Here is a 1,060,257-nt window from a genome sequence, read left to right as displayed (position 1 = left end):
GCTTCGACCTCTCTTCCCCCTCCCGCGGACAAAAGTTCTTGGGGGAGGAAGAAATGCGCTACCCAGTGATGACTTGTTGGCGAGGAGGCTAAATCCAGAGCTCTCACTAAGAGAAAGCCAGCGAGATGCCGTATGGTAAAGGGTCTACCTCCTTTCCCGTCTTCTTCGCACCTGGGGCGTGGGCAGCGTATGGGTCCCACCTGTGTAAACTCGGACTCCAGCAATTTGCCTTGCATACGCCCACTCTCGTTAAAATAACAGTGATCAGAGGAGAGCGGATCTGGGTATCGGCCTTGCAGCTCAACTCATTTAAGTAGAATCCCCGTCTTGCCTAACCCGAAAAAAGCTATGATGAACATCCTTCATTTCCAAGAACTGGGAACACTTTCTTGCCGTGATGAGCCAAGCAGAGAAAGAGAAGGGTTTCTGGTTGCTCAGCCCTTTCTCCATTCTAGCTCGCTGGAGGATCTGGGTAGAGGCCTGGGGACCCCGAGATTAGACAAAGTCCCCCCCCCTCAAAAAAAGAAAGAGAACTCGTTGGCATCAACATCTAATACGATGACTCTGTCGCACTGTCTTCATCCCTGGCTCCCAGTTATCTATTAATTCAAAAGCAGCAGATGGTGCCTTCCTCCTTGTGCTCCTTCCTCTCTGAGGCCAATAAATCCGCCGAGAGCGGAGCTGGCCAGCGTGCTGAATCTAATCAGCGACCCGCAGATGGATTGAAAACAAACCAACACTCCCCACCCTTGGATCTTAAGCTATCTAGACTAGAGACTTCTCTCCATCCCCCTCCTTCCACCCCAGGGGCTATATTTATGTATTTTCTAATGATCTAATTATTCGTAGGTACTGATGGGAGTTGTTGTAAATGTGTAGTGGGAATTTAAAGTTTACATCACATCTGTCTTTATGTACCTTCAAATGCTTCACGAGTCTGCTAGAGGCTTTGATATTCAAGTGAAGCGCCCTAACTAGTCTCCTTGAGAACTAAAAATAAACCTAAGTTTCCACTTAACCCTAACCACCCCTGTTTGGTTTTTAAAGTTAAGTAAATATTTGACGTTACCACCATACTCTCTTCAAGGGCATAACTTTTGTGGTCATCATTCATTCTCTACCAATTTAAAATAAATAATCCAGTGACGTGGAAATGGTTACAATTGGCAGTCTTCACGTTATAATAATTTTAAAGACATAAAAGATGTTCAAAGTATGTTGTACTGGTTTCCCTGGAACAGAAAATGTAGCAAGCCAAACAATTGAGCAATAACTTTTTTTTTCAGCACTTTTTATGGGGTGAACATTGTTCTAGGCACTTAGGGTGGATGCAATTTTTAGAAGACATTGTCTTAGAGTCTATAATCTCCTTTAGGAGATACAACATAAATAGGTGAAAAAAACTGATAGTACATACTTCAAGGCAACATACCAACAAATCCAAGTTAGCACACTGCTAAAAGCTTGCATGGACAAAGTAACTGAGAATGAAACAGAATCACATATTTCTCAAAGAAGAGAGCTACATTTTAAAGGAAGGAACCATATGCATGGATGGTGCAAAGGGAAGATATTACAAATGGGAAAAGTGATTTGCAAAGCCATAGTGATAGAACAAGGGACCCAATGAGGTACAAATTGTTATGGAGATGGGGTGTGGGCAGGTAAGGGGGAAATGAAGAAGAAGAAAAAAAAAACTGAAATAATAACCCATTTGGCCAAAAGGAGGGATCATGTTTAAGACACAAATGAATTTAGTTAGATAGGAAGCATGTGATGATTTGTGGAAGGGGTGCTCTTGAAGGTCAGAAAAAGGCCATTTATCAAACATATCTTTTTTAGACACAGATAGAGAGTGATCATGACTTCTGTCTTCAGAACCATTTGAAACTTCTTAAATGCTATAATAAGGTTGTGTTGTGTAATTATATAGATAGATAGATAGATAGATAGATAGATAGATAGATAGATAGATAGATAGATTTCAGAGAGGAAGGGAGAGGGAGAAAGAGAGAGAAAATCAATGATAAGAGAGAATCATTGATAAGCTGCCTCCTGCATGCCCCTCACTGGGGATCCAGCCTGCAACCCAGGCATGTGCCCTGACTGGAAATGGAACTGTGACCTCCTGGTTCATAGGCCGATGCTCAAACACTGAGCCACATCTGCCGACTGGGCGAGTTTTATATTTTTACAAGTTCCTTTAGATTTGTGGGGGGGGTTTTGCCTATTAAACTAATTAAAATATAAACTCTGTATCTACCTTTGTTAGTCATATAAATCTCTGCTTTGGTTATTAAATATAACATAAACTAGACAAATATAATGCTCTTTAATAAAACGTTATATTTAATATATTCAAATAGACATTAACATATTTTAAAATAAATACTTTTATAATTTTTAATGTCTATTTGATGTCTATTAAAATGTATATCCTTTCAAAGATACTCTTACATTTACAAGTTAATGTTCTTGGAGCTATCATAACTCTTTTCTACCACTGAAGATCATATATACTAAGCAGGACTCAGGCATCTAACCAGGAAATACGGCTTTCCTAAATTCAAATTCTGATAAACAAGAAAGAAAATAACCCCAGAACACGTTCAAAGTCTCTTAACATCTACCTTTTGTTACCATCCATATTCTTATTTTAGAAAAATAAAATTCTACCAAAGATTCCAATATGCACAAGTATTTATATCCTCAAATAAGCTCTTTTATGTCTGCATGTTTGACCCCACCTCCTCCAGTTCTGCTTGGAATAACTTGAATAACCTTAAGGTGATGGAATAAATTTTAGTCAGCCATCTGGAGACCATATCATGAAAGTAGTAGTAATAGCATTGCTTTTTTAATCCCACCAACTAGGAGCAAAGTCTAGAGGAAATGGAAATAAGACACTAAACCAAGGTTTTCTAATCTAGACCTAGATTATCACCATTCTCCTCTGAAGTGTTTGATGTGATTATGTAAAAGACCACAAGTATGAGGGGATGTCTAACTCTTTGGCAATTGATAGACACTTTGGTGAAAAACAATCACATCTTTACATTACTCATATAACATGGTTCAGTGAAATAAAACTGAGTTTAGTGCCTATTTTAATGTTTTTGTGTGTTTGTTACTAAAAGAGTTTGGCCAAGTGAAATTTTTTTAGTCTCACAATAAAGTTTATGTTATCTAGAGGGTAATAATCTCATCCAATTAATATTTTATTTATAATTTAAAGAATAACTCACTCATCAAAAAAAAAAAAAAAAAAAAAGAATAACTCACAAGCACCAAAATGGTAATTTGAACCTTATGGTATGCCTATGTTGGTTAAATTATTGGTCTCTCAATCCCAATAGCAGAGTTATTCTGAGAAAATTATCTAATGACTTAGATATAAATTCCTCATGTAAAATAAGGGATAATAGTATTTACTGTGGAATGACATGAAAATTAAATTAGATGTTATATTAAAAATATGTTTCAACAGATTTTTGGCTTAAATATTTTTTTCAACTAGTAGAAGAGGAACTTGTAATAAGTGAGATGACCAAAATTTGACATAAATAATTGAATGGAAAAACAACATTCAAAAAATCAAGTCCCAGCTGGGTGGCTCAGTTGGTTGGAGCATCATCCCATTCATCAAAGAAAAAAGGTTGCTAATTGATGTATCTCTTTCAGATCAATATTTCTCTTTCTCTCTCTATCAATAAAATATATTTAGGTGAAGATAAAAAATTAAAACTTTGAAAATTTAAAAAATCAAATAATCTATAAATAGATTCCTGAGTAAAACAATGTTCACTTGCTAATTTATTTAATTGATCTTGTCTTATTTTAGATAGTATTTTCAGGGACTTAGAAAGTGGTTTATTTGTTTTTGAAATGTTCTCTTCATCATTACTCTATCATCTGGTGATTCTTGCTGATGTGAAAGGAGTTGGGTTAGGATGGAATTAAAGGATAATCATAAAACTAAAAATAATAAAATCAAGTCACACAAAAATATCTTTCACTGTAAGCAGTAAGACATGCTTTGGAATGATAAATAATGATAATTACAGAAATTGGTTTTGGAAAACCACCTTATTAAGGTTTTCCTAGTTAAGAAGATATAAAAGAGCCTTGGCAGAATAGCTCAGTTGGTTAGAACATCATCCCTATACATCAAGGTTGTGGGGTTCGATCTCGGGTCAAGGCACATACAAGAATCAACCAATGAATGCATAAATGAGTGGAACAACAAATTGAAGTTTCTCTCTCACGTGTGCGCTCTCTCTCAAAAATCAATTTAAAAAGATAAAAAGGAAAAATGGAACAATGTATTTTACAATAAATATTTAACTTGAATTCTGAAAATCAACTATTCACAAGGGTAACCAAATTTCTTGCCTACACAATTTATTTGAATAGAAGTGAGTAGCTAGATGTGGTATACATTGAAATCCATACCCAAATAGCTATTCCCACATGATAATATATTAGGTAAATGCTTTGCTTACCCCAATTCTTCAGTTTGGCTTACCTGAGTAAATGTTGCCATTACATCTCCACCTCAAAATAGTTTTCTGGGTTGATTGTCTCAGTTGTATTTATTTTCACAAACTATGGTGGCTTTTGATTGGGAGGATTTCTGCAGATTGTAAATGGGGATGATGAAATCAGCATTTCATATGAATAAGTTTCAGTTTTATAGAACTGAAAATGGAAAGTTCTTTCAACTTAGGCTATTCAAAAAATATGAGTCTTAATCTTTTGGAGGAAGGAAGTGAGTGGGAGTAAGAAGTCCAGAGAAGCTTGATGAATAAAGGAAACATAAGTGAAAGTAAGGATGGGTCCAGAAAAGACTACCATCTGAGTCAGGGGCCAATAGGTGTGAATATATTGGAGAAAATGCTCTAAGCAAGGTATAGTCACCTAAATGCCAAACCAAACTAGCAAAAAGGAATCTCACAGTTTATGGCCTGGGCTCTGCTCCTAAGTGTACCTCTTCATCTTCCTCTTCTTCTTAGGGTGACACTGAGTCTTCTTAGTGGAGCCCACTATTCCAGCCCAGTGCTTGTAAGAATGCCATTACTCTTCTATCATCAATAAGAAATTTCAGCCGAAGCCGATTCAAAAGCATATTTAGGAAGATACTGACATGCTGTTATTTTTCATTTTAAGTCCTACCTAACAATTTATGGTGAGGAGCAAGGGACTTCTATGAAAACCTTGGATTGTATTATGATGGGGTTTTGGTTTATTTCAACCAGTGTAACTCCTGTCTTTTCATTCTTTCATCCATGTGGCTCCTGAGAGATATACAAGGATCAGTTGCAGATTAAAATCACAATGCCATTATGAGGACAACAGGGCCAGGGCTTAATAGACTTACACATATATTTTAGGCTTTGTATCTAAACAAAATCTCAGCCTTTCCTATCCAGAATTCATTTCTTGATATTGTATCACTTTCTTCTCAGTGCTAAGGTACAGGAATCGGAAATAACAGTTAGTACATTTAGGCATGCCTGCAAAAAGAGAGAGATAAAAGGGCCTGCCCAGGATTGCCAGCCCTGAATCCACTCAGCTCAACCACATGGAAAAAGAAAGCCGAAAATATATACCTGGTGCCAGAGTACTTTATTGCACGGTGACCTGACCGCTCATAAACATGCCCCAACTGGCAAACATCACCTGATTAATCTGATTACTATGCGATCTTCTAGGGGAGGAGAAAGAGGAGTAGCAAAGCAGGCTGGCAGAGAGAGCTAGAAGCTTGCCTTTCTCTCTACAGCAGCGATTTTCAACCGGTGTGCCATGAGAATTTTTAAAACACGCAATACCTGACTATTTAGTCAGGGGCAATGACCTCTTTTCCCTTAGTCGGATAAGAAAATGACAACAACCAATACAACAATAGCCATCTGGTGTGAATGAATCAGAATTATACCTTTTTGTTGTTGTTGTTAGATCAGCAAAAAATATAACAAATGATGTGCTGCAGAATTTTATTAACTAAAATGTATACGTGCAATGAAAATTAAAAAGGTTGAAAATTGCTGCCATACAAGATCATAACTCAAGCTACCACCTTTCACCAGAGGGTCAGGCTGTCAGCCCCCTAATTGTCCTGCAACCAAGAATCCAGATGGGCCCTGTACTTGTTCCTCAAGAGCGGATCTCTCTTCACCAGTTGTACTTATTTGGAATTTTTGGCACTACTTTAGCAATATCTTTGGAGGAGATAATGCATGTATGTGCTTAGAATAAACTCTAGCCCATAGTAAGCTTCTGGTATGCTAGCGCAGATGCAGTTAACTACTATGAAACTTTTATTGTGAATAACAAGTTGAGGGCCTATTTGCGGGGGAAGAGGACACAGTTAACTGAGGCCAGTGACAAACCTCTTGCCCCTTAAAAGAAAGACAACTGAAGACTAGACACCTGCAGTAGCCAAGACAGTCAACATCAGAGGCACAGCACAGGTCTTGGAAGTAGTGGACCTTGTGTTCTTTCAGTTCAGATATAATACCCACCCCTTCTTCACCCACTCTGATATCTTGGTCCACTTTTGTACTTTGAGAAGGTACATCAGCATAAAGAGGAGAGTTAAATGAAGGAAAGGGACAAAGTAGGAAAGCTGGAAGAGTTGGCGAGGACTCTAAGGGGAACCCATGGAGCACATCTGAGCAGGCACATCAACTGCCATAGAAATACTTTCCTTGCAGAGGAAAATACGTTATTTTATGCCTAAAAAGACCAGTATACAGACTTTCCTTGGATTGGAGAAAGTCCATCTACATTTTAATCAACTTATCACAGAAAATGCAGTAAATGATGCACTGGAAGTCAACTCACAGAAGAGAGACTGCAAAAAGCTAGACCTAAATGATAAGGCCTCAACTCTCCTTGCATTATTATTTATACTGCACAAAAAAACGAGCCGCCTATGAGTCATCAGGTCATTTGCACTGTTAGCCCTTAAAACAGCACATTTTCCATGCAGTGGCCATTACCCATTTGATTACTTCAGAATATCTGAAGAAAAGGAAAAACCTTACATGTGTGATGATGCCTTCAGGCAGTCAGTTGACTAATCCCATAAAACCCAGTCATCATTTTTATTTCCCACCCAAACATGTGCATAATCTCTGGAGACGTCATAGGTGGCAGGAATGACTACTCATGGAGTAACTTCATCACGGGCTCAATGACCTACTCAGAGTTATTGAGGGCAACTGAGTCTTCAATTCCTTGTTGACATTTTCAATTGGGTGATAAAAAGTGATGAATATATTGCCGAAACCGGTTTGGCTCAGTGAATAGAGCGTCGGCCTGTGAACTGAAGGCATGTACCTTGGTTGTGGGCACATCCCAGTAGGAGATGTGCAGGAGGCAGCTGATTGATGTTTCTCTCTCATCGATGTTTCTAACTCTCTATCTCTCTCCCTTCCTCTCTGTAAAAAATCAATAAAATATATATATTTTTTAAAAAGTGATGAATATTAAAATTGTGCCCAAATTCATGGTACAAAATATGTAACTTTAAAATTAATTTTCATAGGAGTAACTCTTTTAAAAATAAGAGAAATTGTAACCTGTTGTTGTGAGTTTCTCCCCCCTAAGTTTTCCCAGGTTATTTGGCCTCTAGGTGATATGAGCAAATTTCTGACATCCCCATATCAACCTTATATTCCATAATTATTAAGTCCCAAGGTCAAATAATCATTATTTGTCCTCTCAGTTACCCTTGTTATTGCCATTGTTTGCTTATTTTCTTATTCTTATAGACATGACTCACTGGATAAAATTTGTCTGTTACCTATTATTTTATTCATTTAGTTGTTTCAAGAAAAAAATAGTCAAGCTGAAAATCAAATCAGTTAATTTTCATAAAGGCTATGAGTTGTGCCTTTGGAGTCAGACAGACTGAGGTTCAAATATTGATTCTACCAGTTGTGTGAGTTGGAAAAAGATAGTTCATTCTTTGATTCTCAGTTCAACCTCGAAATTGGCAGTGAACATGCCAACAATGCATAGAGTTTTTATAAAGGTGAATCATGTTCATGCTCCATCTAAAATGCTTAGCACAATGTCTGGCACAAGTTCAGGAATAGAGGCTATGAATTTGTGTCCTGCTGAATGGGAACACTAAAAGAAGAGATATATGTACATTGCCTTCTGCAGAGAGATAAGTCCTTTGGAGAAACTTCTGCAAAAATCCTGTTATCAAGAACTTGACCTTCCATCCCTGAATAAAGAACTGCATTTGAGATAGCTTATAAAAATACATGAAGTTATCATTACATATTTTATCAAAAGTCATCTCAAAAAGAACTGATTTGCCAAATGTCCATGAAATAAAGATGTTATAACCAGACTTGTAATGAGGTTGACATTCCTAGGAGAAAAAAGAAAGAAAAGGCCTTTCAAACATAGCTCTCTGAGGGCTCAGCTAAATAGCTTTCAGAAAGAGCTTCCACTGGCTTACATTTGCATAACAAAAGATCCCCCCACCTTCCTATAGTCTTACTTGCAGATCCCAAATAGAATATTTATTAAAGTCTAGATGCAATTAAACCTTTTGTGAAATTTGTGTTTGATCATGAATAGCGGTGAGTCAGAAAGTCTGTGAACATAAAGGGAAGTACACAAGAAAGCATTCTCATCTTATGTTTAGCAATAACATTCAAATAACAAAAACAAGGGAAGATTTCAGAGCAAAGTGAAGTTTTCTGTTGATTGTGTTCATCACTAATCTGGGTTTCTTTGTTTATTGCTCTCATTAACTCCACTAACATATGGTGGATGTGGGTAGATTTGCTTATAAAATGGTGATGGGAAAGAAAGGTAGTCTTGCCCTAACCTAATCTGTCTGGATTCTGAATGTGCGTTTGTACGAAAGAAAAATATAGTGAGTCCTCAAATAGTAACGTGTTTCATTAACATAACAAAACCCATGCTTCAGATTACTACAAAAAGATGCCATAAAAGCTAAGCTTTTTTATTTCACTCCAGAAACTTAAAAGGAAGTCTGCTGTCACCTCTAATTGTTCTGAATTAGGAATTCTTTTTAAACTGTCTACATTTTACTATGAATATTTCAAAGAGGTGCTTCCTAAGGAATTTACCTCATCTGCAGAGGTATTTGAGGGGATCAAGCAAGGTGATTTTTTTTAACATAAAAGAGGGCTTAAAATTATTAAATAATCTGTCTGCAATTCTAAGGACACCAGAGAAGAGTTATGCACGTGGATGGTGTGACTGAGTCAGAGAGAACAAATTTCCTTTTGCTATGATTCTGTAGATTTAAATTCCCCAAAGTAATTTTCCTGCCACCTGACCTTATTTTCTTTTGCAAAAGCAAAACAAATCAACTTGAGAGGAAAGGGGAAGGAAAACAATAATCTATGTTTTCATGTTCCTGGATTATTTGATTCCCTGGTCGGCTTGTCTTGCTTATTTATAATCATACCAAAATATTCATAATTTAAAAATTGGCAGGAAATGAAACTGCAATCCTTCTGTCCCTGCTGGAACAGAGCGGGGAATCGGGATTTTCTCTTATCCAGGAGATTCCTTTCAGCAGACACCAATTTTCAAGCCTGGGGATGCTAAATGACAAAAATTATATGTGAAATCTTCCAATGAGCCAAGAGTTCTGGTGTGTGTGCCCTGAATGTGCATTCCAGGCCCTCACAGCATTTCAATTCTGCTATTGAAATGTGAATGCATTTTTACCATTGCAACAGGAATCACTAGTTAGATTTTGTGAGCAGGCTCTGATAAAGTTCATCATTTATGGCAGGTATATGAGAACTTCTAATGCTTGTTAAGTAACTTGACGTTAGAGTTTAACTCTTTTTTTCATTGATTTAATAAACACACATTGAACTGTTATTATGTACCAGCTTCTGGATTGGACCCTGAGCACCAGGTTAAATGAAGCAAGTTTCCTGCTCCCAAGGATCTCACAGTCTGGTTGGGAAGATAGTCAGTAAAAGACAATGATAATGTCCTCTGTGAGGTCCAAGCATAGAGCTATGGCCCTGGGTGTTATGGGATCAGCTAGGAGGAACCTAGAACTGGGAGGTGAAATAGTATGAAGAACTAGAAAAGCACAGTTGACAATGGGCTATACAGTCCAAAGTGTCTGAAACATGGAAAGTGTATTCAAGAGGGTTATCTGGGGAGAATCTCTATTTTGAATTATGTCTCCATGATAGGGGCAGAAAGGTCATAAGGTGATAGCTTTCTAAAAGGAGAAGGGGAGAGGGGATTTTTCTGGGTAGGGAGAACTATGTGAAGCAGAATGGTACGTGGAAGGATCCGCTCAGATACTGGAATCAGGTGGGCCTGGGTTCAAATCCCGACTCTGTGACTCTCTAGCTAACATTAAACTAAGTAGAAATTTCCTCGAGCAGTTGAATTTACTCACAACCCACTTTACTTTTCTATTTTTAATTTTGTCTTTTATTGTGAGCTTTAGAGAAGTCTAAGGTTAGTAAGCTTTAAAATTTGTCCTCTTTGGGAATAATGGTAATGATCATAATGATAAGTGTTGTTGTTGAGATAATGATGATGATCACAGCATTCATTTATGAGGTGTTTGCTTAATCCATGTTGACACTAAGGGGTTTATAAGTTTTCTCTTACTATTTTTTTCTAACAAAGCATCTGTGGTCTTGATTTGAACTTGTTTTGTTAGACGCATCAGTATACCATAGGGCAAATGAGGTTCTAAGATCACTTGTTCATTGTTGTTTTGTTATCATAACAATCAGCTAGTTGTTGATATTAATAGTAGGAGGGGAGCAAAGGGAAGACCAGACATTGCAAGCATCGTTATCTTGGCTGCTTCACCAGGAAGCTACAGGGAAACCACTGGTCCATTCCCTGCAAATCACTGCGGGGAGGGGTCAAACAAAAGGGGAGATGGACGCCTGCACAGTGAAGTTGGAGTGATGTAGGGAAGGTGCTTGCCTGTCCGTCCAACCTGGGAAAAAAGATAATTGGCTAGGCGGTGGAGCACTGTAAGTGTAGGAAATCTTGGAAGTTATAATCCCCTCACAGTTATCTCTCTCTTGCTTTGCTCTTGCCTACTTGCTTCTCTCTTGCTCCGCGACCCACACTCACCCATCCTCTAGTCATAGCCCTACAGCCTTGAGCAGCCACATGGCCCAGGGCCATGCAGACTCTGCAGGCAGGGTGCTGGACTGGACTGTGTTTTAATATGAATGGAGACTCTGGGCAGAGGCCTTACTTCTTGTCCTGCTGAAGACAAGATTGGACTTTTCCCATGGTGGGACGGAGGAAAATGCAACATTGGAAACTCAGCGGTTTAATTTCATGGATATAAAGGTCACTTATCCTCCTGTGTGAGTCTCTGGGGTTCCTTTCTTTAGAGTCACTGAAGGAGGTACGCACCAGGCTGAAAGTGGTAAATAATTACACGTTGATTAGGTCATCTGGAAACCTAGATGGGCTGAGCCCCCAAATGGCACCAGCACCCAGGGACGAGGAGTCAGAGATTTGAAAAGACTTTAGGGGGGCTTTTTCAGCAGGGAATTCTCTGGGCCAGTCTGGATCCTGGGTAAGGCCGGAGGGGAAAAATAATGGTCCTAGCAAATGGAATGTGGTCTAAGCAAAAGGGAATGCTGGTTGTGAAGTGGTCTAAAGGTCAGTTCCCAGGGGAGGGGTGTTGATTCTTTATTTGATCAGACCTAACACTTTCCTTGTGGCATCACAAGAAATCCACTTCCGCCAGTAGCAGATGGGGACACAAGGGGCGCCCCACCGATCACATTTCTGACATCTATGTCTCTCTCCATTTCTCTTTCTAAAATCAGCAAACATATCCTCAGATGAGGATAAAAAGAAATAAAGAAATAAAGGCATGGCTGTGAAATCACCTCTGTCCCCATTACAAAAATCCACTTTATGGTCTGCAATAAAGTGAGTTTCAGAGCACACCGCCATCTTGTGTGGCATGAGAGACGAACCTCCGGGTCCACAAAATAGCATTCACACCAGCATTCATGAAAGTGACTCTGAGTTGAATTTAGGAAGGAGCTTGGAGCTTCTGGAATTTTTAAGGACTCTCCCCCTGAACTGGGAAGAAACAGGACTTATTGCTTTGGCAATGAGGTGAGAAGGAAAATGCAGGTTTCCACTACTTTTGTCCTTTCTTTTTTACTTCCCCACTCAACCATATTCAAGCACCACAACTTCATGCGGGGCCTTCCCTGAAGATTGGAGGAGTGCGGTGATAGGAAGCCCCACTTTGCATAAAACATTGCTCTTACCATTGGGCCATGGCTCTCCAGTTTTAGTGTGCAGAAAGGATGCCTGGAAACAATCTGAAAGATGGAACTTTTGGGACTCCATTCCCCACATTTTTGAGGTATTCGGTCTGTGGTAGATTTCTGAAATACACATTTTTGTCAGATGCCCTAGGAGGAATTGGTGCAAATGGTCCATGTGCCTGTTAGAGAGATGCTCCTTAGGGAATTTTCATTCTGACGACACACAGATGGAGGAGATGAGGCAAGATCCCAAATTATTACTTGTGCAGGAAGTACTGGACAGAACCTGGAAGGAAGGAAGGAAGACATTTTCATCTACGTATGGAGGAAAGAGAAACTTTGGGGGGGGGGGGGGGCAGAAGGTCTTCATGACAGTGTCATTCTGAGGGAGTCAGAATCAGGAAGTACTGAAGCCCAGGATAAGGACATTGTCCACAAATTACCACCAGCCTTGAAGGACCTGCCCTTTTCTGAAGACTGATTTCCCCCCTCTCCTGCCCACTTAGCTCCGGGATCATCTAAGCAGCCACTCCTCCCTCCCGAAGGACTTCCTAGTTCTACTTCAAGTCATCATTCTCAGCACTTAAGACCCTGCGTTCTTCCTCTTAGCTTCCAGGTCGCAGTTTGATGGAAACAGGATGTGAACACCAGATGCATCCCTCTTGGCAAAGTGACCTCTGAGAGCCTCTCTGGCCTCGCCCCCTTCCCCACCTGAGGGAGAAACAGCTGCTCACCACAGAGAGTGCGGAACCTGGGCTGGAGTCTTCACTCGGGAATGGAGCCCTTGTGCACAGTATCCAGGCAAATAACCGCCCAGAGCACCAAGGCTTAGGCCAAACCGTAGAAAAATGAGCCGGGGCCCAGATAAAAATTTTCTTCTGGTTACTGCTCAATGGGAAATATATTTTAAGACAGGAAAGCTATTTTTAAGGGTTCCTTTTATTAGTCTATTGATTCCAGACCCAGAAATGGGTCAGCTCTCCTCCTGTGCTGCTAAAGGTATTTTTAAGAAGTCCTTAGATAATTGCAAAGTCACTAATTTGCCCCGTGGAGCCCTGACTCATGCTCAGCGAGGATCAGAGAGCATTTCGTTCTTAGCCTGTTTTTGCTGTCAGCCTATTTTTCATTCACTGAGAATCTCTGACCTCCCCATCCCAGGTTAGGCAGTCAGGAGCCCCAGCGGCATTCTCATACGCAATCTGCAGCTATTTTAAGCATTTAAATTACATAAGCAAGCCTTTTTAGAATCCCTTCTTAGGGTCAGTCCTACACTGGACATTCTTAAAATTGCTGCCACGAGCACGTGAGCAGTTTGGCCATTTGCTCTGTTATGATTAGGGCTTCAGGGGGAAGCAGAGTGCAGGTCATCTGGCCTCGACTCCTACAGAGTTCCTGGGAGCAAGCACTCAGCACAGAGGAAAGGGCACAGGAAACAGCCTGTGGTTACAGGGAATAGAAACTCAACTCAGAGTGGTTTAAGCACAGAAACGAATGTATTGGCTCACACACCTAATGTGCAGTGATAGAGCTTTGAGCACCACCAGTCCAGAGCTCAAGAGAAACCATCAGACTCCTTCCGTTCCTTTCCTTTCAGTTCTGCTTCACCTTGTGTTGACTTTACTCAAGGTCAGATCTTCTTCGTATGGCAACTCCGGACAATGTCCTTTCAGTTTAAGTCCTTTGGAAAGAAATACTCTTTCTTCTCAAGAGTCCTCCAAAAGTTGTGACTTGAACCTCACTGGACTGACTTGGGCCAGATGCCACTCATGTTCAGTCGCCATGGCTAAGGGCATGCAGTACTCTGATGAGGCAAAATCCCATGCCCAACCTCAGAGACAGAATCGCCCGCGGAAGGACATGAACTTCAAGAGGAAGGAGTGGTTTCTTAAGGAAAACAAGTGTTTGGTCTTCAGAGGAAAATCAGGGATGTTGGGGGGAAAGAAAAAACAACTTAATATTACTTGATTAGACAAAACAAATGGTGAATGTCAGTCCCTTGCTGGACTTCTGAATTTGGGGGAGCGCCTACTACCCTCAGGTCCCTCACACCTCCAAATTTCATTAAGCCTCTAAAATATGGCCAAAGGAAAAGAAGCAGGAAGGCGATCATGCTACCCTATCATGCTACCACCTGCTTGTCCTACCACTGAGTCCAGTGCGCAGGAAGCTAAGCATATCACATAATCTCTTTCAACAAGATAAAAATTCTATGATTTAGCAAGTTCCTACAATGGACCAGGTGCCATGCTAGATCTCTCTCTCTCTCTCTCTCTCTCTCTCTCTCTCTCACACACACACACACACACACACACACACACACACACAGCAGATATTGCTAATCTATACAAACTGTTTACATTCATACTGCTGATCTATGCATACTATTTAGATTCACTGGATTGGGATAGTGAAATAAATAAAAAATCCTAAAGATACAGCAGTGTTTGTTTGTTTTTTTTTTTAAAAAAAACACCTTCTTGAGGGTAGAAAATATATCAATACATCTAGTTCATGTCTGCATCCTTATATCACTTAAATGAGCACAGGATCTGGCATATTAAATGTTGGTTGAATGAATGTATGCCCACCTAACTAATCTATTCAGTTTTTACTAGGTTCTGGCACTATGTAAAGTACTTTTTAAACCCTAACTAACTTAATTCTCATAACAACCCTATGAAGTAGTTACAGTTTTTAATATCCACTTATAGATGAGAAAACTGAGGCACAGAGGGGTTACACAGTAGTGAATAGAGGATCCGTGTCCAGCCCAGGCAGCCTGATTGGAGAGTCTCCCCTAGCGCATGTCTCAGGAGTGTGGACATGGAGATCAGGACCTAGCTCCCCGACTTGCACACCATACTGGACAGCAGAGAGATGTCAATACCTACACTGTTCCAGTATGTCACTGGCCACAGGCGGCCATTTAAATTGAAATTAAGTTAACATTTGGTTTTTCAGTATACTAGTTAAATTTCAGGTGCTCAATAGCCCCAGGTGACTAGTGCAATTACAGAACAACGTTATTCTCACAGAAAATTCTACCGGGTGGCAATAGTAGATGAACTCTAAATGTCATTTTCATTCTTGACATGGGGAGGGGGAATGGACCGTTTTCAGTGGAACATCCCTCCTCGCCATGCTGGCTGCCCTTCCTTACTGGCAGTGTCCTTCCTCACCAAATGGGCAGCCCCGCCCTTCCATGCCCCTCCCCTTACACTCTGCTCTGGGCATCTCTACAGTCACAGCAGAAGTCAATAGCTCATAACTGCCATGCTTCCCAAGTTCTACTCTGAGTTTTCAGGCAGAAGATCTGGCTGCATTGTTGGCAGGAATCCCTGGCAAAGGTGGGGCTGAACATAAAAGTCTGAGTTTGATGACCTCCAGGTGACTGCCTGTGTGGTGAAAAGCCTCATTTTTGGAGACATACAGACCTGGGTCTGAAATCCACATCACCACATACCTATGGAAGGACCTCAAATAAGTGGCTCGAGCCTCTGATCTTCACCTATAAAATGGAGTTAAAATGGTATTGACCACTTACCTTATATCATCGTTGGTGTCCATGTCACAGTGTCTGGTAGCCAAGAATTGGCAGCTGCTGAAGTCACTGTTGTGATTACACAACTCACATGACACAGAGTTCTCCAGACTGCGGGATCAGCTTTTTTTTTTTAATATATTTTATTGATTTTTTACAGAGAGGAAGGGAGAGGGATAGAGAGTTAAAAACATTAGAAACATCGATGAGAGAGAAACATCGATCAGCTGCCTCCTGCACACCCCCTATTGGGGATGTGCCCGCAACCAAGGTACATGCCCTTGACCGGAATCGAACCTGGGACCTTTCAGTCCGAAGGCCAATGCTCTATCCACTGAGCCAAACCAGTTACAGCCAGGATCAGCTTTTTAAGACAGACAAGACAATACCCTGAGCCAAACTCAGTAGACCATGATCACCTCCCTCGGTAATTCCTGGGACACGCCGAAATCTGTCCTGGAGACTTCATGGCACCCCTCTTTGGTCTGAACTACACTTTCAGCACAACATGGGTTAGTTCATTTCATTGTATTGCAATACGCTTCCCTCTTTGTTTAATCCACACCAAGCATAACCACAGGGCCTTCTCTAAGCCCTCCAAAACGCAATGATAACAAGATTGTGGTATTTAATAAACTTAAAGAAGGAAATTACAAAGCAGAAAACAGAAGTTTAATATTGGATCCTGACTATTACTACTTGTAGTGTCCATAAATTGTGTAATTCCAGAAGGGACTCCCAGCTCTCTACTCTATCACCATGTAACAAGGGCCAAACGACCTCCCTCAGGCCATACAACCTAAAGTCAGAGCTGTCCCTCACCCCAGAGCTGGTAGAATAATCCAGCCCCAGTCAAGACAAAAAAAATGGCCTCCATACTTATTCTGAAGTGACTGATTCAGACAAATAATCTCTACTTCCTGATTTGAGGGCAATAAGTAGAAATCAAGATGACATGGACGCTAGTGAAAGGCGAGGCAGGGGAATACATTGCTGGTTCCTCAGTTCCCCGCAAACCAACATACTGCATCTCAGAGTGGATTGAGGAAGTTTCTCTAATCACATCTGGCTCTCCTCGCTGCTCTTTGATCGCTTGGTTTGCTCTGAGATGCAGAGCAATGAGCAGTTCATGTGGTGCTCGAGCTGTGGCCTGTGTCAGTGTCCGGGGACTCTTGAGCACTTGGCTTCCAATCAAACCACAGAGTGGCTCTCACCCCTCTTTTGCAGCCTGGGTTCTATCCCTGAGGCTTCTATTTATCTTTCAGAGACAAGAAAATGGGCCTTAGCAAGAACAGAGGGCTCGGGAGAGGAAGAAAAGCAGCTACTGAATGAAGACAATGCGTAAGTAGCCTTGGAGGAAAGCTTGAGCTTCCTTAAGGAATTCTCCCCTTGGAGTGGCACCTTACAAACAACAGCTCTCACTTAGTGAGCTCTCATGCACCTGGCACTGCGCTTGGGCTTTTGAAGGTCTGATCCCATCTCATGCTTAAATCAGTGGTAAGATTAGGTATGTTATCCTCTTTTTGGAAGCTGGAGCTCCGAGGGCAGGTAACGGGATCCAGATTGCTGGTGGGTAATGAGGAGCAGCACAGTCAGAGATGGGGTGACTCCAGGCTGTGTGCTCAAGCTCTACCCTTATATGGGTTTCAGAGATCTTCCAGGTGTGCTATCCCATTTTCCACAGTAGGTAACAAGAGCAGGAAGCAGTATCAGCCTCATTTTGCAAAAAGGAACTGTAAACTCAGAGAGTTTATGCTGGAAGCCAATGCCAGCATGTCATAATTTCAAGAGTTTCATCAAAAGGTTGATGGAACTGGGGGACTCAACCAGGACTGAGTCACACATGTTGTCACCTGTTGGGAATGGCTACAGGCATTTCCCCAAACCTGAAAAGGATGCTTAAATTGATTGTTTGCTGCCAGACAGCTCAGGGCATCTTAATCTACATGTTATTGTCTCCTAGGCTAATTTTCCCCATTCTGACAATGGACTCTGTAACCAAACCCTGACCCTTTGAAGTGTATATCTGTGCCTCGCCTCAGGACAATTTGTGTTAATAAAAAGCATGGGGTCCTGAGACAAGGAGATCTTAGCTCCTTTTAGCTAAGCTCCTCTGACCCTCAAATGCCTTTCAAAATTATATTTCATCTCTGGACTCTTATTTAATCTATGCACAGCCTTCTCCAGATTCCAGAATGCTTCTAGATGCCAGTTCAAGACCCACCGGCGTTAAATGTCGCCCAGTGTTCGGCAAGTTTATATGACTCAGTGTTACCTGGGTCTCCTGAGTTCTAATCTAAATAGTTGCCATTATGTTGAGCAGAAGTGGCTGAGTTGAGATTCTAGCTTGGACTTTTATAACAGAAATTCTTCTTCACTGGGCATTTGGAAAGACCAAAGGGGACTAATCTGTTTTCATAGCCATCCCTGCGCCAAAGATTCTGTTGAGGTATAACATTAATAATCATAAAGGGGTTGATGTTCATTACAAGGAATCTAATATCTCAAATGTGCTCTGATTTAAGAAAATGACCTTTTTCTCCTTCCCTAGTAAGTCTTCTTGAGGTCACAGGGGGCTACATCACCCTGCAGATCAGATGGCTTTCCTTTGTCATTTGTATTGCCCCTAACTCATTATTTATACAACAACTGCTAGTTTCAAAGGCTGCCACAACCCCTCCCCCTCAAAAAGAAGGTCCATGATTATTCAAAATAGGAAAAATTAGTGATGGATAAATCTTAGCATTTCCAGGAGGAGGCAAGCACCCTGACTAAGGTACTATTAGAAAGCTCTTTTCCTCAGAAGTTGTCATGGTGATAAGAATGGCCGATGGTAGAGCAAGGCCTAGTGGAGTTACCATCACACTTTGGTTTACAAAATCTCTGTGAAAAGCTCTTTCCATCAAGCTCAATTGGGGAATTTGCTTGGTTGCATGTTGTGCAGGGTGTTTGTGATAAAAGATGCGCTTTGATTATTGTCTTCTTTTTTTTTTTAATATATTTTATTGATTTTTTACAGAGAGGAAGGGAGAGAGATAGTTAGAAACATCGATGAGAGAGAAACATCGATCAGCTGCCTCCTGCACATCTCCTAATGGGGATGTGCCCGCAACCCAGGCACATGCCCCCGACCGGAACCGAACCCGGGACCCTTCAGTCCACAGACCGACGCTCCATCCACTGAGCCAAACCTGCCTCGGCTGATTATTGTCTTTTTATGTTATCATATGACTCTCAAGGAGACTCAAATATTAAAAGAGGAACAATGGATACTTGTAATTGTCTCTACATCTGGCTTAGAAAGTGGGTTGCTTTCTTGAGACAATAAGCTCATTTCATGGTATCTCTCTTACAGAAATAAAGCATTTATGTCTATATAAAATTGTAGATAACTAATATATAAATAGATATAGATGGCTATAGATATTTATTGTAACATTGTTATAGTGGAAAATAAAAGCAGAAACAATGTCCACCAATAGAAAGCAGGTTGATTACATCATGACACACATTTATATCACGAAGTTCTGCATAGGTATAAACAAAAATAAAGTAAGTTAGATCTGTATGTATTGTCCTGGAGGGATGTTTGTGATATAATTGTCAAATGAAAAAAAAACAACTTTCAGAGTAGGAAGGATGCTTGGGAGGAAGGGAATATTATTAACTTCTGTTTGACTTGTATGATAAGTATAGTTATGAACCTCATACTGACCTTTCAGTCAACTACAGATCATATACATGATGGCGGTCCCATAAGATTATAATGGAGCTGAAAAATCCCCATCACCTAGCAACTTAGCAGCTGTCATAACATTTTAGCTCAACATGTTACTCATGTGTCTGTGGTGATGCTTATGTAAACAAACCTATTGTGCTACAACACTTGAAAATAGAATCAATGACTATATTACTGGTTTATTATTAACTTTACTATATGTTTTATTGTTATTTTAAAGTATACTCTTTGTACTTATCAAAAATAAAAAGTTTGTTGTAAAATCGTGTGTGTATTACACCAGCAGCAGCCTCAGATATCTCATGTTTACCATGTCTTTTGATGGCATCATTTCTCTTGTGCTTGCTTTGATCTGGTGTTCTTTATAACCTTAGTGTAGCCTAAGTGCACAGTGTTTATAAAGTCAACAATAGTGCACAACAACATCCTAGGCCATCACCTTCACTCACCCTCACGCAGGGATTCACGCAGATCAACCTCCAGTCCTAAAAGCTCCACTCCTGGTAAGTGCCCTATACAGGTGCACCATTTTTACCATTTATTCTGTATTTTGACTCTACGTTTCCTGTGTTTAGCTATACTTCAATACACACATCCTTACCATTGTGTTACAGTTGCTTACAGTATTCAGTACAGTGACGTGCTGTATAGGTTAGTAGCCTTGGAGCAATAGGCTACACCGTATAGCATAGTGTGTAGTAGTGGGCCGGACCACCTAGGTTTGTACAAGTTCTCTGTATAATATTGCATGAGGATGAAATTGCCTAACGATGCATTTCTCAGAATGCACCCACATTGTTAAGCAATGCGTGACTGTGTGAAGGAAAACCCCTATTCTGTAAAACTACTGTTTGGAATTCTCTGCTATTCTTTGGACGGCCTCTTATTCTGAAAAAGTAACTTTGCTTTCTAACCTACTTGAATAGTGGGGGAGATAAACTTAGCTATCTGACCTTGTAGGCCAGAGACTAGATACACCCAATGCCATGCCAGGTGCATTTTTTAATTGGATAGAACTGTATTGTTTTCAAGGCCACCGCCAGCAAGCACACAAAGGGCTGGCTCTTCTATAAAAAGGGAAGTTCTGCTTGCAGTTTTGCTTAGATTTGGATTCATTTCCCTGAGCCCTCCGCGGTGAATAAAGTGTAACTCCAAACTCTCGGAGCGCTGTCTGGTTCTTGTTCGGTTTTTCTGTAACAACTGTACAAATTATACTTATACTTTTTAAAAAATCTAATAAATTAAAGTCAATAATAAAGGGAGAGGTGGGGAGGAAAGGTGATTTAAGACAACCATTGTGCCTGAATGTTGCTCCTGGCCAGTGATGTGGGAAGCCAGCACAAGTGCTGCTGAGATTCCTCTGATCTTTTGATGACCAAAAACAATAACAGATCCAAGAAAAGGGAGAGGTGGGCTGTTATCTGCTAGCATTCTCCTTCAAAATAGCATTTTCAATGAGACCAGTAGAACGGTTACTGCCTAACAAGAACCAAGTAGACAAATCTATTATTTTCCTTCCCTCTTAGAAAGCATTATATAACTGTGGGAGTGTTTCCCAAACTCAGTATTCCTGGAAGAAGAGCACTGTTTAAGCATTTTGAGTGGGAGAAGAAATGCTGGTGGATTAAATTAGGCCCCTGGAAGTAGCTGAACAAATCTGTTCTTCCCTCCTCCCTCTCGCCTCTCTTCCTCCCTGCTTTCCTCCCTTGCCTCTTTCCTCCTTTCTCCCTCCTTCTCTCTCTTTCTTACTCTCTTTCCTCCTTTATTTCTTAAAATTTTATTTATTTAATATTTTAGATTATTTTATTCAATTATTTGGATTGCAGGTAAAGAAGTGAGCAATTTAGTCTTTAAATTATATTCTTAATTGACTTCTAGTAAGATATATATTACAATGGAAATCACAGAATATTCTGTATCACTTCACATTTAAAACCAAAAGTCCATTTGGATGTCTACCATGTTAGAACTTACAAACTTTTCTCAGTTTATGCAGCATTCAGCTTGCATCTTAGTTTTATCTCACATTTGGGGGAATCACATATATTTCAGCAAATAACTTACTTCTGTTGAGCAATTTATTATAGAGACTTTTCCTAAAAGCTGTTAATCACTCTTTAAGTGAAAATAATCATGCATATCCACACGTACAGTGAACATACAGTGGGGAGTTAGCAAGGAATTAGTTGATGTTAAATAATAGAATTCCCAGAAGACAGCATCCTATGTCCTAAATATTTTGGGGGCTTTTCCCATTTGTGAGAGCTTTTTGTGTCTTTTTTCCTCTCTCTTGAAGAGTTAGAATGTGGCTGGTAATTATCTTTCATTTTGATCTCTAAGTTGGATACCATGGTAGTTTTCTAACTTTTGAAATCTTTACATCTAAGGTTAGGGTCTTCCCACATAGTCTTTTCTTAGAAAGTTCAGCCTTTTCCCCTTTGGAATGGGTACATTTATGTAAAATAAACATTTTTATGATTATTGAGTCCTTGAAACCAGGCACCACCTTTATGGACAAAATAATATCCTCAAATGCCAAGACCATCAGCAGCACAAACTGGGATGCTTCTCATGTTCATGGGCATGTGTTCTATAGTCTGAGATACTAAGTACTGACAACACAATGACAAACTTTCTGGAGAAGCCCTCTGTGGGCAAAGTTCTTGACTGGGAACCAAGGTCACATTGCCTGCTTGCTTCGTCCTCCTCTCTGGGAACCTGTTACTATGGTGATGGGGAAGAGAATGCTGAATTGGGAGACGGCTGGAAAAATATTGCAGGTGGCTATACAAGGTATTTTAAATTGACTTTTTATTTTTGCAATCATTTTACACGTAAGAAAAGTTACAAAGATAGTTACAGAGAGTTCCCATGTACCCCTCACTCATTTCCCCCCAATGTATATTAGCATGGTACACTGTCAAAACTGAGAGACTGACATTGGCATGTTGTTATTCACTAAGCTTCAGACCTTATTGGGTTCCAAGTTTTTTCATTCATGTCCTCCTCCTGTTCCAGGATCCAATTTAGAGATCTATAATGCCTTAGGTTATTATGCCTCCCATCTCTCCAGCATGCCCCAAGCTTTCTGCATCCTCTGACAATTTCTCAGTCTTTATTTTAGAAAGGGTTTCAATCTGCCCAGAATTTTATAAAAGTTTACTCCTTTGATTGAGGTTGGGTTGTTGCATTATTGCTTCTTTTGTGTTCACTGTGGCCCCTATGCAGATAAAATAGTCCTCAGGACTCTTATGACATGGCAAATGATGTGTCCGGTTTGTTCGCTTCTTGTGACTCCTTTGACTGTAGGCAGTCACGACCACCAAGAAGGGCATATTTCTGGCTGGTAACATTTTTCTTCTGTTAGGCACAATATCTTAGCTCTGACTTAACTAATTGTACAAATAATTTAAACCTTCGATTCCAAAGTATCCACATAGTTTTATACCACCATGACAGATTGTGTGAAATGGGTTTTCCCCCCTCCACCTTCAGTACTCTACAAATAGACAGTAGTTTCCGCTAACGAGGCTCTTGAAACAATCTGTTGATACCACCCCACCAGCTCCATGCCCCAATCTGTTGTTTGAGCTCCAACTATTTAAGTGTTGAAGTCGTTGCCGAAGCAGAATGTCCAAAATCAATCTTGCTGCTTAATTTTCGTCACCACCTCTCCATAACATCTGTTTCGGATTCTAAATTGAACACTTATTTTAAAAGTGTTCTGTGTTATCCTCTTTACATTAAGCTGAGAGTACACACTTGGGAAGCAAAGAGACTGAACTCAGCTTCTAGCTCTGTCGCCCACACGAAGACTCAAGTAATTACTTACCTTCTCTGAGCCCCCAGTTCCTCATCTGTAAAATGGGGGAACAGGTGGTCTCTGGATTTGATTTTCAAAGCCTTTAATATTTTCTGAGTTGTTCTCTTTGTATCTATTTGCTATTACACGACGGTTAGGCAGGAATGAAACAATTGAAACATGGAGATAGCTGCTTCTGGTTCTCTTTCTCCTCCATCACCATCAAATACGTGGAGAATAAAAAGAACGGAGTGAAGGTGAAAGGGATGCATGACCATTAGCCAAGTGTTTGCCGACGCTGCTTTTATATGGACCCCTGGAAAGGGGCTGGGGCCCTGGTGGGCTGGCAGGAGGAGCATTTTGCAGTTAATTGGGTGGTGGGTGGAACGGTCAGCAATCTGCTCTGTGTGTGGAAACGTGTTTCAAGTTTGTATCCATTGCCACTGGGTTCATGTTGGGATGCTCTCCCGAGAGTGGGGCTCCCTTCATCTCCTCATGTCCCTGCATTCATTCCAGCCACCTTCTGCGGACTCTGCCTTCACATGCAATCCCTGAAAATGCACCCTGGATCCGTCACAGATCTGATTCATCCTTCACATGTTAACAAACACACTTTTGCCACTATTCCTGGTGCTTTACAGAGGTAAACCTAAGCTATATCTCCAGTCTAAAAAACATATTCACATTTTTAACTATTGTTTTTCCATTTAACAATCCATATTTGTGAAGAAGATTTTCACAGCTCTCCTGACTACACATTTTGTGGACAGTAACTAAGAGCGGACTCTTTGGGTTCCCCCACCCCAGATTTGTCATCTGATGCTCCTACTTGGAAGCATTAGTTTGCCTGTTTGATTCAACGCATATTTAGTGATACTTATTCTGTGGCCAGCACAGTGCTGGGCAGTGCTGTTGTGTGGATAGAGAACTTTGGAAAGCACTGGCACAGTGCATGTTCATGTTCAAGGATAAAAATGACTGCATTCCTTCCCCCCTCCTTTGTCAACAGTCAAATATTGATCTATCGATCAGAGTGACCAGCAGTGTCTGATGCAGTGGCTATCCATGTCTATACAACAACTCAAAGAAGGAATACTGAAATATTCCTGTTATTTCTCTTCCAACTCTCTGCTATTTAAAGAAATAGATGGGGTCAATAAAGCGGGGGTTAAGAGGGAGGAGCTTGTGCCAAGCAACTTCTTTTGAATCCCATTCCATTCTTGCCATGTGTTCACTTTAGTCAAATTAATCAACATTTTGCCCAGCTGGCATTGCTCAGTAGCTGAGGATCAACCTATGAACCAGGAGGTCATGGTTTCATTCCCTGTCAGGGTAACATGCCTGGGTTGTGGGCTCAATCCCCAGTGTGGGGTGTGCAGGAGGTAGCAGGTCAATGATTCTCTCTCATCATTGATGTTTCTCTCTCTCTCTCTCTCTCTCTCTCTCTCTCTCTCTCTCTCTCTCCCTCCCTTACTCTCTGAAATCAATAAAAATATATATTTTTAAAAATTACTCAATATTTCTGAGCTTCAGTTTTCTCATCTATGAAATTGGAATTTCAACAGTATTTCATAGAGAAGTAAAGATTAAATAAACTGATAGATATAGAACCTTTGTCTTAGCGACTGACATACAAAAAAGTACTCAATAAATGGCAGGTGTTATTATCATTAGTATAAATACTATTTTCTGGGAAATGATGACTAATTATTTCATAAGGTCTTAATAGATCAAGCTACTCTAAGAGAGTTGTGCAACATTTAGCTTTCCACAAGAGGTAGTTTTCTGACTCTAAATGTACTATTTTCAAAGTAGCTGCACAAATCTATTTTCCTGCCATATTCCATTGGAGGGTCTGAATACCCTGGATAATGCTATTTGCTTCAGGGACCACCATTCTAAGTGTTTAAATAATTTGTCATCTAAAGAGAGTGAAAGGGTAACATGGTTTGTGAGGGAAATTTGTCTTTCTCATCAAACAGTGCATTTCTGAAACATTTCTATCTCGGACATAGAAATCACAACAGTTAGTTACTCCCATTTAATGGAAATGTTACCTAGAATTATAGTTATTATTGTCTCATTTGAATACTTGATGAATGAGTGGAGAAACTAGGAGAGAAAAAGAAATGATAGGTGGTGTTAGGAATAAATTCATAAAAGACTAAACTTGAAAGATTAATTTGGTGGCTATTTGTAGTATGGATTAGAAGGAGAGAAATCCCTAGAGGAAGATTGTTAAGGTAATTATTTGTGATCTAATCTGATTTTCTTTTCTTGAGGGAGCCACGAGACTGGTAAATTGGGGATTTTAGGCAATTAATTAATATCCTGTCTTAATCCTTAAAGAACTCAGAGTGGCTTAAGACCTGCAATATTATTCTCATTAGAAATTTTGGGTTTGATTATAATCTAATTCCTTCCTTCCTTCTTTCATCCTCCCCACATGTATTTTTCTTATAATTCTTTATTGTTGAAAGTACTACATAAGTCTCCTTTCTTCCCCCCATTGACCATCTCCAACCCACCCCCACCCCCTGCCCCAGGCCCTCACCGCCCCATTGTCTGTGTCCATGGGCCATACATATATGCAAACAAGGTCCTTTGTTGATTACCTCCCACCCACCCACCCATCTTCCCCTGCCTTCACGTGTCTTATTGATGATCTACTGTGTGCCAGGCACTGTGTTGTTACATGTATATTGGTTGGTAATTTGATCATGGCCCTTGGCCCTGTTGAACATACCACCCATTTCTAGCTGATGAGAAATTCTGTGTACCATTTTGTCCTTTCCTGGGTTTAAGCCAAACATGTTTCACACTGTAAAGTTTTCAACAAACTTCTTTGGTTTAGAACGCATGTGCACTTCCGATCATCTGAAGGTGGCAATCTTATGGAGAGAAACAGACTATCCCAGGGAGACACTGCTCATGGTGGAAGCTCCGTGGGAGGCCCAGGTCTTAGGAGGCAATCAATCACAGCGACGAATATTGCCAAATAGCTAAGTGTACTCTTTCTACTGTAAGTCACCAGGGTGGTTAAAATTAAGAGGCCAATGAATGGCTTGGTGAATTTGACTTCCCTCATTCAGCCAAAGGTTTCAGAGAAAAGGTAGAAAATGAATAAATTACTAGCACTGGGGAATGTAGTTAGTTGTGGCAGCTCTAGCTGTAGCTGACATTTACTGAAGGCTTTTTGCCAGGCATCATGCTGAGTGTTTTATGTACATTAACTTGTTAAATTCCCAGATATTATATCCCGCTTCCCATTATGGTCTTCTTTCTCTGCGATCTTCTTCTAGGTGTAGCATATCTGAACTGTATCAAATGAGTGTGCCAAAAATTTGTCATAAAACTTAAAAAAAGAGAGAAGTGAATAAGACAATAGTATAGTTAGATGGAGTAGATAATACACATGCTTCCAGAAGTTTTATTTAATTGCATTAATGCCAACTCGAGGTCCATGTATAGATACATGTCTTTAGTATGATTCTGTCAACACTTTTGTTAATGACTTGTTACTGCACAAATCCATAGGTGACAAAAAACTGAGAGGAATTCTAAACAACCTAATAGGTGCTGACTACCTAAAAAGATAAAAATCAAACACATTTTAAATAGAAAATTTTCTAATTGGTTAAAGTATTCAATAAAATAAATGTTGAATGGGGGCGCTGTGACAACTGTTCATGATCTCATCCCCAGAAAGAGATAGAGTGCCAGGCATATGGTAGGTGCCTCAGAAAATCTTGAAGGAAGGAAAGCAGGGAGGTAGGGAGGGAAAAAGGGAGGGAGGGGGGGGGGGACAGGGAGGAAAGAAGGAAGTAAAACCTGAATGACTGAAGGAAAAATCTGAATATAAATGTAAATAGAATGTATGCAATTTCCATAAATAAATACTCAAAGATATTAGAAAGATTTTTGTAGGACATCATTCAGGCACGTGAAAACTTCTAAGGATAAGAAGAAAGAATAGAGAAAGGTTGAAGAAGTCATGTGTGCATCTCGGGAAGGGATATTCAATCTTATCTGACAACTATTTACTGAGCACCTACTACCTCAGGTCCTATTACAGGTGCTTGGGATACATCAGTGAACTAAATAATGATCCCTACACTCACTGGGCTTACATTTTGTGTGTGGGGGAAATCAGACAGTAAACCTGAAAGTAAGTAAATGATATAGTATGTAAGAACATTATAAGTGTTTGGAAAAAAAGAAAAGAATTGAGGTAGCTGAGAACAGAGTGGGAGGAGATGGTTTTAGTATTGAACAGGTCAAAACAAGCGGAGGTGAGTGAAGACTGGAGCTGAGAGACTGAGTCAAGCAAATCTTTGGGGGACAGATGTTGCAAACTGAGGGAGCAGCTAGAAAAATGGCAGAGCTGGACTTGGCATCTTCAAATAATGAGGAGGCCAGTGTGGCTGGAATGGCATGAGGAGGGGAGGAAGAGGAGGTCAGAGAGGGAAGTGGGGGCCAGGGCATGCAGGGCACTGTAGGCCACTATAAGAAGTCTGGATTATGGGCACAGTTTCACCCCAATCTTTATCACAGGAGCTTTGGAGTTAGGCAGACCTGGTCTGAATCTCAGATTTGTTCTACCTGTTATTTTAGCCATTTACTCACCTTCTTCCTGCCATTGTTTCCTCATCACTGAAATGGGTGCAGTGATAGCACCTACTTCATGAAGTTGTCCCGGGAATACTGTGGAACACTTAGCAAGTATGAGAGCTCAATACAATTTTGCAGAAAGTAACACACATCTGACAACTCAGACTTCTGCTCACTCTGGAAGTTATTCTGTGGGAAGAGGCAGGAAGTTGCACTTGAACGCTTAATAGCTACTCTCTATAAAGGAGGATTGAGCAAAGAAGTCAGATGAGGTGCTGTCTATATCCATCTAAGTAAGAGAAGATTATGGGCAAACACAGAGGAGACCATCAACCCATCCACCACAGGGACGGAGCTGGAGGAGTGAGCCTTGACCGTCATTAAAGACAGGAGGTAGCCCGTGCCTATGCCCAGCTTTTTGTCTCCAGGGCTGGCGGTTCTTAGGCAGCTTCCTCTCCTCCTGTTTCCCACAGCTTCACTTCGGGGAAACTTCCCCGCTCAGCGAACCTCAGACCCTGGTTCTCGGAAGTTCCCCTTTCCTCTCCCCGTCTGCAGTGTCTGTAGGAAAAGGGTCTATGGAACCACGCTGTGGGTAGCTCTTTCAAATGAATGATGACTGCAAATGCAGCTCCCAGGAAAGGGGAAAATGAACCTTCTTGGTGGAGGATGTCAAGACCTAGAGAACAAACTCTGGACTTTGGAGTTTGCGTCTCAGCTCCACCGCCTGCTAGGTAGTTGGCAGCTGATGCTAACAACTCTTTGCTGGAAAATGAAACTCTTCAGATTCATAATAATAAAGCTAACATTTTAAAAAAATATATATATTTTTATTGATTTCAGAGAGGAAGGGAGAGGGAGAGAGAGATAGAAACATCAATGATGAGAGAGAATCATTGATCAGCTGCCTCCTGCACACCACCTACTGGGGATCAAACCCACAACCCTGGCATGTGGCCTGGACTGGAATCGAACCTGGGACCTACAGTCTGCAGGCCGACGCTCTGTCCACTGAGCCAAACCAGCTAGGGCTCACAGCTAGCATTTATATAGCAATTGTTATGTCCCAAGCACTGTCCTAAATAAATGCTTTATATTGGTTCATTTTTGTGATGTTCAAACAAAGGCGTGGACATATGCTATGAGTATGTCCATTATGGGAACCATGGGACAGGGAGGTTCAGCAGCTTGCAAAGTTCAGGCAATGCAGGGGCTGTTGGAATCCAGGGAACTTGGTGGCAATGTTTGCTGTTGCTCCCAAGGTTTTATCTTGTTTATCTTTCATCTTATCTGGATTCTAATTGGAAGCTGTTGTGGGTTTTTCTCTGACCTTTGGTTTATTCTCCTTCAGCTCTAGATTCTATGTAATGGCACCTAAAGCTAACCTGCTAATGAGGTAGTTTAATTGGATGACCTAACACTGCCATCCTCTGAAACCAGAGCAGTAAAATGCCGCAACCAGCCTCATAGTTACTTTGTAAACATATGGTGCAGCGGCTGCATCCCAGTCCAGCAGGAGTCCCGTGCGGGATTGCTTTTTGGGCCCCAAGTTGCGTGTAGTCTTATTCAGAGGGCAATCAGTGGTCCTTTCAAAACATCGCAGCATTTGATTCATTGGCACCTCACAAGGCGGGACAATCCCAATCTCTCTGACTAGACGCAGGGGTGGGCAAACTTTTTGACTCGAGGGCCACAGTGGGTTCTTAAACTGGACCGGAGGGCCAGAACAAAAGCATGGATGGAGTGTTTGTGTGAACTAATATAAATTCAAAGTAAACATCATTACATAAAAGGGTACAGTCTTTTTTTTTTTTAGTTTTATTCATTTCAAATGGGCCAGATCTGGCCCACGGGCCGTAGTTTGCCCACGGCTGGTAGAGCCATGGGTGAGCAATTCTGCAATAATCGTTCCCTTGGTTTCCAGATATTTCTGAATATCGTGCACTCACACAGGTTTCTTAACAAGTAGCAATTTGTAGTTGTGATATTTAGCTGGGAGAAGGGTTGTTACTTCCAGGAGCTCCAAAGCTGGTCATTATCGCCATGCACTGCGTGACGGTGGTTTTCACTCTCGGATTTTCCGGAGTGAGGCAGAGTTTGGGTATGGAAAGGACATGAGACTGGAAGCAGGAATCTCAGGTTTAGCTCTAGCTTTGCCTTTGCACAGATCAGTTCTGTTTGGTGGGTCTCAGTTTTATCTTCCATAAAATAAAGGGTTTGACAAGTCGCAGGTCTTACAAACTGGCATTCTCTCAGCAAACATTTCCTGTGCACTTCTGGGAGTCGGTTCCCTCCCAGACAATGGGGCCAAGTAGGGAATAAAACATACGTCAAGTCTTGCTCTCATGGCACTCACATTCTACAGCAAGATTATATTTCCCCTAAAAGGTCCCAGCAATATTCTGCCCCACATGTTCTCCCAGAACTTTGTCTCTCCTCTATCCAAGGTGGAACCTAATTCTCTCCCTTCATACCGGAGTGGGCTGTGACTGATCCAACCAGCAGAGTGTGGCCAAAGTGATGCTATATGACTTCCCGCCAGGTCACATTGCCTAATGCTCTCTCTCTCTCTCTCTCTCTCTCTCTCTCTCCTTCCTTGCCCTTGGGTCCTGGATACTTGAGTGAGGAAATCAAACTAACACACCTACAGGGATCCCACAAAGAGGCCCATATGGCTTAGGATGTAGTAAGTACTTACTAACTATCAGCTGTTATGACCTTAGCATAAAGTAGACAAAAAGATAATATTTTAGCAAGAAAATGGAAATGTCAGACACAATACAGTCCCTGCCATCTTACACCAACCTTGCATCTCTGAGAGAGATGAGGAACCAGGATCAGAATGTTAATTAACTTGTCCAAGGTCACACAGGTGGCAAGGACAGAATTTTGGTGCAAACTTCAATCGTTCCAAAGGCCCCTCTTACTACAGCATGGGATTAAATGACCATGACTAGGCCTGTACTTTATCTTACAGGTGTATACTTTCTATCCTTCTATGCCTTTGCTTATAGTCTAAGTTTTCTTTAAATACCTAAGAATTTTCTGGAAGTGGTATTTCGAATATCCAGCTGGAAATGCAGCAGTGGACTAAGTAAATGAGTGGTGTGAGGTGCTCGCTTCGGCAGCACATATACTAAAATGAGTGGTGTGAGTAAATAGGAAAGTCAAGTGGAGCAGCATGTTAGAAACTGACAAAGAATAAATATTTAATATTTCTCAACTCAAATATGGCCCAGCAATGACATAAATGCATAGTGTTCCATGGACTTAAGTACAAACAAGAGTTTCAGAGACACTGCCAACCTCTCATCAGAGTCTGCCTTTAATTAAGCCATTTTCTGTGGTTGTTCCCCCATGCAACTTGCAAGGAGGCACCCAGCCGCTGGGACTCAGTAATTGGCATTTTACTTCCTTTCTCCCGTTGTGCCTACTTGAACTCCTTTTATCATCATCTCCCTTGATTGGCAACAGATGACACAGGCCAGCGGAGAATGAGAGGCTGTGGGTGGGAGCCAGAGTCCTGGATTGGGAAGGAGGACGCCTGGCTCATAGGCCTCTGTCTGTCTCTGACTCACTGTGTGACCTCAGGCTAGTATTCCAGCTCGTCACGCCTCCCCTTCCTCATTTATAAGACGAATCCTCATAGGTTAGCTTTGACAGACAATATATATGTACTTTACGTGCTAAAGCTAATGAATAATGCCAAACTGAAGGCCGCGTCGAGAAGATCTCTGAAGTACATGCAGGTTAGTCAGGGAAGGCCTCCTTCACGTGTGATTAGCCATGTCTGTCGTGGGAAGGGAAGACATGAGGACACACATATGTGGACAAATTGAGAGAAGTGGGTGGTAAAAGCAGAAGGTGGAAATGTACTCAGTTGCCCTCAGTTGTCCCAGGGGGAATGTGGGGGAGAAGGGGGCAGGGGAGGGGACAGTAAACCAACTCAATGAGATTGACCCATTTTCCATCTTCCATCACCATACTCTCCTTGTGTATTTAATTGTAGTTACACATCCATTTCCTCTTCTAGAGAGTGAGCTGCTTGTGGGCAGGAACTGTGTACTAGTAGATCTCACTCTGGAGATGCAGTGGGAAACAATAGCTCAATATTTAGATTCCAGAGAAAGATCTGGGTTTGAGTCTTGGCTCCTACTGTTTATTAGCTGTGTGGCTCTTAGGATGGTCAACATCCTCTTTAAATTTTACTTTCCTCAATTGTAAAATAGATAATAATTGTACCCACCTCCTACATTTATGAAAAATATAAAATTAATTAGTGCAACAAAAGTGCTTAGCCTAGTACTTGCCTGTGTTAAACAGTTAATAAATATTAGCTATCATTTTTATAATCATCATTATTAATTTTTAAATGCCCAATGGCTAGCACAGGGATAGCACCTGGTAGGAACACAATAAGTGTTCTCTGCACATATCTTATATAATAAAAGGCTAATATGCAAATTGTCCCCAAGGCAGGAGTTTGACCTACCGGGAGTTTGACCAACTGGGAGTTAGATGTGCACTGACCTGTGGCAGTGGCAGGAGGTAGGGCTGGTGAGCGGGTGGCGCCAGGCCAAGGCGGGTGCAAGTGGGGACCCTGATCGCCCTGCTGTTTGCCCCACAGATGGTGACCCACAGATAGGCCCTGATTGCTGGCCAAGTTTAGGGACCCTACCTGTGCATGAATTTTGTGCATCAGGCCTCTAGTATATACATAAATATATATGTGTGTGAATGAACTGTGGAACATAAATTGGGAGTGCTTACACTTACGGTCAGTTTCAGGCTCACACCACTTCCTCGGTAGTTCCATTGAAGGAGCGCTCATTGTCCAAACAGCACTGGGATTGTGTTGTAATTGTGTGGGCACTCACCCTCTTGTCCCACTTAGGATTGCTAGATTTAAGGGTGCATTAGAGGGGAGGGGACTAGGATGTCTAGTTAAATTTGAATTTCAGTTAAACAATTCATCATCTTCTTAGTATATCTAGGTATGGCATGAGGTATGCTTACCTGACATTCCAATTTTACTGGGCATCATGTATTTTAGCTGGCAACCTGAGCCCCACCGGATTGTAACTTCTTGACCCCCGGTGGATGCTTGAAACTATGGATAGTACTGAACCCTATTTCTACTATGGGTTTCCTATGATAAAGTTTAATTCATACATTAGGCACATTAGGAGATTAACAACAATAACTAATAATAAAATAGAACAATAGTAAGAATGTACTGTAATAAAAGTTCTGTAAATGTGGTGTTATTAAGTAAAATAGGGCCACATGACACAAGCGCTGTGATACCGGACAGTTGATCTGATAACTAAGACAGCTACTAAGAGCATCTGTATATGGAGGAGACACTGGACAAAGGGATGATTCACATTCCTGGCAAAACAGTGTGAGACTTCACCATGCTCCTAAGAATGGCACACAATTGAAAACTTAATGAGTTGCCCTGGCCAGGTGGCTCAGTTGGTTGGAACATCGTTCTGATGTCACAGGGTTGTGGGTTCAATCCCCAGTTAGGGTGCATACAAGAATCAACCAGGAGTGCATGGATAGGTGGATCAGCAAATCTCTCTTTCTCTCCTTTCCTCTCTCTTTCAAAAATCAATTAAAAAGCACACATGAATTATTTATTTCTGGATTTTCCAATTTAATATTTTCAGACTAAGGTTGATGGCTGGTAACTGAAACTGCGGAAAATGAAGCTGCAGATAAGGGGGCTACTGAACTATGACTGACTCGCTTTCTATCTGCTTTTCAGGAATGAAAGGGACGTTCAGACCCAATAGTGAATTCTCCTTGGGTGTCCTTGATATTTCCCCAGAAGTGATGATAATCTTCTCATATACTTGGCCCAAAAGCATTTTAAACTTGTCACCAAATTGCCCTAAGAGCACAAATATTACCCCAGCAGCAGAAAAGAAGGGCTGTAGGATGAAGAGTAATTAATTCATCTTAAGCACGTGCACACACGCACAATTACTCTCACACATCTACAATAGCTCTGTTTTTTTTCATGTTTTAAGTTGCTTACCAAGGAATAAAGCTTGATTCTCAAAAATAAATTTAAAAGGCCCTTTTTACCTTGCACCTTTGCATAATTGCTTAGCTCTGGAGAAACCCCAGCTGAAGAAGGACCAAGTAGGTTGGTTTGTGTCACAGTTGAGTGACAGCACAGCCTGGAGGTGGTTGGGGGAGAAGATGGAGTCGTGGGAAGCCCCAGCGACGAAGCTGCAACTCAGAGTGGGAGGTGGGAGGTAAAGCTGGTACGGTGTTTCCCAAACCTGCTTCACCGAAAAACTCACCTAGGTATTTAACAACTGCCTCCAGCAATTCTCACCATTAGGCAACTAAGAGACACATGGGCATGTGCAGGCTTTACAATCAGAAATGGATCTGGACCACATCAAAATTACAGCTAAACTACAGAACAACCATCATTCAGAACCACCTGAAATCTAGCTGAACAGAACTACAACTAAGGATATAAAAGAAGCCACATTAAGACTCATAGGAGGGCTGGAGACACAGGATAGGCTGGTCCCACACCCACGTGTGGCTGATAAAAATTGGGAGGGCTATCTTGTCTGCAGAGGTCCCCCCTGAGAAGTGAGGGCTCCCAGCCCCACACCAGACCTCCCAGCCAAGGGTTCAAGTGCCAGGAAGAGAAGTCCCCACAACTTCTGGCTCTAAAATCCCGTGGGGATTGTGACTGAGACAGAGGCTGCTGGAATTCCTCTTAAAGGGCCCACTCACAGATCTACTCAGACTCATTCCCTCTGAGCTCCAGTACTGGGGCAGCAACTTGAAGGGCACAGGGACACACAGGGAGGAACTAAATTGTCTGGCTTCAGGGCCAGGGCTGGAGGCACAAAAGTACTGGCAGAGGCTGCTATTCCTTTGCTGAGCCCTCCCTGCACAGACCTGACAAGTGCCAAATCTGAATTTCCATCAACCTGGCTATCATTGTTTGCCCCACCCTTGTGATTCCAAGACCCCATCCCACCCAACTTGCAAGCCCACCCAAACTGTTTCCAGTGGCTTTTCCATTTGAATGGCCTGTCTGGGCTCATGGTTCAGACTTTCCTAAAATCTCTCAAACAAGCAGCATCTAGACTTGTCATGCCCTGCACCTATCACTAAGTGGCCCCAGCCTGGCACTAGAGGCAGCAAGCCCTGGTTCAAAGTTTTTCTTCTCTTGGGCACCTCCAAGCCCACCACAAGTAGCATACATCTATAGATCATTTTGTTGCTTATGCTGGGAGGCCCTAGGTCAGTGATGGTGAACCTTTTGAGCTCGGCGTGTCAGCATTTTGAAAAACCCTAACTTAACTTTGGTGCCGTGTCACATATAGAAATTTTTTGATATCTGCAACCATAGTAAAACAAATACTTATATTTTTGATATTTATTTTATATATTTAAATGCCATTTAACAAAGAAAAATCAACCAAAAAATGAGTTTGCGTGTCACCTCTGACATGCGTGTCATAGGTTTGCCATCACTGCCCTAGGTAGAACACAGGCAGTGGCTGACCTTGGTCTGTGCCTCCTGGGAGGCCACACCTGGTGGATAGCTTCAGACAACATGGAAGTACCACTAACCAGCTCCACGAGTGACACACACAAGGGCAGGCTCAGTGGGCACCAGAGCCCCACTAAAGTAAGTCCTGAGCCCTGTACAGGTGATCCTCCAATGGTGGTGGCAGCCACTCCTACAGAACACCTAATACATAAGCCAAGACTGGGAGACATAGCATCTCCAAATAATACATAGAAACAAATACAGGGAGGCTGCCAAAATGAGGACACAAAGAAATATGTCCCAAGTGAAAGAACAGAACAAAACTCCAGACAAAGAACTAAACAAAATAGAGACAAGCAATCCAGATTTGAAATATAAGGAAGCAAAAAACACACAATTGGAGCAGTGAAAAGAAAAAAAGAACCCAAAAATGAGGATAGTGTAAGGAACCTCTGGGACAACTTCAATTGTACCAATATTTGCATAATGGGGGTGCTGGAAGAAGAAGAGAGAGAGCAAGAAATTGAAAACGTATTTGAAAAAATAATAACTAGATGCACAATTCAAAACAATGGTTATAAGGATGCTCAATGAACTTAGTAAGAACTTCAACAACATAAAAAAAGACATGAAAACCACACAAGCACACACACACACACACACACACACACACACACACACACACAAAACAACAGTCAGAAATGAAGGATACACTAACTGATATGAAGAATAATTTACAGGGAATCAACAGTAGAGTAGATAAAGCCAAGAATCAAATCCAGATTTGAAATATAAGGAAGCAAAAAACACACAATTGGAGCAGTGAAAAGAAAAAAAGAACCCAAAAATGAGGATAGTGTAAGGAACCTCTGGGACAACTTCAATTGTAACAATATTTGCATAATGGGGGTGCTGGAAGAAGAAGAGAGAGAACAAGAAATTGAAAACGTATTTGAAAAAATAATAACAGAAAACTTCTCAAAACTGACAATAGACACACAATCCAGGAAGTGCAGAGTCCCAAACAAGATGAACCTAAAGAGGCACACACCAAGCTACATCATGATTAAACATAAAAGGTTAGACACAAAAAGAAAGTTTTAAAAGCAATAAGAGAAAGGCAGTTAGTTACCTACAAGGGAGCTCTCATAAAACTGTCAGCTGATTTCTCAACAGAAACTTTGCAAGCCAAAAGGTATTGGCAAGAAATATTCAAAGTGATGAAAAATAAGAACCTATAACCAAGATTACTTTTCCCAACAAAGCTATCATTTAGAATTGAAGGACATATAAAGAGCTTCCCAGGCAAGAAAAAGCTAAAGGAGTTCATCACCACTAAACCAGTATTCCATGAAATATTAAAGGGTCTTCTTTAAGAAGAAGAAAAAAAAATATTAAAAAATGAACAATAAAATGGCAATAAATATGTATCTATCAACAACTGAATCTAAACAAAATGAACAAACAGATACAGAGAACATTTTGATGGTTGCTAGATGGGGGAAGTGCTTGGTGGGTGGATGAAAAGGTGTAGAGACTAAAAGTACAAATTGTTAGTAGCAGAATAGTCATGGAAATATAAAGTACAGCATAGGGAATATAGTCAATAATATCCTAATAACTATGCATGGTGTGAGATGGGTATGAAATTTATCAGGATGATCAGTAGTATGTTATATAATGTCTAATCACTACAGTGTACACCTGAAACTAGTATAATATTATATGTTAACTCTAATTGAAACATAAAAAATAATTTTAAAAAGGGGGGCAGGGGAGAAAAGAATCTGTTCCTTGACCCTACAGCTTACTAGCTAGCTGTGCGGTCATGGTCCTTCATTTCATCATTTGATACCTCAGTTTCCTATAAATGATTATTAGAATAGTTTTTGCAGAAAAGCCACCACTAAAATAAGCCCAAACTCCCACCAGCTTTCTAAGGATCTGCTTGTTTTAGGATAGTGGTTCTCAGAATGTGGTACTCCAAGCAGCATTATTAGCATCAACTGGGAACTTGTTAGAAATGCAAATTTTCAGGTTCTGCCCCCAACCTGCTGATAGAAGCCTTGAACGTGGGGCTCAGCAAGTTGGTCTGTTTCCACAAGCCCTCCAGGTGTTCTGATGCTAATCCATATTATCATGTGCAAAATCTTGCAATTGAATGGATTAACCTAAATCAAGATTTTAAAATAAAAGGACAGCTTTAAAATAAAAGGGAATTGGCACCTATTTGAATTGAAATCTCTTTACTGACAGGAACAAGGAAGTAAAATATTTGCAATTGTCAGTCTGTTAGGAAACAGTCCTTAGGGTCATTTAATCATATAATCATTTATTCAAATACCTTATACCTCAAAGTGACCCGAGATCTGTGCTGGGTGCTGGGCAACAATGGTGACAAAACGGGAATCTAAGAGCAAAACTCCCCTGGTCCTGGTCCCTGGCCTGGTGGAGCTTACAGCCAGGTGGGGCAGAGAGAACATTATCAAAAATACACGGGCAAATGTAAACTTTCAACAAGAGTGAAAGTGTTTTTCCATTCCTGGAAAAACAGTGTGAGACTTCATCATGCTCCTCAGAATGGCACACAATTGAGAACTTATTGAGTTACCCTGACCGGGTGGCTCAGTTGGTTGGAGCATCGTTCTGATGTCACAGGGTTATGGGTTCAATCCCCAGTTAGGGTGCATACAAGAATCAACCAGGAGTGCATGGATAGGTGGATCAGCAAATCTCTCTTTCTCCTCTCTCTCTTTCAAAAATCAATTAAAAAGCACACATGAATTATTTATTTCTGGATTTTCCAATTTAATATTTCCAGACTAAGGTTGATGGCTGGTAACTGAAACTGTGGAAAATGAAGCTGCAGATAAGGGGGCTACTGAACTATGACTGACTCGCTTTCCATCTGCTTTTCAGGGATGAAAGGGACCATCAGACCCAATAGTGAATTCTCCTTGGGTTCCTTGCTATTTCCCCAGAAGTGATGATGATCTTCTCATGTACTGGGAGGAGAGACCTGAGGTATGGAGAGTAGCTGTAATGAGGGCTGAAGTCCAGGAAGGCAAGACCACCCTGTCATTCTCCTGAGGAAGTGTCACTCAATTGAACTCTAAAGGACAAACAGGAGTGAGTGTACAAGGTGAGGTGAGGTCATTGTACCCAGAGGTATGAGCTTGGCAGAAGGGTGTGCTGCTGGAGCAGAGAGGAGGGAATGCGTGGTTTGAGATCCCAGTTGACAAGGAAGTGATGGCCAGGCCATATTAGCTTAAATAGCCAAGTTGCGATGCTATGCCTTTTCCTCAAGAACAGTGGGAAATGCTGTTTTGTTTATTCACAATTAAGTCTACATATTGAGTGCCTACTGTATACAAGCCCTGTGCCTTTACTCTAGGTCAGGGGTCTTCAACCAAGAGTGCTCTTGCCCCCTTGGGAACATTTGGCAATGCCTGGAGATATGGTTGTCACAGGCAGGGGAGAGAGAGGAGGAGTTGAGCTGACATCTAGTAGACAGAGTTCAAGGTGCTATTAAATACCCGACAATGCACAGGACAGTCCCTCAAACAGAGTGTCACACGTGCAAGGCTCAGACACCTTGGACAAAGTGGAGAAAAGATATATATATATATAGTTGTCTATTTAAAAAAAAATAATTCCTCCGAAGAGAATAATGCTGAGCTATTAAAAATAAAACAAAAACAAGACCAGTAACAAAAATCTTACTTGAGCTCAGTGGTTCTTTTCTGAAAGGCAGACATTTTCTGGCTCAGAAAGAGGTTTGATCTTAATAAAACACACGTGTGCACACGTGCACGCATACGTGCACCCACACACAATGTCAAGATTTAAGTCTACATTTTCTGATTCTATAGCTGATAGACGGGTAAGCAACACAGTCGTGAAAATATGTGACTCTGCTTCTACAGGGCATTGGTTCCTTGAAAACACATGCATACAAATGCATTAAAAATACTCTCAAGTTGGAGAGAAAGACAAAAGCGCCTCTCAGGCAGGTTCCCGGTTGATGAATTGCAGTTGGTAGAAACAGAGTAGGAACTACTTGGGCAGGGAAAGACAGGATGAGGGATGGATTTTGCACATAATCGCACATTTCTTCATCTCAAGGCAGTATGGGCACAGCCTGAAAGCCACCGCCAGCCTGTGCTCAAGAGGCTGGGAGACGACCCCTTTGCACAGGAGGCACTTGCTGAGGCTGAGCGGAAGGCCAGCTCCCTAGCTCCCAGTTTGCGTCAGGGGAGCTGCCAAATGCACAGTGGGCGCCGCAGTCTCCTTATGGTGTTCAGTTTCCTTTCAGTTCCCTTGGCAGCTTGTGTCTTGGCTGTTTGCCCTCCCTTCCCGCTGATGGCTCAGTGCACTCAGACCAGGCCACGAAGCTCCCCCAGCCTCTTCAGAACCAGGACCCGGCCCTCCCTCCAAAGAGAAAGGAGAGGGATCCGAGCACAGGAAAGAAGAGAACACAGCAGCCACCGCGGCGAGGACTGCGAAGAGCCCCAGGCGCATGGCCACTTTGGCTTTGGGCATCTGACCCAACTGCTAGTGCCGATATTCCAGCTGTGCCCCTGCTGCTGCCACCGGGAAAGCCGTCACAAAGTGGCTCAGACATCAGACCCACCATTATTTCTTCTTTTCCTATTTTGTGGATAGTATTCGGGTGTTGGCCCCAAAATAAGGGAAATGAGCGTTCCAAGGCAGGAGAGATCCTGCAATATCTGGGAAGTCTTCTTGGAGGAGGAGAATATATCACATTCTATGGTCAGGTGGAAGCAGAATTGGCCTTCCCTGCGACCTTTTAATTACTAAGGATCCAGGTAGAAGAGGGAGACCTGAGTGTCCTGGTCCAGCTACACCTCCCTTGCTTGGCTGAGTCCATTTTCCCAAACCCTTTTTGGAAAGTTGACCCTTCTGCAGACTATCCCTGGGTCAGGTACTTGGTTCAGAGGCTGACTGTTGTGCTGAGGGCACTGCTCTGTCATTTTTACGGTGGGACACTCTCCATCCTTGGCTTTTTGCTTGTTTGTGTAGGTGCTTGAAAAATACCCAAGTCTCATCAGGGATCAGAAACCAAAGACAAGAAACAGCTTCCCTGTTTCATTTTCTAAATGGCACATCTCCTAATAACTCCTAATCTATGGAGGGGTCAAGAGTGTAAGCTGTTTGTGTCTCAGTTTCTCCATCTCTAAAATGGGACGATACTTCAACATGGGGCTCTGCTTCATAAAATTATCATTAGCAGTACACAGGGCCGGGTGCAGAGCCATTCAGAATAGTGGCAACCACATATTAAGGGCTGGCACATATCACCTGTTGTTTTAGTAATACACAGAGAGACTTCAGGCCAAACCCAGACCAAGCACCTCTTCCTGGTGCTGCCACCCCCTTTCCCACCATTGCCCCTAGCCAGGGGCAGCCTTAGCCATGGCAGTTTCTATGATGTGTGTCCTGGCTCTACTGCTCCCTCCTCTCACCCCCACCCCCGCTCCCCACTACCCAGAGTTGTATGGGCCAGGGATGAGCACAGCTGGTGATCCATGGTCCAGGCAGCTCTGCAGGAGAGGGCCTGGAAAAAAACACCCACAAACAAACAAACAAGACTTCTGCCCAAGTGAAGGTGAGCTCAGGCATCAAGCTCTGGCCTGGGACTTTGCGTTGGGAAACAGGGAGCCCACTGCATTGCTAAGGGTCCCAGGTCCAGTTGAAAGGTACCAAGTGGAGCATCTGGGATCCTGAAACAGAAGTGGCTGGGAGCTGTCAGTATACAGAAGGCACTAGAAAGCAGATGCCAGGAGTAACGAAACCTGTAAGGTCCAGTGGGCAAGCCAGCTAGTGGGCAGTGAGAGCAGGGCCAAAATCACCAAGATGGGACAGACAGCAGTCAGACCACCTGCACGGAGCAGTGGTGGGAAGATGTGCCCAGGCCACTGCCCAGGTCTCCTTGCTTGGGCTTCCCCTCTTGCCTCCCTGGGGCCCACTCTCCTGGGTTTCTGTTGTGAGATCCCTGTCTCCCTGGCAATTAACTTGCTTTTTTTTCATTGGGTCAGAGTCAGTACCTTGTGAGCGTATAACTGTACAACTGGATGTGCTCTGCACCTCTGCAGGTCCCCGTTTTTCTGCTTCACTCGTTGTCCATTTCCTGCTCAAGGCCTACATGTTTCAAAAAGGTAGGCTCGGCTCTGATTTGCACAAGTTGTGACAGTCACCCAGTAAACAGGATCATAAAGAAATAGGCACTTAGTCTTCAGTACTTTAGAGGGGGTGGTGATATGTTTTAGAAGCAAGCAGCAGTCATCATATTTTATCTGTTCCCTCATTATTCAGAAAGTTCTGTTTTTGAGCAATATTTCTGAGTGTTTTCTTCCTTTTCTTTTTTCTCTAAATTCTGAGGTAGAGTACAGCATGATGGAGGAGAAAGAGCTTGGCTCTGGAGTCTGGGAGACCAGAGCTGAAACTTGACTTCTTTAAATCACTTAAGGGCTTTGAACTTGATATCCCCAGGGACCTCAGACGAATTATATCCGTAAACTTATGTAAACAGCCTCGCAGGTAGGAAGCTTTTAATAAACAGTGGATCCCTGCCGTGCTTCTTACCGAGTTAGGCACTTGGGTTGCAAGCAACGGAATGCAATTCCAGCTAAATTACACACATTGGGAAATACACTGTACAGATGCAGGGGCAATTCCAGAACTCAAAGGAAAAGATGCAATGGGCTAATGAGGGATTTGAACTACTGAAAAGACACAGAGAACATGAGTAATAATTGTTTGACATAATGTTTATAATAGTTAAACAAAATTTATAAAGATTAGGAAGCCATTTACAGAGTTCTATATTAAAGAAAAGGGGCACTTTATTTTAAGAGGGAATCCTAACCGGAAATGAGTTCATTAGCAATGCTTTATTCAGAAAAACAGACTACAGATTAAGATGCCTTTGGGACTGCTAACTAAGTTAAATAAAGTGCTAAAAATGTCAATTACAAGCATATTAGTGGAGCAAATAACAGGTACGTGTTCCAGGAGTATTGCCTAATTTATCAGATTCTACAGATTTTCTTAAATACTGAAATAATTATATTTCCAAAAATCCAGGAAGGGATGTCTGCAACATTGCTGTTACTGGTGAGGCTGCCATTATGCCCATGTTTTGCCAAGTGATGTTTCAATAAATGCTCAAATGTTTTAAGAAATAAACAACATTTCCCTTGGCAAATCCTCTTAACTCTTCTGCCCTCTGTCTCCAAGTTTTCCTGCTACTCAGCCCCGCATCATGTGGAAAATATTCCACCCAGTACTTCTAATATTATGTCCCTTCCAATTTTTGAAGCTAACATAGAATAAATAGGACTATCTTAATCTCAATTCCAGATTTCCAGAACAACTCCCAGTTAGTCCTTCTTGAATGAAGTATCTAACCCTAATAATAGTAATCAAGATGGTGGGGTCATGTATACTAAGCAAAGCTGCAAATGAGCCAACCTGAATGAGACAGGCCCATGGATCTGCAAGCTATACCATGGTTGAACATGGGCTCTGGAATCAAACTCCTGGATCAGATTTCCAGTTTCATCATTCATAGGCATGTGAAGTTGGAAAAGCTACTTAACTTTGTAAGTCTCAATTTCCCAAGTATACAATGGAAACTATAAGGCCTGTCACTGGTTGTTGTGAGGACTAACTGTAAGGACTCAAATAGCTGACCTATGTAAATATCTTAGCATTAACGGAGCAGGGGATGGGAGGAGGCAGACACAAGAAGGTATCTATTACAATTGCATCATCGCACATTTTAGTGACTGAATTTTAATTTCTCAAAAACATGGCATTAAAATGCCAAGACTATTAACTCCCTTAAAATACAGAATCTTTGGTGGAGCTTGTCATAGTTAGAGATCCCAAGGGCTAATTTAGAATTTCATTGAAGAAAATAGCATTTTGACTACGTCAATCCTAACATAGAAATTGTAAATTAAATGAGGTTGTTAGTTCAGAAAAAAGCTGTAAACTCTGCTCAAAGCATTAAATGCATCTCAGGTAGAATAGAAATTTGGTATTAATTTCAACCCTAACCCAGTCTATGAAGATAATTTTAAATAGAATTCATATGCACTCTTTGCCTTTGATGCAAGTTTTGGATCTGAGTCTGAAAGAAACATTCTTGCTTTAGATGAATCTTGAATTTAAGATTTGACCACGGTCATTTTGTCCTGAATCATACAAATATCTTGCTGTATGAAACATAAGATTCCATTCACCCTGGGGCCGGAGTCATCTTATACCACATTGGGCATTTAGGCAGGAGTCAGGATTCTTTCAAGTCAATTCTTTGCAAGCTTCAATATTTTTCATCTACCGCTCAGGGAGACATAAGCCTTGGGGAGAACTAGGTCCATAAAATCTTCCTCTGAGAGATTCATTTTTTTATGGGCACTTGGATATCAAGATCGTGACTGAAATCTGGTGATGTGTGTTTATGAAATATATATCTACGCCTGAATGGATGGGTAGATGGCTGGCTGGCTGGCTGGGTGAACAGAGATGATTAGATGGGAGGATGGGTGGGTGAGTGGGTGGATGGGTGTCTGGCTGGCTGGGAAGCTGGGTGGCTGACTGGCTGACTGAGTAGATGGGGGGATGGGGGGATGGATAGATGGCTGAATGGATGGATAGATAAGTGGGTGGGTGAATAGAAGAGAAGATGGGTCGCATAATAGACATTTATCTTTTTGTTGTTTCTGTTATTGTCCAGAATCCTATCATTAAAATCTAATCATCCAACTGTTTAATCCAATCATTAAAGCTATTTCTCCTCTTAGAAATGTGCCATTGTGTGCATTCTTGGGAAACGGAGAACAAATGGAGCCAAATTCCCTTTATCTCCATTCTGGAAAGTTCAAGGGCCGGCATTGGACTTCACCGTGGCCAATCAGACAGTTTCTTGTGGCACTTGGAATCTGCCTAAGTGCTGCAGGGTGCGTGGGTTTGGGGGAAATCCCCTCAGGGGCAGAGGTGGCCTGTAAGTGTGTGTGTGGGGGGGAGGGTCATGGGGGAAGGAAGAGAGGCGGGGGAGGGGGGGGAGATCTGTTCCTGCTGGGAAACCGCTCTGATTCCTGAGGCCTGGCCTCCAAAGGTTGCTTGCTTTGCTTTGGGCTTGTTTTCTCAGCCTGGTTCTTCAGCCTTCCCAGTCTCCTCATAGACTTTTTTTTTTTTTTTCTTAAATCAGCAAAATTGTTTCTGTTGCAATCCAGAAGTCTGCCTGGTACAGACACTGAGAAGTAACAGCTCTAGGCACATTCCAAGTTCTTTACCGGCATTAATTTATTTGATATTTAAAATGATACTATGAGTAAGTACTTTCATTATTCCTGTTTTATACAGAAAAGTAAACACAGACAGTTTACATAATTTCCCAAGATCACACAGCTACTAAGAGCAGAGCTTGCATCTGAATCCTGGTAGTCTGACTCTAGAGCATACTTAGCTCTGCATTTTTAACTGTTTTGTAATACTGCTTCTGCAAAGATGATAGAAGGAGGGAGGGAGGGGTGAGGCAGTGTGGCAGAAACAATGAAAATTTCATCAAAACCTTTTCCCTTTTCTCCTGGCACACAGTTCGCTTATATTTCCCAGCCTCCTTTTCACCTGGATGCAGACATGTGAGTGAATGCTGGTCAATGGAGTGTGAAGAGAAGTGATTTGTGTCCTTTCTAAGTCAAAGGTGTTAAGAAATGGGTGTGCTTTTCCTAAGTCTTCTTTCCCTGCTGCTGGCCGGAATGCAGAGGACCCTGAGGGCCCGGAGAATGGTGGTGCCGCAAAAGGAAATGACCAAGCAGAAGGGATTATGATGTGAATAAGAAACAACTTTGATTTTGTCTCACTAATATAATTTTAGGGTTGGTAAGTTAAGCCTCTAACCTGCTGTAACATGGGTCACCTGAATTCCAGTGGCCAGAGATCTCTGACATTTTCATGGACTTGTGTTTCTTTACCCGAAGGTGAAATCCTAATTCCCTTGAGAATTCTTCCTGGAACCCCAGCACTCCATTTTCCTTTCCATCAGGACTTTCAAAAGTCCTGGTTTTCACAGTTTTCTCTCCCCTAATGACTTCATGTCTTTCTCACTGCATCCCAAAGCAGATGGGATCTGAAGATTGAATCACTTTTTAAAATCTGCCTTTTGGAACTTGTCCAAAACCTTTGATTATCCTGAACTCTTGCCTTTCAAGTACTCTTTTGTTATAAGCCATATCTTACAATTTAGAAGTGAACATTTTACCTCTGTGCCCACAAATTTTGGTGCTAGGCAAGAATAAAATATGATAATTTCACGACATTGAGTGTGTTAAATTATGCACTGATGAGGCTTCATATTTCTCTTTCTAATTAGAGGGTAAAATTTGAGTAATAGCAAGTAAATTGCTGCAACATGTCTAAACGCATTCTTTTATTTTGAATGACACCCTAGTAATAAAAAGGACTAGTTTTACAACAAATCTCTTATCTCAAAAGGTCAAAATATTATATATTTTCAAAAGCTTCCCTAGCTGTAAAACATCTTCTGGGAAATTCAATACCCTGCCTTATAGGGAAAATAATTAGCCGGGGATAAAGATGCTGTCCATCAAAGAATTATGAAACCATGAGGGATTACATAAAGGTGCTTTTTCTGTGCATTTGCTAAATTGTACAACAAGAATGTCATCAAATACATGTAAGACTAAAATGGATAACTGCCAGGGTTCCCCATTGAAATGGGGGCAGGAATATTTAGGCTATAATATAGGCTATAAATAGCATCTTTGGTCATGTTAATTCAGACATTTAACCTTGAGCTCCATCAAAATGAAAATACTGTGTATAAAATAATCTTTGCATGTTTTTCAATTTAGATCAGAGACTCGGGAGAAAGACTAGATGACTTCTCAAGGACCCTACAATTATAACGACTGTACAAATCACCTATTTTTTTAAAAATCTATGAAGAGGACAGAAATGGTCAGCACTATTTATGTTGTTCATTGAAACCAGGTCAATATACGAATTCTATCAATGAAATCACTAATACATGGTCAATCACAATATCAAAAAATGTAAGATTTGAAGAGATCTTAGGCAGCCATCTAGTGCAATGCCTTTATTTTATAGATGGGGATATTGAGGTCCAGAAAAATAAAGTGGTTTACTCAAGGTCATCTATCAAGTGATTGCTTGATGTAACTGAGAAGTCTAGGAGCAAAATCCAACTGAGTTCAGTAGCAGCTGGATCTAGGGGCTCACTCACGTCATCAGGAATCTGTCTCTGTCACCTGGCTCTGCTTTTCTGGGTGTTGCTTCTTCTTAGGCTCAATCTTACCATGCAGTGCTAAGATAATCCCAGCCTTAGGTCCTTCCAGCGCAGTGGCTCCAGCCAAAAGAGAGCTTCTTTATTCTCCTGGTTCCAGGAAAAGTCATTAGTCTAGTGTGGGTGGTTCTAGATTTTTATTTTCTTGATCTGCATCAAGGTGCCCATCAACAAGGCAGGGAGTCAGGTCAACTTCGCCTAAACTATGTGGGACTGTGGTTGGGAGAGGAAGTTCCTGAAGGAGAGTCCTGACAACATTGCCAGAAGAAGAGAAAATGATGCTGAATTTCCTAGCAACAGATGTCTGCTGCACACAGCAATGTTTCATGAATCCTCTTGTCAGGTTAATGAATAACTTCATTATTTCACTCATGGCATATCATGGAGAAGAAATTTTATTTAATAAATATTTCAACCTATCCTATATAATAAAGAGGTAATATGCAATTGACTGTCACACCCTCATAAGATGGCTGCCTATGACCAGGCCAGCAGGGGAGTTAGTGAGGGACAACCAAATGACTGAGCAAGCAGGCTGCGTGGGGCGACCAGGCCAGCAGGGGGGTTAGTGAGGGACAATCAAATGACTGAACAAGGGGGCAGTTGGGGGTGACCAGGCCAGCAGGGATGGGGCATTTGGGGGTGACCTGGCCAGCAGTGGGGGGCAGTTAGGGGCAACCAGACTAGCAGGGCGGGCAGTAGGGGTGATCAGGCAGGCAGGCAGGTGAGCGATTAGGAGCCAGCATTCCAGGATTGTGAGAAGGATGTCTGACTGCCGGTTTAGGCCTGATCCCTGGCAGTCGGACATCTCCCAAGGAGTCCCGGATTGGAGAGGGTGCAGGCTAGGCTGAGGGCACCCCCCACACACACACACAAATTTCATGCACCGGGCCTCTAGTAGAGTATAATAAAACAAAATTTTAAATGATCATCAATAGAAATCATTTTCTATGTAAAGAGAAATGCCAATATTTCTCCTATAAAGAAAGCCACTCCAGTTAATGTACTTTGAATTAATTCTGGAACAAAAATACATTTTAAAAGGACATTATATTTAATTTAATTTGAGGATTAAATAAAATAGGGATTGGTTTTTAACAGGTGTTACAGCATGAAAATAGATTTTTAAAAATGGCTGCATGACTTGATTGGTTGGAATGCTTGGATTTTTTTAACTCACTGTACGCCTTAAGCATCTGTAGACACAAGCAGTGGACCTTCCCCACAAGCCACACGCGTCTTTAAAAAAAAAATGTTTTCCCTAAGTGGCAGCCCTGACCAACGTTAAAATCATTTTTCGTAAGAATTTCCAGCTGAAAATATTCAAGAACACCCGAATTGTGAGTAATATATTTATTTTTATAATATTCATTACAAATTGATTTTTTAAATTAAATTCAAAATATCATGGCGTGTGGGGATGGTTTCCATTTTGGATGCATGACAGTTAACTGATTAAGTTTATTTTTAATGTTTCACTGTTTTGTTTCCAAATGAAAAGTTAATAAAATATTTCTGGGCTTCTACTTGATGTTTCTCTGCATATAAACCATCATATGGGTAGTTATTATTATCTCCAATAAATAAAAGCCAAATTTAGTATAATCACCACTGACATGCTTTTACTAAGCAATGGAAGATGGGGCAGTAGGCACAATTCTGATCAAATTAATCAATGTATGAATTTAGAAAGTGCCAATTGGAAGGGAAATTGTAGAGCTGCCCTCGTTTTCATGATCATTAATTTCTTGCTTTTTAAATGCTTCCTAACTTTATCCTGTCTAGTAAGAGTATAAATTAAGTGGGGAAAAAACCAAAAACAAATAAAGCTGTGCACCTGTAAAGCCCCTGTTTAAGCCAAAAATGGTTAGGAGAAGTGGCCACATACCTTGAAAGTATACTGATAAAAACTGCAAGTCCTCAGGCTATTTTGTTTTATTAACTTTACCTAATTATATTATGGCCTTTAAAAATCAGTGAGTGCAGATACCCCCAAAATCTCCAAACCACGCAAACCCTCAGGACATATCTAGTGATCTCCGGGAGTTTGCAAAATGCTGGTCTGCAAGTACCGCCTCCTCTGAGCGTTTCCCATGTCACTGTGAAGACTTCATTTCTGAGGATGACTGCTCCCTCCCTTCAGGTGACAGCCAGTGGAGCACTTCAGTTAGTACTATTGGTGTCCTCACTTCTCCACTTCATTATTATGAGGAAAAATCCCTAGTGTTTGCCTCCTATGAATCACTGTGAGGTGGTCACATGGGGGAGTCCTGGAGGAACATGGCATTGGAAGCCGGGCAGAACTGAGGAACCCTAGCTCTCTCTTTGGATCTTGGTCCAGCTTTTTGCCTGGTTTATCTGGACTTAGTCTCTTCACTCTGAGGGAGGCATGAGCATCTCATTTGCGTTGAGCTACGTGTCTCATGATCAGGACTGTGTAGACCAAACATGTCAAACTCGCGGCCCGCCGGCCGCATGCCTCGTTTATTTGGCCCGTGTTAGCCTTTGAGTTTGACATGCTTGGTGTAGACCTAGACCCCATCCTCACCCCATGCCATCTGTCAGCAAGTGATTTAACCTTTCTCACTCTGGTTTCCTTATGTGAAAATGGGATAATAGTGAAACACATCCCTAGGGCTGGTGCAAAAAATATGTAATTAGTCGTATATGTACTCGTTCTTGAGCCCTCCTTCCCTGTTCCGTGCCTGGAAGCTGACCAACAGGGACATCAAGGACTCCCTCATCCTCTGTTCTTGAGTCAGTGGGAGACATGAGGGCAAGAGGAGCATGAGGTCAGGATGATTATTCTCCAGCTCCGCCCTGCTGGGTGGCCTCCAGGGAAGGTCACAGCTCCTCCCAGCTGATGCTCTTAGACAGTTCTCACTAGGCTCTGGGGACCCATTCCTTCTCCTGGTTACTCCAGACTTACCTTCAGCTTGGTGAATCATGTTTTTATTAATGTCCCTCAAATGTGAATGTGCCCCCTCTTTCCTGCATGCACACTATGCGCTTCCTAGCGTACACACCATGAAAAGTGCTTAGCCTGGTACACAACAAGCATGTGCATGGTTGTTGGGAGAATTAAATAAAACTATGTGCATAGAATAATTGGTGCAAAATGGGAGTCAATTCATGATGATAACAATATATTATTAATAATAAAGAAAATATTATTGAATACTATATTAGCTATTGTTTTAAGTGCTTATTATAGAAAAAGCACTAGATTAGCACTTTATATTCATGATTTCATTCTGCTCCTCTCATTCCCGAATTTACAAGTAGTTAAACTTTTCCCCAATGAATGAACAAGAAAACAAAAAAAGAGATTTTCAAGTAACTGACCCAGAACACACAGCAGGTTTGTTCTGACTCCAAAGTTCATTCTCCTAATCACTTCACTGCCTTTTATTATAAGAATTTCTACTCATGCTTCCTAATGTAGACTTTTGTTTATAAGTAGCAAGTTGTTTTAATAAAAGATTAGAACAAAAAGGCAAAATTAACACAAATGTTGGTAATATGACAAATTTGCCCCAAGTGTTTGAAGGACCCCAAGAAGAGACCCTGTGATCACATCTCACACTGAAATCTTGGGCCCTATTACAGAATTTCACCAACTTAACCTCTCTTACCACATGTGACTTAGGTATTGCTGTATATGTACCACTACTTCCACTGGAGATATATGAAAACCAAACCTGAAAGTCATAAACCATAAAGAGAAATATTGATAATTTTTATTAGAGACCTAGAAGTGAAAAACAATGCTTTAAAAGTTTTAGAAGAAAATATAAAGGCTACCTGTGTTTCCCGTCATAGGAGTTCTTTATATGTTTTGAACACTGATCCATTATCAGATCTGTGTTTATTGTTTTCCAGGCTTCCCCCTTTCAGTTAGACCTCAAACCTTGGAAGACTCTTTAATTCTCTGCCTCCCAGAACTCTCATTCCTCCAGCAAGTCCTTTTGGCTTTGTTTATATCCAAATCTCCATCACTTCTCATGCTTCTGTTGCTGCCTCTTAAGTCAAAGCAACCATTGTATATATATATATATATATATATATATATATATATATATATATATGCCACTAATGTTGCTTCCTAACTTAACTCACCTCTGCCATCTGCAGAGAAAAGATAGCTGCATGCCCAATAAAGTTGGAGTGACATAGGGAAGACACTTCAATGTCAGTCACGCCTGGGAAACCATGGATTGGCCAGAATGGGTGTGGCCACTGCAAACACTGGGAAATTTGGGAGTACATAATCTCCTAAACAAAGGAATTTTTTGCTCTTGTTGTTCCTTGCTGTGCTTGGCTCTTGGCCTGTGGGGCTCTCTTGTTTTGCTCCTGCTCTGTTTCCTCTGTAGCCATGTGGCCCTGCAGACCCCACACCCAAGGGACTAATGGCCTGCAGCTGGAGACACAAACTAATTTAGCCTGATGCTGGCCTGGAACCAGCTCCAACCTGCGAGGAAAACTCTGGATACTGGACTAAGGGAAATGGGACATTGGAAACTCAGGGATGTAATTCCATGGAAATACAGCTTTCGACTATAATTCATCCTTCTATGGGGGCCTCCAGAAATACTTATTCCAGAAGTACCCCGAGAACCCCACTTCCACTAGCAACTGGGGGAGATGAGGCCCTCTCCTATCCTGGAACAAGGCCGCATACCTAGGTTTCAGATTCAATCCCCAGTTGGGGAGTGTGGGAGGCAACTGATCTCTCTCTCTCTCTCTCTCTCTCTCTCTCTCTCTCTCTCTCTCTCTCTTCTCACTATTCCTTATCTGGGACACTTTTGCTTAAAAAACAACTAAGTATTGAACCAGACAGATGCTTTGAATGGTCAGGAAAATGAATTCTCTAAGGTACAGTTAAAGGTCATTGATATGATAATTTCCCCACCAGACATTTTTCTAATAGAATTTCACACCACTTTGGAGAATCTGGTCAGCCTGGTCAGCCAGATTCCTTCTCAGTGACCCCACGGATATGGATGAACAGAAAGGTGGAAAGCAAGAGAAGAGGTCAGGGTATGGCATTCAGGACACATGAGTTTACCCAGATCTGCCATTTACTGGCAAATCATTTCCACTTTCTGCACTTCAGTAGCCCTGTTTATAAAAGAATGTTGACCATTCTCATTTTTTTCCAAGTTTAGGCTGCATAAGCATCACCAATTGGGCTAATTAATATGCAGTTCTCAGATTCTACCTGCATATCATTAACTCATTAGAGCTAGTTCATGCCCAACAATTTGCATTTTAAGCCAGCACCTGAGTTAATTCACTTCCCAATGGTCTGCTTTGTCATACCACATCACTAGACTAGGTGACCTCTATTTCTGCCTGAAATCTTCTGCTGTATTGAGTTAAAAGCAATATAGTTTCAATGTTAGTGAATAGTAGGGGGTTTTTTTGAACAACATTCTTAAATAGCACTTGAAATGTGCATTTTAAAAGGGATAGTTTGCCTCCATATACTTCTACTTGAATCTTAACTGTTATTTCCCTAATTTGATGGAAGTCACTATATTCTTTCATCATTTTTATTTCAGTTAAGGTTTAGTGTATACATTCATGTTTTCTGGGCTACGAAGGATTCCAATAATGAATTTCCTGAGAAGGAGAAAAATATAAAGCTATCACCATGTATTTACTGGGAACAGTTCCGAAAGTAATTGGAAAGTGGCCAAAATCTGAATTATTGTACTATTGAATTCAAGTCAGAATTGTAGAAAGCAGGAACATTACACTGGCTAACTTATAGCCTTTGTTCAACTGAGGCTTATCCTGTAATAAGAAATACAACTTGAAAATAAACAACTACATGGTATTATAAGAGGAGGCTCTAGTTTCCCCAATCGTAGTTTTAGACATGACCAGTTTCTACCACAAAGCAAGAGATAACTACTCCTATCTTTCTCCTAATTGGATAAGTGATGTGAACTTCTGTGATTTCCATCTGCCTGCCATCAATTCATCCTTCTTCTGATAATGACACCCTAGTTGTTTCTGGGCAACACAGTTTCTCTCACTCTTAGCTCATGTGTTTTGTGGGAGCAGTGCTTTTAGGGCGAAAGGACATTCCTCTTAACAAAGGGATTGGTTCAGGGATGGGAATGAGACAATACAGACCAGTAAGAATTAAGCTTCAGACTTTTCTTTGAATAGCTGAAGAAGAGACAAGCGCTTTCATTTTGCTAGATTTAAAGCTGGGGTGGATGTGGGCTAGAGCGGCTGACCACTGTTTTGTCATTCAATAGCATCTAAAAATGGAGGCAACCTGTGGAGAACAGGGCCAAAAAAAGCAAGGGAGAGAAGGAATAGCCAATATTTTAAGCTGTGTTTGAAGCTGTCAGATCTACCCATGAGCTGGTAAATTTTTATTAACCAGTTTTCTTTCAGTTACTTGAAACCAAACAAATCCTAACTGATTCACTCACCAACTTTGCCCAAATCATGTAAGTTCTTTAAACTTCAATGCTTTATTTGTCACGTTTTAAAAATATGCAAAATAAATTGAAAATAAATTTCAATAAATTGAAAAAAAAACACCTTGAATTCTATCAAGTTGTAATGCAATTATCAGAATATATAAGCATATACAAGAAAAGAAAGGCTATATAAGAAACTGGTAAAAAAAAAAAAAGAAGAAACTGGTAATCATGTTTCTATTGAGGAATGGAGTTGGGAGGAAGACAATTTTCACTGTATACCCTTTTATACTATTTGTACTTTTTATTATGTATACATTTATTATTAAAAATTCCAATTATAGCCCTGGCCAGTGTGGCTCAGTTGGTTGGGCATTGTCCCATGCACCCAAAGGTTGCTGATTTGATTCCTAGTTAGGCCACATGCCCAGGTTTCTGGCTCGATCCCCGCTGGGGGGTGTGCAGGAGGCAGCTGATCAATGTTTCTCTCACATCAATTTTTTTTCTTTCTCTCTCTCTCCCTTCATCTCTCTCTGAAAATCAATTTTAAAATCGCAATTATATAATTCTACAAAGACAATTTCTTTGATAAACAAGAGCATGTTTATTACTTACAAACCAAATTTGTCTTTTGAATTTAATATTTGGTAGCACTGTGACACAGTGAATTGGTGCCAAAGTATATCTTTCCATTTGTTAAGATTCTTTTTTGCCCTACCATGTGCTAAAACAATGATGATGACACAAACATTTAAGTTAATCTTCAGATATCTTCAAAATATACTGTGCACTTTATTCTACTAGAAACTCTTTCTGAATTTTGTAGACAACATATCTCCTCCCTCATTTTCCAAGTATTAATTTAATTTATCAAGATGCCATCTGCTCAGTTCCTCTAATCCTCAGCTCACCCATGTTGAAGACGAGACGTCTCAAAGTGAACGCATAGTTCAAATTGAGAACTTGGGGCGGCTTATGCAATTCCATTTTGTTGCCTCTTCAGCCTCCGGGATGGGTTATGCCACTTGATTTTATTTCCTATTGTCCCGACATCTTATTATTTGGTTTTTGATGAATAGAGCTTATTGAAATGATTTAAGTAAACCTTCTGCTCAGAGGAACAGAAAGACAATACCTAGGAAAAAGATCTATAAAGATGAATATTAATTGGGTACATTTAGATACTCTTTGTGGTTTTTTTAAACTTGATTTTTAGAGAGAGAGAGAGAGAGAGAGAGAGAGAGAGAGAGAGAGAGAGAGAGAGAGAGAAAGAGAGAGGAAGGGCAAGAGAAAGAGAGAGAAAAATATCAATTTGTTGTTCCACTTATTTACACCTGCATTGGTTGCTTCTCGTATGTGCTCTGACTGGGGATCACACCTGCAAGCGTGGCTGATCGGGTCCACATTCTAACCTACTGAGCTACTGGGTCAGAGGCCTGTGTTTTCTTTATCTTCATGATTTATGATCAGGGTCAGAACGAGGTGGTCTTCAGAGGCTGTTACACTGCCCAACTATCAATTCCCGCCCCCCCCCCCCAGCCCCCCGCTTCTTCAGGTCCTGATTGCAGTATCGGTAATAATTTATATCTAAACATTGGACCTGAAAGGACCCTGTTAGAACTCAGGGATCTAGGGTTACTTTAGCAGTCTAGACCCGGTGTTATAAATTTACTTCAATGTATTTTACCAAATGTTTAATGCTCATTGATTTCTCTTACTATCCCTTTGAACAAATGCAATTATTATTCCCATTACACAGATGAGAATAAGGAAGTAAAAGAGCCTACGTTGAATAACTTATCCAAAGTCCCACATGTAGGAAACAGCAGCCTGATTGCAGAACCTGTGCTCCTTACTCTTCTCAATGGGCTCAGACTCCAGAAGGCAGATCTCAGCTTACGCCAATAGACAAGGGTGAAAACAAACTCAACTACAATGCACAAACATAGATCAGAGAAGGGCAGGATTTATTTTATCTGGAGACACCAGAGAGCTTCCTGGAGGAGGTGATGTAATACGTAGGAAAGATAAATGGGTGTCTATCCGGCAAACACAAGTGTATATCAGGCAACCATAAAGTTCATGTGCAAAAAAAGCAAAAAAGCAATTTTATTCACTGATCTCTGAACTAGAATTTAAGACTACCATAGCATATACATACAAATTAGGGACCAAGATGCTAGAAGTAAAAATGAACTTCAGCATTGATACAACTCATAGTTGCCCTACTAAAAGAATTAATTCTCTTTAGTCCTTAGGAATGTATTTAGCTATATGAAGATACTAGAGACCTGGTGCAAGGATTAGTGCGCTGGTGGGTTCCTTCAGCCTGGCCTACCGGGATCAGGCCGAAACCGACTCTCTGACATCCCCTGAGGGTCCGGGATTGCGAGAGGGTGTTTCTTGGGTGATGCATCCCAGACTTGAGCTCCCTCCTCTGTGGATCCACGTGTGTCACCTGAGAACCACAGCTGCCAAATCACAGCAGCTTGGCAGCTCCTGTGTTGAGCGTCTGCCCTCTGGTTGTCAATGTGTGCCATAGCTACCGATTGGCCGTTAGTATATATATATATATATATATATATATATATATATATATATATATATATAACAATGCTTTACAAAATACACAAGTCACAGAGAAATGTTAGTTCTTACTATGTAAGTTATATGGCACATTGATTGCATTAATGGCCTCAGTTCTTTCCTCTCTCTTGTATCCCCAAGTTTGGCTGTGTAACTTTGTAATTCCTTTCACTAGAGATGCAGAGTTTACTTCATCAACCTTGAATCTGGGCTGTCTTCCTTGCTTGCTTTAGCCATGGGGATGTTAGCAGAGATGACACAGAAGCTTAAAAAAGCATGTGGGGAAAAAATAAGGGGGAAAATATGACGTATTTTTGAAACCAGACCACCAATGGGTCTGGTCTGCCTGTCACTACTTGAGCCAATTAAGCAGAGACAGGGTTGAATCATATGTGAGTATTTATTCCCATAAACAGGTCGAGAGCAGCAGGTCAGCCACGAAAATCTGCTCTGCACCCACCCATAAAACAGCTGCTTATGGGGTATGTTAGGTCTGGTGCCCGTCACAGTGGGCGGAGCCCCGTTATGTGAAGCAGGGGCCCTGGGCTCCAGAAGCTAACTTTACACACTCTCAGAAGCGTGCATATGCTCGTGCCACTGGCATCCACCCTGAAAAACATACGTGGTTAATATTCATGAGGGCTTCTACCAGGGGAGTCTGTCGGGGCATATGGAAACCCCAGCCTCTGTTCTCAGCAAGTTTCCAACAAAGTGTCTGAGTCTATTTACTCACAATTTGCTGATGTTTTGACATTTCCTCTCGGATTTGCCGAATGCCTCATGGCACATTTCATGATCAGAAGTGATGTCCCAATGAGCAAAGATTGGCTTCTCCTGTTGCCATGGGCCATCCTGTCCCATTTTCTCACAGAATAAATGTACTCAAGTAAAATAAAAAAAGTGGCAGCCCCAAATGTCTGCAGTTTCTGTGTCTTATGCCTAGCCCTGAAAGCCTCCAGGTTCCGTGTCTTATGCCTGGCCCTGAATGCCTCCAGGTTCTGTGTCTTATGCCTGGCCCTGAATATCTGCAGGTTCTGTGTCTTATGCCCTGCCCTGAATATCTGCAGGTTCTGTGTCTTATGCCTGGCCCTGAATATCTGCAGGTTCCGTGTCTTATGCCTGGCCCTGATTATCTGCAGGTTCTGTGTCTTATGCCTGGCCCTGAATGCCTCCAGGTTCTGTGTCTTATGCCTGGCCCTGAATATCTGCAGGTTCTGTGTCTTATGCCTAGCCCTGAATGCCTCCAGGTTCTGTGTCTTATGCCTGGCCCTGAATATCTGCAGGTTCTGTGTCTTATGCCTGGCCCTGAATATCTGCAGGTTCCGTGTTTTACGCCTGGCCCTGAATATCTGCAGGTTCTGTGTCTTATGCCCTGCCCTGAATATCTGCAGGTTCTGTCCCTATGCCTGGTCCTGAATATCTGCAGGTTCCGTGTCTTATGCCTGGCCCTGAATATCTGCAGGTTCTGTGTCTTATGCCTGGCCCTGAATATCTGCAGGTTCCGTGTCTTACGCCTGGCCCTGATTATCTGCAGGTTCTGTGTCTTATGCCTGGCCCTGAATGCCTCCAGGTTCTGTGTCTTATGCCTGGCCCTGAATATCTGCAGGTTCCGTGTCTTACGCCTGGCCCTGAATATCTGCAGGTTCTGTGTCTTATGCCCTGCCCTGAATATCTGCAGGTTCTGTCCCTATGCCTGGTCCTGAATATCTGCAGGTTCCGTGTCTTATGCCTGGCCCTGAATATCTGCAGGTTCTGTGTCTTATGCCTGGCCCTGAATATCTGCAGGTTCCGTGTCTTACGCCTGGCCCTGATTATCTGCAGGTTCTGTGTCTTATGCCTGGCCCTGAATATCTGCAGGTTCTGTGTCTTATGCCTTGCCCTGAATGCCTCCAGGTTCTGTGTCTTATGCCTGGCCCTGAATATCTGCAGGTTCTGTGTCTTATGCCTAGCCCTGAATGCCTCCAGGTTCTGTGTCTTATGCCTGGCCCTGAATATCTGCAGGTTTTATGTCTTATGCCTGGCCCTGAGTATCTGCAGGTTCCGTGTCTTACGCCTGGCCCTGAATATCTGCAGGTTCTGTGTCTTATGCCCTGCCCTGAATATCTGCAGGTTCTGTCCCTATGCCTGGTCCTGAATATCTGCAGGTTCCGTGTCTTATGCCTGGCCCTGAATATCTGCAGGTTCTGTGTCTTATGCCTGGCCCTGAATATCTGCAGGTTCCGTGTCTTACGCCTGGCCCTGAATATCTGCAGGTTCTGTGTCTTATGCCTGGCCCTGAATATCTGCAGGTTCCGTGTCTTATGCCTGGCCCTGAATATCTGCAGTATCTGTCCCTATGCCTGGCCCTGAATATCTGCAGGTTCCGTGTCTTATGCCTGGCCCTGAATATCTGCAGGTTCTGTGTCTTATGCCTGGCCCTGAATATCTGCAGGTTCCGTGTCTTATGCCTGGCCCTGAATATCTGCAGGTTCCGTGTCTTATGCCTGGCCCTGAATATCTGCAGGTTCTGTGTCTTATGCCTGGCCCTGAATATCTGCAGGTTCCGTGTCTTACGCCTGGCCCTGAATATCTGCAGGTTCCGTGTCTTATGCCTGGCCCTGAATATCTGCAGGTTCTGTCCCTATGCCTGGCCCTGAATATCTGCTGGTTCCGTGTCTTATGCCTAGCCTCCGTGGGTGAGAAAGGAAAGTCGAGCCCACACAGCTAGCTCTGTAGCAATAGTTTTGCAGACAACATTTCCACCTGCCTGGTGAGACAAGGATAAAGAGAATGTCAGACTATTTTTCAAATTTAAAAAATGAAACATGTTTGCTGCCAATACAAGCAGTGTAAAATCTGAAAAGGAAAACTTGCTCTCCCATCTCACTCCCAGCCCTGTTTACTTAATTCTATACACAATGTCAAAGAAACATATAGGAACACATTCATTCACATAAGTATGTGGGTTTCTTGCATACTGAATTAAAGCTAAGATGTCACTGATTATGTAATCTGTCATTATTTTATATACAACATCAAGACTGTGGCCTAGCTGATAGCATTTACAAGATATCATAAATTATAAGACTCACCTTATAAAAGTGTAAAAATGCACCTCTTGGAATCAATGGAATATGGCATTGTTTTGCATTGTTTTTCTTTTAACGACATAGCACAGATATATTTTCACTTCAGGGCAATGGCATCACCTCTTTTTAACCTGTTACATATTATGACATAGTTATCTGGCCCACAATTTATTTAGCCATTATATAAAAATAATATATAATATTTAGTATATTATTTACACCATGGTAATTTCAAATATACTATTGAAATAGCACTGGATGAGCATGTACCAGTATAAACCGCCATACACTTCTATACAGACTTATATGAAAATTTTATTAAACATATTCCCAGAAGGGTGAAGGGTTATGCACCAATAAAATGTTTACTAGTATAGTTACTGAGAAAACAGGAGCTGATGGTTTTAATCCCCTTTTCCAATGGGAATACAGTGGCTCTGAGCATGCGAGTGCCTGGCTCAGGCTCGGGTGGTTAGCAGGAGGTGGAGCAGGTTGCCAATTGTTTTCTGACTGGGCAAGACTCACAACCCCATACTCACCTTCCTCTGCCCTTTCCACTGTGGAATCATCATATATATATATATAATTTTTAAAATTGATTTCAGAGAGAGGAAGGGAGAGGGAAAGATAGAAACATCAATGATGAGAGAGAATCATTGACCAGCTGCCTCCTGCATGCCCCCTACTGGAGATGGAGCCCACAACCCCAGTATGTGCCCTTGACCAGAGTTGAACTTAGGGCCCTCCAGTCCACAGGCCTACACTCTATCCCCTGAGCCAAACTGGCCAGGGCTGGGTTCATCTTTGATAGAACATGAAATGATTGGTAAGTTTAACAAGCAGGCATTTCAACTCTTAGAGCAAGGTAGTCACATTTTTATAAGGCTCTGAACCTGACATTGATGGGTACAGCCGTTTACTTTGTGGGCATTAATGATCTGTGATGGTAAAGCCACTTAAATTATTTGTATGCATTTCTGAGCAGCCAGATTCAAGGCTGATTGGTTCGGTTCAGTAGCAGTTATTCTGCTTTTGGTAGAGAAAAAGCAAAAGTACAGGTCTTCTTGGCTCCATGGAGTGGTGAGAGTACTAGTACTTGTGAGTTGTGCTAAATTGACTGTACAGATTAGGTAATCGGTGCCAATTTGGCAGCCTTGCACTGACCTTTCTCGGCCTTTTCTCTATTACTCTGCCCCTTATTTAATAAGAAGGAGTGTCTATGCAGACCTGGTCACATCAAACCAAGCAAATTTCTACTGTCACCACACTCAGGCAATGTTGAATGGAAATAAAACTTTATTTAAAAACCTATAGAATTATTCTGATTGACAGCCAACACTATTCAAATCTCCTAGAGCAGTGCTTCTGTGCACATGAATCCCTGGGCCCTTATTAATTTGAGAATTTAGATTCTAATTCAGAAGGTCTGCGGCAGGGCCCGGGTTCTGCATTTCTGGACAAGGGGATGCCTGTGCTGCTGGGCCACAGACCCCAAATTGAGGAACAAGGTTCTAGATCTGCTGTCAGCAAACTACAATCAGTGGGCCATTCAGGACCTCATCCAGTTTTGAAAATAAAGTTTTATTGAAACACAACCATGCCCATTTGTTTACGTGTTGTCTATGTCCACTTTTCTACTGCAAGGGCAGAATTAGCTGCAAAGCCTAAAATCTTTGCTACCTGGCCCTTTACAGAGGAAGTTTGCTGACCCTGCCTTGGATGTTTCCTTTAATATTGAAAACTTGGTCCACAGAACAGATTTTCAACCTTCACCCAACACCCAGCTGTGGACGAAAAGGGGCCACACGTCAAACTTGACAAGCTCAGGGAAGGCCTGCAGGGTAGTCTTGCAAATCAGAGACCTATGGTAACTGTTAGGGTCACCGAAGGAGGAAGGCACAAAGCCAAAAGTGGTAAGGGATTATAAATTTATTAGAGGCCTGGTGCACGGATTTGTGCACTAGCGGGGTCCCTCAGGTGGCCTGCGGGGATGGGGCCGAAACCAGCAGTCCAATGCCGTCTGCCACTCTTGCTCATCCCGGCCCTGCTGCACCTGCTGCTGTTCCCCTGCAGTCTCTGGGCTGCAGCGGCCAGCCATGAGCCCTGAGTCTGGCTCCTTTAGGTCAGCTGACTAGCACTCCCACTGTGGGAGCGCACTGACCACCAGAGCACAGCTCCTGCATTGAGCATCTTCCCCCTGGTGGTCAGTGTGCATCATAGCAACCAGTCGACTGGTTGAATAGTTGAACAGTTGATAGGTCACTTAGGTAGATAGATAGATAGATAGATAGATAGATAGATAGATAGATAGATAGATAGATAGATTAGGTCATCTGGACACCAGATGGGCTGAGCCCCAAAATAGCACCAGCACCCAGAGCCAGAGAGCCAGAGACTTATAAAAGATTCTAGGCGAGCTTTTTCAGTGGAGAATTCTCTGGGTGGGTCTGGATCCTGTGCAAGTCTGGAGGGGAAATAATGGTCTTAGCAAAAGCGAAAGGGAATGTCAATTTTGAAGTGGGCTAAAGGTCAGTTCCCAGGAGAGTGGGTATCAATTCAATTATTTGATCAGACCTAACAGTAACCACATAGGATGGTCTGAAATTAAAACAATTTAACTAAAAGCAGTTTATGGCAGGTAGTCACATCCTAGGCCAGTATCTTCCCTGACAAAGGTCAATCTTTACCTTAAGTAAGCCTGTCTGTTGTCTTTTTGGATATATAATAACACACCTTTGGAATGTCAAAGTAATTTCCTTTATCTTGAACCTTCATTGTGATTGAGTTAATTGTTGACTGTTAGCTATCCTCCACCCACCTATGTAAAAGAAGTATGTGTCTATCATTTTACTTTTTATCCAATCCCAGAAGCTTCTCCACTTTGCTGTCTCCTACCTCCTTAATCTATCACCAATGGATTTCATGTAACCTTCCTTATGCCTCCTCCTTTGATTGTAATGTATAAAATAAGGTGCAAAATTGTCATTCTCTGTAGCATTTTTTCAATCCACTGAGATTTTTGCTTCCTGGCAATTGTCAGTTTGGCTCAAATAAACTCACAAAAATTCTCTACAGGTTTGAGTTTTTCTTATGTTGGCACCAATAAACATTTATCTAGCACTTTTTATGCACTATATATTGTGCTAACTGAATACAATTATGAACAAGTTATCATCACTGCTCTCATGGAGCTTATATTTATTTTCTCCTTTAATATTTCTTCAAGTTACTATACCCTCCAAACCTCAGTTTTCTAATCTGTAAAATGGGAGTAAAAATACCTAACTTTTAGGATTGTTGTGAGAAGGAGCTAGATACATGGTAGTTTTTTTTTTTTTTTAAATTAGCTGTTATTGTATCATTTTTATTATTATTCTTACTCTCTAGATTTCTGAAGAAAATTTCCTTACATTTGCTGTGTGTGTGTGTGTGTGTGTGTGTGTGTGTCCTTCCTGGTTATTCAAAAAGAACTGTATCTCAGTGTGACTTTCTCCTCAAATTTTAAAAGAAAGGTTTAACAGTTCAAGCATGGTTTTGGACTTTGAAATCTCTCTTTGATTTAAGACCAAAGCAGGAACAGCTTTCTCTACTTGCTTAATCTGCCACCAGTGAGGTGCTAATGGTGACATGGCCCCCCAGTGAGAAAGGGTGGAGGGGACAGCAGGAGGGCCTCACACTCTCAGCAAGAGGAGCAGCCTTTGATGGGATTAACTAACAGCTCCCTATGGCAACCTCCAATAGCCATTATGCTAAACAGCTGAGGTGATTTTTTTTATTTATTGAATAAGGTATTACATATGTGTCCTTATCCCCCCATTGTCTCTCCACCTCACCCCTGCACCCCTCCACCCCCCCCCCCGGCTCGTGCCCTCACCCCCCTAGTGTCTGTGTCCATTGGTTAGGCTCATATGCATGCATACAAGTCCTCTGGTTGATCTCTCCCCTTTCTCCCCACCCTCCCCTGCTATCCCTCTGAGGTTTGACAGTCTGATTGATGCTTCTCTGTCTCTGGATCTGATTTTGTTCATCAGTTTATGTTGTTCATTATATTCCACAAATGAGTGAGATCATGTGATATTTATCTTTCTCTAACTGACTTATTTCACTTAGCATAATGCTCTCCAGGTTCATCCATGCTGTTGCAAATGGTAGGAGTTCCTTCCTTTTGACAGTAGCGTAGTATTCCATTGTGTAGATGTACCACAGTTTTTTAATCTACTCATCTGCTGATGGGCACTTAGGCTGTTTCCAAATCTTAGCTATGGTGAATATGATATATGGTGAATAGGATATATGAACATAGGGGTGCATATATCCTTTCTGATTGGTGTTTCTGATTTCTTGGGATATATTCCTAGAAGTGGGATCACTGGGTCAAATGGGAGTTCCATTTTTAGTTTTTTGAGGAAACTCCATACTGTTCTCCACAGTGGCTGCACCAGTCTGCATTCCCACCAGCAGTGCACGAGTGTTCCTTTTTCTCCGCACTGAGGTGAATTTTTAATTCATTATTTACTCAATTTCTAATTTAGTCTGAGTCAAATTCAGGCTGAAAGAATCAAAAATTTCTCTTTGGATCATTGGAAACCCACATGCATGTTTATGTTATTTTGTATCTGGATTAAATCTTTAATGTGCTATAAATTCTACATGGTTGAGCATGATGCATGCCTTAATTTTGTTCCCTAGGAAGCAGATCTTGAAGCAAAGATGAGCATGACTGTTTTGTTTGGGAAGTAGGGGAACAAGATAGGAAGAGACGGCAGTGGAGTCTGGGTGGGTCATCACGAGGTGGCACACAGCTACACTAGAGCGCTCCTGCAGAGCCTGGACTACAGGGTAGAAAACATGCCTCGGAATAGCTTTCTGATGTCACCGAACAAAGTTGCTGGGTCCATTGCTGTCGCGCATAGAGAAGCCAGGGTCTTGAGGCATCAGGGTTTTTGCAGAGAGAAGGGTCTGCTTGCCATGCAGCCAGACAGGGACACCCAAAGAGGAAGCCCAAACCAGTCTCCCTGAAAGAAGACTTGAAGCAGATGAGAGGAGAGACTGCATATGTGTTCATTCTAATTCAGGGGTTTGAGTAGACAGCTTGGGAACTGAGCCACCTACGTGCTGAATGTGGCGGAGTGGGATTGGCCAAGCTTCTATGTGTTCCTGTTTGGTCTGTGCACCCGATCTTCCTTGTGGACAGACGTCTGGCTCTTTAAAGGTTTCTGGTGACTTGAGTTCTGTGAATCTGGTTCCACTGGGCTCTGGAGGTCAGGTTAGGGGCACGCGGCTGCTACTGTGCCTGCTCAAGCCTCTGGGACCAGTTTGACCCAGCTTGGTCTGCTGGTCTCAGGAGCCCTTTGAGAAGGCCTGCTATTACCTCCTGAAAGACACACACACACACAAAGAAAATACAAAAATAACTAGAGAGAAAAGCTCGATTAGGGTCTGGTTTCAGTGTTTGGCCTGATTTTACTGAGAGCTGAGGGTGCTAGAGATTTTATGCACCAACTCCCTTCACTAGGTAATCATTGGCTCAGGCTCCTAGAGGGGTGTGTGCTAATATTCTGCTCAGGAGAAGCAGCTACTGTCCATTGGGAACAGCCAGAGGGCAGGGAGTGGCCCGCACAGGACTGGCAGCATGGGACAGCCAAGTTATTTCCACTTCTCATGCCTGAGTTGTGTACAAACTAGGGGCTTTCTGAGTGTTGATTGTCCTATACTGGGTGGATCTGGTCATACAAACCAAACTAGGGGTAGGGCCAGGGGTGGGAGGAAACCTGCCTAAGTAAATGTAAGCATTTGTGGGAAAGTCTTGATTCTGTAGAGATTTTGAAGAGAAAGAATCAAGCTTCCTTGATGTTGATAGGGTTCAGAATATACTTTCCACAAATATCATACCTTGACATTGAATATTTTAGACTGAAGGAAATTCAGAAAATGGCAGAAGTTGGAAGGTCACCCTGACCTTCACTCACCCTTCCCTCTTAATCATAAAACACTTTTACAAAAGGTACTCTCCCTACACCCAGAGGAAACAGCACCCTGTCTACAAAGACGAAGGCATGCCAAGGAGAATCGGAATACACAGGCCCTGCTCATCCCCCAGTTTACCTCGAGGACCTCTCCCTCTCTGCCCTATAATGTTTCTCCACAGCTGTCCACTCTTCATCAAACCCAGCATCAAAACACCCAAATTTAATTCTTTCTTCAGGTCTTCATTTGTTTTGTTGTGTTTTTTGAAGGCTCTCGTATCAATATAAAACGTATATTGAATAAATTTGTATGCTTTTCTCATGTCAATCTGTCTGTGTCAGTTTAATTTGCAGACCCAGCCAGGGACCTTCAGAGGGTCAAGGACAACTTTTTCTTCCCCTGCGATGCTCTAGGTATCAGAGGGAGTAGCTGACAAGCTAAGGAAACAAATGAATTGAAGTTCTGATTCTTCACGCTTTCCCAACTCAAGCATATATTTTTTCCAAGATAAAAAAATCCATAGCTGGGATTATACTAGACATTATGGTAACAGCCAAATGGTATAAAAAAGATATAACAGTGATCAGGGCTTGTGTTTTAGGACAAGAATTTAAATGTCTGGGTGTCAAGGGTTAGGTTCTTGAGAAGTAGTTGCTGAAATAGCATGTGTTACGCAGGTTTATCTAAGGAATATCCTAGGATCAACTCCAGTGAGGGAGAGGGATGAAGCAGAATTGAGCAGAGAGCAACTGAGCTGTGATGCAGGCCCCAAAACAGCCTCTGCCAACTGTCCAAGGAGCTCAGGGGCTAGAAAGGCCCTCATGAGATCTCCTAGGTAGCACCAAGATGCCCAGGCCCTTATACTCCTGGACACTGGATACAGGCTATCCAGGAAGGAGAGGTGGTCCCTATAGCCAAGGCCATTCTTGTAGGGACTGACAGTACTCCCAGCAGCAGGGCCCATGAGTCCTTCACTGAAGGGGGAGCTGGGTGGTACATCAGTGTCCCCCACACTGAATATTCTCAGCTTCCCCTTCCCCAGGACTCTGCCCCCACCACAGGTTTTTAAGATTCTCTACCTTGATCCACCAGAGTTATATAATTTAAATTTGAATGTGATTCTCATGCTTCACAGCCCTTCAGTTTTTCTGGAACCTGCTCTGCCTTCACCATTATTTGGTGCCATTGGATTATATTATGGATCTATTGGAGGGTCATCTCAGTTTTAATTTTCCTGGAGCTTGAAGTAACTAGAACATTGTTTTTATTTTATTGATATGGTGCATTACATTGATCTTTGGATATTAAAGCAACCTTATGATCCTGGTATAAAACTCATATGGTCATAGTGAATCATCATTTTTTGTTGTTGTTACTGGGTTCAGTTTGCTAGTATTTTGTTGAAGATTTGTATCTATATTCTTAAGAGATCTGGTCTATAGTTTTCTTGTCTTTGTCTGGATTTGGTATCAGGGTTGTTCTGGTCTTATTCAATGAGTTGGAAAGTATTCCCTCTTCTAGTCTTTGGAAGAGTCTGTGAAAACTGTTATTAATTTTTCTGTAGGTAAATCTTTAAGTGTTTAGAAGCATTCGCCAGTAAAGCCAGTTGGCCTGGGATTCTTTTTTGTGGGAAGTTTCAAAATCACCAACTCAACCTCTTTCCTTGCTGTAGATATACTCAAGGGAGTCAGTTTCTTTTTGAGGGAGTCAGTTTCAGCAGTGATTTCTCCATGTTATCTAAGTTATCTGACTTGTTGGTAGATAGTTTTTTAGTTTTCATTTATAATCCCCTTTATTTCTGTGAGTTGAGTAGTGATGTCTCCCCTTTCATTTCTGATTATCATAATTTCGAGTCTTTTTTTCTTGGTCAATTACAAGAATTTTGATTAGAAAGAGAAGGATACTTGGCACTTAACTGATCTTGAGGTTTGGTTTTTATTTTATTGACATGGTGTATTACATTGATTTGGCACTGAATCCTATCTCTTTCACTATGTGACTGTCATCCTTAAGCCTTGGTTTTTAATTAGAAAATGGAGAAAATAAAATATTTCATTCACTTAACAAATATCTATAAAGTACCTACAATGTGCCATCCACTGTTTATGGCTAGGGGTGAAAGAGACAAAGTCCTTTTCCTCCTGAAACTCACGTTTCACCTTTTTTGTGAAGTTTAAATCAGATAATATGATGGAGTTACTGACATATAGGGAATGCCCAGTTAATGAGGGCTATTGTCTGTATCTTCCTCACATGTGGTATTGGATTCTAATTCAGGTTCTCTTGGGAAAGGTATTGGATGACTTGTGATACTGTCTGACAAATCTGTCTTTCTCACACCTCATCATAATCAATTCTGCTCAAACACAAACATTACAGAAGCAATTTCCTTTTAATCTAACTTCTAATTATCCATAAACACATGCTTTTCTGAGATGAGTCTCTTCCTTTGATATATGACAGCAGACATGTAACTAGCCAAGACCCTGATTGACTACCATGCTTGTTGCATTGAAACTCAAGTAGTAGAGAGATCTGTTAGAATCATTTACAAACATGTCAAATTGCATGTTTTTCCAATGTATTTTTTTCTTTCCTCCACTCAAGCAGGTAGCAAGTCTTGCTCCCTTGCCTCAGGGAAGGTTAGCAGCAAACAAGAAAGAGAGGGCTCTATCCCCCTTTGGGCTTTTGATCTCAAAAGTCTAAGTCCATTGAGTGGATGATGCTAGACTTCTGGCAGGGAGACAAGAGGGAAGGGGGCCTCCATGGGGAGCAAGAGTAGAAAGGCAACAAAATTTTTCTTTAGATTACAAGGGATTTTTGGTGACAGAAACGTGTGTGTGTGTGTGTGTGTGTGTGTGTGTGTGTGTGTGTGAAAAAGAGGTGGGGGACCTAAGCAGTGAGATTTGGGCTGTTCTCCTTGGAAGTGTTCTTAAGAAGTATCTAGACTAGATTCTAGACCACCAAGCAGGATGACCACATGAGGTACCAGGAGACATAGAAGCCCCAGTCTTCCCAAAGTTCACAGGCCCTGAGGCTGGCCCTGAGGCAGTCATCTGGTCAGAAGTACAGGGACAGTGTGGGCCAGAGCGCTGTGGACTCTCAGTGGTAACCAGGATGGGTTAATGTTGATGACCAGAGAGGCGTCCCAGAGCTTGTGTTGCTGCACAGCTCCAGGATGTTGGTCGTCTCAAGGAACGGGGATCTCTAATGAGACAGCATAGGGGCTTGGGCCCGGGAATGGGAAATATGGGATGGGGGGTGCGGGGCAGGAAGCTAAGTTAAGACCAGGTGGTCAGAAGGAACTCGGGAAAAGGTAACCACAAAAATATCACCACCCCTCCTCTCCCTACTCAAAAATGCACAGGTGGCTGAATTTATCTTCTGACTGACTACTTAAATGATGGCTATACAGTTGACCAGGGTTTGACTGCTGTTCGACTTTCCTGGGGTGGGGACAATGAGCGGTCTGCCATCTTGTCCCCACAGTGTCGGCGTGAACATACTTACCAAGCAACGCAGCTGGGAAAGGAAGTCACCCGACCCTGAAATGGACAATTCCACAAGCCCGCCTTTTTCAAAAAGCTGCCTTTTCACACAAGCTCACTTTGTCCCCAGCTTATAAAAGCAGCACGCAGAGCCAGCCCCCGAGACAGTTCAGAGAACTTCCCTTTCCTCTGTGCTGCCTCCCTTGTGCTCAATTTTAAGCTTAATAAAATCTGCCTGGAAATTTTCTGGGGTTCCTCTTGATTTCTATCTTGGGGCACCCAAGAGCAGGAATGTGATAACACTAACAGCCCATCTCCCTCCAGTCAGCCAGGAGGTGTGAACTCTGAATTGGCATCAAGTGGCTTCTAAAAAGATAAGAAAATGTATCGTTTTGTTTTTCATATCTACACTCATGAGCTGAGAGTCATACCTGCTGTCTAAGTTAGCTACAAGGCAGGAGCTAGTTAAAACTCGGGACTTCCAGCTCTGCTCACGTAGCTCACACTCCTCTTCTGGAGTCGAGCTCAGAAGTGTGCCTTTGATTCTTTGCCCCAGCACTTTTCGGAGCCAGTTGCCCCTTTCTCATTTTGGAGAAAGGGACAGAGAAACCCAGCACAGACCATGATTTACACACAACCCCAAACCAAGCCGTGGCTAAGTGATGTTGCTGGATCTCACAGGGGAATGACGAGGCAACGAGGGGCACATTTCTGTAACACATGTTCAGGGAACATTCAGAACTGAAGAGCATTTTCAATCTACCTTCTGATTTATAAACCCAGCTCCCGCACAAGGCTTGTTGAATATAGGAAGTATTTTATTGGTTTTCCCCTTGACTCACTCCATGACAGAATAGAGCAGGCACTTAACATATGTTAATTCATTAATAAAAACATGTCATTATTAAGAGTCTACTATGTTCCTGAAATTGCCCTAGCCACTGGGGGAAATATTACCTCATTTAATTCTTTAAACAACTCTTGAAGTGAGTTGCTCAAAGTCTCAGAGTTAGTAAGTGGCAATATTCCAGCCCTGCTCTGACATCAAACCCACCATTTCTTTAGATATTTGAGTCTTTTTTAGTATAACAGCAGAGAGAGAAACATCAATCTGTTGCCTCCCTCATGTGCCCACAACCAGGGATCAAACCCACAGCCTGGGTATGTGTCCTGATTAGGAATCGAACCTGGCACCTTTTGGTGTATAAATAGATTCTCCAACCAACTGAGCCACACCAATCAGGCCAATCATTTGGCTTTTAATTTGCATTATTAGGGAATCCATTTCCTTCCGACTGCTCATCCTTTTTATCATTCATCCATTTAGTTAAAAATATATATATTGAGTTATACATGTCAGATACTTGTCCCTCTGAATTACTTTCCAATCAGTAGGAAATTTATAGAACTTAGTAGCCTCAGAGAAAGAATATTCAGGTTCCCAATACGTCCAGTTGTCTCATTAACTGCTCATACTGAGGCCTGGGCTGGTGAAAAGGTTTTAGGACTTGGAATTAGAAGATGTTGGTTTAAATATTAGGTAAATTATATCTTAGCTTCCTAATGTAGTTTTGCTTTGGGCAAGTTTGTTATCCTCTCTGAGTCTGAATTTTCTTTTCTGTACAATGGGAATAATATACCCATGTGAGAAACTTGTGAGGTAATGCATGACAGGGGAATTGGGAATCTAAACCCATGCAACCTTTACTAATTATAATCATGATTATTATCTACTAGAGGCCTGATGCACAAAATTCATGCAAGGGGCTCAGCCCTCACAGCCCCAGCTTCATCTGGAAGGTCGTCTGGAATGTAGTTCAGCTGCCTGGTCTAATTAGCATACTACCCTTTTATTATTATAGATAAGAAGAGGTTTAATAAATCTACTATGGGGGGAAATGGAATGAGGGAATAAGGTCACTTTGGAATTTGATAAATTCTAAGGTTGGTAAACCTTAGAAATATTTTTTCAACCTCTGAGGAGATGCAGAAAGAGGCTAGAGTAGGAAAGCCATGTACAACTGAACACTTTTGAGCTGCACAAGATTACCTGGCGCAGTAGGCAGAAGAGGTCAGCTAAAACACAGCTTATACTTTTCAAGGGGTGTCTATATCAGCTCAAAAGGAGGGATGCTTTTTTTCATTTTGTAATTTTTTTCACCAAAGAGGGCTTCTGTTTGCATTTAAACTTCTGGGAGAATCTTTTTGTAATTTTCTCAAAGTCCCTCTGAGAGCAAATCCTGAGGCAAGGACTTGGGTGCAGATAGTTTATTCAGGAAGAGGAATCAGGAGGCACCGTGAAAATGGTGATACAGGGAGGAAAAAGTTAATGAAGTGTGCATATCAACTGGCTTATACTTGGGCAACTAGAGTTCATTTACAATGCAGACCCTCTGAGGAGAATTTGGAGAAATTATCAGTCAAAGAATAGGAGAGCACATCACTTATTCACTGACTTCAGTCCTCCATTGGTTTAGGTTTGCCCCTGGGACACCAATTACCCCACATTTTAGGGCCAGTTCACTTCTGAGGCAGAAAAGTGGATAGACTTCTCCAAATATGCTCTTGAGGTGGACACTGATGTTATTCAAGGAATTGTCCATCACAGTGGTTCTGAAGTCAGGTGGGCACAGGGAAGTGTCTCAGGGCACGGTTGTAGGCTAGGGGTTTTGCCAAGAGTGCTCCAGCAAAAATGAGTTTGAGGAAGGGGCATGCTAAGGAGGCCCTGTACTTACACAGACCTGGCCAAGAACTGATACTGTTTAGCACTCATTTTCATTCCGTTTTACTTCCACTTGGTCTCCTCGTGCCCATGAATCATGCAGAACCTGGAGTCAACTCCTTGCTCTCTTCCCTTAAATAGCTGTCTGGGTAGCCAAGCATATGACTAGATACAGAGGACATTAAAATGATAAACTTGGCTATTCTCAGATGACGCAGACCTGCTGAGTCATCGCATTGCTTAGGTACCACAGCAAAACAAATCGTCCAGTGATTATGGTCTCCAAGGACTCTGAAGTATCTCTCTTTCTCTCTCTGTGTCTCTGTCCATCCCTTTTTAATTTTATTAACATACACTCATGGGAGTGAGATTATGATCTGAATAATCACAATCATTTCTAATTACTTGAGGTATTTACTTATTCAAAAAATATGAAATGTTTATTGAAGGCCTGTCCTATGTCAAATACTAGAATACAAAGTGAACAAGGTTGAAGGTTTTTGCCTTCACAGAATTTACATTTTGGCGGGGAATAAGTAAGAATGAGAAGAACATAATAAAGAAAATAGAGTGGTAGGTTACAGAGTTCCTGGCCAGTATTACTTTGGATAAGGTGGTCAGGGTAGGCCTCTTCAGAGGACCTGAGACATGAATGACAAGAACAACCTTCTTAAGCAGAGGGAGATACAAACGAAAAGGCCCTGAGTAGGAAAGAGCCTGTTGTGTTAGAGGCCTGTGGTGGTTTTAGGGAGTATAGTACAGTGGTTAATTGGTGAGCTCTGGAGCCAGAATCTACCACTTAGTAGCTTAGTGACCTTGGGCACATCTTTAATCTTTGGGACCCTCAATTTCCTCATTTGTAGAGTGGAGTATCGAATTACTTCCTCATGTAGATGCTGTAAAGATTAAATAATATATTGTATGTTAAGTGCTTATCTGTAGGGCGCGGCTATAGGGTTAAGCCTCAGACTGACCTATTGGCAAAGCCACAAACAAGTCCCAGCTTAGAGGGCACAGTCCTCTTAGCATAATTAGGCTTGACCTTATGACGCTCCCTAGATCCTTCCTAGGTAGCTAATGGGCTGTGGGAGGTGCAGCAAGTGCTGCCAAAACAAGTGAAACTCACAAGAGCATTGTAACTGTGGTGACCACTACCTTGTTTACCTCTGGCTATAAAATAAAGGCTGAACTTGCCTCTGGATCTCTCTCTCTGTAGCCTCAGCCAGGCACAGGAAGATCCACCTAGACCCAGCTTATTCTCCTTGTCTGTCTTTTCTTCATCCCTTCACCGCCCTCACTCAGGCTTTTGAACCCTTGGCTGAGCTGGCTTGGCACACTTATCACCATTACCTGTATATGGTAGAAGCTCTACAAATGCCATTGGGTTGGCCATAACTCTTTTTCCCAAAAATACTCAGCTCAGAAAATAAAGTGAAATGTGTAACATGGCAGAACATTCTAAGACAATTAAACTTTTAGGTGTGGTTTGGTCTAGAGATTTACAATGGACTCTGGTCTCATTCCCTTCATTCCTTTAGTTATATTTTCCAGGTGATTCTGCATTTGCATCTGACTGGCTCCTCACATGATGGCAAAGATGGCTTCATTTGATACAGCCTTATTCTTCTCGTCACCCCGGGTGTCCCAGGCCTCACACTTCACTCCATTCTATGTAGACTAGAGAAAGAAAGCATACATCAGAAGGTTTCCTGTTGAAGGTCTAAGAGTCAATCTGATTGGATTGGCTTAGGAAGCATGCCTATCTTGAATCAATCACTAGAACTAGAAGGTGGAATGAACTGATTGGCTTAACTCAAGTCTTGTGCTCCTCAAGTTATAATTGAGTCAAATTTTTAAAGTTTCCATAAATCTCCAATGAAAATTGGGAGCTGATGGAAAATGATGCTGGGATACAACAGTATGTGCAGGGATGTTATTTTTCATTATTATTACTTTAATTAGATAATAGAACATTGTGTTAGTGTACATTAAGAAACTCGTGTTATAATTTTGATGTTCTCATAGCTCCAAGACTTGCATATTCAATTAACCCTTAGAACTTTGGTTTCCTCATCTTAAATTTATTTGCTCAACATATTAAACTTGTATTAGGGGCAAGACATCTATACAGTAGAAATAAGCAGAGCCATCCCTATCCTCATCAAGCTCATGGTTTAGTCTAGCGGGATTGAAATAGGAATTGTAAAGCCTCATCAAGCAGATGTTCTTAACATGAAGGTGCAGTAAATGTGGTACATCTATTTATTTTGCCCTGGTGTCATGATTCCTCCATTTCACTTTGCACGAGGGCAGAAATTAAAATATAATATGAAAACTATAAAACAGCTCATTGTAAGCTTTATTTTATTTTAAACTGCTCATCTAAAGGAATTTGGTTCCACTAGAAACTCTTCTTTCATGATTCCATTGTAGTCTGTTTTATAAACTACCAGTTCCTATAAGCATTCGTCATAAAAAATGTTAGGGCATAAAGTAGAAACAATACTAGAAGGAAATATAATTTATTTGTCAAAAAAAGTAAAGATTTACAGCACCCCTGGGGGAAAAATATTTGATCTAATAAAGAATCATTCTAATTAACTAGCAAAAATCAATCATTGAAAATAAAACATGTGATTCACTGGCTGATACTAAAACTTTCATTTCTCTGTGTGTGTTTTTTAGAACTAACTTCTCTAGTTGGAGATGTTTGCTGGTTTTGTTTTACAGAAATAATCATCTTTTTCTTTTGAAATTTATTGCTCCTTACAAGAGCTGAGAATGGTAGTTCATTTTGCTGTGAGTTCCCAACACAGTGATTGTTACTGCCACTATGAAATAGGGCCAACCAATTATGATGATGGACTGTGTCCTCTGGCCACGGGTACGATTTTGAGGAAAGACGGATGAGTTTCGTCTTCTAATAGAAATGAACCACGCCCAGCCTATTCTCCCTCTGCCCTTTCTTGGACCATTGACTCACCAACCATAGTATCATGTAGGACACTTACTACTTCTGAAGATTCTCCTTTTAAAAAAAAAATCAGCTTTACTGAGGTATAAGGGACCTATAAAATTGTAAGATATTTGAAGTGTATGTCATGACAATTTGATGTAAGTATAAATTGTAAAAGAATTTCCCCATCTAATTAATAAAATACCCATTTCCTCATCTATTTATCTTTTTTAGAACATAAATGCTCAAAGAAGAAGGAGGAGGAGGAGGAGGAGAAGGAGGAGGAGGAGGAGAAGGAAATTCCCCCTTTAAGTCACATCAAAACTTGACCATGGCATTGAGCATATAGAGCCAAAGCCACACCTTTGCCTGTTGTCAGGGGCAGTGAGTGGCCAACCTCCTTAGATTTCCCTAAGAGCAAAACTTGCTCATTAAGCCAGGATCCTGCCCTTCCTCTGGGAATCCTCTTCCAATCTCAGCAGAGTGCTTTTGGGCAAAGACGACCTTGCCCCTAGTTCCAGGTGTAGCTCTTGTGACCCGGGCCTGTGCCAGTGGAAGGATTGTTCCCCTTGCCTATATGGTTAGTTCAGAAATAGGTACATCAGTAACTATGTTCATTAAAGAAGCATTTCTCTGGGGTCCTGGGTGATCCGTGTGATAAGGTAAGTGCTTTGTGAGTAATAGTTACATTTCCAGACCTCCTTCCTCCATGATAGAATTTTTACACTGGAATGATCAGAACACAACATTCCTAACTAATTAAATCTTCATAAAAAAATGGAGCTGTGCTTTAAGTGTAAAATACACACTGATGTCAAAAGTTAATATGATTAAAAATAATGTTAATGAACTTGTTAATAACCATTATATTGGTTATATATTTAATGATAATATTTTGGATATATTAGGCTACGTAGAAATTATTGTTAAAATTAATTTCACCTGTTTCTTTTTACTTTTTAAATATAGTTACTAGAAAATTTAAAATTGTATTATATGACTTGCATATATTTCTATTGGAAAGCACTGCTCTAGTAGAATTATTTGGTTAAAACCTTAGCTCAGTGATGGCGAACCCATGACACACGAACTCATTTTTTTGGTTGATTTTTCTTTGTTAAATGGCATTTAAATATATAAAATAAATATCAAAAATATAAGTCTTTGTTTTACTATGGTTGCAAATATCAAAAAGTTTCTATATGTGACACGGCACCAAAGTTAAGTTAGGGCTTTTCAAAATGCTGACACGCGGAGCTCAAAAGGTTCGCCATCACTGCAGCTCTTACAGGCTGTGTTACCTTGGCCAAGCCATTCAGCCTCTCTAGGCTGAATAAGACTTAGATAGTGACATTCATTCCCTGTTTCTTTGTTTTTTTAAGGATAACAAAATTTAATACATACCTTCTGCTTCCCACAATGACACGTCATAGCATGCAATAAATATTAGCATTTAATACATTTAGTGTGTATAAAGTCTTATTGCTTTGCATATTTATTATCTATGCTGTAATTTTCATTTGGGGAAATACCAAGAAGCTATTACTATATGTTCCACTCCACTGTGGCCAAGTTCCTCTGGCTTGTACTAAAAATAAAGGGTGATGCCATATTACCCAAAGCAGGTAGGAGCTTGTGTGGAATGTTAGGGAGAATGCTGTTTGGAGTCGAGGGGTATGTCTGTTCACCCCTGGGCTGCTGGAGCCTCACAATGTGACCTTGTTCCCCTCACTGGGCCTCAGTTCCTTCCTATGTAGTCAGTGATGCAGGGGAAGATCATATCTCAGCACTCCGTTTCTGTATATGTAGCCGGTAAGTTTGCAGGGCTGTTTTAAGTTCCAGTACCATTCTTTTGTTATCCAGCTTTTAATTACGAGCTCCACCATTACTTCTTGGGAAACTGCCTCTGACTTTTCTAATCAAGTCAGTTCTTCCTTTTGATTTGCTCCCATAGAGCTGTGCCTGCCTCCACCAGCTCTTAGCATTGCTTAAATGTATTTGCATTATTCTTTCATTAATACCTGTTGCTCATCAGACTGTAAGATCCATGAGAGAAGGGACCAATTTTTCTTCCTCAACAAGATACTAAAAATGTTGAATAAATGAATCTAAAGGTGTTTCAGACTAATATCGTTACAATCTTAAAATGATCACTATGAGTTCCTGATTATCATTGAAGCATACACCGTCAGAGGAAATAAAAATGAATTTGAGATGATGGACTGTTTTAATCTACTGACAGGGCCTCACCTGCCTTCCCAGGAAGCCTTTACAAATAATCTGTATTCACATTATTTTCTAAGTAAATATATTATGTAAAAGCACACTGACAGGTCTATGAATGAGTTGGTAACAGGCAATCTTAAAGTTTCTCTATTTTGAAAGAAAAATGTCTGTCTTTAAAAAAATAAATTATAGAACCCTTTACATCGCTTCTCTGACTTTTCTAGGAAGAGAATCAAACACATTATTAGGAATTAGTGCCTTTTAGTTTCTTTTCTGCATGGTTTTCCTGTTAAACTTCTTTTTAAAATGTAACAAGTATTAAGAAGTAATGTGTTTTGTATTATTATGTTGAATGAAAGACCCGGACAAAAGAGTATATATTTTATAATTTCATTTGTGTGAAGTTAAAAGCCAGGCAAAATTCATCCATTATTCGATGCTAAGTGAGTAGTTGTGTTGGGAGGGTAGAGCCCAGAGAAGACCTGAGAGGAACTCTGGGGCTGGGATGTTGTGTCTTGGCCAAGGTGCTCATTAGATGGGTTGAATTTATGAAAATTCATCCACTGTAGAATTGATTGTGCACTCTTCTTTATAGTGTTGTACTTCAATAAAGTGCCACAAACTCTGAAGCATTTGGAGTATTTTAAAGCAAGAAATTGACCACTTATTTTGGAGATTGCCAATGACTCAGGTGAAGGCCACATTTGCATGACTGAAAGTTGAGTATTTCAGAAAAATGCCTAAGAAAGATTAGTTGAAGAAGTAGCATTGTATTGTGGTCAATATTTCTGAGAACTGGTTCTGTATGCTGCTCCACCCCAGGGTGGCTGGGTATCTGGGAGGCTTAAGGAACTCCGGAGAGATCTGGAGACTGAATACCCCAGCAGACTGGCTCCAGAGCCCAATTCCTGACCACTATACTCGATTGTGGGCAGTATGAGTAGTCCTTCAATCTGACTGCCATTGGAAACACCTAGAAGCTTTAAAGCAACAATAACAGTGCCCCACCATTGGGATTTTCAGATGAAATTCATATAGGATCTGGGCAATGAGATTTTTTAAAGCTCCCCAGGTGATTCTGATGTGCATCAATGTTTGAGACCACTGGTTTTTCCTGTGTGATTATAGTAGATTGTTATACTTTACTATAGTACTAATTCCATGTCATGCTCTGTTAAGCTATGCTATAGTATAGTATAACGTACAGCTACGTAATGTTACATATTGCTTAAGAATACCTATATATGTAAGATTTTAAAATGCATCAAAAGGATACACACAGCCCGGCCAGTGTTGCTGAGTGGTTGAGCATCAACCTGTGAAGCAGGAGGTCAAGGTACATGCCTGGGTTTGGGGCTCAATCCCAAGAAGAGGGCATGCAGGAGGCAGTCGATCAATGACTCTCTCTCATTGATGTTTCTATCGTTCTCTCCCTCTCCCTTCCTCTGTCTGAAATCAATAAAAAAATTTTATTTTTTTTAAAATGATATGCACAAAATAAAATATATTGATTACCCTCAGGAAAGAGGAAAGGAAGGTGCCTGAAACCAGGAAGGATAAATGGATGACTCAACACACACAATTATATATTTATCCTATCTAATAAAAGAGAAAAATGGTAATTGGCGTACGACGATACCCTTTTCATTGGCTAATCAGGGCTATATGCAAATTAACTACCAACTAAGATTGGCAGTTAACTGCCAACTAAGATTGGCAGTCAACTGCCAACAAGATGGCGGTTAATTTGCATATGTAGGCACAATGCAGGGAGGCAAAAGGGAAAGCAGGAAGAAGCCCCCTGCCACTGACAGTGATTGGAAACCCAGGGGGGAGCTAAGAGCTGGGGGGCAGGGCAAAGGCGGCCCTGGGGCCGCCTTTGCCCTGCCCCCCAGCCATGATCGGAGAATCAGGTGCCTTTTCCACCCTGGCCAGTGATAGCAGGAAGTTGGGGTGGAGCCAGCGATGGGAGCTGGGCACGGTTGAAGCTGGCAGTCCCAGGAGCTAGGGGTCCCTTGCTTGGGCCTAAAGCGAAGCCCATGATCGCGGGGCTGCTGCAGCTGTGGGTCCCCGCTGCCCAGGCCGGACGCCTCAGCCAGAGCCTTCCTGCAGGGGCAGGGGTGGAGCCCGCACGATCGCGGCACCCCCCGCTGCCACTGCAGGTCCCCGCTGCCCGGGCCGGACGCCTAGGCCAGAGGCGTCAGGCCTGGGCAAGGGGCCGATCCTGCGATTGGAGGGTGATGGGGGTCAACGCCTGAGGGCTTCCCAGTATGTGAGAGGGGGCAGGCTGGGCTGAGGGACACTCCCCCCCGCCCCCCCCCCACCCGGTGCACGAATTTCGTGCACCGGGCCCCTAGTTAAGCTAAATAGTCAGCACGGAGAAAATTGAAATAATTCACTTATTACAGTTACTCTTTGAGCCCTTACTATATCTCAAACTCTTTTCTAGGTCCAATAATATAACAGAAAAAAAGGGGGGAAAAATATAGAATCCCTGACTTCATGGATCTGATGTTTTAGTTAGAGCAACCAGGCAATAAGTAAGTAACAACTCAGCCTGCATGGTGGTGATGAGTGTTGTGGAGAAAAGTAAATCAGGATGAGGGGATCTGAAATCCTGAAACTCAGGTGGGGAGAGACCTAGTTTACTTAGTGTGGTCAGGAAAGGCCTTTCTGATGAGGAGACATTGTAGAAAGATCTGAGAAAAGGAGTCAAATAGATCTTTTGGAAGAGAAAGTTGCAGGCAAAGGGAGTACATGGTCTAAGGCTTGGAGCGGACAGGAGAAAGGGCTGGGCGGAGGGGGAGAGGAGAATGGCTGGGAGGTGGGGAGAGTCTCGTGCAGAGCTGGGAGGCCCGTGTTGGAAATGTGCCTTTCATTCCCTACGAAACAGGAAGGCTTTGGAGTGTGCTGCATGGAAAGTGCTATTCTTTGTGCCTTTTGGGTATGCCTTCAACATTTCATAATAAGGTTTTAAAAACAGAGACATTATTAGGCACAGATATTTCTAGGTGAATTATTTTATTGGATTCATCATCTCTAGGATAAGAGGGGTTTGGGGCAACTTGAAATAAAGTTATTTAACGTGGGGAGAAATAACCCAAGAAAAGGAGTGTGTGTGTGTGGGGCGGGGGGGGGGGGGGGGGGGTGCTGCGTGTGTGTCTGTGTGTAGGGAGTGGTTGTTGAAGACAAATTATACTTCTCGACTTGATGATTAGATAACAGTACACAAGCAATGTCTGGGGATGTTCGAGGAGACCTAATCACCACGCAGGGGCTGCAAATCTTGGGAGACCAGAAAGTACTTCTCTCAAAGAAGGCAGAGAGAAATAACTCAGATCAGCATTCTAACCAGAGGGCCAACTTCCGATCCTGCCTTGTTTTAAAGCTTCCATCATAAATGCCTTCTATGTCTTCTGTTTTCTTTCATCTGTTTGTGGAAGAAGAAGCAGAAATTCTAATGCATCAGGATTTTAAATGTTTGTTCTTGAAAGAGACTCCAGTAAGTTAACATTTGACAGCCTGACGCCATCTCCAGGCCATGAGCTTTGGGGCCAGCAGGCTGCTCAGGAAAATTCCATGGTTTGTGCTTTCTGTTTGAGGCTCATAAGCAATGCATTCATTGCCTTTGCTGTGCTCCCAGCTACTTCTCAGGGGAAAAGGAGAATTCTCAAAGCCAAATGCTGAGCTACTTATTTCTCTTAGAGGTTTGCAGACAACATGCACAAGAGTATTGATTCAGAGGGAAGAGAATCCACAAGGAAAGAAAGCTTTGTTGCTCTCTACCCAATGTATACCATCTTCAATCTTTGTTCAAATAGACGCAAGGAAATTAGAAATGACCACCTCTAACTTGTTTACCCTTTGTTTCTTTATGTTTCATCTTTTGCTGCCAATTATGGGTGTGGAGAGCAGTGACCGAGCTTCCAGAGTGTGAAAAATCCATTTAAAACCACTATCTCTGTTCATGGCTGTGGAGAGGAAAAAGTCAATTAGTGATTTTGTTTTCGCATCAGCCTGCCCATTTTCATGAAGCTGTAAGTTTGTAGTCCACAAAGAAATCTGGCCTGCTGTTTAAGTGATGAATGTCTATGACTGCACACTGGTTCGGATAATCAAACTAAGAAAGCCAGTGCTTATATTGAATGCTGTACATTAAAGGACAGTTGATCTTTGAAATGGCAAGAAAAAAAAATCTAAGAAGATGAAAGACATATACAACATGGTAAAGAAATACACCTGGCTACCCCTTTGGAGAGAATGGAATTACATTTTATTTATAAATTTAAGTTGTTTATAGAATGCAAATATTTAGCCAGAACTCACTGTGTGCCTGGCAGATGTAATTAGGATCTGCATTTCTCAAACTTTTTTTAAAATATATTTTTATTGATTTCAGAGAGGAAGGAAGAGGGAGAGATAGAAACATCAATGATGAGAGAGAATCATTGATCGGCTGCCTCCTGCACACCCCCCACTGGGGATCGAGTCCGCAACCCAGGCATGTGCCCTTGACCGGAATCGAACCTGAGACCCTTCAGTCCGCAGGCCGACGCTCTATCCGCCGAGCCAAACCGGCTCAGGCCTTCTCAAACTTTGACGTGCATCAAGTCACCTGAGGATCTCACTAAAACGGAGTTCCTGATTCAGTAGGTCTGGGTGGAGCTCAAGACTCTGACTTTCTAACAAGCTCTCAGATAATGCTGGTGTGCTGGGCTTCCAGCAACAATCTGTCCAGCACGTAATTTCATGATGCATTGCATAATTCAATCAGAGTGCAACTCGGCCAGGCTGCTAGTATGATCACCTCTTATAGGTGAGGAAAAGGTCAGAGAGGGTGGGCAGATTTCTCAAGGTCTCAGATAGGACAAGGCAGGTTTCAATCTGACTCCAGAGCCTGAACACTCGAGAACTGTCTTCCAACTGCCTCCTATCAAAATGGCCCACTCTTAATGGCTTTATCCCATAATGAATGACTGGAATTGAATAGGCAATAATATATCTAAACCTTTGAGTTTAGTCAAGTCGGTCTTCCTTTATTTTAGCAGGTTTCCCCAGCCTGTGTACGCTCAGTTTATTAAGGGGAGCTTGTTTCCTTCATTTAGACCAACTGGTAATCGCAAACCACGCTGATATTTCCCAGGCTGCCCCTGGCATACTAACTGTATACAGTGTTAATGTGGTTTCACAGGAGGGGTTAAGGAGAATGTCATTCTTGGGTCAGCAATGTGCCCAGAGTTAAAATGCAGGCTGGGTAAGGATTTCTTTTAACAATTCCCAACAGTTATTATGAATAAGCACATTGTAAGCATTCATACTTAATATTAAAGCAATTAGTCTACATTTGGTTCAATTCCAGAAACATTTATTGATCACCTACTAGATTCTGGGTGCCGTGACTTGGGCTATCGTGAAGGCAGAGAGAAATAAAGGCAAGCAGGTTGTCTTAGGATCTTACAGGAGTACCCTAACCTCTCAATGAATTGGAATTTTATGTAATTAATTAGCATCACTGCTAAAATGTAAGACTCAATCATGGGCATGTTCATAAATTGGATGAAGTCTGCTTGCATTAGACACATTTCATTTTTTAAAATCTTGAGAATAAACAGGTTCAATGCTGTTGATGTGCTAACTTGTCCTCATCTCAAACGAATCTTTTGCATGTCTGTTGGCTCAAATTAACAACTACTTTTCAAAAGTCACATGTATATTGCGAGTAGCTACATTGCAAAGAGAATAAAAAATGTTATCCAGGCGCATAATGTGCGTGGTCTTCTCCTTCCTCCACCGCTGCTGCCTCCTTCTTCTGCCACCCTGGTGCTTCCCATGTGCTCCTTCGGGGCCCACCTGGTACCTCTTTTGTGAAAGGGCGGCTGAGAAGACATCAAAACTGAGAACAACAATCATATTCATTTGAAGGTGGCGGGACAGGATGGCTCTGAGGTACAGTTTATGATTAAGAGGCACAGACCACTTAGCAAACTAATGAAAGCCTATTGTGGATGACAGGGTTTGTCAATGAGCTAGATGCGATTCTGAATTGATGGGCAGCCAATCAATGAAACAGGTACTGCACACTCAGACATGGAGGATGAAGGTACAAGTGATGTGTTCCTGCAGCAGACGGGAGGCGTCTGCTAAAGGGGAACTGCTGCTTCACTCCAGAACTCGGCTCCTCCAGACCAAGAAGACATTCTCCATTAGAAAACTATTTGGTCCCACCACACCCTGACTATTACAGTATAGTTTTCTCCTCTTTCATTTTCCCCTTTCCCATTCCTTTACTGGACATAAAGAAACTGATGTATATGTACAGGCATTTGCATCTTTTTTTTCAACTAAATGGCCAGTGCTATGTTTTGATTGACATCAAATGGAGATGGGATGCGGAAAATATCGGTTCTGTGAAAACACCCCCTTTTTCTATTAGCAGCTCATTCAGCTCTTATCTTCATATTCCAGTAAGTTATTTTGCTCTCACTGTTTAACGAAAAAGAACAAAACAAACATCCTTACATACTTTGTTTAATTGGAGAGTTTTAATGTTTTTCATTTATCATTGTTAAGCCAAGGACAATTTATAACTTTTTGTACGTAGCTGTTACATGTAGGGCAATCTGTCTTTAATTAGGGATAAATTACTCTAAAAGAAATGAATCCTAGGTAGTGCTCTCTCCAAGTTAAGCGTCTTGTTGTTTAAATAAACTTAAACTTCTTTTTTTAAAAAAAAAATCTTTATTGTTGAGAGTATTACAGATGTCCCCCTTTTTTGCCCTCATTCCCCCCACCCCCTGCCAGTTCCCACCCTGCCCTAGGCCTTCACCACCCTATAAACTGTGCCCATAGGTAATGAATATATACATATAAGTTCTTTGGTTAATATCGCCCCACACTTCCTGCCCCTTTCCCTCTGAGATTCGTCAGTCTGATCCATGTTTCCATGCCTCTGGTTTATTTTATCCATCAGTTTATTTTGTTTATTAGATTTCTTGTTTATTTATTTTGATTTTTAGATTCAATTGTTGATAGATATGTATTTATTACCATTTTATTGTTCATATTTCTTCTTCTTCTTCTTCTTCTTCTTCTTCTTCTTCTTCTTCTTCTTCTTCTTCTTCTTCTTCTTCTTCTCCTTCTTCTTCCTCATCTTCCTCTTCTTAAACTCTGCAACATTTCATGTTATACTGGTTTAGTGGTGATGAACTCCTTTGGCTTTTTCTTATCTGTGAAGCTCTTTATCTGATCTTCAATTTTAGCTGATAGGTTTGCAGGGTATAATAATCTTGGTTGTCGGTCCTTGCTATTCATCACTTTGAATATTTCTCTCCTCTGGCCTGCAAAGTTTCTGTTGAGAAATCAGCTGACAGTTGTAGGGGTGCTCTCTTGTAGGTAACTAACTGCTTTTATCTTGCTGCTTTTAAGATTTTCTCTTTGTTTAAACCCTTGGCATCTTAATTATGATGTGTCTTGGTGTGGGCATCTTTGGATTCCTCTTATTTGGGACTCTCTGTGCTTCCTGGACTTATAAGTCTGTTTCTTTCACCAGGTTAAGGAAGTATTCTGCCCTTATTTCTTCAAATAGGTTTTAAATATCTCTCTTCTCCTTCTGGAACCCCCATGATGTGAATATTGGTACACTTGAAGTTGTCCCAGAGGCTTACAATATCTTCATATTTCTAGATTCTTTTCTCTTTTTGCTATTCTTATTGGGTGTATTTTTGTTTGTTTGTTTTTGCTTCCTCATATTCCAAATCATTGATTTGATTATTGGAATCCTCTACTCTCCTGGTGAATCCCTTTAAATTATTCCTTATTTCAGTCAGTGTAAACTGACTGGTCCTTTTTCATGTCTTTGATGTTCTCACTAAGGTTCTTGAAATTCTCATTAAGATCCTTGAAAGTCTCACTAAGTCCCTAGAAGCTCTCATTAAGGTCCTTAAGCAACCTTATAACCACTGTTTTGAACTCTATATCTAGTAGTTTGTTTGCTTCCATTTCATTTAGTTCTTTTTCTGGAGATTTCTTCTGTTCTTTCATTTGTGACATGTTTCTTTGTCTCCACATTTTGGCTGCTTACCTGTGTTTGTTTCTATGTATTAGGTAGAGCTGCTATGTCTCCTGGGATTGGTAGAATGGCCTTGTGTAGTAGTTATCCTATAAAGCCCAGTAGCTCAGCCTCTCCAGTCAACTGAGTTGGACATTCTAGGGGAGAATCTGGGCAGGCTATGTGCACAGTCTTGTTGTAGTTGAGCCTTGATTGCTGTTGGCCTCACTGGGAGGAATTGACCTGTAGGCCAATTGGCTGTGAGGGCCAGCTTCAACTATAGTGGAAGAGCTGCTGTGCAGGAGATATCCATATGAAACAGGACTTTCTTCAGTGGGGCTTTGATCTCACTGAATCTTCCATTTGAGTATGTTGCTTGTGGATGTGTAAAGTTTTAATCTGGTATGGTCTGAAGCTGTCTACCAGGTGCACTGGCTCTGGGGCCTCCTAGGGGGTGCAAAGTCAGCTACTGCTTGGGACCACCCTGCAGGAGCTATGGAGCTATCTGCAGATGGCTTCTACTTGTGTGGGGCTTGGAAGTGCCCAGGCGAGGCCAAGCTGTGAAGCAAGGCAGCCTGGTGCTAGTGCTGGGTCTTAGGCCTCTTATTGATAGGTTTGGGGCACACTGATGCTAGCTGCTTCTTGTTTAAGAGATTTTAGCAAAATCTTAAGTCTGAGCACGACAGGCCATTCATATGGAAAAGCTGCTGTAAATAGCTTGGGTGGGGCTGCAAATTGGATGGGGCAGGCTTTCAGGGAATCACCAGGGTGGAGTGAACAGTGTGAGCCAGGCTGATGGAAACTCAGATATGCCTGCCAGTCATTTCTGCAATGGGGGAAGTCTCAGCATAGGAATAATGATGCCTGCAAGTACCCCTGTCCTAGAAAAAGCCATCCCTGAGTTCTTGCTCTGATGTCAGACAATCCAGTTTCTCTCCATATGTCTCTGGATTCCCCAAAGCCAGTGTCCCAGCACTGGAGCTCAGAGGGATCATGAGCCGGCCCTTTAAGAGAACCTGTCTGGATCTCCAGCAGTCTTCATGTCACTCAGCCACAATCCCCCACTGGTCTTTACAGCCTGAAGTTACAGGGACTTCTCTTCATGGGCAGGGGGTCTGTTGTGGGGCTGGGAACCCTTGCTCCACAGCCCAGATAGCCCTCCCAATTAAAAATATGCCACACCTCATGTGGATGTCAGCCCAGCCTGTTCTATGCGTCTGCCCCTCCTACGAGTCTCCATGTACTTTCTTCTTTATTTCTCTAGTTGTAGGACTTCCATTCAACCAGATTTCATATAGTTATGAATAGTTGTTCTGTATTTTAGTTGTAATTTTGATGTGGTTGTGGAAAGCAGTGAGTACTGGCATTTACCTGTACCACCATCTAGGTTCCTCTGCTAAACTCAAACTTCTTGTTTTAAAAAAATATATTTATAATCATCCAAATTTACCTAATCAGCTAATGTGTATTGTACACTCACTATGTGAAAGATTTTGGGCCAAGTTTTGAAAAGTACAACAAATGTATCAGGCATTTTTCCTGCTCTTAATGAACCAATAGTCTAATTCAGTGATTGTTACACTTTCATGAGCATAATAATCACCAAGGATATATTACCACACTTGAATTCTTAGTCATAATAATAAATGAACTATTGATACACTCAACAACATGAATGCATCTCTAAAATATTGTGTGGAGAAAAAGAAGTCAAACATAAAAAAGTATTCATTTGATATACTCATTATTATAAAATTAACTATTATGAATACACCATATAACTATCAAACAATCTCATGCTTTTAAAGCTGTTTCATGGAAATTATCCTTGACCACCCAATCCAATGGAGACCTTCTTTGTTTATTTTCTTCATAGCATTTACCATAATTTGTAATTACATTTTATTTACTGATTACCATGGTGATCTCCTGTCTCTATACTAGACTATAATTTTCTTTTTTTTTTCTAGACTCTAATTTCCAAGAGGCAGCAATTACATGTTGTTTGTTTGCCACTATGTACCTGATGACTTTTACAATGGCCAGTATCAATAAAATGCTTTTTAGGTAATTGTTGCCATAATGATCTCCAGCTCCTTGAGGAAAAAAATGGCTCATTTTTCTTTGTGTCTGCAATAACTGATAATAACTACAAAGAGGGCTCTAAAAATACGTTTGAATAAGAGAAATCACCAGAAACTATTATGCGGCTCATAATCTAGATAAAAAAGGTAAGTGATGTGGGATTCTTTGCCCAGATTTGGAGGGATGACTTTCCAAGTAGGGGAAATTAGGCATTATGTAAATGATGCAAATGAGTCTCCATTTAAGCTGTCTTAAACGAAATAATGGAATAGATTATGCCAAAGGTGCTCCTTTAAATTAATTACATTTCAAACAGACAGCAGAGTCTAGGTAAGTGCTTCTCAGTTCTGACTACACCTTAGCACCACCTGGGAAGGTGCCTGGATTTTTCTCTTCATCCCCTGAGGCTGTGATTGGACTGTTTTGGATGGGTCCTGGGTATTGGTAGTTTCAAAGGGTCTCTAGGTGATTCTCATGTGTTGTCAGGGCTGAGAACATTTGACTAAGGAAGGGGTATATGAAGATGTAATATAATGTGAGCTTTGGTCAGAAAAAGCAGGATTTAAATCCATCTTAGTCCCTTTCTAGCTGTGTGACCTGATGCTGATTACTTAATCTCTCAGAGCCTTGGGGTTTACTTTTATAAAATAAGATAATAATGTCTACCTTTTAAGGTGGTGAGGATTAGAAATTACATAATGTTCCTATGCATAGTAGATAATCATAATTGATCACTGTCATTATTTCTACATATAGGGAGGTAAGATACTTTATTTTCTTAGTTTAGTCCCAGACATCTCAGGTACATTTACATTGAGCATATGGCAATCGCATCTTATCTGATCTGTAAATGGAACTTGCATCTCTAAGAGCTCAAATTTGCAAATAGGCTAACAGCTTTATTATCAAAGCTAGCTTTTGAATGGTAGATCCCTCTCAACCCACATTTTTCCAGATGAGATCTAAAGAAATAAGGTACATTGATAATGGCAGAAAATCAATAATGACATTTAACCTTTCTTGAGTATTTACTTGGGCAAGGTACTGTTTTATAAGCTCTACATAAATCATTCCATCAAACTTTGGAGCATCCGAATGGGTTTGGGCACTTTGGTACTCTTATTCTCACCCCCAATTACAATGAAGGAAAATGAGGCACAAAGATATGAAATAACTTGCCCAAGTCCTACAGGTGGTAAGTGGCAGGACAAAGATTTGAGCTCAGGCAGTCTGTCTTCAGTTGCCCTGTTCCTAACACCCTCCCCCATCACTTTCTTCCCCAAATAGCCCTCTATCAATTTGGGTAAGAAAATGACACCTAATTAGTCTAATATAATATGTGTTTGGAGATTGAGTGGCTATGATTTTGAGTAGAAATAAAATGGACCAAGTGTATGAAATTAATGAGAACTCTTACATATCATGGAATTACTTTTGAAAGCTATATATTGAACAATCAACTTTGCATCTTCTAGTTTTCCTTAGGCAAGAAGAAACTTCTTTGCATATGTTCTCTTATTATTTTAGTATTTCCAGCTGCAGGTCTCCCCTCTGTCCCTCAACTGAATGATGCCTGAGACAAAGGCCAGGAGCCTGTCACTGGTGAAGTTGAGTTGCATTTAAATTCAAGCATCTTGTCCAAGACAACCCTATAATTTCCCTGCTCTCCTTCTGTCCATTTTCCTCCAGTGCCCATGTTAGGGAGGGTGGGACGTTGATGATAGTTTGGAATGGCTCTTCTTTTCAAGTGGATGCAGACCCTGAGCGACGGATGAACAGATTGCTGTGACACACATTTCTGTGAAAGAGAGAGCTAAGGGACTCTTTTACTTTAAAAGTACAAAGCAGTTCTGTTCACCTGTCTTTTTGGGCTTTTATTGTCACAATAGCTTGAACTAAAATTAACCTCTAGATACAATCAGCAGGGTAAGTATCCTTGAAAAAGTATATGCTTCTACAAGGTCGGGTCTTTAAAGACTAAACATAGAGATTCTAGCAAAACACTCCGGGGGATCGGACTTGTTTGGAAAAGTCAAGGTAGGGGCTGGTGCCTTCAGCAAGGTCCCCTCAGAGGCAGGCCTCCAACCTTTCGGAGAATCCTCCTTACAGACCTTCCAACCAAGTCCCATGCTTCCCCACAAATGCATGGATATTTTTGGAAGCCAACTTGTATCTGGGCGTTTTATCTCTAGAAATCTGTTGCATTTTGTTATTTACTTGAAAATTGTCAAAGGGAACATGACTTCTGGTTAAACTCACTTCTTTCCTTATTCAATAAGCATTAATCAACCAATAACCAAAGGCCTGACTGTAGTAGGTGTTGGGTATACAATTGGAAGGAGCACAGTGTCTTCTCCAGAAGCTCATAACCTGGGGTGGGCTTTCTGCACACTCCCTTCAGCGCTGCTCTCTTAGTCACTTAATCACCAAGCAGTAGTTTACTAGTGACCTTTTTGATTCTAGGTAAGACCTCAGGCTGCGTTCTGATTTCTGCATCTGCCAGGAGTATGCCCAGGGATGCCTTATTTAAAAAGAAAAAAAATCCCATTTTCCAAAGCAGACAAATAATTTAAGCAAGAATTTGTCTCTGAATTGCTTTACAAATAAATACTTCCAATAAGTGGAAGCATTCAAAAAACACACATTAGAAATCAGCTTGTCAGAGAGGGTGAGACCAGAGAAATCTGTGAGCTCAGGATTAGAGGGTAGCAGAGACTGACAGATCCTGCCAAAATCAATCAGAAGTGATGAAAATAGAAATAACATGTTTCTGGGGAAATAGGATCAACTTATAACAATGTGATCTGCATACAACTTTTTAAGGTTGCCTCTGAAAAGTGGGCTTCTCCAACAGGGACTCTGCATTTAGTTGCTGAAAACTCAATTTTTCAGCCATTAGAAAGGATACAAGAAAGTCCTATGATCAACAGTCACTATCATAAATGTATAATAGGGTGACCAGCTGAGTACAGCTGACACCCTCTTCTTTCTGTGCAGGTGTTGACTTGTAAAAGTTGATGTGGGTGGTGAATTGATTGCAAAAATGTACTCAATTCTTAATACCCTGTATCCATGCCCATTTCATGGTCAATAGTTATCAAAGATTGGCTCTGGAAAATAGAATGTGGTAGAAGAGAGACAGTGTTTGCTACAAGTTTTGGCTTCAAGAGGCCTGTGTTTCTGCTTTCCCTCTGATGCAGTTGTGTGAGCAAGCCCAGGGAGTCTGCTAGATGATGAGATGGCCCTGTCACACCATTGCCCTAGTCAACATCCAGTCATCGTCAACCAGTGAGGTCCCAGAGACCCTGTCTGAGGATGAATGAGTGAGCCCAGCTGAGCTTAGCCGAGGATGGTCCAGACCAGCAGTGCTACCTGGTTGACCAGTACACTACGAGAGGAAATTCATGTTTATTACAAGCCATTGAGCATTTATGGCTGCTTGTTATGCAGCATTTTTTTGGCAGTAGATAACTGGTGCCAGGTGCAGAAAAACTTCGCCACTTGGAGAAAGAGGAGGGAGTATGTGAATTCCAGGTCTTACTCATTTTCTTGTCCTGGAAACCTCTCTACTAGTATTTCACCCACTACTCCCACACTCATCATCATTGCTGCTGCTCCCTTAGCACCTCATCTTTGACTTAATCTGTTGAAACTTATTCTTTCTGATACCACTGTGCACTTTCCTCCAGGAATAGTAAGGTTGGCTCTGGTTTTGGAAGATTCAGAACCCAAATTTGTTGAGACAGAAAGGGAATAGATGATCATTTATTGGGCATCTTCTTTATTCCAGGCATTTAATTAAGCTTATAAATAAGGTTAATCACACATAATCATGTGATAATAAAATAGCCAACAATGTTTATTAAGAAGTTCTATGTGCCTGGCCCTGAGTTAAGGACTTACATGCTTTATTGCACTCTTCATAAAAACTCTAAGAGGTGTTCCCCTGACACAGTTAAGAAAAGGAGCTGTTCGAGGTTAACTTGGCCCAGATCATACAGCAGGTGACGGGGAGCTAGTCTATATATGGAAGTGCTCATTTGCTGATCCATGTGAAAAAGTGGCATCACTCCTTATTTGATTTGTGTGGGTACTAAGAGTACACCCAGATATGTGGCTAATGCTCATGTGTCCAGAAACCGAAGGTTCTCCTCAGAGAGAACATGTGTGCATTGGAGGAAGAGAGGGGAAGACCAGGAAGAGACATGTGTGCAATGGAGGAAGAGAGGGGAAGACCAGGAAGAGATATGTGTGCATTGGAGAGGAGAGGGGAAGACCAGGAAGAGACATGTGTGCATTGGAGAGGAGAGGGGAAGACCAGGAAGAGACATGTGTGCATTGGAGAAGAGAGGAGAAGACCAGGAAGAGACATGTGTGCAATGGAGGAAGAGAGGGGAAGACCAGGAAGAGACATGTGTGCATTGGAGAGGAGAGGGAGGACCAGGAAGAGAGCATGTGTGCATTGGAGAAGAGAGGGGAAGACCAGGAAGAGACATGTGTGCATTGGAGAAGAGAGGGGAAGACCAGGAAGAGACATGTGTGCATTGGAGAAGAGAGGGAGGACCAGGAAGAGACATGTGTGCATTGGAGAGGAGAGGGGAAGACCAGGAAGAGACATGTGTGCATTGGAGAAGAGAGGGGAAGACCAGGAAGAGACATGTGTGCATTGGAGAGGAGAGGGGAAGACCAGGAAGAGACATGTGTGCATTGGAGAAGAGAGGAGAAGACCAGGAAGAGACATGTGTGCAATGGAGGAAGAGAGGGGAAGACCAGGAAGAGACATGTGTGCATTGGAGAGGAGAGGGAGGACCAGGAAGAGAGCATGTGTGCATTGGAGAAGAGAGGGGAAGACCAGGAAGAGACATGTGTGCATTGGAGAAGAGAGGGGAAGACCAGGAAGAGACATGTGTGCATTGGAGAAGAGAGGGAGGACCAGGAAGAGACATGTGTGCATTGGAGAGGAGAGGGGAAGACCAGGAAGAGACATGTGTGCATTGGAGAAGAGAGGGGAAGACCAGGAAGAGACATGTGTGCATTGGAGAGGAGAGGGGAAGACCAGGAAGAGACATATGTGTATTGGAGAGGAGAGGGGAAGACCAGGAAGAGAACATGTATGCATTGGAGAGGAGAGGGGAAGACCAGGAAGAGACATGTGTGCATTGGAGAGGAGAGGGAGGACCAGAAAGAGAGCATGTGTGCATTGGAGAAGAGAGGGGAAGACCAGGAAGAGACATGTGTGCATTGGAGAAGAGAGGGGAAGACCAGGAAGAGACATGTGTGCATTGGAGAGGAGAGGGGAAGACCAGGAAGAGACATGTGTGCATTGGAGAAGAGAGGGGAAGACCAGGAAGAGAACATGTGTGCATTGGAGAGGAGAGGGGAAGACCAGGAAGAGACATATGTGTATTGGAGAGGAGAGGGGAAGACCAGGAAGAGAACATGTGTGCATTGGAGAAGAGAGGGGAAGACCAGGAAGAGAACATGTGTGCATTGGAGAGGAGAGGGGAAGACCAGGAAGAGACATATGTGTATTGGAGAGGAGAGGGGAAGACCAGGAAGAGACATGTGTGCATTGGAGAGGAGAGGGAGGACCAGGATGAAGGAAATGGCTCTTTTTTTTTCAGACACAGAGGGAAACCTGGGTAGCGCCTTTATATTTTCTGCAGCTTAAAGAAGTGTAGAGTAATTAAAGCAAAACTGGTAGCACAACTCCCCAGAGAGCTATTCCCCACTGTCTTGGTGACTCCCACTTCCTGTCAGACTGAGCAGGTTTTTGCCCTGGGAAGCCTGAAAACAGGCTCCTGTTCTCTTTGGGCCAGTACAACAGTAAAAATTCCCGGCTTCACACCCACCATCAGTGCTCCACACTGGCGCACTGTGCTCCTCTGAGGCTGGTTTTCTCTGTCCTCAGGTTCTTACCCCGAAATCGAGAGTCCTGGGACAGTGGGCACCCCTTGCTTGGTGTGAGTAGCTGGTTAGTGGCAGCAGGAGTCATAACGCCCAGACCTCCACATTCCCTGAACGCCCTGCTCTTTCCCAGCTCTGAGAGTTTACGTTCTCTCTGTCTAGACTCTCCTCTCCCTCAGTCCGTGCCCCTTACATTGTTACCCATCCTTTCAGGTCCTGCTCAGATGCCACCTCCTCCCTTTAGCCCTTCTGACAGTCTTCAGAGTTAACCTCTTCCTCCGCTCTGCCTGAGGCGCTGACTACTTCCCCTTGTCCTTCGTGATTCTGGACCATCTCCCTCCTAATAAGGCTGGATCTCCTGGACTCAGACACTGCGCAAGGCTCATCTCTGTGTCACCACGTGCCTGGCACAGCACAGTGGAGTCACAACACAAGCAAATCCAGCGTCCAGGATCTCAGCCATGCCCGGCTGCGATGCCACCATCACATTAGCTATTTTAAATAGCCAGTGGATATAGGTAAGCCGGCCACAGTCAGTGCATGTTGGCAAAACCTATGGAAAAAATGTGTGAATGACTCTCATGTGTGCTAACCAGTGACCAAGAGGGGAAATACATTGATTAAGTGGCCAAGCAAATAGGAGGTGATGCTCTGTCAATATCCTCAAGGAAAGAAGTTCAAATGTTAATTGTGAGTCACAGAGTAACATTGAATAAAAAGAATATAGACATACAGATACAGGGCTGTATACACCAAATTGCACATGTAGTATGGTACACATTGGGTGAGTTAAGAGCATTTCAAAAGTAATTTTAGTGTACGTAATTTTTGTCTGAACAGAATAGACATTCAACAAATGTTTGCTAAGCTGTGGGGTTAGTCTGAATCAAAATAAACCACCAATTGTATAACTTTGAAATTGTGGAGATACAAAATGCATCCAGAAAAGAAAATTCCTTTCTAGCTCTTAAATAGTTTCCCATAACTTGGTATATAAATAGAAATGTATCTTGAACGCTAAAGATAGCATAAGTAATTGAAGGTGGACTGAAGTGTGACAAGTGATTTGATTGGAAAGGAAATTCATCTTGTCACTTATTACCTGCAATCCAAATTGATCCAAGACCAGCCAGAAGGCAATTTTCATTTTATCTAGGATAAATCAGACCTTAATCTACCAAAACTTGTCATCTGGAATGTCTGAAATAGTCATTCAAGTAGGTAGGTTCCCTATTGTTTAGAATGTTTGTTGTAATAATTGCCAAGATGCCTTGATCTTTCTAAAATATTGCCCAGTGCAATCTCTTTATAACAGAATTTTCTGTAGAATGACCCTTCCTGGGAAAGACTGTAGTTACTGAGTTTCAAAGACTACTGTATCTTCCTGAAAGGTAGACAGTCTCTGTGGCCCACACCACAGAACCCCGGCCTGCCCAGGGCAGTTTCATGGTGAGGGGTTGGTTGTACACTGGTTTCTCTCACCCTTCGGTTGAATTTTCCCTTCACTGGTTTGTCAACAACAGTGGCTCACAATCTAGCAATGTTGGAACCTGGCTCGCCCTACCTCATGATGACTATTTTCCATCTTTCTCCACTGGGCTTTGTGCCCTGGGGGGCCAACCTCTGTGGACTGCAACATTCAGGACCCCCTGCCCTGGGGCTTCCCGATGAGTTTACTAATTCTGGAGGCACTGGAAAGGTTGAAAAACAGAAGGAGTGTGAATTTTGGGGTTTTATTCCTTCCAGGACACAATCCAGCTTGGTGTTTGTTTGTTTGTTGGTTTAAGTCATAGCTTCTGTTAAGTATCTCTCTTACAATTATAGCAACCGATTCCAAGTTCCAGAATCTCCTCCCTCGCCTTGTGTCCTCATGCCTCATTGTGATGGGTGATCATCACTAATTCTTCTTGGTCTCCCTTAACCTACAACCTTATAGTCCCTCTCAAACTCTCCCTGTACCCCCACTTAAGTGTGTCACGTTTCCTAGTAAGTCTATATGCCCTGACACCAGACTACGTCAATAAAATACCTATTTGTACAATATCTGCGCTTACCTTAGCTCCTCGAAACAGCCCATGATCTTCTCAGACTACTTTATCTGTGATAAAGGTCCTGCCATTATCATCTATTAGGGCACTTAATGACTTATTATTTATCTGTTTATAGTCTTCTTAAAGCAGAATGTAAGCTCCATGGGGGCAGTTGGCATCTTTATTTTGTAAATTGCTCAATAGTAATTGATACATGGTAGAAGGAAATGAAGGAATGGGTTCCTGTCTGGGGAATCAATGGGTATGACTGGGCCAGCCACCAGTCCAGGCCTGGGGTCCATCACATGGTCATGACTTAGTTTCCGGAGCCATGCAGGTCCTGGTGTCCAGCTCAGCGTTAGGCAGAATAGGACAGCAATATTGTGGGGCCCTCTGACTTCTAGGTGCAGTTTTAAGTTTCCACCAGTCTCTCCATTGTTAGATGTTACAGATGAGAAGGAAGTAGAATTTTCATCCTGAAGTGGCTGCTGGTTTTGGCATTTGGAGATATAGGTCAGGCTAAACTTTAAACTGCATTTGGCATAGATAAGAGGTTTAAGGGATGTCCTATCTTTAGTAACTGGAAACATCATAGGTACATGAGGTTTCAAAGGGAGAACCAGTTACAGCATCTGTGACCAACATGGGAGCCCAGAAACTCACTGTCATTCCTCAAAGGGCCGATGAAAATGATTGATTATATGACTTAAAGTGATTGTTCTGGTTCTGAGGGGTTTGACTGGGTGATATTTCATGGTTTTCCATGGTTAGAAATGCATCCATATTCCTGTCTGATAGAGGATAGCTTTCCCACTGTGACATTGGGGAGATTTTCTTTCCTAGCAAACAAATAAACAAAAAAATGATCAGAGATGACAGTCCAAAAGCAACATGGAAGCAAGTGCAGAGAGGGCTCAGAGAGATCCGGAAAACTGCAAAGCCATGCAAATGGAAGGCAAACCATTACTAGCTAATGGGCAAAAAGCAATTTTCAGAATGCATGGGAAAGAAGCAACCTCTATTTTTAATCTAGTTGATCAAGCCTTTATTGTACTTCAAAGCGAACTAACAACACAGATTCATATCAACAGGAAAACATATTCTGAAGGTCAGGTTAGAATAAAGCAGTTGAGAACTTGAGTCCAAAGGGTTTCTCAGAAAAAGATAATTCCAGTTCCTCCTTCAGTGCTCCCAGGAGAACCGGAGTAATCAGTGTCAAGGCCGTGGCTGTGCTGCCCTTTGTGCGCAGGCTCCTTTCGGCAGGACTCTCACAGCTGAACCACGTCTCTCTTAATCAAGATGATGAGCACTTAGCAGCATCTCATAGGAGGCGCTTTGCTTTGCAGAACCTTTAAACCCTCCTAGATGGGAATGTTTACGGAGCCTTTCAGAAAAATGCTGTGTAAACCCTGCATCTAGTACATTAGTCATAACCGGAAGCTTAATGGGTCCCCAGGGAAGGGGTGAGGTGCAGGGATGAAGCTAAAGTCTACGGATGAGATCGAAATTGGAATGATGCTATTAATGGGATTTATCTTCCTAATACATTTGTATTTAAGAGCCTTTTATTTTTCATGTTTTGATTACAGATTCCAGGCATTCCAATTTCTTCTTCAACATAAAAAACTTGCAAGTACTAGTTTGCATTTGCAAATCAAAATGTCTTATTTTTCCATATCCAAATGTAGTGGGTGGCATTGGTTAAATTATGGCAAGATACACACAGTAACTGGAAACATCATAGGTACATGAGGTTTCTGAATTGTTAGGAAGAATTGAGTCTCTATGCCATTGGATCTGTTTTGAAAACAACTCATCTATCACTCTCTTTCACTTTCTTTCATGGAGGAGAGACTAGAACACCTGAGGAATTGCCCATAAATGAAGATGAATTGATATTCTACCCATCACATAGCATCACCTCATACTTTCCCCAAAAAATGGAAATCGTTTAAATTCTTATCATTCCCTTTAGCTTGTTGATCTTAAAAGCTTATCAATTTCTTTGCTCAGCATAAAATGTCATCACTTCTAACTTCTGAAAAGGTTCATACAAAAATGATATTCAAGGACTGAGAATTCAATAAGATATCCCCCACGCCCCAAACTCCCTCAAATCAATGGTTTAACGTGTATACTATCGAGTGACTTGATTGTGAGCACATCAGCAGCTTGGGTGGCACTCCATTCATCTTAAGTGCTGCCACTTAATTAGATTCTGTAAGTGGGTTGAATAAATAAAATCTAAATCTCTATTTTGTATAATTAGTCTGAACTGAAATGTCTTTTAACCACATTGTGTTCATACCATCCAATTCTTTTTCTTCAGATTGCGGTTGAAATAAGAAAATAATTAACAATTATCTGGTTAATTTAGTAGAAGACCTAGCTCAAGTAGATGAATACACCCAAAAGATTCAGATTTATGTGGAATGTTGCCTAAAAGATCAAATCATAATCAGTGATGTCCAAACAAAGATTGTACAAGCATGTTCATAGTAACTTTTAATAATAGCCCCAAATCGGAAATAAAACAAATGTCTATCAACAGGAGATTGAATAAACAAATTGTGTATATTCGTGCAATAGCATACTGCTCAGGCACACTCACAAAAGAGCCAACTACTGATACATACAACTAACTACTTGGATAAATCTCAAATATGTTTTGTTACACAAAAGAATACACACCGTATGGTTCCATGTAAATGAAAGTCAAGGACTATTAGAACTAGTCCATGATGACAGTCATCAGAACTGACTCTCTCCAAGGGGCGAGGACACCTGTGGCAGGGGAATCTGAGAGCTGCGTGGCTCCACCAGGCCAGGCAAGGGATAGGAAATCAGCTTCCCGCTTGGCCCCACTGGCCCACTGCGGCGGGGAGTCAGAGTGCCACTTGCTGTGGGGATGGAAGGCCAGCTCCTTGGATGAAAGAGTGGCTTCCTGTTTGACCTTGTTAAATTCTGGGAGGGGGCGGGAGGAGGGGGGGCATTTGTTCTATTGGTGTTTGGTTGAGGGAGGGTGGGCATTACCATAAAGGTTTCCTATTATTAGTCTTTTCCTGGCCCTTCGGTTAGGGGGAGCAGGCTTCTCTTGGAGCTCCTTGTCTGTCCTGATTGGTGGTTCAGAGCTGAAGGCTTCTGGGATGCCCTGTCCTGGATAGAGGGGAGGCACTAAGGAAGCCCAGGTCCTAAGACAGTCTGCCCTCTTCATCTCCCTTTCCAGAGCCTTCCTGTCTGTTTATCAGTTAAGCCCAGAGATCTTTCCCTTGTAAGAGGGGCCTGGAGGGTGTGGGCTACTCTCTGAGGGGTTGAGTGAGAGGCCTTATAAACTGTAAGTAACCGTGCCTGCCATGCTGACTTTGCTGCTAACACAGTGAAAGCAGGTCTGCGTCTCCAAAGAAGCACTGTCCTTGTGGCTTTTTCTCTTTGTGAGGGAAGTTGGATTTTCAATGGGCTCCTCAGTTTTCCAGAGGTTCTGGTTTCAACATTAGTAACACACTGTTACCCTTTGTGTTCATGACAAGTCAGAAGAGGAAGTACATTCTGCCCCATTTTAACAAGCGTAGAGAGAAGAACGCTTCTCCAGGCAAACCCAAAGGGGAGCTCTTGAGAGAAAATGCACCCCCCAGTCATCTTAAAGGGAAAACACTACCCAATGTCTTAAATGGATTCGTTTTGGATTGCATGTCTTTTTAAGGTTGTTGCATTTTATTTGAAAAAAGGCCTTTCTGAAATTATAAAAATGCATACCTATTATTGAATTCTGACCTACAAGCATTATATGAAGCACAACAGAATCTATATAATTTTTTTGAAATACGTGAGTAAGGGGCCCACATACTCAGTGACTGCCCCGCCCATGGCTTCGATATCTTTATAGTAAATGTCACTGCAGAGGGACCCACGCCACTCCTGGGCTCCTTGTTAATGCTCACCTCCCTGGCCCCCGGCATTGCCACAGCCACGTTCATTCTCCCTGGACGGCCTGAGGTGGCTTTCAGGAGACAGTGGGCGCAGTGGCATCTGCAAGGCCTGCACAGCCAAAAATGCTTGCTCTCCTCCCTCTGCAAGTACAGTGTGCTGCCCACCACTCAGATCCCTCTTGCCTCAGTCACTGTCTCCGCTACTGGCCCTGCCTCCTCTTCCAGGTGTAGGAACCCCGGAGTCTTCCAGCACTTAGTTCTAGGCACCCCTTCATCTCGTCCTTGACTCCAGGTCACTGGATCTCAGCCCCAGCTAAGTATTAGAATCACTTGGAAAGCGTTATAACAATATTAATGTCCTGGTGTCTCCCCCACCCCAAGAACTTTTGGGTTAATCAGTCTGGGTTAGGGCTTAGTCCTCAGTATTTTCTGAAAGCTCCCAGGGGTTACAGTTAAACATGCAGGTGGCTTTGTCTAGCTTCAACCATCCTATTTATATTATCTCCACTAACTGTTTTTTTTTTTGGTTTGTTTGGGTAATTTTCTTCCTTTTCTTTGTGCTTCTACAATGAAAAGAAGTAACCCTTAAATTTAAACAGCAGAGTGGACAGACATGGATGTTATCCAAAAGCCAGAAAACACATTTTCCCCCTTGCCAGGGGGCCTTGATCTGTCCCAGAAACAAACTTTATTTTTATGATGATAAAGTGAAGAACAAACAAATTGGCATCTGGGGGAAAGTGATTGTTGGGCAAATGTTGAAAAGAAATAGCTCTATTTGCTAAAATTCTTTCTGGCGTCCTTCTATCGCTTGAATTCTGCATTGTGCCCACATGAAATGTCGTCAGTGTCTTTTCTCCAGTCAGCTTGTAACTGCTGTGTCTATGAAAGAGTCTAGAGCCACATAATTGCATATTGTGGGCAACGCATCTTTCAGTTGCTAGAGGAAAGAAACTCAAGCTCAAAATTATGCCTTTCTTATCTGAGGGTAAGGCCAAAAAAAAAAAAAAAAAAAAAAAAGTCTTATATGTCCTGTCACTTTCCTCAGAAAACCTGCCATCTCTTTTAAAAAGCATTGTTTGAAAGCAGTAAATGATGCAGAACAACAGCTGTCAGAGGAAAAATCAGGGATGTTTTAAGACCTTGCATAACATTTGTAAAAATTCTCAGCATCAGAGCAGACATCATGATCTTGAGGGAGGTTGCACTGAATTCAAATGACTGGCTTTTACATGGAGAGAGGGGGATTTTTGCCTTAAAGGACAAATTTGAGTTTCCTAGGTTCTTTGCTTCAAACCTATTGTTGCAATAACAAAAAAGTCTGTTAACTGATGATACTTTAATCTTTTAATGTTAATTCCTTTAGTCGACTCAAGGACAGGAAAAACTAAACATCATGGGGACATTGGGAGTGGTGGTAGGGAATGAAGTAAGAAATATTTTTTCTTAGAAGAGGGCAAAAAATGTAAGAAAAGAAGAATGAGGTGCCATTAATAATTGCCTTTTAATTTGAACAATAAAGAGCTTGGTCCCACAGGGGAGCAAACTCAAATGAGAAGAAAGTGGTTTCTTCTCCTGAACACATTCTCTATCTTTAATATAAACATTTAATTAACTACTTTATCTTCCACTAAGAAAAAGAAAAATAGAAGACCAAAAGAAAAGAAATACTAAATCATACTGAAATCATACAAGACTGAAATACTGAATAAAACTATAAAGAAAATGGCTTGCACTTAAAAAAAAGAATTAAAGAACTAAGCTGAGGAGATATTTTTCTATTTCCTTCTTTAATTAACCAACCTGAGTTGGTAGCAAGACAATCTGTGTTCAAAGTATTTTAAAAAAAATTGACAAAGATCCTCTTTAGCTGTGTGATCCTTTTCACATAGGCAGGAATTAAAGAAAACAAGCTCAAACAATAAGAAATCTATCATTTCTTATGATAGACTTTCTATTCTTGTCATGTGGGTTTTACCTGGAAGTCCCTCTATATATATTGTGGTTATTGGATTGGACAACACAAAGGAGAAATATCTAAAAGCTAACGTTGGTGCGTAATTTAAATAAGTTCTGAATGGCATTTCCATTTCTGTTCTGCTGATTCAATAACATAAGTAGGTAGTAAGTCCAAAACTTTAATTTCTGATTAGTTGAGGATAAACTCTATCAGTGAGCCCTGCCAGCGTGGCTCAGCGGTTGAAGGTCAACCTATGTACCAGGAGGTCATGGTTCAATTCCCGGTTGTGGGCTCAATCCCAGTGTGGGGCATGCAGAAGGCAACTGATCAATGATTCTCTCTCATCATTGATGTTTCCATCTCTTTTTCCCTCTCCTTTCCTCTCTGAAATAAATAAAAAATATAAACTTTAGAAACCTACAGTGTTTTATGCCTAGTTCTTTTCTTATTTTAGATATAATTATAAACCCTATATGAAAATAAACTCCTTTCCTCTCCACTTTCACACTCTCATGCAAGCACACAAATTCACATATCCATTTACGGTTTAGTATAAGGTTTGCAAACCTTACACTAAATCATGTAGATGTAAGAACATTCAAATCTATAGAAAATTTTAATAAAGTCCTTGAGAGTTGGTTTGAGTCAAATGGAGGAGGAAGACATACCCAGAAACAAGATCTCAGTGGATTGACAAAATACTCTAGAGCAGCAGTTCTCAACCTGTGGGTCGCGACCATCAGAAAACACATCCTGCATATCAGATATTTACATTATGATTCATAACATAGCAAAATTACAGTTACGAAGTAGCAACGAAAATAATTTTATGGTTGGGGGTCACCACAACATGAGGAACTATATTAAAGGGTCGCGGCATTAGGAAGGTTGAGAACCACTGCTCTAGAGGAAATGGCAGTTCTACAGAGGTATTTGTGTGTTTGTTGTTTTGTGTGTGTGTGTGTGTGCGCTTAATGCATTTGGAATCAAAGAAGAGAATGTTAGGAAGATTATCTGAAATCCACTAGTGGTAGATTAATGAGGCAGGAGAAAGCAAGAGGGAGAAATCCCTATGATTGAATACAAAGTAAACTGGAAAGATACATACTTCTTTCCCATTGGTGCATACAGATTAGTTAATATTCAATGTTTGCAGTAATAGGGATGGTAGACAGACAAAAAGGTCACATGTTGGGTCTGAGGGGTCTGAAAAACAGGATTCTCCTGGCATTTCAAAGGTATATTAACCTGCATTCACAATAACAACGGACAGAGCTTGCTTAAGGCAAAGATAAACCTTTCACTGTGGAAATTACAGGCCTGAGGGGTGATTACACACCATGTCCTGCCCAGTTAGGAATTTATGATCAAATCACGCTATGAGGATAGTTTCGCTTACGAAACTTGTCAAATTTACTAGGTTGTCCCCTTTTCATTCATAGTCATAAAGAACAAGGTGAGTAATATAAAGGAAAGGAGGGAGCTCTGTGTAACACAATAGTGAGTCGTGAGGACTAAATTGACTAAACAGATTGCTTGGGGAGGTAGCTGCTAATTCTCTCAGTCCATTATTGACACATGAGAATACAATTCAGTATTGCTAGGTCCTCTTATTTGGAGAAGCCTTGAATCCATGCTTTATGAAATTTCCAAATTTAAAACTTAATTAATTCAACTAAACATATAAACAAACAAGCAAACAGAACACCAAAAATGTGTGTCTGTGGTCTGTATTTAATCAGTTCCCTACCAGGATGCTGCTTGTGGCTTAGCAGAAACTCAGGAGGCTTAGATTTCAATCTCTTCTTTTCATTCCCTGGTTGGACAAGTCCTATAAATAAGAGATTTGCACCAGAAATGCAAACTGATTTGAAATTTTAGAGTGTAAGAGAATTTAGGTGATATCTCATCCCATCTACTTACTTTAGAGATAAGGACGTTGAAGTCTAGATAGGCTCACTGGTTCAGCTAAGTTCCTCAGACTCCCAGGCCACTCAGGGAGTAAAGCAATGAGAATGTTCAGGTCAAGGGCAGATGAAGTCATGACAATAGTTCTTCATTTTTTAAAAATATATGTTTTTTGAATTGATTTTTAGAGAGAGAGGAAGGGAGAGGGTGAGAGAGAAACATCAATGTGAGAAACACCAATCTACTGCCTCCTGCATGCCCCTACTGGGGATTGAGACTACACTCCGGGCATGTGCCCTGACTGGGAGTTGAATTAACAACATTCTGGTGCACCCAAGGATGCCCAACCAACTGAGCCATACCGCCTGGGGCAATAGTTCTTAATTTTAAAAAAATTCACTTTTTAAAAAACTGCTGAAGGGTTGAGTCTTTTCTGCACCTACCCAGCATCCAGCATAGTCCCTATCATACCTTATCTCAATACATATTGAGTGAATGAAGAAAAGGAGGAAGAAATCACTGTATTCAGGACCAAAGGTCATCATTAAGAAGCTAGTGACCAAATCAACAGAGGAAAGCTGTAGTTCAGGGATAAATAAACTAAACTTAGCAAAAAACAACTACAGTATGCTAGAAACAACATGAAAATAAACAAAACAGAACCAGCTCCTTCCTGCTGAATCTCTGACTTAGAGCTAAGTGGGAATATAATCTTTCTGAGATCTAATTGCGAATTGCTCCTGAATGCTGGGAATTCAATTTGTTGACTCCATGGAAGTGGCCTGTAGAGAAAGTACAAGCCCTGGCTGAATGTACATGATACAAAGAAACTTGATATTAAAGATATCTTAATATCTCTGGTTTTCATGAGAGTCCACAGAAAATAGAGCCAAGCCAAGCATGCCCTTGTTCGTGGCTTATTAAGAACCAAATTTTTCAGGAAAATGTATGTATTTTATGGAGCTATGGCCTAGAATTTAATGCACATTGGTTTTATATCCCCCGTGATGCATGCTGCTCCCAAGCTAAAAAGCCTACTTCCTTCTTCATCAGTTGTTCTACTGATCAATTTTTCTCTTTTATGAAAAATTGAAATGTAAGATGAATAAGACAACTCTTATAAAGTTAAAGATTTATTTGAAATATTTTTATAAAGTATCAAGTAGAACATATAAACCATACACATGACAGTAAATGTATCTGGTAAATTATGCCCTCAGTATTCTGGGTTTTATGCAACAGGTCACTGTCTCCCTGTATAAACTATTCTGTTGCATAAAATTTTAACTACCACTTTTCTGCCCTGTTCTCTAACAGTCTCGTAAAATGGAGTGCTAGTAGAACATGGAAGGGAAGGCTGTGAACTTTAGTTATGTTTACTGTATTTGGTTCTAGATTTCTAGGTAGCTGGCTGACAAGGTCAGGCATGACTGGGTGTGACCCAGAGCCCTGGTCAATGCCACCGTACAATATCCTGGTAAACTCACAGAAATAGGGATTTTGAGCAGTACCCTGTCAAATCTACCGAGGTGAGAAATGAATTACATTGGGAATTCTGTATATATGTTTGTTTTCGAGTCCCTTTCTCTCTCCTAGGTAATTCTAAGCAGATATTTTAACTAAATGAATATATATTAATTGGCCTATATGTGTTCAGTTCTGACACAACTAGCTATGCTTAGAAGCTATAAAACATTTTTTTTGTGAGAAAGCAACAACTAATATTTATTGTACTTTCCACATTCTAGGCATTAGACATTAATTTCCATGTATTTTCTCATTTAAGTCGTTATAATAATGATATCAGTTGGGGGTCCATTATCATCTTCCTTTAACCTAAGGTTTAGGTTAAATCACTTGCCCAGTCAGGTCTGCCTGACCACAGAGCCTGGGGTGTTAATTTCCTGGCAAGGTTTCAACATCATTATTTAGCCCCAAGAGCAGGGCTCAGTGATGCTCGGAACATTGAAGAACACTCATTTCAGCCATAAACATAAACTGGAAATACACCGGGTTTATCGTGAATCAGGCAGAAAGCCTCAAGCATGTTTCAGTGCCTTGGCTGTTTCCTTCGGCTTTCTGCTGCTGGGCCAGCCACAGCTCAGTGTGGACTCCGATGATGCCTACCAGCCAGTAGCCCCCCCGTCCTGTTTTATACATGCTGCTGCGAAGTTTTCCTTTCTCCCTTCTCTTCTCACACAGGTGGAACTTTTGGACATTACGTGCTGACACTTAGCTTTATTAAGAACATCCATCTCATTGTTCTGATCTTTGTTCTTTAACAAATTGTCAACAGTTCCAAGGTTTATGATGTGTGACCACTTGCCTGCTCCCGAATAGCAAACATCCATGTACAGTAGTGGATATCGGCCATTTTTTTGAACTGTCAAGTTTGAACATGATTCCAACTTTGGGCGAATCCTTTGCCTGAGTCATGTTGGGAAGCAGAGCCGTCCCCACCCCACCACCACTCTCGGCTCCCCGCCCGCCCCCCCACCCCTGCTACAGGACCCAAAGGAGCCAACATCCCTCTTCTTGACCCTGTGGCCGAGATACAGGCCTGTCACCGGAACAGGCCATTCTGATGATCCTGCCAGGACCTTCAACTCATAAGGGAAGCATGTGGAGATTCAGGGACAGTGCGGACATATTTTCGGGAGCGGGCAAGGTGGAGAATGCAGCTTTGAGGGGCTGTTTTGGGGCATGGCCTCAGCTGGTTCCTGCTGCCTCCGTTCTTTAGTCCCTGAGTATCTGCAAAGATGGTTCTTCAGCCTTTACATGCACCCACCCCCACCCAACAAAAACCCTCCCTTTGGTGCTAAAGAGAAGGCAGAGTCGGTTTCACTTTCCACCTCCTCCACTCCCATCCCCCTGCAGTGAGGACACACCTCACGGCTGGACCAGTGCAGGCGCCTCCTGCCTGCTTCCTGCCTCCAGGCTCCACTCACTGCAGTCTGGCCTCCTGCAGCCCCCTGGGCCCATCACTTAAACCGAAAGTCCAACTAGGCCATTCTCCATATACTACCCTTCAGTGGCTTTCCCTCTCATTAACACCAATACCCCAGCCTCCTACCTTGATTGCCTCCATGTTCAGCCTCACACCCCATCACTCCCCTCCCACTCCCAAGCCCCAGCTGTACCAGCCCAGCTGCTTCCATAGTACACCACGCTTAGCCCTACTGCTGAGCCTTTGTACTTCCAGAGTTGCTAGATTTAAAAGGTCTTTTGTCACCAAGAGTATACAAACATTGCTATTTACCTGGACATTCTGTATTTTTGTTTGCTAAGTCTGGAAACTTATACTTGCTGCTCCTGCATCACCTGTCTAAAGCTGCCACTCCCACCCTCGCTGTCTTTACACTATTTATATTTGTCAAAGCACTGACACTCTGAAGTTACCGTATACCTTTTTTCATGCTTATTTGTATGCTTCTCTGTGTCAGATATGCCGCCACCTAGAAAGTGAATTTAGGTGGACAGTGGCCTTGACCGCATTGGTCTCAGCTGTATTCCAGGACCTAAAACTGTGCTTGACCTGCAGTACATGCTCAGTAAATACATACTGAATGAGCAAATGAAATTAATGTCTGAGAGAAAGCCAAAGAGGAACCCTAAATTCAATGATTTTCCAAGTAAAACCTTTCTCCTTTTCTAGCTTTTAATTGCGCACTTATCACCCCAGATTTTAAAAATAAACAGTCACAATGAGGCATTTTACCCAGCAGCTGTGTTATTCTATTCGGAATTCTCAATGGACACTGACCTGTGGGAAGTTAGGTGCAGTTTCTTCTCCCCTCAGTGAGTGTGTAATAAATCGTCTTCAAGTCTATGTTGGTTTGTATTCTCCATCTGAAAGGCATGACGGACCCACTGAAGACTTGACTTGTTGCTTTCCTATTTCTGCTGGAAGGTGAATTGATTTGAAAAGATCCCTCAGTTCTCTGACACCTCCAATGTTCTGTGTGTTACCTCCAGTATGATGAAAGGGACCCAAAGGCCATGTTGTCTTATCATAGGGAGGTGTCTGCTTTCCATTTCAGAGCAGATTTAGAAATCCACCAGCATTTTAACAGAGTTCGTATCTCTCTGGAGGTTTATAAACTTGGGAGATGAGTTTGCGTTCTACAATATAGACATTGGTACTTGCATTAATTTGGAGACCTGATTCCCTCAGGAAAGGGAGAGTCTGCTTCAGCTCTCAGTAGTCTCCCAAATGTTCTGATCTTATGCTTGAGTTTTTTAACAGGATAGCAGAGCCTACAGAGAGATGCAGTCTTGGAATACACATCATTATGACAAGAGTTGAGGGAGGGAGGGAGGGAGGATCACCAGGGTGCTGGAACGTGTTGATTGGCTAGTTCTGGGCCAGTTCCTGCCACTCCATTAGGAAGAAAGTGGTGAGTCATGTCAACTCTGCCCAAACCTCATTTACGGTGGTGGAGAAGAGATGGTTTGTTGAGGAAATTTGGGTGCTGTTTTTAAATAAAGAGGCAATAAATCATATTTTCTTCTTTTACCCCCCACCTCTTCCCTCATGATACCCTACTGCTCTTACACTATAAATGACTTCCTAACAGTGAAGCCAGTGGCTGCCATCACTTCACTGTACCAAGAGGGGCCCTGCAAACTTTGTACTATAAACAGGGCAAGGCGTAGACTTGGCTTTCAAAACAGTGGACATCAACCAGCAGAGCACATGTCTGAAGATGTTTTTTCAGGCAACACAGCAGAGAGCAGATGAAAGACTTGCCTCTGCAAGATCTTCACGCACTACCTTACTCCCCAACCTATTGCTTGCAATTTGTTCAGCTTCCAGTGCTTTGGGAAAAAGCAATACAGCTTCGAGTAAACAGAAGGGATTGCCTACATTGTTGATCTAATTTGTTTATAAAGTAATGATGGTCCTCCATTCCTAAATGCATAAATCCTTCAGAGTGCACAAGTATGACAGCCCCTATCACGCTGTGCTCTGAGTGTATAATGCGATCAGCCATCCTATGAAGTATCTGCTATGATCACCCCCATTTTGCAGCTAAGGAAACAGAGGCATGGAGAGGTTAAGTTATGCAAGGTTACACAGCTACTGAATTGTGGAGTCAGTTTTCAAACCCAGGCAGTCTGACTTGGGCACTTGTGCTTTAACCATTAGACTTGTGTTTCTTACCAAGTGTTTGCACTCATGACGATCCTCCTTGAAGTAGTGTAGTTAGGTATTACCAGCCATACTTCACCAATGAGGTAATTAAGGCTTATAAAAGGAATGGAAACCTCAGACTTCCTGATTTCCACGAGTACATCCTCAGTAAGTCCTAGCTCATGCTCTAAGCTTCCTTGCCCATGTGTGCTATCACATCTCCTCACCAGCCCTTTCAGGCAAGCTAAGCATGGGAACAACAACCATCAGAGCAACCATACAGCTGTTTGGAAGAAAGTCATTGGCGCCAGTTTGCTGTTGTTCCAATACCAACTCCATCTCCTGCTCACGGGTTATAGTAACTCCATCTCCTGCCCCCAAAGAGTTGCTAAGAATGAAATGAGCGACCGTAAGAGTATTTACATCAGTGCCTGACACATAATACATACTCAAGAGCCATTTCTGCAGGGTCCTTTGCTATTACTTGTCAGGACTTCATATCGTATAAAACAGAGACACCCCTTCCCCTGGCCGAAGGACAACTACCTGGTGGTGAATGAGCTTTGTATTATACTGAGCTCTCTTAACAGCTGCACCTACACTTAACTTCTTTTACAGTGTTTCTTCCCCAATAAGCAGTTTGTTCCCATGACTCTGGACACTTTCTGCAGAGTTGATCAGCGGGCCTTCAGTTGTGAGTGTGAGGGTGACGTGGTAGGAAAAGCCTAGGTGTGCTGCAGTCAGTACAAGTGAGACTGAACATGGGCCCAGGCACTTATGACCTGTGTGACCTTGGGGATGTTAATCAACTTCTCTGAATTCCATTTCCTTATTTGAAAAATGAGCACAGGAACACGTCCATACCCGAGCAAGGTGAGGACCCCTGCTGTATGCACTGAACACGTGGCACACAGCCACTCTGTTAGGAATGACTCAGCGGGCCCCAGGTTTTTGTCACATCAGGGTTTCTCGATTCTGTGCTTTTTGCCTAGGAGGGCTGAGTCTTTTAAAAGCCCTTTACAAGACTTTCTCTGCTTTGTGTTGGTCTTTGTGGGCAGATTATTCAGAACAACGCAGTTTTTATTGGCCAACTCTGACTCCAGACATAAACATTTATATGTTTACTTTTCATGAATATAGCAGATATGTGATGTTTCAAAACAGTCAGAATGCTAACTATGACCCATTATATACCATTTATAAAGCTAATAAATGCTCAACAGGTGCAGTGTCCATTGCTGAATTGTTGGGGAGCACACGAGGCTTGGTTGGAAAGTTTGTGCAGAGGACAGTCTGATAAAAGGGAAGTGTGTGGAAGGCCACCTGCCCTGTTTGTCAGAATTCCAACTTAGGGGAGACTTAGGAGAGCGTTGAAGGCAGCACCCCTAATTATTCCTTGACCTTTCCAAACAAGCCTGTGCATGTGCAGACCCCCGGGTGTTTACTGGAATCCTGATGCTTAATCTTTGGGTGTCCTTGCCTAGCAGACAATGGAAACACATGTGTTCTCCCAAGATTACTCACCTACTGGTTGCATCTAAAGATAAAAATTCCAACAAAGGCCTAGTGAGGCAGGCAATCGAGGCAGCCTGGCTTCTGCAGCTGGGCAAGCCCCTTAGCCCTCTCTTGCGCAGTGAAACTGTGTCTTAGTAATCTGTTCATCCGTCGTTCAGGGGTTGCTGGTCAGCCCTGGCACTGAATCACTAAGTGCCAGACATGTGATTACTATCTATACATTGAGCCAAGGAACCAAGAATCAAAGGGGTAAAGTAACTTCAAGGTCGTAGGGATCTAGATGTGTAGAATCAGCCCTCAGACTCATGCTCTTATGTCCTAACTCTTTTCCTTCCCCCTTTTTCCCTCCATTTTTTCCCCTCCTCATATTCTCTCCGTTCCTTCCATCATCCCTTCTTCTTTACTTCTCACTCTCCCTTTCCTTCTTTTTCATTCAATAAATATTTTCTGAGAACCTGCACAATGCCGGTATCCTGTGCAATGGAGAAAACATTTCCAGGCACAGGTGACTTAGCAATCTTGAAAATAATATTCTAGACCAGTGGTTCTCAACCTTGGCTGCACATTAGAATCACCTGGGAATCTTTTTAAAATCCTAATTTCTGGGCCTCATCCTCCAGAAATTCTGTTTCTTTGTTACTAATGTTGTGGCCCCACCCCATAACAAAGAAACAGAATTTCCGGAGGATGAGGCCCAGAAATCAGGATTTTAAAAAGATTCCCAGGTGATTCTAATGTGCAGCCAAGGTTGAGAACCACTGTTCTAGACTAACCTTGGATCCTCATGAGTGAACACTCACCAGACCTCAGATCTTGGACAATCCACTGATTTCAAATAAAGCTCTTTGGTTTTTCTTTGAAACTTTCACATGGGTTCTTGCCAAGGAATTAGAATTGAGAGTATGGGCTTTATTAATGAAAGAAACAGTACAAATATTTTAAAAAATGGAAACAACTAAGAGTTAAATCTAAGCCATGAAACTATTGTTGCTTAAAAGAAATGGCAGTGGTGTCATATTCTATATTTAAATTCACCTGCATAGGCTTAGCAAAAAGAGAGAAAGGTAAGGTTGGTGGAAGGGAGGTATTAAAGAGAGTAAAGTTAAACCATTTAAATAATGCAAGAAACTTAGGCCATGCTCCATCAGAGTCCCTGCCTCGGGGTGAGCTTGGGACATGGTGGGAATCCACTGTTTTCATGCTTAACTCAAGTGTGGGCACCAAGCCGTGCTTAATGTGATTTTAGAGTTTAAAAGTAATTATTTGTCATTCAATGTGTCCCCTAAATGCCAATGACCGTGTGTTTAAGAAGAAAGAATGATCGTGTAGGTGTGCAGGACTGCTGGACAGAGGCTTGCTGGTCTGTAACAGTGCCATTCAAGGGCTTGTCAAGAGCCTAATTTTGACTGCACACATTTTTCATCTTACACACTCACTTGGGAAGCTTACCATGGTAGGAGCCATCCCTGCATTACATTTCAAATTAGTGTCTGCTAAGCCCCCTATATAATAAATAATGGGTTTGCATCTGCAAATTGTAATAATCTCTAGAAGGAGATAATTGGCAAGGACATTAACTTGATAGGCAAGCGACCATTAATTAGAATCTTAGCATGTTGCCTTGTAAATGACTAATTAAACCTCTATTGAGATGAAGTGCAGGTAAGGACAACAGGACAACGTAGTAATACGAAAATAGTGTTCATTTTTTAATTTGACTCTGCTCTAAAAAGGAGAAAAGTCCAGGGGGAATTCTTGGTAAGAAAAGAACTGTCCACCAACAAATTAACAAGGAAACCACAGGAAAAATTAGAGCTGTCAAAATTAAGAATGGAGTCCATTACCTTCTGAAACACTTGTATCACTCACTGCAAGATCTGAAATGCTCTCAGGATTGCTCTTTTAAACCAAGTGTGTAAAATGTCTTTAAATCCTCCAGAGGCACACAACCATTTCCTAGAGTTAAACATTTCTTATGTAATTTGACATTATGTTCCCCCCACACATTACAAGAGTGCAAAGTGACACCATCTTAACTGTCAAGAAATGCCGAAGCATCACACTTCTATTTAAGTCCTACCATTTTGCCTCCTCTCTCTCTTTTTTTAAAAATTTAATGGGCAAAACCAGGAAGCTCCATTCCTTGAGTTTCAATCTATCCATCATAACCTGGACTTGGCCATTTCTGAGCAAATGTCTTCGAGAATACATTTTGATCTCTCTAATCCTTGATCCTTTGCTTCGGTTTCCTGAGAACAGTGTAAAAGGAAAGAGGCAAGTTTGCCTGGAATCCCCATGAAGGAGGCCGGCTGGTTGGGTGCAGGACACACACACAGGTTTTCTTATCTCCATCACGGACAGTTCTCCAGAGTCACACTTGCACCTTTCCCTTCTGACTCACAGAGCCCCAGGCAAAAATGCCCCCAAGAAGCATGGTAGGGAACCCCACAAAATTCAGTACCCCCACTTTTAGACATCTATCTAATTATTTGGAAACTAGAGGCCTGATGCATGAAATCCGTTAAAGGGGCTCAGCCCTCGAAACCCCAGCTTCCCCTGGAAGGTCGTCCGGAAGGATGTCCAGAAGGTTGTTCGGCTGTCCTGTCTAATTAGCATATTACACTTTATTATTATAGATTATCAAAGAGTCAGGTGATCGTTTCACAAGTTTTTGACCAGGTTTCTTGGTTTTAAGCAACAGAAAGCAACTCTGGGCATCTTCTCTCAGGCAAAAGGAAGTGCACTGAAGACCATCAGGTTTACAGAGCCCGTAGGAGGTTTCGTGGCTACAATCCGGGACAAGGGGAGGTTCTAAGGCAATTCCAGAGAGCCGGGATGCGGGCACATCATTACTAGGACAGGGACCATGGGCCACAGGACTTCGCTGGGGGAAGTCCCCCCAGGCATTCCCTCTGCCATTCTGCTGTTTAAGATTCAAGCACCTGGGACAGAGAGCCGGAACGCCTGAGTTTAGCAATAGGATTGCCACCTCCAGTGTAAACTGCTTTCCAATGGACTCTGACGTTACAGGGACTCAATTAAGTTTCTTTTTACAGAATGGACAAGAGCTAAAATTTCCCACTTTCATTTCAGTTACTTGTGTTCCATTTGCCATCAATATTCTTAAATATTTATTTTGTTGGATCAATAAGTTTGAAGATAATAAATTAGAAAAGTATTCATAAAATGACAATAAATTAACCCCTGCTAATTAATTCTACTGATTTGGAATCATTTATTGATCTTTGAGATAAAGTAAGAGTTTTCTCCAGAGAGCCACCAAAGATCATTTGTTTTCTAAAATAATGAGAATAAAAATTTGTCACAATTTTTATAAATGCTCATAGATAACAAAGATACTTATTTCACTGGTTTCTCATAATGTTCTGATAAAAGAGCTGGTTTGAAAATACAAAAGAAGAAAAAGATAAAGAAAAAAGGGAAATATACATTTTCATAGTATGGCATTTTCAGCTTCTCTCTAGCATCACTCCCAGGATCCCAGGCAATGTGAGCTGGGACATGCCCAGCTTCAAGCACAACGCGTGTCCAAGTAGTGAACTGAGCTAAATTAAATGGACTGAAAATGCTGGTCCAGGAGAAAGCACACGTCTCCGTGATTCCATCACGCAGTTCTGGAAGACATTTGTCTGGGGGCCAGTGATTCTCCCATTGTATATCTTCTACCCCTTGCCTCGAGTGCTAAAGACTCTGGGATCTATTCCTCTGACTCCTCCCATCAGCACTAGACTGACTTATTTACAAGTAATTGTTGGAATGTCAGTGTTTAATTTTTAAAGCAGTGATGATCAGTGCTTTAATAAATAATGTTTAATATCAACAAAGATATAAAATGCATAAACTATTTAACCTCCTCTTTTTCTCACAAAGTGAATATTTTAAAATGCCAATATTTTCCATGATCTCATCATAATCTAGTTTCTTACTTCCTCTTTTCTGTTCATGTGGAAACTGGCATGAACCTGGCTGGATGCACTCATTCCATGAGTTTTGTAGAGATTACATGTCATAGAAGGAGTCCAACAACTGTTATGTCTGAAGAAGTCTCCCAAGTCCTCCCACATCTCCTTGGCCAGGGAAGAGTGGGGAGCAGGTCAAAGGCAAGTGTCCAGTTTACTTATCTGCATATATAAAAGCCTAAGTGACCATTAAGACCCAGCTATGATGCGCACTGACCAACAGGGGGAAGACGCTCAACGCAGGAGCTGCCCCCTGGTGGTCAGTGCACTTCCACAGCCAACCTCCTGAGGCCAGCCAACCTCCCGCAGTTCCATCCCCTGGCCAGTCGACCTCCCACGGTTCCTACCACTGGCTGGCCGACGGGCCCCAATCAGCCCCGTTTGCTGGTCAAGCCAAGGGACCCCGACCGTGAATGAATTCATGCACTGGACCTCTAGTTATCTAATAAATGTGAACTCTGCCCCTTCCTTTCATTCTCCTTTCTGACTTTCAGTGCTTTTCAAATGGTGTGGACAATAAAATAAAACAAAACACCTGGTCACATAAGACCCAGGAGAAGTGGGAGGACATTTTCTTTATTAGATGAAGACGCAAAATGTGTTACATAAATCTCATTGGGTTTAAATTTTATCAGCATACAGCATGAAAAATTAACATATCCACTAAAATGATGTTCCTAGAAGCTAATCCTACCTGTGTAATCCTAAGAGAGATTCAAATATTGCCCTTCATAGAAGCAGAACTTCTGCCATCATATTACCTGCACTAGCGACCGAGGGCTGGTATTTTTGGCATTTTTACCCACTGCTTATGTCTCCTCCAGCCCATCAGAAGCCTCTCCATTGCCTCTCACTTTTCCTTCTTGGTTTCTCTCCACTACACCTTCTCCTTAGACACAATTCTCATTTCCAGGAAACTTTGGTTTAACATGCGTTCAACATCCTCTATAGGTCTTGGAGCTCTTTGGAAGAGATATTACATAGATCTAATGAATAAATGAAAGACCAGCTATATCCTCAGGCCATTGCATGGCTTAATGGTGATGAAGTTAGTCATATTCTAGGAGTTGAATGAGTAAGTTACTGAAATGAAAACTATGAGAGTAAACTTTATTTAAAGGAGGAGAGGCACCCACAGTGTACCCGTGGCCCAACACCCTTACACATTGCTATCAACCTTTTAAGCTTTCATGCTCTATGAAAAATTACTGTGGGTCATTAATTGTAATAATACTGATTGGTGCCTACTGTGTGTCAGGTGATGTTCCGTTACTACTGAAACTTACTGTAATGAAAGAGAGGGTCCTGCCTTCATGGGGTGTCATGCTAGTCAGGGAAAGATGATACACAGATAAATAATCTTATATAATAAAGAGCTAATATAAAGGAGGAGAGGCTATGAGGGAGGCAACCAAACACTGCGTCTCTCTCATGTTGATGTTTCTCTCTCTCTCTCTCTCTCTCTCTCTCTCTCTCTCTCTCTCTCTCTCTCATACCTCTCTTCCACTCTCTCTAGAAATCACTGGGAAAAATACTCTCTGGTGAGGATTTAAAAATAAACAACAATGAGGAGAGGCTACTTTGGGCGTAATTCCAACCAGAGTAAGGGTCAAATCATATATAATCATATGTTTTGTCCTTTTTTTGGCTAGGATATATGTATCCAACTCTAATTATAATATTGTTATTCACAAGACACCAACATGCATTTTATCAATCTTTACTCTTTCTGCATTGCGCTTAAGATATATTTTTCTGTTGGCATAACACATGCATAGTTAGGAAGCTTGTGTGTTTGTGTAATTATATTTGGGTTTCTGGTGAAATCCTCTAGAGACACTTGATTGATTTAAACTAAATGAAATATCATTTGTAAGCTTAAAGGAGGTCTGGAGACTGGGAAACAAGGCTGTGCTGAGCACAGACTCGTAGCATAATCAGAGGACCATAATCATTGTATCGTTTCAGCTTTGTTGATCCTTTAATTGTCACAAATTCTCTACTTAATCACATATTTAAACACCTAAAAATTAGAAAAAAATCTTTTTTTCCCTTCAATTTTGGCCCAACACACTAAGCCTTTTTATTATTCAAGCAAAAGACAGTGATGTCTCTAAAACTGACAATTTATTTCATGTCTGCTTTCCTCCCCTGTTGCCAATAGCTAGAGCAACAGGAGAAAACAGTGTAAATTGCACACTGTGAAATAATGAAGCAAACAAAGTCTCTTCAAATTGGAGTGAGCATATTTACGTTTGTAAATATTTCTTATATGGTTGCTTTTGCCGTACGAAAATTACTCCCTGACATGGAGATGATGCAGAGCGGAGAGCGGAGAGCAGAGGGTTTTATAGGCACTCCGTTGGGCCAGTTGAACTGGAATGAGTCAGGCTTATCTCCTAAGCTATAGGAATGGTGCCTCTCATTGGCTCCACTGTCATTCTAATAAGAGGATTTTGGTCTCATATGTATCTTTTTAAAATATATTGGCCAATAGGCTAATGAGCTACGGCTGCTAAAAAATTGATATGCCATTGAGTGAGCTCATCTTGGAAGCTTTGCATTTTTTTCTGGAAAAATGTTTACTAAAAATGTTTATAAAAAAGTAAATATTGCCCAGTTGGCTTGGCTCAGTGATTGAGCGGTGACCTCTGAACCATGAGGTTAGAGTTTGATTGCTGGTCAGGGCACATGTTTGGATTGCAGCCACAATCCCCAATACGAGGCATGCAGGAGGCAGCTAATCAATAATTCTCATAATTAATGTTTCTATCTCTCTCTTCCTCTCCTTTTCTCCCTGAAATCAATAAAAATATATTTTTTAAAAAGTAAATATCCTGTAAATTGCTTAATAAATCTAACCACAATTGATTGGCCTAAAAGTGAGCATCTTACCGAAAGTTAGTCTGGCCATTAGGGATGGATAACCTGTGAGGTGGTAGGGTTCAACAATAGAAAAGATAAAATGAGCTAATGTGATTCTCTGTCTCTTGGGAGTTTGAACTGGGAAATGGAGAGAGAAGGAGGCAATTAGTAGGAGTCAAGATTGTAAGGTTGAATAGAGAGGCCCTAACAGGGTCAGGCCACGGTAAGCCGAAGCTGGGAGGGATAAAAGCAGGAGAACATTCAAATTATGAGATAAAGATAATATCAGCAGGTAGAGAGTAAGGAAGTCACAACTGAATAAGGAATATAGCTCAATCGCAAGTATCTGACATGTTATGATTTCTTCCTTCCTCCCTTCCTTCCTTTTTTCTTTCCTTCTTTCCTTTTTTCCTCCTCCTTCCCTCTCTTCCTTCATTCCTTGCTCCTTTCCTTTCACAAATATGTGCTGAGCACTTACTGTATCCCAGAGGCAGACATGATGGTAAACAAGACATAGCTGTTGCCATCATTATGGAGGTCTAAGTGAAATGATGGGAATGGAATAGTGCCGGGTCCTTGCTCTAATCTTGGTCTGCAGAGCCATGAGGTAATACAAGCTCAGGCATTTGCTCAGATGTCAGGCTCTTAGGGCATACAACATGGACAGTGACACAGACCAAACCTGAGACACCAGATGCCCCAGTTGGATTCCCGTGCCAGACTCAAAAATCCCACAAAAATCTATATTTAAAACCTGATGAGTTACTCGAGGTGTGTTCAGTGTCTAAAGGAATGTACAGCTCAGTATTATGCTAAATGAAATAAATCAGACAAAGACAAATATAATATTATTTTACTTGCATGTGAAACAAAAAACATCTAATGAATAAACAAAACAAAATAGAAACAGACCCATGGATATAGAGAAGGGGGAGTGGGGATTGGGAATAATTTTTAAAAACCTAGGATGCCCAACATGATCCCAATTTTGCTAAACAAACAGCACATTTTCATTCATTCATTCATTCATTCATTCATTCATAAAAAGAAATAAAAGAGTGCATGGCTCATAGTAGATTATCCCTGTTGCTCTCAAATATCTACCAAATAAATGCAAAGATAATGAGTCAGGAGAAGCAAGTAGAGTCCAGATCCTGCATCTTGGAAGGAGACTGCAGGTGTTAGGCACAGAGAGCAGAAAGCCTTGGGCCATTGCAATAGGGGTAGGCATTGTTTGAGGTGTATAAAGCATGGAAACCTAAGGGCAAAGAAACTGGAAATTGGATTCTTGTTCCCATTGTCAAGATTTCAAGGAATAAAAATGATTGTTTGTGTTAAGCACAAAAGGCTTATTACACCAAGAAATCTTCTATATTAACCACATCTTTCCAAGAGTGCTGAGAGAATCTGAAATTGCCCGTTAGAAAGTAAAAAGGTATTAAATGAACCTTAAATCTAGCCTTTGTCTATTTGGATGTCACTACATTGGCAACTGAACATTTATCTGGATAAAGCAATCGATGCAGAGTCAGTCTGAGTATTTCAGGCTCATGTTTTTTATGGTAAGTTCCCCCCCCCCCCCCCCCAGTTAAATACTTCCACTGTCTTTTGTAGTGGTTTGATGTGGACACAAATTTGTCTTGAGGCTGTCTAGACAACCCCAACATTGGAAATGCTTTACCAAAGAGGATAAGAGTTTCAAAGAGGTGCTTACTGGATACTAGCTGAGTGCCAGTCCTATGCCAAAGTGCAAATTATATGTATTTAATAACATTGAATCCTCTGATCAAGCCTAGAAGGTTACATGTTCAAGGTCACACACGAGGAAGTGGTAGAAGCTGGTTTTGAGCTAAGGAAGGTCACAGAGAAGCAAACACACAGAGAAGAGGCCATGCAGATACGGAGGCAGAGATGAGAGTTCTGCTACCATAAACCAGCAAGTGCCTGGGGCCACCAGGGCCTGGACAGGCGAGGATGGATTCTCCCTTAGAGCCATTGAGGCCCTGTGGCCCCACCAACACCTTGATTTAGGACTTCGTTCCAGAAATGTGGGAGAATAAATTCCTATTGTTAAGGCAGCCCTAAGAAACTAATCACTCACCATAGAGAAGATAACCCATGAACCCTGTGGGAATGAACCAGTAAATGACTGACTGTAGGACTTAGTGATTGGTAACCAATTCACTACGTCAACCAAAAGACTTTTAGAAATTTACTGTGCAGCTAGATCTCACCAGGTGAGTAAACTGAGATGTAAAGAAGGTGAAAACACCTCCTCAAGGTTCTCAGGTGAGTTAGGAACCCACATCTCTTGACTTCACTCCTTCCCATCCACCACCAAGTTTTGCCCCAACTGTGTTGTCAGAAACCCAAGCAACCTAGGGGTAATTGCATCTGTGCTGGGTGAAAGCTTTAAGATGGAGGCAGAATAGCAGTAGGCTAGGCATTGCAACAGATGAGCTAAAAAATAAAAAGATACAATTAAGAATGTCTTAACTCTAGTGTCAGTTGCAAAAACTCTTCCACAAGCTTGAAGGCTGCAGAGTGGGAGGTAATGTGTCAACCCTTTTCTCTTCTTTGCTTATCTCTGTCGATTTGCTATTTTGTTCTTGTAAGGGAACATGCTCGCCCCGAACTTCTCCCCCTCTCTGCCTTTGCCCACGCTGTACCCTCTGTTTAAGTTGCTTTTGCCGCTATGTCTGCACGTCTAAATCTACTGTCTTTAAGACTTAACTCGAAAACCAGTTCTCTGACCCCTTGAGCTCTGTGTTTCCTTGCACTTGGAGAGCTCTGTGTCCTGTGGGTCTTACTTTGCTGGTCTTGGCTTCACCTTGTTCTAGCCAAGGAACCATAGATTACGTAAGTCCCACTTAAGCTCTCTGAGCCTTACTTTCTCCTTTCATTTATTCATCCAGTCATACATCGTCACTATTTTTTCCAGCAACTAATATGTTCCGTTTAGTGCTCTTAGTGCTAAAAAATTGAGAGAAAAAGACAGACTAGGATCCTACCCTCATGGAAATTATATTTGATTTTGGGACAGGAGGATAATAAATATGTAATAAATGGCATACTACCAGGTAGTGATGAGTGAGTGCTGTGAAGAAATAAAAACAGGGTGTCTACAATTGGGGTTCAAAGAAGGATTCATGGAGAAAATGATGCTTTAACTGGAGCCTAAGTGACAAAGAAGGCATATCTGAAGAAGTACAGAGGAAAAGCACTCCCAGCGGAGGGAAGAGCAATGGTCGCACTATGGATCTTACCATGTCATGGTCAAGGAAGAGAAGCATCAGCAGAGCTGCGTCACAGTGGAATGGGATAAGAGTTATTGGAGATAAATATGAAGATGTAGACAGAGCAGATGCTGAAGGACCTGGTAAACTGTGGAAATAATTTTGGATTTTATTCTGTAAGTAAAGGGAATCTACTGGGGAATTCTGAAGAAGGTAGTGTTGTATTCTGATTTACTTTTAAAACTTGTCACCCTGGCTTCTCAGTGCAGAATGAGGAGGGTGAGTCAAGCAAGACCATTCAGAGCCACCATTGTAGTCTAGGTAAGATATGATGGCTTCTGGGGTTTTGGACAATGAGGTAAAACTGAAGAATGGGGACCAGATTTGGGATTCACTTTGGAGGTGGAACTGACGAGATGGACTATAAATTGAGAGTCAATAATGGAACAGGGTTATTCACCGATCACTCCCAGGTTTGACTTGGGCCAGCTGAGGTGCTATTTACTGAGTGGAGACTAACTCCACACCCCTGTACTAGCATAATCAAAGCAATGCTAACCCTTGGATTAGTAAAACCTACGGTTGTGAGGGACTAGAATGTAGTGATTAAGAGTTTGAATTCTGGAGGCAGAGCTAGGTTTGGATCTTGCCTCTGCTACTTTCCAGCTGTGTGTGTCCTTGGGAAAGTTTATTAACCTCTCTATGGTTCTCTTTTCTCAACTGAAAAATGAGCAGTAGAGAATGGCTGTTATTTGGAGGACTTAATGGGATAATGCATGTAAAGTGCTTCCTATAATTTCTGCAACATTATGCATTCAAAAATGGTGCTCGTGCTAGTCGCTGCTGTCACCATTTCTTTTTCAGTGTACTTTCCTTAGACTTCCAATGCTCCTGTTGCTTCTCTCTGGTTCTCCTACACCCCCCCTGCTATGGTGCTTCACTAAGCTCCTCTTCCTCCCATTAAACACTGTTGCCCTTTGTCAAAGCTTGCTTGTGCCATGCCTTGCTTTGTCACAACGTTGACCTTCGCTATCAGTTCCATTTGTACAACTTTAGAAGAGACTTTCTTGTATAAGGGAAAACTCACTGAACTCGGAGTCAAAGATCTCGTTCACTAAAATACAAGCTGGAACTCCAGACTTTTTAAACAAATCCTTCTGAATTTAGAAAGCTGAGATATTAAAAATTTAGGAGACATTTTTCTTGGATTAAGATAGAAGCTATTATTTACTACCCTTACCACTCTAAGAAATGGACTATCAGCACAACCTTGAATTCCAATGAGACCAAAATGGCCCCATGAACTAGGTTTGTGCACAGTAGGTACTGAATAAACCCTTAGCCAATTGGTTTGAGGTACATTTTTTGTGTGTGAAATTTTTAGTATCTCTTTGCACTGCACAATTGAACAATGATTAAAAAGTAGATCATCTAGAGACACTCAAACAAGAAGGGAGACTTCATTTGTATTAAGTATCAGAGCAAATTTTACCCTCTTGCTCTATTAATTTTAATTTTCACAAAGCCTTGGGTCAACTTATTTAATGTCACAGATCTAGATTTTTTTGGCATATTCCCCATGATGAATTACTTATCTGCATAATTTACAGTAAGTTTTACTGTCATGAGAGAACAAATGGTAATTGAATGAGGTTCTACCATTTATCATGCCTTTGAGATTTGGCCAGCATGAGTGACAGTGAAGTCCTGTCATTGTAGCTAACGCTCTGCTTACAGAAATTCCAGCTCAGTGCCCACCATGTTTACTGATCACACAGCATCCAAAACGATTAGGTGCATTTGTCAAATGGGGCTTGGAACAAAATGGGAAACTTGGAGTTTCAATTTGAATGTTGAGTTCAAATGTAAATGACTTTCTTATGATAACTACCAAGAGTGGAGGATGACAGGCAAATTTCTTTCCTAATTAGGGAATACTTTTCACTGCTATAAAGTCTCTAGATTTAAAATTAGACTGGTGGTTGTCAACGTATGGGAATTGGTTGAGTCATGTGGAATTCTAATACAATAGAATCTGGATCTTGGCTTCTATATTTAGCCTCACTCAAATTCATTCTTTTTTATTTTTACATGCATACAACCCAACTTAGCAACGGGTAATTATTGTGTAGGATAAAAGACATCGAGGGTTTTTCTTAGATTGCGAGAAGGGCCTTGTCTGCAAAATCATGTTTCTCAGCTAATGAATTCTAATGAGGTCAAATCTGAATTTGATACTTGGACTGCTTAGCAAGTTCACATGGAAAAAGACTGAGCCTTCATGGCCATTCACTGCCCCCTTAACCTCGATCTGACAACTTGAAATCATGCCCTTTGTCATGGCAGTTTGAAGAAGCATTAAAGTCCCTTCACAATTTAAAAATATTTTTGTGAACTATAACTACTAGTGGAAGAAAATTCAGTGTACAAGTCTTGGTTATACTAATTGGTCTTTATCTTTATATAAGAAGGATCATGCATTTTTAGGCGAAACTGAGATGTTCTCACAATCTACCTATTACAGAATCAATGGTAAATGTACTCAGGTATCAACATGTATTGTAAGATCTGCTTAAAACAGCCCAACATATACAGGTACATTAGCAGCATAATCTAGGATTATGTAGCATGTTTATGAAGTACCTCCTTACTTATTATACTCCTTATTTATACTTCACAATAAGGCTAGCTAATGAAGGCAACATGAAATAAAGGACATAATCAAGCCATGATAATATTGCCAGCATATCACATGGTCATTTAAAAATGTTTATGATAAGTTTTTATTTCATTTGGTTTTTAATAATATTCATATTTAATATTATAATTGGGATTAACTAAACAACATATTTCATACATGTGTTTAAAGCATTTATATATAATAACTTTATTATCCACTCCTAAGTTTTCATCCTACATGCAGATTACATCTAAAATAAGATTACATCAACGCACTTCCCATTAAAATACCAACAGCATACTTCACAGATATAGAACGAACTCTCCAAAAATTCATCTGGAATAAAAAAAGACCCTGAATAGCTGCAGCGATCCTGAAAAAGAACAAAGTAGGTGGGATCTCAATACCAGATATCAAGATGTATTACAAAGCCACTGTTCTCAAAACTGCCTGGTACTGGCACAAGAACAGGCATATAGATCAATGGAATAGAATAGAGAGCCCAGAAATCGGCCCGAACCAATATGCTCAATTAATATTTGACAAAGGAGGCAAGAACATACAATGGAGCCAAGATAGTCTCTTCAATAAATGGTGCTGGGAAAATTGGACAGATATATGCAAGAAAATGAAACTAGACCACCAACTTACACCATACACAAAAATAAACTCAAAATGGATAAAGGACTTAAATGTACGACGGGAAACCATAAAAATTCTAGAAGAATCCAAAGGCAACAAAATCTCAGACATATGCCGAAGCAATTTCTTCACTGATACAGCTCCTAGGGCACTTGAAACTAAAGAAAAAATGAACAAATGGGACTACATCAAAATAAAAAGCTTCTGCACAGCAAAAGAAACCATCAACAAAACAACGAGAAAACCCACTGTGTGGGAAAACATATTTGCCAATGACATATCTGATAAGGGCCTAATCTCCAAAATTTATAGGGAACTCATACAACTTAACAAAAGAAAGATAAACAATCCAATCAAAAAATGGGCAAAGGACCTAAATAGACACCTTTCAAAAGAGGACATCCAGAAAGCCAAGAGACATATGAAAACATGCTCAAAGTCACTAATCATCCGAGAGATGCAAATCAAAACAGCAATGAGGTACCATCTCACACCTGTCAGACTGGCTATCATCAACAAATCAACAAACGACAAGTGCTGGAGAGGATGTGGAGAAAAAGGAACACTTGTGCACTGCTGGTGGGAATGCAGACTGGTGCAGCCACTATGGAAGACAGTATGGAGTTTCCTTAAAAAACTGAAAATGGAACTCCCATTTGACCCTGTGATCCCACTTCTAGGAATATATCCCAAGAAACCAGAAACACCAATCAGAAAGGATATATGCACCCCTATGTTCATAGCAGCACAATTCACCATAGCTAAGATCTGGAAACAGCCTAAGTGCCCATCAGTAGATGAATGGATTAGAAAACTGTGGTACATCTACACGATGGAATACTATGCTGCTCTAAAAAGGAAGGAACTCTTACCATTTGCAACGTCATGGATGGAACTGGAGAGCATTATGCTAAGTGAAATAAACCAGTCAATGAAGGAAAAATACCACATGATCTCACTCATTCATGGACAATAGAGACCATTATAAACTTTTGAACAATAATAGATACAGAGGCAGAGCTGCCTCAAACAGATTGTCAAACTGCAGCGGGAAGGCCGGGGAGGGTTGGGGGGCAGGAGGTAGGGGGGTAAGCGATCAACTAAAGGACTTGTATGCATGCATATAAGCATAACCAATGGACATAAGACACTGGGGGATAGGGAAGGCCAGGGGACTGTCTAGGGCGGGGGGATAAAATGGATACATATGTAATACCCTTTGTAATACTTTAAGCAATAAAAAAATAAAAATAAAAAATAAAATAAAAAATTAAAAATAAAAAAAAAATAAAGACACTGGGGGATAGGGGAGGCTAGGGGACTGTCAAGGGCGGGGGGGGGGGAAAGGACACATATGTAATACCCTGTGTAATACTTTAAGCAATAAAAAAAAAATTAAAAAAATAAAGTAAAATAAGATTACATATCTAATATATGTCTGCATCTGCATTTGTGTATTTTCCAACTATTTTTTAGGACATCCTAATAATAAGCTACAAACTACAAAATTTACTCAATACACTACTGCCTTTGCCAATCCAATATCAATAAATTACTTTGTTCAAATTGACTACACAATTAATTACTCTGCTGAATAGATGGACTATGTTTACTGCAGATACTAATGAACTTAACACAACGAGCATGATAAAAAGTATTGCATAGTAAACTAAAATAAAACACTGCGTTCTAGACATGCTTGGAATCAAGAAATTTATAACACCTCACTTTCTTATTAATAAAATTGTGCAACTTGGGCATATTTATTGCCTCACTGTATAACTATTGAATTAAATGTTTAGAAAAACATAAGAGGACCCAATGTTCCAGTCACATCAGTTGAAGTTGACTTTGAATATAATCCTAGTTTGGAAATATGTTAGAGGCAGTATTTTATGAATTTATAAAATTATGTAGACCCACTTAAACCAGTCCCCATAATGTGCTTGACCACACCCATGGTGCTGTAGCCAGGCTTGTATTCTTGCTCCTCACAACTCTTTCTTTTGTGAATTAAGTTCTAATAGATATTATCCTGTCTTTAATCCTATTTTTATTTACCCTCTGGTAAATTTTATTTGATAAAATAATTCATTGAGTCCAGACTTTTGCAAAATTGCTATTTTCAGATTATGCCTTAACTATACCATCAGATTGTTTCCTGAACCCCCGAAACCACTCAACCCAGTAAGACGTATCTTGCATTTACTGTATTTCTAGGTAAAATGATGCTTTAATAGTATGAAGTATTGAAATGTATGTGTCATACATTTAGACTGAGGGCCTTAGCCATTAGGAAATCATTACCACATCGTCTTCCTGAAAACTTTAAACAGAAAAATATACAATTCGCTGTGTATGTCCTTAAAATTCTCAGCCTTTAAGAACTTTGTCAGACTTCTCAATGAGCCAGAAGGAACATTCATTTCAAGAAGCTTCTCTTTCCCAACTCTCTGCTCCCAGTGCCCTCCTGCTGCCTTTGCAGCCTGGTCTTCGCATCTGAGCGGATCGCTCTGTAAATCCCAGTGCTCCCGGGAGACCCACAAGGTCCCAGGCCTGCCGCCTCGGAGGCCAGGTCAACCTGGCTCTGCATATCGTCCTGCCACATTTCAGCTTAGCGGCTCTGAATAAATTGCTTTAATCTCTCTGCTTCAATTTCTTCATCAGTATAAGAGAGAATAATAATAATGCCTACCTCGTTGTAAAACACTTTAAACACTAAGAATATTTTCCTGATAAATTTTAGCTCCTAAAAAATAACTTTTATTATTTTCGGGCATTTCCCTTCCCGACCCAAAATAACACTGTATAGTGCAGCCGTGGGCAAACTACGGCCCGTTTGAAATGAATAAAACTAAAAAAAAAAAAAAAAAAAAAAAAAGACCGTACCCTTTTATGTAATGATGTTTACTTTGAATTTAATTAGTTCACACAAACACTTTATCCATGCTTTTGTTCCGGCCCTCCAGTCCAGTTTAAGAACCCATTGTGGCCCTTGAGTCAAAAAGTTTGCCCACCCCTGGTATAGTGTAACATATAATAATAATGGTAAGAATAAAACCTAACATTCATTGAGCCTTTACTATGTATAGGGCTGTTTTAAATGTATTGTGTGAATTTACTTGATTTAATTTTGATAACTCTTTTAAGTTGTTCTATTATTATCTGCATTTATAGATTAGGAAACTGAACCCCAGAAAAGTTAAAAACTTGTCCAACTTGATGTTGTTCAAAAATGAGAAAGGCAAGAATTAATTCCATGCAGTCCATAAACTGCTAAAAGCCAGCAGACTCGGGGTCATGCCCCAGGTTTGTCACTTGTAAGCCACTTTCAGTAATTCACTGCATCTGTCTGCACTGCAGATCCCTCACCCCTAAAATGAGCATGATTCTTTCCTACCTGCCTGCAAGATACGGGAAGGATCAAATCGGGGCAGTTTGGGCACTGATTAGCTCTCACAAGTGTTGCCTATTATCATCAGTGATTTCAAGTAATGTTTGGGAAAGGCTGCTGCTGATCATGATGATTCCCAAAGCGCCTTCATTTCTGCCAGAAACTGAGAAACAAATCCAGGCTAAGGTCTGGTTAGCTCAAGAGAGCGTAAGATGCTAGGATGGCGAACCCTTTGAGCTCGGCGTGTCAGCATTTTGAAAAACCCTAACTTAACTCTGGTGCCGTGTCACATATAGACATTTTTTTGATCTTTGCAACCATAGTAAAACAAAGACTTATATTTTTGATATTTATTTTATATATTTAAATGCCATTTAACAAAGAAAAATCAACTTAAAAAGTGAGTTCGCGTGTCATAGGTTCGCCATCACTGTAGGTCTTCTTGGTTAAGTGACACAATATTTCAGGAGCTTCCTTCACTGCTCAATTCCACAGCAAGAATTTCTGAGGACTAATGTTCCTGAGATCATTCCATAGAAGCCAAGATCTCTAGAAAAACACTAGAAAAACATTTGAGAGGTGCTTGGTTGTGCCAAGTCAAGACGATGAACAAGGTCTTCCATGGGAAAGTGTTTTATAAATCACTACAGCTAGAGTGATCTTTTCACAGCACAAATCCACATGAGCCATCCCGTGGATTGCTGTCCTTCTGTGTGTTCCTTGTCTGGAGATAAAATCGAAAACCCAGGTGCTGATCTGCATGGCCCACATGGCGGTCTCCTCCTTCAGCCATAGCTCGCTCATTTTCTGTTCCAGCCACGTTGGTCTTCTCTGAACCCTTGCTCCCGACAGGGCCCTGCCTGGCTGTTCTCTCTGCCTAGCACATTCTTGCCCTACCTCTCCTTGTTCCAGTTAGCTTAGCTCACCGTGCCTGTGTCAGAAAAGCTCCCCTGGCCTCCCTGATGAGGCCGACTCCCCTGTTCCAAGGTTGTGGACCCTGTCTCTCTCCTCCACAGCTCTCACTGCAGCTACACATTTATCTATGTCTCTCTCCTCCAGGAGACTGAATGTTTCAAGAAACCTATCAAAGAGTCAGCCCCCTGTGCTTAATAAATATGTGTTGAATGAACAAATGAATGGAAATATTCGCCACTGTTAGTGATTTCTCCATTCTCATTTGCAAAACAAGTAATTGGAGCCAAGCTCTCCTGCTTTCAGCCTCTTGAATAAATAACTTTCATCCTGGGAAGGTAGAGTTTGGAAAAGAAAAGAAAAAACATACAAAGCCTTCCAAGATTTTCCAAATAGAAAAACACAGAAAAAGCAAAGGCGATATGTTTCCCCTCTGTGTAGAAACAGCTGAGAGTGGAAACAAAATATAATGATTAAGGTGAAGGTAAGTAGATTAAATTATAGTGACTTCCAAGAAGCTGTCAATCAAAACTTCTTTTTAAAAAGAACTAGAACAGAGAGAGCAATAAACATACTGGGACTGTGAGTTTTGATGACAAAATGTAAGCGAAAGCTACCAATGCTTCATTCTCTTTGCACAGTTTTTAATTTAATTTAAAATTCCGTCATAGTTGCTGTGTTTTAGAAGAATGTCTTTGGGAATTTGCTTTTGTTCTTTACAGTAATGACAAGCGTCGTCCGAGGTTGTGTGGCCTGCCAGTGTGGAGTGTGAGATTTGGAGTCAGACCTACGTGTACCTCGTCTGGCTCTGCCTCTCACTAGTTCTGTGACCCCCAGATAAGTTACTTTTGCCTCTGGAACCCACTTTCTTCACCCATTAAATGGGAACAATTGAGAACTCATAGAGTTATTGAGAACCCAGGGAGATAATACAACAAAGTCTTAGCACCCTGCTTGGCCCTTAATAACTATTAGCTGTTGTTATTATTATTAGCAATTCAGGGTTATCTTTCAATATTTTAAAAATATATTTTTATTGATCTCAGAGAGGAAGGGAGAGGAAGAGAGAGATAGAAACATCAATGATGAGAGAATCATTGATTAGCTGCCTCCTGCACACCCCACACTGGGGATGGAGCCTGCAACCTGGGCATGTGCCCTGACCGGGAATCAAACCGTGACCTCCTGGTTCATAGGTCGACGCTCAACCACTGAGCCATGCTGGCTGGGCTCTTTCTTTTTTTAAAATATTTTATTAATTTTTTGCAGAGAGGAAGGGAGAGGGATAGAGAGTTAGAAACATCGATGAGAGAGGAACATCGATCAGCTGCCTCCTGCACACTCCCCACTGGGGGTATACCCGCAGCCAAGGTACATGCCCTTGACCGGAATCGAACCCGGGACCCTTCAGTCCGCAGGCCGACGCTCTATCCACTGAGCCAAACCGGTCAGGGCTGGCGGGGCTCTTTCAATATTCTGACCTGGTTTCCATGTAACTGTGTCGATCTCATGGTTAGGTCATTGTTAGAAATGGTTTTATTTCTTCTTAACAATACTGTGAACTCTTTCCAAGCAGGAGCCATTGTTTATGCATCCAGTTAATTACCTTGTTCTGACTCGGGGAGTCTCCCGTCCTCTCTCCTTCTTCTGAATGCCCAGGAGGGCCTTTTCCTTCTGGCTTACTGAATGCTGAAAGAATATTAGAGGAGAACCCTACGTTACTCACCCTACGTTGGGTGATTCAATTGAAGATTGATATGTACGTATTCATGGGATTAATCAGGAATAGAAGATACTGTTATTATCTCGTCAAATCTAAGACTAAAGAAAGTGCTTTGCTCAGAACAATCAAAGGATAGGGGTTGGAAAACACCTAAGAAATCATTGTTCCCAAACTTACCTCATTACTAGAATCACCTGGAAAGTTTTAGACTTCCAGGTTGACCCAAACCTACTGAATGTGATGTCAACAAAGTGGAAACAGGCAATCTGACAGTCTGTACCTCCCCTGGGGAGTTTGGGCGACTGGTCAGGGCTTATAATTACTGGTTTTGAAAACAGCTGGCAAAGAGGTATTGTCCCCGTACCAGTGCTGTGGGTTTTGGGTAGCTACTGGAATGTTGGAATGAGAAGCATTCCATCCTTGTTCCTGGGTTGAAGGAGAAAGTGTGCTGTAATCATTAACCATGTTTTGCATGGTCTTGTGTTAGGAGGAGGGTAGCTCCTGTGCCTTATACTTACCAGCACTGATCTAGTTCAACACCCTCATTTTCAAGATGCGGAAAGAGAACCAGAGAAAAGTTGATGTACTATATCAGTTGGGTTTAGTTACTTATAAACACTCCCCAACATTATTGGCTTCAAACAATAATTATATACATGCTCATAATTCTGTGGGTTGCCTGGGTGGGTTTTCTGGTCTGGGTTGGTTTAACTGAGGCTGGATGATCTAGAGTAGATCACATTTCTTGTTGTTGGGAGCTGGTTAGTCTTATGGGACATCATTCACAGTCAGCATCTTCCAGCAAGCTGGCCTGGACTGGCTCACATATAGTAGCATGGGTGTCAGCAGCAAGGGTGAGCAAGGCCCTCTTTTCAAGCCTCTGCTCTTCATATTTCATTGGCTGAAGCACATCACTCAGCCAAGCCTGGCTTCAAGGGTTACAAAAAGAGAGTACACCTCTTGATGGGATGGGATGCAGTCGGCTTGTAAGTGCGTGTGCACACAGACAGGAGAGGAATTGGTGATTGTTTTGAAATCTGCAATACTTATCTACAATCACACATGTGATTTGTAAAAGAGCTAGGACTAGAATTCAAGGTGCCTACTTCCCAGTTCAAAGTCTTTTTCCTAAATTGAAACCAAAAGAAGTGTTATGCACGTATAGCCTCTGATGCATATTTGGACCTGAAAAGTAGGACAGTCTTCGCCAAACTGGGGCTAGAAATAATCAGACTGTAGGATGTAGGTCTGGCCTCCACCACACAAAGAAAATATCCAGTGGGTCATAACAGACTCAGGTCATGTCTAAGGACATCCGTCTTGGTGAGTGAAGTGTGACAAGAGTAGATTCCTGGAATCTACTACTTGGAATCCATGGGCATCTGTGGCTAGTCCCAGACCCTGCCGGCAGGAGAGGCCAGCTTGGAAGGCAGGAGGGGTTATTGACATCTGTGTAGGTGTTGAGTTTCCGGCTAAATTCCTCCAGGTTTTGCAATGCTTAACGCTAAGAAAGGCCATCCGTGTGGACTGAAATGTGAACGGCACACGCGGAGTGGTGCTGTGGGACACAGTGGCCCTGGCTTCTCATTCCAACAAAGGACTTGCAGTGCACTCAGAGAAACCTGGTATTGTCTCCGCCAATGAACTGGGTGAAAGCTCTCACAACACTTCATGTAATTTGGATACCACAAACAGTGCACTGATTTGGAAAGTGCTAATAAAAATACTAAGAGTTTTCATTGCTCAGGCACCTACTATGTGCTAGACATTATCCTAAGCACCTGAGATATATATATAATCACTAAAACTCCCAGAAGTAGGTATTTAAAAAAATTTTTTTCTAAATAAAAGAATAAGCTCAGAGAAGCTATGTGATTTACTTGCCTGAGGTAACAGAGCTAACTAGTTAGTGAAGGTGCTTGACCCCTAACCCAGGTTGGTCTGATGACAAATGCTGAGCTCTGTTGTGCAGCATCTTTCCTGGTCGCCAATGTATCTGGTATCGCTCTCTGTGCCTGGATTGGCCACCATGATGCCCATTGGCAACCCTCTCTGTCCCTTCAACGTGCAGTCACATAAGTAGCTTGAAAGTAGATGAATTTGGCTTCCATTTAGGAAGGTGACATAGCATAATATTTTATTAAAGTCATGAGCCTTAAAAAAAAACAAAACTCCTAAATAGAATTTTTGCTCAGTAACTTGGAAATCAGACAATTATCATATGATTACTCAAGCTGGTAATGAAATTAAGATAAAAGTTTCATCAAAATAGCATATGCAATTTTACAGCCTCAACAGAATTGGTATAAATATGAGCAGATGTGTCTGAGTCTCTCAGAGTTAGAAATACAGTAACATTGTTCCCATTTGGGGTAAAAACCATTCTTTGCTCTGGATGTGGGAGCAGTGAGGCTCGGGGCCTAGTGGTGACAGAGCAGTGGGGAGACATGGCCAACTGGCCTCCTCATGCCCTCAGCTTCCCACGGCAGGCGCTCTGGCCTGGGACAACCTCTGCATTTCCAGCAGCAGCCTTTACGGACATTGGGGCGTGGGGACAAAGGATGGACTATGTATCAAAAGCCAAACAGAGGGGCTTTCCAGTTAGTGCACTGGCTTCATCCTCCCAGGAAAAGAAGCGAAGTCATTTTCACAGTTCTTTTTTTTTTTTTTTTTTTTTTAGTTCAAAATGGAAGCAGATGTGGAGCTTCAAGTTTCTTATACATCCAAGAGGGGGTTGTAAAGCGGAAATGACTTACCCAGAAGCATGCTTAGGCTTAGCTGCCCTGCACTTGTCTCCTTACACAGGAGTGAGCGGCCGCGCCATTAGGATGAGCCTCTGCTGCTCCCGACCAGGGGGTAAGGAGGAAGTCAGGGGCGGGGGGGGGGGGGGGGGGGGGGCGCCGAGGCCCCGGATGTGAAGACCTTGAGAGGAGGCCCAGGAGCAATCTGGTTCTGCTCAGGAGGCCGAAGGCACGGTGGGCGGGAGCACAGGCTGAGAAGGCGTTGGGGTGCTGCCTGGCTTCTCCGAGCCTCCTGTTCTCATCTGGGAGATGGCATTCTGGCATCTGGCATTGGCCTGTGCAGGACACACAGGAGTCATTCCCAGGCAATGACGGGAGGGGGTGGGGAGTGAGGGCTCGGGGGTTTGGGGGGTTAAAGGTGAAGATCTGACAGAGAACATCCCTCCGCAGGTGCTCGCCACCCGCCACCACCACCCCCCCCCCCCCGCCCTCCGCCGCTCCCCACCCCCACCCCCTGCCCCGCGGACCTTCCAGCAGCGCCTCTCAGCAGGACTCTGGCAGAGAATCAGAGCTGCTGAGTCATCTCCACCGAGGAGTCTCAGCACCGCATTGCTCAGCGCTGGGCCGGTGGAAAACTACCCAGGGCGCAGCTGTCCTGAGTGCAGGGCAGGGGAAGGGAGCTGGGGTGACCCCGGCAGCTTTCTTCTTGTCCCCAAGCGCCCAAACAAGTCCCTTTCCTTCCGCTGTACCTGAAGTTAAGGGGAAGGAAAGCAGGGGCAGCTTGGACACAGGTGCGGAAAGCTGGTAGAGATGCCTGCTGCGTTGTCGCTGTTTTGCCCAAGAACCACTCACCCGCAGCCAGGCTTCCCGGCCAGGCCTTCCCTCTGCCCTACAGAGAGAATGCAAGGGGTTCCTCCTCGTCTCCCCCATAAGCACTGGGAGCCTGAGCCAGGCTCTGGTCCTCACACTGCAATCTCTTCCCTGGCTCTCTCCCCTGAAACCCAGACTCCTAAACAGCTGTCTCCTTGAAACCTCTATTTGATCATTTGATTGGCATTTCAGACTTGTGTCCCCAAACTCCTTACTCCTATCCTGGCCTCCAGCAAATCTGCCTCATCATTCTAAACGCAGCTCCCTCCTTCCGATAACGTCAGCCAAACACCCCGAGTCTCTTCAACTTTTCTCTTGTCCTCCTCTCATCTCAGCGCGTGGCATTATGCAGAAAGTTTCCAGAACTGCTTTCTCTGGATTCTGTATTGTCCCAGTGGGTCTTGGACGCCAGCGTGGGCCACGCTGTCGCACTATTGTCGGAGGCCACAGAGGGGTTGCCTGTAACTGCGGCTGTGGCTGTAAATGTAACCTCCGTTGTTACCTTCGGGGCAGAAATTGTGGGCCTGGGCTTCCTCAAAAATAGACTTTAATATGATCTGTGACTTCGAGGGATGACTCTGTGACTTTGAACTTCTTCTGTAAAATCATAAAAATCAAGCAAGCAAATTTTCTAAACAAAAAGGGGATTTTCTCAGGGACACTGTAAAAGAAACATGTGCACCCTTTTGTTGGTATTTGGCTTATCCTCAAGTAAAGTGCATGCCAAGTTCATTACATCTTAAGTCTAATAGCTTGTCTAGTCTATTTATCCCATCAACATCTCAACAGAAACTGAATAGAGCCTTCTGGGTTCCTTGTGGTGCGAGTCCTGACATTTATATCATGTGCTTCCTTGACATCTGGTAAAATCAGGAGGGTCTCGAGTGGCCTAAGGGTAAGTCCCCTTTCCTACTTTGCTCCATGGAAAAGATCCCCTATAGCCTTCATATCAAATTGACCAAATTCCTGCTCCCCTCAGAAGAGGGTTCAGTTCCCTGTCCACCCATGGAAATACTCAAGCTAACTACACCCTCCCAGGGAAGCAGTCACCCTGCCCTCTTATTACCATAAAGCCTGCCTCCCACGGTCCCTGATTACTCACTATGTCCCCGAGAACAGCCCCCAGGTCACCCTGTGGGGCACATGCTGTCCTCCTCCCCTGGCTGTGAGTAGAGGTGACTAATAAACAGCTGTCAATCTCATGGGTCCAGGGTGGTGATCATGTGTTTGGTCATCCCCAGAGCCCCAGGATGGGGATCCCTTCACCAATGGAGTGAAGAGGAGGAGACCAAACAGGCACCTCCCGTAATAAAACACCTTGACCTACGTCACTCTACTCTTTAGATCATGATAGAAGTTTGAAATGAGGCTGAAAGATTACTTGATGTCTCGGTCCCAGGTTAAAAAACAAGTCCCCCTGTCTCAAACGCATGATTTCCCAAACTGCATTTCAGCATTGTGTAAACCAGACTTTATGTCAGTTCGTGACTATTTTCTCAGCTTTAGTTATTTTAATTCCAAGAGTAGCAGGGCTCAGGGTTTCACTCAATAGCTTTGACAAACACCTAATAAATGTAAAAGTCAGGAATCAATTGTGTCAAGTTAATTGATTCTCCTTTGGCTTTAACACATTTTAGTTCAAATACATTTGTTCAGATTATGACTCCAGTTACTGTGTCCAATGAACGAGTTGTTATAGATCAGGGGTGGGCAAACTTTTTGACTCGAGGGCCACAATGGGTTCTTAAACTGGACCGGAGGGCCGGAACAAAAGCATGGATGGAGTGTTTGTGTGAACTAATATAAATTCAAAGTAAACATCATTACATAAAAGGGTACGGTCTTTTTTTTTTTTTAGTTTTATTCATTTCAAACGGGCCGTAGTTTGCCCACGGCTGTTATAGATGGTAAGTTGGGCCCAATCAAATCAATGAAAAGTATAAACAGCTGGGCTCTCACTGCCCTGTTTACAGTCTTCCCCTGAAAGTCTCAAAGGCAGTGCTCCTTGGCAGTAACAAGATAACGCCTCTTCTGTAGCTCTACGTTGTTCATTAGAAAGCAGTGGAAACGTGTGTTTGTTTGTTTTTGTCTGTATGTGCAGCTGTAGATGTGATATACCGCTGTGTAACAGATGACCCCCAAACCGAGCAGCTTAAACCAACAAATACCTATCATCTCACAGTTTCTGCAGGACAGCAATCTGGGTGTGATCTAATGGGTGCCTCTGGCTCAGGGTCCCTCACAGGAGTGCCGGCCATCAGCCTGGACTCCAGTTGTCTGAACACTGGGTCCACCTCCAGGCTCACTCACATGATTCTTGGCAGGCTTGTCCCTGTGGCTGTTGGTCTGAGGGCCTCTGTTCCTTGCCATGTCACATGGGCCTCTCCATAGCGCAGCTCGCAACAGGACTGCCAACTTTTTCTATGAGAGAGAGAGAGAGAGAGAGAGAGAGAGAATTGTAACCTAATTCCAGAAGTGGCATCTCTCACTTTCACCATATTCTATTCCTTAGAAGCGAATCATTAGATTCAGCCCACACTCAGGGGAAGAAGGTTGTACAAGTGTGAATGTCAGGAGGTGGGGGACCATCAGGGCCCATGAGGAGGCTGTCTGCTATGGCCTACAGTGCAGGCATGCGTTGCATACACCATCCTACTGTGTGGGATGGCGTCCTACCCGGAGAACCTGCAACACTTCAGAGCTTTCTCTGGCCTCAGGAGCAGCAGTCGCCAACCAGTGGTCCGCGGACTGTTAGTGGTCCATGAGGTCCGAAAGGTTGGCGACGGCTGCTCAGGAGCACACCTGCCTCACGGCGGGGACAGACCAGATGTTGGGCGTTTAATATTTACAGGAGCAGGCCTCAATCTGTAAAGGATGGGAGTAGTGGAACAAACACCCAAGGACTCTGAGGCCACACTGCTTCCCTATGTCCCAGGGGGCACCGAGCTCATTGCCCACAGGGGTAAGCTGTTAGAGAAAGCACCGTTAACTGGCTTTCTTCCTGGCCATATTTCACCTCCGCTCTCCTTGTTGGGGCTTCCAGGAATCACTTCAAAGTCTACTTAACGCTAGTGCTTGTCTCATGGACTGTCGGCCTCCATGAGACAAGGAAGATTTTATTTATTCTTAATTCTCATGTTAGTTCCAGGCTTGGAAGAAAAATCTGTAGGCTGATAATGCTTCCATGCTCGCTATTAGTTCTAAATACGTAGACTATCTACCTATCCGGTGTGTGCATCTCTGTGCCACCTCGCACATATTTTGAAGGAAATACACGTAGCCCTTATTAAATGGGGATTTGATAATCTCATCTTCCAGGTGCAGCCTCCCAGAGTCCAAGCCACTCCTCCTCTGAAAAGAATGTGGGAAAGGAGCAATCAAGGTGACCATTAGGGTCCCCGTGCCAGCAGCCTTTCTCCCAGTCTGTCACCATGTGCAGAACTGGTCATGGCCAGTCATGCAGCTGGGAGCTCTGGGAATGAAGTGAATAAAGGGATGGATGGATGGATGGATGGTCTGGGGACTCAGCCTGACAGCATGAGTGATGCAACCTAGAATGTTCCTCAGTCCTTCTGGAGGCAGGAAGTCCAGCTTTAAAGCCTCCTACATCTGAATTGAGGATGGCAATGAGGAATTATGTGGTGGGAACCTCTCGAGTAACAGTATAATTTGAACTGCATTTCAAGGAAAACGGTTGTCTCATAAACTAGCTTCTCTAACAGACAATCTCCTGGATAGGACATTCCCCTTATTGGGAAAATTTCCCCCAAACGTCCCACACATTTTCATTAGTTCAAGAGGTACCCATGGCCACCAGGCTTATAAACTCAAAAGAAAATGAGTATAAAAGCTCTCAACAACAACTACAAAACAATTCTAGCCGCCCAACATTTCCCTTCAGTACAATCTCTGACCCTGGCGAGCCAGCTGCTGGGAGAGCCGGAATCTCCACAGTACGTGGGGGTAAGGCACACTGAACGGGGACAGATGTCTGCCTTCCCACACTTGACTCAAATGCTGATGGGGTTTCCTTAGGGTGTTTTAAACCTCTGGCCCCTGAGCTTGATGCAGAGAGAGACATTCCAATCTGAAGAGGGGGCTGTCCGTAGAAGTGGCAGAGCCTTGGCTATCCTATCCTGACACTGCCCTTCACCTGTACTTGGTGTCATTATGCAAAGGTGGTTTGTGTGTGGAGGCTCTCAGATTCACTCAGGGTTATTCTACCCACTTTAGGAAGAAAGCATTTCACATAGGGCACAAGGACCCACACAGGGGAGAGACTACTCATGAGTGTGGCTGAGAAGAGTGACGGCCAGTGACTGTAGGGAAAGTAGAAACCCTGAAGCCTGACAAACTTGGATCAGAAACACAACCGGGCATGTTCACATGAACTTGCGTGGCTTTAGCAGTTTATTCAGATTTTCCAAGTGCCATTTTCCTCATCTGGAGAAGGGTGATAAAGACACCTACTGCTCAGGATTAAATAAAGAATGCGCAGAGAGATGCAGGCATCACCTTCCCTTCCACAGGGAAACTGTCTCTTCAGACTTTTAAACATATAGAAGTGGTTTTAACTAAACCAGGAATGCCATCTTCGGTGTGGCCAGTCATATGATAGCAGTCTTGAAAAGAATTTAGCCCTGGCCGGTGTGGCTCAGATGGTTGAGCATGATCCATGCACTAAAAGATCAGGGCACATACCTAGGTTGTGTGCTCAATCGCCAGTAGGGGGCATACAGGAGGCAGCTGATCAATGTTTCTCTCCCTTCCTCTCTCTCTAAAATCAATTCTAAACAACATGTTTATTTTTTTAAACAGAAGAAATTAAAATAATCTAAATACTATTTACTTGACCCAGTGTACTGAGTGGACTCAGAATGGAGAATGGCTTCTGGAAAAAAGGCGCTTCATGCCACCCTCACAGTGTGACTTCTCTACATGATGAATCACAAGACACTAGGTTGGCTTGGCCTTTACCTCCAGCCAGGTTCAACTCTTGGAGACTCAAAACTTTTAACTCTTAAATCCTGTGATCTTTGCCTCTCTGCCTGACCCCTCCTTTTCTTGGTAATGGAATCTGTTTTATTCTGGGGGCTCATTTCCCCTCACTCTCAGACCATGGCGTTCCAGTGGGGTTTGCTCCCTGCCACTGCCTCTGGGCTGGGAGAGTGGAGTCCGGCTTGGCCATCGAGAGTCACAACGATTAGTTGAGAGACAGTTAAGTAAGAATTTTATCCTAGTGTGAGACAGAACTGACTGTCAGTGGGACTCTTTTTAAGGGTAAAAGTAAAATGCTAATGAATTTCAGATTCTTCGTGATGTAAGTTGAGGTTTTGGATTCAGCCATGGCTGGACCTCCTAGACTTATTATGTTACAAGAAGTTAGAAATTTCTACTTTGTTAATTGTATTTTTTGCTTACACCTGTTTAAGTTGGGTTTTTCTTGCTTACAACAAAACGATTATTGTCACCCTAGCCGGTTTGGCTCAGTAATTAGAGTATTGGCCTGTGGAATGAAGGGTTGCAGGTTCCATTCCGGCCAAGGGCACGTACCTGGGTTCCTTTCCGGCCAAGGGCACGAACCCGGACCCAGTTGGGGTGCATGCGGGAGGCAACCCCTCGATGTGTCTCTCTCACATTGGTATTTCTCTCTCTCTCTCCCTCCTCCTCCTTTCCACTCTCTCTAAAACTCAATGGGGGAAAAATATCCTCAGGTGAGGATTAACAACAACAACAAAAAGATTATTGCCTACTACCCAGATGATAATAAGGATACCATATAAAACTTGTTGAGCACTTATTATGTGCCAAACATTGTTCTAAGCACTTAACAAGCTTTATATCTCATTTAATTTTTACAAAAACCCTATGAAGTAGGAACTAATATTAGCCACGTTTTACAGGTGAGAAATGAGGTGAGAAAACGATCTGCGTCTGCACAGCTAGTAGGTGCTAGAGGCAGAATGCGAACCCAGGTGTGTCTGATTTCAGTCATGCTTTTAAACTCGCCATTCTGATTAATTAAAAGGAGAAAACGACTTTATATAATGGGTAATAAACATTTGGCATTTATGCGTTTATCTAGGATGTAAAGAATTACTCCAAAACACATGCTTTTCTATTGTGGTGGCGATTCCTAATTGCAGTCTTCTGAGTCCTTCACCCAGGGTGTCTTCCGGAAAGAATTGTGGCTGAAGGAACTGGAACGCTGGCAGCTATAGACTTCAGTCAGTATATGGGTAGGGAGAAATGATTCTAGTCAAAGGCTGTCCTTGGACATTAGCAATCTTTTGTGTCTGTGAAGAGGAAAAGTGGAAGAGTGGAGGTGGAGTATTTGGGGAAGATGTGGGCAGCTTGTTGAATTTAAGTGGTTTAAAAGCATTTACTTTACATTATTTGTTCTAATTGAAATGAAAGGTTCGAGGCTCCTGAGAGCTGACTCATTCCCGTCCTGCTAATACAGATGAATCAGGTTCCATTCGGTGGATGGTCTGTACCAAATTCCTTAGAGTTGGCTGACAGCCTCAGAAAGATCTATTCATTTCTACAATGTTTCAGTGAGTCATTCCACACACATTGTCGCATTGGTTCCCTGAGGGGAAGTGAGAAGAGGCAGGAAGGTTTCGCATCAGGGAGTGAAGGGCTCAAAAGTTCACTGGGGAACTGGAAGCCATCAGAGCACTTTTATCCAGAACAAATGTGGGCTCAGGGCCCCAGCTTTCATTTCTGAGCTCTTTGTTGATTAGCATGAACACAATACTCCTGGGACAATGACACAAATCACGTGGCCTGCAGAAATCAAAGAAAATACGTTTCTTTTGTTAGATATCCAGTCAATTGGTCTGAACAGTGTATCATTTCTTGAGAACATTCAGTTGGATTTATAATGAAAAAGCCTATTTTCTTTGATTTCTGGAGACTATGTGATTTATATCATTGTCCCAAGAGGATGTATGTGTGTTAGGTACACATGGATGTGTGTGTATGCATGCATACGTGTGTATATCCCTTCCCTCTAAAAAAACAGACAAACAAAAAACCCAACCAGTTTCTGCCGTATGTGAAAGGCAGTTTGGCATCCTGAAAAGAAGCAAGCTCTGGGTTTATATTCACAGCTATGCTGCATATTGTCTGGCTTTAGGACACTTAAACTCTTAGAGCAGCGGTTCTCAACCTGTGGGTCGCGACCCCTTTGGCAATCGAACAACCCTTTCACAGGGGTCACCTAAGACCATCCTGCATATCAGATATTTACATTACGATTCATAACAGTAGCAATATTACAGCTATGAAGTAGCCACAAAAATAATTTTATGGTTAGATCACAACATGAGGAACTGTATTTAAAGGGCCAGAAGGTTGAGAACCACTGTCTTAGAGGCTCAGATACCTTCTGTTTCAAATGGGGATGATCTTTACCTTTTATGCACTTTTGTGAAAATTAGAAATGGTGCCTCCTAAGTGCCCAGTACATAGTAGGCACTTATAAAAGCAGTAACCCATGGCATTTAGAATCTGAGAGACCTGCTGTTTGACTCTGCCATTTACTAGTAGTTTAGATTTGGGGAAGTTATTTAGCCTCTCTCACTCTCAGTTTCCTGATTTATAAAATGAGGTGGTAATATTCTGTAGGATTATTGTGGGATTGAGTGATACATTATTAACTATTGTGGACGAAAGGGGCCACACGCTGACCTGACAAGCTCAGGGAGGGCCTGCGTGGCAGCCTAGCAGACTCAGAGACCTAAAATAACCACAAAGGATGGTCTGAAATTAAACTTTAACTAAAAGCAGTTATGGTGGGCAGTTATGTCCTAAGCCAGTATCTTCACTGACAAGATCAACTTTGATCCTTACTGAGCCCATTTGCCTTTTTGCCTCTAAGATAACATTCCTTTGAAGTGTCTGGGTAACTTGTAACTTCCCCTTTTCTGGAGCCCCTGGGGCACAACCAAATGTTCTGGGCGCCAGGGCAGATACTACAAATTCCTTCATTATCATGTTAATTGATCCTGCACCCACCTAAGTATGTGTCCATCATTTTACTTTTTATCCTATCACAGAGGTTTCCCCGCTTCGCTTAATCCCACCTCCTTAAATCTGTCACCAATGAATTTCATATATAAATACGGATGTAACCCTGCCATTCTCCGGAGCACTATCTCAATTCGTTGAGGTTCTGCTTCCCGGCATATGTCGACAGTTTGGCTCAAATAAACTCACAAAAATTCTTTACAGGTTTCAATGGTTTTTACATTAACATTAATAAACTTACTGCCAGCAACTATGAATCCTCTTAATTGTGCTAAGCCTGTTCATACTATACACACAAAGCATTTGATACAGTTCCTAACACATAGTAAATGATAAATAAAATTACATTTTATTATTAGGTTAAGTAATAGAAATTGCTATTATTTACCCATTTTGACCTATAAAAATGGCAATTTCATTTGGTTAAATTGAATATTATTATTCCTAAAGGGTAGCTATAATTGTTGCTAAGATTCCATGCCTAGTAACCTAGTAGCCTAAATGCTCTTGTTTGAGCAGTAGAAACCTGAGATTAATCACTACCTTCCCTTTCAGGGCTTTGGGCAGTGATTATTTGAACTTGACAGGAGTCTAATTAATTCACCAGGTTTCTGTAAACTTCTCGTAAGCTTAAGAAGCCAGGTCTCCCTCCTAGTGTTACAGGGGTGAAAAAATAACCCTAGAAAGAATGGCTAAGCTTGAAAAAATATATGTGAGTTGGTGCCACGTGATGTCAGCTCATGCTTCTCCAGCATACTCTCATTCCTGATTCTCAAGAATTCCTGGTCTCTGTGCTGCATTGAGAAATTCATAGCACTGGGCTTTGATTTTTATAGCTGGCAGTGAATTCTTCTTGGATGAGTATGACCTTGAAAGTGTCCAAGGGAAAAACAGTGGTGATGTTGGACATCAGTTCTGTGGTAATCAACTTAGGCCAACTCTGAACTCAATCATAGACTTGTTGAGACTCTAGGATACCAGGCATGAGATGATGGTAGCTTGAACTTGGATGATAACATTGGCAATAAGGGTAAATAATATATTCAGGAGGTGGGGCCAGCAGGATGACTTGGAGGTGGGGCATGAATATAAGAACAAACTCAGTTAAGCATGGGTAGGTGGTCATGCCATTTCCTCAGATGAGGGTATCTGAGGGAAGAACAGTATTGGGGATATGGAAAAAAATCAAGAGTTCTATTTGGTTGTGTTAAATTTGAGGTGCCTGTGGACATCTAAGTGGAAGTGTCAAAGAAGCAGTTGAAGATAAAATGTGGGAGCTCAAGATGTAGGTTTGGGCGGGGAGTCATTGAACACCACTGTGGATTCTCCATTATGCTTTATTCTGGGAGGGAAACAAAAGAGATACAGTCGGAGGAAACTTGGATAAAGAGTGAAATAACAGGAAAAGAAAACCAAGAGATTGAATGTCTGAGGGCAGAAAGAGATAACAGAGAAAAGAAAGGACCGAGTGTCAAACACCTCTTGATTTGAGCTTATACAGCATGTGAGGCACTGTGCTGTCACACCCAATGGTTTATGGAATTTTCACCAAAACCTGTATTACTCCAGAGAATACTGAGACTCTGAGTTTACGTAACTCATTTAAGTATCACAACTATTTATGGGCAGATCTGAGACTCCAAACAAAACCTACCTGACCCTCAAGCCTGTGTTCAGAACAAATAAGATGTTTATTCTTTCTTGTCAGTGCAACAATAGAATTTGTTAACAATGAGCAAGGGAAAAGCTTAAGACAGATACAGGATTTTCCTGGCCTGCAAGACGCCTGTTGGCAGAGCATCATTCACTGAAGGTCATGCCCTTTGTGTCTGTGGAATATATACTTCATTTGGAGACACTGGGAAAAGAAGAAGTGAAAAGAACGATTTAAGATTGGGTCTCCTGTTAAGAATAGGAAGCAGAAATTTTTAAATTACATTTCTATGTACTGTATTACAATTTTTTGTTTTGGTTCCTATTAACACAACTTGAACTTGTATTGAGAATTTTGGATAAGCATATGAATTAAAATGGTCCTCCCATCTATCCTATGCAGTCAGGCACGGTATACATCCAGTCGCACCTCATTCCCAGCACATTGGCACCTTTTGTTCTGACCCTTTAGCAATATTTCTCAAGGAATTCATCGGGTTACTTATTGCCATGTCTGAGGGGTAAACTTTGTGTGGGCACAGTTGGATCATGGAGTTTAAATACTATCTCCGGGCACTGTGTGTCTTTCTTTAGTGCAAGGCAACACGTAAGTCAGTGTAGCGTTGGCTTCACTTGGCTTCTTTTTCAGACAGGTTTTATGCATGTGGTGATTGGATGGTGCCTGGTATCGCATAGCAGTCGTCTTTATATAGGGTGTCCCAAAATTCACGCAAGAAGTAATTTTGATAGAAAACACAGGTTTATAATTAAAAATTGTAAATTTTTTTATTTATTCATAAAGTATATAGTATAGGGTTATGTATAGAATAGCACATAGGGTAAATGGCCTCTACGGCTTTGCTGGCACATATGCAAAGCCGTGGTCTTCATTGGTCTTCATTGTCCCTGCTCCTGGGCCATAATTGGTATTTGGTAATGCTTATCAAATTGAAGGAATTGAAATCAAAGGGCAACAGATATTAGAATCTGATTCAATAAACCAAGTAAAATTACTTTTTGTTGTTGTTGTTGTTGTTAATGCTCACGCAAAATTCAAATCTTGCATGAATTTTGGGACACCTTATAGTTGAGGGTGACAGAGGAGGATAAAGACAACGCCTCTTCACATGTCCACTCTCATTACAGATCTCTGATTTTCCCTGCTTCCTCCTGCCCATCTCTCCACCCAGTGTCACTGGAAGATGATTGGCCAGATCTGGGTCATGTGCTTCCCCCTGCATGTATGAGGTAGGCAAGCCCACAGGGTTTACAGTCAGTTCCATTGGTTCCATATGGGGCAGGGGAAGGCAGTTTCCCAACATGAAAACAACAGAGGTCTGTTTCAGTGCTTAGATTTGATGGAGGCCATTGGTGTTATTGTTGCTGTAACTGGCATTGCTGCTATTTTTTTTCTAGCCCGAGGCAATATCCTAAGCCACACAATACACCTGAGATTGGTAGCAAATGCCTGGCTTGATTATTGACATCTAACAGGTCTTATTTTCTCCCTCTTTTGATGAGAGTTGTATGAACCCTGAGCTCCATGTAGCTTTGCAATCAGTTTCTGGGACCTTATCAGAAGAATGACAAATCAATGTGGAAAACAGACCCATTGAAATGTCTGAACAGATTCAATCCTCTCTATGACCTAGTAATTCAACTTTCTTTTTAAATCCATGGCCATTGGTATGGCAACGTCCTTCCTTTTCTTCTAATGGAAGAAAAAATAAGGCAAAACTGGCTTATTATATCTGCAGGATTCAGTGCTTTCATCATAATTAGTTTCTGATGGTCCTTTTGTGAGTTTCCTATAAGACCACTCAGAAAAAAAAAGGGTAGTTAATTTGGGACCGAATTTATAAACTTGATATGACCAATAATCAAGAACTACAGAATGACAGCTCTCAGAATTGGCCTGAAAGTATGTTTTGTTTGGTGTGCACAATGTTTTATTGATTTGATTTAGTAGCCAGTATTTTCAAAACAGGTGGTTTCTAGAATTGTCATTGTGATCAATTCACAAGGTACAAAGATGCCAAATCACTATGTTATGCACCTGAAACTAATACAATATAATATTGTATGGCAACTGTACTCTAATAGAAAGAAAGAGAAAAGAAAAGAAGTGTTTTCCCTTTTTAAAAAATATAATAGATTTCTGGCTTATTGGGAGGTGTGGCAACACTGAGCCATGCATTCCTGCACTCAGTCGTCAGCAGGAGCTGCCTACCAGCTGCCTCTTGAGTTGGGGCGGAGAGTAGTTAGGAGTGCATTTTGCTGCAGGTAGTAGAGGCTTAAACTAAAGGGACGTTTTTACTTGTTTGCAGAGCATTGGCTTTTTCTTTTCTCCCCCATCAGATCAGTCAGAAGGGACAGAGGTCATTCAAGGGAGTGCTCCTTGCCCATTTATCTCCTTTTCAAGGAAGGGCATGATTTCCCAGAAGCCACCTGGAAGCTTTCGCTGGATCTCATTGTCCAGAGATAAGTCACATGGCCATCCCTATCTTCTGGCAAAGGATATGGGGACACCATTATCTGTTTACACCAATCAAGATTTATCACCTGGGATTGAGAATACTGTGTCCTGAACAAAGTCAGGGTGCTGTTAGCAAGAACACGGGATGTCAAGAATGACTTCTGTGGGCAACCAACAGGAACTGTACGGATTTGTGCTCTCCATTCTCTCCCAGTCCTCTTCACTCCCTGAGACTTACCCTTGGCCGTCTCTACTTATTAACTTCACCTGAAGGGCCTTGTGGGTGTTTGTATTTGTGGTTCTGGCAAAACAAGGTTACTGATCTGATAGATTAGAGGAGCCTTAATTCTAAGTATCCATAAACCATGCTCAGCTGTGTGGCTAAGGGACACTGTGAATACTTTTTGTGATTTCCTGAAAGGTAAAACAAGAGTGTTTTATTAAATGCTGGTAAGTGTCCCAGAACTAATATTAGTATCTGATATCTATAAGTAGTTGTTCAATAAATACTTTGTCCCTTCTAACTCTTAACAATGTTGCAAAATTGTTTGTGGGAAAAATATCTTCCTTGTACACCTTAGAATATTGTTTTGGGGTACAGACATTTTTTCCTATCTAGCAATATTTTGGTTTCTATATAGTTCCTTTCATTTTAGGAGAGAGAGAGAGAGAGAGAGAGAGAGAGAGAGAGAGAGAGAGAGAGAGAATAGAATGTTTTTTTAGTTCTAAATGAAGTTAAATCTTTGAGATCTTCTTTGGTGATCATCAATCATTTAATGTGAACAATGAGAAGTGATTTCTTTCTTAAGTTACATCAAATATATTATTTATAGAACCACATTGTGTATCTTCCTTTATTGCCTTACAGTCTCATTGTTTAAATTTTTTGACATATTCACATGATAAAAGTAATAATAGCTGACAAACATTCAAGCGGGGAGTGCTTACTGCCTGCCAGACTCAGTGCATAGTATGTGGTGAAAACACAATAAATAGTTAGCAATGGAAGTCACATGAATTCCAGACCATGGACAAGTGGGGGCTGGACTCTTCAAATGAGGCTAAGGAACACGGGGCTGGTGGGCACCAGAAGCGGGCACCCTGGTTTGAATCTTACTTCTGCCACTTGCTAATTGTGTGTCTTCAGGCCGATCACGTAAGGTTTTACCCAGAGAATGATGCCCACCCCACCAGTTTGTGTAAGAATGAAAACAAATTATGTCAGCTCAGTCCTTAGTTTAGTGCCTGGCACAGTGTGAGGGCTCAGTTGGCATTAGCAGTTATTATTAATATGTCAATTAATGTTCAGTAATGCTGCATAAAAAGTCATGTCACAACTCAGTGGCTTGTAATAATAAGCATTCATTTTTCTTGCCCATGGGCCTGAGGATCAGCTGAAGTGGTTCTGTTTTTTGTGCGGTGGGTTGACTGGACGAGGCTCATGCAAGGCTATGGGTTGAGCTCAGTTCTGCTCATCCTCCTTGGATCAGTGCCTATGAAGGATGCTGCTCTTATGATCAATGTGGAGTGCAAGAGAGCAAGCCAGCACATGAGATATTTACATCATGTCGGCATTATATTGGGTAAAATGAGTCACGTGGATAGGCCCACAGCCAGTGTTCCACTCCAAGTGGGATTAGCGGAGGGGAGGCAATATTTACTGAGAGTAATCTCATCTCTCACAATTTGAAAATTGGCACCCACGTAAAACAGCATTTTCCTTAGGTGTCCTCCTAACCGTCTCAGCTGCATTCCTTCTCTCTTCACAGTGGCTCTACCAGCCTCTCACCACACATACATATTCTGTGTCTTTTCCCCACACATTGGTCGAATTGGTTGCTTTGAATTAATTCATACTCAGGCGCAGTAATGATGCATTGCCTCCTCCCAGGCGCATTCGCATTTTAAATAAGGTCCGCTGGCAGGAGAAGGGGGAACCTCAAGGACTGAAGGATCCCGCGGATAGTGTGGGTGCTATGAGACCCCGGGGTGGGGGTGGGGAGGTCTGTGCTCATCGTCCTAAGCAGCGAGGCCCCTGCAGTGTGGAAAGGCCGGGGAGAGGATGACAGCCCCACAGTTACGAAGCTGTTCTCTGCCGTGCTGCCCAGAGGGAAAGTGCGTACTAGTAAATTTCCTTCCAGCCAAGTCTCCCGGGCCTCTCGGGCTGAGAGCAGTCCTTGAGAGGAATATTTATTTGACATCTTTTGGTCCCTTGTTTCATTTGAGTCACATATCTTCCCTGGGGCCTCTTACCCACCGCACCGCATTCCTGATGATTGGGATTCTGTGCACAGACAGGCCCTGTGTTTGAGCGAGCAGGTGTCACGTTCGATGGTGAACTTGGGAGGATCCTTTCCATGAAAATGAATGCCGAATTCTTGTCACCAAATAGTTGTCATCAGTTAGTGCTTTTACTTTGGTGCTAGTTTATTAGTAGTGATATAGACTTTACCATGGAGGTGTTTCCTATGACATTTTAAAGCCAACTTTCTGGTGAGGAGAAAAAAACTGTGGGACCTTTATTTACTTTTCGAGCTCTGCCTGCAGTTCAGCAATGGCAATGCTTTTCCTGGGAACTGACATTATCATTATAGGATGATTGCTTCAGTGAGCTGACTATCTAATTGGTCTTGTATTAACCCTGAAGTTCTAATAAGTCACTCAGAGGATTATATAATTTTATGTATAGCCTTCTGTAGCTCAGTTATTTTTAAATTTGATTTACTTTTTATTTTTGCTCAGTTATGTTTTGAAATGCTTTGCTACGGACTTTAATATGCTTTTGTTTTCTTTTTTTTTTTTTCACCAAATCAGATGACATTTCAAGGACACTCCTTCTAAAAGATTACAGTTTTGCTCCCCAGTTGTTAGCCAAATCTGCATTAGATTCTTGATGTATATGGATTCAGTATTTCAGTTATTTGTAGGTGACCATGAAGGCTGAACCTGCAAAGGAATTTTTAATTTCTCTAGGACACAAATATGAATTGTGTGGGGAATGAGTGCCCTTGCTGGTAAATGAACCTTGCTGAACACTCAGCTTGTGTGTGTGTGTGTGTGTGTGTGTGTGTAATGTTTTTGGGTGTTGTGTGTGTTTTTTGTGTTCTTTTGTTTATTTGTTTGTTTTTGAGAGAGGGATAGACAGAGAGAAACATCAATGTGAGAGAAACACATCAATTGGTTGCCTCCTGCACAAGCCCCGACCAGGGCCCAGGCCTGGGAGGAGCCTGCAACCGAGGTACATGCCTTTGACCGGAATCAAACCCAGGACCCTTCAGTCCACAGGCTGACACTCTAGCCACTGAGCCAAACCGGCTAGGGCTCCAGCTTGTATATTTTAATGTGCTTTGTTCTTCTTCACTCATCTTTGCAGAAGCAATTGTTTTCCTAATATAATTATTTTAAAGATTAAAAAAAATAGTAGCTAATGTACATTAAGCATTTATGGAGTTCCAGACACTCAGTGCTGAAATGAATTGTTACATGAGGATATTGTCATTACACCATGTTACAGGTGAGGGAAACCAGGCTGACTGAAGAGAGGTCTTGTGAGTTTCCCACGGAACTAAGTGATGGAGCCGGGATTTGAATCTGAGAAGTCCAAGGCCAGAGGCCTCTCATTGCCTACCTCCGCCCACCAGCATTGGTGGTGAACATAAAGAGGTTTGCAAAATTAGAGTTCTCATCTGGAATCACAGGCACTGGAGACAACAAAGAGGAGAATGTTACGACCAGCCATGAGTCAGAAATCTGCACTCTCTATTAGGCAAACAAGAAAAAGCGATTTGTGAAATTGTCAGTGAGTGTTCCAGCCAGGATGTTCTAATGGCTTTGTAAATGACTTCTGTCCCGTACTTATAGAATCATTAAAGATCGAGAGAATTATCTAGAGTTTCTCAGTTATGCTTTACTGCATTTTGTGTGTGGGGAAATATGATTCAAAAAGATATATTTGAAAATTTGGTGGTTTTCAAGGGCCTTGCAATACATCCCACTGGGCTCTCAATGGCTGTTTTATTACCATTATTATCTTTGTTTCATACTATAGGGTTTCCTGCACAGAGGTGAATACCATGTAAAGTACCTAATATAGGGAATATGTCAGATTCCTAGCACATGGCAGAGAGTCACAGTTATTCCTCAAACTTGAGTCTGGAAGGCACCACGTGTAGCAGTAGAGATGGGGCAGATTGGCAGGGCTGCTTCTGCGCTGGAAGTTTGGAGGATAAAGAAGAAAGTACAGTGGAGTTCCAGGGCTTGGGGGCAGAAGCCAGCCGGTGGTGAGCAGGGGACGTCCCCGACGCTGGCACGGTAGTTATTAGGGCTATAAAGAAAGCATGTGGACAAGGCAGCAAAATAGCCAGACCATGAAATAGTGAGACAAGGAGCTCTACTGCTGGCACTTTTTTTATGAGCCTGTAATCTCACTAATCATTTATCAATACTTCTAGCCTGGTCCTCAGGCTCCACAGCCCCCTTCCTCTGGGTCCAGCACCTAATTTTCTTCTGGGAACGATTTCTCCTCCCACCACATGCCATCTTGACGGATTTGTCATTCGAAGTGCACTGCGCTCTTCTTGCCAAGTGGTGGGCCTGTAACTCCAGCTGGACAAATGATCCTTTCTTTCCCAGTATTCTGAATCTTTACTGGACATCCACTAACATGAAGGCAGCAAACACTGGTGGCTGTGGAGGCTGATGAGTCTGTCAATTTGTTCCTGTTGCCAGGGTCCCCAGAGCATCACTGGCTCCTGGTCACCTTTTCTCTGTCTGGTTCCTCGGCCTTTCCCTTACATCTGAAAGTTTTCCCCAGCACTTCCCAATGAATTACTTTGTGCTCAAGTTAGACCCAATCAATTTCCATTACTTGGAAGCTAAGAATCCTGACGGAAATAATTGGTTTTGCTACCATTAGAGGTAGAAGAAAGGATTTAATGATTTGATTTCTGAAAATATCTAATGAGTAGTTGCAGAAGGATAGCATTATCTGGAATTCTCAGAATAAAACAATACAGCAAAGTTGATTTCAGGAGCTTTTCCGCTGTGTGTTTTCCTCTGTAACCCAATGAAGGTCTGAGCTGTGGAACTGGTAGCAGATTTCTAAACTGACTGCTCCCTGGGGTTCTAGCAAAACAAAAGACAATACGGAATGTTTGTCTGAAAGAGCCCTCCTAGCCCATTTACATATTTAGCTTATCCTCCAGCTTCTTTGAATACTGATTTTCTTCCTTATGCGTTCATTCAAGAAATATTTTCCTTTTCTTTTTCTCTTCACATCAGGAAACAAAGCTTTGCTGCTACTATTTATTCCTGGGTCTTGTAAACGCCCGTGGATCCGTTTGGGAGGTAATCAATAGAACGCAAAATGGGATGCTCTCTATGGCCATCAGATCGCCCAAAATAGACACATTCTGTGATTATAATCAGGGTGATTTGTCACCATTTGAAAGTAGATGAAGAAGGAAAATGCCAGTTATTCATCAACATTCAAATCCCAAGGAATCATTTTCTATCCATTTACTTTCTTTGGTAAAACCTTGGGGTCTGGCTGGTGTTTTGCTCAGCTTCCTCCACTCTTTCCTAGTTTTTATTCTGCCAAACATCTCATCATCGTCGGATGCATTCTGCATAATAAACACCCTCTACACTTTCTGGGACTATTTTAGCACAATCACATTTTAATATCAGTCTGTTCCTTCCACACATCCTTCTTTGGAACAGCTATTTAGCATGAGTGCTTCTTTCCGAGCTAATGGTAATAATAATAATAACGACAATAATAACAATAATAAAGTCTCCATCCTCTGCTTGATAGCTGAAGGCACACACAGTAATGTGAGATACACGTGCGATTGCTTTGGGCTTCCCAGGAAGATGAATCTGAGATGAGAATGAGAATGCTGCTCCTTTATGCTGAGATGACAGCAGGAAACACGGTGGAGGATGGGATGTGAGATGAGGAGGGAAGGAAACCAAAAGGAGGGAACCTCACAAGCCCGTTACCACTGTGGACAGTGGAGCTTAATGCCACTGGGGCACTCTGAGAGAAAGTCTGAACATGACTCAGGTTCCCCTGTAAAGAGGTAGGCTGGGGTCTGTCTCCACCAAGGTCTCTTCTGACATTGGTTGAGGGCCACCTTAGGGACATTCACTCTGCAGCCTGCCACGCAGACATGGGTGAGCCACGTGTGCTCTGTTGGTCAGACAGCAACCCCTCAGACAGAGGAGAGTGGTACCACGGGCAGGGCACTGCGGCATCCTTCCTCTGCCTGGCCCATCCTGGCATGCAGAAAGAGGGGAGGGTGCTCCCTGATGAGGGTGGTCAGGTGCTCCCGTGCAGGTGTGGTGAAGAGAGAGGCACCCTTGCTCCTAGATTTCATTTTTTTAAGAGAGATTCAGAAATTTCTACAGTCAGACCTGCAGTCATTAGAGAATGATTCCTTGTGTTAAGCCAGTGGGAGTTATAGTCAGGCCTCTGAACTATCTTCATCACAATTGCCTGGGAGTGCTTTGTAAAAATTCAGATTCCTGGGTCTTACTACAGACCTGCCGAATCTGATCTCTGGGGGTTGGGAGACAGAAAGCAGCTCCGAGCGATATTTATGAACTCCTTCCAATTAAAAAATACCTGCGTATTTGCCTTTGGCCAGGTGACCTTAACATTTTAACAAATGAAAAGATAGTCTATCTTTTCATTACAATATGAATACCTGCTCACATCTACGTAAGACATGCCTCTCCTATCTCACCTCTGCGCCTGCAGTGCTTACCTGCACAGACCTGCCACGTGTGAGTGCTCAATAGCTATTAGGTAGGTGAGTGCTCATTATAGAAACTAGAATGCCAAAGTTCTTGGTGATTGAGTGACTCACACTTTAGTGTGAATACATTTGTCAACTCGTTTCCTCTAAGGAAGGAGGAACAGATGCAATAATAGAATGTCAGGAGCCTGAAAGCAGCTGATAAAAATGGAATAGGCTGTCTTGCCAGTTACAAGACTGTCCTTCTGCAAAATGAGGACGGAGTCAGCATCGGATGCCCTTTCTGCCCCGGGTCCTTACTCTTGCCATGGAATACTTCACCCTGATAATTTTTTGGAAACCATTCCTCTACCATGAACAGTCTATATTGCTGGTGAAAGTCTGGCTTAGACCTGGCCAACAACCTTATTTCGTCTCCCTGCTCACAATGATCTGAGTTTGAGTTTAGTTCAGATATGAAATAAAAGGAACACTTTCATAAATTTATAGACTGGAAGCTTTGCCAGTATTAAGATATAGGCTCATAGCTGATGATGGCCACAGGGGGAGAGGCTGCTGAAGAATGAAATGGAAAGAAAAGGAAGGAGAACCTAGAAATGGAGAGGGACAGACTCACAAGGACATTGTTGGAGCTCCTAGATCCAGCCATGCCTGAAGTTCATGTCACTGGCATGACTTGCCACTTACATAAACTAACTTTGGTTGTGTTTTTATCACCTGAAAAAAAAAAAAAAAAAAAGGTCAAGGCAGAAAAAGAAACTATCTGATCTCCAGGGAAGATGACCAGGTTATCACTGCATGGCTATGGTTGTCTGAAAGAGTTGGGCCTGAATCCTCACTCTACCACTTCCTATCTGGGAAGAAACTTGAACTGCTACCTACTGTTTCCTCATTTTTTTCTTCTTATTATAGAAAATTTGAAATATTCTTTATCTCACTGAGTAGTGGAGATTATATGCATGTTAAGAGTAGCTTGAAGGTGCAAATAAAGGGTAGTTATTCATTAAAGTTCTTTCATATAATTTTTTTTTCCTTTTACAACTCCTTTGGTTTTGCCTAAGAAAGACTTCTTGATACTTGATACTTCTTAATACTCCATTATATACTACCATTTATGAATTACCAAAGGGTAACTTTTTCTAAGGGTGTTCAAGATATTGGGGAAGTTCTTTTTCTTATTGCTATGTCATTTGAGGTGGATGAGAAGTTTTGGCTTCTTTCAAAATGTTTGGTGTTCAATATGATGATATAGGAAAGTGTGGAGTTGAAGGCTACAGCAGATTATATTTTCCAAAGATAACACAGCAGTATCTCCCACCCAGCATGCTCTTCATCATTGTGAGCTTGCTTCCCTTCAAGATGTGGAATTGAATTTTCCTTTCTTAAATCTGGGCATTTCTTGGTAATTCACTAAGTCTATAAAATACAAAGGACGTAAGATATCTGACTCCTAAGGATGAGTCTGAAGAGGAGAAAATGCTTACTCTCCACATGTTCCCACCTGGGACACCACCTTTCAGAACCGAGCTACCATGCTGTGCGGAGACCAAAACATGGAGAGTCCACATGTAGGTGCTCTAGATCAGCGGTTCTCAACCTGTGGGTCGTGACCCCTTTGGGGGTCGAACGACCCTTTCACAGGGGTCTCCTAAGACCATCGGAAAACACATATGTAATTACATATTGTTTTTGTGATTAATCACTGTGCTTTAATTATGTTCAATTTGTAACAATGAAAATACATCCTGCATATCAAATATTTACATTACAATTCATAACAGTAGCAAAATTACAGTTATGAAGTAGCAATGAAAATAATTTTGTGGTTGGGGGTCACCACAACATGAGGGACTGTATTAAAGGGTCACGGCATTAGGAAGGCTGAGAGCCACTGCTCTAGATGATCCCAACCTTTGAGTCATTTTTGCTCCAAGTGCCTGAGGTGCGAGGGAAGACACTTCTGGGTACTCCAACTTCTAGACAACAGTCACTCCCAACCCTGAAGTGTTCTTAACCAGAACCCTGAATGTTGTAAGTAAAGAAAAGCTGTTCCTACTACCCCGTTTCCAAATTCCTGACACACAGAATCTGATATTGTTTCACATCACTAAATTTGGGGATGGTTGCTACTTGTTAATGATCAATAACTAGAACATACAAGACAGCATAGCCATCAAGGAGCATTCTTTTTTAAAAATATATATTTTTATTAATTTGAGAGGGGAAAGGAGAGGGAGAGATAGAAAGATCAATGATGAGAGAGAATCATTAATTGGCCACCTCCTGCATGCCCCCTACTGAGGATTAAGCCCACAACCCAGACATGTGCCCTGACCAGGAATCAAACCATGATCTCCTGGTTCATAGGTCAATGTTCAACTACTGAGCAACCCTAGCTGGGCTCAAGGAGCATTCTTAAGAGTTGAAGACATGATGTTTATTGAGCCAAACCTCTCTGAAACAGGACACATCTATGGTGGAAAAAATAAAACAAAAAGCAAATGGAAAACAAACTAACGAATCCCATCAGAATAGAACTCTTGAGCTCAGCTCACTAGACTTGGAAATATGCTTGATCATCATCAACCAGAACTCTCTTATTACAGAAGAGGTAATCACCCAAATAATAGTAGTTGTTGCGATAGAAGGATCTACTGTCCTGAATCTAAGACATATATGTATGAGGTCAGCCAGACCTGGGCTCAAGTCCTTACTCCTAGCCCTCCTAGTTGATCTTTAACAAACTTCTTCACCATCCTAAGCCTCAGTTTCCTCATCTTCACAATGTAGACACCAATATATACTTCATAGACTTATTTTCAGAAATAAATGAGACAAAGCAGCACTTAAAATACATAATAAGCATTACTTGTCTTAAATATTATGTTAAGCCCACCAGCCAATCAGAGTGACTATATGCAAATTAACCCAACCAAGATGGCAGCCACGGAGCTGGAGCAAGCAGAAGGCTTGGTTGCTCCAGTGATGGAGGAAGGCAAGCTTCCCGAGGCCAGCTCTGAGCTCCACTGAAGGCTACAAAGTTTCAATTATAGAAGGTAAATAAATCCCAGAATTAAAAAAAAAGAAAGAAAAAAAAGAGAGGCTGGGAGCTTCCATCGCCAGAGGGCTTGGCCAGCCTGAAAATGGCCCTCAGCCCCTCACCCAGACTGGCCAGGCAACCCAGTGGGGGTCCCCACCCTAAAGGGGGTGTGGCCAGCCTCAAAACAGCCATCAGCCCCTCACCCAGGCTGGCCAGGCACCCCAGCGGGACCCCCACCTGATCCAGGACACCTTTCAGGGCAAACCAGTCGGCCCCCACCCATGCACCAGGCCTCTATCCTATATAATAAAAGGGTAATATGCAAACTGACCATAACAGCAGAAGGACTGGGAATGACTGGTCACTATGACACACACTGACCACCAGGGGACAGATGCTCAATGCAGGAGCTGCCCCCTGGTGGTCAGTGCGCTCCCACAGGGGGAGCTCTGTTCAGCCATAAGCCAGGCTGATGGCTACCAGTACAGCGGTGGTCGTGGGAGCCTCTCCCGCCTCCTCAGCAGCACTAAGGATGTCTGACTGCAGCTTAGACCTGCTCCCTGCTGGCAAGTGGACATCCCCCGAGGGCTCCCGGGCTGCCAGAGGGATGTCTGATTGCCAGCTTAGGCACAGTCCCCCGGGGAGCAGGCCTAAGCCAGCAGGTGGTCATCCCCTAAGAGGTCCTAGATTGTGAGAGGGCACAGGCCAGGCTGTGGGAACCTCCCCCCACCTCCCTCCCATCCCCGCCGAGTGTATAGTGTTAAAATAATTCTGTTCAATATAAATAATTGTGTTGTTAAAAATAATTATGTTAAAATAACGTATTAAAATAAAATGTAAAAGGACTTTCAAGAAATACAATAAAAATATTCTATGGTGGAGTAAAATAAGATTGAGCTAATGTTAATATGCATATGTGCCATGCACTGTGCCAAGTTCTTATAAGAATTACCTCTCTTAATCTTCCCAAGAATGCTTTAAGTTGGGCACCATAAGTTCCCATGTAAGAGGAAGAAACTGAGGCATCAAAAGTGTGTGTACAGAGCTTCAGGTCACACAGAGTTTAAATGGTAATTAGACTCCAGAAGACAGCTCTTGATCTCTCTGCCACATTCTATTTCCCTGCTGCAAAAATTCCCTTTCAATTTTGAGATGGAGAGTCCTCTTTTAGGTCAAGCCATCACCATATTACCTAACATGAAGTCTCTCAGGATTACCATATTGCGGTGTAGAGCAGGTAACTCCCCTAATGTATGCAATAGAATGAAATGGAGACAGAAAGAAATGGAAAGATAACTGAACAGGAAATGAAGAGAGAATTATTTTGGTTCCCCATGGATGATTCAGCATTTTTAAGGTGAATTTAATACGGGAAATGTTCCCATTTCTCATTCACTGAAGACATGGTGCCTGAGGCCAAAACCACTTAAGTGACTCAGTAAAATCTGTCCTTACCATTTTGCATTGCATATGACTTTTAAGGATGGGATTGGTATCCTACTTTGATTTTTGGCTCAGGTTAGCAAATGTTTTTTAAAGGATCCTCAGCTAACAGTCCACGTCCTGCCTTAGAAGTGATGCAATCAAAAATGTTCACTAAACCTGCCCTGCTCAAAGAGTGCCCAAGGGCCCACAGCAGCAGCCTCTCCTTCCTGGGAGCCGGTTAGAATTGCTGAATTGCAGGGCCCACCCCAGGCCTCCTGACTCAGAGATTGTATTTTAACAAAATCCTTAGGTGATTCATATACACATTAAAGTTTGAAAAGCACTGCTCTAGACATACTACTCAAAAGCTACTAAGTGTCACACACTTTCCTAGGTAAAACATTCTGAGCAACATTCTGGAACAAGGGGGAAGAATCTACAAGAATCAAGTGAAAAAATAATTCTACTCCTTAATAGGCGCTGTGACGAAAATAAGACAAGAGTGCCTGAGGCTTCTGGGAAACTTGGTTTAGCACGATTGGGAAAGGCTACTTCAAAGATCTGAGACCTAAATGAATGAAAGAGGCAGATGTAAACATAAGGGGAAGGGTGCTTCAGGCAGAGGGCAAAGGCACCTGCAAAGACAAGGAAGCAAGAATGAGCTGGGAGTGTCCTAAGAACTGGAAGGAGGGAGCAGTGAGTGACCGCAGAAGGAGCAGAAAATGAGGTGGTTCCTCCAACAACAAGTTACTGGAACTGCCTCATGACTCAGCAATTCCACTTCTGGGAATTTATCCCAAGAAACCCGAAACACTAATTCAAAAAAATATATGCACCCCTATGTTCATTTACAATAGCCAAGCTTTGGGAGCAGTGCAAGCGTCCATCAGTAGATGAGTGGATAAAACAGATGTGGTACATTTACACATTGGGATACCAATCAGCCATGAAAAAGAAGGACATTTTACCCTTTGCAGCAGCATGGATGGACCTAGAGAACATTATGCTAAGTGAAATAAGCCAGTCAATGAAAGACAAGTACCATATGACTTCACTCATATGTGGAATCCAATGAACAAACAGAACTAAAGCAAAATAGACTCAGAGAGCAGGCAGATGGCTCTCATGGGTTGGGGGTGAAAGAATTGAGCAAAAACAGAGAAAAAGAGAGAGAAAGAACTCATGGACACAGACAACAATGTGGAGATTGTGGGGGTGAGGGGAGTGGAGGTGGAAGAAGGTATAGGGGGGATAAATGGTGATGAAAAATAACATAATATTAAATTTTTTAAAAGAGTTACAGAAAACACGCTGAGCTAGGAACTGTCCAAGGTTCCTGAGACATTGCTGTTAACCAAACGAAGGTCCTGTCCTCCTGGAGCTCATATTCAAGTGTCTGAGCTGGATGAGTAACAAACACATAAAAATATGTGACAAAAACCAAGCAGGATATGGGGTAGGGAGTTCTAAAAGGGGTCTTAGGGAAATGATCAATAAACTATAGCCCACAGGCCAGACACACACAGCCACATGTTTCTGCAAATCAAATCTCACTATAGCACAGACATACTGATGAACGTATGCATTTCCTATGGCTGTTTTTAGACAACAATGGCAAAGTTGGGTAATTGTTGCAGAGACGGTGTGGTCCCCAAAATCTAACATGTTTACTGTCTGGCTCTTCATTGGAAAAGCATGCAGGTATTTATCTTAGGTGCTGGAGTGTCTAGTGGTGGGGTGAGGGGTGGCTTTGTAAGAAGATGATAATTGAGCAAATGGCTAAGCAGGACTCAGATCATGTAGGGCCATTTAGGTCACGGTGAGGAGTTTAAGTTTCAAGTGTCACAGAATCTCATTGACTAGTTTTAAACTTTTGGGGGCTGGGAGTTGGAGGGGAGGGAAATGACCTAATTTACCTTTTTAAAAGCTCCCTGGCAGTCTGTGGGTTTCTAAACTAGTTGGGTTTCTGCCAATTTCCAGTCAATAAAGGCACCTGGCAGTGAGAACCCAGGCATTTTTCCTTTGATCGTAGCTCTGTCTGGATAATGCAGATTTTTGGCCAGAGGAAGACTGATAGATGCCTAACGCAGAGGCCAGTCCCCCTCCCCACCCTTGGATTCTACAATAGCATCATGATTAAGAAGGCTTTTTTATTATTTCTTACGAGTGACTGATATGGAACATGTCTTTGAAGGGGACATGGTGATTTAGCCCACTGCATGTCTACAGAGGAACAAAGCTGCCTTATTTTTAACTCAATGCCATGATTACTTTTGAATGTCTTGGCTGCATTTATTCTTTCATCTATTCAACAAATATTTATTGAGTGCCTATTATGGACAAGGCCCTGTATTGGGCAGCATAGATGAAAGGCCTACCTTAGAAAGATCTTATTTAGTGTTGCCAGAAAAACTGAAGAAATATTCAAAGGGATGGAACAAATGTGGACCCTCTAACACAGGGGTCCTCAAACTTATTAAACAGGGGGCCAGTTCACTGTCCCTCAGACCTTTGGAGGGCCGGACTATAGTTTAAAAAAAAAACTATGAACGAATTCCTATGCACACTGCACATATCTTATTTTGAAGTAAAAAAAACAAAACGGGAACAAATACAATATCTGTATTTGCATGTGGCCCGCGGGCCGTAGTTTGAGGACCCCTGCTCTAACATGATTAGGGCTTTTATATTAAACAGAGGAAGTTGAACAGGCACAGAATTGAAACCATTCCAATCCTGAAGGGCATGGACTCCTTTAATGAATCCAGAGATATTAAAATGAAGGTCACACAACAGGATAAGATGCTCAGTTTACATACCTGATACTAACATTATTATTTTAAAAATTATGAAACAGAGCCATAGAGAGCCCAAGTAACTTTTCCAAGATCACACAGCTTGGAGTGGTGGAGTTGGGACTGGAAACTAGAGGTGTCTGATCCCCAAGCTGATATGGAACACTCTTCATTCAGTTGTTCATATTTTAGGGAGCATGGCTAGATTCAAGACAAGGACTATCTTTGAAAGCTGATTGGAAGGAAGACAGCTATTTTCCACAGCTCACTTCTTGGTATCTTTAACCAGGACTGAATTCTGGTGCAGTATGGAAATCTTTATATTGTGTAGTGAAGGAAAGTTAGCTGTGTATAAATCACTCCATTCTTTGGCTCAGAAACGAAAATCCAAGCAATGAAATTCCTCCTACAGGCCCAGTCTGAAGGTAATTGAAGGGAACATGCCAAGTCTAAGTTTATTATTTACAAAAGCATCAATAGATGTGATGATGAACATTTGAGAAGCTAATGAATAACCACAGTGCCAGCTAAAATGCGTTGAATGATTAATACAAGATCAGTGTTGTGCTAAACACGTTGTGCACATTATGGGCAACAATCCTATGAGTTAATTATTATTGTTATGCATGTTTTACAGATGAGGGAACTGAGGGTGAGAGGTGCTCATCATGTAACTGTTAGGTGACAGAATCAGGCCACACACCTTTATCTTTATGAAAACAAAGCCAAGGTACTTGAGTGTTCTCTATTGGGCCAGTGCAATTTTCTATGCTGCCGACTGCAGATCCCATCCACACACATATGCCAATGTGAGTTTTTAACCTTTAGTTCTGCTGGATTTTGGCAAGGCAGCCAAGAAACAACCCAAATGAAGCCGGCTAATCGCCCTGATGTTCAGCTCCTTGTCAATAGCCCCGGAGGAGCCCTCCGCTGTGGCCTGGAGCCACACTGACCTTTCCGTCAGTGATTTGGAAATGAGTCAGCGAGAATTACACTCCAGAGGAGTCACTACCCATTGCAACTCCAGGTAGAGCAAGATGTAAATAGGAAAACGCAGCTTGATTGATTCCAGTCATACGATGATGAGTCATATTATGGACCACAGGGAGAGAAGGTGCAGAGTCTTTCAGAGCTGTGCAATAAATAAACCACTGCAAAATCCAGTGGGGTTTTATACTGTTAATGTAGTCATGCATTTGCACTGATTGGCTAATTAATCTACCCATTCATTTATCCATCCAACAAATACTTCTTAAGTCTAACTATGTTCTATGTCATCCAGGCCAGTGACTCTGAAAGTGTGGGCCCCATATCAGTAGCATCAGCATCACCTGGGAATTGGTTAAAAAAAAAAATGCAGGATCTCGGGCCCACCCAGACAATCAGAAAGTGAGGAGGGGTCCAGCAATCTGTATTTTATCAAGACCTGCAGTTGAAAATGATAGAGGTAAATCACTGATCTAGGCAACTTTGATTCCAGAAAGACTTCCCTAATCATCCTCTTCTCCCCAGTCCTAATTGGATGCCTTGAAGGCAGGACCCCATTTCTCTAGATGACTTTTGAGTCACTAGTGCCTAGCATAAGAGTAAGCACATTCTATGCTCTTTAAAATATTTGTTAAATGGATTAATAAGCAAAGGTATAGAGCAGGGTGCCCCTGGTTTGATCCAGTCCAGTTTTATGATTTGTGGAAAAGCGACCTATAAGTAGAGTTGGAAGGATTTGGTCAAAATCTCAAAAAAAAGTCACACCAGGCACAGGAGGGTCCCCTGTATGACTCTAGTGCCAGTAAACAGAGGATATAGATGGCCTATTACTTATCCTTCCTTCCTTTTGGAGTTTGTCCCCATGACCTTGGCCTCCTTCTGAGAAAATCACCAAGTCGTAAAACCTCAGAATAAGTATCTTTGCCATAATTTACAATTATCTGAAGGGCTCCGACAGGGGACTGCTGGCCACCTGTCTGCTATCCATCTCCACTGATGCAGAGCAAAAGGTGATGTGTTTCATCTACGGCTACAGAAAATAATCTTAGAGAAGAAAAACCTTTTCAGCAATGGAAAGTAAAACAGGTTTTTTAGGAGCCTCTCATTCATTCATTCATTTACTCATTCGCTCAACCATATTTACTGAGCATTTACAATGAGCTAAGCATTCTGTAAAGTTCTGGCAATACATCAGTGAATGAGACAAATAATCACAAAAATTGATTAGTTACCATTGGACTAAGTGCTATGAAAGAAAATTATATAATTCTGTGAACTTTTATAATATGCGAACCTCCACTATTCCGGGAGGGTTAGGGAGTCCTGCCCTGGAAAGTAATAATCTGGGACATGAAGGGTGAGGAGAAATCAGTGAAATAAAAACCCCTTTCTTGGAAATATTATATGTTCTTATCAGGATGGTTCATCTGGCTTAGAAGGAAGGTATAGGCAAAAGAAAATGGGTGCCCAAGGTGAAGTCACTGGTAACTTCCCAGGGCACGTTGGCCCCTACCTAGTATTTAGATGTTCTGGTTGCAGCCGTCAGAGGGAGTATAAACTAAAGACAGGATGCAGGCCAAGGTTAGCTCATCTTCTGTTTGTTTATGAAGGAAAGCCTGGGCATAATGCCCATGTCAGATAATCAATGGCCATGTTCTTAAAAGACAGAGTGTGCTGTGAGAGACAAAGATGATTTGCTTTGACTTCCCATGTCAGCCAGTGCCTTGGTTATCGGAAGTGCCTGAGGACAAAGACATGAGCGTGGCGATGTGTTTTGGAAACGCAAAGCCTAGATTCTGCAGTGATGTTGCTTATTTACTTATTTCAGAGACAGAGAGAGGGAGTTAGCTGAGGGGAAACAATAACAAGGAAGAAAAGTCCAATTTTCACACATTGCTTATACAGACCAACCACAACGCATAAGGATTACAATCATTTATGCTCCAGAAAGCATGTGGTGTTGACCGGGAATAGGACCATCCCAGTGGGAGTGGAACAATCTTTATGCCAAATACAACTGAAACCTCTAGGCCCGTGGTCAGCCAACTGCGGCTCACAAGCCACATGCGGCTCCTTGGCCCCTTGAGTGTGGCTCTTCCACAAAATACTATGTGTGAGCGCGCACGTACAGTGCGATTGAAACTTCGTGGCCCATGTGCAGAAGTCGGTATTTTGTGGAAGAGCCACACTCAAGGGGCCAAAGAGCCGCATGTGGCTCATGATCCATGGTTTGCTGAGCCGCAGTTTGCCGACCACTGCCTAGGGCCCCAGTGATGGCAAACCTTTTGAGCTCAGCGTGTCAGCATTTTGAAAAACCCTAACTTAACTCTGGTGCCGTGTCACATATAGAAATTTTTTGATATTTGCAACCATAGTAAAACAAAGACTTATATTTTTGATATGTATTTTATATATTAAATGCCATTTAACAAAGAAAAATCAACCAAAAAAATGAGTTCACGTGTCACCTCTGACACGCATGTCATAGGTTCGCCGTCACTGGCCTAGGCCCTAGAACTCTGGGGCCAGCACCTCAGTTCAGCATTCAACATTCTGTGTGGTAGTTGGGGCCAAATGTTACTCAGTACACTCCGAGGCACTTCATACCTGCTACAACCGAGGCTGCCAATAGTGGGATCGTGTCCTGTTCACTAGCAACAGAATTCTTCAGGAAGCTCATCCCAACTCCGCAACTACACTTAGTGATAACTTCGCATGTGACCACTGCAGTGCGAACAAGGGAAGCGTTCTGTCAGGCAGCAGGCTGAAATGAATAGCTGAGAAACATTTTGCTTCTTGATGGAAGGATGATAGCTTTTTCCTCTGTGTCCTTTGTACCCAGAATAGTGGTTGACACTTTGGAGCCAGAGAGTTTGAGAAAGGAAGGCTTGGATGGAAGGTCTGGGAGGAAAGAAAGAAAGAAAGCAGGGAAGAAGTCTGATCTGACTTCTAGACGGGTGGTTTTCAACTCTGGTTACACACAAACATCTAGAGAGCTTTCTGTTTTAATTCTTACTGAATGTAACACACACAACCATTAGGTGCACCTTGATGGACACACCTCGGGACATGATTCGGCAGCTCAGAAACTCCTCCTCTACCCCTTCCTCATCATCACCTCCAGCAAAGGTAACCACTTTCTGGGCTTCCAACACTGGAGATGAGATTGGGCTGTTTTTGAAATTTATATAACTGGAGGAATCAGACATGTACTCTTTGGTGTCTGGCTTCTTTTACTCAATAAAATGCATGCAATTTCTCTATACTGTGTGTAGTATTAGTATGTTCATTCTAATCGTTTATACTGTTCCTCTGTGTAAATATAAAATTAATCCATTCTACTCTTGAGGGATAATTGGTTTCTTTTCTATTTTAGGCTATTCTGAATAGTGCTGCTGTCGACATTTTTGGACATGTCTTTTGGTGTACACAGGGGCATTTTTGTTGGGATATATTTCTGTTGTGAGTGGAATATCTAGGTCATAGTGTATGCATATATTCAACTTAGTAGATATTGCCAAACAGTTTTCTAAAGTGGTTCTGCCATTGTACATGGCCACTTGCCATGTGTAAGAATTCCAGTTGCTTTATACCCTCATCTTCATTTGATATTGTCTTTGTCATCTTTACCATTTTGGTAGGTATGTGGTCATATTGCTTTGTGGTTTAGAGTACATTTTCCTGATGATGAATTAAGTTGGGTACTTTTTTCTGTGCCTATTGATCATTTGTATAAAACACTCTCAAAGTTACTACTCTAGTCTTTTGCCCAATTTTCTGTTGACTTTTTTTGTCTTTATCTTCTCGATTTGTGGGAGTTCTTAATGCATTTTTGATATGTGTCTTTGTTGGATTTAAATATACCATGTGCATAAGTAGAAAGAAAAGAATATTCTAAAATTGCCAAGTCATATTGTACCCAGCTGAAAGGAAACATATGTCTAGGTTTTGCTTTTAAACTTTCTTAATGCTGTGTTTTGATGAGCAGAAGCTGTTAATTTTAAGATAGTCTGATATTTTATCTTTTTCTTATGGATAGTAATTTTAATGTTAATTCATAAAAGTTTTACCTACTCTATGGTCATAAATATAATTTATTACTTTTTCTTCTAAAAGTTTTATTATTCTTCATTTAGAAAACAACCCATTTGAGACTAGCATTTGTATACAGTGTAAAGTGGGGGTCAGATAGGTCTGTGTTGTTTTTCCATTTGGATTTCTAGCAGATCCAGCTTTATTTACCTTTCCCAGCTCATGGCAGTATTCCTCTGTCAGGTCAGGTGTGGGCCTGTTTCCGGACTTTCTCTTCTGTTCTACTTTCTCTGTGTGTACTGCTGCGCCGGTAGCACACTGGTTTAAACATTATAGGTTCATAATGGGTCTTGTTATTTGAAGATAATCTTGGTTATGCTTGGCTCTTTTTATTTCATGATAATTTTAGTATCAGCTTGCCAATTTCTACCAGAAACAATCTGCTGGAATTTTGATTAGGATTGCATTGAATATATAGATCAGTTTGGAAGACTTGGCAACTTTAGACTATTCTCTTCTTTCTACTTATGCACATGGCATATTTACTTGCTGTGTTTTGTATAATTTTCATAGTTTTCAATAGAAAGTAGTCTTGCATATATTTTGTTAGAATTATTCTTTGGTATTTGATCCATTTTGATGCTTTTAAAAATAGTACCTGAATGGCTTTTTTCCCCCCCCCTTTCTTTTTTGTTTAATCCTCACCCAAAGACATGTTTTTATTGATTTTAGGGAGAGGGAAAGATATATATAGAGAGACATCAATGTAAAAGAGAAACATCAATTAGCCTCCTCCAGACCAGAGATCGAACCCACAAGCTGGGTATGTTCCCTGGCTGGAAATAGAACCTGCCACCTATGAGTATATGGAGCAATGTTCCAACCAAGTGAGCCACACCAGCCAGAGCAACTCAATGGCGTTTTAAAAAGGTGGCCCACCCAGTGTAGCTCAGGGGTTGAGCATCGACTATGAACCCAGAGGTCAAGTTTCAATTTCAGGTCAGGGCACATGCCTGGGTTGCAGTCTTGATCCCCAGTACAGAGCAAGCAGGAGGCAGCTGATTGATGATTCTCTCTCATCATTGATGTTTCTAACTCTCTCTCCCCCTCCCTTCCTCTCTGAAATCAATAAAAACATATTTTTTAAAAATGCTAAGACATAGACCACATGGTCTAGAGTTGCTGATAGAATTCATCTGGGATGAGTCCCCGGCTCCAGTGTTCTAATATACAGCCAGGTTTGAGGACCTATGCTTGATCTAACTCTTTGCCTGCCTTAGGCAAATCAGTTACCCTTTGAGTCATTATTCCATTATTTAAAAATATGGAATAAGAATATCTGCTTCACCAATTCAAAAGTATTTTATATTTATAATTTGTTGCCAGATGTAAGAGTCAGAGGCTTAATAATTTGACCTCAATGTTTTTTTAAGGGTACGGTAAAGCCTTACTAACCTGAAGCTGATTTGATCACATTATCCTGGGGCCTAAGCACTCTAAAAAATGAAAATAGTAATCATCAAGACTGTTTAAGAAGGGAGGGTGTTGGAAGGGCTGGGTGACAAAGGTGAAGGGATTAAGCAAAAACAAACAAACATTTACTGATCTTTTTAATTAGGTTAAATCACCTTGTTATATGCTTTTGTAGCATCTTGTACCAATGGCTCTTTTGTAGCATTGATGATAGTGGTAAGTTCATACTTATTTATGTGATCTTTTGCTTAACATCTGTCTCCTCCAAAAGACTACATTTCCTAAGCAACAGGGAGCCATTTGTTTTCTTATTGTGGTATCTCTTACGCTTAGCATAGTGCCTAACACGTAATAGGGGCTCAAAATAGTGTTGACTGTGGAAATGAGTGAATGGACGTACATATAATTGAGTACACCTTGCCCATTCGTGCATCAGAAATGGTGGGCATGTCCCCTGGCAGTCCTAGTCAGCAGGGGGCTGATTTCTTCTCGCAGCCTTTTTTTTATTCCTTGAAGGTGTGCATCTCTTCGTGGGGATCTACACATGAGGAAAGGTTATGTAAACTGTCTTATCTTCCTCTGAGACATTTGTTACACGTAAAATAAAATGGCCTGTTCACAAGTCACAGCTCACTACTCAGGATTTTAAGGTGGGAACTAATTGAGAATAAAGCGAATTTTGTGTATGGAAGGGTAAGGAAACAGATCCTTTCCTGGCATATGCAATGTATTAAAAATAACTAGGAGGAGTGATAGTCTGATCGCTGTTTCTCTGTCTTTGGATCTGTCCCTGTTCATCAGTCTATGTTATTCTCTATATTCCGCAAATGGTGAGATCATGTGGTATTTATCTTTCTCTGACTGGCTAATTTCACTTAGCATAATGCTCTCCAGTTCCATCCATGCTGTTGCAAATGGCAAGAATTCCTTCTTTTTTACGGCAGTGTAGTTTTCCATTGTGTAGATGTACCACAGTTGTGTGTTTTCCTTACTGCATTTCTGTGAAATGTCCCCCCACCCCCACCCCCCATAGGCATATCCCTGGAGGCATCTCCCCACAGAAAGCAGATTAGTGACTGCCTGAGGCTAGGGCAGGAGGACCGGGAGGGGGCACTGGGAAAGGGAGGCGACTGTTAATGGTACGGGTTTAAAGTCCTACAATGGGCTCCTCTCTGAGGGGGCGTGGCTAGGCCCTGGGGGGCGTGGCTGGACTCTAGGGCGGACCCAGCCAGCTTAAAACCCTGCGGAGGGGTGGCAGCCCACTCTGCGGTGGCTGTTAAGCTTGGAGACATGGAGGAGTGCGCTTGCCTCTGCCGCGTGGGCTCTTCGCGGGGATGTCGGTGTCTTCAGGAGCGCCAGCGCCCAGCTGAGACGGCAGCGGCCGAGGGCAAGCCGGCCCCGGCAGAAAAGCACGTGGAGGCAGACGCGGCAGCGCGGTGCTCTGCGGGGAGTGGAGGCATCGCGAGCCCCATGCCGCCCCCGCACTGCTATCTGCAGGACCTGCCGGTGGAGATCCTGGTGGAGATCTTCGCCTGGCTCCCCGGCACCGACCTGCCCAGCCTGGCCCAGACCTGCACCAAATTCCACCGCGTCCTGCACGTCGACAGCATCTGGAGACGGCGCTGCCGGGAGGAGTATGGCGTTCCTGAAAACTTGCCGAACCAGGAGAGGAGGGGTATGTCTTATCGAGAAATCTATGCGAAGATGTTCCCATACAAACACATTTTGGGATTGTGGCTTCTAGATCATAGCTATAGAAGACTGCTGAATGTAGTGGTGGATGGCTTATGCATTACTGGTTCCACGTGCTGGCCCCACCTTACCACCGCCGTGGCTGGCCCAATGCAATTCACGCCCGCGTTTAGAATTCGCCTGACGGAGAGGAAATCAGCCGCGGTGGAGTACATGGACCACTTGTACAGCTTGTCCCACAGCTGCCACCTGCAGATTCAGAAGGACAGGTTCCGCATCCAGTGGATGAAGAGAGACCGCCAGAAGGACTCACCAACGCGGCTTAGGGGAGAACGCGGGCGGGTGCTGTTGGAGGAGGAGGACAGCCTGCCCGATTACTGCGTGACCTACCGCCGCGTCTACCTCCCGCCGCGCCACCCGGACGACCTCATCAGGCCAGGCCTCTTCCAAGGCACATACTATGACTTCCGCGTAACGATTGCCATGCTCAGCTTCCATGGGAAGTATGCCAGGGTCACGAGCATCATGGGAAACTTAATCTGGAAGTTAGAGATCCACCTCAGGCACCGCATCCAGCTGTCAGATGGCGAGATCTTCCGCAACTTCAACGAGCTCTGCCGCGTGGTCCAGGAGATTAACGACCAGGTGACCCTGGAGCAGCAGCAGCAGCAGCAGCAAGAAGACGGGACTGAGGAAAGCGAGGGCCATGCCTGGCAGAGCCCTGCCCAGCCCAGCGGCGGGGAGTCCGGGGCTGCAGCTTCGGAGGAGCAGCCTGTCCCGTTTGTTCTGCCTGCGGGCGTGCGCTCCGCTAACCAGAACTACCCCCGAACCTGCAGGATGTGTTTCTATGGCGTGGACACTTTTACTACTACCTTTCCTGACTTCATCTACTCCAGGCACTTCCCTGGAGTCTTCATCCTGTTCGATGAGAACCACTTCGGGTTCATCTGGCTGGCGGCGAAATACTTCTTCCTGTTCGGCAGAGTCCAGAACACCTTCCAGAATGTGGAGGCACCATCCCCGCAGGCCTTCCTGGAGATGCTCTCGAACATTCAGTCCGTACCCCCTGAGAGGCGCAGCTTCTAATCTATTCACTTTGAAGATTTGACCTTCTGACCAGGTTACCCACCTTTGTTTGTCTTTTTAATCCTCACCCGAGGATATTTTCCCTGTTGATGTTTAGAGAGAGTGGAGGAGAGAGGGAAAGACAAATAATCCATGTGAGAGAAACACATCAGTTGTTTGCCTCCTGCCCAATCCCGGACCAGGGCCAGGTTGGGTAGGGGCCAGCAACTGAGGTAGAAATAAACCTTAGACCAGTGGTCTCAACCTTCCTAATGCTGTGACCCTTTAATACAGTTCCTCATGTTGTGGTGACCCCCAATTTCCTTGTTACAAATTGAACATAATTAAAGCATAGTGATTAATCACAAAAACAATATGTAATTATATATGTGTTTTCCACTGGTCTTAGGCGACCCCTGTGAAAGGGTCGTTCGACCCCCAAAGGGGTCGCGACTCACAAGTTGAGAAACGCTGTCATAGACAGACAACAGCATGGTAATTTCCAGAGAGAAAGAGGAGTGGGGGAGGTAGAAGAGGGTAAAGGGGGGATCAATGGTGATGGAAGACTTGACTTGGGGTGGCAAACACACAGTACATGTAAGATGATGTATTATAAAATTGTACAGCTGAAAGCTATATAGTTTTATTAACCAATGTCACCCCAATAAATTAAATAAAAATTAAAAATTTAAATAAAAAATGACTGTTATTCTTCCCCTTACTCATAGGCGAACCCTTCACTGTTTCATTTAAAACCCATTGCTCTTGTGTTCAAGACAGTTCTAACAAGCTTAGTTATCTGGAGTCCCAGACTGCAACAGGACAGAACAGGCAAGAGGAATAGAATAGAATAAAAGGCATGATCACCAGAAACAAACCCATAGGTATTAGGCAGAAATGAATGGCAGAAACAGCAAAGAAGAGCAGGCTGAGCCTTTAGTGTTAAGTGCCGGAAAAAATGAGTCAGTAACACTGGAGAGTATTATTTTATTACTAGAGACCCGGTGCACAAAAATTTGTGCACTGGGGGGGGGGGGGTGCGCGGGAGGGGTCCCTCAGCCTGGCCTGTGCCCTCTCCCAGTCTGGGACTCCTTGGGAGATAACAACCTGCTGGCTTAGGCCTGCTCCCGGGTGGCAGAGGGCAGGCCCAATCCCTAGGTGCAGCCCCTGGTCGGGCTCAGAGCAGGGCCGATTGGGGAGTTGGGGTGCTGCCACCTGTCATGCACAGAGCAGGGCCCATCAGGGGGTTGAGGAGCTGCCCCCTGTCATGCACAGAGCAGGGCGGATCCGGAGGTTGAGATGCCACCTCCAGTCATGCTCAGGGTAGGGCCGATTGGGGGGTTGGGGCACCGCCCCCTGTCACACTCAAGGCAGGGTCGATGGGGAGGTTGTGGTGCCACCCCCTGTCACGCACAGAGCAGGGCCAATCCGGGGGTTGGGGTGCTGCCCCCTGTCACTCACAGAACAGGGCCCATCAGGGGGTTGAAGAGCTCCCCCCTGTCAGAGAGTAGGGCCGATAGGGGAGTTGGGGCACCGCCCCCTGTCACACACAGAGCAGGGAAGATCAGGGGGTTGGGGCGCTGCCCTCTATCACCCATAGAGCAGGGCTGATCAGGGGGTTGGGACGCCACCACTCTCACACTCAGGGCAGGGCCAATGGGGAGGTTATGGCTCTACCCCATCACACACAGAGCAGTGCCGGTGGGAGGGGTGGGGGTTGTGGCGCCGCCCTCTATCACCCACAGGGCACGGCCGATGGGGAGGTTATGGCTCTACCCTGTCACACACAGAGCAAGGCCCGTGGAGGAGGAGGGGGGTTGGGGCGCCGCACCCTGTCACACACAGAGCCGCAAGGCGATCAGAGGTTGGGGAGCTCCCCCGTATCAGGCACAGAGCAGGGCTGATCAGGAGGTTGGGGCACCTTCCCCTGTCACGAACAGAGCAGGGCAGATAGGGAGGTTGTGGACCCACCCCATGTCACACACAGAGCCACAGGGCGATCAGGGGGTTTGGGCGCTGCCCCCTGTCATGCTGATCCCAGTGCCGGGAGGCCTCGTGGCTCCGCTGATCCCAGTGCTGGGAGGCATATTACCCTTTTACTATATAGGATAGAGGCCTGGTGCATGGGTGTGGCTGGCTGGTTTGCCCTGAAGGGTGTCCTGGATCAGGGTGGGGGTCCCCACTGGGGTGCCTGGCCAGCCTGGGTGAGGGAATGATGGCTGTTTGCAGCTGGTCACACACCATTCAGGGTGGGGGTCCCCACTGGGGTGCCTGACCAGCTTGGGTGAGGGAATGATGGCTGTTTGCAGCTGGTCACACACCCTTCAGGGTTGGGGTCCCCACTGGAGTGCCTGGCCAGTCTGGGTGAGGGGCTGACGGCTGTTTTCAGGCTGGCGGGTGATGGAAGCTCCCAACCCCTCCTTTTTTTCTTTTTCTTTTTTAATTCTGGGCCAGCTTTAGCTCTGAGGCTCCAGCTCTTAGGCCTTCTCTGCTGAAAGTAGGTAATCGAAACAATGTATAACTCCAGCTCTGACTCCAGCTTTGAGATCCCAGCTCACTGAAAGCTGGTTTCTGGGGTTTTTCTTTTAGCGTCTATATTTGTTGCAATGTTTGAAACTGCAGGCTCAGAGGCCTGCAGCGGCCTGCGGGGAACGTTGGAGTCCTCTGTCACTAAAGCAAGCAAGCCTCATGTTAGTTTCAAGCTGCCTGGCTGCCGGTCGCCATCTTGGCTGACAGTTAATTTGCATATTGCCCTGATTACCCAATGGGAAGGGTAGTGGTAGTACACCAATGACCATGTTTCCCTTTTATTAGTGTAGATACACAGTCCTATAGCTACTATTCAGTATTTAAGCACAAAAATGCTATCTGCTTTTAAGATAGTGGAAAAAATGGTTAATATATTTTAAAGCATTTCCCCCCAAAAATGATTAAAGTAAAATTTTGGCATTTCTGCTATCTGGAAATACAATTGCATGGTGCTGCTCACCTCTTTGATAGATTAGACACATGGTCTAACAGATACCACCTCTCCATGGGTGGAGAGGTAAGCCCTTTCAAACCTCTCTTGGTTTATCTGCCTTGTGGGGAAATGCTTTAATTACCATCTGCACAGCTCTGTGTGTGAGGGCACATCTGAAGTCTTGAGGAGTGAATGTCCCAGATTTGACCCTTCCCTTTGTAATCTTATTTGTCATTCAGATGGTTCAGATCTAATGGTTTCAAACTTGCCCGATTCAAACATTTGATTCCCCTGCATTGTCTTCAAGAGCAAATTTAGAAGCAGAATATTTCCATGGGAAACTAAATTATTTCTCCCTTGAGTTGCATTTCGCCAATTCCTGCTTCAATACCTCTGTACCAAATCCTAAAATAGAATGATCGATTCTGCTTTTTATCTGTGAAATTAGACCCTGCGAAGCCATTATTCAGCACAAAGGAAGCCGGGGCACATGTTTACTCACACTGAGGCAAACCAGCCCCTGAGAAGGCACCCCAAACTTTTGAAGCAAAAACAGGGATCTGGGGAGCAGATGTTGCTTTCTGCCCACAAACAAGCAAATACATCAATAGGAACCAGGCCTCTGAGCATTTAACTGAACTCAACAAAAATGAATTCAGTCAACAAACATTTACTCAGGTTCCTGCTCTGTGTCGGCTGCTAGAATATCTGGTCTACCAAGTCATGGTTCTGACCTATAGGCCTATGAGAATGAGGCCCCAACAACTTACATACTGTGAAATTTTCCCAGTGTTAGTATTACAGGGAGATTTACTCAACACCGAAGCTGCCTATTTTCTGATAGAAAGATGCCTAATGCATTAGGAGAACTGAAGTCTGGTTTTTCAAAAGGTTTACTTATCGGTAATTTGGGATGGCAGTGACATATTGCTGAAGGCTCTTTGGTTCTGTGACTATGAACTTAGACTCTGGAGCAAGACTCCTGGGTTCAGGTCCAGCTCTCTACCACTTACTCGCTGAGAGATTGTGAGCACACTATCAAGCTTCTTTGGTTCTCAGCTTACTCATCTATAAAATGGGAATAACATTACTACCTTGCTAACAACTAACTTTAGTTTGTTACTAAAATTATTAGATGAGTAAATACGTAAAGCACTTAGACCAGGGGAGGGCAAACTTTTTGACTCGAGGGCCACAATGGGTTTTTAAACTGGACCGGAGGGCCGGAACAAAAGCATGGATGGAGTGTTTGTGTGAACTAATATAAATTCAAAGTAAACATCATTACATAAAAGGGTACGGTCTTTTTTTTTTTTTTTTTTTAGTTTTACTCATTTCAAATGGGCCGGATCCGGCCCACGGGCCGTAATTTGCCCATGGCTGACTTAGACAAATGCCTGGTTCTTAGTCTGCTGTTGTATCCAGTGGAAAGGGAATGGTGTAGTGATGGAAGTGATGCATCTCAGAGGTAGGAGGAGTATTTGATCTACAACCTTGTTTAGAATTTCTGGTGTTTGATGATAGAAAAAACAGACTGATTTTAGTCCAGTTTGCTATGGTTTTTATATTACCTAAAGATAGTGCACTCTCTATTGCCTGCATCTGGGACAAAGTGTTCCTACTCCCCACCCCAAACCCATCCACTGGATACCATAGTACCAATTGCTACACTTAAGGAACCCCCCTCCTGCCCTCCCCCCCCCCCCCACCCCCCGCTATTTCTTATCAAGATCCTTGGCATTTAAATTATAGGCTGGTGACAATGTACAAAAAGGATTTGCTTCAGTAACTGACAGTCTCTAGGTACAGTGCCAATTCCTTTACATGCCATGTTTCATTTCATCTTCACACTAATTTTATGAGGTAGATAACTAATAATCCCCATTTTATAGATGAAAAAACTATAGTTATATTGAGCAGTGTTTCTCAACCTTGGTACTACTGACATTTGAGGCTGGCTAATTCCTGGTCATTGTAAGTTATTTAGCAGCATCCCTGGCCTCTCTCCACTAGATGCCAGGTTGAGATAAACTGTCATCTGTGGAAACCAAATGTTCCCTGATGTGACCAATGCCCCCAAGTGTGTGTAAGGCAGAGTTAACCCCACTCCCCACCCTAGTTGAGAACCACTGCTAAAGAAGATAAGTGACCTGCTGGTGTTGAACCCCAGCACCCCACAGAGGACATGAAAAGACACTTCTCCAAAGAAGACATACAGACATATGAAAAGATGCTCAACATCACTAATCATCAGGGAAATGCAAATCAGAGCCACAACAGATATCACCTCACACCTGTTAGAATGTTCATTACCAAAAAAATCAGCAAACAATGACTGTTGATCAGGATGTGGAGAAAGGAGAACCCTTGTGCACTGTTGGTAGGAATTCTGATTGGTAAAAACACTATGGAAAACAGTATGAAGGTTCCTCCAAATTCTAAAAATAGAACTACTATGTGACCCAGCAATTTCACTTCTGGGTATTTATTCAAAGAAAATAAAAACACTAATTTGAAAAGAAAAAAAAAAAAAGAAGATAAGTGATTTCCCATCTTCTACCAGCTAGTAAGTGGTAGGATTGAGATATTAATTTGGGAGTCTTAACCATGATATACTATTACTGTCAAGCAGGATACCATGCACTGGTTACCAATCCTGCCGGAGGCCGGTCCCTCCTTGTTGCTTGACACAGTCACTGCAGGAAAAAAACATCTGCACAGCATATGTTTCAAGGGACCTGGCATACTGTTCTTAATATGTTTGCTCCCCTTCTTAATGCTATGAGGGCCACCTCCCCTAGAAAGGTTGTTTCCCCAGGTGGGGATTTTTCCCTGGAGTTAGGGATTAACAGGACCAAGGAAGGGAATAAATTAGTAAAACCCCTTAACTAAGTGCCAGGTGGGTAGTTAATCACCTTAACTATGAACAATCACGCTTAAGCTACTTAATCTTTACTTAGGATAATCTCCTTCAGTTACTTCCTTGTAGTTTAACAGAACAGTATAGTGACCTTGGAATAGCCCTTATAATGGAACACAGAGATTAACCTAGACAAGATTAAAATCAACACAACTAGAAAGAGACAGGATTTTTGGCAAAGGTCAGATAAGAAACTATGGAAATGAAATGAGGAACTGTAGAAGGTTACCCAAAACATACCATGATGTGATTATAGAGGCATGCTTATAGGATCAAATGGTACAAATACAGATGTAACAAGACAAAATAAAGAGAGAACCTGGCTATGCTGATCAACTGAACGCTGTCTCCATGTCATTCCTTCTTCGCAGACTCCATCCACACCTTTGGGAACCCCTGGACCCTCTGGGGCTGGACCCCAACACAATCCCAGAAAGGAATCTAAACACATCTGCCCATTGCATCTTGATTTTGGAGTCACCAAGGAAAATAGAATGCAGCTCAGCACTAGATAGAAGAGCAGTCTTCTTACCTAAGGAAGAGACAGAGCAAGAACAGCTTTGATAGTAGGTGTTGGTCCCCCAGGGCCTGTAGGGGAGGGTTGGGCTGGAGAAGAAGGGGCACTCCAGGTGGTCAACACAGGGCAATTTATGTGCATCCATCTCCTGCCACAGTGCAAGGAACCCTGTACCTCCCTGCAGAGGGCAGACATAGCAGTGGGGTTGGCCAGGTGCCATATGACGCACACATTCAGCAGAGACAAAAGAGCGCTCAAGATATTCCCACAGAAGGTCGGTCGTAAGCCAGCACAGACTACACGGGCTCTTTATCTCTTGGTAAGGAAGAGACCCAGGCCCAAGCCCATTCTTGTGCAGCCCAGTGAGGACTGAAAGACTGCACCCCGAGTCTGCCTTTCCCAGCAATTACATTCTTATCCAGTCCAACGGTTCTCCAAGTGTGGTCCCAAGTCCAGCAGCAGCAACATCACTTGGTAACTTGTTGGAAATGCAAAATCTTGGGCCCCACCTCAAATGTATTAAATTAGAAACTCTGAAGGTGGAACCAGCTCCCTGTGATTCTAGGTTAAAGTTTTATTATCAGTGGGGTGCCTTCTGCATCCCTGCCTGTTACTGGTGGAGGTGGAGTTCTTGGTGTGCCACAAGAAAAAGAATTTCCTGAGGCCCCCCAGGGAGGATGAGGTATTGTGGAAAGCTTTATTGATGATGTAAGATGAAGGGGGTTCCCTTCTAAGGTCCTGTCTTGCCATAGAAAAAAATCCAATCTTGTTTTCAGCAAGGCCAAGATCAAAGCCACTTCCCAGAGTGTCTGCTCCATATTAAAGCAGGGTCCAGTCCAGCATCCAACTAGGTTAGCTTGTATTCCCAGCTGCAGTCCATCACGTGTGGGATCCACATGGCCATGTGGCTGCTAAGGTCACATGGCAGGTTAGTGCATGGGCGAGTGCAGGCCCTGGAGCAAGTGAGAAACAGGAGCACAAGAGCAAGAAAGAGAGTACGAATTCTTTGTCTGAGATTTTAACTGGGAGCTTCACCAATTAAGCCTTCAGGATTTTGCACCCTTACATTGGCTCTGCCCTCCTGGCCAATGATCTTTGTTCCCCAGGCTAGACTGCAAGCTCCTTCCTTACATCACCCAACTTCACTGCCCATGTGCCCATCTCCCCCTTTGTTTTATCCCTCCCCCCAGTGATCTGCAGGGAATGGACCAGTGGTTCCCTGAGGAGCATGAAGTTGCAGCTTCCTGGTGAAGCTGCCCAGATGGCCATGCTTATAACGTCTGGTCTCCCCTTTGCTCTCTTCCTATTATTAATATCAACTAGCTAGTTAAAGCGGGAACAATTTGAGAACCACTGATGTAGTTCAATGGCTCTCATCCTAGGCCAGAGTCATTAGATGCTTCCGCCATTTTCTGGCTCACATTTCCTGGTACTAAACTTGTGTTAATTCATTGCTATTTGAAATGACCTATCATTTTCATCTATAGTGACCCTCACTTATACTTGTGGACAAAAAGGGGCCGCATATTAAGCCTGACAAGCTCAGGGGAGGCCTGCATGGCAGCTTTGCAAACTCAGAGACAAAAAATAATGACATAGGATGGCCTGAAACTAAAACTTTCTGACTAAAAGCCGTGCATGGTGGGTTGTATTTTTCCCTAAAAAAGGTCAACCTTCACCTTAACTAAGTCTGTCTGTTGTCTTTTTGCATCACCTGATAACATACCTTTGGATTATCAAAGTAATTCACCCTCCTACCTCAAAGCAAAACCACTGGCAACAGAGCAGAGACCACAATACCTTCATTGTTATGGTTTTCATGTTAATTGTTAACTGTTAGCTATTCTATACCCGCCTGTGTAAACGATGTGTCCATTCCTTCTACTTTTTATCCAATCCCAGAAAGTCCCTCCCTTCACTTTGCTTTCTCCCGCCTCCCTAACCTATCATCAATGGATTTCACATACCCCTTTTAGGATTCCCCCTTTGATTCTGATGTATAAAATAAGTGGCAAAACTGCCATTTTCTTGAGATTTTGCTTCCCAGCAACTCTTGTCATTTGGCTCATATAAATTCTTACAGATTTGGACATTTCTTATGTTGACAATTTCTTACCCTTTTTGTGCCTCAACTTTTTTCATCTTTAAGCCCGAAAGAAATGCTGGTGTTGGTAAAGAATGTATGACAGGGAGAGAGAGAGAGAGAGAGAGAGAGAGAGAGAGAGAGAGAGAGAGAGAGAATTCTGACCGAGAAAGTACAAGGTAAGCCTTCTTGCTCTGAAGTTTGTATTCTGCAACCGACTGAATTACAAAGCAGGTGGCCCAATCCATTTATCTCTGCCTGTATCAGATGCAGACACATTACAATGGAAGCTGTGCCACCCAGGAGGTGCAGAGGCAGCCTATACAAAACGCAAACCTCTTCTGTGTGCAGTCTGGCTAGAGTGAGACTGTTCTAGAACTCCGGGTAAGTGCTCCTAAAGGAATTTGAGGAGGCAGCAGTTGGCAGAGATGCCAGACTTCCCTCTCTAAAATATTGAGAGGGTCTTGCCTAAGCGACATGGGTAAGGTGTCCTATTTTTATCACTGGTCTGCTGCCTCCGGTCTTCTTTCTCAGAATGTCCATGGAGTGAGAAATGGGGCTGTTCTGCTTCATTGAAAACAAAGGAATGAAAGGAGGGCACTTTCATTGTATTCTTGAGAGAGACTAGAAAAAGAACAAAGAAAAAAGCAAGAGAACAAAGGCCTCTGGGGGTTCGCAGTGGTTTGTTCATTTCTTCTTTTAAATAGAAGGATGGCCTAAGCTAATTTGATTTCCAACAATAGAATAATCAACAGAAACTCCCTGGAAGCAGCTCCCACACTCCCAGGATGCTTGCTCAAATAGAACAATCTCAGCCTTCCCAGAAATTCAGTTTTAACAAATGCCTAAAAGTTATGATGGGGTCTGAGGACCAATCTCCAGAGCTGCTTCTCGATGGACATTTTTTCATTGTAGTTATTATACAGTCATATGGCACATAAGGACATTTCGGTCAATGAAGGACCACATATACAGGAGTGGTTTCATAAAATTGTAATGGAGCTGAAAAATTCCTATTGCCTAGTGACCACATAGCTGCTCTAACATCATAGTGAAAGGCACAACTCACCTGCTTGTGCTGATGCCGATGTAAACAAACCTACTGCATTATCGGCCATATGAAAGTACAGTATAGCATGTACCATTATGTGCAGTACATAGTACAAGATAATGACAATAAATGACTATGTTACTGGTTTATATATTTACTACTCTACCCTTTTTATTGTCATTTTAGAGTATGATCTTTCTACTTATAAAAAAATTAAAATTTGCTGAAAACCGGTATACTGTGTCATGCTGGCAGCAGCCTCATGCATCTCATGTTTACCTTGTCTCTTCATTGCATCATTTTCTCTTGTGCTTGATTTAATCACGTGTTGTTTTGGACAGCAGCACGCTGAATAGGCTTGTAGCCTAGAGCAATAGGCTCTACCTTATAGCCTAGGTGTGCAGTGGGCTATGCCATCTAGAAGCATGTAAGTGCCTCTATGATGTGCATGCAGTGAAATTGCCTATTGGCAATTTTCTCAGAGCATATCCCCATTCTTAAATGGCCATGACTGTATTGCATTGGCATTTTAAATGATTCACGACTTTCATCTGCATGACCCTGGATAAATTGTTTCCCTTCTTTGTGCCTCGGTTTTCTCATTTGTGAACTGGAGAGGGATACTGGGGTTGCTAAAAGAGCATATGACTTGGTGAGAGAGAATTGTGCTCTTGTTCTTTCTCCTTTATTAAGCGTGTTGATACTTTATGGCAGGAACTAGGTCTGAGTGCTGGCATGTAAGACATGTTCGTTGAATGAATGGATGGATGAATTCTTAGATGAATGAATGAACAAAGATGATGAGATGACAGAAGCCCCAGAAAACTTTTGACCCCTTGGCTTAAATAGCTTCTCAGAATTGGCAAATTGTATTAGAATCACCTCCTCACATATTTTACCAGCCCATCCTACCATAGTACTTTCTAGGTGGTGAGCTCAGTGAGATCAACACTATCTTCTACTTTCTTTATTTAAAAAATCTGTATTTTCATCATCATGGTGGTGGGAAATTCTTAATAGTATTAACGTGATAATATATTTATAGAAGTCAAAATCTCAAAGTTGAACTCCTGAGTTCTTCTTAGTCCACACATCCCAAGGTAGCCAATTATACCTTTCTTTTTCTTGCCAGTGGTGGCGGCAGGGGGAAGAGCATTGAGCAGGTGGTGCCAGGCTGGCCAAGGCGGGTGCCAGCGGGGCCCCCTGATCACCCTGCCAGTCACCCCACAGATTGGCCCTGATCACTGGCCAGGCCTAGGGCCCCTACCCATGCATAAATTTCATGCACAGGGCCTCTAGTTTTTTATAATGGCACAATTTAAAAGTATGTGTATACACTACTATCAGCAATAAAAAGGAGTTGACTATTGTTACACAAAACTTGGATGCATTTTTAAAGTTGCTAAGTTTAAAAAGCCCATCTCAAAAGGTTATACTGTATAATATGTATGGATATATGTAGTATTCCTAAGATGACGAAGTTATAGAAATGGAGAACATATTAATGGTTATGAGGGATTAGAATAGATCAGGAAGGAAAGGGGGCAGCTTTGGCTGTAAAAGCATAGCATGAGGGACATTTATGATGAAACTGTTCTTACCTTGTCTGGTAGTAGTTATAGGAATCTACATTTACAATAGAATTGCTTAGAAGTAAACACATACACACATACATGCATAGAAGAGTTTATGTAAAACTGGTGAGATTTAAATCAGGTCTATAGACTCTACCAAGGGCAATTTCTTGGTTGTAATAATTTACTATATTTCAGCAATTTTCAACTAGTGTGCTGCAAGAATTTTTAAAACATTTAATATCTGACTATTAGGTCAGGGGCACTGACCTTTTTTCCCTTAGATCGTCAAATAAAAAAATGACAACAGCCAACACAATAATAGCTATCTGGTGTCAATGAATCAAAATCATAGGGTTGTTGTTTTTTTGTCAGTTTAGCAAAACATATATTTTTTGGTGTGCTGCAGAAATTGAGTAATTAGTATGTGTGCCATGAGATAAAAAATGTTGAAAACTTTTTTAAGTATATATTCTGTATGTATTTCTGTATGTATGTATTACATGCATGCACACAGAATAAATCTCTATTTATTCACCCATCTTAAGAAAGTAGAACGTTGTCATACTATTGGTCATCCTGAAGCCCTCTTTCTGATGCCAATTTCCCTTCCTCACCTCCCAGAGCAACCACTATCCTGAATCTTGCATTTATCATACCTTTGCCTTTTTTCTTTTTTTAAATAATTTCACTTTGTAAACTGGATTAACAAAAAACCCTTTGACTCTCCTCCAGGGGAATACAGGGAATTGGATCAGTTATCTTCAGAATCATCATGGCTATGCCATGTTAGTGGCTTTTAGAATTTTTCTCGGCTGACCCGGGTTCCCTTTCAGAACCTGCTTCATTCTGCTGGTTTGCAGTGAAAATGGTGTAAAATGGTGTAATTTCCCCCGTTTCCGAGAAGCCATTTGAAAGATGATGCTGGCTGCCACTTGAAATTTTCTTTATTGGTCCTGAATAATAGATCCCCCCCAAGTTCATCTCACTGGAAGATTTGAAGGGAATCTTATTATTTTGGAGAGTCACTGAGAACCTAGGCAACACGTCATGTGGTTTATGTAAATGCTAAATTGCAATCGTTATCAAGCTATCACCGGCTAGCCAGTACACATGCTGATGTGGTAGGTGGTTTTCCTTCAATACCAGCCTTTTCCTTTCCTGTGAAGACATGCATTACCGGAGCTAAGGCTGCACTGGTGGTTAATGATGTAACAGCAGCATAAAGAGCACTCCTCACTTTTGCTAAGCACTTCACACATTTTGAGTCTCTAATCCTCACAACCATCCTGTGGGGAAACTGAGGCATGAGGGGTTAGAGAATCTCTTCAAGGTTAGGGGCAGAGCTAGGATTTAACCCCAGGCAGACCCTGCTCACAATAACCATAGTCAACTGTCTGTACAGAGACATACATATTTGTGTGGTTAATGTGAAGGCATATTTCAAAAGAGACTGTGGAAAAGGCCAGTGTAAATGGTTCAAAATCTGGACTATATTTTTTAAGACACATGGCTTTGTAATTCTCTAGTTCTGTAAGCTCACTCTCTAGGTAGTAGGTATACTTATGGAGATAAAACATGAAGTGTTGCTAATGAAGATTGTTTTCTCAAATGTTACTGGTAGACTCTGGCTATATGTTAGCTTTTAGGTTTCATCAGGCAAAAAAAAAAAAAAAAAAAAAAATCACATAAAAAATGATCCTTAAAATGCCCAGGGGAAATCTTCAATGAAAGTGTATGAGAAGCAATGGTGGTCAGGCATCTCTATTGTTAATATCCTCCTAGCACCCCTAGTACCTCCCCACGCCATAAGCATAGCTCAGCCCGGGTTAAGAGTTGACACTGCATCCGTTAACTGTGCTTTTCACACAGAGATGCTTGAATTACCAGAATCAGAGTCATCTAAGGCTCTGGTTTAAAAATACAGTCACGAGCTTCCTGAGTCAGAATCTCTTATGGACACACACACGTTTGAGGATCGCTCTTATAAAATAAGCTCCAAGGCAGTGTGGGGAGAAACAGTCCCTGCTGCGGGCAGGGTGCAGAGTAATTATAATAAAGACATTTTCTTCATTTCTGCTGAGATTGACTGTCTTCTAAACATTGGCCTTGCATTTCTTCACTTGTAATGCTTGCTATTTCCTTAGACCAGGTTCTATTAGTTTGTCTTTTTCTCACCAATTGAACGGTATTATACATTCTGTCTTCACTCAGCCTCTGCTAGATCTTAACTGAGCATGTACTATGGTGCCAGGATTGTTCCAGGTGCTAGGAATACAATACAGTAAAAAGCAACAAGGTTGCTGTTCTCATGAGTGTCTGTTCTATAGATATGTGGGAAACCGACAATCCTGTGCACAATGAATACTATATTAGATGTTGATGAGTACTGTGATGAAAATTACCTCAACATAATGAGATAGGAAGGAAGTAGTACAAGAGGGAAAAGTTGAGTGCTGAAGTCAGCTTCAATAGGTTGCAAGAGATATTGTTGAATTTCAGAATTTTTCAAGCTGGTTTTTTAACACAACCTTTATTAAAATAAAAATTATAAAAACTTAAAATTAAATAAATTGTATTGAAGACAAAAGTAAGGAGTAGTCAAAACCTAGTTTCTTAATTACTTAACTGCACACATCTATTGTCCCTGTGGGTCTGAGTCCCTCTTCCCAACTCCCCTTTAGCAATGCCCATTGGCAGCCCCAGGGCAGGTCATGGAGGGAGCATGTCCACCACAAAAACTGGCAAGTGCTACAAATCAGGGCTTGGTGTATTGTCTTCTTGATTGTCTAAACTTGAGGAAGTTCTATAAAGAATACTGCTGAAACCGGTTTGGCTCAGTGGCTTGCGGACTGGAAGGTCCCGGGTTCGATTCCGGTCAAGGGCATGTACCTGGGTTGCGGGCACATCCCCAGTGGGAGATCTGCAGGAGGCAGCTGATCGATGTTTCTCTCTCATCGATGTTTCTAACTCTCTATCTCTCTCCCTTCCTCTCTGTAAAAAATCAATAAAATATATTTTTAAAAAAAGAATACTAATAATGCCAATGAACCTTAAAAGTATCATATCAATATCTGTTACATTGTGATTAGCACAAAAAATTTGAAAGAATATTCTTTCAGTATTTGAAAACTGCATCCAGTTCAGCATTTCCTCTGGGTCAGACCATCAGTGTTTTCTCCACAATCTCAAGCACAGAATCCTCAAAGTTTGGAATCCTCTGGGTGACTTTAAAGCAGAAATAAAACACCTGGTGAGAATGCTGATCAGGTGCAGCTGGGCCCCTCTCCATTTCGCTGCTGTGCCTTCCTGGCCAGGCTTCTGGTCCCATTACGGCTTATGAGGCTGCCTCCGACAGAGTTCAGCAGTGACACCAGCAGTGTCTTGGACTGTTTCCCATTCCTGCTGTCAGTCAAGTTTCCTCCACATCGAGACTACCAGTCATCAAGTGCCTCCTGGAGATGGCTGTGATTGACTGTCTATAGACATGCATATCCTGGCCAAATATATTGATTGATTGATACCTGGCTCCCACTCACATTCCACTATCAATTTTCCCCCCTCCTGTTCTCAAGTGTATCTTTCAATAAAGATTTTTTAAACTCTATGCCCAACTATGCTATAAAACAGGAAGTATTTAAGGACATGTGCACCATGGTTTATTCAGATTGAGTTGTTGAGACAAGCTATGTTGGTGTAAAAGTTCAAGGTCATTTGAATGACAGGATTTCATAGGCGCTATTAGAATTTTGGTTCAGAAAATGGTGTCAATGTGAAATTAAACAATCAGGAATGATCTAAATATGAATTTGATTAAAATCAGAGTGTCAACCTGAATTTGCCTGCATTAACAGGACAGAAGAATATAGGAAAGATATTCCAGGAAGAGAAAATGCCATGAGTGGGAGTATGGTGTGTGCCAACACACACCTGTGTGCCTGAATGTGCTGGAGAGGGGCTTGGGGAAAGGGAAGCTGGGAATGGGTCATGCCTTTGACTATCATTCTGTCCTTACTTCTCATCTTGCCTTTCTGTTTCCTCAAGGCATCAAATTAGGGGAATTATTGTTGGAATTTACCTCTCAGAAGTGGTGAAAAAACACACAAATTTTCCTAAAGGGTAGAGACACATTCTCCTTTATTTCATCTCATCTGTGGCACCAAGGGCTTAGAATTTGAGGACAGATTCTGATCAGGTCCTTTTGCTTCTGAGCTTTGTGACTTCATGCATGTAGGGGTTTTTTAGCCTCTTTGAATTTCATTTAATTCATTTGTAAACAAAGGTTCTTAAGACTTTCCTTGCAGAGTTGGAAGGATTGAATGAATTCATGTAGTGTCGGTGTCTGACAGTGGCCACGGTGTTAATTTTTCTATAGCGGTTGTTCCTATGAGATTTATTTATGTATGAATTTTTTACTGGAGGCCATTTTTCTCCGTGACCTCTCGGTTCAGCTTCTTTCTTCCAAGTCTTACTTATCTTTGTTTCATTGGCAGAGAGTCTGTTACATACATGATAAGTGGTCAATTGAAACTTGATGAATAAATGAATGGATGGATGAATGGATGAATGAAGCAAGGACTGCTCTGAACGCTTGCTTCAGGAGAAGATCTGAGAAAAGGTTATGTGTTACTCTGCTTCCATTGGGTTCCAGTTACCCTCTGGCTTTTGTTAACTGAGCTCACAGCAGGCCTTGATCACTATTCCAGCTCTAATGTTTTAAGAATGGCTTCCGGAATCTGGGCTGGGAGAAAATAACAGAACTTGGCTTTGAGTGTCATGAACAGAGGAGCTCTGAACACTCTTCTAATAGTATTTTATGACATTTTTTTTCTCCCACCATGTACTGTTTCCTGCATCCTTGCTGCTAGGTATTGATTGAAAGTGACTAAAAAGGGAAAAATGAAATCACCCTGGGTTGTGTTTCCTATAGAGCATGAGACAGAGCAGTGGGAGGGGAAGAAGGGAAGCAGATATGGAATATGATTTGGATTTCAGAGAAAAGAAGGGAGAATAAACAGGGGGAAAAAAGATTATAGTAGCCAGGAAGAAGGAGAAACACCTGGAAAATGTTCCTTTTTCAATTCTTAGAATCTAAGGCCCCTAAGGGAGGTTCTGAACTCTTTTTGAATATTAGGAGGAGACCTAATTTTATTTTACATCTTCTTTATCCATTCATCCCTTAATGGACACTTAGGTTGTTTCCATTTCTTAGCTATCTACACTAATAAAAGGGTAATATGCTAATTAGACCAGATTAACCAGACATCTTCCAGACAAAGCCATGGTGGTGGGAGCCAAGGCAGAGGCAGTTAGGGGCAATCAGGCTGGCAGGGGAGCAAGCAGTTAGGGGCGAGATTAGGCTGGCGTGGGAGAGCAAGCAATTACGGGGCAATCAGGCTGGCAGGGGAGGGCAGTTGGGGGCGATCAGTCAGGCAGGGGAGGGCAGTTAGGCAGCTATCAGGCAGGCAGGCAGGGGGGATTAGGGGCATTCAGGCAGGCGAGCAGTTAGGAGCCAGTGATCCCAGATTGGGAGAGCATGCAGGCCAGGCTGAGGGACACACCCTCCCCCATTCATGAATTTCATGTACCAGGCCACTAGTTGTAAATAATACTACAATGAACATAGGGATGCATATACCTTTTTAAATTAATGTTTCTGTATTAAATTAATGATGTCTGGATAAATACCAAGAAGTGGAATAGTGGATCATAAAGTAGCTCTACTCTTCATATCTAAGGAACCACCACACTGTTTTTCAGAGTGGCTGTCGAATTCACAGTCCCACCAACAGGACACTAGGGTGCCTTTTCTGCACATGCTCTTCTACAGCTGGCATTGCTTGTCTTTCTGATGATGGCCATTCTAACAGGGGTGAGGTGATATCTCGTTATGGTTTTGATTTGCATTTCTCTAATAATTAGTGATGAACATCTTTCAATGTGTCTATTGGCCATCTATATGCTTACTTTGGAAAAATGTTATCAAATCTTCTGCCCATTTTTTTTTTTATTGGGCTGGAGTTTTGTTTTGTTTTTATTGTTGAGATGTAGGAGTTCTTTATATATTGGATATTCACCCCTTATCAGATGTATGATTGGCAATTATCTTCTCCCCTTGAGCAGGTTGCTCTTTTGTTTTGTTGGCGGTTTCCTTCGCTGTGCAAAAGTTTTGTAGTTTCATGTAGTGCCATTGTTTATTTTTGCTTTTGTCTCCCTTGCCATTGGAGTCAACTACACAAAAACATCAATAAATCTACGTCTAGGGCCTTACTGCCTACGTTTTCTTCTGTGTATTTTATAGTTTCAGGTCTTATGTTTAAGACTTTAATCCATTCTGAGTTAATTCTTGTGTATGGTATAAGATAGTGGTCTAGTTTTATTCTTTTGCATAAGGCTGTCCAGTTTTCCAGCACCATTTATTTCTCCATTCAGATTATAATGTCTTTCTTTTTCATCTTGTGTGTTAATATCCCACCCATCCTTCAAGGTCTATATCATATGAACAAACTTAATAATTTTTTTCTGAAGCCCTGCATGATGTTTTCCTTCATCCTTGGAATCCTTAATAGCATTCACAGCATCTCTTTTTGAACTTAGTCACTTACACTTACATTCTTGGTTTAGAGTGTAACTACCAGCGTGTAACTTATTTGACTTTGAAGAATTGTCTTTTTTACAGCTGTATCCCCTATAGTGCCTAGCACAACTGACAGGGATATAGTATGTGCTAAATGAACAAATGTTAAACCAAAGAGGCTGCATGCTAATAGGGATGATCATCTTCAATACCTTTACCAGTAAGTGTAGTTATTTACTAAAAAGAAACTAATTATCAGGCAAATCATGACAGAAGGTGATTTACAATCCATCTTAGCAGTGTATGTTGCTTTTAGGGACTTTCAGCAACACATAGGTATACTAAATAATTGTATTTGGGGTTGCCTTTGTGGAGATTCATATCCTAGATGATTGATTCAGGCTTCACTGACTCCCCTAGGGCTCACAAATCTGACCACCCTCCTACTTTTTGTTGGTCACAGGACATTTGCATTGAATGATCCAGAGGTCAATGAAAACGGCTTTGATAACAATGGAAATCTCTTGCGTCGGCAAGGAGATGCTGAGTGTATAAAGTGATTTCAGAGATGTTGCACACTTTCAAATGCCAACTGAATAGGCTGAAAACAAAAATACATATAATCAAGTTTTTCATTTCTTGTGAGATATTGGATAGCACAGACTAAAGAGTTCTTAGTGGGTTCTCGGTAAATATGGCCCACCCACCAGAACTGAAAGACTACAGAGCCAGGTGGCATCTCAAACATCACTACCTTTACCCTAATCTAAGCATTCGCCCCAGGCCCTAGGTCTGCACTCATGTTTCATCCTTCGGCTGAGATGAAAGCTTGAGTGTGACTAAGGAGTTGTCAGACAACTTCAATACCTAGAGACATATCCATTCCTGAAAGACGGAGGTGGAGATCACGTCTAATCCAGCCCTGAGATGAAATCCCCCAGGTCTAAGCTGTTTTTACAGCAGTAGCTAACACCCTGGGCCTTTTGAAAAGACTGGAGGCGACTTAGAGGATTTATGGATAGCAGCTCAGATCTGGATGGCAGCTAAATTCTAGTTTAGTTCTTCAGTGTGATGATGATTTGCCATTTTCAGCCACGTCCCACTAGGTTCTGCCTCGGCTTGAGAGATTGCCCTTGGATCGATACTTCCAGTGCAGCGGCTCAGGCTGCCGTTTCTACAGTGTGGGAAGGAGGCTCAGGCTGTTATTAAACCTCAGGGAAGAGAGGGAGATCTGGAGATGAAGGTATAATTTCTGGAGCCAGGAAGCCTTCTGGCCTCAGAAGTGGCAGACAAAACCTTTGTTGCCTTTACATTAGATGGGCTCTCTATGGAGTCCGCAATTATGAGGAAATGAATGAAATGCCCACCATAATATGCCTTCTGTTTCTCTGCAATTCAAGTAGGCCTGCTTTTAAAAAAATGTAATGAAAGGAACCTTCCACTACATTAGCAATGCTGTATTTCTTACTGTGGGGAATGAGCTCACAGTTCCCTTTGCATTGTATTATATATCTGTGCTACATCTGAAATGTCACATAACATTTTCAAAGGCAAGGAAAGAATCTAATGCATGACTGGATGGCTGGCTGATAGTGATGTTACGATAATTTTCCTTTACCAATAAATTTTATTTCTGGTCATATGAAATAGGGTGGGTAGGACAAGTGAAGTTATGGAGGCACGGTGACAAGATTGAAGGTTCACCTTTCAGCCTTTGCTGGTGCAGTTACTGGGCCGCATTGCTGAGGCACACTGTGAATTGTTGGTGTAACAGTTACATACATGTACATGCATACCACTATTGTTAGAGTCATGTGTCTGTGTTTCTTAAACATGGGAGGAGTGTGGGCTTTTCTGACGGGGGAGGAGCCCTGCTGGTGAGCTGCTCCAGTGCAGAGAGAGACAGTGAACTCTGAGCTCAGAGAAGGAGTTTCTAGACAGATCCACAGCAAATGGGCCAGGGGAAGTATGTTCACAGAGCCTTCCCGTAGCTTCTTAAAAACCAAATGCAGCCCTAACCGATTAGGCTCAGTGGATAGAGCGTCAGCCTGCAGACTGAAGGGTCCCAGGTTTGATTCTGGTCAAGGGCATGTACCTTGGTTGCGGGCACATCCCCAATAGGGAGTGTGCAGGAGGCAGCTGATCGATTTTTCTCTCTCATCGATGTTTCTAACTCTCTATCCCTCTCCCTTCCTCTCTGTAAAAAATCAATAAAACATGTATATATAAAAGAAAACCAAATGCAGTGCAAGTGTGACTCCGGTGAACTGGGGCTTTTCAAAGGCTTTAAACAGAATTTTATGTTCTAATGAGGATCAGTGTTGATGAGCCCTTCTATTCCTAAGCTCTTTACCTATATTCTCACTTAATCTTCCCAATAGCCCTATGTGACAGGCACTACGATTACACTCATTTTACTGATAAGAACACTGAAGCTTGAGAGGGTTAAGTAACTTGTCCAAGTTCCTCTAATATTAGTTTCCTGAGCTGGTATTTGAGCTGAGAGCTGTCTAACTTCGAAGACTATGTATTTAGACAATGTGCCAGGCCATACCCATTGTCAGAAATCCGAAGGCTCTGACTGATTGATTCCTGGACTGTGGTACCAGGTTAGAGAGCTCCAGCCAGGCCAAAGTACAGTCAGGATCTCCACAAACTCCTGAATATTTCAGCACTACCTATCTTCATAAGACTTATCATCCCCATTAAACTAGAAGGTAACCGTCATTTACTAACAAGATTCCTAAACTGTGTGATAGGAATTGGCCTTTTTATAAATATTTGGCTAGAAGTAAGAGGGTGGAATGGAAGTTCTGACATAGTATGATTCGTAAAACTATTTTATATTTCTCTTAAGATTTTCCAGATGTATTTCAATTTAGTGATAAACAGTGAGGAATGGAGGAAGGGAAGATATTTCAATCACCTAACAAATATTGCTTAAAAAATGCATCCCTTTGGGATATGTAAGTCATCTTTTAAAATTCAAATGTCCTTGGGTGGGATGACTAACAGAATTAATTGAAAGGAAGTCAAATCCAACAGAATGGTTACATGTCTGGGCTGTGGGTTCATACAGCTCCGGGAACAAACTCAGCTATCTCATAACTGATGATTGGCGTAGAGAGAGGACAGATAGACAATTCAAACCATCCTGTCACCCAACGCACTTGCCCCCAGTGGTAATTAAATATGTACCATCTGTATCCGTTATAATTTTCTCAAATTCAAGTAACAGAAAATTCAATACAAACTTATTTTTTAAAATTGGTTCTGCTTTAGGCATCGTGAGCTCCACGCTGAGCAGGATTCCATTGGGGTTGGAGTGTCTCTCCTTCTCTTGGCTCCTCTTTGTTCTCTGTTGGCTCTGCTCAGATGGACCCTCCGGATGGCTGCAAGCGAGTCCAGTCTCTCATGCAGTTTCCAGTTCAGAACTGGAATGCTTTATTTCTTGGGTCTTCAAAGTAAAGTACTGGGGTAAGCTTTGCATGGACATGTTGGCTTGGCTTATGTCATGGCCCCATTACTCAACCAACTACTCAGGTGAAGAGGATGCTAGCTCTGTGCTTCGCTCCCCCACAAATCATGTCGCATCTGCATAGGGAAGAGCGATTTCCTAGAGACAATTGGAGAACTTTTCCACTACAGAGAGGGGTTGGTGAATTAATTGTAGGCAGGCAAACCCCCAAAATTCCACACATACACCTTCTCTTCAGGAAGATGTCTGCACTGCGGGGCATGAATAAAGCTCACTCCAGCCCTGGGAAAGAATACAGGTTCTCCCTAAAGGGAGGCTTGCCAGCAGCTGACGGATGGGTCTGCTGCTTCCCAGTCTGTCCCGAGCTCTGCTTTCGCTGCTGACTTGAAAAGCCCCCTCCTGCATAACAATTACACCTGGCACACTCCCTTGGGAGCATGAGGGGACATTTTCTCCATCCTTTCTTAAAGATGCAATTGTTTCTGACAGCCAGTGTCATCTGCAGTGACAGATGTCACGTTCGACTCTCATTCACGGCAGACAGCTGAGTCCAAGGAGACTGCTAGACCAAGGATGGTTTTAACTCTTACCTACAAAAGCCAGAGCTCAGAAAGGTTGGGGCTCATGGGACTCTCACAGTAACATGTGTTACAGGGCAAGGGCTGTGGGTCCAATCACACATCACCAGCCACCATGTGCTCTGCAGTTCAAGTGCACTGCAACGCAAACTCCAAGCGGGGCGAGCACTGGGGATTGCTGTTTGCTTTGTCTTTTGTGGCTCTTTGTGGTCAGCACAGTGCTGGGCAGGCAGTAGAAGTTAAGTAAATATTTGTTGAATAATTTAGTGAATGACAGAATATAGAAATTTTAAATGAAATTTAGTTTTCATCTTTGTGTGTGTGTGTGTGTGTGATTGGGGTCTGTCATTTTTATCTATTGTTCATATGAGAAATTGAGGCACAATGGTTAGGGAATTTGTAGAAAACCCAACAGGAAATTAATACCAAGGCTGTAATAAAGATTATTTTAGCCCAGCCAGTGTGGCTCAGTGGTTGAGCATCGACTTATGAACCAAGAAGTCACATTTCTATTCCCAGTCAGGACACTTGTCTGGGTTTCAGGCTTGATCCCCAGTAGGGGGCATGCAGGAGGCAGCCAATCAATGATTCTCTCTCATCATTGATGTTTCTTCCTTCCTCTCTGAAATCATAAGAATATACTAATTAATTAATTAATTAATTAATTAATTAATTAATGTCTTTATTGATTTCAGAGAGGAAGGGAGAGGGAAAGAAAGAGATGAGAGAGAATCACTGACCAGCTGCCTCCTGCATGCTCCCCACTGGGGGTCGAGCCCACAACCCTGGCATGTGCCCTTGATCAAAATCGAACCTGGGACCCTTCAGTCTGCAGGTCAATGCTCTATTCACTGAGCCAAATCAACTAGGGCTAATTAAATTCTTTGAGAGAGAAGGAAGGAGGATAGAGAGATGGAAACATTGATGAAAGAGAAACATCAATCGGCTGCCTCCGGCACTCCTTCTACTGGGGTTTGAGCCCAAAACCAGGATATGTGTCCTGACAGGAATCGGACTGGGGACCTCTTGGTTCATGGGTTGACACTCAACCACTGAGCAACACCAGCCAGATGATAAGAATATATTTTTGAAAATATTATTTGAATGCTATTTTTTGAAGTCTCTTATGGGAATTACTCAATTGTCTCAAATATCTTCCCTGTTTATAGTGTTCTCTATTTACTACAGAATTACTGTTTTGAGACATGTTTACATTTTCTTTTTGATGCTGAACCTCACAGCTAATAAGTATATCCCTCAGCCTACAAAGGAGAAATAGAGACTAAGCATGTAATGTGACTTGCTCATAAGCACGAATAGCACCAAGAATCAACCTGAATTCTTCTGATCCCAGGTTTGATGCTCATCTCCACTGAGAAATGCTACTTTATAATCTACTGAGTTTGGGGTATTGTCTGCTTTTCTGGAGTCTCAGCAATCTTTGTCTAATAAACTTGGCCTCTGACATACCCATTTACTGAGTTTTGATGCTGCATCGTTATAAAACAAGAGCAGTCAAGAGCATTATTTCCACAATTATGACTGATGCTGAACTTAATCTAGACTTCTTTTCAGAAATAAGTTAATAAATAGAATGTAAGGCTACAGATCATCATAAGCATCATTCCCTTTGGAAGTTGAGATATCTGAGTCACAACTTTTTAACGTATAATTTTTCTGGCAGAAAAGCAACTTTTGGTTTTGATTACTCATAACAAATAAGGACATGAAGATAATGAATTTTAAATATGTTTTCTGTACTTCCTGACTTCTGCATTTTTATGGATTCTGCTGCTTCATAACTGGGGATACCATGACTCTTGCATCCTAATTTTACTACAGAGGACTAAACCTACCTTATACCCCCATTTTTAAGAAAAAAAAAATCTATTCAATACCTTAAGCTTCAGTTCTGATCACCAAACATCTTATTTCAGGCTGCTATAAAAAAGCACCATAGATGAGTACCTTATAACAACAAAATTTATTTCAGGTAATTCTGGAGGTTTGAAATCTAAGGTCACAGTACCAGGATGGTCAGATGTGGTGACAACCCTTTTCTGGTTTGCAGACAGCTGATGGCTGATCTGTTGTATCCCCACATGATGGAAGGAGAGACATGGCAAAAACTGTTTTGTGACTGTCATAATAATACTAATCCCATTCATGAGGACTCTGCCCTCGTGACCTCATCTAATCCTGATTACTTTTCCAAGTCCCACTTCCTCATACCATCACATTGGGGGATAGGGCTAAATCTTACCATTGATGGGATACACTCGGATCATAACACCAACCATCTACATTTCTTTTTAAGTCCTCTCATTCAAATCTGTAAAATTCAGAATCTTGTTAGTTCAGTTCATTGGCTGCCTCTATATTGAGTGGCTAACCCAGGCCCACTCCACTGGGGTTTCAGCAGGGTACCCACTGCCCTTGGAACAGAGCTGACTCAAAGCCTCTCTACAGTTTGGGGGTTGTTTAGAAATGTACATGTCTCTCTAAGACATTGTCTTTTGGGGGCTCCTTATCAGTTAGTTGGGACTCTTTTAGTTAAAGGTGATTTTTTAAAACCCATCATTAAAAAAATAATTTAAAAATAAAAGGGAATATTTGTCCTTGATTCAGACTGTTATCTGTGTTAGCACATGTCAGTGTCTGTCTCTCTCTTTCTCTTGGCTCATCTTTCCTGTTTGCCACTATCAAGTAAAACTCTCCCATATATAGCCCATGGAAGCGGAAAGCTTACATTTTTACATTTCTAAGTTTAGCCAAAAAAAAAAAAAAAAAAAAGAAAGAAAGAAAAAAGAAACTCTGCCTCTATCTTTGAATAAAACATAAGTCCTAGCAAAAAGAACCCAGATGTGTCTTAATGGCTTATATTGGGTTATGTCTCATTCCTGATCCCATCGCAGTGGTTGGGACAAGTGTGGAGGCAATAAAATGCCCAAATAGGTCAGAGTGAGTACTTATTAGAGATGAGTTAAAATCAGTACCTCAGAAATATTATGGACTCTAAATGAGTCGGGGGGGGGGGGGGGGGCGAGGGGAGGTATCCAGAGGAAAATGAGGGGGCTTGCCTCAGGAGAATAAGAATGAATCTTTCAATTCCAGGTTAGGAAACTAGGTTTTGAGCCTCAAAGGGAAATAAAGGTTACCATTCTAGGTCACAAGTACTGTCATCATGAATGAAATCAGGAGATATAGAGGAAATATAGCTTTTTCTACATGGACCCTGGTCTAAGACCTGTAACAAGACTTCCACTCGGCACTTAGCAGGGTGAGACCCTCTCCCAGACATGAGCTTGTGAGCTTGGTGACAGCTGCCCTGCCACAGGAGGGCCAGTCTCCTCATCTTAACAAGGCAGGATGAGTTCTGTTGAAAGAAGGCCCATTAAAGGAAGAATTTTAGTCTTACAAGAAGTAAAGAGGGAAGAACAGAAGACTGAATGTGGGAAGAGGCAGAAAGTCTGAAGGGAATGGATTTTTTAAAGTTTTCATTTCATTCCTGATTAGTTGCATGACCTCTAGTGAAGTACTTAGTAACTTTGGGCATCAGTTCCTTGCTCTGAAAGATGATGGAATTGGGTTAGTTGATCCTTTATTCTACTTATGTTTAGGTTTAAACTGTGCTTTTTTTTAAAAAAAAATATCTTTATTGTTGAAAGTATAGAGTTGTCCCCTTTCTTACCCCATTGACCTCCTCCATGCCACCCCCTCTCCCCCAGGCCTTCACTACACTATTGGCTGTGTCCACGGGTTATGCATATATGGATACAAGTTCTTTAGTTGATCTCTTCCCACTCACCCACCAATCCCCAGCTTCCCTCTCAGGCTCAACAGTCTGTTCCCTGCTTCCATGTCTCTGGATCTATTTTGTTCATCAGTTTATTTTGTTCATTAGATTCTGAGAAGGCTAACCCCTATTTTGTAAAACTACTGTTTGAAATTCTCTGCTATTTAGATAGTCCCTTATTCTATAAAGTCAACTCTGCTATATTTTTTTTTAGATAGCCCCTTATTCTGAAAAAAAATAACTTTGCTTTCTAGCCTTCTTGAATAAGATAAACTTAGCTGTTTGAACTTGAAGGTCAGAGACTAGATGCTCCCACGCTCTCATGCCATGCCAGATGTATTTTTTAATTAAATAGAACCGTGTTGTTTTCAAGGCCACAAGCTTCCAGTGAGATAACCACTAAGCACACATAGTGCTGACTCTTTAATAAAAAGAAAACCTCTGCTTGTTACTTTGCTCAGAATTTGAAAGACATTTACTTTCTTGTAGCTTAACAGAACAATAGAGTAGTGACTTTGGAATGGAGATAACAAACGCCCTAACCTTTGGAATAGAATGGATAGGATTAAAATCAATTGGTGTAAATACAGATGTAACAGGACAATAAAGACAGAACCTGGCTAGAGAACTCGGCTAGAGAACCTGGCTGGAGAACCTGGCGAGAACCTGGCAAGAACCTGGCTAGGCTGCTGATCAACTGAACGCTGTCTCCGTGTCATTCCTTCTTCGCCAACTCCGTCCACACCTTTGGGAACCCCTGGACCTGCTGGGGTTGGACTCCAACAGATAACTTTTGAAAATTTTATCTATTAAAAAAAAATTGGTTTTATACTTTATGCATTTTTAGTTATATATCTAGAGAGTACAATGTTCATTTTTAACTTGGTGATGTCAACCTTTAAGTAGTATTGTACTACTTTGTGATGGAGTACCACCTTATCACAGTATATTCCAGTTCCCACCTCCATCCTTTAAAGTCTTGTCATCTTATTTTACTTCTACATATTCTATAAACCCCACTGAATATGGTTATTCTTTCTTCATTTGAACAATTAAAATTGTTTAAAGAAATATATTATTGATGATAAATAGATAGGTAATAAAAAGCCCTCCACATTTACCTACACCTTTGTCCTTTCTGGTGCCCTTCATTCCTCCCTGAAGCTGTAGGCTTTGCATCTGACCTCATTTTCTTTCCGCTTGAAGGACTTCTTTTAGCATTCTAACAGTGCAGGTATGCTGAAAATGAATTATCTCTAATAAGTCCAAATGTCTTTCTTTTGCCTTCATTTTTGAAGACTGTTTTCACTGAACACACTAGTCTAGCTTAACTATTCATTTTTCAATACTTAAACGATGATATTTTATTGTCTCTGCCTCTATTGTTTCTGAAAAGTCACCTGAAATTCTTATTGTTGTTCCTCAATGTGTGATATGTATTTTTCTCCCTTTGACTTTAAATACTTTTAATCTTTGCTTTTTAGCAGTGTGACCTCTCTGTGTCTGATAACGGTTTCCTTTGGATTTATCCTGCTGACTAGAGCTGTGGGTTATGTTGTTTATCAATCTATTTATATTGCCCTATATTCATTCTCTCTCTCTCTCTCTCTCTCTCTCTCTCTCTCTCTCTCTCTCTCCTTTTTTTCTGGGACTCCAATTATATATATAGTGAATCACAGATTACTGATATTTTGTTATGTATTTTTCTCTTTGGGTTTCAACTTGGATAATTTCTCTTGGCCTATTTGTAAGCTCACGGATCCCTCCATCTACTATGTTCAGTCTGATGTTAAACCCACCAAATAAACTTTCCATTTCTGACATTATTTTTTTATTTCTACCATTTCAATTTGGTTCTTTTTTTTCTTTTTTCTTTTTATTTTATTTTATTTTATTTATTTATTTTTTATTTATTTATTTTTTTTCAGTTGATCAGCAGCCTAGCCAGGATCTCTAGCCAGGAACTCCAGCCAAGTTCTGTCTAGGTTCTCCAGCCAAAATTCTGGTGTTGTTTTTTTTTAAATTAAATCTTTATTGTTCAGATTATTACATTTGTTCCTCTTTTTTTCCCCCCCATAACTCCCCTCCTCCCAGTTCCCGCCCCACCCTCCGCCCTCACTCCCCACCCACTGTCCTCATCCATAGGTGCACGATTTTTGTCCAGTCTCTTCCCACATCTCCCACACCCCTTTCCCCCCCAAGAATAGTCAGTCCATTCCCTTTCTATGTCCCTGATTCTATTATAATCAACAGTTCATTCTGTTCATCAGATTATTTATTCACTTGATTCTTAGACTCACTTGTTGATAGATGCATATTTGTTGTTCATAATTTGTATCTTTACCTTTTTCTTCCTCTTCCTCTTCTTAAAGGATACCTTTCAGCATTTCATATAATACTGGTTTGGTGGTGATGAACTCCTTTAGCTTTTCCTTATCTGTGAAGCTCTTTATCTGACCTTCAATTCTGAATGATAGCTTTGCTGGATAAAGTAATCTTGGTTGTAGGTTCTTGGTATTCATCACTTTGAATATTTCTTGCCACTCCCTTCTGGCCTGCAAAGTTTCTGTTGAGAAATCAGCTGACAGTCGTATGGGTATTCCCTTGTAGGTAACTGAGTTTCTTTCTCTTGCTGTTTTTAAGATTCTCTCTTTATCTTTTGCTCTTGGCATTTTAATTATGATGTGTCTTGGTGTGGTCCTCTTTGGATTCCTTTTGTTTGGGGTTCTCCGCGCTTCTTGGACCTGTAAGTCCATTTCTTTCACCAGGTGGGGGAAGTTTTCTGTCATTATTTCTTCAAATAGGTTTTCAATATCTTGCTCTCTCTCATCTTCTGGCACCCCTATAATTCTGATGTTGGTACGCTTGAAGCTGTCCCAGAGGCTCCTTACACTATCCTTGCATTTTTGGATTCTTTTTTCATTTTGCTTTTCCGGTTGGATGTTTTTTGCTTCCTCACATTTCAAATCATTGACTTGATTCTTGTGCTCCTCTGGTCTGCTGTCGGGCGTCTGTATAATATTCGTTATTTCAGTCCGTGTATGCTTAATTTCTAGTTGGTTCCCCAATATAAGATCGAGGGTCTTATTAGTTTTCGTGTAGATCTCATTAAGTTTATCGGCAGCTTCTAAACAGTTCTTGAGAGACCTTAAAAGTGTGGTTCTGAACTCTATATCTTCCATTGACAATTTTGTCCTGTTTCTTTGTCTCCGCATTTTGTTATGCTTCCTTGGTGCACCCCCTAGTGGTCTTTGTTCGCAGTCTTATAGTTAAATCTTGATTGTTGTAGCTAATTCCAGGGAGGGTTTGACCTCCAGGCCAAGTGGCTATGAGAATCAGCTGTGTCAGCTGTGAGAGAACTTCTGTCCTCTAGGGAGGTGCTAATCTAGCCTTTGCCTGAGGCTATCCGGCAAATGCCTCTGTGCAGGGCTTGGGCGGGGCGGGTCGCACAGGATCAACAGGGTGGGCAGGAGAGAGCAGTTATGGCGGCTCTCAGTCCTGTCCCCAGGGGCTCTGCCTGAGTCCCAGCACCCGCTGCAAAGCTCGGAGAGAAAGCTGCACTCGCTCTGACCGAAGCCAGACAGTCCCGCTTCTCCCGTTTGAGTCTGGGTCCCTAAAGACTCACCCGGATCTGGAGCTCAGAGTCTGCGACTCCCTCCCGATTGAAAACGCCAACCACGCCCTCCGCCACCAGCCCGCTCCGTGCACTCCGCACCTCAGAATTTGACTTCAGCACTGTGCCTCCTCTGAGTGTCCGTGTGCGTTTCTCTTTCCTCCTGGTTGTAGGACTTCCACTCAGCCAGCGTTCCTGTGGTTCTGGGTGATGTCCCTTCCGTTTTTTGGTTTCACTTTTGAAGTAGTTGTTCAAAGCAGCAAACTCCGGCGTTAACCTATGCCGCCATCTTGGTTCTCTCTCAAGTTCTGATCTTTTTTTTCTTTTAAAAATTTTTTTTTATTGATTAAGTTATTATGTATGTGTCCTTATCCCCATGTTACCCTCTATCCCCCCCACTAATGCCCTCACCCCCCTGTTGTCCGTGTCCATTGGTTAGGCCTATATGCTTGCATATAAGTCCTTTGGTTGATCTGGTTCTTTTTTAATACCTTCTGCTGAAATTCTCCACCTGTTTACACACATTTTCCACTATTTTTTCTAGGGTTTCACCTATTTTTATCATTATTTTAAATTCCCTGTCTTATACTACTAACATTTGAGTCATCTCTGAGTCTTTCCCTATTGGTTATTTCTTATTTGACCATGACTCACATGTTCTTGCTTCTTCAAAAGTGTCAATTTTTTATTATGTCCTACCTACTGTGTGTAAAATATCAGCAGAGATTTCAGTATTATTTGCCTCCAGAAAATGGTATGATTCTTATTCTGTAAGACTAATAATGAGTCTATCTAATCTTTCATTTAGCTTTGATGCAGATTTAGTCAAATTCAGCTTACCTGGCAATTTTTCCTTTCAGAAGAACTTGATTTCTGGGTACTGGCATTACTGCTGGGATCTCTCTCTGTTTTCCAGTCTCTCCTAGCATTTTGAATCTCCGGAAGTTCTCTTCGTTCTCCAGTACTGTGTGTCTTAGGGAATTTTTCTCAGCCCTCTTTCCCACCCGCAGCCTTTGGGAGACCACTGAAGTACAATCTGTTAAAAGTCTGGGATCCCCTAGAACAGGTTCTCAACCTGTGGGTCACGACCCCTTTGGGGGTCGCCTAAGACCATCGGAAAACACATATATAATTACATATTGTTTTTGTGATTAATCACTGTGCTTTAATTATGTTCAATCTGTAACAATGAAAATCCATCCTGCATATCAGATATTTACATTATGATTCATAACAGTAGCAAAATTACAGTTATGAAGTAGCAACAAAAATAATTTTATGGTTGGGACTCACCACAACATGAGGAACTGTATTAAAGGGTCGCGGCATTAGGAAAGTTGAGAACCACTGCCCTAGAAGAATCTCTTTCAACTTTTCTGAACAACTCCTAGTTTTCAGCATAATGCCCTCAAGCACCCCATGAGAGCCTGAGGGAAAGAGGTGATGAATAGGTGCAGAACTTTTTTTTGATTGAGTCTTCTTGGAATTCTAATCTCTCATGCCCACTCACAAACTGCCCTGAATAAATATGTTAAAAGCTTGACTGGTTTATCCTAATCTATGTTTAGCAGACTTCTCTCCCTCCCACAGTTCTACCAGGGGTGAAATAAGTGTTCTCTCTTAGGAAGGTCTTATTCTTTCTGAATTTAGTTCATTAGATTTTCTTGCACCCCCAGCTCTCTGTAGCTTATTCAAGAAGTCCCTTTAGGGTCATTTTGAATGATAGCTCTTAAATTCTGAAGACACTGGAAACCTGAATAAACTGTTGGAGGCAAGGCAGGAATTAGACCTTTGTATAATGAGACCTGTCTCATAACTCCCTTTTTGGCTTCTTTATTGATAGGTGAATAATAGACTCAATTAACAGCAGCCAATAGCAAGAAATGTGTAATGTAAGGAGGCATACCAATAGTCACTTCAGGCAATCCCAGCACTGCCAGACTCTACACCGCTGAAGCGTATCATGTATTTTTGCTGCTTCATTTTAGTTTCTATTGTTGTTTTCTATGATAAGTACTATTTTGTTTGAGTAAAAAAAATGTATTTCTGATGTGAGAGATGTTGAAGTGGTTAGTTTTGTTTTCAGCAAATGCATAAGAGGAAAATCTAAGCTATGTTCTATGGAGAGGAGGTAATTGACCAAATACCAAGCAGTTAGGTCATAAATTGAGACAGTGTCCCTGCTGGGTTTCTTTGCTGGGAATCTATTCTGGAGCTGCTACAGCATTGATTCATAGGGGAGAAGGAGAGAAAAGACTGTATTTTCCAAAGAAGTGAAGGACAGAGCCTTGACTGAGATCTCAGACTTTGAGTGAGGCACTGCCCCTTGCTCACTCAAGAGCTCGTGCCCCTCAGAATCCTAGTCCAACCGAAGTCCCTAACACTCATGTCCTATTAATTAAATCACCCAATTCACATGGACATAAAAACAATTTCCTAGCACATTCTCCTGTCTCTCAATGTTAGTGTTTTACAGCATGAATACTTAAGACCCCAGGAACTCTAATAAATCATTTATCTACCTACAAGGGCAAATGAATAACATTAAGCGCAAGGCGAATTTGCAGCAGAATTGATTATTTCCTCAGCGGATATCAGTGGAAATCTACTGAGTCTCTACTGCACTCAAGGAAAACAGACTATGTTTGACAAATATGGCTGGATGTTTTGATACGTTTCCTCTATTGCCTGATAAATAGCAGTGAGGAGGTGGAATTTATCAGAATATTTGTAAAGCGCATGACACTGAATCCATAGGTGGGATGATTTAAGAACCTAGCAATGCTTTCTTTCTTGGGAGAGTGGAAGTCATCTAGCACAGTGCTCAGGAATATAAGCTTTGGAGTCAGGTTTGCCTGGGCTTGAGTCCTGACTGTACCATTTATTTGGGCAAATTTATATGCCCCTGTTTCCTCGGGATAACAGAGATGTCTATTATCTACTTCTTGTTATTCTCTTTAACGCAGTGGTATTTGTATGGAATTTTGCATAGTATCTGGTATACAGTTGGTGCTTACTAAGTGGTGACAATTATAATATATGGAAATGAGATCCATAATGGAGGCTTTAATAAAACCCAGTAAGAAGTATGCTCTTACTGACTTCCCCAGTTGTACTGTCTTCTCACTCTATTTGAGCCTGGAGGTTTTGAGTAGATATTTTTCCTGCCAGTGCCATTGATTAGCAGAGGATCAGTTGTTCAAAATGTGTTTATTCAACTTTGTAATGCATGATAGGATTTAGCAGGCGTGCATTGTTTGAGATTCTATTTAATATTTTCACAGTTCAATATTAAATAGAGTTTGTTCCCTAGTGGGAAATGAGGAAGAAAAGAAATTTAGCTCCAGAGTTTCCTAGGTGTTGGGGTAAAACCATCTGGAATTCAAAATGTTACTCTGAATAGCTTACAGCTGAATATCTGAAGGCGCAGAAAATGAGAGACTAGGGCTGGTGCCTGTTATTTCGTGGCCTTGCCACACCAAAATCTCCGCTCCCTAGGCTAATATTGATTTCTATACTCAGCTAAGAGTGTTGCCAGGGCTGTTAGTTACATAACGATGCCACATAGGTACGAAAGTACAGTTATTATCCCTGTCTCTGGTTATTTAGCTATTTCCTCACCCAGTTTCCATTTCCAAGGGAAGAGGCAAAGACAGAAAAGTATAGTGGTTGAAATAAGCCAAGATGTTGGGATCAAATAGGCTGGATTCGAATCCTGGCTTTGCCTCTTTGTCTCAGATTCCCTCACTGAAAAACCAAGTGAACAATGCTTACCTCACTGTGCTCTTGTGAGTTTAAAACAGCTAAGATATGTAAAGTATGGTGTTTAATAAATCTTAGCTTTTCCTGTTGACCCAAAAAAGAAAGTTTAACCTTATCTATCCTCCCTTTTGAGGCTAAAGATACATGAGGGCCAGATGTGGGGTGGGGTGATTGTGGGCCATAAACCAGATGTGAGGTGGGCCGTAAGCCACATTTCCAAAGCAGGCTCCATCATTTTACTACTTTCAAACACAGCCCCTTGTGGCCATCACTTGGGATCTGATGAGGAGAAATGCAAAGGACCAATTTGGAGGCAAGTGACCAGGTGGCATTTCCTACTGCAGCGGTTCTCAATCTGTGGGTCACGACCCCTTTGGGGGTCGAATGAGCCTTTCACAGAGGTCGCCTAAGATCATCGGAAAACACATATATAATTACATATTGTTTTTGTGATTAATCACTATGCTTTAATTATGTTCATTTTGTAACAATGAAAATCCATCCTGCATATCAGATATTTACATTACAATTCATAACAGTAGCAAAATTACAGTTATGAAGTAGCAACAAAAATAATTTTATGGTTGGGACTCACCACAACATGAGGAACTGTATTAAAGGGTCACGGCATTAGGAAGGTTGAGAACCTCTGTACTGTCTTTCTTTCCTGAAGTCAGGTTGTGTACACAGCTGTATATAAGAGATTTAAAAGCTGAAAGATCTCATTAGCATTAATGCCAGGAATAAAACAGTGCCAAACCACTGGCAGCTGCCATGGGTAAGCCCAGCATTGATGAGTGAAGGTTCAAGGCTTTGAAATGCATCTCTAGGGTAAGAGAATCACTGGCTGTAGAGGCATCAAGCTAACAACAGTGTGCCCACCAAGGATGCCAGGAGAGCTAACAGGGACAAAGGGGCTACTTGCACCAAATATCCACACCATTTGCCTCTGTGAGGCCTTTTATGATTCCCTACCAATTCTATACAGTAAAATTATTTATTTCAATAGGAAAAGTTTAGGAATACTGGCTCTGCTATGCTAATTATGTAAAAAGTTGGATGCCCAGAACAACAATAAGGAGTCTTGACACTTGTCTGTATCTCATTTATCTTTGTCATCCTCCAGGCTTAGCACAAAGCTTAAAATACCAATTCTTTTTAAAATTTGCCCATAATCTCATTCACACTCCTTATTTATCCATTTATAAAGTCACCCAATCTAATTTACCATGTGCATTGTATAAATAAGAATATTAAGGCTCAGAGAGAGGGAAGAATTTGTTTAGGATTACTTCCCTACTCAGTAGTTGAGCAAGACTAGAGTATTTTGATTGCAAAAAACAACCCAATGTAGTAACTTAAGCAATAAACAGATAGGAAAACAGACAGACAAGTAAGGACAACTCATGAATTGAAGAAAGAACTGAAGACCTAGGCGTCGAGAGAGGTAGGCGCAGGCATCCTCAGTGGTCAGGGTGGGAAGAACTCATTTGTGTCTCCCCAGAATTCTGCCAACAGAGCCCTCAGCCACCTCAGTATGTTGTGGCCCCCGTTTCAAATTCCTGGAGGCAAAGTCTTGATTTGTCATCAAGTCAACTCTTGAGTGTTCCTCCTGTGCTGTGGTCAGGGACTCTGAACCCCATGATTAACATCCTGGTAGAATCACATGGGGTCAAAGTCAAGGGCAAATTCCCAACAGATGCTGAGAAAACAGAAAGAAAAAAATAATATGTATGAAACAAGTGCATACTGTGTGTTTAAAACAAGACAAACCTTTTTCCAGGGCCAAAGGCTTACTTTCAAAATATACAATTCTGAATTTTCTAAAAAGTTTAGAAATAGGCACCTTCTTGGGATAAAACAGTTTCTTTAGTGGAGCTTTAGTCTGAGGGATGACAGTCAGGGTCCTCAGGCCACCTCCAGCTTATCTTCCCGGACATGGCTCTGGTTCTGTGTTGGAAGTAAGGAAGCTCACTGCTCTGAGGCTCACCCTACATAGAGAGGGCCTCAGGCAGGACAAAGGCGTTCCAGTGCATGATCCTCAGCTCTCAATGGGCGTTTTGCTCACTGGGAAAACCCCATTTGTAGGATTTTTAAAACTGCGTTAATCAGATCGTCGATAGAGAAAGGGTCAGCCTGACCCAGAGACAGCAGTGTGGCCTCAGGATCAGGAAGACTGGGTTTGGGTCCAAACTCTGACATTTGCTAGTTTGGACAAGATTGCTTTTGAAAGGGCGAGGGCTATGCCCTCCATCTTGCCCCGTATCCTCCATGTTGGGGCAGCAGCCATGTGCTCAGGAAAGTACCTTCTTCCCGGAAGCCCAGGCCTCTGCTGGCCACGCCCGGAATCTTTTTAAACTCACCAATGACAATCAGGGGACGTTCGCGCCATGGAGATGACCACATCCTGTGTAACAAGACCCGACTTGCACCTAGCCAATCGGCAGGGCCCACAGTCATCTCCCCTCCCCTCACTCCACCCCCCTATTAAAACCCCATTTTTTTCCCACGGGGGTCTCTCATCTTGCCGTTGTGAGGCTGGGAGCCAGACCTGGGTCTGTGGTAATAAAGAACTCTTTGCTTTTGCATTGGACACGGCTGGCTCCCTCGCGTGGTCTGTTGGGGATCTTGAAATCTGGGCATAACACTTTACTCTCTTTGATTTCAGTTTTGTTCTTTTTTTAATGTATGTGATGAGGGCGTTGAACTGGATACTGCCTAATTAAAAAAAACACGCAAGTAAATGTGAAGATAAATAAATGTTTCAAAGCTTAATAAACCTAAACTGCACTCCATGAATGAGCCTTAATTTCATCCATTTAAACATAATCTCAGTACATACAGAAATAGACAAGGTAGATGCCAATCAAATCTATTTTTAAATTATTTTAATTGCATCTTTGTTCTGTTCTGCCCAGCCATTTTCAACCTTTCCCATCTCATGGCACACATAATCTAATTACTAAAATTCTGTGGCACACCAAAAAAATATCTGACCAAAAAAGAGGTATAATATTGATTCATTCACACTGGACGGCTATTGTCATGTTGGCTGTTGTCATTTTTTAATTTGAGAATCTAAGGGACAAGAGGTCTGTACCCCTGACTAATCGGATATTGCATGTGAAAGGGGGCAGCAATAGAATGTTGGGGAACCAGCTAGTATTATAAGAAATATTAATCATGTTCTGTTAACCATAATTTATTTATAAAACCATGTTTTATTCGGATCAAAGAAGGCACACTCTATCCTGGCTGGAGCTGACCTGGAGATGCGGCCCTTCCTCCCCATTTGGAGCTGCCTATTATCATGGAAAGATTAACAAAGATTTGTAACAGAAACCAGAATCACCAGCCCTTTGAAGATCCCCAGCCCTTTTTGCATCCCGGCAGGTCTTTGCAAATCTCCAGCCTGCTTACCTGTTAATTTTGGGTCTCCCTTTTGCTATTTCCCCTGTAACCCCAGCCCTTGCATATCACTAAGTCCTTTGAAGACCCCTAGTCCTTTTGCATATCTGTAAACTGCCCTTTTGCCTACTTTTCCTTTGTACTTCCACCTATATAAGCAGCTGGCTTATGGAGGGCAGGAGGGCAGATTTTTGTGGGTGACCTGCTGCTCTCCCATACTGTCGGCAGTATTGGAATAAACGCCTATGTATGATTCAACCCTGTCTCTGCTTAATTGGCTTGAGTATCGACAGGCAGCAAGGACCCATTTGTTTGTCTGGTTATACATGTTTTAAAAATTCTTGCCACATGTCAGTGTGCTGCAGCATATTAGTTGAAAACTGTTGTCTTACAGAATGGAGGGACCTGGAGAGTAGTATGCATATCAAAATAAGCCAGTCAGAGAAAGACAAGCATCACATGATCTCACTCATATGTGGGATCTAATGAACAAAATAAACTGACAAACAAAATAGATCCAGTGTAATGGAAGCATGCAACACTGCCGAACCACAGAGGGAAGGAGTGGGGGCAGGAGGTGGGAAGAGATTAATCAAAGAATTTATATGCATATATGCATAACCCATGGACACAGACAATAGTGCAGTGAAGGTCTGGGGAGGGAGCAGGAGCGGGGTGGAAGGGGTCAATGGGCAGAGTCGGGGGAGGGACATATATAATACTTTTAATAGTAAAGATAAAAAAGAAAATCATTGTCTTAGAGATAGACAAATGAAAATCCTCATTGAGATATTATGGCCTTATCTCGTCTGCCCTCTGATGAAGGCGTGATTGTTTTGAATGCCTGAGCAGGCTTAGATGCCCTTGTCCTCACTGCTTCTTCCCCAAGCCTTACGTCACTTACACCAACTGGTGGACACAGAAGGTCACCCAGCCTCTGACCCCCATTTTTATCGCTTTTTCAAGAGCAGAAATATTAGGTAATATTGGCATTTATTTGCTCTTAGATTTCATTTGAAGCACTTGGGCAAGTTCTCTTAATGAAAAGATTAAACAGCAAATAGGCTTAACTTCTGAACAAAAGATCGTTCTTAGAGCAATCCTGCCTGTATTATACATTTTATTTCCTTTCTTAGGTCTAATTTAACTTCTTTGGTTGGACCCATGGAGTGTAATAGCCATATTTTGTTAATATTATCCTCCCCCCTGCAAGTGAAAGAGAAAATTTACCTCATCAGATGTCAGCAGCTCCATGGAGAGTCTTCTTTAGTAATGCAGGCCCTGTGCTGGACTCAAAATATAGAGTCTGAATCCTGGCCCTCAAAGGGTCCACAGATGATGGGAGGGAGGGAAGCAGCTTTCCAGCATCCATTCAATGCGTAATCTATCGGTACCACCACTCTCTCCTGCTTTAGAACAGAGCTTGTCTGATTTCAATCAACATCGAAATCACCTGCGGGGCTCATTAAACCCAAACATTCTGATTCTTCAGGTCAAGGATGGGGCTACCTGTGAGATTGGCTAAGAACCAACTGGCCCTAGGCAGTTTGGCTCAGTGGCTGGTGTCTGCCTATGGACTGAGGGGTCCTGGGTTCAATTCCAGATTCTGGTCAAAGGCACGTACCTCAGTTGCAGGCTCTGGGCTCTCTGGTCAGGGGCATTTGGGAGGCAACCAATCGATGTATCTCTCTTACATCAGTGTTTCTCTGTCTCTCCCTCTCCCTTCCACACTCTCTCTAAAAATCAATGGATGGAAAAAATATCCTCGGGTGAAGAGAAAAAAATTCTGCATGAGCAAGCTCAGCCAGGAGTCCACGTGCTGTCTGTCAGCTGACGATCAGGTTAGTGAGGAGATGCAGCACACACAGGACTCAGAGTCATTGAACTTGTTACGTCTTTAGATGATCTGCAACTTTAAGGAAAGGACTTTTTTCTCCTCCTGGTACTAGCAGAGAAAATTCACCCGAAGATAGCTTACTGATCAGCCTTATCTGCCACTTCCATAGTCTGAGACTCCAGGGAGTAAATGCCCTCATTATTGTAAGAGGGAGTTATGGGCGATTTCTCGGTGAACCACAGACGAATTTATCTCCATCTTCATTCTTCCAGGCGCTTATGCTGAACATGTAAATCCGGCCCCTGCTGTGATTAGCAGTGCAGCTGGCCAGAGCTGCTCTGTTTTCAAGATGGTGATGCAAGAAGATGGGAGCGTCAGGGGCACCGCAGTCAGACTGTCCCCGCTGCCAGTGCTGGTGCCCACAGTGGTGGCAGCGGGTCTTTGTAGGGACAAGGAGAAAGACGCACTTTGTCTTCGTCAAGGTTTGTTTTCTGTTACAATTAACATATGCTCTCCCACATTAGTTGTAACATGAAAGGGGTTCTAGTATAAGGATACAGGAGTGTTTTATGGAACTCAGGGTGTTAATTATAGTCTGACTCTGAAGAGACTGAGTTGATAAATTGAACATCTATTCTCTGGCTCCATGAGGCCATATGGTCTCTCATTTCCCCAAGCTCAGGTCATTTTTCTTTTCTTTATTTTTTCCCCCCAATACTCCTGCTGAATCTCCATCTCTGCACTTACGGCAGAAGATGGGTGGCCTCAGCCTCCTCCTTCACCTGCCCTTGACGTTCACAAGTCAAGCAGTAAGGGAGGCCTTACCCTCTCATATGTCTGACCCCAAATCCCAGAGAAGAGCCTATTTCATCCACCTGGTGTCCAATCAGGAATCTCCCAGAAACCCTAAAGTCCAAATGCATTCAAGGACTCTGAGGCCTCACGTTAAGAACCATTCCTGAGCATGCGGTGAGCCCTTCGCAGGCGCTGTCTTTGTCTGAAATTCACAGAAACCCTAAGAGATAGGGATTTGGAGCTCACTTTATGCATCACAAAGCAGAGTCTCAGAGTGGTCGAGTAATTTGCCCAGGATCGCGCTCTTGTAAATGGCAGGAGTGGAATTTAAAGCCAGCTTTCCTCAACTTGGAAATCCGTGCTCTTCACCACCACTCTCTCCTGCTTTAGAACAGGGCTTGTCTAATTTCAACCAACATCAAAATCACCTGCGGGCTCATTAAAACCCTGACATTCTGATTCTTCTGGTCGAGGAAGGGGCTCAAGAACTTGCATTTCTAACAAGCTCTGCTGTGACGTTGCTGCAGCCAGTGGACGAGCCACTTTCATCCACACTTTGCTCTACAGGTCCAGGGAGCTAACTCTCTCCCCCAGGAACAAGTCCCTGAGCTGTAAGCACACCCCAGGAGCAACCAGAATAAAAGAAGTTCTTATGAGTTCATTTATTTGCTTTGTCAAATCCCAATGTTGTACACATTCTGCTTTTAACACATCTTTCCGAAAGAAAACCCTTTCCAACATATGATACTTACCTTGTGAGGGACTCCCCGGAGCCCTGGAGACATACATACACAATACACAATCTTGCGAGGTGTCTGTGAAAGTCACCTTCCATACTTTCCCCCCTTAACCCTTTGCTCAAATAAGAATTCTGAGTAGCGCTGTTGACTGGGGATGGCAGAGATCAGCTTTCATGAACGTCACTCTTCTCATTCCACATATTTTTAAAAAGTTGTTTGTGGCTCAGCTGGTCTGGCTCAGTGGTTGGGCATCGACCCATGAACCAAGAGGGCCCTGGTTCAATTCCCAGTCAGGGCACATGCCCAGGTTGTGGGCTTGATTCCCCATGGGGATGGGGGGGGAGCGGGGGGAGATTGCAGGAGGCAGCCAATCCGTGTCTCTCTCTCATTGATGTTTCTATCTCTCTCCCTTCCTCTCTCTCTAAAATCAATAAAAAACATATTTTAAAAATGGTTTTTATGAAAAGGTGTTTGTGTACAGTAATGAGAATGAACTAACTACTGCTACACATAGCATCATGGATGAATTTCACACATGAAGTGTTAAACAAAAAAAGCTAAACCCGATAAAGTGCGTACTACATGGTTCTATTTATAAAAAGTTATAAAATAGGCCCATCTCATCTACAGGGACAGAAACCAGGATAGTGGTTACTCCTTGGGGCAGGTTAGCAACTGCAGGGCCCAGGATAGGGGTGGAGTGGGGAATGGGAGTGAGTGTTTGTTCCTTGATCTGGATGCTGGTCACATGGACATGTTCAGTGTGTGAATGTTCATCAGCTTATATATTTATGAACTGTTATGTTCCAATATAAATAGTCAGAGGAAATAAAATAAAAACTCCCACTTGTAGAAAAGCAGAATTTTAAACTATATTGAGCGCTTTATCACAAATGTGCTAAACTTTCACACCTAGAATGAATAAGCCTAAAATGAAAGACTGCAAAGGGTTAACCATATGGCTGGATTTATTTTTAGACCTTTCTGCATTGTTGAAATTTTCTGCAGTATGTGCGTATTGCTTTTTTTTTAAAAAAAAATGTTTTTACTGATTTTAGAGAAAGAAGAAGGGAGAGGGATAGAGAGATAGAAACATCAATGAGAGAGAAACATTGATAGGTTGCCTTCTGCACACCACCTACTTGGGATTGAGCCTGCAACCCGGGTATGTGCTCTGACCAGGAATCGGGAATTGATCCGGCGACCTCTTGGTTCAACCACTGAACCACACCGGCTGGGACGCATGTATTACATTTATAAAGATTCTAGAGGCCCGTTGCATGAAAATCCATGCAAGAGTAGGCCTTCCTTCCCCTGGCTGCCGGCACTGGGTTTCCTCTGGTATCCGGGCTTCCCTCCTCCAGCTGCCCACAGGCACCAGGGACCCAGGCTGGCTTCCCTCCCATCCCGGCTTCATCAGGAAGGATGTCCAGAATGATGTCCAGTCAAATTAGCATATTATCCTTTTATTATTATAGATTTTAATTTGAAGGTTTTATTTTTTTTAAAAAAAATAGGTATTAATAAGATAGAAGTAAGATAATCCAGTACCAACAAATTCAGAGAATGAAACCCCAGGTCTACAAATGCCTGTATAATATGAATGTCAAAGAAAAAACATGACTGTGAGAACAAAGTGACCTTGACATTCACTTTATCCCTCATAAATGATATTTCCCGAGGGCTGCTTTCAGCTTCTGTTGGTATTTGTAAAACATGATTCATGAGAGAGAGGCACTTAGCAAGTCAGGAAATAAGCATTTCATGAGATTTGCAAAACAGGATACTAGTGTCCAAGGACCAAGTGATAAATAGAGTGATAGATGAGACTTTAGATCACAGTTCAGAGATACTAAAAACTCCAGGAAACCCAGCTCATGTTCTCTAATACTTTTAATATCTGTGACAGTGATAAAGTTGAATAAAATAGAGATGTGTCTGTGACCAGAATTTTGAAAGCATTCTTTCATCATTTCCCCTTGAAGCTCTAGAGAAGTGAAGCTTTTATGTTTTATGTTAAGCATCGCAATGCTTTTGACTAAAGGAACAATAAAGATTTCTTGAAAGTCAAAGAGAAAAAAGAAATGGTGATGGGATCCCCCATTCCTGTCTCTATTTCATGGCATTAACCAGGCATAGCAACATCAAACCCAAAGGAAGAGAAGCCCCTGGGGAAAGAGGTGCTAAGTTGGCTGCCCAGGTGCACACTCCTTTGTTGCATTTGGGAAACAATTTTTAAGGCTTTCATGGTGACATACATCCACCTCCATTCGCCAAAAAGAGGTAATTCTTCAATTGACAATGAGCTAACCAGTGACATGTATGTATACATGCTATACAGACACTCACATGAAATGGTATATATGCATGTATATATGATACTAGAGGCCCAGTGCACGAAATTCATGCACTGGTAGGGTCCCTAGCAGCTGCTGGCTGCCAGCTGGAGCCTCCCTCCCTTCCCCCGGCAGGCCCCACCCCCTGGTGGAACTCCCAGACGGCCTCCCTGTCAAGGGGACAATTTGCATACTATGATTTTATCATATAGGATGATTAGTGGCACAATGCATCAGTAAGAACATAGGCTCTGGAATCAGTCTCCTTGGATTTAAATCTTCCAGTCACTGTGTGTGTGATTTTGGACAAATTATTTAGCCTGTCTGATCAGCGTCCTCAGCTATAAAATGTAAGTAATTTTCATTCCTTCCTTACTGGCTTATTATGAGAATTATGACAAATTACATGTGCACCAGTTATCACTTTATTCCCCCTCAGCTCCACATTCACCCTTCAATAGCTGCTCTGCAGTAGTGGGTGGAGGTCCTTTAAGCATTTCTCCTTCACAGTGAGCACACGTTAAGCTTTCTCAGTGGAGGACACTGGGGGGAGGGGGTATGGCAGAAGGCAGGGGCTTTCCTGCTGGTTCCAGAGACTGTACTGACGTCACTGGCGTGGAGGGGATGATAGCCAATGGGGCTCTATCCCCAGTAGGAGCCCAGAATGTGACTTCCTCGGTGACCTGGCAGACCCAGTTAGTCTCACCATCCCATGGTCCTTTCAGCAGAACACTGGACTTCTAGGCTTCCTGCCCACACCACCCGTCCTCTGCAAGCTTGCATGCCCAGTTACCAACTACACCTGCCTGTTCCCTAGGGCTTGCTTCCTGCTTGCCCCGCAATGTGGATCAGCTCTGGCCCAAAGAACCAGATAAATGGCTCTACCATCCAGTGAGCTGCAGCCATACCTCCTGAGAGGTCTGAGCCTCAGCCTTGGGAAGGGGCCCACATTGGACCCGTTCTAGGTACTCTCCCTCAGATCTCCTTTCAGATAGAGTTCTCTTACCTCTTGTAGTGACTCTTCTATCATAGGAACCAGCGAACGTTTCCTGTAAACCACACGGTGATTGAAACAGGGGAAGCCCAGGCTCGACAAAATATAACCCCAGAGCCCAGGCCAGCCCGGGGCCTGTTTATGGACAGCCTGCGACCCAAGAAGAGTTTTACAGTTTTGAAGAGTTGGATAAAGAAGAAGGAAGAGGATTAGGAGGAGGCAGTGGCTTCTGCCAAAAATGAGGATAAAAGAAGGAAAACAAAGACTGCATGTAGCCTGCAAAGCCTAAAATTTTACTATCTGATCCTTTTAGAAAAAATGCCCCAGACCTACTGAGATGTAACCCCAGAAATCGGTGTTTCAACAAAGCCCCCTAGCGACACTGACGCTAGTGGATTGAGAACCACTAGATTGAGAGTGGCCGATCCGCTGACCACTGAGGTCAACTCCTAACATTGTGCCAATGACCAAAAGTCATTTTGAATTTGTGTGGGAGCTACCAGGAGAGATATCTCTTCCCGAGCAGTAACGACAGGCGCTCTGCTGCCAGGCTGGGGCCACAGGGCCGTGTCTGGAGCTGGCAGTCAGGATGAATGCCCAAGGGATTACACGAAGGCCACAGAAAGCAGGACAAAAAAAACAGGGAGAACCCAACTCCTTGGTGACCTCCCTTGAGTTGCTGGATCAAGCTCAACTGCATCTGGACTTATCAGGAATAAATGTCCCCCAAAATTTACTCCAGACCAATTCATGCTTCTCAACCTCAGCACTGATGAAATTTGGAGCCAGATGATTTATTGTTGTGGGTGCTGTCCTGTAGCTTGCAGGCTGTTTAACAGTATCCCTGACTTCTACTTACTAGATTCCAGTCACCCCCCACTTGTGACAACCGAAAATATTTTCAGATGTTGACAAAAGTCCCTCAGGTGCAAAATCACCTCCAGTTTGAGAACCGCTGCTCTGAGTTCAACCGGTTTGAGCTGTGTTTTTGAATGCTTGCAACACAGATATTTAATAGACTGTGCGTGTGCAAGTGTTGGTATAATACTGAAATTCTCAGATTCAAATGACTTCTCTTTGCGACCATTATTCATGCTGAGGAGATTATCCTTGAACTATGCTCCTGGAGTGAATAGACTTTGAACTCTTGCCTTGAAGAATATTATGACATAAATGTCATCTCAAAACTGATAACCCTTGCTGTCCTAGAACATCTGGGAATTATTTCTCATGGCTCCATACTGAAATTTCCTGCTCTCAATGGATATTTAATTTCCCCTGTGTGTGTTTCACTGTTGTGTGTGACCTACATACAAAACTCGGTTTTCTTTTCTGGATTTCCATGAAATCACCGTTGGGGGCTCAAGTGGACACAGAGGACATGCCCAGACTATGAACCCTACAAGGACAGTCAGTAAAGGTAGACATAAGCTATGTGCCCTCATATATGAAGTCAATGGTTGGTATGAATCTTAGCTAGTTGATTTGGTCCAAGTGAGACTATGGCAGTAACCACTGTCCCCTGGCCTTCACACACTGGAAATGAGAGCAAAACAGAGCCTGGTCAGACTGAATAGTTGCCAGGTTCAGTTGGAAATGCGCCAGTGTTGCTATCCTGATAGATTTGTTTTCATAGACTTCCAAGGATCTCTGTTGGGTGGATACCTTCTCCATGGTTTCTGGCTATGTCTCAGCTCCACATCCTTAACACTACGTATATGGTGTGTTTTCTTGAGCTAAATGGGTAAACCTTGAGCTTTTTAATGTACTCCAGTGGACTAATGAGGTACATGTGGATCAGAAGCATAGTTTTTTAATAAAGGAACAGAGTAACTGTCATGGGCAGGGGGCAGGGGGCCGTGGAGATGAGAAGTGATAGGACAGATAATTTAAAATTAAAATTTTTTTTCAGATCTTAACAAAATCCTTTCATCGTTTCTTCTAATTCTTACATCAGGCATTAGTCTTCAGCCCACTTTCTTGGAGCTCTCTGTTTTTATCCATTCTTTACTCATTGTCCAGAACATTTTAAAAAGCCGCCTGCTTTATTAGAAAGAATAGGTCAACCTCTATTTATAGGTCAACCTCTAAACTCAGTTTGAGATCTCTCTTTGCACGTCTGTGCTGAGCCAACAGAGGACCTTCTCAGAGAGAAAAGCAGCAGAAACAGAGGCACACCCGAAGACGCCCCGCATAGTTACCCCTTCGGGGAAGGACTTGCTGTACAGCTCTGGGAGAACGGGGTCAGCAGAAGCTTCTAGATTTTAGCCCTTTCAGGGCTGCCCTCCGTTGCAGAAAGCCTCCTTACCTGAGGCGATGGCTTTCCTGGGGAAGCCTGCAAGGACTGATTCAGCAAGGTGGTGACATGAAGAGCCAGTTATCTTGGTGATGCAAGACACTCCAGTAGACAGCTTGCTCCAAAGACTCCTTGCCAAGTTGGCCAAGGCTTGTTAGGCCTTATCACAATTTGACTTTCTCTTCTTCCCAATCTTATCCTCTTCCTTTTACAAGTGTTGATATCTAATAAAAAATCTTGCACTCCAACCTCTGACTCAGTATCTACTTCCAGAAAATTCGACTGTGGCAGAAACATATGTCCCCATTAGCTTGAAATCATGCATACTTATTCAATGCATTCCTGAGTGCCTATTATATGTCAGACAATGTAGTGCGGTTACAGTAGTAAAATGATACACCTGTGGTTTCTGTCCTGTTGAGCTTGAGGTCTAGTAAAAGAAACAGACAAAACAAGCAAATGAATGAACACGGATGGCAAAATTAAGTAGAAGCTCTTCAGTTTCTGTTGTGAATGACTGGTTAATATATCATTTACCTTCAGTAAATTAACCCCAACCAATTTACTTCGGCTTTTTGGACAAAACTTGTTTATTGAATAGTGTCCAGCCAGTTATCACTGGGTTTTCTTTCAGTTCAATGAGTTTTCTCTCCGCCTCTTCATTCTTTATTAAGGAAATCATTCAGACTGCAGCTTTCCGGTTTTAGACCCCCATTGGCAACTGGATCATCTATTTTGGAGACATAATTGAAAGGACTGCAGAATGCACTGAGGACCTGTCAGCTGACTGATGCTGAAAAAGAAGCCAAGGTAGTTGGGTCAAGATTTCTGGAATACCAGCATTTCTAATTACAAAGAATGATGCTTATTTCCTCCTGACCCAGACAGTGGCAAGGATTTAGTCATGGTGATTTAGAGGAGATTAGAGAGAGACCTGCGTGCTTGTAGCACACTGAAGAGAGAAAAGGCGTTGTTCTGCCATTAGCTTTTACTGCGCAGTGTGTTTAGTGCTCAAAAACACTTTAATATTGAGTGGGACTTTTGTCCCTTGAAAATTGGGCAAGCTCTAGAAAGAACACATGCAGATTGGTTGTACATGTTCTCATTAAGCATTATCTTTGTAAGCTCCCTAGGGGCAAATTAGCTGGGTTTAAAGAGTTATTATTGTGTTCAGGCTATCATGGATGTTTTGGGATTGTGATGCAACTCAAAAAGTATTAACCTCCTCATGTGGGTGCTTAGAGTCTTGGCAAAATGTTTCTTAGCTAGTCAATATTTGAAATAAATAAATGCATAAATAACTATAATAGTTATCAATTATTGAATGTTCACTATATGCTAAGCACTGTGCCAAGTACAAGATATATACATTTTTCCCCTTCAGTTCTTGCAAGTTTTCTACAAGGTAGATTTTATTATTATCTCTATTTTATAGATGAGGGAAATGAGATTTGCAAGGGTTAAATAATTTACCTAGAGATAAGGGTTAAAAGATTTGCAAGCGTTAGTACATGGTAAAGTCTATATAAACCTCAGTGTACCTGACCCAAAACCACTATTACCTTCACAATAAATTAAGGTTCCATTCATTTGAAAGCCACTGAATCAAAGTTTATAATGTAATAGTTCCATATTAAGCAACTCATAACATCCTGTTTATACATTACTTTTAATACTGTTCTAATCAGCCTGTATCTGGAATAAAAAATTGCAAGGTCCACTCTATTTTAATGCAATCCACTAGGAGACTCATGTGGTCTATGAAGTGTTTTAGTTTCTTGAGAGGGAAAAAAAAGACAAAGATAAATAAAATCTATTTCTTGCCCTTGGTGAATGCAAAGTCTGTCAGTAGATTTTACTCTTTATCTTCGTGAGGGTCTGTACTCCCCATCCCTCATTCTTTTGTTATAGTTTATGGTTGCTGAACCAGGAAAGGGATGAAGGGAGACTCTTAACTACAGCATTACTGACACAACAATTCAGAGCTCAATGGGATTGCTGGCAAAGAACCAAGCGAATCTTCCCGGCTCATAGGGGAATGAAGCCTACGGCCCCTGCCTCAATAATACTCTTAGTATTAAATGGGCAAGCCAGTCTGTTACAGAATTACAATTCCTTTGGGGTATTGTTCCAATCACCAGTTGATAAGCCCCATCTTTCAGGGGACACTGCCACACACATATCCCTAGAAATATGCCCCTAGCAGCCATATTTGACTGCACAGCCCCATCCCAATCCATAGGTGGCTAGACAGTGCATTAACACAAGCTGAGCCAATCAGATTATCTTCCCTGGGAATTTTGTATAACTTATCTCTGTCCTTCTGGGTGGCTGAACCAGTAATACCAAAACTTGGGGGCTATGGGGTGGTCACAAGTTTGTATGTGACAAGAACCAAAGAAAACCTTTCTGAAGACAATTAATACTGATATGCAAAGGGAAACAGCCATAAGAAATAAAAAGTCATATAATAGTTTGAATTTTTGTTTCCAGTTCAGTTTCATAAATTCTGGTTATAATCCCCAAATTATTCCATTATTCTTATATTAAGTTTTCATTCTTGAAATAAACTAGCTTGAGCTGGTTTCTGCCACTTGTCATCGCTGGCATGTGGCTAGTACAGAGACCAAATGTAATCTTTCCCAGATTTGCCAGGTACAGTTGTACACTGCCCAACATTAGGGGGTGCTCATCACATCATAGTTTACATTATATCACCATATACAGTGACCCTGATCTTCAAGTTCATTAATTCTTTGAGCAACATATTCCCTGTTTTCAACTCAATGTATCAACTAAGTATTATTAAAAATAAAAATAGGTCTACATGGCCACAATCTAGGAAAACAGACAACAAAAAACAATCATAACATAATGTGATATAGATGATACAGAAACATTTCAGAAGGGACAGTCAATAACTCCCTCGGGGAGGACCAGGGGAGGCTTCCCAGAGCAGGGATGCCCAGGCAAGTTCCAGACAGTGGGAGCAGCAAGTGTGGAAGTGTGAGTAAGAGGAATATCAGAATAGGTTTGCAGAACTTCAGATAGTTTGCCGTTGCTGAAGGTGGAAGGAGAGCAAGGTGTGGGGCAAAGTTAGAGGAAGGAGGAGGGGCCACAAGGAGCTTTGCCTACCAAGCTCAGCAGCTTGTAAAATATGCTATGGACTAAGGCTTTCTCACACTGTAATAACATACAAATCCCATGTAAATGGTTCTGAATGTAGATTCCGATTCCATGGGTCCTGAGTGGGATTTAAGAGTCTGAATTTCTAACAAGCTCTGGTGATGCCGGTGCTTCTGGGAACTCGCTTGAGTAACAGGGATTTGAGCAAGGGGGCACTGAAGACTATGAATTGGGAAATAATAGTCTTCCAGAAGGATCACCCTGCTCTGCAGGGATGGGCCTAGAGGCACAGGAAGCAGGGAAGGCATAGGCAGAGACCAGCTAGGAAGAAACTTCAGGACCCGTGTGAGAAGTGATGAAAACAGGAAGTAGATCTGTGATCAGAGAAATTGGGGTGCCTCTTCCCACTGGCTACTGAGGGTTGTTTTCTGAGACTCACACAATAGGATGAGTGACTTTTAGTTGTAGTCCATCAGCCCACTGTGTGTGGAGGTCCACATGGCCCTGGGCCATGTGGGCAAATGCAGGGGAGCCGAGAGAGCACAACCCTCAACAAAAGTTTCAGAGAACAAGAGACCCAAGAGCAAAAGAGGAACCAAGAAGGCAAACTCTTTTGTTTAGGGGAGGAAATATCCCAAATTTCTCAGCCTTGCAGTGTCCATGCCTATTCTGGCCAATGACCTGTTCCAAGGTGTGACTGACAGACAAGTACCTTCCCAACATCACCCCAACTTTACTGGGCAGGCATCTATTCTCCTCTCTGTCCAGACCCTTCTCCCAGTGGTCTGGGAGGAATAGACTGGTGGCTCCCTGGGGAGTGTAAAGCTTTAGCTTCCTGGTGAAGCTGCCCAAATGACATGCCTATAATATCTGGCCTTCCCTTTGCACCTCTCCTGTTATTAATAACTACTTAATTAAAAGGTATCAGATCTATTGAGTCAACTTGACTGCATTGTGCTTGGGAGAAGTAAGAGGTATTCCTTTACTTTCCTGATTCTGTCTGTACTTACACTACTGAATAATGAAAATTTTCCATTTATATTCTTAAACAGAAAACTACGTTTGCTGAGTGTTTATTTTTGTGTCCATTGCATTCTTAAAACTCATTTTAAAATTGTTTCCATTTTAATATGTAAGATCTACACTGATCAAATAATTTGCAATCAAGTGGTTATATCAAGTGGGCTGGATTTGGTGCTAAAATAAGTTTGTGATGAAATAAATTCTCCTCAGAGGAATGAAGGGCATTGTCATTTTAACTAGGGACTAATCCTGTCTCCAAGCACACCAGAGTGAGGTGGCACTTTGGTTTGCATAAGAATTAGTGGAGTAATTATTATGAATGCAGACTGTTCTCCCATCCCTTACCTTCCTTCATTCGTATTTTGTATGCCTTCCTGCCCAGACACCAGCATCCCAAAGAGAATCTGATGCAAGTGAAATATGAAAAAGAAAGTAAGAAATACCAGTCTAGCTCATTTGGGCCAAAACTTATTGCCTTCCTACAATGTGTTGTCATTACCTGTTACTAATACCACCAAACACACAGGCAAGATGATCCTCGCCTCCTAAGAGTTTACATTCTGAGAGTAAGTGATGAGGAAGTTTCATATACATCTACCCAAGATCCTTATTCCAAGATCATGTTTGTAAAGTCTTGTATCTGCCAAGGTCTATATTGAATAACCATCATTAATAACCCAAAGTAATTTCAAAGTGTTTTAATATTCATTGTTTCATTTGATTCAGCGAAATAGGTAATGAAATTCATACTTTTCAGGTCTGGACTGGAAACCTCAGAGACAGTACTAGTCTGGCTCAGCATTACAAGCCAATTAGAAGCAGAAACACCAAAACAGGATTTTGTCATATATTCAAAAGAAGGAAGGCCAGGAATCCGATTCTTATGGTCAATTATCCCTCCAGGCATCCATGCAGAGCTGTGGTTCTCAATCCTGGCCAACACCAGCACTCCCTGGGAGCTTTGAAAAACCTTGATGCAGAAGCCACACAGCCGGCCCAGGTGGGAAACAGTTGTTGGTACTAGGTGATTCCCAGGTGTAGCCAAGGTTCCTGGAAGTGGAACCTCTGACAGAGGTGGGTTTGCTGTGATGCTAATGAAGCTGAATATCTCTGAGTCTTCATTTCCGCACAGATTGCTTTCAGGGATGTGCATTTAACTTTGTATTCCATTGATTTTGATTCCTTTTTCTCAAATAAGGCTCTGAGTTTCAGTTTGGGTCCTCTGAGAAGCAGACACCGAGAAATTAGATATGCAAAAGGTTTCTGAAAGGAAAGATAAAAGGGAGAGGGAGCCAGAGTAGGTGGGGAGGGACTTTAGTTGGCAATGCAGTTCTGACACCCATGAAGGTGTTATTCGTGGGGTGCCCTCTGTGTCCCCATCTGTTACCAATGGAAGTGGAGTTCTTAGGGTGCTACTGGGAAAAGAATTTCCTGAGACCCCGATGGGAGGATGGGATTTTTGTGGAAAGCTTTGTGGGTGATATAAAGTTAGAGAGGTTTCCTTCCAAGGTCCCGTCTCCTTCTGTCTTGCCATGGAAAATCCAATCTTGTCTTCAGCAGGGCTAGGATAAAGTCCACTGTCCTGAGTGTATGCTCCATATTAAAGCTCAGTCTAGTCCAGCATCTGGTGAGGTTAGCTTGTGTTCCCAGCTGCAGTCCATTGCATGTGGGGGCCACATGGTTATGTGGCTGCTTAAGGCCACATGTGGGCTAGCACATGGGCAAGCGTGGGTCACAAAGCAAGAGAGTGCAAGGGAGCAGGAGCAAAGCAAGAGAGTGAAAATTCTTTGTCTGGGGATTATGACTGAGAGCTTAACCAATTAACCCCTAGGATTTCGCATGGTTGCAGTGGCTCTACCCATCCAGCCAGTTATTTTTTTCCCCAGGTTAGACTGACAGGCAAGCACCTTCCCTACGTCACCCAACTTCACCGTGCATGCACCTATCTCCCCTTTGTTGGATCTTTTCCTCCAGTGATCTGCAGGGAATGGACAGGAGGTTCCTGGGGAGTGTGAAGTTGCAGCTTCCTGGTGAAGCTGCCCAGATGACCATGCTTATAATGTCGGGCCTGTCCTTTGCTTTCTTCCTATTATTAATATTAAGAACTAGCTAAGTCTGATGATAAAGGGAAAGAAAGAAGGAAGACTTGTGACTGAGAAGGAAGGAGAATCAGGTTTGGTTAGGAAGCGCCTCAGAACATGGTTAAGTTACTGAAAGTCTTGGCCAGGCCAATAGCCTGTCCCTGGACAAAACTACTTGTTAGAGGACCAGAGCACTGAGCTGGAATTGTATAACTTTGGATCCCTTCTTGTGCTCAGTCATTGGCCAGAACAGCCAAAGGGCAGCAAGGCCATGGCTGGGATGTCACAGGGGACTTACAGGTGCTGTGGCTGGAGACTGTTGGCCTTAGGAACCTGTGGCAGTTTCTTGGGAAGGGAAGTCTGAGTGGCCCACCGCCGTGGCCTCCTGGGGAAAGGGCTGATTGGTAAAATGTCTGTAGGTATTTGTAAGAATGGTATAAATGCCATAAATGTGAGTCTTTTTTGTACTTAGCTGCTCTTGGCAACATCACTATATTGATCTCCTGTCATTGTTTCCATTATTTATTGATCCTTTCGTTCACAGCTGGGCTCTGTCGAGGATTATTTTCCTCCCATGCATTAAATTCCATTTTGTTCAGATTCAGCTTGAATCGAATATGACCATGAGAGGTGCCTTATGAACAATACAGCGGCCACTCCCATGCTCTGGTATGAAATGGAACACATGAGAAACGGAGGATGTTTAAGCTACAAAAGAGTCAGCCAGGGTGTAAACTCATTCTGCATATAATGGAAGGGGAATCTCATGAAGAAGTGGAGCCAAGTTTATGTAGTAAAACCTAAAGGTGGGATAAAAAGTAATGAGTATAACTCACTTTATCCATTTCACCCACCCATCTACCCAACAAACTCTGAAAGAAAAAGATAACTTTAGAATTCATTAAAGGCTTTTAAAGGATGTCACACTTAAATTGAGACCTGAAGTATGCCTTTCTCATAGCCAAATAAACATAGGGAAAAGCTCTCTAAGCCAGCCGTGGGCAAACTACGGCCGCGGGCCGGATCCGGCCCATTTGAAATGAATAAAACTAAAAAAAAAAAAAAAAGATCATACCCTTTTATGTAATGATGTTTACTTTGAATTTATATTAGTTCACACAAACACTCCATCCATGCTTTTGTTCCGGCCCTCCGGTCCAGTTTAAGAACCCATTGTGGCCCTTGAGTCAAAAAGTTTGCCCACCCCTGCTCTAAGCAGAGGGACTAGAAAAGGTGGAAAGAACTTGGTACATTTAAGGACTTGAAAGGAAGCCAGTGGTTTAAATAGCAAGGGGGACACTAAAAAGAGAGACTGGAATGAAACAGGAGCCAGACCATGGAGGCACGCCATGATAAAGCAAACAGACTTTAGCTAAGTGTAAATAATACGATTCTAGCACTCAATCTATTCAAAAATGGACTAGGCTCCCTATGAACAAGGGTGGTAAGAAGAAGATGGGTGACCCTCAAAGAGTATGTTAAAGACATGAAGCAGGAGAGAAAGGTGAGGAGGGAGGGAGGACTGGATCACAAACGGTGCCAAGTCTCTTCCAACACTGAAGGTCTCTAATCCCATTATTCCAACAAATACCAAATGCAGCCATTTTCATTTCTTAGAAATTCCAAGGTTGCCTGTCTTTGCACAGTGAATGTATATGCAAAAACCCTTGGGGTTTTAGATGTTGTAAACAAACAAAAATCAATAAATTAAATAGTAAAAGGGGAGGGGATAGATGGTGGGAAGTAGAATGGTGTAGATTGTGTAGATGGTGTGGTTAAGATTATACACTTGAGGTCAATGCTCTTAACTTGGGATTTAAATTCCCATTGTTATAATATTATAGTCTGGTGTTTAAAAATATGGACTTGTCCTGGCCAGTGCCTCTCAGTGGTTAGAGCATCAGCCCATGCACTGAAGGGTCACGGGTTCAATTCCCAGTCAAGGGCATGTACCTGGGTTGCAGGTTCACTCCCCACCCCAGGTCAGGGGGTGAGGGAAACAACCAATCGATGTGCCTCTCTCACATGGATGTTTCCCTCTCTCCCTCTCCCTCCTTCCCTTGCCCCCTCTGAAAAGCAATGGAAAAAAATATCCTCAGGTGAAGATTAACAAAAAAATAAGTAAACGAAATAAAATATGGACTCTTGTCTGTTGACCACCCCAGGCCCAGAACAGCACCTAGCACTGTCACAAACATCTGCGGAGTGAATGAAACAAAGTTCCTGCTGTGGTGGCTGCCCAAAGCAGCTCCTCAGTTGTTGTGAAATGATTTCTCCAATTCTCTCCTAAATTCCTGCCTCAGAGTAAATTCTCCAGAAATGTCAGCTGTTTGCCATTGCCCATTGCCCATCCGAAAAATGAAGGAGAGATGAAAGCAGCCCAGCATGCCCCGTGTCCTGTGAGTGGGCGGGCATGATCAGAGGCAGGGGTGGAGCCCAGAAAAGCAAGGTGGCCAGGCAAACCCTGACTTGACTGTTGGCAGATCTTTGAGGTGGGACTGACTCAATCCTGATGAAAGGCTAGCTCACTCTGCCACTCTCTCCAGACGTCTCAAAACCTGTGCTTCCAGAACCGTCAGCTAGGAGTGTGTGTCCGGTAAGTATTCAATATCACTCATTCGCAGCCCTGGTGCTGGTTTCGTGGAGCACTTCCCACTGAGGTCTTGGTGCAGTTGAGGGGGTCCATGTGTTGGAGCCCGGGTTCGTGTAGTGGGTGGCGCAGGGCTTCGGAGTCACACAGCCTCCGTTCAGTCCTGGCTCCACCACTTCCCAGCAGCCCGTTTCTTCGCTCATGGAAGGAGGTGTTACCTTCCTCCCAGAGAAGTTTTTTGGGGAAATGAACTGTAATATGCAAGTAAGGTGCTTGAACAGTCCAAGGTGGACCTTGTCTAGTGGGTGTGCCTGATTGGCATGTGTTATTTGGTTCAGAAGGCTGGCTTCGAGTACCAGCACGATTACCTAATCTGACCCCGGGGAAACCCTAAACCAATTCCAAGGTTGTTCCTCCTTCTGTACAAAGAGAAGTATAACAAGTGATAATATCCACTTTGGGGGCTGTTATGTACCTCAAATGAGACAGTGCTTGTTTGGAAAAGTCTTACATTTGGAGTCAACCAGATAATAAACTTTCCTGTTTATGCAAAAAAGCCCCGATGAGCCCATTTTTCTCCTGTATTAACCTGCCTCAGCAGATGGTACATCCGCCATCGAGTTGCGTTCAGGTTATGAAATTTTAGCACTTCACAACTCATGGATAATGCTCCATGGGGTTGAGTTCAATGGGCACAGGGTGAGGAGCTGGTGGGAGGGTGCAGTCAACAGACCATGGATGTCCTTATAACACACAGGACCTAGTTTCTGGAAGCCAGCAGTGGAACATGTGACATACAGGCCATCAGCCTAAGCAACATGAAGGCTGAAGACTAGGAATTCCGCAGGAACTAACCTCACCTGGACCCAGCGCCAAGCCACTCACTTTACACAAGTAAACCCAGCTCACCTTCCCAAACATCTTGTGCACCAGAATCACTTTCTTCACTTTCTAGCAGAGAACACTGGGGCCCAGAGAGGGGAAGTAAGCGATCCAAGTTCACACAGAGCGCAAAGAGCAGAGCCACTTGATAATGCAGACCTTCAGTCCACCTTTTTCCTGGCTCCAGCTACTCACTCGCAGGATGGACTAAGACAGAAGAATGAATCCAGGAGAGAGGAGCTCCAACCCAGGCCAAGGGGATCCCCAGAATGGCAGCTCAGAGAAACCTGGGCTCCTGTTGGGGCAGGAGGTGCAGGTCCAGCCTGAAGCAGGGCCGTGGGCTCAAGGAGCAAAGTGGAGAGAATGTGGAAACCAAAGATTGTAAGTCTGACAGTGGAAAGAGTGTATTGACAAGTGTTTTGAAGAGTTATTAGAAGGTGTGGAAAGAGTTCATTGATTTATGTGAAATTGAATAATAAAAAAGAAGTCCATTTTAATTCCAGGTAAAACAAAAGTGGTATGAGAACGTAAATGTAATGACAATACACCACTTCACTGAGCAGTGAGCGATATACACCTGGTAATAATAGTAAAACACTAATGTGCAGTTCATCAAAAATTATAATCTAATTATATTGAAAGGGTAGAGGCAAGGAAAATGGAATGCAAATCTTCATCTATCTAAAGAGGAAATGAGTGGACAATGTCTAAATTGGAGAATTCAAGAAGAAGGAGTTTAGGCATGTTTTTTAGAAATATAAGGTAGTAACCAGAAGAAACAGTTAAAGGTTTAAAGTATTTGCCCCGAGGAGATGAACCGATAATGAGTAAATGTCTCCCAGGAGATTTGGGGTTTCTGGTTCTGTCCTTTGCCTCCCAGGTTTCTCCAGCTTTTTTTCCAGTCTGTGAGCCGCCTGAGCTTGCTTCCCTGCCACATGAACCGAAAAATATTCTCTTTCACTTAACCCACTTTGAATTGAGGTTTCATCACAATTAAAAGAGTCCAGGCTGCTTCCATGATAGATGCAGGTCCTGTTAATGTATAAACCTGGTGACTCTTTTAAAAGTTAATTCTGCTCCATGCCCAGTGTACATGCTGTTTCATATACTACATAGACCCAGCTCCTTACTGGACATGAGGGTACCCATATTCTGGCATCTTCCCCGGGCTTACCTCCCATCATTCCCTGTTTCGTATCACACTGTAGTCACACCAAATTTCTTCCTGCTCCTCTACTATGTCCCCTGCTCTCCTACCTCCACTCACTGCCAGCCCTCCCCCCTCCCCAGCCCCAATGCTTTTTATAACCTCTATTCTTTTTACATCTGGTTAATTCCTACTTATTCTTCAAGACTCAGCTCAGCTGTCCCCTCCCTCAGCCTTAAAATTCTTAACTGTACAGCTCAGTGTTAGCATTTAAAATATAATTTTGTGGTTCTACTTTTAGATCTTCCTTTAAACAAGATGTTCTTAAAGACTAAAACTATTTATCAATCATCTTTTCATCCCTAGCCCTTACAGTAGTTGCTCAATAAATGTGTATTTGAACTGACCAAATTAGCTTATGTCTACATGGAGCAAAAATAAATATGATTATCTTCGTGTTTCAATTATCTGTTGCTTCATAAAAAACACCCCTAAATATAGTGGTTTAAAATAGTAACCATTTTGTCATGATTCTGAAATTTGAACATGGCAAGTGGGTCTAGCTTGTCACTACTTTATGTGGTGTTGGCTGACGTCACACATGTGGCATCGCTGAGCTGAGAACTCAGTAAGAGCTGGAGCATCTGAGACTCGGTCAGGTGTCTGGTGCCTTCCCTGGAATGGCAGCCATGGCTGGGGTGGCTGGGTCCCCTCTCCATATGGTCTGTCATCATTTAGGAGCATTACCTGAGCTTCTTTACGTGGGAACTAAATCCCAAGAGGACAGAACCAAAAGCTGCTAAGCGTCTTAAGGCCTTGTTGTTCAGCGTTCACAGTGCCACTTCTGTTACATTCTACTGGGCCAGACTTGGTTCAAAAGAGTAGGTTCCACCTCCTGCTGAGAGTAGTGGCTTGTGCATACATGGAAGGCAGAAATTGTTAGAGTCCATTTTGTACAGATGATCCACACTTGATCATTCAAACGCTATGCATAGCTAAACCAGATCATCCCAGGCTGGCATTTTTCATCTAAAATATTTATTTTTGTGAATTAGATTATTCTTGGATGAGTCCAGAAATGTAAATAGGGAGGGCACCTCGTTTTACATAAGTTGTTTTAATTTCAAAGAAAAAAAAATGAATGGATCAATCAATCATGATATTTGAATAGCCGTGGTCAGAATATGGTACTGCTGTACTTTTCTACAAATGATAAAGGAACAAGTTGATTTTGTAGAAAGCTAATGGAGAAATAAGGGGCTAGTGTGGCTCTATGACAGCAGAAACTTTTCATGAAAAATTACCTGGATGATATTTCTGAAAATATTAACTGTCCTCACACAAAATTTAAACGAATGTTCATGTTTAAAATAATCCATTATATGTAGCCATTATGTCTTGGGGCATACTTTTACACATTAATGTTTTAGAGAATATGGAACTCTAACAGAATAATGAATGGCTATAGCTCCTGCATTTTAGACATTCCATTACACTAATTAAAATCTAGTATGGCCACAGCTTTTAATTACTTTCCATCATTGCTGCGGTCAATGAAGCTAGCTTTATTACCCACTATCATGCCTCACTTGTAATAAATCTTCATAAAACCTAAAAGAGTCTCCAATTATGAAATTCCTGAGACAGGTTATTCTGTCTGGCTTCGCTTGGAGGAGAACGCATAAACGAGCCCGATTTGCTTATTAACCTGAGAAGACAATGCAAATAAAGAAGACTAAATAGGACGCATGGCTTTTCCTAGCTCTGTTTAAATATCCTTTTCTTTTATTTCCGTGTATTTTTAATTCTTTGTTGATAACAATTAACCACTTAGAACAGAAGAGCCAAGGCACTGAGTGAGTCTTTCTGAAATCTGGGCTCTAGTTTTGGTTCTGCTCCATACCAGCTGTCCCTAAGCCTTATGCAAGTCCCTCAGACAACCTGAACTTGTTTTCTTTAGATGTATGAGAAGGCTCAGCTTCTCTGCTTTCTTCACAGATGAGGGAAAGACAATGGCAGGGCTTTGCACACTGTAAATCTCTAAGCAGACAGGGGAAGGAAACTGATAAGGCAATAAATGAGACAGTAAAAACCATGAAGAATCAAAGGTCAGTGTGGGCATTCCTCATTTACTAGTTTCATATTTATTGGGTGTCTAGGATGCCGGGCACTGTGTTCAGGGCTGGAGTTTAGTGGGGAGAAGTCAGGTGAGTCCCCCTGTCTTTGTGAAGCTTGCAGCCTGACAGAGAAGACGTATAACAAACAAGTAAGCAGCCAGCTAATATGTCTATCAGTGCTGTAAAGGAGAGAGCAGGACGCTGTGAGAGCAAGAAACAGGGTGGGCTGGCCGATGTGGCTCAGTGGTTGAGTGTCGACCTATAAGCCAGGAGGTCACGATTTTATTCCCGGTAAGGGCATATGTCTGGGTTTTAGGATTTAGGCTCGATCCCTAGTAGGGAGCATGCAAGAGGAAGTCAATCAGTAATTATCTCTCATTATTAATGTTTAATGTTTTCATCTCTTTCTCCCTCTCCCTTCCTCTCTGAAATAATAATATATATGTTTTTTAGAAAGATCACTCTTCCTGCCAGGGCTGGTGTTGCTCAGTGGTTAGGGCATCAGCCAGTACACCGAAGGGTTACAGATTCAATTCCCAATCCCTGGATCAGGATGAGTGCAGGAAGCAACCAATAGATGTGTCTCTCTCACATCAATGTTTCGCTCTCTTTCTCTCCACCCCCTTCCACTCTCTCTAAAAAAATCAATGGAAAAAAATACCCTTGGGTGAGGATTAACAAGAAAAGAACAGTCACTCTTCCTGTTGGCTTGTAAAGGTTGTGAATGGAAAGAGGAAGCTACTGTGGAGGGACGGGAGAGTGAAGGGGGTGGCTCGGGTTAGGGGACTAGCAGAAATAGTGGATTCAAGTCTATTTTGGAGATGGGACTGAATGGATTTGTCACACTTACAATTGGGAAGGGAAAAGGGGGACTCCAATGTCTAGCTTGAGCAATTAATTAGAAGGATGGTTTTGCTCTTTACAGAGGTGGGAGCTGGAATAAATATGTAGGAGAAATAAAATATACCATTATGGCATATTGAAGTTCACATTCAAATGGACTAGAGAAGTATCAGAGTCATGAGGCTGCAGATTCATGCTTCCTAATGCCCGCTGCGGCAGGTTGGGTGAGAAGCCAGAGACCCTGCTACTGCTCTGCTGCCTGGCTTAGTCCTGCTGTGCCTGTGACTGTCTTTCAGGCTAGTACCAAGCCCTTCCCATTTCCTCCCAAATATCCCCATTCAAGTTGTCCATTCAACTCATATATCATTGACTTGAGGGTAGGACCTACTTTTCAGGCAGATACAGTATTGCCCTGTTTGTGGAGAAGGCAACTGGTGGATCTTCCTTCCTTCATTTCTGTCTTCCTTCTTCCTTTCTTCTCTCTCTCTCTCTCTCTCTCTCTCTCTCTCTCTCTCTTCAGAACCCAAAAACTCTGTGTTAAGAAGTGGTAAAAATAGTGACTACTTAGAGTAAGTTCTATTGAACACCGAGCCTAAAGTAGAGACTTGCAATGCAGGTCTCAGAAGTACTTTACCCATTTGGCCTGCTGAATCCACATGTAGGGGTGGCGAGTAATTACAACTTCCGCAGGTCTCTATGTGTAGTTGGTGCCACCTGGTGATGGTCTGCATTCCTCATTCCCATCTTTGTTTTAATCCTCACCAGAGGCTATGCTTTCACAGATTTTTAGAGAGAGATAAAAACATCATGTGAGAGAGAAACATTGATTTGTCTTTCATAAGCCACACCCCCAGCCCCCAGGGGATGGAACCTGAAACCTAGGTATGTGCCCTGACTGGGGATCGAACTCCCAAACCTTGGGTTTATGGGATGACGCTTCAAGCAATTGAGCCACTGGGTCAGGGCTCCCATCTTATTTTATGATTGAGTTAAAGGAAATTGACTGGAAGAGGAGCACTTCATTGTTTTTCAGATTTGCCTTTTCCCTATTCTGAGCAACATTAGGGCTCTCCTTTTATTGGAAACTGCTGATGACTTAGGTGATGAAGCACTGTCCCCAAGAGGATCCCTAAATGAGCCAGTCTGGATTTGAATCCAAGTGCCGGCACTTACAAGCTCTGTGACCTGAGGTCATTGTGTAATTTCTCCTTGTCTTGGTTCTCCCACTTGTGAAATGGTATTAAGTACCTTGTACGCAGTAAGTATATCTATACAGCCTTAACAGGATGCTTGGCGCAGTGTGAGGGATTTGCGGTTGTTCATTGTCATTAGATGAAGCCTAAAGCACTGATGAGACTTGGGGCTGAATTACCCAGGGTCTTGGAGTCCTGGTGAGGAATACACAATCACCAGGTTAACGTTGCCATGGTGGGTTGCTATGGGGGTGACGGTGATGCTGACCTGGAGGGTGTAGTGAAGGGGGGTGATGTGCAGAGGAGTCAGCCTGTATAAACTTTTGGGAAAACTTCCTCCAGTGAACTGAGCTGCAGGCACTGTCTACTCCCAAGAAAGCCCTAGGCATCATGGAGTCAGTAGGATTTTCTAGGCTCCTCCAACTTGGGTTGTTGCCCAAGTTTACCATGTTACCCTGGTGACCACAAGGAGGCCACACCCAGCACTGGCTGGTGGGAGGAAGGAAGGAATCTCACTACATGTAGGCTGTAGGAAACAATGATCCACAAGCAAAGAGCCTTTTGAGAACTGTAGCATGTTGCACTTACAGTCAGACGCTGCTATAAATGATTTTCTTTTGGATTTTTAATCACACCTTACTTTTGTCTAATGATTTCCCATGCATATGCCCATTTATTCATGTGAGATCCTCAACCATTTTACAGACATTTACAGAGTACCTCTTTCCGACACTGAACCTCACCACAGTTCCGCTAGGTAGGCTGGGAAGGTCGGGGAAACTGAGTCTCGGGAAGTGGCAGGATTTGCTTCTCAGTGTCAGGCCTGTTCAGCGCTCTTGTTTTGTTTTACCCTCATTGCTATTTCGAATGCCTTGGGGACCAAGGGCAGTGGAGTATAGGAAACCTTGGCATTCACGGTTATCACGTCTGTTTCTGACTGTGAACAGCCTGAAGCTCCAAGACTTGCAGCAGGAGCCTGAAGCGTGGGTCTGAACCCGCCACGGGCTGCTGTGTGGGGCGTGAGCCCTGGACTCTGTAGTTTATGGCTGCCTGGTACCTACTAGTCTGCGTTCTTCCGGAGCAGCTCCTTGGGTTTGCTTTGGGGCACTGGGCCTCGCCAGTTGGATACTGCCTCAGTGGGAACGCGAGTCAAGGAACCAGCCCGCCCCTGAGAAGAGTCTGGGCATGTGACCCAAGTTTAGTCCGTCGGACTGTCTCTCCAAGGAATTTGAACCTTGAAATAAGAGACATAGGATGGAAAGTGATTGGGGCAGAACTAGCTCTGCCATGGTATCCCGAAAATACTGCCCATTTATTCCCATTATTTTGAGTAGGTCGCAAACGTTTTCTGTGAAAGGCCAGCTGGTAGGTATTTTAGGACTTGTGGGCTTTGTCTAAACTACTTGACTCACAGCGTTTCCTTTCTATTCTGTGATCTCCCACTGTATTCATCTAAGTAAATTCCTTTTACTATGTAATGTTCTCAGAATTTGTTTATGTTGCCTGTCACCAAAGGAATCTACTGATGTTGAGCAAGTCTCTTGCCTAATGAATAAATCTAGGTGATGCCCAACATCCACACACCAGTGGGGTTTTCCCTTTCTTCCTTCTACCAGCACATGGAGTAACAACTGAGAACAATTAATGGAAGTGTCTTAGTGAGAAATGGCAAGGCTTGACGTTTCAGCAAAGAGGAAGTGAAAAGTCTACCGGAAAGATGGTTCTTAGTTAGATGTTGAGGATAAATTAAAAAAACAGAATGTTGAATTTGTCAGTGTCTCAATCCTATGACTTGAATTAGCCCTTTATAATGAAATGATAAAGTTTTCTTTTAATGATTGAGAGAGATTTAAAATGTTTAATTAAATTTAAATATTTTTAAAATTACTGAGAACAGGTTTACATGTGGGGTAGGTCAATCCCAGGAAGCCTGAAATGTCCGTGTTGGGGGATCCTAAGTCTATACAGACCTTCTCATTCTGTGAGCCTGGGGTTATGTGAGGGTCTCAGAGTATACTGACCACTTTGATTGAGGTCTTTTTTATAAAATATATTTTTATTGATTTCAGAGAAGAAGGGAGAGAGAGAGGAAGAGAGAGAGAGGGAGAGAAACATCGATGATGAGAGAGAATCATTGATCGGCTGCCTCCTGCACTCCCCCTACTGGGGATTGATCCCACAACCTGGGCATGTGCCCTTGATTAAGAATTCAAACTACTTCCTCATTCATAGGTCAGCACTCAACCACTGAGCCACCCCAGCTGGGCAAGGTCTATTAATTTTATGTTTTAAGTGCTTACCACATGTGAAATACTCTGCTAGGCGTTTTGTAGACAGTTTATTTGATTGCTGTAGCAACATTGCAAAGTAGGAACTATTTTCTTCATTTTCAGAGAAGGAAGCAGGGATTGATTTGTCCAAGAACACCTTAATATTATACTTCAGAACAGAATAGGAATTCAAACCAATCTGTAGCAATCCCTATGCTCCTACTTGCAGAGCATTTTCCATTCCTCCATCTTTATGCCTGTAATCAGAAATGAATTGGATATTCTTGCACAATGAAATGCATCCTGTTTCTGCCTAGTAATTCAGCCCCTCAAGGGTCCCCATAGCCAAATTATCTGGTATTTGGAATGGAAGTCAGACAACAAATCCCAGTGTACTGGATTATAACCTCACTAGGTAGTGGCTGAAGAAATACCGAGAGGCACACTCATAATAAACAGCAGGTTTTGGACAGAAAGTGTGGCATTAAATAATTGAAGCCAGTGAAAGTGGAATGGGGGGCCAAGTCTACACAGCTATCTATGAAACTCAGAAATGGAAAATTGATGTTTAACACCAGTACTGAAAGCTTTCTGGTTAATTACATTCCTGGGTGAAGTCAGAGGAAAATATGATGCTTATATTTTTCAGGGAACAAAATAATTTTCCATCATTCACTGGGAAAGTGGTTATCTCTCTTGCTTACCCGCTGTCTGTACAACCTGGGAGAGCCTGCTGTTGGCTGTGAAACACTGAATCGGTGGTCCTGATACACCCTAATTTTATTACAAATTTATTGAGTACTTGCTATGTGCCAGACGAAGAGCCTACTCAGAGCTCATAGTCAGCTGAACACACACAGGGACAACTAACATGAAACTACTAGAATAAGATCCCATTTCCTCCTCCATCAATCAATACCTTATACGGCTTACCTTTCTTTCAAAGCATTTATCAATACTGAAAATTATATATTTATTTGCTTATTTGCCTACTATCTTTCTTCCAAAAAGTAGAATGTAAACACCAGTAAAGCAAGGGTTTTGATTTTTGCTCTGTTCCCAATATCCAGGACAGTGTTCAGCATATGATCATGCCAAATGCAATGGAGGTAACAGAGGAAGAAGTGACCAAATTTGTTCAGGGTGGCTGGGAAAGGCACCAGAGGAGGCAATGTTTCAAGGAGTAGACACAAGGGTTTACCTGGAGGAGTGAGGTAAGAGCCTTGCAGGCAAAAGGAAAGGTAGAAACAGATGGAGGGATGCATGGAAATGAAGGATGTGTTTGAGCAGTGCTGATACAAAGGGCTAATCCAAGGGAGTAAAGTGTATAGCATGGCCAGGTGATGCCATACACCGTGTACAGCTATGACCCAGTGTGTTCATCTCCATTCATCTGCTCCCACCTGGCTGGGCCCCACTGACGTCCCCGCTCCCACTTTGGTTTCCAAAGGTACTTTCTCAAGGAAGCCTTCGGCGCCTTTGGCTGGGCTCTGGCATATTAACTAAGCATGCAGTTCTCTTTGGTAATCTCCAATCCATTTCCTCCAAACTTGGATGCATTCACTTGCTCTACCCGTGATATGATGATAGAAAAAGAATTTTTAATTGTCATTCCCAGTGGCAGAGTGAATTAAATTGTTTAAGCTGGTGAAGGTGTTATTAATTCAGATATTTAGGTGTTTGAGTGGATACAGAGAAGCATAACGGGGTTCTCTAAATATGTCAAAATCCATAACTTTTTGGTTTGTGTGCTTTCTTTTTGCTTTTTCCCCAGCACTGCTTTTTGATTGCATGCCAAGCTGTTTAGAGTTAAGACTTTTAGTGGCAATTAACAGAAAACAACAGCTCAAATTATGAAAGGGGGAATTATTGAGAGAACACTGTCATCCATGGAACCCCAAGGCAGCTGGGCTTCTCAAATGACAGGAAAAAGAAATGTGAAACTCAGGCAGTTTTCACACACACACACACACACACACACACACACACACACACACACACACGTGCGCCGCCCCCCCTCCACCCCCTTCTTCGCTCTCTCTGTATCTTTCACTCTGTCTGGCCCTGTTTCTTTCTGTTCCTCTCTGTTTCTCTGATGTTTCCTCCTTCCTCCCCTCCTCCGTTTCTCCCTTCTTTGACCCCTCACCCTTTCACTCTCTTTATCATTTTCTCCCTCTCTCATTCTCCCTTCAATAGGCTTTCTTTGCTTTCCCATATTCATAGCAAAGCCTTCCCCACTGGCTAATCAGCTAAAACTCTCAGATTTCAAAACCCATAGGAGAGAGATCTGATTGGTCCAGCTTGAGCCAGATATCATGCCTGGCCCAATACACTGTGAGCAGGGAAACAGTCACATGATACAAATATTTGGGTTTAGAAAGTGGTGAGTATGGGCAGGATTATTTCTCAGAGAAAGGATATCTCTGTGAATTCATCATATAAGCTAAAAAATGTCTGCTACCTCCAAGTAAGATTCTGGATGAATATTGATAGATAAATTAATGTGTGTGTGTTTTTTTTAAACTAATGCTGGGTGATCAAAAAAGCTAGGTGAGAGATGCTGTAAGGAAACTCAGCACTTCATGTGCCATGATTCCCCGTTGGAAAACTTGATGGGCCGTTTGGTAGATGTGTCGATTTCAGATTCCTTGGTCAGCAGCCCCTCCATGGCACCGAAGGCCAGAGCAGCAGAATAGTGCAACCTGCAGTCATTGTAGGGCACAACGTCGGCGAATGTTCACGCTCAACAGTGTGCCTTCGCTGTGTCTTCTTTGCAAAGTGGTTTCTTTCTTGCTCCTGGCTTATCCATCTGTGAAAGGAGAAGGTTAGAGTGACCCTCGGAGCTCCCTTAGTTCTGACAGGCTGTGCTTCCCAGTGAAGGCAAAGGAGGCCCGCCCAGGTCTGGGCTGCAGGGGAGGGCCTGCCTGCCAAGCGCAGCTCAGGTGAACAGAGTGTGTGCGGGCCCTCTGAACGCTCCTCCCAGCCATTACAGCTGAACTTGGGGTCCTGTTTTTATGTTCTGGATACAACAGTCCCCCCACCCCCACCCCCTATCCAAGGTTTTGCTTTTTGCAGTTTCGATTTCCTGTGGTCAACTGAAGTCTGAAAATATTAAATGGAAAATTCCAGAAATAAGCAATTCAATAAGCTGTTTGTAAGTTTTAAATCATGCACCATTTTGAGTGGCGTAATAAAATCTCCCTGTTTCGCTGGGGACAGGAATTAGCCATTTGTCGGGCATCTCCACATTATAGAGCCCCCAGCCCCGGTACTCACTTAGCTTATCAGATCGACTGCGGTTTCCAGATATATTCGGGGAAAGACTTGCAGCAAGGTGGGTAGTTCCCCCAGTCACAAAAATGGACTTTAGGTGCCACAACCAAAAAAAGGACAAATGTTCATTATATCCATGTTTCAGGGGTAATGGCTGTCATCTGCTTATTCCTCCAGACTTCCTTTTCTATGTACATATATATACATAAAACTTGCTTGTGGGCACCCACACACACATGTTTTGCTTGACTGACTTAGTTCTTTTATTTTAATTTGTGCAAATTTTTTTAATGTGATATTTTTCCATAAAAACCCAAATTTACTTGTGGCAACATGGCTTGCATTCTTATCTGTCAACGGTTAACTGGAAATGAGTGCGGGTGCCTCTTGATCTTTCCATACACCTCACCCTACTCTATTGTGACCCTTTCGGGCCACTGTCACTCACATTAACTGCCTGCCCTGTAGGCATTGGGATGAAGCTGCTGCATTATTCATACCATTGTGCTACTTGGTGTTTTTACTTAATAATAATAGATTTTGCTCTTTCAGAGCCAGAACTTACTTAACTGTATTCAGCGGCAGTATAGTGCTCAATAATTCATGCAAGTACATGTTTTACCTTTCCAGAGATGTCACACTAGGACCAAGGTCCTAAGCTAGACTTTTCCATTAGCTGCTTCTTTGACCTTAAACAGAGTACTTTGCCACTCTGGGCCTTAATCCCTTCTGTAAAATGGTGTTTACTGAGACTTTTCCCATTTCATCAGTCCATAATTTAGAGCTGTGTCTGCAATGAGGAATTTTTATGGTCCCTGAGACCTATACAAAGGGAATTTACTAGAGAATTGTTAAACTAATTATGGAATAGCCATATTTTGGAAAAGTGGGCAGCCATTTGAAATCATATTGTATTTTCCATTAGTATTATACTGAGTAGTTTCACTGTCTTAATAAAATGGTGGAAACAAGGCCTTATGCATTTGTTCAAACCCATGAAATGTACAACACCAAGAATGGACTTTAGTGTAATCTGTGGACTTTGGGTCTGAAAATGTAGGTTCATCAACTGTAACAAATGTATCATTCTGGTGATAGATGTTAATAATAGGGGAGGCTACCCATGTGTGGGGGCAAGAAGATACAGAAAATCCCTATTTTCTGCTCAATTATGCTGTGAACCTAAAAGTGCTCTAAAAACTAAAGTCTACTGTCTAAAAATTGTATGGAACTATAAAAATCCAAAAAAGATATTGTATAACAATGTGTGTTGATGAGGAAGGTGTTACAATGTTTTAAGTTATTTTAAAATTTTTAATTTTGAATAATTGTAGTTTTGCACATAGTTATAAGACATAGTACTGAGAGGTCCAGTATAACATTTCCCTGTTATTCCCAATGGTAACATCTTGTATAGCTATAGTACAGTATCACAACAGGAAACTGGTATTGATATAATCCACTAACGTTACTCAGATTTCTCTATTTTACATGGACTCGTGTGTGTGTGTGTGTGTGTGTGTGTGTGTGTGTGTGTGTGTGTTGAATTCTAGTCAATTTTATCACATGTGTAGATTTGTGTGGCTATCATAGTCAAGTTTCATCACAAAGTGTTCATACTATTTTAAGTTAAAAAATAAAGAAAACAGTATAATATGTATTTAAAAAAACAGACAAGATATATAAATACCAAAAAAAAAAAAATTATGGTTAAACTGAGTGATGGGACTATTAGCTGATAAAATTTTTTCTATTTGCACTTTTCTGCATGTTCTGTGTCCTCCAGGGGATATGTGTATGTATGACATGTTTAATGAGAAAACTGTAACAATTGTTTTTCTTTTCCTTTTTTTTTAAAAAAAATTTGTTTTATTGCTTAAAGTATTACAAAGAGTATTACATATGTCTTCTTTCTAGCCCCCACCCTTGACATTCCCCCAGCCTCCCCTACCCCGCAGTGTCCTATGTCCATTGGTTATAACAACTGTTTTTCTTAAGAGATGGAGATATTGCTGTAGAATATTAAATTTCAAAATTTACTCACCAACATATGGTTTGTGTTACCACTTTATTGGTTTATCTAAATCCATTTTTACATTTAAATCTTTACTTACATTTTGAGTTGATTTTTGTGTATGGTGTAAGATAAGGGTCTAATTTCCTTCATTTGCATGTAAATATCTAATTTTCCTAACACAAACTATTGAGGAGACTAACCATTCCTTATTGTGTTCTTGGCATCCTTGTCAAAGATCAAGTTTGGCCATGTACACCTGGCTTTATTTCTGAACTTTCTTTTCTGTATATTGGTTTATAGGTGTGTTTTTATGCCAGCCACATACTGTTGTTGTTTTTTAATTTAGCTCACTTTTTCTTTCAATTACAGTTTACATTCAAAATTTATTTTGTATTAGTTTCAGGTGTTAGACAATCATATGCTTTACAAAGTGTTCCCCCCAATATTTCCAGTACCCATCTGGCATCATACATAGTATTGCAATATAATTGACTATATTCCCTATGCTATACTTTACATCCCTGTGACTATTTTGTAACTACCAATTTGTATTTCTTAATCCCTTCACCTTTTTTACCCATCCCTCCAACCACCCTCCCCTCTGGCTACCATTAGTATGTTCTCTGTGTTGATGAGTCTGCTTCAATTTTGTTTATTCTGTTCTTTACATTCCACATAAAAGTGAGATCATATGGTATTTGTCTTTCTCTGACTTATTTCACTTAGCACAATACCCTTTAGGTCCATCCATGCTGTTGCAAATGGTAAGATTTTATTCTTTCTTATGGCCAAATAATATTCCATTGCACATATGTGCCACCACATTTTTGTCCAATGCTGATAGGCACTTGATTTGCTTTTATATCTTGACTCTTGCAAATAATGCTGCAATGAACATAAGGGTGCATATTTTCTTGTGAATTAGTGTATCTTCATATACATACCCAGAGTGGGATTACTGGGTTATAATACAATTGCATTTTTAATTTTCTGAGGAACCTCCATACTGGTTTTCATAGTGCTTCCCCAATCTGCATTGCCACCAACAGTGTATGAGGGTTCCCTTTTCTCCACATCCTTGCCAACATTGTTGTTTTAATTTGTATTTCTCTGATGATTAGTGACATTGAGAATTTTTTTATATGTCTACTGATCATCTGTATGTCCTCTTTGGCAAAGTGTCTATTCAGGTCCTCTGCCCATTTTTTAATTGGATTGCTTATTTTTTTTTGGTGTTGAGTTGTATTGGTTCTTCATAAATTTTGTATATTAAATCCTTATAAGATGTATCATTGAGTAATATATTCTCTCATTCAGTAGGTTGTCTTTTCATTTTGTTGATGGTTTCCTTTGTTGAGCACTATACTGTTTTAATTCCTGTAGCTTTATAATTTCTTTTAAAATCAGAATGTATGATGCCTCCAGCTTTGTTTTTGTTTCTTAAAATTGTTTTGTATACTTGGAGTCTTTTGTGGTTCCATATGAATTTTAGAATTGTTTTTTCTACTTCTGTAAAAAAAAAAATGCCAATGGGATTTTGATAGGGATTGAATTAAAATCTGTAGCTCATTTTGGGTAATATGGACATTTTAACAATACTAAGTCTTATAATCTATGAGCATGAATATCAGTCCATTTGTTTGTATCTTCATTGATTTCTTTCTTTCATGTTATGTAGTTTTCAGGGACAAATCTTTCATCTCCTTGGTTAAACTTATTTCTAAGCATTTGATTGTGTTTTTTTTATGCTATTATAAATGAGATTGTTATCTTTATATATATTTCTGATAGTTTGTTATTAATGCTTGATGCAACTAATTTTTGTATGTTGACTGTAGTGTCCAACTTTACAGAATTCAATTATTCTAACACTTTTTGGGTGAAGCTTTTAGGGTTCTGTGCATGTAAGTCATGTCCTCTGTAAATAGAGGACATTTTATTTCTTTATTGTCTTATATGTTTTTATTGATTTTAGAGAGAGAGAAAAGGAGAGGGAGAGAGAAACATTGATCAGCTGCCTCCTGCATGTCCCCGAGTGGGGATCAAGCCCACAACCTGGGCACATGTCCTGACCCGGTATTGAACCAGTGACCTCTTAGTGGATGAGTCGTCGATCAACCAGCTGGGCCACTTCTTTCTTCTTGATTTGAATGCTTTTTGTGTGTGTGATTGACCTGGCTAGGATTTCTAGTACTATGTTTAATAAATATGGTGACAATGAGCATCCTTGCCTTGTTCCTGACCTTAGAGAAAAAGCTTTCAGTTTTTCAGCATTGAGTATGATGATACTCTGGACTTCTCATGTATGGCCTTTATTTTATTGAGATAAAATTCTCCCATACCTAGTTTTGTTAAGAGTTTTATCATGAAAGGACTTTGAATTTTTCCAAATGCCCTTTCTGCATCTACTGAGATGATTATGTGATTTTTAACCTTCATTCTGTTAATGTGGTGCATTATGTTAATCGATTTGTGTATTTGAATCATCCTTGAACTACAGAGATAAATCCCGTTTGATCATGGTGTGTGATTCTATTAATGTGCTTTTGGATTTGATTTGCTAGTATTTTGTTAAAGAAAGAAAACGAGTGCCAATAAACCAGGTGAAGATGTCAGGGTAATGCTGGCCTCATAAAATGAGTTTGAAAGTGTTCTCTCTTTTCAATTTTTTGGAAGAAATTGGGAAGGATTGGTGTTAGTTCTTCTCTAAATGTTGGGTAGAATTCACCAATGAAGTCATCTGGTCCTGGGTTTTTTGTTGTTGGGAGGTTTTTGATTACTGATTCAATCTCCTTGCTCATCATTTGTTTGTTTACATATTCTACTAGGAGTCCAGCGCGTGTGATTTGAAATCGTGGGGCACCGCCCATCCACCTGCAGCCCTGCCTTGACACCCAAATTTGTCCACACAGAGCTCCAGTGAGCCTGGCCCAGCCCCCAAATCCTCTGGCCTTTTCTGGACACTTCAAGCTCTGCCCTCAGTCCCTCGAGTTGCCTCGGGCTGGTCCCACCTTCTCCTTGTGCCTCCCCGCTCCCCCCCCCCCCCCCCCATCTTCGGAGCAATGCCCCAGTTAATATGCTAATGACCTGGTAGTTACCCATTAGGGCGTATCGACCATTAGCATATTAACTCTTTATTAGTATAGATTTCTTTATGATTTAGTCTTGATAGGGTGTATTTTCTAGGAATTTATCTATTTCTTCTAGTTTAACCAACTTAATGGCATAACAGTCTCTTATGATCCTTCTTACTTCCATGGCATTGTTGTAATGTCTCCTCTTAAATTTTTTAAAACATGTTTTTATAGATTTTAGAAATGCAGGGAGGGAGAGAAAGAGAGAGAAAAAATTCATGTGACAGAGAAACATTGATCTGTTGCCTCTAGTGTACACCCTGACCAGGGATCGAACCCACAGCCTGGTTATGTGCCTTGACAGAAAATAGAACTGGCAACCCTTCAGTGCATGGGAAGATGCTCAAACAACTGAGCAACACTGTCCAGGGCCCCTCCTAAATTTTTATTTTATTTATTTTAGTCTTAATGTTCCTTGGTTAACAAAGCATATATCAGTTTTACCTTTCAAAACACTCTTAGGTTTCTTAATTTTTGTGTTGTTTTTCAGTTATCTATTTTATTTGTGTTCTAATCATTTTTTTTTTCTGCTTAGAGCTCAGTTTCTTATTTCTATAGGTTCTTCACATATAAAAGTGTTTATTTCAGTTTTTTATTCTTTCTTGATGTAGGCATTTATCACTGTAAACTTCTTCATACTGCATTTGTTGTATCCCATAAGTCTTAAAATGTTGTTTTCATTTTTGATAAAATTCTTAGGAGAAACCTCTGGGAAAAGCTTTATGATGATAGTTTAGACAGTGGCTTCTTGAATGTGATATCAAAAGCATAAGCAAGGCAAACGAAAACAGGCAAGTGGGACTTCATCAAACAAAAGCTCTACACAACAAAGGAAACAATCAATGACGTGAACACATAACCTAGGAAATGGGAGAAAATACTTGCTAACCACATAGCTAATAGGTGTTAATAACCAAAATTTATAAGAAACTCCTATAACTCAATAGCATAAAAATCAACTCAATTTAAAGTAGATTAAAAAAAAGACATACTAATGGCCAACAGATATATTTACAAATGAACACTAATCATCAGAGAAATGTAAATCAAAACCACAATGAGATATCATATCATACCTTTTAAGATGGTAATTGTCAAAAAATAAAAGATAACAAGTATGGGTGAGGATGTGAAGAAATTGGAAATTGAGTATAATGTTGATGAGAATATAAAATGGTGTGCTTACTATGGAAACAAGTATCTAGGTTCCACAATACATTAAAAATAGTACTACTATGTAATCCAACAAGCCCACTCCTGGATACACATCTAAAAGAACTGAAATCAGGATCTTGAAGAAATAGCACTCCCATATTCATTGCAGTATTATTGACAATAGGCAAGGTGTGGAAACAACCAAAATGTTCATCACAGATGAATGGATAAAGAAAATGTGAGATATTTATATACTAGAGGCCTAGTGCACAAAAATTTGTGCACTTGGGAGGGTCCCTCAGCTTGGCCTGTACCCTCTTGCAGTCTGGGACCCCTCAGGGGATGACCATCTGCTGGCTTAGGCCCGCTTCCCAGGGGGATTGGGCCTAAGATGGCAGTCCGACATCCCTCTGGCAGCCCGGGAGCCCTTGGGGAATGTCCACTTGCCAGCAGGGAGCGTCCCCAGCTGCAGTCAGACTTCTTTAGCGCAGCTGAGGAGGCCGGAGAGGCTCCCACCACCACTGCTATACTGTCAGCCTTCAGCCTGGCTTGTGGCTGAGCAGAGCTCCCCCTGTGAGAGCACACTGACCACCAGGGGGCAGCTCCTGCATTGAGCGTCTGCCCCTTGGTGGTCAATGTGTGTCATAGGGACAGTCATTCCCAGTCGCTCTGCTGTTAGGGTCAATTTGCTTATTACCCTTTTATTATATAGGATAGAGGCCTGGTGCATGGGTGGGGGCCAGCTGGTTTGTCCTGAAAGGTGTCCCAGATCAGGGTGGGGGTCCCGTTGGGGTGCCTGGCCAGCCTGGGTGAGGGGCTGATGGCTGTTTGCAGGCTGGCCAAGCCCCCCAGCAGGGACCCTCACCCCATGAGGGTGTGGCCATCCTGGATGAGGGACTGATAGCTGTTTGCAGGCTGGCCACAGCCCCCAGCCACCCAAGCTCCCAGTGGAGGCTGGCTGGAAGCAGATATCTGGGATTTATTTAGCTTCTATAATGGAAACATTGTTGCCTTTTGCGGAGGCCACAGCTGGCCAGGGCAGGCAGGAAGCTTGGCTTCTTCCATCGCAGGGGCAACCAAGCCTCTGGCTTCCTCCAGCTCCATAGCTGCCAACCGCCATCTTGGTTGGGTTAATTTGCATATAGTTGCTCTGATTGGCTGGTGGACGTGGCTTGGGCGTAGGGTAGGTATGGTCAATTATCATCTTTGTCTTTTATTAGTATAGATAGGAAAATTCTGCCATACGTGACAACATGAAATGAGCCTTGAGGACATGATGCTAAGTGAAATCAGCCAGTCACAGAAGGATGAATACTGCATGATTCCACTTATATGAAATATCTAAAATAGTCAAGCTCACAGAAACAGTGAGTAAAGTGGTGGCTGCCAGGGCTGCAGGGAGGGGAAAACTGGGCATTGCTCTTCAATGATATAAAGTTTCAGTTATACAAGATGAATAGATTCTAGAGAGTTGCTGTGTTACATGCCTACAGATAACAGACTGTGCTGTGCACTTACAATTTGTTTGGACAGTAGATCTCATGTGAAAGAGTCTTACCACAATAAAACATTAAAACAAAATAAATCTATTTCCCTCAAGGAAATACAAAGGGATTTATTGTGACTCTACCCACTCATAAGAATTCTCAGAAGCCAAAGACCTCACAGCATCAGGAATGCGATTCTTCCAAGAAATGAAGGCAGTCTTCTGGGAGACACAGGTCCTGCTATCTTTGACATGAAACCAATTTTTCTGCATATTGTAGGTTTTTCAAAGGCATGGGAAAAGCCAAGGGCTGCGCTGAGCCTCCCGAGAGGCCTGCTGGTTGTCTTTGAAGACAGAAAAGTGGGCCTGCCCCTTTGGCCTGGCTGTCATGGAGGGCAGCTATGCCCTGTAGCATTTTGCAGTCTCAGTGCCACACACAATAATCCTTGGGCTTGCTCCAGGCTATTCTTCCAAAAGACTCTGTGTTAAGGAAATGCAAAGGCATCTGCGAGCTCCCGTTGTCCTTTAAGGTGGTCGGGAATGCAGACGGTCTCTTTGGCAGGGAGAGGCATTGGCTAGAACAGAAGGAGCCCCTGAGTCAGGAGACCCGGGTCCCTGCTCTGGCACTGGAGCCATTGCCAAGACATGTAACCAGTCCCGGTTTTAGTCCCTCTCCCAGCCTGGGGAATAGGTGAGCAGCCCCTCTCCTGAACTTCCGCATTCTTGGGCTTCAATTTCAAACCGACCTCAGTTTAAATCCCTGCTCCAACACCCATGTGACGATGGACAGACCACTTTACATGCTGGCGCTTTCGTTTTTTAACCTGAAATTCATAATATTAAGCCATAGCATTGTTATAAAGAAAAATTCTATTTGAACAAAATTGTTTTATCTACTTGCTACTACAGGTTAAGACAGTTGCATGGATTTTCCACTGAATTTGGATCTTAAGTTAGTTGGATGGTCTTAGGATTTAAGTCAGATCAAATGATCATATGGGTACTGCTACATGTCAAATTCCAGGGTAAGAAATGACAACGAGGCCCAACACTTATTGTGTGCTTACTGTGCTCCAGCTACTTACTAAGCACTTGACATGCGATATCTCTTTTATTCTTTGTCATCATTACTACCATTGCTCACCCTTTGCAGAGAGGAAGTAGCAGCAGAGACTTATTTAACCCTGGGGAGAACAGATAGTACGTTATGTAAGTCCCTTAGCACAGTTGGCTGTGCAAGTCACCTAGCACAGTGCTTGGAAACCGGCAGTAATTACTGAAGCTGGTTGGCAACTTAGTCTAATATTGTATACGAAATAGAAAAGCCGCTGTCTGTGCAACAGGCTAGGCTGGCCTTTTGATTTTGTGCAAATTCAGAGGAGACTTTATAGAAGAAAAGACTTCTGAGCTGAGCCCTGAAGAACAGACACTGGGGCTGAGTGACGCTGGGGAGTGTTGTGGAAGCAATGACAATGGCAGAAACGTGTGAGAGTGCAGGGTGTGGTCCCAGGTTGCTAGAGCAGAGGACACTGGGAAGTCAGCAGCTCACCTGTTTGGAAAGAATCTGGAATTTATCTTGTGGGTCACAGGCCTCAAATGGGTGGCCCTCCAACAACATGTCTTTTATGTGTGCTACTCACACAGAGCTATTTTCTTTTACATTGTGAATTGTCAACATTTAAAAATCTGATGTTTTTAGCCATATGTCCCAGTTTCCAGATTTTCTTAGGAATATTTGGCCACATTGCTTCTCTCTTCACTGTGGCAATAGCATCTGGGCTGGAAACCACTGCCCCCTTAGAGAGCCTCTCCGATAGTCCCCACCGTTCCCCACTTTAGACTTGGAAAACTTCTTTTCTTTACCCTCTTGTCCATTTCCGGTAGGGTATGGCTTGGCAACCACAGCTGTGAGCAATGTGGAATAATCCACAGTCATCTAAGAACGATTTACTATGGACTCCTCGTTGTTTTCTTTAAGAACTTGTCATGTTAGTGCTGAGCTGGTACAAGATGGTAGCCACTTGCCACAGGTAGCAGTGGAGAATGGAATTCAGTAAAATTAAAACCTTGTTCCTCAGTTGCACTAGTCACATGTCAAGTGCCCGACAGCTACATGTGCCTGTAACTATTACATTGGACCGACAGATATAGACAATTCCTCTTGGGGCACTGTCGGGGAGGGAGAATTCCCCCCTGCTACCCTATGTAGTTCCTATGGCTGAACTAATAAAATAATAATAATAAAATTGATACAAGACTAGATTAACAGGAGAAAAAAATAATTTAATACCTGCACACAAAAGAACCACAACCTGATGCACAGATCATAAAATGAGGCTCACAGAAATGAATGAACTAGGCACCTTTTTTAACTTTTTAGACAAAAAAAACACCAAAACACTAAACATGTGAGTAATTGACAGGACAAAAATACAGCGCTCACTGCTAAGGAGTCTAAGCAGGTTTGGGTTCGGTGGTAAATGAGTAAAAGCACCACAGGAATTCTGCCATTGGTTCAGGGACTCAGCAATGTCAAGGCCAGCATCTGGCATCTCATGGTCTTTTCCTGATGACTGGTGGTTGGATGTTGGAGATCTAGCCTATATGTCTTCAAAAAAGGTAGAAAAAGAGTAAAGAGGGTATGCTGGCCAGCGTGCACTCATTGGTCAGACCTGGGCCACATGTCTTGTTCCATTCAAGGGAGCAGAGAGGCTTCCGCAGCCTCTAGTGCGGGTGTGTGACAGCCAGGACAAAGGGAGTGCCAATGGCCACTCAGCTGAGTCATCTAGTCTGTCATCGCTGGGAGGCTGGGAGACACGGTGGGGTAAGAGGCAATGGGCTGAAACCAGAGAAATGGAGTAGAATTATCACTATCAACTAGCTGTGTGAGACTCGGAAAAATCATAATATTCATGAGCCTCCCAAATCCCATCCCTTTGTGATATTGATGGCCCTTTTTGAGGCGGCTAACACCATGGTATTAGGCCCCTATGGCCATCCTTTCACCCTAACAGGGAGCACAAAATAAACGCCAGTTAGGAACTGATGCTGACCTGACTATATTAACCTGGAAGTACACTGTATTAGCTTTCGATTGCTGCTGTAACAGATTCCCATGAATTCCGCGGCTTAAAAAATACAGTTGTGTCACCTTACAGTTGAGGAGGTGAGAACTCTGACGGGTCTCAGGCCAAAATCAAGATGTTGGCAGGGCTGCGCTCCTTTCTGGAAGCTCTAGGGCCTAGGATGTGCCACTTGTGACTTGCTGAGAGAGACGTGACGTGAGCAAATGGCTGGATTTCAAAGCAGGCAGATGTGAGATCATTATGCATCGTGGAAAGTGGTTGTCAGGCCTGCTGCAGCCCCGCTGTCATTTCTCCACTGGTTAATGTCAGATGTTCTCATATTTTTTCTGTAAAGTTTGTTACACGAGTCAGTTGGATTGTATTTCCATTTGCAACCATATATATGCCTTCATTAAGACTGTCAGTATTTCCTACATGGCATTTCTCAGTCCTAATGCTCTCTGTAGTGTCTACAGGCATTCCACAGAAAGATACCAACATTGAATTTATCTCTCTGAAGTTCCTCTAATAGATATGCATGCATACAAATGCACACACAAGTATGTATATCAAATGCACATCATCGTAGACAGAGGCAACTGGCTTGGGCAGGGTGTGCATGCCCAAGAATAAAAGGAACCTGCAAGGCTGCACCCGTCCATCAATGCATGATGCAGTAATCTGTAGATTGATGCTTGAAACTCCAGCTCACCCTGGAGTGGTAGACCACCCTATTGATAATCCCTGGTCTCTGCTGTGTATCTTATGCCTTATAATTCTGACATATTTGTGATGTTATTTAATGCTCATTATATAATAAACAGAATAGCCAAATATTAATTTTTCCTTGCCACTATTAGTTCATCTGCAAGAACATTTTACTTGAAACCTATTATGAATTTTAATCCATAAACATTTGAAGCTCTATCGATCCATTGCAATTTTATTTTATTTATTTATTTTTTTAAATTTCTTTATTGGTTAAGGTATTACAAATGTGTCCTCATCCCCCCATTAAATCCATTGCAATTTTAAAAGGAGTACTATGGTCAAATAATTCTTGATTTGTTGGCTACTGATAAGAGGTATAAAGTTTAAGAAGGACGGTGTTATATGTGAGAGTCATGAAGACAGTCGGGCAGTAACACATTACCATGGTACCCAAGCCTGAACACGGACTGGCCACACCTGGACCACCTACTACAGGTTCTGAGAGTCTAGGTTAAATCTAATAAACATGAGTCTTCTCTGGAAGGAATCCAGGAATGAGTTTTGTTCAAAATTTGTCTAGATGACTCTTCTGTAGTATGTCCACAGACCTGCTTTGTAATTCGCGAGTATATTCCATTTTGTTACAATTATAAAGGAAATTACTCAAGATGAAAATAAATTGAGGCTTTTACTGATTTGAGTGGCAGTAAACTAATGAAGTCTTGCAGTGAACAAATAAAATGTAGCTCTGTCTGAAATGTACAATAAATATTTATTAATATTACAGCATGTTTAATACGCATTATTGAATGTACAGCCTACAATACAGTCCTTAATTGAATTCTGTTTAAATTATCCCACGCAATTGAAATGCACCCATCACAGCAACAAAGAAAGAATTAATTATAGAATATCATCTTGGTTGGTTTCATAAATCAGTACAGCCCCTTTGAAAAGTGGTTTAGTCATATATACCAAGAGCCTTAAAACTGTTTATTATCTTTGCACCAGTAATTTTCACAGCTAAAAAGTTCCCCAAAGGAGGTAATCACCAAAGTGAACAAATGTTTTTATTTATATAAAGTGACCTCATTTATGGCAAGTAGGCATGTCCTAGGCTAGAATCTTCCCTGACAAAAGTCAATCTTTACCTTACACGAGCCTATTGTCTTTCTGCATCTAATAATAACATACCTTTGTGATATCAGGGTAACTTTCCTTTTTCCAGACCCCTCTGGGCACAATAACCTCACCAGAGCAGAGACCACAACCCCCCTCATTGTTATTGTTATTATGTGAATTGTTGACTGTTAATCCTCCTGTACCCACCTATGTAAAAGATGTATATGTCTATCATTTTACTTTTTATCCAATCCCAGATGTTTTCCTGCTTTTCTTTCTCCCACCTCCCTAATCTATCAACAATCAATTTCATGTAGTCTACTTATGTCTCTTCTTTTGATTGTAATGTATAAAGAAAGCTGCAAAACTACCATTCTCTGGAGCATTTTCTCAATCCATTGATATTTTCCTTCCCAGCAGTTGTCGTCAGTTTGGCTCAAATAACTTCATAAAAATTCTCTATAGGTTTGAACATTTTTATGTTGACACAAATTTGGAAATTGATATAAAAAATAAAACAAAAACTTACAAACATAAGTTTAATTTATTTTACAATTTTTCAGTTATAATGACAGAAATATGCTGTCTTAAAACAATAGCTCAAAGATTGTGTATGGTTTAGTATGTTTTATACTTTTAAAAAATATATATTTTTATTGTTTTCAGAGAGGAATGGAAAGGGAGAGAGAGATAGAAACATCAATGATGAGAGAGAATCACTGATTGGTTGCCTCCTGCACACCCCACAACTGGGGATCGAGCCCACAACCTGGGCATGTGCCCTTGACTAGAAATGAACCCAGAACCCTTCAGTCCACAGGCCAACACTCTATCCACTGAGCCAAATAGCTAGGGCATATGTTTTATACTTTTGACACAATTGTAAGGTAACATGAGCTAAGTTCTTCATTTTATACTTAATTTTCACAGATTGGTCATCAAGAGGTCATACCTGCAAAAATATTTGAGAGCTTCATTAATTTCTTCACCATTTTTATCAGCCTTATAAAATGTTTAATTTTGCATAATGTTTACAATTCCATTTGCAACCAGTTCACACTGTGTATACTTTGTATTGAAGGAAGTTGACTGTCTGACAAGCACTGAGAACCAAGAGATTGACTCATAGGGCAGAGATGTGAGAGGAGGTCCTAAGATTATCAACACCCTCTTCACTGGAAAATCATTTTTCTTACAGCTTTGGCTTTGTTTTGGAACCCCATCACTATGGAGACTTTGATAAATACTCAGGAAAGAAGGATCTCTTGTAGTTGACCTTGGCTGGAATATAACATGTAGTACATTGAGAAGTTGTAGGTAATAAGAATGAGAAGGTTGACAGGGGCCTTGAATACTGGAATGAAAAGGTGGGGCTCTCTTTATTTTCTTAATGGACAATAGGGAACTATTGAAGGTGTTGAGCATTGGGAGTGAAGTGACTAAAGCTATCCTTTAAGATTTTTCTGGAAACACTGGGAAGGACAGGTTGCAGTGGAGTTTACAGGTATGTGTCCAGTCAGGAGACGGATAAAACCCATCAACACTTGTGTTTCCTTACGACATGTTTGTCTATGGAAAGAAAATGATTTCTTGTTTATCAACTCTTTGTGTCCTCCTTTGACTCCTTTGCAATTGATGGCGGTGCACACTCTCATTTATCTTTGTAGGATGAGAAACATTTTTCAGAGCCATTTGCATGTTTTAAGCAGCCCACACAGAGACTAATGTGATTGGCAATTTGGAACAGACTGTCTTGTTCGGCTCTAGAATCACTGCCTGAGGGAAGAAGGGTTAAGTAAGAAGGAAAACAGCCCCTCCCCACCCTTTCCACCTCTATGAAAACTTGAAATTAATGTCTTCATCTTGCGTTGTTTACTTTAGAAGATAAGATCAATGAAGGCTGAAACTTCTTTTAGGCTAAAGACTCAGAGAAGTCCCTGAGATGAAGAAGAGCGGAGGTTATTTTTTAAGCCTTCTTTCTAAATCCATTTATGTTATCCCTTTGGAGCCTCAAATGAAGTGACATAAGTGATCCAATTTTTTTTTTCCAGAATGTTACATAAAAGTACTTTTAAACTATGGTAGTTTTTTAAAAATCTGAATGTTTCCACGCTTCCCTTCATTCTTCCTTTCACAGCTCCCTCACCCCAGTCACACATGCACACAAACACACATGCACAAGCACCCACACATACATACACACATACTAAACAAAGAATGCATTACAGTAGGAGGAGGATAAATACTAGCAAGAGGTTCAGTAGAAGAAAAGATAAAACCCATCAACACTTGTGTTTCCTTACGACATGTTTGTCTATGGAAAGAAAATGATTTCTCGTATGCCATCCAAATAAGAATTTTGGAAGATAGGATCCTATTCTCTCAGTTGAAGGTTCTGAAAATCTGTAATGGGTCTTTCTATTTCCTAAACAAATGTTAACAACGACAAAAATAAATAAATAAATAATAGGGTAATTGGCCCCTTGAAGAAAATAAATGTTCCAAGGAGTGTTAGCAGGTAGCAATCATCTCAGGTAGAAACTATAGTTTACCTTTAACCCTGCTGTTTGGCTTCTGTACTTATTTGCTTTGTTTAACAATAGAAAAGTTATTTTGATTTTCTGAATTATATAAGTCATCCCATTCGATTAAATACCCTATTGATTGTAATGTGAAATCCCATTTGTAGTGGTCATACTGGTCTTAGAAAGCACATTTTCTTTACCTGGGAAGGACAGCACAGTTATCCCAAGGTCAGAGGGCTCCAGTTAACGTGTCCCTGTTGACTCAGTGTTCCGGAGACCCAAAACTATAATTTAGATAACATGCTGCTTCTGCGTCTGTAAACTGCTTTTTCCGCAAACCAGGTTCCTCATTCCAAACCTTGAGATGTAATCAATACCTTTGTGATCTTTGCCTATATAAGTCTGGTTTTGCCACCATCTTATCACTATGAGATTTGGGAAAGCAAAATGGCCCCTCATAGTCCCGGATTGCAATAATGTGACTCTTTAATTCGACTTCTTGAGGTGTCCTTCTGTGATTCACGAGGCACATTCCAACAGTATGGGAGGAAGAACTATGGCACACTCAGCATTATGTCTGCCCCGGGAAGGGCCCCCTAAATGTAGAGGAGAAGGGGATTTTTATTATGCATCTTGGGGATGTGAGACAATAGCCCCCTGCAAAACTACAGACTCATTACTTCGGTTGACTCAGGTAGTACGCCCAGGGGCACCAAAGGGTTGCTCAAGTGGGGACTGCAACCCAGTAATCCTCCAACCCTCAAACTGGTGGGCAGACTCCTGGGAAGGGGGAAAGACTTGGGGCCTGCGGCTCTCTGTCTAGGGCAGCCGTGGGCAAACCACGGCCCGCGGGCCAGATCCGGCCTGTTTGAAATGAATAAAACTAAAAAAAAAAAGACCGTACCCTTTTATGTAATGATGTTTACTTTGAATTTATATTAGTTCACACAAACACTCCATCCATGCTTTTGTTCCGGCCCTCCGGTCCAGTTTAAGAACCCACTGTGGCCCTCGAGTCAAAAAGTTTGCCCACCCCTGGTCTCGGGACAAGATCTGGGAGCACTGTTCACCATCCTGCTACCTAGAAACTATTCAGGGGAAATGCCCACTTACCTGGTAGCCCCAAACGGAACCTGGTGGGCTTGCACAACGGGAATTACGCCATGCGCCTTTGCACCCCCGCTTTGCAGCACCCTCCGGACCCCGGACTATGTATCTTAACCCATATTTTGCCCCAGGTTTACTATTACTCGGGGGAAGGAGGGCGAGAACACCTCAAGCTTGAGCCCAGATGGTTCAAAAGGGCTCCAGTCTTAGTTCCCCTCCTCGTGGGGTTAGGGCTTGCCGGGTCTGCCGCTGTAGGGACGGCTGCCCTGGTTACTGGGCACCAGAACTACCGAGAATTGAGTCGCCAGGTAGACCAGGACCTCAGTACTCTAGAGAAATCAATTGGACAGCTAGAAGTTTCTTTAAGCTCGCTAGCTGAAGTGGTCCTTCAGAACAGAAGAGGGCTGTCCTATCTGCACACTGCTTGTCCTATTAGAATATTTAAAAACATTATTCCCAAGGCCCAATAATAAGTTTGCTCTGTTCTGCCTGTGTGCTCTGGTAAAAAACAAAAACAAAATCCCACATGCCAATCTTACTGGCCTGTCCCAAGATAAGGGTAATAAATCATTTCTTCAGGCCTGAGGTCAACTCCAGCATCCAGAACCAGTGTAAGAAGAGGTAGCCTCGAGGTCATCCTGCCTTCGGGCTCAGGAGCTAAAACAGAACTTAGTTTAAGACATTATCTTTAGCCTGTTAGGGGCTTACCCCTTGTGACCATTCATCAGAACTGGGCTATTGTCTCCTGCTGCCTCAGGGGTCAAAGTTCATCAAGATCATCAAGGTGAGAGGCCAAGGTCAGGCCAGTGAAGTGTGCTTAGAGAGAGAGGGGGAAAATGATTGTTTTAAAACTAGCTTAAATCAAGTCAGAATTAGGACTCTGGGTTTCAATATCGACTTGATGATATATACATGCCTCTTTTGGCTTTACTGTAATATTTGTGAAATTGAGGGCTTTATGTGCAAGTTTATTTTTTAAATACCCTTTAAAATAAATTCATGAGAGGTAATTAAAAATAAGAAGGATTTTATCTACCAGTTACCAAAACTGGGACTCCATTTGTCCCCGTCCTAAAGTATTTATAAAGAGGACAGGACCAGCTGTGCCCCATTGTCTTTATTTCAGGACTTGCCCCACGTGGTTGGGGGAAAGAATCTGGATCCAAAGACCCACCTTAGCCTCAGGCTCTGGGAAGGGGAAGAGAGGAGAAAAGGCTGCCCCTTCCCCCACCCACCACCCTCTGGCTATGGGCTATTGCAAGCTACTGGTTTGAAATGAGATTGATTTCCTGAACACCTGTGGGGCCATCCTTCAGTCAATAGTTCATATTCATTAACTAATGAGCAGCTGGAGACAGGAAAAGCCTTTCTGGGAAGGCTGCTTTCTGAGCTTGCTGAGTCAATACCCCTCCCTTCATTGTTCCCCCTCAGGAAGCTGCCTTTGGCTGCTCAGAGCATTAACTCCAGGCAGGGACATTGTGGCCTATGTTGACATTGTCTGATGTCTTGTTGGGCCTCTGAAATATGTGTATTTGGGCTGTTTGTGTACACAAAAATAAAGGGAAGCTGGTCACTCAGATCCATGAGGGTTTTTGTGTTTTTTTGAAGACTCAGAAGCTTTATTTCCAGTTCCTCCCCCTCTCCTCTCTCTCCTTGTTGCTCTGCTCTGTCTCCTCCTTCGTTCCTCCTCCCACTTTCTTTTCCTTCACCTTCCTCCTGGTCCTAGCTCATCTTCTCTTTATTTTCATCTCTCTCTTTCCTCCTTTTTCTCAAACTGCTTAATTCAATATAGATTTCTTAAATAGTCTATTATGGGGAAGATCATTTGGATCAACCAGGAGTGTTGCTAGTTAAAATGATTAGGACAGGAGGTCCTTTAGTGATGAGATTGGGGAGAGGGGGAGGGTTGAGTACCTTCCTCTTACAGTTGACATTAAATACAATAATGCTCATAACCACGTTTGGCTTATAGAAATGGCTCTATAAAAGTTAGTTTTATTATTTGCTTCTCTGAACTATTTTAATATTCATCAAATAGACAGAAAGTATTACAGGTGTACTCTCTCCCCGCCACCCCTCGCCATTAGCTCCTCTCCCACCACTCCTGTCCACTCCTCAAGCCTTCACTACACTATTGTCTGTGTCCATGGGTTATGTATAGATGCATGTAAGTTCTTTGGTTAATCTCTTCCCTTCCCAGCCCGCCCACCCCCCTTCCCTCTGAGAATCTTCAGTCTGTTGCATGCTTCCATGTCTCTGGGTCTATTTTATTTGTCAGTTTCTTTTTTTCATTAAATTCTACATATAAGGGAAATCATGTAATATTTGTCTTTCTCTGACTGGCTTATTTCACTTAGCATAATACTCTCCAGGTCCCTCCATGCTGTCGCAAAGAGTAAGAGATCCTTCTTTTTTACAGCTGCATAGCATTCCATTGTGTAAATGTACCACAGCTTTTTTATTCACTCATCTACTTATGGGCACTTGGGCTGTTTCCAGACCTTAGTTATTGTAAGTAAGGCTGCTATGAACATAGGAGTGCACATATCCTTTCTGATTGGTGTTTCAGGCTTCTTAGATTATATTCTTAGAAGTGGGGTCCTGGGTCAAATCGCAGTTCCATTTTTAATTTTTTGAGGAAACGACACATTGTTTTCCATTGTTGTTGTACCAGTCTGCATTTTCACCAGCAGTGTACTAGCTTCCCTTTTCTCCACATCCTCAACAAACTTGTTGTTTGTTGGTTTATTGATGGTAGCCATTCTGGCAGGTGTGAGTTGGTACCTCACTGTAGTTTTAATTTGCATCTTTCTGACAATTAGAGACTTTGAGCATTTTTTCATATGTCTCGTGGCCATTTGTCTGTCCTCTGTGGAGAAGTGTCTATTTAGGTCCTCCGCCCATTTTTTCATTGTTTGTCTTCCTGATGTTGAATTGTATTAAGGAACTTATTAAGGAATATTTTGGAAATTAACCCCTTATCAGGTGTATCATTGGCAAATATGTTCTCCCAATACAGTGGGTTCCCTTTTCATTTTGTTGATGGTTTCTTTTGCTGTGCAGAAGCTTTTTATTTTAATGTAGTCCCATCTGTTTATTTTCTCCTTTGTTTCTCTTGACCTAGGACAGTGATGGAGAACCTATGACACGCGTGTCAGAGGTGACACGTGAACTCATTTTTTTTGTTTGATTTTTCTTTGTTAAATGGCATTTAAATATATAAAATAAATATCAAAAATATAAATCTTTGTTTTACTATGGTTGCAAATATTAAAAAATTTCTATATGTGACACGGCATCAGAGTTAAGTTGGGGTTTTTCAAAATGCTGACACGCCGAGCTCAAAAGGTTCGCCATCACTGTCCTAGGAGATATATTGGCAAACATATTGCTAGGAGAGATGTCTAAGATTTTGCTTAGACATGGGTTCTTCTGGGATTTTTATGGTTTCATGGTTTACATTTAAGTCTTTTATCCATTTTGAGTTTATTCTTGTGTGTGGTGTAAGTTGGTGGTCTAGTTTCAGTTGGTTTTTTTTTTGCATGTACCTGTCCAACTTTCCCAACACCATTTATTGAAGAGACTGTCTCTGCTCCAATGTATGCTTTTGCCTCCTTTGTCAAATATAATTGTGCATAATGGCTTGGGTTGATTTCTGGGTTCTCTGTTCTGTTCCACTGATCCATATGCCTGTTCTTGTGCCAGTACCAGGCTGTTTTGATTACAGTGGCTTTGTAATATGGCTTGATATCTGGTATTGTGATCCCTCCAACTTTGTTCTTCTTTCTCAAGATTTATGTGGCTATTTAGGCTCCTTTTTGGTTCCATATAAATTTTTGGAGTGTTTGTTCTAGATCTGTGAAATATGCTATTGGTAATTTAATAGGGATTGTATTGAATCTGTAGATTGCCTTGGGTAGTATGGACATTTTAATGATGTTAAGTTTACCAATCCATGAACATGTTATATTTTTCCACTTATTTATATCTTCTTCTATCTCTTTTTTCAACATTCTTTAGTTTTCCAAGTACAGGTCCTTTACCTCCTTGGTTAAGTTTAAACATAATACGTTCTGATCACTCTTTTTTACTGTACCATTGTGACAATCAAATTAGGTTATTATTTGGGAATATAGCACCTTTAATAGCATCAAAGAGCAGAATATCTTCTCCCCTCCCAACAAAAAAAAATATGCTTCTTTGACATACTGATTATTTTGATCTAGTTATTTTTAATAAACAACCAACAGGGGAAGCTCTAAAAATAGTAGGAGTTACCCTTTTGTAAGAGACATATACATTTAAAAGGGACATCTCCATTTGTAATGGTGTCTCCTACTCAGTACAGGAGGAGAAGGAGGACTCTAAATTTCTAGAAACTCTTATCAATGGGCGAGAGAAAGAACTTAAGTCTGTGTAATAACCTTACCCTATTTACCTTGCTTTATCTGGTAACCACCCGTAACTGCTCCCCCAACATCTTCTTCTGTCTTTAGCTACAGCTAATATTTAGAGTGATGGCTTGGGTCATTTGGGGGAGTTACTCAGTTTTCCTGAGTATCTCCCCTGTATACAGAGGTGTATATATGACACTAAATTTCTATTTGTCTTTCTCCTGTCATTCTGTTTCTCATTACAGAGAGGTGTCTCAGACAAGAACCTAAAAGGGTAGAGGGTAATTTTTTTTTTCTCTCCCACAACAGATACTAAGTTGTATTTTAGGCCTTGCCTTTTCCTCAAAAACTGACTTAGACATTCTGGCCCTTTATACCTTAATCATATGGCTCCACAGAATAATTTTAGTTGCATAATTGACCATATTTTGCTTTCCTATGCTTGAGAGAAAGCATTCGTTGCAGTATTTAAAAGTATGCTCCAGTTACTGTTTGCCACTGCTTAGGTATTCTTAGGGTGCCCTCTTCTGTTTCCTGACGGTGATATTACTGGAGAGATGAAGAGACCTTGGCTCTTCTTGAAAGAAAGATTTCAGTCAAGAGACAAAATACGGCTAAGCAAGCAAGAATTTATTGGCCACAGCTAAGGCACACTCAGGACAGTGAAACAAGGAAGGGCTTAGCATAGAAGAAGCAACTGGAGAGCCCAGGCTGGGCCGCTTTAGCTACTGGGAAATCAGAGAAGAAGGGGGCCTTGGAGACAGGTTCAGGGGCTTAGCCTGGGATGAGCTGTCGTTGCCCATTGCTCCCCTGGTTGCATGTCCTGTGAGGTCCCTTAGAGTGAAGAAGGAGGAAAAGGGAATGGCACTGGCATGCTCTCCTGAGGGCGGTGCAACCTGGGTCCTTTTTGTTGAGGTACCTATCTCCTTCTTGCCAGCAGGAATCTTAGGGGAGGCTTTAGGTGAGGATCTCAAAGGAATATTCATCAGCTTTCAGTGTTCTTTCAATAAGCTCTTTTACCTTTCCAGTATGCTCTTTCTCTCCACTGATTGGTTGGCACCAGGGCAGGCGGTCATTATTCAATACTGCTTGTCCTGAGGTGAGCTTGTCTGGACCTGGAGCTGAGAGACCACTGAGGCCTACATGGTATCTCTAGCGAGGAAAGGTCAGGGGGTCTAAACCAAATGACCAGCGATGTGCGAACCATTTACAAGGTCAGGTGCAATTATTCTGTGTAAGATTTGTATGAAGGGATGGCAGTGTTAGCATCAACTCCAGCTAGCAGTGGGGCTACAGGATGTGGAGATGTACAGGGTGGTCTACACAGGGTTGTCATAACATCACAATAATCTTACTGCTTGTCAGATTTTTCTAGCAAGTATCTTTGGTTTCTATAAATTCATACTGTTGGCAGGAAAGAAAAATGATATGATCCCTTATTACAGGTGAGAAGATGAAGACACATTTTCCCTCCTACTTATGGATCCATAAATGATAATGAAAACCTGTGTGTAGGTGAATCTTTTCCTTCATTCCTTCCTTCCTACTTTCTGTCCCTCCTTCCTTCCTCCTTCCTTCCTTTGGACCCTTTGATTGTGTTAATTCAAGTGAGTACATTTGAAGATCTAATTGGCATTAGTAAGTGATTAATGAATTATGCGGCACCCTATCTAGCAACTGGAAGGACACTTCCAGGAGATGTATAAAATGAAAGGTTTTCACATGAAGAAGGTGGGGCAAGGCAGTTAACAGAAGAAAAGAAAGAATTGTCTTTGGGCAGGGACAGCTTTTCTTTGGGGCGATCATGCAGCGGGCCTCTTCTTTCTATGGGGGAAGAAGAGGGCCCCTGTGACGGATTCCTTTACTGGTGCTGGGCCAGAAAATTCCAGACGGGTTGACTAGGTTATGTTTTTGGGAGAGGCTGAAACTTGGAGTCGATCAGGTATTAAATCTAGGTTTGGTATCATGGGCTTTTAGCACAAGTGTTGCCATATTGGGCCTATGATTTTGATTTTTTTCGTTAACAACTGAAACTAAATTTAATTTGAACATGTGAGTGAAAAGGAGGCCCTCTACTAACCCTGGCAAGCTCAGAGGGGACAGCATGACAGGACTTGCAAACTCAGTGACCAAAAGTCAACACACAGGATGGTCTGAGCACAATTTCTAACTGGGCAGCCCATGACAGGCCTTTCGCTTCCTCGGCAAAGGTCAAACTTGACCTTAAGTCTTGGTTCTTATGCATCTAGGATAACATATCTTTGAAATGCCAGAGTAATTTTCTTTTCCAGACTCCCTCAAAGACAAGTAGCCTGCCCCAGAGCAGGAGACCACAGAACCCCTCGTTGCTATCTTGTTGCCCACTTACCATCTGTATTTACTATAAATGTTAAATGTTAACCATCCTGGACCCACCAATGTAAAAGAAGTATGTTTTTCCATTTTGCTTTTTGTCTGATCTTAGAGATTTCCCTGCTTTGCTTTCTCCCACCTCCTTAATCTACCACCAATGGGTTTCATGGACCTTCCTACTGTTTTCTTCTTTGATTCTAAATGCATTAAAATCAACTGCACTAGCAGAGATGGCAGCAGCCGTGGCTAGTCCTGGGATCAGGGCTAAGCTGGGTTGAGGAGAGATTTGCATTCACTTATGCTAGGCTCGCCTGGCAGCCGGAATGTCAGGGGCTTCATGGAGAAGCACCATGTGGAGCTGAAGAAAGTGAACCCTGAGCTGCTGTGAGTGCTCCGATGAGCAGCACAAACTCTGGGCCCGTGAAACATTTGGCCAAGAGAAGAATGTCTCTTTGAACAACTCAGATGCTGATTAGGTAACCAGAGCCCAAGAGAATATGCTAAGTGGCAAAGCCTGGAGTTTTGCTGATGAGTAAGAGCAACAGCCTGGGCTCTGCTGGACTGAGTACAATGTGGGAAAATGTGTTCTGTTCTTTATAAAGCTTGTGCTATAACAAACAAACAAACAAAGCTGCCACTCTCCAGAGCTTTTTCCTAATCTATTGAGATTTTGCTTCTAGGCATGTTCTCAAAATTTTAGCTCAGAGAAATTCTTGTAAAACTTTTCTATAGGCTAGATCAAGCATGTCAAACCCAAAGTCTAACCCAGGCCAAATAAACAAGGTTTAAGCTTATTTGGGCCACAAAAAAACCCCAAAAGCTTCAGTTTTCATAGAAATGTAGGTTTATTTCGATAGAGACATGCTGAATACAAAGGGCTGAAATAAATGAGTAATTGTTGACATAAAATAATAGAACACTTTAATAAAAAACAATATTTTTTCTTGAACATTAACTTACCAGACACTGAATAACTGCACAAATTAATAAACGTCACGCAAATAAACCTATTTTTCTTGTTCCCCAAAGCGAAATATTTCCTGTTGCCCATACCAAACAAGTCAGTCCAAGGTTAATGACGTGGCAGTCGGCTGCTAAAATATTTGCTGCTAGTGTTAGTGGAGAGAAATGGTGTGCCTGCGATAAGGCACGTAAGGGAAATGAATGCAACACGATTATAGTCATCAGTCATTAGCAGACGTTGTAGTTCGTTATTAATAATTATGTATAAGAGGATATTGTAAAAATTAAGTTATGAAATTTTATTAAAAGGTTTCTTATATACCGTTATATTGGCTGGGCCCCAAAAATATTCATTGTGGGCTGCATGCAGGCCGCGAATTTGACATGCTTGGGCTAGATGCTCTTAAGTCGACAAGCAAGAGCAGGGCAATTATTTCAAGGTACATGGGTGTCTCACAGGACCCAAGACCACAGGGCACTGGGTGAGACCGGAACCCGGCAGAGATGAGCCATCAGACTGGCATTCTATTTTCTGCCATTTCTCACCCAGCTTCCATCTGCCCATCTCTTCTTTCTGATTTCTAGTTTTCTCTGCTGCCTCCAAGTTCTAAGTTTGTGTATGAGACCACGGGACTCTGTGGGACCAACACTCTGTTCGGCTCCTTGACTAGTCCCTGGCAGACAGACTGCCCTCCTTTGAGTCGGGTGTCTGGCCCAGACCCACTATGGCCAGAGGTGCAGCTGATGCAGCAGAAACATGGAACGCACTCTGGCGGGCAATTTCTAAGTCAAGGGCAGGTGGCCTGGTTGAGAACCGCTGCTCTATAATCTGGCTCTTACTCTACCTTGAACTTATTTCTTTACTAGAGGCCAGGTGCACAGGATTCATGCACTGGTGGGGGGCGTGGCCTGCAGGGATCATCCCGCTGTGGGAGCACACTGGCCACTAGGGGGGCAGCTCCTGAGTTGAGTGTCTGCCCCCTGGTGGTCAGTGTGCATTATAGCAACTGGTCAACTGGTCATTCTGGCTGTTCCGCGATTTGGTCATTAGGCTTTTATTATATAGGATATTACAGTCATTTAATAATTTAACATTTCTTGAATGCCCTGTATAATATGCAAATAGTTACTTAAATCTATAGTTTTGTGTTACATTTTTGAAAGTTCCCCATGATCCAGACCCATTGCTAAATTTTTAAATTTTATTAATTTTGATCCTTACAACAATTTACAATGAGGAAACTGAAGTTCAATCATTTGCCAAGGTTTATTGAACTGTGCTATCAAATAGAACTACAACGCAAGTCACACAGATAATTAAAATTTTTTAGAGCCACATTAAAAAGTATAAAAAAAACCAAATAAAGTTATTTTTAGGATATATTTAATTTATTTTATTATATCCAAAAGATTACCATTTCAACATGAAAATCAATATAAAATTAATGAATATTTTATATTTTTGTACTGAGTCTTCAAAATATGTGGTATGTATTTTCCACTGCTAGCATGTCTCAGTTTTCACTAGCCACTGTTAAAGGGAAAACATGCATTTAAATAGATAGTTCTGCTTCATGCTTATGGCAGTGGCATCTTTCAGTCTTTGTTTTTCTTCTGTGTGGATGAGGAGAGGAAACACATGGCCTTGGCATTCAAGAGGGGAAGGATAGCCCTAACTGGTTTGGCTCAGTGGATAGAGCGTCGGCCTGCGGACTGAAAGGTCCCAGGTTCGATTGTGGTCAAGGGCATGTATTTAGAGCAATGTCTGAGAGGTGCTAGTCCTCCACAGAATTTTGTTAAGCACAGCTTACTTTTTTTCTTTTATTTGTGTTGGGATTCAGTCATTTTAGTGTAAAATTCACTCACTTTAGTGTATGATTCTATGAGTTTTTATAGCCACCGCCACAATCAAGCTGTATAACATCTCCTTCCCAAATTTTCACACCAGTTTGTGGATAATTGTTACCCCACCCCTGCCTCTGGCAATCACTGATCAGTTTTCTGCTCCTGAAGTTTAGCCGATTCCAGAAAGTTCCATAAATAGATTTATAGAGTATGTAGCCTTTGAGTCTTCTTTCTTTCATTCAGCATAATGCTTTTGAGATTCATCAATGCTGCTGTGTATATTATCAATTTGTTTCTTTTTATTACAGTGTAATATTCCACTCTATGAATATGCTAAATTTTGGTTATCCATTCACCAGCCAAAAGATATTTGGGTTGTTTCCATCTTTTGTCAATTAGAAATAAAACTTCCATGAACATTTGTGCACAAAACCCAGAGGCATTCTAATTTGAATTTTATAAATCCCATAATCTCACAGTGCTCAGCTGCATGCTCTGTTGGTCTCCCCAATATGTCAAGTAATATGTATACACACATACACATACATACACACACACGAGAATATTATATTTAAATAACATGAATACCCATATTTACCTGCTATTTTTAAATAATGTAAAATTATTAAAATGTTTTCAGCTGTTGACTCCTGGAACATTCAGTCCAGGATCAGCAAGAGCTTTTGAACTTGAGATTTTGAACTCACTCATTGGATAGTGCACCACCACCACCACCACCAATGTTCTTTGCCCACTGGTATTCAAAGCAGTGATATCATAATTATTTTCCTTTGGTTTTGTTCCATATCACACTGATCTTATTTGGTACCCCCAGCACTGCTGTAGACTGGGGCTGACATGTTCAATCTTCTGTGATTTAAACTTTCTGTCGATGGTCCCATGAAGTAAAGAAAAACTAGAATCCTCCTGAGAACATTGCTTTTACCTAGAAGATTTTCTGCTGAATTCCACAGTGAATACCTGCCATTTAACACCGAGAACTAGATTTTCTACCTTTTCTAGGTATCTAAAATAATGGCATTGAAAAGTGCTGTTATTTCAGCCGCCATGCCAGCCAGTTGTCTTGGATGAAGACAAAAGCTTCCCTGTTGGTCACAAGGCTGAGTATCTTAGTTTCACTCTAGAAAAAAAGCTGGCAGTTGAGCTAAAATGAGCATGTTTATAAAATTCACGTGTTGTTTGATGGTTGTAGAGTGTGGCCTCCATGTGACTGGATATTTCTTGATGCCTAGAAATAGTTCTTTAGCATCACCTTTCCCTACTGATCCCCACCACAGTATTTCCTGTCCATTTACATCAAAAGAAAGCCTTTTCTTCTTTTTTTGTTTTGATACCCAAGCCTCAGGTCCTTGTCATGCATTTTGGAGCATTGGAAGGCTGAACTCTGTGCTTATAAGTGGACCAGACCTGACCTGAATTGTCTAGAAAAAATAAGAAAACATGAGCAATAATAATTGATACCATTTATTGAACATTTGCTACTTGGCTGATATTGTGGCACTCTATATATTCATTACAATATTTATTATTCACACAAAACACCATAAATTAAATACTATGCTATTACCTCCTTTTTTTTTTCTTTTTCTTTTTTTCTGCAAAAAGCTTTATTGTTTAACCTCCTTTTTACATATGAAAAAAACTGAAGCTCACAGAGGATAAATCATTTGCTTAAGACAGCACAGTTAGGATGTGGCCGGGCTGGGACTGGAACACAGTTGAATTTGACGCTATACTTGTGCTGTTAGCCACTCCATTTAATAGCCTCTGGTCTGTCCTACATCCCTATGATTTTTTTATTATTTGAAGTGGAATTGATATGACTTATATACAGGACTACATATTTTTACTCTCTTAAGTTCTTATTCGTGGACATAGCCCCATGATGCCATTCTGTGGAGGCCACTTGTGGTCTATTGTATAATTTTCCACATTGCATTGCTTTCATGGCATTTTCTCCAACTCTAGATACTAGATGTACCTTGGATGAGAGATTCTTTTAGGTTAAACTTTGACAAAGAACCTTCTTTTAGAAACACAGCTGGCGATTGATTTCTGCAGCTACCTGAGGTTGAATGCTGAAGTTCAAAGGGGCCAGCGAAAGGCAGGAAAAGGCTTCGGGCTGAGAGCTTTGATGCAACTATAATGGTACTTTGTAAACCTCAGTTGGTTTACATTTTGAGAAAATATTATCATTCTTATTTTACGGGTGAGGAAACTGAAGCTCAGAAAGATGAAGAAATTTGTCCAAGGTCTCCCGACAATTTAATAGTGGGACTATGATTTAGACACTTGTCTCTTTTTTTAATTTCACAGTCTTTCCCTGCAGTGAGCTGCTGCCTGAATTAGAGAAAGGGTGCTGACTGTAACCTGTGGTATTTACTGTCAGGGGAGTGGCCATGTGGAAGGTGTTCTGCAAGGTTTATCTGATTTCTGAGATGAGAAAACATTGGGAACTTTTAGTGCTTTTAGTTTGGCCCAAGTATGATGATATCAATGCGTTGTCTCAATAGAAGCAGCAAAACGGATCAGGTGGGAATAGGTAAGCCTAGATGTGTCCAGGTGGCAACATTCCTGTTTAATCTTGATTAAATTGCATCCACAAGTGTATGTTTCATGTGTAAAGTAGGTTCTAAAACTAACTAGTAAACGACATCGAGCCAAATCAATCCTTAAAAATTCCCGAGGAAGGAGAAATGAGGACTGAATAGTTGTCTGCAGGGCCCGCTTAGCCTGGTTATGCTTCAGTATTAGAACAGACCGCTGTTTCTTCCGCTGAGCCCAAGGTGAAGAAGCTGGCTTGTGTGAGACCGTGTTGCATGAACTCTGCTGCTCTTTAAGTGGGTGTGAGACGTGCACGCCCGGAGAAACACTGTGTGTGTGACTCCCAGCCCAGCTCACTCTGGAGCAGGGCTATCTGCACCGTTGGCATCGTCCCTAAGACTGTGCCCATCACCTTGTCTGAAAGGCTGTTGGCTTGGGTGCAGAATCGTGTCTGTGAAACATGTGGGGGCAAGCAATGACAGAGCAAGCTGAAATTCCCTTCCATACATGCATTCAGGCTTCTTAGCCACCTGGATGGAGAAAGAGCAGAGAGAGCAAACCATGACTCTCCTCTCTTAAATGGGTGGGACCACCTGGGAGACATCTTTCTAGTCAGGGATGGGCAAACTTTTTGACTCGAGGGCCATAATGGGTTCTTAAAGTGGACCGGAGGGCCGGAACAAAAGCATGGATGGAGTGTTTGTGTGAACTAATATAAATTCAAAGTAAACATCATTACATAAAAGGGTACAGTCTTTTTTTTTTTTTTTAGTTTTATTCATTTCAAATGGGCCGGAGGCCTGCAGGCCGTAGTTTGCCCACGGCTGTTCTAGCTACAACCAGAGACTACAGAAGGGAAGGAGAGAGAATTAAAAAAAAATAAAATAAAAAAGCCTAAGAAAACACTTTTCAGAGTTGTTTTCTTAACCTTTCATTGTTTAAGAAAAAATATATATATTTCTTCACCAAGAATTGAGAACATATAACAAATATATAAAAAATGTCTGGAGGGATTACATTTTTGGAAACTTAAAGGAAATAATTTATGTAGTACATGAATAACTAAAACATAAAACTTTATAGGTATTATTTTTATTATTTGAAGTTGAATCTTGCAACACAGAATGAAGCGATTGTCACGCTGCTTTGTCTCTGAGCGCAAGCTCGTTTCTGTGGCCCCTCTGTGGAGTGTCTGTATTCTTGCCTTGACAGATGCTTGCAATGACTCTGAATCATTTTCATTCAGCTGATCTCGGACATCTGAGCTCTGTCTGCCTGGGAAGCTGGCTTCACAATCAGAACCTGCATGAGCAATAGCATTCTCTATCAATTACCAGCCCGGCAGGCTTAGCTAATGCGTTACTTACCTTGGTTAGAAGATGTTCTCATCTGAAGTGAGATGTTGCACATCCTTTTGGGGGGAATAGCTGGGTATTTCTGGCCACAAATCCCAGCATCATGATAAATACTACAGTGAAACCCACTGAGGAAGTCTGGTTCAGGAATAAGGGGTTGGCATTCTCTGGGCGGTTGAGAAAGTTTACAGCCAGGAAAGGATCCCCCAGACACAATAAGGGACGGGTCTTCTACTGTCCTTTCCTCTACAGAAGACCTTTCTCTCAAGTTCTTAGCCCCTGTTTCCATTTTTCTTTTATTTAATCTTAGATAGTTTTTCACCTCTGTAGCCCATTTACAACTGAAACACCCAGAGAAAGTGTGTACACATCTTTATTTCTCCCCAGATGTACTTGGACTTTCTGAGGTAGGACACAGGAATTCTCATGTTTAACAAAATCTATATAACATTCTTTTGTGGTCTAAAATTTAAGAACCACTTGCTTATAATGACCTGTTTAGGATAAACGCTATGGAAAGATTTTTCAATGAACATTTATAAACACGTCCCAGTAGAAAATCATGCAGGTTTTATGTGAGTTATTTTAATCATTTAAATTTTGCATGACAAGATTGTTTGTGGAGCCAAGCTTTTTGAATGTGATGTAGAGATTAATTTAAATTTCGATTTGAGAAGGCCTGAAAAGTAGAATGGATGGTCAATCAGTTTGCATGCCATGCCCCTCCTTGTGGGAAGAGCAGAACACACAACCCATTGATCCTGGCCACAGCGGATGGGCCCCTGAGAGTCTCTCTTCTGGACCAATGAAATGAGGGTTGAGAACAAGAATTAGGAGACTGTGCAGATCTGAGGCTGAGGCTGGAGTTGAAGTTATGGCTGTCATCTTGCTCTAGTTGCATAGAAAAGAAGAGAAAACTATCCTTCAGAAGGAGAACAAGATGCAGTTGACATGCAAAGGTAAAGAGAAACACTGGGCTCTGAGGGAGAAGGAGAGGGGAGTTTAGTACCAGATATTCCAGTTCCAGGTCCTCATGACAATATACAGCCTTTTCTGGTAAAGGAATTACATTTGTTTTTGTATTCTCATCATCCTGTCGCTGAGGTTATCTCTATATATAAAAGGCTAATATGCTAAGTGTCCATCTGACCAGTAGCTATGACACACGCTGGCCACCAGGGGGCAGACACTCAATGCAGGAGCTGCCGTGAAGTGCACTGACCATTTACAGAGAAATGGCACCACAGACCTGGCACCCACAAAGCAACACTCGGCTTCTCCCAAGTGGGACACAGGCCACACCACCACCCCAGAGTGACACCCCACCAAATTGCAGCCGACATCACTGAGACCCCATGGCTCAAAATGCAGCCCACAGCCCAGCCCAGCCCAGCCCAGAAATGGTCATTGTGGGCGCTGGGTAATGACGTCACATAGCAACGCTGGCTTCCTCACCCTAGTGACTAGCCTCCTGGAGTTTCTTCAGCCTAGGAACACAACTTGCTTTATAGCCAGGTGCAAACATTTTACACTTTAACCAAATGTCTATGAAGTGTTTTCCCATGCCTCATCTCATTTGATCCTCACAGAAGTCCTGGAGTAGGTAGGTAGGAGATTCAGTGGAATCCTGTTTTCTTTTCATTAGCCAGAAAACAGAGATTTAAAAAGCTAAGAAACTTGACCCAACTGAAAAGTAAGAAATAGTGGACCTTGAAAATAACTTCAGGTTTTCTCACTGCACAGAATATAGTCAAACACTGCTGCAGTTAAATATTTTACCCTTTGTTCTCCCTGAGTAATCTACAATAATAATCTGGTTCATGTTGATATTTACTGCTGTGTTGCTGACAATTACCTGAAAGAGAAGTTGGAGTGCTTCACTGGGCTGGAAAAAGTTTTGCTAAATCAGAAAGCAGGTCTAATTAAGCAAGTTTATTCTATATATATAAAAGACTAAGTTGACTTGCTCATGTGCTATACATATAAAGTTCCTGCTGGCACCAATCGCACGCGTGTGTTTCGATCTGTCATTGTTGATCGTGAATTTGGTTGACACTTCTATTATAGAGAAAGGACAAATAGCAATATTAAAATATTTCTTCTAATTAATTTCCTTTCAATGTGCACGAATTCATGCACCAGGCTACTGGTTGTTAATAAAAGCTCAGAGTTTACTGGGTGAATGGAAGATCAACACAGTTCATTATGTTTTCACTCAGTGACATGTGCCAGGACACACAGCAGCATGACATGTATTTAAATGTTCTTTTAAAAATATATATTTTTATTGATTTTTTACAGAGAGGAAGGAAGAGGGCTAGAGAGTTAGGAACATCAATGAGAGAGAAACATTGATCAGCTGCCTCCTGCACACCCCCTACTGGGGATGTGCCCACAACCGAGGTACATGCCCTTGACCAGAATTGAACCTGGGACCCTTCAGTCTGCAGGCCTATGCTCTATCCACTGAGCCAAACTGGTTAGGGCTAAATGTTCTGACTTAATATTAATTTTGCTCTATAATGTGTTCTGGTCTGGTTTCTACATTCACTTTATCTGAAAATGCTAATTCTTTAAAAAGTGGATTTAAAATCAGGAACCAGAGCAGGTAGATTTAATCTTTGACTTGACTAGTTGATGGCACTGTCACCAAAGGGAAAATGACTCATAGGAAACATTCGTCACTAACAATATTAAACAATTTTGTAAGTAATCTTGAGAACTTTTATGTACCAAGACAGCTTCGTTTTATGGATTTATCTAAAATAAGTTATCCTTTGTATCCTTCTAAATGACATCACAACACAATGCCCATAACTCAATATAGCATGAGTCATGAGGATCTACAAGAAATAGAACTCTTGAAAAAAATAGTTCATCAGAAAGAAAAACTCTGAGATGCTAGAATTGAAAGACAAGCCATTTGGTCTCTCCTGATCCTAATACAAGCAAATCTCTTGTCTCATTACTATGTGCAGCATTTTAGAAAAAAGAATTTCTATTCAAATCCTAACATCAAGCATGATGAATTTTAAGGAACCTAAAATAATATGAAACCTAAGAGGCCTTTTCCATTGATTTACTACAGCAAACTATCCATTGTCTTCCTGTTGTTTGGGCAACACCATTGGTGTTTTTTCTCCTGGAAGACCACTTTCGAGAAGAACATGGGTTAGAGATGGTCAGATGATAAAGGAAATTTCTCATTAGTGTTACATGTATGTGCGCGCGCACACACACACACTCATGCAGTCATCGACTTTCAGAATATACATTTGTCAAGTGAAGAGATGGTTGTCTTAATTAGCCTCATACCTAGAGTGATACCCTTCTTTGAATTAAAATTGCATCAAAATAGATACCACAAGGAAACTCAGTTATTGCCTAACTGCTTAGGAAAGATGAACTGGCCTGTCTGCAGAGTCAGTCTGAGGAAAGATGTGGGTTCCTGGGACTTACCATGAGAACTCCCTAATCGGCTGTCAGATCCAGCACATGGGGAGTTCGCATTTCTCACTCTGGGGCACATAAGGTCTTGTACTGATGCTGCTGTGTCATTTTCAAAGGGCCTTCCACCACATGTCATCTGGCTTGTCCTCCAGGAAACAAAATCTCATCTGGATTTAAAAAGTATATTTTCATATAACTCAATCTAAGTGTTTTGGGGATGCCTCATACTGATTCTTCCAGATAGGGCTAACAAGCATTTTTCAAATATTGTCCTGTGAGATGCTCTGCTGAAAAGTATTTTGTGCTCAAATATGGTTGGAAAGTCCTGTGAACTCGATCTCCCTCTTGAAGGGTCACAATCCATGTTGCATAGCAAGGTCCATGCAGTCAGGTACCGAGTATTGCACAGTCATTCTATATCCCTGGGTTCCATATAAGATTGGCACATGGTAGGCTAGTAAGAAAATGGTGAGATAGAATAGTAAAGGCTCTGAAAAATACCTCAATAAGGAAACCTATTTACCTTTAATTAACCCATTATTACCCTCCAAAGGTTTGACCACAGAACTCAAAAGATTTTTAAGGCAACACCTCATTAAATCCACAGAACACGATTTGGCAAATGGTGGCCTAGATCACCCTGGCTGGTTGGAACATTGCCCTGTATACCAAAAAGGTTTTGGGTTTGATTCCTGATCAGAGCACATGCCTGGCTTGCAGGTTTGATTCCCAGTCAGGATGCATACAGGAGACAACCATTAATATTGCTCTCCCATATCAACATTTCTCTATTTCTCTCTCTCTCTCGAAAATCAATAAAAACACGCACATATCCTCAGGTGAGGATTAAAAAAATGGTAGCTTAGATCATTGTCACTCCATTCTCTTCTACATTTTATCTTATCCCTTCAATAAAAGAATTATTTAAAAATATATGTCTGGTCTGGAAATCTACACATCATTTTATATTTTAAAGGTCAGGAAAAGGTAAACAATGGTAGAAAGAATTTAGAATGAATAAATCCTTATACTTCAGAATCAGCTAGGACACAAGTTTAAGATTATAACAATTTTCACTGTATAAACTTTTCTGAGTAATCTGGTGGTCCAGCTTTAAAGAACAAACACAGCTGTGGAGAGCTCCTTCATCTCCTAGCCTTTCAGTCAAGCTGCCTGAAAACTAGTCTTCCTTTCCCTGTTCACCTAGTTAACTTTTCCTTAACCTTCATATATGGTTCAAGCATAATTTATTACTCAGGAAAGAATTCCTGAATCTCTAACCTCTTAGCATCCTAAACGTCCCCATTGTAGAACTGATCACACTTGTAATCAAATAATTAATAGGTAATTCATTGCTTAATATCAATCCCCTCTGAAGACTGGAAGCTCCATGAGGCATGAACGGCGTTAGTCTCGCTCAGTGCTGCCCCAAAATTATGTGCTTTCTGGGTGCTCAGTAAGTATTTCTTAGATAAATATAGACTTTATTTTGTAACTAAATGAGGTTTAAAAATATTCAGAGATCATACTAGCTGACAATTTTTTTTCTATAACAGAACATTGTCCTTGCTAAGAGAAGAACAGTCTCGACGTAATGTGAGGACCATTTGAATATTTAATCGAAACAGAGATTCAGTTCACTGTACCTCTTATTCGCTAATGAACATGATTCTTTTCTGTACTTATATATCCCTGGCCAGCATTGGTTGATAAATGCTTTTATTCAATTCAGCTTCAAGGCCTACTATGTACTTGGTGCTGAGAATAATGAAAAGGCTAATAATTTTAGTGGTCCCCCCTTACTGCAGGGAGTGGGTAACCTGGCCACAGGCTGACAGATTCCTCATGGAAATTAGGATTGATCAGAGCCTAAGAGAAATTTCATTCAATCTAAGTGAAATAGATTGTGAACAAAAGGGGTATTATACAAGACCTCTCCTTTTAATTCCCCTTTTTCTCTTTATCTCAGGGTCATCAGAGTTTGCAAGGGCTCTCTAAATCATGTTTGCTGCCAGCAGAATAGATTTGGTTGGCCTGGTTTCTTACAAACCTAACTTATTAATTCCATTCTTTTTCCCTTCCCTTTTTAGTTATTCTTGAAATCACCACTCCTGCATTTTAATGTTCCTGTCCAGAGAATTCAGTAACAGGAGAATGGCTGACAAAAGGAATAACGAAGAGAAGATAAAACCACTTAGTGTAAGCAAAAGAAAGTATGCCACCCATATTGATTTTCTGTAAACTGGTTTTATCTTTCCTTTCCTCTGCTTTTTTCTTTTTCCTTCCTTCTTACTTTCTTTTCCTCTTTGTCTTTTTTTCCTTTCTTTCTATCTTCTTATGTCCTTCCTCTTAATCTTCTTAGTTGATATTTGAGGTGTGTTTTAGCTGGTACCTTTCTCACCAACAATATGAATATTGCTTTGCAAATTCTGGAGAGCCCGTATGCCCCAGATATGTTCCTACCAAAAGTTAGAAGATGAATCACTAGAAAATTCATTAGATTAGGATTTTCTTTATGTCATCTGCCAGATCACATGTGAAAACTTCTCTCTTTGTTAATAATGTCTTTTTAATTTCAAATTTCTGCCTTTCCAAATTGAAAGCTACAATCAAGTCAGAAAGTCATAGGGAAGTTAACAAATGCAGAAGGGAAGCCCTAGCCCCAGAAAGCAGCCATCTTTAGGGGAACCTTAGAAATGGTTTCTTTTGCATTGGAAACTCTCCCAATTCCATAGACTCGCACTTAGAATCCGGAGAATCCTCAGAAGTCACCAGTACTATGGCTTTCAGTCTTTTTAAAGCAGTGAAACCCATTTTTCAGATGCAAAATCAAAATATTGAAATGACAGCTTGGAGCTGCTTGGGCTGACTGAGGGATGCAGGACACATGACAGGCCACTGTCCTTCCCCCTGGTCCCCTGGATAAATTATAAAGCTCAGCAAAACCTATTTTAAAAAACACGGATTTAATATTATATTAATTATAGACGAATATCACTTTTTGCAATAACTGCATACTTGACATCTTTATTTGTGCTTCACTGAGACCTCAAACTCAGTGTGCAACAGGTAGACTCTCACTGCTACTGACCAGCCGGTTCCTCAGACTGCTAATCTAATCAGAACTATTTTCATAAGTCGGGCTATTGGGAAAGATATTGCCATGTCTTCCTTCACCTTTTCCTTCATCCTTTCACATGATGCCAGGCACTACACCAAGGAGACCCAAGGTCACAGTCTTTTGCAGGAACAAGTTATTCTGTTGAGCCCCTTTAAGTTCTCTCTCTCTCTCTCTCTCTCTCTCTCCGTAGGTTAATCTTGCTGTTTTTGTGTGATAAGCTTGTTTTCGTCTTTAGTTTCCATCTGCCTTGGTTGATGACAAGGACTTTCGAGATCTCAAGCTGTTTTCAATTTGGGGGAAGAAGAAAAATTAGCCTGCCGTTCCAGCCTCCCGGGGTCTGTAATGAAGCGCTGCTGAGAAGCCAGGAGCTTAGACCTTTCTTGATGCGGGGATTTATGAGGACAGGCTCCTGAAAATGTGCCACGGTGTTGGGATTGTTAAATCAGAATTTCATTTTATTTGGGTGGATTTCCGCAACCCCTTCCAGAAGCCATTTGTTAAACTCTCAGTTATTAGAGCTGCCTGACAGGCTGCCCGTTGTGAGAGAAACCTCAGATACTTCCATCTTTTTGCCTCCTTTCTTACAACTCTGGCTGCCTATTAGCATATTTCTCTCTAGTTATTTCCTTTGGGTGAGTTGTTTTTCCACAATTCGTTGTTGTTTTTTTTTAATACTCACCCGACAAAATGTTTTCCATTGATTTATTTTATTATACTATATTTTATTTTATTTTATTTTATTTTATTTTAGGGAGATGGCTTGAATGAATGTACAATTTGGAGGCAATTAAAGAGTGAAATTATAAAATCCAGTAAGACAGATATTGTCATAATCCAGGTTGGAGGTGACGGGGCCTTGGAACAAGTTTATATTGGGAAAGGGAAAAAGTCAACAAAGTTAAGAACTATTTTAGAGAGAGCAAAAATAGGATGGATTCGATGCTAGAGTTAAACAGGAAGAAAGAACTAAGGATAATCCAGTTATCAAGTTACCAGCTTTCCCAGCTGCCCTCTGTATGGCTCTGCCAATAGGGGGTGCAATGGACTAACCGGTAGGAAGAAGAAGGCACTTGGTTCCTCCTGGTCACTTCCTGTGGGCTTTCTGCTACCAAGAAAGTCACCCCAGCATCCCTCTTCACCCCAACAGAAGCTCTTCCTTCTCACAACAGAGACTAAATTCATGGCGGTGTTCCAACACCCACAAAGCCAGCCTACTTGCTTCCTCTCAGAGACACCAGCACCAACTGGTGCTCCCTCCTCAGGTATCTGAGTTCAGTTCTACAGCTCCACCCTCAGCTTTCAGTTCTCATGAACTCTGACCTTTGCTCTTTGTCCTCCAGGCCTAGAGCTGGTGGCTGTTCCTTCAATTGCTACTTTGAGTGATAACTGAGTGCTCTTTGGTCTTTTCCATTTCCTAGTGTTAACCAAAAATTCCAGAAGATATTTAAAACGAGTTTTACTCATATATGATTTGTAAATCAGAGAATGTAGGCCTTGGCATGAACCTAAGACACATTCTGAGGTGGGATGGGGGGGAGAACAGGTGTTTGTTTGTTTTTAAATAATTTCTTAATTATTAAACTACAATTGACATACAATATTATATTAGTTTCGGGTGTGCAACATAGTGATTAGACATGTATATAACTTACAAAGTGATCACCCGATAAGTCTGATACCCATCTGACACCATACATCAGTGGTTCTCAACCTTGGCTGCACATTAGAATCACCTGGAAATCTTTTTAAAATCCTGATTTCTGGGCCTCATCCTCCAGAAATTCTCCTTCTTTGTTACTAATGTTGTGGCTCCACCCCATAACAAAGAAACAGAATTTCCAGAGGATGAGGCCCAGAAATCAGGATTTTAAAAAGATTCCCAGGTGATTCTAATGTGCAGCCAAGGTTGAGAACCACTGCCATACATAGTTAATATAATATTATTGGTTATATTCCTGAGAACAGGGTTTTTAATAGGCTTAAGTTGCAAGGAGCTGGTTATCAAAGAGCATGGTTTGGTTGCTACGGAAATGAGGTTATAAACTTACATTATTCATTTTCTGATTGTGGGCTAACTGGACCTTCAGTGGTCAGCTGACCCAGTGGTCACCCAAGTGGGGTTGTAAGATAAGATCAATGGGTAATATATGATTAAGCATTTGTCAACATTCTAGTTCCAGCCCATACCTGTAGATCAAAAGACTGGTTTTTGATCACACAAGTACAGTACAAGGAGTATTAGTTATCAGTGATTTATCAAACAGTACAATCGGCACAGGGGCTGGGTGCTTGCTCTGCAGGTGGTTTCAGAGCCCAAAAGGGCCAAGCTATGCCTTTTTAAGCAGCTTCAGAGCTCAAACTGCAAAGACCCAATTGCTGGGCCACAAGTTATGATATTAAAGGTCTTATAAGTCTTCACCAGTGAACAACTTTATATCTAATTAGCAAGCTTTCCCATTTGAACAATTCTCTGTTTAAATAGCTGGTGTGGTTTCTCTCTCCTGATTGGCCCCTCGGCAGTGCTCTAGGCTCTGATTTGATTGACAGGAGTTTAAGGAAGATACAAGGGTCGAGTGCAGAGGGAAGAAATGAAGAATTTAGATGTGAATATCTGAAGTTTGAGATGCCTGTCAGGCAGGCACTTGGGTAAATAAATTCAATAGAAGGTTAAACTTGAAAAGTGCTTTGGGAATTCAAGAATCTTTAATGTATGTAAAGCCACAGGGCTTGAGGATTTCACCTGGAGAAAGAATGTACAGAGGTTTCCTAGAGAGAGAAGAGAAAGGGGCCCTCGAATCGAGTGGCTGTGCTCTTATGAGTTACGAATCAACAATTATCATAAGAAAGAATCAAATGCATCTTAGGAAATGCCAATCCATGCCTGCCCTTCCTTGTTCAGGCAAGAAGCTCTGCCGGATGGCAGTCTGGTGAGCAGCCAGGCGCTGCGGGTCTCCTCTGGGCCACGGAGAGCATGCTTCTCCTGGGGGTCTGGGTTGGACCCATGGGCATTCTCGGACCCAGATGCTGGAGGGCAGCCTCGCAGGAAAGAAGAGCAGGACAAAGAATAAGAACCGTATGTGTACGCTCATTCCTCTTGCACAGCACAGGAAATATAGTCAGCAATATCATAAGAACAGCGACACATCATTACTAGACTTGTAGTGATCACTGCGTAAGGTACATAGATGTCGAATCACTATGCTGCACACCCGAAACTAATATACTAGTAACACTGATGGTCAACTATAATAAAAAAATTAAAAGTAAATACAAAATTAAAACAAATTTTAGAAAAGAACTGCTCATGAAATGTGTGCAGACATCGGCTGGCGGTGTAAGGTAGCAGACGTTGCCCAGCATTTGTCTACCCAGGTCACACCCGACAGCCCTCAAGCCTTCTCTGCTGTGTTGCCAACAGTGTAATAAAGCTACAGGCGAACACGATTCCTGACAGAGTGTCTTATAGGAAGGTGAGATTCCTCTTCAGGCCTGTTGGATAATACCCCAGCGTTACAGGTTGACCTTGAGAAGATCGTGAAGCAACCCAGCAGATCGTGTGTATATTCTAAGCCTCTCTGGGCATGCTGGCTGGCTAGACCCTCATCCCTGACAGCATGCCAATGGCACAAGGGAGCACCAATGTGAAGGGGGCTAGCCTGGCATCTTCTCAGGCAGATATGTAGTCAGCCAAAACCTGGCTGGTGGGGGAAAACTTTCAGGAAATCCTTGCAAGAGCCATTTAACACTGAAATCAAGGGAAAATGTGACTCTAATGTGTTAACTTTAAAATGCTTATTGAGTTACTATTTTTTATTTAAAATAAATCCTTTCAAACTAAAAAATAAAAAGATCTCCAGTGCTGCACCTTCTGTGACCCTAAGCCAAGGACTAAGCAGCCAGACGATGCACAGATGGGCAGAGGGGAGGAGCAGCTCTGCGCTTCGTTAGTGACCCTCCTGCTTCCCCAACGGGGAGTCAGCAGAGCTCTGTGGTTAAGTGCATCGGCTCTTTAGTCAGCAAAACCAGGTTTGAATCCTGCCAGTAACACTGTCTAACTGTCTAACTTTAGAAAAGTATACTTTTTCTGAGCCTTAGTTTCCTTGTGTGTAAAATAGGTATAAGAATTTGTACCACAGAATGCTGCAGGGACAACTAAAAATTAAATCTTATCTCTAAAGGCTTAGCATAGGGCCACGCACATTGTTGCTGATGAGTAAGTGGTAATGGGGGTCATGGAGGCAGTACCCAAAGCAATGGAAGAGCATCTGTGTGCCTCTGCGTGAGACCATCACCAGTTGTTTCATGCAAAGTGCTGAGCGGAGACTGGCTCCTTAATATGAACTTGTTTAATGGTAAGTTATGTACCAAGTTTCTGCCATTTTAGAGAAGACTCTTTAAGCAGAATATTCTTTCTGATAAAGAGGATAGCAGTGAACAGCTGTGAGCATGGCGTTGACTTCCCAGATGGAAGAGGTCGACAGTGTACTGCAGTGTTTCCAGATGATTCATGGCTCAGCCAAACCCGAAAGGAAGGTGATAAATGATGAAACCTAAGAATAGAATACTATCAGGAGATTTAGAAAGGCTGATCCAGAGGAGACAAGAATTGGTATTATGTCTTGAGTTTTAGTAGAAGAGTCTATTTCAAATTTTAAAATGATTCTCATCTCTTTCAAAATGCCTCCTGACTTCTGTTCTGTGAGTTTTAACTCGGGTGGAATGGGGAGACCATACATGACTTAAAAGAGATCAGCCACATTATTTTTATCTTGATGGGCAAAAGGCATATCAAAATAAGTGCCAGAAAGTGTTTATTGTATTTGTGTAGTCAGAACTTTGTATTAGTACAGTTAGGCTAGCTTTAGGCATTGACAACACTTGCAAATCTCAGTAGTTTAACACATAAAAATGTATTTCTGGCTCACTCAAAATCTCCTGTAGACCTGGTACTCCCTGGGCTCCTGCACTCCATGCAGTGACTCAGTGATCTTGTTTCCCCATTTCCACACTGAGTTCCACACTCACAGAAATGAAGAGACACTCGAGAATTGCACAGGGAGTGTCTACTTCACGAGTCCAGAAGGGACACAAGACTCCTCTGCTCCACTTCATTGGCCAATATTGGTCACATCACCCTGCCTAACTGCTGTGTTTAGCAAATGTGCTCTTCTGTAGCCCATGAAGTCAAGGAGCTCAACGACGTGAGCAAGCCCTGGTAATGTCCACCAGGACCCTGAGTTGATTTCAGATACCAGTTTGTAAATCCCATTGATTTATTAATTTAGCTAACATTTTCTGTAAAGCTATGCTATGTTGTGCCTGATAGTGGTGATATTTTGATTACTTGGCCTCTTGAACTCTCTCCCATGTTTGGCGTTTCCCACCTGATGAGCCTCAGTAGAGGGTGGGTGTGGTACCAGCTATGGCATCAATAAATCAACAAACAACACGTGTTTTTGAGGATGTGAAGGAAAGAAACCCTCATGTACTGCTGGTGGGAATGCAGATTGGTGCAGCCACTGTGGAAAGCAGTTTGGACTTACCTCAAAAAATTAAAATTTTTTTGGAATTGCTGCCTTATGGCCTAGCAATTCCACATCTGGGAATTTATCTGAAAACAAACAAACAAACAAACAAACAAACACACTGAAATACTAATTTGAAAGAATATAGGCACCTCTATGTTCATTGCAGCATTATTTACAATAGCCAAGATTTGGAAGCAGCTCAAGTGTCTGTCATTAGATGAGTGGATAAAAAAGCTCTAGTACATTTACTCAATGGAATATTACTCAGCTGTAAAGAAAGAAGAAAATGTTACCCTTTGTGACAGCATGGATGGGCCTGGAGAACATTATGCTGAGTGAAATAAGCCAGTCAGAGGAAGACAAATACCATATGATTTCACTCATACGAGGAATCTAATAAACAAAATAAACTAACAAACAAAATAGAAATAGACTCAGAGAAAATTCTGACAACTAGAGGGGAGGGACGTTGAGGTGCTGGGTGAAAAAGTGAAAGGATTAAGAAAAAAATAATTCATTGACACAGACAACAATATGGTGAATACCAGAGGGAAAGGGAGGAAGGGCTTAGAAGAAGGTAAAGGGGGGATAAATGATGATGGAAGGATATATGATTTGAGGTGGTGAAGACACAATACAATATACAGATGATGTTTTACAGAATGGCACACCTAAAAACTATATCGTTTTATTAACCAATGTCACCCCAATAAATTCAATAAAAAAGAAAAAAAATTAGTTGTATCCCCAGATTGAATTGGTTTTCCCCTTTAAAGAACTGTTTCTCTTTCAATAAATAAAATAAATAATATAAAAATAATAAGAACAATGTTGAAGGACTGAAATTTTTTTTTCTTTATTGATTAGGGTATTACATATGTGTCCTTATTCCCCCATTGCCCCCCACCCCCACCCCACTGAAAAATTTTTAAATAAATAAAAATAAATGCAATGTATGGTCATTGAAGAGTTTTAAGAAGGAGAGTGATGGTGATTTAATTTATTCAGGCAGTTGGATGGGTTGTAGAGAGGAAGAAGGAAGGTCAAAGAGAGATATGGGGCTCAGATGAGGGGAGTAGGGGAGCACATTGGGTTTATGAAGACTCTCTAAACTTTTACAGGTAACTGCCCTTGGCTGATAAACATTCTCCTTAGAATCCTTCTGCCACGTGGGAAGGGAGAGTCTGACATGTAAATGTAGCATCAATTTGATCAGTCCCTTTAACAGAATCTGTGGTGTTGGTTTGAGAGACTAGCTAAGGGATCATGTTGTATTTGCCTTCAAGCAGGTGAAGAGTCATGCATTATCTTCCTTTTATAAATGAAACAGTTGAAACTCCAAATGACTTACCATCTCATGGACTTTTAACTAAAAGAAATTAGGGGATTCCAAGATGGCTGCAGAGTAGCTGGAAGCTCTGTCCTCATACTGCCAACACCAGCTGGAATTTTGGTCAGCTGCAGAGGATTTGGCTTGAAAAACCAGTTGGAATGTAGGTGATCTGGAATACTGTGAGTGGGAAAAGCAGAGAAAAGACAGGAGGAGATGTTAAGAGGTTGTGGGAACTCACGCACCTGCATGGCTGGGAAGCAGGAGGGAAAGTGTGGCAGTGGAGCCCCCTCCTCCTGGGAATATGGGGTATCAGCCCCACATAGGGATTCCCAATCCAGAGCAACAGAGAAGAGAAGGGGAGCCTGTGTAGCATCGGGTGGTGGGAATCAGTGAAGATTTGGTCCACATGGGTGACTCAGACTGCGCCATCCAGGCAAAGAGCGATCTCTTTGTTACACCACCAGCCTGGGATGTTCACTCCAATCGGTGCCTGTGGGAGGGGCCACCCAGCAAGGCAGTGAATCTGAGGGGCCATTAAGTCTCCGGAAGAACTTTGGGCAGAGAGCTGGATGGGGCTGGACTGTGTGTCTTGGGAAAGAGAATCGCATTTGCCCTCCTAGAGCACACAGGTCGCACCACCCCCAACCTGCAGAAAGTCCCGGTCTGTCCCACCTGCTGGGACCCAAGGCAAAGGGGAACAGCTTAGGAGGAAACCTGTGTCCATCCAGCTAGGTCTGAGGGCCAAGAGGATTCGGGCATTTGGCCTGGTCAGGGGTCCCGTCCAAGTGGGAGTGGGCTGTGCTGAAAGATTAGAGTGCCAAGCAGGGTTGATGTTTTTTCATCTCCTCCTGCTTGTTGTGGCAGCAAGGGGATGCCAGGGGGCCAGGCAGAGCCAAGGCATTGGGACTATGTCTCTGGGGTGGGCTTCTGTCTGGGAGAAGGTGGGCATGTCCTGGGCCCTCTGCTGCCTATGGAGGCCCTGTCCGCTGGACTACTTGCTCCAGTCGGGTTGCCAAGGGTCAGGTGGGGACCAGGACTGACATTGGCGTGCACCAGAGAACCTCCCAGAAGAACTGGGATTGGCACACCAGGTGGCCAGATTTGAACAACATTGATGCAAATTCCAGCTAGTTCCACAGATAGCAGATCCAAAGGGTAATCACCGAAGGCACAACAACCTGAGGATGGGAACTCCACTTGTTTTTTTGTTTTTTGTTTTTTAATCTTTTCTTTTTTTCTCTTGGATTTTATTTTTGTACTGTTTTTCTTTCTTCTTTTTTTTCTTTCATGTCTCTTATTTCTCTCTTTGCTTTTATTCTATTTTTTCTTTTTTAAAATCTGTGTTTTTTTCTATTTTTCTTTTCCTATTCTATATTTTATTTATTATTATTACTTTTTAAAATTATTATTATTTCTACAAGTTGCAGAACCATTAATATCCTAGCAGAAAATATAGCCAGTAAAATCTCAGACATCTCACGTAGCAGTACTTTCACTGATACATCTCCTAGGGCAAGAGAAGCAAAGGAAATAATAAATAAATAAGACTATATCAAACTAAAACTCTTCTGCACAGCAAAAGAAACCATCAACAAAATGAAAAGGGAATCCACTGTTTGGGAGAACAGATTCACCAAAGATACATCTGATAAGGGGTTAATTTCCAAAATATATGAAGAACTTATACAACTCAACACCAGGAAGACAATCCAATAAAAAAATGGGCAAAGGACCTGAATAGACACTTTTCCAAACTGGACATACAGATGGCCAAGTTGACAGATGACCTATGAAAAAATGCTCAGTGTCAGTAATCATCAGAAAGTTGCAGATTAAAACTGTAATGAGGTATCACCTCACACCTTCCAGAACAGTTACCATCAACAGACCAACAAACAAGCGTTGGCAAGGATGTGGAAAAAAAGGGAACCCCAGTACCCCGCTGTTGGGAATGCAGGCTGGTGCAGCCACCATCAAAAACAGTATGAGTTTTCTCAAAAAATTAAAAAGGGAACTGCCATTTCACCCAATGATCCCACTTCTAGGAATATGTCCTAAGGATCTCAAAACACCAATCATAAAGAATATATGCACCCCTAAGTTCATAGCAACAGTTATTTGCAAACAGCTCAACTGCCCTTCAGTAGATGAGTGGATAAAAAAGCTGTGGTACATTTACACAATTTGTGCAGCTGTAAAAAAGAAGGATCTCTTACCCTTTGAGACAGCCTGGATGAACCTGGAGAGTATTATGCTAAATGAAATAAGCCAGTCAGCAAAAGATAAGTATCACATGACCTCATTTGTATATGGAATCTAATAAACAAAATAAACTGCCGAACAAAATATGTCCAGAGACATGGATGCAAGGAACAGACTGACAGACCTCAGAGCGGGGTGGCGGGTGGGGAGGGAGGATTGGAAGAGTTTAACCAAAGGACAAATATGCATGTATGCCTAGCCCAGGGACACATAAATAGTGTGTGAAGGCCTGGGGCGGGGTGGGGGCTGGGTGGAGGAGGGCAAATGGGGGAAAACGAGGGATATCTGTAGTACTCTCAACAATAAAAACAAATTTAAAAAGCTACCACATAAAAATAAATAAAGCAATTAATTCAGACATGTTTGTTTCCGAATATGACCTTTGTGAACCTTTGCTGGTATCACATTTATTTACTTTCTCTATCCAGGTGGTCTCTAGCTTTCTACTTTATTTGCCGGGTGGGGCAAAAGTAGGTTTACAGTTGTGAGTACATGAAACACATAGTTTATTCTTGTATCATTATTTATTAATTATTGTATTATTTTCCTTAGAAACAACTGTAAACCTAATTTGGCTCCACCCTGTATTTTCTTCTCAGTCACCACACTCTCAAGATTTCCAGACCCTTCCTACTAAACCTTTTTACAGCTTAAATCCAGACTACAATACGTATAAATAGCAAATAGGAGAGAACTCCCTCTCTGGTAGCCTTATGTAGAAAAAAATATATTTTGGGAAAATTTTTCCTGCATGTAAACAAAACTAGACCCTATGGCACCACCAAGTGGCTACATCAAAAATTGCAAAGAAAAAAGTAAAACTAAAAAAGATTTTTTTAATCCTCACCCAAGACATGTTTTTATTAATTTTTAGAGAGAAAGAAAGAGGAAAGGGAGGGGAGAGGGGGGAGAGAGGGAAAGAGGAAAGGAGGTGAGAGAGAAACATCTACCAGTTGCCTCCCCGGGATTAAACGTGTAACCTAGGTATGTACTCTGACCAGGAATCAAATCCTAAACCTTTTGATTTAAGGGTTAGAAGGGAAAGGGATAGAGAGATAGAAACATCAATGATGAGAAAGAATCATTGATTGGCTGCCTCCTGCATGCCCCACACTGGGGATTGATCCCACAACCCAGGCATGTGTCCTGACCGGGAATCAAACGGTGACCTCTTGGTTCCTGTGTCAACACTCAACCACTAAGCCACACCGGCCAGGCTGATTTGATGTATTCTTATCCCCATGTATACTGAATCCCAGAGTTTCCAAAAGTTACAGAAGGTCCTACACATGGGAATTGGGATTTGATCACTTCCTCCTGGCTCTTTGTCCAGTGTTCTGACAACGGTGGTATCACACATGACTGTCATATATAAGCAACAGCGGCCAGAAGAAATCATGCATCGTCAGTCTTCATGACGGGTGATGGATAAAGCACAATTAGTATTTAGGACTTTGCTAACCCTGATACCCCTATCATTTATTGGCATTCTCCAACTATTAGTCTCTTTAATAGGATTGGAACTCATCAAATGTATTATGGATGAATATGTTACTTTTCTTTTCCATTTATAGTGGTTGGAGCGAAATAAACCATGTCCCAAACCTTTCTACCTAAACGGTGTCACTCCACATCTGAGAATCATACAGATGATCATGTATCCAGATTATTACTTAACCCCTTTCCCACTGGGCTTGTCTCTGAGGTATCTCCTTGCCATAGGACAACAATTACAGAAAGACAATGATTGTGTCTGATTCAAGCAATCTCTGTACCAGCTGAATCTGTTACAGTGCCACGCTGTTGGACGATGCCAATTGATGCTGCAGAAAACATGTCTGAAGGATTCTGTAAATGTGGGGACAGCCACTGGAACCCTGTGATGATCCCAGTGGCTTAACTTTTGAGAAAACCTTTTTCAGTTATTGGCAGGTGGTAATGTAATGGGACCATAGCTGTGAAAATGTAATACTCTCCCAATCCTGGCCAATACTCTCTCCCAATCTCCTCACCGTGGCCACCAATGCATCTTAGGTTATTGCATCATCATTTCTTTTAACCTCAGAGCCTTTATCCTAATTAAATAAAATTCTTCTCAACCTATATTTACAACTTTGTCCCTTTATGCCTATGTCTGTTTCGAATTCTCCACTTTTATTATATCAAAAAACAGGGTACACAGTAGAAATGGTTGGCATTTTAGAACCAAAGAATTTGAATTCTAGTATTGCCACCTAGAGATTTGTGGCCTCGGGTGAAACCTCCTCCTCCCTAACCTCAGCTTCATCAACTAGAAATCAGGGGCATGCATACTTAGTTTTCAGAGACATTGAAAGATTAGAGATACACGGAGTGCCAAGCACAGCATCGGATGCACACACACGTTATGCTGTAAAGAAAGGGGAGTGATCCACATCAGAATTACCACTGTTATCGTTAACACTTTCCATCAGAAACAGTTACTGCCGACAAGCCTCCTTTTTTGAAATTGGCCTGGCTCTGTAAGGTCATGAGGACGCGTGTGGCTGATATTCTAGGTCAGGGAAGGATCGAACGCGGGGGTTTTCCCCTCAGCACTATCCTCACAGGAGAACCACTTCGCTTCTCTATATGTGGCACCTTGGGCCACCCTCTGTGATGTGCACTATTGCAACTTTCCACAGAGCGAAAGCTTAAAGTAATAGGGAAAATCTGCATGGATGTTTGACGACATAAAAAATAGCCGTTGTAATTTTACCTTTCTCTCTGTCTTTTTGAAAATGTACTTTTCGTTCAGGTATCTATGCATTCAGTAGAGCTTTCACTTGAATTTGTTCAAATTAATTAAGTCCATAGCCCGTCATGACAGCATCTCTGTGCTTTGGTGCACTAGTCATATGTTTGCTGGTTGGATGTATTGATTCAATCCTCAATCAGGGCTTATGGAGTGCGTGGCTTCTCAGATCCTTTGTGATACTCCAGGGCCCTCCAGGGGTCCAGGGCCCTGGAAGGGGCCCCCTGGTCTGTTCCAAGCTTCTCATTTTACAGTCAAAGCTGCTCTGGACTACAGGCATGAAATGGCTTCCTCAAGGTCACGTGACTGGTCCATTTCAGAACCAAGTACCTGGAGCTTTCATCATATCCGGAGTCTGCCATACTAGTTTCCCAAGCTCCAATCCCTCTGCATAACACCCTCAAAGCTTTGTACTTATGTGTTTACCACTATTGCTATTATTCACTTAATGCTTTTGGTCAAATCAAGTTTACATTTGCTCATTTCTTAAAACAGCCTTGTCCCAAGAAATAAGTATATCTACAAAATCACTGGTTTTAGATGCTCGGTGTCCCCCACCCAATGCCCATTAAATTAATATTCAACTATTACAAAATGTATTCATGTACCACCTAGAATCATCCCCAACACCACCCGTGGGACATGGACCACCCAGCCCAGTGCCTCCTAGAGCAGAAATGTCAGTATTTCTTTCCTTCCAGTGGTTTCATTTTCTCTCATGTACGTTTCCATGAGCGCTCAGCGTAATCATTATTAATGATGGAGCTTTAAACTCTCCGTAAATAAAGGCACAGACTTTGACATCCCAGAAACATAACTTAACATCCATCTGAAATAGCACCTTCGCTAACGTGAATATACACAGCAGGTCTAGGTCCCGGTCCTTTTAATGTATTTTCTATTTATTCTTTCTGTTTCCAGAGATTCTGATGGTAGAATTCTGGTCTGCTACAGGAAATGGAGCATGAAAATCAGGCCTGGCTCAGAGTTTTTCCTAGACATTAACCCTATCTCAGCTTTTGCAGGCTTATCCTCACTAGCTCACCTATAGCTAATAATTAATCTTTATTTTTCCTTATAAGAACACCTTAGCCTTAAAGAGAATATAGATACACACCATGCTGTAAGTCTCAAAGGGGTTGTCCACGTAAGCATTTGTGGGATCCCTTTCTGTCTGTTGCCTTGTGAGGGGCTGTATGTAATTAGGCTCAGGGTAGCACAGAGGTTAGAATCAGGCACTTGTACTTTGACTGCCTGGATTAAGTAAAGACTCATCCACCTCTAGTTGTTTTTTATATTAGCTCCTTACCCGACCTGAGTCTCAGTTTCATCAGTTGTCAAATGGGGATTATGGGGCACGGCTACAGTGTTTTGGACAGGTTCAAGCCTTGGACTAATGAGAGGGCACAGTCCTCTCGTGGCCACGTGCAAGTCCCAGCTTGGAGGGCAGAGCCTTCCCAGCACAATTATAGCCAACAGCTATAGTTGTAAGCTTGAACCTATGGTTCAAACACGTGGCCCCACGTGCCTGTGTGATAGAGTTCAGGTGCATGCAGTTGAGTAGGGTTGAAACCCATGAGAATATTGTAAACATCTTGATCACGCCCCTACTTTGCCTCATGGCATCTGCTATAAAATAAAGACACGGCTTGTGGGCGCTGGTGCTGTCCATCAGAGGGGCAGCGTCTCACCGAGACCCAGCTTTCATCCTCTTGTCTGTCTTTTCTAAGCCTTTCATCGCCCCCACTCAGGGTCACTGAACCAGGCTGTGCTGGCATGAGTATGCCATGGCCGTGCCGGCTCCCCACAGGGGATAAAAATATCAAGTACCTTAGAGCATTGTTATGAGGGATACATAAGATCCATGGATAAACCTCTTAGCCCAGTGCATTAGACTTATCAGGAGCATGGCAAATTTCGTTTTTATTGCAACAGTAAGGCTGGTTTGCACCTTGGGAATTTGGAGTTTCAAGGCCCTCATTACACGTAAGTGGGATGCTCAGGAGATGGGTACCATGTTAAAGGGCATGGAATGACTGGTGGTCTCCCATTAAAAAGGGGGAAATGTTACACTCCCGTCCAGGGCTTTTTCTAATATCCCAATTAAATTCTTAACCCTTCCATCTCAGATTACTTCCATCACAAGAGGGTGATAATACTACTGCTACTTCTTCATAGGGATAAAATACCATTGGGACTGCTGAACGCTAGGCCCAAGATCAAAAGTAGTCAGCTTCCTTCTAGGAAAAGGCCATTTTATATTTTAGCAGCTTTTGGGGAAAGAGCCATGCCACGAAAGCACATGGCTTCACCAGATGCTAAGCCATTCGGTGAGGCAAATGCCGCATGTCAGGGGGAAAAAGAGAAGGTTCAACCCTTTTTTTTTTTTGTAAATATATATTTTTATTGATTTCAGAGAGAAAGGGAGGAGAGAGAGATTGAAACATCAATGATGAGAGAGAATCACTGACTGACTGCCTCAAGCACGCCCCACACTGGGGACTGAGCTCGTAACCAGGGCATGTGCCCTGATGGGAATTGAACCGTGACCTCCTGGTTCATAGGTTGACACTCAACCGGCCTGTGAGTTCATATCTTTAATTGGCTCAAAATACAAAGGTCCCCAAGGAGGCCCTGGGCGGAGGGAGAGACCCTGGGAGAGGCAGGGGTTCACTCACAGCACCCACCATCCCCACCTGCCGCCTACTCCCCCACAAGTATGTGTGGAAAAAGGTCCCAGACCCGTTAGACAATCCCCAAACCGTGATGAGAGCAGGCAGATGAATGGGGCTCCTGCACCGGAACCGGTGACAAGGCTGCTCTGGCTCCATCCTGCCCAGGGCCCTGGCCCTCACCCACAGAGTCTGAGGCTCCCACTCCAGACCCTGCCCTGGGCTGGGCGGGGGCACCATGTAAACATCAGCAGGACAGACTCCACTTGCCCCGGTGGCAGAGCCGGGAGTCTAGGTGCTGACCCCACACCCTGCTCCCGGTGGCTCAGGCACAGGGAAGCCTGGCAGCTTGGGGTCAGGGGGTGCCATGGGAGGGAGCTGCTTCTTCCTCCTGAGGCCAGGTCCTCTGAGGGCAGCCCCCCGGCCCCATCTCTGGCTCTGGAGACTGTAGCCACCGAACCCTGGCCCGCAGGGTGGCGAGGGGGCCCCATTACGCCCGGGCCCCCAGCTCTCCAATGTGCTGCCGCAGGTGAAAGGCAAATTCAAACATGGTGGCTGCGAGGCTCTGGTGGATGAGGTACCGGGGCAGGCGGCCCTTGAGATCTGTGTTAAGAATCCAGATGAAGGTGCAGACACGGGGGTTGCTAGCCGACTTGAGCACGATGAAGCCCCCAGGACCATTCTCGCCCCTGACGTATTTGTGGGTGGGGGGCTTGGCGCAGTGGGTGGTGGCCATGCCTGAAGACAGGTATTTGTCTGTGCGCCGCTCTATGCGTCGGACATTCACAAAGTCCCGAGGGGAGACCACCCCGCCCGCGGCCCCCGCGGACACGTCATAGGAAACGAGGGTGCTGTCTTCCACCCGATGCAGGATCTGGCAGGCGGCCACCGCCTTGTTCCACAGCACCATCCTCTCGGGCTGCAGGATCACCTCCTGGTACACCAGCTCCGCAGGGCAGGGCAGGAAGGTCTTCAGGATGAACGTCTTGCCATGGAAGGGAGTCTCGATGGTGTACACAGTGTCCCCGTACTCATTATTCTTCTCGAACTTCCAGTTCTCCTCCTGGGCCAAGACCTGGTCCACCACAGCCATGGCCTCCTTCCCCTGGTGGATGTACTCCCGCTCCTGGGCGGAGAGGCTTCTCTTCCCGACCGCTTCTGCATCGGATTCACTGTCAGACCCTGCAAAGGATTCTGGGGGTGAATAGAACTGGCCCTCGGAGAGAGCTCCGGAGAAGAGTTGGGGTCCTCGGGCGACAGCGGCCTGGGCAGCAAGGTACCACCGCTCCTCCTCAGCCTCCTGGGGGAGGACCTTGAAGTCAAGGAACCAGGTCTCCAACCAGGCAAGGACAAAGGACGCGATGGGGAGCAGGTAGCCGAACGCCCCTTGGGGGAGCAGCTCAGAGAGGATGACCTTGACAATGAGGAAGGCACTGGTCACCAGCGTGGTGACCGCAATCACCCACCGGTGCCGGAGCCGCAGCACCGCGTAGCCCAGCAGCAGTCCGGAGAAGCGGGAGAAGGCCAGGACAAAGATGTCAGAGCAGGAAGTTTTAAAGTTGTAGTGGATGATCTCCTGCTCCAGGCTCTTCCGAATACCTGTGCTGGTGTTCAGCTCCATGATCCAGAGCAGGGAGATGAAGAGCAGGTCGAAGGTGACAAAGAGACAGAAGGTACGGCGGACATCAGAGATGGCCTGGCGCTTCTCAGGGGGTGGCAGGAGGAAGTGCGAGGAGAGGCTCTGTTTGTGGGACAGAGATGAGCTGAGGGAGGCCATTGCGGGCAGGCTGCGCTCCAAGTCACAGGACAAATCCCTGTTCATCCTGGTGGGCCCCCACCTCCAGGCAGGGAGGGTGGGGCTCAGCGGCAGAGCTGAGGCACGTCAGCCACCGCCAGGCCCTTCGGCCCCAGCCGAGTCAGCACCACGGCTCCCGCAGTGGCGCCTCCAAGGAAGGGGATTTCCGGACAGCACCACTTCCACACTGAGTCCGCCCCTCAAGGTTCAACCCTTTTGCACAGAATTTTTAAATCAAAGCCAAGGCCACTTAAAATATAAACTGGTGCTGTGGCCACTGGCTCAATGGTTAGAGCATCAGCCTGTGCTCTGAAGGGTTACAGGTTCTATTCCTGGTCAAGAGCATATACCTGGGTTTCAGGTTCATCCCCCATAAGTGCAGGAGGGAACCAATATTGGGGTCCAGCCCCAGCAGGTCCAGGGGTTCCCAAAGGTGTGGATGGAGTCAGCGAAGAAGGAATGACACGGAGGCAGCGTTCAGCTGATCAGCATAGCGAGGTTCTCCAGCTAGGTTCTCTTTATTGTCCTGTTACATCTGTATTTATACCAGTTGATTTTAATCCTATCCATTCTATTCCAAAGGTTAGGGCGTTTGTTAATCTAGTTCTGTTGAGTTTAATCCTGTCTAGGTTAATCTCTATGTTCCATTATAAGGGCTATTCCAAGGTCACTGCTCTACTGATAAACTACAAGGAAGTGACTGAAGGAGATTATCCTACCCAGTAAAGGTTATGTCCTCCCAGCCTCACTGCTTGCCTTCCCTGGGACTGCCCTCTGTCGGGGGGTCTCCAGGGGTATAGGCTTTGGTGCTTTCCCTGGTGGGCAGACCCCTGGGGATGTGGGCCCACCAAGTCCCAAATTTATTGCCAACAGTCTTAGTCCAAGTTCTTCATAAGTAGTACATGCTATTTCTGTAACACTAGGGGGTTTCACTGATTTATTCTCTTCCTTAGTCCTGTTAATCCCTAACTCCAGGGGGAAAATCCCCACATGAGGAAACAACCGTTCTCGGAGAGGTGACCTTGGATAAAACACATAGCTCTAAGAAGGGGAGCAAATATATTAAGAACAGTGTGCCATATACGCCAGGTCCCTTGAAACATATGCTGTGCAGATGTTTCTTCCCTGCAGCAACTGTGTCAAGCAGCAAGGATGGACCGGCTTCCTGCAAACCAATAGATGAATCTCTCTCATATTGATGTTTCTCTCTCTCTCACCCCTCCCTCCCTTCTATTCTCTCAAAAAAATAAAAATAAATAAACAGAAAAGTATCCTCCAGTGAGGATATATATATACTGGCTTGTTTACTGGAGCATTTACATCTGTTTTCTCTATTTTAACAAAGTGAACAAATTAGGACCTCTCTGCTGTTGTTCTTCTTAATCTTAATTTATTTTGTCTTTGTTTGGGTAGCTATATATCTACCATTTAAAAACAACAAAAACATGAGCACAAGATGAAAAGGCAGAAATCAAGGAGTTATAACTCAGGACTAGTGTAATCCAGTGCAGGGGAAGAGAAATAGGGAACTTCATCTACAGAGGATATGTGAGATTTATAAAGTCATAAAAAACAGTTACTTCACATGCTTCTCAAGACTGTTTCAAATGAAAATTTCAGATTCTGGCTTTTATGAAACCATAGCAAAAAGAACTAAAATTTGATGTTGCAGTATTATTTTCTCCATCCCCAACATTGCCAAAATCATCTAACCTTTTTATAGGATGGTTTACTGGCAATGATATTAGACTGATGGGCTGGCCACCTGGGATCAAGTCCCAAGTGGCTACAAACTGTGAAGATGTAGAGTGGGTTTCCTCCTGGGGCTCACCTCCCTCATCTGTAAAACAGAGAAGGTGGGCTCTGTTATTGCTAATGTCCTATAATTGCATCACCTAGAACAACAATGTATTAGCAATTGATAGAATATTTTAATATGAAATAGTCATTAAACTACAAAAAAGGGGGAGGGGGAAGGGGGGAGGGGTGAAATACCAAGTGTCCAAACAATGTTTTTTTCTTTTAACATCTTCATATGGGGGGAAAAAGTGCATTAAAATCGTTTTACACCCTCTGATTCTTAAAATAATTATACAATTTAAACAAGTTTTGTTTAAAATTTAAAATTTTGATCTGCTACCCTCTAGTGGAGATAGGACCCACTTTTGCTAATTCCATCTGAACGTGCATTCAGACCTATTGTTCCTAGAATAGGAGTAAGGGCGGGTGGTGGTTCTTTACCTTGTAACCCTTTACAGCCCTTCTCCAAGTGCAATCCACAGACCTGGGCCATCAGATTCACGTGGTTCACACAGCTTCCTAGAGCTCACTCAAGACCAACTGCACCAGGCTCTGTGGTGGGGCCCAGGAATCTGCATGGTTAACAGAGCATCCCACTGACTCCTAAGCCCATTGGAATTTGAAAACCAAGGTTCTCGCTCCCTGGGAGGCATAGTCTGAATGGGGGCATTATTTACATCGAGTGTGCAGTTAGAAGCAAATCTCTAACCACTGAGGCGGGATAGAAATTCAAATTCCCTTTTCTTCATCTCCAGGTTTAAAACAAGTTGACAATACTCTCCCAACTTCAGAATAAGCCATGGGCCCTTCATGTCCAGATTCAGTGACTCCAGCCACCAGGCCCAGTTCTTCCTGTAACTCTCTGTGCCTCTGCCCCATGTGGGCATCACTGCCACCATGGAATTCCACATGGAACTCCCTAAAAATCTGTGCAATTGAGTCTGCATTTCTGAACATGCTATTCATTCTGACTGGAATATGTCTTCTCCCCGACTTCAATCTGATTGGAAATATCATACCATTTTTATTAGAAGTAGAACTGAAAAGGATAATGAAGCAGGACATTTAGATCAATGGAGGAGTATTGAGACTTGCCCTGCAGGCATCATTTAGTCTACCCCAGTGGTCGGCAAACTGCAGCACTTGAGCCACATGCGGCTCTTTGGCCCCTTGAGTGTGGCTCTTCCTAAGCCTTAGGAGTACCTTATTAAGTTAATAACAATGTACCTACCTATATAGTTTAAGTTTAAAAAATTTGGCTCTCAAAAGAAATTTCAATCGTACTGTTGATATTTGGCTCCGTTGATTAATGAGTTTGCCGACCACTGGTCTACCCCATCTCCACATGCACTTTTTCCACGTACGTTCGCTGTTCAGAGACAACCTACAGAAATATTGCCAATGGCCATTCCCCCTTCCAAGGAAACGGCTAATCTAAAGGTCCTTTCTTCTTTATCTAAGTTTAGAAAGACTTGAGAAATAGATGCAGGGTAGGTATAAACAAAGATCAAAATGTCAACTTTATTTGTTATAAAAACTTGGTTGGAGACTGTGCTAGATCTTTGGGTTCCATTGGAGGGAAGGCACTACACAAGGGCTGCTGCCTGCACTGTTTGGATGCAGATGGAAGGAAAGGAGTCATATTCTGGGATGGTAGCCCTTTAGAAGCCTGCTGTCCCCAATTCCGCAAATGAATAAGAGTTGCCTCTAAGAGACCCCAGCTGTACAGATATTTTAGAGTTGCCCTCTGTGGAATTGTTAGGTGAGAGGAGTACATTTTCTAAGCTCCAAAATGCTTTTTAAAACATCTGTTCAAATGATGGCTTGCCCTTTGTTGAACATATGGTTTGCAAATATTTCTTCCTAGCTTGTCTTCTCATCCTCTTCACATGGGCTTTTATGCCAGACTAAAGTTATTAATTTGATGTGGTCTAATTTATTGATTTTTCCTTTTATTGATCATGCTTTTACTGTTGAAGTTTGCAAACTCTTTGCCTACTCTTAGATCCTGAAGATTTTCTCAGATTTTTCTGAAAGTGTTATAGTTTTATATTTTACATTTAAGTCCATGATCCATATTGAGTTAATTTTTGTATAAGGCATATTAAGCTGAGGTACTTTTTTTTTTTTTTTTGCTTATGGATATCTTTTGTCCATTGAATTACCTTTTCTTCTTTGTGAAAAATTAGTTGGGTGTTTTGCTTGAATTTTTATCTGGGTTCTGCACTGTGTTCTGTTGATCTGTGCATGATCTGCTTGTTAATACCACACAGTTCTCATTACTGTAGCTATACAGTAATCTTTAATATTGGGAAGAGTGCCGAACCGGTTTGGCTCAGTGGATAGAGCTTCGGCTTGCGGACTCAAGGGTCCCAGGTTCGATTCCGGTCAAGGGCATGTACCTTGGTTGCTGGCACATCCCCACTGGGGGGGCGTGCAGGAGGCAGCTGATCGATCTCTCTCATCGATGTTTCTGGCTTTCTATCCCTCTCCCTTCTTCTCTGTAAAAAATCAATAAAATATATTTTTAAAAAAATATATTGGGAAGAGTAATGCCTCCTATTTCATTTTCTCAAGTCAAGTGTGTCTTTGCTTGTCTATATACATTTTAGAATAAGCTGTCTCTATCTAAGAATACCTTGGATTGTTGTAATTTGGACAGGAAATGCATTAAGCCTGTAGATCAGTTTGGGGAGAATAGGCATCTTAACTATGTTGTGTTCAATCCCTGAATATGGTATGTCTCCCCATTTAATTGTCTTCTTTGATTTTTTCATTAGCATTTTGTAATTTTCAGCATACAGATTCTATGCATGTTAAGTGTATACCTAAGTGTTTAATTTTATTTGGAGTGATTGTGATGCTATTGTGTTTTATATTTTTACTAGAGGCCTGGTGCACAAAAATTTGTGCACTGGCCGGGGGGGGGGGAGGGTGGAGGGGTGTCCCTCAGCCCCACTTGTGCCCTCTCACAGTCTGGGACCCCTCGGGAGATAACCACCTGCTGGCTTAGGCCCTCTCCCCGGGTGGCAGATGGCAGGCCCGATCCCTAGGTGCCTGCCCGGGTGGCAGATGGCAGGCAGATCCCTAGGTGCCTGCCCCGCCTCCCCCAGTCCCGCACAGGGCAGGGCCAATCAGGGGGTTGGGGCACCACCCCTGGTCCCCCACAGTGCAGGGCTAATCAGGGGGTTGGGGCACCACCCCTGGTCTCACACAGGGCAGGGCCGATCAGGGGTTTGGGGCACCGCCCCCCGTTCTGCACAGGGCAGGGCCGATCAGGGGGTTGGGGTGCCACCCCCGGTCCTGCACTGGGCAGGGCCGATCAGGGGGTTGGGGCGCCATCTCCGGTTGCGTACTCAGCAGGGCCAATGAGGGTGCGGGGGCGCCGCCCCTGGTCGCGCACACGGCAGGGCCTTTCCGGGGGTTGGGGCCCCACCCCAGGTTGCACACGGGATGCCTGGGTGGGCCGGTGGATTGCTGCTGCCCCTCCCGGCCGCCCCGGGTCTGGTCGCATAGATCCCCCCCCTCCCCAGGATCGCAGATAGCAGGCCCGGATGGCGGCAGGGCAGGCGGGATGGTGCTCTCCTGCCCTGCCTGTAGTATGCAAATTAGCCGCCATCTTTGTTGGTGGTTAATTTGTATATTGCACTGATTAGCCCGTGGGAGGCGTAGCGAAGGTATGGTCAATTACCATGTTTGTCTATTATTAGATAGGATTTCCCTCAGTTAATTGTTAGTATATAGGAATGTGATTGTTGTGTTCATCTTATACCCTGAAAGTTTGCAAAACTCAGTTATCAGTTTCTGGAGTATTGCTGTAAGTTATTTGGGAGTTTTCAATGTAGACAAACCTGTTGGCTGCTAATAGGGACAGTTTTATTTCTTCCTTTCCAATCTATATGCACTTTATTTCTTTGTCTTGCCTTATTTCCATGGCTAGAATTTTCAGTACTACATGGAATAAGAGTGGTGAGAGTGGACATCCTTGCCTTGTTCTCAATATTAGGGGGAAAGCGTTCAGTCTTTCACCACTAACTATGATGCTAGATGTAGCTTTTCACAGGTGCTCATTATCAAGGTAATTCCCTTCTACTCCTCATTTGCTGAGAGTGTTTATCATGAATGGATATTGAATTTTGTCAAATGTTTTTTCTGGGTCAATTGATGTGATTATGATTTCATTAACTTGTTGACATGGTGATAGCATATATATTGCTTTTGTTGTTGTCATTACCCTGATGTTCTGTTCATGTTATTTTAGTCTATTTTCTCTCTTGTTCTGATTGGGTGAATTCTAGTGCTATGTCCTCAAGTTCACCAATTCTGTCCTCTGTCATATCTTGTTGTATTTTGAGATCTATAATTTTCATTTGGCTTTTTTTTTTAACCAATGATCAATTTTCTTTATTAAAATTATCTATTTTGTCATTTGTTTATAGATTGTTGAAGCTTTTTTATAATGGCTACTTTAAAATCCTTGTCAGACAATTCCAACATCTGATTTATGTCGGTGGATGTCAGCATCTGTTGACTGTCTTCTCTCACTCAAGTGTGGGTTTTTTTGGTTCTTGGTATGATGAATGATTTTAAATTGCATTATGAACATTTTATCTATTATGTTAGGAGGCTCTAGGTCCTATTTAACCTTTCACTTTGGAAGGTAGTCACCTGTTTAGGGTTAACTTACAGGTCTTGGACTACTTGTGTACACTGTGGCTTCAATGGCAGTTTCATCGTTGCCTCTGTGGTGCTATTTTGGTCTGCATGGTTTGTATGGTACTCCCTAGGCTCCTGCTGGTTCCTGCTGGTGGGCCAGGAGGGGTGTCCCAGGCCTGGCCTCACAGGTCTCTGGGAAGGTTGGAGAGTCTCAGACCCACGATGATGGAGAGCTTCCCTCACTGCTTGTCTTGGGCTGGTTCCCAGTGGTCCTCCTGGCCAGTGTGGTGGGCCTGCTGAGGTTGCTGGGGAACTCCGGTTCCATCTGGGGGCCGAATGAGCCTACCTGAGCCTCATTCTCTTGTTAGGCCAGGCGTTGAGAAACAATGATCCCGGGTGACCTTCTCCTGTTGGGGGACACCCTGTCACTTTTTTGTTCCTGAATTTCCGAGAAAACCATCCCACCTTCCTCTTGCCAGCTCTCAGCATCCTCCTTTGCTTCCTCCTGCACCATGTCCGGGGTGGGCTGCGTGGTAGTGGGAGGGCAGGGAGGAGCTCCTCTACACCTGTCCTGACCAGAGGCCTTCTATCTCATTTTAAGAAAGAAAGAAACTTGGTATCAACACATCATTAGAAAAAAAATATTTTGTTCTGAGTCAGTGTCTACCTGCCCTAGAGACAGGGCATTTGATGTATTGGCTTGGTCTCTCTTTTCTGCTCATCAGTTCCTATTTTTATTTTTTTCCACTTTCTTTCCTCTGTTCCTCTCATCAGCCCCATCCCTCTCTCATCCGCTGAGGTATAATTTTGGAGTGATTTTCAAACATTTGAAAAGAACAGTGGCAAGGAATACAAAAACACAAAACAGGGCAGCCTTCACGTTCGGGTAAACACACAGGAGCTGTAAAATAGGGAGGTTTAAGTACCAGCAGCTTGTGAGGCTATTAAATTAACTCTGTGGTTTAAAATAAGAAGTAATCTGACATTCATGCACTTACTTCTAATGCCTGATGGAGTTTATATGTTTCAACATTTTTAGAGGTTATTTGTATTTAATGTGGATCAAAGTGAAACAAAATACAGCCCTAGAGGCATCATTTCAGATAGCTAGTAAGTGAGGATGTTATTTCATCGCAGTAAGTTTTAAGTGTGGCGAAGAGAACATTCAGTATGTTTATATCTTGGAGAAAAATGCATTATCTTTAAAGAATAGATTTCAAAATTATCATTGCTTTGCTATATTTTTAACCATAGTATTTCACTTATTCTGAACCTTCAGAAAATTAAAAGAGTTATGAAGGTTGTAGGTTTGATCCAAACCAGGATGGAGCAGTCTGTTTTGGAAAGTGCAGCGATACAAACTCGGCTCCCTGTGGCCTGATCATCACTTAGCTATAGGGACAGGCTCTCGACCACCAAGTACGAGGGGTGCTGTTTCCCAGCTCTTTTTACAGATGTGCCATCAATTTGCTGACATTCTCATCTAACACTGTTCCTTTAAAATCCACACTCCCTCCCAGCTGGTGTGACTCAGTCGTTGACCCGTGAACCAGCAGGTTGCGGTTCAATTCCAGGTCAGGGCACATGCCTGGGTTGCGGGCTCGATCCCTAGTGTGGGGTGTGCAGGAGGCAGCCAATCAATGATTCTCTCTCAGCATTGATGTTTCTATCTTTCACTCCCTCTCCCTTCCTCTCTGAAATCAATAAAAATATAAAAATAAATAAATAAAAATAAAGCCCAGATTCCCTCCCCCTTGACTGAGAAAGAGTGACAGGTGTCATGATCCTATTCTATTATGATTGAGAAACTGTTTAATATTTAAACGCATGTGAGGTAGAAATAAGTTATGAGATGGACTTAAATCCTGGATGATCTTATTTATTTCTTTATCTAATCTTCACTGAGCATATGTTTTATTGATCTCTCTCTGTGTGTGTGTGTGTGTGTGTGTGTGTGTGTGTGTGTGTGTGTGTGAGAGAGAGAGAGAGAGAGAGAGAGAGAGAGAGAGATTGATTGATGTCAGAAATTTGGATGGGTTGTGGTTGCCTGCCATATGCGCCAGACCAGAATTACCTTTGGTGAATGGGATGACGCTCCAACCAACTGAGCCACCCAGCCATCACAAAAGTAAATCTTTCTTATTATTTAAACCAATTTTAATTGAATTTTCTGTTCCCTCCAGCCAAAAGCATATCAACTGATTCAATAACCTGATGGAAAAATAAGTATTTTGCATTATTTCATGAATTTTTTGTGGATTCATAATCAGCTAAGAGTGATATTACTTTCTTTCTGGTAACTGGCTATACCTGCATCCCCTTCCAAGTGTTCTAAGATTGCATATACTTCATAGAAGAATCTGTCTGTAGGCCTGGCTGGGTAGCTCAGTTGGCTAGAGCATATTCCTGATCCATCAAGGTTGCGAATTCAATCCCTGGTCAGGGCACATGCAAGAACCAACTAGAAAATGCATAAATGTGGAGAACAACAAGTTTTTCTCTCTCTCTCAAATCAATAAGTAAAATTTTTAAAAAAATCAATCAATAAATAAAAAGAGAATCTTTCTGTAATTATCAAGGATTTTTTTAAATTTTCATATGATCAACATGTGGACTAAAACTGAGGAAAGGAATCCCCTAAATAGATCTGAATTCATGAAATAGTCTATAAGAAATAAAAGATGGGTTGATACACATGAAAATTCAAAACTCATTTCCAGAAATGCAAAGCAAACTCAAAATCAGAATGGTGGAAGGAGCTTAGGTTGAGTGTATTAGAGTATTGTGGTAAGCAGGTTTCGGCCCTACGAGCTGGATTTGAGGGTTTGGATGCCTGAGCAGAGAAGGTAGTCAAGGACACAGACCCTATTCACACAGGGCACTAGAGCTGAGATACCAGCTACAAGTGAGGGTCACAGGCTCAAGACACTCTGCCTGCCCCCCAGCTGGGAATAGCAGCAAGAAAACCTGCTACATACACAAAACTGAGGTTATAAAAAAGCAACCCAAGGACATTCAAACCCACATCCTATGAATGAGCAGGTCCCAAATCACTCCAACAGTACGGAGCAGAAGCTCCTGATTAAGACACCAGCGTAATTATGTTTATTCTGTTACTCAGCTAAGTGATTGCCGCCCCACGGACTCTCAGAAGAGGCAAAGCCAAAATGGCCCAATAGGGACCCTTCCATAGCTCAGAGGACCCAGGATACTGTGGAAATCAGTCTCAACTCAGCTCCCAGTGAAGATTCAAATCTTGGAAGGAAGTAAATTACTGGGATGGAGAGTGAGGTAATGGTGGGGCAGGGGGGAGCAGGGGGAAGGAAAGAATTTACACATCAAGGACAAAAAATAATCAAATCATCTGAAAAAGATTTTAAAATAAATATTTTAAAGTATTTAAATAGGTAAAGAGGAAAAAAAGATAAAGCAAGCACTAAAGAGTATAAAAAAGAACAGATTTGGAAAATGAAAATGATTACAATGAAAATTTAAATTGAAAATCAAAACTCACTGATGCCCTGGCTGGAGTGACTTAGCAGTTATAGCACTGGCCCACACACTGAAGGGTCATGGATTTGATTCTCAGTCAAGGGCGCATACCTGGTTTGCAGGTTCAATTCCCCACCCCAGTCAGGGCATGTGCAAGGGCAACCAATCAATATGTCTCTCTCACATAGTCTCTCTCAAATTGATGTTTCTCTCTCTCTCTCTCTCTCTCTCTCTCTCTCTCTCTCTCTCTCTCTCTCTCTCCCCCTCTCTCTCCTCTGTTTCTTTCCCTCCCTCCCTCCTCTCTCTGAAAAGCAATGAAAAAAAATATCCTTGGGTGAGAATTACCCCCCTCAAAACAAATCAAAACAAAAAACCCCAGTGATATTTTAAAGAAGCAATTAGTTAGTTGAATAAATATAAATTCACACGAAAAAATAAAGTATATATTGAAATACAGCTCTAAGGAAATGACCTAGTGTGTGGGACAGAGCTAATAAAACAAGAGAAGTTGAGACGTGGAAAGCAGAGAGACAGGTTCTAGTACATGTCTAATAGGAATTCTAGGATAAAATAAATTAAATATGGGACACCTAATATTATAAAAGAAAATGGTTGAGAATTGTCCAGAACTGAAAAAAAAATCAGATAGCCTAAGATTTAAGGAGCAAATATCAAAGACAAGCAAACCTCTTAAAAGATACCAGAGACTAAAAGATAAATCCCTACAAAGGAATGCTAGATGGGCAGATCACGTCTAGTCAGCAATGATGGCTGGTATTTATTGAGTAGTTGCTGTGGGTCAGGTATTATTTTAAGGATCTCTCGTTTAAAGTTCACACCACTTATGAGAAAGACTCTGCTGTTATCCTCATTTCACAGATGGACATGGAACAATGGACAAAAGTCAATGGAATAATATATTCAATAATGTATGTGTGGGGCATTAACAATTCTACCCTTAAGTCTATCACTGACCAAAACTTTAAGAAAGTAGCATGGAGGTTGTTTATTTCTTGCCTGAACGACATATTTAAAAATTCATAAACATTTAAAGAGTTGAATGATAAAACAGAAGATACGTTAAATATAACCAAACCAGAAGTGTTATTGGTGGGGAGCTCTTTGTATCCCCACCTGTTGCCAGGGGACCTGGGCTTCTTGAAATGTCATGAGAAGAGGAATTTTCTGAGACTTGCATGGGAGAACTAGTCATATTTATTTGCATGGGATTAGACCTGTGAGTTTCCAAGGTCCTATTTCCCTCCATCCCACCAAAGAAAAAGTCCCATTTTGTGAACTTTCAGCAGGGCTAGGGTTAAAGCCGTTGCCCAAAGCTTCCATTCCATGTCTGCACAGTCCAATCCAGCATCGGACTAGCTTAGTTTGTGTCCCCAGCTGCAGTCCATCGGTCCATTGTGTGTAGGACCTCGTGGTTTTGGAGGAAACATGGGCAGGACCAAAGCCAGAGGAACAGGAGAACAACAAGAAAGCCTGGGCGGGGTGGGGGGTGGGGAGTGGGGGGGGGGTGGGGGGTGGTATGTATTTCCAAATTTTCATGGGCTTGCATTGGCTGCCCCACTCTAGCCAATGATCTGTTTCCAGGTTAGCCAGACAGGCCCCTTTCCTACATCACTCTGACTTTGCTGTGCATGCATCCATCTCCCCTTCGTTAAACCCTTTCCCCAGGTGATCTGTGGGGAATGGGACAGTGGTCCTCTGGGGAGAGTAAACTTGCAGCTTCCTGGTGAAGCTGCCCAATTGACCTTCCTTATAATATCTAGCCTCCCTTTCGCTCCTTTCCTATTAGTAATATCTAGCTGATCCCAACAGTAATGGTGTCATCTTGTCATAAGTTCTTCAGAGTTATCTGTATGGTCCTTTTGTATATGCTTCGAGCAGGGTAGAGACTGGTGGAAAATATAGGTTTTTAACCAAATCTTTGTTTTTCACTGCCCAGCCAGATTGAGTTAAAGAGGCTGTGGAATGAAATATGCAGGCTAAACTAGGGAATGAGTCCTTTCCAAATATTCCTATAGCACAGAGGTGGTCCTCCCTTTCAGTAGAAGAGCCCTGTAAGTATTTCAAACCAAAGAAACCTAACACAGGGAATAGCTTACTCAATGACAGAATAACCAAGTAACCAAACAGCGCTAGGAAGCAACCCTGCATTCAGTGAAACCAAGGACACTACTACCAACTGGACCTCCAGTGAGAAAAGTGGGAGGTGGTTGGATCAGACCCCAAGAGTCAGGGTCCCATGGTGAGCCTACCCCATGGAAATTGACACCTTGGAGGGAGGAGACATCGTCCAGGAATTGGAGCCACATGGGTGTTTCAGCTACTACCAGACATGCCACCTGAAATAGAGTGGGAAGGGGAAGGAATACTCCGGCTTTATCCTTCTTTTGCAAGAAAACCTGGGAGCTGTAGTTTCCCGCAATACACAGCTGGCTGGACAAGGGCAGAGAATGGATCTGAGAACAGATTGACACAACTCACTCGCAGGGGATGAATTCAGGAGAGTCGCTGCAATGGCTCTTAGCCTAAGGCAGACATTTGGGCCTCGGAGGCCTGGTCAGTGTCTGCTGTGTTCTCTAACCCTTCCATCACCTTGGCTTGCTGGTCAGTGTGGGCTTGAAAATGTGTGGATGACAAACCGACTCCTTCATGCAGACGTTGCTTCTTTCCAAGGAGCGCCCTGTTCTACAAGCTCTGCAAATGGGAGCTTCGTTTAAGACCATCCATCTATTGATCTTTTGGCAAGAGCTACACCCTCTCAAAGCTGTGATGCCTAGAAGCTAATGGTGGAATGTAAAAATAGCTTTTGCTGTGGGCATGGCTTTTCTTATTTGTATTTTAAGTAGCTCATTTAGGCAGACAGAAAAAGTTCCTCTATTTGCATTTATTTTTCCCAGAGAATATCTGCATTTCACGTGACTGCTCTGCTTCAAAGAAATAATCAAAATACAAATTGTTTGAACTATAAAGACAGGAGCTCAGAAAACCTAGGATGAGGAAGATAAAGTAGGGCACATTTTAAACATTAAAGAAAGATGTTTTTGCCATGGCTATCTTCAACATATATCTCCAAAGCACAACTACAGAGGAATTTTGAGAATTATTTACTTCATAGAAACTTCATCCTTTTTGAAATTTTATTTTTGACCAAGTGAACCAGAAAAGTTGTCAATGTCAAGTCTCTGTTTTCATTTGGGGTAGATAACCAGAATCTACATATGTTTTTTCTTGAGTCCCAGTTATGCAATAACTGATCATCATCTTTACCCTTGAAAGAAAATATTTTAATGAAGACTATGCAATTAATCAAATGAAAGAAGTGTTCATTTTCATTTAAAATATAACATTGTCTATAATATTACATTTTAGTCAAAATATTTATCTTTTATTCATCTTCTCTTAGCTTTGCAAGAGGTTAATGGTAATGAAATACCACAGTATTAACTTTGGTGGGCATTTTTGGTCATGGAAAATACAGTATTCTTGGTGGTGATGTGGTTAATTGTTAACTAACCTATCCAGAACTGAAGCAGATTTTGTAAACTGCCCCAATTTTAATGTCCAGTGCATACAGTTAGTTTCACTTGATACATAAGGAAGCTTGGCTGTGTGTGTGTGTGTGTGTGTGTGTGTGTGTGTGTGTGTGTGGCATATTTTATAAAGAACATCAGCACCCTCTTCTGGATGACTTTTGAGGCTGTAATAAAAATATTCTGACAATCTTTTCTCATTTCTTAACAATGAACAGCTTGAATATTTATTAAATTTGCTCCTGATTATAGCACAACCTCTGCATAATTTAATTATACTGTACATTTCGGAAACACTGAGAAGTGCTAGAGTCAAAAACCACTTCCTTAATAAATGTTACCCACTGAGAATAAGTGTTTGGCTTGTGAAAAGGAAAAAATGCTGCTTCTACATTTCTCAGAATGAGTGTCCCCAAGGGCTCTTCTGTATACAGAGCTTTGCAAGAAGGAAGGGAGCACAAGGGCAGCCCAGGAGAGCCGGCTTCGACATTGTCCTCCCAGCTGTCAGTGCTTGAAGTAAAACATGCCCTCAACGCTTCAGTATCAGCCACTCACACAATTAAACATTTATTCAATTGGATTTTTTTAAAAGAAACTCAAATATCTTTAAAATCAGATTCCCTCGAGTCTCCCAGAGGTTCATGTGACAGACATATGAGGCCAATGATGGCGATATGATTGCTACTTGTTCTATTAGTTAATTTGTTCAGTCATTAATTCTACAAATATTTTAGTGAGCATCTACTGTGTGCCAGGCACTCTTTTAGCTGTTGGAGATATAGGGGACAGATTCAAATTCCCGAGTTCATAGAGATTGTATTTCTAGATACAATGCATAGGTACATACATAATACGACAGATGATAAATTCTATATAGAAATATAAGACAGGATGAGGGGCTACGAAGTGTGGATGTGCAGTGGGTGGGTATTTTATTATTTGTTTGTTTTTTTGTTAAGCCTCACCCAAGGACATTTTTCCATTGATATTTTGGCAAAGGACCTAAATAGACAGTTTTTGAAAGTGGACATACAGAAGACCAAGAGACATATGAAAAAAATGCTGAAAGTCACTAATCATCTGAGAGATGCAAGTTATCTATACCATCTCACACCTGTCAGAATGGCTATCATCAACAAATTAACAAATGTGGAGAAAAAGGAACTCTCGTGCACTACTGGTGGGAATGCAAGACTGATGCAGCCACTGTGGAGAACAGTATGGATTTCCCTTAACAATTTTTAAATAGAACTCCCAGTTGACCCAGTAATTCCACTTCTAAGAATATATCCCAAGAAATCAGAAACACCAATCAGAAAGAATATATGCACCCTTATGTTCATAGCAGCACAATTCACCATAGCTAAGATTTAGAAAGAGCCTAAGTGCCCATCATCAGATGAGTGGAATAAAAAACTGGCACATCTACACAATGGAATACTACGCTGCTGTAAAAAAGAAAGATCTCTAACCATTTGCAACAGCACGGATGGACCTGGAGAGCATTATGCTAAGCGAAATAAGCCAGTCAGAGAAAGATAAATATCACATGATCTCACTCATTTGTAGAACATAATGAACAACATAAACTGATGAACAAAAATGGAGACATAAAAGCACTAAACAGACCATCAAACCTCAGAATGAAGGCAAGGGAGGATGAGAGGGGAGATAAGAGATCAACTACAGGATTTGTAGGCATGTATATGAGCATAACCAATAGACACAGACAGTAGGGGAGTGAGGGCATCTGCTGGGGGAGGGGAGCAGGCAGGGAGAGGTCAATGGGGGGAAAAGGAAACATATGTAATACTTTCAACAATAAAGAATTTTTTTTAAAAAAATGAGTGTGGATGTGCAGTGAGTGGGTATTTTATTGTTTGTTAAGCCTCACCCGAGGACATTTTTAGAAGGAGTGGGAGGGAGAGGGAGAGACAGAAAGAGAAACATCACATTGATTGGTTGCTTCCCGCACGTATCCCAATCAGAGTCGGGGATCGAACCTGCAACCGAAGTATGGACCCTTGACCAGAATCTAACCCAGGACCCTTCAGTTTGCAGGCCGACGCTCTATCCATTGAGCCAACAACTTGCTTCTTAGGTAAATGTCTGCAAATGGCCAGAAACACTGCTTCCTAAAATTTGACAGTATCTGACATCGTACTAACATAGTAAAGGAGGAATAGCTGTGAGATAGAACCAAAAAATGGAGCTGAGAGAGTTTGGCAGGTCTTTCTCAAACCCCAGCATGGCAGAGTAATCCCTGTGTCTGAGAGTGACAGGCACCACAGGGAAAGCCAAAGGCACTTCAGGGGCTGGAGTGAGACCCAGGGGTGGTTATCGGAGATCTCCATGGAGCAGTGACTGAGGACCAGATGGGACATTACTCATCTCAGCCACCTGTCAGCATGGGAACACACCCAAGCACAAGACGCCACACCCATGCCCCGTCCGTGCCACACCTCTGTCCTACATAAGCCTCATGGAATTCAGATAAATTCCATGCAGGAAAACCGTGAATTAGAAAAGATTCCATTTCGACCACCCAGGGGAATAGAAGCCTGAGACAAAATTAAGTTGAATTGAAGAAAAGAAAATATCTGAATGTCTTTCTTACATGAGTTAGTGGAATGAGATAGTCTCTCAGTTCACACACTATGGAGTGATATGTATCTATGGAAAATAATGAGACAAGTAAATTGTGCTCCCGTGTGAGAGATCTACAAGATAAATTTTAAATTAAAGTGGCAAGGGAAAGAACAATTTGAATAGTGTGCATTCCATTTGCATAAAAATGTTATATGTTCTAAATGTTAAGAAGATATAGAAGAAACATTTAACTGTGATTTCCTTCAGGGACAAAGACTTTGTATTTTATATCATTTTAGCAAGATATCTTTTAAACCAAGAACATATATTAACTTTATAATACATAATAAATACCATTTTCATCCTTATGCCATTTAGTGATCCATTGCATTGAATCAAAATTACATTTATGTAGCATTTATTTCATAATTCTAGTGTAAAGAATAAAAATATGTCTTGATATCTTTTAAGTTTAGCATAAAGCTGCCAAAGAGAATTCATTTTGTTTCCTTTTTCAGTGACAAAGGGTGTTGCTTGTCAAGCCTTTAAGGAAAACTCCTCTCTCCTGACCATGTCTGTAAAAGTGGACATGTCAATTTTCTCACCCCCAAGCTACAAAAAACTGTCCTCAAAGTGTGTTCATAACCAGAACAGGGACATATGACTTGAAGAACTAGACAAAGTCACACATTTTCACACGCCCCAGCATTTGGTCATGCATTCAGGAGATGGTCACTGAACATGTCGCCTTACATATGCAGGTGAGAATGGCTCCTTTCAACGTCATCTTTTAGTTATACTAAGACACCTAACAGATGGCAATAATCCCCATTTGAGTGTGAATTTAAATTTTAATAGCAGCTAAAGGCCCTTTAGAGTCAAGGATGGTGAATAAGACAATCGCTCATTTAGGTAATAAATTTACGGTAAAAAATGTGAAGTAACTATAAAGTAACATGATTGTTTTACAAACTCTGAAGGAAACAACGTCTATTCCTCCAAAGAAGCTCTTGCCTATTTTCAAAACTGCAGCACCATTTGAAGAACTGCATTGCCTTCCTAACAGGTGCCTTAAAATAGTAATTGTGATGAGTAAATTTTAGCCTTTCTGTTAAAAAACAGTCCAGTGACTTAGAGTAGTATTTTATATATCATAATTTTTTTAAATATGAGACTACAATATTTTAAAAACCAATTTAGTGGTTTCAATCAATATTAAAATGCAGAAGAGAAAATATCAGAGTGTATCATATATAATAGGGGTAATAATTATTTAATCAAACTTTGTCATATATTTTTAGCCACACATTCATTACTGAGTAAAAATTTATTGAGCACCTACTGTATTCTAGGCCATGGTTTTAGACCAGGGTCTTGCCATTGTTGATATTTTGGGCCATATAATCCCTTACTATGTGTATGTTTGGGGAGTAGGAGGCTGTCCTATCCATTGTAGGATGTTGAGAAGCAGCCTTGGTGTGACAATCTGAATTGTGTTTCCTCGCCCTTATCCCCAATTTCATATGTCAAAGTCCTAACCCCTAGTACCTCAGAATGTGTCTATCTTTGGAGATAGAATCTTTAAAGATATAATTAAGTTACAATGAAGTCATTAGGATGGGCTTTAATCCAATAATAAGGAGATCAGGACACGGACACACAGAGGGAAGATCTTGAGAAGATACAGGAAGAAGATGAGCATCTACAAGTCAAAAAGAAGAAGAAACTTTGCTGACACCCTGATCTTGGACTTCTAGCCTCCAGAACTGTGAGAAATACATTTCAGTTGTTTAAACAATTCAGTATATGGTACTTTGTTATGGCCACCCTACTTGGTTTTTACCTACTGGCTGACAGTTGCACCACTCCCCAGCTTTGACAAGCAAGAATCACTCCAGACATGGCCCAAAGTTCTCTAGAGGGCAAAATCACCCTGGTTGAGAACCACTGCTTTTTGTACTAATAACGACGTAAAAGTGAGTATATTTTTTTGGGTATTGCTGTCAAACAGTTTGAAAAGCCCACCTGTGAGCCCCGCTATAACACTGTGGTGAGTAACTATTGGGTTACAGATGTGCCAAGATACTGATCCTTCAGCCCAGAGAGCCTGGAGAGACAGAAGCCATAAGCCTGTCACCTCTGGCCATGAACCAGTTGTTCCAAAGTACACAGATACAATTTTTGTGTATGCTGTCATGTGGAAAATGCCATAATGCCAACTTACAATGCTCCCTTCCACTTTTGAGATGGGCAAACTGCAGATCAACTTCATGGAATGATCATTTGCCATTTTTCATTGTTAGTGGTGGAGCTCAGGACCTCTGATCCCAATTCAGGGAGTTACCATTACAACTTTGATTTTCGAGAGTTTGTTTCTTGAGGTTAAAAAAAAAAATTCCAGTTGGGCTGGTGTTGCTAAGTGGTTGGGCAATGAACCAGGAGCTCACGGTTCTATTATTGGTCAGGGCACATGCCCAGGTTGTGGGCTCAATCCTCAGTGTGGGGTGTGCAGGAAGCAGCCAATCAATAATTCTCTTTCATCATTTCATTGATGTTTCTATCTCCTCCCTTCCTTTCTGAGATCAATAATAATAAAGTTTTTAAAAATCCATGAACATTTTACAAGGATAGTGCCTAAACTGAGCTCTCCACAAAGCAAAGCTTGAAGCAAAATTTACATGCCAATGCTGTACTTGGGTAATGATATTTGTAATTGAAATGTGTGCCTTATGTTAAAAAAACACACACCTTTCTTTCCTCTTCAATCCTAACAGACAATATAAGGGCTATTTTCATTTCTTAGTCAGTAATGAAAATCATTGCTTCCACAGTGTTCAATACATTAGCTTGTAGGAAAGGCTTGATCGCAAGGCTCCCACATTCCATGTGGCCAGGACAAAAGCCTGTTGTATTCCCTCTTGTAACCCCAATACCTAGTACAGCGCTTGTGTTGAGTAGACATTCAAAAAGCAGTTGTTGACTAGATGGGCTGTGCATTTGTTTCAAGAAATAATATTTAGTCATAGTATGTGTGGTCTTGAATTTAATCAGACTGATCAATATTTTAAAATATACCTTACCTGGCTTTCCTAAGAGCAGTAGGGACACTTCTGCGAAGCCTTTTTTACTACTGAAGAAATTGAGCCTAGAAACATAGAATCTAACAAACCTGGCCCAAGTCCACAGATGCTGCAGAGATCCAAACCAGGTAGCTCCCCCATGCAAGGGACCCAGAACTTGGCCATACTCATTACTAACAGGAAAGGGAAACTTGGCCACCCTTTACCAAACCAGACAGGGCCCATGTTCCCCCAAATGGGGTTTGGCTCAGAAAAGAGAATAACTTACACATAAACGAGTTTCAAGCATTTGTGATTTCTCTCTCTCTCTCTCTCTCTCTCTCTCTCTCTCTCTCTCTCTCTCTCTCTCTCTCTCTCTCTCTCTCTCTCTCTCTCTCTCTCTCTCTCTCTCTCTCTCTCTCTCTCTCTCCTATTGTGCTGTTATTATTTTCACTATCTTTACTCCACCACTTGAGTTAACACATTCAAATGTTGAAAACATCAGGTCTCTGTTATGTTTATTACTATAGTACCTAATACTTGGTAAGTGTTCAATAAATTAATAGTAGGAAAATAATAATGTGTTGTTACAGCATCCCCGTGAGTTTCACTTTTCAATGTGCTGGTCCTATCGATGGAGGGTCACTCAGGGTTGGCTTCCCACTCAGCCCAGGAGGCACAGGGCCAGGGAACCATGAAGATGTTTCAATTTCTTTTCTTTTTTAAAATATATTTTATTGATTTCAGAGATGAAATGAGAGGGAGAGAGAGATAGAAACATCAATGATGAGAGAGAATCATTGATCAGCTGCCTCCTGCATGCCCCCCACTGGGGATCAAGCCCGCAACCGGGGCATGTGCCCTTGCCTGGATTCAAACCCAGGGTCCTTCAGTCTGCAGGCTGACACTCTATCTACTGAGCCAAACCAGCTAGGGCTCAATTTCTTTTTCAATTAAAAGAAAACAATGAACACAATCCAGTTTGGATTATGTTCATTTTTATACCAAACATAGTCATAAAATACAATTTTTAATATTATGTTTTAGAGAAGGGGCCCATTAAGGCAAAACTGCCTAAGGCCACGCCAGCCGGGATGTGCCCTGGCTCCTGGGTGCTTTAAGACTTGACGTAACAAAGCTATAGACGTGCTCTGACTTTACGGAAACCCATAGACAGGGACACCAAACTCACAACGTGTCCCAGCAGTTGGGAAAATGTGAGTTGATGTCTAGCTCCCTTCTGAGAAATATACAAGGCTACTAAACAGTGGAGAAGGTAAAGCCAATAATGGAAACCTGCTCTCTCAGAATTTAGACAACTTAATTTTGACCCATTTTAGTGTGAGGGAGTTGAACGGAATTGTTTAGCATTCAAAGTGAGTGGCCCAAATATGTTGTTTTGTTAAATTTCTGCACTGTGTCAATCCTAGAAGTTTCTTTCCATTTCTAGGTAATTTTGTTTATATGTAAGATTTGTAAAAACACTTTTGAAATAACTTAAATAATCATAAATGAGAGGCCATTTATATATTTAAGTATTCTGTATATATTTTTCCTAATTATCATATAAGCATAAATTCTTTTTTCCCAATAATATGAGGGTATGATTTGCTTATGAATAAGGAAATTAACCTGATGGACCTTCTCCCAAATGCTTGACCAGGAAAGGTGGGAGTGAGGTTTCAAGTTGAAATAAATATTCATACAACTGCTTTTAAGATATGGAGGCCCATCTTAAAATTTATGTAACAGGCATTCCTTTCTGGCTCATTAAAAAAAATTACTATTGCTTACAATAATTTTTCAGCTATAAAGAAGTTTAAAAATATTTGTTAATTAAAATATAAACTTCCAGTTATAAAATAAATAAATCATGGGAATTAATGTACAGCATGGTGACTATATATCCTATCTAATAAAAGAGAAAAATGGTAATTGGCGTACGATGATACCCTTTTCATTGGCTAATCAGGGCTATATGCAAATTAACTGCCAACTAAGATTGGCAGTTAACTGCCAACTAAGATTGGCAGTTAACTGCCAACAAGATGGCGGTTAATTTGCATATGTAGGCACAATGCAGGGAGGCGAAAGGGAAAGCAGGAAGAAGGCCCCTGCCACTGACAGTGATCAGAAACCCAGGGGGGGAGCTAAGAGCTGGGGGGCAGGGCAAAGGAAGCCCTGGGGCCGCCTTTGCCCTGCCCCCCAGCCATGATCAGAGAATCAGGTGCCTTTTCCACCCTGGCCAGTGATAGCAGGAAGTAGGGATGGAGCCAGCGATGGGAGCTGGGCATGGTCGAAGCTGGCAGTCCCGGGAGCTAGGGGTCCCTTGCCTGGGCCTAAAGCGGAGCCCACGATCACGGGGCTGCTGCAGCTGCGGGTCCCCGCTGCCCAGGCCAGATGCCTAGGCCAGAGGCGTTAGGCCTGGGCAGGGGCGGAGCCTGCAACCGTGGGGAGCTGGGGGTCCCCTGCCCAGGCCTGACACCTCTGCCAGAGGCCTCAGGCCTGGTCAAGGGGCCGATCCGGTGATTGGTGATCGGAGGGTGATGAGGGTCAACTCCTCTGGCCGAGGCATCAGGCCTGGGCGGGGGGCGGAGCCAGGGATTGGGGGGATATGATGGTCCCCTTGCCCAGGCCTGAAGCCTGGGTCAGAGGCATCAGGCTTGGACAGGGGGTGGAGCAAGCGATCAGAGGGAGATGGGGGGCCCCTGCCCAGGCATGATTCCTGGGCCAGAGGCCTCAGGCCTGGGCGGGGGCCAGAGCCAGTGATCGGGGGGAGATGGGGGTCCCCTGTCCAAGCCTGACACCTCTGGCGGAGGCGTCAGGCCTGGGCAAGGGGCCGATCAGGCGATCGGAGGGTGATGGGGGTCTACGCCTCTGGCCGAGGCATCAGGCCTGGGCTGGGGGCAGAACCAGTGATGGGGGGAAATGAGGGTCCCCTGCCCAGGCCTGACACTTCTGTCAGAGGCTTCAGGCCTGGGCAAGGGGCCGATCCTGCGATTGGAGGGTGATGGGGGTCAACGCCTGAGGGCTCCCAGTATGTGAGAGGGGGCAGGCTGGGCTGAGGGACACTCCCCCACCACACACACACACACCCAGTGCACGAATTTCATGCACCGGGCCCCTAGTATAGTTAATAATACCATATTGCATATTTGAAAGTTGCTATGAGAATGAATCTTAAAAGTTCTCATCACAAGAGAAAAAATTGCAACTATGTATTATGACAGATATGAACTAGACTTATGATGATGATCATGTCACAATGAGTAATTATCTAATTACTAGAGGCCCAGTGCACAAGTTTGTGCATGGGTGGGGTCCAGCCAGCCCACCCCAATGGGGGCCATGGGGGCCAGGCCGGCGGGGAGGAGGGGCCGTGGGTAGTTGGGGGAAGCTGATCTGCCCACAGTGCACATCATAGCCACTGGTTATTCTGGTTGTTCTGGTTGTTCCAGTCGTTCTGGTCGCTTGGCTTTTAAATATATAGAGAGATTAGAAGCCTGGTGCACGAATTCATACACGGGTGGGTCCCTCTGCCTGGCCAGCATTCAGGGCCACAGGAGGTTGGCCAGGGGGAGAGGCCATGGGAGGTTGTCTATGGGAATGCACTGACCACCAGGGGGCAGCTCCTGCATTGAGCATCTTCCTCCTGGTGGTCAGTGCGTGTCATAGTGACCGGTTGGCCGGTCATTTGGTTGTTCAGTCATTCAGTCACTTAGGCTTATATCCTATCTAATAAAAGAGAAACATGGTAATTAGCCATACATCCGCTACCCTTCCCATTGGCTAATCAGGGTGATATGCAAATTTACTGCCAGCCAAGATGGCGGCCGGCAGCCAGGCAGCTTGAAGCTAACATGAGGCTTTCTTGCTTCATTGATGGAGGACTCCAACGTTCCCCGCCTGCCGCTGCCGGCCTCTGAGCTTGCAGTTTGAAACATTGTTACAAATATAGAAGCTAAACAAAACCCCAGAAACCTGCTTTTCAGCCAGCCAGGATCGCAGAGCTGGAGTTGATACAGTGTTTTGATTATAGAACCCAAACAAACCAGATACCTGCTTTCAGCAGCAGAGGCCTCAGAGATGGAGCCAGAGCTAAAGCTGGCCCAGAATAAAAAAGAAAAAGAAAAAAAGGAGTGGTTGGGAGCTTCAGTCACCCGCCAGCCTGAAAACAGCCCTCAGCCCCTCACCCAGGCTGGCCAGGCACCCCAGTGGGGACCCCCACCCTGATCCAGGATACCCTTCAGGGCAAACCAGCTTGCCCCCACCCGTGCACCAGGCCTCTATCCTATATAGTAAAAGGGTAATATGCCTCCCAGCACCGGGATCAGCGAAGCCGCGAGGCCTCCCAGCACCGGGATCAGCGTGACAGGGGGCAGCGCCCAAACCCCCTGATCACCCTGCGGCTCTGTGTGTGACAGGGGGCGGGGCCACAACCTCCCTATCCGTCCTGCTCTGTTCATGACAGGGGAAGGCGCCCCAACCCCCTGATCAGCCCTGCTCTGTGCCTGATAGGGGGGAGCTCCCCAACCCCCCTGATCGGCCTGCGGTTCTGTGTGTGACAGGGTGTGGTGCCCCAACCCACTGATTGGCCCTGCTCTGTGTGTGACAGGGTACGGAACCCCAACCCCCCTGATGGGCCCTGCTCTGTGCGTGACAGGGGGCAGCGCCCCAACCCCCTGATTGGCCCTGCTCTGTGCATGACAGGGAGTGGTGCTGCAACCTCAACATCGACCCTGCCTTGAGTGTGACAGGGGGTGGTGCCCCAACCCCCCAATCGGCCCTACCCTGAGCATGACTGAGGGTGGCATCGCAACCTCCCAATCTGCCCTGCTCTGTGCATGACAGGGGGCGGCGCCCCAACTCCCCAATTGGCCCTGCTCTGAGCCCGACTAGGGGCTGCACCTAGGGATTGGGCCTGCCCTCTGCCACCTGGGAGCAGGCCTAAGCCATCAGGTTGTTATCTCCTGAGGGGTCCCAGACTGCGGGAGGGCACAGGCTGGGCTGAGGGAGCCCCCCCCCCCCCCGAGTGCACAAATTTTTGTGCACCGGGCCTCTAGTATACTATATAATGTTATATTTCTGAAAATAATATAGTTATATGTCAATTATATCTCAATTAAAATAACAAAAATATTTTCTAATGAAAGCACTACTAGATGAGCCTTTTGTAAGAACTTATTTGGCCAAAAATACCAACCAAGTGCCCTTCACAGAACTGATATTCTAAGCACATCCCATCTTATCCAATACTATCCCATTCAAACCCACTTTGTTGCATTCTGCACTAATTTGCCACCTAGTAGGTGACTGACATTGAGCTTAGCAATGAGCAGGCTACAATTATGAGTAATTTATATTTTCTACCTTTAAGGAAATCATTTATTCTAGATTTCCTATGGAAGTTGGAGATACAGTTACCAAAGAGGCACCCAAGGTTCTGTCCACATAGAGCTTACACAGATGGCATGGTGTGAAAACAAACATTGGGAAAAAAATTTAGGTAAAATTGTTACAGAGAAGTACAGGGTATTAGGGGAGTACTTGACAGGGGCACTTGACAGGATTTTTATGGTTTTGAGTCTAATATTTAAGTCTTTAATACCTTTTGAGTTTATTCTTATGTGCAGTTTCATTTTTTTGCGTATATCTGTCTAATTTTCCCAGAACCATTTATTAAAGAGACTATTTTTAGTCAATTGTATGTTTTTGCCTCCTTTGTCAAATATTAATTGACTATAAAGGTGTGGATTTATTTCTGAGTTCTCTATTCTGTTCCATTGATTGGTATATCTGTTTTTATGCCAGTACTATGCTGTTTTGATTACTATGGCGTTTTAGTATAGTTTGGTGTCAGGTATTTTCGCAGAGATAGAAAAAATAATGCTAACATCCATATGGAACCACAATGACCACAAATAGCCAAAACAATCTTGAGAAAGAAGAGCAAACCTGGAGACATTACACTTCCTGATTTCAAATCAAAATAGACATAGACAAATGGAACACAATACAGAGCTCAGAAATAAGCTCAGGAATATATGATCAACTGATCTTTGACAAGATTGCCAAAAATACACAATGAGAAAAGGATAGGTTCTTCAGGAAATGGTGTTGGGAAAACTGGATATCCACATGTGTTCTACCACACTCTCCCTGCCCGCCCTGCCCCAAAAAAGATTTTTAATGTGGAGGATCAGTTCCTAATACTTAATATTTGATTAGGTTAGGTAGTTGGGGTTGGTGACTAAATAAGTCTCACCATTGTCTCCAGTTTCTAGTTGTGATCTCAGAGATGTATATTTTATACCTTGGGTAATTGAAGGTATAAAATTAGCTCAAGCTCTCAAGAAATATTGGCTTCACACTTGGCTTCATGCCCACTTGACTGTATGAACACAGTAAGCAAGTATTTAACTTATACCTGCCTTAGCCCCACTATTTGGGAAATGAGGATAATAAAAAATAATTCATAGTGTTATAAGGAGTTTATCACAGTGCCAGACACAGTCAATTCTCAGTGAAAACATAAAGGTAGTCCTGCCTTCGTTGGTTGAAACATCGTCCTGTACACCAAAAGGTTGTAGGTTCAATCCCTGGTCAGGGAACATACCTAGGTTGTGGGTTTGATCCCTGTGTGGAGGCAACTGAATGATATCTCTCTCTCTCTCTCTCTCTCTCTCTCTCTCTCTCTCTCTCTCTCTCTCTCTCTCTCTCTCCTCTCTACAAATCAATAAAAACACATTGAGTGAGGCTTAAAAAATTAGAAGTAAAAGTAACTTTCAATGATGTTGATAATATGTGCTGACCATGGTTTGGGGAAAGGATTCTTTCATTTTCTTCCCTCCCTCCCTCCCTCTCTCCCTCCCTCTCTTTTTTAGTGTTTAAAAAATGTTAACCTGCCTGCTATTTCTGGCAAGGAACCTATGTAATTGTACCTTTCTTCTGGGTATTATTTGCCAAGCAGGTGTAAAAGTGCAATGCGATATAATTTAGTAAGACCTAATTTTAGGTACTGGGTTTGTGCTGCTCTCTGTGTGAGTAGATGCAGCGCTGTCCTCACACAGTTATCAAGCTGTGTGACAGAACCTACGCTGGCAGAGAACAGGACAAGGAAGTGCCAAAGGAGCGAAATCTCTAATGTCTCATATCTGAGTTAATTTCAGTTTGTTTCCTACTGAAAGATTTAGATTAGGAAGGAATATGTAAATGTGGTCTCACAATTGTTGAACAGGGTAAGATTTTCTTTTGCCTCATTCAGAGCAGCTGCAAAAGCCCTTGTGCCATATTGCAGCAGAAGGTCTGAAGACCATCTGGAGAATCGAACACAGTGAAAGCGAGCAGCACTTTTACTAAAGACTAGAGGCCCAGTGCACGGATTCGTACACCGGTGGAGTCCCTCAGCCTGGCCGTGCCCTCTTGCATCCCTGCGGGGATGGGGCTGGTCCGACATCCCCCCCACCGAGGGATGTAGCAGTGCAGGAAGTGGCAGGTGGCCGGGGAGGAGCCTGAGCCCAGGCTGGGTGCAGCTCCCACTCATCCTGGCCCAGGGGTGCCTGCCTCTGCTGCTGCTGCTCAGTAGCACTGCCCCGAAGGTGGGAGAGGCTCATGCCACTGAAGCTGTGCTTGCCAGCCATGAGCCCAGCATCTGGCACCGTTGGTCAGCTGAGCGGCGCTCCGGCTGTGGGAGTGCACTGACCACCAGGGGGCAGCTCCTGCATTGAGTGTCTGCCCTCTGGTGGTCAGTGCGCACCATCTGCTCGGCCGCTTAGGGTTTTACATATATAGATATGGGAGAAGCATCTGATCTGTCCTATGTTTATCATCTGTAAAATTTTCATATATACATAGTTCCCTAAGATAAGAATAAAAGGATTAAAGATTGCAGATATTGCTATCTAATGGTATCCTGTATTTAAGGAAATCATAAAAATCCCTGCCAAAGCGCTACTTATAAACATCAAAGAAATTTTTAATAAAACACCTCTATATTAGTTTTATTTTCTTAGGAACTATATGTACATCTGGATGTCCTCTCCCTCTCCCCGAAGAATGTTTCAAATTTTCCAAGGAAAATTCCCAAGATCAACTGACAGGCTTGGAGCTGAATTTGGGAGGGGGGAAGAAATGAGCATTTTAAAAAGAAATCAGAGAAATTGAAGAAGATAAATGATTTTTAAAAAACTATTGATTGTAAGTCGTGCTTGTGTGATAACCACTTGAATGCTGACATCATAGACCATTTCCTCACCATTGTGGTAAACCACATTTCTTGGCCTTCCAGTAGCTTCCTATATTAGATTCGCTAGTGCCACATACTCTGCTGGGTGCTTTACTTGTGTGAACTCATTAACTCCTCCTTACAGTGATGCAGATGGCACAGTTATTAGCCCCACTTTACAGATAAGGAAACAGTGACTAGAGTTTGAGTTGCTCAAGTCACACAACGAGGAAGTGATAGAGCCAGGATATGATGCACCCCATCAATCTGAGCCCAGAACTTACGTTATCACCTCGGATGCTAGACCTTTTCCTGGGGGAAGAAGTCTTTCGGCAAGATGCCTCCATCTCTTGGGCTTCTTTTACCTCATTCAAAAATTGCAGTGGGTGGTGTGAGATGAACTCCAAGTTGTTGTGCTCCATGAGTCTGGAAAACATTGGAGTGAACCAAGGATAATGTAAATAAAAATGATGAGTTTTTAGAAAACACAACTGGTGATGAAAACACGATCATTGGAATGAGCCTTTGACAGGTGGAGGCGCTTTGTAATTGTGTTCTAGTGAGTTCATGGAATAATGGTAATAGTAGTCATAGCAGTAGACAATGGAGTCCTTCTTTACTTTAATTCTCTAGAGAAGTTTGTTTCATGTTTCAACAAGAAATTTTTTTTTTTTTGTCTAGAGCTTGTGACATTTTAAAACTTGCAATGGAAACTGTATAAAGTATCAGCTTTTTTTTTTTTTTTTTTTTTGCAAAGTTAGGGTAGGAGGAAAATCATGACTGTGCTGTTTACTATCCATAAAAACTTAGCTGAGATTTTAAATTTCTTTGAGCCTTGCTTTCTCAGCTGCATAAGGAGAAAAACAGTGGTGCATACTTATAAAGTTGATGAGGGTATGAAATGAGTTATGCCTACAAGAGCACTTAGCATTTTGCCCAGCACCTACTTACTACTTAACACACTGCAAGAATCATTCTTACGATTACTGTTATGACTAGTATTCCCTGGGGTCAATGGCGAGTCTTTTGACATGAGTTTTGGTCCTCTAATTTGCATGTATTCAAGCCTGGCCAAATTTACAGGGATATCTTTTGTTTAAAACAAAAATGGAAATAGAAATAGTAAAAGTGTTTTATGATGTGAGTTCACATTGACTATCCACATTTGAATTTTATATGTTATGATTGTTAATTAAGAACAATCCTATTTCAAGGCTAGGAATTCAATAGGAAGCCTGTGGAATCTTATTTTGTGATGATGTTTTATGCCAAACACACACGTGCTTGCACATTTTATGATAGCCATTTAAAATGAAACACAAATCAATAAAGATGGCTTTAGTTGATCTTTGGCTTGAGAAAGAATGCTATATTTATGACACAATTAGAATGATTGAAAATATTTCCATACCATCTCCTGTCCTGTGTATCAATAGTCCCATGCAAACCAAATAAGCAAACAAACAATTACACAGACGAGCTACGGGCCTCTGCTTCATACTCACCAGTTAAGGAAAGATTTGGAAAGTTTAGGTTAACAGCATAAGCAGAGTTAAATATGTAATATTTTGAATGACTTCTGCTCAACACTTATTTCCAATATATTTTTATTATTAGTAGTAGTAGTAGTAGTAGTAAAAGAACATTTATTGGATAAGATACAGAGGTAGAAAAAGTGATTTCTAGAAGAAATGGGATAAGGAAACAAGTTATGGAGGCAAAGGAAGAGCCCTTGGGGCTTGGAAGTGAGGGAGCTAAGCGCCTCAGGATGGGGAGGGGGAAGGGAAAGGCACAGGCATACTCCTGAGAGGAGAAGGGCGCTGGCTCCTCCATCCTAAGGGTTTAAGGGTGGAGATTTCAGGGGAGGTTCCAGGGGAAGATCCTACTAGAATATTCAGTAGCTTTCCAGGTATGTCCATTCAGGGGAGTGGTCTCTACTGACTGATTGGCTGGCACCAAGGCAAGGGATCAATATTCAATGCAGCTAGTGCTGATGTCAGCCTTGGCTAGTTTTGTTGCTTATCTGGGCCTGGACCTGAAATTTATCTGAAGCATAGATGTTATCTCTAGGGAGGAAAGGTCAGAAGGTCCAAACTGCATGACCAGCAACATGCTAGTGGAGGAAAAGTCACCCTGGGGGCAAGGTTCCATTCTACAATTGATTGTCAATTGCTAGGTACCTGGGGCTTTCCACGCTGATGACCTTCTGCACCTGCCCCATTGTCCTTGCCCTGCTCATGTCTGTCTAACTGCCTGCAACATCCCCCCTCATCCCCTCACGGATCTTGGCTCTGAAATCTTTCAGAGAAAAGGGGTGCAGGGTCTCTTCTGTAGCTGCTTCCTGCTGAAAGGGGGCGACGTTTTTCTTCAGAGCCAAAAGATCATTGCTCTCTGTCAGAGGGATGATGAGGCCTGGGCATGGAAGGAGGTGGCAGTGGTGTCTAGAAGTGGTATTCCCTGAGTGGGAGTAGGGCTTGTAATCAGTGATGAAACAATTTGAGATACAGCACCTACAATATGTTGCAGGTGGCCAGAAGGGCGTCATGTGTCTGACTGGTAGGGTCAGACCAAACCTGGGTTCAGTGACCTTGGTACTTGGGTTCTAGCTAGGAAAGAATTCAGAGTCCAAACTCAAACTGAGGATGAGGAGGGAAAAGGGAAAGGCACGTTGGGATCCGGGAAGGGCAGTGCCTATTTCCAATATTTTAAATAGTTAAACATATGAGTAGTATTTCCTCCTGAATTAAGTTGCTACAGATCAATTTTAACTTACTTTTTTTCCTCTTTGCCATAAGAGACATAGAAAGATAAAACCCAGGTATGTTTCCCCCCTACCCCCCCCCCCCCTCAAAAAAAAAACAAGATTTAATTTGGCTGAATAATGCAAATCCATGTACTTTGGTTTTTCTTTTTCTCTCTTTCTTTCTCAATCCATCCCCAGGATATGTTCATTGATTTTTTATTTTTTTAAGAGAAAGGAATGGAATGAGGGAGGGAGGGAGAGAAAGGAGAGAGAAATTCTTTGAGATTCAAAATGGTTGTTTTTATAACTTGAATTTTGCTTATTTGCTTGTTTTGGCAAATACTGAGCTCTAACAAATTGGGTTTATATAGTATATCCCACTACAATGTAAGCTCTGTGAAGGCAGGAATTTTGTTAAGCGCTTTACAGTACCAGGGACAGTAGCCCTATATAATAGGCATGCAGTTCTTATTGAATGAGTAAATCAGGGTTTCTCAAACTTGGCACTATTGACATTTTCCAGATGATTCTGTGTTGTGGGCAGCTGTCCTTCGCATTGTAGGATGTTGAGCAGCACCCTTGGCCACTCTTCTCTAGATGCCAGTAGGTGCCAGTAGCACCAAGCCAAGCTTTGACAGAAATGTCTCCCAACATTGCCAAATGACTCCTGGGGAGGGACCTGCACTGACCACCCTGTATAAAAACCACTGCAGTATCAAAGGAAGTCCTCATAACTATAAGTCTCTGGCCGGGGGAAAAAAAAAAGAGAAGTTGAAAATTATTTGAGTTACAAAATCAGCATAGGCCACCAAAATGGATCATTTATACCCCACAAAAGTTCATGCGATTGTTGAGCTGTTGCTATAGTCAGTGGTAAATTATCTTTTGTCATGTTGGGGTAGAAGAGAAGGGATCACCCCTCAGTCACTGAGAGTAATAATGTGGCAGTATTTGCATCATCCCTTCTCCTTCTCCCAACCTAGATCTTTAGGGAACTCAGTGTTATTTCCAGGTCTGAACATAGAGGTTATAATCCCAAAGTCTACAAGATATTTAACATTGCAAATGCGATATGGAACTCTGTTATTTTGGTGATACAGCTGTTGGAAGCTCATGCATTTCTGGAACGTGAAGAGCATCTTTTGACAATTTGCAATTGTTGTCTAAGCTATCACGTTGCCATTTGCCACCGTTCTGGCTTTCTTCACATGGTGTTTGTAAGACTTGAAAAAACTGCTCCCATGTTAGCAAGGAGGAACTTTAGGTGTGAAGAGAGACCTGAGGGAACAGGCTCCATAATCACACTTCATCGTTGCCAAGTTCACAACTCAAATGAAATGAAAGTGGGGAATATTTTAGATAAATCACTCCCTCTGTCTAAAGAGATACACATGTTTAGATGATCATGGGCAAGTTATTTAGCCTTTCTAAGCCTTTACAAAGTATCTCTAAAGCTGGGGGGGGGGGGCGGTGAGGGGGGATTGTGGTGATACCTAAATGATGTATGTAAAGCGTTTAGCATAATGCCTGGCATGTAGCAGGAACTGAATTATTAGCCATTATGATAATTGTCATCTGTAATAAACATGCAGGAGATGTTATACTTCATAAGTTAGTTGACTATGATGGGAAAAGCAAGGATGTAAGATCAATGAGGTGATGTGGACTCAGGGTGCAATGTTGGTTCAGCTACTTACTAGCTCTTAGTAAAGTATTCTTGGTTCAACCAGCCAGCCCTATTTTGTGCTGCAGTAACAAAAGACAAAAATCTCAGTTGCTTACAACCCCACATCTATTTCTTGCCCAGCTTCATGTCCGTCATGGCCTAGTTGCAGCTCTGCTCTATGTCAACCTTAAGCAGGGACCCAGGCTGTCAGAGTAGCTGCTCTGCAAGACAGGCATTCGACATGGTAGAAGGAAACAAACCAGAGGCCAGATCACAGAGAGATTCTTAAAACTTCTGCCCAGAAATGTCCATAACACCTTTACCCACCTTTCATTGGCCAAAGCAAGTAACATGGCAACTCCTGAGTTCAAAAAGTCAAGAATATATGAGAGAGGGGCAGTGCAGAAAGTGGCCGGACAGTGCTACAATCGACCAGGCCTCTAACAGCCTCCCTCTTGGCTTTGGTAGAAGTGTGAGCAGTGAGAACTGTAACTAATACACATGGGGACTCTGCCCCAGACATATTATCTGTAAAATCTCACTAGTCCTCATAACAACCAGCTAAGATAGATGTGGAGCTAAGCCTCCAATTTATAGATAAAACAAAAACAAGGTGACAGGATTAAGCAAAACCAAAAAACTCAGACACAGACAACACTATGGTGATTATCAGAGGGAAAAGGGTGTGGGGGGAGATAGAAGGGGGTAAAAGGGAGATAAATGGTGATGGAAGGAGACTTGACATGGGTGGTGAACACACAATACAATATACAGATGATGTATTATAGAATTGTACACTGGAAACCTATATAATTTTATTAACCAACTAGAGGCCCAGTGCACAAAATTCATGCACTCGGTGGTGGGGGGGGGGGGTGTCCCTCAGCCTGGATGGTGAGAGGGCGCAGGCCAGGCCGAGGGACACATCAGTGCACGATCGGGGCCGGGGAGGGACATAGGAGGGCTCTAGGGCGTGTCCAACCCATCTTGCTCAGTCCTGATCGGCCAGACCCCAGTAGCAAGCTAACCTACCAGTTGGAGTGTCTGCCCCCGGTGGTCAGTGCACGTCATAGCGACTGGTCGACTAGTCGACTGACTGCCCCATGGTGGTCAGTGCACATCATAGAGAGCGGTTGAGTGGCCTTAGCATATCATTAGCATATTATGCTTTGATTGGTTGAATGGCCAACTAGACGACTGGACACTTAGCATATTAGGCTTTTATTATATAGGATGTCTCCCCAATACATTCAATTAAAACAAAAAAAAAATATTGAGGCCTTAAATAAAGTAACTTCAAGCAGAAGATTCTATACATGAATTGCAGGGCACACACTAAGTACTTGATAATGCCAGTCCTCTCCCCCTCCCCTGTAGTTGCATAATGCCTTATTTTTGAGACAACTGCTTCTAATTGTTTCAGACTCTATCACATGTAGGAAGTGTGGTAGGGAGAAAACTCGCTGCCTGCAGTTGGTGCAGTGAACCCTCTGGGGTTCTTACTACATTTCTAGTGTTTCTCTAACAAAATCCACGGGCAGGAGGCAGCTACACTGGATGCTCTCTATCTTACCCCATTTTGGCCTGCTGCCTCACCTTCCCAGACTCCAAATGATTCATTTCCATCTTTCTCCTCTGCTCCTAAATATTAGCTACATCTCCCTCCCACCCCGCCCCGGCCACACACAAACACACAAACACACACACAAACTCCAAACCGTTTTGGCAAACCTTGTAGTAAACAGATGGCTATCCATGTTGCTGGGAGACCACTTCATAGGTGGAATCCAGTCCAAAGAGAGAAGGGAGGGGATGGTGTCATCAGCTACATGGTGGAGTTCTGATTCTTCTTTCCTCCCTTACTTTTTTGAGTTCAACTGGCGTCATTGTGTGCTAGCTGTACAACCTTGAATAGCCTTCTCGCCTTCCACCATCCTCAATTTCCTCACCTCTCAAATGGGAACAGTACTGCTGCTAACCTAGGCGGGGTTGTGAGTGACTTAATGAAGTCACGTTTACAAGCCCTCACCACAATTTCTCACTCACAGAAAGACCTCAAGTGTTTTGTTGTTTATTACTTTCGGCAAGGTTAGTAGACTAAGGGGAGAAAAGGAGGCTGTGCTTGGAGGGAGGACTGAGTCCTATTTATGATGAATTCAGGAGCTTTATTTGGGATTGTATCGAAGGCCAAGGATCTCAGTAGAAACAGGAGTTTTAAAGGAACTCGAATCCCAGTCCCTGTTTGGCCTCGCACCGGCTGTGTACCTTGCTAACCCAGCCTCACTACGTCTATGTTCTGCTTCTAAAATGGGCATCATGTACTCCTGACCTCGCCCAGTGGCCACGAGGGCTACCTGCCTGGCACACTGTGCCACATTCAAGATTCCTTGGTCTCCCTCTGCCCTGCAGCCCCAGGCTCTCTGTGCCCTGACCCTGCGCTTCCGTGGGGGGGAGGGGGGGGAGGCCCCGCTCATTCTGGTCCTTGCTCTGTCCCAGCACCTGGCCCTGCCTGGCCGCACGAAGAACGTCCCACGAAGGCTTGGGCAATGGACAAGTCAACAGTCTTTTGGGGGGTTCAGAAGCCACCAGAACTCACGCCACTCTGCATGTAAAGTGGGAGCGCCTTTCTCTGCACCTGGAAGCCCCTTCTCCAGGCAGGGTGCCTTCTAGCTGAAGGTGCCAGCCAGCCTGCCTCTACCCCAAACACCGAAGTTTCCCGGGAGCCCGAGGGCGCGCGGGGCGGAGCCGGCACCGGTTGGCGGTTCTGCCTCGCCCACCTCCTCGCCCGCCCCCCGAGCTCGCAGCCGGCCAATGGCAGCCCTCCCCGGGCGGGGCCTCCCGCCCTCCCCGCCGCCCCCCTCCAGCCTCTCCCTCCAGCCCTTCGCGCCGGGGAGGCTGCTCTGCTGGATCCCGCACGCGGGCTGCGAGGAGCGCACAGCGCAGAGCCAGTGCGGGGGCCCCCAGCTCCCCCAGGCCCTGCCCGCCCCGGCCTCGCTCCTCGCCTCCTGCCGAGAGGGGGCTCTTGGCCCCGAGGACCAGCCCGCGGCGGGCCCCGAACTTCCCTGGAAAGGGAACGGCCGGGGAGGAGACCGCGCAGAGCCATGGACCCCGTGAGCCAGGTAGGACGGGACCCGCAGGGCGGCTGGTGCTGGGGACCCGCGGCTCCGGGGACGCGCCCCAGCCCCAGCCTCACGCTCTCCCTTTCTCTCTCTCATCTCGTTCGTCCAAAGCTGGCCTCGGCGGGCACCTTCCGGGCGCTGAAGGAGCCCCTCGCCTTCCTGCGAACCCTGGAGCTGGTGAGTAGCGGGGTGTCGCGGGGAGGGGACGCAGGCGGCCCGCCATCGGGTGAGGATGGTCCGTGGGGTGCTCCCTGCTCGGTTCCGCTCAAAGCCCGCTCTCCCCCCCGCCCCAGACCTCCCCTCCAATCCTCCCCATGCCCAGGTGCCATTCCGGAGGGCGGTCGGGGCCGAGGGGCCGCTCGGGGGGGAGTGTGCACGGATTTTCGCAGGCGCTCAGACGAGGTTGCAAAGGCGCGGGGCTCAGACGCCTCCTCCCGGGACCGGGACGCAGGGGCAGGTGGAGGCGCTGCCGCGGGGCTGGCGGCTCACCGGGGCTCCGCGGGGGTGCGGGCCCGCGAGGAGGGCCGTGGGGCTGAGCCGGCGGCGGGGAGGACTTGGCCACGCGGGGAAAGTTGGCCAGCCCGCGGGGGACGGGTCCTCGCCGGGCGTGGGTGCTGGAAGCGCTGTGTCACCTGCTCCGCCAGCTCCAGGGGCAGGGCAGCTGCGAGGCTAGGAAAGATGCCGCGCACAGAGCCGGGCTCCTTCCTTCCGTTAGTTTCTCTAACCTGGTCATCCTCGAGGGCTCTTCTGAGTCTCCCGGGAGATCGCTCACCTCCCTTGGGCAGCTTTCTTCACCGGCTGGGCTGTGGGAAGTTCTATGACTTGTCCCCCTTTAAAAAACACCCCCACAGTCCAATGGCAACTTGCCTAATGACAGAGGAGTGAGGCCGAGAAACCCAGGGGCCACAGAGCAATGAGCGTGCTGTTGGCTTGGATGACGGTTATTCAGAGTGAAATCTGCGGGTCACACGTTCTCTCTGCTAGGAGGTCTGGAAGGCAAGGGAACCTATGCGAACAGAAAGTTCAAAGCCCGTCATGTAGCATTAATCACAGGCCCTACCTCGGACAGACGAGCTGGGCAATTATGTAAGAGGCGTTGTCCTCCCAGATCTTAGCTCCCGGGCCTGGGATCTGGCCCTAGCGGCTCGGCCATGGTGCCTGTTCGCATGAATGATCTTCAGGGTAATCACATCTGCTGGGTTTGCAGACGTGCAGAGCAATGCACGCCATTATCAATCTGACATACGTCAAGACAGGGTTTGGAAAGCTTGAACTGAAGGTTCTGGGGTGGCTATTCTACAACTGTGTTCTGTACAAGCAAGTTAAACCAGCCAAGCAGTGCTTACAGTGCAGGAAACTTTCAGTTGGCTTTCTCAGAATTCATTCATTCATTCATTCAGCCACTCGATAAAGTTCCCTGTGAAACAGTGGTGTTTTTTTGACCAAAATAATAGCTCCATTGCCAAGCTATTGTCTCTCAGAACAAAATTCAAAGACCTGACATTATTTTTCTGATATACTCCCTTATTGTCTCACATTGTCACTTACCTGAAGTATTCCTTTTTATTCTCTACACTCCTGTTGCAACATTATTTCATGCCACACCTCACCACGCAGCCCATACTGATATATTCCAAAGACTGGCAAACCTGGATGAATATGTTTAAAAATGCAGATTTCTGGACATCAATAAAAATATTGAAAAGATGGGTGCCTGCTCATGAATCTGCGTTTTAAGTAAGTTCCCTGGATGTATCTCATGCCCATTAAACTTGAAGGATGGCCGCTCTAAGCTCCCTCTAAAACTCAAAAGCACTTTTTAAAGCTCTCGCTATTTCTGTTGCTACTGTGTACAATTCCCTCACACCCTGTGCCTAGAAGAAATGTTTGTCTTTTAACCTCAGCTAAAATGTTACCCACTCCGTGAAGAGTTTTTTCATATTTACTCGTTCAACTTTCCTCACCCAAAACTGAATGATTCACCCCATTCTTTGGGCTTCCATTGCATTCATTCATTCATTCATTCATTCATTCATTCATTCATTTATGAGAATTTATCCTACTGAATTATAGTTGTTTTTTTCTCCTGTGTGTGTGTGTGTGTGTGTGTATGTGAGAGAGAGAGAAAGAGAGAGAGAGAGAGAGAGAGAGAGAGAGAGAGAGAGAAGAAAGGTTATTACATTTAAAATATTTACAGTCCTTCCTCTCTCTCTTTTGGCCTCTAAGCTCCAAGCAGGAAGGGCTTTGGCTTTTAAATGTTATTAGCCTCTCATCTGAAGAAGAGAAATTGAATAATGGACCAAAAAACACACTTAAAAATGAGTAAGTTAGGTGATCTACATTTTGAAAGAGCTAAAGTATAGACCTAAGAGCAGAGAGATAGAAGAAGGTTATTTGCTGAGAAAGTCTCCCGCAGTAGTGGGGGTTGGGGGAGGTGCGTGGAGGGGGGATGGGGAGGTGGGGGGAGAAAACATGTTCCATGCACATGCAGTGGCGTGAGGAGCCACTCTGAGATCCCGTTCGGTAGGAGATGTTGCAGTGAGAGTGTGAGCTCCTGGGTGGCAGGAAATTGTTCCATTTTTCTGTGTTTCCCACTAGAGCCTTTTATGGTGCTTGGTGAACAGTAAGTGATCAACAAATGCAAGTGTATAATGACAGAGCACTGAAAGCATCCCAGTTTCTCCTGCTCTGTGATAGAGCAGCTTTAAAGTCGGTCGTCTTTAAAGTCTTTAAACTACTTTCAGTACTTATGCTGTAGAAATCAAAGTTTATGTAAAGATAGATGTTCAAGGATATTTACTGCAACATCATTTGTAGAGGAAACCATTAGTAAGTCCATTAATAAGACAATCATAAAAGTATGATTCAAACATGTGAAATATTATACTGCCATTGAAAAGAATGAGTTAAATTAATAAGCATTGACTTGGAGGTCCATATATGTAATTGTGTTTGAGAAAGTTAAGTAAGAAAAAGTGAGTTTTATTCATAGTATTTGATACAATTTTTAAATGGAAAAAAGGGATTTTCATTCTTTTAATCAACATGTGGAAAATTTCTTCATTAATTACTTTAAAGTAATGTATAGATTGCAGTACTATTTTTTTAAAAAGAAAATATTTTGTGTGTGTGTGTGTGATTTGTGTAAGTATAAAGTATAGCTGTATGCACTCTATTGTTAGAACTGATTTTTTTCTGATGTAATTTGAAGTGTGGAGGGGAGAGAAGAGGAGAGGGTGGAGGAAAGCAGTGGTATTCTGGAAGAGTCCTAGGCATATCATTTGTCCACAGTTGTGCACATGAGTAATTCTTTAACATAATTCATATTTTTAATGGTTTCCTATGGATTGGCCATCTGAAGTGATGTTGCTTCTAAAGGCACCCTCCAGTTTGGGATTTGTAACCTTAGGGGAAAATGCACTTTATTTATGTGTGTTTTGCTTAGGAAGGGCTCATGGCTACTGTAGATTTAAACTCTACAGAACATAAAGCCAAGCTTCAGGGAGAGGCTATAGCCAATTTCAAAAATTTTGAGGTGAAACTCCCAAATCCTTAATTTCCACTTAAATAAGGTTAGGGGACTTATTATTATTATTATTATTAATAATTCTTTATTGTTGAAAGTATTAAGTGTCCCCCTTTCTTCCACCACTTACCCCCTCAAACCTCACCCCCCCCACACACATTCTCCCCACCCCAGGCCCTCACCCCCCCATTGTCTGTGGCCATGGGCCATGCATATATGCATACAAAGTTCTTGATTGATTACTTCCCACCCACCCACCTTCCCCTGCTTTCCCTCTGAGATTCCGCTCTCTGTTCCATGCTTCCAGGTCAGGGGATTTTTCACTATATTTTGGGCCAAAACCAAAATTCAGGACACAGCACTGACTCTTGTGGTCTGTTTCATTTATTCCCTGATGATAAAATAGGACCAGCAAATCTCTTAAACCATCATTTGGAAATCATTATATATATTGAATTTATATACTATATATACTATATACTACATACTATATACTACATACTATATACTATATTTATATACTATATATATAGAATTTACTTCATTTCTCAGACTTTGAAAAAAGAAGTTGTTATAATCCTGCATTCCACTGATTATTCTTTTTCTCATTTATCTTTATTGTTGAATTACAGATGTCCCCTTTTATTCCACTGGTCATTCTTATTTTGCTACTTGCGTACATTGCCAGTAGGACTTGGATCTGTGGGGGCTCCCGCCTCCCTTAAAATATTTTTCTAGCACTCTCTTTATTTTCTCTACTATTTACAAGGGTCTGGATCTGCACTTGTGATTTTATTTGTAATGGGATGTGGGGGACCCAACACATCACGTTGTCCAGGAGCAGAACTGTGCAGTCTTCAGGGCATCAGAAGGACTTCAGCTCTTCAACATGAGTTTTGCTTGGTCCTCCACACAACGCTGTAGGTCCAGACTCTGTTGCTACAGAATTAGCTGCTGAGTCAACTTGCCTGCCCAGTTGCCCTCTCCTTCTTATTCTTGACATACACCCCTACTTTTGCTGTGCCATTTCTGCTACAACCCCTGGACTTACATCTCCGCGATGCCTTTCTTTTCTGCCTTTCCAAGGAAGGCCAGCTACTCCAGAGGCGTAGTGTGTCTGATACATGAGGTATGGGTCTACTTGATTTAAATGGTGGCACCTGCTTTACATAATCTTCATTTCTTAATCTAAATTCTGAGCTCTTTTCCAAGCAAACATTATACTGCTTACTTGATATTAATAGCATGTATAATCATGCTCTTGGTAATAACAAAGTAAAGCATTAAACCTAATCTAATCGAGTCTCCTCTAATCTAATATTAGCCAACATTTTGAACCCCCAATGAGGGAAGTAACAATAGCTGCCCTTGTTTTGCCGGCTTCAGATGTGGCGCTATATTTCAGTGCTTTCCATATATCCTCCTGTTGAATCTGTATGGCGCCAACATCCCCATTTCACCTTGAAGCTCAGGGATGTTAACTAACTCATCGAGGACAAAATTGGAGAAAATGGCAAAGCCAAGACTTGGGCATTCTCCCTCCAAACTGTGTTAAGTGCTACAGTCTTCTGCTTCCTTCAAGGTGACAGGTGGCTGCCATCTTTATCCCTACTCCTCAAAGAAACTTTAAAGGGCACATACTATCCTATTGTGTGGTGTTTATCTCACCCAGTAAGATATGTATATTTGAACCCTCCTCCGGAAGTGCCAGGCAGTGTTTGTATTTAGACATAAACTCAATAGACAGTAATTGTCGTTTATATTGTTTTATTTTCTGTTGGCTATTAACCAAGGTAGAGTAGGTTCTCATTAAAATACAGTGTCTTTTCATATTAAATATGTATAAAAAGACTTTGATAATATAGCAAATGATTTAATCTTATTTTCTGGTCTTTTTTTCTATTTTCTTTAAAAAATCTGTGTGCATGAGTCAAACAACTTTTTTTTTCTAAGTATAAACAAGACAGGAAATTCCAACATACAGTTTATTTAAATTATGAGCAGCAATCTGCTACTGGAGGTCAGATGCAGTTTCAAAGCTACGTTAATGTGGATTTAATTATAACTTTCTAGTCTCACAATTAATGACAGAAATTATGTGCAATTGGAATCTGAATCAATAAATACACTTTTCATAACAGAGCAACTCCCCAGTGTGCTAACAGATTCATCACTTCATGCTTTTCTGGGTTTATTAAGACAGTTGGTGTTTGGCCTCACAAGTACAGAAAAAAAGATAAAAGTATTTCTTAGGAATTTGAATACCGATTTTATTCTTTACTAGCTTGGGAACCTTGGGCAAATTATTTAATTTCACTAGGTTTCATTTTTATCATCTATAAAATGGGACTGATAATAGTTCCTACTTCAAAGCGTTGCTATAAATGATTAAATGACCTCACCCAAGTAAACAACCGTGTGCAGTGCCTGGGCTATATGTGCTCAACCAATGACTATGAAGGTGATGATGAGGATGATTTGGATGATTCTGGTGATGATGGAAAAGGAGAAAATAGAAATCCACCAGTGGGTAATTTAGAGCATTATGGCTAACTTGTTGCAAATTAGTGTCTTGGCAAAAATCTGAAGCAGAAAATCTGTCTTCACTCTTCACTTGATCTTAGCCAAAAGGCCGAGAAGCGATGTGTCTTCACTCTTGCTAGTCCCTCTACCTCTAAATCAGCGGTTCTCAACCTGTGGGTCTCGACCCCTTTGGGGGTTGAACGACCCTTTCACAAGGGTCGCCTAAGACCATTGGAAAACACAAATATAATTACATATTGTTTACAGTAGCAAAGTTACAGTTATGAAGTAGCAACAAAAATAATTTTATGTTTGGGGGTCACCACAACATGAGGAACTGTATTAAAGGGTCGTGGCATTAGGAAGGTTGAGAACCACTGCCCTAAATCATGCTTCCATGGTTATTTTTACCATAGCATGAGCAAGTCCAGGGACTTGCTCCTTCAAATATCTTCATTTTGAAGAACATTCTAGAGAACCCAGAGTTAAGCCAAAGGAAAAGTTCTAATGGAAGAATTACAGGCACTTGGTTCATGAGAATTTTTTCTTGAGTTGTGGGGTGAGAATTTTCCTGATCTTTCTCAAATCATAATCCACAAACATTCCTTACCCTTGAAAGACTGACAGTATGTCCAGTCGAATTCTCCAGATGAGTGTCCTTATAGGGTCAATCATGGGCACTATAACCACACCCTAATGCCCAGGTGCACCTGGCCCTTGGAAGTCTCCCAATAGGAATATTCTAATCACTCTGGACTCATGCTCATCATTCTTAGTTTCTCTGTTTCCCAGAGTAATCACATTTTTCCCTGATGCACTTAAGAAAAATAATCATGTGTTAGTAGAAAAGAATACTAGAAAGTCTCTAAGGAATGCTTGTACAGAACCACTACCTGCTTTTGAGTCGTCATCTTCAGTAGGCATGTATTTAACCTGGGCTGTATTTGTAATTATTTTTTTTCATTCTATTATCTTAGCCTTCCTTGGAGAACCTCAGTTTCCTCATCTGAATATTGGGGACAGTACTCTTTGGCTATCATAGTGTTGGAAATTTTAAGAGAGATAAAGCATGTAAAACACTTTGCAAACTATTAAATGTCTTCCAAAAGTTCAAGATCATTGTGATCATGATGATAGTGATGATGAATACTTTCTTTTCCAGTCTGAGCGGCTCTCGATACCATAAGATAATTGCCCGGGGAGCAGAGTGAGGCATGACGTGTAAGTGCCTGATCTCTGCCCACTGAGGGCTAAGCCCTTCCTGATCACTGCCCACCCTCCTGCCTATACCCTAATCTGTGTGGTCTCTTTGGAACCCACAAGAGAGACTGATTTGCCAGGTGAAACTGATGCACCATCAAAATTTGGGGAAGTCCACCTTTACCCCTTTTAGCTCTCACACAGAAAGCCAGTCTCTTGTTCTGTACACATTTCACATTTCTTAGATGTTTGGGGGCCCTGGTGATGGTTTCTTGCTGATCTGATGGAGTTTTGCACTATTTCCTCTGCCTAGAATACTCTCCCTCTCTCTTTTCACCAAACCCTTTTAGCTGGCAAACTCATCTTGTGTCTTCAGGTGTCAGCTTAGCTGTCATTTCTTTTGGGAGGACTTCTCTGAGTAGGGTGTTGTCACTAGATGAAGTCAGCCTCCTGATGGCTCCCAGAACACATTTTTTATTTTTATTTTTTTTTTAGTCCTCACCTGAGGATATTTTTTCCATTGATTTTTGGAGAGAATGGAAAGGAGGGAGGGAATGAGGAGGGAGAGAAAGGAAAACATCAATGTGGGAGAGACACGTTGACTGGTTGCCTCCTGTACATGTCCCTACTGGGGCCAGGATGGAACCTGCAACTGAGGTACATGCCCTTGACCAGGAATCGAACCTGCAACTCTTTGGTCCATGGACCTACAGTCTAACCACCGAACAAAACCAGCAAGGGCCATAGCACACTCTTTAATGATTCGTTTACATTTCAGCTTCTCAACCAGACTAAATGCTGAGTGAGGGCAGGGATCTTGTTTGTCTCGCTCATCAGTACATTCTAGCTATCGAACTGCCACGTAGCAGGGACAATCCAGGGACATTCAGGAATCACCCCAACGGTAGGTGCTTAGGGAAGGAAGTGATTGATTGAAGGATGTGGGGGAAGAAGGGAGGGAGGGAAGAGAACAAACAATGAATAAATGAACCTGAGAACACACGGATCTGGTGCAAATTCCCTTTCATCTTTTCCATTGTGAAGAGGAATTGGGGACTGCCCTAGAAACAGTTGTTTGGCAGTCACTCTTGGTTGTGGAGGAGAGTAACTCACCCGGGCAGACTCGTGTCCAGGAGAGAGGGCAGTCATATCCCACTGACGTAAGGGAGGAGCCGTCCTACAGAAATACTAGTAAAAGTGCGAGGACTGCACCTGGCCCAGGCCGCACGCTGGACTGTGGTTTGGCCACCATCCCGTGTGCCCTCTTTGTGTGTCCCCTTTTTGCTTCTCATTTAGTTTATTCTTCCTAATTCTTCCTAGTGAGTCTAAGCTAATGTCCTAAGAAAGGCATATGATAGGTTCAGCTAATGCTTTTTTTCAGTTTGTACACAGCTCTCAGCCCCAGGCTGTATCAGACTGTGGGTGGGCTGCCCATGCGTCAGATGCCCACTGGTCCTGACTTGTGGCCGGAATAAAAAGCATCATGGGATTCAGATCATGCTCCCTGGACTGTTCTTTCATCTGGAGCAGTGGAAGGGGCAGTTCTTCAAGGCATGTGCACGTTAGGCTGAGCAGACCTTTATGTGGCTGGTGGAAGAATAAATTATTCTTTTCACCAGCATTTCCTCCATTACAGTAGCACTGGTACGTTTGTCAAGGAGGAGATGTGGCATCGTTAAGATTGGGGGGCAGCATTCCTGGAACCTCTCTGAGGAGGGGATCATTGGTGGAGTCACACGGATGGTTATCTGAGGGGTGTACCCTGGGTCCTGCGGCACATGGGCTCCACCAGCCTGTGCCAACTAGTCCATCACTTGGGAGGTCTCTTCCTGAAAGAAATGATGGGGCTTTGCCTGGCGATGAGATAGGCCAGGCAACAAGTATTTCCGCAAACCACATACCCTTCCTCTGTTCATACACTGTTAGGTTAATTCATCTCTGGCTGTTCATGTTAGAAGACCACATTGGGAGAGTACATCAGTGGTAGAAAAGAGAAAAACATGAAGGTGGGCTTTTGTTTTAAATTTAATATTCATATCCAAATTAAATGATTTGGTCCTGAATATTTACTCATGGGAAAGATATTAGCTTGCCTGGGGTGCATGGGGCTGTGTGTTTGAGGCAGGGGAGGTGAGGAATTGGTCGACGAGCAGCAATCACTGAGGGATAGCGAGGGGCTTGAAGGAGCGTGGGCTTTGGAATGAGCCTCTGGCTGGAATCCTGGCCATTCTTTCCAGCTGGGGACATGAAGCAGGTGGCACGTGCTGGCCCTCAGGCCTGCAGGCAGCAAAGGAAGGTCGGAGGAGTCATGTCTTTTGGCTGCTGTGAGGGTTGAGTAAGATGGTGCCTATAAAACCCCGACAGAGTGTCCGGTAACTCTAACAAAGGGAGAGTTTGTTCAAGATGATGGCGTGATGTCTACAAATACAACGAAGCATTCCTAAAACATGAAGGTGGGATTTGGTTTGTTATGCTCAAGCAGCATTTTCTACTGAAAAAAAAATGATGTGCTGGATGCTGGGGCTGCTATAACAAAGTACCACCAACCGGGTGTCGTAAACAACAGAAATTTACTGTCCGCCAGTCTGGAGGCTGGAAGTCTGAGAGCAGGTGTGGGCAGGTTTGGCTTCTTCTGCGGGGTGTGAGGGGTCTGTTCCATGCCTCTCTCCAAGCTGAATCTTTGGTGTTCCGTAGCTTCTAGATGATGCGGCGCCCGAGTCTGTCTGTCTCCACAGGTGTTCTCCCTGTGGGTGTGTTTATGTCCAAATCTCCCCTTTTAACGTGGCACCAGGCATGTTAGATTAGGGCCCACCTGGCTGCAGTGTAACTTCATCCGCTAATTACATTGGCAGTGACCCTATTCCCAAATAAAGTCACATTCTAGGAGTAAGGACTTCAACATACAAATCTTGCTTGGGTCGGGGGCACAATTCAACCCATATCAAATGGGTTCTTAGAACAGGCACTGCTTTGTCACCTGGTTTGTTCTCCTTAATACATTATGATTGTATTTCCATGCCACTAGATTAAATAACTTTCTCCATAATTTTGCTGGCTATATATTATTACACTTATGCCTGTCTTGGAAATTATTTAATTTAAGTAGTTTCCAGATGTATATTATTTATTTTTAAAACCTGCAAAAAAATCCCTCCTTTATGATAAATGGTTACTATACCTCTATTATTATTTACTTAGTTTCGAGATGTAGAATTGCTGGTTCAAAAGGTTATACATTTTTAAGGGGTTTGAAACAATTGCCAAATTGCCCTCCAATGAGAAGGTACCACTCTGGGCATTATCAGTTAAATATTATTTTTTTCCATTTTCACAGATGAAAATGAAACCTTGATTGAATTTGTACACTTTTTAACTTTGCAATGAGATTGCACTTTTTTTCATAAAATTGTTTATATTCTTACTTTCTTTTGAAATATTTTAATGAATAGAATGGATTTGTAAGGCAGCAGCCAAGGCTGCCAACTTATGATGCTGTTCACATGGACTTTTAGATAAGCTACTGCCTTAATCTTTCTAGGCCACTGTGCTACACTGTTTGGGAAATTATTTAGATTGCTGTACTTTGACTGGGAGGACAAATATGAGCCTTCCTTTCTCTGAATCATTATATAAGAATATGTTTATGTAATTTTTAGAATGCCAAAGGTAGTTACTATTATTACAAATCTTTTACAATATAAATACTTTTTCTGTTTGCCATTTTATTTACATTTTAATTATATATTAAACTTATTTATCATAAGTTACTTATTATTTTACTTTAGATGACTCTCATTAGTGTTGATCTATATTCACTACCTTTCTGAAATGTGAATCTGGTGTGCCTGTATGTAGTGACACACTTGCACAAATTTGTACTACACCTACCTCAGGTGTGAGACACTTGGAACTTGAATAATTTTTTGATGGAAAAGCAGAGTGGGTGGGGTGCTCTTGCACCATCTGAGGACTCCTGGGGCTTATGTGGCTCATGGCTGTAGAACACCCTACCAGTAGAATCAATTCAGCAGCTGCCCCATGCCAAGGGCATTTCCTGTCTTTCGTGGATCACACGCCTGACCACCCTTGCTACAACAGAGACTGCATTATGGATGCACCCTGCCTTTGCGCACATATGGCTATTTGGAGCACGTTGGCCTCTCTGTGGATTGACATTTATTGTGTACTTACTGAGCCGCAAGGCGTTCTGTCCAGTGCTTTCCACGTTATGTCGTTTAATTCTAGCGTCTCTCTTAGAATGGACGCATCGTTGTTTCCCCTCTCTATAGGCAAGAACTTTGAGGCTTAGAAAAATAAGTAATGTTTGAGTGAGCACAGTCTAGTCAAAGAGCTGAGATTAGAATTTAGGTCTTCTGTGCTTCAAAAAGACTTCAGTACTTAATCTAACAGTTGGAAAGGGAGCGAAGTTCTGATTCTCTCCCAGAGATCAGATTCCTAGGGAAGAACCATCCTGGCCAACAGGCCTGCCATCATGGAGGGACAAGCCCCACCATTTAGCCAGGCAGGTGGTACCGGTCAGGGCAAAATCCACTGATTTGTCTCAGGCAGTGAATTCTGTCGGGGGCAGGCAGAGCAGAGCCTTCCATTCTCTTTGTAGTTCAAAGCCAAGTACTTTTAAAAATGTTTTTTCTTATGAGTCCACACGGTGAAACAGTAGATGAAAGGATGGTTTTGATTTCATTTGAATTGATATGAGAAATACTTAGAGGGCTGGTCCTGGGGTTCCCTGCCTTCTCAGCCTGTGGCCCTTCAACCCGGCCACATCTGCTTCTGAAATGCAGACGCTGGAGCTTGTCCATCTCCAGTTTCATTGATTTGTTTGGGAGGCACTCAGGGTCCTCTCCCACCTTGGTCAGTCTGCCTTTGAAGAACCTGGGTGGATGCTGGGACCAGAGTGCCTACCGGCGGGCAAGGCAGATACTGTGAGGACGCAGGAAGCAGGCCATAGTAAGAGGCAGTGCTGGCCTCAGCGGTGTTGGCACGTGGGAACAGGGATTTCTGCCTGTAAGACTCGCTGTTTCTGCTCCAACCCCGTATGTCCAGATATAGCCTTTTTTTTCCTTGAGAAATAGAAATAATAATTTTGGTGCTAATCTTGGGAGTTTTTAATGTTGGAAGAAATGCCTTATTTTTTGAACATTGTGAGGCCCCTCCTTTGTAGAATAAACAAAGCACGGCTGACTTCCGAGTATGGCCCACAGACTCCAGCTGTTCCCAGCGCACAGCGCCAGGCCTCAGTGGCTTTGTCTCTGTACCTCAAGGGCCTGACCCAGTTCTTCTGGCTCAGGATGCACTGAGGAGCCATTTGTCTGGTGGATGGATGATGGGAACCTTCGTGTTAGAAATTAACCCCAGCTTGGTTTTTGAAATGATGGAATTAGCGAGTCCAAAGGTCTCTTTTGCCTTTCAGATAAAATAAAATTTTTTCACTAGATATCTAGGAAGCATAAAATGATAGGGACTAGGTCTTCTTGGGACACAATTTAACAGGGATGGAGGTAGTGGCTCATATTAGCAATGTAGGTCAGTTCGTAATCCAGCCCTGGGTACCAGTGAATGCATTGAGAAAAAAATTTCTTAATCAACCAGTGAAACATCAAAGAACTCTGTTCATAAAAAGTGCAATTTAATTATTTGTAGTTAAAGAATCAACGAATAAATGAAGTCTAATGGGGGAGAATTCTGAATATTTATCTACAGTAGGCTAGTACAACAGAACATTCTGCAATAATGGAAACATCTGTCTTCACTGTTCAAGGCAGCAGTCACTAGCCACATGTGGCTATTGAACACTTAAAATTGAGCAACCAAATTTTTCAATCATTTTTAATTTAAATAGCTAGTGGCTGCCATATTGGACAACACAAGTGCAGAGCGTTATTTATCTGGTTTGCAGGGACCCTGTGCTAAGCTTCAGCAAATGACTTAGGTAGGGACTGAAGGGGTTTGTTCTTTAAAATATTCATCTTTACATTTATTTTTCAACACATCGCATAGTTGGTGGCAGGAAGTTTTTTTAACCAATGTCCAGAAATTTAATAGACACAGAATTTTCAATCGTTATTAGTTCTTTAGTTTATGCTTTTTGTTTTATGTATTTCCATCTGTATATGAATTTTACACATTGAAATAAAATATAAAACACATTAATAACCTTTTATGTTTGCCCCCAATATGAAGCAAGATGACAGTTGTTAAAGTTTGCACAGTTTTATTAGCACAAGAATATCTCATAATAATAGCTATTACTTTTAATGAGGATATGCATTTTATTTGGGAAGTAGGCTGAAAGCAACAATGATTGCTCAATATTATGTGATAAGGAGAAATTACAGTTTCTTTAACATTTAGTTATCAGGAAATTATCTTGAGATATTTATTTATTTTATGATTAGCAAGGTAGTCTGGCAATGTTGTGACAGTGACCCTATGTGGGTATCATTAGCTTGCAAATGTCCATTAGAGAGGAACAGGAGCATGGTAATCAGAGTAAGAAAGGAACGGAGGTAGAGATGCGGACGGTTGTGGTGTCGGCATGTCAGCCTTAGAAACAACTGGGGATGTTTCTCACGCCCACCTGGTTAGATCGCCCATAAATGATGTGGAATTTGGAGATGGCCCAGTTGTCCTTGTGAAGCAGTCTAGTTTGGATTCCCTGGAGAGCAGCACCTAAGTCAAAGGCAGCCTCGATGAGGCTAACTTCCTGGGAAGTGATCCTAGGCAGCCAGGAATGAGGGCCCAGGGAAGTGAAACGCAGATGGACAAGGAGGGAAATACAAGAGGAGGGTATGTTATGGAGCTGGTCATCCTGGCTGGAGACTGTTACTCAGACTCAGAGGGCATCCTGAGCAGCCTCATGCAACATATCTCAGAACATATCTCATATCTGCCTTGGGGACAGAAGGGTGAAACAGTAACCTTTTGGCTCCCACCCCCCGTTAGTGAAGAGCGGCCTCATGGAAGCTGGCTCCTGTTTTAGCTTGAGTTCCCCCAAAAGCAGGTAAGGGTTGTAGTAGCAGCTGATTTGGGAGGCAGTCCCAGGAAACACTGGTAAGTGGTGGAGAATGGGATGGATGGAAGTAAGGCAAGTAGAGTACATTATTTAAAATGCTGCCATGATTGGTAGCGGCAGCTTAATCCTACTGGGAGACTCTGGGAACCAGAACACCCATTGGCTATAACTGTGTCACCTGCCAGAGAAGCTGGGAAATGGAGTTTGTAGTTGGGCATGTTGATACCTCCAGCAGAACTATTACTAAGGTTGAGGAGAGAGTGGGTCTTGAGGGGGAGTTACTAGTCTTTGGCAAGCACACACAATAGGTTTTCTTCAAAAAGTTGCTGCATTCTCCACTAAGTTTTTTTTTTAAAATATATTTTATTGATTTTTTACAGAGAGGAAGGGAGAGAGACAGAGAGTCAGAAACATCGACGAGAGAGAAACATCGATCAGCTGCCTCCTGCACATCCCCCACCGGGGATGTGCCTGCAACCCAGGTACATGCCCTTGACCGGAATCGAACCCGGGACCCTCCAGTCCTCAGGCCGACGCTCTATCCACTGAGCCAAACCGGTTTTGGCTCTCCACTAAGTTTTGACTAAGCTTTTTATTTTATTTTATTTTATTATTTTTTTAAGAATTCATCTGCTCATTCAATGGATCAGAGATCATTAAGTGGAAATCATTTGGTTGCAAGAAGCCATAATCCATTCAAACTGGCTTTTACTGTAAATATTTTTGTATTCAAACAAGACAATATCTAACTGCACAGTTCAAGTGTCCAATAGGGTTCCTCATATACACATTCTCCAAAGAAGGGAAGTGGCTGATTGGCCTTGCCTGTGGTGGGTCCTGTTGCCAGATTTGAGGAGAGGAGCAGGACCGCATAGTATACAGAGGCAATGGTGGGGGGAGGGAGATTCTTCTAGAAAGGGCAATGAGTGGGAGAGATGGTTGTTATCTCTACTTCACTGGTAGTAACTTTTTTCAAGTGTGAGGAAATATGAAGTTTATAAAAAATCAGAGTCCCAGGCAGTTGGTAATCAATGCTGAACCACAACCTCCCACTTGCACACTAATTGAGAAGCTAGCACAAACGAGGTATCTCTGTGGGTGGTGACAGTCACTTAGGTGTTGAGGATGCTAATCTGCCTTCTGTCTCCTGTGAGGCGGGATGAGGCATATCCATGCGTCGAACGTAGCAGCATTGAATTCATTAATCATTAGAGGTGCTTGCTATTAAAATGAGCAGCAAATGATGAGTGTCCTTGATTGCAGAATTGGGATACATTTTTCAATTGTGCTGCTCAAGAGTGATTTGGATATGTTTCTGGCAACTGTCCCAAGTTGTCAGAAGAACACTTCATAGAAGAGCTGGTGGGGGTACAAAGATGGGGAGAGGGAGGAGGAGGAAATAGTACTCATCTCCAAATGATGCCTGGCAAACTCTACTTTGGCAATTTGTTATCCAGAGCCCCTTTTAAAATCTGCTTGTGTTCTGATCTATGAGTGTGAATTCTAGAAAGTACATTGCATGTATCTATCATCTATCTATCTATCTATCTATCTATCTATCTATCTATCTATCTATCCCTCTCCATAGTGTACTCATGGAACTTGTGACTCAAATGCTTTAGTTAAAGAAGTGTAGCATGGTGTTGGTATTCGCCAGCCTGGTGCTAACCTTCAGGTTAGCTTTAAAGATAAAGCAATTATGATGGACTCTGCTGGTCTCCTGTCCATAGCCCCTTTACCAGCCAGGGCACAGCCCTCTCCCCCTCTCTCAGCTTTTGTGAATGTTGATTGCCACCAGGTCAGAACTGCCCCTTCTTGAGAGAATTGCCTTTGGTTGAATGCAGGGCACCTCACCCCGGGCCTTACACTCTTACCAGGGGAAACTTCCTGGGGTACACAAGGCTGTTCCTTTGTCTCAAGGTGGAACCACCTCTGGTACAATTCACACTTTAGAGCACCTGGTGGCATCAGGCTGAAGCTAGCCTCCAGCCGACACCATATCCTTGCTCGGTTCCTCTCCCTGCTCTCTCTCCTCCTCTCTCCATTGATTCCTGGAGAGCACTACCCAATACATCGAGACCATCTGAACCTCCGTCTCAGGCTCGGCCTCTAGGAACCTGATCAAAGATAGGACTGTTACTGCAGTTAGACCTTATTTTTCACAAAGCACATTGGCAAAGGAAGCTGCGGAGGATGCTTTTCTGTCAAATAGTTCTATTAAATGCAGTGAAATATGATTTATTGAAAAGAGAACTGGATTTAAAAATCTAGGCTTGAATCTTTGTTCCCCCATGTGACCTTAAACAAGTCACTTTCTGAGCCTCAGCTCCCTCATTGGAAAAATGGGAATGCTAATCTTTCCTTCATCACCTGCTATTAAGCTGGTGTTTTGCAGACACAGCCTTTTTTTTCTTTTTTCTTTTTTAAAATTTATTTTATTGATTTTTTTTTACAGAGAGGAAGGGAGAAGGATAGAGAGTTAGAAACATCAATGAGAGAGAAACATCGATCAGCTGCCTCCTGCACACCCCCAACTGGGGATGTGCCCACAACCAAGGTACATACCCTTGACTGGAATCGAACCTGGGACCCTTCAGTCCGCAGGCTGACGCTCTATCCACTGAGCCAAACCAGCTAGGGCCAGCCTTTCTTTTCAATTGTGTTACTGTGATAAGTTGGAGAAATAAATCTGGATAATTTAGATAATGTTTTGGATGACCTTCAGGTATGAAATTGCTTGCTGGGCCCTCGGAAAGGGTTATGAATTTTGAGCAGTTGTTTAAACATTTTTATACTTAAAAGACATACATTTGTAACTATTGGCTAGCTTAAAAGCCATAGAACAAAATGTAGAAAAACTCCAAGTACTTAGTTTATTTTTAGTTTGGATTGGTATGGAAGAAACAGGTGGAGGGCATGTTTACCACCTCATTTTGAGTGTGATGCATATAGCAACATTCACTATTTTGAGAAATTTATTTTTGTAACTAAAGTGTATGAACAACTAACATTTCCTACCGTATTCCTTCACCAAAGTAAATGATTTTCTGTCCTGCAGCTGTGATGTGTGAATCTTCTGAAAATGACAGATTGTAATTTATACAGTTCTTCCAAGTATATTGTAGCAGGCCTGTGCTTAAATACACATGGTTTAATGAGGAGAACTTAACTATTTTAGAAGATTCTCTGTAGAAACTTAGCAGTAACTAGCAGGTGGATGCCTATGACATTAATTTGTGTCACTTCTTGACACTTCCGGATTTTGTAACGTTTCCATCTTCTGCAGCCTGCAGATTCAAGTGCTCACCTGATGTCTAATGAATTAATTTCACTTTAGCACTGAATGTTGCCACAGCTTTACTGACATGTGTGCTCCACGAGGGTGAGCTTGTCTGTCAACTTCACCTCCACAATTGCATTGGATAAGGTGGGGCCTATTTCATGGTAGGCACCCAAGTATTTCCTAAGTGAATGGATGTATGAATGAATGAATTGGTCCTTTTCCCATCTGGAATGCCATTCCTCTTCAACGTCTCTTGTTGAACATTTTATCCCCTGTTGAGATGTTGCCCATCCTTCTAGAACCATCTCAGACTCCCACATTGTTCCTTCACTTATTTGAACTTTCATAAGCGAAATTTCTCCCTTTGTTTTGGGAGACTCGTGGTTTCCTTCTCTGTCCTAGTGAACTGGGCTGGTGTTGGCCAACATAAACTAGGCATTACTGTTACCGTTCAAACAGGTACATAGGAAGGAAACAAAACTTTTTATTTCCTTCATGCTAGGCATGTGACAGACTTTATGTCTCCTCATCACTACTTGTGAGGTTGCTGATATTTCAGAGATTAATAAACTGAGTTTTAGAAATACCATATGTCCAAAGCCACATGACTAATACCTTGTAGGAAGAGGATTTAAGTCTGAGCAAGCCTGACTCGAAGTTCATTGTACTGTCCTCTACACTGCTTTCTTTCAGTGGTCTGCAAACTATCGAGGCATATGATATATTATACTCATCAGTAAAATATAATTTTTTATCAAACAATTTATTTATTTCCATTATTGAAATAAAGCATTAGTAATATTTAACAGCCACCATGGAACAGTTTTTAATTATTTTACCTTAAAGTTGGGATAGGTATACTCACCTCATACATGTTTTGTGATCATGAAATTTTAAAATGTATGTAAAATATGTAGGAGAAGCCTGGCTCTCAATAAGAACTATGAAGAATTATAAAAAGCACTGAATGTGGACTTCAGTTTCTTCTATTCCCCAGTTTTAAAAATGTATTACCACTTCACAGACGATCTTTTATAGACTCTGTCAGCAGTTTTTGATGGACTTTTAAAGAAGCTACATCATTGTCCGGTGTTACGTTGCCTTGGCCCATAAAGCAGAATGGTCATTGTGAGTCTTACCTGGAGGAAGCTGAGTTTCCTGGAGACACTGCCCATCAAGATCTATTATGAGGTTAAGGGCAATGGGGTTCATGACCCGATGAGGTCCCCTGGAGTTCATGAAACCCTCCCAGTGGGTCATTCTGGGCAGTTGAGGAGCAAATATAGGTTGTTGCCAAGGGCCGTACAATTGCTGCAGCATATAAACCTGCTCCAACTTTACTCTGAAACAGCACACGAATTCTCCAATGAGTGCTTTCGGCTTTTCTTCATTCCTTTTCTTTGAGAATTACTCAAAAAAGCTGTTCCTCTGCAGTTAGTAACAACATGTAAATGGCAAATTTTCTTGGAAAAAGTAAGAGCTGGGTTGATTTCATATTGTGTGGAAATGGCTGCCATCAGATCCTCTTCTGCAAGTGGTTCTCACATGGGAAAGCATTTGGGGACGAAGGGGAGAGAGAATGACATCACTGATGCCGGTCCAACTCCAAAACCATAAGATCTTTAATCACCTTGAGAATCAGGTGAGTAAAAAAGGGTGTGTGTGTGTGTGTGTGTGTGTGTGTGTGTGTGTGTGTAAAAGAAATGTTAAGTGACTGGTCATCTAGATGCAGGTTTTCTCTTTAAACAATATCAGGATTGCTAAGAGCAAAGTGAAGAGCAGGCCAGAGAAGTCTCATAACTTCCAAGGGAATTGACCCTCAAAGTCACAGGGATGCTACAGCCTTTCATTTCTTGGTGAAAGATTTTGTCTTTCTCTCCAAGCCTCCCAGGTGGAATTCCGTGATTTAAAAATATCACAGGTGAGAATCATATAAGTGACTCATGAAAATTACTCAACATGTGCTTCCTCTTGGGACTATAAGTATCACAGTCTTTTTATGTCTTTTCTCAAAAACATCATGTGTGTCTTACTGGAACAAAAGCAAAGGATTTGTAATGAAAAGTTGGCCTTTCTGGAAGTTCAATTTATGCTATTTAATTTTACTCATTAATTTTATTTAATATTAAATTTAGTATTAAATGTATAATTGTATTAGTTGGTGGTAAGACAAATCAGTGTCCCAGTAAATATGACTTCATATGATAATTTTATTTGCTTTTTGTGAAGACCAGTGTAGTGGTTAAAAGATTTTGCCAAAGTTCAGGGTCAGAGAGATCTTGATTTCAGTCCTGATCCTGCCAGGGTATCTAGAGAACAATGGGGAGAGTTCTATTCTTCTGAGCCTCAGTTTCCAGGTCTCTATAATGGATCCAGTTTGGGAATGAGTTTATGTACTGGTTAACCTACAAGGTGGTCCCCATGGACCCGCCCCTCCCAGGGGCCACATTGGTATGCAGTCCCCTCCCACGTTACACTGAGTAGGTCTGCCCAGCAGGGAGGCCCAGGTGGCAGGAACTTGAAGCCTCCCAGCAGCAGCCAGGGAGGAAGTGAGCCTGCAAACCAGTGAACGAGTGGCCTTGACAGTGAGTTCTCCAGCCCTGGAGAGGACTGTAGACCTGAATGACAATTCGACTACAATCTCATGAGACACCCTGAGCAAGATCCACCCAGCTAAGCTCTCCTGGGTTCCTGACCTGCAGAAGTTATGTGCGATAGTAAATGTTTGCTGCTTTAAGTGGCTCATTTTTGAGCTAACTTGATATACAGCAGGAAAAATACTTTATTGCTGCTACTCTAAAAAAATTGAAAGCTTATTGAATATATAAGTAGTGAGTATATGAGATTTGGGTTTGAAGATTTTTTTCTTCTTACTCAAACCCTATGTTTTCTGCCAGTTTTCAAACTATATTGGTATTTATAACCACCTGGATAATTTGTTTAAAACACACACACCTAGGCCTCACCACCAGAAATTCTGCTTTTGTAAATCAGTGGTAGGGGCTAAACATCTTTTCTTTTTTTTTAACAAGCAAACTGGGTGTTTGAGCTGCAGGTCACCCACCCATACACCACCTTTCAGGCACCCTGCCCTTGACAAATGAGCTGTTACTCTCAGAACCAGCTCCAGCCCAACGTGCATTTCCTAAAACGACAACTCATTTAGTTGGCCTGGACTTCCCCAGTTCTAACACCCACGTCCTGTGTCCCGGGAAATCCGCAGTCCGGGCACACTGGGAGGACAGCCGCTGCAGCTGGGATGCCTCTTCACCCAATTTCCGCATCCCCACCTGCCAATGTTGAACCCAACACTGAAGGCTCACTTCAGATGCCACGTCTCCATCCCAGACAACCTTTCACATGTCTCTCCCTTATCCTGAGGGCCTTTGGGGTCTCAAAGCGCTTTCTTTACTTTCTTTTGCAGCACCCTGTAAGAGTCACATTTGTACCCCTTTATCCTCCGTGAATCCCTGGAGGCAAGGACTGCTGTCTTATTCATCTCCCAGATGAATGTCAGGCTTCTTGATTTGAGATGGCTATTCAAGTTCAGGTGCAGCCTCGCCGCCTCGAGGAGCAAGCATTTGGGGGAAGGAAGAAAGCACCTGTCTTTACTATGGTTTTTCAATATGTTCCCTTTCACCATGTTTGAATGTAGAGCAATCTTGGATTCCTTACTCCTGCAACGTTAAATAGGTTTCCATTCTAAGTAGGACACTGCATGAAGGCAGATGACTTCTTTCGCTGGCAGAGCAGACTGACAGCTTCCTAGGGACTCACTTACCCAACCCGCCCTCTTCTATCACTTTTGCCAGCGATGGAAAACAATACAAATTAGTTTGCAGATGGCCCATTAAAATTTGCCCAAGAGTTTCTTATAACGATAAAGATCAAGTTACAGGAAACTCAATATGCTTAATTATGACTTCAAAATTCGAAGAAAAGCTCTCTCTCCTTCATCTTTGAGAAGGATTATGTTTTCTTTGTCCAATTTCAGGAGGATTTTATGCAAATGGAGAGTGCTCTTGGGAAACAGGTGATTTTAATCATGATTTTGACGTCAACTTGATTTAGACTTGAAGGTAAATTCATTCAGTTGCTCTCGGAGGGTTTTCCTTTTCAATTGTTACTATTTTTACTGTGCCTGTGACCCTACATGATAACATTCACACTCAGTAACTGGAGGAAGTGTCTGGACGGTAGCAGTTAGAGTTGTCACACACTGACTGCCCCCGTGTGCTGGGCTGTGTGCCTCTCAGGGAGCTCCCTCGGTAGGCTCCTTGCCCGCATGTGTGAATCTAACGCCATCGTGTGCTTTATCTGGTGTGGGATATGGCATTACCCAGCTCGGTTTTCCCAATAATACAAAGAATGAGATGTTATTACTGTTTCCATTTTCCAGATGAAGAGATAGAGGCTCCGAGGCTAAGTGACTCCCTGGGTCACACATAAGTTGCATGAAGGGGCCAGGCTTCACACCCAGGCAGGCTGACCTCCAGTCTCAAGTTTGTAACTACTAACTCCCCACCCCACCACCTTCTTACAGAAGAGGTTTCTATTGAAACCAATTTTATTCTTGAAAAATCACTTTCAAAATGATTACTAATATGTTATCCAGGTGCCACGTTTACTTGAAGTCCTTCATTCCTTACTGTTTGTTCTCCAGAAGTTGTGTGTTAACTAATATATTCATATGTTCTCTTTGACAGCCATTGTCATTTCTGAAATGTTTCCTCCTCCGGTCTCTCTGCCCTTTAATTAGCAGCCTCGTCAGCCTTTAGCTGGCACTTTTACATCTTTCCTTTCCCTACCATCTCCTCATCTCAGCCTTTCTGTCAAATAATCTTTTTTTTTTTAAGCTGAAGGAATTCTTCTTGTAAAATCTTTTCTATATGCAGCTAATCAGCCTTCAATTTACGTGTTCTGTACATTTTGATGTTCATTTATTAAGTTGTCTTCAAGAAGGTCATGAATTGAGCTGAAGTGAGAAACCTTGTGTTGATAAGATTCCTAGGAAGAAGCCTATTCAGAAACTTCACTTTCAAGACAAAGGACATTGACTCTGGCCTAATTGCAGTTGGTATTAAGGGACTAATAGAAATCTGATATCAGACTTGAGAAGCACATAGTTCATGGCTTTTAATCGGGCTCAAATTAGGGAAAAGTAATGAGTAAGGGTTTTTATCAAAGTAAAGGACTTCCAAGGACAAAGAAGAAAAGAGGATTATCTTCGATAATATTAGGAAACATTAAGGAAATGGAAGGAGGAAGGTCTTACTCTCTATTAAATATAAGACCTAGTAGAACCAAATTCTTATTTTGGGTTGGCATTTCAGTTCAGAGATAAAGAGGAACCTATTTTTTTTGTTTTGTTTGTTTTTAAGTTATTAGAAATTTCATTGTGATCTCGTCTCATCGTAGTTGGCAAGACATTCTAGGACAGAGAATATATCTAATCAATGTTGATATTCTTAGCATAGCAAAATATCAAACATGTAGCAAGCACTCAATGAATATTTCCTTAAGAAAATCTTATTTACCTACACATATTTTATTTTTTTAATACTTTAGTTCAGTATAATGGGCATGTAATATATCATGTATTACCATTTCCAGTACTCCTTATTGCTGTGTATACATTCACATTTCCATCTGGTATCATTTCCCTTCTATTTGAAAGACTAACATTTTTTAGTGGTACATGTCAGCTGGTGATAAATGTTTTCAGCTTTATTATGTCCGAAAAAGTATTTATGACACCCTTGTTTTTGACAGACATACTTGCTAGATATAAAATTCTATTCGTTGCTTGAATTTTTGCTTTTAATATTTTCAAGATGCTACTCCATTACCCCCTCACTTGCTTTGCTTCTAACAAGAGGTTTTCTATACTTTTTATCTTCATTTCTCTTATATAATATCTTTTCTCCCTGGCTGCATTTAATATTTTCTCTTTATCATGTGTTTTAAGCAACGTAATTATGATGTACTTCGGTGTATATTACTCCATGTGTATTATGCTTGGGATTCATTAGCCTCTTAAGTCCATGGTTTTCACCACATTTGGAAACATTTCAATCATTCTTCTTCTTCTTTTTCTTTTTGTTTCCTGCTCTTTTCTGCTCCCCTGTGGGGACTCTAGTTCTCATGTTAGGCCTTTTGAAGTAATCCCAGAGATCATTGATGCTCTGTCCACTTTTAAGATTTGTTATTCCATTCATGTTTCATTTGAATAGTTTCTATTGCTATGCCTTAAAGTTCATCAATTTTTTCTCTACAAATTTAACCTGCCATTATTATTATTAAATATATATAATTTCAGACATTGCAAAAGTTCATTTTGGGTCTTTTTTAAAAAAAAACTTCCATGTCTATACTTAATTTCTTGAAAGTCTGTAATGCACTTACAGCTGCTTTAATGTCCTTACCTGATAATTCTGTGTCACTTCTTAGTCAATGTCAATTGATTTTTTTTTTCCTCATTGTGGATTGTATTTTTCTGTTTGCATGCTTGGTAATCTTTGAGTGAATACCAGATTCTTGTGAATTTTAACCTGTTTGATGATGGATTTTTATTTTTATTTCTATAAATATTATACAGCCTTATTCTAGGAATCAATTAAGTTGCTTGGAAACACTTTGAGCCTTTTAGGTCTTAATTGTAGGGCTTGTTAGGTTGGGCCAGAGAGGTTTTTAGTTTATAGCTAATACTTCCCATTTGAAGCAAGACCCCTCCGCATCTTCTACACAATGTGTATGAATTAAGGGTTTCTATTTCAGCTGGTGGGCCCAGGCCCGGCCCTGTTCCCATCCCTGTGTGAACATAGGTACTCTTTTTTTTTTAATATATTTTATTGATTTTTTACAGAGAGGAAAGGAAAGGGATAGAAAGTTAGAAACATCGATGAGAGAGACACATCGATTAGCTGTCTCCTGCACGCCCCCCCAGTGGGGATGTGCCCGCAACCAAGGTACATGCCCTTGATCGGAATCGAACCTGGGACCTTTCAGCCTGCACTCTATCCACTGAGCCAAACCGGTTAGGGCAACATAGGCACTCTTGCCTCTAACCTTCCTGTGGCCCTCTCCTGGTCGTGGACAGCTTCCTCACCTGCCTGCACTGACCTGACTGCTGAACCCTCACAGACAGCCCCCTGCAGATTTCCCTCCTGACCTCTCTCTGTGATGCCCTCTTCCATACAGAGCTCTGTCCTGCAAAGGATGGGGCTCCAGTGGGTCCCCTAGACTCTCACACTCAGTGTGTGGTCTGCCTGACGGCTGGTTCTTCTGGTTGCTGCCTGAGATGGCATTTGCATGACAAAAGACAGTCTCTTAAAGCCCCCTTACAGGTACCCCTCCCAGCCCTCAGGCCTGCTCTGCTGGGAAAATGTTTTCTGAAGTAAAGACCCAGTGCCCAGCTGGCTTTAGGGAGACACTCCTCCCCCATCCCCCTCTCCATCCCCTGTTCCTGCACTCACTTCCCCTGTGCTTTCCCCTGGGTGTCCTTGAGATGGAGGCAGTGTCATCTCTCCGTCCTCTTTTATTCGGCTTCATCACAGAAAATCTCAGCTTTGAGGAGGAAGATGAATTCATTGTTTTGTGCAGTTGAAAAAAAGTAAGTCATAACCCTGCTCATAAAAAAGGGAATTTATTGGCTTAAGTGACTGAACCCAGTGTTATAACTGGCTTCAGATCAGATGTTCAACTATCAAAATCGATGAGGCTGAACCATATGAACTTAAAACTATTTGACACATTTGACTGTTAGAGAAGGAAACTTCGTACTTTTTCCTCTCTGTCTCTCAGCTCTGCTTTCACCTCTGTGGGCTCGCTTCTCAATGCCATGCTCAGCTCACGTTGCCGCGATGGCTTCGCAGCCCCAGCCTCTGTCTTCTCAAATGCAAGTCCACTGGAAACAGTTCTGCTCTTGCTCTAAGGCAGCGGTTCTTAACCTGTGGGTCGCCACCCCTTTGGGGGTTGAACGACCCTTTCATAGGGGTTGCCTAAGACCATTGGAAAACACATATATAATTACATATTGTTTTTGTGATTAATCACTATGCTTTAATTATGTTCCATTTGTAACAATGAAATTGGGGGTCACCACAACATGAAGAACTGTATTAAAGGGTCGTGGCATTAGGAAGGTTGAGAGCCACTGCTCTGAGGTCTCAGTGAACTGTTCATGCGGCCATTGGTTCTGATGGAGTCACGTGCCCAACGCTGAGCCGATCCTGAGGCCACTGTGGGGCACTGGCTGGCTTAGGCTGTGTTCCAGCTTTTAGCACCAGCACTGGTGCCCTTCCTGAACCACATGGCGTGAGTGTCGGGATTGCTGGTTTCTACCAGAGAAGGCAGGAAGGGACCCATGGAACATGCTTGGAACATGAGAGCATCTTGCTTTGGATGCCTTTAGTTAAACGTTCAAACCAGCGTGTTAGAGGGAATACTGAAGAGCTGTTCCCTGTTTTCTCTTGCCTAGCTTGCTCAGGGCAATCTAGAAAACACGTAAGTGCCATTTATGCAGGTGTCCTTCCCACTTTCTTTCTTAAGTCAGACGTAAAGTTGAATGTGCACCTGAACAGAAGCCAAGACACTGTGGAAGTATTTTTGTGGCTGTGTTTATTTAAAAATCTCTTTGCTTTCTTAGTGTTTTTAATTAACATCTGCTTTCCCCCTTAATATCCTATATAATAAAAGCGTAGTATGCAAATTGTCCCCTCAACCAAGAGTTGTCCGGGAGTTTGACTAGGGGGTGGGGCCAGCCGAGGGAAGGGAGGAAGGGCCCCGGCTGGCAGCTAGCAGCTGCTAGGGACCCGACCTGTGCACGAATTCCATGCACTGGGCCTCTAGTCTCACTATATAAAGAAATGAGATGTGATTATATTTTATGAATCTCAGTTGCTAGTTTACAATCACTAACTGACAGTGGGAATGATAGTAGTGAAGAATTCACCTGATTGGCTTCTCCATGGGTGTGTCCAGTGTGTATCAGTAGAGAGATGTAGTCTCTAAGATAAAAGTAGGTAATGTGGGCAATACAATCTGTGTATGTGTGTACATATATTTGTACAAATATAGACACATACATATGTGCATACTTTGAAGTATTGTCATCAAACAGGATATATCCTTATCTAAAAAGTAGCTTCAAAGTCCATGTTAAAGATAGTCTTCCATGCATTATTTTTAATTTAATGCTTTATCTGAACTTAGCATAGAGGAGACCCTTGTATAGGAGTTAGGAGACTCCTGGACATACCCATTTCCTTTAAAAAATATATATTTTTATTGATTTCAGAGAGGAAAGGTAAGGGAGAGAGAGATAGAAACATCGATGATGAGAGAGAATTATTGACTGTTGCCTCCTGCACACCCCACACTGGGGATCGAGCTCACAACCCAGGCATGTGCCCTGACCAGGAATTGAACCCTCACCTCCAGGTTCATAGGCCCACACTCAACCACTGAGCCATGCTGGCTGGGCTATACCCATTCCTGTAGTTAAATCCTTACAAGGCTTTATAGAAACACTTCCTTTTTCTGGGCCTCACTTTCCTCCTTTTTAAAAGGAGAAGGTGGGATAAGATGGCCTTGTTTAGATTTAGAATTCTGTAATTCTCTAAATGCCCCACTGGCAAGACAATAAACCCCAATGCTGTGCAAATATGAAATGAATCTAACAATGAAATGCATCATACTAAATAATTAAAGCAATAAAGAATATATAAAAATTACTCACCCCATATGTAGATAGTGTTTAACATGTTGATGAAATGTCTTCTAGAATTTTCTTTGCCTGTTTACCCAAAGATATAGGTATATTATGTAAACAAGATAGACTGTACTTGGTATTCTGTAACTTGCTGGCCAAAGATTTCATTTGCTTTTATTAAAACTATAAATTTGCAGTCTCCTGCTATCTGGAATCTAGGTGCTGCCCCACAATCTCTGTTTCTTTCTCTCTCTCTCTCTCTCTCTCTCTCTCTCTCTCTATCTATCTATCTATCTCTCTCCCTCCTCGTCTTCAGAGGAGCTCTTTTAAACTGGGCCATAGCTACACCCATCTCCCCCTTCCCTATCAGCAGATGTACACATCCAGAGAAGAGAGAAGCCATTTCCTTCAACTTTCTGTGGCCAAACCTACTATTATGACATACCTGTGTTCATATACAGCCTTCCTTTTCCCTTCCTGTCCAGATGAAAGATGTTGCTGTCTTGCTCATGACTGATCTTTCCTCCTGTGCCCTGGACCCTGCCTCTCCCAGAGTGGCACAGCCCCATCCAAGGCGGTTGTACTGAGCTCCCAAAAGCTCAACACTCCATGGCCACTTACCTCATCTCTGTTCTTTGAACAGACCGACCTCTTTCCTGTCTTGGACTCTTGCTCTTGTCCCTGTTCCTAGAATGTTCTTTTTTCTACTCTTCCCACGGCGGGCCACTCCATCTTTCCGATCTCCATCTAGATAACCTTCCTTTACAAGTGCTTCTCTATAGGCGTGGATGTCTCTTCACTGTGATAGATTCTACATCAGCACCACACTTCTTGCTTTGGTAGCACTGATAACGACAGACAGTATTGGATTATTGGTTTGTTCATCGTCTGTCTCTCTCACAAATTCAGAACCTGCATTAGGGCAGAAACTCTGTTTTAACACTAAGGTATCCGCAGAGCCTAGCAGAGTACCAACTACTGTTACCATCTATTGAATGAATGGATGAATGATTGAGTGAACAAATACCTTCCTAATTTGGGAAACCATTTCAGTTGAAGAAGACCTGACCCGATGTTTTATCTGGGCCAGCCTTGTGAACATTTAGAGCTTAAATTTTATGCTATTGCTTCAAAGTCTTCTAATTCTACTTTGGGTCTTTTTGAACAGTGAATACTGTCTCTCATAGACAGTGAATTATCACATATACATGAAAAGTAAGATATGAATAGACATTTTAATATGTTACATGAATTTAGTCCTTTTCCTTACTTATGTGTTGAAAAAATAATGTGGAAGAATCTTCTTATGAAATTGCCCTTATTTCATGGATATGATAGAACATTGAAAATTCTGTTGACTGGGCATCTGCAGAGTTAGGCTTGCTGCAGTCTGTTACAAGAGGCCAGGAATAGCACATTTTCACAGCACGTGAATTTGTGGTTTGGGAAAACTTACTTAATTGTGTAAGTCCATATTATTTCTGTTACACATGCTACAATTTTTATTTCCCAATCTATTGAGATAAACAAGGAAACAGGTATTTGAAAAGCACATTACTCAGAAAATGTCCCAAGTAAACACTGGCACATAATTCAGTTACTGAATAAGGACGGAATACGTTTCCTTGTAGTTTGCATTTTACAGTGGTCCCCCTAGTACACAGCAATGCAGTTCTCATACCTGGCAATGACTGATGGGCTGCTGTCTGACATTTAGCTGAAGAATTACAAAAAAAGTGAAATGATTAAGTCATCTCATCTCCTGTTAAATACTTTTAGCTTCTATTGAAATTTTATTATAGAAAGCAAGTTGGCATAATTTTTCATTTAAATGACAGCTTTTCTTTTTCTGATTACCAAAATGACAGTCCTTGTTAAAATTTGGAAAATACAGGAAAACAAAAAGCAGGGAATAAACATCACTCATAACTACCATACCTATTGGTAATGCCTATTTTTAGAACATACTGTGTATATGTGCTGTATATAATTAGAATTATATAGCTATAAATATTGTTTTATAACCATTTTTTCATTATATTGTACATTTTTTTTCTTTTTCATTATAAGCTTTTCTAAAAAGGTTACTCCTACTAATGGCATAGGACTGCAACATATTATTGTATCATAGTTTGAATCAGCTGATCAATGAGTCTCTCTTATCATTGATGTTTCTATCCCTCTCTTTCCCTTTCCTTTCCTCTCTGAAATCAATAAAAATATATATTTTTTAAAATCCACATATTTTTGGAACTTATTTTGAGAAAATACCAATATTTTATCACAGCATTTTCATTTTGACAAAAAAATGATTTCAAGAGGTTTTGGCCATTCTGACCTTTAAGTACATGAACACGCTTTCTTTATTGTCTTGGTATAAAAGTAAAGCATATTTAATTGTAGAAAGTGTAGGTCCTGGAGAAAAGTTAAAAGAGGGAAAGTGTTCTATTCTCTCCCTAATCTTCCTTTGTTGAGAATTGTGGGGATCAGCATTTATTTCTGTTTCTATTTTTGGAATAGACTAATGTGATTACTGTTCTAAGGGTTATGAAAGTCAAGCTTTATGTGGGCGCAGATAAAAGAGAAATTAACTTTGAGCCCTCGAAGGATGAGTGGTGTGTATGTGCAAATCCCTGCGAGTTTGCTGGTTCCTTACAATGAGGACTGCTTTATTTTCTCTGAGGTCCCAATAACCAGTTGGTTGCTTAGCCCCTAGTAGTTTTTATTCTTCAGACTCATCTAGGGAAGGGGAAACCTCTCTCTGCTTCTGTTCTAGGGAGAAGCATCTAAATTTCTAGCCCTGTGTATGTGCACGGAAGTTCATGTGTTTTCACACACCTACCCACGTGGGGAGCCAAAGGGAACACAAAGCACATTCCCGTGGATGTAGCCAGCCGAGGCTTCTCTGCACCCACCTTAGGAAGCTGCCGTGAGGCCTTGCAGTTTCTGTGAAGGGGGAGCTATCATGCAGCAGGTCAGGCTGGCGGGCAGGGAATTGCAGTTCTCAGCTCTGAGCCCGCTGAGGCTGACGTGGTGGCTGTTTCTCTAGGGTGTTTACAGCTCTCCTGTCACCATGGGAGTCACTGTTGTTAGTAACTCAGTCAGGGCTGTTAAACAGTCAGCAGGAGCCACGTTGCCTTGCAGTGTCGCTGCCTGGCCAAGTGTTAGGGAAGGCTCCCCAGTGAGACCAACACCAGCCGAGGTACACAGCGATCTCTGCATGTGACGCCTGGGGTTTTCATAATATCACAGGCCTTGGTCCTGGGCATAACTGTTTGCCAAGTGCAATGTAGATGCTGGAGATGTGGGCACATGTAAACAGAGCAGGGGGACACACTTTAAAAGATGTTTTTATTGATTTCAGAGAGAGGAAGGGAGAAGAGAGAGATAGAAACACCAGTGATAAGAGAGAATCATTCATCAAATGCCTCCTGCATGCTCCCTAATGGGGACTGAGCCTGCAACCTGGGCATGTGCCCCGACAAGCAATAGAACCGTGACCTCCTGGTTCCCAGGTCAATGCTCATCCACTGAGCCACACAGGCTGGGCATTGACACACTTTTGATTGCCACATACTGTGCTGGGCACTTCTCTTCCTCTCACTCATTGGTTTCCCATAGGTTTCCAGGTCCTGGTGTTCTTGCCACTTTGCAGATGAGGAAACAAAGATGGGGAGGTGAGGCACTATCCTGAGGTCACAGCTGGAAGTGGGGAGGGGGTATTGAGTCCACATCTGCCTGGTCCTGAAGCCTGTGTGCTTGACCAGTGGTCTGCATGGCCTCCACAAATATAAACGTATTGAAGACTATAACAGAGGCTTTTATATAGTGGTCTCTCGGCCTTGAATCCTCGTGATGATTCTGTGAGCTAGGTGGCCCTTTTCCCACTTTACAAATGAGAAACTAAAGCTCCAAGGGACCGAGTCACTTGCCCAAGATCTCAGCCTTTCAGTGTTAGCGCTTTGACCTGACTGGGCCCAAAGCCAGGCTCTGTCATTCAATCCCAACGTCTCCCCAGCCCTTGAGAAGCTCAGCACTGACGGAATCTACACAGATACAAAGAGACTGACCAGTCCCCGCTTGAGACTGACTTGCTCATTAAAAGTGATATTTTATGGAAGAAGTTACAGAGTCATGTAAAGATCATCTGTGCCGTAGGGCATTTCCCCTGCATAAGCCTCCCCTGAAGGGACAGGAAAGGGCTTGTCATGGGGAATTGTCACTGAGAGGTGTCGCAGGTGGGCCATGCAAAGATAGGAGTGGGAGGTAAGACTTTAAACCCAAGAGGCCTCTTTGCAAGATCGAGGAAAGACTCAAACCAAAGGACTACTTAAGCACCTCAACAGCTAGGGCTCTAGCTGAGAGGGACTGACTATGGCGTTTGTCAGGGCAGGGCTTTTGACTTTTGTTTCTTTTGAAGAAACAACAGAGCCTTTGAATCATCAGCAGTGCTTTCTCTTGAGGGCAAAATGCTCAAAACTGGCTTCAGAGGAAATGAGAAAGGGCCAGATCCAGTATTGTAGACAGACCCATGTGAGCTGGGAGGTGCTGGAGTTTGATGGGCTTTCAGATGATTCACCTGGAAGCAGCATTGGATTGATTATAGATAGATTATAGAATGAAAAATCAGAACAGCGGGGCCAATTATAGGACTGCTGTCACAGTCCATGTCAGAGGTCCTGTCCAGTTGAGATGCGTGGTTCAGGTGAGTGATTCTGAAAGCTCAATATAGACCCCACAGGCGGAGAGAAAGGTATTGGGTTTGTGAATGGCTGGGGTGCTCGTTGGTGCTTTGAAATCTGGATGTGTTGGTAGAGAGAGAGATGCTATCCTGAAATTTGCCAGCCAGGCAGCCACTGGAGCCAGCTATTTAGTATGGACAGGACCTGAAGCTGTGATTACCAGACGCTGGGTTGCAGCTGCAGCCGCCCAGAATTAGCCTGGCCAGATGGTGGTGGGTGACTGGCTGTTCTCCACGGACCTCAGAGAGCACAGCAAATATTACAAGTGCACATCACATGGCTTTCTGTGAACACAGAAAATTTGCTTTGTGAATTGCCGATTCTCTCAAGGCATTTTCTTCTTATGTCTCAGTTACATCAAGGCAGGCTGGTAATGGTGAAGAATGCTTTGTACCAATCATATGGATGGCCATCTGGTGAGATGTCCACAGTTATTTTCTGATATCCAGAAAGCCCTCCCAGTAGGTTAGAAGCTGGAAAATTCTCTGCACAGCATTAGTGGGAACTATAACGGTAGACAGCCACTGCAATTACAACTTAATTCTTGGGTGACAAGAGACAGCATGCTAATTATAATTAGATCTTCCAGGTAACAGTAACGGCCATTGACTTGTAACAGGAATTTCTCCCCAGGTACAAGAAACACACTTTTAATAGTTTCTTTAATAAAACATTTTGATCTCACAATCTACCTAGTGGTCAGAACATCATCTATATACACTTCCAAGGAAAGGTCTGATCCAGAAATGGGTTGGTCAGTCCAGGTTTAGAATTCAGTCATGTTCAGAAGCATCCCTCCTCCAATTTATGACCCCTTTCCATCCAGGGAGGTCTCATGGAGGTGCCAACTTGGTGACAGTAGGGAGTGGGTGCCCACTTCTCTCTCTGGACCTGGTGGCCCTTTGCTGGCCTCTTACACTCAGGGTAAATTTATGTAGTCAGACCTGGTGCACCTGTGATGAAGACTGGACAATCTACCAGTTCTGACCGGTCCCCAGTAGACTCCTGGCTCACACAACTCATTGAGGTGAAGTTCGTCCTTCCCTTATTCCCAGAGGAAACTGCTCACACAGCTGACATCTGACACTTGGCTCCTGTGCCCACCACAAGGCCCGGTATGGATGCACGCCTCTTCCTCCTCCTCCTCAGCCAACTTCCACTCGCACTCACCCACGGGAGCACTCTGGGACAAGAGGTAGAAGTAGATTCATTTTGTCTCCACATCCCTATGTGTCTGAGATGGAACCAGAAGCTAAGAAATTAGCATTTTTATTCATTGGTCCATTTTTTGAGGAATCCAGCCCTAGGACAAATGGTAACTCATGGCCCCTCACCTGAATGGGGATGAGATGGGGAGAATAAAAGGAGAAATTGGTTGATACCTCAAATTATGGTTCAGCCACACACGATCTCTAATCGTTACAGCGCCTCATGGAGATAGGAATGATAGCTTTAACCGTGAGAAAAATGCGGCTTGGAAAGGTAAGGGACATGTGAGAGGTTCCACTGAAGCCAACGGCAGTGCAGGAGTTTGGACTCATCTGTCTACCTGCAGTGGGGAGGTCTTACCCATCACTCTACAGTAGCAGAGGCTGAGGCTGGCTTACAAGATCTCAGAACTTAGCTCGCAGGGTATTTTTTGGGACAGTGTGTGAATCAAAATACCTTGCGATGGGTCTAATTTATTCTTCCATTACTGGATGTTAGGGGCAATAGTTCAGCCATGTCTGCATTGTGAAGATCTTCATTACAAGTGGGGTTATGCTGAGATTCCAATGGATATCACCATGTCTCTCGGATTAAACGGAACTCCAGAGCCACTGGTGGAATCTGCATGTTTATTTCACACCACGAAGTGGACAGCCCTGTCCTACACCTGTTAACTTGTCCTGATGAGCCGGGAAGGCTGGAGGACTAGATATTGGTTCTTGGTCACCTTCCCCCAGGGATGCCTGGAACCAGAGTCTTTATCATATCTCCTGTCAGTTTCACTCCGCTGAATAGCACTGGGAAAGGGTGTTGTGGTTGTTACTCACTTTGAGGTCTGAGAAGAAAGCAGAAGTTTATGGCAAGACTTAATAACTTGTTGACATAATTGGAGGGTTGTACTTGTACTGTTTCTTATTAAATTTACATTGGGCTCATTGTAGGAGGCATAAAGTGAAAACATCTTGGATTTAAATGGCCATCAGTTTAATTTCCTTGCTCCTAAATTTTTACCAAAATTAACAGCAACATTTTCTCAATCCATTAGAACAGTGGTCGGCAAACCGCGGCTCACGAGCCACATGCAGCTCTTTGACCCCTTGAGTGTGGCTCTTCCACAAAATACCACATGCGGGTGTGCAAGTACAGTGCGATTGAAACTTCGTGGCCCATGCGCAGAAGTCAGTTTTCAGAAAGGAGATAGATGAAACAAGTATACAAGATGAGTGTGGATGGGAGACCTCAGCGAATGTACCTCAATCAGATTGAGGATGTTTTTAGCAAAGGCCAGCATGCTGGTTCCTATGGAATATATGTACAAGCACCATATATATGTGATAAACGCACATGTAATTATGTATATGTGTATATATTATATATATTATTAATGCTACATATATATATATGCAATTCTATTCTTTGGTATATATTTCCCAAAAGACACAAATAAGTATGTTCATAACAGACTATTTATACAACCACAAATGCTCATTAGCAGTATGATGGACAAGTATAATGTGGTGTATTTATACAATTGATTACTTATGGCAAGAAGAATGAACAAACTATGAATTCACACAGATGAATTTCACAAGCAAATAAAATATTGAAGAAAAGAAAGAAGACACAAAATAAAATATAGTAAACAATTCCATTTCTTTAAAACAGTTAAAAATAATGTATGATTTTAGGCGTCAGAAAAGTAGCTAACTAGGGTGGGAAGAGGGTAGGAAGGGACTTTCTGGGATCTGATAATATTTTGTTTCTTGATCTAGGAGCTGAGTAGATGAGTGTGTTTGCTCGTAAGAAGTTGTTGAACTGCTTTGCACTTTTCTGTAGGTATGTAATATGTCAAGAAATTGGCTTTAGAAAAGGTAGTGAGTGAAAAGGACCAGGAGGGGCCCAAATGGAAAAAGCAGGACAAACTAAATATTGTTAACAGGCCAGCCTGCGCAGTGGTTGAACATCGACCTCTGAATCAGGAGGTCACGCTTCGATTCCAGGTCAGGGCACATGCCCAGTGGGTGGCGTGCAGGAGGCAGCTGATCAATGATTCTCTCTCATCATTGGTGTTTCTGCCTCTCTTTTCCTCTCTGAAATTGATAAAAAAAAATATATATATATATATTATTTTTAAAAATAAATATTGTTAACAAATTAATTAGGCTATAAATTGCACAATGTCATTCAAACATGGAATATCACATATGCTGAATCTAAAATAGATTTTAGTGGTCCCATTGCTAGGTTTTAACGTTACTTATAAGAAATTGCAAAATCTCAAATCTTTCACAAGACCAGTTACCTCATTCACGATGCTCAATACCAAGCCACAAAAAATAAAAATATACAACACACATTCAGAAAAACTGTGCCATAAGCAGAATAAGAGTTTGATATTTCCCTTTATCACCGGCTTCCAGAAGCCCAGGGCCCTCCCCCGCTCTGGATCTGCCCAGAATCTTTTATTCAGGCTGCACAGCCCACCACAATTAGGTGGCCTGCTCAGCATGAGCAGCCTGAGTCACCCAGTTCATATTAACTGAAAACTGGTCTATATTTAAAAGAAGGAATTAATATGTACCAACATGACCCAGGAGCTTAATCACTGGGTTGGAGCTCCAGGCTCCAGTCCCCTAACGTGCCTGTCCTCGCTGGCTTTGACTCACACTCACGTGCCTTTAAAATGGACAAGAAAATGAGCCAAACAGCAAAATTGGTGGGACTGAGAATAGTAGGCAGCAGTCCTGGGAGAGGCCACGTTCCAGTGTTTTGATTCAGAGGCAAAGAAGTAAATGCATAGTCACTGGAAAGGTGGATTTGGCAACATCATGTAAACAAACTTTTCTTTACAAAAACTAAGAAATATTCAAATCCTTTCACACACACACACACAAAGAGCAGCTCCGTATCATATATAGTGCCAACCAGAAATAAAATTTAAACCCTAGACAGCTTTAAATCAACCTGACTTTGTAACAAATGGAACATGCTCTGGACACTCGGCTGGACCACAGGGCAAGTAAGGTAACCCCACCAGATGTGGAGGAAGTGATCTTCTGAAATAGAACTTGTTGTTCAGAAACAAAATTGACAGTAATAGAATTCCACTAATATAGGGTGGGCAAAAGTAGGTTTGTAGTTGTTCATATGGAAAATAATATAATCATCCTATATCAGTGGTCGGCAAACCGCGGCTTGCGAGCCACATGCAGCTCTTTGGCCCCTGAGTGTGGCTCTTCCACAAAATACCACGTGCGGGCGCGCATGTACAGTGCGATTGAAACTTCGTGGCCCATGCGCAGAAGTCCGTTTTCGGAAAGGAGATAGATGAAACAAGTATACAAGACAAGTGTGGATGGGAGAGTTGGAAGTTTAAGTTTAAAAATTTGGCTCTCAAAAGAAATTTAAATCGTTGTACTGTTGATATTTGGCTCTGTTGACTAATGAGTTTGCCGACCACTGGCCTATATAATAAAAGGCTAATACGCAAATCGACCAAACACGGAACAACCAGTCGCTATGACGCACACTAACACCAGCGGGCAGATGCTCAACGTAGGAGCATCTCACAAGATGGTTAGTGCACTCTCACAAGAGGAGCGCTGCTCAGCCAGAAGCTGGGCTCACAGCTGGTGAGCACAGTGGCAGTGGCGGAGCCTCTCCCACCTCCGTGGCAACGCTAAGGAGCAGCGAGCAGGCAGGCCGACATTCCCCAAGAGCTCCTGGACTGCGAGAGAGCACAGGCCAGGCCGAGGGACCCCCCACACATTGAGTGTATGAATTTCGTGCACTGGGCCTCTCTCTATATAAAAGCCTAAACAACCTTTACGACTAGAATGACTGGTTGCTATGACACACGCTGACCACCAGGGGGCAGACACTCAATGCAGGAGCTGCTCCCTGGCGGTCAGTGCGCTCCCACAGCCAACATCCCATGGCCAGCATTCAGCCAACCTCCTGCAGTTCATCCTTCCGGCTGGTCCCTCCCCCCGGCTAAGGCTCTGGGCACTGGAGAATCTGGGTCCGGGAAGCTTGTAGGAGGAGAGCGACCCCGATGCTGATTGAGACAGAGTAGCAGCTCGAAGGGGGCAGAAGAGGCAAGGCAGCAGCCTAACTGCAAAGATGTAAAGTAAGCACCACCACCATCTTACCTCTGCCACCTCATGTGCGTGCTGCTCACCCTTCTGCCCCCAACAGCCACTTCTAGCTCACCCTGTGACTTTCTGGGTTCCCACCTGCTGATTGGCTAGCGCTCCTACGGTGGTGTGCCACTATTGGCCAAAGTCAGCTACCTATCATGCTTGGAGGTGGAGCCCCGAGAAAATGTGTGGCTGAGGTAGGAGAGATGACCTGTCTGTCAGCAACTCTGCCCTGGAGAGAGTGAGGTCACCCAAGCTCGGGCAGTGAAGTAGAGCTGTAATTCCACCTCAGAGCTTAGGTGGTGTTCAGGCTGTTTTGGGGTGCTCTGTGGTCTTTGCTTGCTGCTACCTCAGCACATCTACATAACTAGATCGGGCCTGCTGGCCAACCTCCCTTGGTCCCCCGCCCTTGTGCAGAAATTTGTGCACCAGGCCTCTAGTTAATAAATAATAATACAAGAATAAACACTGTTTCTCATAGTCTCAACTGCAAACCTCCTTTTGCCCCACCTTATGTTGTCCTCTAGACATGCGTGTCAGAGGTGACACACGAACTCATTTATTTTGGTTGATTTTTCTTTGTTAAATAGCATTTAAATATATAAAATAAATATCAAAAATATAAATCTTTGTTTTACTATGGTTGCAAATATCAAAAAATTTCTATATGTGACACGGCACCAGAGTTAAGTTAGGGTTTTTCAAAATGCTGACACGCCGAGCTCAAACGGTTCGTCATCACTGCTCTAGACCTAGATCACAGGTCACTGAACTCTGGTCCTCCATCATCATAAGAAAGGTATTGGTCTAGGTTAGGGTCAAAAATACACAACACGCATGCCACCAACACCATTATGCCCATGTTGTTCCCACAGCAGACATTGCTAATCGATCGCCACGCTGATCTGGATGAAGCCTCAGGAGTCTTCTTGACACACTGCTCTGGAAAACCTTACTAAGCGGACAGAGTTTATGGGTGAAAATGAAACCTGTTGCCAGCCTAGGATTGAAAGATCTCTAAAGATGCATACGAGGCCAATGTTTCAGTGTTCCTTTGAGGAATGTAGTGAAAGACTTTTAGATAAAGCAGGATGACAACAGTTGGTTAGATGCTCACAAGCAAGTACAGTCCTAAGAATTCTTTAAGAATTCTTCTGATCTGATTGGCTGGTTCTATGCTTTTTCTTCCTCCTTTTCTAACACTAACAGCATAACAGTGATAACATACTATAAACTTTTCTTCTTACATGCTCAAATATATTTATACCAACTCTAGAAGAGGCCTGGGGCTCAAATATAAACCTATTACATATTTTTACCCAGAGAGCATCAAAAAATTCCTTTCTAGGCCTGGAACTGTCCTCCGCAACCCTCACTAGTACACTCTGCTATTTTCTTTATAAGGAAACAAACTCAGAGAGGTTAAGACACTTTGTAAAGTCATAGCTGGGAGTCGCTGAATTGTGTTGTGGCTACTGCCAATAAGTCAACAAATGTCTACTTAGTGTTTACAGTACAGCCTGTGAGCTGGAAACTGAGGGTGGAATAGCCTGAAGCCAGTGTGTCTATCCTGGCACACACTTTTTTTTTTTAAATGTGTTTTTTTTTCTTAATTTATTTCAGAGAGAGGGAGAGACAGAAACATCAATGATGAGAGAGAATCATCTATTGGCTGCCTCTTGCATGCCCCCTACTGGGGACCAAGTCCAAACACGGGTATGTGCTCTAACTGGGAACCAAACCGTCACCTCCTGGTTCATGAGTGGATGCCCAACCCCTGAGCCACACCGGCCGGGCTATCCGGGCACATACTTTTAATTGGCAATGTGGGACACATAAAAGATCAACGAGATAAAAAGCAGGTGCTCTCTGAATCCTGAAGTTGCCTTTAGCTGGTGGGCAATCTTGAGGGTCATGCCTCCATCCTTTCTGGGGTGTGTTCCCTTTCAGATCATACCTCGCACATAGATCTAGAATAGAAAGCTTCAAACCAGACCTGGGGGAAGAAGGCAAGAAGGGGTGAGTTTCCAGTTGGACTTCATGAAGTCTCATGCCTCATCCTGCCTCGGAAATGTCGGGCTTGTGGTCCCCTGGCTGTGGCTTTCTCTTCCACAGCCCTTTACTCACCACTCTGACTCATCCTTTACATTCAGCTCCAAGGTCCCCTTCACAGGAACGTCTCCTCTGATGGCCACTTCCCACCCCTACCCTCGGGTTTGGTGCCCTTGTGCTTGTGTGACTCCCACAGCTCACCTGTGCTGCACCCAGGAAGTAGCTGAGTATTTAGTGACTATTTCCCACATGGGAAGGTAAACTCCATGAAGGTCACTTCTCCTGTTGTGTCCCCAGGCCTTAGTTCAGCGTTTTGGTCACAGTATCCACTCAATATGTAATTGGGGGAAGAAAGGAGGGAGGAAGAGAAGGGAGAAGGGTGTACACCTTAGGGTCTCAACCTTAATGATAATTATGACAATGAGACTAACATTTATTGAGCCCTTATGATATCCCAGTGTTCTTCTCTCATTTCCATGAGATATAGGGCCCATCATCCCTATTTTATAAATAAGAGATCGAAGCCCAGAGAGGGTTAGTGATTTGCCCAGTGTCACTCAGCTATTAGATGATACAATGAGGATTTGAACTCAGTCTGCCTGACTCCAAGGTTCTTCCCAGAGTCTGGATTATCCCACAGCAGGGTTTCTCAGTGTCGGCTCTATTGACGTTTGGCACCACCTAATTTTGCTTGTGGAGGCTCCTTCCTGGCCGGTAGGATGTTTGGCAGCATCCCTGGCCTCTGCTCAGATCCTAGTAGCACCTTCCCCCGCCACTAGTGTGACAACGAGCATGTTTGCAGATACCACCATAGAGGAACAAGCTACACTAAAGACAGCAGATTAAAGTGCATGCTTCCTCAAAGCAGTGTTTTTTAACTGTTAATTTTATGTTAACTTTGCTGAATTCAGGTTAAGGAAAATTTTGAATGTGGTGAACTCTTCACAGTTATACTTGATCTCTTGTTAGATTTTTCAGAAACTTGACAAATCGTGCGTTCCTTCTGCTCCCTCTCCAGCCTGCTGTCATCTTTGAATCTGAAAAGTAAGGGCAAGAGCCTTGATTTCAAGGGAAGGTCATTAACAAAGTGATGGCTCGGACTTCAGGGGGGCTTTCTGAGTTGCTATCAGATCCTCTCCTTTCATGTTCAGAGCAGTCACCAGGCCGAAGAGAGTTGCGTTAAATCAGCAACTACATTTTGTTTGTTCCATTGGATTCATTTTTTATATTCTTATCCTCATTCCACGCAATAGGAATTTTTTAAAAGCTGAAATGGTTTGCTAAGAAACTTTCTAAACAAACTCTTAAGAAGGAAGACGTGGTCGATAGTATTAGAGAAATTGGTGACACCTGGTGGTGGACCACATAAAACTTCTTAGAGTTTCAACAGGGTTATGTTATTGATATTATTATTATTATTTAGAATAATTTGTGCTATTTCAGTCAAGTATATAAAGCATTTTTGGCTCACAGCTGTTTTAATGAGGGGGCAGGTATGTATCATTATAAGAGGTTTAGCCAAGCCACAGCAGGCAGGAATTAGGAGCCAAGGCAAGTCTGTGTGCCTGTAAGATGTCCATCAGGAATTGGCTTTGGCTCTTAGAATCAGGAAGGTAACTTTGGGTGCCTGTAGAATGTGACCCACCTGGAGAGGGTGCGGCTTGGACATGGGTGCTATCAGGGAGAGTCTGCCAGGTGGGATTGAATGCTGCTTGCCATGTGTGACAAATAATTTAGTTGAGAGAGACCAGGTACACATTACAGCCATTGTCATAGCTACCTTGCAGTAGCTCAGCTGAAATTTTCAGGCAGTTGTCTCAACCAAGCGCGCGCGTGCGTGCGTGTGTGTCTGTGTGTGTGTGTGTGTGTGTGTGTGTGTGTCAGTGTACTTGCAAGACGATGGTGAGTAGAGGCCACTTCACAGTCTCAGGCACTCAGAATGCAAGCTGACGTCTTCAGAGGGACATGCTCCTGTTGCTTTTACAAATCACTGTGCAGATTTTGAATCCGGGGCCCACAAATAATTGACACTCCACTGCAGTCATGCCTGACCGCGCCTCTAGCTGAGGAGTGTTTCCTTTGATTCTTGTAGCTTCTGGAATTAAGAGGTGCTTAGAAAACCTGCCACTGAAAGACGGTTGAAATCAGGAAGGGGGACTGAGCCCCCAACATGCACCCTGCACTGGAAGGTAAAGGCAATCTAGACACAACCCTGTACTCGGAGGTACAGAGCCCAGGAGGAGATAGCAATCATGTAAGTGTTGGATTTGGTGTTATGGAGACAGAGCACAAAGTGGAAGTGGGTGTGAGGACGCAGGGATCGTAGAACCCACCACACCTGGAAGTCCATGAGGTTTCTTTCCATTTCCTCGAGGTTGGTTTAACCAGTGTTTAGAAGTAGTCAGACCTTTGCAAAACTGTTCATCTGAGGGCTCCTTCTGATTGCAGTAGCTTTAACACTCCCTCACTCTCCTGGCCTTTTATCTTCTGGGCTATTGTTCTTCCCACATCCTTTGCTTGCCTCTCTCCTAGACTTCCTTTTTTAAAGGCCGCATTCCTGACCCCACTCATACTCTTGATAGCTTCTCTTTTAGCAACAACCAGAAGTATTGTAAGTAACCTAGATGACTGATCATTAGAATACCTGAGGCCCGGTGCACGGATTCGTGTACTGGTGGGGTCCCTCAGCCTGGCCTGCACCCTCTCGCAATCTAGGACTCCTCGGGGGATGTAGCAGTGCCAAAGCGGCAGACAGCCAGGGAGGAACCCCAGCCAGGGCCAGGCACAGCTCCACTGCCACTCATCCCGGCCCTGCTGTGCCTGCCGCTGCCGCTGTTTAGTGCTGCTGTGGAGGCAGGAGAGGCTCCTGCCACTGCAGCTGTGCTTGCCAGCCATGAGCCTGGCTTCTGGCTGAGCGGCACTCCCCCTGTGGGAGCAAGCACACTGCCACCAGCTGTTTTAATGAGGGGGCAGGTATGTATCATTATAAGAGGTTTAGCTGTGGAATTCAGAGCAGCTAATGCAACCCCCCCTACCCCCCCCCCCCAAGCCATAGCTCCTGCATTAAGCATCTGCCCCCTGGTGGTCAGTGTGCGTATTAGCGACCAGTCGACTGGTCATTCTGATCATTTGGTCATAATGGTCGCTTAGGCATATATATATATATGGTTAAATATATCATGACTAATATGCAGTGACAAAAAATGAAGACCTAGAACAGTGGTTCTCAACCTTCCTAATGCCACGACCCTTTAATATAGTTCCTCATGTTGTGGTGACCCCCAATTTCATTGTTACAAATTGAACATAATTAAAGCATAGTGATTAATCACAAAAACAATATGTAATTATATATGTGTTTTCTGATGGTCTTAGGCGACCCCTGTGAAAGGGTCCTTCGACCCCCAAAGGGGTTGCGACCCACAGGTTTAGAACCACTGACCTAGAAAATTGTTTGGAAGAAACGGCCTGGTAGCATAATTCAGTGGTTAGTCAGCCTGCACACAGAAGGGTCTTGGGTTCAATTCCCGGTCAAAGCCATATACCTGGGTTGTAGGTTTGATCCCTGGCCCTGGTTGGGGCACCTGCAGGAGGCAAGCAATTGATGTGTCTTTCTTACATTGAAGTTTCTCTCTCTCTCTCTCTCTCTCACCCTGCCAACTTCTCTTCTACTCTTTCTAAAAATGAATGGAAAAAAAAATATCCTTGGGTGAGGATTAACCAAACACACACACACACAGACACACACACACACACACACACAAGAAATGTTAACAGTGATCATCTCTGGGTACTCATAAACATATATTATTTTATAACCATAACTATTTGATTTGTAAATTCCAGCCTCAAGGCAATCCAATAGAGAAAGGATAGTCTATTTGGCAAATAGTGCTGGAACAACTGGACACTGACTTGCAAAAAAAATTATGAATCTATGAATCTAGACAATGACATATACCTTTAATAAAATTTAACTAGAAATTCATAGAGACCTAAATGTAAAATGAAAATTATATAACTTCTAGCAGATAACACAGGAGGAAATCTAGGTGACCTTGAGTTTTAGCTCCTGGTTAAAAAGCTGGACCTATGAAAGAAAAAAAAATTGATAGGAGGACTTTATTAAAATTTAAATCTCTGCTCTGCAGAGGACACTGTTAAGATAATGAAAAGACAAGACAGAGACTGGGAGGAAATATTTGTAAAACCTATCAACACTAATAAAAGAGAAAAATGGTAATTGGCGTACGAGCTACCCTTTTCATTGGCTAATCAGGGCTATATGCAAATTAACTGCCAACTAAGATTGGCAGTTAACTGCCAACAAGATGGCGGTTAATTTGCATATGTAGGCACAATGCAGGGAGGTGAAAGGGAAAGCAGGACGAAGCCCCCTGCTACTGACAGTGATCGGAAACCCAGGGGGGAGCTAAGAGCTGGGGGGCAGCCATGATCAGAGAATCAGGCACCTTTGCCGCCCGGGCCAGTGATAGCAGGAAGTAGGGGTGGAGCCAGCGATGGGAGCTGGGCACAGTCGAAGCTGGCAGTCCCAGGAGCTAGGGGTCCCTTGCCTGGGCCTAAAGCGAAGCCCACGATCGCGGGGCCACTGCAGCTGTGGGTCCCTGCTGCCCGGGCCGGACGCCTCAGCCAGAGGCTTCCTGCAGGGGCAGGGGCGGAGCCCGCGCGATCGCGGCACCTCCCGCTGCCACTGCAGGTCCCCGCTGCCCGGGCCGGAGGGTGATGGGGGTCAACACCTAAGGGCTCCCAGTATGTGAGAGGGGGCAGGCTGGGCTGAGGGACACTCCCCCCAACACACACCCAGTGCACGAATTCCGTGCACCGGGCCCCTAGTATCTGATAAAGGACTTGTATCAAAGATACATATTAAGCACTCTTAAAACTTAACAATGAAAAACAACCCAATTAAAGACTAAATAGATACCTAGCCAGGAAGATGCACAGATGGAGAGGCTCAAGTAATGACCAGGCATACACTTAGTCATGGTATATAATTATTTTTCTACATTTTTATACTTAGTTTGCTAATGTTTTGTTGACGATTTTATGCCTCAGTTTATGAGATACATTGGTAGGCAGTTTTTCAATCGTGTGATGCTTTGTGTCAGGGTAATGCTGACCTCAGAAGAGGTGGGAACATTTTTCAACTCATTTTATGAAATGAGTTGGAAGAGACTGTGCAAGGTTGGTGTTAATTATTTTTTAAATGTTTGGTAGAATTTGTAGTAAAACCATCTGGAACTAGAGATTTCTTTATCGGAAGCTCTTTAATTACAAATGCAATTTCTTTAATGGTTATAGTGCAATCCAGATTGTTTATTTCATGTTAATTGAGTTTTAGTAGTTTGTTGTTTTAGAGGAATTGGTCCATTTTGTCTAAGCTGCAGAATTTGTGACTGTAAAGTTATTTGTAGCATTCCCTGATTATTTTTCCGCATGTACTTTTAAACAATGGTAAGTGCTATGGATAAAATAAAACAAAAATGATGAGGAAAGGCCTCTCAAGAGGTGATATGTGAGCTGAGATCTGAAGGAGCCAACCATGGAAAAAATTGGAGAAAGAGCATTCCAGGCAGAGGGAGAAGTTAGTGCAAAGGCCCAGAGGAGATGAGCTTGGCATGTCTGAAGAAGAAAAAAACAGCTGGAGCAGAAAAAGCTACAAGGAGAATGGTTGGAGTTGAACCTGGAGAGGACGGCAGGGGCCAGAGACTGTGGTGCCTTTGGCCATGGGAAGGGGCTTGGATGTTACTGTTGGGGAAGTGGGACTGCCACAGTGGTGATTGTAACCCACCCCACCATTCCTTTGACATTGTTTCTGTAAATGCTGACTCTGACTAATACATAGCTTGTCGATAAACAGCCTGTTTGTATAAGAATCCTAAGAACTAGCTTCAGAGGATGCAGCCTGAGACCTTCAGTCATCCCCATTCTGGGAGATTTGCTGACCTCTAACCGTAGAACCAGGATGACGAAGACCAGGATGACACACACCAGACCATCGCTTGACCAGTTCCAAGGCCCTTATCAGCATGGACTGTGCTGGTCTGCACATAGAGAACTGTTCAACCCCCTTCCCTTGTTTTCTTTGTTTGGCTTTCCCTCTCTCTCCTTAAGAAACCCCTGCTTGCACTGAGAGGGGAGGTGGGCTTTGTGACAAGAGTCCCCCATCTTCTGAGGTAACCAGCACTTGAATGAACCTTTTTCCTTTTCCACTAGCATCTGTCTCATGAGTTTGGTTTTTGTAGGGGCAGGCAGCCGAATTGGGTTACAGTTACAAGACATCATTGGATGGCTCAAAGCAGGAAAATCATGCCTGCATTTATATTTACGAAAGATCACCATGGTTGCTGTGTGGCGAATGAATTGTAAAAGAGCCGAGTCAGAAGACAAGTGATGAAGAGTTTGTGGTCTTCTCTGTAAGAGGATGGTGGCTTGGAGTCCACAGGTTGGAAGATGGAGAGTAGGAAGCAGAGTGGACTCACGGTGTGGATGTGAAGTTACTGATTCAGTCCCTCTCTCTTGGCCCTGCTGGCCTCAATACCCTTTAAGGACTAAGAACAACCATCCTTTTTTTGAGCTTACAGTTCAAGCTTACAGTTGCACTCACTTCTATTCAGACCATTTAATCCATGAAGTTTACATAAAGTTCAGAACTATCAAATATCATTTCAGTGTGGATGAAAAGGAGCCACACCCTAAACAAGGCCTGCAGGGTGGCCTCACAAACTCAAGAGACCATGAATGGACTGAAATTAAAATGTTCTTTTTTTGTGTGTAGTTCCTTTATTAGTCTGTGTGGACAGACAAGTTGCCTTTTGTAAATAAATCATACACACACATACACTCTAGTAATCTTGTTCAAAGGAGTGTTAACGTAAAAAAAACATTCAAACTTGTAAGGAATTTTTGTGTGTTTATTTGAGCCAAACTGTCAACAGTTGCCCGGGAGCAGAATCTCAGTGGACTGGGGTAATGCTCCGGAGAATGGCTGTTTTTCACCTTGTTTTATGCGTTACAATCAAAGGAGGAGACCTAAGTGGGTTACATGAAATCCATTGGTGCTAGATTAGGGAGGTGGGAGGAAGCAAAGCGGAGGGGCGGGGGAAACCTCTGGGATTGGATAAAAAGTAAAATGGTGGAGACACACTTCTTTTACTCAGGTGGGTGCAGGATAGTTAAGTCAACAATTAACATGATAACAATAACAATGAAGGGATTTATGGTCTCTGTCCTGGCGCCCAGGCACATTTGGTTGTGCCCTGAGGCGTCCAGAAAAAGGGGAGTTATAAGTTACCCTGACATTTCACAGGCATGTTATCTTAGATGCAAAAAGACAATAGGCACAGTTAAGGTAAACATTGACCTTTACCAGGGAAGATTTGGTCTAGGTCTAGGACCTGACTACCCACCATAAACTGCTTGCAGTTAAAGTTTTAATTTCAGACCATCCTTTGTGGTAACCCTAGGTCCCTGAGTTTGCAAAACCACCTTGCAGGTTAGTCAGGTTAGCATGTGGCCTTTTTTTTTGTCCATAGGAGTATAGGTTTGGGTAAGTGTGGACCTTAGCAATCACAGGTAGTTGTGGAATTAGGTAGTCAAGTGCGAAGCCTTATAAATGATAAAGCAGAGCAGCAATGTGGGCTCCCAGAAATAACAATGCAACGTAAAGTTGGAGTTACAGTGGGGCCTTGACTTACGAGTGTCCCGACTAACGAGTTTTTCGAGATACAAGCCGTCTCTCGGCCGATTTTTTGCTTTGAGTTGTGAGCTAAAATTCAGGTTACGAGCCAGCTTCAGATACCCCACCGCTAGTTGGCACAGCGAACGTCACAACATCAGCCCAGCATCACATGTCTCACTCGTTCACTGTTGATTTGACATACGAGTCATTTGAGTTACGAGCTCCGTCACGGAACGAATTAAACTCTTAAGTCAAGGCCCCACTGTATACAAAGTGATACCCTTGTCAATACTTTCTAAATAAAAGCAAGTCATGGCAGGTAGCCCTGTCCTACCGTGGTAACTTCCCTGACAAAAGTCATTGTGTACCTTAAGTGAGCCCGTCTGTTGTCTTTTTGCACATGAGATAACATATCTCTGGAATGTCTGAGAAATCTCCTTTTTCCAGACCCTCAGGGTACAGTCTTCCACCAGAGCAGGAGACCACAGAACTCATCATTGTGATTATTATCATGTTATTTGTTAACTGATAGCTATGCTGTACCCACCAATGTAAAAGATGTGTCTATTCCTTTTACTTTTTATCCAATCCCAGAGATTTCTCAGCTTTGCTTTCTCCCGCCTCCCTAATCTATCACCAAAGGATTCCATGTAACCCCTCCTCCTTTGATATTAACATATAAAATAGGGTGCAAACCTGCCATTCTTTGGTACATTTTCTCAAGCCTTTGAGAGCTTGCTTCCCAACAGTTGTCATCAGTTTGGCTCAAATAAACTCAGAACAATTCTCTACAGATTTGGACTTTCCTTACCTTGACATCAGTTACATTTGACTTTTCTTCTGTTGAGTCCATTCAGGCTGTTACAACAAATACACCACAGACTGGTGGCTTATAAATATTAGCCCTGTGTTCCTCCCCGATCTGAAGGCAGAGATGTCCAGGTCAGGGCACCAGCAGAGTCCGTGTCTGGTGAGAGCCCACCTCCTGGCTTATAGACCCTCCTGTCCTCACCTGGCAGAAGGGGTGGGGAAGCTCTCTGGGGCCTCTTTCTAAGATTACCCATCCCACTCATGACCTAATCACCCCCCAAGACCACTTTTCCAAATGCCATCACACTGGGGAATAGGATTTAACATATACATTTTGGGGGGACTCATTTAGTCTATAGCACAGACCATCTAAATCCATGAAGTTCAAATAAAGTTCAGACGACAAAAACCATCTCAGCCATATTTTGGCCTTTCCTTTCCTGTATAAATTACCCTGGAAGTTTTTGTGCAGGCTCACGAGTCACCGCCTAACTTCAGGTTTCTGGAAAAGGCGCCAGCCGCTTGACCTGGCCGAGGTTCGGGCCAGTGTTCATCATGTGGAGAGATAACAAGAGTACAGTTTAATGCGCTACAGATGTCTGGCCCGGGACTCGGGCTCCTGGCAGAAGGCTGGGCAGGAAACCTGCTGTTGGGATCCGCATTCTCTGTGTCTGCCGGAAGCTCTGGGCTGTAATTGCAGTTTATAGTGATGTAAATGCAGCCGAGCCCTGGCGCAGCTCGCAGATGCACGTCCTCAGAGAGCTCTCCCTTCTCCTGTGCCTTCAGGGGCCATTCACTTGCAATCAATTTCTAAGGCTCTGTGGACTGGGGGAATGCTCTCTCTTGTCCTCTAGCTCACATAAAAACCTGCCCTCCCGACATTTTGATAAAAGGTAATCACCAAACCTTTTGTGTTCAACAGAATGTCCATGTAACAAGCCTGGTATTAATAATTTAAAAAACCCAAAACATCAACAGTCCTTCAGAAATGCCACACACCAGTTTCCATCTGACCCCTCCGCCAGCTGTGGGCAGCCCCTCCTCTTCCCTTCCAGTTCATGACTCATCAGGAGGCAGCCCGGGCTGGAGAGGCAGGAAGCCCTGCTGGGCACAGGTTTTAGGAGCTTTGCATTTTTCCTCACGTAAAAGTAAATACAAGTTCTGGTCTTCAGCGAGTAAGCCTTTAGTGGTCTCCAGGAACAACGTCCAGCCTGAGAAAAAGTCCACTGGGCTTTATTGCAGCCAAACTGCTGACAGCTGCTGGGAAGCAAGATCTCAAGGGACTGAGAAAAGGCTCCGGTAAACGGCAGTTTTGCAGCTTATGTTGCACGTTAGAATCCAAGGAGGATCCACACGGGGGTTACGTGAAACCCACTGTGGGAGGTTAGGGAGGCGAGAGAAAGCAACGCGGGGAAGTCTCTGGGATTGGACAAAGAATAAAACAGACACACGCGCCTTGTACATGGGTGGGCACAGGGCAGGGAACAGTTCACCTTGACAGCACCCAGAGATGGTGTTCGGGGACGAAGGTAACGATGAGCGCTCTGTGGTCTCTGCTCTCATACATGCGTGAGCCCTGCGGGGCCTGGGAATGAGGGGTCACACATACATTCCAGTGGTATGTTACCCCAGCGGTCGGCAAGCTCATTGGTCAACAGAGCCAAATATCAACAGGACAACGATTGAAATTTCTTTTGAGAGTCAAATTTTTTAAACCTAAACTGTATAGGTAGGTACATTGTTATTAACTTAATTAGGGTACTCCTAAGGCTTAGGAAGAGCCACACTGAAGGGGCCAAAGAGCCGCATGTGGCTCGCGAGCCGCAGTTTGCCGACCACGGCCTTAGAAGCAAAAAGAAAATAGACAGGCTCCGTTAAAGTCAAGAGTGACCTTTGTCAAGGAAGCTGCCAGCATAGGACAGGACGACCCGCCATGACTGGCTTTTAGTTCTAAGTTTTATGTTCAGGCCACCCCGTGCGGTTTCTCTAGGTCTCAGTTTGTGAGGCCGCCATGCAGGCCTCCCCTGAGCTTGTCAGGTTCAGTGTGTGGCTCCTTTTTCGTCCACTGTAATATAGAGAGATAATCAATATGTAAATTAAATATTATAAATTACTATTTAGTTGATCCCTGAGTTAATGTGTTTGTATCCCAGTGGGAGACAGGCATAGTCAAACAAGTTTTATTTTTAAGGGGCACATTAATACTATTGTGGCTGGTTATGCGTGGGGAAGCCACAGGGAGTGCAGTTACAGGGGGAGGGGGCGAGGGGGGAGGGGTAAACACCAGCAGAGTGCTGCCAGCCCTGGGCCACAGGGAGGCAGGAGGAAGCACCTGAGGAAGCTGGAAGAAGGGGCTGTCATGAGAGAGTGGCAGCCTTCAGTGAGTGGCATGGCCAGCTGAGGTGACTTTGCAGGGAGCAAGACGAAGAATGGATACCCTGACCTCACTTTCCCCCATCCCTTCATATTCTCATCTGCTGGGTTTCCATTGGCTGAATCCAACCCAAATCAGAGCCCAAGGGAGCCCATGGGTGTGGTCCATTTGGGTCACCTCCTGGGGGTCGGGAGGGGACAGAAAGGGGGAAAGTGGGGAACCTTTTTCTGCCAAGGGCCATTTGAGTATAGCATCATTCTCGGGCCATACAAAATTATCAACTTAAAAATTAGCCTGCCATATTTAGTCAAACATTTAATTAACACCCCTAACGCCTTGGCAGGGCCAGACCAAATAAAGGATTTCGCAGGCCTTATACGGTCCACAGGCTGGACATTCCCCACCCCTGATCGTGGAGGGACAAGTTCCTGATTTTAAAGATGTGTATCCTAATACAACATATTAATGTTGTAATGTTGCCTTTGCTACTGAACTCTTTTTCTACATCATTATATTTTCATCACTAGAGCTATCTTTGAGTCACTTAATACAGTTTTAAGACATCTTCACTTTTTAAATATAGAAGCTTTAAATCTTTCTATGATCCTATTACTGGAAATTTTGCACACATCATAAATACACATTATATATTATTACGACAATTTAGTCACCCTTTTTGCAGATAGGTATTTATATACTTTACAAGTTTACAGTGTAACTTCTTACTGTTTTACTTCTTAAAATGATTTTAAAAGATTATTTATAATGGTAGTTGTTGCTTGCAATTGAGAGGTCATATTAATAGTAAGTGCAATGAAATATGTACTAGGTTTCTTTGTGTCTTTTTTGACCAATTGTATCAGCTTACCTTAATAAGCATCCAAAGGTAGCATTGATTGAGGTCACTTCAGAAATGCTTATCTTCTCCAAGGCACTTGACTCTGTGATGATATGAATGTAAGGCTACCCATCTTTACTTCAGGAATGGTTGTTGTGGGGAAGACATTCTTTTCTTCAGGCATTCATTCTCCTAAAACTATCTTGACTTCAGTTTCCTCATCTGTAGAATCAGAATAATACTAGTATTACCTCAGAATTATTGAGGAAAAATTATGTAATGCAATGAACACAAAATTGGGATATAATAAGTGCTCAACTTCATTTAATTTATGTTAATTATTTATGTTTTCTAAATGGCCTTAAATAATCCATTTCCTTAAAGAACTATCTTTCTAACTGAGGCTTACTCTTTTTCTCATTTAGACTAGCAGGTAATAGAATAATGGCATCTTGGCAATAATGAAATGCGAGTGTCTGGTTGAAGAATGTTTCGTCCAGTTGCTGTGGACAAACTCCAGCATTTCCAGTTTGAATTTCTGCAGGAGGCAGGCTACTTTCTGGACCATGGACATAGTTTATGAAGACCTGTCTATCCTCTGCTTGAATCCCACCCCCACCATTTCCTTTAGTTAAAGTGCACTATTGCTGAATCTATTGGGATCTTTTGCTGTTGGGTTGAGAACTGAAGGACCTTCTGCCTCATTTTGAGCAGTTGTCCAGTCAGTAGCAAAAGCATAGACTATTCCATGTACCTGTCTTGGGTACCCAACAATGTTGTTTGGCTTCACTTTGATATTTGTCTTTTAGTTTAATTTTGCTTCCCTTTCTTGTATTTCTCATAAAAGTAAAATGCAAAAAAAAAAAATTAGAATAATCCATTGAGTTTGTCCAATTAATTTAAGCTTTTTAATAATGGCAGGATATTAAGCTGTTGTTGATGCCTGGCATTACATTTTTAAAATGTAGGCCTTGTAGTCACTTCACACTGAAACTGATTAAAAAAAAAAAAAAAGCTCACCTATCACGACTAAATGTAGGCATCTTACCTACAGCATTTTAGGGAAGGAATCTTAATTATCAGAAGATACTTTGCACATTAACAAATTGAGTATTTCCAAATATTAAGGAGAAAAAAATATGTAGGTGTATCACTCCCGCCCCCCCCCCCCCCCCCAACACACACACACAGAACTTCTGAGTGGAGAGGGGGCTTTTTCCTTACCACAAGTACTGTGTCACCCTAGATCAGTGGTCAGCAAACCACGGCTCTCGAGCCACATGCGGCTCTTTGGCCCCTTGAGTGTGGCTCTTCCACAAAATACCACATGCAGGTGCACACATACAGTGCGATTGAAATTTCGTGGCCCATGTGCAGAAGTCGGTTTTCGGAAAGGAGATAGATGAAACAAGTATACAAGACGAGTGTGGGTGGGAGAGTTGGAAGGGGTCGACCTCAGCGAACGTACCTCAATCAGATTGAGGACGTTTTTAGCAAAGGCCGGCTTAGGAGTATCCTAATTAAGTTAATAACAATGTACCTACCTATATAGTTTAAGTTTAAAAAATTTGGCTCTCAAAAGAAATTTCAATCGTTGTACTGTTGATATTTGGCTCTGTTGACTAATGAGTTTGCCGACCACTGCCCTAGCTTTTCAAGCTGGACTCACTGCAAACTCTGTGCGGGGCTTCTGTGCGGGGCTGGGAGACAAGAATAGGGGAACCCTGCTTTGTTCATGTTTTTTTGGCAAATGAGGACTTCAGAGTGTATCATGAAGGAGGGAGAAAGAAAATCCATAGTGCTAAAGCCTTATTGTGTGTGTGTGTGTGTGTGTGTGTGTGTGTGTGTGTGTGTGTGTGTGTTGGGGTAAAGAGGACAGGCATGTTGCAACATCTTGCAGAACATCTCAAATGGGTTCGGCAATAGGGTAACATCAAATGCCTGCAGGGCAGGTGAGTCACATGAATGCATGAAGCAGACTGGCTGTTAGGATCATCAGTGTGCAAAATGGAAATTACATGTGCGCTCAGTACTGACACCACACTAGAAGACCAGAAGTGTGTGTGTATGTGTGTGTGTATGTGTGTGTGCGTGCATAAGAGCTAGACAGACAGGCAAATGGAAGAGCCCTTTCCTGTCCTGATTAACGGTGTAACAAGCATTGTGGGGACCAAGCCACATCTGTAGCTTGCACCTGCTCTGGAGCCCATCAGTGATTTCGTGACTTTTCCTCAAGGAAAACTTGCTCCATGATCACTTCTTTGTCCCTCCTATGTCACCAATGAAGAATTTGACCTCCACTGGGATGACATTAGGTCACAGCCTCGCTCTCTTGACTCCTTGGCCCTTCTGAGATGCTCTGCTTCCTTCTTGCATACATTTCCCTCTATTTATCCTATTGGTTTCCTAGATTGCCCTAAAGTGGCCAGTCATCCTGATGTTCTTCGTCTTACAGTAGGAAGAAATGTACTCAGGGTCTGAAAGGCCAGGATTCTTAGTGATTGGCCCACTTGGTCTTGGCGAATTGAACTCTCAGAACAGGTAAGCACAGAGAGCACGTTCATTTATTTGTTGTAGATGTTGCTCTATTCATCTGCTTACTTCATCTGGTTTCAGGGCTAATGGACACTCTGTGCCTAATGCTTTTGACAGTTTGAGTTCAAGCTGCAATATTGCGTACTTCCAGTAGAGGGCGATCGTGCTTTTCAAATCAAGCGTACCTGGGTTGTGGATGGGAAATATCTCAGTTGGCTTTCCTCTAATACTTGCAGAAACAAGAATTCCTGGTTATTTGTTGCTTTACGAGAATTTAGGCCAGGTTTTTCTTAGCTGAGGCAATTTAAAGTAGGAAAATGGCTTGTGTGTGTGCTTTCAGGTGAGAAAGATTAAATTGGGGGACAGTGGGAGTTTGCTGAGGAATATTATCTGAGATGACAAATATCTAAAAATAAATGTGACACTTAGTTTTATTAATCTCAGGCTAAAAACAGAGCAATATCACCTGTAGAATAGAGTTCAAACATTACCTAATATTTGCGGGTACGATTTATTCAGCAATATACACTAAGAATTTGCTGTGTGCTGCAGTTCCTGGCCCTGGGGATACTGCAGAGACAAGATGAGCTCATCCCTGCAACCACGGAACTTACATTCTGAGGGGGGCGGGGGGGGGGAGGTGAAACAAGCCACCAAACAAAGGGATGATTGGTCGAGACTGCGACCTGCTAGGACAGGTGGCAGGCCCTGTGGGGAGGAGAGTGTGAGACCGCGCACGATCTGTGCTGTCTTAGGAGGTGGCGCTGGAACAGACCTCAGGGGGAATGGGGAGCAGCCATGTGAAGACTTAGGGGGTAGTGTCCCAGTCTGAGGGTCCTGGGGTGGGAATGACAGAGGAATGTCAGTGAAGCTGGAGCGGGTGATGCTGAGAGGAGAGGGAATAAAATGTGCTGGGAAAGGTTGGTCACCTTTTCAGGAGCTAATCAAGACTTGTGGGGCCTTGGCAAGGAGCTGCCGCTTTGTCTCATAAAATTGTAGAATTTTGATGCTGGAAGGGACCTTGGAAATCATCCCATTCAGCCGCTCTCAAAGCATGAAGAGAATCTACTGGGGGGCTTGTCCGATGGGCAGGTTCTTGCCGAGATTCAGATGCCGAGGTCAGCGTGAGGCCTGCGGCGCCACGTCTAAGTGAGCCTGGGGATCCGCATCCTCAAGCTCTGGGTTCAGAGGTGTGAGCGTCCATGGACCACATTCTGAGAAAATATTGGTTTATCAGTTAGGGGTCCATGGTCGCAAGCAACAAAATTCAACTCCAGCCAACTGAAGTAAACAGAGTTTACCGAAAGGTGGCTGGTGGGTAATGGAACAAAGGAAAATTGAATCATCAACAAGACCCATGATGCTCTGGACGCTCCAGGCATCCAGCTTTGCAGAAGCAATGGGGCATTTTTCAGGGCGCTGTCATCTGGAGATCAACGCCAGCCCAGGCCTTCTGCCTCCCAGTGCGGGCTGTTCACTCACTCATTCCCACACAGTTGCCCGGTGTCCACTGGCTGCCAGGCAGTGTGCTAGACCCGGTGGTGCAGTGATGAACAAGAAAGGCCGGATCATGTGCCCTTTTCAAACCATATCTTCCTTTCTCCACATTTCTCCACATTTATTTATTTATTTATTGAGCAAACTTATGCAAAGTGCAGCAGGTGAAGCAGAAATCCACAAAATAGACTTCATCTTCAGGAAATGTATAATCTGGTAAGAGTGGTAGAAATGGAATGTTACCGGGATTCAGGGGAGAAAAAGGTCGCTGTCAGCCTATGGGAACTGAGATGTCTCCCCAGGAATAAGATGGATCATCCCCCTTCATCCTCCTTGCCAGAGCGAGTTTCCGTGAGGCGGCCTGGAACTAGGAAGGCCATGGCTACCTGCTAAACTGGAGCCTCTCACTTTGCCTTGAACCTACTGTGCTTTAAGTAGCACATTCCAGGCTTATTTTCCCCAGTTTTATTGAGAAATAATTGACATGCAGCGGGCTTATCTGACATCCCACTCGGCCCTGGAGTGGAGATTTGGGAATTAGCCAGTGGCGGGGTCACAGTGTGCACGGATCGGCGGGGTGATTCAGGCTCTGCAGCGACGCTCCTGCCTGACTCACCGGTGACTCCGATCCTCCCCTGCCATCCCCTCCACTTATGAAACACAAGTGCTACGCCTCTCTGAGCTGCTGCCACGTGCAGCCAGGTGCCGGAGGCAGGCTGCCTAACGCTGGCAGTGGTGATGGGCTGGGAGTCCATGAACAGTTTTTCTTAGTATGAAGGTATCTAATTTTGTTGTACAAAATTTTAATGCACAAAAGGATAGTGCTGTCAGATCCTCCTTTTTCACTTCTCTGCTCTTCATGCTTTATGTGACATTTAGAAAAACCAACTTACGCTCTAAATGTGAAGCGTTTGGCTTTTTCTGAGGCGTGTATGTATGAAAGATAAGAGCACAGATTCTGAAGCCAGGCACCCTGGAATCTAACCTCTGCTCTGATACTTATTTAGCTGCGAGTTGCTGAGCTTCTAGAACTAAGCTTCAGCATCCCCATCTGTAAAATGAGGGCTCATAGTGATAATCATCGTATAGACTGCACCAGTTCGCAATTGCCACAAACATGCTGCATAACAAGCTACCCTGAAACGCAGAGGTTTGCTCCTGCTGGCACAGGTACGGTTGGAGGTCAGTGGGTCGCGCTGAGCATGGCTGGGCTGGGCCTGCTCCTCCTGCAGGGGAGGCTGTGCTCCACGTGGCTCTCCTTCTCCTTGGATCGGCCGGCTGACCAGCAGGGGATGCTCTTCTCATGCTCATGACGAAGGCGTGTGGCAGCATGAGGCCTGTTAAGACATAGGCTTGGAATTGGCACACCGTCATTTCTTGTCCTGTTGACCAAAGCAAGTCACATGGCCATACCCAAAGTCCAGAGGCAGAGAAATGTGCTCTGCCCCATTAGTGAAACTAAAAAGCCCCATCACACAGGTGTGGCTACTGGAGGAGTGAATAACAGAGGCAAATAATGAACACAACACACAGCATTACTGTGAGAGTTAAATGCATTTATGTATGTTAAGCGCTTAGACTCCGGGCGCATAGTAAATACTTCATCAGTACTTGGTTTTATCTTTTCCAAATGTTGCCTCGGTCTGGAAAGTAATGCTGCAGTGATTGCTAGCATTTTGAGGCTTTATAAGCTGTTGACATGCATGTGTCTAATAATCACCATTGATGTTTGTTTAGTGCTAGTATATCTATGATCTAATTTCACCTTCACAGCGAAGCTGGGGAGTGGGTAGACTTTACGTTTTGCAGGTAAGGAGTAGAAGCTCACAAATGCAGAATGACTTAGCCCAAATCGCAGGACAGTAGACCTTGGATGTTACTTAAGGTTTGTCTGACTTAAAAGCCTGCTGCAGGAGAACGGCATCTACTGCCAACCCTGGCCCACCTCCCCCACCATTCAGATTTCTGGGACGGCTGCCCTGGCAATGGCTTCCCCACTAATTGTCACACGTCTTCACCGGCCCACTTTCCAATCCATTCTACACAGGTTCTTAACATGTCTTGCAAGATCCTGATGTGCCAGGTGCTGCTGTCCTCATCATCTGCACCCCCGCCCCTCTCGGTGCCCTGGCCAACCAGCCCTTGCTCAGTGCCTTTCCTAGCAAGGGACCTTTGCAAATGTTCCTCCCCCTGCCTGGGTCTCTCTCTCTCTCTCTCTCTCTCTCTCTCTCTCTCTCTCTCTCTCTCTCTCTCTCTCTTCCCAGCTCTCCACCTGGTTAACTTTGACTCATTCCCCATGTTTGATTTGGAGCCACTTCCTCTGGGAAGGCTGTCCTGACCTCCCTGAAGGTCACTTCCTCTGGGCACACTTTCTCAGTGCTGTCCACCCTCCTTAGTGGCACTGGTCAAAGCTGTGACCCTGTGCTGGTATTGCATGGTTCTGAGTACTTTGAAATCCCACATCCCTGCTTCAGGGGCTTTAGCACAGATATGATGTGTCCCTCTGCTGTGAGTTCTTCACCCACCAGCCTCGGGACCCCAGATTCCCTCCTCCCCATCCTTGGTCTCAGTACAGGTCACCACTGGTCCTGTGACACCTCATCCTCATCCTTTGCAGCACTTTACATACTTGTAATGTTTTTGTGCCATATCTGTCTTCCGTGGAAGTCTGTAAGCTCCATGAAAACAGCAGTGACTGCCATGGTCATTGTCTTCTAGCACCTAACAGGGGGCCTGGTGAGGAAGCTGGGTCAGAACTTGTCTAAGCAAATGACACTGTGATCACAGGGCATCAAGACTGTGTTGTGCCCGGCCTGTGTGGCTTACTGGTTGAGCATAGACCTATGAACCAGAAGGTCATGGTTCAATTCCCAGTCAGGGCACATGCCCAGGTTGCGGGCTTGGTCCCCAGTGGTGGTGGGGTGGGAGGTGGTGGTGTGCAGGGGGCAGCCGATAGATGATTCTATCTCATCATTGATGTTTCTATCAATGGGAAGTGGGTAGACTCTCTCTCTCCCTCTCCCTTCCTCTCTGAAATCAATAAAAATATATATATTTTTAAAAAGACTGTGTTGTCCTCTGCTCTCTGGTTAACTTCTGTGATATTCCTAGGAACTTTGTTCAAGGAATACACCAGTAACGTGGCAATTATAAAACACTACATGCTAGACACTATGCTGAATGCTTCACAAACATTAGCTCATGTGATCCTCAGCAGAAAACCTGACAGGGTTCTGTTGTCATGAGAGACAAGTTAGACAGCTTGTTCAAGGCCAGTAGAGAGTGGCATCTTCCCGACCCCAAGCCGTGCTCCAGAAGGACCCACTCACTGCGTTGATCATTGTCGCTGTGGCCTCTTCTCGTGAGACTGTGAGAGCCAAGTGGTCTCGCTTGCCTTTCTAGTCCCCAGGTCTGTGTTCCTAGCACATATTAGATAAGTACTGTTCATTTACTAGGAAATATATTTGTCCTGGTATAAACCCATAAGCAGTTTCAGAACTGGAAAAAGAAGGATTTTCCTAATAGATTCAGGCAAATAAAACTAAGCAACAAGACCAGTCAATGTCAAAGCAGAAGTCGGGGCTTTCATGTAGGGGTTAAGCCGCTAGCTCTACGACCAAAAGGTCTGATCCAGTCTTGCCGCTTTCTCCTAGCTACGTGAATGTTGGCAAGATATTTACCCACTGTGTGCCTCGTATTCCCCATCTGAAAAATGGGAGTAATAATACTCTCTATACTCCTGTAGAGTTGTTGTAACACCTAAATGATTTAACGTGTAAAAATGCATAGAACCATGCTTTTCACACAATAAACAAGCACTATGAACAGTCATTATCTTAATTACAAACCTTTGTGACTTGGCCCAAATGCTAGTCCCTAGTTTCTCACATCTCAGAATTGGAGCTGCTTTCCTGGCTTGGCAGAGTCCTAGCTCTGTCTGTTGGGGGAGCAGCCCCCAGCTTTACTGCAGCCCTGGGACTGCCACACCATCTCTGTGCCCCGGCCCCATGGGGAGGTGCTTTCCTACCCAAGACCCAAAGGTCCCTCCCACTTGCTGTGGCCTCTTACCGACCTCTCTGGGATCTCCATCTGCACCCTGGAGGCTGGGATGCTGGCTGGTGCCTGAGCCAGGATGGGGACCAGGCAGTTTGACATGAGGACCATTGAATACATTGAGCAGAAGCACTCTACCATCTATCTCTCCTTCCCCGAGAGCCTACAATAAAACTCCTGTGATACCATTTGATGATATTTCACCCAGTTTTTATGATACTAAGAATTTTTAAAGCCTTCGATTTTTATGAAGAAGTTCCAATATTTTTCATATTTTTGTTTAAAATAAACTCAAAGTTCTACTGAGTACCAGACACTGCGCTGGGCTCTGGGAAGCACTTGAATGTGCAAGAGAAACACCTCTCTCCTTCTCTCAGGTAATAAGCTAACAACCTAAGGAATCCACAGGCCCTTATTTCCTGCTTGAGAGATAAAGCTTAGCAGAGTCTCCAAACAAGACAGTACACCAGCGTCTGAGAATTTCAGTATGAACCTAATTTCCATATCTGGCCATCGGATAACTTTCCCTCTCCTTGTCAACCCAACTGCTCTTCTGTTGGTAGAACTCAACCATGAGTTGAGTTTTTGCACATTGTAATAGAGACTGGTATAAAATCACAGTGTACTACAAAAAAAAAAATTCCCTGTTGCTTTGAGATGCCTCCTGAAATTCAGGCTGGCAATTGCCAGGTCTCCCAGAGAGCTGCCCTTTCCTGTTTGAAGCTGTGCCTCTCTCCTGCCTCCTCTCCTCACCACAGTGAGGTTACTTTGAACAGCACCGGAGCCCCAGGCTTTTTCTTACTAATGAGACCATGCCAGCAGCACCCCTGTGATGGTCTGAATTTAGATGGGTGGTATCTTATAAACACACCTGGCTCTAAGTCCAGCTCTGACCCTGTTATCTTGGTGATTTTAGTCAAGTTTCTGATTAACCTTTCTGAACTCCAGGCGCCATACTTCTAGAGTGGAGATAATAATAATATGTACCAGAGTCTTTGGTTGTTAGCAACAGAAACTTATTCGGGGACACAAGATGTAGAATTTATTTGAAAATTTTGAGGTAACTTGTAGATTCAGTTGAAATATAAAGAAATGGATTCAGAAAGAAGCTGAATCAAGCAGCCCTGGGGATTTATGAATTAGGAATGAGTAGCCACTCTCATCAGACTCTCAAATACACATCCAAGTCCTTACCTCTCTTCTGAAATCCAGACTCATCTATCCAACTGCCTGTGATACCTCCACCTGGAGGTATAATAGGCATCTCAAGAGTAATACTTACAAAATAAAACTTCATTATTCCTCTAAATTTTCACCATCTCTATTTTTATAAATGTACCCCCTCCCATCCCATTACTCTAGCCAAAATTCTTGTAGCCATCTTTACCGTCTTTTACTCACACCCCACATCCAGTCCATCAGCAAGTTCTTTCACATATGCTTTCGGCCTGTACCCTATTTCTGACCACCTCTCACTTCCCACACATCGCCCACAGACCAAGAAGCCCTCCTGTCTTCACTGGACTATTTCAATGACCTTATCTCTTCTTCCTGCTTCATGTTGTGTTTATCCCACTTGTATTCTGCACACAGCGGCCAGATTAACTATTTTAAAAACAAAATCAAGACATGTACTTTCCAATGACTTTCCATTCCATTAAAAGTAAAATCAAATTGATGTTATTTAGATTTTGACCTACAAGACTCAACATTATCTGGATACTGGCTACATCTTTAAACTCACTGTGCAGCGTCCTCCCCTTGCTTAGCACGTTAGCCTCCTTGCTGTTCCTTGCACAGACTAAGTCTTCTCTATCTTGGTACTTGCTACCTTTGCTTGGCCTGCAATGCCATACTCTGATAGTCACATGGCTGACCACCTACTTCATTCATGTGCAGAATCACCACTGCACTATCCTGTGGAAAACAGCTCCCCTACTTCCACTGTATTTTCTGCAAATCCCATGAAGGCAGGAAGTACCAGGAGGCTTCCTGGCATCTAATGGTCATTCATTAAGTATTACGCTAAGCTAATGAATGCATGATAGTGCCACTACCGGGGTATATAACTCCAACCATTTTTCCATTCTACCCCTTGGAGGTTTTCGAATCTCCAAGAGCTTCAGAGGTCTAATCTGGGTTGTATGGCGATCCCTTGGTCACGGGAAGACAAGCTTCTGTTGCAGTCACACTGGTAAGGCTGTGTACAATGCAGGACCTGTGGTTCCCGAAGGTATATCGGCGTGGTCTTACCAAAAGAAGGCAGAGAGGACACCAGGCCAGGGGAGCTGGTGTTCAGTCCACATTACCTTCTCACAGGATTATTTGAGGGTTACACGTGGGTTTTAGCTTTGGTTGTAGTTGTGGTTATAATGGGGCACCACTAACTTGACACTCAAGCTGTATCTTAACATATAACAAACTTTACATTGTTTCATAAAATAAGAAATCGGTACCTTTGTGGGGTAACTCAAGAAAAACAGCGAATATTATTGGGATATGTTCCACAATTGTTTTTGGGGTAGATGACATATTATTAATATTCCCTATATGTAATTTCTTAATATTGCCACTATTATTTCTAAAGATGCAAGTCCCTTGATTTGGAATGATGAGAAAATGCTAACAAATAATACTGATTAACTAACTCTAATTAATATTAGAATTATCTTCTGCAAAAGCTTTCCCACACTCAGCTCCTATTCGTTTCCCCCCATTTTATCTGTCCATCAGTCTATAAATGTAAACACACCACTGATAAGGATATGGAAGGCATCTAAAGATCCACTTGCCCTGTTTCGGATGAATTACACTTTTGTTTAAAGTATTAAAAGAGCTTCTCAATTTGCTTGGACATTGGTGATACTTTAAAAAATGGGGTGAGGTCAGTAGTACAGATTCAAGGGCTTAATGTCAACTCAGTGTCAAATAGGTAGATGGCTATGTGACCGTAGGAAAGGAAGAAGGCACGCTACAAGTATTAACATCACTGTCTCTTTTTAAAAGAGGGTTGGATCAGAAAAACATGTTGAATATATATATATATGTAAGTAAGGTTTTTTTCAGAAAGTCACTCAAGAAAATTTTGTTTCCAGCTCAGATAAAAATAATTTAGAAGAGGATAGAGTCAGTGAATTCCTAATTGGTTGAACTGTCAAGCATAGTTTGGATTAAAACCAACCAGAGTTCAGGTGGTCCCTGTCCTTGGTCCTGACTCACTGGTAGGAACACTCCTATTGAGACCTCAAGGAGTGGCTCCCAACCAGCTCAATCACCCAGGAAAATGGAGCAGCTTGGGTCACTGCTGGAGGCTCTGCTTTACTAGGCATGAGATGGGCCCTGGAATGCTCTGCTTTACACAGGTTACCTCCATCCGTTTGTAAATGACCATAGTCGGAGGATGAATTAATACACTAGGTGACTGAATGATGGTATCAAGTGACCTGAATATACTAGAACAAGGACCCAGTTTAATGAGATGTCATTTTTTAAAATCAAGAATTAATGTAAAGGTTTACTTTTGAGGGTATGAAATCATCTGCACAAGCACATGAAGGGGGAGTGATAGCTTCTGATCAGTAATTACAGAAAACTTTCAGGGGAAGTCAGCTGACTGCCAAGTAAACATGCACCAGCAGAGGGTCCTGTGAGCGGAAGCACATGATGTCAGCAGAGGGTTGAGAGGAACTGCATAACTTATAATTCACCCTGCAGATTCCACTATCTTTGAAGGTTGTGTTCAACAACCAGAATGGCTAGAAAAATAGAATTGACAGCTTGGAATGATCTACATACTGGTCCATCTAGTCCAGTGGTATGCAAACAGGGTTCCATAGGTACCCAGGGTTCCAGAGCAAGTCTTCCTGGCTGAGTGTGGGAAAGGGTTGGGTGGGGGAGGGAGTGGGTAGAGCTCAACACCCACCCACAAGGAAGCTCAGTAGCTCTGCTGTTGTCTGTTTTACATCCTTGGTGTCCACATAGAGGCTCATACACAGAACTTAATTTTAAGTATGGCTGATTAAAATTTAACATCAAACAAAGCTGAAGAATTGTGTAAGGTATGCCAGGCTTACAATTTGCTGTCAAAATATCATCAGGGTATATTTCCTCAAAAGATGCCGAAAGAGGAACATCAGTGCTCTTTCCATTAATCTGAGGAAAAACTGTTACCAAGAGCAAGAAGGGCCTGTGTTTATTCAAAGGAGATTATATCCAGAGACAGAGAAGCATGAGCAGACTGTTGAACCTGAGGGGAGGGTGGGTGGGAAGAGATCAGCCAATGAAGAGATCAGACATGCATAACCTGTGGACACAGACAATGGGGTGGTGAGGGCCTGAGGTGGGGATGGGGGGACAGGAGCAGGCTGGAAGAGGTTAATGGGGAAAAGGAGGACCTATGTAATACTTTCAACAATAAAGATTTTAAAAAAGAAATATATATATATGAAAACATTCTCATTTTTAAAAATTCTATAATACACCATCTATATACTGTATTGTATGTTCACCAACCATCCCAAGTCAAATCTCCTTCCATCACCATTTATCCCCCCATACCCTCCTCTACCTCCCATCCCTCTTCCCCTCCAAAAATCACCACGTAGAAAATTATTCTTTTATTACATTTTCTATGCAGCTCAAAAGCAATGAATACATTTTGACCTTGGTACCACTTTAGTATGACGAGTCTATTAATAGGAACACACCTCATATTATAATATTCTAATCATTTCTCACATAAAGACAGTGAGCAAATGATCTGTGGGAAGTTTTTGATGTTGCATTTTTTTTTATTTCCTTTGTTGCAACAATTACTTTTTGCTATTTTAAATTACACTGGACCTTGTCTGTACAATGTACAAATATTCACATTTAGTTATTATATTAATAAAAGACTTAATTATGCTGAATCAATTTTATTTTCTGCAAAAGAAACAGAATCTTAATTAGCTTTGCTTTTGGACTCATTAACCCACATATAATATCTGGTTATGTATTAAATTCAAGTAGAATGTAAATCTTTTCAAGATTTTCTTGGTATAAAATTCAGTCCCCCCTCCTCCCCCTATAGATTTGTTTTTCCTCTAAAATGCTAATTTTTTGTGGGGGTGGGAAGAGGAATACTTACGGCATTAGATACATTTAGACAGTCTCTATTGCTGTAATTACAGAGCTGGAAGACAGTAACTTCACTATGCTATGAAAGGAAAAATTGGGGGGGGGGGAGGCTAGGGATGGAAAGCACAGAAGGAAGGCCAGTCTCAGAAACCATCTGGGTCACAGCTTCAAGTAGAGCGTGTGTACCTTCAGAGGTAAGAGTGTTACCCGGTTATTCATTCATTCATTCATTTGTTCACAGAGCAGCTGTTTGTTCTGGTTTTTATAAACTGTTAGGAAAACAGAGGAAACAGAAGACAGAGGTCCTTCTCGCTGCTAGGTTATCCATTTAGGTTAAGAAGCGGGAGCTGGACCTGTAGTAATAGACTTAGTGTTACAGTCTCCATCCAGGAGCTGCAGTGCGTGCTGCAGAGTGAGGGTCCCGGTACTGCTGCTGAGACCTTCCTCCATACTGGTGCTGCAGTTTGCATGTATTATCACATTCCCTCCTCACAACGCCTATTTTGGAAATTGGAAGAAAAAATAAAGAGCCATGGAGAGGTTAGGAAACGTTCCCCTAAAGCCGCACCCCTAGTACGTAGAGTAGGGAGCAGTGGTTCTCAACTTTCCTAATGCCGTGACCCTTTAATACAGTTCCTCATGTTGTGGCGATCCCCAACCATAACATCATTTTCGTTGCTACTTCATAACTGTAATTTCGCTACTGTTATGAATCGTAATGGAAATATCTGATATGCTATATGTGTTTTCCGATGGTCGCGACCCACAGGTTGAGAACTGCTGGATTAAAGGGATTAAAGGAGCTACTGAATAGTAAGCAATAATGATAGTGCCAGGCGTCCGAAGTGCTTCATGAGCATTAGCTCGTAGATCCGGCGGTGGCAGTGGCAGAAATAACAGTGTGTCAGTGTCCTTCGTCACAAGCCTGTGAGCAAGCTGCCATTTTTAAGTCTGATATTTCCGTTGAGAAACAGATTCAAAAAGTGTGAATGACTTGCATGGGGCCACCAAGCATTGACGTGACAAAGCAGTAATTCAAATCTGTAATTTTCTCCCAGCCTTCCCGCTCTGGAGTTTAGATGTTACTTTTCAGTGGCCAGTGTACTCGTTGAAAAAATGTCCGCAGGGAGTGACAGTGATAGCACGGGCAGTTAAAGGCTAGGATGTTGACGATATGCAGTGATATTCAGGAGAGAGGGGGTGGGAGGATCCAGGAAGGGGGAGATTTGAGGCATAGAATCAGTTTCAGTTTGGAAGTTATCACATCAATCCAAGTGGGATAAAATCAGTGTAATGAGAAAGAAGATTTTGGCTGAGAGAGAGAGAGAGAGGGGGGGGGGAGAAGGATGCATGGGATTTAGTGAGAGGCTATGGGGCATGAAAGGGAGAGTTCACCTGGACCCACAGCAATGCAGTGCTGAGACTGCGTCTTTCTCATTCACCTGGTACCTGTGTTGCTTAGCTCAGCATGTGCCTCCGGGAGGGGCTCTGTGGACACTGTAGAGAACATTAATCAGGGACCAGAGGTAATGCCAGGTGCAGAGCTGTGTCCTGCACTGAAGCAAAGAGGGCACAGGAAAGGGCTCTGATGTGAGAGAAAGAGGAATGTGATTTTCATGTGATGACTTTGAGCTGAAAAATCGCAAAGAACCTGGAATTAATGTGAGAGACCAGTTCTCAGGCAGTTCAGCTCCCTGGGAAGGAGGTGATGGTTGAATAGTCCAAAGGAAGAGTTTTCTTAAAGAAACTCTGGAGACAGGAGCCAAGACGGAAGCAGGGACCAGGAAGGGATAACAGGAAGGAGCCCCTTAGGATGTAAAGTCATGGTCCACAAGGAGGCAGCGTAAGGGTGTCCGGTGCTGTGTATGGACCAGGGGAAGCAGAACGGAGAGATGCTCCTTGAATTGGCCAAAGGAATTTACCCACAGCTTCGGGAAGAGCTTTTGGGCTATATGGTGTTGCGTCAAGTCAGATTGCAAAGAGTTGATGCAGTGATTGTGGTGAGAAAACGAAGAGCACTCGTTAATAGATGTTCAAATCAGACCTGAGCCAGGGGTTCTTAGAGTGGAGAAGTAAGTGTTATGTGAAGATGATGTTATTTTCAAGATTAGGAAAAACAAATTATCCATGTTTATGGTCTATGTTATGGGCTGAATTATGTGTCACAGAATTTACATGTCCCAACCCCAGTAACTCAGAATGTAATCATATTTGGAAATAAGTTCTTTAAAGAGGTGACTAAATTAAAATGAGCCATTGGTATGGGGACCAAATCTAATATGCTTGGTGCCCTTATAAGAAGAGAAAGAGACACCAGGGGTGTGTGTACACAGAAGATGACCATGTGAAGAGGCAGCAAGAGGATGGTCGTCTGCAGGCCACAGTTTGAGGCCTCAGGAGAAACCAAACCGACCAACACCTTGACCTTGGACCTCTAGTCCCCAGAACTGTGAGAAAAGAAATTTCTGTTGTTTAAACTCCCCAGTCTGTTGTGTTCTGTTATGGCAGCCACCTCCACCAAGGCAGTCTGTGAGCTGGAGGGTGAGGAAGAGGGACAGACAGTGTAGGGGAAATGGACCACGGAGAATACACGAGCATGCAAACACAACATAGCCAGTCAAGCAATTAAAATAATTAAGTACTTATCACCAAATAATTTAACCTACATCATATTTCTTACTCATTTACTTTTAAAATATTTCAATATTTGCCTTTTCCCACTGCATATACCAGTTCAATCCTTTGAAATTTGAAACCTGGTGTTCACGCTCCCTAAGGTGTAACCTGTTTTTCCATTCTGCTGCCTGTTGTGGCCGTTGTTCATTTAATAAATCACCACCTTCTGCTGGGAAGGTGAAGGACAGAGCGGATGTTGCTCTAAAGGTTGTCCATGCCATTTTTTATTTGCTCATAATTGGGATATTGGTCATCAGTTATATAATACTCTGTCTTAGTTATTGCTTTTTAAAAAATATATAGTTTTATTGATTTCAGAGAGGAAGGGAGAGGGAGAGAGAGATAGAGATATCAATGATGGGAGAAAATCACTGATTGACTGCCTCCTGCACACCCTCTTTTGGGGATCAAGTCCACAGCCTGGGCATGTGCCTTGACCATGAATTGAACTATGACCTCTTGGTTCATAGGTCAATGCTCAACCACTTTGCCACACCAGCTGGGCTACTTATTGCTTTAAAACAGTTGTGGATTCCCTTCTTGTTTCTTTACCACTGTATGGAATTCTGAGATTGAGTTAGGCTAGCAAACACTAAGAAGAATTTCATTCCCCACTTGTGAAACCTAAAGATTCAGAAACTCAGAGCTTCTCCAAGTCCCTTCCTTATCCCTTGACCATTTTGTGATGAAGGTCATGAATGAGCCCCTTCAAGTTAACTCATTTGAATCTTACTATCTAAAGCAGAGAGCAAAAAGCACTTTGTATGGCTTCATCCTTGTGGATTAGGCACATTTTTTTCCCCTGAATTTTTGAAAGTCCAAATGATCAGCCAGGGCTAGGTAGATGGAGGAAGAGGATGAGTTAATCCTCTTTACCCTCTGAGTTCCCTGCCCTCTGGAAGAAGCTTCCTCCAAATGTAGCCCAAGATGAGAACAACAATATTAAAAAATACTTGACAAAATTTCATGTAGAAAACCAAGCCCTTGAGGGAGCTCTGAGAGGATTGACTGCCATGGTCTGGGATTTCTTGAATCCCTTGACCATCTTCAAAGTGAATTAAAAAAATATATATTGACAAGATGTCTAATGTGCCAATAAAGAATCTATTGGGTACTTTTCTTTTAATAGAATTTGATAATCTCTCTTTTGCAGAGGTCTAAAAACAAAATTTGTGCTCATCCAAAAAAAAAAAACTGTCCTGGAATTCAACTGTGACCAGTTCCTGCTGTGATATTTAAAATGGACCAATACCACATGGTCTTTGTATATGGTTTGTGGGCATAGCTGGGAGTTTCTAGGCCTGAGGTCACATACCATATTTTGAGTTTCAAAATAAATACATCTTCTACTCTCTAGCAATTTAGAGGTTGCTTGCATTTTATTCAAGGCCATTAGGAAAACAAGGAAGAATTTAATATTTCATACTCTCAGATTGAGCTTTGAATTCATGAGTGAGACCTTATAAAATTTTTTAAATATTTTTATTGATTTTGGAGAGAGAGAGAGAGAGAGAGAGAGAGAGAGAGAGAGAGAGAGAGAGAAACATCAGTATGAGAAAGCATCATTGAAAGGTTGCCTTCTGCACGCCCCACACTGGGGTTTGAGCCTGCAACCTGGGCATGTGCCCTGACTGGAATTGAACCTATTTATTGGTGCTCAACCACTGAGCCATGCCAGCCGAGCCTTATAAAATTTTTGAGTGTTGAGTTAGAGACTCATATAAATAAAGTGCATTCAGAAGCTCAGAAAATATTCTCCAATTCCCATTGTTGAGTTAGAATTTTAAAAATCCATTTTGATTGTATGATTAAATCACTTTTAACCAGGAGTCGTCAAGTCCTTCAGGGTTTTCAGTTATACATGTACATACAAATTTTATTTATTTTTTATTGAAGTATAGTTGACAAGTTATATGATATTTTGATTATAATTTATGAAAATGGAGAAGCGTAACATCAGTTTTCAGTGAGGCCTTGGGATTATAGTTAAATTCTATTCTACACAGGTTCCCTGAAGTGATATTTAGTGTCAGTGTAGTTATTTCATTTAGTACTACTCTCAAAATATATGATCCTGGATACCAACATGTTCCAAATCCCTACCTCCAGCCTTGATCTGCTTTTTAAACTACAGACCTCACTATGGAGTCGACCACCAGACATATCCACTTGGAAGTCTAAAGGCATCTAGTAATTAACAAGTCCAAAAGTATCCCTTGGTTTCTACCATGAAACCTGCTCCCCCAGAATTCTTCTCCTGTCAGTGAATAGCACCACTAACCACCCAGCGAACAAGCCCAAAACCTAGGAGTCAACCATGGTTCTCCCCTCCCCTTCTTTTCCCTCCCCTCTGTTCCCTTTCAAATTTGTCAGCAAGATCTATCGGTAGCACCTTTTGGCCATATCTCAAATCCATCCACTTCTCTGCATCTTCACTACTCCTACCCTAATCCAAACCATCACCATCTTTCAAGAGGGTTCCTCATTGTCTTCTAACTTGAACCTTCTTCTAGTTTGCCCCTCTAAAATCTGGTCTCCACACAGCTCCAAGAACCACCTTCCTGCAGTTTTAATCAGTTCACATCTTATGACTCTCCTTACACTTTGAATAAAATACAAACTTTTTATGGCCTACAAAGTCCTACGTTATATAATCACTTGCCCATCTCCCTGCCTCATTATAGACCTTCTCTGTGTTAGTCACTATTCTCCCACCACCCTGAGCTTTTTGCTGTTTCTGTAAAGGGGCCCTCACCTCAGTGCCTTTGCACTTCCTGATCTCTCGGTCTTACACCTGCCCTGCCGCCATCCCCTTCTCCTCCCAGAACTCGACAAGATGGGTACTTTCTCCTCATTCAGGCTTTAGCTCAAGTGCCAACTTACAAGAGTGACCTTTCTTGATCATCTCATCCAAAGTAGCCACATACATCACTTTATCCTTCTATCACTTCCCTTTTGCTACTCGTTACTGTCTGAAATGATCTCTTTATTTCCTTTTTATTGACTCCTCCGTTACAGTGTGAGCTTTACAAAAACAAGGAACATACCTGTTTGATTTGCTAGGATATTCCTAATGCACACAACAGCTCCTGGTGCAGAGCCATGTCAGTATCATATTCTCATTATCTCATTTTTCACAAAGTCATACCTCAGACTAGGCTCCCTCCTTAAAATTTTCTCTTAAACATTCATTTTACCAAGTAAAACTGACTTCACTCTATATATGTTGAGGTGACTGTTTCATTTTTAAATGGCAGCATAAAATTAAGAGAAAAACGAAGACAAAAATAATGTGATCAATTTGGTAGATTCTGTTGCTGTATTTTTATTAAGGTCACATTTATGAAACACATAAGTTGTTAAATGAGGTAAATATTGTTTAGTAAAGAGCACTGATAAAATAATTCGGTTTACTTAAGGCACCAGAAAAAAAATGTTTTCTATTTGAAATATCTCAAAAGGATGTGGCACTTTATTACCAGCTTTTCAGCCAGTGACTCTCTAGTCTCCTGAGGCATAAACAGACAACTTTTACAATTTTAGGTTTGAAAAGCAACTTGCTCCAATGTTAGAAGTCACTTTCAGGCAAGAAAAGAAGTCTCACTTTATAAGTAAATTAACAAGGTTTAAGTGAAACTGACAGCCCGGAAAAGTACAATAAAATGGCTTCAGGACAATAGCAAATTTGAGTAAGGAAATGGCAACCTATCATCTTTAATGAACTCACGGGCCTTGAGTTAAAATCTTTGTCTTAGCGCACTCTAAAATAAAAGGGGGAAAATGAAGGACTCAACAGCAAGGATGAAGCAAACCAACTGAGGTAATTTTAGATGCTTTAAAAAAAAAACCTTTTCAAGAAAACATGGTGCTCCAGAAAATTGCAATTTATATTATTAAACAAAAACATTAATTACATGGTTTTATACTTAGCAGGGCACTGGAGAGTTGTTATACAGAATGTTCTGTTTCGAAATTTGTTTCCCTTACTACCAAGATGAATTTTCTTTTTTTGCTTTTTCATATTTTTATTTGCCCTTTTTTAAATTTATTTTTTTATTGTTGACAGTATGACAGAAGTCCCTATATACCCCCCACTTGCCTCCCTCCACCCAGCCCTTATCATGCCCCAGGCCTTCACCACACTATTATCTGTGTCCATGGGTCGTGCATATATACATATAAGTTCTTGGGTTAATCTCTCCCTGTCCACCTCCCCCCCCCCCCCCGGCCCCTGCCACCGCCCTCCCCTCTGAGTTCTGTTAGTCTGTTCTATGTTTCCTCTGGTTCTATTTTATTCATCAGTTTATTTTGTTCATTAGAGTCCACATATAAGTGAGATCATGTGCTATTTGTCTTTCTCTGACTAGCTTGTTTCACTTAGCATAATGATCTCCATGCCCACCGTGTCACAAAGGGTAAGAGATCCTTTCTTTTCTTCTTCTTCTTTTTTTTTTTTTTACAGCTGCATAGTATTCCATTGTGTCAATGTGTCACAGCTTTTTTATCCACTCATCTACTGATGGGCTCTCGGGCTGTTTCTAGATCTTAGCTATTGTAAATTGTGCTGCTATGAACACAAGGGTGCATATTTTTTTAAATGTTTTATTGATTTTTTACAGAGAAGAAAGGAAAGGGATAGAGAGTTAGAAACATCGATGAAAGAGAAACATCGATCAGCTGCCTCCTGCACTCCCCTTACTGGGGATGTGCCTGCAACAAAGGTACATGCCCTTGGCTGGAATTGAACCCGGGACCCTTCAGTCCTCAGGCCAATGCTCTATCCACTGAGCCAAACCGGTCAGGGAAAGGGTGCATATTTTCTTTCTAATTGGTGTTTCAGGATTCTTAGTATATATTCTCAGAATTGGGATCATTGGGTCAAATGTCAGTTCCATTTTTAATTTTTTGAGGAAAGTCCATACTGATTTCCACTGTGGATGCACCAGTCTGCATTCCCATCAGCAGTGCATGACGGTTCCTTTTTTTGTTTGTTATTAATCCTCACCCGATGATATTTTTCCATTGACTTTTAGAGAGTGGAAGGGAAGGGGAGAGAAAGAAAGAGAGACACATTGATGTGAGAGAGACACATTGATTGGTTGCCTCCCACACATGCCCTGACCGGGGCCAGGGATCAAGCCTGCAACTGAGGTACATGCCCTTGACCGGAATTGAACCCTTGACCCTTCAGTCTGCAGGCCAACGCTCTATCCACTGAGCCAAACAGATAGGGTTAGGGTTTTCTTTCTCCACATCCTCCACGGCACTTGTTCATTGATCTATTGATTGTCACCATTTTGGCAGGTGTGAGGTGATGCTCATTTTAGTTTTAATTTGCATCTCTCTGATGATTAGTGGCATTGAACATTTTTTCATATGTCTATTGGCCATCTTCATGTCCTCTTTGTAGAAATCTCTATTCAGGTCATTTGCCCATTTTTTAAATTGGATTGCTTGTCTTCCTAGTGTTGAGTTGTATAAGTTCTTTATATATTTTGGAAATTAACCCCTTATCAAATGTATCATTGGTGAAATATGTTCTCCCATCCAGGAGCTTTCCTTTCCATTTTTTGATGATTTATTTTGCTGTGAAGAAGCTTTTTAGTTTGATGTGGTCTCATTTGTTTACTTTTTCCTTTGTTTCCCTTACCCTAGGAGATGTATCAGTGAAAATACTGCTACCTGAGATGTCTGAGATTTTACTGCCTATGTTTTCTGCTAAGATGTTTATGGTTCCATAACTTACATTTACATCTTTTATCCATTTTTAGTTTATTCTTGTGTATGGTGTAAGTTGGTGGTGTAGTTTCATTTTTTTCCCATATACCTGTGTAATTTCCCCAACCATTTATTGAAGAAACTATCTTTACTCCATTGTATGCTCTTGCCTCCTTTGTCAATATTCATTGGCCACATTATGCATGGGTTTATTTCTTGGCTCTTGGTTCTGTTTTATTTGTCTACCAGTATGTGTCTATTTTTATGCCTTACTATACTGTTTTGATTACTATAGTTTTGTAATATAGTTTGAAATAAGTGTGATGCTTCCAGCTTTGTAATCAATATTTTGAGCAGATATTTATGGAGCTCCTATGTTTGTGTGACTATGCTAATGCTGGATAGCGATTTTTTTCATTGATACACCACAACTACTTTATGAGTTAGGTGCTATTATTATTTCCTTTTCTAAAAGATAGGGCAGGGTTAGAGATGTTAAGTAACTCATCCAATAAAGCATAGCTAGTGGTGTTGAAGGTGGACTCAATTTCAGATCTTCCTAACTAGGGAGAAGAGCTCTTAACCTCTACTCAAATTTATCCTTGAAATAATTTAATAATTTAGGAGATGTTCTTGAGGTAGAAAGAGCAGAAGATACAGAGTTTGAGGACCCCTTGACTCCAGGTTTCAGATTCATAGCTTTATGTCCTGATGCAAAATGTGAATACAAACTTCAGTCCTTTCAAACCATTTCCTCAGTTTTTGTATTATATTGATACCTCTTGAATGATTCTTTACTTAATATATACTTGATACCCTTCTTGGAGTAGATAACTATGAAGATAATATAATGAAGAAAACAATGTTGTTAAATTCTTCTTCAATACTGCAAAATGGGTAGGAAACAATTACGTGCTACCCGACCACTCCATTGACTTTTCTTCCTCCTCTCTCCCTTCTTTCCTCACTTCCTTTCTCTCAGAGATTTGTAGCAAGTATTATGGAGGTGTTAAGAAAGAGCTAGTGCCCAATGGAGACTTTTCCTGGATGTAATAAGAAATATTGAAAAATAGTTGAAAAGGGAATACTTTTTAGATGGTGTGATTCAGTGCCATTTAATATTGTATATTGCCTAATATCACCTCTTAGTCTAAGAATATACCCCACAATTTGAGAATCACTGGCTTAAACTCTGAGAATTATTGTGAAATCGAACAGAGGAATGCCTATGGAATCATTCATACACTGGAAAGTTCTCTCGCTCTTCCCTTTGGACTGAAGAAACATAAACTCATAATTTGGCTGTAACATTAATGGCACCTCTAACTCTTCTTCCTGCTACCTCTAATGTTTTTTTTTCTTTTTTTCAAAAATCATTTAGAAAATGCTTTCAAATTATTAAGTGGCTGAGGACTGCAGGTATGCGTTTAGACTTTAGATGAGACCAAGTAGAAGAAAACCTGCTGCAAATTTGGAGGAACATATATACTCTTTTTTTTTTATTGCTTAAAGTATTACAAAGGGTATTACATATGTGTCCTTTTTCCCCCCCGCCCTTGACAGTCCCCTAATATATACTCTTTTAATGAACCAGTCAGCCAGCAGCTGTTTTGAAGCGTATGGTCTGTGTCAGTCCCTCCACAGAGAAAAACCAAATGCGGTTCTTCACCTCACAGAGCTCAAAGTCTTGGCATACTCTATCAAAGCCGAGCGACTCTAGACCAGTCCAGTGGTTCCCAAACTTATTTGGCCTACCGCCCCCTTTCCAGAAAAAATATTACTCAGCGCCCCCTGGAAATTAATTTTTTTAAAAAAATTTTAATAGCAATTAAACAGAAAGATATATGTATTAATGTTTCTACCTTTTTCGTAAAATATAGTAAAGAAAGGTGTAAATTAGAAACATTGAAGTTTGAAATTATGAAACTATTTATTGAACTCAGAATAGAAAGGTAATACAAAAAAAGTTAAAACAAATGCACCTGTGGCCATCACCGCCCCCCTGGATCGCTGCAGCGCCCACCAGGGGGCGGTAGCGCCCACTTTGGGAATCACTGCTCTAGACCAAAGGTTATTCCTGCCCAGACCTTGCTGCATGAATGCTGAAGAATATCTGGGGAACTGTAAGTAGCTAGAAGTTCATTTACCTTTATTTCATTTCATCCAATATCAACTGGGCCCTTAAACAGGCATCGGGCCTATGGTCAGTGCTAATTGTTTAGATGCGCACAGCTAACCTATCTATGCAGGGTGCTTACTACAAACGAGGCTCATGGTGGACAGCTTTGCGCGTTTCTCATAACTGTGTTATTAACCCTTATCTTATAGGTAGGAAGTGGGTCTCAGAGCATGCATATGCAAAGTGGCTGAGTGCGAGTTGAACTCAGTTTTAATTGACCTCACAGCTTCCGCCTTAGCTACTAAGCTTGATTATCTCGTTCCAAAAATAAAGAAATAAATGCCCTCTACACCGTGGGAGTCCACCATTCCATCGCACCTGCCGACTTAGCAGGCGCGGGGCAGTGCCGAGTTCTGGAGTAATGACAAGGTGTCCGCGTGCCCCTTTCACAGGCTTTGTCTGAATCATTTCGGTGGCATTCTGAATGTTCCTGAAACCTGCTTTGTGTTTGTTTAATTATAATACAGTCTGGCACTTTGACATTTAATTTTCTTGTTTGGTTGTAATTATCTTCTAAGAGAGTAAGAGCGGAGTTGGATTATATTTACCTCCTTCCTTTACTCTTTTCCTAAACATGCAAATCTGACTGTGAGTCACTGTGTCCCACTGGGCCTCCTCTCCGGGTGACTGACCTGGGATCAGCCTTAGAGGATGGGGCTGCGCAGCCCACCAGGTCCACCTGGGGGGAGCCGGAGGCCGGCCATGCAGACTTGGTGTGGGTCTGCCCTCAGCACGTCGGCCGCGCCACAAGGACCCCACCAGCCTTGGCACTGATGGTGCGTCTCAGGTCACAGGAGAACCTGGACAAGACGGTGGGGATCCTGCCAAGTGGTCTTTGCTGTTCTTTCCAAATAGGATTTTCCTAAACAAATGGCCTTGTCCCTCAAGAATCCCACTTCTCTGGTGTCAGCTTTTATTTGGCTTGGTAGTCCTCCTAGGACAGTGATGGCGAACCTATGACACGCGTGTCAGAGGTGACACGCGAACTCATTTTTTTGGGTTGATTTTTCTTTGTTAAATGGCATTTAAATATATAAAATAAATATCAAAAATATAAATCTTTGTTTTACTATGGTTGCAAATATCAAAAAATGTCTATATGTGACACGGCACCAGAGTTAAGTTAGGGTTGTTCAAAATGCTGACACTCCGAGCTCAAAAGGTTCACCATCACTGTCCCAGGAGAACTGCCATCTCTTTACATCAGAACTGTCCTTTAATGATCACGCAATGTTTCATGGAGGAAAACAAATGTCTTCACACACACACACACACACACACACACACACACACACACACACACAGTTTATGCTTGCATAGTGATCTGACTTGATCCCATGAAAACCCATAAGAAAGGCTTTCCAATAAATTAATTGTCTGAAAACCACCTTCATCATTTTCACCACGTCCATGTACTACCTTATCCAACTATATGACTTTATATTTTCTTTGAATCACTCTATTTTATAAATAAATGTACATCACTCCAGAATATTTAGAAGGGAGGCTACGAATCTGTGATTTTTCTGTAATGGGCTTCACATCTCTTAACCTTTAGAGTTTCCCATCGGTATTTTCAACTTGCTGATCTGCAAATGCCACCAGTCCCGGCAGCCTCCATCCCCTTCCATTCTGGAGTTTAGTGCTATGTGGAGAGAACTTTAGCATCGCTAAGACCTATGTGATTGGAACAAGTCTGAATGTACCTCCTAAGTTTTCCTCATCCCTTCAGCCAGCCAAAGACTGAACTTTACCAGTTTCAGAGTGTGGACGGGGGTAGAGAAAGACAGATGGGAAAGGAGGTGGGAACCCAGTCATAGTCAAAGAGTCATTGTCTGGCCATTGTCAAAGAGCTGGGCCAGAGGATGGGTGGGGAAACAGGAAGAAAGACTTGTAGGATGGGGGCTGCTGAGGGATTTCAGGGTGTGAAGTGGGAGGTTCTGAAGCAGATGTAGGTGTGAGTGGTCAAGGAAAGGGAAAAAGCTTTGGGGCTATACTGCTGGGTGTTAGAGGTTGGGTTTCCCAGGAAGCTGACCCTGAGTCAGAGACTAGTACTCAGGACGTTTCTCGGTGAGGACCTGGATAACACCTGGGGAGAGGAAGCAGGATCGGGCAGAGGAAGAAGATGAGCTACAGTGTAGTCACAAGAAAGACTTCCACAACTCTGTAGGGAGTTCTGCAGTCAGGATGACCCTTCAGAACTGTCCCCAATTGGGATGAGGGGCCCAGGCCATTGTGCCCATAACTACTCACTTAATGTGGGTTGTCCTAGGAAGAGGGCATGAGTTTGGGTAAGGTCTGCCAGCAGCATGACCCTCAACACTGCGCATGATGAACTGGACTCCATTTAATATTTTTAATGAGCCCAACTAAAGCCTGGAGTTACTTTTTAAGAAATTAATTAATTAATTAATTAATTAAAGTGCAATATGCTAATTAGACCAGACAGTTGAATGACCTTCCGGATGAAGCTGGGGCTGCGAGGGCCAAGCCTCTCGCACGAATCTTGTTCATTGGACCTCTAGCGTGCATATATATATATATATATATATATATATATATATATATATATATATTTTTTTTTTTTGAATAATACATTTAAAGTGTGACTGTAGGGACCAAGCCCCACAAGGTCCCAGGAGTTATTAGACTTATACCCAGAAACTTGATATGAGATTGCCAAAGCTATTAACAAATACCTGCTCACAGAACACAAATTCCCATGAATAGAAAAAAAAAGGGGGGTAGGGAGAAGTGGTTTTTATTATCTATATATATAAAAGCCAAGCGACCGGAAAGACTGATTGCTATGATACGCACTGCAGCTGGCCAACCAGCCTGATGGGGACAGGCTGGCCAGCCAACCTCTTGCGGCCGCTCTCCCTGGCTGGCCCCACCCCCAATCAGCCCTCCACCCTGATTGGAGGTGGGGCCAGCTGGCCAATCTCCCACGTCCCCTCCCCAGGCCAACCACCCTGACCCCACCCATGCACAAATTCATGCACCGGGCCTCTAGTCCTATATAATAGAATGCTAATACACAAATAGACCAAATGGCAGAACAACTGGAACAGCAGACCAGCAGGTTGTATGACGTGCGCTGACCACCAGGGGGCATGTGCGGAACATGGAGGGTGTTGGCCGCGGCAGGATGGTGGAGGTGAGCTGGGGCACCAGACCAAGGCGAGGTGCTGGTCACTGTCATTGGGGTGAGCCTCTGGTGGTCATTGAAAATTCTTTGCTCCCAGTACTGTGGTCCCGCCCGGCACTCACACCTGCTACCAGCGCTGGCCCAACTCACACCCGCTGCTGGCACTGGAGCCACTGCTCACACCCACTGCCAGTGCCAGACCCGCTCGCACCTGCATCCAGCGCTGGAGCCACTGCTCGCACCCACTGCCAATGCCTGGCGCCAGTTCTAATCACTTGGCGCAATCAGCAGGTGCGAGCGGCAGCTGCTGGCCCTGATCACCCCTGAGGGCTTCTCCACCTCCCCCTGCTCCTGAGAGGCAATTAGGGCAGCAGCTGCCACTCACACCTGCTGATGGCTCCGCCCTGCTCGCACCAGCTGTTGGCGCCGGCCCTAATCGCTCTGCGCTGTCAGCAGGTGCAAGCAGGGCAGGTGCCTGCAGCAAATGGGAGTGGTGGCAGTGGGAGTGGGGCTGCCGGCAGACGAGATGGGGGGGGGGGGTGGGAGGGGCCGTGGCAGGAAGGGCCTGGTGGGGGGCGTGGGTGGGCCAAGACCCTCCCCTGTGCCTACCGTAGCCTTGTGACCCACAGTTTCTTTCAAGATGCATGAATTCATGCACTGGGCCCCTAGTATGTTAATAAAACAGTTGTCCTAACCTCCAAAATTAGATCTTTTTGGCCTTTGCATGAGGAGATTAGGAATTTCAGCTACATCTGGGCTTTTATTCTTATCAAATTATGATCAGCAAGAGTAAGAGTGGTGGTCTCTTTGCAGCTGCTGTCAGAGAAATTAGGGAGAAAATATTATTTGTTGAGACCCTGTACATAGTGCATTGGGGAACAGTGTATTAGTGGATTGAGTATGTTTGGGCTCCATTTTCAGAGATGTACTTTTGGTTCCAAATTACCAAAATACACCTTAAGCATCCAGAAGAGGGAAGGAGGAGATTGTCAGCCTTAGCATAACTGGGACACGGTCCAGATGATCCCAGGTTGGCTTCATTCTGGCACAGGCTCTTCCACGATGGCTGCTGGTGGTCCGGGGCTTACATCATCCCAGTTCAACTACTGAGCAGAAAGAGTGTCTTTCCCACCAATGGTTCCAGCCACCTCAGTGGGACTGATGCTCTTAGGTTCTGATTGGCTCACTTAGGTCATGTGCCCATTCCTGAACCAATCACTGTGGTTGGGGGGTAGGGTTTCCTCAGTGGGTGTTATGTGGGAAGCCAGGACATCCTATGAGGTCCTCAGGAGCCCGAGGAATGAGAATGTGGTAGGGGTGATTTCCTGAAGGAAAATCAACATGCAGTTAACAACAAAAACAAAACAGCTATATGAGTGCTAGACAAAAACACATGACATCTACCAACCTTTCAGGCCAGGGTGAAATTTCTGCCTCTGCCACTTCCATTTCATGAGTTACTTCCGTTCCCTTTTGCTCACTGCCCATATATAAAATGCAGCTGATCATTCTGACTTGGTGGGATTGGTACGTAGGAGGTGCTCCCTAATTAACTATCATTCCAGTTAGTAGCAAGCACACTCTGGGCTCTGTACTAGCATTTTTACAAATGTTATCTCACTTTCAGTTAGGAACCTATGAGAGCCTTTAAATTGGACCAAGCACTAATGACTTCCACCTTTTCACAGGACATTGAATATTGTCTGAGCCAAGAAGAGAAAAACTTACTGTATCTCAGCATTTTTCACGCCGCACACTAATTGGCAATGGGGGACATTGTTCTCTCTAAAGATCATGATAAACAAATGTGTTTTGCAGCCTAATTTTGAATGTTAATCCAAAGATTGAACAGGAGCAGGTAGAGCTCCAGTCTGGCCTTTCTCTTGAGGGTACATTTAGCAAATTCGAGAAGCAAGAATACATCCTCCAATGGCACCCTGGTGGCTGTTAAATACATCAAAGCGGGAAGCCCAGGAGAGATGAATGGCTATGAATTTCAAGTGTGATGGGGTTTTGAAGTGACTAACTGAAAGGTTAGAGATAAAGGAGACTGTCTAGCTAAAGAGAGGGACCAGGGCTGATCCCTAAAGAGGACATGGTGTCAGCACTGATTGCTCCTGGGGACATGTGCCACTGTGGGAAGGCAGTGTCCGCAGCAACCCCTGCCATGAGATGGGGCAGCCTGTGGCTAGACAGACAGGGCATGCTTCCTGTTTGGGGTGTTTAGACAACAAGTTTTAATGCCCTAGGCCTCAGATCCTCCTCCCTTTACCACGCATTCCTCGTGGAGCTCTGACCCCAGCCTAATTATACTTTTTAACTCTTAAAAATGTACTCCTCCCCAGAGCTTTCTTCCAAAATGTTCCCTCTGCCTGGAACCTTCACCCCTGACTTCTCCTGGCTTCTCAGCCAACACCTTCTCTTTCTTGGAAGTTCTCTCTGATCGCCTGAGTTTTCTCATGCCCTGGCAGCTCATTGTTCTCCAGAGCCCTCGGCCCTCTCTTCTGTGTCTCCCCCTAGACCAGTGGTTCTCAACCTTCCTAATGCCATGACCCTTTAATACAGTTCCTCATGTTGTGGTGACTCCCAACCATAAACTATTTTCGTTGCTACCTCATAACTGTAATTTTGCTACTGTAAACATTATGTAATTATATATGTGTATTCCGATGGTCTTAGGCGACCCCTGTGAAAGGGTCATTCGACCCCCAAAGGGGTCTCGACCCACAGGTTGAGAACCGCTGCCCTAGACCCTCAGCCCCATAACCGTGGGGCCGTATCTGCTATGCTCCCCATCGTATGCCCAGCGCCAGGGACAGTGCTGGGCCATAGTTAGTCGTGAATCTTTTGAGTGGATTATATCATTAAAATGAGATATACTGGATTTCATCACAACCCCCCCTGCTTCCAAAAAGAAGCGTTTGGCTTACTTACGGGGAAAAACATCGAGGATGCTTCTTTCTAGAATTCGCTCCATCTCTATTCGGAGCTCTAGCTGGACTTCATAGTGGTCTAAAGGGGCACTAGGCATCTTTCTCAGTTCCTCCCTGGGTATTATCGATAGCACCTTTAGCATCCACTACCACTCATTGAGGACTTTCTATATTTGCTATATGCTGCATACTATGTTAAGGCAATAATAAGAGTTGCTGACACCTATGTGGATGTATGGGTGAGACAACATACAGAGATACTATCTACTTATATATAGAAATATAAATAAAACATACATATTACCTCATTTAGTTCTCTCAACAAACCTATAAGGTGGCACAATTATTACCTCTCATGCAGATGAGAGCAAAGTGCGACGATGGAAGATTAAGTAGCTTGTCCATGGCCATATAGGCAGACAGTAGTAGAGCGGAGACATGAACCAAGATGAGTGGGCTCAGAGCCTGCTTTTTTAACTCCTATGCTAACCCCATTTTACAGATGAGGAAACTGAGATCACAGCGGTAATTTAACGTACCCATAATCTTGTGGCTAGTCAGCAGCAGAGGCAAAGTAATAATTCAGGTGTGGCTGACCCTAGCACTTGGTCCTTGATGACCACGTGTCACCCTTTTCTAAGTTATGCTGCCTTTTGTCAGTCCTGAGCGGTGAGCAGAGCCTTCTAAGTGTGACTCATGTTATAAGTAATCTCCACCTCCATTAGGACCAGCAACTCTATTGCCCAACTAAAACTCACTGCCAATAATTAATATCTGTGTAATCATAAAGGTACCATAGAAAAGAAGACGCGAGAATGAGCCCCAGAAATGATACCACATGTGTCTCCTTCTTCCAAGTCTTCCATTACTATACTCAAAGTGGAATATTAGATGGCTTAGTTCCAGGCAGTCAGGGCCAGGCTTTCAGAAGTGATACTGCTCTCTGGTTTCAGAGGCAAAAATCGAACAGATTCTCAGTTTACATCATTGTACACAAACTCTCCAAATTACCATTTTCCAGCCCACATTTGCTCAACCAGATATGGCTGCATACACAAAGGACCCCTAAAATAAGGTTATTCAAGATGCTCAAGGAAATGGCATTTTGTGTATGTGTATGCCCGTTTATGGACTCTTGGAAACCTGCTATATTTCCTGTGCTCTTGAGCATCACCAGGGGACCAGAGCTGCATTCTCATAAGGCTGTTGTGAGAATCCAGGGAAATAATGTGTGGGAAAAGTGCTTTGAAAATGGCAAAGTGCTGAACAAATGGATAGTGGTATTATCATTATCATCCCTGGAATTCAGTTACACCTCAGGGTCTGATGGTTCAGCCATAATATCCAACCCAAGTGGAAACTTCTTTTTCAGAACCAGGTCTCCACTTTCTTATTGAGAATGCTGCCATTCAGTAAGCAGCATTCTTTTTATTAACTTATATTTATACAAGTAATTTATGAATGAATTTATATGCCAGGAATTCCACTTTTCATTATGTGCAAAATTTTTAATTTTTTCACTTATGTGGGAAGAAAACTGTACTAAAGTATCACAGGTAAATTTCCAGCTGTTCTTGACTCACACCCCAATTTTCATCTGCCCTCCATCCTCAGAGGCAAGCACTGTAGTGAATATATTGTGAATCTTCTATACATATTTTGAAAGATAAAGTTTCATTTTTATGTTTATTATTATTTTTAAGATTTTTAAAAATTGATTTTTAGAGAGAGAAGAAAAAATATCCATGCGAGACAGGAAAATGGACTTGCTGCCTCCTGCATGCTCCCTACTGGGGATCGAACCCCAAACCTGGGCATGTGCCTTGACTATAATCAAACTGTCAACCTTTAGGTGCATGAGACGATGTCTAGCCAACTAAACCACATTGGCCAGGGCTTTCTATACATTTATTTTTAATGCTTTCCTATAAAAGCATACGGCCCTAGAAAGCTAAATGGTGAGGTTGGGAGTCTTTAGCATAAATGATATCATTCTGTGTTTATCATTCTGCAACTTGGACTCCACCATAAATTACTGTAAATATGTGTTGAACATTTACTTATTAGTCATATATAGACCTACACCAATCATTGGAAAAATGTGTGATACTGAACTGGATCAAATATACCAAAATATATCTTACCCATCTCCCTAATAATGATTATCTGGCTAAAATAAACAGTCTCATACATGTCTTCCTGTGCATGTTTCTGAGTGAGTCTTTTTAAATCTTCACCCAAAGATATGTTTTTATTGATTTTAGAGAGAGAGAAAGGAAGAGGGAGAAAGAGAGAGAAAAACATTGAACCTGCAACCTCAGTATATGCCATGACCAGGAATTGAACCTGCAGTGCTCTAACCAACTGAGCCACCCTGGCCAGGGCTCTGAGCATTTTTCTTAAGATAAATACTAAAAAGATTAATCATTGGGTCACACAATATATGAATCTCCCAATGACTGCATTTTATATTTACTTTCTCTAGTCTTTGAGAGTGATTACTTCCCCTCATTAGCATGGAACTATTGCCAAACTTCTTTATGTTGCTAATCCTACATAATAAAGATGTAATATGCAAATTGACTGTCACACTGTCACACAAGATGGCCGCTCCCATGTGGTCACAAGATGGCCAGCAGGGGAGGGCAGTTGTGGGCGACCAAGCCTGTAGGGGAGGGAGGACAGTTGGGGGGGGGGCAGGTCTGCAGGGGAGGGCAGTTGGAGGGGACCAAGCCAGCAGGGAAGGGCATTGGGGGTGACCGAGCCAGCAGGGGAGGGCAGCTGTGGGCCCAGGCCTGCAAGGGAGGGCAGTTGGATGGAACCAGGCCTGCAGGGAAGGTCAGTTGGGGGCAACTGGGCCAGCAGGGGAGGGCAGTTGGGGGTGGCCAGGCTGGCAGGAAAGGGCAGTTAGGGGCGACCAGGCCAGCAGGGGAGGGCAGTTGGGGGCAGTCTGGCCAGCAGGGGAGCAGTTAGGCATCGATCAGGCTGGCAGGGAGTGGTTAGGGGGTGATCAGGCCGGCAGACAGAAGTGATTAGGGGCAATCAGATAGGCAGGCAGGAGCAGTTGGGAGCCAGCAGTCCTGGATTGGAGAGGGTGCAGGCTGGGCTGAGGGACACCCCCCCCCCCCCGCACAAATTTCGTGCACTGAGCCTTTAGTTTAATAAATAATAAATAATATTCTGTTGTCTCCTTGTTGGTAGAGACTTTTCTGTTAATAACTTATTTTTATTTGTCTACTTAACTCTTTCATAGTTATTTATAGAAGCTCTTTACATGGTATGGTGAATAATTATTTGTCATTGTAACATTTTCTAAGCAGTTATAATTTATTTTTAAGAAATAATTTTTTAATTCTTTTTTTATTGATTTCAGAGAGAGGATGTGAGAAGGAGAGAGATAGAGAAACATCAATGATGAAAGAGAATCATTGATCAACTGTCTCCTGCACATCCCCCACTGGGGATCGAGCCCTAAGCCCTGGCATGTCCCCTGACTGGGAATGGAACCGTGACCTCCTGCTTCATGGGTGGATGCTCACCCACTGAGCCACACAGGCTGGGCTAAGCAGTTAAAATTTTAACACCCCCCCCAAAAAAAAATAATAATCAGTATAGGAGGGAAAAACATGAAAAAAAATTTTGAAACCCATATAAATGTATATAAAAAGAATTTGGCAGATTATAATATATGTGAATAACTTCTTTTCTTCCTTCATGCCCCAATGTAAATACCTTCTTCTCAGGGAGATCTTTGACTTCCGAGATCAGATGAGTTTCCTTGTTATACCACTTCATGTCACAGTATGCTTTTCCTTCATTGCATCTGGCATAATTCTATGCAGTTACCTGCCTAATAATTATTTTTATATCTATTTCCCAAGTCAGAATGTAATCTACCCAAGGTCAGGATTGTGTTTAGTCTTAGCCAACATTGTTTTGGAATTGAATAGACCTGAATTCAAATCTTAGCTCTTCCCCTTTCCTACCTGTGTGACTTTGAATAAATCCCTTAAACCCCTTAGCCTAAATTTTCTTAACTATAACACATTTATAAATCCGTTATTTGCTTATTCTTCCTTTTTAAAAAATTTGATATTGAAATCTAGCTTTTACTCTATTCATTCTAACCCAGGCATTTGGTGTAAATAAAATCTTGTTTTGACTCTCTTATTATTAAATCTGGATTATTGCAAGAAAAACGATCCTCACATTGAGGATTTCATGGTTTAGTCCCTGAAGACAACACTATATGAGATTCTAAGTGCACTTAACTTCTTCTTCTTGCCGTCTTAAATATTGGACAATTGCATTTACACTTTTTCTTTATCATGGCAACATCTCTTACCTTTAAAACAAATCATTTTCAACCTTTCTGGATCAAAGAAGCCATTGAGCTTTCTTTCATAGAAAAAAAGCTCCCAGATTTCCCTGGGCAGTAAGCATGTTAAGTTGTTATGGCTGCGCTGCCAAGACATAACCAAATGAGCTAAAACAGCAAGTCTCATCCTGTTCAGAATCACTTCTCCAGAATTTTAGCACTAGGAAATAGGAATATGTTCAAAGACACAAAATGCCTGAAGTAGTCATGCTTTAAACAATATTTTAATCAAAAGCCAATATTAACCACTAAAGCTATTCTGAACATTAGCATCAGATAAAGTTTGCAATTATCTCATACTTATGGGGAAATTTTAAGTAATAAAAACTATCAGTATAAATAGGCACATCCATCGAAATATAGATCTATTAGTCTATCCCGCCCTATGTGAAGCAGTGTGCTATTTAACCCTTGTGTGCTAGGGAATAACAGATTTAAAAGCTCTAAATTGATTTGTTTTGAGGCCTGAACACTGATTATCAAACAGTTTCAGTGTTTGAGGGGAAAATCATACTGGTGCTGGTTTCTGGTTCCAGTTTTCATGCTATTCAGAGAGTTGATAGATGGCCATATTTCTTTGCCTAAACCACATGATAATTGGAGAAAATGCTGCTAAAGGCAATGTACACATCTCTTCTTGACTCTGTTGAACTATCTATATATATAAAAGCCTAAGCGGCCAGCCAACCAGCCAACCAACCGGCTGACTGTCTAGTAGCTATGACGCGCACTGGCCACCAGGGGGCAGATGATCAATGCAGGAATGGAAACATGGAACAGACTGATGAATCTCAGAGGGAAGGGGGAGGGGGAAGGGTAGGAAGAGATTAACCAAAGATTTATATGCATAGTAGAGGCTCGGTGCATGAATTCATGCCCATTGGGCTCCCTTGGCCTGGCCTGCAGGGATCAGGCCAAAACCGGCCCGGTGCATGGATTCATGCTCATTGGACTCCTTTGGCCTGGCCTGCGGGGTTCGGGTTGACTCTGGCCTGGTGCATGGATTCGTGCACCAGTGGGGACCCTCAGCCTGGCCTGCAGGGATCGGGCCAAAACTGGCTCTCCGATATCCCCCGAGGGGTCCTGGATTGCGAGAGGGCGCAGGCCAGGCCAAGGGACCCACCAGTGCACAAATCTGTGCACCGGGCCTCTAGTTTCTTTTAATAAACTTCCCAAAGTGTAAATACTAGAAAACCTCTTTTTGACTCATAATATGTGAAATGATTCTAGTGCAGTGATGGCGAACATTTTGAGCTCGGCGTGTCAGCGTTTTGAAAAACCCTAACTTAACTCTGGTGCCGTGTCACATATAGAGATTTTTTGATATTTGCAACCATAGTAAAACAAAGACTTATATTTTTGAAATTTATTTTATATATTTAAATGCCATTTAACAAAGAAAAATCAGCCAAAAAAATGAGTTCGCGTGTCGCCTCTGACACGCGTGTCATAGGTTCACCATCACTGTTCTAGTGTTTCTCCAGAAGGGCACACACATTTTCAGTGCTGCTGGCAGAATATGTGTAGTAACAACAACATAACCAAATGGCTGGCTTCTGTGTGGGGGGTGGTTGTTGTGTGCTAGGCACTGTGCTAAACACTTTACACACAATATCTTGTGTGAACCTCACAACAACCCTGTGCAGTAGGTACAATGATGATGCCTATTTCCAGATGGAGATGGTGAGATTCAGAGAATCAGAGAGGCTAAGCAAGTTGCCTAGGGTTACACAGCTCCTGAGTGTTGCCTTTCCATTACATGTGAAGTAAAATAGCAATAACTAGCAACAGCAGATAACAAGCATTGCATGTTTAATGTATACTGAGTATTGTATGTACACACAGTATATTATATATTATGTCTGTATTATCTCTTTCAGTGTATGTAGAGTTATCACTATAACTTTAGCTGCATTGGGTGTCGTACTTCAAATTTTCTCTTTTTTCTTCTTTTTTCTTATTTAGTGGGTACAAAATTGTCCATTGGGGTTTGACAATTTTTTCTTTTAGTTAATTGTAAAGATGAGCATCTTTCCTGTTTCACAACTTGAATTAAAAACCTAGAGATGCATTGAGTCTATCTAAAGCCCAACTCCCTGTGTTACTTAATCTCCGTTTACCTCGACTTTCTCATCTCTTGTGAGGATTAAACGAGCAGAAAAGCATGTCGAGCATTTGAGCAGTTCCCGGCCACACTAAGCAGCCTGTGAGGAGGTCCGCCACCTGATGAGGAATAACCACACAAGCATAACCCGCCATTTACACTTGAACTCCTGCTCAGAGGGACCAGCTACTGCTGGTTGCGTCCTTGCCTCTCTGGGGTGACTCCACCTGCACGCTGGGCAGTCCCTTGGGCGACATTAGCTCCACAACTAACTCCTTCTGGAGCTGGCATGACCCCAAGGACCCCAGTTGCCCTTCAATTCAGTGATTAAGCTCATCACAAGCCTCTCCAAGACCTTTTTCTAAGAAAAGCTATTAGCCTAAAAATGAAACTTTGAGGGCTCCCTTTCAGACAAAAGAAACCACACACAAGCTTTATAGAAGTACAGTCGAACCTGAGGAAGAAAATTACAAAGCCAACTCTGGGAAAGTCGGCATCTCATGTCTAGAGGGAGGGAGAAGTTTCCAGTCACTCCTCCCCCAGACAGCCAAAATCAGCGTGGCTTCAGTTTCTCATTTGGAAACTCTAAGTTCAGGTATGGCCTCTGTTCAGCCACCATCTTCATTCCAAGATTGACAACATCCTTTTTCCTTAACATGTCAAGAACACTCCTGCGTAAGTCTCTGAAAAGATGTGTCATGGCTGGCCAAGTTCTCCCTCCAACTCAGGGACCATCAAAACTCAAAACTTGACAAAAAGGCAAACAGTAAAATGTAAATATTTCATGCCTGTGTCTTATTTTGCTTTACTTCCAGTGGGAACTTTCTGCTATAATTTCAGGCTTCCCTAGGGAATATTCTGAAGGGAAGAGTCTGAAGCCTTAAGGACTTCGGAATTGAGATGTGGGTCAGCTTTGGGAGGCTTTACAGGAGGGAGAGAAGAGAAAGGCCTCCTGGGTGACCAGGCAGCGAGAGTAGTAGTCTTTGCATTGCTACTTACTGAGACCCAGAGCCAACCACCTAACCCAGTGGTCGGCAAACTCATTAGTCAACAGAGCCAAATATCAACAGTACAACGATTGAAATTTCTTTTGAGAGCCAAATTTTTTAAACTTAAACTATATAGGTAGGTACATTGTTATTAACTTAATTAGGGTACTCCTAAGGCTTAGGAAGAGCCACACTCAAGGGGCCAAAGAGCCGCATGTGGCTCGCGAGCCGCAGTTTGCCAACCACGGAGTCCTAACCTAACTCCAGATCATAGGTCTAGAAAATGAGAGAGTTAATTCAGATTGCTAGTTTTTTAAACTTTTAATGCAGCAGAGCCTTTTAAGGAAATCTTGGTTGGAACTCTGCTGTATAAAACAGAATTCTAGCTACTTTGGTTAAAATAGATCTCAGGGGCCCAAAGCACTACCTATTTGGCTTCTATTTCACTTATTTTTTTTCTCTTCCTTTCCTCCCCTCCCGCCCCTTCCTATTCTCCTCTTCCTAGCAGCTTCCAAGGCACCTTTGAATAACTCTTGGGCCTCGAGGATCACAGTTCCAAAGTCACTGCTTTCAGCGATTCCTTACTAGCTGTGAAGGTCCAGGGTGTCAGGAGCCAGGTCAGCACGAAGTGCTTGGCCATCTAGCATGTCGTAGAGAAAAGCCTGTCAACTGGGGAATTAGGTGGATGGTTTCCAATCCAAGCTCTGCCCTGACTAGCTGTAGGACTTGGGACAAGTCAGTTACCTTTACAGAAATCCTTTTCTCATCTCAGGAAGATGATAGCTTCCTATGAATATGGTAATTGCCATGAGCGATGTTCAAGAGATATTAATTCTCTTCTGTATCCCGAGAATTGCCTTTGAAGAAAATAAAAAGTGACATGGAGACAGGCATTCAGATAGCTTCAGCAAAGACATTATTTTGGGGTATGTAACATACTCAGAACATAATGGAAAACAGCATCTCCCATTATTCACAGGGGTGGCAGAGGAGGGAGGAGCTGCTCACTATTCCGAGAAGATGTGATTAAGGGGAGAGGTGAACGTTTTCTTAGAAAACCTGAGGGGGAAAAAAAGAATCAAGGGATCAATTTGCTTTTGGGAATACGACTCACCCCAAATTTAATTACTCTTCATCACCTTCTGTAAATGAATTCAACTCCCTTCTGTAAGGACTCCACAGTTCAAAAGATGACAGAGTGACTGCATCATTGAAATCTGGGGGGAAGTGTCTTAAGAAAAGATCTTGAATTAGTGGTAAATCACCTGGAATCTTAGGCTCCATTAACAGAAGCCCATTCTCACGACAAAGATGGGCTCTTTCCTCTCTGCTACTTCAGGCACCCATGAGGTAGGGCATTTGAATCTGACCACTTTAGAGTATACTCTCAGAGGAACCTATCAGCTGGTAGCCACTAAGTGATGAGGGAATTAAAACCACGTTCTGTGAGGAATGATTGAAGGGGCTGGAGAACCAATAGAAGAAACAAAGAAGACACTAAGACACTTTTGGGCTAGGAAACAGAAACGCATGGCTGCTGTCAGGGTGGGAAAAGTCGCATCAGGACCTACAGCCAGAATCAGATACACGATGTTGGAGGAATTTCTCCAGCCTGACACCACTCAGCTCGAGATCGGAGTGTACAAGGGCTGCTGCCCTGAGAGCAAAGAGGACCTAGCTGTGGTGGACCAGACCATCATGCCAACCCTTCCCCGACTTCCCAGGAGCAGAATTAAACATCCACGTCTTCGCCATGTGACTTTGTAGTTCCTCACACTAAAGTTTCTTCTGTTCCATCTTGACTTTGTATTCAACTATGTAACTTGCTTTGGCCAACTGAGGTAGAAGTGAAATTGTGTCAGTTCTTAGTCTAGGCCTTAAAAGGTTTCCCATATTGTTGCTCATTCTTTTGTGATTCTGCCATTTTCATGAGAAGAAAATGCCTAATCCATTCTGTTGTTCAGTGGAAATAATTCACACGAAGCAGAACCATGTAGCTGTGCCAACCCCCAACTCACTTCTGAAGAAGAACGTGTGAGCTCAGCCAGGGTCTTCAGACCCATCCCAGCTGAGTAGTAGATGGATGCATGAGGGAAAAGAATGCTAATACTTAGATGCGAACAAGATTTTTGGAGCTCTCACACAGCAATAGCTTGTTTTCTTAGTGAGATACAGTGTACTGGTTATCTATTGCTGCGTAACAAATTACCTCAAAACTTAAAGGCTTAAAAGAACAATAAATACAGGCCGAGGCAAAAGAAGGTTTACAGTTGTGAGTACACAAAACACAGTTTAGTGTTGTGTCATTATTTATCAGTTACTGTATTATTTTCCACATGAACAACTCTACCTACTTTTGTCCCACCCTGTACTCATTATGTGGGTGGGGAGTCCGGCAGCAGCTTAGCAGAGAGGGTCTGCCTCGGGGTTTCACATGAGGCTACAGTCCAGGTGGCAGGCAGGGCTGCTATTACCTGAAGGGCTGGATGATTCACTCCCAGATGGATTACTCACCTGGATGGCGAGTAGGAACTGTCTGTTGGCTGAATGCTTCATTCCCTTGCCATGTGGACTTCTCCATAGGCTGCTTGTGTGTTCTCAGGACAAGGCAGCTGGCATCCCCCACAGCGAGAGATTTCCTAAGGGAGGTATTAAGGGAGAAGCTACAGTGCCTTTTATGAGATGGTCTGGGGAGCCACACACCATCGTTGTTGCAGCCTTCTATCTGAGGAGAGTCACTAAGGCCAGCCCACCCTCACAGGGAGGAGAATCAGAGCCTGCCATTCAAAAGTAGGTGTGTCAAAGAATCGGTGACATATTTTAAAACCACCACAGGCAGGTACCAGGTCAAATGATCATGGAATTGAACAAAGTGAAAGAGAGGTAGTTTCCCAAAATAAAATAAGGTAATTTCCCCCAATAACATATTTGAGTAATTTCCCAAAATAAAATGCTGTGGGAAGTAGAAGTAGAAGCAGAGTCGTCAAAAAATTAAAATAAGATAAATAGAAAAGGAGGACCTCTCCTTGAAGTGGGCTTAGACTCATTTGGTGTGGCCCAAGGGAAAGGCCAGGGCTGGGGGCGGGGGAGGGGTAAAAGCTAGAGTAAGAGAATGGCTTGATATATGTGATGGGAGAAAGCAAAATTGGTGGTACAATGGCCAATGGGAGAGACAAGGAGGAGGTGCAGGAACTAGATGTAACACACACAAAAGGTTTAAACATGATGCTGCCTAAAAAGGATCCATTTTGAGAGGCAGAGGTTTATAAAACCCACAGTGCTTGAAACCTATAGCGCAGATGGATAAAAGAAGAGAGAGAGAGATGGAATTCATGTACTCATAAAGGTATTATGAGGAAATCTGTTAAGGGAGTTACAAGTGAAAAAACACAAAGCAAGTACCAAAGAAGATAATTGGATTTGCTGATGAGTGGCCTGCAGGTGTGCACTCAACAGACTGGCCACGGATCAAATAGATGCTTGATGAGAGCCATTCAGTTAAGAGCATGCGATCGTCGTCGTCAATGAGAAGTAAGAAGAAAAGGGTGGTGATGCTCATCATGTTTACTGCCAAGCAGAACTGTATCACGGTGAGGGTGAGGCCAGGAAGCTCTACCCCAATCACCAGCCATGTATGGTCAGCCCTCCCATCTCCCATCATGCTGCAGGTGAACTAGCCAAAGGACAAACAGCAAGAGGGCAGGAGAAAACGCAATAAAGCCTTGTTATCTGAGCATGGACTTAGCCAGCTTGTCTGTGCAAAGTTTGAATGTCATTGACTGCAGATTTTAGAGAGTCCTGCATCTAGCCCAGAGGAGAAGACAAACTGTGGATCAGGTTAGTGACAGAACGAAAGCTATTCATTCTGTTCCGAAGGACAGCACATACCTGGTGCTGAGCCTGTGTTCATGTGGGCCTCACTAGTTGACTGCCCTCTATTGCAAAGTCTGAGCGTAGCCTTGGGAATCCTCATGGGAATGAAATGGTGCTCGAAACGTCTGCTACAGTGAGTCAGAGCAGCAGTGCAGTTGAGCCCAATTTGCACTTGCTAGGGTCAGCCTCCGAGAATTGAGGAACTGGCCAGCAGGAGACGAAGGAAAGTAGTGTGCTTGGCAAGGGGACACCTAGAGAACCAAGTATTCTTCAGTCCGCTGATCCTCAGAGGCACAGATTGCTCCCTGAAACAAAGAGGTTCCTGCTTTTCATCGTTAATTTCATGTTTTCAAGCCTATCTGCCCACAAAGGAAGAGCACCATTGCAGAAGAAGGGACCCTACTGTCCCCAGGGAAGTTGGAGTCAGAAGCAGGGAGAGGGTATGAAGAAGACCACTTTCTAGATCAGGTAATCTTTGCATTTAGGGCTGGATAATGTTGTTGTAAGGGCTATCCCTGGCACTGTGGGATATTTAGCAGCATCTTACTCTCTAAGTGCCAGATATCTGTGACAATAAATTGTCTCCAGACGCTGTAAAATTTCCCAGGGTAGAGGTGGTGGGAATGTGGTTTCGAATCTACCCCCATTGAGAACCACTGCTCTAGGTGATAAACACAAAAGAGTAGAAATCCAACATGAATTCCAGTTTCTCTCTCTCTCTAAAAAAAAAAAAAAAAAAAAAGCTAGTATTGCCATAGCCAGATAGCTCAGTTGGTTAGAGACTTGTCAAGGTTGTGGGTTTGATCCCCATTCAGCGCACATGCGAGAAGCAACCATTGAATGCATAAATAAGTGGAACAACAAAATCGATGTCTCTCTGTCTTTCCCCCTTTAGTCTTTCTCTCCAAAATCAATCAATAAAACAAAATAATATTTTATAACTCAGTGGCCATGATGATAAGAACCCGGAGGAATTATAGAAATTCTGTCCTTTTACCATTTTATGTATAATACCACCGCTTTTATGGCAAAACCTTAACAGGAAAAAGAGCCAGCCTCTTCGTGGGCCTCTCCGGGGGTGACTCTTCCCATTGTAACTGCGAGATAGCGGACGCAGGTGGGGTATGGAGTGTGCACTCACTGAAGGAGAGGGGAGAAGTGGGCCACAGGCTTAGGTCAGTCACACCTACAGGTCTTTGTTCTAGCCATGCCTCTGCCTGGAGCTTTCTTCCCTCAGATTCGGGTATGGCTAGGTTTTTATTTGTTTGTTTGTTTTTTATCAAACAGGGCTCAGTTCTAAGGTCACCATTTCATAGACCACCCAACTGAAGATAGTGTGCCCCTTCAGTCATACCTATCCCATGATACTGTTGCATTTTCTTAATAATAATTAATCTCTGAACTCGTTTTCTTAGTTTTAGGATATGCTTATTTTATATCTCTAGACTGCACCAGCATAATGAGCTCAACTGGAGCAAGGATCTACTCTTTTTCACTAATTGCTGTATCCCTATGCTTGGTACCGAGTGGCAGCTCAAGGGATATTTGTTGCAAAAAGCATGGTGTATCTGACATATTCATCACAATTTACACTTGTGATGGTAACACAAATGTGGAAGTGCAGGGGGCTTGTGGGAGCACACAGCATGGAGACCTGCATGTCCCATCACATGAAGGAAAAGCTTTTCTAGAAAAGTGGCCTCAAATATGAGACCATAATTCTCTGGCTGGGAGAAGAGACCAAAACACGGGAGGAAATATATATATTTCCCCAAAAAAATGTACACACACTTTGAACAATTATTAATTCCAATGGGTTAAATCTGAAAAGAATCATCAATTGAGCTATCAGCTGTTAAAATGTGTATATGGGTTTTTTGAGGGGGGGCACCCTGTATATATACTTTATCAATGTGTATATTAACATATTTAGTCCTCACAATAACCCCATGAAGTGGGTACATTTGTTGGACCTCCATTTGCCACCATCACCATCACCATTTAACAAATGGGAAAACAGGTACCCAGAGGCTAAGCTAACTTGTTCAAGGTCATACTGTGCGCAGTTTGGAGAGCCCAGGTATGGAATTGGATGTTCTAGTTTGAGAGCCCACACCCCTAACCATTACACTAATGAAGAAAGACAGAGACATAGCATGGTAAATGTCCCAGAGGGGAGAGAGGCCAGGAAGCTAGAAGGAGTCCAGGATGTATTATACAGAGAACAATGAAGAGGGTGGGGCGAGTGATGAAGTAAGTCAGATAGAAAGGAGCCAGATCAGGGAAGAGCTCATCAAAAAGTGAAGCATGAGCAAACGCTGGGATGGATCCATAACTGACCACAGCTCTTACATTGGAGATCCTGTAAACCATAGGATGGATTAATTTCTTGTGACCTGGTCCAATTCATCAGTTGGTAATATTTAGAAAAGTGTGCCTAGTAGCTGTTTTATCTCCAATCACCACTTATAGGGAGAACAAAAACACGGAGCCCAGGTGTTTAGCATCCTAGCTTATTTTATTTTGAAGAAAAGGCAACAGAGCATTAGTTTTGATCCTGGAATAGATGGTTTGTCCAGCTGTAGATGCTGTAGAAAGGAAGCTGAATGTTAATTAGATGTCAACAGTAATTATGGTGATTATGTTTTTGAATAGCTATTGGGAATAGCTGGATTCCCATCTAGAATGTGATGTGAATGACATTTTAATCGTTTTTAAGAGAAAAAATCAGAGCAGCCTGTTACTAAGGAAATTACAGTGAATAAAATTATAGTAAAATAGATTTCTTAACAAAGGACAAGAACAATAATAGTCACACCTGTATGTATACTATATATTGAGGGAAATCATGGAAAAATGCTTTTGAGACAGGAGCCCTTATTTAAAAGAAAACCAATTGTCTTAAATCTTTGCCTCAAGGTTTCACCAGCATGTTTTAGGATGTAAATATCTTTCTGATCTTTCTTAGAATTAGGTCATATAACAGTTTTAATAAACATCATTTTAATGATATTTTAATTACATGCTTTTTATCTATTACAGAGACTCTGGTACTGTAATAACTTGTATAATAATCTACTTCATGAGACATTTTTGTTGAATTAATTTATTTTCAATAAGAATCACAATTTCGGGTATCGATATTGAAGGCAGACATTTATCCTACTTTTATTCTGAAGGAGCCTTCCTTTTTATAAAAAAAGTCATATGATTCTTTTAAATATGCATTTAACATATTTAATAGGAATCTCAGAGCTAAGGAAAGATTAACCTGCCCTCTCAAACCAGAATTGAGAAATCTACAGAAGGGAGAGGCATTACCCTAAATCTTTGTAATCACAAATTACAAGCCTGCAGTGGACATGAGCATGCTAGCATTTATTTAATCATTTATTCAACAAATATTTGTTGAGCACTTACCACGTGTCACCATGAGATGAGTGGGCAGTAATCCACACCAGTATCTGGTGACCTTCCTAAGGGAAAGAACATATTTCCATCAGTATTAGAGGCTCCTACCTCAACTCTGCAACCCAAGTGGTCTCTGTCCCACCCCCTCCCAGCTGGGAAATGTGACTGACATACAATGATGAACATGACAGGCTCAGCGCCTGTTCATATCTTCCTACGGGTGGTCTTCAGTGTTCAGTGGGCAAACAATAAGCATTGTGATAGATCCTCTAACATGAGAAATACATGACGCTGTGAGATCATATTCACTAGGGAAGCATGTAGCACAACTTAGAAAACTTTCGCAAGAAATATTGTATAATCTGCTAGGAAGGTGTAGCAAATGCAGAGGTAAGGTACAAGGGAAGAGCAAACGCAGAGTGCTGAAGGCAAAGGCGTGCTGCACACACTCAAGGAGAGAAAAATAGTGTATGGCCAGGTCATAAAGGGCGGAGAAGGTTGTGTATAGTGTTGAAGCTGGATTAGTGTTGAATCTAGATCAGTTCTGGGCCTGTGGACCACGTTAAAGACAGGACTTCAGAGCAATCAGAAGCAGATAAAGGGTGTGGAGCAATAGAGCGAAATGATTAGATTACCTTTGAGAAGGATCCCTTAGGCTGTCATGTGGAGAATGGTTGGTGAGGCCAAAGTTGGCCACAGGGAGAGCAGTTGGAGTCTACCTGCTGGAAGAGTCAAGGAAAGAGATAGGGTGGCTTGTGCTAGGAGATAGAAACGAATAAATACAATTGAACCGAAGATGAAGTAATAGGATCTGTAGAACTTGTTGCTTTTGTAGCTTGAATTCTGCATTAGTGGAGAACATTTTAATATGCAGGTTTTAATAACAATGAAATAATAACAGCAATCAAATAGTAACACTTATTGGGCATTTGCTCTATGATAGGCACTTGATTACACTTCTCATTTCATCTTCCTAGCAACACCACGAATTAAACATATGCATGTTGTTCTTCCTGCCCCATAGAGAGAAAACTGGGAATCAGAGAAGTTGAATTTCTTACCCAGGATCACCCTGCTAGTAGTTGGCAGAGTCAGGAATTGGCAGTTGACTCCAGGGCCCATGTTCCTGCTGTGAATGAATGTTGGAGAACAAAAATGGGATTCGTGTAAATCCGAGTCTTGAGGTATGTGGGATAAGAGTGCAGCTTTTTACCACCAATATACTGTGTACTTGGATCAACATGCATGTATTTTCAGTGAGATTTGTTCCTTTTCCTATAGAGAAAACATAGGTTTAGGATAAGAAAGAGAAAAAAGAAGGAAGAAATTAAATGATTAATAGAAAATCATGGGCTAGGTATCCTGTGCCTTCTCTATACCAGGCACTCTCCTACTTTTATTCCTCACTGTGCTATGTGCAGAGGATGTGTTATTTTTAATCTTCTAAGCATCTCGGAGGCAGGTGGTATGGTTCCATTTGATGAATTCAGAACCTGAGATGGAGAGAGGTTTAGCTTTATGCCCAAGGTCATCCGTGAGGACAGGGCAGAGCCCCACCTGGCTCCTGCTCTATTTCCAGAGAGCACTGCTGCTTCTCACAGAGAGGAGGAAGACAGAGATGCCTGAGGCAGGTAGACATTTAGGCACAAAGAAACAAGGATTACAAAAGTGGGAAAGAAGAAAGAAAGATGATCGAGTATAGAATTTGGAATAACAGGAAGGTCTCATTAGAATAACAGGATTCTCCTCTTCATTTTGCCAAGTTGCTTGATGTCGGGAGTGGGTTCGATTAACTTCAGTGCCCCACTTTGACTCCACAGCAATTAGAAGGCTGGACAAGAACATAAGTTCCAGTCAAGATACTTTTACTGCTGGTAGAAGTGATTTGGGGACCTTTGGATTGTCACAGAGTAGCCCAGGCTGAGTAACTGAGACTCCTAGGAATGTTAGTTGGCATCTGAATTTTCTTGGAATAGCTGATTCCTTGGACTCACAGTCTATCTGTCTTAGTCCCAGGACTGTGTAATTGGAGGACTGAAAATATCTAGCAGGTAACAAAGCACAGGCAGTTTAAATGATTTATTTACTTGCCGAGAGTTCCACATGTACCTGGTGGTGAAGCTTACAGAGTTATTTCCACTGCATCTTGGTTTCTCATGGAGAAATCACACTAACAGTCCAGGGCTGTGGCAGTAAGAGCCATTGCAGGATGGACCAGGAGTGCTTCCAGAGTACTGCTGAGTCCAACTGGCTTCTTTATCCCTGTGATTAACACAGTGATTAACGCAGTACCTAATTTATAGTAAACTCTCAAAAAAAAAAAGCCTACATAAATGTAGGATAGCAAGAGTCATGAGCAGCTTATCCTATATAATAAAAGTGTAGTATGCAAATTGCCCCCTCTACCGGGAGTTGTCCAGGAGTTTGACCAGGGGATGGGGCCGGCCAGTGGAAGGGAGGGAGGCCTCGGTTGGCAGCCAGCAGCTGCTAGGGACCCTATCAGTGCACGCCTATCTTGCACTGGGCCTCTAGATTATGTATAATAAAGGGGCGACATAGAATAGTGGTCAAGCCTATGAATGTTGAGCTCAGTCTGCCTGGGTTAAAAGCACTCTGGTACATCTTTGACATTTAGCTCTCTTACCTTCCATTTTCCCATATATCAAATGGAGAAAAGGTATTCCACTTAAAGTGCTTAATAAGGACTGCTGTATAGGAAGTACTCAGTAAGTGTTAGCTGTTACTTATCTATCAGCATTAATAACTTACAAGCAGAGTGCCTTACTTTGTAATCTTATATCATTTCCCAAAGATATCTTTGCTCAAGAGAAAAAACAATACACACCCAGAAATCATTCCTTCGAGAGGAGCAATCCATTCTTGTTTGGGAGCAAGACAACTAGTGGAATGAGTAGAAAGGGTACTAGAAGTTGGACTGTAACCCAGAGCGATGTCTCCACTTTCCCATCCAAGCACAGTTGCTGGTGCTCTCCCTTCTACACCACCTGTTGACATTGATGGCCTGCCTTGCAGAAAGTTAGAGTGCCCAGGTACATTTGAAAGGTGAGAATGCCCACTTGGGTGGGGCTCAGCAAAAATCCTAGACATACTGAAGGCATCTTTGTATTGATTAGTTCACAGGTGTCTTTAGAAAACTAACATGGGTCCTCAGTGTGTGGACATGTAGTGCTCACTCAGGTGGCAGTGGGAGGCCTCAGGTTCTGGCATGACTTCCCTGTGGCTGCTCACAGGGAGCCCTCATCACCATGCTGACTCTGCCTCCACTCCTCTTCATGAGGGCTCTCACTCTGACCCAACCCACCTCCCCCAAGATGCTAGCCCCCTGCTCTCTTTCTCTCTTATCTACCCCACAGAGCTGGTCTTTTCTGCTGACAGATTGATTGGCCTGTAGCTTTCTTTCTTCTTGAGCTCATAGAATCAAAGCCTAAACCCTAAATCTCTTATTTATTCCTTACGGGCTTCCATTTTGATTCTCAAAAACCCGTTCTTCTGCGGATAAAACTCCTGGCACATCAAAGGCCATGGCTATCAACGCCATTGTTTCTGATGTGGGCTTCAACAATGTATTTTGGAATTCAGAAATACTTAACATCGATTTTTTGGTTCTCCTTCCATTTATGCCCTAACCGCTCCAGTTCTTCTTGAAGCAATGTGATGCTTCTGACTGACAGGAGGAGACTGCGGACCAAGGAGGGGACAGAAGGGCAGAGGTTGATGCCTCAGGATCCTATCTTGCTGTGTCACATCCATGCGTGAATCCTATTTTCGAGTGTCAGCAAGTTGGCTCCGTCTTGGACACATTGCTGACACTGATCCCTGGGCTTTCTGGCTTGCCCCTATGAAGATATAAAGTGACGACTGTACTGATGAGGTTCTCCTGAAATTCACACTCCTTCTTCATATCGTGCATTGTAAGAATTTTCCAATGTTTAAATACCATTTCTAAGATATGTATTGGGTGCTTACTATGTGTGTCTCATTTAGTCTTCACAATGACCCTAGTAGGTAGATGCTATTATTGACTTTATTTTACAGATGAGGAAACTGAGATTCAGAAAAGTGGAAGCCATCGTTTTTGCTATTTGTCATGTAATTTCAGCTCCCCCCTTGAGCACTGATGCCCCTTGGAGTTAAGTGTGCCCATATGGTTTGCTTTGGTAAATAAAAAATGAGTGGAAGTGGTACATGTCCCTTCTGGACAGAAGCTCTAGGAACCACTGCACAATTCAGCAGGCTCTCTTTCCCCGAGTCTCAGTGATGTCCAGGTACTGAAAACTCCATTTGCTTGCAACCTGGAATAAGGGTGACATGGAAAGTTGCCCTGTCCTCCCTTAGTGGACAGGTAACAGCACGTAAGAAGGAAAACATTGTTGTTTTAAGCCACCAGGTTGGGATAGTTGTTTGTAAGCACAGCTTAATCTTGCTCACCCCAATTAATACACAAGTCACTCATTCATGCAATTACTTATCCATTTTTTTAGTCAACTAATAATTATTGTGTGCCAGATGTGGACTAGGTACTACCATATCTTAGTGCAAGTCATTATACCTGCTTTTATAGCCTCTGTAACTTGTCTGCCAAAGTCATACACTTAAGTAAGTTGAAATCAGTTTTAACAATCTTCCAGGTGCTGGGTCTGATCTATCTCATTCAGCACAGCAGGCTAAATTCCTTATGAGTTGTCAGTTCAGTTGTGATGGGCAATGTGAACTGGCCGAGCCTCACCACCAAGGAGAGGTTGGACAAGATGCCAAAATGTTGACAGTGATTTATGGGGTGGGCGTCAGTCATGTTTTCTGGATGACCAGCATTACTAAATTCCGTGTTATGTTTGCTGGATTTTTCCATTTGATGGGTTCCCCTTCCTCAATGTAGGAACCTGAAAACTCACTTCCACCCTTCTTTGCAGTTAAACAGGCAAGTGTCCCTTCTTCCCTGATCAGATTCACCCTCTAGACTCCGGTTCAGAAATGAGCAATCTGAGGGGAAAGGCTTGCTGCCGAGTGCTGTGTGCTGGGGGAAGCAGGGTCCCCTGGCTCTAAGGACAGTGATGGCAGAGCTGAGTGCCTGGCACACAGGGGCGTCTGTAATGAGGCTGCAGCGCTACAAGGAGCTCAGTCAATAGTACCAGTGTGGGAGGGAGCAGCGGTCTTCTTATCAGGCTCGTTCGGGAACATGACTTGGGGATTATTTCTGAAATCTGGCATTAGCCCAGTTCTCTAAACCTCCCAGTAAACCTGTGAGCTACCTGCTCTCCTTTAATGAACGTGTTTTCTGCTTAACCACCCACCGTCAGTTCTGCTTCTTGCAAGTAAGAACCCCAACTGATGGAATGTGGAGTCTGAGTCAGAAAAGCTTTGAGCCAGATCTCAGGAAAAGAGAATAGCAAATGTCTAACCTAAAGGTGAGGGAGTGGGTGGAGAATTAGTCTGAGAAATCTGAAATCAGAGGTGGTAAGGGCTGCAAATGAGGTGAGCTTCAGATCCACCTTGGACATATTGGTGTGGCAGCATCCGTCTTCAGGCCCTTGTCCTATTAGATGTGGTCGCTCAGTCATAACAGATATTTACAGAGCGCCTACGACATGCCTAGCCAATGGGGCATGTAATGATGAATTAGCTAGACAATACTTCCAGCAGTTTTATGTATGGAAAGGCTTATCATAATCAAATGATCACCACAATGAACAAATACATAATTATGAATTGATAATAAAAGAAGTTGTATTCTAAGTGCATATGATAGAATGACATGACCAAGTGTGGAAGATCAGGAAGCCTTCCTAGGAAGTGGTTTGGAGCTGATGACTGAGGGGTAAGAGAAGCAGGGGGCAGGAGAGAGCAGAGGAGCATTCCAGAGACATGAACAGCATGTGCCAAGACTGGAGACTGGACGCAGCACATTTGAAGAACTGTAGAGCTGATGAGATTGAAGTGAAGGGAAAGGCGAGAATGGAGTGACATAAGGCTGCAGTGGTAGTGGGGAGTCAGGAAGCTCACGCAGAGCCTAGGAGCTCTGTTAAGGATTCTGGTTTCTTTCCCTAAAATCAATAGGTCATTGAGGAATTTTAAGCCTGGCAATTTCACCATTAGATTTGCATTCTGAAATGCCATGCTGACTACAGTGGGGTCAAAGGATGGGGTAGGAGAATGGAATGAATACAAAAAAGTGGATTAGGGGGCTACTGCAATAGTCCAGGCACAGTTGGGTTACTAGATCAGGCTCGAGCATTGGCAGGAGAGATAAAGGGGGGTAGGGCGATAGGAGAAATGGAGAGGAGAAAGTCCATGAACTTCACAAGTGAAATATGGAATGTGTGGTGACTTCCACTTTTCTGATTTGGGCAACTTATGCAAGGGCCATTAGGATAACATCAAATGGGGCAGGAAAGGAGTTGGGATGATATCTTCAGTCTTGTACATACTGAGATTAGGGTGTCTCTATAGTGTTTAAGAGAAGACAATAAGTAGACAGTTGGATATGAGGGTCTAAAGCTCTATGGGGAGTTTTGTGCTAGAGATGTCTCTCGATTGACATTAAAAATGAATCTTGTGAAGCTGGGATCTGACTAAATCCAGATCGAAGAAACCCAAGTTTGGTGCATTCATCCATTTATTCAATGCGGTTCTATCAAATATATGCTTTGCAAAAGCACTGGGCGTAGAGTCAAGAAGGGGACACTGACCAGGAGGAGCTCATGGTGTAGAGCAGCGGTTCTCAACCTGTGGGTCGCCAACCAGGTTGGGGAAATTTTCAGTCCTCATTTTTTTCAAACATGTTTGCAGTTCCTTGTGCTCTCTCCTCTTTTCCTGGCACCTCTAGAATGTAAAGTACAACATATGGAATCTAGTCAATAATATTGTTATAACTATGTATGGTGAGAGGTGGGTACTAGACTTCTCAGGAAATCACTTTGTAAGTTGTATAGATATCTAACCCACTATGCTGTACTCCTGAAATTTATATAATGTTGAGTGTCAACTGTAGCTGGAAAGTTTTGATATTAAAAAAAAAAGATTCCCTGGAATCACTGAAGCATTTTATGCAGTGGGAGAATGAAGTCAGATTTGTGTTTCATGCAGATAGATGACTGCTGGAGTCATGGTGGATGGCTTTAATGAAGATCAATATCCAATATCCAGGCTTGCTATCTGCAGAGTTTTAGTAGGTGGACTTTACATTTGTTAGTGCCTATAGGGTTCCAGGTGTTCATGTCATTATCTTATCTCATTTGAAGTACTGCACTGGGAAATGCTACACATCACTGTGCTGTTATACTTTCTCCCTTTCATGGTTAGATTAGATAATGAGCTCAAGCAGCGTTGGTTTGCTCACTTGTTAGAAGCCGTCAAATAACCTTCCTCATTAAGGAACATTTTCCTTTAACAAAGCAAATTTGAACCAGATACAGTGTGTCTTTAATCTCTCTTTAATTGATATGCATTACTTTCAATCACATTCCATGGCTCACCATGTCTTAACTATAGGTGACTTGAGCTAAAATGGTCTTTTATCTTTCTGCCACAATTTCCAAAGGCTCAGAAAGAAGCTGTCAATGAGATGTTAAGGTAAAAGTTGGGGTTTACTTGGTGTTAATTTAAATAATGAGTAAATAATTGAATTCTAAGAAGGTGTCCCTGAAGGCTTATAATAATGGCTTATTTGGTCCACAAATAAAGCAAGATAGAAAAGTAAGTTTTGCTAATTAGACTAAAGCCATTTTAGTTCCCTTCATTAACAAAGATGATGAGGACAAGAAATCAAGACAAGACCCTTGGAACAAACAGAGTGCCAAGTGCCACTTCAGCAGGGAAAGCTATACTTAAGCTAGAACTTGAAATAGCAATGCTATGGGATGCTTTTGGCTTACCCCATTCAAAACCACTGTGAGCTATTGTCTGTTATGTGTAAGTTGCTGGCAGTCATTGCTAATGGTGATGGCTGCTTGGGGAAGAGGGATTGGGAAGAAAAATCCCCACCAACTGTGTTTGCCTCCCAGATGGTAAAGTTTCTAGTGCTCTGGAAGAATAATGGGGGAGTTGAACATTAACAAAAGAAATGACCTGAAAGCTAGGAGCCGCCGAGCCTTCCTCCATTTATTTTCTTAGTAACGATGGAGGTGAGACTAAGAAACCCTAAGAGGAATACACACACACACACACACACACACACACCTGAAACAAAAACAAAGAATCTTGGTCATTTCTTTTTAGGCAGTAACTTGTGTGTCTTGATTGACAATCTCTGTTATGAAGCCAATATTGTGGATAAAATAATGGTTCTTAAGTGGGAACAACAGCAAAGCAGACTTACCGTGGTTTAATAATGGCTTTCTGCTGGCTGGATAGCTGAAAACTTAAAATCTAGTTGACAATAATCAGTTTTGTGGGTTTTTTTTTCTGAAAAACATAAGACATCTTTTTTTAAAAAAACCCATACACAGTAGAGACCCATTTATGAATTCCTTATTCTTTGGAGTTTTATGAGGCTGTGAATGTTACACCTTAGCCAAGGTTCCAAGTCTATTGAACTGGAAGAAATGGGAAAAGAGACTTTGCATAGCAAATCAGCCAAGAGCCTTTTCCATAGGAACAGTGATAGTGAGACGCTGCAACAAAACAAAACAAAACAAAAAACCTACCCCTGCCTCTTCATTACTGCAATTCAGAAATATTGTGCATATTCAAATTGATCACAAAAACTTAAAAAAAACAACCTGCACTAATGAAAAGACTGGAAATTTTATCCACTAAATATTTTGACACAATCAAGATCTAATCCACCTGCTACTGAGTTTATTTTCTTGAAGTTAAAAAAAAATTTATTTGAGGGTGGAGAATATTTGAGTTTGATTGTTGACTGACTACATAACTTGCAACTTTTCTGCTTAAATATATGCTAATTACAGCCAATATCATTTGCACCTACAATGAAGTTAATTAGCTAATATGTTCTTTTTTAAAATTTAAATTCTCTATTGCTTAAAGTATTACATGTCTTCTTTTCCCCCCCGTTGACCTCTCCCCAGCTGCTCCCACCCTCCAGCACATGCCCTCACCCCTCCACTGTCTGTGTCCATGGGTTATGCTTATATGCATGCATACAAGTCCTTTGGTTGATCTCTTACTCACCCTCCCACGCCTCCCACCCCCACCTTCCCTCTGAGGTTGCACAGTCTGTTCAATGCTTCTATGTCTCTAGACTACTTTTTTTTTTTATCAGTTTATGTTGTTCATTATATTCGACAAATGAGTGAGATCATGTGATATTTATCTTCCCAGAGGCTCCTTACACTATCTTCATATTTTTAGATTCTTTTTTCTTTTTGTTATTCTGATTGGGCGTTTTTTGCTTCCTCATATTCCAAATTGTTTATTTGATTCTTAGAATCCTCCACTATACTATTGAATCCCTGTAAATTATTCTTTATTTCAGTTAGTGTATGCTTAATTTCTGACTGGTCCTTTTTCATGTCTTTAACATTCTCACTAAGATCCTTGAAAGTCTTATTAAGTCCCTTGAAGGACTCATTAAGATCCTTGAGTAACCATATAACCATGGCTTTGAACTTGGTATCCAGTAGTTTGCTTAGTTCCATTTATTTCATTTGTGACATGTTTCTTTGTCTCTGCATTTTGGCTGCTTCCCTGTGTTTGTTTCTGTGTATTAAGTAGAGCTGCTATGTCTCCTGAAATTGGTAGAGTGTAGTAGGTATCCTGTAGGGCCCAGTGGCTCAGTTTCCCCAGTCATCTGAGCTGGGCACTCTAGGTGTGCCCCTGTGTGGGCTGTGTCCTATCTTGTAGTTGAGCCTTGATTGCTGTTGATATCACTGGGAGGAATTGACCTCCAGGCCAGTTGGCTCTAAGGACCAGCTGTGACTACAGTGGGAGAGCAGCTATGCAGGAGACTCCCCAATGGAGCAGGACTTGCTTCAGTGGGGCTTTGGTGCTCTCTGAGTCTGCCCCTTGAGTGTGTCACTTGTGGGTGTTTAGAGTTATAATTTGGTATCATCTGAAGCTGTCCACTGGGTGCATTGCCTCTGGGGCCTCCTGGGCTGTGCAAAGTCAGCCACTGCCTGGGGCCACCCAGCAGGAGCTACAGAGAGGTCTGCTGATGGCTGCTACTTGTATTGGGCTTGGAAGTGCCCGTGCAAGGTCTAGCTGTGAAGCAAGGCAGGCTGGTGCTAGTGCCTGTTCTTATGCCTTTTATTGATAGGTTTGGCACACATTGATGTCAGCTGCTGCTTGTTAGAGAGATTTTAGCAAAGTCTGAAGCCTGAGCCAAGACAGGCCATTTCTATGGAAAAGCTGCTGCAAACAGATTGAGTGGGGGCAAAGTCTCAGGGAATCACCAGGGTAGAGCAAACAGTGTGATCCAGTTTGATGGAAACTCACATAAGTCTGCCAGTCGGCTCTGTGATGGGTCTCAGGATATAAACAATTACCCCTGCGAGTACCTGTGTCTAGAGAAAGCCGCCCTCATGTTCTTGCTCTAATGTCAGACAATCCAGTTTCCCCCTGTATGCCCCTGGATTCCCCAAAGCCACTTCCCCAGTGCTGGAGCTCAGATGATCATGCACAGTCCCTTTACGAGGAATTGCCTGGATCTCTAGCAGCCTCCAAGTCACTCAGCCAGAATCCCCACTGGCTTTTACAACCCAAAGATATAGGGACTTCTCTTCCAAGCTCTGGAACCCTGGGCTTGGGGGGAGGGGGGAGAGGGGAGCTGGTGTGGAGCTGTGAACCTTTGCTTCTTACCAGGGACCTCTGGTGATTTAAAATAAAATGGCATATGTGGGTGTCAGACCAGCCTGTTCCGGGCCTCTGCCCTCCACCCCTCCTACCAGTTTCATGTGCTTTCATCTTTACTTTCCTAGTTGTAGGGCTTCCATTCAGCCAGATTTCAGGTGGTTCTGAATGATGGCTGTTTTGTATTTTAGTTGTAATTTTGATGTGTCTGTGGGAGGCAGCAAATACTGGCATTTACCTACGCTGCCATCTTGGTTCTCAAGAGTTTTTGTTTGTTTTTTTAAAAAGGAAAAATATGTGACAGACCATAAGTGGCAAACTTTTTTCTGTAAAGGGCTGGTAGTAAGAGTATTAGGTTTTGAGGGCCAGCGAGCCTCTGTCAGAACTACTCAATTCTGCCATTCTAGCACAGAAGCAGCCACAGGCAGTATGTAAACAAATGGACATGGCTGTATTCCAATAAAAACGTATTTACAAAAACAGTGTGTGGCCTGATTTGACCCACAGGCCATAGCTTTCCAACCACTGGTGTAAGTTCTAAACAGGAATAATTAAGTCCATGTTGTGCAAATGTCCTTCTAATCAACAAATAATAACTGTGATAATAATATTTGAATCTAGGTAATGCCCTTAAGGAATTAAAGTATCAGTGACCTTTTGCTGCAGCAACTTGCAACATAGTTACTTTGATTTACTCCATATTTCCATTAAAGGAAAATTCCATCTCCGAAGGCTCCTTGGTCAATTATTTGATGACAGTTGTGAAATGAAGCTTTATGGTTTAAAGCCCTTTAAATTTGCCTGATTCACTAAGCCACACAGGGAACTCTCAAGCACTGGAAGTTTACAAGCAGGACACAGATACACTCATTCAACCCACTGATCTTGTAAGTGATCTAAAGGCAGATGTTTGGGGTGTGCACTTAACTTTAATGAGCCTCTTTCCTGTTGAACTATTGGACATTACATTTCATTTCACAGGGCTATCTGCAGTAGGAATGTTGGCCTTACAGATGGTGGTATTTCATTCTACTGTATATGAGTGTGCTGATGTGTAGCCACATACACATACACATATACATACCCATACACATACACAGGATCTGTACTAACCATGCCTAAGCACAACTTTATTGCTGTGTTCAATCTCTTCCAATAATCTGGTCACAGTTGCCCAGATTTTATGTCCATGAGCCACTAAGAATTAATAGAATGCAGTCATGTGCTGCTTAATAATGGGAATAGGTTAGAGAAATGCATAGTTAGGTGATTTTGTTGTGTGAACATCAGAGTGCACTTACACAAACCTAGGCGGGATAGCCTCGTAAGCCCCTAGACCAGGGGTGGGCAAATTTTTTGACTCGAGGGCCACAATGGGTTCTTAAACTGGACCGGAGGGCCGGAACAAAAGCATGGAAGGAGTGTTTGTGTGAACTAATATAAATTCAAAGTAAACATCATTACATAAAAGGGTACGGTCTTTTTTTTTTTTAGTTTTATTCATTTCAAACGGGCCGGATCCGGCCCGCGGGCCTTAGTTTGCCCACGGCTGCCCTAGACTAAATGGTATAGCCTGGACCCCTGAGCTGCAAGCCTGTACAGAACAACACAAGATTAAATCAAGCACAAGAGAAACTGATGCAATCGAGAGACTCAGCAAACACAAGATGAGGCAACTGTGGTGTAACACCGTGTACTAGCAACACCGTGTAACACCGTTTACAGCAAACCTTTTTTTTTATAAGTAGTAAGAGTATACTCTAAAATAATAATTACAAGTGTAGTAAATACATAAGCCAGTAACATAGTCGCTTATTATTATCATTATACACACACACACACACACACACACATACACATATATATACATATATATAAAAAAAAATATATATATATATATATATACACATATATATTTTTAATTGATTTCAGAGAGTAAAGGAGAGGGACAGAGAGATAGAAACATCAATGGTGAGAGAGAATCACTGATTGGCTGCCTCCTGCATGCCCCCTACTGGGGATCGAGCCTGCAATCCGGGCATGCACGCTGACCAGGAATTGACCTGTGACCTCCTAGTTCAGGGGTGGGCAACCCCTGGCATGGGTGCCAAACATGGCACGCCAGTAACTTTTGCTGGCACGCGAAACCCTCTCTTAAAATCTTCCATTTACAATTTTTTTCTTAATATCGACTTCTTTATTTTTCAGATAAATTCAGTGTAGGTGCATCTTCTACACTAATAAAAGAGAAACATGGTAATTGGCGTACGACGCTACCCTTTTCATTGGCTAATCAGCGAGATATGCAAATTAAATGTCAGCCAAGATGGCAGCCAGCTGCCAGGCAGCTTGAAACTAACATGAGGCTTGCTTGCCTCAGTGACGGAGGAAACCAATGTTCCCCACCTGAGGCTGCAGGCCTCTGAGCCTGCAGTTTCAAACATTGTAACAAATACCGCTGGACTTCAGCCAGCAGATTCGCAACATTGTATGCAAAGGCCAGAAACCTACTTTCAGGATCGGAGGCCTAAAAGCTGGAGACAAGCCTCAAGCTAAAGCTGGCCCAGAATAAAAAAGAAAAAAAGGAGCATTTGGGAGTTCAGTCACCCCCAGCCTGAAAACAGCCCTCAGCCCCTCACCCAGACTGGCCAGGCACCCCAGTGGGGACCCCCACCCTGAAGGGGGTGTGACCAGCTGCAAACAGCCATCTTCCCCTCACCCAGACTGGCCAGGCACCCCAGTGGGGACCCCCACCCTGAAGGGGGTGTGACCAGCTGCAAACAGCCATCATCCCCTCACCCAGGCTGGCCAGGCACCCCAGTGGGGACCCCCACCCTGATCCAGGACACCCTTCAGGGCAAATGAGCTGGCACCCACCCATGCACCAGGCCTCTACCCTATATAGTAAAAGGGTAATATGCCTCCCAGCACCGGGATCAGCGTGACAGGGGGCAGCACCCCAACCCCCTGATCGGCCCTGCTCTGTGGGTGATAGAGGGCGGTGCCCCAACCCCCTGATGGGCCCTGCTCTGTGTGTGACAGGGGCAGTGCCCCAACCCCGATTGGCCCTGCTCTGTGTGTGACAGGGGGTGGCGCCGCAACCTCCCCATCAACCCTGCCTTGAGTATGACAGGGGGCGGTCTCCCAACCCCCCAATTGGCCCTACCCTGAGTGTGACTGAGGGTGGCATCGCAACCTCCCAATCTGCCCTGCTCTGTGCATGAGGGGGTGGCGCCCCAACTCCCCAATTGGCCCTGCTCTGAGCCCGACCAGGGGCTGCACCTAGGGATTGGGCCTGCCCTCTGCCACCCGGGAGCAGGCCTAAGCCAGCAGGTCGTTATCTCCTGAGGGGTCCCAGACTGCTAGAGGGCACAGGCAGGGCTGAGGGACCCCCATTACCCCCGAGTGCACAAATTTTTGTGCACCGGGCCTCTAGTAGATAAATAAATAATTTTACATAACAAGTTATCTTAAAGACCATAGACATGGATTGAGAGAGGGGAAGAGCAATTTCTATGCCTCTGCCTTAACTCTCCCTGCCTTCCTAGATCCGACCAGTGTTTTGGTTTCATCCACATACGCTTGTGAATCTTTGTTCTCAGTGATGACTTTTGTTAAGTCTCATAATAGGAGTAGCCTGACGGATGAAAGTAGTAGCTTGTGCATATCTATGAAGGTCATGAAATATAAACCTGATGTATAATCTCTGTCATCAGTGATGCAGCAGCAAAAGTCCCACTGATAATATCAAACGGAGTCATAGAGTTTTCTGTCGGACTATCAGTGTACATGTATACATTAAAAAATAAATGTATTTTTCATCATCATATACTGTGTTTTTGTCGCTCTAATGAATTTTATTATTTCTTCAAGGTTCTTCACATACGTACACCTTAAGAAATATCAAGTAGGTGTAACATGTTCTCAAAAAATTAGGGTTGGCACGCAGAAGAATTTTGAGCCAGAGATTTTGCTGGTTTTGGCACGCACTCACAAAAAGGTTGCCCACCCCTGTCCTACTTCATAGATCAACATTCAACCACTGGGCCACACCGGCCGGGCTGTGCTGTATTTTTGTATGTCTGCTAGCACAATAGGTTTGTTTACACCAGCATCACCATAAACACTTGAGTAATGCTGTGCACAGCGACTTTACAATGGCTTCAATGTCACTAGGCTGAAGATTTTTCTGCTCTACCGCCATAGTATATGTCAGTGATGGCGAACCTATGACCTTTTTTTGGTTGATTTTTTTTGTTAAATGGCATTTAAATATATAAAATAAATATCAAAAATATAAGTCTTTGTTTTACTATGGTTGCAAATATCAAAAGACTTCTATATGTGACACGGCACCAGAGTTAAGTTAGGGTTTTTCAAAATGCTGACACGCCGAGCTCAAACGGTTCACCATCACTGGTATATGTGGTCTGTTGTTGACCAAAACATGTTAGTGCAGCACATAAATGTATAGTAGTCCATTTAATTGAGCCTTAATAGTAGTTTGTATGTATAGTACTTTCTTCTCGGAAGGCAACATATATGTGCCTGGATACATTCTTTCCACTCGCTCTAGAGCTGCTCCTCCACATGCACCCTAAAAAGGAGCAGTCCTTCAGTAGAATCTCACCTGTCAGATTCTCACTCATTTCAGGCCCTGCGGGAAGGGTCCCACCTGTCCCTGAAGGCTCCGTAAGTAATCCCACCGTGGCCTGATGGCAAAGCTGCTGGACATGGCCTCAGCCACCTGAATTCCCGGCCTGACCTTGTCTCTGGGGTAGCTGCCTCCCTGAATCACCCCAAAAGTCAGAACTGCATAAGAATTAGACGAACTCTAACCTCCCTTATTGCTTGCATTTGATGATACCAGATATTTAGAGCGAGAAAGTACATCCCAGGCACAGCATTACCATCCTGCTCACACTTTGGGCTGATAGCGTGGCATGAGGCAGAGAGCCTGAACGGAAAACCTTGCGGGGACAGATTACCCCACAGAGTGGACACTGGCAGCCCTTGTGGCACATCAGTCTCAGGCCTGTTTAACTGGGCCCATAAGATGTTAGTTTTAAAAAATTGTTTCTTAATATTTAAAAGCCATAAAATGTCATAAGATTTGGATTGTCAGCTTTTGTCTAGGTCCCCACATGTCCTCATTGCAATGGTCTGGAGCTGAGTAGTCGCATCCACATAAAGCTGGTAGAATATCCGCACCTTGAATACAGATGATTTTTCCAGGAAGGCACGTGAAACTCGCCTGCGAGGGACCATAGTGAACTGTGCTTTCTAATCACAGAATAGATAACATACCACTGTAGACACCAGCTCATAAACAATAGTAGAAATAGGTTTATTTTCTCTATTGAAAGAGTCCACTTGGTGAGATTCCAATTTCTTCACATTATAACTTTCTGAAATAGCTATGATGGTTTGCATAAATTTCAAGACCATAAGTACCTAGGAATAAATCTAACAAAGGAAGTACAAGCTCTTTATGAGAAAAAATAATTGTAAAGTGTTATGATATCTAAAAGAAGGCAAGAAAAATGGGTTAGATATAATACACTTGTGGATGAGCTGACGGTATTGTACACATGTAAATTTTCTTCCAAGTTAATCTACAAATTTAATGCCATTCTAATTTAAAAAGCATCACAGATTTTCAGGTAAATTTATTCTCAATTTTATGTAAAGGAGTAAAATCCAGGGAAGGCCTAGATAATTCTGAAAGAGAAGAAAGAAGAAGAGGAAATGTCATAACACATATGAGTCTCATTGCAAAGATATAATTAAAACCTCATGGTATTGGTTCAGTAATAATCCAATACACCAGTGAATCAGAATAGAAAGTTGAGAAACAGATCCGTGCATCTATGGGAATTGCTATTCCTGACATTGAAAATCAGTGGACTAAGGATGAATTATGTGATATGCAGAGTTAAGTAAATTTGCTTTCTTTATAGAAAAACTAATTGTATTGCTACTTCTCTCCATGAAAAAACAAAATGCTTAAACTATGATAAAAAAAATAGGAAAATATCTTTTTAATCTCAGGTCTTGGAGTGGTTTCTTAAAGCAAGTAATAAAAGCAAACGTTATTTAAAAAGATAAATTATTTTGACTTTATTAAATTGTAAATTTTCATATGGCAAAAGATATCTTAGACAAAGTTAAAAAACAATAACAGGCAAATAAGTTGTATTCATATAGAAAGACCCCTACATTCAGTGAGGGGGAAAATACAAATAACCCAATAAAGAAATGGGCAGGAGATAAATACTAAGATGGAAGAGGATAACCCAAGTAGGCAATAAAATATGAAAATATAACCAATCTTACTAGTACTCATAAAATTTAAATTAAGAGAAATGAAAAGATATGCCTTCCAAACACTGGTTTTATTTGTAATTGCTAAAAAACCTGAAAACCACCTAAAAGTCCATTAACATTGAACAATGTATAGACAATATGTGGTATATCCATGCACTGAAAAGACAGAATCTAAGTACTAATACACAACAACATGGATGAATCTTATCATATGCTGAATGAAAAAATCTGGCCTTAAAATCAAATATACTAGTAGCCCTGTGCACAGATTCGTGCACCAGTAGCTCACTGTCACCCTCCTGTAGCTCTCTGCCTGCTGCTCTGCCCTCCTGTAGCTCCCCCTATCCCCTTCCCCACCTCATAGCTTGCTGCCCTGCCCCCTCCTGTAGCTCTCCACTGCCTGCTTGTAGCCAGTATCTTGCTGCCGCCATCCTGTAGCTCTCTGCTTGCTGCCCCACCCTCCTGTAGCTCCCCCTGCCCCTCCTTCCCTCCTTCCTTCCCCCCCATTCCACCCCCTCATTGCTTGCTGCCCTGCCCCCTCCTGTAGCTCTCTGCTGCCCACTTGTAGCTCTCTGCCCCACTCTCCTGCTATTCCAGTCGTTATGTGGTTGGTCGTTATGCTTCACAGCGTAACGACCATTTGCATATTACATCTTTATTATATAAAACTAGAGGCCCAGTGCACAAAAATTTGTGCACTCGGGGGGGGAGGGAGCCCTCAGCCCGGCCTGTGCCCTCTCGCAGTCTGGGACCCCTTGGGGGATGTCCACCTGCTGGCTTAGGTCGGCTCCCCGGGGGATTGGGCCTAAGCTGGCAATTAGACTTCCCTCTGGCAGCCCGGGAGCCCTTGGGGGATGTCCACTTGCCAGTGGGGAGCAGGCCTAAGTTGCAGTCAGACATCCTTAGTGCTGCTGAGGAGGTGGGAGAGGCTCCCACCACCACCGCTGTACTGGCAGCCGTCAGCCTGGCTTGTGGCTGAGCAGAGCTCCCCCTGTGGGAGCGTACTGACCACCAGAGGGCAGCTCCTGCATTGAGCATCTGCCCCCTGGTGGTCAGTGTGTGTCATAGTGACCAGTCATTCCCAGTCTTTCTGTTGTTAGGGTCAGTTTGCATATTAACCTTTTACTATATAAGATAGAGGCCTGGTGCACAGGTGGGGGTCAGCTGGTTTGCCCTGAAGGGTGTCCTGGATCAGGGTGGGGGTCCCGCTTGGGTGCCTGGTCAGCCTGGATGAGGAGCTGATGGCTGTTTTCAGGCTGCCCGCACCCCGTTTAGGGTGGGGGTCCCCACTGGGGTGCCTGGCCAGCCTGGATGAGGGGCTGATGGCTTTTTGCAGGGTGGCCACAGCCCCTTCAGGGTGGAGGGTCCTGCTGGGATGCCTGGCCAGTCTGGGTGAGGGGCTGATGGCTGTTTTCAGGCTGGCCACAGCCCCCAGCCACCCAAGCTCCCAGTGGAGGCTTGCTGGAAGCAGGTATCTGGGATTTATTTATCTTTTATAATTGAAACTTTGTTACCTTGAGCAGAGCCGGCAAGGGCACGTGGGAAGCTTGGCTTCCTCCATCACCGGGGCAACCAAGTCTCCTGCTTGCTCCAGCTCCGTGGCTGCTGGCTGCCATCTTGGTTGAGTTAATTTGCATATAGTTGCTCTGATTGGCTTGTGGGTGTGGCTTGTGGGCATGGCTTGTGAATGTAGCAGAGGTACAGTCAATTTGCATGTTTCTCTTTTATTAGATAAGATACTGTGTGATGACATTTATTTTTAAAATCTAATCTATAGTGAAAGACAGCAGATTATTTCTGGTGTATTAATTTCCTATTGCTACATGGAAAGTTACAACATACTTAAAGACCTAAAGTAATACACATCCATGATCTCACAGTTTCCATGAGGCAGGGTTAGCTGGAGTATCTGCTCAGGTTGAAATCTGGGCTGCAAACTCTTCTGAGGCTCTGGGTCCTCTTTCAAGCTCTTGGGTTGCTGGCAATATTCAGTTCCTTGCAATTATAGGATTAAAGCCCTAAACTTTTCAGGCACCTCTTATTCTCTGCTGCACGCCCTATCCCACATGTCATTTTGGTTCTTCAAGTCCAACAGGTGAGTTGGTCTGCTTTTTCAAATCTTTATGGCTTTTTTCTCTGACCTTTAGAACCTCTATTAAAGGGCGCAAATGAATTTAGATCAGGCCCATCTGATTGACCTCCTTTTGATTAACTTAATCAAAATAATTTGATTAGGGACCTTAAGTCAACTTAATTAAATTTATGAAATCCCTTCATCTTTGCCACATAATGTAATTTAGTCACTGTAATCCACCACAACAGGAGTCAGATTATTTGCAAAGAAGTGTGAGGAAACTATTGGTGGTAATGGAAATATTCAGTACCTTGATTGTGGTGCTGGTATCAGGGGTACATACATGTCTCATAATTTATCAACTTGTACCATTAAATATGTGCAAATTATTATATGTCAATTATGCCTCAATTTGTAAATTAAGAAAAAAAAATTTTTATTCATCAGGTTGGCAAATTATTGAAAGTCTAAAAGTAACACTGTTCATTGTGCACTCTTTTAGTAACAAAAATGGAAAACAACTCAAGCGTCAATAATCAGAAAAATGGATAAACATAGCATATTCATAAAATGAAACATCATGAAGGAGTATTTATAAATGAATGAATTAGGTCCGTATTTATCAACACAGACCCCAAATGTCTAATGTATTTTAAAGAAAGCAAGTTGCAGAATGATTGTTCATTACGATAATATCTATATAAAAGGACATTAGGTTAAAAACTAAGGAAATTGGAATAAAGAATGAACTTTAGTTAGTAATAATATATCAATATTAATTCATTCGTTTTGGCAAATGTATCCGAGTGATGTCAACAATAGGGGAAACCAAGTACAAGGTGTACAGAACTCTATTCTTGCAACTTTTGTGTAAATCTAAAACTATTCTAAAAAGAAATATTATTGTTGTTTTAAGTATTACCTATAGCACCAAGAAAACAGCATGGGAAGGGGGATTTGTTGGAGAAGTGCTGCTCTGAAGGAAAACAAGTTTGCATTGAAATCCTGGCTCTACTACCCACGAGCCTTGTTGCCTTTGATCAGTCATAGGACTACTTCCAACTTTCATTTTCTTTTTTTCAAAATATGAATAATACCTAATTTACAGATTCATTGAGACATTGAGGGAGGCAACTGTGTAAAGCAGTGGTTCTCAACCTTCCTAATGCCGCGACCCTTTAATACAGTTCCTCATGTTGTGGTGACCCCCAACCATAAAATTATTTTCGTTGCTACTTCATAACTGTAATTTTGCTACTGTTATGAATCATAATGTAAATATCTGATATGCAGGATGTATTTTCATTGTTACAAATTGAACATAATTAAAGCATAGTGATTAATCACAAAAACAATATGTAATTATATATGTGTTTTCTGATGGTCTTAGGCGACCTCTGTGAAAGGGTCGTTCGACCCCCAAAGGGGTCGCAACTCACAGGTTGAGAACTGCTGGTGTAAGCATTTAGTATACAGTAATGGCTGAATAGCAATTACTCATCACTACCATTATAATTTTTATATTACTATTACCTAGGATGTCTTTGTGTCAGATAAGAAAAGCATGGTACCCAGCATCTGTATTTATTTAGTTTTTAAAAAGCAAGTCCAAGTTGTCCCAAGTGCCCCAAGACAGGTTTATAATCACTTTATTAATAGATATGAAAAAAATGTACCTGATGTTAACAGTCTCTTGGACAATATGGGGCACTTTGGAAAAGGGGGGCATATTAATAAGTTGTACTGAAGATTATGCTTATGTAGGAGAATTTTCTTCCCCACTCTTCACAAGTCCCAACCAAAATCTCAGTGCACCACTTTCTGTCCAATTAAAAGAGAGAGCACAAAGGAAAAAGTGTATATAATGATGATCTTCTTGCTCCTTCAGCCAAATTAAGGTTGAGGGCCAAAGAGAAAGCAAGACCCCTGTGTGTAAAGTTTTAACCCAGTAATCTTTTTTTTTTTTAATTAAATCTTTATTGTTCAGATTATTACATTTGTTCCTTTTCCCCCCCCCCCATAACTCCCCTCCTCCCAGTTCCCGCCCCACCCTCCGCCCTCACTCCCCACCCACTGTCCTCATCCATAGGTGCACGATTTTTGTCCAGTCTCTTCCCACATCTCCCACACCCCTTTCCCCCCCAAGAATAGTCAGTCCATTCCCTTTCTATGTCCCTGATTCTATTATAATCAACAGTTCATTCTGTTCATCAGATTATTTATTCACTTGATTCTTAGATTCACTTGTTGATAGATGCATATTTGTTGTTCATAATTTGTATCTTTACCTTTTTCTTCCTCTTCCTCTTCTTAAAGGATACCTTTCAGCATTTCATATAATCCTGGTTTGGTGGTGATGAACTCCTTTAGCTTTTCCTTATCTGTGAAGCTCTTTATCTGACCTTCAATTCTGAATGATAGCTTTGCTGGATAAAGTAATCTTGGTTGTAGGTTCTTGGTATTCATCACTTTGAATATTTCTTGCCACTCCCTTCTGGCCTGCAAAGTTTCTGTTGAGAAATCAGCTGACAGTCGTATGGGTATTCCCTTGTAGGTAACTGAGTTTCTTTCTCTTGCTGTTTTTAAGATCCTCTCTTTATCTTTTGCTCTTGGCATTTTAATGATGATGTGTCTTGGTGTGGTCCTCTTTGGATTCCTTTTGTTTGGGGTTCTCCGCGCTTCTTGGACCTGTAAGTCCATTTCTTTCACCAGGTGGGGGAAGTTTTCTGTCATTATTTCTTCAAATAGGTTTTCAATATCTTGCTCTCTCTCATCTTCTGGCACCCCTATAATTCTGATGTTGGTACGCTTGAAGCTGTCCCAGAGGCTCCTTACACTATCCTCGCATTTTTGGATTCTTTTTTCATTTTGCTTTTCCGGTTGGATGTTTTTTGCTTCCTCGCATTTCAAATCATTGACTTGATTCTTGCGCTCCTCTGGTCTGCTGTCGGGCGTCTGTATAATATTCGTTATTTCAGTCCGTGTGTGCTTAATTTCTAGTTGGTTCCCCAATATAAGATCGAGGGTCTTATTAGTTTTCGTGTAGATCTCATTAAGTTTATCGGCAGCTTCTAAACAGTTCTTGAGAGACCTTAAAAGTGTGGTTCTGAACTCTATTTCTTCCATTGACAATTTTGTCCTGTTTCTTTGTCTCCGCATTTTGTTATGCTTCCTTGGTGCACCCCCTAGTGGTCTTTGTTCGCAGTCTTATAGATAAATCTTGATTGTTGTAGCTAATTCCAGGGAGGGTTTGACCTCCAGGCCAAGTGGCTATGAGAATCAGCTGTGTCAGCAGTGAGAGAACTTCTGTCCTCTAGGGAGGTGCTAATCTAGCCTTTGCCTGAGGCTATCCGGCAAATGCCTCTGTGCAGGGCTTGGGCGGGGCGGGTCGCACAGGATCAACAGGGTGGGCCGGAGAGAGCAGTTATGGCGGCTCTCAGTCCTGTCCCAAGGGGCTCTGCCTCTCTGAGTCCCAGCACCCGCTGCAAAGCTCCGAGAGAAAGCTGCCCTCGCTCTGACCGAAGCCAGACAGTCCCGCTTCTCCCGTTTGAGTCTGGGTCCCTAAAGACTCGCCCGGATCTGGTGCTCAGAGTCTGCGACTCCCTCCCGATTGAAAACAACAAGCACGCCCTCCGCCGCCAGCCCGCTCCGCGCACTCCGCACCTCAGAATTTGACTTCAGCACTGCGCCTCCTCTGAGTGTCCGTATGCGTTTCTCTTTCCTCCTAGTTGTAGGACTTCCACTCAGCCAGCGTTCCTGTGGTTCTGGGTGATGTCCCTTCCGTTTTTTGGTTTCACTTTTGAAGTAGTTGTTCAAAGCAGCAAACTCCGGCGTTAACCTATGCCGCCATCTTGGTTCTCTAACCCAGTAATCTTACTAGTGCATGTGTCTGACCCAATCACATTAGATCCACCCTCTCAGGGGGAGGAAAGGGAAAGGGCAGAGGCTGCCTACAGTTTATGCACAATTTATAATCTGAAATGCTGTGCTGACATAAGAAATCCTGTTTTCACAGAATAGTACATAGGATGGGCAAAATGCTCATGGTACAATCAGCAGGGGGAAAGGCAGGATTAAACCTTATTTATAGTGTAATTCAAATTGGACGGGGGGGGGGGGGGCGGGGGGGGGAGATGAGCAAATCCTCATTTGCATATAGAAAAGACTAGAAAAATATACTTTACCTAAAGAATGGTCTTCTGAATGGGAGGATTCTTTACTTTGTTCCTTATATTTTTGTGTATTTTCCAGACCACAATTGACATTATTTAAGAGAGAACAAAAGGAGATAAAGCAGGTATAAGTTAACTTATTATTATGGGTACAAGCACTAGGAATCATGAAAGGCAATGAAGGTATGAAAGTAGTTTACCGCCCAGCAGAGGATGCCTTGCATAAGTATGTGCCTCAAGGTGCTCCTCTGCCAAAACATGGCATTACAGCCACCATTTTTGAGCTCTCCCCATTTCTAAGCATATTTCCAAGCACTTGGCAGAGAATATTTTATTTAATCTTTATTTGATATTTTATTTAATCCAGCAACTACATAAAGACCTTTGTACTCTAGCCTAGTTGCTACAAGCTCAGGCTGTTGGATCAGCCTGCCCTGGTTCACATTCAGGCTTTATCCCTGACTATGTGACCTGGGCAAGTTGTTTAACCCCTCTGAGCCTCGGTGTCTGCCTCTGTGAAGTTATAACAAGGACTAAATGAATATATGGAAACAGTGCTTAAAATACCTTGGTATATAGTAAATGTTTAATGTTCAACAAAATTGTGCTATAATTATCTCCATTGTGTGGAGGAATATGTTAAGGCTGTTATTGTCTAAGGTCTGTAAGTGGGAAAGCATTCAGACCCCTGTCTTCTCAAGCATCAAGCTTTCAATCATTATATCAGGAATTACTTTTATCACTAAACCATATGCAGCTTAATACTTTACAGACAATTAACTTGAGCTGGGATTTTTCTTTTGTCTCTGTAAAAAATATTCGGCTGCTTTAAGCTTGAATTCAGCTTCCCAATTTATTTAAGATATTTTTAAATAACTCAAACACCTGAATAAGCCATCCAGGTCTACCAAAATAAATATACCTGTTGGGTATATCTACCTTGATGGCAACATTCCTTGAAGAAATCATATGAGAGAAAAGTGTCATTCCAAACCTTGAATTTGGAAGCCAAAAAAAAAGTTTTATGCTATTAGTTTGAAAGGATAAGTTATATAAAATGGTACATTTTTTGTCCTAAAATACATATTCCAAAGCCCCAAGGAAACAATATGACTTAAAAGAATCTATTACTTTGATTTTATTTACTGAAGCTAACACTGAGCTTTATATTGACATACAAGATAAGCCATTTTTTGGTGTATTTCAACTTGTCTGAAAGTCAGTTTCTTTGGTTACAGTTCAGAGGACATGTTCTCAGTGAAGAATAAAAGATTCGTTCACATTAATCATTTCCCAGTGTATAGAGTGGGTATCAACTGGGATGAGGTAAAGGCTGGCCTTGGGAAGAAAAGTAAGTACTTAGAACAAAAATCCTAACAGGTTTTTGCCAAAGTCATATCTGATAAGGGCCTAATCTCCAAAAATTATAGGGAACTCATACAACTTAACAAAAAGAAGATAAACAATCCAATCAAAAAATTGGCAAAGGATCTAAATAGACACCTCTCAAAAGAGGACATTCAGAAAGCCAAGAGACATATGAAAACATGCTCAAAGTCACTAATTATCCGAGAGATGCAAATCAAAACAACGAGGTACCATCTCACACCTGTCAGAATGGCTATCATCAACAAATTAACAAATGACAAGTGCTGGAGAGGATGTGGAGAAAAAGGAACACTCGTGCACTGCTGGTGGGAATGCAGACTGGTGCAGCCACTATGGAAGACAGTATGGAGTTTCCTCAAAAAACTAAAAATGGAACTCCCATTTGACCCTGTGATCCCACTTCTAGGAATATATCCCAAGAAACCAGAAACACAAATCAGAAAGGATATGTGCACCCATATGTTCATAGCAGCACAATTCACCATAGCTAAGATCTGGAAACAGCCTAAGTGCCCATCAGTAGATGAATGGATTAGAAAACTGTGGTACATCTACACGATGGAATACTATGCTGCTGTAAAAAAGAAGGAACTCTTACCATTTGCAATGGCATGGATGGATCTGGAGAGCATTATGCTAAGTGAAATAAGCCAGTCAATGAAGGAAAAATACCACATGATCTCACTCATTCATGGATAATAAAGACCATTATAAACTTATGAACAATAATAGATACAGAGGCAGAGCTGCCTCAAACTGATTGTCAAACTGCAGCGGGAAGGCCGGGGAGGGTTGGGGGGCAGGAGGTAGGGGGGTAAGAGATCAACCGAAGGACTTGTATGCATGCATATAAGCATAACCAATGGACATAAGACACTGGGGGGTAGGGGAGGCCAGGGGATTGTCAAGGGCGGGGAAAGAAAAAGGACACATCAGTAATACCCTTTGTAATACTTTAAGCAATAAAACAATAAAAATTAAAAAATTAAAAATTAAATAAATCCTAACAGATTTCTGTCCTTTGATGAACTCAGCATAACTCTCCCATTTGGAAGCCATGTGGAGTCATGTCTCACAAATCCCAGGAATTGGGTTCTAGTCTCAGCTCAGCCATTGATGGACTCCCTGAGGAGATTTGAGCTTCTTATTTAATCCAGCGTCGTCTTGCTCTCCCACCTAAAAAGTGAGGCGGGGGGGGGGGGGGGCAGATAATAAGGCAGTGGTTCCCCAAACTGACTACATCAGAATCTCCTGGGGGAAATCTTTTTTTTTAATATATTTTATTGATTTTTCACAGAGAGGAAGGGAGAGGGATAGAGAGTTAGAAACATTGATGAGAGAGAAACATCGACCAGCTGCCTCCTGCACACCCCCTACTGGGGATGTGCCCGCAACCAAGGTACATGCCCTTGACCAGAATCGAACCTGGGACCTTTCAGTCCGTAAGCCGATGCTCTATCCACTGAGCCAAAACGGTCAGGGCTTCTGGGGGAAATCTTAAAACGTACAGATTGTTGGGCCCAACTCCAGCTCTACTGAATCAGAACTCCAGGCTTTGTGGCTTGGGAATCTGTATATTAATCATGCCCATTAGCTCATTCGTGTACAGCCATTTAATTCTTGCCATGCACTGGTGTGTGGTAACAACCAGACTGGTGATTTCTTTTTCTTTCCTTTTTAAATTAAATGTATTGGGTTGACTTATAGGATCATATAGGTTTTAGATGTAGATTTCTACGATACAAGATCTGTATATTGCACTGTGTGCCCACCACCCAAAGTCAGATCCTCTTCCATCACCATATATTAGGTCCCCTTCACCACCCCCCCCCCCCCCCCCCACACACACACTACCAGGGGTGGGCAAACTTTTTGACTCGAGGGCCACAATGGGTTCTTAAACTGGACCGGAGGGCCGGAACAAAAGCATGGATGGAGTGTTTGTGTGAACTAATATAAATTCAAAGTAAACATCATTACATAAAAGGGTACGGTCTTTTTTTTTTTTTTTTTTTTTTTTTTAGTTTTAGTTTTATTCATTTCAAACGGGCCGAATCCGGCCCGCGGGCCGTAGTTTGCCCACGGCTGCACTAGACTGATGATTTCTAATATGCAAGGTCGAAGTCAATTCTACTGTTTAGGACACTGATTCAGTGCTTCTCACCTCAAGAAATGGAAGCTGAGTAAATCCATAATTGCTTCTACGCATTGGTTTCTTTAGATCTATTGTTGTCTGTCTGTGTATTTATATATAGCCTGTGACACTGTGATCTCACAAGATATATATATTTCTTCTTCATCCCCAGTTCCTTATACAGAGATCCTAAAACCTTGTAAATTCCTGAGTGATGGAGGTGTTGGCATCTCACACAGAGCTATTAAATCCCTCGGAATGTCCTGGGCAATAAGAATGTCTTTTACTCTCATTAGGTAACTCTTGGCAGGCCCTGAGGTAGATTCAGGATGGGGGGCTGGTCCTGGTTGCCAGAAAGACCAAATCTTAATTAGAAAGTTGGAACTTTCAGCCCACCCCCAACCTTTAGGAAGTGGAAAGGGGCTGGAGATTGAGTTAAAAATCCATCATACCTGAGTGATGAAATCTCCAGAAAACTCCTAAATGGTGGGGTTCAAGGAGCTTCTGGATTTATGAACCCATCCACTTGTTGGGAGAGTGTCACCCCCCAGTTCCACAGGGATAGAAGCTCCTGTTCTCAGGACACTTGCAACCTCTCCCTATGTTATCTCTTCATGTGACTGTTCATTTGAACCCTTTATAATAATCTGGTTATAGTAAGTAAAAAAGTTCTGTGAGCCATTATGGCAAATGAGAAGACAGATAACTTGTGCTTGTTACATTGCATCATTGCTCCTCCTAAAAACTGTAGACAATTTAAATATCCAACAATAGAGGGAACATTTAAATAAGTTATTGCGATACCCACTGTATGACGTATTAGATAGCCACTAAACAGCATGATTTATAGCACAAGTTTCACTAGGTCAACTGTATGCATGCACATTGTGTCAGCTATCGCTGCATAACAAACCACATAAAACTTAGTGCTTCCAACAATAGGCACTTATTATTTCTCATTGCTGTATGGGTAAACAGACTTGTTGATCAGCTGGGCTTGCTCTTTTGTCTGTAGTCATCTGTCAAGTCAGCCAGATACTGACTCACCTAGATGACCTCATCAACATGTTTAGTGGTCTGTTGGCTGTTGGTTGGGCAATGGGGGTGAGTGCAGCATGTGTCTTTTAGTTCATTCAGCAGGCTAGTCCAGCTTATTCTCACACTTGCTTGGAAAAGTTGCAAGAAAGAGCAGAAACTGCAAAGAAATTTGGGACCTAGACTCAGAATAGGCACATGTTCACTTCTGCCACATTCTTATGGCCAAAGCAAGATACAAGGTGAGCCCAGGTTCAAGGAGGACAGACATAGACTTTGCTTCTTGCGCAAGAAGAGCTGCAAAGTCACACTGAGTGAAGGTGGATACAGGAAAAGGAATAAGAGGGCCTCTCTCTCTCTCTCTCTCTCTCTCTCTCTCTCTCTCTTTGCAATTAATGTACCATGTAGATGAACAAGAACTGGAAGGCATATAAAAATGCAAAGAGTTCATGTATTGTAGAGGCAAGGGGTCTTAGGGCTGTGCGTATTTTTTTTCCTTTTTACCTTTATTGTTTCATGTAGGTAGTTGTAACATTGCGTGATAAACAATGATTGAAAGTAATAATAATAATAATAATAATAATAATAATAATAAATCCATGGTGAGAATAAGATCAGCAACTCCATTACTCTCTATACTGAAAGAATTATATCAATAATTTGCATGTCATTAGCCAGCATAGCCTTCTGTTCTGTAGTGCATGCAGATGGATGACAATGGAAGCATTCTCAAATTGCTAAAGCTATAGCTCTCTAAGATAGATCCAGTGTCCTTGGATCTCAGGTGGCATGCAACCGCGAGATACCCACCAATTCTTAGCACTTCGCACACTCTGCATATTATGGGGGCTGGCACCGTCTCAGGGCTGTAACACTTCAGCAATCTCAGGAACCTCTAGGGAACAATTCTTACTTAATAGCCACAATTTTCAATAGTTGAATTGCCCATTTAAGAACCAAAATCTTAGGTTTTTTTTAAAAAAAGGATTATAACTATTTTTAATAAAAGTCATTCTTTAAAAGTTGTTCATCTCCTTGTGTTTTAAAATAGAGTTGAAAACATTTTAATCATTTTTGACCATATTGTTCTTTGCCATAATACAGTGATCTCCTCAGAGCCCAGGGAGCAAAGCAGGTTTTATTCCCGCCCCCCGCCCCCTTTACATTACATTTTCTGAGAATGGTATGCTTTCAAGTTCTTATTTATGTCCTTTTTATTGTTTCTGTGCTCTCACTTCTCCCATGGGCTCGAAGTTATGTCTGCCTCTGACAATCTGATCTGTTTTACTTGGCTTCTTCTCATATGTTTTCATCTTAGAAAAACCAACTATATTAGGATTATTTGGAAAATAAGAGTAATTATTCTCTGAATACGGTTCAGGGAACCTCTCGTCTGAGTTAAGTGCATAACCTTTAGTGTATGAAGCTTGGTTTCACATCCTTTATCTGATTATTTCCTGATTCTTGCCAATATCCAGAGCCAGAGCCAGATTGTTGGGAATCCAAAGCCTTGGATTCATTGCCAGGTGTCAAGGAGGTAAAGGTATGAGTGATCTGAATTAATAAATAGAATAAATACATTACAGATGGGCTCACTGTGCTCAGGGGGTTAAGCATTCCATAACCTTATTTTGTCAAAGGTTAGATTGTTCAAATAAATTATGGACTTTTTCAAAGTACTGACTTATTTTTACAATATGTATTAGAGTGCAGGGTGAATTTGTTTGTTAATTCATTCCACACCTTCATTCATTTGCTCATACACTGAGGATGCACACGCATGTACACAAACACACACATAGTGATAGAAACCCTGTCCTTATGAAAATTATATTCATATTTGGAAGATAGAAATATAAGCACATAATTGTAAAATATTAACACAAATACTGTAAGTGAGATATGTCAGCCGTTATGGAAGAACAGAAAATGGAGGTAGAAATTGACACCCCAGACCTCTCTATTCATGTAAAATGTGGTTGATAATATTCTACTAACAGGTTTATTGTAAGGATTTATTAGGACCCTGAATAATGATATGTATCTTTTAAAGGTTTATTATATAAATAATTATATGTAAGGACTGACAGAAAGTATGTGCACTCTACTATCTAAGAGACTTGGATTCAAATCTTGATTCCATCGCATATTAGCTAGGATTTTACTTAGCTCCACTATTTTCTCCCTGGGGTTAATTCCTGCCTTGCAGCATTGCTGGGGGAAGAAAATAAAAGAATATAATTAGAGTGCCTCATATAGTGCCTGAAAAAGAGTAGGTGCTCCATCTTTTTACAGAGGCAATACATGCGATGGATTTTGGAAGAGTAGAAGTTCAAAAACCAAATAATAAATCCCTAACAGAGAAAGAGACTTTAACAAAGAAAATGTGGGGATTTGCTGCCAAAAATGAAAGATGATTTGTGAAGCTATTGACCCTGCCCAGCAGACCCAATACCTTCTCTCTTTATTTTGTCTTCAATAATGCTAATTTCTAGTGGATTTGTCAACTTACCTGTACCACCTCACTAATAAAATATATTTGAGCCCTCATTAAAATCAAACTATGATATGGCACTGATGAAGGAGAGGAAAACAGTAGAAGTCAATAATACTGAAAGAGCCCTGGCCAGTGTGGTTCAGTTGGTTGAGTGTTGTCCCATGCACCGAAAGGTCACAGGTTCAATTCCCAGTCAGGGCATATGCTGGGGTTGCAAACTCGATCCCCAGTAGAGGATGTGCAGGAGGCAGCTGATCAATGTTTCTCTTTCACACCAAGGAGAAACAGGATTTCCCTTCCACTGCCATGTGCCCAGGGTTTGAAAATCATATGGAAGAAGCTTGACATATCTTTATACTAGTCCCCTCTTATCCACAGGGGGACCTTCCAAGACCCCCAGTGGATGCCTGAAACCACAGATAGTAGTGAACCCTGTATGTATTATGTTTTTTCCATACATACATACCTATGATAAGGTTTAATTTATACACTAGGCACATTGAGGGAGTAACAATAATAATTAATAGTAACATACAACAATTATAACAATGTATTGTAATAAAAATGATGTGAATGAGCCTCTCTCTGAAAATATTGCACTGTACTCACCTCTTTAATGACAGGGAGCACTTTGTGGTTTCTCTTTGGCATGTCTGAATTGCCATCACTTTTCTTGTGCTTTGTGGCCATTGCTAAGTAAAATAAGGGCTCTTGAGCACAAGCACTCTGATACCACCACAGTCAATCTGAAAACTGAGGAGCTATTAAGTGACTAATGGGCAGGTGGCGTATACAAGTGTGGATACACTGGAAAAGGAGATGATTCATGTCCTGGGGGGTGGGGGCAACAGAGCAGTTCTCTTGAGATTTCTTCACACTACTCAGAATGGCACACAGCTTAAAATTGATGAATTGTTTACTTCTGGAATTTTCCAGATAATATTTTTGAACCATGGTTGACCATGGGTAACTGAAACTGCAGAAAGTGAAATCATGAATAAGAGAGAACTGCTGTATTTAGAAGTGCTTTATCCATCCATTTATTGAGCACCTGTCACTTGCAAAATATTGGGTCAAAGGGGGAGACAAACATGAAGATGGCTAACTATGACCCAAAGAGAAGGAGATAGAGTTAATACAAGAAAAACCAAGCTGCCATGGATGGCAGTGACAATTTCCTTGGTCTTTGAAGAGCCAGTAGGGTCTATTGGCGGGAACAGCAGAAGCAAAGGGGCCAAAGCACTAAAGCAAATGGCTGGAGAGAGAAGCCTGATCTGTTACATGAATCACCAAGCCCATTGAAAACAAATCAAGCACAAAGTAAACGTCACACAGGAGAGGTAGAGCCAGACCAGCATCATCTTTCCTTGGAGCCCTCGTGAAAAAGTCATAGTTAAAAAAAATTTATGGTTTCCTTCTTCCCATTTTCCCTTCTCTGCTGTGACTTAGGCCTTTCCAAGGCGCCTGAAGCATCGCGGCATTTACTGCCCATGGTGTGGGTAGCCCCCAGCACTCAGGGCTCCGGCACAGGCCTTCCGTGTCCTTCTGTTGGGACTGGGTCTCTCAGCCTGAAGACATAGGTGTCAAGCAGTATAGGCAGGACATGCAGGAGACTTAAAGCTTCCAGGAGCCAAGAAAGGAAGGGAGTTGGAGCATAAATGAACCAGCTTCCTGCAGCTCGGTAACCTGTGCATCCAGACATTGTATGCTGGCATCCTTTGCTTCCCTACTGCAACCCCCCACTTCCTTCCCTGGAATCACATTTCAAATAAACTACTGGCACTTCAGTCCTTGTCTCAAGAGGAACTGGTTGGAGAGGACAACCGAGAACACACTGTCAGAGCAGCAGAGGTGATGAGCTGACTTGGGAAGAGTTGGTGCTGGTTGGAGGCAAGAGAGCAGAATCCAAGCTGATTCTAGAAATGGTTCGAGGTGCCTTCCTGTTGGTCTTTGGGCTTTGATTTTTTAGTTAGTTGTATTTCAAGGAGGATGAAATGAGTTAGTTCCTATAAAGTGTTTAGACAAGAGCCGTCGTGTAAATATCAGCTAAGGTCATTGCTGATGTCATATTTTCATTGCTTTCTCCTCTTGTTCTTGTGAGTGAGAGCTTGCTTACTAGAAGAGGAAGACCCAAGACACAACAGGGGTGTGCGAAGGGGAGGTGGGCATGGGGCGCATTATCATCTTCCTCATGGCACAGATTCCAGGAGGCAGCCTTTCTCCCTTTGGATGAGACTCCTCTTCTTACTCAGAGACTTTGTTGACTACGGACCTCCCTTTGTGTGACAAGGCACGGAGGCCTTGTTGACTGTAACTTAATCCAGGCGCTGCCCTCATGCACCGTGTAGAGGTTCCCTTGCTCCGAGCGTTGGCAAATTCACAGTGAGAAGAGGGGTTTGAGGACCCTCTTGGCTTATCATTCTGGTGGTCTGGGTTTGAAACAGGCAATTCCGGGGTCTTATAAGCTGCCCAGGGGACTCAGGTGTGCAGTCAGGTTTGAGAAGCAGGTTGCTAAGTGGCTTCGATCCCCAGGATTTGCAGCCGGGTTTACTGACACTGGGAAGTGGCTTTGATCCATGGAGCACTGATTGTGGATCCATAACAGCAGGGAGGACTTTTTCCCTCGAAACAGCATCCAAAGCTCACGCTCCTCAGACTGCAACTCATGTCAGAACAAGTCTTGTTTTGGCCTTTTATAGGGAGTGCCTGTCTCCACACTTTCATGGAGATGAGAGGAAAAGGGTTGCTCTTGGCATTGAGATAAGTGACATTCTGCAAATATCAGAATGTCCTGTTCTTCAGATTCACTCTCTTAATTCATATCATTTAACAACTTGGGGATGGTTTAAGAAGGAACTAACATTTTAAGGAAGACACTGGTAAAGGATTCTATTTTAAAAATAGATGCACAGCTGAACAGGAAAACTGCTTTCTCTCCGTGTGAGTGCACATCGCATTTTGAACTTCTAAGCAGGCCTGTGGTGGTAAATAATCAACTATCCGAGGAAGAATAGTTCTATCTTATGTTTGTGGGGGGAGAGCTGAGCACGGAAACTAACAGGAACTCTGTTTAGATTGCAAATTTCACCTCTCAAAGTACCTTCGCAGGAGCTGTCTCTTGTTGGCATCACAGCTGCCCTGTGAGATGGCCAAGGCTGTAGCACCTCTCCTTGTAGCCCTGAATCCAAGGGTTTGGGGAAAATGTAAATGAAGAATGCAGGGAGCATCCCACAGGTAGGAGGGACTTTTTTGGTTAGAAAATTATAGAGAACTTATTGGCCAAATAGATTGGCTAAATGGATTTCATTGGCCAACAAAGATATATTTGCTTTAAGCCAAATGGTCAAATCCCTTATCATACGGATCCAGAGACGCCTCTGGCATAAGGCATACTCAGGCAAAAGAGAGAGGTTTTACAAAGATTTCATCAGCCCTCGAATTAAAATAATGCCCCAGGTCCTTTTGACCGACTCCATTCTCTTGGGGCACAGCATCATAACCATACACATTCCTAAGGCTGGGCTGGGAGCCCAGTGGGCAGAATGCCTTCAGATGGAATCATAACCACATAGGCCAGGGCTAGAGTCCTTGGAGCACCATGAAAGCACTCGAATGTTATAAAAATTCTACAGTTTGTAAACTACATGGGAGGGAACAGACTTTCATCCTTTTTTCCACCTACGTCCTGTTTTATTAAGAGCCATAATTCGGTCTGGGTTTTGGAGGCATGTTTGTGTAACTGAAGGATTTTTAACACAATTTGTCGGGAAGGAAAGGTAAACCAGAAAGCCATTTTGCGAGCATTTGATTCTTAAATCTATCTTGCCGTGAGCATCAGCAGGGAGAGAGAACGCATGTCACTTGTGTTGTTACAATACGCACTAGGCTACTGTGTGTTATTTGTAAAACTCAGCATTATCATTCCCATTTTACTGGCGAAGAAGCTGAAGTTTAGAAAGGCTAACAGAGTCACGCAAGTATATATCGTTGGATATGACACGGCCCTTCGTGGGGAAATGATCAATGAAAAAGTCACACAGCTCTTGGTCTAATTTACTATTCATTTCTGTGTACTAGGCAAGGTTGTTGAAAATGGCCTCTTGTTTTCCTTTTCTCCCTCCATTTACAGTACTAACAAGATTCATGTAAAAATAGACCTTAGGGATTCTTTCTGACATAAAATCTTCATCCTTAATCATAATAACAACTACTCATCTCCGATTTCACAGCAGTTTTTAAGAAAGACATGTGTCAGAAACAACCAACTTATAAGCCATTTACTTGCTGATAGAACTCTCTCTATTATAGAGGTAGGTGGAAAACAGAGAGCTGTGTCTTTGCTATTTCTGATTAGAATTATGAATGTGAGTGAGCTTAATAAAGGTAATTTATTTTCTCTTCTTTAATTATTTAGCAAAGACTTACTTAGTACTACATGCAGAGCAAATCTGAGAACTGTGCAAAATGGCAGGAAGAATGATTCTACTGCTCAGAGGTTTATGGTAGGACCGCTTTTAACTCCCTACACCAGAACAGCAGATGTAACCACCAAAAATTACGCAGTTGAAATACACATGGCTTTTGCTTTCCAGTAACTATCAGGTCAGGCCGAGGCGATGTCCAGCTGCCTACCTGGTAAATGCTAAACTTGCACACAGTAGCAAGGCTGGTAATAGGGAGCCTTATAGAGTGGACTTTTGCATCCGACAACCTGGTTCAAAACCCAGCTCTCTTTCTTTTTAGCTGTGCAAATTTGGGCAACTTACTGAACTACACAATACCTTAGCTTCCCCATTTGTATAGTAAAGGTAACAATAGATTCTAGATGATTGGATTGAGTATTAATCAAATGAGATAATGCATCAACAGAGCTTAGGCTAGTAATAATACCTAGGAAAAAATATTAGCACCGTTACTGGTATCAGAAAGATCCTCTGCAGAAAATGGCAATTGCCATATTCGTCTATTAGATCAGTGGTTCACCATTCCTTTTCATTTAAGACTTAAAACTTTCTGTTCAAGTGAAACCAGGCACAGAAGCCTGGAATATAGGACAGCAAACAGTGGTGGGGAGTAGGGCGGAGCAGAGAGGGTATGCGGCCCAAGCACCATCTCCTTTGTGTGCCCAGGAGCATTTCCAAGGAGTTCCTGGTGCTCAGCTTAAATTCTAGGATAGGAAAGATCATTTTTTATTAGATTAGGACCTGAGATGATTTGATCATTAGAACGTGCCATGTATACTCTAGTACATATATGTATAAGAATTTTACCCAAATATTTGTTTTATGGTTCTATTTTACATTTTAAAAATTCTGAGGCTACACCATGTTCACATGTTTACTTCATCTAATAATTCAACAAATATGTAATGAGCATTATTTATACACCAGGCGCTAGCAAATAAATTAAGGCTCATGAACGATTGTCCTTTCATGTAGGATAGTAGCAAAGTTCTCATGGATTTGAGAACTGCTCTTCCCTGTTGAGAACATGAGCCCGAAGAGGCTTTTGCTGTGGTATAGAAAACCCAAGTGCCCTTCCCTCCGGAGTCAGGCTTTCTGGGATACTGAGGGAGATCCTAAAGGCACTCAGCCCTCTGTTGTTTGCAGTATTTATTTAGAGCAGATATGGAAGCAGAAGGCTAATCAGCTGTTGCCTGAGGCCCAGGGGGTCCTGGGTAAACCCCAGGAACCTGTCAACTGCCCTCCATCAAGTGTCAGCAAGAAGCAACTTCTCACAGACCTGCTCTGAGTCCATTGACCAGTGAACTATGAATATTCAGAAAGGCCAACACTCAAAACCACTTTCAACAAATATTTGCTTTCAGTCAGATGCCTCAATTCGGTCTTTTCTCTACCCCCTCATATTCCAGTGGGAAAAACTGATAAATTTTTCTGAATAGGACATGGGTTTTCCTTTCTTTTCCAAGACACAAGAGACTCTTCCTTCTAAAGGAGAAATGAAAGAGCCACCCGTTATCTCTATAAAGCAAACATGAGCTGGTGAAGAGCATCGCTATCAAGATTAGAATTATCACTCTTACTGTTCTTCGTCAATGTTTGCTATGTATTTAGCAATCTGTAGGCATTACTTTCCGACTACCCAGTTCTATAGGCGAGGGCACGTGAATGTGACAAGACTACTAAGTAGCAAAGGACAAAGTGGAACTTGCGTCCACCTGTTGGACAGTCAGGTAGGAAAGAGCTGGCACATTCCAGCCTGAATAATGGACAGAGTATAAAGAGGGACAGATGAAAGGGGGCAGGATTTAGGTAAAGCACCAAGAGGTAGTGCAATGAATTTGAAAAGGGAAAGAGAGAGAGTTGGAGAAAAACGTTCTTTCTCCTATGAGGGAAATAGAAGACAAGAGGTCTCGAAAGTTCTGCCCTGACTCGATATCTCCTACCCACCCAAATCAAACTAAATTGCATTTTCACCCTGCTAAGAGCTGCGCTCAGCCAGAGCAGGAAGGCACCGTTACAGACGCAGCTTGTGCCTGAGTGGATTGGACATAAGTGCTCTTATTGCTAAAGCTTGAAAGAGTTGAAATTGTTTTTGCAGCAAAATGGAAGAACCTTAGCTAACTCCACTGGTCATTTATTAGTGTGGCCAGAGTAATCTTCTTGTCTTCAATGACTTCCCTTCCCCCACAGCAATAGAGAGATCTCATGGCTCTGGAATTTTCCTCTCCATCTTTGCCAAATGCTTAGAAAGCTGGGCCTCCCACTGCTCAGCCCCTGAGCAGGCAGGCCTGAAAGGACCCCTTGTGAGAAGCCACATGTTTAGGAATAGAAGCTGTAAGGGAAAGGAACTATGGCATTTACAGGAGGAGGTGGGTTCAAGGGGAGACAAGCTTTACACTACAGGGAAAAAACTCATTTGAAGTTGTCTGAAGGCCATGCTCAGTTGAAAGGTCAGAGTTAAAGATCTGACCATACTGGACATTAGCATTGTTAATGAGGTTTACAGAGATTCATAGATTATTCTAATCTACTGAACCTCTGTAAATACTCAATTTAGAAAACACTGTACTTCTTTTTTAAATAATCTACCAGTAATAATGACAAATGCTATTTTTAAGATTCAAGGTTACATCATTTTTTCAAGCAAGAACCATCAAATAATGGCATATTGCTTTATTTTTGTCAGTTCCAATAGCATGTTAGACAGTGGTAGCCACCTTTCTGAACTGTCTGATAAATTGGAAAGTCAGACAGTCTAAGCGGCTAGCTGACAAGACCATTTGCTCTGTAATGACAAATGTACAGTCAAGTGTCCAAGCATCAGCTGTTCTATGTGGGCCCAGGTGAACTGGACCCGAGGAATCCAAGCTCCTGGGCAGTAGTTGGTCAGTATGATCTACAGCAGGAGCTCCTCCGCTTAAATCAATATGATGCAGCATTTCAAGAACATTCCCCGAATAAGGAAGTGAAAATAGTCTGTGTCCATTAATACGAATGAATCATTCACCCTTGTTCACCTGCCCAGCATTTCAAGGCTAAGTTCCTGTGATAAACTTAGGCTTTTGTGCCTTTGTTTGAAGCCTAATTTGTTTTCTGTTGATTTATTCCTTCATTTATGAGATGTGATTAAGCATCTACTGTGTGCCAAATAGTCTTCAACACTAAAGATATGGTGCTATGCAAAACAAACAAGATTCCTACTTTCTGAGAGGTTATCTCCCAGTGAAGGAAGATAAGCAATAATTAAATGAACATGTGAATAAGTAAGAACATATCAGGCAATGAGACTTACAAAAATCTCACATCACACACACACACACCACCACCATCAACAACAACTAAACGCAGTGTAATGTGAAAGGGAGTTAACACTAACGGGGCAGAGAAAAGGTTTTTTGCAGGTTAGGTGGTCTGGGAAGAGCAGACAGTAGCACTGAGAATTCAACGACAAGGGAAGAGACAGTAGGCTTAGGTCAAAGGAAACAGTTTTGGGCGGAAGGAAAAGCAAGTACGTAGGCACAGAATGCACATGTGGCTTAAGAATAAGGAGGGAGAGGGTTGGAATTAGATAAAAACAAAAAGGTAGATAGGAGTCAGGTCATGTCAGGCTTAGAAGGCATGGTAAAGAGTTTGAGTTGTACTTTAAACCTACTGGACAGCTATTGAAATGTATTTCACAGATAAGTGATATGGTCTAATTTATACTTTAACCAGCTCAATTAGGATAATATATGGAAAATGACTTCTAGGGATAAGATAAGGGCAAATGCAGGGAGACCTGTTGGGGTAAATTCAGGGTGTGGGTGGTAGATGACAGTGGTGGGGTGACAGCAGGAGACGTAGAGATGCTAACACTGTATCTGGAATGAAACGTGAGGCAGGAAAAGCTAATCCAACCAGCAGATTAGAATCGAACTAATCTTAGAACCTTATTTAGTCAGAGTTGATCCAAAATGTCCTTTAGAGATCATTTGTTGGAAACCCTTCAATTAAACATGGGAAAAAATGAGTCAAGGACAAATTAAGGATGCCCTTAGGGTCCCTGAGCAGACTGCTTGACATCCCAAGACTGAACCTCACACCCCCTACCTTCAGGGGGTTCAGTAACGTGTCCAAGTCCATAGAAATGTGGCAAAGCCCGGACATGGGCCTTGTGGGCCTGGTAAACCCTCGGTCGATCCCGGGTTTCCCGTCTCTGTGTGTGAATCCACACAGCGGGGAGAGCTGTCAGGCCATGGCAGCGTCTGTGTATCCCTTGATGGATTACTCGTACCCTGGAGGCTGGACACATGAAAGTGTAAGTACCATCATGTGACATCTGGAGCGGAGTGGGCAGCATGTTGGAGCCTGGCATCCAACTAAGTTCACGTCTTGGTTTTACCAGTTATCCACCATGTACCTTTGGATAAGTCGCTGCTCTCCTTGGGCCTTGGTTCCCTCCTGGGGAAACTGGAGTAAAAATAGCAACCCTTCCTAATATTGTGAGGCCCACCTAAGGTAATTCACTTAATTACACATAAACACACTTAGCACAGTACCCGGCACGGAGCACAGGTTCAGGAGTGTTCCCTGTTATCGTGTGGAAGACATAACTTTTTTTCTTCTACTTGACCTGGGGCTCTTAATATTCAAGGCTGAGGAGCATGAGTCACTCTCCGCCCTGGAGAAACTATTAATATGGCCCCCCTGTGGGTGCGTGGCTGGGGCAGCATCTCTGCCTCTGCCTTGACACTGCTCCTCATCAGCCCTGGGCCGGAGCGGGGTCTCAGCCAGCCCTTCGGGCATTTACTCAGCAGTTGGCAAGGCCTGGTGGTTCTAAGCCTTTCCCCTCCCTGAACTGTTCTTGTTCAGGTGCTTAGTTTACTTCCTTGAGTAACTTCTCTCCTTGAAATGCAGTGAGTTTTCAATCGGCAGGTGTGTGTGTATGAGGAGTATGATGCTTCCAGAAGCACCCTGGAGGGTTATGTGTAAGGAACAAGCAGATCACGGGGGGTGGGGGGGGGGGCGGGTGGGAGGAGGAGGTAGGGGAAGAAGAGGAGGAGGAGGAGGAGGAAGGCAGCTGAGGAGGGAGGCCAGGTGCATGTGGCCAGTGTGGCTTTGAAAGTGCTGCCTTAGTCATCTTTCTTTTGTTCCCCACACCTCCCCACTGGCAGCTCTATGAGGTGTTAGTGTGCCCGTTTCTCAGAGGACAAACTATGGCTCAGGGACCTTACGGGACTTTCCAAGTCACATGGCTAGTAAGTGAAGAGCCAGGTTAGACCCCAGCTGGTCTGACTCATCCCCTCCCCTTCACCTCCACTGAGCGGTTGCTATGTGTGTGGAGAGGGAAGAAAGGGAAAGGAAGAAAGGGAGACGGTGATAATAATGATTGGGTGGTGGTGGTGGTGGTGGTGGTGGTGTATGCGTGTATGTGTATGTTAGAGACAAAGAGAGGCTCCCCAAAACAGACTCAGGGCCAATGCTGAATTAATAACCACAAACAAAAACACAGCCAAGGTGAGCTTTCAGCTGCGCCATCACCAACTGCCTGGAAGACAAAACAGACACTTCTGAGTCCACCCAGTGCTATTCCTGTACACAATGGGGTCTAGAAGTGGGGACCACGGGAGAAGAGGCACACAGGAGTCTTCCTCCTTGGCTGTGGCATAGGGTGAGGGCTCGCCCTCAGGAAGCCAGTGTGAGGAGAGCGCATAGCCTTATGCAGCCTCTGCCTGAATTCAGCGTCACTCCCTCAGAACCAGGTTGCTTGGCTGCCAGATGTCAACCCCTTGAGTGAGTCGAGCTCAGCTCCTTCCTGAGGAGGCCCATTTGCAGCAGAGCTGGGTCACATCACACCTGGAAACCCGTTAGGTTTAAGACTCTGCAGGAGAAGGCTCTCGGTAACACTCCTGCAAGGCACGAGCAACCCAGTTGTGATCTGTTCCTTCCACAGTGGCCAGAGCCCCCAACGCCCCTCTTCCTTACCATCACCCCAACTAGGTTATGCATGGGGTATACACATTTCCCAAATGGGGATCAGGTATAATATCCAGGCATTCCATAAAAATGAGGGCAGTTTAAAAAAAACAAACATATAAACATTGACCTAATCTATGCAAATCGATTCCTAAGGATTTTATAAAACCACCACTTCCCACCCGCACATCCAGCACACAGAACCCCAGCTCTCTCTTCTCTCCCAGTTTGTTTTGAAGTGCCTGTTTGAGGGAGGAGGGGGATCACAGAGAAACGGGGAGGTGGGCTCTCTGAGCAGAGCAGCGGTGGTGAGCGGAGCCCGGGGTGGGCTCCCCCGGACGGAGGGCAGCCTCCTCCCCACACGCAGGCAGCCTTCCCCAGAGGGAGGTATCAGGTTGCTGTACTTCGGCTGTGGTTGTCACTGTCTAATAATATGACCGTTTTGCCATCTCTCTGCAAATAAGACAGAAGCTGCTACCTGATTGGTATAGCATCTCACTTTCCCTCCTCATTGATTTTCCTGTTCCCCTCCTCTGCTTCATAAAAAAAAGAGGGACAAGTAGCTGGTGCTGTGGACGGAGAAGCTTTATTTTTAGTATGAGACAGCCTCTGTTTTCTTTCAGGAGAGGGAAGTTGGATTATCAATTCTTTTGTAAATGTGTATGGTGATATTTGCTCCGGTAAGTTCTTATCTCTCTTGATTAACAGCTGTGTGTGTGTGTGTGTGTGTGTGTGTGTGTGTGTGTGTGTGTGTGTGTGTGTCTCAGATCCATTTGGGCTGAACAGTCACTTTTCTTTCCAATAGCATTTTCAAATCTTTGGTGATAACGTCTTTTTTGTTCACTTTGCTTTCTTTCATGTCTCTGTTTAAACTGGAGAGGCTGTGCTGTGGTAGTGTGATGCCTACCTTAGTTGTTGGAGGATGTGACGGTTTTCCTTTAACATAGTAAGGAAACTAAGCAAACTTATATTTGGCTTTTAAAAAATGTGATGTCGTTCTCCCCACTCCCTTTGGAGAGTTTAACGTCCTGAGTATGTTCATTGTGCTACAACCTGCTGACTGTTTCCAGTAAAGTTTCTTCTTCGGTGTCAGAGCAGGAATTTCTTAAACCCCATAGGCAGTGCCAAACACTGTGTGCTGTGCCGACAGCGGGGTGCTGATCCCATGAGGTCCTCTCCCACGGTAGGATGAAGGAGTGAGTCTTCTCTGAGACTCGGTGCATGTACCTTTAAAAGACTGGAATTTATGAGCAGTATTGAGATCATTAAAGTCAATCGCTAGCATTCCGTGAAGAGATACAATCTCCAGTGTCTCCAGTGGCTGCCACTTCTCTGCCTTTCTTTGCATTTGTGTCACCATCTGTCAGATACCCAGCCCTGGCTCTCGTGTTTCTGTATGGGAAGCTGATGAAGAGAAAAGTTGCTGTGATTAAATTCAAAACAGTGTAAAATGACTATCGAGTGACCACTGCTAGTGATGATTTTTAAGTGCATTACCTGGTTAACTGCTAGTGCTTCTTTTCTAGACAGTATTGAGAGGGTCTGAGTTCTTTGTTGTTAATTCAGAAGTCTTGGAGTCAGTCTACTAATATAATTATTCTAGACAAAGATGATAAGATGACTAAGTAATTGCTCTAATGGAAACAAACTGATATTTGCTTTAATGTCTTCTTTCTTTTGTCGCACAATCAACATATCTGCATAATCTTTTTCATGAAATGAACTAAAGAATATACAGGGTGTCCCAAAAATGTATACATACTTTGAATAAGTATTAATTCCAATGGGTTAAATCTGAAAAGAAAGAAACATTGGAATTAATACTTATTCAAAGTGTGTATATATTTTTGGGACACCTTACATATTACATATTTCTTTATAATGAGAGTTAAAGGCATCGTTGATGAGAAGTAAGAGGAGAAATGACTGTATTTTTCAGAGATTTTGAAAGTTGGGAACATCACGCATGGCTAGACCTCTCGGGCATGGAATCTTTTCCAGAATAACAATTCTTCAGATCCCAAGGCAGGCTAAGGGCAGCTCCTGGAGACAGTAATGAGCTTCCCAATGCTCCCATGATCCTGTGTCTGCTTGCTTTCGGGCATTCTTTGCACGCTGGAAGGAAACTCTTCGTTCTGACAAACAGAATTCTGAATTTTGATTAATCTAGTTCAGCCTCAAAAATAGACAAATCCTCCAAACCCACAGGAACTTATTATGTTGCCTCATTCTGTGTCACAATAAGCATGTTCCTCTAACAGCCTTCAATGCCATAAACCCTCCTGGAACAAAGAGTTCCTTAGCAGAGAGTTTGTTGGAAAAACAAATGAAACTTTTATCGTTTGGCTGTTGGCAATGACTGCAGAGTAAACTCAACAGCAGTAAGCATCCCTCTCCCTCCCCAACATCCCTTAATGTTTTTGTCATCATTCTCCTTTCACAGCTATTGTAACAGGTTATGTTCAGAGTCGCGAGGGAGTTTATGATCAACCGAGGCTGTTCAGTAACATAAATTAATAAAGATGTGAGGACAATATCCTATGGATGAACAGGTCGCCAGCTCACAAAAGTGTTAGTGCTCCCAGTGTGTTCAGACCCAGTGATACAGGAAGGGCAATGGGGCATTTGTATCTGAAAAAGGTCAGGACCCATAGTTTGACTTAGGGTGAGTGTGCACAGCTGCCTTTAAAAGCATCACTTCGGAAAAGTCCAGAACATCATAGCCAAAACACTGCTGTAATCTGGTCCAAGGAATAAAATTCTGTGCCAAGGTAGGGAGAATAATAAAGGGAATTTTTAGTTCATAATGAGATTATTGATTATTTTTAGCAAAATGAAGATGGCAATAGTGACACGTGTTCATTGAGTAAGTACCGTCTATGTGCCTGGCACTGTGCTCAGCATTTACATGGCTTATTTCCTCTGATCTTCACAGCCATTCCATGAGGGCAGTAACATTACCTCCCAGTTTACAGATGGGACAGTGGAGGCGTACGGCAAGTATGTAGTATGCATGCTTGAGGCAATGTAGTGATGACCGTGACACTCAACCAGGCAGGCTCCTCCCCAGCCATGTGTTTTATCTCTGCCCTCTGTCAGGGGGTCAGTTCATCTACAATCTACAGCCAACGCCTAGGTTGGGATGATATCAAGGCCTTACAGTAACACAGCAGATCTTCGTTAGTTTTTCTCCCTGCTGACACTACATACCCCCTTCTTCTCAGACTGCTTTTGTGTCACCAAGCTAATTATGTGTTTGAAACTGGAGAATGTGTGTTTTATCTCCCCTCAACTTTGCAGCTACAAAGATGTGGCAATGACCAAAGGGAGCCAGCCTGGGGAGAGATATATGCAGAAGTGGCTAAATTAAGGTAGCTTTTTCAATGGATGAAAAGAAATTCATCTCTTTCACTTTCAATGTGTTGAACACAGAGTAAAAATAAAGAGGTGACCATAACTTAGAAATGTCAATATCTCAAGGGACCTGGTTTGTTATTGATGCAAAATATAAAAAGCAGTTGCAACTGAATTGATATATTTGTGGAGAACTTTGCAGAATTCTCACCTTCCTTGTACCACCCCCCCCCCCACCCAGCCCCCGCCCCAGCCTGATTTCCTTTCACTGTTGGACTAGCTGGAAGGGCTCAGGTGGCACTTCAGATGGACTAGTGCAAAGCACCGACAGCACCTGGGAGTTCAAGGATGAGCATGGCTGCGGGTGAGCGTGCTGAACAGCGTGACCAAGTGGAAATCCAGAGCCCCCGATGCATTCTTTTGCACCTGAGCACCAAGCTCCCTATTTGAAATCCATTTAAACGAATAAAATTCAGATGAGTCTTATAGGGATAAAATGCAACTGACACAGAATCAATATGTTTGCAATTTCTCCTCGGCTAGCAGTTTCAGAAGAGAGGCAGGACACACCCGTCGGGAGGCGAGTCTGTGAAATGCTGCCTTTGCTTCCCTCCAGTGAGGGAAAGGATTCTGAGCGATGGAAATGCTGCTGGGCGATAGACTTAGCTCAGGACAGCCTTCATTGCACCAAACAGCAGAAGGACGAATGACCAAACAAGCAAAAACAGCCCACCACAAATTGGGAGCACTAAGAGGCAAGTTTTGAAGTGTTGACACAATATTGATTTCTTGGCGTGATCTTTTCTGTCCAAGAAGCAATAGCTTTTGAGCTACTCCCGGTGTAGACACCCAATTAATTAAAAAGAGTTCAAAGGCAGTACACAATCAAATATGTTTCCAAAATGGTAGTCATATTTGTCAGAGGCAATTGATTCTCTATTGCCCCTTTTTCTTGCTCTTAAAGAAATAATTGGGTGGTTTAATCAGAAAGTGTGATATTAGAGCCAGTCGGGATCAAGGAATTTAAATCAATCTGCTTTTCCCATAAGCATTTATGAGAGTCCTAAAAGCATTAAGTCCTAAAATGAGCACTTTTACTTTAATGATATATGTTGTGCTCAGCCACAGTGCTCATCAAACATAGGCTATCCCATAAAACTAAAGTTAGAGATCATTTTATAAATGGCATCATACTCCGTTTCCATCCACATGACACAGCTTTCTTCAGAGTGGTGGGCCAAATACAAAGTCCTAGTAAATAGTAGAGATTGTACTTCATTTTACTTATGTTTCCTTTGCCTTTTCTTTGGCTGTGGATGTGCTGATCATTAAGAGCTTAAAAATGGTCTATTAAGTATGGAGAAAGCAGCTGGTGTTAAGACATAATGAGTATTGGACTAGTCTTGAGTTTGTTATCAAACATTCTCAACTGGTGTACAAATAGAGCTGGTGTCCTGTTCCGTATTTGTCTAAGAAAATGGAATCAGTGAGGGTTTGAGCCGGGAATGGGCACGTGAAGTATTAACTCATCTAGAAGAGGCTCTTGGTCACTGGCATGTCCTTAAATGTTTAAGTAGCGATGAGTTGAAAATGGAAACACCTCAGTCTCTCTGCTCTGCAGACTAATGGATCTGCATAATTAATATATTTTACAGTGATCACTTTTTAACACAGATTGTAGCCAAAAGTACTAATGGAAAATTGTTCTGGGACAACTTCAAACACATCCCACTATAGTTTCTGGAAAGCTTATTCCCAACACAGAGCCACCAATGCACCATGGGACGGCGGGATGGCCAATATATGGGTATAGTCATGTCACTGTGGTTCTTTGGAGACTGGTGTGTTGAGCATAAAAGACTTCTATTGGTAGCCCCCATGTGACTTCTTTAGTCCTACTTACAGAATTTTTAATTGCACCCAAATTACCACACATTATCTCAGTGTAGATCTTCTGGCAAAAGATATGACAAATATTTTAGACTTATTTTATTTCTGGTAAAATGTGGCTTTAAGGATGCTTGCATCTGAATTATTACTATGAGGATGCTTTAATTCACTATGTTTACATCTACTTCTCAATGATGAACCCACATATCTTTATCTGGCTCTCGATCTCCATAAGGGAGGAAAATGTATACTATTTTTCAAATTGTATGCATTCAAATTGCCTTCCTATGAAATTGAATGGTTGAGACAAAACATTTCTATTGGGGCTACATTTGAGAAAAGGGTTAGAGCATTGACTTCACCAGGCTGTTCCTTTATCCATTAAAGATTTAAGGAAGCTTACCGTGTGCCAGGCAGCATGTTAGGCATGGGAGACACAGTGATGAACAGATCATATCTGCACTCCCAGACCTAAGTGCCTTCAATTTCCATTTTCTCATCTAAACCTAGTTTCTTTTTCATGGCTCAGGATGACTCTTCTTAAAAACATAATTGAACTGTTCTAGTAAGATTTTCGGGAAATATGTGCTTTAGGTCCTAGCTATTCATGCTCAGTGGAGGAATAAGCGCGAACCCATTTATTTACTGTGGTTACTGTCTAGCTGACGTGGAGTGGTTGGAAGGGGCAGCTGGAAGAAGCTTGCAGTGCTTGTGTCTTGTAAGCATTATGGTTTGCTCCCAGACATTCTCAGATTTGCTGGGCTAGTCTCGTTCTTGCCGGATGTAGGATGAGGATAGAAAGGGAAAATACTTCAACAGGACAGAAAAGAAGCTAGAAGAGTAAACTGAGAGGACCTAAGCTTTCCCTGGCAATCTGCGTGAGACCTGACTCGCATTAGCTGATTCTCTGTGGGTGTTCATTCACTTGTTCATCTATTCAACAAACATATACGTATATTGGGTGTCCACTTTAATCCAAGTACAGTGCTAGATGCCAAGGCACCGGAATACACAAAGATACTAGTTTCTGAACTCATGGAACTTCTAATAAGCCAGGATTTTTCAGCCTCAACACTATTACAATTTTGGCCCAGATAGTTCATTACGTAGGGGACTGCTTTATGTACTGTAGGGTGTTTAGCAGCATCCCTGGCCTCTACCCACTAGATGTCAGTAGCAACCTCCCCCCAAGTTGTAACAACTAAAATTCTCTCTAGACAATGCCAGATAACCCCTGGTTTAGAGCCACTCTGATAAATTTAGTAATAACTCCAGCTTTGACCAAATATTCCCATTGTATTTCTACTTTTCTTACTTTCAGATACTCTGATCCATGGATTTTTAAGTTTCTTTCTCCAAATACAAGGGATTTTTCTGCTGTTATTATTCCTTACTTCTGTATAATACTTTACTACATTCACTTGGCTTCCAGTGTCTTATTTTATTTCAGCAATCAACAATTGAAACAATATTACACTATTAAACCTTTTGACATGTGAATAAATGAACATTTAGAATGGTTATGTGCCTAAATTGAAACTGCTAATGGATAAAAACTGATTCACACTCATATGTCCAGATTAAAATATGCAGTATTTTTCTACAAAATTATGTTGAATGAAGAAAAAAATGTATGTTTGAAGGATTCCTTTTCTCGTGGAGTTGTTTTGGAAATGAAGGCAGTGTAGCAGTGGATGGAGGCCAGGCACAGGAGGTTCACTGACCAGGCTTCCTTACTCAGTACTTACTAGCCGGTGGGTTTGGACAGTTCACGTAGAATCTTAGAGTTTCCTCAGCAGTTGAGGGATACATTGCAGAGGCCACAGGAAGGAAGCCCTAGAGATGAGTCTAGTAGAGTGGATAGAGCACAGGTTTTGAAGTCAGATGAACCTACTGTAGGAGTCAGCATCAGCAGGAAACAAATGACTCCCTCAAACCACCTGACTTCACCCTAACCAGTTTGGCTTAGTGGATAGAGCATCAGCCTACGGGCTCAAGGGTCCCAGGTTCGATTCCGGTCAAGGGCATGTACCTTGGTTGCGGGCACATCCCCAGTAGGGAGTGTGCAGAAGGCAGCTGATCGATATTTCTCTCTCATCGATGTTTCTAACTCTCTATCTCTCTCCCTTCCTCTCTGTAAAAAAATCAATGAAATATATTTAAAAAAAACAAAACCACCTGACCTCTTGCTGGTGACTATAAAACATTGAAACTTAATTTCTGTGAGTCAGAAAATGGAAATCCCTCAAGGTGAGTCAAGTTTCCCAAGTCCTTATGGTGAATTCAGTGCAGAAGGGAGACAAGCAGGGCTCAATGTTCTTCAAGCCCAATGAGCGAAGAATTACTTCAAATGGAGGAAAGCCAACTATGGGCCCGACACATGCCAGAAATGCACATGTTCCAGGTTATTACTGGTATGTAGGGGCCTGAGATAGGCCCCTGGTTTTTAGTTGGATACATGCAAGAATCTTTGTTGTTAGTTTAGCCAAATTTCAGCCTCATTAGAGGCTAAAGAGACATGGGCTCCTAGATGGATCTTGGAAGAGTGGTAGACGTGGAGAACACGTCCAAGGCAGGTGGTGGTTTGAATGTCACTCATCTCATGTGCCTCTGAGCTTGGATAGATGCAGGGCTTTCCCAGGAAAGATGCTCACACTATACCTTCCCTTGATCATCTGGTGAGCTATTAAAAGTTATATGTAACTTTTATTAAATTTTAATTAAAAATATGTTTTTATTGATTTTAGAAAGAGAGGAAGAGAGAGGGAGAGAGAGAGAAACATCAATGTGAGAGAAACATCAATTGGTTGTCTCCCGTACACACCCCAACTACGGATTGAACCTGCAACCTCAGTATGTGCCCTGACTGGGAATCGAACTGGCAACCTTTTAGTGCATGGGACAACACTCAACCAATTGAGCAACCCTGGCCAGGGCTACATGTACCTGTTTAAACCCGTGGTGCATTGGTCAAGATAAAAGGCCTTCCAAGCACATTGCTCTGGCCGAATGCTCATTAAGAAAATTATTTTCTGTCTGCATTTTCTTGGAGAACTGAAGTGGACTGAGAGGAAATAGGTCCAAATCCTGACTCAGCCACTTACAAGTATGCATGGCCTTAAACATGTCATGTGTCCTCTCTGGATCTCAGTGTCTTCAGCAGCAAAATGGAAATGATGAATCTCCACCCCAGAGTTCCAGAGGATTGCTGTCCTAGAAGACATGGGAAAATCCTTTAGAGACCACACCAGCCTAGACAACAGTACAATATTATTCTTTTCTTCCCCGTGGAGTTCAAGTCCATTCTGCTACCGGTTTTCATTCTGCGCCCTCGATGAGTGCACCAGGTCAGGGGGAATGTTTCCCCATCTACCAGGAAAATGACTGTCCTTATGAGATGGGTCTAAAGTAGCCTGGAAATGCTTTGATGGGTAATTCCATCTCCAGGGGAGAATTAAGTCAATATTATAAGGTTCAGAGACAGTATCATCACTGAAGAGCAACTATAGTAAAAAATGCAGCATGGATAAGCAACTCCCTATGATCAGCTCCTCTTCAGGAGCGCATCTCAACTTTGCATTGTGCTCCTTGGAACCTCCCTCCCCAAGCTGTCCAGGCATCACCTATTTGTCGCGGTGCAGGGTGGGATGTGGGATCGACATGACCTCTGGCCTGGGCCCATCACGTTCTAAAACTGTGCAGCCCTCACCCTCTCCTCTCTTGGCAAACCCTGCTGTTCTCCTCACTGGGGACCAAAGCTCGGGAAAGCCCCGGATTCCTCATTAGCTCTGGTGCAGGAAATTCAAAGGTTTCTCATTTCTCATGTTTTATTTACCTCCAAGCATTTCCTGACACATCTGTTCAGAAAACTTGGTTAGCTCATATTTCTTCCAAGACTGTTATCAACTGGCAATTCTTTCCCAGACTTGGCTCCCGCTCACTCCGACGGGTATTTATAAACTCCTCGTGCAGGCAAATTTGGAGGACGCCCCCTCTGAACCTCCCCGCCTGTTAGCTCCCGATGCCATCTTTCTCCCCCTCTCCTCTGACGCTGCTCTCTGAGAGCGTTTCTCAAACTCTCACTTCTGAGGCTCTCTCCTGAAGGAAAGCATGTTTTCTCACTCGATCAGTCGCTGACTTGTTTATACGTTCATTCATCACGCTTCCCACCAGGTAATTAAACAGCAAGTGTCCCAGGCCCGGCGGAAAGATTGGGCATCTAGAGGTGACTGAACCAGCTATAGTCCCTGCAGCCTAATAAGGGAACAGTCAATTTAAAAGTCCCTCAAAAGTGATTTAATTATTATTGTAGTAAGTGCTAAAGATAAAAGCCAAGCCATCTTGGGTACTAATTATGTGACAGGCACCATTCCAAGTATTTGAAGCATATTAATTCACTTAATCCTAACAACCCTTTGAGGGATTTAGAAGAGAAAGGATGGGAGCCCATACAATCCTGAAGGTCATGGGAAGGTATTAATAACTCTAGAAACACTGGAATGAGGGTCATCCAACAGGACAAGGTGCTAAGAGTTCAGGTAGCTGACATTTATGTGGCACCCACTGTTTACCCTGCACTGTGTTCTGCACCTCACAGGGTCGGTTCCTTCCCAGCAGCACCATGAGGCATCACTGTTACTGTTTTAAGGACGGGGAAAGGAGATGTAGAGTCGGAGCCCTTTGTCCAGGGTCACACAGTTTGTAAGTGGTGATTCTGACATTGTAGCTTTGGTGTGTATGACGCAAGCCCAGGCCCTTACATGCTATGTTCACCTGTGAAAAGCTGAGTAGAAGCCTTCTTATTTGGTTTATTTTCTGGAAAGTACAGGTAGCATGGAGGAAAAGAGGGTCATTTGAATGTGTATCTGAGTAAGAACTACAATGGTCCCTGTTGAGTAAAACGGAACTTTGTGAGACTGGGAGTGCCGAGTTCTTAACCTTCAAGCATATGTCAAGGGAGACAACCGGCTTCTCCAGCTTCCTCGGCAAAGGGAGGGCTGAGGACCAGCAGGTGGGCATCACTCCGGAGCTTGTTAGAGATGCAGACCCTCTGGTCCCAGCCAGACCTGCTGAATATCTGCGCTACATTTAGACGCTCTCCAGCTGACTCACACGCACAGTCAAGTTTTAGAAGCTCAGCTCAGAACAAGGTAAAAGATTGGGCTCCCAGCTCGGGTGGAAATGCTAACTGACAGGTTGTTTAGTCTCCAGATTTTCTCTGCTCAGTTTCTTCAGTGGTGATCACCTCAACCCTCCTCCTGGATGCAATCGAGGGTCCCCCCCTCCCCTGCCCGCACTGAAAAGACCCTAGAGCTGTTGGGGAGGGAGATTATGTAGAAGCTCTCAGTCTCTTTTACTACCAGAATCCATTTCTCCTAGTGTGGTCCCTGAACCACCTATATCAGAATCACCTGGGGAATTTATTAAAAGTGATGTTCAGATTAAAAGAAGACTCTACCACTAAAAGCCAAAATATATTATAGTGTGTTTTCAACATTAATAAAAAATGACTGTCCGACTAAAATTGAAATATTTCTCCCAAGGTATTTGTCAGAACAAGGATGCAATAAAAACACTTTTAGACAAACATTAAGTCACATTTAATTTTTAACATTTAACTGATCCCATTTTAAGGATGGACTATCACTGTGGATTGTGTACCTTGGATTCCAATTCTGACTTCCATTCCCCACTAGCTGTGTAACTTTTTAATTAAGTGATTTACATTTTGAACCTCAATTTTCTTATTTGCTAAAGAGGAAAGAATTCTCGCCATTGAGGGGAGGGTGGGTCTGTTGTAAGGTCCTCAATAGTGTATATAAATATATGGCACATAGTATTATATTAAATCAATCATAACAGTATGATTGATTATTAAACAGAATGGAATTTTACAAAATCATTACTCTCAAATTATCACTATTATGACATAATCAAGAAATTATAGATCAGTTGTTATAAATAGAAACCTACTTTGAATGTTTTAGATGTAATTTTTAATTTAATTTAGCATTTAGATCTTGTCATGTATTCTTTCTGATTGATATTTAGGATTTCTTAAGGTATATTCCTAGAAATGGGATCACTGGGTCAAATGGCAGTTTCATATTTAATTTTTGAGGAAACTCCATAGTGTTTTCCATAGTGGCTCCACCAGTCTGCGTTCCCACCAGCAGACTGCACGAGGGTTCCTTTTTCTCTGCATCCTCACCAGCAGTTGTCATTTGTAGATTTGTTGATGGTAGCTATTCTGACAGGAGTGAGATGTTACCTCATTGTAGTTTTAATTTGCATCTCTCTGATGATCAGTGATATTGAGCATTTTTTCAAATGTCTCTAGCCTTCATGGACATAGATAATAGTGTGGTGAAGGCCTGGGAGGGGTGGTGGTGGGGTGGAGGGGGTCAATGGAAAAGAAAGGGAGGACATCCATAATAGTTTCAACAATAAAGATAAATTTTTAAAAAACTCCACCTACAGATTTGTTCCTGACAGTTTAACTGTTTGGTACACATAGGTGTGACATCTGCCTATGATTTAAAATGTTTTTTCTATTTAATAATAAAATATAGCTCCTTTTGAAAAAAAAGTTTGTCAGTTAAAGAAATTAGTTCATAAATAAGACAGCAGAGTAAAAGGGCAGTTTCCCTTTGTGAATACTTAAAGTAATAACATTCTTTAGCCTCATCTTCCCAGTTCTCAAAGCTGTATAGTTCATCAGGGGTGCAGATGGGTTGGAGCCAGAATCAAGAGTACAGGGACCTGAGCATAAAGTTTCAGTCATGTGAGATGAATAAGCTCTAGAAAGTTGTTGTACCACATTGTCCTTACTGTCAATAATAATATTTTGTTAATTGGGTAGTCCTGGCCAGTTAGCTCAGATATGCTAAGGTTTCGGGTTCAATCTCCGGTCAAGGCACATACAAGAAGCAACGAATGAATGCCTACTTAAATGGAACAGTAAATCAATGTTTCTCTCTCTCAAATCAATTTAAAATTTTTAAAATATTTTTTTAAAGTGGGTAGATCTCAAATTGAAAGCTCTTTCCACAACTTTTTCAAAAAATGTTTTTATTTTTTTCAGAGAGGATGGGAGAGGGAGAGAGAGATAGACATCAATGATGAGAGAGAATCATTCATTGATCGGCTGCCTCCTGCACACCCCACACTGGGGATGGAACCCACAACCAGCATGTACCCTGACTGGGAATCGAACAGTGACCTCCTGGTTCATAGGTCGATGCTCAACCACGGAGCCATGCCGACCAGACTCCACAACTTTCTTTTTAAAAAGTTCAGAGGGACCTGATGACATTAAAAAATATTATTATTTTATTATTTGCAAACACAATTGAAGCTCTTTAGAAAACCTTACTCATTGTACTTGTTGGATTAATCACTGTTCTTTAGTTACTAGGTTTTAAAAAAATTTGTCAATACCCAGAGCATATTGAATACCTATGGAAAGTTGTCATTCCAACCCTGCTGATTTTACCAGTTGAGTATATTTGCTCATACAGTCCTAGTTATATGAAACCTCAAAAGCATGCTCCCATTTCCCTCACATTTTGCCTTTGTTGTATGTGTGTGTATATTCAAATGTTCTCAATGCTGAATATCTATTATTTTATCCTATTCTCATTAAATTGTTGACTCTGAAAAAGACCTCAAATATCAAGCCCTCCCCTTTTGCTGTCACTCCCAGTGTCTAAGTCATGGTGCTTGACATGGAGTGGACCCTCAGTAAATGTTTGTTGAATGAATAAATGACAACCATGTAGAATTTGCTTTTCTAGTGGAGGCATTCTGTTAAATCAGTCCTGTTAGGCCCCCTCAGGCCAACCTGCCAGATGAAGAGTAAATCATTTCATGAAATTTATCGGAAGAATATAAGAATAGGAGATGGGGGTTGGAATTAAAACTCCTATTTTTTCAAGCCCTTACTGAGGACCAGGCAGGAGGCAGGCTATATTAGATTCATTTAATCACTGGATTCTCACAGCAGTCCTATAAGGTTGGGGATATCACCCTCTGTTTACAGAGGAGAAAATGCAGGGCTTGACAGGTTTGGAAATTTGTTCAAGGACAAAAAACTAGGAAGTGAAAGTATGAGCATCACCTACAGGTTGGCCTGAATCCACAGCCTTAACTTTTGCACATGCTGTTGGGAAGGGAGATCTCATTCATGAGTATGGCTCATTCCCTAAGGTCTTGCTGCTGTTCCCTGTTCTCTTGGGAAGCCTACTCTCCATCTGGCCAGTTTCTCTTCGTTTTGTTTTTTTGTTGTTCATTTTTCTGCTCTGGCCTTGAAGTCCTTTTCCTCAAATCCATCCTAGGACCCCTCTCAGCTTTTATAAAAATTGGAACCATCCACCTCAAATGAACACTCAGTACCAACAAAAACTGCCTTTTATCTTCTGCCAGAATTGGTAGACCCTGGAAACTCCCCTGTCTGCTGAGTCACCCCCTCAACAATGCACTCCCCAGACTATCTTGCCAGGGCAGCTCAGCTGGGTGTTAATTGGGGGTGGGGGGCCTAAAAGCCCTGGGCCTTTGCTTGTTTCTCCTTACTGCACTCATCACTTTCCAAGCTAAGAATACCTCCTCTAGCTTGCCTCCAAGTAGTACTCCGGGAATTAGCTGAGGAGTAGTACTTGGCGGCCCCCTCACCGCCTGCCCCCCTTTCCCAAGGTAAGAATTAGCTTCCTGGCAAATTTGGTGCTTTCTCTTTGAGTCAATTCTGACTTTCCAAGGATAGTTTTCAATTCCAATTAGGTATGTTCTTATTCCATTGAATTGATATTTCCACGTAGAATGATCCTTTTTATTATTTCCTTTTTCTTCCTTAAGGTTCTACCAGGTCTTTGTCTTTCCCCTGGAACTTAAGGACATCTAAGAACTCACCAACAGGCAGAGCATGAGAAGCGCAGAAGGAACATTTTAATGAGCTCTTCGGTGATGTTCCTTACATCTTCTAAAATAAATGAGGTCAAAATAAGATTGAAGAGAGCTTCTAGTGCTTCCACATCTAACAAATGGGCTTTATTATCTAGAAAACAGGAAGAAGTGAGGAAAAGCTGCAGAATAAGAAAGTCATTAAACTCCTGTACTTAATAAAGGTCAGAAGTCTCAGTGGAGCAATTTCTAATTTGTACAACCTAAGAAAGAGGGAAAAGGTCCCCTGAAGAAACACACAGGCTCGCAGAGCTCAAACCTTCTCAGGGACACACTGGATATTTGGCAAGCATCCATCCAGTAAGGCACTTCTCCACTGCCTGCACTGCGTCCGTGCATGGCGTGTGGAAGGTTCCATAATTCCCTTACTCCTGGACAATGCTGTGTGTGTTTCTGATAACATCAGACATGATGCACTTGGCACTACTTTCTCCTCTTGCCTTTGTTCACTCCGAATGGTGGAATTTTCAACCTACTTCTTATGAGCCATTTTTTCCTTTCAAGAACCTCAATTCATTTTTTTTCTTACCTGTCTCGTCCTAATCTTAGTATGCATGCAGCTTTTGTGGAAGACAGACTATTTAGGGCACTAAAATTTGTTTTTACATATGATAAGGTACTTTAATTGCTGCATTAATAATGTCAAGCAAAATCTGCTAACTAGGTTGATTCTTCTTTGAATTCATATGATTCATTTAGTGCTGCCCTCTGCTTTTCTATTTCTTAGTATCCTTTCTCTCCTGTACTTTTTTAAATTGAATTTTTAGAGAGAGGAAGGGAGGGAGAGAAACATTTATCAGTTGCCTCCCATACACATTGCATCCTGACAGGGAATTGAACCACCACCTTCTGGTATAAGGGACAATGCTCCGACCAACCAAGTCACACCGGCCTGGGCTCTCTCCTGTAACTTCTGTCATCAACTCTCTTTCTATGGTTCTGACTCTGACCTATCTATCTCCCTTTTTAAGGACCCTTGTAATCACATTGGGTCCACCCAAGTAATCCAAAATAATCTATCTCCCCAGCTCAATGCCCTTAACATAATTATTCTGCCAGGTCATTTTCACCAGACAGTAAAACCTTGATTGTAATCGCTAATTCAGGTGAGGGGGTGTCCGTTAAAGCAGAAAGCCTGTTATATAATAAAGTAGATTTTTCTGAATGCATATGTTAAAAATTTGACAAATTAGTTCACCTGTTTTAACTTATGTGGACACGTTTGTGTAATTAAAATTAAGTATATATGGAAAGTCTAGTTTCACAGAAAGGTTTTCTATATGTATTACTGTAATTTTAAATTTATACTGACTAGGTCTAGTAAATGCATGCATTCACCAGTCACTGCGAATAAACAAATGTACATGGCTAGGCATGGCTTAGTGCACGTGGGAACACGGGTGAGAAGGCATTAAAACTGCTGCAGAAAGTCATGGCACACAAGAACAGAACCACCGCGAGCGAATCGTTGTGATATATGCTAGTCATTCGCTGAACATTGTTTACCAGTGGTGATTTGGATTTAAATATGTAGATTATAGGTGTAGATATATAATATTTATTTGTGTCAGGGAAATTACTACAGTGTTTTTCCAACATGTGGCCTATTCACTAAAATTTGTTAAAAATTACAGTGAACCCTAGCCAGTTTGGCTCAGTGGATAGAGCGTCAGCCCATGGACTGAAGGGTTCTGGTATGATTCCGGTCAAGGACACGTACCTAAGGCCAGGGAGTGAGCCTGCAACCAATCGATGTGTCTCTCTCACATTGATGTTTCACTCTCTCTATTTCTCCCCCTCTTTTCCACCGTCTCTAAAAATCAATGGGAAAATATCCTCAGATGAGGATTAACCAAAACAACAACAACAACAACAACAAAACACCAAAAAATTCTAGTGAATTCATAACAAAAAATAACCTGTTAATTAAGTTATAAGCAAATCTTGGTTAAGAGCATTTTTTAATTAACAAGGTGTTAATTTTCACATATGACATACAGACTGGAAATTTAGTCTGTTAAATCAAGCTCTGCAAAATCAAGGGTTTATTGTACAAGGTATTTACATGGAAGGAGATTAGTTCATGGGCATCTTTGGGTAGGTCATTATTCTGCCTAACACAAAATTATAAAGGAGTGACATAGAATAATTTCATAGAGAAAGTGGCAATAGCACCGAGTCTTAAAACACAGAGATGGAGAAGGCACTCCAGCAGAAGACAGCAGCATGTGTGAGGGCTTATAGGCAAGGAATGGCCAAGATTGGGGGAGGGGAGAGTTGTAAATAATTTGTTTTTCACTGGAGACAATACAAGATGAGACTAGCGAGGGAAGTCATGTCACTATTTCTTGAATGATTGTCTCTGATTCCCACGAACAAATAAGGTGACAGAGTATTTTAACACATCTGCTAGATGTTTAAAGACAGGGGTAAGTTTAATTTGAGAGTCAGAAGCTAAAAGCTCATTCTGCTTTTAGTTTCAAATCACTAGATGGCTCCCTATTTTTGGTCTCTTCTGTGGTGTTAGTGTTAATGGTTTCATTTTTATATCTGTGTTTATCAGTATAATGTATACCCACTGCACTTGGCAGCATTATACTCAGAAACAAAAACCAATATACTAAATATTAAGTAATTTGACACATTTGATCCCTTCTTGAAGTGAACCAATAGAAAGGCATTATCGAACAATGGTGGGGATTTTTGTCTTATTGTCTAGGAAATAATGTCCTTTTACATGGAATGTATAGGCCTTTAGGCTATAGTGATTTTTCATCTCATTACAACATAACGAGAAAAGGCTTCTCTCTCGTAATGAGGCAGAACTAAATGGATTCTTCGAACAATCAATAGATTATTAAGAAAGAAATTTTTTGTTGAAGAAGAGAGAATATATTTTCTTCTTAGTCCTGCAATATTAATAGAACAGAATGAAATTCCTCATTTTAAAAGGTGTTCTTCTCAGGCCCTGGCCAGGTGGCTCAGTTGGTGTGAGCATCATCCTGTACACCATAAAAGGTTGCGGGTTTGAATCCCTGTCAGGGCACACACCTAGATTGCATGGCTGGTCCCCAGTAGGGATGAGTATGGGAGGCAACTGATCAATGTTTCTTTCTCATCTCTCTTTCTCTCTTTCTCTCTCTTCCTTCCTCTCTCTAAAAAAGAAAGAAAGAAAAAGAAGAAAATCAGTAAGAACATATCCTTGAGTGAGAATTTAAAAAGAAAAAAGAATGTTCCTCTCAGGAATTTTGATTAATACATCTTTTTAATATCTATTTTAAAAACATGGAAATTGTTTACATATTTAATAAATGAAAAAAAACTATTTAATTTTGTTTATACATATACACTCATATCTAGATTGGTTTATAATATGATCTCAATTTTTAAAAACTTATAGTAATAGAAAATTTCAAACATTTAGAAAGAAACACTGAGTAATACAATTAGCCTCCGTTTCCTTCTTGCCTGGCTCCAACAATAATCAACTCCTCGCCAATGCTGCTCCTGTTCTCTCATGTTTACCCTCTCCCCTGGCATCATGCTATGTATTTCTCCCATAAGTAAATTGGTATGTATCTCTGAAAGGTATTGAAAGAAAGAACACTACAATACTATATCACACATTCAGAAATTAGCAATAATTCAGTGCCATCAAATGCCTACAAATTTTCAAATGTCTCGTTCAATCTCATGATACTTTTTAGTTTTCTTGAACCTGGATTTAAAAAAAATCTATCATTGAATTGATACATCTTAAAAAACCTTTTAATCTGTGAGTGCTTATCTTTCGATATCCCCTTATTTTCTTCTCTCTCTCTTTCTCTCTCCTGTGTATTTTTGATGTTTCTGTTGTTGTTCTTGAATAAACAAAGGTTTTCCCTGGAAAGTTTCTCATGGTCTGAATTTTGCTGATTTCTTCCCTGTGACATCATTCCACATCATCCTCTCTCTTTTGTATATCTTGTAAATCTGCAGTTGGACATAGAGGCTTGATCAGTTTTTTTTAATTATTATTATTTGTTTTTTGGCCAAGAATACTTAAAATTTTGTGAGGTCTTCTCCCCTTAGAAGCACATACTATCTGATTGTCTCTCTTTTTGTGGATCAGCCATCAGCCTTTATTTTATTAAGGCTGAACCTCATTCAGTTTGGGCTTCCATAATAAAGTATAACAGACTGAGTGGCTTACACAACGGAAATTTATTTCTCACAGTCTGAAGGCTGAGAAGTTCAAGTTCAGGATGTCAACAGTTTCTTTCTGAGGCCTCTCCTCTTGGCTTGTAGGAGGCCACCACCTTGTTGTGCGTTCACACGGCTTTTCCTTAGTGGGTGCACATGGAGGAGTGGAGGGAGGAGCACTCTGCTCTTTCTTCTTATGGGGACACTAGTCTTATGGGATCAGGGACTTACCTTTATGACCTTGCATGACCTTAATTACTTCCTTAGAGGCAACATCTCCAAATATAGCCACACTGGGGGTTAGGGCTTTAACAAATGAATTGGGGGAGCAGACATTCAGTCCATAACAGGTTTCAATTCTATCATTTCTTCTTTATTATTGAGAAGTCCAACAAAGGAGCTCTTCCTCCCCGCTCTTTGGTCACTTACTGGTAGCACCTGTAAAGAAAAGGCAAGACAAATGATTGGTTCTTCCTTTTTATTTTATAATTATTAAAATAATGGGTTTGTTCCCTCATATTATCTAATGGTTACCAATAGACTTTTATGATTTTATGTTCAGTATAGTCATGAATTCAAACTATCATTCTTTGTCTGGGTTGCCTTAGACAAATCATTCAACCCCTCTAAGTCCTAGTTTTCTATGGCTCTGAAATGGAGAGGGTTATGGTCCCAACCTCACAGAGTGATGAGATTTCAAAGGGATAATATCTGTAAAACAGCTACTGCATTGTGGGACACAAGTAAATCTCACTAAGTAGCAGCAACTGTTTGTTATTATTATGATTAGAATTATAATCAGAGAAGATTACTTTAGCATATATTGAAAACTGTTCCTGTAGAACTTCCTCTAGTATTTTGAGTATTTTTCAATATGATTGACATGCTACCTGTAACTGCCTGTTTTAGGTTTGCTTCTTTATTACATAATGAAATAATAGATAGTAGTAAGTGCCCTGCCATTATAGAGGTGATTTGGTGACCATGCGTCATGTTTGAGAGATTCAGGCATTGATTTCCAGGTCAAGAATCAGAATGATCAAAACAACTTCGTGAACGTCTTGGAGTATGAGCAGTGTAGAGCTTCAGCTTGCTAGTGCAGTGTGCAGTGTTCAGAAGAAGCAGAATATAAAAGGCCTTCAACTCTCTATACATAGCTATTGCATGTTTCAAAATTCTTCTGACAATACATAGTTATGACTAATTCCTACTGTTCTTTTCCTAGGATCTGGAGCTAGAGTTTCATCAAGGCGATGCTAAATGTTAAGCAAAACAAATCTTAGAAAAAAAAGAATAGAGAATGAGATAAGTTTCTTTGTTTAATGGCCTTGGCCATCTAGTAAACAGACATTAGTTGAATGTGGTCAATTTGTTGTTGCTCAGTATTTTTTCCAAAGAAATCTTATGTTATCCTAATTTGCTTTATGGATATAACTACAACTCTGGTTCATGAAATATTTAAATCTTAAAGGAGACATACCAAATATACTGAAATTCAATCATAATACAATCCCAATTTGACTTTTTTATCTATTCAGAGAACATTGGATGTGGTATCCTGAGGCTTCCTCTTTTCTTTTCTTTTTTTAAAAGGGGCGTTTAGCTTGGCTGGTGTGGCTCAGTGCTTGAGTGTCAACCCATGAACCAGGAGGTCACGGTCAAGGCACATGCCCAGGTTGCAGGCTTGATCCCACTAGGGGGCCTGCAGGAGGCAGCCAATCAGTGCTTTCCCTTTCATCTGAAAACAATGAAAAAAAATATTTTAAAATGGGGTTTAGGGTTGTAAGTTAGCTTCAGGTAAAAAAATTCTAAGCATCTACGTTATCATGAAAACATTGCTTCTGGCAAGAAATAATTCATGCCAGCTTACTCAATGTGTGTTTCTGAGGTATAGAGCATGGCTCTGGTCTGTGACCGTGTCTTGCTCTAATTTTTCTTTCAAACATAAGTATGCTGATAAGATATCTATCATCAGTGATTTTCTTCAGTGCTCTAAGACAGTGGTCGCCAACCGGTGGTCCTCAGACCACTGGTGGTCCGTGAGGTCCAAAAGGTTGGCGACCACTGCTCTAAGAGATGGCAACCGTAAGTAAGAAAATTCAGAAAGTTCATGTCATACGTTTACCCTGGAAAAATGGCAAGTTCAAAAACAGTATGATAAGTAAGAAATTAATTCACAAGACTCTGTAATCAGGCATGAGAAACATGGTGTCATCCCTGTTGAAATTTTAGTTTTTCTTGTTATTCCATTATGACAGATAGGAAGAATTGAGAGTTGGAGCTGATTCCTTTAAAAAGTTACTGTCATTGAACCTGATGAAAGGTTAGTCATACTTTTTACTCAACTTGTGATTGACATATGTGCCACGGCATATTGTGAAATAGTTTTACCTTGATTCTAAAAAGTGACTTTGCCAAAATACTTTAATAAATAAGCAGGCAAAAATATTACTCTGTTTACATTCTCTGCAAATATAAATAATTCAAAGATACTATTGAAGATAATTCTGGAAGGGAATGGGGTTTCTTTGATTTTACATATTTTATCCAAAAGAAAGTTAAAAACAACACTCCATCTATTGGCAGGCCTGAATTTACTTTGCTCAAGTCACTCAGAGGTTGTCTAAATTGGCATTTTTAAGAGAACTTCTTTTGAGTTATTCATGCTTTTACTGGAAGGAATTGAAATAATATAGAAAATAATTATAAACTGAGATTCTGCCTGGAAAGTTCTTTCTTTGATCATACTAACTGATAATTCTTCAGTGCTACCTCTGTAGACCTTTTCAAGTCTATAAAAATGTGTATAGGTATAAATATTCCTTTTACAGAAATGCAATGCATGTATGTAATACTTGGCAATTTGCTTTTTTTTTTTTTTTGCTTTCTAAAAGATTACAACTTTCTAGATTGCTATTTATTTTTTTTAACTGTTGCATAATATTCTATTGGTTGCCTCAGAGTTTATTTGATTACTCTATATTTTTATAGACATGAAGATTATTATCAATTTATTTTTACTATTTCTTTTTTTATACATATTTTTATTGATTTCAGAGAGGAAGGGAGAGGGAGAGAGAGATAGAAACATCAATGATGAGAGAAAAATCATTGATCGACTGCCTCCTGCACCTGTATTGGGGATCAAGCCCGCAGCAGGGGCATGTCCCCTGACCTGGAATCGAACCTTGACCTCCTGGTTCATAGGTTGATGCTCAACCATGGAGCCACACCGGACAGGCTATGTTTACTATTTCAACTATGCATTTTACTTTAAAGATTTGTGTCAAGCTTATTCTGGAAAATAAAATTTGAGCAGAAATTTACATGTCAATTTATAGACAAGTGTTAAGGTACTCTCGGGGGAAAAGGAAATGGCCAGACATTGAATGGGCTTGATGACCCTGTCTTTTCCTCCCACAAGCATCTGTGGCAAACTGTGGGATCTGAGTGACTCAACAGCCATTCCCGGGCCTTGTCCTCCTGCCTACCTCCCCTACAGAGCCCAGGAAAGACGAATATTTACTTCCCAGTCTCCCATGCAGCTAAGGATGTCCATGGAGACAGCAGCCCTTTGGTGACTATGAGTCAAAGACCATAATGACCAAAGAGATGTTGGCCTAGTCATCATCAATACCAGTAGCCACTTGGTTCTGGACTTCGAGGTGTGTATGAAACACAAACCCCTTATTTCAGCCACTGTAGGTCAAGCTTTCTGTCTCCAAGCTGCAGGTTTAAGAAAATGAAAATGGAAACTTTTGTTATGTAAGTAATTGGAATTCTTTTTCTGCTGTGCTTGGTTAGAATTCCTCAGGTGATGGGGTGAAGTGTCAATTCTGTAAGGCTGCTTTTGTCTGGGAAGATTTCACACAAATCATAAGGCAGACAGAAGAGCACAGTATCCCAGTTTTAACAGGCAGCAGGAGATGGGATGCAGCGTGGAGGGCATTGGCGTTAGTTAAGAACACAGATAGGTATATGCAATGACAGGAAAAAACACACAGCTCTATGGGGAGAGCTTTGGACAATGGTTTTCAGTGGTTCCCAATCAGATACAATTCTATTGCCTTCCAGGGACAACTTGCAGTTTTAAATCTTCACATGAAGGTCTCACCCCAGGCTTTATAGGACTGTTCACAAAGCCTTCTGGGTCAGTGTTGCAATAACCATAAACTGGTGGCCAAGAAGGTGCTTGGTCAATTTCCTTGAAAAAAATCCAATTATCAGCAGGAGCAGAAACACTAACAGAGAGAAGAATTGGACAAAGATGAGTAGAAATGGAACATTAAGTTTTAGGGGTGTTTGTCAGTCGGCTGGGGGCCTCCTAGGGAGTGAGTGGGGTATGAGGGAAGCCACAGTTAGTAAAAAACTCTTTCCGCACCAGAAAATATCCTGACAGGAGGCATTGCTCACTTTTCCGGGGCTAATTGAGGTAATCAGTGTCTATAAACAACCTTGCTTTCAGAAAGGCCCTTCAGGGGTGCTGCGGACAAATGGTTCATCAGCCCCGAGAAAGTCACAAAAGGAGAAGGGACAAGGGGGCTCATCACAGGAGGTAGAAGGCTGGAAACTGGGTCTCTTTAGCCTATAAGCTGTTGAATGTTTGAGATGTCTGAACATGAGAGAGACACCCCACCCCCACTGTGAGTGGCTGACAGGAGGGGCTTGTCACGTGTAATTGGCATAACCAACTTACACCAGGCTCTTTCAATGTTTCTGTCATGTCAGACCCTAACTCCCTCCCCCTGAAGGGCTGTGAGGCTGCAGAGTGAAGGCTTGTGTTGCTGGTGCAAAATACAAAAGCTGCCACTAACATCCAGTTATGATCAGGCTTTGTCTCACAGATGCTTCATTTAGTGCTCACCTGGCTTTCGGAGCACTGATGTGACAGAGAAAGCGTAACAAGCCCACGGTTGGTATTTCTGTATTAGTCTTTCCATAACATGCTGCAGCCAAGAGGGGCCCCTTCACAGCCCTGGGAGAGTTGGGAATAAGGAAGACAAACTTTAGAGAAAGGCAGATCCCTGTTCAAACCATGACTACTTCATGTACCAATAAACCCTGTGACCTTGGCATGCAGTTTAACCTCAGTTTCCTCATTTGTCAAACAAGGGGGTGTGTTTCTGTTTTAAGGGAGTGTTGAGAAGATTGAGTTCATGTAAATAATGTACTTACTGAAGAGACTGGTCCAGAAAACCAAATATGGTTGTTTATTATTACTATCATCATCATCATCATCATTACCATCATCATCATTATCACTATCACACAGTGTTTTTTATTTTGTTCTCCAGTGCCAGAATATACTTTTCCAAGTACTTCATCTCATCTTCATTCATATGCAGGTGTGGCAAAAATAGGTTTACAATTGTGAGTATGCTAAACACAGAGTTTATTCTTGGATTATCATCTATTAATTATTATTTTCTATGCCGTCAACTGTAAACTAATTTTGCCCCACCCTATATTCATTTACTTGATTAAAATTTATGAATCACCTATGATGTTTTGAGAACACAAAGATGCCTGAGATGTGGTCCTGTTGGCAAAAGGTTTGCGGACCATCTGGGGAAGTCAGACACTTGCACATCTTCCAGTATCTCGCACCCCCACTCTCAGTCCATTCTTCACTGCAACTAGTGTGGCCTTTCTGAAGTGCATACTAGTATTTGGTCTTTCCCCACCCCTGCTAAAAATTCAGTGCCTCCATGAGACCCAGGTTTCTTCACATTGACAAACTTTCTATAAGGGGCAGACAGTAAATATGCTTGGCCTTGTGTAGCATGAAAGCAGCCACAGATGATTGGATGTGGTTGGATAGGGCACAGGGCCATAGTTTAGACCAGCCGTGGGCAAACCATGGCCCGCGGGCCGGATCCGGCCCATTTGAAATGAATAAAACAAACAAACAAAAAAGACCGTACCCTTTTATGTAATGATGTTTACTTTGAATTTATATTAGTTCACACAAACACTCCATCCATGCTTTAGTTCCGGCCCTCCGGTCCAGTTTAAGAACCCATTGTGGCCCTCGAGTCAAAAAGTTTGCCCACCCCTGGTTTAGACCATACCTGACGGATCCCTGCCTGCAGCTTGAACAGTCACTCCCTTCTTTCTACCCTACAGATGTCTGCTTCAGTGATACTAAATGCATAGTCCAATGTGCCTTGTTCACTTGAGTATAACTTGATTTGCTACTCTCTTTGCCTAGAATACTATTCTCCCTCTTCCCTGGGTAGAATCTACATGCTTTCCTGGTTTCTGCTGAGCTATCCATTTCTCCAGACAGCTATTCTTCATGTCTCCTCTCATCCTCTGCAAATATGTACCATGTTTTCCTCTAACATGCTCCAGTTACTGCCTGTTCATTCACTTGTCTGTATCCCCAAATAGACAGCAAGTTCCTTGGAGGTGTGGGGAGGATGTATTTACTTGTTTAGTCAACAAGTATTTAGGGAACACCTACTTCATATCGAGCACTGTGCATAACGACAGAGTCAGCCAGAAACAAGGTCAAGTGTATTACCTTTCTTCAGAGAAGTGGTCAAACAAAACAAACAAGAGAAGAAGTAATGCCAAACAAATAAAGATGTTAGGAAGTCTGCTCATGAAAAAGAAAAAACCACACCAGGGAACAATGGGACCAGAGTAGGGATGGGCTATAGTCAGAGGATCCACTCCAGGCAATGTAGTCAAAGAAAACCTTCTATTTACAAGGAGAGCAGCTTATTTAGAAAGAGCGGAGAGTGTGCTAAGTTAGATGCTGAGAGAAGTGAGATAAGGAAATAGATATTGTTCCCTTTATAAATACATCTTAAAGCCCATTGCAATGCCTGCAAAGTAACAGGTAGTCAGTCACTGTTCAATAACTGTCTCAGTTGGATTTTCCAAAAGCAGATCCTGAGATGAGAATTTTGTCTCAAGAGCTCTATTGGAGAGGCATTGCCAGGAAGCACGACGGTGAGTGGAGAAATGGGACAGAGAAAGAAGGGAAGCCACCAAGGGCATGTGAATGAGCAGAGGTTGCTGCAGGCAACTGTTGCTCAACCTCGGTCGAATCCTATAAGAAACTATTGAACACACCTGAGAATTCCCCCACAGAGGTGCAAGGGCGCTGGAATTTTATCCACCAATTTTCATGACACATTGGTTGGAAGCTGCCATGGACTTAACTCCCAGGGACTTCCTTGATGCCTCAGTCACGGGCTGAGCACATTCCTGCTCCCCGAGAAAGCCCTCAGTAGAGAGACTTGGGTGTTTGAAGGGAAAGCCTTTGGTGTGTACAAGGACTGTCCCCCTAAGGCTGCAGGTGGCCTCTAGGGTGGGCAAGGGGGTTTAGGTGAAACATCAACAACCTCTGCTACAATAAAGAAGTGAATGAGAGATTGAGTGGGTAAATGGGTCAAAGAATGAATAATTGTATCTCAAAGAAATCAGCCCAGGGTGAGTATATGACATAATAGGTGCGACTCAATGAGACAGCCCAGGGTTCTTGCCCACAGGGAGAGCCAGGGGAAGTCCCCTGGTGGCAGTAGTGTGTTGGAACCCAGTGGATTGTGCAGCTCTCTTCCCAACCAAGGCTCAGAAGCATTATGTTGGGTATTGGCCATGGTGGGTATATTTACATCATGGCAATTGGTAAATGCTATAAATACAAGCTGTGCTCTCTGGCTATCTGATTGTCAGCACACACTGCTTGGTGGTAATATGAGTACCAGTAGTTGGTCCCAATCTCCCAATACCTTTTGCAACCAGTCTCCTTACTCCCACTTACTTCTTCCAAGACCTCTCTCATGCCTGACGTTGTGTATCAGGCCTTGGAAGAGGTCCCCTCCTTGACATCACTGCAGACCACAGAGTCCTATGAAAGCCATTAATCAGCTTGATTGCCTGTCCTCCTCCAACCCGTTGCTTTCAACTGTGCCTTGCAAAGTAACGAGAAGTAGTAATAGCAGCTTTCATTGATTTTCCTTATGTGGGTCAATCAGTTCCAAGGAGGGAGCTGCTTGCCCTATTTCCAGGGGAAAATCTTTAGTTTCATTAACTGTGCAAAGATATTCCTGCTATGGGCGATTTTGGCTTGTGGATACTTATTAAGCCAGAAAATGCAAGGCAATTCTTCTGTCCTTATCCACCTGAGTGTATTTCTAATCAGGCTACAAGCAAGGCGAGTCTCCACCAGCCAATTCTGTCCATTTAGAGAGTAATATGTTGTTGTTAGGAACCGAGCCATACATCATTCAAGACAGTAGTAAAATGAGAGCTTATTGCAGGAGATTTATTTCGGTCTCCTGAACTGAAGGGAAGTAAGTGATTGGGCCAGTGGTCACGGTATTGATACCTTGGAATGTGCTAGAGGTGAGGAGCCTGCTTTGTTTGAGGAGAATTGGGGGTTTTAGGAAAGATGGGAATGCAGAGGGTGGAGAAGTGAACTCACTCAGTATAGACAGCCAGGAAGGGGACCCGAGCTCTGGTCTGCCTGATGCCAGGACTTCTCGTGTCACCACCTGGGGTGGGTGGGCGGCTGGGCAGGGAAATTGGTGGGAGGATTTCCAAAGGTCCCTTCCACTCTAGGTTTCCATTCGGCGCCAAGAGAATGTTGACCCTCAAAGAATTTGCAGTTCCCTCTCCCCACTGTCTTAATGTATTCTAGTTTCCGGGCCAGGCTCAGCTGATGTACTCTGAAGGAGTTGATTTCATACTCCCAAGTACAGAATCAACCATCCCTGTAATATGTCCCTCGCTCAGCAGGGTCTGACTCTGCCGTGTTGTACAGATATTATCTGTTTAATCCTCACCTCATGATATTATTGAATTTGGTATTGGTCACACAGTATGGTTTCCCTTTAATCAGTAAGGACTGTGGGGAAAGGAGAAAGTTAACCAGAAATCCCACGGGCATCGTATTTAACTCCCATACATAATCTTGTTCTCAGAACTCAAAAGGAGTTAAAAATAAAACCACAGTGATGTGTGTGGTTTCAATAGTCTGATGCCTGCTTTCTGTGCATTTAACATTTTGAGCCAATTAAATACATAATTATCATTCCATCTTAAGTTCATTACATGGTGGTATTAATAATATCTTACTATATATAAAGCACTTTAAAATAAGACAGAATGGTAACGGCAACGTCTCTGTAGCCATTCAGTGCTGAAATTACCAGGATTTGTCTTTCTACTCTCGACTCTAACTCACTACACTTCAATATTTCAAGGAATTTTTAAAACAGCAAACTGTTGAAAGACATTATACTATTTATTGGGCCACATCTTTAATAGAGGACTATAATACTAATCATGCACACAACCCTTACACGTGTGTAAATACCACATGAATCTCCGCATGAATTGAGAGGGGGCTGCACATGAGTACCTACTCCACCTCATTTAATTCTCCCCGTGATTCAGGGAGACAGAGGGTTTCCCTGTTGCGAGGTGAGGAAGCTTAGACAGGGAGTGCTATCGCCACAGCCACACCACAGGGCTTGGGTTCCCCCACTCCATGCCCACTTCTGGAAGACATGCCAGAGGTGCCATCCTGACAAGGCACCAAGGGCTGAGCAGTGAACAATTAAACTCCCTTCCCCTTTATTCCTACCAATACAAGCTGCCAGAGGAGCACTTGGTCATGGGAAGTAGGCACATGCATGCCGCAGTGACAAGAGATCAAGGTCCCTGTGGCCCTGACATTCATGGGCTTCGTCCCCAGAGTGCAGAGTGGGTTGCAGTAGCTTCTGAATGCCTCCCAAGTCCATCTGTGAGTCAAACTAGGAAGAAAAGCAGTAAAAGCAGAAATGATCAGCTTTTCTGGAGCGCCTGGGTCTTGCTTCACTGTGGCTGGTGGTTGTATAGATTGGCTGGGGATGAATAAGTCTAAATTTCCTATTTGATGGAGCATCTCATGAAGGCGCTCATCCACATCTATTTACAGGAATAACACTCGAGAACATTTATTGAGTGCTTATCCTGTGCCAGGATCTGTTCTAAATGTTGTACACACGCTAACACATAGAAACCCATTTTGTTATGACCATATCTACTATAGTTTTCTGGCCAAGTTATTTTCATTGTTAAAATACTGATTTTAAAAACTAACGACTCAAAACTGCCTTGCACACAAAAAGTGATCCACAAAAGATTGCTTACCTCATGAAGGTTGTATCATCAACCAGCCTTTGCCTACTAAGGTTAAATGGCCAATTGGGACGGACAGTTCTGAGGCTCTTCTTCCTTCACTGACTGAGTGAGGCGGCAGGTGTTATGGGTAATACCTGTTTTGCCTCCTGAGCAGGCCCTGGTGACCTTACCAGCACCAGCAGCCTTCTTGTCTACTCATATTATGAATAGCAAAATGACCCCGAGGACTTCATATCAATGCTATTGTATTGATGAGGAAACCAAGACATAGGAAATTAAGCAACAATGCCAAAGTCACATTCTAGAGCCTGTTCACTTATAGTTATTGTAAGGCATCAATAACTCCTCCTGCAATGCAAAGTGAACTAGTGTTTCTGATAGCAGGGGTGGGGGGGTGGAGAACCTTTTTTTTTTTTTTTTTTGCCAAGGGCCATTTGGATATTTATATCATTCACGGGCTATACAAATTATCAACTTAAAAATTAGCCTGCTATATTTGGTCAAGCATTTCATTAATTCAACCATCATGCCTTGGCGGTGCCAGACCAAATGATTTCGCGGGCCCGACGTTCCCCACCTCTGCTAATAGGGACCCCAACCTATGGCAAGAAGCTGAATTCCAAAAGTTAAAATAAATGGGAATATTACAGTGTGGGTCAGTGTGGTAAATGCATTTGATTGCCTTTTTTTTAATAGCAAAGAAATTCTTTTGAATTTAGTTACCCTGAGGGGACAAAGTTGGCATTTTCTTACTTGCCATCTTCGGCTATGCCTGCCCTCCCATCTTCTTTCTTGAAGACGTCTTTGAGATTCTGCTTCTAATTGTCAGTGCTTAATTCTCCCAGATCCAAGTTCTGTACCAGGCTAGCCCATGACATTAATTGTTAACCAGCTGAACCTTTCAACAGTTGACTTAGAAAGAGCAACTCACACAGAGATGTGACCACCAAGGCTGGCTTGAGGCTCACACACACTGAGACCTGGTGCTCTGAAATGGCACCTCTCAGATACTCACCTACTCATCCCAACCCTTTAGATCTAAAATTCTCTGACCATAAGAAAAGTTCAAATACTTACTAATTCAAAATTCCTATTCTTTTTTCAGCTAATGTTGAACCCAACTAAAGGATTAACTTATGATTTATATATTAGGAACTGAAAGCTTTGTCAAACTATCAAGTTGAGGCAAAAAAGTTTTGTGGTTTTTTTTGTCTCAGTACAAATCGTAATGACTTAGAAGCCCCCACAAGATTTGTGCATTTCTCAAAGGGTCCTGCAATAGCCCACATGGTCCAAGTGGATTATCGGTGCTCATCACCTCAGCCCCAGCTCTGTGAGTGTGTCCTCGCCACACGTGAAGACCGGGCACATGCAGGAGTGGAGTACAAACCAAAATGGAGCGGGCGGATACAATGGAAGAACTAATGCATTTGTTAGAGGAAACACCCAGGGAGGCTGCAAGTCTTACTTTCTTTGCTCTCAAAGCTTTTAGTGGTATTGTTGAAAAAGCTATATTTAAATCTATATATAAACATCATCCTGAGCGTCTGAGTAGTCTCCGAACTCAATATTTTTCACTTAATACTTTTACTAGCCTTTCTGTTTCTTTATACTTTCTAGCAGTGATATGAAATGTCTGAATGGAAGGGTATAATGAAAAAAAAAAGCCAACAACACATCTCTAAAAGGTTTTATATTAAAGATGTGAAGAGAAAGAGGGATTAAAAAATATTTTTCTATTTAAAATCAGTAAACATAAAAACATGTCAACAGTAAATACAGATCAAGTTGTTTCTGGTGTTGGTGCTTTTAAGGATTAAAACAAACTGATGATATAAGTAGTAAGTAAGCTGCAGTTATAAATACATTATGATAATTGCTCTTAAATGCATATGCTGAGTTAGTTTTCTGGACAACTGGAAAAGATCTATTCTTATTATAAACTAGAGCTCTGCCCAGTGCATGAGATTCATGCACTCAGGGGGTCCCTCAGCTTGCCCTGCACGCTCTCACAGTCCAGGAGCCCTTGTGGAATGTATGTATGACTGACGGCTTAGGCCACTCCAGACAGCCTTAGCGCTGCCAAGGAGGTGGGAGAGGCACCCGCCACCGCTGCTGTGCTTGCCAGCTGTGAGCCTGGCTCAGGGCTTCTGGCTGAGCGACACTCCCCCTGTGGGAGAGCACTGGCCAAGAGAGGGCAGCTCCTGCATTGAGCGTCTGCCCCCTGGTGGTCAGTGCACATCATAGCGACCAGTCATTCTGCCGTTCAGTCAATTTGCATATTATCTTTTTATTATATAAGACTAGAGGCCCAGTGCACAAAACCCATACACGGGTAGGGTCCCTAGGCATGGCCAGCTATCTGTGGAGTGATCACGGAACCCCCACTGGCACCCGCCTTGCCTGGCCTGGGGCCTGCGAACTGGGGGCAGCTCCTGCATTGAGTGTCTGCCCCCTGGTGGTCAGTGCACGTCATAGCGACCGGTCATTCTGCCAGTGGTTCCACCATTCAGTTGATTTGCATATTAGGCTTTTATTATATAGGATTACGAGTTATTGTCAAAATAAAACAAAGCATTGTTTTCACATGCTTTATCTTGATTAAAACTATCATAACAAAAAATTTTGATCTTGTCTTTTTAATAATTACTTATTTCAAAAGACAAACATGTTTATTGTAGAAAAATACAGATTAAACAAAAAGAAGAAAGCCAGCGACACCTCAAATTCTTCCCACCTGGAGGCATCCATCATTAACCCCGTGGTGTGCAAAGCTTTCCACACTCTTTGGTGTGAAATGACATCTCCACCTTCTGAGGCCTGGCAGCCTTTACACACTCAGACACAGGTGTTTGGCCTCGTGATCAGTTTATCTCCAGGCGAAGTCGCTCTAGCTGGCCAGACTGTTTCTGCAGATGCCACTCCCTGTTCTCCACCATCGTTGCCTTCATCTTCCAGCCTGAACCAAACGTTAGCAGAACCATAACTTCTCAATCCACCACGAAGCTCCTGCTGATATTTCTCACTGGATCAGCATCATTCTAATAATTTTTGTTTTGTTCTTCACAGCTTTTTGCAATATTTGCATTTTCAACATGCGGTGGCTATTCTGGAGGCCTGCGGCTGAGTGTGGACTGTGTCAACAAGACGGACAGTGACCTCAGCATTGACATAGCGTTTGCCTACCCCTTCAGGTAAGGCATGGTGGCACGTGCCCGCTGGCCACGCAGAGAGGCCACGCACTATCTTCCTTCCATCGTTTCTTAAAAATAATGCCACCTCCCAGGGACTTCTGGGTAAACAGAAAGAATTCTGCTGGAGCCCACAAAGTACCCAAACAAGTAGAATGCCCACCCGCTATCCCCTCCTGAGAAGATGAGTTGTACCTTCAAACCAGATGAGTTGTGTGAGTTGTACCTTCAAACCAGAACTGATTCTCCTCCAAAAAACTGCTACAAGTAGTCCAGTATTGGGGGCTATCAACAGGGAGACCTCAGTTATACAATCCTTTCTCCCATCCATAGTCCCAATCTTATGGTCTCCTAAGTTCTAAATAGGATTAGTGTCATCTCTAACTTCATATTGACTATGCAATATTGGCTGATAATGATTCTAATAAGATTAATTTTTAATATTATTTCCAGGTGTCAGTCACTTTACTTGCTGTTTACTTGTTCATTTCATTTAGTCGTTACAGTGACCTTTGAGTGGAGCACAATTACCATCGCCATTTTAAAATGAGGAAACTGAGGCACAGATATGTTTGCTCACATTCCCTCGGCCAGTAAATGGCAGAGTCAGGGTTTGAGCCCACCTGGGTTGAGACCAGTTGTTTTAAAACCAGAGCTCATGTATCTATTGCTATACTTAGCTTGAGATAATTTCTAAAATATCTCTATAAATTCAGACTGAAGGTAATACCTTATCTTTGTCTTTGCCTTATTCATAAAATACGTGCCAGGGCTTGTCTTGAATCAGACATGTTGTGATTCCAATCCAGATCCAATGGGGATTAATTATATTTAATTTTGAAATAATTTACTTACAAATTTTTGGCACCAGATAAGTAGTGTGATGTTTTTAAAAACAACTTTCAACATAATGTTTGCATCTTATTAGTGCACTCTCTTGCTTACTTCAATTTAACAAACATGCATGGAATAACCACATGGAGCCAGACACGGCACTGGCCCTAGAATTGCAGAGAAAGGTAGAGACTGACCCTCAACACTTTTCTTACTTGGGCAAGTGCAGCACTTTCCCAAGTCTCTCCATGGAGCCCTAGATACTTCATGTTTCTAAGGAAGGAATAAAAGAAGGAGGGTGACCAAGTGGGAGGGAAGAATTTAGAAATTATATAGTCAAATGAGTTTAAGAAGACTTCTTAGCACTTCACCCTTCTAATGCACACTTTGAATCGCCGAGAGAAGCACAGAAATGAGTTATTGAGAAAGTTGGAGAGGGGAGGAAAGGGGCTTGAAGCATCAGCTATTCTTTCTCAGCCCTCTTCCTGCCACACACAGAGCACCCTCCCCCAGTGCACTCTCTCACCCTCCACCCAACCCTACCCTGCTGTGCTATTCCTGGGAAATCTCCTCAGAACCCTAGGTCTCCTAGAAGTAATTTAAACTATTGTTCTAAAAAGCAAGAAAGCTTTTTGACACTGTGCTTATCACATCTGTACAACATTTACTGTCTACTATTCAGGAACTTACTCAGCCCACAGAGTGCCTTGCAGTTTTGTCCAATTAATGCCCATCTAGGAAATACACATACCGTTCCTAAGACGCTAGGTCTCACTAGAGGTGCAACTTCAATGATACATTTGGGTATTTTAAAGTGTTGTGCCATTATCTTCTTGGAGAAGACCTGAGTAGTAACCAACGGCATCAAGAACTTATGCAGCTATTTTGAAGTCATTAGTATCAAAAGAAGTTGGGTTAGCAAGATGTTAGTGATGTAAATCATAAAAAAGTTATTTTCTCCTAGAACTTCATAAGCCATTGCCAATGATTTGATCATAATCTTGAAATAAATGAGAGCATTCAGCTGCTTCAAACTATTCAGTCTGTTGGAAACATAAGGAACACAATAAACTCTAATGCCAAGTCATTGGAACAAAAACAATTACAGTAGTTCTCCCTTATCCTCAGGGGATACATTCCAAGACACCGGTGGATGCATGAAATTTCAGAGAGTACCAGGCCCTATAGTATTTATAGGGCCTATAAATACATACCTATGATAAGATTTAATTTATAAATCAGGCACAGTAAGAGATTAACAACAATAAAAAGGAATGACTGTAACAATGTGGTGTGATAAAAGTTGCATGAGTTGCACTGTACTCCCCCTTCTTGTGGGGATGTGAGATGATACAGTGCCCATGTGATGAGATGAATTGAAGCAAATGAGGCATTATTAAGTAAAGTAAGGATGACCTGAGTACAGCCACCGCCATATTGCTGCAGTCCATCTAATAACCGAATCGGCAGCTAGGTAGCTGGGAGCGTCTACAGCGTGGAGACGCTGGACAAAGTGATGATTCACATCCTGAGCAGGACGGACACCGATGGCATGGGTTGCATCACGCTACCTAGAGCAGCATGCAACTTAAAGCCTATGAATTATTTATTCCTAGAATTTCCCATTTCATATTTTCTGACCTTGGTTGGCCATAGGTAACTGAAAAGTAGAAAGCAAAATTTCAGATAAGGGGGGATGGCTATCTCTTGTAAATGACCTCAAAGGAAGCTACTTAACTTTTTTTTATCAGATGATCACATGTAGGATAATATCAATTTAGCAAATGCTAGGTGATTTTTATAAATTTGTGCTGCTTCCGATAAATATGCCAAACTATGTGACTCCTTCACACCACTACATGTACTCATATCAAAAGGAATTTACATTCAGCAACAATATCACTTTATTATGGGAATGAAATATTTCTCACCTGACCTTCCTTTTGATTTGTGGTTAAGATGAACAAGTAACATTAGACGTTTTCTCATCTACCAAAATGTACTAATCTGGTAAAAACTTTTTGACCAAAAAGTTTTTGGGGAGGACTTCTGGATTTCTAGGTGGTGAGATTATGAGTGAATTAAATACAGTATTGTTTTCCCATTTGTCTGGTTTTTGCAGATATTCTACAATAAGCTTTTGAAATGTTTTACACTGAGAATGTATTGAGGCAAACATAGTGTAGCTTGAGCTATAGAGACAAACTGTCTGGGTTCAAGTCCCCCGGTGCTACTACTTACTAGCAGAGCTGTGTGATATTAAGAAAGTTGCTTACCGTTTCTGCTCCTTATCTGAAAAACAGAGACAATGTCACCTGTTTCACAGTAGTGTTGTAGTAAACGAGCAACGTATGCAAAATGCTTAACCCAAGGTATAGCGTTCAATAAGGTCTCTTTTAGTATATTATTATTACTTTCATAATCAAGAAAGGGTAATTAAAATGAGAGAACTAAAAGAAATCATTATTCTACTTAAATAGCAAAATTACTCTGAACAAAAATAATCCCTTTATTATGTGATATTTCACCCAGAATGGGAGCTCCCCCAGCCCTCTCTGTCCCAATAGGCAACATTGAAAGGTGTGTACATATTTAACTGTCTTACATTTATTAACTTGCTCTTAGTTCTTATCTTTAAAGCGTATTTGGGTTGTCCTTGAAGGTATTATTATCAGGCTCATTGTTAGTTTCGTTTTGGGGTTCTTTTTTCTCATTAAACTATTGGGAGAATGGAAACCTCCCAAAATGACAGGACAGAGGGCGCTTCGTGCCATCAGCGTGATGCTGGTTGGTTGTTGGAATGAGTGGGATGGAAGAATGAAACTGTGAGTCTTGTGATTCTTGAAACAGAAAATTAGAAGGATGAGCCTCCGTGTGGAGGGAAAGATGAGCTGGGGCTGCTCATCTGGGCAGCACTGTGCAAAGTTCTCCTTTTGTGACTCCAGCCGCCTGTCCTGCGTCAGAATTCCCCTCCGCCCGTTTGGAGCGTGGGCACAGGTGGAGGTTGACGCCAGGCGAGCTGTGGAGTCTGGGCCATTATCTAGAAATGCTGGCTCTGTCGGGGGAAGGCATTTTTTCCTTAAGATCCACGCGCTAGAGGGGTGATAATGAACAATACTTTTTATTTTACCATAAGGGCCAATTCGGGGAAAGTAAGTATGTTAAGGGCTGCAATTTTTTTATATATCTTGTGTCCAGAAAATGCTTCATTTGCAATTACATTTAAGCATTCCTTTATTGTTTCTCATAACCAAAGGATTTCACTCTTTTTGGCTAAAGTTTTAGAAACTTCATTATTACAGTATCTCATTTCAGTGTGCTTTAAAGTAAACTTTGTGTGTGATGAGATGCGGTGATTCCATGGGGCACAGAGTTGGGAGATTTGAAGGTAGAGCAGCTAAAGGACTGATGGTGGAACTCTTGCCAAACCTCTGGCTTCAAATCCCGGTCCTGCCACCCAGCAGAGGAGCAAATGATAACCCCCCTGGCTTTAGCTTCCCTGATTATAAGAAGAAAATGCATCACTTTCCTCAGAGTGTGGTTGTGACGGTTCAAATAAGCCATCTAAGTTAATTGTGTAACCCAGAGCCTGGCACACATCAAGTGTTCATCAGTTGTGTTATCCTGGTTGTTGACATCGTTAATAGCACCTCGCGCAGGGAGCTGGCACCAGACGACAGCTGTAGCCAAATACAAGGACAGCGATTTCTGCAGTGAAGAGAGGAGCTATCTTATGTAGGGAATGTCTGCAGAGATCACAGGAAATGGGGCAAAATGGCTGCTGGCATGACATGGGTCCAATGAAAAAAATAATAAATGGCAAATTATTCTACTTTCACTCCACTCTGCTGTTTGCCGCCCAACATATGTAACTGCTAGTTTGGAACTCTTGTTGCAATACTTCCCCAAAGTAAGAGTGGTGGTGGAGAATTAGATAGAAGGATGTCTTGGTTTGGGTTCTCCCGGAAGCTCACTCTGATACAGGCATTTGTAATTTTTTGGACAGGTGATCCCTGGAGATACCAGTAAAGTGTGGGGAGTGAGACAGGGAAAGGAAGAAAGCCAATAAAGAGTGGATTAATGGGCAAGGCACCACTGTGGGCAACTGGGGAAACCGAGACTTCTCGAAACTGTGGGTAACATGCTTCACAGGAATTCAATCAGGCAGGCGATGAAGCTGTGGTAATTATCTACCTACTCCTGTTGGCCATTGGTCAAAAGTTGCTTCTGACCATGGCCAACCAAGCATGTGCTTGCAGCCCAAGAAAGCCTTCGGGCAGAGATCTTGGATGCTCACCTAAGACCATCCTTGTATACCAACATGGTGGGTGCCAGAGAGATCCGGGTGGTCAGCTGATGGCCTCTCATACAAGGGGGAGATTCTCTAATCATCTTTCCTACATCAGTGAGTGACCCCATGTTGGATCCTTTATTCATTCTCTCAATAAATATTTCTTGAGCACCTACAGTGTACAAGGCCCTGAACTATGTAAGGCTTGGTTTATATTGGTTGGTAAAGTGTACAGGACCCTTCCCTGGTGAGATTTATAATCATATGGAGATGAGAGAAAGATAGTAAAGATACACACACACACACACACACACACACACACACGGTAGTGGTCATTTCTAAGAAGAGGGTGAACATAGTTCAGAGATGGAAAGTGGGTGTTGATGGGTGTTGAGGGTTAAAGGATACCCAGCTATAAACACTCCAGCAGGGCTTCCCTGAGGACATGGCATCCAAGCCATTCAAAAGAGAAGCGGAAAGAAAGTCCTGAGCAAAGGGAGCGACATGGACAAGTTGAGAGGACAGGAAAGGGCCAGCGGGAGAAGCCCGTTTTCGATGAGCTGCTGGGAAAATCTCCCTGATGGCGTGACATTGCAGTGCAGACCTGCAAGAAGTAAGAGCAGAAGAGCCAGAGAGTGGTGCCTGGGAGCAATCAGGGCAGCGTATTCCAGAGAGGAGAGGACAGCTGCGGAGGCCTGATGTCTGAGTTTGGGGACATAAACAAGTCATATCTGTATCAGTCAGGGTCCATTCAAAAGAGAGCTCATGTTAGGTGGCTCAGTTTATTCAAGTAATACAAGGAAGGAACTAGGTAGAGCTTTGATGATTGGAAAGGGAACCAAGAGGCAATCCAGAGGTTAGCACCTGTGGGAAGCTGCCCACACCCTGACGGCTAGAGCAGGGGTTGGCAAGTACCAACCATGAGCCAAATTCAGCCAGCCCACTGCCTGGTTTTATAGTTCACAAGCTAAGAATCTTCAAATGATTACATTGTAAGTACTACATAACTACCAACACAATATCCTCGGTTTTGTCTGCTGGCTCATAAAGCCCTTAAAAAAATAAGTTTACCGACTCCTGGGTAAGAGACATAAAGGGAGGAGATGGTCTTATTAGAAGCACAGATGGGCCTGTGTGGTAGAAGCTGGGACCACAGAGGCTTCCAGGAGGAGCAGGAACCAAGGAAAAGATGCATCCACTGCTGGAGATGCTGCCCAAAGAGCAAGAGGAAGAGGCGGAGAAATACCCTGGCTTCTCCCTGGCCCCGGCCCTCCATCTCCCACCAGAGCTCCCACTGGGGAAACCTAACTGGAAAGCAGTTGTTAAGGGAATCAGGCCCCAGAGATGCAGAGCAGAGCAGGAGAGGAGCAAAGCATGGAACTGAGGAAACAACAAGCAATGACTAGCACAGAGTTCCTCTCAGAACCTCAGTTTCTTCATCTATAAAATGAGAACAGTGGGTTGAAGCTTTCTTAAGAGAGAATGAGACCTGAGACTCCTAATTACATGAAACTAGAAGCACAGTTGTACTTGCCCTCGGCCAGAGGGGCTGGTAGTGCCCCAGCCACTGCTACTGCAGAGAAAACAGAAAGAAATGTAAAAATTCAACAGAATTACTTTATACAGGTCTCTTTCTTTCAGCTTCATGGGCTTGCTCTGATATTTGTTCTATTTGCATAAAATCTGAACAGGCTTCTAAAGACCAGGGTTGGGGCACGTCTTGAAGATGATCGTAGGTTAGGTAACCGAGGCGGCTGTTTGTGGAGCTCCCCAGGGGAGGTGGCAAGCGGCAGAGATGAAGTCAGCAGACGCTGAATGAGCCTCACTGTAGTTCTCGGTCACACTCTGCAGTGTTACAGGCCGGGCATGGCCGAGTGTGGTGGGCAGCACCTCATTACCTGGGAGAAGCTCCACACCCTAGGATGCAAAATTTTATACCTTTTGGGGAGGTATAAAAATCCATTCTTCCTTGCATCTGTTATCATTTCTAGAATGGGGGTGGGAGAGAGAGAAAGAGAGACTGACTGTGAGTTTCCTAGCAAAGGACAAAGGCATTGGGCTATTGGAACAGCCCAGGAAGGCCCGAAGGAAGCATCCCACTCACAGCTGCATGTATGTCCTGTCCCTTGAAACTGTTAGATGCCTGATCCCTGGTCCCATGAAGCCCCTTCTGTTTCTTGCTCTTCCGGAACCAGAGAAATGTTGGAACATTCTTTGCGCCCGCTGGAGCTATCAAGCAGGTGTCAGTTGAGTGGCAGAGACCTGTAGTCCCTCTCCTCCCCCATCCCACCATCCCTGAGAGAACGGCGTCTCTCGGGGCCACTGGTCAAACAAAAAGGAGGCAAGAGCTCAAGCTGGTGGCTTGCCAGATGCTTACCAGTCAGAACTGAAAAGTAAAAGCCTCAGAGCCTGGGATTCGAGAAGTGACGTCTGTAAGGCTGGGATTCACTTTCCTGATTCCCCACCCAGGATCCAGCTGCGGGCACTCAGGGGCCTGCACAGGAGTCAGGACCTCAGACTCTCCATGTGCCCCTACCTGCATGTGTATCACGTAGAAAAGAACACTTGTGAAAAATGGAGATGCCAGTATCCTGCCCCAGACCTACCCGGTCAGCATTACTGCCTTGGGGCCCAGGATAGGCACTTACCAAAGTCCCCAAATGATCCTTAGACACGGAAATTGGAGAACTGGTAACTTAAGAAGAAATAGGTACAACTTCAAGCTACAATTGTCTGATAAAAGACAAGTGTGTGAATAGCAAATAGATGTTTCTATTTTCTGTTATTCCCAAATTACTAGTTGGGGCATATGTTACTCTTAGAATGGAAAAGAATAAACTGCCACACACAAAAAAAGCAAATGGTAATTTAAGCTGGATAGTAATGAGAAACCTACATCAATTGTACTACCTCCCCCCACAACTCACAATATGCTTTTGAGCATGTCCCCCTCAAAAAGGTGGAAATAGTAGTGGCCTTTCCCCCCAGGCCAAGTGGAAATAAAGGTAGAAATCAGGAAGTGGGATAAATATGTTAATTCTTTCAGCATGTGTGTGTGTGTGTGTGTTTGTTTATGATTGACAGTTATTGTTATGGTCATTATCCCCTTGTCACAGCAACACTGTAACAGGCAGAGCCAGACTATTTTATTTCCCTTTATACGGAGCAGCACAGAGGCTTAAACTTTACTCAGGGTCATACAGCTAGTGAATTTCAACCTGGAACCTATCCACATCTTCTGGCTTCCATGGGTGTGTCCATGGAGTTGTTCACTCCCATCCCAAACTCTCTTCTAACAATAATGAAAATCATGAAGAAGATGATGATGAAGGTGATGACAATAATCATTATCATCATCATCAAGTAAAAGCCGCTATTTATTGATAATTTTCCCATCTAAGAAGAATTGTGCAAAGCATATCATTATATCACTAGAGGCCCAGAGCGCGAAATCATGCGTGAGTACAGTCCCTAGGCCCAGCCTGCTATCAGGGCCATTTTCCCAGGTTGCCGGCAGCCAGCCTCGCCCCCTGCTGCCACCCACACAGGTTCCCAGTTTGCCATTGGGGGTGGGGGGGAGGGACCAAGAGGTTGACTGGTCCCACCTGCTTGTGGCCCCGCCCCCGCCACAGGTTGCCCGCTGTATGTGGGTCGGGGCCTTGGACTGGCACCTCCCGAATACCCCACCACCCACCTCGGTTCCCCATTCACCATCCAGCGACCAGAGCCTGCAGGCCAGGGGAAGGGACTGAGAGGCCGGCCATTCCACCTGCTTGCTGACCCCACCCCCGCCGCAGGTCGGCCTCTGGATGTGGGGTGACTGGCGGGGCAGGGGCCTTGGCCTGGCACTGCCCACATCCCCCACCACCCACCCCAGTTCCCCGTTTGCCATCTGGCAATAGGAGCCTGCTGGCCAGGGCTGGGGGGCGGGGTGGCAGGGGTGGGGGGTGGGGGGGACTGAGGGATGGTCAGTGCACCTCATAGTGACTGGTCGAGTAGTCGCTCTGGTTGTTTTGCCATTATGGTCGCTGGGCTTTTATTATCTACACTAATAAAAGAGAAACATGGTAATTGGTGTACGACCGCTACCCTTTTCATTGGCAAATCAGCGAGATATGCAAATTAACTGTCAGCCAAGATGGCAGCCGGCAGCCAGGCAGCTTGAAACTAACATGAGGTTTGCTTCCCTCAGTGATGGAGGAAACCAACATTCCTGGCCTGCCGCTGCAGGCCTCTGAGCCTGCAGTTTCAAACATTGTAACAAATACCACTGGACTTCAGCCAGCAGGATCGCAACATTGTATGCAAAGGCCAGAAACCTACTTTCAGCCGAGGCCTAAGAGCTGGAGCCAAGCCTCAAGCTAAAGCTGGCCCAGAATAAAAAAAAAGAAAAGAAAAAAAGGAGCGGTTGGGAACTTCAGTCACTCCCAGCCTGAAAACAGCCCTCAGCCCCTCACCCAGACTGGCCAGGCACCCCAGTGGGGACCCCCACCCTGATCCAGGACACCCTTCAGGGAAAACCAGCCGGCCCCACCCATGCACCAGGCCTCTACCCTATATAGTAAAAGGGTAATAAGCCTCCCGGCACCGGGATCAGTGTGACAGGGGGCAGTGCCCAAACCCCCTGATCGCCCTGCAGCTCTGTGTGTGACAAGGGGCAGGGCCACAACCTCCCTATCCATCCTCTCTGTTTGTGACAGGGGAAGGCGCCCCAACCCCCTGAGCAGCCCTGCTCTGTGCCTGATAGGGGGGAGCTCCCCAACCCCCCCCCCCAAGGGCCCTGCTCTGTGTGTGACGGGTAGAGCCATAACCTCCCCATCGGCCCTGCCCTGAGTGTGAGAGTGGCGGCGCCCCAACCCCCTGATCGGCCCTGCTCTGTGGGTGATAGAGGGCGGTGCCCCAACCCCCTGATTGGCCCTGCTCTGTGCGTGACAGGGGGTGGCACCGCAACCTCCCCATCGACCCTGCCTTGAGTGTGACGGGGACGGAGCCCCAACCCCCCAATCGGCCCTACCCTGATTGTGACTGAGGGTGGCATCACAACCTCCCAATCTCCCTGCTCTGTGCATGATGGGGCGGCGCCCCAACTCCCCAATCGGCCCTGCTCTGAGCCCGACCAGGGGCTGCACCTAGGGATTGGGCCTGCTCTCTGCCACCCGGGAGCAGGCCTAAGCCAGCAGGTCGTTATCTCCCGAGGGGTCCCAGATTGCTAGAGGGCACAGGCCGGGCTGAGGGACCCCCCCCTCCCCCCAGTGCACAAATTTTTGTGCACCGGGCCTCTAGTATAGGATAACATCCACATGAAACAACATCTCTATGAAGTAGCTTCTCTGAACCCCACCTGACAGGTGACAAAACTAAGGCTCATGGAGGTCGAGTGACTTGCCCAAGGTCATGCATCGGCCAAGTGGCAAGGCTAGACTTCGAATATCTGCGCTTGGCTAATACCAGGCTCTTCACCAGCAGCAGTGAGGTCTTTGAGCTGACAAACCCCCACAATTGCAGAGACTCCTTTCATCAGCCCTAGATGTATAAGCTGTGCCCCACAGACAGGCGAGCTGGGCAGGCGAGAGGGATTTAGGGAATGGTTCTCAGGGACATGGTGTTCCTTGGGACTCAGGATTACTTTTCCAGTTGATTTCCCAAGTCCAGCAATAAATCCTGAAGGAAAAGTAATTCCAGGCTGGCTCTATTACAATCACCCATTTTTCTTCTTGCAGCTATTTAGAATTTGAAATAAATTACCTGTTGCTGATACAGTTTGTAGAACTCTTTATTTTTTATTTTAAAAGATTCTGTGCTAAAGCAGCAGCTGTCACTTGGAGACTGAGTGTTAAGGAGTCACATAAATGACAGGGTTTTCAAAGAACAAAGCTTTTCCAAAGGGCTTAGAGCTACTGTAGGTTCTCAGTTCCCTGGCAAGGGGGTGAATGGAGAGAGAGGCAGGAGTTGGAGTCAAGAGGCCCCAGATACTAATCAGGAGACTTGAACATCCTTCATTTCGATGAAGGAGCTTTAGTTAAAATGCTCGTCTGACACTGAGATGTCAGAAATCAGTGGACGGTACAGAGAACCACTTTTCCTAATTGCAGAGTTGAGACTTCCCTGTACTCAGTCAGTTCTTGGACTCGTTAGAAGCTAGCTGAGAATTAAGCTTAACAACCTACATTTATGTTTTATTTTAGCATACCCACCAAGGGCTTCATTTTCCATCATTTCTTTCATCACCTTACATCCCATCATCTAAAACAGTTACACTTTTTAGAATATATTTTTATTAGAAAAAAAGAACACATTTTTGTTCTAAAAATCCCATTATGCAGAAATGAATGAAGTAAAATATCAGAATCCCCATTAATGTAATTTATCAGAGATAATCACTATCTAAAGTTTTGATGTCTATCATTTTAGACATTTTCTTTGCATGTACTCATTTTTTAATGCAAACTGTTTCTGGTGTAAACACTATTTTCCAAATTCTTAATTTTACAAAATTGTAGATACCTTTCCATGTCAGCCTTAATAGATCCACCACATTTTTTTGGCCTCATAGCTAGACCATAATTTATTGCATAGCAAGACTATAACTTATTGCAAGACCATAATTTACTAAGCCAATCACCTACTGGTGGAAATTTAGGTTCAGTTTTTCCACTTATAAACAATGCTACAACTAACTTAGTTTCATAATTTCATTCTAAGATAAGTTTCTGGGGCAAAAGGTATATAAGTCTTAATTTTTTATAGAATTTGTCAATTCCTCCTCAGAAAGCAATTTATATGCCCACCAAGGAGGTATAAAGGTGCCTAGTTCTCCACAATCTTCCCAAAATGGAATATTTTAAGTACATTTATTTATCAGTGAGAATGAACATGTTTTATAATATAATTATTGAACGTTTATATTCCTGGCAAAAATTTTTTAAAAACAGTATGCCCATTTAAAAAATATATTTGTTTTTATTGATTTCAGAGAGAAGAAGGGAGAGGGAGAAAGATATAAACATCAATGATGAGAGAGAATCATCCACCGGCTGCCTCCTACATGCACCCTCCTGGGGACTGAGCCCAAAACCCGGGCAAGTTCCCAGCCTGGGAATCGAACAGTAACTTCATGGTTTATAGGTTGGCATTCAACCACTGAGCAACGCCTTCTGGGGCCATTTTTCTTTATATCTGATTTCTGGCATATGAACCTGATCACTTTCTCCCACCCCAGTTTCTTTATTAAATTAGTATTATTCAATTCACTCCTTTGAGATTTACTAATTGATACGACAAACATTCAATATAGTGCCAGGTACTGTGCTTAACAATGACTGAAATTTAAAAATGAAAAAAGAATAGGTAATCTTTTCATGGAACTTAGTCGTTTAAAATAATACTAATACACGCGCTGGCCGGTGCACTCAGTGGTTAGAGCACAAGCCTGCCACACCAAAGGGTCTCAAGTTTGATTCCTGGTCAAGGGCATATAGCTGAGTTGCAGGTTCGATCCCTGGTACTAGTCAGGGAATATGCGGGTGGCAACCAATGTGTCTTTATCACATCAATGTTTATCTATCTATCTATCTAACTATCTATCTATCTTTCACGCTCCCTCTCTCCCCTCCACTTTCTAAAAAACAATGGAAAAAAATATCTTCCAGTGAGGACTAAAAAAAAAAAAAAAGAGTAAGAAAACAGCTCTAATCATCACCTTCTCACAAAAGAGCAGAAGAAAATTCCTTCTTTTGAATCACCCATCAAAGCAAAATAAAAGAATACTAAACACTGATGAAATTAAGACACAGAGAGGTTATATGGCTCATCCCAGACCCACCGCAAGTCTTTGGTTATGCAGAAATTTGTACTAATGTCCCTGAAATCCTTATCCAATATGACCATCACCCAGAGTCACAATGCAGATAATTAGAATGAAGACTTATTAATCTCTACTACTGAAAAGGAGGCCTATAACAAATTGCCTAAATTAACAAATGAATATTTACACTGTATGATAGGACATTTGAGGAATTCATATACCAAATTAGTTTGCATCATGGTGCTCAATAAGCCCTCATTAAATGTTGACATTGCCCAATAGTGGTTGCAAAGAGAACTCATTTGCCAACCCCTGTTCTCTCACAGATACAAAATATCATAAAAGAGCTTGTCTTTGGGTTAATTTTCAATCATTTATTTTTATTTTTAGTTTATTCCTCACCAAAATGAGAAGGGACTGCTTTCTCCCATCTTTTCACAAGTCACCACAAGCAATTGTTAAGAGTAAATACTACAGAGAATGCACAATTAAATGTGATTTTGTTTTTGCTATCATCTTAGACTGATGTGGCCTTTACCATTGTCAAACCTGAAATTACTACTCTGATTACCATGGTCTCTAAGATGGAATTCAGTCTCTTCACAGAGTGAGCGTTGTCTAAAGAATGATAAAGTTTAATGTTCCCTTTTGTCAGACAAAAACAGTGAAGCATAATATCCCATATTGGAAGAACAAGTGCCATAGAAGAAAATGAACATAAATGCCTTATGTCGTGCAAGACTAAAGGAAAACATAATGTGAATTACTTTCTTGCTCAGGCTCATCACTAGCGCCCAGATGACTGTGTTTCTATATTTTTAAAAATCATTTCAATTTTCAACTAAATGCCTCTAACCAATAAACAGTGTGTAGCTAGCACTTTTCATAATGCTTCCAGGAAGAGAAATATGGACAGTCTGAAAAAAAGCAAAGCACACGCAGCTGTCTTTTCAAAGTACCACTGAACATCACCAGGAATCCTTAGAGACTTGTTGAACTTTTGAACTTAACCATTTACCCATTTGATCAGTAAATGTGCTGAGCATGTGATCAGAAGAGCATAGGGTGCTTGCGCTCTGCAGCAACTCTAGTCCTTGTGGCCCCACCCATCTTAGTTAATTGGGCCACATTAGTTAGTTGGTCAACATTAGTTAGTTGGCCCCATTAGTTAGTTGTTCAATTTATGAATGGTTGCTGGGACAAAGAAAGACTCATTCATTCATTTAGCACAGTTTTTTTTAGAATGCCTGCCTTGTGTAAGGAACTGTTCTTGGTGCTGGAGATCCAGTGGAGGGCAAGATATATTGGTGGTAATGAGGGGAAGGAAGAGAAAAAAGAAACACGTAAACAAGCAGAAGACCTAGATCATGTCAAAAAACAGAGGCAATAACAAAAATTAAACAGTGACATGATGGAGAATAACTGGGAAGGGGTATGAATGGAAGTCCCTTGCAGGAGGGGACATTGGAGCTCAGACCTGAAAGATGAACCATACAAAGATCTGGAAAGACATTTGTGCAGACAGAACAGCAGGTGCAAAGACGGGCAAGAGGGGAGGGGGACCAGGTATGGTAGAGGAATAGATGGAGGAATCGTGCAACAAGAACACAGGGTAAGGAGAAGAGTGGGGTGCAGCAAGGCAGGTAGGAGCCAATATCAGATAGGGCCTCATGAGCTATCTAAGACCCTTGAGTTTTATTCTAGATGTAATGGAAATTCTTTGCTTAAAGTAGGAAAGTGACAAGGTCTGATTTACATATTTTAAGAATTATTTTAGCTGCTCTGTGAAAAAATATATATTTTTTTAGTGGGACAAGGAGAACAGTTAAATGACTATGAATTAATCCAGGCAAAAGATGATGATTCCTTAAATAAGGGTTTCAGTGGTTGAGAGGGAGAAACCTGGAAAGATTTAGGATATACTTAAAGGTATGGTCCATAGAATGACAGAAAGGATTATGGAGAGAAGGTAAAGCAAATTATGCAAATTAAGAACTGGGAGGAGTATGGTGGGGGGTTTGAAGGGCAAGGATCAATGGGACATATAAAGTTGAGATACTTAATGGATGTATTAGTTGTTTATTTTTTAAACAAATGAATGAACCACCTGTCGTAGAAAGCTCTATAGGTGACTGTTGGGCAATGCTGGCATTTAAAAGCCAAAAGAAATATTTTCTCCTCTAAACTGTGTTCCAGAATGCTTGAGCGCCTTTTAATCTTCTCTAAGCTTGCCTTCCCTTATTATCATAAAACACACAATTTAGACTGTGCTCTGAATAATTTCCAATTATTTATAGCAAGTGTACAATGGCATCCCCAGGGAAGGCAGCTTTTCATCAAATGTGTGAATTAGGACACAGGCTGTACATGATGACAGTGTGGCATGAGCAAAGATTAGTGCCCCTTATGGACTGCAGTTTCGTCTAAGATAAGTCAACTCTCTGCATCTACTTCCTAATTTGGGAAATGGACCTAATAATCCCTATTTAGTAAGTTTTTTGTGAAATTTAGTGAAGCAATGGCAGTTAATTGCTTATCATAGTGTCTGATACAAACCAATAATGTTTTAATTCTGTAAATAATCTTAAAGGGAAGTCGGTGGCTCAAATCAGGTGACAAGTTTGAAAACAATAATGGATTGATAGATATCAATAGTATTTTGATTAATTTATATTAGTAGAATATTACATCCAATAACTCTAGTATGTCCAGCAATAATGTAGATTGTAGATTATCATGTCCTAAACAATATTCTTATATAACATGTACTATCCCAGACCTCTGTAGAATAGACAGTATGTCTAACAAGGTGACCTTTCCACAAGTTATTTTTCATCAAAACTATTTTACAAAATAATGTGTTGGCAATGTTGTAAGTCTTATATGCATGCATGTATTTTGGCCATGTGTCAGTCTGAGTATTTAGGCCTTTGAGAAGGTAATAAAATGAAGGGCCTTTCCCAATACTCATTTTCCTCTTGAAGTGTAAACAGTGTTAGATTCAAGGACTAGCCCATGAACTCCACCTGGCATCTGTTTGAAATGAACAGCACAGATGCAAGGTTAGTAATTAACAGAGACTGCTACAAAACTGAATAGAATCTACAGTGTGTCTTGACTATCGAGGCTTGAAGAAAAGCAGTTTTTCATTAGCAACAGAGCCCAGGGTGAGAGAGGCTTCTGTTTGCATCCTGAAAGTTGCTTTGGGAATGTTTAGGACCATAGAAGTTAAAGGAAAAGTTCTGTACAGCATCTCATTGGCTTTCTGAATGTTTGTCTTTTCGTTGACAGGAGCCTGTCCTCATCACCTATACAGTCAGCCAAGGGGAGTGGCGGGAGAGGGGGCGTCCTTTTGTGGCTCCTGTGGACAGAAGTTTGTGGGGGAAGACACAGAGTGAGACAGCATAGAGAGATTTCTGAGATGACTGAGAAAGAGGTGAAAGGTGGAAAAAGGAGATAGATTATTGAAGAGACTTAGGCGGAGTGAAAGCCAATAATGAACTGGGAACAGAGGGGAGAGTGTGGGGCATGCGGTAAGTGATCCGTGATAACAGCTCCCATTTACTGAGCCCCCATCCTGTCCCAGGACCAGGCACATTCTTTACGCACACACACGTCATTGTCACAATTAAAGCCACTATTAGTCCCATTAATAAATGAGAAAACCAAGGCTCAGAAGTTGAGGTTGAACCATATGAAATTGCCATTTTTATTAATCAGCAGTTGGTGAATATTAGCAATTTCATGTGGTTCAAAGTAAAATCTTTATTTTATTTTTTTAAATTTATTTATTGATTAAGTTATTACATATGTGTCCTTATCCCCACATTACCCCCATCCCCCACTCATGCCCTCACCCCCCTAGTGTCCGTGTCCATTGGTTAGGCCTATATGCTTGTATATAAGTCCTTTGGTTGATCTCTCCCCCTTACCCCCACCCTCCCCTACCTTTCCTCTGAGGTTTGACAGTCTGATCAGTGCTTCTCTGTCTCTGGATCTGGATACAGAAGGAGCACATTTTGAAATGAGGTTTCAAAATGCATCTGTACCTGGCTCCACAACACGAATTCTTTCCACACTTATCCATACAATACTGTAGGGAAGGAAAAAACATACATGTTAGGGCAGACACTTGCATCGACAGGCCCCCATGTAATTATGCAATGGCCACAGGGAAGGAATGGTGGGCAGATTTTAGAGCAATGTAGAGGTCAGAGTATAGAGCAGGACACTCATTTGAATGCACGGTTTTTTTCCATGTCTGCTACTTGTAGCTCAAAAGTTGCCTATATTAAATACTCGATATGTATAAAAATGTTAATGCATATAGTGAAGGCCATGTCTACAATAACATGCGTGTGTGTTGTAATGCGATTTAGTTACACCATAGACATTTAACCACCTTCACTCTATAAGAGCATGATTTTATCGGTTATGAATAGCTGTGTCTATTGCTCCATTCCAGTCGGTTCTATGTTGTCAAAAGCATTCTAACAGCGAGATGAGTTCAATCGATGACATTAATGCCCTGTAGAGGGCCCCTGTAGATCCTTTTATTAGTTTTTATATTTTCATGTCCCTGAAGATTTCATCCCTGAGCTGAAACCTCTTCCTATCAATAAATGCACCTCCTTCTGCTGTCCTGGACTTATTTTTTATTCTTGCTGGATATTAAGGCAACACAGACGTTATTCCTGTGCACATTGTTGCCCTCAGTCTTAGACCCTTCTCCCTCCCTTCCTTTCTCCCTTTCTTCCCTCCTTCCTTCCTTCCCTCCTTCCTTCCTATTTTTCTTCTTTCCTTCTTTACTCTTCCCTCCCTTTACTCTTCCCTCCCTCTCTCCTTTCTTTTTTCCTCTTTGGGATTCAGCCTTTAGAGCAAATCTGAGAGGAATTGTCGATGGAACAGGCCTTTGTATCCTAAATTGGCAGTAGGATAGGCCTGAGGGTGCTGGTGGAGGAAGTATGCTTCTTTTCAAGTTTGTAATTCCTACTTCTCAGCAGAGTGCCCCAAAAACAAAATTTACCAATTGCATGCTACAAATATTTTGAGAAAAACTGTTGTGTCCCCATTAGGTGGATGAGTTAGGTCAGTGAGCCCCAAAATGGTTTTTCAGAAACATTAGTCCTATGAAATACTTTTTATTTTTCATTACTTTGCGTGTATTATATTTATTTATTAACATTTCTCTCTTATTGACTTTATTGGGGTTACATTTGTTAATAAAATCATATAGGTTTCTAGTGTACAATTCTATAACACATCTGAATATTGTATTGTGTGTTCACCACCCAAAGTCTAGTCTTTTCCATCACCATTTACCCACCTTTACTCTCTTCTACCTGTCCCCTTCCCTCTGGTTTTAAAGAGAGTATTCATACTATTTCAAAGAGACATCTGCATTCCTATGTTTGTTGCAGCATTATTCCCAATAGCTAAGACATCAACCGATGAATGGAGAAAGAAAATGTGTGTGTGATGGAATATTACTTAGCCATAAAAAGAAGAAAACCCTACCATTTGCAACAACATGAATGGACTTTGAAGGGATTAAGGAAAGTTAAGTAAATCAGACGGAATATATAATATGTATGATTTCATTTTTATGTGGAATCTAAAAAAGTGGAATTCATAAAAGCAGAGTAGAATGGTGCTTTTCAGGCACTAGGGTTGGGCAAATGGGGAGATGTTGATCGAAAGGTATAAACTTCCAGTTATAAATGAATAAGTTATGGGGATCTATTGTACATCATGGTGATTATAGTCAACAATACTGCATTTTATACTTTGAAGTTGCTAAGAAAGTGCATCTTAAATATTATCACCACAAACACAAAAAAATACATGAGATGATGAAGGTATTAACTTACCTAATGGTGGTAATTGTTTTTACAATATATCAAATCATCATGTTATACATCTTAAACTTACAGTGTTATAAGTCAATTACATCTCAATAAATCTGAAAAGTAAATACATTATGAGAGACTGGAAAAAGAATTTAAATGCCGTTGAGGAATACCATTTATTGGCCACCTTTACAATGTACTTTGTAATAGTAAAGGCTCTGAGCAGTCATGCATAGATAGATAAATCTCTGTTAAGCTACCATTTCCCATAGTCATTGATCATAAAACCTTTCTTAAAATCTAACATTTACTAACATTACAGAGTAGTCTTCCACAGAACACATTTTGGAAATGTTGAATTTGACCCTGGAATATTTTCATTCTAACTGTAAAAGAAGAGCTCTATCTCTTAAGAGGATCATTTACAAATAAAAATTAAAAGCTTTCATGCTGCTTCCAACACATATTTTTTTAATTCATGAGCCAGTCTTTAACAGGGTAGAAATGATGTTTTATGAGTTAATACATTCAAATGTATTATGTCCATTCGTCAGTCAATACATATACAGGGTGTCCCCCAAAATGTATACACATTTTAACAGCTGATAGCTCCGATTTGAAAATGAAATGCATTCGAATAAATACTGTATGTATTTGTATGTGCATATATCCATATAATGTACTTGTAGTCCAAGGAAAATGTATGCACACTTTTGGAATAATTACTAATTCCAATCGGTTAAATCTGAAAAGAAAGAATCATCAATTGAGCTATCAAAATTGTATGTATATACATTTTGGGGGACCTCCTATATATTGATCACCATGATATCTTTTTTTAATATATTTTTATTGATTTCCGAGAGGAAGGGAGAGAGATAGAAACATCAATGATGAGAGAGAACCACTGATCGGCTGGCTCCTGCAGACCCCCCACTAGGGACCGAGCCCGCAACCAAGGTACATGCCCTTGACTGGAACGAAACTCAGGACCCTTCAGTCCACAGTCTGACACTCTATCCACTGAGCCAAACGGCCGAGGGCTGATAACTTAGACAATCTAATGCTGAGATAAAGATCTAAGAGCTAGTGTCTAATGAGATAGCAGTGTTGATCATATGAAAATGGATGGGAGGAAAGGGTCAAGAATGATTCCTATAATTTTATCTTGGGTGACTAAGTAATTAGCAGATTATAAATTGAATGTGTGTCTTAATTATGCTCCATTTTTTCTTAATCGTAAATAGATCACTCATGAATATGTGGCTAGATGAAATCTATTAATGAGTGGACTTCTCGGTCTTATGCCCCAGCACCTCACCCACTAGGCATTGCCTGTTTTGCTTGCTCCCCTCTCCTGCTCTCTGAAGAGGGAAAGTACAGAATCTGGATAGTGACCCAGATGGTGCAGACAAAACAACACGGATGAGCTTGAGCTCTTCCAAGGCCGTCAAATGAATGTTTCCCAAGGGTGAGAGAATTGGAAGCTGTATTAAGAGTTACTGTTGTAGAACCATTTGATGTTTAAGAGAATCAAGTGTAATGACTGGGATTTAAAGTAAGCTACACTCTATTACACAGTGTGGGGCAAAAGTAGAATTATCGTTGTTTGTATGGAAAATAGTACACTAGTTAATAAATAATAATATAAGAATAAACTGTGTTTTGCATACTCACAACTGTCAATCTACTTTTGTCCCACCCTGTGTATGACAGTTCATGATCACTGGACTATGCGAACCTCGGCTTGATAGATAATGAGCCAATTCCAAGGAAGCTGCAAACTCAGATACCAGCAGGGCCATGCAAGTGACGTGGCTGCCGAAGCAGGCAGGGTGGGAAAATGCCAAAGAGCAAAGGGAATGATCGACAGCCACTGCCGCTCAGATCCATGAGGAGCTGGCCTCAGATGCCAACAACAGTGCAGGGAAATGATAGGAGAAACTGGATATTTGTATAATTTCAAAGTATCTCTCCCAAGATATTTATAATTTAAAAAGGAAAACTAACGTTACAGTGGAGAACCCAGCAGACACCACCTTACCCAAGTGGTCAAAGTTGATGTCACCAGGATTAAGGCGTATTGACATCATGGGACCCTTGATATGATGCACTGTGATCACAAAAGTCTTCTGTGGTCTTCTTGCTACAAATGCATAACTTTAATAATGAGGAAAAAATCAGACAAATCCAAAATGAGATATTCTGTGAAACTAACTAGGTACTAATCTGAAGTGCCACAGCCAAGGAAAACTAGAAACTGTCACAAATTGAAGGAGACCCAAGAGGCATAACAACTTAAATACAATGTGGGATCCTAGACTGGATTCTGGAACAGAAAAAGGACATGAAGAGGAAAACTGTTGAAATTTGAATATGATCTATAGTTTAAAGTATTATGAGATATTAACATTAGGAGAAGTTGGGCAAAGGATATACATGAACTCTCTATACTATGTTTTTTGCAAATTTTCTGTCAGCCTAAAATTAGTTCAAAATCAGAAGTTAAAAAAAAATAAAGATGGCAGAAAAAAAAGAAATAATGAAGTTAAGAAAGTCCAGCACAGCACTGGCTGATAGAAATACATGCACATGAGTCACATGCATCATTTAAAATTTTCTAGTAGCCAAATAAAATGGGTAAAATTAATTTTAATAATATCCAACATATTACCATTTCAACATGGATTCAATATAGAAAATTACTAATGGGGTCTTTTATATTATTTTTTTGTCCCACATCTTCAAAATCCAGCCTCAATTTGGACTAGCCACTTTTTCACTTCTCAGTAGCCACGAGTGGCTGGTGGCTGCCATACTGGCCAGCACAACCCCAACCCCACCCACGGCCAAGACACATTCTCTCTGCATCTTTTCTTTCTGCTTCTTTCTAAGAGGGTTTTGTTCTTTCTTACTATGGACTCCTCTTTCCTTCCTTTACTCGCTTGTGAGCATTTCAGTGTTCCAGGTGTTTTCTGCACAAAACTGACAAAAATCTCCAACTCCTTGAGCTCCCACTTTGAATAGAGAGTGATTGACATACACAGCAGCTATAGTAAATAAGTAGATGATATAGTAAGTGGGAACTAGTATGTGCTGTGGGGTGCAGTGGGGTGGGGTGGGTGGGGCACAGAGCTGGGTAGGTGACTCAGCTATGCTGGGGGGTAAGAAAGCTAAAAGAGGCAGGACCTGAATCCAAGCCCAGATCACCCTGCCTTCATTCCGGTTCTTTCCATACTTGAGTTTCAACAGACTCTTTTGGATGGAGAGAACAATGGGAAAGCAAAGACAATGCTCTGCTTTTGACTTATTTAGCACTTAATGGAGCCCGGGCAGAGACTTGACTGCCATTTCAACCTCTGGTTTGCAAGAGGTGGCGGCACTCTGAGCGGCCAGCCCTCCAGCTGAGCAAAGCAAAGGCAGGAACAGGCACCCGTGAGGACAAGGCCACCAGCACAGGCTTTGGGTTTATGCAGCCACTGCAGTTTCTTGACAGAGCCCAGAAGGGTTTAATTATTTTATTTCCCTGAGATTTGAATAATTTATCTACAGCCTAGTGGATTTAACATATTTTAAAAATTGATTACTTGCTAGAGGATTGTAATAGAGTATGAGTTTTCTTATTTGTTTTTTAAACTTCAGCTCAAGAATAAATAGCTCTTCATATTGAAATACCTCCCAACCCCAGTTCCTTATGCTCTGGGATGTGAGAAAAGAGTGGCAGCCAGAAATATGTGTGAGTAATTTCGCACCTCCGCTTTTCGGAGTCTGAGATACCTTCAACAAAATAGAGGAGGTACAAAGCGTGTGCACACGTGTGTGTGTGTGTGTGTGTGTGTGTGTGTGTGTGTGTGTGTGTGTCCTGCATCTGATTATGCTATGTACTTGTTGGAATGCAGATTCTCAGGCTTAGCCCCAAATCTCCAGATTCCCAATCTTTAGGGCGGGAGGTGGAGCCTGAGAACCGGGAGGTTAATAAGGTACCTGAGTGATTCTTACGCTCTTTGGGTATCGAGAACCGCCGACTCTGGCCCCAGAAAGGCCCAGGTCTGAATCCTGTTGCCTCTGCTCACTGGCTGGGGGCTCAGAGGCTCTCTCCTGAGGAAGTGACCCTCAGCTCCCCCTGCCTGGTGGCGGTTCTCTGTCTATCAGGCCTTGTAACAAGGAGAAAACTTGGAATTCTGATGCAGCCACTGCATCCCACTGTGCCAAGCCCAGCAGAGGTTTCTTGGAGCTCTTACCTGTGACATTTCAACCGTGTTCTGCTTCCATTTCTTAATGCAGTTGGAGTTGAGGCTGCTTTTATCTTTTGTTTTACTAAGGGAAATACAGGCGTGTGTTTTGCTTCTTTCCTTTTAACTTGGATTCCTATGCCGTGTGTATTTTTAGTACAAGTGGCAGGAAAAGGAGCTGGGACAAGCTTGTGCTGTCACAGCCTGCCTCGGGAACCTGAGCAGGGAGGACCAGCCGGCAATTTCTTTGTCCCTCTGAGCACAGGCCTTTTATCATCTGTGGTCCCATCTAAACAGCTTTTCTTAAAGCATAAGCCTCTTACCAGGGCCTAAGGAGCAACTTGTAATTATGGACTCTCAAGTGGACTCATGTACTATTTAAAAATACCAAATAAAAGGAAACATGAGGTTTCGCCACTTAAACTAGACCTTGGAGCCTTGGATGGACTTACTTTTTATGTTATGGCCTCTTATTTTTTCTTCATTTTCAAATTACAAGAGTCACCCATGCCATGGACAATATTCACATAATACAATTAAGTCAAAATAAAAGCTACTCCATACCAGCCATTCTAATTGTATTCCCGGCTATTTTTTCCTAGATTTTTCTAGACATATACTGGTAAACACACACACACACACACACACACACACACACGAGTAATTAGGACTCTTTAAATTGTAAACAAGAGAAACCCAATTCAATTTTTTAGAACAAGTGGGAAGAATCAATTGGCTTTCATAATCATTCTGAAGTGATGTGCCTTAGCTTCAGGAATGGCTGTATCCAGGGGCTCCAACAGTGCAGCTTCTCTTTCTCCCCTCTCTCTATCCCTTGCCACTGCCTTGTCGTTCCTCCTTAGTAGGCTTTCTCCATGTGTTAGAGCAGTGGTTCTCAACCTTCTGGCCCTTTAAATACAGTTCCTCATGTTGTGACCCAACCATAAAATTATTTTCGTTGCTACTTCATAACTGTAATGTTGCTACTGTTATGAGTTGTAATGTAAATATCTGATATGCAGGATGGTCTTAGGTGACCACTGTGAAAGGGTCATTTGACTGCCAAAGGGGTAGCAACCCACAGGTTGAGAACCGCTGTGTTAGAGAGAATGGCTACCCACAAACCTGGATTCACTCCAGATTCAAGACAGAATAATGCCCCCCAGTGTCTACATTGTAATCCCCAGAACCTATAAATAAGTTGCTTGACAAGGAGAATTAAGATTGCAGATGGAATTGAAATTGTTAATCAACTGACCTTAAAATAGGGATACTGTCCTGGATTATCTGGGTGGCCCCACGGTAATCACAAGTGCCCTTAAAGGTGAACAAAATAGGCAGAAGAGTTAAAGTCAGAAAGAGATGTGGTGATATAAGCAAGGTCAGAGAGATAATGTGAGAAAGACTCAAACCGCTGTTGTTGGATTTGAAGATGGAGGAAGAGGCCACAGGCTAAGGAATGTACGTGGTCCTCGAATTTTGAAAAGGCAAGGAAATGGATTCTCCCATAGAGGCTCCAGCGCCTTGAGATATGTCACATTTTTGACATACAACATGATCTATAATAATAAAAGCATAATATGCTAATTAGACCAGACATCCTTCTGGACGACCTCCTGGATGAAGCTGGGCCTGTGAGGGAAGCCCAGGTCCTGGGTGCCAGAGGGAAGCTGGTGCCGGCAGCTGGGGGAAGGAAGGCCTGCTCTTGCACGAATTTCGTGCATTGGGCCTCTAGTAAGATAATAAATTTGTGCTCCTTTCAGCCACCAAGTTTGTGATCATTTGTTCTAGCAGCCAAAGAAAACTAATCAGAGCATAAAAGGCAAGACACTTTTTCTCCTCCCGATCCACATTTTAAAATCCCTAGGAGGCTTCTGACTAGCCTCGCTGGGTTTTCAACTCAATCTCATCTCAGCACAATGGTTGACAGAATAGGATACTGTACCCGTCAGGTCTAAGTAGTCCTTGTGGCAGGGAAAGGGCTCAGGAAACGGTGAGTGGCAGCCCTCTCCCCAGAATCACATAACTGGCCTGAGAAAAGAGAAATTCCCCAAAAGGAAGATTGTGTTGGTTTGTTGTTCATACTTTTTATTTGAATGGTTTTGTGACATATATTTTGTTCTAAAATTTGCTTAATCCTCTGTACAACTTATCGTGGAGATACTTTCATTTCAATTCATATAGAGCCTACTTTGTTTTTTCAGTAGCTGCTTGGTATTCCATTATGTAGATGAACCAAATTAATTTAACCAAGTCTCCTGTTGGTAGACATTTAGGATGTTTCTAGATTTTGCTTATCAAGAAGATTGGCCCCGGCCAGTGTTGTCCAGTGGTTAGATTGTCCAGCCAATCACCAAAGGGTCATGGGTTCATTCACAGTCAAGGGCACGTACCTGGGTTGCAGGTTTGATATCCACCCTGGTGGGGGCATGTTCAGAAAGCAACCAATCTCTCTCTCTCTCTCTCTCTCTCTCTCTCTCTCTCTCTCTCTCTCTCTCTTTCGCTCTTCCCTTTCTCCCTCCCTCCCAACCAACCTCCTTTCTACTCTCTCTAAAAATTAAAGGAAAAAATATCCTCAGGTGATGATTAACAAAAAAACAAAAAAAGAAGATTGTATCTCTGCATGTTATAGTACTTACTTTTGATTTTTTCCTCAACATTGGTAATATGAGGGAGAATAGAGCAAAAACGGACAAGTATAGTTGAATAAGTCCCTCTGTCATCCCCCCCGCCCAACAAAATATGTTAAATCCCCTGGTAGCTGTGAATGTGACCTTATTGGAAATAGAGTCTTTTCAGATGTAATTAAGTTAAGGGTCTTGAAATAATCCTGGACTTAGGATGGGTCCTAAATCCAACAGCGAGTGTCCTTGTAAGATACAGAAAACGAGGACATAGAGGGAGGCACAGGGGAAGACCATGTGAGGACGAAGGCAGAGGTTGGGATGATGCCCCTACAAGGCATGGAATGCTAGGAATTGCTGGCAGCCACTGGAAGCCAGAGGAGAAGCATGGAATAGGTTCTCAAAGCCTCTAGAAATAGTCAACCCTGCTGGCACCTTGATTTCTGATTTCTGACCTCCAGAATTGTGACAATAAATTTCTGTTGTTTTAAGCTGCCCGGTTTATGGCCCTGTGCTATGGCAGCAGCCCTAGGAAACTAGTACAGCCGGTTTTGCAAAACAACTGGTTTCCCTGTACTTCTCCATTTGGCTTGTGGCCAACTCCTACTCACCTGGGAAGACAGAGACATGGTGGTCAGGTCATATACAGCCATGTGGCATGCATAAGTCATTTCCGATTGACATGTGAATGCACTTTGTGGTTTTAATTTTCTAGTGCCATTTTGCACAAACAAATGACACAATCAGTTTACACTTCAGAGCAGCTCCCAAAGGGTATGTGGAAGAGAGGCCGACGAGTGTGACCCGAGTAGCAAGGCAAAGTAAAGGCTGAGTGGCATATTCCTCTCTGGTGACTCAGCATCAAGATCTTTAGTAGGTGTGCATTAGAGGAATGAGTAAAGAAACAAACGAGCCCTAACCAGTTTGGCTCAGCGGATAGAGCGTTGGCCTGTGGACTGAAGGGTCCCAGGTTTGATTCCGGTCAAGGGCATGTATCTGGGTTGTGGGCACATCGCCAGTAGGGGGCGTGCAAGAGGCAGCTGAATCGATGTTTCTCTCTCATCGATGTTTCTAACTCTGTATCCCTCTCCCTCTCCCTTTCTCTCTGTAAAAAACCAATAAGATATATTTTTTTAAAAAGAAAGAAATGAAGGAGAGAGGGAGGGAGGACAGATAAAATATACTGTGATTATGCAAGTGAGGAAACTTTGAGTGCCCAGTAGGGAATCTTGAAAAAATGAAGCCTTTATATTTAATTCATAAACACGATTGGAAATATTCATAAATGTGCTTGGTGTGCAGTACAATGACACAAGCTGGCCATCCCCCCATCTCACCAACCACACCACCAGTCACAGATCAGAAATGTGGTGAGCAATATTCCAAGCAGAGACCAGGGAATCTGATCCTTTTTGATCAGTAAGGACCAAAAGAAAAAAAAAACCAGCCCACGAAGCATGCAGATATAATCAAAGTCCACAGGTGTGCTGACTGCACTGGGCTTTTCCTCATCTGGCTTCTAGCACATGTGAATCACTGTCGGGCCAGGAAGCACATGCTTGGTAATTGGCAGCTGTATTTTCACTGCAGGCTTGAATGTTTTGAAAAAAGAAAGAAAAAAGACCAGATGTTGAACTTCTTGTTTTTGGGATGGGTAGTGTATCACTGTACATCCTTAAACCTGCTGAAGGAGATGAAGCAAGACGAGTAAAGTCCTGGAAAGTGGAGCAATTCTAAGAAATGTCTGCGTACTGCACCTGCCAGCAGAGGTGCAGAGTACAAAGCCTGTGTCCAGCTTTCGGCTTTCTGCCCAGATGGCCTTGGCTCCTGCCACTCCCTCTCCTGGATTCCCTGCCCTTCATCAAGGCCCATCGCCAAAGCCACCTTCTCTTTTTCTATCCTGGGAAGATATTCAATGAAATAGATAACAGATAACAGATCTGGCTAAATTGGAATAATCTATACTAATAATAGGGTAATATGCAAATTGGATGCCATCACAGTAACGATTGATCAGCAGGCTGCGTGCACCATAGGCGCCGGTGGGCCAGGACTTGCAGAGTTGGGGTCGGGGGTGGGGCTGTGGCAGAGAGGCCTCTCTGCATGCCTGCGCCGAAGGTCCAGAGGTGCATGGAGGTCCGCACGCCTCCGTCACGGCCCGGCCTGTGGGTCCGTAGGCCTCCCCTGGCTCTGGCCTACCTCTTTGGGGCAATCCATCGAGTAGCCCCGGATGGGTGGGCAGGGCCTACCTCTTTGGGGCAATGAATCATAGGGCTCCCACACTGTGACAGGGTATAGTTCCCCCCCCCCCACCCTGAGTGCACAAATTTTGTGCACCGGGCCACTAGTTAATATATATTATAGGATAAGGACACTTGAGGCCAGTAATTGAGTGAAGAAGTAAACCAGTGTTAACAAGAATTGGATCAACCAAGAACTTCAGGTTCCCAAGTTAGCATTTGTTTAAAAAAAAAATAGTGTTTTTCTGAGCTCCTGACAACCTTCTACTCTTAGGATGTCTGTAACCAGCTCTTTCGATTGCCTCTCATGTGCTTGTTTTCTTGTGCATTTAAATGTGGTCACGGGCAGAATCAGGCGGTCCTCTAAGCCTTCCCTGAAGAACCTGCCTCTGTGATGTATGTTTAATATTTTCCTCTGTTACAGAGATAAATACCATCAGTAATGCTGATGGGCAGGCCCAACATTTAAGGCTTTGGAATTAAGTGAGTCCCATGGTCACAGGAATTGTTCTATAGTCAAGTATTTACAAAGTAGAATTGAAGGGATTAGTGATGTGGGTTCTAGAAAAAAAAATATGGTTTTGTTAAATTCTCCAGCAGCGAATCTTTCCTTCATTTCTACTAGTTTCATTATTCTTCCCCCGCCTTCTTTGTCTTTTCAAATTATGATTTTTGCTTTCAGCCCTCAAAACCTCCATGAGCTTATGATATCTCAGACTTTGCACTGAATTTATCATTTGGCCACTCTTGCTTCTGTCCAGCTGTTGTTTTCATCTCCTCAGTTTCTAAAGGCCTCCTAATGCCTCTTAGAGTAGATCTCCACTCTTGTCCTGGTCCTCCTCACTTTGCTTAATTAGATAATACCTGAGACAGCTTTGAAGACACTAGGTGTCTTCACTCCAGCTAAGTAGGATTGCTGTAATTATGATCTCAAAGCCTCATGTCACCATAATCAGCTTCTCTCTTATTCTTTTCTCTCTCTCCTAGTTCGATGGGTATGAATAATGGAAACAGTCTTTCCTTAAATGGAAAATAGAAATATAATTGATTTCTTTCTCCAAGTTTCTTGTTAATGGAAGTTGAGGCATACCCTGTGCTTTAGGCCTGGGAAAAGGAACAGGGGATGTGAAGGTATGACAATGCGCATTGTGAATAACTTCTGTTATTACCAAACCAACACAAAATTGTTGTCGAGAATTTAGATGATTCAGAAAAGTACACAGATGAAAAGATACATCACATGTGTTTTCCCCTCTAAATTTTTTGTATGTAGATATATTCATATTAATCTAGTCAGAACGTAAACATGATGTTTTCTAACTTACAACTTAAACATAATACAATCTGGACATTTAAATTAAATTTTCCTCACATTATCATACTACAGAGCCCCTCTTACGCAGATGGACCACAAATTATCTTACCAGTTTGATACAGTTAAATAATTAACAACTGGTCCAACAGTTAATTGGACTAATATAAGCAACACTGCAACCAATATCCTTTCCACATAGCTATGATTGTTTTTTAACAAATTACTGCTTCAACAAAAATTCCTGAAGTTAGATTTGCTGTTCAAAGATATTCGATGTTAGTGAGCCCTGGGTATTCAGAAAGACAGTAGAAGCGTGGGCTAACTCATGCCTCCCATCTTGGTTTGGATGAGAAGAGGATGCCCCCTGTCAGCGAGGCTCTTCCCGGTCTTTGTTCATCTTCTTTCTGCCTGGTCATGCTTTAGAAAGGCCAGTGGGTTCTGAGAGTGGTTCTGAAGGACACTGTGGGGCTCCTTGTGACTTGTCAACAAGGTCCTGTATTTGGGGGACATCAGTTTGTATCTGGAGCAAGTTCTTCATGTTAAAAGAACTGCCTGCTGGAAATAGTGACTCTGTTTTTATGCCAAATTAGAAGAGAAATTCTAAGGAAGGAAGAATACTAAAGCTTATTGACCACCTGTATAGTACTGACATTCCATTCTCTTGACAATATTGAAAGATATGTGAAGCCTCACCTTCATTTTAGTTGAGCTAGAGTCAAATCCACGTCTACTTGGTGCCAAAGACCCTGGCCTTTCATTTCCTCTAGAGCCCAGCTTTGCAGTTTAACTTCTCAGAGCCAAGTTCCAAAGCCGTTATGCATCTGCATCTAACTTAGCTCTATTTATCTTCGTTCAACTTTTTCTTTCTTTTTAAATCTTAATTTGAGTATTGTAATATATAGTTAGCTGCTCCCATATTGTATGCATATATGTTTACATTATGTTACGTCCTCTTCTAGGATCGATCCCTTTAGTGTTATGTAGGCACCTTCTTTGTCTTTTGTTATGGCCTTTGTTTTGAAGTCTATTTTGTCAGATATGAGTATTGCTACCCCTGCAATTTTTTGTTTCCATTTCCATGGAATATTTTTTTTCTTTCCCTTCACTCGCATCATGTATGTATCTTTTGTTCTGAGGTGGGTCTCTTGTAGACAGCACATAGATGAGTCATGTCTTCTTGTCCATTCAGCTGCCCCATGTGCTTTGATTAAAGTGTTTAGTACATTTATATTTAAGGTTATTCTTGATAGGTTTATAGCTATTTCTAAATACCTATGTTCCCCTCTCTCTATTTCTTCTTCTCCTTAAAGCAGTCCCTTTAACATTCCTCGACATGCATTTGCCTTTCCAAGTGTTAGAAAGCAACTTCTCTTGTTTTACATGTTCATGTTTTCATTAGAATCCTCGATGTATTAAAGTATTCTCTTCTCTCTTTACCTAAAAATGAAATATATATTCATGAAGCCTTCGAACAGTGTATATAGTATGTCATTTAATCTGCCTTGCAAATTCTGTTTACAAAAGCAAGACTTGCTTGTTCAGGGACATTAATATTCTGACTTAAAAGGAACATAACCTGTGGGCCTCAGAGTGGTCCCTCTACATGTGGTATTGACTAAATGATTAAGAAGAATTCTGACATCTCTAGAAGCATGGAACAGACTGTCGAATCTCAGAGGGAAGACAGGAGTGGGTGGAAGGGTTCTCCCAACCAAAGAACTTGTATGCATATATGCATAACCCATGGACACAGATAATAGGTCATGGAGGTGGTGGGGTGGGGAGCAGGGGTTGGCTAGAAGGGGGCCAATGGGAAGGAAAAGGGGACATATGTAATTCTTTCAACAATAAAGATAAAAAATAATCCTAAATAATAAAAGGCTAATATGCAAATTAACCGAACGAAGGAACAACCAGTCGCTATGACGCACACTGACCACCAGGGGGCAGACGCTCAATGCAGGAACTGCCCCCTAGTAGTCAGTGCGCTCCCATAGGGGGAGCACCGCTCAGCCAGAAGCCAAGCTCATGGCTGGCAAGAGCAGCAGCGGTGGCAGGAGCCTCTCCTGCCTCCGCAGCAGTGCTAAGGATGTCTGACTGCTGGCTCCCAGACTGCAAGAGGGTGCAGGCCGGGCTGAGGGACACCCCCGCCCCGAGTGCACAAATTTTGTGCACCGGGCCTCTAGTAATAATAATAAAAAGAAGAATTCTGATGTCTCTGAGTCTAGACCAGGGGTGGGCAAACTTTTTGACTCGAGGGCCACAATGGGTTCTTAAACGACCGGAGGGCCGGAACAAAAGCATGGATGGAGTGTTTGTGTGAACTAATATAAATTCAAAGTAAACATCATTACATAAAAGGGTACTGTCTTTTTTTTTTTTTTTTTTTTAGTTTTATTCATTTCAAACGGGCTGAATCCGGCCCGCGGGCCATAGTTTGCCCACGGCTGGTCTAGACCCAGATGTGTTACAAACCAAAATCTTTCCTTAGCTGGTTCTGTTTGTCTTTTACCTTTAAGTTCAAATAACTTCTCTTACAGATAGTCTGACCTCTCTAGTGAGGTTCTCTCTCCCACTGCTCCATCCATGCCACCCCAGCCACGCTCACACATACACCTCCTCAGCAGTTGCCCACTGTGACAGCATCCTTGTTAGTCTATTTCATAGTACATTACCTACTGCCTTGTTCAATATCTATGCCTACCGCAGAGAATCTCACCTCAGTTTATTTCTGTGCCATGTCCATCCATGTATCTATGTCACATCAAAATACTAGTTTTCGTGTGATTCTGAAAAATAAAACTCTTGATTTCTTTTCCTGCAAAAATAAATGTGAAAATGCTTACTTACCTTCAAGCAATGGCTTTTAGCCTGGCTCACATTAGAATCACCTGTGGAGCTTTTGAAACCACAGATGCCCAGGCCTTACCCCAGATGGGTGACATCTGTAGGTGGGGCCCAGGCAGTGTTGGGTCTTTACAAAGCCTCTCAGGTCTGTCTAGTGGGCAGCCCTGATTGAGACGGGATGCTTTAGAAGAAGGCAAGGGCATTACAGCCTCCCTGCTTGCTCTCAGAATGGTGGTGAGTCACAGGATTGCGGGGCACAGGATTAGCCAAGTTCAAAACCACAAGATACGGTGTGGAAGGCAGAAGCAATATACATTTCTTCATTCCATGAAGGATTAAGGCATGTCTACTCTGTGCCAGTCACTCTCCAAAAGGGTTCTGCGTCGAGGGAAACATGCAGAATGGTTGGAATTGTACCCTTTGGGCCCCTGAAATACGATCATCTCATAGAGACAAGACTGTTTGGCTGTAGAGTTTGGTCATGAACCAAGTAGGATGCTCTAATTAGAAGCCCAAAGGAGACTTTCCTCAGATCTCAGATCTTCACTTAACCAATGATGTATTTCCCCAAGTGCAATAGCACATTCTAGAATTACCCCTTTTATTTTTTTGTTATTTTTTTTAAGTTGCATATAATTTTTCTTCTTTTAAATTTTATTTTATTGTTTAAAGTATTATAAATAGTAGTACATATGTCTCCTTTTCCCCCACCATTGTCCTCCGCCTGGCCTCCCTTACCCCCAGGCACATGCCCTCACCCTCCCTTACCCCCAGTGTCTTACGTCCATTGGTTATGCTTATATGCATTCATACAAGTCCTTCGGTTGATCTCTTAACCCACCCACCCCTACTCTCCCCTGCCTTCCCGCTGTAGTTTGACAGTCTGTTCGATGCTTCTTTGCCTCTGTATCTATTTTTGTTCACCAGTTTATAATGTTCTTTATATTCCACAAATGAGTGAAGTCATGTGGTATTTATCTTTCACTGACTGGCTTATTTCACTTAGCATAATGCTCTCCAGTTCCATCCATGCTGTTGAAAATGGTAAGAATTCCTTCTTTTTTACAGCAGTGTAGTATTCCATTGTGTAGATTTACCACAGTTTTCTAATCCATTCATCTGCTGATGGGCATTTAGGCTATTTCCAAATCTTAGCTATTGTAAATTGTGCCGCTATGAACATAGGGGTGCATATATCCTTTCTGATTGGTGTTTCTGTTTTCTTGGGATATGTTCCTAGAAGTGGGATCACGGGGTCAAATGGCAGTTCCATTTTTAATTCTTTGATGAAACACCATATTGTTTTCCACAGTGGCTGCACCAGTCTGCATTCCCACCAGCAGTGCACAAGGGTTTCTTTTTCTCCTCATCCTCTCCAGCACTTGTCGTTTGTTTGATGATAGCTATTCTGGCAGGTGTGAAATGGTACCTCATTGCTGTTTTGATTTGCATCTCTCAGATGATAAGTGATTTTGAGCTTGTTTTCATATGTCTCTTGGCTTTTTGTATGTACTCTTTCAAAAAGTGTCTATTTAGGTCCTTTGCCCATTTTTTGATTGGATTGTTTATCTTCCTTTTGTTAAGTTGTATGAGTTCCCTGTCAATTTTGGAGATTAAATCCCTATCTGAAATATCATTTGCAAATATGTTCTCCCATGCAATGGGCTTTCTTGTTGTTTTATTGATGGTTTCTTTTGCTGTGCAGAAGCTTTTTATTTTGATGTGGTCCCATTTGTTTATTTTCTCCTTAGTTTCCATTGCCCTAGGAGCTGTATTGGTAAAGATATTGCTATGACAGATGTCTGCTATTTTGGTGCCTATGGCTTCTTCTAAGATTTTTATGGTTTCCCATCTCACGTTTAAGTCCTTTATCCATTTTTAGTTTATTTTTGTGTATGGTGTAAGTTGGTGGTCTAGCTTCATCTTTTTTGCAAGTATCTGTCCAATTTTCCCAACACCATTTATTGAAGAGACTGTCTTGACTCCATTGTATGCTCTTGCCTCCTTTGTCAAATATTAATTGAGCATAATGGCTTGTGTCAATTTCTGGGTTCTCTGTTCTGTTCCACTTGTCTATATGTCTGTTCTTGTGCCAGTACGAAGCAATTTTGAGAACAGTGGCTTTGTAGTATAGCTTGATGTCTGGTATTGTGATCCCTCCAACATTGTTCTTCTTTCTCAAGATTGCTGCAGCTATTCGGGGTCTTTTTTTTATTCCAGACGAATTTTTGGAGAGTTTGTTCTAGGTCTTTGAATATGCTGTTGGTATTTTAATGTTGTTTGCATTGAATTTATAGATTGCTTTGGGTAGTATGGACATTTTAATGATGTTGATTCTATCAATCCATGAACATGGTATATTATTCCATTTGTTCATGTCTTCCTCTATATCTTTTTTCAGTGTCCTGAAATTTTCTAAGTACAGGTCCTTTATCTCCTTGGTTAAATTTATTCCAAGGTATCTTCATTTTTTGATATTGTTGTTGCAATGGTAAATAGGATGCTTTTTTAGTTTCTCTTTCTGTGAGTTCATTATTGGTGTATAGAACAGCCATAGACTTCTGGGTGTTAATTTTGTATCCTGTCACATTGCTGAATTCATTTATTAAGTCTACTAGTTTTTTGATGGAGTTTTTGGGGTTTTCTATGTACACTATAATGCCATCTGCGAATAAGGACAATTTTCCTTCTTTTCCAATTTGGATGCCTTTTATTTCTTTTTCTTGTCTGATTGCAATGGCTAGTACTTCCAGTACTATGTCAAACAGGAGTGGTGAGAGTGGGCATGCACCCCTTTTAGATTATGAGAGTCATTGCCTTAATCCATGAGCCTTGACATGATCTTGCCCTTGCTTCTTACTCAGACTTTGTTTCCTCGAGCTCCTCCCTTCCCTCAGTATACGCCAGCCTCACTGGCCTCCTCACGGGTCTTTAGACAACACCAAGAGCAAGTGTCAGCTGCATAGTATTCCTGAGATTAACCAAAGAACTTATATGCATATGTGCATAACCCCTGGACACAGACAATAGTGCAGTCATAGACATGAACGGTTGAATAATACGCGTATGATAAATGCTATCAAGCAAATGAAGCAGGGCAAAGACCTAGAGAGGAATTGGAACTTACATGAATATATGCATATCCCATGGATACAGACAATAGGGTGTTAATAAGGAAGGGAGACATCTGTAATACTTTCAACAATAAAGATAAAATTTTAAAAGAAACGGGGGAAAAAGAGCAAGTCTCTTCTCTAGACACTGCCCCCTGCCATTGCCCGAGCCTGTAAACTGTAAAACCCTGCCTCCAGATGATCACACAATTTGCTCTCCGGGGTCTCTGCTCCTTTCACCTCCTCACAGATCCTCGCCCTGGCCTCTTCATGTAAACAGCATTCTAATTCCAGATTACTGTGTCCATGTCCTCACTGGGCTTCAAGAAGGTATCTCTACTTCCAAAAATCCAACCTCAAACCCTCCTTTTTCTTCTGTAAAGAAAACATCTGGAAGCCCCATCTTGTCATTTCCATTGTAAACAAGCAGGCAGCAATCCACCGATGCCCTAGTTTTGCATGAAAGGGATGCCAAACCTAGATTCAAAAAAACCCTGGGGAATGTGGCCTTGCTTGCCAGCACCCTGATTAGTTCTGTGGACTGAGAGCTGCTTTCCATCAGTACTAGGAATCCAACCAAATAAATCTGCCCTCAGCACTATCAAGAGTCCAGCCCTCGCAAAAAATCTCTTAATGAAGTTCTTCATCTCAATGCAGAAAAGTATCCTTGAAAAGAGATTTCCCCCCCGACAGCCAAGTGTGTGAGCCTCCCTGCTCCGTCTCCACAGCACCCCCCGATGGGTAACTAATGTCCTGTGCATGGCTTTATCCTGCCACTTTGCAATGCCGTGCCCCCACATGTCAAGCTTATGACCTCGGTGTTCATTTATTAAAAATTAGTATGATTTAATGGGGCACTTCGTCTTCCCAACGTGCTTCAGTTAACGTCCTACTTAATTTTATCATAGGTCTTTGTCTTGAGCTACAGCACGGAACAGACGATTCTAGGAAGGAAGTAATGACATTTAATAATGCATAGAGAAATGTGCCACTCTTCCCAGTGGCTCAGAAGCTCCTGCTGGTCCCTAGTCCCTTCCCACATGCTAATATCTGATTTTGAGAAAATTTCTACTGGAAACATAACTACAGGAAAGAGTGCTTCTCTTCTCTCTCTCTCTCTCTCTCTCTCTCTCTCCCTTTGTCAGTAACATCTCATTTTGAACCAAAGTGTGTTTCACAGAATGTTAATGGCTCATATGCAATCTCAATTTGGAGTCAAAAAACTTCAGGGAAAATTGAGTTAAACAGTGTTAAGTAGGTATACTTACCTACTTAGGTCATGAGGTCCTGTGGTGAGGCCTGTAATAATAGGTGGCTCTGCACTGTTAATATTCAAGAGGGCCGTGTCATTTGCAGCATTTCCCAAATTTAGTGTTTCCTGTTTTGACATGGTATCTGGAAAGACATAAGTCCATCAACTAGTGTTAAAACAGCACAAATAAATCTTTAAAGTAAAAAGAGGTTAGCTCTGCAATAGAAGCTCAAACATCCCACTGAAATCCTGGCTCCCAGGGTAGTTCCCATGGCAGCCGGGACAGACACTGGGTCTTGGGCCAGTCACAGGCCAATCATGGGAGTTGTGTTCGACTGACAGATGAAGTAGGAGGATTCCCTGCAGTTTCCAGGCTAGCTTTGCTCCAGTTTTCCATCTGTATAATGGAGAGAGATAATTCCTGCCTGTGGAATGCTTAGACCCTTCAAGATGACTAATTTCAAATAACATAAGTAAAAATGCTCGGCGAAGTAGTTGAGGTGAAGCATGCATTCAAGTAATAGTGGCTGGTATTATAAGCTACTCTTAGTGCTTCTCAAATTGTACTGTGTATAGGATCCCGCGGGAGCTTCCTGGTTACAATGCAGATTCTGATTCAGAAGAACTGGGATGGAGACTGGGAGTCTGTGCTCTTATGCTCCTACTTTGGGAAGCAAGACTCTCAGAGATGCAAATGAACAAAACACAGGCTCCACTTTTAAAGAGTGCTAAGATATGGAGAGCAACTACGCATGCTGTGTCAAGCAGAGTGCTGTACAAACAAACCACTTTGGAAGACAGTCATTCTCACCCCAGTTTTATGGGGGAGTTTTCACTTTGAATGAGGAGTAGACTTGGAGCAGACTGTAATCCAGGGTTCTGGCTATGCCAGGAAGGAAACACATTCACAGAAGTGAGAAAGGAGATGGGGAACATAGGCAATGCTCAGAGTCCTAGAGAGCCCAAAGGCTAAGATGTGGTGATGAGGAGGGGGTAGGTATATAGTGGACCATGAACCTGGACGTCTGTCACAGGTAGCAACAAAGCAGTCTAGAGTAGTTTTAAGCAAAAGTATTAGTTTCTTCGGGCTGACACAAACTATCACGGCAAACTACCACAAATGGGGTGGATTAAAGCAGCAGAATTATATTGTCTCACAGTTCTGGAGGCCAGAGTCTGAGTTCAGAGTGTTAGCAGGGTCATGCTCCCTCTGAAAACGGCAGGGGAGTCCTTTCTTGCCTCTCTCCAGTTTCCGGTGGATTGCCAGCAGTCCTTGGTATTCCTGGGCTAGCAGCTGCATAGCTCCAGTCTCTTCCTTCGTCATCACAAGGCATTCTCCCTGTGCGTCTCTGTTTTCACATGACCATCTTCTTATGAGGGCACCAATCCTATTGGGTTGCGGGTCCACCCTACTCCAGTATGACCTCATCTTAACTAGTTACATCTGCAATGACCCTATTTCCAAATAAGGTCACATTCTGAGGAAGCAGGTGTTAGGAATTCAGCACATATTTTTTGTAGAATACAGTTCAGCCCATAACAGCAATCTGTTTGCACTCATTGGGCCAAAGCAATCTCCCATGCCCTATCCAATGAACTTGGGACATAGCTTTTCCCAGTGAGCACTGGGAGCAAATGAGGGGCCATCGGTCTGAAGACCCTCTGCTTTCTCTGTATTACCCCTTTCCAAGTATAAAAGGATCTTTAGGACATTCTGGAGGTCACTGAACCGAGTTGGACATTGAGGACACTGATATTGGGGCACCCAGGGCAGCATTAGAATTCCCACTGAAACCTTCTCTCCTTTCCACCAACTTCTATAGGGACATTATGTTTTTGCCCAGGAGCCCCTGGGAATGTGAGCCCCAACAGCTCCCCCTAATGTGTTCACACAGCAGGGGTCAGTAAAATGGTGACTTACAGTGTCTTCCTTCCCAGACTCTGTAAGAAGCAATGGCTTTCCATTCTTCTCTTTGTTCTTGCCCAGTGAACGATGAGTGGAAACACTGTCCAGAATGTGAATTTTGTAGGTGGTGGAAGGGACATTGGGCTACTATTTTATCAAATTAAACCATCCTCTTGGGAAAAAAATGCAACTTTTAAAAAATAATCAGCGTTCTCTCTTTCAATTATATGCTCTCTGGATAGACAGATGAATTCATTGTCACCTAGGTACACAACATCTTATGTGCCAAATAACGCTGCTTCTTAATGTCTTAGAGGTCACAGACATGAAAGAAGCATTTTACGCAAAACCCTGCAAGGATGGCCATGAGCAATAATGAGCTTTTCAAGCCCATTCTGTCAGACTGATTGTCCATCCCAGATTAATTCGGAGCATCCTTCATTCTGCTAAAATGAAGAAGTAAGTTGGCTGCCCTGTGTGGGCAGAAGAAAGGAGGATGTGGAAATAAAAGAACATGAAATGACTATCTATTTTCAAGATGTCTGAGAGCCAGTCACAGGCTCTGCCAAGGCTGCTGTCTCCAGTTGAACAAAATAAGCTCAAGAGGCTAGTTGGATCTGGTAGTTAATTTTAAGCCATATTTAAAGACTGCTAAGAAACACACTGGCCCCGATCCACGCCACAGTCAGTTGTCTCTTAGTCCCACTGACTAAAAGGATGCAAACACCAAGCCCCAGACACATTAGGCACAGGCCAGCAAGGTTTGACAGCTCTATTTTCTCAGTCCTGTCCTAAGCAATTTAGTACATTGCCCAAGAAGGCAGAAACCTTAGAAACTGTAAGATGTCGTGCTAAGAGAAGATAAACTATGCTTTACAGGTCAGGCTTAATTTTGCAAACTCCATTTCCTGGAGATAATTGGCCACTGGGCACTTACAGGATGATTAGTGTTCTTGAAGTTTCATCTCCTCCCCTGAAATCTTCCCCAATCCTTCCAGCCTGAATTAATCTCCCCTCCTTTGTGCTCCTATAGCACTTGATCTGTACCTCAATTATAGTTCTTATCACCATCTTAGTGGCATTCCCGTTATGTCTGCGTGTCTTATCTCCCCTGCTAGATTCCAGGCTCTCTAAGCAACAAGACTCTGTCCTAGTCATTTTTGTATTTCTAGAATCTAGGACAGAGCATCGTATGATCTCTATAGATATTTACTGAAGATCTGAAGGATGGAGGGGAAAGAAGAATGTTGTAGTTTTCTCTGTCATTATCAAATGTCACTTTCTCCTATCACACATGGTCTCAATCAAATTTTTTGAAAGAGAGTTCTGAAACACTTAAATTCTGGAATGTAAAATGAGAAAGAAATTTAGGGTTAAACCTTTTAGAGGGTTAAATGAGTCAACAAACAAATGCATACGGAAAACTCACTGAACACAGTACTATTTCTTTTGGAGAGTCTGGGAATGGGTAAGGATGGAGGCAGACTTTGTATCACTAAGAGTTCTTGTTGCTGCAAGTAACAAAAGTGAAGTAATTTATTGGAAGGATATAGGGATGTTCACATAATGAAAAGGAACAATGAAGAACTGAGCTCCAAAAAATACAGGAAATGGGGAATCTCAAGGCACATACACAGTAGAAACTAAAGAATGGCTTCAACTCATAGTTAAATACATGCATTGCCATAGGAATGATTCAACTCAACCCCTCATTCCATCATTCCATCATGCTCCTCAAAGGTCCAAAAACCAGAAAAATAATCTAGTTGGTCGAAGTTGCATCACACACCTACCTCTAGGCTCGAGAATGTCCCTTCTGTAGAAGAGATGCAATTTCCCAAGTGATGCAATTCCCCAAAATTAAATCAAGAGAAGGGAAAATGGGTGCTTGGCAACCAAGACACAGATAATGTCTATTACAGTCTTATCTTAGAAAATATCCAAATCAGAAACTACTCTTATAGCTAATGGGAAAGAAGAGACACTAAAAATTTTATTTATTAAGTATATTAGACTTGAAATTCAAGTATAACACATTTGGATCATGCTATAAAATAGTTTATCCACCATTAATGTTGCCCACATATATAAAGAGATTTTTTTTATCCTGTTAAGTTACTTAGAAAGCCATCTTTTTAATAAAAAGATGAAAGGACCAATCCTGGGAGATATCATATAATAATGACTTAAATTAGAAATTAGAATTAATGAGAACATTAAGTTAACTGAATTTCTGTCAATCCTTTTCTACTTTCTCAAGTGGGTGTGGAATCTCTATTTACAGCTAGGAAGAAAAATGAACACTGAGTTTATTTAGTGAAATAGAACTCTAAAAATTACACTATTGTCCATTTCTAGTTTCTCACTTTAATTAGCTGTGAAGATTACGTATTGTCAGTAGATGTTCATTGCTTATATTCTACTAATAGTCTCAGCTTTTTTCAGTGCTCCTGTGTATCAAATGCTCTGCTAAGATCTTTACATGCATTTTTGTTTAATATTTATAAGAATCCAATGAGATTGTCCTCCTCTCTTAAGCACACTGTGGTTTGAAACATCTGAACAAGATTATCACATGGAGAGAAAGGTTAAGTATTTACAGTGAATTATATACTTCATATTACAGAAGAGGAAGAGATATAAAGGAAAATAATTTCAAGCAGAGAAAATGGTGTAAAAGCAGAGAATATATTTGGTGATGAAGGAGCCCAGGGTGACTGGAGCATAACGAACATTAGACGGCAGTTTAATAATTATTATTATTCCCTGTGGTAGACACACTTATTGGCCACAATTCTTTATCTCCTTCCCTCAACTCGTAGTTTGCAAAGCCGACTTTGTCATGGTCAAACAGAGGCAGAGTGCATTTCCCAGCCCCACTGATGGCTTGGCAGATGACTTGTTTTGGTCAGTGGATGGTGGGCAGACATGATAGCATGTCATTTCCCAGAGGAGGCCTTTGATGGGCATGGCTGGTCCTGCTTGCCTTCCTGCAGCTCTGCTATCACCAAGAAAAGGCCTCATCCATGTACATCTACCCCCGCTATCCTCAGCCCAGAGTGAGCATGCACGAAACGGAACTACTCAGACCAACCTACAGACACACGCGCAAGAATAGTTAACTGATGGTCTTCAATACTAATCTCACACAATATTTGTCTACCTTTCTCTTTTTTCACTTATTAAACAATATTTTACTGTTTATAAGTCTCCACTTGCCAACTCATTTCTGGAAGTAGCAGGTTGTTTGTAAACTAACAATAAAATAAACCTGAGCCTAGCTATCTATGTGTGGAAAGAAGAAATCTCATCTGACCTGATTCTGATAGGTTCCAGCCATTTGTTTAGCAGACAGAAGCAAAGGCCCTTTCTCTTTCCCACTTCTGTTTCCTCCTCTGCACCAGGACATCTGTTCTTTCAGTTCCATAGTTTGGAGCTTTTGCATTACTGAAAAAATCCACAGCTCTGTAGCCTGTGGTTTATAGTTAAGCATCTTTGTGTGTCAGTGAGAGTCATTCCATAGATGTGTGGTTTCTCAATCAAGTAAAATCTACCAAGTGAAGTATGAAGTTATTTTTATAAACCCAATTTATGGTTCATTTTCACAAGTAATCGTTCCTAGGCTAAATTTTTCAAAAAGAGTTCAGGCATTCATGCTCGAATATCCCAACCTGAACCTTTTAGGAATGTAAATGGAAAATTAATCTTGTCAGCTGTGGTGAGATATATATCATAGGACTTCCTTCTCTTGAATCTAAATACTAAAAATTTTCTCAGAATATATCATTTGGGTAGTATTCAGCAAGTGGTTATTGGTGTCAGTCCACAAAACATGCCATGCAATACAGAGCTACCAAAACTGGGCATGAGCCCTGTCCTAAAGGAATGCATCCTGAGGAATGACTCCAACAATTGAAACTATTGGGACCTGTCTTAATTTGGGGTCCCCCCAAGGGACCTTGAGACAAAGACTTTGGCACAGGGAGCTTATGTGTGAGGTGATCCCATGAAGCTCAAGCCAAGAAGTGGGGGAACTGGGACAGAGAAGGGAGAAAAGCCAATTCCATATTTATTAGTGAGCAATTATCACTAGGGTCAACTGGCGGACAACTGCTGGGGCTCCTCTGAAAAACTATGGAACATACCCAAGAATCTTAGGACCAGAGGCAGGAAGGCTGGGCATTTTACCCACTGGCTGGCACTCCCAGTGTTGGAAGGTTGAATCCAAGAGGATCAACTCCCCACCCTTCCAGCTGGGCATTCTTGCAGCAGAGCAAGCTTCCTTTGGCCAAGGAAGACCCTAGGACAGAGCAGAGAGTGTAAGGTGGGAGGTTGGTCAACATGTACAGCACCTGATGAACTCAGGTGGGCCAAGGAAACATGATGCTGGCAGCATCTGTGTCTGCTACAGGAACACACCTAGTTATTCCATCAGGTATAACAATAGTCAATATTTACTGGGCACTTACTCTGTATCAGGCACAATGCTACACTTTTTACAGCTACCATATTATTTAAGCCTTGGCAACAACCCTGTGAGGTGGATACTGTTATTGTCATCCTCTACAGACATAAAATTAAAAAATTTGAGGCAATGGAAAAAGTAAATGGTGGAGATTTGAATGTGGGTAGTCTAACTCTAGAGCCATGGTCTAAACAACACTTTACTCATGGAGGGGTAAGTGCCGAACACAACGGCATCAGGAACTCAAAGATGGGTAAAATAATGAAGACTGTCATGCTCAGGGAGAGCTTTATGGAGAAATTATACTTGAACCGTATTTTCAGATTAATTACGTGGAAACCTGCAGAAAAAGAAATGAGCCTGTGCATGGTATGGATGGGGAAGGAGGAGGATGGGAGAAGGCTGTACCATAACAGACATGAATTCAGCAAAGTATCCACGTTGGACAGCACAGAGTCGGTCCTTATACAGAGTAACACATATATCATATTGCTGTTAACTCAATGTTCATTCAATGAATATGAATCTACTTTTTAGCATTGGAGGGATAGAGGTGTTTTTTTAAAAAAAAAAAAAAAAAAAAAACCTAGACATGATCTTCTAGGGAAAAGACCCATAGGATAAATATGTGTTGTTTCTGTTTTCTTGTACTGGAAGTCTTTCTTTTAGTGAAGAGCCCATTCAGTAAAATTCATATGAAGTTCCACCCCCTCAAACCCTCTACACATACCACACATACACACATATAAAACACATGCACATACATACACACATATACTGTGTACACACACTTTCACACACTGGACACCTGGTCATAAACTGGCCAATTAGAGAACTGAGTCCCTTGGCTGCAGTGATTATTTCAGAGGTGGACACGACACGTGACATAATTTTCTACTGGAGTTGGGAGGGAAGTTGGCCTTTGACGATTAGGGCTACTGAGCTGGTGAGATGTGGGTGTGAGGCTGCCACTTTGCCTACCACATAGGCAAGCAGATTTGAGAAATGGAAATGCAGTGTCCTTTTTTTTTTTTTTTTTTTTGAGCTCTTGGGTTCAGTCTTGCCAGTAAACAAGAGATAAATCTTATCTTAAATTTCTTAGAAAAAAATCCTTTAATTGTAGATGGAGGGAAGAAAGGTTGGTTAGGTAAGTTTTTTTAACGTGGCTTTTTATAAAACTTAACCAACCAAAGATGCTGAATTATATTCTATTGGCCTACTTGGTCTGCAGGAACACCAGAATGCACTTGTTTTTTTCTACTGACCTGAGTCATTAGAAACCATGGACTATTTATGTAGGTGGGGTTCTGGAATAGTGGTATAGATTTCAGATAGAAATCTAAACTTTTGGTTAATTTTTTTCTTGATTGAAGGAGCCAAAGCGGAATATAAAATCCTGCTAATTATAATCCTCCTTTTTTGAAACCCTGTCTCTCCTCATTCATTCTCCTAATCCACTTTTGTTCATATGCCTTGGCATGATATCCAGACTGTGAATGTTGGCATATATTGGCCACATGTGAAATTTTTTCACAAGATTTAGGAGCCAGAGAAGCCAAAATAAAGAAATGCAAAGCTAAAAATACTATCAGAAAAGAATGATTTTGAATCATGCAACATATTCAGTGTCCTGATATAAGACAACTACCTTCTCATGAGGGCACTTGGGGTAAAAATAAAAAGCTAAAGAAGTGATACAAGGTAGCAATAAAAAGAGAGGGTAAATAAAAGGGAGAGGAGAAAATGGACTTTATTAAACTTTGGTATTAATAATTGGTATTTCTGTGGTGATGCCCATTGGAGATAAAGGATTAAATGGGCCTCCATTTTTATCTGAGATGCTCCAATCATTTGTTAAGATGCTAACTTAAAGTTAAATGAATCAATAAATACTTCTGAGCATCTGCTATGTGCCAGGCACTGTGCTGGATGCTAGAGACACAACAAGAGACTAGAATCTCTTTCTCTTTTCGTATTATCTTCTATATAGGCCTCATTAACCTGGAGTAAGACTCAATATGCCTATGCCTATCTTTGATTTTTAAGCCTAGAGGATGAAAGGCAATTGATCAGGTCTAGAACTGATGTTCAAACCTGAAATCAAGGAAACATTGAGAAAAGAAAAATAGATGCTAGCTTCACCTCTGTTGGCAAGAGGAAGACAACACTGATTTCAAAGGCACCAAGTTATTCCCTAAGGACTCTTTTTTAAAAAATTTTATTGATTTTTTTACAGAGAGGAAGGGAGAGGGATAGAGAGTTAGAAACATCGATGGGAGGGAAATATCAATCAGCTGCCTCCTGCACACCTCCTACTGGGGATGTGCCCGCAACCAAGGTACATGCCCTTCACCGGAATCGAACCTGTGACCTTTAAGTCTGCAGGCCGACTCTCTATCCATGGAGCCAAATCAGCTAGGGCCCTAAGAATTCTTTTCCAGGGAAGTGTGGGTGTCCCTGAGGGTCTCTAGATTAATTCCCACCTAAAGTAAACATGCAGGAAAGCAGTTTCCCTCAAAGCCTTTTCCCAAATAATCATTTTTCTGAACGATGTTTTTCTCTTCTAAAATATTTTCAATGTATTAGCTGCACTGGGCCAAACCCTCTGCAACACCTCTAACACCCAACACACACACACACACACACACACATACTGCACACACTTATCCATATTCTCAAATTGGCCTTCAAATTGAGGAGCAACTTCAACCTCACACATGGTGGCAAAACAGTTGTGGTAAAAATCTCCTTGATAGTTTCAGGTTCATTGATTTTTGGCAAATTGGTTTTTAGCCAATTAATTTTTAACAAGCTAGTGTCTCCTGAATCGACCATTCTGAAAATGTGCACCGCTCCTCCCTTCTGCGGTGTGTAGGCAACTGGCTTCGATGAGCACCTGAGCGTGGCCAGCAAACATCCAGCCTGCGGGGGCGGCATGAAGCATGCGTGGGGGAGGCAAACGGAAGAAGGCGGCACTGTACAACTGGAATCTCCAATGCAGCAGCTGTATTAGACTAGAGTGGGCGAGGGAAGGAAGCCTTCTCATTCCCCTATGGGCCTATGTTCAGCCTCCGCCTCCCCATCTGGAGAACAGGGATTACTTCATTACACCTCTCAGGGCTCTGGCAAAACACTAAAGGAAACACGCATGTGAAGCACGAAGTCAGGGACCAATACCTACCAGCTCTATTGCTGCTGTTATCATTATCAATGACAGACGTTATGCCATTTTTTTCCTCTTTCTAAAAGAAAACTTCCTCAAATTACACACTTTCTCACCTTCAGGCCTGGAGCCTTCCTTTCCTCCCTTCCCTGTCTCTCTTCACCCTTCAGACTTCACTTAAGCTCACCTCCCCCAGGAAGCCTTCCCTGGTCCCCTAGACCAGCTTAGAACCCTCCATATCCTGGACTTCACCCTCATTGCCATTTATTGAAACAGGTTGTTCAGTTGTCTGCTCTCATTAGAGCAAAGATTCTGAGAGCAGAGACCGTCTCCATGTCGTTTACTCTGACATCCATGATCCTGACCACAGTGCTTGGCTTGCCGGAGATGATGGGGTGAATGAATGAGTGAGGCGTCGGCCTGGCCCTGGCACTGGGGCAAAGCCTGCACAAGAGGCACAGCTGCGGCTTAGAGACATGGGTCTGTGCGAAATGCCTGACTGAGAAGGCCGGGGGGGGGGGGGGGGGGCTCTTTGTTGAGCTTCTCTAGCAGGCCCCAGAATGGGTGACTTCCATTTTTGACTCCTTATCCCTTTGGTCATTCCAGCATCCAGGTATGGCCTCTCTGGGTTACCAGAGAGCTTCTTTCTTTTCTTTTCTTTTAAAATATATTTTATTGACTTTTTACAGAGAGAATGGGAGAGGGATAGAGAGTTAGAAACATCGATGAGAGAGAAACATCGATCAGCTGCCTCCTGCACACCCCCTATTGGGGACGTGCCCACAACCAAGGTACATGCCCTTGACTGGAATCGAACCTGGGACCTTTCAGTCCGCAGGCCGACGCTCTATCCACTGAGCCAAACTGGTCAGGGTGAGAGTTTCTTTCTTGTAGGAGTTGCAGAGCAGAGGAAGGTCCCCTGGTCTAGGAGCAGAAGGCTTCAGTTGGGACCCTCGCACTATGTGACTTTGGTCAAGTGCCTTCACCTCTCTGAGTCTGGTTTCTTCTTACAGGACAGTGAGGCATCTCTTTCCACAATCCCATGAGGTAACAGTTGGCTCCGCTTCCAGAAAACATCTAAGAATCACTGTGATCTATCCATTCTCTTTCTATCTTTATTTTTCTCCCTCCCTCCCTTCTTCATTTTTCTATTTAACAAATAAGAATTGGGTATTCACTGTGATCCAGATTTGACCTGATGCTCAGTAATAGAGAGGTAGACAAAATAAACGGGATCCCTGCCTTCATGCTACTTTCGGCAGGCAAAGCAGAGGTTCACAAATAGAATAACTTCAGACAGGCAATAGGAACGATAAGTAAAACAAATTAAAGCAACATGTGACTAGGGGTGGGACATGCCTTTTAGATTAGTTGGTCAAGGGAGGCCTCCCAGAAGTGGTCACATTTGAATTGAGACATGAATGAAAAGATGAAGTGGACCATGGACAACTTGGAAGCAGGTTCAAAGGCCCAGGGGGCAGGGGAACGTTGAGTTCTAGAAAGACAAAGTATCAAGTAGCAAGTATGATAATAACAAACAATTAGGCAAGACCCAGGTGATGTCGGTCCTGTGGGCGAGGGTCAGAGTTTGGACGTGGCCCCGAGTGCCAGGGGGAACATTGGAAGGGAATTTTATGCAGGGGAGTGACATGCTCTGATTTAGGTTTTTAAGAGATTTCTGGTTGCTGTGTGGAAAATGAATTCTTACACATCATGTTCTGAATACAATTTGAAGATCGTATGATTAATCCCCTGGTTGCTGACAACTCATTGGGAACATGGGTGACATTATATCTGCTGGCAATAAAGGGCACTTTTCCTATCCCGAGCTGATAAATATGTTAAAGAAACTGTTTCCAGTTAACTAAAATGAACAATGTTTCCTTGTGTCTTAGACTTTTTTACAAGAAGGATTTCTGTATTTATGATTACATTAATAACCGAAAATTAGAAATTTACGATTCCATAGCCACTTGACAAGGCAACAGCTTTTTAGTGGTTTAAAGGAGATTGCGTTTTGTTCCATATGTGTAAGTGATTATTACTGGTTTCGTTATAATCTGGAATATTGAAATTCAGATAAATTGAGTTTCTTAGCCAGCGAGGGTTCTGTTAGGTTCTCTATACTGAACATTTCAAGAGACCAGTTATTATGTGAAGAATGAAATGACAGCAAGCAGCAACAGAAAATGACCAAGTAACTGCTTATAGGGTGGCCTTTTGACAGAGCAATGTAGTAATAGACTATGCCATGTTTCCAGGTCTTTGAAACTTATTTTTTGAAAGCATTTGGATTTTTTTAAAATCAACTTTAGTTATTAGACTTACAACTTGAATTTTGAATGTGGGAAGCTGTTTGCAGTTCACCTAACAATAGTAACTATAATTGCCACTTACATGCAAGCTCTACGATACGTAAATGCAGTGCATTCCATTATTCCGCAAAGTGGCATCAACCCGGTGAAGGTCTGATGAGGTTTCCTGTAAAGGAAGGATTTCTGCCTTCAGTCTGCAACATGGGAATTCCGGTTTTCCAGGCTTTGGACTCAAGACTGTAATAAACTCTTACCTGACTCCCCAGCCGCTGGTTTGCCCTATGCCTTTCAGACTTGCCTGCCCTACAGTCACATGAGCCAAGTCCTGGAAAGAAATTCCTTAAAACGTAGATCCTATGAGCTCTGTTTTTCTGGAGAACCCAGGCTAATACATTCCTTTACCCAGGAGTTCTGCTTCTAGAAATTTACCTGAAGAAAGTTATCACACAAATAGCCAAAGACACATGTCCAAGCCATTGTTTTAATAGGTAAAGGTGGGAAACTATCAAAAGCCCACCAGTGGACTGTGTGACTCCGCAGAACATTCTGCACCACATGGTAATTCATACATCCTGAGGGTGTATTATAGGAGTGTTAAAAAGAATAAGGTAGCCAAAACCGGTTTGGCTCAGTGGATAGAGCGTCAGCCTGTGGACTGAAAAGTCCCAGGTTTGATTCCAGTCGAGGGCATATACCTGGGTTGCGGGCACATCCCCAGTAGGAGGTGTGCAGGAGGCAGCTGATCGATGTTTCTAACTCTCTATCTCTCTCCCTTCCTCTCTGTAAAAAATCAATAAAATATATTTAAAAAAAGAATAAGGTAGATCTTTCTAAAATAAAGAGCTGTGCCGTAGCCATATTATTAGGTAATGAACAGCAGCGTGAAGACCCTGCTTGATCTCCATTTTTTAAATTGTTAATCCCGGAGATGGAATTATAAGGAAACTTACATTTGCTTCCTCTAAACACGTTTCTATTGACTGAATTTTTGCAAATAACGTATTTTGACTGAATTAATAAGTCAATTTGACCTAAATTCTAAGCCAAAGGTCCGCTCAGGTTTTTGCTGCCCTCTCTCCTGCTGCCTATATATGTGTTTTGACTGTTATAAATAGCTTTTGATCAAATATTGTATGTTGTTTATTCATGAAGCATTTCTATACCAGTCTCATAAAATGGACAGGCCGGCAGTTATCTGGACATTCGAGTTTAAAGAGAAAAGCTCTGGGGCTGGTTTTGTTTTCATGATCCACTTGAGTAGAGCACAGTTCAGGGAAGACGAACACGAGAGAAAAAAGGATGCTCCCTACAACAACAGATAACGACCTCATTATCTATTTTAATTTGACAGTGTGGGGGCAGGCTGAGTTCTCCATGACTCAAGTTCTATTTGAAGAACTGAAAGTCACAAGCGACAGCATGGAGACCCACCCGGCTTCTTTGCAGCCATTGCATGCGTTCTATAGAGCTTCCCTTCCCTCGGGCTCCCTTCAAGCCCTGGTCTCTACCAACCACGCCTTTTGAATCGCGTGGAAGTCTACTTTTTTATTTTAAAATGTTTATCTACAGCCGAAACTGGTTTGGCTCAGTGGATAGAGTGTCGGCCTGCGGACTCAAGGGTCCCAGGTTCGATTCCGGTCAAGGGCATGTACCTGGGTTGCAGGCACATCCCCAGTGGGGGATGTGCAAGAGGCAGCTGATCGATGTTTCTCTCTCATCGATGTTTCTAGCTCTCTATCTCTCTCCCTTTCTCTCTGTAAAAAATCAATAAAATATATTTAAAAAAATGTTTATCTACATAAATACAGACTTGTGTGGGGGAAGCTGAGACTTGATAAGATCCCTCTCAGTATAATATAGTTTCCAACAACTGGATAAATGTCTTTCTGGCCCATGGAGATGAAGGTGGCGGGCTGGGAGAGGGGCAGCCACTTCCCATCTTACCCTCAGGTGTGCTCGCACAGTGAATCCTGTGGAAGGATATTGTTGGCAGAAACCTTGACTGCATTTTCCAATGTCTAGCTCAGTTCCCTCTGCTTGATATTTATTATTACTCTCCTTCTAAAAATGATCTTTTCTTATGGTAGAGAGCACAAAAACGCAATGGAAAATTCCTTTGGAGACAATAAACTTTAATGTATTTAGTGCATAATCGCATCAGGGAGAAATGCCCCTATTGTGTTTAAGAGCAGAAGTACAGCATTTTGTCTTTCACTTAGTTTTATTTTGTTTTTAAGAAAATATTTTCAGTGAATACATGCTGTTCTTGCAAGCCTGAAAAATGAAGCTGTTTTTGAAAAACCAAGGTTAAGTAAAAAATGACTGGCCATGGCCAGTGTTGCTCAGTGGTTGGAGCATAGGCCCTTGCACCTAACTGTTGGTTTTGGGTTCGGTTCCCTATCAAGGGCACATACCTGGGTTGTAGGTTCGATCCCTGGTCCAGGTCGGGGCCAGGCTGCGTGTGGGAGGCAACCAATCAATGCCTCTCTCATATCAATGTTTCTCTCTCTCTCTCTCTCTCTCTCTCTCTCTCTCTCTCTCTCTCTCTCTCTCTTTCTCTTTCACTCTCCCTCCTGCCCTCCCTTCCACTCTCTAAAAAAACATCAATTGAAAAAATATCCTCAGGTGAGGATTAATAAAATAAATACGTAAATAAATAATATGGTAAAAAGTCTTCTATAACTTTACCTTTCATGTGAATTTTAGCTCAATTTTCAAAGTTCACTATTAGTCTCAATCTTTGCGCTATTTCCCTATATTTTAAAACTTGTTAGTCACAAAATTCTAATATGTGAAAAAAGTATGCATATAAAGGAACAAAATTGTAAAAATTATTATCCTAAAGAAAAAAATATTTAGAGTGGGGGGAAAGTTTTCACATGAGAGGTTATAAGTAAGAGCTTTGGGGTCATGTAGATTGTTTCAAGGCTCTCACTTCAACAAGTCACTTACCTGCTCTGCGCCTCACTTTCCTTGTCCCTAAACAAGGGTAATACTGCCCACCTGATCAAGTGTGAAAATCGAAGTGAGATAATATGTGAAAACAGTTGGCAGGGTGCCTGGCCTACAATGTGCTCAATAAATGTCAGTTGTTGATTGGCAGTCAGGAGTAGAAGTGGAATCACTCTCATTATCCTAAATAGCATTAGCAAATGCCATGCTCCAGGTTCAGCAAGAAACCAGGAAAGTGACAGACAGAGGGGGTGTGTCCTTTTCAGCCTCCTCAATAATCTCTATTTCTGTTTCTCACAACTCATTGCCTTTCTGTCAGCTTCTCTGATGACTGGCACTTGGGCCCGATAAATCCCTTTGGAATGAATGAAGGACTTGATCATAACGTAGAATTTGGTGGTCTGAAAAACTTAGAAATGGAATTTGGGTCATAAGTAAAAATCTTTCAGCTGGGTATCAGAAAGCCTGGGTTCTAAGTTTGCCTCTTCTCTGCCAACTGTGTGACTTTTTTGTTAATCCTCACTAAGGATATTTTTTCCCATTGATTTTTAGAGAGAGTTGAAGGGAGGGAGGGCGGGAGAGAATCATCAATGTGAGAGAGACACATCAATTGGTTGTCTCCCACACACACCTCGACTGGGGCCAGGTACGTGCCCTTGATGGGGAATTGAACCTGTAGCCCTTCAGTGTGAAGGCTGATGCTCTAACCACTGGAAACACCGGCCAGGGCTAACTGGGTGATCTTTGGTGATTCTTTCATGATGACTGAGCTCCAACGTCCTCATCTGTAAAATGGGGAAGTTTGCTGGGAAGAAAAAAATAAAATGCAATGTCAGAAAGTGTTTATAAACTCCCAGGATTTTGTAGTGATTTGTGTATGTTGTGAATCACATAGGCTGAACAAGTAGGATGTGTGTGTGAGTGTGTAAATGCACACATAAACACATTTATTATATACACACATGGCTAGCCAACGAAACAGCCATCTAAAACCAGATAAATGCCAATATTTCATATTGGGAAGAGAGAGAAGAAAATGGAGCAGGAGGATTAACGTCTATCAACTGGTATGAAGGACTGAACAGGGGCTGTGAAAATAGTCGAGAGAAACGTGCTCCCCACCAGTCTGCCTTCTGGTCTTCCCTTGGCAACTTGAACTCTGGCTCTCAAGATTCAGTGGCAGCAGCCTGCTCCCCAACACCCTGAATGCTCTCCACACTTGCTCCTGGTCAGGATCACCCCTTGGGACATGTCCTTACTGTCCTGCACTGAGCCTCCCCCAGATGGACTGTTGGCAGCTTTAGTCCTGTTTTCTTCCACATCTGGTGAAAGATATTGTCAATAATTTCAAGTGTTATTAGCATATGCCCATAATGGCATGCTACTGACGGCAAACCTGTGCTTTCCTTTACCCCAGAATCTCACTTTCTAAACAGAACTACGGTCACTATGATGACCACAGTTTCAGTACCTGCTGCCCTCAGGTCATTTGCCCTCTGCGCGCTTCTGAGGCAGATGTTAGGGTGATCCTGGACGACATTTGGAAACCAGGAAGCTCCTAACAACTTCCTGTTGGTTGTTCTACACAGGGATTCAACCTTGTCATTGCTGGGCACCTTGTACAATGCCCGATGCACAAATTTCAAGGTGGAAGTGGGATGAGTATTGGTTTAGAATCCTATTCAGCATGAACTGTCAGTCTACCCTTAGCTCAGATGGCCAGGGAAAGCTGGCTTGGACGTTTTCTTGCACACATTCAGCTGGAAACCTAGGGATGCTGTAACTTTTGAAACAGAGGAAGAAGTGGTTACTCGTGTAGGCTCCTCCCAATCTACTTGCATTGCAGACGCGTCTCTGCCCTCCCCTGGCCATGTGAACTCAAGTTCAGCGCCCACCCAAGCCTCGGTTTCCTCATCTGTATAATGATGGTGGCAATAGCACCTGCCTAAGAAAGTTGCTATGAACATTAAGTGAGAAGCAGTCGATAAAGAACCTAGCACAATTCCTGGAGGTTGAAAAACGAGGGCCATCATTCTTGTACATCTTTTTATTAACAAAACACCAACTTGCTTCATATTTTTCCAAGCCCTCCCAACAGAACTAAGGTTTGTGGCATACCAAGTAGTTCCTTCAGTTTGAATGAAGCAGCAGTGAACTGTTTAAAGGGCTGTGTTTCAGCACTGGTAAAAATTGGAAAAATAACTATAACATGGAATCTTTTCATTGATTGACATTATGCAATAAAACCCAGAGACATTCAATTTCCCCTTGATTGAGCTGGGCCAGCCAAGAAGGGAGTTATGCATTTGAAATCAACAAATTGGATTTGGTCTCTTTTGCAGGCTCAGCAATTGCTCCCTGACTGTTACTTAAAGGAACCTTTCTGTTATGTATATACTAGTGGCCCGATGCACAAAATTTGTGCACATTAAAAGGAAATTAATTAGAGGAAATATTTTAATATTCCTATTTGCCCTTTCTCTATAAGAGATGAAAGAAAATTAGTAAAATGTATATGAAAATCTCCCTCCTGTCAGAGTCTGGGGCATGCCGTGGGACCCAGAATCAAGTCCCTGTCCACCCATACGTGCCTTGAAATGATGCGAGACCCAGACCCGGCCGGCCCCACCCCCATCAAGCCCTGCAGGGCGGGGGTCGCAGCCTCAGGTCCCCCATCAAGCCCTGCCAGGCGGGGGGCACAGCCTCAGGTCCCTGGCCCAGCGTGAGGGTGCAAGGGCGTGATGACCATTTGCATATTAGCTCTTTATTATATAGGATATATATTTAGTAATATATACCTTCATACAACATTCAAATATTCAGTGATATGAATTATCATGCTCAGACTACTTTGAGCTCATGTGCTTTTTCTTTATAAATGACCCCTCCTTCCATTTCTCCTCTTTCCCCTGCTTGCACCCCAGTGTGGCTCGTGGGCCAAATACCAAGCTATAGATCATTGGTGTTCACAAGCAAAGCAGATTTGTCAGTGATTTTTTCTCCTTGTATCGATAAGCGCAATTAACATTTACTGTAAATCAATATAATTAGTTAGCAACAGGGGAAATGTTGCTATTCAGCTGATTGCATAGAAAATAAACAATTATTTTATTCTACCCCTCCACGCTGTCCCCAGCACACACGACTGCAGACCCTGTCTGTGGAATTAGCTGAGGGAGCTGGCCTCTGGGGGCATGGCTGATCTGAAGTGTGTCCTAGCACCTGGAAAGCTGGTGTGTATGCAGCCAAATGGTTGTGGCAGGTGACACTGCTCTGCTTGCTTTTTTTTTATATACATTGTTTATTGTAAGAAAATTTTCCCAGTGTTTGTCTTAAGATAAATCGCAGAGCTATAACCTGGCCCACAGGACCCCACAATGGGGACTCCTGGCTACTTCTCCATCTCATCCTGCACCGCCCCCTTTCCTGCAATATTCCAGTTCCAACCTCATAGTTCTCTCCTCCCATGTGCTCTGCAACTTGCCTCTGCAGGATCTTGGTACATATGGTACTATTTCCTGCTTATTGAGATGTCGGTTATATACCATACAATCCATTCCTTTTAAATGTGCAATTCAAGTGTATTTGTGGAGTTGTGCGTCCATCACCACAATCAGTCCTAGGCCATTTTTATTACCCCAAAGGAAATCCTCTAACACTTAGCCACCCTCCCCAATTCTCCCATCCTCCCCAGCCCTAACTCTGTTTATCTCCATAAATTTGCCTATTCTGAACATCTCCTATGCATGTAATCAGACAGAGGGTCCTCTGTGTCCGGTTCCTTCACTAGCATAGGGTTTTCAAGGTTCATTAATGCTGATGCATGAAATAATATTCCATCCTGTGGCTGTGCCACATGTCGTTTAGCCATTCACCAGCTGATAGACATCTGGCTGTTTCCACTCGGGGCTGCCGTGAACATTCTTGTGCAAGTTCTTTTGTGCAGAAACGTGTTACTCCTCTTGGGTACGGATCTAGGTGAGGGATTGTTGGATCATGGGATGGCTCTACACTATACTATCTAAAAAACTGCCAGACTGTTTTCCAAAGTGGCTGCCCCATTTTCATTTCCACCTGCTGAACTTGTTTGAAAATTCCCTTTTTCATGTTATTCTGATTTTTCTTGTTACTCCAATCTAATCTTGCTAACACTTTTATTCCAATCCCAACATTGGGATAATTTCTACTCATTTTTCAGGCTGCAGCTTAAAAATCACTCCTGTGGGGAATTTTGTCTTGACCATCCCACCCCCACTAGCCAAGGCTCCTTTCAGAAAACCTTTCTTTTCCCTCTAAACCTGAAGTTCAACATGGGCAGGGACCATCCTGTCTCATCATTGTTTTCCACTCTCTGCCCAGCATCTAGCCACCCTGTGAACTACATATCTGCTTGTTAAACATTTGTTGAGTGAATGACATATTACAAAACATTGAGGAAAAAAAGTACACATTATCTGAGAATCACCTCTGTCGGAACAATTCGCGTGATTACCTTTTAAGTCAATTTCATTTTTCAGACTTCCCACAGACCAAACTACTGAGAAACAGATATTTCAATATCTCCGCTAGGGGAGGAAACAGGTTCTACAATAAAACCATGATGAATGCTTCTGTTTCCCTGGTCTTTACTGAAGGTGCACACGCTTCTGTTTGATGAGAAACAGGAGGAGGCTCAGGGACACAAGCAAAGTCAAGTGGACTGTGTAACATAGCAGTCCTTTCTCACATCAAGCAGTGAATGGAAAAGAACAGGTTTCTGAGACGTAGTAGCTTGGGGGGCACTGGCCTGTTCTTCTTGGCCGTTAACAGGGCTACACCCCTAGAGATTTCTACTCAGTGGGTCTGGACAAGGCCCTGGAAAATATGTTTTTACCAAGACCCTAATGGTCCTGATGCTAGTGGTGCCCCGGCTTCACTTTAAAAAAGCAACAACATTCATCCAGTTAATATTCTCATTATTTAACAGAAACAGTTAATGCCAAAGTTAAAAAAAAATCAAGCTCTTGAGTCTGACACAAATTTAATCCCTGGCCCAAAAAGTCTTATGTCTTAGACAAATTACTTAATCCTTCTAAGCCTAATTCTTTATCTGCAAAGGGGGGAGGGGCAGTGAAGTACCCACATTACACAGTTGCCATGGAATTTAAATCAATTAATGCCTGTAGAGCACAGTATCTGACACATGTGAAATGCTCCAATATGGTATTTGCTGTATTTCGTCACTATATTATTTCTAAACTATAAGAGAATGTGCACAACCAATCTTTCTCAAAGGGCTCAAGTGTTGCTTAGTAAGAAAAATACTTCCTAAGTATAAGTTAGGAATTTAAAAGGTTCATCAATGATACAAAAGTATCATCATTGTTACTTTTAAAGATAATTTTCCAAGTGGTTTTTACTTTACTGATATTGTTAGACTTCGTTTATGCCGATTTCTGAGCGCCTTCCACAGTCAAGGAGTAATTGGTCATTTCCGAGAAGCAGAATTTGGGGTCCTGTATTGAATTACAGTTTACCGTCTAGTTCACACTCCTTCCTTCGCTGTCATTTATGGAGCAGGAAGTATTGCACACGTCACTCACCTCACCTCCCCGCCCCCCCCCCCCCCCGACCCTGACCCCAAATCTTATTTTCTCTATTAAGTAATATATTGAGCCTGGTTGCTATCCTGATAGAATTTACTGTCTAAACCAGAAGTTCAGTCAAATTAGGATCTGTCAGTTATCTTACAGAATCAAAAGTGTTCATTGACTTATCCAAGTCCTAATTAGCGAGTGGCTAACAAGTGTCAGGACTTTGGATACACAGAGGAGAATATTAGGATCCCCATGGTAATGGAGGGGGCAGTGGAGACAGAAAAAAATGAGTAATTAAATATGTTACCAAGATGGTGAGTCTGGTGAGGAGAGCTATGAGTGACATTCAGCAGGGTGATGTGACAGAAATGTCTAAGGAAAGGGAGCTATTTCAGATTAATGGGCAGGAAAAGGCTATCCCAGGAGAAGGCATTTGAGCTCACACCCACATGGCAATAACAGGGCTCAGAGTAATGTAGGGAAAGGGGACTGTCAGGGAAAAGACCCTTAGCCAAGACCATGACCATGAGGTAAGATCGCATTCAGGAGTCAGGTTTTGAGTCCGAGTTCAGATGAGAAAGGCCGGCAGAATTTAAGCAGGAGGATGTCATAGTCTAATTTGTCATCATTTCAGGTGTCCCTCCTTTTCCTCCTCCCCTCTCTCCCCAGGGACAGCTGCTGTGAAACCCAACGGCATGGTGTTTAACTGCAACATTGGCTTCCACGTTTGCAGCTATGATCTCTGTCATTTCATTAGCGAACTTGTCTCATAGGCCATACAACTCCCCGATCACTCCCCACTGTGCTTTAGAACATGTGGACATGGTTAGGTCCGCACCCACAGGAGCCAGGCCAAGAGACGTTGTGAGCGTTTAAAAAATATGGAGGCCTGGCACAAGAAATTCATGCGCTGGGGGTGGGGGTGGGAGTGGGCGTCCCTCAGCCCGGCCTGCGTCCTCTTACAGTCCAGGAGCCCATCCTTAGCGCTGCCGCAGGGACAGGAGACCTCCCACCATTGCCACTCGCTCCCCACTCATGAGCCTGACTTCTAGCTTAGTGGTGCTCCCCCCCCCCCCCCCCCCGTGGGAGCTCACTGGCCACAAGGGGGCAGCTCCTGCATTGAGCGTCTGCCCCCTGGTGGTCAGTGTGTGTCATAGTGACCTGTAGTTCCACTGTTAAGTCGATTTGCATATTAGCTTTTTATTATATAGGATTCTCTCCCAGCGGGCTGAGGCCAGTATATCAGTGTCATCCAACAAGAGTAGGGAGGGCAGGGTGTTTATATGTCTCTTATGTGGGTGGGGGTGAACAGTTAGGCCGGATCCAGGTGCAGGCAGTTGCAGGAAGCCGGGTCTAGAGCTGCTCTCCTTGGCCGCTTAGCTGTCTCTTGTGACACCTGAAATGTGAAAGCCACAGCGAGGGAGGAGCCCCATGGGGCACAATGGAACAGTGCTGAGCGCAGGGCAAGGCACAGAGTACGCCTACCAGACATGGCATCCAGTTTTCTCGCCACAGCATCTTACAGGGAGTGTCCTTAAATCTGTCACTAGGTTGCACCAGGTGACATTCGAGGTGCCGACCTGCGAGGGAAAGGAGCGGGAGAAGCTGGCGCTGACCGGGGACTCCTCGTCTTCAGCAGAGTTCTTCGTCACCGTGGCCGTCTTTGCCTTCCTCTACTCCTTGGCCGCCACCGTCGTTTACATTTTCTTCCAGAACAAGTATCGGGAGAACAACCGGGGCCCGCTCATTGTAAGTGGTTTGCTTTCTGCAATAACTTGCTTCTGACCCCTCTGCTTTCTTTTTCCAGGGCCTGAGGGGCTTCGGGGTTACCTGAGCCCTCAAAGCAGGTATTTTAAAGGGAAGCGCTTTCTTTTTCATCCAAATCTCCTGGATCTAAACTAAAAACATGATGGCTGTCATTCTTTTGTGCCCCTGTGTTGGAAAAGTATTACAAGACTTGCTACCAACTCATCTGAAATAAATAATTGGAAATCTCGTGAGATCAAGGAAAGAGTAGTGAGGCTTGCTGGAGGTGTATTTATGATTCCAGCATATGGCGGTGGTAGACCATTCTTCTCACTGGTTATTTAGACAGTGCGACTTCTGCTTATTTGAATTGTGTATTCCATTAGTACAGTGGTTCTCAACCTTGGCTGCACATTAGAATCACCTGGGAATCTTTTTAAAATCCTGATTTCTGGGCCTCATCCTCTGAAATTTGTGGCCTCACCCCATAACAAAGAAACAAAATTTCTGGAGGATGAAGCCCAGAAATCAGGATTTTAAAAAGATTCCCAGGTGATTCTAATGTGCAGCCAAGGTTGAGAACCACTGCCTTAGTATTTATATGGCATACTGGGCACAGAGCTATTTAGTTTGAAAACGGAGTTCTCCATCTCTGAATATCTCTCTCATTTCTATTTCTCTCTCTCTCTCTCTCTCTCTCTCTCTCTCTCTCTCTCTCTCTCTCTCTCTCTCCCTCCACCACCAACTCTTTCCTATTTGCTTTTTCTTATACAATGGTTCATGAACTCAATGGGTGAAACCAGCATACGCAAACAGGGACACACGTAGACTTAGGAGGACACAACAACTCTCAGAGGTACATGGTCATGGATAATTTTAAGAAAATAAAACTTAAATTTCTCAACCTTCACATGTACATTTACCTAAAATGTATCTTACTGAGAACTTCCTACATTAAAAAACATCTTGCTGTTTTCTTTCTTAATTACCTGCTCCATTTTAAGAAAGAAAAGCATCTTTTTTTTATTCCAAATATTACTGCACAGCAGATTGCTAGGGTACAAAGCCTTTGAGGCACTAAAGAAAGGACCATTTGAAATATTGGTGTTGGTGTTGGTGTTGACAAAAGTGAGTGATGGTAATGCTTAGGTAATGTACTGTTTTGATATAAAAAAGGTTTCCATTTTTTTTCTTTCAATAAAATGCAAGTCCCAATCTACTTTTCAGCTGATAGATCATCACAAATAATTTTTGGTGGGCTGAGGGATGTCACTCAGATGGAATTCAAAGTAATTAATGACATCACTATAGCAAAATTTCAGTCATTCTCACCTATTCATTTATGTGAGCAAGCATTCTCAAGACATATAGAAAATGAAAAATGGGAATAGAATTTATGTTGAATCATGTCTCATTGTAGACATAAATAATATTTCTCTCCCCAAATACAAATGAAGTTAAATCAACACATACATTTCTAATAACAATTTAACTTTTTAAATTTAAAACTATTTATTAAAATTTATGTTGTTTTGGACAAGAACACATTCATAATATTTGTAATGATCACCCAACCCAAAGTAAAATTTTGATACTTAAAGCATTAGGGTCACTGGTAAGTAAAAAGTCAAGCAAATTTAGATACATATTTTTGTTACAAAGAAATATAATAGGGTGATTGATTAAATGCCTCCCATATCTATAATAATAAAAGCATAATATGCTAATTAGACCAGATGACCTTCTGGACGAAGCCAGGGCTGCAAGGGAAGCCTATGTCCTGGGTGCCTGAGAGAAGCCGATGCCAGCAGCTGGGGGAAAGAAGGCCTACTCTTGCACGAATTTCGTGCATCGGGCCTCTAGTTCTAGTTATAAAAAAGGACAGGCTCCTCGAGGAAACTTACTCAGCTGATAACAGTTAACTTTAAAATGAGCCTGCGTCCTAAGAGTCACAGAGGTGGTGAGGACCAGCGTGATGCCATTGCAGCTGCACAGGGCAAGCCTTGCCAATTCCAATCCCGCCATGACTGGCTGCGATTGGGGGCGGAAGAGAGGGCTATTAGACCCACCTTTCATTATGAGTTCGCAGGTTAAAGCAAATCCACAGTGCGAGCAAGATCTCCAGAAGGTGGCTTATACCTAAGAAAACTCTTAAAAACTAGGAAAACTGCCCTGGCCAGTGTGATTCCACTGGTTGGAACGTCATCCCTTACACCAATGGATGGCAAGTTTGATTCCCAGTCGGGGCACATGTGGGAGGCAACTGATTGATGTTGCTCTCTCCCTTCCTTTCTCTAAAACCAATTTTTAAAAAAAACTAGAAAAACTTTGGTTCATATGTTAACAATATGACCCAATCCTATTTATTCAGAAAGAGGGCTACTGATCATTACTTGGGCATTTCTGTTCTTCTTATCATCTATTCTTTTTTGTTGTTTTGTTTTTAACAAAACGCTCATTTTTCTTCGTTCTGTAATTTAGGATTCTCCAAGTCAAATAAGCTTAGTCTGAAACAACAAAGTTACTATATGATGCTGACATGAACTAACTCAAGCAATTTAAAGAAGTCAGGTATCATTCTAAGATAAAAATTAATTTATCATCTGGCTCTGTAATCCTCTAGGACAGCGGTTCTCAACCTATGGGTCGCGACCCCTTTGAAGGTCGAACGACCCTTTCACAGTGGTCGCCTAAGACCATCCTGCATATCAGATATTTACATTACGATTCATAATAGTAGCAACATGACAGTTATGAAGTAGCAACAAAAATAATTTTATGGTTGGGTCACAATATGAGGAACTGTATTTAAAGGGCCAGAAGGTTGAGAAACACTGCTCTAGGACATGGCATTACAGATCACGCACAGATAAGGTTAATGTGTGGGAAAGTGTTGAGGATGGTCATGGTGTTGATAGGACAACGATAATATCAACTAGTATTGATTGAGTTTCTACTATGTGTTGAGCTTATCCTATCTAATAAAAGAGAAACATGGTAATTGGTGTACGACCGCTACCCTTCCCATTGGCTAATCAGGGTGATATGCAAATTAACTGTCAGCCAAGATGGCAGCCGGCAGCCAGGCAGCTTGAAACTAACATGAGGCTTGCTTGCTTCAGTGACAGAGGAAACCAACATTCCCCGCCTGCACTGCAGGCCTCTGACCTGCAACTCTAAGCAACTATGTAACAAATACTGCTGGACTTCAGCCAGCAGGATCGCAACATTGTAAGCAAAGGCCAGAAACATACTTTCAGCAGCGGAGGCCTAAGAGCTGGAGCCAAGCCTCAAAGCTAAAGCTGGCCCAGAATAAAAAAAAAAGAAAGAAAGAAAAAAAGGAGCAGTTGGGAGCTTCAGTCACCCCCAGCCTGAAAACAGCCCTCTGCCCTTCACCCAGACTGGCCAGGCACCCCAGTGGGGACCCCCAACCTGAAGGGGGTGTGACCAGCTGCAAACAGCCATCATCCCCTCACCCAGGCTGGCCAGGCACCCCAGTGGGGACCCCCACCCTGATCCAGGACACCCTTCAGGGCAAACCAGCTGGCCCCCACCCGTGCACCAGGCCTCTATCCTATATAGTAAAAGGGTAATATGCCTCCCAGCACCGGGATCAGCAGAGCCGCGAGGCCTCCTGGCACTGGGATCAGCGTGACAGGGGGCAGCACCCAAACCCTTTGATTGCCCTGCAGCTCTGTGTGTGACAGGGGTCCGTGCCACAACCTCCCTATCAGCCCTGCTCTGTTCGTGACATGGGAAGGCGCCCCAACCCCCTGATCAGCCCTGCTCTGTGCCTGATAGGGGGGAGCTCCCCAATCCCCTGATCGCCCTGCAGCTCTGTGTGTGACAGGGTGCGACGCCCCAACCGCCCCCCCCACACACACACACACACGGGCCTTGCTCTGTGTGTGATGGGGTAGAGCCATAACCTCCCCATGGGACCTGCCCTGAGTGTAAGAGTGGCAGCGCCCCAACCCCCTGATCGGCACTGCTCTGTGGGTGATAGAGGGTGGCGCCCCAACCCCCTTTTGGGCCCTGCTGTGAGTGACAGGGGGCAGTGCCCCAACCCCCTGATTGGTCCTTCTCTGTGCGTGACAGGGAGTGGCACCGCAACCTCCCCATGGACCATGCCTTGAGTGTGACAGGGGACGGTGCCCCAACCCCCAATCGGCCCTACCCTGAGCATGACTGAGGGTGGCATCACAACCTCCCAATCTCCCTGCACTGTGCATGACAGGGGGCGGCGCCCCAACTCCCCAATCGGCCCTGCTCTGAGCCCAACCAGGAGCTGCACCTAGGAATCAGGCCTGCCCTCTGCCACCCGGGAGCAGGCCTAACCCAGCAGGTTGTTATCTCCTGAGGGGTCCCAGACTGCGAGAGGGCACAGGCTGGGCTGAGGGACCCCCCCTCCCCCCTGAGTGCACAAATTTTTGTGCACTGGGCCTCTAGTTTAATATAACAACCATAGCTTATATTATTATTCACATTTTTGGATGAGGAAAGGGAGGCTCGGTTACCCAATTCTCCCAGGTCACCTCCATCACTAATAGCCAGAGGGTAAAGAACTAGAATCCAGGTCTCTCCAAATCCAGGGCCCAAATTCATAACCTCCATGCAAGAAGGTCCCAAATCCTGTTGGGCAATGTGCTATGCAGTTAGAGGGTGTAAGTGACTGAGACAGATTGGCTTATACACCTGAACAGCTCCTATACTGTCTATCTCTAGTTATGGAGAAACCAAGCCCTGTAACCCTAGACTTCTCTTCAAATTTGATGGTCAAGAGGAATGGAAGCTTTATTTGCCTTCAAATTCCAGGTGGAGTGATGGATGATATTAGGATAGTTGGAATTCCTGCTTGTGCAACCATTGATCTCTGTTGCACAGGGAAGATGTCCATGATGAGAAAGAAGTTTTTAAAATGCCCAGGATGGCCCTAGCTGGTTTGGCTCAGTGCATAGAGCGTCAGCCTGCAGACCACAGGATCCTGGGTTCAATTCCAGTCAAGGGCACGTACCTCGGTTACAGGCTCCACCCAAGCCTGGGCCCTGGTCAGAGAGCTTGCAGGAGGCAACCAATTTATGTGTTTCTCTCACATCGATGTTTCTCTCTGTCTTTCCCTCTCTCGTCCACTCTCTCTAAAAATCAATAGAGAAATATCCTCAGGTGAGGAATAAATAAATAAATAAATAAGTAAGTAAAATGCCCAGGATGGAGGTGTGTTATAAATCAGAAACTACGAGAATGATTCCTACACATTTGCAAGCAGTTGTGAGCAAGTACAGACAGACTGGGGCCAGGCTTATCAAAGACTATTTTTAAAGATATCTTTTTCTACTGAATATGCTTGACAAGATTGTACACTTTTAAGTAAAAATCTGAATGTCCTTAGAAATAACGTAATGATGCTGAATGACACATTAGCAAGAAAATCAGGTCAAACCAAAGCTGCATAAGTGCCTCCTTGTGCAGATGAATGCATGCCAGTTCTCAGAGGCAGAGAGGCCACCTGGATGGTGCAGGATTGTGGAACTGAGATGTCACACCTGGTGACACCATGGTGTCATGTTCCTCCGAGTAGAGTTTTAAAGCCAGTCTCCTGCCTGGATCTCTGTGGAAGGACATTCTGAGCCATTTTCAGATCTCGTGTCAAATACTGACACTGTGAGGCATTACTCTTTTTCATATTAATGTGAAGTAGGTTTTAAAAACTATCTTACAGCCGTAACCAGTGAGGCTCAGTGGATAGAGCGTCAGCCTGCGGACTGAAAGGTCCCGGGTTCGATTCCGGCCAAGGGCATGTACCTTGGTTGCAGGCACAACCCTGGTGGGGTGTGTGCAGGAGGCAGCTGATCAATGTTTCTAACGCTCTATCCCTCTCCCTTCCTCTCTGTAAAAAATCAATAATATATATATATAACCTATCTTATAGAGCTGACAGAATGCTCCAAGGAGGAGTATATAGTAAACACCAACCCACATTTGGTGGATCCTTGTCACGGCAAGTTTGGTTTCAAGCAGCTGCTCTAGGAGTTAAGGAGAATCAGTGCCTACCTTAAGACGCAGTGGCAAAGGAAGGAGCTATTACGCCAACTGCTTTTCCCATCAAGGAGAGCGGGCGAGCGAAGGCATTCCATGGACGAGCAGTGTTTGCCGTGCAGGTGCGCAGTGCACAGCAGCCGCCATTCGCTCATGCCCAGTTCATCCCCCAGTTTCCATGTTTCCCATCAGCCTCCACACAGTCTTGAGAGAACGGGGGAGCAGCCAGACTCAGCCCCCCTCTGCAGTTTCCTTTAACTCGCCTTCATTGAGCCCAGCGTTGGGAAACGAGGCCTTGGGAGATGAGAAGCTCGCCAGTGGTCAGAGGACAAGTGAATGGCAGAGCGAGGGCTCCGACTCTGAGACTCATGACCTGAAGGGCAGTGGCTCAACTCCAAGTCCTGGGTTGTAACCCCCTGATGGCTACTGTTGAACAGTGGGAGCCTGTTACTTCACTTGTAGAATGAAGTTGATGACGGTGCACACTCACAGGGCTGCCGACAGCAAAGGAGGAGCTCGCGCCTGCAGAGCACTCTACACAGGGAAAGGCACAGGAGGTGACAAATTAACAGCATCTATTGTAACACTGTCGTGGTTGTTAATTTTAATTATTCTCCTGCCCATTACTGGGTAGCACCTTAGTCGCATGGAGGGAAATTGCAGCCGCCCTCCGGCAACTGTCTGCAGGCCTCCCAGTTCTGCTTTCCCCCGGGGCCCTCCAACCCAGGCAATGCCTCCTCCATGTCCCCCAAGGGCAAAGCTTGACTCAGGACTACTTCTAAGACCCCAGTTGATAGGTTGAGCATTCAATTAACCTTTCTGTTCCTGGAAGATGGATATTTACCTCCCCACAACAAAATAAGGCTCCTCATTCTCAAGCACAGGCTAAGACCATCACCGAGGGGGGAAAACAGGCGGCAGGTGCCGAGAGAGAGGCTCAGAGAATTGCATGCTAATTTCTATCAACTGCATCTTTACTTGGCTGTCATCAGAGATGGAAATCAGACTTTGCAGTCTCTGAGCGTTTTGTAAATTGCTGAAGAATCTCTCCCTTCCCTCTCAAATCTCCCCCTTCCCTTCTCTCTCTCTCTCTCTCTCTCTCTCTCTCTCTCTCTCTCTCTCTCTCTCAGTTTTGCTTCATGTCTAAGTGTATTTTCTTTCAATTGATAATGTTTCCACAGGCTGAGCAGCGTGTATATGTTGTTGCATTAATAATTATGGCTCCGCCACAAATGAGCGGCAGGAAGCAAGTAGCTGGGCTTTGGTAATCTAGGGAGGAAGCGTACGCTGCTAGAAGCCAGGCTCTCCCTCCCCAGGGCCAGTGTACCAGGTCCCAGTGGGAATGCTAATACTAAAGACAGCTCCAGAGCATCTGATGGCTGGCGAGAGGATGAGTGGAGGAGACTGGACTTGAAGTTCTGCCCAGGTACAGTGTGTCTGATGCCAAAAATAATAACATCATTTGAAGCCCCCAAAGTATACATCTTGTCAGTCACAGGCATGCCTGTTGGAATCTGACACTCTTGTGGTGTGTGTGTGTGTGTCTACCTCCTCACTCTTTGAAACAAGAACTATTGACATTACAAAAGGATATGAACCTAACCTTAACTGATTCTTAATCTATATATCATCTATACATTTTGCATCAACAAATACATTTTTTGTAGAGTTGGCACCACAAATGAAGGCAAATAAACTAATCTGTGTAAAGTGTTCCCAGCACACCATCTACACATTTTATCAGATTTTACATCCTCAGCTTCTTTATGTTTAGCAGATTCTCTTTTTTAATTTTTATTGAGTTTATTGGAGTCCGTGGGTCAGAGGATAGTGGAGAATTTCTGTCCGAACCCCATTCGTTTTTGTCAGATTCCCTCTTATTCCAGGGAATTCATCATTCAGTTAGAAAATTCAGGACCTGGTGGAAACTTAGCAAAGCCCACATGTGTCTTTCCTGTGTGTTTCTTTTTTCATTTAAAGAACCATAAAATGTGAAATATAAAAAAAAGAAAGAAAGCCATGCAAAATGCGCCTATTCCGTGCCAAGCACCCCCAGGAGAAACATGACCCCTTTCTGATAGAGACCAGAGTTCTCAGCTGGGGGCGGTGGCCCTTGGTAGGCAATGTCTGGGGACATGTTTGCTGTCACTACTGGTGTTGCTGGCATCTATTGGTAGAGGCCAGAGATGTGGCTAAACCTCCACAGAGCGCAGGAGCACCCACCACAGCAAGGAATTACCCCGCCCCAAATGCCAGCAGTGCTGAGGATGAGACACATGGTTTACAGCCACAACCAACAGTCACTGAGTACCTACTGTGTGCCCGGCACTGCACAGCACTTTGTACGTGTCTTCTTTTCCAATCCTCAAGCTAACCTTTTGAATTTAGTATTTTTATTCCCGTTCTTGAGATGAAGCAAGTGAGGCTGAAGACATTTAAAAGTCTTGCTTCAGGTTACTTGCCCCAGAGGCAATTCAGGTCTATCTGACCTCACCTCAGAAACTGCTTCATTTTTTCCTGAATTCTTCCACTGTTGTGGAACTCTCTACCCCTCACTGAGTTCATTTCTCTTGGTCTATGGACCTCACATCTGGGTCTTGGCTACCCACCCTTAGGCTCCCTGTCTCCCTTTTCCCCCTCTCTATGCCCCTTCTCCCCCCTCCCCCACACAAAACCGAAACTTCAGTTTTGTAGTCTTTATTCAAAGCCCTGCCTTCTGTTCTACCTGACATACTAGAGAGGGAAATGGTGCGACCCCAATTTTTCAACCAATTTTAGGCGTTATGCCTGAAAGAACATTTCTGTTTCCCAGAAGACTTTGAGAACTTCTTCACTGCTCCCGGCTCCATCTTCAACTATGAAATGTGAGCCAACGTGAAGGTTTCCAAGCAATTCAGGGAACTAGTGAAAATTCGGGACTACAAGTCATTTCAACAAGAAGGAAAGGGGCAAAGATATTTCCGTATTTAATGAATAGCTATCTATATATTTTTAAATTTGTCTTATATTTTTTCTATACCCTTAGACATTATTGGTTTTTAGTTTTTGCTTTTCAATCAAACAACTTTACGTGGTGCTTCCGTTTTCCACAAAAGACAAAGTTCTGCCTTGGACTCAAAAGTAGCCACAGCTGTTTAGGCCCCTGGGACGAGGCCCTTGGCTCAGCCTGGGGACACACTGAAGAATGAGACCTGGCTCCTGGCCTCATCAGACCTGCCTCATTCCCATCACCCTCGAGGGCAAAATCTGCCATGGAGAGTCAGGGGCCAGTGCTTAAGAGTGCGGGTTCTGTATCCAGACTGCCTGGGCCCGAATCTGAGTACCACCTGGTATCATCTATGTGACCTTAGACAGGTTATAGAACTTCTCTGTGCTTCCATTTTCTTTTGGGGGGGGGGCAGGGGGGAGGTTGCCTGGGAAATACAGATAACAATGATTGCTAACATTAATGTGTTAGCATAAAAGAGTATTGCACCTAAAGCATTAGAATAACATCAGGTACACAGCAGGTGCTCATTAATTTGAGCCATTATTTCCACCAGCCTGGTATTATAATCTGCCCTGGTCCATATTGTGCTTTTATGTAGCTGGTGCCTGTTAATCTCCGTGAAATGATTGGCTAGAAAACAAGTGGATGAGTACAAACTCCATTGACTTTCTCATCTTGAGAAATGCTTTGGAGGGTCTCTTGTTGCACAGTTCACCTCAAACACCCTTTCTTATTATTTTTGATTCTTTGAGCCTCCAAATTCAGCATAAGCTGCTGTCATTGCACACAAATGCCATCAGCCCCACGATGTCCCCCTGTCCCCCGCCTCTCAGTTTCCTCCCTTTAGCTCCCCCTTCGGCATGCTGGCGCCCAGGAGGCCTCGTACGTCAGGGAAGGAGGGGAATGAACACAGCTTCATTAAAGTAACCAGGCTCCAGAGAACAGGAACTTGAGTCCCTTATCAGCCGGCAAAGCTGAAAATAGCAGGAGAGTGTGAAGAGCACAATTGTGTGACAGGAAGAAACTGGAAAATGTGATTGGATTGTTTGGAGGCATCCAACTGAGAAACGGGTCAGACGTTCACCTCCTCCTATCAGGTTTTGAAAGTGGTGAGATATTTCCCACTCCGCTTCCCCCACCCAGGATGGCAAAAATACCCTTACTATTTGCCAAGTTCATGCCTTTGATTTCAGAACAAGCAGACTCTCACACAGCAGCTTTGGCTCGCCGGGGCCCCTCAGCAGTTTAAGGGTGCCTTGCTCTAAGACCACTGGTTCGTTACACTTGCAAATAATGGGCGTGAAGTCCAGAGTTGGATTATTTTGCAGCCCTCTTAGCCCTTTCTCCCAGCTGGGCATCTTCACCTCCATTGCTTATTAGCAGGACCCAAATCAAAGCTACGAAGCCATACAAGGAAGTACTCTAACATTTGCTCAGGCACGCCCTCACTGGTGTGGCTCAGTGGGTTGGGCGTTGTCCTGTGCACTGAAAGTTTGCCAGTTCGATTCCTGGTCCCAGGGTAGGGGGCTTGCAGGAAGCAACCAATCGATGTTTCTCTCTGAAAACTGTTTTTTAAAAAATTTGCCCAGGGAACATGGAGGAAGTGATGAGAACGTGACTCTAGTAAAACTGGCTTGGATCCCTTATGAAGGAAAATGGTTTCTGGAAATACCTGAGAACTTGGCCAAGATATGATCTCACCTTCCCTCAACCACCTACCTCTGAGACCGGAAACTTGGCACATGTTGTTCTCCAATGTCTAAGAAATATTGAATTGATTCCTATATTATCTCAAGAAGTAACCAGCTAAGCCTGAATTGCCATGGGTTTTAGTTGAGGGCTAGTAGTCCACTGGCAAACTGAGTAGCCACGCCTATGGACAGAAAACCACGCAGATATTGACAACCTAGAAATTAAAAGACAAAAATATATATTATAGTGGAAAAAGAACTTAGGAAAATTTCCGTTGAGGCCAGAGGGAACAGAGCTTAAATGTATTGTTTCAGCTGCCGTTTATTTGTGAGTGCTTTCCATGGCCAGAGAGTAAATAAAACAAAAGAAATTGTGTTTACTTCTTCCAAACACCGTCAAGGTGCCCATTTTACAGATGTTGAATCAGATTCACGGAGACTGAGTAACTTGTTCGGTGATGCAGTGAGTGAGCCTCCAGACATGCCCTTCCCCACTGTGCTATGCCGCCACCTCATCTGTACCTGGGAGGAGGAAAATGAAAATCCAAGAACATCCACCCTGGAGCTGAAAGTCCAATCAGTAAGACAAGACAGGACATAGCAGGATATAAAAGCACCATAGAAGTGTGTTTGTTATTACAGGTGTAGAGACATCATGTAGGAGCCAACAGGAAAGAGCGTGTATGATTGGCTTGTGAGGTCAAAGAAAATTTATGGGGTCCATGAGACTTGACAGAGAATAGAAACTAGCTGGATGGAAAGGAGAGCTTTTTGAATATCTTAAAAATAGGGGTGTATAATGTGATGGCAGACACTAGTTTGGCCTGCTGGCTTCCTTCCCTGGGATAACCAGTCCTCTCCCTCTCGCATAGCCTTGCTGGACTGTCGATCAGTAACATAAGAGGTCAAGTGACTCAAGCCAGGCCTTCAAAGTCTCCTCTGGGGTTTATGGGGTGAAGTGCTTCTCCCTCTGAAACTGCCAGGTACAAGATGTGAGTCTAAATGGTGGCCACATTGCACAGTGTGGAAGGACGCTGTAAATAATAAAGCTAAGCAGAGATACACAGCTCCTAGATATGGAGAGAGAAAAGGTAGAGAGAAAGAAAAAAAAACCAATAACAACAAAAATAAAGATAAAAATAAGCACGTGGATTTGCCCATACTTGAAGCCACATACACTCTAGACCAGTGGTTCTCAACCTTCCTAATGCCGCGACCCCTTAATACAGTTCCTCATGTTGTGGTGACCCCCAACCATAAAATTATTTTTGTTGCTACTTCATAACTGTAATTTTGCTACTGTTATGAATCATAATGTAAATATCTGATATGCAGGATGTATTTTCATTGTTACAAATTGAACATAATTAAAGCATAGTGATTAATCACAAAAACAATATGTAATTATATATGTGTTTTTCCGATAGTCTTAGGCAACCCCTGTGAAAGGGTCGTTTGACCCCTCCAAAGGGGTCGTGACCCACAGGTTGAGAACTGCTGCTCTAGACTTTGCAGTTACATGAGCTACTCAATTTCTCTTTGTGCTTGCTTGTTTGATTGGGTTTCTAATACTTGCCAAATGATGATTGTCATCAATATATCATTTCTACTTCTTTGTAAAAAAGTTATAAGAATCCATATATCAAAAGATAGTTATTGATATTCAATAACAATTTTCTAGTATGGTTGTTGTTAGGTGCTAAGCACATAGTAAATGCTTAATAATAGTTTATTTATTTATTCATAAGACCAAGAAAGAATAAGATAAAATAGTCTGGTAGTACTTTCATATTCATTATTATTTAACACTAGCTTTTTCTTTTTATTGAACTTATTGGGGTGACATCCTATATAATAAAAGGGTAATATGCAAATTGACCCTAATGGCAGAATGACCGGTCATTATGACATGCACTGACCACCAGGAGGCAGACGCTCAATGCAGGAGCTGCCCCCTGGTGGTCAGTGCACTTCCACAGGGGGAGCACCACTCAGTCAGAAGCCAGCTCATGGCTGGCCAGCGCAGAGGCAGTGGCGGGAGCCTCTCCCACCTCTGTAGCAGCGCTAAAGGTGTCCGACTAATGGCTTAAGCCATTAGTTGGACATCCCCTGAGGGTTCCTGGGCTGCCAGAGGGATGTCTGATTGCCAGCTTAGGCCCATTCCCGCAGGCAGGCATCTGTTGATTCAGCAGGTGGACATCCCCCGAGGGGTCCCATACTATGAGAGGGCACAGGCTGGGCTGAGGTTCCCCCCGCCTGCCAGTGCATGAAGTTTCATGCACCAGGCCTCTAGTTGGTTAATAAAATTATATAGGTTTCAAGTGTACAGTTCTGTAAACATCATCTACATACTGTATTGTGTGTTCACTGCCCAAGTCAAGTCTCCTTCCATCACCATTTATCTCCCCTATACCCTCTTCACCTCCCCTTACCCCCCATTTCCCTCTGATGTTCACCATACTGTTTTCTGTCTATAAGATTTGTTTTGTTTTTTTGTGGGAGTTTTTTCTTAATCCCTTAACTATAGTTTTTTCCATTTGTAATAGCTGCATAATATCCCATTACAGTGAGATAACATGAATTATTTGGTCAATTTTTTATTGTTGGACTTTGAATTTTTCATGGCTTTGAATTTTTCTCTCTCATAAACAATATTATGATCAGCCTTGCACTTCAACTTTGACACATTTTATTTTTTATTGAACTTATTGGGGTAACATTGGTTTGCAAAACCCACACAGGTTTCAAGTGTACAACTCAACAAAATATCATCTGCACACTGCGTTGTGCGCCCACTACCCCAAAGTCTCCTCTGTCCCACGACACCCCCTCTCTGCCCTTCTCCACTACTCACCCCCTTCCCTCTGGCTAGCGCCACACTGTGGTCAGTTGACACACATTTTAAATCATTTCTTTCGGATAAAACTCAGAAAGTTATTATCTTCCTGATTTTTAAAGCTGAAGTTTCTGTTTTAAACACCTATAAAACATATCCCAACAGATTACCCCCAATCTGAATGAAAAATTTGGATTTCAACTTTTGACTCTACCCTAGACCCTGCAATATTGGAGAAGAGAAATTCCAAAAAAGATCTATAAAGAATGTACTTCTCAGAGAGGACACATAATTTTTTTAAACTTGTTGTAGGAAGGTTGCCACTGAAACATTTGCTTTGAAACCTGAGGCACTAAGGGGCAGAAAAATTCAATCAAGTTCCATTTAAGTATGCTGAAGCTCAGGCTTTTAATCACCAGTGAGAAGTCCCCACAACAGGCATTAATCTGCATGGCAGCGAAAGCTTAGCCCAGTGCTGTGCTCTGCATACCCCTCCATTTGGCAGCGTCCTGTCTCACTGAGGCTCAGTAAGTGAAGTTCAAGACCATTAACTGCTCCTCTGGGCACAAGCAGAAGAAAACACACATGCAAAGATTCCATGTGATGAATTTTTTAAATAATGGGATGCTTTGTCAGTTTCGCCCTGGGCTGTCCCCAGTGTGCGTGGCAAGCAAGCCAGCAGATGGTCGGGGAGCCGCAATGGTCGGTAGGCATCTTGGCCGAGCCCTGCCCACTGCAGTGGGCCTCCCAAGAGCTTCTGCATAAATGTGGCGATGCCTTTCAAACCCCAGTTAAGCTGCATCCCGCAGCCTTTCCTAGTTTGAGTTTTTTTCTTTTTCTTTCGTTCTTTCATTTATTTATTTTTGGACTTGTTCTGTAAATTGTTGATTCAGGATTGAAAAAACCCCAAGACCAAACTACATGGGATTAATGTCCCTGATTAGAAGATCCAACTGCTTGGGACCCTATTCTGGGCTTTATGACATCCCTGTGCCTTAAGGATTGGCAAAGTAATAGAGAAAAGGCTGGGTGAGGGGCCCTGGCGAGAACTGATTCAGATTAGGTCAAATTTATGGAGACTTTTTAAAAAAACATATATATATATTATTGATTTTTTTACAGAGAAGAAGGGAGAGGGATAGAGAGTTAGAAATATCGATGAGAGAGAAACATCGATCAGCTGCTTTCTGCACACTCCCTACTGGGGATGTGCCTGCAACCAAGGTACATGCCCCTGACTGGAATCGAACCTGGGACCCTTGAGTCCGCAGGCCGACGCTCTATCCACTGAGCCAAACCGGTTTGGGCAAATTTATGGAGACTTTTGATGGTCTCCTACCTCCTGACTTCCATTCTTCCATCATCATAAACGCAGCTGTATTTAGGCATTAGCACCACTGCTTTATAGGAAATAGACTCCTCACTCCAGCATTGGCAGCCGTCCTAAGCCACGACCCTTCACCTACTCTCCAGAGCTGTCTTAAACCATTCCTTACAGCTCATGTTTTAGCCAAACTGAACTGCTTACCATTCCCTCAGCATGCTGCCTACATTTCTATGTCTGCAGCATTATTGAGTTCCTGCAACCTGAAGGCCTTCCTTCCCTCCCCCATCTCAGGCTATCAAATTTGACTCATCCTCAGAGAATCATCTCCAAGGCTATCTGTTCCATGAAGAATTTCTTCACTGTCCACATCCTTCCTTCTGAAGATATATGAATTCTCCCTCCTCAAACCCCCACAGCTCTGTGTGGAAGTCTTTGTGTGTAAACCATTCCTGCTTTGTACTTTAGTTAGATGTGGTTTTGTCTGATTCTACCTCTAAACATTAAACATCTGAAGGATAAGGATTATTTCTAACACATTGTAGTTCTCTAAAGTCAGTATTAAAAGTGAAATGAATGACCTTCCATGCTGGTCATGAAGGATAGGATATGTGTAAGCATTCGTCGACTTCCTACTGTGTGCCAGGAGCTGTAGTTAGCACTGGCTGTACATAGCGAGTGTATATTCCAAAAGAAACATAGAAAGAACTCCCCAAAATACAAGTATGCACTATCTAGCTCTGGGTCTGTAGATGTTGGAGGTATCCATTGGGACTGCTACACCTTATGCAACAGAACTTTGAAAATCCCAATAAACATCCTTGTTAAGACAATGAAGAAACTAACCTCAGAAGAAACTGAACTTGCTATTTCAAAATGTTGGACCCCAGTTCTTCTCAAATACTACTGAAAGCATGCATTCTGTTGTACAGGGGCATCTGCCCAACCAAAGGATGTGAAGGCATGTCTTTTATGCACTTTGTTCTGATAAATCATTTTGTAAGAGGGAAATGGAATCAAAATATATGGTAGTACACATGGCATCATATTAATCTTTGCTCCTCTTTGACAAGTGAGATTTGCTTTAATTCATACCTTTCAGTTAAAAGAAGTATTCATCATTGTGCCTCATCAAGGTGAATTCAAATTCTTAAACTTCTGAATCATCATTTTAGCCTCTGGTTACTGATGCTTCTCTGTTTCCTGGTTGTGGGAGGTTGTTTGGTAAATATGTAATCAGAAAAGTAAAGAATTGCTCTTGAGTAAGAGCCATGCTCTTAAAGACTCGAATGACTCGAATATGAATTTCCCCCAGAGAGCAGCAGAGAATTGGTAATATTCTGTTTTCAAAATTCAGATAATTTTCAAATGCTTGTAAAGTAACAGAAACCTCTTTTCTACTATGTCTAATAAAATGAAGCTAATTCACAAAGATGTTTAACTCTTGCTGATATAAAGTAGTTTGGTGATAGACTATGTATGAATGGCTTCCTGAGGTGAGGGGAAGATAAGTCAACTTATTTCTCCAAAACAAATGAAATTTTCTGGAAGAAAATCTTTTTCTGGCTGGACCAGGGGACCACACCCACATCTGTGCTCGCAGGACAATGCCACATTTTTACTTTTCTGTATATGTGTCCGTTTCCTATGCTGGAAAATGAAAATCTTGACAATTGGTCTAGTTTTGTTGTTTCTGAAGAACCAGCACTAAGTAGGAAATAGCAGGAATTCAGTAAATGCTTATTAAAGGAATGAACTCCAAGCTCCAATTTGTATGTACATGCCTCCTTAACTGTATTCAGACTTTTAGTTTAAGCTAATCATACATATACCTGAAAGATCTTTATGCTGCCATATGTCCACATTTGGTTGTAATTCAACTTAAAATCTGTCCAATTGATCCTACCTATTGAAGCAAATTGCTCTGACAGGCCTTCATTTTCATCAAAATTCCAATTCAGTCTATGCTTTTTTGGTATATCCTCTTAACTGCCTTTTTTGCTGTGAGATTATTCAAACTCTCCTCTTCTGTCTTAAGCATTGTTCTTGCAACAAAGCTCGATGCCTGCTGATGTAGGGTAAGGCGTTGCGGTAGGCATGCTCACCGAAGCCTGTGTCTCTCCATTCTCTTTTGCTCTCTCATTTAATCTTTATCTCTCCAAACCAGAAATACTCCCTTCCCCCAAAGCTCTTGAATTAGGGAAAAGGTCAGGAATTAAATGTTATCTCATCATTCTTGTTTGGAAATACGGAATCCTCACTGGTTTGTGAAAGTGGGAAATGGGAAGCCATTTTCCCCATCTAAACCTGAACAACAGCTAAGTAGAAGCGAAGGGATAGATTTAAATGAGAACGGCTCTTATTAAATCAGCCCAAATCAAAGCTGATTTTACTGCAGGAACTGTACGCCTGACAAGGTGTAATTATAAAAACTTGATCTCCTGCTGCCTTTATGCATATTCACGTTATGAACTTAGACCCCTAGAAGCCTCCCAGGACTGCCTTCCCATTTTTAATAAGCACTGAGAATGAGGCGCTTCCTGAAGGAATTAAATGAGGAAGGAGTTTTTTTGGTTTTCTTTTTCTTTTCTTTTTTTAGCTGAGCAACAACATTAAGACAAAGAGGCAGCTATTCTGCTGGGTTTGTGTGTGCTCTAAGAGCCAGAAATGAACCTCTGGAGCGTCAGCAAAGGCCTTGTAGTTTGACAATTAAGGGAACAACTGATCCGTCTGCGGGGGGGGGGGGGAACAATCTTATTATTAATTGCAACTTCTAAATAACATCACTGGGTCTCTGTGCAATTGCTTGGGAATACTTGTCTTTGGGGAAAGGAGGGTGTTTCTGAGAACTGTCCGAAGATTGGGTAACGCAGAGCCTGGCTACCAGCTGGATCAGGCTCCAGTTGATGAGTTGCTGTATTGGGCCGCGCAGAACCAGCCAGGTGAGGGGAAAGCGGCATCAGCTCCGGCCAGCAGGTGATTACCCCTGCTCATCCCGCGTGGCTGCCAACCTCAGCACTCTGCTCTGCCAGGTGGAATCACACTTCAGGGAGCCTCTTAAAGGAGGCAGTCAGGGTGGTTGAGAGGCTGGTTTCTAATGCCCCCAACCCCCCAAATAAAAATTAATGCCGTGACGCCCCCAATTCTATGAGTTTTTAAGAAAGTAAAACTGCGGATAAAATCATGAGTGCTGTGAGCAGCTTTGAAATCATTACTTTCGTCACACCCTGTCTTACCAATAGAGGCTCAGAGAAGTTGTCACTTGCCCACAGTCACTCAGCTTGTTCCAGAAAGCTCCATTATCACCTCGCATATCCGAAGGCCATGAAGAAAGGGCTCACGCTGCCACCCTGCAGTCCCATGATTCCATGTCAGTCTGGTTCAGGGCAGAAAAGAATTATGGGTTGTGCTGTGAGTTTTCTTGTCCTCGTTTATGTCAAAACAATAGCTGACTTCGGGACAGGATGCCTCCACCAAAGCTGGGATAGATTTAACTCTATTTTGCAAAGAACATATACTTCCAGCATGCACTGGGTTTGGAGCTCCCAGGTGGGTGCATCAGTTGGTGAAGCCATTAGTTGAATGTCAGGGCTATTTTTCTTTCCCCCCCTTAGAATCTGGGCTCTTTTCTTTCCCTGCTGTGGATGATTAAATCTAAAATATTTATGTGGCTTTATAATAACTATTCAACATTTAATGCACCTGATATTTGCCAAAGTGCTGGACAGTCAGTGTTTATTAACATGAAAATAATTGCTAAGAAATCTGAACTGTGACATTTTGGGGGCAAGTCCCTTTGGGGCTACACAGGGTGTTCCTGAGAGATATGTTGGGGTCAGTGATTCTGAGTGAAATTTATTGGCCAAATTCTGCCTAGGGCCTCATACTTGATGGTCCCCCTAGTTTACCAGGCTTTGTCCCAGGAATCCTGAAGGACAGTATGATATTATGCATCCCATTCTCTCATCAAGCGCTTACTAAGGATCAACTAGGGGTTGAGGATGAAGAATTAATAAGATTGCTCAGATCTGGGTTCGGTGTTCCTGCCGTGCTGCCTGGGGTCCAGCCTTAACTAGAACTAATGGTTGTCAATGGCAGGGACCAGGGGACAGGAAATGGGGGGATGGGGGGGTGAAATCTGGCATAGGCTGGGGACATTTTTGGTTGTCACTACTGGAGAGAGTACTACTAGCACCTAGTGGTAGAGGCCTGGAATGTTGCCAAACACTCTAGAGCAGGGGTGGGCAAACTTTTTGACTCGAGGGCCACAATGGGTTCTTAAACTGGACCGGAGGGCCGGAACAAAAGCATGGATGGAGTGTTAGTGTGAACTAATATAAATTCAAAGTAAACATCATTACATAAAAGGGTACGGTCTTTTTTTTTCCAGTTTTATTCATTTCAAACGGGCCGGATTGGCCCACGGGCCGTAGTTTGCCCACGGCTGCTCTAGGGTGCAGGATACCCCAGCACAACAAAGAATTTTCCAGTCCAAAATGTCAGTCATGTGGCGGTGGAGAAACCCATTGTGAGCCTTATTGCTCTGTTTATTATTATTATTTCTGGTTACACATCAGCCTGCCCCACTATATTGTAAGATCTTTGAGTGCAGAGACCATTTCTTATTTTTTGCTATATCCTAAGAATAAGAATAAAAAGCTAATAAGAATAAATAAATGAAAATTTGTGAGGGATTTGTTCTTCATTCCAGCCCTTGATTTCACACCCACCCTCTGCCGAGTGCTCCAAGATCGCAACTTTCTCTACTGCTTCTTGAGCCTCCAGCCACCAACTCTCCAGCACCTGACACATAGAACACAACTTAGTACATAGTGTTGAGTGAATCAGTGAATATCCACACCCATTAGCTTTGCTCAGCCACCAAGACATCCTCCCTGCACAGGAACCAGTGAGAGATTGTAGGTACAAATAGCCTTTCCCAGACATGGTTCCCACAGCTCCCAGCTGCACTGTGGCTGCAGACAGAAAGGTGGGCTTAATCTGACTTGGGATGGTGGGCAAAGTTTCGCAGAGCAAATAATATGTAAGCAGACTGTCAGTTTACTCTAAAGCAGCCGTGGGCAAACTACAGCCCGCGGGCCGGATCCGGCCCGTTTGAAATGAATAAAACTAAAAAAAAAAAAAAAAAAAAAAGACCGTACCCTTTTATGTAATGATGTTTACTTTGAATTTATATTAGTTCACACTAACACTCCATCCATGCTTTTGTTCCGGCCCTCCGGTCCAGTTTAAGAACCCATTGTGGCCCTCGAGTCAAAAAGTTTGCCCACCCCTGCTCTAAAGACACTTAACCATCGAGCCCATAGACACACAACAGAAGGTCTGGGCCTCCTGTTTTCTGGGCGGGTGGAATTCTCTTCATTCAGCAACGAGCATGCATTGCTAGGGGGTCAGGAAGATCTTACGCAGAAACTTGCTAAAGAGTGAAGGAAAGACTAGGTGAGGTTCCGACTTCTCCACACCTAGACTCTGAAAGAAACACTGAGGCTTTGAGTTAACATTATTTTCCTTTTGTACTAAACTCTCTTTCAGCAAAAAACAATCGCTTATCATCTTTAGGGCCAGTTATTGTGAAAATCAGTGCCTACTTCTTTATGATCCAGAGTGTCATGGTTTTATTAAGAACAAGTATTAGTGACAATAAAGGTGCTGTGTTTAATCTTGGGTAAAATAACTTTCTTCATTCTGTAGTCCCATCTGACACACTACTGCAGCATAGAGGGCCCCAGCTGAGACCGTAACGTGCATTTCTTCCGAGACGAGGTTAAGAAGATCCTCCTCGGCTCCAGCTCAGCGGCGCCCATCACCTGGGTGTAGATGTAGGGACTTCACAGCTTTGTGAGTTTGATTCCAAGTGAACCTTTCAGGCTGAGATGCTGCCGGTATTTGAGATACTGTTCCAGCCGGATTCTGCGAGTCCATGAAAGAAACACCAGATGGTGATTTGTCTGAGGGTAAGGGAACTGGTGCTAATTTTAGAACATTCTTGGCCATTTCTCTTACCCAAAGCTAGGAAGGGAATTCTCATTTGGAAAGACTTTCCAAGTTTCAAGAGGAGCTGTTTGATTTCCTTAAAAGTGTGCCATCATTCTGCTTAGCAGTATGTCAGGCCAGACCACAGCATTGCATGCAGAGCGAACGTGTTATAAATCTCCTTCCAGTCACTGGAGAATGTATCATCTACCAGGACAAAGGTGGGCCTCCCACACCTGTGGCCCACTGACCCACTGACGTCCATTTCCACATTCACGCTACCCCTGAACACCTCCTTTTTGAACTTGCCAAGCTGGTTGGACCTGTTTTTAAATCTCTGGTTTAAACTGTCAGGTGGCAAATACCAAAAAGGCTCACGGGTGAGGAGAAGGAAGTGTAAGGTGTATGAAACACAGACTGGGGGGACCTGGGCCTGGTGGCACGTGGTGAGACAGATGGCTATGCAGATGCACTCTCACACTCCCTGCAAGGTAAACTGTGAGCCAGGGAGCAGCAGGTGGCTGGGTGAACGCAAGCTTCCACGCTGCCTGCTGTTTACAGTTCCATCTCAGAGCCTGCGGTCTTCCTTACTGAACCCAACAGACAGTGGCTATTGAGCAGTCACCATGTGGAAACTCAAGGCTAGCCTCTGAGGCCCAGAGGCAGTTGGATAAGAGAGTCCTGGCTTTAGGGTTATGTGATCCACGGTGCCACGGGCCCGAATGTTGGGAAAGCAAATCGTCGTATAGGAGGCAAAAAGGAAAAAGGATAAATCCAGCCTGAGAAAGTGTGTTGAGGAAGAGATGGTCAAGTGTGAGAATGAAGGCTGGGCTTCTATACCCTAAGAAGCTTCTTCCAAGAGGAAAGATATCGAATAAGGGGCCAGGAGCGGAAGAGGACAGAGGGAGTGTGTGTGCACCTGTGTGAGTGTGTGTATGCGTATGTGAGCGTGAGTACATGTGTGTGTGTGTGTGTGTGTGCTTGCATGTGTGAGGGTAGGTAGGTATGAGTGTGTAAGTGAGGGTGTGAATGTGTGAGGGCAAGTGTAATTTAGAGGTGAAGGCCCTAGGTGAGGCTGTGGGAAGAGCCCAATTGTGGAGCATGGGTTTACATCCTATAAAAAGACCCGATGCTTGCTTCCTCTTCAAGAGTAAAAATAAAAATCCCAAGGCAGGATGAATACTAAGACACTTACGTATTCCATTGGAAGTTTTCCGTTGGAGAAGGGTATTAGTAAACCTGTGTTTTTAGAAGCTTATGTTGCCCTGGCCAGGTGGCTCAGTTGGTTGGAGCACAGTCCCAGACAGCAAAAGACTACAGGTTCAATTCCCAGTAGGGGGAAAAGGCCTGGGTTGCTGGTTTGGTCCCCAGTCAGGGTGCATGGGGGAGGCAGCTAATCAATGTTTTTCTCACATTTCTCTCTCACTCTCCCTCCCTTTCTCTCTAAAAATCAATGGAAACATATCCTCGGGTAAGGATTAATTTTTAAAATAAAAAGTTTATATTATAAATAATTTGCTGGTAGTAGCGATTGGGGGCTGATTAGGAGACGATTGAAATAGTCTAAAGAAAAAGCAGTAAGACTCTAATCATTACACAAGCTCTTTCATGAGCACTTACTATGTGCCAGGCATGAAACCAAGTGCTTCGCCTACATTATTCAGTAAAGCTCACAGAAATCCCATGTATTTTTATTCCCATTTCAGATGAGTCCTGAGGTCAGTAACGTGGCAGGTAGTGGCTTAGCCAGATGTGAAACCAGATCTGTCTGATCCGAGGCCTGTGCTGGTAACCGCCACCGTACACTATCCCATAGCAAAGTGGGAGGGTGAGGCAGGGAGGGGGAGCTTCAGCAGGCTCCCGGTGGAACCTGGGAATTTCTTTCAGCCAAGCTGGTACCTGCCAGTGCAGGAGTAGGGCTGGAGACGAGGAGCTCTTTTCACACGAGGAGTGGAGGACACCCATGTGGACATAGCAGCAAAGAGGTGGGATGTGGATCTGAGATGTGCAGGAGATAATGGGGGGATGAGAATGTGAGAGAGGGGAAGGGTGAAAAGAGGGGTTATGACTTCATAAAGTCCCAAGTGCGAGGGATAAGCAGGAAGAGACTCTCAAAGAGAACTTAACTTGGGCAGTAGTGCTGACCATCGGATCTTCCATCTAAAAGATTTAAAAATGAACAAAGGCGAGGTTTCCCTTAACCGTGCCTAGCCAAAGAGATTTAGAAATACCCCGTCCAGTGGGACTTCTTCTCATGTGTATACTGTAAATGGATACACAGAGCCCAGAGCTGTATCTTGATAAAAACAACCACCCAAGGGCCTGGCTGGCCTGTGCCTGAGCTTCCTGAGCTCTCCGAGCAGGTCCACCAAACGGATGCGGAGCCGGTGGACATTCTGCCATCAGGGACGCTGGAATTCCAGGTTCCCAGTCTGGGGCCCCACTAAATGCATCTACCACCTTCCAGCCAGGTCCTGGGTGTTCCGCATGACACGCCCCCACCTCTAAATCAGTAAGTCCCTCTCCCCATCCTCTCTTCCTTGAATCCAGCTGCGCTTCCATAATCCAGACTACTGTCACCCCTTGTGGAACTGTGACCACCATCTCCTACTTCTCTCCTCGTCCTTCCCGCAAATCCAGCTTCCCCGGAGCTGGATAAATGCCTTTGTCATCACATCCTATAAAGGGTCTCTGGCCCTAAAACAGAAAGAACTGCTGTGGAAGTAATTTCAAGCAAATTAATTAAGCCTTCCTTTCTCTAGATTGATAACCCGCCGGGCTCTCTCCCACCTCAGAGCTCTCGTGCGGGCGCTTCCCCCTGCCTCCACACAGTAGCCACACGCTGGCTCCCTTATTGTCTTCAGGTCTTTCATCAAACCTGCCTTTTAATAAGGTTTCCCTGGCCACCCGACCTAGGATTTAGTACTCACTCTCCCATCATATCAGTTCCTGTCCTTGCCCTGTGTTGTTGTTTTCTCATGTAACACTTACCACTATCCAAACCACTAATACTTCGCTTATTTACCATGTTCGTTGTCTATCATGATATGATATGATATGATATGATATTATGAGCGGCCCTTAACAGGGGCAGCTCATTCCACAAGAAAGTGTGCGCTGCAGGCAGGGATTCTGTCCGCTTTTGTCCACTGTGTCCCAGTGTCTAGGTCACTTGACACACGGTGAAAAGTGATGTGTGATCAGTGCTGTTTACTGATTTTTTGTTTGTTTGTTTTTGGTGTTTTGTATCATTTTGGATTATCTAACTAATTTTCCTAGTTCTCACTTGAAGAACATAAGTAACTTCAGATTCTTTTTGCGGTTGGTTCCTCATATCTAGCTATAAAAACAAATAAGCAAACAAAAAAGTTGTTATCTATCATTTTAAGGAAGAACACTCTGGTCTTTTGCCTTAGTTTTGAATGCCAAGGGTGGGGTGGAGGACTATTCTATTTTTAAATTATTAAAAATGAATTAAGAATTTTCATTTGAAAGGTCTTCCCATTCATGCTTAATATTTTAGTATATGTGCTGCCAAAGTGAGCACCGTTCATGCTTCAAAATAGCTATTATGTGACCCAGCTGAGCGAGGAGCTCGCTAAGGGCTGAGGTGAAATTAGTCCTCGCATCCATTTTGTATTTAGAAACAAAGAAGTCAGTGAATATTAGAAAACCAAAGCTCTTTATTTTAATTACTTTTTGTTAATAAGTAAACATCATCAAAACCTCTGTAGAATAGAACTCAGACTTTTGAGAACGTTCCCCTTGTCTTGAGGAAAATATATTTGTTTTGATAAAATGTGGGTGATTCAGTAAATACAACATTATTTGTGGGAAAGTGCATGTCTTTGCCAAAATGCATGGAATTAAGTGCCCTGGGGCAACTAAAAATCTGACTCAGAAAAATAATAACTATTCCTTGCTCGTAGCAATACAACCCTAAGTCAGGCGTGGCCCGTGGGGAGTGGACGGGCAGAGTAGAGCCGGAGCACAGTGGGAGGAAGTGCCCACGGAGCCAGGCACACAGCAGCACGAGTGCCTCCGAGGCAGGACCTCAGCTGGGCAGCTGCTGTCCGGCTTCCAAGAAGCCGGAGCATGAACCCAATGCCAACGTCAGCCTTTACTAACATGTTGTCAGCTACTGAGGGATAGCCACCACTCTCAGTCAGCCCTGAAGGCCAGGGGGTTGTTCTCATTCTAGACCTGCTTTGGAAACGCACTCTTGACAATGAAATCTCATTATTAAACAGTTCTGCCCTGTGCCTCCTATACCTGGGGATAATAACGCCAACAGCTAATATTTATTGAGTATCTGTCATATGCCAGGCATGGAGTGAGTGTTTACATATTACATCTCACTTAATCAGAACAATTTTATGAGATAGTAATTATCCCCCATTTACAGATGGGGGAACTAAGGGAGAGAGGGCTGAGGGATCGTGGCTAAAGTCATACAGTGAGTCAGAGATGAAGACTCCAGAGCTGTAGCGATTACCCCTGTGCTCTACTGCCCTCCTGGCGCCTGGAAACCGGAGAGATGGGGAAGCGGGGAGGAGGGATCTGCAAGGGCGTTTCTCCCACTGTCCGGAGGACAGTCAGAAAGCTGCACAGCAGCAAGGCTCCCCCAGTCTCCATTCCAAATTGCTTCAAAGGAGCACTAGATTGAGACCCATTATTTTCCAACCTTTGAGGAAGGTGGGCTGGGAGGTTATCACTAACACAAAACAGAAAACCTCAAGGCCAGTCCAAACCAACAACACAGCACTGTGTGTGCATTTGACGTATTCTCACTCAATCAGCGAAATGTTTTTATTAAAAAAGGGGGGGGGGGCAAAAAATAACACGACACACACAAGACAGATCTAGAGAACAAGGGGAGCCAGCATCTCCAGCCGCAGGCCTGCCTGCCATCCCCAGGAAAGATCGGCACAGCTGCCGGGTCCCTCAGCTCCTCCGTGGTCCTCGCGGTGAGAGCAGCCCCCTGAACTGACGCATTTCCATGTGCCAAGGGCCGCGCTCTTCATCCCTGCCCCCAAACACAAGCCCACACTGGTGTGTGCACAAAGCAAGACGCACTCACTATGGGAGACTCAAAAGGTTTATCAAAGGTTATTTGGAACCAGGCCGGCATGGCTCAATGGTTGAGTGTCGACCTATGAACCAGGAGGTCACAGTTCGATTCCTGGTCAGGGCACATGCCTGGGTTTCGGGCTGGATCCCCAATGTGGGGTATGCAGGAGGCATGATTCTCTCTCCATTTATGTTTCTTTCTCTCTTTCCCTCTCTCATCCATTTATGATCATGATTCTCTCTCATTCATTTATGTTTCTTTCCCTCTCCCTTCCTCTCTGAAATGAATAGATATACATATTTTTAAAAGGTTATTTGGACTCTTGATGACTTTCTCATTACAAAAGGCGTTTAGCACGCATCTTCACTTGTGTATGATTCAACACTCATACTTTCACCACGTTTTCAAAGATAATCATTATTGCAAGTATGCATTTATTTTTAGCGTAAGCTACACACCATTACCTTACAGGTACCATAATTCTGCGTTCTCTCAAAATCATCAAAGTCCTTGCGCCGTGTTTATTTCCCAGGTGTTTTTCAGTGGAGTCCAGGCTGTGTGCCCTGGTGCACAAATAGCAGGGGGTTGTTCCTGCAATATGGGACCAGGAGGGTGCGTGCGGACCTCCAGAATGAGGTGCAGCCTGCTTTGTGCGCTTAAAAAAAAACAAAAACAAAACAACAAAAAATTCTTTCTATTTGGTTTCATTTTGGAGATAGTAAAAAAAAATTTTTTTAAAGACATGATACGATATTATAAGCAGCACTTAAGGGCATCTCTGCCAACTGGTACAGGGTTATTATATCTTCAGCTAATTTCTGCAAATTTGTATGGAATCAGGGTCCTTATTGTGATTAAGAACATCATATGTAGAACCTTCATTTTTGTAATAGCTAATTCTTCCTCTCATCAACAGGATGCAATATGGCATATAATGGGATCTCATTATAGCAGATTTTAATATAGCACAGGTCAAACGGTGCCCACGCAGCAGAACTGCTCACAGCCAGATTCTAATGTGCAGTTTGGTGGAGCGCATGTTATTGCACTGCTGTCTGATGCTGTTAGTCCTAACTCCCAACACTCAGCTCCACAGCTTTTATTAAGCAGCCAGTTTGGGGGGGCGAAGGGGAGAGACAACAACAGCCCAGCTAGTGTGGCTCAGTGGTTGAGCGTTGACCTATGAACCAGGAGGTTATGTTTCGATTCTTAGTCAGGGCACATGTCCAGGTTGTGGGTTCAATCCCCAGTGGGGGTTGTGCAAGAGGCAGCTGATTCTCATCATTGATATTTCTGTCTCTCTCCTCCTCTCCCTTCCTTTCTGAAATCAATAAATATATTTTTCAAAAAGGGAAAAGTAAGATAAAAACTGCTTCTCTGAGTTTTCTTTGCTTGTACAAGGGATGTGTGCTCTATCGGCTTGGAAGTGTTAGGTATAACACTGGAAAGGGTGTTGCAGGAGTTGTGAAGACACCGGACACCATTCCATGGAGGCGTAATCTTAGCAAAGCCTGGATGAGCGACAGCCCCGGCTCCAGAACCAAACTGTGTTTGTGTCCTGGTTAGGCTGCTTGCTGGCTGGTGACCCTGGGTAGCTTACGTAACCTCTCTGTGCCTCTATAGCCTCCCCTGTTAATCGACGGTAGTAACAGCATCCGCCTTATCACTGAGAATTAAATGAAGATAACAGCAGAGTGTGTGCTATGTAGAAGCTCCTCAATAAATGGTAGAAGACAGCAGGTAACAAGAGACTAATCTAAAAAGGGAACTGGGAACGTGAGACCGACCTATGGTAATGAGGCTGAGCGGCAGCGTGTGCAGTGCTGCGGGAAGCCCGCTGGAGTGGGCGTGGAGAGCAGAGGTGCCCGTGGCCGGGGACGTTTCGTGGAGGGAGTTTCCTCCTAGGCTAGGACCTTGCTTCTCAACGTTTGTCCCCGGACCAGCAGCCCTGGTGTCACTCGGAAGCACAGACTCTCAGGCCCCTCCAGGCCCCTGGATGGGAATCTCAGCTCAACACGAGGCCTGGCAGACAGTGGGCACGCCCTGCTCTCGGACACGCCCTGCTCCTCGAACACGCCCTGCTCCTCGAAGCCCGCCACTCCCTCTCAGCACAGACATGAGCACAGACAGACACTCAGGGCAGCGGGACACTGAACTCCCAAAACGCCCGCCGGAAAGAACTGCGCATGTTACGTTCTCACAGTTATATGTTGGAAATAGGACAGAAGTGGCAAAACGAAGCGCACTCAGCTAGGTGAGGCCTGAAACCTAAGTTACAGTGCAACTAATATTTATGGCTAACAGGGCAAGAATCACAGATATGTATTTTATCCAGCCTGAAAATGGAAACCAGGAGAACAAAGGATCAGTCTCCTTACAAGGGTTTGAGCAGAAGTCCCCCGTACCACCAGCTTACAAGAACATGCACCCCCTAGAGACTCTAGACCTCCTAGTGTGGCTCAGTGGTTGAGCGTTGACCTATGAACCAGGAGGTTATGTTTCAATTCTCGGTCAGGGCACATGCCCAGGTTGAGGGTTCAATCCCCAGTGGGGGTTGTGCAGGAGGCAGCCGGTTCTCTCTCATCATTGATGTTTCTGTCTCTCTTTCTAAAATCAATAAATATATTTTTTGATTAGGGCCTAGGATGCAATGACGTTGCAGTTCCATGGGTCCGCCCATCCATCCTCCTGTGCACGCATCAAACAACACAGCGTTTCATCGAGGGACACTATTCACATCACACACTGCAGAGGGGCAGCCGCTCCCCCAGCTCCAGGCCCACCTTGCACTTGCACTTGCACACGTGTGCCTTCCTCTGTCCCATGCACCCAGCCCAAACCTTGCCACCAGAGACGCGGAATCTTTGACGTGGAGCAAACATCACAAGAAGTGGCATAAGAACCGAAGGGAAGAACTGATGGTGAAAATAATCTCCGTCATTTACCAGGGGCCTGGCTGTGTAAGATACTGTCCCACAGATTATCCTCATTTTTTCATCTTGCAATAACTCTCTAAGATAAGCCACTACTTCTCTACTATTTCAGTCGAGGAAATAAAGATCTATAAGGTCAAAGAAATTGTCCAAGGCCACGCCGCCAAGGAGCAGCATAACCGAGACTCAAACCAGGTCTCTTTCCCTCCAACTGATTGAGGAACACCAACCACTGTCGGCCCAAGAGCCACCTTTGTGAGGAAGGCATCTAATTTGTAATTCAAATGTAATATTCTCCTCGCTGGCACTTCCTATGCTGAGTGGGGCGTGCAAAGGACTTTTCTGAAGTCGGGCTGGATTTTAGCTGTGGATGGCAAAGTGCAGAACAGTTTCCTCCTTGGTATTTTAGAAGTTCTTCATTCTAACCATCTGTTGCGGGCTGACAGATGGGTTGATCCATGACAGGATAATGGGTCTTCAATTCTAGAAAGGCATAAGGAATGCTTAAAAAATAGCAGCTCTTTTCATGAACCTAACTGATTTAACACCTCTTGCTCACTTGCAAAAAAAAAAAATATTTGTGGGAGGGAAGTGTGAAATATAATCATAATCATTCCCCTAAACAGAAGATTTCTCACTATTGCCAAAGGTCAAATCCAGTAAAATATGCCTATTCTAAAATTATACTAACGTTTTCAAATCCACCATTTAAAAGGGTACACAGGGCAAAGGGGAAAGGTATGCATAAAGAAAAATAATAGCCCTAACCGGTTTGGCTCAGTGGATAGAGCGTCGGCCTGCGGACTAAAGGGTCCCAGGTTCGATTCCAGCCCAGGGCACATGCCCTGGTTGCTGGCTCGATCCCCCCAGTAGGGGGCGTGCAGGAGGCAGCTAATCAATGATTCTCTCTCATTGATGTTTCTATCTCTCTCCCTTCCTCTCTGAAATCAATAAAAAGATATATTAAAAAAAAGAAAAAGAATAAAAACAATGCCCGCCCTCCCCCACCCAAAGAAAAACCCTTATTCCATCCCTATCTTTCAGTCACTTCATTTTTTTTATAGGCAGCCAGTGTTAGAGTTTCTTATATCTTTGAGATAATTTAAGGAACAGGCCAACTTTTGAAATCCAAATGCTTTTCCCTCTAAGTGACTCAGCCAAATGTGAAGTCTCTATCCTTTCTCCTCCATTCAGGGGTATATATGAGAACTTGTATATGTGGCAGATATTTGGCGAGGCGCAGGGACACAAGTGCTTCAGACTATCCCCTCCCCAAGGAAACACTACAGTCTCGTGAATGAGACCAACTTGGGAACAGACTTGGGCTAGCACAGGCTCTGTGCCTCCTGAGTGAGCATTGATCAGAGCAGTGGCTCATTCTCTCAGGCAGAACGTTTTCAAATGGCCTTGGAAATAAAGATCTATGTCTTAACCCAGCCACCCAGCTCTTTTCCAATCATGCACTGCAGCCAGATAAAATATTCACACACACACACACACACACACACACACACACACACACACACACACATGCATGTGCCTGGTTGTCGCAAAGTATTATTGAAGCTCTACGTATAAAGAACCACTGGCTCAAAATTTAGACTGCATTAGCAAAATTTTGGCCATATGAATTTAACCTCAGCATGAATCTATTTTCAAAAGAACATCAGAATACAGATTGGGGAAAAAAAACAACAACCAAGTCATTGCAGCTGAATTTATGGTCCAACATCATTCACCATGAAAAATCCAGCCATGCCATCATCTTCACCACCATCACCATCCCACCCGTTAACTCAACACTTAGAATGTTCCCATCTCCATGCTTAACGTGTTTACTTAAATTTAATTTCCACAACAATCCTTTGAGTTAGGCAGTCCTAGTTCATGTTACAGATAGAGACACTGCAGCCCAGAGAGCTGTAAAACCCCTGACCATTTTGCTTTCTTGCATTATTTCCAGCCACACAAATCAACTCTTCCCTGCCCTGTCTGGGAGGTAAGTGGTGGTGCAGAACAGTAAGTTAACAGGATTATGTTTTCAAAGGAGCCATTGACAGCCCGGATTTAGCTCGGCAGTTCCTCCCACTCTAAGGTTATGTAATTCCAGAGGAGGAGACGCGCATTTTTTTTTTCCAGTTTCAGGGAAGGTGATGGCAGGAGAGCATAGAGCCGGGTTCAGAACATGGCAACCGGAAGGTCTGCCAGCATTTTCTGAGTCAAAATTTCTCCGTGTAACTTCCTTGAAATGATTTCCTATAATACACATCCATTTTAAAGTATAGGTTAGTGGTGGGGGCAACTTAAAAATATTTAGACAAATTAAGACTTTAGATTATCTGATATTTTAATTATCCATGACTTTACTGTTTGCCATTGTATGGAAGGAAAAGATAGTTGTGTGTTATCTCTTTCTTAAAAAGTGTGTGTGTGTGTGTGTGTGTGTGTGTGTGTGTAGTGTTATCTCATAGTTAACTCCCAAGTTTTATATACATGAAAGACTGTGGTGGCAGAGTTTTGTCCCTAGGCCTGGCCTGCGATCAGGGCCATCTTTCCAGGCTGCCTGCAGCCGGCCCTGCCCCCCCGCCCACCCTTCCCCACTGCCACCCACCCCGGTTCCCTGTTCACCATAGGGCGATCAGAGCCTGCCAGCTGGAGAAAGGGACCGAGAGGTGGTCAGTGCGCCTCATAGTGACTGGTCAAGCAGTCGTTCTGGTCATTCCGCTGTTAGGGTCAATTTGCACATTACCCTTTTATTATATAGGATTTTATAGAAATATAAGTGTAATATCACAAAATGTTGTTGTTGTTGTTGTTGTTGTTTATCAACTTTTCCTTGGTTTCATTGCTATGGGATCTTGGAATTTTCCAGAAGACAAACCAAACAGTTGTATAAACTAAATGATTTGTTTCTAAAATTCACATTTCTTTCACTGTTTTATCTTTCTGTTTGTTCTATAGGACTTCGTCGTCACTGTAGTCTTTTCGTTCTTGTGGTTGGTGGGTTCATCAGCATGGGCGAAAGGACTGTCTGATGTCAAGGTCGCAACGGATCCCAAAGAAGTGTTGTTACTGATGTCAGCCTGCAAACAGCCATCCAACAAGTGCATGGCTGTCCACAGCCCCGTGATGTCCAGCTTAAACACGTCTGTGGTATGTTCCCACCTGTGCTTTATCTCTCAATTCTTTGTTTGCCTGTCAAGCGAATAAAACAGCTCAGAAGTCATCTTGGAAGTTTCTGCCTCCAAAACTAGGCTGTTCTAACAGATGATATTTCACTCCCTGTGCAAGCTGACCCTTTGGTCCTGAAGTTACTATTGTCAGAACCCATAGACTTCAATGCTGCCAATTACAAAGTTCTTAATAAGAGCTCAGCAGGAATTGGCAGCTGTTGCTTGGATGACAGTCAAATCAAAATTCTAAGCCCGAAGCAGATATAAAATCTGAATGTTAAGGCTGAAGCCTGCCAGAAGTTAAAAATGAATATTTGATGGCCTAAAGGTTACTAGGAAGAAAACATTGTTCAAGCCACACAGAGCTAGAATACATCCAATTGATTGTCTAAAGAAAAATGCCCAGACTTGGTAGGCGACAGAAAGAAATGCATCGTATAAGAAAGCACTTACAAATGTTATGGTGACTTTTTATCTTTTCTATGCTCCCAGTTTATTTGCTTGATAACTTCAGAAAAGCTGAACTATATTAGTTAAACAAAGTCAGATATCCTCATCAAATGGATAGCTCTTCCAGGAAGACAGAAAACTTGACAGGCAGCAGGTTGCTAAATTGGATTCTTCCTGTATGAGTGTAAGAAGTTGTGTTATTCCAAAGAAAGAAACTTTGTCTGAGGAAGACAGAAGCTATACTGGCAACAAAAAGAACAGTAGTTATTGGAAAATAAATGACTCAGCAGCACTGGCTGAAGGAACAACATTCTTTAGCAGCCCCTGAAAATAATTCTCTTTGCTTCAAGGTTAATTTATTCTCCTGCAGCTTTCTGAAATTTAATCTGAGAAGGTTTATAAGAAGGGAGGAGGGTTGCTCATCGGCTCCTGGTGGCTGGGCTGTGAATCTTGCCTGGGTAAAATGATGAACATGGAAACAGACTATGTATTAGTGTCTCATAATCATTTAAAAAATTTTTTATTGGTAATTTTTTATTGGCTGCTTCCCACATGCCCTCTTCCCAGAATCCAATTCGATTCTTGGGAATGTGCCCTGACCAGGCATCCAACCCTGTTATAGTTATAGATCCATATCAGTTAAGGTCTTCCAGTTCCTAGTGACAGAAAACTCCATTCACACTGGTTACTGCAAAACAATCCTCATGTCCCTACAGTCTGTTCTTCGCACCTTCACTTCTAGCACCAACATCTGTGTGCATTAGAATGTTAGGGTTGCAAGTAACAGAAACTGGCTCTGACTCACTTCATCAGGAAAATTAGTAGCACAGGAAACTGATGAGACCCGAAGAAACAGGCTCTACACACAGCAGGGTCCAGGGCAGGATCAAGGTTCCAGGTGTCGGGTACCGAAGAAAGGTCCCATCAAGGTGCTGTCAATGGCAAGTTGCATAGCTCTGCTCAAAATGCAGAGTCCCTGGAGAGAGCTCCGCAAGGGCAATCACATCTCTATTCCCAAAAGCAGAAGGACAGTATGTTAGTCTGGAAAGAACAGCCATTTTTTTTCTTGCAAACTCATTCAGCTCCGAATCATACTGAACTAGCTTTTATCAAAAATAAAAATAATTGAAAAAATACTAAAAATGTCTCTTCCAAAGGCAGGACCCAGGGCCAGGACCCTGGAAGGCTGGCAGGAAATGGGACAGTTCCCACCCTCCCTCCCCCATCTCTGATGCTGCCTGCATGGCTGCCACAGGATTCCCTGTTATCAGGTGGGAGTTCTTCTCTTTTTTCTGCTCACACAGGAGAAGACTACCACTGTACAGTTTCTGTGTTTATATTTCTTTTTACAGAAATGTCTCGGACTGAGAAAAAGCCCCTCAGGTCTAACCCCAGATTTCTGGTAGAATCTCATTAGCTCATCTTGGGCCAAAATAACTATATTTTGTAACTGGGTAACAATTTACTTTCTTCAAAGCACTTTGGCATCTATAATTTCTCCGTAACACTGATAGGTAGGCATACCATCCAGCTATTCCAGATGCAGGGAGCTGAGGCGGGGGGCTTTGTTTAAGGTTTCTCGAGCAGTGACAGCAATGCCAGACTAGAGCCAAGTTCTCCTAATGCTGTCGCCACTGACGTGGTGAAGGGCTGGGTTTTGCAGTGAATCTGCAGGCATTTGAATTCTGGCTCCACTGTTCAATAACTGACTGTTCTTAGGCAAATTTAGTAAGCTTCCTAAACTTAGTTATGTTGTCTACAAAATCTATAGTTTTTCATCATCTATAAAATGGGGATATTATAAAAGAGACCTCACAAGACTGTTGAGAGGATTTGATGCAATAATATCTAAGTACTTATCATAGTGCCTAGCATGTGGCAAATGTTCAGTAAGTTTCCAAGGAAAGCTGCTACAAAAAGTGCATTTATTTCCTTAAATCTCACATAGTGTTAGGGCCTCACAGGGGAAAGAAAAGAGTGTTTTTCACTCTCTCAACTTTCCTTACCAAGGTTCATTGCCCTTCTATCCATGATTTCCACTTTGTGTCACCAGTCTCACTATAGGCGATCTTGACACATTTCAGTTCATCCATATTTCATCTCCCCTCTCTCATGGTACCTGGTGTCTCTCTCTTGTCCTTCCTCACATCTGAGCTTGAATCAAAATCCTCACTCCAGTTTCAGTGGCAAGAAAATATTCAAGAGCCTGTGTGCCCCTAAAATGTGCCAGCCTCGAGGCCTGCTATCTCTGTGATATGAATGGAGTAAGACATCACTGTTCCTTAGATATGGGCACATTGATTACATTCTTAATTTAAGTTGCATTTCCCTGATTTCCAGGTTCTTCTTGAGCATTCCTTTTTTAGCAACCAAGTAGTATCAGGGGAAAGATAGAGACCAATAACTAGAAAACAGTTAAAGGTGCAGCCCCCCACGGAGCCATCCGTCCATATCTGAAAAGATTCCTTGATAATTTTTCTACTCATATATAATGTTGACACATTTGTACAGAAGTACAATTTAACCAAAATCTCCCTTTTGATGGAAAATGTCCTAGTGTACACATAGTTAAAAGGTCCCATATGTAAATTAGTCATATCAGTAATTACCCAATTCATTTTGATGATGCAGCTATTACACTAGTATAAGTGCCTTATTTATGTTTTGTATCTCCCTCAGCAAGGAGCCTAGAGCACAGCACAAAGTAATAGTAAGTAAATATCAGTCAATGTTAAAGGAAAGGAAGCAGATGGGATAGGAGCGAGGGTTGGAGGAAGGGAGGGAGGGAGGTCTGGACCTCCCACTCTTCAATTAGATCAATTAGGGGCCTAGAAACTCAGTTTGGGCTCTTGACATCTTCAAGAACACGGCCTCACTGTCAAAGCCCTGTTTCTGTTTCTGCTGCCGCAGAAGAGTCGACTGAAAACAATCCATGGAAATACTGCAGGAAGTGGTTCAGAGCACAGCTTAGCACTCGGTCAGCATTTAATAACGTGCCGGACACTGTCCAGCTGCTCTATGCAACACCTTCCCCCAAGGAAGGAATAATTGTTTGCATTTCATACGATGAGGTTTGGAGGCTAACTGCCTTGTCTGAGGTCAGAGAGCAAGAAATTGCCAAGCCCAGGCACCTCTGATTCCAAAGCCTGCAGGCGCCTGCAAGGCTGACAATCAGTCGGTCTGCCTGATTCACCTGCCGCTAAAAGATGGAAATACTTTGGTAAGTAGGTCCTGCTCCAAGCCCCCAAGACAACTCATCTTGACCGTACTAGCTCCCCACTCGCAGCCTCAGGGCGTTCTGGACCAACCACCATTCAGCAACCAAGGGGCCAATGTTGACCCAGCAGGACTTGCAACACCCTACTCCAGGGCTACGGCTCAAGTGCATTTTGGCTGGAGTGGTTACTAAACGTACTTTAATGTCACCGTTTTGTATGCTACTGTTGTTACCTGGCTCCAATGGGGGCCATTAAACTGACTGCCGGTGGTTAATGTCCAGGGCAGCCATCTGCCTTGGGGAAGGCTGCAGAACCACTGTTTTGTCTGGGCCCCTGGCAGCCATGAACACTTCTGCTCCCATCCAACTCTTCACACCTGGTCACCCGCCCAGGACACACCTGGAGAAAAAGAGGAATTTGCACAGCAAAGCCTTACACCCCGTGTTTGAGGAAACATTCCTGCCTCTGAAACCTGCCTTTTGTTCCTACTCTGGTTTCAGTGTTCCCTCCTGAATGCCAGAGGCACGGATGTGCCACCTCTCTGCACGCAATCACATACATGCTCTCTGCATACCCCGTACCACTGTCTCTCCCATACTTCTTCTTCAAGGGACTCATTTTCTTTACATCATTACAACAAACAGAAAAGGAGTACCTCTAGCCACAAAATGAAGGTAAATTAATGGACCATCATTAAAATGAAAATAATCCTGTACCCCGTACACACGGTGAGGAATGCCCATTTGGGGAGCTAGAAGGGAGAGACTCAGTCTACGGAGTCAGACAGAACAGGGCTTTGAATCTGAGATCTCATACTTACCAAGTTATGTGACCTTGAACAAGATTCTTAGCCTTGCTTAACCTCAGTTTTCACATTGTTAATATGGATATAATAATGCCACCTTCCACTTAGACTAGCTGATTGATATACATAAACTCCTTTATGCAGTGCCTAACATGTAGTAAGCACTCAACAACAGTCAGATGGCCTCAACATTGAAGGGAAAAGTGATCTTTCATATTGTGAAATTGAGGTTTTTCTTGGGTTTCTGTGCATCTTATTAATCCACTAGAGGCCCAATGCACGAAATTCGTGCAAGAGTAGGCCTTCCTTCGCCCAGCTGCTGGCACTGGCTTCCCTCTGGCACCCGTGATCTGGGTTTCCCTCGCAGCCCTGGCTTCGTCCAGAAGGTTGTCTGGAAGGACGTCTGGAAGGATGTCTGGTTTAATTAGCATATTATGCTTTTATTATAGATTTGCTTTTGTTCTCCTTTAGGTCTTTGGATTCTTGAACTTCATTCTCTGGGCTGGAAACATCTGGTTTGTTTTCAAGGAGACCGGCTGGCATTCCTCAGGACAAAGATATCTTCCAGACCCAATGGAGAAGCACTCAAGCAGCTATAACCAAGGCAGGTACAACCAAGAGAGCTATGGGTCCGGAGGCGGGTACAGCCAGCAGGAGAGTTTGGGGCCAGCCTCTGATGAGTTTGGCCAACAGTCCAGTGGCCCCGCCTCCTTCAGCAATCCGATTTAACAGGGTAGTATTTGCATTCCTCTGGAGATAGCCTCGCCATCTTCCAGTGGCAGGAGAATTTTTATGTATTTCAATCACTTATTCATGCAGAGAGTGTTGAATGTAAATCAGAGATCTGTAATCCTCATTAAGGCAGAAAGGCTGTGTCATGATAAACGGTACTTAAAGACAAGATGACATGAGGAGATATGTCATTCATCAAAGATGGCTAATTGGATATTGTACCTTGTTATATACACAGCTACATGGTTGTTTTGTATGTGTGTTGAGATAGTAGAAATATGTTGTAGTTTAAAGTCTCTAGTATGTAATATGCATAAAGTAAATTAAATAGCACTGAGTTTTCCTATGCATTTTGCTGCAAAAGTCATTTTAATGATCTCTATAAGACAATTTGGTGTATCTCAATGTGCATGTAGTATTATTTTGAGGTGTAGGCCCTATAGGATTAAGTCTCAAGTATTTGTTTCAGACAGTTACTCTTGGTTTTTTTTTTTTTTTACTTGATAAATCGATACTCATATGATTTAGTGCATGAATAGGCATTTTTCTCACAAAATGAACATTTCAATGGAATTTATGACAATTTTCCAGTTTGCACCATGAATTTGTTAAATGGATGTTCAAAAAAATATTCATACTTTGTATACTTGTAAATTTGTCTCTCTGGCTTCTCCAGTTCTGAATGCATTGTAACTAAGGTTCGGGGTTCTTCTATCCCTATTAGTAGATATTCAGTGTTAATATATGGTGATTACCCAATATATATTCTATTTACTTAGCTAAATATTTACATTCCTGTAACTTTCTATGGTATTTTGTGGATCTTATCCTACGGGCCAAGAACAAAAGGCCCAAGAACTTTTTGTGTTTATAAAGTGCTGTTTTCTTAGAATAATAGAGATGTAGATATCAGAAATCATAGTCAAGAAGCTATTGTGTTAACATATTAAAGAAGATATTCTGCAGGACCTAAATTACCAACTAAACTTTTAAAACCTATTTATTTATAAAGTTAATATGTTCATCAACTCAATTATTAAAAATTCTCAAGCCTCAACTCAACTTACTAATTCTAATTTGAATGTTACCCATTAATTAGAAATTACTTCCAAAAGCCACTCCATATTCCAAAGAGGGTTCTCATGAAAGATCCCCCAGAATGAATACATTATGAAGAAAATGCCAATCTTTGCTTCTTTGTTTTAACTCAATTGAAACACGAGGGCCCAACAGTGAGGGAAAGCTGTATTTCTAAACAAAAGTTGGTATCAATGTAGTGAACTCATTGTATGATCTGTGATGTTGAAAACATTTAAACACAAAACAATGTTAGATGATATCTGTAACCAATTTCTGGATCCTGTTGGATAAATCTGTATTGTGATATCTATTTGATCTTAATAAAGTTATTGCATACAATGCTGGCTGGATAATGGAGAACCTCAACAATAGAACCTGGTTTAGCTTTAACAATGGAAGAACAAGGAGTAAATGCACAGTGTTTCCATTCTCTTACCCTGTCTTTGTTCCACGAGCACAGGAGTGTTCATTCATTCATTCCACTATTCTGGAACCTTCCATATACCCACCGCTAGGCAAGGCACTGAGGTTAGGAGAGTAAGCAACAGCAGAAACATACCCTACCTGAGAAACTTACACTCTATTCAGAGAGACAGACATTAAGTAATCATCCCCCGACTATGCTGTGTGCAACACAGGGAGGCAAGGATTCCCTGAGAACGTTTATCAGAGGGACCTGAGCTAGTTAGGGAGACGTCAGGGAGCTTCAGTCCTGAACATGCTTAGAGTTTCACAAGGACCGGGTGGGGGGAATGTCCCAGGCAGAGAGCAGCCTTGCTAAGCTCTCGGATGGCAGGATGGACATGTAGAGTTGCCAGAGGGCAATGAATGGGGGTCTTTGTGAGAAGGTGGCTACTGATGGGTGTGCGAGGGGAGCCTTATGTGGAGGCTGTGATCCAGAACTCTAAGGGAGAACATTGAAGGGTTTTCAGCAGAGGAGGGACGCGATGCATTCTGGAAAGACCTCAGCGGCTGCAGGGTAGAGAGTGGAGTGGAGGAGGGCAGAACAAAGGACATCCTGGAAAAGGAAACAAGCCTTGACTCCTAACATCTCTTGGGCAGTAGGCTGGGAGGGGGAACTGGTCCGATTTCTGCCCCATCCACCTTTCATTTCCTGGGACGGTGTCTGGGCTCGACTGCTTTCCTTCAGCACCAGCCAGGAGCACAGTGGCCTCTGCTTCTGATACTGTCATGAATGCTCTCTCCAAAGCAGAAACCCACAACCAGCAGTTCGTTTTCGCAGCCCTGAGCACATCTACATCGGCGCTCTGGTAAACAGAAAGCACTCCCTGCCTTCTGTTCCACAGATCGGACGCTGTTCCACAGCCGCTGCAGGCTCACGTGCTGCCATAATCCCACGCGGATTTCACTAAGCTGGCTTCATTCCTTGTGGTTTCAGGGAAAGAGCAAGCAGATCTGGCCTTTTCCGAAGGGGAGTAATCCGTGCAGCAGGAGAGCTGGTCTGTGTGCAGCAGGCCTGATTTGGCATCGCAGCTGCCTGCTCACTCGCTGTACTTCAGGTGCGACTCCACCTTCCTGAGCCTTCGTCCTTGGGAGGCGGTAAGGTGCACAGTAGGAAGGGTGCGCCCTGAGATCGGGCCAGCGAGGCTGGAGTCCCTGCGCTGCCATTTACTGGACTCTCCTTTTTCTTCCTTGAGGCCTTCACCAAAGCCCTGGGGCTTTTCTGAAGCCACAGAAGCCTGAACGCTAGCGCAGACTGGAAACGTAGGGGATTTGACACCCTGGGAGGGAGCACCCTCAGTCACTGGGGGATGTGGGCTTGGGCAAGATGCTTAACTTCACAGTTCATTGTCGCATGTCTATTATGGAGACAACGGTGATATATGCATGGTAGGATTGGAAACAGGATGGAAAAGGTAAGCCACGTTAAGGCATGAGAATAGCTTCTGGCACACAGTAGGCAGTTTGGTTCCCCTGAAAGCAGGGGAAGATGATCCCAGGAGGCAGGAGTGAGGGAGGGGAGAGCGAGCTAGGTGAGGAGGGAAAACTGATAAAAGGTTGCTGTTGAAGGCTGTAGGGCAAGCATGTCAAACTCGTGGCCCACGGGCCACATGCCTCATTTATTTGGCCCATGTTAGCCTTTAAGCTTGACATGCTTGCTGTAGGGGCTCAGTCCCGTCAGGATCAGAGCACGTTCAGAATGGCTCCCGTAACTTTCCGTCAAGGGCACAAGCTGAAGCATTTATCTACCAACCCCCCGCCCATGTTGACTGAGATTTGCCGACAGGGGTGGTAACCTGCCCACGTTTGCAGGCTGCACCTGCCCTTAGACTGAGCAGCTCCTGCGATTTCAGAGAAACAAGCCTTGAGCCCTACCAGCTATTAGGCAATGGGCTGGGGTAGGAGACACGAGTGCTGTCACTGCCCGCACCTCCTCCATCCCCAGGGACAGTGGCCTGAGGAAGGGAAGGGGGAGCCCTGGAAGGTGCATGCATGAAGGGGTCACCGTCGACATGAGCAGGGACTATACTTAGCTGTGAAATCAGAGTCTGGCCGAGGGGAAGGAACGAGAGCATCAAAATCGCCCACAGCAGCGAGCAACAGGCATGGCTATGATCACTTGTCTGTCAAATGGAGATGCAGAAAATCCCACCTCACAGGGTCCGACAAAGGCTGACCTTGGCACGTGTGGGAAAGTGATGACCTTTATAGCCCTCTACACGTGCTAGTTGGCTGTTGAATGTTGAAGTATAAGCCTGAATTTTTATAAGTCAGACTTCTAGATGAACAATAGCTCCGACATCTTGGACCTTATCCTCGAGTTTGAAAGGCTCACGTAATAGACAAGTAAGCAGAACATGTAAGGATACATTTCTATCACTGCTGTGAAGAAAAGAAATGAGGTGCCATGGTGGGGCGGAGCAGAATAGGGTGGTCGATGAGAGCCCCTCTGAGGCCTGCAGAAGGAGGAGTCAGTCATGGGAGACCAGGCAGAGAGAAGAGCACCTCCTAGCACATTGGGAGACCACCAAGTACCTTTAAAGGACTAACAAGAGCAAAAGCAGGGGGGCTGGGGCACACCACGTAAAGGAAGAATCAGGAGAACTCTTAGAGTTTGGAAGAACCAGGTCATGAAGGGCCTTGTAGGACATAAGAAACAAATTGTATTTGAAGTAAAGTGGGAATACACTAGGCAAATAAGCAGGACAATGACATGATTTAATTAATTTTCAGTTTGAAAAGATCTCTCTATCGATGTCCTGGCTCAGACATACTTTAGTTATATAAGATGTCAATACAGGGGGTAGCTGAGTGAAGGGTTCATGAGACTCTATGTACTACATTCACAATTTCCTGTAAGTGGGGGATGCTGAGAATGGATTAATGAACCCATCAGTTCATTCAACAGCCGTATATTGAGTACCTGCTCCGTGCCATGCTCTGTTCTAGGCTGCTGGGGATATAGATTTGAAGAACGTAGGCATGATCCCTGTGCTTGTGAAGAGGGCATATAGAGATGGCAAAAGATACAAGATAAATCCAAACAGTGATGAATGCTAAGATAGAAAATGAGCAGGATGACATGAAGGAAAGCCGTGGGTCTGGAGGAGGGTGGCTGCAGCATGACATGCAGGAGCCCTGGAATGAGGACACCGCAGCCTGAGTTAGGATGGGGGCTCCATCAGCTTAGGCGGGTTCCTAGGGCTTAAATATTAGTGCAGGGACCTTTGATCCTGGCACAAGAATATGTCTTCATTCACATGCCGCACTTGTAGTTTGGTATCCAAAGGTCATACAATGCACCTATGATTTCATACAATCCACTCCACAACCCAGTAGAAGGTGAATGTCATTGTCCTTCTTTGAAACTGAGTTCCCCCAGAAGTAGACTCTAAGACAAGAATTCGAGTACAAGTAGGGGGTTGGGGTGTGAACCAAGGAAGGGAAGCAAGGTTACAGCTGTGGGCACCTGGGACTCAAATCCCTGGAGAACAGGAGACAGAGCAGAACACCTCTCCCTGTTGGCTCCAACAAGGGCAAAGGACCTGCAGTATTTATCCACAAACTCTGGCCAGTCAGTGAATGGCTGCTGTGGGGACAGGATGATCAGACTGCCCTGTGCGTGGACCAGGTGGCTGTAGCAGACAAGACAGCTTCAGACAGTGGTGCAGGTAGTAGTAGCATTTGGAAGTCACCGAGTCAGGATGCAAAAGGGAATCCAGCAGATGTGTATGGGACACCAACAGTGTCTAGCACATTGAGTTTGGGCTATGGGAAATAGCTTCACCAATTCAATCCAACAAAAAGACTAGAACTTAAGTCCCTTTTAGTTTTTAGCCCTAAGAGATTTTTTCCACTAACTCCCAGTCAACATAGTATATATATGACTTTATCCTCAATATGCCATGTGATTTTATCTAGCTGCCCCAAATAGCAATTTTTATAACTATAAAGTAATAACTAACATTTTTGAGCACTTACAATGCACCTGTCACTGAGTACTTTGCATTCAATCACAACAGCAATATGAGATAGGTATTAGCATTAGTCCTAAATAAGAGTTTAGAAAACCAAAATTCAGAGAAGTTAGAGCATGAAAAAAATCTTTGTGATCACCTCCACTAATAAAAATAGTTCAAATTGCTCCTACCTACCAAGCATCTACTCTGCACAGATGTTCTATCACGGTTATGCATCACGGTTCTCTCTCTTTTCCTATTTAATGCTCACAGGAAATGCAAGATAAAATAATGTCTTCATGCCCATTGAGCAGATGAGAAAACTAAGATCCATAAAGATTAGGTAACCTGTTAGCTCAAGGTTAGAGCTGGATGTGGATTGACCCCACATTCAAATCCAGTTCTTTTTGCATCTAAAACTCCTTGCTCTAAACCACCTTGCTAAAGCCTCAACAGTGCTACCCTTCTGCTCTGCGCCATTTAACCCGGGTGTGCTCTGCCTGTGCCACTGGCATAGTCAACAGAGACCCAGACTATCAAGTTCTTCATTTGATTTGACTTTCCATAGGGACACTGAGTCCCTAAGAGTTAGAAGGATAGATTTTTTTTCAGAATAATTTGCCAACAAAATCAGACCCAATTCACTGAAGACGTTATTAAGACTGCTAAAGGTCCAGTTGAACTAAGAGTGATTTCTTAACTTGTTTGACTCAGAGCCTGAGGCTTCACTGAGTTTGAGGACTCGGCTGAATGCTCTTCAAAACCTGTAGGCTGGCAGCCAGTAATTGCAGGCCTGGCCCCAGCTCCTCCAGGCCCACGGAAGCCTGCTTCCAGGTACACTGGGCATAAAAGCTAAGGAGGCTTCCTGGGAACCCTGTGTTTCTGTGAAAATATTCAAGTCTGGCTGAGAATTTTCACTTAACAGGCAGTCCCCACAATCTGTACCCCGGGTCATTGAACAAGACACTTGGAGGAGGTCAGAATCAGTCTAACGGGTTTCCCGGTGGCTAAGAAAAGGGTTGTCTCTGGGCCTGTGCTTTTTTATTCATGTTTTGATTACCTGGCATCCTGTGGCTTAAGAGGGTCTAACTGGCTCGTGCTGTGAACAAGTTACTGGCTCATGTGAACTTGAAGTCATCCCCCTCCTTACTAGAAACAATCCCATGTGACATGCTACCTGCTCTCAGGACACTTAGGTCAACACAAGAAAAGCAAAAGGAAAACTCAAAAGTTTTTCTTATTTCAAATATTTTCCTCTTTCCTGTGAACTGACATTTTTCCTGGGTATTTTCTGCTTTGGTCTTTTCAGGCATTCGAGACTGTTCTGACTGACCTCTACTGTCCTATTACTTCTAGAATGCGATACATTCCACAGCGGACACGTTGCTCTGAGAATTAGTGCCCTTCTTAGAAGTCCTGTTAACCTGGCTCTCTGGGAGCTCTTAGACCTTCTATTAAAATTTCAGTTAGTAATGGCCTGTGCTTCCACAGGCCTTGGCAGCATGGTGCCACATGCACCCAGGAGGATCGCATTTATCAGCACAGACAAAACAAAACAAACCACTTAGCGGCTTAACCAACACAGATTTATTGTCTTACAATTCTGTAGGATGGAAGTCTAACATAGGCCTCGCTGGGCTAAAATCCGGGAGTGGGCAGGGCTATGCTCAATCTGGAGGCTCCAGTGCAGAATCCATTTCCTTGTCATTTCCATCTGTATTCCTTGGCTTGTGGCCTCTTTCTCCATCTTCAAAGCCAGTAGCAGCAGGTCAAGTTCTTCTGACATTGCGTCACTCTGACCTCCTCTCCCACCTCCCTTTTCCACTTTTAAGGACCTTTCTGTTTGCATTGGACCAGCTTGAATAATCCGGGATAATCTGACTTTCAGGTTAAATGATTAGCAACCTTATTCCACCAGCATTCTTAGTTCCCCTTTGCCATGTAACCTAGCATACCCATAGGTGCTAGGGGTTAGAATGTGGGCATCTTAGGGCAGAGGGTGGGGGAGGGGCATGATTCTGCCTGCCACACTACCCCAGGAGTAAAGGATAAAATAATATAATGTAAGTTTCTTCGCCAATTTGTCTTGTCAGAGTGCTCAGTAACTGAAAACGACAATCAGAATTAATAGTGATTCCTGTCTATAGTATTAACTATTCTGTGAGAAAATGATCCAGCCTATAGCACTAAGTGTGGTAATTGATGGCCTTTCAATGGCCTTGTATTGAGATGTCAATCTTGTATTGAGATGTCAACTTGGGCGATGCTCCCGGTCGGGTAGTTTATGGCATTCCCTGCTAAAGTGCTCTAGCAAATGAAAATGCATTGTTACAGGTGGGACCCCTGAATACCAAGCATTCGTTCAGCCAGCACAAGGCTGGAGAAGCGGCCGGATAAACACTATTGCCTCACTGTTCTTATGTCCCGTGGGTGAGAGCACATACAGACCTAAGTTACCTTGTGTATTCATTTGTTTGCTTGTCCTTTATATCTCTCCCTCTTGAACATAAATCCCATGAAGGGCCAGGACTTTATCAGATTGCACCTGCCTGCATCCCCAGCACCTGGAATATACTGGGTATTCAATAAATATTTCTTGAACAAATACAATGTGATACAATATACAAGGTATTGTATTGCAGATTTGTTCATAAAACATGCAAACTATTGTAATATAGGTGATGTAACATATTGGTGCGCAAGAGAGGAAAAGGAATCTTAGCTCTGCTTTGAAGAGTTTCCAGAATGTTTCCAAATGGCCCCAGGGAACCAACACAGAAAGGCCTGCCTGCCCTGTGGGGCCCGCACCTCTTGGCCCTCCTGACTCATTTCCAGTGGACTCTTTTTGGTCACCCTGTTCCAGACTGCACCATCTGCAGGTCAGAGTACAGGCATACCTAAAGCCCACACCTGTGCATCATGGTCAAGAGCATCCCATTATCCACCACCCCCATCTGCTTTCCGATATTGACCATCTGTGGAGGCTGTAAAAGGAGTGATGGGATAGACTCTATCCGATAGAGGATACCTAGAGGGGGGAATATTTGTCTTACAGAAGCAACAGGCAATTAACAGGGCTGGGGTCATCTCTTTGCAATGTATCCTACAACCCACAGGTTCTGAGGGTTCTGGGCACTCCCGACAATAAATGCATTAGAACGTGCCTCGGCGCACACAGACAGTAACTCAGACTTCCACAAGCCTCACCTTTACCACCTGGGACACACTCTTCCACCAGGTTCCATTCTGTGCCGTTCCCCTGAACTTCACTTGTTTTCAACGCTGGCCTTTACTCTCTCATTGATTCACATGCACTGAGGGGTTACCCATGGTTGACCTGGGCCATTATGGGGCCCAGTTCTCCATGACACACGACACACATGCAGGGTTTGACTCCAGGTCAAAGGTGTGGTTTAGTGAATATGAGCCAAGCTTAGACTCCAGAAAATTCTCCCCCTGGTTCTAAGCCAGGGGTGGGCAAACTTTTTGACTCGAGGGCCACAATGGGTTCTTAAACTGGACCGGAGGGCCGGAACAAAAGCATGGATGGAGTGTTTGTGTGAACTAATATAAATTCAAAGTAAACATCATTACATAAAAGGGTACGGTCTTTTTTTTTTTTAGTTTTATTCATTTCAAAAGGGCCGTAGTTTGCCCACGGCTGTTCTAACCAGTTCTCTTTGCCATCAATAGGCACCTTCCCTCCCCACCCCCCACCCCCTAATATGCATTTAGCAGTCTTCCTTTGTTGGGAAACCAAGAATAAAAAGAATAAATAGGAAGTTGTGTTATCCCCGGAGGGGATTTCTGGGTCCCTGGAGAGACAAAGGCAGGGCGAGGTACATCCTAACAAGGGGCTTAAGAATTCACTTAAAAGTCTATTTCTTTCTTCCAATTTGGAGTTTTCCATGGGGAACAAAGAATCAGGAAAGTCCCTTGTGTGGAAAAGGGAAGGAGAGACGGAACCAGTGATGCAGGGCAAACCAACTGCTCATATTGCCTATGGCTGCTTTCTCAGCACAGGGTCAGAGACCATGTGATCTGCAAACCCTAAAATGTTTACTCTCTGGCCCCTATTGCTAAGTTTCCTAACAGCTCCTCTAGTCAATACCTACTGCAGGACACACAGGCTGCTGAATCAATCTTCTGCTCCGACACATATCGCAGCAATGAATATTCCTGAACACACACCTCCGAGCACGTTAGCAAGCATATCCCTGGCTTTCTTGGGTCAAAGGATATATGTTCTTAATTTTCATAGACATTGCCAACTGCTTCCTCAGAGGTTCTATCAACTGTACCCCCAACTGCCGTGTACAGAAGTACCTTTTACTGCTCTTCATAGTGGCTGACTGGTAGTATCAAGAGCTTTATCCTTGAACAAATGCATATGAGCTAGGTAGCATTATCCTAATTTATAGAGGAGGAAACTGAGGCACAGAGAAGTTAAGTGAACTTGGCAAAGATCAGAGGCATGGGGCACTGTGGCGAAGAAAACTGACTTTGGGGTCAGACTATGTGGGTTTGAATCGCAGCTCCACCACAGTTCTATCTGTGAAATCGGGAAACTAATTTAACCCGTCTACGTCTTGGTTTCCTTTCTTTTTTTATTAAGAATAATAATAGTAGTCACTTTATAGTGTGATGGTGGGAAATAAATGAGAGTCATGTGAATAAATTCTGAATGTGTTCTGAAACCTGTCTCCAGGCCAAGCCTCCTACATGGATCAGGAGGAACTGTATAAGGTTTTTAGTCTACTGTCTCCATGAAAGACCCTGAGGCCTTTCTGCCTGACTTGCCCACCCTCCTTCTACCCCTCACTTCCCTATCTCTCACCATGCCTTCTATTCCTCCTGTTTTCCCTGCTTCTGGAAATGGCAGAGACCCTCTAACAATTCCACAGTTAGCCAAGCCAACCACCAGAGGGTCATTTTATCACTTCAGAAGGGGCATCCACACATCCTCTAGTCTCCCTGGAGGGTGTAAAATCCATTCCCTTATTCTCCCCCCCCCCTCCCCCGCTCTCCCATAATCCCTGGTTTAAATTTTTTATTTATTATTCCTATATAAAGAATCAAGCTACACTCTTTCAACAGTCTCCAACCTAGCCCGTTTTCCACCATAATCCAGCCTCTACTTTCTGAAACTTTTCCATAGCTCCCCTTTGCCTGCAGGATACACTCAACCCACCAAGTGTGGCAGATAAGGCCACCCTTCAGCTTCTGGCCTCTCTTCTCCAGCCCCAAGGGCTTCCTTTTCCACTGCGTGCTCTTCCCCCAGCACTTCGCATGACTGTGAAGGACTCTAATTATTTTGGAATCAGCTCAGATGTCACTGGGAGACCGTCCCCGAAACCTCAGCATCAACACGCTCCCAACCTAAACTTGTCAGCCCATGCTCCTTCATAATGTCGTGTCTGATTTCCTTATGACAACCAGTCACTGCGTTTGTTTATTGTCTATCTCCCCTACTAAAATGTAAGCATCATGAGGTGAGGACCCTATCCATGCCCCTCAGCCCTTGGCACGGTGCCTGGGACATAACTGGCACCCAGTCGCTGTTGGTTATTGAACATCAATCACGAATGACTCTCTGAATGGGTGGATGGGTGGATGGACACATATAAAAGGCAAGAATCTGTTCTAACTCATGCAACTAAGAAGTGGTTCCAAAATGTGTTCTCCTGTGTTTCTTCCAAAAGTAACACTTGTTCTAAATTGGATATTTGAAAGAAGAAATCACAGAGTATATGAAAGAGACAAGAATTCTTGCGGATAAGTGAATAGGGTCAATGATAGTCAGGTGGAGGCAACTGATGTCTCAGCTAATTTTCCTTTGGATGTTATTTGAGGTCGTTTGTGCTCCCTGAAACCTACAAAGGGTTTAACTAATTATAAATTGGAAGTGGGATTTGCTCCAACAGATGTGCCATGTAACAATTTGTCTTCGTGACAGGTGCTGAGGAGCTCAAGGCAACTTTGATGCCCCATTTCCCTAAGTCAGAGCTCAGGCGGAAGAACATTTTGTTGGGGAAGCTAGAATCCTCCAAATAGATTCTTTTGTGTGTTAATATCTCTGCTGGGCTCCAGATTGGATCTTTCTGTTTACAACTTGGTTATCTTTGTTTCTGTCCAATTCCAAACATGCCACTAGGAAGACAAATTGCAGGCTGTCTGACGTTTTACAAAGCCAATTTTACCAACACAATATTTTTAAACCCCATATGCACGCTATGGTGAGAATGTGCTCCAAATAGAGAAAAACAGAAGTGGTAAAAATAAAAATAGATCTTGCTAGTATTCTGGGACTCCAAGCCTCTCCAGGTTAAATCCCATTCCCTCCACCATGGGAACACCAGCGGACACTTAGGTGACAGGGTTCTTACTTCTTTAGTGCAGATTAGTTTCCACTCTGACACCAGCACAGGGTCTGGAAGTCAGGTACTGGAGACATAAACGAGAAACATCAAGGTCTGAGTGGAGGCTGGACGCTCCTTTCCCTGGCGGATGAGTGTAAAGGAAACAGCAGCAAGGGGAGGAGGAGACATCCAAGAACTCCACCAGGACAATAGCTGGTGCTCAAAACACTCCCAATGATGGAACTTAGCAGGGCTGGGACTTGCCCTGTCTCAGAAACACAGAAAGTGGCTCATCAGAAATCAGACAGCAGGCACACAGCTCCTGAAAGATCCGCAGTAGAGAGAGAGGGAGGGAACCCATCACTCACGCCTCCCCTGGGTGCCTGGTGCGATGGTTAGGACTTTGTCTTCATTTATTCTGTGCCGGGTGCTCTAGGACTTACGACCACCTTAATGCTATGTGAAAACTGTGCCTGCCATTTTCTTAAGAAAAAAAAATCAGACTTTATAACTCATTCAGACCAAGGTGGTTATAATTGGGGAAAGGAAGGAACTGGGCAGATGGGGCCCAGGATTAGGAAAAAAATTTTCACCATTTGCCTATTAGATGTATGGTTTAAACCCTGAGAATATGTTATTTATTCAAAAATAAATGAGAATGATTAGTGACTTTGAGCATGTTTTCATATGTCTCTTGGCTTTCTGAATGTCCTCTTTTGAAAGGTGTCTATTTAGGTCCTTTGCCCATTTTTTGATTGGATTGTTTATCTTCCTTTTGTTAAGTTGTATGAGTTCCCTATAAATTTTGGAGATTAGGCCCTTATCAGATATGTCATTGACAAATATATTTTCCCACACAGTGGGTTTTCTCGTTGTTTTGTTGATGGTTTCTTTTGCTGTGCAGAAGCTTTTTATTTTGATGGAGTCCCATTTGTTCATTTTCTCTTTCGTTTCAAGTGCCCTGGGAGTTGTATCAGTGAAGAAATTGCTTCGGCATATGTCTGAGATTTTGTTGCCTTTGGATTCTTCTAGAATTTTTATGGTTTCCTGTCGTACATTTAAGTCCTTTATCCATTTTGAGTTTATTTTTGTGTATGGTGTAAGTTGGTGGTCTAGTTTCATTTTCTTGCATATATCTGTCCAATTTTCCCAACACCATTTATTGAAGAAACTATCTTGGCTCCATTGTATGTTCTTGCCTCCTTTGTCAAATATTAATTGAGCATATTGGTTCGGGCCGATTTCTGGGCTCTCTATTCTATTCCATTGATCTATATGCCTATTCTTGTGCAGTTTTGAGAACAGTGGCTTTGTAATACATCTTGATATCTGGTATTGAGATCCCACCTACTTTGTTCTTTTTCAACATTGCTGCAGCTATTCGGGGTCTTTTTTTATTCCAGATGAATTTTTGGAGAGTTCGTTCTAGATCTCTGAAGTATGCTGTTGGTATTTTAATGGGAAGTGCGTTGAATTTATAGATTGCTTTGGGTAGTATGGACATTTTAATGATGTTGATTCTACCAATCCATGAACACGGTATGTTCTTCCATCAGTTTATGTCTTCCTCTATATCTTTTTTCAACGTCCTGTAGTTTTCTGAGTAGAGGTCTTTTACCTCTTTAGTTAAGTTTATTCCTAGGTAGCTTAATTTTTTTGGTGCGATGGTAAATGGGATTGTTTTTATAATCTCTCTTTCTGAAAGTTCACTATTGGTGTATAGAAATGCCTCAGATTTCTTGGGGTTAATTTTGTATCCTGCTACATTGCCAAATTCATGTATTAAGTCTAGTAGCTTAAATCAAAACAGCAATGAGGTACCACCTCACACCTGTCAGACTGGCTATCATCAACAAATCAACAAACGACAAGTGCTGGAGAGGATGTGGAGAAAAAGGAACACTTGTGCACTGCTAGTGGGAATGCAGACTGGTGCAGCCACTATGGAAGACAGTATAGAGTTTCCTTAAAAAACTGAAAATGGAACTCCCATTTGACCCTGTGATCCCACTTCTAGGAATATATCCCAAGAAACCAGAAACACCAATCAGAAAGGATATATGCACCCCTATGTTCATAGCAGCACAATTCACCATAGCTAAGATCTGGAAACAGGTGCCCATCAGGAGATGAATGGATTAGAAAACTGTGGTACATCTACACGATGGAATACTATGCTGCTCTGAAAAGGAAGGAACTCTTACCATTTGCAACGTCATGGATGGAACTGGAGAGCATTATGCTAAGTGAAATAAGCCAGTCAATAAAGGAAAAATACCACATGATCTCACTCATTCATGGACAATAGAGACCATTATAAACTTTTGAACAATAATAGATACAGAGGCAGAGCTGCCTCAAACAGATTGTCAAACTGCAGCGGGAAGGCCGGGGAGGGTTGGGGGGCAGGAGGTAGGGGGGTAAGAGATCAACGAAAGGACTTGTATGCATGCATATAAGCATAACCAATGGACATAAGACACTGGGGGATAGAGGAGGCTAGGGGACTGTCTAGGGCGGGGGGATAAAATGGACACATATGTAATACCCTTTGTAATACTTTAAGCAATTAAAAAAAAACTGCTATTTGATATAATCCTAAAATAAATAAATAAATAAATAAATAAATGAGAAGTTTGACTATAAATAGTTAAACTGAGGACTTTGAAAGCAAGTGTTTTCATCAGAAGCTACCATTTCTGGGGAAAATGCACGGAGCATTTCATTGTCAGGGTAAACAATTTCTCCCATCTCTCTGCCAAGCCTCTGAGCATATTTCATGAAGCTCAGCATTGTCGCCTGATTTCTTCACCCCGTGGACATTAAAATTCTAAATTCAGACCCGGGGATTAACAAGAGAGATTCCAGACCCTCTTAGTGAGTGATGGACTACTAACCATAACAAAGCCTGCAATCTTGCTTAATTTTCTGTGTTAATTGACAAGATAATAAGCATCAATTTTACATATGTGTGTGTGTTGGCTGCGTCACTGCAATTACATGACATGTTTTATTCATGAGTGAGGCACCAGACTACTCCAGGGAGCCCCCAAACCAGTTTCCCCCTCTCAAATAAGTGTCAAGAAAGGTCTCCATAATGACAGTCATCACTGGAAAATGAGAGGTTCTCTCTCCCCGCATTGCATTATAAGATAATCAAAGCCCAAGCCAACAAAATGCGAAGTCCTCTTATTCAGGAATGTAATTTTTACTACATCGCAGGCAGTTAAATGCATTAGGCCAGCTGCTGACACCCTCCCTGGGTGGGCTCATGACAAAGCCACAGTCTTTCCAAGTGGTGTTGCTGGTGCCCAGCCAAGGAGAGGACAAGGGCTGGGTTTTCCAAAGGCTTGGGCCCCACTGCCTACTGGCTTCTGGGCAACAAATCCAAAGGAACTGTCCGATTAACAACAGACAAACAAACAAAGATGGTGCAAAAAATATGTAACATCAGAGGGTCAAATCCTGCTATGAATGAACCCTTTTTCCCTGAAGCCTGATTCTTTGCCCATGGGCTGGCTGTCAGCACAGGGGGTTAATAGCAAAGTCCCGTTATTAAAACAAGATCGTTCTAATGCAGACCATTGTGAGGCCACAGCAGCACGGACATCAGAAAAGGGTTAGCAAAGGGTAGATATGAAACTCATTAGAGAGAATAAATAAATGAACACCTGACTGCACAGTAGGTGAAGGCAACTGGGACAGGGACAGGAATGCAGTGCAGTTCCATAAACGCAGAGAGGGACTCTCATTGGCAAAGAAACACAGTGAGGTCATGTGAGCTGGATGGTATCAGGTCAGAAAACAGGCTCTTGAGCAAGTTACTCAAGCTCTCCGAGCCTATTCATGAAACTATTGCAAGTACGTTCTTATTTATATGTATTTATTTCCTGTACTTTTTGGCTCAATGTGGCTTCTGCTGTATACTCTCATTATAGAACTTCTGTTCAGCTGGACTTGAGGGGGTTCTCAATGATGCGTGCTCTGTAATGTAGTTGTAATTTTGATGTGATCATGAGGGGAGACAGATACTGCATTGACCTACTCGCCATCCTAACAGAAGCCATATTGCAAGAATTTAAGTAAGTTAATATTCCTAAAATTTTCCAGGGATTTCCACTTCTGATGAAGTAGACATATTTTTCCTAATTCTGTTGTAAAGTACAACTGCAAATTCTGGACATTAAACAAGGAACAGGAAAGGGACAGCCTGGCAGAACAGAGAATTTAGAAAATAACTACTCTGCTACAGCTCAACTCTATTACAAACAACTGTGCCCACCTCCACCCACATCAGCCAAGATCAAGTGATTAGCCTAGACCTCATCCTCTCCAGACAGGAATGAAGGGCCCCACATAAGGGTGTTGACAGAGAAGGCTGAGAAGGAGGTCAGGATTTTCATCCTCCAAGGGTGGCAATGAATCCTGCTGCCTGCCATCTTGTTAGCTGAGACCATGTGGGGAGCCTGGCCTTCTACCCACACCTGGTAGCAGTGAGTTACCCTTCGCATCCCTGCTAAGAGAATTTGTTGCCAGCTGATCTACTCTTTTAAAAATGGTTAAAGGAAGCTCTCTAAGCATTAGGTATTCTGTATTTGGTGTACTTGTGTTTTTCTACTAGAATGTATGCTGTAGGTGGGTAGGGATCTTTGTCAGTTATTTTCACTGTGTGTCCTCATTGCTTTCAATGGTGTCAGACTCATAGTGAGTGCTCAATAAATACTTGTTTAGGAAATTAATTGCAAATTAATTTCTCTGTGTATTGCAGGGCCCTCAGCTGTAAAGTTGAGTTAATGATTCTTCTATTCCATATGAATATGAAGATTAAATTAGATAATGTTACAAAACACAACTTTCCTAGGATATATAAAAAACATCTAAAATAAAAAAAAATCTGATTAAAAAATGAGCAAAGAACTGGAATAAACATTTCTCCAAAGAAAACACACAAATGACTAATGACACATGAAGAACATGAAGAGATATGCAACATCACTCATCATTAGGGAAGTGCAAACCAAAACAGAAATGAGTTATCATCTCAGTTCAATTGCTACTATTAAAAAAAAGGAAAGAAAGAAAAGAAGTGTTGGCAGGGATGTGAGAAATAGAAATCTTTATACACTGTAGGTGAAAATGTAAAATGGTGTAGCTGCTATGGAAAACATTATGGTGGATTCTCAAAAAAATTAAAAATAGAATTACCATATGCTCCAGAAATTTTACTTCTGGCTATACTATATATCCAAAAGAACTGAAAGCAAGGATTCAAACAGATACTTGTACATCCATGTCCATAGCAGCACTATTCACAATTGCCAAAAGGTAGAAGTAACTCAAGTGTCCATCAATGATTGAATAAACAAAAGATGGTTATATACATACGAAGGGGAGACGGGGAAATAAGCAATTATTGTTTAATGGATTCAGAGATGGATGGTGGTGATGGTTGCACAACAACATGAATGTACTTAATGCCACTTAATTGTACACTTTGAAATGATCAATATGGTAAATATTTGACCATAATTTTTTAAATTAAAAAACAACCTGAACTATATCAACAGCATAGCAGAGATTAATTAAATGGTAAAATACAAAGGTGAAGTACAAAATTTATGTCAGACAACCTCATATTTCCTGTTTACAGTTATGGTTGGGAAAAGAGTATCTAGCTATCTAAGTAGGTCTTGTTCTTTTGCACCAGCCGGGCAAGATCAACCAAGAAAACAATGAGGGGCTGGGAAGGGTAGTGTCAGTGGCTGCAATGGCACTACCAGCTAAAGCTAGATGGCCAGTACGCGGTCTCAGCAGCAAAGAGAGTAAGTTTCTGGAATCCTTTTACTGTAGGAGAAGGACAGAGCAGACTATAGAATAACAATTAGATTAGGCCTTGAGAAAAAATCAATACAAGTTATCCCAGTGCCCGGAGCCCAACTATGTAGTTTATTCAACAGAATTTGTGGCAACAAAATTGAGGAAGAACTCAGTAAACTAAATTATTCCTCTTAAGTTTTCATTGGAGAGGAAAGGAGCATCTTTGCTAATAGAATTGAAGACATACTTAGTTGGAGAAGCCGGCTCCTGAGAGTAAGGGCTATTCTTGCCTGGTGGGAGAAAGTACTCAAAGATAAGATGCGAGCACTGAGTGGAACGGTGTTTTATCTCTTAGCTGGGGGACCACGGCGGTGTTGGTGGGGGCGTGCCATCAATGCCTTCCTTGATAGTGGCCTCAAACTAAGGTGAGCCAAGCTTCCTGAACTTCATTCTTCAAATGAATTTATTTGGCAAAAGTTTTAATAAACTTTCTTGAATAAACTGTATTGCAGTAAAACTTGTTTATGTATGTGACCCCTCCCAGATCAAGATATAAAAACACTTTTATTATCCCCGAAAGTGCCCTCACGCTGCTTCACGGTCACTGTCCCTTCCAGAGGGTAACCTCTCTCTCAACTTCCATCGCCATGGAGTATTTTTTCCTGTTCTTGAACTCCAGATAAGTGGAATCATACAGCACAGACATTATTTTTTTCTGTCTGCCTTTTTCATTCAACATGTTGGTTTTGCAGTTTGTTCATGCTTTTTGTGTATTTGTCATTTGTTCTTCTCATTGATGGAGCGTCTTCCGAAGAGGACAAGCAAACAGCTAGGAAGCATATGAAAAGTCGCTCAGTAGCATCGGTCATCAAGGATCTGCAAATGACGACCACACTGTGGCACAGAATAAATAAAGCTTAGGAAGACTGGGCTGTGCCAAGTGTGGGTGAGGTTGTGGAAGAACTGGAACTGTCATACATTACTGGTGGGAGTGTAAAAGGAAACAATTCCTTTGGAAAAGTATGGGGTAGCTTCTAAGAAAATTAAACATAATCTACCCTATGACTCGGGAATCCCACTCCCACATAAATACCCGAGAAACAGGTACATACACAGAAATACTTGTAGAAAAATGTCTGTCGCCACTTTATTTATAATGGTCCCAAACTGGAAATAACCCAAATATCCATCAACAGGACAATGAATTCATAAACCATCGTATATTCAAATGAGGGCCCACTGGGTGTAAAACAAACTTTTCCTCTTTGCATCTCCTCCTTTAGTGGCATAACACCCTCTTTTGGGGAATTCCGATCATTCTCAATGTCCTGGGGAAGCAGGGACGGAGCACTGGGCACTATATATTCCCACGGCCAGGTATACACTCAACTTTCCCCGGGGGATATTACACTCTCGATCCTGGGTTTAAGGGCTATTCTTGCCTGGTGGAAGTATTCAACAAACATCCAGTTCCATAAACATCTCCTTAGCATGAGGCTAAACCCTGAGAGGAAGATGCTAGTCCCTGCAGAGGAGATAATGGTTGAAACCTTGAATGTTGGAGTCAGAAAGACTGTTGCTTGAATCCTAAGGCCTTTATTTTTTAAAGCAAAATAACAGCTTATTTTTAACCACATTTTGAAATTTCAACAAACTAACGAACTTGAAATTAACTAAACTTTATTTTTCATAGCATTGAGAAATGCATATTTTTCATTTACATTGAAAACAAAACTTTTTTTGAGTCCCAAGTCTTATTAGCTATGTGCTCAAGCCCTGATCTAGTCTGTGTTGGCATGTGCACAGCACGAATAATAATAATGCCACCAAAAGAGTATTCTAAGAACTGAATGAGCTGGGCAAGTGAAGTGCATAGCAATGCCTGGCACTTAGGAGGTTTTAACGAATGCTACTTGTTATTGTTGTTATTATAATTTTCACAAGTTAATGTGAAGAAAAGATAAATCATAGCTAACTATAAATACAAAACAAATGATCAGAGGTGTTAATGTAGAGGTGAAATCCACTTTGAGGATATGGAGAGAAGGAAGAGGTTAGTTTGGGGTAGAAAACGCTGGTAAGATTTCTCACAGGCTTTCTATAGAGTCGGGCCTCTACTTGGGAAACAAGAAGTGCAGCTCTAATTTTCGTGATGAAACAATGCAGGAGGAAGCAACTTGATGTAATCAAAGAGCCTCAAGGTTGAAACCCTACTGCCTTACATTTGAATCTAGGCTCATTCATTTATTAGCCATGAGATTTGGGTCAAGTAATTTTTAACCTTATTAAAACTTCATTTTTATCATCCTATATAATAAAAAGGTAATATGCAAATTGACCCCAATGGCGGAACAACCAGGAACGACTAGTTGCTATGACATGCACTGACCACCAGGGGGCAGCTGGCGGGGCGATCCATCAGGGGGCTCTGTGATCTCCCCAAAGAGGAAGGCCTAGGCCACCCTTTGTGGGTGATCAATTGGGGTGCTCCGCAGAACTAGGGAACCGGGGGTGTGCGGTGGCAGACCCAAGCAAAACCAGGGCAAGGCAGGTGTGAGCAGGGGGTGAGGTCACAGGGCCATGAGGCAGCTGGGGCTGCAAGGGCTCCAGCAGCCAGGACTGCAAAGGCCTACCATCGCATGAATTTCATGCATCGGGCTTCTAGTTTATAAATAATGACATCTCCTATTTCTAATGGTTGTTGAGAATAAAAATAAGAATTTATCAAAGACCTGATACAGTACCTATTATTCAATGCACAGATTTTAACAATCATATTTATTGTGAGAAATGGAAGGCCCACACACACTGCTCCTCTTGGGGTGAGGCTGGAGGTTCTCCCCAAAATGGCAATATCATGGCCAACCTGCTGGCAGTTGCCTACGGCAACGACTCTTACAGGGGCTTTAAGACACAGAGAATCCAGCAGTTTTTTCAACTGGGAAAAGGCACACATACATGACAATTTTTGCATAATTTCAAGAAGTCCTAGGACTCCCCAAAACAGAATTCATGGAGCTGCTGCAGAAAAAAGCACAAGGCACACTAGCCAAGGCAAGCCTCTTAGAACTTCCCTCTGTTACCCACTATTTCATTTTGGCTGAGTAGGAAGAAGGACGGTGACCAAAATGTGAGAGCAAACTGGGTAAAAGCACTTCTGAGACTACATTTTTCTCATGCACACACTGACCACACCTCAAGCACCATTAATACTGTGTTAACCTTGGACTTCTTCCGGCTGTTAGCCTGCATACAAGAGCCCCTCTGGGAAGGTGGTCTTGTGTGCTTGTCCATAAGTCCACATGGAGTTGTTTGTCAAATCCCTGCTTGCCATCTACACCCAAACTGATGCCCCCCTCCGTACACTCAAGTGCCACTCTCTTATTTCCAAAGTACCAGATTGACTAAGGAGTTTTTGGTTTTTAATGTGTAGTTTTTTTTCCAGATGGCTTAACACTGTGCATAATAGGCTAAATGTTTCATGATATCGTGAGATCCTGGTATGGGAAAAAGTATGTATTATCACAAAACTGTCTGTGAATGCTACTCTTTTTTTCAGAATCCCAGCTTTGATTCAATCTTGATGAAGAGGTTATCAATAAACCTGATTCCCAGTATTTTGCTTCCATCATCACCATCTTCATCACCACCATCATCACCATAATCTTCATCATCATCATCGTCCTGCTGTTTCTGGTGCACTTGTTCACCCCTCATTTCATTCTCTGCCCTTCTCTATATCCTAGGAGGCTGATTCCTACATATCCCACCACCCAGGCTCCCTGCCTCTGTTTCCTGATTGGCTGAGGCAATGGGAGGCACAGGTTGGAGATTAGAATCTGGGTAACTTCTCCCCCACTCCCTCCCTGCTTTGCCTGATTTCCAGCCATGGCTGCCTCCCTTCAACCACAGCTTCTGTCACATGGCCCCTGCTCCAAGAATTCAGCTCTCACTCGATCCAATGTATAATTTCCTCTCTTTGCCCTTCCAGGACCAAGTGTGGTTAGCTTCTGGGTGCTTCAATATCCATGTTGAGTTTCCTAACCCTGCCCCACTAGGTAAAACTTTCATGGATATCTCTGGTGCCATTTAATTAGATTCTGTGTCCTGCCAGGACCCTGATGATAGTCATCTCTAATATCTACTTCTCTATGACTATTATGTACTAACTAGTGGCCTGGTGCATGAAATTAATGCACATTTAAAGGAAATTAATTAGAGGAAATATTTTAATATTGCTATTTGCCCTTTCTCTATAATAGAAGTGTCAGAGAGGAAAGAAAATTAGTAAAATGTATATGAACATTTCCCTCCTGTCAGAGTCTGGGGCACACTGCAGGACCTAGAGTCAAGTCCCTGCCCACCTGTGTGCACCTCAAAATCGTGCAAGACCCAGCCCCAGCCAGCCCCACCCCCATCAAGCCCTGCAGGGTGGAGGGTGCAGCCTCAGGTCCCCCACCAAGCCCCACCATGCAGGGGGTGCAGCCTCAGGTCCCCTGTCAAGCCCTGCCAGGTGCGGGGTGCAGCCTCAGGTCTCCCAGCCCAGCCTCAGGTCCCCCAGCCCCAGGTGCTAGGGCGCAAGGGCATGATGATCATTTGCATATTAGCTCTTATTATATAGGATTGCTCCCCATGTATCAGATGTTGTGCTGAGTTCTTCACCAACATTAACATCCACCTTCACAATAACCCAACAAGGAATGTATTATTTTATGAGAAAGTAGACTTGGCATTTGTAAAGATCTTATCCCAGGTAACACAGCTAGTAAGTTGCAGAGTCAAAATGCACACTCAGATTTTTCTACTTCAGAGCTTCTTTTCACACTGTCCACAGTTCCCCTGTCCATGTCAGAACCCTGGAGTGTGTGCTACAAATCCAGATCTGGGACACCTACCCATTGCCCTCTGCTGAGGAAACTGCTCCATGTTTTCATTTGAGCAGCAAGGTTGGCTCACAGCATCACCTGATCCAAGGGAGATAATTGCATAGGCGAACTGACATTAAAACTCTGATCAGTATGGGCGATAGTGAGTTAGTGAGGCAAAGGAAACTCTCCCTCCCAAATGTAAGTGAAAAAATGCTAAGGAAATTGGTCAGGAGGTAGAGGGAAGAGGAAAAAAAAGTAAAGAGAAGCAAGCAATGAGAGTGACATGGCCATATGGTGGAACAGTGACCCGGGACGCAGTATAAGATGGCATGTCCCTGGCGCCAACTTGAAGGCTGAACAATGACTATGCGTAGCTTCTCTTGAGATCTAGCTCCTCTCACCCATCAACCCACCCGTGATCTAAATAAATAATCACTGGCCATGCCTTCCCTGACCCAGACTGATTTGACTGAGTTGACACCCCCGCAGTTTTTACAGAAAGCTCTAACACAAGTGAAGCAGCCTCCCTGCCAGTCTTGCTGCATTTACTCTGGCTCCCTCTCTAAACCAGCACTCACATTGAAGCTAAAGTGATTTTTCCAAAATGCCCATCTAACTTTATTAGTCTCCCTGCTTAATACTCACAAATGATTTCCTGTTCTTTTGACATACAGTGAAAATCCCCTATGGTGACCCACAAGTTCCTGCATTGTCAGCCTCCATCCTCCTCTTCATCCTCAGCCAGAGCCTCAGCCCCCTTCACCCCCCTGGGGTAGCAACATTGGCCTTCCAGTGCCCCCTGCTCATCACACTCCTTCCTGCCACTGGGCTCAGCACAGGCTACTCTGTCTGCCTCCAGTGTGGATCCCTTGCGCTTTCACCAGGGATGTATCTCTGACCTCCAGATCCGACACCAATCTCAGGGCACCCCTCCTTTGCCTGGTATTTTTCACAGGTGTCCCTGTTTGCACGATTACTTGATTAATATCAGTCTTTCCCAAGGTCTGTATCTGATTTTGCTTCATTCTTGTGCCCCCGGTACCTTGTAAGATGCCTGGCCCACAGTAGACACTCAAATGTGTGTTGAATGCATAAGCCAGGGGTTCTCAACCTGTGGGTCGCGACCCCTTTGGTTGTCCAACGACCCTTTCACAGGGGTCGCATAAGGCCATCCTGCATATCAGATATTTATATTATGATTCATAACAGTAGCAACATTACAGCTATGAAGTAGCAACGAAAATAATTTTATGGTTGGGTCACAGCATGAGGAACTGAATTTAAAGGGCCAGAAGGTTGAGAACCACTGGCATAAGCAGTTTAATAAGCAGTCTGTATAGTTGTTATGGAGGAAATGACAATAGTAACAGTGGGCAAGTGACTGTTGCTTAGGAAGGGCCAACACACAACGGGAGGCCCGAGTATGTGTGGCTGTATGCACAGTACCCAGGACCGAGCTCTGCACTTGGAAGGGGAGCCCGATTCTTCTGCAGCCCCAGCATCCACTGTAGCACCTAAGAAAATGCCCAAAATGTCAGTGGCACTTGGCTCTCCTTTACTGAGTTTCATTTAAGCTTGCAGGTGTATTTCCAAAAAGTCCCTGTGAATAACTTCATAGCTGAGATATTGCAGGTTTGTGCCTGTTACTCGCCCCAATCCAGCTTTATACTGAATTGGAAAAATAAAGAGAAAAATTTTAAACTGAATTGGAAAGATAAAGAGAACAAATATGCAAACTGAAAAGGTGATACTATTAACTCAAATGTCTTTGATTGCTTGCATTGAGAAACATTTGTAAATCAAAATTGGTAGTGCTGTTAACTATATGACATATTCTTTTATATTATCCATGACAGAAGAAATTGTCTCATATCATTCAAATATGTAAAATTATGACTAATAAATAACAGGTATTTCCCACTTTAATTCAAAAACTGTTTTTTGAATACTTAGCCCAGTGTGGGAGATACAGGATAACCTGACTGCCTTTACTTTCAAGAGCCTCAGAAACTAGTGGAGGAGACCCTGGTAACAGAAAATAAACCAAGGTCCAGGATATCATAGAGTTTTGCAAGTAAGAAAAATGAGGTTCCCAAGGGTGATAATCTATTGACAAGTTAATGCCAAAACCAGATCTGGAACTTTCCTTAAACATTCCCTTTAAGGATACGATATGACAAAGTATATATGTTAAAGATATAACCAAGTTCTATTTTTCTTATTGGCTTTCTCAAAACCACTTCACCCATTGGAGGCTGAAATATCAAGCAAACATTGATATGGTCTTCTTAAGGGAGCAAGATCCATCTTCCTACCTCCCATCTGGCCTTATTCTAATCTCCTTCTCACGTGTCAGGTGAAATAACTTCCCCAAATGGGAATCTGATCATGGCATGCCCTTCCTTCTTAGTGCCCTTAGGATACCAACCTGAGTCCTTGATAAGGCTCAGCATGCTCTGGCCCTGACCCTGGACTCACCTTCCACCACCATTTCCTTCTTCTCCAGGTTCCAGACACTCTGCTTCCTTCGGCTTTTCAATCATGCCATGCTTTCTCCCACATCAGGGACTCTGCACACACTGTTTCCCTTGCTTGGAACACCCGTCTTCTGTCTTCACCTACTGATTCATTGGACTCAGAGGAAATGCCATTACTGTGACCTGTAGACTGGGTTAGCCCTTCCCTGCCCTCCGTGTATGCTCTGTGGTTACTATTTATTGAGCTTCCCGTTTAACATCTATCTTCTGCACTAGACTCTAAGCCCCAAGAGTGCAGGAACCTGTCTCAGCCATTCACTGGTGCATCCCCACTCCCCAGCACAATACCTAGATTTTAGGGAGGTAGGCTAAGCTGTCAGAACAAATAAACTTTAAATCCTCAGCGTTTTACAGAAGTTATTTTTTCTTGTTTATGTGACAGTCCAGAGTGGGGCTTTCTGGTCAATGGCAGTTTCATTCCCTACAACCATACAGGGACACAGGCTGTGTGGCAAGTGTCTTTAACATGTGGATTCTGAAGTACCCCTGATCATTCCTATGTGAATCCTCTGGGAATGGGAAAGAGCGTGGAAGAGCTTACATGGAAGGTGATCACTTCTCTTCTACTCCTTTTCCAATGAGGAAAGTCTAGTCACATGGTCACAAAAATACACAAAAGACTAGGGTATGTGGGCCAGCCATTGTCAAGCACTTCTTTACCTAAATGCATCAAGGGAAGAAAGAATTTTAAAAGACAGATGACGGCTCCACCAGAATGCTCAGTGAATATTTATGAAACATAGTTCATCTTTAAGCCATTGTATTGCTCTACTGTAGATGTTTATTTCAATACCCAAACTCTCAGAATCATTATGTTTCTTTCATTTTGTTGGCAGCATTTCAATATCCAAACAACTGGCTTCAATAAAAGGTAAGGTGTGGGGCGACTGAGATGTTTGTGTTTTTTCTCTACTATGACAGTCTACCAAGAGTTAAAAATAACAGGACATCAGAGAATGTCCAAGATGTAAGGGACCTTGTGGGTATGTCATCAAACCATGATGTTCTTTTTAAAGGTTTGGAACTGAGATCCTGGCGTGGGAATTAGCTTATCCAAACTTAGCCCACTGAAGGCCAAGCCATTATGGATCCCGACCCCTAGTCAGTGTGATTCCCACCCGGGGTCTCCTTGTCTCTCCACTGCTGGCGTCTTCAGTAAATCGGGAGCAATACCATCAACATCTAATTCATGAATGTTCAGTGGAACTCAGGATGCGGTCAACCCACACCTGCCTCCGATTGAGTGAAAACAGTGTGGCCAACTCCCAAAGTGTAAATATTTGCCCTCAGAATTCCATTTCTATAGGTAAAATGTCTTTAGATCTAACACTATTGCCATGGAAATAACAATATAAATATAAAACTCGTATACTTGGATCATTATCTTATTCCAAAATGTGTGACGTAAAACATTCACAGAGGAAGAGGCACAGCTGGGTTTTACTGCATTGCAGTTGTTTGTCCTCCAAAATGACCAGCCAATGTCGCCAAAGGAGACTTTTTCAATTTAGATAAATCATCTTGATGAAAATATTTTTACCCTATCCCAACACCAGACCTATGATTTCTGTTTTATAATTTACATAATTTCCGGTATTTTTGATAATTTCTATGACAACATCATGTCTATGATATATATCCATGACATTCCTAATACTTCCTCCCTTTGGGAGGTTGAGGAGGGGATTAAAACTCTGTCACCCTCTCTGCCTCACACACACGTGCACACACACACACACATGCACACACTCACCATTCCTAGCACCAGACTTTACATCTGAGCCACATTTATTCCCTTAAGAAAACACAAGATCACCTTGAGTTCTTTTCCCAGAATGTGTTTTATTCTGTCAGTAATGTTAAGTGTTATTCATTGATACAAGAATGGGTAGATCATGAAATAGAAGTCAGTATGAACCCACATTTTTTCTAGCTACTTGGGCTTATGCCCTTGATCTCTTGAAGGGTGGGAGTGGAGGATGAGGCCATATTTGTCTGGAGCATACAAAGTCCTTTGATAGTGGAAAAGGTTGAGTAGTACTATAATATTGAAGAAACAATCTAGCAAGAAAATGGGAGATATCTAGTGTTTGGTTTTGTTATATATATGCTACCCATGTTAACCTGTACTCTTCTCCTGGAGGTCTTCATTTCCAAAATAACAAATATTAAGAAAAGTTCTAAAATGAGGTGATTCTGACAGCTTGCTGTACTGAGAGTTACACTAAAGTGTCAGGAAGTTACTAGATCAATTATTTAATGTTTAGTTTCATGGTCCAGGGCAAGAGAAAGAGGTAGAGAATTCTTCTGAGGTTCAAGTCAGCTCAGACAGTGTTTTATTGTGAGATTGTGATAAGTTTATGTTTAGGGAAGTAAGAAGCACAGAGTAGGGACATGTCAGAGTTGGAAGAGTCCCATAGAATACACGGCCTGAAACCCAACATCCAGAGGCAATGTGCATCATGGTGAGGGGCCAGACTGGCTGGGTGACCTTGAGCAAGCTACTTAGCCTCTCTGTGCCTCAGTGTTCTCCTCTACAGTGTGGAGATGATACTGAAACCTACCTCGCAGGCTGATATAGGAACTGAATGTGTTGACTCGTGCGCCCCTGGAGGAGTGGCTGGCAGAGCGCATGCGCTCCACATTCATTCACTACTACCGTCCACCGGAACCCACGCTCCAGGAAGCCAAGGATTCTTCTCTCCACATTGCTCACTGCTCTGTCTCCACAGCTAGGATGGGGCCTGGCAATGAGCACTTCCCAATAAATTCTTGTTGGGAGAATAGAGCGTTTAAGGACCTACACACAGTTCATATTATGAAAGTGTCAATAGTGAGGTAGGAAACAGCCGGAGAGGTGGACATGAAGCGGCCTGTTTTAACGCTCTCTCCACACTCCCATTCCAGAGGCAAGAGAGCCAGTAAACGTTGCCAAAAGAGAAGCATCAATCCTTTGCCTTTTTAATAACTTAGCCCTTGACAATGTGCTTTCACTTATCTGCTTGCAATCCTGAAGCAGCAGGGTGGGGATTGGAGACGAAGTGCTGCGTTTGTAAGTGAAGAGCCAACCATAAAAGCAGGAAACCAAGGCCTCACAAAGGAGCAGAGTGTGGAAGGATAACTAGCGCCCCTCCTTAACTTTTCTTTTGAATATTTTCCAGCTCGGTGTTTACCACGAGCATGTGCTATTTTATAGTCAGGGGGAATGCATGTTCTGTTTAAAAGAATGGGGGAGAAGGGAGCGGAAGCTGGCTATTCCCATGGAGTTCCCATCTAGACCTGAACTTCAACAGAGGGTTGGACATGCCGACTCCACAGCCTCCGTGGGGATGCCTCACGGGACAGTCCAACGTGGCCGAGCTCTCTGTGGGCTTGGAAGTCAGACAGACTTTCAGATCATTTCTCTGTCATTGCCGAGCAATGTGGTCTTAAAATTCTGAACTCTGCATGTGTCAGTCCCCAGTACATAACACTGACACAAGTAGCGCCTCCCTCCCTGGGTCTACTCAGCATTGAATAAGATTCTGTGTGAAAGGCGCATGGCACACAGGAAGCGAGGACATGTCTGTCACTACTCGAGAGCTCGCTCGCAGCTTGGAAATTCACCCCTCCCTCGCTAGAAGGGCAGGGCCTGGAGGACAGGAGGCTAGCGTCTCCTGAGAAGTCTCAGACCAGGAAAGCAGCTTCTGTGAAGCCCTCCCTAATGACTCTTGGTCATTAATGAAGAAATCAACTGGTCAAAGTTGCAGAAGAAATAGTTACCATCTAAGGAATTAAGGTGGTTCCTCTAAGCAATTTGCTTTGTAAAGACAGTACCATTTATAAACAGCCCCACTTTAGCCACTTAAATTCAAAGTTACCACCATACAGCACCCAACCAACTCAAATACACTCACCTCAGGAAAGGTAGACACGAGCTAAAGACATATGCCCATCTCCCTGTATTTTTTTAAATATGTTTTTATTGGTTTCAGAGGGAGGAAGCGAGAGGGACAGAGAGAGATAGAAACATTAATAATGAGAGAAACATCATCAATCAGCTGCCTTCTGCACACCCCCTACTGGGATCCAGCCCTGGCATTGTGCCCTGACCGGGAATCGAACCAGCGACCTCTAGGTTCATGGTTTGACACTCAACAGCTGAGCCACACCGGCCGGGCGGCCCTGTATTTTGATGAGCAGGAAAATGCGGGTAATTGATAAGATTCCCAATTTCAAATGCAGGTTTCCAGGTGTGGCAAAGTTGAAGAGATGTGGAAGAAAGAGCTAAAAACAGAATTCAAAAGCGAGGGGGTTTCTAAAGCTGGATTCTAGGCCAGCTGGAAGGGCAGCTGCCGGACAAGCAGGCAGCAGCAGGAAATATAAGGCACAATCCATAAGCCACAGTGAGACTGAGGAGCAGAAACCAGGGAGGAAATCAAGGAGTAAGAAGTTAAGGGCACAGCTTTTGCAGACATTCATTTGCGAAGCACCTACTATGTGCTAGGCATTGTTCTAAATGCTGATGATTCCACAGAACACAACACAGGAAAAAAAATCCCTGCCTTTGTGAGTCTTATGTTTTCAATATGGATTCAAATTCAAGCTCTGCCACCTCCTAGCAGTGTGTCCTCAGAAGGATCACCTTTCTTCATGGATTTAAGAGGTATAATGCTGGAGAGACACACTGCTCATGGACTGGAAGAGTCAATGCAGTAAAGACATCAATTCTCCCCAAACTGCTTCCTAGGCTTAATGCAATTTAAGGCTTTTCAAAAATAATCAAGCTTATCCTAAAGTTTTATGTAGAAAGAGAAAGGCTCTAGAATAGCCAAAGTAATTTTGAAAAAGACTAAAGTGTCAGGAATCACTCTTTACAATATTAAGACTTACAGGAATCAGAACACTGTGACAAAGGGTAGAGACATAGATCAGTGGAACAGAAGAGGAGACCCAGAAATTGACCAACACAAATATGCTCAACTGGTTTGTGACAGAGGCAAAAGCAATTATGATGGAAGGATGAGTTTTCAACAGCTAGCGCTGGAGCAATTGGTCCTCACAGGTAACACAATGAACCTCACCCTCACCTCACACCTTAAACAGCAATGAACTCCAATGGCTCATGGATTAAAATGTAGAACATGAAGTTATAAAACTTTTAATTATGCACAGGACAAATCTTTCACAAGAGGCTAAACTGAGGGTTAGACTTTATCCAAGTTTAAAACATTTCTCCCACAGAAAACCCCTTGAGGAGAAAAGGGCAGTTTAAAACTGGGAGACTATATTTGCAAATCACATATCCTACCAAGGACGTGAATCTTTACCTGATACAGAATTCTCAAACCTTAAAAATTATTTTAAAGTCGATGATAACATGAACAGACCTGAACAGACATTTTACCAAGGAAGGCTCACTTTCATGCAAATAAGCACATGAAAAGCTGTTCAGCATCATTAGCCACTAGGAAATACAAACTAAAACCACAGTGAGATGTCATCACACACCTATCAGAGTGACTAAAATAAATAGTGACATTGCAAAGGCTGGTGAGCTGGAGAAAACTGGCTCTCCTACATGTGGCTGATGGAGCTGTAAGATGGTACATCCACTGTAGAAAACAGAATATAGTTTCTTTTAAAAAATAGGTTTATCATATAACCCAGTTAGACTCTTAGGCATTTATTCCAAAGCAAAGAAAAATCATGTTTTGTACAGTAATTTGGACAAAGTGTTCATACAAGCTTTATTTCTAATAGCCCAAACCACCCAAATGTCCCTAAAAGTTGAATGGTTAAACTATGGTACATACATATCATGAACTATCACATTAAATGGTGCAATAATTCCTATGATTGTGATGATAATTAAATCTACAAGTTATTAAAGTACATAAATAGATGCACAATAAATGGCAACTCCAACCTTCTGTCCAAACCAGATTGCTGCATACACACACACACACACACACACACACACACACACACACACACGTCCTCGACTTGCTTTAGTTTGGAGTAAATAAGTGAGGTACTCGTGAGTGAGAGGCAAAGAGAAGGGCCATCCATTTGCAAGACCAGGCAGCCCAAATGGTTCCAGCTTCGGGCTAAATGGTGGGGGAAACACCCTGGGTAAATGGGGAAGGCACACATTTCCTCATACGACAGGGAGAGATATCAGCTCATTGATTAGATTGCTTGGCAGATGTGCATGGACACAAAGATTGTAACAGCACCATTTAGGTACTGTTCAGAGATACAGTAAAAACTGAGAAGGCCCACATACTCCTTCCTTATCCATTCCTCTTATCTCTCATTCTTCCCTTTCACATTTCATTGAAAAACAAGTAGATGCTTAAAACCTTTCAATGCCTTTTCTCTTCTCTTTAAAGGAAATCTTGGTTTTTTTCCATGGCCCATGAGCAGGTCTGGCCCTGCCTACCTTCCCCACTCAAATGCCTGCCAGCTCCTAGCCTCTAGCCACACTGTCTCATCTCAGCTGCTCCAGCAGATCTGAGGCCTCTGATCTGTCATATACTAAGAGCATGACTCCTGAGCCTTGGCATACGTTGTTCCCTGAGCATGGAATGCCCTGCACAGCCATAACCCAGCCTGACCCCACACTCTTACAGGGGAGGCTCCTTCTCATCCTATGGGTCTTAGTTTAAATATTAATATACTAATAGCGGCCTCCAAGACCACCTATCTAAGTAACTTTCCTCCCAGACCCACTCTGTAATTTTTATTTTTTCTCTGTACCTTCTTTGCCTCATTATATTGCAAGTTGCAAATATGCATATTGTATATATGTAAAAAGAAATAAATAATTATCAAATATATATAAAACAAATATGCATGTATACACACATATCCACTTGATTATGATTTATTTCTCCACTGGATTGTAAGATATATAGGACAGGGGCCAACGCTGGTTGTGTCACTTCTGCCTGCTAAGCCCCTTAGGAGAGTCCCAGGAACACAGGGACTGCTTGGCACAAAAGTCACATTATTCTGACTGGTCAGCATTCTTTGAATTGACCATTATTGCACATAACATGAGCTGAAAGCTGTGGAATTTTTTTATTATTATTTATTCAACAGCATGTATTAACAACTACTACATAGCTGGCATCTGTGCTGGTCTCGGGAATATAATGATAAAGAAATGTACGATCCCTGGCCTCATGGACCTTGCATTCTAGTTGGGGAGAAAACCAGGTAAACATGTAATACCTATAGTGAAAGTTCTAGAATAGGGGCTGTATTAGGGACTAAGAGAGCAGGGAGCTTAATAATGTCCTTCACTATTCCTTGTGCTTGGTGTTCACTGCGTGCTACCAGCTGGAAAGAAATGAGTCAGCACTGACCTTGCAAGGAATTTAAACAAGAGAAACCAGCAGGGAGGTCACTGTGCTTGAAGCAGCGAGTCACAGAAATCTCTATCTGTCCTGACATCAGAAAGTTTGTTCTGACGTCATCCTCCTTTATCACACTGGCAGGAGGGACGCTTTGTCTGACATAATATTAACTCCACAAGAGCAGGATGGTGTCTTATTCAGTGAGGTATCCTCAACGCCAGGGACTGAGCCTAGCACATAGTAGGTGCTCCGTAAACATTTCACAGTTCAGAAAACGCAAGCCTGGAGAGGTAAGGTTTTTTTCCAAGGTCAAATAGCAAGAAGGTGGTAAATCTCATCCTAATTCTACCAATTCCATTGCTCCTGAAAGAACTCTTGTTCTCCAATGTTTAAAGGTCCAGGTCCGATTCCCAGTAGAAGACAAATAGCCCAAGAACAGAATCAGGCTGACATACACTCTCTAACCCCATCCCCCACAGTTCCCATGGAGGACATGATTCCATGTCTGGGAGAGAGTATTTCTAACCTGGGCCATGTCATTGTGCATTTCTCCTCCCACAGCTCTGGGGAAGGGCTCTGACCTGGAAAAAGCCATCGCCACTGCTGCTCTGATTTTCAGAAATTCTTCCGACCCTGACTGTAAACTTGAAAAAGCTACTGCCAAAAATCTGCTACAAACCCAATTTAGGAATTTCACAGAGGTAAGAGCATTCATAGGCTTGGAAAACAGGAGCAACACCACAATGGCTGGTCTAAAGAGCCTACAACTCCAGCTCAGGGACCCTATCATGTTGCTTCATTCACAAAACATGTATTGAACACCTACTAGTACTCTATGTCAGGAGGTGACCACTGGGGTTAATGCAGTGAAAAGCTAACAATCCACAGAGTAGAGAAATATGCTGAAAAGTAACTAGAAATATTCAAAGGATGGTGAAATAGTGGAGCATACAGTAAAAGAGTAAAAGGGAGGGGCCATCTTGGGGTGTGGTCAAAAAAGGGTTCCTGGGGAAGTAAGGCACCACTGAGAACTAAAGAATGAGCAAGAGTTAGCAAGTCCAGGGCGCTGGGGTGAGGATGGCAGCATTCCAAGCAGAGGGAACGGCAGATGCAATGGCCGTGAAGCATGTCAGGGCCCTGTGAGGGCCAGTAAGTAGCTGGTGAGAAAGGGGAAGGAGGAAGCAGTGTGCAATGAGGCTGGGGAGGTGGAGAGAAGCCAAATCTCACAGAGGCATAGCCTGAGGGCAGAAGGAAGCTGGGCATAGTTTCTAAATCTAGGAAGAAGAAATGTCACCAGCTGCAAGTCAGATTAGGGCAGGGGTGGGAGTGGGACACAAAAGAATGGAACGACAGTGAGGAGCACTCCACAGGGAAGATGATGTGATGGTTTGGACTAGGGTGGTGAATATGTGAGACATTTGGAAGGTGGAATGAACAGGATTTGCTTATTGATTGGCTGTGAGGGTTAAGGGACAGGAGGAGCAAATTATGATTGCCCAGTTCTGACTTTGGGGGGGAAAATGGATGGTGGTCCCATTCCCAGAAAGGAGAAAGACGGAAGACTCAGCAGATGTGACGTGGGGTGAGGGTGGGGAGGAGGCAATGAATTCCGTTAGAAGGTGTCAGTTTTAAGATGTCCAGGAAACAGAGGCAACACTCAGCAACAAGATATATGAGTTGGGAGGTCAGAATAGAGATCTGTGTTCAAAATATGAAAGTGAGAACTGGCAGTATATAAAGGGTCACCTAGAGGCATGTTTCTCAAAGTCAGTCAGTTGAATACCATCTTCAGTATTTTTCCCACAATTGCGTACAGCCTGTATCATCATTTACTTAAAACTTTTTTCAAGTTAAGCACTCTACTTAAATAAGTTCATTTTATAAAGACACTTTATCACTATTGTAAGTGTAAATTCAGTGGGTAAAGGAAAAGGTAGTAAAAAATAAGTAGTTTATTAATTCTTATTTAATATTTATTCTTGCATCAACTAAAATTGCATTACCAGCAGTGTGCATTCATACTTTGAGAACTATTAGCCTGGGGAAAATTAGTAAGAATTATAAGTGGTTTAAAAGATAAGTGTAAGAGATTTAAAAAATAAGAATTATAATCCCCTTAAAATATAAACACATGTGGGTTGGACACACTAGAGCTAATATAATGTATCATTTGCTGGGGAAGCTGGGTCAAAGATACAACTTCCTGTGAATCTATGATTTGTTCCACTGTGCTTTGTGAAATTGTTTTTTTTAAAAGTAGATTCCACACACGAGTGATTTTTTTTAAAAAAAGGCCAATTTCACGCGTGCCAAACATGGCACGCCAGTAACTTTTGCTGGCACGCGAAACCCTCTCTTAAAATCTTCTATTTACAATTTTTTTCTTAATATCGACTTTCTTATTTTTCAGATAAATTCAGTGTAGGTGCATCTTAGATAAATAAATAATTTTACATAACACGTTATATTAAAGACCATAGACATGGATTGACGAGAGAGGGGAAGAGCAATTTCCATCGTGTCGAAAACGAACTATTGAGGACTTGGAATGCCATTCCAGAAAATTTTTTCTGTTTAAAAAACTTTGCAACGGAGTTACTCTCCATGTTTTCATCCACATATGCTTGTGAATCTTTGTTCTCAGTGATGAATTTTGTTAAGTCTCGTAACAGGAGTGGCCTGACAGATGAAAGTAGTAGCTCGTGCGTATCTCTGAAGGTCAAGAAATATAAACCTGATGCAAAATCTCTGTCATCAGTGATGCAGCAGCAAAAGTCCCGCTGATAATGTCAAATGGAGTCATAAAGTTTTCTGTCGGACTATCAGTGTACATGTATACATTAAAAAATAAATAAATAAATACATGTATTTTTCATCATAAAAAAAAAAAAAAAAAAAAGGCCAATTTGGTAGAAACAGAGACTAGAATAGTAGTTGCCAGGGTTTGTGGGGAAGGAGTGGGGTGATAAGGTCAAAGGGTATAACCCTTTAGTTATAAGAAGAATAAGTTCTGAGGATGTAATGTACAGCATGATGACTGTAGCTGATAATACAGGACTGTGCATTTGAAAGCTGCTGAGAGCAGATCTTAAGCGATCTCCCCCAACACAAAGGATTTAACCATGTGAGGTGATAGTATGTTAATCGTCTTGATCTGGGTCCTCATGCCCATGAGCTATGTGGATGTCAAGTGATCACATTGTACACTTCAAATATAGACGATTATATTTGTCAATTATTCTTCAGTGAAGTTATGAAAGAGTGCATATGAGTGTGTATATGTGCATGTGTGAGAAACAGAGACAGAGAAAGGCTTTAAGGTGATGCACAGAAAAATGACTGGAAGGAAATGTTAATAGCTAGCTATTTGGGGTGGTGGGGTAAAGATTTACTTTTACACTAGAGGCCCGATGCACAAAATCCATGCAAGAGTAGGCCTTCCTTCCCCCAGCTGCTGGCACCGGCTTCCCTCCGGCACCCAGGACCCGGGCTTCCCTCTGGAAGGTCGTCTGGACATCGGTCTAATTAGCATATTACCCTTTTATTATTATAGATTCTCTTTTTGAAAAATATCTTTTCAAATGTCCAATATTAAACAGTTACTATATTTGAAATAATTTTTTTAAGAAAAGCTATTTTTTCGGCTAGAAATATCAGGCAGAATTTGACAAAAAGTTCTGGGGAGTCTTCAAAGAGAAGGTGGGTGAGAAAATCCTGTAACAGTTGCCTGACTCAGAGGCCAAAAGAGGTGACAAATCCCAGAGTGAAAAGGGACCCCTACCTGGCTGTCTGTCTGTCCTCAGGGAGCTTCTGAGGGGATGACAATGGGGACCTCGGGACAATGGTGACTGCCAGGAAGGTCACCTTAGCCTCGGGCCCCTCGGTGTAGCATCCCCAGCAGCAAACTCTCGGGCCTCCCACAGTCCTGCCCTCTGCCTAGAGGTAGCGCCGGAAAGCAGGGGTGCTGGGGGACAGCGGGCCCCGAGGCAGCCCCAGTACCAATGGTGCCGGCTGAACTTGACGGGGCAAGCACCCGGGCAGCATCAGAATGCTGCCTTGGACCAACCGCCCCTCCGGGAGACTCCCTAAGACAGTGCCCACACCTGAGCCAGGGCAGAGGGCCCTCCTGCTGCTGCTCCTACGTCCCCGAGAGGAGTTCTCCGCTGAACTGGATGGACCCTGCGGCTGAGCCTGGGTCCCCAGGGGAGCACCTGCTTTCCCATAAGCCTCCTGGGGGATCTTATTCTATAGCCAGTCAGGTATGAAAAGGCTCTGCGAAGAACTTACCAAGCACACAGGGCGGGTCAGGCCCAAGCGGCTGGACCTCGGTCAGCTTCACCTTCTGACACGCCGTGCAGGAGACCTGCTGCCCCTCTGCCCTTTAGGCAAGTGCTGTCCCCTAGCGAAGTGCTCCCATCCCTGTCCCGGAATCTGACCCTCTCAACACAGCACTGGGCTCTCTCAGAGGGGCTGGGAGAGCGCCCTCGGCCCTCGCTGGCAGATGTGGCCTCTTGAGAATGAGCCCAGAGAAACAGTAACGGTCTGAGCCTGCAGGGAACATGGTCATTCCTACCTGCCTTAGTCCCTGCTGTGGTGGCTCTTTAACAGCTGGCACGTGTGTGAGCATTTGGGGTTGAGCTAAATGCAAACACAGCTCAGTACACCAGTGAATCAAATGACCTTAAGGTTTTTAATGCCACTTGGAAGCTATTTCACAAGCTGTGGTTGGAAACTGAAAGGCCTCTCCATTTATGTACTATTCACATGTTTCCTTCAATCCGTTTATGAGGGCTGTGAACTTGGATTGGATTTGTGATCAAACTAAATGCTGAACAATCATCCAAAGCACATATTTTCTTTTAGCATATTTTATTCCATATTTCTGGATAATCTAACTGTTCTGTGGAACCCATGTTGTATAGTTCCCATAACAAAGAGGTTACGTTTTGGAAATCTGAAAACACAGCACTGATAGAGACGAGATGGCTTAGCAGTTATGAGAGGGTCAGGTAGCCAAGGCTTTGAATCTGACTCCAAACCAGGAGCTGCCTGGCTTGGGGCAAGTTACTTAAATCTCGCCAAGTCTCTGATACTGCACCTGTGAAGTGGGGCTAATGGTTGCATATATTCAATAGAGTCTCTGTGAGGAATCAGTGAGACAGCCATGCAAAGATATACCACAGTGCTGGACTAGTAGCACTGGTAACAACTTGGCATGTTATTATAGTTAATAAAATCTTTATTATTGCTTTTTCTCTGTAAAACCCAGGCGGCACAATAAATTAGTTTTGTGCTTCTCCTTTATTCTTACAGGGACAAGAAACCAAACCAAAATACAAAGACCTCCTTTCCGAACTTGACGAGCATGCAGAAAAGAAGCTTGATTTTGAGGACTTCATGATCTTACTGTTAAGCATCACTGTAATGTCAGACTTGCTACAAACAATATGGAATGTAAAAATGACTAAATAAACAGCTTTCACTATGTAGTGAGACAAAGTAATGACAAAAGATAGAGTTAACTGATTAAAGAGTGTTTTCCATTTATTTTCAATTAGTTGATATCCTGGCATGCATCTGGGATAGTCTAGTGGTCGGCAAACTCATTAGTCAACAGAGCCAAATATCAACAGTACGATTGAAATTTCTTTTGAGAGCCAAATTTTTTAAACTTAAACTATATAGGTAGGTACATTGTTATTAACTTAATTAGGGTACTCCTAAGGCTTAGGAAGAGCCACACTCAAGGGGCCAAAGAGCCGCATGTGGCTCGTGAGCCCCAGTTTGCCGACCATGGGTCTAGGTGGTTCTGGTTGCTAATATTCAGATACAATATGACTCCAAACTCCATGCACACTCCCAGGAATGCCTGAATAACATGTTCTCTGGGTGTTTTACAACATGCTTTCCCACTGAAGACCACCTGGCTCCTGCTGAGTCACTGGTGACAGAGCACTTTTCTTACAGTCAGGGAGTCACTCATCATTCACTCATTAAGCGACGTTTGCTGAGCATTTACTCCATGGTACCCCAGGGGATGCAGTAATGAACCAGCCAGAGCATCCCTGCCCTCACACACGCCTGGAGCAGCCTAGCAGGGGAAAGGGACACTGAACAATGTATTAATCAATTGCATATGGAGCATAATTATAATTATGATAAGGTCTACAGGATGCTAGAAGTGCTGTTACCACCTGACCTTGGTTCAAAGGTCCAAGAAGCTTTACTGACATTTTGCAAAAGATAAAATTATAGGGGGGCGGGCGTGGGGAAACGGGACAAATCAGTGGCCGGGGCTGTGGGTGGTAAGTGGAGTTGTCCACAAATGGGCATGAGAGAACTTTTAGGGGGGTTGGAAATGGTCTGCACCTTGATCGTAGTGTGGTTTCACGACTGCATAATTTGTCAAACTCTTAGAACTGTACTCTAAAAATGGTGAATTTCATTGTATGTGAATTATTCCTAAGTGAACATGATTTAAAACTAAAAACAACAACGACAATATCCTTGCCATCTGTGACCATGGTTTGACCAACAACCTCTTAAGATTATGATTTTAAAGTGTTCATGTCCTAAGGACCCACAGCCCCTCTTCTGAGTTTAAATCATATCTATATATAAATTTACACACACACACAGAAGTCAATGCCTGAACATTTGAGACTGATTTTCACAAAGATTCTTATTTATTGTAACATTACTGTCACTTCCCAGGTCTCCTCCCTCATCTCCCCTTTTCCCCCCTGCCCCGCACAGTAAGCCTCACAGACACGCGTTCAGAAAACTCTTTTAGGAGGAAGGCCTTCACCCTTGGTCTGGTGAAGTGCTTTCCAATCTTACAGTGCTCCAAATCCACCAGGACCCGACTCCCTGGCCCTCCTCACTTTCCAACCCTCAGACATTCTAAGTCCAAGCGTTTGCACACCATTGAGGGAAAGGGCCACACTCTGCCCTCTCTCATCTTTCCAACAGGAGGTACCTGTGTTCAACAGGACTCATGCTACACACCAGGCACTATCTTAGGGGCTCTGCAAATATTAGCTCATTGGACCCCCCTAATTACTCTAGGGAAGTAGTGTTATCATTTTACAGATGAGGAAACTGAAGCACTGAGTTTTGATTTTTGTACAACTGGCAGGTTTGAGAGTTCTCTGCCCTCTCTGTAGGCCTTGCTGATTGTGTTAATATTAGACTTTGTTTTGAGCAATAATATTACAACTCAACAAAAATAGCTGTGCACATTTCAGGCACTGTGCAGGAGAGAGTGGGACCAGCTGGGTCCTGGAGAGCCAGTTGGCATTCCTCAAATAGAACTCTGTGGGCTGGTCTCCGTCAGAGTCGCACGGAGCTGAATATGGCAACCTTGGTGACCAACGAAAAGGTCAAATTCACACCTCTTGGAGGAGGAAAAAAGAGCCCCTGGCCAATGGTGTGATCAGAAATCTTGGAGCCATTCCGACTCTCTGGGCTCCCAGTAAGAAATCTTCGAAATTCCACCCCAGATGGAAAGTCACACTCTTTTGAGGAGAACATCAATTATAGAATCTATTTTTACCTCATGCAAAGAATGAAAACTGAGCAAATACATGTCTACAGGTTAGAGCATCAGTGACAGATAAACCAATTAGCATGATGCTGAGACCCCCAGATCACAGAAGCCTCATGCCTTGGTTCCTGGGACCATAGGCTCTACTCTTAGAACAAAGGTGCCATCTTGCAAATGTTACTGGTTGTCATAGGTGAGATTATGGAGGCAAGTCTGTCTTGGGATCCCTGGTTTGCAAGGAATAAAACCCACTCAAATAACAATCATGCACACATACAGATCTACACATTCAAAGGACAAAAGGGCGTTTGTGTTTATCAACAATGTACAGGGCATTTTACAAAAATGCAATTGACATCCAACTGCTGCAAACAGTAAAAGAAAGCAAACAAGGGCTTGCTCTTGTCTCTTAAATTGGTTTCTTATCTCTGCTTCTGTCTGCAGGTGGCTGTTAGTCTTCTTTCTTCTCTCTCTCTCTCTCTCTCTCTCTCTCACACACACATTTTACTAATAAATTTTTTCCTCTGATTAACTTAAAAACATTTTCATCTTGCTTAATTTTTCTGCAGCTAAACTATAAATTTATAATTTTTCTTCTTTAAATCATGCAATGATGTTCTTTCTTATAAATTTCCCTCTCAGATTTTCTTGTCAGTCTGCTTCAAGGAAATCCATGTGTTCAATAAACTTGCTTGCACTTTGGTTGCTACCAAATGGTTGTTTAACCCAAATATCTGAGCAGCAGACAGAGCTGATCCTCCTGGAGGAAATACAGTTGAACAGCCAAGACCATTGGCTAGTCGAAGAGAAAACCACAAATCTTAGACTCCCCAGTCTGGGGAGGACAGCTGGTGAATGGATATGTGGTGCTAGCAGTCCTGAACCATTGCTTCTGCCGGTACTGCCGCCACATAGAAAGCAATTCATACAACGTAATAAGAGGAAAGCAAACAATCCGATTAAAAAATGAGCAAAGGACCTAAATCTACACTTCTCCAAAGTGGACATACAGATGAACAAGAGACATATGAAAACATGCTCAAAGTCACTGAGCATCAGAGAGATGCAAATTAAAATGACAATAAGGTATCATTTCACACCTGTCAGAATGGCTACCATCAACACATCAACCAACCCAACAAGTGCTGGCAAGGAGGTGGAGAAAAGGGAGCCCTAGTATGCTGCTCCTGGGAATGCAGCCTGCCAGCCATTATGGAAAACAGTATGGAGTTTCCTCAAAAAATTAAATACGGAACTTCCATTTGCCCCAGTGATCCATTCTAGGAATATATCCTAACAATCCCAAAACACCAATCAGAAAGAATGTACCGCTATGTTCATAGCAGCACAGTTTACAATAGCTAAGATCTGGAAACAGCCCAAGTGCCCATCAGTAGATACGTGGCTAAAAAAGCTGTGGTATAGTTACACTGTGGAACACTGTGCAGCAGCAAAAAAGGACCTCTTACCCTTTGAGACCACATGGAGGGACCTGGAGAATATCATGCTAAGTGAAATAAGCCAGTCAGAGAAAGTATCACATGACCTCACTCTTATGTGGAATCTAATGAATAAAGTAAACTTGATAAAAATAGATCCAGAGACATAGAAGTATGGAACAGACTCTCATCTCAGAGGGAAGGCAGGGGTGTGTGGGTGAGTGGGAAGAGATCAACCAAAGAACTTGTATGCAAATATGTATAACCCATGGACACAGACTATACTGGTGAAAGCCTGGGGGTGGGGAGCAGGACAGGCTAGAAGGGGTCAATAGGAGAAAAAAGGGGACATGTGTAACAATAATGATTTAAAAACAATGTTTAAGATGCATTTGCCAGTCTCCTTTCCTCTAATTTCAATCAAGGACATGTGGATGCACATTTATCTCTGATCCTTTGGGGGATACGGTTTTAAAATTATCCAATTCTGGGGGCAGACGATGCAAATCAGGAACTCAGTATGTTTCCACTTCGGCACACTTGGAAAACACCATGCCTTCCTGCTACCAGCTCTCAATACTTCAGCCACATTCTCATCTAACAACAATGAACACAAGATTTTTCATACTCATTTAGTGACAAGACATGAATATGGCAGTATAGCATAGGAAATACAGTCAATAATATTGTAATAACTCAAAATGGTGCCATGTGGATACTAGAGTAATCAGGATGATCACTTTTTAAGGCATATAAATCTCTAATCACTGTGTTGTCCACCTGAAACTAATATAATATTGTATGTCAAGAATAATTAAAAACTAAAACAAATTATTTTTAAAAAATCAAAGTGGGCCTATATACATGTTTCATATCCAGTTTAATTTGTCTAAATTCTAGACAATTATCATCATTATTTTTTATTAATAGCTGCCCCGAATAAGGTATACTCAAGTATTGCCACATGGTCTTTTACTGAATTTTGTAAGCAACTTTAAAATTGGTGTTATAGCCGAAACCGGTTTGGCTCAGTGGATAGAGCGTTGGCCTGCGGACTGAAAGGTCCCAGGTTCGATTCCGGTCAAGGGCATGTACCTGGATTGTGGGCATATCCCCAGTAGGAGATGTGCAGGAGGCAGCTGATTGATGTTTCTCTCTCATCGATGTTTCTAACTATCTATCTCTCTCCCTTCCTCTCTGTAAAAAAATCAATAAAATATTAAATAAATAAATAAATAAATAAATAAATAAATAAATAAATAAAATTGGTGTTATAATCACTTTTTTCACAAAAGAGAAAGCAATTACAGGGTCACATAGCAATAAGTGGCAGATAAAACTAGGATTCCACCCCACACGAGTTCTGTGCCAAAGGCTGGCTGCTTTCTATGAGGACATGAATGGATATAAAACTCCCCAAAAGACAGCTTCTCCATTACTGAAGTTTATACCTTATTACAACCAATTATTCTCCAAAGTAAGGAGGAAGATGAGGAGGAAAAAGAGAAAAGAACAGAGAAGAAAGAAGCAGTGGCATTTCTTATGTCCAGAACCCAAAGGGAGTCAAGAGTTAGGGGGAGTCCTAACCAGTTTGGCTCAGTGGATAGAGCATCTGCCTGCAGACTGAAGGGCCCCAGGTTCGATTCCAGTTAAGGGCATGTACCTCGGTTGCAGGCACATCCCCAGTGGGGGGTGTGCAGGAGGCAGCTGATCGATGTTTCTCTCTCATCGATGTTTCTAACTCTCTATCCCTCTCCCTTGTTCTCTGTAAAAAATCAATAAAATATAATTTTAAAAAAAAGAGTTGGGGGAAACAGTGACAGTATAATATCTTTCTATGTCATTTAGTTTACATTTTCCAGGGAATTCTTTCTTTAGGGAAAGGGTATAGAATGTTTCAATCTGTGAGTCCTATAGCCACGTTTTCCTTGAAGAAAGTGAAAGGCAGGGAAGAGGCAGGGAAGGCGGGGAGGTGGGCAGTGGAGCCCCTGGGCCGGCTGGCATATGCCGGGTGGAGGGGTAGAAATGCTGATGGGGGTCGGAACCGGAGTTTTCCCCAGCTCTGCCCTGCTCCACTCCTCTCGGGTCTCAGATTCTTCCTTACTCAGTAAAAGGGGGCACAGCCACCAGATGTTCCCCCAATTCCTCCCCCGCCCCTTCTCATATTCTTTTGTGTAAGCCAAGAGTTTTTAAAAGAAAATTCTAACAAGATGCCAGGGAGCATATGGACGAATTTTAATCACTTCAAAACCTGTCTCTTCTACTCCATTTTGCTACCTTTTGACCTTGGCTATCTGTGGCATAAGCTCAGTACAGAGAGAGCTAGCAGTCAGAGAGAGAGAGGGGAGAGAGTGAGGGGGCAGAGAGAGGATAAAAAGAAAAAAGAAAAGCTGATCATTTCTCAGACCTTTTAGACTAAAAACATGAAGATATGCTTTATATTTGTTTTGAAAGTGCCCCGTAAGTCACACAATGCATGTGGCCATGTGCTGGCCTGTAACATCTTTAAAAGCAAGCGCCCTGCCTGTCTTGCATCGTATTTCAACACCTAGAACATAGTAAGTGCTCAATGAATACTGAATGAGCAATTAAGAGAATGAGTGGGTCCTTTTCCAATAGTAGAGGTGGGAAAGGAAGCATTAGGACATTTGCTTGGATGCAGGACAATGTCATGCTAAGAAAACACAGCATGCTCGGACGGCGATGAGTGAGCTGGGTCTCATTACAAAGACAGTGCTAGTTTATGAAACTGGTGAGGAGATTTAAGCTCTAAACAAAGATTTCTTTCACTCCAGGTTAGCTCAGAACCAGCAAATAAGCAGTACAGAGAATATTCTCAAGATCAAAGACACAGAGAAGAAGGTGTCCCCAAGGTGTAGGGGCCAATGAAGGCCTTGTAGAGTGGATAAGCCCTTAGGACAGAGGAGCCAGGACCTGGAACGCCGGCCAGCTGTGACTCCCTGGGGCACAGCCACATGAGCACGCCTATGTCCTCTTGACTTGGGGACTTCAGCCAGCCCAGCCATTTTTCTTTAAGGCACATTTTTTACTTATAAGATAAAGCCATTTCAAAATTCAATGATCTGTCTTTGTATTCAAACTCCACAGGCCACATTTACTTTTCATTCGTTTCCTTTTTACCTTAAAGGTATACTTTGACCTCAAACAGATTTGCAGCCTATAGCCAGACAGGAGAATTCTGAGAAATCTTTGGACCTTTCACCCAGAGGGAGATGGAGGCCTTAGGCTCAGGATGAGGGCTTATTTGATGGTAATGCTACCGCATCTCTAAGGGCCTATACATGCTTGGAACTGGCTGCTTTCTCCAAATCTCTCTTTCTGAAGGAGAGAAATCTGTAGGTACTGGGGGCCACTAAAGGGCTTAATGAAAATCAATAGTGAAATTAAAAGAAGGAAAAGAGAACCACAAAGAAGTTCCTAAAGGATCTTCGATTTTTCTGACGCTTCGGTCTTCAAGGAAGGAGTTTTGATTCCCCCTGAAAAGCATGTGTGGAATCATGAAGACATTAAATTGCAGAGAAATGTGGCAGCTCGTGAGCTGTCCAGGCGAGATTTCCCTCCCCGCGGGCCCCCTCTGAAATCTGGAAGGGGGGAGAGGTGAAGAATGGAAATCACTTCTAACCTCCGGGGTGACCAGTAGGAAGGAAGTGGGGTTTCTTGACTCTTGGAACCCTTTGAAATGAAGTTAGAGGCGGGTGATCAGGCTAAGAGGAGTGGGAAGCTTATGTTTGTGCTCTGAGGCTGCACAAAAAACCAACCTGATTATGCTAATGTCTCAGCTCTTCATTTCAACTGTTCTGAGCTGATTTGGGGCTGCTGCCAAAGCTCTAAAGGACCACGTCATCATGGAAATCATATCAGTTGTTCCTGGAGCATCTCAGCCTGAGAACTGAGATTCTTATTCATGTCTGTGTCATTGAAAGAGCTGATATGTGTGCATTCATGAGCAGGTCCGCAGTAGATGTGCACAGTCAGCGTCCATTCTAATTGGTCTGTGCTCGTGTCATACAAATAGCTCTAAATGTCGCCCTGTAGCAGATGATGCTGGTGCCCAGCATGTATTTCTCAGCATACCTGAGTTCACCTACACCCTGCCAGCACACTGACAACTTCCTGCCTCACATACCATTTTCACTCTTCTCTGCAGCTCTGAGAGTTTGCTCTATAGCAGGCAGAGGAAGCCACAGCATGGAGAAGAGCTAAAACCCCCAGAAGCAGCCCTGGTCAGGTAGCTCAGTTGGGTAGAGCATATCCCGATGTGTCAATGTTGTGGGTTCAACCCCAGGTCAGGACACATACAAGAGGCAACCAATGAATGCATAATTAAGTGGAACAACAAATTAATCTTTCTTCCTCTCTCTCTCCCTCCTCACCCCCACTCTCTAAAATCAATCAACAAGTAAAAATCCCAGGAGCAACTCTCAACCAATAGGGGAGAAAGTCAATGACCAAAGTCAAAGTCCTCCAGCTTCCCCACTCTGTGATTATGAGGCAAGCCCAATACAGATTCTCAGAGGTCCCCAGCGAGATTGAGCCTCAGTTACCTACAGTGGTAGTCGACCCACATACCTTTATTGCCTTCTCTTATTTTCTTAATTCACTGTCCCAGTTTCCTCACTTTTGCTTCCTAGGATTGCTTTGCTCTAAGCTCACTTCACCTAAGTCTTTGTTTCAGGGTCTTCTTCCGGGAGGAATCCAACCTGAGAAAACTGCCTCTCCTGGTCCCCAGAACAGTGTTTGGCACGTCATACGCATTCAAAAAACACGTCTTGGGAAATCTGTCCAGTGATAATTCTGGATATTCCTTGGAATCCTTTGGGAGATTATTCACAATTGGAGGGCATGAAACAGAGAATATAAAATAGTCCCTTTTTTCCAAGAAGAACAGCAAGAGGCAAGAATGTGTAAGGTAAATGCAAGGAAAGGTCAGAGCTCGGTGTGCCTGGGACTCGGTAAATAGAAGATAAATGGTGAGGAATGAGACAGGAAATAGGTGTCTATCCTCTTGACTCATTTTATTCAAGTTACAGCAGTAGAAGAGAGAGAGATTTCAGCATAGAATTGAACTCAACTCCAAGTTAAACAGGCAAAGAAGACTTTGTTCAAGACTACTACAATGGAGAGAGATTGAACGCAACTCTGAAGACAGCAGGGACAAGTAGGGTGTATAGTCAATGAGCAGAATGAAGGAATGGATGTAAAATGACGAAGATATCAAGGGTAAGAGGAGTGTCACTAAACTGGTTGAGCAAGATTCTTGCTGAAACTGGGCTCAGCAAGCCCAGGGAAAGACCCAGCTGAGAAGAGGGCGCCAAGGAGCCTGGTAAAAGTCTGACCCAGAAACCAGTCCAGGACCCGTGAGCTAGTCCTCTCTCACCCAAAGGCTCCATCCATCCACACGGCTGACGTGTTTATAAAGTACTTCTGCTGGGTTCTGGGATACAATGGGGAAGCAGGACACACATGGTCCTGTTCTTAGGAAGCTACATGGTTTGGAGGGAAGGTGGACACAAACTGGGAATTACGTGGTCCAGTGAGTGCCATGATGGGGAAGCACCGAAACACCAGCAGAGACACCTGACCCTGATGTTGGGGATATTTTAGGAGGGATGACTTTCCAGATGATATGACATTTTTTCTAAGTCCTGAAAAATAAGTAGGAATTGGCAAGGCAATGAGAAAAGAGAGTAACATCATTACCAGTATGGCAGGTTCAATAAATTGAAAAAGTTTAATATGGGTGAAGGAGATTTGAGTAAAATTCGTTTGGGAAGTCAGATAGAGGCCAGATCATAAGAAGCCTCTGAGAAGTCCTTCATTAAGTCCTTCATTAAGGACTTCTCAGAGCCTTTAATTGACAGGTATCTTAGTTTGGGTTCCCCCTGAATTATGCTCTAAGATATAATTTGTTTGGGAAGTGACTTCAGAGAACTCCACCAGAGGAAGTGAGAACAATCAGTAAAGGATGCATTCATGAGCAGGTTGACCCTGTGGGCACGGTGGCTTGGTTCCACTGTTGAGCCCTGGGAGACAGTATAGAACATGCCTCAGCGTTGTCCCAACCAATAGGCAAGGGAGGTGTGGAATTTTCTCTCTACCACCACCCATCATTGCTTGAGGTCTGCTTTCAGGGGCACTGAATCTCAGATGCTTCCAGTTTGCCCTGCAAGTGTACTCCCTGGGCGAGGAGGAAAAGAGAACAAGAACCCAGGGCAAGGGCCACCAGTGCTAACCGTCAGCAGAGTGTGCAGGACATATGAACAGAGCTTGGGCAGGGTCAGCTACAAAAGGTAACATGTTTGTGAGGCCCCAAAAGGGGAGATGGTCTGTGCTTTTTTTCAAATATATTTGATCTTTTTTATAGAACATCCAGAAGGACTAGTAAGGTTCACATAGCATATTTGGAGAGTTCCTTGTCCAGGTTAGTGGTCAACATGCTTGGTTTATAGAGGGCCAGATAATAAATATTTTTGGCTTTGCAGGCCACACAGTCTCTGTTATAACAGTTCAACCTTGTTGTTGCAACATGAAAGCAGCCATAGACAATATGCAAATGAATGGCCATGGCCAAGTTCCAATAAAATTTTATTTAAAGAACCAGGCCATGGGCCAGATTTGGACTGTGAACTGCAGTTTGCTGACCCTTGGCCTAGGTCATCCCTGCAGCTCCATCCAGCTCTAGGGTTTAAAGACATGTTTGGGGTTGCCCTACACAACAGAGACGTCTGATTGATCTTAGCAAAGCCTTTCCTCCCTCCTCCCCATGTGGATCATGCTAAATGTGTTTCAGATCAATATGCCTAGTCTCTCTGGAACCCATCCCAATCAGCCCTCTGCAGCAGCCTCTTCATCCAATTTTGCCCACAGCCTCTCTGCTGGGGAAAAGCTACTGACCCTATAACCCATAATTTCGTTGGGGAAATAAAAATAGTGTTGCCCTGAGGCTGCCCGATACCAAGAATTTTCCATGCCATGGGAAGAGAAATAGAATAGCAGTTCAAAATAAACAAATCTGACCCACCCGTAATCAGGGAGAGGTGTGAAGACTCGGGGGCGCAGGGGAAGAGTCAAATGGCAAGACTGGGCTCCAGCTTCTTTATTTTTGCACTTGAAGACATTAGAACAACAGTTCCTCCGGATCTGCCCAGGTAGCCTGCTTTTGCCAACCACCCAATGAATGCCAGGCATTCATTACTTCATTCAATAAACACACATTGAATGACCATTTTGTGCCAGACACTGTGCTAGACGGAACTGGCTATGCAATTTGTGGGGCTCGGCGCAAAGTGAAAACTCAGAACACCAATGCTGCAGACATTTAAGCTGATTCTGCAAAATGTCCAGTTCTTCTGTGGAGCCCATAAGCGACCTAAACCGCCTGTGAGCACACAGGCTGTGAAGCCAAACCCACCTGAATTGAATTCTGGCTCTTTCACAGCCTGAATAATCTGGGGCAAATCACATCAACTCTCTCAGACTTAGTTTTTTCATCTGCAGAATGAGAACAACTGCCTCAGAGGAAAGTTGAAAGAGAATTGACATGATTATGGTAAATTGATGATATCTGGCACATGGTAAATATTCCAGTGGGAATAGCTAGAATTGTTATTATCTAAATCTCATCTTTTCATGAGAGAGAAAAAGCTTCCAGACCCTGGAGACGGGGAGGTAGAGTTTCCCAGAACTCCACACCCTACTGCTTACTATTCCACACACACGCAGGCATGTCTGCATCTTCGCATAGGTGCCTCCTTCTCCAGGAAGCCTTCCGATCCTCATTCCTCCACTGGTGTTAAGATTTGCCACATTTAGCAAATAAAAATGGAGTAAGAGCCCAGGACCAAAAGTTTTCACTGGTGAATTCTACCAACAATTCAAAGAAGAATTAACTCCAATCCTTCTCAAACTCTTCCAAAAAAAAACTGAAAGGGAAGGGAACCTTCCAAACTCATTTTATGAGGCCCTTGTTCTTATATCAAAGGTAGACAAAGATACCACAACAAAAGAAAACAATAGACCAGCATATAAACACATAGTATACAAATACACATAAATCCTCAACAAAATACTAGCAAACCAAATTCAATAGGACACATTTGTAATACCTTAACTAATAATAAAAAAATAAATAAATAAAAAATAAACAACAAAAAAACACACAAAAAATAAAAAAATAAATGGTGTTGGGAAAATTGGACAGATACATGCAGAAAAATGAAACTAGACCACCAACTTACCCCATACACAAAAATAAACTCAAAGTGGATAAAGGACTTAAATGTAAGATGGGAAACCATAAAAATACTAGAGGAATCCAAACGCAACAAAATCTCAGACATATGCTGAAGCAATTTCTTCACTGATACAGCTCCTAGGGCATTGGAAACTAAAGAGAAAATAAACAAATGGGACTACATCAAAATAAAAAGCTTCTGCACAGCAAAAGAAACCATCAACAAAACAACAAGAAAGCCCACTGCATGGGAGAACATGTTTGCCAATGTTATCACTGATAAGGGTTTAATCTCCAACATTTACAGGGAACTCATACACCTTAACAAAAGGAAGATAAACAATTCAATCAAAAAATGAGCAAAGGACCTAAATAGACACTTTTCAAAAGAGGACCTTCAGAAAGCCAAGAGACATATGAAAACATGCTCAAAGTCACTAATCATCTAAGAGATGCAAATCAAAACAACAATGAGGTATCATATCACACCTGTCAGAATGGCTATCATCAACAATTCAACAAACGACAAGTGCTGGAGAGGATGCGGAGAAAAGGGAACACTCGTGCACTGCTGGTGGGAATACAGACTGGTGCAGCCACTGTGGAAGACAGTATGGAGTTTCCTCAAAAAGTTAAAAATGGAACTCCCATTTGACCCTGTGATCCCACTTCTAGGAATATATCCCAAGAAACCAGAAACACCAATCATAAAGAATATATGCATCCCTATGTTCATAGCAGCACAATTTACCATAGCAAAGATTTGGAAACAGCCTAAGTGCCCATCAGCAGACGAATGGATTAGAAAACTGTGGTACATCTACACGATGGAATACTATGCTGCTCTAAAAAGGAAGGAACTCTTACCATTTGCAACAGCATGGATGGAACTGGAGAGCATTATGCTAAGTGAAATAAGACAGTCAATGAAAGAAAAATGCCACATGATCTCACTCATTTATGGATAATAAAAACCATTATAAACTGATGAACAAAAATAGATACAGAGGCAGAGCAGCCTCGAACAGACTGTCAAACTACAGTGGGAAGGCCGGGGAGGGTGGGCAGTAAGAGATCAACTGAAGGACTTGTATGCATGCCTATAAGCATGACCAATGGACACAAGACACTGGGGGGTAGGGGAAGCCGGGAGAATGTCAAGGGGGGAAAAAAGGAGACATATGTAATACTCTTTGTAATACTTTAAGCATTAAAACAAATTTTAAAAAGCACACACACACACACACACACACACAAAAAGATCATACACTGTGACCAAGTAGGATTTATCTCTAGGACACAAGAATGATTCAACATATGAAAATCAATTGTGATACACCTCATTAAGAAAATTTTAAAAAAATAGTATAATCACCTCAGTAGGTGCAGAAAAATGTTTGGTATATTTCAATGCCCTCTCATGATAAAAACTCTGAACAAACTAGAATAGAGAGAAATTGCCTCAACATAATAAAGGCCGTATATGAGAAGCCCACAGCTGACATCAGACATAACAGTGGAAAATGGAAAGCTTTCCCTCTGTGATCAAGAACGAGGTGAGGATGCCCACTCTCACTATTTCTAGTCTACATAGGACTGAGCGCCCTCCCGTTCACCCAAACGACTACAATTAGGTTTTGTGCTGTTCTGATGAGTGTCAGGGGGAGAGGGACCCGGAGCTCAGGGTGGCTGAGAAGCTGCTCCCCTCACCTGTGGGCGGGAAAGGCAGCTCTGAGTGCGGCCCTCAGCAAGGACTCCCACAGCCCACTGCAGCCCTGAGGAGGGAGAAGACCTCCCTTTTCATTTCGCTTTTAGACCTCATGTTTTCGTGTCTGCAGTGTGCGAACTCCCGACCTCCCTGTGAAGTTCCTGTCTGAGGTTCCCAAGATTGAACGTCTGATGTGAGTCCAAGGCGTGATTTATGCCTGTCCTGCTAAGTGCAGTCAGAGGAAAGGAGGCATAGATATGTGAGTGTGTGTGAGGGGGGGGGGGGGGGGGGGCGGGGGGCGGGGGGAAGGCTGGTACCAATTGGAAGCCTCACTTTGGCAGCAATCTAGCTCAGAGTGGTTGTTGGTTTTTTCCTAATATCTTTATGACTTTTGTGGGGGGAAAGATATGTGCTCATTATTTTAAAGATTCAAGCAAAATAGGAAAGCACAAAAATACATGAACAAGTATCCCAAAATGCATCATCCAGAAGTTAACTGTTATTAGAATCTGGAGATTAAGAGTCTAGGACTTCTAGGAGAAATGAAATGGTGGACTTCAGGGCGGGGCCAGGAAAGGTACCAGATGAAACTGGAACATCTTGTGCCAAAAAGAAAGAAAAGGCTCAAAAAAGTATTGGGGGCAGGTCACAAGGACACTGAAGCTGGCTGGATTGGGTTCTAGTGGCCAAATCGAAGACAATTTGGGCAGCAAAAGCATTAAGGCTGGTAGTGAGTTATAAACAACTTAAAAAAGGGATGCTTGAGTCCACAATTAAAATAAACTGATAAAAAAGAATGGATGGGGAGAAGGGAGAACTGCTCCTTACAGAACTCCCAGCGCCAACAGATACATGTCAAGGTAGTGCAGCAGTTGAGAAATCCTCGCAGATTGCTGATAAATTGCAAGGGATAAAAATAGTAGGTACATATTGGAGAAGCCAGACAACACCCTGACTTAGTGATCAAAAGTAATTTCACCTAAGAAAGGCAGTAGACATCCTGTGCATCCAGATACGACGCCTGTAAAGACACAACACCATTTCCACAGTGTTCCAGCCGGGAATGCATAACCTGAACCCAATCGTGAGGAAACACCAAAACGACTCAAAATCATAAATATCCTATTTTAAAAGGGATCGTGCTCTATCTTAAAATGTCAGTGTCATAAAAGGCAAAAAAAAAAAGGGAGTTATAAAATTGTTCCAAATTAAAAGAGATAGAATAACCAAATGTAACACCTACCAGATCCTAGACTGGATCCTGTAGTGGGGGGAATTAATATAAATCACATTAGTGGATCAATAAGCAAAAATGGACTATGGGTGACAGGCTAAATAAAAGTTTTTCAATCTCAAATTTCTTGACATTTTAATTTTATTGTGATTTTTGTAAGAGAATATCCTTTTTAGGAAGTATTTAGGGATAAAGAGGCATGATATGTACAACTATTCTCATAGTTCAGAAAAAAATTATAGAGCAAATAAAGCAATTGCAGTAAAATGTTAACAGCTGCCAATTCTGGGTATAGGGTACTTAAGAGTTCTTTGTGCTATTCCTGAAATTTTTCTACAAGATTAAAACTATTTCAAATAAAAAGTTGAAAACATTTTGAAGAGTCGAGGAGAAACATACCAAAGACCTCAAATGTGGTGGGAGAACTGACAGTTCATTGATGGAGTGATTCACTCTCCTATTCATTCATTCTTTCCATGAACATTAGCTGAGTATATCCTAGTGCCTAGTCCCAGTGACATATGTGAATTAGACACAGTCCCGTATTCAAGGAGCACACTTATAACAAGGAAAGAAAATCAGCTGAAAATTGGGTAAATCAGGGAAGAATAACAATTTTGCCTAGTCTTGTATTTTCTGCACTCTCTTGTTCAAAACATTGTTCTTGCAATTTCTTGGGGTCAAAAAAGGTCAGATTCATCGAGAGTTGGAGCTATTCACAATCCCACTATATTATATGGAAAGAAATGGAGGCCCAGTGACTTAACACTTACAAGTGTTGAGAATGTCTTCTCTAGCTGATGTACCTCTGACCATCTCACTGGATGCTTCTGTGAGTTCCCAACACTTCTTCATAGATACAGGTCAAGGGACCAGGGACTCAGATTTTACCAGCTTTTCTAAGTTCCAGGAGCGGCCATCTCTGCTTGGACTAGTCCAGTGGTTCTCAGTTGGCAATGTCCATAGAGAGTCCTGTTATCACACATCAGGGGAGCAGGCACTCCCGGCGTTGAGCAGCTAGAGGCCAAGGATGCTGCCAAACATCCTACCATGCCCAGGACATTCCCTACAACAAAGAATTATCTAGCCCGAAATGTCAACAGTGCAGAAATTAACAAACCCTGAACTAGTCCAAAAACTTGGAGCAGTTCAGTTAGAGGAGAAACATGGAAAGGAGAAGGACAGGAAGAAGGGTATATTGGTCAGGAATGGGTTCGACTGCAAGAGAGAAAGCCAACAATAAAGATTGTTTAAACAAAATAGAGGGTTTTTTTTCTCTTTTTCCTAGATAGGCGCACTGTTGAGAAGTCCATGGCCACTGTTGACAGCTCCCAGTCGTCAGGGAGCCAGTCTCCACCCCAGGTAGTCTCTTTCTCATGGTCCAATATGGACACTTGAGCTCATCATCATGTCCTCATTCTAGCCAGCAGGAAGAAGGACCACATCCCAGAAGCCACTCCCAGGACATTCGTCATACCCACTGGACAGACTTACACATTGGCACACTGAACTGCAAAGGAGGATGGAGAATGCAATCTTTTTTTTTTAAAAAATGTGTTTTTATTGATTTCAAGGTGGGGAGGAAACGGGAGAGAGGGATAGAAACATCAGTGATGAGAGAGAATCATTGATCAGCTGCGTCCTGCATGCCCTCTACTGGGGATCAAGCCCACAACTTGGGCATGAGAACGCAATCTTCATCCCAGGAAGCCATGGGCCCAATTAAAAGTCCGAGGATTCTCCTACTAAAGCACAGAGATGAATGGACACACAGTCTGCTCAGAGGCACAAACTAGATACTTGCTTTGGGGATTTTTGTAATGATGTCTTTTTATTCACCTTTTTCTGATATTCTTCCATTGCACCTGATTTTTGTCACTGTTGAAGCAACAAGTGCCATTTTATAAATCTGCAATCCTATCTAATAAAAGAGAAACATGGTAATTAGCATACGACCGCTACCCTTCCCATTGGCTAATCAGGGCAATATGCAAATTAACTGCCAGCCAAGATGGTGGCCTGCAGCCAGGCAACTTGAAACTAACATGAGGCTTGCTTGCTTCAGTGACGGAGGACTCCAACGTTCCCCGCCTGTCGCTGCAGGCCTCTGAGCTGCAACTCTAAGCAACTATGTAACAAATATAGAAGCTAAACAAAACCCCAGAAACCTGCTTTAGTCCGCCGGGCTTCAGCCAGCAGGATCGCAACATTGTAAGCAAAGGCCAGAAACCTACTTTCAGCAGCAGAGGCCTAAGAGCTGGCGCCAAGCCTCAAAGCTAAAGCTGGCCCAGAATAAAAAAAAGAAAAAGAAAAAAGGAGCGGTTGGGAGCTTCTGTCACCTCCAGCCTGAAAACAGCCCTCAGCCCCTCACCCAGACGGGCCAGGCACCCCAGTGGGGACCCCCACCCTGAAGGGTGTGTGACCAGCTGCAAATAGCCATCATCCCCTCACCCAGGCTGGCCAGGCACCCCAGTGGGGAACCCCACCCTCATCCAGGACACCCTTCAGGGAAAACCAGCTGGCACCCACCTGTGCACCAGGCCTCTACCCTATATAGTAAAAGGGTAATATGCCTCCCAGCACCAGGATCAGCGTGACAGGGGGCAGCGCCCAAACCCCCTGATCGCCCTGCGGCTCTGTGTGTGACAGGGGGCGGGGCCACAACCTCCCTATCCACCCTGCTCTGTTGGTGACAGGGGAAGGCGCCCCAACCTCCTGATCAGCCCTGCTCTGTGCCTGATAGGGGGGAGCTCCCCAACCCCCTGATCGCCCTGCGGCTCTGTGTGTGACAGGCTGCGGCGCCCCAACCTCCCCTCCTCCCATCGGCCCTTCCCTGAGTGTGACAGTGGTGGCGCCCCAACCCCTGATCAGCCCTGCTCTGTGGGTGATAGAGGGCGGCACCCCAACCCCCTGATGGGCCCTGCTCTGTGCGTGACAGGGGACAGCGCCCCAACCCCCTGATTGGCCCTGCTCTGTGCGTGACAGGGTACAGAGCCCCAACCCCCCTGATGGGCCCTGCTCTGTGAGTGACAGGGGGCAGTGCCCCAACCCCCTGATTGGCCCTGCTCTGTGTGTGACAGGGGGTGGCGCCGCAACCTCTCCATCAACCCTGCCTTGAGTGTGACAGGGGACGGTGCCCCAACCCCCCAATCGGCCCTACCCTGAGTGTGACTGAGGGTGGCATCACAACCTCCCAATCGCCCTGCTCTGTGCATGACAGGGGGCGGCGCCCCAACTCCCCAATCGGCCCTGCTCTGGGCCCGACCAGGGGCTGAACCTAGGGATTGGGCCTGCCCTCTGCCACCTGGGAGCAGGCCTAAGCCAGCAGGTCGTTATCTCCCGAGGGGTCCCAGACTGCGAGAGGGCACAGGCCGGGCTGAGGGACTTCCCTCCCCCCTGAGTGCACAAATTTTTGTGCACCGGGCCTCTAGTCTAATCTAATAAAAGAGAAACATGCAAATTGACCACACCTCTGCTACACCCCAAGCCACGCCCACCAGCCAATCAGAGCGACTATATGCAAATTAACCTAACCAAGATGGTAGCTGGCAGCCACAGAGCTGGAGCAAGCAGGAGGCTTGGTTGCCCTGGTGATGGAGGAAGCCAAGCTTCCCACCTGCCCTGGCTGGCTGTAGCCTCCGCTCAAAGCAACAAAGTTTCAATTATAGAAGATAAATAAATTGCAGATATCTGCTTCCAGCCAGCCTCCACTGGGAGTTTGGGTGGCTGGGGAGCTTGGCCAGCCTGCAAACAGCCATCAGCCCCTCACCCAGGCTGGCCAGGCACCCCAGTGGGGACCCCCACCCTGAAGGGGCTGTGGCCAGCCTGCAAACAGCCATCAGCCACTCACCCAGGCTAGTCAGGCACCCCAGCAGGACCGCCACCCTGATCCGGGACACCCTTCAGGGCAAACCAGCCTGCCCCCACCCATGCACCAGGCCTCTATCCTATATAATAACAGGGTAATATGCAAATTGACCCTAACAGCAGAATGACTGGGAATGACTGGTCACTATGACACACACTGACCACCAGGGGGAAGATGCTCAATGCAGGAGCTGCCCCCTGGTGGTCAGTACGCCCCCACATGGGGAGCTCTGCTCAGCCACAAGCCAGGCTGACAGCTGCCAGTACAGCAGTGGTGGTGGGACTCTCTCCCGCCTCCTCAGCAGCGCTAAGGATGTCCGACTGCAGCTTAGGCCTGCTCCCTGCTGGCAAGTGGACATCCCCTGAGGGCTCCCGGGCTGCCAGAGGGATTTCTGACTGCCAGCTTAGGCCCAACCCCCCGGGGAGCAGGCCTAAGCCAGCAGGTGGTCATCCCCCAGGGGGTCCCAGACTGCGAGAGGGCACAGGCCGGGCTGAGGGACCCCTGAGTGCACAAATTTTTGTGCACCGGGCCTCTAGTTACATAATAACTAAGAGACAAACCTCTTTAGGGCAAGGTGACAGAGGGGACTTGCAGTGTCCTCAAGCAGAAAACCTTGACACTCAGCAAGCGTATGAAGATTGTACAGACATCTGAGGACAAACAAGACCCCCAAATTCCTAAAGGGCCTGCACAACTCCCCAAATTAGATAGTTAACTAAGGATGCCAATTTAAAACTAAAATATGGCAGTGTGGGACAGACTTTTATATATTATATTTATTTATATATTCATCTATTATACATATGTGTATACATGTATTGTTTGTGTGTGTGTATATATATGTGTATATATATATGTGTATATCTATATCTATATCTATATCTATATCTATATATATATATATATATATATATATATATATATATATATACTCTTAGCCAAATGATCCAGCTAATAACCTTCAACAAAATCTATCCCAATTTTAGGTTTGTCTCTTATACATCTTGTCACACAGATAGTCAGGGCATGTTAGATTGTTCTCACAATGCTCTGTCCTCAATAATGACTTTCCAATCTCCTCAGCCACCCTACCCTGTTAGGCTAGCAACAGATGGGTGAGGAGTCCCTTGCTCACACTGTGCATTTCTCCAAGGTAATTTTTAACCCGAGAACACTGCACTTCACAGCTGCTGTAATAGTCAGCCTCGAATTTCTTGGAAGTGCCAACTGCTTTATTAATTTCCCACATTTTGTTTCGTGCTTTCTGATGAAACGCTGCTGTCCAGCTTTGCATCCAGACCTTGGCACGCTGAGCATCTAGCTGGGTTTACATGCACATTCACCATCCAGGCTGCGGAGCAAATGAAGAATGTGTGTGTCCACACAGCCTCATACCGAATTGCAAACAGCTCCAGCTTCATTAGGGCGAGTAGGTAGCACAAAATCTCACTCGGGGCTCCGGGATAGGATTCACCCTCCGTGCTTGCTTAACAATTAGGTGAGCTTTCTTCCGTGGAGAACGGAGGAGACAGGCTATGGAAATCAGATTTGTGCCTCCTCTGAATATGCAGATTCATACCCCAAACCTCTCATTTGTGATTCTATAATTTAAAAAAAATAAGCTGAGAGGAAGGAAGACAACATCCTCATTTCTGAACTTAATTCGAGGCTGACTGAACTCACTCTGAGACACATATAAGAAAAAAAGTAATTTCTCCTTAGATACAAATTAGAATAAATCTCTCTTATCAAGATGGGGTGGAAGGAGGGGAATCTGGTTATTTAGATCAAACAGGTTATTATGAGCCATTCTTCGGGCCCAGCCGGTGTGGCTCAGTTGGCTGGGCATTGTCCCCTGCATCAGAAGGTTGTTAGTTTGATTCAGGTCAGGGCACACGCCCCGGTTGTGATCCCCAGTACAGGGCATGCAGGAGATAGCCAATGAATGTTTCCCCATCCCTTCTTCTCTCTCAAAAAATCAATAAAAAATATTTTAAAAAAATGTTTAAGAGTCAGTCTTCAGAATAGGAAGTGGAGGGTGCTAATCTGAAATTTTGGACAAAAATTTTTTCTCTCCCAACATACTGTCACAATAGCTAACATTTTCTGAACGCATGTTATATTGCCAGGCACAGTGCTAAATCCTTTATTTATTCTTTTAACTGTCTTCTAATTTAAAACTGCATCATTCCTTTTGTTGTTGTTGTTCATCCTCGCTAGAGGATATTTTTTTCATTGATTTTTAGAGAGAGTGGAAGGGTGGGTGGGAGGGGAAAAGAGAGAAACATTGATGTGACATTGATTTGATGCCTCCAACACTTGCCCCCTCTAGGGCCAGGGATCGACCGGCAACACAGGTTCGTGCCCTTGACTGGGAATCAAACCTGTGACCTCTAACCTTTGGTGCATGGGCCAACGCTCTAACCACTGAGCCACTGGCCAGGACTCATTTCCCTTTTTACAGATTAAGAAGCAGAGGCTCAGAGAAGTTAAGTAACTTGCCCAGCTGGCAGAGCTAGTAAATGACTGAACTGTGACTCGAGGTCTGGTGATCCTGATTCACTTATACTTTCTTAATTTTTTAAGAACTTTTAAATCTTTAATCCACATGGAATTTATTTTGAAACATGACATGAAATGAGAAATCAATATTTTGTTTTCTGTAAATGTAACCAGTTGGCCTGTCACAAACTTAAAATGTTGTTTTTAACAATTTGATGACAAGGGGAAATGTTTATGGCATATATTAAGTAGAAGAAAAGAGGGAGCATTGCGCTACAGACACAGTAAAAGAAACATTAATGTGATATATGTATAGCTTCTGATATATCCTTTGGACGGTTACATGGAAATATAGCCATGGAGGGTGTTGAAGAATCTGAGATCCAGCTGCAAATTACCCTCTCTGTGCCCAGCCTCTCGTCTGTACAATGCGGATAATAACGTTGCCTGTCTCCTGAGGTGGCTGAGAGGATTATAAGTAGATCCAGGCAAAACACTTGGCATACTGCTCAGCACTTAAGAAACACTGCATGTATAAGTAAATATGCCAAATACGAATGGTGGAATAATATGAATTTTAATTTTTCTCAATTGTCTACAGTTACTTGTTTTGTTCTGCTTTTTATATTCAGAAAAAAAAGGCTAATTTTCTAAAAGTCTGGGTCTTATGTGTTCCACTAATCCCAAAACAATACAAAACCAAAAAGTAAGCCCCTTGTAAACTCCCTTCTGAGATGCACCTTCGCTGGGAGAACCCCTCCCAGAAAACAAGTCCCGTGTTCCCATGAGCTGATACACAGGGAGCACCAGAGCAAAGATTCGGCAACATACAGAACCTTTACCTAACATTCGGCATTATGAAAACAAGAAGCAACAAATGTAAATAGTCCAGGTAAGTCACCACTTTAAGTCCCGGGGGTCTTGTGAGGATCGGGAGTATGCTGCGTTGCATCATAAATTGTAATTGGATCTTGAAGTCTGTTCAGGCGCAGGTCTGGTAACAGGGTGAGAAGTGATCCTAATTCACACCACGTTTCAGTGCTGGGCAGGCCGCCAGGCAGCTGGCATGAGGCAGACTTTCATCTCCGCAGGAGGCGCCAGGCGAGCTCCTAGGACTCCAACCCAGGTAAGCTCCTGCAGGCAGAGAAGTCCTGAGGTACAAAGCTGATTACTCAAAACAATGCCGTTCTCTTGCTGGACTTCCTCAGGCTTCAGAGGAAACTAACGAAGCAGAGATATCGCTGATTCTCCTAAGATGATTGATGAAAAGATCAGCTGCAAAAACTGGGGAAATAATTGGGAGCAAGCTCAATGTTTTCTACAGCCAAGTCGTTGCTAATGTTCAACAGGCAGAGAGGCCAGGAGACGGTCCTCGCAGCCCGCTACTGTTCTGGGCAATGGGGGGTCAACGTGTCCCTCCAAGACCCCTCCTACTGGAATTTAGAAATCCGAGAAAAATGAATGGAGGCTGCGTGACTCCGAGTTCAGTTCTTGACCTCTCTGAACGTCCCTTTGCCACCTGCCCAGTAAGAATACCTACTTTGTTCTGTGAGGACTCCAGACAATCCATTTAAGGTGCTTATCTTAGAACCTGACACCAAATGGGCACCCCGCAGCTATGTGGGTCATTGCTGGGGTTCTCACGGCAAGTGCCCTGGAAGGTTGTCTGAGTCACCTGCTCCCTCAACTGATTTGCTGATGTTTGAATCCCTTTAGTGCAGAATGTCCCTCCCCCCTCTACCCCCCTCCCCGCCATACACACACTATTATAGAGAAGGCATAAATGCAAGTATCTAGGAGGGATAGCAACTTAGTTAAATTTACATTAAGTTTACATTAATGATCCATATCAGATGATAGCAGGTTCTGAAGGGCTACAGGGAGAAAGAAAACATGTGCCTCCTTAGTCACAATGCATTTACTCAGCGCCAACGATGACCCAGGTTTGCACTTGTCCCGGAAGGTGGAGGGGTGACAAGCCGGTGGTCACTGACCATGCTCCTCTCACGCCTGCTCCTGCTGCTCACCCTCGGGCCTCCTGGCTCAGAGGCACTTGGGTTCCGCAGGCCTTCCGATCCTGCCGTTCTCAACATTACGGCTCCCACTACGACCATCCCCCAGAGCAGTGGTTCTCAACCTCTGGCCCTTTAAATACAGTTCCTCATGTTGTGGTGACCCCCAACCATAAAATTATTTTCGTTGCTACTTCATAACTGTCATGTTGCTACTGTTATGAATCGTAGTGTAAATATCTTATATACAGGATGGTCTTAGGCGACCCTTGGGAAAGGGTCGTTCGACCGCCAAAGGGGTCGCGACCCACAGGTTGAGAACCGCTGCCCCAGAGGCTGGGCAGTGTCAGTCTGAGTCCCCACGCTCGGATGTGTAAGGAATTGCTGTTTTCATTCATCTCCGTTTAGATCTGTCTCCAAGCCTCACCCCGTCCAGGCTGGGCAGAAATTCCCTCTTAGTCACCTCTCTGGGAGTCACTTTAGAATCCAGAAGACTGTTGTGGTACCATGTTAACGTAAAAAAACAAAAAAAAAACAAAACAAAAAACAAACATTCAAACCTGGAAAGAATTTGTGTGAGTTTATTTGAGCCAAACTGTTGACAATTTCTGGGAAACAGAATCTCAATATATCGAGATAGTGCTCCCGAGAATGGCAGTTTTTCATCTTGTTTTATATGTTACACTCAAAGGAGGGGACATAACAGATTAGCGTGGTGGGTAACAGAATAGGGAGGTGGGAGAAAGCTAAGTGGGGAAACCTCTGGAATTGGATAAAATGTAAAATGATAGACATATACTTCTTTTACACAGGTGGGTATAGGATAGTTAACAGTCAACAATTAACATGATTACAATAACAATGAGGAAATCTGTGTTATCTTAGATGCAAAACAACAATAGGCTCAGTAAAGATCCAAAGTTGATCTTTGTCAGGGCAGATACTGGCCTAGGACATGACTACCCACTATAAACTGCTTTTTACCAGTAACTTAACGTTTTAATCGCAGACTATCCCTTGTGATTACGTTAGGTCTCTTGAGTTTGCAGGGCCACCACGCAGGCCTTTCCTGAGTTAGTCAGGTTAGCATGTGGCCCCTTTTCATCCACTCCCAGATGACAGAGAAAGGGCCCCTAACTGCCCATCCCCTATGATCACCAACCCCCCCTACTTGCTCTCAGCTCTCAGCTGCTGTGGGCACACAATCTTGCTAAAGCAGAAGGCCCTGTACCTTCCATCCAGCCCCTCCTTTCATGTCTGGCTGCCCTGGGAGGTGCCGCCACTACACAGAGTGAGGGTCTCACCATTGTTTACCCTGCAACTCGGATCTCTTTTTGAGGCCAGACAGCTCCTTCTCTCCCAGGGCTCTGCAAACTTTTTCTGTAAAGGGGCTGATGGTAAATATTTTAGGCTATGCAGGCCATGCCATCTCTGTCACAGCTACTGTGATGTCAGCTGTCAGGTGACTTGGTGCAGTGGGCAACCTGCACCGCCATACAAAGCCGCCCTGAGACATCTGTGTGGTCCTTCAGGAAAGAAACCAGACCCTTTGTTTAAGGACTGAATAAGAGGTTGACTCTACCTGCACCAGACACCAGGCCCACTGTGCTGTGTGCTCAGGGTACCCGGGCTCCACATTACTCGTCTCTGACTCCAGGACAATAACTCGCTCCTTAAGGAAGTGATTTCTGTCTTCAAATCACTTGTGCTTTTAACAACTGGCTGTTTCTCGCCTACTGTGGCTTCCTGCAGATCTCCATACAGAGTGCGCTGCAAAGGATGGGCTGAAGCGCCGGCTGAGGAAGCTTTTGAAAGCCAGCCAGGCGGAAACTGGAAGGCAAACCCGGCTTCAAGCAGATGATATTACAACCCTGGGCTGAGCTGCTGGCCTGGGGAGGATCATAAAGAGCATACCCGGGCCTCGATCAAGCTGCAAAGAGGGACTTGTTTGGCGTGGCTGCAGGGGATGATTGAAGGAGGCCTAGCACTCCCCTCCCCCAGCTGAGAATTGTTAATCAGGTTCTGGTGGTAAAGTCCCCCAACTGCCTGACAGCTGGTAGTCAGGTTGCCATGTCAACAGGAAAAGACCCTATTCAATGGTTCTCAACCTTCCTAATGCCGCGACCCTTTAATACAGTTCCTCATGTTGTGGTGACCCCCAACCATAAAATGATTTTTGTTGCTACTTCATAACTGTAATTGTGCTACTGTTATGAATCGTAATGTAAATATCTAATATGCTATATGTGTTTTCAGATGGTCGCGACCCACAGGTTGAGAATCGCTGCATTGGGTCTTTGTTGACTCATTACCAAGTTCCCTGTCTGGGTAGCTTTTAGCTGTGGGAGAAGCTAAGAAACCTGATCTGTGACTCCCGCACTGCTTCCATGGGCTATAGGATTGTTTTGACCCCAGTAGGGAAGACTGGGAGCCTGCAAAGGGACCCAGATTATGGGAAGGATGGCTGGGAGAGTGAAGAGAAATGGGGCCTTCCCATGAAGCATCCTGTTTCACTGACGGGGAAATTAATATTTATGGCATGTGTCTGAAATTCTGCTAGAAGTTACACAGGTTTGATTTGATTGGATTCTCGCAGCTATCGTAAGGATTGATATTAGTGTACCCATTTTACAGATGAGCAAAGAGAGGCTAAAGGGCAAAGAGCAGAGCAACGGTTAACTAAGTGAGGATATGTTCATAAAATGGATTATTATCAACCATAAAAAAAATCATTAAATATTTCATGACTTATTTGCAGAAATACATAATACAGAATATCCAAATGATAAAATATGTGTGGTGAATAAAGACCCACAGGAAAAGAAGAATGGAGAACAATATTGTGGAAATTACTAAAGACCACCCAAATGTAATATTGCATGTCAACTGTAATTAAAATTTTTAAAATTACTTTTAAAAAACAATTCTTTAAAAAAATACTACCTGGTTAAGTCTCATTATTGAATAGCTATTGAGGTTTCAAGTTATAATCCTATCTTCCAGAACATTTTCATTCAAAAAAAGATAATGGTAACCACCTAATTTATTTTTTGAGGGAACATCCCCAATACCATTGTGGGACTGACAAGCATTATAGACCAACTTCCCAGAAAGAGATGTACAAAAACAAAACATCCTGTTATAATTATAGGGGCCCTCAGAGCCCTGGCTCAAAACCTCTGTTCGAATGGTAGATGTGTGGCATCAGTAACAAGCCTGGATGCAGGAAGATGTTTGAGGTCAGCAGAGAACTTTTATGTACTTCACAAATCAGGGGCGTCTGTGTTCCCTGCAGCTCACTTCTGATTAGTTTGTGGTTAACAAAAGACAGTCAGAGCTGCCACAGACAGCCACCCACTGCACAATTCTATATCGACTGCAGTGTGGGTGATGTCTCTTAGAACTGCAAGGGGTGACGGCCTGTATGTGTAAAGCAAAATCCAGAGATAACACACAGATCTTACTTAAGCAAATTGCTGCCCCCCCTTCCCACCACCAACTGTTTTCTCACCATCGACACCCAAGTGGCTTATTTAATATTCTTTCTCTCTTATTTCCATGGATTAATCAAAAATAGGGAAGAACAAAAATGTCATATACGACTTGCTTGGAACAGCAACCTCTGAAATTAGGGGTCTTGAAGTTACTCAGAATTCCACGTTTGTTACGGCAAAGTAAGCTCCGAATAGACTGAACTCCCACAGATTCCAACTAAAACTTTGGACAACTTACAAAAATCAACTGCCTTAAAGCTCTCGACCAGGGGTGGGCAAACTTTTTGACTCGAGGGCCACAATGGGTTCTTAAACTGGACCGGAGGGCCAGAACAAAAGCATGCATGGAGTGTTTGTGTGAACTAATATAAATTCAAAGTAAACATCATTACATAAAAGGGTACGGTCTTTTTTTTTTTTTTTTAGTTTCATTCATTTCAAACGGGCCGGATCCGGCCCGCAGGCCGCAGTTTGCCCACGACTGCTCTAGACAGTGAGTGAAACAGATTTTTGAGGGAAGTCAAAACTTGGCAGAATTCTGCAGAGAGAGGTTTCCACTGTGATGGCTTTATCTGGAGGGCAGACTGCAGTCATTGATGCTTGAGTGCGGGCAAGCTCCAATAGAAAATCCATCATTTTGGCCTAAAGAACCTGTTGCAGTTTCTGGTAACTTACACCACAAGGTCTGAATGCCAAGGAACTTCCAATATTCATGGGACGTTTTCTTGTTGTGTTTATTTTGCAACAAAAATATAGCTTGTTTATTGCAATGCTGCTGCGTGACTAGTGTGATAGTAAATTCTGTGTAGACATTGGCCTAAAAGAAACCCCTGAAGTTTATATCGTGAGCTTTATCTTAAAGACCAGGAAACTGAGGGAACAGGCCAAAGGTCACAACCGGGATTCAAGCGACAACCCAGGGCTGAAGACGGAGTCAGAAGCCAAGCCCCAGCCCTTAGGTGACCTCGGGCAAGTTCCTTCACCTCGGCTTCATTCTCTTCACCTGTCAATGCAAATAAGAACCACTTCCCTTCAGGTACAAAGGCAATTTAGAGTTTCTTGGTGTGTGCCCACCAGAGGCAGACCCCGCAACAAAGATTTGAGCGCAATCGTTGATTTGGGAAGTAGTCCCACGCGGGTGCGCAGGGGCGTGGGGGAGTGAGACAGGGCGGGTGCGCAGGGGCGTGGGGGAGTGAGACAGGGCGGGGAAGCAGGCAACGGAGAGTGGGTTATCAATCCGATATCACTAGGGGTGGCTGGAGCTCCATCATGCTGGGAACCAGCCGATACAGGGTGAAACATGCCTCAGTTCTCCCAGCGGAGGGGCGATGAAGCTGGAGTGCGCACCCACGGCTCCCTACCCAGCACTGATTGAGAACTGCCCGTCACATGAGCTCCGCGGTGCTGGCGGCTGGCTCTGGGCCAAGCACGTCCACTGCCAGGAACATGCCCTCCAGCAGAGACTTGCAGACACGTCGGCAGGTGTTTCTGGGTGTGGAAATGAGCGCCGAGAGGTCATGGCGGGCTGCAGCAGCATCTGCTACAACTCTGAGCCCGGGACAGGATTCGAATACACAGAAAGAAGCAAAGAAGAGAGAGTTGCTTTGGTGTGTGTGGTGTGGTTTTTTTAACTTCATTAGAATTCCAGACTTTCTAGCTAAACCCCAAGTCTATTTCCTTTTGAACCAGTACATTTCCTTGTTGAATATTACCAACCATGGGAACTTGCCTGGATCCCAGACAGAGCAATGCTCTTGTGAAAAGATGACCTTGGTGCCTGCCTCCAGGTCATCCTTAGCTTTCTTGCTTGGGATAGAGTCAGGCAGTCTGTGCTGAAACCCCCAGTGCACCCCAAACTAACCCTGACATAGTCGCAGGTCCCTCCTGGCCTCAGTTTCCTGCACAGCATCTCTCTTTCTGTGCATAAAGCTCTTCCAAAGTCCCTACTATGTGCCACACCCTGAGGAACAGATTGGAATTGAAAGACTGCTGAGATGAGGTCCCTGCTTTAGAAGACCTTCCTCTGTTTCATCACAAGCGATGTGAGACCCGCTCCCCACCCCTCAGGGCCCCATCTGTGTGTTGGGTTGAATTCTACCATGTGAAACGCAGTTGCCAACCAGCCTCTCAGCTTGAAGTTCAGGAACACTCAGCCCGCGATAAACCCAGCAACTTGTGAGGGCTCTCAGGGGATAGCAAACTCCTCTCTTACTAGACCAAAGTTGCGACCAATCTAATTGAATGCTGGCAGCTGCCTGATTGTCTGTGATTTGCCCGGGATGAAGGGCTCTGCTTGTCTTCATGTCACAGCACCACCTCCTGCCAGTGACATGCAGCCCCAGAGAATACATTCTCTCCCCAGAAAATCAGAAAAATGAATTTCCAAACTATTTCCCGCAGTCCTCCAACCCGCACGCCCAGACAAATGAAATTAAACTCCGCCTTCCTGAAGGTGAGTCATTTTTCAAGGGTGAGCTATAGACTCATGTTCCACTTCAAATCCCCAAACGTTCAGGCTCTTGATCTTGGTAAATGTAAAGATTAATATTTCTGAGGAAAATATCCAGGCGATTACAAATAACATCCAATAAAGAAACATAATAAATATTTGATAAATTGAAGGAACTACTAATATAGGAGAGAATGAGAAGAGTTGGAAGATCAGAATGTGGTGTGTGTGTGTGTGTGTGTGTGTGTCTGGCAGAAGAGAATTACTACTTTAAAAAATAGTCTCTCAATTTGTATTTTAATTAGGCCAGAGGATCAGTTCAGTCCTATCCCAAGTTTGCACCTCTATGCCCAGCCCCTTCTGTTAACACTTAAAAATTCAGGAATGTGATGAAAAATAAAGATGGAACACCTGAGTCTGCAGTGAGAAACAAGAGCAGGCCACATGTTAACAAGAAGGAAGAACTGCGCTGTAGAATCTCTAAGGCGCAGGTAGTGGGGAGACAAGGTTAGGTTAGGCTTGATGTTTACACCTCCGAAATGCACCAGACAGACCTTACCTAAGGCCGGCCTTCAAAAGTTCACGATTCTCTTTTATACTGAGAGGAAAACCTTTCCCTCTAGAGCTCCTGCCTAAATTCTGGCAGAAGCCAACCCTGTGGTTTTTAAAAACAGGCTCCTGTATCACAGTGAGGTTTTAAGAATCTACCCACGAGGGAGAAGCTGGCCCCTGGTAAGTGCTGTGTATTAGTTAGGGATTATTTGGGGATTTTAAGAAGGAAAGCAACACAAAAAGATTTACATTTTAATGAGATCATTTGGACAGTGGGATGGATGAAGGCTGGGGAGGAATTGAAACTGAAGGCAGGAAGATCCATTGGGAAGTAGTGACAGGAGAAAGACGATGGTGGCAGGGACTTGCTGGCTTCCTCGGGGACAGAGAGGGGGCAGAGAGATTCTCATGACTCAGGTGGTGGTAACAGCTGGCTATGAGTGAGAAGTAAACAGAGAAGTCATAGATGACACACTTCTCTCATTTTCACACTTTCAGGTGCTTCTGCCACACACTCATTCAGAGCTTGGAGTAAAGTCCCAACTATGCCTCCTACCCGCGTGTGACCTTAGGCAAACAACTTCTCCGCTCCAAGCCTCACTTTCCTCACCTGTAAAATGGGGCTAGTAATGCTTCCAACCTTGTGAAGGCGTTGTGATGATTAAATGAGAACAGGTGTGTAAAGTTCTTTGCACAAGGCCTGGACTGCCAGGTGTTCCAGATGTGTGAACTATTATTAATACTGCTATGATTATCTTCGTGTTCAACTCCAGATAACCCTCAGTGAGAACAATGCCTCACCCACCCTCCTCACAGATCCACTGTATTTATCGAAAAGACTTCCTTGCTTTTCACTCTCATTTTCTCCAGATCTTTTTTTTTTTAATATATTTTATTGATTTTTTACAGAGAGGAAGGGAGAGAGATAGAGAGTCAGAAACATCGATGAGAGAGAAACATCGATCAGCCACCTCCTGCACATCTCCCACTGGGGATGTGCCCGCAACCCAGGTACATGCCCTTCACCGGAATCGAACCTGGGACCTTTCAGTCCGCCGGCTGACGCTCTATCCACTGAGCCAAACCGGTTTCGGCATCTCCAGATCTTTTAAGCACAAAGTGCTAACAATTCTCTAAAACTATCTTGATAAGAAAAAGAATTTCCCCTTGAGTCTCACATGATCTCACAGGTGAGGGAAAAACCAAAATAAGAAAAAAGATTATTGCCATGGGGCACATTATATATTTACTGATGCAATTAGACCATCCTCTACAGCTTTGTTCCAAAATTTCCATGAATGGAAATGTTATCACAGGAAGAAAAAGCAAAGAACATGGGTGAAAATGGCTCTCTGACAAGTGAGTATAGGATTGGCTCTCCCAGCTCCCAAGAATAAGCAATTTTTCCTTTTTCACATTCATTTGCAATAGATGCAATTGACAGCTTACCCAGAGCTTCCTGGACTTGGTCTGCACTATTCCCCAGCTCCTGTCATCATGGGCTGTTGGTGCTGACACCTGTGCCTGTCTCCAGGGACTTGCCCTTGGCTGATGACCTGCTTAGTCTAAAGATGCCTGGGAGTTATAAGCCCCACTCCCAAGGACAGTCTGTGATCAATGACTGCCTGGTAGGGAGTAGGAAAGCCCAGATCCCCAGCCTCCAGGCAGGACAACCTGTGAGGTGCATATTCCAGAGTTCCTCCTGGGGTCAGACTGAACTTCACCTGATAAATACATCTCTACATACCTATTCCCCTTCCTCATCCTTCCCTCCTTCCCTTACAGGTCTCTGCCCAGGTACCAGATCACTGAATGATTTGCACAAGAATCCACACTTAGTCTCTGCTTTTAAGGAACCCAGCCTAAGACACTGGCCCCTGACAAGTCAAACTAGCTATTAATAGGGTTAACAAGGCCATTGTAAAAGGGAATTTAATTAAAGCACAGGAGGGTGATGGACTAAGGTATAGGACTAAAGTGATGGACATCTCCCTTCATTTCCCTTCATTTTCCATCACTGTATAGTTTGCAAAATATCTTCACATATATCTCTAACAAGTAAGTGCTGTCCTTCCATTTTTTGAGATGGACAAACTGAGGCTCAAAAAGTTTAGATTCAGCAAATTCAGATACACAGCAGGTATTTGGTTTGAGTTATTACTTGAATTAATTGTTTAAACACTGGGCCAGATAATGTAGGTTAACTCACTCACAACCCAATCCATCTTCTCTTCCTCTACTCTAGAGGCTAGAAAGTGTGATGCCTATTTTCCCGGAACCTTTAGCATCCAGTGGTACCCAGATGACATGTCTCTAAAAAACACAAATTGTCACAAAATGAAATGAAAACTCCTGAGAAGGGCTTTTCTCCAAAAATAAAAAGGCAAAGTCTCAAAATGAAATGCCTGTCTTCTTCCTGCCTGAAGTGGGGACCTCTGAGGTCAGAGGGGCAGCAGGTTTTGGGGAGTGGAAGGAGAATGGGGTGTGGGAGATGGTGGAGCCGGGAAGGCTGCACACACCATGGGGCTGATGCACAAGCCGTGGATGGCTGTCTTCTGTTACAGGCACCCAACATAGATGCGCTCAGACGATCCTGATGCTGGCATAGAGAAACTCAGAAATGTGCTCATGGTTAGAAGAACATTTCAAGTGTTATTTAAAAGGTTAGAAAGGGAGGCTTATGGAAAACGTCAAGATAGTAGCAAATTTATTCAGCCTGCTCAAGACAAGATAAAGTCATGGAAGATCATGACAAATTGTCCTGTTTTCCAAGGAAGCAGGACCTAACACCAATCCTTTAAAAAAAAAATGAGATGTCCTTGCCCACCTGGATGGATGCAAATGTTTTCATCCCACTGAGCTAGCCTAAACATTCTTTTATATTATCTAGCACACTAGAGGCCCAGTGCACAAATTCATGCACCAGTGGGGTCCCTCAGCCTGGCCTCCAGGATTGGGTCAAAACTGGCTCTCCGACATCCCTGAGGGGTCCTGGATTGCAAGAGGGCACAGGCAATGCCAAGGGACCCCACTGGTGCATGATCGGGGCTGGGGAGGGACATGGGAGGTTGGCCAGCCCAGGAGGGACCACAAGAGGGCTTCAGGGTGTGTTCAGTCCATCTTGTTCAGTCCCTATTGGCCGGACCCCAGCAGCAAGTTAACCTACCATCAGAGCGTCTGCCCCCTGGTGGTCCGTGCACATCATAGCGAGTGATTGAGCAGCTTTAGCATATCATTAACATACTACGCTTTGATTGGTTGAATGGACAACCAGATGACTGGACACCTAGCATTTTAAGCTTTTATTATATAGGATATTGTTAATATATAGTAACCCTAAGAGGGAGGTCTGTTCTTACCTCCTATTTATGTGAGAAATTCAAGGCTCTGATGTTATGCTCCCTAGTGTGACGGCCACTAGCCAGAAAGGCTATTGGAATTTAAATTTAAGTTTATTAAAATTAAATTAAAAATTCAATTCCTCAGTCACACAAGCCACAATTTAAAAGCCCAACAGACACATGGGGCTAGTGGCTACCATATTAGACAGTGGATACTTAACAATATTTTCATCATTGCAGAAAGTTCCAATCAGTGAAAATGCTCCAGTTGGTGAACTAATTTACCCAAGATTCTATGACTAGAAAGAATTGGGATTACCCAGGCTCTACCCCTCAGGACATACCATATCTCCTTGAGACAGTGCATTCGTTTCCTACTGCTGTTGTAACAAATTATCACAATCTTGGTGGCTTACGTGGCCCCCAATTTGTTATCTTACAGTTCTGGAGGTCAGGCATCTAAAATAGTCTCACTGGGCTAGGACCAGTGTCGGCAGAGCTGCGTTTCTTCTGGAGGCTCCAGGGGAGAATGCACTCTGCTGCTTTGTCCAGCTTCCAGAGGCCACCCCGCTCCTTGGCTAGCGAGCAGCTCCTTTCTCCGTCTTCGAAACCAGCAACATTGGGCTGAGTCCTCCTCACGCTGCCGTCTCTCTGGTTATCCCTTGTCTGCCTCTCTCTTCCACTCATAAGAACATGTGATTACACTGGCCCACCCAATCATTCAGGATAATATCTCCAAGTTAATGTCAGTTAGCAACCATTGGTAGCACTCATTCCCCTTTGCCATGTTACCCACTGTAGTCACAGGGCCCAGGAATTAAGATGTGGCTCTCTCTGAGGGCCATTATTCTGCCTCCCACAGGCCCTCCAGGAACTGACCCCATCTGTTTTTCAACTTCTTTCCCTTGACTCATCTTTACATTCCTTGTGTTCCAGCCAAGCAAAAATGTGTGGCCTCCTCTAGAAATGCCATTCATTCTAATAAACATGACAAAAGATCTATGTTCTTCGATCCCAGGGAAATAAAGCTGATTAGAGCAGGTCCCTACCTAGAGGACTTCTCCATGCCTTTGTTTTAAAATGTTTGCTCTTCCAGGAATAGCATTTTGAAGCCCCACCTACAGCACAATTAAGCAACCTCAATTCCACTTCTTCTAAAAATTCTGTTCAAATGCCGCCTCATCCGGGAGATGGTGCCATCACTCCTACACAAGGTGATGGCCGTAAGTCAGTGGTGGAGCGTTTGGGTGGAGCTCCAGAGATGCTTGTAGCAGCATCTAGTCACCCCCTTTGGTGAGCCCAGGAGGCAGGCTGTGTACATGCGCTAGAATGGGGATCAGAGTATAGACTCTGGAGTCAGAAGGCCTGGGCTTGAACCCCACATGAAATGGCTTCACCTTGTAAAACCAAACACCCTTCTCCTCCCCCCTACTCTATGCATATGTGTGGGGAAAGGGGTGGGGGCTGGGGCCATTGAAAATATTAAGATATTTATTTTACTTCCTTTCACCTTGTTTATTTCCTTCTTTTTACCCTTTCAGCTGAAATGGACTTTACCAATATTCTTTAGCCTTACATTTTGTCTTTTCAGGATCTTTGTTGGGTGGTGGGTAGAGCATCCAGCCAGGTCTGTGAATACATAGGGTCACAACAATGCCAAGGACGTTATGATAGTGATAAATGAACTTCAACTCAGAAGACATTTGAGACCCTCCAAGCAGGACAGGTAATAGAGTAAAACCACATTTTGCAATGTGATTTATCTGAAGTCCTTTATGGTAAGACATTTCAGGGCACACAGGCCACATCAGAGGTACAAATCCCTCAGGGGAAATCAACCACCAACGAGAGCAAGATCATTTTGGTACAGCCAGGCCCCTAAATGCAAGCCAACTACTCCACCAGACGCTAAACTGAGGCACAGGGAACTCATATGACACTAGAGGAGGAAAATGACTGTCGTTTTTTAAACTTACTAAGAGACTGCAGAGTATGCACAAGGTCATGGTTACTTGGCATTTTATTGACAATTCGAAAGATTTCCAAGCCTAATTCTACTCTATACAATTTTTGCCTTATGTGCTAACTTCAAACACTAACTCCCACATAAGACATGACTCTACTTGTAAGTCCTTTTGGCACCTGAGGCCTTGAGATCATTCATATTATATGAGTCTCTTGAAAGGCTCTCTGATTCACATCGAAACTGGTCCCACTAAGCCCTAGAATCCATGTTTGCTTTTAAACAACTCACACTTTGCCTTAATGTGCAGGAGCTTTTCCCAACCTTAGTTCCGCTGCTTTTAGCATTGTGGGCCCTGGCCCCAAAGAGCGTAGGGTCAGCTGGGCTTTGAAGTTTAATTATTAAAGCAGCAAATATACAACAGAGAAGAGTGAAATTGGAAATGAATCCAGCAGCTGATGGCGGGTGAGTTCGAGAGGAGTCGTGGGGACTGTAGAACCGAGAGACACAGACACAACCGAGCTATTCACCAGGGTTTACATAATCAAACGGGAAATAACACAATGAGCTTTAGAAATAACAAAGGAGACCTTTCTCTAAATTATTTCCATCTTTTTAAAGAGGGAACGTAATTCTAAAACATTGCCTGGCCTTCGGGAGAGAGACGAGGACCCTAGAAGAAGGAGACCTCAGACTAATTTTCCAGTTCAGCACTTGGGGGGGTTGGGGGGGGGGCCTTAACAAATGACTTTATTTTCCTATTTAAGAAGAGAAGAGGGTTTTCTCACAGCGCGTTCTGTGGAACACCAACTGTACAACGTGTTCCCGATGCAAAAAGACTCTGTGCTCAAATGAAGGCGACCTCGCGGGTTTCTCTTCCTATATTCAGCTCTTGGAAATGCCCAATGTCCGCTACCATATTAAAGACTCAGAGAAGTCTTGTAGCAAAGGAACTTAGCTTAGCGCGGTATTTCCTAAACATTCTTGAGCATGGGCAGCATTTTGGTGAGCCGTTCATAATTAAAGTGTGTTCCAAGGAACACACTGAGAAAACTGAGCAGCTCCACACAAGCCCTGTCCCTGTGCTCACACGGTGCCTGGTACAGAGTAAAGGAGGGGCTGGGAGCTGTGGCCAGTACTCAAATCCAGCCCATGAGCTAAGGGTGCTTTTTGCATTTTAAGAGGTTGAAAAAAATAAAAAGACCCCTACTATTTTATGGCATGTGAACTTCTATGAAATTCAAATTCCAGTGTCCATAGCTACATTTTTTTGCCTTGTTCACTTGTTTATGTATCTTCTATGACTATTTTTGAACAACAGAGTCAGAGGTGAGTAACTATGACAAAGACCATTGGCCCACAGAATCTAAAACACTTATTGTCTGACCCTTTACAGGAAAAGTTTGCAGACCTCTGCACTAGACAATTAAATTTTGCAAATGAATGAACGTCTACTCCTGCCTCCCTCCAAACCAGGCTGCCTCCCTTTCTGGGAAGAGGGTCAGATATAACTGGTTCCGGAAGGAGGCCTTCCTTTGCAAACGGGTCTCATCTTCGTTGTTCTGGTCCCTGTGGTAGCTCAGCACTGACCGAAGCGGAGGAACTGCTCAGATTCCTGGTCTCTCCACACCTCAAACTGCCCCTAGTTTGCTTCACAAGAGTCTTCCCCAGAAAACAGTGACCCTCAGGTGGCAATGTCAGGAACAGAGAATAAGAAGGGAAGGAGGGAAAAGGAATTTAAGTGTGGGTGGCTTTGGTGGGGTATCAGGGCTTGCAAAAGCATCAGCCACCAGATTTGTTGGAAAGGTAAGGGATGAACGTGAACGTGGGCAAGAAGAGAAGGTAGGGACGGGGCACTTTTAACTGATTTGCAAACATGCTGATGGAAGGCAGAGGAAACCAGCTCACGGAGAACAGACCTGGAACATAGATTTCCGTTGCTCCGACCCAAACTGAAGGAGCAACACAGGCACTGGAGGCAGAAAGAACATGGTTTGAATCCTGGCCCAGCCACTTAGTGTCCATGTGTCCTTCGGCACCACACCTAACTCATCTGGAAAATGGACAAAATGGAGTCAGGGTGAGAATTAAATAAGATGGTTTTTATTTAACAACCATTATAAGAAATACATTGTTGTTGCTGTGAGTGTGAGATGACAGTGGCATAGCCTAGGTTTTTCCCAAGTCACTGCCCATAGTTAATATTAAAAACTCTGTTCCATACGTTGCCTTTATAGCAGGAAACATTTCTTCATAAATTTCCCTCCTTTTTCAAATGTTTGGTTTAGAGAACCACCCCAAACAATGCTGGATTCTCACTGTCCTTATGCTGCCCTGCATTGGAATAAATGAGCTATGGGAAATAAAAAAGAATTAAGTCTTCGAATCCTCACCACAACCATGAATAGGAAGCTATTATCGTCATCTCTATGCAATGGGAGGACGGGGACACAGAGAGGTCAGTGGCAGAGCCTGGGTTCAACCCAGGAATGCGGGTCTAGCCCAGGGATGGCGAACCTATGACACGCATGTCAGAGGTGACACGCGAGCTCATTTTTTTGGGTTGATTTTTCTCTGTTAAATGGCATTTAAACATATAAAATAAATATCAAAAATATAAATCTTTGTTTTACTATGGTTGCAAATATCAAAAATTTTCTATATGTGACACGGCACCAGAGTTAAGTTAGGGTTTTTCAAAATGCTGACACGCCGAGCTCAGAAGGTTCGCCATCACTGGCCTAGCCTCTGGGCTCATAACCACTGTACACACAGACTGCACGTGATAAATGTCAGGTTTAAATGCCTTGGTGATTCTCTCCCATCATTGATGTTCCTGTCTCTCTCCCCTTCCCTTCCTTTCTGACCAGTGAAAATTATTTTAAAATAAAGTAATAAATTAAAAAAATATAAACACACACACACACACACACACACACACACACACACACACACTACTGGGCTGCTTCCCAATATGTACTTGGGGCACAGGGCCTCTGAAATCAGACCAGCCTAATTTCTAATTCTTGGTCCACTGTTTACTAACAGATTCAATTAACATTCATATGAAGATCGGGCATGTTAACCCCCAGTCTTCAATTAATCTGCAACATGAAGATAATAACGCCTAACAAAGTATCACTTAGAGTAATTGAGCCCCTGCAGGGAGTCTGGGATACGGTGATGGCACAGTGTTTCATGGAAGCTATTTTCTGTGACCTAGAATGTCCTTCCTGCCTTCTCTGCTCATGGAACCGTGTTCATTCTTAGCTGCCCCCCCCCCCCGTCCCCTTTCTAAAATTCTTCTGGACGCCTTGCTGGAATCCCACTCCCTTGCACATGCAGGGAGCTTCATTTGGGTCTGTCTCGCCCACTCAGATGAGCTCCTTGGAAGGAACTTCAGCAGAGCCCACCTGAAAACACCACAGGGAGAGAGCAGGGTCTCTCTGCTTGCCTGAGGACTCTGCCCAATTCTTCAGATGGAACAATTTGATTTTTAAATGCATGGGCCAGGCCACCCCTCTGCTCATCCTTCCTAACCATTCCTCAGGACAAACCCCAGATCCTCAACATGGATCCCCACCACCTCTCCACCAGCTCCCCTTTCCTCTCTGAATCCAGCCATGCCAGCCCTCCTTCTGTTCTCAGTCTCAACAACTCATACTTGCTGTTCTTTTGGCCTGGAAGCCCCCTCCCCCAGCACCCACCTCCCTGTGCACCTGGTTCACTGTTTCCCATCCTTTAGGGAGGCCCTCAGACAGGCCCACGTGTGCCCCCAGGCTGCCCTCGGTGCACCTGTTCCTCTTCCTTAGCACGGGGCTCCATGGAGCTGCACCCCCACATGGCACAGCGCCTGTGCCATCTCCTCCTTAGACAGCGCTGCCCAGTAGGACCACCTTGGGAGTCATGAGTGTCAGCTTAAATGTTAAAAAATGAAAAGAAGCAAATGAAAATTTTATTAATATGTTTCATTTAACCCAATATCCAAAATCTTACCATTCCAACAGATTAGCCACATAAAAATTATGAAAGATACAATTTACATTTCTTCATACGAAGTGTTCAAACTGCAGTGTGTGTTTTGCCTACAGCACAACGCAGCTCGGATCAGCCACGCTTCAAGTGGTCAGTTGCCACACGTGGCTGGTGGCCGTCACAGTGGACAGCTCAGCTCTGAACAGTAACCTCCCTGAGGGGCAGAACACGATCTTACTGTTGTCTCCACAGCCCCAGACTATGCTTGGCTCAATGTAAGAACCAAATAACTATTTGGGTTTTTTTTATAAAAGGCACATACATAGGTTGTGAGTTCAATCCCCAGTTGGGGCACATATGGAAGGCAACCAAACGATGTTCTCTCACATTGATGCTCTTGCTCTCTCTCTTTCTCTCCCGCCCCCCCCCCCCCCAAAAAAAAATCTATAAGCACATCCTCCGGGGAGGATTTATACAGAGGAAATGGAGGCCTAGAGAGGAAGTGATTGGTCCAAAGTCACAGGACTAACGAAAGGTGAGCCGCTGGCAGCTCCCAGCTGAGCCCCCAGCCCAGCTCCAGCGCAGGCAACTGTCAGTCCAGTTGCCCTCCAGGTGCCTGTGTGCTCCCAAAGCTCAGCCCAAGGCATCTTCATCAAAACTTTACCTCCAAACACAGGGGAAGTTTGGCTCTGTGAGGAAAGTTTCCTTTCTATTACCTTGTAAATCCCACGGATTGACAGGTATTATGGAAGAGGCATTAGGTGCTGCCTGTGTTGTTTTGAAACTCTCTTCACAGCTATTGTATCATCAGCGGAGATTTCTTCAGATCCACCTTCATTCCATGTCTCTGCGTGAAGCTGCGAACTAGTGAGTTAGCCCGCCCTCCCAGGACCATGGGGGGCGGCCCCTGGGGACCGTGGGCGTGAGTGGGATGGCAGGGAGCATGATCAGCATTCTCTCATGCCCAGCCTTATTTGCTCCTACAAATCAGTGAGGGGAGGCCTCAGAAATATAAATCTCCTCTCTCAGAAGGTCACATTGAAAATGAAGGGACAGTAACCTCCAAAAAAAAAAAAAAAAGAGAGAGAGAGAAGAGAGAGTGGAGATACAAGAAATACAGGCTCAGCCTATATTTATCAGTAGAACAAAGAAAAGTCATTACACAATGGAATCATAGTATAATCCTATTTTCATTGTAAAATTTCTGTTTCATCTATATTATGAGAAAGAGATCCAGAAGATTATTTTTCAAAATATTAATTAGAATTTTCATTAGGTGGTAAAATTATGAATAACCTTTATTTACTCTACTCTTGAATTTTCTTCAGTGAATATTCATTATTTGTGTAAAAAGGAAACAAGTGAACATTTGAAGTAAATAACTCTATTCCCACATATAGATTCACATATGATCTCAAGTGTTCCAACAATACTTAAGCGCTAATCTATTTTAAAAGTTTCCAGGAGTTTCGCTGTTTTTTAGCTTTTAAGTAAATTACTTTTCCCCTTTCAGAAAATCAGCCCTCAGTTCTATCAAGGGCATGGTGAATGCAGCCTCCCCAAGGGTGTGAATATGGTGAATGCAGCCTCCCTGAGGGTGTGAACATGGCTAATGCAGCCTCCCCCAGGGTGTGAACATGGCTAATGCAGCCTCCCCCGGGTGTGAACATGGTGAATGCAGCCTCCCCCGGGGTGTGAACATGGCAAATGTGGCCTCCCCCGGGTGTGAACATGGTGAATGCAGCCTCCCCCGGGGTGTGAACATGGCGAATGCAGCCTCCCCCGGGTGTGAACATGGTGAATGCGGCCTCCCCCGGGTGTGAACATGGCAAATGCAGCCTCCCCTGGGTGTGAACATGGCGAATGCAGCCTCCCCCGGGTGTGAACATGGTGAATGCAGCCTCCCCCGGGGTGTGAACATGGTGAATGCGGCCTCCCCCGGGTGTGAACATGGTGAATGCAGCCTTCCCCGGGGTGTGAACATGGCGAATGTGGCCTTCCCTAGGGCGTAAACAGAAACCTTCACCCTCTTGCAGGCTGCCTGTGGTAAGAGGCCTTTCGAAGGACTGAGGAGTGCTTGTCAGAGTCTGGCCCTGAGGTTTGGCACAGCTGCCACCAACCAGCCTTGTCAGGAATTGGTGTCATTATCTAGGAAACAGAGGAGTCACCACCTTTCTTCTGTCCTGGCGATGATTCGCACCAGGAGCCATTGCCCCTGTCCCTGTCCTGAGACGAGAGCTCAGCTTGGGGGTCCAGGCCCACAGACAGCGGTGTCGTAGACCAGGGTTCTCCCCCAGGGAGGCTTTTCCCCCAGGGGACATTTGGCTGTGTCTGGGGTCATTTTCATTTGTCACTGCTGGCACCTAGTGGGTGAGGCCAGGGATGTCATTAAACAGCCTATAAAGCACAGGACAGTCCCAGGACAGAGAACTATCCAGTCCCTCACGTCAACAGTGCCACGGCTGAGAAGCACAGTCTTGGGCCATGAAGGAAAGATGTGCGTGCTTAGAAGGAAGGCATGCGCTTTTGCTGAAAGGAGCCTGGCTGTGTTCTCTTTGGCCTGCGGGCCTGAGGAAGGTTTGGGCTTATCTACTTTTAGGAATGATCTGAATGTCCTGAGCATCATTATTCTCCCATCAGTGACACTGGCCTTATGAAGGACCGGCATGGAAGGTGGGGAATTCCACGAGCCAGCTTCAGTGTATGTGATGGCTGCCAGGTCGGTGCTGTGGAAGCAGCCCCGGAGACAAGGCTTGTCTCCCAGGTGTCTATCAGAGAGCAGCACCGGTGAAGAGAAGGGAGAAGAACCTGGGTGGGGCGGAGGGAGAAGGCAAAGTACTAAGGCCTGACAAAGCCTCAGCTAACCTGGCAGGGGGTGAGGGTGAGAGTGAGGCTCCTACGTCAATGTATGACCTTGATGTTATGTGTAGCCCCAGCACTATCCAGCTTCCCTTAGTCATCACCCTGCTGGGGCAGCAGAAACAATGCCATGCCTTGACTAAGGGTCACAGGTATGGCTTTCTGCTAAGCTAAAGGTAACATCCTGACCTGGGCTAAGTTTCAGCCCTGAGGCGGGACCACCCGCTGGCTGCTTCCCCATGAAACCCGATAGAGCAGTGGTTCTCAACCTTCCTAATGCAGACCCTTTAATACAGTTCCTCATGTTGTGGTGACCCCCAATTTCATTGTTACAAATTGAACATAATTAAAGCATAGTGATTAATCACAAAAACAATATGTAATTATAGATATGTTTTCCGATGGTCTTAGACGACCCTTGTGAAAGGGTCGTTCGACCCCCAAAGGGGTCGCGACCCACAGGTTGAGAACTGCGGAGATAGAGATACAAGGGAACAGACCTCAGCGCTGTCCTCACGACCTGAAGATTCATCACCCTCACCTCACCTCTGAGCAGTCAGCTCCCAGCATGACCCGAGCCTCTAACCCACAGTGTCTTGTGAATTTGCCCTATATGTCCTGTGTCCTGCAGGCCACCAGGGAGTTCAGGCTTTGACATTAGCTTCCCTTTCTCCTGGGTGGACCATTCATGATCAAATAGCCAGTGTTTCTCCACTGCGATTCGAGGCGTGAGTGCTGGGCTCCGCTAGGGCCGGGTACACAGGCTCCTTCTCTTCTCTAACAAGGCGGGGTGGGTAAGACCCTGGAACCTGTGTTCTCAGCAGGGTTGTCCAGCAGGGGCTGGAATAGCAGGGCCCTGTGAGCCCCTCTTCCCAGCCACACAGCAGGTGAAGGCTGCCCTGGGAAGAGCATGACTTCCAGGCAGGGGGCACCATGCCACTGAGGCGGGAGTGTCTGCTGACCACACACCCTGCAGCTGGACAGAAAGTCCTTCCTTGGATGGGAATCTGGGCGGCACAGCTCCATGTCCACCACAGGATGCATCCACCCTGCAATCCATTAGCCAGGTCTGCCATGGGCCATATTCAGGACACCATCTGTGCCAGGTATTTGGCAACTCAGGGACCAACGGGCAAGGCCTATAATTGCAATATCATGGTGATATTTAAAAATAAACTGGATCTGGAAGAAAACCAAAAAGCATATAAATCAAATGAGAAATGGGACCTGCCTGCCATCCAGTTAACTGTCTGTTGGGCTGGATTAAACATGGAAACATTCTTTTGGTTTCTGGTAAGAAATCTCTCCTCCTCCTTTAATTTATTCCACATTGACTTACTAAGTACCACTATGTGACAAGCACTGAGCTTGATGTTGGAACATGACTGAGAAGAGTGAGCCGTAAGAAATGGATGATTTCAGTCCTGAGCGCATAAGGCTTTAGCTTCTTGCCTCACGGATGTGGCTTTTACCCAACTGATCTGTTTGTGCCAGTAGCCCATGGGTTCCTTTAGTCGCTACAGCCCCAGCTAGGAGAGCTAGTACTACAATAATGGACCCTTTGGAATTCCACCTCACCCTCTCCCCTGAGTCTCCACTAGCTTTGACCTTGGAAGTCAGATAAGAATAGGGTTTATTATCATAGGTTAGCTCCCTATGACTATTTTGTAAATACCAACCTGTATATCTTAATACCTTCACCTTTTTCACTCAGTCCCCCAACCAACCTCCTCTCTGGCAACCATCTGTTTGTTTTCTGTCTGTATCTACGAATCTGTTTCTATTTTGCCTGTTCATTTATATTGTTCTCTAGATCCCACATATAAGTGAAATTATATGGTGTTTATCTTTCTCTGACTGACTTCTTTCAGTTAGCATAATGTCCTCTAGGTTCATCCATGCTGTTGCAAATGGTAGTATTTCATTATTTTTTATGGTCAAATAATATTCCATGTATATATGTACCACCACATTTCTACCCACTTGTCTATTGATGGGCACTTGTGTTGTTTCCATAGTTTAACTGTTGTAAATAACACTACAATGAACATAGGAGTGCATATATTCTTTCAAATTAGTGTTTTGGTATATATATATATATATATATATATATATATATATATATATATATATATATATATATATTCCCAGAAGTGCAATTGCTGCATCATAAAGCAGTTCCATTTTTAATATTTTGATGTAACTCCATACTGTTTTCTGTAGTGGCTATTCCAATCCAGAGAAGAGTTTGAGGACCCAGCATATTGCGTGAGGAGCTGGAAAACTCACACAGCTGATAACAGTAGTATGTTTTGCTAACCAATTATATAAATTAAATACAGACTTCCATGTTGACTTCTTAAAATTAAAGGGTGAGAGAGACAGAGAACTCAACCAGTCGTCTTTGTCCTGGAGCCTTACCTACAATCAGGTATGTTGATTTGTGTTAAGATACTTCATAGTGTTAAATAAAAAACTGTTTAAATCTAATGTTATTGTTCACAACAATAAACATAAATTAAATTTGTTTTAGACCCAATGAAGTGACTAGACTGGCCCTACAGCCGCACTAGTAAGTAATGTTTGCAATACATCAGGAACACAATAAAGCTGCCATTTTTCCCATTTAAAGCAGTCCTCAGAGAGGTTAGATGATGTGCTAACAAAGTGAGAACCCGTTAATTATATTCCTGGGTAATTTTGATTCAAAAGGGATCATTTTGCTTTCCCTAACGGAGAGTAAATCATGTAGTATAGATGAAGGAGTGTAATTTTGGAGCTGGATGAAATATAAGGCAACGATACTGAATTAAGCGATTATGCAGATGTTCTGGTCCGAAGCAGCTTCTTCATCAACTAGTGAAAACATGCTGTTTTGCCCATGAGGCCTTGTTAATGAGGAAAAACTATATTTATCTCAGATTTCACATTGTCAACTAGATTTTCTTTTGGCTTTGATAAATAATTCCGTAATCCTTGTCCACAGTGGAAAGAGATGCCTGGTGGGTGGGCAGCTCCCGTCATGAGATATGCAAGCAGACCCAGGATCAACACTGGAAACATTGTCTGAGGATATTCTCTTCAGTTAGCCTACGAATAGGGATCTGACTAGGAATATTTCAGAGGTGGTTTATTTATTTATTTATTTTGGCTGCTGAGTTTTTATTTAAAGAATGTGGATGTTTAGAGGGCAAAAGAGGAAGGAATGTATATGGTTTTCTATTCAGGAGCACAGGAACAGGATACATTTGAAAGCAACTAAGCAATGGAAATATGAGCAGAACCTATCCCCGTGTGCATAGCTTAGGACCACCTAAGCCTTAGGTGGTCCAGGTGTCAAGCCATATGGTACCACTTCTTGGTGACTGAGTTAAACTCAGATCTTCTTCAGTGGAAGGTACCTCCATCACAAAGGTGATTTATTTAGTAAGTATTTGTTGGCCCCTCCTCTTGGGCCTGGCACTACGGAATGGAGCTGTGGGGAGGTCACAGCTCCTGTCTTCAAGCAAAACACAGTCCAGTGATCTTTTCAACTCTGAGACACTTTTCAACACTGACAGAAAAAATTACAGGAAGCCCAAGGGGCCCAAGAGCCTAGGGGATCCATGGAACCCAAAGAAGAAAATGAAATATTCAGAACAGACTTTTACTGAAATGGACAACTTCAACAAGAATAGATAAGATGGCCTGGCCAGCATGGTTAAATGGTTGAGCTTCAACCTATGAACCAGGAGGTTCTACAAATTCATCTTTCAGAAATTTACATTAGCTCTCTCTTTTCCATCTTTTCAATATTTTCTTGAGTCTCACTTTTTAAAATAGCACTTTTGTGCTTGTGTTTTTATATATAGCGGGAAATCTAAGAGGATGGCATCCACCTTCTGTCTGGCATCAGTTAGCTGCTGCTGTAAAACAAGCCAGAGGCTTCCAACAACAAGCACTTATTGTTGGCGTTCGCCTGTGGTGGGGTCAGCTGAAGGTCAGCTACACCAGGCTGCCTTGGCTGGGCCACACTGCTCTTCCAGGCTGGATTCGTGCACCTGTAGGTTGGCTGGGGCGGCTCCAGGTGGACATATAGATCAGCATGAGAGAGTGACTGAAAGTCTCTGAGATTTCCTCCCCTCTGAACCAGAAGAGAACTGTGGGACGAGCTTAGGAGAGCCACAGTGCATGGGTCTAGGATACACTTCTGGAGACCCACCTCCCTGGACCCCTCCCCCTGCCAGAGAGATGGGATGTTAGCCAATAAGGAGATGCCATGTCTCCCTGGCCCACAAAAATGTGCAGAAGCAATGACAGGGTCGGGCAAGGCCCCTCTGTCCCTGGAACTGAAAGGGCAAGCAAAGGCCTGTCGTCATGAGAAAGCCCTTGGCTCCTCTGCTGCCTCATCAGCCCACATGCGGAGAGACAGCTGTGCCTCCTCCATGGCCTCAGAAATGTCCATGGCAGCTCGACCTCAGCCCAACACTGACAGAAAAAATTACAGGAAGCCCAAGGGGCCCAAGAGCCTAAGGGATCCATGGAACCCAAAGAAGAAAATGAAATATTCAGAACAGACTTTTACTGAAATGGACAACTTCAACAAGAATAGATAAGATGGCCTGGCCAGCATGGTTAAATGGTTGAGCTTCAACCTATGAACCAGGAGGTCACGGTTCAATTCCAGGTCAGGACACATGCTGGGGTTGCAGCTTCCATCCCCAGTGGGGGTTGTGCAGGAAAGAGCCAATCAATTATTCTCTCTCATCATTGATGTTTCTATTTCTCTCTCCCTCTACCGCCCTCTCTGAAATCAATAAAAATATATTTTTTAAAAGAATAGATGAATGTGTAATGTGCATGTATGCACACATACACACACACACATTCACACTAATACACCACACAAACTCATATACTCACAACTCACACACACTCACACACACATCTATACATTCACACACATCCATATACTAGTATTCACACACACACCCACACTCACACACACACACACACACACACACACACACACACACACACACACCCCTTCCTGGGACTAAAAATATGATCTTAAAAAATCAGTAGATGAGGAGAAATTGAAACTGGCAAGATTGAAGTTAGTGACCAGAATATCAAGTGAAAGAAATCTCTAACAGCAGAGTGGTGATTCAATAGGTTAGAAATGATGAGAGGAAAAGATAAGAGATTTAGCTACTAAATCCTGGAGACCCAACATGAGAACAATCCATTTCCATTTCAAAAGGGGAAACAGAGACCGGTGGAAAAGCAACAATAGTTTTACAAATCAGGAAGAAACTATCCCAAGCAGGAGACAGCTCTGAACAGTTTCAAACTGATTTGAAGAAAAGCCTCAGACCTCTTACAAAATTCCAGAATAAAGTATTAGAAAAGAAATAAATGTCCTAACGTCTCACCACCAGATAATACCTACCTACATTATTAAAAATAAAAATATGTACAAAGAATACTGGCAAATTCAATGGTTCAGAAACAGTAAAAGGAAACGGAAAAATCTTCCTTCATCCTTTGCATTTCCTCCCCAGACTTTCTGCAAAAGGTAATCGCTATTAACAGTTCCCACGATTTCTCACTGCCCCCAAGTCTATGCATATGCCAGCACATATATCTACATGGATGCTTATTTATTCATATTAATGAAAACTCTGTAGTTCATCCTCCTTGATCACTTAATATATCTTGCGTATCAATATATGGCTAATTTTTAATATTATAGTATAATATGGACATGATGTGATTTTTCCAATCAGCCCCCTTATTAAATGGACACTTTGATTCCATTCCAGTTGTTTTTCTTTTACAAACAGTACTACTATGAGCAAGCATCCACAAAAAATCTCATAGATCTTTTGTAAACCTACCTACAGGGAAATTTCAAGCAATAAAATTACCAGGTCAAAGGCACTTGCATTTTTATTGATTCAAGGCCTTAAAATATTCTTGGCAAAGCGTAGGCACTCAATAAATATTTTTATTTATTTTTTTTTTATTTTTTATTTTATTTTTTTATTGCTTAAAGTATTACAAAGGGTATTACATATGTATCCATTTTATCCCCCCACCCTAGACAGTCCCCTAGCCTCCCCTATCACCCAGTATCTTATGTCCATTGGTTATGCTTATATGCATGCATACAAGTCCTTTAGTTGATCTCTTACCCCCCTACCTCCTGCCCCCCAACCCTCCCCGGCCTTCCCGCTGCAGTTTGACAATCTGTTTGAGGCAGCTCTGCCTCTGTATCTATTCTCAATAAATATTTTTAAACAAACTAAAATGGTCACATTGTTCGTAGAAAGATAGCATTAATTTATATCCTATATTAAAGACTTTTGAAGTCACTATAGTTTATAGAATGGTAACCCAGAAAAGGATATGTCGGTGTCCTGACCCCTAGAATCGGGGCACATGATCTTATTGGAAAGTCTGCAGCTGTGATTAAGGCACTTGAAATGGGGCGACCCCCCTGAATTATCCAGGGGGGCCTGTATCAGTAACAAATATCCTTATAGGAGTGGAGTAGAGGGACATGTGACGGATACATTGAGGAGAAAGTGATGTAAAAGGTGGAGATGAGAGGGAGGCAGCCACAAGCCAGGAACACCAGGGCAGCCACCAGGAGCTGAGGAGGCCAGTGGCAGGTTCTCCCCTAGAGTTCCCGAGGGAGTGTGGTCCTGCCAACATTTAGAATTCTGGCTTCCAGGACTGTGAGAGCATAAAGTGCTGTTGCTTAAGCCACCAAGTCTGTGCTATGTGGCTCAGGCAGCCGCAGGAAATGAATCCAGCCATTACTATTAAGTTGGAGCCTGGTGGTAAAACAGAAAAGAGCATAGAGTTTGGAGGCAAATTGATTTTGAACACATGACAGGTCAAATTCCAGGGTCCTGCCCCCGAGAGCAGCCCTCTTCAGTCCACCCCCCCTTACCCCCCTCTCCCACCATTACCTTTCCCACCCTACCCCCAGCTGCATTGTCTGCAGCGCATACATAATCTCTTGGCCAGACCCAAAACAACTCAACAATAGAAAGTAAAAACAATGTACCAATTTTTCTTGGTTTTGGCACAGGCAGACACAATACTAATTGATCCAATCCAGACTTTGAGAAGGAAGTTTATAAATGCTTTGGGGGTTTTTTCTTAAAAGCTCAGGTGGTGGCAGATGGAGACTCACATGTCTCCATCCATCTAATCATAATTCATCCAGCGAGAGTCTTTCTGGAGAGGGGAGAGCGTTTTCAGTCTTCAGTCTCTTCCCTGGTGGAGAATTGTCATTCCATCTGGAACAAGGCTTCACAAAAGCTGTGAAGCTAATTACCAACCAATTCCAACATAGATTAGCTTAGAACCATGGAGTTACCCTCTCTGTGTTCCACGCCACTGCTCCTTTCCTGGCCAGTTTTGACTTAATGAAACTAATCCTGTTTAACACTTAGAGATAATACTCACAGTTTAAAGAGCACTTCCAAATGTAGAATCTCAATTCTTTTATGTTATTTCTCACAACAAAGTGATGAGACAGAAATGGGGCAGGAGGGATTGTACATAGTCTTGAAGAAGAAAACTGACTTTCAAAGAGGCTACTCTACTTGTCCAAGCTCCCGACTTCAAACCCACTGTTGTCCCCCACACCATAGTGCCCCTGAGGACTGACCCATGGAGTTAGACATAAATGGAAAGTGAGCCTGTTATGTCCAGGTGCTCTCTCTTCTTGGGGGGTGAGGTGTCCCATGGCCGAGAAGGGATCATCCATGTGCACATACGCAAAGGAGCATCAACATCAGGGCGTTCCTGACCATCCAAGCCCCCATAATCCCCTGACTCAAAGTCATTGCTCTTAGTGTGTTTTTACTTTGAATAAGATTCATTAAAAAAATATCCGATGTCACCCTAGCGAGTTTGGCTCAGTGGGTAGAGCATCAGCCTGTGGACCAAGGGGTTCTGGGTTCAATTCCAGCCAAGGGCATGCACCTTGGTTGCAGGCTCCTCCCCAGCCTCTACCGGGCCATGTGCAGGCAACCAATTGATGTGTTTCTCTCACATCGATGTTTCTCTCTGTCTTTCCCTCTCTCTCCCTAAAGTCAATGGAAAAATATCCTTGGGTAAAGATGAACAAAAAATAATAATAATAATTAAAAAAATATATCCCATGTTGAACTCTATTTTGGGGTAAATGTGGATTTAGTCTCTACCATCAACATTGCTCTGGTCTCCTGCTACCATGTGTCTTCTGATACCCAAGAGGGAGATCATCGGAGAGCACATGTGTACTTAAAACTTATTTGTCTAAGTACATAGTTCTCAAAAGGTTGGATGACTACATCTCCTTGGCAAGTCATCAGTAATAATAATTAAAGTTTCTGGGGTTCGTTCTCTATAGTGCTACAAAAAGCAAAGTAAAAGCAGGATCAATTGTGCTTTTTGAAATGCTGGAAAAAATTCTTTGTTTCTTATGACTGCTAGAAACCAAAAAAGTTCTTCTCTAAAGATAATTCCCATTTCTGTTTTGTGGGACATAGGAGTAATAAGCAATTTGAATTAAAGGCGAGAGATCTGGATTTATGTACACAAATTCATTTATTCACTAAATATGTATGGAGTCCCCACTGTGCCAAGCATGTGCTGGGCCTGTAGCAGTGAGCAAAACAGGCTCCAGTCGTAACAAGCACACCTTCCACTGGGCAAAGTCAGACCGTGAACATGCATCAGTCTAGTCTCTAGTTTTCAGCAAAGCTATTTAGAGACTCAGGGTCGACCAGTCCTGCTGACCTCACCCTGATGCCCTGAACTGGAGGATTCCAGAAAGCTATAAACAAAGCAGCTGGCCTCACATCTGCCATTTAATGAAATAGCCAGGAAAAAAACTGCCATGAGAGTGACACACACCAAAACAGCAACCATTCAGCCACACAGGAAGTGCTAGTCCTGCATGGGAATTCTTAAGGACGTGGACTCCTCAGAAGGGTGGGGCTCTGGGAGGGCGTACATGCTCGCCAAGGACGCCTCCTGGTGCCTGGGGGACTTCTTCCACTTCCGTGCACCTGTTCTGCTGTTATATTCATACACATTCCCAGAGACTGTGGGGAGAACACAAAACACAAAGAACATTGATTATAATGAACTCACAAAGCACTGGTTCATCCCACAAAGTGTTTACTGAGCATTTGCTATACAGCCAGTAGTGACAAGCTGTTTGTCTTTTCAAGCCTTGCTCTGCTACCAAAGGGAAAATGAGAAGCAAAACTTGAAGCAGTGTGTGATTTCACATGCATTAAAAACTGCCCCTTAAGCACCAGAGATACCATCTCTGGTGGAGGAATGGTTTTTCATCTTAACCATGGTAGTGGTCATCTGAATCTAGATAGGTGATTAAATGTCACAGAACTATTCACACAGACATAAAAAAATAAGTGCATGCCCAAACTGATCAAATATGCAGTCCAGTTCATTGGCCAGTGTCAGTTTCCTGGGTTTGGTGCCGTAGCTTTAGAAAACATTGCCTTTGGGAGAAGGTAGGTGATGGGTATAAAGCACTTCTCCATGCAATTTCTTGGGAATCTCTAATTATTTTAAAATCAAACATTTTTTTAAAAAACAAGTCAAATTATTGTTTAAATTTTCCCTCAAGTGAGGTGGGTGCCTTACACAGTGTCTAAGGTTTAATCTACCAATGCTTTATAGAAATAATAATGAAATATAGTAATATACAAGAGAAAAGAAACAGGGTAAATAGGGCCTGATAGAGTAAAAATTCAAGATCACTAAACATCAGAGAAATGCAAATTAAAACCACAATGAGATCACCTCACACCTGTCCGAATGGCTACCATCAATCAATCAACAAACAAGTGTTGCTGAGTGGTGGAAAAAAGGGGAACCCTTGTACACTGTTGATGAGATGGCTAATTGATGTAGCCACTATGAAAGTATAGAGGTTTCTTAAAAAATTAAAAATAGAACTATCTTATGGCCCAGAAATTCCACTTCTGGGTATTTCCAAAGAAACCCAAAAGATATATGCACCCCTATGATCATTGCAATGTTATGAACAACAACCTAGATATGGAAGCAATCCAAGTTCCATCAATAGATGAGTGGATAAAGAAGATGTGGTACATATATAATGGAATATTCAACGACCATAAAAAGGAATAAAATCTTATCATTTGTGACAACAGGGATGAACTTAGAGGGTATTGCCTTAAGTTAAATAAGTCCGATAGAGAAAGACAAATACCATATGACTTCACTGATATGTGATCTAAAGGATAAAAGAAATGAACAAATAAAACAAAAAGAGACCCATAGATACAGAGAACAAACAAAATGAGGGCTGCCAGATAGGAGGGGGGTTAGGGAGCTGGGTGAAAAGGGGGAAGGGATTAAGAAGTACAAATTGGTAGTGACAAAATAGTCATGAGGATGTAAAGAACAGCATAGGGAATATAGGCAATAATATTGTAATAAGTATGTATGATGCCAGGTGGGTACTTGAGTTATCTGGGGGATCACTCTGTAAATTATATCATTACCTAACCACTATGCTGTACAGCTGAAACTAATATAAAATAATATTGAATGCCAACCATAATTAATTTTTTTTTAGTTTTTAAAGAGTAAGTGGGACCCACCTGAGCCTAACCATGCAACTAACCCCAAGTTGTCAGGCATGTGATTAAACCACTTTGGACCCACCAGACCACACCAGCTGCCAATGAAGTTCCTTTTAATACAATAAAGCCAATGAATTGCTCAGGTGACACCTGCACAAATTCTTGACCCACAAAATGTTGAGATATAATAAGATGGTTATTGTTCTAAGCCAGTAAGTCTCAGGGTAGTTTATACGACAGTAACCAGGAGGGGGGAAAATGTGTTTTATTTGGCCTGGAAAATGAAGTTTGTTTTAATTGAACTACTTACCTACACTTAAAAATGGGAAAAATTCATGTAAAAATTTTGATTTCCAGCTTCTTTTTAAGCATCAGAATTCTGGCAACTCCAGGCCTATTCCCAATGTGGCAATAAGTTGATGGAGCCCAATAATAGTTATGGCTCCCAAGCATCAACCTCCATTGACGACTGAACTGTCTTATATGGCACCTTATGGTCATTTATTTTATCTGCCTGGACCTTGAATGGTTTGCTCTAGTACAGAGTCTCGTTATGCAAAGCACAGTGAATAAGTAATTTATTCACATAGCTTAGTATCCAAATAGGCAAAAGGGGCTTAACTTAAAGATACTTCAGCACCATACCTGGATCAATGGCTTCTCCATCAAATACAGTTTCATAGACAATGGTTTCCTTTTTTAAAAAAAACAACAACACACAAAATATTAGCAATGAAGTCACTTGATAAAATAAATTTTGACAAGTGTTGAGTACTTTGAGCAGGTGACTTCTTATGAGTGACCTTGTTTTTCTTATGTAGAGAGCTCGCAGCCCTGGTTCAAAACTGTCCTGCTATTCTTGTCTCCTCTCAGCCCCAGCCCCACATCCGTCTGCCCACCGTGCCCTCCCTAAACTCAGCCCTTCTTACTGATGTGAAGTCTCTTATCTTGAATGGGAAATGTTAGGGCTGACTTGTGCTCCCTCACTCAGACTTCATATGTTGAAGCCTTAATGCCCAGCACCTCAGAATGTGACTAGATTTAAATACAGGGCCTGGAAATAGGTGATGAGGGTAAAATGAGGTCATGTTGCTGGGCCTTAATCTGACTGGTGTCGCTGTAAGAACAGAGGTTAGGACGCAGACCAAAGAGATGAGAAATGACCATGTGAGGACACAGAGAGAAGGCAGCCATGTGCAAGCCATGCAGAGACCTCAGAAGACACCAAACCTGCTGACCTTCCCCTGAGACTTCGAACCTCTAGAACTGGGAGAAAATAGAAGTCTGGTGTTTAAGCCACCAGTCTGCACTATGCTGTTTTGCCAGCCCTCACTCACTAGCAGAGGTGCTTGGCTGGCATCAGTTTCATAAAGGAAGACGCAGGGAAGAGAGCACTGAAACAGAACCAGCTCATGAAACAATGTCATGGTCAGTCAGGACTCAGGTAGAAATGCCTGTTGTTAATGGGGCAGCAGGTGGAGAGAGAAAAGGGAGATGGAGACTGAAAAATGCCTTCTTGCCCTGGCCGGTTTGGCTCAATGTCAGCCTGTGGACTCAAGGGTCCCGGGTTTGATTCCAATCAAGGACACATGCCTGGGTTGTGAGCTCCCCAGTATGGGTGTGCATGAGGCAGCCAGTCAATGATTCTCTCTCATCATTGATGTCTCTCTCTCTCTCTCCTCTCTCTCTCCCTCTCTCTCTCTCTCTCTCTCTCTCTTTCTCTCTCCCTCTGAAATCAATAAAAAATATTTTTTAATGCCTACTTGTTCTGCTTCACATGTCTACTTCCTGGAATAGCCTTACCCTTGTACAGTTATTGACGTGGATCCATTAATGAATGAGTATCAGCCAATTTAAAGATTTCAATACAACAGGGCATAGATTTTACTACCTGCTAAGAAACCCCAAAGATGAAGGACTTATTCAGCTTTATCACATATGTAATCTATTTTCAAATCCAGATTTTTTTCTTTTTTGATGTACTTATTTATTTACTTAACACCACCTTGTTGTGAAAAAGCAGATCTTATTTTTAAGCAATGGTAAATAATGTTGTTTTTGCTGAATACACATACAGTATCAGCAGCAAAATTGGACCTAAGTGAGATTCTAAGAGTGGATCTGAAATCCCATCTTTGTAATTCAACAGAAGCTGATACATTGAAATAATTTTATTTCCTTTCTATGATACCTGAGTAGATTTACCATATGTTTACATGGAAGAGCTTTTTTTAAATATATTTTATTGATTTTTTTTTTTACAGAGAGGAAGGGAGAGGGATAGAGAGTTAGAAACATCGATGAGAGAAACATCGATCAGCCTCCTCCTGCACATCTCCCCACTGGGGATGTGCCTGCAACCCAGGTACATGCCCTTGACTGGAATCGAACCTGGGACCCTTCAGTCCTCAGGCTGATGCTCTAACCACTGAGCCAAGCCAGTTAGGGCGACATGGAAGAGCTTTTTATTGAACAATAATTATAGAGAATCTGTAGTCCTCTTTCTTCTAACTACGGAGGGCTCATAAAAAATGTACTTACTGTTAATACTTCTAGTTTCTTATTTCTGTTTTCCATGACAATCTTTTCCATTTGATTTCTATCTCCTGTTCAACAAATACATAAACCAACAACCAATAAATGGCAGGTATCAATCTAATGAGTGGCTTTTCAAAATCACACAATTCATAATAATCATGTGACAATGAGCAATCTGTGTCTTACCTGCAATGTACTTTATTCCCCTGTATGAAAAGAAAATTTGACAAAATATCAGCTTCATTATGCTACCACATGGCAAAAAAAAAATCACTTTTTGCAGCACCTGGCTATTACCACATCTCTCTTATTCCCAATTGTTAAAACAATTCTGTATGGCGAACTCATCTCATTAACCATCACCACCTCCCATCGCTGAGTCATAAATGATCTCTGCTTAGTTAATAAAAACTCATAATCAATTCAATTTCGGAGGCCATGGTATTCTGCTCCCTGATGAGCTATTTTTGGATGGTGATGAAAGCATCTGCATGTTCTCCATTTCTTTGGCATCTGCCCAGTTTCACAGAGATTCAAAGCAAGTGTGGCGAGGGCACCTGGACTCACCACCTGTCCACAGCCCCCGTGGTCGCCACACACCTGCCCGTGATGCATGCTCGAAATAATATGGGAGTTGTTTGGCTTGTCTGCTCACAAATTGATTTGTTTAAAATCTACTCTCACAGCAAATGTGTTTCAGAGGCTCTAAGGTAGAACCCAAAGATACGCTGTGCTCTTTTTTAAAGTTAGAGCAGGTTTGGAGCCTTGAAAGGGACCGTCGTACTTTGTTTCCCAAATACTTTCCTCTGTGCCCCTCAGAGGCTCTCAGGCAGAGCCCTCAGTGTAGCCTCGCCAAAGGATTCCAACTCTTTACGTCAGAAGCTGAGAAAGAAAAATCACATACTTGGGTTTGGGCTTGGAGACTTCCTTGGCCGCTTTCTGACAGCATCCCATGATGTTCCCGTATCTCCAAAGCAGGAAACATACCCAGGAAGCCAACCCGGCAAAGAAAACAGCCATCAGCGTGAAGATGAACGGAATGTACCAGCCACTGGATGTGTATGTGTTGATGGCTGTGTACACGATGGTCAGGCCCTTTCTTTGCTGGGAAACAGTATTTCAAAGCAAACAGAGCATTAGTTTGTGTTTTCAGAGGGCATCTGTTTACAAATGAGCATCCAGATGGAGCCGTGGTCCCACACAGACAGTGGGGTATTGACCCAGATATGTGGATGTTTGTAGAACCCACAGGGGATACTGAGGAACACCCAAGCCCAAGAAGGCACCAATTTAAGGATCTGCAGGCTTGAACTGTATGCAATGACCGCATTTCCCATCATGACTGCGGTTTTCTCATCTGGAAAATCAAGGCATTGAAGAAGATGGCATCCGAGGTTTTTTAGGCTTGTATGCCTCTATTATTTACTCCACACAGGATAAACCCTTTTGTGCAGCTTGAGAGAACAGTGTTTCCTTAAAAATCAAAAAATCCGGGTGGGAAGATTTATCATCCATGTTGTAAAAAAATGACTGTACTTCAAAGGATAGAAGACAATAGCATACACTGACCGCACAGTCTCCTGCACAGGCTTTCTCCTTGGCTGACTCTGAAGCTGTTCTGGATCCTGCCAAGACCTTGCTGCTCTATTTTTGAAATAACAAAATACTAAAGGGTCTGCTAAACTTCACAGGCTCGGATCAAACATTAGATGAAATGGTGAATATAACACATGTACTACAGTGCCTGGCACATGAGAGGTGTCTATTACTATGAATAATATGGCCAACAGAGAATAACATTTAAAAGTGCCAATTTGTGAACCCTAGCTGGTTTGGCTCAGTGGACAGAGCCTCAGCCTGTGGACTGAAGGGCCCCGGGTTCGATTCTGGTCAAGGGCACTGCCCAGGTTGTGGGCTTGATCCCCAGTGTGGGGCATGCAGGAGGCAGCCAATCAATGATTCTCTCTCATCATTGTTGTTTCTGGCTCTCTCTCCCTCTCCCTTCCTCTCTGAAATCAATAAAAATATATTTTTTTTAAAAAGTGTCAATCTGTAGAGATTTAACTGGTAGATTTCATTGGCCAGTGGGCCTCTCTGGTGGGCCAAGCTTTCAGGCCATCTAGACATAATTAGTTCCTTGAGGGTCCTCTGTGCTCCACCTGCAATTATCACAAATTCTCTCTCACCCACTGTTTATACTCACAGTTTATATTCAGGGATGCACACTATAAAATGTTGCCTGTTGAGTGGATGGGGTAGTGCACAAGTGGAAAGGCATTCAGGTGAAGGTGATGCCCTACATAGCCTTCCAGCCTTTCTAGATGAAACTTGAATTTACAAGAGAATATTTCCCACACAGAGACCCAAATTAAATTCCATAACTCTTTACTTCAGAACTGGTGGTTGCAGGCGGTGGCACGTTGGCCCTTGCCACATAAATATCTATAATAGCAGTGCCTGTCCTAGGCTTGGTGGCTTTGCCGTATTTCAGGTTGTCATCAATTATGTGGACCACGAGATGGTACTGCCGCTGCAATTCAGCTCCAGATTCAAAGTGAAACGGGTTCTTCACAATTAATTTTGGAGTATTTGAACCTCGAGTTGGGTCAAATCCAAAGTGATGGTTCTCATTTCCTTTAAAAGGGATAATTAAAAAATTATTTTGAGATATGTTAAAAGGTCTTCTCTAACTGTCATAGGTAGCTTTTGAAACACAATAGTGATAAATAAATAAAATTTCTATTGATCTATGAATTCCTACAGTTTTACAAGACTTATAATAAATTGAAGTCAAGTAAGTAATAAATTCAGTTGGTTAGAAAAATTTTAAAGGTTAAGATCATGAGTCTTATCTCCATATAAGGTCAGCAAGCATTAGACTATTATCAAATTACTCTGCCTTAATTGCTTCCCCTTCCTTTATCTCCCACTCAGAGAAATTTTATTTCCACTGTCAGCTTAGTCTAGATCAATATCAGTGGGCCAGTCAGACCACAAATATCTATTGAGCCCCTATTCGGTTTCAATGGCCCTGGAGACACTATTGTGAAACAACATGCACATTGTACCTCACCATCTAGCAGGAGAAGCAGACATGGCACTAGTCCTTGTCATTAATTGTCAGGGTGTTTACTGACATCCACACTCCCGTTCTTTCAGGAGAGTTCGTACATGACAGCAGGTCTGACCTCCATACTTTAGGAACTTCTCCTTGTTATATTGTCTCATGATACCCAGTAATTTTCCTTAATAGAACTTTTCATACTTTATAATTTTCTAATTGCTGATCTTACCACTCATTTAAGGAACAATGAGTTCCATGAATATAAGATTCATATCTATGTTGTACCCTATTGTGTACCCATCTTTGTGTGTGTGTGTGTGTGTGTGTGTGTGTGTGTGTGTTTCACCCTGCAGGAGGATAGCACAGTACAGGTTAATACTAGAAGTAGAACTAACATACACATAATGTGTGGCACAAATTTTCCTAATTCTTTTTTTTTTGGGGGGGGGGGTGTCTAATAAAATATTTTATTTACACAGTAACTCATACGGTTCAAGGATAAAGAGAATGTTGATTGGTAACTGAATAGTGGAATGAATTAATGGAAACTTTGACACACAGGAATCACTTGGGTATATATATATCCCAAATTTTCTATGTAAGAGCATGCCCCTACTCCAGCTTTCCTCCCCTTTGGAGAATCTTAGTCTATCTTTCACCCCTCTCATCTAATAGTCTTTATGACCTTCCTCAGCCTGGACCCACCTGTTCATGCTACTTCTACTAGGCCATGCTCTCCAGATTCAGGCACTAGACATCTACAGCTGCCATTGGGGGCAGAATTACTTGGCTGTAACCATGGTGGGCTGTAATCAGAAGATCTCATGGAAATCCTGAGGCCTGGGCAAGGGTACTCTGAGGTTAGGGCTCCCTGCTGGGTCCTCCCACCCGACTCTGAGACAAATGGGCAAAGGTGAAAGCAAGAGAGAAGTGCCCTGGCCAGTGTGGCTTAGTTGGTTGGGTGTCATCCTGTACACCAGAGGCTGCCAGTTCAATTCCCCATCTTTAGTTCAGATTTGGTCTCTAATGAGCTTCTTCCATATGTCATCTTATGACCAAAGTTGATACGGACCTCTGTGAATCCAATGATAACACAACTGATTCTCTATCCTAGAGAACCTGTATCACTATCACATGGGAAGGGGGCTGCTGCTTTCAGCCAGCACAAGGAGAACAGATTTAGTTCCTTGTAACTTAACCAGCAGTGTTTCCCATGCAGGTCCAAAATCTCTTCATTGCCAAACAATGATAGATCGCCCTAACCAGTTTGGCTCAGTGAATAGAGTGTTGGCCTGTGGAGCCAAGGGTCCCAGGTTTGATTCCAGTCAAGGACACATAACTCAGTTGCAGGCTCCTACCCAACCTGGGCCCTGGTCAGGGCACATGCAGGAGGCAACCAATCAATGTATTTCTCTCACATCAATATTTCCCTCTGTCTTTTCCTCTCTCTAAAAATCAATGAAAAAATATCCTCGGGTGAGGATAAAAAAACAAAGAAATCAATTATAGTTCCACAAGAGGAATTAGATTGGATGTGTGGAAGTGAAAAGGGTTCCTTGGGGAAACAATGCCATAGATATGAAGTAGCTTAACATTTATAAACATAGTTATTTCCAAGGTTATATCATGTTAAAGAGGATATGACTAAATGTCAATTTAACACATGCTATGATTAAAAGAAATAATTTAAAAAAAGAAATAATAAAATTATCCACCAGAAACTATCTCAAAGCGCATTTCAAAATCTTGTGAATCTCTGTCGTGGCAGTTTAGTTTGAAGCCATTGACGTTTGTCCCAGCAACAACATTGTCAAAAATGACGGCCTTATAGAGAGAGGGTGTGCAGACAGGTGCCTCGTCATTCTCATCTTCGATGTCTACAGTGACCTGTCACAGGGAGGGAGACAGAAATATCACATCCACGTCCTGTGACTATTTATACACAAAATCTGAAATAAGCATCTGGGCAGAGACAGACCACTTAGAATTACTAAATTAAAAGTCTGCCATTGTGAGTTTGAAGAAATGTTTCTGCAGATTTGGGTTCTGGCTGTCAATCAACTATTCAGCGGGCTTATTATTCCTGGGTCGACTGTGACATTCAGTGTGGCCATTAGGGAGAGCTTGGGGCTCATGAGAAGAACCTGTGGAAAACTCAAAAATTTCATAAATGATGAGAAAAGGAAAGCTGAAGAATGATGCTGCTAAAAAGTGTAATTCCTCGAACCTTTAAAATATCTCTGCTTCATGGCAAATATATCCTGAGTTTGCTCTTTTGTAACTTAGGTCCTCCTCTGCATCGTTCTCTCAAGCACAATGTATTTTTTGGTAACAATATGATTACTTCAAAGTATGCTCTGACCTTAATCGGGAGCTCTTATCAACCTTGTCTTAATTAAAATACCATAACCTGGGAAACTGTGATTTACACGGGAAAAGATCAAAATATCAAGGCTTTTTAAATATCAGTGATCAAATGCCAGTCAGATAAGAAAGGTTATCTGCCCACTCTCAGGTGAGTAATAACTTTCTCATCATTTGCAGAATAATCCCTGGTGTGCTCATACTTGCAAGTATTATCTTTTTAAAATGTTTTCTGTAATGTTTTAACAACACAGCTAAATTCTTGGGGAATAATTCATTCTTTAATGCTACTTCTGTAGATTGAATATAGCTATCTGTTCTCTTCAACATGTGGGGTGCTTTCATGTGATGTTAGGGAGACTGCTGTGATATAATGGAAAACAGCACAGGTCTGGAAGTCAGAAATCTTTATTAAATCTTTGGGCCTTCACCTGGCCAGGATAGCACATTACAGGTGAATACTAAGAGTATTCACACAGATGATACTCTGGTAAACCAAACAAGGAGCCTGCCTGCCAGAAGCTTCGGGAGTCATCAGGAAGGCGGGGCTGTGTTATGCTCTTGAGGCTCTTCCTAAGTCACAATATGAGTCACATTAGCCCAGTCAGGAAAATTGTCCAGGTCAAACATGACCCGTCCCCAGGTGTTGATCGCCAGAAACACACATAAGACTCCAATTATCTTCACCATTATTCCTGTTTTCACCATGTCAGAAACCTTGAGGTGTCCGTTGGCAAACGCGATGGCGTTAGGTGGCGTGGCCACAGGCAACATGAAGGCAAAGGACGCACTCAGGGTGCAGGGGAGCATGACGTACAGCGGGTTGAGGCCAATGGAACTTGACATGGAGGCAAAGATGGGCAGGAACAGGGTGGTGATGGCCACGTTGCTTGTACACTCAGTGAATACAGCAATGAGCAAGGACACGACCAAGGAGATGGCTGCTGGGGGCAGAACGTGCAAGCGCTCCATGTGCTTCCCCATCCATTCAGACAGCCCCGAGGCCTCGCATCCTTTCGCCAGAGCGAACCCGCCCCCCAGCAGCAGCACAATGCCCCAGGGAATTTTCTCCTGGGCCACCTTCCAATCCAGCAGTGCAGGCGGGTAAAACGGAGTCTTTCTTTCTTCCTCAGCCTGGCTGCAGAAGTTGAACTTGGGCTTCTGCGAAGGCACAATGAATAGTAATATGGCCACGAAGATGGCCACGGTGGCGTCGGTGACATATTTTGTCTCGCCCTCCATCCAGGCGACTGACATCCAGCCAGGCATGAAGCCTGGGTCCCGGGAGAACCAAAGGGTGACCAGCAGGAGGAAACAGAGCAGGACGTTGCCCTCGGCGAAGGAGAAGGGTCCCAGCTTCCTGTATTCCTCCTGCAACAGCTCATAGGCAGCGTTCTCGCTACTCTTTTCCTCCAGACCGCAGCCCCAAACCTTTTTAAAATTGAATCCCATAAAAATACACTGGAGCCAAAACCAGGAGAGCAGCAGCATGATCAGCATGTTGGGGAAGGCAAATCCAAACCAGGAGACGAAGTTCACGGTGTCTTTGCTCTCAGGAAACAGCTCGTGCATCTGGCCCAAGAGCACCACGTTGGGTCCTGTCCCGGTCAGGGTGGCAGTCCCTCCGATGCTGGCCGCATAGCACACGCACAGTGTCATGGCCTTGCAAATGTTCTTCCTGTCACAATTCTTCTGTGGTCTCATAGCAGGGCCTTCAAAAATCACTTGGCTCCCTGGCAGCTCACCAGTCTTGCCAATGTCCACCAGCTCCAGTTCGCCTAGGCCGGCCTCGCTGGCTGTGGTCGTGGCCTGCATCTGCTGCAGCACGGCCTCCACTATGGGCAGCATCATGGCTGTGGCAGCTGCGTTGCTGATCCACATGGAGAGGAAGGCGGTGGCGCCCATGAAGCCCAGCATCAGCTGTGCAGGGTTGGTCCCCACCCAGAGGAGTGTGCGCAGGGCGATTCTCTTGTGCAGGTTCCAGCGGTCCACGGCCACTGCCACGAGGAGGCCTCCCAGGAACAGCATGTTAGTGTCCTTCATGTACTGGACACACACCTGATTGGAGTCCAGAACCTTGAGGAGTGGGAAAAGCAAGGCAGGCAAGAGGGCGGTGACGGCCAGAGGGATGACTTCCGTGCACCAGTAAGTGGCCATGAGGATGACGACGTAGGCACACCTGGCAAACTTGGTGGGCACCAGAATGATGAGTGGCAGCAGCAGTATCGGGGTGAAGCACAAGATCACAAAGGACTTGAACTTGGAGACATACCTCAGTGCCGAAGCCATCATGCTCTGCTTGAGGTTTAACCACAGCATGCTCCTTAGTGTTGGGGTCCAACCCCAGCAGGTCCAGGGTTCCCAAAGGTGTGGACGGAGTCAGCGAAGAAGGAAGGTCACGGAGACAGCGTTCAGTTGATCAACAGCCTAGCCAGGTTCTCTAGCCAGGATCTCCAGCCAAGTTCTGTTCTGGATCTCCAGCGAAGTTCTGGTTTTTACTGTCTTGTTACATCCGTATTTATACCAGTTGATTTTAATCCTGTCAATTTCTATTGCAAAGGTTAGGGCGTTTCTTATCTCCATTCCAGGGAGTAAAGATTATGTAGCTTAAGCGTGATTGTTTGTAGTTAAAGTGATTAACTACCCGCCTGGCACTTAGTTAAGGAGTTTTATCCCCTCCCTGACTTCAGGGAAAAATCCCTACCTGGGGAAACAACCTTTCTCGGAGAGGTGACCTTGGTTAAAACACACAGCGCTAAGGGGAGCAAACATATTAAGAACAGTATGCTATGCAGATGTTTCTTTCCTGCAGTGACTGTGTCAAGCAGCAAGGATGGACCGGCTTCCGGCACCTGCCCATTGCAATTTATATGCTAAAGGTAGGAGGCAAAGCCATAAACAAATTAACAAATAAATATATTCGGTAATGTCATATGGAAATTGAACTCTGCAGGTTAAGGAGGTAGAGATGGCGATGGAGTGTTCAGAGAACGCCTTTCTGTTTTGACTCCCTCTCCTATTCCCTTCCTCCTCCCCCATATTTAATATATGCCCTCCAGCAAGTATATGTCCTCACAGAAGATGAAGAGTTAGGTCATGTGGTTTTAATTTGCATAAATGATATGGTGCTGTTTCCTATTTCCTACTTTTCTCCCAAAGCACCATATTCTCTTGCTGTTTTCATGCTGCTGTTTGGAGAACTAGTTTTCTATTTCTTCCTGATTCTTAGTGTCCCACCATATGCAGCTACCGTGTTTGACTCATTCATTCTCCTGACAACCACAGGGGTTGCTTCAACACACACGGATGTCTGCCCCTCAGAGCCTTGACCACGCTGTCATGCTTGCCACCCGTCATTCTCACTGGAATCGCATTTCTGCACGAAGGAAACTGCCCACGGAGGCCTTTTCTGTTGTGTGTGATGGTGGAATTTTGAAGCAACCCCTGAAAGGTGACAGATGCTAACCAGACTTATTGTGGTGATCATTTCCCATTTATGCAAATATTGAATCATTATGTTGTATACCTGAAACTAATATAATGTTATTTGTCCATTGTACCTCAATTTAAAAAAATTGTTTTAATTAAAAAAAAAAAAAAAAGGAGCCCTGGTCATTTGCTCACTGGTTAAAGCGTCGGCCCATCCACTGAAGAGCTGCAGTTTTGATTCCCAGTCAAAGGCATATACCTGGGTTGCAGGTTCAGTCCCCAGCCCCGATCAAGATGCATGTGGGAGGCAACCAATTGATATGTCTCTCTCACATCAATGTTTCTCTCTCTCTCTCTCTCTCTCTCTCCCTCTCTCTCTCTCTCTCTCTCTCTTTCTCCTCCCTTCCACTCTTTCTAAACAAATAAATCAATGGAAAAAATATCCTCAGGTGAGGATTAACAACAACAACAAAAAAGAAGGGATAAAAAGTTTCTTCTAGACCTGGCTGGGTGGCTCACTCAGTTGGTTGGAGTGTCATCCCATACTCCAAAAGGTTGCAGTTCGATTACTAGTCAGGACACATTCCCAGCTTTCAGGTTTATTCCCCAGTTGGGGCGTGTGCCTGAGGCAACTTACTAATGTTTCTCTCTCATATCGAAGTTTCTCTCTCTCCCTTCCTCTCTAAAAATCAATAAAAACATATCCTTGGTGAGGATTTAAAAAAAAAAAAAGTTCCTTTTCTGTCTTTAGCCAAAAATGCGAATTCTTTTTATAAGAACAGAGTCCCTTGAAGTTGCTTTTTTATCTGCTTCCCTCTCTTCTCATTTGTAATAAGTGCATGATAATTGCAAGTGGTGTCTGTTAAGTCGGAAAGAGCCCAGGATTAGATACATGTAGACGTGTGATGAGATAATGGACCCTCCCTGGAATTTCTTACAGATCAACGTGCCAGACACAGATACCGGACCCTCCCTGGAATCCACACGACCCCCACACAGATACTGACTCCTTCCTGAATACCCTGCCCACCCCATGTGGTGGAGACTTCCTCAGCTCAGGCCCCGCCCCTCACCAAATACCTGTATAAAAAAGAAGCCCCTCCCTCCCTGGGGGTGCGAATTCACTGGCCCCACCTTCTGGGCAGGTGGGTCTCGCGGAGAACGCAGCATTAAACTCCCCTCCTTCTCTCCTCTTTACTCGTTTGGTTCTCTTTGTTCTCTACGCCCTTTTCTGGGCCACCGCACAGTGGCATCCTATACGGGCTGGGGAGTTCATAAATGTCTACAAGGAAAACTGCTGCAGATACTAAGAATGGAGATCACGCTCGCACGTGCTTTCCTGAGACAACCAAGCTACAGAGTCCTGTCCACATGACTGTACTTCGGTCCCTGTGGCAGTCAACCTGACTGCTGCTGCGAATGGACCTGATGTTTTCCTCACAATGACCCATCAGGAGACCTAATCACCACGTGAGCAGCCAGCCAGGGGGCTCTGGACAGTAAGAGGAAAGGCACAGTGAGTCATCAGGCCAGCTGGGGATCTTAAAATTCTTCCATCCTGCCCTGGCTGGTTTGGCTCAATGGATAGAGCGTTGGCCTGTGGACTGAAGGCTCCCAGGTTCAATTGCAGCCAAAGGCACATGCCCGGGTTACAGTCTCAATCCCCAGTAGGGGGCGTGAAGGAGGCAGCCAATCAATGATTCTCTCTCATCATTGATGTTTATATCTCTCTCTCTCCCTCTCCCTTATTCTCTGAAATCAATATAAAATATATTTTTAAAAAATTCTTCCATTCTATTTCTGTTTCTTGTCCAGTGACAAAACCTTCTAGTCATTAATAACACATACCACATCATCAACACAGCAGCACCCAGTCTTGATATCTTTTAAGAATCCTTTGATGTTTCTAAAATAATTTAGAAGCCCACACACACTCTCCCCCACTGTGATGCCACAAGAATGCCCCTTGGTTAACTACCTTCGTTGTAAACATTACCTCCCAAAGAGAGGCAGCCTGGGTTTGCATCCAGTTCTACAAACCCTCAGTAACTGCAAGTAATTTTCCTAAACTCTGTGCCTGAGGTTTCTCATCTGTTCAGTGGAAATGATGATAATACTGCCTTCCATGAAGACTGAATGTGAAGATGAACTACATCGACATATAAAATGTGCCAAGAACAAGAGCTCACACATGATCAATGTTAGATGTTGTTGGGAGCCATTAGAAATTACATATACATCTTCAGCTTACAACAATACGTCGCTGGTCCCCCCAAGCCAGCTCCCTGGAACCAATTAAGCCTTGTGGTTTAGCCTGGAGTTAAAACATAACCTACCCTCACCCTAAGTACACAGCTGCTAAATCTCCGCTGACAAGCACACATCTCTGCTGATAAGCACACAGCCATCCGGAGCCTGCTAAATCTCTAGTGATAGGTTACCACCCATAGACCCCTTTACCCACCCCCTGTCCCTAAAACAGTATATATCCTGCCGCTGTAAGAATAAAATTTGAGGCTTGATCAGAACACTGTCTTGCCTCCATTCTTTCGTGTCCCTTGTTTGTCTCATTCTCCTAGGGTGTCTTTTCGTTCCCCCGTTGTTGTCCCGCGGGTCGGGACAGTCTGGTGCCCAATGTGGCAACTTGGGGACCCCCTGTGAGAACGTCTGCTTGAAGCGCCTGGCCAGGCACCCCTTTGAGTCACCGCGCAGTATTGACTCGCGAGTGAAGACTCGGCATCTGGATAGCCATGGTTTCGCCCGCCCGTGAGACAGATCGTTGTGAAGGTAAGCAGACGAAAGTTTTCAAACAAGAATTTCAAAATACCTCTTGAGAGCCTTCACCCTCTTTGGCTGGCCTTTTTAGTTTTCTTGATCTCCCTCCAGTCCACTAATAAGCATTCACCTCGCCTTTCGGGGAAGGGTGAAAGGTTCCCGAAACCAGCAGTGAAAACTCTGAATCACTCGGAAGAGTATTTTTTCTCTGGCCCGACCTGTGTCACCCTCTCTGGCAAACTCTGAGCTCGCTACGTCTTAGTGGTCACCATCCTGGTATGGGGCTTATACATCCCGACCTATGACACGCAAGCAGAGGCCGTAAGGTAAAAAGAGAGCGGTTACATAAGGATCACCAGTGATTTAAGAAATTCCGAGCTGACCTGGCACGGGGTTTATACGTCCCAGAGGCTTACGTGGAGGAGGAAATCTTGAGAACTACCCAGCCAAAATAATGGGCAACTCATTGAACTCTCATGAGGTATTTATAGATGGGCTCAGGGAGTCCCTCAGGACATGGAGAGTAAGGGTGAAGAGAAGGATTTAGGCATTTCTCAGGGGACTCAGTGAGTCCCTCAAGGCTCGAGGATTTCGGGTTAAAAAGAAAGATTTAAGGAATTTTTTCACTTTCGTCACTGACCTTTGCTCATGGTTTATTATAGACTTTTGATTTGCATGTTTAAAGTGTTAAAATTTTAGAAGGAAATCTTTTACAGTTTTTTCATGTTATTATAGAATATAACCTTTGTTTTGCTTGAAAAAGGTACTCTTTTAGATCAGGCTGAAGAAAAAAATAGTACCATGGTCATCTTAATGTGTTTTCTTATCTTAATTTGTATTTGGAATCTATCTGTAATAAGAAATGAAACCCCGCGGCCGAATCTCTCTCTGGTTCAGAGAGATTCAAAGTTGGCAGCAGAGCGCAGAGAAAAAAGCTCTCCTGCAATGAGATTACTTAATGTTCTGTTTAAGAATTACCTGAGAACATGTCGGGAAGTGCAAAGTCTAGCCAAGGTCACCTTGGGTGCTAGCTATTACTTTGGAAAGCAAAGTAGTATTACATTTTAAAATCTGTTTTTCTATTAAGCATGACTTCGGGGAAAATACGCCATCTGAGTCATTTGCTGAAACTTCCCCCAAAGCAGGATGTGGTGGAAAGAAAAAGGGAGCACATGGCGATCTAATATGGACGCCCCCTCCCCAGTATTCTAATTTAAAGTCTCCTTCTCATAATTGAAAAGTTTTACAAAATTTAAAATGCGTCTGGGATTTCTGTTCACGTGTAAAGAGAAAACCTGGCTTGAAACTGATGCGCGCAAGTTCCGATTTTGGACATTTAGATAGAGTATTGAGCTGGAATCTCTTTGCAAATGAGCAGAATAAAACCCAAGACTGTTTATTTCCTAAGGAAAATGGCGAATTTGACCCAGGGTAGAAATTCTAGCAACAAGATTGGTATTTTTCCATAATAATGTTAATGAAGCCTACTCCAAAGCTAACTTTAAGACCTCTAAAAGGAAAATCAGTAAAATTGTCTCTGTTACAAAAATTTGCTAAAGTAAATGCCTGAAAATAATTGGACTCGAATCCCAAGAATTATTAAAAATTTCTTAATTTTAAAAAATCTAAGTAGCCCAGTAAAAAAAACAGCCCTTTGTTAATTAAAAGGCTAGCCATGCCTTTCTGATGGAGAAAGGGGCTGCTTCCCGCCTGTAGCAAATTCTTAAAGAATGTGGTCAATTTACATCTGATTGATCCAGGGTAGGCCAAACCTGTTCTTCCAGGGAAAACAGTTCCTCCCCTGCCTCCCCGCCCCCCAGGCCAATTTTGAAACTTCCCACCAGCAAGCAAGGGGCAGGAAACAATATAGCTGCAACCTTGTTTCTTGACCTTCCCCAGAGGAAAAAATTCTGGTCCTTTTAAAATCAAAGGCTGGGCCAGGCCTGCCTTGCCAGCCTCAAGTGTGGTTTTCCAAAGCTGCTGTAAAATTTAAGACCTTGGAGTTTATACCTAGGTATCTTGAAGTGACATAATACTGAAATGTTGATCTGAGTATGCCTAGTATAAAGTCAAGATGATAGAAGTTAATCTATTAATTGAAAATGCCTTATATTTTATTTGAAATGTATCCTTAAATGTAAAAGTATTGATTTGAAAAATGCTAAGTATTTAATTTGCTACCTAAGATTTAAAGTTCTGAAAGTTTAAAGTGCAAATTGAATCGGGAGAAATTAATTAAATAATGTATAACTTGTTTTTGAAAAAATAAAATGCGTTTTCCCTTAAATGATTAGGAATTCAAAATATGTTACTTCTTGTTCTGATTTAAAAAAGAGGATTAATTTTGTCATCTCAACTGAAATTTTTAATACAAAAACCAGTTTAAATTTAGTTGATATTCTTTAAAATAACTATAAAAGGTATAAACAGCTAATGAGATTTCTGTTTGTCTACAATATAATGTCGGTCATCTATCTTTTAGGGGTTTTGGTTTGCTGTCAAAGAGCAGTGTAGACAGCCGCCACTTTAAGCTGCCTGACGGGGCAGTCGCCATGTTGGCCGCATGGCCCGCCGTGCCCCTGGAGGCCGCCATCTTGGACAGCAAAGGCCCCGCCCTCTGACTTAGCCAATCACAAAGGGAGTGTCTGCTCACTGAGGCAGGATAGAGTTTCAGGGGTGGAGCTTTAAGGCGGAACTTCACTACAGAAATGCAGATGGGGCAGAAAGTGTTTCTAATCTCTTAAATCTAGAAAACCCTGCTTTCCATAAGCTAAGGACAATTAAAGGTTATATGTTCCCTCCCTAAACAAAAGTTAACTAGCTTATGTCAAAGTATTTAAAAGGGACTGATAGCAGTAATCCAATTTCCGTGATCCCAGCTGATATTTTAAAACCAGTTTAAATTTAATTGATATCTCTCAATAATTATAAACTAAATTTAATATACTTGAAATCACATGGAAAGCTTTATCAAATAAAAATTAATAAATATATATTTTAAGTTTTTGCCTCTGAGAAAGGGCAAAACAAGTTATTTTGTTTAATATTTCTTAAAATACAGCAGTGAAATTTTAAGATGTAATTTGAAATAACAAAAGCTCCTCACTACTGCATTTTGAATTAGGTTGGAAGTGGTGCAGCATTTGCCCCTTGTGAATCAGAAGTTTACTAAATACTAAATTTACCTGCTTTGCTTTTTAAAAAAAAAATACTTACTTAAATTACTATCCTTGTAAGCAATTGAATCCTAGTAAAGTAAAATTCTTCTAAAAAAGTTACTGAAGGCTTCCCATGATTCCTCTGTATATGCAAAAAAGCCAAAGGGGATACTCTTTAACATTTACAGATTGTTGTTAAAATACTAAATCTGACAATAATTAGTCACCATAAATGAAAAATCACTTGAAATATATAGCTTTGCAACAGTATTTGTTAAAATCTCAAAAGGCAACTATGTTCCTTACATTTGTTGCTTGTGTGAGAAAGAAAGCTGTCTGGAAGGAAATAAAAAAAAGGTTTCCTTCAGATGTCTAACTAAAATTAAAAATCAATATATTGGGCCTCATAAGCTAAATTAAATAATTTGTGTTTTGCCTCCTTAAACAAAGTTTATGTAAATTTACTTAAAGACTAATACCAGAAATTTAATTAATGTCATTTACTGTTCATAATTAGGACAAGTAAAGTTAAAAGAATAAATGTTATTTCAAACTGACTTAAAATTGGCAAATTGGGCTAAGTGGATATTCAGGGGAACTTAGCTGTCACTTATTAAAAGATATACTTTTGCAATTTTTATATAAGACCTCCATCATTATACCAAAAAAACATTAGGCAGGAACCAATTCCTGGAGCTTTAACTGTTTTTACTGATGGATCATAAAATGGGAAAGCTGCCTATCATACTATAAATTCTGACCGAGTCATACTGACCAGTCATACTTCTGTGCAAAGAATTAAATTAAAAGCTATTAAGGCTGCGTTACAAGATTTCCAACAGCCTGTTAACATAATTTCTGATTCCTCTTATGATTCGGGCCTAGTAAGTAGAATTGAAACTGCCCAGTTGAAATAGCTTAGTGACCAAAGTTTATTCCTACTATTTAAGCAAGTTCAACAGATTGTGCAGCAGAGAAAATACCCTTTTTATATCACTCACATCAGGGCTCACAGTGTATTACCTGGCCCATTAACTAAGGGAAATGCACATGCTGATCAATTGGTTGCTTTATTAAAAGAGGCTTCAGAGTCTCATCAGCTTTTACATCAGCCTGCTAAAATGTTGTCCAAACAATTCTCAATCTCTCGACAGAAAGCAAAACAGATTATCAAGGAATGTCCCAGTTGCATGTTACATCTACCTCAAGGGCCTAACACAGGAGTCAACCCTAGAGGTTTGCTAAGGGACCATATCTGGCAAATGGATGTAACACATTATACTCCTTTTGGATGTCTTGGGATGTTACATGTCTCTGTAGATACGTTTTCAAAGGTCCTATGGGCCACTGTATCTACAGGAGAGACGGCAAAACAGGTTATTAATCATTGCCTAGCTGCTTTTGCCGTCATGGGAATTCCAAAGATTATTAAAACTGATAATGGACTTGCTTATACAAGCTGTCAATTCCAGGAATTTTGTAAAAAGTGGAAAATCAGCACATTACGGGAATACCATATAATTCCCAAGGACAGGCCATTATTGAAAGTCAATACCAAAGACTGAAATCTCAATTAGAAAAACAAAAAAGGGGGATGATGGAGAAATCACCTTCGGATAGGCTGCACCTAGCTTTAATTACTCTGAATTTTTTCATTTGTGATGCTAATGGAAGACACCTGTGGAGCTACATTGGTGTCAGAATAAAAGGAACAGCCCAGAGACCACCTGGGGCATGGTAAAGTGAAGTACGGTAACAATCATTTCAGGTAAAAACTATAGTTTCATACTGATCTTAGAAGGCACATTTTTCCTCTACCTGGGAAGGACAGCACAGCTATCCCAAGGTTAGAGGGCTCCAGTTAATATGTCAACTCAATGTTCTGGAGACCCAAAACTGCCTAAGTGCCTAAGCTTAACCAGGTCACTCAAGGGTTCTAGACCCAAAATTGTAATTTAGATAACATACTGTCTCTGCTTCTGTAAATTTCTTTTTTTAAAAAACTAGGTTCCTCATTCCAAACCTTGAGTTTAGAAAATTGAATTGTCATGACCTAGAACAAAGAATATTCTTACATGGTATTATTCTACACTTTTTATTAATTTTTGATGCTTTACAACAGTATCCTGTGCATTTATCCCAAACAAACTTACAAATTAATATTTACTTTAGATATTTTGAGAATGTGAAGGGATTTATTCCCTCCTGGGGAAGGCACTTAAGCATTCTGTATTGACCTCTCTTGACCTTTTTTTTTTGCCAAAAGGAGCTGTAGCTACCGGTTCCGCCGGATTAGGGACAGCATTACACACCTATAATAAATTATCTAACCAGCTAATTGATGATGTCCAAGCTCTCTCAGGCACTATCAATGATCTCCAAGGTCAGATAGACTCATTAGCTGAAGTAGTACTACAAAATAGAAGAGGGTTAGATTTGCTCACAGCAGAACAGGGAGGAATATGCTTGGCCCTACAGGAACGCTGCTGCTTCTATGCCAACAAATCCGGGATCGTCCGAGACAAGATAAAGAAATTACAAGAAGATCTAGTGAAGAGACAGAGAGAATTATTCGAGAACCCCGTTTGGAGCGGACTGAACGGACTCCTGCCCTACCTGCTTCCTGCTCTCGGCCCCATTTTAAGCCTTCTCCTAATCCTAGCTTTCGGCCCCTGGGCTTTTAGAAAATTAACAGACTTTGTAAAACAGCAGGTTGATAGCATCCTGGCCAAACCCATTCAGGTACACTATCACTGTCTAGCCATGATAGACCGTGAACGTGATTATAATGACTGCCAAAACTCCCTCCCTGCGGGGACAGCATGACGCCAGAGGGATGCTTGCCTACTCCCCATAGAAGGAGAAAGGCATGGGCACCGACCTGGGTGCACGGCAAAGCACTGCAAGGGAAGGTCACAAAAATTTTCGACCGCCTCTGGATTTCCCTGTGAGCACACCTGGTTTGCATAGAGGTTGGTATCCATACATAACTATTGGCTCTGCCTCTCCTCCCCAAAAGATACCAAGAGCCACTAATGGTGGGATTCCACAATCCCATGGGAGGAACCAGGTCCCTACTCCCCCAGTCGGTTAAAGCCCACCCTTAATAAAGAAAAAGGGAGGAATTGTTGGGAGCCATTAGAAATTACATATACATCTTCAGCTTACAACAATAGGTCGCTGGTCCCCCCAAGCCAGCTCCCTGGAACCAATTAAGCCTTGTGGTTTAGCCTGGAGTTAAAACATAACCTACCCTCACCCTAAGTACACAGCTGCTAAATCTCCGCTGACAAGCACACATCTCTGCTGATAAGCACACAGCCATCCGGAGCCTGCTAAATCTCTAGTGATAGGTTACCACCCATAGACCCCTTTACCCACCCCCTGTCCCTAAAACAGTATATATCCTGCCGCTGTAAGAATAAAATTTGAGGCTTGATCAGAACACTGTCTTGCCTCCCTTCTTTCATGTCCCTTGTTTGTCTCATTCTCCTAGGGTGTCTTTTCGTTCTCCCGTTGTTGTCCCGCGGGTCAGGACAAGATGTGTATTTGCAATTACTACAAACTTTTTAATCTCATGAGAATTACTGTTATTATTTGAGCATTTTTCACTGTTGTTGTTTGACCATTTCAATTTTAATACATTAGAATTTAATGGGTCATCTTTATTATATCAAAACCTGAGGCTCTCTACTCACCATGGTCATCGCTGTGCGAGGATGAAGTCTGTCGCAGTCCACACCTTCTACCGTGAGGTTATACTGCTTCACAGTCTCGTAGTCTGGCTGTGTGGTGAGCTCAATCATTCCAGAGAGAGGGTGAATCCAGAATCTTTGTATAACTTGGATGTCTCCACTAGCTATTTTGTACGTAACACAGTTCGGTGGGTAGTCTTCATCAATGGCGGTCACTCCTCCAACTTTGTAGAAAGCTGCCAGTAACAGTTATTTATTTTTTTTTTTTCAGAAACATTAAACAATGGAATTTTAGGGGAGAACCAAGATGGCGGCATAGGTTAACGCCGGAGTTTGCTGCTTTGAACAACTACTTCAAAAGTGAAACTAAAACACGGAACGGACATCACCCAGAACCACAGGAACGCTGGCTGAGTGGAAGTCCTACAACTAGGAGGAAAGAGAAACGCATACGGACACTCAGAGGAGGCGCAGTGCTGAAGTCAAATTCTGAGGTGCGGAGTGCGCGGAGCGGGCTGGCGGTGGAGGGCACGGTTGTTGTTTTCAATCGGGAGGGAGTCGCAGACTCTGAGCACCAGATCCAGGCGAGTCTTTAGGGACCCAGACTCAAACGGGAGAAGCGGGACTGTCTGGCTTCGGTCAGAGCGAGTGCAGCTTTCTCTCCCAGCTTTGCAGCGGGTTCTGGGACTCAGAGAGGCAGAGCCCCTGGGGACAGGACTGAGAGCCGCCATAACTGCTCTCTCCGGCCCACCCTGTTGATCCTGTGCGACCCGCCCCACCCAAGCCCTGCACAGAGGCATTTGCCGGATAACCTCAGGCAAAGGCTAGATTAGCACCTCCCTAGAGGACAGAAGTTCTCTCACTGCTGACACAGCTGATTCTCATAGCCACTTGGCCTGGAGGTCAAACCCTCCCTGGAATTAGCTACAACAATCAAGATTTATCTATAAGACTGCGAACAAAGACCACTAGGGGGTGCACCAAGGAAGCATAACAAAATGCGGAGACAAAGAAACAGGACAAAATTGTCAATGGAAGAAATAGAGTTCAGAACCACACTTTTAAGGTCTCTCAAGAACTGTTTAGAAGCTGCCGATAAACTTAATGAGATCTACACGAAAACTAATAAGACCCTCGATCTTATATTGGGGAACCAACTAGAAATTAAGCATACACGGACTGAAATAACGAATATTATACAGACGCCCGACAGCAGACCAGAGGAGCGCAAGAATCAAGTCAATGATTTGAAATGCGAGGAAGCAAAAAACATCCAACCGGAAAAGCAAAATGAAAAAAGAATCCAAAAATGCGAGGATAGTGTAAGGAGCCTCTGGGACAGCTTCAAGCGTACCAACATCAGAATTATAGGGGTGCCAGAAGATGAGAGAGAGCAAGATATTGAAAACCCATTTGAAGAAATAATGACAGAAAACTTCCCCCACCTGGTGAAAGAAATGGACTTACAGGTCCAAGAAGCGCGGAGAACCCCAAACAAAAGGAATCCAAAGAGGACCACACCAAGACACATCATAATTAAAATGCCAAGAGCAAAAGATAAAGAGAGAATCTTAAAAACAGCAAGAGAAAGAAACTCAGTTACCTACAAGGGAATACCCATACGACTGTCAGCTGATTTCTCAACAGAAACTTTGCAGGCCAGAAGGGAGTGGCAAGAAATATTCAAAGTGATGAGTACCAAGAACCTACAACCAAGATTACTTTATCCAGCAAAGCTATCATTCAGAATTGAAGGTCAGATAAAGAGCTTCACAGATAAGGAAAAGCTAAAGGAGTTCATCACCACCAAACCAGGATTATATGAAATGCTGAAAGGTATCCTTTAAGAAGAGGAAGAGGAAGAAAAAGGTAAAGATACAAATTATGAACAACAAATATGCATCTATCAACAAGTGAATCTAAGAATCAAGTGAATAAATAATCTGATGAACAGAATGAACTGGTGATTATAATAGAATCAGGGACATAGAAAGGGAATGGACTGACTATTCTTGGGGGGGAAAGGGGTGTGGGAGATGTGGGAAGAGACTGGACAAAAATCGTGCACCTATGGATGAGGACAGTGGGTGGGGAGTGAGGGCGGAGGGTGGGGCGGGAACTGGGAGGAGGGGAGATATGGGGGGGAAAAAAGAGGAACAAATGTAATAATCTGAACAATAAAGATTTAATTAAAAAAAACACACAAAAAAAAACAATGGAATTTTATTTTGATGAACAACTCGAGTTTACAAGTAACAGTTATTAAGGTTCATTCTTGTCATGCAGATACACAAGTTTAAAAAGCTGGACAAGTCTTTGCCTTCCAAATAGTATCATAGTTTCTCAAAGGGCCAATCTGAAAGCCTTTGGACAAAGAAATGTGCTTGAAAAGCCCAACCCTATATAACGGAAGTGGCATAAGTCAAATAATATGAGTTAACAAGAATTTCATAATATCAATAATTACGCCCTAACTGGTTTGGCTCAGTGGATAGAGCATCGGCCTGCGGACTGTAAGGTCCCAGGTTCGATTCCGGTCGAGGGCATGTACCTTGGTTGCAGGCACATCCCCAGTAGGGGGTGTGCAGGAGGCAGCTGATCGATGTTTCTCTCTCATTGATGTTTCTACGTCTCTATCTCTCTCCCTTCCTCTCTGTAAAAAATCAATAAAATATATTTTTTTGTAAAAAATAAATAAAAAATAATTACTTACATGTATTGCATGCTTATTTCCTACCAGATATTATGCTAAGACTAGAGGCCTGGTGCACAAATTCATGCATGGATGGAGTCCCTCAGGGTGGCCTGCGGGGATCAGGTGGAAACCCACAGTCCAGTGGCGCCTGCCGCTCATCCCGGCCCCACTGTGCCTGCCACGAGCTCACACCCAGTCGGTCACATCAGGAGAGGCTCACGCTGCTGCAGCGTCACTTGCCAGCGGTGAGCCCTGCGTCTGGCACCCATCCCGATGGGGATGCGGGGGGGAGGGGGGGTTTGGTCCTCCAGGAGGGTGGTGGGACTCCCTTGCCAGCCCAGGATCCAGATCTGTCCTGCTGATGTCCCCTCAACCATGTTCTGACTGGACTATAAGCTCCAGGGCGGATACCAGACCTCCTCCATGTAGTGAATACCACCACACATGACTAGTCTCAGCAACATGTGCATCGGACATTGTAGTTGCTGATCATCAAGACCAGAGAATTACTATGAAGGAACTATTTAGTGGGACACCACCACCTGCAACCTCACGGGATTTCTTTCATAGTTTGCATCTTTCTTTGACTAAGGTTCATCAGTCCCTGGTAATGTTATTAATCAGGCAATGAACAGAACTCAGAATACTAGGCACAGAGAAAACACACTTCTGGACAGAAATAATATTTCATTATGGCAAACCCAGAGTATAAAGAGTCCAACCTAGAAAAAAGTGTTAGGACTGATCAACGGCCACTTTAAATAGATTAAGGGTAAAATTGCCATCTCTATCCTACAGTTCTAGGCAAAGTTGGCATCATTTTTGCATTTAACACCTGGTTAAGCATAATGGAAAGCCTATCCTTCTGTATATATAAAATTAACCCTCCAATAAAATTAAAAGCCATCTTGAGCATCTTTAGCTAAAGTTTGAAATAGAGTAATTATAAAACTCTGCAACTCGGCCAGACGTCCTATCAAAAACCATTGGAAATGAAATATGTTTTCCCTTGTGACCTGCCACCCACTGTGTTTCAATTTTCATGTATTTTCTTCTAAATGGTTTCTGTTAAAAGAATTTTTTGCCTATGCCTACCTCCCTCCAGAAGGTATTTGTCAAGGAGAGATTTAGTTGCTCATCACATACCATCAGATTTTATTTTAAGTTAAAATTATAGATTCCTATAATTCTGTTAGGATAACAAGAAACCTCGTGGTGCTCAAGGCACTCTGATACCCTATGCTGACCAACAGCATGAAAAACACTCCACGTTAATGGATTGTCCAATATCCTCCTGGTCTACAGGCTAAAGGTTGGATAGTCTGAGGAGAGTTTGTTTTCAGAGTAGTTTTAACTTGTTAACTTCCTCATTTAAAATGAACCATCACTGAGTTGTGAAGAAGATTTAGTCTCCTCTGGTGGGTATCGCCTCAGAACACCAACCCTCCCTTAATTTCATTCATCTTTTGTCCTCTGGTAGGGAAGATCAAGGAATGTTTTGTGTGTTCTTTTAATGGCAAGGAAAAAATTATGGCACATTGTAGGCACTAAAATGTTAGTGGTTATTATTATTATTATTATTATTATTATTATTGGCAATACTATTGTGGCTTTTGTCAGTATGTACCATATACTTTACATGCATATATTTATCAGTTAATCTTCATCTCAACTACGACATTGTTATTGTAATCTCTATTTCCCAGATGAGAACTTAAAGGCACATGGAGGTTATATGACCTGCCTAAAGTTATTTGACTAACAGTGGCAGAGATAGAATTTGAATCCAGTTCTATTTGATTCCAACTCTCATGGTTTTTCTGCCACATCATGCTGCTCCCTATGAAGACATAGAAGTCCTCTCTCTTACAGCAGGACATTAACCAGCCTTTTGGAGAATAGGACACACACACACACACACACACACACACACACACACACACAACAAGATCCCCTTATCTCTTCCTATGAATTCTCTGAACTTGTTTTCAAACTACTGGTAATCCCAATCATCAAAATTCATCCAAGAAAAGCAGCCAGGAATACAAAACAGAGAACTGGACCAGGAATTTGGAAGTCTGTATTACCCATCATCTCTGCCATTCACCAGTTGTGTGGCCAAATTCTCTGTCCAGCCCCCATAGTAAAATAAAAAGGTTGAATCTTTGCAGTCCTTCCAAATTGACAGTGCTGTAATTGAAAATTCTAAATCCTTCCCATAAGCCATCAAGAAGGTATTAAATTATGCTTAAGAAAAGCCAGCCGTGTTCAAAGCATTTAGAGAGTCCTACCTTGAAAACATAAACTTATATTTCAGGACAGCTTCAGAGAGTTGGAAAAGAAACTGACATAAAATACTTGGTTCCTACAACATGTTATCTTTTAAAAATGCCAGTCTCAAAAGGCAAAACTATAAGATGGTGAAAAGATCTGGCGCTTCCAGGGGTTGAGGAAGAGAGAAGGGTGAATGGCAAAGCACAGATTTTTAGGGCAGGGAAACTATTCTGTATGATACCATAAGGTAGATGTGTGTTATTATACATTTGTCCAGACCCATAAAATGTACAACATGAAGAGCGAACCTAATGTAACCTATGAATGTTGGGTGATAATGACATGTCCATGTAAGTTCACCAGTTGTAACAATTGGACCCTCTGGTGGGGGATGTTGATAATGGAGGAGGCTATCCATATATGGGGGCCGCAGGTATGTGGGAAATCTCTGTACCTTTCTCTCAAATTTTCTGTAAACTTAAAACTGCTCTAAAAAATAAAGTCTATTTTAAAATGCCAAAAAATATAAAAATAAGATACAAATAAAAATGCCAGTCTCTATTTTAAATCCAGACTGGTTGCTGTGAACGTTGGAGGGTCATGGAAACCCTTCAGTCATCTGATGAAGGCTGTAGGTCTTTTCCCTGAGGGACCCTGGAAGCCAGTGCTCAACCCCTGCTCCATATTTATAATTTATCAGTTAGATGATCATTAGAAACTTGTGAACTATTTAACTTCTGTATAAAGACTCACCATAAAGCCCCTCTAATAAAACTCCCTAGAGCTAGAAGACTACCTGAACTGGGAGAATTCAAAGGGAGAAAATAAATTAAGGGAACGAGGCTCTATCAACAAAAGAAATGACAATAAAACTCTATGGAGGAGCAGCAGGATCCTGTTTACAGTAATTCAGTTTATATGCAATTTTTCTAGAAGTCTGGTCATAAACTATAAGATTCAACTGTGTTATGTTCCAGAACTAGGACCATTCGTGTGCATTCATTTTACAGAGAGTTTTAAGGATTTGTTCAAAATTACATGGTAAAGCCAACAAAGAACTAAAATCCAAATATATGGGCTTTCTAGGGCTTGTCTGTCCTCAGAACAATTGTGTAATCATTGTATTGTTTGCAAGGAAACAAGCTGGTTTGAAGTAGTGGGATCTACCTGTGATGTGCTGGCAAATGATTAACAACCAACTCTCTGAGGGAAAAAAAAAGGAGTGTGTGTGTGTGTGTGTGTGTGTGTGTGTGTGTGTGTGTGTGTGTGTGTGAATATATGTCCACATAAATATATCAGCCTATTATAAACTTTACTGATATAAAAATATATAGCATAAAGTTTATAAGTAATAATAAAATGCTAAATATTCTTTATTGTGAATTCCCATATAAACAATTGATTCTCACAGAATGCTTTTATTGAATTTGCTTAACTCCCTTGTCCATACAAATACTGTAATTGCAACTGAGAGCTGATGGTAATTCCAACATGAATGTTAATTAATGTTTTCCATGTGTTAAAGAATAAAGTTAAGATTTCTGTTCATGATGGCTGTGTAGGAAAATCCAGTACTCTAAACTTCCCAAAACCATATCAAAATTACAACTAAACTACAAACCAACCATCATTCAGAACTGCCTGAAATATAGCTGCATGGAAGTCTTACGACTAGGGATTTAATGAAGAAGCCACCAAGTTTTACCAAACATTCAAAGAAGCACTAACTCTGATCCCCCTCAAACTATTCCAAATCATTCAAGATGAGAGAAGACTTCCCTTTTATGAGACCCACATTACCTGATTCCAAAACCAGATAAAGACTCTACAAAGAAAGAAATTACAAGCCAATATCCCTGATGAACATAGATTCTAAAAATCCCAACAAAATATTACCAAATCAGATCCAGCAATACATGAAAAAGATAATACAACATGACCAAGTAGGATTTATTACGGGTAATGCAAGGCTTGCACAATATCCACAAAGCAATAAACATGATGTATCACATAAACAAAATGAATAATAAAAACCACATGATCATATTAATAGACACAGAAAAAGCATTTGACAAAATCCAGCACCCATTCATGATAAAGACTTTCTATATATACACACATACATATATATATACATATATATATACATATATATATATATATATATATATATATATATATATATATACACATATATATATACTAGGGGCCCGGTGCACAAAATTCGTGCACTGGGTGTGTGTGGGGGGGGGGGGGGAGAGTGTCCCTCAGCCCAGCCTGCCCCCTCTCACATACTGGGAGCTCTCAGGCATTGACCCCCATCACCCTCCAATCGCAGGATCGGCCCCTTGCCCAGGCCTGACGCCTCTGACAGAGGTGTCAGGCTTGGACAGGGGACCCCCATCTTCCCCCGATCACTGGCTCTGGCCCCCGCCCAGGCCTGAGGCCTCTGGCCCAGGAATCATGCCTGGGCAGGGGACCCCCATCTCCCTCTGATCGCTTGCTACACCCCCTGCCCAAGCCTGACGCCTCTGACCCAAGCTTCAGGCCTGGGCAAGGGGACCCTCATATCCCCCCAATCCCCGGCTCCGCCCCCCACCCAGGCCTGATGCCTCGGCCAGAGGAGTTGACCCTCATCACCCTCCGGTCACCAATCACCGGATAGGCCCCTTGACCAGGCCTGAGGCCTCTGGCAGAGGTGTCAGGCCTGGGCAGGGGACCCCCAGCTCCCCGCGGTTGCAGGCTCCGCCCCTGCCCAGGCCTAAGGCCTCTGGCCTAGGTGTCCGGCCCGGGCAGCGGGGACCCGCAGCTGCAGCGGCCCCTCGATCGTGGGCTCCGCTTTAGGCCCAGGCAAGGGACCCCTAGCTCCCGGGACTGCCAGCTTCAACTGTGCCCAGCTCCCATCGCTGGCTCCACCCCTACTTCCTGCTATCACTGGCCAGGGTGGCAAAGGCGCCTGATTCTCAGATCATGGCTGGGGGGCAGGGCAAAGGCGGCCCCAGCGCCGCCTTTGCCCTGCCCCCCAGCTCTTAGCTCCCCCCTGGGTTTCCAATCACTGTCAGTGGCAGGGGGCTTCTTCCTGCTTTCCCTTTCGCCTCCCTGCATTGTGCCTACATATGCAAATTAACCGCCATCTTGTTGGCAATTAACTGCCAATCTTAGTTGGCAGTTAATTTGCATATAGCCCTGATTAGCCAATGAAAAGGGTAGCTCGTACGTCAATTACCATTTTTCTCTTTTATTAGTGTTGATATATTAGTGTCATTCTCAACCCAGCATATAACATACTACTTTCTGCTTTTACTGTATATCCTAGGAAATGGCATGGAAAGGATTGGCTTTGACATATGCTCTATGGCCTTGAACTAGCTTAACTTCTCAGAGGCCCAGTTTCTTCATCAATAAAAAAGGAATATATATATATATATATATATATATATATATATATATATATATCTCCTAATTCAATCCTAAGTCATGGCTTAGAAAGGATCTTGACCCTGGACCTGAAATCTGACTTCAGATGTCTACAAGATATAAACTGCAGGGACAATGGCCACACTGTCCCTACCGTCTTTACATTGGACCTAATCCAGATGCAGAAAAGAAGAGAAATGGAATAACATTATTATCATGTCTATTTGTCCATTACAAAAATAGCTGCGATCTGACATCAAATTGCAAGGGAGCTTTTGAGGAACCATCAGGATGCTGCACTGAGGTCATTGCCATTCTCTGAAGGTCTGGGACCCCTTAAAGCTCCCTACGCTGCTTATGCTTTGTCATCTTTCCACTGGTCACCCATTTGGGATCCGGTAGGAGTTTCCTTGTGCTTCAACATCATGGAAGGGGGGATCTCTTACCTCCTGCTGTTTCCGGAACGGAGAATGCATAGTGCGCAGCCTTAAACACAGGGCTGAAATCATTGGCCGGAGCAATCTGGACAATGATCGTCACAGTTACTGTAAAATTGAACGGTGAATAAATGCTTTGTTGTATTGGTGGTTTTAGTCCACAAACAAGCTAAATGTGCCCCCCAAAACAGGCTTGCTGGAAGATTTTAAACTACAGTGAGATTCTCTCGGGTCCCAAATAATCCCTGTTCCCATGCTCTGCATTCTCGGAGAACATAAGTGAATTCTAGCCAAAGCAATTAGTCAAAGATATACACCGTCTGCGTGCCATGTCTTATTTTATACTATAGTGAATATGTATGTGTGTATCATATATAGCACACATTTAGCACATATAGTTGTATATTTTACAAACAGGAGTGTATTGTATTTTTCATGAGTACAATCTCTTCCATTAGAGGTTTTCTTGGGGTGTCATTCTCAACCCAGCATATGACATACTACTTTCTGCTTTTACTGTATATCCTAGGAAGTGGCATGGAAAGGATTGGCTTTGACATATGCTCTATGGCCTTGAACTAGCTTAACTTCTCAGAGGCCCAGTTTCTTCATCAATAAAAAAGGAATAATATTCGTTTCAATCTCCCACTTCATAGCATGTGAGGACAAAATACGATCTTTCCCAGAAAAGTTTTCTTACACTATAAAAAGTTGAGTAAAAAGTGGTTAATGTATTTTACTCATCTAACTCAGATGTTTATGTACAGTGCATCATAGGAAAAAAATTATATTATTTATTTCAGACCAACAAGCTCAAACTAATGTATCTGAAAGTTGTTGAAAAGAAGAAATTTGATGGTCAAACATAAAGCAAGCAAATTGCAAAGAAGAAGCTTTTTCTAATAAAAATAAAATAATAACATATACTATGCAACGCATTAGTAGTAGTTTTGTCCCCATTTTACAGATGAAGAAACTGAGGTTCTCAGAGTTAAGGGTTTTGCTAGGTCACACAGCTAGTAAGTTGTGGAGTGGGTATTGGACTTAGTTGTGTCTGCCAACATCTCCCAAAATATCTCCTCTGAAATGCTTAATGTTTCAAGTGCAAAATGCTGAGTTAAACAAAGATTTAAAAGTTTCTTTATGGCAAGACTTCATGGATTTCTGATATGTCATTCTGTGTTTGGAATGTCCAGGTATGCATTGCTCTCCACAGTTATCTGACCATGAAATTTTTTGTTAGTGGATTCTCTTGTAGAAATCATGTTCTGAAGAACACTTGTATATTATATCTCCTGAAAATCTATGTCACCTGTTAAACGAGAAAATTTAATCTGGGGTCTATAGGACCTCACTTAAGAGAATCCGTGGCATTCTTTATATTAGTTGTATTTTTCTAGGAACAGGGCCTACAGTTTTCATCAGCATCTGATATGTATCCTTGACACCAAAAACGATTAGGAAGCGCTGTTCCACAGACACAGGTGATTTATGTGAAAGCCTCGATGTTTCCTTCAATAAATCCCAGGCAGGTGCCATAAGAGCAGGTGTCGTTTCCAGCTTTGCTGTATTATGATTTTTGTTGCATACATAAAGACTCATAAAGCATACATAAAGGGTGCTAATTACCTGGCCTTTAAAAATAGACTGCACCACATGTGCAGTGTTAAAAGCACCCTTGATGAGCAGTTGCTGTGAATAAGTTGGTGTGTGAGGATGTGGATTTATTACTGTGAGATTTTTTTTTCTCTCCTTATTGGAGAAAGGCTCAAATCTGGTGAGAACAGATTCTTTAATGGATTAGTTAGGCCAACAGGATGAGTAGCTGCAAGAAAAAAACATTCTCCCTAAAAGACCAGCCGGGCTTTGCAACAGGCTTTTGCATGAAAGAGTAAGACTCCCCCAATGAGGAGCAGAGAAAACGCAAGAGGAACACTTCTGGGCATACTGTCATGATGTGTCCCCGTCCCCTACACATTCCTTCTCAACATAGTTGGGTCACTTAAGTCTACAAATCACATTTAAAACTTAAATTTAAACTTAAACTCTTACATCTGTGAGTCAGGTGGGATCTAAAGAATTTGAGATCTGTTGCTTAAAGTTCAGCATTCAGGTCCTTTAGTTGCAAATCTGTCTGACACATACCACCCTTCCACCCTCCTCTGTCCATGCAAAGCCCTTTCCCACTGCTTCCAGATGTAAGCTCAGAGTCCTCCTTAACCCAATGATCCAGGCAAACACCACCAATGGATCGGAATTGGCAGAGGCCAAACCCAAACGTCACTCCTAGGTTCTCCCTCACCAGGCATTGACATTTTACTGCTGAGCCCGTGTCTGCAACCGCACAACCATCTTCTTGAATGTTTTGATGCCAATTGCCTACTAGATTACTTATTACCATAAGTTCCAGATACATAACAGGCACTTGGCATGAATTACAGCTGTATCCAGAAACTTTTGTGAGTCCCTATTTTCACAGATACTTCTACAGCAACGAATTCACTCTTGAAGCGTGGTAACATGTAGTTGAATGTGTCAATGACCCCTTGGGGCACTCAGTGTGCGTTCTCACTTGTACAACAATAAGCAGAGAGAGGCAGGGGTCCAGTGGTTGGCTAAGCTTACTCATAGCTAAGCACCCTGCTCTGATCCACAGCACACAATCATATCTGTGCCTCAGGGCGTTTTACAACTACCAAAACGTGACTGTTAAATCCGCACGTGTCAAAGGACTGTGACTGTGGAGTCTGAGCAGATTTAATCTCAGTGCACCAACGGCCCCTTCTAGCTCAGGATTGCCCCAAATGGTGCAGCAGTGATGAGAAGACCAGATGGCAGAGAAGAGATTAACCAAAGAACTTACATGCATAGATGCATAACCCATGGACACAGACAATAGTGTGATGAAGGCCTGGGGTGGGGGGGGGGGGGTTAGAAGGGCTCAATGGGGAAAAAAAGGAACATATGTAATACTTTCAACAATAAAGACAAGTTTTTAAGTGAGGAGTCTAAAGTAAGTGCCTTACTTAATGCTCCTTGACAAGTTTATGAAGCTTACCCGTGTGGGAGGGATGTGGGTCATCAAATACTGAAATTGTCATTTCATAGGTGTGTCCAGCAGCAATCATCTCTGGGTCTTCATAATCCATTGCTTTGGCAACCTTTTAGAAAAAAATTATTTCAGGAGAAGGGCCTGGCTTTTTTAATGAACATGTTTTAAGTAATAAATCATTCTGGAAAAGGCGCGCGTACGGCCATTGGGATTCAGTCCAGATGGCGTCAGAATACACTGAGACTGGTCGGTGTGGCACACTAAGGGAGGCATCTTGGTGGGAAAAGGGGACACCTTTGATCTCCTTCCAGAGCACCTTATTTTTGGACAAAGCATCCTGGCATAATAGAAAAAAAACATGGGTCACATCTGCCTTCAGTAAAATAATTAAAAAGAGAAAATAATTTGAAAGTACTTTGTAATTGATAAAGCACTCTAATAAATGTATGTTATTCCTATTGTGCAAGTTATCATTTTTTTAAATCCTCACCCATGGATGTGTTTTTATTTTTTAATTGATTTTAGAGAGAGAGGAGGCGGGGAGAGAAACATCAATGTGAGAGAGAAACATTGATGGGTTACCTCCTGTACATGCCCTGAAAGGGGGTCAAACCCGCAAGCTAGATATGTGTCCTGTTCAGAAATTGAACTGATAACCTTTTGGTGCACAGTACAATGCTCCAACCAACCTGGCCAGGGCTACTCACCATTTTTTAAATGTTTATTGAGTACGAATTAAGTTCCAGGTAGAATCAAAGGTGTTAGGGATATAACAATAAACAATATGATCCCACAGCCGAGACCTGATGCCAACCCTCATATAATAATAGCATTGGCACAAAGCTCAGTTGGAATGGGTCTATATAACACCAAGTACCCAGGTGTTTGGTAAAAACTACATTTTTAAAAATTTAGTATCTGGTTCAGACATTTATTCATTTATTCAAGTATATTGAGTACCCAGGATGCACCTAGCACGACAGGAGGTGTTAATACACAAAAAAAATGGACCACTCAGAAAATGGACCAACAACTAAATAAGCAGTTATAACAGAATCTAATAAATGTTTTTTTAAAAGGATAGTTTATTGATTTTTGAAGAGAGAGAGAGACATCAATGAGAGAGTACGTCATCAATGGGCTGCTTCCGGCACGCCCCCAGCGTGATGGAGCCCAGAACCTGGACATGCGCCCTTGACCGGGAATCAAACAGAAACCTACTGGTGGGATGATGCCCAACCAACTGAACCACCCCAGCCAGGCCAGAATCTAATAAATGTTTGACAGGAGAAGTAGAACTTACAATATGAGCTCATATCCAGGAGAACTAAGCCAATCATGGTAGTAAAAGAAAGGTTATAGAGCCCTGGCCAGTTTTGCTCAGTGGATAAAGCATCAGCCTGCAAAACAAAAGGTTCCAGGGGCACATACCTTGGTTGCAGGCTCCTCTCTGGCCCAGGCCCTGGTCGAGCTCCTGCAGGAGGCAACTAATCAATGTGTTTCTCTCACATCGATGTTTCCCTCTGTCTTTCCCTCTCTCTTTCACTCTCCCTGAAAATCAATGGAAAAGCATCCTCGGTTGAGGATTAACCAAACACACACACACACACACACACACACACACACACACACACACACACACACATAAAAAGCTTATAGAAATAAGTGGTATTTAAGACCTAATGGATAATTATGAAAATGTAGAAATTAATTAAAGGTAGGTGATAGGTGGAAGGAATTTTTCATAAATAGAGCAGGCATTATGTGATGGCCCAAATGTCAGTTAGCACCGTGCTTACAAAACTTGCATCTTTATCCAAACTCCGTTTTTTGTGTTTTTTTTTAAATGACAGTTTGGCTTTGCATTTCAAAATGAACATCACCCCAGAAAACCTCTTGGATCAGTGCCCAAGCTTCCAAAATTCACAACATGTGCAAAACTCAACTTGTATCTTCTGGTGTTTGTCAAGAAAATCTAGGTTTAGGACCAAAGCAAAAGAGAGGTGATGAATGGCTTTCTTGGCCATATCTTCTGGCTGAAGGGAAGTGTTTGGTGATGTTTGGGTGAAGGAACAATTATACCAACCAAACAGGGATTGGCACAAGAGGAGAGCTGGCAGTGAGAGAAGAAAGGACTTGCCCACAGGCCTTCCAGCAAGACAGTGAAGGTGGCCAAACCCTCTGCTGTGTCAGAGTTCCTCTTGCTGACTCTACCATCACCCAGCTATGGCCATGAAATGCCTCTCCCTCCTTGGGAAAACTCCCGGCAGATACAGCAGCTGGGGCTCACCTGGACACAGTTTTCAGCCTTCGGCACCTGCCTGAAGAGCTGTCCAGGCCCCACTGGCCCTGAGCGTGGAGCATAATGTATCATATCAGGAGGCTCGTCAAGGTCATGACACAAGAGCTTTGAAACTACTGTATTATTTGCAATCAACTCTTTGCCTGTGTACCTGTTTTTTAAGAAGAAAGGTCAGTTTAGGTGGATAGTCTTTTAAAATGTAATGTTTTTCACATAAACATCCAGTAGTCTGATCAGTGCCTGTGTGTGATGCTCTACTTATCCCCAGTCCAGGTTTGGAGCATAACCTGGGAAGCCCTTTCCCAACAGGGCTGTGAATTTGGTGAGACTCTCCTCATGTTCTGGGAGTATTTCTTTTCCGCGCCCAGCTGGGTACTTGTTTAGAAGTCTATCAAGGTTGTCTCATCAATGGAGATGCTGGAGTAGGAATCAGAGAAGTGGGGATGTTCCCATCTGCAGCGTCTGTATGTCTGTATAGCAGGGTCAGAGGTGCAGTCCTCACGCTATGGTCGCAGTGGATTACCTCCATCTCTCTGTGTTCACCCCTGTCTTCCCTGCGGCCTCTCTGCCCCAATGCTCACTTAGAAGCCCTCTAAGTTTAAATTCCACCAATTCTTCAAAGACTAGCATAGAGCTTGCTCCTGTAGGAAGCTCCCTGGATACTCCATTCGCACATGTTCTTCCTCTTAACAATTAAAGCACAACACACATAATTGAAAACTATCTTGTACTTTTTACTGTTGTCTTAGATGTAGTCATCTTATCAACCTGACAAGATACAACCTTCTAATCGCAAATGAGCATAGCAAATACTTATCCTGTCACCTCTAGGGACTATAGCCCTGGGTGCAGCGTGTGGTGAGTGTTTGATTAATGAACTGTGGTCTTCCTGGGGAAAGGGAAAGGGAAAAGAGGAGGAGATTAAAAAAAAGGATAACTTTACTGAGTATATGCCAGTCCTATACTGAACAAATTCCAAACCTTGTTGTATTTGATTCTTCTAACAATGCTATGAGGTAGGTGAGATTATCATCTCCATTTAAAGGGTGGAGTAATGGGGAACCAAATGAGACCACCTGGGTGTAATTATCAGAAGCTAGATAATCAGGAATAAAGCCCGGGGAACACAGAGGCAGCTGTCCTGTGTAGCTAAGAGCTTAGGGTGGGGTGGGGGACATGGAACAGTGACAGGGATGTGGGTTTAGAGATTAAGCTTCAAATAATAAAAATGGCCAGGCTGACAGGAATACAGCCCAGAATCCCTATCCAAATTCCAAATCCAAAAGCTCTGAAACTCAGGATTTTCTCACAATTTATTTGTCATCAAATTGTTAATATCCAAACATTACCTGAACTGTCAGATCTTTCTTTGTCCTACTTACTGTGAGCATCCATTTGTTTTACTACAGAGGTATTCATGGATTTGAATTTGGGACATTTGCATTATATATGGTATATACCATATTATCCTCCTAAAATTAAAAAAAAAAAATCTTTATCTTGAAATATATCCAGTGCCAAGGGTTTCAGAAAAGGGACACTGGAACTGTGGTAGACAGCATTTATGGAACTGACACACATACTCAGCACTGTGCTCAAAATGTTATGTAAATAATCCCATTTATTCTTCAAAACCAACCTATAGACCAAGTCCTATTGTTACCCCTTTTTATAAAGAAAGAAACTGAAGATCATGGGGCTTAAATAAATTACCCAAGATCACACAGCGATAATCGATAGAACCAGGATCTCAAGCCAGGTCTGTGACTCCAAAACACACACTTTCTTTTGTTTTTTTTAATCTTTATTGTTGAAAATATTACATGTGTCCCTTTTCCCCCCTGCTGTCCCCACCCCTGCATCAGGCCCCCACCACCTTATTGTCTGTGTCCATGGGTTATGCATATATGCATACAAATTCTTTGGTTGATCTCTTCCCACCCACCCACCTTCCCTCTGAGATTCCACAATCTGTTCTATGCTTCTATGTCTCTGGATCTATTTCATTCATCAGCTTATTTTGTTCATTAGATTCCACATATGAGTGAGATCATGTGATACTTACCTTTCTCGGACTGGCCTATTTTGCTTAACATAATACTCTTCCATAAAGTATGAATTACACCTTGTTCAGGTCCCTCCATGCTGTCTCAAAGGGTAAGAGGTCCTTCTTTTTCACTGCTGCATAGTATTCCATGGTGTAAGTGTACACAGCTTTTTTATCCACTCATCTACTGATGGGCACTTGGGCCAAAACATATACTTTGAACAACTTACTGTCAGATCCAGGACAGCAAGGCTGTTTAGCTTTCAACAGGTCATTTCTGAGGACCAGAATATGAGACTGAACAGGATCAATGTGATGATTAACTGACATTTAGTTGAGCCAATAAGTACAGCAATACCTCTGCTCTCCACTCACTCTGAGTTCTCAACCCAGCCCACTTCTCTCAGCTCACCTAATCAGATACTGGTCACAGAAAGGGGAGTTGTCATTGATGCCGTGGACATAGACCGTCACCGGAAGTGCTGCACACCGCTGCCCCTGGTCACAGGCCTTAATGGAGAAGGACTGAACGCGTGCAAACCCAGCCCTCTCCACATCAAGGCGTGCAGTGGTTACCATGGTCCCGTGCTCTGGAACAAAACAACACATCGTGCTGCAAACCGGCGCCCGCTGTCCTGACTTTATTACATGGCAATGAAGGAGATAAAGTATGAATCACACTTTGCTCAGTAGAATTAAGAAACTGATTTAAAATGTAGGCGCAATGTGTAATTGTTTATGTACCGACATTAATCATATTATGTTAGCTGGTAGCAAAAACAAAATTGGGTTTTTGTTTTTGGTTGTTTTGTTTTGTGTAGTTTTGTTTTACTTAGAGGCCAGGGAAGACTTGCTAGAAGAGGGGACTTTTATTTAGGCCTTGAAGGACATGTAGGATAAGGAAATGGGGGTGAGACGGAGGAGATCATTCCCCGCAGAGAGAACATCAGAAGTGAAAACAGCAACAAGATCATGACTCACTGTGCTCCCTTCCACCCACCCTCCCACCCATTCATTCAACAAACATTCACGAAGTGACAGCTACATGCCAGGAGCTGTGCTGAATACTGAGTACACCACAATGAAGCCCTGCCTTTATGGAACTTACAACCTAGGCTGGGAGACAAACCACTAAACAGGTGTCAAACAATTCAATAGACATACTATCAAGGAACTAAAAACTATAATGTGATATATTTAATGTCTAATGGTCAGATTCTGAAAGATGCAAGGGCCAAGGTCTGGGGGCAGACGGCCTGGTGCTTTGGTTGCAGTGTAATGGACAACGGGGAGACAAGAAACACAAAGACATTGCAGAGAGAGACAAGAGACAAGGATTTGGGGACAACGTGAGAAGTCTGAATTGCATTCCAAGTGCAAAGGAAAATGACAGGGGGGTTTTACGTGAAGGAGGAGTGTAATCCAATTTGACTTTTCCCCTTACATTCATCCCAGATGATCTGCTGAGACTAATGGAGAGGTGAGTGTGAAAGCAGAAGCCCAGCTAAGAGATTTGTGCAGCAATTCAGCTAAGAGGGGACGGTAGCTCTGTCGATTGGGGCTTCCCCAGAAGCAGGACGGGAGAGGAGGATTTGAGTGCAATAGTTTATTTGGGGGAAGGGAGGGGCGGTGATCCAGAGCAACATGGCATGGGTGTGGTGAGGCAGAGAGGGGAAGGCTGCCAATAAAAAATATATTATCAAGCAAGTTACCACTGTGGACAACGAGAGCTTAACAGCACTGGGGAACTCTGGAAGCCATTGCAAAGCACACACTCAAAATTGTCCCAGGTCAATTATATACCAATTCTCTTCAGTATTTGGCTGGGAGCTTATGGGGTGGGTAGTATTTTTTCCAACACTTTGAACCTGCTATTTGTGGGGGAGGAAAATAATCGCTCAAGCAAAGAAATGCAGTCATTGGCAGTGGGAAGTCAGGAAACTGAAATGTGAAGGCCTGAGGGTGGGACACTGAGAGCATCTGGTCCCCTGCTCAAACCTGCACATGTGCTAAGGATGGCCACCTCCTCTCTTCTCAGATAGACCACAGCCCCTGACAGCTACCCAGCCTCAGCCACAGCTGACTGGCTGAGAAGCGAATGACTGACTCTAAAAGTCCAATCAGATTCTCTCTCACAAAAATTTGGACCTGAAGCAGAACAGAATAATTTAGATCTGAGATGAGCTGGAAGGTCATGTAGAACGCAGAGCTAAAGCAGTCCTGGGTAGCAGCTACGGAGAGCCGCGTGTTAGGTCATCTGTGGGCAAAGAACGGGCTTGCAGAGAGTTATTCAACAGATATTTATCAAGCACCTACTATGTGCTTCTTCTAGGGGTCCTGCAAATGAAGACAATCTGATACCCACCCTCCAGAAACTCGGTCTTAGAGAGGAGACGCAACAAATGATAACAACAGCACCTAAGAGAGATAATTTGCTGAAAATAATTCTCGACCTACCTTTGTCAATTGCAAAGTAAACATTCCATGGAGCTAGTTCAAAGGTTAAATCTCCCAGATTATCTTCATCAGTTGCCTGGCACACTCCAATCGTTTTCCCAATTGGGATTTCTTCGTCCAGTGTGATGTTGACTTCACTGTGCAGAGTCGAGTTTATAGAGGTAACACTCAAGGCATCATTTTCAATACTGAACAAACTTGTTTGAAAAGAAAAGGCTATTAGAGTGGTGCTTCTTGGCGTGTATTCTTCTCTACCCCTTACGGTGGTGGAGGGGTAAGGGGCTAGAGGCAGTCATGATGACAGTCGAAACTGACAATGTTAATAGCGAACCCATTTATTCAGCACTTGCCTATTGTTTAGACACAATGCTGAGTGCTGTTTACATTGTTTCCATTTATTTCTCAGTCCCAGAAAGTAGATACCATCCTCCCCTGCCCCCCTCCCCCTCCCCCGACTTTACAGATGTGGAAACTAAGCTTTTAAGAAAGTAAGTAACTTTCAGAAGTAAATGTCAAAGTGGCTGAGGTAGGATTTGACCCCAAGCCTGTCGGACCCTAGAGAAGGTACTAGTATGCATGCTTAACCACTGTACTTAGCCCCCTACAGTAAGAACCAATGCCTTAAAATTGCCGGCCCCCACTGTGTTTTTATAAACACCCTGGTGGTCATTTCAACCAGAATTTCCTTGAAGGTTGTGAGAGGTAATCCAGCCCATTAGACATTAAGAATACTAATAATACCTTATTCTGTTGTAATTTCAACACATTTTGTACTTTAAAACTATTTTATTTGCCCTGGCCAGATGGTTCAGGGGGTTGGAGAGTTGTTTTGTAAACCAAAAGGTTGCAGGTTCAATTCCAGATCAGGACACATACCTAGGTTGTGGGTTTAATCCTTGGTTACAGGAGGCAAACAATTGATGTATTTCACCTCTCTCTCTCTCTCTCTCTCTCTCTCTCTCTCTCTCTCCCCCTCTCTCCCTTTCTCCCTCTTTCTCTCTATCCTTCTCTTTCTCTAGAATCAATAAAAACATCCTAGAGTGATGATTTTTACAAAACTATTCTCAAATTGCTGTTTTTAAGAAAGCCTTTTCTTTAGAATCTTAACTGATTGTTTACATCTTACTTGTTTATTTTCCTTCTCAGGAAAAAGAAAAACATTGCATACTAATGGAAATTTCATTAATGAATTTCAGAGATGACATTTTCCTACGCAATTTCCAAGGTCAATTAAAAGACTTTTATCTTCTTACCTGCAGGTAAGAACTGGGTCTTTATTGTTGACATTGATGAGGAAAATCTTTAGATTCCCCGCAGCGAACAGTCCTCCGGGGTCAACCACTTTAATAGCTAGTGAGAAACTGAAAGTGTAGCCACAGGAAAGACAGTTAAGATTTTATAGTAACTAACAGGCTTTCACAGAAACAGAATCTCTGGGGCTTAACTGACCCGTTAAAACAATTGATTCATTTAGTTAAATTGTCAGTCAAACCAGTTATTTTAACTGTTGGAAATGACTGGCACTTCGTTAGGATCCAAGTTAATTAAATCTGTTGAAAGAATAGGCAGGAACTTAGAAAGGTCTGTTAATCCCCATCAATAATAAAAAAGCACCGTGGATTGCTTAGCCTGGTAGAGCAAACAAAGCTGTGGCTATGGGCTCTTACCGTAAACGCCGACCTCTCAGTGCTGAAAACTGACGGCAAATGCAGAGAAGGTGGTAAGTGCGCGTCAAGACAACGTAGTGACTATGGGGACCCATTAGGAGGGCGGGTGACGAAGAGGTTTTATTTCAGCAGATATGTGTATGGGTTTGAGGCATGAGAGTGCCTGAAATGGGGGGGAAATATGTCCTAATGGAAAGATGACTGTGTCCGTAACTGGGATCCAGACAGCAGTCCCGACTTGCGGGGACTGTCTTGTTGTAGCACTGACAGCCCCCCTCACATCCTGGGAAACTGCTCAGTCCCAGGCAAACCCAACAGCTGCTCACACCCTTTCAGAAAAAAAAAAAATTCTGTTCTACCTTGAAATGTACTGATAATTGAGACCAAAATTACTATTTTCCCTCTATTTAGACTAAAAATTGAACAAGTTCTTAATTTTCCTCCTGTTTTATAACTTTTTCCACCAGAAGATTATTATTTTTGAGATTGAGATAACGTCATAGAAATCAGAAAGCCAATTCACTTTTTAGAATAAAGACATTGCCCTGGCCAGGCAGCTCACTTGGTTAGAGTGTTGTCCTGACACGCCAAGGCTGTGGGTTTGATCCCCAGTCAGGGCACATACAAGAATCAACCAATGAATGCATAAATAAGAGGAACCACAAATCTGTTTATAAATAAATAAATAAATAAATAAATAAATAAATAAATAAATAGATAGATAGATAGATAGATAGATAGATATTTTAAAATAATTCTAGGACATCTCAACTATAAGAATGGAAGGAATGAGGAATGAGGAATGAGGTAGGGACAGGTTGCCACAGCCCCAAAGACCTCAGATTACATTCGGTCTAGCTGGTTGCTGGAGAGGTGACTGCAAGGGAGGGAGGAAGGACTGAGCCCTTCTAACTCCTGCATCAGCACTTGAACAACCAATTTCACGGCCCTTAGGACTCCTTTGAAGGGAAGGAATTGATAAGACTCAAAGGGTGATTTCCAAAATGTCCTTTGTTCCCACTCCAAGGTCAGATCAGAGACCAAGAAACTAGAGGAATGAAGGAATGGTCTTCTCTCTGGAGAAAGTTAGTGAGAACCCATTGCAAAACATTAGCTAAATAATGATTTTTTTAAAGTTCTACAAACAGAGCTTCAATTTTTGTGTCAGCTCCTCTGATTTCAAAGATACTGAAAAAGGGGAAAGTTTAGCTTTCACTTATCAAGAAAACAATTAATTTTTAAAACTCTCACTATTGACTTTTACTCCCATTTGTTAACAAAGCTTAACAGTTAGAAATAACTTGAAATATGCATACACATTTTTTCATGAGGTACACCAGGCCAAAGGAATCTGTGATGGACATTATCCATTATTCCCAGAGCTATGGAGACCAAATAAACAGAGGAATATGGGAAAACGGATGAAGATTTTGACAAATTTCCTGCCCTCAAAATAGATAAAGATAATACAAATTTAGGAGAACTCTCCTCCAGCAGACTTGATGCAGTCAGCAGGAGAAAACTGCTTCACTAAGGATGCTAACTCAGGATCTATACCATCCTCAGCTTTCATAATCGGGAGACTCTCCTTATGAGATTCAGGGGCAAGTGTATGGTGAGGGCTTACCGGTCCGACTGCTTTTCCAGGAAAGCACTTTGATGCAGAACATATGACTGAAAAGGGTGGTAATAAAAACCATATTAAAAATAGTCATAATAACTGCACACCAGTGGCTACCCATTTGGCAGATGTAGAGGGAAAAGGAGGAACTGTCAAGCAATTAACTTTTCAAAGCTGCTGGATTAAATTGTGAGTGAATTGTGCCCCAGCTGTCCAGAGAGAATCCCCGACTTCCACCTCAGGTCGCAAACACCGTCACTGAAACACCCCGATGCTGGGCTCTGGGAAAACTGGGTTAGCAGACAGGGGCCAAAACAGCCACATCCAGTACTCGTGCAGTCAGAGTTTGGGTGACGATTTCATATTTAAGGCAATGCTAACAGCACCTTCATTTGGGAGCCCATTAAGGCCAGATGGGGGAAACGTCCTCACAGACAGAAATATGAACCAGAGGGCAGGTGTTTTGAGTGAACGAAAAGCCAGTCACAGTATTTACCTTCTAGCTTCCCTCTCAAAATCAAAAACCGCTGCTGTAGAAATTGCTCCGACGCTGTCGATTGTGAAGCCAGAGCCCTCCGGGGAAAGGAAGTACTGTTTATCGGAGAGTGGGAAGAAGGCAAGACATTACAGAGACACCGACAGATTCCCCAGCTAGAACCAGGCCTAATTGCCTGTGTGCTCTGGGCCCTCCCGCCCGCCCCATGTATGATAGGTGTGCATTGCACATTTGCCAATAATAATGATGATGAAATTATACTCCATCCAACTGCCTGCAGGCCAGACAACCTGTCCTTAAATATTACAAATAAATTTCCCTAGTCTCTTACATTCAGTATGTTACCTGAACATTTCTCACATACAACACTCCACTCAAAGCTAAAGTTAAGTTCAAAAGAGTTACATTTAGAGAAATGAGCTGGCTGGGTGATGAGAACTCGGAGATTATTTTTTTGTTCAGTGCTTCTGAAGATACTGATTTTTTTTGGAGGGGGTGTTGAGGGACAGGGAGCTAGAGAGGGGAAAACTAAAATCCTAAGCATCTGTTGACTAGCATCCCATTGACCTCCATTTATACTATCTTCCAGTGAGTCCGCTAAATGCTTCAAATGCATTGTCTTTTAATTGTCACAGGTACAGATGCTATTCCTATTTCATAGACAGGAGTACTGAGGCTTAGAAAATGCTAGTGGCTTGCTTGCCCCAGTCTGAGAGCTGAGCTTTTAGTCACTTTACATAATGCCTCTCCGCTCACCACACTGCATCCCTAAGAAAAACTTTTGCCAAAGAGGGAAGGTGAGGTCAAGGTTTCTAGATTAGGCGAAAGTCAAATGATTAGAAAAGGACCGGCAAAAATCCATTAGAGGATTAATATCAGGAGTTAATTATACTGAGTGCTACTGACTTAATAATTGTGTAGACCCAGAGATAATTTAATAGAGAAGATTAAACACAGAAGGTTTGCAAAGCAACCTAAAAATTGTTTAGAGAAATTCGTGACCTTTTAATTTATCGATTTTCTGATGAATCATCATGTCCTGATTAATTTAAATTCGTACCATCATTTCTACACATATAAATAGATGGAATTGATTTCTGCTTTTTTTTCTCCTTTAATTTTTTTAAATTGATTTCAGGAGAGGAAGAGAGAGAGAGAGAGAAACTGATGGGTTGCCTCTGGTATGCATCCCAACCAGGTATCAAACCAGTAACCTAGAGCCTGCCGGTGTGGCTCAATGGTTGTGCTTCGACCCATGAACCAAGAGGTCTCTGGTTTGATTCCCTGTCATGGCACATGGGTTTCGGGCTCACTCCCCAGTCGGGGGGTGCAGGAGGCAGCTGATCGATGATGTTTCTCTCTCTCTCTCCCTTTCCCTTCCTCTCTGAAATCAATAAAAATACATATTTTTTAAAAACACCGCAATCTGGGTATGTACCCTGTTCGGGAATTGAACCCATGACCCTTCAATGTACAGGAGGATGCTCCAACCAACTGAGCCACACCAGCCAGGGCCACTTCTGCTTTTTTTGTAGAACTAGGCTGTCGACTATTAACAGTCAGGAACTAAGGAAAATCTATCACATATTTACTTTTTGGGCAAACACAGGAATGACGATGCCTGTTTCACGGCTTACAAACACTAGGGTTGCTTATATATAAATGCATATAATTTTTTTTAAGTTGCCCTCATTTATGTTTGTTGTCACTTGGAAATTTGCAGTTCCCAATTCCACTTCAGTATTACATGGTTGTCAGCAATTGTTTGGAAGAAAACATATATTGGGAAGCTGTATTTTTATGATGTTTAACTTTTCATAAAATGAGATAGTCTTTTAAAAAAAAAAATTGATGGCACTGATATGCAGGAGGGCTCGCGGTTGCTAGGCAGCCAGGGCACCGCTGTAAAGCCACCGAAATGAAAGATCCCTGAATAGGAGGGCAGTCCAAGGGACGCGAAATTAACTCTCTGTGGGGCCAGGCAATGAAATTCACTCCCCATCCCCCAGTCCTCGGTAACAACACCACGCTGGTAAGGAAAGGTAATAGCAATGGCAGCCCCATTCCCAGGTCCCGGGGTGTGACCTCAGCTCTCAGAAGGGAATGTGAGGTGAGAGGAGCCTCGGTCCTCCTGGCTGGCCCTACCTTCAAAACCCAGTTTCTCTGAAAGGCTTGTTCTTGACTATTTGCTTTCAGAGAAGCTGGGGAATTGGAAATGTCAGAGCTGGAAGCGCAGGCCACGCAGTGCGGGGAGTTGGGGCCTCAGTGCTGGGAGCGATCACAGCGGCACAGCCTGAGACTGGGCTCTGTGTCCTTAGCATCAGTGACAATAAAAACAACTGTGAGGCGCCCCCCGGGTTGGCTCAGTGATAGAGCGTGGGCCTGCGGACCAAAGGATCCTGGGTTTGATTCCGGTCAAGGGCATGTACCTTGATTGCAGGATCCTCCCGGCCCGGGGCCCTGGTCAGGGCTCCTGTAGGAGGCAACTCGGCAATGTGTTTCTCTCACGTCAATTTTCTCTGTCTTTCCCTCTCTCTTCTACCCTCCCTAAAAATCAATGGAAAAATATCCGTGTGTGAGGATTAAAAAACAAACAAAAAACAACAACTGCGAGGGGCCACCAGGAACTCTGACCCAGATTCTGTGCTCATCACCTTCCTGAACTGTCTCATTTAACCCTTATAATGATGCTATGAGATGGTAGTATTCTCAGCCTATATTACAGGTGGGGAAACTGAGCTTACAAATGTTAAGAAAACGGTCCAAGAACCCATAACCAGTGAGTGGTTACACTGAAACCCAAGCCCATGACCTTCTGACCCCAGAGTCATGGTGTTATCCAGCCTGTCTTCCCAGGAGAAGGATGGTGTATATTTCTTTTTTAAAACGTTGTATTTAAAAATTTTTTTCAAATGATTTATGTGGGTATTAAAGAATCTAAGTGGTTGAAGACATAGAAACAAAGCAACTCAGTGTTACTGTTTACAGAGGAAAAGAGGGGATGGGGAGAGAATGGGAGTATGGCAAGGGGAGGGGAGGCTAAGATGGAGCCCTGAGAAACTTTCAAAATGTAAAGGTCCATAAAGGAAGATGAACCAGGAAAGAAAATAATAAAGAGTTGTCATAGAGGTAGAAAATAAAAACCCAAGAGTTTATTATTCTAGAATACTAATAATATTCCCTAATATTTATTGAGCACTGTCTGCCAAACATTATTCTGAGCCCTTTGCATGCATGACCTCATTTAATCTTCATAATGGCCCTGAGGTAGTTCTTATTATTAACCCTGTTACAAATAAAGCAACTGAGGCACAGAGCCGGACAGTGGTAAAACCTAAAATTTAACCTGGGCTATCTGACATTAGAATCTGAGCTCTTAGGCTGATATACTGTGTTTGATTTGTTAGTTTGACCCAAGGTAATATTTTCTTGAAGGAATTAGTACATAAGTAGGACCTGGGCTAAATTTTTTTCTATTTACCAAAATATTCTGTGATTTTTCTAAAGCACAAATACTAGCCAATCATTGATCACCTACAAAACTTTTTCATAGGAGAGATACATTTTCAAGAAAACATTTTAAAGCTATAAACACAGATATGATTCTAGACTGAGCATTAACTATGTCCATGCCACCTTGCATTTAGTCCTCGGCCTGTACTAGCCTCACCCTGAGCACTCTCTGCAGTGGGAGCGCGAGAGAACTGGCACTTGCCCTTGCCCTTGAAATCCTTGGAGTTTCACAGGAGATTCCTTTCCTTGTCCTCCAAGTTCGAGGGCACTCTCTTACGTTCACTTTATCAACAAAAGGAATAGTTTGCTACCTATAACTTACACTGGACTATTAGATCCCTCATTCTTCCAGAACAAAGCCTTATTAACCCTCTCGAACCCTGTCCCAATGGTTAGCTACAGTTCAAGACCTCCACTCAAGCATGCAGCCTGCTATCTTTGCTGGCTGAACTCAGACTCAGCCTCAGAATCCTTCTCAACACACCTGAGAGCCTCTGAGCATCCGTGAGAGAGGCATGCAGGTTGAAACTGACCTGCCACCCCTGGCTGAGCCAGATGCTCCAGTGGACTTACTTACCCAGGTGCTTATTACACACCCAGTAATGGCCACAGCATTTGCAAAGCTAACTTTACAAACCTTTTTGCCATGTTCTCAGCCTGTGGCTCATGGCCCACCTACACTTTAAAAACCGTCATCCACGAGTTAATTGTTAAAGCTGGATAATTCAGTGGCATTCATTATACTGTCCTCTCTACTTTTATACATATAAAATTTTTATTTTTATTAGATATGCAGACCTAATGGGGTACGGAGGCCTTGGAATGTGAATTTGTAACAATGGGCTGACCAGAGTAACTTTTATGCAAAGTTGGTTTTTTTTAAAATACTAGTATATTTTTGTTGTTTTCAGAGGGGAAGGGAGAGGGAGAGAGTGAGAGAAACATCAATGATGAGAGAGAATTATTAGTCAGCTGCCTCTTGCACGCCCCGTACTGGGGATCAAGCCTGCAACCCGGGCATGTGCCTTTGACCGAAAGGCCGGAATCAAACCCGGGACCCTTCGGTCTGCAGGCTGATGCTTTATCCACTGAGCCAAACCAGCTAGGGTGAAAGTTGGTTTTTTAAAAGTGATTCTCAACCTCTGCTGTACAGATTCACTGGGGGGGCTTTAAACACGCTAATATCCAGACCACACCTGAGACCAATGGCATCGGAATCTTGGGGGTGTAAGCTGGGCATCGGTGCTTTTTGAATTACATAGATGCTCCTGCAGCCCTGCGGCCTTGGGTTTCGGCATCTGTCCAAGGGTCCCTCAGAAACTGACCCAGAGGTGGAAATTTGCATGCGGGCGATTTATGAATAGGTGCTCCCGGAAAACTAGGGTGGAACTAGGGCATCGGGACAGAGAAGGGGTGGAAACCAAGTGCTACCTCGCCGTCCACACCGGCCCTTTCCACCCAAGCCCACCGGGCAGCTGTGGAGTGGACCTTCCGCCTCAGGGCTCTTCCCACCCAAGGAGAAGGGGAGGACGCACTCCTACTCCTGGCCCTTCATCCGATGGTTAAGGGTTACCCCTGAGAGAGGGAAATGCCCAGGTACTTCTTTGCTCTGTGAAGTGCAAGACAAGTCCTCCTCTCGCTGAAGGAAGCCAAAGCACACTGAAGTTCTCAGAGCGGGAGCATCCACAGAAATGCTACAAATGCTCCGCCGGTGTGGCTCAGTGGTTGAGCATCAACCTATGAACTCTGAGATCATGATTCCATTCCAGGTCAGGGCACATGCCCAGTTTGCCAGCTCCATCCCCAGTAGAGGGTGTGCAGGAGGCCGCTGATCAATGATACTCATCATTGATGTTTCTCTCTCTCTCTCTCTCTCTCTCTCTCTCTCTCTCTCTCTCTCTCTCTCCCTTCCTCTCTAAAATCAATAAAAAAATATATGTATATATATTTTAAAGGAATGTTACAAAGGTCTCCAAGGACACCTGTGGAGAGCCACTACAAGTCTCTAAAATGCCCTTCGTTAACAGCAGCCGACAACAATTGCTTGGCTGAATCATGCTAGCTAGCAGAGTCAGTCAGCACATCATACATCAGCCACCTTATGTGAGGAACATTCAATTCTGTCCCAGGTTCTTTGATAACTCTGATAGCAAGTAGCCTTCATTCCAACTCTGAATCGATTGGTAAGGACTCCCTGGTGCTTTATAGCGAGAAAAACTGTGACTTAGTTTGGAAAAGTATCACGTTCAATTAGCGATGCCCACCACAAGCAAATGAGAAGGTTATCACAATATTGCCAGAGAACTTTGATGTCTAAGAGACCATTGGAATGCCTGGGAGCTTTTTTAAAATTCCTCTGAGGAGTCCCTGGCATCTTTGTTTTGTTAAAAGCATCCCAGGTGATTATAGAAGAAGAAGCACAGTAATATTCAGTATGGATTGCCATCTATTTCCCAGGAACTGTTTTCAATAGTACTTTAAAAGAATGAAATAAATCCTCCAAAAAAACAAATATTTTATTTATAATTATTTCTTAGTCTCATAAAAATATCTTTTTAAACGTGAATAGCAGATCACAATGTCTTGCCTAATCTACATTTGCCTTGTATGAATACGCTTAATTTATTGATTCTTTTAACATATCCTTTAAATAATGACATTTTGATGTGCCATATCTTTGTAAGATAATAGCCTTTACCTATGAAAAACATTGTTGGGATGTATATACATTTGCAATTTGCCTCTCTTGAGGGCAGCATATCCATGCTTTCTCCTCCTCCCCCAAATTTTTAAGGCTAAAAAGTAATTAGTTATCCTGTGATTGTTCAGTGCTATTGCTTGTGACAAGGTGCTTTTGCAATAGCATGACTATGGGCTACAGCATGTTACAAACTTGCATGCCATCTGGTGGAGGAAGGTGCAAGTTGTGCAAACATGAAGTAAATACTCCCCAAGAATGTTTATTTAAAATGTGACTGGGTTTTCTCTAAACATCTGTCTTTTGTGTGAAGAATTACAGATTATTTTCTAGGTAATTAAAGCTTTTCTTAAAGTCATTTTTTCCCCCAATTATATCGTGTTTCAAACAAAAAATGCTCTTTAGCTTGAATAACCCAGATAATTGCCTCAGTTCTCAAATTCATTTGGTTAGTGCATGCCTAAACTGAATTATATTTCTCCACATACCAGAACTGCCCAGAATGTGACAGTATGTGACTTAAACTTTTCTCCTCTTTATCGTGGTGTCACAAGAGATGCATTTTTTTATTTTTTTATTTTTTTTATTGCTTAAAGTATTACAAAGGGTATTACATATGTGTCCTTTTTTTTCCCTCCGCCCTTGACAATCCCCTGGCCTCCCCTACCCCCAGTGTCTTATGTCCATTGGTTATGCTTATATGTATGCGTACAAGTCCTTCGGACAAGAGATGCAATTTTAAAGTGATGTTAGGGTTGAAAACCAAGCCATGGGGGGCGACTCAGAAATAAATCTTTTGGATAAATATCCAAAAGTGATTGTAGTTCTGTTTTTAATTTTTAAAGAACCTCCATACTGTTTTCCATAGCAGCTGCACCATTATACATTCCTATCAACAATGCACAAGGTTTCAAATTTCTCAACATCCGTGCTGTCTTTTTGTTGTGTTGTGTTTTTTTGTTTGCGTATGTGTGTTTTTATAATAGCTATCCTGACAAGTTTGAGGCGATATCTATTGCAGTTTTGATTTGCATTACCCTAATAATAGTGACGTTGAGTATGTTTCCATATACCTTTTGGCCATTGGCATGTCTTCTTTGGAGAAATGTCTACTCAAGTCCTTTTTTAGTCGGGTTATTAGGTTTTTTGCTATTGAGTTGTAGGAGTTCCTTATCTAGAGTAACCTCTTATCAATAGCTGATGGTTTACTAAAATTTTCTACCATTCTGTAGGTTGCCTTTTTACTATATTGATTGTTTCTTTTGCTACACAGAAGATTTTTAGTTTGATGTAGTTCCACTTGTCTATTTTTTTCTTTTGTAGCCTATACTTTTGGTATCATATCCATGAAATTAAAGACCAATGTCATGAAGCTTCTCCCCTATGTTTTCTCTGAGGAGTTTTACAGTTTCAGATCTTACATTTAGGTATTTAACCCATTCTGAGTTGGTTTTTATAAGGGTCCAGTTTCATTCTTTTGCATGTGAATATCCAATTTTCCAGCCCCATTTATTCAACAGGCTGTTCTTCCCCATCATGTATTCTTGATACCCTTGTCAAAGATCAGTTGACTATATATTTATCGATGTATTTATGCGCTTTTTAGTCTGTTCTGTTGGTCTATGTTTCTGTTTTTATTCCAGTACCATATTGTTTTTAGTTTCTTTGTAATGAATTTTGAAATCAGGAAGTGTGATGCTTCCAGCTTTGTTTTTTCTCTCTCAAGATTGTTTTTGGCTATCCGTGGCCTATTGTGGTTTCATATGAATTTTAGAATTATTTTTTCTATTTCTGTTTTTTAAAATGCCATTGGGGCCTGGCTAGGGTTGCTCAGTGGTTGAGCATTGATCTATGAACCAGGAGGTCATGGTTCCATTCCCGATCAGGGCACATGCCAGGGTTGTAGGCTCAACCCCGAGTAGGGGGCGTGCAGGAGGCACCCAATCAATGATTCTCTCTCATCATTGATATTTCTATCTCTCCCTTCCTCTTTGAAAAAAATAAAAATATTTTTTAAATGCCATTGGATTTGATAGAGATTTCATTGAATCTGTGGAATTGAAATCATGATCTTGAAAATATATTACCCCTTCCAAATCACAGCATTATTCACATTAGCCAAATGTAGAAACAACCTAGATGTTCTTCAACAGATAAATAAAATTGGTATACTGTATACCAGGGGTGGGCAAACGTTTTGACTCAAGGGCCACAATGGGTTCTTAAACTGGACCGGAGGGCCGGAACAAAAGCATGGATGGAGTGTTTGTGTGAACTAATATAAATTCAAAGTAAACATCATTACATAAAAGGGTACGGTCTTTTTTTTTTTTTAGTTTTATTCATTTCAAACAGGCTGGATCCGATTAAGCCTTTAGAACAATGGTTCTCAACCTTCTGGCCCTTTAAATACAGTTTCTCATGTTGTGACCCAACCATAAAATTATTTTCGTTGCTACTTCATAACTGTAATGTTGCTACTGTTATGAATCATAATGTAAATATCTGATATGCAGGATGGTCTTAGGCGACCCCTGTGAAAGGGTCGTTTGACCACCAAAGGGGTCGCGACCCACAGGTTGAGAATCGCTCTTTAGAATGAAGGAACCCCTGCAATATGCAAAAAAATGGATGAACCTTAAGGGCATAGACTAGGTGAAATAAGCAGTCACAAAAGGACAAATCCTGCATGAGTCCACTTACACGGGAATCTAAAAGAGTCAAACTCATAGATGCAGAGAGCGAAACGGTGGTTGCGGGGGCAGGCAGGAGAGGAGGTGGAGAGTTGCTACTCAATGGGTTTAAAGCTTCACTAACAGGGGATGAGTAAGTCCTGGAGATCTGCTGTACAAGCATAGTGAAATGTACACCTAACAATATGTTAAGAGGACAGATCACATGGTAACTGTTCTTACCCCAATGAAATTTAAATTTAAAAAATGAAATGAATCATTGTTATCCTGCAAACTTTTCCCGAGTCTTCCCTGGATCCAGGATAAGACGCTGCCTGTTTATGGGAAGGAAAGACACAGATGCAGATAATTCAATTTTATATCGATCTGTCAACGCTATGCAAAACCAATTAGGTAGAAGTAAATCATTCCCTTGCTGTGTTAACTGACAGCAAGCAGCCCCCCGCAAAAAAAAAGTTAGTTTTCCTACTAAGTACAAAAAGTTTTCCTTTTAGAAACTTTTGGCAAAGATTATTGGAGGTAGACACTGTCAAAGTGAAGTGATGTTAATTTCTGATTAACTTTTCAAATATGAACAGGACATTTTTGCTTTGGATGTTCAATACAGCTGTTGACTTTGAACAGGATAATAATTGCTGAATCTTCATTTTCCTTCTGTAAATGGACTCAAATTATGAATTCCTGCATAATGGCTTCTGGGATGGTTACCTCTCCCAAATTTTGGACACTCCCCCCAGCAGGTTAAAGGGAGTCACACAGAGCTCTTCCTGCTCCGAATAAGATGGCCACCCTCATACTCTCCTCAACAATATCGATTGCATCAATGCTATAATTTCCTAAGAGATCCGTCTCAAGCAGTAGTTGGTTATAATAAGTGGGGGTTATCCCCATCTGCCCCCTGTAAGGGGCCGTAGGACATGTTCCGTCATAGTTCACATACTCAGTCATGCCAAGAAGTTCAGTCCTCATCACCCGACAATTACTCATCCCACCTGATACCCCAAACCCTCCCAATGTGCCTCAAGAACTCGTCTCTCCTCAAACTCCCTGTAGTCTCCATCCCTCCTCTGAATGTTCTCTTGGTCTTTCACATTTACCGGGGCAATTCAGTCTCCCTCTCTTGAGGGGAGCAGATCCCCACTTTCTCCTCCCCCCCCCCCACCAAATCTCCAGCATTCCCCAGGTCTCTTCCCTCTCCCCACCCTCTGCTGCTAGGCTTGTTTTCTATTTCACAGAGCAAAGTAGAAGCAATACCAAAAAACCATTGATTACCATTTTAGAAATGAAAAACTGCTTCCTCATAGAACTTCTTATGTCCTTCCCTGCTTCATTTGGCTCCATGATACTTGGAGCATGTGATACACGGGAATATATGGTCTGTCTCCTACCCCTAACGTATCAGCTCCATGAGGGCAGGGATTCTGCCCGTTTCCTTCACCCCTGAAGCCTCACTTCCTAAAACACTGCCTGGCACCAGGACAGGCCCCTCATGCACGGTTTAGCTTCTTGTGGCTTCAGTTTCCATCATCCAAAAATAGTAAGTGGAAAATTCTGGAAATAAAAAATGCATAAATTTTAAATTGTGCACCATTCTGAGCCACATGAGGAAATTTCAACCGTCTCTTATGAATCATCCCTTTGTCCAGCGTCTCCAGCTGTAGATCCTTCCTGCCCATTCGTCACAGCAGCCCCCCTGGCTATCAGATGCTTGGGGTGTTTGTGTTCAAGTCACCCTTATTTTACTTCACCCCAAATTCTAGAGTTGTGATGCTGGCAATTCGGATATGTCAAAGAGAGCCTTAAAGTGATTCCTTTAAGTGAAAAGGTAAGTACAGTACAATATAATATTTCAAAAGAGATGATATTTATATAACTTTTATTAGAGTCCGTTATTATAGTTATTGTATTTTACTATTAGTTATTGTTGCTAATCTCTTATGTAAACATAATCATAGTAACGTATGTATAGGAAAGAACAAGGTATATATAGAGTTCAGTACTATCTGTGGTTTTGGCATCCAACTGATAAGGGGTGATTACTGTAAGTGCTCAGTAAATAACTGTTAGATGGACAAGAGAATAAAAAAGCAACTACTATTTCTACTAATCTTTTTGCCTATGTCCTCTTATGCCCTGTATTCCTCCCTATTCCTATAGATGAAAAATTGAGCTTCTAACATCAGGTTCTCTGCGCCCCCCCCCCCCATACCATCCCCCATTGCCTACTCAAGACCATCACTTCAGCAATTGTTGCCAGTATCTCTCGCATTATTAATTTCTTCCTCTCTACTGGATTATTACTACCAACATACAACATGCTATAGTATTTCTCATCATTCAGAAATAAAAATTTCCCTTGATTTTACATCTTCCTCAAGATACTCCAATCTCTCTGCTGTGCTTTTTAAGAAAGCACTTTGAAGTCACCGATGCTCGCTGTTCCTGTTTTCCTTACCTCTGATTCTCTTGGAGCTTCTTCCGTCAGACTTGATTCTCACTGCTCCACTGAGCTACTCCACTTACCAAGGTCCCTCAAGATCTCCATTTACTCATTCACTGAATCGCGCTCTGTGACAGACTCATACCTGAGTTCTAGCAATTAACATATTGCTAGCTTCCGTGATCAGCCATCTCACCTCCCATCACCTCAGCAGCACTCGGCCAATCCCCTCTTGAAATACATCTTCTTGGGCTTTTGGGAGACACTCTACTTTCCTCATTTTCCTTTTTCCTTACTGTTCCTACTCAGTTTTATTTTCTCAATCCTCTTCCTCTTTCTAACTTCCAAATATTGGGGCACCTCCAGGCTCAGTCCTTGCACTTTTTCTCTTCTCTCTTACATCCACACTTACTCCCTAGGTCATCTCGTTTCATTCTGAACACTAAATACTAAGTATTACATGGTAACTCCCAAACTGCTGCTCTAGCCCCCATGTCTTTGCTGAGCTCTAAAGTTATAATCAAGCTGCCTGCTCTTCCTGTGTCTACCTGCTTCCCAACCTCAACATGTCTGAAGCGAATCACTTGATTTTCCTCCTCAACCCATCCTCTTCAAGAGTAGCTCCAGCCAAGAAACCTAGAAGCTTGGATTTCCCTCTTTCCTTTACACCCTATGTCCAGTTTGTCTACAAGTCTGCCAACATTACCTTTAAGATATATGCAAATTGCCTTGTTTATCAGTGAAGGGTACTGTGTTTGTAACCTGCTTTGAAATCCTATATAAAACAAGGCTAATATGCAAATTGACCAAACAGTGGACTGACCCATTGCTATGACACCCACTGACCACCAGGGGGGCAAACACTCAACGCAGGAGCTGCCCCCTGGTGGTCAGTGAGCTCCCACAGGGGGAGCACTGCTCAGCCAGAAGCTGGGCTCATGGCTGGCAAGCGCAGCGCCAGCGCTAAGGACCCCCGAGGTGTCCTGGACTGCAAGAGGGCACAGGCCAGGCTGACGGACCCCCTCTGCCCCCAGTGCATGAATGTCATGCACCAGGCCTCTAGTATATAAATAAAATAGGAGTGATTGATGGATGAATAGAAGAATGGGTAGCTGAGTGATAAAAAAAGACATGGTAAAATATTAACTATAGAACTTAGTGATGGATATATGGGTGCTCATTCAATTTTCAGCTCTTTCAAATTTTCTATATGTTTGAAATTTTTCACAATAAAATGTTGAAGAGATAAATTGTAATGATTTCTCACCATCCCAACTGCCATCATCCTAGATCAAGCCTCCTTCATCTTTCACCTGAACTATTGCAGTCATCCCTCAATGGCCTGTTTCCAATCTTGCCTCTCTATAGTCAATTTTTTTCACACAAAAGCCATCATGATCTTTTAAACTATAAATAATATCATTTGTTCCTTTACCCAAAAACTTCCAAGAAAATTCCACATTAATTGAAATAAAATGCAGCCTCTAATACTCTTTAGATTTAGAAGGACTTTGGTTGCAGGCAATATTTTTATCATCATCTTCCTACGTCTCTTTCTCACTCTGCCTTTCAGTTACATAGGATTCTTTGTAGTTCATTAAATATGCTAAGCCTGTTTCTGCCTCAGGCCTTTGTACTTACTGCTGTCTTTTTCTGAAATATCTTACCCCAGGACATATGCTTAGTTCCCTCCCTTACTTCATTCAGGTCTCTCAACAAACGTTGCCTTCACAGAGAAGCCCTTTCTAACCTTCCTATCCAAAAGAGGCACCACTGCCCCTTCGCCTCATCATTCTCTTCCCCTTTGCCCTACTTTATAATTACCTTTTCCACACCCCCTACTATCTGACATTATATCATTTATTTGGAGCTTTGTTTGTTGTCAATTTATTCACTAGACGGTAAGCTCCAGGAATTTACATGCCATATGCAGTGTTTCTTCTCAGCACCGAGAACAGAGTAATCACTGAAGAACTATTCATACAAGGGATGAACTGAGGCCTTAGAACAGCTCTAACTCCTCTGCAGTTAATCTGGTTTTTAAGTATTTGAAAATTTTATAAATGCCAAAACATTTTAAGCTATTTTCTTGGAATATGTTTTATTTATGGTCTTTCCCATTGGTTTTAAGACTTATTTATTAAGCACTTTATAGACACCAGCTTACTGTTGTGAACAAGACAGACCCAATTCCTCTTTAATGGAGCTTACAGTTTTATGAGAGAGGCATTATTTTTTAATGATGACAAAGTATGATTAGTGTTATAAAAAGGCAGATTAACCAAAGAACATATATGCATGCATGCGTGGACACAGACAATAATGTGGTGAAGGACTGGTGGGGGAGGAGCTGAGTGAAGGGGGGAATAAAGAGGGAAATGAGGGACATCTGTAATACTGCCAACAATTTTTAAAAAATTATTTCTGTGCCAGCCGTAGCCTGTCTGGCTCAGTGTAGTCCCAGGTTCTATTCTGGTCAAGAGCACATAGCTCGGTTGCAGGCTCCTCCCTAGCCCAGGCCCTGGTCAGGGCTCCTGCAGGAGGCAACCAATCAATGTGTTTTTCACATTAGTATTCCTCTCTGTCTTTCCCTCTCTCTTCTACTCTCTCTAAAAATCAATGGAAAAATATCCTTGGGTGAGGATTTTAAAAATAATAAATAAATAAATAAACAAACTGTTTTAATAAAATTTTTCCTAATAGTAAAAAGAATATATTTATTTGCCAAACAATAACCCACACTAAAAGTCAATTGTTGTGAACCATTACTATTTCTATAAATGTTTTCAATGGAATATAGTTTTAATATTGACCAACATGGACAAAATTAAAAGGGAGTTTTCAGATTATAAATAGGCTCTGTCTACACTGAATAAAGTTAAGGAAGATTGGCAAGTTTTGATAGGCTGATTCAATACAGTTTTGTTATAGTGAGCAGCATTTGGTTTTAGACTGTAAAGCATCTATTCAGGCTCCTCTCATAGCAGCTCCTTGCTGAATCAATCTCCCTCATTCTCAATCCCTATGAGTTTGCAGCCCAACCCCCTCCCACCCAAAATTCCTGGTCGGCATGTGACCTAGGCCTAAGCCAAATCAGTGCGTTATTTCTACCTTGTCACAGCCATTGGTTAAGGGCTAGCACGTGAAGCGATCAGAGCCATGAAGACTCCCTGAACTCAAGGAGGGAGCTTCAGATGGCCCTCGAACTGGTATGCTGTAGGGACTCAGGTTCCTGCCCCCACGTGTTACCAAATGGAAGGCAGGAAAGACTGAAGCTCATGAGTCCTATAGGGAACTGCTTTTATCATGCCCTGCTGCATCACGTGAACCCAGAATTCAGCTCTGCTGGAAGCACAGACTTCTCAGCTATTGCAGCCAAAAACCTCACTTGACCCAAAAACTTGGGTCAAGTTTTCTCTCAACTGCAACCACAAGAATTCTAATATACTTTTGGAGTGATTAAGGCTTACAAAAGGAAGAACCAGATTCATACGTGTTAATTCTGTCTGCAAAACATGTACAGGAATGACATGACTTAATGCTTTCAACCATTGAATACATTTTTACCTATTTGATGTGTTTCCCCATCACAGGAAACTTATGAAAACTGAAAATGTAGATGCTATTCAAAGGACAACGTGGGCCTTTTCTCCAAAATGATTATACTTAAAAACAATCCATTAAAACCAGAATTGGCACCCTAGATTATAAAGCAAAATTCACATACTCTGGTTTCTAACTCAATAGCCTCATTGTTTTTTCCCTTTAATGTTTGTTTTACAGCTGAATTATAAAATAGGAGTATATAATTAAAATCCTCAGATTCATAATTATAAGCTCTAATGCAGTATAATTGTTGAGTCATTTGATGATTCTACCACTAATTATGACTCTTAGAAATTCCAAATATCACTTTACCATAAAATGTGATCATTGTCAGCCTTCAGTCAATATACTGGACTGAATGGAAAATATTGTTTATTTCCATATATAGTCTGTGGCCTACATTCATTCATTGCACTTATTTTATCAAAGAGGGAAAAATAATGAAGCCATAGAAATAGTTTTCTATTTGTCATTAAATGGTATATCTTTTTTATCTTTCACAAGGGCTACCATAAATCTTTCATAAATTATTCTTTATTAGACTTTTTAAAAATCTTGCTAAGTTATTAGAATGCTGGTTTAGGTGATTATTTCTTTAGCCCATGATATAATTCCCCAAAGAGAAAAAAGTTTACTAATGAAATGACAATATATATCTAAGATCCATATGCTAAGACTTGCCATTAACTTTGGGATACCTTGAATGAGATAGTTTACCTTGAAATGGAGATATTAAACCTTATTTCATGAAAATATGCCGATTCCATCCCAATTTCCTTCTTCCTCACCTCCACTTCACTCTCACCCCTCTCCACTGTTTCCTCATGCTGCTTGCCCTCAGAGCCTGGGTTTATTTTCACAAGGTCCTAATTAACTGGCTTGGTAGACCCAATAAGGCATAACGTGCTATTTGAAAGAGAACTTATATGTTTACTTCACCGTTAAGAGAGGGAAAGACAAAATACATGTTGAGTAAGATGACTCTCTGCCCCACTCGTTCATGACAGCAGCATCTACATGGCCTCAGGAAGTAGGGTTCTTAAAGCAGAATGGAATTGAGATAATGTGTTTAGAATTCCAAAACTAACTTCCAATGTAATAAACAATAGGGAAAGACACATGCTACCCCTTCACTACCAGTACTCCCACCACCACTGAGCCAGAAGGCTGAAAAGAGCACACTGAGGGCAGTGGGTGAGGTTTTGATATGGATGGGGTCTGACAAGGAGAGTAGGGGCAGAGCTGAGACCCAGGGGAGCATCAGGACTGCTGTGAGGAGGAGTTGGGTCAGCCTCCAGTCACTGGGGGACCTCATTACCGCAGGGAGAGAGGAGGTGGGTGTTCTCCCTGCAGCTATTTTTCAACCAGCCCATTGCTGACTTGCCTGTTTGGGGAAGTCTCTAGCTGACCACTCTCCACTTTGTTTTTTGAAATTAATATAGCTACTCCAGCTTTTCTTGGATTGGTGTTATCAAGGTATATCTTTATCCACCCATTTACTTTGAAACTTTTTGGGTTTTTATATATATATTTTTTTATCTTTTTTAAATTAAATCTTTATTGTTCAGATTATTACATTTGTTCCTCTTTCCCCCCCCCCCCATAACTCCCCTCCTCCCAGCTCCCGCCCCACCCTCCGCCCTCACTCCCCACCCACTGTCCTCATCCATAGGTGTACGATTTTTATCCAGTCTCTTTCCGCATCTCCCACACCCCTTTCCCCCCCCAAGAATAGTCAGTCCATTCCCTTTCTATGTCCCTGATTCTATTATGATCACCAGATTATTTGTTCACTTGATTCTTAGATTCACTTGTTGATAGATGCATATTTGTTGTTCATAATTTGTATCTTTACCTTTTTCTTCTTCTTCCTCTTCTTAAAGGATACCTTTCAGCATTTCATATAATACTGGTTTGGTGGTGATGAACTCCTTTAGCTTTTCCTTATCTGTGAAGCTCTTTATCTGACCTTCAATTCTGAATGATAGCTTTGCTGGATAAAGTAATCTTGGTTGTAGGTTCTTGGTATTCATCACTTTGAATATTTCTTGCCATTCCCTTCTGGCCTGAAAAGTTTCTGTTGAGAAATCAGCTGACAGTCGTATGGGTATTCCCTTGTAGGTAACTGAGTTTCTTTCTCTTCCTGCTTTTAAGATTCTCTCTTTGTCTTTTGCTCTTGGCATTTTAATTATGATGTGTCTTGGTGTGGTCCTCTTTGGATTCCTTTTGTTTGGGGTTCTCTGTGCTTCCTGGACTTGTAGGTCTATTTCTTTCACCAGGTGGGGGAAGTTTTCTGTCATTATTTCTTTACATAGGTTTTCAATATCTTGCTCTCTCTCATCTTCTGGCACCCCTATAATTCTGATGTTGGTGCGCTTGAAGCTGTCCCAGAGGCTCCTTACACTATCTTCGTATTTTCGGATTCTTTTTTCATTTTGCTTTTCCAGTTGGGTGTTTTTTGCTTCTTCGCATTTTGAATCTTTGACTTGATTCTTGCGCTCCTCTGGTCTGCTGTTGGGTGTCTGTATAATATTCTTTATTTCAGTCAGTGTATGCTTAATTTCTAGTTGGTTGTTTATCACAACATCGAGGGTCTCATTAGATTTCTTGAGGATCTCACTACATTTATCGGCGGTCTCACCAGTCTTTTCGAGGGCCTTACTAAGTTTATCGGCAGCTTCTAGACAGTTCTTAAGAGACCTTAAAAGTGTGGTTCTGAACTCAATATCCTCCATTGACAGTTTTGTCCTGTTTCTTTGTCTCCGCATTTTTTATGCTTTCTTGGTACACCCCCTAGTGGTCTTTGTGTGCAGTCTTGTTGCCTTTAAGCCTTGATTGATGTCGGCAATACCGGGGGTGATTTGACCTCCAGGCTAACTGGCTATGAGAGTCTGCTGGGTCTGCAGTGGGAGGGCTTCTGTGCTGGATCTCTAGGGCGGTGCTAATCTAGCGTTTGCCTGAGGCTATCCCGCAAATGGTTCTGTGCAGGGCTTGGGCGGGGCGGGTCCCCGGGAATCTACAGGGTGGGCGGAGCGAGCAGTTATGGCTGCTCTCAGTTCCTTCCCCAGGGTCTCTGCCTCTCAAGAGTCCCAGCAACCGCTGCAAACCTCAGAGAGAAAGCTGCCTTCGAGTTCCGACCGAAGCCAGACAGTCCCGCTTCTCCCGTTTGAGTCTTGGTCCCCAGAGACTCGCTGGGATCTGGAGCTCAGAGTCTGAAACTCCCTCCTGATTGAAAACAACAACCGCGCCCTCCGCCGCCAGCCCGCTCCGCGCGCGCACTCCACACCTGAGTATTTCACTTCAGCACTGCGCCTCCTCTGAGTCTGGGTATGATATTCTCTTTCCTCCTAGTTGTAGAATTTCCACTCAGCCAGCCTTCCTGTGGTTCTGGATGATGTCTGTTCTGTCCTTTAGTTATATCTCTGAAGTGGTTGTTCGAGGCAGCGATCTCCGGCGTTAACCTATGCCGCCATCTTGGTTTCTCCTCAATGCATATATCGGGTTTTTATATTTAAAGTAGGTTTCTTGCAGATGAGATATAGCTGGGCCTTTTTCTAATTCAGTCTGACAGTCTTTGTCTTTGAATTGGTGCCTTTAAACCATTTCCATTTGGATTAGCTGAATTAATACCTACCGTGTTTGTAACTGTTTTCTATTGATTACATTTGTTCTTTGAGTTTTTCTCCTTCTTTGTTTTAACTGATTATTTTATATGATTCCATTTTAGCATATCAATTTCACTTAATTTTTAAATATTTTAGTTATTGCCTCAGAGTTTCCAGTACACATTTTCCCAATATACATTTTAATTAATCTAAGTGTAGTTTTATACATAATATAGGTATCTTATAACAGAGTATTTCTAATTCCTCTCTCCTGTCACTTATGATATTGCTATCATTCATTTCATTTATCAATATGCTATAATCTTCTAACATACTGTTACTATTAAAGTTATCTTTTAGATAAATTAAAAATTTTATTTGACCTTCATTTATTTTTTCTCTCATGCTCTTCCTTTCTTTATGCAGATTTGAGTTTCTGACCTATATGATTTTCTTGCTGATGAACTTCCTTTAACATTTCTTCTGATCAGGTATGCTAGTAATAAATTTCTTCAATTTTTGCTTGTCTGAGAAAGTTTTTATTTCTCTTTTGCTTTTGAAGGATAATTTCAATGGATACAGATTTCTTGGCTGAATTTTTTTTTCTTTCAACACTTTCAAAATTTCATTCCACTATCTTATTGCTTGCATGGCTTCTATTGACAAGTCTGCATAATTTCTTATCCCCATTTCTCTGTAAGTAAGGTGTTTGGTTTTTTCCCCTATGACTTCTCTCAAGATTTGGGGAAATGGGGGAGTTCTGAATCTTGAATATGATTTGTCTAGGGCTGTGTCTGTGTGTGTGTGTGTGTGTGTGTGTGTGTGTGTGTGTGTGTCCCAAGTGAGATAAGGCTCAAGAAGACTCCTTTTCCCTGAAGAGTAGGCCTTTGTTATGGAAAAGGTTTTGGGGTTTATTTCACAATGAATCTTTTCTCCTCTCTCTTTCTGAGACACAAGGTGATTCTTCCTGGATCTTCATTATAAGAACCTGATGTAATTCTTGGTGGTACAAACCTATGAAAAGTGTAAGTCCCCCTGAGATTGTGCACCCAGAAATTTCTCACTCTCATACTAGTCCATACTCAGCCTCTGGCATTTCATCAAAATGACCATGTAAGTCTTCTTACAAGTTATAGATCTGACAGTTTCTGCTTCAAGGAAGCAAAACTTCCTGTGACTCTCTGGATTCAATTGTCCCTCCAGATTTTGGAGTCCTGGTTTGCTGTGATATGTCCAAGAAAATTGATTTTTAGTTCATTCATAATGAGAGGTGCCACTTTTTCCCATATCTCAGAACACCCACTTAACTAGAGGGTCAGGGATCTTAAAATATGTGCAGTAGCAATGGCGGTACAGCATGAAAAGTCTTAGTCCTGGAACTTAGGTGGGGTCTAGATATGGATGAAATCCAGTCTTATTACATAAATTACTATAGATCAGATCCTCACCTCAAATTTCATCTTTCATCATTATAACAACCCCAGAGATAGGTCACATTATAGCAATCTTCCAATGGGATCTAATATAATCTTTCTACTCTGTGGAATGCTAGTTAGTCATTATGTAAAACACTAACAGGAGTTAAATTTTATTTAAAAGTACCCTGGAAAAAATAATTTTTAAAATATGATTAAATAAACATCTCTCTATTAGAGAAGTCCTCAGGGCATATAACATGTGCATTTTTAATTTAGAGGAGATGTGGAGACATTATTTCCCAAAATCATTTGATCACAGGATCTTTTATTTTTCTCATGGAGCTTATGTTTTGTATAAGCAATTTGAGATTATTGGTATGATGGGAAACATACAGGGTTTAAAGCAAAATGGATTTGAATTACAACTCCACTACTTACTCTTTTGGCAAATTACTTGAGTTCTATTTGCCTAAATATCCCTCATCTATAAATTAAAGACATAATACTCTAGCTTATTGATCCATTCATTAATATCAGAGTAGACAACAGCATCTACTTCAGGAATTAAATGGGGATTCAATTATATAAAGTATATTCCTGTCACATGATAAACAGTTAACAGTTATTAATTGCACTATTTGTGTCATACATCAGGCTCCAAACAGTGCTGAGCTCTTGCCCAGATTAGAACAAGTTTTTCTTCGAATCAATATGAAGACTCAAACAAATGAAGATGATTGCCCCGTCATGAGTGCTTGAATAACACATGAGGTCTGATCTACTGTGTCAGAAGAATGTGTATAGGAGTATGTCTAAATCTAAGTTTCCATAGCCTATGCCAACTCTAACATGTCATTCCACGTTTGGTAAAATTCACAAAGAACACTGCATTCGCCTTCCAAACATGGCCCTGGAAACTTCTCTTCTGAGAAAAGTACAGAGCCAGCGCCAGAGCACTTACTCTATATGAACAGGCATTTGGTAGTCCTTCATTTGAAACAAATTACTTGCATTAATTGGCTAGTAAGTCCTTGTAATTGCATGTTAGAGGCATAGCTAAACCCTTTTGGGCCATGCTGTGCTTTCCACCCTAGAATGTCAACATGGTGGTGAGCTGCCATGGAGAACACCAAGGAAGCAATATGATACCCGATTCTCTTATGGCTGGAGTTGCTCGGCTCTAGGTTCAGTACTGTAATCTTGAACGTGGTGATTTGGAGCAATGTGCGTGATTAGGAGCCTTAATTGCATGTTGTAAAGGAAGCTGTGACCTTTACAGTCCCATTCTGGATGTGGTATTGTTCTACTGGGAGGAGGAGGAGACACGGGGGTGGGGAGGGTTGACAACAGCAGTGGTTTTTGTGTGTAATTACTTGAGTGTATGCAGTGCTTTTAAAAAGCATGTGGGCAATGCCCCAAATATTAGTGGCCATCCATTTATTTAAATAAAATTTTGTAAAAGTCGAGTTGCCTTGAATAGTAACCCAGTAGCACTACCAGTAAATTGCAAATGTTGAAAGTATAGATCAACATGTACAATTCTCTAATTTTTGGCCAATTTGGGAAAAGGATACAACATTAAAAATTAAAAACATAATATTCTTATCTACCAGTCCATTAGCTAAAAATGTTACCGCTTAATAATGCCAAAACCATTCCATGCAGCATCAAAAATTAAGACAGTGATATAAATTTTGTCATTTGTAAGGTATTTTACAGTTTAAAAATGACTTTCAAGTTCAGTATACGCAATATGAGAGAAAGCAATAGGAGAGAGGACAAAGCAGGTAGCCTTTCCCCAACTTTACAGCTGAAACAGGACATAAATGTTAAATGACTTGCAGCAGAGGAGATAGGAGTTAAAGCCAAGCCTCTTGCCACAAGTCATCACTTCCTCCCTCCAGTGGTATCATAATTGGAAGACACCCGCCCTGAAAACAACTGCATTCCCGGGGCATCATAAGCCCAAGGACGAGGCCCAGCGCTGTGAAATGCAAATTAATTCCGCCAGAAAGCTGAAATGTTTCTCAACAGTGTGTGGTAGCCAGGGTCCCCAAGAACAAGAGGAAATGGCTGGGCCTCTTCTGTCAATACCTAAGGACTCGCTGGCCCTGCCTGCACAGATGGAATGCGCTAGAAGGGAAGCAATTACCCAGACAGCCCATCCCTCAATCATTTCACCTAAAATGTCCTGATGTTTGAGGTGAAAGGCATGTTTGGGCCCTGAACTGTGGTATAACGCACTGAGTATCCCTGTGGTTTTATATGTGAATGCAGCCGCACAGAAAACCACCAGGCGCTGATATTCTCTGCCCCAAGCCATAAATTACCTCCAAAACAGCATGCTCTGGATCCGCGGCCGCTGCTCTGTAAATGACTGTGCCCGGGGCGGTGTCTTCCAGGATATAAATCTCAGTAACTGCCAGAAAATGGGTGATAGATGTTATAAGCCCCAAAGCCCCTCATCCACTCCTGGATTTAAGGTAAGACTGAAGGCACTGTGCTCGCTCAGCACAGACGTTTTCACAGGGTGATTCCCATTAGCCATGATAATCATAGCCATATAATAAAAATAGACACCATTTGTCATGTATCTACCGTGTGTCAGGTAGAGAGCAAAGAGATTTATAAATTTAAACAGTAACCATATTGAACGTTTTCTGATTGCTGAGCGATTGACATCATTGGTACGTTATTATTTCCATTTTACTGAGTTTAGAAAGATTGAGTAACTCACTTAAAGTCACCCAAGTTATCTATAAATATAAAAGGCTAATGTGCAAATTGTCCCCTCGCGAGTTCGACTGGGGAGTTTGATCGCTCACTATGACGTGCACTGACCACCAGGGGGTGGTGCAGAGCAAAGAAAGGCCCTGAGGCCGGCAGCCAGCAGCTGGAAGGAAGGCCCCGGCTGGCCCTGATCACTGGCCAGGCCTAGGGACCCTACCCATGCACGAATTTCGTGCACAGGGCCTCTAGTATATTAATATTGTCTGATGATTTTATTAATGCCTGTCTTTTCCTCAAGTTTTCCCTCTTTCTATCCATTTTTAAAACTGTGGCAACCACAAACTTGCCCATTTACTGGTCAAACCACTCTCCCGGGGTCAGGGACACTGGGGCACCGGTGCCCTCAGTGCCTGAGGGGATAACCCACCCCGGCAGAAGCTGCCTCATCATTCTGCCAGGTGGCACGATTTGTGGATATCAAAGGAGTCCACAGCCTGTTTGGACCACAGCCAACCTGGCATGAGGCTCACTGTTTCAGAAGGCAAAAGAACACAATTTCCCCTTGAATGTGTCCTTGAGGAGTTTCTCATCTGCTAGGGAAAGGGATGGAAGAAGGCTAACATTTACTCAGCACCTTCTGCATGCCCATGGTGGGCAGGGTAACACATTGTCTCGGGTGAGCTGCATGGAGTAGGGACTAATACCTGTCTGTGTGCCTAATGAGGAACTGAGGCTCAGGCAGGACCCATCGCTCTCTCCGGTGTGTGGCCACCCCAACACCTAAACCTCAAGTGGTTGTTTTGAATAGAGATCATGACTCGCCCACATGCAGGTGTTAAACACTTGACTACATAGGAAGTCAGAGAAGAGAAAGACAGAGACAAGGGTGAGAGAAAGATTCCCATGAGGCGAAAATCAAATGGAGAGCGAGCGAGAAGCTTCTAACTTAATGATACAGACACACTGTTAATTAAATAATCACACCTATAAAAGAGTAACTAGCGTACATAATAATCAAACAGAAAAATAAAGGTTTTTAAACAATATTTTTTGATTGATTTCAGAGAGGATGGGAGAGGGAGAGAGAGAGATAGAAACATCAATGATGAGAGAGAATCATTGATTGGCCGCCTCCTGCACGCCCTCTACTGCGGACCGAGCCCACACCCCGGGTATGTGCCCTTGACTGGAATTGAAGCTGGGACCCTTCAGTCTGCAGGCCGACGCTCTATCCACTGAGCCACACCAGCGAGGGCAGAAAAATAAAGTTTTTAACGCTGAGCAAGTTATTTTTCTTCTCTGAGTCTGTGACCTCATCTATACAATACGAATATGAACAGCACCCACCTCCAGAGCTATGAGAATTTCATGAACTAACCCGCCTGAGGCCCTCACTCTCAGGACAGCACCTGCCCCACAGTTAGCACCTGGTAGGTGCCAGCCCTTTAGCATTTGTTTTGTTAGCATCATTCTCCTTATCTCTCCTATAGCCATCACCCTACGAGAGCACAAAGGACCCAGGACAGCAGCCACGCCATGGCCCCAGTGGCCCCTTCTTCCCCCAAGAGGAGAGCTCTGTACCTTGGTCTCTCTGAGCAAGGGCTCCCCTGAAGATGGGCGGCTCGTTCACATCCGCAATCTGGATTAGAATGGCCTGGGATGCCGCCGCCCCGTGGCTGTCTTTGGCATAGATTATCAAGGTGTAGAGGGTCACCGTCTCGAAGTCCAGCTTCGGTACTCCAGTGGTGAGTAACTACATTAGACAAAGGAGTGCAGGGTAATGGAGCCAATGACCGCTTCACGAGGGTGTAGACAGAATATTCTACATCTATAATCCCCAATTTGATTCAGCATTTGTTAAAAAGAGATAAAAATCTTGTGTTTAAAATGTGGAAGCAACATGATCTGATTTATCGAAAACCTCCATGAACAGAGAATTCCCACCTTTCCATGTTACTCTTCTTAACGACAGAGTTTATTGAGTCCCTCTCCCAACTCTCAATTATCAGAAATTATCTTAAGCACTTAACAAACATGTCATTCTCTCCTTTTTAATTGCAAAAAGGATATTATTGGGTGTATTATGCAGATGCAGAAACTAAGGGTGAACAGGTTAAGCAGCTGGTCCAGCTTTTCACAGAAAATGCAATAGCTCTGACTCCACCTGACTTGAAGCTCATGCTCTTAATCATAAGCCTAAACTGCCTTGCACCTGAAATGGATGAAAACAGAGCCAGGCATTGCTCTCAGTTCTTCACCTCATTTAAACATGGAAAAAAGGTTATGAGGGAGATACTATTATTACCACCATTTCACAGATTATAGATTATATAATACAGCTGGCAAAGTCATGCTGTAGGAAGAGGAAGGCCTGGCCCTCACTCCTGCCCCAGGACCTTTGCACTATGACTGGTAGTAACACCTGAGTGCTACCCTCCCACAGCCATGAGAAGTCAGTCATGCATGCATATTGGGCAGCTCTCCTCCCCTGGACACTTAACGCAGAATGGACACTTTATCTCTTTGGTTCACAGAGCAAAGGCTATTCTCATCGTCATGATACCGTCAGTGAGAACACAGAGGCTCAGAAGTTAGAAGCCCGAGTCATACAGCTCACACGTGACAGAGCTGACATTTAAAGCCAGGTCTCCCTGACTCTAAAGTCATTTTTCTTCTCATCACACCCTGATGCTTTGATGAGTTAATTTAATACTATAGCCTGATTTGAAGATGTATGGGATTTCGAGCTGTGATAAAGGACTTTCTTGCCCCAGGAGCCTAGGGCAGACCCTCCTGCTGGGGTCCCCTTTGCCCTGGGTGCCCCTGGGGGCAGCACCTGTCCTCCTTGCTCCCTGGCACTTTATACAATACCAAGCTTTTCAACAAATGCTTACTGAATTTTTAAAAACACAAATGCTTATTCTTTACACTTGGCAGTGGAAGAAGGCAGGAAGGTGGTTGAAGTGCCCCTCTGGGTGGTTACCCCCATCCAGGAAAAGTGCTCGCATGCAGGGTACCTTGAATTCCTCTTCTGTCCCGCCAGTGCCCGCCATTTATGCTGCTCAGTGACAGGTAGCAATTTGGTGATTACATAACCGGAGCACACCTTGGCTCATCTCCATGAGATTTTGATTTATCTATGTAATCAGCTCACTGCGAGCTCTGCTGTTGTTTCTCCAGCAGATTAGCTTGGCTCTGGCAATTTTTTTTTTTTTACAGCCTTCCCAGTAGCCCCTCCTAAGCTCAGCTTTTTGCAAACTGAATAAGCCTATATCCTGCGAGGAAAGAAGTTCAAGAAAGGATAATAATATGCTAAACCTCAAATAGAACAGAGTATGCCCTTTAACACTGGAATGCTGTGGAGACAAATATCCGCTCATTGCGTTCTGCCTTTATCTGCAGATTTTTTCCATGATAGAAAACTTTCATAATTGAACTGTTTCTAAAGCTCTCTAGAGCCGGTCTATGACACAGTTATTACAATGTGACTTTCTTATAGCTTTATTGTCTGTAGTTTGACAATAGTGCCGAATATTGAGGTATAAGTATATGTATTAGGTAACTGCTGCTCTGTGTTCATTCCTTTTTATGGGCCAAGCACTGAGGTGGCGCTTGGCACGCATTATCTGACAGGACCTACCTAGCAAGCCCTGAGTGAAGTCTTGTTATTATTAATCTCTTTGTACAGAAAAACAAAAACAAAGAACACCAAAGCGCAGAAAAGTCAAGTAACTTACCCAAGGTCACGTTGCTGCTAGTTGGAGGAGTTGTGGTGTAACGCTGGGCTTGTCAGCCCCTAAAACCTGTGCTGAGAACAGCTAGGATTTACTACCTTACAGGAAAAAGACAAAGCTAAACTAAAGAAAAATCAATACGCTTAACTATTGAACGCTCTTTGCTGACATTTTGCTGTTTAGACTCATTTTAAAATCTGATAAGTGCATGCACAGCATTTTGTGCTTCACTGAAGTCGGAAGCAAATTTAAAATCTGACCATCCCAAGGTTTGGCCAGGGCACTCAGCAACCTCCTACAAGGCAGGTTCTGCCCCCCACAGCAGCCCGCGTGGGCCCCACAACATGTAAGCAAATCGTCTCTTTTTTTCCACAAAACTCCCCAGTGGCTCTTAGATGTGGTGGCAGATTGCATGTCCCCAATCCTTTAGCCTTTCCTATAACATGTCCTTTCCCGTGTGACTTTGCAATGCCCCCCCTCAGATCATTATGTGTATCTCCACCCCATGGCATGGACACGTGACCGGAACAGAGAGGGTAGGTCATTTGCCCAAAGCGATAAATACAAAACAGGATCTGAACCCAGGTAGTCTGACTCCAGAGTCCCTGGCTCTTAACCGCTTTCATACTGCGTCTCGTGATGCACCACGATTGGTCACTTAGGCATCTGTTCTCCCTACCAGTTTCTGAATCTCTTAAAACCAGGAGCCAGTTCTGATCCCCTACGTAAGACTCTTCGCTCCTAAGGACTTCATTGCTCAGAGCACGGCAAGCAGCATGAGCTACACGCTCATCTGGTCCCCTTGCTCCCGGGTCCCATGGCAGGATGCAGAGGGTCCGGGTGGATGCTGCGCCTGCAGCAGGCTCGCATCATATTTGAGGAACCCTGAGCTTAGGAAACCCAAATCTTCTCAAATGAGCAGTAAGCCTGCCTGAACTTTACCTCGGGGCGGGGGGGGGGGGGGATTAGCTTTATTATACCGGATGGTAAACAGAACTTCCTAACAAGGCTTACAGCCCTGCGGGCTCTGCCTCCCAACTCCTTCACAGCCTAATCCAGGGGTGGGCAAACTTTTTGCCTCGAGGGCCACAATGGGTTCTTAAACTGGACCGGAGGGCCGGAACAAAAGCATGGATGGAGTGTTTGTGTGAACTAATATAAATTCAAAGTAAACATCATTACATAAAAGGGTACGGTCTTTTTTTTTTTTTTTTTTTTTTAGTTTTATTCATTTCAAACGGGCCGGATCCAGCCCGCGGGCCGTAGTTTGCCCACGGCTGGCCTAATCTCTCACCACACTTCCCCATCAGCTCCAGCCACTTTGGCCTCCTCTTGGTCTCATCACCTCACGACACTCCTTGCCACAGGGCCTTTGCACATGCTCGACCTGGAGTTCTCTCTGTCTCTCTCTTCATCTATTTAATTCCTATTCATTCTGAAGAGTGCTTATCATGTAGCTCTTCCTTAGGAAAGTCTGATAGGTCCAATGTCCCCCTTAGGTGCATTCACAGACCTACAGGCCTGTCTTTCACGGCTCTTATCACACTCACACTTTTATACTTGTGTGAGTGTTCCATTTATTAGTAGAGCTCCCTGTGAACCAGTAAACGCCATGAGGGTGAGGACGGAGTTCCACCAAGAGAGCCCCAGGGCCTTGCCCTGTGTCCGAGGAGGTCCTCAATAGATCTCTGTAACATAAATGCATCTTGATATCCTCAAGAATTTTTAGAGGGTCTGGAACATCCTGGGTCCCCATGAGGGGGAGCTAAACAATATGAGTAGAAGGTAAGAAGGGCAAGGAGGGCAGTTTCATTTTAGAACCCTTGTGGTACCAAGTGATGATACTGTTTGCCTCGATACTTACTTCCCACTGATGTGTGGATCGACGAGACAGCACGAATGGATGGACTACAGGGTCAGCATTAATGATAACAGGATCTCCAATCAGAGAAGCGGGAGGTGAGACAGACACAGTGATTATGGCAACCCGTGTATGTTCAGAGACATTCTCCAGAACAGGGCTGCCATTTTCGATGACAAAATCTGGAAAAGCTAGAACATCTTCAAGGAAAAATAAAATGTTACTTTTATAGGGGTTTTTGCAATGCTTCCCGACCTCTTTCATATTTTAAAACCACAAAGAAGACGTACAATAAATACTTACAGTTCCTTTTTTATTACAAGTCATAAAATCAGCAGAGGAGGCTTACCAGTAGTAGGATCAATAAAAACTGTGAAGTATCTGAGGCCTTACCCTAATCTCCAGCTAACAGGTAAGCCCACCCAGCTTCACAGATGCTGGCAGGACACACAGACTCCATGGTCAGACACTGTGAGCGTTAATTCTATGTGTCCGTCTGACTGGACCACAAGGTGCCCAGACATGTGGCCATTCTTGTGGACATGCCTGTGAGCGTGATTCTGAATGAGATTACGTTTGAATCAAGGCCCTTGAATTCGGGCAGAATGCTATGGGCTGAATTGTGTCCCCCCCAAAGTTCTTATATTGAAACTCTAACCTCCAATGTGACTGTAGCTGGAGACAGTCTTTAGGAGGTACAGTAATTAAGGTTAGATGAGGTTATAGGGGTGGGGCCCATAACTGATAGGACTGTGGCCTTGTAAGAAGAAGCAGATCTCTCTGTTATACTTGATAAGTGACTTCTATTAAAATGTATATTTCCTTTAGTTTGGAAAAAAAATTATTAAAATTACATAGAATTTTTTACCTCCCCCCCCAAAAAAATAAATAATAGAGGCATTCACAGTAAGAGTATATACATATGCTCTTCCACATTGATGAATAAGGGCTTCATGCTTGCTGCTTCTCTCCCACCCCAGACACTCCCAGCCTCATAGGAGGTGTGATGCATCCAGGAGGAGGAAGGACGCGGCCCACACTGTCAGCGCCCCGCCCACCTCCCTTCATTTATCATTCCAGGGCACACAGCTTCCACCTGCTGACACCGCCACCTTTCTGCCTGATGGTGTCCTCTAGCCCTGAAGTGCTGGAGAATTAATGCGTCTTTCTTTTTTTCTTTTTTTCTCCATCCAAAGATCCTCTGAGTTATTTCATGAATCTCTTTTAAAGATGGTTGCAAGCCTCTCTCCAGTTATAAGTATTTTCATCATCCTCTTTCCTGATTCAACAAATTCTCTTCTGCTTCTACACATGTGCTTAAGGTCACAATACATCCTTTCTCTTTAGGAAATGATCTGAAAATTTCTGAGCCATGAAATTTGTAAGTGGAAAATTTAATTTCTGCTCATTGATTTCCCTCTGGAACCGCACTTCCAAGTCCTATTCAGGATTTTTCCTCCACAGCTCAGATGTGCGTTCTGTTGGGGGTAAATATGTGTGTGCTGCGGGGGGGGGGGGGGGGGTTATTTAGCAAAGTATGTAAGAATAATGGCCCCACGCAAAGTTGTCCACTTCCTAATCCCCAGAACCTCTGAGTATGTTACGTTACTTGGCAAAAGGGACCTTGCAGATGTGATGATCTTGAGATGGGAGATTATCCTGAATGATCTGGGTGACCCCAATGTAACCATAGGGTCCTTAAAAGTGAAGAGGAAGCAGAAAAGAGAGTCAGAAGGAGATGTGAAGAATGATCGGAAAGATGCAAACTGTCTGGTTTTTAACACGAAGGAAGGTGTGATTAACTGAGGACTCTGGTTTTTAACATGAAGGAAGGTGTGACTAACTGAGGAATCTGGCTTTTAACATGAAGGAAGGTGTGACTAACTGAGGAATGTATGTGGCCACTGGATGCCGGAAAAGGCAAGGAAATGGGCATGGCCTAGAGACTCGAGGAGAAAACGCAGATATGCCAGTACCTTGATTTTAGCCAGTGAGACCCGTGTCAGACTTCTAACTGCAGAACTGAAGTTCAGACATTTATGTTGACGTAAGTCACCACCAACTGTGTGGTAATTTGTTACAGCAGCAAAAGAAAACTAATACAGGGCTCGTGCAGATGATATAAATAAGCATCTTTTACATGATTGAGCTACCCACAATGCGCTAAAACTGAAGTCAGGTAACAGCACTCTTTTTCTCAAACTCCTTTAGCAGCTTTTCATCTCACACAGAGTGAAAGCCAAGTTCATAGGCTGGCCTCCAGGCCCCACGTGACCGACGAAGCCGTCCTTCCTTTATTTGGCCTCATACTCTACCCTCTTGCCCTCACGTCCTCTGCTCCAGACACGCACACGTTTCTGTTCCTTAAACACGTGCAGCAGGTCTTGCCTCGGGACCTTTGCCCTTACATTCTCCCTGTCCAAAATCCATCTCCCCTGGATGCCCACTTCTCTTTTACACACTTCCTTTAGGACTCTGTTGTATGTACTGTCCCCGTGTCAGAGTCTTCCCAGGCCGTCCTTATATAAAATAACAACATCTCCTGCTCTTGCAGGTGAAAATTATAAAATGTCATATATTATTTGCTTATTTTTATTTTATTTACTTATTTGTGTATTTTTTGCTTCCTTCCTCCCACCTCAAATACAAGCTTCCTGAAATTGAGGACTTCCATGTGTGAGGTCCCTGCTATATCGCAGGACCAAGAACCGTGTCTGGCCAGAGTAGGCACTTAATAAATATTTATTTAATGAATAAGTGAAAAAATAAATGAATGAAATTATTCATTTTACTGACTGAAGTACATCAATCACTAGTACATACTATTGACCTATCCCTCAAGACCTTATTTTGTGACACTATCTGTACATGAAAAGTTGCAACTTTCTTGCCATTTCACTGGTTCAGGTTTTCTATTTGGTTTTATAGGTTGAGTCATGTCAAGAGTGACTTCTGCATCTGATGATACCTTGTCGCCATTGCATTAAAGAATAAATTGGCCTGGCTGGCGTGGCTCCGTGGTTGAGTGTTGACCCATGAACCACGAGGTCATGGTTCGATTCCTGGTCAGGGCACATGCCCAGGTTAGCAGCTTGATCCCCAGTGTGAGGCGTGCAGGAGGCAGCCAATTAATGATTCTCTCTCATCATTGTTGTTTCTATCTCTCTCTCCCTCTCCCTTCTTCTCTGAAATCAATTAAAAAAAATATGTTTTTAAAAAGAATAAATTGATTTGGGATTTTCCTCAATTATATTTATGTGCTGAAATTTTAGGAATACTTAGTTTTCCACTGAAAAACAGCTCAATACCTGAATGTATAATAATCTCTAGGAAAGAGAACAATAATTTTCTGAGCATATTAACTCATCCATTAAACTGTTATCTAAATAAGTAAAGTTGACATTTTATTATGCATCTACTGTCAGAATAGTTCCATAATAAACTCCCTACTCTCTGAAATTAAATTAATAAGCCAAAATAAAAAGAATCAAGCCTGGCTGGTGTGGTTCAGGGGTCGATTCTTGGTTGGGGCACATGCCCAGGTTGCAGGCTTGATCCCAATGTGGGGCATACATGAGGCAGCTGATCAATGATTCTCTTTCATCACTGATGTTTCTCTCCCTCTCCCTTCCTCTCTGAAGCCAATAAAATATAATTAAAAATAAATAAATAAAAAGGATCAAAATGATGGTAGGCCTATAAGAGAATGGAGATCCAGAGGCTACCCCTTTATATCCAAGGACAAAAGGAGATTTGAAAAAAAACTAGTTGTCCCTTTAATGGAGATAGTAAAATAATGCCCAGTAACTGTGTGCAGGACATCAGGGGTTAGTGGGGACTGTGGTGAAACCAAAAGTTTGTTCCTACCTAATGGAGGCAGCTGCTACTTGCCCACATGGGAATGTGATCTGAGTTATTTTTTGTGAGGATCCTAAAATGGAGATGTTTTGGTGAAATATTTTGCTATTCAAAACACCTGTTGTCCTCAATGCATCGAGAGTCTCTAGTTTGTGACCTCAGGTTTAACATAAAAATCTTCACCCATGAAAAAAGCAAATTAGAACAAGTTAAATTGAAATATAATCTTCCTTAGATGTCATTATATCCTTACTTTACTAAATGTCCCACCCACTGAGTTGATGGTATCAATTCACCTGATGTTTCCATTTCAACGAGACGGGTACACACACAAAACTGGAGCAGTGGATTCAAGTAGAGTATTCCATAACTTCAGAAAATTCTGCTTAAAGGTTATCTAGGACTATAGAACAACCCTGTCCAATATGTAATTTAATTTAAAAGTTTCTGGTAACCACATTTCCAAAGTTTTTTAAGTGAATTTAGTTTGAATGTTATATTTTATTTAACCAAATGCATTCAAAATATTATCATTTCAACATGTGATCAACATCCTATATAATAAAAGCCTAATATGCTAAGTGTCTGGTCGTCTGGTCATCTGTTCAACCAATCAAACGTAATATGCTAATGATATGCTAAGGCTGCTCAACCTCTCACTATGATGTGCACTGACCACCAGGGGGCAGATAGTCAACCCATCGACCAGTCACTATAACATGCACTGACCACAAGGGGGCAGATGCTCCAACTGGTAGGTTAGCTTGCTGCTGGGGTCCAGCCAATCAGGACTAAGCAAGAAGGGCTAGACACGCCCTGGAACCCTCCCACAGTCCCTCCTTGGCTGGCCAACTACCCACATCTCCCCGCCCCCAATCATGCACTGGCAGGGTCCCTTGGCCTGGCCTGCATCCTCTCACAATTCGGGACCCCTTGGGGGGTGTTGGAGAACTGGATTCGGCTGGATCCCGCACGCCAGGCTGAGGGACCCCACTGGTGCACAAATTCGTGCACCATGCCTCTAGTTTCTAATAAGTTTATGTTAATAAGGTAATTTACATTGTTTTATTCATACAAAATCTTCAAAATCCAGTGTGTATTTTACACTCAATTCCAACTGGCCACATTCATGTAGTGAATAATCACAATTGGATGTGGCTACCATACTCAGCAGCACAGCTGTAGGAGTTCAGTGTTGTTTTTGCAAATATTACCATTTGTTTTTATCAGAAATATCAAATCTAATCATGCCTAACTAAAGTATTTGGAAGTTAGAGAGCTTTTTCAGTTTTCAGATAACCATCATTTATTCTTAGAATATTGACCATATTTTACTTGACTTTTTATTAGGAATAGTGACATTTTGGCTTTTACCCAATTCTAGATGTGCCTGGTTCTAAATAAAATGGCTAAATTCATTAATTAAGTTCTTTTATGAAATCAATTCATGCAGCAGTAAGGAAAAAAATCACTTAAACCAATGTCTTGATGTTATGCATTCAAAATTTGGGTAATTAATTTTAAATTCTTGGGTCTGATTTTTTACTTTAATGTAATATATACTCATTTTTAAAAAATCAAACAATACAAAGTAAAAGTTTTAACATCTTCCACTCATTTCTCCTCACCTCTGCTGCTCTACTATATTCCACTCCCAATCTCAAAAAACTACACTGTTAAATATTTTGTATATATTCTTCTAGAACACTCTGTGTGCGTATATATATAGATAGATCTTTCTTAAGGGATCTTCTTAGGTTCAGAATTTTAGGACCTCCTGTCTCCACTCCCGGTACACCCTGGATTACCTTTTACCTGCACATCAGAACACACAGGTCTGCCTTCTCCTTTTAATGACTCCAATGTCCATAGTATGTCTGGACCATTTATTTAATCCTGTATTGATGAACATGTAGGTTGCTCCAGTTTTTGCCATGACAACTAAGCCTACATATATCTTTCTGTCCTTATGTGTTGCCATAGTCTAGGTTCCCAGAGGTGGGATGCTGGCTCTGAGACCTGGTAGATATTCCCAAAATGCCCCCCAAAGAACTTGCACCTGCCTGCACCCAGGTCACGTGCCTCTGAGAGGACATTTGGACTGAAACGTAGACTCTCCAGTGTGGCACAGCCCAGGGCCCTTGACAACTTCCAGGACCCACACTGAGAAGTTGCTAAAGAGGGAAAAGCAAACCAAAGGACTGTCGCAAAGCTGCGTGTAGGAGTCCAAATTAAAGATACCAACCTGGGGCAGCAGCCCACAGCACAAGCAGGTGAAAGAAAGGCATCCTGCAGCGGAAAGCCTCCTGCCTCCTCAGCAGCACTCCCTGCGGCGCTCGCCTTCCCCACTTCTGGGGAGTGGCACCCTCTTGGCGGGGAGTCTTCTCCAGAGAAACGCTCTGTCTCTAAGTGCCCTGTATACACTTCCTCATGACACAGTCCTTGCTGAGTGATCTGTAAAGCGACACCTTCTTCTCTCAAAACGACAAAAGCTCCAGTCAGGAGGTGGGCTTGAACGAGGGGCCAAGTCCCCAATTCACATTCTTCTACATGCAAAGGCCTCCCGAAGCCTGGTGACTCTGGGGTGGCCAGGCTGTGTGGGGACACCAGGAAATGGTCAGCGCACTAGACTCACCCATTTTCAAAGGGTTTTGATTTAAAAGACTCCAGGTCACTAAGGTACATTGTCCCGCCTGGTTCTATGTGTTGATGTTTCAGACTTGGAATGAGACCCAGACTCTCCGCTTGCCAAGTTTGCAGAAGGTTTACAAGTTGCTAAGTGAGATTAGTGTGCAACCAGATCAGGATAAGATGCAAACACTAACCACCAGTCAAAGGTCAATAGGATGCAAGTTAACACCTGTAAGTTAAAGCTTTAGGGCCACTATTGGAAAAGATCTGGCTGGCTGTATGCAGACAACATATGAAAAGATCTCTGGAGGCAGAAAATTGGTGATTCACAGGCTAAATATGACCAGCAGACCACATTTTAACTTTTTAAAAATATTTTTTTATTGATTTCAGACAGGAAGAGAGAAGGAGAGAGAGAGAGAAACATCAATGATGAGAGAGAATCATTGATCGGCTGCCTCCTGCACACCCCCTACTGGGGATCAAGCCGGCAACCCAGGCATGTGCCCTTGACTGGAATGGACCTCGGAACCCTTCAGTCTGCAGGCCGCCACTCTATCCACTGAGCCAAACCAGCTAGGGCCAGACCATGTTTTTAAATGCACAAAGCTTCTTAAAAATTTGAAGTTCAATAAGATTTGATTGGTCCAGCTCTCTGCAGTTTACCACATTCCTACCCCTTCCTGCCACACCCCACAGCTTCTCACATTTACCTGCCTGGCCCCTGCAGGGATTCCTGTTTGCAATCTCTTACTTAGAGGTTTCAATCAATTACTATCTCCATAGGAGTCAGCTGTTGTTATGGTTACCTAAACAGGATTATGCCGTCTCTGATATGTCCAACAGAAGGGTAATGTGGAGAACAAAGGGAGATTGTGTTTTTACCACATTTTGCCCTGCTCTGGCTTTTTGGCTTTCCAGAGGGACAGTTACAAATGGCCAGGGAATGGTGGTGTGGGTCTGACTCCAAGACACACCCTATGAAGGATGGTTGCAAAGAAAAGAAGACCCTTGAATTGATGCCCTTCTTTCTCTCTAGCTCCCTTACCTAACTGTCAGGCAGTTAGACAGACACGAGCAGAGCAAGGACGATGGGCCAGGTACAGAAACTCCCCAGGGCAGAAAGCCCCAGCTGCCGAGCAAGGGCCAAAACTGGGAAAACAAGAGCCTCGCCGCAGGGTAACCTGTCCTCCCCTAGCATATCAGTGCTCGTGGGGTTTGGACCCTTGACCTTTTCCTCCCTAAAGATAACATTTCGGCCTCAGTTATATTTCAGCTCCAGGCCCAGAAAAGCAGCAAAATCAGACAAGTGACGCTGTGGCTGCCTCAGGACCAGCTGCACTGACTGATGACCCCCTGCCCTGGCGCTGACCAGTCAGTGGAGGTCACAGCCCTGAAAGAGCACAGCTGGGAAGCTGATGAATATTCTGTTGGGACCCTCCCCTGGGCCTCCCCTAAGATTTCCACCTGCAAGAGAGAGAGAGAGAGATGCTCTGGATGAAGGACCCAGTGCGCACTCTCCCCCAGGGGAGCACGCCCACGCTGCCGTTCCCTGCCCGCTTCTTCCCTCTAAGGGACCCCAGGAGACTTGCAATCAGGGGAGCAATGAGCAGCAGCAGCTTGGCTGGGGCTAACCTCTTGACCCCTTTGCTTCAAGACCCCCTGTGCTCTGACTTCTCAGTGAGCCAGAGCAGCCCAGGCTAGGCTCTCCCGTTACTCCTTCTGTGCACCTTCCTGGGTTCTCTGTCCTAAGTGTATTTTTGCTGCGGCCAACAAATTCCTACTTGCTTCGCTGCACTTTGCGTCTTGACTGGAATCTCTCCTTCAAGGGGACAAGTTCTTGTGGTCTCGCCGGTAACAAAACCACTACCCCCCTTGAGACTCTGCCACAACCTCCCCTTCCAGTCCAGAATCTCCCTCTCTCCACTCACTGCCTCATACCCAGTTCATTCCAGCATGGTCCCTCCTAAGTATTCCCGGGTCTGTACACTTCTGCCGCCCTCTACTCCCAACCACCACCGTGGGTAGCCTGGGCCAATGCCTACCCAGGGGCATTTCAACAACCATACGTTTCCTTCCCATGCATTTTCCAAGCTGCACACCGCAATCTGTTTTAAACGCAAGCGCAGCGTTGCTTTCCCTTGTCGCCAATGTTCCCGCACGTTGGTCTCCACACGCCTCGTTCCCACCTCAGACCCTTTGCTCCGGCAGATTTCCATCCCTGGAGTACTTCTCCCCGATCCTACCTTTCAACCTGAAACATCTCACCTCAAATGTTGGCCCTTTAAGCAGTCTTTCTCCATCACTCTGGCAGAAGCACCCACTACCACTAATTTCTACTGCATTTTTCTGGTTTTCTCCTAGCATCTTGTATCAGCGCCTGGCATGCTTTATCTCTTAGTTAACATGTTTAGCGTCTTTCTCCTCCGCTAGGATGCAATTCCTGGGTGGGGATTCCACTTGTTTTGTTCAAGGCTGAATCCCCATTGCACAGAATAAATATGTATTGACTAACTCTGTAAAAACGATCAAATTCATGGAGACAAAAAGGCAGATTGTGGTTTCAAGGCAGGGGGGTGGCGGGTGGAGAATGGAGAGTTACAGGTACAGAGTTCCAGTTTTGCAACATGAAAAAAGTTTAGGAGGTGAATGGCAATGATGGTAGCACAACGATGTGAATATATTAATGACACTGAACTGTACATTTAAAAGTGGTTAAGATGGCAAATTTAAGTTATGTATATTTTACTTCAGTTAAAATCTGCATTGCTCTGAAGGTCAAGATCGAGGCCGTGAATTTGTTCTGTGGGATCCAGCAGCTCTACCCTCCTTAGTCCAGCTCCCCGCCGCCATGGGCTCCGCACCGCAGCCACCCCGACTACCTTCCACCTTCTCTGCAGCATCTGACTCCTTCCACCCGAGGCTTTGGCAGCTGTGCCTCCTCTTCCTGGGACAGACAGGTCTGCACACGGCCAGCTCTTTCTCCTCGCTCAGCTCTCAGGCCAGGGACTCCTCCTCTGAAGGTGACCTTCACCTACTGTCCTTTCCTACTTTCTTCATGGCACTTGCCGCTAGCCAAAGCTAATTTATTTCCTCGTGTGTTGTCAGCCTCCCCCCCCCCCCCCAGCATTTTCAGTTTTGTTACTTAGGGTGACTGTGTGTTGTTCACTGGGCTTTCCCAGGTGTCGAGAGGAGCATCAGCATCCACTAGGCATGTGGACAGTTGCCGGGTAACAATGAATAAAACATCCCCGGAAGGTAGCAGCTACTATTCCCATTTCACAGATAGGAAAATGGGGGTCCAGAGAAGTTTTGCCACCTGCCCAAGGTCCCATAGCTTACAAGGGGCAGAGCTAGAATTTAAAAACAGGTTTGGCTCCAATCCGTGCCCTTGGTGCCCCAGCTCTTCTCTCTGCTCTTCTCCCTGTCCCACTCCGGCGACCTCCATCATCTTCGTCAGACTCCTTGAAAAACCCGTGCATCTTGTCACAGAAGCCGAAGCAGCAAATGCTTTAGCCTGTTGCACACACACACGTACACCACAGATTTGCACACTCATAGATATGTGCAAGCAGACATACACATACAGAAATCAAAGTCAGCTCTTCTTTCCTAGTATAGATCAACCTCATTCATCCAGGTTGTTGACAAAATACAACAGAATGAATACAGCTGTTCCAATAACCAAGTGACAATAATTGGGCCATGGTTACAGAAAACGCTTATTCATGTATTTGTTCATTCACGCACCTGTTATTTATTGTGCTCTGGGGATTCCAGCGGATGAAGGAAAGCAGGCCAGGCGGAGCCACACACCCATGTGGCTAAAGCACATCAGGTGCTGTGATGCAGTGCTTCTAAAAGGACCACCTGCACCCAGTCTCCCATGGGTGCTTTTCTATCCCTACTTTACAGATGAGAAAGGAAGCACAGCCCCAGCTGGTTTTGCTCAGTGGACAGAGCATCAGCTTGAGAACTAAGAGTCCTGAGTCTGATTCCGGTTAAGGGCACATGCCTGGGCTGCAGGCTCGGTCCCCAGTGTGGGGCGTGCAGGAGGCAATCGATCAATATTCTCTCTCATCATTGATGTTTCTATCTCTCTCTTCCTCTCTGAAATCAATAAAAAATATATTTTTTAAAAAAATAAAAGCAAGCACAGACAGGTTGAATTGATGATGGCCACACAGCTGAGCTGCAGCAAGAACCCAGCTGTAATGCCAAAACCGGTTTGGCTCAGTGGATAGAGCGTCGGCCTGCGGACTGAAAGGTCCCAGGTTCGATTCCGGTCAGGGGCATGTACCTGGGTTGCGGGCACATCCCCAGTAGGAGATGTGCAAGAGACAACTGATCGATGTTTCTCTCTCATCGATGTTTCTAACTCTCTATCTCTCTCCCTTCCTCTCTGTAAAAAATCAATAAAATAAAAAAAATAAAAAAAGAACCCAGCTGTAACTCCCAAACCCACTCCCTTAACTCCTTAGTGCAGTGGTTCTCAACCTTGACTGCACATTAGAATCACCTGGGAATCTTTTTAAAATCCTGATTTCTGGGCCTCATCCTCCAGAAAGTCTGTTTCTTTGTTACTAATGTTGTGGCCCCACCCCATAACAAAGAAACAGAATTTCCGGAGGATGGGGCCCAGAAATCAGGATTTTAAAAAGATTCCCAGGTGATTCTAATGTGCAGCCAAGGTTGGGAACCACTGACTTAGTGTTATATATCTCATTCTTGACCATGTTTACGTTCCTCCCCTCAGACTGGAACAGCAAGAGCCTTGCTTGCTACTCAAAGTGTGGCTTGTGAGTCAGCATCATCAGGATCACCTGGAGGCTTGTTAGAAATGCAAATTCTTGGATTTCACCCAGACCTATTGTATTGAAACCTGCTTTTTAATAAGGCCCCAGGTCATTCGTGTGTACATGAAAGTTTGAGAAGCATGCTCCAGATCACTGCTGAGGTCAAACACAGAAAGCAGAGTAATTTTTGTATCTCCCAACAATTTTCTAAAGAGTTTTCCTTCTTAGCATCCTTATTTTTGGAGGGAAAAACTCAAGTGCACCAACCGTGACGGTAATAAACCCTAGTGTCTGCTGCCACCTTGTGGTGAGGAGTTTCAACCCAGCCAGAATGTGCTCTTTTCCATTAAATAAGTGGGGGAATGTTGGGAGCGAAGGGTGAACCAGGTACTCAACTTTTTTTAGCCATGTGCTTTGAGAGAACACGACAAACGTCCAAAATATAATAAAATAGTCCTTGGAAGTGCTGTTTCATGTGTGTCCCTGGGACTGAGTATCAGCAACTCTAGTTGACAGATTTAACAAAAGCTGGATCGTTGGTATTGGTCCTATAGCTTCTTTCCTCTTTGGAATTCAGCATGCACAGCTGACTGTGATAATCATCACCAACCCAAATGCCTGTGGTTAGAATCAGTGGTTCTCAACCTTGGCTGCACATTGGAATCACTCGGGAATTTTTTTAAAATCCTGATTTCTGAGCCTCATCCTCCGGAAATTCTGTTTCTTTGTTACTAATGTTGTGGCTCCACCTCATAACAAAGAAACAGAATTTCCGGAGGATGAGGCCCAGAAATCAGGGTTTTAAAAAGATTCCCAGGTGATTCTAACGTGCAGCCAAGGTTGAGAACCACTGGGTTAGATAATCAGGTCCGTGCGCTCTCGCGTTGGCCTTGCCCAGGAAGCTGCAACACATTCCACAAAGTGAAAAGGAATGTCCCACCACTTTGCCAAATGCATCATTGGGACCTGGGTGAAATGATGACCAAAGCCAGTCCCAGGAGTGATGTCTCTAACACCTGGAAGGGAATAAACAAGAGATTTCAAAAATCTGCATATTTTAACCCAACCAAGCAGCCCAGAAGTTCAAACTGCCTCAGTCCCTGAATAATTTTGTTTTGAAGTTTTTGAGCTCAAGCAATCTCCAACAGCGACTGCAGGTGAGGCTGACAGCAATGGACCGCCCTCAACTCCATCGACCGGAGTCCTTTAAGTTCAGTTATGGGAGAGCTGGCCAGTACCGAAGGTTTCAGCAACCAAGAGGGAAAAACAGCTCATTCAAAAGGAAGGGGATTGAAAGGTAGGAAATTGGGACTCACTTTCTTTTTCACTGAGTGAGATTCTTTGGATTTTGCATTAAACAGGGTTCACTGTGACATTAGAAAAGGTAGCATCTCTTCTTAGCATTGTGTTTGGAAATGAAGTCTCTCTGCGGGCTGAGGAGAGGGCACTGCATTTACACGCTGGTCAGGAAGCCTCGTCTGGTGATCAGCAGAGTCTGCGCTGTAGTGGAGAAAAGCTTTCCTTCCACCGGAATTTGAGTTTGAATGCGGCCTATGACAGCCAAGTGAGCACTGGTGGTCATTTCAGCCTCGGGATTTTAGACATCGCACATCCCATGCAGATAGCATTATTCCGAACACTCAGTAGAACATCCCTCAAGATGAGGCCATGGTCCATGACTCTGTTCCTTCTCCAAGCAATTCTGCTGCTGAAATAGGTACTGATTATACCTCACTTACGTGCATGCTCTTTAATGTAACCTAACAATTGTCTCATACCTCATATTTCTTGCCAATGGCGAAATCATAAACACGGGCACGAAATATTCCAAACACGATACATTTTAATTTGAGAAGTCAGTTAGATGATTTATTTTCCATTTCTTTTGGCTTCTTTCTTACCAGGGTCATTAGCAATAGCTCTGACATGCAGAAAGCAGGTGTTTCATGAGGACAAAAGCATCAAAGACTAAACTTTTGAATTTTCGTGGACAAAATAACATTTTGCAGAGATTTCCACTTTTAAGAAGAAATGGAGGTTGAAGCAATACAACCGAACACATTTACTACTAACCAAGAAACTTTAAAAGTTAAGAAGGGTAGTATTCTTTTTCTAACAGAAATTTCAGCAGTTCTATTCCTAGGCCCTGAAGCAAAGTCACCTTTGTTAATTGTTATAGATTGGGATTGGGGTGGGGAGTGATGGGAATGGGAGACACATGGGCTTTTTACCTGAGGGGTGGCTTTCAATGTCCCTGGACCTCCTAAAACGTATTTTCATTGTTTTGTGTTGTGCATGTGTGTATTTATGGTAGTTGAAAAAGACGGCTTTATTAAAAGATTCTCAGAGGTGTCTTGGGAGATTAATCCTAGCCCCTGTATGACTTTTGGGTGAGTTAGAACATGACACTCCCTCCTCAGGACACTTGACTACCATCTGCTAGAAAGTTGATAGAGTAACTATACACAACTATAATGGCTAAATGTGAACAGCACCCCCTAGAGGTTGTGTGTGTTAACTGGCCGAACTTCTCTAACCCAGGAGGTCTCCCTCCTTGACTTTTACATTTTCCCACAAAGATCTGATCCACTTGGTACTAAAAGCTATCGATTATTGAATGTTTTGTTAGGTTCCAAGCACATATGTTACTTCCTTTTATTTGCACATTTCTAAGAATAGTATAGCAATTTGAATATAAGAAAACTGAAGCTTATAGAGTTAAATAACATGCCCAAGATCACACAACTAAGGAAGTGTGGTGATGGGTTGAACAAGACCCTTTAACTCTGGTTCCTGGGCTCTGACTGGCATGCTGCCCACGCATAATGACAGAGAAACTGACTAATATAGGTCTAGTTCTGAGCAGGGTTCTCTGGAGTGTGGTATGTGTGCTGCTGGTGGGACATAAGATATTTCAGGTAGTATTTGAAGGATATTTTAATGGTTATGAATTTATTTACATCCACATTAGAAATATATATTACATGTATAATCCTATATAATAAAAGCCTAATATGCAATTTGTCCCCTTGACCAGGAGTTCTACTGGGAGTTCAACCAGGGGACGGGGCCAGCCGGCCAATCACCCGCAGCCCCTCCCCCTGACTGGCCCCACCCCAGCCAGTGGCAGCAGCAGGCAGCCAGGGGAAGGGAGGCCCCGGCCGGCAGCTAGCAGCCACTAGGGACCTTACCCATGCACACATTTCATGAGCTGGGCCTCTAGTACATCTATGTATATAAAAGCCTAAGCAACCAAATGATCGAATGACCGAACGACCGGTGGATGGGTTGCTATGATGCACACTGACCACCAAGGGACAGACACTCAATGCAGGAGCCGCCCCTTGCTGGTCAGTGCACTCCCACAGCGGGAGCACTGCTCAGCTGACAGACGGGCGTCAGACACCAGGCTGGTGAGCACTGCTGCAGTGGCGTGAGCCTCTCCTGCCACCTCAGCAGTGCTACCAAGCGGCAGCGGCAGCAGGCCAGTGGGGCTGGGATGAGCAGGAGTGGCGCGGCACCTGGCCCTGGCTTGGGCTCCTCCCCCTGCCACCTGCCGCTTTGGGCACTACTACATCCCTCAGAAGATGTCGGACTGCCGGTTTCGGCCCAATCCTCACAGGCCCGGCCAGAAACCAGCAGTCTGACATCCCCCGAGGGGTCCTGGATTACAAGAGGGTGCAGGCCAGGCTGAGGGACCCCACCGGTGCACGAATCTGTGCACCGGGCCTCTAGTATAACATAATATAAAACCTGGGATTTCACCCAAAGAAATGAAGTTTTATGTTCACACCAAAACCTATACACAATGTTTATAGCAGCTTTATTGATAACTAGGGGCCCAGTGCACGAAATTTGTGCACTGGGTGTGTGTGTGTGGGGGGGGTGTCCCTCAGCCCAGCCTTCCCCCTCTCACATACTGGGAGCCCTCAGGCGTTGACCCCCATCACCCTCCAATCGCAGGATCGGCCCCTTGCCCAGGCCGGATGCCTCTGGCCTAGGTGTCCAGCCCGGGCAGCGGGGACCCGCAGCTGCAGCGGCCCCGCGATCGTGGGCTTCGCTTTAGGCCCAGGCAAGGGACCCCTAGCTCCTGGGACTGCCAGCTTCGACCGTGCCCAGCTCCCATCGCTGGCTCCACCCCACTTCCTGCTATCACTGGCCAGGGCGGAAAAGGCACCTGATTCTCCGATCATGGCTGGGGGGCAGGGCAAAGGCAGCCCTGGGGCTGCCTTTGCCCTGCCCCCCAGCTCTTAGCTCCCCCCTGGGTTTCCGATCACTGTCAGTGGCAGGGGGCTTCTTCCTGCTTTCCCTTTCGCCTCCCTGCATTGTGCCTACGTATGCAAATTAACCGCCATCTTGTTGGCAGTTAACCGCCATCTTGTTGGCAGTTAACTGCCAATCTTAGTTGGCAGTTAATTTGCATATAGCCCTGATTAGCCAATGAAAAGGGTAGCTCGTACGCCAATTACCATTTTTCTCTTTTATTAGTGTTGATAGCCCCAAATTGGGAACAATCCAAATATATTCCAGTGAATGAATAGTTGACAAAGTAAATAGTCATGGTATAGTTGCATCGTGGAATGTTACTCAGTAATAAAAAGGAACAACTTATTGATATACACAACAATGTGGATAATTCTCTAGAGAAATATGCTGACTGACAAAAGTAAGTTCCAAAAGGTTATATACTGTATGAATTGATTCATATAACATTCTCGGAAAAACAGAGTGTACGCATGGAGGACAGCTTCGTGGTTGCCAGGGGCTAAGGAAAATGTGAGGGGAGTGGGAAGTGGGAGTGGCTATAAAACAGGAGGATCCTGGCTGTGACAGACACGCTCTGTACCTTGATAGAATCAATGTCAACATGCAGGTTGTGATAATGCATCATAGTTTTACAAAAGGGGGAAACTGGATAAAGAGTACAAGAGAATTTCTTTTTAAAAAATGGGCTTAAAATATTATTTCTTACAACTGCATGTGAAACTACAATTATCTAAAAATAAAAAGTTTAATTTTTTAAAATCCATGAGATTTTGTGAATAGTATTGCTTTGGGTGAGACTAACAAAAACCCATTAACTGAGGAAGAATGTTAGGTAAATGCTGGTGTCCTGGAGGGGTGGTGCTCACTCTAGCACAGAGGATAAGCACGCAGACAGACCTTGGGATCAGTGCCTGAGCAGAAGTCATTCAATCTGCCCAAGCTTTGATTTCGTTTGTAAAAGGTAGGCAGCCGTATGAGGGTTAAATTAGGTAATACGCATGAAAAAAGTAGAATGTTTAGCACAAAGAAAGCTATTAAGAAATTGTATCTACTTTTATTACTAAAACTAGGGACCCGGTGCATGAAATTCGTGCACTGGGTGTGTGGGGGGGAGTGTCCCTCAGCCCAGCCTGCCCCCTCTCACATACTGGGAGCCCTCGGGCATTGACCCCCATCACCCTCCAATCGCAGGATCGGCCCCTTGCCCAGGCCTGACGCCTCTGGCCTAGGCGTCCGGCCCGGGCAGCGGGGACCCGCAGTGGCAGCGGGGGGCGCCGCGATTGCGCGGGCTCTGCCCCTGCCCCTGCAGGATGCCTCTCGTGGGCTTTGCTTTAGGCCCAGGCAAGGGGCCCCTAGCTCCTGGGACTGCCAGCTTCGACCGTGCCCAGCTCCCATCACTGGCTCCACCCCTACTTCCTGCTATCACTGGCCAGGGCGGAAAAGGCGCCTGATTCTCTGATCATGGCTGGGGGGCAGGGCAAAGACGGCCCCAGGGCCGCCTTTGCCCTGCCCCCCAGCTCTTAGCTCCCCCCTGGGTTTCTGATCACTGTCAGTGGCAGGGGGCTTCTTCCTGCTTTCCCTTTTGCCTCCCTGCATTGTGCCTACATATGCAAATTAACTGCCATCTTGTTGACAGTTAACTGCCAATCTTAGTTGGCAGTTAATTTGCATATAGCCCTGATTAGCCAATGAAAAGGGTATCGTCGTACGCCAATTACCATTTTTCTCTTTTATTAGTGTTGATATGCCCAGATGATGAAGGTAGTGTACAACTAGTTGGCATTTTGGAGCTATGTGTTCAGAATTCTTCTCTCTAAATGAATGTTCTACGTAAACGCAGCATTTGTGGAACTGTGGAGACGATATTCTTCATTGACTGGCAGGCTCTCATCTCTCACCACTGTAGCCTTAGAACTGCCATATCCAGCAAAACTGTCTCACACCGTCACTGAGATAAGATTGCCAATATGAGGTAATACATTCTAACAGTCACACACCAGGATTAAAATCTGCATCTGTGCCTAGTTAATTACGTTACCCACTCTCTGTATCTGTTTACTCATTAGTAAAAAGAAGATGATTGCATAACCTGCCTGCTATGAGGATTCAGTGAGGTCGTGGCCAGAATGCACTACTACAGTTTGGTGACAAGACACCAAGCAGTTGCTGTGGCTCATTTTTCTGTGATTTGATTCTTGGAATTGTGTAGTTTGTTCACATTTGCCACTTAGATTTTAATGATGTCAATGTCCTGTTTTTAACTTTTCAATTCCCTTAATACAAATTATTTTTATTTTTGTTAGATGGCATAAAGCTGTGTCTACAAACTTGGTAAAACAAAATGTATTGGTCCCCAAAGAGGAATCGTCTAGCGGCAGCGACATGGAATTTCATGAAAGCCAGCAAAGTCAGAAAAAAAGTGTGATGAAGAAAGTGAAGACCTTCGTCGGGAGGGTGCTGTCAGCCCGGCACAGACACAAGCCAGCCGGTTCGGGCGCCCCCAGCCCCCAGGAAGCCCCCCTTCCCCACCCGCAGAGCCTTCCTCCTGGAGGTGCCCAGGAGCTGTCGCCGCCCAGGCTCCGCTCCACTCCGAGGACGAGAAAACTCCCACAGAACGGTAATCATGGGCACTGCTGGCTAGGTGTCGAGCCAAGAGGAGTAATGCAATTGGGATGGATTTTCTTGCTACCCAAAGTATGGCATGTCTGGGAGCTTGTCTGCAATGCAGACTCCCAGGCCCCACCCTGTTCTACTGAGTCAGTATCTGCATGTTAGAAAGATCCGCAAGTAACTCTAGGATGTACATACATTTTGAAAAACTCTGAATTAGATTGCCTTTGAGGTACTTCCCAGTCCAAATGATCAGTGGGTTAGTCAGTTTATAGCCCCTTTTTATTTAAATAAATACACACACATAGATGAGTATGTCCACGCATAGGCACATAGATGAGTATGTGCACGCATAGGCACATAGATGAATATGTGCACGCATAGGCACATAGATGAGTATGTGCACGCATAGGCACATAGATGTGTATGTACAGGCCTAGGCACATACTAACACCCAAAGAAATGAAGTTTTATGTTCACATAAAACTTCATGTATATGCATGCGTGGACACATATGTGAGTATATGCATATACACATGCATTAGGAAATCAGACTAAAGTGGGATTTTTGGGGTTTTGTTTCTGGAGCTTAGTGATGCAGTCTTCCAAATGGCTAATTCCAATAGTAAAGAGTGTGGTGAGAATTCTAGAATAAAATGTATGACCGGTAAGTCAAAAAGGACATTTTATGTTATTGTGTCTACTCCCCATGTACTTTATGTAAGAATTGACATTTGAAAAAAACAAACAAACATTGTCTTTTTTTCAAGGTAGTAATGCTGTTTTAGGGGGTCCTATGATGGATAGCTAACAATACCACTAATATTTGCATTCTCCTTTGTAGATATAAAAAATTAATAGACCTTATTTTTCAGAGTAGTTTTAGGTTTACTGGAAAAAAATAGCAGAAAATACAGAGAGTTAGTTCCATATCCCGCCCCCTCTCCTCACCCCATCCTCACAACTGATGAGCCAATATTGATATATTATTACACCAAACTGAAGTCTAGTTTGCATTAGGGTTCACTCTGTGCCGTGCCCAGCTCTAAGGGTTTGAAACCCCCTCATGTTGCGTCATGCATCCACCATTACAGCCTCATACAGAATAGCTCCAGTGCCCTAAGAGCCTCTGAGCTTTGCAGTGTCCTTTACAGCCCAGCACCAGGACACATACAGCCCTGGGGTACATGTAGGGAATCCACACATACGTTCCCATTTCACACAGTGAAAAGGCTGAAAACCTGCTGGGTACTTTTTCTAGGAAGAAAACAACAACTGGTGGCTTCTAGCTGACTGACTGTCCTTTCAAACAAACATTCTGGAAAAAGCATCACTAAGCATCCAAGCATCTAGCAATCACCTGGTATGGACTGACCTGTCCATTTCTGTTGAAAATAACAAAAAGGGCGTGCTCTATAGTGATGGAGCTGCGGTTGGAGAGTCTGGCAGGAAACAGAGCCCCAAGTTCCTTTTCCTCATCTGTGTGCACCTGCTTGTTTTTGTTTTAGTTGGAATAACAGGTCTCTAAGATTTCTCTGGAAAACATGCTTATCCTTCGGGCTGCAGCTCAAGTATTAACCACCTTGTCTCAGGTGTGGCCCAAACAACATTGCTCTTCTCTGCCGACCCTCATAACAGTTTTCAGCAAATATCTGCTAAATATGTATTACCTGTCAGCCGCATGTTAGGGATAGAGTAGCAGATAGAACAGACATGATCCCTGCCTCCACAGGGTTACAGTGTAGAGCAGGGGTCCTCAAACTACGGCCCGCGGACCACATGCAAATACAAATATTGTATTTGTTCCCGTTTTGTTTTGTTTTTACTTCAAAATAAGGTATGTACAGTGTGCATAGGAATTTGTTGATAGTTTTTTTTAAAAAACTATAGTCCGGCCCTCCAACGGTCTGAGGGACAGTGAACTGGCCCCCTGTTTAAAAAGTTTGAGGACGCCTGGTATAGAGGGACATTCCAACACGATACAATTACATCTGCTGCAGATAGAGGGCGCTGTGACAATATGTCATGCCTCCGGAGGGAGGGGGCTCCAGAAAGGCCGCCTGGAGGAGGAAGGGACAGCTCAGCCATCTGAAGGCCACCGGGAGGCAAATAGGGAGAGAATGGGGAGAAGGGTGTCCCAGGGAGAGGGGAGCACCGAACGTCAAGAGAGCACGAGGTGTATTAAGAAAGCAATCCTGCCAGGACTGAGGTGGCAAGGGTGTTAAAAAGCCAGTTAAGAATTTTTTATACCCAAGGGTGATGAGAAACCACAAAATACTTGCAAGCTGGGGATTTACATAATCTGATTTGCATTTTTTAAAGATAGCTCTGGCTGCAGAGTGGAGACTGGGTTGGAGGAGGGCAGGAGCCAAAGCAGAAGGAGCAGTAAACAGGCTCTTATGTTCAGGAAGGGATGACAGTAGCCTGGCTGGTGGGGGCAGTGGGGAGGGAAGAGCTGGGCAGTGGAGGGTTGGGGAGAGGGAGGCTTCTCAGGTTGAGCACCTATTTTGAAAGTGGACCCCCACCCCCACCCCCGTTTCACTGAGATTAGGAGCCCTGGCTCCCAGAGAGGTCCTTGTCTGCAGCCCTCAGTAGGACGAGATGACTTTAGGTGCAGCGCGCAGTAAAAACACTGACACAGAGCAAACTGCAAACACATCAATCCCTTTAACTACACCAAGGAAAAGTCTCATTTCCTGCCTTTTTCTCTTTTAATAAAAAGTAGAGTAACCCCAAGCTTAGTGCCTTCTGCAGCCAATAATATGGTTTTGTTTTTACCATATTAATTTTAATGCCTATGCATGTTACTGGTTTTTGATTTATGATAGTGTTTTAAGTTCCCTTTATAAATACATTCCTGTGTTAAGAATGGGATTGCTATAAAAAAAACATTAAAGGGTTCCCATGGCTCCTGGATTATGGGAAACTGCTAGGATGCTATGTGAGTGCCTGAGCCTTGAGCCACATTGCTGAAGAAAAATCTTAAAACTTTGCTTCAACCGACAACAAATATTCAAGGGATGGTCCTACACATCAGAGGTTACTTTTCTAATTTCACAAAGTTAAAGGGAAAAGCATCAGGCAGCAAACTGGTCTCGAAGACAGAGAGGTGACCAACCACCTTCTCAAGACTGGTTGGTGACCACTGAGATGCCAGCCCAAGCAAAGGCCGTGTGTGCAAGAGAAGGTGTGAGACAGAAAAGCAAATCCAGGTGGAATTGTTAACCCCAAGAAAAAAGCTCCGAGGCAGCACCGGATGCTGTCTTTCCAGACACTTTCTAAAGGAAGAATATGTTTACAACTGTGATCATTAACAGCTTCTTTTCCCCCTTCACTCTGAGCAGCTCTCCAACTCGACGTTGTAGAAGCAGAGACGGAGGAGATCACCCGCGGAAGCACACTGCTCCGGGCCAGAACCACCAGGCGGCTGTCGGTGACATCCCTCCCGGCAGGGCTGCACAAGGTGAAACGCTGAAGCACACTCCCCCGGGACACTACAGTCAGACTCTAGGATGTGGGAGACGCCAGGTTCTCTCCTGCCCCAAGTCCCTCACAAGAAAGCCACCAATCTCCCGCTTGTGTAGCGATTCCAGGAATTTAGGCCCAGAAAACCGGCTAATCGGATCTGGTTCCTCCATTTCTGAGCTAAAACTGTTCAGCTTCTCTTACAATCTGGGCAACAATGGAGCTTGGAGTTTGACATTGGCGTTTTAACTGTTCAAATATCACGTAGTGTGCTGGCATCTGGCGCGTCGTGCATGCTGCGTGGGGAGCAATCCCTGAGACAGGCTCTGCCCTGCAGACATTCTTTGAGGATGCAAGTGTACATCTGTCCAAGGCAGTAGACGTTAGCTGTATGCGGCTTCCAACACCTGAAACGTGGCCAGTGCAACCGAGAACCTGAATTTTTAATTTGATTTAATTTCACTTGTAATTAAAATGCAAACAGCCACATGTATAGGAAGTACAGACAGTGCAACCCTAGACCATCCAGGACTCCCCGATCCAAAACTTGTATTTATCTGTAGGTATGGAAATTTGAGCCTAAATTGCTCAGATTATTTTTTAAAATAGCAGAAACTATTATTAGTTTAAATATAACATTTACGTAAAGCTATGTTCCAGGCCCTAAGTGCTTTAACTTCTCAGGTAATTCTTACAACAGCCCTATAACGTATGGCAGTGTTCTCCTTATTTAGAGATGGCACAGAGATTAAGTAATTTGTCCAAATAAGTCAGGCTTCAAACCCAGGAAGACCTGGCTCTATAGAGTCCTTACTCTTACTTACCATGCTTAGTACTAACTGTATCACCCAATATGGTAGCCAACACCTACATGTGACTATTGTTAGTAAAATTTAAATTAAATCAAAGTTCATTTCTTTGATTGCACTAGCTACGTTTCAAGTATTCAACAACCACATGTGGCTAGTGGCAGTTGTATAGGACAGATAAAGACCATTTCCTGTCCACTGAAAGTTCTATTACATAGCAGTGCTCTAAGCCAACACTAGAGTGCAGTATTAGTTTAGAATATTGCCTCTTTTGTGTGCAAGGTTCATACTTATTTTATTCCTATTATGTGCTTGTTAATTCCCAGTTCTAGGGCCACAAAGGTGATCCCATGGACATGGTGGTGTTTTGTGGGATTTATAGTTTAATAGAAGAGACAGACATTAAACCATGGCACTGCAGATTAATGGGGTAAGGATAATCATTTGAACAAATGGTGCTGGGACGAGCAGATGTGGGGAATAAGATGAAATTTGATCCCTATCTCACACCATATAAAAAGTTTGGTTCCTGTTCGGAGATAGATATGGAAAAGGTAAAACCTTAAAATTTTTTAAGGACACTGAGAATAGCTTCATGATTTCAGTATAAAGACTTCTTAGAACACATCCCTTACCATAAAAGATGGAGCCCTGTCCAATGTGGCTCAGTTGGTTGAGGGCTGTCCCATGCACCAAGAGGTCACTAGTTTGATTCGTGATTAGGGCACATGCCTGGGTTGTGGGCTTAATCCCCATTAGGGGGTGTGCAGGAGGCAGCTGATTCATTTAAAAAAAGGAAAAAAAAGTGGATATATTTGGGTATATGAAAATTAAGAATTACTGTTCATCAAAAAACATTAAATCAAATGTTCTCTACTGGCTTTAGAATTCTGAGGTTTTGTTTAGCTCTCAGAATGTTCCCCCAAATATATTTAAATTAATTGCCCACATTTAAAAATTAGGATATTTCCAATAAAAATCTGGCTTTTCAGCTTTCGTTAGAAAACTAAGAAGATTTGGAAACACTAGGACCCCCTCCCCCCTCCCTCCCCCCAATTCCTCACAGCAACAGCAGGAGCCCTGCAGAGGCTACCCCCTATGCTTGAGGCGCATTCTCCAGTTCACACCAGCCCCAGGTTGTTTTACAAAAACTGCCTGGCCCCTCTAGGCATTTGACTTTACATTAGTGGTATCCAACCAACAGAAATATCTTAGTAATTATGAAGGGCGGTAAGTGCTTAGTAGGAAAAAGTACTGAAGTTTATGTGAGAGAGGATAGAGTTCAACTATACACAGGGCCAGGAAGTTCTGCAAGTGACATGTGGGTCTGGGCAGGCTGGCCAGGCCGAGTGGTGTGTTCAGCACACGCATTTGTAAACTCCCTCACAGGCGAGGGCTAGGACCCAGATATGGTCTCATATCCTCCTTTATGCAGGTCTCACAATAGTCCTAATGCTATTTATTAAGAGAAGAAGAAAGTGAACCCAATTAGACCAAAGAGGGCCTATTAGCCAGGAGCCATGGCCTAGAAATGATTCCTAATAGCAACACCATGAGAGCAGGTACGTGCAACCAGCACACCAGGGACAAGAGGAAAAGTACCAGGCATGTGGTGAAAAGAACCCAGAGCTTTTTTACGTTTGCAGACATGTCTGCCATGAAAACAAGGAAACCTACAGAAAAAAGACCAAATTAACAACTGGATCCAGTGATAATGAGCTTTCCGGGCACTGGTCCGTAACGACTCCACCTCACTGTGCTCAGTGGCCGCACAGGCAATTTCTTCTTCCGCTACAACTGACCTGCTTTTTCCCTGACACTGTATATTCTTTCAGAACCAGGCAATCTCATTCTCTGCACCCTATAGGTCTCTTCAAAGAGAGCTCTGGGCACAAAGGAGATACATGGGGCGTGGAGAAAATATGAATACGGTCACCAACTTGACATTTGTTATGTGGCAAACGTTCAGTTTGTAAGAATTCCTACCTAAGCACTATCACAAAAGTCATGCTGGCGCTTTTTTTAATCTGTGTGTTTCCATCTTTGTGATAGGCTCCATGCTCTGCAAAAAAGAGACCACACTTTCCAGCACTTAGGAAGAGGAAACACGGCACGAGAAATGTCCTCCGGAAACCAGACTTGACAGTAGGAAAGCTTCAAATGCAGGTAGTGGACAAAGGCTTTTCCTTCTGTGTTTCAGAAGCAGCAGCAGGCCAGGTTTCGCTGGATGCACAGCCCCGCTGGACAGCATGACTGTGCAGTGAAATTGATGATTGCCATTAAGAAATAATGTTAGTGGGGGCGTTTTGAAAGTGGCTGAAGGATTGCTAAAGGCACCTTGGTTGGTGCCTTTAACCTAATAAACACAAAATGAATCCAATTAATATAAAGGCATGAGCATAGGCTTCTTTTGAGAAGAAATGAGATCGTCTTTATCACTGGGTAGTAAATGTGTATTTTCAAGCTGTTTGCTACAACTTGAATTAGAATAATACTTGGAATGTGCAAAATGTCCCCCAATTCCTGAATTAATCTTCAGGAAAAACCACCATCCCTCAGGTTTGACAGCGTTGTCCAGCACATGGCTACACTTCTTTGTATTTATCTGTCACAGGTGGATGACCTCATAGAAACAGTGACTGACAAGTCCATGAAGTTACTGGCCCAAAGGCACGCTGAGCTTCAACAGTGCGAGTTTCTAGGGGACGAAATTCTTCAGTCTTCTAAGCAGTTCCAGAGGATTTCCAAGAGAACCATGAGGAAGTATAAATTGAAGAATGTGTGTTTCCCATGTACCTGCTGCTGCTTCTGATTTTGTTCTGGATTGCATAAAAGTTATCTTCATAGGGATTCTTACCTTTTGGTACATAATCCTGAATAAATCCCTCTAGTGAATGAATAAGTGGGGAGGAGGCATTTTTTTATAATATTCTGCCCCACAGTCCTTAAAAAATTACTTTTTTAAAAATTACTTTTTAATTCTAAGTTACTGTAAGCAAATTTTTGCTTCATAATTCTTATAATGAAAAAATAGAAACATTAAGGCATAACAATTCTGCAAAAATATTTCTCCCATGATTGCCTTTAAATACAACAAAGTATTTAAAGGTATTATGACACTTTTTGCTTGCCCGCTATATCTCAGTGGTTGAGCGTCTACCTATGATCCAGGAGACCAGGGTTTGATTCTCGGTTAGGGCACATGCCCAGGATTGTGGGCTCAATCCCCAGTGTGGGGCGTGCAGGAGGCAGCCTATCAATGATTCTCTCCCATCATTGAGGTTTCTCTCTCTTCCTCTCAGAAATAAAAATATATATTTTTAAAAAGGTATTATGACACTTTTAATATAACTACAACTGAGCTAATTTCAAATTTTCATGTTTTTAAATATAAAAATTCTTAAAATTATAAAAATGTAACACTATTAAGGTATGATTCATGTAAAGTGTCATGTTTCTGAACTAAAATAAATGAATAAAGATGAAACCTAACAAGTATTGAAAATGTAATTTAATACTTAAGAAAATTACAGGTGATTCAGCCTTAGTTTACTTTTTAAAAAGGTCATGAATTCCTTTAAGCAAGACCATATTCATATACTATTCTAAAATTACTCTTCACTTTATCGACTTTTCTCCACTGAAAGTTATTCCCAAGGAACAAAACAGTTGAGAGGAAATATGAACAAAACATTTATTTATTTTTATTATTTTTTTTAAATATATTTTTATTGATTTCAGAGAGTAATTAAGAGGGAAAGAGAGATAGAAACATCAATGATGAGAGAATCATTGACTGGCTGCCTCCTGCACACCCCCCAATGGGGATCAAGCCCGCAACCCAGGCATGTGCCCTTGACCGGAATCGAACCTGGGACCCTTAGGTCCACAGGCCAACGCTCTATCCACCGAGCCAAACCGCTAGGGCTGAACAAAACATTTAACGACCACATTGCTCAAGTATTAAGGAGAGCGATCTGGAAAATAATGCATATGGACTGGCTTTGCCTTTTACACCAGTGGTTCTTAACATCATGGAACCTGTCCCACAATGACCATCCACCACAAACATTTTGCACATATTTTGCAAGTACACAGCCCTCCTGAAGCCTGTCCAAATACTCCACTTCAAAAGTGGTAACAATGCCTGCTGGCATGGCTCAGCGGTTGAGCGTTGGCCTATGAACCAGGAGGTCACTGGTTCGACTCCCTGTCAGGGCACATGCAGGAGGCAGGCGATCAATGATTCTCTCATTGATGTTTCTATTTCTCACTCACTCTCTCCCTTCCTCTCTGAAATAAATATATTTTTTAAAAACCACACAAAACAAACAAAGAAAGGACAATTATACCTATTTTAAAAAGTGGTAACAATTTCCAGAAGTTGATTCACTTTCTCATGGACATCCTAGTAACACCACCTCCTCACAATCTTTCAGCTTATTTTGTAAGCAAATCAATGTTAATAGTTAAAAACTTCCTAGAATACTAATGAGCTTGAAAAAGTTTTATTGAACAGTTTTGGATGCTGCTTCCTACCTTTTAAGTTTAAGAATAAAAAAGGTATTTCAATAACAAAACAAATATATAGCGGAGTCATTTTCCTTTGTGTGAAGAAATATGAATGAACTGTACATAAACATTTAAAAGCAAATTAGTTCACTGACAAAACTTTAAATTTCTCAAGAGCACAGCAAATGCTAAACACACTAAGCTCGTGTTGCTCCTTCAATAGCTGGGGAGTGGTGAGCGCTGGCCTATGGCTTAGGATCTGCGTCCATGCTTGTTTCCTGAGCCTCCTCTACCTCCGAGAGCTTCTCATCATCTGTGATTGAGACAGAAACATAAAACTTGAGTCAAATTTGCTTAAATTATATGCCTAATAAATATATAAAAATGTTTATCCTTTATTAGACAGTCAATTTAAAATAAAAATGGCAAAATAATAGCCTATGACTGTAATCAGCACACACAAGTGGTTGGTTTTAAAAGTTCCATTTTGGTTGTTCTTGTGTATTCGTAAATGTGAAACTGATGTAAATAATGTAAAACTTACGTGATAGATTTCACTTTAAACAAAAACCTAGGTCTTAGCTTTTCTTGAAAACAATCAGATCAGATAATACAGAAATTTCCTATTGGTTATAATCAATACCATGAGCAAGTCTACAGTTCCCCCAAAGCACCCACTATTCTACTGAGTATGCAAATATGCTTATCACTAACTACTTCACTCACTTATGGCCTGCCTGGGTCCTGCATCGTTACTTTATAGCAATAAACTGTAATAAACCAAAAAAATTCCAAATCTATTATCCTTAAATTGCTCTTATTATAGACTACTGGATATGTGTTTAAATCAGATATTACTACAAATTCAGATTTTTCTGCATATATTCAGAAAGCTGAACAACATGAGTACTTTCTAACGCCATCCAACTACACTGATGTTCTAAAATTGAATGTGTACTCTCTCTTTGAGATGTATATTTTAGAAGGCATGTCCCTGGGCCATTAAAAATCCTTATAAACATTCGTTATTAAACTATTTCTACTTACTTTCCAGTGTTTGCTGAAGTTCGTGGATGGTACTAAGAAGAACATGAAACTGTTTCCGTCTCAATTCCAGCTGTGTTAACAAGAAAAAAATTAATACACATTGATCTATAAACATACATATCATGAAATCTAACATATATATGCAAATACCTTATCTTCAACACTTTCTTTAATATGTGAAAGATGCTCCAATTCTTTGCCCAGAGCTTCTAGTTCCCTAAAAACAAGAAAAGTGTTATATTTTGCTAATGGAGGAACAGAATTCAGAATAACTAACTTTTTAATTACTAAGTAGTTTTTAAAAATAAAAAAAGGATGAGTTATAACACTCTATTATAATTAGACTTTTAAAGCTACTGTGATTTATTCTTAACTTCTAAGTATGCATTTATTTTCATTAAAATGAAACTTCTATATACTTCTTAAAGTATAGGAAAACATAGGTAACAGAATATCAAACCCCAAGAATTGATGAGTTTTAACAACATTTTGTCACACTTATTTCAAGTTGGGTTTTTGGGAAAAGAAATGAAACAGTACAGATTTTTTTTTTTTTTTAATATATTTTATTGATTTTTTACAGAGAGGAAGGGAGAGAGATAGAGAGTCAGAAACACTGATGAGAGAGAAACATCGATCAGCCGCCTCCTGCACACCCCCCACTGGGGATGTGCCCGCAACCCAGGTACATGCCCTTGACCGGAATCGAACCCGGGACCCTTCAGTCCGCAGGCCGACGCTCTATCCACTGAGCCAAACCGGTTTCGGCAACAGTACAGATTTGCTTGACACACTTTGAATCTTCCCCCAGTCCTCTAGCCCAAGCCATTTTTCTTCCTTTACCACCCACTCAGGCAATCACTGTATTCCAATCCTCTTTTAAAGCATATATTTCTATCTCTAAAGTAGGTTTACAGTTGTTCATATGGACAATAATACAATAATTAGTAAACAATAATACAAGAATGAACTGTGTTTCTCCCACTCGCAACTGTAAACCTACGTTTGCCCCACCTTACATATCTTCTGTTTTTCTTTTCTCTGATTATGTGTTTAAAAAGAGTATTTCTACTTTATTCTTTTTAACTACTATTTAGTATTACACTATATAAGTAGGACATATTCTATTTATTCATTTTCATATTGATGCATATTACATGTGTTTATTTCAGAACTACAAGCAGTATAGGCAGGAGCATTAAAAATATCTATTTAATAGTATCAGACTATGTCATATTGGCAACCTGGTCCCTCCTTTTGAAACATATTATGTATTCCTAAAAAAAATGGAATGCATAGGCCAGTATGTAAACACGTATAAAGATTAGTTACTTTCTAGTAAAGCTCTAAACTTACTTTAATGTCTCATGCCTGTCTGGATGATGCTGAATCACTTTTGCCAAAGCATCATATTCTGAAAGATATAAAATTAAGGTTTTTTTGAACCTGGATATCAAAACAAAATGTATAATATCACAAGTCTTTCCAAATCACTTTCCTAGTTCATAAGGAAATGAAAGGTTTTAGGAAGGAAAGAGTACTGCCAGTGTCACTTGACTCAGCTACAACTGTAATGACACACGACTTCAAGTGTTCCAAGCAAGCACGTTAGCTCCTGCTCTGTTTTCCACTTGCCTTTTCATGGGCAGAATACAAGAGGCCAGCAGAGGCATACATGATCTTAAGTCATTACTGATCCAGTGGATGATTCTAAAGAGGACTGTATACTATTTGCCCAGCAAATAAACCATCAGCAAGGTAAATGTAGCATACCATTAAGTCCAGACCTTAGACAACAGCAAATTGTACTTCTCACTCATTCTAAAGGCAAAGATTTCAGAAACCTAGAAATGATTTAAAATTCAGGAACCTTGTTTCTGCTCCACTGAGACTTCCAGGATAAACCATGTATCTTCCGTTAATCTTTCTTATGAAATGATAAATAGCAGCATTCATTTGAAAGCCCTCGTCAACAAAAACAATGTGTAACATTTAAAAATAATTTACAATTGATTTATTAATTGGTATATCTTGCTGTAAACTCACCACCAAAACTTGACCACATGCATTTTAGACTGAATTAAAAAAACAACTTTAAAAAAAAGGAATTGAACATCATTGTAATTATTCGTTAAAAAGTAAAATTTATTGTTTTGGAAATCTGCATATTAATTCAACAAAAGTGTGACAAACAAAAAAAACTTAAGCCATAAAAACGTACAACCCCAAATAACCATTAACATTTTCCATTTCCTTCTAGTTTTTCATATATGTCACAATTCTAATTATACATTTTATTTCTTTCTGTCTTTCTTTCAATTTACATTATAGGAGGAACAATACCTCTGCCTTTAAAAATTGTTTTGAAATTGTTTTTATGGACTGCAATAAGGACATACCCTAATTTAAGAACAAAGAGAGCAAAACTTTAACCTTCCTCTTATTATTTAGGCAGCTTGTAAATATTTGCTTGCTTTGTACTTAATAAAAACTCAGTGGGGCCCTGATTGGTTTGGCTCAGTGGATGGAGTGTCGGCCTGCGGACTCAAGGGTCCCAGGTTTGATTCCGGTCAAGGGCATGTACCTAGGTTGCGGGTACATCCCCAGTTGGGGGTGTGCGGGAGGCAGCTGATCGGTGTTTCTCTCTCATCGATGTTTCTGGCTCTCTATCCCTCTCCCTTCCTCTCTCTAGAAAATCAATAAAAAATATATTATAAAAAAAAACAAACAACTCAGTGGGCTTAAATTATTTTTTTAAGCACTCCAATTAAACTAATAAACAACAAACAAAATCCTAAATCTAATGTACTTGTGTAAATAGCCTTTGCAGATTAACCATTATATTATTTAGGCAAAGGGGTCTGAAGACAGTAAAAAAACAAAACAAAAACAAAAAAATACTTAAGAAATACTTGCATAATCATTTCAATCCAGGAAAAATAAAAATTTTTTTAGCATAACCTTCCTTCTCTATTTTAAAGAATAATATAATTTTGAAGAATTAAGTTCGGCTCCTAATTCTTTTTTCTTTTTTAATCCTCACCCGAGGATATTTTTCCATTGATTGTTAGAGAGAGTGGAAGAGAGAAGAAAAGACAAGAGAGAAATATCGATGTGAGAGAAACGCATCAATTGGTTGTCTCCTGCCTATGCCCAACCAGGGCCCAGGCTGGGGAGGAGCCTGCAACCGAAGTATGTGCCCTTGACCTGAATCAGACTTGGGACCCTTCAGTCTGCAGGCCAACGCTCTATCCGCTGAGCCAAACCAGCTAGGGCTCCTAATTCTTTTTTACAATTCAGGCTGATTCTAGCTAAAGATTTTACCTCATAACATTAAAAAAAAAAAAAAATCATGAAAATCCTAGTCAGTAATAAAGTATTCGCACACTAACTAAATCCCACAAAACTCTTACCTTGGCGATTTTTTCGTATTCGTTTTGCTTGAAGAATCTGCTTTTTGCACTCAGCAATTTTTTCATGTGCTCCAGCAATGCTACATTCTATAGAAAAAGGTTTTTTAAGATAGTTGTAACAACATCTATAATCTCCATCCATTTTCAAATTTAAAATGTGTTTTTAAATTAAGTTCCATTGCTAATAAAATAGATGCTGACATTTTTTAAAAAAATTGTAAAGTACTATATCATATTAAAATACATTTTTGTAACTGATTTTACTATATTCTATTAATATTGTTATTGTCATTATTTTACTACTAATCAAAGAAAAATACTTGCAAGTATTATTTCCCTTAGGCCATAAAAATTAAAATTATAGCTAAAGATTAATTAATTTAGGTTTCTTTACCTATTTCTTTGTAAATTTTTTCATAATTTTCCATTTCTCTGAGATTCATATCATATACCAGCAAAGTTTTGCCCATGGAAAATTCACACTGGGACAGTGTACTCAGCATACGTTGGTACTGGCTGTAACTAATAAAAAAGAGAGAAAAACAGAATAAAGGTTTTTGCGGATTACCAAACTTGAACTATTTATAGTGTAGGCAAACATTTGCTAATTAAATTACATAAAGTTCTGAATCCTTTGCTTTACTTTAAATAATTTAGACTATCTGTCCCTTGTTTTCTTTCCCCAAATATAGTACACTTGAGTTTATAACTGCTTTAGTTAAAAATGCAAAGATGGTATTGTTGTTCCTATCAGTATAAGTTTAATTTAAACAGCTACTTGTTTTAAATACTTTTTTAAATGTTTTGATCAGATTTTTTGTCTTCACAATTCTCACAATTTTTTCACTCTATATGGTTATTTGTCTATGTGAAAAGCTAATTCAAATGAGGAAAATTTTTCTAATTTAAAAATTATTAAATATGTACAAAACTTTGCGGCAACCTATTAGCTTATTAAAAAAAGAACATTTTTGCCGAAACCGGTTTGGCTCAGCGGATAGAGCGTCGGCCTGCGGACTGAAAGGTCCCAGGTTCGATTCCGGTCAAGGGCATGTACCTGGGTTGCGGGCACATCCCCAGTGGGAGATGTGCAGGAGGCAGCTGATCGATGTTTCTCTCTCATCGATGTTTCTGACTCTCTATCTCTCTCCTTTCCTCTCTGTAAAAAAAATCAATAAAAAATATATTAAAAAAAAAAAAAAGAACATTTTATTTAGACATTTAAACACATATCTGCTAAAAGTGACTAAATAATGAGCCTGGATTTAATCTTCATTTCTTCTAGTCACTATGCCTTCTACACCTTTTACCAAACATAAAGCAGGCCTCTCCAGAGAATTAAGGCCAGAAAAACCCACTCTTGATTAACCAAGAGTTGACTCAATTGGACATTTAAGGTGGGTGAAAATCTGCAATATTATCAGAACTGTGTATAAGGCCTAGAATCACATGAGGACAGTGGTATAGAAACAACAGTGAAAAGATGTACCCCTCTTCCTGGGATCCAGAGTTGCACCATTTAATGAAACTTTTCACTAGCAGATTAATTCTGCGATCATCTCCAGCGCCATCTCCATCAATTAGGAGACGCTTCCGTATGACTTCATCTGGAGGAAAGAACAATGTGAATTAAAAGACCATCTGGCTCTTGTTAATTTCAGAAACAAAAAACAAGTATCACTACTCATGCGTTCATCCGAAAGAAAACCAATGAAATGTAAATGTACTCTATGCCACTGAACTGTACACTTAAAAATTGTTAAAATGGTCAATTTTATATTATGTAGGTTTTACTACTATATATATACATACATACATACAAATAAAGCTGACGAGTGTCTATGTGTGTCAGGCATTATCTTAGGGCTGGGGTTACAGCAGTGAAAAGCCCAGCCCTTACAGAACTGTGATTCTACTGCTGGTTTGCTGAGTAGAAATAATTTTCAGGTACCGCCAAGGAAATAAGCTAATAATTCTTGGAGAACTTTATTTGGAAAAATCTGTTCAGACAGAAGGAAGATTGAAGTTCTCATGTCTCTGACTAGTGTGAGGTCCTCTGGTGAAAGGAATAAAAGGAACAGAGGAAAGAGTGGCAGCCTAGGAAACGAGAAGAGAAATGGGTCAAATAAATGAACTCAGTGTGTGTTTTTTTAAATGTGTAATCTAGTCATTATATATGCAATGTTCTTTCCCCAAACGGATTTTTTTTTTTTTGAACAAGTCTGTCTCACTTTTGCTCCAAGGCAAAGAAAAAAAGGAATTAGAAAAGCAGCAGAGATGATTATGATGAGTAAGAAGTGGCCTGGCAGCCCTGAGCTATTCTTCCTGTACAAAATCATTCTGGATCAAAACAGAAAGACAATTTGAAACCACATCAAAATATCATTTTCATCAAGAAGAATGAAACTGGTTTGGCTCAGTGGATAGAGCGTCAGCCTGCGGACTGAAGGGTCCCAGGTTCGATTCCGGTCCAGGGCATGTACCTTGGTTGTGGGCACATTCCCAGTGGGAGGTGTGCAGGAGGCAGCTGATCGATGTTTCTCTCTCATCGATGTTTCTAACTCTCTATCCCTCTCTCTTCCTCTCTGTAAAAAATCAATAAAATGTAAAAAAAAAAAAAAAAAAGAAAAAAAAAGAATGGCAAAGAACAAATGACCTGATAATAGAAGTGTTAGCAAGAGTGTTGAGAAACCGCACTTAAATACACTGATGGAAAGTAAACTGGTACACTCTTTGCAGGGCAACTGGGCCAAAACAAACACTATTTAAAAGGCACATTCTAGGAATTCATACTCTAGATACATGTGCACCCATGCACAGAAATAAATGTAAAGGGATGTCCTTAACAGTGCTGTTTGTAGAGGAAAGATTGCAAACGTAAACATTCACCAGGAAGAAACTGCTTAAATTACATATTATGCAGCCAAAAGAATAGTGTGGGTGTATATATATAACGTTGCCCAAAAAAACAAAACAACCCAGATGTTTAGTAAAATGAAAACAAAACAGGTGCAGAACACACCGCTTGTTGCCATTTGTGTAGAAATGGAGGAGGGCTTGGTGTGTGTCTGTGTTCACACATCACACATGCGGTATGCTTTTTTATTCACAGAGTATCTTTGGGAGAATATACAAGAAACTGGTAATACTGATCGTTTCTGGTAAGAGATGACAAAGGATGAGAAAAGCTTTAATTTTCTAAATGGCTTTGTAGAATTGTGTTTGGTTTTTAACATGTGCATGCATTTTTTATAATAATTTAAAGTGTAAATAATTCCTGGAGAGCCTGCCTGATGAATCAACAGCAAAATCTTTAAACAACAGTTCCTGTGTGTGGGCAGCATTCTCGATGGCAGGTGCAGCTGAGATAAACTGTAGAGGGCAAATGGCTTGTTTTAAAATTTATTCTGTGACATCAGATAAACATTTTAGAATTGGGTTTTGTTCTGAGTCATGGCTTTGATAGACTGCTTACAGATTCATCAGGTGTTTTAATTTTACACTTTAAAATACCAACTAATGCTTTGTTTTTCATCACCAACAATGCTATTTGAGGAGATGGAGACAAAACACAGTACTTGAAGAGATTAAACTGCAGAAAATGAATTGCTTTTTTAAAAACTATAAACATGTACCCTGGTGGTGTGCTCAGTGGTTAGAGCATTGGCCCACGCACTGAAGGATCTCAGGTTGGATTCCAGGTCAAGGACATGGGTTGCAGGTACAATCCCAGCCCCGGTCAGGGGGTGTGTGTGGAAGGCAACCAATTGATGTGTCTCTCTCACATTGATATTTCTCTCTCCCTTCTCCTCCCTCCCTTCCACTCCAGAAATCAATGGAAAAAATATCCTGGGGTGAGGATAAACAAACAAACAAACTTTGTTAAAATAAAAGTAAATATACAATGGATAAGCAGTCTGTTGTTCAATTTATTTATTAATATATTTTTTATTGATTTCAGAGAGGGAGAAGAAGAGATAGAAACATTGATGATGATAGAGAATCATTGATTGGCTGCCTCCTGCACACCTACTACATGGGATGGAGCCCGCAAACCAGGCATGTGCCCTTGAATGGAATTGAACCCAGGACCCTTCAGTCCGCAGGATGACACTCTACCCATTGAACCAAACCAGCTAGGGCTGGTGTTCAATTTATACTGCTCAGTTCCTTTGTCAGTCTTCTTATCTCTGCTCTTCCAATTACCTCTCCTCCCACCCCAAACCCCTTCTGCCTCCCAGATGCCTAGACATCCTACTTTATTGAGGATCAGGGATTTCAAATATAAATGCATTCAGGGAACAGGACAAAAGGAACAGAGAAATTGGGGAGTGACTACCCTGACTTAGGGGAAGCTATTACCAGAACGAGTTTTTCAAGAGATTTTTAAAAGTTTAGTAACTAACAAATAATGTTTCAAGCAGATTTTGCAATCATTCCACCTGTATACTTAAAATCTGTGCACTTTTATGTATGTAATTTCCCAATTACAAACATTTTTGAAATATGTTTAAAACACTATAAAGGCCTAGTAAACTTGGGGAAGGATTCATAAGGACCAGCCCTGTCTTGCTCATTCTTCTTCCTCCCTAGCCTCTCACTGTGTCTATATTTCTGATGCTCAATAAATATTTTAAAATCGGTTGTGGCGCCTGCCTGAGAGCATCTGCCCTCCAAAGAGAGCTTTGTCTCAATAAACCACTAGTAAGTAGCACGCAGCTTCCTTATGCTCAGGTCCACAGCACAGATTTCTCTTCTTGAACAAAAGACATGAACATCTGATCAATGAGCAGATGCATCTATAGGTACCAGAGTAAGTTCTGAGGATGTGAAAGAAAGCGCGGAGTTCTTTCACTTCAGTTAGGGAAATAACACACGTGATTGCTAATGAGTGACAGACACACAGCAGAAGAAATTAGGATGAGAGCTCCCTTTGGTTTGGGGATTTTAGGAGAAGTGGAATTTGAGCTGCTTTTTTGATATTTAAAAATTATCAATTAAAAAAGCTAAAAGACATCTATCAAAATTTCAAATAATATATATCCTGTGAATCAATAATCCTAGATATACTTGCACATGTGCAATATGTCCATCAACAGGCGACTAGTTAAATAAATTTTGGTACAGGAATATGATGAAATACCATGAAACTATAAAAAAGCAAAAAAATCAATGTACTGATACAAAGAGATCACTTAAGAAAACTTGTTGAAAGAGCAAGGTGAAGAACTGTGTGTTTGGCATGTTTCCTCCATATAAAAATGAAGGGGAATAAGAATATATATATTCACATGTGCGTATATTCACAAAGATACCCTGAAATGATATACAAGGAACTAATAAAAGAGGTTACTGAGAGAGGGGCAGTGTAAGGGGGCTAGATGAGCAACAAGCTGTAAAGGGGGAAACATGCTTTTATATCATTTGATTTTTGAGCCATATGCGTACTCAAAATCTGTTAGCTGTTATTTGAAAAAGAAAGCTCTGATGTGGTGATGGTATCATAGGTGTTTGCATATGTTCAAACACAACGAATTGTAGACATTAAATATGCACAAGTCTTTATATATTACTTATGCCTCATAAAAGCAACCAAAGGTCCTTTTCCAATCCCCACTGCTGTGGGCTGCAGCAGCTGGATCTGGGCGGGACTGCCCAGAAAACCAGGGAGGCTGGGAGAGTGAGACAAAGCCCAGGACCGAGCACATAAAGGCCATCGGGGGTCAGAATGGGAGTCCGCAGTAGTCAAGGCCATGCTAGTAGACTTGGACCTTGCTGGCAGGCAACTGGGAGTTTCTAAAGGCTCCTGGGCAGGACTTTCCAGCAGGATTAAGCTGAGGGCAGGGTACAAAGTGGACTACAACTGGGAAAAGGCCACAGGCCGGGAGGCTGGGTGGGGGCTACGGCAGCATGTGCGGTTAGGAGCTGCAATGGCATGAACTGAAGCAGAGATTAGTCACAGGTCTCAGGAGGCAGGTCAGGGCTGAGCAGAGACCTGGTTAGGAACAGGCGAAGGCATGCGGAGGAGTCTGTGTGACCGGTTCTGGGAGCGCAGAGGACTCTGACCAGAAAGCCAAGGCCATTTTCTGGCTTCAGTCCTGTCCTTTCTTTTAAGAGCAGAGAGCATTTCCTCACAGCCCAACTTCTGGGCCAGTGTTCTGGTTAGTTCACAGTGTTTACTTTGAGGGTGTGTATGTATGTAACCAATATTTAACTTCACCTGCAAAATGGGAATAAAACTTCGCACTTTGTAGGACGTCTGTGAAACTTTACAGAAATAAAAGTATACAAAAAAGCATGCCTGTTCACAGAAGGAAAGCAGGGAAAAAAAGATATCCTGTCTTTATGGTAAATGTAATCCACAACTTGCATCTCCTAAAAATGGTAAAAAATGAGTAAATGTTGAATATATATCATAGATAGATCAGTATACTCAGAAAGATATATGCTATGCATTTATGCATAAAGTTTTGCCCAGTTAGGATCGCTCACAAATTTGGTTATCTCAAACTTTATATTGCAAGGTTACAACTTTCCTACCTTAAACTGCATGGAAGAGTTGCTGCCTAAAAAATTCTCTGGGGATGAGAATTACTGAAATCCCACATATAAAGCAGAGCACAGCTCCAAGAGCAACAAAATAAAACAAAGGGGTGAGGGGCCAGTTTAAAAACAGGCTCTGTTCTTTCTCAACTTAAAGATGGGCTGCTGCGGACAGTTCCCCACACACGTGTCATGAGCATTATTATTTTTAATGATACCTCATCAATTAGCTCTAGACTGAACACACCTAAGACATGTTTTGTTTACTATATACATTGACTTCATAAATTATCATCATGCTTGAAGCTCTTTATAAGCAATTTGAATGCTAATACTAATAATTCTGGCCGGCCTTGGCCCACCCTGTAAAAACAATAAAGATGACTTAGGAACTATTTTATTGATGTTATCAACATCATTCCTTACTTGTCATAATTACTTTCTTTACTGACTATGAGGATCAACGTCACCTGGAAAGCGCTTTTAAACCAAAATGCTTAACATCTGCCCTGAGAATGGTTTTCTGCTCGACTTTAGGCCTGTAGGGAGATTTCCTCCTGCATTTGGTTATATGTTGTACCATAATTATACCTATAAACTTTTTGCTATTGAAATCACTTTAAAATCAGTTATGACACCTGTATGTTGACAAGCAAATATTTCCTCATAAAATTGAGATGCATTTTAGACCTCTTCCTGTCTTATCTGCCAACCCATATCTAGAAGAAATTACCCATTTTCCACAAACAGAGGCAGGAAGAAATTACTCCTTTATAGTCACTAAACCAACTCTCCGTTTCCAAGCCCTCTGGCCAGGTGACATCGCCATTTTAACTGTGTTCTCATTTTGGTGTGGAAAGACAGTCTCTCATAAACCCAGATGAATCCTCCTTCCAAAACCCATAGTTGTTATTCTCCACATTAGCTATTAAAACCTCGACTACAAAACAGCTTTTCAGAACATCTAACAGCAAACATTCAAAAACGAAAGAGGAAAACAATTTGGAAGATAATAATGGTGGCCAACCTCCAAAGCACTGACTTCTTCAAGGACAGGTGCAGGCTTGATAACTATGGCCAGAACCTCCGGTTAGGACACCTCCACCTGCCCTCAAAAATGACTCCCCCCACTGGAAGCCCTCACAGCGCTGCAACCTCACCTGCTTCGGGAAACAGCAATCCTGGGACCTACCACTGAAGATCAGCATTTCCTTTAGAAAGCAAGTTAAGTTTAGCAGGGAATATTGCAGGCATGCAAACCCACCGCTGGCTTTTTCCAGCCAGGTGTTCCTAAACCCTCTGAATCCAAACTGAAAACCACAGGAAGGGATAATAATTTCAGACAGGATTACAGCAGAAAAACAGCAGGCATCAGGGCAATGTAGTAATATGTGTCAAAATTAAAAATACATATAGCCTATGATCGGTACCGTATTCTAAAAATTATTCCTACAAGTGTGCAAAGACATCTATACAAACAGCTCCACTGTAACACTATTTGGTAAGAGCAAAAAACTGAAAATAGCTAAATAGATTTTTTAAAAGCTGTGGAACATTTATACAATGAAATACTACTTGGCTGTACAAAAGAAGGAAATCTTACCCTCTGCGACAGCATGAATGGACCTGGAGAGCATTATGCTAAGTGAAATAATGTTGGGGTCCAGCCCCAGCAGATCCAGGGGTTCCCAAAGGTGTGGACCGAGTCAGGGAAGAAGGAATGACATGGAGGCAGCGTTCAGTTGATCAGCATAGCCAGGTTCTCCCATTATTCTCCTGTTACATTTGTATTTATACCAGTTGCTTTTAATCCTATCCATTCTATTCCAAAGGTTAGGGCGTTTGTTATCTCCATTCCAAGGTCACTACTCTATTGTTCTGTTAAACTACAAGGAAGTAACTGAAGGAGATTATCCTAAATAAAGATTATTCATGATTGTTTGTAGTTAAAGTGATTAACTGCCTGCCTGGCACTTAGTTAAGGGGTTTTATTCCCTTCCTTAGTCCTGTTAATCCCTAACTCCAGGGAAAAATCCCCACCTGGGGAAACAATCTTTCTCAGGGAGGTGGTCCTGTTTAAAACACATAGCGCTAAGAGGGGGAGCAAACATATGCCATATACACCAGGTCCCTTGAAACAAAAACTGTGCAGATGTTTCTTCCCTGCAGCGACTGACTGTGTCAAGCAGCAAGGGTGGACCAGCTTCCGGCAAAATAAGCCAGTCAGAGAAAGACAAGTACCACATGATTTCACTCCGGCCAAAATGAACTAATAAGCAAAACAGTGACAGAGGCATAGAGAGCAGGCTGACAACTGTCAGGTAGGGGAATGTCTGGGGGGGATGGGTTGAGCAAAAAAGAAAAAACTCATAGACACAGACAACAATGTGGTGACTGCCTAGACAGGGGTGGGGATGAGGGGTAGAGGGAGAGGGAGGCGGATATAGTGGGAATAAATGGTGATAGACAGAGACTTGACTTGGGATGGTAAACATACAATACAGTGTACTGATGATGGATGTTGGAACTGTGCATCTGAAACCTGTATAATTTTGTTAACCAGTGCCACCCCAATAAATTAATAAATAGAATAAAATACTACAAATTGATACAAAAGAATAAGGAAGGAAAAGTTCCAAGCTCTATCATTAATTGCAGAAGTATAATATAGAAGAGGGTGGAAACACCTGTATAAAATTTTAAAGGATATATACATTTTGGCATATTAACAAATACATAATGCTTGTAATACGCTAGGAATTGTTCTAAGTGCTTTTCACATAAAAACACATTTAATCTGCACAACAGTCCTATAAAACAGATACTATTACCCTTATTTTACAGATACACGTAAAAAGACATTTTTATTTGTCCCAAATTAAATGTCACAGGAAGTAAGGAGTAGAGTTGGGACTCAAAGTCAAGAGTTTGCACCAGAGAAGGTGCTTTTCACTTTTTATGAGCATTTAAATATCATTCTGGAAGGGCACACAATAGAGTTTATAGCGATGACCTTTGGGCAGTGGGATTAGTAATGGAAGGTAAGTAGAGGAAGATGACACATTTCTTCCTGAATTTTCTGACTTAAAAAAAATATCAACAGTGGTTGACAGGTAGTAAGCTTAATGGTATATTGAGGTATTTTCCTTAATTTTTTCTGCATTAAAAAAGTTCTAATCAATGTTCTTTAATAAATCTATGATGTGTTAACGAGAAGAAAGCTGGTTTGCCCTGAGCTGTTAACAAGAGAGACCAAGGCTATGTAAAACCAATGTGTGTACAGATTCCTGTTAAATTTATCATTAGCTCCTCCCTGCTCGAGTTATTAAGCTGACAGAGGTATATTACATTGTGTTTGATTTCTTATAGTAAATAACACCTAGCCCTCCTCCCCCTTTTCAAGAAGCTTAAAAGCATTAAAAACAATTTTTAAGGTGGAAAAATAATAAGATAATTTGATTCCTTTATGTAAATACTGATCTCTTGTGAGATACTTAGGACCAGTCTAAATGAATTGCTGATGCCAAAGTAAATTACTTAAACCAAAATTAAATTTTTAAAAAATAAAAATATTGTTGAGGTCTTTTATTTTTCTCTAGATTTACTTAAATATTTAGAGTACAGTACTAATAAAGTCAAGGTTGAAATTCCAATCTTGCTTTGAGAAACCATCCATATTGGCTAAAGAAACATTACTTAATAGTTGAACTGCAGCCCTAACCCTTGGGCTGGGGCCACAGCCGAGGGAACAAGGGGGCAAATTCATTGGTGCTAGTGAAAAGCAAAAAGCAAAAAAACCCGAGCCCACTAATGTCTAGTTAACATTAGATTAGCAACTGAAATAGAAACAGCAGACTTATACAGTGTTTATACACTCCTACTTGATGACCAAACATCTTGTTTGATTACTTCCACTCTGAAAAGTGTCCTGCTCTGGACAATAAAATAATGGTCACTGAACTTCCAAGTGCTTTACATACAGTATCACACTTCATCCTTGAAACAACCCTCTAGAGCAGTGGTTCTCAACCTTCTGGCCCTTTAAATACAGTTCCTCATGTTGTGACCCAACCATAAAATTATTTTCGTTGCTACTTCATAACTGTAATGTTGCTACTGTTATGAATCGTAATGTAAATATCTGATATGCAGGATGGTCTTAGGTGACCCCTGTGAAACGGTCGTTCGACCGCCAAAGGGGTCGTGACCCACAGGTTGAGAACCGCTGCTCTAGAGTATGTATTATTACCTTCCTTTACAGATCTGTGGTGTCACCTCTGCAGTCATAGGAAAATATAAACAATTACATTAGAAAGTCATAGTACAGGTCCATTATTTTGTCACACTGTTCTGAGGCATATTTAAAACGATTATTTCAGCCGGAACCGGTTTGGCTCAGTGGATAGAGCGTCGGCCTGCGGACTGAAGGGTCCCAGGTTCGATTCCGGTCAAGGGCATGTACCTGGGTTGCGGGCACATCCCCGGTAGGGGGTGTGCGGGGGGCGGCTGATCGATGTTTCTCTCTCATCGATGTTTCTAACTCTCTATCTCTCTCCCTTCCTCTCTGTAAAAAATCAATAAAATATATTTAAAAAATAAATAAATAAATAAAATAAAACGATTATTTCAAATTTTTATAAGCATATATCCATGCATTTGATTTTTTAAAAAGACCACTAAACTGTCAAAACCAATAAGCTCTAGCAGCACAATTCACCATAGCTAAGATTTGGAAACAGCCTAGGTGCCCATCAGCAGATGAGTGGATTAGAAAACTGTGGTACATATACACAATGGAATACTATGCTGCGGTAAAAAAAAAAGGAACTCTTGCCTTTTGCAACAGCATGGATGGAACTGGAGAGCATTATGCTAAGTGAAATAAGCCAGTCAGAGAAAGATAAATACCACATGATCTCACTCATTTGTGGATTACAGAGAACAACATAGACTGATGAAAAGGGACAGACCCAAAGACTGAGAAACAGCGATCAGGCTATCAATCCCCAGAAGGAAAGTAGGGGAGGGCAGGGGTAAGGGGAAGAGATCAACAGAAGGACTTGTATACATGTATATAAGCCAAACCAATGGACATGGACAACGGGGGGATGGGAGCATGAGTTTGTGTGTGGGGGGGGGGAGGTTGGGGGTTAATGGGGGGGATGAGGACACATTTGTAATACCTTAACTAATAATAACAAAAAAAAACCAAAAAACCAATAAGCTCTATTAAATGCAAAGTACAGACACAAAGTACAGCACCCCACCCCCCCCTTCATCTCCCATCTGTTGCTCTAGCATATCAATATATCTACCTAACGTTCTCTGTACTGCAAAAGGGCTTCTGAAATGATTTCTATTAGGGTACTAACACTGTTTACCACCCTTTAAATTAACACATACAAAATACAAACTGTGAACATAGCTTAAATTAGCAGTGATAACATCTAAACTGCTTTCCAGTTAGCCAAAATGCTGGAGTGCAACAGGGGAGAGAGGATGGCCCTGCCAATAACTGGCTATGTGACAGTAAGTCACTGACTGCACAAGACCTCCATTTTTCCATCTATAAAATTACTGTGTTGGTGATAATATCCATAGTTCAGTATCTATAGGTAACAATACGGGATTTCTCTCCTTCCCTCTGGCAGTTCCTCAGATTAATCCAGGTGTCCTTGTGTTGGGTGCAGGACATACAGAGCTTGTCCTCCAGGAGGTCTTAGTTCAATAAGATAGGCAGCCCCATATGTAAGGATTACATGCCAGGCATCTCAGAATCAGATTCCTCAGAGACAGGCACTGGTACTCCTCTGAGAACTTTTCAGGAAAATGACTGAGCTATGGAAGCCACCCACTTCCCAGTCTTCTCCACTGCCATCACCCTAATCCAAGCCCACCTGTCTCATCTCTCCCTGCTCCATTTCTGCCTTCCCAGAATCCATTCTCTACACAGTGGCCCAGAATGATCTAAAAGATCTACCAGATCACTAACTTTACTGCTTAAAATCCTCCAATCACTTCCAAGTACCCACAGAAGACTTCATCTCCTCTCCACGGCCTGGAAGGCTCATTTACTTTTTCCAACCGCGTCCTGTGTCACACCTCTCTTGGCCCACCTCCGCCTGGACCGGCCTCCCTTGTTTTCCCTGGGGGGAGAAGAACTTGTTTTCACCTCAGACCTCTGCACTAGCAGTTGCCTCTATCTGGAATACAGTGGGGTCTTGACTTACCAGTGTCCCAACTAACGAGTTTTTCGAGATACGAGCCGTCTCTCGGCCGATTTTTTGCTTTGAGTTGCGAGCTAAAATTCGGGTTACAAGCCAGCTTCAGACACCCCACCGCTAGTTGGCGCAGCGAACGTCACAACATCAGCCCAGCATCACATGTCTCACTCGTTCACTTTTTGATTTGACATACGAGTAATTTGAGTTACGAGCTCCGTCACGGAACGAATTAAACTCGTAAGTCAAGGCCTCACTGTACTTTCTCAGAGTCTTCAGAGTTGACCCTGCAGGGCTCACATTAAATGTCACTTTTGAGAGCAGCCATACCTGATCACCCTATTTTACCTAGTTGCCGGCAGGCCTTCCCCATTACTCTCTCTTCCATCCGATCTAGTTCATTCTCAGAACTCAATTAACTTCAGAAATTAATTATGTTCTTTTTCAGAAATTACTTATTTACTGACTGATTGCACACAATTGCTTCTCTCTCTCAAGTAGGAGTCAGGCCTTCCTCTGCAGTTTACTGCTGTACCCAGCACCTGGCATCGTGCCGAAAAGGTAAGCAATAGATCAGGGGTGGGCAAACTTTTTGACTCGAGGGCCACAATGGGTTCTTAAACTGGACCGGAGGGCCGGAACAAAAGCATGGATGGAGTGTTTGTGTGAACTAATATAAATTCAAAGTAAACATCATTATATAAAAGGGTACAGTCTTTTTTTTTTTTTTTTTTTTTAGTTTTATTCATTTCAAATGGGCCGGATCCGGCCCGCGGGCCGTAGTTTGCCCACGGCTGCAATAGATACTTGTAAGTGTATCACACATCTCTCTCACTTCTGCTTGATTTTTACCAAAATCTCAATTGAAGAAAACCACATTAATGAGAACTGCCTGAAGAAGTTGTAGTTCATTCTTTCCTGCATGTCTACATATCCTTAAAGCAAACAAGCAAAAAAACTTTGTTCTGAACCTGGTCAGTTTGCTCAGTGGTAGAGTCAGCCTGAGGACCAAGGGGTCCCAGGTTTGATTCCAGGTCAAGGGCATGTATCTCAGTTGCCAGCTTGATCTCTGTCCCAGTCAGCCTTTGTGCTGGAGGCAACCAGTTGATGTGTCTCTCCCACATCAATGTTTCTTTCTCTCTCTCTCTCTCTCTCTCTCTCTCTCTCAATCTCTCTCTCTCTCTCTCCCCCACACACACACCTTCTTCTTCCTCCTCCTTTCTCTCTTCCACTAAAAGTCAATGGAAAAGTATCCTCAAGTGAGAATTAAAAAAAATTTATTTTTGCTTTGAATTAAGGCAGACCAGCAAAGCTATTTGCCTAAACCACACAGTCTATTGGCTTTAGCTTTCTAACTTGTGATTTAGCCTTCTTTGACCTAATACTGATGTGTTAAGAAACAGCCCAATGATCTTCAGTGCTAAAAAGAAAGTTGATGATCTGACACTGGCTTTTCTTTATAAGCACCCCAAAGCCTTTTCTCCAGTGTCGAAATCACAAAAACGGCTTGTCTCGGTTATCTAATGCTGCCTTCTCTCATAAACACTAGCTCACAGAATGGACCAGCTCTTGGTATGAACTGCTAGGGAACAAGAGCCACTGTCACTTTCTTGTACTAGTAAATGTAGCAGACTTTATGCTAGCATTTTGAGGATCACCCCCACTTGTAACTTCTTGGTTTTCCTGGTCTCCATGTTCTTTCTGCCCTGCTTCCTCACCCATTTATTTTACGTTTACTCATTATGGTAAGTTGCCTTAAATATTCTCTAGAATAAGCTAAATACGTTAAGTATTGAGGGCCACAGCAGCAATATACATGAAATAACATGGTTACAGGTGAAAGATTAACTGGTTCTAGGAAAGACAAAAGGGGACAGACGAGGTAGGTCTTGAAGAATATGTGGGCTATCTCCAAGCAGAGAAGGGTAATTGTGAGATTAAAGGCTCAGTTCTCATCTAAGGAAAGTGGAGAAGGAATGAGCAAACCAGCTCTTACACTTAATACTATTTACTGAACATTATGTATCAGACTTGGTGCAAAGCACTTTACGACTTTTATTGCATTTAATCCTAGGTTTTACTATTATGCCCATCCAAAGAATGAAACCCAGGCTTGGAGAGGTTAATTAACCTGCACAAGGTCAGACAACTTGCAAGTGGTGGTGCCGATGGCCTCTCAGGATGTAGGGGGCACTTGACTGCAGTCAGTAACTTTACTAGAACTCATCTTCCCTTCTCATCTCCTGAAGAAACCTCTCTCTCCTTTGAAGTTCTCTTCCTCAATAAAGAAGTGGCACTAACAAGCAGTCACTCAACTCAGACACCTGGGATAATCCTTGACCCTTCCCTCATCCACTCAATCACTGAAGTCCTGACACTGCCCCTCATGTCTCTGCCCCCGGCCACTCCTCTGCATTCCCTCTTCACTGGAGCCCCCATTAGCTCGTATGAGGACCACAGCAGTAGGAGCTGAGACATTAATCAGAATGGTGAAGGACAAGAACTCTGGAGCCATTCTGCCTGGTTTTGAGCCCAGGCTCTAGACCAGGGGTGGGGAGCATCTGGCCCAGGGGCCCTATAAAGGCCTGCAAAATCATTTGGTCTGGCCCTGTCAAGGCATCAGGGGTGAGTTAATTACATGTTTGACCAAACACAGCAGGCTGATTTTTAAGTTGATAATTTTGTATGGCCCGTGAATGATGTTATAAATATACAAACAGCCCTTGGCAGAGAAAAGGTTCCCCACCCCTGCTCCAGACCAGTGATGGCGAACCTATGACACGCGTGTCAGAGGTGACACGCGAACTCATTTTTTTGGTTGATTTTTCTTTGTTAAATGGCATTTAAATATATAAAATAAATATCAAAAATATAAGTCTTTGTTTTACTATGGTTGCAAAAATCAAAAAATTTCTATATGTGACACAGCACCAGCGTTAGGGTTTTTCAAAATGCTGACACGCCGAGCTCAAAAGGCTCTAGACCAGCCGTGGGCAAACTACGGCCTGTTCGGCTGCTCTATCCGGCCCGCGGAGCCAAAAGAGCGGAGGGTTCTCTTGCTCTCCCCTCCGCTCCTTCACCAGCAGCAGTGTTAACATGGCAACGTCGGAAACACAGCCGCAGCTCCTTCTTCTGAGTCCAGTTTAAGAACCCATTGTGGCCCTCGAGTCAAAAAGTTTGCCCACCCCTGCCTAGACCTTACTACCCGTGCAACCTTGGGTAAGTTACTTAACATCTTCGTGTCCCCGTTTCGTCTGTAAAGTGGGGATAATTAGAACACTATGACATACAATAAATGTCATGTAAATGTTAGAGATTGGGGCGGGGGACTTAACTCCTCACTTTCCCTTTTCTCATCATTCTTCACATAGCAGAGTGTAGTGGTGTTTTTTATTTTTAAAGCAAATCTGATCACATGGGACTTTTCATCGTTTCCCATTGCCTTCAGAAATCTCTGGCTCTTAGCTTTCTAAATTCTAGCCAATATTTGTCATCTTCGAGCTGTTCCAACACTTTCGGGCCTTTGCACAAGTCATTCCCCCTGGAACACCAGCCCGTGTATTTATAAGGGGATTAAGGGTAACTTTTTCAGGGAGGCTTTCTGATCTCCAAGAATGAATAAAGAAATCTCTGTTGCATGCTTCTACCGTTCCCAACCTGGTCCTTCCCCTACGGTAACAGTTGCCACACTTAAAACTAATTATCCACCGTGTCTTTCCCACCAGCCTGTAACCTCATAGGGCAAAAGGTCTCCCCTGTCGGTTCTGGGCTGTAAGCCCAAAGCCTAGCCCAGGTGGAATGAATGCCTGCTGAATCAATGAAACTGGAAGGAAGCAAACGTACCATTACCCATGAAGTACCTGGATCTCTGCGAGCTCCCCGCCGCCTCTCACTATGCTTTATCACACCACAAACGTGTGTCTATTACTTTCCTCCCACTGCCTGGTCCCTGGAGACCCTTCTACCCCCAACTCCTCAGAAGTGTCCTCTCCACAGATACCTATGACTACCAGCCACCCCCTCTCCACAGGGACCAGGCACCCCTAGATGTCCCCGTCCCAGACGTCAGAGACTTCCTTCCTCCTTAACTGGATACCTGCTTAGGTCCTCCCTCCATTGCCCATCATGCCGGCCCACCTTCCTCAAGGCCTCGAGCTGTTTTATTTCCGCTCAGTGCAGAGACCATCCGCGGAGTCCCTCCTCCAATCGGCCACCTTCCTCAATGGCCCTCACACCTCTCCATGAACCCAGCCTCTACCTCGTCCGGCCTTCCTTCCGGCAGACAAAGCACCCACCCAAGCCACACACACTCAAATCTCTTACGGTCCTGATGCACCCTAGGTGGCCCCAACCCTCTACGCCCCGTCCCCATCCGCTCCCAAACCCCGTCCCCATCCGCTCCCAAACCCCGTCCCCATCCGCTCCCAAACCCCGTCCCGCCCCCCGGCCCCCGTCCGGGGCCCGTCCGGACCTCACTGCGCTGGAGCCCGCGGGGGCTCGCGTTCCGTCCCGACTGCGCCAGGCCGCGGCGACACCCCGCTCACGGGTCGCGGCCTCCCCCGCCCTCGGGCCCCCGGGTGCGGGCCTCCCCGTCCCCCCTTCGCGGCTCCCCGGGGCCCACGAGCGCCCAGCGCGTCCCCGGCAGCCCGCGCCCCTTCCGGGCCCCGCCGCGTGCGCTCCCGGCCGACCCCCGCCCGCGGGGCCTCGGGAGCGGCCGGCGAGTCCGCGGCGGCCGGGGCTCGCGGGGCGGCCGGGTCGGGGCCCGGCTCCGGGAGCGGCTCGGGCCCGGCCGGCGGCGCCTCACCGTCAGTCACGGCTCCCATGGCGTGCGCGGCGGCGGCGGCGCGGGCTGAGGCGGCGGTTGGCGGCGGAGGTCAAACTCCCACAATGCAGCCGGGTAAACAGCATGGAGGCGGAGGCGGCGCCCGCGGCCGCCCGCTCCGACGCCTGAGCCCCGCCGCCGCCGCGGGACCCGCTCCCCGGCTGCCACTCCGGGGCGGCCCGGCCGGCGCGCGTGGAGCCTGCCCGCGGGCGGCCCCTGCCCCCGGCCGCCCCGCCGCCGCCGCCCGGAGGCCGCCCGAGGCCCCGGCCGCCGCCAGGTGAGCTCGCGGGGCGCCGGGGCGGCGCGGGCTGCGGCCGCCCGGGGTCGAGGCCCGCGCCTGCCCGGGAGGGGCCGCGGCCTCCGCGTGCGGCGGGGTGGGCTCGCGCCGGGGGCGGGACGGGCGGGGGCGCCGGGACCCCTGGGCGCGGGGCGGGGCGGGGCGCGGCGGAGGGTCCCCGCGAAGTTCCGCCTCTCGCGCCGGCGGGTCTGGAGCGCGCACCGGCGCGGGGCGCGGCCAGCGGGCGGGGAGGCCGGGGCCCCGGGAGGCGGGAGGGGGGCGAGCGCTGCTGCTCCCCCGGGCCCGGCGGGGTCGGGAGGGGAAACTTGGGGAGCTCCAGGCGCAGTTCGCGGCGGGACTGGGAGCGCCGTGTCCGCCGTCCTCACCTGGCGGCCCGGCGCTGATCGGGGATGGCGTGCTTTTATTTATTTATCATTCACTTATTTATCATTTACGAATTTATTTATCGTTTATTTATTTTTCTCTTGGATTAAACAAAAAAAGCCTCTGTGCCTGTCCCATCTTAAGGGGAAGTTGAAAGTGAAGGGAGGGCGGTGCTTCATGGGAAACGTTGCCTCGCTAGTCGAGTTACACGTTTCCGGGGCCCCTGCGGAGTCCGGGGGCATCGCTCCCCAAAAGTCACTTGGATTCTCTGTCGGCGAGTTTCTGGCCAAGGGCAGCCTTGCGGCGGTGAGCGGCGCCCCCAGAGCAGCGCGCCCGGCCGGCTGCGGGAACCTCCGATGGGACAGGCTGCGCTGCCCCAGCGCGTCCCAGAGCCTCGAACCCGGGTCCCATGTAAAGAGCGAGGACTTACTCTCCCGCCCCGGCCCACGCCCCCTGGGGCCCTTCTGGAGGATGGAGCCCTTCTATGGGAGGGAGCCCTTCTGGGGGAGGGAGCCCTTCTGGGGGAGGGAGCCCTTCTATGGGATGGAGCCCTTCTGGGGGAGGGAGCCCTTCTGGGGGAGGGAGCCCTTCTATGGGATGGAGCCCTTCTGGGGGAGGGAGCCCTTCTATGGGAGGGAGCCCTTCTGGGGGAGGGAGCCCTCCTGGGGGAGGGAGCCCTTCTGGGGTAAGGAGCCCTTCTATGGGAGGGAGCCCTTTGGGGGAGGGAGCCCTCCTGGGGAAGGGAGCCCTTCTATGGGAGGGAGCCCTTCTGGGGGAGGGAGCCCTCCTGGGGGAGGGAGCCCTTCTGGGGTAAGGAGCCCTTCTATGGGAGGGAGCCCTTCTGGGGGAGGGAGCCCTTCTATGGGAGGGAGCCCTTCTGGGGGAGGGAGCCCTTCTGGGGGAGGGAGCCCTTCTATGGGAGGGAGCCCTTCTGGGGGATGGAGCCCTTCTGGGGGAGGGAGCCCTTCTATGGGATGGAGCCCTTCTGGGGGAGAGAGCCCTTCTGGGGGATGGAGCCCTTCTGGGGGAGGGAGCCCTTCTGGGGGAGGGAGCCCTTCTATGGGAGGGAGCCCTTCTTGGGGATGGAGCCCTTCTATGGGATGGAGCCCTTCTGGGGGATGGAGCCCTTCTGGGGGAGGGAGCCCTTCTGGGGGAGGGAGCCCTTGTATGGGGAGGGAGCCCTTCTGGGGGATGGAGCCCTTCTGGGGGAGGGAGCCCTTCTATGGGAGGGAGCCCTTCTGGGGGAGAGAGCCCTTCTGGGGGATGGAGCCCTTCTGGGGGAGGGAGCCCTTCTGGGGGAGGGAGCCCTTCTATGGGAGGGAGCCCTTCTGGGGGATGGAGCCCTTCTATGGGATGGAGCCCTTCTGGGGGAGGGAGCCCTTCTATGGGATGGAGCCCTTCTGGGGGAGGGAGCCCTTCTATGGGGAGGGAGCCCTTCTGGGGGAGGGAGCCCTTCTGGGGGAGGGAGCCCTTCTATGGGAGGGAGCCCTTCTGGGGGAGGGAGCCCTTCTGGGGGAGGGAGCCCTTCTATGGGATGGAGCCCTTCTGGGGGAGGGAGCCCTCCTGGGGGAGGGAGCCCTTCTGGGGGAGAGAGCCCTTCTATGGGATGGAGCCCTTCTGGGGGAGGGACCCCTTCTGGGGGAGGGACCCCTTCTGGGGGAGGGAGCCCTTCTATGGGAGGGAGCCCTTCTGGGGGAGGGAGCCCTTCTATGGGAGGGAGCCCTTCTGGGGGAGGGAGCCCTTCTGGGGGAGGGAGCCCTTCTATGGGAGGGAGCCCTTCTGGGGGAGGGAGCCCTTCTATGGGAGGGAGCCCTTCTGGGGGAGGGAGCCCTTCTGGGGGAGGGAGCCCTTCTATGGGAGGGAGCCCTTCTGGGGGATGGAGCCCTTCTGGGGGAGGGAGCCATTCTATGGGAGGGAGCCCTTCTGGGGGAGGGAGCCCTTCTATGGGAGGGAGCCCTTCTGGGGGAGGGAGCCCTTCTGGGGGAGGGAGCCCTTCTATGGGATGGAGCCCTCCTGGGGGAGGGAGCCCTTCTATGGGATGGAGCCCTTCTGGGGGAGGGAGCCCTTCTGGGGGAGGGAGCCATTCTGGGGGAGGGAGCCCTTCTATGGGATGGAGCCCTTCTGGGGGAGGGAGCCCTTCTATGGGAGGGAGCCCTTCTATGGGAGGGAGCCCTTCTGGGGGAGGGAGCCCTTCTGGGGGAGGGAGCCCTTCTGGGGGAGGGAGCCCTTCTATGGGAGGGAGCCCTTCTGGGGGAGGGAGCCCTTCTATGGGATGGAGCCCTTCTGGGGGAGGGAGCCCTTCTGGGGGAGGGAGCCCTTCTATGGGAGGGAGCCCTTCTGGGGGAGGGAGCCCTTCTATGGGAGGGAGCCCTTCTGGGGGAGGGAGCCCTTCTGGGGGATGGAGCCCTTCTGGGGGAGGGAGCCCTTCTGGGGGAGGGAGCCCTTCTATGGGAGGGAGCCCTTCTGGGGGAGGGAGCCCTCCTGGGGGAGGGAGCCCTTCTGGGGGAGGGAGCCCTTCTGGGGGAGGGAGCCCTTCTGGGGGAGGGAGCCCTTCTATGGAATGGAGCCCTTCTGGGGGAGGGAGCCCTTCTATGGGATGGAGCCCTTCTGGGGGCGGGAGCCCTTCTATGGGATGGAGCCCTTCTGGGGGAGGGAGCCCTTCTGGGGGAGGGAGCCCTTCTATGGGAGGGAGCCCTTCTGGGGGATGGAGCCCTTCTGGGGGACGGAGCCCTTCTGGGGGAGGGAGCCCTTCTGGGGGAGGGAGCCCTTCTATGGGAGGGAGCCCTTCCGGGGGAGGGAGCCCTTCTATGGGATGGAGCCCTTCTGGGGGAGGGAGCCCTTCTATGGGATGGAGCCCTTCTGGGGGAGGGAGCCCTTCTGGGGGAGGGAGCCCTTCTATGGGAGGGAGCCCTTCTGGGGGAGGGAGCCCTTCTATGGGATGGAGCCCTTCTATGGGATGGAGCCCTCCTGGGGGAGGGAGCCCTTCTATGGGATGGAGCCCTCCTGGGGGAGGGAGCCCTTCTATGGGATGGAGCCCTTCTGGGGGAGGGAGCCCTTCTGGGGGAGGGAGCCCTTCTGGGGGAGGGAGCCATTCTGGGGGAGGGAGCCCTTCTATGGGATGGAGCCCTTCTGGGGGAGGGAGCCCTTCTATGGGAGGGAGCCCTTCCGGGGGAGGGAGCCCTTCTATGGGAAGGAGCCCTTCTGGGGGAGGGAGCCCTTCTATGAGATGGAGCCCTTCTGGGGGAGGGAGCCCTTCTGGGGGAGGGAGCCCTTCTATGGGAGGGAGCCCTTCTGGGGGAGGGAGCCCTTCTATGGGATGGAGCCCTTCTGGGGGAGGGAGCCCTTCTGGGGGAGGGAGCCCTTCTATGGGAGGGAGTCCTTCTGGGGGAGGGAGCCCTTCTATGGGAGGGAGCCCTTCTGGGGGAGGGAGCCCTTCTGGGGGATGGAGCCCTTCTGGGGGAGGGAGCCCTTCTGGGGGAGGGAGCCCTTCTGGGGGAGGGAGCCCTTCTATGGGAGGGAGCCTTTCTGGGGGAGGGAGCCCTCCTGGGGGAGGGAGCCCTTCTATGGGAGGGAGCCCTTCTGGGGGAGGGAGCCCTTCTATGGGAGGGAGCCCTTCTATGGGAGGGAGCCCTTCTATGGGATGGAGCCCTTCTGGGGGAGGGAGCCCTTCTATGGGAGGGAGCCCTTCTGGGGGAGGGAGCCCTTCTATGGGATGGAGCCCTTCTGGGGGAGGGAGCCCTTCTGAGGGAGGGAGCCCTTCTATGGGAGGGAGCCCTTCTGGGGGAGGGAGCCCTTCTGGGGGAGGGAGCCCTTCTATGGGATGGAGCCCTTCTGGGGGATGGAGCCCTTCTAGGGGAGGGAGCCCTTCTATGGGAGGGAGCCCTTCTGGGGGAGGGAGCCCTTCTATGGGATGGAGCCCTTCTGGGGGAGGGAGCCCTTCTGGGGGAGGGAGCCCTTCTATGGGATGGAGCCCTTCTGGGGGAGGGAGCCCTTCTATGGGATGGAGCCCTTCTGGGGGAGGGAGCCCTTCTGGGGGAGGGAGCCTTTCTATGGGATGGAGCCCTTCTATGGGAGGGAGCCCTTCTGGGGGATGGAGCCCTTCTGGGGGAGGGACCCCTTCTATGGGATGGAGCCCTTCTGGGGGAGGGAGCCCTTCTGGGGGAGGGAGCCCTTCTATGGGATGGAGCCCTTCTGGGGGAGGGAGCCCTTCTATGGGATGGAGCCCTTCTGGGGGAGGGAGCCCTTCTATGGGATGGAGCCCTTCTGGGGGAGGGAGCCCTTCTGGGGGAGGGAGCCCTTCTATGGGATGGAGCCCTTCTGGGGGAGGGAGCCCTTCTGGGGGAGGGAGCCCTTTTGGGGGAGGGAGCCCTTCTATGGGATGGAGCCCTTCTGGGGGAGGGAGCCCTTCTGGGGGAGGGAGCCCTTCTGGGGGAGGGAGCCCTTCTATGGGATGGAGCCCTTCTGGGGGAGGGAGCCCTTCTGGGGGAGGGAGCCCTTCTATGGGATGGAGCCCTTCTGGGGGAGGGAGCCCTTCCTGGGGGAGGGAGCCCTTCTGGGGGATGGAGCCCTTCTTTGGGATGGAGCCCTTCTATGGGAGGGAGCCCTTCTGGGGGAGGGAGCCCTTCTATGGGAGGGAGCCCTTCTGGGGGAGGGAGCCCTTCTGGGGGAGGAAGCCCTTCTATGGGAGGGAGCCCTTCTGGGGGATGGAGCCCTTCTGGGGGAGGGAGCCCTTCTATGGGATGGAGCCCTTCTGGGGGAGAGAGCCCTTCTGGGGGATGGAGCCCTTCTGGGGGAGGGAGCCCTTCTATGGGAGGGAGCCCTTCTGGGGGATGGAGCCCTTCTATGGGATGGAGCCCTTCTGGGGGATGGAGCCCTTCTGGGGGAGGGTCCCTTCTGGGGGAGGGAGCCCTTGTATGGGGAGGGAGCCCTTCTGGGGGATGGAGCCCTTCTGGGGGAGGGAGCCCTTCTATGGGATGGAGCCCTTCTGGGGGAGGGAGCCCTTCTATGGGATGGAGCCCTTCTGGGGGAGGGAGCCCTTCTATGGGGAGGGAGCCCTTCTGGGGGAGGGAGCCCTTCTGGGGGAGGGAGCCCTTCTATGGGAGGGAGCCCTTCTATGGGAGGGAGCCCTTCTGGGGGAGGGAGCCCTTCTGGGGGAGGGAGCCCTTCTATGGGATGGAGCCCTTCTGGGGGAGGGAGCCCTCCTGGGGGAGGGAGCCCTTCTGGGGTAGAGAGCCCTTCTATGGGATGGAGCCCTTCTGGGGGAGGGACCCCTTCTGGGGGAGGGACCCCTTCTTGGGGAGGGAGCCCTTCTATGGGAGGGAGCCCTTCTGGGGGAGGGAGCCCTTCTATGGGAGGGAGCCCTTCTGGGGGAGGAAGCCCTTCTGGGGGAGGGAGCCCTTCTATGGGAGGGAGCCCTTCTGGGGGAGGGAGCCCTTCTATGGGAGGGAGCCCTTCTGGGGGAGGGAGCCCTTCTGGGGGAGGGAGCCCTTCTATGGGAGGGAGCCCTTCTGGGGGATGGAGCCCTTCTGGGGGAGGGAGCCTTTGTATGGGAGGGAGCCCTTCTGGGGGAGGGAGCCCTTCTGGGGGAGGGAGCCCTTCTATGGGAGGGAGCCCTTCTGGGGGAGGGAGCCCTTCTGGGGGAGGGAGCCCTTCTATGGGATGGAGCCCTCCTGGGGGAGGGAGCCCTTCTATGGGATGGAGCCCTTCTGGGGGAGGGAGCCCTTCTGGGGGAGGGAGCCCTTCTGGGGGAGGGAGCCATTCTGGGGGAGGGAGCCCTTCTATGGGATGGAGCCCTTCTATGGGAGGGAGCCCTTCTATGGGAGGGAGCCCTTCTATGGGAGGGAGCCCTTCTATGGGAGGGAGCCCTTCTGGGGGAGGGAGCCCTTCTATGGGATGGAGCCCTTCTGGGGGAGGGAGCCCTTCTGGGGGAGGGAACCCTTCTATGGGAGGGAGCCCTTCTGGGGGAGGGAGCCCTTCTATGGGATGGAGCCCTTCTGGGGGAGGGAGCCCTTCTGGGGGAGGGAGCCCTTCTATGGGAGGGAGCCCTTCTGGGGGAGGGAGCCCTTCTATGGGAGGGAGCCCTTCTGGGGGAGGGAGCCCTTCTGGGGGATGGAGCCCTTCTGGGGGAGGGAGCCCTTCTATGGGAGGGAGCCCTTCTGGGGGAGGGAGCCCTCCTGGGGGAGGGAGCCCTTCTATGGGAGGGAGCCCTTCTGGGGGAGGGAGCCCTTCTGGGGGAGGGAGCCCTTCTATGGAATGGAGCCCTTCTATGGAATGGAGCCCTTCTGGGGGAGGGAGCCCTTCTATGGGATGGAGCCCTTCTGGGGGCGGGAGCCCTTCTATGGGATGGAGCCCTTCTGGGGGAGGGAGCCCTTCTGGGGGAGTGAGCCCTTCTATGGGAGGGAGCCCTTCTGGGGGATGGAGCCCTTCTGGGGGACGGAGCTCTTCTGGGGGAGGGAGCCCTTCTGGGGGAGGGATACCTTCTATGGGAGGGAGCCCTTCCGGGGGAGGGAGCCCTTCTATGGGAGGGAGCCCTTCTGGGGGAGGGAGCCCTTCTATGGGATGGAGCCCTTCTGGGGGAGGGAGCCCTTCTGGGGGAGGGAGCCCTTCTATGGGAGGGAGCCCTTCTGGGGGAGGGAGCCCTTCTATGGGATGGAGCCCTTCTATGGGATGGAGCCCTCCTGGGGGAGGGAGCCCTTCTATGGGATGGAGCCCTCCTGGGGGAGGGAGCCCTTCTATGGGATGGAGCCCTTCTGGGGGAGGGAGCCCTTCTGGGGGAGGGAGCCCTTCTGGGGGAGGGAGCCATTCTGGGGGAGGGAGCCCTTCTATGGGATGGAGCCCTTCTGGGGGAGGGAGCCCTTCTATGGGAGGGAGCCCTTCCGGGGGAGGGAGCCCTTCTATGGGAGGGAGCCCTTCTGGGGGAGGGAGCCCTTCTATGGGATGGAGCCCTTCTGGGGGAGGGAGCCCTTCTGGGGGAGGGAGCCCTTCTATGGGAGGGAGCCCTTCTGGGGGAGGGAGCCCTTCTATGGGATGGAGCCCTTCTGGGGGAGGGAGCCCTTCTGGGGGAGGGAGCCCTTCTATGGGAGGGAGTCCTTCTGGGGGAGGGAGCCCTTCTATGGGAGGGAGCCCTTCTGGGGGAGGGAGCCCTTCTGGGGGATGGAGCCCTTCTGGGGGAGGGAGCCCTTCTGGGGGAGGGAGCCCTTCTGGGGGAGGGAGCCCTTCTATGGGAGGGAGCCCTTCTGGGGGAGGGAGCCCTTATATGGGAGGGAGCCCTTCTGGGGGAGGGAGCCCTTCTGGGGGAGGGAGCCCTTCTATGGGAGGGAGCCCTTCTATGGGAGGGAGCCCTTCTATGGGATGGAGCCCTTCTGGGGGAGGGAGCCCTTCTATGGGAGGGAGCCCTTCTGGGGGAGGGAGCCCTTCTATGGGATGGAGCCCTTCTGGGGGAGGGAGCCCTTCTATGGGAGGGAGCCCTTCTGGGGGAGGGAGCCCTTCTGGGGGAGGGAGCCCTTCTGGGGGAGGGAGCCCTTCTATGGGATGGAGCCCTTCTGGGGGATGGAGCCCTTCTGGGGGAGGGAGCCCTTCTATGGGAGGGAGCCCTTCTGGGGGAGGGAGCCCTTCTGGGGGAGGGAGCCCTTCTATGGGATGGAGCCCTTCTGGGGGAGGGAGCCCTTCTGGGGGAGGGAGCCCTTCTATGGGATGGAGCCCTTCTGGGGGAGGGAGCCCTTCTGGGGGAGGGAGCCCTTTTGGGGGAGGGAGCCCTTCTATGGGATGGAGCCCTTCTGGGGGAGGGAGCCCTTCTGGGGGAGGGAGCCCTTCTGGGGGAGGGAGCCCTTCTATGGGATGGAGCCCTTCTGGGGGAGGGAGCCCTTCTGGGGGAGGGAGCCCTTCTATGGGATGGAGCCCTTCTGGGGGAGGGAGCCCTTCCTGGGGGAGGGAGCCCTTCTGGGGGATGGAGCCCTTCTTTGGGATGGAGCCCTTCTATGGGAGGGAGCCCTTCTGGGGGAGGGAGCCCTTCTATGGGAGGGAGCCCTTCTGGGGGAGGGAGCCCTTCTGGGGGAGGGAGCCCTTCTATGGGAGGGAGCCCTTCTGGGGGATGGAGCCCTTCTGGGGGAGGGAGCCCTTCTATGGGATGGAGCCCTTCTGGGGGAGAGAGCCCTTCTGGGGGATGGAGCCCTTCTGGGGGAGGGAGCCCTTCTGGGGGAGGGAGCCCTTCTATGGGAGGGAGCCCTTCTGGGGGATGGAGCCCTTCTATGGGATGGAGCCCTTCTGGGGGATGGAGCCCTTCTGGGGGAGGGTCCCTTCTGGGGGAGGGAGCCCTTGTATGGGGAGGGAGCCCTTCTGGGGGATGGAGCCCTTCTGGGGGAGGGAGCCCTTCTATGGGATGGAGCCCTTCTGGGGGAGGGAGCCCTTCTATGGGATGGAGCCCTTCTGGGGGAGGGAGCCCTTCTGGGGGAGGGAGCCCTTCTATGGGAGGGAGCCCTTCTATGGGAGGGAGCCCTTCTGGGGGAGGGAGCCCTTCTGGGGGAGGGAGCCCTTCTATGGGATGGAGCCCTTCTGGGGGAGGGAGCCCTCCTGGGGGAGGGAGCCCTTCTGGGGGAGAGAGCCCTTCTATGGGATGGAGCCCTTCTGGGGGAGGGACCCCTTCTGGGGGAGGGACCCCTTCTTGGGGAGGGAGCCCTTCTATGGGAGGGAGCCCTTCTGGGGGAGGGAGCCCTTCTATGGGAGGGAGCCCTTCTGGGGGAGGAAGCCCTTCTGGGGGAGGGAGCCCTTCTATGGGAGGGAGCCCTTCTGGGGGAGGGAGCCCTTCTATGGGAGGGAGCCCTTCTGGGGGAGGGAGCCCTTCTGGGGGAGGGAGCCCTTCCATGGGAGGGAGCCCTTCTGGGGGATGGAGCCCTTCTGGGGGAGGGAGCCTTTCTATGGGAGGGAGCCCTTCTGGGGGAGGGAGCCCTTCTATGGGAGGGAGCCCTTCTGGGGGAGGGAGCCCTTCTGGGGGAGGGAGCCCTTCTATGGGATGGAGCCCTCCTGGGGGAGGGAGCCCTTCTATGGGATGGAGCCCTTCTGGGGGAGGGAGCCCTTCTGGGGGAGGGAGCCCTTCTGGGGGAGGGAGCCATTCTGGGGGAGGGAGCCCTTCTATGGGATGGAGCCCTTCTATGGGAGGGAGCCCTTCTATGGGAGGGAGCCCTTCTATGGGAGGGAGCCCTTCTGGGGGAGGGAGCCCTTCTATGGGATGGAGCCCTTCTGGGGGAGGGAGCCCTTCTATGGGAGGGAGCCCTTCTGGGGGAGGGAGCCCTTCTATGGGATGGAGCCCTTCTAGGGGAGGGAGCCCTTCTGGGGGAGGGAGCCCTTCTATGGGAGGGAGCCCTTCTGGGGGAGGGAGCCCTTCTATGGGAGGGAGCCCTTCTGGGGGAGGGAGCCCTTCTGGGGGATGGAGCCCTTCTGGGGGAGGGAGCCCTTCTATGGGAGGGAGCCCTTCTGGGGGAGGGAGCCCTCCTGGGGGAGGGAGCCCTTCTGGGGGAGGGAGCCCTTCTGGGGGAGGGAGCCCTTCTGGGGGAGGGAGCCCTTCTATGGAATGGAGCCCTTCTGGGGGCGGGAGCCCTTCTATGGGATGGAGCCCTTCTGGGGGAGGGAGCCCTTCTGGGGGAGGGAGCCCTTCTATGGGAGGGAGCCCTTCTGGGGGATGGAGCCCTTCTGGGGGACGGAGCTCTTCTGGGGGAGGGAGCCCTTCTGGGGGAGGGAGCCCTTCTATGGGAGGGAGCCCTTCCGGGGGAGGGAGCCCTTCTATGGCAGGGAGCCCTTCTGGGGGAGGGAGCCCTTCTATGGGATGGAGCCCTTCTGGGGGAGGGAGCCCTTCTGGGGGAGGGAGCCCTTCTATGGGAGGGAGCCCTTCTGGGGGAGGGAGCCCTTCTATGGGATGGAGCCCTTCTATGGGATGGAGCCCTCCTGGGGGAGGGAGCCCTTCTATGGGATGGAGCCCTCCTGGGGGAGGGAGCCCTTCTATGGGATGGAGCCCTTCTGGGGGAGGGAGCCCTTCTGGGGGAGGGAGCCCTTCTGGGGGAGGGAGCCATTCTGGGGGAGGGAGCCCTTCTATGGGATGGAGCCCTTCTGGGGGAGGGAGCCCTTCTATGGGAGGGAGCCCTTCCGGGGGAGGGAGCCCTTCTATGGGAGGGAGCCCTTCTGGGGGAGGGAGCCCTTCTATGGGATGGAGCCCTTCTGGGGGAGGGAGCCCTTCTGGGGGAGGGAGCCCTTCTATGGGAGGGAGCCCTTCTGGGGGAGGGAGCCCTTCTATGGGATGGAGCCCTTCTGGGGGAGGGAGCCCTTCTGGGGGAGGGAGCCCTTCTATGGGAGGGAGTCCTTCTGGGGGAGGGAGCCCTTCTATGGGAGGGAGCCCTTCTGGGGGAGGGAGCCCTTCTGGGGGATGGAGCCCTTCTGGGGGAGGGAGCCCTTCTGGGGGAGGGAGCCCTTCTGGGGGAGGGAGCCCTTCTATGGGAGGGAGCCCTTCTGGGGGAGGGAGCCCTCCTGGGGGAGGGAGCCCTTATATGGGAGGGAGCCCTTCTGGGGGAGGGAGCCCTTCTGGGGGAGGGAGCCCTTCTATGGGAGGGAGCCCTTCTATGGGAGGGAGCCCTTCTATGGGATGGAGCCCTTCTGGGGGAGGGAGCCCTTCTATGGGAGGGAGCCCTTCTGGGGGAGGGAGCCCTTCTATGGGATGGAGCCCTTCTGGGGGAGGGAGCCCTTCTGGGGGAGGGAGCCCTTCTATGGGAGGGAGCCCTTCTGGGGGAGGGAGCCCTTCTGGGGGAGGGAGCCCTTCTGGGGGAGGGAGCCCTTCTATGGGATGGAGCCCTTCTGGGGGATGGAGCCCTTCTGGGGGAGGGAGCCCTTCTATGGGAGGGAGCCCTTCTGGGGGAGGGAGCCCTTCTGGGGGAGGGAGCCCTTCTATGGGATGGAGCCCTTCTGGGGGAGGGAGCCCTTCTGGGTGAGGGAGCCCTTCTATGGGATGGAGCCCTTCTGGGGGAGGGAGCCCTTCTATGGGATGGAGCCCTTCTGGGGGAGGGAGCCCTTCTGGGGGAGGGAGCCTTTCTATGGGATGGAGCCCTTCTATGGGAGGGAGCCCTTCTGGGGGATGGAGCCCTTCTGGGGGAGGGAGCCCTTCTATGGGATGGAGCCCTTCTGGGGGAGGGAGCCCTTCTGGGGGAGGGAGCCCTTCTATGGGATGGAGCCCTTCTGGGGGAGGGAGCCCTTCTATGGGATGGAGCCCTTCTGGGGGAGGGAGCCCTTCTATGGGATGGAGCCCTTCTGGGGGAGGGAGCCCTTCTGGGGGAGGGAGCCCTTCTATGGGATGGAGCCCTTCTGGGGGAGGGAGCCCTTCTGGGGGAGGGAGCCCTTTTGGGGGAGGGAGCCCTTCTATGGGATGGAGCCCTTCTGGGGGAGGGAGCCCTTCTGGGGGAGGGAGCCCTTCTGGGGGAGGGAGCCCTTCTATGGGATGGAGCCCTTCTGGGGGAGGGAGCCCTTCTGGGGGAGGGAGCCCTTCTATGGGATGGAGCCCTTCTGGGGGAGGGAGCCCTTCTATGGGATGGAGCCCTTCTGGGGGAGGGAGCCCTTCTATGGGATGGAGCCCTTCTGGGGGAGGGAGCCCTTCTGGGGGAGGGAGCCCTTCTATGGGATGGAGCCCTTCTGGGGGAGGGAGCCCTTCTGGGGGAGGGAGCCCTTTTGGGGGAGGGAGCCCTTCTATGGGATGGAGCCCTTCTGGGGGAGGGAGCCCTTCTGGGGGAGGGAGCCCTTCTGGGGGAGGGAGCCCTTCTATGGGATGGAGCCCTTCTGGGGGAGGGAGCCCTTCTGGGGGAGGGAGCCCTTCTATGGGATGGAGCCCTTCTGGGGGAGGGAGCCCTTCCTGGGGGAGGGAGCCCTTCTGGGGGATGGAGCCCTTCTTTGGGATGGAGCCCTTCTATGGGAGGGAGCCCTTCTGGGGGATGGAGCCCTTCTGGGGGAGGGAGCCCTTCTATGGGATGGAGCCCTTCTATGGGAGGGAGCCCTTCTGGGGGATGGAGCCCTTCTGGGGGAGGGAGCCCTTCTATGGGAGGGAGCCCTTCTGGGGGATGGAGCCCTTCTGGGGAGGGAGCCCTTCTATGGAATGGAGCCCTTCTATGGGAGGGAGCCCTTCTGGGGGATGGAGCCCTTCTGGGGGAGGGAGCCCTTCTATGGGATGGAGCCCTTCTGGGGGAGGGAGCCCTTCTGGGGGAGGGAGCCCTTCTGGGGGAGGGAGCCCTTCTATGGGGTGGAGCCCTTCTGGGGGATCCCATGTCCTCCTCGCGGTGGGGTTCATCCTCCCGCTTTTCCCAGGTCCCAAAGGGCAGAATTCATGCAGACGTGTGACCGGGAAGTGGGCTTAATTGGACCTCTAGTTAGAAACCAGCATGTGGAAGATTGTCCTCATCGCTGTGAGGTCGCAACTTGAGTGACCCTCTTGAGCAGGCCTCGGAAGGGAAGGATGAGCGGATGAGCGATTTGCCTTTTGGAAAGTGAGAAATTCTGAGGCCTAACGGCCCCTCCCCCGGGTGTGGGACACCCCTGGCGTTGAGATCCTATTGGCCTACACACTGGCTGCCATGTGCCTCCGTCCCCTGCTCATGGTCTTGGTTTTCAGAAGGAGGGAAGATTCTCTGACCAAAACAATTACTTTAAATCCTAAGGGCCTCTGTAGCCGGTGGGGCTCAGTGGTTGAGCTTCGACCTATAACCAGGTCAGGGTTTGAGTCCAGGTTCAATTCCCGGTCAGGGCACGTGCCCAGGTTGCCCAGGCTCGATCCCTAGTGTGGGGTGTGCTGGAGGCAGCCAACCAAGGATTCTCTCTCATCATTGATGTTTCTGTCTCTTTCTCCTTCTCCCTTCCTCTCTGAGTCAATAAAAAAACATTAAATCCTAAGTACTAAAAATTTTAACTTGAAAGTATCAATTGATTATCTGTCAATCCCAAGTGGCACTTTTGATCATGATGTTGACTTTGAAACAGTATGTAGTGATTTAAAATAATCATTAGCCCTGGCAGGGTACCTCAGAGCATAGTCTCAATAGCCAAGGTTGTGGGTTCAATCTGGGTGTCTACAAACAGCAATCAATGAATGGATAAATAAGTGGAACAACAAATTCTCTCTCTTTCTCTCTCTTTCTCTCTTTCTCTTCCTCTCTCTCTCTCTTTCTCTCTCTCTCTCTTTCCCTCCTTCTCTCCCTCCCTCCTTCTCTCCCTCTCCCCCTTCCGTCCTTTTTTCCCACCCTCTCTCTCTTCCTATCTCTGAAATCAGTAATCTAAAAAAAATCTTTAATGTTGTTTATACACAAGTATCACTGCCCCCTGCAACTGTTAAATTTTCAGGAGACATTCTATTCATAGATGGAATTCTGGCTGCTTTTGTAAGTTCCTTTAGTAACTTACAACTTTGTTGGACAGCTCTAGAAGTGTTCTAAAGTAGTAAGACCAAGAGAGATTGGAAAACTTTAAAGTTTGAGATATACCTGAAAATAAACATTTCTGAAGGTTCTTGACTCAAGTGGTGGGTAACATCAAAATTTGAGCCTTTATGAACTTTTAAAAATCTGCTTTGTCAGCAGATCTATGTGCTGAACATTTAAGAATTATTTTAATGGACTTTTCTTCATATATATAGTGAAAGAACATCTTTAGGTGAATATTAGGGATGGTCTCTTTTGTGTGTAATCAATTAAACTGTTAAAGTAGGAAGGACTCAAGCTCTAGGCCATACTAACATTTCTTTCTTTTCTAGCAATATCTCAGAGCAGAAGGAAGTAGCAAATTTTAAGCTATGACAAACTGATTTGGACTTTAGACTTATATGGCCTTAGATTTAGTGATTTACTCAAGTCATTCGATTCCTAGTTTCTTTGAGACTACAAGAGTCCAGCTGAGAAAGTTTGAATGTTTATTTAATTTTAGCATTCTGCAACTATAATGGGTGATGAGAGAATTCTTTGGAATGGTGTAGGCATTTCTATAATACTAGAGGCCTGATGCATGAATTCATGCACCAGTGGGGTCCCTCAGCCTGGCCTGCAGGATCGAGCTGAAACCGGCTCTCTGACATCCCCTGTGGGGTCCTGGATTGTGAGATGGTGCAGGCCAGGCCGCGGGACCTCACTGGTGCATGATTGGGGGGCTCTGGAGGGATGCAGGCCGTTGGCCAGCTGGGGAGGGACTGTGGTAGGCCTCCAGGGTGTGTCTGGCCTGTCTCACTCAGTCCTGATTGGCTGGACCCCAGCAACAGGCTAACCCAGGGGTGGGCAAACTTTTTGACTTGAGGGCCACAATGGGTTCTTAAACTGGACCGGAGGGCCGGAACAAAAGCATGGATGGAGTGTTTGTGTGAACTAATATAAATTCAAAGTAAACATCATTACATAAAAGGGTACAGTATTTTTTTTTTAGTTTTATTCATTTCAAACGGGCCAGATCCGGCCCGTGGGCCGTAGTTTGCCCACAGCTGAGCTAACCTATGGGGCAGAGCATCTGCCCCTGGTGATCAGTGCACGTCATAGCAAGCAGTTGAGTGGCCTTAGCATATCATTAGCATATTACGCTTTGATTGGTTGAACGGATGACTGGACACTTAGCATATTAGGGTTTTATTATACAGGATACTTTTAAAGCAAGGGTTATCCTGGGGTCTGTGGACTTCTAGGGGCCCATTAATAGGCTTCAAGAGATTCCTGAACCTCCTATTGTGACCCAAACATTTTGTGTATGTGTATTTTTCTAGGGGAAGGGCCTATAGTTTTGTTATAAAAGAGGTGTAGGTCCCCCCAAACATATATATATATATATATATATATATATATACACACACACACACACACACACACACACACACATATATATATGTTTTTAAATAAAATGGGAGTTAGAATAATTCTAGAAAAAGATAGGAAAAAGTAGATATTTGTGTTCAATACTTGCCTTTTATTTATTTTTTTATTTGTCTTTTTTAATCCTCACCCAAGGATATGTTTTTATTGATTAGAGAGGGAGAGAGAGAGAGAGAGAAACATCAATGTGAGAGAGAAACATGGATTAGTTGCCTCCTGTACCCACTCTGACCTGGGATTGAACCCACAACCTGGGTACGTGTCCTGACCAGGAACCAAACCCCAATGCTTCAGTGCACAGGGCGACACTCCAACCAACTGAGCCACACTGGCCAGGGCAATATGTTACTTTTAAAATTTCCTTTAGCCTAGTCATGTGGTCTTAGAGGCGCAAAAATGCACTTCCATTTTGTTCCCACAGCAAAGTGCGGCCTGTTAGTTGGTAAACCACACAATAAAGGGTTTGACATGCTATCTTGAGTGCATTGTGGACGTTTTAAAATTATATTTAAAAATTTAGAATTTAGAACAGAATGATTGATGGTCTGTACAGCAGAGATTTGAGCTTGACTACCAGCCCCTGGAGCAAACATTTCATTCAGATCCACTCTTACTCTCCAGCACATCTGAAATTTGACTGGGAGGTAATCGTTCTAGAAAATGTGTTTGTGCCTTGGCAAGACAGCAGGGCATGACAGGAAAAACACAGATTCTGAGTTAAAACAGACAAGTTCAAGCCTGGGTTCTTCCATTTACTATAGCTACTTAACTTGCCTGACTCTCTAGTTTGTCATCTGGATAAAGCTTACTTGGTAGAGATGTTGGGAGACTGGCATGGAGGTTCCAGTGTAAAACTCTGAGCCCTCATTGCCCCACAGGAAGAACTTGGAAGCTAGATGTGGGTAACCATTAATGAACATCTAAGGGAACATGTATAAACATGGTATGTGGTACTGATGTACATTGTTTTCAAATAAATGTAGAAATATTAACATTGAGACTTTAAAAATCAAGTTTTCAAAAATGAGTTAGGGTTTACTTGTTCTTATATTGTGGACATTTGTGGGAAAGTTGAAGGAAAATTGTGGTGTAGTTGACAAAGCTGAGGTTGTGGGTGCTGGGCAGAAAGAAACAATAGCCATCCACCAGCATACAGCTCTCTCTTTGGGTGAGATTTCCATTTAAGTTTTGCTCTTCACTTGTAATTTATTTTTTTAAATATATTTTATTGATTTTTTGCAGAGAGGAAGGGAGAGAGATAGAGAGTCAGAAACATCGATGAGAGAAACATCGATCAGCTGCCCCCTGCACATCTCCTACTGGGGATGCGCCCACAATCAAGGTACATGCCCTTGACCGGACTCAAACCCAGGACCTTTCAATTCGCAGGCCGACACTCTATCCACTGAGCCAAACCGGTTTTGGCTTCACTTGTAATTTAAATGAAGAATCTAAATTAAAAACCACACGTGTATTTCCTAGTCCATCACTTCTAAAAAGGTTTGCTCACCCCCACCTCTATGGGACCCTCACAGGTACTCCAGGGATTTCATTAGTGGAAATTATAACTATAACTTCACCTGTCTAATTCTGATATGTTTAAAAGGCCTCCACAATTGGGTACCTGTGTCAGTTTTTCTCAGCAGGGAAAAGAATATGGAAGAACTGAATTGTATGGGGTTTTAAGAGTAAAAAGTGAGTTATATAAATAGAATGCTTACAATATTATTGCCATAAAAATATAACTTGCTTCTGTTTCCCTTTTCCGTTCATCTATTCATGGTGAGCATGCATGCCTTCTGCTTTCAAGTGGGGCAGTGGTTATGAACACAGCGTTAGACTCCTGGGTTTAGACAGCCTGGTTTGACTTCCATTTCCTGAGCTTTCTGGTTGTGTTCAACTTGAGCGAGTTGGCCTTGCTGACTCTGGAAGAGATGACCTTAAATGAGATAATAAGTACAAAAGGCTTTGCTCGGTTTTAGGCTCCTAGTAAATGCTCAGAGATGGTAGCCATTTTGAGATAGTTTCATTCTCATTTTTAGAAGAAGACAGCTAATAATTCTTTCAAAGAGAAAATCTTTCATTATACTCATTCCTATTAAACCTTCTGGGACCATCCTACTTTCAACTCAGAAAAGCCTTTCCCATTTTTCTGGTTTCCATGGGTGGGTACCCTTGCCTTATAGGAGCCATTAGACCTGTTCAGTGTAAACATTTGGGTTGAATTCTTGGTTAGGCTATCAGGTTATATGTCAATTCTGGGTGTGTCGGGGGGCAAACCAACAAAACAATGTGACTTTATGGCCCGGAACAGAGGTCGGCAAACTTTCTGTAAAGGAAAAGATAGAAAATGTTTTCAACTTTGCAAGCCACCCAGGTCTCTAAACACTGAGCATGCCGGCCAGGGCACCTGTGAATTTTATTTATTGCTAAAAAAAACCTCTCACCTTGCCCAATTTTCCATGAGCTCAATTCTGCCAGTGTGTCTAGAAAGCAGCCATAAGCATAAGGGAATGGGCATTGTGGACACTAACGTTTGAGTTTCATGAAATTTTTATATGCATGAAATGTTTTTATTTTTTCAACCATTTAAAAATGTAAATACTCATGGTATGAATGGGCAGCAGCTGGATTTGATCCATAGTCTGTAGTTTGCCTGGAAGACCCTGTAAGTCCTATAGGTTTGTGGCATTACCAAGCAACACCTCCCCCGCCCGGCCACCCCCTCCCCCAACACTGCTATTTGCCACTTCAAGTATTCCATGCATAATCTAATGCTCCATCTCCCCCATTAGGATAAAACTCCAGTACAGCAGTTCTCAAACTGTGGATCGCGACCCCTTTTGGGGTTGAACGACCCTTTCACAGGGGTCGCTTAAGACCATTGGAAAACACATATATAATTACATATTGTTTTTGTGATTAATCACTATGCTTTAATTATGTTCAATTTGTAACAATGAAAATACATCCTGCATATCAGATATTTACATTACGATTCATAACAGTAGCAAAATTACAGTTATGAAGTGGCAACGAAAATAATTTTATGGTTGGGGGTCACCACGACATGAGGAGCTGTATTAAAGGATCGCGGCATTAGGAAGGTTGAGAACCACTGCTCCAGTAGGTTAGTTTTTAGTTACAGTGTGTGGTCTTCCCTTCTTAGCACATGCATTATACTGTATCACAAGTGAATTTTATTTATTTTTTTAATCCTCACTCGATGTTTTTTCCATTGATTTTTCAGAGAGTGGAAAGGAGTGGGAATAGAGAAGTGGGGGTTGGGGGAGGGAGAGAGAAACATTGATGCGAGAGAGACACATCAATTAGTTGCCTCCCTCACACTCCTTGACCTGGGCCAGGAATAAAACCTGCAATCCAGGTATGTGCCCTTGACTGTAATTGAACTGGGGATCCTTTAGTTACGTACATAGGCTGATGCTCTAACCACTGAGCACTCCGGCCAGGGCACCTGTGAATTGTATTTATTGCTAGAAAAACCTCTCACCTTGCCCAATTTTCCATGGAGCTTGATGACTGAACCCTGTCCTGTGTGATGACTTTGAAGGGAATCAATGCCTTTGGAGCTGCTTCAAGTTCCTTTTATTCTCCCCTTGCCCTGGAGGGGAAGTAATTGATACTAGGCCTTCAGATTGCTAACTAGACACTCCACATTAAGGAAATCTGTATCTGGCTACCCCCAACCCCTTTCTGCATGATGTTTGGTTAAATGAGGCACACAAAGATTCCTCTTGTGCTCTAACCTCTGGAGATCAGCTCCGGGATTGGTGTGTACAGAGCGTGTAGATGTATATGTCTGTGTGTAATTTCATCCGCCCATCACTGAAGCACTGAGGGCTGCTGCTTTTGGTTCCACCTTTTCTCTCTCCCCTGACTCATCTCTCTTGGCCATTGTATGGGAGGATGCAGATTTGGTGACCTGGTAATTGCTATAACTGATTGGTATATCCCTTCCTGCTTTTTAATATTCTCAACTAATTTGCTTGTTTTGCAACAAGTATGTTCTTTTGAAGTTTAACTTTTTAAAACAACAACATTATGCTGAAAATAAAACCACTAGAAGTTATTGGGTATTTTAGATTTTCACCTCCAAATGTAAACCTAATGTAATATCAGAGGCATGAATCAATATTTTAGCTACTTAAGAATAAATGGCAGTTTTAAAAAAAAATTTTGCCATTTTATCTAGATATTAAAAATGTAAAATATGTTATTACTCTTAACATTAAGGGTTTCCTTCTTTTTAAAAAGGTAAATTTGGTTTCAAAAAATAAAAATAAAATGGTAAACTTAGTAATACTGTATTTTCTGAATAACATTTTGGTCCATAAAATAAAGGCAAGTCAACATCTAGGAATTTATCTTAGAGAAACTGTTGAGCAAGTGTGCTTACTAGTAGATGTGTGTACCAGACTGCTCACTGCCCAATTTCTTTATAATAGGCAAATATGGAAAGTAATATAAATGCCTATTAATAAAGGATTAAGTCATTTAGGGCCTACTCATACAGTGAAATTCTACGCAGTCTTTAAAAAGGATAATGCAGGGAATATGTATGTATGATTTTTAAGGTGTATATAGAAACCTACAAGAAAGTATCTAAAAGAATATACTATATTGAATAATAGGAACTTATTATTTCTATGTAATAAGATTGTAGGTGATCTTTTTAAAAAATATTTTCCTCAATTTTTTAAATTTAACATGTGTTTCTTTTACAATCTGGAAAAAATAACAAAGCTATTAAAGTATAAACATAGTAATTGAATACATCCCCTATTTGTGGCTAACTGAGCCCTAATTCCCTTCACTGTCTATGTTCTATTGAATGAGAAATGAAATACACTTTCTCATACCTTTAAAAATGTTTTCTATGTTACTTATAAGAATGCTTTTCAGATTCATCCAACAGGACTGAAATATTCCAAACAGGACTAAACCACAGACACAGATAAAGTAGTATGTTGTGCCTCATTTCTTGCTGTGGAGGATTTTCCCCCCTGTTGAAAGTCCTATAAAATCAGTGAATTCATATAGATGGAGGCAGTATAGAGTAGTGCTTAAACGCATGAGCTCTACCACTTCCTGTCTATATTATTTTATCAAGTCAGGGCCTCAGTCTCATCTATAAAATGTGGGTAATACCTGGCTAAGTGGTTATGAAGATTAGAAGGGGCAAGTGCTTAGCAGAGTGTCAGATACTAAACAGTAACTGAGGAGGGAGAAGTGGTGGGAGGGGTCAGGGTACATAATAACAGTAGTCGTAGTGATAATATTGGTGATGATAATTATATTAACTGCTAATATTTCCCCCTTCTAGTCATAAGTTTGCATGAGGATAGAACAGTGATTTTCAACTGGTATGCCACAAGAATTTTTTTCTTGTTTTTTCTTTTCTTTTTTTGTTGCCACAAGAATTTTTAAAACATGCAATACCTGACTACTTAGGGGCACTGATCTCTTTTGCCTTAGATTGTCAGATTAAAAAATGACAACAGCCAACACAATAGCCATCTGGTGTGAATGAATCAAAGTGATACTTTTTTTTTTGTCAGTAGACTATGTTTTTTGCTGTGCTGCAGCATTTTAGTAATTAATTTGTGTGTGCCATAAGATGAAAAAGTTTGGAAATCGCTGAGGTGCTGCAGCATTTTAGTAATTAATTTGTGTGTGCCATAAGATGAAAAAGTTTGGAAATCGTTGAGGTAGAGCCTTGTTTGCCACATTCACCCCTGGGAACCCTCTAACCAAACCAGGTACCTTGACCAAGACAGGTGTGCGGCCTACTTTCACCCAGTCCTGCTCCTTTTACCCTGGTATGTCTGTACACTATATAAAAAAAAGTGTTCAGGGCTAACTACTCCCTGGCATAGAGTTGGTGCTCCATAAATATTTGTTGACTGGAAGGTCAGCTCAACAAGCATTTCCTCTTGACAGTGTGTGGTGAATTTTAAAAGAGGGTTTTGGTCATCTTTGAAATATATGGAAGAAAATGCCAGGCACAAAAACTGTTAAAGGGAGAATCTGTTTGATTCCTAGTTTTTGAAGGGATCATAGCAATTACTTTCCTTTTTCTTCTCTTAGTTACCTTCCATTTCAATTCACCTATGTTTGCACCTGCATTCTTGTGGCATAATCATGATAAATGTAGAACATTTTCACATGAGTTATTTTGGCTTTAGAATATGTCCATACATCCCCAAGAGAGAATTCTGACTGAGATACATTTCAGTGTTTTTATGGAAGTGGAAATATTGATGTGGTCACGAAGAATGAGAAGTGTAACCACATCTGGCTGCGACATAGTTATTTAGCAACATTGAGCTTGAATTTGTTTATAGGAAATTTTGGGAAATGCATGGAATAAAAAAATGTAGACACAGGACAATTCGTGAAGTATGTCTGTCAGTTTTTGATTGCTGAGTAGCAACAACCCACTCTAAAACTTTGTGGCTTAAACCTGACCATTTATTTGCTCACAATTAGGTCAGAGCAGTTTCTGAGCTGGTCTTGCCTGGCCTGAGGTCTCCAGTGAGCCAATAAGGTCTCAAATGGCTGTTGTCATTTGAAAGCTCCAGTCAGAGCTGGTTGTTCTAGGGACCTGGAGCTGGGGCAGCACTCGGAGCTCCCCTTGCTCTCATCTCCAGCAGCTGGAGCAGATTTTCTCACCTGCAGGCACCTTATTCCAAGAGCTTGAAAGCTGCAAGACTTCTTGAGGCCTGGGCTTAGAAGTCACACAGTGCCATTCTGCCCCGTTCTCTGGTCATGGCAGCCACAGGACCAGCACAGGTTCAAGGGGTTGGAAATAGGCACCACCTCTTGCTGGAGGTTCTGCTGTGTCTCAGGGGTCTTGCCTACAGGAAATTGGTGGGGTGGGAGTAAGGGTCATGGTTGCAGCCATCTTTGCAAATAATATGCCCCTTGCTTTTGTTACATTAACCAAATTCCCCTTGTTTGCTGTGACTGAAAAACTGCTGTGAGGAGTAGTGCTAACTGCTTCCCTGTATCATCTGTTGGGATAATAGCTGTATGAAGTAGGAACTATTATTATTCCCATTTTTAAGGTGTGATGAGTGTGCCTTAGGGAGGTGAAGTATCTTGCCCTCCATTTTTTACCTCGTTAGGGGCAGATCCTAAAAGTTAGGGAAAGTTTATCCTTCTTAAACCCATGGCTGAAGAAACTTTCATGAGGGAGGGAGAGTGAGAAGTAGAAGGAAGCATGTTTTTAAAATATCTCAATTAAAAAATCCAGTATCTTAATATTTTACATGAATTTTATATTCTGTTCCATGATATATCCCTTTGTTTTACTATCAGTTTAATAGTTTAAGTTGCTTGCCAATCAAGTCAAATTTTATCCCCCCAATCCTTGAGAAAATGGATTCTTCTAGACTGGAAATAATAGCTAATCAGCTAAAGGTCTTGGGTTGTAAGCAGTAGAAACCTCTTCAACCAACTGTTTTTAACCCCACTCTCTGCTGAGAGAGTATCTCTCAGGCCCAAATTGGCCCTTGACAGGTGTCTGGTTACCGCCCCACCCAGAAAGTGCCTACTGGGGGAGTTGTCATTCCCCAGCAGGGGGAGTGGATGTAGAGCTGGTAAAACCAACACACGTCCACGCACCAAACACTGGTGACTGCTAAGTGAGAGTTGCTTGGTGCATTATCTATCACATTTAACATTCCCAATACCCTAATGACCGCTGGCTCACTCTCCTCCCTCCCAACTCCACATGCCTCCAAGGGGTTTTAAACCCCAGTTTAAGAAGCATTCTTGTGACTCTATAGTAAAGAGTCTATACCATCCATTTCCATTTCTACTAATTAGCGCTTAGCATTGTAAGTGCAATAAAATATGCATTTTTTCATGGTAACCTTTTCTATAGCACACACATTTCCCTGAGTTTTAAAGAAAAGCATATGGACTCTAACCATTTATTGGTAGCAGAGTCCCTGTTAAGAACATTGTTACCCAGTGCATGGTGATCCCCTTAGGACACAGTGAGATAAATAGGTCCTTGCACTAAATTTCAAACTGCCCTGCATTTGTTTTTCTGCCTCCTGCTGGTGTCTAACTGCTTTCATTGTAGCCTTGCTAATACTTTAAACATTGTAGACCTTATAGCTCATAGACTAAAGGGCCAACTGACATTATATATACAGACTTTACAGTGTAAGTTAAACCATGTTTCAAATGGTGAAATGTGCAAATCCAATGTGATATTATTCACAGCATTTTCACGTATTTCACGTGTTTTATTTTATACTCAAATCTTTTGAAGTCAGAGAAGGGCAGGTTTCCCCTCATTTTCAGATGAGCGTATGATTTAGGAAAGGCAGGCGGTTCCCCTGCCATATAGGGCTGCTGGCAGGAGAACCTGGGTGCTCTAACTACCCAGGCCGTTGCTGGGGGCAGTTCTGCAGCAGTGGCTGACCAACTGCACAAGCCCCTTTTCTGGTTTCTCAAGGGTCTGGGCTGAACTGGAGATGGGCGCACCTGTTTGGCCTCTATGACTGTGGGGACATTGGGGTGTGAGGAAGGCATGTAGTAGTCCGCCTTGGTTAGCAGCTGCTTTTGTTTTTCTTGGTGTGGACGCCCAGCATCTCTTCATTTCCTCACAGATACCCCCCTTGAGGAGCGACTTATCCCACCTCTGCTTGCGACAATTAGCCGGTTTGAAGTAGCTCTTGGAGCCCTTTAGTCTGGCCTTTTTACTTCCCCATGATTAATTACCACCTGCGGTGTCGCTTGTCCTCTCAACTCTGGACTCTTGGTTTAAATGGTCTGCTCTGTTTTTTTTTGCTGTTCAGGTCCACCACTTCAAGAGGTTTTGAGAGGAGCACTTGGCATATTTGTTTAATTAGAGTCTCCAGGCAGTTTTCTGTTAACAATAGTGTTGTAGGTTAGGCTCTTTCTCCTCTGCTTTTAAAGGTTCATTGTAGTCTGAACCATCAACTTATTCCTAGTGGTGATGTGGTGTTTCTGTTTGGCCAGACCTTTTGGTAAATAGAGGGATCCCACGCCTTTCCCTAACTTTTAGAACCCTGTCCTAACATTTAACACTAGTTTTTAAAGTGTCCTTTTCAATTTGTTTCAGGCACTAATTTCTACAGCTTCTAACCATGTTCTATGAACACTTAACACTAGTCAAAAAAACTGCCTTCTTTTCTTGCATTTTTAATTTGTCTAATGATCTTATTTTTGCAGACATTTTGAACTTTTAGAATCCTGAATTTAATCTTGAAAAGAGTGCTAGCAAAATTTTATATTGAAAAATGCATACTTGTATTTCTTTATATTCTATTTATTAGTGTCTTTAACGTACTGAACACAAAGGAATTTATAGTGGTCTGGCACATAGCTCCTTTCAGGTGCTCTAGGAGGAAATATTTAAGACTTCGTTCCCCATCCCCTCCCCTCTCCACCGTGTTGTTATCATTCTGATAGTTATAAGTATAAATCATTTGGAAATCAAAGTTAGAAAAGAGACCATTTGCTATTACATTAGGACAGCTTAAAAGGAATCACTTGTTCAAATTTATTAGCTTCCTGAAGCTAGTAAAGATGTTTATGGATCCAAGTTTCTCTGTAAATATATTTCAACACGACAAGAAAGTAAATAACACGTGTAGCTATTATAGATTATGAGAAAGGTAGAACCTAGAAAAGATAGTATTTCAGTTTCTGGTCGGAAGTTAGATAACTCTAAACTGCAAAATCAGTGGTTGTAGTAAATAGCAGTCATGAATTGGTAGTAGGCAGGTTCTGTAGTGTGTCTATTGCTTTAGCTAACAGCCAGCAACGATTAGCTTTCTTTTCCAGAGCTCTGGTGTCAAGTATTAATCAACTGTAGACTGGAAAGTTTTTATTGGCTAGCATTTGTAGTGGAAGAAACACCAGTCTGTTTTTTTTATCTGTAGTCTCTTAACCCTATAACTGCATATGATATAGTCTGTGTGTTCTTACAAAGAAAAACAGTTCCGTTCCTTTTCATGTGTATTTAGGAGTACTTCAGAGTATGAAAATAGTGGATTTTTGAAGAGTCTAAGTTGTCTCAGTTAAGGTCATGATGTATACCAGAAAAAAATTACATGTTAAATCTAATTTAGCATTCTTGTTTTTCCCATTTTGAATGGTTTCTTAAGTTTAAAAAAGGTTCATAAAATTATACTGTTGAAAATCTTAAAATCCATGAAAGCTATGAAGTGTGATTTTGATTTTGAGTTTTAAGAATTACATAAATTTAGTTCTTATGGAAAACAAATTCCTGAATACTTACAGGGTTCTTGTTTAATAATTTTCCCTGATTGCAAAAATCATAGATAGGTGTTTATAAAACTTTGGAAAATTTCACACATACACAGAAGGAAATGAAAGCTACTTCTACTTCTACTTCCAGACATACCACGCTTAGCATTTTTTTTTAATATATATTTTATTGATTTTTCACAGAGAGGAAGGGAGAGGGATAGAGAGCTAGAAACATCGAAGAGAGAGAAACGTCGATCAGCTGCCTCCTGCACACTCCCCACTGGGGATGTGCCCGCAACCAAGGCACATGCCCTTGACCGGAATCGAACCTGGGACCCTTGAGTCCGCAGGCCGATGCTCTATCCACTGAGCCAAACCGGTTACGGCATGCTTAGCATTTGATGTATATCCACCCGGCTGCTTATAGAGTTCCCCAATAAATTTTGAAATGAATGCTTAGAAGTAAGGGTAAAGAGTGGTAGAAATGGATACATAGTGTGAACTCAGTTTTGTTAATCCCACTGCCTTGCTCAGGTGTTGCCTTCAGGCTGAAGAAAGGGGCTTCCCCGCCAGGATGGAAGAAGAGACCTATCTTTCCCTTTGGCTGCCATGGATGGAGTAGAATAGAACATCGTTTCTGCAGACAGCCGGCCTTTATCAGCCTGTGTCCTTATCTTAGCAACTCTGTCAGCTCTGAATGCCTGCTGGCTGCAGAGGGAGACATTTGAGTTCTTGTTGGGATAGCTTGTTGACATAAGCCACATCAGTTCTTATCAACTCTCTGGAAGAATTCTTTAAATCTGCCCTTGTTCAAAAAGAATGCCCCAATACTCAGAAATGTAGTAACTTTCAGGTTACTTGTGCCTAGTGAAAGCAAGGTGGAGTATTTAAAGACTCCAAAGTGATTTCCAGTTAACATCTAACCTTAAATCCAGTCGCCTGGGTAAAAGAAAAATCTGAAGAAGGAGCTCAGAGCAGATTATGGTATAAGCATACGCCAGTCCTCTCCTGTGAAAAAGAAAAGTTAATCTGTTAAAGAGACAGGCAAGGCTGAGCAAAGCAGAATTTTCTCATCCTGCTTATCTTTTACCTAGTGCAGGAGAAAGATTTACCCTGGGATGAAAGAGAGGAAGAAGGAAAGCTCATGAGGGTGGCTGGTAACATAAGAGGCTGGTTCTCTTTCTGTGTGCCTTGGCTAGTGGTAAGCAGATCCTCCGGTCTAACGAAGTAGCTAAGTCAAGTGACACACAGGGCAGCCTCCCCAGGCAGTGATACAGCTTACTGGTATCCAGGGTGAAAAGACAATGCTGACTTTGATTCCAAGTCCTCAGCAAAAGGAAACCCAGGAAGTAGGAGGAAGTGACATCTCTTGGTAAAGGTTTTATTCTTGACATGTAACAGGCTCCTGCCTAGAGAATTGTCAGTGTCAGCTCCTCCATTCTGCCTTTCAGGAGCGCCTCCTGTGTTCTGCTCTGACCAGTTTAAAAGGTGTCATTTCTGCCTGAGAATTCTAAGAGCTCACATGCAGTGCTTGGTGTGAAGGAATTGCTTTGGTAGATGAATAACCATTGTGGTAACTAACTACTCACAGCAAAGAAAGGAGATGGCTGGTTTTTCAAGTCTCTGGTTTGAATTCTTAGATCTGGCAGGAAATAGAGTCCAACGCAGATGGTTCAGGAGACTTTAATGAAGAAATTATTTTCAAAGGAGAGGGCAGAGTTAAGGGTGACAAACTAACAGCAGCGAGAGGCTGCTATTACCTCTAGGTCCAAAGGAGCAAAGAGAAGAAATAGCACTCCTTCCTGGAGTCCAGGGCGAGAGAAGGAGCCTACTGAGGGGAGCTATATAGTCCTGGGGGCATTCAGCCACTGCCAGGAAATGCACCCCCCCCCAACAGGAGGATAGAAGCACTATGCCTTTCCCCCACGTCCCTCCCTCTTTGATCTCCGTCCAGTGCCAATGGCCAAACCCACCTGGAAACTTGCCTGCATGAACCCAGTGATGCTACCCATAGAGGTCAGCCTTTGGGGCACAGGGCAGGACCAGAATGATGGAAAATTGGTCTGGGGGTGAAAAGAGGGATCAAATAGAAACTTACTAGCATATCCTAGTAGCATACTCATAATTCCACTTCATCATTTTATCTCATCGTCCTCATCTGAAATCCCAAAACAAACCTTAAACATGTGAACTATTGATTATGGCTCAGTTCTGTCTTTTAATATCAGAGTAATGAAATAGTCAAAGAAAGAATCTGAACAATTCTCAGAAGAATTGGAAAATCACTGAAAGATCTTCTGTTGGAGCATTTTGTTCATGGTAAAAATTCAACCAAGATTTTTTTAAAATTATGAACTGTCCAACTAATATTTCCTAAAATATAATTATACTTTTAATCACACATTGGTGAAATGGGTTTTTGTTGTTAAAGTTAAGCTGCAAATGGAAAGTGGCTTTTTTCTAATGTCCTTGCATATCCCTTCAGATCTATATAACTAAGGTGGGTTGAATTGGCGAGAAGATTCTTACTCGGCCAATCTAAATATAAGAAGAGATTTTTAGTTATTAAAAGCAGGTCTGTTTTAATCTGTAGCTTTATTGAGCATTTGGTTTTGAGAGATGGAAAGATACATGAGATCTTTACTCTTCAAAAACTTATGTGCAGTGAAGAGAGGTACACACCCAGCTATAATAATCAGTGCCTGGTACTTCCATGGAAGCATCAGTTGGGCAGTGAAAAGAAGTGGTCCAGTCTGTCTGTCCCAGAGACTTTCCTGTGGCTCACACAGAATCAGAAGTCTGCACTGCCACATCCAGTCAGTGTGCGCTTTTCATTACTGTTTCAGCAGGACAGCCAAGCTTTTGGTGCTTTCCTATTGCTTCTAGGATGGGCATCATCCTTACCCTGTCCTTCAGTGGTCCTCTCATCTGGCCCCAGCTCCATCTCCAGCCTCCTCTGGCCTTTCAGCTCCTCAGATTTGCCATGCTTCCTCAGTCTTTCTCTTTGCTTGAAATGCCAGCTGCCATCCTCATCTCCAAACATCTGTACTGCCTCCTGATCCCAGTTTAAATGCCAGCGCTTCGCAGAAATCTTCCCTGAGCTTCCAGACAAAATCCAGGGATCTTGTTCCTTGCTCTAAAACCCCTATGGGTTCAGACACCCTGCTCTTCTCCTTCAAATACCTTTCAATTCATCTGCGTAAAGGCTTGATGGCCATCGCCCCTGCCAGAATGTAAGCACCATGAGAACACAGTACATGTCTGCCATATTCACAGCTGTGTCCTCAGCCCAAGCACGGAGCTTACTAATGGTCCTCAATAAAGAATTGTAGAGGAAAGGAAAAGCACTGGTTTCCAAGCACTGACCCCTACCACCCACTCTTCAGTTCTGTGACCTTTGGTATCTGGCCACTTGGAGTCTCAATTGCTTGCCTGTATAATGGGGATAATAATGATAATGCACTTAATAAATGCTGGCAGTGTGCTTTACTTGTGTCATCTCTTCAAGTAAGCCTCACAGAGCTGAAATGACTTGCTTGAGGTCACACATTTTGTAAATAGAAAACAGGATTTAAATCCTGGTCTGTAATTCCAGAAAGGGATGTTCTTCTCCAGGCGTTATGTGATTGTCCTGGGGGTGAAACCTGCAGAGAGATGCCCATGCTGAGAATGTTGCCAGGAATGAAGAAGCAGTCTGGGAATCTCAGAGTGTAGGATTAACTCCACTTCCATGAAGTGGCTTCTGACCTGAAGAAGTAATGAAGAAGTTAGCTGGTACTTCAGTGGAAGCAGCCTGCAGTGCAAATGTCCTGAGGCACGAACTAGGGCCAGAGAGTGCAGAGTCTTGGAGGCTGGGCCAGGGAGTTGCTACTTTCTGTAAAATGTTGCAGGGAGATCTTGATGGGTTTTATTTATTGAAAATATGGAAGCGGAAAGTCCCAATTTGGAGTCCTTTTGGGGGCAGAATTGTCCAAAGCTGGTCCCCTCCTATTTGCGTCTATAGGAAGGGAAGTGTTTTAGTTGTAGCACCTAGCACAACTGTGTTTGGAAAGGAGTCGGCTGTGTGAGTTTACGTTCGGTTGTTTGGTATAATTCTGTTGTTGTTCTTGTTCTTGTAAGGGTAGATAGCCTAGCCCAGATGGGTGGCAACCTTGCACAAGTTACTCCACCTCTTTAGTCTGTTTCTCATTTGAAAATTAGGGACAATTAAAATATCTACCTCATAGGCTTGTTGTGCAACATCTACACAGTGCCTGGCACAAAATAAATGCTGCAGCAATGTTAGATGTATTGTTGTTAGCATTTCCTGTCCATTCTGGCCCATGCCTCTTGAATGAATGCGCATTATTTATTTATCAAAGACAGGTTGACTGGGCCTGGCGTGGCTCAGTGGTTGGGCGTTGACCTATGAACCTGGAGGTCACGGTTCGATTCCCGATCGGGGAATGTGCCCGGGTTGCGGGCTGGATCCCCATTGTGGGGCATGCAGGAGGCAGCCGATCGATGATTCTTTCTCATCATTGATGTTTCTGTCTCTTCCTCTCCCTTCCTCTCTGAAATCAATAAAATATATATATACACACACACACACACACACACACATATATATATATGGAGATAGAGAGAGAGAGAGATTGATTGATTGACTGGGACAAAGGAATTGACATATTTTTAAAGATCATGATTTTGGGTTTTACAAAGATAGAAAAATTGGCACTGAAACACCTTAGTGGGGCAGTCCTAGTGTTTCCTAGATGTGTTGATGATGAAATGCAAAATGTGAACATGAGCTAATTTTATAGACCCATTGTGTGTGCCTGGATTAAATTTTCTATTTTCTGTGCGTTCTCCCCGAGTGGGAGGTTTGATTACATCTCTTACGGATAGGGAAGTTCCCCTCTTTTCTTTCTGAGATGTCACCAGACAGCCATACATGTAGACTTTAAGCCATGTGCTCCTCCAAACCATTTTGTGTCCTCAGCATTGTAAAGTCTGGACTTACTTTCCATCAACTTCAGCATCTTTGCCAGGAGGGAAAAATGGAGACAGGGCTTCTAATTTTTCTAATTAGATTAATTGGAAGCACCAGGCATAGTGTGCTGCCTAGTATATACTAGAGACTCAGGAAATGTTCATTGAATATAAATAGTAATCAGATTGAGTGAAAAATAAAAAGATGACAGAGAAAAGCAGCATTATGTATTAGCATAGCCCAGCAATTTTCAACCTTTTTTATCTCATGGCACACATAAACTAATTACTAAAATTCTGCAGCACACCAAAAAATATATTTTTTGCTGACCTGACAGAATATTTGGTGTACTTCTCATTCATTCACACTGGATGGCTATTGTTGTGTTGGCTGTTGTCATTTTTTTATTTGACAATCTAAGGGAAAAGTGGTCAGTGCCCACGACAAAGTAGTCAGGTATTGCTTGTTTTAAAAATTCTTGTGGCATACCGGTTGAAAATCGCTGGCATATCCTGTTTACACAGAATAAAGGTTGGAATCTCAGGCTCTGAGGTGAACAGTTTTCCTGTGTGTTGCAGGGGATCACCTCCAGTCTGTGCAGTTCAGTTACCTACAGAAATCTGAATGCATCCCACTAGGTTCCTCTGCTGCCCAAGAAGCCTCTGGCTCTGTCCTTGTGTTGGACTGGTTACTTTCATCTTCATGAAGAAAAACTAACATGAAAATATACAAAACACAAATAAGAAGTTGTAGCTGCTGCTGTAAGTCAGCACTATTATATTTCAATGCTAGATCTGACTGATACATGTTTTTCCTTTTAGCTCATGTAAATAAGAGTTGATATAAAGGAAATACCATTTAATGGTAATGGGGGAGAGGGGAAGCAGTCCATGAAGCATGCTGCATTTAATTCTGGATTTCCTCTCCCTTTCCCCACCAACAGAAAAATAAATTGTATTACTTCTGGAGGAACTTCATTATTTATTGGCCATATCAAACCTGAAAGGTGGCCAGTTAGATGGTAGTTTGATTACTAAGTATCATCTTCATGGTTTATCAGCCACAAAATGAAGATACTTAAAGAGATAATTATAAAGTATACAATATAAATATAGATAAAATATACAAGTACATATATGTAATAAAATAAATACTAATGTAAATGCAAATGTATAAAAAGATGTAATGTAAATATAATAAAATAATGTAAAAGAAATACCTATGAATCTATACTGATATAAATAAATGATTGAATAAGTAAGCAAATGGAAGAGAATAACCTTGTGTATAAAAGAATTCTAAGTGATTTATGTTGATAATTCCCTAAAAGGAGGTGAAACATGACTGCTTATTCCTTAGATGTGGGCTGTGCATAGTAACTTCCTTCCAAAGAGTACAGTATAAGAAGAGGAAAAATAATAACTTTACGGTGGAGAAAGCTGACAAACAGTACTTTAGCCAGGTGATCACACTAACATGGACATGGATAAAGGTGGCCTTGTTGCGAAGAAATGAAAATGACTGCCTCTCTGATTTCTTCCCCAGATCCTATAATCCCATTATAATCCTGAGAAAAGCATTGGGCAGTTGTAGACTTTCTACAAAACACTTAACTAGTACTCCTCAAAACTTGTCAAAAGCATCAACTGTTGTCAAAAAGGTAGTCTGAGACCCTGTCACAGTCTAGGGAGGAGGAAGGAGACATGACAGCTAAATGTAGTGTGGGATCCCGGAACAGGAAGAGGACCTTGGGCAAAAATTAAGGCGATTTGAAGTATGGACTTCGGTTAATAATAATATATCAATATTGGTTCATTAGTTGTGGCAAATGTATCAAACTAATGTAAGAGGTTAATGATAGGCAAAGCCAAGTGTAAGGTGTATTAGGAACTCAATAATATTAACAACTTCTCTGTAGACATAAAACCATCCTAAAATTAAGTTTATTTTTTTTAAAAAAAAAGACAAGCCTATAGTTCACGTTTAATTTTCATCATGCTGGGAGCCTGAGGTCTAGAGCAGCACGTGGTGTTCGGGACTGATTGTGGTGTGAAAGTGGGGCAGCTCTTCCTGGCTGTTGTCTAGTAAAGCATGGCCGCTTGTTTGCAGAATCAGAGAATGCAGGATTTCTAAATGTTCTCCCGTGGAATTCCCTACTGGCATGACTTTACCCCTTTGCCTCTGCCCAGCAGCAGTCCCGTGAGTGGCATTTGCTGTCCTAGTTAATCAAAGGGTAGGATAAATGAAAAACTCCTCTTCCCCTCCTAAGACATTTCAATGGGCCTGGAAATGTAGGTCAAATTGCATCACCGCAGAAAGGAGCGAACAGGAAGGTGAGTGTGCAGTGTTGCCAACCTCTGTAGATTCCGAGTCATGATGAGCCAGTGTGGAGCAGCTGAGGGGTGAGATACAGGGACTCGGGAGTCATGGTTTTGAAGTAGTTCCAGAATATTTATATAGTAACCAGTGATTTTTTAAAAAAGATCTCTATCTAAAGCCCTAGTGAAAATAATGTACACTGACTTTGTTTAATTTGTATCTCCCAGTCTCTGGAATTCTTTTTGTCTTTTATTTATTATTGGCATAATGCAGCACTTTATATTAATTTAGCCAGAGAGATGTTTGAGTTGCAGAAATGATTGCCATGTGTACATTTTAAAAAATGTCTTTTTTGCTAATCACATAAATCTAATAATATAGTTTTCAAATTATATGTATTCATCTGCTCAATGGACGCTTGATTAGTATATAGAAATCACAAAATATGTTTTTTATCTCTAAGTTATGTTTAAAGAATGCTGTTCCATGGTTTTCTATTTTTTTAATGGCTGAGTCTTACCGATTCTAAGATATAAGAAGTCTCTAAATACATGTGTTTATTTTTACATATTGTATGCTACCTGTGCTTGGTAAGATGTCCAGATGTCACTGCTAGAGTGGTCCCGTAGCTGACATCGTCATGAACAGGAAGCATCTTGACAGTAAAATCTACTGTGCTCTACCAACATAATTGGTAGTTGATCTATATACAAATGGAAAGTCATCCCTGGCTGGTTGGCTCGGTTGGAATGTCATCCTGTACACCAAAAGGTTGCAGGTTCGATTCCGGGTTAGAGCACATACCTAGTTAGGGTTTAATCCCCGGTTAGGGCACATATGGAAGGCAACTCATCAATGCTTCTTGTTTTCCCTCTCTTTTTCCCTTCCTCTCTCCCTCTAAAATCAACAAACATATCCTCTAGTGAGGATTTGAAAATATATTTGCAAAGGTTTAGGTAGCATTTAACTTTATAGATTGAATAAATTAATCTGTGAACTGTTTATAATCCAATATTCTTTTAACTAATTTTTACTTTTTATTTTGAAATAATTGTAGATTCATGGGAAATTGCAAAAATAGTACAGATAGGTTCTGGTTACTCTTAAAGTTTCTCCCATTGATTTCATTTTACCTAACTCTAGTATAATATCAAAACCGAGAAATTGACATTGGCAGAAAATATGTGTATAGTAATATGTCATTTTATCTGTGTAGATTCGTGTGACCATACCACAATCAAGACCCATCACTGTGAAAGTCTCCCCCTTGCTCCCCTCGTAGTCACAGTCATTCCTATTGTTCTCACAGTCCCTCACCTGGCAACCACTAAGCTGTTCTCCAACTCTATAATTTTGTCATTTGGGGAATATTACATAAATATGATCTTTTGAGATTGGCTTTTTTCACTCAGCATTTTTAAAAGGATTTTATTTTGAAAAGACTATTCATATTAAACATTTTGAAAGAATATTTATTTTTAAAAGAAGTTGTTATCCAGAGTTTGATTCACTAATTTTCACACCTGCATTTTTCTAGCTTGAGTATTCTATACTCTGTGTTGCTATATTTGAACAGCTGCTAAAGTCATGTGTGTCGATGTCATATCTGATTATAGCATTAACCTTATTGCCTACTGTTAAGACCAACCATGAAGTTAAAGGGAAAATTACCACAGGAAAAGGTCAACAAAGTAGGTGTTACAGTTGGTTACTGAGCCTGAGTAAGATAATTAAATGTATACTTGGAGTATACCAAATAGAGCACCTGACCCATATTTGTGTTCCATTTCATCGCAAAAGAACTCTTCAAAGAAGAGAGACTTTCTGGAACATGTTTAAATGCACAGCAGTTGAAATATTTACATTAATTAGTTAGTGTAAAGATCGTGTCACAGAATTGTTCTATGTGATTAGTGTGAAATGTCACCAGATGAAAGCCAGTGTCTGCATCCTGTTAATCAGATTCTTTGAATGTCTTGAGTAGGAAATGGAGCCCTGTGGATGGATGAGAGCTGGGAACAAGCAGCCTGAGAAGGAACAAATCTTCCTCAGATGCAGTGTGATGTTTTCTTACAAAAATACTCCAGGAGCTGTAGGAGAGCATGTTAGTGTTTGGCTACAAATACTGATATCAGGGCTGCAGGGAATCCCATGGCACCATCCTGACCTCTGGCAGTGAAGGTGAGGTGTGAGCACCAGCTCCTCCGCTGGCCCAGAAATCATGCTCCTGAGGCTGTCAGGACAGATTTTTATGAATGGGATGATCTTGTAACTGTGTGACTGGCAATTGGTCTTCATTTGGGTCTGGCTCCTACGTTTTACACAGTTTTCCTCCTAGATAGAAAATTATTCTTTGTAATTAAAATCAACCTCTGCATATGGGCTTAACACCTTTCAATTGAACATCTATGTTTTATTCAAGCAGCATATGATTACACTTAAAGTAGCTATTGGGATGGAGGAAAAGGGGAATGATCATTTATTAATCACCAAATATCTGTCAGACACTGTTTTCAGTGTTTACACACAGTCACATGTAATTACAATACTGAAAATTGCACTCATGATACTAAGTCATGGGTCTGAAATAAGCAGCATACTAAGTAATTCTTTGGCAAATAGGCCAATTTTCATGGTCAGGTTTATTTAAGAGGTCTATTGCCCAAAGCACAACATATATAAAATATAACTTAAAGATTATATATCTGTTAATTAATTTGTATATTCATGAGGCAATTTGTGAATAATATAAACTATAGAGATGTACTATCTACCCCTTCTCTTAGCAGCTTTCTATCCTAGAAACAAGTTTACAAGTAAAGGAAAAATCAACTAACTACAAGAGTGAAAACTGCTTAACTTACCAATGCAACATATAATAAGGGAATCCATAATTAATTATCAAATAAATCAGATTGTAAATGCTGTAAATGTTCAGAAGAAGAAATGATTAGTGATCTCTGACCTTTGATTTTGTCACCTGCGAAACGTAGGTAATACCTACCTCATAGTGAGAAATGAATAAAATATGTATGTAAAGACTATTAATACACCTTCAATAAATTATACCTGTGTTGTTGATAGTAAAATTCTGATGGTGATTAGGACAACAGTAGTACTGTATTGGAGTAGGCTGACTGCCATTGCGTCCCCAAACCTCAGTAGCTTAACACTATATGTGTTGATTTCGCACCAGTCACAGCTCAGCATGGATTGGCACAGAGGCTCTTGCTTCTAGTCATTCAGGGGTGAGATTTCGTGGCTCTGTCCACCTCTGAGTGCTTGAAGCCCTCTATATTTGATCAGCAGAGAGACTGAGGATAAAGATGATAAGGTTTGCATGGGCCAAGCCTAGAAGCGGCACAGTTTAGGGCTCAGTCATATAACTGTGCCTTACCTTTCTGTTCACATTTTAGGACTCAGTCATATAGCTATGCCTTACACAGGGAATACTAAAAATTTAGTCTGTGTGCGCAGGAAGAAGAGAATGTAAGTATAGGGGAGCATTGGCCATCTCTGTCACAAAGAATATCCAGAAAGGCTTAACAGAACAGGAGACATTTTTCTTGGATCATTTAGAGAAGTGAAACTTGTAATAGCCTGCCTTTACGTGGCATTACTTAAAAAGGAAGGGTAGTCAGTCACTTCATTTACTGTAAGCCATTTAACCATGATAGGCCTCCTTTTCCTCACTTACCAATATTCTTCATAGGGCTGTGGTGAAGGTGAAACACGACAGTACATGTGAAGTTCTTACTGCAGGGTCTGGCCCAAAGTAAACACTCAGGAAAAGTTATTATTATTGGTGGTATTAATAAGTATGCCCCAGAGCTTAATGCTTACTAGCTGTTCATTTATTTGACTTTTTTTTAAAGGACCATGTTAGACTAGCAAAGAATGACTCAACTGAGGATATTTACATGAATTTTAGAATTCGATAACCCCAGGCCAGTCACAGGAGGTTAATGTTCCCCTGGCACAGTACTGGGGGAGAAGCCTTCTCGGCTCCCCCAGGCTCCCTCCCCTCAGTCAGCTCCCCAGACTTGATCCGCTCTTAAGAGGACAAGAGCACCACTTTAAATTACCTCCCACTCCTCCTTCCCCATCCTCAGTGTTGAGGTCTATAGGAGAGCTTGGCTGGAACAAGTGAGAGTAAGTGCCAGAACAGCTCCTTATTGCTAGGCCTAATTGCAAGTCCTTAGTAAGACAAGAACATCTCACCCCGGGCACATGGTAACCTGGGTGGGGTAGCTGTCCAAGTCTGTGGTTCCATTAGATCCAGTTCTATTCACACTTGTCGGGCCCTGGGGACGCAGGGATGAAGTGACATGTTGCACACTCGCCTCTAAGAAGTCCATTTAGGGAGCTAGGTGTATTGACCTGAAGAGATTTCATGTGAGCTAGGTTTTCAGGACTGGAGGTGAGTTACTTACAAGGTGGGACTAAAGGAGTTCACGGTGTGGGAACAGTAGGTGCAGAGGCAAAAAGGTAGGAATTGCTGTGGTGGGTGGCCATGGAGGGAATGGTCTTAAGCTCAGCTCTAGTATTGACTGCCTCACTCTGCCCCTTATTGGCCTCTTCTCTCAAGCCACAGTTTTCCTTCTGTTAAAAGTTTTTAGTAAAAGTTCTGTATCAGAGACTTGGGAGGATTAAGTGACATGATATATGTGTTAATACTGGGCACATAGTAAGTGCTTAATAAATATCAGCTGCTACTACTATGATTATTGTCATGTGCTTTTGTAAATCAACCTGAAAATGTACTGAATTGACCAAGGATTTGGGCCCACAGACAAATTGAAGAACTGCTGGGAATTTTATTATATTTTTGGTTCTCTCTTAGGCTAATGGTGAAATACTGTACTGTAGTCATAATTGATGGGGAAATGGCTTGCTGACCCCACGGTTAAAAGGAAAAGGAGCCCAGTTAACCTCTGTGAAGCTTAGGAAAGAGAACCAGAGATGGGAGAGCTGGGCCACCTGAAACAGTAAGGGGGTGCAGGCGGTGGCATTGAACCCTTTGGAGAGAGGGAAGGGGGTGTGAGCAGAGACATAGATGCTCCTTTAAAAATGTTATGACGGTGAGGAGTGTCACGTAGGGGTAGGTGCTGAGACTGACGGCAGGGACTAAAATATATCCATGAGCCTCGGCCAGAGGTTTTGGAGTCCTTAGAAAGTAGATTCATCTCCCTCTTTCCTGGTTGTTTTCAAACTGTCATTGGTGTCCCTGGAGCTCAGTGGGTGCAGAAATTCCAGCTGACCTTTGAAGAGGGGGTACGTGGTAGCTCCATTGAGAAGACAATGTGTGAGGAGAATAGAGGTTCCTTCTGAAAGTCGCTTTGCGAGTGAAAACCTGCCAGAGTGAGATCAAGGTGGAACTTGGGTAGGAGGAGTGTGAGCAAGCTAGGAACCCCATTAATTCAGGTTTCTGTAGAAAATGCCTATCACTGACATGTAACCTGCTTTTACGGTAAGACTTGTGGTTTCTCATTAGGCTCAAGGTCACAAGGAGGTAGACCTGGCAGGAGGAGAAGTGATGCAGACAGGTGGGTGCTTTGGAAAGTACTTGCCCAATGATGAGAGGCCGCAGGATATAGCATCAGCCAGTTGTCCCCATGCAGGAGAGCTGGCTGTAGTTGCCAGATTTTTGGACATTCCAAGAGAAAATGGGAATATGGAATTTTATGTGAATCTTCCCACCTTTAAAATATTAGCAACACATTTATTTTTTTCCCTAAGATCAGCAAAGAGAAAAAAAAAGTGAACTATTTTAGTTCTCTGGACTTTGTTTGCAGTGAGGGTCAAAGAGTGGAGAGAAAAATTTTTTGCATAGCAGGTGTTAGGCCGCTCAGCTGAACACACTGCTGACTCTAGGGCCAAGCACAGTACCTGCGGTAGAGCACACGCTCAACAGTGCTATTGAATAAATAGACCAGCTCAGGAAACCTCTTGGTTTTCCGTCTTTTCATGTAGAGAGTGGGGAGAGAGGTAGCCTTCCCTCAGCTCTAACTTAGAAGAGAAAAGCAAGTCAAAGCTTGTGTTGCCCTCCTTGTAGGGCCCACCTCTCTAGACTTTTCCCTTTCATACCTCTCTAAGCACCCGGGTGCCATTCTCACATTAAAGTTCCATGGTTTGCCTAGAATTGAAGAAAACTTAAGAAATAAAAGAAAGTTTGTACTGATGTGCTTAAAAACAAGACTGACTCAGTTTAGCCTGTTGTTTTTTCCCTTTATCATGGTCTGTAGGTTTTTGCTTAATTTCTACAGACTCTATCATATAACAAAAATGTTCCAGATTGTGCCTTAAATTGCAACAAGGCTCTCAGAGTCTTAAAAGGACATAGAGATGTTACTCCTAGAAAGTAAGTCATTTTCTCTGTGAAAGGCGATATAACACCTCCCATATAGCATTGGGCTTTTCTGTGTCTAAAGGTAATGAGAGGATTTTTCTGAACTTTTGGGCATTCCCCTGGATCTTCTTTTATAACAGATTCCAGTGATATCTGTCCTTTTATTTTTTAATACAAGAGTTTTAGCTGTCACCAGAAATCAATTCCAAACCTTTTAAGCTCCAAAGAGGGGAACCGCTTTCCCTACAGGCCTCCGGGATTGCTGAGACCGTAGGGAAGGAAGCGCTTTGGGCCTCTGGGGGACTAGACTTGGGACAAGAACCTCAGGGCAGAAACTATTTTTCGTTCTCTCTGGGGCTACATGGGCTCTTGGGTCCCATTCACTTTGAGCAGCACAGTTGTTCTTCCCTGTTTGCTGACTGGCCCTTTCCTATAGATAAGAGCATGCAGGGGTGCTTGCAGCTAGGCCAGAATAGACCCTCTTCATTCCAATTTCTAATTTCAAGGGGAACAAATTGAGTCTCACTTTGCGTTACATGTCCAGCTGGCCAAAACAGGAGTTTGGAGTCCCGTAGTACAAATGTAACTTGGCATGGGGTTGAGAACTAATAGTGCTAAGAAAAAAGAGTTGCCACGGGCTAGGCAGCAACTCCAGAAGAGTAGCATCTTACACAGTCTTGCCTCCGCCCCCCCAAAAGAGTACATACATTAAATTGATCCTCCTCATGACTTTGACAAATATTCAAGTTATATTCTTTTCTTTCTTGTTTCCTTATCTCCAACATCTGAAATTTTTTAAAAAATCTTTAAAATATTATATTTATTTCCCTAGCCGGTTTGGCTCAGTGGACAGAGCCTTGGCCTGCGGACTGAAGGGTCCCAGGTTCAGTTCCGACAAAGGGCACATACCTTGGTTGCAGGCTCCATCAGGGTGCATGCGGGAAGCAACCAATCGATGTCTCTCTCTCATATTGATGTTTCTCCCTGTGTGTCTCTCCCCCTCCCTTCCACTCTCTCTAAAAGTCAATGGAAAAACATCCTTGGATGAGGATTAACAACAACAAAATTATATTTATTGAATGCTGGTTTCATAGGTAGATGGTGAATGAATAAAAGCTATCAAGTATTATATTTCTATTCTTAGTGTTCCCCAGTCTACCTTTTAAACTATTTCTCTTTGTAAAACAAAGTTGCTGTTTAGGCAGTTTGGTGTACTGGAAAGGGAACTATATAGCACCAAATGCCTCTGTCCTAGTTCCAGTTTCAAACCATTTATTTGCTGGGCAATCTTGAGCAAATTATGACCTTGCTTAGTCTGTTTGCTCCACTAGTAGTATGGAGATTATCATAACAGCTCTTTTGAGCAGTGTCACTGTGAAGAAAAAAAGAGAGAACATATACAAACATATGCTAGCTTTCTTCCCCTATGAAAGAAAGATTTCTGATCCCCTATTCTGAGTAGTTACTATTTTTAAATGCTTATTTTTAGTAACTGCCACTACCATTTCCTCTAAGAATAGGGTTCCTCTTAAAGCATTTCTAAAGTATGCAGGCTGGAAAATGGTGAATTTTTTTAATGACAAATACTATCTTGGGGACAATTTCATAGCATCTAAAATCTGATGACTTCCTTGGATACTTAGGAGATATAGCTGGAATGTCCTGACGGAAAACTGAAAAATAGCTTGACCCAGTGAAATAAGATCGAGCACATAGTCTAATCTGATGCCGGTTTTGTTCCACCTCCACCTCAAGTGTGCTCTAAAGGAACCACCATCAGCGAGGTGAATAGTTACCTCTAAAATAACATATCTATTTTTTTAAATCCTTACCCAAGAGGGTGGAAGGGGAAGAGAGTGAGAGAGAAACATCGATCTGTTGCCTCTACATGGGTCCTGACTGGGGATGGAACCCACTTCCTAGGTATGTGCCATGATGGGAATTGAACCCACCACCTAATTTTAGTGTACAGGATGATGCTCCAACCAACTGAGCCACCTGGCCAGGGATCTAACATAACATCTTTATTGGCTGTCTCTATCCTGGTAATTTGTAGCTGTTGAGTGATTGTTGCATAGGTATTCAATGTTTAGTATGCAAAGGCTCAGGACACATGTTAAACAAAATAGTTGGTTTTATTGGCAATAAAGCAGAAAAGGAACACTAAAATGGAAATCAGAGAAAAGTTTTAAAAGATAGAGGGCTGGGAAGTTAAGTACAAATCTGGGGAAGAGAAACATCTGGCTTATAAAGATTGTAGGAATGATTACTTTGCTGAATGATAACATTACTGAATAACAGTTTGTGGGTGAATAAAATTGAAACTAAAAGAAAGGAGAGTGGAAGGATGTGATCCAGGAATAACTTAAAATCCAATAAAGACAATTATGACATGATATAGAATTTCAGCCACTGACTTTGCTAGATGCTTTATTAATATTTCAAGTCATAGAAATATTTGGCTTACCATCTCAGAGTTATGAAAAGAAACAAAAGTTAATCAAAGCAATATTCCTGTCACATGACCTTGGTGATAGCCAGTGAGGACAATAGGAAGAGGAAGGGGATTACTGGTAAATTTTCATACAAAATCGGCTTGCCTTGTGCTTATACTTCAGCATCTGCTCCATAGCAGTGTCATTGCCCATATTTGCTGTTCTCTCTCTTCTTCTGCAAGTCAAACTTGAAAACCAGTTAAATTTCTAACTGGTCTCTTAATCTCCAGTTCCTTGACTCTTAACTCAGTGATTCTTCTCAAATTAATTTAAATAGTAGCCACATCCCACTTGAAATGTACATATACACATTACACAAAAATGCATAGATAATGGAACACATAATTTCCTTGTGCTTTTTAGGAAGGCGATTTAATTGAGTTTTTGTTTCCTGTCTGTAGTATTATGAATTGCTTTTATAAACTGTTAGATGGAAAAGGACAAATGAGCTCTACATATAATAATCTCACTCAATGTGTGTGTGTTTTTAAATCTGTGATTCTGACAGGTTTCATAGGAGCAGGCTTTCTGAATAGCCATTTTAAAAATTAAGTGAAAACTTATTAGTGGCAAATTACACACAATGACTTTAAGCCCCAGGAGCTCTCTCTATGTACATATTAGTCTTTTGTTCTTAGTTTATTGTAAATACTAGAGGTCCGGTGCACGAAATTCATGCACTCGGGGGTCCCTCAGCCTGGCCTACGCCCTCTCATAGTCTGGGAGCCCTCGGGGGATGGCCAACTGACAGCTTAGGCCCGCTCCTCGTGGGGAGTGGGCCTAAGCCGGCAGTCGGACATCCTCAGTGCTGTCGCTGAGGCGGGAGAGGCTCCTGCCACTGAGGCTGCGCTCACCAGCCGTGAGCCTGGCTTCTGGCTGAGTGGCACTTTCCCTGTGGGAGCGCACTGACCACCAGGGGGCAGCTCCTGTGTTGAGCGTTGGCCCTCTGGTGGTCAGTTCGTGTCATACCGACCAGTCATTCTGCTATTTGGTTGATTTGCATATTAGCCTTTTATTACATAGGACTAGAGGCCCGATGCACGAAATTCGTGCAAGAGTAGGCCTTCCTTCCCCCGGCTACCAGCACCAGCTTCCCTCTGGCACCCAGGACCTGAGCTTCCCTCCAGCCACCTGCAGGCATCTGGGACCCGGGCTTCCCTCTGGTTCGGCTTTGTCCAGAATGACATCCAGTCCAATTAGCATATTATCCTTTTGTTATTAGAGATAGCTGCTGAAGTGCATTGTAAAAAAACCAAAAAAACTGAATTACATTTGTTGTAAAATTGATAAAGTGCCTCAAATTTTAACTCTTTGACATTTCAAAGCACATATAATAATTTTGTAACATCTGGTAACTAATGAGATTGTAGATTTCTGGTTAGCTTGACCCATTGTTTTATCCTTTGCCCCTTTTCTCTGTAGATCTGAACAGAATTAAGAAGAAAGTACTTCCACAGTCATAGCAGATGAAGATCCCCCGATAAATCAATCAGGAGTTTTGGCCTGCCCTCCAAAGAAAAGGTAACTGCTCTTCCAACATAGCACAGCTGTAAAATGTGATGCTTCCGACTATAATAGAGCAAGACTTACCAAAGAATGAGACTTTTTAAATATAAAGTATCGAAGTAAGATTTCAAATTTTAAGCATAACTCTGAATATGATCTTACTAACATGAAATGACAGTGAATTTAAGAGTACAATATTATTAGATGTTTGTCAAAACGAAAACTGCTAACTACTACCTCCCTCCATTCTTTAAAATTATAGGAAGACTTTGGAGATAGGAATCCGCACCCCAATAAATCCATATTTATTTTTTCTTAGGACGTTGTACAAAGATATGCTCCTGTGTTTTTGTCCAGCTCTACCTTTCCCAGCTCCTGTTTTCTCTCCACAAGCAACATAGACTTGGCTAGCTGCTCAGGGCTGGGAAGGTCCTAAGCAAATTGTAAACAGGCATACTTCCTGGGCCCAGTACCTTTGTCCAGCCGCCAGATGGCTCTGTGCTCATTTCAAAAACAGCAGACATCATTAGTTTCTTACTACATGTTTGCCATTGTGCAGTCACTATTTGGGGAGGAGGGATGGTAAGTTTCACATAATTGAAAAAGGGGAAAATATTCTGGAGAAATGCTTTATGTGTGTCCCATAGATTCTTTTAATTTTGTGTTCTATTTTAAACTTTGAAGACGCTGGTTAAAAAAAAAAAAAAAAGTAACTTTAAGCTTTCAACTAAATGAACCACTTGGTGAAGTTACAAAAACCTCATCTGTAGAGATCCTGCACAGTCGGCCTCTATGGGCTCCCTCTCCCTTGCCTGGCCAAGGTCCTTCTGCCACACCCCAGCTGCACAGTGTGGTGCCAGTGTGGAACGCTATCAAATCGAATGAACTTTTTCCTGGAGAAATTTTTATTAAAAAAAAAAAGATTCATCCTCCCATGTCCTAAAAGCAATGAGGGGGCTTACATGTTAAGATGAGGTTTAACACAAGTTATTGAAGGATAAAACGGAACAGAATCCAAACAGGAGAGACCAAAGGATGTTTAGCGTTTGAAATTGATCAGTTTACATATTTAGGCAACAAATGCAATGCCTCAGTCAGGTTGCAACTATAATAAAGATGGAAACATTTTGGGCATCATGCACATTCATCTGCAAAGATAACAATTTCAGACAGAAACAGGAGTGTCAGGAAAGGTGTGGCAGTTCTGGTTAGATGTTTAGAAGAACACAGTACTGGGCAGCTCTGAAGTCTCCACCCTCAAAATAGGCCCTTACATTTTTCTGGCCTAAAGCTGATTGGGCAGCAGCGCATAGCATCCTTCTGTGGTCGCCCAGGTCATCACGAAGGTGACCCTCGCGGTGGGATGCCTGGGCAGTGCCAGAGAAGAGAGAAGCAGCACTTTCCTAAATGGTGGTCAGCAGCCGGAAGTGGTGAGATTTGGGGGGAAGGTAGGGAGGAAACATTTGACAGAAATGCCAGAGGAGCACTTTAGTCCCTAACTGTTTATTTAGCTTCTATATGCAGAGGGATTGTCTTTGAGAAGGAAAATAGTAGGTGATTTCCACAGACTACAATTATGATATCCTTTTTTTAATACTATTCTGCTGAAAAGATTAACATGATACTAGGAAGTCAATGACAAGGGGCAGGGGAAAAAGAAGTGTCACAAGCTCATGTCTGCAGGGACCAAACAGGTAGAAGAATGAAATGGGCCAGGTGGACCTGGGGAACTATCACGTGACCAATCTAAAGGGCAGCCCCTTTTCAGTGTCAGCTGATTGTAAGCCCAGTATCCATTCAGCAATTGTTACTGCATGTCTACCATGTGTTGTGCTTTTCTGGGCACTGGGAATTAAGTAGGAAATCAAAGGGACAAAAGTCCCTGCCATTGTGATACCTTTTAATGGAAGGAAACAGATAATAGATAGCAAATGCAATCAATAAGTACATTTTTCATTATATTAGATGATGATGACTGGTTAGAAATAGCAGGTCAGGATAAGGAAAATCAGGAGTGCGGATGAGGGGTGGGCTTACAATTTTAAGTAAGGGTGGTCAGGGTTGGATTTTTTGAGGTGAGATTTTAGTACTGACTGTGAAGGAGTGAACCACTGAACTTCCTGGAGATACAGTGAACATTCAGTGCAAAGGCCTAAAGTAGAGCCTGCCTGGGTTGTCCAAGCAACGGAAAGGAGAAGGCCAGAGCTGAATGAGCAGGCAGGAGAGTGGGAGGAGACACAGACAGACAGGCACAAGACCTGTGTACGCCACCTCATAGGCCATGCAGGCCGTGGCTTTGGGAGAAGTAGGAGGTCACTGGAATGTGAGTACCGGAGTGACTTGATCTGACTTCTGTTTGAATGAAACTATTGGGGGGTACTATATTGAGGTAGGGTGCAGGGGGAAAGGATAAAAGCACTAAGACCAGTTCATCAGCGGTTAACCCAGGCAAGAGATGATGTTGCCAGACCTTCCAGGTTTTTAAAGGAACTGGAATCTTGACCTTAATGATTTTCCTTGAGGTTTCCTATGTTAGCAACTAATTTAAGAAATGCAAACAGTTTGAGTCTACCTAAATAAGTCTAGGATTCTGCCATGTGTTGACAATTTGCTACCTTGGGTGTAGAAGTGGAGGGATTCAGAGTAAGCTGAGGACTCTGGGCCAGGCTAACTTGGGGAGGGTAAGAGTTGATTTGAAACTCACATGAAAGCTTGACTTTGATTTGCATGTGAAACTGAAGGAAGGGAAAGATAATGGCCCGCAACTATTCACCACACTCAAAAAGTAGAAACAGCCCAAATGTCCATCAGCTGGTGAATGGATAAAAAAATAAAAAACATGGGATATGCACACAGTGGAATATTATTCATCTGGAAAGAGAAAGTATTGAGCCTCAAAAGCATTATGCTAACTGAAAGAAGCCAGAAACAAAAGTTCACATATTGTATGATGCAGAAAATCCAAAATAGGCAAAACTTTTGAGACAGAAGACAGATGTGGCTTCTAGGGGTTAGGGGGAGGGATGGGAGAGGAGTGACTGCTTACTGGGTACAGGGTTTCCTTTTGGGGTGATGAAAGTGTTCTGGAACCAGATAATGATAATGGATGCATCACATTGTGAATATACTAAATGTCACTAAGTGTACACTTTAAAATTGTTAAAATGGTAAATTTTATATTAAGTGAATTTTATCTCAATTTTTTAAAAGGGCATATGGGAAAACATTGTAAAGATATGTATTTTGTGTCTTTTTTAGCCGGAGTGGAGTCTTTGTAATTAGGAGTGAAGGGTGATAACGCTATAAAAAGGATGTTTGGCCAGATAGGGAAAGGTGTTGACTGCCAGGCCAAAGAGTTTAGAATCTCTGCTTTTGGCAGCAGTGAAATACGCACTCCACAGGAGGAAAGCAACCAAAGGGGTTGGTGCCTGGGAATCCCAGCCTCTGGGTTTCAGAGGAAAGCAAATGGCCCCGGTTTCACCAGTCTGTAATATTGCTACTCAAGTGATTGAATTTTGTGACAATCTCACAGAAGTCTCAAACAAAATTAGAATTTCTTCTTCTTTTAAAAAATATTCTGGTTAGCCCTGGCCGGTTTGGCTCAGTGGATAGAGGGCCTGCCTACAGACTGAAGAGTCCCGGGTTCCATTCCGGTCAAGGGCACATGGCCAGATTGCAGGCTCAGTCCCCAATAGGGGGTGTGAAGAAGGCAGCTGATCAATGATTCTCATCATTGATGTTTCTATCTCCCTCTCCCTCTCCCTTCCTCTCTGAAATCAATAAAAATATATTTTAAAAAATATTCTGGTTATAAAAGTTTGTCATTAAACAAAATTAGATAACTATGTGAGGTGATGGATGTGTCAGCTAATTTTATATATATATAAAATCACCACATTGTACACTTTAAATTTACACAATGTTATATGTCAATTATATTTCAATAAAGCTAGAAAAATGTAAGTATTACATAAATATGTATGTTAATAACAAGCCCCTTTAATTACATTCTTTCACTTTCTGCTCCCCATAAATCCAAAGTTATCTGGACTGTTTTCTATGGACAGAGTTATCATTATCATAGTTATTGCTTTTTCACAAAAATAGACACATACACTGAGTGGCCAGATTATTATGACCACCTGACGTTTGTAGGCAAATTAGCCATACACTGCATCGTATGGGATATGGAAGCCGAAGGCCTGTTCGAACACCTTTGCTGTCTGCAGTTACCAAGATAAAACGTCTCCAAGATACCAAGATAATTCACACTGGAACACAAGGATTCGACAGTCGAGCATTGGAAAAAAGTCATGTGGTCCGTTGAATCACATTTCTAGTTGCATCATGCAGATGGCAGAGTGAGAATTTGTCAGAAACAGCATGAAAGCATGCACCCCACATGCATGAGTACAACCCTTCAAGTTGGTGGGGGCAGTGTCATGGTTTGGGGCATGTTTTCCTGGCATGATTTGGGCCCTTTAATTCATGTGGAACAACATCTGAGTAGCACAACATACCTAAGTATCGTTGCTGATCAAGTTCATCCTATCATGTGGATGGCATATCCCATTGGAGATGGCTTCTTCCAACAAGACAATGTGCCATGCCACGGTGCTCGTATTGTGCAGGAGTGCTTTCAAGAACATGAGGGAGACTTTACCTTGCTTAGGTGGCCCCCACAATCACCAGATCTCAATCCAATTGAGCATTTGTGGGATGAAGTTAAAAGAGCCATCAGGCAGCTGGTTCCACAACCATCAAATCTCACAGAACTGGACAGTGCTATTCATCAGGCATGGTGTCAGGTTCCTCGCATCACCTTTCAACATCTCGTGGAGTCAATGCCAAGAAGAATCGCTGCAGTATTGAAGGCAAAAGGTGGCCCAATGAAGTACTGATGGGGTGGTCATAATAATCTGGCCACTCATGTTCAAATATATCCCACGTTCAAAGGCTGTTAAATCGCGTTGTTTATCCATATCTTCAGAAAAAAAAAATCACTTCTACTGTCGTGGTAAACAACCTGCTTCCTTATTTATTATGGTCTCGCCCTCTAGCAACTTCAGTGTGAAATTATAGCTAATTTGTCTACAAACGTCAGGAGGTCATAATAATGTGGCCACTCAGTGTATTATGTATAGTATTTTATATGTTGCTTTTTAAAAACTCTTATTTTGGCTGTTTTACCACTTCTTTCTTTTGGATTGCTACATTATATGCTATACTTCTATTTGTTGAGCGTGGTTGACCTATGAACCAAGAGGTCGCAATTCGATTCTCAGTCAGGGCACATGCCTGGTTTGCAGGCTCGATCCCCATTGTGGGCCAGCAGGAGGCAGCTGATCAGTGATTCTATCTCATCTTTTTTTTTTTTTTTTTCTATCTCATCTTTGATGTTTCTATCTCTCTCTCCCTCCCCCTTCCTCTCTGAAATCAATAAAAACATTTTTTAAAAATTGGAAAACAATTGCCATTTATTTCTCTATAAAAAGGTTGAGGTATCAGAAAATATGAAAGCAGCTAACGCTTACTGAGCAGGGAGCACTGACTATGAGCCAGGTGCGTTTCTCAGCATTTAACCCATTGACTCCTCATGACAGCCTGATGAGGTACATGCTGTCATGATCCTCCTTGCACAGAGAAGCTCACGGAGGCGGAGATCAAGTATGCCTAGAGTGGGGCGTGGAGAGCTGGCTTCAGGTCCAGCTTTAGTGGCAGCTGATGGTTGTCATGAGGGACCTTGTGTGAGATCATAGAGATTTTTCAAGAGACGTCAATCTGGAATTTTGTATGAAATTTTTCAAGTTTTAATGTTGGCTTAAAAAAAATAATAGCTTGCCCTAACCAGTTTGTCTCAGTGGATAGAGCGTTGGCCTGCGGACTGAAGGGTCCCAGGTTCGATTCTGCTCAAGGGCATGTACCTTGGTTGCAGGCACATCCCTAGTGCGGGGTGTGCAGGAGGCAGCTGATCGATGTTTCTAACTCTCTATCCCTCTCCCTTCCTCTCTGTAAAAAACTCAATAAAATATATTTTAAAAAATAATAGCTTTATTGAAATATAATTCAAGTACCACAAATTTACCCATTGGATAGTTTTTAGTGTATTCATGATGATACTCAGCCATCACCTCTCTCTAGGTCCAGAACATGTTCACCCCAAAGGAGACCCCATTTCCACCCAGCAGTACTCTCCACCCTCCCCTCTCACCAGATCCTGAAGCCACTCATCTGCTTTCTGTCTCTATGGGTTTGCCTATTCTGGATATTTCATATAAGTGGAATCACATGATATGTGGCCTTTTGTGTCTGTTTCTTTTACTTGTTTTTGAGGTTCATCCATGTTGTAGCATTACTTTTAGTGACTGAATAATGTTCCTATGTGTAAATATACCACATTTTATCTGTTCATTAGTTGATGGACACTAGAGGTGTTTACACATTTTGACTATTATAAATAATGCTGTTATGAACATTGCTGTATAAGTATCTCTTTGAGCCCCTGCTTTCAGTTCTTTTGAGTATACTAGGGGCCAGGTGCATGAAATTCGTGCACTCGGGGCGGGGGGGCCCTCAGCCCAGCCTGCCCTCTCTCACATATTGGGAGCCCTCAGGAGATGTCCTACTGACCGCTTAGGCCTGCTCCCTGCTCCCCCTGGGGAGCAGGCCTAAGCCGCAGTCTGGCCTCCCTTTGTGGGAGGTGACCAGGCTGATCAGGGGAAGGCACCAGCCCCATCACCCCGCTGCTGCAGCCACTGCCAGTCACTGCAGCCAGCAAGGTTTTTTCATCAACACGGACTCCAGTCCCTTCACCATGAAAAAATGACAACTTTCTTTAGGCATTTTCAAGATGTGTCTTTCATAGGATATGACATTTCTTTATTATTTTTTTTATCCTCACCTGAGGATATGTTTCCATTGATTTTTAGAGAATGTGGAAGAGAAAGGGAAAGACAGAGAGAAACATCAAAGTGAGAGGAACACTTTGATTGGTTACCTCCTGCATGAGCCCTGACCTGGGCCCCGGCCAGGGAGGAGCCTGCAACCTAGGTACATGCCCTTGGTCAGAATTGAACCCAGACCCTGCGGTCGGCCAAGGCATTATCCACTGAGCCAAACTGGCTAGGGCAGGATATGACATTTCTTAGCCCTCCAGCAGCAGACCTTCGTTTTTTTTGCCAGGAGTATGGTGAAAAACCCTAGATCACCTTTTTGGATTCTTATTACCCAAGTTACTAAGAATATTACCAGTGGCATACAGGGAGCTTAGCCAATGAGCGGTCAGAAAAGGTGTTTCCTCTGTAGTTCACTCTGATCACCGGCTCGGCCCCCCACCCAGGCCTGACGCCTCGGCCAGAGGCATGACCCCCATCACCCTCCGATCGCCAAATCGGCCCCTTGCCCAGGCCTGACACCTCTGGCCAAGGCATCATGCCTGGGCAGGGAACCCCCAGACCCCTCCAATCGCCAGCTCTGCCCCCCTGCCCAGGCCTGATGCCTCTGGCTGAGGTGTCAGGCCTGGGCAGGGGACTCCCAGACCCCTCTGATCGCTGGCTCGGACCCCCGCCCAGGCCTGACGCCTCTGGCCCAGGCATCAGGTCTGGGCAGGGGACCCCCACCTCCCCCTGATCACCAGCTCTGCCCCCCTCCCAGGCCTGACACCTCTGGCCAAGGCTTTAAGCTTGGGCAGGGGCCTCCCGCAGCTCCGATGGCTGGCTCCATCCCTGCCCAGGAGCCCCCTGGCTCAGTCCCTTCCTACGCTGCTCAGGGCCCACACGGGGCCTACCTCGGAGTGACCTGGGTGCCGATGATGTTCCCGGGACCCAGGCCGCTGGGTGCCTATGTATGCAAATTAACCGCCATCTTTGTTGGGTTAATTTGCGTACTCATCCAATTGGCTGATGAGTGTAGCAGAGTGACACTAATTTGCATGTTTCTCTTTTATTAGTGTAGATACCTAGAAATGGAATTGTTGGATCCCATTGTAATTCTGTGTTTAACCTTCTGAGGAACTGCCAGGCTGTTTCCACAGGGACTGGACCATTTTACAATATGCCAGACATGCACAAGGATTTAATTCCTCACATCCTAACCAACACTTGTCATTTTTTGTTTGTGTTTGTTTGTTCTTATTTACTTACTAGCCATCATAGTAGGTGTGTAGTGGTATTATTGTGGTTTTGATCTGTATTTCTCTAATAACAAATGATGTTGAGCAACTTTTCATTTGCTTATTGGTCATTTGTATTATTTTCTTTGGAGAAGTACCTATTGAGATCTTTTGCCCATTTTGAAAATTGGATTATTTGTTCTTATATATATATATATATATATATATATATATATATATATATATATATATATATATATATATATACTAAAGGCCTAGTGCACGAAATTCGTGCATGGGGTGGGGGTGTGTCCCTCAGCCCAGCCTGCACCCTCTCCAATCTGGGACCCCTCAAGGGATGTCCGACTGCCCGTTTAGACCCAGTGGGATCAGGCCTAAACGGGCAGTCAGACATCCCTCTCACAATCCAGGACTGCTGGCTGTCAACCGCTCTGCCTGCCTGCTTGATTGCCCCTAACTGCTTCTATCTGTCAGTCTGATCACCCCCTAACCACTCCCCTGCCAGCCTGATCAATGCCTAACTGCTCCTCTGCTGGCCCTAACTGCCCTCCCCTGCCAGCCTGGTCGCCCCATAACTGCCCTCCACTGCCAGCCTGGTTACCCCTAACTATCCTCCCCTTCAGGCCTGGTCCCTCCCAACTGCCCCCCCCTGCTGGCCTGGTTACCCCCAACTGCCCTCCCCTGCCAGCCTGGTCACCCCCAACTGCCCTCCCCTGCTGGCCTGGTCACCCCCAACTGCCCTCCCCTGCTGCCCTGATCGCCCACAACTGCCCTCCCCTGCTGTCCTGATCGCCCACAACTGCCCTCCCCTGCTGTCCTGATCGCCCACAACTGCCCTCCCCTGCTGTCCTGATCGCCCACGACTCCCCTCTCCTGCTGTCCTGATCGCCCACAACTGCCCTCCCCTGTTGGCCATCTTGTGTCCACATGGGGGCAGCCATCTTGTGTGTTGGAGTGATGGTCAATTTGCATATTGCCTCTTTATTAGATAGGATATTCCAGATATACAAGTACCTTATCAGATATATAATTTGTACAAATTTTCTCCATTCTATGTGTTGTCTTTTCACTTTCTTGAAGGTATTATTTGAAGCACAAAAGTTTAATAATTTTGATGAAGTCCAATTTATCTATTTGGCTTTGTGTTTAAAGAAATACCTGGTAAACGGGATTCTAGCCTACTAACCACCCACTTGTGATTGCTGCTCTGTTGCCCCTGCCCCCACAAATCATTGAAACTGATGCTTTGTGAAAATACCCATTTTTCTGAAGTGGAGAGGGGCAAGAAGGTCTGGAAAGTAGCAAAGGTAGATTTCTCACCTGTAGCAATATTATTTCAGTTCACCATTTCTGCTCCTGAAGTTCCTCACTTAGAGCAGTTTGGTGGGGAGGAGGATGTGGAGAAGGAAGAAGAGAAAGGAGTCGAAAGTGGAGAAGCGGATCAGGGCCTCTGTGTCCTGGAGATTTTATGTGATCATGAGAGGTTAAAATAGACTGAACAAGTTAAAAGGTCAGAAACTTTGCCTTGAGTCATAGATGGTGCCATTTACAATCAGAATGGCCATGGGATTGTAGTGATTTTATGTTTCTGGGAAGAAAGGTTTAGGGACTATCTAAAAAGTTAATGGGGTTAAGGTCTCCCTTTTTATATGAGAAAATATGTGGTTAGAGCATCAGACCATTCACCAAAGGATCTCGGGTTCAATTTCTGTTTGATGTACCTGGGTTGCGGGTTCCATCCTCAGCCAGCCAATCGATGTCTCTCTCACATCAATGTCTCTCTCTCTCTTTCTCTCTCTCTCTCTCTCCCTCTCTCTCCCTCCCTCCCTGCCCCTCCTCTCTCTCCCCCTCTCCCCCTCCCCCCTTTTTCTCTCCTCCCTCCTTCTTTCCTTCCCTCCCTTCCTTCTACTCTCTAAAAGTCAATGGAAAAAATATCCTCAGGTGAGGAGTAACAAAAAGAAAACATAATATAGAAAAGTGGGGTGGGGGAAGTGGGTTTGTTTGCTGGTTCTGTGACCTTACTTAGAGCTGGAATTTTGCTGAGGAAAGGGGGAGGAAAGATCAATGTTGAGCCTTCCCTCTTGTACCAGTACACCTGCACTATTAGTTGAGAGTTCAGCCCTAACGCACTTTGTGGACTAGCTTGGGGGGCTGGCACCCACAGATCTTATGGTGTGTGGGGAGGTGAGTTCCAAGTTTCAAATAACACCCTTACCTTGGGAGTGAAACTGTTGATCTCTGGGAGAATAAGCATACATCTCATTGTCACCTTGACTTCAGAGCCTTGTACTCCTAACCCCAGTTCATGAAGTCCGATGATTTAGGGGTGGGGATGAGTTCCTGTATGCTTAATGTGAGGGATAAGGAAATGCTTTCTTAAAGACATGGACTTTGCAGAGGGACTTGATTGAACGGTAGGGTTTCAACCAAGGGGAGGAAAGTATTATAGATGGAGTGACCTGTATGAACAAAGGCTCGGGAGCTAGAGTAGACAACATGTTTGAAGCTATGCATTGGTCATTTTGGCTGGACTATAGAGTGCCCGCTGGAGGGGACACTTAGTTCCAGAGGGCTTGGGACTGGGGCACTCCTTGAGTGCTAGAAGAGAAGTTTTTATTGAATTCAGTGGTCAGGGGAGCTCCTAAAAGTGTTAGAGCAAGGACTGACATAGCGAAAGCCGTGCTTCATTCTGCAGACTGATCTGATCGTGTAACATGGAGAGATTAGAATCCGGGCTCACTATGTGACAGGCATGGCGCTAATAATAGCTAACACTTATATTCACTTTCTTAATCTTCTCATGAAGTAGTTACTTCTCTTTCACTCATAGATGAGGAAGCAGGCACAGAGAGGTTAAATGATTTCCCCAGAGTTAACAGCTAGCAAGTGGTAGAATTGGGATTCGCCTGGGCAGATTGGTTCTAGAATCCATACTCTAACTGATGGGCCCATCAGATGATGATATTTACAGCCAGTTCGGTGAAAGCTGTATCAGAACAAAGATGTCATCGGAATTATTTTTAACAGTGTGTTTAATTTTGCATTTTATTGTATCTGAGGCAGTGCACTGGAACTCGAAACAGTCAGCCTCTTTTTATAGCTAAATGTTGGCCCAACTTTTCCATTCCTTTTCTATAACTTAATCCTTTCTCTCTACTTTTTAAAAACTACTTTACCTGAAGGCTTTAAATGAAGATTTTAAATCAAGCTTGTCAGTAGTTAATAAAAACAGGCCAGTATTAAATTCCTAGAACTATTTGAGCATTATTCAGTTTAAAGTTATAATTTATTACCTTTTATGTATATATTCTTAAATTTTTCTCTTTCAAAGTTTTCTATGACTGGTGAATGTTTCTTTGGGAGAATGTATATGTAGTTACACAAATATGATTAAGAAAACAAACTAAAAATACAAAGCTTTGAACTTCTTGGCAACTGATAACAGTGTGTACAATGAATACATGTACAGGTTAAGTCTTTAAAAAGATAATTACCCTAATCTTTAAGTCTCCTCTTTTCAGCTCTTCATATTTTTCCTAATTTTGCACTTGATTGTCAGCAATTCCAGCCACTGAGCTGATAAATTCCATTTCCTCCTTCCACTGTTCTCCCTCTACTGGAATACTGATGTATGTATGACAGTCTATAAGATATGGTATTTCACTACTGGGAGCACAATTAAGAATGGGCCTTGCCTGCCATACCCCATATGCAAAAGAGAGCCCTGGCTCTGTCTGGAGAAGAAAGAAGGAAAGAGAGAGGTGTGGTCAGAGGAGGGAGAGGGGATACAAACATAGGCTCAGCCAATTTTAGGACGAAATCAAGAAACCAGAGCCAATACATCTAATTCAGTGGATCCGAGTTTCTTGTTACTAAAATGAAGGCAGTCCTTTGGGGTTGATAGTGGAGAATCTCTGTTACCAACCCTGTAATTTGCACTGATAACTATACTGTAGTTGCTGGTTTTTAAGTTTATTACAATGTTGTATTGGGATCAGTGGTTTTTTCTAAATAAAAAGGCTGGTTGTGTGGGGTCTTGCATCTTACAAAATTTTAGGAAATTTTTAGCCATTTTGCATCAAACTGGAATTAAAAACTGGAAAGATCAACCTTTCTTTTCACTTAGTGATGTCTTTGGTGTTTGAACAAAGCATTTACAGTGAATCTGTTGTGCAAATAATCATTCTTGTTAAGAGAGACCTTGTTACCCTTGGCACCTCCTGGGAACATCCCTAAATTTGGATGGTGAAGTAAGGCCATATTTTAAATACATCCCTGGAAGGGATGAAATGCTCAGAACTTGGCAGCGTTTCACTTCTGACGGCCTAGCTCTTAAGCCACAAACAATCTAATTGGTGGTTACAGCTTTTTCCATAAGAGCATTTTGATGAATTAAATGTTTCTCCTACTTCTTACTCTTCTCATGTCCTCAGCGAAATTACTATATTGTGTTCACCTTGTGCCTAGCAGAGTGCCTGGTGTGTGGTAGGTAATCAGGAACCATTTGAAAACTTGAGTCCTCATTACTCAAACCTTATGATACATACCACTATCTGTGCTGACAGATCCCAAAGGTCCTTCGAGCTACAAAACATCAGAAGTGTACTGATAGGAGAACCAATTGATCGTATGCAAGGCACACTGCTATATTAAAATAATTACCTTACATTAATGTAAATTGTATTGGGTCATTTTCTTTTTATATTTTTGAATACAGAGGAGGGTTGCCGGGGTCCAACCCCAGCAGGTCCAGGGGTTCCCAAAGGCGTAGACGGAGTTGGCGAAGAAGGAAGGACACAGAGACAGTGTTCAGTTGATCAGCAGCCTAGCCAGGATCTCCAGCCATGATCTCCAGCCAAGTTCTGGTCTGGATCTCCAGAGAGGTTCTGCCGTTTATTGTCTTGTTACATCCGTATTTATACCAGTTGATTTTAATCCTGTCAATTTCTATTACAAAGGTTAGGGCGTTTCTTATCTCCATTCCAGGGAGTAAAGAGTATGTAGCTTAAGCATGATTGTTTGTAGTTAAAGTGATTAACTACCCACCTGGCACTTAGTTAAGGAGTTTCATCCCCTCCCTAACTTCAGGGAAAAATCCCTACCTGGGGAAACAACCTTTCTCGGAGAGGTGACCTTGGTTAAAACACACAGCGCTAAGGGGAGCAAACATATTAAGAACAGTATGCTATATACGCCAGGCCCCTTGAAACATATGCTGTGCAGATGTTTCTATCCTGCAGCGACTGTGTCAAGCAGCAAGGATGGACTGGCTTCCGGCAGAGGGGTATTTAGGCAGGAAGCCATCAGGCTCTTTATTGTGGCCTGGTAGGTAAAACCACGTTTGAATTTCTGTTGTACTCTTGTTTATAGACAGTGCCCTTTGTATAAGGAGCACTTTTTAAATGCTGCCCAAATTTGAGTATTGGAGCACTGTAGTTGCTTGGCTAGCAGTTTTGGCTTTTGTTGGTGACTCATTCGAACCTTTAGGAAACCCAAACCAATTATGGATATCAGAAACTGCCTGATCTAGAAGGAGTTAGGACTTATGGATGAGGAGGGTGTGGTAAAATGTATTAGCTGTAACAGAAAAGATTGATAGAGAGATGTCAGAAATTGCCTGCCATTCTCTTGGTCCCTACATCTTCAACTTGATGATAAATTTCTCAGATAAGAATTGATCTGAGTTGCTTGGCTTGATATAGGATACTTATTTATAGTATTTATTTTGTGTTAAACATTATACCAAGTGCTTTCCATGGGTCTTTTCATGTAATCCTCAGAAGAAGCCTGGCTTTAACTCTGTTTTAAACTGTGGTGTAGATAAGTTCGGCGACTTGCTCAGGTTACACAGCTTGCAAATGGGAGAGCCAGAATATGAACCCAGAAAGAATTAATAGGGACTTACTCCAGAGCCCTCCCTCATTTTCCTTATCTGTAAATTTTAAGTAATACAACTTCTTCCTTACACAATTGTGACTATTAATTGAGACAGTGCAGTAAAGTATCAATGGCAATGCTAGTAGGTGCTCAGTAATTGATAACTGTATTCGTAATGATTTAATAACTATCAATGCTAAGAAGATACTTAGTATTTTTCATTTTACGCTCTGCTGTGCTTTCTTTACTAAACCAATCAAAAAGTTTGAAGGGGTAAAAAAAGAGGTAGCAGGGATAGGGAGAGAATTGCCATATTGGCGCCCATCGGCTAGCAGTCGTATCAGTGAATCCTGAAGTATGTTCACATGTGAAAAGGGGGAAACCAAGCAGTGTCTTGAGGAAGTGGGACTGTACTTCACCTTTGCCATTCTCCCTATTTTCCTTCTCACCCTGTCCGTATTCAATAGACAAGCTCCCTTTGGTATCTATATAGTTGGGTAGCCTTAAGCTTTTCTTTTTAGTGGCAACTCCAAATGCTATTAAAATTCAAATTTTCAAGTTATCTTAAGTGTGGAATTATAAAATTCAAAGTAATTCGTAAGCTGTGTATTTTAAGGTAGGCAAAACAAGTTAGATGTTTTTATGTACTTCTACAGTTTTTCAGTGATTTGGGAAGAATGAAAAATTAGAAGTCTGCATGGGGGACAAGAGTTAGGAACCCTATTGTTACCAAGGGAATTACATGCTTTACTCATGCATTTTTCTCAGTGGTACTTTCATCGGGCTAAAACTTTAGAAATTGTTCTTTATCATTTTAGTTGTTTCTTTTGGTTGTTTTGTTTTTACTGTTTCTTAGCTAAGGACAGGAAGCATCCATAGTTTCACTTTTTGAAAGTTAGGTTTGCATGAAATCCAGAAAAAAAATTTACATACTTATTTTGAAATCTTTTCAAAATAAATCACATATTTTTTCTAAAGCTTTAAAAGTTTGAATCTAAAATTTAAAACAACCCTTTTCAAAAGAGCCCTTTGTTGAATTTAGGTGCAATAACATTTCCTTATTTTTACTCTTCTTTAAACATTTTTATTTTTCTACAAGTTGGACTTTGTTTCTTTAGCCACCTCTGTCACACCAGATGTGCTAGATAAAAAACCCCACGAGTAAACTTGCTTCCTCCCTACCTAGAGAAAGCACCTGTGAGGAGGCAGCCACAATACGTGTCACAGGAGTGCTGATATTAGTGCTCTGTGAACATGATCAAAATCCTTGTTTGTCCCAGCCTTCAGATTTTCACATCTTCACATGCTCTTCATTAAGTAGCCTTTTACCATCTTTCCTTATCAATGAAGAAAAAGCTTTGGTCTCTCTGTGTGTATGTGGTTGGGAGAGGTGTTTAATTTAGTGAACTAAATCGGACAGAAAACAGTATCTTCTAAACATTTTCTAGGAATGCTGTGCATTGCCCTAAGCCCTGTGTTCCAGCCCTGACTAAGCAACGAGGGAGAGACTAATAACTCAACTTCAAAGTGAATCAGATTTTTTTTTAAATTACTTTTGGGGTTAATCACTTGCAGGAGAAACAGAAGGGGAAACAGAAATTTGGGGTAGTGTCTCCCAGATCTGTCAGCGGGTTCCCCTCTTCTCTCTCCTGCACTCCATCTTACACTGATTGCACGGTCTCCTCTTTGCTGGACAGAAGCTCAAGTCCCCCAGGCACAGGCTGTGACCTCCAGTGGCGGCCTGGGCGGACACCGGAACGTCACCTGGGCCGCGTTTCCTCGCCCGCCCGCCTGCCCGCCCTGGTTTCCCGCACGCCCGGCGGCCGCGGCCCATTCATGCTTTTGACAGCTGCGTGGCCGCCGGGAGCGGAGGGTTCCGTGCTCCCTGCACCCGCCCCGCGCCCCGCGCCCGGCCCCGATCGGAGGGCCCGACGGGGACCACATTCGGCGGCGCCCCGGGGTGGGCCGCCGGCTCCTCCGTAGGTAGCTGCGTTTCCGACTTCGCCCTGGCTCCACTCCGGGGGCTTGACGTGCAAACTTCGCCGGAGCGAGCTGAGAGGGAGGGACCGGCGAGGGGGAGGAGGCGGCGGGAGGCGCCTCTGCTTAAGGGAGCCGGTCCGGGTGCCGCCGCTCGGACGGACGCGCGGACGGAAGGGCCCGGGCCGGGGATGCGAGCGGCCTCAGGGTGGGCAGCCGAGGGCCGGGCTGCGTTTCGGGCCTCCCCGGCGCTAGCGGCGGGGGCGGGCAGGCGGGCGCCGGCCTCCGGGCCGGGGCTGGCGGCAGAGGCAGGCAGGGGACCCTGCGCCGCGGAGTGTGGCGGCCGGCGGCTCGTCCCCTCCCCCGAGGGCCGCGGGAGGCGAAAGCGAAAGCGAGCCGGCGGCGCGGACTTTGCGCCCGGGGCGGGGGGTGGCCCGGGGGGAGGCGGGTTGGGCGGCCGGGGCGGCTGTCAGGCGCCCCACCCGGCCCGCGGGCCGCGCACGCCGCCGGAACTCCCCGGCGCCTCCTTAAAAGCGGCCCCCGCGCGACTCTTTTCCCCCTTTTTTGTTACATTGTAGGAGCGGAAAGAATGTCGGAGCGGGCCGCGGATGACGTCAGGGGGGAGCCGCGCCGAGCGGCGGCGGCGGCGGGCGGAGCAGCGGCGGCGGCCGCCCGGCAGCAGCAGCAGCAGCAGCCTCCGCAGCCCCAGCGGCAGCCGCCGCCGCCGCCACGGCGCCCACGGCCGGAGGACAGCGGCCCCAGCGCCGCCTCCACCTCGGCCGCCGCCGCCATGGCGACCGTCGGGGAGCGCAGGCCCTTGCCCAGTCCCGAAGCGATGCTGGGACAGTCGTGGAATCTGTGGGTCGAGGCTTCCAAACTTCCTGGGAAGGACGGTGAGTGCCCGCCCCCCGCCCCCCCCCCGCGCGCCCCCTCGGGCCGGTCCCCTCCCGCGCGCGGTGCGCAGCCCCGCGGGGTCGGAGATGCTATCGCTCGGTTGGGGGAAGCGAGGTGCCCGCACCTACTCCGTGCGTGCGTGAGCCTGCGTCACACCCGCACTGACCTGCCTCCCTCCTCCTGTGTGTGTGTCTCCTAGGGACGGAATTGGACGAAAGTTTCAAGGAGTTTGGGAAAAACCGCGAAGTCATGGGGCTCTGTCGCGAAGGTGAGTCCAGCCCCCTGCAGGCTCCGTGCCCGCTCCCCCGGGCAGGGGACGCGCGCCCCCGCCCCTCCTCCCGGCGCGAGGATGCTGCCCGGGGAGGAGGCAGCGGGAGGACGCGCGGAGCGTCTGGAAACCTGGTCTCCGAGGGGCTTCCCGTGATGGGCGCGTCCTGGAGCCTCCGGGGAGGCCTGGCGCGGGGCGGCGGCTCAGTGGTGAGCGCTGGCACCTGCGGGAGTTCGGGTCTGACCTGGACCGAGGCCGACCGGGGGAGGAAGGAATTCTCCGCTTCCGAAAGCGTCTCCGCACAGGCGTTCGGGGCTCTGGAAAGGGAACTGGCCACCTGCAAATTTCTGCTGGCAATCCAAATGAATTTTGAACTTTAAAAAAGATGGCGCGTTACCTGTGCAGCCTTATTTTTATGGAATTTGAGTTACAAAAGTTCAACAGGATCATCACACCTGAGGAGCGGTTGGTCAGATTTTTTGTGAGCTGCCAAGGTGTGTGTTGGGGGGCGGGGTGAGGGGTGGGAGCATATCGTGAAACAAGTGTATATATGCCCTAAAGGTGAAAACAGTCTAATTATTGGTCAGTTTTTAATAAAACTGTTTGGTAGAAGAATACTGTAGGGAAGTCTCTGTAGCTAAAGGTGTGCCTCCCAATGAAAGGTCAGCCATCTAAACTGTCAGACTTCCTTCAGATTTCCTTTGTGTTTTTGTTTTGTTTTGTTAAATAGTCATATTTGCTATCTAGTTAATGCCTGTGCCAGGCCTGGGCACACTGGTCAGAAAGAACTTCTGAGGCCAGTCCACCTTTGGTTCAGGTCGAGTTATTTTTTTTCAGTGGTACTATGGACAAGGCCTTGAGTGGAACCTGGTAATCCAAAATATTGAGTCTATATTCCCCTGTGCAATTTTATTTCTCACATGTAGCCTTTATTTTGGTATAGTTACTGCCCAGAGCACAAGAATAGGTAGAACTTTGGCAAGTGGAACATATTAAAGTCCAGAGTTGGCCCGTTGTTACTGTCTTCACATTTATTGTGTTTAGTGCCGATCTTTTCTTCACATCCACTGTTTTGGTTTTTTGAATTGTCCACTTGTTGGCCTCTTGGCACTAGGAGGAAGAGTAATTCCATTGGCAGCTCTCTGAGAACTTCCTATTGGAACAGATTATAGAGCAAATTAGTTGATTTTGAAAATGAGAATTGCTGTTTGCAAGCAAAGGAAAAAGAGGGAAAGCACAGGACTTGCTGGTGATGTTGCAATAGGAAAAGTCAGTTGTTAGTCCGGTTTTAGTGTTGAATTGGCAGCTTGCCTGGGCTTAAAAAATTAAAATCACTAGGTGGCAACTCTCATAGGAAGCAGTTGGAGTAGAGCTTTAGAGGACCTGACCTACACTTGTTCTTAGTTTTCATTCTCTGGGTGTGGATACATTTCCCATAAAGGGTTTCTGAATCTATGTGAAAAACAGCATGCTACTTATTGGTAATTTCTCTATAGAGGATGAGTACGTGTGTAAGTGTTTCACTGGGCAACTGGGTCTGGACTGAGACCCACTTAATTTAGTGGCCTGGACGCAGTTTCTGTTGTGTTTGTTATTTTCTGCTGGGACGTATTCATTATCAGGTTTGACCATGAAGATCTAAGACCTCTGAACTACCATCTTGATGTGCAGAGGAGTAATAGATTTGGTTGTATGTGATTCTGACCAATCAAATTATTCGGGACTGTTAGGGGTGCCATTTTTTTAAACCGCTCTAACCATTCAGGGGATGCTGAAGTGGCTAGCTCATCTGAAACTCTGCCTGCCTGTTTGGAGTAGAGACTGAAGTTTTTAATTCAGTCAGATCTTGATTCATCTGGGACAGTTTAAAAATCCAATCATCAGAAGGTTCAGCACTCATCCAGTGGGCCTTTGTGGTTTTTTTTGTTTTGTTTTTTTAACAAAGAGCTTATATCAGGCTGCTTAAGAAATGAAAATACATTTAAAAATTATCAAAAATTATTAGACAATTATCCTTTGTCTTTGGTTACATTATTTCCTACCAAGAAAAGGTGTTTTGGAATTACATCCATACTAAATTTCTCGTCAATGAGGTTAAATTGAGAAGAAATGTGTAGCTAACTTGATCGTATGAAGTATAGTGGAACCTCGTTTCTGGAACTTAATGGAAGGCTGTTAAAGAAGCAATTTGTTTGAAAACTGAATCATTTTTCCCCATTAGAAATAATGTAAATTGAATTAAACCCACTCCAGACCCCCAAATGATTCCTGTTGCTTTAATCTTTCTTATAGTATACAATACCTGTCTAATGCGCTGTTTAATTTATAAATAAACACTTCTTAAATTTGGTGAACCACCCCCTACTAGCCTTAAGGGAATTTTCATATATCACTGCCTCTGAAATGCTATCACTGGCTAACTGCTTTTCCTTTATCCAATCAACACCAGTTTTTCTACTTATTCAATTGCCTGTGATTGCTGTTTTGTGAGCACTTTCACACCCTTACAACATTAGCACTCTTGATGGCTTCCTTATGTTTTAAAATTGTGCTAATCCTCAATTTAAGCAGCAGCAAAAGTATTCTTTCCTTTGTTACCTGAAAGAAGCTTTTTTGTCTTACTGAGATATCAGCATGAAAAGGTTGTCAGGTTGAAAACTGAAGATTTGGTTGACAACCGAGACCTTTTTTTTTTCTGTGAACAACTTGGTCAAGAACTGAATTATTCCAGATGGGAGACGTTCAAGAACCGAGGTTTGACTGTACTAAAAGTCAGCGACTCTCCATCTTGGAGGATGTCTTGAAATATGGAGTGGAGTTCTTGAATTCTCCTCTAGTTCATAATTGAGGACCTAAGAATTAGAAATCTGGGTGTGAGAGGAGGATGCTTACCTTGAATTAGTTCTTTCACCTCTCAGATTCTAGCTTTCCCTCTTTGTAAAAGGAGATAATACCTACTTCCCAAGGTTGTTGTAGGGGTTGCAATTTAATTAGATAATGTATTGAAAATTACTGTATGCTTCTTACAGCCCTTTCAACTGCTGGTAGTCTGAGACCTGATTTCCTAATTTGATACTTATCTGGGTCAGGGGTTTTTAATCCAGTACTTTAATGGGCTTCAGGGAGTCATAGTTCCCCTGAAATTGTATGCAAAATGGTATATATGCCCACTTTCTAGGGAAAGTATCCACTTCTTCTCTTGGATTCTCAAGTCCCCAGATTTAAAAATGCTAACCTAAGGTCTTGATCTTTTTTTCCTCTTGTCCTTTATTTTGGCCAGTTTCCTCATGGCAAGACTGCCCAATGGTTATAGCTGTGGGAAAGTTTGGAATTATTGATTTATATGGAAGTGAGATTATTTGAGGTTTAGCTGATATATCATTCCCTCTTCCAATTAATAAGTAGGCACATTTTAGGGTAAGATTTCCGTTATCTTTCAGAGGTCAGCCTGTTTTTCATCTTCATCCTCATACTTGTATTGCCTTGTTTTCTTCTAATTTGTAACATTAGTTGATTGTACAGTTGATTTTGGTGGAAAAAGATTGATAACACATTTGACTTATTTCAAATGACTGAACTCAGAAGATAATACCTTTTCAGGTGATTTGTGAAATTCTAGAGTCCACAAAATTATATTTAGATGAACTTAATTGGTGTGAGTTAACTAATTAGGGTTTCTGTATTAGCCCCTGAACATATTGGGAGCCTTTAAAAATGAAAACATTAAGTGCCTTAATTTCTTGGAAATTAAAAAAACAACAACACCTATATGGTGTCCTTGTGGGTGTCAACAGTGTTTTTGGAAAATAACATTTCCTTTGGGATGCTATCCCTAACTTCTCTTCAGCTTGTTATACAATATCAAAGTAGCCCATCCTTTTCTTCTCCAGACACTCTACCTATCACCATGTGAAATCATGTATTATATGTTGACTTTCATTAGAGTGTTAGTTCCCAGAGGACACTGGCATGGCTGACTGACATATACAGGGTGGGGCAAAAGTACATTTACAGTTGTTCCTATGGAAAATAATAATTAATAATTATGCAAGAATAAACTCCGTTTGGCATGCTCACAACTGTAAACCTACTTTTGCCCTATCCTGGATTTAGCTCCTGCACACTGCTCAGTAAATATTTGCCCCCAAAATGAATGCATTGGGCTGTCCTGAAGATTGAACTGAGTCACTCAAAGATGAGGGGTTTAAATGACCTATTTTCTATTGTGTTGTGACTTAGTCTGTGGATGGAGAGGTGTGCTTTATGGCCACTGGGGAGGCCAGAGGCTGTCTTTCCGCAGGTCCTGTTGCTGTCTGTCCTGAGTTTAGCACTCCATTTACACTTTCCTGAAAGAGTGCAGACAGGACATCACCTCTCTTATGTCTGATATTTAGGTAAGGGCATAAGATGGCAACCCAGGCTGATGTCCACACTTGTTGACAGGTGATTTTTTCTCATAATAACAGGGACATAATTGAGCCCAGGGCAAGATGGAAAAGAGGCTGTTTGGCACCTACTGGCAGTTAGGTTTAAAAAAAAAAAAAAAAAAGAACAGACTGAGGAGGTAGGTTAGCCTCAATCAACACAGACTGAGTCAACGTAACAATACCATTTTTTTCTTTCCTAGGTAAAAAAAATAGTTTGTAGTTACCTGAAAACAAATACATAGATGTTTGTGTGAAGTACTGTTAAAGTAACTACATTATAGGCATAAAACCCTCTACCTGAAGTTAAGAGCATTTTTATTTTTCTCTAGGGTTTCTTTTCTATTTTCCCCTTCTTTTGTGTGTGTGTGTGTGTGTGTGTGTGTGGACAATTTGAAATTTATAAAAATAGAGAAACTACTGTACTGAGCCAGCCTCCTTTTATCCATCACACAGCTTAAACAACTGCGTCATGGCCCAATCTTGTTTCATCTCTGCCCAGCTCCCCACAGTGAATTAGTTTGAAGGACATCCCAGACATCATATCATTTCTTTGGGTTTCTTTTTTATGTTTCCGTGGACTTCAGCTTGTCTCCTACACAATGGAGCCTTACAGTTCTCTGCACCTTCTTTTCAGGCACGCCAGGCTGCCCTTTCTCATCTCCCCTGTGAGTGCGTAAGGGTTCTGCGCTTGACAGTGCTTACAGACTGCCTGTATCTCAAGTGGGGTTTGAAACTGAGCCTCAGACAGAAATCAGTGAGATCCAAGGTCACTGCATCGGAGTCACAGTAATACACATTTAAGAAGCACGCAGGTGATTCTGTTGCAGATTGCCCACACTTGATGCTCACCTGGATGAACATTAGGGCTGCAGTGACAGCACCCTTGCTGGCAATTCCTATAGGAAACTCTCTGCTTGTAAAGTCAGCAGTAACCTAGAAGTCAGAGTCCCCCCACCCCTCCCCCACCCCTTACCCCCATGGAGACCTAGAGAGACTCCCCTATAGCAGGAAGTCTTTCTCCTGATTGTGGCACCTTAGCTATTTTAATGCAAACTACAGCCTGTGGGCCAAATCCTTCCTGCAGGCTAACTAATAATGTTTTTTTAAGATATATTTTATTGATATTTTACAGAGAGGAAGGGAGAGAGATAGAGAGTTAGAAATATCGATTAGAAACATCAATCAGCTGCCTCCAGCACACCTCCTACTGGGGATGTGCCCGCAACCAAGGTACATGCCCTTGACCATAATCGAACCTGGGACCTTTCAGTCCACAGGCCGATGCTCTATCCACTGAGCCAAACCGGTTAGGGCTAAAAATGGTTTTTACATTGTTGAATGGTTGAAGCAAAAACTCAAAAGATGATTATTTTATGACATGAAAAATATGAAATTCAGATGTCAGTGTCCATAAGTAAAGTTTCATTGGAACATAGCCACGTCCATTCATTTGCTTATTGTCTATGGCTGTCTCCATAGGATGAATAGCAGAGTTGAGTAGGTGGGACTGAGACCTTACAGCCCACCAAGTCCAGAACAGGCTGTCTGGGTCTTTACAGAAAAAGTTTACTGTCCTTGTTCTAATGGATCCCTTGGTTAACGAAGGGAAACTCATTCTACAGAATTTGATTCTAGTACTCTTTGAATTCTGTTTTGAGAGGGTGAATCTTCAAAATAGTAAAATCTATTCTTAAACCAAAAGTTTATTCAATATTGAAGAGATATGTCGAGCTAGAGAGAAATAGAAGGAGAAAGAAACGATTTTGTATAAGAAGGTACCTATATTTGTTTGCTTTTGTCATTCACTGCCACTTCCTTGAGCATATACCTGTTTTAGGACAAAGCAAATGAAAACATCAACAGAGCTGTTACTGTCCCAGCTTCCAAGAGCCTTTGGCTGTGAAGATGTTGCTTGGCTTCTATTAAGTTCCTGATGGTTTATAAATATTCTAGTGAAAGAATCTAGAACTTTTATGGGCTTTTAAAAAGTTTACGGAGCTCACATTCTTCAGAATTTCTGCCATTGTGCTGGCTTAGAGAAGCTGAAGCCCTGTTGGAGGTTTGGGAATTGTAAGGGGATTCACCAGGAAACAAATCTGCATTTTGATTGATGAAGCAAGTATGCAGTGAGCTTAGACTTGCTGAAAAGTGCAGTGCCTGGCACAATGCATGCTGAGCTCCTCAACCTTCAAGGCTTCTCAGTTAATGGAAAACATGCATTTTACCTGCAGTAGTAGGATGGGTTCCTAACTGTACTGTATTTAGGTTTTTTTAAAATATATATTTTTATTCATTTCAGAAAGGAATGGAGAGGGAGAGATAGAAACATCAATGATCAGAGAGACTCATTGATCGGCTGTGTCCTGCACACCCCTCAGTGGGGATCGAGGCCACAACCTGGGCAAGTGCCCTTGACTGTAATCGAACCGGGGACCCTTTAGTTCACAGGTCACTGCTCTATCCACTGAGCAAGACCGTCTAGGGCTCCATTTAGTTTTGATTAGTTTTTGCACATTCTTATCTCAGGAGGGAAGTGTAAGGAATTCATGCATCATTATTGAGTATGACCTATATCTTACATTGTTTCACTTCTTCCTTATAAGGACATCCTGCTTCCTCGTGTCCACATCTCACAATGTTCCTGTATGTGGACAGCTTAAATTTGGTGAGAACTTTTATTCTGTGCCAGCACAGGTTTGACCTCATGTAATCTTCACAGCAGTCCTTTCATCTAGATCAGTGATGGCAAACCTATGACACGCGTGTCAGAGGTGACACGCGAACTCATTTTTTTGGTTGATTTGTCTTTGTTAAATGGCATTTAAATATATAAAATAAATATCAAAAATATAAATCTTTGTTTTACTGTGGTTTCAAATATCAAAAAATTTCTATATGTGACACGGCACCAGAGTTAAGTTAGGATTTTTCAAAATGCTGACACGCTGAGCTCAAATGGTTCACCATCACTGATCTAGATGTTACCATTAGTCCCATTTTACAGAGGAGGAAACTGAGGCTCAGAGAAGTGAGATGCCTTACTAAGATCACAAAGCATGTAAGAGGCCCTGTAACCCAGATCTGCCTAACCCCACAGCCCACATGCTCCACCCTCTGCTGTGCTGACCCATTCCAGAATGTGCACCCACTTCTCATGAGCTTGAGCAGGTTGCTGTGACCTTTGTTTTCCTTACACTTGGCTAGAAATACTGACCTTTATCGGAAAAAAAATAATTGTAAGTAAACATGTCAGAGCTTTTTTCTTGCTATGCCTTACAACTGTCTATATGTTGTATTTAGCAGTCCTAGAAAAAATAAATATATATATATCCTATATAATCCTATATAATAAAAGAGAAACATGTAAATTGACCACCCCTCTGCTACGCTCACCAGCCAATCAGGAGTATGCAAAGTAACCTGACAAAGATGGTGGGTTAATTTGCATACACAGACACTGAGTGGCCTGGGTCCTGGGAACATCCTCGGGACCCAGGCCGCTCCTAGCCTGCAGGCCTGCGTGTAGGCCCTGAGCGGCCGGGGTCCCAAAATGCCCCCGGCCACTCTGGGCCTACAGGCACAGGCGCCAAGTGGATGTTCCCGCCCCATGGCCACTTGCGTGTGCACCAAGCGGCAGCCTGAGGCTATGCCCCCCAGCCCGGCGCCCACAATGTGGGGCTGGCTGCCGGCCTCGGGGGCATGCTCCCCCACCCCCGGCTGCGGGGACACGCCCCTATCCCAGTGGACACAACGCAGGGGGTCCTCTGCACATGAGCTGCAGAGGAAACACCTTTTCTTTTTTTAAAAATATATTTTATTGATTTTTTTTTTTACAGAGAAGAGGGGAGAGGGATAGACAGTCAGAAACATCGATCAGCTTCCTCCTGCACACTCCCCACTGAGGATGTACCCCCTGCCAAAGTACATGCCCTTAACAGGAATCAAACCTGGGACCCTTCAGTCTGCAGACCAACGCTCTATCCACTGAGCCAAACCAGTTCAAGCGTAAACACTTTTTCCGACCGCTCATTGGCTAAGCTCCCTGTATGCTGCCACTCGAAGTGTTCTTGGTAACTTGTGTTATAAGAATCCAAGAACGTGATCTAGGGTTTTCCCACCTCACTCCTGGAGGAAAAAACAAAGGTCCGCTGCTGGAGGTGCTAAGAAATGTCATATCCTGCCCTAGCTGGTTTGGCTCAGTGGATAGAGCCTCGGCCTGCCGACTGCAGGGTCTGGGGTTGATTATGATCAAGGGCATGTACCTAGGTTGCAGGCTCCTCCCTGGCCGGGGCCCAGGTGAGGGCTTATGCAGGAGGCAGCCAATCAAAGTGTCCCTCTCACATTGATGTTTCTCTCTGTCTTTCCCTCTCTCTTCCAAGCTGTCTAAAAAATCAATGGAAACATCCTCAGGTGAGGATAAAGAAAGAAAAAGAAAGAAATGTCACATCCTATGAAAGCTATACCTTGAAAATGCCTACAGAAAGTTGTCATTTTTTCATGGTGAAGGGACTGGAGTCTGTGTTGATGAAAACACCTTGGTGGCTGCAATAGCTGGCAGTGGCTGCAACAGCGGGGTGATGGGGCTTGCGCCTTCCCCTGATCAGCCCGGTCGCCTCCTGCAGAGGGAGCGGGCCTAAGCTATCAGTAGGACATCCCCTGAGGGCTCCCAGCCTGTGAGAGTGGGCAGGCTGGGCTGAGGGAACCACCCTCCCGCCCCGCCCCCCCCACCCCCGCACGAATTTCGTGCTCTGGGCCCCCAGTGTGTGTGTGTGTGTGTGTGTGTGTGTGTGTATTTAGGGGGAGGGGAAGCCTGCAGTTTGCATTGGAAGTAATTGGCTTTTTAAAAAGATTAAATAAAAGATAAGGTTGCAGAAGATAGCAAACAATCATCTGGGATTTGTGCCATTAAAAAAGTTCTTTAAAAAAGGAGAAGTGAAATTTTACTATTTAAATAGCATTTCTCAGTACAAGATTGCTTTTAATCGCATTGATATTCAAAGTTTATGGCAGTATTTCTAATAAATGTGCCCCTCTGATTATAAAGTATTTTTTGATAGAACTTCTAAGGAGAAAAGGAAGCCTGTTAGTAGACTTAACAGTTGGAGTTACTGTACTTTTGAGAGAAAAGCAGAGGATTACATTTATATTCATTTTGTACAGCAGGGAATATTATAAATGAGCAAGAGAAAGAGAAGAATGGTTTTTGCATTTCAGGCACTCCTAACATAAAACTAGGTTAAATGTTCTTGTTTCTCTTTATAATAAAGACCCTGCTAACATGAAATGCTTTTTCTCTTATATATAAGCTTATGGCAAGGAAAAATTAATAGTGTATTATCAATTAGATTCACAATCTTAACACAGGAAATATCCCCCTCCCAGGTTATACAGATGTTTCCCACAGTTCTGAAATCCAAACATTGCAGGAGGAAAAAAGAAGAAGAATGCTTTTAGCCAGTGGTCCTTGGGCTTTTATATTAGAAGCTAGAAAGTTTCTGCAGCAAACCGAGGACATAAGAGAGGTGCTAGCATTTTATAATAAATATAATTAGACACATATAATTCTTACCACCATATAAATAGAGGGCCAGTGTTTTGGAATAAAGGACAGTCCTTTAAATTTGAAGAAAGTTTAGGTTTAGGAAAGACTTATTGCATTGTCCTTATTTTTCTCCGTGTGTGTGTGTGTGTGTGTGTGTGTGTGTGTGTATGTATGTGTATGTATGTGTATGTACACTTTCTGGAAAGCAGTATGTATTTTGGTTTTTGAGAAACACTGCCTTAAATCAGCTTCCCAAAGTAACTTCCATGCTATCCCACTTCTATGTGCTATTAGTGGGTGTTGTGCAGAAACGGGTTCCATGTGGTAAGTTTGCAAAAGGCAACTTTAAGAGGGAGGCAGTATGTACTAGGAACTTTAGTTTCGTAATTAAAACAGATTTGGGTTCAGATTTTATCTCTACTACGTGAATAACTTAAGGAAATTTCCATAGTTTTGCTCAGCCTCAGTTAACTTACCTGTATAATGGGGATGATGGTGGTGCCTCACAGTGTTTGGGAGGATTAAATGGCATAATGCAGGTTCAGCACTTTGTACAGTGTCTAACAGTAATTCAACAAATGATAGTTGCTTATTTGATTATTTTAATAATGAGAAGACAGTATTATGAGCAGGCCTCTAATCAAGTGGACAGCCAGAACTTTCAGGGGAGCAGCAGGAAGTGCATGCAATGCCAGTTTTCCTTTAGCAGGCAACCAGTAGACAGTGAGGAAACTGCAGCATGCTTAGGAAAATAGAGTGGCAAACGAACCCCAGTTTTAAGCTTTCTTGGACTCTAGTAAAAATGAGAAGTGGGAATTGACATTTTTTATTTCCTCTTTGTTGTCTCTGTGGACCTGCAGAGAGAAGCCCCTGCAGGTATTTACCTTCCTGCTTGTAGAATCGCACTGCTCCTCCTCTGGAAGCCTGTAGTTTGTGTTTCTTTAGAGAGCTGCTCGCAGTGTTTTTACAAACCTCTTTTTCTGGGCAAGAAAGGAAATTATAGCCAACAGAATAAAGTCATTCTCACTAAGGTGGGAAATGGATCAAAGATACCTGATTTATAAAAAATATATATTTTTATAGTTTTCAGAGAGGGAGAGAGAAAAAGAAACAGCAATGATGAGAGAGAATCATTGATTGGCTGCCTCATGCATGCCCCACACTGGGGATCAGGCCTGCAACACGGGCATGTGCCCTGATTGGGAATGGAACCGCGACCTCCTGGTTCATAGGTCGACTGAGCCACGTTGGCCAGGCAGATACCTGATTTTATGTATGTGTTGTGGTAGTCACTGGGGGTTTCATAGGCAGTCCCTGTGTGATGAGGGAATTTAGAAAATTTCCTCTTAAATTCGGAAATTTGCTATTTTAACTTGAATCAGTTCTTCATTTAAGTTACCTTGTTCTGTTTGGAAGCTATGTAGACAGATTTTTTAATGGGGAAAAACGTTGTTGTTGTTATTGAAGTTAGTACATATTCATGAAAGTCATCATTCTATATAATTCCACTTGGGACCAATTTTGAATCTTCAGTTGCAGGACGTGGACTTCGGGCATTTCGTATTTGATCAAGTAAACCCATGTAGATGCTTGAGCACTTCTTGAAGGCAGGACTCCAACTTGCCAGCTAGGTCATTTCGCTTCCTAACAAGATTCAGACGCTGTCATTAGGCAGGCCTCAAGATATTTTGTCCTGTGTGATTCCTGCCTTGAGAATTCTCTGGCTGTTTCACCTTCATTCATTTCGATTTTGTCCCACAAGCATTTGACAGGCACCTTCTCTGTGCCGCTTGCTGGACTAGAGTCTGAGGCCACAACTGCCAACAAGGCAAAAAGGCACAGCCCTAACCCCCAAGGCAGGCCATTCGTTGGTTAGCAGATATTTATGGAGTCACCCACTGAGAGCCAGGGTCTCTGATGAGTGTTGGGGATAGAGTGACACAAGTCAGAAAGCGCTCCTGCCCTTCAATGAAGCGAGACAAGGTAAATGCGCAAACATTTTTCAAGGACTGAGTACTCAATCAAGTAGGCTAGTAAGTTGAGAGTAGGGAGGCAGGGCTCTAGCTGACATGATCAGGAAGGCTTTTCTGAGAACTTTACATTTGAGCTGAGATCTGGATGATGAGAGAACCACGGCCACTGGATCATGTGGAAGGAGGGGAAAGTGTTCCAAGCAGAAGGGGCAAGTAAATACGTGGCCTCGGAGATGGGAATGGAGAAGATTGGCGGGAAATGAGGCATGAGGTCAGATCAGGATCTTTGTGATCAAAGATCTAAATCAGGGGTCCTCAAACTACGGCCCGCGGGCCACATGCAAATACAAATATTGTATTTGTTCCCGTTTTGTTTTTTTACTTCAAAATAAGATATGTGCAGTGTGCATAGGAATTTGTTCATAGTTTTTTTTTAAACTATAGTCCGGCCCTCCAACGGTCTGAGGGATAGTGAACTGGCCCCCTGTTTAAAAAGTTTGAGGACCCCTGATCTAAGTGTAATGAGAGCCTGGGGCGAGGTTGGCGGCGGGGAGAGGGGGGTGCTTCAGCAGGGAATGGCCTGATTTAATTCGCCTTGTGTTAAGGCCACTGGCTGTTGTATGGCGAATAGATTCGGGGGAGGGTATAGATACCCAAAGACTAGGTGGGAGGGGATGGTGACTTCGATCTTAGTGATGGCAGTGGCACTGCAGAGAGGTTGTCCTCGTAAGGATATGTTTTAGAGGTGGACTTGACATGATTTAGTGAAGATTGGATGTGGATGCGGCAGAAAGTTAGGGTACTGAATCTTGGGAGCTGAGTTGATACCATTTAATGAGCTGAGGAATGGCAGAGGATATGGAGGTCCGGTCCGGAGCTCTGTTTGGACCACACTGTGTTTGATATGCTTGGCATTCATGTGCAGCTGTGGAATGGGCAACTGAATCCACCGTCTGGAGCTTGGTGGAGCAGCCGGGGCTGGAGACACTGGGTGAGGCCACGTCATCACTGTATAGAGGGCCTGGAGAGAGCGGGGTGGGGTGAGTGCCTCTAAGACAGCATTTCTCAACCTGTGGGTCGCGACCCCTTTGGGATCGAACAACCCTTTCACAGGGGTCGCAAGACCATCGGAAAACACATATATAATTACATATTGTTTTTGTGATTAATCACTATGCTTTAATTATGTTTAATTTGTAACAATGAAATTGGGGCTCATCACAATATGAGGAACGGTGTTAAAGGGTCGCGGCATTAGGAAGGTTGAGAACCACTGCTCTAAGATACGCGTGTCCATGAAGAACAGAAGAGGGCCAAGGGCTGAGCCCTCATTGAGGGGGTTGTGGTGAGGAGGAATCTGCAAAAGTGGGGAGGAGTCTCCCTCCAGTGAGAGGGGGAAGGGGACCAGGTGGGTGTGGTGGTGTGGAAGTTGAGAGAAGAAACCCTTTTCGTCAGAAGGGATTGCCTGTGTCAGATGCTGCTGTGAGGTTAAGTAAAGCCAGGCCAGGGACTTCATCTCTGGCTTTGGCAGTGCAGAGGTCTTAATGACCTTAATCAGAAGAGTGGAGGAGGCAGGTGCCCGATTGGAGGAGGCCGTAGAACTGACGCTGAGGAAGTGGAGGGGACAAGTGTAGGCAGGTCTTCAAAGGGTTTTGCTTTGAAAGAGAATGAAGAAATTAAGCAATGGCAGGATGGGGGCATGGATAAAGGGAAGTTTTTTTTTGTTTTAATTTTATTTACTTTATCGTATTAGGGCATGTTTGTCTACTTTGGAAATGGTTCAGGAGTGAGGAATGATTGAACACGTGAGAAAATGGATAATCACGGCGATAATACCGATTTGGAAAGAGAATAGGACTCAGAGCCCAAGTGGATGTGTCAGTTTTGGATACAATCTGAGACTTCCTTCTTTTGTAATAAGAGGCCAAGCATGCTTATCGGTTGCAGGTAGAGATGGGGAATTGTGGGAAGATAAGGTAGGTTGTTTTTTCCTGTCATTTCTATGAAGAAAGAGGGGAGTTAGAAGTTGAGAGAGGGTAGGAGGAAAAATTTTGTGTCTTTTTATCCAAAGTAAGCAGGCTGTCATTTCCTTAGAGGCCTCCCAGTGCCATTAGAAGAAAATACAGGTTTCCTTGTGAGGCCTTGGATGGTAGTCCCGTGAGCCCAAAAATTGGGAATCTCAACAACTTGAGGTGGAGTGCTATCAGACAGGAGGGGGAAGCAGAGCATGCAAGGAAGGCTCTTTGGAGGAGGTGAAGGAGGGGTTGGAGCTTTTGTTAAGCCTTGATGGGTGAGTCAGCCAGTGTGGTGTAGGAGCACCTTCTGAAGTGGGGACATCTCTGGGAGTCTGACACTTGGTGGTAGCCCTCGGGCTTGAGTAGTGGAAGGCAGGAATGGAGCTGGATGAGTCAGGGAGCAAGTCATCCCAAATGAGTTCGTGCTTTGTCCTGAGGTCGAGCTTTGGGAGTGTGAGCTTTAGCAGTGTGCAACTTGAATTGGTGGTTACCAAACTAGAAGTTGGAGGCCAGTGGGGCATGGATGTAGCCTCCCTCCTTGATGAGAAATCCTCAGGTGTGTAGGTAATGATAAACTGAGGAAGTGAGGGTTGTTTTTTCGTTTTGTTTTTTATATATTTTAATTGATTCCCGAGAGGAAGGGAGAGGGGCAGAGAGAGATAGAAACATCAATGATGAGAGAGAATCATTGACCGGCTGCCTCCTGCATGTCCCCTATTGGGGATTGAGCCCGCAACCCGGGCATGTGCCCTTGACCGGAATCGAACCCGGGACCTTTTAGTCCGCAGGCCGACGCTCTATACACTGAGCCAAACCGGCTAGGGCAATGAGGGTTGTTTCTTCCCATTAAACCCTTTAATGGTTTCTTTTTGTTTGCATTCATTTATTCAGCATGTATTTATCTAGCATCTACTTTGTGCTAGGTATTTTTCTAATTTTCAGAAAAAAACAGCCAACTTCCTAGAATTACCCTCATAGAGTTTCTCTTTTAGTGTGAGAGGCAGGCAATAATTCGAAAGGAAAAGGGGGAAAAATATATATATATGTATGCATGTATGTATGTTAGGAGGTGATGGGTGTTCTGGAGAAAGATAAAGGATAGAAGAATGCAGTTTAAAATAGGGTGAGGAGTTTTGTGAACCAAGATTTGTAGGATATGAAGGCATGAATCGTGCGGATATCCTGAAGGAGCCTTCAGGCAGGAGGGACGGCAAACCCAACGGTGTAAGGGGGGATAGCAGCAGGAATCAGACGCTAAGGGTCGGGCGTGTGTTGGGGAGGCAGATCACCGGGGGCGTTGTAGCCCCTTGAAAATCCAGGTTCCTTGACTGTGGTCCACAGGCTCTGCCTAGTCTGGCCTCTGCCACGTTGCCCAGCCTTGTCACCTTTCATTTTCCCCTTTGCCCTCCATGCTTCAGGCACCCTGGCCTCCTTCTAGTCCTTCTCACACACTAGGCTCTTTCTCACCTCTGACCCCTTGCAGGACTGCTGCTTCTCCTGCCCTGAAACCTTCCTTAGGTTAGGTGTCACTTTCTTAAAAGAGTCCTCCACATCACTATGCTTTTGATAGCCTTTATCAAAAGTTGTTCATTAGTATCTTGTGTCCATATAAAGCAGGCCATCACTCTTAATAAAAATGTGTCATTAGTGTTAGATTTGGGGTATAAATGCGCAGAAGGTAGTAGGACAGGTTTTTACATAGGTCTTGGCTAAATTTGCAAAATTGAGTTAGATCAGGAAAACAGCATAGACTACCCACTAATGATCTTCTTCAGCTTTTTGTTGGGGGGTGGTCACTATAATATCATTTCATTCCCTTGTTGGACATAAGTTTGATAGAGCATTGTTTATCTTTGTTTCCAGAGTTCTAGCACCCTTTTTGGTTGAGTAACAATATGCTGTGAAGAGAGAAATGGGTTTTGGTTTTAGAATAACTGGATATGTGCAAATAAGTGGCAATGTGTCTACTAGTAAATCCCTTAGTTACATCACCGGGGTTTTCTTTCCCGTGATAAACTCTGTGCTTTTCTCGGCCTCTGAATGGGAAATTTATTTTCTCCCTTCCTTTTATGCCTACTTCTAGGCCTTTTTCTGTCTACTCTGATGAACTACTACACTGGAGGCAGGCCCAGAGTTTACTATAGATTCTGTGTGCTACACTTTCTGTTCCTCTTATCTTACTTGACCCATGTCTGATGAGCTTTTCATTGTCAACTGGCAGCTGTGATGACTATTTCTTTAAATGATCTTGTGTTTGGCAGATGTTTTCTTAAAATCTGGTAACTGTTGCTGAAAATAATCTGTGCTGTGTGAGTTTATAAAGTATCCATGAATTATAGTCTTCTCATTGAAGAGGTAGTTACACCAGGGTAACAAATAAAACAATTAATGTGTTTATAATTTAAAAACCAAACCATCCTGATAGATTACTAAAGTTGGTAAGCCCGAGTATCATCAAATGCCAGGTAAATCTTTGCAGAAATTTCACAAAGACCCATTTTTTTCCTCATCAGTAATTTGAAAATAAAAATAGCACCTTAAATACAGGATTCTGGTAGATGGCATTTAAGAATTATGAAGACGTGTCCAATCCTGATAGCTATATGGTTTGCATTCCCATTTTATTTAAGTGGGAAAATGCTTTTTAAAAATATTTGAAAACTTGAAAAACTAAGCATCATAGCCAATACCTGGTAGTGAGTAATAGTAATAATAGCTCTCGTTATTGAGTACTTCCTATGTGTCAGGCACAGCATTAAGAACTTGACATGGATTGCCTCACTTAGTCCTTATACAATACTGTGAAGCAGTTTCTTATAGCATCCCCATTTTAAAGATGAGAAACTGAGGCTAACTTGCCCCAAATCACACAGTTTATAAGTGGCAAAACTGGAATTTCTGGTTTGGATGATACCAAAGCCGTTCCCTGGTTTGTCCAATTATTGACAGCTAATTTCTGCTTGTTGAGCTGCCATTTATTAGGGGACACGTGGAATAGGCTTTGATATACTGACAAACAAGTATCGATGCACAGTCCAGAGAGCAGTTTAAACTCAAGTACATTGCTCCATTGGTGTTTTAGGGAATAGCAGTAGCAGTGAAGTTCTAATGGGGAAAGGGGAGGAGTTGTCTGACGACTTTAGACTTAAAATCCTGGGACAGGGAGGTGTGTGTGTGTGTGTGTGTGTGTGTGTGTGTGTGTGTGTATGTGTGTGAGAGAGAGACGGGGGGGGGGGGGGGGGAAGAGAGAATATGAGAATGAGAATGAATATTAGGCCATATAGGGATTCATTTAAAATCCATAGTGAGTATAATTTGTAGAATGCCTGGTGGAGAAATACTTAACTCTCAGAAAGTAAATCCTCATAGCTTGTTGGCTGAAACTTAGAAATTTCTGAAGTGTAACAGGGAAGTGACATGTATGCTAACCTTTTAGGACAGTGTCTTCAGCTGAGAAGGTAAACATAGCTAATATAACCTTTTATAACAATGCCTGATATGTAAGCCAAGATTATCCGGGAGTCTTCCTTTTGAAAATTGAAGTCACTAATATTTACTATTTCATTCACTAAACCACGTTTTGGTTGATATTAAGTAGCGAAATGGATTGATCTGACTTCTCATTCTTTTTCTCCTATCTTTGCTTGTTTTGTGGTGGTGCTTTCCAGAAGGGAAATAGGTTAAAACAACAAAACTTTCCACCAGATATTTTTCTTTGCTTTGGTCATGTTGCATTACTGTGGTCTTGCCTACGTGTGACAGGACTGGCACAAGGCAAATGGGAATTTGCTTGAAGGCCAGGCCAGCTTGCTCTGTCTGGCCACGAAAGCCCCTCCCAGCATCCTGTCTCTGCTCTGCACACAGTGGCTTCACACTGCATGTTAGTGAAGCAGCTGACAAGCAGTGGAGAATGATTGAGAGGCTCCCCTTCCATCCAGAGGAGCTGGGAATTACCTGCTCAGTAGCCTTTGGCAGGAATCTAGGGTTTTAAAATGTTATGACTAAATTGGACATAATCTGGGGGGTTTTTTTGTGGGTGTTTTTTGTTTTTGTTTTTAAACAGGAAAAATAGATCTTAATGTATATTTTAATGTTTTTTTCAAGCAGTGCTGATTCCTTTGAGAAGTCAGAGTTTAATGCTTGATTTTGGTGAAATTTACAAGCCCCTCTTCAGAGACATTTTTTTCATTTTAAAAGATAACAAGTTTTTATTTCCAAATCCCCAGGAAATTTTAAGTGCTGTCAGTTTTATGAAAAGGTAATTAGGGAGTAAGCAGGGAATATGTCTTGCAAGTGGTTGGTTTGGCATCATCACTCAAGTTCCTATTCACCTGATGAAAATATCCTATATAATAAAAGGCTAATATGCAAATCGACTGAATGGTGGAATGACCTGTCACTATGATGCACACTGACCACCAGGGGGCAGATGCTTGATGCAGGAGCTGCCCCCTGGTGGTCAATGTGCTCCCACAAGGAGAACGCCGCTCAGCCAGATGCTTTGCTCAAAGCTGGTGAGTGCAGCTGCAGTGGCGACAGCGCTAAGGTTATCCGACTGCCAGCTTAGGCCCATAGGGAGCGGCCTAAGTCATCAGTCGGACATCCCCCAAGGGCTCCTGGACTGTGAGAGGGCACCAGGCCTCTGGTCTTGTAATAAGATCTCTGTATGTGCAGCCCCATCCGTAGCTTTCCCTGGAAGGCCTGGTCCATCATTCTTGTATGTATCTGGGCACTGTGAAATAAAGAGAAGAGCCACAGTGAAAGAACACACACCTGATCTTTTTCAAATCCCACAGTTTAAGATTTGGAGAGGGTTCTAGTTTTAAAACACTGGCTAGGTGTTGCTTGTGTGGAGACATAGGAAGAGCCTGCTTGTGTGTTGATTTTGTTAAATATAGTTATTGAATATCAAATGGGCATGGGAGAGTACGCACTGCTGTTTCAGAGAACTGCTAAATTAAAGTGCAGCACAGAGGGGTCTAGAAGAAGCTGGCCCTTAAAGCTGCCATCAGTGGCATGTATACTAGAAGTTCTAACATTGTTTCCACTGATAATCTTGTTGTTACTTACTTGTAAGCATCTCCTGAGAAAAGGTGGAGGGAAAAAAAGCATGAAGCTTAATTACTCAAAATTGTAACTTAACTCTTATAAAGGTTTTGTGAGCAGTAGCTGTGGGTACCCCATGCTTATAGGGCGTCTGGCCTTCACTAGGGTGTCAGGAAGGAAGAGCCCCTGAAGACCAGAGAGGCAGGGCGCTCATGACTTTCTCTTGCTGTGAGGGACTGGCCCAGTGTCCCCTTTTCCTTACAGCCTTTTGCCTTCTCTTCAGAAAGAACATACATCATTTTTAAAAATATATGTTATTTCAGAGAGGGGAGAGAGGGAGAGAGACTGAAACATCAATGGTGAGAATCATTGACTGGCTGCCTCCTACATGCCCCCGACTGGGGATCAAATCTGCAACCTGGGCATGTGCCCTGACCTGGTTCATAGATCAACTCTGAACCGCCGAGCAGAAGGTTCGTTCATTCATATTCTCTCTCTCTCTCTCTCTCTCTCTCTCTCTCTCTCTCTCATTTTCAATACTCTTGGTTGTATTTCTTCTGGTTTAGGAGATCTCCTTTTACACCCACACCCTCTTTATATTGCCCCTACCTCTCTAACGTTTTCTTCAGGAAAAGAGTTCATATTAAATCCTCTCTTCTAATGTCCCCCATCTCATGTCTTGATATGGGCGATGGATATGACTGATTAACCTGTGTCAAAGGGGAGAAAAGCCTTAAGTACAGAAATGGAAGTAGACACATGAATTAATGTGTGTGCTTTGAAATCAGGGCTTCTCATAGATACATGCAAAATATTGTCTTATTTGCGTAAGTACAGTTTAGAAAACTGAGAAGGGGGAGGGAATATACTTCACAAAAATATTCAAAGGCCTTTGTAACCCAGTAGTGTTCAGCACTAGCAATAAAAAAACCTGAAGTCTTTTTATAGATCATAGCAAGTCTCTGTTATTATTTTATTTGTAGTTAAAGCAGGGTTTTGTTCAGTTTCTCATATTGTTTAATTAGTGCTTTCACAGAAATATTTTCTGTAGTTTTCATTAGTAACATGCAGCACTAAGGGTTAATAGTCATAAGTGGACCAGCTGAGATGACCATTTTTTGTTTTAGTGATACCTTGTGGACTTGCATTCTTTCAGATAGACAGATAAGAAGTTCAATCCTACCTGAAGTGTTATGAGAAGTTTTGTGACTGAAACTATTTATAAATCAAGGACAAATGAGGGACAGACTGGGTGATCTTTCTGATACTCACATCCAAAAGTATTTATTATTGCTTAAACGACTTGCTTCACTGATTTCACTGATTTCCATTGCCCTTAGGGTAAAGCTGAAACTACTTAATGTGGCTGACGGACAAGGTTCTGTTTGCCCAAGGCCACCATGGCCCCTGAGCTCTTCTCTTCAGGTTATGTGCTCTTCCCATGCAGGGAAGTGGCCCCTTTCCTCAGACACCTTGCTCCTCCTCCCCTGCTCCCTTTTTTGCACTAACTTGCTACCCCATCAGAAAGAAAGCTAACCCTCATCTCTTAGGTGCAGACTTGCACATTAGTTCTTCAGGCAGCTTTCCTGGGCCTCTGGTCCAGCTTCATGTCTAACGCATGCTTTTTGTGTTCAGCCAGACATCTTCGCATGCCACAGTGTACAGCTCAGCTTAAGTTTTTTAAATAATCGTATTTAATATTGTGAATATGACCTTGGTTGTTTAAACTCGACCCCTGTGAATATTTAGGCCACTGGTGCTTTGTTGCTTCACCAACAGTGCTGCAGTTAAAGTAATTTTACAAGCTTCTTACCACTAGTGAAATTTTGGTCCTTTTTTATTTGATAAGTCAACAGACAAATGGAGGGTATATTGAGTAGGTAACACCCAAGTGCCCTCCAGAAACACTTTGCAAGTGTTGGAGGTCCACTTAGGTGACAAAGTATGTTGATGGCTGGCCTTTTTCTTGAAGTCTGTCTCTCCTTAAGGAACTGGCAGGATCCAATTTCCCCCCCTGAGTTTGGGGCTATTGAAATTTCAGGCTTCTGTTCTGTAGAAACTTAGATCCCTGTGATTTGAAAATGCAGTCTGATCTTCAAAGTGTTATTGTTAGGGTGGGCTCCAGTCAAGACGGTGGCTGGTGGCTTAGGTAAATGAGGGACTTGCGGCCTCCCCTAACCACATCAAAATTACAACTAAGATACAAAACAACCGTCATTCAGAACCACCTGAAATCTGAGAGGAAGACCTACAACTAGGGAAATAAAGAAGAAGCACATTGAGACTGGTAGGAGGGGCAGAGATGTGGGGTGGAATCGTGGAACCAGCTGGTCCCACACTCACATGTGGAGATTTTAAATCAGGAGGGATATCTTAGCTTGTGGAGGTTTCCTTGAGGAGTCAGGAGTTCCATCCCCACACCAGGCCCCTAAGCCTCGGGTTCCAAAGCCTGAAAAAGAAGTCCCCATAACTTCTGGCTATAAAACCAACAGGGGTGGTGGCTGAGTGACACAGAGGCTGCTATAGTCCTAGGCAGCTCCTCTTAAAAGGCCGTGTATGGACTTACTCCAACTCCCTCCCTCTGAGTTCCAGTACTGGGGCAGCAGCTTGAAGGGAACCTAGGGCATTTGGAAGGAACTAACTTGCCTGGAATCAGGGTGAGAGCTGGAGGGGCAGCTTTCTTCCAGACGGAAGTGCTGGCAGAGGCCATTGTTCCTTTGCTGAGCCCTTCCTGCCACAGAGCCAGCAGGTGGGGCACCATATCTGAATCTCCATCAACCTGGCTCACACTTTTTGCCCTGCCCTGGTGATTCCCTGAGACTAATGCCCCTCCAACCTAGGATGTTTGCTCTTTAATCCACACAGAATCTGGGATACAATTTTTTGCCACTTTATTGTTGATTTTTTAAAAAATATATGTTTTTATTTCAGAGAGCAAGGGAGAGGGAGAGCGAGATAGAAACATCAACGATGAGAGAGAATCACTGATTGGCTGTCTCCTGCATGCCCCCCATTGGGGACTGAGTCTGCAACCTGGGGCATGTGCCCTTGACCAGAATCGAACTCAGGACCCTTCAGTCCATAGGCCGATGCTCTATCCACTGAGCCAAACCAGATAGGGTTATTGTTGATTTTTCTCATCTACTCTGCAAGCCCTGCCCTCCACAGTCTCAAACAACAGCAAAAGCTGTTTTCCACTTCCCTGGAAAAAGTCCACATTGAGTGAACTGTACACCTCATAACAGGATTTGGGGTTGAATAAGGAACAGAATGTTTAGTGACTGTAGTTTCAGCTACTTTTCTTTTACAAAAAGAGGAAATATAATTTCCCTGAGTAATCTCCCTTGACCTCTCTCTTGATAAAATGATGTTCTTTATTGGGTATTGAAATAAACTTGTGCAAAGTAGTTTGTTAACTACCCTTTCTGGGGAGGGGTAATGGTTCTGCTGAAGGGATAATAAACTTGATGCTTCACAGGTATGTATTGGAGGGCGTGACTAATTGATTTTTTTAATTTTTTTTAGTATTTATTTTAAGATAGAATCCTCATTTTAAAAAAAATAGCTAATTGGAAGTTAGAAGTTGGATGGGTGATTCATTCATCAGTTTTGTACTAGAAGAGCTGTTGATGTCTATCCTTATTTTCAGAACTATCAGTTGCCTTTGCTGCTAATGGCCAGCCTTACATTGGTACTGAGAGGTCAAAAACTAATTTATCCAGGATCTGGGAAAGTGAAACCACACCCTGTGTCCTGTCCTTTCATTCCTGCCTACTCAGAGGCTATGATTGAGTCTGGCCTCTGGCACACCGTGTGTCGAATTTTCACCACTTCTGGGAAGAGAATTATCAGAGAGAAAGAATTGCCTGGTTCTTGGGAGCAGGGATGTTTTAGTTTATGCTTATAGAAACCATTCTTTGATCAATGGATAGAGAAATCAGACAGTCATCCTTCTCTTACACTTCTCTCCAAAGCTGAAGATGGGTTGGGGAGGCACTGTGAAAGAGAGAGCCTGTGTGAGGCTGGAAGGGAAAGCTTTTGGCTGGGAACTGAGGGAGGGGGGTGAATTGAAGAGTGCTATGTGCTGGTGACTCCGTTTTTAAATACTTCCTATCTGGGTCCCTATAATCACATCCAGAGTTTACAGGAGCAGAGCAGCATCAGGTTTCCTGAGTTATATAATTCCTGCTCCACTACTTCCCTAGCCTCAGTTTCCTCACAAATGGGCATGTATTAGAATAGCATTTCCTCCATAGGCCCTTTTGTGGGTGCTTTAATTAAGTCAGGGTTTCTCAACCTGTCTTACTGACATTTGGGGCCAGCTAATTCCTTATTGTGGGAGAATCTGTGTGTTACAGGATTTTTAGCAAGATCTCTGGCCTCTTTCACTAGATGCCAGTTAGTACTACCCCCTCCAGCTGTTGCAACCAAAGAGCATCTCCAATCATTGTCAGTGTTGAGGTGGTGGGGGGGCTGTGTGCACAATTGCCCCCAGAGTTGCGAACCATTCCTTTTATATATGTAAAGCCCTTCGCTCAGTGCTTGGCCTATAGGATAGGTCTTCAGGGTTTGCATAGGAGGTGCTTGGTAAATGTCGGAGTGAATGAGTGATGGTGGTGTTGCTGGTGTTATCCTGTTGAGAAGTGCTCGTTCTTCCCCTGCTGAGATTCTGTGCAGCTGCCGTAACTAACGTCCTAAGAGTAGCTACTGAGAAAGGCAGCCCCACTGCATCCAGACTCCACTGATGTTGCACAGCGGCACCTACACAGCAGTTATTACTATCTTTAATTCCAGAATGCCTGTTTTTCTCTGGTTTTAGGATGGATTATAAAGTTGAAGGGCGCATTATTGTATTCTTTTTTTTTTAATTGCTTAAAGTATTACAAAGGGTATTACATATGTGTCCATTTTATCCCCCCATTATTGTATTCTTTCCCAGAGGCTGATATTGACACACATTTGATGGCAGCTTTGAAATTAAAGAGTGTAGTATTTCTGTGCATGTTTGGGTTTTGTAAATGGGTTGGAAGCTCAGAGCCTCAAATGTACCATTATAACTGGACAATCAATGGGTCTGTGCTGCCTGTCACTACTTGAGCCAGTTAAGCAAGACAGATTTGAATCATATATGAGCCTTTATTCCAATACTGCCGGCACTGTGGGAGAGCAGCAGGTCATCCACAAAAAAATCTGCTCTTCACCTCCCCATAAACCAGCTGCTTATATTGGGTAGGAGGACAAAGGTTATATGGGGAAGTAGGCAATGCAAAGGGCTGAGGATCTTCAAAGGGCTAGTGATGTGCAAAAGGCTGGGGGTCTTCAAAGGGCTGGTGATTCTGGTTTCTGCAACAGCTGTTAATTTTTCCATGATAATAGGCAGCTCCTGATGGAGAGGATGGGTTGCATTTCCTGGTGAGCCCCCAGGTCCCTCCTGCAACTCTCAGCCAGGTTAGAATGTGCTTTCTTTAATCAGAACAAAACAATCATGGTTAACAGAGCATAATTAATATTTCTTACAATTATAGCTGGTCCCCAATATTCTATTTCTGCCCCTGTCACCATCTCGAACGTTTAAACAGCCTGTACTTTCCAATGTTCTGTTATGATACCCTTTAAATGCCTTTTGCATGGTTTTAGACCTCCATATAGCTCAGGACAAAAAACAGTGCAGTCTCTCACATGATGTCAGTACCAACAGTGGTTTTGTTTTGTTTTTTTTTTCCAGGAGTCCCTATTTTTGCTCTGTCAGCAGTGCTTCAGTGGTTACTTACTGTTTCACTGCATTTTGGTCATTATAAAGATGAGTATACAGTACAAACTAGTTTTCTAACACTGGTGACAAGAAATATACCTCTCAAAGTTTTACCTAAGGGTTATCTCATAAGTGGTTGATAACTTGTGCAAATTATACTATGCACTGGCACAAAAGAGAACAAAAATAGTGTGGCTAATTTCACCAGTTATCCTATATAATAATCCTATATAATAAAAGGCCAATATGCAAATTGACTGAACAGCAGAATGACCTGTTGCCATGATGTGCACTGACCACCAGGGGGCAGACACTCAGTGCAGGCGCTGCCCCCTGGTGGTCAGTGTGCTCCCACAGGGGAGCACTGCTCAGCCAAAAGCTGGGCTCACCGCTGGCAAGTGCAGCAGCGGTGGCAGGAGCCTCTCCTGCCTCTGTGGCAGCGCTAAGGATGTCTGACTGATGGCTTAGGCCCACTCACTGCAGGGGTGGGCCTAAGCCATCAGTCAGACATCCCCAAGGGCTCCCAGACTGTGAGAGGGCGCAGGCCAGGCTGAGGGACACCCCGCCCCCCCCCCCAGTGCACTGGGCCTCTAGTTTAATGTATAATATTACCCTGAAATGTGCTTTGAAATGGGAGGTGTGAATTGTCTAAGACAGTGGTCGTCAAACTCATTAGTCAACAGAGCCAAATATCAACAGTACAATGATTGAAATTTCTTTTGAGAGCCAAGTATTTTAAACTTAAACTGTATAGGTAGGTACATTGTTATTAACTTAATTAGGGTATTCCTAAGGCTTAGGAAGAGCCACACTCAAGGGGCCAAAGAGCCGCATGTGGCTCGCGAGCTGCAGTTTGCCAACCACAGGTCTAAGATACAAGTTCCACTGCTATATCTTCATCCTGAAAGATTGTTTTGAACACAGTAAAACACACAAGTAATTATGGAATATTGAGTCCTTTTCCTTTATTTGGTTTTAGTTCCCTCAGGTATCACAAAGTGTAAGCATCTCGTTATCCTGTGATTCTGGTATTTAATTGCATGGATTTTTTCATACAACAAGGCCCCTAAACACAAGCCAGCTATTTCATCTGGTTGAAACAGCCATCTGTTCTAACATCAGTGACACACTGGCTGCAAGAGTTACTGGTTGGGTGGACTCCATGTACTAATGTCTGAGAAATTTTCAAGGGTAGTTTCAGCTGACTTTAGAAATTAACCAACCCAACCCTCTTACACTGGAACTAGATAGATGAAAATCAGGCCCGCAGAAGCTACAGCGTCGTTGTGTATTAGATGGGCTTAAACTGATCAACAGACTTTTGTTTTCCTTTGAAGTGCTAGAAATATACCCTCAGAGACTGAGTTTCAAAGGTGATGTCTAATTAGGAATTTTGGGATTTGTGGTGCTGAGTATAGTATCCCAGTAAATCGCCTGTTTGACTTTCACATATGGTTTTGTGTAGGAAAGTAAGGGATTGCCTGTGATAGGTTCAATCTAGGTAAATATTTGTTGATGGATTAACCTCAGATCTAACATAATGAAAGAGACAAAGGTCTATCCTGGGATAAAGCTGGATTTTCTTCATCTGTGATTCTACTCAATCCATACTTTTTGCCTTTGACTAATTGGTCACTTTTTCAGTCTGCCCCTTTCCTTCCTGATTGAATATTCATGTTGTAGCGAAGAATGGAAACTATCATCTTCTAATGACCTTAATCTGATTTGCAAGTGTTCTACAACTGAAACCCATTGAAAGAAAGGCACTAGGCCCCAGGATAAGAAATCTCAAGGAGAGTGGAAATGTTCCCACTTCAGTCTAGTGTAATTATTTTTGCTGTTCAGTTGTGTAGGCAGGCTGCCAGGAGGTAGGGGCACAAATTAATTAACCAACTGTTTGCAGAGATATGGCCATGTCATCGCTGATCAGCATAGACGTAAATCAGACAGTGTGCCGGCTGTTTTCTGTAACAAGGGCGGACAGAAATATGTTAACTATAAAGTAAAATAGACGAAAGGCTTAGTTGGGGAGAAAGCATAGTTTCTGTTAGTTTCCATTTATTAGCATGTAAACTTCTTTTTCCCTATTGTCTTGAGTAATTCCTGATATGTTGATTGGGGGGAGAAAGTGTGCATTGTCATGTTAGTCTTTTAAAAATATAGCCGAAACCGGTTTGGCTCAGTGGATAGAGCGTCGGCCTGCGGACTGGAGGGTCTCAGGTTCGATTCCGGTCAAGGGCATGTGCCTGGGTTGCGGGCATATCCCCAGTGGGAGATGTGCAGGAGGCAGCTGATCGATGTTTCTCTCTCATCGATGTTTCTAACTCTCTATCTCTCTCCCTTCCTCTCTGTAAAAAAATCAATAAAATATATTAAAAAAATAAATAAATAAAAATAAAAATATAGTTCAATGCTTTGTACCTCAGTTGGGCATATTTAGATCCTACTCTCACCCACTAAAATAATTGCCAATATAAATTTTTATACACCAAAATTTGGATAATTTGGATTTATTATGCCTATGGTGAATTTTAAGTAGTATTATGTATAAAGTAATGTATGTGAATAGTTTTGCCCGGACAAAAATCTTAAACACTTTTCACAATGTAAGAAGCTGTTTCAATTCTGTAAGGAATCTTTGTATTTCTTGTTTACCCTTCTGCAGAGGTGACACTACTAGGACCCTTAGTAAATGCTTATTAGAGAAAGGAATGAAGCTCTGTGACCAATGACATGACATTACATGCTGGCTAGGAACTAGAATCTGGAATCAGCTAGATTTAACCTTTAACCCCTGCCCCACCTCTTGCTGGCTCTGTGATCTTGGGCCAGTTATGGTACTTAATCTTTCCACGCCCATTTCCTTATTTGTAAACTTGGACTAATAATAGTACCTATACCACAGGGTTGTTGTAAGGATTACATAATGTAAAGCATGTGAAGTACTTAGCACATTGGTCCAGTAAGTTTTCAATAAACATTTGACAAGGTGGCTGTTGTTATTACATTGTATTTTAGACACTTGCTCGGCCTTTAACTTTAGAAGCAATAAAAACACACACACACACAAAAACAACTGGAGAGAAATGGGTGTTGAACTTGAGGCATCGTTCTGAACTGGGGCACACAGGCTGCTGCTGTCTGCCAGCCCATTTATGCATGTGGTTGTGGTAAGTGAGCTTTGAGTACCTTGTGCAGGTATGTTGACCTCTTTCCCCGGGAAGGACAAGGAGTGAAACTGAAAAGTCTGAGGAAGTAAAACTGAGATAAGAGAATGGGTAAAACTTTCTTGTGAAAGTATTGCCCATTAGGTCTTCCAGTTATTGAAACAGAAATGAGCAAATGAGCTAACAGTCAAAACAAACCTGAAATACTTTCCTTCCCAGTGGTAATAAACTATACCTAATCTGTTTAAACAGAAAAGGCGGTTGTAACATTAAGAGAGATTAGGAGTAGAATTAATTAACCAGCAGTCAACAGTCCTCTTTCCTCCGTTAGTGTTGCCTTACAAGCCTGTCCCTCCCCAACCTAAAAAAAGCACCTGTACAAGTTAGCTTCGTGCATGAAGCAAAGCCTAACCAAAATGATTACAGAACTAAAAAAGTACGAATCAGAGAAGTTGGTATTAAGACCAAAAAAGATTCACACCCCAGGGACCTGTTCTGGCCTATCATTCCCACCTATCTCCCAGATCTGCCTGAGTCTGCCAGCACAGAGGCACTGGAGTGTTTATGGAGCGAGGGGAGGCATGAGCGACTGACTGATCCGAGTTGTTCTCACGGCGTCAGTGAGAACATCACTGACATGTGTGGATGAGTGCAACAGAATCTTTTTAGACATGGGAAAGATGTATCTTTATTTTTATTGTAACTCCTCTCTAAGAAAAGCTGTGTTTGGGGAAAGCTTTAATTCACTTGAGTGTAAACAATGAGTAGTTTCAGACATTTTATGCATGGTTCTCATTATTCTTGGAACTGCATTTTTAATTCCTGGGTGACATTGAATTATTGACACTTAGCGTATATGCCTTGTCTATTTTTTGTGGTGTTTTTTGTTTTTTCATATGGAGGAAATAATGTTGTAGGACTTAATTTATAAAGCATTTCTCTAAAATTAGGGAAGAGTCTAAAGTGATGGCTTCCTTGGTATCCTCTTAGAAATCTAGAGGCACCTAGATTTCAAATGTCCCTGTGCATGTTCCTCATTCTCAGAGATTGATGCTGCGCATCCATACTGTTATGCAGGATGGGAAACTGGCATCATTCTCTGCACCACTCTTGTGTCCAGGCCATTACCAAGCTATGCCAACAGTTCCTCCTGAATATCTCTGAATTTTTTCTCTGCTGTCTCACAGCCGTCTTCAAGTCCCAGCTACTCCAGGTCTCTGACCTGTACTACTGCAAGTAGCAACTGACTGGCCTTGTCCAGTTCTGTTTTTAAACCATGAATCTCCCTTCCCCACTCTGCAGTCTGAGCAATGTTGAAAATAATAATAATAAACAATCTGATATTAGTCTCCATTAAAATACTTCCAGTAAGCACTTCCAAATGGCAGAGTAAGAACCTCCAAAAATCTTCTCTATAAAAGCAATGAAAACGCTGGCAGGAATTGTCAAAATTAACTTTTTCAGAATTCTGAAAATTAAAGGCTTACAGGAGCTGTTTAGCATTTATACAAGAAAGTCGGCTGAATCTTTATAAATACAGCAATCTCTGTGGTGTTTTAAGTCTTCCCTATTTCAACTGCCCCCTCCCCATCCCAGCTCCACAGTTACTTTTAAAAACCAACAGCCTCACAACTGAGGTAGCTGCAAAGCAAAAAACAAACAAACAAAAAGCAGCAGCCTAGAAGCCACCAGAGGGGACAGAATGGGTTTGGAGCTCCCCACACAGCCCTGCCCCCAGAGGACTATCACTGTTTGAACTGTCTGGTAGCTCCCTAGAAAGCCCCATTCTCAGAATTTGTTTTTATTTGAGCTGGCTCAGAGTTCACTCTGTTCTCTATCCCTACGTTTGTAAAAAAAGAAAGAAAAATTAGCAATTGAACATTGAAGTTGTCTGAGGTAGTGATACCAGCTGGGGCTAATAAGAGGCTAACCAAACACTAAGTAGGAAACACTGGGGAATGAAGTTTCAAGTGAAAGTTTTCAAGACTTCCAACATATTCCTGACGATCTAGAAAACCACACACAGGGCTGTGCACATGCACAGGACTGACCTGAAAAAGCCCTTAATTGCTCACCTCTAGCTGACCTTGCGGCTCTACGCGTGCAGGAAGGATATGCTAAAGAAGAGTTGTAAACTGCTTGCTAGAGCACTGGAAGCAAATTCCAACATAAACACAGAGCACCTTAGCAAAGGCTGGGAGACTTACTGGCTCAAGATATTTAAGAAAATCCCTGTGCAATAATTAGCTAACCAAGCAGAGACCTGATTTAACCAAATACAACAAAGAGCACAGACTTTACACATTTACCAATAACTAAGCAAACAAAAAGGATAGGTAGATCTGATTTTCAGAGTTGGCACATTGTATTATTTATATTGTCCAGTTTTCAACAAAAATTATAGGACAGGCAAAGAAACAGTAAATATGGCCCCAAATTCAAGGGAAAAAAGCATGCGATGGAAAGAACCAAAAAAAGAAAAAAAAGAAAAGCATATGATAAAGCCATGTCCAAGCAAATTTACATACTGTTGAAATTAAGTTGGTTTTATTTAAACTACACTGTTTGAAGTTAAGATGTTAATTGTAATCCCCAGGACAACCACTAGGAAGGTAACTTAGGCGGGGAGATTGTAAAAAAAAAAAAAAAAAAAGGTGAATTTAAAAGGTATACTAGAATATATCAGTTTAACACAAAATGAGACAGTGATAGAGGAACAAAACCAAAAAAAGACATAAAAAAGAAAAAAAGCAACATCACAGACATAATTCTACCATATCAGTAATTAACATTAAATGTAGATAGTCTAAACCAGGGGTGGGCAAACTTTTTGACTCGAGGGCCACAATGGGTTCTTAAACTGGGCCGGAGGGCCGGAACAAAAGCATGGATGGAGTGTTTGTGTGAACTAATATAAATTCAAAGTAAACATCATTACATAAAAGGGTACGGTCTTTTTTTTTTTTTTTTTTTTTTTTTTTTTTTAGTTTTATTCATTTCAAACGGGTAGATCCGGCCCGCGGGCCGTAGTTTGCCCATGGCTGGTCTAAACACTAATCAGCAAGCAAAAAATAGCAGAATGAAGAAAGATTTTGATCCAAAAATAAGAGATAAACTTCAGATTCAAAGTCAGAAGCATTTTAAAGGTTAATGGAAAAGATATACCATACAAATAGTCATCAAAAGAGAGCTAATCTGGCTATACAAATATCAGACAAAGTAGACTTTTTGAAAAAAAACTTGTCATTAGAGCTATAGGAGGACATTTTAAAATCATGAATGAGTCTTTATCAGGAAGAAGTAACAATTATAAAGATACATGCACCTAACCCAGTAGTTGGCAAACCGCGGCTCTTTGGCCCTGTGGCATGGGCCATGAAGTCTCAATCGCACTGTGCGTGTGCACCCGCATGTGGTATTTTGTGGAAGAGTCACACTCAAGGGGCCAGTTTGCTGACCACTGACCTAACCTAACAACAAAACTTTAAAATATATGAAGCAAAAAAGTGACCCTGAAAGGAAAAATGGACAATTCAACAATAGTAGGAGGAGACTTCAATAACAGATAACAAAAGCCAAGTAGAAGATCAAGAAGAATGTAGAATAACTGAAAATAACAAACGATCTAGACCAGTGGTTCTCAACCTTCTTAATGCCGCGACCCTTTAATACAGTTCCTCATGTTGTGGTGACCCCCAACCATAAAATTATTTTCGTTGCTACTTCATAACTGTAATGTTGCTACTGTTATGAATCGTAATGTAAATATCTGATATGCAGGATGTATTTTCATTGTTACAGATTGAACATAATTAAAGCATAGTGATTAATCACAAAAACAATATGTAATTATATATGTGTTTTCCGATGGTCTTAGGCGACCCCTGTGAAAGGGTTGTTGGACCCAAAGGGGTCACGACCCACAGGTTGAGAACCACTGATCTAGACCTAACCAACAACAGCAGAAGAAACATTCTGCTCAAGTGAACTTGGAATATTCTCCAGGATCATATGTTAGGGCATAGTAAAATAAGCCTCAATAAATGTAAAAGGACTGAAATTATACAAGTCCATATAAGTCCTTTAACCACAATGGAATAAAATTAAAAACTAACAACGGGATATTTGGGAAATTCCCAAACATATGGAAATTAAACAACATATACCTAAATAAACAGTGGGTCAAAGAAGAAATCACAAGAGAAATTAGAGAATACTTTGAAATTAATGAAAATAAAACACAGCATACCAAAACTTGTACACTAAAGCAGTACTTAAGAGAAAACTTATTACTGTTAACAGCTATCTTAAAAATTAAGAATGATCTCCAATCAGTAACCTTCCACCTTAAGAAACTTGAAAAAGGAGAGCAAATTAAACACAAAGCAAGCAGAGGGAGAAAATGATAAACATTTGAGTGGAAATAAACTGGAGAATAGCAAACAATAGAGAAAATTAATGGAATCAAAAGTTAGTGCTTTGACAAGATCAGAGTACTTTGATGTTGATAAAATTGACAAACCTTCCACTGGATTTTACCATATTACTCATATTACTAGTCAGGAATTAAATAGATTAAATTACTACCAACCTTACAGAAATAGAAAGGGTTATAATAGAAATACTGTGAAGAATTGTATGCCAACAGGTTGGATAACCTAGATGAAATGGACAGATTCCTAGAAAGACACTGTTACTGATTTCTAATTTGATTATGTTGTGGTCAAAGAACATACTTGGTATGATTGCAGTTCTTTTAAATTTCTTGAGGTTTGTTTTCTGGCTCAAGATGTGGTCTTTAAAAAGCTCACCTTTTAAAAACAAAGATTAGTCCGTAGGCAGTGCCATTCCATAGTTAATGCTGTCTTAGTTGTATAAGAGCCATGTGGATATTCTGCATGTAAGATACCTGGCAGATGTGCTGTTGCTGTGTTCACTGTCTTTTGATCAAAAGAAGGCATGGTATTAGCTGTTGTGCGATTAATAACCACAACAATAATGGTGTTAATAAAGTTGACACTACTCTTTATTGAACTCTTATATACACTCTGCTTACTGTGTTTAGACAGAGCAAAGATTTTATTTGAATTATGTCATTCAATCCAACAGTCTGCTGAGATAACAGCCATTGTTTTCACCATTTTTAAAAATATATATTTTATTGATTTTTTACAGAGAGGAAGGGAGAGGGATAGAGAGTTAGAAACATCAATGAGAGAGAAACACTGATCAGCTGCCTCCTGCACACTCCCTACTGGGGATGTGCCCGCAACCAAGGTACATGCCCTTGACCGGAATCGAACCTGGGACCCTTGAGTTCGCAGGCCGACGCTCTATCCACTGAACCAAACCGGTTAGGGCTTCACCATTTTTTAAATGCAGAAACAGGATGTCTAGAAGTTAGAAGTTAAGTATCTTGCTTGTGGTTAGAATACCAGTGAAGTGATAAACTCTCTTACAGTCCACATTTTACCATAGTCTCCAAGCATAGCTGAATGGTAGTGATGCAGATAAGTGAATTCAGTAAAGATCTTGGCAGGCACTTTGAGATTTAGGACTTGGTTTCTGATGTGAAAGGTCACCATGTGACAGTATTTGGAGTATACATGAGACAGCCTGTCACACGTGTTGCCACATTGGTCACCTTTGTAGCCCTGCCTGCCTTCCCTAAGCATGGTTCCCTAGGATTTTGATATTTGCCTCCTCTGTTGTATCCCAGGTGTTTAGCTCAGTCAGTTTCAGGACAAGCAGTGACAGCAGTAGAAAGTTGTTGATTGGCCATTTTTGTCCCTGGTTTGTTTAATCATTTAACATCTTGCAGAGGATATGAACTTGGTTGAAGTGTGTGTGGAGGGTGGCAATAAAATTCTGTTTTATCCTTTTCCAGTTGAGGTGTTAAAGCTCATTAACAGCAACTTAAAACTTTTTATATCATCGATATTACTTTTGATTACCCAGAATTGAAAGTTTCTGTTTTGAATAAAGCCCAATTTCATGCAGACCAGCCCTCCAGGCCTATCAGGTTACTACTTAGAAGTCTTTCAGACACCAGTGGGGCTGAGACAGGGGTCCTCAAACTATGGCCCGCGGGCCACATGCAAATACAAATATTGTATTTGTTCCCGTTTTGTTTTTTTACTTCAAAATAAGATATGTGCAGTGTGCATAGGAATTTGTTCATAGTTTTTTTTTAAACTATAGTCCGGCCCTCCAACGGTCTGAGGGACAGTGAACTGGCCCCCTGTTTAAAAAGTTTGAGGACCCCTGGAGAGATGCAGAGGAACTTTCCCAACGTCACCCTCCTAGGAAGCGATGGCATTGGGATTTGACCCCAGTCTGATCCAGAGGCCTTTCTAACATTATTTTCTTGAGAAACTACTGTGTGCCAGGCACTGTGCTATTATGCAGACTGGCACTTGCCCTCAATGAGGGAGATAGCCAAAACACAAGTAATAACTGAGTTAGAGAGAGTATTGTCTGGAGAGAGAGGGTCCTGCTATAAATTGGGTTGTCGGGGAAGGTCTTTCTGATGGAAAGTAAGCTGAGACCTGGAGCCAGCCAGGTGAAGCATTCTGTACAGAGGGAACAGAATTAGCAAAGGCCCAGGGGTGGGAAAGTGATTGGCATGTTGGTGTAATTGTCAAGATTAGAATTCTGGAGTAGAAAGTATGCAGAGAGCTGTGTCTTAAGGTTGTAGAGGCCAGGCAGGGCCTTCTAAGCATTGGTTCTCATTCTGACTACATTGGAGAACCATTAAGGGGGTTAATCACACCACGTGACATTTAAAAGCATCACTGGTTGTGGGAGAAGGGGGCACGTATTGGAGTAGGTGGAGGGAAGCACAGCCACTATTTATATCTAAGACCAGAGAGGACAGTGATGGGGAAAATGATAAAAAATGGCTCACATTTACAAAGTAATTTCCACTGTTCTAAGAACTTCACATATATTCTTAGTCCTCCCAGTAACCTGGGAGGGAAGCACTATTACTTTACCCATTTGTAGAGGAGGAAAGTGAGGTTAAAGCTAATAAGTGGCAGGGATGTGAACACAGCCATCTGGCTCCACAGGCTGTGTCTTTAACTAGGCTCTGTTGTCTTAGCAAACTAAGTTCTTCATCTGTGTCTCCCGCCACCCTCGTGTCCACATTAGCAGCAATGAGGAAGGAAGCCCCATCTTTGGCTTCCTCACTCTGCTTTACACCCTCCCCCCCCCCCCCCCCCCATCCAGGGTTTCCTGAGCATGTTTGCAGGATCCTGCAGAGCATGTCTTTCGCATTCTGACCTTTGCATTAGCCCCTACCTAAGTGGATCCACACTCTTGCCAGAGTGACCTTTTGTATCAGATGGCTTCCTTGCTTAAAATCTTGGCTTCTCCTGGCTTGAAGGGTAGAACTTAAACTCTGAAGCATGGGCCTGACCCTCTGTAGGGAGAGCGCCAGTAACCCTCCTCTGTACTCCCTGCCTTTCATTGCTTAAGCAGCGGTTCTCAACCTGTGGGTAGCGACCCCTTTGGCGGTCGAACAACCCTTTCACAGGGTCGCCTAAGACCATCCTGCATATCAGATATTTACATTATGATTCATAACAGTAGCAACATTACAGTTATGAAGTAGCAACGAAAATAATTTTATGGTTGGGTCACAGCATGAGGAACTGTATTTAAAGGACCAGAAGGTTGAGAACCACTGGAAAGGGAGGAGTGTGTAGTCAGCAATAGGAGAATGACACTACTTGAGAGTTAAACTCACATTGTAAAATAGTTGCTATTTGGTGTACAGCAGGTATTCAAGTACTTCAATGGCATTTTATTATAACATTGATAGAATGCCCTAGGAACTTCACTTGTTTATATATTAGCCTGTGGTAAAGTTGGTTTCATTATAATTGTTTTGCCACAGTTCCAAGAAACTATCAACAAATGAGGACTTACAGTGTATATCAATCTCCCGTGACTTTAACTGCAGCAGACGTATTAGTGGGTGTGTATTTTGGAGTTTTTTTTGCTAATACGCTCAGCACTGAGTGCTTGCTGTTTAATAACACTATGAAATATAGATTCTATTAACTGTATTTTATAGATGAAGAGAATGAAGTTCAGAGAGGTTAAATAATTTAATCATGTTCACATAGGTAGTAAGAGGAAGGATAGGGCCTTGAATCCAAGTAGTCTGACTCCAGAATTGCCTGTAGTTACTACACTGCTTATACTAGCAAAAGAGAATTTGCCAATGTGCATATTTGAAAATCAGAAGCTGAAACACAAAATTTTTACCAGAAATTGCCTCCTAGAATGGGATCATGTATTCGGGGAAACATTCTCATCGTTGAACTTTTTTCTCACTGAGTGGCATACCCAATTTTAGTCGAAGACTGACTATCATTAAATGACATAAAGGCACAATTACCAGGTGCACTGGCTAATAATGCAAATTTTGTAATCAAAGAATACACGATAATTTCAAGAAAAACATCAAAAGTGCTTTATTCAAAGAAATGTCCATTGCTAGCTACACATTTCCCCCATCTTTCAGGTAATTTGTGGATACCATCCCAATAGAACTTTTCTTATTTTGAGGCAAACCATTTAGAAACCCAATTTTCCACTTCTTCGTACATTTTGAAGTGCTGCTCAGAGAGTGCATGTGCCATCAATCAGAACAAGTGGTAATCTGAAGGAGCAAGGTCTGGTGAATACAGCGGGTGGGTTAATACTTCCCAGGCAAGATCTTTTAATGTGTCTTTAACTGATTTTGAAGTCTGTGATGGTGCGTTATCATGAAGCAAAGTAACTTTGCCATGTCTTCTGGCACATTCTGGTCGTTTCACGATCAAAGCGTGGTTCAAATTGATTACTTGTTGTCGGTAGTGATCAGTATTAACGGTTTCACCTGGTTTTAGGAGCTCATAATACACCACACCTTCCTGATCCCACCAAATGCAGAGCATTGTCTTCTTTCCGAAGCGATTTGGCCTTGCAGTCAATGTTGATGGTTGACCTGGATCAACCCATGATTTTGTGTGTTTGGGATTCTCAAAATAAATCCACTTTTCATCGCCAGTCACAATTCGATGCAAAAAAGACTTTCGTGTCGCTGAAGCAACATTTTACTGATGATTTTTCGGTTTTCCATTTGTCTTTTATTCAGTTGATGTGGAAATAACAGATAACAAAACCCATTTTCCTTCCTTTAAAATCTTTCCCATTGCTTGTAAACGATCGGAAATTGTTTGCTGAGCAACATTTAATCTTTCTGCAAGTTGTTTTTGAGTTTGACACACATCTTCATCCAATAATGCTTGTAATTGTTGGTCTTCAAACTTTTTAGGTTGACCTGCACATTCTTTGTCTTTCACATTGAAATCACTTTTAAAGCGTGTAAACCAGCGTTCACAAGTATCTTGAAATGGAGCATGTTCACCATAAGCTTCCCGAAGTATCCGATAACTTTTTCTTTAAAATGAAGTAATGAATTAAAACTTCCCGCAAATGCTCTTTTTTGGCACGAAATTCGACATTTTTAAGCGTAAAAATATCTATGATGTTAACACCTTCAGCAAATTTGACATATAAAGTTTTGAAGCTTGTTGTCAATACAACAGAATAGCATACATATCAAATTGCATATATATCAACATGTGTGTAACTCCAGCTATTGAAAAAAATCCGCATTATTAATTGGTACACCTGGTATAACCTTGACTCATGATGGCACTACAGGGACTTAATCGAATACTTCAGTTATTATCCATCAAATAATATTTAACACTGCTGCTTTGTATCTGTCCAGTTAGGCACTGTCACTAGAGCAGAAAATAAGACAGCGGTGGAACTTAGTCTAGTGGGAGGATACTAAGGCTCACACAGCTAGATGGATACTTACAAACAGGAGATGTTGCCATGTGGACAGGTTAGGCCAGTGCTCTGAGAGTATGTGACAGGACCCTGCCTATCAGGTCTCCAGGGAAGTCACATTGAGGCTGATACTGAATGAAGTACTATCTGGAGGAAGTGAGTTCCAGGCAGAGGGAACAGCGAACAGGACCATATTATGTTCCAGGCCCAAAACCATGGCCAGAAGGGCCAGAAGCAGAGAACGAGTGGGGGGAGAGGCAGGTTCCAGCTGTCCAAGGCCTTGTGGGCTAGGTCAAGAAGAATCTTAGGGGTTTTTGCCCTGTTTGGTATGGCTCAGTTGGTTGAATGTCATCCTGTGCACCGAGAGGTCATCGGTTCCATTCTGGCCAGGGCACATGCCCAGGTTGTGGGCTTGATCCCCAATATGGGGCATGCAGGAGGCAACTTATTGATGTTTCTCTCTCTCTATTTTTTTCTCTCTCCCTCCCTTTCTCTCTCTCTCTCTCAATCAAGTAAAACATTACTTTTATCAAAAAAATCTTAGTTTTTATTCTAAGAGCACCTGGATGCTGCCAGATACCAGTCATTATTATTTCATAAACACAGCGAGAGATCACTTCTCAGGATCTGTGCTAAGTAAAGCAAGGAATCTGCTGTCAGACAGGGCTTCAGAGGTGTGTGCTTATCAATTACCATTGATAAATCATAATTCAGTGAGTGAAGGACTATAATGGAGGTGTGAGTATATGAGTAAGGACACAGCAGAGAGGCCTTGGAGCTGGTTCTGTTGAGTCGTGGAAATTCCAGCAAGAAGGAAAAGCTTTATGTACTACGAAACTGTTCTGGCCAGTAGGAGAGATGGTGGAGAGAAGGCCAAGACTGCCTTGAAATTGGAGCAGGTTGGCTCAAACTGGAGAGATGGGAGGAGCCAGCATGCTAGAGGCCTTACTTGCAGAGTGGTGGGTCAGGGGCCCAAGCCCCACTTTGGAGCCAGCAAAGATCCTCAAGGAGAGGAATGGCATTATTGCTTTGTAGGCCAGTGGCTTTGGCAACAGAGTGGAGGAGACTGAAGATGGAGGAAACTCTGGCCCTGTGAGGTCTGTCCCAGGTATGGAGTGTATGTGGAAGCCACCAGGCCCTGAGCTCAGGACATTGGCAGTGGGCGTGGCAGGGAGGAGAGGATTCAGTTAGTATTTTGGGGAGAAAGTTGGGAATTATCTAGGCTTATTAGCCAACAGATATGGGTTCAAATCTTATTGGCTTGTGAGCTAGAGCTCAATGTCTGTGTGCTGTAGTTTCCTGAGCAATACAATGGGGGTGTGTCTCATAGGCTATGGTGGGGACACTGAGTGAGCTGTTCCTAGGGCCTTCTGTGGCTTTGTATGAATTAATTACCTTAATCTTTCTGTCCTGTGAAGTGCTGGGTGAATTAGGTACTGTGATCTTCACCATTTGATAAATGGAAGAGATTGAAAATTTCAAAGAGGTTATAAACTTGCCCAAGGTCACATTGTATTCAGAGTAATAGGGAGTGGCCCATACTGTTAGCTACTCTGCTTAAAATACCTGTGGCAGACAGTAGCTAATTGGGAGAGGAAAAGGTCAGCTCTTTGAAGAGATGACAGCTGAGCTGGAGACCTGATGTGTGAGAATGCACCAGGCATCTTGCGAAGAGCAAGGCAGAGCCTGGCTGCAAAAGAGCTTTCTGGGCCTAAGAATGGAGAGGTCAGTGTGCCTGGAGCAGAGTGAGTGAGCCAAGGAGAGAGGAATAGGGAATGAGAGAACAGAACGGGGGCAGAGGGGAAGGGCTGTGATTTTATTCCAAGAGAACTGGGAAGCCACTGGAGACATTTTAATGGTAGTGCCATGATTTGTTGGAGGACTTCATAGAATCACTCGGGTAGCTGTGTGGAGAGAATTGTAGATCACCCGGGAGACTTCTTCCATAGTCCATTGGAAAGGTGCTGGTGACAGGCTGTCCATTGGTGGCCCAGATAATGCGCAAAAGTGACAGAAGTGTTGGAGTAGAGCTGACCACATCTGCTAGTAGCCTGGATGTGATGAAGGAAAGAGGAGTCATTCATGACATCTGGGCTTTTAGGTTGAACAGTCAGGGAGATGGATAGTGTCATTTACCCAAAGGGGGAAACGTTTTGGAGTGTGGGGAACAGGGCAGGATGGAAAGCAAAGTTCTCTTGGACATGGTTGCTCCATTTGAGATGTATAGAGGACATTCAGGTGGCACTGTTCAGTAGGCACTTGGATATGTGAGTCTAGGCAGAGCTTGGAAGCTGTCTAGGATAGAGACAGAAATGTGGGAGTCATTGGCATGTAGAAGTTTGGGAGTATGGGAGAAGAGAGACCATCAAGGGTGCTGCAGAGTGAGATGCTTTACTACAACACTCAGTTTTGTTGATGGACACAGTCCTCAGCATAGGGATAACAGCTACAAAATAACTGAATGCATTCACTCCTGTTCAGGGTCTACTATCAGGAAGAGGGCCTTCATTCTGATTGTGGAGGTTCTGCAAACAGGTGCTCACGTGTCCATGAGAGCACCTGTTATTCCTGCTTTGCTGGCCTGGGGTCTGCAGAGTACAGGATGGCCTCGATGTGGGTGCTGAGCCACTCACTAATTGGACTTTAGGGGTGACCTGAATCCTGAGAAAGATTTAGCACTTACACACAATAAAATCTGTTCTTTTAAATTAGCTCAGAGTCCATAGGTCAAGTACAATTTTAAAACTTTTCATTATTTTGAAGTATGTAATGGTTTTAAGTTGTGTATTTAAAGTATATTTTGTAAGTTTTGTTAACTTAGTTGGAAATTGTTTTTATCAACTCTTTTGTTTTCAGTAGTAAGTCAAGCTTTTCCCTCCTTGCTTTTGAACAAGGTTCATATGTTAATTTGTAGATGGGCTGATTGTAATTTATGTTTTAAAAATATTCAGAAACAGCGCTGGCTGGGTAGCTTGGTTGGTTGGAGTGTCATCTCTATGCTTTGGGGTTGCAGGTTTGATCCCTAGTCAGGGCACATACAAGAAGCAACCAATGAGTGCATAAGTAAGTGGAACAACAAGTCGATGTTTTACTCTTTCTCTTTCTCCTCCTTCCTTCCTCCCTTCCCCTTCCTTTCTGTCTCTAAAAATCAAACAATAAATTTTTAAAAAATATTTTTTAAAAAATTAAAATATTCAGAAACAAAATTTTTGTCTCCCACAAAAATTATTTCATGTTTCTGGTTGTCACAACATTCCACATTCTGTTTCTGTTGCTAGGACCTCTGGAATGTCCTATTGCAGAAAAAGGGTATAGAACTCATGTTTTTGGTTTTTTTTCCCCTGTGAAGACATTTTATTTAAATTATTTTGTGTCTTCTAGCTTACTTCCAAATATGGATATCTGAAAGTAAAGAATTTAGAAAGCTAAAATTAAAGTTGCTTTAGATTTTCATAACTGGAGCTTGATTTCATAGGGTAGCATGGATGAGATAGAAGTACACCATGTTTCTTCCACCAGGGATAGTGTGTGTGTGCATTGCATGTGTGCTCACATGCAGGCTTTTTAGGGAGATGGGCTGTGCTAGCCAGACTGAGAACTGAGCTGCCAGGTCGTGCAAACCCGAGTTTGTATCCTGCTTGTACTTTCTTGCTGGATGATATTAGACAAGTTCGTGTGTTCATCAGTAAAATGGGGATTATATTAGAGGATAAAACATATAAAAAGTGCTTAGCACTGAGCCTGGCAAAGTAGTCTCTCAATAAATGCCACTGTTTTACTGTTACTGGAAAGGGGACCAGACCCTGAGCAGGTCTGCCTAGGGCTGGCCAGTAGTGTATGGGTTTTTGACTTCGTACAGGGAAAATTTCACAACACAAGTCCAGTGAATTTTAGAAGTCACTTAGTAAAGCTGGGAACAGTGAAACAAGGAGGGGCCTAGGATAACAGGAGAGGGACTAGTGGGGAAATGAGCCTAGGCTGGGCGGCTTTGACTAAGAAGTCAGAGAAAAGGGGGCCTAAGGGGACAGGTTCAGGGGCTTTGCCCAGGGAAGCCAGCCTCTGGGGTTCCTAGAGTTTAAGAGACACATGTCTAGTGGGGGATAAAAGGGGGAGAGAGAGGAAAGGTGTGGGCCTGCTTCTGGGAGGGAGATCATGAGATGGGACTTCCCTTTCAAGGGGTTTTAAAGGCTAGGTGTAGGGGAGGTCTTAGGGAAGGATCTCAGTAGACTATTCATCAAAATCAGATTTATTCTCTTAACTTCATCTTTCTTTGGGTGTGGTTGGCAAGTGGCACTTAATTGGATTTCTGCTATCGTCTCCCTAAGTAGGGTGACTTAAGCTATTTTTCCCCTCTCTCTGGTTGGGGAGTAGTGCAAACCTTTTGCTCTTAAGTGTCTTTGGTTTAGGGAAGATACTAGATGGCTGCAAACTGCTGTTTAGCTATCTGTCTCAGTTTTCCTATTCGTGTTCTGGTTTTCCAGCCTGTCTCATTGCCATTATGGTTATCATCATTACTGTCATCATCAATTGCAAATGATCTTGTTATTGAGGAACTTGAATTTCTTACAGAATAAATCTGATTTTGAATTTCTTACAGAAATTCCTGGTCCCTTACAGAATGACCCCCACTATCTTAGTTTTGTTAGTGTTTCTGCGTCTAATAAAAGGATCAAATGAGTCAAAGCAAAAACAAACAGTTTTCTACAGAGTCATCATTGTAGCCAGTTGAATTTCTATGATTGGAAAGGATTGGTAACCCTTTTTATTTTTTTAAACTTCCTTATTTATAAAAGGGGCAAAGGGGCGGTGGGGAGGGGATTTGGCTAGTCCCCAGAAGTATCTGGTATTTGGCAGAGAGATATATTTTAATCAGCATTGTTTGACATTGAGTGCTGTGGGGAGCCATGAAAACCAGCACATCACAGAGGCCTAAATCTAAACTGAAACCGCATGATTTAATGCTGTTTTAACTACTATTTGATTAATAAAACCAATTGAGTTAATATCTAATGAAATTGGTGATTTTATATTTATAGACATTTTGTACTTTTTAGCTATAAATTATGAACATTGTACCCTTTCTGTAATTCATATTTTCCTTTTTATTTATCCTATATCGGAGGCATTTAGTACAGAGGTATATGGAAATTAAGGTAAATTACTTTGAATTTTTATTTTTAAAAATGAAATGTCATGTCAAGAACCTATAGCCATGGAAAATGACTTTTTACATGTTGATCATTCCATGTTTTAGTTTTAATTCAGTGTGGGCATGCTTTCATGGAAAATAGCACATTGTTTGGCTCTTATTTTTCATTAAATTATTAAGCTTAGTCAAAGAAGTCAGCAGTCTACTAGACTTATGTTATCTAATAAGTTTATGCATCAAAGATTTTCAGCCCTGACATTTCAAACTATTGAAGTTGGAATCTGGAAGGAATTTTTAGAAATCATATTCCTCTGCTCTTCAAGGGACCAAAACCAAGCCATTGCAGTGTCAGAATTGAATCCTAGCTCTGGACTTAACAAAGTACTGCACCTCTCTGTGAATCAGTTTCCTCCTCTTCAGAGTGGGCTTATAATGGTATCCACCTCGGCAGTTGTGAGGACAGAATAAGATAGCAGCACATAGAAGCTGCTCGGTGCTGCTGTTGCATCGCAGGAGCATGTTGGTTCCTGGTATTTTTCAGATTCATAGCCAGCAATCTCTGCAGTTGAGGGTGGTAGAAGGTGTTTAAGAAAATTTCAGCTATAGCCATGTGCTAATATTAGATTAGTAATTTTATGTTAGAGATTATCATCACTTTACATCTCTTCGGGACATTTTCTCTAACACCACCAAGATCACCCAAGCTGGAGAAAGTGTTAAATTAAATCTTATGAGAAAGAAAGCAGATGCTGATTAGCTTTTTAGATCTTTTACCCCCTTTAAACTTGGTCTATTAAAATATTTGCCTAATTGAAATGTACTAATTATCCACTCATTGCAGATATTATAAATAGTACATATAGTATAAAATACTTGTTTAAAAATCATCAATTTTGAAATATTTAAAAGATTTAGATTCTGGATCTGAACTGTTAGTCCTGTTCCCTAGATTGTTGTTAATTAATTGTTCATGGTCAGTTAACCATACAGAGGTAAGCAAAAGTAGGTTTACAGTTGTGAGTACATGAAACACAGTTTATTTTATTACTATTCATTAATTATTGTATTATTTTCCACATAAACAATTGTAAACCTACTTTTGCCATACCCTGTATGTTATCAGTATTATGTTACTTTCACTTCATGTATATGAAGATAATTGAATTTTACATTTGTCTTAATTAAGATAAACTTCTTACTGTAAAAAGTCCAACTTGTATCTTTTTCTGTCTTAGTAACTGAACTTAGGTTATTGTATGAAATGCTGTGTTTGTACTGAAGTTCTGTCTGCCTAGTGGCATCAGTATGTAAGCAAAAGGACTAGAGGTTGTTGTGACCTGAGAAAAGTATATACAGATAATTGTTTTTGTACTGCATACTGATAAAACCAGCAATTTTGCTCTTCAGTGAAACCTCTACTTCCTTTCTTAACTGTTCATAGAACTCAGAGACCAGTGGCTGGAATATAAGGCAGAGTTAAACAAATAAAACCACTAGGTGGTTCAGCTTTGTGAATTGTTAAGCATTTTATACTAATGGCCCGGTGCACGAAATTCGTGCATGTTAAAAGGGAATTAATTAGAGAAAATACTTTAATATTGCTATTTGCCCTTTCTTGTAAAAGAAGTGTCAGATATGAAAGAAAATTAGTAAAATGTGTATGAAAAACTTCCTCCTGTCAGAGTCTGGGGCATGCCATGGGACCCAGAGTCAAGTCCCTGCCCACCCATGTGCACCTCAAAATTGCATGAGACCCAGACCCGTCTGGCCCCACCACCATTGGGCGAGATCCACACCCAGCCGGCCCCACCCCTGTCAAGCCCCACCAGGTGGGGGGTGCAGCCTCAGGTCCCCTGGTGCACCCTCAGGTCCCCTCACCCCAGCCCGGCACCACACAGCCTCAGATTGCTGATCGCTTATTATGGGAACCCCACCTCTGCTGTGGGCGAAGCCATCTTGTGTTACAGGAACCCTGCCTCAGCTGTGGGCACAGCCATCTTGTGACTGTGTGATGGATGAGGGTCAATTTGCATATTGCCTCTTTATTATATAGGATGGTTGCAGATTGTTTCCAATAACCCTGAATAGAGTTCATCTAAACTTCTGTATTGTATAAATGTATTTATTGTTTGCATTTCAATAGATATGTCCCTTTTACCGGATACTGATGATTTAGGGTGCATTTTATTTTAACCCTTTGTAACAGTGTTTCTGTAAGCCTGATTTGATTTCTCTCTTAATAATCCTGGTGTGTAACCTCAGTTACTTTTAAACTGGAGTAACATTTTTCCTGGTGCACTTTATCTTAAGACAGCTCCTTTAGAAAGTACTGCCACCCCAAATAGTTTCATATTGATCAGAGAAGTGAGTGATGCTCTATTTGTTTTTTGCAGACATGCCAATATTTGGTCTCTGTCCAGCCCACGATGATTTCTACTTGGTGGTGTGTAACGACTGCAATCAGGTTGTCAAACCGCAGGCATTTCAATCACATTATGGTAAGTGCTTAATCATTTAAAAATCATTATTAGGAGGTAAAAGGTAAAGCAGGATTAAAAACTGAAGGCCAGCGACAGCCCAGGTAGAATATAATCCCTCCCCCTGTCAGGAGCTAGGCTTTCTGATTCATTGAATGGGTTAATGCCTGTCAGATGTTGAGTATTTTCTTGAAAGTTGTGTGCATTTTCTGTATTTTATTGAAATTATACAAAAAGAAAATGTATCTTATAAAATCTCTTTTGAAATATTGCATCAGTATAGTGAAAGGTTTGTTTCCTTCTAGATCCTGAAGTTGGGGATTTAGTGGTTGGTAAAATTATAAATATATTCCCAATATGGAGACATGGCCTTTTTTTTTTTTTTTTTTTTTTTTAAGGAAATGTGAATTTGAAACTTCCAAGTTCAGTAGTTCTAAGTTGAACTTACTGTCATGTTCTAATTTGTGAATGAGTTGAAGCGATGACATTTTCCCTATCAAAATTACATGCATACTTAGAATGCCGCATGGTGACATCAGGTTTCATGCACCTCCCTGAGCCATCCCTGGGCCTCAGTCTCCAAGCCTGTTACCTGGGTGTTTAGTCACAAAAGGATCCAAATAATGTTCTTTTGCATAGCCAGAATGCCACCTAACATGTTTAAAATAAAATTCTGATCATAAAGCTTAGTTTCATACTCAGTTTGGTTCACTAAAAACTCAGAAGTATTTGAATACCCACCTCGTAGTATGATTCTTAACTCTGTGGAGTTTAAACTCTTGCTGGAGAAATAGACCAAACTAATGAGAAACATTTTAAAATAACTGCAGGTTCTTCCTCATTTTCCTCACTCCCACAAATGCAAGCACTAGACAGAGAATACCACAGTGGGGGTCCTTCTTTGATAGTGTTTAAGCAAAGCCTCTGAGAAGGTGACCCCTGGTGACCTGAGCCCTAAGTGATGAGGGAGCCACCATGTAACCACCTGGAATAAGAGCATTCAATACAGAGAGAAGAGCCGTTGCACAACCTGAAGAACGCCAGTGTGGCTGCAGGGTGGTTAGTGGAAGGAAGTAGCGACTAGAAAAGTCTGGCTTTACAGGCAGGGACCCTGATCAGGCACAGCTTCTATGCCAGAGTAAGAAGCAGCTTGTGGGCTATTGGATGGTTTGTGTGGGGAGTAACAGGCCCACCGCACTTATACATGTGGGAGAAGAGGGGAAGCAGGGAGAATAGTCAAAAGCAGGAGATGATAATAGACTAAGGCTTAGGTGGGCAGTAGAGCTGGGGAGACAGCAGAGCTTTGAGGTACATTTTGAAGCTAAAACCTTCAGAGCTTGCTGTCAGGACAGCAGTTGTTTAAGAGTCATACCATCATAATCAATATCCCACCATTTCCCCCCAAGGAATAGATATTTTATGTAATCGTAAGAAGGTTCTTTGAGTTTCTGCTTGTGGATGAGGCCCTGGGGTGGGCACAGAGAGTGAGTACAAAGATGAGTAAGATATTGTCTTCCTGCTTAAGGCTTTCAGAGGCTAGTATTGGAGAAGCAATTGTTCAGTTGGCAAGTATTTTGGAGTTAGGATTTTGAAGCCTGGATTTAAATTTAAATCCAGTAGACTGTTTTTAAACTTGCAAGAACTATAGGCTAGTTCTTTGCTTTGAACAAGTCTTCCAACCTTGGCTTCCCTTGTTATAATGTGGGAATGGTAATAGCAACCTCATAGGTTCCCTGTGAGGATTAAATAGAACTGCAAGTGTAAAACTCTTCATACAATGCCTGACACATAATAGGTCAGAGAGAAATAAAGGTACAGCTGTATGTGTATACAGGAAGGTGTGTGTTTGAAGTAATAAAACAGTCCACAGTGTTAAGAATAGGAAGAGCACAGATTGCTTCTTGTTGAGTAACTCACAGAAGGCTTCTTAGAGAAAAGAGCCTTACAGCAGGCTATTCTGAAGAGTAAAATGGATTCTTTTTCCCACATGCAATTTCCCTCCTCAGTTTTTAGACATATAATACCTGTTCATTGTGGAAAATGCAGAAAGTACTTTTAAAAAAATCACCTATAATTCCCTAAAATGGGAAGTATCATGATGGGGATAGACAGTGCTGCCACTTAGAGCAGCACGATTTGTGCACTGAACAGCCATATTTGGTGGCCCCTAGTTGGCACCTGGGGTGATATGAGCAAGTGCAGAAGCAGAAAATTCCAGGCTGTCTAGAATGTACTATATGGAGTCTCCATTGGCTGGAGCTGATGTACCCATATGTGCAAGATCTCTGTGCAAAGGCAGGCTGGGACTAGCACAGAGAGCCTCAGTGCCCATCAGACACCTCCGGCCTTGATGTGCTAGGGGAGACTTACAGGTTTTTTAACACCAGAGTGATGCAATTTAGTGGTCCTTCGGGATTAAGGGCAGAGTGGATTGGGAGTGAGGTGGGAAAGAGGGGAGTGTGAAAACTGCAGTTCAGATCAAGGCCCACTTAAAGGTGTATGTAGCCTCTTCCAGGACATCCTTAGGCAGAAAGGGGACTTTTTTGGTCCCCTCTTCCAGAAACACTTCACACAGTTGTTACAGCACATTTTATGGAGATGATTTTCTTTATTTTCCTCTGTCTCTCTTAGAACATCAATGTATTGCAGGGGGTGGGAATAGGGAGGGTCTTAAAATCATATTTCTACCCTTTTTCTCTACCAGTACCTAGTACACACAATGTCTTCTAATAAGATACTTTTGAATGACAAAGGAATTGTGTTAACTTCAAATGTGTAAATGAGCAGATGTGAATTCAAGATTCACATACTCAAATGCCTTCTGTGGCTACTCAGGAGATGTGATTGATAAAGCCACTGGGTAGAGCACTTTGGTCCCTCTAGTGGCAAGGAAAATATTAAAGTTGTAGAAGAGAAGAATCCTTGGCAGAAAGATGATGACCAAGTGCAGAATCCAGCTGGGATATGTGGAAGGAATTCCATATTTGAGGCAGCAGCCAAGGAAAAGGCTGATGGAATGAGCAGGAGGTTTGGAGATGGCTAGGTGTGAGGGGTTGGGGACAACTGCAGGAGTGGAGGGAGCCACCATGTGGTGTCCCTGGAGTGGCTTGGGAGTGACACCTCCTCACCTGGAGGGAAGGAGAGGTGGGCATGCTCCCAGAACCAAGAACCTATTCCCAAGGCTGCCAGTGTCTCTTTGTCTTGGGGGACAGGGGTTATAACAGGAAAAAGTAATTTGGAAACCCATTCTTTTTTTTTATTGTAATTTCATTCTTACTCATTTCCTTCCCAAAATTAACACCAGAAAAAGGTTTTCAAATTCAGAATCTTTTCCGGTGGCCATGGCAGTCCATTTTTACAAGTTAGGAAGAACCCATACCTGCCAAGGGAGGGATTCTACTTTCTTATCTTTTGATGAAAATTTGTGGGCAGGCTTCTGTGAATTCGTGTATTGCTAATATTTGTCTGTGACTTTTATGAACAAATGAGCAGTTGCTTCAAAATCCAACAGGCAGTAACCTTAAAACTGCTGCTGCCAGCACAGGGAAGGAAGCTGCCATTCAGCGAGACTTGTAAACCAGTTGATGTTGGTGGTAATGTTCTGAATTGGTGAGCAGCTTATTATCCAGAGTAGTAAGAGGCCACAACTTTTTTGCTAGCTAAGCTGCTTTTTGGGAGTTAACAGTTAACCAGGATTTCCATGTGAGCAATGATGGTGAGTGAGGTAGTGTCATTTTGGCACGTCCAGTTTCACAGTCTGATTGTTGAGTCAGACTGACACAGGTCCGCACTCAGAGATTTGTTGAGTCTAGCAAGATGGCATGACAGGAGGCCCTGTTTTCTTAAACTGGTTTTTAACTGTATTATATGCTGGAAATGGCACATTGTCTCTAAAACTTTTAGTATGGAGGAGGGCTGAGATGGTGAAATTCCTAGGGCCAGAAACACCTAAGTTGGGAATCTCAGCTAATCAGTTAGTGATAAATGTGTTGGGCATAAATTGGCTACTGAATAGCACAAAATGTGTAGTCCTATTTACATACATTTACTATGGGTCTGAATAGGTAGGACCAACTGATGACTTTTGGGTGCCTCTGGGGTTGAAAGAGTTTCCCAGGTGATTCTGATAAGCTCCAAGTGCTCTGTGCTCTGCTGCTTCTCTTTGAGTTTGCTTATGAAGAATACCTCAATCTCTCTTAACCTCTCTTATGCAGACATGGGGTGATCTTTATCTGGGTGAAATAAGTGAGTGGTGTTAATTCAGCTCAGACAGGTGCCATAATTAGAATCTCTGTAATTAATTGAAACTCACCTCGAATGTCAGCCATTGAAGTATTTTGCCTCATATTAGTCAGGCTGACCCACTGATTCACCTTTTGGCCCAGCCCTAAGTCCCAAAGCAAGACCTCTGAAATCACAGGTGCCTCTGCCACCTTTTCTCAATTTTAATCCATTGGGTTCCATCTTTATGATTTGTTTACTTAATTCCACTTAATATTTTTCTTTGATCATAAAATTCTTTGATGCTCTTGCTAGTGCCAGCTCAGAGCCCTAGGCCTGCTCTCTTTGTTGAAATCCACGTGCTAGTGTGATGTTATCAGAAGAATTGAAAGAAATTTGGAAAGGGAGTAACTTTTCACTTGCAATTTAATGTTATTAAAGTTGGGGAGTGATAGCTACTCAATGTTTTGGGAAACACCAGCTATTGGATTTGGTTTCCTCTTCTGTTTAGGGAGGTCTCCACTGAGGGCGAACCTTAGCTCTAGCAAATGCCACACCTAGGAAGCAGAATCCTCGAATCTCATGTTGATCTGCAAAAGGAATATAGATAAACACCCCTTACCATTTTTCTATTGATTTTATGCATTGAGCCCCTACCAGTTGCTGTCAGTGGCATTGTAATCTGGCCTCAGTGTAAAACATCTGCCCCACTCTCAGACTTCTGCTCACAGGGAGGGATGTCATAAATGTGGCTTTTCCATAATGTTGTGAAAGTAGCTTTAGCAGGAACACTGCTGCGATGTTATAGTTTTCTCCACTTGCATAAGTTCTATTTTCCTAAAATGTCCTTTTTATCAGAGGATGAGTAAATAGAAATTGCTCATACTTTTAAAGCTAATTAATGGGTTTCAAAGAACAGTAGCATAAGAGCAAACTGAGTCTTACTCTGCGAGATCCAGTGGGCTGGTTCTGGCAAAATGCTGATTTCTCCTGTTGACACTTCACACAGTTGAGCAGTGACTGCCGTCCTGGAATTAAGCTAACCTACATCACAAAGCAGAGGCTGAACTGTTTAATACATAATGACCTCCATTTTTGCCATCTGATTGATTACATGGAGTAACAGCTTTAGGTATTTTGAATGAGTTATTTTATTTGGCTATTTAGTAACTTCTTTTTGGGATAAAGAAAAAAATTTTTTTTCCAGGATGCTAGCTAAATTTGGCCACTAAATTTAATTTTTTTTAAATATTTTATTTATTCATTTTAAGGAGAAAGAGAGGAAAGGAGAGAGAGAAGTCCATTTATTGATGCATTCATTGGTTGATTCTTGTACGTGCCCTGACTGGGGATTGAACCCACAATCTTGGTGTATCATGACGATACTATAACCAACTGAGCTACCCTGGCAGGGCCACTATATTTTTATTATCTAGGTATTTTCTACTTTGAAACATCAGTGATAGCTAATCTTTTTAGGATTGGCATTCATTTAAAATTTCAGAGACTAATAATTTTTAATAGCACTTGATGATTTACAAACTGCATGTATTACCTCATTTCCTATTCTTAAAGACCCACTGAATGGATGGTTTTATTCCCAGTTTACAGATAAAACTCCTAAATTAAATTTCATTCATACAGATAAAATGTACCAGGCCACCCCTGGGCCCGATGCTCAGTGGTTAGAGCATTATCCAGATAAGCCAAGGTTGTGAGTTCGATCCCCAGTCAGGGTACATGCAAGGAGCAATCAGTGAATAAGTGGAACAGCAAATCAATGTCTCTCTTCTCTCTCTCTCTCTCTCTTCATTCCCTCTCAAATCAATAAATTAATAGGATTTTTTAAATATACTAGGGCAGGTTTTCTGACAACTCATATCTATTTCTTTTGTGTATAATAAGGATGTATGGAGTTAAAAGAAAATCTAGAGAAGATGTAATGAATGTCACCTTTCACAAAATTATCCTAGTGACATGTTCTAGCTCTGGTAGAATTTTAATTTTGCTTAGAGTAGCTGGGTCAGCATTGTTAACCCATTATCTCAGAGAGAACATGTAGTAATTTGAAGACATAATGATAGTAGGTAGATATTTGTTGTAGTCCAATCCTTAGATTTCTCTTCAGAGTGTTCTTCTTTATTTAACCCTAAATCATAGTAGCTAGTCAAAGCCAAACTCCTCCTCTTTTTGTTACAGCCTCATAACATTTTGTAGCTTCTTTAGAGAATTGGTTGGCATATTTATTTCTGCAGTCAGTATAAAGGTTGAAACTTGTTGCAGAGCCAAAAAATACTTGGCTCTTTTGCTTCGGAAACACCTTGCCAGGCCTTCCTGCAGCAGTTGGGGGCTGAGCCAGGGAAGGGAGCTAACCAGAGCAGGCGCATCAAAACGTGAACCGTGTCAAGGTGGACGCTACTTTAACTCTCGAAGGAAATTCCCAGTTGACCATTTGACCTAAGCTCCTTGTCACTCAATAGCATGATGTAAAGTGAATGCAGTGAATTCACATTTTTCTTTGCCATAAGCCAAATAGTGCTGATATGATTTTATCTTTTTCCTGTTGTGTAATAAGCAGGCACCTTTTAATGGTGTTACTTATACCATTTGTAGGAGCAACACTTTCATTTCTAGTTATAAAATGTATTGATTTTTTTCTCATACTGAAATCTGTGTCTTTCTTATCTGTGTTTTTGAGGCTTTCTTAAAAACTAACTGGCAGTGATGTTATCTGTGTATTTAACAAATATTTATTGAGTACTGCTGTCTGTTCTCGGCATTGCTCTCTACTGAACTAGAAAAGCAGTGTCATTGATTTCATGCAGCTTATATTCTGTTTAGGGAGGGTGGCGCAAGAAAGACAAAATCAGGTAAAATAAGATTATTTCAGATAGTGATAAATGCTAGGAATAATGTGAGAAAGAGTGGCCACAGAAAGACACTTTAGATAAGGGTAGTCAAAGAAAGCTGCTCTGAGAAGTTGGTATTTAAGCCCCATGATGAACAAGAGCCTCCATTTGAAGATCTGGAGGACCGGTGTTCCACATGGAAGTGCAGAGATCGGAGGTGGAAATGGATTTGGCAGAAAGACCAGTGAGGAGGTACAAAAGCCGTGTGCAAGGAGGAGGGTCCAGGTTGGAGACAGAAGGGCTGGGGCCAGAGGATTCTGCGCCCTGCAAGCCACAAAAGGAATCAGGATTGGACTACGTAGGCAAGGTGAAGTCACCAGAGGGCTTTGAGCAAGGAAGGGTCTTGATCTGACTCAGGTTGGTCTATGGAATGCAGGGGAGCTGGGACATCATTGGTGGGCTGTGTTGTGCTAGGCCAGGTGAGAGCTTGATTGTTGCAGCAGAGGCTGAGGTGTGGATGGAATAGGAATCAGCAGGGAAATAGAAAGCCAGCAGGGCCTGCTGTTGGACTGATGAGAGAGATGGGAAAAGAAAGGATGAGGAATGACTCATGGGGTTTTTGGCTCAAGCAACTGGATGAATTTACTTAGCTTGTGGATCGTGGGGTTCTTTCAATTTGGATATGGGCTTTTCCCCCCTAAAGATTCTAGGAATAGAAAATAATTATTGCAGAGATGTCAAACTTTGGGGTCTTTTTTTATTCTTTTGAGATTTTTGTTGTTTTGTTTTTGTTTTTTGTAGTCATATAGGTAATTTAGTCATATAAGCTAGAAAACAAAAGAGGATGTGTACACTTTCCTGGAAATTCTTATGCTCTAATTTGGGTAACAAAAACTTGCTGATTAAAGAAACAAAAACACATATTTCTTATTATTATTAACAACAGTAATATACATTGTTTTTTTAAAAAACAATTAACCACCCTGGCTGTACACCAAAGTTTCAGGTTCAATTCCTGGTCAGGGCACATACCTAGGTTGTGGGTTCAATCCCAGGTCAGGGCGAGTACAGGAGGGAACCAGTCTATGTTTCTCTCTCACATTGCTCTTGCTCTCCACCCCACCACCTCTCCCTTCTCTCTCCAAAAATCAATTAAAATTTTTTTTAAATTAAATCTTTATTGTTCAGATTATTACATTTGTTCCTCTTTTTTCCCCCCATAACTCCCCTCCTCCCAGTTCCCGCCCCACCCTCCGCCCTCACTCCCCACCCACTGTCCTCTTCCATAGGTGCACGATTTTTGTCCAGTCTCTTTCCGCATCTCCCACACCCCTTTCCCCCCCAAGAATAGTCAGTCCATTCCCTTTCTATGTCCCTGATTCTATTATGATCACCAGATTATTTATTCACTTGATTCTTAGATTCACTTGTTGATAGATGCATATTTGTTGTTCATAATTTGTATCTTTACCTTTTTCTTCTTCTTCCTCTTCTTAAAGGATACCTTTCAGCATTTCATATAATACTGGTTTGGTGGTGATGAACTCCTTTAGCTTTTCCTTATCTGTGAAGCTCTTTATCTGACCTTCCGTTCTGAATGATAGCTTTGCTGGATAAAGTAATCTTGGTTGTAGGTTCTTGGTATTCATCAGTCTGAATATTTCTTGCCATTCCCTTCTGGCCTGCAAAGTTTCTGTTGAGAAATCAGCTGACAGTCGTATGGGTATTCCCTTGAGGTAACTGGGTTTCTTTCTCTTCCTGCTTTTAAGATTCTCTCTTTGTCTTTTGCTCTTGGCATTTTAATTATGATGTGTCTTGGTGTGGTCCTCTTTGGATTCCTTTTGTTTGGGGTTCTCTGCGCTTCCTGGACCTGTAAGTCTCTTTCTTTCACCAGGTGGGGGAAGTTTTCTGTCATTATTTCTTCAAATAGGTTTTCAATATCTTGGTCTCTCTCATCTTCTGGCACCCCTATAATTCTGATGTTGGTACGCTTGAAGCTGTCCCAGAGGCTCCTTACACTATCTTCGTATTTTCGGATTCTTTTTTCATTTTGCTTTTCCAGTTGGGTGTTTTTTGCTTCTTCGCGTTTTGAATCTTTGACTTGATTCTTGTGCTCCTCTGGTCTGCTGTTGGGTGTCTGTATAATATTCTTTATTTCAGTCAGTGTATGCTTAATTTCTAGTTGGTTCTTTATCACAACATCGAGGGTCTCATTAGATTTCTTGAGGATCTCACTACATTTATCGGCGGTCTCACCAGTCTTTTCGAGGGCTTTGCTAAGTTTATCGGCAGCTTCTAGACAGTTCTTGAGAGACCTTAAAAGTGTGGTTTTGAGCTCTATATCTTCCATTTCTGACATTTGTGTCCTGTTTCTTTGTCTCCGCATTTTTTTATCTTTTCTTGGTGCACCCCCTAGTGGTCTTTGTGCGCAGTCTTGTAGTTAAGCCTTGGGGTGATTTGACCTCCAGGCTAACTGGCTATGAGAGTCAGCTGTGTCTGCAGTGGGAGAGCTTCTGTGCTGGATCTCTAGGGCGGTGCTAATCTAGCCTTTGCCTGAGGCTATCGGCAAATGGTTCTGTGCAGGGCTTGGGTGGGGCGGGTCCCCGGGGACCTACAGGGCGGGTGGAGCGAGCAGTTATGGCTGCTCTCAGTTCCGTCCCTAGGTGCTCTGCCTCACAGAGTCCCAGCAACCGCTGCAAACCTCAGAGAGAAAGCTGCCTTCTAGTTCCGACCGAAGCCAGACAGTCCCTCTTCTCCCGTTTGAGTCTGGGTCCCCAGAGACTCACCCGGATCTGGAGCTCAGAGTCTGAGACTCCCTCCGGATTGAAAACAACAACCGCGCCCTCCGCCGCCAGCCCGCACTCTGCACCTGAGTATTTCACTTCAGCACTGCACCTCCTCTGAGTCTGGGTATGATATTCTCTTTCCTCCTAGTTGTAGAATTTCCACTCAGCCAGCCTTCCTGTGGTTCTGGATGATGTCTGTTCTGTCCTTTAGTTATATCTCTGAAGTGGTTGTTCGAGGCAGCAATCTCCGGCATTAACCTATGCCGCCATCTTGGTTTCTCCTCCAAAAATCAATTAAGTTTTTTAAAAATAAACAAGAAAGTAAGGCCGGTGTGGCTCAGTTGCTTGGGCATCGTCCCATGCGCCAAGAGGTCGCAGGTCCAATTCCTGGTTGGGGTACATGCCCAGGTTGCAGACTCGATTCCTGGTAGGGGCTGTGCAGGTGGCAGCTGACTGCTGTTTCTCTGTCATTGACATTTCCATCTCGCTCTCCCTCTCCCTTCCTCTCTCTCTAAAATCAATAAAACATTTTTTTAAAAGTAACCCACAACAGGAGGATAACTATGCAATCAGAATGAATAAATCTTCTCCACCTTACTTCTCAGGGGTACAGTTTACCATGCACCCTGGGAAGCTTTCCCGTCCTGGCTGAGCAAAACAGTATTTGGCTGAAAACTTCTTGTTTTCTTACACACATGAAAAATTAGATTTGTTATAAACCTACTTTTGAAACTTAATAATGTGCCTTATTTTTCCATGTTAACGCATATTACTCCTTTTTATTTTTAAAATGTATCTTTATTGTTGAAAGTATTACAGATGTCCCCCTTTTTTTCGCATTGACCCCCTCTACCCCACACCCAACCCTCCCAGGCCTTCACCACACTATTGTCTGTGTCCACAGACTATGCATATATGCATATAAGTTCCCCAGGTTAATCTCTCCCCACCCCTCTACTCCTGTCTTCTCTCTGAGATTAGGTATCTGTTCCATGCATCTATGTCTCTGGGTCTGTTTTCTTCATCAGTGTATTTTGTTCATTACATTCCACACATGAGTGAGATCATGTGATACTTATTTTCTCTGACTGGTTTATTTCCTTAGCATAATACTCTTCAGGTCCCTCCATGATGTCTCAATGGATAAGAGATCCTTCTAGCTGCATGGTATTTCATGGTGTAAATGTACCACAGCTTTTTCATCCACTCATCTACTGATGGGAACTTGTCTGTTTCCAGATTTTTGCTTTTGTAAATTCTGCTATAAAGATGCATATAATCTTTCTGATGGGTTTTTTAGGTTTCTTAGGATATATTCCTAAGAGTGGGATCCCTGGGTCAAATGGCACTTCCATTTTTAATTTTTTTGAGTAAACTCCATGCTGTTTTCCCATAGTGGCTGTACCAGTCTGTATTCCCACCAGCAGTGTACTAGGGTTCCCTTTTCTCCACACCTCGCCAGCTCTTGTCTTTTGCTGATGTATTGATGATAGCCATTCTGACAAGTATGAGGTGATACCTCATTGTCATTTTAATTTGCATCTCTCTGATGGTTGACTTTGAGCATTTTTTCATGTCTCTTGGCCTTCTGTATGACAACTTTGTAGCAGTGTCTATTTAGGTTTTTTGCTCATTTTTAAATTGGATTGTTTTTCTTCCTTTTGTTAAGTTGTATGAGTTCCTTTTTTATTTTGGAAGTTAACCCCTTATCTACTTTCTTTTCAAAGACTGCCTATTCCACTTTATTAATGTATTTAAATTAATTTAACCAGTCCCCTACTGACAGACATTTTGATTTTTAGAATTGCATTATTACACAATGCTTTAGGACCATTCTTTGGGAATGTCTGTCAGTACTTCTGTGTAGGTATTCTCCACATGGAGGTCGGTCATAGATGCCCTTCAGGTTAGTATACTGTGACTTATTGAACTATTGTAATTTGTGATTCATGTCACCATGAGGGGGCGGTGAAAATGTGACTTCCTATCACCACCAATAAATAAGTTGCTAATACTCACCAGTGCTGCTCTTGACCTGTCTGCTGCATGTATAAATCATTAGCGTGGCTGAGCTTCAGAGTTTAAAGGGGACATTTTAGGATATAAATCATATTTTGGTTATACTTGCTAAAAGATTTTTTCCCTGACAATCACTTCACAAGACTAATTTGTATGTTGACTATTAAAGATACATACACACCTGCTATTTCAACCCTGTGAAGCTGTGGTCTTACATATGACCAGGAGAGGGAGTTTTCATTGCTTCCTTATGCTGTAATACAAGCATGTCAAACTCAAAGGCTAACGGGCCAAATAAACAAGGTTTAAGTTTATGTGGGCCACAAAAAAACAAAAGCTTCAGTTTTCATAGAAACATAGGTTTATTTTGATAGAGACATGTTGAATACAAAAGGCTGAAATAAATGAGTAATCATTAACATAAAATAATAGAACATTTTAATAAAAATTAATGTTTTTTCTTGAACATTAACTTACCAGACACTGAATAACTGCACAAATTAATAAGCATAATGCAAATAAACCTATTTTTCTTGTTCTCCGAAAGCGAAATATTTCCTGTTGCTCACACCAAACAAGTCAGTACAAGACTAATGACATGGCCATAGGCTGCTAAAATATTCGCTGCTAGTATTAGTGGGCAGAAATGGTATGCCTGTGATAAGGCGCGTAAGGGAAATGAATGCAACACGATTATAGTAATCAGTCATTAGCGAACGTTGTAGTTCATTATTAATAATTATGTATAACAGGATATTGTAAAAATTAAATTATGAAATTTTTATTAAAACATTTCTTAGCCTTGACCGGTTTGGCTCAGTGGATAGAGCATCAGCCTGCGGACCGAAGGGTCCCAGGTTCGATTCTGTTCGAGGGCATGTACCTTGGTTGCGGGCACATCCCCAGTATGGAGCATGCAGGAGGCAGCTGATTGATGTTTCTCTCTCATCTATGTTTCTAACTCTGTATCCTTCTCCCTTCTTCTCTGTAAAATCAATAAAATATATTTTTAAAAAAACAATATTTCTTACATACCGTTATATTGGCTGAGCTGCAAAGATATTCGTGTGGGCCCCAAGTTTGACATGCTTGCTGTAGCACCCGCTACCAGGTTGGCATAATACCTTCCATTCATGTTCTAGTCCAGCGGTCGCCAACCTTTTGGACCTCATGGACCACCGGTTGGCTGCTGCTGCTCCAAAGGTTTCCTTAAACCAGCAGTCGCCAACCTTTTGGACCACTGGTTGACGACCGCTGTATCTAGTCCAAGCCCATGAAACACACTGGTTTTGGGGCCCCAAGGGGGCAGTGCCTAATTTTAGCTATATGCTTCCTGATTCCAGATTGTGTGTATAAAAATCTCAATCTTAGGTTTACTTCTACATTTTGTTTTTAAGACAACAGTTATCAAATTGAACTTCAAAGAAATTGTATACCCTTTCCTTTGTGTGTTTGAAAGTTGGAGAGACAGACAGACAGAGATATCAAAGAAGGTAATTATCTTACTTTAAAATAAATTACTAGGTGTACTGGTTAATAATAGCGGATTTTGTAATCAAAGAAAACACGATAATCTCAAGAGAAACATCAAAAGTGCTGAATTCAAAGTAATGTCCATTGCTAGCTACACATTTCCCCATCTTTCAGGGAATTTGTGGATACTGTCCCAATAGAACTTTTCTTATTTTGAGGCAAACCATTCAGAGACCCAATTTTCCACTTCTTCATACGTTTTGAAGTGCTGCTCAGAAAGTGCATGTGCCATCGATCGGAACAAGTGGTAATCTGAAGGAGCAAGGTCTGGTGAATACAGCGGGTGGGTTAATACTTCCCAGGCAAGATCTTTTAATGTGTCTTTAACTGATTTTGAAGTCTGTGATGGTGCGTTATCATGAAGCAAAGTAACTTTGCCATGTCTTCTGGCACATTCTGGTCGTTTCACGATCAAAGCGTGGTTCAAATTGATTACTTGTTGTCGGTAGTGATCAGTATTAACGGTTTCACCTGGTTTTAGGAGCTCATAATACACCACACCTTCCTGATCCCACCAAATGCAGAGCATTGTCTTCTTTCCGAAGCGATTTGGCCTTGCAGTCAATGTTGATGGTTGACCTGGATCAACCCATGATTTTGTGTGTTTGGGATTCTCAAAATAAATCCACTTTTCATCGCCAGTCACAATTCGATGCAAAAAAAGACTTTCTTTCGTGTCGCTGAAGCAACATTTTACTGATGACTTTTCTGTTTTCCATTTGTCTTTCGTTCAGTTGATGTGGCACCCATTTTCCTTCCTTTAAAATCTTTCCTATTGCTTGTAAACAATCGGAAATTGTTTGCTGAGCAACATTTAATCTTTCTGCAAGTTGTTTTTGAGTTTGACACACATCTTCATCCAATAATGCTTGTAATTGTTGGTCTTCAAACTTTTTAGGTTGACCTGCACATTCTTTGTCTTTCACATCAAAATCATCACTTTTAAAGCGTGTAAACCAGCATTCACAAGTATCTTGAAATGGAGCATGTTCACCATAAGCTTCCCGAAGTATCTGATAACTTTTTCTTTAAAATAAAGTAATGAATTAAAACTTCCCACAAATGCTCTTTTTTTTGCACAAATTCGACATTTTTAAGCGTAAAAATATCTATGATGTTAACACCTTCAGCACATTTGACATATGAAGTTTTGAAGCTTGTTGTCAATACAACAAAATAGCATACATATCAAATTGCATATATATCAACATATGTGTAACTCCATCTATTGAAAAAAAATCCGCATTATTAACCAGTACACCCGGTAAGATACAAACAGTAAACCCCCAATCACACATGATGGAGTTAACACTAATCCCCTCTTTTTAATGATTGCTTACTGTTCTAAGGTATGCTGTGCAGGCCCTCCTCAGCCACACCCTCTGTGGACACTGACTTTGTTTCCTTTTTTTTTTTTTAATTGTTTTATTGCTTAAAGTATTACAAAGAGTATTACATATGTCTCCTTTTTTCCCCCGCCCTTGACAATCCCCTGGCCTTCCCTTGTTTCCTGTTTTTTACCTCTGAACAAAGCAGCAGTAACTACCCTGCTATGGATGCCCTCAACTGCTGGTGATTTTTCTCTATGGGATGGAGTTTCCTGGCTCAGAAAGGATATTTATTTGTATTGTTAATAGCTGCTATTAGAGTGTTTCCCAAAAAGGCTGTAAGACTTTATATCTCTACTAGCCATGTCTGAGATTATCTCCACCAGGAATAGGTGTTTTATTTATTTTTCCAAATCCATTTCTTTTTCTGAAGCCTCTTACATTGTTCTACACACAGGCACATGCACACAGATATGCTTAATTGTAATCTGACTTTGAAGTAAATTTCTCTAAAAACTGTATTACTACCAGAGAGGCATGTAGCTTCTAAGTTTGAGTAGTAATGATACTAGAGGCCTGGTGCATGAATTCATGCATTGTTGGAGGTCACTCAGGGTAGCCTGTGGGGATCAGGCCGAAACCGGCAGTCCAACTCCACCTGCTGCTCCTGCCTGCCACTCCTGCTCATCCCAGCCCCACTGCGCCTGCCGTAGGCTTTCACCCAGTCAGTTGTGATTGGGAGAGGTTCACGCAGCAGCAGCAGCAGCAGCAGCGCTCACCAGTCGTGAGCCCTGCATCTGGTGCCTGTCCTGAGGGGGTTTGGGGTGTGCAGGACGCAATCAGCCCTCCAGGCAGACGGTGGGATGCCCTTGCTGGCCCAGGATCCAGATCTGTCCCGCTGACATTCACACCAGTTGTCGGGAGCAACCTGGCGGCCGCTTTTATATTGTTTCTTCCTTGAGGAGTGTTTAGGGAGGGGAAGGAGCCATGGTGCCTGAGGTTAACTTCTAGGAGGCCTGTGGACAGCACTGGGATTATGCTGTCCGTTGGTGCCTGGCCTGGTTCTCCAGAGATTGTCCCTGCAAGACGACTGAGGGAGTGATTGGCTGCCACCAGGCTGGTGGGCCGCTGGTGGTCCATCAGCCAAGCGGCATTCCCGCTATGGGAGCACACTGACCACCAGGGGGTAGCTCCTGCATTGACCATCTGCCTCCGGTGGTCAGTGCGCGTCATAGTGACCGGTCGTTCGGTCATTCCGTCATTCAGTTGTTTGGTCGCCTAGGCTTTTATATATATACTAGGGGCCCGGTGCACGAAATTCGTGCACTGGGTGTGTGTGGGGAGGGGAGTGTCCCTCAGCCCAGCCTGCCCCCTCTCACATACTGGGAGCCCTCAGGCATTGACCCCCATCACCCTCCAATCGCAGGATCGGCCCCGTGCCCAGGCCTGATGCCTTGGCCAGAGGCGTAGACCCCCATCACCCTCCGATCGCCTGATCAGCCCCTTCCCCAGGCCTGACACCTCCGCCAGAGGCATAGACTCCCATCACCCTCCAATCGCCTGATCGGCCCCTTGCCCAGGCCTGACGCCTCCGCCAGAGGTGTCAGGCTTGGACAGGGGACCCCCATCTCCCCCTGATCACTGGCTCTGGCCCCCGCCCAGGCCTGAGGCCTCTGGCCCAGGAATCATGCCTGGGCAGGGGACCCCCATCTCCCTCTGATCGCTTGCTCCACCCCCCGCCCAAGCCTGACGCCTCTGACCCAGGCTTCAGGCCTGGGCAAGGGGACCATCGTATCCCCCCAATCCCTGGCTCCGCCCCCCACCCAGGCCTGATGCCTCGGCCAGAGGAGTTGACCCTCATCACCCTCCGATCACCAATCACCGGATCGGCCCCTTGACCAGGCCTAAGGCCTCTGGCAGAGGTGTCAGGCCTGGGCAGGGGACCCCTAGCTCCCCGCGTTGCAGGCTCCACCCCTGCCCAGGCCTAACGCCTCTGGCCTAGGTGTCCGGCCCGGGCAGCGGGGACCCGCAGCTGCAGCGGCCCCACGATCGTGGGCTCCGCTTTAGGCCCAGGCAAGGGACCCCTAGCTCCCGGGACTGCCAGCTTCGACCGTGCCCAGCTCCCATTACTGGCTCCACCCCTACTTCCTGCTATCACTGGCCAGGGTGGCAAAGGCACCTGATTCTCTGATCATGGCTGGGGGGCAGGGCAAAGGCCCCAGGGCCGCCTTTGCCCTGCCCCCCAGCTCTTAGCTCCCCCCTGGGTTTCCGATCACTGTCAGTGGCAGGGGGCTTCTTCCTGCTTTCCCTTTCGCCTCCCTGCATTGTGCCTACATATGCAAATTAACCACCATCTTGTTGGCAGTTAACTGCCAATCATAGTTGGCAGTTAATTTGCATATAGCCCTGATTAGCCAATGAAAAGGGTATCGTCGTACGCCAATTACCATTTTTCTCTTTCATTAGATAGGACTAGAGGCCCGGTGCACAAAAATTTGTGCACTCGGGGGGGGGTGGAGGGGGGGTCCCTCAGCCGGCCTGTGCCCTCTCGCAGTCTGGGACCCCTCGGGAGATAATGACCTGCTGGCTTAGGCCTGCTCCCAGGTGGCAGAGGGCAGGCCCAATCCCTAGGTGCAGCTTCTGGTCGGGCTCAGAGCAGGGCCGATTGGGGAATTGGGGCGCCGCCCCCTGTCATGCACAGAGCAGGGCAGATTGGGAGGTTGTGATGCCACCCTCAGTCACACTCAGGGTAGGGCCGATTGAGGGGTTGGGGCACTGCCCCCTGTCACACTCAAGGCAGGGTCGATGGGGAGGTTGCGGCGCTACCCCCTGTCACGCACAGAGCAGGGCCAATCCGGGGGTTGGGGCGCTGCCCCCTGTCACGCACAGAGCAGGGCCCCTCAGGGGGTTGAGGAGCTCCCCCCTGTCACCCACAGAGCAGGGCCGATCAGGGGGTTGGGGTGCCGCCACTCTCAAACTCAGGGCAGGGCCGATGGGGAGGTTATGGCTCTACCCCGTCACACACAGAGCAGGGCCCGTGGGGTGGGGGGGTTGGGACGCCGCACCCTGTCACACACAGAGCCGCAGGGCGATCAGGAGGTTGGGGAGCTCCCCCTATCAGGCACAGAGCAGGGCTGATCAGGGGGTTGGGGCTCCTTCCCCTGTCACAAACAGAGCAGGGCCAATAGGGAGGTTGTGGCCCCACCCCCTGTCACACACAGAGCCACAGGGCAATCAGGGGGTTTGGGCACTGCCCCCTGTCATGCTGATCCCAGTGCCGGGAGACCTCATGGCTCCGCTGATCCCGGTGCTGGGAGGCATATTAGCCTTTTACTATATAGAATAGAGGCCTGGTGCATGGGTGTGGGCTGGCTGGTTTGCCCTGAAGGATGTCCCAGATCAGGGTGGGGTTCCCCACTGGGGTGCCTGGCCAGCCTGGATGAGGGGATGATGGCTGTTTGCAGCTGGTCACACACCCTAGTGGGGGTCCCCACTAGGGTGCCTGGCCAGTCTGGGTGAGGGGCTGAGGTCTGTTTTCAGGCTGGCAGGTGACTGAAGCTCCCAACTGCTCCTTTTTTTTTTTTTTTTTTTTTTTTTATTCTTAGCCAGCTTTAGCTCTGAGGCTCCAGCTCTTAGGCCTCCGCTCCTGAAAGCAGGTATCTGGTTTGTTTAGGTTCTACAATCGAAACTTTGTATCAACTCCAGGTCTGAGATCCCGGCTAGCTGAAAGCTGGTTTCTGGGGTTTTGTTTAGCTTCTATTTTTGTAACTGTGTTTCAAACTGCCAGCTCAGAGGCCTGCAGCAGCAGGCGGTGAACGTTGGAGTCCTCTGTCACTGAAGCAAGCAAGCCTCATGTTAGTTTCAAGCTGCCTGGCTGCCGCCGCCATCTTGGCTGGCAGTTAATTTGCATATCGCCCTGATTAGCCAATGGGAAGGGTAGCGGTCGTACGCCAATTACCATGTTTCTCTTTTATTAGATAGGACTAGAGGCCCGGTGCACAAAAATGTGTGCACTGGTGGGGGGGGGTGCTGAGGGTGGGGCGTGGTGTCCCTCAGCCCCACTTGTGCCCTCTGACAGTCTGGGACCCCTCAGGAGATAACCACCTGCTGGCTTAGGCCCGCTCCCTGGGTGGCAGATGGCAGGCCCGATCCCTAGGTGCCTGCCCCACCTCCCCAGGTCGTGCACAGGGCAGGGCCAATCAGGGGGTTGGGGCGCTGCCCCCAGTCGTGCACAGAGCAGGGTTGATCAGGGGGTTGGGGCCCCGCCCCAGTCACGCACAGGGCAGGGCCATTCCTGGAGTTGGGGCGCGGCCCCTGTCACACACGGGACACCTGGGTGGGCCAGCACATTGCTGCTGCCCTGCCCAGCCGCCCCAGGTCCGATCGCACATGTGACCCCCCGCCCAGGATCGCAGATAGCAGGCCCAGATGGCGGCAGGGCAGGTGGGATGTCCCTGTCCCGCCCTGCCTGCAGTATGCAAATTAGCCGCCATCTTTGTTGGCGGTTAACTTGCATATCATGCTGATTAGCCAATGGGAGGCGTAGTGAAGGTATGGTCAATTACCATGTTTGTCTATTATTAGATAGGACTAGTAAATGAGGCAGAGCACTTTCAAAATAAGTGATGATTTTTAAAATATTAATTTAAACAATTACAGGCACATTTCCCAACACTGCTGGAAAATTTCTATTCATTCTTGTGGAATTTACCTTCAGGGAAGAAATCTAGTTCTGTGATGCTGGTATTCCTATCTGCAGCATGTGTCATCTCCTAAAGGATTGGGTGAGATTACTTGAAGGGCCAGTTTTATTTCAGATCTCTATCCTCCTCGAATTCAATGTGATTTTGTCACCTTTTTTAAAAAAATATTTTTATTAATTTCAGAGAGGAAGGGAGAGGGATAGAAATAGAAACATCAGTGATGAGAGAGAATCATTGATTGGCTACCTCCTGCCCGCCCCCTACTAGGGGTTCAAGCCCGCAACCCAGGCATGTGTCCTTGGCTGGAATCGAACCTGGGACCCTTTAGTACACAGGCCGACGCTCTATCCACCGAGCCAAACCAGCTGGGCGATTTTGTCGCCTTTTAACAGTGTCACTTTGTGTATCAAGTAATGACTGGGCTGAGGTCAGACTGTGGTTAACACAAAGCCTATATAAATCAGGCCATGAGGTTAAACTTTGTCTGCCTTTGAACAATCTGATCAGTTGAAAGAGGACAACATGAAGTGTGACTGAGCCCTGAAGGTCAGATGATGGCAGCCAGAGGAAGGCTGTGGTGCTCTTAGCCCCCAACATGAAATAGCCCATTTCGACTTCATGGCCCACCTCTCCTCTCCGGGGTGAGGACCTATAAATCCTGGGTAATAACACAGCAATAGTTCTTGATGAAGCTAATCTGATTGTGGATAGCAGACCCACAGCTGAATGAATTGCTTGGTATTTCTAAGTTTGAAAATACTTTCTCCCCCTTTCAAGTGCTCCTTGGCAGCAGGTAAGGAATGTTAAAGCTCCTGTAAGTGCCAATTAAGGCCAATTATAACTCGCCCGGCCTGCTGTGACAGTGAGTGGGGTGAGTGGAGACGTGTTGTGCCCCTGTAAACTGGAGAACTGGCTGCCGCCAGTGACAGGAACACAGCATTGCTCAACTGCCAACTGCGTGTTTGTGTTTGTCGCCCTGCAGAGCACCAGGTGACACCTCTTCCGGCTTCTCAGGGATTTGATTTAGGAAATCCCAAGATTTGCTGGAGACCTCACTAATTTCTCTGATCGAACCACTGTCTTACTCTTCCTTTCTTCAAGTGATGTCCACTGTCAGTTTCCTTGTTTCTAATGGTAAAAGCTGACATTTATTGAGCATTTAGGATGTTCTGGGCACTGCATTCCACATGTTTCCTCCTCTAGTCCTCACACAGCCCTGTAGGAAGGTGGTCTCAGCGCTTCTCAGGGGAGGCCACGGACCCTGAGGACAGGAGTCTCCTGCCCAAGGCTGCCCAGCTGAGAGTGCTGAGACCACCACTCCTGAGCCCCAGCCCTCGGCCTCCTGACTGCAGCTGGTCCGCTCGTTGGCTTCCAGGGCATTAATTCACTGGAGAATTTGTGTCAGTTCAGGACTCCCTTTGTGCAACCAGAGTGGAACTGATGAGTGCTCACCAGCCACACCACAGCCAATGTGTATAAGTTTTGGTCTGTAAGGCATGGATGTTAGTGTATTAAAATGTTATTTTAGTCTATAGTCTTTTTTTAGTCTATAGCAGTGGTTCTCAACCTTGGCTGCACATTAGAATCACCTGGGAATCTTTTTAAAATCCTGATTTCTGGGCCTCATCCTCCGGAAATTCTGTTTCTTTGTTACTAATGTTGTCGCCCCGCCCCATAACAAAGAAACAGAATTTCCGGAGGATGAGGCTCAGAAATCAGGATTTTAGAAAGATTCCCAGGTGATTCTAATGTGCAGCCAAGGTTGAGAACCACTGGTCTATAGTCTATTTTTTCATAAGAAATAAGAAATGTGATCATGTCCCAGACCTGGACACTTAATATGAGCCATCATTGGGGGATTCAATGTCAGTAGAAACTTTATTTGGAGAGAATATTGGGAAATGGTTTGAAGAAAATAGTAAGTGCTTTCCAAGCAGTGAGCAGAGATGTATTTGCTTAAATATTTTACTCTGGACATTGAGATGCATGTGTGTGTTTAAAAGGTTAATTTGAGCTTTATGCCTAGTTTTTGTTTTGTGTATATTGCACAAAATTATATTTTCTTGGTGTGCACTATCATTCATCACTTTTTTGATGTAGGTCTTAAAGTAAATGTAAGTTGTTTCTCTCCTGTTTACATATGAAATTAAATGTAGACATGTGCTTGTAGCATTTAAGAATGTTTGATGAAATTCACCCTGGTTTTTGTCAGGTTGCAGAAAGACTGCTTTCCCGGAACTGTCATGGATTGGCTGGTTCTCTGAAGGATTGTTTCCCCACTGCACTGGCACCAGCTACAAAAGGGACAATTAGAAAGGCAAGCACTAGTGCTGCAGGCCGGCAGGGAGGCCAGCGACAGGTCTGATGGTGCAGTGCTGTGGAACTTAGCCTGTTAATGTCTTCTCACCTCACTTCCCTTATGCATTTGATGGCATCAGGGAGGCTCAGCTGCCCATGGGGAGGTGGGTGGGTGCAGTGAGCAGTGCTGAGACCTGTTGCAATCAGGTAGTGCAGCAATGGATTTTTTCCTACTAGCTTAAGAAAACCTTCAGTGAATTAACCTAAAATTCTTACGTTTGCTAATTAACTTTTAAAAGATTTGTTCATCCTGTCCTTCTAAGGTCATTGGTGGCTTTTTCCTTGTGTTTGTCTAGTGTCTCTTAAGGGCCAACATAGTTTTGCTTGTTTGAATGTGACTGTAAGAAATCTGGGGGGCGGGGGGAGGGGGAGGGGTTTCAGAAAACCCTCTGGATCTTAATATTGCTGCCATGGTTAGGATCTGAATGCTTGCTATGAAAATAAAGCAATGTGGCTGCTATTCTTTTGTTTCAGAGTCAATTTAGAATTTGTGTCTGGTCTAATAGAAGCCATTTCCTTTGTCTCACAACCCTTTTTCACCCCTTCCAGGCCAAATCTTTTCCACACATGTAATTCGTGACTTGTTGCCAAATATTCTGCATGGGGTGATGGGATTCTATAGAGGAATCCCCCCCTTGACATTTGAAACTGTTGTTCATTCTGAACTATCAGGCATCTGAATCTGTTTTTAAGTGTGTAGCCTTTATTATCATAAAACTCAGATCAGTTGGCTATTTTTTCCATGTCTGTTTGACAGCAAAATTTGATGATTGACAAGAGGGGAAGTAGTGATGTGGAGAGTGTAATATCATAGGACTGAGATAGGGAAACACCTAAACCAGGAAGACACTGTTTACAAAGAGCCATTGAGAGAACTTTTTGGATTATGAATATAAAAGGTATCCAGTTTTGTTAGTCTTCTAGTGATTGAAACATCCCTGTGTGTGTTCTTCTGAAATTAGACATTTTATAAATATGCACAGAAAATGGGTTTAGATTTTTGTGACTAGATTTAAGAAAAAACAGTGTGCTTAGATATGACAAACTTATTTAAGTATAGATCATGAGGAAATAAAATGTGGAGGAAGACTTGCTGATATTTATACAAATGTGTAACTTTAAACTTCTAGGTCTATTGGGGCTTAAATGTAAATTGTATAATGAATGGTGTGAATTTTCTAATATACCTGGTAGTAGCAGTGCCAGTTTAGAGGTATTCAGAAAATTAGAGTGCGAATAATTCAAATTTTAGCAGGTTAAATTTATAAATCTCATCTTCCCCAGTTTTGGCAAGATGCCTTTTCAAATAGAAGGAGTAATTTGCACCAGCCAGGACGCCCTCTATGACCATATTAGATGAAATTAGACTCCACCCCTTGTTTTCTGTTGATCTGCCAGGACCTTTGTAATTCAAGTGCTTTTTACAGTAGTAGCAAATGTTACATAAGACCAAACATGGAGCATATTTGGAGTTGGTGGGCAGACCCAAATCATGATGTAAGCCTGCAGTAGCAAGTGTGCAATGAAGCACAACCAAGTTACGTGACTGGAAGGTAACAAGAAGCCTCTCCAGAACGGCCTTCCTCCACACGAGGGCTGAGAGCGCCACTGGGTGAGTTTTCCGAGGCAGTTTGCGGAGCTGGGCTTGGCTCCCCGCCCAGTTCGAGATGAGCCTGCAGAGGTGGCTTAGGTTAGGTCTTTGCTGGCATTACGCAGAACCAAGCAGAGCAGGAAGAGTTCACACAGGCCTCTTCCCTCTTGGCATTTGTCCTGTCCTGCCAGCAGGCCCAGAGTGCTCTGCTGCGGGCGGAGTGGTGGAGAGAGCCTGCAGAGCTGGTGGGTCAGAGTGGGGAACGGCAACAGAAGGGATTGGCTGCTGCTGCCGCCGTCGTCCACTGGAGCCATTCTGAAATGTCATTTGAGTGATCTGGCCAAAGTTCAAATGAAGACGGGGCTTGAATTTGCTATTAACTCCAACGAAATGCTGAGGTTTGCACCGAACAGCTCCGGTATCTCAAAACAGGGAGAACATTGGTTACGTCGCTCTCTAAAAATGGAGGAACGTTGTAACATGCTTTAACTGTTTGCTTTTTATCTCACTTGCGGTGAGGTTTCGTGACAGGGCGCTCACAGTGTTTCCTGTAAGAATGTTTGAAAGCTGTTTGCCTGATACTTCAAATCCAAAGTTTCAAACAGAACACTGTTGAGAGGAGAAACAACTTCAGAACACAAACAGTAACCCTGGGAAGTCATTCAGAAACTTAAAATGAGTGTATAAAAATATAATTACTGACTGGCTGCCAGAAAAGACTTTTTTCCCCGTTGTTATTAAGGTAGACAGTACAACTAAACTGATTCTTCTTGGGTGGGTTGGGAGGCTCTTCCCGAAGTTACCTTAACTCTCTCATGTCTCCGCAGGCAGGAAGTTGGGTGACAGTTGAGCTCTTTACTTTTCACTGGATGGATTCGCATTTCATGCCTTCTGCAATAATGAGCTTGACCTCATGGTTTTAATTGAGGTTGAAATTTAGCTACTGGTTGAAGGACTTTAAATACAAACAGATCTTAAACCTTTATCAGATTGCTGTTAATTCCCTAAAATTGATTTTTCTAAAAACTCTTATCTTATTGTCAGGCACTCTTAGTTTTGCCATTTCTGGTTTCGTTTTTCAGTATTGCCTTTGGTGTCTGTTAGTTGACAGCCACAGGCTGTAGGTGGGGCAGATACTGTTTCCCTTCAGAAAAAATAAACACGTGCTGCAAACGCATCAAAGATAGTGGCATTGTTGAGGACTGAGTCACCCATCCCTACTAGCAGAGTGCTTCCTGAAGGAGGCTTTCTGAGCTGTTCTCTGAGTTTGAGGTTTCTGTTAGCATTCCCATGTTCGCAGTCCTCTCCACCACCCAGAATAAAGTGAAATAGAAAGGATAGAAAACTAGTGGGATATAGCAATAAGGATGTGACTTACAGCCTCAGCGCAGCTCTTGGCACAGATGGTGCTGTCATTCCCATTGTACCTTGGATTTGCTGGGCCTTTGCACCTGGGAAGGCAGTACTGGGGGCGGCGGGGCGGGGGGGAAGGTGGCGAGGGGGTCCTCCACAGAAGTTTTCATTAAAAAAAACAACAAATAAAGAAAACTCCTCTAGTTTGAATTTTACCAGGTTCATTTAACTGTCTTGTGTGTATGTAAAAATTGGATTGGAATGGTAAGGACATACTGTTTTTCTTAATTTTCTTTGCATTTTGATGATGCCCTTGTATCTTTCATTTGGGAAAAACTGTGACCCAGACCCAGAATATGATCACAGCTATGCTTTTGTAAAGACTGTTGATGCTTGAACTAGGTGCCCGTGGTCCAACAAACTGGAGGCTAAACTTACAATGATAAGCCATTGAGTGTATAGGGTGCTTTTTCCCCTCTAACAGGTAAAAGATTAAATCCAAAAGTAGCTGGAAACCTGTAGATTTTTGGTGGAACTCAGTGAGGCCCTGTTTGTTTCAGGGTGATTACTTGCTATACTCCGTCCTTTCACTCCGGTGACACTGTGGTTCCTGAAGACAGACAGAAGTCTTTATAACTGTTAGCAAAAGAGAAGTGCCAGCCAGCATTTCGTGATATCCCAGAGCCAAACATGGGGACAGTGAGGTCACAGAGGTGGCACAGGCCTGTGGCTCACAAAACCACATGGAGGTGGCCGTGTTTTGCTCAGGCAGGAGCAGCCTTTTCCCCAAAGGTCCTTTCTCTAAAAACATCTGTGTGTGTCTGAGATCCTACTGATAACCCTCAGTTCAGAGTTGGCAACTTGAACAGGGTTGCAGGAGCATAGGAAGGGGGGCCCTTTAAGGAAATGAACTGGGTACTCAGGTCATTCAGTTTTCCCTAAAACAAGCTGTCTTAGGATCATGATTATGCGGCGGTTACACCATTGAGTACCCTTCATTTCATTGTCTTTAATAAAGTATTTGGATTTTTTTAAAGCCATTTTAAAAGTGGGGGGGGGGGCAAGAGGAAAAGGAGGGGACATCTATAATATTTCAACAATAAAGATTTTTTTTAAATGTTTGCAAAGAGCTACAAGTTAAGATGGCAGGGGAGGGGTTACCCCCAGATAGTCGGTACGTTTTTCATATTTCTCACATACTTGAAAGCAAAGTCCTGAAAAAACAGTCCCCTTGGGAAGAATTCCTGGCCAGAGAATTATTTCAGGTTGCCATATTTCTGCTCCTTTCCTAGCAACATTATTTACAATCCATTCACACCCGCCCGCCCCTCCCCCCACAGCAGTCTTTCTCCCTGGTAATCTGCCCTTTGATCTGTTCTTTGATGCTGCCTGTGAATGGGTGCTGCGTCCTGCCCAGAGCCTGGGAAGTGCCGGAGACTGCAGTCCTTTAGGAGGGCTGTACTTTCCTCAGAAAGCTGTGCTGGGAAGAGCTGGGTCATTGAATTACAGACCTTTGGCGAAATGTTGTTTCAAGTGGCCACGAGCTGTAAATGACTCCTTCCTTTCTGCACGTTTCCTTTACGTTTTAATTTAAAACCACCTCTGCGTTAGGGGGAGAAATGCAGTTGGCAGAAGTAGGAGTTGTAGACTAATTTGTTAGGGCAGCCAGTGTTGAAGCCATCCTTTTCAGTTAAACTCTCTGGTGGAAAAGATGCGAGTGCTTTGTGGTCAAGACCTTTCCTCCCTCCCTGTTTCCAGTGCTGTTTGTGGCCCATCTAAGCATGCTGAGGCCACCTTGCTCCGGGCTGGCTGGCTGTCCTTTGAGGCACTGCATTTCAGAGAACAGCTTTGCAGTCCCCAACTGGAGATTGGAACGTTCAGGGACAGTCCACGGATTTCCTTCCTTTTTAGCATAAGACTACTAATCAGGTGCCTGGGGGACTTTAAAAGTAGTACATGACAATAAGGAGTAGAGTAGGACCACATTTGCTGGTCAGGACATGACAGTGCTTTTAGAAGAGAAGAACGTTTATAGGAAAAATTGACAGTGAAAGTAGTGATAAGATGTTATTAAATGCTTTATGTCCATCATATAGTTCACGGTGTGATTTTAAATGGTATACTAATTATCTTTTAACAGTTATCAGGAAAAAATAGATAACTACTATGTCAAACGCAAATAGATATTGTTTATATAATGCTAAATTAGGAGTGCCTAGTAAGCCACTGAGTTTTATAAAGTATATTAAGAAAATAATAGTTTCCCGTGGTTGGCAAACTGCGGCTCTTAAGAGTACCCTAATTAAGTTAATAACAATGTGCCTACCTATATAGTTTAGGTTTAAAAAATTTGGCTCTCAAAAGAAATTTCAATCGTTGTACTGTTGATATTTGGTTCTGTTGACTAATGAGTTTGCCGACCACTGGTTTAGACCATGGGTGGGGAACCTTTTTTCTGCCAAGGGCCATTTGGATATTTATAACATCATTCGCAGGCCATACAAAATTATCAACTTAAAAATTAGCCTGCTGTGTTTGGTTAAACATTTAATTAACTCACCCCTAATGCCTTGGCAGGGCCAGACCAAACAAATGACTTCGCAGGCCTTATATGGTCCACAGGATGGACATTCCCCACCCCTGGTCTAGGTAATGTGCAGATATGACAAAAGATCTGCAATGTGATTCCATTTGAAGTCTCAGAAGTTTAGGGAAAACATTGATGTGGAGCAAAATAGATCTCTGAGGAAGAAATTCTGGCATATAATTATCTATCTATCTATCTTTTTTTTTTTCAGTCCTAATTTATAGTCTGCCTCATGTCCTGATCTGGGATGTTTCTTAGGGTTGGTAATCCTTATGAAAGACAGACGATGCCAATTGACACCTCATGAGTTGTACTTGGTGTCCTGAGAGTGAAATATGATGGGTTAGGTTAACTGGGGAAGTCTCATAGAACATTGAATTTGTTTTCAACTTGGCTATCAAAATAAACAATTTAGCTAATTCTGTGAAGGGGTTGTTAATGAATGATCCAGTTTCTAAACTAAGTGTTTGATATCTGTAATTATTACTTGCTATGCCTGGACAAAGGATTTGTACCTGTTTTTACATCTTACAGCCCTGTGCAAGCTTGATTGTTAAACACCCTTGCTTTAGCCCTGGCCACTGCTGCTCACCCTGAGCACCAAAGGGTCTCGGGTTGAATTCTTTGTCAAGGGCAACTACCTGGGTTGCAGGTTCAATCCCTGGCCCTGGCCAGGGCACGTTGCAGGAAGCAACCAATCAGTGTCTCACATCAGTGTTTCTCTTTTCTCCCAACCCCTTCCCTTCTAAAAGCAACGGAAAAAAATATCCTCAGGTGAGGATTAGCAACAACAAAAAATCCTTACTTTAAATGGGAACAATTGTAGAGTCTTAGTGGAGTGGGCTGTCAGAGAGCCTCTGAAATCGCACATCCCTTGAAGGGTGGATTGGGATTCCTCGTTAGGCCTTTCCTTACAGAGCATGCACTGTTTAAGTCAGTGGTCGGCAAACTGCGGCTCGCGAGCCACATGCGGCTCTTTGGCCCCTTGAGTGTGGCTCTTCCACAAAACACCGACTTCTGCGCATGAGCCACGAAGTTTCAATCGCACTGTACATGCGCTCCTGCACGTGGTATTTTGTGGAAGAGCCACACTCAAGGGGCCAAAGAGCCGCATGTGGCTCGCGAGCCACAGTTTGCCGACCACTGGTTTAAGACACCGGATTGAATCCATCCAAAACATGACTTTCATTTAGACAAACACTTGTGAGCATTAGTAATCAGTACTTTGATAATCTGCCTAAAATTGCCACTTTTGGATTCATAAACTTGATCTTCGTGTTTTCCCCCACTTACAATTCTTCCTGAGTGATTCAATTCTGTCTAGAAAATACGCCAGCTTTTTATTTATAAAATAATTTTAGCTTGAATGAGCATCCTCTTTGGTTGGAGTGAACTTATTCATTTAAAATGAATTCTAGCCGAGACCGGTTTGGCTCAGTGGATAGAGCGTCGGCCTGCGGACTGAAAGGTCCCAGGTTCGATTCCGGTCAAGGGCATGTACCTGGGTTGCGGGCATATCCCCAGTGGGAGATGTGCAGGAGGCAGCTGATCGATGTTTCTCTCTCATCGATGTTTCTGGCTCTCTATCTCTCTCCCTTCCTCTCTGTAAAAAATCAATAAAAAAAAATATATTAAAATGAATTCTAAAAGCTGTTCCTCTGAGTTCTTAGAAGAGCTTAGTATCTTCCCGGACTGACATGTAAACTGAGTAAACTAAATATGTACCTCATTAGAGAAGATAAAGTGGGTTTGGTTTGTGATTTCTGCCTGCTTTGAGAATCAACAGGCCTTTCTCTCTTAACTGTAACTGGCATCAGCTGAACTAATAGGGGGCATCTGTCTTACTCCCTATTGAGTTCCCAGAACCTGGTCCATAGTCAGCCCTGGATACAGGCTTTCCAGCTCTGTCATTTAATCTCCAACAGTCCTGGAAGGGAGGCTTGACCGACGAAGAAGTGGCCACGGTGGATGGAGTCAGGCCACCCAGTTAGTAAGTCCCAGAAGAAGAATTTGAACTCACATGTCTCTCTGACTGCAAAGTTCTTGGCCTTTCAGTTGACCTATGAAAAGTATTTTTATTTTACTTTGGATTCTATTCAGGCTGGTTAGTTACTCAGTCATTCCATATCAGGATTATGCATAGAGCCCGAGCCTCTGTTGGGAAGGTATCAGGACTAGAGAAGCATGGGTAATTGTGCTGGTTGGTGAGGGCCAGCCTAATTCTATAGAACACTCGTGTTCTATAGGTCATAGTTATCTAGGACTCAGTAAAGTAATGCTTTTTAGCTGTCAGAAAGGCAGCCCAACTGACACTTTCTCCCAATATTTTCTCTTCAAACCATCTTTGATGTTTTAACACTAGATTGCCCAAGGAAGTCATTTTGACTGCTTTTTAATTTCAATTAGAAAAACAATTATGTATATAAGGACACAATGTCTTAGAATTTTGTGACTTTTTGTACAACATATAAATGCGTTTATTAATAATTGTAGTTACCTCCCCCCTCCTTCATTTCCGGTATATATATATATATATATGTGTTATACCTATTGCCCAAAAGCAGTCATTTTGACTGCTTGGGAAATTATGACTCTTATTATTGAATTGAGTAAATTTCTTATATGACCAGTTTGGCTCTGTATTGAAATAACAGTTTTCATTTTTTTTCGATTACCGTCACATGATAACATACAAGTACATGATAAATTGTCGATACTTGATAAGTTGCAGTTGCTCAATAAGCTAAACTAGTACTTGTTATTCGAATCTTTATGCAGTGATACTTGTTCTAATAAGTTGTTTATTTTATTTCTTTTGCGCCCTAAATTCATAAAAGAAATGTTGAATAGAGGTGAGTTATTGGAAAAGCTAAGGAACATAAGTGAAGAGTGCTCCGATGTTATTCTTTCACAATGCAGTCATTTTGACTGCTTTTGGGCAATATAGGTATATACTAAATTTCAGTCTTTCTAGTGTTAAGACCCTCTGAGAAAAAAGGAAGAAAGGGAAGGAAGGAAGGGAGGGAGGGAGGGAGGGAGGGAGGGAGGAAGGAAGGAAGGAAGGAAGGAAGGAAGGAAGGAAGGAAGGAAGGAGAAGGAAGGAGAAGGGGAAAGGGAAAGGGAAAGGAGGAAGAGAGAAAGAAAGCTACACTGGTTAACAGCCATAGCAACTTCCAAAATGGAAAGATGAAATCCTAGGTTTTCCTTAAACAGATTCAGGGTCTTCACCCCCAATTTACCAAAATTTCATCGTGACCCTGTTGTTCAGCCTATGCATTCTTTTGTGCTAATAGTTACCCTTCTTTTGCTGAGCAGTTGGGCATATGGCTTCTTTTTATTTATTTATTTATTTATTTATTTATTTATTTATTTATTTTTTAATATATTTTATTGATTTTTTACAGAGAGGAAGGGAGAGAGATAGAGAGTTAGAAATATCGATGAGAGAGAAACATCGATCAGCTGCCTCCTGCACATCCCCCACTGGGGATGTGCCCGCAACCCAGGTACATGCCCTTGACCGGAATCGAACGTGGGACCTTTCAGTCCGCAGGCCGACGCTCTATCCACTGAGCCAAACCGGTTTCGGCAGGGCATATGGCTTCTTACCTGACCCTCACCTTCAGACCTCCATTCTGCCTGCCTTTGCACCACAGAGAACAGCTTGCCACCTGAGGGCAGGTGGATCGTAGTGTAATGTAACGTGGGTGCTAGAGTCAGCCTGCCTGGGATTGCAGTGCAACTTGGCCTCTTTCAGAAAGTTGGACATATAGCCTTCTAGATTTTCTTCAAGTATGAATGATTTGAAGTTACAGTTCGCTTAGACTGCTTTTTATGTTGATGTCCTAACTTCGACACTTGTGTGTTATAAATTATTTTTAGTTTCAAAGCAATATTTATTTTTTACTTAAAAAGATCTAACTATTTGCTTTGAGCTCCCTTTTGGTTTGGACCTGGGTGTCGATACATATCTATATATATATATATATATATATATATATATATATATATATATATATATAGAAGCCTAAGTGACCGAATGACCAAACGACCGGTCGCTAAGATGCACACTGACCACCAGCGGGCAGATGCTCAATGCAGGAGCTGCCGCGTGGTGGTCAGTGTGCTCCCATAGGAGGAGGCCAGTCAGCTGACTGATGGGCACCAGACGCTGGGCTCAAGGCTGGTGAGGGCAGGCGCAAGCCTCTCTCACAGTCACTCCCCCTGTGTGGGATGTTGGATGCCGGTTTCAACCCGATCCCCGCATGCTACGCTGAGGGACACCCCACACACACGATTCCCTGTGTGTGTGTGTGTGTGTGTGTGTGTGTGTGTGTGTGTGTATAAATCTCAGCATGATTTCAAAATTACAGACTCAGTATTTTTGGTTGCTTTCCATTCTGGAAGACTTAAAGCTGTACTGTGACCCTCTCCTCCCAGCATCCTGCCCTTGCCTTCAGTGGTGTCACATGTTTAAGCCACAAGGGGAAAGAAAGCCCAGTGCATCCAGATCTTGGTCGCTCTTTCTCTTTCAACCTTTACCTTCACATCTGTCTGTCTGCCAGATCCTCCCCCCATCTGATCCCAAGTGCGCGTGCGCGCGCGCGCGCACACACACACACACACACACACACACACACACACTCACCCATGTACCTTTCTCTCTCTCTCCTCTGTCTTTTTCTGTATCTGTGTTTGCCTGTCTGCTAGTCTGCCTGACTCTCCCTCTTTCTGTAGCCATTCAAAGTGCCCTCCTCACTCAGGGACAGAGTGGGCTTTCTCTGGGCCTGTGCCAGACCCTGGAGAGAGAAGAGGAGTGCTTGAAAATTCAACTTGAACTCTTCACCAAACCACATTGCCGTTATGCTTAGCATCTGGCCACCAGTTTTTCCTCTTAATATAAGGTCCCTAACCCTACCCATAACTTACCCATTTCACTTTTGATCTAGGAACATATCCTTTTTAAGCTGGAAGCCCAGTTTAAAATCTTATGAAAACTAAGAACCCATGGTGAAAGGATGAGGAGAGTCCAACTCAACTATAATTAAATTAGGTTTTTCCTCTTTGCTTCTTGAGAAGGGAAAGCCAAATGCCACCCTTTCCAGAGAATAAGTCAGACTGATGTGAAGGAGCGGCCACTTCAGCAGTGTGACCAGGACTTGAGATGGCACTTTTCAGCCAGAATCTCGGACACACGCACATGCACACGCATGCATGCATGAACTCGGCCTGTTTCAAGTTCTAGTGAATGAAGGAAGTTCACATGATAGATTGCCATTCTCAGTTTTTTAAATAGCTTTTATTGTTGAAATAGAAAATATGATTTTTTGAAAATGTTATTGATAACATCAGTTGACTTTTAATGTTAGAACACTTTGGATCTTGATTTTGTAGTGCAAAATTCCATTTTAGGAGTCAATAAACAAGAAATGAAGCGTTAACTAAAGAAAGTGGGGAAAATGGACTATGATAGGGATAGAAAATTGAAACAAGAAGCTTGAAGTTACAGTCAGTTCTGCAATAACACAACCCATCCCTAAACAATTACTGCACTGTAAGGAATTGTTCACTAAAAATCACGAGACGCATTGGGAAAATTAGGTTATGGGTACAACACTCCAAAACGTCTTCAGTGACACAGAAAAAGATAGAGGACTAACCAAAAATGGTAGTCCAGTTTTACTTAGATCAGTGGTTCTCAACCTGTGGGTCGCGACCCCTTTGGCGGTCGAAAGACCCTTTCACAGGGGTCGCCTAAGACCATCCTGCATATCAGATATTTACATTACAATTCATAACAGTAGCAACATTACAGTTATGAAGTAGCAACAAAAATAATTTTATGATTGGGTCACAACATGAGGAGCTGTATTTAAAGGGCCAGAAGGTTGATAACCACTGACTTAGATTAAGTGGTAAAAAATACATAAATAGTAGAATAAATATGACAATTTACCTTGAAAACAACCTGGCATTTGCTTCTAGAAGTAGGTGTTAGGATTGCAGCTGTGAGCTCTTGTGTCATGGTGGGAGAAAGGTGCTCTGAATGCAGGGACACTTCTAGCACCAGACACACAGGAGCCTGGCCCCCCACATCGTGGTGGCCTAAGGAGGGCGGTGGGTGTGGGGGCATTTTGTGTGTTTCCAAGGGTTCAATCCAGCTGCTTGTAGTTTTCTGCATTTATCTAATTCTTGCAGATAAAAATCTTGCAAATGCAAAATTTCATTATGCTGAAATTGTTTTTTAGTATATCAATGGCTTTAGAATAAATCAACATTTTCAAAACAAGCATTGCAGTAGAACTGACTGCAATGTATTTAATTAAAGAATTTTATCTACATCCTTTGATATCAAGAGAAAATATATCACATTTACTTGAGACACTTGACTTGAGAATTCCGATAACCCAGAGGATAGTAAAAGAGTGTACTTTTAAAATATATGTATTTTTATTGATTTTAGAGAGAGAAGGAGTAAGGGAGGGTGGGGGGAGAGAAACATTGATCAATTGCCTCCCAGATGCACCCCGACGGGGGATGGAACCCACAACCCTGGCATGTACCCTGACCAGAAATGACACTGATGACCTTTAGTGCATGGATGAGGCTCCAACCAACTGAGCCCCACTGGCAGGGCAGTAAAAGGAGTGTAATTTTTAAAAATATATATTTTATTAGTTTTTTACAGAGAGGAAGGGAGAGGGATAGAGAGTAAGAAACATTGAGCAGCTGCCTTCTGCACACCCCCCACTGGAGATGTGCCTGCAACCAAGGTGTACATGCCCTTGACCGGAATCGAACCTGGGACCTTTCAGTCCTCAGGCCAACGCTCTATCCACTGTGCCAAACCGGTTAGGGCAGGAGTGTAATTTTTTAAAGTCAAAGTTCTTGTTGGGTTTTTTTCCCCTCTTCATACTACAGACACGGTGTTGTTCCTTTAGTACACTGCCACCAGGGATGCACAAGTTGATTTTTATGAACATGGATGAATATTTTAATTTTAATATTTAATTATTTTAATACTAGAGGCCCATTGTACGAATTCATGCATGGGTGGTGTCCCTCAGCCTGGCCGGCGTTTGGGGCTCTGAGATTGCGGCTGATCAGAGCCGTCTCGCCCAGTCCCAATTGGGGCTGGCTGGCGGAAGGAGGGACTGTGGGAGGTTGGCTAGCTGTGGGAGGTTGGTTGTGGGAGCTCACTGACCACCAGAGGGCAGCTCTTGCATTGAGTGTCTGCCCCCTGGTGGTCAGTGTGCATCATAGTGACAGGTCATTCTGTCGACCGGTCGGAATGGTCGCTTAGGCTTTTATATATATACTAGAGGCCCAGTGCACAAAAATTTGTGCACTCGGAAAGGTCCCTCAGCCCGGCCTGTGCCCTCTCGTAGTCTGGGACCCCTCAGGAGATGACCACCTGCTGACTTAGGCTCGCTCCCCGGGGGATAGGGCCTAAGCTGGCAGTCAGACATCCCTCTGGCAGCCCAGGAGCCCTCAGGGGATGTCCACTTGCCAGCGGGGAGCATGCCTAAGCTGCAGTCAGACATCCTTAGCGCTGCTGAGGAGGCGGGAGAGGCTCCCACCACCACCACTGTGCTGGCAGCCATCAGCCTGGCTTGTGGCTGAGCAGAGCTCCCCCTGTGGGAGCACGCTGACTACCAGGGGGCAGCTCCTGCATTGAGCGTCTGCCCCCTGGTGGTCAGTGTGTGTCAGAGTGACCAGTCATTCCCAGTCGTTCTGCTGTTAGGGTTAATTTGCATATTACCCTTTTATTATATAGGATAGATATCAGAAAAATATATAGCAAGCTTACCAAACCTAGTGTTTCATATGTACCACAGTTTTAGAAAAATATCTCTCAAGTGAGGTACTCTGCTCTGTGCTGGGCCATCAGAAAATGGAGAGCAGTTTCAGGTTGTCCCTTGCAGAGAGGCGGGCACTACTGATGATGAAAGGATGGGAGACAAGGAATTCTAACTGTCTTGACACCTGTAGAGAAACTGTCCTGTCCAAAATACCAATAATGCCCTAATGAGAGACTGGGTAGTATGAGCCTAAGGAGGAGTAGGGAACAGTAGCGATGATAATTTAAAATGTTGAGCACAAAGGAGTATGTAATGTGGCTTTGGTAAGAACAATGGAAATAGTTTGCAGTTGATAGAAGTTTGAAAACACTATTTGAGGACAAGTAGCAGTAGTGAGCTTTAACAGACCCTGAAATATAGCGCCATGTGCCAGATGGTGGTCTCAGCGCTGCACAGATGTTAACTTAGCTGTGGTTAATGGTGTTTGAGGCACTAGCCTGGTCTAAAGCCTGCTCTCAGTCTTGGCTGCACAGGGGAGCTTGTAAGAGTCTGGATGCCCAAGCCACCAGTCAGTCACAGCCTCTGAGGATAGGGCTCAAGCTTCAGTATATTTAAAGCTCATGTAGTTATGTCAATGTGTAGCCAAGGTTGAGAGCCGCTGGTCTAGGATCATTTGCAAAATCACCCATCTTGCCCTGCCGGTCTGGCTCAGTTGGTTGGGCATCATCCTGTACACAGAAAGGTTGCTGGTTCAATTCTTGGTCAGGGCACATGCCCGGTTTGTGGGCGTGATCCCCCAGGTCCCTGGTGCAGGAGGCAGTTGATAGATATTCCACTCTCACGTCGATATCTCTCTCTCTCTCTCTCTCTTTTACCCCCTCCCTTCCTCTCTTTCTCTCTCTCTCTCTGGAAAATCAATAAACTATTCTTTGAAAACAAGAAAAAAAAATCACTCCTCTTCACAAAAAAAGCTGTATGGATCATGCAAATGTTCATGGAAGGCTTGCACTGTGCCATGCCTTCCAAGGGGAAGACGGCTGAGACATGGCTCAGGAAAGCCTCACCATCTACAGCAGGTGGCAGTGGAGACAGAGTGGTACAGTCCTGGCTGGCAAGTGCTGATGCTGGGAAGTAGATTCAGAATGTTTGGCATCACAGACAAGAGAGAAACTAAATTTAAAAACCTCAGGTGACAAGTTTGGAAAATTAAAATAACTAAAGTTATTTTAGTTTGCCCTTCCTGCACACAGGAAGAGAAAGGGAAAAAAAAAAAGCAACCGACACATATAAATTACTCTCAGTTTTGCCTTCCTAACCCGGTTGTGGCCTTTATGTGGTCCAGTTGGAGAATTTGGATTTTGTCTGTAGATAGATAGCATGATAATTTTGTCCTGGTGTGGAGCAGGTTCTGAAGTACCTCGTAAAGCAGGGGTGGAAATGTCCGGCCCGCGGGCCATATCATTTGGTCTGTCCCTGGCAAGGCAACCCAGGCGGGACTTGAAATTCAGTAAATCTAGGATCTTTTTTCATAGCAACATAATTTTTGTTAACAATTTTGTATGGCCCTCGTATGATGTTATAAATATCCAGATGGCCCTTGGCAGAAAAAAGTTCCCCACCCCTGTCATAAAGCATCGTTGAACTAATGTCCATCTGGGAACAAGGCATCGCAGCTGCATAGAGAGGCTCAAAACTGGCATAAAAGGACCTTGGAAATACACCATTTAAGTGATGCTTGTAGTCATTGATTCTAATATACTTACTTTGTCAAATACTCATACAGCTTTCATATTGTGATCAGTAAATGTTGGATCACATACAGTTTAAAAGTTAGAGTTAAGCAAATGTCATTTTAAATGACACATTTAATTGAAGGCAGGCACTAACCATTCTAAGGTACTTAAGTAGATAAAGTTACTAAATAACTTGTGTCCAATGATAACATTCTTCAGCTGCTCTTGATTGATTTAATATGGATTGCCTTACTCTGAGAAAACCCGATTCTCCAGGAAATAATATTTTCCGTTATACCTGTGTAGTCTCTACTTAAGTGTGCGTTACTTGCTGGTTTCAATGCCAGGCATAGCTGCTTGTGGTGTTTCTGTCTTGTGCCTTTGGCATCTTCATGGTGTGAACCGGAGCTATGCCATCTGTAGTTGAGTGAGATGATTAAAAAAGGGGAGTGAAATGATTCATCAGAAAATTTCAGCACAGATTCTTAAGGAACGATAAGATAACCCTAGAAACATTTTTATTTGGTGTCATATGCTAGTGGGTAGTGACAGAAAAAAAGGAAGGTACAACTTGTTTTTTAACATTTTGCTATTTTGAAATTGGAGAGGTACTATGCTAGAAAGGAATAATGAATTGCGTAAGGTGTTAATTAGCAGGGTTCTGCAGATGAATGAATAATTTTTTTCTCTCTGACTATAAGTTGGAGCCAGTGAGGTTCACAGTGCAAAACCCAGTGTTTTCAGGTTAGAATGGCCATTTAATTTCCAAGTGGCTATTTGTGAATGACAACACTCTTAATGCTGAGGTGTTTCCTCAGCAGAAGGATCACTTCCTGGACTCCCCAATAAGTCTGTGGGGCCTAGATAAGCCATTTCTGAAAGCTGCGGAGTTTAATGTGGCGAGGCATCTTTGAACCTGAATGTGTTGCGTTTCAGGGGACTCTTTCAGGTTCCATTGGAGACTTGCCTAAAACACGGTATCTTTTTTTCTTTGTTTCCTTTTCAGAAAGAAGACATAGCTCAGCCAGCAAGCCTTCTTTGGCCGTTCCTCCCACGTCAGTATTCTCCTTCTTCCCTTCTCTGTCCAAAAGCAAAGGCGGCAATGCCAGTGGAAGCAGCCGCTCTGCCAGCGGCGGTGTTCTCAGCGCATCCTCATTAAGTTCCAAGCTGTTGAAATCGCCCAAAGAGAAACTGCAGCTCAGGGGGAACACCAGGCCAATGCATCCCATTCAGCAGAGTAGAGTCCCCCAGGCTAGAATGTGAGTATGGCAGCGAGGTCCTGATGCTTACTTGATGCAGGTGGAACTGTGCACACGGTTCTTCGAGGGTAGGGTAGCTGGGCATCCTGGGAAAGGGAGCCCACGTGGGGAAAATTCAGATACATGTTATTTCTTTTTGTTTATTATATCATGGGCAACTTAGTAGTAATAGCATTAATTACAAGGTGAATAATACTCGCTCATTGCTCTTTATTGTGTGCCACCTATTGAAATTCACACCCACCCTCTGAGAGAGGTATTGTGTTAGCCCCCTTTCCCAGGTAAGAAGAAGGGGGGGCAGTGGAGGTGGTGGAGCTGTAGCCGAGGAGCCCTCGTTCACATACTGGGCTCGCATCCCAACTCTGTCACTTCCTGGCTGTGTGGCCTTGGACATGGCACTGTTTTTCTCGGGAGCCCAAAAATAACAATTATTGTGCAGGGTTATCAGGAGCAATAGGATTAATATATTAGAACCAGGCACCTGGCATAATGTCTGGCCCACAGGAGAGAGTAAATACATGGCTTCTGGGCTTCTGCTGCTGCTGTTGGTAATAGTAGGAACCAAAGGGGGGAGAGATTCCCAGGTGCCGTGTGCGGATTTCCGGGACCTGCCGAGCAAATAGGGAAGTGGTGCTTCCTCCCAAAGCCCTGGGCTTACATCGGAGCGCCCCGGCGATGAGGGAAGACGGGGCAAGCTCACCCAGCCAGGCGAGGCGTGGGCAAGTTTCCACAGTGGAGCTGAAGGTTGGCAGGCTCCCTGTGGTCACGTGAGGAGCAGCCGGGCGCTCCCACAGAACACATCTTGCCTGGTCGTGGCATCCCTCAGCCTTGGTGCGGGTGGTTTTCCTTGGCCTGCCTCCCGTTGGAGGGCGTGCCACATGTCAGTCCCAAGGTCTGATAACCTGGCTAATCTTGGGGCAGCGTCCAGCACCTGCTGCTGCTCAAGGGCTTGCCAGCTGGGAGCGGCCATGGCACCTCGCAGTGTCTGCTGTCAGGCTCTCTCAGGTACAGCTGTTTGGGGCTGTTTGTCCTGGTTGCTAAGCCCCCGGCCTTTGCTCATCTGTCAGAAGTGCAAGTGCAGCAAGCTTGGCTTTCGTGGCTAGAGCTGTCTGAGAGCAGAGAAATGTCAGTGCAGCGTGTAGTCCCTCACAGCCTACAGCTGTTGGGGCACGGACTCCACCGCTGTTTATCAGACCTCGTCAGCCACTTCTTCCCGTGGAGCTGGGCTTTCGGGCGACCTGCACAGCTGTTAGCTTCATACCAACATTTGCTACCCAAATTATCATGTCAGTAAGATGCCAGGAGAAATCAGTTATTTGTTAGTGGCACAGTTCAGTGCTCAGCAGCTGTGTGCCAGACACGTACAGTTCAAGCTCCTACATTAGAAACCATTTTCAGTGACTGGAGACTTATCACTTGAGTGACACATCTCTTACTAATTAAATAGTGGTCTTGCTCATTGACACAAGTCAAGAGCTTCTTTTTGTAAATTCCTTAGTGACACTTCTTGGAAATATTCTTTAATTCCAATGTTGTTTTTTTCTGCTCACTCAGTTTCCTTTGTTTTGATGGATCCTTTTTTTTTTCTTTCTTTTTTAATTTTTTTCCTTTTTGGGGTCCTTTCTTAAAAATGACATTTCTCAGAGACATTCTCTACATGCCCTGCAAATATTCTTTGGTCCTTTTCATATTTTGCTTCTTGCAGAAGTTGCACTGGGTACCAGAGTAAGGGTACCCTAGATCTGCCCTGGCTCTGGGGCAAGGGGTCCTGGAATGATGAAAGAGCAGGTACATGCGCTGGTCACAGGAGCTGTGTGCCTCACCAGAGGGCTTGTAGCCTGAGTCGGTGGTAACCTTCCTGAGGTTTCTGCACAGTCCTAGCACATGCCCACCAGGTGCCTCAGGGAGCCTCGTTGTGTGCAGTGCCCTGGTATATCAGGCTTTCCCTCCCCCCTCTGGCTCACCGTTTACCTGCGGCTCTGGGCACTGAGGTACTGGCGTTCTCGCTTCCCCTACCACAGCATGACGCCCTCTGTCAAAATGGAAAAGATTCATCCGAAGATGGATGGTACACTACTGAAATCTGCGGCGGGGCCAACCTGTCCTGCTACTGTGAGTTCCTCAGTCAAGCCTGGCCTTAACTGCCCCTCAATACCAAAGCCAACCTTGCCTTCACCTGGACAGATGTTGAATGGCAAAGGGCTTCCTGCACCGCCCACTCTGGAAAAGAAGTCTGAAGATAATTCCAATAACAAGAAATTTTTAAATAAGAGATTATCAGGTAATTTCACATTTTCTCTTAATGTTTCTCTGTCTCAATTGGCCATAAGGGAGCAAATGTACTGCTGTCTGTAAGTCCTCTTTTTAACACTGGTCAGCTTCAGCTTTAGGAGGAATTTCCGTAAGCAGTGTGCTTGGCCTCCTCGAGGTTGGGTTGAAGTGCATGTGTGTAGCTGATGTGAAAGCAGCTTTGGAGTGGCTTGTTTCTGAGTGGAATAATGCGGTAGCGCGGACTCAAGCAGTCTGTCTCCTGTCATCTAGTGGCAACAGTCCTCACTCTTCGTGATGTCACTGCTTCTTTGTAGTGCTCACACATTGGGTATTGTATAATTATTGATTATGTAGATTTTATCCGAGTTATATATAATTTATTTGTTTTGAGATTTCTCCTGTTTTCTTGTTTACAAAATAAGAGAAGGGAGTGTTTGGTGAGCCCATTGTAATTTCTGTGTGCTTTTATTGACAGAAAGAGAGTTTGACCCTGACATACACTGTGGGGTAATCGATCTCGACACCAAGAAGCCCTGCACCCGGTCTTTGACATGCAAGGTAGGTGGCCTCCTGGGCCCAGCTGGCCACTCTGGAAAGTATGGGGCGTGGGCAGGCGAGCACTACTCCCAGGTCTGTAGCCAGAGGGGGTCTGACCTGGGCGCTGCTCTGAATTATAAATGAGGAGTAACTTGCTTTCCTGAGAAAGCCTCAGGTTCAGAAAATGTGAAGTTGTTATAAACTGCAGTCTTCAGAGAGCTTTGTGTCCAGTGAGCCGTGCTGGTCCAGAGAAACAGAACGCTTTCCTGATCAGTCTGTTATTTTCAGAGGCTTTTCACATTTCAGAGAACTTTAATGTGAGCGGCTACATGTTACTCTTTAAATTATACTGACTTAGAGCAAGCCCAGAAATTTCATTTGCATAATTATTCTTTCTTTTAATTAAATCTTTATTGTTCAGATTATTACATTTGTTCCTCTTTTTTTCCCCCCCATAACTCCCCTCCTCCCAGTTCCCGCCCCACCCTCCGCCCTCACTCCCCACCCACTGTCCTCATCCATAGGTGCACGATTTTTGTCCAGTCTCTTCCCACATCTCCCACACCCCTTTCCCCCCGAAGAATAGTCAGTCCATTCCCTTTCTATGTCCCTGATTCTATTATAATCAACAGTTCATTCTGTTCATCAGATTATTTATTCACTTGATTCTTAGATTCACTTGTTGATAGATGCATATTTGTTGTTCATAATTTGTATCTTTACCTTTTTCTTCCTCTTCCTCTTCTTAAAGGATACCTTTCAGCATTTCATATAATCCTGGTTTGGTGGTGATGAACTCCTTTAGCTTTTCCTTATCTGTGAAGCTCTTTATCTGACCTTCAATTCTGAATGATAGCTTTGCTGGATAAAGTAATCTTGGTTGTAGGTTCTTGGTATTCATCAGTCTGAATATTTCTTGCCATTCCCTTCTGGCCTGCAAAGTTTCTGTTGAGAAATCAGCTGACAGTCGTATGGGTATTCCCTTGTAGGTAACTGGGTTTCTTTCTCTTCCTGCTTTTAAGATTCTCTCTTTGTCTTTTGCTCTTGGCATTTTAATTATGATGTGTCTTGGTGTGGTCCTCTTTGGATTCCTTTTGTTTGGGGTTCTCTGCGCTTCCTGGACCTGTAAGTCTCTTTCTTTCACCAGGTGGGGGAAGTTTTCTGTCATTATTTCTTCAAATAGGTTTTCAATATCTTGGTCTCTCTCATCTTCTGGCACCCCTATAATTCTGATGTTGGTACGCTTGAAGCTGTCCCAGAGGCTCCTTACACTATCCTCGCATTTTTGGATTCTTTTTTCATTTTGCTTTTCCCGTTGGGTGTTTTTTGCTTCCTCGCATTTCAAATCATTGACTTGATTCTTGCGCTCCTCTGGTCTGCTGTCGGGAGTCTGTATAATATTCGTGGTTTCAGTCCGTGTATGCTTAATTTCTAGTTGGTTCCCCAATATAACATCGAGTGTCTCATTAGTTTTCTTGTAGATCTCATTAAGTTTATCGGCGGCTTCTAAACAGTTCTTGAGAGACCTTAAAAGTGTGGTTCTGAACTCAATATCCTCCATTGACAATTTTGTCCTGTTTCTTTGTCTCCGCATTTTGTTATGCTTCCTTGGTGCACCCCCTAGTGGTCTTTGTTCGCAGTCTTATAGTTAAACCTTGATTGTTGTAGCTAATCCCAGGGAGGGTTTGACCTCCAGGCCAAGTGGCTATGAGAATCAGCTGTGTCAGCAGTGAGAGAACTTCTGTCCTCTAGGGAGGTGCTAATCTAGCCTTTGCCTGAGGCTATCGGGCAAATGGTTCTGCGCTGGGCTTGGGCGGGGCGGGTCGCACAGGATCAACAGGGTGGGCCAGAGAGAGCAGTTATGGCGGCTCTCAGTCCTGTCCCCAGGGGCTCTGCCTCTCTGAGTCCCAGAACCCGCTGCAAAGCTCGGAGAGAAAGCTGCACTCGCTCTGACCAAAGCCAGACAGTCCCGCTTCTCCCATTTGAGTCTGGGTCCCTAAAGACTCGCCTGTATCTGGAGCTCAGAGTCTGCGACTCCCTCCCGATTGAAAACGCCAACCGCGCCCTCCGTCGCCAGCCCGCTCCGCGCACTCCGCACCTCAGAATTTGACTTCAGCACTGCGCCTCCTCTGAGTGTCCGTATGCGTTTCTCTTTCCTCCTAGTTGTAGGACTTCCACTCAGCCAGCGTTCCTGTGGTTCTGGGTGATGTCCCTTCCGTCTTTTAGTTTTACTTTTGAAGTAGTTGTTCAAAGCAGCAAACTCCGGCGTTAACCTATGCCGCCATCTTGGTTCTCCCCTGCATAATTATTCTTACAATCTTTCTGTAAACTGTGGTTCTTGCATTTTAAAGATACACTTTAATATTTAGTGACTTTTAGATATCTTTGTTGTTCTAGTTGTTGTTGTTTTAAATACTAGGTAACATACGATCTAATTTATATGTAAGCTAAGAAAATGTAGTGATCCTCCTTCCTGTCCAGACGTTTTCTTTTAAAACGCCAGTTTGCTGATGAGAAGGCATGCTGCTGTACAAGGGTTGCTGGTGTAGGGGGACTCCACACAGCAGTGGACCTGCTACATAAAAAACATGTGCGACTATTTGCATTTCCCTGGAGAGTGTCCCCAACTACCCTTCAGAAAAAGTCAAGAAGTATTAAGAATCGCTGCTTTGAAGTATATAATTTAAAGCCCCTTGTTTGGAGGAGGGGTTGAAAATGATTAAAAAAAATATTAGTCTTGTTTTCTAAAAGTTAATAAAATTGTTGGGGTATTATTTTAAACTAGAGGCCTGATGCACAAAATTCGTGCAAGGGGCTTGGCCCTTGCAGCCCCAGCTGCCCGGCAGTCCTGCCCACTGGTCATTTTGCTGTCTGGTCTAATTAGCATATTAGCTCTTTATTACATAGGATGTTACCAAAGATTGTGTTTGAATAAAGGATTTCAGGTTCCACTGAATCCATAAACAGTGGAGGAATGTTATAATTTCCCCAAAATGGGAAATGTTACTCCTAAATGGTTCTTATTTCAATTTCTGATTTAATTTTAGTATATATATATATATATGTTGATTTCAGAGAGGAAGGGAGAGGGAAAGAGAGAAACATCAGTGATGGAGAGAATCATTGATCGGCTGCCTCCTGCACACCCCCTACTGGGGATTGAGCCCACAACCTGGGCATGTGCCCTTGACCAGAATTGAACCCAGGACCCTTCAGTCGCAGGCCAACTCTCTATCCACTGAGCCAAACCAGCTAGGGCTAATTTTTAGTATTTAATTTAAATATCTAATTTAACTTATTGTAGATTTTTATCTTACAACAATAGTTCTGATATTTTGTGGATAGGAATTGGTTAACGGCACCTTTAAATAATATCTAATTTTTTAAGAATCACAAATCCTCATCCCTGAAGGAAAAAATATATAAACACATGTATATTCTGAATTTTGCATTCTGTTTTCGGAGTTGTTAGACATTCCCACTGCAGGCCCACCCCTGAATCTGTAGGCTAAAACTCCTAGCTCAGAACAAATTGGGTATGTAATATTAATTGAATGCGCACAGTGGTGTGTTGTTCTCTGAAGAGCCACTTGAGCGCTCAGTAGGATTCTGCTCCTTTCAGCTGCCCCTGAGGAGCTTGTGAGAGCTTGCCCCAGCCCTGCTCCATATCATCGCCACGAATCGCCATCCTCTTTGCTTCCTTCGTGCCTACCTTCCTCTCAGTGACAGATTTCTCAGGGTTACGACAACCCTGGGCAGTGAAGGATGCCTGCTCTACCCAACATGTTCTTTTAATCATCTCTGAGGCATGCTGTGAACCAAAAGCTCTATCAGCTCACAGTCTGCCTTTTTCTGACCTTATTGATGTGGATCCTGCATTTGTCTCCCATGTTCCTTTTTAAGCCATGTGTGTTCTCCCTGTGTTCTGTTAAGGGTGTCCTTCCCGACTGGCATGGTGCTGATCCTATAATAACATTAAGAGACATCTTCGGCCCTGGCCCGTCATGAGTGCAGCATAGAGCGGGCAGGAACGCAGCGTCTGGGCAGGCCTGCCCTTCCTTCCTTCCTGCGCTCTGTCTGCCGGTGCTTCGCCTTTGGCTGCCTCAGGGCCTGGATCTATTCAGCTGGTGGGCTCACCATGCTGAGTGCCTCCCTGTGTGCTCCCCACCTTGCCGCCAGGTCTCTCCTGTTGGGGACTTAGAACATTATTCATTCTCTGCTGTCAGGGCACCTGCTGCTTCAACTCCTGTCGCTCGTTCCCTGTTGTCTGCCTGCCACCCTCGCTGTCCCCTCCTCGCTTCCTCATCTGTCCAGTGTCCTGTGTAAATGTCCTCTTTGCCTTTCATGCGAATAGATTTTGAGTTCGCTAGCCAGAGGATACCAGAGTTTTATAAAACCAAGGCTTATTCCTACCCTCATGGGGCTTGCAGTCTAATGAGAGAGATGGAGATTAATCTGATAATCGCTCACATAAGTGTCAAGTTACCAATGATGAGTAAAAAATGGAAGGAGGGCTGTGTCATAACAACCTTCAGTGGGGAGGTTGGGCCAGGCGAGCCTCCTTTGCTACAGGATCATGGGGCTGAAATCCCTATGACTTATGTGGGCAAAGAGTGGTGAGAGAGACAGAGGAAACAGCATGTGTAATGGCTATTTTTTGATACCAAAAAAGCAGGGGCTTGGGTGTTCGAGTGTACATAGCCCAAAAGCCTGGCTCATGGTCAGTCTTCACCCTGGGAACCCTAGGCAGCTCCCAAAGGATTCTGCTGGGGCTGGGGCCTCAGATGTGTGTTGGAAGGTTCCTCAGCACTCAGCAGAAGTCCTCTTTACTCATCATCTCAGCTGACGTTCTTAACCTGGCTTTTCTGTGTTACATACCAGGGGACATTCAGCGATGAGGAGAGGCTTCTACATCTGGCTGGAATGACAGGCGTGCGTGTCAGTGACAATATGTATTCCTTTGTTCATTCGACACATGTTAGAGGGCCTTCATTTTTATATACTTTATGTTTGAAGTATTTATTGAGGGCCAGGTACTGTCCTAGGTGCTGGTACAGTGCTGAACAGAGCAGGGCCTGTCTTTAATCAGGGTACTTTCTTGGAGATATATTACACACTAAAGAAAATTAAGTCAAAATTTAAGAAGAAACTAAGCACATTTATCTACTTGCCATACACAGTTTTGGGGCATACACAGTTTTCAGTGTATCTGAGGAGGAGGTAGGTTATATTATTGAATTTCAAAAGGACCGTAGAAGCCTGATTCCTCTTAAACTCCTTGAATTGTAGCAAACATGTAGACCGGTAGATCAACACATTTATATAATGTGTAGAGCTGTGAACACACACGAAGTATCATTTGCAGTATTTTGTAACGAGACAGAAGGAACTATGTGGGTGAATTTACTGATCCTCGGGATTCACTCTGCTCTGTGTCTCTTCTCCTGTCAGCCTAATAAGACTGTACTCCGTCTCAGTCGCCCATCTCCAGGGTCCTCTGAGCCACTTTCTCTTTACATGGCACCTTCCTGGCAATAGAGAAACAATTGTGCTATTTTTACTCTCTGACACTTACTAAAAGAGGACTTTATGATAGACTAGAGGACCGGTGCACAAAATTCATGCACGGGATGGGGGCGTTCTCCTCAGCCCAGCCTGCGCCCTCTCCAATCCGGGACCCCTTGGGGGATGTCCAACTGCAGGGATCGGGCCTAAATCGGCAGTTGGACATCCCCCTCACAATCCTGAACCGCTGGCTCCTAATTGCTCACCTGCCTGCCTGGTCACTCCTAACTGCCCCCCTCACCCCCTGCTGACCTGATCGCCCCTTACTGCCTCCGCGTGCGGGCCTGATCGCTCCTTACCCTCTCTCCTGCCAGCCTGGCCACCCCTAACTGCCCCCCAGGGCCAGCCAGGTTGCCCCTGGCTGCCTCCTCCCTGCTGGCCTGGTTGCTCCTAACTGTCCCCCCAGCTGGCCTGGTCACCCCTCACTGCCCCCCCGCCAGCCTAATTGCCCCCTGCTGGCCTGGTCACCCCAACTTTCCCCGCTGCCAGCCTGGTCGCCCCTCACGATCCCCCTGCCGGACTGGTCGTCCCACACAGCCTGCTTGTTCAGTCCTTTGGTCATCCCTCACTAATCCCCCTGCCGGTCTGGTTGTAGGCAGCCATCTTGTGAGGGTGTGAGGGTTAATTTGCATATTACCTCTTTATTATATGGGATTATGGAATAATTGTTTCTTCCCTTTTAACATTTAAAACTCTAAATGGCCCAAAGAGGGATTTTTCTAATGGAGTTGGTAAGAGTCCCAGTAAAGGAATTGTTACTGTCACACCTGCTGCTATCTGCTGTTTGCTGCTGAGTGGCACAGTGAACATCCCTTCCTTCTTGTGGTGGAAATGACATCACTAAAGTCTCATCCATGTGGAGCTTGGAATATGTGCCTCTCTTCTAGCTAAAGAGAAAAGATCGTGCCTAGCTGGTGTATAGCTCAGTGGTTGAGCATCGACCTATGAACCAGGAGGCCATGGTTTGATTCCCAGTCATAGCACATGCCCAGTTGCAGGCTTGATCCACATTGCGGGGTGTGTAGGAGGCAGCCAATCAATGATTCTCTCTCATCATTGAAGTTTCTATTTCTCTCTCCCTCTCCTTTCCTCTCTGAAATCAATAAAAATATATTTTAAAGACAAAACATCAGCTTATCAAATGCTGAGCAGCCTTTGACTATGCTAATGTTCCAGATTGCTTTTTTCCTGGGAATGATGTTTTTGGATATATGATAGAAAAATATTCTTACTGAGGTACCTCAGTTTCTATATTCTTTTGGTCTGCAGACACATTCCTTAACCCAACGGAGGGCTGTCCAGGGTAGAAGAAAACGATTTGATGTGTTATTAGCCGAGCACAAAAACAAAACCAGGGAAAAGGAATTGATTCGCCATCTGGACTCTCAGCAATCAACACAGCCTCTCAGGGACCCGCATCTCGCCCCTTCTAGAACTTCACAGGAGCCACACCAAAACTCTCATGGAGTGATTCCTTCTGAATCAAAGCCTTTCATAGCTAGTAAACCTAAACCTCACACCCCCAGTCTTCCAAGGTAAGCCAAGTTTCCATCTCTTCCTTCCTCCTTCCAAGAACAGACTTGGAGACCTTGTAAGCCCCAGTGGGGTCATGATGTCCAGGGATGTCCATCAGGCTCACTCTCAGAAGATGAGATGGTTTTAAATTGGGTTTTACTCTAAGGGGGGAAAAAAATGTTGAGTTCATCATTGGGCTTTTCTTGGCCCAATGCAAGCAGCAGAATAAAGCTAGTATTATCTGCTCCACGCCTGCTCAGTGTTACATGTCTCTTCAGGCCACTGAGCAGGTGACACTCGGGTCCCGCCTGCAGGTTAGTGACTGGAACATTTCCCACAGCTTCGGCAGCAATGTCCCATCCATTTGTCTCGCTTCTCGCAAAGTGCAGCAGTGGGAATCCCTTGCTGGGGACATTCAGCCTCAGTTTTTTCAGCATCCATTTATCCACATGTTTTTTTCATTCATTCATATGGGGTTTTGGCCTAAACATGTATTAGGCATGTTAGCCATGCACTAAGCCATGGGTCAGAGTGTTTTACTGAGAACTTATCATACCTGGGCCTCAGAGACAGTGCTGGACTGCATGTATGTATGTCTGTGCCTGCTACTTAACCAAGTTGAAGTAAACGACTATGTGCCCAGTTTCCTGAGCGAAGGAAAGAGAATGGCACAGAGAAGGAGGCCTCCAGTGGTGGCCATGGGCAACGAGGGCTTCTGCTTAGGAATGTGCCAACCTGTTGTCATCCCCGCACTTTCACACTCACATTTCTGAGCCTTGAAGTTGTCGCACGAGGGGTGGAAGTGCCTCCCTCATGGAAACCACAGTGTGAGTTTGAGCCTACCCCCACACGGGCCCTCTGGTTTCTGAGCAACACCGTGGCCGGGCAGTTGAGGAGGCTCTCAGAGTTTGGCCAGGTCCCGCCAGGAATCCTTAGAAAGTCCTTCCTTTGGCCATCTTCTCAATGACGTTTTCCAACTAAAAAAATAAACTAAATTCTAGAACCATCAGACAGGGAGGAAAAACACATTGCTGTCTGAGTAGCAGGCTCTCAGGTCGCTTTTTCACATAAAGTAATAATGCTACCTAGTCATTTTATCACCTCCCGTCCCTCTTCGGTTATTGTAGAGCATTTTGTCATTCATTGCCTTAGTAACCCAGATCCAGGTGACATTTGAAGAGGAATCAAAGGTTCTCTTAAATTCCCTATACATTTTCGTCCCTTGGGGAGGCTAGGAGGAGAACCTGAGCCCCCACGTGGCTGTAGAAAGGAAAGCTAGTTAGAGGTCACTTGGGCTAGACCTGGCAGACCGCTGCATGTGACATCCTGCAGTTCAAGGGAGAGGATCCTGCGCTCCCGGCCACCTGCTCAGGTTTGCCCCATGCGAGGGGTGGCCCCGGCCCCCTAGATGGTTTTGGATACGTTGTTGTATCTGAATTAAGGCGGCTGATTCTCAGGCGTGTGATCTGATCAGTGCTGCACTTTCTGCTCACCAAGGCCTCCAGGCTGCCCTGCTCAGCAAGGTGGGAGTGCCCCCATTGACCCTCCTCCAGTCCATGAATCTCCACACCCTCCCCTGCCTGCCACTGAGCCAGCTTCTCGGTTATCCAGTGAGGAGGGAGAAGGCGATGACAAAGAAGAGTCTGTTGAAAAACTGGACTGTCATTATTCAGGTCATCATCCTCAGCCAGCATCTGTAAGTTTCACATCCACCCCACATGATCCTCCCCACGCAGCAGGGACGAGACACTGCAGGGGGGCGCGCCAGGGGCCTTGGCATGCCCGTACGCGTGGGATGCGGCGAAGGTGTGAGAGCAGCTCAGAACAGGGTGCCCCAGAGGTGGCATGCACGGTGTCCTGGGACGTCTCATGCTTCTCCCTTTCCATGAACTTCAGGGCCAGGCATTGTCACGCTCATGCTTCACAGCCTGTGGTGCTCAGAGTAAGCTCTCATGGCAGCTCCAGGCCTGCAGGAGAGACCCTCCCGGTGCCGCTGTCCGAGGTAGCAAGCATGGTGCCTCTGCTCTTTCTTCCAGTTTTGCACATTCGGGAGCCGGCAGATTGGAAGAGGCTATTATGTGTTTGACTCCAGGTGGAACCGGCTTCGCTGCGCCCTCAACCTCATGGTGGAGAAGCATCTGAACGCGCAGCTGTGGAAGTGAGTGCCCGTCTCACCGCCTCTGGGATGGGAGGGGGACTCCCTTTATTGCTTGTGGGACTAATTTAATGAAGATAAGTGTATCTAAATGAAAGCGTGGCCTTTGAGTAGCCCTAGAAAAAGGCCCCTCTCATTCATTCATTCACTCTTTCAGCAAATATGTCTTGTTCTGGGTGCTGGGGTTCCAGGCTCAGGTATGGAGCCCTCATTCTGGTTGGTGGAGAAACAAAAACCAATAAACAGAAACTGGAGACAGGTGATAGCTTCTCATAAGAGAGGTAACCACTCACACTGACTGAGAGCTTACTGTATGCCACGCAACGTATTAAATATATTTAATATTCACCATTTGCTTTGTCAGGTGACCTCCATTATCTCCATTTTACAGATAATGAGACAGAAACAAGGTCACACAGCAAGTTAGTGGAAGGGCCAGCATTTGGACCCAGAGGCAGTTTGGTTCCAGGCAAAGAGCTGACGTGGAAGACAGAGCAGGCCAGGCCTCAGGAAAGGCCCTCTGAAGAGGCGAGCCTTGATCCTGAACTGAGCTGGCTGGCTGAGGAATGGGATGGTAGGGAGGAGATGTGTGGGAAGTCTTGAGTCAGAATGGACTGTGATTGATTTGAGAAAGAGCAAGAAAGCGAGCCTGGTGTAAGACCAGGTCCGAGAGGCTGCAGGGCCACATGGTGCCGCCCCGGCTCCGAGGGCAGTGGCGCTGCTGCAGGTTTCAGCTGGTGGAGCTGGTGTGCTGGTCTTGTGTGGCATTTCACATGCTAGTGTTTCCCAGATGGGACTGCAGGTGGAAGGAGAGTCCACGGCCATTCCTAAAGGGCTTCTCTGGCGCTGTAGTGGGCACTGTCCATCGTTACAACCTCAAAGCAGATGGCCTTTCTAGTGTGGACCATCCCTGAAGCTCTTCTGACCTGGGAACCTTTCAGGGGAGCATCTTGGGAACCAGTGTTTGGAAAATACTGAGCTTTGTGAAAGGCAGCTGGCCAATAATCCATAGGCCCTCTCCAATTCCTGTTGGGCATCATGTACTAGTGCCTCCCTGAATGGACTCTGCCAGGACATCCATTTGCCTCCCTTAGTTTCCTAATAAAGTTGAGTGAAGCCCACAATTTATAGACCTATCTCCATGGTCATGAATAGGACTTGCATGTGTTCACTTAGAAAACCAGAGCCATGCCACTCTGCTTTCTCTTCCTGTGTGTTTTCCTGGTTCTTAGGAGATAAGAGACTCCTCTTCCTTCTTTATGACGTACCTGAAGCTCATTAAACTGTGGGTATTGTCCTCCTAAGAGTTTAGAGGGGTCTTAAGAATGTTTTATCGTCAGAATATGGACAAGTGGATTATGGGATTAGGCCAGCAGTTTGGGTGAAAGTTTCAGTTCCTAGTGGCTGTGTGGAGAGGTTTTCCTCTCTGTACTGTGAACTTCCAAAGAAGGAGGGTCATGACTTTGAGTTTGTTCTCTCTCTCCTTCTCCTCTCCCCTTCCCATCCCCACATACAAATGTTTGTTTTTAAGAGAGAGGGAGCTTTTATATATTTTAAATTTATTTTTACTTATTTCAGGGAGTGAGGGAGAGAGAGAAACATAATGATGAGAGAGAATCACTGATCGGCTGCCTCCTGCACACCCCCCACTGGGACTCAAGCCTGCAACCCAGGCATGTGCCCTGACTGGGAATAGAACCATGACCTCCTGGTTCATAGGTCGACGTTCAACCTCTGAGCCACACCATCCAGGTTAGACAAACGTTTTTATTAGTTGCTTCTATATCTTTGCAAAGTTCATTTATGCAAACAAGTCAATATGCCATATTCTTTTTTTGTTTGTACTTTATACAAATGGTAATGAATGACTTAACAGAGCTTTTAAAGAGAGAAACCAGTAATGTAATCTAGGGAGAGCCACAAACTCCCCTCCCCTACACACACACACACCATGCTTCTTCATTTCCCAGGACTTGGTCCAGCAGCAGCCTGGTCTTTAGGCCTTGCCTTTCTCAGCCACCTGGTGGCCATGAGAAGCCACTGCAGGAGCCCCTGTACTTCATTGAGAGCAGCGCTTCTCAAAGGTGCTGGGACCTTGTGGGGACACAGATCCCGATGAAGTAGGTATGGAGTGGGCCCAGGGCCTCAGCATTTGTACTGAGCTCTCAGGTAATGCCAGGCACTGTCCTCCATGAGAGTACAGGGATAGGTGAAGCTGGTTTCTCAATCTTGAGTTCATGTTGGGATCTCCTGATGTCTGGGCCCCACCCCCATGGACTTGAGAAGTACCACCAGAGCCAGAGCCACATATTTTTTAAATTGATTTTGTAGAGGGAGAGAGGAAGGGAACGAGTGGGAGAGAAACATCAGTTTTGTTGAGCCACCTATTCATGCATTCATTGGTTGACTCCTGTATGTGCCCTGACTGGGGACCAAACCCACAATCAAGATGACACTCTAACCCATTGAACCACCTGCCAAGGCCAGAGTCACACTCCTGAATGGGAGTTTTAAAGCTGCTGCAAACACTTGGAATCATTAGTTCCTTTTATTAGTAACTATAGTTTCTTAAAAGCATGTGGAAACCTTAGGCAGCGGTCTAGCCAACGTTCTCGCTTGAACGATGAGGGAACTGGTCAGCCAGGGCTGCCTATAGAGCCAGGGGCAGAGCGGTCCTGGTGCTCGCCACCCATCAGGCCACTTTCGAGGCAGCACCTCAGTGCTTACTCTGCCGTAGGGGTTTTGAAATGTTGGTGCTGTCACATTTTAAAATCAAAGCTAAAATAAAAGGGGCCTTCCTGTTTTGACTATTTAAATGACTCCTGTCCCCAAATAAATATCTTACCAGACATCATTAACACTAGATTGCCCAAGGAAGTCATTTTGACTGCTTTTTAATTTCAATGAGAAAAACAATTATGTATATAAGAACACAATGTCTTAGAATTTTGTGACTTTTTGTACAACATATAAATGCGTTTATTAATAATTGTAGTTACCTCCCCCCTCCTTCATTTCCGGTATATATATATGTGTTATACCTATATTGCCCAAAAGCAGTCATTTTGACTGCTTGGGAAATTTTAAATAATCAAATGACTCTTATTATTGAATTGAGTAAATTTCTTATATGACCAGTTCGGCTCTGTATTGAAATAACAGTTTTCATTTTTTTTCGATTACCGTCACATGATAACATACAAGTACATGATAAATTGTCGATACTTGATAAGTTGCAGTTGCTCAATAAGCTAAACTAGTACTTGTTATTCGAATCTTTATGCAGTGATACTTGTTCTAATAAGTTGTTTATTTTATTTCTTTTGCGCCCTAAATTCATGAAAGAAATGTCGAATAGAAGTGAGTTATTGGAAAAGCTAAGGAACATAAGTGAAGAGTGCTCTGATATTATTCTTTCACAATGCAGTCATTTTGACTGCTTTTGGGCAATATAGGTATATACTAAGTTTCAGTCTTTCTAGTGTTAACAGAATACACTGTTTCGGCACTGTGACTGGAAGTCCCAAGACTTGGGGCTGAAGTTCATAGCGTCGTTCAGGCCAGTAGTTCGGACCAGCAGTTATTACTTAGCTGTTGCTACCTTCCTCACTTGTTAATTCTCTCGGCGTTCAGAGCCTTCTGTGTTCCCGGCACTGTGCTGGCTCTTCTGTCAGCGGTGAGTAAGCTGTGGGTGGCTCCGTCTGCAGAGGGTCCAACAGTGATAGGCAGTTACACAGTGGAGCCAGAGTCCAGGACAGAGCAGTGGGAGTCCCTGGATGGCAGGGTGGGTTTCCTAAGAAAGTGTTGGTGGACTGAAACGAAAGGCGGAACAGCAGTTGGGGTAACAGTGTTCTGGGCAGGAGATATGGGAGTCTCACGTCGTGGCCTATTTTCGGAACAATCGACAGCTGGAATCAGGGCTGGGGGTGGGGGCACGGTATGAAGCTGGGCGGTAGCAGCTGGGAGGCACACGGGACCTGCGAGCCCCGGGGACAGCATTAAGGAGCCGAGGGAAAGGAGTGAGCCTCTGGCAGCAGCGTGCCTCTCAGCCCCAGCGATGCAGCGGTGATGTCTGGAAGTGTCCGGGAGGGGCCACGCTGACCAGGACTCCCTGTCCTCTCCTTTCTGCAGGAAAATCCCACCAGTGCCCAGTACCACCTCACCCGTCTCCACCCGTGTTCCTCACCGGACAAACTCAGTGCCCACATCCCAGTGTGGGGTCAGCTGTCTGGCAGCAGCCACCATGTCTACATCCCCAGCCCTGCTCTCCTCCACCTGCATCTCCCCAAACAGCAAATCGGTACCAGCTCACGGCACCACACTAAATGCACAGCCTGCCGCCTCCGGGGCCATGGACCCCGTGTGCAGTATGCAGTCCAGACAAGTGTCCTCGTCCTCATCCCCGTCCACGCCCTCTGGCCTCTCCTCGGTGCCCTCCTCCCCTCTCTCCAGGAAACCTCAGAAGCTGAAGTCCAGCAAGTCTTCAAGGCCCAAGGAGTCTTCTGGGAGCAGCACTGACTGTCACCCCAGTGGCAGCCGGACCAGCGGCACCTCAGGGAAGAAGCGCAAAGCTGGTTCCCCACCGTTAGTTCACTCTGCCTCCGCCGCCGCCGCCGCTGCCTCTTCGTCTCATTCCATGGAGTCTTTTAGGAAGAACTGTGTGGCCCACTTGGGGCCGCCCTACCCCTGCACAGTAACATCTGCCCCTGGCATCGGCCTCAACTGCGTGACGAATAAAGCGAACTCGGTGAGTGTCCGGCATGAGCAGTCAGGGCGGGGCGCCCCCGGAGGGAGCCCTGCCGAGTCCATCAAGAGGATGAGTGTGATGGTGAACAGCGGCGACGCCACGCTTTCCCTCGGCCCGTTCATCCACCAGTCCAGCGAGCTGCCCGTCAATTCCCACGGCGCCTACTCACACCCGCACACTCCTCTGGACAAACTCATAGGAAAGAAAAGGAAGTGCCCGCCTGGCTCGAGCGGTGTCAGCAGCAGCAGCAGCAGCAAACCCACTAAGGTTGCCAAATTGCCAGCCATGAACAATGTCCACGTGAAACACACAGGCGCCAGCCCAGGGGCACCAGGACTGACGAGCAGCTCCTTCCTTCATCAGGTAGGAAGCGGGCTGGGAGCCATCCTCTCCCTTGACATCTTTCTCCAGCATGGGCATCTGTGTGATTGGGTTGGGTGGTTTGCCTATAAATAGAATGTCTAGCTTTCTGGTATCTTTTAAGAAAAGGAAAAATTGTGGCCATAGAAAGGTAAAACAGGCTTTTCTTTGCCAAAATTTCTGATGACCTGGACGCTGGTCCTGGGACAGAAAGCCTCGGCAATGCATTTCAGCAGATAGGGCCATGGAAACCGTCCTGTGTGACAGCAAGATCCCTCCCCCAGCCAGCGAGCGGAGTGCGGGGAGGGCAGGCCGCGGGGTCGCTGTTCAGGAAGGAGGCAGGCTATTTCCTGGAGAGCAGTTCCTAGTGTGCTCCTCGGAAGGAAGCTGGGCTGACATCAAACTGACCTAGAAAGGGATGATCTAAATTTTAAAAAGAAAGCATTTAATATTTTTCCATCAGAGAATTTTACATTTTCTGGTTTAACACTCTGTATATTTTCCCCTTCCAGTTTTCCAGGGAGGCAGAAAAAACAACATAAGTATGAGATTAGCAAGGAGACAACGCTCCTAAATTCATAAGTTAAAAAGAAATCTGACAATGGTGGAGTTATGCAGAGTGGCTGCGTGGGTGTTGGATTCTTAATTAACCGTGGCTTTCTGGCTTACGATGTCTGTCTGTCCCCACCCCTCCACCTGTCACTGCCCTGCTGGCCTGCTCGCCTGGAGCCATTCCTCCAGCCTCCTTTGCTCTAACGTTCAGCTCATCTCTCATCTTGTTTCATTCATCAGGATATCTCCTCACCTTGCTCACGAACAGGAATTTCAGCAGCCTCACCCCAGAGTCCTGATCTAAAATGTGAGGCTCTTTTGTTTGTTTGGTTTTTCTGCCTCACCTTCAGAACCTAACTCAAATGCCAGGTTAGGACTGTTCCAGAAAATACCAAGGAGTTTCTTACTGTGATAGAGTTTTCCCCCAGTGTCTGCGTGAATTACACTCAGTGCCAAAATGATGGGGGGAAGAATTATCCATGAATTTAAATAGCAGCTGCTTGAATTCTCCTCTCTGAGCCTGAAATACACCTGGGCTGTTTGTGTGTTGTCTGGCGCTTTGAGCAGGGGTCCTGGACAGGTGATGGTGTGCTTGTACTTATTGGTTCGTAGTTACTGCTAACATGTCGTTTATAAGCATAAAACTGCAGTGCAGACACCTCAAGAAATGGTATACCTGCAGGAGGGCTGTTCCACTGTGTGGCGATGCCCAGTCTATTCCTGAGTGCAGTCTGCTTCATGGAGACGTGGACACAGACCTCACGCCCCCAGGGACAGGCAGGTGCAGCGAGCAGCAGCGCCGGGACAAGGGAGTAGAAGCCCCATCTGCTGCTCTTGCTAACTTGTTACCATCTTCAAGGAGATACTGCAGGTCCAGACTTGTGTGAGAAATTGGGCCACTTTTTAAAGCTATGTTTGTTTTTAAAGCGAATGGAGCCCACACAGGCTAAGTTTGCCAACTCTGGTTTCCACCATCTCGGGGGGCTGTCCCAGTAGGACAGACAGCCTACATTTCCATTCTATTCTCTAAATTCGTTTCGACAGCTTTGTATTTGAGAATGATTTCCTCTGTGCTGTGGATTACTTTTTATTATGCTGCACAGATGCTACTGGGACCCATGGCTAGAAATCAGAGGATATGTGAACCCCAAAAAAGCATTGCATGTTTTTATGTCTGTGCTCATTTACTGCAAGAGGGATCCTTTCATCCAAATTTCAGAGGGACCCATGACTCCAAATCCTTTAAAGAACGCTGCTCTGAGAAAAGCGGCAATCTTGCCTCGCTGTTCCTCATGGAGCCGACCTTAAAGGAGAGATGACTGAGCTGGGCGAAGCCCCTACACCAGGGAACAGTGCGGTGGCACAGGCTGGGAGCCCAGAGATGGAGCTCCCCTTCTGTTCACTCACCAGCATGGGCTCTGCTCTGTGTGAGTTTTCACACCTGTGTGGGCTAGCCCATCTGACCTTGTTCAGTTCTCGTGACAACCTGGAATAACTTCCATGAAAAAGAATCAGTAAATAAAACCAAAGGCAAACATGTGAACTTTTTCTCTGAGCTAGAAACCCGGTCTGCATCTCTTCCAGTTTTCTAAAACTCAGTCTTTCAAAATGATTGTGCCCAAGAGCGCTGATGGTTTTTGAAAGCTAAGACCAAATTCTTCAGCGGACTGCTCCTGGCATCACCAGTCTACGCAGACTGCAGAGGCCTCGGCCTTGGAATGTTCTCGTTTATATTGGGATAGCACAGTGTACAACTGTTCACTTACCTTTTCTATGTTCTCCCTCCCCCTCTCTTTTGAAAGCCAAAGACACGTCCCTGACAACTGAAAACAGCGTGGGGAGGAATAGTCTGGACACTTTTAATGACAAGTCACACCTCCACTCAGCACCCTGGACTCCGAGATGCCTTTGAGTCTGTTTTCCCAACCTCCTGCCGGCCTCAAGGGTGGAGATCTGCGGCTGTTGTTTTAACGAGGAGTTCCCTGAAGCTATGTCTGTAGCAGTGAGTACTCATAAAGGACACTGGATCAAGTTCAGCCACCGAATTGCTTCTATCAGTGTTACAGTGGTCTGGACTACTCGTTACCAATCTGTGAGAAATTTTTGTGTTGTTTTTTAACTTGCAGTATATCATGGAGCCATTCTTCGAGTAGATTGGCTGGGTGAAAGAATGTTCTGGGAGAACATTACTGTAGACTTGTCTCCCTCCCTCCTCTCCCCACCCCAGTTCTTTTCTACCTGCCCTCTGCAGGTCACTGCAGCCTTTAGGCACCTTAACTGGAGACACCTTCTGGAGGGGAGACAGCGCTCCCCTGAGCAGCCTCCGGAGGGGGAGATGAGAAGGGGCGCTGTCACTGGGTTGTAACAGCGGGGTTCCAGGAATGGGATGTGAGTGTTAGCACCAGGACACCATAGCCTGTATTTTGCCCAGCATTGTGCAAGTAATTTGGGATAAGAAACTGTTTGAAGTTTCTAACTTACAGACTGGTTTAAAGTAGTGATGCCCAGAGAGCAAGCATACACCATTTTAGAGGCTTACTTTCATGGTACAAAAGCAATTCTGTGTGATTTTTTAAAAAAAGAAAAATGCAATCTAGTTTTGATAATGGAAAGCCAAATTTGAGGAGGGTGGATAAAAATCACTATGAGAACATTTTTTCCAAGATTTCCAAAGAGGTGAAATTTTTCTATCCTTCAAGTCTTCATGATAAACAGTACGGCAGATTGGGTTGGTTCTCCTTGCCCAGTCTCCTGTTTTCCAAAAATTGCCTTTATTATAGTGAAATTATCAGGATGCAGTAGAAACTGTCATTCACAAAGTCATTAATAGACTTAACTGTTTTCAAGGCCCTCTCTGCACTCCCCTCTCTCCCCTCGGACACTGCCTGGGAGGAAGGTAACTACAGCTGTGAGCGCTCTCCACACTGTGTGCACTCCCCTTGCCATCAGAGAGTGTGTTTGGCTGCACTGGGGTGGGGAGCAGGCGTGCAGGGTCGGGGGGCGGGGGGTCTGAGTAGTCTGTGCACATGCCCAACACCCTCTTCTCCTGGGACTCACGTGGGCCATCTTCCTGAGAGCACTTCAGAGACCCTCCAGCATACTTCTTCTAGTTCCCCAGCCCAAAAGAAGGAGCTTAATATGTTAAACATCATTGCTTAAGAATTTGGGGTAAGTTGGAGCTTCCTAACAGGTGGTTCCACCACCACAGCTCCTGAAAGGAGAGCCAGGCACCTGTGGACGTTGCTGAACACAGGGCACTTTTCCTGCCCGGGGCACGCCCGGCAGGCTGTCCTGCAGCCCTTCCTCCCTGCAATTCTTAGGTTACTTCTGTTTCAGGGACTTTCAGGTCAACAACAAGTGGAATGAATAAATACTTGGTTACCAGCCTAATAATGTGAATTGCTACAGAATTAATCTTATTATGTAAGAAAACAAAAACTTTATGCAGATACTTTAGCTATAAATTGATGTAAAATACTGATTTTTTTAAAAGGATGGGGAGAAGAGTATCTTGTTCACTTATAATGCAATCAATCAGTAAATGTTTTTTAAATGATGCTATGGCAAAGCTTAGCAAGGAGAGAGCCTGGATGAGCCAGTGCGGCGTGGTCAGGACAAATCAGTGTGGTTGCTCCATCCCAGTGGCGGGAGAGGAGGTGAGAGGGAATCAGAACGTACTTACTTGATTCCTTGGTGACAAGTGCAATGGGGTATGGGTAGAATTTATTTTCAGAGCCAAGGGGACTTGATGGTTATAAATAAAGTTGCTTTTAGCGATGGAATTTATAGACAGATCATGTTGTTCCGAAAGATGTGAATAGGATCCACAGTAGCAAGTTGGTTTAGAATAATGTAGATAGATCTAGATTAGCGGTGTTGATCATTTGATTTCTTAGACTGAGGTTTTAATTGGATTTTTATTATGTCTCCCGATAGTACAAAGAGCATCGGGATTAGGAAATTAGCCATTTGGGATTCTGCCTGCCACAAACAGACATATTCTAAACAGTGCTATTAAATTTTAGACTGTTGTTCAAATATTTTATTTTCTCTTACAGCTGCTTTTTATTATGAATAGTTAAGACCATTTAAAACACGGGAGTACAAGTATTTTTTTGAATTAAATTAACTTGCAAAAACCAAATTTGCAGTGGTTGGGTTGTTTCTAGACAGACTTTGGTATCAATTTAAAACCAAGATAATTTTTATATTCTTTCCAATAGAATTTCATGACAACTCCTGCAGTTTTCTTAACCGAAAAAAAAGTGCTGCAATGATGAACAAAGAATTATACAAAACCTACTTTTGTACCTTTATTTTGGAATTTCTTGTTCTATTATAAATATGGAAGTATCCCTATCTCAGAAGACATATTTTGTTAAAAATGAATTGTACATATTTAAATATGTATTTTTGCACAGGTCTTTTTTTCTGATATCCTGTTTTGGTACAATTGAGATCATCTAGTATTTATTTATTAATTAATAAAAGTAAATACCTTTTTATAATTTGAAGTGGTTCACTGCCAAGCCAGTAGTTCTAGAACCTGCCTCCTTTGCAGTTTAAGGGATGCCTCTGTCCTGTGAACGTCTTTCTGTCCCTTTGACGTCTCGGGAGTGGATTCGGCCGATGAAGTGGGCCTTGCTTCTCCCTCGTTGCCTGGCTTCCCGATGGATGACTTGTAACTAAGTGACACACTGCTTTTCTTCTGTTTTATGTGAGAGAGAGTGTGTGCCTGTGTGTTTGTATGTGTACCTCTGAGCACACGTGTGTTGGTATGTGATGTGGTTTAAAACTAATGGAAAAAACTGAAAGTGCCTGAACCTAGTTTTAAGCTTAGACAGATTCTCTTTAAAAAGACTTGAATGTTCAGTTGAACTTTTGGAGTTTGTTTTTCCACCTAAATACTGTGTCTAAAAATTTAGGGGAGGAGTTGAAACCACCAATGCTGGTCATTTTATAGGTATTTTAAAGACTTGTTGGTTCACCATAATTCAACTGGTGGTGGATTGCCCAGTGGCACCAGGCGTTACAAATCTTTTTGTCAGCCAGCAACTTACATGACGTGTCCATTTTGTTACTCACTCATGAAATACTGAGTTTAAATAGAATATTTAAATTTTTTGTATTCCAAAAATATAATACAGAGTACCTCTGAGAACATTGAAAAATAATGTGTAATTTGAAAAATGTAATTTATAAAGGCAGCTGTCTTCCTGCGAGTTCGTTGCCAAGGAATTCCTTGATATCTCTCATTCTTTCCTGGGGCAAATGTTGGGCTTTGGAAAATGATTGTTAAAACTTTCATTGTTTAGAAGAAAGTAATCATTTTTACATTTTGTGCAAAACATTTTACATTTTCAGATCATTGAATGAGCACTACATACTGTCAGGTGAATGTGGGGCTTGAAAGCATTTTGCTGTTTTTGGAGCTTGGTCATAAAAGCAATCTCCTGTGTTAAATGTGTGACTAGTTTGGTAATTGTGCACAGAATCAAGAGCATCTCCGCTGGACTTTGTGTTGGCTGCTGTATAGAATAAGAACAAATGTCAAGGGATAGAAATTACTTTGGATATTTAAAAGAGAAGAAATATATAGTCTATTTGTTTTGTAACAAGTTTCTGTAAATAAAATAATTTATACTATTTATAAGAAAAAGTTGTGCTTTGCTTTATGAGAAATTAGTTTGTGGAACAAACATGTTACTAATCGGGCAATAAAATTAGGACTTCTCAATAAATAAGGTTGGCTGCATGAACTATTTTACATGTTTTTGCCTCGTTGTGATACTAAGCCCCTTTTGTCGGCATAGCCAAGTATTCCTAAGGGCCTAGGACGCTTGCATTCCTGGGCACAGAGCGTTGCCTTGGATAAAGTGATAACTGTAAACAGTGAACACCACTGCCTTCTTGCCCTGCAGGTTTGTCACCCAAGGGGAGTTGATGGATTGAGAGATACATCCTACTTGTACTTGTTTTTTATATAAATTTGAAGGCACATGGTCAGTTTTGGGTTTAGAGGTAAGCTTTTTATCCAAAGCTGATATGGTCTCTTCCTTGTCCTTACATACTTCTCTTATTGGCACAGCACAAGTGCATTTTAGCATTACTCAAAGGAGAACATAATCTGTTATCTCTAGAAACTGGTCGGTGTTATCATTTGCAAACAAATCATTCTAATAAAATATAAATTATGTATGTTGTTTAAAATAAGGGAAGAAACTGATTTTTATGTAGAAAGTGTCCTTCCCTTACGTGAAGAGGTCAGGCTGGCTTCGAGCCCCTGCCCACGGACTTCCCATTCCCTCCTGACCCAACCAGCTACTCAGATGCCTTCCTGAGACGCTCCCTGTGATCGCCTCTTTCACCTTGGGCGTCCCCCTTACACTTCCTGGGAAAAGATTCAGCTCCTCAATCTCTTACCCTATTTTCTTCTATTCCCTTCCTTACAGGTGACCTAAGGAAAGCAAGAGACTATCCCGATTCAAGGAAGGGGTTGGTAGTGTTGGATCTTGGTGTGTTGGGAATTCACAGCTGAAAGGTAGGTGAGGTCATTCTGGCCAGAGGAAGCGAGCCCAGCAAGTCCAGGTGTGAAGAAATGCAGAACAGAGTAATTCTGGGTGCAGTTCCCCGGGAGGAGGTGATAGGGTTGGAGAAGTGGGCGCCAGATAGTGAGGGCCTTAAATGTCACGGGGCCTTCATCTTAGGAACATACAGTTTAACCAGATGTAACTATCAGAGATTTTCGTAGGCCCAGCATTGTGCAATTGCCGAAATTAGAGGATTAAAGCACTTAAATCTTCCTTTTTCTTGCATTTTGATTATCTTTTGCCTTAAACTTGTCTTTACGCTTCTCTCTCTCTCTCTCAAGTCCTAATCAAAAAGCTCCCCCTAAACCAAGCCTAACGTCTCCCCCGTCTCGCCCCACTTTCTACTCTTACAGTTGCGTCTTTCTAATAAATCCCCTCTCCTGTCGCTCATGGAAGCAGTTACACTAGTCGTTCACCTTGTAGGGCTGTGGGTGACTTTGGTATCCATTATTCTTGTTTTTCACAACCTGACCTGTCCAAACACTTCATTTTATACACGGATGGAAGGAAGGGCATCGCCCTTGGCATCCTGGGCCCAAAATCGGGGCCAGACCTCAAGGCGCTGCCTGTCTTTTAAACGGTTGGACCCCACCGTTAGGGGCTGGCCGCCTGCCTCTGGGCTCTGGGAACAGTGGCCCTTCTGGCCCAGGAAAGCCAGACAGTTAGTTACCTTCTCCGAGCCAGTGATGCTCTACACCCCACGTGCACTCTCAGAATTTCCTCCACCAGAGCTGTCCTTCCCCCTCCAGACTGCAGGCCCTTCACCGCACCCTCCTGGGAGCTCCCATGCCACCTTCTGCCGCAGCGCCTCCCTGAGCCCAGCTACCTGGCTCCCACTTCCACCTTCAGGTGGCAATGAGCAGCACTCGGGCCCAGACCGCCTAGAGTTTCAGCAGCCTGTTTCCCACACGTCACCAGTGCACCTCTCCCCGAAGCAGTGGACACCTGGTTCGGAGATGGCAGAGCCCGCACACAGCGGCCAGTGCGTGGCCGGTTCTGCCATTGTCTCCCATGCCCAGACCATAGGTTAGGGGCCCTTCCCCCCGCACCTCCTTGCAGAAGGCAGAACTTATCACCCTTGAGCATTAGCTCTAGCAACTGACCAGATATCTCATCTATACCGACTCCCCTCTGCCTTTCACATCCTCCACTCACGCTACAATCTGAGCAGAGCAGGGCTTCCTCATAACCAGAGGGTCCCTGATCACCAACACCAGCCTCGTTCTCAAGCTCCTTCATGCAGCAAGACCCCCAAAGCGCTAGCAGTAACCCATGGCCAGGGGCATCCATCTGATACAGGACTCCCTGCCCTAGGGAGCAACAAGGCGGACAGGGAGGCGAAAAGGGCAGCCACACACCAGTGTGCAGAACCCCAGCTCCTAGCTGTCCCCACCCTTCACACACACACACACACACACACACACACACACACACACACCCACCCCACTGCAGAAAAGTCCTGACCCACAGGCAGCTGTCCCCACCCTTCACCCCCCCCCCCCACCCACCCACCCACCGGTACCACTGCAGAAATGTTCCGACTCATAGGCAGGAGCTGCGTGGGAAGAGCTGGCTCACAGGCGGGAGAGCATCCTCCCCCAAGAGCAGACCCCCGTCCTAGCCCAGGTCACAGCTCCCTCCACTGGATGGCGGCCTCCTCAAATCCCTTCACCCCGAATCCCATCACCAGAAGGCCACGCACCTCGAGCACATACACAGCCAATGTTCTGCTTGCTCTCAGACCTCTCCCCAGGGGCCCTCAAAATGCCCCATCTTCCCCCAGGCCAGAGGGCACGTTCCCGGTCAAGACGGGCAGGTTCGTTTCATACACGTGCCCCCTGGAAGGTGTTTCAAGTGTCTACTACCCTTTGTAGACACTTCCTCTGGGTGGGCAGAAGCTTTCCCGCCACCCAGAAAAGGCTCCCGAGGTGGGTGAGGCCCGAGCTGAACATTCTCTTCCTGCTTTGGCCTGCCCACCTCCCTACAGTCGGACAGTCTGGCCTTCCTCTCTAAAATCGCCCAAGATCCGCTAGAGCCTACACATCCGTAGCCATCCTCAAGCCTCTGGCAACATCAAGAAAATGAACTCAATTCTGAAGCAACACCTCACTAAGTGAAGTGTGGAGGCCCAAGAAACCTGTATACCCCACTTCCCTTCGCCCTCACTCGCATTCAGTCAACCCCTCGAGCCCTCCATCCTCAGCCCTTTTGAGCTTATGTATGGCAGACCCTTCTTACTGGAAACTTCCAACCTCTTCTTGCCCTTTGGGCTCAGCTCCCTACCCTCAGCCTCCCTCACCGACCCGTTCTCCCCAGGCCTCCCCCTGACTCTCCTCTTGGTCCCCCACCAGAGCCGGGAGATGGTGTTCCTCCAGGCAGCCTGCAGCACAGGGACGCTGAGGCCCAAGTGGACAGGCCACACCGGCTACTCCTGACCACGCCGACGGCAGCCCAGCTGCAGGGATGTCCATCCTGGGTCCACGCCTCCAAGTTGAAGAGGGCCCCTGCACCCCAGGCTTCATGCCAAGCAGCTTGTATCGGAGTGTCAACCTCGGACCGACTTGCCTCAAACTTACACAAATTCCCGAGGAACTGTAAGCCCTGGACCCTTACCATAACCCCCTATGAACCAGGCTTCCCCCATCACCCCTCACTGTCCTGTCTGTGCTGGTCCCTGCCTCTCAGCCCCGCCCCCTCCCCCCTCCCCCCCAGCAACCTACCGCAGAGCAACCTATCCTCACTCGCAGTCCCCGTTCCTCTTGGTCCCAGTACTGAACACAGTTGCTGACCTTGTGGGATTGTTATCTTCAGGGAGATTTCATAGACTTTTCTTGGGACCAAATAAACTTCTGGCTACAAGTCAACTTGGGATTAAATTAACTAGAATTTAGCCTGGGAGGCCCTCACCCTTTATTCTGGCCAGTAGTCCTCCTCAGGATCTCCCTTGTCATTTTTTGGTTTTTAATGCCCCATTGCCTTATACCTCTGGTTGGAATTATATCCATCACTGTTAGAGTCTACAGTGACCACCCCCGCAGCCTTCTCCTCCTCTTATTGTCCTCCCCATACCTTTTTTTTTTTTTAAATATATTTTTATTGAAGGGAGAGGAATAGAGTGTTATAAACATTGATGAGAGAGAAACATCAATTCAGCTGCCTCCTGCACAATCCTCTCTGGGGATGTGCCTGCAACCAAGGTACATGCCCTTGACCAGAATCAAACCTGGGACCCTTCAGTCCGCAGGCCGATGCTCTACCCACTGAGCCAAACCAGTTAGGGCCTCCCCATACCTCTTAAACATCTCTTAAGTCCTCACTATCTCTCTCGAACCCTCAACACATCACCTCCTGAACACCACCAACCCCACTCGAGCGGGACTGCTGGCTCTGACTTCCCCACATCAACTAGCAACACAGCATCCCCAACCCTCCTGACACGCATGGGCCAACTCCAATCTGTCCTTCCATTATAAGATACATGCAGGGCCCCTGTTCCAACTCATGCCTCGATGAACTTTGTAACTTCCAAATCACAGACATGATAAGAGGAACACTCTCATCTCAGGCAGAGCTGTTCAGTTACTCCAGTCAGATTAAAATAACTGAACACTCATCCAGCAAAGCCCCCATCTTAGGACCAGTAACAACCACACTGTCCGAGCATGTCAGGTGCCTCTGCACCAGCAGAACACTCCCTGCAGGAAAGGTTAGGACATCTTGACCAACGCTTATGCAACTTAACTCTCAACCTTCAGCCTTCCCCGGCTGGGCTAGCTATTTCGTCACCCAAACGGCCCCTTTCCTGAAACCCATTCGATTCTCGGCCTGGCCCATCATCTCAGTGACCTTCCCAGCAACCTGTACCTCCTGGCCCCTTTGCTGTGTTAGCTATTTCCCCTGGCAGAGTTACAATTCTTGTAACTTTTCCATTCAACCAGTACCTGCTGTTCTAATTACCCTGGGGAAAGAAGCAGGGCAAAACACAAAACAAACAAAACCTGTTACCTAAGTGGGTTGATGGGTTGATATGAACGAGTCAACTGTCTAAATTTCTAACTAAACCTTTTTTGGGGGGGGGGTGGGGACGGCAGAATTACACTCAATCTTTAATCAAGTAGGGATAAATCCCCCCCCCGCCCCCCCCGCCTCCCCCCCCCCCCCCCGCCTCCCCACACACACACACAAATCTGCAGTTTGAAGGCAAAGGGAACAGATAAAAGGAAATTTTAGCCTGGCCAGTGTGGCTCAGTTATCCGGGCATCTTCCTGTGCCCGGAAGGTTTGTCAGTTTGATTCCCTGTCAGGGCACATGCCCAGGCTTCAGCTTAATCCCTGCCAGGGGTGGGGCATGCAGGGGGCAGCCGATCGATGTTTCTCTCTTCCCCTCTCCCTTACTCTCTCTAGAAAAAGAAAAAAACTTTTAAAGGAAACTCTCCCCTCCCCCTTAGGTTTTCCAGACCTGTTGTAGCTTCACTGAAATGTTCTGAATAAAGAATTGAAGCAGGTCGCTATACAGAGAAACTGCTGGCATTCTTAAGCCAGTGAAGAATTATGGCAGAATCGCCGATACTTCTGAGTCCCAGTCATGGTCCGAGAAAGCATATTCTGATTGTAGCAACTGACCAGCCAATCCAGAGTTCACTTAGTTCAGTGGCTAGAAGTCAGGGCTGTTGGCTGTATGCTTCCATTTCCTTCCCTGGGGAAAGGGCCATGAGTGGTCCAAGCTGGAGAGCTACGTCTTCCCTTAATGTGTGAGCCCCCTCCTCCTGCTCCACTGAACTGGCCCTTGAGCAGGAGTCAGTGCTCGAGGCTGAACCTTTTTTTTTCTGTTTCAGATTCTGAGAATTCTCTCTGACAAAGGCATGAGAGGGAAGTGCCCCGCCTCTGACTCCACCTTTGCAAGCCTGCTTTATTCCCACGGCGTCAGAATAATGCTTCCAAGCGTCTTGCATATGGCCATGCTAATCCTTAGAGGAATTCAGCTTGTGGCTTGAGTTCTACAAAAACAGTCCTTTACCAGAGCGTGCCTCTGAAGGAGATAAGGGAGGTATGTACAAAAATGCTGATTGTTTATCAAAGATTTGCAGGAGCCTCATGACAGGACTCACATCAATTAGAGTCAACAGACTAAGAACAAAGCTTCCCCACCTTGCTCAGACCTCGGCTGGAGCCCAGGTGTCTGTAGTCCTCCATCACCTCTTGCCCCTCCCCTTTTACCTTCCACTGACAGAGAAGAACCCTGAGTTCTGTACTTTTTTTAAAAAATATATTTTATTGATTTTTTTACAGAGAGGAAGGGAGAGGGATAGAGAGTTAGAAACATCGATGAGGGAGAAACATCTATCAGCTGCCTCCTGCATACCTCCTACTGGGGATGTGCCCACAACCCAGGTACATGCCCTTGTCCGGAATCGAACCTGGGACCTTTCAGTCCGCAGGCCAACGCTCTATCCACTGAGCCAATCCGGTTAGGGCAGTTCTGTACTTTTCTTAACATGGTTCTTCAGGACCCCAGTGCTCCCTCTTCTTGGCTCAATGGCTTTCTGAATAAAGTGGCTTTTCTTGCCCCAGCACATTGTCACCTGACTGAACTCTGTCGTGCAGCAAGCAGGCGAGGTCGGACTTGGTTACAGGCACAGGCACTCCACACTTTACATCCCATTTCCAGGATTTCACAAACAAGAAGCCCGTCCTCCATGACCCACAGAGAAGAAATCCCAGTGAAATGCTGAAGAAGAGAGTATTTGGGTGAAAACAAATGGAGAACTGATATAAAGAGGGGAAAATCAGATCAGGGAAGACAGAGGATGGACTTGAGATGGTTTCATTAGAAATTTAGACAGGTGACTCCGTGAACCCACTTAGGTAACAGGTGTTTTTACTGTTGTTTTTGCCCTGCTGCTTTCCCCAGGATCATTGGAACAGCGGGTATGGATTGAATGGAGAAGTTACAGGAACTTATGTAGGAAGATTGCCAAAGGGTTGAGTATGTAAGTGTGTGGCTAAGTGATTGGTGATGCCTAACTTAGGATTCAAGGAGAGGACTGGGGCTGTGTGTAGAGACACGCGGGCACTCTCCAGACAGGCCTTGGGTCCTTCCCCAAGTAACTGTGTACGATTAGACAGGTCAGGTGGTTTGTTCAAGGTCACGGAGCAGAGTCCACGTTCAATTCAATATGGCCTGCAGTGAAGAGGGAATGACACCCAAGGCAGATCCAGGCACCGGCGCTATCACAGTGCCAGGGTACTTTTAGGAACAGGAGTAGGGTATAGAGTCGGCGTGGAAGTCCAGGTTTCATTTCCAAAATTAAAGCTTGTGATTCCTGGGTCCTGGGTGAGACCACGCAGTGGAGGGAAAGAGCCCTGGACGTAAGGCTCGGGAGCTGTGAAGCTGGGATCTTACTGTGTAGGCTGCCCATTTCAAACCAGGGCTGAGAGGACAAGCCAGCTCCTCAGATCTGGAGAGGGTGGGAGGGAGTAAGTGCAGGCAGTGGGCAATGAGCAGAGTGAGTTGGGGTATTGCTGGGTGGTGAGCAGCTGCAAAGCGAAAGCGTTTTGAATGAGGGTGGAAACGCACTGACCAGCAGAGAAAGCGAAGGACTAGGAAGCTGTACTTCCTCTTGGCCCCACATTCCTGAGTGTGTATGAATGAACAGCCTCTAACCCGGGGGTTTTTCTGTTGTTTTGTTTTTTGTTTTTTAATATGTTTATATTGATGTCAGAGAGGAAGGAAGAGGGAGAGAGAGAGAAAGAAACATCAGTGATGGAATCATTGATTGGCTGCCTCCTACATGCCCCACACTGGGGTTTGAACCCGGGCATGTGCCCTGACTGGGAATCCAACCATGACCTCCTGGTTCATAGGTCAATGCTCAGTCACTGAGCCACACCAGCTGGGCTAACCCAGAGGGTTTTGAGAAAAGCAGACTCCTCAAAGACCAAGGGCCTAATTTTATCAGCATCGATATTCTGCTAATTTCAGATGCTTGAGAAAAGGTGTCTGGGAACCTCTGCGAGAGAGGTTGCCAACATTGTCAGGACACCACCGACCGATCGTCGGGGCTGCGTGGTCACTGCCCCCAGGCAATCTCGGATTTGTGCTGTATAATAGCTGCATTGAAGGCTGGTCATTCAGTGACAAAGTGTCCTTTTTATTTCTTACATACAGTCTGTACAAAAAAATTTATGCCATTATAAGAGATTTCTGATGATAAGTGGTAAACAAACCTTTGACCATGTGCTTCAAGCTTACAGTGGCCTGGACCAAAACTGCTACAAATTCTGGATCTTTTGTAGGTCTTCAGAAACATAGGAATAATGCAGACATGTGGCTCTATGGCTTTGAAGCGCAAACAGTGATTATTGGAACTTATTTTCCAGGTAGGGATTCAGCTTCACTCCTCCCTCGCCGTCTTGGAGGTCTGAGGTTTGTTACAACAACGGGGAGTTCGATAGCATTCCGTGAGGGATCATCACTGTCCCATGATCATGGGAACAGATAATATTTCAAGTATCATCTATTAACCTTCTTTTAAAATAGGTTAAAACAGTATCAAGGATTAATTCAGAATTATGCAGTTGATTTGCTAATGATCAGTAACCTACCGATCAGTTACTGTTAATGCTTGGCTGGGTTACGAGGACTAACTGTGTTCAGCCATAAACTCACACGTGCATTGCTGCGGACATGCTCGGTGAGCAGCTGCGACTGGGGTCCTTGTCGTCATTTGGGGCAGCTGAAGTTAGTGCAGATACTTACCAACAGGAAATGGTGTTTAGACAGCATGTCCATTCCTAAAAGCCTGCTACTTAGTAAATTAAAATACTGAAAAGGAACCAAACACAATGAAGTGTTTAGTTCACTTATCGTTTGATAATCATATTTTCATATTATGCTCCTCGTGACTAAAACCAAAAAGTAAGTCAAGACTTAAAAAAACAACAACACAAGCTATATAAATGGAAGCTACCAGAAGTAGGATGAGGGTCAAGAATTCTTGGCTCAGTTCTCCTATGATGACCGCACAATGTGGGGAGTAGTGCGGAACATCACTCGGCTGCCGTGGGGCCAGGAGTACGAGGTGACAGGGCGGCCTGCGAGCTACGTGCTGGAGAACATGTGTAGCCCTTTGCTCCACTGGGAGGGGGCCCAGTGTAAGCATCATCTGTCCAGGTTTCCAGGTCAGTGGGTAGGTGATTTTTTATTGTCTTCCAGTTTGTATATGTTCACCATAAATTATTTCCTTGAAAACATCTTGGGGCTGGGATAGTTGCAACCTGCAGGTGACCAGTTGGCAACTCGATAGCATCCAGAGACCTCCTTTGGCACCAGCTGGTTTTAGTTCTTAGCCTACTGGGGGAAATGAGGGTCTGGGCAGGAAATTTCCTTTTATCAGGTTTAAAAATACTCTAACTGACCAAAACCAGAGTCCCAAGGCTTGAAATTAGTGTTCTGTTTAATCTTACTGCACAACATACGTTTGTTTTTTAATATATTTTTATTGATTTCAGAGAGGAAGGGAGAGGGAGAGATAGAAACATCAATGATGAGAGAGAATCACTGCTGGGCTGCCTCCTGCACTCCCCCTACTGGGGATCGAGCCTGCAACCTGGGCATGTGCCCTGACCGGGAATTGAACTGTTGACCTCCTGGTCAGTGCTCAACCACTGAGCAACACTGGCCGGGCCATACATTTGTTTTTAAAAAAGCAGTTCAATAAGATCAAAAATTAAAACATTCTAAAATGCTTGGTTTATCCTACAAAACATGGCTTAGGGGGCCTTAGTCATCCTCTGTGACAGGAACTTTCTAATCATGTTACTGTACTAAGAAATAAGTCTAAGTATACTACCCTCTACTGTGTGGTTTCACCTAAGTCGGTGGTTGGCAAACTGCGGCTCGTGAGCCACATGTGGCTCTTTGGCCCCTTGAGTGTGGCTCTTACACAAAATACCGACTTCGGTGCATGGGCCACGAAGTTTCAATCGCACTGTACATGCGTGCCCGCACGTGGTACTTTGTGGAAGAGCCACACTCAAGGGGCCAAAGAGCCGCAGTTTGCTGACCACTGACCTAAGTGAACCTCAGGAGAAGTAGGAGGAACTTGTTCCCAGTATCAGACGGCTGGTGTGAGGGGAGCAGGACCCGAGTTCAGTTCTCCTAGCTCGTGTCCAGTGTGCGTTCTCATACCAGGTGGCCTCATTTCAAAAAGAGATTTGTTGGGTTCCAACTTTATTTTCACCTCCAAAGAGTTACTTTGAGACTTTAAAGTATTCTACTGGTATTTGTAATGACAAGAATAACGCTTGAACAGTATGTATTAATTACAAACGCATAGGACTGAATGGGAGAATATTTATCAAAATGCTACAGGAGCGCTCTGCATGTGGAGCTTCAAGGCAATCGCACTTAAGCTGCTTGAATTTCTTTTGCAACGAGCATGTATGATTTTTTAGAGAAATAAGAAAGAAATCGACTCCCACTCCTCAAAACTGTATCCTTTACTTTGTCGTAAGGTAAGTGATTCTACTTGACTTATCAGCAGTCTTGGAGTTTGCAGTTTCCCCATTTGCACGGGGACTGGATAGCCTGTCTTATTTTAGCATCGCTTACCTGTCATCCTCACCTACTAATTTTAGGCAGTTGGGCTAAAATGGTAAAAGGATAACAACACGAATATTTTAAGGAAGATCTGTTTGGAACTTCTCTCTCCTTTAGATCAAGAGCAAGTCCAAGCCTTGATTGAACAGCCATCGTTGCTCTCTGATCACTTTCGTGCAAGTGGTTTTATGGTGGGGGTTGAGGGAAAGGGTTATTTCAGGAAACTGACATTTTAATCCTACTTTTTTTCCCTCTAGCAGGAACCAATTTTTTAAAAAAATAAATTATTATTGATATCAGAGAGGAAAGGAGAGGGATAGAAACATCAATGATGATAATCATTGATTGGCTGCCTCTTGCATGCCCCACAGGGGATTGAGCCCACAATCCAGGCATGTGCCCTGACCGGGAATGGAACTGTGGCCTCCCGGTTCATAGGTTGACACTCAACAACTGAGCCACCGTGGCTGGGCTCTGCTAATTTTTAAATGGACACAGGAACAGTACATTCGCTATGACCATTTAACAGATTGTAGGATCCTGGGTTCTGTGAAGAGCACTTACATTTATAATTGCTTCAAGAAATGAATCATCACTGTTAATAAGGTTTTATAACAAGCACTTTTAGAAATCCGTAAGCACATGCTCTCAAATGCTTTAGGCATAGCCAGCATTTTAACAGCCTCCCACCCACCATGCAGCGCCCACAGGAAACTCCTTTCGAAGCAGCTCTGGTCACAGATCCCACGGCAAATCATGGATGCCCTCTCAGTACAGCACTGATGACAGCCACTCTCTTGGTCTTTAAGGTAGTGCTTCCAATACTTTACCATTAACTCTCTTCTTTGCAACAGGTCAGGATTTCCCAATCCATTATTATTCCTCTTACTCCAGTCTTATAAATGAATGTTGAATGGCATCAAATTATTTCAATTGATGGAGATATTTTTCTCCTCTAATACATACACACACACACACACACACACACACACACACACACACACACACACTTAAAATCTTTATTGTTGAGAAAATTATAGATGTCCTCCCTACCCCCTTTCACCCAGTTCCCCCCACCCCAAGCATTTACCACCCCATTGTGTCCATATATAAGATCTTTGGTTAATCTCTTCCCACCCCCCACCTCCTTCCCTCAGATTCGTCAGTCTGTTCCATGTTTCCATGCCTCCAATTCTATTTTATTCACTAGTTTATTTTGGTGATTAGATTTGTTCGTTTTTTATTTTTAGATTCAATTGTTGATAGATATGTATTTATTGCCATTTTATTGTTCATATTTTTTATCTTCTCAAGAATACCTTTCAACATTTCATGTAATACTGGTTTGGTGGTGATGAACTCCTTTAGCTTTTTCTTGTCTGTGAAGCTCTTTATCTGACCTTCAATTCTAAATGAGAGCTTTTCTGGATAATCTTGGTTGTAGGTCCTTGCTGTTCATCACTTTGAAAATTTCTTGACACTGCCTTCTGGCCTGCAGAGTTTCTGTTGAGAAATCACCTGAAAGTCGTATGGGCGCTCCCTTGTATGTAAACGCTTTTCTCTTGCTGCTTTTAAGATTCTTTGTCTTTAACCCTTGGCATTTTAATTATGATGTGTCTTGGTGTGGGCCTGTTTCGGTTCGTCTTGCTGGGGACTCTATGCTTCCTGGACTTGTAGTCCATTTCTTTCACCAGGTAAGGAAAGTTTTCTGTATTTCTCCAAATAGGTTTTCAATATCTTCTCTCCTCCTCCTTGCACCCCATGTGAATGTTGGTACGCGTCAAGTTGTCCCATGGGCTCCTTACACTATCTTCATATTTTTAGATTTTTTTCTTTTTGCTCTTCTGATTGGGTGTTGCTTCCTCGTATTCCAAATCATTGATTTTCTTCACAGAATCCTCTACTGTTGAATCCCTGTAAATTATTCTTTATTTCAGTACTGTATGCTTAATTTCTTACTGGTCCTTTTTCATGTCATTGACATTCTAAGATCCTTGAAAGTCTCATGAAGATCCTTGAGTAACCTTATAACCATGGTTTTGAACTCTGTATCCAGTAGTTTGCTTGGTTCCATTTATTTCATTCATGACTGGTTTGTCTCTGCATTTTGGGTGCTTCCCTGTATTTTGTTTCTATGTATTAGGTAGAGCTGCTATGTCCCCTGGAATTGGTAAGTGGCCTTGTGTAGTATGTGTCCTGTAGGGCCCAGTGCCTTATTAGCCTCCCATGTCCTGAGCTGGGCACTCTAGGTGCGCCCCTTTGTGGGCTGTGCGCACAGCCTTGTTGTAGTTGAGCCTTGATTGCTATTGGTGTCTCTGGGAGGAACTGACCTCCAGGCCATTTGGCTGTGGGGACCAACTGCGACTACAGGAGAGCTGCTGTGCAGGAAATACACCCCCATGGAGCAGGACTTGCTTCAGTGGGGCTTTGGTGCCGAGTCTGCGTCTTGAGTGTGTCGCTTGTGGATTGTAGAGTTGTAATCTGGTATGGTCTGAAGCTGTTCACCGGGTGCACTGGCTCTAGGGCCCCCAGGGAGGTGCCCAAGCGAGACCCTGCTGTGAAGCAAGGCAGGCTGGCACTAGTGCCAGGTCTTAGACCTTTTATTATAGGTTGGGGGCATGCTGTCACCAGCTGCAGCTTGATTTTAGGAAAGTCTGCAGCCTGAGCCAGGGCAGGCCATTCATATGGAAAAGCTGCTGCAAAGTTTGGGTGGGGCTGCAAATTGGATGGGGCGGGGTCTCAGGGAATCACTAGGCAGAGCAAACAGGGCATCGCTGATGGAAACTCAGATATGGCTGCCAGTCACCCCTACACTAGGGGTGGTCCCAGCACAGGAACAACAACCCTCTGAGGACCCATCTGGGAGAAAGCCACCCTCTGAGTTCCTACCCTGATGGCAGACAATTCAGCTCCTCCCCTTATGTGTCTGGGTCCTCCAGAGCTGCTGCCCAGCACGGGAGCTCAGAGGAAGAGGGACCTTGTAAGTTGATGCAGGGCCCTTTAAAAGGAACACGTCTCCAGCAGCCTCCATGTCACTCAGCCCCAATCCCCGCTGGTTTTTACAGCCCAGTTACAGGGACTTCTCTTCCCAGCTCTGGGGGTCTGGTGTGGGGCTGGGGCCCTTGCTCCTCATGGGAGGCCTCCACAGAGAGTATCTCCCTCCTGATTAGCAAAAACCACACCCATGGATGTGCTGCCAGTCTCTAGGTGCTTCTCTCTTCTCTAGTTGTAGGACTTTCCATTCAGCCAGCTTCCAGGCAGTTTTAAATGATGGTGGTTCTGTATTTTAGTTATAATTTCGATGTGGTTGTGGGAGGCGGTGAGTACAGGCATTTACCTATGCTACCATCTTGGTTCTCTCTCCCCTCCAATATTTTAATGAATCATTCCCATCAGCATATAAACATGCTCTTAAATAAAAAAGCCTCATACTTCTCTTCCTTTTCCAATAAAATGATAGTTCCTATTCTCTAAACTCACCTCTACCAAAACTGTTCTTGTCCAGGTTCCCATTCAAAAACCCTGGGATCATCCTTGACTCATTTTCTCATCCTCTCCCCCATTCCAATCTTTTAGCAGATCCAGCAGACTCTACAGTCCATGCCACCATTACCTGGCGTCCCCCCAGCTGAGTGCCACAAGGTAAGTCAAATTGGGCCATTACTCTGCTTAAAACCTCCAGATGTTTGCATGGTCTCTCCCTCCCTCCTTTTTATTGAAATGTAACCTTACCAGAGACCTGCTGCTATAGAAGATAGCAGCCCTTCATACCCTATTTTACTGTCTCCTTTATCAGGTTTCATATTTTAGTCACAGCACTAATCCCCATCTGACTCACTGAGTTTATTTTGCAATTAGGAGAGGGGGAGAGACAAGGGACAACCTCATTTTCCTCACTGCTATTACCATGGTTCTGTTTGTTGGGGGGGAAATCCCTTTGCTAATATGTAGTTTTTTTTACCTATTTACTGAGGTTGGCCTTGGCTCATTCTGGAATTCAGGCTTATGACAGCCTCCTACAGACTAACTTCCCACCTTCTATGGCTACGTTTTCTATGGAAAGCTTAGGATGTATGTACCTTCTGTCTTTTGTGCACCAGTGGGAGACACTTAGTTTTGGTCTGCAATATAGCATGTACTCTTCTAAAATTCAGGAGGCTTAAAAGTAAGAAATGATGGACTTGTATAAATTACCTGTTTTACCAATGAGGCCATTAGTATTTGAACTCAGGTACCATAGAGCCTCTGGCTGTAACCCATTATACCATAAACCAGAGAGGTTTAAATGACAAAAAGATAACGTTTTAACATTACCAGACCCCATGCTTGATGTAGATATGTTTAAGAAAAAAGTACACTGACAGAAACAACACAGTATTCCTTTTATACAGCTGAACTGGGCACATAGTGAAGTGCGCTATAAAAATTCCACGTCATTATCTCCAAAGGAAATCCTCTGTTTACATGGTTTTACATATTAATTACTCTAGAAAGTTTCTGAACTCTGTTTAGTAGCAGATCTCCTTTCTTGATAGTTTCTTGGTACTGCCAGTTCTTGCTATCAGGTCTATAAATAAATTCAAGAAAAAAAATGAATTATTTATTAGTCACATGACTCTGAACAATAGTTGACCTACTTTTAAAAGAAGGCACTTAAGCACGTCCCTAAGTGAAACAAGCCAATCAGAGAAAGACAAAGGCCCTATGATCCCACTCACGTGTGGAACTTAACACCAGATTGCCCAAGGAAGTCATTTTGACTGCTTTTTAATTTCAATGAGAAAAACAATTATGTATATAAGGACACAATGTCTTAGAATTTTGTGACTTTTTGTACAACATATAAATGGGTTTATTAATAATTGTAGTTACCTCCCCCTTCCTTCATTTCCGGTATATATATATGTGTTATACCTATATTGCCCAAAAGCAGTCATTTTGACTGCTTGGGAAATTATGACTCTTATTATTGAATTGAGTAAATTTCTTATATGACCAGTTCGGCTCTGTATTGAAGTAAGAGTTTTCATTTTTTTTCGATTACCGTCACATGATAACATACAAGTACATGATAAATTGTCGATACTTGATAAGTTGCAGTTGCTCAATAAGCTAAACTAGTACTTGTTATTCGAATCTTTATGCAGTGATACTTGTTCTAATAAGGTGTTTATTGTATTTCTTTTGCGCCCTAAATTCATGAAAGAAATGTCGAATAGAAGTGAGTTATTGGAAAAGCTAAGGAACGTAAGTGAAGAGTGCTCCGATATTATTCTTTCACAATGCAGTCATTTTGACTGCTTTTGGGCAATATAGGTATATACTAAATTTCAGTCTTTCTAGTGTTAATGAACAAACTGAACTAACAAGCAAAACAGAGACAGACTGATAGATAGAGCAGGTGGAGGGATTGAAAAAAAACAAAACTCACAGACAACAGTGTGGGGATTGCGGGGATGGGAGGTGGAAGCAGGCATAGGGGGATAAATAGTGAAGGGAAAAAATGAAATATAATAATGTCCCTTATTATGGGGAGTATTACACAAACTGAAATGTACCTGTTGGTTTCCACTATTTCGTTCACTTTATCTATTTTGCAGTGTAGTCTCCCAGCAGCAATAAATCTGGAGAGTTCCCTAATGAGAGAAAAAAAGCCTTTAGCATCTGCCTTATGAGGAACCTTAGGAAACTATAAAGTGCACTAAATACACGATTCAATTGTCTTACAAGGTAACAGAGTTCCCTCCATCCTTAGCTACTGAATGTCTAGAGCAGCGGTTCTCAACCTGTGGGTCGCGACCCCTTTGGCAGTCAAATGACCCTTTCACAGGGTTCACCTAAGACCATCCTGCATATCAGATATTTACATTACGATTCATAACAGTAGCAACATGACAGTTATGAAGTAGCCACGAAAATAATTTTATGGTTGGGGCACAACATGAGGAACTGTATTTAAGGGCCAGAAGGTTGAGAACCACTGGTCTAGAGGCTGAGAAGATCTCTGGTGTATTACAGGACTATCCCCAAAAAGTAAGTCACCTGCCAGCATAAACATGACCCCAGAGGTTCATACTCAGATGGAGTGTAGGTGGCAATGAATGAAACCATTCACAGCAAGTTTTTAGAGCTACAGAGGTCCTCAGAGATAGACACTGAGCGGGGGGGGGGGGGGGGGGGGGGGGGGGGCGCGAGGGGGGGAGCAGAAGGAAAAATAACAGGATACGGGATTTATTGGGAGCTTGAGGGCACTTATTAAACTACCCAGTTTCCTTCAACGTAACTGTTAAGGAGCAGGTAACTCTCAGGATTTCCAAAATCCTAGAGAGCATGAAGGAGGAAAAATAATAATATGCTACAATAAATTAGGACCAGGAATGCAAAGATGATGGGTTTAATGTGTTGTGAATGTAAAAAAGGTATTTGAGACTCTATATCCATTTATGACCCAAACCTCATAATTAAGACAGCTATTTAAACAATATGGTTATAGTTACACATATACCTTAAAAACCAGCATAGTAGTGAAACTCTCTAAAGACAGTCTACCTACTACTATATGACAGAGGAAAAAATGTAAATGCTAAGTAATGTATAAAAGCTATATGAAGACAGCTCTATAATGCTGCTAAAGAGAATAAATGAAAAGATGACTGCTTTAAAATAAAAATCTATTTATGTTAAACTTAGAGATTCATACAATGAGTCCTCCTAATCAAGAAAAATCAGATTTCAAATAGAAATTAAGTACCAGATTATTCTCCCAGATAGTAAAACAACTTGATCCAAGCACATAAACACCAACAGAATCCAATTTCTAACAAACGTGCTATTGCAAACCAATGGGGCAAGGTTGGCTTAGTCAATAAATGGTGTTGAGAGAACCTAAGAAACCACATAAGAAAAATGGATAAACTTGATTATGTAAAGAGAATTTCTACATAGGAAAATACCATCAAGACCAAGTCAAAAACTAAAAGACAATGTGAATAAAAGATGTTTGCATTATAAAGTAGAAAATACTACAAATAGGGCAAAGGACATACATAAAAAAATCAACTTCACTCATTAAAACTGCAAATTAAACCTACAGTGAAATGCCACTGTATTGGGCAGGACAAAGTCTAAAGCACCATTAAGGAAGGTCAGGGGTAAACACCATGCCTGACACTTACCGAAAAGCAAGCATTACAAGTAGATGAAGTGTGTAAAGTGTGCTGCTCTGACTTGTGCTTTAAAAGAAATGATCAATATCGTAACTAGTTGCCACTGGTCAGTCACTGGTGAAAGATGCACTATGCCTTGAATTAAGTTATGCTACTAAAGATTTTAAGCTAGAGGTTATCCTATACTAGCAAGAACTGTAATGTTTATACAGCATGCTTTATTCTACAATTCAACCAAAATATATGTGATTCAATTGCTAGTTTTTGAGTTCTGTTAACTGAATGGCTTTAGGTAAAATCTAAAAATTAAACAGCTCAGTCCAGCCTGGCAGGCGGGGTTCAGTGGTTGAGCATTGACCTTTGAACCAGGAGGTCACAGTTCTATTCCAGGTCAGGGCACATGCCCAGGTTGCAGGCTGGATCCTCAGTAAGGGGCAGGCAGGAGGCAGCCGATCAATGATTCTCTGATGTTTCTATCTCTCTTTCCCTCTCCCTTCTTCTCTGAAATCAATAAAAGTATTTTTATATGTAAAAATAATTAAAATTAAACAAGATCAGCATTGTTTCTAAACTCATTTATATTTATATTCCAGGAAAACAGTTGCAACTCTTATTCTGGGACTGAAGTACACAAAGAGAATTACACAATCAAGTTCAATCATCGCCAGCTTTCGTAGTCCTACCCAAAGCTATAGAACAGGAAAGAAAACCTCTCAAGAAAAATCTTGACGTTCTGATTTAGGAACAAGATACCAGGCAGCCAGATACAGACAACTACACTGGATTTGACTTACAAGCAAACTCTGACTCAAGAATGCCCTCTGCTGAGCTTAGATCTACTGTTCGGCTCTGGAGCCTGACTGCTGACAATTCCGCTGCTCCTTTCCATCCCATTGTCACCAGACCAGCTTAGGCAGCGGGAGATGAAGACCCAAAGAGATCCTTCTAGGCTTAGCTCAGTGGACTCCTGTACATCTCACACTCCATCAAGTACAACTAGGCCACTCGTTTCTCAAACACATCCCTAATTTACTTGTGCTATTCCATCACTTCCTATTAAAACCCTAAATATGCCCACAAGAAGCCATCTGTGGATGTGTCCACTTCTCAGACACCTGGACCAAATACCAACCCCAGTTACGCTCATTCTAAACTCTGTGTGCCAAGAGTAATCTGGGCACAACAAGTTTCATTCCTAATGCCCTAACTCGGCACTGAAGTCCCATTCCCTGTTTTAAATCCTATCAACAAGCCCTAGCCAATATGGCTCAGTGGATTAGAGCATCGACCCTCGAACTGAAGGATCCTAGGTTCGATTCCCAGTCAAGGGCATGTACCTTGGTTGCAGGCTCGATCCCTGGCCATGGTCAGGGTGCATGCGGGAGGCAACCAATTGATGTCTCTCTCACATTGATGTTTATCTCTCTCTAAAAATCAATGAAAAAGTATCACTGGGTGAGGATTAATAAATATAAAATAAAAAGGATTTCACCTAGCCTGGCCAGTATGACTTAGCAGTTCAACGTTGACCCTCAACCCATATACCAAGAGTTTGGATTCCCAGTCAGGGCACATGCCCAGGTTGCTGGCTTGATCCCCAGTAGGGGGTTGGGCAGTAGGCAGGTGATGGGTGTTTCTCCATTTCCCTTCCTCTCTCTAAAAATCAATAAAGGATTTCACCTAAAATAAATTTTTATGGTGGGAAAAAAGAACCCATGAAAACCCAGGCTTGAAGCAGGTAAAACATGGCTTTTCTAGGGAATAACAATTAGAGTTGAGTGGTACAACCTTTGTCTCTAGAGCTGGTCTTGGAAAAGGAAAAAAACAAACAATTCAAATACCACCTACCTCGAAATGTGGCACGTGCTTTGAATAAACATGTCATTTAAATGACTTAAAGAATACTGCAGGGGATGTATCTAAATGGCACTGTCCTGCTTCAGATGTTACACTGAATTTGAGCTTCACTTTGCCCACAATTAGTGACGGCTTTATCAGCACCGCCCCACAGTTAAACTGAGGAGGGACAGAACCCGCCCAAGGCCACGCCGCTCTTCAGTGGCCGACTCAGAAGGAGAAGGCAGGCCAACCCCATCTTCCACGTATTTGCTCACTCCTTCCACTGATTCATGAAAACCATTACTAATGGCCATCCCCCACGCTAGTAATTAACTCTCATGGTCACCAGGCTAATCTCACAGACTAGTTAATTCAGAAATGAAACAACAAAAACAATCTAGGGATACCAGCCTTCTTCCTTGGTAAGGATACTTTTTAAAAAACAGAAACATTACTACTAATGCCTTTTTTCTTTAAAGGAAGGGAGTGTGGGTGACACGGTAAGATCTGTACATTTCACTGAATGCACATATTACCTCAAAACAAGCCCATAAGCAAATGCTGATATACATGCTGAAGTTTAGGGATAAAATGAACAGGAGTCTGAAACTTACTATGAAGTAGTGAAAAAGTAAGATGGATGAACAGGTAGGTGATAAAGCAAATATAACAAAATATTAGACAACTAAGGATATATGGGAATTTACTATAATTCTTCAGAATCTTCTGCATGCTTTTTTTTTTTTTGAAATATCAGGAAAAACACCACTGAAAAGGAAATGGTCTTACTTCAGTGAAATGCAGCCGCACGTAACTATACAAACACCATGTTGTTTTCACTGTGGCCACTGAAAATTACACTGAGAACATTAAAAGACGGCACACATTCTGAACGTCTACGTCTCAACTACACTCCCACTGCCCTCGTCCAAGCCATGTAACATCTCCACGAGGTATTCTCTTGGTCTGTGTGAGACACAGCACGGAATCACATCACTCCCATGCTTAAAATTCTCCAATGGCTCCCCACAGCACGGAGACTCAAACCCAAGCGCCATACCATGGCCTACGGGCCCCACACAAACTCTCCAACAGCCACCCCTTTCCTCACCACCATGCTGAAGCCACACACACCTTTCTATTCCATTTTATTATCTCCGTAGACTCATTTCTATCTGAAACGACCCATATATTTATTTGCTTACGTGCCGCCTCTCCTCTACAACTACAATAAAAGCCCATGGGATCTAAAACAAAGCGAACCATATTGTAATGTCGTAGCAAGTATCTGAGGAATCATTAAAGGGCTACAGGCACCATATTTAACAGCCTATCTGACCAGAATTGGAGCAGCAGCCTAAAAACTGGAAGGCATTGAAATACGACCTAACGTGAACTATAGGATAGTGATCTAGCGTCATTCCTGCCGTGGCAGGGTGGTCCAGAAAGAAGGAGCCGAAGACTGCTTTGGTTGCTAACAGCTGGTCTAACACCTTTTGCAAAATCACTTACCCGCTCTACAACTCTGTTAATAGAAGGGATTCGTCATGAAGGCAGAGATGACAAATATAACTGTTTTGATAATAATCTTAAGAAAAATTCTTAGATTTTTTTCTTAATAGAGGGAAGCATTGTAAACAGGAAGAAAATGTACAAATTCACACATCAAAAGGTAACTAAAAACTGAGTTAGCATGATGTATGTAAACTTACTGATCAATGAATTCCACGCCAACACCAAAGGCTTCTGCCATGTAGCCGAGGGTTAATGACCTATATGATTCCAGCAGCTGGCTGTAGGCATGAATTCTCATTTCTCTCACATAGTACCGGTAATGAGGAGCAAAAAGCCAGTCCTTTTTCATTTCCTGTTCCACAACAGCTGTAATGAATAAGATGACAAATTTTAACTATCCCTTTCAGATAAATAGATAACTAGAGGACACATTTACAATATAAGAATTAATAGCCTTGATCTATAAAGAGCTATTATAAGTAAATAAAAAAAAAGATTAATTGAACAGTAAATGGTACACAGGACATTTATGAGCAATTCATGTAAGTACAGATTATTTTACTGAGTACTACCAATCACTGCTCTAAATAGTGAAGATATGACAGTAAACCAAAAGACGAGATCCCTGCTGCCACAGAAACTACATTTTCAAACAGCAGAGAGGGGTGAAAAAATAACAACTCTCAGAGACTACCAAGTGCTGTTAAGGAAAAGTGTTATGACGGGTGTGACGAGGAGGCCTCCCCTGAACTGGGGTGGACAGGGAAGAGCTTTCTGAGGAGCTGGCCAAGCCGAGAGCAGAAGACAGAGCAGTGCGATGACAGGAAGGTCCCAAGGCAGGAGGAGCCTGGCTAGGCTCAGGTATCAAGTGTACCCAGGAGGACAGATTCAGAAGGTAGCAGGGAGACAGTGACAGGGCTATGGAATGTCAGAAAAAATCAAGAATATATAGTACTTGTGTTTCTAGCTTGAACAAGATCAAAATCTCTGGAGAAGAAACAGACTTTGTTTTATTTTTGAAGGTGGTTTTGGGGGGAGGTCAGGAGTGGGACGGGGTTTTGGCAGTGTTCAAGTGGATGCACCTATTAGACAGTGAGTGAAGATATCAAGGAAACGGTTATGCACTGGTCTGGTGCTCGATGGAAAGTTGGAGGCTGGAGGCTGGAGGCAGGAACTTGGGAATCACTACCATCCAGGCGTATGATGACAGAATGAAGAGAGAGAAAAGGGCAATGACTAAGTCTAGGACAGTCAGTGCTAGAGGTCTCACAAAGGATGAGGCCATAAAGTTGTGGCAAGAAGAAAAAATGGTCAAGATCAAAGCAGAGAGGAAACACAATTTAGCAACATGGAGATTGACGGCCCTAAACACGAGATGATGTTCATTCTCACTAATAAAAGAAATAAATAACCCTGGCCGATGTTGATCAGTGGTTCCGAGCATCGTGGGTTCGATTCCTGGCCAAGGGCATGTACCTGGGTTGCAGGTTTCATTCCTGGCCTCAGTCAGGGAACGTGTGGAAGGCAAGTAGTCTGTGTATCTCTCTCACATTAATCTCTCTCTCTCTCTCCCCTCCATCTCTTTCTCCCTCCCTAACACTCTACCACAATCAAAATGAAATGTATTTACCCTTTGCAAAATTCATTTTCTTGAATTTTTTCCTAAGGAAATAACAAACGAATATGGAAAAGATGCATTGTAAACAAGTGTTCAAAACAAGGTTGCTTATAACAGGGAAAAATTAGGCACATAACTTTTTATCAGTAAGGGATAAAGTATGGCACATCTAATACAATGAAGTATTAGGTCTTTAAAACAAATGAAAGCTACAAGGCGCACCACCTGTACTATCTGCCACTACACACACTCAGAGCCTGAAAAATGACAGCCACTTAAAAACACTGACTCAATGACCACCTATTTGTAGAGTGACATGAAAAGATAAACACATTATATTGTGGAGAGACAAAGAAACTACTTAGAAAAACAGCATATACAGTGCACCCACATGTTTAAAGGTGTTCCCAGTATCTCTAAATGCCACTGCCCCTGACGGAAACACCTGAAACCTGCTAACAGCAGCTGACTCTAGGCCAGGGGTGGGCAAACTTTTTGACTCGAGAGCCACAATGGGTTCTTAAACTGGACCGGAGGGCCGGAACAAAAGCATGGATGGAGTGTTTGTGTGAACTAATATAAATTCAAAGTAAACATCATTACATAAAAGGGTACGGTCTTTTTTTTTTTTTTAGTTTTATTCATTTCAAACGGGCCGAATCCGGCCCGCGGGCCGTAGTTTGCCCACGGCTGCTCTAGGCAAAGGACCCTGGCAGTCATAGGTTAGAGAAGGCCTTCTTGTATACATGTGTGCATAGACATTGTGTGATTTTTTTTGAAGTACACATAAATGAATAAAAGGTCTGGAAGGATATGTAACAAAATCTTAAATTGGTTATCTCTGGGAGAATGTTATGTGTAAATGTGTATATGGATTTGGGAATAGGATGGGATACAATACCGCTCACTTTTTCAGTTTTGTTTGCTTTTAAATATATTTTTATTGATGGGGGAGGGGGAGGGGGAGGGGTAAACATCGATGAGAGAGAATAATCGATTTGCTGCCTCCTGCATGCCCCCTACCAGGGATCAAGCCTGCAACCTGGGCATGTGCCCTGACCAGGAATGGAACCATGACCTCCTAGTTCATAGGTCAATGCTCAACCACTGAGCATACCGGGCAGGCAGTTTATATTTAATTTCTAAAAACAATCAGGTATTACCTTAAAAAGGATGCTGTTTCTTTTTTCACATGAGATATTTTAAAGCACAGTCTATGAATATCTGGAGAAGCAGTTTTACAAAGCCAGAGAAACCCTGGGGTCTCACTATACGAAAACAATAAATAATACGATAGATGACTCTGTCATGTAAAGAAAATTACTATGCTGTCTTCTTCATTTAACATATCTGGGAGATGTATAAAATTGGTGAAGATAAAAAGTTTCACGGGAAAGTGTTGAAATAAAAGGTTGCTAATAGCGATGGGTAGAGTGGGAGGAGGTTAACACCCTACCCATTCAGATTTCCAAAAGCCATCAATTTCATTACCCTAGGATAGCAATCCCCCCCTTTCTTTTAAATTATTACTATTATTATTATTATTATTATTATTATTATTATTATTATTACTCGGGGGGAGAGGGAGAGAGAGAAACACTGATTTGTTGTTCCGCTTATCCATGCATTCATCGGTTGTCTCTGATATGTGCCCCGACCAGGGATTGATCCCATAACCTTGGTGTATCGTGACAACACTATAACCAACTGAGCTAGCCAGCCAGGGCTCCCTTAAATTACTGATTTAATTAACACAATAGACATTTACACAGAGCACTCAATAACATACCTGGCTATGCTGGTGCTGAGGTCACTACAAATATTTAAAAAAAAAACATAAAAGTCTGCTCCCAATAACTCTAGTTAGCAGAAGAAACAAACTCTAAGAAAAATATCACAAAACAATATGTTAAGTTTTAAAAATGAGGTATATGCCAAACAAGCACATGAAAAAATGCTCAAAATCATGTCATCAGAAAAATGCAAATCAGAAATCACAAGGTATCACTTCACACCTGCTAAGATGCCTATAATTAAAAGCTACAGCCCTAGCTGTTTTGTCTCAGTGAATGGAGCATGGGCCTGTGGACTGAAGGGTCCTGGGTTCGATTCCAGTCAAGGTAACATGCCCGGACTGTGGGCCTGATCCCCATTAGGGGGTGTGTAGAAGGCAGACAATCAATGATTCTCTCTCATCATTGATGTTTCTCTCCCTCTCCCTCTCTCTCTCTCTTTCTCTCTCCCCACCCCCCTTCCTCTCTGAGATCAATAAAAATATATATATTTTTAAAAAGCTACAATAATAAGTGTTAGATGTGGGGAAATATGGATTCTCACGCATTGATGGAGGGAACGTAAAATGGTGTGGTTGCTTTGGAAAAGTCTGGCAATTGCTCAAAACATTAATCAAAGAGTTAACACATAACGCAGTAATTCCACTACCAGGTACATTGCCAGGAGAAATGAAAACACATTCACACTAAAACTTGTACAAAAATGCTCATTAGAGCATATTTCTAATAGTCAAAAACTGGAGATAATCCAAATGTCCATCAACTAATCAACACTAATAAAAGAGAAAAATGGTAATTGGCGTACGAGCTACCCTTTTCATTGGCTAATCAGGGCTATATGCAAATTAACTGCCAACTAAGATTGGCAGTTAACTGCCAACAAGATGGTGGTTAATTTGCATATGTAGGCACAATGCAGGGAGGTGAAAGGGAAAGCAGGAAGAAGCCCCCTGCCACTGACAGTGATCAGAAACCCAGGGGGGAGCTAAGAGCTGGGGGGCAGGGCAAAGGCGGCCCTGGGGCCGCCTTTGCCCTGCCCCCCAGCCATGATCGGAGAATCAGGTGCCTTTGCCGCCCTGGCCAGTGATAGCAGGAAGTAGGGGTGGAGCCAGCGATGGGAGCTGGGCACGGTCGAAGCTGGCAGTCCCAGGAGCTAGGGGTCCCTTGCCTGGGCCTAAAGCGAAGCCCACGATCGCGGGGCCGCTGCAGCTGCGGGTCCCCGCTGCCCGGGCCGGACGCCTAGGCCAGAGGCGTCAGGCCTGGGCAAGGGGCCGATCCTGTGATTGGAGGGTGATGGGGGTCAACGCCTGAGGGCTCCCAGTATGTGAGAGGGGCCAGGCTGGGCTGAGGGACACTCCCCCCCCACACACACCCAGTGCACGAATTTCGTGCATCGGGCCCCTAGTGAATAAATAAACCAATTGCAGTACATCGATTCAATGGAATATCATTCAGCCATGAAACTAAGTGAAGCACCGATATGACACATGCTAAAACATGGATGGCCATGAAAGCATTGTGCTAGTGAACGAAGTCAGGCACAAAAGGCCATGAAATGTCCAGAACAAGCAAATCCAGAGAGAAAGTTTAGTGGTTGTCAGGGCCAAGGGGAAGAATGGGAAGTCACTGCTAATTCATACAGGCTTCCTTTTGGGGTGATAGAGATGTTCTTGAATTGACAGTAATTGTTGTGTAACCTTGTCCACATACTAAAACCACTGCGTTATACTTTAAAATGGTGAATTTTATGGTATGTAATTTATATCTCAATAAAAGGAAGGGGCATAAAGTAAGGACTCCAGGACTGCAGAGAAGGTATGTGCTCTGGCTGAGCAGAGTAATGACCAGGAGATCCACAAGCATGAGAAAGGGAGAACAGCAATTCCGCAATACAACCTTGTGGGCAAACACATCTGCGCACGCACAAGAAGGTAAGGCCGAGCAAGTACTTCAGCATGCCTGGAGGGCCCTGTTCCCGTCACATGAGGCAGAGTCTGAATTCTCATAAAGCTGCCTAACACTTACGCATCGATAAAGCTCTCCATACACACTGGACCGAAACCCACTCCGAAATAGAATGATCATCATTTAGAGCGCCTCCCACCCCAACTTTGTGAATGCCATCTAACCATTTAACCAAATATTTTCTGAAATTTGCAGCATTAACAAGAGAAGTATATCAATGCCAAGTTCTTTAAGTTTTAGGATCTCCTGGGCAAAAGATTAGCCACACTGATCAAAGGCCAACAGCTATTTTCTCATATATGTGGAAAGTCACCTAGGTTCTCTGACAACAGGATCAGGATTAAGATGAAAACAGATAATCAAGATGAGCAACTCTGTCCTTACCTAAGGACTGGAAGAAAACTGAGTAGCGGCATTCGTAGAGTGAAAACAGATATTGCCGAACGGCTGGAAGGCTATGCAGCACTTCAAGAATCTCTGCTCCTTTAATAACCTAGGAATTAAAAAAATATATATATGCCTTAATGATTTTTTTGTATTTAAGTTAGAAAAGCATCTTTAAATGGGAATGTTAAAGATTCAGGCATTACCTTTTCCCTGAGGTCTGGTCTTTCTAAGGCAATCATGCTGACATAGACAGTGTAAGTCACAAAGGTTTTATAATCCATGAGCTCATAGGACGTAAATGTTGAAACAGTGTCAAGGAAGAGTTCAGCTGCCTGTTTGAAATCACGAATAGCCACACAATAAAGACCTTGATATACTTTTAGGCGGTTTCTCCTGTCCCAGTCTCCTCCTTCCTCTATTAAGCTATAAAATAAAAATCAGTAAGGTCAAATCTAGAAATAGAGAATGCCACTTTTTACAAGTTTTAAGTTATTTTCAAAGAGGAAACAACTTTTAACAACTCAAAAAAAAGGACGTTTAAAAAAAAAAAAAGACGTTTAAGAAAAATATTTTACTAAATATATAAATTATTTGACCAAATTTAGTAATTGTAGTAAAAAGAAAACAGGCAAATTTCTTACATTAATCTCTTGCTATAGCATCATAATTTAGAGAGAATATAACCCCCCTGCTAACAAGTACCTTTTGGCCTTTTCTGTGTTTCGAGTGATAAGATCATTGTCCATATAAAACAAGCCAATCCTGAGGAGATAGAACACAATATCCAGTCGGTGACCTAATGCCACAGTTTTGTCATATGTCTTGCGAAAAGCTGTCAGAGCACCCTCCTGTCAAGAAAATCAAGGCAACAGGTGAGAAAAGATTAGAAGTTTCAAAAGCTATCCGCTATCTGGGATTTTCTTAACAATGGATGGGGGTGGGGTGTTGGGGGGTATAAGTAGGAGTAGAGATGAAACAAGATGGCCACGAATTGGTAATTGTTGAAGCTGGGTGATAATCGCGCAGGAGTGCATTAAACTATTCTCGCTACTTGCATCAAGTACAAAAAAATACACCAGATATGGCCAAGGACATCTAGAAGACAATATGCATTGTGTAATAAAATATTTCCATTGCTTTAAAATATGAACCTGGACAAAATCATGTGTTCATAGTTGGTACTTTTATTATATATCTGACTTTGTTTTATGTAGTTATTAGTTATACCTCATAAATTCATAAAAAGGACTGGCAGAAAAGTAATGGGTACACCCAGCACTTAGATTCTGGTTTCTAAAGACTATCCCTCACTAAAAGAAATCAGGGATCCTAGGAAAAATAGATGATTCCCCATTTGGAAAGAAAAAATAACAGGTGAGCCTGTGGCATCTTGCTGTATGACTGAGATCATGTCAAAAGGACAAGGAAGCCTTCTTGAAGGAACTCCCACGAACAAATCTGAAACGAATTGAGCACCATAAAGATTAATAACTATAATCAGTGGTAACACAGTCAATAACAAAAATCCAGTAAGTCCATGATTTAGTAATTTAAATAAAAAACAAACAACAGAGTAAACAGGAGGGGCCTTGGCAGGGTAGCTCAGTTGGTTTGAGCATCAAACCGATACGCCAAGGCTGTGGGTTCGATCCCCAGCCGGGGCACACACATGAATCAACCAATGAATGCATAAATAAGCAGAACAACAAAAATCAGTGTTTCTCTCTTTCTCTGCCTTTCTCTCAAAAAAACAACAACAACGAACAACAGAAAGCTGTTCTTTTTAGAATGGTACTTGAAAAACATACATTAGAACATCACCAATTTACAACCTGCCTGATATTGATTCAAGCATGTTCTCATTGAAATCCCCAAGACCTGATTCAAAAGCATGAAGTTTCTCATTCAGACCCTGGACACATGGGGCAATGTCCCAGCCCTCCCTCACTGAGACACAGTGCGCTCTCGGGCTGGGCTGGTGTCTGCAGGGCCTGAAGCTCACTGCGTGTCAAAATGGCCAAGCCATGGGACAGGGCCATCAAGTAGCCACCCTGGAAGCGACCCAGACGCACAACCAAACAGGAGCACCTGGTGCATGACTTGACCATGTTTTTGGAGGAGCATTTGGTAGGGAAGAAGTCTTTCGGGAACAGGCTGAAATGGTGCAAATGAAAACTGAGGACACTGGGCACTCTACAGATGCTAGAGAACTGTCCAAAACAAGTATCCTTGGGAAGCTGCATCCCGATGACAGATCAAAGATAACCAAGCCTTCGGAAACTCTTATTGCTACGGCTGACTCTAATCCTAGCAGGCGACCAACTGGGTGATCCCATCCATCTCTGCCCTCGCCCTGGCCCTGATGAACTGCCTCTAACCGACAGATGACTAAACACATCCCCAGAAGCCACTGAAAGAAAAGACTGCTTTGAATCAGGAAGAAAGAAGCCAGTGTTAACTACTTCGACCGACAGAAACCTTCACCTGAAAAGGTTAATACCTGTTTCCCTTTACTCCTACATTAGAAACAACCCAAACCAAAAAGAACTATTCTGTTCTCTCTACTCTTGAACTTCTGAAGTGTGCCTTTTTATTCATCAACTTTATTTCAATGTTCCATGACTACCATAGGCATGATCTTTTAAAAATACACCTGGCTTTACAAACCAACCAACAAAAATATTCACATGTAATAATGAAGATCTTCTTTAAAACCAAACCACAAACACAACCTAGAAAACCACACAACCCATTAGTTTTTTAAATGTTTTGCATTTTCCAAATTTTTCCCATGAACAAATCTTAACTTTATAATCAGAAGAGGAAAACTTGTTTTAAATTTATTTTAACATGTAAGCACTTTGTGCCAGGTACTAATCTAAGCTCTTTATCTTTAATCTGAATAAGCAGAAACTATCGTTATCCCTTTTTAACAGATGAGGAGACTGATGGTCCAGTAAATCATAACTGCTGAAACAAGAAACAGAACCTCTCTTATCCAAGAGCCCACAATATGTACATTTTTTATATTAAAACCATGTCATCTGTCATCTAAATACTTCAGGGTACAATGCTTACAAGTAAGGGCAAACCCCATCCTCTTAACCAGGGGTCGCCAACCTTTCGGACCTCATGGACCACGGGTTGGCAACCGCTGCTCTTAGCCACCATTACACAACTACTAAATTTTTAAAAAATTTAAAGATCCAATACAGCTGGGTATCCCTCTCACTCACCGACAGTGAAGTATAAATTAGGAGGTCTGCTTAGTGGAAAGAATGGCCACACGTATTAAGATAAAAACTGTTCCTTGTCCCAGCAATTTCATGGCACAGAATATACCCTAGCAGGGGGCCTCAAACTACGGCCCGCGGGCCACATGCAAATACAAATATTGTATTTGTTCCCGTTTTGTTTTTTTACTTCAAAATAAGATATGTGCAGTGTGCAGAGGAATTTGTTCATAGTTTTTTTTTAAACTATAGTCTGGCCCTCCAACGGTCTGAGGGACAGTGAACTGGCCCCGTTTAAAAAGTTTGAGGACCCCTGCTACAGAAACAATAGCAGACATACACAGGCATGCTTTTACAGCAGCAACTTGCAATAGCAGAATCAGCTGAAAAATAGCAGAATCAGCTGAAAACAACATCCATGCCCATCAATAGCTGAACAGCTAAGCAAACTGTGGCAGAGCCCCACAATGGACTGCTAGTTAGCAGTTAGCCAGAATGAGCAAGATTTATGTCCATGAAAATGGGAAATCACTCAGAAATAATGCTGATTGAAAAAAAAAAAAGTAAGCAGGACAATAAAAATACACCACTTAAGATTTAAACACAATACTACCTAATATCTCTCTCTCTCTCTCTCTCTCTCTCTCTCTCTCTATATATATATATATATATATATAAATATATATATATATATATATGCCTGTAAATGAACAATAAAAAGAACTAAAAAGGTTATAGTTGAGGAGGTACAGAACAAAGAAGAACGAAGTAGAGTTTTAACATTAACTGTTCTAGTTTCTTATAAGGAAACTACTCCTTATTTAAATAATCATTTTTAAAATGTCTTTCCAGAACCAATTCTTCCCAACCAAGATACGTAAGAAAAGTGAACTACTGAGAATGATCCCAAATTTTGTAAAAGCAGTGACGGAGCTGGAGAGCATTATGCTCAGTGAAATAAGCCAGTCAGAGAAAGATAACTATCACCTGATCTCACTCATTTGTGGACTATAATGAACAGCATAAACCACTGAACAAAAACAGATTTAGAGACAGAGAAGCATCGATCAGATGCTCAAACCTCAGAGGGAAGGTAGGGAGGGTGGGGGTAAGGGGGAGAGATCAACCAAAGGACTTGCATGCATGCATATGAGCCTAACCAATGGACACAGACACCAGGGGGGTGAGGGCATGAGGGGGGGTGGGGGGGGGGCAATGGGAGGGATAAAGACACATTTGTAATACCTTAATCAATAAAAAGTTTTTAAAAAAGCAGTGAAACAAAAATCTCTGCTGTCCCCTTGTTTCTCTCGGCATGGAGAGAGCCGGGCAGCGCACACACCTGCTGCGGTTGGTGGGCAGGTGATGGGATGCGGCAAGAAGACTACTAGCTTTCTTTCCTCGTCTTTGTCCTGGTTCACTCGTGCAGGGAAGCATGTAGGTAGTTACCTTCCTAACTTTGTTAAGAGGAGGTGGACTTCCAAACAAGGCACGATGAACCCACACCAGTGCCCGCTCCGGACCCCACAGCGAGCGGCAGCACCTGCACTCACCTTGTCACCGATGCGGCACAGGTACTCGGCCTTGGTCATCATGGCATCGCGGATCTCGCTCTCCCCGAGGTTCTTCTCTGCATCTTCCAGCTCCTCGTCCAAGCGCTTCAGCTCGTCCTCGTTCGCCTTCTTCATCTTACTGAGCAGGTCCACGTCCACCTGCCAGTCCAGGGATTTGCACAAGGCTTCGTAGTAAGGAGCCATGTCTGAGAGCCAGAAAGAGGGACGTGACTTATGAGTGGGCCACCCCAGTCCCCCACCCGCGACCAGGAAGGGAGCGGGCGGCGCTGCAAAGGGCTGGGCAACGCGCAGGTGCTCGCTGCGGGCAGGTGAGCGCCAGGGCCCGTCCCCTCCGCCAACCTCTGCGAGGGCCGGGGGACAGGCACCCCCGGCTCGCCTCGGGCGGCTGGTGTTCAAGGGGAAGGAGAAGCGTGTCGATGCCCATAGACTCTGTCATAGAGTCACGTGTGAAAGTAACACCGGCCAGGGCGCTGACTGCTACGAAGGACCGGGACCGACCCCCACCCGCCCCTGCGCCCGGAAAGCCTCACTCCCCCACAGGCCAGCCCAGCCCAGGCCTAGGCCGCTGACTCGGCGGCGCGGGCCTCACTGTTGTCGCGGACGGCCGCCATCAGCTCGTCGCGCACGGCCGCGTCCCCGCGGTGCTCCGGCAGGCTGAGCAGGAAGCGCAGCTGCGCGATGCGCAGGTCGGGGTTCTTGGGCAGACCCTCCTCCTCCAGGTTCTCCAGCGGCATCGCGGCGGCTCAGCAGACGGCGACTCAGCGAAGACCCGCGGCGGCGGCGGCGGAAGCGGAAGCGGGCGGAGTCGGCGAGTGCGCCTGGCCGCCGCCAGCCGGCTTCCGGGCCCGGGTCCGCCTCCGCCCGCAGCGGCCCCTGCTGGCCACCTCCAGGATCGCCCCGCCGCCCGCGCCGTGCGCGCGGCACTGAGCTCTCCACCCGCGATTCCCCGAAGACTTGGGGCCCAAGCCCGAAGTCCCATTGCGTGAACCTCTTCCTCTCTCCCTTTTTAGCTATTTTACTTTTCATTCCGTTTGTAATTGATAGGAGCCGACAGTCTTTTGAAGGTTTGGAGAATATAACAATAACAACAAAAATTAAAATCACTACCACAATTTGTGGAGTCCTCCCTGACTCTTTTGGCCTTTTCCTTTTATGTGCATCATCTCATTTTAATCCTCTCAATACTAGGAGGTAGTGCTATCAGCCCATTTTGTAGATAAGAAAGCGGAGGCACCAAGAGGTTAGGGAACATAATCAACCAAGCTTAGGTAGCAGCTGTGCAGAAATGGCTGCATAAAAAACCTGTCTGTAGCTGGAAAACCCATGTTCTTCCTGCTGTTCTAAGAAAACGGCACCCAGAATCCCAGTCGTAATACACCATGTTGTTTATGCATAATTTAAATCACTGCATGCCTGCATTTTCAGCCTCTTTCTACTCATGTTGCTACATCAGCTTCAGGTTTGGTCGTTATGTGAAATCCCATCTAGTGGATTTACATAATTTACTCTTACTCTTCCCCCTTTAGAGGCGCCTGTAGTTTGCTAGGGTTGTGGTTTTCCTAATCTAAACACTGAGATAAACACCACTGGATGTATAGGTCATTTTATAGTTTGCTTTTTTTCCCTTAGCAGATTAATAGACCAAAGGAAGAAACATTTTTGTGATTTTTGAATATTTGATATGTCAAATGGTTTTCCAAAAGTTTGAACCAGTTTTCACAGCCAATGAGTGTATTTGGGACTGCCACATTCTCACCAACAGCAGACATTACCATGTTTTTAATATCGTAGTTGTTTTGGTAAAAACAAAATAAGCATTTTGAAGACAACCCGAATGGTAGAGAAAATATAAAGAACACACGAAAGAATGACTAGCACTCCACTAACAACAATGTTAAACTATTGGTGAAAAATGTTCTAAACATCTTTCATTCAATCAACAAACATAATTGCAGGACTGCACAGTAGTACCAGGCACTGTTCTAGGCACGAGGGACACCGCAGTGAAGAACATGAAGACGCTGCCCTTGTGAAACTTTCGTTCTAGAGACATTTAGCGTCACTGAAACCCACCTGGATATGTTAAAAGGCTCACATTATACTTGCACCTTATAGACTGTGTTGTTCACTCCGCTATATAGTGGAGATATCGTTCCATGCCAATATATAAATGGAGTGATATCATCATCTCCAGTCACCACAGAGGATGCCATTATTTTTATGTACCAACTTTTCCCCTGTCAATCCTTAACTGATATCAATTTGGGTCATTTTCATTTTTTTCACTCTTATTACAAATACCACAGTGTTGATCAGCTAGGAGCATATATTTTCACACTTGTGTAGTTAATTCTTAACCCAAATCATTAGAAGTGTAATTGCTGAGTAAGAGGGTCTGAATGTTTTATATTTTGACATATCATATAAGGACTAGAGGCCCAATGCACGAAATTCATGCAAGAGTAGTCCTTCCTTCCCCCAGCTGCCGGCACCAGCTTCCCTCTGGCACCCAGGACCTGGGCTTCCCTTACAGCCCCAGCTTTGTCCAGAAGGTCTTCTGGAAGGACGTCTGGTCTAATTAGCATATTACACTTTTATTATTATAGATTATATATATTATTTTTCCAAAAATGATATAGCAATTTATTAAACAGAGAACCTTTGCCGATACACTTTTAGCAACCATCAGCCGTTCTGAGCTTTGGCGACAGTAGCAGTGTTGCTTCTCCTTACCCTTTCATTATTATTATGAGGTTGAATTTCTTTTCACATTTGTACTAACGACATGGATATTCCTTTTTAACGAAATGCCTTTTTCGCCTTCTCAGTTCCTCTATGGAATTCTCCTTATTGATTTTAAACACTCTTTATATTTTCTGTTAATATTAATCCTCACTCAAGGATATTTCTTGATTTTTAGAGAGTGGAAGGGAGGAAAAGATGAGGAGAGAGAGAGAGAGAGAGAAAGAGAAAGAGAGAGAGAGAGAGAGAGAGAGAGAGAGAGAGAAAGAGAGAGAGAGAGAGAGAAACATCCATGTGAGAGAAACACACTGATTGGTTACCTCTGGCAGGAGCTCTGATAGGAGTGGGGATTAACCATGCAAACCAAGTATGTGCCCTTGATGGGAATCAAACCTGTGGCCCTTCGGTCATGGGCCTAAGCTCTAACCACTGAACACACCAGCCAGGGTACTCTTTCTATCTTAAGATACTAAATGCTTGTCAGTGGTGCAAATTTCCCCCTAGTTATTTCTCTACGTTTTTGTAGCAGTAGCAGTGTTGCTTTTGAAAATTTCACATAATTTGGCCTGCGGGGACCAGGCCAAAAGCAGCAGTCCGACATCCCCTGAGGGGTCCTGGATTGGGAGAGGGTGCAGGCCAGGCCGAGAGACCCCACTGGTGCATAAATCCATGCACCGGGCCTCTAGTTGGATACAAGACCACAGACTCAGTATTAGGTTTAAAGGAAAACCTGTGTACCTAGTGACTAATATAGGGAAGGTGTTTAAATTGTACATGACTGGTACATTCTGGCTTCCAAGTCTCCTAGTCTAGATTCATAACCAAACTTAGGTTGCAACTGCCAGAGGATCTACATGACAGCGGATTCTAGCATCTCCCCCGACGCAGATGCGATGCCCTCCCAGGAGGCCTGCTCTCCGCTCAACTCAGAGGAGACCAATTTCCGGTCAGATCTGTCTTTGCTTTGCTTTTAGCACCCCGTTACCACTAATTGCTGAGGAATCAATTGAACCCTGAACTGTTGCAGCGATTTGCTTGATCAAAGCAGCTCTTTGTCCCATAATGACAAGTCCTTATTGAACAGCAAGTCGCCCATTTCATCAACCTCTCTGTGGCCATTAACTTGATTGGACCGGATTCACTAGTTTTACAAAGATCCTCCTTTAAGCTTGAAGTCTGGGGTCTTCTTGGTAGCTGCTCAGAGGAAAAATAAGTATGCATCTTCTTTGTAGAATTCTGTTCTCAGGGCCATTAAAAGACATGTTAGAAACATGCAATGGAGAGCTAAGGACATGTATGTCTTCTTTATTTTTTATTGAAGTAACGCCGTGTAAATGTCAGGTGTACCACACTGTAATTCAATATCTGTATTCTCTGCTACATGTTCCCCACAGAAGTTCAGTTTCCTTCCATTACCATATAATGCATGTCTTCTGTAGTTGCTCTGGTCCTAGGGTTCACTTTTAAATCAGACTTTCTTTATGTATTATCAGTGTTACAAGTTCTTTTCTTTCCTTTTTAAAATGGAGGCATGATGGACATCGCATTACATTAGTTTCAGGTGTACCACACAATGTTCGATATTTGTGTGCAGGGTGAAATGATCCCTGCAATAAGTCTCGGTACCATCTGTCACCCTACAAAGTTACAAAATGCGTTTCTCCCTGTGACGAGCACTTTCAGGGTTTATTCTCTTGGCAGCTTCCAATTATGTGAGGTGCAGGCCGCGTGGTGACTCCAGTCAGGAACGCTGTTGTACACGCTCTTTTCTCTTCCAGCCTGGTCTTTTTTAGAGATGCTGCCACACAGGCCCTCCTACTTCTTTTCAGCTTTTATCCTTTCCCTTATGTGAGAGCATTTGGCTCTGAAAAGGATGTTCTGTTCTGCAGCGCTGGATTCTTTCATTCTGAGCAGATCCCGGCTCCCTGGACCGGCCCACGGGCTGCTGTGGTATCGTCCATGCCCACTGCATAAAAATGTTCCTCTTGCTGTGCAATTAACTTATCTGCTAGACAGTGGCGACGCTCACTGTTAATGACACGCACTTTCAGCTCTTCCCCCTTAAGTGCAAGGACTTGCTGTCAGAGGCCCTGCGCGCCTGAGACGGGCTTGTGCAGTGACCTCTGGTCCTGCCAGCATCCTTCCTGGGGGGCCTCATGGATCACACCTCAGAGGACGCAGTCTCCACACAGAGGTGTGCTCGGCACATACGGAAGCTCAGTGATGGTAGCATAGGACCCATCGGCTGAGCGCGCTCATTTTCCTCACTAGATTACGCCCTTGCAAAGGGGCATTTGGGAGGAAGAAGAGCACTGCCGTTCTCAGCCTGTGGGTCAGGTATTTAAAGGGCCAGCAGGTTGAGAACCACTCCTAAGGCAACCACAGGCCGCTGCACCCTTGCGCCGGCAGCCCAGCAGGACACGGGGCGCCCGGATTCCAAGTGCGTCTGAAGCTGAACTTGCGAAGCCTACACTGGACACAGCTCTGTGCCGACCAGATTCAGCAAACAGAGGCTGGAGAAAGGGACACGTGGGAGAGGCGTACACAGCGAACATGTGAGCAGAGCTGCGGTCTAATTGCGGGACGCTGTGTTGGACTTCCTACTGCTCATCTATACCACTTAGTTCTGCTTTTATTTTGACCTTTTCTTGCAGGGCCTGTGGGGGGAGGGGGCAGCGGGGAGGCTCCAGGGTGCAGGGTTTTAGAAGTGGTCACAACAGGTCCTGTCCTCTGAAAAGCCCGGGGAAGGGAGCCGAGTGCGGTGTTCCAGGCGGTCACCAGCAGAGGGCAGCAGTGCCCACCGCGTCGCCGGGCCCCAGGGCGGAGCACCCCGGCCCAGGCCTGCCCTGAGATGAGGAATTGTGCGCTCCCTGCAGCCTGGCCAAGGGCAGGGGTGTACGGACCCACAGTAAGCGCAGCGAATCGGGCATCTTCTAAATGTCACCGGAGAAAAATCATAGGGAAACCCAGTCTGTTAAAAGATGAATATGGCCGAAACCGGTTTGGCTCAGTGGATAGAGCGTCGGCCTGCGGACTGAAGGGTCCCAGGTTCGATTCCGGTCAAGGGCATGTACCTTGGTTGCGGGCATATCCCCAGTGGGAGATGTGCAGGAGGCAGCTGATCAATGTTTCTCTCTCATCGATGTTTCTAACTCTCTATCTCTCTCCCTTCCTCTCTGTAAAAAATCAATAAAATATATATTAAAAAAAAAAAAGATGAATATGACCTTAGGAACCCTTTCCCTGATTTTAGTTAAAAAATGGTGATTACTTGAAAACATACAAATAATGTATTATTTCCTCCATTTAGTCAACTAGTATACTGAGGGATTCAGCCCTTATTGTGTATCACATGTTATAGGGGAAAGAAAGAGAAAATAAAAGAAAAAGAAAAAGAAAAAAGAAAAATAACCACCCAGGGCCATTAAGACACAAATTTAACCCTCCATTAGAAAAATGCCATATTAAATGGTGATGGAAGGAGGCTTGATTTGGGTGGTGAACACACAGTACAATATACAGGCGATGTCTCAGAGAATTGTACAACTGAAACCTACATAATTTTATTAACCAATGTCACTCCAACGAATTCAATAACAATATTTTTGCAAATAAAACAGAATGCCAAGTCAATGAATTTTTAAGAGTGACAAAGATGAAACCAATTAAGTTTTTAAAAAAACATTGTTTAAGCAAAAGGCCTGAGAAACCAGTGGTCTTGATTAACTCAAACTTAGCAGACATTTGAGCCATGGTCGTGTCTAAGATGTTGTGATTTCTTTATTTCTGATTTCCTTGGTAAATTAGATCATTTAAACTTACAGGGAAATTTTTATTTTGGTTTATAGTTTAAATTAGCATAATGATAATAATAATAATGGCACCAAACTTGTATAGTATTTACTATGTGTTGGGTCCTTCTTTATGAACTCATCAAATATTAAGTCATGAACCTCTACCACAGCAAATGAAAGAGATACAATTATTGCTCTATATTACAGAAGTTCAGAGAGGTTAAGTAATTTGACCAAGGCCACACAGCTAGTATATGACAAAGTAGGATTTGAACTCAAGAAGTCTGGATCCAGAATCCATGCTCCTAGCTTATTGTCAAACATTAACCATAGCACACTCCTCCACAAGTAACGAGCAATGAACTTCCGCCCAGAATTAATTCCCTCTCCCTCCCCTGAAACCTTACCTGTGATCACTCTGGATTGATTGATTAGCCCAGTCTTGCCCACCTCCTTCCCTTCCCATGAACTGCCATGTCCCGATACGAACCTTGACATTTAAGAGAAGATAAAATTCCTTTGTTGTTTTATTTGGGGTTTTTTCTTAAAAAACATTGCACCTAATTCTGACCTTCTTCTTGTACTCTGTGTTGATATTTTAAATAACTGTTTTTGTGACTGCTTATAGAGAAGCTTCATTTAAAATGTGTCATTTTGAAATTAATTAATCATCCATTTACCAAAATTGACAACATCTGTCCTCCTCACTCCCCTTACCCTCAAGGTGCTTTTGTGGGTCATGAGCAGGCTTCCTCCTCTATTCCCGCAAGTGTCTCCTAAGCCGTTTCCATTCAGATGGAGGCTCCTCAGCCCTGGCCTGGGTTTATAACAGCCTCTAACTGCTCTCGGCCAGGGGACACTTCCTGAGGCGACCTCTGGCAGGTCCATGTCTTGCTCGGAAACTGTGCACAGCTTTGCTGACCTCAGAAGTAAGTGCTGAATCAATTTAGAATCCGTCCTCACCCAGGCTCCAACTTAGTTTTGTTATTTTCTGGTCCAAAAAAGACTTCACTCTATAGGCGAATTCATAAAGACAGAAAGTAGAAGAGAGGTGACCAGGGCCACAGGGGAGGGGAAATGGGTCAGTGCTTAATGGGCAGGGTTCTGTGTGGGGTGAAACAAACATGGGGATGAGAACATTTTGGAAACAGTAGTGATGGTTTCGCCACATCATGAGGGTAATTAATGCCACTGAATTATGCATTTAAAGTGGCTAAAATGTCAAATTTTATGTGACACATTTTACTGCAATAAAAACATTCAAAAAAGTATCCCTCTTTTTTGTCCAACTCGACCAATTGCTCTTCCACGCTGGACCCCACCGCCCACATTTTTGCTTTATACGAGGCAGAAAAATGCTGTCTCCGACTCATCAGCTATTTCCCGAATGCTGTGCTTTCCCCTTCTGCTCAGGGAACTATTAGAGTAAAAATGTAACAGGGTCTGCTGGCTCTTACTGCTTTTGCACCGTAAGTTTAGAGGAACATTGTCCTCAGCGAGCACAGGCCTGCTTAGAGCATCCAGACAGCTAAGCAAGTTACTGCATGGACTCTGCTTTCTCATCAGATGGTGTCGTGTGGAATCTTCTCGAAGGAGGCCATGAACGCCGCGCAGTGTGGAGTCCTATCTCCCCACTCAAAAGCAAGTGGCTGGTCGATGCTCTAGGCCACGTCCGAGGCCCATGTCTGGAATTTTTAGCATCCCTCTTTGTTCCTAAATGGAGAACACGGATTCCACACATTCAACTTTATTTTAGGAAAAAATAATTTAGTGCCTAATCTGTTTAAAATGATGCTACGGTTGCTGCACAACAGCTTGACTGTCACTGAGAGTCTCTGAATTTGCAGTGTTCACATCTCTGAGAAAAGGTCTGTGCTGAGAGCTCTGTGCTCAGGGAGGGAGGAGGGGGTCTGAGGACATGGCAACCAGAAAGCAGCTCGTGTGTCCGTCTCTGCCTCTCAGGGACCCTCCTGCCGCAGCCTCGGGTGGGTTGTGCAGCCGGGTGAGGCCTGCGGCTCTGAGGAAGCCCCCGGGAGGAAACCAGGGGAGTGTTTTCCCAGGGGGGGGGGCGGGGGGGATGGCTCTGTGGCCCAGGCTTCAGCAAGCCAAGCCGAGGGGAAGGTCGAGAGACTGGCTGGTGCAGCAGAGAACTGACCCACAGTCATCTGTGATTCCCATGGCAACGTTGACAGGGTGATGCCTCCTGAAGGTGTGCTTGTGGCAACCCTCAAACTGCCCACCCAACACACACACTTGCACACACACACACACTCACACACACACACACACATACTCACATACACACTCACACGCACTCACCCACACTCACATACACACACACACACGCACTCACACGTGCACACTCATGCACACTTATGCATTCACACACACACTCACGTACACACACACTCACATACACGCACAGTCACACGCACACACACATACATCACACTCACACGCACACTTATACACACACACACACTCTCATGGGAATGGCCTCAGCCTGCTCCCCAGTGACAGTGGTAAAGTGCTGTAACATATAAGACAGGAGCCACGCCACAGGAAGCAGCTAAACCAGAGTGGAGAATGCAAGAGAAGACTACAGCCTGAGACCCCTGTCCCCAGCCATGGTATCTTCCACCTGCTGGATTAAAAGATATCTGCAGGGAAGAAAATAGCCAGAGCTATTATACCCAAAGACCTCTTTCCAAAGAAGGAACCAGCCTCGGGCGAACCAGAAGAGAGATCTCCGATGGAAGAGATGAATAAGAGAGGTCAAAACTACTCAACAGGGTGGAATGCGCCTTCTTAACATCCATTAAAACTACCTGCAGACAAAGCAGATTATGTACCAAAGGCTAGAAGCTAAACCCATAAAACAAAAACTATTACAAATCTAAGGAAATGTGATAAAATTACTATTGTAATCAGAGACGTATATATACTGCTCTTAGCATATCCAGGGAAAAAAAGATAAGAACCTAGAGGAATTATAACGTACAACCAGTAAACTTATTATAACTGGTACTTATAGAATTTTATATCCATTGAATAGGGAATTACATTATTTTCAAAGATCTAGCAATATATATTAAAAGTGACCATAAAGAAATGACAAAAGTTCACAATTAAAAGCATCTAGATTTTATAAGCCACAATTTTCCAATTCATAATCCAATAAAATTAAACATTAAATAGTTTAACAATGACCACAAGTGTCACCCTCTTGAAAACCAAAAAGGCGCTGTTGATAACCTTTAGGTTAAGGAGGAACTCAAAAGAAAAATGACCAATCCTGGCTGGTTTTCTCAGTGGTTAGAGCGTCGGCCCTCGGAAGACCCCACTGGTACACAATCAGGGCCAGGGAGGGATGCAGGAGGTTGGCCAGCTGGGGAGGGACCACAGGAGGGCTCCAGGGAGTGTCTGGCCCATCTTGCTCAGTCCTGATCAGCCGGACCCCAGTAGCTAACTCACCGATTGTAGTGTCTGCCCCCTGTAGTCAGTGCACATCATAGTGACTGGTCGACTGTCTGTCCCCTGGTGGTCAGTGTGCATCATAGCAAGCATATCATTAACATATTACGCTTTGATTGGTTAAACAGCCGACTGGCCAACTGGACACTTAGCATATTAGGCTTTTATTATATAGGACTAGAGACCCGATGCACAAAATTTGTGCAGGGGGGGGAGGGGTCCCTCAGCCTGGCCTGTACCCTCTCCAATCCAGGACCCCTCAGGGACCGCTGGCTCCTAACCACTTGCTTGCCTACTGGCTTGATTGCCACCTAACCACTCCCCTGCCAGCCTGATGACCCCAACTTCCCTCCCCTGCCAGCCTGATGACCCCAATTGCCCTCCCCTGCCAGCCTCATGGTCTCCAATTGCCCTCCCCTGCCAGCCTGGTCGCCCCTAACCACCTCTGCCTTGGCCCCCACCACCATAGCTTTGTCTGGAAGGAAGTCGGAGGGTCGGAAAATGTCCGGTCTCCTGGTCTAATTAGCATATTACCTTTTTATTAGTATAGATAGCCCCAAACTGGAAATAGCTATCAACAGATGAACAGATAAACATTGTGGTATATCCATACAATGAACTATTACTCAGCAATAAAAAGGAATGTACACACAACAACATGGATGAATCTCCAAATAATTATGCTGAGTGAAAAAAGCCAATCACAAAAAGCCCACATAGTATGATTTCATTTATGTGATATTTTGAAAACATGCAAATCTATAGAAATGGAAAATAGATTAGTGATGCTTAGGGCTGGGGGATAGGAAAGTTGGGGGGTGATAGTTAAAGGGGATGAGGTCTCCTTTGGGGGTGATGAAAAAACTGATTGTGGTGATGGTTGCACAACCCTCTGGCTACCTTAAAGACTATTGCATTGTACTGTAAATCACTGAATTGTATAGTATATACATTTTATCTCAATAAAACTGTTATAAAAATAAACAAATAAAAAGAAGACTCTATCCCCCTATATTGTCTTAACAGGTATATAAGAGACAACTGTGTATAATCCTAATTTCTCATTTCAGTTACTCAGATTTACAGCGCTCTACCCTTCAATACCTCTCCCCCCTTTTCCCTGTTCCCCAGCACTTCTCTACCTCGTGGACAATATATGCCCTTCTTCTCCTTCCGTGCCCATCTTCTCACTAGAATTCAACTCCGTGAGCGGAGGGATTTTTCAGTGGTTTATCCACAGTGGCATCCCCTTTGATTAATCAGCGTCTGGCACACAACAGGTGCTCAATACGTGTTGCTGAACTAATAAGTACACGAGTTAGAACCCCTGCTTCTGCCAAGGCCTCTGGAATGATGCCCCTGGAGGTGCCTGCGATAATCATGGTTTCAACCCCAAATTCAGAAGCAAAGTATGTCTCTAATCTCAAAATCCGCATATTTAAATTTAGCAGACTGGACCGCCTGTGAGGAACTGGGGGGCTGAAAACCTCAATAAACCACAGGTTACGACATTCCAAAAAGGGTGGCGACCCATGTGTTGTGTTTGCTGCTTCCATCTCTCCAGCCTCCAGGTCTGAGTCCACAGGCCTGGTACTAACTGAGGTCTGGGTTGTAAACCACAGAAACAGTCGGTGGTCCCGCCAGGGATGCACCGAAGCCTGGGGGACTGGCTTTATTATGGGAGCTCCAAGGAACTGCAGCATCCGGCCAGTCATTTCCAGGAGTGAAATTAGGATGAATCAACCCAGCACGTCTCCTTTCTTACATCACTGTTCAGGGTTCAAAGAGCAGGTGCAGCTGGTCCTCAAGCTTGTCCCTGGCAAAGCAAGCATCCTGACTGGCAGTCCTCCGGGACCCTGCCCTTGGGGGAAAGTCACTCCTCCACAAGGTATCGAGGTGTGATACTAGCAGAAGCGGGACAGCATTGGATGGGGCGCAGCCATGGCGACACCGCTGTCTGATTCTGCTTTGGGCCTTTTCATTTTTCATGACTGGATGATTAGTGCTTCGCAGAGGGTGTGCTCCACTGGAGGTCTATTCGAACTTGGGTGTGAGAGTAGTGTCACTATTGTTTTTTGTTTGTTTGTTTTTTGTTATGGTTTTTATTTTTATTTTATTTTTTTAATTTGTTTTTTTATTTAACAAGATTTTTTTAAATTATTTATTTATTTATTTATTGCTTAAAGTATTACAAAGAGTATTACATATGTCTCCTTTCGCTATTGTTGATTAATAGCAATAGTCAAATTATAAAATATCTGCCCCTCAATCTCTACCTGACTCATATGGCAGGAATTCAGCTGGGTCATGATTGGCAGGGGAATTGGGCTGGGGGAGGGTGGGGGGGGGGGTGCAAAGGCTGCAGTCCCATGTCTAGCGGGGAGGCCTGCACCTGCTGAACCAGGTCCCCTGTGGTCTTGGGGAGTCTTCCCCACCCCTTTCTTCCCCTCCACCTTTTTCCCTTTTTCCCTTCGCACCCTCCCCCTGGGAGAAGCTCAACTCCCTGCTTTCTTCCTAAGGAAAGTCCTCAATGACATAGCTTTGGGGAAAGCCAGGGCAGGAGGCTGTTTTCAGGCAATCTCTGCTCAAGGCTCTGAGCACAAACCTCTCTGGTCACTGTTCGTTTCCCGAGGCTGCCCCCTCACAGGGCCACAGCCCGGGCGGCTTAAACAACGGAAACTTACTCCAGCTGATGTCCTGAGTCCTTTCCGGTGGCTTGTAGATGGCGTCTCTCTGTCTTCACATGCCCGTCTTTGTATGCGTCTGTGTCCTAATCCCCTCTTCTTGTAGTGACACCGGTCATTGTTCTAGGGATCACCATGCGGCCTCTTTTTACCTTAACCACCCCTTTAAAGGCCTATCGCCAAATACGGTCACATTCTGAAGTACCGGGGTTAGGCCTTCAACATAAGAATTGGGGAGGGACAGCCCTCGCTCAGAGCACAGCAGGATAGAAACACAGTGAGAACCTTCTTGGGGAGGAAGGAGGGAATATGGGGGGACAACTTGTATCCATCTGCCTTCGTGAGCTGGGCGGGTGCATTCTGTTATTGCCAGGGGTCACCGGGCCCCTAACTTTGGAATTCTGCTTTATCCTTCCTTTGTTTTCTGCATCCCTGGCCGAGTCCGGGAACTGCGGCTGTGTCTGAAGTGCTTGGTACTGGTGTGTTGTGAACTAGAGGAAGGTGGGGGCAGGGCAATGAAGCCAGGGTTCACACAAGGCTGTGTATCATCCACTACCACCCTTATGCCCTGAAGCAGGGGTGGGGAACGTCTGGCCCTCGGGCTGTATAGGCCCCCCAAATCATTTGGTCTCGCCCTGCCACAACATTAGGGGTGAGTTAGTTAAATGTTTGACCAAATACAGCAGGCTAATTTTTAAGTTGATAATTCTGTACGGCCGGCGTATGAGGTTATAAACATCCAAATGGCCCATGGCAGAAAAAAGGTTCCCCACCCCTGCCCTAGGCTCACAGAAACAACGTGCTAGTTGGTCCGAAGCACCATTCAGTTCTTAGAGTCCATTCCAGTTAGCTGCCCTCCACCGTGGTCCCTCTCTGTGGCGTCACACAGCCAAGCGTGAAGCACCCAGGCTCTGCAGCCAGGGCCTTGCATCTGAATCCTGGCTCCGCTGCTTCTGGATGGTGTGGCCTGGGAAATGCTTCCGATTTCCTGTCAATCAAAGGGTGGTCATAACCCTGCCCTGGCTACCTACCGTGCTGGGCGCCATCCCTCCTGATGCTCCAGGGAAAGTGCTTAGGTAGCCCCGGCACATACAGATGTCCCAGGAAAGGTTAGCCATTTTCCTTACGCGCAGCCAGGAAAACGTTAATCCCACCTTAAAACCGTCACTGGGCGACTAGAGGACCCATTTTACTCTCTACGTTGCTATCCACATAGACATAGCCACGTCCTCAGCCACCTGGCTGCCGGGTCTGCGAGGACCTAATCCACTGACAGCGAGAGAAGTCCCCGCAGCTGAGATAGCAGAGCCCTGGGACCTGGGACAGCACTGGGCCCATAGACTCCAGCTTTGCATACAGTTCTAGCTGCCTTGCCTCCTGGGGGTTCCACAAGCAACAAATTAGAAAGTAAAGGAGGAGTGATTAGAAGCAGGCACACGGACAGAGCAAGACGTGACAGCTGACAGCTTGTCAGCTAAGGAGGACGCACGGAAATGAAAAGGCAGCAAACAGCACGTGGCTCACACCCCCGGCTTCTGGCGCGATCGATGTTCTCAGGGATGAGCCGCAGACCCGCGTCCCTGGCTGGGTAACAGCCGCTCCGCCCACTCGGCGTCCACGTTGGAAAAACCAGCCCCTCCAGCTCCTCCTTCTCCCTTCCCCCTGCATCTCGTTGGTTACAAGTCCTATCATTCCCTTAAAAAAAAATTATAATTGACTTCAGAGAGGAAGGCAGAGGGAGATAGAAACATCAATGGTGAGAACCATTGATCAGCTGCCTCCTGCATGCCCCCTACTGGGGATCAAGCCGGCAACCTGGGCATGTGCCCTTGACTAGAATGGAACCTGGGACCCTTCAGTCCGCAGGCCGACACTATCCACTGAGCCAAACCAGCTGGTGCTCCATTCTCTTTTAAATATATCAGGAGCCCTGCCCTGTGAGGATGGTCGGTTGGAGCATCATCCCGTGCACTGAAAGGTCACAGGTTCAGTTCCAGGTCAGGGCACATACCCAGGTTGCAGGTTTGATCCCTGGTTGGGTCACATTCAGGAGGCAATGGATGGACATGTCACTCTCATATCATGGTCCCCTCTTTTCTCTGTCCCTCTCCCTTCCTCTCTCCCTCTCAAATCAATAAAAACATATCCTCAGGTGAGGATGAAACATAATAAAAATGAGTAAATAAATGCATCCCCAGGTTCCGGTACCTGACACAGAGGCTGGACGTCCTGAAATATGAACACATGGTCCCCAGGGCTCGACCGCCTTACTGTTTGCAGGAAAACTGCCCCCGAGACTCTCACCAGCCTCCTGCCTCCAGTTCCACCCTCGCAGTGGTTCTCAACCTTCCTAATGCTGTGACCCTTTAATACCGTTCCTCATGTTGTGCTGACCCCCAATTTCATTGTTACAAATTGAACATAATTAAAGCATAGTGATTAATCACAAAAACAATATGTAATTATAGATGTGTTTTCCGATGGTCTTAGGCGACCCCTGTGAAAGGGTCGCGACCCACAGGTTGAGAACCGCTGGACAGCGATCAAGGCAGGGATGGGGCTGCCCTAATAGTTGCTGAGTGTCTATCATGTGTTAAACAACACATGTCCATCATTCTGTTCAAATCAAAAACACCACCACTTAACAAAGGCGCAAGTTATTTTATTTTAGGAAATAAGACTAAGTATATGCATTCAGAGTGAATTAGAGAAAGTGAAGCAATTGGCGTCATAATTCAGACCCAAATCCCACTTTCATTTCCAGTGTGTAGAGAGCTGAGGGGCCTCGGAGAGGGGAGCGTGTGGCTTAATTCTTTGCTGTGACTAGAACAGGCTGGGTTTTCCTCATCTGTTTCTGTGTCTCACTTGATTCCTCTGTTCGTGCGCCATCATGAACGGGAGCAGACACGAATCTGTGGGTTTCTTCCACAAACGCACCCCCTCCACTGGCTCCCGCTCCGTCACGGCACCTGGCACGGCTGCTGCTGTGCGTGCTGGTGTCAGGCAAGAGCCTGGAGGTCCGGCCCAGGTCGCAGGATCTGCAGGAACCTGGGGGCTCCCTGTGCGGGGGCGTGGCACCCACCTCACACCCAGCTATCAGTCTCCGCTCACTGAATCTGAGCCTGCGCACCAGGAGCCCACCAACCAAAATGCCGCCCAGAACTTGAGTTCTGTATCTTAAGAAAACCTTTATTATTTCCACTTCAGCCTGAACGGAATGCAGATGTGCTCAGTGGCTTTCACGCGGGCGTTTCCAATCATCAGCGGCCTCCTGACCGCTAGCTGACGAGGTGCCTCCAGGGATGAATGGAAATGCAGCGTTTTGCCAGCTGGGAAGCCTTTGCCCTCCAGCTGGAAACCCCTCTGGAGAGGAGGTCCGTTGACTCCATGGCTGTCCTGTTGTCCCTGTTGTAGGGCAGGCCCTTTATTAACAACAGCCAGCCCTGTAGCAGGCCGTGGCCCTGCATTTTCCTCTGTGGCCCTCCAGCGTCATGTGACCCCTCACACCTGCCGAGACTTCCCCGGCTCGGCGGTACCACGGCCTTGGGTCAGCAGTGTGTGGGGTGTGTGCTCACCGAGCAGCACCCCAGAAGGCCGAGGGCATGGCCCTGAGACAGGCTGCCTTCCACCGTGGCTTTTGCCTGCGATGTCTCGGTGTGTGAGGCGCATGTCATGGAACGTCACAGCGCCCTGGGAGCGCACATTTTTTTCCTTTCCAACACTTTGGGCCAATTTAGATGGAATGGGAATTGATATAGATAGAATACTTTTGCTTTGAACTGCCAGTAACTTTTTCATAAAAGTATGACTTTTGACATAAATTGGTCAAATATTTGCATAGACCCAACCTAAGTCACTTTCAAAATCTTCACCCCTTTGATAATACAACCAGTTTTGCATATTTCTCCAAGCACAATTTCTTTTTTTTTTCTTTTTCTTTTTCTAAATATTTTTTATTGATTTCAGAGAGAAAGGGAGAGGGAGAGAGACAGAAACATCCATGATGAGAGAGAATTATTGATCTGCTGCCTCCTGCATGCCCCCTACTGAGGATTGAGCCCATAACCTGGGCCTGTGCCCTTGACCAGAATTGAACCCAGGACCTTCAGGCTGCAGATTGACGCTAACCATTGAACCAAACCAGCTAGGGCTACAATTTCTTTTTATCCTCTCTCCACTCTCTTTTTGCCGAGTTTTCTGATCCTTTTACATACAAGGTAGAACACGTGAGTGATGACAGAGAAATATGCACTCCGCCTCCTCCAGGGAGCTTGGGAACGCATGGAGGACAGTCTCATTTTATAATTTATTTTTTTCTCATTAGACTTCTTTTTATTATCAAAGAGAAAAAAATTAAAATTGTCTGTAATTCCACCTTTCAGCAAAGATCACTGTTACCATGTTAGTGTACAGCCTGCCTGTCTCTTTAAACAAAGAGGACATTGTAAACGCTTTCTGCAATTTTATAAAATCAAACTTAATGGTAAAACAAAGTCCAAGATTTGGTAGCAAATTGAAATAGTTCCAACAGACAAATAATAAATTAACTCAACATGACCTTATTCCTGAAAAGCCCCGGCCAGTTCCGATGGCGCGGGCTGGGAACATGACGTAACCTGTGCGATTCCAAGCTTCTAACTGTGGATTTTACGCCGAGTGCTCTATAACGGAGGTGGAAAAGCTTAAGGTCCAAAGAGCAACAAGCGCAGGAACCTGTAAGAAGACTGGGCTTGTGTGACGGAAGCAGAAACTTGTGTCCCCTAAGCAGTGGTGCAACAGGGATTCTTTTTAAGGTTCCTCCTGCCACGTATTACCTTTCATCGTTTTGGTCGCTGCTGTCCTTAACAGTAATTGTGGTTTCCTATTGGGAAGGGTGTATGTATCACCTTTCCTGTGAACAGCTAGAGAATGTCAACTTTGCTTTCTCTGTACAATTAAGTAGCAACTTGAACATAAGAAGACTTGGCCGGAATTTGGTGGGAATGGCTAATCCCTTTACTTCTTGGAGAGCCAGCATACCGTACAGTCCCCATGACGGGGCTTTTCCACGGCCAGGCCTGGGCTCCAGGAAAGATCCACTAATGAAAGACGCTGCCCACATGCTGACGGCGATCAGTACCCAGTATGAAAAAGTGCTGCTACTTTACATACACTTTCTCTCCCAGGTAACGTTTCCACCATTGTTTTATTTTATTTTTTTAAAAGGCAAGCAATATTGTCCCCCTGGTCTTACCCTAAAATAGTTTGCCCCTTGGGCCAGTATCTAGGTCAGTGATGGCGAACCTTTTGAGCTCGGCGTGTCAGCATTTTGAAAAACCCTAACTTAACTCTGGTGCCGTGTCACATATGGCAATTTTTTGATCTTTGCAACCATAGTAAAACAAAGACTTACATTTTTGATATTTATTTTATATATTTTAATGCCATTTAACTAAGAAAAATCCACCAAAAAAATGAGTTCGCGGGTCACCTCTGACACGCGTGTCATAGGTTCGCCATCACTGATCTAGGTAAAGATGGGAAGGATCAATGTGGGTTGGGAAACTAGGAGAAAGAGCCCATATTTATGCAAAAAGGACATTTCCAGTGGTCCATGGGCTGGGCTGCTTTGAGTGGCACCCCTGCCTAGTTATGTCCCACATTCATAGACAGAAACGCTGCTGCCTCCATAAATAGCTGCTCTCTGGCTTAGAGCTACAGTGAGGGGTCGCTCATCGTCCCACAGAACAACACCCAGGGATTGGGGTGTTGACCCAATCAACCAGCCTGGCCAGAACATACCCGAGCACAAATAGGATCTCATGTGGCTGGGGCTCTGGGCCATGTCACAGTCAAAGAAATAGCAGCCTACAGGAAAATGAACATCAAAAGCCACTGCAATCTCTATTTTGTCTCCCAAGAAAACACTACATAAAAAGGATATTTTTAGTGCAAAGCAAATTTCCTATAGAAAGCCTCTCTAGATGACTCTCCGCTTTCAAACTCTTTTACACGCTGCCAGTGCCTTCTACCAAAACCCTGTCTTCCCTGCCTCCATTCCCAGGGTCCCTGTGCTCACATCCAGCCCCAGGCGCTCTTCTGCCTGGGTTCTGATCTCCACGCCCTGCCTTGTCTCTTTATTATGTGATTGCTGTTACGCCCTCTTGCTATTTTGTCTTTTATCTTTCAGTTCTCCCATTAGTAAAATTCTGCACAAGCAAGGGGAGTCTGAAAGTTGACCCAACAATCAAAAATCAAGAACCCCCCAACTTTCCCAGTAGGAATAAAAACACCAGCTCATGAAATGACTGACATGCCTGCTTTCTACAGTTGTCTGAAAAAGCCAACCCTCTCCACCTGTCTCCTTGCTCCAAAGACTATTCTCCAAGGGAAATGCTACTGGCTTTTGAAAAGGGCCTTTGCTTTATGCCCACGCATCTTCTGTATTTCTCCTAATCCATTCAACGAGTGTTTTGTGCTAGTGCCGAGATGAATAGGACCTGCTCAAATGGTGACTCCTGCAAATGGCTGTGAGAATCTGCACTGTGTTCTTCTGTCTTTGTACCTATACACGGAGAACGTGGGTGGAAGGTGTAAACTACCCACATGAGGGAAGGCATCTTGAAGAAGAAGGCGTCTCCGTTAGAACATGAAGAACACGGAGGGAAGGCTGTCCTAGGCAGAAGGGACAGCGTTTGCAAGAGCTCTCCTCTACAACATAAGGACCAAAGCAAAGAGAGACGTGGTCACTGTCTTCAGATGTCGGGCGGGTCCCCGAGTGGAAGGCAGGGCAGCCTTGCTCTGAGTTAGTTCAAGGCTGAGAAATGGGATGATGAGGCAGGAATGAGAGAAGCCAAATATACTCCATCTGAAAAGAACTTTCTCACACATAGAACAATCTGGTAATAGTGACAATAATAGCAAATACTTAACCATCACTTATTACTTGCCAAGCATTGTTCTAAGTGATACATAGATTTTATACAGAAATATATATATTCTATCTAATAAAAAGGGAATATGCTAATTGACCCTCACGCCATTGTAAAGATGGCGGCACCCACAGCCGATAAGGAGGGAATATGCTAATTGACTGTCCTGCCCTCAAAGATGGCAGTGCCCACAGTCAATAAGGGGGGGAATATGCTAATCGTCTGCCCTACCCTCAAAGATGGCGGTGCCCACAGCCACAGATGGTGGCATCCAGTCCTCAAAGCCCTGCCACTCACCTGCCTTCGGAGTCCCCCAGTCCCCTCAGCGTCCCCAGCCACCCATGGCCGACCCGAGGCACAGGCAAGCCTCAGATGGCGGATGCCCACCTGCCCAGGGCCGGCCCAAGGCTCAGGCAAGCCTTGGATAGCGGCTGCCCAGCTGCCCAGGCCCACCCCAAGCTCAGGTAACCAGGGTCAGCTGAGGCTTGCGCTGCCAGCAGTGGCAACAGCAGAGGTGTGATGAGGGCGTCACCTTCCCCTGATCGCTGGGTTGCATCTCGCCCCTGAGTGCTCCTGGACTGTGAGAGGGGGCAGGTTGGGCTGAGGGACTCCCCCTCCAGTGCATGAATTTTCATGCACTGGACCTCTAATATCCTATATAATAAAAGGATAATAGGCATATTGTCCCCTTGACCAGGTGTTCAACCAGGGGGGAGGGTCAGCTCGCCAACCACCTGCAGCCCCTCCCCCTAGCCAGCTCCATCCCTGATTGGCCCCCCAAACCCTAATTGGGGGTGGGGCTGGCCGGTCAACAATTTGTAGCCCCTCCCCCCAGGTGGCCCAGCGCAATTGGCCAGGATCGGGGCTGGCTGGCTGGACCCCACCCATGCACGAATTCGTGCACAGGGCCTCTAATATATATATATATATATATATATAATCTTCTTAACAACCCTCTACTATTACTATCCCCAATTCACAGGTACAGAAACTGAGGCACAGTGGTGTTAGATAAACCTAAGGTGGCACAACCAGTAACTGGTGGCCCCTGGACTTGAACCGAGGCAGTCTGGCTCTAGCACTTGTGTTCTTACTCCTCCCCTGCAGTGCCGGTGGACTAGCATGTTCCTGTCACTCCCCAATACTCTAATTGAGTTTCCTGTATGGAATGGTATCATTTCTAAGGCCCCTTTCACCTCTGAACCTGTGAGGCTGGTAAGTCCATCTCAAATCAGCTCCTAAGTCCTAACTCAGAATCATGCTTCTCAAAGTCTCCTTTCCGTCCTTCTCCATTCAAGAGCCATGGATTTACCAAACCATAAGACTCTCAGTCCTCTCAGTCCTTCCTGTGTGATTGTCCCCACACTCCCTTTTTCTGTCCCAAATCAGGGTTCTGTAGATCAACTCTGCCCGTATGAAAGCCTCTTCCCACCTTCCCCTCCTGCCTCTTGGTTTCCCTCTCCAAGCTGCATCCCCGACGTCCAGGGGTTAGTCGGGCAAGGACAGGATTGACCTCTGAGAGCGTGGATAGAGGCTGAGGGGTATGGATGGTCAGACATGAACATGGCCATATGAATGGTCATACATGAACTAATATGGCCCTTTCCTGGGGGAGCCCTCTGTGGACATGTTACCATGGCAACTGAGACCTCCTCGGTCCTGGAGGCACAGCAGAGGCTGAGGAAGAGACAAATGGAACCGGGTGCCGAGTGTGGCCACTCAGGCCTGAAGAGCCTTTGCTGACGGCCTCAGACTGGCTGGAAACAGGGAGCCAGCCCCCACTGCCACAGAGCCTGGGCCTTCAGACATTGTCTTATGCACAGAGGGGGGCTCCTAGGTGAATCTAATTAAGCGTTTTCCTGGCTGCAAATACTTCACGTTCTATTTTTAAGATTAAAGAATGTTTCCCAAAATGTTCCTTTCAGAGGATTGGCTTCAGATAATTTTATCCCCAACACACCATCTTGTGGCACAGGCTAAATCGCATCATAGAAATTACTCCAACCTGAAGCTCGGCCAAGTCAATAATATTGATTGATGAAGGCAGGAAGCCAGCCGGCTGAGTCCAGGCTGCAGACCAGACCGCTGTCCTTTAACCTCGTCATCTCTGTGGCTAATGCACCTTCCCCTGACGGTTTCTCCCCCAAATAATAAATGTCAGAGAAAATGAAAACCGATCGTGTGTGCTCCAGTCGAATGAAGCAAGACGCAGCTGCGCTGGGGCCTGGTCCTCCCCTGGAATGCGCTCTGTCCCTGGGACCTGGCGGGTGTGCTCGGTCACCGTCGGTCACTGTGGGGCTGGCCGTGACAAGCAGGTCTAGCTCGGCTCTGTGCTGCCCATGGCTTTGGCCAGCAGCGTGGCCCGGAGCAAAGCAGACCTGCAGACTGCGGAATGCCCAGTTCCAGAAAGTGAACGCTGGAGTCAAAGAAAGACAGTTCCTGTGCTGTGAACCGGGCCGCCCATGGGACCTGTGGTTACCTCATCAACCACCGCTCCCTCCAGACCTCAGGTCTCCTGCCTGCTGCCACATCACCGAGAACCTACTCCTTACCCCTTAAAAGGGAGCAGAACAAGCCAGAGGTGCTACCTACCTATACATCTTCTTCCCAGTGACAAAAGCAAACAAGCAAATAGTAAAGGGAGGTTATAGCGTAAACTATTCTTTTCTTCCTCTGGAAAAAGAGAAAAGAAGAAGTTCAACCAATTCAGAGTGGAAATCTGCAAAAGGGCCTCAGTTTATACACTCAGAGGGCGGTGGGATGGGGTGGGTCCGGGTGGGGGTGAGGGGTGAGGAGTGAGGGGTGGAGGTGAGGGGTGGGGATAGGGTGGGATAGAGGTGAGGGGTGGGAGAGGAGGTGAGGGGTGAGGGGTCAGGGGTCAGGGTGGAGTTGAGAAGTGAGGGGTGGGGGTGGGGGTGGGGTAGAGGTGAGGGGTGGGGATGGGAGTGGAGGTGAGAAGTGAGGGGTCAGGGTGGAGGTGAGGAGTGAGGGGTAGGGGTGGAGGTAAGTGGTAAGGGGTGGGTGGGTGGAGTGGAGGTGAGGGGTGAGGGGTCAGGGTGGAGGTGAGGAGTGAGGGGTGGGGGTGGGAGTGGAGGGGAGAGGTGAGGGGTCAGGGTGGAGGTAAGTGGTGAGGGGTGGGTGGGTGGAGTGGAGGTGAGGGGTTGGGGCTCAGGGCTGAGGTGGGGCTGGAGGTGGGGTGGGAAGCACCCAGAACTAGCCGGGGGAAGAGCAGAATGGGCCACAGAGCCGGATACAATGAAGGGGAAATAGTAAGAGAGCCTGACGTTCCTCAGGAATTCTTCCCTTGCTGAGTGGAGCCGATTTCCTTTAATTATCCAGTCCCGGGCTGGCCTGGATGTGAGTAGGGCTTCTCTTTAGACAAAGGAGACAGGGAGAAGGGCGTTGGGCTGTGGTGGGTCCTGCCTGGACAGAGATAATTTCACCGAATCTCACCTAGCCGCTCCCGGGAGCCCCGGGGCCGCTCCCTGGGGGGCCAGGTGGAGGTGTCCTCAGAGGTAATCGCTGCAGATTCCTGTGGGTAAGACACGTTTCAGAACCTGCCAGGCCCGCAGGAGAGAGCTCGCTGTGGGATGCTGAATGCCGGCTCTCCCCTGGGTAGGGCAGTCTCAGCTTCCTTCTCTCTTCTGAGTCCCTCCGCTTATCCGCGAGAAGGAGGGGGGCGCCATGGAGAAGGCCGAATGGAGAAAACCCCTTTTTTCAGGTATAATGGAAGCAGGGTCAGAACATAGGAAAGAAACCAAAGTGGGCCAAAGAGTAGGAGCTCCACCCAAACCCAGGACCCGCACGGTCCGTCAGGATGAGGGTGGATGGAAAGGATAGTCGCCATGAAAACTAAAGACAGTGCCTCGTGGAGACAAGGGCGTGGCTGCTGGAACACTCGGGCCTGATGGCCTGTCACTGATCATTTGGCATCTTGAAGTCAAGGCCAAACTAACAGCCAAAGTTGTTCACGTCGTACCGTCCCTGGGTTTTCCAAGCGCAGAGCTCACGTCGTAACTGCCCATACACCCAGCACCTGCTTCACGTCCTGCCCCACGAGGGGCACCCCCGCCCAGCTCCCCCACTTCAGTGATCCAGGCATCGCCCGGGCTCTCCCCTCGCTCCTGCTGCCTCCGGCCGGTCCCAGTGCTTCCCCGTGGGGCCCGCACGGCGAGTGTCCTCTCCTCCTGGGACAGTGAGTAACAGACTGTCGAGGCAGCGTCTCCATGTCTTCCACGTGCCGGAGCCCGACCGAACGACCCGGGTCATTTTAAAGCAGCTACACAGCACCGTGTGCGCCGCGTGGGTGGTGCGGGCCCCGCAGTGGCGGTGAGACGCCTGTGCTCGGAGCCTGTTGGATTTTGAAGCCGACCTCATAGCCCGGCTACCACTGTCAACAGCCAATACTTGCAGACAAGGAGCGCTTTACACGATTGCTCTCACGCTCCTCCCAGCGCTACGGTGGGTGCCACGTCACTCCCGTCACACAGGAGGGAAGGGACTCGGAGGGTAAGGGGCGCCAGAGGGCTCGTGTGGACCACGGAGCTGGAAGCAGCTGGCCCAGGGGGTTTCTAACGCTGCGTTTATGTTACCCGTATTCTTCCCTCACACCCTCTTGCTGCGCTTTTAACTCTTTGTCATGGTGACCTGCACAGGCTCATGAGCATCAGCAAAGGTGGAGTGAGGGCCAAAGGCCTGCGTCACAATATCCTGGGCACCCAGGGTACCCGACTAAAAGAAAGAGGAGCCCTAATCTTAAGGAATATAATGAAAAGGTAACAGCTCAAGGCAGCTTCCACTAAGAACCCGTTGATAGACATCAGGCCCTCTCAAAGGTAAGAGGGGGGAAATCACAGGCTTTGGGACAACTGTTAAAGTAAGTGCGCGTGTGTGTGTGTGTGTGTGTGCGTGTGTGTGTGTGTGTGTGTGTGTGTGTGTGTGTGTGACTAACCTGCACCTTAAGGGAAAGAGAAGGCTAGAAGTGGGGAGCTGAGGTGAGGTTATGGAGAGAAGGTGAGGGAGGGCAGGGGAAAGGCAATCTAAGGAGATCGTATGGACTGTTCACAGTCTGGCCATAGTGCCTTTTGTTTTTTTATTGGAGTGAGGGGTTAGGTTGAAATTGATGAGGTTGACATGAGGGTCTTAAGGAACCTGGTGCATTGCGGAACCTGTAAGTAGCCAAAGAGGGAATTACACCAAGAAAGACAGTGAGTGGGAGGGAGCAGGAGGGAGGTGGGAGGTTCAGAGAGGGTTCGCTGTGGTGACAGACGCTGAAGGAAGACACGGGCAATACGGAAAGGCTGGAGCGACACAGCCCTTGGTTGGGGAGGGATCTCCGAGTCCAGGGTCAAAGAACGGACAGAGAAGGGTCTGTAGCGAGGATTGTTGGTGTTAGAGGAAAGGTGTGGGAACGCTAGGGAAGTTCTTGCCCTCTTTCCCTACTCTGAGTAAAGGCCTTTGAAAGTGGCATATAGTGAGTTTTGACTTGGATTACTAACACTATGTGCTCACACAATTATTTGTCAGTAAAGTGTTTGCTTTAAGCAATTTTAATTTTTATGTTTTATTAGATGAATAAAAGTTTACTGAAGAAAATAGAACGTATAGGTATTAAAAAGGAACATTCTAAATGACCTGTGATCCTACCATTGGAGACAATGACCATAATTCTTTTGCTATCACCTAAATTTCCAGACATTATATATGTTTAGACACACACATGTTCAGACACACACTTATACAAGTGTGTATATAATACACATATGTAGTAAGTGTATTCATACACGTGTATACTTATATAATTATACTAGAGGCTTGGTGCATGAAAATTCATGCACTGTAGGTAGAGGAGGGGGGGTCCCTTAGCCCGGCCTGTCCCCTCTCAGAGTCTGGGAGCCCTCAGAGGTGGGAGGTGACCTGGTGATCAGGGAAGGCAACACCCCATCACACCTCTGCTGCTGCCACTGCGGACAGTGCAAGCCTTGGCCAGCCCTGGTTACCTGAGCCTTGAGCGGCCCTGAGCAGCCAGGCAGCTGACATTCGAGGCTTGCCTGCGCCTTTGGCCGGCCCTGTGTGGCTGGGGGGCTGAGGTTGGGCCCGGACTCACCACGTGCCTGCCACGCCCTTCCTCCCGGTGGGGCTGAAAGGACTGGGGGACTCTGGCAGGGCTGAGGGGACTGGGCACAGCCAGCTTGTGGCTATGGATGCCACCATCTTTGTGATGGCATGATGGTCAATTGGCATATTCCCTCTTTATTAGATAGGATATATGTGTTCTTATATGTATACTATACTTAAATTGTATATAATTCATTCACCAGCATACCATTACTGTATTTCTATGCCAGTAATTCTCTATATAAAACAATGTTTTTGATTTAATAGTCATATGAATGTACTATGATTTGTTTGGATATTCTACTTGCTTTCTGTTTTTAAGTATGTGCAATGCAGCAGTAAACATTTTGGGAAATATTTCTGAGTACATGTCTAACTATTCAGGTAATTTCCCAAATAGATGAAAAGTTACCTCTCAGACTCATTTTCCTTTTTTGTTTTCAATACCTCCTCTTCCTCACTACATATCTGTGGAGCATAATTTTCTCTTCGGCCAATTTTCTTCAAAATAGTCTCACTTGAAAAATGACAATACAGATCTCCGGGTAGAAGAATTCCAATGGACTCCTGTAGCCACCCTGTCTGCAGGGAGGGTACTACAACGCCCATTCCTTAACGGGGGCTGTGCACTGTGACCTCCCTCCAAAGGGTGCAGTGTGAGATGGCCAACAGAGGAACTTGACCGTGAAGGAGCCTGATGAACTACCTCCCACTGGTGATCAAGGTCATTAATCATGTTGACAGTGTGTTCCCTTGATAGGATGTGATGAGAATGCACTTTACCTCTGTGGTCTTCCTCCCATTAACCCATAACTCCAGTCTCATTACAAGAAGACCATCAGACGAGTTGCAATAATGGGCCATCCTATGAAACACCTGGAAATCACTCGTCTAAACTGTCCTAAGCATCAAGAACAGTGTGAGAAACTGCCACAGCCAAGAGGAACCTAAGGAGACATGACAACTGAGGGTACTGTGGGCTCCTGGGCTATTAAGTAAAATAAGGGCCATCTGATAAAGTATAGACGCTAGTTAATAATATTGTATCAACACCGGTTCATTGACTGTAATAAATGGCCCATACTTAGATGCTAATAATAGGGAGACTTGGCACTGGCATATGGGAACTGTCTGTGCTATCTGCTCCATTTATCTGTAAATCTAAAGCTGTTATCAAGTCTAACAATGAGGATGCAAGCACCCTATGCATGGCTGGAGACCCAGCTATTTCCTCAGAGCTGTCTGAGGGCCCAAATATGGAAGTGGGGTGGGACTTCAGGCCACGGAAGACCTCCTCTGGCTCCCCTGTGTGTGGGTGGGAGGAAGGGTGGCCCACAGCTCGCTGGGGGCAGGTGCCCTAGAGAGACAGCTCAGGGAGGGGAGCCACCATTATCATTTCTCTTTCTTCCTTCGCTTCAGCCATTACCCTTCTCCGAGCCTAGGTTTCTTTAAGGTTAGAGGTATGTGTTTACAAAGTTATCTCCCGATATTTCAGTTACCCCCTGGCACCAAACATGGTCATTACAACATTACTCACTATATCCCCTAAGCCAGTGGCTGGCAAACTCATTAGTCAACAGAGCCAAATATCAACAGTACAACGACTGAAATTTCTTTTGAGAGCCACATTTTTTAAACTTAAACTATATAGGTAGGTACATTGTTATTAACTTAATTAGGGTGTTCCTAAGCTGGCCTTTGCTAAAAACGTCCTCAATCTGATTGAGGTACGTTCGCTGAGGTCGACCCCTCCCAACTCTCCCATCCACAGTCGTCTTGTATACTTGTTTTGTCTATCTCCTTTCGTTCATCCTCTCTATATGTCCAAACCATCTCAACATACCTTTCTCAATCCTTGACACTACATCTTCTTTCACTCCACAACATTCCCTAAAATTAACTTAATAAACTTTACTTAAAGTTTTAAGTCAACTTCGCATTGTACATGCGTGCCCTCACGTGGTATTTTGTGGAAGAGCCACACTCAAGGGGCCAAAGAGCCGCATGTGGCTCGCGAGCCGCAGTTTGCGGACCACTGCCCTAAGCTGTACTTTACACCTCCATGCCTATTTTGAAACTACCAATGTGCACTTCTCAATCCCTTCACCTCTTTCACCCAGTCCCCCGACCTCCTCCCCTCTGGTATTCATCATCTGTTCTCTGTATCTATGATCCTGTTTCTATTGTTCTATTGTTTGTTCATTTAGTTTGGTCTTGAAATTCTACATGTAGGTGAAATCATATGGCATTTGTCTTTCTCTGTCTGGCTTATTTCACTTAGCATAATACCATCTAGATCCACCCATGCTGCTGAAAATGGTAATATTTTATTCTTTATTATGTCCGAGTAAACTTCTACTGTAGGTATGGACACACAATGAGGTAAAGACAGTCTATTCAATCAATGGTGTTGGGAAAATGGATAGATATGTGCAAAAAAAAATGAAACTGGACCATCTTCTTACACCATAGACAAGAATAAATTCAAAATGGATTAAAGACTTAAATGTAAGACTAGAAGCCATAAAACTCCTAGAAGAAAACATAGGCAGTAAAATCTATGACATTTATCTTAGCAATGTTTTTTTCTGACATATCTCCTCAGGCAAGTGAAACAAACAAACAAACAACAACGACAACAACAACAAAATGGGACTACATCAAACTAAAGAAATTTTGCTCAGCAAAGGAAACCACCAATAAAATGAAAAGACAGCCTACTGAATGGGAGAACATTTGCCAAGATACATCCCATAAGGGGTTAATATTCAAAATTTATCAAGAACTCAGACAACTCACCACCAAAAAACAATTAAAAAGTGGGCAGAAGACCTGAATAAACACTTCTCCAAAGAGAACATACAGATGGCGAATAGACATATGAAAAGATGCTCAACATCACTAGTCATCAGAGAATGCAAATTCAGACCACAATGAAGTATCACCTCACACCTGTCAGAATGGCTGTCATCAATCAGTCAACAAACAACATGTGTTGGAGAGGATGTGGAGAAAAGGGAACCCTTATGCACTGTTTGTGGGAACGCAGATTAGTGCAGCCACTGTGGAAAACAGTATGGAGGCTCCTCAAAAAATTAAAAATGGAACTGCCCTATGACCCAGCAATTCCACTTCTGGGTGTATATCTGGAAAACCCAAAATGCTAATTTAAAAGAATGCATGTAAAAAAAAAATAAAAGAATGCATGTACTCCTATGTTCGTGGCAGGAGCAAGCTATGGAAGCAACCCAAGTGCCCATCAGTAGATGAGTGGATAAAGAAGAATTTTTATAAGAGTGAAATGCCACCACCAGGACCACCATGAATGCCCCAAAGCCACCACAACTGCAACAGCTTTCTCTGCATTGATTCACTTGCCCTCTCACGGGAAGGACTGTCCCCCTGGAGGTTAACTGCCAGGGCACACCTGGGACCCAGAGGCTGTGCAGTGAAGGGCCACCAGTATTCATGCTTTCCAGGGACAGCAGACAACAGCAACAACGCTCTTCCCATTGCTAATTGGTAATGGTAATGGCACATTGTAACGCACACCAATAACCTAAAGGTTTCTTGTTTGCTGGTGACTCCATTTTTTTAAAACATGGCTTCTTTGGACTACTTATAAAAATAGCTAAGAAGTGCTGAGCACTTAGCATGTGTCTGCTGTAAGCACTAAATATTTATTAACTAATTTATTCATCACACAACACGATGAGGTAATTGTTTTTATTGTTCCCATTCTACAGATGAGGAAGCCAAGAAGCAGACAGGTTAAGTAATTTACACACAGGAGAGAGAATTCACATCATGACAGTTTGATTCCTGAATGCATACTCTTAACCTGTACACCATATAACACACATGTATCCTTACAGACATATATGTGTACATATGCATATATACATGTAAGTGTACATGCACATACGTCTGTGTTCACACTGACATTCAAAAATGAATACACTGTTAAATTTTTCATAATAACAAGTTCTATTTCAACGGGAGCTCAAAACAGGAAATCATTGATGATTTATTTATTTATTTCCTCACTCCAGAGGATATACTCATTGATTTTAGAGAGAAGGGGAAGGGGATGGGGGAGAGAGGGAGAGAGAGAAAGAGAGAAAAAGAGAAGAGAGAGAGAGAGAGAGAGAGAGAGAGAGAGAGAGAGAGAGAGAGAGAGAGCGCAATGTGAGAGACATTGATCAGTTGCCTCCAGCACATGCCCCAATTGTGCAAAAGGTTGTGGGGAATCAAACCCACAACCTTTTCGGTGTACGGGACGACTCGCCAACCAATGGAGCCATACTGGCCAGGGAGAAATCATTGACTTTTTAAAGGTTCTGAACAATATTTGTAGATGACACTGTGTACAGATGGCGCAGTAAAAAAATGGTTTGAGACTTAAAAATGAATGCTTAAGCAAAACGCCATTTCATCTCAGTGTTGGCAAACAGAAGCCGTTGAAGATCACGTGAATGGCATTGCAAGAAAGCGGCACCGCGCCGCCCCCGCCCCCCGCACCCCCCCCCCCCCTCCCGGACAACTTTTGCCAATGGTACAATATTCAAGTGCGACTGGAAAATTTGACGTCCCCTGGGAGGTGGAGGGGAGTGGGTTTCTCTAATGAGTGCTATTTCCAATTCTCTGAGGAAAGTAATAAAGGCCAGATCGATTTTCTTCTGGAAACACCGAGCAGGCATTCCTTAGGCCTCGCCCACAGCAGCTGACCTCTGACGCGGCATTTCGAGTCTGTAGGTCACAGACATGTCATTTTCATGATGCCTATAGAACCCCAGAAAAGAATGCTGCTGGGCTTTTGAAACTGTTTTAAAAAACATTTTTAAAATTATGTATAATTTCAAATCACTTTAAAGCATAGCAGAATTTTTGAAGTTACTTCTTATGTCCTCTAAGCGGGGAAAGGCCGTGTTCACAGCGGCCAAAAGAACCTTGCGGGGAGATATTTTCAGCAGGAGGACAGGATGGGCGCTGGAGCGCTGTGGTCCTGGGGAAGGCCGACTGAACAGTAGATGGAGAAAGATGAGAAGTGTCGGAGAGGAGCAGAGCCTGTGAGGTGATCCAGGCACCCTGTGCTGTGCTGGTCCTCAGAGGCTGAGTCTCCCTGGGCGTGTGCATCGCAGGACGGCAGGTTTCCCCATGTGATTAGCAGCGCTGCTTCTGTTCCTGTTACCATGGTGACACCAAGATGACTAAAAGGGAGTTCTCTAAAGTACTTGTGTCTGTGTATTCTTCTGAGTGTGTCTATTGGGGTGACACCCACCCACAAACCCACACGTATGCATGCACGCACACACAAGCCAAAACCAATTACTGATGCTTTGTTGGGTAGGAACTTGATTCCAGTATTGCGTCGCTTTGAATTTTACATCTTATAAGTGGGTTATCAGTTGAAGGTAGGAAGACTGTTATACAGACATTTTTACTGCAACTATGGGCCTCCCTGTGGCAAAGGTTTCCCTTCTCAAATCCTATGGTGAAATCCAGGGTGGAGAGAGGTGCCCAGGGAAATGGAAACAGGAGGGCTGTCTTGAGGTTGTATTCTTTCTTTCTTTCTTGTATTCTTTTTCCTTCCTTCCGTTCCTCCTCCCTCCCTCCCTCCCTCCCTCCCTCCCTCCCTCCCTCCCTCCCTCCCTCCCTCCCTTCCTTCCTTCCTTCCTTCCTTCCTTCCTTCCTTCCTTCCTTCCTTCCTTCCTTCCTTCCTTCCTCTCTCTTTCTTGGCAAAATCCAATGGAACTTGGGCAAGTCAAGGGCAGCCTTGATTGTGTAGAGGGTGAAAAGGAGACATTATAAGGAGTTAAATTCACCCCCTCTTATTTTCTGTTTTGGCTAATGGAATCATGTTGTTGTCCAAGTTACCCCTGCCTTTCCCCTCCTCCCATCCCCAGCATCACCTGCCACCCGGATGCTCAGGTAAGCCTATGATTTTGCCTTCTGCCTTTATCTTTCCCTCGACATTCAGCCAGTCTCTAGATGCAGTTTCTTCTCGTAGCCTCTAAATCACACGTTTCTCTTTACACCCTCACATGAGTGTTAATTCAAGCCCTCTTTATCTTTACCAGGACTTCTGCAGTAGCCTGTAATCCGGCTGTTCCCTAAGCGAGCACCCACATTGCCGCCAAAAAGATTTTTCTAAAACATACAGTTCATCACTACTTACTCAACACCCTTGGCAGAGCATTCAAAGTCCTTCACAGTCACATTCCCAGGCGCTTTTCCACCAAAAACCAGCCCCAGCTGAGGCCAGCGTGCCCCTCAAGACTTAACCAAAATGCAGGTTGAGGTCCTATCCTGGGTTCTGAGGAAGGTTTACCATTTTCCTCATGATTTTTCCTAATTTCTAGGTTTCCTATTCATTTGGCCTAGATTCATAAAATTTGATGTGATATTACTGTGCTGTATTGAGAGCTTTTTATATGGGAGGTACTATCTACTACACATATTATTTCATTTAACACAGAGCCCAGAGCGGTTGCAATAGCTATTTATTCTATTTTATGGGTCAGGAAACTGAGGCTTAGGGAGGAACGTGCCCAGAGATACCCAGACAGTAAGTGGAGAGTGAGTGGGCAGTCAGCTCTATCTGATGGTACCAGGACTCTATGCCACCAAATTCCCCTTTTGCCATTTTTTTTTAATCTGTCATTCATTCATTCATTCATTCATTCATTCATTCATTTGTCTATGGGTAAGTGCCCCTCTGTGTACCAGGTACTATAAATGGGGCTGATATTGGGGAGAATAGGAAATGATCTCTGCTCCTAAAAGGGAACAGAAGCATTTAGTAGGTCATATAGCCTCTCCAGAGCAAAGGTAGGCCCAGAGGCAAAGAGGTCCGAGCTCCCCAGCCCAGCTCGGGAGCCTAAAGCTCCTCATTGCTCTTTACCTGGTATCCAGGATCCCCCATAACTTGCCATTTTTTCTCCACCTTCTCTTCCAACACAGCAGCCTCTGTCCTCCACCCTGGATGGGCCGGTTTTCTCTGCAAATATTGGTTAAGTCAGTGGTTCTCAACCTTGGCTGCACATTAGAATCACCTGGGAATCTTTTTAAAATCCTGATTTCTGGGCCTCATCCTCAGGAAATTCTGTTTCTTTGTTATGGGGTGGGGCCACAACATTAGTAACAAAGAAACAGAATTTCTGGAGGATGAGGCCCAGAAATCAGGATTTTAAAAAGATTCCCAGGTGATTCTAATGTGCAGCCAAGGTTGAGAACCACTGGGTTAAGTCATGGGCTCTGTTCATCTCATTTGGTTAAGTCTCAAGGGGCACGCTGACCTCAGCTGGTCTGCTGAGTTTAATTGGAGAAGCGCCATGTCAAGTCCCATCTCCTCAAAGCAGCCTTCCCAGGCGGCCCCTGATGACAATAATCTCTTCTGCTCAAGTATTTATGTAACAGGCTGTTTTAATCACTTTGGCCCCCTGTTGTTGTGTCTTCGACCCCCAATCCATTGCTTTATTATTAGGCCTTTTGTCCTCCCTGTAGTGGGAAGGTGGCTCGGCACAGCACGTGGCAGTATAGGCTGTCCCGCTGAACAAGCTACATTTGAATCCTGAGCCCTCTGTTTGTTACCTGTGTCTTGGGATATTTTGAAACTTCACCAGGTCTCAGTTTCTTCATCTGTAAAGTGATGACAGTAACATGGTCTACCTCATAGAGTTGCCATGTGATTGAATTACGTAACACTTTAGAAAAAGCCACAAAACATACACACACACACACACACACACACACACACACGGGTGCCATGTTATTAGATGATATTCACTAGGTATGTGTTTTAGATGAAGTTACGAAACATTAAGTCTGGCAACATCACAGCCTGGAGAGAGGAAACTCTGAACATTCAAATAAAGGAAAATATGTGACCAAGAGCAAAACTCCATGCTTAGAATTGATAATCATTTGATGAGATGAGCTATGCACATAATACAGATGTCAACTGGGTCACCTTGTTGGAACTAGACCTGCTTCTCATGAACTTTGAGAAATCCAATGCCGTCCCCAAGATTTCTCTGAAGTCTGCTGAATTCATCCTCTCCTGTCTCAGTTCCCACACCTTGTCAGTTCTTTCTCCTTAATTTTTGTTAAATGAATCTCTCACACCACTAGAGCGCTTTACTGAAAGTCTACAGAAGGTTCATATAGGGACTTCTATCGCAGAAATTCCAACTGCTAAGTCGAATGCTAGGAGATCCTGTTCTGAGAGGACCCCTGGTCCTTCCCTCCCGGTCACCTGGTCTTTTACTTCTCACCCCCACATCCACTGTCACATGGAATCCTTCCTAATGAACTGCTGTTTAGCCAAGTGCTGCCTTTACTCCTGCAACATTTAAACTCTTAGGGCCTTATCTTCTTGCTTGGAAACTCATCAAGGTATTTTTCCAAATGAGACAGTAACCTTTCTAAGAGGAATTCTGGTGCCAGCTACTAATCCAGATTTTAAACCCACCACATCTAAGTTATTAAAGTTACCCATCCCAATCAGACTGGCATCTCTGCCACTAAGTCTGTCATCTGGGACACAATTAGGCCACTTTTGACATCCCTATACAATGGGGAGACAATCAAGACGATTGCTTCTGCCTGCAAAACCACATGTGATAATTGCATGGCTGAAAGATGTGATGATAATTAATTCTGTCCCAAAGCAGTTCGGGAGCATAGCCTACCTCAGGTACGTGAACATGAAGGTGCACAAATCTTCACAATAAGCCAGAACACAAGCCCAAGATTTAAATTTATCATCAATGTGCTCAAGAGGAATGTATTATTACCAACTCTCAAGGGGAAAGGTGAAGAACTAATTGCTAAGTTATTAATTCCAGTATCTTAGCCATTTGATCAACAAGCATTTATGATGTCACAGTTTCTTAGGAAGAGGGACTGGCTGCAAGGGTGGCTCTGACTCAAACTCTCTCCTGAGGACACAGCAAGGGCTGGGTCAGGGTCACAGTCACCTGACCCTTGACTGGGGCTGGAGCATCTGCTCCCAAGACAGCCCACTGTGTGGCTATGGGCAGTAGGTCTCAGTTGCTTGCAGGTTCCTGGTAGAAGTTTCTCACCATACAGGCTTGTCCACAGGATGGCCTGAGTGTCCTCACAACATGGCTGTGGGCTTCCCTGAGACTGAGTGATGAGAGAGAGACAGACAGAGAGAGAGACAGACGCAGGCTGTCACTTGTGCCATTTTTTAAATAGTTAGATCTAAGTTACTAAGTGCAACGCACACTCAAGCAAACAGGAATTACTAGTAAGCTGACTTTTCAAAGCGAATGGCAGAGAGTGTGGGCATTCTGAAAACCACTGTGAGAACTAGTCTCATAGAACCACCTATAGGTGACCTTCAGGTGAAAACTGAAACAAATATTGCAAAATTTAGGGAGGACTCATTCTCTCCTCCTCACTCTCACGGGTCCTTAGGGAACCCTGTCCCGGATCTACAGGGAAAACTGGACAGAGATGGATAGAGGGCAGGCGAGAGGAAGACCGAATGTGGGGCACACCGATTTTAGCATTCTGCGCCGCCCAGAGTCATGTCAGCAGCAGAGTGAGATTAATTGGGGAATTGAATTTCCTATTTTCTTGTTCTACTGCTTTCCCTCCCAAATCCTTCTCCTTAGCCACAGAGGTTATCAGACGACACGCAGGGTTTCTTCCTTCATTATTCTTAGCGCTAAGGACCCATTAAGCGGCATAGATGCTTCCAGGGATCAAACAATCAATCATTTCTTTCTCTGAAACTGGGCCAGAGTGATCACACGTTTCGCTCTGCTTTATATAAAGGCTACGGCTGGGGAGCCAGCACACACACACGATAAAAATACTTTCCAATTGATTCGCAGCTATTATTAGAGCTGGTATTTACTTAAATGGGCTGTGTCACCATATTGCATTTACTGTATTGTGTAAAGAAGGAATATTTAGCACCATAAACAGATTTCTCTTTCTGATGCTGCTAAGCCGTGCCGATTTACATCTGCAGCGTGCAGTCACTGCTTCCTCCTCCTGGAAAAAATACTTCTTCTTTTTTAATAGTTTCAACAATAAAGATAAATTTTTAAAAAATCTAAAGCAAAGAATTCTGGTTTTAAACCAAGCCCTAAATCCGGAACCCTTTTTATGTTAAAAAAAAAAAAGAAGAAAAGAAAAAAGATCTGGCATATAAATTCAAAGGTTTGCCAAAGATCTTTACTGGAGTGTTTAACGTAACAAGGTCGCAAATTAGATGCACGGGCCTGAGCCATCAGCGAGGACTGCTGTGCAGGTCAGTCATCATTTCTCTGGTGAGCAGATAGGTGACGGCAGAATAAGGAAGGTGATACTGACCTTCCCGTGTGACCTCCGTCATCAGGCTTTCTCTCTCACTGCCAACGACCACAGGTAAGACCATGTGAAAACAGAGTTAGACAGTGATGCTGAATCAAAGAGTCATGCTGTTGTCCCAGGTGCCGCATCTCGCCTATGGTAATAGACTGACCCCATCCAAACAGCTCCAGCTGGGAGCGCAGTCAAAGAAAAGAAAAGAAGGAAACCCCACACAGGAGGAGCACTAAAGAACCCCTCTGATGATCGTGGCCCTGAGACCAGCATCCAGAGAGGAAGTGGGGTGACTGTGGTTACCAGGGTAATTGGGGTGCTTCAGGGAAGGGCGACATCTGAAGATGGGGACAGGCTTCAGACGGCACCGAGCAGGATCTCGGGCCCCAAGTGGAGGCTCATGACTATTTTGTGACTGAAGTTAAGCTTAATCCCTTTGAGAGAAATGAGGCCACTTCGGAAGTAGATCCAGAAAGATAGATACCTTATTCTGCAAGTATGAGTTAGGTATCTTGAAGAAATCTCAATTATTCCAGGAACTAGGGAATGTGGCATTACTAACAATAATAATAACATTTTGGAATTTAATAGAATTCACCCTTGCCCCTCCACACTCCTTATCAAAGGTGAAGCCTTTAAAAATGTGTTTTTTGGAGTTTTTTTATACTAGAGGCCCAGCGCACAAAATCGTGTGCGGGTAGGGTCCCTAGGCCTAGTTTGGATCATGGCTGTCTTCCGCCCACTCAACAGTGTCCAGTCCCCTCCCCCCCCCCCCCCAGCCACCACCCACCCGGTTCCCCATGGTTCCCTGTTTGCCATGCTGTGAACGGAGCCTATGGGGCGGAGGAGGGGGGAGTGGGGGGGGGGGCGTGGCGGACCGAGAGGTGGTCAATGCACCTCACAGTGACTGGTCGAGCGGTAGTTCTGGTCCTTATGGTCGCTGGCCTTTTATTATATAGGATTATAAATCCTCTACAGGGCCCTTAGGGAGAATGTGAAAAATATATAAAAATATAAAGAAAAAAATCAGTCATACTGCTTTTACCTAGAAACAGACATGATAAACATTTAGGCTTATTTCTCCCCAGTAAGTTTTTTTTTCTTCATATTTTTTATTGATTTCAGAGAGGCAGGGAGAGGGAGAGAGAGATAGAAACATCAATGATGAGAGAGAATCATTGATTGGCTGACTCCTGCACACCCCTCACTGGGGACTGAGCCTGCAACCCAGGCATGTGCCCTTGACCAGAATCGAACCTGGGACCCTTCAGTCCGCAGGCTGATGCTCTATCCACCGAGCCAAACCCGCTAGGGCTCCCCAGTAAGTTTTGAAGCACATTGTCGCACAGCTAGGATAGATAATACTGCAAGTAGACCCTGGCATGCTGCTTTTTGGAATTTAAAAAATAACAGTTTATTTTGACTAAAAGTGACTGCGCACTCATTGTAGAAAATCTGGGAAAAACTAGGGAAGTATAAAGCACGAAATATGAGCATCAGGAGTAAACCAGCCACTCACGTGGGCACTGGTCATATTTTGGTGACCTGCCCTTCCAGGGGCAGGTTTTGTTTCTGGTCTTTACCAAGTCCGTAGACTCGTGTGAGAGCATCAGCCATTCCTTAAGGGTTCAATGACCATTTAAGCAAGATTGGAGTTGAAGACTCCCGGGAAGTCAGGTCCTTTCATCAAAATTACATGGATTTCTTTTTCCAGTTGATGTTTTATTGTGACCTTGGCGTGGAGGGGAGCACAGTGTTGCCTGGGAACGAGATGCCTCTGGAATCGCGGCCTCTGGGCTCCTGCAGGCAGGAGGCTGGCGTTCCTGCTGTAGAGAAGGGCTGAGCCGAGGACAGTGCAGATGAGATGTGTGAATGGACAGCGTGGGATGCTGTGGAGCTGCGATCATCAACCCCCCTCAAAACGCCTCAGCTACCAAAAATTCTCCTGAGCGCATAAACTTCATATCGCACAATAACAACAAAAATCACAGCCGATGGCCCCTATTATCCTCCGGGGAGTCCCCCCTTTTCTCTACGCTGGGATCACAGAGAATCTTGCCAAGAAGAGTTAAGCTCAAAGGTCTCACAAAAGCAGGAAAAACCCAAATGGTTATTATTCTGGATCTCACATTTCACTGAATTCAAGCATAAACGCGGTGGTGCCATGTGCCTGTGCTCACCGGCACGTCGGTCAGTTTGTGGACATGCCGAGTGGTACAGAGACTTCCTCCTGAGCTCTGGGTTTATCATCCAGACCGGGGCTCATGCCGCCTGCTCTGCACAGGCGTGGGGCTCAGGTTGCTGACAACGGGCAGGGCCTGGCACACACAGAGGTCACTGCTGGTTCCTCCCTTGCTTGAAATTCACTGGCTGCCTCTCACCAGAGCGGGTCTGATGGGTGGGGCACTGGCCAGGGGCGTTGGTGCCATGGTGCTGCCCTGGACTCATGTTCTCAGGGAGGGTGACTGCCTCCCTTTTGCTTATGCAGGTCTGCAGACAGAGCGAAAGAGATTTCAGGTAGAGAAGATGTTTTAATTATTTATCTTTAGTAAAAGAAAATTTGATTCACATTGATGTGTCATTAGAAAGTCAGGCAATATGGAAGAATATGAAATAAATAGTGAAGGGATCCCCACTCTGCATTTCCACAAAAGTAACCACTGCTACCAGTTGTGTGAACATGCTTCCAAAACTTTCTGTTTACCTCCTAATACATAAACACACGCGCTTGTGTTTTCACAATGTCTGCTCAGGATGGTGGCAAATCCCGGAGCCAGCACACCACAGTGGCGGCTCGTTTTTAACACGGCTGTGGGAACTTCCCGTGTTGGATGAACCACACGTAAGTAACCCCTCTGAGAAGAGGAAGAGGTGCAAACAGCAGTTCTCCACATTCTATCGGAGCAACTGTGAGCAAACAAATCCATTTCGCTTTTGTAAGACTCAGTAACGTCATCTATAAAACGGGCAAAAGAATACCACCCGCATGGCATTATTATGAAGCGCCAATGAGTTCATATACATCAAAGCCCTTCACAAACTATAAAGCAAAACGTGACGCTGCCTCTCACACCTGGGGGCGGGGGGGTGGGGGCGGGCGGGGGCGCTTGGCCATGGCCAAGGCCGACACCAGAACTACACGTTTGAATGTTTACCTGCCCTTCCAGTGTGAAATGCCACAGCTCTGGGCAATTCCCCGATGAGAACGTCATGCCAGCGCATTTTATACCAAAGCCGGCTACCCTAGTGTCCCATGTCAGGCAGTTCTGCACAGATGGAGCTCCAGGAACCCTCATTCTCCCGTTTTGAAGGGGGGCCCATGTTCACAGAGGCAGAAACCATGGCTGCAGAGGGCTCTTCTCTCATCAAGAGGAAATGGCGGAGGGTGCTTTCCTGTCTGCCTCGTGAAGATGAAACAGAACTGAGTGAGCTGGCTGTGGGTCTGGATTCCTTCATAAGTGGTTAATGCCACTGACAGAAGGGGAGATAAGAGTCTGAAGGAGTCACCTGAGGTCAGGTTAATAAGGCTCCTTTCTGCTCGCTCTCTCTCTCAGAACTGGGGCATCTCACTCTTATTAAGACAAGGCTAGTATGTCCTCTTGATAAGGTAAATTGGCCTGCACCCTCTGAGTGGCCGTCAGCCCGGCTCCAGTCCACTGGCCCACTTGCGCATGGCAGTCATGAAAAAGACCAGACACAAAATCAAGGCCTTTGCATTTCAGGAGGGAGAAAGGAAGCCGCCTACTTAAGTTCACTATTCCCTGCAGCTGAGACGGAAGCGCTGTGAGACAGTGGATCAGCGTCCACCCTCCAGGACCTTAGCTGCAGGCCAAGTGGACTTCAAGTTGAGCAGAGGAACCAATGGACATGGACAACAGGGGGATGGGAGCATGAGTGTGCGGGGCGGGGGAGGTTGGGGGTTAATGGGGGGGGATGAGGACACATTTGTAATACCTTAACTAATAATAAAAAAATAAAAATAAATGTGACCTTTCAAACATTAAAAAAAAAAAAAAAAAGTTGAGCAGAGGAACTTGGTCACCAGACAGCCTGCTGGGTGTGAGGTCAGTTCTCCCTGCAGTTCACTAAGGAGCTTTTCAACTTCTTTGTTTGTACCCTGGATCATCAATCTTATGAAACAACTCATTGGCTTTTAACCAAACAAAACACTGCAGATGAGGAAGGGATAGTCGTCCAAGCGAATACCCTAATGGAAGCCCCACGCTTGCAGGCTAATGAGTCTTTTCTACTTCTTACCAGATACTGACACCTGGGAAGCACTTCGAAAAATACATTGGGGCTTTCCCTTAGGAAAACGTTTCCAGGAGCCAAATTCTCAGCCCTTCTCAGCTCTTCAGGAACACAGATCCAGGCCCCGGGAGCGAGGACATTCTCTGGCTCCCTGTGGGCCTGGCTCTAGTCCATGTTCTATTTTTTTAGACCCGGCAAGTTTTCCTTCACTGGGAAAGGACGCTACTATCACCAGCTGCCATGCCTGCCTCACTCTCAGGCGCGGCCGGCCTGTGGGGCAGCGCTCGCAAACCATTGTTCAGGTGTCCTCAGCACGCAGAAGACAAACCATCCCATCAGCGAACAACAATTGCCACTTAGAGGGAACAAATGCGTGCTGCCAATTTCGGTCCCCATTGTCCCCAGCACGTCTGTAAAACTCTCTGCCCTAAATAATCCGTGATGCGGAGTCTAAAGTCAAAACCTCCACGTGCCATGACTAACAGGCAGATGCGACACGGCTAACAATGAAAGCGAACACAGAAATAAAACAGCCCGCGCCAAGCCCGAGTCAATCCTGAGAGACTGTTCCTCACACCTCATGGTCAGATCTGAGGCCGGGTATTTAAGGAATGGAAAGAGGGCGTTCTTTAACCAACAACTGCAGTCAGGCGGGAGGCAGTGTGGTGGGCGTGGGGAAAAGGAGTTTGGAGTCAGACTTGGGTACCATTTTTTCTTCTGAAGGAGCTGGGTCTCGGGGGTCTCCTAATGAGTTTCCCAGCCTCGTTTCCACATTCTGTGGATGGGGACGACATCCACGACAGCTCCACAGCCTCCTTGTCGGGAGCTAATGGACACGAAGTCACCACAGAGTGCTGTATGAGTGCCCGCGTTTCTGAAAGGGAAGGTTTCCTTGGAAAGAACAGAGGTGGGACTGGAGAACGGGAGTGGGTGGGACTGTGGCCTGTGAGAGCGGGGATTGCTCTGCACCTTCAGTCGTACCTCCCACAGCCCGTCCTCCCTGTGCCAGGAGGTCCCCACTATCAGACCTTTCCAGTGGGTGCAGGAGAGATGCTGGGGCGGGCCGCTCAGCTGCGGAGCTCACCAAGGCCCTGGGATTTCCCTCTTGTTCAGACGAGAGCCCTCCTTCACTGTTTTAGGGGGAAGGCAGATGTGTCCGCACTGGAAACAATGATTAGCTGAGTTGGCAGCAGTCTAGGTTACGGGCGGTTGGTGTGTTGATGAGGGAGGGCCATGCGAATGGCTTTGGATTCCCTGGGACATTAATCAGGGCCTGGAGCGGAAAATCGCACCCTGACATGGTGTGGGCCCAGCTCGGCTGTGTGCTCCGCTCCAGGTCCTGTTGGGCTTCAGACGGAGGCAGAGAAGAAGGAAGAAAGAAAAGGGAAAACCACAGAGGAAACGAGAGGAAAAGAAGGGGAGATCCCCGCAAGGAGCAGCACGTGCCCGTCCTGACTTGGCAAAGCAAGGGAGTGTCATAGCGCTGCTTCCCGCAACTTACATGCCCCATGCTCAGGCTCTCCGAGCCCCCATGGCCACGGCCGCAGGATGTGGGGCGGTAAGTGCATGGCCACGTGTGCCTCTGTCTGTCTTCCCCTCCAGGAGCCAAGGCCATTCCTGAGGGGGAAGCCAGCGGGACGGGAGGTCCGGGTCTGGGTTGCGAAGAAAAGCTTAAGTTTAAGGATTTCCCCCAGTCACCTGACATCAGATCCCACTTCCCTCGGCTGTGATACTGGGGCTGAGCTTTGAGCACCGGGTTAGGTGTGGGGTGAAAGGAAGATTCGAAGATTCGGGACTCAGCCAGGGCCCAGGCACCTGGGGCGGGGGCGGGGGGGTGTGCGCCCCTGCCCACTCACCTGAAGTCCTCGGGGGTGATCTGTGCAAACGCTCCCTGCTTTTCTGCATTTTATAACGAGCTCTCCTGGGAGTGTGTCATCCACACCTGTGGTTCCCAAACCTGCTGAGTCCAGCAAGCACCTGGGGCCTTCATTTATCCTGTCTCCTCCGCCTTCACCGAGTCAGAGGCACTGGGACTTGGACCCAAGAGCCCACTTGTTTTTCTTAATTATTTTAACATTAAAGTATCAGAAATGTAAGCAAAAGAGTAGCCTTAAGTCCCAATCCAAGAACGTATGATTTTTTTTCTTCAGTTTTGCATGTTTACTTGTACCCTGTGCCTATGTGGTTATTTATTGTTTTCTTATTTTTAGTAATATCAGATAGGATTTGGTGTTCACAACTTTCATCGACATTATCTGGTGAGTATTTTTCTATTTCACTCTAGTTTCTTTGTATTTTACCTCCCTGCTCCCCTTCCGGATAGCCACTGTTAAAACTTATGTTTTCTTCCACACACATCTCTGTGCTTACATATAACATGCTCATACACACATGCTATTGCTTCCTTTACAACACGTATCTCCATAGATTGCTTTTGTCACTTAATGCATCATGGAATTCCCTCCAGATTTCTAGGTTAGACATAACTCATAGGTGCACAATATTCTGTGACAGGATGTGGGACTATCCAGTCAGCGTTATCCAGACAAACAAAACCAATAGGATAGATAGATGGATTGATTTAAAAATTAGCTTATGCGATAGCAGAGGCTTGGTAAATCTAAAATTTGCAGAGTAGCTGGCAGGCTGGAGACCCCGGGGAGAGTTGCAGTCTGAATTCAAAGGATGTCTGTTGGGCACAATTCCTCTTGCTATGGGCAGCCAGTTTTTGCTTTATTAATGCCTTCAACTGATTAGAGGAGGCCCACCCACATTATGGAGGGGAATTTGTTGAATCAAAGTCCGCCTATTTAAATGTAAACCTCATTCAAAAAACACGCTTACAGCAACATCCAGAAGAATGTTTGACCAAATATCTGGGCACCGTGGCCTAGCCAAACTGATACATAGAATTAACCATCATACATCCCAATTCATTCATTTCCCACTTCGCTTCTTTATTCATAGACTTTCAATTCTCCCCCTATATTCTTCTTGTCTTTATAATGCTCATGTATCAAAATCCTTTTTATTTTCACAGAATAGAATCCCAGAAAAAAAAAGATCATTGGGTCCAACAGTGAGCTTATTTGTAATTTTTAACAGATGCCGTCGAATCACCTCCGAAAGGAGTTCATATTGTTTGAAGCGACCTGTTAGGATAATTGTGGCCCAGCCAGGCCAGTTCTAATCAGTGAGAGTTCAAACATTAAGCCCTTTCCTCTGATGACAATGTGGAAATGTTTGTAAGAAACGTTCTCCAGGGCTGAGAACGTAAAGGTAAAGCCCTTCTCATTCAGGTGTGATGATAACTGAGGTCAGGGTCTCTAATAACTGACATTGACAGCCTCCCATTGCCACGGGCCTGGAAGGCGGTGCTGTGGGAAAAGGGCAAGAAAGCGCACAGTCCCAGGTCGAGGAATGAGGAGAAAGTTTAATATGGCCTCACTGGGCCCTTCGTGCCTGCTGGGTAATATTGTTTTTATTAATATATTTTATTGGTTTTTTACAGAGAGGAAGGGAGAGGGATAGAGAGTTAGGAACATCGATGAGAGAGAAACATCGATCAGCTGCCTCCTGCACACCCCCTACTGGGGATGTGCCCACAACCAAGGTACATGTCCTTGACCGGAATTGAACCTGGGACCCTTGAGTCCGCAGGCCGATGCTCTATCCACTGAGCCAAACCGGTTAGGGCTGGTTAATATTTTGAGATGTTAATCTATGCTTTGCTTTTTCTCTCTCCTCTGTTCTATTCTTCCCCTCCCCTTTATTCAAGCAGGAGGTTAAGGGAAGTAGGAGCCAGAGAAGAAAGGGGAAGTGGCCTGGAAGATGTCTTGTCCCATGAAGAAGGTAGGAGAGTTCTGCAGTGCTAGGAGGAAAAGGGGGCTTGCAAGAAGAGACCAGCTGGCTGAAGAAGCAGAGGGCAGCAGCTAGAGACCGAGGTACCCACCCAAGCGAGGGGCAGACGAGGGGAGAGCATGGCGGCTCCTGGAGCCACGGCGATCTCAATTAACACCCGGCAGAGGAGAGAGGAGCTCAGGAACAGGGCTGAGCGTCTGGCTTAGGCAGATGGGAACTCTGGCTGCCTCCCCAAATATTCCCCACTCCAGGTATAGCACCCCTTACCCAACCTTGGCTCAGCCCAAGACCCCAGAACGATGGTACAGCCCTGGGTCAAAACCCCAATAATATCCGATTTCAATAGTCTCAGCCGCAGAATGGGAGGCTTGGAGTAGGAAGTATGTTAATTTAAGGCAGGTTTCCGAACCTTGGCGCTCCTGTCTTCTGCGCTGGGTAACTGTTTGCTGTGGGTCTGTCCTGTGCATGTTGGGTGTTGAGCAGCACCCCTGGCCTCTACTCACTAGATATCAGCGGCACCCTCTCTGCTCCCAGTTTTGAGCACCAAAATATCTGTAGACACCGCCAAATGTCCCTTGGGGAGCAACATCTCACTTGACTAAGATCACTGATGTAAGGGAAAGAAAAGAAAGGTTGTATCTCTTGAGTTTATGAGCAGAGATTCTTAGGAACTATCTACAATGACATCGATTCTATTAGTTTCTTTCTTCTCCCAGGTTTGCCTCCCTGACAGTGTTTGCTGAGTCTAATTACTGTATTAAACATTGGCTTTCATTCTCTAACTGACTGTCCACTAGCGGATGACATCCAGAGCTAGAAGGACATGCGTCTTAATTATACCTGTGGCTGCTGATGGGTCAGTGAGGCATCCGGGTTCTCTGAGCCCTCCTGACCTTTCCCAAGCTGGGCCTGTCAGCTCTGAGGCTGAGCCAGACGAAAGCCGGTTCTGGAAACCCTGGCTGCCCTCAGGGCCTCTTAGTTCCACCGCCGTAGGCCTGACATAGGCTTTGCATTACGAAGCAGCGAGGGCTATAGCTGATGTCCAAGGTCTTTCCCAGGCAAGCAAATGAACGTGTTCTTTTCTCCGCCTCCTCTCTTCTTGAGAGCTTGTTTGGAGGTTCTAGCAGGGGAGCGCAGCTACTCGTATACCCTTGACCGAAGACCGGTCCTCTCCTCGGGGGGGAAGGTCGTCCTCTTCGACCGAGCGCGCAGCTTCGAGCCTCCTCTCTTCTTGCTGAAAAGGTGATTCTTGGAGATAATCCACTTATCCATGGATGTGAGCATAATTCGAAGGCAGCAGTCATGCCAGATGGCCAGCTGATGCTGGGAGTCCTGAGCGGACCCCGAGCCAAACATCTCACTCCCTGGAGGAGCAGAGTGGAGGCTGTGTACTAGTAGAGGTGGGAAGGCCAAGCTTTTCATTTCTAGAAAGGAAGGGAAGGCGGGGCGAGGCCGCATGAATGGCCACTGCCCTCGCCAAATATGGATGGTGTGGCATGGGTGAAGGGTTGAGGAAACTTTCGGAGTGTCGGCTGGTGTGGGCAGACCCTGGGTCAAGATGCCTTTTCCTGAAGGTGAGGCTGCCTGAGTGGGTCTGACTCCTGTCTGACTCAGCCAGCACTGCCATCGGGGGTGACCTCTCAAGCTGTGTCCCACCTCACAGACCCCTATACCTGTGTGTGGGCTCACGGGGGGAGGGGATGAGACAGGGAGCAGTAACATGGAGCCATGGCGGTTGGTAACCTCAATGAGCACGTTAGAAACGCTGACGAAACTTACATACTGCGTGCATCAGAGTTCAATGGAAGAAGAGGCCTATGACAGAGAAGGAAAGCAAAGAAAAGGGAGAGTGGAAGCAAAGGAAGAATGGGTGGGAGGGCCTTTGGAGAGTGACACACATGGGCAATGAAATAAAAGACAAATGAAAGGCCATTGAGACTGGGACAGTGCATTTAGATTTAACAAAATGAAAAGGAGGACAAGTAGGTTTCAGGATGAGGAATGATGCTCATTTCATTACATCCATTTTTAAAATACTTATTTCTTTTTGATTGCTAATATACTACCGAAATACATCAAAGTTTCTTTTCTCTTCTTCCTTCCTTCCTTCCTTCCTTCCTTCCTTCCTTCCTTCCTTCCTTCCTTCCTTCCTTCCTTTCTCTCTCTCTCTCTCTCTCTCTCTCTCTCTCTCTCTCTCTCTCTCTCCCTCTCTCTCTCTTTCTTTCTTTCTTTCTTTCTTTCTTTCTTTCTTTCTTTCTTTCTTTCTTTCTTTCTTTCTTTCTTTCTTTCTTTCTTTCTTTCTTTCTTTCTTTCTTTCTTTCTTTCTTTCTTTCTTTCTTTCTTTCTTTCCTTTGCACACACTAGGCCCTGGGGAGAAATTTCACCCGGGCTTTGGTCTTAGAAGTCACGGTTCTGTTACTTAGTGTGACTCTCGACAAATAAGATTTCCTCGCTGAACCAGTTTCCTGATGTTTAAAGTAAATATACACAATGCCTGACTCCTGAAGTGTTATGAAAGTCAAATGGAAAGAAAAGTACAAACTTGTAGTCTATATACAAAATGGTAATTATACTCATTTACAACAAAAAACACAGTGCCCTCCCATTCCTTTTTCACCCCGCTTCCAAGTGAAAGTCTGAATCGTACCTGCTGAAGGGGCTCTCCTGTCTAAAGCGCTCCGGGGCTCCCCATGGTTTTCCAGCAAACGTTTAGCCCTCGCGGCTTAGCCCACACAGCCTCCCCAGCCTGGTTTCTGCGTACCCCGCTGGCCTCATCCCCAACAGGCCACACCTGAAGTCAGCAGGGCAGTGACCCTAATTTACCCGCAGTGCATTCTCCTAACGCAAGAGAGTCTCAGTACAGGGCGCCTGGGTCCATGGCTGCAAACTCGGGTGCCCCGGGGCCAGGCAGGGAACATCAGCAGAGAGCGAGCCAAGCGAAGGGTCCGGTGGGCAGTTACTGCTTGGACGCAGCTTACTATCTCCCCTGGCAGCAACAGGGCCCCGATCTCGTTAGATCTTCAGGAGAATCCCCTCCAATCCAGATTTTCATATGAACTCTCCTAACTTTTTAAAGCTCAAAGTGTTGTCCAAATAGCATATATCACAGGACTAGACTTCACTGTGAGCTACCATTTTCAACCCCTGGCCTTATTCTTCATGTATATTGAAATGAGAATAAAAACTAGACATGTAAACACAATAAGAGATGTTGTTAATCGCTGTTCTGATATTTCTTTTTTAAAAAAATATATATTTTATTGCTTTTTTTACAGAGAGGAAGGGAGAGGGATAGAGAGTTAGAAACATCGATGGGAGAGAAACATGGATCAGCTGCCTCCTGCACATCCCCTACTGGGGATGTGCCCTCAACCAAGGTACATACCCTTGACCAGAATTGAACCTGGGACCCTTCAGTCCACAGGCCGACGCTCTATCCACTGAGCTAAACCAGTTAGGGCAAGTTCTGATATTTCTTTACTTGACCAAATCATTCTGGCCCTTCAAAATGCTACATCACACCTCCAATGGGAAGCCCTCCTAGACTTACCCTTCACTTCCCACTCCCCAGGACTCATCCCTCTGACACCCCCTGGGTCTAAGTCTGATGACTGTGAGATCCTACATGGTTGCTGAAGCTCCTGCCATCACGTCAGTACTGCAGATAGCAGGATGGGGCGAGGTGGGGCAGTGCAAACGGCCTGCTCTCAGGTGAGTCGGCCCCTCTCTGAGGGCTTCAGCAGTCTTAGCCCCAAACTTCAATTATTTTTCTTACATCTCATTGTCCAATTCCAGCTGAAGGGGTGAGGTGCAGGGGTGGGGACCCTTTTTTCTGCCAGGGGCCATGTGGATATTTATAACATCATTCGCCGGCCATACAAAATTATCAACTTAAAAATTAGCCTGCTGTGTTTGGTCAAACATGTAATTAACTCACCCCTAATGCCTTGGCAGGGCCAGACCTAATGATTCTCAGGCCTTATTGGCTCTCGGGCTGGACGTTCCCCACCCCTGGGTTAGGGAGATGTAATAGTATCTCCAGCTAGGATACAATCAGGGCTCTGTAGTAGAAGGAATGACGGTTATTAAGTGTGCAATTAGCATTCTCTTTCATACCTACTGGCTTGTTTTCCTGCTTCTATCATCCCTACAATTTATTTGCCAAACAACCAGTTTTTAAATTGGATTATACCATCTTCCCCAATGTAAGCAATTCATTGTCCATAGGACAAGGCCAGTGCTTTCCTACGGCCTGAAATGCCTGTGTGACTGGGCACCCCACCCCTTCTCTCCCCAAGTCTCCCCTCTACCCTCTTGCTCTCACTCTCCCTCCCCGGAGGCCACCCTGACTTCAGTCTCCTGGATGTGCCAGGCTCTTTCCCACCGTGTGCAGCTGCCCCTGCCTTGAGAGCTCTGCCCCACTGGTGCCTTCTCGCAGCAGCTGACATGTCCCATCCTCAAGAGGCCGTGCTCGCTGCGTCGCTCAGAGCACCTCTCCGTCCCCTTTGCTCTTGGGCCTACATTCTCACTCATGAGCTCCCCATAGCTGAGGACACCATTTTTTAAAAATAAAAATTGTTAATCCTCACCCAAGGACATGTTTTTATTGATTTTAGAGAGAGAGGAAGGGCGAGGAGGAGAGAGAAACATCGATCAGTTGCCTCCCATATGCATCCTGACTGGGGATAAACCCGCAACTTGCTATGTGACCTGTGACCCTTCAGTGCACGGACGACGCTCCAACCAACTGAGCACGGCCAGGGTGAGGACACTTTCATTGTTGTTCTTACCATCTATTTTATTCCCACCAATGATTGCACCAGTCATTTCCCATAGGATAATGCAAACAAGAAACATATTCTAAAGGTAATTCAAGCAGTAAGAGGGACACTGGAAAACAGGAAAGCATAATGACTGAGCTCACCAGCAGAGCTGGGGACACCAGTCTCCATCATGAGGCTCTGTCTGCAGTGAGGACCAGGGGCGTGTGGCCGGCTCCCTGTGCCTGTGCCCCAGGGCCCGGTAGCGGCCCTCAGTAAATACTCATTTGCCTGAATCACTAACATAAGTCAGTGCATTCATTTGCCCTCCTGGATTTAAACAAGTAAGAAGTATGTGGGACTCATCCAAACACTTACAAGCCACCCTCCCCCCGCAAACCCATCACAAAAGTTATGAATCTAGAAAGGTATCAAATCCTGCCCCACTAGTCATTTATCAATGCCGAAAAGCCCTCCGTTCTCTTTCCATCTCACATAGAACAGCCTTTCTCAGCCTCCCTGGTCAGCTATTCTGTGCTGAGTGATGGATGGGCAGTGACTGCTCCCACATCCCCAGGTCAGTTAAATGTATTCATCAAACATCAGTCATTAAGCATTCGCAGGGAGAGGATGCTGACGAGTTTACATGTTGGGAAACCAGCTCTATTTGCTTCAACCTAAAACAACACCAAAAGTAAACACAACTCGAGGAAACCATTTTCCTTGAAACCTCTGCCTCAAAAATGAAAACAAAATGAAACACGAACCAGGACAGGATTCGCGAGGTGTACCCTGCGCCTTTCCCCGGGGATCGGAGGGGAAGGTGAGTGGGGAACATGTGCTCCGAGGGGCGGGGGCCATCACTGATGCTTTTCCTTCCCTGCCTGTGTGTGCCGGTTCCGCACTGGCTCTCACTCGCGCCAGAAAAGGGGAGAGAGGAATGTTAAGACTCTCTCACTGGCTCGAGTGCTGACATCTGTTTTCTGCTCCAATTAAAGCGAGACCATGGGAGTTTAGGGTGACACTCTGCCCGGATGAACTTTGGCAAAGTGCTGGAGGGGTGGCCCAGCTGCCTGGACCCAGCGCAGACGTCAACTCGGGACGGTCCAGGTGAACGCAAGTTTGCGTCTCTCCTTCTCTACGGAGACCTCAGGAGAGAGCGCCGCACAGCCCGACACCAGATGCGACAGATTCTACCCAGATGCTCCATCAACGTGTGTCAGCAGTTGAAAAGGCTGCTTCTAATTGGGACAAAATTACTTTTTCCAGCGTGTAGGTAAAATGCACAAGTGAAAATGTAACTCCGTGGCCGTTTATGCTTTATTTTCCTCAAGCGCAGAGAAAGTTCAGGCTGAGCAAATGTGTGCTTGCAGCAAGTCTCTCAGAGAGGAAAGAGTGGCGAGACACAGGAACTGGGCACCGCCCAGCTCCCTTTGCTTACAAATGACATTGCTTGGTGGTTTAGGATCCCATCACCCGATTTGAAGACTGTCTAGGTCAGGGGTCCTCAAACTCTTTAAACAGGGGGCCAGTTCACTGTCCCTCAGACCGTTGGAGGGCTAGACTATAGTTAAAAAAAACTATGAACAAATTCCTATGCACACTGCACATATCTTATTTCGAAGTAAAAAAACAAAATGGGAACAAATACAATATTTGTATTTGCATGTGGCCCGCGGGCCGTAGTTTGAGGACCCCTGGTCTAGGTTTTAGTAAATCCTTTCTTTCTTTCTTTCTTTCTTTCTTTCTTTCTTTCTTTCTTTCTTTCTTTTCTTTTCTTTTCTTTCTTTCTTTCTTTCTTTTTTTTAATATATATTTTATTGATTTTTTACAGAGAGGAAGGGAGAGGGATAGAGAGTTAGAAACATCGATGAGAGAGAAACATCGATTTAGCTGCCTTCTGCACACCCCCTATTGGGGATGTGCCCGCAACCAAGGTACATGCCCTTGACCGGAATCAAACCTGGGACCCTTCAGTCCACAGGCCGACGCTGTATCCACTGAGCCAAACCGGTCAGGGCAAATCCTTTCTTTCTTGCTGAGTGACGAGCTCCTAATGTTATCAAGCGTAACTTATTTCCTACTGAAGACACCGAAATGTTTTCTTGTGTTTAGTGTAAAACTTCTGTTTTCAACCAATGCTTCAACCTCCTTCGTTACGTGCCTGCCTCATGCCCTGGGCCGTGGACAGAGGGGAGATGGCAGTGAGCTGTGTGTGTGACATCAGTGGCAGCTGTGAGCTTTAAGGACCTCCTGGTGGAGCAGCAGAGACAGCCCAGTAAACAGGAAATTGCAGCACTCGTGGAAGCACAGTGATAGAGGAAGATTAAGATGCAATGGGAGCACGAGGGCTCACCAGATTCGGGCTGGAGCCAGGGCTGGTCTGAGAAGGCTTCCAGGAGGAAGAGGTGCGGGAGCTCTGGGGGAGACGGGGTGCAGGAACCAGGTGAGGTCAAGTGCCCCGCAGGCCGAGGCAGCGTGCCTGCTGTAACCATGTCAGCCGCTATACAGGGCGCACATTTCAGTTAGGAGGTAAATAACTAAAACTGTGCAAAAGCAGAAAGCGCTTCCCCAGGAAGCAGCAAGTTCCAAATTATTAGAAGAATGGATTACATTTGGGGGAATTATACAAACGGATTTCTCCACTGGGTGAGAGGATGTGTGGGTCTATGGCAGCTGTGGGCAAACTACGGCTCGCAGGCTGGATCCGGCCCGTTTGAAATGAATAAAACTAAAAAAAAAAGACGGTACCCTTTTATGTAATGATGTTTACTTTGAATTTATATTAGTTCACACAAACACTCCATCCATGCTTTTGATCCGGCCCTCTGGTCCAGTTTAAGAACCCATTGTGGCCCTCGAGTCAAAAAGTTTGCCCACCCCTGGTCTATGGCCTGGTCCCAGAGCCAACCCAAGTCGCTGGGCAGAGCTCAGGAGGGCGCTTAGAGCTCCCTAGTGAGTCATTAGGCAAATCAAAACCACTGTAAGATACCACTTCTCACCCGTCAGGGTTAGGGAGTCATCAGGATAGCTACTATGGAGAAAAAAGAAAAAAAATAAAAACAGCAAGCGTTGTCAAGGATGTGGAAGGATGGATCCCTTCTTATTTTGGGGGAGGAAAAAATGTAGCAGCTGCTGAGGAAACCCTGGTGCTTTCTCAACACCCAAAAGAATTGAAACCAGGGACTCAAACAGACATTTTAGTTCCTAGCATTGTTCACAAGAGCCAAAAGGCAGAAACAACCCAAATCTCCACCAACAGACGAATGAATAAGCAAAATGCGGTAGGTTATTCAGCCTGAAAAGGAATGTAATTCTGATACATGCTACCACGTGCAGACATTATGTCAAGTGAAGTAAGCCAGGCACAAAAGGACAAATATCGTAGGATTCCACTTAGATGTGATATCTAGACTAGGCAGCAGGAAGCAGTCTAGAGCAGCGGTCACCAACCGGTGCTCTGCGGACCACTGGTGGTCCATGAGGTTCGAAAGGTTGGCGACGGCTGGTCTAGAGGTCACAGGGGCGAGGGAGGGGGAATGGGAGTTATTGCTTACTGGGTACAGAGATTCTATTTGGGGTAGAGAAAAAGGTTTGGAAATAGATAGTGGTGATGGTTGTACAGTAATGTGAATGTATTTAATGTCACTGGGTTATACACTTAAAAGTAGTTAAAATGGTTAAGTTTATGTTATGTGTATTTTACCGCATTTTTTCTTTTTTTAAAAAAAGCTCCCCAGCTGACTCTGAAGAAGTTGGTCCATAGAGCAGTTTGGGAGGACACTGAGCTCAGATCTAGGAGTTTCAGAGGCTAAAACAGTCAGAGCCTGCATATCATTAAGTAAAAATAAACGGAGGGGTCCCCCAGGCCTGGCTGGCATCTGTCTGAGCCAGTGGTCGGCAAACTCATTAGTCAACAGAGCCAAATACCAACAGTACAACGATTGAAATTTCTTTTGAGAGTCAAATTTTTTAAACTTAAACTATATAGGTAGGTACATTGTTATTAACTTAATTAGGGTGCTCCTAAGGCTTAGGAAGAGCCACACTCAAGGGGCCAAAGAGCCGCATGTGGTTTGTGAGCCGCAGTTTGCCGTCCACGGGTCTGAGCCAGGAGAGGGCCTCCCTCCGATGAAAACAGCAGCGAAGCCCAAGGTATTTCTCCAGGGCAGGGCAGGCTGGAGCATTGCAGCTTTTCTTGTCCATGAATCACTTACAGGGAATTTCATTTGTCAGTGTCACAGCGACCTCATAGGAACCAACAACCCCCACATTCCCTTTGGCGGGCACCCCACATTTCCTATCACGTGTGTACTTTGAATCTTTGAACCTCATTTCCAAGAGGTGGGAAAGGAGGAAGGGGGTGCGGGTGAGCGTCTTAGCCTGGGCTCCCTACAGAGCAGAGTCTGGAACGAAGGCTCGAGTACGGTAGGTTTTTTGGGAACTGGTCCCATGGCGCAGGAGTGAGAGATGGGGGGCTACCCAGGAAGGAGCAAAAGTCTATTTTGGGAATCATTCTTCAGTTGGGACACCTCTGTGGGCAATAAAGGATCCTGTAGGACATTGTGAGCAGCCGTATAAATGAGAAGTCACAACTGCCCACGCAGGAATTGAAAAGGGGAAATATTTCTCCACCAGCTCAGCTCCTTACGGTCGGGAAGGCCCTGAGGAGCATTAACGGCTTGCATTACACACAGGGGCTGAGTGCGCGAGGACTCCGAGAGGACCCAGGCCGGAAGCAAGCGGCAAGTGGCCCAGGGCCAAGGCCAAGAGGGAAGCAGTGCCAGGCCGTGTCTCCGGGAGCTCTCTGCCTGGGTGACCGCGTGGAGCGCAGCAGGCGCAGTGCGCGCTGGGCTGAGGAGGAAGAGGTGTGTGTACAAGGGCAGTCCGGGGCAATACATGATCCTGCGGTTCTGACGAAGTGTGTGGCTGCCACATGGGTCCCCGAGATCCCCAAAGAGCTCCCCATGCAACAATAGCTCAATCCACAGACTCATCTACGCGCGAAGAAAAATGGCAGGGTTGACTGGGGGTAGCGTCAATCCTGCTCATAAGTGAATAGTATTTGTTTGTTTGGGTTATAACTTTGACCCCCTGAAAACCACAACCAATAAAATAATACACTTTATTCTTTCCATCAACCATGTTCTTTCCAGCAACCCCAAGTGGGATGCTTTCCCCAGAATTTCCACTAGTTTCTAAATCTACGGGCACCGCTTTGCCCCGGGGTAGCCACAGAGCCCCTTTAGCCCAGGGTTCTCAAAATGTGATCCCGAACTAGGAGCATCAGTGTCGCCTGGAAACTTGTCAGAAATTCAAATTCTTGAGTCCCACCCCAGACTTCCTGGATCAGAAACCCTGGGGTTGGGCCCCGCAACCTGTTTTAACGAGCAGGTGATTCGGATGCACAGCCAAGGTTAGGAACTGCTGGCTTAGAGTGAACCAGGCACAAGCTTTCAACTAGGTTCTTAGAATCTCCCATTAGAGCAGTGGTTCTCAACCTTGGCTGCACATTAGAATCACCTGGGAATCTTGTTAAAATCCTGATTTCTGGGCCTCATCCTCCAGAAATTCTGTTTCTTTGTTACTAATGTTGTGGCCTCACCCCATAACAAAGAAACAGAATTTCCGGAGGATGAGGCCCAGAAATCAGGATTTTAACAAGATTCCCAGGTGATTCTAATGTGCAGCCAAGGTTGAGAACCACTACATTAGTGAAAAGGGCGTAAAATCAAGACTCAGTCTTCATTTTATCCCAGCAAACACTGCTTATGCCTGCGTTAGTTTCCTGTGGCTGCTGTAACAAATTACCACAAACCACGTGGAAAATTACCACAAACCGCGTGGCTTACAGCAACAGAGATTTCCTCTCTCACCGTTCTGGCGGCCAGAGATCCAAAATCCAGGAGCCAGGAGGGCCACACTCCCTCTGAGGGCTCTAAAGAAGAACACTTCCTTACCTCTTTCTGCTTCCGGTGGCTCCTGACTCCAGTCTCCGCCTCGCCCTCTCATGGCCTTCCCCTCTGTCTGTCTGCCCGTGTGCATCTCTCTCCATCCTCTTATAACAACACCAGTCATTGGCTTTTCAGCGCCTGCTCCCAATCTCCTATGATCTCACCGGGAGATCTTTCAATTAATCACACCTGTGAAGACCCTCTATCAAGGTCGCATTTGCAGACTTGGACATATTTTTTAAGGGTCAAAATTCAACCCATGGCGATGTCCAACATACTAGAATCCAATATATTCATAAAACTCAACAGAGTTTTACAGGGAAGCAAACCTGAGATCCATAACCATTTGAACACTTTGTTCTTCTCCATGGGCAATAATCCAACAGAATTATACATAACTGGGGTGCTGATTCCCCAGTTAGGTGAACAGATGTTATCACCCACACTGATGCTCCAAGTACCTCCGGACTCCTTGTCCCTGACTGCTCAAATGAGCCCATCTCGTTCCTTCACCCCGGATGTCCAAGAACTAGTCACACCCAATGCCTGGCTGCTCCCGGGTGATATTCGTGCCCTGAAGCTGAAGGATGAATCGCCGTTGTAAACACTCACTCCCCTGGCCACCTGCCATGTGTCCCAAACAAGAGCTTGATGGGTGCTGACCTGTATCGCAGGCTCACTCCTCCTGCTGGCTCCAATGCCCTGCTCTCCGTCTGCACAGCAGAGGGAGAAGTATGGTCTCTTCTGCACCGTGTCACCCCAGGCATGGCTACAGGTCCTCCCAGTGTATGCACAAGCCCAAACCTGTCCCAGGTTCTCCTACTGAACCAGGCTCTCATCTCTGTTTGGCTAGGGTCGCCTTATTGCGTAACTTCAGGGGGCACATGCTATTCCTGAGAGTGGTGCCCTCATGGGCCATGCACACTACAGCCCGACACAGCCAGAGGCTGCATCCACTCTTAGGATCTCTTCAGGCCTCGGAATCTCTCAGTCCCACTGACCTCCATCCTGAGGGTGAAGGAAGTCCTCTCTTTAAAGTGACTTATGCCCAAGTCCATTGGCAATTGGGCCAATGACTCCTTGGGGCGGCGCCACCCCATCCCACTTCAGGGATGTGGCCTAAGCCCGTGGCCCAGGAGGACAACTCCCCAAAGCTCTGACACTACAAAGTAAACATGAATTCAGTCCTGTCCGTACTCTCCTTGTTACAAGTACAATTGTTAAAAGACGTTGGCAGGCAGTAGACATTGCAGTGTTGGGAACAAAAATAGTTTTTAAGAAATAAAAGTAAACTCTCTCATGTACTTGTCAAGTGTCAATCAAAAGGTGCCTCCTGGAAATGGTATAAGTCTGGGCTGGCCCAGCACTGGCCAAATTGGATCTCCCTGGGGTTCTCAAATGGGACGCTGCTCAAACGACCCGAAGGCTTGATTGCGTGGTCCTCGTCCTTTGTTAGGGCGTCCTGTTGGAAGAGAGTGGGAGGAAACTGGGAGAATGGATGGAGGCTTGTCCTGTCTGCAGTTCAACCACCTCAGAAGAGACCTCCTCTTCTCCTTCCACATCTCCCGTACTTTCCCCAGTAGAGCTGGCTCCCAAGTGTGGAAGCTGGGTGATGGATTTCACCTGAAAATACGGGGGTCGATAGGACTGAGAACAGGAGGAGAATTAACCTGAGTCAACCGAGCTGCCCATTTCATTGCTTTCCTTGGCTCAGCCAACTTGGTCTTCACTTTTTAGTAAAGAAAGACTTCTCTTTGCCTCTCCTATGTTGTATCTTTTTTCTATCTGGGCCATAGAGAAAGCAACAAACATGTCCTAGGACTCACAGCTGGCAAGGGGCAGAGCCAAGATATTAAATGTGAGCCATCCAATTCTGTGAATAGTTCCCATTTAAAGGATCCCTTGTCCCCAGAAAGCCACAGCGACTGAAGGAAGCATTTAAATACCAATAAGACACTCTATCTTCTGGTTGGTTCCAGATTGATCTGCCTATTGCCATCTTCAATGGCTTCACCACCCTGCCTCTTCTCACCAAACTTTCTAGCTTTTCTTCCCAATTCTTCCCTTCTTATGTCTACTGTTGAGGGCAAACTGGACAGTTCAGGATCTCAACTTCCCTTGCTTGCCCTGATGCAACAATCTCTCTGCCCGCAGGCCTCAATTTTCTTCCCACTCCAAAATCAGCCTGCGTATTGTTACTGGAGTAAGCTTTCTAAAAACCAGTGCAAACACTTCATGCCCCTACTTAGGAGCCTTAGAGGCTCCTCCCTGCCCAGAAAATGAAGCTCAGACTCTTTTTCATGGCACCCAAGGCCTTTTGCTGCCCACCCAGCTACCTCCCCAGACTTGTCCTCTGGCACCCAGGATCCTGGCCACATTAAGGTGGTAATATTCCCTGAATACATCACACCGTTTCATGTTGCTGAGCTCTGCCTTTGTGGTTTCCTCTGCCTTTCCATCTGCATGTGTGGACTCCTACACATCCTTCAAAATCAATCTCAAATACTTCCTTTGGGAAGCTTTTGTCTATTCCTCTTCTTAGACCGCTGACCTTGAATTCCTCAGGCTCAGAAGCTGTAGCCTTTTAAGTGTGCCCAGCAGAGAGGCTGAACATAAGAGGCTCTTAATGAGATCGTAGGAAAGAATGTCTTTTTGAGCACTTACTGTGGGTCAGGCCCTCTGCTAGGCCCTAGAAATATAAACATTTAACAACAGACACTCTGAGGATGCTCTTTGGGGCTGAATGGGGAATGCTCTCTCTCATAACTCAGCGCCCTTACTCTGAAATTCACTTGCAATACCCAACATTTATAGCAGTGGTAACTAATTCATACATGTTCTAGTCACATGTGTCTCATTTTAGCAATGATCTTGTTTCTAAGGAATAGTAGATAAGTTGTGTTTTTATAAAACTTTCATACAACAAGCCCTTAAATAAAAAATATCTTCGGTGGACTTATTACAATCCACCAAATCTGCGTTGGCAGATATATACAATTCTTAAAAAAAAAAAAAATAGATCCTTATACATGCACATACATGTGGGCATGTTAACATTTTTCACGTACAGTGGGAAGACCTTGGGTCAAATTATGGCCCCAGGATCCCCTGCTGCTAAATGCAAAACCTTTATCATGCGCATGTTATCTTTGGCTATGTTATGCTAACCACAGTCCTTTGTGATGGAAAATGAGGGATAGAAGGAGAGAACCTCTATCTACAGCCCTGTTTCTCCTGGTGTAATCTCAGAAAAGGGAATAAGAGGAGAAAAATCAAGTATCCAATAGAAATAATAAAATAGAATAGTAAGGCCTTGGCTGCTGGGCTCAGTCGTTATCGTCCTGTGCACCAAGAGGACCCTGGTTCGATTCCCAGTCAGGTCACATGCTGGATCCCCTATAGGGGATGTGTGAGAAGCAGCTGATCGATGTTTCTCTCTCAGTCACTGTTTCTCTCTCTCTCCGTCTCCCTTCTTCTCTCTCTAAAATCAATTTAAAAAACATTAAAAAATAGAATTCGTAAGCATGCAAAAAATATAGATGATTCCTTTAATTTCACTCCATTGAATATGGCCCATACAAAAATTAACAATCATCTGAGAAGATTAAAGAACATCCCTAGCCCAATGTATGTAGAGATGAGCTTTTCCCTTGATGCTGTCATCATTTTTGACAAAGACCCAGTCAGAGGATGCAGAGAGAGACATCGATCCAGATTTCAGACTTGTCGAGCATTAGTGATGGGAACTGGAGGAGGCTGTGTCCCTCTCCTTCCCTTCCCCGTAGGTCCAGCTGGCTCACGTTCTTAGCTGAAATCTGGCTCTGCAGGTTCTGTAGGGGAGGCACAGTCTTGTCTTGGTGAAGGCAGCACACAGGCTCCCTCTCCAGTGCTCTGCCGACATTTGGAATGGGGTTCCATTCGTTCTTATACCTGTGGTTTACCTGGGGGCCCAGCTAACACAAGGAGGCTCTTGGGTCAGTGGCGCCTGTTCAAGGCAGGAGGAAGCAGAGGCACCTCTGGGGGAGCAAAGGCTCGGACACCGCCCATGCTCTGCCCTTGGGGCTTCTCTTCCTTCCCAGTCTTCTCCTGTAGCTCGTTCCTCCCAGGGCACTTCTTCCCACTTGGAGGATTTTACTTTTGGCTGTCAGCACACGCGGTTGAAACCTTATTTGTGCCCTGGCTGGTATGCTCTGCTCATTGAGCCCAGCTCCTGGCCTCAGTCTTTAAAAAAAAAAGATTTATTTACAGGACTGTAGGGATGGCATTACTTTGCAAGACAAAGAGCTGGGAAGAGGAGGAGGAGCGTGACCTTGATGTCAGAGTTTTTTCAGGAGACCAGGGTGACAGACAAATATCTCCTGAGTGAGAGTGGGTCTACTCAAAACAGGCTGCGGGCGGGGTGTGTGTGTGGGTGTGCGTGGGAGGGGGGTGGTGGTGGTGGTGGGGTGGGCACAAAGGCAGGGCTGGATGCTGGGGAACCTCCCCATCCCAGCTGCTGAGGGTGCTCAGCCGTGTATTTACTCCTGTTTGGGGCCCCTGTGTGGGGTGGGGTCAGGGAGGAAGGCACTGGCAGGAGAGCCATCAGGCAGCGCCTGTGTTGCTGCCCTCCTGAGCTCGGTTCCCGCTCTGTGTGGTGTCCAGCAACACCCTGAGGACCAGAGGGACGAAGCAAACGCTTTCCTTCAGCCCTTGGGCCAGCTCAGGGTACACTTCAGGTAGGCCAGTTGGGAGCATTTCTCTGGAGATGCAGTGGCCCTTTGAAAACACTCCTAGTTCAGAGCCCATGGCTGGGTGGGGCCATCCGCTCAGTTCAGATAAGAAATAGGAAGGCGGGACTCAAAGCAGTGGCCAGGAACGTACATGCATCTATGCATAACCCGCGGCCGCAGACAATAGCGCGGTGAAGGTCTGGGAGGGCAGGTACAGGGTGAAGGGGGTCAATGGGAAAACACACACAAACAGACAAAGGGGACATCTTAATACTTTCAACAATAAAGACAAATTTTTTAAAAAGTGACTGGTGAAACAAGGCAGGCTGATTAGTGATCAGTGGTTTGTGGAGTTAACCTGTTGGGGCTGATGGGAACTTCTGCCATGCCTCAGATAACTAGAAACCTGAAGTCTACACGGAACGGGCCCACGGGCTGAAGAAAAACATTTGCTTCTTCCCTCTGGTCCTCAGGGATCTCATCTGCTTCCATACGATGACTCAGCATCTTACCCGCTGTGTCCAGGTCACCACCGCATGGGATGCGAGACTGTAAGCAAAGGCCTAGGGGCTGTTTCCTGTTGGCCTGGAAGCCACACTTTACTTCCCCTTGGTTCTGTGGTCAGTTCTAGGCACATGACCCTACCCACCTGTAAGGGGGCTGGGAAGTGGGAGGGAAGACATGGATATTCAGTGAGCATCAAATATCTCAGCCACATCCATTCTTTACACAAAACTCCCCGAGTCATTATCCTGCAGAGCTGAGAAACAGTTTCTACACAGTTGACAGATGAGACGTAGAGGGTAGATTTTGCAGATGATGGGCTCTTTTTCTGGGCCTGATTTTGAAATGAAGAGAATATAGTTAGTCCCCCTCTCTGTAGGTCAGAGGATTTCATTATGGACTTTGGGGTATGTCCATAATTCTTCCATCTCTTTTATAGCCCAGGAAAACGTCACCTCATACTGCAGGTGACAAGGTCTGCTTTTCCACTCTGGTAAAAACAGATGAAAGAAAACTCTAGATTGTAGAATAAGTAAGTTGGTTTTAAATCTCTAAAAATTTAATCTCTAGAATTCCCTGCTTTGTGCATGTATGCCTTTGTCCATGGGGATCCTGTTATCAACACTAATAAAAGAGAAAAATGGTAATTGGCGTACGACGATACCCTTTTCATTGGCTAATCAGGGCCATATGCAAATTAACTGCCAACTATGATTGGCAGTTAACTGACAACTAAGATTGGCAGTTAACTGACAACTAAGATTGGCAGTTAACTGCCAACAAGATGGCGGTTAATTTGCATATGTAGGCACAATGCAGGGAGGCGAAAGGGAAAGCAGGAAGAAGCCCCCTGCCACTGACAGTGATTGGAAACCCAGGGGGGAGCTAAGAGCTGGGGGGCAGGGCAAAGGCGGCCCTGGGGCCGCCTTTGCCCTGCCCCCCAGCCATGATCGGAGAATCAGGTGCCTTTTCCGCCCTGGCCAGTGATAGCAGGAAGTAGGGGTGGAGCCAGCGATGGGAGCTGGACACGGTCGAAGCTGGCAGTCCCGGGAGCTAGGGGTCCCTTGCCTGGGCCTAAAGCGGAGCCCACGATCGCAGGGCCGCTGCAGCTGCGGGTCCCCACTGCCCGGGCCAGATGCCTCAGCCAGAGGCGTTAGGCTTGGGCAGGGGCGGAGCCTGCAACCGCGGGGAGCTGGGGGTCCCCTGCCCAGGCCTGACACCTCTGCCAGAGGCCTCAGGCCTGGTCAAGGGGCCGATTCGGTGATTGGTGATCGGAGGGTGATGAGGGTCAACTCCTCTGGCCGAGGCATCAGGCCTGGGCGGGGGGCTGAGCCGGGGATTGGGGGGATATGATGGTGCCCTTGCCCAGGCCTGAAGCCTGGGTCAGAGGCGTCAGGCTTGGGCGGGGGGGTGGAGCAAGCGATCAGAGGGAGATGGGGGTCCCCTGCCCAGGCATGATTCCTGGGCCAGAGGCCTCAGGCCTGGGCGGGGGCCAGAGCCAGTGATTGGGGGGAGATGGGGGTCCCCTGTCCAAGCCTGACACCTCTGGCAGAGGCGTCAGGCCTGGGCAAGGGGCAGAGCCAGCAATCGGAGGGGTCTGGGGGTCCCCTGCCCAGGACTGATGCCTGGGCCAGAGGCATCAGGCCTGGGCTGGGGGCAGAACCAGTGATGGGGGGAAATGAGGGTCCCCTGCCCAGGCCTGATGCCTCTGGCAGAGGCGTCAGGCCTGGGCAAGGGGCCGATCCTGCGATTGGAGGGTGATGGGGGTCAACGCCTGAAGGCTCCCAGTATGTGAGAGGGGGCAGGCTGGGCTGAGGGACACTCTCCCCCCCCCCACACACCCAGTGCACGAATTTCGTGCACCGGGCCCCTAGTAATAAATATAATTAATTGTGTCTAAAATGTTAGAAAACCATTTGCTTTTTCTAGATTTACTTTTCATTACTGGATAGCAAGCATCAAATTTTTTGTGTGTGTTTCTTCTACCATTGGAGCTTTTATTAAGTGTCGTACCATCTTATTTATTTCTAATTCAGCCGTAGGTTTCTATTGCCTGCTAAGTGTGCTCTGATTTTGTCCTGGCTTGCTCAGGCACATGCTCCAATAAACAACAGCAGTACAATTAGCACTACACCCAGGAAAGAAGCATATTGAAATACGATAATTTATTCCACTTGCTAATAAAAAAAATGTTTATTCCTGGGTATCATTTTCCAGATCAACATTGCTTTTATTATTTTTAATCCTTTACTTCCTAGTGATGATTCATTCACTCTATCATAAATCATCTGATTATAATTCAGTGGCATGAACTCTTCACTTTGTTTTTGCATTTATAGGTGATAGTACTTGAAATGTTGGCAGCTTCATTATGGAGTCCAAGGGCATTATTACTTAAAATTGGAAAACATGATGCTTAGCCGAGGCTTCTGATAGAGCACCAATTTGGAGGATACGCAATAATGCAAACTTGATCACAGGCACAGCCACTAATCGGGAGCTGGGAGGGAAATTCTGCCTTGCAGCCACTCATCATCCAGAGGAAAGAGCTTCCTGTTAGAAGGAAGGCTGCGTGTGCAGGGTGTGAAAGGCTACGTCCACCCTCTCCCGTCACCCTTTCAATGCCCTGAACCAGGAGTTTTAGGACTCTCCCTTTTGACATTCCTTTAAGGTATTTTTTGAACAGTGCTGAAAGACAGCCAGGATCCCGGCCCCCATGGAGCACAGGTTGTAATGGGGAACAGGAGGAAACTCAATTACAAATGGTGACAGGGGGATGCAGAATCCCATGGAGCCCAAGGCAGAGGCACCTATTTCCCACTTGCTGAGAGCAGACTTTTCCTACTGGAGGAAGCACGGCGAAGCTGAGAGCTGAAGAATGAGAAGCAGGCAGGTGGAACAGAATAGACAGGAGGGTGAGTGTGTGAAGTGCATGGAACAGCAAGTACATAGGTCTAGATCAGTGGTTCTCAACCTTGGCTGCATTAGAATCACCTGAGAATCTTGTTAAAATCCTGATTTCTGGGCCTCATCCTCTGGAAATTCTGTTTCTTTGTTACTAATGTTGTGGCCCCACCCCATAACATAGAAACAGAATTTCCGGAGGATGAGGCCCAGAAATCAGGATTTTAACAAGATTCCCAGGTGATTCTAATGTGCAGCCAAGGTTAAGAACCACTGGTCTAGATGCAAGGGAGAGACATGGACATGGTGAATGAACAGAAAAATCAATTTGGTTGGGTTCCATGCCATTCATTGTCATATGCCCGTCATGCAGTGGTTTCCTTTGATGTGGCTTGCACGTTCCTGTCTGGATATGTCTGAGACAAAATTAGCAGAAGATAGATAGAAGGCGCCAGACCTGAGACCTGGTCCACCACGAAGGTCAGGGACCTTGACCAGGAAAACAGCCACAACGACTTTCCCAGAGGCATCCTCTTACCTGGAAGGAGGCTGCCAGGTGACGGAATTCACACAGGCTACAAAGTCAGAGGAAAGGCTTGGATGGCACCTGCAGCTTGGGAGACAAATTCATCCAGTGTTAGAAACAGCACAGTACAGTCCTGGCATTGGGTGAAGCGGATGTGAAAACTGAACCCCACAGACTAACTGATTTGATTTGCATAATAAAGAGCAGGTGAGGGGGAAGGGAAAGTGGGGCAGAATAAGGTCTGTGCACTTGGTGTGTTTGGGGTGGAAGCTGAGAGTAGGAGAGAGTTTGAGAGAAAGCTGGCATCACGTGCAGAATAGTGGGAGGGGCAGCAACGTTTGCTGTGCGTTAAAAATTCATCTCCCCCACCTTGGCCAGTGTGGCTCGGTTGGAGTATCGTCCTAGACACTGAAAGGTTGCAGGTTCAATCCCCAATTAGGGCACATGCCCAGGTTGCAGGTTTGATCCCTGGTCAGGGTGCATATTGGAGACAACCAATCAATGTTTCTCTCACATTGATGTTTCTCTCTCTCTACTTCTCCCTAAAAAAAAAAAAAAATTAATCTCCTCCTTTAGCATTTCCTTGGAGACAGTACAGATTTGAAATACTTAGTACATATAGATTTATAGCATTTTTGGTTCCCTAATGGTGTTTCTTTGAATATACTACTTGACTCAGATGAGGCCAATTGGAGTCATAGGTTTTGGGGGGTAGTGGAAACTTTCCTTTGAGATGCTAGCTCTAGGTAGAATGTAAACAACTCTATTTTTAAAAAATTTATCTTTATTGTTGAAAGTATTACAAATGTTCCTTTTATCCTCCCATTGACCCCCTCGCCCTGCTCCTGACTCACCCTTTCCACCCCCCCCCCCCACCCCGCCGCTGCCGCAACACACACAGGCCTTCACCACACTGTTGCCTGTGTCCATGGGTTATGCATATATGCATGTAAGTTTTTTGGTTGATCTCTTCCTGCCTCCTGCTTCCCTCTGAGATTCAGTCTGCTCCATGCTTCCATGCCTCTGGATCTACTCTGGTTGTCAGTTTATTGTGCTCATTAGATTCCAAATATGAGTGAGATCATGTGATACTTGTCTTTCTCTGACTGGCTTATTTCACTTAGCGTAATACTCTCCAGGTCCCTCCATGCTGTCTCAAAGGGTAAGAGATCCTTCTTTTTTACAGTTGCATAGTATTCCACTATGTAAATGTGTGTTTTTTAATCCACTTATCTACTGATGGGCACTTGGGCTGTTTGCTCATCTTAGCTATTGCAAATAATGCTACTAGGGTTGCATATAAACTTTCTGATTGGTGTTTCGGGTTTCTTAGAATATATTCCTAGAAGTGGGATCACTGGGTCAAATGGCAGTTCCATTTTTTAATTTTTTGAGGAAACTCCATACTGTTTTCCGTAATGGCTGCATCAGTCTGCATTCCCACCAGCAGTGCATGAGGGCTCCCTTCTCTCCACATCTTCACCAGCACATGTAGTCTGTTGATTTATTGATGGTAGCCATTCTGGCAGGTGTGAGGTGCTACCTCATTGATGTTTCTAGCTCTCTCTCCCTCTCCATTCCTCTCTCTGAAATCAATAAAAACATATTTAAAAATTAAGACAACATAAAATTTTATCATTTTAATGTACAGGTCAATAGTGTTAAGTACATTCACATTGTTGTGCACTCAATTTTCATAATTTTTATCTTGAAAAAAATTCTATATCCATTACACAAT

At 43.5% G+C, this 1,060,257-nt stretch overlaps 10 protein-coding genes, 1 long non-coding RNA gene and 1 pseudogene across 22 annotated transcripts; 7 read left to right on the top strand and 5 right to left on the bottom strand.

Annotated features, from left to right (window-relative positions):
• The first annotated feature begins 165,850 nt into the window (after window positions 1-165,850).
• On the top strand, window positions 165,851-174,967 carry LOC132215359 (F-box only protein 31-like). The gene is made up of 3 exons (XM_059663421.1): window positions 165,851-165,996; window positions 166,120-166,926; window positions 174,907-174,967. The coding sequence occupies exons 1-3, from the start codon at window positions 165,851-165,853 to the stop codon at window positions 174,965-174,967; spliced, it is 1,014 nt and encodes a 337-aa protein (XP_059519404.1).
• Window positions 174,968-256,477: 81,510 nt separating this feature from the next.
• On the top strand, window positions 256,478-256,783 carry LOC132215358 (NADH dehydrogenase [ubiquinone] 1 alpha subcomplex subunit 2-like; annotated as a pseudogene).
• A 27,097-nt stretch (window positions 256,784-283,880) lies between these two features.
• On the bottom strand, window positions 283,881-286,050 carry LOC132215229 (stAR-related lipid transfer protein 3-like). The gene has a single exon (XM_059663071.1). It carries the CDS (start codon window positions 285,934-285,936, stop codon window positions 284,605-284,607), a length of 1,332 nt encoding a protein of 443 aa, XP_059519054.1. The 5' UTR covers window positions 285,937-286,050; the 3' UTR covers window positions 283,881-284,604.
• A 34,531-nt stretch (window positions 286,051-320,581) lies between these two features.
• Window positions 320,582-884,864, top strand: SYNPR (synaptoporin). 2 transcript variants are annotated; one of them, XR_009448487.1, is made up of 7 exons: window positions 320,582-320,805; window positions 320,917-320,982; window positions 488,970-489,094; window positions 547,420-547,618; window positions 579,451-579,642; window positions 584,607-586,128; window positions 884,855-884,864. XR_009448487.1 is itself a non-coding variant. In XM_059663074.1 (6 exons), exons 1-6 carry the CDS (start codon window positions 320,788-320,790, stop codon window positions 584,862-584,864), a joined length of 858 nt encoding a protein of 285 aa, XP_059519057.1. In that variant the 5' UTR covers window positions 320,582-320,787; the 3' UTR covers window positions 584,865-586,288. The 2 variants fall into 2 exon arrangements, 1 of the variants encoding a protein (XP_059519057.1); XM_059663074.1 differs by lacking the exon at window positions 884,855-884,864 and having other exon boundaries at window positions 584,607-586,288.
• Window positions 608,836-622,777, top strand: SNTN (sentan, cilia apical structure protein). Its single transcript, XM_059662894.1, has 4 exons — window positions 608,836-608,945; window positions 610,786-610,820; window positions 617,854-617,993; window positions 622,606-622,777. Exons 1-4 carry the CDS (start codon window positions 608,836-608,838, stop codon window positions 622,762-622,764), a joined length of 444 nt encoding a protein of 147 aa, XP_059518877.1. The 3' UTR covers window positions 622,765-622,777.
• LOC132215115 (cadherin-related family member 3-like) lies at window positions 673,073-753,201 on the bottom strand. The gene is made up of 19 exons (XM_059662893.1): window positions 753,003-753,201; window positions 746,903-747,099; window positions 742,886-743,057; window positions 740,905-740,993; window positions 718,602-718,696; window positions 716,071-716,178; window positions 714,818-715,014; window positions 712,773-712,950; window positions 710,302-710,464; window positions 708,018-708,120; window positions 704,969-705,067; window positions 696,140-696,372; window positions 682,431-682,602; window positions 680,041-680,285; window positions 678,556-678,755; window positions 677,838-677,857; window positions 677,655-677,719; window positions 675,759-675,807; window positions 673,073-673,577 (listed from the first exon to the last, which is right to left on the bottom strand). The coding sequence occupies exons 1-19, from the start codon at window positions 753,043-753,045 to the stop codon at window positions 673,420-673,422; spliced, it is 2,586 nt and encodes an 861-aa protein (XP_059518876.1). The 5' UTR covers window positions 753,046-753,201; the 3' UTR covers window positions 673,073-673,419.
• On the bottom strand, window positions 683,599-685,488 carry LOC132215114 (Na(+)/citrate cotransporter-like). The gene has a single exon (XM_059662892.1). It carries the CDS (start codon window positions 685,396-685,398, stop codon window positions 683,653-683,655), a length of 1,746 nt encoding a protein of 581 aa, XP_059518875.1. The 5' UTR covers window positions 685,399-685,488; the 3' UTR covers window positions 683,599-683,652.
• C14H3orf49 (chromosome 14 C3orf49 homolog) lies at window positions 759,357-772,146 on the top strand. The gene is made up of 5 exons (XM_059663420.1): window positions 759,357-759,481; window positions 764,754-765,067; window positions 768,402-768,523; window positions 771,387-771,500; window positions 771,949-772,146. Exons 1-5 carry the CDS (start codon window positions 759,357-759,359, stop codon window positions 772,144-772,146), a joined length of 873 nt encoding a protein of 290 aa, XP_059519403.1.
• Window positions 773,015-796,009, bottom strand: THOC7 (THO complex subunit 7). Of its 2 annotated transcripts, none has more exons than XM_059663075.1 (8): window positions 795,875-796,009; window positions 779,796-779,913; window positions 778,701-778,828; window positions 778,307-778,393; window positions 776,250-776,307; window positions 775,044-775,110; window positions 774,894-774,963; window positions 773,015-774,159 (listed from the first exon to the last, which is right to left on the bottom strand). In XM_059663075.1, exons 1-8 carry the CDS (start codon window positions 795,891-795,893, stop codon window positions 774,092-774,094), a joined length of 615 nt encoding a protein of 204 aa, XP_059519058.1. In that variant the 5' UTR covers window positions 795,894-796,009; the 3' UTR covers window positions 773,015-774,091. The 2 variants fall into 2 exon arrangements, with proteins under 2 accessions (XP_059519058.1, XP_059519059.1); XM_059663076.1 differs by lacking the exon at window positions 795,875-796,009 and adding an exon at window positions 795,542-795,568.
• Window positions 796,036-960,277, top strand: ATXN7 (ataxin 7). Of its 10 annotated transcripts, XM_059663065.1 has the most exons (14): window positions 796,036-796,169; window positions 839,250-839,348; window positions 855,897-856,211; window positions 856,412-856,480; window positions 901,800-901,904; window positions 939,753-940,005; window positions 942,027-942,286; window positions 942,752-942,834; window positions 949,648-949,913; window positions 951,391-951,589; window positions 951,930-952,051; window positions 956,180-957,158; window positions 957,948-958,014; window positions 959,510-960,277. In XM_059663065.1, the coding sequence occupies exons 3-14, from the start codon at window positions 855,908-855,910 to the stop codon at window positions 959,617-959,619; spliced, it is 2,817 nt and encodes a 938-aa protein (XP_059519048.1). In that variant the 5' UTR covers window positions 796,036-796,169; window positions 839,250-839,348; window positions 855,897-855,907; the 3' UTR covers window positions 959,620-960,277. The 10 variants fall into 10 exon arrangements, with proteins under 10 accessions (XP_059519048.1, XP_059519049.1, XP_059519050.1 ...); XM_059663066.1 differs by lacking the exon at window positions 856,412-856,480 and having other exon boundaries at window positions 941,997-942,286; XM_059663067.1 differs by lacking the exon at window positions 901,800-901,904 and having other exon boundaries at window positions 941,997-942,286.
• On the top strand, window positions 887,755-893,462 carry LOC132215233 (uncharacterized). The gene is made up of 2 exons (XR_009448488.1): window positions 887,755-890,453; window positions 890,662-893,462. It is a non-coding gene; the product is annotated as an uncharacterized LOC132215233 (long non-coding RNA).
• A 17,983-nt stretch (window positions 960,278-978,260) lies between the features above and the next one.
• On the bottom strand, window positions 978,261-995,792 carry PSMD6 (proteasome 26S subunit, non-ATPase 6). Its single transcript, XM_059663072.1, has 8 exons — window positions 995,577-995,792; window positions 994,967-995,172; window positions 990,883-991,028; window positions 990,384-990,603; window positions 990,178-990,286; window positions 984,615-984,783; window positions 979,456-979,533; window positions 978,261-978,464 (listed from the first exon to the last, which is right to left on the bottom strand). The coding sequence occupies exons 1-8, from the start codon at window positions 995,719-995,721 to the stop codon at window positions 978,368-978,370; spliced, it is 1,170 nt and encodes a 389-aa protein (XP_059519055.1). The 5' UTR covers window positions 995,722-995,792; the 3' UTR covers window positions 978,261-978,367.
• Window positions 995,793-1,060,257: the final 64,465 nt, after the last annotated feature.

This window comes from Myotis daubentonii, chromosome 14 (assembly GCF_963259705.1).
Source record: "Myotis daubentonii chromosome 14, mMyoDau2.1, whole genome shotgun sequence".
Classification (NCBI taxonomy): Eukaryota; Metazoa; Chordata; class Mammalia; order Chiroptera; family Vespertilionidae; genus Myotis; species Myotis daubentonii.
The sequence above is the reverse complement of the archived record's forward strand: the minus strand, read 5'-3'. Positions and strand labels throughout refer to the sequence as shown.

Excerpts from the sequence above, each read along its gene's own strand:
- LOC132215359 (XM_059663421.1), top strand. The coding sequence starts at position 165,851 with ATGGAGGAGTGCGCTTGCCTCTGCCGCGTGGGCTCTTCGCGGGGATGT. Across the intron at positions 165,997-166,119 it reads GAGGCAGACGCGGCAGCGCG|CCTGGCCCAGACCTGCACCA; the intron begins GTGCTCTGCGGG and ends CGACCTGCCCAG. Across the intron at positions 166,927-174,906 it reads GAGCAGCAGCAGCAGCAGCA|TGATCTGCAGGGAATGGACC; the intron begins GCAAGAAGACGG and ends CCCTCCCCCCAG.
- LOC132215229 (XM_059663071.1), bottom strand. The coding sequence starts at position 285,936 with ATGAACAGGGATTTGTCCTGTGACTTGGAGCGCAGCCTGCCCGCAATG.
- SYNPR (XM_059663074.1), top strand. Across the intron at positions 489,095-547,419 it reads GCGTTTGCCTACCCCTTCAG|GTTGCACCAGGTGACATTCG; the intron begins GTAAGGCATGGT and ends ATCTGTCACTAG. Across the intron at positions 547,619-579,450 it reads ACAACCGGGGCCCGCTCATT|GACTTCGTCGTCACTGTAGT; the intron begins GTAAGTGGTTTG and ends TTTGTTCTATAG.
- SNTN (XM_059662894.1), top strand. The coding sequence starts at position 608,836 with ATGTGTGGCTGTATGCACAGTACCCAGGACCGAGCTCTGCACTTGGAA. Across the intron at positions 608,946-610,785 it reads CCTAAGAAAATGCCCAAAAT|CATTTCAATATCCAAACAAC; the intron begins GTCAGTGGCACT and ends TTTTGTTGGCAG. Across the intron at positions 617,994-622,605 it reads AATTTAGGAATTTCACAGAG|GGACAAGAAACCAAACCAAA; the intron begins GTAAGAGCATTC and ends TTATTCTTACAG.
- LOC132215114 (XM_059662892.1), bottom strand. The coding sequence starts at position 685,398 with ATGCTGTGGTTAAACCTCAAGCAGAGCATGATGGCTTCGGCACTGAGG.
- LOC132215115 (XM_059662893.1), bottom strand. The coding sequence starts at position 753,045 with ATGCCTTTCTTTCACCTGCTTGTGCTGTGGGCTGCTGCCCCAG. Across the intron at positions 715,015-716,070 it reads GACCCAGTTCTTACCTGCAG|TTTGTTCAGTATTGAAAATG; the intron begins GTAAGAAGATAA and ends TTTTCAAACAAG. Across the intron at positions 673,578-675,758 it reads TGGAGAAGCCATTGATCCAG|TCTCTGGGAATGTGTATGAA; the intron begins GTATGGTGCTGA and ends TTCTCCCCACAG.
- C14H3orf49 (XM_059663420.1), top strand. The coding sequence starts at position 759,357 with ATGGACCGCCCTCAACTCCATCGACCGGAGTCCTTTAAGTTCAGTTAT. Across the intron at positions 768,524-771,386 it reads TCCCGGCAGGGCTGCACAAG|GCTCCATGCTCTGCAAAAAA; the intron begins GTGAAACGCTGA and ends TCTTTGTGATAG. Across the intron at positions 771,501-771,948 it reads TAGGAAAGCTTCAAATGCAG|GTGGATGACCTCATAGAAAC; the intron begins GTAGTGGACAAA and ends TATCTGTCACAG.
- THOC7 (XM_059663075.1), bottom strand. Across the intron at positions 776,308-778,306 it reads AATACGAAAAAATCGCCAAG|AATATGATGCTTTGGCAAAA; the intron begins GTAAGAGTTTTG and ends TATATCTTTCAG. Across the intron at positions 774,964-775,043 it reads AAGAAAGTGTTGAAGATAAG|CTGGAATTGAGACGGAAACA; the intron begins GTATTTGCATAT and ends TTGTTAACACAG.
- ATXN7 (XM_059663062.1), top strand. The coding sequence starts at position 855,908 with ATGTCGGAGCGGGCCGCGGATGACGTCAGGGGGGAGCCGCGCCGAGCG. Across the intron at positions 942,287-942,751 it reads TTTAAATAAGAGATTATCAG|AAAGAGAGTTTGACCCTGAC; the intron begins GTAATTTCACAT and ends TTTTATTGACAG. Across the intron at positions 949,914-951,390 it reads CACACCCCCAGTCTTCCAAG|GCCTCCAGGCTGCCCTGCTC; the intron begins GTAAGCCAAGTT and ends CTGCTCACCAAG.
- PSMD6 (XM_059663072.1), bottom strand. The coding sequence starts at position 995,721 with ATGCCGCTGGAGAACCTGGAGGAGGAGGGTCTGCCCAAGAACCCCGAC. Across the intron at positions 991,029-994,966 it reads TGTGCCGCATCGGTGACAAG|GAGGGTGCTCTGACAGCTTT; the intron begins GTGAGTGCAGGT and ends TTTTCTTGACAG. Across the intron at positions 978,465-979,455 it reads GAAATAGTGGAAACCAACAG|ACCTGATAGCAAGAACTGGC; the intron begins GTACATTTCAGT and ends ATTTATTTATAG.